Genomic DNA, 1,112,880 nt, shown 5'->3' on the forward strand with positions numbered 1-1,112,880 from the left:
ATTATTATTTTTTTAAACAAAATACTAGACATCAATTAATTATTCTAAGCTAAAAATGACAGACATTTTTGAATAATAAATATAATTAGTTACCTTGTTTTCATGGCTGAGTTAAAACAAAAACGGTTGCGCGACGTCTGCAAACGGGGGGTTTGAGGGTAAAACGGGCAAATTAAAAATAGTTCGGTGGCTTAATGCGCCATAAATCTGCTATGGCAGCATATAGACATATAGTTCTATCAAACAGAACAGTTGTTTTGGCTTAAAATACAGCAGTTTCTTTGAAAGAGAAGTGCAAGAGCAGAAACTGCTTTTTTAGTCTTGTATGTTTTCCGCCATATCCTAAATGTAAATCTTAAAACATAAATCTCAAATATAAATCATAAATTTAAATGTTAAATCTAAATCTTGAAACGGATGAAACCAAATATTTATCTGACATGCAAATTCACATGACTGGTGACCGGAAGCCACAAAAGTGGGAGCAGCTCAGACTGTGTATGCGTATTAGCTAAATATTTAGTTTCACCAGTTTCAAGATTTAGGATTTAGATTTAATATTTACATTTAAGATATATAATAAGATTTACATTTAAATAGAAGATTTAAATTTAGGATTTATAGTTACAATTTACATTTAATATTTAGATTTAACATTTACATTAAGGATTTAGATTTCACATTTAGATTTATAGTTAAGTTATAAATTAAATATTTAGTTGTAGTTTGAAACATTCAATTTTAGTACTTATTATCTAGTACTTATCATTTAAAAATAAATATCAAATTTCCTAAATAATGTTGTAAATGTGCAAAAAAAGTGACTAAAATGTTCACACATTTTAAACACTGTGCTGCGTTAAATTTAAAAAATGAACCATTTTTCTGTACCGTTTCATATACTAGGATGGCTGGCATTGAACATTTAGCATGCTGCGAGCCCCTCTCAGTCCAAATGGATATGGACATCTATCTTCGCCAGTGGCAGCCAACGAGTTGGTGAAATTTCACCTCAAAATCCCAACATCCCTAATTTCGTATGAACATTATTGTGCTGAAGCTCTTTAGCATGAATATTTGAAAAGAGGGTGAGGTAGTAAAAGTTCTAAGAGGGACAAGCGGCTCTGGACTGCTTCTAGGTCATTCAAAAATTGCAGGGCATTTTGACATTCAGCTCGTTTTACTTCATGACTTTTTCAAATTACTTAGAATATTTGCATAATCACAGTCACAGGGTTGCAAATCTGTACTAATGTTAGTTTACACTTAGGACTAGAAGCTAGCCGTTTAGCTAGCTGTTACTGCTATGGTAACAGGTTTGCAAATCTGGACCAATGTTAGCTTTTTGCGGAGCAGAAGATAGCTCTTACTGCTGGGTTAACATAGTTGCAAATCTGTACTCATGTTAGCTTTTGCTGAGGAGTAGAAGCTAAATGTTAAGCTAGCTGTTACTGCTAGGGCAAATCTGCACAAATGTTAGCTTTTGCTGAGGAGTAGAAGCTAGCCGTTTAGCTAGCTCCTATTGCTAAGGTAACAGGTTTGCAAATCTCTACCAATGTTAGCTTTTTCTTCGGAGCTGAGGATAGCTATAACTGCTAGGTTAACATAGTTGCAAATCTGTACTAATGTTAGCGTTTGCTGAGGGGTAGAAGCTAAATGTTGAGCTAGCTGTTACTGCTAGGGTAAATGGGTAGCAAATCTGCATGAATGCTATTGCGCAGGAGTAGAAGCTAGCCGTTTAGCTAGCTCCTACTGCTAGGGTAACAGGTTTGCAAATCTGTACCAATATTAACTTTTTCTTAGGAGAAGAAGATAGCTTTAACTGCGAGGTTAATATAGTTGCAAATCTGTACTAATGTTCGTTTTTGCTGGGGAGTAGAAGATAAATGTTGAGCTAGCTGTTACTGATTGGGTAATTGGGTAGCAAATATGCATGAATGTTAGCTTTTGCTCAGGAGTAGAAACTAGTGTTTAGCTAGCTGTTACTGCTAAGGTAACAGGTTTTGAAATCTGTACCAATGTTAGCTTTTTCTTAGTTGTAGCCGATCGCTATGGCTGCTAGGTTTACATAGTTTCAAATGTGTACTAATGTTATCTTTTGCTCAGGAGTAAAAGCTAGCCGTTTAGCTAGCTGTTAATACTAGGGTAACAGGTTTGCATATCTTTACCAATGTTAGCTTTGTCTTAGTAGTAGAAGATAGCTATAACTGCTAGGTTAACATAATTGTAAGTCTGTACTAATGTTATCTTTTGCTGAGGAGTAGAAGCTAAATGTTGAGCTGTTATTGCTAGGGTAACATAGTTGCAAATCCGTATTAATGTTAGCTTTTGCTGTGGAGTAGAAGCTAAATGTTGAGCTAGCTGTTACTGCTAGGGCAATTGGGTCCCAAATCTGCACGAATGTTAGCTTTTGCTCAGGAGTAGAAGCTAGCCGTTTAGCCATCTTCTACTGCAAGGGTAACAGGTTTGCAAATCTGTACCAATATTAGCGTTTTCTTAGGAATGGAAACTAAATACTGAGGTAGCTGTTAGTGCTAGGTTAACTGGGTTGCAAATCTGCACGAATGTTAGTTTTTTCTTCGGAGCAGAAGATAGCCATAACTGTTACATAGTTGCAAAACTGTACTAAAGTTAGCTTTTGCTGAGCATTAGAAGATAAATGTTGAGCTAGCTGTTACTGATAGGTGGAACTGGGTTGCAAATCTACACGAATGTTAGCGTTTGCTCAGGAGTAGAAGCTAGCAGTTTAGCAAGCTGTTACTTCTATGGTAACAGGTTTACAAAAATGTTACCAATGTTAGCTCTGTCTTAGTAGTAGAAGATAGCTATAACTGCTAGGTTAACATAGTTGCAAATCTGTGCTAAGGTTAGCATTTGCTGAGAATTAGAAACAAAATGTTGTTACTGCGAGGGTAACTGGGTTGATAACCTGCACGAATGTTAGCTTTTGCTCAGGAGTAGAAGCTAGCCTTTTAGCTAGCTGTTCCTGCTAGGGTAACAGGTTTGCAAATCTGTACCAATGTTAGCTTTTTCCTGGGAGCAGAAGATAACTATAACTGCTAGGGAAACATAGTTGCAAATCTGTACTAACGTTAGCGTTTTCTTATGCGAAACTGTTTCCATAGCTTCACGGGTAATAGGCTTGCTAATATTTAAGAATGTTAGCTTTTTATGAACATATGAAAAGTAGACTGCTGGGTGGAACTGCGCTGCAAATCTGCACGAATGTTAGCTTTTGCTCTGGAGTAGAAGCTAGCCGTTTAGCTAGCTCTTACTGTTATGGTAACAGGTTTGCAAATCTGTACCAAGTGAAAGTCTGGACTTTGGAGTGAGGTTCGGCTGTAGTGAGAGTTGGCGCATATAATAAATCCCTGCTAAGCGACGACTAAGGAGCTTAAATAAACCGGCAACCCATCTGTCCACTCTTCATCCTTTGCCTCCAATCACAGCTGTGGATGTAATACTAACGCATAAAGGCGAGTACTGTTCTGCTCAGTTTTACCTGTCGGGCATTTTTATATCAAATGAAACGTGAAAAATAGGTTCACAATCTTTGTGACTCTTCTCTAAGTGGCTTATGCAAAAGGGAAAAAGGGCACATGGGACTGAGGTACTGATAGCTTCAAAAAGAGCCTGTTTACATCAGTGTCTGAGGGTTTACTAGTAAAAAAACTAAAAATTTAATAAATATCTGCACGAAAGGGAAAAGAATAGCTAGTTTGATCATGGTCCCTTTAAGCGCTTTGTCCAAACGCCCAAAAACCTGCGAAAAGGCGAAAAGTGGTTGATCGCTACCTAAGTGACGACTGAAACGGACGAAAATAAATCTGCGAGGTAAGTGAGGATATGTACATTCGGAATCAGGCCTTGAGGCGGTGCTGAAGCGCTTTAAGGGACACGGAACCGGGTGGGCCGCGAGGTTACATTCAACTTTGAGAACTGTAGTAGAAACATCTTCTTAAGGACTTAATAGAAAAATAATTTGGATAATACAAATCGTCTAGGCCACTCTTTAATCCTTTCTCCCTCCAAAACGGGGCGCCGAGCCACCCTCGGGCATGGCGCGGGAGGGTCGGCGGTGTGGGTCGGTCGGGAGTTCCGAAGTGAGAGGAGTGTGTTCTAAAGTGTAGCGTGCAGGATTGTCATTGAGCGGCGGCTTTGCCTTTCGCCTCAATTTGTTGCCACATTAATAACTCTCTCTCTTTTTGCCTCACACAATCACCGTTAAATATTACAAAAAAAAAAAATTAAATGCACGACACTGCTTAGCCCTCTGTTGAGTCTGGAAACGTGATTTCGCTGCCAAACACCTCACGGTACAGCGGCGGGAAGGTGTACGCCGTCTCGGGATGGACGAGACGGAAGAACTCCAGTTTGTCGATGTGGAGTTTGCAAATGGACTTCATGATGGGAAGCTTGGACACCATCTAGAGGAGAGGAGGAGAAGTACATTAGAAAAGTGACTGGTCACTACAGTGGACATATAAAAGTTGAAATTTAAGATCTTTTAACCCTTCATTTGGCCAGTGATCATTTTTGGTCATTAAAAAAATATTCACATACAGGTAGTCCCCGGGTTACGAACGAGTTCCGTTCCAATGCTGGCGACGTAACCCGAATTTCCGCGTAAATCAGAATTAACCCTTTAAGTACCCCGACAAAATAACTATCAAAAGTCCAAAAGTGTAGTATTTTGTTTACCCGTAAAGGTAAAAGAAAAATTATACTTCGTACAAGACAGGATTTTTTTTTTCTTTTAACATACCTCATTTATTAAGACAAAGCAGCAAACAGGAAGGTTTTATCGGGCAACAGATGAAAAGAAAATAAACACAATAAAAGAAAAAAGTAGGGCTGTCAAAATTATCGCGTTAACGGGCAGTAATTAATTTTTTTAATTAATCACGTTAAAATATTTGACGCAATTAACGTACATGCCCCCGCTCAAACAGATTAAAATGACGGCACAGTGTCATGACAACTTGTTACGTGTGTTTTTAGGTGTTTTGTTGCTCTCTGCTGGCGCTTGGGTGCGACTGATTTTATGGGTTTCAGCACCATGAGCATTGTGTAATTATTGAAAACAATGGCAAGCTACTAATTTATTTTTTTGACAGAAATTTTTACAAATTTTATTAAAATGAAAACATTAAGAGGGGTTATAATATAAAATTTCTATAACTTGTACTAACATTTATCTTTTAAGAACTACAAGTCTCTCTATCCATGGATCGCTTTAACAGAATGTTAATGTTAATGCCATCTTGTTGATTTATTGTTATAATAAACAAATACAGTACTTATGTACAGTATGTTGAATGTATATATTCGTCTTGTGTCTTATCTTTCCATTCCAACAATAATTTACAGAAAAATATGGCATATTTTATAGATGGTTTGAATTGCAATTACGATTAATTAATTTTTAAGCTGTGATTAACTCAATAAAAACTTTTAATCGTTTGACAGCCCTAGAAAAAAGAAACACAAACAACAACAAGAAATACCTTGAACGGCTACACTAACAATGAAAATGTTGGTGCTATCGTCAGCTAGATGTATTTCCGGTTGACACCATGTGGGGGGCCCGTTGACCAGGATAAGAAGGGGGGCGGGAGCCTATAAGATAAGTGATTGGGAGGGGTGGAGTGTACGCAAATCAGCTCTGTGATCTTGAAACCAGTAATCGTGTGAATCCCTTGTCAGTGTAAGCCCGTCGGCAACCGACCACCCCACGCTGCCGCATCGGCAATCCCGGCACCGAGGCCCCCCACCCGAGCGCGCCCAATCACATCCAGCTGTGCGCGAGCCCCATCAAACATGCAAGAGCCACACAGACGAGCAGAGACGCTGCGGGGGCGCCACCCCAGGGCCACTGCCCCCACCCAGCCAGCCTGAGGAGGGTGGTCGAGCGGGCGGCGGGGAGAAGGGGTGCAGCACGGCCATCCCTCCTCCCGCGGCCCAAGGATCCACGGTGGTCCCCCGGGCCACCTGCGCTCCCATTAACCGGCTTTCAGGGATGGGAAGAGTTGATACGCCCCAAACCCACGCCCTCCCAAGTCCGCCCACCCGGCCCAGGAGCCACAGGCGCAGCCCCCCCAACCAGCACGCCACGCCACGGGACCCCCAACGGCCCACCAAGCCCAGGGCAGGGCACATGCAAGACAGGATTAAAGTTGATGTTGGCTTCCTTACCTTTGCGAGTTTCTCCTCTGATGCCCCGCCTTTTTGTAAGCAACGCTGGAGGGCGACATAGACCTTCTCCTGAAGCTTCTGGATCTGTTGTACATCTGTCAACCAGGGTCGGTCTAACAGGAAGACGAGGAAAAAGCAAATCAATAGTTAGTACAATTGCTTGATGAAGCCATCGTCAATTCAGTTAGGAGTGAATTTTGTTGAACACATTGACCGCTTTTCTCAGTACTGATGAAAAGTATGTCGCTTTGTTCCCTTCTCCACTGAAATTCTGAGAAATTTTCTGTAAATTGGCCAATTAGAGAAGGATATACCAAAAACACAGGATTGGAAATCAGTTCATTTCAAAGAGTTTAGGAAGGGATTAAGTCGATGAATTGCTTTAAACTCTGATTTAAACATACACTGCACATGGAAAATGGAGTGTTGCTAACTGTAATCGATTATTCTGACTAATTGTTATGTGGCATTGTTGATCTAAACATTGTTCAAATTATCATTTTTGGCCCTCTTAGTAGTAAATATTCCATTAGTTTTTTTTTTCCATATACAAATATATATTACTTTTTTAATTTAAAAAAAAAAAAAAAAAAAAACAGTTAATGTTTTATTTTTGAAAATGTCCATTGAAAAAATATACTGAAAAAACTTTTTTTTAATTCTAAAAAAAAAAAAAAAAAAAAAAAAAAAAAAAAAAAAAAGAAAAATAGGGGGGTAAACTAAATATTCTTTGATTTCTATAGTCCTCAATGATGTTTTTTTTTAACCTACATTTTATATTAAAACAAAAGGTCAAACAGTTAATATTTTCAATTTTATTCTTTTTGAAATTTGTATATTTTAAACAAAGGAAATATTCTTTTTACATTTTTTTTTTATTTACTCCAAAAAAAAAAAAAAAAAAAAAAAAAAAAAAAGGAAATATTCTCTCATTTTTATCTAATTTCCGTAATTTTCGCACTACAACGCGCACCTGACTACAAGACGCATCCTTCAAATTTGGCACGGAAACAGCATTTGTTCATAGATAAGCCGCAGCTGTCCTCACAGTATTATGGGTTATTTTCACCAAAAAATAATAACCGGTAACACTTTATTTGACAGCGGCATCATACGACTGTCATAAGACCAAATGAACCGCCACGAAGCTTTGAACCAATTGGCTGCAAAGCTTCATTGCTTCAAGAAGCCTAATTTGGCCATCACTTCTCCCTTGGGGGAGACAAACAACTTCTGCTACCACCTGCTGTCAACACTGTTGTTGTCCAACATGCCTCCTAGCATGCATTGCAGGGCTACAGATGTAAATAACAATCAAAATTAATATTCTGTGCTAATTATTTCTTCAGTTACTGTTCCAGTTGTTCCATTAATTGCTAGATATGGTATTTGGTAATACTTTACTTGACAGAGTGTCATTAGACAATCATAATTATGATATGACACTGTCATGAGTATGAATGAATGCTTATAACGTATGTCATTTATTGTTATCCGGCAAATGATCTCACTTTTGAATGGATGTAAAATTTCCGAGCTGGACATAACATAAATGGAGTTAGTGACATAATTTGCCGGATGACACTTCATGGAATCTGTCATAAGCATTCATTAATGGCCATGATAGTGTCATGTCATAATTATGACGGTCTTATGACAGTCTTATGATGCTGTTGTCAAATGAAGTGTTACTTATTAACCCAAATAAATCAACAAATAAGCCACACTGGACTATAAGCCGCAGGATTCAAAATATAGGAAAAAAGTAGCGTCTTATAGTCCCGAAAATTACGGTACAATTTCAAAATGAAAAAATGAGACATTTGTAAACATCAATGATATAGTTACATAATATTCCAATATATTGGAATATATAATACACATATACATATCTATACATATTCATACACACATACAGATACGTACATACTGTATATACTGTATGTATATAATAAACCAAAAATTATGAACTCGGAAATTTTACATAAATGCAAATTTTCTTAGCGCATAGTTTTTGTTTCTAGCTAAAATGTAAAGCCAAAACTAATACAATAGTAAATAACGTGATTTGTAATCAGTGATTAATCAACTATCCTATACCAACTATAATTACAGTTGTCCGATATTTTGAGGAAGCCAATAATATCGGCCGATAAAAGCATTTTAAAATGATATCTGATAATTTCCACACCCGTTTTGGCCCAAAATGCATGTTGCCTTCAAAGTGAATGCAGAAGCTTCTGCCTTTATACAAAGGCTGGTCACACCTTAGCACAGTAGTTATGCTCATTGACCATTAGATGTCTCCAAACTAAGATCCCTGGGATTTTATGTGAGCATTATGATTATTAAAGCATCCAGTGGGGGGTCACAATACAATTAGCCATAATATGTTTAATCCGCGACAGTATATATTGGTATCTGTATGATATCGGATTTTTGGAGTTGGACAATATCGGGATATCAATTACCGGTTAAAAAGTCATTATTGAATAACTGTAATCTAAATAATCATCTCTGGCAGCCCTATGGTCAAATAGGGTGTAATTTTCACCTGGTGAGAGCAGCACAGCGGCCGTAAAAAGTGCCATTTCCTCCTCGGACATCTGGATACGACTAAAGCTTTTGGCCAAGTCGAACACAGCCGTCACAAGGTCATCACACCCTGAAAGGAAGCATGGGGGGAAATTGATTGGTTATGGATGTACAGTACACAGAAATAGCGTGGCAATTGAAGAAGAAGATGGACTTACCAAGTGCTTTAAAGAAGTGAGCAGGAGCGAACCTTCCATCAAACAGGAATGTGTTATTGATGGGGTTGTACGCTCGACACATTCTGATTAAAAGGACGTCCATACAGCCTGTGGATAAAAAACAAAATGGCTGTTAATAGGATTTTATGCTTATTCCCAACTATATCCCAATACCGGTATGGTTTGAGTGGAAGTGAAAGTTTTTGAGGTGAGAGTTTATTCATAGCATGTTACGGTAGCTTATCACCGTCAATGGCACTGACAGATCATTTAAAGCCAGCTTTTTTCGGGGGTCACACTGTATTTATGGTTTCCTGCGGAGGGCCATTATGTCTGCCAATTAGAGCTGCCACGATTAATCGACAACTACCGTATTTTCTGGACTTTTTTTTTTTTTTGTGTGTGGCTGGGCCTGTGACATACTACTGAGCAACTTGATAAGGTAATTATAAAATGGTTATTAAATATTTACTTTTACCAATGAAGGCTCATAATGAAGTATTGATTGCTAAAATAGCATGTTCCATGATTGATTGCAGTAAGAGACATTTTTAAATTTGATAACTAGAGACATGTTTAGCTCTTGATAATACTGCCTTTGTCATTCTGAACGGTTTAAACCAGCCTAGGTTCCACAGGTCAACTTCAATACATTTAAGGAATCATATTGTTGCATTTTATTACTAACCAAATGCTATTGCTTCATGAAATGTATTTGATGAGATAGTTATTAAGGTGTCATTATATATTTGCTTTTATCAATTGCTGCCCGCAATGAAGAAATGCTTTTGCTCCTTTCTGAGCTAAATGGTACCTCGATGTGAGTTTGTGTGGAAATGTAGTTCATGAACAAAAAAAAAATGTAATCAGCTTTTCACCGAAACTACTAAAACTCTTTACACGACAATTAGAATCTCCACCTACTCCTTGAAATGGGTCCGTTAACAGAAGGACTATTATTGTTCTGGTAATGTAGTACATATTAGGGCAAGATAAAAGGAAAAAGAAGGACCACACGATGTAAATGGTACTATGGCTACGAGAAAAAAAGGCGTATTATTACGTAGGGTAATGTAGCTGTAATCAGCTACGCATTTTACGTACATGTAAAATGCGTAAAATGCATGCTGAGCGCAACGTGATTACCCTGGCTAATGAAATATTTCAAATCCATCTTTGTTATGGTTCTTCTTGGGAAAAAAACATTCCCATTTGTCATGATATGTCGCTGTGGCACGACAAGGTGAGGCTGTCCCACTCCAATGCAGCCAACCACCACAGCTTCAAAAAATCCCAGGGGAAACCCTGGGTGCAATATAGGCACCTTTTCCATAACTTCAGTTGAAGTTATTCTCTTATTTTTCACAGAATGTTTGTTTGGAAAACCTTGTTAAGTTGTTACATTTATCATTGTTAATGCATCCAGAGGGGCAACACAAAAAAAATTTGCTATGTCAAGTCCACGACCGCATGTATCGGTATCGGTTAGATATCGATATCGGATTTTGGGAGTTGGACAACATCGGGATATCAGATATTGTTTAAAAAGTTATTATTGGACAACTCTAGTAAAAAATTGGTTTATGGATGTAAAGATGATTTGTGTGTGGCCATAATCCTGTGCTTGAGGGGGCGGGACTTAACGTACAGGGTGCTAGGTGCGCTATTTACTGTAAAAGAACATGTTGTGGCAGCTGAGGATGTTTCGTAACAATGAAAATAGTCACTAGGTAAGTATTGTAATTACCGTCAGGTTTGACTGAGTGGCAACTAGCCTGCCAGTGGTGAATCTGGTTCGGCAATAACGCACACTGGGTGTTGTCACGTACGCACATTCCTTTTATACACTGATACTTTTGATAAGGTCCGATTAGTCGAACAGTCATTTTAAAAACACATTCTCCACAGCAGGACAGTCTGCACAATAAACGCGGCGTGATCCAAACAAGGGCCGCCATTCTTCCCACGGAGGACCTTTTGAGTCACGCCGCGTGCTTGTGATTGCCCAGCTCAGTGAAGTCAGCGGCCCCTTGAGGCGAATTGACCGCGTGTGCACTTTCATGTGACAAAGAGAACGGCTAGCCCAACCATGAGGAGGGAAAGTCATAAACAAACACAGCAGGGGAGCCGGTATTCCCAGAGGCCCATTTTCTTGCCACGACAGCTGGACTGACACAAAACGCAATTTGGATGTGTGTTCTTTATTATGATTTGAAGTAAACCCCAATTTTATCGTGATTCATTTTTCGTAGACGTAGTACTTTTTTGTATACCGTATTTGTCAGACTATAAATCGCTATTTTTTTCCTCATTTTGAACGCTACGGCTTTATAAATAACAAAATGGCTATTTTATAGACTTGTACAGGCAAACTAGCATCATGATTTCTTGTTTCACTCATCTATTTTGATTAGCGTAATTAGCGCGATTAGCGGGAAACTCGGTACCTCACGATACGATACAATTTGCGATAATAGGCTCACAATTACGATCTCTCGATATGGCGATACAACAGTTATCAATACATGGGTAAGGAAATCATTCTACAATATTCTACAATACAACTAATAAACAGAAAACCGGCTCTTTTCATCCTTATGCTGTGATTAGGGATGAGTTTATTACAAGTAGATGTCCAATCCTGGCCATTCGTTCATTCGTTGCCATGACTGCCATTTCAAACGGATTGGACATATATGGCCGTCAACGGAAGCCAAAGCCAGGCAATGAGTTAATTTTGGGGCATGTCATCTAATTTCCTGTTGATTTTTGGTCACTCCATGTTGATTTTTGGGCATTTACAGGTCACTTCCTGTTGATTTTGAGTTACTGAACAGCAAGGGACTCGAGAATGTCCCCCAAATGAATAGGAAGTGACTCAAAATCAGCAGGAATTAACCTGTAAATGCCCACAAAACCAGCTGTGAATGCTGTAGTTTCAGTGCCAGTGACGGCGCTAGACGTCCAATCCAGTCAAAATGAATAGGATGTGTAGCACTGCCAATGGCAACTAGTGAGTTGACGTAGACACTTTTAAACAGTGACCATAATTTAAAATGTTATATCGATTTTTGGCGGGGGCATATTGATAACCTTTTGGGCTTCAAATTGTCAGCAGGGCCGTGAACAAAAAGTGTTATTTGCCATGTTGCAAAATGAATGGATCTTGACATTTGGCTTTTTTTGGGGTGGGGGTGGGGGGGGGGTATTACAGTCCATTTACTTGGGTGCCAGTTGAATGTCAATGCGCTGCAATGTAAGGTGTATGGTCAAAAATCACAGCCACACACGTGCATAGCCGCCAATGGCATAGCCTGACTTGGGTGCCAATTGAACGTCAATGTGCTATAATGTAAAGTGTATGGTCAAAAATCACAGCCACACATGTTATTCTGCCATTTAAAATGAATGGAAAATTTGGAGGTGCATAGCCGTCAATGGCATGGACGTGCATGGCCCGCAAGAACGACATATACCCCAAAAAATGCCACATACCCCCCCAAAAATGCCACATGTGAAAATCCATTTTGCCACATGGCAAAAAAATCGCCAGATGGCAAAATCAATTTTGACATGATGAAAAAAATACCACATGACAAAAAAAAAAATGCCACATGGCAAAATCCATTTTGCCGCATGGTAATAAAAATGCCGCATGGCAAAGAAAAAATGCCATATGGCAAAATCCATTTTAACACATGGCAAAAAAATGCCACATGGCAAATTCCATTTTGCCACATGGCAAATACCACTTTTGGTTCACGCTGTCTCTCCAAATTATTGCGGTATATTCACCTTTTCGATGGATTGTCACACCCCTAGTTGAGTATTTACCTGCTAGCGCGAGTGTTCCATTATCCAACATTACTGTGTTTATGAGTACCAAATGTAGCTTTAGCTTTGTTGCTCAGATAGCGTTGCTACGTTTGTGAGGAGTTACATGCTGAGAGAGAAAACACTTAATCCCACTTCAGACGAACAGTTTAGAACAAACTACAGTGTGAAATTTTTGGGTATATTTCTTACTGACCTGCTTTGAGGAGGATAATCTGGTCATTCTGACACAAGTCCATAAAGCCAGAGATGCGCTTGGCAAACTCCACCACGTACTGGATGGCGTTGGTAATGTGAACGGCACACTGTTGCCACATCACCTCAGCTGACTGATAAGAAGAAAAAAAAAGCATGAAAAACACAAGAACAATCATACAAGCTGTTTTTGACACTCATCATTTGATTCTATTATTTGCACTCCCACCACCAAAAAACATGACATATCTTGTTGACAATATTAACCCACAACTATTTTTATTTGCGATTTAGGGTAATTATTTCAAGAAAAGTTAATCCGTCCTGAACAAAACTTGTTTGATCTTGCTTGGTTTCTTTGAAAAATGTTCTGATGATTATCTTGTGTGTGATGCTTGCAAATGGCGATAACATAACAGCTTGTGAAACAGGGTTTTGATTTAAATCAGCTTTAATAAACAGATCGATTGTTTATTTTATCAATAGAAATTAACACTAAAAATCTGAAAAAGTCCTTAAGACAAAAAAAAAAAACCAAAAAACATTTTAACTGACCAATTTTTGAGAATGTTTATCAACACATTCACTGCTAGCCTATGTTTATACATAGTAATTTGTAAAATATGTGCTGTGTTAGTTAGTAAAAGAACAAAAATTTATATTAAAAAGACCAATTGGTGGCAATAGACGTACAATCCATTCCGGCTAGGATACGTTCGTTCATTCGCCCCTCCCAGTCGAAATGGATTTGACGTCTATCGCCGTCAATGACAGTAAATTCTATATTATTCTATTGCTTAATAGGAAATATTCTCTTAATTCTTTTTCTTAAAAATGTTCATTAATTAAAAAACATTAAAAAAAGAAATAAACTTAGAACCGTATTATTCGGACTATAAGTCGCACCAGCGAAAAAAATGCACAATGAACAGGAAAAAAAAAAACATACAAGTCGCACCGAAGTATAAGTTGCTTTTTTGGGAGAAAAATTCAAAATTCAACACCAAGAACAGACATGTCATCTTGAAAGTCAATATAAAATAAGAATAGAGATCAACAGGTTGAATAAGCGTATGGTATCCTAACATTACATGACACTAAACATGTGCCGATTACCGATTTAAATGTATACTATGGTATGAAAACATCACGGTTTCAAAACCTCAAAATTTTCCGTCATACCATCCCTACGGTATTAGAGATTTTTTTTATGTCCCAAAATGCAACGGAGAAAGCCCTCGCTTGCAGCTGTAAGGCTCAACCCTCCCCCACTGGTTGATGCTCAGTCTCAGTGAGTCAGTTGTGCTACATGATGGCTGGAGGAGGTGAAACTCCTGAACTTTTTCCCCACTGAAGAAAATGAAATCGCTGGTATGGGAATACTTTGGCTACAGAAAAGTTACAGACGGCCGCGGCTAAGAGGAGGACGGCCAACTGACATGTAAAACATGTTTGCGGAGGGTGGCTGCCGAGGAGGCAATACCTCCAATATGATTTCACATTTATACAAAATTAAATGTTAGTAAACACTGTCGTGAACCTTTCCCACCAGCTAAGAGAGTTAATTCCAGCGTGTTTAACGTGTCTAGCGGTGGTAAAACATCTCTTTGGCAACTGTCTGTGTTGAGAAGGAGAGTGTGTGTGTATAAGGCAAACATGATACGAGTCATACACACTTGCCTTATATGGAAAATAATTCCAATATTTCTGTTCTGATGGTAATAATGTTGAGCTGCGGCTGTGGGTTTAGGCTCACCTAAAGGACTGCATTCATTTTAATTTTATTTAGAATTATTTTTTAAATTTTAACTTAATAGTGTACTTTAGTGCTGCAACGATTAATCGATTAACTCGAGTATTGGATTAGAAAAAAAATATTTGAATTAAATTTTGTTGCTCCGAATATTCGTTTAATTTAAGTGGTGTAGTAATGGTTTATTTTGAAAGTGTTTGCATTTAGTTTTATTGATTAGGGTGGATACACTGCCCTCTGGTCTGCCTCTTTTCACATGGCTGAATGCAACTGCTCCCTGTTAAGACAAACGTAAGCTAAGTTCTTGTTTGAGCTAATGTTTTTTTTTAATGCATTTATAATTTTAGTTATATTTAGCCATTTTTTGGGGGAATATTTGTCTGAACCATTTGTGGTTGAGCATTGTAAAAATAAAAACGTTAGCATTTTATAGCATTTAAGCTAGCGGAATTTTGTTATGTAAATTAGCCAATTGTTCTTTTGTTGGACTTCGAGATGAGATCGTTATCTATTTATTTTTTTTATAATGTTTGAGGCTCAGCTCAGATATTTTAATTTTTCATGTCCCTTATCCGATTACTCGATTATTCGAACTAACTAGTTCATCGATTAATAGACTGCTAAAATAATCGATAGCTGCAGCCCTGGATACAAGTCATACACACGTGCTTTATATGGAAAATAATTCAATTATTTCTGTTCTGATGATAATAATGTTGAGCTACGGCTGTGGGTTTAGGCTCACCTAAAGGACTGCATTCATTGTAATTTTATATAGAATATTTCAGTTATTTTTTGTTATTTTTTAAAAATTTATTTTAACTTAATAGTATACTTACTCTATGTTCCAATTTGCTAATATGTTTTGAAAAGTTTTTTTTATATATTTAATTTTTTTTTTACCCAGGTATCTCAAAGTAACCCATTTTAGAGCTGTACTTGCAATACTGTGTTACCATGAAAATGTGATATTTTGGCTTAAGGTTATGATACCGTCAGAATCTCATACCGTCACATGCATACATGTCGCATAAACAACGAACTAAGAATGTGCCCAGTTTCGGCTGCACATTTCACTACTTGTAGTTTGTAATCGGCAGGGTATGATTTTTTTTTTCGGTGGCATTTTGTTCAGCCCTTCTCAGTTGTTTTTATAAGTTACCGCCAATTTTGAAACACAGGCCTTGAGCACCCTTTTGCAAAAATAACATATGAAATAATTGTGTGTTAATAATTTAACACATGATTCACTTCAGAGTATAACTCACACCCCCAGCCAAAGTATGAAAAAAGAGTGACTTATACTTAAAAAAAACAAAACAAAACAAAACAAAAAAAAAACAATTATTTTCATTCATTTATATATATTTTTTTATTTATGAATAATATATAAAAACTTATATAAGCTAAACAAGTTATTACAACAAAGTTATTTAAAGGTTAAAAAGTTATTTAAGCGAAAGTGTGCAGTATGGCAAAATGGGACAGTATACATCAAAACAACTTGGTATTGCTTGTGGTGTTCCTCAGGGATCTAAACTAAACTAAAAACTTGTTTTTAACCTTATTATTTAAATTTAATTTAAAGATATATTTTAAGAAAAAAGTAAATATTCTTTTTTTTTGCCCATTAAAACAATGATTTCATTTTTTTTATTAAAACAAAAAGCTAAACATAAGAAATGCAAAATAATATAAATATTTGATCACTGGCATGTCCTCCCAGCAGAAATGGATTGAACATCTATTGCCGTCAATAGCAGGCATTAAATTTTTTTTTTTGCCAGTGAGTGCATCGGTGGATGTGTCTATCCTTGACCCTTGTGGGGGCTTTATGTATAAGTTTTTATAATACAGCGTTTGATTAATTTTAGTTATACTAATTTTGTGATCAAACCATTTGTCCATCCAATATATCATTTGAGTCTTACCTTAGTTTGGTACATTCGTGTCTCTTCCATGCTATATGTGGACCACACCATTCTCTTCAACTCCTCTGTACTATACTGGCTCGTCTCTATATGGGACTTCACCACACACTGAGTTATGTGTTCTGAAAAGAGAAGAAAAATGGAGTTAAAAAAGTTTCCCCGCATTCACCAGTCGTAAAAATCTGGCGTACCGAGTTCAAGCAGTGAGCATCCTTCGGGCAGTGGGTTGAGGATGGCGTGCGAAAAGAGCCCAGAGTCGTGCAACAGCTGGTACTCGTGCTTGATGCTGTGGTTGGCCTCCGCAAAGTCCAAGTTGGTCTGTTCCGGAGAACTCTGAGAAGACGAGCCACTACCCGCGCTGCCGGCGAACATGTCCAGGTTGCCGTACTCGCCGCCTCCGTCTTCGGGCGTCAACGGCAGGTTGAAGAGAAGACCATCGGGCAGCGTGGTGAAGTCCTCCAGGTCGCTGAGCGTGGTGCTGGACACTCTTCTGTAAGTGCGTCCGTGGTCGCCGAGGTTGTTGTTATCTTCCCGGGCCGCCAGGCCGGCACACTCCTGGGACTGCTGGTGCTTCTGGACCTCTGCGTACAGGCTGTCGCGCTGCTTCTTGGACATGCGGCCGAACTTGACCGCTGCATAAAGAACAAATATTTATTTAGGAGGGATACTACAAATGACTACCATATTTTCTGCACTATAAGGCCCACCGAAAAGCCTTCGATTTTCTCAAAAACCGACCGCGTGCCTTATAATTCAATGCTCCTTACTAGTGCACGATAATTATTGGTCCGATAATTATAGGTCCGATAATAGGAATTATGATGTCATCCCGATAAATCCAATAACATTCTTAATAGGACCGATAATATGTACTGTGCTGGCTTTACAGTTTACACACTAGTATGGAAAATCAGTTGACCATTTGCGGGGCATTGCTCCCACCTGCTGGTCAGAATAATTCGCTGCATCCATTTTTTGTTAAAGTTTGGTTCACATTACAAGCTCAATCACTTACACATTGCGGTGTCTAGCGGTAGCATTGACAAATGTGAATGCTTTCTGTTTAAAAATAGTTTAAAAAGTTTAAAAATAGGCCATTCATTGAAATGGAAGATACCTAGTACTCCGGTGTGCCTTATAGTGCGGAAAATACAGTATGTTAATGGTACACTTATCATTTATGTAATGTGTCTATTTATTGCAATCACATAATTTACTGTTTAATTACTCTGGCTTAAAATTTTTGCTGCAAATTGGCATTAGAACCAAAAATTAAGAGAAAAAAAGTTGAACTATAAATACTATGCAACTATCTTTGTTTTCAAGCAAATGCAGGTGTTTGTAAATCTTAATATATGTATGTTATGTAATCACTCAATGTATTCAAAAATCTGTAAAATATTGTAAATATCTAATTTGATTCATTACAAAGACTTGTTCTACTTTCATTAACTCATTTGCTCCCAAAAACGTATTAAAAAAAAAAAATATATATATATATATATATATATATATATATATATATATATGCTGACAGTTTTAAAGCACATGTCACTTTCCCCAAGTCGATGCCAAGTCGGAGCAGCTGGATTCAGCCATGTAAAATGAGTTATGTCATATTCACTGTTGCCACTAGAAGGCAGTGTATCCACCCAAATCAATAACACACTTTCAAAACAAACCATTACAACGCCACTTTAGTTAAACGAATACTTGAAGCATTTAATTTGAATCTTTTTTTCCTAATCGAATTACTGGAGGTAATCGCTTAATCGTTGCAGGACTAACTGTAATAGTTAGGCAGGTACCGTATTGGCCTGAATATCAGACGGCCCTGATTATAAGAAGACCCCCTCTTTTTCAAGACTCAAATTTGAAAAAAAGCCTTTTTGAACACCAAATTATTTTTTATACAGAAAATAATTACAGTACATCCGAAACAAATGATTATAACAATATATTTGAGAGAAAAAGTATGCTATTTTGCCTCATTCAAATCTTAATATCTGAACATCTAGATATGTAAATTAAAGTGCAATCACATTCGTAAATGAATGGCTTCTGGTTTTTGAAATGTAAATAAACCAATTTATTGTGATAAAACAACAAAATTGCAATAATTGCATTAACCATCAAAGTGAAGTCTAACTGTGACTGTAGTCTTGAAACAAATCTGAATAAGGAAAAACATTGCAATAAAATAATGCAAACTGGTTAAACTTGAGAGTAGCTGAGATCTGTCATGACAGAACATCGCTTCCATGATATCTGGCGCCATCTAGCGTCGTGAATGGGTATAATATCTAGACCCCGAATATAAGACGACTCCCACGTTTTGAGTCTTATTTCAATGCAAAAAAACAACGTCTTATATCCGAGCCAATACGGTAATTTTAAGAAGAAAAAAAAAACATTTCATGACTGATGAACGAGTTCAATAGAGCAAAATGTGCACACTGACTGATTGACGTTTATTGCTGTCAATGGCAGTAAATGAGTTGGTATATCAGTTATTGTTGACTTGTTTTTCAGTTGATTATTCCGTTGGGACACAAAGATATCGTAAAATTTGAAGTTAAACTAAAATCAGACAATCAAATTTTGAGGGAATGTTTTCTAAATGGATTTTGAATAAACTCTCACATGTGAAACTCTCACGTCACGGTTTATGTCTTATATGTATATGGCGGAAAACCCTCAGGTGACTTTAAGTTCCGCTCTAAGACCCCCAATTTGGCCAGATTTCAAAATTGTCTGATATGCATGTGTGATACATCATTGGAAAGCTTAAAATCTCAATTTTCTGGGGGAATAAACATTTTGAACAGGGGGGCATTTTAAAGAAAAAAAAATATTTTAACCAACAAAACCCTATCTGGAGGTGACAGCACGCGAGAGCAGAATTACAGACGGCATGAATTTAACGAGATATTATCGCGTACTTACCTCTTTTCAATCCAAAAACTCCATGCAGCATGTATCACCAAGTGTCAAGACGCAGCTGTGGATGGCCACAGCTGGATTTTTGGGGGATTTTAGGGGTGAAACATGGTAATATAACAAGGGTCGCGATGCAGAAATCGCAGGCCTCAAGGAGTGGCCGAGATTTTCATTTTCACATATTTACCCTTTTAAACGTTTTTTTTCTTTTTCTCCTCAATTCTTCTTTGTTTGGATCGATTATTTATCATCTAAAATATTGGGGAAAATGCGACAGTAACGAAAAAAATACAATTAAGCGATAGTTATGAGGTAGATATCTGACTTTTTTACAGACGCCAATTTTTTCATTGTGACGTAATTTGTTTAAATGTTTAAAATATGCGAGTGAATAATTTTTTAGTCTTTTTTTTTTTTTTTTTTTTTTAAACTAAGTATTAGACATCATTTAATGATTCAAAGCTAAAAATGACAGACATTTCGAATAATACGATTACTTACCTTGTTTTTATGGCAAGGTTGAAACAAAAATGGTTGCGCAACGTCTGTAAACGGCGGGTTTCAGGGTAAAACGGACAATTTAAAAATTGTTTGGGGGCTTATTGCGCCATGAATCTGCTATGGCAGCACATATAGACATATTGTCCTTTCAAACACAACAGTTGTTTTGGCTTAAAATACAGCAGTTTCTTTTAAGGAGGAGTGCAAGAGCAGAAACTGTTCTTTCAGTCTTGTGAGTTTTTTCCGCCATATGTAAGGTGCTTAAAAGTGCTGGCAGCCAGAGTTAAAATGTCCATTTCATGGTTTTTTTTTTTTTTTTTTTAAATAAGTATCTGTGTTGAATCAGTACTTCAACTTTCACCAGGGTCTTTTTCTCCACATGGAGCTTTACTTCTATTTGGTGTAAGTGCATAGAGTGGGTACTTGGTATAATTGGGTTGTTGAACTCACCGTCACGACTCATGCCCAAAGCAAGACACTTCTGCAGTCGGCAGTGCTGACAGCGGTTGCGATTGGTCCGATCAATCAGGCAGTTTCTCTGTCGCGAGCATGAATAGATGGCATTGTTCTGCTGGCTGCGTCGAAAGAAGCCCTTCACAAAAACACCCCAGTTCAGTATTACAAACATGAGTTGGGCGGTGGCTATAAAAACAAATAAACAGCTGGATGGGACTCTAGTGTAATGATTTTAGTAATTTTTTTGGGCACTCACCTTGCATCCTTCACAGGTGATGACACCGTAGTGGATTCCTGAGGATTTGTCCCCGCAGATTTTGCAGGGTATCACTTCTATTTGAGCTGGAGGAAGACAGAAAGTAAAAAGATGAAACAGGCTAGAAGGAGCATAGTTTTCGGTCAAATTGATTGATTCGTTTGATGAAAACATTACATCATCTGTGGAACGCACTCCGAGCCATTCTGCCAAATAGATGTACTTGTTCATCGACTGTATTTATGCCAGCAACCCATAATGACAAGCAGGACAAATAAGTTTTCAAAATTTTAATAACACACCTGAACTTTCCGTTCCAAACAGCGCCAGCAAACACTGGCAAGGCAAGGCAAAGCAAGGCAAATTTATTTATATAGCACAATTCAACACAACGCGATAAATTTGACAGCCCTAGTTATTATATAATACATTACTTAACATTAATTCACATTTACATTAGTGCATTAATAAATAGTTATTAATGTATACTGGTGCTAGTAAGTGATTGCTATTTTAAAATGAGAAACATTGCTCTGTGAGTCCTTGGCTGCTGCTAACCTAACCTTAAGTATAGTATGATTTCACGTGAACGTACCTCATAAGTATTACTTAACCTTAATTAACCATTAGTGAATGTTTTTTGGACCCTTATTGTAAAGTATAGCACATGTCCCTTAACTAAGAAATTATAAATGCTTAAATTAACAAACCCTAACCCTATATAGGCCTTTTATTTTTTTATTTTACCAAATCATTAGTTACTGTCTGGTTATGCATTAACTAATGCATTAACTAATGTTTTAACTCATGTTAATATATTAATAAATGTTAGATTAGCAATTATATTAGTTATTGTAATGTTACTTAATGCATTTTTTAGACAATAGCTAATGTTTAAAGAATGTTAATTAAGGGACCCTTATTGTAAAGTGTTACCGAAAATCTTTCGCCGTCATTACACTGAAAGACTTAAAATACCATATTGTCAAGGAAGCCCAAATTTGAACTCCGAGACAAATATCAATCAATAGCTCAAATAAGAGAAAGAATCAAACCCAGCCAAGGATTGCCTGCTTCGAAGACTATATACAAAAACAAGATATATATCAAGGGTACAATGGCGTGATCCAGCTAGGAGCTGTGAACACGCAGGAGTACAATGAGAATACACAAGTTAAGGGTCTATATGCCTGTTGAAAGGGCGATGCTTACTCTGAAACGATACCTACAAAAACGAAAGTGAACTTTAAGTATCAACTCTGGTGGTTTTCCACAGAAAAACATCTTGAGTTACGACCTTGGGAACTTATCCATAGCTGGTACAAGAGGGACTAAAATCAGATAAGGCAGTCCACAGAAACTGTATTATATTCAAAGAAATAGATAGAGCACACGAACATGAATAGATACAGTCACAGCACAAATGAATATGGTTTCACAGCAGTTATGTGTCTTATAAGCATGAATAAAATATTCTTTCACATATTCCTATTAAAGGTATTTCATTGATTGCGGGTGTGGCTTTGGGATCACTTCAATAGGGAAATATGATTTAAAATGGAGTTTTCTCAAGGCAACACTGTATTGTTTTTCGGAATACTTGCCACTGCCACACAATACGGTAAAAAAAGTTGGAATGTACCCTACCCAGCAAAAGAGGGAAATACTTTGCCTATTCGTGGAAGTGCACTTTGTTTTTTTTTTGGGCCAGTCCTTATTGGAATACTCATTTGCATAAATTCTCGACTTCCTTCCAATAAGTTGGTATTTAATAAGCACTAATTGTAATTAAAAATGATCTCAGGCCTCATGCAAAAAGTCATAGGTGGAGTCGCTTTAACTTCAGGCCAAAAACTTCAGTGGTGACATGCGGAGAAGTCGGCACCTCCTGTAAATGACATACGAATGAGTGTAGAACTGTACATTATGCACCTCGGCTTCATTGTGGAAGCTTGAGCCTTCTTACCAAGGAACAGCATGTTCTTTTCATTATGTTGTTTATCTAAGTAGCTGGGCCTCCTCAGCCCAGAATAGCAGGTCAATTGCATTAGCTGAGGCCCGAGGTTATAAAGTTTCATGGCTCGCGCCGCTCTGTCCCTCCTCCTCCTCGTTTAGGAACAACAAAATGCTCGCGAGCCTATCCAGAAAAACAAGCCGACCCCCGAGGATTTCTAATGGGAAAACCGTAACTGATCATTTTCTTATGGCTCAATCGTATTAGCGGTTTTGCCACTTATTTTGCTTGTGAGAGTTCTTTTGTAAAAAAAAAAAAAAATAAATAAAAATACTTGGAATTCAGCACCCACACATGAAAAGCCGCTCGGAGAACAAACAAGATCTGAGGAAAAAAACTTCGAAATGTTTTTATCCACACTTCTTGCAAAATGGCGACAGAATTAAGAGGACATTTTATGAGCCGTCCTCAGATTTTAAAGAGAAATAAACACTTTACTGTTTGCATCGCAGCGTAAAGAATCTTAAAAAACAAAACAACTAAATTTACAGTCATTTTTATTATGCGTAAGTGACAAAGATTTTATCATGTGGTACTTATCTTTTCTGACTTATCTTAGTCAAATTTTACACAATCCTAGCTTGCCGGCCCTTCATGATGTCATTAATACCCACTATCCCATGCACCTCTGCTTGAGTGGATCAGTTTGTAATGTATGTGCGTCGGTATAACTGACAACATAAAATGGCTGCATCAGTAAGTGGTGGAATTCTTTTTATGTTTAAACTAAAAAAAAATCCATTATCCATTGTTGTTTTTGTCAACGATAACCAAAACATTTCGTAGACGAACAATTTATCCTGACGATGACGCGACAAGCTAAAAATGTGTCTTGGGAGATTAAACCATGATGACACAATTGCTAGTGTAAAAAATGTGCCATAGTTTCCATCAAATGTTCACAATGTGTGACATTTTCTTATCGTATTTGTAGTTAGATTGCATTGTAGCAGTGTTTGGTTGTGTCACTCAAGTGACGTGGTGCGTCCCCCAACCCCCCCCCTCACACACAGACACTCACTGGTGTCCTCTCCAGGCTCCTGACTTGTTTTGAAATGAAAAGATGTGTTTTCTTATCTGGGTAGACAGAATATGCCATGTCGCTTTAGCCTGTAAAGGTCTCTGCTGAGTGTCTAAATGATCACCACACACTAAAATGTAATTTGTTGTGTTAGTATAGCGTTTGCGTTAGCATTAGCATTTAGAAAACTCTTGGACAGCTTTTTTTTTTTTTTAACATACACTTTGTGGCGTCCAGGTGGGTTTAGTTAATTGAAAATAGGGCTGAACAATATTGGTAAAAACTGACATTGCGATTTTTGAGGGATTGCAATATTAAAACTAGAAGAATTTTCACCAGACTTGAAAAGCTTTGTTTGGGAAGACCTTGGTGGACTCACTATGATCACATTGTATTCATTAGAGATGTCCACATCCGCTCACATGATCGGAAATCGGGCCGATCGTGCCATTTTTCAGAGGTTTGGAGTCTGGTGAAAAGCATCGGGTTTTTAACTAACAAAATATGTTTTTCTGCTCAATGCTCGTACAGCCTCTCACCAACCCTCCCGAAAAGCAGTGCGACCAAACTTTTTCTTGGTCACCATTGCATCTAGGGTTTGGTACTTAATGATTGACAGGTTTGTAACTTTGATCTGGCCATAGACGCCTCCGTAGCTCTTCCATCAAAGGCACAAATATGTTAATCATCGTTGAACTTGGTACAGAGTTTGAAGTCTATTGTGGCAACTCATTCGTTGTGTAAATGAGAGGCTGTTCTCGGCGAAAGCAAATAATTATATATATTAGGGCTGTCAAAATTATCGCGTTAACGGGCGGTAATTGATTTTTAAAATTAATCACGTTAAAATATTTGACACAATTAACGCACATGCCCTGCTCAGACAGATTTAAATGACAGTACAGTGAAAGGCCCACTTGTTAATTGTTTTATGGAGTTTTGCCGCCCTCTGCTGGCGCTTGGGTGCCACTGATTTTATAGGCTTCAGCACCCATGAGCATTGTGTAAGTAATTATTGACATCAACAATGGCGGGTACTAGTTTATTTTTTGATAGAAAATTTTACAAATTTTATTAAAACGAAAACATTAAGAGGGGTTTTAATATAAAATTTCTATAACTTGTACTAACATTTATCTTTTAAGAACTACAAGTCTTTCTATCCATGGATCGCTTTAACAGAATGTTAATAATGTTAATGCCACCTTGTTGATTTATTGTTATAATAAACAAATACAGTCCTTATGTACCGTATGTTGAATGTATCTATCCATCTTGTGTCTTATATTTCCATTCCAACCATAATTTACAGAAAAATATGGCATATTTTATAGATGGTTTGAATTGCGATTAATTTTAAAGCTGTAATTAACTCGATTAAAAATTTTAATCGTTTGACAGCCCTAATATATATATATATATATATATATCACTTTTTTAAATTTTTGTTGTTCCGAGCATTCGTTTAATTAAAGTGGCGTTGTAATGGTGTATTTTCAAAGTGTTTGCATTTATATTGTTTTGGGTGGATACACAGCCCTCTAGTCTGCCTCATTTCACATGGCTGAATCCAGCTGCTCCATGTTAAGACCAACATAAGCCAAGTCCTTGTTTGAGCTAATGTTTTTTTTAATGCATTCGTAATTTAGTTTCAAGGTATATTTAGCCATTTTTTGTGGGAATATGTGTCTGAACCATTTTTAAGGGCGTTGTACAAAAAAAAAAAAAAAAAAAAAAAAAAAAAAACGTTTAATAGTATTTAAGCTAGCAGACTTTTGCTATATAAGTTAGCCAATCTTTCTTTGTTGTACTTTTTTTTTTTTTTTTTTTTTTTTTTAAATACCGTTTGAGGTCAGCTCAAGTATTTAAATTTTTCATGCTCCTTATCCGATTACTCAATTATTCAAACTAAGTAGTTCATTGATTAATCGACTACTAAAATAATTGATAGCTTCAGCCCACCACTAGTCATTTATACCAGGTTTTGAAATACTAAAACATTGTTTCCGAGTAAACGTTTGCCCTGGGACCAAATCTTAAGGAAAAAAATAAACTAAGACAAAAGAATGCTTGAATATTTTTCTTGCTACGAAATAAGTCAGTAGAACCTTATTTAACTATAATAGCTGTCTTGAACAAATATGGATTAACATTCATGAAACATGTCTCACAACGTGGCCGCAACCCTACTACCATAAGCCAGTGGTCCCCAACCTTTTTTGCATCACGGATCGGTGTAATGAGGGCCCTTCTTTTCACGGACCAGCAATGTGTGGCAGAAAATGACAGTAAATCTAAAATAACACGTCGAGGCTAAAAACGAATATTAACTGCAGGGAAAATGTCACTCACCATTCACTGAATCAACCTTTTTTTTAACAGCGGACTCTCTTGAAACTTGTATCTATTGTAAATATCTGTGGTCGCAAGCATAATGAGTTGTTCTGCAATCGTGATGTTTCTTAGCTTTAGCAATATGGTTCATCATGAGGTATGATGCTCTCAGCGCATTCGCTTTTGTTTCCTCGTTTGCTAGCTTTTAGCCACGTATTATACAGAATGGACTTGGTCTTAGGCTCCTCTTCTGGCCCAGCAGGTGGCCGTTTTCCCGTAAAAAAGTTGTCCAAAGACGTCGCCACCCGCAGCACACAGCCAACAGCAGCTAACGTTATTGTTTACATTGGCTGGCGCTGGGCTGCGAAAAGTGTGCAAACATCCTAGTAATTGCGGCCAACCACTAGATGGCGACCTACAACCCCTAGCAAAAAGTATGGAATCATCAGTCTCGGACAAGCACTCACTCAGACGTTTTATCATGTAGAACAAACTCAGATAAAAAGCTTGAAAACATGAATTAGTTCAAAAGTGCAACTCTTTAGCATTCAGAAACACTAAAAGAAATGAATAGTAAATATTGTGGTGGTCAGTAAATGTTAATTCTATAGAGCAAGTGCAGGGAAATGTATATGGAATCACTCCATTCTGAGGGGAAAAAATGGAATCATGAGAAACAAACAAAGAAATAACAATCAAAACACATCTTTAGTATTTAGTAGCACCACCTCTGGCTTTTATGATAGCTTGCAGTCTCTGAGGCATGGACTTGAGTAATCTTCATCAATTTGGTGCCAACTCTTTTTAATTGCAGTTGCCACATCATCCTTGCAGGTCGGAGCCTTGCTGTGGACCATTTTTTTCCTATTTCCACCACAGGTTATCATTAGGGTTGACATCTTGGCAATTTGCAGGCCATTGCATTGACTGGATGAGTCTTTCTCCGACTAATGCTTTAACAGTTTTAGCTCTGTGGCATGATTCATTGTCATCTTGGAAAATGACAAACATATTTTCAATCGAAGGAATAAGAGAGCTGTCCAAAGTTTCAATGTAAACTTGTGCATTTATTGAAGCTTTAGCCACAGCCATCTCCCCAGTGCCTTTGCCTGATACCATTAAGGGCTGAGTGACTTTTAATGTCATCTTCAGGCAGTCATCTTTGTAAATCTCACAGGAACAGCACCAAACAAAAGTTCCAGCATCATCACCTTGTCAAGAGTCAAGAATCTGCATTAGACAAGGTGATGATGATGATTCCATACCTTTTGCTAGGGGTTGTATACAAAACTTTACTCGGACTAGTGTATAAAGTAGACAGGGATGTTGAACGTGTCAAGAGCCACAGGCCAGATTGCAGTCATTAATAAACTATTTCTCTGTGGCCCGGTAGCAAATGTGCCACAGACCGATACCAGTCCGCGGCCTGGTGGTTGAGGACCACTGCCATAACCTAATCAATATATTAGTAGTTAACTTTATAGATAGTTTATTGCCTATTATTGATGACGATTGATAGCACAAAATCAGAAAAGCGAATGTTTTTTTTTGTCTTTTTTCAGTTATATATCCCACAATTCTGGAATGACAATCAAAATTCCCGGCGAACTGCATCGGAAGGATATGAATAAATAAAGGCAAGTGGAAAGAAAAGGAGGGAAAAAAAACTGCTCTCTCTCTCTCTCTCCATGGCCTCGCTTGCTCGCTCCCTCCCTCCCCTCTCGCCAACCTGTTATATAACTGCAGTCTGGCCGCATTCCACGAACGCGCGCATTCAAAGGTGGTCACCCCGGCAACCGTATGACGTTCCTCTCTCGCCCGCCTCCGCTCCCATTGGCTGGGCGGGCGGGTGACTTTGGCTTTTCGACTCGCCGACTCACCTGCCAGTCAGCTGAGCAGCAAAGTCGGGCCTGCCGAGCCTGAGCTGCTCCACTGACACACTTTCCCACTCAAGCAGAGGAACAAGGAGGAAGCGCCTCCTCCTTTTTTTTTCTCGCCGGTTTTAAGTCGCACTTGGACTTGGTCCACGGCAGGAGGGTGTGGTATGGCTTTAGCATAACATAACATGGATGACAGGTTGAAGAGTCATGGTAGTTTGGGAACTTGTTTGACATCTGGATTGACCAAATAAAATAAAAAATAAAAAAATAAAAAAATAAAAAACTACAGTACAGCGAGAACCCAGCGGCGAGAACAGCTGGAGCTAATAGCGGCCCTGAACTTGTCGCAGCATGTCGAGTCTTGGAGTGAAATTTCAGCTGCGCCCATGCAAGACCGTAAATCTATTTTTGCTGTGGTTGCAACCGGCGGGCCACGCGTCCCGCAGGCGAATGAGTGTATCTGTAATTACAGCATGCCGGCGACAAAAGCAAGTACACTTATTGACATAAATAAAACAAGGAAGGTGATTTATAGCATTGATGTCGGGAAGATTTAGCGTTAAAAATGAGCTCTTGTTGCCAACGCCAAGGAGATTTAGGAGAACAGGTAGTAGGCGATTACGACTTTACAACGTGGGAGTCTTGTCCGCGATTTTGTTTCCAGTCTTTTTTAGTTGCACAAGCAGTAACTAATTGTACCTCTCAGTATCTTATTTTTCACTTTACTTCAGGGGTCCCCAAACTTTTTTCTGTGAGGGCCACATAACTTTTCCCTTCTCTGATGAGGGGCCAGGTCAGTTTGTAACAGAAAAATGTATTGTTTTTCAGAAAGTCACAATCAAATAACCCTTTCTGCATTCTTCACGGAACAAAAGTCAATAAAATAAAAATAATAAACGTCAAACTGTCGAAAAAGCTGTCAAACGATTAAAATTTTTAATCGAGTTAATTACAGCTTAAAAATGAATTAATCGTAATTAATCGCAATTCAAACCATCTATAAAATATGCCATATTTTTCTGTAAATTATTGTTGGAATGGAAAGACACAAGACAAACAAATTCAACATACTGTACATAAGTACCGTATTTGTTTATTATAACAATAAATCAACAAGATGGCATTAACATTAACAATTTGATAAAGTGATCCATGGATAGAAAGACTTGTAGTTCTTAAAAGATAAATGTTAGTGCAAGTTATAGAAATTGCATATTAAAATCCCTCTAAATGTTTTCGTTTTAATAAAATTTGTAAAATTTTCAATCAAAAAATAAACTAGTAGGTCGCTATTGTTGATGTCAATAATTACACAATTCTCATGGTCATAAAATCAGTCGCACCCAAGCGCCAGCAGAGGGTGACAAAACTCCAAAAAACACAAGTAACAAGTGCACATAAGCCTGTGCTGTTATTTGAATCTGTTTGAGCGGGGCATGTGTATTAATTGCGTCTAATATTTTAACGGGATTGATTTAAAAAATTAATTACCGCCCGTTAACGCGATAATTTTGACAGCCCTAATAATATATATATATATATATAAAATATAATATAATATAATATAATATAATATAATAATGACAACACTATTAATTAAATAGATAAAAACCAAACAACCCTCTCTGTGTTCTTCACAGAAAAAAGCCAGGAAATAAAACTATTGGGGGAAAAAAAAAAAAAAATTGTTCAAGGGGCTGGACCAAATGTGGAGGAGGGCCGTATCCGGTAGTTTGGGGACCCCTGCTTTACTTTATTAACATGACTTGTTCTGTCCTCACTAAACATGAAGTTGTTCAGCTTAACAGACAGCAAACAATTGTGCTTTTTGAAGCATTTTACTTCCTTAACTTTTGATAATTTGTAAAGCTAAAACACACATATGTACACTTATGCTAAAAACGACACGCATTTTCACAACACTTGACACAAAATTGGTGTTCGAACGTCCATCTAGTCTGATCAACATGTACATTTAGTAGATTAAATTAGCCCAATTTGCCAAACAAAAGTCTGCTAGCTTAAATGCTACGAATGCTAATGTATTTACAATTATCATTGCAAATCGCTTACACGTAACTCCACAAACTGTAGCTGTAAACTTAATTACAAATGCATACACAAACATATATTAGCTGAAATGTGGGCCAAACCAGAGCACATCTATTCTTTATGCATAGATGAATGCTTCTTAGTCATACAAGGCGACATTCCAGTCAGACTCAACGCTGCCACCAGAGGGAAATGCTTCCTATCCTATTCATCATTAAACAAATTATTATACTTTTGGACTTTTGGATAGTTATTTTGTAGCCATGGGCATTAATGAATGCTTATGACGGATGTCATTAAGTGTCATCCAGCAAATTATGTCACTAACTCCACTTATGCCCAGCTCGGATCTTTTACATCTTTCCAAAAGGAAAATAATTTGCCAGATGACACAAAATGACATCCGTCATAAGCATTCATTAATGTTCATTACAGTATAATGTCATAATTATGTCTCAAGACAGTCTTATGGCGCCACCGTCAAATAAAGTGTTACCAAATTCCATAACTAGCAATGAATGAAACAACTAGAACAGTAACTGAAGAAATAATTAGCACAAAACATGAATTTTGATTTGTTATTTACATCCGTAGTGCTGCAATGCATGCTAGGAGGCATTTTGGATGACAACAGTGTTGACAGCAGGAGGCACCAGAGGTTGACTGTCTCCTCCAAGAGAACAGTGATGGCCAAATTGAAGCTTCTTGAAGCAATGAAGCTTTTAAGCCAATTAGTGCAAAGCTTCATGGCGCTTCATTTGGTCTTTTGATACCACTGTCAAATCAAGTGCTACTGGTTGATATTTTTGGGTGTAAATTAGGGCTGTCAAAATTATCGCGTTAACGGGCGGTAATTAATTTTTTAAATTAATCACGTTAAAATATTTGATGCAATTAACGCACACGCCCCGCTCAGACAGATTCAAATAATAGTACAGTGAAATGACCACATGTTAATTGTGTTTTATGGAGTTTTGAAGCCCTCTGCTGGCGCTTGGGTGCGACTGATTTTATAGGCTTCAGCACCCATGAGCAATGTGTAAGGAATTATTGACATCAACCATGGCGGGCTACTAGTTTATTTTTTGATTGAAATTTTTACAAATTTTATTAAAACGAAAACATTAAGAGGGGTTTTAATATAAAATTTCTATAACTTGTACTAACATTTCTCTTTTAAGAACTACAAGTCTTTCTATCCATGGATCGCTTTAACAGAATGTTAATAATGTTAATGTCATCTTGTTGATTTATTGTTATAATAAACAAATACAGTCCCTATGTACTGTATGTTGAATGTATATATCCATCTTGTGTCTTCTTTCCATTCCAACAATAATTTACAGAAAAACATGGCATATTTTATAGATGGTTTGAATTGTGATTAATTGCGATTAATTATTCATTTTTAAGCTGTAATTAACTCGATTAAAAATTTGAATCGTTTGACAGGCCTAGTGAAAATATCTCATAGTACAGTGAGGACAGCTGCGGCTTACAGTCCAGTGCGGCTTATCTATGAATAAATGCCGTTTTTGTGTCAATTTTGGTGGGTGGAGGCGTATAGCCAGGTGCGCCTTATAGCGCGAAAATTACTGTAATAACATTATGTAGTAAAGTGGTAAGATGTGGTTTAAAAAAAAAAAAAAAAACTTGACATGACCGAGGAAAAACTGATATGTTTTGTATTCTGCACCTAAATTTTAGCTATGAAAAGCTACCAGGTCTAAATCAGTATTTTTCAAATTGTAATCGCTATAATCGTGGGTGCAATCCTATTAGTCAGCTATCAAAATAATAGTTTGTGGCAGCTCTATTCCAATCAAATGGCTCTTCCCTGACCTAAAAAGACTTTCAACCAGTCAAGATATATTACTTTAACATCTTCAGGGACACCAATTACTACTTACCAATTACTCATGGCTTAAGTGGCATCTTCTAGGGTATTACAGAAAGACCAGAAAACTTTTAAGCAATAGCACACCATAACTGATTTTTACAATCCTTTTGTCAGTCACTCAATTTTCGCTCGGCACTTTAGCGGGAAACAGCGCTGTAAAGGCTTGTCCGTGCAGACTTTGCTCTCCCTCGTCCGAGCTAATCAAACAGTCCAAAGTTCTATTTACCCACTCCTTCCATGACATACTGTACTTAACCTACTTTTTGAAAGGAATGAATTATTGCTGTATCAGGACTATGTCACACATAAGGCAAATTTTTAAAATAGTTTTTCCCTTCTCAGTTACACTATTGATTGACAGTCTCTTTCCAAGAAACGTTTTAACCTTTCTGACCTACCTGGAAGCCAGAAGCCTGACACTCATGGTAAAAAAAAATGAACCTGGTGTTAAAGTAATTACTGTGTGATAGTAGAAACGGAGCCGTCGCAGGGTCCCGCGACATGCCTCTAACGCGACCGCCGTGTGGGGAATTGTGACATTTACGGGCATGTTTGTGGGATTGACGGGAGCCGCGAGATGGCCGCGAGGCTATGCATCATTTACAACGAGGCTAAATCACACACCGGATCGACTTACACTTGTGGTGCAGAATGTTTCCAGCTGACGGGGAGACTCCAATTTGAAGAGGAATGTGGTCACGACGCACCGCCAGCGGTTAAAAAAGCCGAAAAACATATTTCTGTCAGCACGCACCATAAACTTTTGGAGCTTAGGTTTATATGCTAAGGAGCTTTTTTAGGATTCAATAAAATAAAAATGCTTTTCAATCCATTGTCTACTAATCACAGTAATAGACGTCCAATCTATTTTGACTGGGAGGGTTGGCAGCGATCATTCAATGAATGAGATTTAACTCTTTTAATACTATTGACATTGAAAACTTGTCAACTAGTTTCTAAACATTCTGTACCTATAAATACTTTTGTCATCAGCCAACTTTTAAGACACAGCTAAAGGTAGAAAAAAATAGAAAATGGCAAATTCATGTAAATCTTGATGCTTACAGTTGAGTCACATTTGTCAAAAATGTTTAAAACAATTAACAGAAAAAAAAATCTCAAATTTAAAACATTTTCTTAAAGTTTTGGCTTTTTGGTTTTAAATTACATAACGTTATATGGTTATTGTTAAGTAGGGCTGCCACAATAAATTGATGAATCAGCAACCAATTGAATACTAAATTGACGATTTTGATAATCGACAATTGTTCAGAAACTTTTTTCTTTCTTTCTTTCTTTAAATTGTACAAATCTTTTTGGAGCCCCTTAATAGGGCGATAAGAATTAAAAAAAAATAAAAAAATTTTTAAACTTAACATTCGTATTAACTATTATTACATGTTTTAATGGGTATTGCATGTTAATAAACACATTTCTAACATTTGAACACTTAAAAAAATTAAAGCCAAAATTAATCAAATTTAAAAAAGGGTTTTGGCCCTTCATAAAACTCCATACACCTTACTTTTCGGACCATAAGGCGCACCAAATTATAAGCAGCCGCCCACAAAATTTGACGCGAGAACGGCATTTGTTCATAAATGAGCCGCACTGGACTATAAGATGCAGCTGTCCTCCCTGTTAGGTTTTGTGTTGTTTTTTTTCCTAGTGTGACTTGTCCCTGTGATTACCCATTGATTTCACCTGTTGTACCTGCTCCTAGTGAGTCCTCCTGTATTGCCCAGCTGTTCCTCGTCTCGTTACCCCTTGTCTGCATGTGTGTATATAACCACCCATTTTCTTTTCACTCCTTGTTGCTTCAATGTCAATGTCAGAGTCTTCGTCAATGTGTATGTCAACGTCACTTTCAAGTCCTGTCCAAGCCCTTGTGTTCGCCTCAGTAAGTTTTTGATACCCAGCCTTTGTTAGTGACCTGAGTTTTGTTTGCTGCATTTTTTGGGATCTCCACATTATTTGCTGATACTTTGTTTTTGCTGGCCTTAATTAAATCATTTTTGCACCGTCTACCTGCCTCGCCTCCCTTTCCCTGCATTTGGGTCCACACACCACCTCCCTGCCCCGCACCTCCTGACACTCCCTATATTTTGGGATATTTACACCAAAAGATAACCGATAACACTTTATTTGACAGCGGCATCATAAGACTTTCATAAGACCAAATGAACCACCATAAAGCTTTGAACAAATTGGCTGCAAAGTTTCAGAGCTTCAAGAAGCTTCATTTGGCGATCACTGCTCCCTTGGAGGAGACAGTCAACCTCTGCTGACAACACTGTTGTCGTCCAACATGCCTCCTAGCATGCATTGCAGCGATACAGATGTAAATGACGAATCAACATTCATGTTCTGCGCTAATTATTTCTTCAGTTACTGTTCTAGTTGTTTCACTAATTACTAGTTATGGTATTTGGTAACACTTTAACAGTGGTGCCATAAGACCATCATAATTATGAGATTACATTGCCATGAGCATTAATGAATGCTTATGGCACACGTTTAAAAAAATAAATAAAATTCTTTTTTACAATGCGCTTAACAAATCGTTCAAATGCATATTCCCACAAAAAAAAGGCTAAATATACCTAGAAAATAAATTACGAATGCATAAAAAAAATATTAACTCACACAAAAACTTACCTTATGTTGGTCTTAACAGGGAGCAGCTGGATTCAGCCATGTTAAATGAGTTATGTCATATTCACTATTGCCACTAGAGGTCATTGTATCCATCCAAATCAATAAAATGAATCGCAAACACTTTCAAAACAAACCATGACTATGCCACAGTATTTAAACAAATACTCGAAGCAGCAAAATTTGATTCGAAGCTTTTTTCTAATCGAATTACTCGAGTTAATCGTTGCAGCACTACACAAAATTCTTCAAAATTTTCTTTAGTTCCATTGCACATTTACAGTTTAAATTTTAAGCCAAAACTAATACAGCAGTAAATAACTTGATAAATTTATATGAGCTTATTAGCCAATAAAAAAAATCTGTGATTGTGTTTGTGGCAGCCTTAGTCTTAAATTGTACTGTTTAAATTTTCTTCATTTCCTGCATTACAGCTGCTGTTGTTGCTCAACTGCTATATATTTGAAGTCAAGTTATGTAATTAACGTCATTAAATGTAATTACCTGTGTATTCACCTGTGACATTCATACAATAGATGAAAGCAATCATGGCAGAAAAACACAGAGAATAGAATATCTTATATATTTAGTACAATGATTTATAAAGTATATGATATATAAACAAGATTTTTCATCTCTGCCTTAGTTTATAAAAAGGTCAGCAAAACTAAAGATATTGCTTGTAAACCGAATCAAATGTAGGTCAAGTGATAGCGATCTCACCTAGATTTATCTGTAACGTAGCGTCAAGAGCTGTACACGTCTCTAAATTGCTCGGCCAACTAAAACCCAAGTCGAAACGAAAATGTGACAACGACAAAAGAAGAAACAGTCTTCACGCATAACCGCTTGTAAAATCAGCACGTTCGTGTGAGAACGCTTTGTGTTTATGCTTTACCTTTAAACTTTCATTCATTTGCCGATTAGGAATGCTGTCATATTACTTGCCTGTCAAGTTGATGATGCTTTTACAAGGGCAACAGGGTGAATCTGGCATTCGTTCAACTTTATTTGCTCTTTGGAAAATGCGAACCAAGTTTCTGTGCTGCATTATGTCAGTGTTTTCCAACGTTTAATGAGCCACGGCACATATTTTACATTGGAAAAACTTCATGGCACACCACCGAAGGAAAACGTCGCCGGTATTTAAACTGTAATAACGATGATCTTGTCTCAATTTACTCAGAAATGTACTGACTCGGTGGAACATCTGGTTTTGTTTAATTGAACTCAAAACTGCTGAACTAAAGGTCAGCCGATATATCGGGTCGATATTAAGGATCTCTCGGATCTAATCACATGACCGGAAATTGGAACCGATCACGTCATTCTTAGATCGGAATTGGGTGAAAAGGATTGGGTTTTTAAAATGTATTTATTAAGTATGTATTTATTTTTTATTATTAAGTATTAATTCATTAGCTGCCAGTGACAGTGACAGAGTAAATTTTCACCCAATGCCTGAGCACGTCATTTTTAGAAGATCGGAATTGGGCTACAAAGCAACAAAATAAGATGTATAAGGGTGTCGCGTATTTTATAATAAATGATTAAATAAATGAATAAACTAGTACCGCAACAATTAATTGTTTAACTCGAGTAATTTAATTACAAAAAAAGCTTAGAATCAAATTAGAGTGGCGTTGTAATGGTTTGTTTTGAAAGTGTTTGCATTTAGTCTTATTGATTTGGGTGGATACACTGCCCTCTTGTGGCAACATTGATTATGACATAGCTGATTTATCATGGCTGATTCTACCTGCTCCCTGTTTAGACCAACATAAGGTAAAGTTTTGTTTGAGCAAATATGTTTAAATATATTTTTAAGCATTCATAATTTAGTTTATAGATATACTTAATAGCTTTTTGTGGGAATATGTGCTTGAATGATTTGTTAAGAGCATCGTTTAAAAAAAAAAAAAAAAAAAAAAAAAAAAGCATTTTATAGCATTTAAGCTAGCGGATTTTTGCTACGCAAGTTAATCAAGTTTTCATTTGTCGTACTTATATATTTTTCATACCGTTTCAGGCTAAGCTTAGGTATTTTAATTTCTTTTTAAATGAAAGTGCAATTTTGCTTAGTTTGGAGAAACACATTATATATATATATATATATATATATATATAGACGGAAACACCGAGACAAAGGTGAAAAAGCAGTTTCTGCTCTTGCACCCCTCTTTAAAATAAACTGCTGTATTTTAAACCAAAGGAATTGTTGTGTTTAATAGAACAATATGTCTACATGCAGCCACAGCAGATTCATGGCGCACTAAGCCACCGAGCTATTTTTAATTTGTCCGTTTTACCCTGGAGACCCCTGTTTACAGACACCGCGCAACCGCTTTTGTTTCAACCCAGTCATAAAAAGGTAAGTAATTATATTTATTCGAAATGTCTGTCATTTTTAGTTTTGAATCATTAATTGATGTCTAATATTTAGTTAAAAAAAAAAAAAAAGACTTTATGAAGTTATTCACTCATATTTTAAACAAATTATGACACAATGAAAAAAATAGTGTCTGTAAATAGGTCACGGATATCTACCTCATAACTATCGCTTAATTGTATTTTTTTGTTACTGTTGCATTTACCCCAATATTTTAGATGAGAAATAATCGATCAAAAAGAAGAAAAAAAAAAAAACGTTTAAAAGGGTAAATATTTGAAAAAGAAAATCTCGACCACTCCCTGATGTCTGCGATTTCTGTATTGCGACCCTTGTTATATTACCGTGTTTCACCCATAAAATCCCCCAAAAGTCAGTCTGTGGCCATTCACAGCTGTGTCTTGACACTCGGTGAGACTTGCAACACGGAGTTTTTGGATCGAAACAAGGTAAGTACGCGATAATGACTAATTAAAATCATAGTGTCTTTAACTATGCTCTCTCATGCTCTCACCTCGAGTTTGAGTTAATGGGTTTGAAAATTTTTGTTAAAAAAATGCCCTCCTGTTCAAAATTTTTCCCCCCAGAAAATTGAGATTTTATGCTTTTCAATGATTTATCACACATGCATATAGGACATTTTTTAAATTTGGTCAAATTGGGGGTCTCAGAGTGGAACTTCAAGTCACCTGAGTGTTTATAAATTATATAATAAATTATCATATTAATTATATTTTTATAATTTTTTTAAGCACTTCAAATGTAATAATTATGAGAAGTTTTAAACATGTTACTGTCCCACCGAATTACTTTTAAACAAGACTAAAGTAGAAAATTGCTTGTCTTTATTAAATGCTTTATTGAGTGAGTCCACTCAAATCTGTTCAAGCTGCTCACTTACCCACAACGAGTTGCCACAGCAAGTGTTTAACAAGCTAAATGATGATTGACACATGGGGCGCTTTGAAGTTTTTGCTTCTAAGCATCTCGGGCAAGAGCAAACCTTAACATCTGTCAATCATCGTTAACTTCAACAAGTAACACCAGTGCACTGCCTGACCAAGAAAAGCAGCAGGAGGGAGAGTGAGACTACGTGATCCAGACAGCTCATCTGTATTTATTTATGTAATTTTTAATTTTTAAAAAATCCACGATGGACTGAGCGCACAAAATTTGAAGCGCGAAGTAGCAAGGGATCACTGTATATACAATTATATAATGAGTGTTTCAATTGTTTTTCATGATCAAAGAGCTTTAAAAAATTGTATCGGCCTCAAATATCTTAAAAAAAAAAAAACCTGCTTAAGACATCGAAAATCTGCTGAATTTTTTGTTTTTTTTCCCCCCCGTCAAATCGGCATCAGCCTTTGAAAACTCCATATCGGTCGACGCCAGGTCTGTGAGTGCCGTTTTTATCAGTGGTGGGATTAGCAGGTCTTCAAGCATGTGGATTGTCAAGATCCAGTTTCGAGAATCTCGTACTACGCGTTGCAGCAAACTTCTTGCCAGGCGGCAGGAACGAAACGCGGCTCCAATGCCAACTATGCTTTCAAACATGTCATAGCTGTCTGAATGACACCTGAAACTAAATAAGTGTAAAGTGTCTAAAACTTATAGTGTTATCCCTTATATTAAAAAGCGACACTAAAACCTTACCATCCCGCCTCAAAATTACCTTGAATTCTAATACCCTGTTTTTAAAGTCATCCTCGCAAAGCTGAACAAGCAGATATTGCTTATCGAGCCGACTTGGCGTGGAGATACCATAAAGGTCCAAATATTTATTTTTGAGCCAAATATTTATCTGCGCACTCTGGCAAACATAAATTTAGTCTTTGGGAATGCTCTCCAACGGCGCGTTAGATAATTCTGGAACGGAATCTTTAGCGTGCAGTCGACAGTCAAGGGAGAGGGCACCTTGACACATACCGAGTTTCGCTGTGAACTCTTACAAGGCTGCGCATTGAACAGATAGCGACAGAGTTGTGGCGCGGCGTTCTTGGAGAGCCCGGAGCGACCTTTTTCCTAGGGCATTTTTGGTTGGCAGTCCATGATCATGTTTCAGTGACATGGACGGTGATATACACTTCTAATCTATTTGAACTGGGAGGACTAAAAGACTCTTACAGTTCAAACGGATTGGACGTCTATCGTGGTCAATGCCATTAAGTGAGTTTAAAAAGAAACCAAACTCCAAAGTTTCAACAGTAAATATCAGATATCTGCAGTTGTCCTTGAAATATGAATATTATCTTAGTGCTTGACCCCAAAAAGTTCTAACATTTACTTTAATTTGCTAAAACAATGATCAACATTTGTTCTTGTTCTTTGACGTGTTAGAGACCAAATAAGCTGCTGGAGCATAATTAAGATTGCAAACTTTGCACGGGTATTTTCAGGCAACTTTTTTCCCCATTTTGTGTCCTTAGAAAGGACAATTGCCAGAATTAGATGAAGCATTTTTGGTTCTACATTTTAATACAAACAGTGGTACAGGGGCAATAGCTACACAACATTTTCAAAATGGATTCTTCAATTTTTTTATTCCTAATTTAGTATACAAAAAATGTGTAGTAATGATAAACAACAAAATGTGCTCTGCGTAACATTCCACATTACAATACCTGTGACTTTGAGTGTATATGAGATGGCGTGATAAGGGTAGTGGATGTCAGAAAAAAAATTAATGTTGTGGTTTGTTTTGTCTTTAAAAAAAATTTTTTTTAATTAAAAAATAATAAAAGATTTAAAAAATAAATAAAAAGAATTTACTGTATTTTCCCCTTTTTTTTTTACCGTTTTCCCCTTTTTTTGTACTTTAAATACAAAATTTAATTTAATTACAAAGAATAAAAATTAACAAAAATATTTATAGTAGTCCTCATTTTTTAAAAATATTTTTTTAACTAAAAAAAATATATACATATATTTTACCATTTTCATATAAAAAATGTTCATTAAAAAAAATCAACATATATGAAAAAAAATGCTATTAAAGCAAAACTTGGTAACTTTTCAGTTTTGGTCGATTTTAGCGACGCCAGTGGACTGCATTTCCCATGAGGACCAGCGCATAAGCGCAAAGTGTCGTAAAATCCTCGTCTACCGGTTGCCTGCAGATGGATTAAATGCAGAGGTGGGTGGGTGGAGTAGACAAAAATGGTACTCAAGTGAGAGTAGCGTTACTTCAAAATAATAATGCTTAAGTAAAAGTAATCTTCCAAAAAATGTACTCAAGTACAAGTAAAAAAGTATTTGGTGAAAAGAATACTCAAGTAATCAGTAACATTGTAACTGCTTAAAAATTAAGATTTTTTTTTCTCAGCTCAAAGTTATCGATATAAACTTTTGTTACAATGATACTGAACAATAACCTATTACATAATAACATTAAGCCAAATAAACACAAAAAAATAAATAAATAATCATTGAATTCCGGCCAGAGAGAAAAATGACAGAAATGAAGCCTTATTTGTCCAAAGAGCACGATTGCCCTCTAGTGGGGAAAATAGTTCCTAGTTTGAATAGTGAATACAGTAGTTCCTTCATAGTTACTATTATGAAATTAAAAGGATCATATCTCCGGTTTACTGTGGTCAATCGGTGCCAAATAAAGACTGGGATAGAGATTAAAATCCGTGCTTTTGAGTCATGTTGAGCGCAGCACTCTATGTCAAATACTTTATTTGTTACGGCGCTTTAAAGACGCATGATTGAACAGGCTTGCGTGATCATACAACGGAAAGCTTGCGTCTGATCGGTGTAATGGAGTCATGTGATTATTGTTGGGACGTCTCATTTGTGAATTAGCGCTACTCTTGGCAATAGCATCGCCAGCAAAAAAATAAATCTAATATGTAGAATAAAGAGGAAAAATGTAACGACTCTTGTGTAGCCCAAAGTGGCAGAGTAAGAAGAGTGTTTTTTCTTCACAAATCTACTCAAGTAAAAAGTATGGCTTAGTAAAACTACTCTTAGAAGTACATTTTTCTCAAAAAGTTGCTCAAGTAAATGTAACCGAGTACATGTAACGCGTTACTACCCACATCTGATTAAACGACATTTCAGTTTCCAGCCACTGTGTGAAGGATGATTAGTAATGAGCTAATGAATACGGTTGTGGCTAAACATTAGCATATGACGGTTAGCAACCGAGTGGCTTCGTGTTCGGTTGGGGGGTGGGGGGGTGTCACGCCAGGGTGTGAAAGCTGGGCCAGTGTTTATTCTTGAGTGTCCTTTTATGTTTTTTTTCCTCCTCAGACAAAACCTTTTGTCTGTCTTGTTGCTCTGCCATCTTTGCAGATTTCACGTGAAAGCATTCGCATCGACTTCTGCCTTTTTAATCAATGGGGAAAGGAGGAAGTGACCTACGCCGTTAAGCAGTCAGCACATTTGTGTTTTTTTTGTGTGTGGCAGGGTTCCTGCCACCCTCCTATAGTTAATTAGCGCCGGTGAAAGTGATGCAGACTCCCTCAAGATATAAAAGAGGTGTCATTCAACTTTGTTGTTAGTCGACATATCACAAATTTTATGACAAGATTTCATAAAGGTTGAAAAGTTACCTGGTGTTGCTTTAAAGAATCTTAAAAAATTGGATTCTAACAATTTTGAGCTCAACAATGTTTCTAAACGACAAAATATTCCTGTGGTATAAGATTAGCTGTCGATTTAGCCCCAGCTGGCGGACAAAAAGGCCCTCTGACTTTAACCATAACTAAAATGTGAAACACGACAAAGATGAATTTGACATTCCTGGTCACTAGTCTTATTTTACTCTTGTATTATTAGTTAACCTTGAAGCATTTAAAAATTTTCAATAGTCCATGGCAGGTTGTAGGTCTCGCCTGTTCCCGTCCATCCCTTCATTTGCTCAAGTAAAAAAAAAAAAAAAAAATAGAACAGTATTTCTAATCAAAAAATGACGCAAGTAGAGAAGAAAAATCTAAGCGTCCAACAGAGTTGGTGCTTGAGTGGCGTTCCCTTCGGTTAATGTCAGTAACCGAAGCCGACAGAAGAAACTGAGCTTAACTTGAGCCTGCTGTGCCTCATGTTTAAATGTGGGCTTGCTGTGCCCATATCCGGCTTTGCCACAGCGGTGCGTGACATGCTGACATCATAACAACGGCAGGAGCACCTTTGGACAGTTATGTCTTCACATAACAGTATACAGTTAACTCTGTGACAAATTAACTCCTAACTCCAATATAATTTTCTATGCTGTTTGTGTAATCAGTTTTACTTACTTGACTCATATTAAGAAAATGTTTTTATTTGCCAATAGCTAACTGCGAAAAAGTTGACCTTGGAAAAAATGGCTCATGTTGGTGTATGCTCATATAATACAAGTAATGCTGCAACGATTAATTGATTAACTCGAGTAATTTGATTAGAAAAAAACTTTGAATCAAATTTTGCTGCTTCGAGTACATGTTTAATTAGTGGCATTCTAATGGTTTTGAAAGGGTTTGCATTTAGTTTTATTGACTTAGGTGGATACATTGCCCTCTAGTGGCATCAGTGAGTATGACATAACTCATTTAACATGGCTGAATCCAGCTGCTCCCTGTTTAGACCAACATTATTGTTTGCTCTGTTTTTTTAATGCATTCGTTATTTAGTTTATAGTTATATTTAACCTTAACATTTTATCGCATTTAAGCTAGGGGACTTTTGCTATGCAAGTTAGCCAATTGTTCACTTGTTGTACTCAAATCCTCATTTATGCATTTTTTTTTTTATATCGTTCGAGGCTAAACTCAGGTATTTTAGTAATCTTTAAATAAAAGTGCAATTCTGCATAGTTTAATATGACATAACTCATTTAACATGGCAGATTCGAACTGCTCCCTGTTTAGACCAACGCAAGGTAAGGTTTTGTTGGATTAATTGTTTTTTTATTAATGCATTCGTAATTTAGTTTATAGGTATATTTTAGGGCTGCAGCTATCGATTATTTTAGTAGTTGATTAATCGATGAAGTAGTTAGTTTTTTTTTTTTTTTTACAATGCGCTTAATAAATGGTTCGGACATATATTCCCACAAAAATGGCTAAATATATCTATACATTACAAATGCATAAAAAAAAAAAAAAACATTAGCTCAAACAAAAACTTAGCTTAAATTGGTCTTAACAAGGAGCAGCTGGATTCAGCAATGTGAAATGAGGCGGACTAAAGGGCAGTGTATCCACCCAGATCAATGCAAACACTTTAGAAATAAACCACTTTAATTAAACGAATACTAGAAGCAGCAAAATTTAATTTGAATCTTTTTTTCTCATCGAATACTCGAGGCAATCGATTAATCGTTGCAGCACTAGTATATTTAACAGCTTTTTGGGGAATATTTATTAAACGATTTGTTAGAGCATTGTTTAAAAATAAATAAATAAATAAAAAACATTAGCATTTGACAGCATTTAAACTAGCCTACTTTTGCTATGCAAGTTAGCCAATTGTTCTCTTGTTGTACTCAAGTCCTCATCTATGTATTTTTTTTTATACCGTTTGAGGCCAAACTCATGTATTTTATGTTTAAATGAAAGTGCAATTATGCATAGTTTGAAGAAACATGAATTTATTTTGTATTCTCATGTAATGCTCTTTAGAAAGTGCAATTTTAGCAAGCCTTTGTTTTACATCTCCTAAAATACATTCTGCAACGCATTTGATGTTCCTAATCCCATTACTCGATTATTCAACCTAACTTGTTGATCGATTAATCCACTACTAAAATAATCGATAACTGCAGTCCTACTTACAAGTGTATATAAAGTGCAAATACTACTAAAATATGAGCATCCATGATACTGGAAAGTGATTCATCTGACTACAAAGCACACACACATGCACTGTAATCCTCAATGACAGAACTAGGTCAATGGAACACCTCCTATCACCCCACCCCTACATAACACATCCACTAAAATCTGATGAAAACAAAAGCACATTACAGAAGGGGGGAAAAATCACTTATTCAACACATATTTGCACATTTACAGTACAGCCGCAGTGATTGACAACAACAGTTTAGTAAAACTGGCAGTGAATAATCATGTTTCAGTGCCACTGACGGCAATAGACGCACAATTCATTTTGACTGCCCAGTCAAAATTGGACGTCTATAGCTGTCAATGGCAGTAAATGACTTAAATAGATGGAATTGTAAACGTTGAGTGCGATATTCATTTATTCATTGACGGTATTAAGTGTCGAAATCAAGTTGGTCAAGTGTTTAAATGTAGCAAGGAAAAGGTGAAATTTAAGCGCAAGTGGCCGTGCCAAGTGCCTTTTCTCGGGCTTGATTGAGCCTGCTCCCTCCCTCCCTTCCCCGCTGACGCTCTCGCTCTTACATAACGACAGTCGAGTCACCCGAGAGGCAGCATACGCACTCGAAAAATAACACTAGGCACCAAACAAACTCGCCGAATGTGTTAGAATATATAAAAATATTCTCAAATTGAGGAATTGCCACTCGTTTCTTCACTTCCTGTATTTTGAAGGTGTGTTTAAATGCACTTTAAAAAAGTCCGAACTTGGGACTTTTGCTTCGTCTAAAGATTCCTAAACTTTGTTAGAAAGTTTAAGTTACTCACCTCTCATGTCGAGTCGACTTTTGGAGTCATGCAACTCGTCTTGGAGAAAAAATGCAATGTCAAGAACGGAACTTTCAAGCCCCGAGCTGTCAAAACAGCAACTCCTGAAACGGCTCACCGGAGCCTTTTCGTCAAAAAAAAAACTCGTCCTTGATAAAGACGTCGTCAATTCGCGATGAGTTCAAGTCTCTACGCGGTCTTTCTTCCCCGGGGAACACAGTGTTGTGGTTCACACGAAGCGGCTGACCCACGCGTGGACTGGCAGCTCCTTCTTTCCTCCTCCGCGGTTGGCGCTAACCTACTTTCGACGACGCGTGGACTACACATGACCGTCAGTCAGCCAGCAAGCGAGCCCGCCCGCCGCGTGCGTGCCCCGTTGTCGACGCAGGCGCGCGCACGCACGTAGGGCGGGTGGCGCGCGCGTAAGGAGCCGCTCACGCGTGCGTGAGAAAGTGTGGCAGTGTGTCAGCTCACAGCGTGGGAACTATTCCACGACGCAAGCAAAAACTACAGCTATTTATCTGTTCTTTTGTAGAGTTTTTATTGTTCCGTATGACTCCAGAAGTACATTTCTGTTCGTTTTTTCTAAAGCAAAGAACGTGAACTAGTATTTTAACAAAGTAAATGTCCTTTCTACTTCAGTACAATTCTTTTGCCACCTCATTCATTTAAACAATGCAGCCTTATGCAATTTTACTGCCATTGCAGTACAGTAAGTATAGACTGCAAAATGAGCTTTGCAGCTGTTAGGCGCTTACTGTAAAAATACACATTAGATAAAGATCCTGACAGAGCTTTGAAAAAATTGTTTCGAAAAAATAATATTTTATACAGTGCATTTTGGCACGACATTAAAATCCTAATCGTTTATATTTCAATATTCATATTCGTTCAATATCAATTTCATATGAAGTACAGTGGGGCAAATAAGTATTTAGTCAACCACTAATTGTGCAAGTTCTCCCACTTGAAAATATTAGGCCTGTAATTGTCAACATGGGTAAACCTCAACCATGACAGACTGGAAAAAAAACAAAATCACATTGTTTGATTTTTAAAGAATTTATTTGCAAATAATGGTGGAAAATAAGTATTTGGTCAATACCAAAAGTTCATCTCAATACTTTGTTATGTACCCTTTGTTGGCAATAACGGAGGCCAAACGTTTTCTGTAACTCTTCACAAGCTTTTCACACAGTGTTGCCGGTATTTTTGCCCATTCCTCCATGCAGATCTTCTCTAGAGCAGTGATGTTTTGGGGCTGTTGTTGGGCAACACGGACTTTCAACTCCCTCCATAGATTTTCTATGGGGTTGAGATCTGGAGACTGGCTAGGCCACTCCAGGACCTTGAAATGCTTCTTACAAAGCCACTCCTTTGTTGCCCTGGCTGTGTGTTTGAGATCATTGTCATGCTGAAAGACCCAGCCACGTCTCATCTTCAATGCCCTTGCTGATGGAAGGAGATTTTCACTCAAAATATCTCGATACATGGCCCCATTCATACTTTCGTCTACACAGATCAGTCGTCCTGGTCCCTTTGCTGAAAAACAGCCCCAAAGCATGATGTTTCCACCCCCATGCTTCACAGTGGGTATGGTGTTCTTCGGATGCAATTCAGTATTCTTTCTCCTCCAAACACGAGAACCTGTGTTTCTACCAAAAAGTTCTATTTTGGTTTTATCTGACCATAACACATTCTCCCAGTCCTCTTCTGGATCATCCAAATGCTCTCTAGCGAACCGCAGACGGGCCTGGACGTGTACTTTCTTCAGCAGGGGGACACATCTGACAGTGCAGGATTTGAGTACCTGGTGGCGCATTGTGTTACTGATAGTAGCCTTTGTTACTGTGGTCCAAGCTCTCTGTAGGTCATTCGCTAGGTCCCCCCGTGTGGTTCTGGGATTTTATCTCACTATTCTTGTCATCATTTTGACGCCACGGGGTGAGATCTTGCCCCAGATCGAGGGAGATTATCAGTGGTCTTGTATGTCTTTTTCTAATAATTGCTCCCACAGTTGATTTCTTTAAACCAAGCGTTTTACCTATTGCAGATTCAGTCTTCCTAGCCTGGTGCAGGTCTACAATTTTGTCTCTGGTGTCCTTCGACAACTCTTTGGTCTTGGCCATAGTGGAGTTTGGAGTGTGACTGACTGAGATTGTGGACAGGTGTCTTTTATACCAACAATGAGTTAAAACAGGTGCCACTAATACAGTTAATGAGTGGAGCTTCGTTGGACCTCGTTACAAGAAGTTAGACCTCTTTGACAGCCAGAAATCTTGCTTGTTTGTAGGTGACCAAATACTTATTTTCCACTCTAATTTGGAAATAAATTCTTTAAAAATCCAACAATGTGATTTTGTTTTTTTTTGTTGTTTTCCACATTCTGTCTCTCATGGTTGAGGTTTACCGTTTGAATGTGGATCTTCAGGTCATCAACATTGAACAACAAATGTTTATCATACAAATGTTGAGGCGTAAGCAACGCAGAAGACGGTTGCGGAGGTGGTCTGTCCGACTGTTGATGCCGCAAAGAGACTGGCAGTTACATTACGAATTCTAGCCTCGGATGGAAGCCAGCAAGCGGATAGCTTCAAACTGGCGTCGAGCAATGTGTCTAGCGTTTTGTCTGAGGTCTGAAAGCATTGTGGACAGCCCTCCAGCCCGATTTTTTGCCGTGTCCTACAACCAGCCAGTGGGAAGCCATAGCAGATTTTTGACGGCTATGGAACTTCCCAAACTGCGTTGGAAGCCTTGATGTTAACGTTATCATAAAAGCACAGAGGTACTCTCAATCAGTGATGATGTATCGAGTGTGAACTGTCTGTTGTTGATAATTAAACTTCAAAACAACCCCTTTGACACCAAACCTGTGCTTATAAGTCACAGATTCACAAGCAAACATATGTACACAATAAATAATAAAGTGCACCAACCAAAAATACGACATAAACTGATAAAAAGCTGGCATATTTTGGCCGACTGGGTCACCGCTTCGTGTGGCCATTTGATTCCGAACACACACATACTTGTCTCGGTGGTTCTTCCATTTTTTTAATTCAATCGCTGGCTGACCTCTAGCCCCGTATTTTCAGCAAACTCCTCCCACGAATTGCTTGCCATTTGGCAATTTTCATAATGTCTTGACGAGACATTGTAGAGGTTGTCGTACTTGCGGACCTCTTCCGTGATCCTCTTGTCGGCTTGGTCCATTTTTGCGTGTCGCACAACAATGTTTGAAAATGCCGGTGATTTCACGCTGAACCGGAAACAGCAGTCTGAGCGGACTAATCACCGTCCATTTGCGTCACGTCACCACGGTGACGGTGCTCGACGCCTCATCCATTAAGACCAGGAATGAACGTTCAATCGTTCGAAACCAGAGCATTCACACTGACTCTTTCCAGTTTTCGGGGCATTTATATGTCACTTTCTGTTCATTTTAGGGCATAAAACAGGCGAATGAACGGTCGTTCGTTCAAAATCAGAGTATTCACAGTCACTCTTTCCCATTTTTGGGGCACTTACAGGTCACTTCCTGTTCTGTAACTCAAAATCAATAGGAAGTGGCAAACAAAATTCCCCAAAATCAACAGGCAGTGACCCTGAAATGCGCCAAATTAAACAGGATGTGACTGAAAATCAACATTTAATGACCTGAAATGGTCCAAAATTACCTCGTTGCCTGGCATTGGCTGCCACTGACAGGCATAGAAGTTGTAGCGGTTCATTTGCTGCCACCCTCTTAGTTCAAATGGATTGTCTACTAGTGATAAACTTACAGCAGGAGGATGAAGAAAGCTTGTTTTTCTGTCTTTTAGCTGTTTTGTGGAATGATTTTCTGACCAATGTATCAATAATCGTTGTGTCGTCATATCGTGAGATCATCGTTATCGTGAGCTTTGTGTCATTTATCGTATTGTGAGTTACCAAGAGGTTCCAACAGCTAGTTCACAAACACACAAATACGTATGTGTTTAAAAGGAATTGTGTGCAATGTTATTGAATAATTCATGCACACTATGGTAATACTATATTTAAACTCTGTCATAAGACTGCCATAATTATGACATGACACTGTCATGAACATTAATGAATGCTTATGCCAGATGTTGTTAAGTGTCCTAACCCTAACACAGTTCCTAAACTCTTATCACAATCCAAAGACACTTGAAAAAATTCTCAATATTGCATCAAAAGAGACATTTACAAAAATGACACTCAATGACATTTGTCATAAGTCCTCATTCATATTCATGACAGGTGACATGTCATCATTATGACAGTGTTATTACACCGAGTTCAAATAAGGTTTTTCTACAGTATTGATCAGTTCTGACCTTCCTATTAATAAGGATAATAGCACTGTACCCTGTAATATTTATTTAACAATACAATGTAAATAAACATTTTATTAATTATTTCATTGAGTTTCAAGTTTCCCAACTAAATGACTGATGAATCATTTTTTGCAGAGGATAAAGAATATGTGCCTGTCAGTAATGTCTTGCTAAATGTCTTAATGTATTTTTTTTTTTAACTGATCTCATATCTCAATTAAAAATAAAATAAAAATAATAAGGGTCTCAAGGCACAACTTCATCTATCCCGAAAGCAACTGCGTCCTCGTTTTACTTTTCACTTGATGCAACTCGATGAAGGAACTTGATTATATCACCGGATTAACAAACTCTAATCTCGTTTAGGGGAATTAACGTGAGTCAACAGGTTGTTTTGTTTCACCGCTTCCACTCAGATTTATTCAGTCAATGATTCTGCTATTTCCAGAAGAAGGCATTTTTTTTATAGTGATAAACTGACAATAAAGGTAAGGGCAAGGCCTCTCGGCGCACAAAGCGACGATTAATAACAATGCCTGAGTAATTGATTGCTCGGCGTGGGCATGATGACGAGTGTATCACGTAACGTAGGCACAGTTATGAAATGAGGGGAGAGATTATGGTAAGTAGGTTAGTGGAGCAACACGCAGCTTTCACACACCCCTCCCACCCGGGTCGCTCATGCGCCCTAGAGCGGCCCGCGTGCGACCATGTTACAGTACCTCCATTGAACAGCCTTCACTTCCTTGTACTTCCACTTGTTGTTCCTCTCAAAGCACGTAGACCCGTGTTTGCTTTCTGTAAAGCAGATAAAACATTGGCAAATAAACGCGGGACGTTCCCCTTATTTTGTTGTACAAGCACAATGATGGGAAATATGCCGCCGTCTTTATTGTTTGTTGCTTAGATTCAATTCTCCCTCTAAAGCGTGTAAACTTCCACTTCCTCCCGTTTGGGCTGCTCGGGTTTCCTTCCCTGATCAACATCTTTGGCGTCGCCGGGATTATATTGTCTACAAGGCAGCCGTACATCCATCCGGTGTTCGCTGCCTGTCGTGTCACTCGCCCCCTGACCCTGAGTCTTATGTAACCATAGCAATGCCTAAATTAGAGCGTGGGGACGAGGCAAGTCAGGCAGATTAAGGCCCATTTCTAGGCAAGATGGACAAAAAAGATTAGTTACGGGTGTACATGGGAGTGAAGGTCCTGTTTGGAGCAAGAGCAAGATTTCAATTTACACGTTGGCAGAGTCGAATGCAAAAAAAAAATCTTTCATTTTTTAACATCTATTTAACTCAGTTCCGGACTGGGAATGCTGGCAGCAAGTCTATCTATAGACCCTACTCACCAACGTCACAGAATGACGTGTCGCTGTATCCGGCCGCCATATTGTCCGTCTTTGTTTATCCATATTCTCAATGGTTTCAATTTGTCGTGCAATTTATAATGCAATTCATGGAAGCCCCGGTGCTTTCAGACGCTGTAAACTCATTGGATGCGTTGCAAAAAAGGCGTTATGTGGAAAAGCTTCAGTCTATCTATTCGCCAGATCCATATTTGCTGCCTAAATCGATATTTTTCGACCCGCTGTCTTCACCCTCTCTGCCTGACATCTGCTACCCTGATATCTACAACTATCTTGTCCAGACAAAAACAGCCTATTCTCACAAAAGTTTGAAAAATTTTAAGCAACATTACCCCGTGTGACCCTTTACTTCCAATTTTCTAAAATGGCGACAATCAATAAAAAAAAAAATGAAGATGAAGATTAATCAAGTCCATGCCTCAGAGACTGCAAGCTATCATAAAAGCCAGAGGTGGTGCTACTAAATACTAAAGATGTGTTTTGATTGTTATTTCTTTGTTTGTTTCCCATGATTCCATATACATTTCCCTGCACTTGCTCTATAGAATTAACATTTACTGACCACCACGATATTTACTATTCATTTCTTTTAGTGTTTCTGATTGCTAAAGAGTTGCACTTTTGAAATAATTCATTATTTTTTCAAGCTTTTTATCTGAGTTTGTTCTACATGATAAAACATCTGAGTGAGTGCTTGTCCGAGACTGGTGATTCCATACTTTTTGCTAGGGGTTGTAGGTCGCCATCTAGTGGTTGGCCGCAATTACTAGGATGTTTGCACACTTTTCACAGCCCAGCGCCAGTCAATGTAAACAGTAACGTTAGCTGCTGTTGGCTGTGTGCTGTGGGTGGCGACGTCTTTGGACAACTTTTTTACGGGGAAAAGGCCACCTGCTGAGTCAGAAGAGGGGCCTAAGACCAAGTCCATTCTGTATAGACCCTACTCACCGACGTCACAGAATGACGTGTCGCTGTATCCGGCCGCCATATTGTCCGTCTCTGTTTAGCCCTATTCTCAATGGTTTCAATTAGTCGTTCAGTTTATAGAGCAATTCATGGAAGCCCCGGTGCTTTCAGACGCTGTAAACTCATTGGATGCGTTGCATAAAAGGCGTTATGTGGAAAAGCTTCAGTCTATCCATTCGCCAGATCCATATTTGCTGCCTAAATCGATATTTTTCGACCCGCTGTCTTCGCCCTCTCTGCCTGACATCTGCTACCCTGATATCTACAACTATCCTTTCCACAGAAACTCGGCCTATTCTCATGAAACTTTGAAAAACATTAAGAGCAGCACTCTAAGCAACATTACCCTGTGTGATTTCTAAAATGGCGACAATCAAAAAAAAAAAAAAGTTGACTGCGATGGCCGACGCTTCAAGGATAGGTGGATATTGGACTATTTCTTCAATAAAACACGCAACAACTGTCTGCCTCATTTGCAAAGAGACAGTCGCTGTTTTCAAAGAGTTCGATGTGACGCGATAATGATATTACCGAACAAGACACGCTGACATGTACGACATTACAGGGAAGATACGCAGCGAGAAATTATAGCAACTTGAAGCTAGTTTCACAGCAGCAGTATTTCGCAAGAGCCCGAGTGTCGAAAGAGAACGCCACAAAGACGAGACTGTTGAAATTATGAATTAAAAAAAATAATAAAGCAAATGTGACACACAGAAGGGCTTGCTAAAATTTGTTTAAATATATTGTTCTATGTAAATCAGCCAAGGTAGCCCCCCGCATTTTTACCACACCAAATCTGGCCCCCTTTGCAAAAGGTTTGGACACACCTGTTTAACTGATGATCCGTACACGAGGCCAGCTTCTTTCACTTGGTACCAGCTAAATATTATTCAAAATGTAATGATGGTGGAAGAAATAAGCATCTTGAATTTGAAACTATGTTGTCGGCGATTAGTCTCGCAATGATCTTAATTGTGGTTGTCAGCCCCAAACCTTCTAAATATATATTAAATGCATCTTACCAGATATAAAATGACAACTACATAATCCGTGGTAATCGTTTGGAGCCCAGTTTTCTCGTCGAATTGCAGCAGTCCATCTCGCTCTCCTCTCCGGGTCTCTCGGAATACGGTAGAACTTCAAGTCTCTCCGTCTGTCTTCTCTGTTATTGCAACCAACCGCCACACACGCCTTCACCATTTTGATTATTAATGTTAACGAGCAGAAAAACACGCCATAATAGGAGGAATTTACGTAGCGGTAATGCATCAACATGACGAGTAGACGGACAATATGGCGCGGAGGCGTGGTTGTGACGTCATGTGAGTAGGGTCTAGTAGACGTCTATCACCGTCAATTACACTGAAAAATGATCATTCAATGGCTATGGCAGGACTGTAAATGTGTCAAAAAATACACATTAAATAAGTGACTCATGGCAACGAATGAGTTATGTATGAATAAATCCCCCCCTCAGAAACATTCAATTCTACTGAACATGATAATTTGCTGCCAGCCAACCCAGCCCAAATGTATTGGACATCTGTCGCCGCCAATGGCACTGAAACATGATCATTCACTCGTAACCGTCACAGGCTATAGCAGTACTGTAAATGTGTCTAAAAATACACATTAAATAAGTGACTCCTGGCAACGAGTGAGTTTTGTATAAATAAACCACCACCCCAGAAACATACATTGGTATGAAAAAGTATCTGAACCTTTTGGAATTTCTCACATTACTGCATAAAATCCCCATCAAATGTGATCTGATCTTTATCAAAATCACACAGATGAAAAAAACAGTGTCCACTTTAACTAAATATTTTGATGACCACAGCATGCAAAAAATGACAGGAGGAGGAAAAATAAGTAAATGAACCCTCTGCCTAAGGAGACTTAAAGAGCAATTGAAACCAATTTTTACCAGGGCTGTCAAACGATTAAAATTTTTAATCGAGTTAATTCATCGCAATTCAAACCATCGATAAAATATGCCATATTTTTCTGTAAATTATTGTTGGAATGGAAAGAAGATGGATATATACATTCAACATACGGTACACAAGTACTGTATTTGTTTATTATAACAATAAATCAACAAGATGGCATTAACAATATTAACATTGTTAAAGTGATCCATGGATAGAAAGACTTGTAGCTCTTAAACGATAAATGTTAGTACAAGTTATAGAAATTTCATATTAAAACCCGTCATGTTTTTTAACATTTTCAATCAAAAAATAAACTAGTAGCCCGCCATTGTTGATGTCAATAATTACACAATACTCATGGGTGCTGAAGCCCATAAAATCAGTCGCACCCAAGCACCAGCAGAGGGCGACAAAACAAAAAAAAAAAACACAAGTAACAAGTGGACATTGCACTGCGCTGTCATTTTAATCTGTTTGAGCGGGGCATGTGCGTTAATTGCGTCAAATATTTAATGTGATTAATTTTTAAAATTTATTACCGCCCGTTAACGCGATAATTTTGACAGCCCTAATTTTTACCAAACAATTTGAGTCAGCTGTGTGCCCAATCACTGATAACCAGGATTGTTGATTTGTACAAAGCTGGGTAAGAACCCAAAACCATCTCTAAATGTCTTGGTGTTCATCAATTGACGGTCAGAGAAGTTGTCTACAAATGAAGAAAGTTTGGCACTGTTGCTTCTCTCCTAAGGAGTGGCCGTCCACCAAAGATGATGCCAATAGTTCAGTGCAGAATACTCAGAGAGGTAAAAAAGAACCCTTGAGTGTCTGCTAAAGACTTACAGAAATCACTGGTACAGTCCAATATCTATGTGGACAGTGTTGGGAAAGTTCATTTTCTACATGAACTAGTTCCAATTGCAGTTCACAAATTTTAAAATGAACTGTTCAGTTCATAGTTCATAATTCAAAATTTTGAACTAAAGTTCATGGTTCCAAAAAATGAACTTTTGTAGTTCAGTTCTTTTTGTTCGCCAAAAATTGTTGCAAGCTATTATTGGCAGTGTCCATATAGAACCACAGACAGCAATTCATGTATCCTTTTTAACACTGAAACTATGTGTCAGATTCATCTTCATATTCAATTTCAAATCCTTGTCCAACCAGGGTTTAGCGGTATTTGGGTGGCAGAGGTTCTGCTCTGGCCAACCGTTGCCGTCTCTTTCTTAATCGCACATGCTCGCAGTCGCAGATACCTAGCAAGGCTTGTCGCATGCTTTATTTCGATGTGCCGTTTAAAGTTGACTAAAGACGTTACCGACGTACAGACGGTCTTCTTCAATCCAGGTGGACAAAGTTTACAAGTAAACGTTATATTTTTGCCATCTGGGTCGGTACTGACTTTTTCGTAAAACTCTTTTAAATGCTGGTACTGTGTAGAAAGTTGCTCTGAGCGGGCCGGGTTTCGAGAGCTGCCAGCTTCTGTGTCCATGCTGCCGTTGTTGTGATGACGTATTTGCTTAAACAATACGGCCGTGACAGGCAGCTTGGGTTGCCAGGTTGGATAATTTTCCGCTATTAAGGTTAATTTTTTTATTGTGTGTTTTTAGCCTATGGCTTTATATGCAGTTTTGTCGGTAAGGCTCTAAATGTGATGAACTCATGAACGAAGTTATGAGCACCGCTCACAACCGCTAGAATGAGCGCGTTCACAGTAACGTTCATGAGACAGAAATATGATGCGTTCAATTCACGTTCGCCCAAAATATGAACGTGTTCATGAACGATCGTTCATTGAACGCGTTCATGCACAACACTGTATGTGGACACATCAACTATATGTAAAACCATGGCCAAGAGGGGTGTTCATGGGAGGACTCCACAGAGGAAGCCACTGCTGTCTAAAAAAAACATTGTTGCTCATATAATGTTCGCAAAAAGGCACTTGGACACTCCACAGAAGCTTTGCCAAAATAATTTGTTGACTGATTAAATCAAAGTTGAATTGTTTGGGAGTAACACACAACGTCATGTGTGGAGAAAAAAATGAAACAGCTCACCAACTTTAACGCCTCATCCCCACGCTGAAGCATGGTGAAGGGAGCGTCATGATTTGGGGCTGTTTTGCTGCTCCAGGGCCTAGACAACTTGCAGTCATTAATGGAAGAATGAATTCAAAAGTTTATCAGGATGTTTTGCGGGAAAACCTGAGGCCGGACTTGAACCCCAGTGAGATGATGTGGCATGACCTAAAGACAGAGATTCATGCCAGACATCCCAGGAATCTGACTTAACTTCAACAGTTTTGTGAAGAAGAATGGGCCAAGATTAGTCCTTATCAATGTGCCAGACTGATCTGCAGCTACAGGAAGCGTCTGGTTGAAGTTATTGCTGCCAAAGAGGGGGGGGGCATAAAATATTTAATGGTATGGTTCACTTACTTATTTTTCACCTTTCTGTCATTGTTTGCATACTATCCTCATCAAAATATGAAAACCTATAAATGTTTAGGTGGCTTTAGATGAACCAGACAACATTTTCATCTGTGTGATTTTGACAAAGATCAGATCACATTTGATGGTGATTTTATGCGGAAATGTGAGAAATTCCAAAGGTTCAGATACGTTTTCATACCACTCTATGTACTGTTTTCCTGCTGAGTGTATATAATCACCAAGTTGGCGTTGTCCTTGTCGATGCTACAATATATGCTTGTCTGTCAATTTTCATTCAAAATAGTTGTAAAACTTTATTTATTTATTTATAGAGTAAACTTTTTTTATTTTTACAGATGAAGACGTTTTTCGTAAACATCGACAAAAACTAGAAGAAATTAGTCTTGAGTTTTCGTCAACAAAACTAGACAAAGACAAACACATTTTGAGATGACTAAATTATGACTTGGGCTAATAAGTATTATCGTACAAAAGACAGACAAAAAAAAATAAAAGGGCTGCCTAAAACAAGACTGTCTCCCAGCCCTCCAAGTGCGAATAGATTGGCTGTCTAACGTTGTCAATTGCAGCCTGTAAGATTCATGAATAAACTCACACATCAAAAACTTTCACTTCCACTCAGTTTTTTTTCTTCTGTGTGATTTTTGACAAAGATCAGATCACATTTGATGGTGATTTTATGCGGAAATGTGAGAAATTCCAAAAGGTTCAGATACGTTTTCATGCCACTGTAGTTTAGACAGGAAGATTGAAAAACACAGAAAAATTGGCAAAGATGTGAATTGTTGTTTTCTAAAGTAAAAGCAGATTTTTGTTCCTTTCCTACTTTGATTTAACAAATATATAATGAAAAAACCTAATAATATTTAAAACTGAGAAGTTACAGTGGGGAGAACAAGTATTTGATACACTGCCAATGGGTTTTCCCATTGACTGTGTATCAAATACTTGTTCTCCCCACTGTATATATATATATATGTTATTATTTCTAGAATTTAGACAGGTTTAAGTTGAAGAAAGTTCCAAACGATTAATCGGTTATCAAAATAGTTATAGATTAATTTGAATTCGATTAATTATAGCACCTCTATTGGCAACGAATGAGTTATGTATGAATGACCCTCCACCTCAGAAACTTCCACTGAACATGAGCATTTGCCGCTAGCTTTCCCACCGATTGGATCAGTCAATGCCAGCGAATGAATTAAGTAAATATTATTAGAGTGAATTTTTTGGTTTGAGTTACAAGTGTAGTCACGGAATGAATTAAACTTGTATCTCAAGGCACAGCTTGATATCTATGCTGCCGAGCAAAAAAATTAGACAATAATTAAATTGCATAAAAAAAGTCATTTGTTTAGATGCAGCGGAAGCCCCTTTTTCTCTACCACAATGAAAAACCAAAATGTCCCAAAAACCTTTGTGCTGTATTGATGTTTCATTTCATGGCCTGATTATCTCAATCACAAATAAACTATTACAGACAAGCAATTCTATATTTTCATATTTTTATTGAAACTAACATAAAGACAATAATACCTAATTGGAAAAAAAATCTATATATTTAATACCTATTTCATCAACAGTAAAAAAAAAAAATTTGGTCAAGATCTCCAGTTTTCACATTTTAAACACGTTATTGATCGTACACAATGTACTCAACGCGCATTTAACCAGGCGAAACCGGTGTATGTAAATCCAGCTATAGCGAGCGGATTATTTTGGGATCCAAGCACCCGTAATCCTCTCTTCTCTCCCTCATCCTGCTGAAAGCTCTCTCCTCCTCGCCTCTTTCCGATGGCCGCTAAGCTCTCGCTCTCTCTCTTTCACTCGAACCTTTCCATATCCTGTAATCTGGTTTGTTCCCGAGCTTTACCTGTCCAAAGGTTCACGTCAATAGGTCAGTGTGTTAGAGCCGCCGGGCGTTTCCTCTTGGTGGTTGTCATGGCAGTCACGTACACACACACACCCGAACAGACTGGTACTGTAAATATTGTTTTGAATGTCATTTGCCTGAATTATAATCCTGCAATGAATCACAGTCATATCTGAACCGACTGGTGTCATGGGATGGGTGAAATACAGTAACCCAACTTGTTTTAAAAGCTCAGACCTTGTCAATGCATAGCAGGATATCTTAGTAAACGCAGATTTTTTTTAATGAGATCATTTGCCGGATAACATTATTTGACTTCTGTTATAAGCATTCATTAATGCTCATGACAGTTCCATTTTATAATTATGATTATCTTATGACAGTTTTATGGCACCGCTGTCAAATAAAGTGTTACCAAATACCATAACTAGCAATTAATGAAACAACTAGAACAGTAACTGACAAAAGCTTAAGCACACAACATGAATTTGAGATGTTATTTACATTTGTAATGCTGCAATGCATGCTAGGAGGCATGTTGGAAAACAGCAGTGCTGATACCAGGTGGCAGCAGAGGTTGACTGTCAAAAAAAACAAACAGACTCCCCGGTGGCTTTTAGTTTTAAAGCTTTCTTAATTTCTTTCTCACTCAATAACGATAGAGTTAGATTTGTGTTTTTATTATTCAATAAAAAAACAAAGTTACTTCTATCAAAAACAAAGTTGCTTCAATCAAAATACAGTATATACTTTTAATCCCAAAAAGTACCTTCAATAAAAACAAATGTTTTTGATTGCAATAATAAATTTGAGACAAAAAAAGCATTTGAAAACTATTTTTCTTGATTGAAACAAATTTTTCCATTTAAGTAATGTTTTGCGTTTGGGCCACATTTTGGCTAGGACATTTGTGTCTTTATTATTCAATCAAATAAGTTGCTTCAAACAAAAAAATATATATATAAAAAGAAAAACTTTGCACATGTGCCAATCACCGTTTACCAAAGCCTGAGACGGTTTGAGTAGACTCACTATGAAGCTTTTAATAAAGCCAAGCATTTTCTAACTAGTTTATTCTTGTTTAAAAATAATTCGGTTGGGCAGTAACATGTTTAAAACTTATAATTCTTACATTTTGAAGTGCTTGAAAACCATTTATAAATGATAATTTGGTGAAAAAAGTGAAAAAACATTTCATATATATATGTATCTTTTTTCCAATGTAAAATCTGAATAAATGCATTGAACACGCACAAAAAAAAAATGGGGGGGGGGGGGGTTTGGGGCGCTACTTCGCGGTTTTCACTTATTGCGGCGGGTTCTGGTCCCCATTAACCGCGAAAAACGAGGGATCCCTGTATTTCTGAAAAGCTTTAAGAAGCAGGACTCATTCCCACCACTCGTCGGGCCGCTGTTGTGCCGACACCGGCCGTCAGCTCAAATCCAAGCCGAAAATAACGCGTCTCCGGCGGACGACGGGAGCGATGTGAGGCGCCCCCTCCATCCGAGAGAATGCCGCTTAATTTGACTCAACAGTGTGTTTCTTCGTTTATATTACCGCTAAATACACAAGCTTGACGCCAATTTAACGGGAGCTATTTTTTTTCATGGGAGATTTGGCTAGCTCTGGCAGTGTTCAACGCAAGCTGCAACGAATGGCAGTAACTTTTTTATATCGCAAAACGTGAAAACGATTGAAACCATTACTCACCAAATTCAATCTGCTGGCAAATACAGGCTGCGCTCTGGTCTGCCCCGATGTGGATAAGGCCTGCTTTTTGTTTTCGCAGCTTTGCAATGCAACCGAAGGCTCTCCGAGCACTCCATGTACACGCGTAAGGAGTGCGCGCGTTTGGAATAATGGAACGCAGCTTGGGCCGATGATTGGCTCTCGTCAGCGAAGCATCTAGAAGGATTTGCTGACTGTGTTCTTAAGTGCTCAGTTTACGTACTAAGTTAATCACATGATGATGATAATAATAATTAAATAAAACCTCCCGACCCCCCTCCCCTCCTCCCAAAAAGAATTTCTCCTCGGATCTACGCAATTCACGTAGGTCGCCCTTTTTGACTTCAAAACGGCGAATTTCGCCGAAAGGTGAGAGATTTTCATGCCTGTAATATCTTTTGGTGTAAATATCCCACAAGACAGTAAAGACACCTCCGGCTTATAGTCCAGTGTGGCTTATCTATGAACAAATGTCGTTTTCGTGTCAAATTTGGTGGGTGGCGGCTTATAGTCAGGTGCGCCTTATACTGTAGTCCGAAAACTATGGTATGTTGTGTTGTGTGAGCAACACATGAGGTTATGCAACAATCGTCTCACTCTAAGCAGCTTCTTGCACGTTTTCCGGTTCTATAGTTTCACTACATTCCTCACAGTTGAATTAACGTTAACAGTAGAAAACACAAACAGAAGGACACTTCTCTCAAAGCAGCTTCCCACTGGAGTATTGCAGGTTAGCAAGTAAACACAGTTTAATGTTATGCTAACTCTGATGCAGGTCGGACTTTCAGTGGCAAAAATTAGTGGTGTTTCCCACCTTCATAACATTAGCGCCGTTTTATATTACTTGCAGTGGCTGCTCCTGGCCAAAAAAAAACTAATATCCCTCCTCTTCGAAAGGGGGGTAGGAGGCGGTATGTTGACATGTATTTCTGTCGGGGCTGTGTGATTGTGAGTGTGCGGAGGTGGATCAAGTCATCATCCAATCAAACGTGTGTTGGGGGGGTTAGACGGGAGCATTTAGCAAGTGAAAAGGGGTAAATGTAAGTCTGAACATATTAAAATATTTCACTTAACAATGGTAGGGTGAGTTCTGTCCTTACAACATATGGGAAGACAATCTAAATTACCTGTGTGACTGAACTCAATATATAATGCATATAAGGTTGCTTAAAGGTTGGTGGGGACAATTTGAGCCTCCTGAAATGTTGGTAGTGTTATGTCCCTACCGTCCCTATGCAAACCTACGCCCTTGCCATCCACACATAAACAAATTTAAGATCATTCATTAAAAATAAATAAATAAATAAATTGACAAGTGAGCTGCGAGTACCAGCCATACTGTATTTTTGCCTTTCATATCCTGAAATTTCTTTCGTAACAAGAGGCAAATTTTTTCCCCATTGAGGCTCGTCTTAACCTGTAAATTCTGTATGTAGAGACGTTCATAAGAAGAGGTAAGCATCCTTATTTGGAGACATCGCGACTCGCGAGGTCACTTCAAGCCAGGGGTCGCGTTAACCGAATATTTTCCGTCGTTGACCGATTTTTTAAAACGGTGACGGAAAAAACTGAAGCCCATCCGTCATTTTGACAGGTTGCAATTCACACCCAAGACCACAGGGTGGCGAGTGAGCATATTAATTAGCTATTGTCTCTCTTGATGCATGACGTCGTTGGCCTTACTCTGAAAACTGTCAAGGCAACTGAGTGTCCGAAGTTTCTTCAAAAAGCCCCAAAACGACGATGGTGTTGATAAAAGAGGTGAAAAAACAGGGACTGCACAAGCGGGCACGCAATTCAAGTCCATGCGCACCAGGAGGAAGGTGTGAAAACTACGTTCAGGCCACAGCAGGTGAACTGTTAATTTCATTGTTCCATATGCTACATATGGTAGGCTACCTACCTACTGGGGCCACAGTCAGCTGTTTTTGTCACTGCGGAGAAAAAGTAACATATTCATCTGCTTGATGTGTGATGGCACGGTGTGGATTCTCTGTTAAGCTTGTTTGGACAGAATATTAATTTAAAATGAATGAAAACTGTCACGTGACTGTGTCGTAGCCGCTAACGCGCTCGGCCAAATGGACACACAAGTACGGAAGGTGAATTATGCCAAAGAAAGGGTCACCACCATGTCATTATCATCATTTAAAAAATTTAAGTGACGGGTAAAAATAGATTATGACCGGATTTTTATGACCTGTCAGTCAAAATGACAGACAACGAAAAAGTCTAGCGCAACCTCTGCTTCAAGCATACAGTGCCTTGCAAAAGTATTCGGCCCCCTTGAACCTTGCAACCTTTCGCCACATTTCAGGCTTCAAACATAAAGATATAAAATTTTAATTTTTTGTCAAGAATCAACAACAAGTGGGACACAATCGTGAAGTGGAACAAAATTTATTGGATCATTTAAACTTTTTTAACAAATAAAAAACTGAAAAGTGGGGCGTGCAATATTATTCGGCCCCCTTGCGTTAATACTTTGTAGCGCCACCTTTTGCTCCAATTACAGCTGCAAGTCGCTTGGGGTATGTTTCTATCAGTTTTGCACATCGAGAGACTGACATTCTTGCTCATTCTTCCTTGCAAAACAGCTCGAGCTCAGTGAGGTTGGATGGAGAGTGTTTGTGAACAGCAGTCTTCAGCTCTTTCCACAGATTCTCCATTGGATTCAGGTCTGGACTTTGACTTGGCCATTCTAACACCTGGATACGTTTATTTTTTAACCATTCCATTGTAGATTTGGCTTTATGTTTTGGATCATTGTCCTGTTGGAAGATAAATCTCCGTCCCAGTCTCAGGTCTTGTGCAGATACCAACAGGTTTTCTTCCAGAATGTTCCTGTATTTGGCTGCATCCATCTTCCCGTCAATTTTAACCATCTTCCCTGTCCCTGCTGAAGAAAAGCAGGCCCAAACCATGATGCTGCCACCACCATGTTTGGCAGTGGGGATGGTGTGTTCAGAGTGATGAGTTGTGTTGCTTTTACGCCAAACATATCGTTTTGCATTGTGGCCAAAAAGTTCAATTTTGGTTTCATCTGACCAGAGCACCTTCTTCCACATGTTTGGTGTGTCTCCCAGGTGGCTTGTGGCAAACTTTAAACGAGACTTTTTATGGATATCTTTGAGAAATGGCTTTCTTCTTGCCACTCTTCCATAAAGGCCAGATTTGTGCAGTGTACGACTGATTGTTGTCCTATGGACAGACTCTCCCACCTCAGCTGTAGATCTCTGCAGTTCATCCAGAGTGATCATGGGCCTCTTGGCTGCATCTCTGATCAGTTTTCTCCTTGTTTGAGAAGAAAGTTTGGAAGGACGGCCGGGTCTTGGTAGATTTGCAGTGGTCTGATGCTCCTTCCATTTCAATATGATGGCTTGCACAGTGCTCCTTGAGATGTTTAAAGCTTGGGAAATCTTTTTGTATCCAAATCCGGCTTTAAACTTCTCCACAACAGTATCTCGGACCTACCTGGTGTGTTCCTTGGTTTTCATAATGCTCTCTGCACTTTAAACAGAACCCTGAGACTATCACAGAGCAGGTGCATTTGTACGGAGACTTGATTACACACAGGTGGATTCTATTTATCATCATGGGTCATTTAGTACAACATTGGATCATTCAGAGATCCTCACTGAACTTCTGGAGTGAGTTTGCTGCACTGAAAGTAAAGGGGCCGAATAATATTGCACACCCCACTTTTCAGTTTTTTATTTGTTAAAAAAGTTTAAATAATCCAATAAATGTTGTTCCACTTCACGATTGTGTCCCACTTGTTGTTGATTCTTGACAAAAAATTAAATTTCATATCTTTATGTTTGAAGCCTGAAATGTGGCGAAAGGTTGCAAGATTCAAGGGGGCCGAATACTTTTGCAAGGCACTGTAGCTGATGAGCTAAACTGTGACCAGTAAGTGCACAAGGGCTACAGGTTAGAACTTTTCCTTTCTGCTCAACATATTACGATACTGGCGCATAGACTTCACTATCAGTTGACGGGACACTGGGCCGATCCGTAGGGGGCCAATTTTCAAAAATGAAAAAATTCAAATAGTTTCAAAACCAAAGCCGCTAGCGACCTGAAACCAAACAGGCACCTGCCGTAGGCATTTATGAGTCTCGAAGAGCAGCCACATAAAAAAAAATTCAAAGTCGTTCCCTAATAAAATCCCGATTAATTTTTTTTTTTTATATATACAAGTATAACAAAACTGAAAATGGCTATTAAGTTCTCAAATTTTCGATTGATGCACAAGAATCATCAAATGCAGAGATAATCACCTATATTTTCAGGATCAGTAGCAATATCTAACATGTCATGTATGTTTTTGCCAAAAATAGCAACTTTTTTTTTTCTTTTCAATTTAGTGCAAGTTTTCAACAGCTAATAAATCACTAAATTTTCACATCAGAAACTTGAGGAAAGCATGAGCAATCATCTTAACTTTACCCAACAAAAGCAAAATTTGCATTTTCTTTATACAATCACAACTTATTTAGGTTGAATTCCGTCACTGTGTACAGATTCAAAATCCAACATGGCGGCCGTCACAAATCAAAGAGCTTTTTAAATTGAAAATTCCTGCAAATAATTGCTTAAATCGCGGAATTTCTATAGAAATGAACGTAAAACAGTATAGATTCTTGGTGAGAAGCAAAAAACGGGAAGTTATCGTTCATTTTACGTAAATATTTCAAGCCAAAGTTATGGTATTGTGTAATCCAACATTGCGACTGTCAGGAAACAAAGAGCTTTTTAAGTTGAAAATTCTTCCAAATAAATGCTTAAATCGTAGAATTTCTATAGATACGAACGTAAAACAGTCTAGATTATTGGTTAAAAGCAGAGGACGGGCAGTTATCGTTCATTTTACGTAAATATTTTAAAATAAAGTTACGGTATTGTGTAATCCAACTTGGCGGCTGTCATGAAACAAAGAGCTTTTTAAGTTGAAAATTCTTGCAAATAAATGCTTAAATCGCGGAATTTCTATAGATGTGAACGTAAAACAGTCTAGATTCTTGGTTAAAAGCAAAAAAATGGGCAGTTATTATTCATTTTACGTATATATTTCGAGCCAAAGTTACGGTATTGTGGAATCCAATATGGCGGACGTCACGAAACAAAAAGCTTTTTAAATTGAAAATTATTTAAAATAAATGCTTAAATCGCGAAATTTCTATAGATATAAACGTAAAACAGAGTAGAACCTTAGTTGAAAGCAAAAAAAAAACAAGGGAGTTATCATTCATTTGACGTAAATATTTAAAGCTAAATCTATTTTTTTCCATTCATTTCATTGTGTTCACAATGTTTCAAAGTGCATGCATGGTGCAAAAAATATAATTACCTTGAATCCTCCACCAAATCATTCGAGACACTCCTGTCTGCTTGTATGCAGTAAAACCTTCCTCTTATTTCCACCTAAATTCGGCGTTAGAACGCAGCGTGTTTGTGTTTATCGTAGTGAAAACTGCCACGACGCTCTGCATGACGACATGTTATTTTATATAAATTTTGACATTATTTATCGTCATATCGTACATCACTAATATACTAATAAAGCTTTAAGTCTTTGGCCCTTAACATGCTATATAAAACGATCTGTTGTTATGTCAGAGACAAAAAAACGGTCTTCCCTGATTCCACCCCCTCTAAGCTGGGGACATGTACAGGCAAGGTGATTGTAAATGTGACACATCCTCTGAGCTAAACCAACTAACATGCCCTTCAGCTCACTCGCGTCCTCCCACAGCAGCTGTTGCTACTAGGGATAAATAAAAGTATGACCGTCCTCATGGTGCCCCGTTTTTATTTGCCAGATTTTAAATGACTGGGCATCCAATTAAAGATGACATTTACTGCAACCTGGCTATCATTCCTGCTTATCCAAACAACTCCTCTGTCTCATTCTCTCATCGCTGTGGTGACAAGGCTCTTGATGCAAGGATAGAGGAATGAACATTAATCTCCTCTGGGACTCAAAAGAGATTACGGAAGAGATTACGTTTGAGAGATAAACAAAAAAAAAAAAAGGAAAAGCATGTTAGAAGAATATTAAATAAGAGAAGCCAGAGTCCTGTGACTCATGTGTTTCTAGCCAGGATAGTATTACTCATATGAGCTCATGTTGTCAGTGTGTCGCACACAAAACGATGTGCTTTTCAGCTATTTTCCAGAGACTTGTAATCAGATGAGTGTAAAGCCCAAAGGATGATTACCTTGTGTTATATTCATCACATTCGCCGAGTTCATTAACAAAGATAGAAAGAAATCAGCAAGGCAATGATATATAGTATAATATGTTATCAATGGAAGCAGTGTTGTTTTTGGCAACTATTTTCATTTTCGTGTTAGTCTTATGGACAAAATACTTATTAGTAGGGTTGTTCCGATCATGTTTTTTGCTCCCGATCCGATCGTTTTAGTTTGAGTATCTGCCGATCCCGATATTTCCCGATCCGATTGCTTTTTTTTTTTTGCTCCCGATTCAATTCCAATCATTCCCGATCATTTTTCCCGATCATATACATTTTGGCAATCCATTAAGAAAAAAATGAATAAAACTCTGACGAATATATACATTCAACATACAGTACATAGGTACTGTATTTGTTTATTATGACAATAAATCCTCAAGATGGCATTTACATTATTAACATTCTTTCTGTGAGAGGGATCCACGGATAGAAAGACTTGTAATTCTTAAAGGATAAATGTGACTTTGTATATTGTGACTAAATACTGCCATCTAGTGTATTTGTTGAGCTTTCAGTAAATGATACTGTAGCCATTTAACTGTTCTGCCCAAATGCATGATGGGAAGTGCAACCATGACTGTGCATAGTGGTACCAATTGATATATCCTCTCTACGTTGGGAAATAACATAAGGTGTTAAGAAAAAGATAAATTACTACCTTTCTCCCCCACATTGCTTCCCACGATATTTCTAATCGTAGGGAGAGGGATTGTAAGGTTTTAGCCAATTAAAAAAAGGCCAAAATTCACTCTACTCATTTTACGCTGCCTTTTAGCTCTATATATAGGTAAAACGGCACCATTACAGATTGAACGCATCAATGCGTGAGTGGGTCATGCAGCGCATGCGTTAAATATTTTAACGTGATAAATTAAAAAAAAAAAATTGTTACTGCCGTTAACGGGATAAATTTGATAACCCTGCCTTAAGCCTAAACTAAAGACTCTGGATGAGTAACATATTATGTCTGTAACGTTAAACACAATTAGAAAACGATTAAATTAAAAAATATATATATATTAAAAAAAGGCATGTCCGATATTTTTTTTGCCGATTCCGATACTTTGAAAATGACGTGATCGGATCGATCGGGACATCTCTACTTATTAGTCTTGGTCATATTATAGTCATTTCAAAATGTGTTCGTCTTCATTTAATTTTAGTCAACAAAAACTTAGTCGACAATTCTCAAAATGTTTTCGTCCATATAAACTGCAAACATTTTAGTCCATGAATAAACAAATACATAAAAGGTTTCCAACAATTTCGAATGAACGTGACAGACGAGCACATTTTGTAGCTTCTAGAAGGACAACGCCATCTTGGTGATTATACACACTCAGCAGGAAAACAGTACATTATTTTCAATGAATTATACTCATCTGGAGGCTACAAACTGTATGTAAAATTTTTTCCAGGAGTTTGAGAAGTCAACGTGCTAAATGCTAATGCTAACGCGAACGCTACAAGTTAGTTTAGTGTGTGATGATCACTCAGTACAGACCTTGAAAGGCTAAAGCAACATGGCATATCTAGCCAACATAAGAAAGCAAAACTTACCTAGCAGCACCTGACACATGTTTCACAAAATGAGCCTGGAATGGGCACAGTGTGTGTAGGGAGGTGCAGCACGTCACATGAGTGACACGACTAAACACTTCTAAATAAGTTCTAACTACACATACAATAAGAAAGTATCACACACTGTGAATGTGTGACCAGGGGTGAAAGTGGTTAGAATTTCTTGCAGGAACTCCCCAATGTGAAGGTCGCCACAGAGCCAAAAATTTTGTTTGTTTATTTATGTATTTTCATTTTTTTGATGGGGGGTAAACCTCCTAAAACTACTAAAATGCAAAGAAAACTGTTTTGGCAGTTATTTCTATAACACATACAAAAATTGACTTTCATTCAAAATTGTATTTTTTCAATGATTAGCAAAATAAAAGTTAACAAAAACAGCAATAATCCCAACCTTCATCTCCTAATTTTTATTTTCCCTCATTTCCTTACATACTAAATACCGAATCCCAATTTTAACTACTTAAGAACATAGGATGTATATTAAAATTGAAGTTAATGTAAACATTTACTTTCTTTTTAATAATAAAGATAAAAGTAACATTCAGAAAAATAAGTACATATGACATTTTTTAAAACTTTTTTTTCTTTTTTTTTTTTAATCAAAAGGAAATGATTAAGTAGCCTAACATAAATTAACAAATATAAGTCCAAAGTGCACATTGACAGCGAAGATGTTATGAACCACCCCATCAGAGAAAATAAAACTACATATGATAAATAAGCCTCCTCAAACCTTTTCCCTGGACTTAAAGATTTGATCTATTTTCTGTTCCATTGCCCTTTTTCACATCCATTCAACACACTTATTTATTCTTTTTTTTTTTTTTGCTGTTCCAGAAAACATGCATATTTGAACCAATCAGAGCTAACTATCTCTGCTGATCACATGTCAGTGGGGCTGCAACGATTAATCGAATAACTCGAGTATTCGATTAGAAAATAAGATTCGAATTACATTTTTGCTGCCTCGAGTATTCATTTAATTAAAGTGGTGTTGTAGTGGTTTGTTTTGAAAGTGTTTGCATTTAGTTTTTGATTTGGGTGGATACACTGCCCTCTTGTCTGGCTCATTTTACATGGCTGAATCCAGCTGCTCCCTGTTAAGACCAAGATAAGCTATGTTTTAGTTATACTAATGTTTTTTTAATGCATTCATAACTTAGTTTATAGGTATATTTAGCCGCTTTTTTTGTGGGAATATGTGTCTGAACCATTTGTTAAGAGCATTAAAAAAATTAAATAAGATAAAAAATAATGTTAGCATTTTATAGAATTTAAGCTAGCGAACTTTTGCCATGTAAGTTAGCCAATTGTTCTTTTGTTCTACATAGATCCTCATGTATTTATTTTTTTTATACCATTTGAGGCGTAGCTCAGGTGTTTTAATTTTTTATGTTCCTTATCCGATTACTCAATTATTCTAACTAACTAGTTTAATTCAGGGTTTTAATTCTAGTTTTGACTAGATTAATCGACTACTGAAATAATCGATAGCTGCACCCCTACATATCAGTATGTCAGCCAATTGAATGGATAAATGAGTCCAGGCGTTTTGCTTTGCTGTGTGCATTCGCACATTGACATGACTCATCATCGTCAGACTCAGATAACTGTAGCAGCTGGGGAAACTTCCATGCCGTCCGTGGAATAAAATCAATAATAAATATTGGTGGAAACGGATTACACTACACAAGCACTTTATTATGCTTGTTGTTAACACTTCATTCATTCATTCATTCATTTTCCATGCCGCTTCTTCCTCACGAGGGTCGCGGAGGTGCTGGAGCCTATCCCAGCGAACTATGGGCAGTAGGCAGGGGGACACCCTGAACTGGTTGCCAGCCAATCACAGGGCACAAGGAGACATACAACCGTTGTTAACACTTGTTCATGTAAATCAAATGTTGGTAGATTGTTTTCTTCTTGGAGCTGAAATGCATGTGTGGTAGCTTAGCAAATTTTTTTTTTTTCCCATAGCGTTTTGACAGTTGCTGTCATATTTTCGGAATCAAAGCACCGTGTGCCGGCCCTGAATCTTATACCGGAACAGCATTCCGGCCCTGAATCTTATGCCAGAACTGCGTTCTGGCCCTGAATCTTATAACTGCGTTCCTGTCCGTTCTGGCCCACTTTCACCCCTGATTATACCCGTCTGGAGGCTACGAACTGCATGTAAAATGTTTTCCAAGAGTTTGAGAAGTCAACGTGCTAAATGCTAATGCTAACGCGAACGCTATGCTACAAGTTAGTTTAGTGTGTGACGATCACTCAGCACAGACCTTGAAAGGCACTACACTAAGACAAACACATTTTGAGATAACTAAAATATGACTAAGACTAATAAGGGTTAGTCCAAAAGGATAAGACAAAAAATAAATAAATAAAAGGGCTGCCAAAAGCAACACTGACTCAGCCCTCCAAGTGCGAATGGATTGGCTGTCTAACTAAAACTTTCACTTCCACTGAAACATGATCATTCACTGTTAGCTTTCCAAGTCGACCGAATCGACCTCTATCACCGTCAATGGTAGCCAAAGAGATTTATGAATAAATCTTACACCTCAGAAACTTTCACTTACAATGAATTGGTCGTAAAGTACGGTCGAAACTGGCCAGTGAGTTATGAATAAACCATGACCTCAGAAAGTTTCACTTACACTCAATCATGATAATTCATTGTCTGGCCTCCCGGTTTAAATGAAGTGGACATCTATCGCCGTCAATTGAAACCAATGAGTCGAGCCCGAAAGTCAGCGTTTGGGTAAGACATCGTTTTTATGCTGTATTGTGTTCGGCTATGGCAGAGGAGGCATGTCGAACAAAGATCAATGGAAAAAATGTTTGCAATAATAACACTGGGTCACAAGGTCTGAGCATAACCAGTGTAGTGTGTACGTGGCTGAGTCCACAATGCGGTATGGTAATTCAATGCAGATTCTTGCAAGCAGCATGACCAATTGACAGAGCACAGTGTTGAAAGAGCAATAGAAATAGAGCATTCCATCAGCAGTTTGAAAGGTCTTTTTCCGAAGAAAGCCTTGAAAGACTCTGTTAGGTGACTTCAGATATACATGCAGTGAGGAAAATAAGTATTTGAACACCCTGCGATTTTGCAAGTTCTCCCCCTTAGAAATGATGGGCAGGTTTGAAATTTTCATGGTAGGTGCTTGTACACTGTGAGAGACAATCTAAAGAAAAAGAAAACAGAAATCACAGCGTATGATTTTTTAAAAAAACAATTTATTTGTATTATACTGCTCCAAATAATTATTTGAACACCTGTCTATTAGCTAGAATTGTGAGCCACAAAGACCTGTTAGTCGCCTTTAAAAAGCCCAAGGAATAAGTGGAATGCAGGTGGACTTTTTGAGTCTGACTTTGTGACCTGATTGAGGCAGTTACCTTCATATTAACACCTGTCCAGTGTCCACCCCATACAGTTAGGAAGACGCCAATTCCTAATGTAACTGGTGTGTCCGTGCCGCACCTGCGTTCCTATCCCACCTCGCTCAGGTCAAGACTCAAACCCACGCCCCACGATGCATCCACTCAGAAGGCGGAAACACTAACCGCTAGGCCATAAGCTCGAGCTGACGGCCCAGCCGCCAGAGCACCCACATGAAGGCATCGGAGGGAAGGTTTTTCACACACTACTTACACACACACACGGACCTGCGTGTACCCGTTACGCTCACCCCCCGAAAACCTTCGTTGACGATCCGGGTCACGGCACCAAGGTAACCAGTGTGTCCGTGGCGCACTGATTGCGTTCCGACTAGAGATCGATCGATCGGGTCCGATCACGTCATTTTCAAAGTATCGGAATCGGCAAAAAAATATCGGCCATGCCTTTTTTTAATATATATATATATATTTTAAATTAAATCATTTTCTAATTGTACTTAACGTTACAGACATATTATGTGACACTCATCCAGAGTCTTTAGTTTAGGCTTAAGGTAGGGTTATCAAATTTATCCCGATAACGGCGGTAATTAATTTTTTAAAAAATGTATCACGTTAAAATATTTAACGCAATTAATGCATGCACTGCACTACCCACTCACGCATTGTCGCGCTCGATCTGTAATGGCGCCGTTTTACCCATATAAAGAGATAAAAGGCAGCGTAAAATGAGTAGAGTGAATTTTGGCAGCCTTTGGAACCTTTTTTTAATTGGCTAAAGCCTTACAATCCCTCTCCCTACGATTAGAAATATCATGGGAAGCAATGTGGGGAAGCAAGGTAGCAATTGATCTTTTTCTTAACACCTTATGTTATCTCCCAATGCAGAGAAGATATATCAATTGGTAGCACTACGCATGGTAGCACTACAGTATCATTTACTGAAAGCTCAACAAATACACTAGATGGCAATATTTAGTCACAATATACAAAGTCACAAGTCTTTCCGTGGATCCCTCTCACAGAAAGAATTTTAATAATGTAAATGCCATCTTGAGGATTTATTGTCATAATAAACAAATACAGTACTTATGTACTGTATGTTGAATGTATATGTTCGTCCGAGTTTTATTCATTTTTTTCTTAATGCATTGCCAAAATGTATATGATCGGGAAAAATGATTGGGAATGGTTGGAATTGAATCGGGAGCAAAAAAAAAGCAATCGGATCGGGAAACATCGGGATCGGCAGATACTCAAACTAAAACGATCGGGAGCAAAAAAACATGATCGGAACAACCCTCATTCCGATCCCATCTCACTCAGGTCAAGACTCCAACCCGCGCCGCACGATGCGTCCACTCGGCAGGCGAAACACTAATCGCTAACCATAAGCTCAACCTGACGGCCCAACCGCCAGCGCAACCACATGAAGGCATCGTAGGGAAGGTTTTCCACTCACCGCTCACACACACACGGACCTGCGTGTACCTGTTACTCTAACACGGTCAAGAACAAAGAGCTGTCCAAAGACACTAGAAACAGAATTGTACACCTCTACAAAACTGGACATGGTTACAGGGTAATTGCCAAGCAGCTTGGTGATATAAGATCCACCTTTGGAGCAATTATTACAAAATGGCTGAAGCTAAACATGACTACCTAACGTAAGATCTACCTCGTAGGGTCTCAATGATCCTAAGAGTGGTGGGGAATCAGCCAAGAACTACTCAGGAAGAGCTGGTCAATGACTTGAAAGGAGCTGGGACCACCATTTTCAAGGTTACTGTTGGTAATACACTAAGACGTCATGGTTTAAAATCATGCATGTCACAGAAGGTTCTCCTGCCAGCACATGTCCAGGCCTGTTATAAGTTTGGCAATTGCCATTTGGATGATCCAGAGGAGTCATGAAAGAAAGTCATGGGTTATATGACATCAAAATTGAACTTTTTGGTCTTATCTCCACTCCTAGTGTTTAGAAGAAGAATGATGAATACCAGCCCAAGAACACCATCCCTACTGTGAACCATGGTCATGGTAGCATCATGCTTTGGGGATGTTTTTCTGCATATGGGACTAGACGACTGCACTGTATTAAGGAGAGGATTACCAGGGCCGTGTATTGTGAGATTTTGGGGAATAACCTCCTACCCTCATTTTGAGCATTGAAAATGGGCCGTGACTGGGTCTTCCAACATGACAATGGCCCAAAGCAGACAGCCAGAATAACCAAGAAGTGGCTTCGTAAAAAGCATATCAAAGTTCTGGAGGGGCCTAGCCAGTCTCCAGACCTAAACCCAAAAGAAAATCTATGGAGGGAGGAAGCTCAAACTCCGTGTTTCTTAGTGACAGCCCAGAAACCTGATTAATTTAGTGAAGATCTGTGTGGAGCAGTGGTGGTAAATCCCTGCTGCAGGCCTGGTTAAAAGTCCATCAAAGTGAGGTCTAACTGTAACTGTAGTCTTGGAACAAATCTGAATAAGGAAAAACATTGCAGTAAAATAATGCAATCTGGTTAAACTCGAGAGTAGCTGAGATCTGTCATGACAGAACATTACTCCTCAAGTTCAGCATTCGCTTTGATGATACCTGGCGCCATCTAGCGTCGTGAATGGGTATAATGTCTAGACCCCGAATATAAGACGACTCCCACTTTTTCAGTCTTATTTCAATGCAAAAAAACACCGTCTTATATTCGGGCTAATACGGTAATTTGTTTTTGTGCTATGTTAACGCCTCCTATGTCAACAGTTTACTTCTCCGTTCTAATAGTGCCTTATTCACCGTGACCCAGTAGCAAGCAAAGTGTCAGGTGGTGTTATTAACAACAACAACAACATATATATTTAATCCACAAAGTTGAATTCACTTTTGTTTCAATATGTTTTGTTTAATTTTAACAACAACAAAAAAGACACCACCAGGGGGTGCTGCAGCACCCTCAGCACCCCACTTCCCGCGCCACTGAGGTGGCGTCTTTAAAGCACTGTATAACATAAACTAGTTACAGAGAGCGCTGCATTAATGCAACGTTACTTGAAAGTTTCAAACTCTCTCCCAGTTTGTACTTAGCACCGACAGACCACAAAGACCCGGCAATATGATTATTTAATATGCTTTCTTCACGAGAGGACACTCATACTCTTTGGACAATTGACGTTTTATTTCTGTAGATTTTCCGAGTTAGATGGCAAGGTGTAGTCTATGATTTTGGTGTAATTTTATGACCTTATATGGTCATGTAGATGAGGTCCTAAGAAAATATAATTTTTTTTTTTTAAATAAAAAAGAGACAATGTTACTCATTACTTAAAGATTCTTTCTCTCTTCAAATACTTTTGTTTTTACTTGTACTTGAGTAAATTCTGTGGATGACTATCTTTACTTTTATGCAGGGGTGAAAGTGAGCCGGAACGCACCGGATCGGCGTTCCGCCAAGAAATACGATGGCGGAACGCCGATCCGGCATACGGTGCTTTGATCCCGAAAATATGACGGCAACTGTCAAAACCCATTAAAAAAAAACAAAAAAAAACAAAAAAACAACAACAAAAAACCTGTTACGCTGCCACACACGCATCACCAATAAGAACAATCTACTAACGTCAGATTTACATCCACAAGTGTTAACAACAAGCCTAATAAAGAGCTTGTTTAGCGTCGTCCGTTTTCACTGATTTTTATTATTCATTTATTCTACATAGTTCTTCCCAACATCTCGATCTGACAAGTCGCGTTGCCTGTAGCCTTTTTCACACATATATCCAGGGAAATTCCCGTATCAGGTGACGCGGGATCTACTCTCGTCACTGCTTTCACATGAAAAGATGTCTCGAGAATGAAACAGGTTGGACGCTTTCACGGACTTGTCCCGTGTTGCCTACTGGCGCTCTCTGTGCGTGGAGGGCTGCTGGCGCAATTTTATAACCTGGACATTACGTCATTTTTGGTCGGCATTGGTTGTCACAATGTTGGTCAAATCGTGTCGTATTTTGTTCCGGAGGGAGCGTTCTCGACATGTAACTGCAACCAATTTAAGGTCATCAAGAGATAAGATCGGGGCTGAAAAATCCAGCCCGACCCGACCCCGCGGGTATTGTAGCCCGACCCGGCCCGAGCCCATTCAATTAACCGGATTTGCAGGCCCGAGCCCGAAAACCCCCCCCAAAATGTTATGTTTTATTTGTAGGCCTGAGCCCGGAAAAAACCCAAATGTTATATTTTATTTGTAGGCCCGAGCCCGATAAAAACCTCAAAATTCTATGTATTCTGAGGACTCAGGAGGAGGAGGAGAGGGAAGGGATGCACCAATCAGACATGGACAAAGCACTGATTGCTGCTTGGAAAAATGGACTGGTTGCATTTTGTGTGATCACATTTGGTGACAATGCCTATGCATAAACGCCTGTCTTTTGTAACGAATTCTCAGTTGGCAGAGAAAAAACGCAACTGTTCTTAATGTTGAAATAGTCTACATATTTTTATGATCATTATAAATACATTTACACAACGAAATAACGCTGGAAAAGTTGGCTAAATATAAATAAAGAGACGCGGTTTTGCCGTCTTGCAGAGGTGAATATTAAAAAGAGGGCGCATGGCACGCTCTGGCTCTGCAATGACCATACAGCGCCTTCTCTTTTTTCCAAATTATTTATTTGATAACAAGTATTCCTTAGTTAACATTCATACATATATATACATACATACATACATATACATATATAAATACATATTTATTTCAAAAAGTTAGCGAGAACCCTGGCCCGAACCGAACGTATAATTTCGTTATGTTTTCAGTTTAATTTAGCTTTTTTCAGCTTGCCCTGTTTCCTGTTTAGTTTAGCCCTGCTTTCACGCACACCAGGAGAAAACCAACGCAGGCGTGGTGAGAACATGCAAACTCCACACTGGTAGGTTGGAGCCCTTGATTGAACACTTGTTGATCTCAGAACTGTGAGGGGAACGTGCAAACCACTGTGAAACCTGTTGTTTTATTGTGTGTTATATTTGTAACTGTGCCAAAAGCAGTTTTAGCCCCCCCCCGTTCTGGCAAGAAATTCTAGCCACTTTCACCCCTGCTTTTATGTGAGTAATATTCTGAGTGTGAGAGAATTTTATTCATGCTTAAAACACAACCATTATACATCATATTTTGTATGCTTTTGTTATGCTTGCATGAGAACATTGTAGCATAGAGCATCATTGTTATATTAACCTGTTTGAGTGTGCCTTCCCATAGCCTTGACTATAGACCCTACTCACCTACGTCACAAAATGGGCGTGTCGCTGTTTCCGGCCGCCATATTGTACCTCTTTTTCAGACCTATTCTCATTGTTTTCAATTAGTCGAGCAAGTTATAGAGCAATTCATGGAAGCCCCGGTGTTATCTGACGCTGTAAACTCATTGGATCCGTTGCATAAAAGGCGTTACGTGGAAAAGCTTCAGTTTATCCATTCGCCAGATCCGTATTTGATGCCTAAATCGATGTTTTTCGACCCGCTGGCTTCGCCTGACATCTGATATCCTGATATTTACAACTATCTTGTCCACACAAAATCAGCCTATTCTCACGAAAGTTTGAAAAACTTTAAGAGCTTGGAGGCTTATAAATGCTACGTTGCTGGTTGGGTGAAACATGTCCTCGTACACGAAAATTCGGCAGGAATCTTGTGCTCGGAAGGTGAGTTACGAAATTTTCAATTCAAAATCTTTTGTTCTTGCTAACATCCACTGTCAAGTCTAATGTATTTCATATCATTTGTCAATGGAGCTAGGGCTTTTAATGTTTATATGGTTTAGCGATAGCACTCTCACTATATACATATATAATACGTAATAAATATGAAGTGCGATAGCACTACTCCAGATTGTCCCTAGTTGAATTTATTTTTTGGCTTTTGACCTCAATAGTGAAATTGTAAATTAATTGTATGACAACTGTCTGATTATCCCCTTATAATTATATATTTTCAGGTAGTTCATTCACAACGTCTGAGTGTATGTTGTCGGCGATTAGCCTAGCAATGATCTTAATTGTGGTTGTCAGCCCAAAACCCTCTAAATATATATTAAATGCATCTTACCAGATATAAAATTACTACATAATCTGTGGTAGTCGTTTGGAGCCCAGTTTTCTCGTCGAATTGCAGCAGTCAATCTCTGTCTCCTCTTCAGGTCTCTCGGAATACGGTAAAAATTCAAGTCTCTCCGTCTATCTTCTCTGTTTTTGCAACCGACCACCACACACGACTTCACCATTTTGATTATTAATGTTAACGAGCAGAAAAACACGCCATAATAGGAGGAATTTACGAAGCGCTAATGCATTAACATGACTAGTATCCGGACAACATGGCGCGGGGGCGTGGCTGTGACGTCACGTGAGTAGGGTCTATTGTAGACTGTATCACAATATGCCCAAATATGGACTGTTATGTTCCTGTGTTTTCCAATATGCCCTGAATGATCGTCGTTCTAGCCAGTGGATAGTTCAAGGTCATAACTTGAGGTGTTTTTCCCCCTACTGAAGATGTTTTTACCAGGATATGCTATATTAAGTTTCGGTTTTGTTTCTATGATGTCAACCCATAAATAGAGGCATGCCCTGCATTTCTGTTCTCGCCACATGCGGAGAGGACGCTTTGGCCGTGGTTCCGCGTCTGTACCCGAGAGCTCTTGTTCATAAAGCCTTCGAAGCAAAGCAATCCATGGTTGGGGTCTGATTCATTTTTCATCGAGCTATTGAGTTGACACTTGTCTTGGAGTTCAAAGGTAAATTTCCTTGACACTAAGAAACATGTATAACTAATTGCGGAGAAATAGAGGTAAACTTTAGTTTTAGAGCTTTAGAACGCCCTGTTATTGGCCGTGAGTGCTTGCATATAACTTTAAGCAGGGATCACCAGGATTTGGAGATATTTTTTCAAAAATTAATTTTACTTTTGAGTGTCTCGTTGTCACGGCATAGAAAAACAATTCCGCGTCCTCTATTTGAATAATGCACGTCGCTCTAATTTGGAAGGTATTAGACAAAATCACAAATGCAGACATCCGGTGTCCTGTTTCTAAAATGTATCTAAAGTTGAAAGTCTGATGTAGAGGAACTTGTTCCAATGTAATTTATGGACCATCACGTGCAAAGTCATTAATGACGCAGAAGTTATAAAAGTACATTAACGCAGAACAGGAAACTGTCTGGACAATGAACAAATTAAAAAAGTTGAAGCTGCTTTGGCCTACTTGCACTTCACCATAGTGTGATTGATTGATTCAAATTCAACTAAGATGGTCAACTTTGAGATGCTGAACAACTCAACTTTGAAACCTTTAACCATAGCTTGAAAATGTCATTTAAAACCCTGATTCTCTTCTGAAAAATATTTTTTTAATATACAGTGGTACCTCAAGATGCGAAATTAATTTGTTCTGAAGTGTTTTTCGTACCGCGCTTTACATGTAAATCATTTAATTCCTTCCAAGCTGTTCTAAAAACACCACATTATATTAGCTGTCATGTCCTCTGATTGCCTGTCTTTATTTGTAATTAGTGATGCACGATAATACATTTTTCAACCGATAATTTCCTCCTCGTTCCAACCAATAACCTATAATGTCAAGCCGATAATTCTGTTTAAAGATTTATGTAAAATTTTAAAGTATACACAAGAGAAAATATTACCGTGCAAAAATATAATTTATTGCTCCTTTTTTCAACATTAAATGTAAACAAGTAGTAAATTCCAACATCTAAATACAGATTGTCTGACATTGTGTAATGTTAAACTTTTGGCAACAATAACTTAGAGTAAATGCCTAAATTGCACAAAAATGCATTTAAAAGTAAGCCATTCCTAACATATAACAATACTACACTGCAAAAACACACCTCCTTAAAACTAGTTAAATTCCCTTGTTTTCGGTGTAACTATCGGAAATAAGTTAAATTATCTGCCAGCACTTCAAGTATATTTCACTCAGATTTCTCGAAGAAAAACAGCTAGCTGAAAATAAGCTTAACAGCCTAATTTTAAGCAATAAATTATTATACTTAATCCTAAAAAAAAGTCAGAAATGTTCAAAAATGTTCAAGAATAGGTATGGTTCAAAACATTATTTGAAAGCATTTTCTTCTTGATTTAGGTGAAAAATGACCCTTTTATTTATTTATTTATTTATTTTTAAGACGTATGGGCTTAATAAGAAGAAATGGTAATATTTACTTCAAGTAAATGGAAAAATCTGGTGCATTCATCTGTTAATTAGTCTTTAACACTCAATACAACTTAGGCTAGGTTCATACCAGTGTTGGGCACGTTACTTTAAAAAAGTAATTACCGTATTTTTCGGACTATAAGTCGCGTTTTTTTTTCATATTTTGGCTGGGGGTGCGACTTATACTCAGGAGCGACTTATGTGTGGAATTATTAACACATTATGATATAATATCACATGTTATTTTGGTGTTTTGCAGTGACACTGATGGTTTTGTAAAGTTGTTAGCATGTTCTTATGCTATAGTTATCTGAATAACTCTTTATAGCTATAGCCACGTTCGCGTTCTGCCTTTGGCAGTGTATGTTCAATTGTATTATTGACTTTTTTATCTTGAAATGGATGCATTTAGTTTGTGGCGCTTTCCCGCCCACGTGAGGGCACACTCGCACTTGTGTACGTGAAGAAGAGCGCTCACACGCCAGAAGAAGACTGACAGCTACGTAGCTCTGAGTGAGTGAGTGGGCGAGCTAGCGAGACTGAAAAGACGGCTGCGAACCTACTTTCATTGTTTATGCTTTTAAATTATCTCTACAGAGGCAACGCCTGCGTGTATCATCTTTTCTGTTGTTGTTGTGTGTTTTCCACCCGCGATAGCCAGTTGTGTGGTTGTTTGAACGTTGTGCTAATGATAGCGAACGCATGCTAACCTGTTACTTATTACTGTAATAGTACCTAATTATCATTTATTTACGTTGATGCGAACCTGTTTGCTATCGAGGACCAAATTGATTCAGCAAATTATACGGACGTCCAGCATTGTCTTTTGGGAGTTCGCTGGATAGCCAGGACCGAGCCGTAGCGTAGGACAGTATATTCACATTTCGTTGTTCATGCACTGTACACTGTACATTTATTTAGCATGTTGTTCTCTATTGTATTTTTATATTAAATTGCCTTTCAAGATGACATGTCTGTTCTATGTGTTGGATTTTATCAAGTAAATTTCCCCCAAAAATTCGACTTATACTCCGGTGCGACTTATATATGTTTTTTTTCTCTTCGTTGAGCATTTTATGGCTGGATCGACTTATACTCAGGTGCGACTTGTAGTCCGAAAAATACGGTAGTTACATTACTCACTACTTCTTCCAAAAATGAACTGAGTTAGTAACTGAATTACTCTATAGTAAAAGTAACTAGTTACCAGGGAAAGTAACTGTTTCCGTTACTTTAAAAAGAACTTGTTGTATGTCAAAGAATTTGAAATTTTCTGAGCAGTATTCGAGTCAGTGGAATAGAGAAGAACAGACAGGTAGTTAACTTGTTAGGTGCTTTGGCAGATTTGAATTGCTTACCACAGATGTCGACAAAAGCTTTGCCCCGGGACATAAATCACACATTACATGCAGGTTCTTTCTAGGGCTGCAGCTATCGAATGTTTTAGCAATCGAGTAATCGACTGAAAATTCTATCGATTAATCGAGTAATCGGATAAAACAAATATATTTTTAGGTGAAGAGCAATTATAAATATACATGAGAAAACAAGACATTTCATCTAATCTTGAACCATTTTCAGTCAATCAATGTCTTTATTTTCGATGTATATTGTTGAAAACAGCCAACAATTGCATCTCAGATGTAACTAGAATTTAAAAAAAAAAGACTAATTCACTGCTTTCACTCAAAAAACTTTTAGATCTTATTTAAAAAAAATATATATATATCTTACCTAAAAATGCCGTTACGCTTGATAACACACATCACTTAAAAGTTAGGATTTTTTCCCACGTGTTTCAACTGAATTTCTCTTTGTGTCAAGCCATTTTTAAGTTCTAGTTAAGTTTTAAGTTAGTCTAAACTGTAAGTCCTGATAGGATTTTGAGTTTTTGCAGTGTTCAAAATAAATGTATGATACAGGCTGTATTGGAGCACATTAGGGACCAGTGCTACTTGGTGTTTTATCCAGCAATGACTACTGAGCTAAAATTGATAGCATGATTAAGTTTTTATTTTACACCCTCATCACTCCACAACGCTATGTTATGTTAAAGCCTGTATGTAAGACACGTTAGCCACGCATCGACAGTGGTCATAATTAATTGAAACCTAGCCCTCCGCAGGGCTAACGTTACGTGAGCTAGTAGCGACAGTAACGTTAATCTTATTTATTAGCGCTTAGCGCTCTTTATTAGCGCTTAGCGCTCTACTGCTTTAAGATGGCGGCTGTTTACTAACGCTGCCCAGACACGGCCGAGTCTGTCATTTCGCATCGAGTTCAACATACATGTGATCTCTATGAGACTTCTCAGACGCTACCTGTACCAACGTAGCATCGTGCGGGCTAGTATTTAGCAACGTCGGGGTCGTTTGTGGCGGCTGTCGGCTGCAGTAAGTTTTTTTTTTTTCCTTCTTCTCCGCACGTCACAGCGCATTGTCCCGCATTAAAAGTAGTCAGAGCAAAATGTGATGCTTAGAGCTGTCAAAATAAACGATTACTCGAGGTGAATAAAATTACTCAGATCAGTTTTTAAACTCGAGTTACTCGAGTTGCTCGAGTACTCGTTTCAGCTCTAGTTCTTTTCTTTAATTTCGACAAACTTGAAATAGTGTCTATATCGCCACCTCTTAAAGGATAATTTTTCTTCTGACTGCTCTGCCATCCCGACCCTGTGCATGTGTTTTGCGTGTGTATTTGCCGCACGCGCTGTTCCGGTTTGCTTGTGAAATCACCGGCTCTAATTGGCTTACCACGACACATGACTAACCCTCAGCCAATCACAAGCACTTCCATCGCATTTCTCGAGGGGCTGCATTCAGGTAGGCTCATTTCCCGACAATTAACGTCACCTTCAAAGCGTCTGCCGTCCTCAAGATGGAAGCAGAATTATTGCTGGCTGACAGTGGGAGATGGGAACGAGGCTAGCATCAGGTGTAGCAAACACAAACGTTACCAAACTTTGGAAAGCATTGTCTAATTGAATGAGCAGGGACAAACAGCTTGGAGTCAGAAGTACATGCGCTATTCTCGAACCTGAACGCACCCCAAGTCTTGGATGACAAATCAACAGAGCAGAGAGTCGACTCAACACGGCTGGTAGTTTCTTCAGTTTATTCAGAGTAAGTAATGCACCGCTTTTGACCGTCAGTAACGGTAACGGCACTGTAACGGCGGAAAAAGTAATTAGTTAGATTACCTCATTACTGAAAAAATAACACCGTTACGTAACGGCGTTATTTATAATGGCGTTAGTCCCAACACTGTTCATACTACAGGTCTTAATGCACAAATCCGATTTTTTCGTGTTTTTCCGACTCGAGTCAGGCATTAACTTGATGGTCTGAACGGGACAAGTCGCAGAGAAGTGGATCGTTTCAAATCCGATCTGAGTCACTTTCGTTTGTGGTTCAAATCCGATCTGAGCCACATTTTTCAGAACGTGACAGGCAGTCTGAACTGTCAAGACCCAAATCGGAATTCATGCAACAATTATGTCAGCAAAGGCACGGAGGACAGCAGCCATGTATGAGCGCCTAGCTGGAACTCTGCTTTTAAGCACGTAGCGGGCTTGACCACAGTCATAAAAAAATAAAATGAAGAAAAGAATAAGCCTTACAATTTTCGATTTTCATTCTGTGCGCGGGGGATTATTAATGTCTGTTATTTGTGTCCTCTTTTTGGAAATCAAAATATGATCACTCTGGAATGAAATTATGCTAGCTTGTGTAGTTTGTTTTGATGCTTCTGTGCATGCGGGTCTCTTTGCTGAGCGCATCTTGGACTGCGAATTAGTGCGCATGCGTGATACTTGAACGGTCTCAATGGACAAAGGAAGTCTGAACGGGCACGCCAAAAAAAAAAAAAAACAGATATGGCAAAAAATCGGATTTGTGCATTAAGACCTGTAGTATGTTTACCACACGGAAAACAACCCACGTTAGTGAGATCCACCATAATATTGCCTCAACTCTGTTGTGTAACTCCGCCTCCTCTATGACGCCATACTCCTCAACCCCTCCCACCCAGGGGCTTCAGAGAGAGGAGGGGTTGAGGAGGCAGCATAGGAGAAGTGGACAAAACTGCTTCGTTTGCGCACATTTGGAGGCTAAATTAAGTATATAATTATCGGATTGCATTATCGGTTGAATTTTTAAAAAAAATCTGGATTATCTGTGTGACGTCATAAATGCCATTATCGGCCGATAATTATTGGTAGCCGATATTATCGTGCGTCTTTATTTGTAATACTTTGTCGCCTTCTAGTAGCACTTAGGCGTAAATAATGTCTTAGGCTCCAGTTCATTCTACAGACGTTATCACATGACTACGAGCTCAACGTAAACACACAGTGCTAAAAGACGGGCTAACATCAGGAGCTATTGCTTGCCATTTTATCTCGCTGTTTGTTCCTTGATAAGGCATCGCTTGCAAGTTATATTGTTTTGCTTCATGTAGTTTGTGAGCATTGTGTAGCACTTTGTAGTATGTATATTTCGTTTGTAAAAGTATTCCTGGTGTTAGAAGTTAGAACTTCATTACCCAGCATGCAATGGGATTATCCATAGAACCCAACTGTCTTTTTGGCATGTTGAAATACTGTTTGATGCTGGATGCTGTTTTTTTTTTTTTTTTTTTTAAATATTAGGGGCCTGATTTGTTGGGCCACCTTTTCAAATCTCCGACTATTTCAAATGACGTAAAAAAATTTATAAACAACATTCAATTCTTGGGATTTTTTTCTGTAAATGAATTTATGCATATTACTATTTTTATTTTATACTGTAATGTCCGTAACAATGCACGGTCCCTTTGAGAGCCGCTGGGACTGGAGAGCTGTGAGGCAGTAGGAAGCGACAGGGAGACGAGCGAGAAGCAAAAGTTAACGGTCGAATGTGGCGGCAGTCTGCTGTTATTTTGTTTATTGTTTTCTTATTGTTGCCACAATAAAGTGGAGAAAGCCATCAACGACTTCTCTCCTACTTTCCCCAATACATTTTTTAAAAACGTTTTTATATTATTATTATTTTCTATACACGAGAGGTGCCGAATCTGCCCAAATAAATCCCTAAACACAGTGAGGCCATAATCAAGAGGTCCCGGATCTTGTTCTGGCAGGATCAGGCACAAATTAAGCCCTGGCTTTAACAATATTTCACTTGAACAATATTTAAAACCCTTATCCTAACTCCAAATCCTAACCTAGCCTCGAAATCATAACCAGCACAAGCAAAACCATTCAGCCATCAATGAATTTTCAGATGTGTGAAGAAGTCAGACACTGTGTAGCCCCAAACCGGTCATGAAACCCAAAACCCAACTTGAACTTGATCTGGAAACCCTCCATTGAAACTCCAACCCTTGCTTAGCTCCAAGCTGGACATAAAACACTAATTTCAGTCTAATTTGAAAACAGAAACCCATCCTAAAACCCTTCGACATTAATTTAAAACTGGCAAATGTTCCTTTTTCAGAGAAGTAAACACTCAATTTCAATATACTAAAAAATGCAATAAATGTGAACGCAAACAACCAGTGGACCACATCGACGTCCCAACAATCAAGATGATACTGAAAGCAGATCTATCCTTTCTAGCTCGCTTCCATGACAACAGCCGTGCAGGGCCCCTGACCTGCACCTCACCTGCTATGAATCATCACGCCGGAGTGTGCCATACCACCCACGAATCCATAGTACACACATTTGCATCCAAAAACATGTCTAGTGTAAGCAAATAGCAATTACTCTATTACTTAAGTCAATTTTCTCTTTGTTTACGGCATTTGAAAACAGATTTTCTTTCTGCTCTATACCTATAGTGAAAACATGCTTGTTTTTTTAGAATCCACACATGACGACATGTTATAAAAAAAGACGTAAGGAGACCTTTTCGCCATGACATCCCCGTCCTGGGTGGAAATAGATCCGGTTGCGCCACTAGTAAACAAACATGTTTTAGTGTCAACAGGCAGAACATTATGTGTTGTACTGAGGGGCAAATAAGTATTTAGTAGGGGTGTAACGGTACACAAAAATCTCGGTTTGGTACGTACCTCGGTTTTGAGGTCACGGTTCGGTTCATTTTCGGTACAGTAAGAAAACAAAATGCAAAATATAAATGTGCTAGTTGTTTATTACACTTTTGTGCTTTCAACAATGGGGACATTAGCCTATACAAAGTTAGAATTCTGCTCAAAAATAGAAAATACAATATTCTGAAATGTTGATATTTTGAAAAACAAAATAAAAATAACTTTGGCTAAGACCAAGATGTGCAAAATTGAACAGTTGCAAAACTGAAGAGTTGTTCCATCTATATTCTTTTTTAATTTGAATTCCCCACCCAGAGGGCCAACCATCTTCCATGTTAACATTTAACCGTTACCCACGCTGCTTACTGCACTTTCTGGCCGTTTAATTGTTATCTTTTTTGAGACTGTCAGTCATCTGATCGCCGCGTCCGCCAGCTGGCTGCCTCCCCTCTCAACGTGGCGTACTCTGATTGACGCCGGATGGGCTGACGACGTAACCGCCGCTGATGGGCCACCCGAACTAGCCGCTGTCTGACATGTATCCATTATGCAACGCTTTGTTTACATTTGCGGCAATAACGACACTTGCTTTACGGCAGCTAATCCGGTACACGGTAATACGGCTCTGGGTAATACTATTAGGCCGTTGTTTGAGCTTGCATACCCGCGTGTGTGATGTATTGTGCCTGAGTCTTGTTAACCAAATAAAGGCAGCGTTAACAAGCGTTGTCATCTGACCGCTCGTCATTTTACAGTCAACACTCAGAGTTCGCAACTTTGCATTTGACAGCATACATGCCGCGTACCTCCTCGCCAGCTGTTTGAGGTATTTTGTGTTCATTCGTTATTGGCAGTGGCGCCTCCAGAAATTTTTCATAGGGGTGGCCAGATGGGGCCACTTAAAATCTTGGGGTGGCCAAAACTAAAAGCCATAATTTCAGGTTTTCATTATTGCAGTAAAAAGGTCAGGGGGAAACTATCAGAAAGACTTTTGGACACGGCTACTAAGGGTGTCAACAATAATCGATGCGGCGATGCATCCCGATGCGGGGCAGGGACGATTCGATTCGATGCGGGCAACACGCTGAATCGATTCAGCGCATTTTAAAATATATAAGTACGTTCAAAAATCTTCCCTGCGCAATTCCGGTGATGCAATGAATTTGGTTTCCCCATTTGTATTGTTATTCTCATGTTTACCTGTAGAAAGAGCTACTTTACATTCAAAGCAAGCCCGTAGAGGTTAGATCGGGCCTAAAAAATTCCAGCCCAACCCGACACGGCCCGCTGGTATTGAAGCCCGACCGGCCAGATCAATTAACTATTGATTTGCATGCCCGAGCCGAGTGATGCGGAAAAAAAAAACGCAGCAGCAATTTATTTTCATTTCTTCAAGTTTTCTTACTGTTTAAACATATTTCTATGATATTTATAAAACCATTTACACAACGAAATAACACTGGGAAAGTTTAATAAAAAAAATAATAATTTAAAAAAAAAGGTTTTACAGACACACAGAGGAGAAGATTCGAAAGGATCACATTTGCCTTTGTGTGCATAAATAAAAGTGTCTTTCGTAAGGAAGTCTCAGTTGGCAGAAAAAAAACGCAAGTTTACTCAATATTTAAATAGTCTACATATTTTTATGAGATTTATAAAACCATTTACACAACAAAATAACGCTGGGAAAGTTTAATATTTTTTTTTAAAAAAACACGGTTTTACAGACATACAGAGAAGATTCGAAAGGATCACATTTGCCTTTGTGTGCATAAATAAAAGTGTCTTTGGTAACGAATTCTCAGTTGGCAGAAAAAAAAACGCAAGTTTACTCAATATTTAAATAGTCTACATATTTTTATGAGATTTATAAAACCATTTACACAACGAAATAACGCTGGGAAAGTTTAATTTAAAAAAAAACAAAAACAAAAACAAAACACGGTTTTACAGACACACAGAGGAGAAGATTCAAAAGGATCACATTTGCCTTTGTGTGCATAAATAAAAGTGTCTTTCGTAACGAATTCTCAGTTGGCAGGAAAAAAACGCAAGTTTACTCAATATTTAAATACTCTACATATTTTTATGCGAATTATAAAAGCATTCACACAACGAAATAACGGGAGGAGAAGAAGAAAAAGAGGGCTGCGCCACAGCCCTCTGCGCATTAAAAAAAAAAAAAAAAAATTTATTAGTCCGGCGCGGCGAACCGACCCGACCCGACCCACCGAAGCGTGAATGCTTAACATTTTGGGTCGGGTCGGGTTCGGGCACAAGATCTAACCTCTATGCAGGGGGGACGAGGAACCCAAATCCGCTTCCTCACTGGAGTAACGTCACAGACAAGCGGAGTTGTAATCGAGAGAGCAGAGAGATAGGACATAACATAACAATGGCTGAAACGGAGAAAGAGGGAGCGAGAAATATTATAGCTATAAGATCGGCTATGCCTACATTTTACTTTTGTTCTACATTGCAATTTAGTTGATGTTTTGTTTGCAACTGAACTGATCCCTGGATTGATATTACGATAAAGATGCTGCTGCACTACAATATTTTCTTTGTCGCTTTAATATTTACTTGAATATTTTTATTGATGGGTCGTTGTGACTAAAATACAGTGACTGTTATTACTGATTTTGCACAGGAGTTCAGATGTTGCACTGTGTGAAAGGCTGCTACTGTGTGTGTAAAAAAAAAAGACAAAGCCCTGGTCTCATTCAAAGCACTAATTAAATGCTGTGATCTGATTTTTTTTTAAAGATATATATGAAAGTATACTATTTTCATTTGACTCCAACCAGGAGTGACACAAGAGCCAATAAAAAGTTGTTTAATGTCTGTCCACTTGTGTTGGCTCATGATTCACGAAAAATATGCTTTGCTTTAGAATTTGAATGCATCCCAGGCTTTAATGCATCGCAATGCATTGCCGAATCGAACCGAATCGTGACCCTCTGAATCGAATCGAATCGTGGCCCTCCGAATCGTAATCGAATCGAATCGTGAGGGCAGTGTTGATGCACACCTCAAACGGCTACTGATATACTTTGGTGTATTGTGTAATATCTGATCTTACTAATGATTTAATGTGCATAGTCCATAACTGTCGAGTCAACATTTTGAGTTTCACAACAATTCTGTTTATGTTATGTATATATTAGGCATAAGGTGTACATTTAACTAGGGCTGTCAAATGATTAAAAATTTTAATTGAGTTAATCACATCTTAAAAATGAATTAATCGTAACTAATCGCAATTCAAACCATCTCTAAAACATGCCATATTTTTCTGTAAATTATTGTTGGAATGAAAGATAAGACAAGACGGATATACTGCATACATTCAACATACTGTACATAAGTACGGTATTTGTTTATCATAACAATAAATCATCAAGATGGCATTAACATTATTAACATTCTTTCTGTGAAAGGGATCCACGGATAGAAAGACTTGTAATTCTTAAAGGATAAATGTGAGTTTGTATATTCTGACTAAATATTGCCATCTAGTGTATTTTTTAGCTTTCATTAAATGATACTGTAGCGACTTAATTGTTCTGCCCAAATGCATGATGGGAAGTGGTGCAACCATGACTGTGTGTGGTGGCTACAAATGCTATATCTTCTCTGCGTTGGGTACACTACAGGGTGTTAAGAAAAAGATCAACCCCTGTCATCCTTTTCCACGTCGCTTCCCACAATAATTATAGTTGCTGTGGGAGAGATGACAAAGCTTTTGCCAATTAAAAGCACGGTCCCAATGAATGCTTGTATCTACTCCACTCACTTGACACTGCCTCTTATCTCTGTATACAAGGAAAACGGCACCATTGTAGGCTGTGTGCGGCAATGCGTGAATGAGTCGTACTGCGAATGCGTTAATTGCGATAAATATTTTCACGTGATTAATTTTAAAAAATAATTAATTACCGCCCGTTAATGTGATAAATTTGACAGCCCTACATTTAACAAAACAAAATAAATGCATTCATTTGGGATGAAATGCATAACTGATGATCTAATGATATACTGACAAGCGGGGTGGCCAGTGGGGTGGCACAAACGCATGCCTTTTGTATTCATATCATGCCACTTCGTGTAATTACACACAAGAAAATGAGAGAAATTTGGCGCGATTGTCAAGCTAAAACGACCAGCGCCCGAGATCTGGCAGATTGTGTGCGTGACGTCATTACAAGTGAAGAGTGCCACCGGCCACTAGGGGGGCAGCGCCTGTCTGCATCAATATAATTCCTTCTAGTGAGGGGAGAATTAGGGGTGTTTTGAGCTGTTTATGCTGATGCATTGTGTTCGTCCTGCACATATTCCAGGTTCCCTCATGAAGAAACACCCCTCGTTGACAATAAAAGAATTCAGAACTGACAGTGAGGGGTGTTTCTTCAACAAGAAAAAGGCTCAGTACTTTAATACTGAATGGCGGCGATGATGGCAGACAATTTCGTTTCTAGTTTCAGCGACGAATCCGACGTAACGAATGTTCATCTAATGGTGACGAGGAGAGTTACGAAGCTTTAATCGGTGTTTTAGGTTACCAATTTGAGCCCAAACAAACGCCAGTGCAGCGTAATGAAACGGTCATTGAGGGGAGCAATGACACTGATGAAACATCGGCAGCAGACCGTGTGGGAAACACCAATGATTTGTTTTGCATTTCTTTTTGTGAAGCTGATACACCGTGACTGCAAAATAAAGTAATGCATAGAATAATTATCATTTATTGCGCTATCATAGCTTTTCGCTCTGCCAACATTATGAATGGGATCAGAGGATTTGTTCTATATATTTTACGGACGATAATTTATACATGTGTCCAGTCCTGTATCCAATGCGTGACATTTTTTTATTATAAAAGAGTACTCACTCTGGCCATTTCGAGCTTGGCTGCTCCCCTCCTTTGCTTAGCCTTAGCCTCCTTAGCCAGTCATCGTCCTCTTTCTTGATATCTCGGGACATTTCGGTGGCTGCGCGTGTATGGTCGGCACCGCATCTCCTTTGAGCAGCAATCTTTTAGCAAAACCCAATTTCACTTGTCCATAGTTCGAGAAGCTTTCAGGTGGAAAATGCGCACCATAGAAAACCGTGCCGGAGGCTGTGTCTAGAAAATCAGCCCTCTTTGCACGAACGAACTTTACCCATTGTCTGCGTAGTCCAGCTTTTTTTTTTCGCGTTCGGGAACTCATGGATACTATATTCCGATAAATAGCTATTTGTACAACACATAGCACAGCAGTTTTGAACCATTCTAGTGATGTTTTGGTCAAACAAACCCGAACGCTACTCTCTCGTCGATAAAAAACAATGGCAACTGGCTCCGCCTCGACTTTCATTCACTTTTCGTGACGTCCCCGCCCCATTCGGCTGTTTCCGGAACACTTTCGGAAATGTTCGTCATTTTCGATCTATTTTCGATAATTGCTCATTAATGTGATTGATTTTTTTGTTAACTTTATCAATATTTGTTATCTTGGCACATAACGATGTCTCACACCCCCTTTGCCGCTACATACCCTTTGAATATGGGCCTGCATAATACTATAATTTAGAAAATGTTTGTACCATGGTTCAAAACAATATTTCACCGTATAATCCCTGAATGTTTTGTCTTGTATTGGTGGATGGGGGTGGGGGGCGGGACCACGGGGGGGGGGGGGGGGGGGGCACCACGGTCGGGGCACCATAAAGCATTTATGCCTAGGGCACCAAAATAGCTAGCGCTGGCCCTGGGTGCGGGTCCCGCGCGGCAGGAGCTTTTGATATTCATGCGGAGCCAGCCCCCCTCAAGCCCCTGCAATCGAATTCTTCCACTTTGGAGGCAGGATTCAGAATTTTTAGTTTTCGCCTTCCGTCTTCGCCGACTCCATATGCGCGCGAGGCAATTCCGCTACTCAGTCATTGCGTCTTCGTGTCGCAGACTCTCCATGTAAACTGCCCCTTAGTTGAAGAAATAAAATACATTGCTCATCCATATCTCTTACTGAGACATTACTGAGATCGTGACTCCAAGTAAGGAGATAAAATTGAGACTCATTTGTGATCGACGCAAATACTCATAGTTGTCCCTTGGTGAGATCTTGAATGGAGACAACTGGGAGACCTAAATGAAAAATCGTGCCAGTAGAACTATTCTCAAGACCTTCTCATGTAATGCTGACAATGAGACTTCTCATGAGACAAATTTGAGAAAACTGAGAAAACCACTCTGGTCTCGATTGTTGCTGATTCATTTCTCAGAGATGTAAATTAGAGATGTCCAGATCAGATATTTGGATCGGATGCCGGGCAAAAAAAATGCGCATCGGTATTGGATCGGAACACGGGAAAAATTCCGATCCAGACTTCCGATCCAGTTTTTTTTTTAGAAGTCCGGTCCGGGTTTTCCAGCGCACGGATTTACATAATCCATTCCAGTTTTTGCTTTGGTTTCCCTAAAATCCGGTCCGCATTTTACGGCACACCTTCAACACACTACATTTCACCTTAAAGGACGACAAAGACGAAGAGGCAGAGAGCAACATATGCCACAATAAAGTCAAGCGTAGTGGTAAAGCTGTAAGAAGTTTTAATGCAACCAACCTAATCAAGCATTTAGTGAAATACCACCACAAACAATATGAGGCGTATGTTAAGAAAACCGAAAACAAAAAGAAAGGTCCTACGCAACTAACACTGGCAGAAACTTTTGCTATGCGTGACAAACTGGCACTCGACAGTCCTAAAGCCCAGGGAACAACAAGAGTCATTGTCGAAGAATTCATTCTGGATGACGAGCCATTATCTCACGTGAGTAAAGACGCACCATCCAACACGTGATTCGGCCGCTGAAGATTTGAGAACGATTCACAAACATCCAAATTCCGATTATTGAAATATGTCAAGTAAAGCAGAACTAATACACAGCGCCAGGGCCGGAGTGGGACTCATTTTCGGCCCTGGAATTTCATGCCTCAGACCGGCCCACTCATTTAAAATTATGTCATTATGCATACATGTGTTAAGTTCAGTGTTCTCTAAAGCCGTGTACTGTAATTCTGTGTATTCCAATTCAGTGCAGGTAATGGTTGTTTAACAAGGTGGCTCTATTTTAACAAGTGCAACACAACATATTTTGAACAAATTTAAAAATGGATTTAAAAAAAAAAAAACTATATTAAATGATACATTTGAAAAATAAATTAGGCCAGTCAAACGATTAAAATTTTTGATCAAGTTAATTACAGCTTAAAAATTAATCGTAATTAATCGTAATTCAAACCATCTATGAAATATGCCATATTTTTCTGTAAATTATTGTTGGAATGGAAAGATAAGACACAAGATGGATATAAACATTCAACATAAGGTACATAAGGACTGTATTTGTTTATTATAACAATAAATCAACAAGATGGCATTAACATTATGAAAATTCTGTTAAAGCGATCCATGGATAGAAAGACTTGTAGTTCTTAAAAGATAAATGTTAGTTAAAGTTAAAGTTATAGAAATTTTATATTAAAACCCCTCTTAATGTTTTCGTTTTAATAAAATTTGTAAAATTTTCAATCAAAAAATAAACTAGTAGCCCGCCATTGTTGATGTCAATAATTACTTACACAATGCTCATGGGTGCTGAAGCCTATAAAATCAGTCACACCCAAGCGCCAGCAGAGGGCGGCAAAACTCCATAAAACACAATTAACAAGTGGGCATGTCATTGTACTGTCATTTAAATCTGTCTGAGCAGGGCATGTGTATTAATCGCGTCAAATATTTTAACGTGATTCATTTAAAAAATTAATTACCGCCCGTTAACCCGATAATTTTGACAGCCCTAAAATAAATGAATCAATAAGACCTTTTCTGCAACATCAAATATTAACAAAATGAGTGCTTACAGATAAAACAAACATAGCAACATAACAATATGAAAAATAAAGAATACGTATTGCACATTGTAACAACTTCCAATGATACTATTATCCATTTTCCATTTCCACTTTAAAAACGCCACGTAATCGATTATATTAATTCTAATGTTAACTCGCTGAACGACATGGCAATCTTACCTTCCAGCTCTGCACCTGTGGTGTGTTCATTATGGCTAATGCTTGCTGCTACATATCCCTTGTGAGGTGCTACAAGAAGCCAAAGTTTCCACAATTACATATTGTCGTATCACACGGTGCAAGTTGCATTTTATTCGCCATCTGGCCTTACCACTTTCGTTGTAATCCTCTGTAGTTTGAGGCAGCAAGGTCGTTGCATGAAAAAAATTAGCTATTTTTGCGCATTTTGCCGATTCTTTCACGAGTGCTTTTCTTTTTAATTCTTATTTTTCAGCGCCACCCTTGCTCTTTTTATCCATCCGAGCACCGAGTTAGCAGCTAATTTGGCTCAATACAGACTACAATTAGGGGGCGGAGCTGCATGCTGTATTTTTCGTCTGCACACGTGAGGATGAGTCTGGGAAAAAAATACTGTTTTTTTTTTTTTTTGTTTTTTTAAGACGGCCCACAGGGACAGCGGTAACAGAATGTAAGTTATACTCAGTGACACTGTCACAAATAAATACCAAACAAAAAATGATAACAGTGTAATTTTTTTTTTTTTTTTTAAATAAAACCCGGACCGGCCCATCTGGCCGGCCAGCCCTTCTGGAATCGTCCAGAAGCTCCCGATTAGTCACTCCGGGCCTGCACAGCGCGGTCTTCGGGACGCAATGAGAAACGGACCGCATTTAGAGTAAACATCATGCTTGTCATAGACCCGGGTAATGCCAATGCTCAACTCACGGCTTTAGCTCAACTCATGCCGCTGGATAAAAAACACAAGAATACCTGACTGCTGACAAAACTTCAGAATGACACGCCGTTCATTTAAAAAGTTGTGTGGGTGCGCTGTGCGTGTGCTTGGAAGCCATGTTGCAAGTGACGTTACTTATGTCACCAAGTGACGTCACCACGTCAGTACGGAGCATGTGCAGAAAGAACGCAACCAGACACCATTCCGCTTCCCTGTTTACATGATATAATTTTACTTCTAATCGGTTTGGGAAAAGGAATATTCCACCCCTGTGAAACGGAATGAAATTCCATTCGGTTTGGGCCTGTTCATTCAGAATGAGGTGTTTATATGGAACACATTTATTCGGTTTGAACAAATATTCCGATTGTAATTGGAATATTTGGCTCCATGTAAACGTGGCAATTGTAGCGTCGCCGGGGCTGTCATCGGTGGGTAAATTTATGCCCCAACGCGGGGCTGTTATTGGCGTGCTGGTGCACTAGCACGACGCTCCAATTGGTGGACTAGATAGCATCAGTGTATATAGTTGTTGTTTTTGGATTTGTGAGGTGGCGGGAAGTTATTAAAGAAAAGAGGAAAAAGACGTTGAGGCTCGTGTGTTGTTTTCACGGCCAAACTTCCGCTTAGCAAACGTTACAATATGTATATAGAACCAGATGCTACACGACAGACTCGACTGCGTTAGCAACATTAAGTATTGAAAACCAGATGCGTTGATAAACAGCCGCCATCTTAAAGCAGAAGACTTCCCGAGTAGGCTGTTGTGAACCTTCCAAGCGAACCTAATTAACTTTTTATCTAAAATACTCCTAAATCGGCAAAATCTTGAGTTGAATCTATCTTCAAAACAGTTTTAAAACTTTCACATGCCAAAAGTAGACAAAGGGGAAATGATGGAATAACGGGAGCAATTTTAACAACTTTAACAGTTGATTCGCAAAATTAAATGAATTGAATGTAGTTTAAAGCTGCTGACACAGAATGGGTATTTTATTTACTGTTTTAAAATGTTAACTTGATACTGAAATAGTCGTTTATTTAAACTTGAGAGGCTTTTTATACAATTTTTGTAACTAATGCACGAAACATTAAAAGCATCTAATAGCTTGGGGGATTTGTGGGATTTTCCACTGAGGTTGTTGGTGTGTTTTGCTTTCTTAAAACAGTTTACGTTATTATTTGCACGTTTTACTGACTGACTATGCCATTTCTGTTTGTTATTTATAATGTTTTGTGTTTGTCACAGAATAAACAGGTCAGTTTCTTGTTACCAACCGTTGTGTGTTATTCAAACTCACCTAATTCAGCTGGCTAGTTGTTATCAAGGGTACTAAAACCTTTTTCAACATGAGTCTGACAACTAAGTAAGGAGGCTAAATAACTTCAAACTTGCTCAGATAGGTCGGTATCTGCCAGTATCGGTATCGGATCGGAAGTGCAAAACAATATCGGTATCAGATCGGAAGTGCAGAAACCTGGATCGGGACATCCCTAATGTAAATGAGACATGAACAAGATCTCATCTTCAATTTTGCTTTGCTATGGGTAGCGCGCTTGCTTGCAGAGCTGGACTCGCCGTACAGCGAGTATGCGAGTCCTGATTGAATATTTTGTGTTCCGATCATTTGATTAAATCACAGCTCAAAGAAAATTTTGTCCCAATATTTCTGTACCTGACTATCATCTGAACACAATTAGCTTTGTAAGCGCTTCATTCCATAGCATACAAATGACTTTTTACCCTCTCAATAACCTACCCAGTAATACTGCAGGGACAGGACGTTGTCTCAGAGTATTAGATGAGGTTGTCCGATGGATTGGCAGATAAGCAAAGTTACATTCTGTACTATGTGCAACTCAATTTTCCCATTGGTCGCGCATTAATATCGAAAAAGCTAATATAATTCTTTAAGAATGTTAAGGCTCCATGAATAGTGCCTTTATCAAATCCAATACTAATCATGATAATAGTGCTATTGTCCAGTAGGAAAATATTCCTGCAGGCTTGTTTTTTCTTCTATAACATTACAAAACTTTTTGTTGCTCTCAAGTAAACTAGATGAAGTGGTGGAAAACGCGTAAAGAGTTGCCGTAATGATCTCATTTCCTGCAATGTCGCGAAATTAAATATTACCTTGAGGCACGACAGAAATAATGAATGCATGCCTGTAATCCAATTTATTTGACAAATCAGCAGCGTGGGTAATAAATGCAGCTGCTACTTTTTTTCTGATGGAATGATTGAGAAATGTGGCTTTTTTTCTTCATCTGATTGTACGCATCCACAGCTGAGGGAGGCTGGAAGGGTGATGATGCGTCATTTATGGGGAATTATGAGGATTAACTGCAGATTGGAATTCTTTCAAACTGAAATCATTGTGTCTGGATGCACAGAACAGAAAACAGCTGCCGCCGCTCCCTGGTTGTCATATACAGTGGGGCAAATAAGTATTTAGTCAACCGCTAATTGTGCAAGTTCTCCCACTTGAAAATATTAGAGAGGCCTGTAATTGTCAACATGGGTAAACCTCAACCACGAGAGACAGAATGTGGGGGGAAAAAAATAGAAAACTCAATTACTTTTTGGGAGAAGTAATTTGTAACTAATTAATTACTTTTTTAAAGTATGATTAACAACACTGGTCATAAAGATGAAGTCTGCAGAATGAAAAGTGACGAAAGCGGAGATTTCATTCTGCCAATTTGTTGCCGAACACAATTTGCCTGCAACGATTGCTGATCACTTCTCAGAATTTGCAAAAGAAATGTTCCCCGACTCAAAGATTGCATCGGTAAGTTAATTTTATCAATTGACCTTTTTTATTTATTCAATGGACACACTAACGAATAGAGGTGGGAATCTTTAGGCACCTAACGATTCGATTACGATTGAGAGGCTCCGATTTGATTATAAATCGATTATTGATGCACCACAAACACCCCAACCCCGCTTTTCATTTTTTGTACAATAGTTCCAAAATTGTTCAAAAATCCTCTCAGGCTAAACAAACTACTATTTCAGTATCAAGTCAACCGTTAAAAATAGTAAACAAATTACTCAAGTCATTCTGTATCGGCAGCTTTAAACTACATTCAATTAATTCAATGTTGTGAATCAACTGTTAAAGTTGTTAAAATTGCTCTCGTTATTCCATAATTTCCCTTCTGTCTCCTTTCGACGTCAAAGTTTTAAAACTGTTTCATCATTTAAAGATAGATTCAAGTCAAGATTTAACCGATTTTTTTTTTTTTTTTTTTTTTTTTAGATAAAAAGTAATTAGGTTCGCTACAACAGAGCCTTCTAGAGAAGTCTACTGCTTTAAGATGGCGCCTGTTTACTAGCGTGGGAAAGTGTCATTTCGCATCTACCGGTAGTTCTTGGTATATGATCTAACACGGCCGTCGTCTGTCATTTCACATCTAGTTCTACAGTGGGGAGAACAAGTATTTGATACACTGCCGATTTTGCTGGTTTTCCCACTTGCAAAGCATGTAGAGGTCTGTAATTTGTATCATAAGTTCTCTTCAACTGTGAGGGACGGAATCTAATACAAAAAAAACAGAAAATCACAGTGTATGATTTTTAAATAATAAATTTGCATTTAATTGCATGAAATACGTATTTGATACATCACAAAAATCGAACTTAATATTTGGTACAGAAACCTTTGTTTGCTATTACAGATACCAAACGTTTCCTGTAGTCCTTGACATGGTTTGCACACACTGCAGCAGGGATTTTGGCCCACTCCTCCATGCAGATCTCCTCTAAAGCAGTGATGTTTTGGGGCTGTCGTCAGGCAACACGGACTTTCAACTCCCTCCGCAGATTATGTATGGGGTTGAAAACTGGAGACTGGCTAGGCCACTCCAGGACCTTGAAATGCTTCTCACTAAGCCACTCCTTTGTTGCCCTGGCTATGTGTTTGGGATCATTATCATGCTGAAAGACCCAGCCACGTCTCATCTTCAATGCCCTTCCCGATGGAAGGAGATTTTCACTCAAAATCTCTCGATACATGGCCCCATTCATTCTTTCGTTTACACAGAACAGTCGTCCTGGTCCCTTTGCAGAAAAACAGCCCCAAAGCATGATGTTTCTACCCCCATGCTTCACAGTGGGTATGGTGTTCTTCAGATGCAATTCAGTATTCTTTCTCCTCCAAACACGAGAACCTGTGTTTCTACCAAAAAGTTCTATTTTGGTTTCATCTGACCATAACACATTCTCCCAGTCCTCTTTTGGATCATTCAAATGCTCTCTAGCGAACCGCAGACGGGCCTGGACGTGTATTGGCTTCAGCAGGGGGACACGTCTGGCAGTGCAGGATTTGAGTCCCTGGCGGCGCATTGTGTTACTGATAGTAGCCTTTGTTACTGTGGTCCCAGCTCTCTGTAGATTATTCGCTAGGTCCTCCCGTGTGGTTCTGGGATTTTTGCTCACCGTTCTTGTTATCATTTTGACGCCACGGGGTGAGATCTTGCATGGAGCCCCAGATCGAGGGAGACTATCAGTGGTCTTGTATGTCTTCCATTTTCTAATAATTGCTCCCACAGTTGATTTTTTTACAGCAAGCGTTTTACCTATTGCAGATTCAGTCTTCCCAGCCTGGTGCAGGTCTACAATTTTGTCTCTGGTGTCCTTCGAAAGCTCTTTGGTTTTGGCCATAGTGGAGTTTGGAGTGTGACTGACTGAGATTGTGGACAGGTGTCTTTTATACCAGGGGTCCCCAACCTTTTTTGCACCACGGACCGGTGCTATTTGGGTCTTTTTTTTCACGGACCGGTGTTCTGACAAATTTTGCAACCCATCAAAAATTGCAACGATGCGGTTCTGCGCATGCGCGTAACGTTAAACATAGCCGCAAAACGCGCAAATGCAGCGATTCCAAAGTAAACACTACAAACTTTCTTGAAAGAAAGGAATATGAACTTACGTTTGATCATGGAAGGACTTGTAGAAAAGTTCTCCTCAGATTCATCCTGCCATGTAAGCTTCACACAACAGCTGCACACCGCGCTCACCATTAAGGACTTCGCGTTGTCGTCAAACATTAATTAAGAAACCCGCTTCACAAAGATACGATGTTGGAAATTGTAGCAAGGTTTTCAATGCTCTTGTTGCGATGTCAGGATATTCCAGAATGACTTTAATCCAGAACCTCGGTAGAGTTGTTGTCTCAAATGTACGTTTAATAAGGTCGCCGTCATTTGCGATCTCTGTTTATTCACAAACGGGTCACGAGTCCACTCCTTCGCAGTTCGTGGGTCTTCGAGGTTGTAGGCTCGTCAGGTGCCCTTTTCGCTGTAAAAATATCCTTTTCGCCATAAAAATATTTCCAAAGACGTCTGTTTTCCTGTTATCTTCGCTCGTGTGGGGGCTAATTATTTCCGGGAACAAATGTGCTGCATCGCGGCCTGGTAATACGCTATTATCGAGGACAAGCGCACATAGATATATTATATACACAAACAAGATGTACTGTTAGCAGTCCAATCAATGGACTTCTATGACACCATTGCAATCTATCCCGTACTATTATATCTAGAGTAGACAGATATATTGGTGTGTTAAGCAGGGGTACAGGGTCAATTCAGCCAGAATGCGGTCGTTATTAAATTATTTTTTTCTTTGCGGCCTGGTCGCAAATGCGCCACGGACCGGTACCGGTCCGCGGCCCGGCAGATGGGGACCCCTGTTTTATACCAATAATGAGTAAAAACAGGTGCCATTAATACAGGTAACGAGTGGAGCCTCGTTATACATCTTTGGCAGCCAGAAATCTTGCTTTTTTTGTCGGTGACCAAATACTTATTTTCCACTCTAATTTGGATATAAATTCTTTAAAATTCAAACAATGTGATTTTCTCTTTTTTTTTTTTACATTGTCTCTCATGGTTGAGGTTTACCCATGTTGACAATTACAGGCCTCTCTAATCTTTTCAATTAGGAGAACTTGCACAATTGCTGGTTGACTAAATACTTATTTGCCCCACTGTATATAGAGTATCTATTATCCCTTTATTTTTTAATTTTACGACCCACGATCAAATTTTGCTTAGAAAAGTCCCCTAAACAGCCTAGAAAAACAAACACGGGGGCAATTGAGCTCTTACAATGTGGCGCAGCATGACGGCACAAGGGAAAAAAGACAAACAAGACATGCCTGTCACACTGATTCTTCCACATCTTGTGAGGGCAACTTGTGATCACTTGCGCAAGTTTCAGATAAACGCGGCAGATGGATTATGGCCGCTCACACAAATAGACAAAGTGCCACTTTGAAGTTCCCCATTACATCAGCTGCACATTGTACGGTTTGTACCCAAAGTCCAAGTCCGGAAAATGCATTTTCATCTAAATTTGATTTAATATCAACATTGCCGTCACCTTAGTGTTTGCTAACATCTTTAATGCTATACTTGACCTTACTTCACAATGGCTCGGTGTAAACAAAAATGGTGGAAGAATGAACAATCTTATATAATTCCAAACACAAACAGGAGAACAGTATTCTTGAGGTCACACAGTTGCTAATCTATTGTTATGGAGACCTATGGAGTAGTCATGCGTTGTGTTAGGCTACTGTGTTCAATTGTAAACATGGGCTGTATCTTTCTAGCATGTGATAAAAGACTGAAAATGAAAATGAGAAGCATTTTATTGGCTAAGTATGTTGGAAACAATACGAGTTCATTTCTTAGGATGTCAACATATCCACACTTACAGGGCCGCCGTGGCGCAGTTGGTAGCCTGAGACCCACTGCCCACTATTGAAGTGCCCTTGGGCAAAGCAATGAAATAATTTGCCCCTAATGGGTTGGCATCACCTTGCATGACAGCAACACCATTGGTGTGTGAATGTGTGCTAATGTAAAGCGATTTGGGCATGGTAAACATTAGGCCTGTCGCGATAACAAATTTTAGTGCGCGATGATTTATCTCATAAATTATTGCGATATGCGATATTATTGTGCCCCCCCCCCCTCAATTTTTTTAAAAACCAATTTACAATGACACAGTGAGAATACAGTATAAACAGTGGAGAAAATAAATATTTAGTCAACCACCAATTGTGCAAGTTCTCCTACTTGAAAAGATTAGAGAGGCCTGTAATTGTCAACATGGGTAAACCTCAACCATGAGAGACAGAATGTGGGGGAAAAAAACAATCACATTGTTTGAATTTTAAAGAATTTTTATCTGAATTAGAGTGGAAAATAAGTATTTGGTCACCTACAAACAAGCAAGATTTCTGGCTGCCAAAAAGGTCTAACTTCTTCTAACGAGGTCTAACGAGGCTCCATTCGTTACCTGTATTTATGGCACCTGTTTTAACTAAATATCGGTATAAAAGACACCTCTCCACAAGCTCAGTCAGTCACACTCCAAACTCCACTATGGCCAAGACCAAAGAGCTGTCGAAGGACACCAGAGACAAAATTGTAGACCTGCACCAGGCTGGGAAGACTGAATCTGCAATAGGTAAAACGCTTGGTGTAAAGAAATCAACTGTGGGAGCAATTATTAGAAAATGGAAGACATACAAGACCACTGATAATCTCTCTTGATCTGGGGCTCCATGCAAGATCTCGCCCCGTGGCGTCAAAATGATAACAAGAACGGTGAGCAAAAATCCCAGGACCACATGGGGGGACCTAGAGAATGACCTACAGAGAGCTAGGACCACAGTAACAAAGGCTACTATCAGTAACACAATGCGCCGCCAGGGACTAAAATCCTGCACTGCCAGACGTGTCCCTCTGCTGATGCCAGTACACGTCCAGGCCCGTCTGCGGTTCGCTAGAGAGCATTTGGATGATCCAGACGAGGACTGGGAGAATGTGTTATGGTCAGATGAAACCAAAATACAACTTTTTGGTAGAAACACAGGTTCTCGTGTTTGGAGGAGAAAGAATACTGAATTGCATCCAAAGAACACCATACCCACTGTGAAGCATGGGGGTGGAAAGATCATGCTTTGGGGCTGTTTTTCAGCAAAGGGACCAGAACGACTGATCTGTATAAAGGAAAGAATAAATGGGGCCATGTATCGAGATATTTTGAGTGAAAATCTCCTTCCATCAGCAAGGGCATTGAAGATGAGACGTGGCTGGGTCTTTCAGCATGACAATGATCCCAAACACACAGCGAGGGCAACAAAGGAGTTGCTTCGGAAAAAGCATTTCAAGGTCCTGGAGTGGCCTCGCCAGTCTCCAGATTTCAACCCCATAGAAAATCTGTGGAGGGAGTTGAAAGTCCGTGTTGCCTGACGACAGCCCCAAAACATCACTGCTCTAGAGGAGATCTGCATGGAGGAATGGGCCAAAATACCAGCAACAGTATGTGAAAAGCTTTTGAAGAGTTACAGAAAACGTTTAGCCTCGGTTATTGCCAACAAAGGGTACATAACAAAGTATTGAGATGAACTTTTGGTATTGATCAAATACTTATTTTCCACCATGATTTGCATATAAATTGCCGTTGAATCGGGTTGCGGGTCTTACCAAATGCGCTACTGCCCTCCAGTGGCCAGTTTTATTGCTTTAAAATAGATTTTCAGCTTTGTACTTTGGAGCTAAATTGAATCAGAACCCAGAGATGTCTCTCTTGAAAAAAAAAACAAAAAAACGTAAAAGACGTAAAAATATGTCTTTGGGACACTGAAACAATAAAAAATAGAACGTATTTACACGTTTTTGGGAGCAAATGAGAATGTTAATCATTTGTGGCAACTCCGTTTAGCTTTTGAATCTGCAGTCATAATTCCATGATTTACTTTTTAATAACATCAGTAAGCCGCCTTTTCCTACTTTTCCTTTGCAGCATGGTAAAAAGTAAAATATTGTGTCTATACGCAGAATAAACAATGTGGGCAGGGTGATAAGCCAGAATGTGTCCTAGCTCGTTTGGTTTCCGGCACTCTCGATGAAAGAATACGTTTTCCGAGATCATTATTGTTTTCACCCTGGTAATTGTGAAGCTTATAGAAAGATGATGAATGGAGTCATGAATAGGACAGCCGTGACGTGTGAAAATGAAGACGTGCGCCTCAACAAAAAACATATAGTATGGTCAACAAGTGCGGGAACACAGTAGAAGGTGAGAAGGAAAACACATTAACACCTGTGTCTGTTCCATTCAATGAAATGATGTGAGAGCCATCAGGAAAAGACATGTCTTTTATTGACATCTCTTTCACTGGAAATCAAAACGGGTTAGGGTTAGGGTGATCAAAGTGATATATTTTTTCGAATTATGTGCATGAATCTTAATTTGCAGTGGACTGTCATATATTTGCGATTGGGGTCCTACATATTCACAGATATTTACCCCATTAATTTTGGAAATTTTAAAAAACTTCAATTTTATCTTTTTTGTTGAGGAACTCAACCGTCAAAACCGTCGAAAAAGTCTCTAAACCATACCTGTCAACCTGAGGCCGTTGGCAATCTTACAAATAGTGACGTATGCCCTAACAAATTGGTGACTAATCTTACAACGTTGTATATAGCGTGCAATATGAAACAAAAATAAAACTCAAATTTTTAAAATAATATGAATTTATTGGTAATATTGTAACATATACAGTGGAGCAAATAAGTATTTAGTCAACCACTAATTGTGCAAGTTCTCCCACTTGAAAATATTAGAGAGAGAGACCTATAGTTGTCAACATGGGTAAACCTCAACCATGAGAGACAGAATGAGGAAAAAAAAAAAACCCAGAAAATCACATTGTTTGATTTTTAAAGAATTTATTTGCAAATCATGGTGGGAAATAAGTATTTGGTCAATACCAAAAGTTCATTTCAATACTTTGTTATGTACCCTTTGTTGGCATGTTATGTACCCATTGTTGGCAATAACGGAGGCCAAACGTTTTCTGTAACTCTTCACAAGCTTTTCACACACTGATGCTGGTATTTTGGCTCATTCCTCCATGCAGATCTCCTCTAGAGCAGTGATGTTTTGGGGCTGTCGTTGGGCAACACGGACTTTCAACTCCCTCCGCAAATTTTCTATGGGGTTGAGACCTCAAGACTGGCTAGGCCACTCCAGGACCTTGAAATGCTTCTTACGAAGCCACTCCTTTGTTAGCCTGGTACTCCAGACTCACCGCTGTTCCAGCTATTGAGTTATTGCCACCATTAAGCGGATAAAATTTCCAGGGCGGAGCAAGCCACAGCAAACAGACAGCGGAGTGGACCAATCAGCGACGGGCGGGACGAGGGACTTGCGCGGGGAAGTAAACATACGAGGAGAGCGGAGTTTATTCAACATGGCTAGCGCGAGACAGACTGTTGTCAATGACTTTCGTCGATGTGTTTTTGGTAATTTAAAACGGATTTTACCGTGGATTGGAACATATTCTCGGCTCTCCTTTTTGCCATCTGTTTTATTGTGGAGACGACTTCCGGCGCGGAAGAGTGACATTGCTCGTTAAAAACACGTCACGCAAATAAACGAATCTGATTTGTTGAATGATTTTGTAATTGCTCGAGAGGCAGTTAATGGGCTGGGTCCCAGACTATACTCTCAGTGTTTGGAAAAACACTGGGAGAACAGTCTGGCCGTGCCAGGCAACTCCTTTGTTGCCCTGGCTGTGTGTTTGGGATCATTGTCATGCTGAAAGACCCAGCCACGTCTCATCTTCCATGCCCTTGCTGATGGAAGGAGATTTCACTCAAAGTCTCTCGATACATGGCCCCATTCATTCTTTCCTTTACACAGATCAGTCCTCCTGGTCCCTTTGCAGAAAAAAAAGCCCCAAAGCATGATGTTTCCACCCCCATGCTTCACAGTGGGTATGGTGCAATTCAGTATTCTTTCTCCTCCAAACACGAGAACCTGTGTTTCTACCAAAAAGTTCTATTTTAGTTTCATCTGACCATAACACATTCTCCCAGTCCTCTTCTGGATCATCCAAATGCTCTCTAGCGAACCGCAGACGGGCCTGGACGTGTACTTTCTTCAGCAGGGGGACACGTGCAGGATTTGAGTCCCTGGCGGCGCATTGAGTTACTGATAGTAGCCTTTGTTACTGTGGTCCCAGCTCTCTGTAGGTCATTTACTAGGTCCCCCCCCCCGTGTGGTTCTGGGATTTTTGCTCCCCGTTCTTGTTATCATTTTGACGCCACGGGGTGAGGAGGGAGTTGACAGGCCATGTTGCCCAAAGACAGCCCCAAAACATCACTGCTCTAGAGGAGATCTGCATGGAGGAATTGGCAAAAATACCAGCAACAGTGTGTGAAAAGCTTGTGAAGAGTTATAGAAAATGTTTGACCTCCGTTATTGCCAACAAAGGGAACATAAAGTATTGAGATGAACTTTTGGTATAGACCAAATACTTATTTTCCACAATGATTTGCAAATAAATTCTTCAAAAATCAAACAATGTGATTTTCTGGTTTTTTTCCCCCACATTGTCTCTCACGTATTAAAACAACACTCCTAGCCCTCTCAGTTCAAAATTGGACGGCAATCGCTGTCAACGGCAGCCAATGTGTTTGTTCTTAAACAAAAGCAACTGTTTGACCTACTTTACTCCTTAGCGTTAAAACAAGCACACTTGTCTTCCGTGAAATTGTTCTCCCACCTTGAAACCCACAAAACAAGCGCTGTCAGTCTCAACTTTCCTTCTCATCTTTGCCGTATCGGCCTCCGATCTCCAGCCGCCTAACATCGGTCTAATCCGTGGCTCGGATGGTGTTACAGCGCAGTTCTACCACTCGAGCTAATCAGCAAAGCCGGGCCTGACACACTGACACACATTCCCAAACCGCAACACGCACTTTAATAACTGAGACTCATTGGTCTGTGACTTTTATGTGCGTGTTTGGATTTACATCTCCTGAGCGCTGCCAATTCTTTTAGCACGAACAAAACAAACAGGAAGTAGACAATGTGTAACCATACAGCTGACAAAATATAAAACCAAGAAAAATCCAATTGTTTTGAAAAACAACCTCACACAGATTCGAACCCAGAACATGTTTACTTTGAGACATGCTAGGCAATACTTCATGGTAATGCCAATAACATAATTACACAGAGCTAATTGAGAAATAGCCTAATGGCCAAAATGATTCATAGCCTTTCTGAGAGCAAGCCTACAGTAGCTAATGTTTGTTTTTAATTATAATGCCTTTCATTCAGAAAGAAACAAATCTTATAGCCATAATCATCAAAATGAATGATTTATAATAGACGGTAAAAGAAGTGTGGTCATTGTTATTAGACATATAAAAAAAGTTTGTTATGTGTTACGTGATAAATTTTGGTTTTAGCTAGGGCTGTCAAATTTATCGCATTAACGGGCAGTAATTAATTTTTAAAAATCAATCACGTTAAAATATTTGACGCAATTAACGCATGCACAGAATGACCCGTTCATGTGTTGCCTAAAACAGTTTATAATGACGCCATTTTGAATGCGAGTGGACACAGGCGTTCATTGGACCTCGCCTTTTATTGGCTTAAGCTTTGGCAGCCACTTCTAACAGTCACGGTTGCCCAACTTCCCATCATGCATTTGGGCGAAGCAGGAGTCGATCTGTTTCTTAACACGTTTAATTGAACACAACGGAGAATATATATTGTATACCATTTGTAGCTACTACTGACAGTCATGGTTGCCCAACTTCCCATCATGCATTTGGGTGGAGCAGGAAACAATTATTTTCCTAACATGCTTAATTGAACACAACGCAAAACATATTGTATACCATTCGCAGCCACTACTGACAGTTATGGTTGCCTAACTTTCCATCATGCATTTGGGCGGAAAAGTTAAGTCGCTACTAGGGTTGTTCCGATCATGTTTTTTTGCTCCCGATCCGATCGTTTTAGTTTGAGTATCTGCCGATCCCGATATTTCCCGATCCGATTGCTTTTTTTTTTTGCTCCCGATTCAATTCCAATCAGTCCCGATAATTTTTCCCGATCATATACATTTTGGCAATGCATTAAGAAAAAAATGAATAAAACTCGGACGAATATATACATTCAACATACAGTACATAAGCACTGTATTTGTTTATTATGACAATAAATCTTCAAGATGGCATTTACATTATTAATTCTTTCTGTGAGAGGGATCCACGGATAGAAAGACTTGTGACTTTGTATATTGTGACTAAATATTGCCATCTAGTGTATTTGTTGCGCTTTCAGTAAATGATACTGCAGCCATTCAACCCAAATGCATGATGGGAAGTGGAACCACGACCATGCATAGTGCTACCAATTGATATATCTTCTCTGCGTTAAGAAATAACATAAGGTGTTAAGAAAAAGATCAATTGCTACCTTGCTTCCCCACATTGCTTCCCATGATATTTCTAATTGTAGGGAGAGGGATTTTAAGACTTTAACCTATTAAAAAAAGGCTCCAAAGGCTGGCAAAATTCATTCTACTCATTTTACGCTGCCTTTTATCTCTCTAAATGGGTAAAACGGCGCCATTACAGATTGAGGGCGACAATGCGTGAGTGGGTCGTGCAACGCTTGCATTAATTGCGTTAAATATTTAACATGATGCATTTTTAAAAAATTAATTACCGGGATATTAGTTATTAGTTATCGGGATAAATTTGATAACCCTACCTTAAGCCTAAACTAAAGACTCTGGATGAGTGTAACATATTATGTCTGTAACGTTAAATACAATTAGAAAACGATTTAATTAAAAAAAAATATATATATATATATATATATATTTAAAAAAGGCATGGCTGATATTTTTTTGCCGATTCCGATACTTTGAAAATGAAGTGATCGGACCCCTAAAATAATGTTCCTATCACTCAAAAAAATAATCACAAAAAGAAAAGCGCTCAATGCAAAGAGAACTGGCATTCCCAATCAAAATAGCTATGCAAAATACACATAAAACTTACTCAGACTTTGCCTTGGCTAGATCTCTAATTAATTCAAAACTTGCCATTGACACCTTGTGGTGTATTTCAATCACTGCCTTACGTAGTTAGACACTGTGGAAGAATGGCAGGGAGCCCATGTGACGTCACGCTCAGCGACATCAACAATGGTGAGCTATTAGTTTATTTTTTGATTGAAAATATTACAAATTTTATTAAAACAAAAACATTAAGAGGTGTTTTAATATAAAATTACTATAACGTACTCAAATTGATCATTTAAGAACGAACTACAAAGTCTTTCTATCCGAGGATCCCTTTAACAGAAAGAATGTTAATAATGTTAATGCCATCTTGTGGATTTATTGTTATAATATACAAATACAGTACTACTTATGTGCAGTATGTTTAATGTTTATGTTCGTCTTGTGTCCCATCTTTCCATTCCAACAATAATTTACGGAAAAATATGGCATATTTTAGAGATGGTCTGAATTGCGATTAATTACGATGAATTAATTTTTTTAGCTGTGATTAACTCGATTAAAAATTTTAATCGTTTGACAGCCCTAGTTTTAACGTGATTAGTTTTGTGTCAAAGCAACACTATGCAACTTTTCAACCTTTATAAAATATTTTCCTAACATGTGTGATGATATGTCGACTGACAACTAGTTGAATGACCCCTATTTTATGTCTTGGAGGGGCTTTTTTAGGGTTGAATTTGAACGGTTCCGATTCAAAACTATTCTCGATTCAGATTCTTTTAATAGGCAGGGTCAAAAAAAATTGCATTGTTTATATTAGGAGTGGGAACCTCTTGGTACCTCACGATACGATAAGCGATACAAAGCTCACGATAACGATGATTGACAGTAGGATGATTGTCGGTACATTGGTTAGGAAATCATATTTGGATATTCTATAAACAACCAATAGACAGAAAAACAAGCTTCTGCTGTGAATTGGAATGAGTTTGTCACTAGTAAACATCCAATCCATTTGAATGATTGGAACATTCGTTCATTCGCTGCCATCCCTCCCACTTCAAATGGATTGGATGCCTATGGCTTGTAGTGGCAGGCAATGCCAGGCAATGAGGTAATTTTGGGCCATTTAAAGTCATTTACCAGTTAATTTTCAGTTATTTCCTGTTGATTTGGGGGTATTTTATGGGTCACTTCCTGTTTATTTTGAGTTACAGAACAGGAAGTGACCTAGGAATCACCCAAATGAATAGGCAGTGACTCAAACTCAACAGGAAATGACCTGTAAATGCCCTAAAATGAACAGCAAGTGACATGTAAATGCCCTGAAAATCGGACAGAATGACTGTGAATGCTCTGGTTTCAAATGAACGAACGTTCCAGTCTAAATGGATTGGGCGTTGTAGAGTTAACAGAGACACTATTATGGTGGAAGATTTTGGTAGCAACTTGTTGGTTCATTTATGTTTTTTTTTTGTTTTGTTTTTTAGACACTGACTCCTTTTTAAAACAATATCTTGATTCTTGGCAGGAGCATATCGATAACCTTTTGGGATACAAAGTATCACAAAAACAACACCATTTCGATGTTTTGTTACACCCCTAGTTTATAATTATTTCTTAACTTCTCGATTATTTTTTAAATTATATGATATTTCAATTAACTTTGCTATGAATTTCTCACAGGGCTATTTTTAAATTGTGTATAAATATCAGTCTTTGAACTTGAATATGCTGAAGTTTCTTTCCATAGGACTGCACTTTCACAAAGATGTTTATTTTTCAAAAGCTCACAGAGAAAACATTTACACATATTCTTTTGCCTATGTTTTAGAGTGTCTTATGCTGCAGGCATTTATTGTATTGCATCGTTTGTATTAAGTGGTGTTTCTACAACCCCGAGCAAAAAGTATGGAATCACCAGTCTTGGACGAGCACTCACGCAGACATTTTATCGTGTAGAACAGGGTTCACTAAATCCGGACCTCGGAGCCACTTTTCCTCTCGTGTTTTCCATGTCTCCCTCCTCCAACACCGAATCAAATAATCAGGATCATTATCAGGCTTCTGGAGAGGTTGCTGATTAGATAATCATTTGATTCAGGTGTGTTAGGGGAGAGAGACGTGGAAAACATGACAGGATAGATGGCATCGAGGTCCAGACTTGGTGAACCCTGGTGTAGAACAAATTTAGATGAAAAGCTTGAAAAAATAATGAATTAGTTCAAAAGTGCAACTCTTTAGCATTCAGAAACACTAAAAGAAATGACAAAATAACATTGTGGTGGTCAGTAAACGTTACTTTTATAGAGCAAGTGCAGGGAAATATATATGGTATCACTCCATTCTGAGGAAAAAAATATGGAATCATGAGAAACAAACACAGAAATAACCATCAAAACACATCTCTAGTATTTAGTAGCACCACCTCTGGCTTTTATGACAGCTTGCAGTCTGAGGCATGAACTTGATGAGTATTCTTCTTCAATTTGGTGCCAACTCTCTTTGATTGCAGTTGCGAGATCATCCTTGCTGTGGACCATTTTTTTCAATCTCCAACACAGGTTTTTATTTGCCTGCCTGCCCGGCATCACAGCTAGCCGACATGCTAACCCGAACCGTGTGACATCTCAAAGACTCATTTTCGCTTCTCGAAGCGAAAAATCACACAAAACCAGCCCGGATCATGTCACACGACAGGGTTGTTGATAGTCTTCGCCGATCGCCAACCCGCCCGGTGGCGAGCAAGTTACAGCTCGTTCCCCTGCTACGGACAGGATAGTACACCAGGGAAGCAGCTGGGGACTACTGCCGGACAAACAGTCCGACGTCAGAGGAGCGCATAGCTGCCACATGGTCAACATGAATATGGCGTAAAATTATGCTTTACTACACAGCGAAGACTTAAACAGAGACCGGCGTGCAGGTGTTGTGCAGCTAACATGGCAGGATGTGTCTGAAAAGAACTTTTCTACATGTTCGTCCATGATCGAAAGTAAATATTCCTTTAGTTAAAGAAAGTTTGTAGTGCTTACTTTGTAATTGCCATTTTTAACACAGAGTTGCAATTTCTGATGGGGTTGAAAATTTGACAGAACATCAGGCACACAAAGAGGGCAATAAGCCGAGTGTAGCGCTCTCCCAGCGGCGGGGTGTGCGACAAGCGAGTGACACAACCAGACACTGCAAAGATGCAGGCTAACGACACATTAAAATGTGATACATTATGAACATGTGACGGAAATTTTGTTTTGTCTTAGTGTTATAGTTTTTAGAAAACACATTTTTTAAGCTTATTTTCATCTCGTCATCGTCAAAAAAGTGTTACTTGACAAAATATTTTAAATGGTTCGTGCGCCATGCACGAGCTGCAGTTACTGTACACTTTAGGCTGGGGAGGCAGTCCCCTTAAATTAAAGGGAAAGGGTATTTTAGCTAACATGCTAATCAATTGTACACACATACCTGATTTTATTGCTTCTGTTACTTTATCACTGGCTTTTAATGCTTGTGTTACTTTAGTACGTAATAAAATAAAAGCAAGTATGTTAACGAGTAACGATTAGCATATTAGCAAAAAAGCCATTTCCTTTTAAAACTAATTACATAAAATGCAGGTAACGCACCTGTGTGTACCTGTGCAGGTACAGTATGTAGAGAAAGTATTTTGTCTCATTAATGATTTTTAGAGACCGTATGTCTCTTTAAGAGGCGGGACATGATGCGGTGTAGAGTGATTATATGTAGTATAGTGCTGCAACGATTAATCAGTTAACTCAAGTACTTCGATTAGAAAAGCTTTCAATCAAATTTTGCTGCTTCGAATATTCGTTTAATTAGAGTGGCGTTGTAATGATTTGTTTTGAAAGTGTTTGCATTTATTTTTATTGATTTGGATGGATACACTGCCCTCTAGTGGCAACAGTGAAAATGACGTAACTTATTGAACATGGCTGAATCTAGCTGCTCCCTGTTAAGAACATTATAAGGCAAATTTTTGTTAGCGCTAATGTTTTTAATGCATTCGTAATTTGGTTTTTAGGTATATTTAGTCATTTTATTTATTTTTTGGGGGGAGAATTATGAGTTTGAACGATTTAAGAGAATTGTAAATAAAAAAAAATGTTAGCATTTTGTAACATTTAAGCTAGCTGACTTTTGCGATGCAAGTTAGCTAATTCTTTTGTATTTAGATCTTCATTTATTATTATTATTATTTTTTAATACCGTTTGAGGCTAAGCTCTGGTATTTAAATTTATTTTTAAATGAAAGTGCAATTCTGCATAGTTTGACGATACACTAGGGAATTAAATTTTTTATAATTTTGTATTCGCATTGAATGATCTTTTGAAAGTGCAACCTTAGCAAGCCTTTGTTTTACATCTGATTCTGCAACAGATTAAATGTTCCTAATCCGATGACTCGATTATTCGAACGAACTAGTTGATGGATTAATCGACGACTAAAATAATCGATAGCTGCAGCTCTAATTTAGTATCATTACTAATAGCTAACACTATTTTTTTTTCTTTATGAATTATGAAGCTAATAGACACCAGTCCTCAAAGTATTTGACACAATTCCCATGCAAGTCAATTTACTTGCCGTATCATAGGTATGTCAGTAAGGTTCTCGCACTTCCGTGCTCACGCATTAATAAAGTCATGTTTGTTGTACCTCGTGAGCCTTTTTGTAACTATATAGTAATACCATATAGAAGCAAATAGAAGGAGGAAACAGCACAGCACAGACAGACTCCACTAAAAGTCTGGTCACGTCACGTCAATTTACCGTACTTTTACATCCAGGCTTAGCACATCAGAAATATATTAACCTATGAACCGCGTTACCGTGGCAACACCTAGTTTCCCGCACCTAAGTGCTGAGCGAGACAATGGCGGAGAGGAAATTACGTCCTCTCACAATGCCCACAAACACCTTTGTGAGGGAGAAACAGAAAAATTGAGGACACAAAAAAAAAATGGAAGGACGGCACAAAAGGCCTGGTTGATGAAAAAGTCCTCTGCTCCACTGCCCCAATAAACTCTGACATCTACAAGTGCAGCGGCCTTTTGAGCGTCAAAATCGCAGTGACCTCCTTAGTTCAGCATCTGACAGATTTGCTCGAAATATTTGTCACTTGTAGACGTCCAAGTCCATTTGACAGTTCAAATGGATTGGACGTCCTTCGCCGTCAATAGCAAAAAGACACATGACACCATCTGTTTTGTAAAATACACCAGTCCCTCGTGAAGTAAAACAACTCCATTTCAAATGGATTTCATTGGATGTCTATAGCCATCCATAGACTTCATATGGGTCAAATCCGTCTGCCACTACGCAACGCCTTCAAGTAGGGGGCTGTCCTACAGTCCGCTTCAGTTATTCGCAGTCGGTCGCAGTTAGTCAACACATGCAGGGATCCAACGCCGGATTTAGGTTGAAAAAGTACGAAAGCTGTACCGCATGCAAACATGAAGGATTGTCTCAGGAGTGATTTGTTCGAGGATTCAAGGTAATTATTATATTTTTCGTACCATGCATGCATTTTGAAACCTTGTGAAAAAAAATCAATGGGAGGAATCAGCCACTAGAGCATTGCTATTATACTTCGCAATATTTACGTAAAATAACTGCTAACTGCACGTTTATTTTTTTGCTTTTAACTAAGAATCGAGACTGTTTTACGTCCATATCTATAAAGAATTCAGGGATTTAAGCATTTATTCACAAGAATTTTTAACGGAAAAAGCTCTTTGTTTACATATGGCGGGCGCTTATTTCCTAACTGACTAGCCTCATAGTTCGCAATATTTACGTAAAATAAATTTTACCTGCATGCATTTTTTGCTTTTAACCAAGAATCGAAACTGTTTTACATCCATATCTATAAAGAATTCAGGGATTTAAGCATTTATTCACAGGGATTTTCACCGGAAAAGCTAGGTTAACACATGGCAGCCGCCACATTGACTGATAGACAAGCATTATTTCGACATATTTACATAAAATAAATGCAAACTGCACGGTCTTTTTGCTTTTAACCAAGAATCGAGACGGTGTTAAGTCCATATCTATAACGTATTCAGGGATTTAAGTATTTATTCACATCAATTTTCACCGGAAAAGCTCTGTTTACATATGGCTGCCACCACATTGACTGACAGACTAGCATTATACTTCGACATACTGTGTATCCGTAAATTAAATGCTAACGGCGCGGTTGCTAGCCAAGAATCGAGACTGTTTTACGCCCATATCTATGAAAAATTCAGGGATTTAAGCATTTATTCACAAGAATTTGCAACGAAAAAAGCCCCGCGCCCCATGTCCAGTCAATATCATTATGAAGTCTATGTGCTGGCAATGACGGTTGATGAGTTAATTTTTGCTTTATGTAAATCTCATTTTATTTAAAGTTATGTTGACATTCTAGCTATAAATGGCAAGGCAAGGCAAATTTATTTGTATAGCACAATTCAAAGAGCATAATAAGTAAATGCTGCCTCATCGTGCTTGGTCATTGTTCTTGGAACATACTGCAGACCGGTTCTAGACGACCTTAAAGGTCTAGATGCTTCATCGTCGGCTTCACACTCGTGTCCGAGTATTAGTTTCAGTCGCTTTTTCAACCTATTTTCGTGGTGGGTGTTTATATCTCATATGACTTGAGAGGCCTAGTCTGTGGTGGAATAATCGCTGGCATTGTGTACAAGGGAGGGTCGGTGGAGGACGGGGTTGAGCCTATGGGCAGCTCCGTAATCGGGTATTTAACAATCACGAGAGGTCAAACAAATCAAGTATGTATTTTGGTCCAAGGCAATTGAGTGTTATGTAGACAAGCAGTAGTATTTTATCGTCTATCCTTTGACTCACTGGAAGTCAGTGTAACAATTTCATAACCGGTGTAATATGGTTCCGTTTCCTTGTATTTGCAAGGACTCTGGCAGCAGCATTCTATAACTAGCTGCAGCTTCCTGACTGATTTTTTTACTAAGACCTGTAAGTATACCATTGCAATAGTCCAATCTACTAAAAATGAATGCATGGATAAGTTTTTACAAGTCTTGTTTAGACAAAAGACCTTTAAATATGGCTATATTTTAGAGATTCTAATAGGCAGATTTAGTGACAAACTTTAGATACAGTTGTGGTCAAAAGTTTACATACACTTGAGACACTTAACATAATGTCATGGCTCTCTTGAGTTTCCAGTTATTTCTACAACTCTGATTTTTCTCTGATAGAGTGATTGGAACAGATACTTCTTTGTCACAAAAAACATTCATGAAGTTTGGTTCTTTTATGACTTTATCATGGGTGAACAGAAAAAAAGTGATCAAATCTGCTGGGTCAAAAATATACATACAGCAGCGCTAATATTTGGTAACATGTCCCTTGACCATTTTCACTTCAATTAGGCGCTTTTGGTAGCCATCCATAAGCTTCTGGCAAGCTTCTGGTTGAATCTTTGACCACTCCTCTTGACAAAATTGGTGCAGTTCAGTTAAATTTGATGGCTTTCTGACATGGACTTGTTTCTTCAGCAATGTCCACAAGTTCTCAATGGGGTTTAGGTCAGGACTTGGGAAGGCCATTCGAAAACCTTAATTCTAGCCTGATTTAGCCATTCCATTACCACTTTTGATGTGTGTTTGGGGTCTTTGTCCTGTTGGAACACCCAACTGCGCCCAAGACCCAATCTTCGGGCTGATGACGTTAGGTTATCTTGAAGAATTTGAAGGTAATCCTCCTTCTTCATTATCCCATTTACCCCCTGTAAAGCACCAGTTCCATTGGCAGCAAAACAGCCCCAAAGCATAATACTACCACCACCGTGCTTGACGGTAGGCACGGTGTACTTGGGGTTAAAGGCCTCACCTTTTCTCCTCCAAACATATTGCTGGGCATTGCGGCCAAACAGCTCGATTTTTGTTTCGTCTGACCACAGAACTTTCCTCCAGAAGGTCTTATCTTTGTCCATGTGATCAGCAGCAAACTTCAGTCGAGCCTTAAGGTGCCGCTTTTGGAGCAAGGGCTTCCTTCTTGCACGACAGCCTCTCAGTCCATGGAGATGCAAAACACGCTTGACTGTGGACACTGACACCTGTGTTCCAGCAACTTCTAATTCTTGGCAGATCTGCTTTTTGGTGATTCTCGGTTGAATCTTCACCCTCCTGACCAATTTTCTCTCAGCAGCAGATGATAGCTTGCGTTTTCTTCCTGATCGTGGCAGTGACAAAACAGTGCCATGCACTTTATACTTACAAACGTTTGCACTGTTGCTCTTGGGACCTGCAGCTGCTTTGAAATGGCTCCAAATGACTTTCCTGACTTGTTCAAGTCAATGATTCGCTTTTTCAGATCCATGTATGTATATTTTTGACCCAACAGATTTGATCACTTTTTCTGTTAACCCAAAATAAAGTCATAAAAGAACCAAACTTCATGAATGTTTTTTGTGACAAAGAAGTATCTGTTCCAATCACTCTATCGGAGAAAAATCAGAGTTGTAGAAATAACTGGAAACTCAAGACAGCCATGACATTATGTTCTGCACAAGTGTATGTAAACTTTTGACCACAACTGTAGCTGTCAAATTTTAGATCTGAGCCAACAATTGCGCCAATATTTCGGACTTGATTTGTAGCTGTAAGTGACATAGTGCCAAGGTGCGTGTTGATCTTTGACCTGTTCTATTTTGGCCCAAAAATGATCACCCCTATCTTCCCCACATTTAGCTGGAGAAAACTCTGGCACATCCATTCACTAATTTGATGAATGCATTTACTCAGGGAGACTAAGGGACTATAATCATGTGGGGACACAAATATGCAGAGTTGTGTGTCATCTCCATGATCTGAGCGTATATGTTAAATAAAAGTGTGTCAGGGGAATTCAACTTTGTACTCCAAGACAAGTGTCAACTCGATAGCTCGATGAGAGAAATGAATCAGACCCAGCCAAGGATTGCCTGCTTTGAAGACTTTATATAAAAACTTGATAGATATCATGGATACAATGGTGTGATCCGGCAAGGAGCTGTGAGCACGCAGGAGTACAAAGAGGATACACAAGTCAAGGGTTTACATATGCCTGCTGAAAGGGCGTTGCTTACTATGAAAATGATACCTACTATGAAAGCAAAAACGAAATTTATTACAGCCCACCTCTGGTGATTTTCAGCTGAAAAACATTGTGAGTTACGACCTTGGGAACTTAGCCATAGCAGGTATGAAAAGGGAGTAAAATCTGATAAGACAGTCGACAGAAACTCTTTGTATTATGTTCAAAGAAATATGTAGAGCACACGAACATGAATAGATACAGTCACAGCACAAATAATTAAGTAGCACAGCAGTTATGTGTTTTATAAGCATGAATAAATTCTTTCACAAAGTGGTCTGAGAATGGACCCTTGAGGAACCCCATATGTGAATTTGGTTTGTTCCGACTCATGGTTTCTGACTGACACAAAGAAATCACTATCAGGTAAATAGAACGTGTATCACTGAACAGTAGCCACGTTTACATGGAGCCAAATGTTCCAATTGCAATCGGTTTAGATGTTCAAACCGAATAAATGTGTTCCATATAAACACCTCATTCGGAATGAACAGGCCCAAACCGAATGGAATTTCATTCTGTTTCACAGGGGTGGAATATTCCTTTTCCCAAACCGATTAGAAGTAAAATTATATCATGTAAACAGGGAAGCGGAATGGTGTCTGGTTGCGTTCTTTCTGCACATGCTCCGTACTGACGTGGTGACGTCACTTGGTGACGTAAGTAATGTCACTTGCAACGTGGCTTCCAAGCACACGCACAGCGCACCTAATTGGAGTCTGGCGGAAAGTTTATATCCATGAATCCCTCCACCAGCCCACACAACTTTTTAAATGAACGGCGTGTCATTCTGAAGTTTTGTTTCCACTCGAAAAGTTAAAACAGCAGCTGATCTGATGATCGATCTCCATGTTTTGAAACTCACTCCAGAAGTTCAGTGAGGATCTCTGAATGATCCAATGTTGTCCTAAATGACCGATGATGATAAATAGAATCCACCTGTGTGTAATCAAGTCTCCGTATAAATGCACCTGCTCTGTGATAGTCTCAGGGTTCTGTTTAAAGTGCAGAGAGCATTATGAAAACCAAGGAACACACCAGGCAGGTCCGAGATACTGTTGTGGAGAAGTTTAAAGCCGGATTTGGATACAAAAAGATTTCACAAGCTTTAAACATCTCAAGGAGCACTGTGCAAGCCATCATATTGAAATGGAAGGAGCATCAGACCACTGCAAATCTACCAAGACCCGGCCGTCCTTCCAAACTTTCTTCTCAAACAAGGAGAAAACTGATCAGAGATGTAGCCAAGAGGCCCATGATCACTCTGGATGAACTGCAGAGATCTACAGCTGAGGTGGGAGAGTCTGTCCATAGGACAACAATCAGTCGTACACTGCACAAATCTGGCCTTTATGGAAGAGTGGCAAGAAGAAAGCCATTTCTCAAAGATATCCATAAAAAGTCTCGTTTAAAGTTTGCCACAAGCCACCTGGGAGACACACCAAACATGTGGAAGAAGGTGCTCTGGTCAGATGAAACCAAAATTGAACTTTTTGGCCACAATGCAAAACGATATGTTTGGCGTAAAAGCAACACAGCTCATCACCCTGAACACACCATCCCCACTGTCAAACATGGTGGTGGCAGCATCATGGTTTGGGTCTGCTTTTCTTCAGCAGGGACAGGGAAGATGGTTAAAATTGACGGGAAGATGGATGCAGCCAAATACAGGAACATTCTGGAAGAAAACCTGTTGGTATCTGCACAAGACCTGAGACTGGGACGGAGATTTATCTTCCAACAGGACAATGATCCAAAACAAAGCCAAATCTACAATGGAATGGTTCAAAAATAAACGTATCCAGGTGTTAGAATGGCCAAGTCAAAGTCCAGGCCTGAATCCAATCGAGAATCTGTGGAAAGAGCTGAAGACTGCTGTTCACAAACACTCTCCATCCAACCTCACTGAGCTCGAGCTGTTTTGCAAGGAAGAATGGGCAAGAATGTCAGTCTCCCGATGTGCAAAACTGATAGAAACATACCCCAAGCGACTTGCAGCTGTAATTGGAGCAAAAGGTGGCGCTACAAAGTATTAACGCAAGGGGGCCGAATAATATTGCACGCCCCACTTTTCAGTTTTTTGTTAAAAAAGTTTAAATTATCCAATAAATTTTGTTCCACTTCACGATTGTGTCCCACTTGTTGTTGATTCTTGACAAAAAAATTTAAATTTTATATCTTTATGTTTGAAGCCTGAAATGTGGCGAAAGGTTGCAAGGTTCAAGGGGGCCGAATACTTTTGCAAGGCACTGTATGTTCAAAGAAATATGTAGAGCACACGAACATGAATAGATACAGTCACAGCACAAATAATTAAGTAGCACAGCAGTTATGTGTTTTATAAGCATGAATAAATTCTTTCACAAAGTGGTCTGAGAATGGACCCTTGAGGAACCCCACATGTGAATTTGGTTTGTTCCGACTCATGGTTTCTGACTGACACAAAGAAATCACTATCAGGTAAATAGAACGTGAACCACTGAACAGTGTCAATGCGCCCTACCCACTGTTTGAATCTGCTGTAGCATGTTGTGATCAACTGTGTCCAATGCGGCACTGAGATCCAATAGTAGCAGAACTGATGATTTGCAGTGTTGTTTTGGCAGCCCTTTTAATTTTCGTCTTAGGCCATGTCTACACATAGCAGGGTATTTGGCAAAAAAAAAAAACTTTCTACAGTTTGGCCTATCATCCACACGCACACGACCATTTTGCGCATTGAAAACAAGGGTTTTTAAAAACTCCATCCAAAGTAAAGATGTGCTAACTCTGCGTTTGTAGTGCCATCTTGTGGACACTGATAACCAAAGATTTAACTGTGGAAACAACAAACCTTGTTCCTACATCACATATGAGACCAATGTTTACTTTTGGAGTAAACATCAGGCATGAAAATGGGTCAGGGGTTAAAAAGGTGAGAAAGGTGTGGAGGAAATATGTTCCGACGTTCTGCCGTCGGCAAAACGTTCTACACGTGGCGAATTTGACCATTTTAATTTTTCACATAAGGCTTAATATTCGAGTTAACGGGGGTTTAATTAGTTGAAGGAGTTGATTTCAACCACCATTGACTCGCGCTAGCTTAGCCACTCCGGAGCTTGAAACTAACAAATAACTGTCAAACTGCACAGAATTTGTTCAAATCATTTCCAACGACTAATTAAACCCCGGCTAACTCAAAGATTAAGCCTAATGTAAAAAATTCTGAACTTTTCATTCATTCATTTTCCATGCCGCTTTTCCTCACGAGGGTCGCGGAGGTGCTGGAGCCTATCCCAGCTAACTCGGGGCAGTAGGCAGGGGACACCCTGAACTGGTTGCCAGCCAATTGCAGGGCACAAGGAGACATACAACCATTCACGCACACACTCATACCTACGGGCAATTTAGAGTGTTCAATCAGCCTACCATGCATGTTTTTGGGATGTGGGAGGAAACCGGAGTTCCCGGAGGAAACCCACGCAGGCACGGGGAGAACATGCAAACTCCACACAGGAAGGCCGAAGCCCGGGATTGAACCCCTGATCTTAGAACTGTGAGGCAGACGTGCTAACCACTCAGCCACCGTGCCGCCTAATTCTGAACTTCCCCTTTAAAATAAAGACCATTGAATATGGCCCTTAAAATGTTGTCTATAAAAGTTTTAGAGCAATGAAACAAACAACACAAATGAATAAAATGAACAGGAATCCTTCAAAGTATTTCATAATGGGTCCAAATTATTTTTCGAACAGATCATGTGACTATAGAACCTTAGAGACAGCCGTTTGCATTGCTTAGCCAAAACTACAGCTGAGGAGGCAAGATGGATATTTAAAATTTCTTTAAACCTAAGCTTTCAAAACCCTCAACAACAACTGAGCTTAAACCGAGGATTGAGCACGAGCAGTTTCAAAAAGTCCTGGCTGTCGTGTTACCTGTTGTGCTGTAATTCCAAGTGGTGCTTGAATTGGATGCTTATAGCGGTGGACAGTCTTTTTGAGCCAGCGCAAAGTTTGCAGCGCACGGATATATTTTTGTTATCTTTACTGGACAAAAATGTGAAGTAATGGCTGTGTTTCCAGTAAGAGTGTGACAATATCTCGATACAGCGATATATCGCGATATTTTGCAACCCGATGGGTTATCGATATGCTCCCGCCAAGAATCGATACTTTTATTTAACATATTGGCCATACAATGGAGTATGGATGCTGTAAACTGCTCAATGTTTGTTGAGCAATTCCTTGGCGGTCCACTAGGGGCGCTCGAGAGTGGCGGTGAGGGTAAAGTGCGCACAAGTTGTCTAGAGAAGAAGAGAGGACGCTCCATGTGGGTTGAAAAAATAAAAAAGCTCCGTGAGAACGGTGGAGGAAAAAATGAGAAAAATATTGCTACACATCACACATGGGGACACACTTTAGATTTTACACCAACAAGAAAGGAAGTAAGGTGAACAAGGACTTTGCTGTATGCAAGAATTGTCTAAGAAAAATAAGTTTCACTGGGAGCTGGTGACGTAGTGGACACGGGAGTTTGTGAGCTTCGCTTTCATCACTTGAGGTAAGAAAGTTTTGCAATGTAATTGACTTTTTAATTCACATGTATTATTTTGATGACATTTGGTGTTGAATAATATAAAATAAACCAGGACCCTAAACTGGATGAAAATGAATATCGAACAAGCCCACATGAATTTACCGATTTATTTGATATTGAGAACCAATTTCCATCTAGTTTACTACACAAACTGTTATTACTGTCATTTTGATACAATAAGCTATAAAAATGGTTTGAATAGGTTCCAAGATATATAAAGTGATGTGCATGATAATTAATGTAGCCTACATATTAATAATAGGTAATTATTGAATTTTTAATTTCTATACATTCAATTCATATTTTTTTTAATTCAATACTTCCAACACAAAAAAAAATCAGGATTTCAACTGAAACGCTATGAAGTAGCTAATATTTTTTGTTTTATTTTGTTGTTTTTAAGGTGAGGAAGACTGTGACTGAGCAAGTCTGACATCTTAAATGCTGAAGCAGATAGTGGAAGTGCTCAAACCAAGCAACAAAGGTCATATACGAAGAAAAGACCCACCAATTTTATCATTGCCCCACTCCAAGCTCAACTGCTGACACCTACGGCACTTTTTATTTATTTATTTTTTTAAAGATTTAAAACTTTAAAGAAATTAAAGGTGCAATTCATCATGATCTCTCCAAGCGATATCAGTGGTCGTGGTTGGTTTCCTCTATATGTGCAGGGGCACAATTTGCAGTAGATTTATATTTTACAGCAATGTTGCACAGAAAAGGTGTCATTGTTTAATAAATGACTTAAACAGTATTTTTTCTATTTTTAAATATCTTTTTCTTTTTTTTTTCTCGTTTCAACAGTTGTATCGTAGAATGTCATGTATCCAATTTCTGACCAATATATCGATAATCGCTGTATCATGATATAATCGTTATCGTGAGCCTTGTATCGCGAATCGTATCGTATCGTGAGGTGCCCTGAGGTTCCCACTCCTAGTTTCCAGTGTGCAAATGCAGCCTTTTGTAGTATATCTCCTGCCTATTTCATTGCATCCTGGCGAGGTAGCAAGGCTATGTTGTTTTGGCCGCAAACTCCCAGCGCTCACGCATCATGGTAATACACGTGACCCTTTTTGTTCCATCCCCGATTAAAAAATGTGACATGTGATGTCACTCCCATGACTACAGTATTCTTCATTCTACACACATTATGGGGCAATAACAAAATAGTAACGCACAGGAATCAAGGAAAGTAATTTTACTCAGATTACTGATTTAGAAAAATGAACGCGTTAGATTGTTCTTTACTGAAAGAGTAATCAGATTAGTTACGCATTACGATACCGCGTTATTGACAACACTGCTTTTATATTTCCGTTAAATACACAAGCTTGACGCTACCTTAACGGGAGCTATTTTTTCACTGGACGCTTCGGCAGTGTTCAACGCAAGCTGCAACGAACGGCAGTAACTTTGTCATACCACAAAATATGAAAACGAAAACCATTACTCACTAAATTCAATATGCTGGCAAATGCATTCATCTAAAAACAATTGGGAGTGATACTTTACCTCCTCCAGCGAATGTGAATTTGTGCTTAGTACAAGATCATCTGTCGCAATTAGCGATCTTTGACGCTCTTTTTTTTTTTTTTTCCCCTCCCCGCATACAAACTTGTTTCTCTCTCAGCGGCTGTGATTAACCTCAATGAAGTTGCTGTCCTAGCTAAGCCTTGCCTATCATTCGTTTTTGTAAGTTTTTAGTAACTTTGTGTATTGAATTTGAAAGGAAAATGTGTGTTTTGTTTTTGACGAACTTTTTCATGAAGCTAAACTGTTGAAGCTACTCACATGTGGAAAAATACGAGTGTACAACGTTTTAAATGTATTCATTTGGTGTATTTCAGTTACCACGATTTGAGAGATCAATAAATTGAAGAATTTACGCCTTGCGTTTGGAGTGCTTGTTTTTGGGTTTGCTGGAATAGCGTCACTGACACACGCAGCATCAAACAGGGGAAGGGGTAAGCGCTGCCGCGCCAAGCTAATTCTGGCTGCATTTTCGACACATGAAAAATAACGAATACGTACTACTGTATGACGGAAAATTTTAGTGGTTTTGTAACCGCGACGTTTGCATAGCATGGTAATCCGTGAAGGTAATTGGCACATGCCTACAAACGACCCCCCCCCCCCCTTTAAAATTTTTCTCCTCGGATCTACACGATTCACGTAGGTCATCCTTTTTGACTTCAAAACGGCGAATTTCGCCGAAAGGTGAGAGATTTTCATGCCTGAAACATGGATACCTTCGCAGTGGGTTTAGGTCTAATTTTTAGACCGGTGCTTTTAGCTTTACAAACTCTTGCAGTGTTTTATATTGAAGAACACATGCGTAAGATGGGGGTTTTATGAACAATTATTTTTCGCGCATTGTTGAATGTACTTAAAAACGAATGAACGCGGTCTACTTTGGAAGGTTTACAAAAGTGCTGGTGTAAACGTAATTAAATCAGCTACAATGCGCCTGTCAGGCAGAACAACAGGCAGAACAACCACGTGGACCAGATTGGACCACCTGACGGGCCGCTCCAATCCCCGCAGGCCTATCTTTAACTTTAGGACAATGCTTTTTCAGTTCATGAAGATTTTAGGACAGCAGCAGATTCTTCCAACAGGAAAATTGTTTCAGCAACAAGCATAATTACATCAATGAGGACATATTATTCTCTCATCCAACACTACATCAGATGGTCTGTACCATGCTGTAATTTATACATTTATAAATCTACAGATAAATGCGTGAACACTTTCCGGAGGCTGCAGCAGGTAACACATTAAGAATGTGCGCCAGGAGACCTTCCATATCTACATTTAGCTAACATAATGTTCCGCGGGACCGAAAGAGTGGACGCATCTGATAGCTGTCGCGCCTCAAAATCAAACACCTCGAGCTGTCGGTGTCGGGAATAGGTGTGAATGAGTAGGGGTGTTATTGTAAAAGGGTATGTCAAGGCCAAGAAGAGCAGGTATGCTCTCAGAAGAGGGATTTTAATCAAAGATCATGTTTCATTGCCGCTGACTGTGATAGACGTCGAATCTTTTTGGACTGGGAGGCCTCCTATTTTTATTTTATATTACTGTTTTGATAATCGATGAGTCGTTTCGAGATGTTGTTGATCGAAGTACTGTCTATTCTGTCTTTAAAAATTATTTTAATTGTATATATTTTTTTTTTTACCTTGTTTCAATCAAAAAACAGAAAACGTCTTTTTCATACATTTTTAATTTTTAATTAATAAACAAAAAAGAAAAAAATCTTTTTTAAGATTAATTCTTAAATATTCTATTTAAATTTCAGTTTTGTATTCATTTCATTTATTCATTATTAATGTTTTAATTTGTAAAACAGAAAAAAATATTGCATTTAAAAAATATATTAAAAACCCTAACCCTTTTCACTAAAATTTCAGTATTGTATTTATTATATTCTCTTATTCATTTTTCATTTAATTTTTTTTTATTTACATTTTTTTAAAACAACAACAACAACAAAAAAGACAAAATGGTTAAAACCTAATTTTTCTGTCTTTTTAAAATTATTTTGTTTAAAATTTAATTTTTTAACCATGTTTTAATTAAAAAAAAAAGGAAAATGTATTTTTCATACATTTTTTGATTTTATTAATAAACAAAAAATAAAATTTAAATTCTTGAATATTATATTTAAATTTTGTATTAATTTTATTCATTATTTATTTTCTAACTAATAAACAAAACAGAAAAACTGAATTTTTTTCTTTAATTTTTAAAATATTTCATTAAAATTTCAGAATCATATTTCTTATTTAATGTTTAATCAATTAAAAAAAAGAAACAACAGTAAATATTTTCTTTTTTAAAGTAATTTTTAAATATTCTATTTAAATTTTATCGATTCAATTTTCTATTCATTTGTTTTTCATTAAAAATAAAAGGGCTAAAATACTAAATAACATTTACAAATATTCTCTTTTTTTAATCAAAAACATTTTTTTCTCTTCATGTTTTTGGATTTAAAACAGGGCAAATTTGTAAATATTCTCGTTTTTAAAAACAGCAAATATTCCATGATTTCTGCAGTCATCGAGCCTTCATTGAGAACAACACAAATTTTATTTAAAATTTATCTTGGCGAGAAACATGACGTTGACGCACAAAATTTACTTTTTGCAGGCCACGCAAAATGATGTGGTGATCCAGATCAGGCCCCCGGACCTTATGTTGGCCAGATGTGAGTTAATACATTGAAAACTGCCTTTGTGTAAATAAAAACCGCAGTTACACAATTGCATGTCGGCTCCCTGGAGGTACGTCAGCAAGCTGTCCCAATGCTTCAGTGTGTTATTTCGCTGTTTTTCAGCGTGCAGCTGTACATCCCTATAATTTGCCAATTAGGCCTACACGTCTACTCGAACGCCCCCCTGATTATTCCAATTACACCTCCGCGGCCAAGACGAGACGAGCTGTTTGCTGTGATTGAGCGCTGCACCTGAGATGAACGTGTGAGCTGAGATTTTGTCTGAAAATCTCGATTTTATAGGGAAAAATGCATCTTGTTTTGAGTGATGCAGTAAATAGAATCAAGTAAATTCACTACCTAAAATGTATCAAAAACTTTTTAGAATTCAAATCATCCACATTTTTACATTTACGTGGCATTATTTTGTTCCGACACATTACATCAACGGTGTCAAATTAATTTGTTGGCAAAATCCTTTTTTTGAGCCTCTTAAAGGGATCCACGGATTGAAACACTTGCAGTTCTTAAAAGATAAATGTTATTATGAGTTATAATAATTTGATATTGAAACCCCTCTTGATGTTTTCGTTTTTATACAATTTGTAAAATTAGTTTTACTAGTAGGTCGCCATTGTTGTTGACGTTACGCTGCCAGGCTTCCAGAGTATGACTCTAGCGACATAAGTAAAGATGTCCCGATCGATCGGGTCCGATCACGTCATTTTCAAAGTATCGGAATCGGCAAAAAAATATCGGACATGCCAATTTTTAATATATATATTTTTTTTTTCATTTAAAATGAAAAATGTCTTACACTCATCCAGAGTAGTTTTGGCTTATAGTAGGGCTATCAATCAAATTTACATATTGCGTTAACGGCAGAAATGAGTTTTTTTTAATTTATCACGTTAAATAATTAACGCATGCGCTGCACGACCCACTCACGCATTGTCGCGTTCAAGCTATGAAGACGCCGTTTTACCTATAGATAACGCTAAAAGGCAGCGTTTAATAAGTAGAGAGAATTTTGACAGCCTTTGGAGCCATTTTTTAATGTGGCTAAAGCCTTACAATACCTCTCTGAGCAATTAAAAATAACGACAATGTGGGGAAGAAAGGTAGTAGTTAATATTTTTCTTAACATCCCAGCGCAGAGAAGATATATCAGTTGGTGCCCCTACGCACAGTCATGGTTGCACTTCCCATCATGCATTTGGGCAGAAGTTAAATGGCTGCAGTATCATTTACTGAAAGCTCAACAAATACACTAGATGGCAATATTTAGTCACAATATACAAAGTCACATTTATCCTTTAAGAATTACAAGTCTTTCTATTCGTGGATCCCTCTCACAGAAAGAATGTTGATAATGTAAATGCCATCTTGAGGATTTATTGTCATAATAAACAAATACAGTACTTATGTACTGTATCTTGAATGTATATATTTGTCCGAGTTTTATTCATTTTTTTTCTTAATGCATTGCCAAAATGTATATGATCGGGACAATTATCGGGAATGATTGGAATTGAATCGGGAGCAAAATAAAAGCAATCGGATCGGGAAATATCGGGATCGGCAAATACTCAAACTAAAACGATCGGATCGCGAGCAAAAAAACATGATCGGAACAACACTAGACATAAGCATGTCATCTGTTCAACCCTTTTAATTTGAACCCGAGAGGAACATTAATGAGCATGACAGCACTGTCGACAAAACGAGCAGCAAAAGCAAAATGAACAGGAAAGACGGGATGAGACTAGAAGAGAGTAGGGGGAAAAAAACTGTTCTGCCAAAATATGCTACACCGACGAAACGTGCTACAAGACGCAAATTTGATACCCAAAGTACTACCGTGCGCTTTCAGCTTGTTTTGTTTGGATGCATACGGACAGAACATACTAGAGATCAGGGCCGAAGTGGGACTCATTTTCGGCCCTGGAATTTCATGCCTCAGACCGGCCCACTCATTTTAAATAATGTCATTATGCATACACGTGTTAAGTTCAGTGTTCTCTAAAGCCGTGTACTGTAATTCTGTGTATTCCAATGCAGTGCAGGTAATGGTTGTTTAACAAAGTGGCTTTATTTTAACAAGTGCAACACAACATCATTTTGAACAAATTTAAAAATGGATTTAAAAAAAAAACTATATTAAATGATACATTTGAAAAATAAATTAATAAATAAGACCTTTTCTGCAACATCAAATATTAACAAAATGAGTGCTTACATAGGGTGACCAAACGTCCTTTTTTGCCCGGACAAGTCCTACTTTCACGTAGTATCCTCGTCGTCCGGACGGGTTTTATAAATTCATAAAAATGTCCGATTTTTATGATTTTTCACGGGACCAATTTGAAGAGAATCCCTCCGGCCTCTGGGTGGCAGCAGTTGACATGGCTCCTATTAGAGGGGAGGGAAGGAGTAGTTCTTCTTGTTTTTGTTGGCAGTGTACCCCTACCATGAGGCATTACCGCCATCGACTGGGTTGACGATTTGGCCACAACGCCTGCCCAGTTGTTAAGTTTTTAACGATGAATACGTTGACTTATGTTGGAGCTTTGAATGTAAAATCCCATTTGGTGTCGCATCGTTGCGCTGCCGATGATTGTAAACTTTTCTAGCTAAGTTTGATTTTTGCCTCAGCTAGCTATCAGTAAGCTAAACCATGCTAGGCATTATGGGAAACGTAGTTTTGAACTGCTACGTTTGGAAACATGCTGGTTGAATAGTTTGTCAGTTTACTTGGGTTATTGTTTGTGTGCAGTCTAGAACATTGAATGAGAATATCAATTGAATGGGAATAACAATTTGTCAAGGACAATTGTCGTGATAATAATTTATAAAAATGTTCAGTTGCCACATAGCCTACTGCAGGGGTTCCCAACCTATTCCACTAAGGCACACTGTGGGTGCAGGATTTCATTCTTACCAAACAAGATGACAACACTTTTTCCCCAATCTGGTGTTTTACAAGTGCAATCAGTTGATTGCAGTCAGGTGTGGCTTGTTTTAGCAGAAGCCTCATTGGTTCAACTGTCTCTGCTGGATCGGCTGGAACAAAAACCAGGACCCACAGTGTGCCTTGAGGACTGGGTTGAAAACCCCTGGCCTACTGTGTGTATGTGTATTGACTGGACAACATTTCTATGGGTCTGCATTTTATATATATTAGGGCTGCAGCTATCGAATATTTTAGTAATCGAGTAATCGACTGAAAATTCTATCGATTAATCGAGTAATCGGATAAAACATATATTTTTAGGTGAAGAGCAATTGTAGATATACATGAGAAAACAAGACATTTTATCATTTTCAGTCAATCAATGTCTTTATTTTTGATGTGTATTGTTGAAAACGGCCAACAATTGCATCTCAGATGTAACTAGGATTAAAAAAAAAAAAGACTAATTCACTATATAAATATATATATATATATATATATATATACACACACACCTAAAAATGCCTTTACGCTTGATAACACACTTCGCTTAAAAGTTACGATTTTTCCCCACGTTTTTCAATTGAATTTTTATTTGTGTCAAGCCATTTTTAAGTTCTAGTAAAGTTTTAAGTTAGTCTAAACTGTAAGTCCTGATAGGATTTTGAATTTTTGCAGTGTTCAAAATAAATGTATGATACAGGCTGTATTGGAGCACATTAGGGACTAGTGCTACTTGGTGTTTTATCCAGCAATGACTACTGAGCTAAAATTGATAGTTAGCATTATTGAGTTTTTATTTGACACCCTCATCACTCCACAACGCTATGTTATGTTAAAGCCTGTATGTAAGACACGTTAGCCACGCATCGAAAGTGGTCTTAATTAATAGAAACCTAGCCCTCCGCAGGGCTAACGTTACTTGAGCTAGTAGTGACAGTAACGTTAATCTTATATATTAGCGCTTAGCGCTCTTTGTTAGCGCTTAGCGCTCTACTGCTTTAAGATGGCGGCTGTTTGCTAACGCTGCCCAGACGCGGCCTAGTCTGTCATTGTCCATCTAGTTCAACATACATGTGATCTCTATGAGACTCACCAGAGAGATGGCGGCTGTTTGCTAACGCTGCCCAGACGCGGCCTAGTCTGTCATTGTCCATCTAGTTCAACATACATGTGATCTCTATGAGACTCACCAGAGCTAACTGCAACTAACGTAGCATGTGCAGGCTAGTATTTTGCAACGTCGGAGTCGTTTGTAGCGGCTGTCTGCTGCAGTAAGTTTTTTTTTTTTTTTGCTTCTTCCTCTACGCACGTGACATCAGCGCGTTGTCCCGCATTAAAAGTAGTCCGAGCAAAACGTGATGCTTAGAGCTGTCAAAATAAACGAATACTCGAGGTGAATAAAATTACTCGGATCAGTTTTTAAACTCGAGTTACTCGAGTTGCTCGAGTATTCGTTTCAGCTCTAATATATATATAATTTTTTTAAAAAGTCATTATTTTATTTTATTTTTTTCAAACTGCATTTTTCCATCCAGAGTGAGGGGGCACACTTTAAATATATTAAAGTGATACAGTGCCGGCCCAGGCCATTTGTGGGCCCTAAGCAAAATAATGCAAAAGGACCCATATTTTTGGCCCACCATTTCGTCACAGTGTACTGTGAAACCCGTACATGCAATCCAACCCATACGTCCATATTTTGTATATTAATCAGATTTTGTTCCACTGCATACTTCAAACTTCTCACCCCAAATGATTGTCAGTACTTACAGTAGATAGCGCCAAACCTTTTTCTAAAAGAGGAAAGAAAGAGGTTAAGGATTTTTTTTTTTTTTTTTAAAGCTTGTAATCAAGTATCAAAACTCACAAAATTCAAATAAAGCAAACTGTAGTAAACAAAATAGAATATAAATTAAACAATTGCCAGATTGGGGGCCCCTCCCCTAGTAGTCAGGGGCCCTAAGCAGCTGCATAGTGTGCGTATAGGCTGGGCCGGCCCTGAATTGATATAGGCATCTTTGAGTGAACTTCGAGTAAAATTCAAGTATCTTGAGGCCGGGCTGAGTGTCCTCTTTTTTGAAAATCAAAGTATGGTCACCCTAGCTTACAGATAAAACAAACATAGCAACATAATAATATGAAAAATAAAGAATAAGTATTGCACATTGTAACAACTTCTAATGATACTATTACCCATTTTCCATTTCTACTTTAAAAACGCCACGTAATTGATTAAATTAATTCTAATTTTCACTCAACAACAGCATGGCAATCCTACCTTCCAGCTATGCACCTGTGGTGTGTTCATTATGGCTAATGCTTGCTGCTACATATCCCTTGTGAGGTGCTACAAGAGGCCAAAGTTTCCACAATTACATATTGTCGTATCACACGGTGCAAGTTGCATTTTATTCGCCATTTGGCCTTACCACTTTCGTTGTAATCCTCTGTAGTTTGAGGCAGCGAGGTCGTGTCATGAAAAGAATTAGCTATTTTTGCGCATTTTGCCGATTCTTTCACGAGTGCTTTTCTCTTTTTAATTGTTATTTTTTCAGCGCCACCCGTCCTCTTTTTATCCATCCGAGCACCGAGATAGCAGCTAATTTGGCTCAATACAGACTATAATTAGGGGGCGGAGCTGCATGCTGTATTTGTCGTCTGCACACGTGAGGATGCGTCTCGGCAAAAAAAATAAAAAATAAAAATAAATAAATTTTTAAGACGGCCCACAGGGACAGCGGTAACAGAATGTAAGTTATACTCACTGACACTGTGATAAATAAATACCAAACAAAACATTATAACAGTGTAATTTTTTTTTTTTTTTTTTTTTTAATAAAACCCGGACCGGCCCATCGAGAGTCGTCCAGAAGCTCCCGATTAGTCACTCCGGGCCTGCTGCTTAAAGAGCATACGACAGGAGAAAAAAAGTCTTAAATAGCATTATTATGTGAATTGGAATCATATTTTGAGACGATTCGACTATATACAACAATTTAGTAATGCGCAGATGACGAGAAATTAGTCTTTTAATCCGCCGTCTAGCCACGCCTACATTATAGACCCTACTCACGTGACGTCACAGCCACGCCCCCGCGCCATGTTGTCCGTATACTCGTCATGTTAATGCATTAGCGCTTCGTAAATTCCTCCTATTATGGCGTGTTTTTCTGCTCGTTAACATTAATAATCAAAATGGTGAAGTCGTGTGTGGCGGTCGGTCGCAAAAACAGAGAAGATAGACGGAGAGACGAAGTTTTACCGTATTCCGAGAGACCATGGGCTGCTGCAATTCGACGAGAAAACTGGGCTCCAAACGACTACCACAGATTATGTAGTAGTCATTTTATATCTGGTAAGATGCATTTAATATATATTTAGAGGGTTTTGGGCTGACAACCACAATTAAGATCATTGCTAGGCTAATCGCCGACAATATACACTCAGACGTTGTGAATGAACTACCTGAAAATATATAATTATAAGGGGATAATAAGACAGTTGTCATACAATTAATTTACAATTTCACTATTGAGGTCAAAAGCCAAAAAATAAATTCAACTAGGGACAATCTGGAGTAGTGCTATCGCACTTCATATTTATTACATATTATATATGTATGTAGTGAGAGTGCTATCGCTAAACCATATAAACATTAAAAGCCCTAGCTCTATTGACAAATGACATGAAATACATTAGACTTGACAGTGGATGTTAGCAAGAACAAAAGATTTTGAATTGATATTTCGTAACTCACCTTCCGAGCACAAGATTCCTGCCGAATTTTCGTGTACGAGGACCTGTTTCACCCAACCAGCAACGTAGCATTTATAAGCCTCCAAGCTCTTAAAGTTTTTCAAACTTTCGTGAGAATAGGCTGATTTTGTGTGGGTATCAGATGTCAGGCGAAGCCAGCGGGTCGAAAAACATCGATTTAGGCATCAAATACGGATCTGGCGAATGGATAAACTGAAGCTTTTCCACGTAACGCCTTTTATGCAACGGATCCAATGAGTTTACAGCGTCAGATAACACCGGGGCTTCCATGAATTGCTCTATAACTTGCTCGACTAATAGAAAACAATGAGAATAGGTCTGAAAAAGAGGTACAATATGGCGGCCGGAAACAGCGACACGCCCATTTTGTGACGTAGGTGAGTAGGGTCTATAGGGCTCTAGCATCCCCAACAGGTGGATGACGTCAGCGGTAGACTGGGCTCATCGGTTTTACTATACAGCCCATTGAGGGGGAATTATTCAGAACGAGGAAAACGCGACGAAGAGAGCCGCAAAATGTCATTGTTTCAGTCTCTCTATTCCAATATTTTTACAGGATATTCTTTTTATCCAAGTATTTTCCCCCAATAGCTAAATAAATGGCTTGAGAAGGACCAGTCAGCCCGTCGAGGGGGAACTATTCACAACGAGGAAAACGCGACAAAGAGAGCTGCAAAATGTCATTGTTTCTGTCTCTTCAATATTTTTACAGGATATTCTTTTTATCCAAGTATTTTCCCCAATTGCTAAATAAATGGCTTGAGAAGGACCAGTCAGCCCGTCGAGGGGGAACTATTCACAACGAGGAAAACGCGACAAAGAGAGCTGCAAAATGTCATTGTTTCTGTCTCTTCAATATTTTTACAGGATATTCTTTTTATCCAAGTATTTTCCCCAATTGCTAAATAAATGGCATGGTCATGACAAATAACAGTCTTGTGCTAAATGGAATATAAAATAATAGAAAAGCATTTATTCAGGGCGACATAGCAAAATTACTCCATAATGGTCAAAACTGTCGACTTCCCCTTTACTGTCGCACCTCCCGAAGGATATTTTATGACACCTAAATCGGACATATGTCATTTCCCTTCCCCGGCTTCGGAGAATGTAAACAAACTAAGAGGTGTGACAGCTAGTCGACACGCTAACCCGAACCAAGTGATGTTTCAAAGTCTTCGAAGCAGAAAATCACACATAACTAGCCCGGATCATTTCACATGACGACTGGGTTGTCGATTGTCTTCGCGGATCAGCAAACCGCCCGGCGGAGAGCAATTTACAGTTCGTTCCCCGGAGGAGGGCGGCTGCAGTTGTTATGCAGCTAACGTGCAGCTAATGTGCATGAGGAGAGCCTATTTACATGCCTATCAATGATAAAACGTAAGTAGTCTTTTATCTAAAGAAAGTTTGTAGTGTTAACTTTGTAATCGCTGTATTAATATTTGACATAATACAAAACAAGATGTTTACTCACTTCCTCGTAAATCCAATGGTCCCACAGTAGTAGGGCATGGCCAATATCCACGGTGAATGGGAACCTTTTGAAACTCCATAAAGGCGCACACGCCTCTCCCTCATAAAGCAAGATTTTTCTGCAGCCATTTGGCTGGCGTGATGCAAAAAAATAAACGTATTAATCCGCAAAATCAGCTGAATCCTTAGTCCTTCTCATACAACAGTACGGCTGTATAGTTAAGAGGACTCCTTCCTCCGTAGACGTCACAGCGCCCTCTTTCTCAACTCGAGACTGTTGCTGGAAGTCACTCATTTTCATGGCGCGGGATTCAAAAAACGAAATAAATATAGCGATCGCTTCCACACACATCCAAGCGGTCCATTTCATTCAGGAGCATAAAATACCGCATGTATTATGAAATAAACATGATTTTTCGTGTCACATGCATATGCATATTTTTCGCATCACTCCAGCCAAACGGCTGCAGAAAAATCTTGCTGTAGGAGGGAGAGGCGTGTGTGCCTTTTTGGGGTTTCAAAAGGTTCCCATTCACCGGTGGATATTGGCCAAAACAAGCCCTACTACTGTGGGACCATGGGACTTACGAGGAAGTGAATAAACCGTGTTTTGTATGATGTCAAATACTGGGATCATTTTAATATGTCGGTGGCTTGCATTTTGTGACATGCTCCTTGTCCCCTCGGCCGACGTCCGGCAGCATGTCGCACGTCCCCCCGCCCAGGTAGCACTCTTCAAGTGCCCAGTGTTCTATCAAATTTTCCCACCGATCAGTAATTGCAAATTTGAGTTAAAAATAGATGCGAATACAGCGATTACTAAGTAAACACTACAAACTTTCTTTAATTAAAGGACTACTTACGTTTGATCATGGATTGGCATGTAAATGTTCAGCGGTCATTGTCCAGCTGCTTCCCGGCGAGCTCTCCTGTCCATAGTAGCAGGGGAACGAGCTGTAAATTGCTCTCCGCCGGGCGGTTTGCAAACAATCTACAACCCAGTCGTCATGTGAAATGATCCGGGCTAGTTATGTGTGATTTTCTGCTTCGAAGACTTTGAAACATCACTTGGTTCGGGTTAGCGTGTCGGCTAGCTGTCATGCCTCTTGGTTTGTATACATTCTCCGAAGCCGGGGAAGGGAAATGACATAAGCCTGATTTAGGTGGCATAAAATATCGTTCGGGAGGTGCGACAGTAAAGGTGAAGTCGACAGTTTTGACCATTAAGGAGTAATTTTGCCATGTCGTCTTGAATAAATGCATTTTTATTATTTCATATTCCATTTAGCACAAGACTGTTATTTGTCATGACCATGCCATTTATTTAGCAATTGGGGAAAATACTTGGATAAAAATAATATCCTGTAAGAATATTGGAGTAGAGAGACTGAAACAAGGACATTTTGCGGCTCTCTTCATCACGTTTTCCTCGTTCTGAATAATTCCCCCTCAACGGGCTGACTGGTCCTTCTCAAGCCATTTATTTAGCTATTGGGGACTAAATATTTAATTCAAATGAAATTGTGACTCCGCTGACGTCATCCACCTGTTGGGGATGCTAGAGCCCTATAATGGTAGGCGTGGCTAACCGGCAGATTAAAAAACTAATTTCTCGTCATCTGCGCTTTGCTAAATTGTTGTATATAGTCGAATCGTCTCAAAATGTGATTCTAATTCACATAATAATCCTATTTAAGACTTTTTTTCTCGTGTCGTACGCACGTTGTTTTTTTTATGCTATCACAGGCACTTTAATGGCAAATATTGCCTCACATTTTTCACTATTTATATAAAAAATGGATTATATTAAATTATCTTCTCATGTATGTAAATCACAGATGTATTACTATTTAAAAAATAAAAAAAATATTATTTTATTGTTTATGTTCCTTTTTCGTGTCCAGCTCTATTCTTTCATGCAAATCCCATTGTTCATATTGATTCACTTGAATGACCAACTAACGTCTGCCCCCTAGTGGTGCCGATGCTGACACTACATTCTCTACTGGACGAGATGTACAGAACTGCAGTTGGGGCTCACTCAGCCCTCACGTCTGTGCACGTCTGTGACCTTGGTGTTGAAGTGCCAGATGGACGTTTTCCCACTCAACGACATCTTGACATGTTACACAACACCACCAGCATGACGTCACGTATATCTGCCACAGTAAAACATTCGTCAATTATAGCTCAATTGGTCCTAGGAAACAGCATGTTGAGACTTAATCAGTGCTGTTGACGGCAATAAACGTCCAATCATCCATTTAAAATGGATTGGACAGCTATCGCCGTCAATGGCATTGACAGAGTGAAAAAAGTAAGCTTATTTTGTAAACCCACTTGGCGGAAAAATTCACAGAAGGGGAAAAATGACATAAAATGAATGATAGAATGCATTTGCATATACTGACATCTCATGTTTAAATTTGGTATTGCATCCCATATGATTTCACCGGAAGATATTCAAATAGTTCCCTCTAGTGGATTATGATGGTACTACAACTGTAAACCGATTGAGGATTAAACACTGGAACTACCAGTTTTGTTTTGTTTTTGCTATAAAGAAATAACAGAAAGGCGTCAAATGACCCCGATATCAAACTGACTACTTGGCTTTGTCAAACAATAGACCACTCAAACAAGCAATCAAGCACCCTAGGTGTGAAGAGGGGGTTCACTCTGGATAGCTGCAATTAGCATCCTGAATATTTGCAAATCCAGACTTGTGATCTCCTGGGTTAGTGTAAAAATCATGAAAGGGGCCATGGAGCATGAAACTACGACTAGCATCCGGAACTGTAGAAAATTGAGTGTTAGAACATCTGGGACAAATCCCATCAAGCACCTTTGCTCTGTCTAGACAAGTCCAACATTCAGTTGTCAAGGTTCACAGTTTATTATGCTGAAGCACACAATGACCAAAGAACTTTCCACAGCAGCTCAAACAGCTGTTTTCTCACAGCAAACACAGGTTTCAGCATACAGTACATACACTGTAGGCAAACTGCAGCTTTTGGAATATGTTAAAAGGTTGTCCGCCCGACTGCCTGCCCGAGCGGTCCACTGTCCAACAAAGCCAAGGCAGCCCTGCCCTGCAGATACTCAAGATGTGATTTGGAGCAATCCAACACTGTGGTTTTGCAAGTGTGGGAATGACTAATGAGGACCATAGTGCTCACAAAAGATATGATTAGGGTCAGATGATCCTTCTCTGGTTACAAAAGTGATTTGTATCACCTGATCCACCCTTGGTAGTTCTAGCATTAATGACGAAAAATGACAAGAAAACATGCTGAATGTCCGAGTGGTTTATTTAGAAGAAGAAAACTGACAAAAGTCAAGTCTCCATGTGGAGTGACGGCTAGAGCTTGGGACAATGTGGCGTACAAATGTGTGACGTCATCTTGCGAAGCAGTGCGACGTCTTGTGAAGTAATTTGTCGCAGTGGAATTTCATACAATAGTGGAGTGGTGAGCTGTAGTGAAATGCGTAGCGTATGTAATACAGTGTAATGTGCGTTATAGTGTACTGTCGTGCAGCTTTGTGTTTTGTATTGTGTACTGTAATATAGTGCAGACTAGTGTATTATTTGTAGTATACTGTGCTTGTTATGTAATGTATTTGTTTTATTGTAAAGTTTTGTAATATGTGGGGTAATGTAATGTAGTGCTGTGTAGTATTGTAACATGGTGTTATTTTGTACCTTAATGTTATGTAATGCAGTTTGGTGTAATATAATCAAAGGTGGGTAGAGTAGCCAAAACTTTTACTCAAGTAAGAGTCGTGCAACTTCAAAATAATATCACTCAAGTAAAAGTAGTCATCGGAAAAATGTACTCAAGTACAAGTCAAAAAGGTGAAAAGAATACTCAAGTAATGAGTAACGTTGTGAGTAACTGCTTACAGCGTGATATTTTTTTTTTTTAAAAAAACAATGCTATTTTTTTTTCTCAATGCAAAAATCTATATAAGCTATTATTATTATTATATTGTACTATAAACTATTACAAGACCATATTGGGCCCAAAAAAATAAACAAAACTCATCTAATTGAAACTAGAAAAATGAAACATTACATGCCCAAAGGGCAAGTGTGCCCTCTAGTGGAGAGAAAATATTTCCCACCATGAATTGAAAACAAGTCTATCGGTGTCAAATAATCACTGAGTTCAAACAAAAAAACAAAACTGTTGCCGTTTCTGGCAAAAAAAAACAAAACAAAAGAAGTAAAATCTAATTCTGCATGTAGAATAAAGAAGAAAAATGGAACGACGAGTGTAGCACAAAGTAGCGAAGTAGGAGTAGCATTTCGGATTCGCAAATCTACTCAAGTAAAAGTACCCTAATTTTCGGAAAATAAGGCACACCTGTCATTAAGCCGCCACCCACCAAATTTGACACGAAAACAGCGTTTGTAAACCCCGTAAACGCACCTACTATAAGCCGCAGTTGTCTTCACTGTACTACAGGATATTTACACCAAAAGATATTAACCAGGAGCACTTTATTTGACAGCAGCATCATAAGACCAAATGAACCACCATGAAGCTTTTAACCAATTGGCTGCAAAGCTCCATTGCTTCAAGAAGCTTCATTTGGCCATCACTGCCCGCTTGGGGGAGACCTCTGCTGCCATCTGCCGTCAACACGGTTGTCGTCCAACATGCCTCCTAGCATGCATTGCAGTGCTACAGATGTAAATAACAATCAAAATCCATGTTCTGTGCTAATTATATCTTCAGTTACTGTACCAGTTGTTTTATTAAATGCTAGTTATGGTTTTTGGTAACACTTTATTTGACAGTGGCGCCATCGGACTGTCATATGAACATCATACTTATGACATGACACTGCCATGAGCATTAAGGAATGCTTATGACAGATGTCATTTTGTGCCATCTGGCAAATTATCTCACTTTTGAATGGATGCAAAAGATCCGAGCTCTAGTATCAATGCCGTTAGTGTAATATTATGGTAAAAAGTATGGCGTGGTAAAAGCACTTTTAAAAGTACTTTTTTTTTTTTTCTAAAAAATTTACTCAAATAAATGTAACGGATCAAATGTAAGGCGTTACTACCCACCTCTGAAGATAATGCAATGCGGTTTAGTGTACTGTAAGCTACAGTAATTTAGAGTAGATTTTGTATTGTGGCGGTAATTTAATGTACTGGTTATTCATGCGGTGTAATGTAATGGACTGAAAGTAGTTTGTGTTTTGTAATAAGTTCAGTGTAAACTATTGTAATGTAGTGCAATTTACATAGCAGGGCTGCCAAAAACAATTATTTTGATAGTCGACTAATCGTCCATTACACTGGCCAACATTTGTTTTTCATTTTGTGTTGCATGCATTGTTTTGTCTTGTTTTTAAAGGGAACCTCGGATTTGTAGGCTCTAATAAGCCACAGTTGTTCTCTTTTACTAAAATACAGTAGGGCAAATAAGTATTTAGTCAACCACCAATTGTGCAAGAGAGAGGCCTGTAATTGTCAACATGGGTAAACCTCAACCATGAGAGACAGAATGTGGAAAAAAAAAAAACAGAAAATCACATTGTTTGATTTTTAAAGAATTTATTTCCAAATTAGAGTGGAAAATAAGTATTTGGTCACCTACAAACAAGCAAGATTTCTGGCTGTCAAAGAGGTCTAATTTCTTCTAACAAGGTCTAACCAGGCTCCACTCATTACCTGTATTAATGGCATCTGTTTTAACTCATTATCGGTATAAAAGACACCTGTCCACAACCTCAGTCAGTCACACTCCAAATTCCACTATGACCAAAGAGCTGTCGAAGGCAACCAGAGGCAAAATTGTAGACCTGCACCAGGCTGGGAATACTGAATCTGCAATAGGTAAAATGCTTGGTGTAAAAAAATCAACTGTGGGAGCAATTATTAGAAAATGGAAGACATACAAGACAACTGATAATCTCTCTTTATCTGGGGCTCCATGCAAGATCTCACCCTGTGGCGTCAAATTGATAACAAGAACGGTGAGCAAAAATCCCAGAACCACACAGGGGACCTAGTGAATGACCTACAGAGAGCTGGGACCACACTAACAAAGGCCACTATCAATAACACAATGCGCCGCCAGGGCCTCAAATCCTGCAGTGCCAGACGTGTCCCCCTGCTGAAGAAAGTACACGTACAGACCCATCTGCGTTCGCTAGAGAGCATTTGGATGATCCATAAGAGGACTGGGAGAATGTGTTATGGTGAGATGAAACCAAAATAGAACTTTTTGGTAGAAACACAGGTTTTCGTGTTTGGAGGAGAAAGAATACTGAATTGCATCCGAAGAACACCATACCCACTGTGAAGCATGGGGGTGGAAACATCATGTTATGGGGCTGTTTTTCTGCAAATGGACCAGGACGACTGATCTGTGTAAAGGAAAGAATGAATGGGGCCATGTATCGAGAGATTTTGAGTTAAAATCTCCTTCCATCAGCAAGGGCATTGAAGATGAGACGTGGCTGGGTCTTTCAGCATGACAATGATCCCAAACACACAAAGGAGTGGCTTCGTAAGAAGCATTTCAAGGTCCTGGAGTGGCCTAGCCACTCTCCAGATCTCAACCCCATAGAAAATCTGTGGAGGGAGTTGAAAGTCCATGTTGCCCAACGACAGCCCCAAAACATCACTGCTCTAGAGGAGATCTGCATGGAGGAATGGGCCAAAATACCAGAAACAGTGTGTGAAAAGCTTGTGAAGAGTTACAGAAAACATTTGGCCTCCGTTATTGCCAACGAAGGGTACATAACAAAGTATTGAGATGAACTTTTGGAATTGACCAAAACTTATTTTCCACCATGATTTGCAAATAAATTCTTTAAAAACCAAACAATGTGATTTTCTATTTTTTTCTCCACATTCTGTCTCTCATGGTTGAGGTTTACCCATGTTGACAATTACAGGCCTCTCTAATCTTTTCAAGTAGGAGAACTTGCACAATTAGTGGTTGACTAAATACTTATTTGCCCCACTGTAACTCCCATTTGACACATTAAAATTGTTTAGCCTTTAAAGACAGATTCCCATTTTCCATGTTTACTCTTCTGAACAGGACATGTTTAAAAATAAAAATAAAAACAATCTCTAAACGACTCATCAATAATCAAAATAGTTGTCAAATGGTCGATTAATCGTGTCAGCCCTAGTAAGTAGTGAATTTTTTTTCTCCAAATGTAGTTTGTTGCATTGCATTATTGGGTAATGTAATTTCAAGAAATGCAGTGCAGTGTCATGTTTTATAATGTAATGTAGTTAATGCTGCAACGATTAATCGATTAACTCGAGTATTCGATTAGAAAAAAATATTCGAAATAAATTTTATTGCTTCGAGTATTCGTTTAATTAAAGTGGCGTTGTAATGGTTTGTTTTGAAAGTGTTTGCATTTAGTTTTATTGATTAGGGTGGATACACTGCCCTCTGGTCTGCCTCATTTCACATGGCTGAATCTAACTGCTCCCTGTTAAGACCAAGATAAGTTTTTGTTTGAGCTCATGTTTTTTTTTTTTTCAATGCATTTGTCATTTAGTTTATAGGTATATTGAACCTATTTTTGTGGGAATATGTGTCTGAACCATTTGTTAAGAGCGTTGTAAAAAAAAGAAAAAACATTAGCATATTATAGCATTTAAGCTAGCTGACTTTTGCTATATAAGTTAGCCAATTGTTCTTTTGTCGTACATAGAGCCTCATTTTTTTTAAAAAATACCGTTTGAGGCTAAGCTCAGGTATTTTAATTTTTCATGTTCCTTATCTGATTACTCGATTATTTGAACTAACTAGTTCATCGATTAATCGACTACTAAAATAATCGATAGCTGCAGCCCTAAATGTAGTACACTTGAGTGTTTTTTAATCTACTGTCGTGTTGTATAATGCGGTGCAAGCGTATGTGTGGTGCAGTTGTGAGCTGCTGCATGCACGTGTGACTTTTGTGGACACAAGCACACACTTGAACGTACGGTACAAATTCACACGCGTGGCTACGTCGGTGCACGCGCGCACACAAACAGAGGCTGTGTGGACATGCAGCTACTGCACTTAAGTTACACAAAAAGAATCAAAGTTATGTACATTATGATGCTTGTCATGTGATTGACAGTTTTTTCTCCCCGCATTAACATTGATAGACGTCCAATCCTTTAGAGCCGAGAACTCAAAATGGATTGGACGTCTATTGCCGTCAATGGCAGGAAAGGAGTTAAGCTCAGGTCGGGTGACCGCTGCTTAACGTCACTGTCAAACCCGAACATGATAGTCTTCACCTTCATTGTCCCACCAAAAGCATATTTAGCATCAGAATAATCATAATTAAATTCCACGTAAATTCACAAAGCAGGAAAACATGATCGAAAAAAAATATCAGTGCTGACTGAAAACATCAAATTTACATTTTTAAAAAATTGCAGATTTCGTTTGTGAATTCATTTTGTGCTTTTCCATCCCCCGCCCGTTTACAGACACATACACGCAAATTTGATTAGAAACACTTTCATGTTTCATTAAGGCTGGGCAAGTTAGCTAGTTAACTCGGAGGCAACTCACAAATTCATTGATGCAGTTCATTCATTTAATTGCGAATTAACATAAGAGCTATCAAACAAAAAGCTCACTTAAGTGTGTGTAACTTGTGGACAGTACCACTAAATATACTACTATACCAGAGGTCAGCAACCCGTGGCTCTAGAGCAGTACTTCTCAAATAGTGGGGCGCGCCCCCCTGGGGGGGCGCAGAGCGATGCCAGGGGGGGCGCATGTGTCCTCGGGGAACATGCTTTCTTTTTTCTTTTTTTTGCCGTACTGGAATAAAGTGTACTTGCACATCCACTCAGTGGGTGGCAGTGGCGCTCTCATTTTCAGAGTGCGTGCAGTATTTTTGAACTAAGGAAGAGCACTCATCACACAGAAAACAGATATGAAGAGCAATTCGCCGCCGCCGTTTTCCGACCGGACTCACTCACGCAGCGACCCACTGTCTTGTCCGGTTCTCACGCCGCCGCCCGAGAAGTGCCATTTCCGGCTTGCGATCGTCACGACGACCGCCCTCACCTACGGTTCTACCTCGGCCGCCGAGAATGCACTTTTTTCGTGCCGTTTGCCTTTTAGCGTTGACTTTTAATACTGTGGGTGATGAGGAAAGACTGTTTACTGTGTCTAAAAATAATTATAGCGGACCACCAGAAGCCAAATCAATTAAGACGCCACTTAAAGACATTCGACCCCAATCTCATTGATAAGCCGCTTGATTGTTTTTCAGCGAAAACGTGCCGAATATTGCCAACAATCGTCCTGCTTTGTCAGTGTTATATCAGTAAACCAGTGAGCATTGTTAGCATGCTCATTGCAAAATGACTCCACACCATTGCAAAGGAGGTAATACTGAGTGTGAGCAGCAAAAATAAAAACTGTCCTTCTGTCCAAGGACACTCTTTTTTTTCCTTTATTCATTTTTGTTTTTTCGGTCAAATTTTTTTGGCATATTGTCCTCATGAGTGAATGTTTCTAATCAATTTGAATTTGTTATTATTTACTGATTTTATTACATTTTATTTTTCTGTATCAAATGGTCAAAAATGTACCTTGAGTGTATTTTTACAGTTTGAATGTGACTTTTTTTTAAATTCAGGCAAATTGGTGCACGTCAAGTCTTCTCTGTTACAAACAAAACAATGTTAATAAAGTTATACTTTATTATAAGTTGATCTATGTTATTTTTTTCTTTATTAGAAAAAAAGGACACAATGTTAGGCAGATGCGTATTTATAATAGTAATTTTATAGACAAATAATACTATTTACAGTGGCGGCAGAGAGTTTGGGGGGGCGCGAAAAATTTACGTCTTGTTGGGGGGGGCGTAACAAAATAATTGAGAAGCACTGCTCTAGAGCCACATGTGGCTCAGTTTCAAAAATAAAACACGAGTATTTGTTAAAACATATTGTGGCAATTTTGAGATTTAACAAAGAAATTGAGCTTCGCTCAAGTGAGCAGAACAAGCCAGGCTCACTTTCTTTGTAAACAGAACACACATGCTGGTCATTAAATGACCATGTAAAGTCATGGTGCCACCTTCCAAGTGACACCGTGACTTTACATAGTTGGTGAAATAATAGGCCGCATTCGTGTTCTGTGAATAATGGTGTATAAAAGTGAGCCTGACTGGTTCCCGACCCCAGGGCTAATTCAGTGCCCTCCATAATTGATGGGACCCCTGAAAAAGATGTGTTTTTTAGCTTCTAATATATATTTTTTTAATTCAAATAATATGGGACCTTAATATGGGACCTCACACAAAAATGCACACGGTCCCAAGCTTCAACTGGGACCGTGTCCTTGAGTCAGATGAAACCAAGATTGAGCTTTTTGGCAACAAACACGCTAAGTGGGTCTGACGTGCCACGAAAGATGCGCATGCTGAAAAGCACCTCATACCCACTGTGAAGTATGGGGGTGAGTCAGTGATGCTGTGGGGCTGTTTCGCTTCCATAGACCCTGGGAACCTTGTTAGGGTGCATGGCATCATGAATGCTTTGAAATACCAGGACATTTTAAATCAAAATCTGTTGCCCTCTGCCCGAAAGCTGAAGAGGGGTCGTCACTGGTTCTTTCAGCAAGACAATGACCCTAAACATATGGCCAAATCTACACGGAAATGGTTCACCAGACACAAAATCAAGCTCCTCCCATGGTCATCTCAGTCCCCAGACCTTGTTTTGTTGGCTAAAGGGGGTTGGAGAAAGTATTAACACAAGGGGTGCTAATAATTGTGACACACATTATTTGATGTCCAATAATTTTTTCTTTATGTGGGATTTTTTCCCCACTGAATGAATGCACTTGTATTGAAGGTTGGATTTTTCTTTTTTTTCCCCATTAAGGTCCCATATTATTTGAATTAAAAAAAAAAAAAAAAAAAAAATAGAAGCTAAAAAACACATCTTTTTCAGGGATGCCAATAATTATGGAGGGCACTGTACATTTTATTTATCAGAACAAGCCAGGCTCACTTTCTTTGTAAACAGAAACACATGCTGGTCATTAAATGACCAACTATGTAAAGTCATGGTGCAACCTTCCAAGTGACACCGTGACTTTACATAGTTGGTGAAATAATAGGCCGCATTCGTATTCTGTGAATAATGGTGTATAAAAGTAAGCCTGACTGGTTCCCGACCCCTGGGCTAATATCTTAAGTTGAGATGGCAAAAAGTGCGAATGGCTCCGAGTGTCCAGGGCGCCAGACATGTGGAAACCAGATCAAAATGGCTCTTTATATGTTAAAGGTGCCGACCCCTGTACAATACTGTATATGGTAACACTTTACAATAATACATTAGTTAATGCATTTTTAGACAATAACTCATGTTTAAGTAACACTACAATAATTAATATAATTGCTTATCTAACATGTATTAATCTTGAATTAACAGGAGTTAATGCATTAGCTAATGCATTATTAAATGCATTAGGTAATGCATTAGTTAATTCATAACCAGATAGTAACTAATGGTTTAGTAAAATTAACAAAATATAAAGGCCTAAATAGGGTTAGGGTTTGTTAACTTAGCATTTATAATTTCTTAGTTAAGTATTACATAGCCTTAATTAACCATTACTGAATGTTTTTTGGACCCTTATTGTAAAGTGTAGCACACGTATCCCTTAACTAAGAAATTATAAATATTTAAGTTCCCCCCCTCTTAACGTTTATTAACCATTACTGAATGCTTTTTGGACCCTTATTGTAAAGTGTAGCACATGTGTCCCTTAACTAAGAAATTATAAATGCCTAAGTTAACCCCCCTTAAACTTTATTAACCATTACTGAATGCTTTTTGGACCCTTATTGTAAAGTGTAGCACATGTGTCCCTTAACTAAGAGATTATAAATGCTCAAGTTACCAAACCCTAACCCTAAACCCTAACCCTATATAGGCCTATATATTTTTTTAATTTTACCAAACTATTAGTTAGTCTGGTTATGCATTAACGAATGCATTAACTAATGCATTAATAATGCATTAACTCATGTTATTTAATATATTAATAAATGTTGGATAAGCAATTATATTGATTATTGTAATGTTACTTAAACATTAGGTATTGTCTTAAGAATGCAACACCTATTGCATTAACTCATATTAATTAATATATTAATAAATTTTAGATAAGGGATTAAATGAATTATTGTCATGTTACTTAAACATGAGTTACCGTCTAAAAATGCATTAAGTAATGTTAATTAAGGGACCCTTATTGTAAAGTGTTACCCTGTATATACTACCTATCTATAAGTAGCATTACAAGTGCATTATTTACCAAAGACCTTCGCCTAAAAACTGAATTGACAGGGAAAGGGAAGCCAGGACAGATTTGGGTATGATTATTACTACAATATATTAGGGGTGGGACGATACAGTGTATCACAAAAGTGAGTACACCCCTCGCATTTCTGCAGATATTTAAGTTTATCTTTTCATGGGACAACACTGACAAAATGACACTATGATACAATGAAAAGTAGTATGTGTGCAGCTTATATAATAGAGTTAATTTGCTTCCCCCTCAAAATAACTCAAAATATAGCCATTAACCCTTGAGAGTTGAAGGATGCGCCGGCGACGGATTTGAACACGTGGGTGACGCCATCGACGAGCAGAGGTAAGCCAACTGACTTTTTTTTTTTTTTTTTGTATGCTGAAAAAGTTTCTTTTGAAAGTTTCTTTTGATATTGCAAGACAAAGTTAATTTTGATGCAATATAAGTGTGTGTTTGTGTATATAATAATAAAATGTGCATATCAGATCAAAGTCGTACGTGCACTGTGTGTATCCCAGGCAGGAATTTATCATTTGTGGTGTTCTTCTTTCTATATGAAGATTAGGGATGTAGCACATATTCAGCTATGGTATTCTTTCTATTGTCATACATATAGATTTCCATTATTATTTATTGCTGTATATATTTTCATTTTATACTTTATTATTTTCATAAATACTGACTTTTTTTTCATGTACATTTATAGTGACAATGAAAGTAAAGTGAAATGAAAATGGAAGGGTGGAAAGAGGACCGACACCCCATGGAAGTGTGGGCTGTGTGATGTAGCCCTGAGTCTGACTCCAGGACCAAACTGCTTTTCGGAGTGGCATGCCTGAAAAAATTTTAACTCGTTTATTGTAAATATTTTTGAAAATACTTTTTTTCCCAATGTTATATATATTTCCCCCCCCACAATCAGTCTTCTCAATTTGTGTATATAAATGTGTGTTCAAGAAGCTTGATTGTGTGTACATAGTTTTCATCAGGTGATGGGCCGCAATACCTAAACTCATAAAGAGATGGCCTCTAAACACTTTTTGTGTTAGATGGTATATATTTTTTCACTGTTCTTCACTGTTTGGTCTGCTGTATATAACCTGTTTTGACTAGAGCATGTATAAAGGCAAAAAACGCCTATGGCTATACCTGTTGTTTATGTTGAATTGTCAAATATAAGACTATTTATTCTAAATTTTTTTGGTTGAATGTTCATCCTAACATGTTGAATAAATATTACAAAGTTTCAAAATGGTTCGTTACGCATGTTTGGTTGTCAATTGGACATCAATATTAAAAATTTTGACAAAACGATTTTGGAATTTTTGGTCTTTTTGGGCCCAAAATGATGATTTATAATTGGTCAGTGAAGGAAACAACAGTTTGGACATGAAGTTCAAGGTGTCACAAAAAAAGGGACCAAACCAGGCCATCGTAAACAATTCTTTCTTTAAAATATAAAGGCAACTTCAAAGGCATGCAAAATCAGACAAAATAGGCCCAGACCTTAAAGGGTTAATATCTAAACCCCTGGCAACAAAAGTGAGTACATCCCTAAATGTCCAAATTGAGTACTGTTTTGTCATCTTCCCTCCAAAACGTCATGTGACTTGTTAAAGAAGTGCTGTCAGCATTGCTGCAGAGATTGAAGAGGTGGGGGGTCAGCCTGTTAGTGCTCGGACCATACGCCGCACTCTACATCAAATTGGTGTGCATGGCTGTCACCCCAGGAGGAAGCCTCTTCTGAAGACAGTACGCAAGAAAGCCCGCCCGTCCCATCAGACCATAGGCCATGGTTCCAGTAATCCATGTGCTTTGTTGAAATGTCTTCAGCAAACTGTTTGCGGGCTTTCTTACCGACCTTTAAAAAACTTGATCATTCAGTATAATGAGAAACTCAAATCTGTGTTTTATTATAGCTTTGTGTGTATTGCAGTGCTATAAATCACAGATGATTTTGCGCTATTAATCATGATTAAAATTTTTAATTGTTTCCTAGCCCTAGTTTTTACTAATTTTATAGAGTGCCCCCCCCCCCCCCCCCCCGTTTAAAAACATATTTCGGATAGGATTTTCAGCTCAATTGACAACTATTTGTATATTTTTGTGCTTCAAGCCAAAGCCCAGTTTATTATTAAATTAATACTGTTTCCCCTCTCGTATCCACAAATTTTGTTTTCCCACACCAAATTCCTGATGCTCACTTGTACGGACCATCATTTATTGTTAGGTCTCCCCACATAGGCGGGAACACGCAAGCTGATCAATAGCAAAGTGTTTTTTTGTTGACAATGCAGTACCAGCAGAGCAATTTGTCCCACAATAGCTTTGAACATGCCCTGTCAATTTAAAGGACACGACACAATAGAAGAGAGCAGGTGGCTGGGATGCGGATGAAAAGCAAAGTGAGGATGATGGCTTTTATAAGGGTGACGCTGATGATGTACTCAATTAGAAACCAAAAGAGAACAAAAACAAATCTTTACTGCAGTGGAACAACTGCGACTCCTGGTGTTCTTATTAGGAACAGCAATAAAATGCACATTCCACTTAATAAATCGTGTAATAATTCGTATCTTGTTAAAGGTGCTCAACTAAGGCGTCAGAAATAATCAAAACACTAATATTTATTAGAAGAATTATAGTTGTCTTTGATCTGTCCATTAATGTTACTTAAAACACAAATTAAAGTAGAAACTGCAATTGATGGGAGTTTTGCTGTGGTTGATACAGATCTAAGACCTGCCCAGTTGGTTTTGGGACGCTTCGGGGACACTTCCTGTTGATTTGGGGACATTTCGGGGTCACGTGCATACGTACATTGGTGTCAATGGCATGGACGTGCATTGCTGTCTATGGCATCGACTTACCTGGGCGCCAATTCAATGTTAATGGGCTGGAATTGAAAGTTTTTGGTGAAAAATCACAACTACAGGTTTTTCTGCCATTGAAAATGAATAGGAAATTTTGACGTACATGGCTGTCTGTGGCATTCCATTAGAATGGGAAAGTTTTTGGGGAACCCTAAGTTTTTGCTAAATTCTGTATAAAACTTTTATGCCCCTTAAAGTGCCTATGACAGCAAAAGGCATGTTTATATCATATTTCACGCGGTATTTTCTGCTCCTGCACGAAATGGACTGCTTGGATGTGTGTGGAAGCGATCGTTATATTTTTTCAATGAAAATGAGTGATTTCTGGCTCCAGTCTCGGGTTGAGGAAGAAGGCGAATAGCGGTAGCGATTATCTTCACAATACAGCCATTACTATATAGGAAGACTGCGGATTCAGCAAATTTTGCAGATTAATTTGTTTATTTTTCACATCACGCCAGCCCAATGTGCTTCAGGCTTTTGTTGCTGCACCAGGGAGAGGCGTGTGACTCTTTTTGGGTTTCAAAAAGTTTCTGTTCACTGCGGAAATTGGCTAAAACAAGTCTTGACAACTGTCGGATCATTGAACCGACGAGGAAGTGAGTAAATTACTTGTTTTGTATTATGTCAAATACTGGGATCATGGCACACACTTTAATAAGGAGGTGGCTTGCATTTTGTGGGTGACAATGCTCCCTATTCACCGAGAAGGCCACGTAGCCGACAACTGGCGGCTTATCACACACCATGGGCCCTTCAACCTTCTCGGTCCTCTTCATGTGCCTGCCAATAGACCATTATCTTCAGCTTGGGCTCGGGAAGCTACGTGCTCCTCGGACGTCGGCCGGTTTGTCCGGCGGTTATTCTCTAGCTGCGTCCCCTGCAATGAGCACTCCTGCCCGCAGCAGGGGAACGACGAGTGGTTTGGGTTAGCATGTCGGGTAGCTGTCACGCCTCCTGTTTAGTTTATGCTCTTTCCTCAGTCTCCGAAGTCAGGGCAGGGAAATGACAAAAGCCGGACTAACTTCGGTGGCATAAAATACTGTCTGGGAGGCTAAGAAGTCGGCAGTTTTGACCATTATGCATTAATCTTGCCCTGTCGTACTGAATACCTTCGAGAGAACCCTCGCCTCCATGTGTGACAAGATGTCAGGGTAGTTTTGTGTGATTTTTTGTTTTCGAAATACTGAAAGGTTTGGAACAGCTGCTCGGCGGTCATTGTTGAGCTGCCTTCCTGGCAACGAGCACTACTGCCTGCAGCAGTTGAATGATGAGCCGAAACTTGCTCACCACCTGGGATTGGCCGATCGGTGAAGACAATGAACCCCGACGCCGGACTAACTCTGGTGGGATATAATACCTTTCAGGAGGTTAAGAAGTCGGCAGTTTTAACCATTATGCAGTAATCTTGCCCTGTCGTTCTGACCACCCATTTTTGAAAGGCGAAAAAGATTAGAACAGCCGCTCGGCGGTCATTCTCGAGCTGCTTTCCTGGCAACGAGCACTCCTGCCCGCAGCATGTGAACGACAAGCTGAAACTTGCTCACTGCCGGCGGCTGACCGATCGGTGAAGACAATCAACCCCGCTGCGGTGTGTGACATGAGTCAGGGTAGTTTTGTGTGATTTTTCATTTACGAAAGGCAAAAAAGACTGGAACAGCTGCTCCGTTCGGGTTAGCACATTGGCTAGCTCCCACGCCACCTGTTTTGATTACGCTCTTTCCTCAGTTTCCGAAGTCGGGGCAGGGAAATGACAAAAGCTGGACTAACTACGGTGGCATAAAATATCATCTGGGAGGTTAAGAAGACGACAGTTTGACCATTATGCAGTAATTTTGCCCTTTTGTACTGAATAAATGAATTTAAAAGTGCTAAATGGAAATTTTATATTCCATTTAGCACAACACTGTTATTTGTAATGACCATACCATTTATTTAGCAAGCAGGGAAAACTACTTAGATAAAAAGAATACAATGTAAAAATATTGGAGTAGAGAGATTGAATCCTCGTTCTGAATTTTCCCCCTCAATGGGCTAAATTCTAAACAATCTGAAATCGTGACCGTGGCGACGTCATCGTCCAGCCGGGGATGCTAGAGCGCTATAACGACAGGCGGAGCTAAACGGCAGATTAAAAGACTAATTTCTCGTCATCTGTGCTTTGCCAAATTGTTGTATATAGTCGTTTTGTCTCAAAATATGATTTTTACTTAATATACCGGTAATAATGCTAATGCTTATTAGCTAATAATTAGGGCTGTCAAAATTATCGCGTTAACGGGCGGTAATTAATTTTTTAAATTAATCACGTTAAAATATTTGACGCAATTAATGCACATGCCCCGCTCAAACAGACTAAAATGACAGTACAGTGTAATGTTAGCTTGTTACTTGTTTTTTGGTGTTTGGAGCCCTCTGCTGGCGTTTGGGTCCAACTGATTTTATGGCTTAGTACCATGAGTGAGCATGGTGTAATTATTGACATCAACAATGGCAAGCTACTAGTTTATTTTTTGATTGAAAATTTTACAAATTTCATTAAAACGAAAACATTAAGAGGGCTTTTAATATAAAATTTCTATAACTTGTACTAACGTTTATCTTTTAAGAACTTTAAGAGTTTTTCTATCCATGGATCGCTTCAACAGAATGTTAATTATGTGAATGCCATCTTGTTGATTTATTGTGATGGTAAACAAATACAGTACTTATGTACCGTATGTTGAATGTATATATCCATCTTGTATATTTCCATTCCATCAATAATTTACAGAAAAATATGGCATATTTTATAGATGGTTTGAACTGCGATTAATTACAATAAATTTTTAAGCTGTTTAACTCGATTAAAAATTTTAATTGTTTGACAGTCCTACTAACAATGCTAATTTTTTATGCTGTTACAGGCACTTTAACGTCCTTGAATTTTTGATGCGTAAAAGTCCAAAAATTGTTGGTTTTCAAAACAAAAATCTATTTTCCAAAAACCTGCATTTACGGGCGACAAATTTTTAGGGGGCTACAGAAATGTATTTTTACATTTTTTACTGTTAGTGTGCATTGGGATTAAATTTTTGCTTTGTAGCTCAAAAAAGGTTGCAAAACATGGGCCTAGGGCACTGACAACGATAAACGTCAATGGCACTAAATGATAAGTTTATGTACAATTCTTGATAGAATTGTCTCGAAGGGTGGGCCGACGCTTTCGCGGTGATCTAGGGTTTTGTCGGCATGTAGCGAAGGTAATCAGGCACATTTAGCCGACACGGCTGGCCGAGCACGCCTGATTCGAGCTAGCGAGCGCTCAGACACTAATGACCTGCTCTGAGCGCTAATGCGATGACTTAAACACGCTCGCCACCCACCCCCCGTCCTCGCTTTTGTCCATCTCAGACAGCGCCGGTGGCAATTTGCTGCTCCACTCTATGACGTCGCCGCTCGAGGAAAATAGTCTGCTTTCATATAGATGGCAAAACTTTCAAAGGAAAATTACAAGACAAAAGGTTGCTTTTTGTTTTGACTGTTGTTGTAAAACTTAATGGCGGTGGACACGTTATTATGATTTTTCAAATAAGGCAATTAAAGTGCTGACTTCCCGCTTAATTGATTTGTTCTTTTCATTCTGGCAGACAATTACACTTCCTGCTACTCCAGGGAAATAATCAGTTTCGAAAATGGAGAGAACATTTTTTTAAGGATTTCTTACTTGAAAATATGATTTCATAGCATGTCATGGGGTGTGACAAATTTAGCATTTTATGCTTCATGAAAACCAGAAGAATAAACAGATGCCTTACCAACTAGTCAACAAAATCCAGATCCAAGGCTTTTTCCTACTACGTCTACTAGTGACAAACTCAATTAAAGTCACCTTAACAGGACGAAAACAACCACATGATTGGACGTCTACCTCCGTCAATGGCACTGAAAGAGTCATACGTTGCACTAATACCTCAATCCAGATTATGTTGCACAACAACAAATGCAATTGTCAAAAACGGGTTTAGAACACAAAAGCGCCGAAAGAAAGGCATCGCGTCCACGACGGCGGACAAAGACGCTGACATCACGCGCCTCCGCAATCCAGACGGACAAATCCGTCTGCAGGGCGACAAAAAAGGACGGCTGCGAGATAGAAACAAAACATCGGGGAACGCAGCGAGAGCCCTCAGATCCGAGCAGAGTAGCCATCTGTCTTGTGTAAGCTTCTTTTGTTTGGAGCACGCTGGGTGATGAAGCCGCGAGGGAATGACGCAGAGAAGTATTGAATCACTCGTTCGGGCCTTCAATAGGCTTACCTGACTTCATTTCGTAATGATAGCAACTAAAAGTACAATGCCAATGCATGTATATGGGGAAGTCCTAAATATGATGAACAAAAGCAATACTAATAAAATGCATCAAACTGAGCAAGGATTATTGCTAGTTGAACAGTTTTGCTCAGGCAAAATGATTACAGGATGAAAGCTGATGCCTTCAGTTCTGTTACGTTTGTGCACTAGTGTGTCTGGTCCTTGTGATTACCCGTTGATTTCACCTGTTGTGCCTGCTCCTTGTGTGTTGACCAATCTGATGCCTCTGCGTTTTTCCTGTTGTTTCTTCATGTTTGGGCTCTACATGCCCCCGCTGCCTCACAAAATGATGCAACCAAATATGGACCCAGCGGGAAAGAACCACCGCCAAGCCCCAGTCTCGGCTCCTCACCGCCAAGCTCTGGTCCTGGCTTCTCACTGCCAAGCCCCGGGCCTAGCGCCAGCGCCGTTCACGGCTTGGCGGGTGCCACCCACTGACGGCAACTTCGCTCCCACCCTGGCTCTCCCACGGCCCCTTCTACGGCGGGCGACGACTTTACTCTCAACCTGGCTCTGGCGCCGCCCCTTCTACGGCGGGCACCTCTTGAGGGCGATGACTTCGCTGTCGCTCCTTTTGTGGCACCTCTAAATGCAGCCGACGTCGCAGCCACTCCTGCTCCTCGCCTCAATGACATGTGCCCGCGTCAAGGAAAGTCACGCCAAGGCTGGGTGGCGCGTACCGCCCAAGCAACCTGTTCGGTTGCCTCATGTCTGGCGACCTGGGCGCACACCCAGGTGACCCATTCGGTCTCCACACATCTGGCGACCTGGACGCCTGCCCAAGCGACCTGTTTGGTCGCCTCATGTCCGGTGCCCTGGACACCCGCCCGAGCAACCCCTTCGGATGCATCATGTCTGGCGACCTGGACGTCCGCCTGAGTGACCCATTCAGTTGCCACACATCTGGCGACCCGTACGCCTGCCCATGCAAACTGTTCGGTCACCTCACGTCCGGGGCCCTGGACACCCGCCCGGGCAACCCGTTCGGTTGCCCCAAGTATAGCAACCTGGATGCCCGCCAAGGCGACCCGTTCTGTCACCACACATCTGACGACCTGGACGCCTGCCCATGCAAACTGTTCGGTCACCTCACATCCGGTGCCCTGGACACCCACCCGAGCAACCCCTTCGGGCGCATCACGTCTGGCGACCTGGATGCACGCCCGATCGACCCATTTGGTAACATCAAGTCTGGCGACCTGGACGTCCGCCCAAGTGACCCGTTCGGTTGCCCCAAGTATAGCGACCTGGATGCCCGCCAAGGTGGCCCGTTCGGTCGCCACAAATCTGCCAACCTGGACGCCTGCCCAAGCGACCTGTTCGGTCACCTCATGTCCGGTGCCCTGGACACCCGCCCGAGCAACCCCTTCGGGCGCATCACGTCTGGCGACCTGTATGCCCGCCCGATCGACCCATTCGGTTGCATCACGTCTGGCGACCTGGACGTCTGCTCGAGTGACCCATTGGGTTGCCACATATCTGGCGACCTGGACGCCTGCCCAAGTGAACTGTTCAGTCACCTCACGTCCAGGGCCCTGGACGCCCGCCTGAGCAACCCATTCGGTTGCCTCAAGTATCGTGACCTGGACGGCCGCCGAGGTGACCCGTTTGGTCGCCTCACGTCTGGCGACCTGGACGCCTGCCCGAGCAAACTGTTCGGTTGCCTCATGTCCGGTGCCCTGGACACCAGCCTGAGCAACCCCTTCGGGTGCATCTCGTCTGGCGACCTGAATGCCCGCCTGATCGACCCATTCGGTCGCATCATGTCTGGCGACCTGGACGCCAGCCCAGGTGACCCGTTCGGTCGTCACACATCTGGCGACCTGGACGCCTGCCCAAACGACCTGTTCGGTCGCCTCATGTCCGGTGCCCTGGACACCCGCACGAGCAACCCCTTCGTGCGCATCTCGTCTGGCGACATGAATGCCCACCTGATCGACCCATTCGGTCGCATCAAGTCTGGCGCCCTGGACGCCCGCCCAGGTGACCCGTTCGGTCGCCACATATCTGACGACCTGGACGCCTGCCCAAGCGACCTGTTCGGTCGCCTCATGTCCGGTGCCCTGGACACCCGCCCGAGCAACCCCTTCTGGCGCATCTCGTCTGGCGACCAGAATGCCCACCCGATCGGCCACATTCTGTCTCTCATGGTTGAGGTTTATCCATGTTGACAATTACAGGCCCCTCTAATATTTTCAAGTGGGAGAACTTGCCCAATTAGTGGTTGACTCAATACTTATTTGCCCCATTGTACATGTACTTTGAATTACAAGTTGTTCAAATTCTGAGCTAAACAGTGTTGCCTTTATAATGAATTTAAAATCTGGTTATGAAATATGGTCCTATTGGTAAAACAATGTTGTTTTGACTTATGAGCTATTGCTTGCCTGATAATATTGTCTTGAGTTACAAGCAAATGTTTGACATACAGTTGCATTTCAGGCCACCATCACTAGACGGTGATGGGAAACTCGGCAACATCTAGCTGCCATCAATTCTCAATGGTTTTCTCACAAATTCATGTCACAAATATTCCCATATTAGCTTGTAAAAGTGGATCAGTGTTTCTGATAGTGTTTAGTCCAGAAAAGACAGCCAAGCCTACACCACTGCTGTCTTTTCTCCCATGATGGATGAAGCAGTTTGCCCTTCCTCATTGCTATTCTGCGAGGCTCTGCCCCGACTCTTAACGGCTATTTGTAAGCGCACAAAGAGGTTCAGTGTTGGCAACGAGTGGTCCGAACAGAGCTCCCGAGCCAGACGTCGGTGGCTCACGTTAGTGAGGCTTAAGGTCAGGCCACATGAGACCTCACAAGGGGGATGATAGAGGGCAAAGGGGGGTTTTGTTCGTTTTCTAGGAAATAAAGGCTGCTGCTGCTGAGAAAATGGTAGGGTTAGAAATTGTTCTTGCTCATTATTGCTTTCCCCAATTGATGAAAAAAACTTGCCAATGATTGTGTTTGGATTGACGTCAACCGTCATCAATGGATTGCAAGGGGGCAGTGTTTACCTCACTTAAGGATAGAATGGTCAATATCGACTAATGCTATGTTCAGACTAGTGCTGCAATGATTAATCGAGTTAACTTGAGTAGGGCTGCAGCTATCGATTATTTTAGTAGTCGATTAATCGATGAACCATTAGTTCGAATAATCGAGTAATCGGATAAGGAACATGAAAAATTAAATTACCTGAGCTGAGCCTCAAACGGTATAAAAAATAAATAAAGGAGGATCTATGTACAACAAAAGAACAATAGGCTAACTTAGCTAGCAAAAGTCCGCTAGTTCAAATGCTATAAAATGCTAACTTTTTAACAATGACCTTAACAAATGGTTCAGACACATATTCCCACAAAAATAGGCTAAACATACCTATAAATTACGTTACAAATGCATCAAAAAAACATTAGCTCAAACAAAAACGTAGCTTATGTTGGTCTTCACAGGGAGCACCTGGATTCAGCCATGTGAAATGGGGCAAACTAGAAGGCAGTGTATCCACCCAAATCAATAAAACTAAATGCAAACACTTTCAAAATAAACCATTGCAACGTCACTTTAATCAAACGAATACTCGAAGCAGCAAAATTTAATTTGAATCTTTTTTTCTAATCGAATATTCGAGTTAATTGATTAATCGTTGCAGCACTAAACTCGAGTATTTGATTTAAAAAAAATATTCGAATTAAATTTTGCTGCTACGAGTATTCGTTTAAATAATGTAATGGTTTATTTTGAAAGTGTTTGCAATGAGTTTTATTGATTTGGGTGGATACACTGCCCTCTAGTCTGCCTCATTTCACATGGCTGAATCCAGCTGCTCCATGTTAAGACCAACATAAGAAACTTTTTTGTTTGTGCTAATGTTCTTTTTTTTAATGCATTCGTAATTTAGTTATAGGTATAGGTATATTTGGCCGTTTTTTATGGGAATATGTGTCTGAATCATTTGTTAAGAGCATTGTAAAAAAAAAAAGTTAGCATTTATAGCATTTAAGCTAACAGACTTTTGGTATGTAATTTGGCCGATTGTTCTTTTGTTGTACATAGATCGTTATTTATTCATTTTTATATCGTTTGAGGCTCAGATCAGGTATTTTAATTTTTCATGTTCCTCATCCGATTACTCTATTATTCGAACTAACTAGTTCACCGATTACTCGACTACTAAAATAATCGATAGGTGCAGCCCTAGTTCAGACCGTAGGTCTCAGTGCAAGAATCCGATCTTTATGTGTGGCTGTTTAGAAAGCCGTTTTCATTGTCTGTCTTAAAGTGACACGCATGCGTATCAGATCAATAAGGGGATGTATGTTCCGAGTAGAGATGTCGCTGTTCCGGTCATTTGATCAGAAATTGTGCCCAATCACATGATTTTCAAAGGATTGGAATCTGGTGAAAATAGCCGCTTTTGCACTGTAGGAACTATCCGCACTTCCTAGAACCTTTTCGGGGACGTTATTTTGCTTGTTAAGACATGTGGGAACTAGGGACCAGGAACTCGAGTTCCGAGAAGCATTTTAGTTCCTATTCTGAGGTAGGGCCTTTCAGTGAAGCCATAGAAACTTGATTACCCAGGTGACTGATGATTCGGCAGCTACGCCCCTTCCATACTAGTGTGTCTCGAGAAAGAAACTAACCTGTACTAAATCTGTGCTCTTCCAGTCTCGTCATTAGACGTACCATATTGGCCCGAATATAAGACGGCCCTGATTATAAGACTACGCCCTCTTTTTCAAGACTCAAGTTTGAAAAAAAGACTTTTTGAACACCAAATTTTTATACAGAAAATAATTACAGTACATCTGAAACAAATGATTCTAACAATACATTTGGTAAAAAAAGCATGTTAAATTGCCTCATTCAAATCTTAATATCTGAACATTTTAATATGTAAACAAGCGCAATCACATTCGTAAATGAATGGCTTCTGGTTTTTGAAATGTAAATAAACCAATCTATTGTGATAAAACAACAAAATTGCAATCGCTGCATTAACCATCAAAGTGAAGTCTAACTGTAGTCTTGAAACAAATCTGAATAAGGAAAAACTTTGCAATAAAATAATACAAACTGGTTAAACTTGAGAGAAGCATTCGCTTCAATGATATCTGGTGCCATCTAGCGTCGTGAATGGGTATAATATAAGACGACCCCCACTTTTTCAGTCTTATTTCAATGCAAAAAACACCGTCTTATATTCGGGCCAATACGGTATTTGCTAGCCGATGGAAATTATCCCCTTCAAACATGCAAGAATTGCCTCTCTATCCTTGATGATCTCCATTTTGTTGTTTTCTGTTCAGCTTAGTTTTTGTGATTTTGCCAGAGGTAGGTGTGGCGAGTAAATAATGCGTCACTGGCGCAGACTACAACGTCACCGCATTTCGTATGAGGCGCAGTGCTCATGTGCGAACATAATGGCCGATTGATGATGGTGAAGGATAGTTTCTTTAACTACTGGAGAGGCTAATTGTTACAGGAACTAGGTGTAACTGGTGTGTCAGCGCCGCCCCGCGTTCCGCTCCCACCTCTGATCAGGCCGGGACACTCGGCAGGTAGGGGCGTTAACCACTGCGGCAATAAAGCTCGAGCCCACGGCGCAGCCGTCAGCGTCCCTACATGAAGGAATCGGAAGGGAGGTTCCCACACGCCGCTACGGACCGACGTGTACCCGTTACCCTTACCCCCTGAAACCTTCGCTGCCGATCGGGGTCACGGCACCATTGTAACCGGTATGTCAGCGCCGCCCCGTGATCCGCTCCCACCTCTGATCAGGCCGGGACGCGTACCCGCGCGCCACGACGCTTCCACTCGGCACGTAAGGACGTGAACCACTGGGCCAATAAAGCCCGAGCCAACGGCACAGCCGTTAGCGTCCCTACATGAAGGCATCGGAGGGAAGGTTTTCCACTCACCGCCTCACACACGCGGGCCTGTGTGTACCCGTTACACTCACCCCCCGAAACCTTCGCTGCCGATCCGGGTCATGGCACCATTGTAACTGGTATGTCAGCGCCGCCCCGTGATCCACCCCCACCTCTGACCAGGCCGGGACGCGAACCCGCGCCCCACGACGCTTCCACTCGGCAGGTTGGGACGTCTGCGGCAATAAAGCTCGAGCCCAGGTCGCAGCCGTCAGGAATCGGAAGGGAGGTTTCCACGCTCCGCTACGGACCGACGTGTACCCGTTACATAGGTAGTCAGGTTCCTACAGTCGAATGATGTATTGACTCATATTTTTAATTCTTATTCTGACAGACTTAGCAGGGAAGCCCAGACTTCTCTCTCCCAATGCAACTTCAACCAGCTCCTCCGGCGGGATTCAAGGCGTTCCCAGGCCAGCCGAGAGACAGTCTCTCCAGAGTGTCTTAGGTCGTCCCCAGGGCCTTCCGACGGTGGGACATGGCCAAAGCACGTCTCCAGGGAAGTGTCCAAGAGGCATCTGAACCAGATGACCGAGCCACCTCAGCTGGCTCCTCTCAACGCAGAGGAGTAGTGGCTAAATCTCTCCCAGATGACCGGACTTCTCACCCTATATCTAAGGGGGACACCCTGCAGAGGAAACTCATTCTGGCCGCTAGTACCCGGGATGTTGTTCTTTCCGTCATCACCCACAGTTCATAACTATAGGTGAGGGCAGGAACATAGATCGACTGATAAATCGAGAGCTTTACCTTTTGGCTCAGCTCCTTCTTCACCACTACGGACCGGTGCAGAGTCTCCTGCACCGATCTGCCTGTCAATCACACGCTCCTTTCTGCCTGCACTCGTGAACAAGACTCCAAGATACTTAAGTCCTTCACTTGGGGCAGGCTCTCATCCCTGACCCAGAGAAGGCATGCCACCCTTTTCCAACTGAGAACCATGGTCTCAGATTTGGAGTTGCTGATCTTCATCCCAACCGCTTCACCCTCGAACACGATGACGGCTTGATGAAGCCAACAGCACCACATCATCTGCAAAAAGCAGAGACCCAATGCTGAGGCCACCAAACTGGACCCTTTCGACGGTTCAGCTGCGCCTAAAAATGTTGTCCATAAAAATTCTGTTCATAATCATGTACAATCATACAAAATTGTTCCTTGCTCTTCTGTTGCTGTGCTCCAGTTTATGCATGAAAGGGATGCTCCCTTTTCTGTAATCATTTGATAAGAGGACATAGAAATATATTGTTTACTCAAAACATCTTCTGTTCACTTAAGAGAATCAAAAACCAGTGAAAAGAAAATTCGACTTGAGCCATCTTACCCTTGACTTTTTTTTTCGCTTCAAAAGGAACAAAACTCAGATTTACAAGGATGTTACCCAAAGAAAAAAACAGCAACATAGCCGGAAAAAAAACAGGAAAAGGATGTAAAAAGCTTTGGTAGAAGAACGTTCTGGTAGCAGTTGCGGGAAATTAACGATAAGATCATGTCTGCAGTATGGAAATATTTTACATTTGGATGTGCTTTTTTGCCGAATTATTAAATCAGCATTTGGTATTTGCAGACCCTCATAATCAGGTGACTTGGACTCGAGTGCAAATATGTGGGCGCCATGTTTTATGCATGCAATGGACGCTTGGGGTGATGATGTAGTTTGTCACTGTCACTAGACAAACACTACCGGTGGTCTGCAATTCCTTCTACGCGACGAGACGTCCAACACATGCGCACATCGGTTAAAAGCGGCGAGTACTTACTGTTTGTGTTTTTTATTGAGTGTTTTATTACCTTTTCATTGCCTCAAAATACTTTTTGCAAGTGTTACCTTCTCATACTTTTAAGCATTGTGTTTTCTTGAGGTAGCTTTAAAGCAAATTGCTGATCTGTTGACCACATTAGTCACCTAGCATATTTAAACCACCCTTATTTGATATTAAGTATTTTCTTAAGTCATCTTTAGTATGTTCTGTCTGTATGTATCTAAACAAAACAAGCTGAAAGCGCACGGTAGTACTTTAGGTGTCAAATTTGCCTCTTGTAGATGTTTTGCCGTTGTAGCACATTTTGTCAGAACACTGGTTTTGTTCTACTCTCGTCTCATCCCATCTTTCCCGTTCATTTTGCTTTTGCTGCTCGTTTTGTGAAATATCGACAGTGCTGTCATACTCATTAATGTTCCTTTCGGGTTCAAATTGAAAGGGCTGAACAGATGAAATGTTTATGTAACCCAGTGATGTCAACGCCTTGCGATGTCAACAACAATGGCGACCGACTAACTAGTTTTACAAATTGTATAAAAACGAAAACATAAACATGGGTTTTATTATCAAATTATTTTAACTCATAATAATGTTTATCTTTTAAGAACTACAAGTCTTCCTATCCATGGATCCCTTGAACGCTTCACAGATTTGAATCCTCCTTAAATCTAGCTTTAAGACTCTTCATTCTTCTCTGGCATTGGAGGCAGGTTATTTGGTGTCCCCTCTAAGGCATCTCTCGAGACTTACTTTAGGCAAGCCTCCAGTCAGAAAGACCAAATTAAGCTAACCGCTAGGGCAGGATGCATCAAGTGCCATTTGAATGGTTTCATCCCTCCAAACACTTATTAGCTGGCCTCTTCAACATTACTGCATGAATTCCAATTCCCGGTCACTAGACTGTTCAGACCAGTCACATTCTGAAAAATCGAACCCTTGTCAGATTCAAAACCACATTAAAGATAGTGACCTACAGTTGTTTGAAAAAGAATCTGAACCTTTTGGAAGTTCTCACATTTCTGCATAAAATCACCATCAAATCTTTGTCAATCATCAGATCTTTGTCAAAATCACACAGATGAAAAAACAGCATCTGCTTTAACTAAAACCATCCAAACATTTATAGGTTTTTATATTTTAATGAGGATAGTATGCAAACAATGACAGAAGGGGAAAAAATAAGTTAGTGAACCATCACATTTTATATTTTGTGCCCCCCCCTCCCCTTTTGGCAGCAATAACTTCAACCGGACACTTCCTGTAGCTGCAGATCGGTCTGGCACATCGATCAGGACTAATCTTGGCTTATTCTGTAGTTCAGTCAGATTCCTGGGATGTCTGGCATCGCTGTCTTTAGGTCATGCCACTGCATCTAAATGGGGTTCAAGTCTGGACTTTGACTTGGCTACTACAGAACATGTATTTTTTTCTGAAGTTTATTTACATCTGTGTTTTGGATCATTGTCTTGTTTCAGCATCCATCCTCTTTTTAGCTTAAACTGTCTGTCAGACGGCCTAAGGTTTTCCTGCAAAACATTCTGATAAACCTTTGAATTCATTCTTCCATTAGTGTTGTCCAGGCCCTGAGGGAGCAAAACAGCCCCAAATCATGATGCTCCCTTCACCATGCTTCATGGTGGGGATGAGGTGTTGATGTTGGTGAGCTGTTCCATTTTACCTCCACACATGACATTGTGTGTTACTTCCAAACAATTCAAACTTTGGTCTCATCGGTCCACAAAATATTTTTACAAAACTTCTGTGGAGTGTCCAAGTGCCTTTTGTGAACATTAAACGAGCAACAATGTTTTTTTTTTTTTTTTAAGACAGCTGTGGCTTCCTCCGTGGAGTCCTCCCATGAACGCCATTCTTGGCCATAGTATTACATATAGTTGATGTGTGCATAGAGATATTGGACTGTGACGGTGATTTCTGTCAGTCTTTAAGCAGAAACTCTAGGGTTCTTCTACCTCTCTGAGTATTCTGCGCTGAACCCGTCGGTGGACGGCTACTCCTTGGGAGAGAAGCAACAGTGTCAAACTCTTTCCATTTGTAGACAACTTTTCTGACTGTCGATTAATGAACATCCAGACTTTTAGAGATGGTTTTGTAACCTTTCCCAGCTTTATACAAATCAACAATCCTTGATCACAGGTCTTCAGACAGCTCTTTTGACCGAGCCATGATGCACATTAGACAATTCTTCTCATCAAGACTATTCTTACCAGGCGTGTGTTTTAAAGTGGGCAGGGCTGCTTTAAACCACACTTCAGTGATTGGGCACAAACTTGACTTAAATTGTTTGGTAAAAATTAAGGCTGTCAAAATTATCGCGTTAACGGGCGGTAATTAATTTTTTAAATTAATCACGTTAAAATATTTGACGCAATTAACGCACATGCCCCGCTCAAACAGATTAAAATGACAGCAGTGTCATGTCCACTTGTTCCTTGTGTTTTTTGTCTCCCTCTGCTGGCGCTTTGGTGTGACTGATGTTATGGGTTTAAGCACATGAGCATTGTGTAATTATTGACATCAACAATGGCGAGCTACTAGTTTATTTTTTGATTGAAAATTTTATAAATTTTATTAAAACGAAAACATTAAGAGGGGTTTTAATATAAAATTTCTTTAACTTCTACTAACATTTATCTTTTAAGGACTACAAGTCTTTCTATCCATGGATCGCTTTAACACAATGTTAATGTCAATACCATCTTGTTGATTTATTGTTATAATAAACAAATACAGTACTTATGTACAGTATGTTGAATGTATATATCCATCGTGTGTCTGATCTTTCCATTCCAACAATAATTTACAGAAAAATATGGCATATTTTATAGATGGTCTGAATTGTGATTAATTACGATTAATTAATTTTTAAGATGAGATTAACTCGATTAAAAATTTTAATTGTTTGACAGCTGTAAGCTTGTTTTTATATGCCAAATATGTTATGCCAGTTTGCTCTCCCACAGCTATTATACACGCACTCTCAAGCTATTATGAAGAATACAGTTTTAGCCCATAATCATGTGCTTACCGGTGATTGCTGACATTCTGCTGATAAATAGATACACACACATATGTTGATTCATCACACAACGTCTCAGTACTTTTCCACCAAGCTACAGTACTTTGAGTGCAAATGTGTGTTCAAAACAAAGATATCTTGCCTGCTCAGGAGTGTGACTGTTAATTCAATCAAGAAGTGTGACTGTTCAATCAATGACTCGAATACTGCCACGTTGGACAACAGTGTTGTAACTGTATTCTGCCCATCAACAAGCCCTCAATAAAAGTTAGCAGCACGGGAGAGCTCAGAGAGAGACTTCGATGAGACATTGGTTGCGGTTGGCTCTCCCAACCTGCAGGTTGAAAGACGTCAACTCTCTGACTCTGTCTCACTTTATGCCCTGCCTTTTGTCAGCTTGCCTTGGGTAAATAACTAAGTTAAAGAACGAGTTTTTAGACCCAACAACAGTAAAAAAAAGCCTAGTAAACCTAGTAAAAAAATGGTTTCAATTGCCCTTTAAATCTCCTTAGGCAGAGGGTTCACTTACTTATTTTTCCCCTTGTGTCATTGTTTGCATGTTTTCCTTATTAAAACATGAAAACCTATAAGTGTTTGGGTGGTTTTAGTTGCAGAAGACACTTTTTTCATCTGTGTGATTTTGACAAAAATCAGATCACATTTGATGGTGATTTTATGCAGAAATCTGAGAAATTCCAAAAGGTTCAGATACTTTTTCATACCACTGTAGGTAAGATTTGAAAAGTTCAGATTCCATGTGACTTGATCTGTTTATACTGTCATAAAGTCGAGTTAGTTGAAGGCAAAAAGATCGCATTTGGGTCATTTGAAACTGCGGTCTGAATGTAGCCAAATTGATGATGTCAACTCCACGCAACTGTTTGCCTTCAGCCTCGGACAACTCTACCCTTTAGTGGAGTAGAGCTTCGAGAAATCAGTTTAACCCGTAATACTCACACTCACACGTACACACATCCATCTGGTACAGCTATAGTACCTCAAAACGGGGGTGAAGCTAGGGGCAAGAAAAGCACAAAAAGCACAAACCAAAATATACACTTGAAGTGAATCCACGTTAAAGGGAGGCCTTCACTTTGTGCCTCCGAAAGTCAAAATTGTCCATCATTGTCTCCACGCTGTCGTTTCGCACCACGATTCTGCTTCCTTGAGCACCCTTACACCTCACCTTAACAGGGTCCGTCGCTCCGTGGACCGTACCACCGGTAGAGCGAGAGGGAGGCGCCAATCAGCCGAGGAACGGGCACGTTTTAGTATAAGTGTCCCGTTTGGGTTCTCGTCTCTCTCTTGGATCGGCTGAATGACGTCAGAACATTGAATGACGGTGAGAGAGGACTAACGGGGGAAGCAAGGGATCGGAGGGAGAGGGCCGGTTGGTTTCTTCCAGTGGCAGGAGGGAATGGGTCGGGTTTCAGGTTGCCTCACTGGACACTAGGGGTTCTCTCGCTCTTTACAAGAAGGTGGCTATAGTCGGCCAGTGGTCCCAGTCCTCCTCGATGGCCGTGCATTTCGGGCCTGATGAGGCCCTGGCGTTGCCCGTGGTAGGGTACGCCGTTGTTGCCATTGTAGTTGAGCGCCTCGTGGCTCCAGCGAGGCTCCCCGTAGTCCATGTGAGGAGCGGGTGCCGAAACCACCCGCCGTCTGTCAGGGGATTCCTGGGGCGTGGAGGGGTAGATGTAATCCCCCGCGGAACTCCTCAAGGCGCCCGCCGGACGGCCGCCGTTGCCCTGCCCGCCGCGCTGGGCGGAGAGAATCAGGTAGCGTTGGCGCTCGGCGTGCGGGGGTAGCAGAACCTCACCCGGCTCGTCGATCCGGACCATTCCCCCGTTGCTTCCTCCTCCCTGGAGGAACTTTGAGCTCAGGTAGATGACCGAATTGTTGGGGCACGGGGTCCCGACAGGCGTGAGGAAGGTCTGGCTCTGATCCCAGTCCGCATCGGGGAGGCGCATGACTCGTTTCTGCTGCAGCGGGGTCTGCTCGGGCGTGGGGAGCAAGCCGGGGTCCACGTCACCCTTGGGCCATCCGTTGATCGTGACGAATGGGTTGTCCACCTGCGAGTTGCGCCGGTCGCCGCCGCTGGTCCTGGTCACGCTCATGACCGAGCCGCTTCGGCCTGGCCCGAGCACGGTTTGCTCTTTGTCGCTCTTGCGGCGGGCGCCTTTAGCGCCGGCTCCTCGACCGTGGCGGTTGCGGTGACTCATGATCCAGCAGACGGCCAGGCCGGAGAAGAGAGCGCCTGTGGCAAAGGCCGAAACGGCCGACACTACCAGCAGGTTGACGGACACCAGGCCGTCTGGCTCCTTGATGAATGTCTCTTTGAGTAATCCTGGTTAGACAAACAGATGGAAAACTTTGTCAGTCGGAGTACAATGACTGTACTTCAAAAGATTTTTCATGTATTTCTAGGTCTGCCAGCTGTTTATACAGTGTGGCAAATAAGTATTTAGTCAACCACTTATTGTGCAAGTTCTCCAACTTGAAAATATTAGAGAGGCCTGTAATTGTCAACATGGGTAAACCTCAACCATGAGAGACAGAATGTGGAAAAAAAAATCCAGAAAATCACATTGTTTGATTTTTAAAGAATTTGCAAGTCATGGTGGAAAATAAGTATTTGGTCAATACTAAAAGTTAATCTCAAAACTTTGTTATGTTCCCTTTGTTGGCAATAACGGAGGCCAAATGTTTTCTGTAACTCTTCACAAGCTTTTCACACACGGTTGCTGGTATTTTGGCCCATTCCTCCATGCAGATCTCCTCTAGGGCAGTGATGCTTTGGGCCAGTCGTTGGGCAACACGGACTTTCAACTCCCTCCACAGATTTTCTATGGGGTTGAGATCTGGAGACTGGCTAGGCCACTCCAGGACCTTGAAATGCTTCTTACGAAGCCACTCCTTTGTTGCCCTGGCTGTGTGTTTGGGATCATTATCATGCTGAAAGACCCAGCCACATCCCATCTTCAATGTCCTTGCTGATGGAGGGAGATTTTCACTCAAAATCTCTCAATACATGGCCCCATTCATTCTTTCCTTTACACAGATGAGTCGTCCTGGTCCCTTTGCAGAAAAACAGCCCCAAAGCATGATGTTTCCACCCCCATGCTTCACAGTGGGTATGGTGTTCTTCGGATGCAATTCAGTATTCTTTCTCCTTCAAACACGAGAACCTGTGTTTCTACCAAAAAGTTCTATTTTGGTTTCATCTGACCATAACACATTCTCCCAGTCTTCTTCTGGATCATCTGCTCTTTAGCAAACAGATGGGCCTGGACGTGTACTGGCTTCAGCAGGGCGACACATCTGGGAGTGCCAGATTTGAGTCCCTGGTGGCGCATTGTGCTACTGATAGTAGCTTTTGTCACTGTGGTCCCAGCTCTCTGTAGGTCATTCACTAGGTTCCCCCGTGTGGTTCTGGGATTTTTGCTCACCGTTCTTGTTATCATTTTGACGCCACGGGGTGAGCTCTTGCATGGAGCCCCAGATCGAGGGAGATTATCAGTGGTCTTGTATGTCTTCCATTTTCTAATAACTGCTCCCACAGTTGATTTCTTTACACCAAGCGAAGAGTGAAGAGTTACAGAAAACGTTTGGTCTCTGTTATTGCCAACAAAGGGTACATAACAAAGTATTGAGATGAACTTTTGGTATTGACCAAATACTTATTATCCACCATGATTTGCAAATAAATTCTTTAAAAATCAAACAATGTGATTTTCTGGATTTTTTCCCACATTCTGTCTCTCATGGTTGAGGTTTACCAATGTTGACAATTACAGGCCTCTCTAATCTTTTCAAGTGGGATAACTTGCACAATTGGTGGTTGACTAAATACTTATTTGCCCCACTGTAAACATACAGCGTATAGAGCAATAATGAATAGACTGATATCATCTGTAAGAAATGTACTGTAGGCCATCTTTTACAATCTAAATTAAAGCTGCACTGATACCGATACCAGTATCGGCAGGGGGCGCCGATCGGGCTCGAATTGGTGGTATCGGTATTGATGAGTACCAACATTTAGGGCGCCAATACCATCTACTGGCATTAGAGATGTCCCGATCTGATATTTGGATCGGATCGGACGCCGATATGGGCAAAAAAATGTGCATCGGTATCGGATCGGCCAACACTGAAAAATTCCGATCCAGACTTCCGATCCAGTTTTCATTTGAAAGTCCGGTCCAGGTTTTCCAGCGCACCAATTTACATAATCCACTCCAGTTTTTGCTTCGGTTTTCCTAAAATCCGGTTCGCATTTTACGGCACACCTTCAACACACTACATTTACATTACCGTCTCTCAATTTACCGAGAGACTTTATCGGTAAAAATGTCAGCTGTGTGGGATCATTTCACCTTAAAGGGCGACAAAGACGAAGAGGCAGAGTGCAACATATGCCACAATAAAGTCAAGCGTGGTGGTAAAGCTGTAAGAAGTTTTAATACAACCAACCTAATCAAGCATTCAGCGAAATACCACCACAAACAATATGAGGAGTATGTTAAGAAAACCGAAGACAAAAAGACAACTAACACTGGCAGAAACTTTTGCTATGCGTGACAAACTGGTACTCGACAGTCCCAAAGCCCAGGGAATAACAAAAGTCATTGCCGAAGAATTCATTCTGGATGACGACCCATTATTTCTCGTGAGTAAAGACGCACCATCCAACACTTAGAACCACGGTACAACATGCCCAGCTGTCATTACATCCTTGAGCGATTTGGCCATGGAAGATTCGAGAACGATTCTCAAACATCCAAATTCCGATTATTGAAATATGTCAAGTAAAGCGGAACTAAAACACAGCGTGGTCTTCGGGACGCAATGAGAAACGGACCGCATTGCGTCCCGAGAGTCAACATCATGCTTGTCATAGACCCGGGTAATGCCAAAGCTCAACTCACGGCTTTAGCTCAACTCGTGCCGCTGGATAAAAAACACCATCAAACCATCAAACTTCACTGTTTTGTGGCAAAAGGTGGATTTTTCAGATGAATCGTCCATTGAATTACACCACAGTCGCCGCAAATATTGCAGGAGACCTACTGGAGCCCGCATGGATCCGAGATTCACTCAGAAAACTGTGAAGTTTGGTGGTAGCAAAATCATGGTCTGGGGTTACATCCAGTATGAGGGTGTGCGAAAGATCTGCAGGGCGGAAGGCAACATAAATAGTCTGAAATATCAACAAATCTTAGCTGCCTCTTACATTCCTAACCATAAAAAGGGATAAATTCTGCAGCAGGATGGTGCTCCATCGCATACTTCAATCTCTACCTCTAAGTTCCTCAAGGCAAAGAAGATCAAGATCGTCCAGGACTGGCCAGCCCAGTCACCAGACATGAACAGGATGAAAGAGGAAGCATGGAAGACGAAACCCAAGAATGTTGATGAACTCTGTGAGGCATGCAAGACTGCTTCCTTTGATGTTTCTGATGACTTCATCAATAAATTGGATGAATCTTTGCCGAACCGCATGGATGCAGTCCTTCAAGCCCATGGAAGTCATACAAAATATTCAATTTGGATCTCACAGCACCATTGCTTAATTCGCTTATGTTATGTCACATATTTTTGTATTTGAAGTACATTTTTTGTTCAATTTTCACACTAATTTCTGTAGGCGACAAAGCTTTTGTCTTGCCAAAATTTGACCTTTATGTCTTCATTAAATGATGAATCTTTTCTCAGTGAAACAAATATATTTTTGTTAGGGCTGTCAAAATTATCGCGTTAACGCGCGGTAATTAATTTTTTAAATTAATCACGTTAAAATATTTGACGCAATTAACGCACATGTCCCGCTCAGACAGTATTCTGCCTTTTGGTAAGTTTTACAGCAAGGTTTTTTGTGCTGTCTAACAGCGAACTCTTGTGGTCGCTTTGTGACATGGTTTATTGCTCTGTTGCCAGTTCAATATGGCTGCACGACGTCTCGGGCTGACGCCTACATGGTAATGTTGTGCTTATATGATCCTTGGACAAGATTTGTCCATAAGTATGGTTGTTGTAAAGAATGTACATATTATGTTAGTAAGCGAAATGTTCTATTTTTTGTATGAGACGCTTTTTGTTTATGTTTAGTGAACCTGTATAGCGTGCTAAGCTAACGTTGTTGCTAATGCAATGCTTTTGTACTTTCTTTTTTTGTAGTTTTACTACGGTCTAAAGAGGACAATGGTTTGAGGCCATTTTATTAATAAATCAGATGAAAAAGGAAGAAGTCTGATTATTAAGGCGTCGTTCACTAGCTTTGGAAAAAGTAGACGCTTCGGAGTGAGGACAGCATAGACAGATTTAAATGACAGTAGAGTGAAATGCCCACTACAGTCCTTATGTACCGTCTGTTGAATGTATATATCCATCTTGTGTCTTATCTTTCCATTCCAACATTTTACAGAATATATATATAATTTACAGAAAAATATGGCATATTTTATAGATGGTTTGAATTGCGATTAATTACGATTAATTAATTTTGAAGCTGTAATTAACTCGATTATTAATTTTAATCGTTTGACAGCCCTAATTTTTGTACATTCAACATTATTTGGGAGGGTCTTAGCTTTCATATGAGCCATTTCTGAAACCAATTGAATAATTAAAAGTCAGGTTATTAGCAATTGTTTCTACAAAATTGATAAGCGACAAGACTTTTGTCAGGGACTGTAGTTTTCAAAAACTACTAAAGAAACATTTTGAAAACTTCCAGAATAAATGTCTGGATTTTGTAGTTTTGCAATGTTGCTTGCGGTACGCCATTGAAAAGGGGGTCCTGGCAGTCAATTATCTTGTTTCAGCGCCAAGGACGGCGATGGATGTCCAAACCATTTTGACTGGGAGGGCTGGCAGCGATCATTCGCTGCCAGCTTCTCCTAGTCGAAATGGATTGGACAGCCATTGCTGTCCATAGCACTGAAACATGCTCTTTCTTTGCCAGTCTGAGCACTTTAGCCACCTCCGTCTAAACCTCATCCTGTATAAACCACATGGGACAGTATGGCCTATTTTCCTGGTCCCTTGGGTGTGAATGGTTGCATGCTCTCCAGCCAAGGTTGTCTGGTTAATGACTTTCATTACATAAAGTGGAGAGTGATTTTCATAGCTTTAATAAAGCGTCTTCTTGATTGAGAGTGGCTCTCTGCACTGGCACGCCTCACAACATTAGCTTTATAGGGAAGAAACGATCTTGGCATCAATTAGGATGTTTTCATACCGCATGCCGTTTTACATTCCAGCGCTCTTTCGTTGTTTCTTTTAATAGATACGCAGCATGTCTTAGGTTTAGTATACAGTCCCTCTCAAAGGAGTCATTATGCTAACAATCGCACGTGCGAATGAAGCGCCAACGCAAGACAGGATGTTGCGGATCAATTAGGGAAATGCCCGACGATGAGCTGAACTCGTGGGAGTGATGAGAACACACGCAAAAAAGAATGCGCCCCGGGAAGCAGAAACAGGATTTCCCGGGCCGGGAACATCTGACCGCGCGAGGCCTTAGACAAACGGACTAATTGTTGTTGAATTAACATATTGACGGAAGCAAACGGTGCTAACGGGGGCATTGGGAAAGAATTCAGATTTTCAGTATGTACACTGAAAAGAGGAAAATGAGATACCTTCATTTCTATTTCAACCGAGAGGATTAACTTGGTGAAAATTTTTAAAAAAGACGAAACATTACATAAACAATTCTTTTATGGTTTTAAAGTTCCATGATCGTGAAAAGTTCTGACAAATTAAATGACGGAACACATTCAAGCTAACTGTTAGAATTATTATCCATTAGGGGTGTAACTAGGGTTGTTCCGATCATGCTTTTTTGCTCCCGATCTGATCGTTGTAGTTTGAGTATCTGCCGATCCCGATATTTCCCGATCCGATTGCTTTTTTTTTTGCTCCCGATTCAATTCCAATCATTCCCGATAATTTTTCCCAATCATATACATTTTGGCAATGCATTAAGAAAAAAATGAATAAAACTCGGACAAATATATACATTCAACATACAGTACATAAGTACTGTGTTTGTTTATTATGACAATAGATCATCAAGACGGCATTTACATTATTAACATTCTTTCTGTGAGAGGGATCCACGGGCAGAAAGACTTGTGACTTTGTATATTGTGACATAATATTGCCATCTAGTGTATTTGTTGAGCTTGCAGTGAATAATACTGTGGCCATGCCCAAATGCATGATGGGAAGTGGAACCATGACTGTGCGTTGTGCTACCATGTGATATATCTTCTCTGCATTGGGAAATAACACAAGGTGTTAAGAAAAAGATCAATTGCTACCTAGCTTCCCCACATTGCTTCCCATGATATTTCTAATCGTAGGGAGAGGGATTATAAGGCTTTAGCCAATTAAAAAAAAGGCTCCAAAGGCTGCCAAAATTCACTCTACTCATTTTACGCTGCCTTTTATCTCTCTATATAGGTAAAACGGCGCCATTACAGATTGAGCGCGACAATTTGTGAGTGGGTCGTGCAGCGCATGCATGAATTGCGTTAAATATTTTAACGTGATACATTTTTTAAAAAATTAATTGCCACCGTTATCGGGATAACGCCTAAACTAAAGACTCTGGATGAATGTAACATATTATGTCTGAAACGTTAAATACAATTAGAAAACAATTTAATTAAAAAAAAAAAAAAAAATATATATATATATTAAAAAAAGGCATGGCCGATATTTTTTTTGCCGATTACGATACTTTGAAAATGATGTGATCGGACCCGATCGATCGGCATCCTGATCGATCTCTAGTTTTGAGGTCACGGTTCGGTTCATTTTCGGTCCTGTAAGAAAACAAAATATAAATGTGCTAGTTGTTTATTACACACCTTTGTGGATAGGAACGTTAGCCTACACTGTACAAAGCTAAAATTCTGCTCAAAAAGTAGCGGGTATTTAAAGATAATCCAACAACAATTTGCCTTTCAGACCCCGTGTATTGGTCAGCTTGTGCTAAAGAGAACAGCAATCCCAATGACAAAGATTTTAACATTTAATTTACAAATGAAATGCCTCAATGAATCATTTTTTTCCTCTTATGAACAGTTTTCAAAAGCTACGAGGTTCAATGACACAAAATGAATTTTAAAAGTGAAATGAAATTCACTCAAGTCATTTCATGGCCGAAACATATAATAAATTGTAGCTTCTATGCCATATTTAGTGGTAGCCCAGTAAGTCAAAACAGTTATGCAAATGTTAGTGGCATTTTTAGTCTCCAAAATTTTGGAAATCTAAAAAAAAAAAATGCTCATAAATGGTTGATATATTATTGGAAGCAGTGTTTTTAATAACTGTGTTAGAATATAACGGCGTTACTAACGGCGTTATTTTTTTCAGTCGTGAGTAATCTAATTAATTACTTTTTCATCTTGGCAACGCTGTTACTGTTACTGAGGATGGAAAGGCGTGCATTATTATGCATTACTATATTGGTTGAATGACACGAGGTAAGCCTGAAGGAGACGGACTCACAGCAGGAGCAGGAGGCTCCACTTACATTGTCCAGAGATAGTCACTCTGGACAATGTATGTGTAGCCTCCAGCACCACAGTTAAAAACCTAGGAGTTTTATTTGACCCTGACTTATCGTTTAAAGCTCACATTAAACAAACCTGCAGAACCTGTGCAACATAGCCAAAATTAGAAATATTTTATCTAAAAGCGATGCAGAAAAATTAATTCACGCGTTCGTTACATCGAGATTGGATTACTGTAACTCCCTACTTGCAGCTTGTCCTAAAAGTTCTCTAAAAGGTCTTCATTCATTCATTCATTCATTTTCCATGCCGCTTATTCCTCACGAGGGTCGCGGAGGTGCTGGAGCCTATCCCAGCTAACTTCGGGCAGTAGGCAGGGGACACCCTGAATTGGTTGCCAGCCAATCGCAAAAGGTCTTCAGCTTGTCCAAAACGCAGCAGCAAGACTTTTAACAGGAACCAATAGAAGAGAGCATATCACCCCTGTGCTCCAGGCCCTTCACTGGCTTCCAGTCGAGTTTAGAATTAAATTTAAAATCCTCCTTCTTACATTTAAGACCATTAATGGGTTGGGGCCATCTTATCTCACCGATGCTCTGGTTCCATACCGCCCCGACAGAACACTCCGCTCTCAGAATGCAGGTCTACTGGTAGTTCCCAGGGTTTCTAAAAGTACTGTCGGAGCTAGAGCCTTTAGCCACCAAGCCCCTGTTTTATGGAATCAGCTTCCAGCTAATATTAAAGAAGCCGAGACAGTCTGCACATTTAAGATTAGATTAAAAATGTTCCTATTCGACAAAGCTTAAGGTCAGGCTAGTTGAAGTCGGAGTAGACTCAAAGTTTAATCTAAGCTGCACTAGAAGCTATAAAGCTGGGGGAAGTACAGCCACTGAGTTCTATCTCCTTTTTCTCACTCTACCTACCACTTATCTTACTTTATTTCTATTTTCCAATGTTAATATTTAGTTGTCTAGTCTCTTCATCACTAGTCACCCGGTGTCCCCTTTTCCCCCTCCCCTCTGGGGAGAGGCTATTTTTCAGCTACAGCCTCCTGACTGTCCGGACCCCTGGCTGGATGGACGTCCTCGTTGCTACCCCTGTCTCATCTGGCTAGATGGACCTTCTTGTTCCTTTACTCCACTGCATCTTTACGGACTGTAACTTCGCCTGCTAATTCCCATTAGCAGTCCTGGGGCTTCCTGTCTATCCGTCCTGGGAGTGGATCTCTCCTGACTGTGGTACTCCCCAAGGTTTCTCATTTTCTCCCAAAGACTCTGGAGTTTCTGGAGTTTTTCCTTGCCGACATAAAGGGTCTAAGGATGGGGGATACCCAGGACTTGAATTTATTTATTCATCTTTGTTGCTTCATTTTTCTCCCAATTGACTCTGGAGTTTTTGGAGTTTTTCCTTGCCGGCATGGAGGTCTAGACCTGTATCTATTCATTTTTGTTGCTTCATTTCTAATTGTGTATCATATTGCCTCTGCAAAGCCCTTTGAGACATCTGTTGTGATTTAGGGCTATACAAATAAAATTGAATTGAATTGAATTTGCTGTTTCTGATTGTGCATCATATTGCCTCTGCAAAGCCCTTTGAGACAACGTTGTTGTGATCCAGGGCTATACAAATAAAATTGAATTGAATTGAATTGAGTGGGGTGGAGGCAAAAAAGTTGTGACGCCGAGCAAACGCGATGCTAGGTGGCTCTAATAATACCTGACTGTAGCCGATAGCCTACAAACTACGCCCACATGATATGGTAGATATGGTAGACATAGTAGATATCACATATATATATAGAACTAGATGCGAAATTGCAGACAGGGCAGCGTTTGCAACATGTACAGTATAGGAACTAGATGCCTTAGTAAACAGCCGCCATCTTAAAGCAGTACACTTCTTAGGAAGGCTCTGCTCTAGAGAACCTTCCTAGCGAACCTAAGTAACTTTTTATCTAAAATACTCCTAAATCGGCAAAATCTTGACTTGAATCTATCTTCAAATGATGAAACAGTTTTAAAACTTCCACATGTCAAAAGTAGACAGAAGGGAACTCATGCAAAAATGGAAGCAATTTTAACAACTTTTAAAGGTTGAATCAGGGTAAAGGGTAAATTAGGGTAAAGAATTGGGCTTGGGCCAATTGTCCCGAAAACCTTTTAAACTTCACATAGTGTGACCTATGTTTTTTTTTCTTACATTCAGGTAACTGAGTTACTAACGCAATTAAAGATGTCCCGATTGATCGGGATGCCGATCAACGTCATTTTCAAAGTATCGGAATCGGCAAAAAAATATCGGCCATGCCTTTTTTTTAATATATATACAGTATATATTTTAATTAAATCGTTTTCTAAATGTATTTAACATTACAGACATAATGTTACACTCATCCAGAATCTTTAGTTTAGGCTTAAGGTACCGATAACGGCGGTAATTAATTAAAAAAAAATGTATCACGTTAAATATTTAATGGAATTAATGCATGCGTTGCACGACCCACTCACGCATTGTCGCGCTCAATCTGTAATGGCGCCGTTTTACCCATTTAGAGAGATAAAAGGCAGCGCAAAATGAGTAGAGTGAATTTTGGCAGCCTTTGGAGCCTTTTTTAAATAGGCTAAAGCCTTACAATCTCTCTCCCTACGATTAGAAATATCATGGGAAGCAATGTGGGGAATCAAGGTAGCAATTGATCTTTTTCTTAACACCTTATGTTATTTCCCAACGCAAGGAAGATATATCCATTGGTAGCACTACGCACAGTCATGGGTCCACTTCCCGTCATGCATTTGGGTTGAATGGCTGCAGTATCATTTACTGAAAGCTCAACAAATACACTAGATGGCAATATTTAGTCACAATATACAAAGTCACAAGTCTTTCTATCTGTGGATCCCTCTCACAGAAAGAATGTTAATAATGTAAATGCCGTCTTGACGATTTATTGTCATAATAAACTAACACAGTACTTATGTACTGTATGTTGAATGTATATATTTGTCCGAGTTTTATTCATTTTTTTCTTAATGCATTGCCAAAATGTATATGATTGGGAAAAATTATCGGGAATGAATGATTGGAATTGAATCGGGAGCAAAAAAAAAAGCAATCGGATCGGGAAATATCGGGATCGGCAGATACTCAAACTAAAACGATCGGATCAGGAGCAAAAAAACATGATCGGAACAACCCTAAAATATATATATACATATTAATTTAAATCATTTTCTAATTGTATTTAACGTTACAGACAAAATGTCTTACACTCATCCAGAGTAGTTTTGGCTTAAAGTAGTGCTATCAAATTTATTGCGTTAACGGTGGTAATTAATTTTTTTTACACTAATCACGTTAAATAATTAACGCATGTGCTGCACGACCCACTCACGCATTGTCGCATTCAATCTATAAAGACGTCGTTTTACCTATAGATAGCTCTAAAAGGCAGCGAGTAATGAGTAGAGAAAATTTGGACAGCCTTTGGAGCCATTTTTTATGTGGATAAAGCCTTACAATAGTTCTCTCAGCAATCAAAAATAACGTGGGAGGCAATGTGGGGAAGAAAGGTAGTAGTTGATTATTTTCTTAACGCCATATATTCTTTCCCAACGCAGAGAAGATATATCAATTGGTGCCCCCACGCACAGTCATGGTTGCAATTCCCATCATGCATTTGGAAGTTAAACTGCTGCAGTATCATTTACTGAAAGCTCAACAAATACACTAGATGGCAATATTTAGTCACAATATACAAAGTCACATTTATCCTTTAAGAATTACAAGTCTTTCTATCCGTGGATCCCTCTCAGAAAATGTTAATAATGTAAATGCCATCTTGAGGATTTATTATCATAATAAACAAATACAGTACTTATGTACTGTATGTTGAATGTATATATTCGTCCGAGTTTTATTCATTTTTTTCTTAGTGCATTGCCAAAATGTATATGATCGGGAAAAATTATCGGGAATGATTGGAATTGAATCAGGAGCAAAAAAAAAAAAAAAAAAGCAATCGGATCGGGAAATATCGGGATCGGCAGATACTCAAGCTAAAACGATCGGGATCGGATCAGGAGCAAAAAAAAAAAAACATGATCGGAACAACCCTAAACGCAATTACTTTTTGGGAGAAGTAATTTCTAACTATAATTAATTACTTTTTAAAAGTAAGATTAACAACACTGATTGGAAGGCTGTGCTTATTTTTGATCAAACCGAAACCTCACTTTCAAAAAATAGTCAGGTCACAATTTTTGTCTGCTGTCCTGACAGCATGGGTTTTGTAAAAACACAGCCCCAGAGCCTAAAACTCCGAGACCTCAGTTCAACGAACAGCGGGAATTAGATATGCTTAAATGAGTCAGTGCTGGCTTTGTGCACGTGCCATTCATTTGCAGCCTGGACATAGAGAGGTGAACATTTCTCACTCTGCAGGGAGTCACAGTCTCCAGAAGTCTCCAATAACAACCACTCGACGCAATAATATTGTTGCGAGTTGATTTTTCTTTTAGAACTTTGCAAATGTTTTCATGGTAACAATGTTGAAATTACACCGGTGAGTGAAACTTTTCAGTAACAATACAAAGCCTCTCATCTAAAGTACTTGAGAAGTCTTAAATTCACAAAGCTTTAACTGATTGGCTGCCATTGAAATATGATCATTCGCTATTGTTCAAATACAACGGCAGTCCCCCTCAAATATAAATGTTATCGCTACGACTTTGCGCATATTCGGTTTGACAGGCAAATCAATTGGATTCGCCGCACCACTGATGAGAGTTCACGCCCTCGCTACAAAGCGGCGAGTCTTTATTGACTGAACCGTGAATGAATCAACTGGCCTTGTTGGTCAATCAATGTCCTCCTTTGCTTTAATTAAGTCCTTCATCAGCAAATCCGGTGACGCAATAAGCGGACACCGGCATCGGTCACAGTCCATTATGTGATGTGCACGCTTAAAGTGCGTACGAAAGGAGAAAAAAAAGTCTTTAATAGGATTATTATGTGAATTAGAATCATATTTTGAGACGATTCGACTATATACAACAATTTAGCAAAGCGCAGATTACGAGAAATTAAGTCTTTTAATCTGCTGGTTAGCCACGCCTACCATTGTAGGGCTCTAGCGTCCCGAAAAGGTGGATGACGTCGGCGGAGTCACGATTTCATCTGATTTAGTATGCAGCCCGTTGAGGGGGAATTATTCAGAACGAGGAAAACGTGACAAAGAGAGCCGCAAAATGTCAGTTTCAGTCTCTCTACTCCAATATTTTTACAGGATATTATTTCTAGAGGTGTGCAAAATTTCCGATTCTTAGATTATTCGCGATTCGGCCGTGGAAGATTCGAGAACGATTCACAAACATCCAAATTCCGATTATTGAAATATGCCAAGTAAAGCAGAAGTACGACACACTCAGCGCGCCGCGCGGTCTTCGGTACGCAATTAGGGACGGAGCGAGAGTAGCTAAACATCATGCTTCTCATTACCTGGCCCAACTCACGGCTCTAGCTCAACTCATGCCACGAGATAAAAAAAACAACAACAACATACCTGACTGCCGCCGAAAAGCTGCTACAAGCCACATTATGTTACGGTAGATATCATTTATATAGGACTAGATGCATTATAGCTTCGGTATCGTTACCAGCACATCTACAAAAAACTAGATGCGGGTGTTAGTAACGGCCGCCATCTTAAAGCAGTACACTTCCCTGCAAGGCTGTTGTTGCGAACCTTCCAAGCGAACCTAATTAACTTTTTATCTAAAATACTCCTAAATCGGTAAAATATTGACTTGAATCTATCTTTAAAATTGTTTAAAAACTTTCACATGTTGAAAGTAGACAAAAGAGAAATTATGGAATAACAGGAGCAATTTTAACAACTTTAACGGTTGATTCACAACATTAAATTAATTGAAAGTAGTTTAAAGCTGCTGATATAGAATGGGGACTGGAGTTTTTTATTTACTGTTATTTTTGTATATTTGTTTACTGCTATATGTTAACTTGATACTGAAATAGTAGTTTGGTTTAGCCTGAGAGGATTTTTGAACAATTTTGGAACTAATGTACAAAACAAATTAAAAAAAAAAAAAAAAAAAAAAAAAAAAAAAAAAAAAAAAAAAAAAAAAAAAAAGGAGTGGGGTGCATCAATAATCGTTTTATAATCGAATCGGAGCCTCTGAATCGTAATCGTAATCGAATCGTTAGGTGCCCAAAGATTCCCAGCTCTAATTATTTCTATCTAAGTATTTTTCCCCAATAGCTAAATAAATGGCATGCTCATGACAAATAACAGTCTTGTACTAAATGGAATATGGAATAATAAAAATGCATTTATTCAAGACAACATGGCAAAATTACTCCATAATGGTCAAAACTGTCGACTTCACCTTTACTGTCGCAGCTCCCGAGCGATATTTCATGCCACCTAAATCGGGCTTATGTCATTTCCCTTCTCCGGCTTCGGAGAATGTAAACAAACAAAGAGGCGCGAAAGCTAGCCGGCATGCTAACCCAAACAGAGTGATGTTTCAAAGTCTTCAAAGCGGAAAATCACACATAACTAGCCCGGATAATTTCACATGACGACTGGGTTGTCGATTGTCTTCGCCGATCGGCAAACTGGCGTAGAGCAATTTACAGCTAGTTCCTAGCTACTACGGACAGGGAGCTCACAGGGGAAGCAGCTGGACAATGACAGCTGCCAATCAATGACAATGACATGCCAATCCATGATCAAACATAAGTAGTCCGGAAACACTTTATAATAACTATCCGTTTTACTAGTTAATAGCTCATTAGAAAACTGTTGATAAATGATTTATTGTTGATTTGTGAAGTATTTGTTAAGTTTGTTAAGCATTTACAGGGTGTTCTTAACCTGAAACACAGTTTGTGTAGAAACGTTTCAAGTTTTTGTGTGTAACGTTTGGCATTTCTAACTTTTCAGGTTAAGAAATGCCGTTCACTTCAAACGAAAAGGCATTTTGATAAGGAATTTTGCAGGCAGTGCTCATGGTGCACATTTATGAAAATCTGCCATAGAACCAACAAATATTTGTACTTTTCTTTGTATATTTAACTAATAAAACTTATGACCAACATAAAGTGTATATAGTTTTATTAACCCTTGAGAGTCGAAGGACGCGCCGGCGCGTCCTCAGCGCACGTCGTCTTTGAAGCGCCCTCACGTTTTGATTACGTCACCCACATGCAGTTGGTTGGTCTCGTTTTAAAGTGCCGAAGTTGCGGTTTACTCTCGTTATTATTTGAAGTCAATCAACCAACTAAAACATGAGATATTGTCATTTAAGTTTTATAGTTTTATTGTCCTCTCAAAAAACATTAAAACGCTGCATGGATCATTTGTTTATGTCTATATTTCCATCATTTCTTGTCCCTTTTCAAAACGGAAGCTCCATGAAAAAAACACAAATCAAACGAACCCTTTTGAAGTCACAGTGGAAGCACAAAATGCGTTTTAAAAAAAAAAATATATATAACTGCCGTGCGAGGTTCCACCGAACGAGGGTAGGAGTGTTCTGAAGCAGCGAGGTGGCGAGCGACGGCCGTTTGGATCGAGCAGCGACTTTGTGTGACTTTGAGAATGAACGGAAAACTAAATTTAGCGCAAGCAATTGTGCTTTTTGATCAACTTAAGGAAGAGGATGGTCCAAATTCGTCATCATCGTCTTCTTCGGAAGAGTCCTCGAGTGAAGATAGTGACGGATTTGAACACGTTGGTGACGCCATCGACGAGCAGAGGTAAGCAAACTCACTTTTTTTTTTTATGCTGAAAAAGTTTCTTTTGAAAGTTTCTTTTGATATTGCAAGACAAAGTTAATTTTGATGCAATATAAGTGTGTGTTTGTGTATATAATAATAAAATGTGCATGTCAAATCAAAGTCGTTCGTGCACTGTGTGTATCCAAGGCAGGAATTTATGATTGTGGTGTTCTTCTTTCTATATGAAGATTAGGGATGTAGCACATATTCAGCTATGGTATTCTTTCTATTGTCATACGGTACATATAGATTTCCATTATTATTTATTGCTGTATATATTTTTATTGTATACTTTATCATTTTCATAAATACGGACTTTTTTTCATGTACATTTATAGTGACAATGAAAGTAAAGTGAAACGAAAATGGAAGGGTGGAAAGAGGACCGACACCCCATGGAAGTGTGGGCTGTGTGATGTCGCCCTGTGTCTAATTCCAGGACGAAACTGCTTTTCGGAGTTGCATGCCTGAAAAAAATTTAACTTGTTTATTGTAAATATTTTTGAAAATACTTTTTTCCCCAATGTTATATATATATATATATTTTCCCACAATCAGTCTTCTCAATTTGTGTATATAAATGTGTTTTCAAGAAGCTTGATTGTGTGTACATAGTTTTCATCAGGTGATGGGCCGCAATACCTAAACTCATAAAGAGATGGCCTCTAAACACTTTTTGTGTTAGATGGTATATATTTTTTCACTGTTCGGTCTGCTGTATATAACCTGTTTTGACTAGAGCATGTATAAAGGCAAAAAACGCCTATGGCTATACCTGTTGTTTATGTGAATTGTCAAATATAAGACTATTTATTCTCAATTTTTTTGGTTGAATGTTCATTCTAACATGTTGAATAAATATTACAAAGTTTCAAAACGGTTCGTTACGCATGTTTGGTTGTCAATTGGACATCAATATTAAAAATTTTGACAAAAAAATTTGGAAATTTTTGGTTTTTTTGGGCCCAAAATGATGATTTATAATTGGTCAGTGAAGGAAACAACAGTTTGGACATGAAGTTCAAGGTGTCACAAAAAAAGGGACCAAACCAGGCCATCGTAAACAATTCTTTCTTTGAAATATAAAGGCAACTTCAAAGGCATGCAAAATCAGACAAAATAGGCCCAGACCTTAAAGGGTTAAGATCCATCAACTAGCATGGGCATTTAGAATGGGGTCAACCATATTGGAACACCCTGTAAATGCTTAACAAACTGTGAACAAATACTTAACAAATCAAAAATAAATCATGCATCAACAGTTTACTAATGATCTATTAACTAGTAAAACGGATAGTTATTATAAAGTGTTACCAGCAGTCCTTTATTTAAAGAAAGTTTATACTGTTTACTTTGTAATGGCTGTATTCGCGGCTATTTTTAACTCAAAGTTGCAATTTCTGATTGGTCGGAAAATTTGACACAACACCGGGCGCATGAAAAGGGGAATAAGCTGAGTATAGTTCTCTCCCGGCGGGGGTATGTGCAACAAGCCGCCAAGGGGGCAAGGACCATGTCAGCCACAAAATGCAAGCCACCTACATATTAAAATGATCACAGTATTTGACATAATTCAAAACACGATGTTTACTCACTTCCTGGTAAGTCCAATGGTCCCACAGTAGTAGGGCTTGTTTTGGCCAATATCCACCAGTGAATGAGTACCTTTTCAAACCCCAGAAAGGCGCACACGCCTCTCCCTCTTACAGCAAGATTTTTCTGCAGCCGTTTGGCTGGCGTCATGCGAAAAATAAACGTATTAATCCGCACGATCAGCTGAATCCTAAGTCCTTCTCATACAACAGTACGGCTGTATAGTGAAGAGGACTCCTTCCTCCGTACACATCACAGCGCCCTTTCTCAACTCAAGACTGTTGCCGGAAGTCACTCATTTTCATGAAGCGGGATTCAAAAAACTAAATAAATATAGCGATCGCTTCCACACTCATCCAAGCGGTCCATTTCATTCAGGAGCATAAAATACCGCGTGTATTATGAAATAAACATGTTTTTTCGTGTCACATGCACTTTAAGTCAAGTTCAGCAAGTAAAAGCGACCTTGCGCGCCAAGGATGATGAAGAGGAAAAGTGCAATGCCAACATCAAAAATTTGCAATTCGCAATATCTTAAAAGTTAGCTTCAAAAGTCAAATCAAGCCAAACAGAATCAGAACCTTCCATAGCTGTCAATGGCAGTAATGATTGTAAAGTACATTTCCCACATAACCATAGTTCCATTCTGTCTTATTTTTATCCCGCAAACAATTTTTATCCAACTCAATTTCTTAAAAGTGTAATAAAAGGAGTAAGTAAAAGTAGTAAAAGTACCATGTGTTGTACCACAAGGTTCAATTTTAAGCCCTTTACTGTTCAATTCATTACATTCCATTTTGGCAGTGTCATCAGTGGACATGTGCCAATAATCGGTTTCAAGTCAAAGTCATAATTTCAAATTCGCCAAAATTTTCCCTCATACTGTCCCTAAGTTAGCTAACGGTACACAAGAAAGCCCGCCTGTCTCATCAGACCATAGGACATGGTTTCAGTAATCCATGCGCTTTGTTGACATGTCTTCAACAAACTCACTTTTGTTGCCAGGGGTTTAGATATTTATGGCTATATTTTGCGTTATTTTGAGGGGAAAATAAATTAACTCTATTATATAAACTGCAAACAGGCTACTTTTCATTGTGTCAAAGTGTCATTTTGTCAGTGTTGTCCCATGAAAACATATACTCATTTGCTCCCAAAAACGTATAAATACGTTCTATTTTTAATTGTTTCAGTGTCCCAAAGATACGTCTTTTACGTTTTTTTTCGTAAGAGACATCTCTGGGTTCTGATTCAACTGAGCTCCAAAGCACAAAGCTGAAAATCCATTTTAAATCAATAAAACTGGCCACTGGAGGGCAGTAGCACATTTGGTAAGACCCGCAACCCGATTCAACAGCAACGAACGGCTGGGCCGCACGGCCGGGGCGCCGGCGGAAGGATGCTAGGTGGCGGACGACCGAGAAGAACAACAGAGAGGACGCCCGGGACCGAGCAGAACGACCGGTACCACCAGTGCAGCGGACGATGTCGTTAAGTCCGTGCTGCTCGCCGAGCAGACCCCGCAGAGACTCATAAAAATCCATCTTTGATTTTTGATGAGGGAAAAGTTAACCCGGCTGTTGCGGCCACAACAGTGTCATCTCAGTTATGTGTAAATAAATTGTTGCTTTGCTATCTAAAGCTCTATTTGTCTTGTTGTTTATGTTATTTTGTAAAAGATGAACATTATTCAGATGTTTGGGATGTAACTAAAGCAAAAAATAGCTGTGTTAAAGTTATGTTTGAAATGTATGCTTTCACAAAAAGCTCAATTTCTCTGTTTTTTCATCAGAAATTGGAAAATTGCTCAAACCAAACTATTTTCTAATGCTGATTTCTAAAGAATGAGAGTGAAAGAAGAGAGTTTAATCTTTTTTTTGGTGGGTTCCATGTTTATATCGCAATAGAACAGAATTTTCTGTGGGCCTTGCAAAATCAGTCAAAATCCAGTAAAACGGCCGGGAGCGAAGGGCCTTGCTCCGGTGAAAATGGCTGGGAGCAGGGGTGTAACGGTACACAAAAATCTCGGTTCGGTTCGTACCTCGGTTTTGAGGTCACGGTTCGGTACATTTTCGGTACAGTAAGAAAACAAAATGCAAAACATAAATGTGCTAGTTGTTTATTGCACACTTTTGTGCTTTCAACAATAGGAACATTAGCCTATAAAAAGCTAGAATTCTAATCAAAAATAGAAAATACAATATTCTGAAATGTAGATATTTTGAAAAACATAATATTGGCTAAGACTTTTTCTTTAAAAAAAATATCTGATGTGCAAAATTGAACAGTTGCAACACTGATCAATTTCAAATTTCTCGTATTAACTTTATGACAGTTTCTTCCATGTCTACATTTAACCGTTACCCACGCTGCTCACTGCACTTCTGAGTGGTGCGACGGCCCTGGCCGTTTAATTGTTTGTAATTGTCTTTTTTGAGATTGTCGGTCAACTGATTGTCGCGGCCGCCAGCTGGCTGCTTCCCCTCCCAACGTGACGTACTCTGATTGACGCCGGACGGGCAGACGACGCAGCCGCCGCTGATGGGCCACCCGAGGAAGGGTGCCAACTTCGGAAACTAGCCGCTGTCTGTCATGTATCCATTGTGCAGCCCTTTGTTTACATTTGCGGCAATAACGACACTTGCTTTACGGCAGCTAAACCGATACAAGGTAGTACTATAAGGCCGTTGTTTGAGCTCGCATCCTCGCGTGTGTGTTGTATTGTGCCTGAGTCTTGTTAACCAAATAAAGGCAGCGTTAACAAAAGTCATCTGACCGCTCGTCATTTTACAGTCAACACTCAAGAGTTCGCATTTGACAGCATACGTGCCGCGTACCTCCTCGCCAGCTGTTTGCTCGCCATTCATTCAACTGTGCATTTGATCGCTATTTTGTTACACTCCCGCTTTTTCAGTGAGGTATTTTGTGTTAATCCGTTATTGGATCGTTTTTGTTCACCACTGTAAATAAGAGCACCGCAGCAGTAGAGGTAAACTGCCGTTTTCGTTCAACCCGTTTTGTTTAGTGTAGAAGCCAGGGTAGTGGCTGTCTTTTTTTTTTTTAATTTCCTTTTTACGATCAGGGTTTACTTAGCGGGTGGGGTTTAAGTGTAGTTTCATTTTGTTTGTTGTTTTGGCCTGGGCTTACGCTGAAGCCAGCTCCTTCCGCATTTTGTATATTTTGTTCATTGCGAGTTCGACTTATGTGAATAAATTTGTGTCCACTTGCAACTTGCGTGTGTGGCTCGTTTTATGTTACGCACTTAGCGAGCCGTCCGTGGGGCGTAATTAACGGTGGGATTATGGGATGCATGAGCGGGCATTCCGCGCTTGCGTTAAATGCGTCAAATATTTTAACGTGATTAATTCAAAAAATTAATTACCGTCCGTTAACGCGCTAAATTTGACAGCACTTTACATTACGTCAGAAACTCGTTCGGTACGCCTCCGTTCCGAACCGAGGAACCCGAACCGAAACTGTTCAATACAAATACATGTACCGTTACATCCTTAGCTGGGAGTGAATGAGTTAAATATCTACAGAAATGCGAGGGGTGTACTCATTTTTGTGATACATTATATATCGCACCTTGCAATGGGCATCGGTACAACGCAATGACAATGTTCAAACCATATAACGTTCAGGCCAACTCTAGAAACAACATTATCTCATTCTCTCTCACTTCAAAAAAGACGAATTCACCGATTGCCATGCTTTGTGCTAAAATGGGAACGGGGCACTTCAGGGGTCATTCAAATTAGAGGTGGGGCCAGTGTCCCTGTTGCCGCACCCCTAAAACCGCCACTGAACTTTGCAAACAGCGCCTAAGGTTTTTTCTTTTCGGTATTATTTAATCATAATCAATGTCTTAAAGTTCCGCTCTGAAGAAACTAGTATTTATACCCTCAGGGACTTAAAAATGTGGAGGAAATCAACAGCCAACAGGCCATCGGCGTGACGTCCCGCACGCCGCTAACCTCGTACGACAATAAGACAAGAGGGAAGTTTTGCTGGGGAAGGTTGAGAGGGAAAAAAAATAATCCTCTTTGTTGAGTATTAATCCTCACTCTGCATCGTCTCCATTAGCTAGCGCCGCTTTGATCAACGGCGTGACGGCGGTAATGGCTTATGATTTCTAAAGAAACTTTAACTCGTGTACCATTTCAAAGCAAGGTGTCTTTTTATATGTTTTTTTAAGACATCCAATCATGGCTCTTTTCATCCTTCTGCTGTGTTAATCTAGATAAAAATGGATTTTAGATTATTCAACATAATAATCACTTCAGCTGCAGGTATTTATTGAAGAGATTTTACATCAGTTTTTTTGTAACCGAATTAGGGATGTCACGATCGCATATTTTTGCACCCAAGTCCGAATCACCCGATTTTGCTGTTACCAAGTCCCGATCCGATACTGAAAAATAAGTTTTTTTTTGTTTAAGCCTGTCAAACGATTCAAATTTTTAATCGAGTTAATTACAGCTTAAAAATTTATTAATCGTAATTAATCGCAATTCAAACCATCTATAAAATATGCCATATTTTTCTGTAAATTATTGTTGGAATGAAAAGATAAGACACAAGACGGATATATACATTCAACATACGGTACATAAGTACTGTATTTGTTTATTATAACAATAAATCAACAAGATGGCATTAACATGATTAACATTCTCTTAAAGCGATCCATGGACAGAAAAACTTGTAGTTCTTAAAAGATAAATGTCAATAAAAGTTATAGAAATTTTATATTAAAACCCCTCTTAATGTTTTCGTTTTATTAAAATTTGTAAAATTTTCAATCCAAAAATAAACCAGTAGCTCGCCATTGTTGATGTCATTACACCATGCTCACTCCCCAAACCCATAAAATTATTTGGACCCAAGCACCAGCAGAGGGCGCCAAATAACAAGCAACAAGTAACAAGCGGACATTACACTTTTGTCATTTTAATCTGAACGGGGCATGTGCGTTAATTGCGTCAAATATTTTAACGCGATAATTAAAAAAATTAATTACCGCTGGTTAACGCGATAACTTTGACAGCCCTATTTTTTTTTTTAAAACAAAAGTTCCAAACTATGTTACTGTCCCATGGTGCCACCTTCATTATGTGAGTTATTTTTAAACAACAATAACCTAGAAAAACTTTGTCCTTATTAAATGCTTAATTGAGTGAGTCCTCTCAAATCCAATCAGGCTTTGATGCCCATGCTGCTGAGAACAGCCTCTCACTTACAAAATGAGTTGCCACAGCACACTTATACAAGTTTATCGATGATTGACACATTTGCGTCTTTGAACGTAGCGCTACCAAGCTTCTTTGGTAAGATCAAAGCTACAAACCTGTTAATCATCGTTAACTTTAAGTACCAAACGCAAGCTGGACAGTTATGCCTCACTGCTTCGTAGGAGGGAGGGTGAGAGGCTGTGGCGCTGTTCGTGCATGTAGCAGAAAAACTAGGGCTGTCAAAATTATGGCGTTAACGGGCGGTAAATAATTTTTATAATTAATTACGTTAAAATATTTGACGCAATTAACGCACAAATGCCCTGCTCAAACAGATTAAAATGACAACACAGTGAAACGTGTACTTGTGTTTTTCGGAATTTTGGCACCCTCTGCTGGCGCTTGGGTGCGACTGATTTTATAGGCTTCAGCACCCATGAGCATTGTGTAAGTAATTATTGACATCAACAATGGCGGGCTACTAGTAGATTTTTGATTGAAAATTTTAAAGTTTTAATATAAAATTTCTATAACTTGTACTAACATTTATCTTTTAAGAACTACAAGTCTTTTTATCCATGGATTGCTTTAACAGAATGTTAATAATGGTAATGCCATCTTGTTGATTTATTGTTATAATAAACAAATACAGTACTTATGTACCGTATGTTAAATGGATATATCCATCTTGTGTCGTATCTTTCTATTCCAACAATAATTTACAGAAAAATATGGCATATTTTATAGATGGTTTGATTAATTACGATTAATTAATTTTTAATCTGTAATTAACTCGATTAAAAATTTTAATCGTTTGACACCCCTAAGAAAAACAAATATATTTTTCACCCGATTCCGATCCTCTGAAAACTGGCCCGATCGGCCCGATTTCTGATCACGTGATCGGATCGGGACATCCCTAAACCGAATCATTACTGATTAGATTAATCGATTAATTTAGTCTTTTTGTGTGTGTGTGTGTGTGTGTGTGGGGGGGGGGGGGGGGGGGGCTCAGGGGATTTTGAATTGTGGATGGGCGTTACACTGATGCATAGTTTCATGACCAAATTTTCTATGATTTTTGAGGTATTTTCCTATTTTATATTTTTTACAGATAAATTTGTTACATTTACGATCAACCTTTCTCATTTATCACCTCAGGCTAAAAAAAATACCACTTCAAAATTGAGTTTTGTTTTTTTACTTACTTTTTGCTTATAGCAAAAAAAAACATCTGCCATGGTCTCAAAATAAGCCTTTATATTTAGCTGAAATTATATTTCATTTATGGGATTGAAACTTATTTTAAGTGTGATATTTTTTATGTATAGTATTTTTGAGTTCTACCCCATAATCTGGCCTAAACACAAAAAAGATTACTTAAAAAAAAATAAAAATAAAATTAAAATTTAAAAAATGTGTTCAAGTGCAATGTTTTGAGTCTCAAAATTAGTTTTTTCTATGATTGGATTTTTTTAAATGGATTTTTTTGTTGTTGTTGGAAGCAACTTCGTTTTTCTATTTATTAAATTTATTAAAAAAAAAAAAAAAAAGATGGCTTTAACACAAAACTTACCGTAATTTTCGGGCTATAAGGCGCACCTGACTATGAGGCGCCATCCACCAAATTTGACACGAAAACGATATTTGTTAATAGATAAGCCACACTGGACTATAAGCCGCAGCTGTCCGCACTGTATTATGGGATATTTACACCAAAACATATTAACCGTTAACACTTTATTTGGCAGCGGCATCAAAAGACTGTCAGAAGGTCAAATGAACCACCATGAAGCTTTGAACCAATTGGCTGCAAAGCTTCATTGCTTCAAGAAGCTAATTGGTTCAAAACTTCATGATGGTCCAATTAGCTGCAAAGCTTCATTGCTTTAAGAAGCTAATTGGTTCAAAGCTTCATGGTGGTTCATTTGATCTTCTGACAGTCTTATGATGCCGCTAATTAGCTGCAAAGCTTCATTGCTTCAAGAAGCTAATTGGTTCAAAGCTTCATTGCTTCAAGAAGCTTCATTTGGTCATCACGGCTCCCTTGGGGTAGACAGTCAACCTCTGCTGCCACCTGCTGTCAACACTGTTGTCATCCAACATGCCTCCTAGCATGTATTGCAGTGCTACAGATGTAAACAACAATCAAAATTCATGTTCAGTGCTAATTATTTTTTCAGTTACTGTTCCAGTGGTTTCATTAATTGCTAGTTATGGTATTTGGTACACTTTTTTTGACAGTGACACCATAAGACTGTGATAAAACCATCATAATTATGACATGACACTGTCATGAGCATTAATGAATGTTTATAGCAGATGTTATTTAATCTCATCCGGCAAATTATCTCACTTTTGCATGGATGTAAAAGATCCGAGCTGGACATAAATGGAGTTAGTGACATAATATACCGTATTACACTTAATGACATCTGTCATAAGCATTTAGCAATAGTGCCATTTCATTATTATGACGGTCTTATGACAGTCTTATGACGTCACTGTCAAATAAAGTGTTACCTATGAACCCAAATAAATCAACAAATAAGCCGCAAGATTCAAAATGAGAGAGAATAGTAGTGGCTTATAGTCTGAAAATTATGGTACTTCAATCAAAAAAAGTTGCTTCATACAAAAAAATTACTTATTTCATCAAAAGCATTTTATTAATCAAGGGTAAAAAAAAAAAAAACGCTAAAATACATATTTTTTAAAGTCTCAACTGTACTTTTAGATTCACTTTTTCCCTATAGAGGAAATAAAGGATCATTTTCTTTGATTGAAAATATATAGGTTTTAAATTAAAAAATATAAATTTTGATCAAAGCATTTATTTCTGATTGAATAATAAAAACACAACTCTACTTTTATAGTGAATGCTCATGTTTTAGTGCATTTAATTCATTTCTAATAGCAAAAACATTCTAAATGTTTTTTAAAATTTATGTCGTCTTATATATTTTTTTATCTGACGCACATAATTTACACACACACACAAAAAAATCTGAAAATAAACAAACCTTGTATGCAGTTTTTGCCAAAAATGTACGGTTCTACCGAAATGAGACAAAAACGCTTTCATTTCCAATGGGGAAAAAGACCTGATATCAACAGGAAGTGACCCAAAAAAAACCACACCAAAATCTTTAGGAAGTGACCCAGATATGCCCAAAAATCAATTGAATGATCCAAAATGTAGAGGAAGTGACCCCAGAATGCACCAAAATGTGCAGAAATCAGCATAAGTGAACTAGGCGGTTACCTAGGGCGCTATCCACCGAGGCGCTAATTTGCTTTGGGGAAAAAAGAAAAAAACATTCATTCACCCCTCCTAGTCAAAATGGATTGGACGTTTAGCGCCTTCAATGGCAGGCAATGACTTAAATGAGTTCCGTATAAGGATGTTAAATTTTTTTTAAAAAATCATAATTCGTGCAAGAGTTAACACTGGAACTACCGGGGTTTTTATTGGCTGTAAAGAACCACCAGAAAGGCATCAAATGACCCCGAAACCAAACTGACTACTTGGCTTTGTCAAACAATAGACCACTCAAACAAGCAATCAAGCAGCCTATGAGTGAAGGGGCGGTTTCACTCTGGATAGCTGCAATTCGCATCTTGAATATTTGCAAATCCAGACTTGTTAACTCCTGGCTTAGTGTAAAAATGATGAGAGGGGCATGTGGCATGAAAATACGACTAGCATCCAGAACTGTAGCTAAACCAGACTGTCTACATTTCAGAAAATGTAGAGTTACAACATCTACGACAAATCCCATCAAGCACCTTTACTTTGTCTTGACAAGTCCAACATTCAGTTGTCAAGCTCCACAGTTTATTATGTTGAAGCACACAATGACCAAAGAACTTTCCACAGCAGCTCAAATAGCTGTTTGGTCACAGCAAACACAAGGTTCAGTATACAGTACATACTAGGCAAACTGCAGCTTTTGGAATATGTAAAAAGGTTGTCCGCCCGATTGCCTGCCCGAGTGGTCCACTGTCCGACAAAGCCAAGGCAGCCCTGCCCTGCAAACACTCAACATGTTAATTGGAGCAATCCAACCCTGTGGTTTTGCAAGTGTGAATGGGAATGACTAATGAGGACCATCATTCACACAAAAGATATGCTGAATAGGGTCAAATGATCCTTCTCTGGTTACAAAAATGATTTGTATCAACTGATCCTCCCTTGCTAGTTCTAGAGTTAATAGACCATTTCAAATGGAACAGATAATTTAGGATCCAAGCACCACTGTATTAAAAACGATTCTCAGTATTCAGCTCACATTGTTGCATTTTGCTGTTATTGTTGCCGCTTTTCCCGCAAACCCTGTTAAAATGCACTCATCACCCACACACTTCTGTGAATGAAATAAATTCTGGTCCATCGTTCCAGAGATAAGCGATGGAAAACGAGCGCTTTTTGTTAATAATATGACTTTTGTGAAGAGAACCAGTCCGATTAATAGCCGTCGCATTTATAACGGTGAAAATGAAGTCTCAGCGGGGAGTCCCAACACAGCGGCGAGGGGCATCAAAGACCACTGGAAAGCAATTTCCAACAGTGACTGAACTGTTGCTATACTACCTCCGGAGTCTTCCGTTTAGGAGCGACGCCTTTGCTTGAGAGTCAAGCCTCCTTGGAGATGAAGATTAAGGAGCAATATCGCCCACATGCCGGCAATCGAATTATGGTAGAAATTATAGCGGGAATTTTGGCAGGGGGAAAATGTATGCACCATGCATGGATAGGGAACAACATTTTATTTCATATTTTAAATGGAATTTGATCCTAAAAATAAAATAATTCAATCGCAATGCTGGCATTTTTTGACCACTTTGACTGATGTTTTAAGGGTCACAATCGCAGGATAGTGTATTTATGGCGATACAGTGGCGCAAATAAGTATTTAGCCAACCACTAATTGTGCAAGTTCTCCCACTTGAAAATATTAGAGAGGCCTGTCATTATCAACATGAGTAAACCTCGACCATGAGAGACACTATTGTGGAACCCCCCCCAGAAAATCACATTGTTTGATTTTTAAAGAATTTATTTGCAAATCATGGTGGAAAATAAGTATATGGTCAATACCAAAATAGTTCATCTCAATACTTTGTTATGTACCCTTTGTTGGCAATAACGGAGACCAAACATTTTCTGTAACTCTTCACAAGCTTTTCACACACTGTTGCTGGTATTTTGGCCCATTCCTCCATGCAGATCTCCTCTAGAGCAGTGATGTTTTGGGGCTGTCCTTGGGCAACACGGACTTTCAACTCCCTCCACAGATTTTCGATAGGGTTGAGATCTGGAGACTGCCTAGGCTACTCCAGGACCTTGAAATGCTTCTTACGAAGCCACTCGTGTCTTGCCGTGGCTGTGTGTTTGGGATCATTATCATGCAGAAAGACCCAGCCACGTCTCATCTTCAATGCCCTTGCTGATGGAAGGAGATTTTCACTTAAAATCTCTCGATACATGGCCCCATTCATTCTTTCCTTTATACAGATCAGTCGTCCTGGTCCCTTTGCAGAAAAACAGCCCCAAAGCATGATGTTTCCACCCCCATGCTTCACAGTGGGTATGGTGTTCTTCAAATGCAATTGAGTATTCTTTCTCCTCCAAACATGAGAACCTGTGTTTCTACCAAAAAGTTCTATTTTGGTTTCATCTGACCATAACACATTCTCCCAGTCCTCTTCTAGATCATCTAAATGCTCTCTAGTGAACTGCAGATGGGCCTGGACGTGTACTGGCTTCAGCAGAGGGACACGTCTGGCAGTGCAGGATTTGAGTCCCTGGCGGCGCATTGTTTTACTGATAGTAGCCTTTGTTACTGTGGTCCCAGCTCTCTGTAGGTCATTCACTAGGTCCCCCGTGTGGTTCTGGGATTTTTGCTCACCATTCTTGTTATCATTTTGACGCCACGGGGTGAGCTCTTGCATGGAGCCCCAGATAGAGGGAGATTATCAGTGGTCTTGTATGTCTTCCATTTTCTAATAATTGCTCCCACAGTTGATTTCTTTACACCAAGCGTTTTACCTATTGCAGATTCAGTCTTCCCAGCCTGGTGCAGGTCTACAATTTTGTCTCTGGTGTCCTTTGACAGCACTTTGGTCTTGGCCATAGTGGAGTTTGGAGTGTGACTGACTGAGATTGTGGACAGGTGTCTTTTATACCGATAATGAGTTAAAACAGGTGCCATTAATACAGGTAACGAGTGGAGCCTCGTTAGACATCGTTAGAAGAAGTTAGACCGCTTTGACAGCCAGAAATCTTGCTTGTTTGTAGGTGACCAAATACTTATTTTCCACTCTATTTGGAAATAAATTCTTTAAAAACCAAACAATGTGATTTTCTATTTTGAACTTGACCGCCCAAATCTGCAACAGAAGAAGCCCCAAACAGACCCCTCTTCTTGCCAACGGCCCGCCCCGCGAGCAGTGTTGTTAACCTAACTTTGAAAAAGTAATTAATTACAGTTACAAATTACTTTTCCCAAAAAGTAATTGCATTAGTAACTCAGTTACCTGAATGTAAGAGTAATTAGTTACTTGGCAAAGTAACTGGTGATCATTTTCATGTTTTTTTTCTTCAAAAAACAGGTCACACAATGTGAAGTTTAAAGAGTTATGGGGACAGTTAGCCCAATTCTTTATCAGAAACTTAACTAGACACACAGGTGCTGCGGATATTGCAATACCGAGATAGTAACCTTTGCTATATGTGGAAGTCATTTAATGTTGTGAATCAACCGTTAAAGTTGTTAAAATTGCTCCCGTTATTGCATTAGTTTCCTTCTGTCCACTTTCGACTTGTGTAAGTTTTAAAACTGTTTCATCATTTAAAGATAGATTCAAGTCAAGATTTTGCCTATTTAGGAGCATTTTAGATAAAAAGTTACTTAGGTTCGCTAGGGAGGTTCTCTACAACAGAGCCTTCCTGAGAGGTCTACTGCTTTAAGATGGCGGCTGTTTACTAACGCATCTAGTTGTTTATACATGTTGCTAATGCCGCCGTGTCTGTCATTTGCATCTAGTTCTATAATATGTAATACCTACCGTAGCAGCATGTAGGCGTAGTTTGTAGGCTATCGGCTACAGTCCGGTATTATTGGAACCACCTAACATCGCGTTTGCAACGGCGTCACAACTCCCTTCCACCTCCCCCACTCCCGCTCGGCTCTCTCCGTGAGTCCGTGTCGCTTTTCTCGCGTCATTCAACCAACGTAGTAACGCATAGTAACGCACGCCATTCCCGCCTCAGTAACGGTAACGCCGTTGCCAAGATGAGAAAACTAATTAATTAGATTACTCACTACTTAGAAAAATAACGCCGTTAGTAACACCGTTATATTCTAACGCCATTATTAACAACACTGCCCGCGAGAGCCTTCAAAAAGACTGAATGTTTAACTAATCGTTGTCATTTCTCTCGGGAACCTTTTGTTGACTTGTGATATGGTGACCCTGGAACGAGTCTGCCTCCTCGCCTGGGTCTGTTGCTGTTTTGCCTTGCAGTTTGATCGCTGTCGACCTGAATAAATTGTCAACTTGTGTTTCGAAGCCTTTTTCCAGCTTTCGAAATGGCGTCAGTACAACAGGTTAAGACTAAGACTTGGTGGGGCGACTGGATGTGATAGGGCGCACTCGGATGGGAGGTCCCGGTGCTGGGATAGGCGATAGGGCGGCGTAGGGTCGGTCGCCAACGGGCTTACACTCACAAGGGATTCACACGATTACTGGGTCCTAGATCACAGAGCTAATTTGTGTACACTCTACCCCTTTCAATCACTTAGTTTATAGACTCCCCCACCCCCCTCTCTCCCCGGACAACAGGCCCCCCACATGGTGTCAACCGGATATACATCTACCTGACAAGACCACAAACATATTAGTAGTTAATGTAGACGTTCAATGTATTTCTTGTTGTTTGTGTTTCTTTTCTTCTGTCCCCCCATAACCCCTTCCTGTTCGCTGCTTTGTCATAATAAACGAGGTATGTTGAATGATCACAATGGGAGTATGTCATACTCTCAATGTGAAACATTAAAACTTTTCAGACCAACCGGGCACTTAGACTTCCATTCTCCGTGTCAAACAGCTGAACAGGACAGGTTTTAAAAAAAAAAAAAAAGAGGTTAAGACTAAGGTGAACGCGCGGAGTTTGGCCTTTTGGCCGGGTCGTCGGATTTTCGCCGGCCCGGGTCGTTGGAGTTGCACCAGTTCGGCTGGCGTGATTCTGGCAATCTGGCTAAAAGGTTAGATTCCTTCACACACTAACGCGTTACTGAGTAATGCATTATTGTAATCTGATTACTTTCTTTCAGTAACGAGCAATCTAACGCGCTCATTTTTCCAAACCAGTAATCTGATTTAAGTTAGAGACGCCATCCTCGCATGCATGCGTGTTTATCAAATGTAAATTCAGTCATCAAAGGGTTAAAAACATTCCAAATTGTCACTAAACATGCGGCACCATGTAAAATCTCGCCAAAGTTGCCATATCTGTCAAATATTGATACTTCTCCCCGCTCAAAAACAATATAGTTCACTTTTTGACATTTTAATATCTCTTTATATTTGCTGTCAACTGTACAGAACGGCCAACGAAAACATGCTTTATGGATTTTTAACGATCCCTGCCCAAAGTGTCCGCGCTCATACGTCTTCGGCAGTCGTGTTCATTTTGATTACGGCGGAGCAAACACACTCACAAGCCCATCAAAACAACTCGTTACTTTGCTTTTAAAGCAAGGAAAGTGACTTTTTAATTGCTTGTATACACATATTTGGATCTCAGGAGTGTCTGCCCACTCATCAATTGTGAAATTACAAAACCGAGTCCTGTTTTCAGGAGCCGTCTATTGTCAGAAAATGTGTTTTGTCAGCAAGTCGTTTTGATTTTGGACCAATTGGGTTATTTAATTACATCGTGAAAAGTAAAGTTGTGTGTCCAATCTGTTTGAACATCTTAGTGTCGTTGAGAATGATAAATGTCCAATCATGTGAGTTCATCACTAGTAGACATCCAATCTGTTTGAACTGGGATGAACATTCGTTCGCTCGCTGTCACCCTCCCAGTTCAAATGATTGGTCGTCTATATCCAGCAGATGAGGTAACTAGCAGAGGCAGACAGCACTGCGTGCGGCTTTATTAAGTAAAGGCCAAACAAGCATCATAAATTCTTGTTGCTAGGTGAAACTTTTCAACTTCCTAGTTTAGATATGGTGAAAATGCTGCCAGCATTGCTGCAGAGATTGAAGAGGTGGGGGGTCAGCCTCTTTGTGCTCAGACCGTACGCCGCACTCTACATCAAATTGGTGTGCATGGCTGTCATTCAGGAGGAAGCCTCTTCTGAAGACGGTACACAAGAAAGCCCGCCCCTCTCATCAGACCATAGGGCATGGTTCCAGTAATCCATGTGCTTTGTTGACATGTTTTCAGCAAACTGTTTGCAGGCTTTCTAGTGTACCGTCTTCAAAAGAGGCTTCCTCCAAGGCAGAGGTTGCGCTAGACTTTTTCGTTGTCTGTCATTTTGACTGACAGTGTCATAAAAATCCGGTCATAATCTATTTTTACCCGTCACTTACATTTTTAAAATGATAATCATGACATATTCAATAGTATTTAGTTTTCATTCATTTTTAATTAATATTCCGTCCGAACAAGCTTAACAAGAGGCAAACAGACAGCGGAGTGCACCAATCAGCGACGGGCAGACGTGCCGTTAGCGAAGCGACGAGGGCAGGACGAGGGACTTGCGCGCGGAAGTAAACATACGAGGAGAACGGAGTTTATTCAACATGGCTAGCGCGAGACAGACTGTTGTCAATAACTCGTGTCGATGTGTTTTAGCTCATTTAAAACTGAATTTACCTCGGATTGGAACATATTCTCGGCTCTCCCGTCGCCATCCGTGTTGATGTAGAGACGACTTTCGGCGCGCAAGAGTGACGTTGCTCGTGAAGAACACGTCACGCAAATAAACAAATCTGATTTGTCGATTGATTTTGTACCTATTCGAGAGGCTGTGTCCCAGACTTTTCTCTCAGTGTTTGAAAAATACAGGGAGAACAGTCTGGCCGTGCCAGGCAAACATTCAGTTGCCTTGACATTTTTCCGAGTAAGGCCAACGACGTCATGCATCAAGAGAGACAATAGCTAATTAATATGCTCACTCGCCACCCTGTGGTCTGGGGTGTGAATTGCAACCTGTCATAATGACGGATGGACTTCAGTTTTTTCCATCACCGTTTTAAAAAAACGGTCAACGACGGAAAATATTCGGTTAACGCGACCCCTGCTCCTAGGGTGACAGCCACGCACACCAATTTGATGTAGAGTGCGGCGTATGGTCTGAGCACTAACAGGCTGACCCCCCACCTCTTCCATCTCTGCGGCAATGCTGAAAGCAACCCTGTAACGAGTCACGTGACATTTCGGAGGGAAAATTACAAGCAGTACTCAATTTGGACATTTAGGGATGTACGTAGTTTCTATGCGGTGTACTCACTTTTGTTGCCAGGGGTTTAGATATTAATGGCTATATTTTGAGGGGAAAAATAAATTGACTCTATCATATTAGCTGCACACAAACTTCTTTTCATTGTGTCAAAGTGTCATTTTGTCAGTGTTGTCCTATGAAAAGATATACTTAATCATCTGCAGAAATGCGAGGGGTGTCCTCACTTTTGTGATCCACGAAAGAGTTATCAGTCTACCTTAAAAAGCTTTACCCCATGAGTAACCCACCACCCGTTTGAGCTCAATATTGTTACCTGTGCACCCCAAATTAAGTCATAATCCAACCTATACCATGAGCAGGACCAGAGAGCTTTCAAATAACACCAGAGAAAAAATTGTTGAGCTCCACAAAGTTGGAAAAGGCTATGGGACAATTGGAAAGCAGCTTGGTGAGAATAAATCAACAGTTGCAGCAATTGTTAGAAAATGGAAAAGGCTAAACATGACTGATAATCTACCTTGAACGGTCAATGTAAAATCTTTTCTAGTAGGGCATCACTCTTGATGAGAAAAGTGAGGGCTCAGCCTAGAACCACACGGCAGGAGCTAGTCAATGACCTGAAGAGAGCTGGATGCAGTTTCAAAGGTTGCGATCAGTAAAACATTACGGTGCAATGCTTTAAAATCATGCATTGCTCAGAAGGTTCCCCTGTTGAAGCCAATACATGTGAAGGCCCCTCTGAAGTCAGATGAGACCAAAATAGAACTCTTTGGTGAAAACTTTACTCGTCGTTTGTGGAGGAAAAAGAAGTACAATCCCAAGAACACCATCCCCACTGTGAAGTATAGGGGTGGAAACCTCATGCTTTGGGGCTGTTTTCGGCAAAAGGGACAAGACGACTGTAGTGTATAAAGCATAGGATGGATGGTGAAATGTTTGGTTAGATCTTGGGATACAAGCTTCTTCCCTCAGTCAGAGACCTGAAGATGAGTCGTGGTTGGATCTTCTAACATGACAATGATTCGAAGCACACAGCCAAGGAGTGGTTGCGTAAAAAGCATATCAAGGTTCTCGAGTGGCCTAGCAGGTCTCCAGACCTCAAGCCAATAGAAAATCTTTGGATGAAGCTGAAACTTCGTGTTTTTCAATTACAGCCTCGAAACCTGACAGATTTAGAGAAAATTTGAGCGGAGGAATGGCCCTAGATACCTGTTTGCATATCTAAAACCCGTTGAAGAACTACAGAAAGTGTCTGACCTCTGTCATTGCAAACAAAGGCTTCTGCACGAAAATATTAGCACTGATTTTCTTAGGGGTGCAACCCCAGTAAATTATCTGGGTTTCTGAAAAAGACCCAGGTAGTGTTTTTCTTTTTTTTGACAGGGATTTCTTCGGCACACTGGACAGCCCGAACCGTTTGACTGGCCGGCACCGCTCGAATATCGAAACAACCGGAATTTTCACGCGACGCAAGGAATTTTTCAAACGCCCCTGAAAAATTTTCCGTTCGCCCGTATACGCCGATTTTTTTTTTAAAAAAAGCAAATTTTCAAAATCTATCTAGTCCTACAATTTTCTTACCAAATCACAGAATTTGAAAATCAAAAATTCCGGGATGGTGAGGGGCATAAAATGTGTATACAGAATTTGGAAAAAAATTACGGTTCCCCGGAAATTTGCCGAAAACTTTCCAATTCCTTTTTAATGGGATGCAACGTCGGTTCAAATGTCCCATTCACTTCCAATGGAATTTCCAATGGAATTTACAGTGCATTAATGCCATTGACGGCCATGCATGTCAAATCTATTGATGGATGCTAATGTAGTTCGATTCCATTGACGCCTATGTACTGTAAGTCGATGCCATTGACAGCCATGGACGTCCCAATTTTTTCCCATTCATTTTCAATGGCAAAAAAACCCCCAATGTCCCCAAATCAACAGGAAATGACCAGATATCAATAGGACATGTCCCACAAACTTCCCCAATTCCATTGACACTTATGAAGGGTGCTGCCATTGACGGCCATGGACGTCCAAATTTCCCATTCATTTCTCATGGCATTTACTTTGTTTAATGCAATTGACGGGCATGTTTGTCCATTCTATTAATGCCGATGTACTTGGATTCCATTGACGCCTATGTAAGTCGATGCCATTGACGGCCATGGACGTCCAAATTTTTTTCCATTCATTTTCAATGGGGAAAAAAAAAACAATGTCCCCAAATCAACAGGAAATGACCAGATATCAATAGGACATGTCCCACAAACTTCACCAATTCCATTGACGCTTATGAGGGTACTGCCATTGACGGCCATGGACGTCCAAATTTCCCATTCATTTCTCATGGTATTTACTTTTTTTAATGCCATTGATGGGCATGTTTTTCAATTCTATTGATAACGCTGGGCTGGGCTAAGATCTGTATCACCACATAGCAAGGAGTAATTTCTCCAGAAATTGCAGTTTCTACTTACAAATAATTTATTGAAAAATCATAAAATGTGAGTTCCGATTTTTTTATTTTTTCAGATTATGTCTGGAAATGCATCTATGATTGAAATGTCTGACCACAAATTCACAAAGGGTGCAAATACTTCTGCTCCTCACTGTATTTCTGTTTAACTATATTCCATATAAAACATGGACTCCTGCAGCTAACAGCCAGATGTAGCTTATATGTGTTAATTTGAGTGGTGTCCTGTAGTGCGGATTTTTCAGTAACCTCCTGCTTGGTAAGAAAAACGTCGCTTTTTTATGCTAACATTAAGCTAGAATAATGTGCATCCATAATCACACAAACGCCACATGATGATCGTTTCATCTCTGTTAGCAAAATATTGCGATAATATAGCACTGCAATGAGTGATTCTTTTGCCTTATCCTTAATACAGAGCTGAGAAATGTGGACAGCTCAGTGGCTGAAAGATTCATCAATTGCGCCTGTGGAAGATTCGCTGCGTGAACTGAATGCAGCCACCTGTGATCCCAACATTAATGTTTCAAAATGGGTCCTGATAACCAGACAGGACACAGGGAATTAACTTGGCCACGACAACTATATAATTTATGACGGAAGGCAACGCTCGCTCTGTAACGGCGTGATTGCGGAGAAGCAATTCAAAAAAATGTTTTGCTCGCCCTGTTCGGTTTTATCACACTTAATAGCCATGCCATCACTCAGGGGGTTCAAGCTCGCAATTAAAAAAAAACAACAAAAAAAAAACAAACGAGTTGAGAGCGCAGTTACTTGTCGAAACCAAGCATAAAACAGTATTTTTCGGACAATGTGCTGTTACAGTATATGTAATCAAACAAGTATAATAATGAATACAAATGATTTTCGATTTGGAGTGGAGTTAATAATTAATGATTTCTATGAATTTTTTCATTTTAATTCTTTTATTTTGCATGGCTCAAGTCTTGTAAGCCTCAGCAGTGCTTCCTACTGTACTATACTTTTTACTACAGTGTATTACTACGTTTATTTCTAGCAATAGCTGCTGCAAACAAGTCCACGAACGTTGTTTGTTTTGAATGGAAATATAAGCATGCTGGAGTTGTATTTGTCCTGACTATTTTTGACAAGCTGGGTTTAAGCAAAACATTGTAGTCATTGACTTCATAACGCAATATTTAGTCACAATATACAAACTCACATTTATCCTTTAAGAATTACAAGCCTTTCTATCCGTGGATCCTTTTCACAGAAAGAATGTTAATAAAGTTAATGCCATCTTGTGGATTTATTGTTATAATAAACAAATGCAGTACTTAAGTACATTATGTTGAATGTATATATCCATCGTGTCTTATCTTTCCATTCCAACAATAATTTACAGAAAAATATGGCATATTTTAGAGATGGTTTGAATTGCGATTAATTACAATTAATTAATTTTTAAGCTGTGATTAACTCGACTAAAAATTTTAATCATTTGACAGCCCTAGTTAACCCTTTAACACCTAAGCCTATTTTGGCCGAATATGCATGCATTTGATGTTGCCTTTAAATTTCAAAGAAAAAATTGCTTACAATGGCCAAGTTGGGTCCCTTTTTTCAGGACACCTTGAACTTCATGTCTAAACTGTTGTTTTCTTCACTGACCAATTATAATCCACATTTTGGACCCAAAAAGACAAAAAGATTTTGGGATTTTTTTGTCTTTTTGGGTCCAAAATGTGGATTATAATTATGGATATGGACGTAAAAAAGTCTCGATTCTTGGCTAAAAGCAAAAACAAAAAGCGCAGTTAGCATTTTTTTTTTTTAACGTAAATATGTCGAAGTACGATGCTAGTCCGCATTCGATGTGGCGGCCACCATATGTAAACAGAGTTTTTCTGGTGAAAATTCTTGTGAATAAATGCTTAAATCCCTGAATTCTTTATAGATATGGACGTAAAACAGTCTAGATTCTTGTTTAAAAGCAAAAAACAAAAAAAAAAACAAACGTGCACTTAGCATTTATTTTACGTAAATATGTCCAAGAATGATGCTAGTCTGTTAGGAAATGTGGCGGCAGCCTTACAACAAACAGCTTTTTACATTGAAAATTCTTGTGAATAAATGCTTAAATCCCTGAATTCTTTTTAGATATGGACGTACAACAGTTTCGATTCTTGGTTAAAAGCAAAAAAAAACCAAAAAAAAAAAAAACATGCAGTTAGCATTTATTTTACGTAAATATGTCGAAGTACGATGCTAGTCTGTCAGTCAATGTGGTGGCCGCCATATAGTAAACATAGCTTTTCCGGTGAAAATTATTGTGAATAAATGCTTAAATCCCTGAATTCTTTATAGATATGTAGGTAAGACAGTTTCGATTCTTGGTTAAAAGCAAAAAAGTGCAGTTAGCATTTATTTTACGTAAATATTTCCAAGAATGATGCTAGTCTGCTAGGAAATGTGGCGGCAGCCTTACAACAAAGAGCTTTTTACTTTGAAAATTCTTGTGAATAAATGCTTAAATCCCTGAATTCTTTTTAGATATGGACGTACAACAGTTTCGATTCTTGGTTAAAAGAAAAAAAAAAAAAAAAAAACATGCAGTTAGCATTTATTTTACGTAAATATGTCGAAGTACGATGCTAGTCTGTCAGTCAATGTGGTGGCCGCCATATAGTAAACATAGCTTTTCCGGTGAAAATTATTGTGAATAAATGCTTAAATCCCTGAATTCTTTATAGATATGGATGTAAAACAGTCTCGATTCTTGGTTAAAAGCAAAAAACGTGCCGTTAGTATTTGTTTTACGTATATATGTTGAGGTACGATGCTCGTCTGTCAGTCAATATGGCAGCCGCCAAATGTAAACAGAGCTTATCTGGCAAAAATTCTTGTGAAAAAATGCTTAAATCCCCGGATTCTTCAGAGATATGGACGTAAAACAGTCTAGATTCTTGGTTAAAAGCAAAAAAACGTGCAGTTTGCATTTATTTTACGTAAATATGTTAAAGAATGATGCTAGTCTGTCAGAGAATGTGGTGGCCGCCATATGTAAACAGAGCTTTTCAGGTGAAAATTCTTGTGAATAAATGCTTAAATCCCCGGATTCTTCAGAGATATGGACGTAAAACAGTCTAGATTCTTGGTTAAAAGCAAAAAAACGTGCAGTTAGTATTTATTTTACGTAAATATGTCAAAGTATGATGCTCGTCTGTCAGTCAATGTGGCGGCCGCCATATGCAAAGTTTTTTCGGCAAAAATTCTTGTGAATAAATGCTTAAACCCCTGAATTCTTTATACTGTAGATATGGATGTAAAACGTTCTTGGTTGAAAGCAAAAAAAAAAACAAAAAAAAAAAACATGCAGTTAGCATTTATTTTACGTAAATATGTTGAAGAATGATACTAGTCTGTTAGACAATGTGGCGGCAGCCTTACAACAAAGAGCTTTTTGCGTTGAAAATTCTTGTGAAAAAACTAAAAATATAATACCTTGAATCTTCGAATAAATCACTCCTGAGACAATCCTTCCTGTTTGTATACGGTACAGCTTTCGTATTTTTTCGACATCCGACAATCCGGCATTGGATTGCTGTATGTGTCGCTGCGACCGACTGCGAATAACTGAAGCGGTTTGTGGGATGGCCCCCAAGTTGAAGGCGTGGTGCAGTGAAGGTCAAATCTGACCCGTCAATATCATTATGAAGTCTATGGTAGCTACATAAATGTGGACAGTCTTAAATTCTCTCTGGAACCAAACGAAGAAAGATATGTGGCCAGAATGGAGAACCAAAGATAATAACTAGAGATGTCCCGATCGATCGGGTCCGATCACGTCATTTTCAAAGCATCGGAATCGGCAAAAAAATATCGGCCATGCCTTTTTTAAATATACTGTATATATATATATTTTAATTAAATTGTTTTCTAATTGTATTTAATGTTACAGACATAATATGTTACACTCATCCAGAGTCTTTAGTTTAGGCTTAAGGTAGGGTTATCAAATTTATCCCGATAACGGCGTTAATTCATTTTAAAAAAATGTATCACGTTAAAATATTTAATGCAATTAATGCGAGCGCTGCACGACCCACTCACGCATTGTCGCGCTCAATCTGTAATGGCGCCGTTTTACCTATATAGAGAGATAAAAGGCAGCGTAAAATGAGTAGAGTGAATTTTGGCAGTCTTTGGAGCCTTTTTTTAATTGGCTAAAGCCTTACAATCCCTCTCCCTACAATTAAAAATATCATGGGAACCAATGTAGCAATTGATCTTTTTCTTAACACCTTATGTTATTTCCCAACGCAGAGAAGATACATCAATTGGTAGCACTAAGCACAGTCATGGTTCCACTTCCCATCATGCATGTGGGCATGGCTACAGTACCATTACTGAAAGCTCAACAAATACACTAAATGGCAATATTTAGTCACACTGTACAAAGTCACAAGTCTTTCTATCCGTGGATCCCTCTCACAGAAAAAATGTTAATAATGTAAATGCCATCTTGAGGATTTATTGTCATAATAAACAAATACACTACTTATGTACTGTATGTTGAATGTATACATTCGTCCGAGTTTTATTCATTTTTTTCTTAATGCATTGCCAAAATGTATATGATCAGGAAAAATTATCGGGAATGATTGGAAGTGAATCGGGAGCAAAATAAAGCAATTGGATCGGGAAATATCGGGATCGGCAGATACTCAAACTAAAACGATCGGGATCGGATCAGGAGCAAAAAAACATGATCGGAACAACCCTAATAACCAACTAATAACTAACCTACATTCGCTGCCACCCTCCCAGTTCAAACTGTTTGGACATCCACTAGTAATAAACTCCTTTGAATTTCTATCACCATCAATGCCAGCAAATGAGTTAATTCTCCTAAAATAGTAGCACTTCACTGCTTGTGAGTTTCTGTCCGTCTGCGTTTGTAATTTTCATGCTGCGCTTTGCGAACTGTTTGTGGCTGACTACAGTTAAAAAATAAGCTACTGTTCATTAAAGGAGCTTTTATGCCCCGTGAGGGTTCGTCTTTCATGTCGCGGACGTCAGAGAAGCCTCGGAAGCCTACGCGTTGGAGGAGGTGGTGCCGGTGTCGCGGGTGCGCGCTTCTCAGCTTGATGGGTTATGACTGCGTCAGCGTAGCGCCGCTGATCTGAGAGGCTTTCATCCCCGCGACCCACCCTTCCCTTGCATGCTAATGTGTTTACGAGAAATGCAAGAGGACGTGCATGTGACCAAGATTAAAAAAATAAAGTTTGCCCGCGGCTCAGTGATTCTGCTCATTATCCTACTTTCCTTATTATTCTTTGAGAGACTGCGGGCTCGGTTTTGTGCCTGTGAATCGCTGACACCAATCTAGAAATCTTCCAGCTCGGTATTTTTCCGTGTAATCCAGTCGAAATAAAAGCACCATATATCGAATCATCTCAGGCGAGGTAATTAAAGTGCCTCACAAAAAAAAATAAAAAGTTAAGTAGAAATGCAGTATTTCTCCTTACTTGGGCTGAAAGTTGGTTTTTAGTCGGGCCTCGTAAAGCGTGTTTGCCCTCAGGTTGGTTGTAAAATCTTTACGGTCCCTCACCGGCTGCCTTTTCAAGCGAGGAGGAGGAGATCCGGATCACTCCGGTAGATAACGCAAATAAAAACAACCTGGGCTCCACGGGGCTGCTCGGACAGGCTTGGTTTTTTGCTGTGCAAATTGTTGAAACCTTAATGCGTGCCAACTGTGATTGAAATTACTGTAGTATTCAGACTAGGTCGCTGCGGAGTTTAAGTCACACAAACCAAAAAAATGCATAAGGCGGAAAACATAGACAAGACTGAAAAGGCAGCTTCTGCTCTTGCACTCCTCTTTAAAAGAAACTGCTTTATTTTAAGCCAAAAGAACTGTTGTGTTTGATAAAACAATTAGTTTATATGCTGCTCGAGCAGATTCATGGCGCATTAAGCCCCCGAACTAGTTTTAATTTGTCCGTTTTACCCTGAAGACCCCCGTTTACAGACGTCGAGCAACTGCTTTTGTTTCAACCCAGCCATAAAACGAAGGTAATTAACTATACTGATTATTCAAAATGTCTGTAGTTTTTAGCTTAGAATCATTAATTGACGTCTCATATCTCGTTAAAAAACAAAACAAAACGACTTAAAAAAATTATTCACTGACATATTTTAAACTTTTAAACAAATTATGTCATAACGAAAAAAAATAGCGTCTGTAAAAAAAGTCACGGATATCTACCTCATAACTATCGCTTAACTGCATTTTTTTTGTTACTGTCTCATTTTCTCCGATATGTTAGATGATGAATAATTGATCCAAACCAAGAAAATAAAAAAAAAAAAATAAAGTTTAAAAGGGAAAATATATGAAAAAGAAAATCTCGACCACTCCTTGATGTCTGCAATTTCTGCATCGCAACCCTTGTTATATTACCATGCTTCACCCATAAAATCCCCCCAAAATCCAGCTGTGGCCATTCAAATCTGTGTCTTGACACTCGGTGATACATGCGACATGGAGTTTTTGGATCGAAACAAGGTAAGTACGTGATAATATCTCGTAAAAGTCATGGCATCTGTAATTCTTGATTCAGCTCAAGCTGTGAGCAGACGCACTCTTCCGAGTTCCCACGAGCAACTTATCTCAACCGATAAGCGCTCAGGGCCAACTCAGTGCCAGCAAGCTCGACTCCCAGTATGGCTCCAAAGATTTTGAAATCTGGAGACTTGGATGAAATAAAGTCTCCTTGACTGGCTTGATTCAAAGCCAGAATCAAGAAAATCAAAGGAGAAATCAAGAAATCTTCAGAGAGCTCCAGTTAATGCGTGCTGAAAACGAGAAACTCAAGCAGGCGGTCGAGGAGAGAGATTTCGCATCAAAAGGCTGGAAATTTTGGCTGATAATCTCGATCAGTGCCGAGGCGCAAATGAGCTCATCATTTCGGGATTACAACTAACGCCTAGCCCAGGTGATACAGCGGCGCAACTGGCAATCGCTAAGCTGAAAGAGTATGGAATGAATATGGAACCGCTGGACATCCGTCGCTGCTTTCTGCTCCCATCTGGGGGGAGAGGACCGGCGACGGTGCTCATGAAGCTGGCAGATCACAAGACCAAGACTGCCCTGCTTAACCAGCGCCGCCACCTGAAAGCGTCGAAGATTTTTTGAATGACAACTTGACTCGCCGAAATGCCGAAATTTCAAGTAAAGCACGTCAACTCAAGAAAGCTGGGAAAATAGCCAACACCTGGGTCTCGGATTGCAGGATCCTTATCAAGATGCAAGATATGAAAATTAAAGCTATAAGGAGTCTCGATGAGCTGACCCCACTCGAAAATTAATGATGACATCTGAAACCACACTTCGATTAAAACTGGATGAACAGATTGAAGAGTGCCATGATGACCCAAATGATTAGCTTGATCGGACCACAACTTCTACAATAGCATGTTGGATAACTGTAAATACTACACAGCAGACCAGTATAACAACTCCGTGGATGTGGACGGTAAACTGAAACTTATCAACGGCAGGAGTCTCTACGAGAATTTTGAACACATTAAGGATTATCTATTAAAGATAACAAAGGCTCTTACTTTAATTTGCACGGATATAACATGGCACAAATGAATCGGGCATTTAAGGGGGGAGGAGGTGGTGCCTTGTTTGTTAATGAAAATTTTAAGTTTGAAATCCTACATGACATGTCAATTAGGATTGGCAATCTCCTGGAATGTATTACAATTGAGCTCCTTATCCCCAATTGTAAAAACATAATTATCTGCTATGTCTACCGAGCTCCTGATTCAAATGCCCAGCTTACTGAGTATATGGAAAAGATACTGTTTAAAACGAATAATAAGCATGTCTTTTGTTGTGGAAACATTAATCTTGTGATAAAATATGTACAACATGTTGTTTGATTTTTCCTCATACATTCATGTCTGATGAAACTGTTACGGTGATCTTTGTGTGCGGAAATTGTTGCCACCATGTACACCTTAGGAATGTACCCTTTAAAGAGACTTATAAGAAAAGCATTTTGAGTCGCTACTCACACCAGCTGTGATAACACATAACACTTTTGCCACACACATAGCCACAACAGAATGTTCCCACAACAAATAGATGCTAGAATGTCAGGGACAATTACAAAGCCATAACCTTGTACGCCCTGAAACTCAGACCACTAATCTTGTGCGCAAGACTGCTGTGTGATCAACAACCGCAATGGAGCTGCTTGACTGGACGCTGAGTTATTGTAAACCCAGATTGCTGATTGTGTTATTGTTAAGTTTGCGGACATGTGATGTATGTAACTGTACAATGTCTGATTGTGCGTCTTTAGCTGTATGGGGCGGACGGGAAAATGATAAGCATATGCTTCCTCCCGTCTGCCTTTGTCTTTTTCTTCGGTTCTTTCTTTCTTCAGACAAATCATATCACATTTTGAAATTGTCAATGATTGTTAATTATACTAATGATGATGACAATAAATATCTCATTCATTCAATTCTGCTCTCGCGTGCTCTCACTTCCAGATAGGGTTTTGCTGTTTAAAAAACATTAAAAAAAAAAAAAAAAAATCCCTCCTGTTCAAAAATTTGCCCACGTGAAGACTGAGATTTTTTGCTTTCCAATGATGTATCACACTTGCATATCAGACGATTTTGAAAGTTGGCAAAATCGGGGGTCTCAGAGCGGAACTTCAAGTCACCTGAGTGTTTTCCGCCAGAACCAAGTAGAGAAAAACAATACATATGTGTATTAGTATATAAGTCGCATTTTCATGGGGAACTTTATTTAATAAAATCCAACTACGAGAACAATCATTCATCTTAAAAGGCATGTTAAACTAGAAACTGCAATTTCTGGAGAATTTACGACGGGGCTTTGATATGCTAGATACCGATCTATCAGGTCAATTGCTGTTGATTTGGGGACATTTCGGGACACGTCCTGTTGATATCAGTTCATTTCCTGTTTATTTGGAGACATTTTGGGCACACGTCCAGTTGATATCACATTATTTCCTGTTTATTTGGGGACATGTCCTGTTGCATGGGGTGGCGTGGCTCAGTGGTAGAGTAGTTGTCCCCCAAACCCAGAGGTTGTGGGTTCAATTCTCCGCCCTGATGAACACGCCTAAGTGTCCTTGAGCAAGATACTGAACCCCACGTTGCTCCTGGTGCTGCGTCACCAGTAGGTGGATGGTGAGATAGTGTAAAGCGCTTTGAGCGCCTTGAAAGGTGGAAAAGCGCTATATAAGTGTAACACCATTTACCATTTACCATTTGCATGGCAGTCAATGGCATCGACTTACTTGGGCTTCAGTTGAATGTCAATGGGCTGTCATGGTAAGTTTTTGGTCAAAAACCACACGTTTTTCTGCCACTGAAAATGAATGGGAAATTTGGACATACATGGCCGTCAATGGCATGGATGTGCATGGCTGTCAATGGCATCTACTTATTTGGGCGCCAGTTGGGGACATTTTGGGGACATGTCCTGTTACATGGCTGTCAATGGCATCGACTTACTTGGGCGTCAGTTGAATGTCAATGGGCTGTCATGGTAAGTTTTTGGTCAAAAACCAGATAGGTTGTTCTGCCACTGAAAATGAACGGGAAATTTGGACGTACATGGCCGTCAATGGCATAGATAGCATGGCTGTCAATGGCATTGACTTACTTGAGCGCCAGTTGGTTGTCATGGTAAATTGTCAAAAATCAAAAGAACCTATGTTTTCCAGCCATTGAGAATGAATGGGAAATTTAGACATACATAGCTGTCAATGGCATCCCATTAGAAATGAATGGACAAGTTTTTGGCAAAATTTGGGCGAACTGTAGGTTTTTGCCAAATTATGTATTCAACTTTGATGCCCCTTACCCACCTGGAATTTTTTATGTGTACCGTATTTTTTGGACTATAAGTCGCGTTTTTTTTCATATATTGGCTGGAGGTGCGACTTATACTCAGGAGCGACTTATGTGTGGAATTATTAACACATTATGATATAATTTCACATGTTATTTTGGTGTTTTGCAGTGACACTGATGGTTTTGTAAAGATGTTAGCATGTTCTTTATAGCTATGGCCACGTTCGCGTTCTGCCTTTGGCACTATATGTTCAATTGTATTATTGACTTTTTTATCTTGAAATGGATGCATTTAGTTTGTGGCGCTTTCACGCCCACGTGAGGGCGCACTCGCACTTGTTTACGTGAAGAAGAGTGCTCACACGCCAGAAGAAGACGGAGAGCTACGTAGCTCTGAGTGAGTGAGTGGGCGAGCTAGCGAGAGAGAAAAGACGGCTGCGAACCGACTTTCATTGTTTATGCTTTTAAATTATCTTTTCTGTTGTTGTTGTGTGTTTTCCACACGCGATCGGACACTTAGAGCCAGTTGTGTGGTTGTTTGAACGATGTGCTAATGATAGCGAACGCATGCTAACCTGTTACTTATTACTGTAATAGTACCTAATTATCATTTATTTACGTTGATGCGAACCTGTTTGCTATCGAGGACCAAATTGATTCAGCAAATTATACGGACGTCTAGCATTCTCTTTTGGGAGTCCGCTGGATAGCCAGGACCGAGCCGTAGCGTAGGACAGTATATTCACATTTCGTTGTTCATGCACTGTACACTGTACATTTATTTAGCATGTTGTTTTCTATTGTATTTTTATATTAAATTGCCTTTCAAGATGACATGTCTGTTCTATGTGTTGGATTTTATCAAGTAAATTTCCCCCAAAAATTCGACTTATACTCCGGTGCGACTTGTATGTTTTTTTTTCTCTTCGTTGGGCATTTTATGGCTGGATCGACTTATACACAGGTGCGACTTGTAGTCCGAAAAATACGGTAAATTATGCAATTTGGTCAAAAAAATTTAGGGCTAGATACATTTTTTATTCAAAAATAGTCTGGTTGTGACATCACAACCAGATTTGCCGGGAAAAAAATGGGCGTTCCCTGACGCATTGTTATTGGTGGAATAACTACGAAATTGTAAGAAACAGAGAGATTTGAGTGCCAAATTCGTTTTCTACGTGTGAATTTACATTAGTGCAGACATTTTCTTTTTTTGACACGGTCCCCATTTTTTAGGACTGCCAACCTTTCTTGTTCAAATGATTAGACGTCCCCTTTGAGATCATGTTTCCCCACATTTGCATTTTTATGTCCAGGCACTCCACAGAAAATTCTCAGTTTGGTAGCAAATGAGTATAGATCTGCATTAGAGAAAAACTGTGCTAAAATCATCAGCGGGGGTGTTGAGTCGGGGTTGAGTCAGACCCCCCCACACCACCATGTAATCAGAAGCTTTGTTTGGCTCCCCATGAATGGCTTATTCACTCAGCGCGGTGCAGTCGAGAATGAGTCCAATTTCTATTTTACGGATTCAATTACGACTGGAGACTTTGTTTCCCGGTCAACCTGAAGTGAAAAGCAGATTTGGAAGCGCTGCATCCAGTCCAAACAAAGAGAAGCCAAAGCAACAATGACGTCCCACGCACCGAGTGACTAATACTTCAGTTTTTTTTTGTCGTAAACCATGTTAAACCACATGACTTTTTCCATTGCTAGAGTCTAATTTTTATGCTCCCCAGCAAATCGAACTATTCCCCCCCCCCCCCCCCCCCCCCCAATGTTAGTCACACTAATTGCCGGTTTACCTCGGGCCGTGCAGCTGTTCGGTTGCCCTGGCACAGTGTGGTGGAATAGATCACACTTTTACGAATAAACAATGTCCCGAGTTGTACTGCTGATTTGTTTGATTGTCACATTTCTTTGTTAACTCATTCACTTGCCAAAGATGTCGATCGGAGTTTTTTCAAAAAGTAACGTTGACTGAGTGTGATAACATTCAGGGTTTGCACACCTTTTAACTCCTTCACAAAATGAATGAATGAAAAAAAAATTACAAAATAACATAAACAACTAGCCCTGCGAGCAGGACTCAACGGGCCCGAAGGGGAGCGTATCGATTTCTCCAGTTTCTTTTCGGCGAACTTATCGATCTCTCCAATTTCTTTTCGGTGATCTTTTTTTGGATGCTAAATACGTTTGGCCTATTCTTCAATGTGATGTCAAAAAAGCAAGGGTCCTTTTCATTTGCCATGATAAAAGAAAAATACGAAGAAATAAGACATAACAACCACCTAATAATAATAATTAAATTTGCCATTTTCATTTGCCATGAAGAAGCCCTAAGCCTAAACCTAAACCCTTACCTTAACTTCGGTACCCTGCACAGGTCAGGCCCGTGAATGAAAACTCACCATTTTGATTTGTGCAAATTTTGTTGAGTTTTTAAGCATGTTTAGAACTTCAAATTGGCCATTTTCATTTGCCCTGAAGAAGCCCTAACCCTAAACCCTAATCCCCAAATAAGCCCGACTTTGGTACTTTGCCCAGGTCAGGCCCGTGAATGAAAACTCACCATTTTGATAACTTAAAGAGCATATGACACGAGAAAAAAAGTCTAAAATGTCATTATTATGTGAATTAGAATCATATTTTGAGACGATTCGACTATATACAACAATTTAGCAAAGCACAGATGACGAGAAATTAGTCTTTTAATCTGCCGGTTAGCCACGCCTACCATTATAGGGCTTTAGCGTCCCCAACAGGTGGATGACGTCAGCGGTAGACTTGGCTCATCGATTTTACTATTCAGCCCATTGAGGGGAAATTATTCAGAGCGAGGAAAACGCGACGAAGAAAGCCGCAAAATGTCATTGTTTCAGTCTCTCTACTCCAATATTTTTATAGGATATTCTTTTTACCCAAGTATTTTTCCCCAATAGCTATATAAATGGCTTGAGAAGGACCAGTCAGCCCGTTGAGGGGGAACTATTCACAACGAGGAAAACGCGACGAAGAGAGCGGCAAAATGTCATTGTTTCTGTCTCTTTACTTCAATATTTTTACAGGATACTCTTTTTATCCAAGTATTTTCCCCAATTGCTAAATAAATGGCATGGTCATGACAAATAACAGTCTTGTGCTGAATGGAATATGAAATAATAAAAATGCATTTATTCAGGACGACATGGCAAAATTACTCCATAATGGTCAAAACTGTCGACTTCACCTTTACTGTCGCACCTCCCGAACGATATTTTATGACACCTAAATCGGACATATGTCATTTCCCTTCCCCGGCTTCGGAGAATGTGAACAAACCAGAAGGCGTGACAGCTAGCCGACATGCTAACCAGAACCGAGTGATGTTTCAAAGTCTTCAAAGCGGAAAATCACACATAGCTATCCTGGATTATTTGACATGACGACCTGGTTGTCGAATGTCTTAGCGGATCGGCAAACCGCCCGGCGGAGAGCAATTTACAGTTCGTTCCCCGGAGGAGGGTGGCTGGAGCTAACGCAGCTAACGTGCTGCTGCTAATGCATTAGGAGAGCTTTTTACATGCCTATCAATGATCAAACGTAAGTAGTCCTTCATTTAAAGGAAATTTGTAGTGTTTACTTTGTAATTGCTGTATTCGTATTTGACATAATACAAAACAAGATGTTTACTCACTTCATCGTAAGTCCAATGGTCCCACAGTAAATATCCACGGTGAATGGGAACCTTTTGAAACTCCAAAAAGGCGCATACGCCTCTCCCTCATACAGAATGATTTTTCCGCAGCCGTTCGGGTGGCGTGATGCGAAAAATAAACGTATTAATCCGCAAAATCAGCTGAATCCTTCGTCCTCATACACAACAGTACACTGTAGCGTGAAGAGGACGTCTTCTACCGTAAACGTCACAGCGCCCTCCTCCTTAATGCAAGACCGAAGCCGGAAGTCACTCATTTTCCTGGCGCGGGATTCAAAAAACTAAATAAATATAGCGATCGCTTCCACACACATCCAAGCGGTCCATATCATTCAGGAGCATAAAATACCGCGTATTATGAAATAAACATGCTTTTTCGTGTCACAGGCACTTTAAGCTTTCATATGTCTCATGAAGAGTCTCACCAATTTTGAGGAGGCTCCAACTAACTGCCTCGGCGCAATGGTCGCAAACTTGCACCCTGGTTTTCGACAAAAATGGCATGTTTTTCAACATTCAATCCAAAATACCCGATTTCCTGTTGGGTTTGGAATATGGGTGCAAGAGACTTTTTGAAACATTTTTGCACAAGGTATCGACTACCCAAATTTCATCAATCTATGTTGAAAAAAACCTAAATGGAGAGACCTTTTTTAAAAATTCCAGGGAGCATCACTGAGCCATTTTTTGACATTTTTCACAACGTGCCAAATTATCGAAATTTTCGCGAAGACGCGTGTGTGGAGCTAAGTTGAATCACAACCTTGAGATGTCTCTTGTTGAAAAAGACGTATAAGTACGTCTTTGGGACACCGAAACAATTAAAAATAGAACGTATTTAGTATACGTTTTTGGGAGCAAATGAGTTTAGTACTTTCAAGACCGATTGTCCAAGGAGGTGCATTTCTGGAGACAGTGAGCGTTTTGTGGCAAATTCTGAGACCGTCCAATAGCGTAGTCGTAGCTGCAGCTATCGATTATTTAAAGTGCATACGACACGATAAAAAAGTCTTAATTAGCATTATTATGCGAATTAGAATCATATTTTGAGACGATTCGACTATATACAACAAATTGGCAAAGCACAGATAACTAAAAATTAGTCTTTCAATCTGCCGTTTAGCCACGCCTTCCATTATAGGTCTCTCGCGTCCCCAACAGGAAGATGACGTCGGCAGGAGAATGGTTTCATCTGATTTAGACTTTAGCTTATTGAGGGGGAATTATTTGTAACGAGGAAAATGCGACGAAGAGAGCAGCAAAATGTCATTCTTTCAATCTCTCTTCTCCAATATTTTAATAGGATATTCTTTTTATCTAAGTATTTTCCCCTAATTGCTAAATAAATGGTAAGGTCATGACAAATAACAGTCTTGTGCTAAATGTTTTTATATTGACGATCAGCAGAGGATGTAACTAAAAAAAGGCAGTTTACAGTGTGGGCTATAACGCAGCCGCCGTTTTTCCTCTACTATTTGATCGCTTTTAGGAAGGCAGGTTCGCTGGAGGTCAAAATGTCTTTGGATGGCCAAAATAAAAAAACACCTCAGCAATCTTGTTGTTTACATTTGCTTGGAACGCTTTGAGGTTGGAACTGGTACCATCCGAGTGGGATAAATCCGACTTTCCACTTCTCTGGAATGCAGCATAAACATAATGTTTGTCTAATAGATATCATATGTATATAGAACTAGTTGCAATATGACAGACTCGACGCCGTAAGCAACACCTGCATTGAAAACTACGTGCGTTAGTAAACAGCCGCCATCTTAAAGCAGAAGACTTCCCTTGTAGGCTGTTGTAGTGAACCTTCCAAGCCAACCTAATTAACTTTTTATCTAAAATACTCCTAAATCGGCAAAATCTTGACTTGAATTTATCTTCCAAACAGTTTTAAAACTTTCACATGTCAAAAGTAGACAGAAGGGAAATGATGGAATAACGGGAGCAATTTTAACAGCTTTAACAGTTGATTCGCAAAATTAAATGAATTGAATGTAGTTTAAAGCTGCTGATACAGAATGGGGACTTGAGTATTTTATCTACTGTTTTAAAATGTTAACTTGATACTGAAATAGTCGTTTATTTAACCCTGAGAGGCTTTTTATACAATTTTTGTAACTAATGCACGAAACATTAAAAGCATCTAATAGCTTGGGAAGTTTGTTTTACTGACTGACTATGCCATTTCTGTTTGTTATTTAGAATGTTCTGTGTTTGTCAATGAATAAACAGGTCAGTTTCTTGTTACCAACCATTGTGTGTTATTCAAACTCACCTAATTCAGCTGGCTAGTTGTTATCAAGAGTACTAAAACCCTTTTCAACATGAGTCTGACAACTAAGTAAGGAGGCTAAATAACTTTAAACTTTAATACATGCTCAGATAGGCCGGTATCGGTATCGGCCAGTATCGGTATCGGATCGGAAGTGCAAAACAATATCGGTATCGGATCGGAAGTGCAAAAACCTGGATCGGGACATCCCTAATTAGCATCAAAGCCTCTTCCAATTTGAATGGATTTGACGTCTATCAACGTCAATGGCAGCCTAAGGTTTAATATTCATGCTAACAGTACTTGTTTCATCACACTCCCTCATGGCTCAAATCCCAACCTCCCCAATGTCTGGCCTCCCAACGAGCCCTCACGTCACGTCGTACCCTTTCAGCCGTCACGGCCCGGCAGCAGAAGGAAGCAATTAAGGCGGCGCGAAAATATTCCCTAAAGAAACAGAGCGATATTTTGACCGCCGCAGCAGCGGGAGGCAATCACTTGGTAATTGAGGTCCGCCGACACGTCAGACGTACAAGTACTTTGTTTGCGGCGCGGGGTTAAGGTACACGGTTGACTGTTTTTCTTGGCCGGCTGCTTGAAGTTGCGTGCGGCTTTTGTTCAGAAGAAAAGGAATTTGTCGACAAATTTACAGCGGCGGGCTAGTCTAATTCCACTCTAATGGCTGCGGTTTTGGAGACGGGCCTGGGAATACGCCCCGTAAAGGCGACAGTGGCTTGGTATTGACATTTGTGGCTGGCAGAGGGAGATGTTCTGTTAATGGTGAATGTGTTGCCAACAATAGGGACAGACACTACAGTAAAGTAAGCCTACTGCAGTCCTGTATTTCTGTTTAACCCTTTAACACCGACCGTGTCAGCGGTGACAAAATTACGCATATTATCTTTGGAGCCTCATCACGCTGTAATGACGTCACCAACGTGCCGCTGGTTGGTCTTCTATAGTTTTATTGCCCTCACAAATAAGCATTAAAACGCCACATGGACCATGTGTTTATGTCTATATTTCCATCATTTCTTTTCCTTTTTCAAAACCGAAAGTACCACGTAAGACTATACAGTGAGGAGAACAAATATTTGATACACTGCCGATTTTGCTGGTTTTCCCACTTGCAAGCCATGTAGAGGTCTCTAATTTGTATCATAAGTGCTCTTCAACTGTGAGGGACGGAATCTAATACAAAAATCCAGAAAATCACATTGTATAATTTTTAAATAATAAATTTGTATTTAACAGCATGAAATAAGTATTTGATACATTACCAGCCTGTAAATATTTCGGCTCTTAGTTCTTTTTTAAGAACCCCTCCTGTTCTCCACTCATTACCGAAAGTAACTGCACCTGTTTGAACTTGTTACCTGTATAAAAGACACCTGTTCACATGCTCAAACAAACAAACAAACAAACAAACAAACAAACAAACAAACAAACAAACAAACAAACAAACAAACAAACAAACAAACAAACAAACAAACAAACAAACTCCAACCTCTCCACAATGGCCAAGACCAAAGAGCTGTGTAAGGACATCAGGGATAAAATAATAGACCTGCACAAGGCTGGGATGGGCTACAGGAAAATAAGCAAGCAGCTTGGTGGGAAGGTAACAACTGTTGGAGCGATGGAAGAAGTTCAAGTTGACGGTCAATATGCCTCGTTCTGGGGCTCCATGCAAGATCTCACCTCGTGGGGCATCACTGATCATGAGGAAGGTGAGGGATCAGCCCAGAACTACAGGGCAGGACCTGGTCAATGACCTGAAGAGAGCTGGAACCGCAGTCTCGGAGAAAACCATCGGAAACACATTACGCCGTCATGGATTAAAATCCTACAGCGCACGCAAGGTCCCGCTGCTGAAGCCAGTGCATGTCCAGATACGTCTGAAGTTTGCCACTGACCATCTGGATGATCCAGAGGAGCAATGGGAGAAGGTCATGTGGTCGGATGAGACCAAAATTGAGATTTTTGGTCTAAACTCGGCTCGTCGTGTTTGGAGGAAAAAGAAGGATGAGTACAACCCCAAGAACACCATCCCAACCGTGAAACATGGAGGAGCAAAAATAATTTTTTGGGGCTGCTTCTCTGCCAAGGATACAGGACGACTGCACCGTATTGAGGGGAGGACGGATGGAGCTATGTATTGCCAGATCTTGGTTGACAACCTCCTTCCTTCAATGAGAGCCTTGAAGATGGGTCGTGGCTGGGTCTTCCAGCATGACAACGACCCAAAGCACACAGCCAAGGCAACTAAAGAGTGGCTCCGTAAGAAGCATCTTAAGGTCCTGGAGTGGCCTAGCCAGTCACCAGATCTGAACCCGATAGAAAATCTATGGAGGGAGCTGAAAGTCCGTGTTGCCCGGCAGCAGCCCCGAAAAACTGAAGGCTCTGGAGAAGATCTGCATGGAGGAGTGGGCCAAAATCCCTCCTGCAGTGTGTGCAAACCTTGTCAAGGACTACAGGAAATGTTTGGTATCTGTAATAGCAAAGGTTTCTGTACCAAATATCAAGTTTGATTTTTGTGATGTATCAAATACTTATTTCATGCAATTAAATGCAAATTTATTATTTAAATATCATACACTGTGATCTTCTGTTTTTTTGTATTAGATTCCGTCCCTCACAGTTGAAGAGAACTTATGATACAAATTACAGACCTCTACATGGCTTGCAAGTTGGAAAACCAGCAAAATCGGCAGTGTATCAAATACTTGTTCTCCCCACTGTATATATCCCAGGAGCCATTGTGAGGTCAAGAAGGGTGGACGTATTGTGAACATTTTTAATGAATTGCCCCTTCTTTTTTGTGAGAATAAGTGTCTGAACCATTTGTCAAAAACATTGTTAAAAAAAAAAAAACATTAGCGCTAGCCATTGTTCTTTTGTTGTACATAGATCCTTTTCTATTTTTTATACTGTTTGAGGTTCAGCTCAGGTATTTTAATTTTTCATGTTCCATATCCGATTACTCGATTATTCGAACTAACTAGTTCTTCGATTAATGACTACTAAAATAATCGATAGCTGCAGCCCTAAAGCGCAGATGACGAAAAATATAGAGTTTTAATCTGCCGTCTAGCCACGCCTACCATTATAGGGCTCTAGCATCCCCAACAGGTGGATGACGTCAGCGGGAGAATGGTTTAATCTGATTTAGTATGTAGCGCATTGAGGGGGAATTATTCATAACGAGGAAAATGCGACGAAGAGATCTGCAAAATGTCATTGTTTCAATCTCTCTACTCCGATAAAAATAATATCCTTTTAAAATATTGAAGTATTTTTCCAAATTGCTAAATAAATGGTATGGTCATAACAAATAACCATCTTGTGCTAAATGGTATATGAAATAATAAAAATGCATTTATTCAGTACGACATGGCAAAATTACTCCACAATGGTCAAAACTGTCGACGTCACCTTTACTCTTGCACCTCCCGAACGCTATATTATGCCGCCGTAGTTAGTCAGGCTTTTGACGGCTTCGGCTTCGGAAAATGTAAACAAACCAAGAGGCGTGACAGATAGCCGACATGCTAACCCGAACCGAGTAACATCTCAAAGTCTTATTTTCGCTTTTCAAAGTGAAAAATCACACAAAACTCGCTTGGATCATATCACACTCCGGCGGGGTTGTCGATTGTCGCCGATTGGCAACCCGCCCGGCGGAGAGCAAGTTACAGCTCGTTCCCCTGCTACTACGGACAGGAGAGCTCGCCGGGGAAGTAGCTGGAGAGTACCGCCGGACAAACTTGCCGTCGTCGGAGGAACGCGTAACTGCCACATGGTCAACACGAATATAGTGAAAAATAATGCTTTACTACACGGCAATGACGTAAATAAAGAGTGGCGTGCCGTTGTTGTGCAGCTAACATGACAGACAGAATGTGTCTTAGGAGATCTTTTCTACCTGCCCATCCATGATGAAACGTAAGTAAATAGTCCTTTATTTAAGGACAGTTTGTAGTGGTTACTTTGCAATCGCTGTATTCGCAGCCATTTTTAACACAAAGTTGCAATTTCAGATGGGGTTGAAAATTTGACAGAACACCGGGCAAATGAAGAGGGGGGATGTGCGACAAGCCGTCAGCCACAAAATGCAAGCTACCTACGTATTAAAATGATCCCAGTATTTGACATAATACAAAACACGATGTTTACTCACTTCCTCGTAAGTCCAATCGTCCCACAGTAGTAGGGCCTTTTTTTGGCCAATATCCACCGGTGAATGGGAACCTTTTGAAACCCCAAAAAGGTTCACACGCCTGTCCCTGGTGCAGCAATATTTTTCTGGAGCTGTTTGGCTGGCGTGATGCGAAAAATAAACGAATTTATCCGCAAAATCAGCTGAATCCTTAGCCCTTCTCATACAACAGTACGGCTGGATAGTAAAGAGGACTCCTTCTACCGTACATGTCACAGCGCCCTCTTTCTCTTTGCTTTTTTTTTTTTTTTTAACCTGTCCTGTTCAGCTGTTTGACATGGAGAATGGAGGTCTAAGTGCCCGGATAGTCTGAACAGTTTTAATGTTTCACATTGAGAGTCTGACATACTCCCTTTGTGATCATTCAACATACCTCATTTATAATGACAAAACAGCGAACAGGAAGGGGTTATGGGGGAACAGAAGAAAAGAAACACAAGAGAAGAAAGAGAAGAAACACAAACAACAACAAGAAATACATTGAACGCCTAACTACACTAACTACTAATATGTTGATGCTATCGTCAGCTAAATGTATTTCCGGTTGACACCATGTGGGGGGCCTGTTGACCAGGGAAAGAGGGGGAAGAAGGTGGGGGAGTCTATAAGCTAAGTGATAGAAAGGGGTAGAGTGTACACAAATCATCTCTGTTATCTAGAACCCAGTAATCGTGTGAATCCCTTGTGAGTGTAAGCCCGTTGGCGACCGACCCTACGCCGCCCCATCGCCAATCCCGGCACCGGGACCCCCTGCCCCCAGCCGAGATGCGACGCGGGCGCCGACACAGGGCCACGGCCCCCACCCAGCCAGCACGAGGAGGTAGGGCGGGTGCAGCGCAACCCTCGTCACCCGCCCCCCCGGCCCCCCGGAATCCAGGGTGGTGGTCACCCGCGCGTCCATCGGGGATGGCAAGAAGGGACGCACCACCAACCCCACGCCCGTCCCCAACCCCGTCCGCCCACCCGGGCCACGACCCGCCATCGACAGCCCCCCAGCCGATACGGCACGCCACGGGGCCCCTAGCGGCCCACCAAGCCCAGGGCAAGGCAGGGTCCCCCGCCATAGCAGGCAACATCCAGCCAATACACTGCCACCCAGCCAGCGATCCGCGGCGGAGCACAGGGCGGATACCCAGTTAGAGAAGAGAGGGGAAGGCGGAGGCAGGAGAACGCCGACAGCTCCCTCTTTCTCAACTCGAGACTGGAGCCGGAAGTCAATCATTTTCATGGCGCGGGATTATAAAAAAACTAAATAAATATAGCGATCGCTTCCACACACATCCAAGCGGTCCATTTCATTCAGGAGCATAAAATACTGCGGAAAATATGAAAAAAAGCATGCTTTTTGCTGTCATAGGCACTTTAAGTTCATGGTTTGATTCACACTATTATTACCTTGGTCTTTCCAAGGGAAAGAACAAGGTTATGTTGTTGTACAACTTTATTGTACTTCTTTATTTATTATTATTATTCAATAATTGTTGACGTTTTTTTCGGCGCGCCGCGCAGCCCGAACCATACCTCCAATCGGCACCGTTCAAGTATCGGCACGACCAGAATTTTCGCGCGACGATGGGAATTTTTCAAACGGCTCCGAAAAATTTTCCGTTCGCCCGTAAACGGCAATTTTTACAAAAATATTCTTGCTTCTGAAACATTTCACACGCGAGTTTAAAATGAAGTAATGCTTAAAATAGTGGATTAACACAACAGGTGATCTGCCCAAAGTTCCGAGGGTGGTCTCAATCGGGCACGAAGACGCCATCCAATCCCGCACATTTTAATCAGTCGGTTTGCCTTCCAGCTACGTCTGCCAGGAACCAAGCTAATACTTGAACGCTGGGGGTGTTAACATTGAAAACAGCGCGAGTCTCCAGCAGGTGGGCTGGAATCACGGCCGCAATGTGATATACGGATGTGGCTTGTTAGATAGATTAAACCCATTGATTTGGGGAGTGAGCGATGAACCCTCTGGGCGGATGGCTCGCTATGAACGCTTTCTTGTTAGTTTATAGCCTATTTATTCATTGCAGGAGCGGAGTGTTTGCCTTTTTTTCTTAAAATAGAATATGAGTTATACTCTGAATGCTGTACAGGCACCCACACACCTGGATTTAACTTGAAGCAATTTGATAAAAGCATCTCGCTGGGTAATTGCCATTAAGATTAATGGATTTTAACAGGCTATTTATCTTCATTCAAGATGATTGTTAAACCATTTTACAGAGGAAGTGAAAGTTTCTGAGGTGAGTAACACCTGAGTATAAGTGGCACCAGCCAAAGAATGCACAATGAAGAGGGAAAAAAAAACATACCATAATTTTCGCACTATAAGCCGTGAAGGGAAGAGTTATCTTTCTCGCACACACCATATAACTGTTTGCATTACTCTAACAAACTTTATATAATTAATCAGGGAATAGTATCGGTTCTCATATTTACTATAGGACTGTTTGTATTACTCTAACACACCTAATATAAAATAAATAGCACTTATAAAATAGTTTAATGAAAAGAGGCAGAATAGAGGGCATAAAAGATACACAACGCCATCTTATCACAGAAGCCCAACCTGCGTCATGAGCAAGATTGACGCACCAACTCTCGTGATCAGTTCTCCGGGGCACTCCAGGACAAAGAGCAGGGCGTTCTGTCCTAAAACAAGTAGCATTGGAGAACGCCCGATATCCAACTGATAACACAACTGACAAGACTCCAAGAGCCCCCTTTGACGCTGAGGGGGCAGAATCCACATCATCGTTGCCCGGACAACATTAACTCCCAAATCCTCCTGTCCAATCAACAAAAGACAATACTCCCACACACACCCTTCTTCTTCCTTCTTCACAACCTTCTTCCTGCCCACGGCCCGCCCCCGCGAGAGCTTTCAAAAGACTGAACATTTAGATAACAACTGTCGCTTCTCGGGAACATTTCTATGTAGCTGTTGTTTTGCCGACCCTGGATCCAGCATTGTCTCTTCATCGTCTGTTTTTGCCTTGTTTTTGACCATTGTCGACAAATAAATTGTCAACCTGTTTTCGGTGAGCCTTCTTTAAACCGTTCAAAATGAAGTCAGTAGAAAGGGTTAACACCGGAGTGAACGCACCGGATATTGGCCACTCCCGGCCGACTTGCGGGAGCGGTGCCATTGGAACACAATTTGGTTCGGCTGTCACTGTTTCCGCGGCTTGGCTGGGGGGCCGAATTCCTTCAGCCGCCACCCACCGAATTTGACATGAAAACGGCATTTGTTCATAGAAAACGGACAATAAGCCGCAGCTGTCCTCGCTGTATTATTGGATATTTACACCAAAAGTTATAACCCGGTAACACTTTATTTGACAGCGGCATCATAAGACTGTCATGAGACCAAGTCAACCACCATGTAGCTTTGAACCAATTGGATGTAAAGCTTCATTGCTTCAAGAAGCTTCATTTGTCATCACTGTTCTCTTGGAGGAAACAATCAATCTCTGCTGCCACCTGCTGTCAACACTATTATCATCCAACATGCCTCCTAGCATGCATTGCAGTGCTACAGATGTAGAAAACGATCAAATTCATCTTCTGTGCTAATTAATACTCCAGTTACTGTTCTAGTTGTTTCATTAATTGCTAGTGATGGAATTTGGTATGCCTTTATTTGACAGTGGCTTCATAAGACTGTCATAGGACCATCATAATTATGACATGACTCTGCCTTGAGCATTGATGAATGCTTATGACATACATCATTTTGTGTAATCCAGCAAATGATCTCACTTTTGAATGAATCTAAAATATCTGAGCTGGACATTAATGGAGTTTGTGAAAAAATTTGCCAGGTGACACTTAACTCATTCACTCCCAGCCATTTTCACCGGAGCAACCCCCTTCGCTCCCGGCCGTTTTACTGGATTTTGACTGATTTTGCAAGGCCCACAGAAAATTCTGTTCTATTGCTATATAAACATCAACCCGTCAAAAGAAAGATTAGACTCTCTTCTTTCAGCAGGTAAAAAAACGTTAGTTCATATCTTTTTCCAGCCTTTAGAAATCAGCATTAGAAAATAGCTTGGTTTGAGCAATTTTCCAATTTCTGGTGAAAAAAACAGAGAAATTGAGCTTGTTGTAAAAACATACAATTCGAACATAACTTTGACTTTAACATATCTATTTTTTGCTTTTGTGGCATCCCAAACATCTGAATAATGTTTTCCTTCTGCAAAATAACATAAACAACAAGAAAAATAGAGTTTTTGATAGCAAAGTAACAATTTATTTACACATAACTAAACTATTGAACTGAGAGATGACGCTGTTGTGGCCGCGGCTGTCTCGGCAGATGAGGCAAACTTTTCCCTCATCACTGTCTGTCTCATCAAGATAGATATTTTTTAATCTTTCTTTGACGATTGTGTTGTTTTCTTTCCAAAACACTCCTCCAGTGTTGTTTGCCTTTTGTTTTCCATCGTTCTCCACATTTTTTTCACGCTTCGTGTTTCACAAGGTCCCTCCAACTTCCGTTTCCTGACTATTTCTCTTCACTTCACTTCCTTACTTGGTCATAGATGAGTTCTTACCAAATGCGCCACTGCCCTCGAGTGATCAGTTTTATTGCTTTAAAATGGATTTTGAGCATTGTGCATTGCCGCGAAGTTGCTTTAGAGCCTAGAGATGCCTCTTGTCAAAAAAACGTATAAGACGTATAAATACGTTTTTGGGACATTGAAACAATTAAAAATATAACGTATTCATACGTTATTGAGAGCAAATGAGTTAATGACATCTGTCATAAGCATTCATGAATGCCCATGATAATGTCATGTCATAATTATGACTGTCTTATGGCAGTGTTATGATGCTGCTGTCAAATAAAGTCTTACTTATTAACCAAATAAATCAACAAATAAACCACACTGGACTATAAGCCTCTGCATTCAAAATTAGGGAAAAAATGCAGCGGCTTATAGTTAAAAAACATACGTGGCTATGGAGTATAAGTCATGTTTTGGGGGTCAATTTTTTAACTGATCAAAAACCTAGAACAAACATGATACTTTAAAGAGCATACGACAGGAGAAAAAAAGTCTTAAATGGCATTTTTATGTGAATTAGAATCATATTTTGAGACGATTCGACTATATACAACAATTTAGCAAAGCGCAGATGACGAAAAATATAGAGTTTTAATCTGCCATCTAGCCACGCCTACCATTATAGGGCTTTAGCGTCCCCAACAGGTGGATGACGTCAGCAGTAGACTGGGCTCATCGGTTTTACTCTTCAGCCCATTGAGGGGGAATTATTCAGAACGAGGAAAACGCGACGAAGAGCCGCAAAATGTCATTGTTTCAGTCTCTCAACTCCAATATTTTTACAGGATATTCTTTTTAATCCAAGTATTTTTCCCCAATAGCTATATGAATGGCTTGAGAAGGAGCAGTCAGTCCGTCGAGGGGGAACTATTCACGAGGAAAACGCGACGATTAGAGCGGCAAAATGTCATTTATTCTGTCTCTTTACTTCAATATTTTTACAGGATATTCTTTTTATCCAAGTATTTTCCCCAATTGCTAAATAAATGGCATGGTCATGACAAATAACAGTCTTGTGTTGAATGGAATATGAAATAATAAAAATGCATTTATTCAGGACGACATGGCAAAATTACTCCATAATGGTCAAAACTGTCAACTTCACCTTTATTGTCGCACCTCCCGAACGATATTTTATGACACCTAAATCGGACATATGTCATTTACCTTCCCCGGCTTCGGAGAATGTAAACAAACCAGAAGGCGTGACAGCTAGCCGACATGCTAACCCGAACCGAGTGATGTTTCAAAGTCTTCGAAGCAAAAAAAATCACACATAACTAGCCTGCATTATTTGACATGACGACCCGGATGTCGATTGTCTTTGCGGATCGGCAAACCGCCCGGCGGAGAGCAATTTACAGTTCGTTCCCCGGAGGAGGGTGGCTGCAGTTGTTGTGCAGCTAACGTGCTGCTAATGAGCCTGAGGAGAGCTTTTTACATGCCTATCAATGATCAAATGTACAGTGCCTTGCAAAAGTATTCGGCCCCCTTGAATCTTGCAACCTTTCGCCACATTTCAGGCTTCAAACATAAAGATATGAAATTTAATTTTTTTGTCAAGAATCAACAACAAGTGGGACACAATCGTGAAGTGGAACAACATTTATTGGATAATTTAAACTTTTTTAACAAATAAAAAACTGAAAAGTGGGGCGTGCAATATTATTCGGCCCCTTTACTTTCAGTGCAGCAAACTCACTCCAGAAGTTCAGCGAGGATCTCTGAATGATCCAATGTTGTCCTAAATGACCGATGCGATGATGATAAATAGAATCCACCTGTGTGTAATCAAGTCTCCGTATAAATGCACCTGCTCTGTGATAGTCTCAGGGTTCTGTTTAAAGTGCAGAGAGCATTATGAAAACCAAGGAACACACCAGGCAGGTCCGAGATACTGTTGTGGAGAAGTTTAAAGCCGGATTTGGATGCAAAAAGATTTCCCAAGCTTTAAACATCTCAAAGAGCACTGTGCAAGCCATCATATTGAAATGGAAGGAGCATCAGACCACTGCAAATCCACCAAGACCCGGCCGTCCTTCCAAACTTTCTTCTCAAACAAGGAGAAAACTGATCAGAGATGCAGCCAAGAGGCCCATGATCACTCTGGATGAACTGCAGAGATCTACAGCTGAGGTGGGAGAGTCTGTCCATAGGACAACAATCAGTCGTACACTGCACAAATCTGGCCTTTATGGAAGAGTGGCAAGAAGAAAGCCATTTCTCAAAGATATCCATAAAAAGTCTCGTTTAAAGTTTGCCACAAGCCACCTGGGAGACACACCAAACATGTGGAAGAAGGTGCTCTGGTCAGATGAAAGCAAAATTGAACTTTTTGGCCACAATGCAAAACGGTATGTTTGGCGTAAAAGCAACACAGCTCATCACCCTGAACACACCATCCCCACTGTCAAACATGGTGGTGGCAGCATCATGGTTTGGGTCTGCTTTTCTTCAGCAGGGACAGGGAAGATGGTTAAAATTGACGGGAAGATGGATGCAGCCAAATATAGGAACATTCTGGAAGAAAACCTGTTGGTATCTGCACAAGACCTGAGACTGGGACGGAGATTTATCTTCCAACAGGACAATGATCCAAAACATAAAGCCAAATCTACAATGGAATGGTTAAAAAATAAACATATCCAGGTGTTAGAATGGCCAAGTCAAAGTCCAGACCTGAATCCAATCGAGAATCTGTGGAAAGAGCTGAAGACTGCTGTTCACAAACACTCTCCATCCAACCTCACTGAGCTCGAGCTGTTTTGCAAGGAAGAATGGGCAAGAATGTCAGTCTCTCGATGTGCAAAACTGATAGAAACATACCCCAAGCGACTTGCAGCTGTAATTGGAGCAAAAGGTGGCGCTACAAAGTATTAACGCAAGGGGGCCGAATAATATTGCACGCCCCACTTTTCAGTTTTTTATTTGTTAAAAAAGTTTAAATTATCCAATAAATTTTGTTCCACTGCACGATTGTGTCCCACTTGTTGTTGATTCTTGACAAAAAATTAAAATGTTATATCTTTATGTTTGAAGCCTGAAATGTGGCGAAAGGTTGCAAGGTTCAAGGGGGCCGAATACTTTTGCAAGGCACTGTAAGTAGTCTTTTATTTAAAGGAAGTTTGTAGTGTTTACTTTGTAATCGCTGTATTCGTATTTGACATAATACAAAACAAGATGTTTACTCACTTCCCCGTAAGTCCAATGGTCCCACAGTGAATATCCACGGTGAATGGGAACCTTTTTAAACTCCAAAAAGGCGCATACGCCTCTCCCTCATACAGAATGATTTTTCTGCAGCCGTTTGGCTGGCGTGATGCGAAAAATAAACGTATTAATCCGCAAAATCAGCTGAATCCTTCGTCCTCATACACAACAGTACACTGTATAGTGAAGAGGACGTCTTCTACCGTACACGTCACAGCGCCCTCCTCCTCAATGCAAGACCGAAGGCGGAAGTCACTCATTTTCATGGCGCGGGATTAAAAAAAACTAAATAAATATAGCGATCGCTTCCACACACATCCAAGCGGTCCATATCATTCGGGGGCATAAAATACCGCGTGTATTATGAAATAAACATGCTTTTTCGTGTCACATCCACTTTAAAGTAGTAAAAGTGCCACTTATAGTCCGGAAAATACGGTAATTGAAATTTACAGCAGAGGGATGATTGAACATCATACGATATTACGTAAACTTCTTTTTCAAAATGGCGGTGTGTGTAGCTGGCGGCCATCTTGGCTAGGTCAACCAGCGGTGGGATACTTGGTCTAAAAAAAGTACATATTGCACACCATCTTGACGTTATTACTTAGTTCTCCCGACAACGCCATTTTAGTGCCCTATCGGTTCAGACACTAGCCTCGGTATTGCTTAAAAGTAAATAGATGACCAATCCATTTGGACTGGGAAGGCTGGCAATGAATTATCATGTGTCAGTACAACTGATGTTGCTAGTTCATGGATTAAAAACCTTTTTGGGAGGTTGTCGAATACTCGCAGATAGCTGATTTGACTCGAAATGTCTGAAATGTCTCCCTGTCTGCCTATCAGCCAGGGTCATGAACTGTTATGATTATCATTATTTTTTTTTTTTTTACAAATCAGGTCCAGGCCAGTCTCAGAACATGGCGCCAACCTGCTGTAAGTGGATGTGACATATTGTAAGGTCTCTCGACGACGGGATCAAATTGGAATCATTATAAGGTTTGTGTTGGCGGTTTTCGATTACTAAAACACTGGCAGAAGGCGCGCACGTCTCAGGCAAACACACAAATCGCTGAAAAAACAGCAGTCGGTTGGCAGGATTCTGTTCAGCTCAAACATCATTAAAGTAAATTTTGCTCCAGTTTGGCTGGCAGGCTCGTCTGCTGCCAGGAGCTGCTGCTAATGGAGGGAGCAAAGGCATTATGCAACACAAAGGAGGTGGGTGGTGGGAATACCAACTCAAATCAACCTTTGCAATCCAATGAGATCCAATATTGGATATTCTGCCTTAAGATAATCATGTTCAGTTCTGTCTGAAGCGGTCAGAGAAGTATTCATTTAGCAATATTTGAAATACTGTGCTTGTAGTTTACAGTGTTTTGTTATTAACAGTATTACCTTGTTTCAGAGGATTTTTACCTTATCTTTCAATACCCAAGGAACATTGCATCATAATATTATATAGTGATATACTGAAGTAACCACACGAATAAATATACTCTTTTTCACCAGGACTACAAAATTAGTAATCAGCAGTACCACAGGACACAATTTATAAAAATACCATTAAGACACTCATCCCTCCTGGTCCAAATGGATTCATCAATGGAATGGCAGGAAGTGCCTTAATTTTCAACTTGAAACAGTGGAAAAAATACCTACCGTAATTTTCAGACTATAAGCCGCTACTTTTTTCCAACATTTTGAATTATACAGCTAATAGTCCAGTGCGGCTTATCTATTGACTTATTTGGGTTAATAGGTAACACTTTGACAATAGTGTCATAAGACTGCCATAAGACCGTCATAATTATGACATGATTATGACACTATCATGCCCGTTAATTAATGCTTATGACAGATGTCATTAAGTATCATCTGGCAAATTATGTCACCAACACTCCATATATGTCCAGCTCGGGTCTTTTGCATCTTTTCAAAAGTGAGATAATTTGCCGGATGACACAATACGACATCTGTCATGATGTCATTAATGCTCATGGCAGTGTCATGTCATAATTATGATGGTCTTATGACAGTTTTACGGTGCCATTTTCAAATAAAGTTTTACCAAATACCAGTGCTAGCAATTTATGAAACAACTGGAAGAGTAACTTAAGAAAAAATTAGCACATAACATGAATTTTGATTGTTATGTAATTAGGGCTGTCAAAATTATCGCGTTAACGCGCGGTAATTAATTTTTTAAATTAATCACGTTAAAATATTTGACGTAATTAATGCACATGTCCCGCTCAGACAGTATTCTGCCTTTTGGTATGTTTTACAGCAAGGTTTTTTGTGCTGTCTAACAGCGAACTCTTGTGGTCGCTTTGCGACATGGTTTATTGCTTTCTTGCCAGTTCAATATGGCTGCACGACGTCTCGGGCTGACGCCTACGTTGCAATGTTGTGCTTATATGATCCTTGGACAAGATTTGTCCGTAAGTATGGTTGTTGTAAAGAATGTACATATTATGTTAGTAAGCGAAATGTTATATTTTTTGTATGAGACGCTTTTTGTTTATGTTTAGTGAACCTGTATAGCGTGCTAAGCTAACGTTGTTGCTAATGCAATGCTTGTGTACTTTTTTTTGTAGTTTTACTACGGTCTAAAGAGGACAATGTTTTGAGGCCATTTTATTAATAAATCAGATGAAATAGGAAGAAGTCTGATTATTAAGGCGTCGTTCACTAGCTGTCTAGCTTTGGAAAAAGTAGACGCTTCGGAGTGAGGACAGCATAGACAGATTTAAATGACAGTAGAGTGAAATGACCACTACAGTCCTTATGTACCGTATGTTGAATGTATATATCCATCTTGTGTCTTATCTTTCCATTCCAAATTTTTATTTTACAGAATATATATATATAATTTACAGAAAAATATGGCATATTTTATAGATGGTTTGAATTGTGATTAATTGCGATTAATTACTATTAATTAATTTTTAAGCTGTAATTAACTCGATTAAAAATTTTAATCGTTTGACAGCCCTATATTTAATATTTGTAGGGCTACAATGCATGCTAGGAGGCACGTTGGACGACAAAAGTGTTGACAGCAGGTGGTAGCAGAGGTTGACCATCTCCCCCAAGGGAGCAGTGATAGCCAAATGAAGCTTTTTGAAGCAATGAAGCTTTGCAGCCCATAGGTTCGAAGTTTTATGGTGGCTCATTTGGTCTTACAACAGTCATATGATGCCGCTGTTAAATAAAGTGTTAACGGTTAATATATTTTGGTGTAAATATCCCATAATACGGTGAGGACAGCTGTGGATTATTGTCCAGTGCGGCTTATCTATGAACAAATGCTGTTTATGTGTCAAATTTAGTGGGTGTCGGCTTATACAGTAGTCAGGTGCGCCTAATAGTCCAGAAATTACGGTAACTAGAATCTTTTGTTCCACAAATACATGTACAGTGAAGAAAATAAGTATTTCAACACCCTGCTACTTTGCAAGTTCCACCACTTAGAAATCATAGAGGGGTCTTAACTTTTCATCGTAGGTGCATGTCCACTGTGAGTAAGTATTTGAAGTAGAGCTGTCCCGACTAGTCGAAGTCATCAATGATGTAAATGCGTTGATGAGCACAAAATCCCGCGGATGGTTAAAAGGGGGGGTTAAAAAATATATGCGTAGAAAGATGACAATTGCAGACGCTCGGTATGCAATAGGGGAAAGCGGCACAAAGCCAAAAAAGCACAGCAAAGTGTCCAAAACATTGATTTATTTCAACGAAACAAAGGAGGGTACACTGTGGTATCGTGCCTCTTCAATACCAAGCTTGGCTGCACGTCGGCCGTGAATGAACACCGAAAGCGCAGTCACCCAGTTGTAATTTTGGAAGACGACAGGAGACAGACAAACTGGCAGATTGTAAATTCATCTAACTTACTAATGACATTTCTTATTGAAGTTGCTAATCCTCTCGCGATATGCAATAAGTCAATTTATCGCACGGTAAATCAAAATGAGGGTGGTAATTTTCATGGCTGCGTTTTATTGCCGAGTGCGTGCATGCGTGCATACATTTGTGTGTGCGTGTACATACAGTGCCCTCCATCATTATTGGCACCGCTGAAAAAGATGTGTTTTTTAGCTTCTAATATATATTTTTTTAATTCAAATGATAACAAAACACAACAAAACACAAAAATACACACGTGTGCTTTGGTCAGATGAGACCAAGATTAAAAATACACACGTGTGCTTTGGTCAGATGAGACCAAGATTGAGCTTTTTGGCAATAAACACTCTAAGTGGGTCTGGCGTGCCACGAAAGATGCACATGCTGAAAAGCACCTCATACCCACTGTGAAGTATGGGGGTGGGTCAGTGATGCTGTGGGGCTGTTTTGCTTCCAAAGGCCCTGGGAACCTTGTTAGGGTGCATGGCATCATGAATGCTTTGAAATAGCAGGACATTTTAAATCAAAATCTGTTGCCCTCTGCCCGAAAGCTGAAGATGGGTCGTCACTGGGTCTTTCAGCAAGACAATGACCCTAAACATATGGCCAAATCTACACAGAAATGGTTCACCAGACACAAAATCAAGCTCCTCCCATGGCCATCTCAGTCCCCAGACCTTGTTTTGTTGGCAAAATGGGGTTGTACAAAGTATTAACACCAGGGGTGCTAATAATTGTGACACACATTATTTGATGTCAAATATTGTTTTCTTTATGTGGGATTTTTCCCCCCACTGAATGAATGCACTTGTATTGAAGGTTGGATTTTTCTCTTTTCCATTAAGGTCCCATATTATTTGAATAAAAAAAATATTAGAAGCTAAAAAACACATCTTTTTCAGGGGTGCCAATAGTGCAGGTGCAGAAATCCAACAAGATAATGCGGGTAACAGCTGTGTCACTTTCACCCAGTTGATGAGCTACTTTGTGATGATGAGAATCACATCCGCGACATCCATGCAGAAGCAACTTTACTGGCCTCATCTCTTTCATCCAAGAGTCCCTCCCACACCTCTACGCTCTCACTCCGCTTTGATCGGGATGCTTTATTAGAATGCCGCAGCATGTCTCTACATACTAATATTTGAAGTGCGCGAGTACGTGCGTGGATGCAATCTTTATTTTAATAAACAAGGCGAAAAGCCTGCAGAGCCGCAAGCTAATAACTACAGCTACACCCTACCTGCTTCCCTTGAAATTAAATTGGCCCTTTGACTTTTTGCGCAAAGTGAGGAGAACGCCATGTTGGATTACTTGACATTTCTATCAGATGGAGAAGCAGGGAAGAAGGGGGCAGCAGATGAGATATGAGAAAAAAGGCAATACCAGTTCCTGGATGAAGTTGCTGCCCGCGTGGCCCTCAACTTCCTATTTGATCCCTTCACTTTCTTCCCCTCAGCTCACCCTCGCTTCTGATCTGCTGAACCCGTTCCACCCTTGGCATCCTCAAAGTCGGCCTTCTTCTTGTGATGTCTCGGCCTCTCTCTCTACTTGCTGATGTGATTTACCAAGCCACCCCCCGCACCCCTTCACTCCGCTTCCTCCGAGCGGAATCACCCCTTGATATCAATTTAAGTGACACAGGCCAGGGGACGAGATGAAAATCGATTCTCTTTGCAGCCCGTGCTTCTTCCGCGGGAGGGGGACGTGGTTTCGGTTCTCCAAGCGAGGTGGTATCCATCTCCCTTTGAGCTCTCGTGACAAGGCGGAGCCCGAATCAGTCTAGCACCGACTGGACTGAAGAGGCATTAAAGAGAAGCAGTGCGGCTATAGAGAGCAATAAAGCACTCCGGTAAATGACTTTGCTCCTTTGTGAATAGCTGCAGACGCAAAGTAGAGCATTGTTTCCCGCTTGGAAAATGAGAGATCAACAGCGTAGGCCCAAGTACTCAAATGAAGGTCGTCCCCGGGTTCCAAAGTGCTCGATTTACAAGATTTCGACTTCACGACGCCCGAGTCTACAGTCCCTGACAAAAGTCTTGTCGCTTATCCATTTTGTAGAAACAATTGCTAATAACCTGACTTTTAATGATTCAATTGGTTTCAGAAATATCATTAGAAAACATAGCATTAACTTTCATTGTTACGCTGACGACACACAACTGTATTTATCAATTAACACTAGAAAACCCAAGGAGGGATCAGTTGATGAATATACCTTTTGTGCCCAGAGAGGGATCATCTGATCCTAATTTGCACATCTATTGTGGTCGTTGATGGTGGTCGTTGGTACTCACGCCTACGGACAATTTGGAATGATCAATCAGCCTAGCATGCACGTCTTAGGAATGTGGGAGGAAACCGGAGTGTTTTTCTATCTCTACATAGAGAAAGAAAGAAAGAAAAAAAAAAGCAAACGTGTATGTATGTGGGAATGAAGCATTTAGCTACAGTAAATATGCCACAGACCTAATGTGGATGTGTAGCTGAACAGGCTGACTTTCATAGTATATTGAACTATATTTTAGCAATCCTTTTTTTTTTTTTTTTCATCTTGAATCCATTTCCAGCAGGCTTATAATGTAGACTCTAAGCCTAAACCAATGTAGGATAACAAAGACAAAATAACCGAATTTCAATCTCTGAAAGATTTATTTAGAGCAAAACAAAAAACTGTACAGTGTACTGTATACAATCCTGACACATCACTGGGTAAGACGTACAGCATGAGCCACAAGTCAATCGGCCACATTTCTGACAGACTTGAGACATTTTTTTCCCCCCGTACACTTCTTTATTTGGCAGTGCCTCGTTTTTGCTGGTGGACTGTGTGTCATGGGAACAAATAAATCTTTCAGAAATTAAATTTGGGTTGTTTTGTCATTGTTATCCTATGTTGCTTTACACTAGAACCACCAGGGGTTTTGGTGCTTCCTAAAACTACCAAGGGTGTCCCATTTTGGGACACCCTGGGATCCCCCCCCCCCCAAGCCGAGCCCATCTCATTTCTAGTCACAAAGCACATATAGCAATATAAAAAGTGTCGTCCTTTTTTTTTTTTTTAACTTCTGGTCATCCTTTTGCTGAGTCCTTGCTGAGTGAGGCTGCTTTCTCTTTCGCTACTACTACTAGTCAGGCTACTTTCAGACACTTATTTCTTACTTGCCTACTGTAGGTTGATAAATTTGTAGGTAGATTTGTGTATGTCTTAGTCAATCCCAAAAAAAGGTTCCTTCAATCAAAGTATATATTTTCAATAGAAAATAAAAGTCACTTGAATGAAATCAAAATGTGTTTGAATGCAAAAGTTTCCTGAATGATAGCTTGTTTCTGAATCAAGAGTGGTATTTACTAGTTTTGCATATTTTTTTCCAGCCATTTCATGTGAGGTGTTTTTCTTGTTACCACTGTTGCTTGGTGTGCTTAGTTGTAGTATTTCTAAATATCTATGAATATAAATGTATATCCACAGTAAATTGTTAACTGATCTTTTCAAAAATGTTTTTTTTTAACATGTAGAGGGTATTCAAACAAATACATCCGAATGAATTAGAATTATTAAAATACTTTTATCAAAATATTCTCAGAAGTTTAGCAGTTAGTGTCAAGTAAGAAATAAGTGTCTGATAGTCAAGCTACTTTAGCTGAAGAGGGGGTTGGGAAGAAACAGGCTCAGTCAGGCTACTTTAGCTGAGAAGGGGGATGGGCGAAACAGGCTCAGTCAGGCTACTTTACCTGAGGGGGGGGGTTGGGCAAAACCTTGCTGAGTGAGGCTGCTTTCTCTTTCGCTACTACTATTAGTCAGGCTACTTTCAGACACTTATTTCTTACTTGCCTGCTGTAGGTTGATAAATTTGTAGGTAGATTTGTGTATGTCTTAGTCAATCCCAAAAAAAGGTTCCTTCAATCAAAGTATATATTTTCAATAGAAAATAAAAGTCACTTGAATGAAAGCAAAATGTGTTTGAATGCAAAAGTTGCCTGAATGATAGTTTGTTTCTGAACCAAGAGTGGTATTTACTAGTTTTGCATATTTTTTTCCAGCCATTTCGTGTGAGGTGTTTTTCTTGTTACCACTGTTGCTTGGTGTGCTTAGTTGTAGTATTTCTAAATATCTATGAATATAAATGTATATCCACAGTAAATTGATAACTGATCTTTTCAAAAATGTTTTTTTAACATGTAGAGGGTATTCAAACAAATACATCCAAATGAATTAGAATTATTAAAATACTGTTATCAAAATATTCTCAGAAGTTTAGCAGTTTAGTGTCAAGTAAGAAATAAGTGTCTGATAGTCAGGCTACTTTAGCTGAAGAGGGGGTTGGGGCGAAACAGGCTCAGTCAGGCTACTTTAGCTGAGGAGGGGGATGGGCGAAACAGGCTCAGTCAGGCTACTTTACCTGGGGGGGGTTGGGCGAAACCTTGCTGAGTGGGGCTGCTTTCTCTTTTGCTACTACGACTAGTCAGGCTACTTTCAGACACTTATTTCTTACTTGCCTACTGTAGGTTGATAAATTTGTAGGTAGATTTTTGTATGTCTTAGTCAATCAAAAAAAAAGGTTCCTTCAATCAAAGTATATATTTTCAATAGAAAATAAAAGTCACTTGAATGAAAGCAAACTGTGTTTGAATGCAAAAGTTGCCTGAATGATAGCTTGTTTCTGAACCAAGAGTGGTATTTACTAGTTTTGCATATTTTTTTCCAGCCATTTCATGTGAGGTGTTTTTCTTGTTACCACTGTTGCTTGGTGTGCTTTGTTGTAGTATTTCTGAATATCTATGTATATCAATGTATATCCACAGCAAATTGTTAACTGATCTTTTTAAAATTGTTTTTTAACATGTAGAGGGTATTCAAACCCCCTTCCACAGCTAATGGCTGGTTGCAAGTAAAGAAACAGCAGCCTGACTTGTTCAAACACATTTTGCTTTCATTCAAGTGACTTTTTTTTCCTCGATTGAAAATATATATTTTGATTGAAATAACTTTTTTTGGCTTGACCAAGAAATAAAAAAATCTACCTACAAATTTATCAACCTACAGTAGGCAAGTAAGAAATAAGTGTCTGAAAGTAGCCTGACTAGTAGTAGTAGCGAAAGAGAAAGCAGCCTCACTCAGCAAGGACTCGGCAAAAGGATGACCGGAAGTTAAAAAAAAAAAAGGACGACACTTTTTATATTGCTATATGTGCTTTTTGACTATCTGTACGGACCTCTGTGAAGTCCCCCCCCCCCCCCCCCCCCCCCCATCATACGCAAATTTATATAGAAATGATGTCAATCGTTTGTGCTGTAAAAGTTTTGTTTGAGCTGCTTTCGTTATAGAGATACTTACAATTCTTTTATATAGGTAAATCTGAGGTCAGCTAGCCCCCCATTTCAATTAACAATTGTGTCAATCGTTTGTGCTGCAATGGTTTTGTAGATCAGTATTATGCTTTTATTCAGATATTAATTTCGAGTGGTTACGTCACTCGTAGCTTTTCCTTAGCTTAGCTCCCGCGGCTAATGCAGCATACCAACTCCCAATAACAGAGGGGTAATAATACATTTATTTATTTTTTTTATTTGTAGAGCGCTTTTACCAATGCTCAAAGACGCTTTACAGTAGGAACAGAAACAGCAAACAACGTGGACAGAACAAAACAAGAAAATAATTAAAAGTTAAAAGCTAGTTTAAAAAGGTGAGTTTTTAACAGTTTTTTGAATGTGGGAAGGTCTGAACATGAACGAATGGGTTTTGGGAGTGAGTTCCAAAGGGAGGGGGCGGCAGCGGAGAAGGCTCTGTCCCCCCTAGTTCGGTGTGTTCTTTGTTTGGGCGGTGCGAGGATGTTACCATTAGAAGAGTGGAGGTGACGGGAAGGGGGGTGGGGACAGAGAAGGTCTGTGAGGTGTCCTAGCTACCTACCTAACAAGCACGATCATAACACAAACAAATTCGGGTCCGTTTCGCAGTAAATTGGGGGGCTTTAGATATTAATTTTGAGTGATGACGTCACTCTAAGCCCCTCATTTACTGCAAAATGGTCCTGAAGTGCTGCCATTCGTTTGTGCTACGTTCGTGTTAGTTGTTAGGACACACCTCTGTTATTGAGAGAGTTGGTATGCTCTATTAGCCACGGGAGCTAAGCTAAAGAAAAGCTACGAGTGACGTCACCACTTAAAATTAATATCTCAATAAAAGCATAATACTGATCTACAAAACCGTTGCAGCACAAACTAGCACAAATGACAGACACAATTCTGAATTGAAATGGGGGGCTAGCTGACCTCAGATTTACCCAAAAAGAATTGTAAATATCTCTAGAACGAAAGCAGCACTAACAAAGCTTTTACAGTACAAACGATTGACATCATTTTTGTATAAATATGTCTGATGGGGGTGAGGGGGCCAACTTCACAGAGGTCCGTAGAGATGGTCAGATAGCACATACAGCAATATACAATATGTCGTCCCCTTTTTTTTTTTTTTTTTTTTTTATCTTAATTTTTTTGTACTTCCAGGTCATCCTCTTGCCGTCGTGTTGTGGGATTTTGCTGTTCTGTTGCGGGATTTTTGCTGCTGTGTCTTTGCATTCGCCTTCTGAGCCATTCGTGCTACGAACCATTTGCTGTTGTGTTGTGGCAATTAGGGTTCGTGCTTTTGCCAATTTGCAATCGCGCTTTAGGAACTGGGGATCGTGTTGTGGCGGTTTGCATTCATGCTTTTTTTCTTTTGCAAAGCGTTTGCAATTGGGGTTCATGCTTTTTTTTATTTGCAAAGTGTTGAGACTTTGCATTTCGCCTGACACCTCTCAGCCACCATAATTTCCTGCTCCTGTTCAAATCCACCCCGCCAGTCGACTGTCGTTCGCGCACACGAGCTCGGTCATCAAGATAAGCACATCCCCCGCCCCTTGACGTAGTTAGCACTTTGCATTCAGAAAGCCACATGGCAGAGTTGATCACACTTGGGTTGGGTTGTGAGACCAAAACATTTGAGATTTTTTTGTCGTCACAAATGTATTGATTATTTCATTCATTATAACTTTATACACGTTGCAATGGTCTGTGCGTTTGTTTATTTCATTGCAGTAATTTATACATAAAGTTGCCTGTGTGTGCTATAGAAGAAGAAAAAATGGGCAGAGCAGTGAATGAATAAAATAAAACCATATTCAAAAATAAAACTCTCAAATAATAACTGAAACTATCATGGCAAGAGTCAGTATAAACTGACCAACCCTTGTGGGTTAGAGTAAGGTTGTTTGCTTGTGTGCTTGAGTGGCCTATTTGAGAGACAATGACACACTCATTTGCACATATACAGATGCTAATTGTGGATACCCAGAGTTGTGGGGATCATCTGATCCCCTTCTGGGCTTTCCAGTAGGCTAAAAAAATGTTGGGTTTTCTAGTGTTAAACCTGAGCAGATCAGGCAAGTGGACAAACTAAGCACCTGCGTCCGAGATATAAATACCTGGATGAGCACTAATTATCTTTTACTTAATCCTGAAAAGACAGAAGTCCTTATAATAGGCCCGAAAAGTGTGAGAGACTCTTTAGCTGCCCTGATAGTCATTCTGGACAATGTAAGTGTAGCCTCCAGCACCACAGTTAAAAACCTAGGAGTTTTATTTGACCCTGACTTATCGTTTAAAGCTCACATTAAACAAACTTGCAGAACGGCCTTCTTTCACCTGCGCAACATAGCCAAAATTAGAAACATTTTATCTGAAAGCGATGCAGAAAAATTCATTCACGCGTTCGTTACATCGAGATTGGATTACTGTAACTCCCTACTTGCTGCTTGTCCTAAAAGTTCTCTAAAAGGTCTTCAGCTTGTCCAAAACGCAGCAGCAAGACTTTTAACAGGAACCAATAAAAGAGAGCACATCACCCCTGTGCTCCAGGCCCTTCACTGGCTTCCAGTCGAGTTTAGAATTAAATTTAAAATCCTCCTTCTTACATTTAAGACCATTAATGGGTAAGGGCCATCTTACCTCACCGATGCTCTGGCTCCATACCGCCCCAACAGAACACTCCGCTCTCAGAACGCAGGTCTACTGGTAGTTCCCAGGGTTTCTAAAAGTACTGTCAGAACTAGAGCCTTTAGCCACCAAGCCCCTGTTTTATGGAACCAGCTTCCAGCTAATATTAAAGAAGCCGAGACAGTCTGCACATTTAAGATTAGATTAAAAACGTTCCTATTCAACAAAGCTTACAGTCAGGCTAGTTGAAGTCGGAGTAGACTCAAAGTTTAGTCTAAGCTGCACTAGAAGCTATAAAGCTGGGGGAAGTACAGCCACTGAGTTCTATCTCCTTTTTCTCACTCTACCTACCACTTATCTTACTTTATTTCTATTTTACAATTTTAATATCTAGTGGTTTAGTCTCTTCATCACTAGTCACCCGGTGTCCCCTTTCCCCCCTCCCCTCTGGGGAGGGGCTATTTTTCAGCTGCAGCCTCCTGACTGTCCGGACCCCAAGCTAGATGGACGTCCTCCTGGCTACCCCCGTCTCATCTGGCTAGATGGACCCCTTCTTGTTCCTTTACTGCACTGCATCTTTACGGACATTAATCAGTAATGTACGGTGCATCGATAACCGTGCTAATCGCGATAACTGTGATCATCATCAGTACCGTGATCATCGTTCAAAAATCGGATCGTAGCACGCTGAATCGTAATCGAATCGAATCGTGGGGTGCCTAAGATGGCACACACCCCTAGTATTGATTTGTTCGAGTAGAGATCTGTGTACGTCACCCTCTAGTGTTGGTCGCCATCACTGTGGTGTTTACACACTGACAGCAGCCCAGCGTCAGTCAGTAACGTTAGCTGTTGTTGGCTGTGTGCTACAGGTAGCATACCCCAGCAATGGCAGAAGGTATACTTCTGGTCGTTTTGCACGTATTAATCAATAGCCCGGCGTTGTGCTGGTTTGTTGGGGCTAAGGTATATTCCAATGAGGTTGGCGTTGGAGGAACACAGTACAAAATCAAACGTTTCTTATTTTCAACATCGTCATATGCTATTGTTTAGCCACAATTGGACTCATCATTACATCATTACTACTCATTCTTCACATACCCACTGGAAACAGAAATGTCATTTAATCCATCTGCAGGTGAGGATTTTACAACACTGTACGCTGGTCCTCATGGGAAACGCAGACTCCCGTAAGGCAAAACACTACCGCTTTTGTCCACCTGCGTCGCGAAAAACCGTGTTGCTTCAGGTCAAGGCATCGGATTTACTTTGGCTGGCCACACAAAATCATGTGGTGAGCTGCATCTGACCCCCAGGCCTCGAGTTTGACAACAGTGATTTATTTTAGAAAGTCAAACACATCAAACAGCGTGGATTTAAGGACTCGCTATGAATCATATATAAATGAGGGCTGTCAAAATGATCGCGTTAACGGGCGTTAATTAATTTTTGAAATTAATCACGTTAAAATATTTGACGCAGTTAACGCAGATGCCCCGCTCAGAGAGATTTAAATGACAGTACACAGTGAAACGCTCACTTGTTGTGTTTTATGGAGTTTTGCCGCCCTCTGCTGGCGCTTGGGTGCGACTGATTTTATAGGCTTCAGCATCCATGAGCATTGTGTAAGTAATTATTGACATCAACAATGGCGAGCTACTAGTTTATTTTTTTAATGAAAATTTTACAAATTTTATTAAAACGAAAACTTAAGAGGGGTTTTAATATAAAATTTCTCTAACTTGTACTAACATTTTTCTTTTAAGAACTACAAGTCTTTCTATCCATGGATCGCTTTAACAGAATGTTAATAATGTTAATGCCATCTTGTTGATTTATTCTCATAATAAATAGCCCTTATGTACGTATGTTGAATGTATATATCCATCTTGTGTCTTATCTTTCCATTCCAACAATAATTTACAGAAAAATATGGCATATTTTATAGATGGTTTGAATTACGATTAATTGCGATTAATTACGATTAATTATTTTTTAAGCTGTAATTAACTCGATTAAAAATTTTAATCGTTTGACAGCCCTAATATAAATAAAATTAAAAAAAACTTCTTAAACTGTTCATATGTATTCATGGACCGATAAAAAGACTCAGAAAAATAATGAGATATCAGATCATTCCCCTCCCACCATCGGGAGATGTAAATCTTAACAAAGTTTAGTGCTGTTCTTCATTAAAACTCTAAATAGTCCTACTGTGCCAGTTCTTTAAATCCTGACATTACCGCTGACAGTCATCATAATGATCCTGTCGACGTCGCGCCCTTGGATTGAAACAATGTCTCATTGTATGACAGATTCAGAGCTAAAACAGGAAGCTACAAAGACAAAAAATCTGAAAGTTGATGAAAAGACAGAAAAAGTTGATCAGATCATCTGAGACAATGTGCTGTCACGTCAGACGCGCTGACAAAAGCTCCGACGTCTTCAACGTCGCGGCTCAGACACAAGGACGAACTCGGATCGCGCACGGCTCCATCAAACAAACGTCGGGCCGAGTCGTCGGAGGGTTACGACTGAAGCTCAGTGGTGTGATGAGTGCAAACGTGTCACTCGCTGAGTCTTGATTTATATCCGCGGCTTCTCAGCGGACCTTAAAGTGTCAAAGTTAATTTGAAGAACGGCATGTCAGGTAGCAGGCAGCCTGTGAAATATTTCAATAATGCCCTCTGATGCTCTGAACCCGTGAAGGATAACACTAAGTTACAAATGGGGTAAATATTTAAATTCAGCCAAACGACTCTTTAATTGTGGGAAAGGTTTGCAAAGCTCAACTCCCCAAATAAAAAATATATTTTTTCTGTCCATCTTATTTTTTTGTGCCCACACGTTTAGACTAATTCACACTGTTCCAACCGATCCTTGGCGGCTTGCCAAGATATTGACTTGCTGCCATTTGACTGTTTTATTGTATTGAAATTTTATACAGTTGCGTCTGTGCCTTGGTTTTTCCGTTTGCCTCTCACTGCGGTTTTCCCCTGGTTTGGAAAAAAAAAAAAAAAAAAAAAATTTATTGATCCCGACCTACTGCCACGGACTCTTTTTGTGTCTCCCTTTTCGAAATCGCATGTTTTTTTGTTTTCCCTATGTTATTGTTGTTATAACCGCCATTGCCGCACCTTTTTTTTTAATGCACCACACACATCATACTCCACGGGGGAGCTCCAGTTAAGGGCGGTGCAATGGGCGGCTGGGTAGAAATTCCATGCAGTGGTCGCACTGCCCCAAGCCGAGCTCTCCTATTTTAATGTATACATTGCACTACCCTCCCAACACAATCCAATCACGGTGCTGGGTAATGGCTGCCAGCCGGCGACCTAGCAGCCACAGTAATAGGGTGGTAGGTGGGTCCCACAGTTTTTCCCTATGGTGTGGCTCCCGGGGCATGGCCTCCCCTATGACTGGGCTGCCGGCTGCGGTAGTGGGGAGGGGGGGGGTTCGGGGCTCCAATCTTGCGTTGGCGGCGGACCCTGCTCTGCCTTGGGCTTGGTGGGCTGTTGGAGGTCCCGTGGCATGCCGTGCCGGTTGGGAGGCTGCGGTTGTGGCTCGTTTTGGGCGTGGGGTTGGTGGTGCGTCCCCTCTTCCCGGTTGATGGAGGTGCGGGTGGCCCAGGGGACCACCCTGGATCCCTGGGAGGTGACGATGGGCCCTTTGCTGGGCTGTGGGAGGAGGGATGGGCTGCGCAGGCCCCCCGCCAGGGGCTATGGTCCTGGGGTGGCGCCGTCTCCGCTCGTCTGCGTGGCTGTCGCATGTTTGGTGGGGCTCGCGCACGGTTGGATGTGATTGGGCGCACCTGGGTGGGGGGCCTCAGTACCGGGATTGGCGATGGGTCAGCATAGGGTCGGTTGCCAACGGGCTTACACTCATCAGGGATTCACACAATTACTGGTTTCTAGATCACACTGATTTGTGTACACTCCACCCCTCCCAATCACTTATCTTATAGACCCCCCCTCCCCCCACATGGTGTCAGCCGGAAATACATCTAGCTGATGATAGCACCAACAAATTCATAGTTAGTTTTCTTGTGTTTTTTTCTTTTCTTCTGTTTCCCCATAACCCCTTCCTGTTTGCTGCTTTGTCTTAATAAACGAGGTATGTTGAATGATCACAATGGGAGTATGTCATACTCTTATTATTATATCAATAATATAATAATATAAGAGTTATTATAACTCATACTACCATTTATCTTTTAGGAATTACTGTGGTACCCTTTAAAATTGAAGTGAGCCGGTATCAACGGGAAGCGATCTATGACGAAAAAACATTTTTACCATTGACGGCGATAGCTGTCTTTTACTTATTTAATTTATGGTATAAATCTTGTTTTGATGCATTTGTGGACCGTGCTCAAATTTTGCTAACGCGTGAAACTTCTGTTTTCAAGTGCATGTGCACACAAGCCATTAAAAAATAACAGAGGATGAAATCTGGGCTATTTCCTTACATCATTTTCTCCTTTATCCCAGTGAGCGCACATGAAGCAAACTTTTGCATACTTTTGCATTTTCAAGGAATAGCCTTAGCAATTGAGTTCACGCAAATTAATTCACTTTCTACTAAAAGTCAGGATGAGATCAGAGTTTCCACAGCGTTAAAATTATCTCACGCTTGCAAAATTGAAATATGGGAGCGCATGAATAATGAATAGGTTTTAATAAGTCTGCTGGACTTATTCAAATTTTAATCAGGGACTGATGTTAAAAAATAAAAAAAAGTATGAATAGTGACAGGAATGATTGACAGTTGAAATTTGGGACATAATACCTACAGTGTTGGAAATTAATGACTGTTCAGGTATTACTGATGTGTCATACTTTATATCCCAACTTTTAAAATATTGCTACATTGTCTATACTCAGTAACTCAATTTTGGGATTAAGTTGATTTTGAGGGCCACTTCCTGTTCATTTTGGGCGACTCATTGTGGATTTTGGGGCAACTGTGTAATTCCTGTCATTTCTGTTGATATTGGGTAATTGTCGATTTTTGCCAGTCATTTTCTGTTCATTTTGGGTCATTTAATATTACTTTTGGTGCAATTCCATGTCTTTTTTTGTTCATTTTGGGTCGCTTCTTATCGATTTTGTAGCAATTCCGGGTTGCTTCCTGTTGATTTGGGGTAACGTTGTTGATTTTTCCGTTTCATTTCTTGTTGATTTTGGGGAAATTCCTGGTCACTTTCTTTTAATTTCGCTTTTAATTAATTCTGTATGTTTTTTCAACACGGTTTCTCATGTAGCAATTAGGAAGAAAGAATGTGTAAAAGACAATGTCTGTAAATTATTGTTGGAATGGAAAGATAAGAGACAAGACGGATATATACATTCAACTCGTGCTGCAACGATTAATCGATTAACTCGAGTATTCGATTAGAAAAACATTCAAATTAAATTTGCTTGCTTCGAGTATTCGTTTTATAAAAGTGACGTTGTAATGGTTTATTTTGAAAGTGTTTGGATTTAGTTTTATTGATTAGGGTGGATACGCTGCCCTCTGGTCTGCCTCTGTTCACATGGCTGAATCCAACTGCTCCCTGTTAAGACCAACGTAAGTTAAGTTTTTTTTTGAGCCTATGTTTTTTTAATGCATTCAGAATTTAGTTTTTAGGTATATTTAGCCATTTTTGTGGGAATATGTGCCCGAACCATTTATTAAGACCATTGTAGGAAAAAACTTAGGCATTTCGTAGCATTTAAGCTAGCGGACTTTTTCTATGTAAGCCAAATGTTCTTTTGTTGTACATAGATTCTCATTTAAAAATAAAAAAAAAAAAAAAATATATATATATATATATATATATACATATATATATATATATATATATATATATATATACAGTGGGGAGAACAAGTATTTGCTACACTCACAATGGGAAAACCTATTGGCAGTGTATCAAATACTTGTTCTCCCCACTGTGTATATAAATATATGTACAGTAGGGTTGTTCCGATCATGTTTTTTGCTCCCGATCCGACCCCGATCGTTTTAGTTTGAGTATCTGCCGATCCCGATATTTCCCGATCTGATTGCTTTTTTTTTGTTGCTCCTGATTCAATTCCAATCGTTCCCGATAATTTTTCCCGATCATATACATTTTGGCAATGCATTAAGAAAAAAATGAATAAAACTCGGACGAATATATACATTCAACATACAGTACATAAGTACTGTATTTGTTTATCATGACAATAAGTCCACAAGATGGCACTTACATTATTAACATTCTTTCTGTGAGAGGGATCCACGGATAGAAAGACTTGTGACTTTGTATATTGTGACTAAATATTGCCATCTTGTGTATTTGTTTAGCTTTCAGTAAATGATACTGTAGCCATGCCCAAATGCATGATGGGAAGTGGAACCATGACTGTGCGTAGTGCTACCAATTGATATATCTTCTCTGCGTTGGGAAATAACAAGGTGTTAAGAAAAAGATCAATTGCTACCTTGCTTCCCCACATTACTTCCCATGATATTTCTAATCGTAGGGAGAGGGATTGTAAAGCTTTAGCCAATTAAAAAATAAGCTCCAAAGGCTGCCAAACTTCACCCTACTCATTTTACGCTGCCTTTTGTCTCTCCATATAGGTAAAAGGGCGCGTGCAGCGCATGCATTAATTGCGTTTAATATTTTAAGGTGATACATTTTTAACCCTTTAACACCGAACGTGTCAGCAGCGACGCGTTTACGCATATCGTCTTTGAAGGTTCGTCACGCTGTAATTACGTCACCTACGTGCCGCTGGTTGGTCTCCTTTGAAAGTGCGGAAGTTGATGTCCACACCAGTTTTTATTTGAAGTCAATCGACCAAGAAAAACGGGAGATAATGTCATTTGAATTTTATATTTATATTGCACTCATAAATACGCATTCAAACGTTGCATGGACCATGTATCTATCTCCATATTTACATCATTTCTTGTCCTTATTCAAAATCGAAAGCAGCACAAAAGACTACATATCCCGAGAGCCGTTGTGATGTCACGAAGGACGAACCGAATGTGATCATTTTTAATAAATTTCCGAGCGAGGCGCCAACTAATGAAAGCGAGGCATTCGAAGCAAGCAACGCCCGGTTGGTTTGAGCGAGCGCCTTTGAAACGTGCAGATTTGAATCTAAAACCACATTTAGCACAAAATAATGCATTATTTCATTAACTCAAGGAAGAAGATGAGCCGTTTTTGTCGTTGTTTTCTTTGGATGATTCGCCGTCTCGGCGAGTAGAAGTGACAGCAGCGCGCAAACGGCGAAAGAGTAGGCTGTGTGACATTGTGTGTGACGCAGCTCGGTGACCTGTTCAAGAAGACGCTTTATTGAGTGCGCAAAAAAAAAAGGAAAAAAACCCCCCAAAACTTTATCGGTTCGCATGCCTGATAGTATTGCAATTGAACTGAACTACTTGTCAGTATTTTTTAAAATACTTTTTTCAGTGTTATATATATTTTTTATTCACTACAATCTTTTCAATTTTATGTAGACTCAACAGTGTGTTCGAGAAGCTTGATTGCATGTATGTATATACTTTTGATAAGGTGATGGGTACAACACCTAACTTCAAAAAAGAGATATCCTCCAAACCTTTTGTGTGTTAGATGATATATATAATCTTTTTTCTCACTATTTTGCACTGTATATAACCTGTTTTGACCATAGTATGTGCAAAGGCAAAAAACGCCTATGAACATACTTGCTGTTTGTGTTGAATTGTAAAACATAAAACTACTCAATCTTATTTTTTTCTTTGAATGTTTATCCTAACAAGTTGAATAGATATTATCAAGCTTCAAAACGGTTGGTCGAGCATGTTTGGCTGTCAATGGGACATCAACATTACAAATTTTGAAAAAAGATTCTTGGATTTTTTTTTGTCTTTTTGGGTCCAAAATGTGGATTATAATTGGTCAGTGAAGAAAACAACAGTTTGGACATGAAGTTCAAGGTGTCCTGAAAAAAGGGACCCAACTTGGCTATTGTAAACATTTTTTTCTTTGAAATATAAAGGCAACATCAAATGCATGCAAATTCGGCCAAAATAGGCTTAGGTGTTAAAGGGTTAAAAAAAAAAATTACCACCGTTATCGGTACAAATTTGATAACCCTACCTTAAGCCTAAACTAAAGACTGGATGAGTGTAACATATTATGTTTGTAACGTTAAATACAATTAGAAAACGATTTAATTAAAATATATATTTAAAAAAGGCATGGCCGATATTTTTTTGCCGATTCCGATACTTTGAAAATGACGTGATCGGACCCGATCGATCGGCATCCCAATCGATCAGTCCTCTCTAATATACAGTATATATATATATATATATTAGGGCTGTCAAACGATTAAAATTTTTAATCGAGTTAATTACAGCTTAAACATTAATTAATCGTAATTAATCACAATTAATCGCAATTCAAACCATCTATAAAATATGCCATATTTTTCTGTAAATTATTGTCGGAATGGAAACATAAAACACAACACATACGGTACATAAGTACTGTATTTCTTTAATATAACAATAAATCAACAAGATGGCATTAACATTATTAACATTCTGTTAAAGCGATCCATGGATAGAAAGACTTGTAGTTCTAAAAAAGATAAATGTTAGGACAAATTTTATATTAAAACCCCTCTTTCTATTTTCGTTTTAATAAAATTTGTAAAATTTTCAATCAAAAAATAAACGAGTAGCCCGCCATTGTTGATGTCAATAATTACTTACACAATGCTCATGGGTGCTGAAGCTTATAAAATCAGTCGCACCCAAGCGCCAGCAGAGGGCGGCAAAACTCCATAAAACACAACAAGTGAGCGTTTCACCGTACTGTCATTTAAATCTGTCTGAGCAGGGCATCTGCGTTAATTTTGTCAAATATTTTAACATGACTAATTAAATAATATTATATATATATATATATATATATATATATATACCGTTTGAGGCTTAGCTGAGGTATTTACATTTTTCATGTTCCTTACCCGATTACTCGATTATTCGAACTAACTAGTCCATCGATTAATCGACTACCTAAATATTCGATAGCTGCAGCTCTACATTCAACACACGATACATAAGTACTGTATTTGTTTAGTATAACAATAAATCAACAAGATGGCATTAACATTATTAACATTCTCATAAAGCGATCCATAGCCAGAAAGAGTTGTAGTTCTTAAAAGCTAAATGTTAGTACAAGTTATAGTAATTTTATATTAAAACCCCTCTTAATGTTTTCGTTTTATTAAAATTTGTAAAATTTTCAATCAAAAAATAAACTAGTAGCTTGCCAATGTTGATGTCAATAATTACACCATGTTCACTCATGGAACTAACCCATAACATCAGTTGGACCCAAACGCCAGCAGAGGGCGCCAAACACCAAAAAACAAGTAACAAGCGAACATTACACTGTACTGTCATTTTAGTCTGTTTGAGCGGGGCATGTGCGTTAATTGCATCCAATTTTTTTAACGTGATTCATTAAAAAATATTAAATACCGCCCGTTAACATGATAATTTTGACAGCCCAACTTGCAAAATCACAAGGGGTGCAAATACTTCTGCTCCTCACTGTATGTTTAGTTTGAATTGAGTTTACAGCTCCAGAAATTGTGTCACAAAATATTGGTGGAGGGGGCAGTTTATTTGAGGAGGAGAACGTGTCCCTTCCGTCACCCACAGGATAGCCGCCCTTAAAGTGTTGCGATAGTAAAAGAAGGAACTTGATATTGAAAACACCCATCTGTCAAAATGGATTGAGCGACAATTGCAGTCAGTAGCAGCCAATGAGTTAAATCGAACATGAAAATAGCTTTCAATTAATTTCAAAATCGGTTAGTTGTCGATTGATCACAACAGCTCTACATAGCACCGTTAACTAGAACCTAATATGTCCCTACAGGTTCGAATTGCTCTGTAATAAGTGTCAAAATCAAAACTTTAATCTTAAGAGTTATAGCTTTAACTTTTGACATCACTGATATACACACTATCTGGGATTTCTGGAACATTACAAGGAACTACTGAACATTGGTTCAGCATGTTTATTTTATTGCTCCCCATATGTAGGAACGCTCTCATTTTGATAGCAAAAAGGCTTCAACTGCCTGCGCGAAACAGAGTAGCGAATGACCAATCATCTTGTTTCCATTAGTAGCTCAGAAAAAAAAAATCCAGTTGCCACATATGGTCACAAATGATTAGCGCTAATCCTAGGTTTCTCCCCCGCTGAGGTTTTTACAACAAGTGAGAGCGTAACATCAAATACTGGGTGCTGATCTCCAACAGGATTTGCGTGGCGATTATCCAATATTTATCTTTTCTTTTCACGGGAAGCACACGCCACGTGAACTTGGGTAACTTTCAGAAGTAAAGGATTAATTTGCACGCACTGGAATTAGAGCTAAGATGAAAGAGAAGAAAGAAATGTGTGTGCGTGTGTCAGGGGAGCATCCAAAACCTCATCTCCAGAAGATGGCTTAATATCTAAAACGGGCTGAACCTAAATCTATTTCCATAAACTAGAGGAAAAAGTTAACATGAAATCGCAGCCGGAGGAGAACATAATTAGCCACGAGTTTATGGAATAAAAGCAAAAGAGCGCGTCGATGTAAGGGAAGAGTAAACAAGCCAGAAGAACAAAGTCAGCTGAAAACACACAGCGGGACTGCGTTTGCCAGCTCTGCCGCTAAACGAGAGCAGCAGACTGTCTTTGTTTATTTGTGACGTGTTTTATGCGGCGCATTTCACACACGCACTTAAGGAGGTGGGAAGAAAGAGCACAAATATTGGACTTTTATCCCGATCGATCGGGTCCGATCACGTCATTTTCAAAGTATCGGAATCGGAATAAAGACATTGATGACTGAAATTGGTTCAAGATTAGATGAAATGTCTTGTTTTCTCATGTATATTTATAATTGTTCTTCACCTATAAATATATTTGTTTTATCCAATTACTCGATCAATCGATAGAATTTTCAGTCGATTACTAAAATATTCAATAGCTGCAACCCTAATATATATATATATATATATATTTTATTTAAATCGTTTTCTAATTGTATATAACGTTACAGACAAAATGTCTTACACTCATCCAGAGTCTTTAGTTTTGGCTTAAAGTAGGGCTTTCAAATTTATCGCGTTAACGGCGGTAATTAATTTTTTAAAAATTAATCACGTTAAATTATTTAACGCAATTAACGCATGCGTCGCACGACCCACTCACGCATTGTCGCGTTCAATCTATAATGGCGCCGTTTTACCTATATATGGAGCTAAAAGGCAGCGTAAAATGAGTAGAGCGAATTTTGGCAGTCTTTGGAGACCTTTTTTAATTGGCTAAAGCCTTACAACCCCTCCCTCAACAATTACAAATATCGTGGGAAGCAATGTGGGGAAGAACGGTAGTAGTTGATCTTTTTCTTAACACCCTATGTTATTTCCCAACGCAGAGAAGATATATCAATTGGTGCCACTACGCACAGTCATGGTTGCACTTCCCAACATGCATTTGGGCAGAACAGTTAAATGGCTACAGTATCATTTACTGAAAGCTCAACAAATACACTAGATGGCAATATTTAGTCACAATATACAAAGTCACATTTATCCTTTAAGAATTACAAGTCTTTCTATCCGTGGATCCCTCTCACAGAAAGAATGTTAATAATGTAAATGCCATCTTGAGGATTTATTGTCATAATAAACAAATACAGTACTTATGTACTGTATGTTTAATGTACATATTCATCCGAGTTTTATTCATTTTTTTCTTAATGCATTGCCAAAATGTATATGATCGGGAAAAATTATCGGGAATGATTGGAATTGAATCAGGAGCAAAAAAAAAGCAATCGGATCGGGAAATATCGGGATCGGCAGATACTGAAACTAAAACGATCGGGATCGGATCGGGAGCAAAAAAACATGATCGGAACAACCTTACTTTTAAGTATTGTTTAACTTGTCCATTGTCGTTGACGGCAAAAGATTGTGTAATGGGGTTGCTTCGCTTCACGAGGGACTGGTATATTTGACAAAATAGATGGCATCATGAAGTTCAAATGGGTTGGACGGCTATTGCCATCACTGGAACCGGATGAGTTTAGTTGATTTTCTTTTTTTAAGGTCGATGCACTTTAATTTATTTTGATGATGACTTAATATACTGCTTCAGACTGCCCCCAAATTGGGGCATTTTGCAACTAAAAAGCCAGTGCGAGTACTTTTTTCATCTCCTCGCATATGCGCAACCACTAATAATGCGTTGTTTTTTTTGTTTTTTTGGTGACAAACTCCTTCACGGTTAAATCGACTAGTTCACTGTAATGTAACGAGTTGGTTTGCCAAGGGATATACAACAGGAAAAAAAGGATTTCCGGGCCACTTCCAGGAGAGCGAGACTTACAAAACAGCCGCCCGAGAGATCTCCGCCTGCCCTGGCCACATTTACGCACATGTCCACCTGGCCGTCTCCGGTTGTGGTTTGCGCTTCCAGGAAATATACACGGCGACACACAATGTTTTGTTTTGTTTTGATATTTTCCAAGTGTTGAGCGTGAAAATGTGCAATGATTGTAAGATCCTAAGTAACGATGTTAGACTTTGTCGTTTTCTCAAGATTTATTTCAATCGTAACTCTGCGACTGCTTGTAAAAGCAGAGTGTGACCACGATCTCCCTCCCGTGTGATGCATTCAAATGCGAAAGAAACAGTACTCACAAAACGGACTGAGACAAGCTGGCAACAGAACATAGAATATACAGTATATATACTGTATATGGTGGAAAACACAGAAAAGACTGATAAAGCAGTTTCTGCTCTTGCACCCCTCTTGAAAACAAACTGCTGTATTTTAAGCCAAAAGAACTGTTGTGTTTGATAGAACAATATGTCTATATGCTGCCATAGCAGATTTATGGTGCACTAAGCCTCTATTTTTAATTTGTCCGTTTTACCCTGAAAAACCCCGTTTACAGATGTCGCGCAACCGCTTTTGTTGCAACTTAGCCATAAAAAGACGGTAAGTAATTATATATATTATTCGAAATGTCTGTCATTTTTAGCTTAGAATCATTAATTTGTGTCTAATATTTAGTTGAAAACAAAAAAAAAGACATTTAACAAATTTACTCGCATATTTTAATCTTTTAAATTTTTATGTTAGATGATAAATAATCTATCGAAACAAAAAAAATTGAAAAATAACGTTTAAAAGGGTAACTATGTGAAAAAGAAAATCTCAACCACTCCTTGTTGTCTGCGATTTCTGCATCGCGACCCTTGTTATATCACCATGTTTCACTCATAAAATAAAAAAAAAATCCGGCTGTGGCCATTCACAGCTGCGTCTTGACACTCGGTGTTACATGCTACATAGAGTTTTTGGATCGAAACAAGATGAGTACGTAATAATATCTAGTTAAAATCGTGGCGTCTTTAATTCTGCTGTCGTGTGCTCTCGCCTCCAATTAGGGTTTTGCTGTTTAATTTTTTTTTTTTTTTAAATGCCCTCCTGTTCAAAATTTTTGTTGCCCCAGAAAATTGAGATTTTAAGCTTTCCAATGATGTATCACACATGCATATAGGACAATTTTGAAATTTGGCCAAATTGGGGGTCTCAGAGCGGAACTTCAAGTCACCTGAGTGTTTTCCGCCATATATATAATTATTACTGTCTTATTTTGCAATGATAATATAACCGTGCATCTGTATGTGTCATTTTTTTGCCAGCTGACTGTTTTGTGAAGCAGAAGCTTGCATGCATGTACTTTCGACTTAAAAAAAAAACAAAAAAAAATTTAAAAAAAAAAAAAAACAACAACAATATAGCATAGCATAGCAAGTCGCCGCTCGGCCAGAGGCGGGGTCGCTCCCTCCTGACTCAAACGGAGTATTAGGCTCGAGCGTTTACGTCACAGCAGCACGGGATCGTGCGAGATTTGCGACAACACAGCCATTGCGGAAGCACGTCTGCATCACGGGACATTTAAACTTAACGGCAAATACAATTCAACTACGAGTGCCAAAGATGGAAAAATGTAGGGAAAACTTGCCAGTTCGAAACAGAGACAAACTTGTTACCACGGCGAAGGACAGATATGTGAGCAATTTTAAGGATGTGAACAATGTTGACCCTCACGAGCAAGCCGAACACAAATGGAATAAAGATGTCGACAAGCTTCCACCACTACGCGAAATGGACATCATGCTGTATTTAGTGTTTGGTATATGTTACAACACTCATCAGCAATTCCGAAACTACAAATCGCTACAAAGCTACGAACAGTTTTGCTGCGGATGGGTGCAGGATCTTCACTTTATGACCATAGCAAACGGCAACACCATCTTTCTAGCAAAGGTAGGCAATGTGTGTTTATATTAGTCTGTGACCACGGATGTACAAATCTTTTGCTGCATAAAATGTAGCCTGTGTACAAATTCTTTGCCACTCTCTCACGTCAAAATATTACAGCTTTTTCATTTAGCAACGACAGGAATTATGTCTTATGAAGACAATGCACATGTATGCATGCTAGGTGTTTAGCTGTAGCAATAGCTAACAACAGGCCGACTTAGGGCGTAAAGTTACTGAAATTTGCGTAAACAAACGAAATTAACTTACCGGAGTGGAAGTGCATAGAGCAAACTCAGTGTGTAACTGGAGAATCAAACGTTATGCCCTTCCTTCTGATCGAGGCCACCCATGCCATTCTTCGACGTTTGGTAAGTTCAGATACGAGCTTTCCCTCGCCTTTTCTCCATGTAGGGATCCGGAAGAAACTCAATGGTGTTCCGTCGAGCTGTACATTCTCCTTTCTATTCGATCGGTTGTTGCAATTCTTTATCGCACAATAATTTCCAACCATTTTTAAAGAGCGACCTGTGTTGAAATGCCTCAGTTTATATTTCTCGCTTCCACAATGGCGAGAGCGGCGGAAACCTCGCGAGTGCCACGTCATACGCTCGAGCCTAATATAAAAAATGCAAAGGGGAAAATTAAGACATGATAATGCACAGCGTGGTCACACAGGCGTGCACTCACTCTCACTTTCATGACTTTTTGAACTGTCAATTTGTCGCCACTTCCAGGTAAGCGAGACTCACGAAATGGCCGCCCCGAGAGGCTCCGCCTGTCTCATCTTTTGTCGCTCTCAGACGGTACGTTCAGCAACAGCATGCAAAACACAACCGCTACATTAGAACCCGATTCTATGAATCAAATGCAACTGCTTAGCCATATCAACATTTGGCCATGGTTATTGTCCGTCATCTTGCCAATGTTGATTCTGAATAGCGTGCGCGCTGTACTTCCATTTCCAAGGATACCCCGCGTGTACCGTCACAGCCTGGAGCATCAAAGCTCCACTCTGTGAAGCTGCACATAAAGTAGCAAAAGCTTCACCCTGCTCCGGTTGCATTCAGAAGCGAAGCAGCGTACGCTTAAAGCGGACCAAGACCCACGATTTTTGAGTCGACCAAAATTTGTTTGTTTGATCCGAACTCATAGGCGGAGTTTGACTTTTGGGGCAGGGGGCAAAACATGTTGATGACCCCGAATCGCAGTGTCAGCAATAAAATTAATTTACAAGAATATTTATAATAATAAGTTGACAATGAGCGTTATTTGTTTCCCATCATTCTTGAGGGGAATTCTAAATCAGGCTGCTTAGGCAATACATTTCACCAAGATCGTCAACCATTGAATATGGTACGCCCGCCGGTGTCGTGCCAATGTAGTTACCCCAGTCAAAAATTGTATCCCCTAGGCGGAGCCATATGGAGGTAGATTTGTGTCTTTATTATTCAATCCCCCCCCAAAAAAGTTGCTTCAATTAAAAAAAAAAAAGCTTCAGTCAAAAGATATATTTTCAATCAAAAAAAGTCGCTTCAATCAAAAAAAAAAGTGAGTGCAAAAATAAACTTGAAAGTTAAAAAAAATGCATGTGAAAGCTATTTTTCTTTGATTTGAAATTTTTGGGGGGATTGAACCAAATTTTTGATTGAAGTAATGTTGATTTGTGTTTGGGCCGCATTTTGGCTAGGATGTTTTTGCCTTTATTATTCAATCAAAAAATAAGTTGCTTCAAAAAAATATATATTTTCAAAAAGAAAAATCACTTCAATAAAAAAAAAAAAAAAAAAAAAAAAAAAAAGATTTCAATCACAGAAAACTTTTTTGAATGCGAGAAATATTTGAGATTGAAAAATTTGCATTTGAACACTTAATTTTTCATTGAAAAAGTTTTCTTTGACGCAATCCTTTTTGTGTTTTGGCCATATTATCGGTTGGACATTTGTGTCTAAATCATTCAATCCCCAAAAAACTTGCTTCAATCAAAAAAAAAAACAAAAAAAAAATTCAATCAAACAAAAAAAAAAATCATTTGAAAAATAAAATTGCCCTCCCCTAATTTTTGTTGTTGTTGAAATTATATGCAAAGCAAATGACCGTCTAAAGGTGCTAGTCACATGATCAGTTCGAAAAATAATCTTGACCCATTATAAAAATGTATTATGTTGTTCATTTCATTCATTTTTGTTGCAGTTTTATTGCTTTACAACTTTTATACATATATAGGAAAGTCATTTTCATGCAATGACACTAGTCGGCCACCAGAGGGGGCCTGGCCCCCCTGCCCCCCCCTTAAAATCCACTTATGTCCGAACTATAGTTCGGATGTGCGTTCACATTTACAAAACGAAGCGGACTATCTGAGAAAAAGAACTGTGGTCCGTTTAAAACGGGCCAAACAGTGCTAGTGTGAAAGCACCCTTAAAAAAACCACTTGCCCAGCGACATACCTCCTTACCAACGGCCAATCAGCGCAAAGAGTTTAACTGTGAACATTAAATGTTGAAATTGGTTCCAGTCAGTCACATAAAAGTTGTCTGAGGCAAGCAAAAATTATTAAGACAGCTTGAAAATAGACATTTTCAATGCAAATTGTCTTGTAAAAAAATTGAATAAAAAATGGAAAGACTTATAATATGTTAATGTCAACAGTGTGTCTTCGAAGACTTTCGGGCAATCAAATAAACTTGTACTTAAGTACAGACTGTGACTGAATTTGCCACCTCTGGCTAGTTTATCTTGCTGGAGAAAATGTAGTGCAAGCAGACAATAGGGCCATTGACTCGGACGCTTGAGGGCAAATGCGGACCAACACACAGACAAACAAGCACGCTTACCGTCACAGTCGCCCAAGTGAGCCACATTTCCTTGCTCGACGTCTTGTTCAAAGGGCAACCTGTGAAAAATAGAGACACACAAAGGTCAACAAAATTCATGGAATATTTGTGAATTAGTACTGAAGCAGTAAAAAGATTTGTTTGAAATCTGATAATACATTATGGCACCAGTGTCAAACTCGCAGCCTGGGGGCCAGACCTTACCCCGTATGAAATTTTGTGTGTTCCGTGAAAGTTTGTGTGTTTTGTCTTGTGTTAAATATAATTTCTGTGCTATGGAATTACAGTTGGGCAAAAAAGTATTTAGTCAACCAACAATTGTGCAAGTTCTCCTAATTGAAAAGATTAGAGAGGCCTGTAATTGTCAACATGGGTAAACCTCAACCATGAGAGACATAATGTGGAAAAAAAACAGAAAATTACATTGTTTGATTTTTAAAGAATTTATTTCCAAATTAGCGTGGAAAATAAGTATTTGGTCACCCACAAACAAGCAATATTTCTGGCTGTCAAAGAGGTCTAACTTCTTCTAACAAGGTCTAACGAGGTCTAATGAGGCTCCACTCGTTACCTGTATTAATGGCACCTGTTTTAACTCATTATCAGTATAAAAGACACCTGTCCACAAGCTCAGTCAGTCACACTCCAAACTCCACTATGGCCAAGACCAAAGAGCTGTCGAAGGACACCAGAGACAAAATTGTAGACGTGCACCAGGCTGGGAAGACTGAATCTGCAAATATTAGAAAATGGAAGACATACAAGACCACTGAAAATCTCCCTCGATCTGGGGCTCCATGCAAGATCTCACCCCGTGGCGAAACGGTGAGCGAAAATCCCAGAACCACACGGGGGGACCTAGTGAATGACCTACAGAGAGCTGGAACCACAGTAACACTATGCGCCGCCAGGGACTCAAATCCTGCACTGCCAGACGTGTCCCCCTGCTGAACGACGTACACGTCCAGGCCCGTCTGCGGTTCGCTAGAGAGCATTTGGATGATCCAGAAGAGGACTGGGAGAATGTGTTATGGTCAGATGAAACCAAAACAGAACTTTTTGGTAGAAACATAGGTTCTCGTGTTTGGAGGAGAAAGAATACTGAATTGCATCCGAAGAACACCATACCCACTGTGAAGCATGGGGGTGGAAACATCATGCTTTGGGGTTGTTTTTCTGCAAAGATACCAGGACGACTGATCTGTGTAAAGCAAAGAATGAATGGGGCCATGTATCGAGAGATTTTGAGTGAAAATCTCCTTTCATCAGCAAGGGCATTGAAGATGAGACGCGGCTGGGTCTTTCAGCATGACAGTGATCCCAAACACACAGCCAGGGCAACAAAGGAGTGGCTTCGTAAGAAGCATTTCATGGTCCTGCAGTGGCCTAGTCAGTCTCCAGATCTCAACCCCATAGAAAATCTGTGGAGGGAGTTGAAAATCCGTGTTGCCCAACGACAGCCCCAAAACATCACTGCTCTAGAGGAGATCTGCGTGGAGAAATGGGCCAAAATACCAGTAGCACTGTGTGAAAAGCTTGTGAAGAGTTACAGAAAACGTTTGGCCTCCGTTATTGCCAACAAAGGGTACATAAAGTATTGAGATGAACTTTTGGTATTGACCAAATACTTATTTTCCACCATGGTTTGCAAATAAATTCTTTAAAAATCAAACAATGTGATTTTCTGGTTTTTTTTTTTCATCAAGCATTAGCCTAATGCTAACGTGAACGTGAATGCTATGCTCACGCTACAAGTTACATTTAGTGTGTGATGATGACTCAGCACGGACAGAAAGACTTGTGGTTCTTAAAAGATAAATGTTTTCGTATATATAACATTTTAAAAATTAGTTTAATAAGTAGGTCGCTATTATTGAGGACGACGCAATGCACTTTGGGCTGTGACGTCACTGGGCAGCGCTGCCGTACTTCCACAGTGTCACTCGTTAGCTACATAAATTTGTCGTCGGTTCTCCCCTTCCAATTTGAACCCAATGGGAAAAGTGATGAGCAGGGCAGCACTGTCGATATTTCACAAAAGAAGCAGCACAAGCATTTAAATGAAGGTTTCCAGCGGGATACAAACACTACACGTGCATCACAGGACTATACTTCCGCGTGAAGTTGGAGTCATGATTTTCCTTATAAAGCAATCGCAACCCACATGCGCTATCTGTGTGCGGTAAAACCTGAAAGGGAAACAACCTGAAAGGGAAACAAAACTGAAAAGAAAGCGCGGCTGGCTTGAGCACGGAATTAGAAAACGCGGCTCACTTCAGACAGCAAGCAGACAACAATAACATAGTGTCTGTGACAGAAGGTCAGGATCAATTAAAAAAAAAATTAAATTAAATGAAAAAAAACCCCGAAGAAAAGCCGCGGTAAGAGGCAGAAAGACGAAAAAAAAACAAGGCAATGATGCAACTAGCAATGAAGGAATATACAAACTGTCAAACAGCAGCAAGTCAATATCTCGGCAAGCTGCCTAGGATCGGTTTGAAGACACTGCTGATGAGCTGGAATTAGATGCAGGTACGATATTGGGAACTAACCCCGCAGCTCTGTAACAAAACAATCTGACCAACTGAATGTGACAAAATCATGTCAGTTTTCATGCTAGCTTTACTTGCTAGCTAGCACAGCTATTCACCCAGTCCAGGCCAACTGCGTCATCACCACTAGCGTGCATTGTGTGCGTAAAACATGGCGCCGTCTGTAGGTCAAAACATTTACTAAATATTACAGATATTTAAATCAATGGCAATGATACAGTGGTATGAAAAAGTATTTGAACCTTTTGGAATTTCTCACGTTTCTGATTACCACCATCAAATGTGATCTGATCTTTGTCAAAATCACACAGATGTGAAAACAGTGTCTGCTTAAACTAAAACCACCAAAACATTTATAGGTTTTCATATTTTAATGAGGATAGCATGCAAACAATGACAGAAAGGGGGAAAAAATAAGTAAGGGAACCCTCTGCCTAAGGAGATTTAAAGAGCAACTGAAACCAATTTTTACCAAGCAATTTAAGTCAGGTGTGTGCCCAATCACTGATGAGTGGATTAAAGCTGCACTGCCCACTATAACACACACACCTGTAAGAATTGTCTTGAGGAGAAGCATTGTCTGATGTGCATCATGGCTCGGTCAAAAGAGCTGTCTGAAGACCTGCGATCAAGAATTGTTGATTTGTATAAAGCTGGGAAAAGATACAAAACCATCTCTAAAAGTCTGGATGTTCATCAATCGACAGTCAGAGAACTTGTCTACAAATGGAAAGAGTTTGACACTGTTGCTTCTCTCCCGAGAAGTGGCCATCCACCAAAGATGATGCCAACAGTTCAGTGCAGAATACGCAGAGAGATAAAAAAGAACCCTAGTGTGTCTGCTAAAGATTTACAGGAATCACTGGCACAGTCCAATATCTCTGTGTACATATGAACTATATGTAAAACTATGGCCAAGAATGGTGTTTCTGAGAGGACTCCACGGAGGCAGCCACTGCTGTCTAAAACAGACATATTTGCTCATTTAATGTTTGCAAAAAGGCAGTTATTTTTGGCAAAATATTTTATGGACTGATGAAACCAAATTTGAATTGTTTGGGAGTAACACACAATGTCATGTGCGGAGGAAAAATATAGAACAGCTCACCAACATCAACACCTCATCCCCACCGTCAAGCATGGTGGAGGGAGTATCATGATTTGGGGCTGTTTTCCTGCCACAGGGCCTGGACAACTTGCAAACATTAATGGAAGAATGAATTCAAAAGTTTATCAGGATATTTTACAGGAAAACCTGAGGCCGTCTGTGTGACAGTTTAAGGTAAAAAGAAGATGGATGCTGCAAAGAGACAATGATCCAAAACACAGAAGTACATCAACTTCAGAATGGTTTCAGAAGAACAAAATACACGTTCTGGAGTGGCCAAGTCAAAGTCCAGACTTGAACCCCATAGAGATGCTGTGGAATGACCAAAAGACAGCAATTCATGCCAGAAATCCCAGGAATCTGACTGAGATATAGCAGTTTTGTAGAGAAGAATGGGCCAAGATTAGTCCTGATTGATGTGCCGGACTGATCTGCAGTGACAGGAAGTGTCTGGTTGAAGTTATTGCTGCCAAAGGGGAGGATGGGGGAGCACAAAATCTTAAATGTGATGGTCCACTTACTTATTTTCCCCCTTCTGTCATTGTTTTCATACTATCCTCATTAGAATATGAAAACCTGTAAATGTTTGGGTGGTTTTAGTTAAAGCAGACACTGTTTTTTCATCTGTGTGATTTTGACAAAGATCAGATTACATTTGATGGTGATTCCAAAAGGTTCAAATACTTTTTCACATACCCCAGTATATGTGTTTCTAATAACATATTTCAGTAAAAGAGAACAATTGTGGCTTGTTAGAGCCTATAACTCTAAGTCCGAGGTTCCCTTTAAGGCCAAAGCAACATTGTATATCTCCTAGTCAAAATGGATTGGACATCTATTGCCATCAATGGCAGCCAGCAAGTTAAGAGGCTCAAAAACTACTGTAAATAGACCATAAAAAAATCCCTGGAAGTGAAGATACCCCCCGTGGCTCTATTATAATACTAATAACCGAAACACCACTCTAATTTATAGATCATGGATACCTACAGGGAGTTTAATTAGGCGGTATAATGAGCTGAATTGCAAAAGTATCTTGGTCAGCAGATTTGCTGTTCATATTACATATTGATGGTGTAAATAGAAACTCCTGTGTGGAATGTAGTAAATAAACACGCATTATGAATATGAAAGGAACATTTTGATGAGCTTTACCAATGACCCATATAACAACAACAACACTGTAAAATGATAAGAAGTCGTCACAACATTAACATTTCAGATTTGTGTTGTCCACATCAAATTCACACCTAAAAAATAATGCAATATTTAGTATCAAAATGAATTTCCTCCACTAGAAAACAAACAATCCAGGTTTATCACAAGTCATTCTCTGAAGATTTGTTCATATATCATTTATGAGTGTGTGGCAGTTGTTGTATTCGCGGCGTGATAAATAAGATATCACCCAACTTCGGTCTACAAGCTTCTAACAAAAATGTGGTTGAAAACTCCAGCGGTCGATGCACGAACGTAATACAGAATATCCCCATTTATTTATGAGTAATTTATGTCAATAAACACCAAAACCAAAACAAAATATGAGTAAATGCCAATCAAAAATCAGATCAGCTCAGTTTCAATTGTTACGTTTACAACAGCTAACAGCTGCTTGGTATATTTTGGTGACCTTATTTGACCAAAAACCGACAATTATTATCTTTCTGAGTTGGAAGCATGTCCTGAGTGACTCTCGTCGCCTGCGATGTTTCAACAACCTTCGAGGGGAAGCGGAGATGAAACGACAGCCGACCAAAGAAAGGAAAACACAGCTGCAAAAATAGAGCCAAGTAGCACTTACAGCGACTCTGCTGAACACACAAAATTAATTATATGAAAATTGGGGACCAAAAAGATGGAATTATGAATTTAATGGATGTATTGGAAACATCTGATTTGGCTTTATGCGCACTGCCATTTAAGAATAAGCCATTCTACTGAAACTAGGCTGTCCTAATTGTGCTTTGTAGAGCTTTCCAAAACGGTAGTTTTTAAAATCCGATTAAAAAATTGCCAAATTTTTATATGGGATAAAGGCAAGAGATGAGACGTTTCCCTTTCAAAAGTCCTTAGCGATCATGCTATTTTCAAATACAGTGGTATGAAAAAGTATCTGGACCTTTTGAAATTGCTCACATTTCTGCATAAACTCACCATCAAATGTGATCTGATCTTTGTCAAAATCACACAGATGAAAATGCAGCGTTGGCTTTAACTAAAACCATCCAAACATTTATAGGTTTTCAGATTTTAATGAGGATAGTACGCAAACAATGACAGAAGGAGGAAAAATAAGTAAGTGAACCATCACATTTAATACTTTGTGCCCCACCCCCTTTGGCAGCAATAACTTCAACCAGATCCTTCCTGCAGCTGCAGATCAATCTGGCACATCGATCAGGACCCATTTTTCTCTACAAAACTGCTGTAGTTCAGTCAGATACCTGGGATGTCTGGCATGAATCGCTGTCTTTAGGTCATGCCACAGAATCTCAGTGGGGTTCAAGTCTGGATTTTTGACTTGGCCACTCCAGATCGTGTATTTTGTTCTTCTGAAACCATTCTGAAGTTAATTTACTTCTGTGTTTTGGCTCATTGTCTTGTTGCAACATCCATCCTCTTTTAGCTACGACTGTCTGGCAGAAGGCCTCATTTTTTCTTTCAAAACATCCCGATAAACTTTTGAATTCATTTTTCCATTAATGATTGCAAGTTTTCCAGGCCCTGAGGAAGCAAAACAGCCCCAAATCATGATGCTCCCGCCAACATGGTTCACGGTTGGGATGAGGTGTGGATGTTGGTCATTTTTCCCTCCACACATGACATTGTGTGTTACTCCCAAACAATTCAACTTTAGTTTCATCAGTCCACAAAATATGTTGCCAAAACTTTTGTTTAGTGTCCAAGTGCCTTTTTGCGAACATTAAATGAGCAAAATAAAAAACATTTTTTAGACTGCAGTAACTTCCTCCGTGGAGTCCTCCCATGAATACCATTCTTGGCCATAGTTTTACATATAGTTGTGGTGTGCACAGAGATATTGGACTGTGACAGTGATTTCTTTAATTCTTTTGCACACACTCTAGGGTTCTTTTTTACCTCTCTGAGTATTCTGCGCTGAACTCTCAGCGTCATCTTTGGTGGGTGGCCACTCCTTGGGTGAGAAGAAACAGTGCCAAACTCTCTCCATTTGTAGACAACTTTTCTGACTGTTGATTGATGAACATCCAGACTTTTAGAGAAGGTTTTGTATTCTTTCCCAGCTTTAGACAAATCAACAATCCTTGATTGCAGGTCTTCAGACAGCTTGACTGAGCCATGATGCACATCAGGCAACGCTTCTCATCAAGATATTTCTTACCAGGTGTATGTTTTATAGTGGGCAGGGCAGCTTTAAACCACTCATCAGTGATTGGGCACACACCTGACTTAAATTGTTAGGTAAAAATTTGGTTTCAATTAAAGATGACGATCCGATCACGTCATTTTCAAAGTATCGGAATCGGCAAAAAAATATTGGACATGCCTTTTTTAAATATCTATATATTTTTGAATTTAATCGTTTTCTAATTGTATTTCACGTTACAGACAAAATGTCTTACACTCATCCAGAGTCTTTAGTTTTGGCTTAAAGTAGGACTGTCAAATTTATCGCGTTAACGGCGGTAATTAATTTTTTAAAAAATTAATCACGTTAAAATATTTAATGCAATTAACGCATGCGCTGCACGACCCACTCACGCATTGTCGCGTTCAATCTATAAAGGCGCCGTTTTACCTATATATAGAGCTAAAAGGCAGTGTAAAATGAGTAGAGTGAATTTAGGCAGTCTTTGGAGCCTTTATTTAATTGGCTAAAGCCTTAAAATCCCCCTCTCAACAATTAAAATTATCGTGGGAAGCAATGTGGGGAAGAAAGGTAGAAGTTGATCTTTTTCTTAACACCATATATTATTTCTCAACGCAGAGAAGATATATCAATTGGTGTCACTACGCACAGTCATGGTTGCTTTTCCCATCATGCATGTGGGCAGAACAGTTAAATGGCTACAGTATCATTTACTGAAAGCTCAACAAATACACTAGATGGCAATATTTAGTCACAATATACAAAGTCACATTTATCCTTTAAGAATTACCTCTCACAGAAAGAATGTTAATAATGTAAATGCCATCTTGTGGATTTATTGTCATAATAAACAAATACAGTACTTATGTACTGCATGTTGAATGTATATATTCGTCCGAGTTTTATTCATTTTTTTCTTAATGCATTGCCAAAATGTATATGATCGGGAAAAATGATCGGGAATGATTGGATTTGAATCGGGAGCAAAAAAAAAAAAAGCAATCGGATCTGGAAATATCGGGATCGGCAGATACTCAAACTAAAACGATCAGGATCTGATCGGGAGCAAAAAAAAACATGATCGGAACAACCCTAGTTTCAATTGCTCTTTAAGTCTCCTTAGGCAGATGGTTCGCTTATTTTTTTCCCCTTCTTTCATGTTTGCATGCTATACTGTCAGTGTTGTTAATTTTACTTTAAAAAAGTAATTAATTACAGTTACAAATTACTTCTCCCAAAAAGTAATTGCGTTAGTAACTCAGTTACCTGAATGTAAGAGTAATTAGTTACTTGGCAAAGTAACTAGTGATATTTTTTTTTTCTCAAAAAAAAAAAAAAAAAAAAAAAAAAAAAAAAAAAAAAAAAAAAAAAAAAACAGGTCACACAATGTGAAGCTTAAAGGGCTTGGGGGAAAACTGGCCTAAGCCCAATTCTTTACCCTCCACTTAACTAGACACAAGGGTATTGCGATAACTAGCTAGTAACCTTTGCTATGTGTGGAAGTCATTTAAAGTTGTGAATCAATCGTTAAAGTTGTTAAAATTTCTCCCATTATTGCATTAGTTCCCTTCTGTCTACTTTAAACATGTGTAAGTTTTAAAACTGTTTCATCATTTAAAGATAGATTTAAGTTAAGATTTTGCCGATTTAGGAGCATTTTAGATTAAAAAAAAATTACTTAGGTTCGCTAGGAAGGATCTCTACATCAGGGCCTTCCTGAGAGGTCTACTGCTTTAAGATGGCGGCTGTTTACAAACGCATGTAGTCCTTAAAACATGTTGGCAATGCAGCAGTGTCTGGCATCTGCATCTAGATCTATAATATGATATCTACCGTGTCATGTGGGCGTAGTTTGTCGGCTATGGCTGCAGTCAGGTATTATTGGAGCCATCTAGCATCGCGGTTGCAACGGCGTCTTCCCCACTCCTGCTCTGCTCTCGTCCCCGTGAGTCCGTTTCTCTCAGACTTTTTTTATTCAACCAACTTAGTAACGCATAGTAACGCACGCCTTTCCCGCCTCAGTAACGGTAACGGCGTTGCCAAGATGAGAAAAGTAATTAATTAGATTACTCATTACTGAAAGAAATAACGCCGTTAGTAACGCCGTTATATTGTAACGCCGTTATTAACAACACTGTATACTGTACACAATAAAATATGAAAACCTATAAATGTTTGGGTGGTTTTAGTTAATGCATACACTGTTTTTTCATCTGTGTGATTTTGACAAAGATCAGATCACATTTAATGGTGATTTTATGCAGAAATGTGAGAGATTCCAAAAGGTTCAGATACTTTTTGATACCACTGTAAATGGACCTCCGACCCTTGTTGTTTTCGTCAACCACGACAATAACGAAAATATTTCGTTGACAAATGTTTTTTTTTCATGACAATGACATGGCTTGGGAGACTAGAAAACAAAGAGACAAATGCCAGTTTTCCTCTGACTGTCATTGCTGTCATATGTTCACAATGTGTGACATTTTAATATTGTACGTGGAGTGCGTTAGCTTGCATCGTAGCTGTGTTTGTCACTCATGTGAGATGTGCTGCGCCTCTCACTCACTCTCTTCACCGGAGTTTAGGATGTATTTCAGGCTTGGCTGTGCTCCATCTTGCTTGTTTGGAAACACGTGGTAAGATTTGTTTTCTAATCTTGGCAAGAGAGTCCGAGTTTTATTCATTTTTTTCTTAATGCATTGCCAAAATGTATATGATCGGGAAAAATTATCGGGAATGATTGGAATTGAATCGGGAGCAAAAAAAAAAAAAGCAATCGGATCGGGAAATATCAGGATCAGCAGATACTCAAACTAAAACGATCGGGATCGGATCAGGAGCAAAAAAACATGATGGGAGCAACCCTAGTACTAACATTTATTTTTTAAGAACTACAAGTCTTTCTATCCATGGATCGCTTTAAGAGAATGTTAATAATGTTAATGCCATCTTGTTGATTTATTGTTATAATAAACAAATACAGTACTTATGTACCGTATGTTGAATGTATATTCCGTCTTGTGTCTTATCTTTTCATTCCAACAATAATTTACAGAAAAATATGGCATATTTTATAGATGGTTTGAATTGCGATTAATTACAATTAATTACTTTTTAAGCTGTAATTAACTCGGTTAAAAATTTGAATCGTTTTTGACAGCCGTAGTTCTGATCTCTCAATGCAAAATGGATCTTGCATCACGTCACCCTGCCGGAAGGAAACTCCCTGTAACTGAAAGCCGAATCGATCTGCGAGCGCAGCGGGCTCCTTCAATCAAATCAGGACGGCCGACACAAAAGGCCTTTAACAGCCTGAGGTGGTCTTTACGTGCCGGCGTGCTCTGTTTTCTTGGCTCAACATCTGTGTTCTTGGGGCTTCTAATTCAATGAGCTGTCTGATCTGAGCGCAGGTGGGAGGCGGCACTGAAGGTGAGCGCACACACACACACTGCTAAGTGAAAGAAGATGCGGAATTGTGCGGTGGTAGCAACAGACATCTTGAACTAATAGTCAGGCTGACAGGCCACTTAGACAGCACAGATGTTCATTCCAAAGAAGGACTGCCAGACCATATTGATAAGAAATGTAATTGCAGGTGCAATGCCAGAAAATAAACTTGAAAGAAGAGGACAAAGTAAATATTGTAAACAGTCCGTTGGGCTATTCAATCATCAAGTCTGAAATATTTGCCATTGTCAGATGCAGGGCTTGCGGACAGGCAAGCCAGGCAATGCTTGGGGCCTCAGTCAACGAAGGGGCCTCCCAGGGCTGCCAAAATGTCCTCCACAGTAACGATAGGAATTGGCCATTTGAAATGACACCGGAGTAGCAAACCCTCTTATGGGGCTACACCCCATTTGCGGTAGCAACCTGCATTTGACGTATTTTCGTGAAAATTGAAACTGAAGCGTGTATGTGTCCGAGTATCACTGATTCCGTAGACGCTAACGCAGCCAGCTAACCTCACAATTAAGCAGGAATAAATGCTGTGAAAACAGGACATACTGTATTTTTCGGACTATAAGTCACACCTGAGTCTAAGTCGAAGAGGAAAAAACCATGGCGGAAAACACAGACAAGACTGAAAAAGCAGTTTCTGCTCTTGCACCCCTCTTTAAAATAAACTGCTGTATTTTAAGCCAAAAGAACTGTTTTGTTTGACAGAACAATATGTCTATATGCTGCCATAGCACATTCATGGCGCAGTAAGCCCCAGAACTATTTTTAATTTGACTGTTTTACCCTGAAAACCCCCGTTTACAGACGTCGCGCAACCGCTTTTGTTTTAACCCAGCCATAAAACTAAGGTCATTAATTATATTTAACATTCAAAATGTCTGTAATTTTTAGCCTAGAATTAGGGCTGTCAAACGATTAAAAATTTGAATCGAGTTAATTACAGCTTAAAAATTAATTAATCGTAATTAATCGTAATTAATCGCAATTCAAACCATCTATAAGATATGCCATATTTTTCTGTAAATTCTTGTTGGAATGGAAAGATAAGACACAAGATGGATATACACATTTAACATACGGTACATAAGTACTGTATTTGTTTATTATAACAATAAATCAACAAGATGGCCTTAACATTATTAACATTCTGTTAAAGCAATCCATGGATAGAAAGACTTGTAGTTCTTAAAAGATAAATGTTAGTACAAGTTATAGAAATTTTATATTAAAACCCCTCTTAATGTGTTCGTTTTAATAAAATTTGTAAAATTTTCAATCAAAAAATAAACTAGTAGCCCGCCATTGTTGATGTCAATAATTACACAATGCTCATGGGTGCTTAATCCCATAAAAATCAGTCACACCCAAGTGCCAGCAGAGGGCAACAAAACTCAAAAAAACACACGTAACAAGTTGGCATTGCACTGTGCTGTCATTTTAATCTGTTGGAGCGGGGCATGTGCGTTAATTGCGTCAAATATTTTAACGTGATTAATTAAAAAAATTAATTACTGCCCGTTAATGCGATAATTTTGACAGCCCTATTTAGAATCATTATTTGATGTCTAATATTTCGTTTAAAAAAACAAAAAACAAAAAAATATTCACTTGAATATATTAAACTTTTAAACAAATTACGTCACAATAAAAAAAATGGCGTCTGTAAAAAAGTCACGGATATCTACCTCATAACTATCGCTTAATTGTATTTTTTTTGTTACTGTCTCATTTTCTCTGATATGTTAGATGATAACTTATCGATCCAAACAAAAAAACAATTTGAAAAAAAAAAAAAAGTTTAAAGGGGTAATTATATAAAAAACGAAAATCTCGACCACTCCTTGATGTCTGCAATTTCTGCATCGCGACCCCTGTTATATTGCCATGTTTCACCCATAAAATCCCCCCAAAATCCAGCTATGAGCATTCACAACTGTGTCTTGACACTCGGTGATACATCCTACATGGAGTTTTTTTGATCGAAACAAGGTAAGTACGCGATAATATCTCGTTAAAGTCATGGCGTCTGTAATTCTTCTCTCGCGTGCTCTCGCCTACAGATAGGGTTTTAATATTTAACTTTTTTTTTTTTTTGGGGGGGAATTTTTTTTTTTAAATGCCCTCCAGTTTAGAATTTTTCTTCCCCCAGAAAATGGAGATTTTAAGCTTTCCAATGATGTATCACATGTGCATATCGGACAATTTTGAAATTTGGCCAAATTGGGGGTCTCACAACTGAACTTCAAGTCACTTGAGTGTTTTCCGCAATATATCAGTCGCACCAGAGTATAAGTCACAGTTTTGGGGGAAATTTACTTGATAAAATCCAACACATAGAACAGATATGTCATCTTGAAAGGCAATTTAATATAAAAATACAATAGAGAACAACATGCTGAATAAGTGTACAGTGTACAGTGCATGAACAACGAAATCCGAATATACTGTCGCTATGGCTAGGTCCTGGCTAAACTCCCAAATGATGATGCTGGACGTGCGTATAATTTGCTGACTTAATTTTGGCCTTCGTTATGACACCATCATTTGAAGAGCGAAACTAAAGATAGAAATAATACAAATCAATTTCGTCCTCGATACCAAACAGGTTCGCATCAACGTAAATAAATGATAATTAGCTGCTATTACAGCAATGACACAAACGGTTAGCATGCGTTCGCTAGCATTAGCACATCGTTCAAACAACCACACAACTGGCTCTAAGTGTCCGATCGCGGGTGGAAAACACACAACAACAACAGAAAAGATGATGCACGCAGGGGTTGCCTCTGTAGAGATATTTTACAAGCATAAACAATGAACGTAGATTCGCAGCTGTGTTTCTCTCTCTCGCCTACTCACTCAGACACTGCGTAGCTGTCCGCCTTCTTCTGCGTGTGAGCGCTCTTCTTCGCGTAAACAAGTGCGAGTGCGCCCCCACTTGGGGGTGAAAGCGCCACAAACTAAAAGCATGCATTTCAATATAAAAAAGTCAATAATACAATTGAACACACATTGCCAAAGGCAGAACGCGAACGTGGCCATAACTATTATGAGTTTTCCAGATAACTATAGCATTAAGAACATGCTAACAAGTTTACCAAACCATCAGTGTCACTCCAAAACGTCAAAATAACATGTGAAATGATATCATAATGTGCTAATAATTTCACACATAAGCAGAGGTTGCGCTAGACATTTTCGTTGTCTGTCATTTTGACTGACACGGTCATAAAAATCCGGTCATAATCTATTTTTACCCGTCACTTAAATTTTTAAAATGATAATGATGACATATTCAATAGTATTTAGTTTTCATTCATTTTTAATTAATATTGTAACACTTGCTTGGCGTCGAAAAATTAGACACGGAAGTCGTGGTATTTTTCTCCCTCTTTTTACTCTGCTTACCGCCAACACCAACAAAACAACAACTCCGCCCCCAAAGAAAAAGAGGCAACTATATAGACCCCAATCACCAACGTCACACAATGATCTTAATTGTGGTTGTCAGCCCAAAATCTTCTAAATATATATTAAATGCATCTTACCAGATATAAAATGACTACTACATAGTCTGTGGTGATCGTTTGGTACCCAGATTTCTTGTCGAATTACAGCAGTCCATCTCGCTCTCCTCTTCGCGTCTCTCAGAATACGGTAGAACTTCAAGTCTCTCCGTCTATCTTCTCTGTTACTGCAACCAACCTCCACACACGCCTTCACCATTTTGATTATTAATGTTAACGAGCAGAAAAACACGCCGTAATAGGAGGCATGTACGTAGCGGTAATGTGTAAACACAGCTGACACACAATATGGCGGCTCCAGTCAGGGGGGCGGAGTTGTGACGTCATGTGATTGGGGTCTATACATAGGCGGCAATCTAGTCCACCAATTGGATGACGCGCTGGCACACCGGGTGCACCAATAAGAACCTCGCGTTGATGTGTCAATCACGGTGCCGCCGCCAGACCCCGGTGACGCTACAATATTCTGACAGAATAGCCAACGACGTCATGCATTAAGAGAGACAATAGCTAATTAATATGCTCACTCGCCACCCTGTGGTCTGGGCTGTGAATTGCAACCGGTCAAAATGACAGACGGACTTCAGTTTTTTCTGTCACCGTTTTAAAAAACCGGTCAACGACGGAAAATATTCGGTTAACGCGACCCCTGCACATAAGTCACTCCTGAGTATAAGTCGCACCCCCAGCCAAACTATGAAAAAAACTGCGACTTATAGTCCGAAAAATACGGTAGGTAGATTACTTATCCTTAACTTCAGACGGCAAAAAAGCGCCCCTGCCCTGCTGTACATCAATGGCGAAAGCGTAGAGCAAGTGTTGTCCTTCAAATTCGTTGTGGTCCAGATTTCTGCTGACCTCCCCTGGGCAACCAACATTACCACAGTGGATAAGAAGCCGCAGCAAAGACTAAACTTTGTGATAGTGCTCAGGAAGGAGCAACTCAACACCAACCTGCTGGTGACCTTCTATCGGAGCTTGCTGACCTATAATGTGTCAGTGTGGCAGTTAAGCTGCACAGAAACAAACAGGATAAGACTACAAAGTGTGACCAAAACAGCACAATAGGTCATCGACTGCCCCCTTCCTCCCTTGTCCAACATCTCTATGCCAAGAAAGGGGAAGGAGCATCATAAAAGACCACACACCCTAGCTTCCACTTCTTCAAACTGTTGCCCTCTGGCAGATGCTACAGAGTCATACCAGCCAAAACAAACAGACTGAAAGACAGTTTCTTCCCAAGAGCTGTCAATATACTCAACTAAAGTTTGCACTGAAATGTCACTGTCGTTCCACTCCTAATGCCACAACATTGTCACAAGCATCTCACTAAGTAATACAACCCCTAGCAAAAAGTGTTAATAAATATCAGTCTTTGAACTTGAACTTTGAAAATGCTGGTTTCTTTCCACAGGAGTGCACTTTCACAAGGATGTTTATTTTTCAAAAGCTCACAGAGAAAACATTTACACATATTCTTTTGCCTATGTTTTAGAGTGTCTTATGCTGCAGGCATTTATTGTATAGACCCTACTCACGTGACGTCACAGCCACGCCCCCGCGCCATGATGTCCGCATACTCGCCATAGAAATGCATTAGCGCTTCGTAAATTCTTCCTATTATTGCACGTTTTACTGCTCGTCAACATTAATACTCAAAATGGTGAAGTCGTGTGTGGCGGTCGGTTGCAAAAACAGAGAAGATAGACGGAGAGACTTGAATTTTTACCGTATTCCGAGAGACACGAAGAGGAGGCCGCGATTGACTGCTGCAATTCGACGAGACAACTGGGCTCCAAACGACTACCACAGATTATGTAGTAGTCATTTTATATCTGGTAAGATGCATTTAATATATATTTAGAGGGTTTCGGGCTGACAACCACAATTAAGATCATTGCTAGGCTAATCGCCGAAAACATACACGTATGTATGTAGTTAGTGCTATCGCTAAACCATATAAACATTAAAAGCCCTAGCTCCATTGACAAATGACATGAAATACATTAGACTTGACAGTGGATGTTAGCAAGAACAAAAGATTTTCAATTGAAAATTTCGTAACTCACCTTCCGAGCACAAGATTCCTGCCGAATTTTCGTGTACGAGGACGTGTTTCACCTAACCAGCAACGTAGCATTTATAAGCCTCCAAGCTCTTAAAGTTTTTCAAACTTTCGTGAGAATAGGCTGATTTTGTGTGGGTATCAGATGTCAGGTGAAGCCAGCGGGTCGAAAAACATCGATTTAGGCATCAAATACGGATCTGGCGAATGGATAAACTGAAGCTTTTCCACGTAACGCCTTTTATGCAACGGATCCAATGAGTTTACAGCGTCAGATAACACCGGGGCTTCCATGAATTGCTCTATAACTTGCTCGACTAATAGAAAACAATGAGAATAGGTCTGAAAAAGAGGTACAATATGGCGGCCGGAAACAGTGACACGCCCATTTTGTGACGTAGGTGAGTAGGGTCTATTGCATTGTTTGTTTTAAGTGGTGTTTCTACAACCCGAGCAAAAAGTATGGAATCACCAGTCTCGGACCAGCACTCACTTAGACATTTGATCATGTAGAACAAACTCAGATAAAAAGCTTGAAAAAATAATGAATTAGTCCAAAAGTGCAACTCTCTAGCATTCAGAAACACTAAAATAAATGAATAAAAAACATTGTGGTGGTCAGTAAATGTTAATTTTATAGAGCAAGTGCAGGGAAATATATATGGAATCACTCCATTCTGAGGAAAAAAATATGAAATCATGAGAAACAAACAAAGAAATAACAACCAAAACACATCTCTAGTATTTAGTAGCACCACTTCAGGCTTTTATGACAGCTTGCAGTCTCTGAGGCATGGACTTGATGAGTATTCTTCATCAATTTGGTGCCAACTTTCTTTGATTGCAGTTGCCAGATCATCCTTGCAGGTCGGAGCCTTGCTGTGGACCATTTCCCCCCCCAATTTCCACCAGAGGTTTTCAATAGGGTTGAGATCTGGGCTATTTGCAGGCCATGACATTGACTGGATGACTCTTTAACAGTTTTAGCTCTGTGGCATGATGCATTGTCATCTTGGAAAATGATTTAATTATCCCCAAGCATATTTTCAATTAAAGGGATAAGAAAGCATTCTAAAATTTCAATGTAAACTTGAGCATTTATTGAATATTTAACCACAGCCATCTCCACAGTGCCTTTGCCTGACATGCAGCCCAATATCATTAAGGACTGAGGGAACTTTGACGTCTTCTTCAGCCATGTCATCTTTGTAAATCTCACTGGAACAGCACCAAACAAAAGTTCCAGCATCATCACCTTGTCCAATGCAGATTCTTGACTCTTGACACCTTGTCCAGTGTAGATTCTTGACTCTTGACAAGATTTCCCTGCACTTGCTCTGTAAAATGAACATTTACTGACCACCACAATGTTTTTATTAATTTCTTTTAGTGTTTCTGAATGCTAAAGACTTGCACTTTTGAACTAATTCATTATTTCTTCAAACTTTTTATCTGAGTTTGTTCTACATGATAAAATGTCTGAGTGAGTGCTCGTCCCAGACTGGTGATTCCATACTTTTTTCTAGGGGTTGTATGTTCCCAGACATCTGTCTCAATCTGGTTACTGCATAATCTTGGTACTGAATATCCAATATTTGAACACTTACATTACATCACTTTTGCACTATCAAGTTAGCCATCTGCTTCATAGTCCGAGTACTGTAAATTGTCATATACGAACTGTAATATTACTGTTACATCACCACTTGCTGCTAATCACTTATTCACTTTGTTCCCAATCTATGTACACTGTAATTTCTGTGTTTTTATTAGCCTTATTGTACTTTTTTTCAATGTCGTGCACATTGTGGCAACGCTTTAAAACTCGTACTCTGTACAATGACAATGAAGGCTTTCTATTCTTCTATTCCATTTGCTTCGCTCTCAACCCGCAAATAAAACAACAGAACTTCTGTTGATTGTCTGGATAGACAGACAGACTGATAGTCAATTCATAATGATAATAAAAATAGCAGAAAATAAAAAATACATTTTTGTATGGAAAAGCTACGCATCACGATGGATATGTGACGTGTATACTCCGAGGAAACAGCTTTTAGACAAGCTAAGGTCCGTAAGCACACTTTTTTTTTTAATTTAAATTTTTTATTTTATTTTAATGTTATGGTACTGCCAATTGTGCTGTGAATGTTAAACTAGCCAAGCCAGATTTTATACAGTGGTACCAGGGGTTGCGTTAACCGAATATTTTCCGTCGTTGACCGGTTTTTTAAAACGGTGACGGAAAAAACAAGTCCGTCCGTCATTTTGACAGGTTGCAATTCACACCCCAGACCACAGGGTGGCGAGTGAGCATATTAATTAGCTATTGTCTCTCGTTGGCTATTCTGTCAGAATATTGTAGCGTCACCGGGGTCTGGCGGCGGCACCGTGATTGACACATCAACACGAGGTTCTTATTGGTGCACCCGGTGTGCCAGCGCGTCATCCAATTGGTGGACTAGATTGCCGCCTGTGTATAGACCCCAATCACATGACGTCACAACTCCGCCCCCCTGACTGGAGCCGCCATATTGTGTGTCAGCTCGTCATGTTTACACATTACCGCTACGTACATGCCTCCTATTACGGCGTGTTTTTCTGCTCGTTAACATTAATAATCAAAATGGTGAAGGCGTGTGTGGCGGTTGGTTGCAGTAACAGAGAAGATAGCCGGAGAGACTTGAAGTTCTACCGTATTCTGAGAGACCCGAAGAGGAGAGCGAGATGGACTGCTGTAATTCGACAAGAAATCTGGGCACCAAACGATCACCACAGACTATGTAGTAGTCATTTTATATCTGGTAAGATGCATTTAATATATATTTAGAAGATTTTGGGCTGACAACCACAATTAAGATCATTGTGTGACGTTGGTGATTGGGGTCTTTATAGTTGCCTCTTTTTCTTTGGGGGCGGAGTTGTTGTTTTGTTGGTGTTGTTGGCGGTAAGCAGAGTAAAAAGAGGAAGAAAAATACCACGACTTCCGTGTCTAATTTTTCGCCGCCAAGCAAGCGTTACAATATTAATTCAAAATGAATGAAAACTAAATACTATTGAATATGTCATCATTATCATTTTAAAAATTTAAGTGACGGGTAAAAATAGATTATGACCGGATTTTTATGACCCTGTCAGTCAAAATGACAGACAACGAAAATGTCTAGCGCAACCTCTGAGTGGTACCTGTGCATACAAAGTTAATTCGCTCCAAGACCTTGTTTGTAAGTCGAAATGGTCGTATGTCGAGCAGTATTTGACCATAAGAATACATTATAATTCCATTAATTCGTTCCACAGCCCAAAAACCTACACTAAATCCTTAATAAATACAGCTGGTACTATTACAAATGGCAATTACACATACCAAAACATATAAATTATAAATAAAAATCGGAATAATAATTATAGAAAAAAGCTTCAAATCAAATTTTGCTGCTTTGAGTACTCTTTTAATGGCGTAATGCACGCATGCTATTTTTAGACCGTGACGTCGCATCGTAAAGCGGAAGTAAAGCCGAAGTGGGACATTATAGACCCGCCCTCGCATAGAAACAACGTAATTTGTGCTACTTTTCGCCGGTAATCTTTCAAAAACGAACATGCCGATAACACATTGCTTTTTTTGGAACTAGTAGAAACGACTCTAGACATTACGACACATAAAGGATGTTTTCTTCATACGTTTCCGGAAACCAAAAACTCGGGAGGAAAAAATGTGAAGACCGAATCAACTTGCGCGGACTTTAACACCAGCTCGGTGAAGCCATTCGCATTTCATATGCAGTAAACATTTTGTTGGGTTGGCATGGTCTTTCAGAGGACAAAGAGGTAAGCCATTTTTATATTTTTAACTTATTTCTTTTTAGGGTAACGTTGTGCCGTACTGCTTCTGTCTGACAATGAATGACCTGAAAAGAATTACAAAAGGTATCTGACTGCCACTGTTACCGTTTCTGTTATATAATATAATATAATATAATATAATATAATATAATATAATATAATATAATATAATATAATATAATATAATATAATATAATATAATATAATCAGGGGTGCACATAAGTGGTCCGCATGCGCGCATGCGTACCGGACGTAGACAAACGCGCTGGCCCTCAACGACTTCCATACGCTTTTGCGTACCGATGGCTGACCACCGTATTTGCGGCGGACACGAGAAAATAACTTCTCAAAATGTCAAAGAGGCAGGCCACACTGAGTAATTACTTCCGTGTTCCCCCACCCCCGTCAAAAGACAGACAGACGACAGAGACGTCACCGGAGCTACCGAAAAAAAGGACTTTTGCTGAAAAGTAGGAGGTACCATGCTAGAAGCAAATGATGCTCGCACGGAAATGCGGTACAAAATGTGCTGTGAGAATCCCAATGTCCCGATAAGAGCAGCGCATTTTATGTAGGGTCAAAGAATTTCAGCCATCCAAACTTTGAAAAGCACGAAAAAAAACAGAGAGCATGTGGCAATTAAGCAAACTATCGATGTCAAACAGGACCCTGCTCGTCCTATAGACAAGTGGCGGAATAAAGGTAATGAACAGCGACATGCACTGACAAACGTGTTTTTGCTCGCATTTTACAAAGCTAAACATGCACGTTCAATAAGGTCTTATGAGGAGGACCTCCCACTTTTAAAAAGGCTTGGAGTTAATGTGGGAGCCGCATAATGCCCTTTATTTTGAATTGGTGCTTTTCATTTCTTTACATTTCAAAGTAATGGCAATTTTGTTGTGCCAGTTGATGTTAATCAAGCATTAATTGTTAATATAATTAATTAAAGTTAATTGGCTCTAAGTAAAGCTTGTCATAAATTTATCGCATCAGGCGGGTCGGCTCTCAAGCTCAATGAGGACCAAGTCACATCTCCAGGTCCTCCTCTGAGAACCTGGGCAAAAAAATTATGTGCACCCCTGAATAGAATAGAATAGAATAGAATAGAATAGAATAGAATAGAATAGAATAGAATAGAATAGAATAGAATATATATCAACTTTAGTAAAGGGGAAGTGTAAATAAATAATAAAATTAAGATTTGTTATCAATGAAAAAATTAAAAGTGTTCGTTGGCTGTCACTGAGTAGCATTTGCAACGCTACACAAAGTTACTAAATTACCCCCAAGAACGGTCGTAGACGTAGGACAACAAGAGGATGAGAAAGACATGGCTGATGGTAAAGGATAGCTTGTTGAAACAGGAGAATTTCATTGTCAGTCGCGTCGATAAAAAAGCTAAGGCTATGCTTAGGTCGGCTCGTTTTTTTCGTCTTTTTCAGTCTTCGACACTCAAGCCATCTCTTTAACTGAACATTTTTATGTTCTCTCACATCTTTGCCAGTGAATTTGGCACCAGGCAGATCATTTTCGTTTTTGTCGTCAATTGGTAGGTTTAGCTCTGTAAACATCTCCTTCGTACACGATTTCCATTCATTTCCTATTAGGGACAAACGGTGACTTGTCCCTACTTTGCAACAGTAGCTAATGTCATGAATATTAATGGTAAATGGTAAACAGTGTTATACTTGTATGAACGGAAGTGACGTGTTGCTTACGGTACGCCATTAGATTGGCGGTGTAATGGTTTGTTTTGAAAGTGTTTGCATTCAGTTTTATTGATTTGGGTGCATACACTGCCCTCTAGTGGCAACAGTGAATATGACTTAACTCATTCAACATGGCTGAATCCAACTGCTCCATGTTAAAATCAACATAAGGTACGTTTTTGTTTGAGCTGATGTTTTTTTGTGCATTTGTAATTTGGTTTATACATCTATTTAGCTTTTGGGGGGAATATGTATTAGAACAATTTGTTAAGAGCATTGTACAAAAAAAGGTAGCATTTTATAGCATTTGAGCTAGCTGACTTTTGCTATGCAAGTTAGCCAATTTTCTTGTACTTATATCCTCATTTGTTTATTTTAATACCGTTTGAGGCTAAGCTCAGGTATTTAATTTTATTTTTAAATGAAAGTACAATTCTGCATAGTTTGAAGAAACACTCGGGAATTTTATTTTGTATACTCATTTTTTGAGGTGGGAATCTTTGGGCACCTCACGCTTCGATTACGATTCAGAGGCTCCGATTCGATTATTGATCGATTATTGATTAAGATGTTGTCTTGTTTTTTAAGAATGAAATCCAGCATCCACTGCGGCCCTATGTGGAATAGTTTGGACACCACTGAAATAGCCTATGTTTTTGTAAGCAGATTTTAGTGTAGTACCAAATTATGTCACAACATGTCTGCAGCGCTAAACCACAACAACACATTTAAAAATGTTAACATTATTGACTTTAAGCCTGAGAGGCTTTTTGTACAATTTTTTTAACTAATGTATGAAACATTAAAAGCAGCTAATAGCTTGGGTGGTGGTGGGGGGGTTTGGATCAATAATCGGTTTATTATCGAATCGTAGCCTCTGAATCGTAATTGAATCGTTAGATGCCCAAAGATTCCCACCTCTATTATTGATATGACTTTTTGACTCACTGGGAGTGAAGGAATTAACTTGTAAATTTTCTGCCATTAACTTTGAATCAATTTTGACAGGGAGTGGCTGGCAACGAATGATTGCCCAGCACTGGCAGGTGATAGATTATCGATAAACTCTCACCAATTAATAGCTTATTAATCAACTCTCACTTCAGAAACGTTCACTTCTCCCAAAATGTATTATTGACTTCTATTACTGTCAATGGCAGCCAACGAGTGAACTCAAAAACGCAATTTAGAAGAGAAAAAAAAGTTTTCAAGATAGAAAGTAAAAATTAAGAAATTATGTGGTTGCATAAATGTGCACACCCACTTAAACAGTGGATATTTTAGAATTACAACCGAAAAATTCCAACCTGATGAAAATCGTTTCAATTACTTTGCTTTAATCTGTTGAGCCCGGTCTTCTCATGGGGGTGTGTAGACTTTTTATATCCACTATATAAGCCTGTGGGTATTGTTACAAGCTCTTATTGATGTGTTACTGCTCAGTGCGTGTAAAAGCAGCAGCTGTTTGAAGCTTTATAATAGCTGTAAAATCTCTGCTAATTATGTCAACTCGTCTATGGTGTTTCATATAATGTGTTAGCATAAAGCTAAGTGTGATTTCTCCCGGGAGTCGTGCTACCTGGTTCCAGGGCGCAGAAAAGAGCAGGTGCTTCCTCGGGTCCAACCGCAATACGGGTCCCTGGAGGCGATGCAGTTTCTGCAAAGGAAAACGTGACATTCCAAATTAGATTGCAATAACAGACCTGTGCCTCTTTTAGTGTCATTATCCTTTTCCAAGCATGAAATGAATTTAGGGATTGATTTCCTGCTTGCAGGAGAATTTTCAAAGGGCTTTGCAGATGTGTGAATTTCACATATTAATAATGCAGTCATGAGCATACAAGAAATATATTACAATGTGTTGGGTGGTAGTTTTTTTTTGTATGGGTCTTTTATTATACAGTGCCATTTGGACGTAACAGAGTGGACAGTAACAGAGGGGACATTTGTGATAAAGTTAGCCCTGAGCCCAGCTTTATTAGCATAATAGCTATTACTTGATAATAGCTAACATGACCTTGGATACTTGATGAGAAATCTATAATTTTACGGGGGAAAAAAAGCCTTTTAAAACGATGTAATCAATTTCTTTGATATATAGCTTTAACAGAGTGGACACTTTATGATCAACGACACTGTACGTACTTTACAAAACTACAAAATCAGGTTTTTTTATTTTACATAAAATAAAATTGCTTACAACAGTTGAATTTCCCCCACAGGTGTGATGTTATCGGAGAGAAGATAATAAATAGGGAATTTTCTTAAAGGGACACTAACACAATTTAACAGAGTGGATAGTGACACTGGGGATGAACAGAAAACCTTTTAAATTAATTAAATAATAATTAAAACCAAAACAAAACATGATTTAAAGAAAGTTCATCCATGACAATAAAAGCATAACAATTATTTTAGATTTTTTTCCCCCTACTAATGAGTTATTTTATAGACAGAATTTGAATGAAACACCCTGGGGATATAGCAAAATTCCATAACAACCTTTTACGTGAAGTCAATTAAATTGAAAAAAATTGAATTGAGGAGCCTGCACTTTTGACTTTATAATAGATTAATTAAATTAATAATTAATAACAAGTAATAATACATTTTTTAAAAAGTTGAGTATTTTCCCAACTTTAGTGAAAATACAGCAGAATTTACACTGGGGACACAAATAGCACCCTATACAAAATGACCCAGTTCAAAGGTAAATGTGACTCAAAAAAATAATTGTGTATTTTATTTGATCTAAAACTGCATTTAAAGCAGGGTTTCACCATGTAGAACCTAAAAAAAAATCCCATATTAAATAAATAAATAAATAAAATAAAATAAAATAAATAAATAAATCATATCATTAGCCTCATAGCACAATTGGTCAAGTAATTTTTGGGGCCAAATTGTGATATATACCTAACTTTATGCTCCTGTCAACTCTGCCTAATTCTGCCTTTATGCTTTTATCCTTGGCCAATCAACACTTTTCAGAAACCAAAACGGTATCAGTAAAATGACAATTTGTTTTCAAACAAATGTTTTTTCTTGTTTTCCAAAAACAGTGAAGTAGGATTTAGGCAAATATGCGATGAGGCTAACGTTATACAGTGGTACCTCTACATACAAATTTAATTCGTTCCAGGACCTGGTAGACATATTTCGGTCCTATTGTTGAGGCAGTTCACTGACGTGCACGCCATGCTCATATTTTTCGATCATTTCCATCTTAATTTCAAAGGGCACCTTTTTCACCACTTGCGCTAACCTTCTTGGGACCTATGGTGATTTCTCTCACAAGAAATCCGCCGTGCCTCAGTCTTATGGGAAAAAAACGAAATTGCAACGTTGCTGTAAATCATCGAATTTCGAGCAGGTCGTCATATGTCGAGACAAAGGACGATTCAAATTTTACGTCGGATGTCAAAAGGATTGTATGTCGATGCATTCGTATGTTTAGGTACGACTGTACTTCTATTTGTACCGACAAAACTAATATTTCTGATTGTAATATGTGACCATTTATGTTATTTTGAATAATCATCAGTCATTGTAAATCTTCCATTCTGTAATTACTAATAATACTGATGATTGGTTTTAGTTTATCGAAAAGTTTCTACTAAAGATGTCCCGATCGATCGGCATCCCGATCCATCGGGTCCGATCACGTCATTTTCAAAGTATCGGAATCGGCAAAAAAATATCGGACATGCCTTTTTTTACTATATATATATATATATATATATATATATATATTTTTTTTTTTTTTTTAAATTAAATCGTTTTCTAATTGCATTTAATGTTACAGACAAAATGTCTTACACTCATCCAGAGTCTTTAGTTTTGGCTTAAAGTACGGCTGTCAAATTTATTGCGTTAATGGCGGTAATTAATTTTTAAAAAATTAATCACGTTAAAATATTTAACGCAATTAATGCATGCGCTGCACGACCCACTCACGCATTGTCGCGCTCAATCTTTAATGGTGCCGTTTTACCTATATAGAGAGCTAAAAGGCAGCGTAAAATGAGTAGAGTGAATTTTAGCATCCTTTGGAGCCTTTTTTTAATTGGCTAAAGCCTTGCAATCCCTCTCCCTACCATTAGAAATATCGTGGGAAGCAAGGTGAAGCAAGGCAGTAATTGATCTTTTTCCTAACACCCTATGTTATTTCCCAACGCAGAGAAGATGTATCAATTGGTAGCACTACGCACAGTCATGGTTCCACTTCCCATCATGCATTTGGGCATGGCTGCAGTATCATTTACTGAAAGCTCAACAAATACACTAGATGGCAATATTTAGTCACATTTGTCCTTTAAGAATTACAAGTCTTTCTATCCGTGGATCCCTCTCACAGACAGAATGTTAATGTAGATGCCATCTTGAGGATTTATTGTCATAATAAACAAATACAGTACTTATTGAATGTATATATTCGTCCGAGTTTTATTCATTTTTTTCTTAATGCATTGCCAAAATGTATATGATCGGGAAAAGTTATCGGGAATGATTGGAATTGAATCGGGAGCAAAAAAAAGCAATCGGATCGGGAAATATCGGGATCGGCAGATACTCAAACTAAAACGATTGGTAGCAAAAAAACATGATCGGAACAACCCTAATTATAGTAGAAACAAAGATGTCTCTCAATTGTAAATGAATTCGAAATTAAATTGTGCGCATGTGTGTGGATGCATGCAACAAGCAAGTGTATCAAAGTGTATGCGTGTTAGGTTTCATGTATGTGTGTTAAAAAAAAAAAATGTTGGCCTCACTTTATGCATCGCGAGTAGAGCTGGCAGCGAGCCACAGGTACTCGCACCACACAGGAGGGGAAGGCCAGAATGAGCGTGTGACTAGCTCGATCCAGAGTCAGAGACAACAGCTGCCTGGCCTGTGGAGAGTCACCGGCGCACCTGCAACAATAATACGCACACCGCAAATGCATGAGGTCATCGCCAAGCTTTCAGCAAGGGGAAAAAAAAAATTATTGCCAGTGAGTCAATTGTGAAAACAAAAAAAGCCGCTAAATGCCAAGAGGACCAACAAGGGCTCATCTGTATTGTTGCGTGATGCTGTTTTGCTGGGCAGTTACACAATATAAATGCTTAGTTTCATTTCAAAGTGCCGACGCGAGATCCCCGAAGTAATGCATTAGCCGGCAGTTTGCATATGATTTGTGTCCTTTTATCCTGCTCAGGTTTACCTAACAGTGGTGCTATCTTGACACGCGTGTTGAATGTATTCTCTACTTAACCCTTTCATGCACAAATTGTGATTTATTATTATTTTTCTTAAATGTTTTTATTAGATCTTATTGGGCAATGGTCTCAAACGTGCAGCCTGGGGGCCATTTGCAGCCCATGGGACAGTATTTCGTGGCCCTCAGTTCAGAGTCAGACCAGATGGGTTTTTTTGGTGTGGCATCGCATCGCCCGCCCTATGCTAGTCGCTAAATCCTGTTTTGTGTCCACACAGACTTTTAGGTTGCCAAGAATTGAAGTCCAAGTACCCCAAGCAACTTCCCATTTACGTAACGTAAATATGAATAATATAACTACTTTAATCGAAAAAATGTACTACCGTACTTTTCGGACTATAAGGCGCACCTGACTATAAGCTGCCACCCACCAAATTTGATACAAAAACGGCATTTGTTGGTAGGTAAGCCGCACTGGACTATAAGCTGCAGCTGTACTCACTGTATTATTGGATTTTTTATTTACACCATAAGATATCAATTGGTAACAATGTATTTGACAGCGGCATCATACAACTGTGATATTACCAAATGAACCCTCATTAACGCTTCATTGCTTCAAGAAGCTTCATTTGGCCATCACCGCTCCCTTTGGGGAGACAGTCAACCTCTGCTGTCAACAGTTGTCGTCCAACATGCCTCCTAGCATGCATTGCAGCCCACCACATGTAAATAACAATCAAAATTCATGTTTTGTGCTATTGTATCTTCAGTTTCTGTTCCAGTTGTTTAATTAATTGCTAGTCATGGTATTTTGTACCACTTTATTTGACAGTGGCGCCATAAGACTATCATTCGACAATAATAATTATGACATGACACTGTTATGAGTATTAGTGAATGCTTATAACAGATGTCATTTAGTGTTATCCGGCAAATTATCTCGCTTTTGAATGGATGTAAAAGAACCAAAATGGACATAAATGGAGTTAGTGACATAATTTGCTGGATGACACCTAATGATATCTGTCATAAGCATTCTTTAATGTCCATTACAGTGTCATGTCATAATTATGACGGTCTTATGATGCCGCTGTCAAATAAAGTGTTACCTATTAACAGGGGTGAAAGTGGTTAGAATTTCTTGCCAGAACTCCACGACGTGAAAGTTGCCACGTAGCCAAAAATATTTTTAAAAAATTATTTATTTTTTTTGGGTGGGGAGGGGGTCAAAACTACTGAAATGTAAAGATTGGTCAGTTATTTCTATAACACATACAAAAACTGATTTTCATTCAAAATTGTATTTTTTTTTCAATGATTTGCAAAATAAAAGTTAATAAAAACAGCAACAACCCCAACCTCTATCACCTAATTTTTATTTTCCCTCATTTCCTCACATACTAAATGCCAAATTTTAACTACTTGAGAGCATAAGATGTATATTAAAATTGAAGTTAATGTAAACATTTACTTTTTGCTGTGTTTTTAATAATAAAGATATCCTGTAAGTCAGGGGTCCCCAACCTTTTTTTGCACCACGGACCGGTGTTATTTGGGTCTTTTTTTCACGGACCAGTGTTCTGACAAATTTTACAACCCATCAAAAATTGCTACGATGCGGTTCTGCGCATGCGCGTAACATTAAACATAGCTGCAAAATGCGCAAATGCAGCGATTCCAAAGTAAACACTACAAACTTTCTTGAAAGAAAGGAATATTAACTTACATTTGATCATGGAATGACTTTGTCATGATTAGCCAGGTGTGTGTTGGAACCAAAATGCAGATTCGGCGACAAGCTTGACAGTTTGGCCAGGAGGCCGTTTATTGCAATCAACAGCAGAGTGTAAAAACAGCAAAAAGAGGCAGACCGGATTACTGAAGTCAGGCGTGGTTGCGTGGCCGTCAACAAGAGCAGGCAGGGTTACATATGAAGGAGGTCTCAGGACGTGAAGATTTGTGCTGGAACGATCAGACAGTGAAGTGATGTGAGCCTGCCACTTAAATACTCCCCTAACGATGATCAGTAGCAGCTGTGCCAAGCCGAGAGGCGGGAAAAGGCAGGTGAGTGAACCAGAGAGGCAGGGAACATGACAGGGCCCCCCCTCAACGGCCGGCACCCGACGGCCCAGGCGCCTCAGGATGGGCAGCATGGAAGGCACGGATGAGGGCGGGATCCACGATGAACCGGGAGGGAATCCAGGAACGCTCCTCAGGGCCATACCCCTCCCAGTCAACCAGATACTGGAAACCCCGGCCGCGACGCCGCACCGCCAGGAGCCGCCGGACAGAATAGACCAGCCCGCCATCCACAAACCGGGCGGGCGGCGGGGGTCTGGCCGGAGGGACAAGACGACTTGCACGGGCAGGTTTCAGCTGACTGACATGAAAAGTGGGATGGACTCTCATGGACTGGGGTAACTGCAGGCGCACGGAGACTGGATTAATAACTTTAGAGACCGGAAAGGGACCCACAAACCTGGGAGCAAGCTTCCTCGACTGGACCTTCAAAGGCAGATGTCGTGTAGACAGCCAGACCCGGTTACCCGCAGCGTATGTCGGGGCAGCAGACCTCTTGCGATCCGCAGTGGTCTTGTAGATGGCCGAACGACGGAGCAAAATGCGTCGAGCTCGTTCCCAGGTCCGACGGCATCTACGGATCAAGGCGAGAGCTGAAGGAACTGGAGAGTTGTTATCGAGTGCAGGAAAGAGTGAGGGCTGGAAGCCATGAACAACATGGAAGGGTGAGAAGCCTGTTGCTGATGATGGAAGAGTGTTATGTGCCACCTCCAGCCACATCAGCTTCTCGCTCCACGTGGAGGGGTCCTGGGACGCCAGGCAGCGAAGACCAGTCTCGAGAATTTGGTTCAGCCTTTCCGCTTGACCGTTGGACTGGGGGTGGAACCCAGATGAAAGACTGACGGTTGCCCCTATCATCTTGCAGAAGGCTTTCCAGAAAGCCGAAACGAACTGTGGTCCCCTATCAGAAACCACATCCGTGGGGAAGCCATGCACGCGAAAGATGTTGTACATCAGTACTTGCGCCAGTGCCTTGGCAGACGGTAATTTTGGTAATGGGATGAAATGTGCCATCTTGGAGAATCTGTCTACTACTGTGAGAACAACGGTGTTGCCAGAGGATGGGGGTAAACCAGTTACAAAGTCCATACATATGTGTGACCAGGGTTTGGATGGTATAGGTAAGGGATGGAGCTCACCAACTGGTCTGCGCATAGATGGCTTGCAAGAGGCACATACTGAACAGGCGTTGACATATTCGGTCACATCGTTGCGCATGGCTTTCCACCAGAACCTCTGAGATATGACAAAAGTTGTTTTGGTGATACCCGGATGACAGGAGGTCTTGAGAGTGTGGGCCCAGTGGATAACCTCACCGCGAAGATCAGGCACCACGTATAGTTTTTCCTTGGGGCACTCTGATGGAATCTCTGTGGACTCAAGAGCAGATTTTACTTTGCCTTCAATATCCCATGACAGCACGGATAAGAAACAGGATTCAGGCACGATTGGCATCGGTTCAGAGGGGTCTTTCCTTGAATCGAATATCCTGGATAATGCGTCTGGTTTCGTGTTCTTGGACCCTGGTCGATATGAGATATGGAATTGGAACCGGTTAAAGAACAGAGACCAACGGGCCTGGCGTGAATTCAGGCGTTTAGCAGTCTTGAGGTATGACAGGTTCTTGTGGTCAGTCCAGATCAAAAAGGGCTGTGACGCACCTTCAAGCCAGTGCCGCCATTCTTCTATGGCTAGTTTAATTGCTAATAGTTCTCTGTCACCAACATCATAATTTTTCTCCGTCTCTGACAATTTTTTCGACATGAAGTAGCAGGGGTGAAGTTTACCGTCCATGGGATTTCTCTGGGAGAGCACAGCTCCGACTCCCACATCCGAGGCATCCACTTCCAGAATGAATTGGTGAGCCGGGTCTGGCAAGGAGAGAATGGGGGCAGAGGTGAAGCGGTTCTTCAGCAGATCAAATGCCTTCTGGCATGGCTCTGTCCACTGGAAGCGTCTATGGGTGGAAGTGAGAGAATGCAGGGGTGAGGCAATGGTACTATAATTCTTAATGAATTTTCTGTAAAAATTAGCAAAACCCAGGAATCGCTGTAGCTCTTTTAGGTTCTTTGGTACGGGCCAGTTCCGGACAGCCGAAATCTTTTCAGGATCCATCTTGACCTTACCCTCGGCGAGAATGTACCCGAGAAATGGAACGGAGGATTTATGGAAATCGCATTTTTCAGCTTTGACATACAGCTGGTTCTGCAGCAGTCGCTGAAGTACTGCCCGTACATGCTGCTGGTGTGATTCCTGGTCGTGGGAGAAAATCAAGATATCGTCAAGATACACAAATACATTCTTATTCAGCAGGTCACCAAGAACATTGTTTACAAGGTTCTGGAATATGGAGGGTGCGTTGGTGAGTCCAAATGGCATGACGAGATATTCATAATGTCCTGAAGGGGTGTTGAAGGCTGTCTTCCACTCGTCTCCTTGCCGTATGCGCACCAAATGGTACGCATTGCGCAGGTCCAGTTTTGTGAAGACTTTAGCACCTTCCAATAACTCAAAGGCAGACGATATTAGCGGGAGAGGATAACGATTCTTGACTGTGATTTGATTTAGGCCTCTATAGTCAATGCATGGTCTTAGTGTCTTGTCTTTCTTCTCTACAAAAAAGAAACCGGCCCCAGCCGGGGAAGAGGAATGACGGATCAGGCCCGCGGCCAGGGATTCCTGGATGTACGATTCCATGGCCTTACGTTCGGGTGCAGACAAGGAATAGAGCTTGCCTCGTGGTGGGGTGGTACCTGGCAAAAGTTCTATAGCACAATTTATTTCTCTGAAGGGGGGAAGCGAAGTAGCTTTGCTTTTACTGAAGACTTCCGAGAGGTCATGATAACAACTTGGAACATTGGTGAGATCAGAAGGAGGGACCAAGGTTAGAGGAAGTCGCGGAAAACACAAGTCCATGCAGTCTTTTCCCCACTTTATTATATTGCCAGTGTTCCAGTCTAATTGTGGGTTGTGTTGCTTTAACCACGGTAGACCAAGGATTAGCTCATGGGGCATGTGATCAAAGACATGAAGGCAAAGATTCTCAGAATGGGTGTCTGTAAACGTCACACAAACCGATTGAGTCCGATGGGTGACTGATCCAAGGGGGGTGCCATCGACAGCCTTGACCGCCAGGGGGCTAATCAGACGAACCAGGCAGGGTGACAGACGCCTAGCAAGACGGAGGTTTATCATGTTAGCTTCTGAACCCGAGTCAATGAAAGCTGAAACTGTGACATGACAATGGGGTGAAGACAAGATAACGGAGGGAGTGACGCTCCCTGGATTACTGATGATATTCAGGCTCACCTGGGCTGATGCATTTGCTGGGTATAATGCGGCCTTGACTTGACATTTGTTGACTACGTGGCCAGGTTGTCCGCAGTAAAAACATAGTCTATCTCTTGCTCTGCGGTGACGTTCCTCTGGGGTGAGACGGGTACGACCCAGCTGCATTGGCTCCTCCGGCGTTGGTTCTCGAGGCGGAAGGGGTTGAGGAGAGAGCTGTTGAGGTCGCGGCAGGTAAGAGTTGGTGTTCCCATGATTGTGGTGAGAAGGTTGCCGTGGCAGACGTCGTCCTTCCTGGTCCCGCTCGGCAAGGCGTCGGTCAATCTGCATGGCCAGTGCAATGAGGGAGTCCAGGTCGGCAGGAATGTCGATGGCTACCATGGCCAGCTTGATGGGGTCAGACAGAGCTTGGAAGAATGCATCAGTCAATGCGGATGGGTTCCAATCGCTGTCGGCCGCCAGCGTACGGAATTCAATGGCGAAGTCAGCTACTCGGCGTTTCCCCTGTCGCATGTTCATTAGGGCTAATGACGCCTCTCTTCCTGGCGGTTTGCTTTGAAAAACCTGTTTCAAGGAGCTGGTGAAAGTCTGATAAGATGAGCATACAGGCGAATTACGGCTCCACTCAGCGGTGGCCCAAGCTGCGGCTTTCCCTGAGAGATGGGAAATGGCATACGCCACCTTGGAACGCTCAGTCAGGAAGGCAGAGGCTTGTAATTCAAAGTGGAGCTCACATTGTGTTAAGAAGGTGCGGACGTCTCCCGTGTCACCTGAAAAGCGCTCCGGACGGGACAGCTGTAAGTTTGCCTGTGTGATTGGAGCCCCCGATGGTCCCTCGGAGAGCAGGTTGGGTTGGTCCATACGAGCAGCGGTCGGCCCGACTGATTGGGCTGTGGGTTGGAGTTGAAGAGCGATGTTTCCAAGCTGGGAGTTCAAGCTCTGTATCATGGACTCTTGTCGATCAGTTATCTCTTTCAGAAATACATGGAGGGAGGAAAGCCGTTCCTCTTGCTGCAGGAGTCGCTGTTCTTGGGCTCTGAGGGCGACGTGATACAGAACCGGATCTGCAGGCTCCATGTTCTGGTCTGATCGTTCTGTCATGATTAGCCAGGTGTGTGTTGGAACCAAAATGCAGATTCGGCGACAAGCTTGACAGTTTGGCCAGGAGGCCGTTTATTGCAATCAACAGCAGAGTGTAAAAACAGCAAAAAGAGGCAGACCGGATTACTGAAGTCAGGCGTGGTTGCGTGGCCGTCAACAAGAGCAGGCAGGGTTACATATGAAGGAGGTCTCAGGACGTGAAGATTTGTGCTGGAACGATCAGACAGTGAAGTGATGTGAGCCTGCCACTTAAATACTCCCCTAACGATGATCAGTAGCAGCTGTGCCAAGCCGAGAGGCGGGAAAAGGCAGGTGAGTGAACCAGAGAGGCAGGGAACATGACAGACTTGTAGAAAAGTTCTCAGATTCATCCTGCCATGTAAGCGGCATACAACAGCTGCACACCGCGCTCACCATTAACGACTTCGCCTTGTCGTTAAACATTAATTAAGAAGCCCGCTTCACAAAGATACGATGTTGGAAATTGTAGCAGGGTTTTCAATGATCTTGTTGCGATGTTAGGATATTCCAGAATGACTTTAATCCAGAACCTCGGTAGAGTTGTTGTCTTGAATGTACGTTTAATAAGGTCCCCGTCATTTGCGATCTCTGTTTATTCACAAACGGGTCACGAATCCACTCCTTCGCAGTTCGTAGGTCTTCGAGGGTGTAGGCTCGTCAGGTGCCCTTTTCGCCGTAAAAATATCTCCAAAGACGTCTGTTTTCCAGTTATCTCCGCTCGTGTGGGGGCTAATTATTTCCGGGAACAAATGTGCTGCGCCCGCGGCCTAATACATTTTTATTGAGGACAAGCGCACATAGATATATTATATACACAAACAAGATGTACTGCTAGCAGTCCAATCAATGGACTTCTATGACACCATTGTAATCTATCCCATAGTATTATATCTAGAATAGACAGAGATATTTGTGTGTTAAGCAGGGGCACAGGGTTAATTCGGCGAGAATGCGGTCGTTATTAAATTATTATTCCTGTGCGGCCCGGTAGCAAATGCGCCACGGACCGGTACCGGTCCGCGGCCCGGCAAATGGGGATCCCTGCTGTAAGTAACAAAAATTCAGGAAAATTGTTAGGTTTTGTGTTGGTTTTCTCCTTGTGTGACTTGTCTCTGTGATTGCCCATTGATTTCACCTGTTGTGCCTTCTCCTAGTGTCCTGCAATCTGCATCCTAGTGTGTTACCCAGCTGTTCCTCGTTGTCTCGTTACCCTTTGTCTATGTGTGTATATAAGCTCCCAGTTTCTTTTCAGTCCTTGTTGCGTCATTGTCAAAGTCTGTTCTGCTCAGCATTCTCGCATCTCTCCAAGCCCTCGTGTTCCCCTCAGTAAGTTTTGATACCTAACCTTTTGTTGGTAGCCTGAGTTTTGTTTGCCGCTATGTTTTTGGGAATCTCGTCATTATTTGTTGATACTTTGTTTTTTTGCCTGCCATAATTAAATCATTTTGCACCATCAATCTGCCTCGTCTCCTTTCCCTGCATTTGGGTCCACACAACCTGCCTTCCCGTTCCCTGACAAAAATAGGTACAAATGACTTGTATTATGCAGAGTGAAATGGAATATATTTTGAAGGTCGTGCAAACATTAACTTTTTTAAATCATAAGGAAATGAATAAGTAGCCTAACATAAATGAACAAATATAAGTCCAAAGTGCACATTGACAGTTAAGATGTTCCGAACCTCCCCATCAGAGCAAATAAAACTAAATATGATAAATATGCCTCCTTAACTCTTGCCTTACTATTAAATTGATCCATTTTCTGTTGCATTGCCCTTTTTTGTTGCATCAATTCAACTTTTTTTTTTTTTTTTTTTTTTTTGCTGTGTCAGAAAAAAATGCACATTTGAACCAATCAGAGCTAACTATCTCTGGTGATCACATTTCAGTATGTCAGCCAATTGAACGGATAAAGGAGTCCAGGCATTTTGCTATGCTGCATTCACACACATTGACGTGACTCGTCATCGTCAGACTCAGACAACTGCAGCGGCTGGGGAAACCACTATGCTGTCCGTGGAATAAAACAAATAATAAATATAGGTGGAAACGGATTACGCTACACAAGCCCTTTATTGTGCTTGTTGTTAACACTTGTGTATGTAAATCGGATGTTGGTAGATGGTTGGTTGCTTTCTTCTTGGAAATAAAATGCATGTGTGGCAGCTTTATAATAATAATTATTTTTTTTACATAGCGTTTTGACAGTTGCCGTCATATTTTCGGAATCAAAGCACCGTATACCGGAACTGTGTTCCGGCCCTGAATCTTATACCAGAACTGCGTTCCTGACCGTTCTGGCCCACTTTCAACACTGCTTATTAACCCAAATTATTAAATAAATCAATAAATATGCCGCAAAGGACTATGAGCCGCAGAATTCTAAAAGAAGGAAAAAAGTAGCGGCTTATAGTCAGAAAATTACGGTAATAAAGAGGAAAAATGTAAGGACTCTAATGTAGCCCAACGTAGCAGAGTAAGAGTAACGTTTCTTCTTCACAAATCTACTCAAGTTAAAAGTATCGCGTTGATTTCAACCCGGTTTCCCTTCTCTTGGGTCTTACGAATGACCGTATTAATGATAAATATCAGGAAAGACTTTATAGTATTCTGAATTTCTGTGCCCGGAAAAATATCTCACACTCGATCATGGATAGGGCCCCCCTCACTGTTTGGATGGCACAGGATATTCCACTGGACTTTCTAACTTGTGTTTTGCACTCCATAATTGATATTTTTGACTAATCATGGAAACCATTTCTGAACTACACTCACAACCATGTTTCTGGCATTCTGACGAGGGCATTTGTGTTATGTAGTACTTTCTCCCTTGCATACCTTTCATTGTTCTGCACTCTTTTAATGACGTACCTGTTTACTCATCCGAGCTTGCTGTTTTTGTTGTTGTTTGTTATTGTCGGTTTGCTTTCGTTTGTTCTGTCTGTTCTTGTACTTTGTATGGTTGCAAATGTAGAAAATCAATTTTAAAAAAGTAAAGAAAAAAAAGATTTCTCTCAAAAAGTTACTAAAGTACACTGCTAGCCAAAAGTATTGGAACCCCTGCAATTCTGTCAGATAATGCTCAATTTCTCCCAGAAAATGATTGCAATTACAAATGCTTTGGTAGTAATACCTTCATTTGTTTTGCTTGCAATGAAAAAACACAAAAAAGAATGGATTTTTTAAATCATTATGACTTTGCATAAAACTCCAAAAAATGGGCTGGAGAAAAGTATTGAAATCCTTTGAAGCAAGCATCAATACCTCAGGAATTGGCATCTGAGGTGTCCTGTAAAAATTTCGCAGCATTCTTTACACACAAAGTACTAAAGATTAGACAGACTGTGTGCAACTCCAGATTAACAAATGTTACACTAAATGCCTCCCAAAATGTCCCCCACGTCAATCTTAGACAGTTTAGCCTCTTGGACTATGCCACTTTAACAGAAATTGTGTCAAAATTAAAGCCCACAACATGCTACCTTGACATCCTTCCTTCAAACTTTTTCAAAACTGTTTTTCATTGCATAGCCCCGGACATACTTCAGATACTTCTCTCCAAACAGGAGAGTTTCCTCAGACTTTAAAAGCTGCAGTAATAAAACCGCTCCTAAAAAAACCTAATCTGGATGCCTCAACCATTAGTAATTACAGGCCAATATCAAATCTGACATTCCTGGGGAAAATTATCGAAAGGGTTGTGTTCGAACAGATCCAGACTTTTATGATGCAAAACAATCTTTTTAACTCATTTCAGCCTGGATTTCGGCAACAACACAGCACCGAGACCGTGCTTATCAAAGTCCTAAATGATATTCGTCGGAATACCGATGCAGGCAAATCATCTGTTCTGCTACTATTGGATCTCAGCGCCGCATTTGACACGGTTGATCACAACATACTACTCAGCAGATTGGAACAGTGGGTAGGCCTTACTGACACTACTCTTCACTGGTTCACATCCTATTTACATGATAGGGATTTCTTTGTGTCAATCGGAAACTATCAGTCAGAACAAACCAAATTCACGTGTGGAGTCCCTCAAGGGTCAATTCTTGCACCACTCTTATTTAACATCTATATGCTTCCGTTAGCTCAGATAATGGAACAGTATGACATCTCCTATCACGCCTATGCAGATGACACACGACTGTACATTTCTGTGTCCCCGCATGATTATAGTCCCTTAGTCACCCTGAGTAAATGCATTCATCAAATCAATGAATGGATGTGCCAGAATTTTCTCCAGTTAAATGTGGAGAAGACAGAGGTGATAATTTTTGGGCCAAAAAAGGAAAGGTCAAAGATAAGCAGCCAACTTAGCAGAATGTCACTCACAGCTACAAATCAGGTCAGAAACCTCGGCGTAATTATTGACTCAGACCTAAAATTTGATAGCCATCTAAAGTCAGTCACTAAATCCGCTTATTACCACCTAAAAAATATAACCAGAATTAAGGGGCTTCTGACACAACAAGACATGGAAAAACTTATGCATGCATTCATTTTCAGCAGATCTGACTATTGCAACGGTATATTTACAGGTCTTGATAAAAAATCAGTCAGGAAGCTGCAGCTAGTACAGAATGCTGCAGCCAGAGTCCTCACAAATACAAGGAAGCTGGACCACATTACACCGGTTTTGAAATCGCTACACTGGCTTCCAGTGAGTCAAAGGATAGACTATAAAATACTAATGCTCGTCTACAAAACACTTAATGGCCTTGGACCAAAACACATGCTTGACTTGTTAGATTCCTATGAGACATCTAGACCCCTAAGGTCGTCTGGAACCGGTCTTTTGCATGTTCCAAGAACAAGAACCAAGCAGGGTGAGGCAGCATTTAGTTACTATGCTCCTCACCTCTGGAACAAGTTACCCGAACCTCTGAAGTATGCTCAAACTGTTAGCTCTTTTAAATCAGGGCTAAAAACGCTTTTGTTTAGCACAGCATATCCATAACTGTCTATATATTTCAATCTACCTGCTTTCTATTCCTCTTGTGCTTATTTCCATTGCTGATTTCAATTATTATTAGGAGTAGTAGTTTTTGTTTTATTTTTTATTTTTGTTTTATTTGTATTTATTTATTTTAATTCTGTGATTAAGTGCGATCTTTTGTCTTGGTTTTTACGTTGTATTGATTTAAATGTGATTTTTATGCTCTTCATGTGATGTAAAGCACTTTGAATTGCCTCGTGTTGAATTGTGCTATATAAATAAATTTGCCTTGCCTTGCCTTGAAAAATCATGTGATTCTTCTCTAATTTGTGTAACAAACAGCACCTGTTACTTACCTGCGGCACCTAACAGGTGGTGGCAATAACTAAATCACACTTGCAGTCAGTTAAAATGGATTAAAGTTGACTCAACCTCTGCCCTGTGTCCTTGTGTGTACCACATTGAGCGTGAAGAAAAGAAAGAAGACCAAAGAACTGTCTGAGGACTTGAGAAGAAAAATTGTGAGGAAGCATTGGCAATCTCAAGGCTACAAGCAATCTCTAAATACCTGAATGTTCCTGCGTCTACTGTGCGCAGTGTCATCAAGACAAGGCAAAATTTATTTATATAGCACAATTCAACACAAGGCAATTCAAAGTGCTGTACATCACATGAAGATCATAAAATCACATTAAATCAATAGAACGTAAAAACAAAGACAATTGAAACAGGAAATAAATTATACATAAAAATCGCATTTAATCATGATTAGAATAAGAAAAAAAAATACCACTACTACTACTACTATTACTAATTAAAAATCAGCAATGGAGATAAAGCACAAGAGTAATAGAAAGAAAATAGATTGAAATATATAGATTGTTATGGATATGCTGTGCTAAACAAGAGCGTTTTTAGCCCTGATTTAAAGGAGCTAACAGTTTGAGCATACTTCAGACATTCAGGTAACTTGTTCCAGAGGTGAGGAGCATAATAACTAAATGCTGCCTCACCCTGCTTGGTTCTTGTTCTTGGAACATACAGGAGACCAGTTCCAGACAACCTTAGGGGTTTATATGTTTCAATAAGTCAATCAATAAGTGTAAAGCCCATGGCATTGTGGCTAACCTCCATAGGTGTGGACGGAAAAGAAAATTGACGAGAGATTTCAACGAAAGATTGTGCGGATGGTGGATAAAGAACCCGGACTAACATCCAAACAAGTTCAAGCTGTCCTGCAGTCCGAGGGTACAACAGTGTCAACCCGTACTATCGATCGCCGTCTGAATGAAAAGAGACTCTATGGTAGGATAGCCAGGGAGACCCTACTTCTGGAGTTTGCCAAAACATACCTGAGAAAGCCAAAAATGTTTTTGAAGAATGTTCTCTGGTCAAACGAGACAAAAGTATGGCTTTTTGGGAAAAGGCATCAACATACAGTTTACAGGAAAAAAGAAGAGGCCTTCAAAGAAATGAATACGGTCCCCACAGTCAAACATGGTGGAGGTTCCCTGATGTTTTGGGGTTGCTTTGCTACCTCTGGCACTGGACTGCTTGACCGTGTGCATGACAGTGTGAGAAAGCTGGGTCTCCCTCAGAGGTCAAGGGTCTTCCAGCAGGACAATGACCCAAAACACACTTCAAAAAGCACTAGAAAATGGTTTGAGAGAAAGCACTGAAGACCTCTAAAGTGGCCAGCAATGACTCCAGACCTGAATCCCATAGAACACCCGTGGAGAGATCTGAAAATAGCAGTTTTTATAAAGGCACGATTCAAATCTCAGAGAGCTGGAGCAGTTGGCAAGAAACTAATTGATGGATACCGGAAGCAGCTGTTCGCTGTTATTTTGTCTAAAGGTTGTGCTACCAAGTATTAGGCTAAGGGTACCAATACTTTTGTCCGGCCCATTTTTTGGAGTTTTGTGTAAAATGATAATGATTTAATTTGTTTTTTCATTCTCTTTTGTGTTTTTTTTTTTCATTGCAAGCGACATAAATGAAGATATTACTATCAAAGCATTTGTAATTGCAATGAATTTCTGGGAGAAATTGAGCATTATCTGACAGAATTGCAGGGGTGCAAATTAGAGATGTCCCGATCGATCACGTCATTTTCAAAGTATCGGAATCGGCAAAAAAATATCGGACATGCCTTTTTTAAATATATACATATATATATATTTTTTTTAAATTAAATTGTTTTCTAATTGTATTTAACGTTACAGACATGTGTTACTCTTCCAGAGTCTTTAGTTTAAGCTTAAGGTAGAGTTATCAAATTTATCGCGTTAACGGCGAGAATGAATATTTATTACATTTATCACGTTACAATATTTAACGCAATTAACGCATGCACCGCACGACCCACTCACGCATTGTCGCGTTCAATCTGTAATGGCGCCATTTTACCCATACAATATCTAGAGCTAAAAGGCAGCGTAAATGAGTAGAGAGAATTTTGGCAGCCTTTGGAACCTTTTTTTAAATGGCTAAAGCCTTACAATCCCTCTCCCAACGATTAGAATATACGTGGGAAGCAATGTGGGGAAGAAAGGTAGTAGTTGATCTTTTTCTTAACACCCTATGTTATTTCCCAACGCAGAGAAGATACATCAATTGGTGCTACTACGCACAGTCATGGTTGCACTTCCCATCATGCATTTGGGCTGAACAGTTAAATGGCTACAGTATCATTTACTGAAAGCTCAACAAATACACTAGATGGCAATATTTAGTCACAATATACAAAGTCAAGTTTATCTTTTAAGAATTACATGTCTTTCTATCCGTGGATCCCTCTCACAGAAAGAATAATGTAAATGCCATTTTGAGGATTTATTGTCATGATAAACAAATACAGTACTTATGTACTGTATGTTGAATGTATATATTTGTCCGAGTTTTATTCATTTTTTTCTTAATGCATTGCCAAAATGTATATGATCGGGAAAAATTATCGGGAACGATTGGAATTGAATCGGGAGCAAAAAAAAAAAGGAATCGGCAGATACTCAAACTAAAACGATCGGGATCGGATCGGGAGCAAAAAAACATGATCGGAACAACCCTCGTGCCAATACTTTTGGACAGCAGTGTAAATGTAATGGAGTAAATCTCTGACCACCGTTCCTGAAAGGGTTACCAAATGTGTGTGAGTACTCTCACCACCTTTGAATATTTGCATTTTATCCATAAAAACATACCAAACGATCATTAGAGGGAATCAATTCACGTGAATGGCCCTGAGGTGACTAACAGACCATGTTATTTGCTACAAAACTCGCCAATTATTACCTTGCTGGAAATGCAAAGTGAGGTCATACTATTATGATGATTATATGCTGCTGCAACAACATCATCATCCCACTGGTATTTTCTAGAAAATAGCAAGAAAAGTGAAGCCCACATGCCAACATTATTGCAGAGAAAATACACCGTCCTTGTTTCAAAACATTTTGTAATAAGTTTAAATGTCTAAAACGTGGGAGGTGTTAAACTATTTAAGACGCGTTATCGCTTTGCTTTTCTCCAGTTGATTTTATCCTCATGAAATGATTTGAAGATAATTATTATGAAACCATTTCTCTTTAATGAAAAGCATGTAAAGTAAGCGCTTAATTATTCATTGACTACTTTAATGTGATTTGTGTGTGTGTTTTAAGATCAAGAATGACACACAAAAAAAGCAATAAAATACTACAAATTTGTGTGACGTGATGAAATAAATGGATTCGCCATCGGTGGTCATTTGTTAGTTTTTTTTTCCTTCATTCTGGACGATTCCAGCGATAGGTTGGAGCCGCTAAATGCACGGTTGTTTCGTAGCTTTGCCGTTGCAGCTGCTAGTAGTCATCTCTCTTGTTCGTCTTTGTTAAATCGGCGAGCATTGTTTACATCATATTCCTATTGCACATTTATGCCATGAGGTAACGTGTTCGTTTAGCATCTTTGGGATGTGTAGTAACTCTGACTGTAAAGTGCTTAGTTGCCGCCACATTTTGTGGCCAAATTGACCTCGTGTGTGTACGGCGTACTTCCAGGTTGTGCGCGCGCATTCGCGCCCGTCCCCACATTTGTGTTTATTGCACTGTGCAATTCATTTGTGTGTTGTTGATTATAAATCTAAAACCTAACCAGAAGTTCAGATTTTTTGACATGAGGCTTAATCTTCTAGTTAGCGGGGGCGTCATTAGTCGGGGGAGTTGATCTCAACAAATTCCATGCAGTTTGTCAGTTATGTGTTAGTTTCAGGGCTCCAGAGTGGCTGAGATACCGCGAGTGACTGGTGTTCAAAATCAACTCCATCCACTAATTGAACGCCCGCTAACTCGAAGGTTAAGTCATGTGAAAAATTCTGATCTTCCCCTTTAAATTTAATTATCAGAAAGTCTGTTTCATGCAATGACATTTTTCTGTTGTCATTCTTATGTTGAGGCAGCAAAGGGAGAAAATTTGGTAAAAAGGAAATTACTTATAAATAGGGCTGTCAAAATTATCGTGTTAACAGGCGGTAATTATTTTTTTAAATTAATCACGTTAAAATATTTGATGCAATTAACGCACATGCCCCGCTCAAACAGATTAAAATGACAACAGAGTATAATGTCCGCTTGTTGCTTGTTTAGTTACTTGTTTGGCGCCCTTTGCTGGCTCTTGGGTCCAACTGATTGACATCAACAATGGCGAGCTACTAGTTTATTTTTTTGATTGAAAATTTTTAAAAATTTTATGAAAACGAAAACATTAAGAGGGGTTTTAATATAAACTTTCTACAACTTCTACTAACATTTATCTTTTAAGAACTACAAGTCTTTCTATCCATGGATCGCTTTAAGAGAATGTTAATAATGTTAATGCCATTTTGTTGATTTATTGTTATAATAAACAAATACAGTACTTATGTACCGTATGTTGAATGTATATATCCGTCTTGTGTCTTATCTGTCCATTCCAACAATGATTTACAGAAAAATCTGGCATATTTTATACATGGTTTGAATTGCGATTAATTACGATTAATTAATTTTTAAACTGTGATTAACTCGATTAAAAAACTTAATTACCGCCCGTTAACGCGTTAATTTTGACAGCCCTACTTTAAATACCCTCTACTTTTTGAGCAGAATTCTAGCTTTGTATAGGGTAATGTTCCTATTGTTGAAAGCACAAAGGTGTGTAATAAACACCTAGCACATTTATATTTTGCATTTTGTTTTCTTACTGTAACGAAAGTGAACCGAACCGTGACCTCAAAACCGAGGTACGTACCGAACCGAGATTTTTGTGTACCGTTACACCCCTAGTAACTAGATTACTTTTTTGAGGCATAATCAGTAATTAAAAAACTTTTTCAAATTATCTGTGACAACACTGCCTGTGACCTAAACTGAGTCACCTTATTTGAGAGTACAAAAAGCCAATGTGTAAATTTGTTACTTTTCAGGGTTGAAGCCTTCCAACTCCTCCAGAAAGATGTTGCTGCTGGTGACCGTGTTGTCCTGGTTTGGCATGATGAGGAACTTAAGCACGGTCCCCCGACTGGAGCCCAAAAACAGCACGGTTCGGTTCCGGTGCGGTCCGGCCTCCGAGTCCACCACCATCTTATTCAGCTGGTACCTGCGGACAATTGAATTGAGGTCGGGATCATTTATTTCGCCAGAAACAAAAGCAAAAACAAAAACAGAAATGAATGGAATGAATTAGAAACACTGATGTGATTCTCATTGTAGGCTAATTACACTCGATGTCCGCTCGTTAATTATACAAACGGGAACAAAAGAAGAGCTGGACTGGAATCCGGCAACGATGTTGTGCCCAATGCTTTATTGTATCTTTTTTTATCTTGTTCCCATAATCCCCCGCCAAATGAGTGACAGTGTGAATCCTCGTCGCAGATGATGGAAAGTGTGTGACGGAATAACCTTACTCCATTACTTTCAAGGCGGTCTCGCTAGGCTTAATCCTTTTAGGTTGTGAGAGAAACATAATTGTTTACGAGATTATGGATTGTGTTTGGAGGCAGATAAGCGGGGATGCAAAGTTTTACCGCTATGCGCACGGCGAGGAATGCAGTATACAGCGGGCTAATTTTTCAGTCTTTTTTTTTTTTAAATACCTTGTGCGGCAATCAGAAGTTAGGGATTCAGTTTTGGACAAAATACTAAGTTGTGGTCAAAATTCACACTATTCATGAAGAACTTCGACGAAACTTCATTTCGATTTTACAAGCTCAGAAATAATCGATTTGCGGTTTAATGGACAGCATCTGCCAGAAACATCCACAATTACCATATTTTCCGCACTAGGAGTAGAAGGCGCACTTTTGAGAAAAATGAAGGATTTAGGTGCACCCACATACTTCACTATCAGTTGACGGCAAACGGGGCTCGAGGCCGCTCTGTAGTAAAGTTGAAATATGTTTAAAACCAAAGCCGCTAGCGACCTAAAACCAAAACAGGCACCTCCCTTATATGAGTCTCCATGAGCAGTGGCATAAAAAAATTCAAAGTCGTTCCGTAATAAAGTCCCGATTAATTATTTTTATATAAGTATAACAAAAGTTAAAATGGCTATAAAGTTGTCAGATCTTACGCTAGATTCACAAAAATCGCCAAATGCAGAGATAATCACTGATATTTTCAGGATCAATAGCAATATTTACCATTTCATAAGTTTTTGCCTGAAATAGCGACTAATTTTTTTTATTTAGTGCATAGCGGCACATTATAATTAGAGTTGCCCGATAATGACTTTTTAACCAACAGCAGATAACCAAATATCGTTTAACTCCCAAAATCCGATACAGATATATGCGGTCGTGCATTTAACGTGTTATTCCTAATTGTATTGTGATGCCCCACTGGATGCTTTAACAATGATAAATGTAACAACTTCAAGGTTTTTAAAATAAAATAAATATTCTGTGAAAAATAAAAACTTCACATATATATTATAGAAAATACTTGTCCCATATAAATAATATAAATTGAAATGAGCAAAAATGTCCATAATTAATTAAATGGAATCATTCACAATTAAATCATATTAACAGTAGTTACTGCAAAGTGCCGCTAGGGAGCAACCAAAGCATTACAAATACAGGGAGGCAATCACAGGCCACGTAAATGAAGCGAAAATTTCCGAGATGCATTTTGCTGGGCTTTTGAACAGATTTTTTGTATTTTATTACTTTTATTAGTGACTGTTTCTTTCTGGTAAAGCAGTAGTTATATATGTAATACGTTTATAATTAATTATTTTTCAATCATATATTGCTCATTTAATTTTTGCACTATGAATGCAAATGGTCTGCTCACCTAACAAACCCGGAGCTAAGCTTGACTGCTGTGCTAAACTGTGACCGGCCCTTGTACAAAGGCTGAAGGCTTCTACATTCACTTTGAGGGAAACATGCATATTGGCCTAAAACCGATCATGAAAACCCGATGTCGATATTATTTGATATCATTTATAAATTTCATATCATAAATTTCAACTGAGTCGAAAATTCAGGTGACGTCACCAGTGTAGTAACGGAACTCGTTCGTAACTCGAGGAATCCCTGTATTAATTTACAATCATTGATACTGTTTTGGGTGTTCGTTCATGCTTCAAATTAGCGGACAACGCCATTTAGTCTGTAAATTCGATGATTATCTGTAGGGAGACAGCGTATGGTAATTGATGTACGTAATTGATGGAAAGTCATTGGTTAATTTTGAATCTGATCAATGTTTTGCAATTGGAATGAATGACATTCCTCCACCCCTTTCACATTGGACAATTGAACCATCTTTTTGTATGCTTGCTGTCCTGTATTTTGCGTTGAATTTAAACCATGAATTTGCGAGCTTTCCATGTAAACGAGGACTCGCAAAAGTTTTCAAATTAATATTTTCAAAGTATCGGAATCGGCAAAAAAATATCGGCCATGCCTTTTTTAAATATATATATATTTTTTAATTAAATTGTTTTCTAATTGTATTTAACGTTTCAGACATAATATGTTACACTCATCCAGAGTCTTTAGTTTAGGCTTAAGATAGGGTTATCAGATTTATCCCAATAACGGTGGTAATTAATTTTTTAAAAAATGTATCACGTTGAAATATTTAACGCAATTAATGCATGCGCTGCACGACCCACTCACGCATTGTTGCGCTCAATCTGTAATGGCGCCGTTTTACCTATATAGAGAGATAAAAGGCAGCGTAAAATGAGTAGAGTGAATTTTGGCAGCCTTTGGAGCCTTTTTTTAATTGGCTAAAGCCTTACAATCTCTCTCCCTACAATTAGAAATATCATGGGAAGCAATGTGGGGAAGCAAGGTAGTAATTGATCTTTTTCTTAACACCTTATGTTATTTCCCAATGCAGAGAAGATATATCAATTGGTAGCACTACGCACAGTCATGGTTCCACTTCCCATCATGCATTTGGCATGGCCACAGTATCATTTACTGCAAGCTCAACAAATACACTAGATGGCAATATTTAGTCACAATATACAAAGTCACAAGTCTTTCAATCCTTGGATCCCTCTCACAGAAAGAATGTTAATAATGTAAATGCCATCTTGAGGATTTATTGTCATAATAAACAAATACAGAACTTATGTACTGTATGTTGAATGTATATATTGTATAATGTATAAACACGTGGTAAGATTTGTTTTCTAATCTTGGCAAGAGAGTCCGAGTTTTATTCATTTTTTTCTTAATGCATTGCCAAAATGTATATGATCGGGAAAAATTATCGGGAATGATTGGAATTGAATCGGGAGCAAAAGAAAAGCAATCGGATCGGGAAATATCGGGATCGGCAGATACTCAAACTAAAACGATCGGGATCAAAAAAACATGATCGGAACAACCCTAATTATAAGTAAGATGGCAGGGCAACATAACCCTTTAGCAAATTGAAATAGATGTCAATTTGAACCTGATTTTCAGGGAAGTCAGTGTGAAAGGGGTTAATGATTGATGACACGCTCTACTTTTGAGTGATTTTTTTTTTCCTTACCTTGTTTTTAAACCTACATCCAATGTGGCACCTCTAAGAAAAGGGAAAAAAGATCATGTGCGTTAAACGTTTTTCGCATCTAATGCGAAATTTCCAACAAGTTTTCAAGAATGGTAATTGAGAAATACCCAACGAAAATTGGAAATTGAACGAATAAATTGCACTCCAAAATTAAATGAAGCGACTAGTGGATTAGTATTTGTGTACGCTGATGCGCTGATTTGGTTTTACGATCTCACCTGACCATGGTTTTGACAATCCACGGCCTTTGTCCGAGTGATGGGACGGCCTCATCCATTAGTGGATGAGTCTTGACAAAGTTGAGCATCTCATCAGGAAAGGAGTTCGACGAATTAAATCTGGAACCCTGAATGGCGCAGCCACCAGGTCTGGGAAAGGGAAGGTCAAAACAAGTTAAATCTGGATTCCTTCACTTAATCTCTCATGATGCTTGTCATGACGACTGGTATTTACAGTCATGTGAAAAAATTAGAACAGTCCATTAAATACTCATTTCTTTATTAAGAAATGTTCACATATCAATGTCTGATCTAGTTTTTCTTTATCTCTGGAAAAGAAAGTGATTTTATTGCGGGTAAACAACAAAAATTACCATTGTTTTACTCATTAAACCAAATATGTCAACAAAAATGCGTATTCTAACTGAGGAAAAAGTTAGAACACAATACCACCTAATAGCTAGTGTAACCCCCTTTGGCTGAAATAGCTTCAGCGAGACGCTTTTTGTAGGCATCTATCAGTCTATGACATCGGTCTGAAGAAAGTTTTCCCCACTCCTCAACGCAGAATACTTTCAGCTGTGAGATGTTTGAGGGGATTCTTCCATGTACAGCCCGTTATAAGTCACCCCACAGCATCTCAATGGGATTTAGATCTGGGCTTCGACTCGGCCATTCCAGGACTTTCTTCCTTTTCAGCCAGTCCTTGATGGATTTACTGGTACTTTTTGAGTCATTGTCATGTTGCAGGGTCAAGTTTCACTTCAGCTTCAATTTTTTCACAGATGATCTCACATGTTCCTCAAGCCCCCTTTGATACACGATATAACTTATGGTGGATTCTATGATTGTGAGATGGCCATGTCCTGCTGCAGCAAAGCATCCCCAAACCATGACACTTCCATCTCCATTCTTCACAGTTGGTATGTTATTTTCCTGTAATATAACTTCAGTGACACGCTTTTTGTAGCCATCTACCAGTCTTTGACATCTGTCTGAAGAAAGTTTGCCCCACTCCTCAATGCAGAATACTTTCAACAGTGACTGACTGTTGAAGTGAGAGAAAACAGCATGGTGAGATCAAAGGAGCTGTCTGAGGCCTTCAGAAAGACGATTTTAGACGCTTATGAGTCTGGTAAGTCCTTTCAAAAGATCTGAAAAGAATATAAAATTAGCCATTCCACTGTCCGTAAAATAGTCTACAAGTGGAAGACATTCAAAACAACTTCCAACATGCCCAGGTCTGGCCATCCAAGCAAGTTCAAGCAGAAAGCAAACCGCAAGATGCTAAAAGAAGTCTCCAAAAACCCTAAAATGTCATCTCGGGACCTACAGCAGGCTCTTTGTTGATGTGAAAGTGCATGCCTCTACAATCAGAAAGAGACTTCCCAAGTTTAACCTTCATGGGAGGTGTGCAAGGAGGAAACCTTTGCTCTCCAAGAAGAACATAAATGCCAGACTGAATTTGCCAAAGTGAATGTAGACAAAGACCAGGACGTCTGGAATAATGTTCTTTGGACAGAGGAATCTAAAATTGAATTATTTGGACACCAGAAAAGAGGACATGTTTGGCGTATACCCAATACAGCATTCCAGGAAAAGAACCTCATACCAACTGTGATGCATGGAGGTGGAAGTGTCATGGTTTGGGGATGCTTTGCTACAGCAGGACCTGGCCAGCTCATTATCATAGAATCCACCATGAATTCTATCGGGTATCAGAGGGTGCTTGAGGAACATGTGAGATCATCTGAGAAAAAATTAAAGCTGATGCGAAACTGGATCCTGCAACATGACAATGACCCAAAACATACCAGTATATCCACCAAGGACTGGCTGAAAAGGAAGAAAGTCATGCAATGGCCGAGTCAAAGCCCAGATCTTAATCCCATTGACCTGCTGTGGGGTGACCTGAAACGGGCTGTTCATGCAAATGCAAGAAACCCCTCAAACATCACACAGCTAAAAGTATTCTGCGTTGAGAAGTGGTGCCAACTTTCTTCAGACCGATGTCAAAGACTGGTGGATGGCTACAAAAAGCGTCTCACTGAAGTTACTTCAGCCAAATGGGGTAACACAGGCTATTAGGTGGTAGGGTTTCCCCAACTTTTTCCTCAGTTAGAATATGCATTTTTGTTGACATATTTGGTTTAAAGAGTAAAACAATGTTATTTTTTGTTGTTTACCCACGATTAAATCACTTTTTTTTCAAGATCAGACACTGATATGTGAATATTTCTTAATAAAGAACTGAATATTTAATGGGGTGTCCTAATTTTTTCACATGACTGTTCATACCAAACTGAGTTTACGGGGTTAGTCATGTGACCTTCCTTAGAGTTTTTACAGTGGGGCAAATAAGTATTTAGTCAACCACCAATTGTGCAAGTTCTCCTACTTGAAAAGTTTACAGCAGCCCGTAATTGTCAACATGGGTAAACCTCAACCATGAGAGACAGAATGTGGAAATAAAAAAAAAAAAAAACAACAGAAAATCACATTGTTTGATTTTTAAAGAATTTATTTCCAAATTAGAGTGGAAAATAAGTATTTGGTCACCTACAAACAAGCAAGATTTCTGGTTGTCAAAGAGGTCTAACTTCTTCTAACGAGGCTCCAATTGTTACCTGTATTAATGGCACCTGTTTTAACTCACTATCAGTATAAAAGACACCTGTCCACAATCTCAGTCAGTCACACTCCAAACTCCACTATGGCCAAGACCAAAGAGCTGTCGAAAGACACCAGAGACAAAATTATAGACCTGCACCAGGCTGGGAAGACTGAATCTGCAATAGGTAAAACGCTTGGTATAAAGAAATCAATTGTGGGAGCAATTATTAGAAAATGGAAGACATACAAGACCACTGATAATCTCCCTTGATCTGGGGCTCCATGCAGGATCTCACCCCGTGGCATCAAAATGATAACAAGAACGGTGAGCAAAAATCGCAGATCCACACGGGGGGACCTAGTGAATGACCTACAGAGAGCTGGGACCACAGTAACAAAGGCTACTATCTGTAACACAATGGGCTGCCAGGGACTCAAATCCTGCACTGCCAGACGTGTCCCCTTGCTGAAGCCAGTACACATCAAGGCCCGTCTGCGGTTCGCTAAAGAGCATTTGGATGATCCAGACAAGGACTGGGAGAATGTGTTATGGTCAGATGAAACCAAAATAGAACTTTTTGGTAGAAACACAGGTTCTCGTGTTTGGAGGCGAAAGAATACTGAATTGCATCCGAAGAACACCATACCCACTGTGAAGCATGGGGGTGGAAACATCATGCTTTGGGGCTGTTTTTCTGCAAAGGGATCAGGAAGACTGATCTGTGTAAAGGAAAGAATAAATGGGGCCATGTATCGAGAGATTTTGAGTGAAAATCTCCTTCCATCAGCAAGGGCATTTAAGATGAGACGTGGCTGGGTCTTTCAGCATGACAATGATCCCAAACACACAGTCAGGGCAACAACGGAGTGGCTTCGTAAGAAGCATTTCAAGGTCCTGGAGTGGCCTAGCCAGTCTCATGATCTAGAAAATCTGTGGAGGGAGTTGAAAGTCCGTGTTGCCCAATGACAGCCCCAAAACATCACTGCTCTAGAGGAGATCTGCACGGAGGAATGTGCCAAAATACCAGCAACAGAGTGTGAAAAGCTTGTGAAGAGTTACAGAAAACATTTGGCCTCCGTTATTGCCAACAAAGGGTACATAACAAAGTATTGAGATGAACTTTTGGTATTGACCAAATACTTATTTTCCAGCATGATTTGCAAATACATTATTTGAAAATCAAACAATGTGATTTCCTGGGTTCTAATAATTGTCCCACATTTGATTTCTTTACACCAAGCGCTTTACCTATTGCAGATTCAGTTTTCCCAGCCTGGTGCTGGTCGACAATTTTCGACAGCTCTTTGGTCTTGGCCATAGTGGAGTTTGGAGTGTGACTGAGGTTTTGGACAGGTGTCTTTTATACCGATTATTAGTTAAAACAGGTGCCATTAGTACAGGCTTCAGCACGTGGACATGTCTGGCAGTGCAAGATTTGAGTCCCTGGCGGCGCATTGCAGCCTCTAAAGTTCAACTACTTTAGAGGCTCTAAACAGGGGGAATCTGACCATTTTTGGCAGCCAGTGTTTAAAAGATAATCACTTATCAAAACAGTTATCACTTAATTTGATAATAGATTAGTTTATTAATCGTGGCACCCCTACTGGACATGTTGTTACTGTGGTCCCAGCTCTCTGTAGGTCATTCACTAGGTCCCCCCGTGTGGTTCTGGGATTTTTGCTCATGGTTCTTGTTTTCATTTTGACGCCACGGGGTGAGATCTTGCATGGACCCCCAGATCGAGGGAGATTATCAGTGGTCTTGCATGTCTTTCATTTTCTAATAATTGTTCCCACAGTTGATTTCTTTACACCAAGCGTTTTACCTATTGCAGATTCAGTCTTCCCAGCCAGGTGCAGGTCTACAATTTTGTTTCTGGTGTCCTTCGACAGCTCTTTGGTCTTGGCCGTAGTGGAGTTTGGAGTGTGACTGATTGAGATTGTGGACAAGTGTCTTTTATACCGATAATGAGTTAAAACAGCTGCCAATAATACAGGAGTGGAGCCTCGTTAGACCTCGTTAGAAGAAGTTAGACCTCTTTGACAGCCAGAAATCTTGCTTGTTTGTAGGTGACCAAATACTTAGGATCCACTCGAATTTGGAAATAAATTCTTTAAAAATCAAACAATGTGATTTTCTGGGTTTTTTCCCCACATTCTGTGTCTTGTGGTTGAGGTTTACCCATGTTGACAATTACAGGCCTCTCTAATATTTTCAAGTGGGAGAACTTGCACAATTAGTGGTTGACTAAATACTTATTTGCCCCACTGATCGACATTAATTTTGGATAGACCAATTTTACCCAATATCCCAGATTGCTTGCCTTTACCTGTGACATCATATAAACTCTTTAGCAGATGCAACTGTGCTCGAGTCTATTGTGTGTGCGAATAACTGATGCCACAAAATGGCTGTTTTTGTAAGCGGTGTCATGTTTTGTGTTTAACTCATTGACTATAACTGACGGCATTAGACTGGTCAAAATGCATTTGACGTCTATCAATGGCAGCCAAGGTTAAAAATAAAATTTTCTTACAGTTTCACATATTACAGTTGAGTCTGGAACATATCTAAGCTTGACTTTGTTACGTCTAACGCTAATTCTCACAAATTGCTTCCACCTTGGCTTGGGAATGACTTCATCAGGAACAGGTGTCCAAATGGACTCTGGTGACTTCTGCTCTTTGAAGCGCCCGTCGAAGACCGCTGCCAACAGCTCCATGTCGAAGGCGCACACAGCCGATCCTGGGATGCTGCGCACAAACACAGACGGAGACAAAACGTCTACAGGCGCTCAACTCAACAGAACCAAGACAGGACTGTGTGGCGAATGAGTGACCGGAAAGAAAAGGTAGATAATTCCACTCCCAATCGGAGAAACAAAAGAAACCTTCCGGGTGCCATTCGGGGACAGTCGCACGCGCAAAAGACGACAAATTGGATTTGGGCTTTTCATATTTTCACAGTCAGTGCTCGAAAACAAAAGGAATTGTTACAGAAAGCAAAACGAAATGACAGGCAAAGATGGAACCTGTCAAGTCGGGCGGCTTAGGAAGAAAAAAAGCAGGCAGTGGATGCAATAGAGAGATTAGAAGAATCTTGGCATGCGTTTCTGGGAAATAAAACAAAACGGGAAATGAGTCACTGATTATTCCTCCTTTCGCAAAAAAGATTCGCATGGAGGAAATGAAGCCGCTGAACAGCTTGCTTCGGTAAAAGGCCCGCTGAATCACGGGGGCGCTTTCACCGGCGATGAACCCTGTCGTGGGGGAGCAGAACATCTGTACGCAGCCCACACACAAATCCTCACAGGGACCACTGATGACTCCCCCTAAAGATTTGGTCCACTGAAACACAGACCACCTTGTGTGAGTGTCAGGAAAATGAGAAGATCCTGCTGATACTTGGCTTTTCAATGTCCTGACAGATGACGAATGGCGTGCGTGGTAAGTGTCGAGTGATTATGTGACAAAAGCACAACAAAAGTGAGTCACCTGAAGACTGACATGAACAAAGAATTCACATTATTTATTGGAGAAGTACCATAATTTTCGGACTGTAAGTCGCTACTCCCCTTCTCTCATTTCGAATCCTGCAGTTTATATAGTCCAGTACAGCTTATTTGTTGATTTATTTGGGTTAATAGGAAACACTTTATTTGACAGTGGCGTCATAAGACTGCCATTACACCAACAGAATTATGACATGACAATGTCATGGGCATTAATAAATGCATATGACATTAGGTGTCATCCGGCAAATTATGTCACTCACTCCAACTCATTTAAAAATTAAGATAATTTGCGAGATGGCAGAAAATTATATCTGTCATAAGCATTCTGTAATGCTCATGGCAGTGTCATGTCATATTTATGATTGTCTTATGACAGTCTTACGGCGCCACTGTCAAATAAAGTGTTACCAAATACCATAACTAGCAATTAATGAAACAACTGGAACAGTAACTGAAGAAATAAATCGAAATAATAATATATATTAGGGCTGTCAAACGATTAAAATTTTTAATCGAGTTAATCACAGCTTAAAAATTAATTAATCGTAATTAATCGCAAATAATTGCAATTCAAACCATCTCTAAAATATGCCATATTTTTCTGTAAATTAATGTTGGAATGGAAAGATAAGACGGATATATACATTCAACATACTGTACATAAGTACTGTATTTGTTTATTATAACAATAAATCCACAAGACGGCATTAACATTAACATTCTTTCTGTGAAAGGGATCCACGGATAGAAAGACTTGTAATTCCTAAAAGATAAATGTGAGTACAAGTTATAGTAATTTTGATAGTTTGTATGTTGTGACTAAATATTGCCATCTAGTGTATTTGCTGAGCTAAACTTAATGTTTGAAATAGTATTATTTTGCATAGCTATTTTGATTGGGAATGCCAGATCTCTTTGCATTGAGCGCGTTTCTTTTTTGTGAACATTATTTTACTTTTGAGAAATAGGAATATTATTTTTGTTGTGCTTTCACTAAATGATACTGTAGTGACTTAAATGTTCTTAACTGCCCAAATGCATGATGAGAATTTGAGCAACCATGAGTCACAGTGGTTGCTGCAAATGGTATATATTCTCTGCGTTGAGTACAATACATGGTGTTAAGAAAAAGATCATCTCCAGTTATTCTTCCCCATGTCGCTTCCCACAATAGTTATAACAGTTGTGGAAGAGATGCCACCGCTTATTCCATTAAATAGCACAGCTCCAATAAATGCCTGCGTTACCAATTCGAAGACGGCGGTGTACATATAAACACCAAGAGGCGATGGATGGCTTTTTGTGGGTACTTTTATTAACAAAATAAAAGCATGTGGGGGATGCAGTACTTGAACCTGCGCTAACTGCGCACTTTCTCTATTCTCTCGCTCCCTCTCTCGCCTGACCACCTTCTTCCTCACTGCTTAATCTGACAATGCCAGTCACATTGAAAATTACAGCGGCCCCCGTGGCGGGTGCCGGTAACACCTGCGTCCACTATAATCTACCACAATAATCTATCAATTATTTACTTGGAATAATCGACATCCACCCAAACCAAGAAACCTAAATGCAAACACTTTCAAAACAAACCATTACAATGCCACTTCAAACAAACGAATCCTCGAAGCAGCAAAATTTGATTCGAAGCTTTTTTCCTAATCGAATTACTTAAATTCGAGTTAATCGATTAATCGTTGCAGCACTACACGATAAGATTTGTGTTCTTATCTTGGCAAGAGATAATATGCAATGATGCTTTAGCCTTTAAAAGGTCTGAGCTGAGTGATCATCAAACACTGAATGTAACTCGTAGCGTTAACATAGCATTCACGCTACCATTACCATAAACATTAGCAAGGTGAGCGTCTTCTTAAAACCCTGTAGACGCAACAATATGTGCTCGTCTGTCCATGTTCATTTGAAATAGTTGGTATTTTACAGACGAAAACAGTTTGAGTGATTGTCGCCAAAAACTAGACAAAGATGAACACATAAAGGCAAAGTTTCCGAGGTACTTCTGCTTTACTTCTGTATTTCTGCTCGCAGCTTCCGTTTCACAATTTCTCCATCCAATCCAACAGTGGAACTGGAGGTACATTACTCATCAAAAACCCTTAAAAAAGGCTAGACATTCCACTTCAAACCATATATACAGGCGCTTCCAGGAGTTCACGCACAGCACAGAGTATCTCGGGGTCTCATCTACGTCATGCTGAATCCATTTTTGTTGATTCCGTAGGTTCCTTTAGTTTGATTTTGCAGTTTTAACTTTGGCATCACACTGCTTACTTCAACCGCAATTCATGTTGTTCTATCTAAACCGTAAGTTCGGAGCAGAAATTTTCCAAAATGGCGCCGCCCATGTTTCGCTCGGGAAACTTGTCTATAGAAATGACTAAAATATTAATTAAAAGGGCTTCCATAAGCATCACTAAGGGGAATTTCAAAAACATGTTCTTTAACTGCATATTTTGCCATAAACCCATGTCACAAACGTACAACTACATACAGGTTTGAAATAAAATCACAAATTTCAAAATAAGAGAGCGTGATCATCACACACAAAATGTAATTTGTAGCATTAGCATAGCATTTGCGTTAGCATTAGCATTTAGCATGGTGAGCGTTGTCTTGTTCTCGTCTGACAATGTTCATTTGAAATGGTTGGAAACCTTTATTTTTGGACGAAAACGTTTGAATTTTACAGCTGAAAACAGTGTTTGTCGACGAAAATGTAAAGGGCTGCCAAGAACGTAGCTAGAAATGAATTTCAATTCTGTTTTTACTTGCACGTTACCCTATGAAACCATATCACAAACATAGTTTTAAAATACAATCACACATTTCAAAAAAAGATATAATTTTAAAACAAACAAAACAAAAAATCCTGCACACCTGATGGGACCCCAAATGGGACAGTTTGAGGCCCACAAACCACCAGTTTAAAACCCCTGTCCTTGAGAGAATTCTGCTGCTTAGCATCAGAACGTTATATCTGTGACTCGTGTTTTGGGAGTTTTTTTTTTCTAGTAGCAACACTTTAAGGCAAGAGTGTGTTTAAATCCCAAGCTGAGTGGTACTTCTATTGACTGCTTGTTTCTTTTTAAAGGTGACAAGGCTGTTTTGGAGGTGCTGCGAGCACTCTTATCGCCACATCGCCCTCCACGGCTTGAAAAGCTGGCACGAGTCTGGCAGTGGATGACACAGTGCTCATCTGAGCCCTGCGGGCACCAGATGTTAGATGTGATACGTCAACTGGGATTGTTTTTTTCTGCGGGCTACTTCACGCCGCTCGCCAGGTTTGCTCATGGCCTCTGCACACAGTTCGACAGGTGCCAATGCCGGTTCAGCACGGGTGTTGTTGTTGGTTCATGTCCAAATACTGGCAGAGGGCCCGTCAAACTCTCATTAAAGACTTGAAACTTGACTTTGGAAGACTAATCCTGGCTCAAAAACCTCATTTCAAAATCCAAATCTTGTTTAAAAGCTTATTTCATGCTTAGAATCCTAATTGGAAAGAAAATGTAGCCATGTCTTGGACATCCATTTTTTTTTTTAACTTTAAATGGGATTTTGTATCACGTTTTAATCATTAAAACCAGTGTTGCTCTAATAACATTTTTTGCCTCCTGATACCGATGCTAATACTTGGGTTGTTCCGATCATGTTTTTTTGCTCCTGAGCCGATCCCGATCGTTTTAGTTTGAGTATCTGCCGATCCCGATATTTCCCGATCCGATTGCTTTTTTTTTTTGCTCCCGATTCAATTCCACCCATTCCCGATAAGTTTTCCCGATCATATACATTTTGGCAATGCATTAAGAAAAAAATGAATAAAACTTGGACGAATATATACATTCAACATACAGTATACAAGTACTGTATTTGTTTATTATGACAATACATTTTCAAGATGGCATTTACATTATTAACATTCTTTCTGTGAGAGGGAGCCACAGATAGAAAGACTTGTAATTCTTAAAGGATAAATGTTACTTTGTATATTGTGACTAAATATTGCCATCTAGAGTATTTGTTGAGCTTTCAGTAAATGATACTGTAGCCATGCCCACATGCATGATGGGAAGTGCAACCATGACTGCGTAGTGCTACCAATTGATATATCTTCTCTGCGTTGGGAAATAACATAGGGTGTTAAGAAAAAGATCAATTACTACCTTGCTTCCAAACATTGCTTCCCACGATATTTCTAATCGTAGGGAGAGGGATTGTTAGGCTTTAGCCAATTTAAAAAAGTCTCCAAAGGCTTCCAAAATTCACTCTACTCATTTTACGCTGCCTTTTAGCTCTCTATATAGGTAAAACGGCGCCATTACAGACTAAGCGTGACTATGCGTGAGTAGGTCGTGCAGCGCATGCATTAATTGCGTTAAATATTTTAACGTGATACATTTTTTAAAAAATTAGTTACCGCCGTTATCGGGATAAATTTGATAACCCTACCTTAAATCTAAACTAAAGACTCTGGATGAGTGTAACATATTATGTCTGTAACGTTAAATACGGTTACAAAACGATTAAATTAAAAAAAATATATATATACATTTGAAAAAAGTCATGTCCGATATTTTTTTGCCGATTCCGATACTTTGAAAATGACGTGATCGGACCCGATCGATCAGCATCATCTATAGCTAATACTGTACCGATACGTTTTTTGATTTAGAAAAAAAAAAAAAGTACAGGTAGTCCCTCGGGTAACGAATTGTGTTCCTATGCTGGCGACGTAACATGAATTTCCGCGCATGTCGGGATTAACACCCTAAAAATTCAAAATAACTATCCGTAAAGTTCAAGTATTCTATTTCGTTTAATCGTGGAGGATACACTGCCCTCTGGTGGCAGGGTTGGGTCTGGCTGGACTGTCGTTCAATAATGCTTCCATACAGGAGCACTCAGACGTCTTACATGAGGATAGCGCCGCTCTGGTTTGGCCTACATTAGGCTGTAAGTTGTTTCAGCTAATATATGTTTGTGTACGCATTTGTAATTAAGTTGAAAGCTACAGTTTGTGGAGTTACATGTGAGCGATTTGCTAGGAGAATTGTAAATATGTTAGCAATTCGTAGCATTTAAGCTACCAGACTTTTGTGAGGCAAATAAGGCTCATTTAATCTAATCGCGGGGGCCAAATGCGGCCCGTGGTCAAATTTCATCCGGCCCCCAGCCTCTGTCATAAAATCAATAACGTCTGGCCCGCACACAAACTTAATAAATTGGTCAGCAGTACTGTTACCGGCATATGAAGGATCTTACACACTAAATGCTGCTCTTCATTTACCCACTAAAAGGCAGCAGCACTCGAAGCAACATTACCCCGTGTGACCCTTTACTTTCAATTTTCTAAAATGGCGACAATCAAAAAAATTGACTGCGACGGCCGACACTTCAAGGATAGGTGAAACTTGGACTACTTCTTCACTAAAATACGCAACTGTGTGTGCCTCATTTGCAAATAGACAGTCGCTGTTTTTAAAGAGTTCGATGTGAGGCGATATTACCAAACATGACACGCTGACATGTACGACAAGATTATAGGGAAGATAAGCAGCGAGAAATTGAAGCAACCTGAACCTAGCAAAATTTCACAGCAGCAGTATTGCGCGAGAGCCCAGGAGTCGAAAGAGAACGACACAGAGGCTAGTTGCGAGATTGTTTAAATTAATAATTTTAAAAAATTAGGCCTGTCAAAATTATCGCGTTAAAGGGCGGTAATTAATTTTTTAAATTAATCATGTTAAAATATTTGACGCAATTAACGCACATGCCCTGCTCAAACAGATTAAAATGTCAGCACACTGCAATCTCCACTTGTTACTTGTGTTTTTTGGAGTTTCGTCGCCCTCTGCTGGCGCTTGGGTGCGACTGATTTTATAGGGTTTAGGCACCTATGAGCATTGTGGAATTATTGACATCACCAATGGCGGGCTGCTAGTTTACTTTTTGATTGAAAATTTTACAAATTTTATTCAAACGAAAACATTAAGAGGGGTTTTAATATAAAATTTCTATAACTTGTACTAACATAATCTTTTAAGAACTACAAGTCTTTCTATCCATGGATCGCTTTAACAGAATGTTAATAATGTTCATGCCATCTTGTTGATTTATTGTTATAATAAACAAATACAGTACTTATGTACCGTATGTTGAATGTATATATCCATCTTGTGTCTTATCTTTCCATTCCAAAAAGAATTTACAGAAAAATATGGCATATTTTATAGATGGTTTGAATTGCGATTAATTACGATAAATTTTTAAGCTGTAACTAACTCGATTAAAAATTTGAATCGTTTGACAGCCCTAAAGAAAATATTAAAGCAAATGTGACACACAGAATGGCTTGCTAAAATTTGCTTAAATATATTGTCTATGTAAAGGACGTCAGCGAAGGTCGGCCCACCACATTTTTACTACACCAAATCTGGCCCCCTTTGCAAAAGGTTTGGACACCCCTGGACTAGATGGATGTTTGAACACCAATTATTCTGTGTCAAGTGTTATTTTTAAATTGAGTGTAGTTTTGAACATTCGCGTGTACAGCTTTACAAACGGTCAAAAGGAAAGGAAGTGAAAAGCTTCAAAAAGCACAATAGCGTACTGCACAAATGCTATTTTTAGACTGCAAGGCTGCGTGACGTCACCAGAACCTGAAGGGGGTCGACATAGAAGCGCGCTCGTATACAACCCATGCTAGTACTGCTTGTTTTTTGCCGGTAATCTTTCAAAAAAAAAAAAAACATGCCAATTAAACACTGCTGCTATGGAACTTGTAGAAACGACTCTAGACATTATGACCGTCCACATATAAAGGATGTTTTCTTCATACGTTTCCCGAAGCTAAAAACTCAGAGAGGAAAAAATGTGAACAATGGATTAACTTGTGCGGATGTCCAAAAGACCAGTTTAACGCCAGCATGGAGAATGTGCAGTAAATATTTTGTTGGTGGCCATGGTCCTACAGATCGACAATTCTGATCTTTTGCCTGCCCGAAGAGGTAAGCCATTTTGATATTTTTATTTATTGATTAATTAGCGTGGCGTTTTGCCGTGCTGCTTCTGTCTGGCAATGAATGACCTCGGAAAAATCAAAATGGTATCTGACTGCCACTGTTGTTACATGTTATGTTGTAAAGAAACAACTTTAGTAAGGGGGAAGTGTAAATAAATGAATAGAATGAAGAGTGTTCGTTGTCTGTCACTGAGTAGCATTTGTGATCGCTTCACAAAAATAGCAATTTAAATTACCCCCAGGAACGGTCAGAGATGTAAGACAACCAGAGGATATAATATGTAAGGACGATAGGGCATATGGTGGTAAAGGATAGATTGTTGAAACAGGAGAATGTTATTGTCATTGGCGTAAGGCACAGGTGTCAAACCGATTCCAAAAAGGGCCAAGAGGGTGCAGGTTTGCTTTCCAACCAATGAAGAGGACACCTTTTCACAAATTAGATCTTTTACATGTGTAATCAGTTAAACTTTGTCAGGTGCTACTTGTTTCAGCAGGAAGTTAATTGGTTAAACTCTCTGCGCGGTATCGGTTGGAACAAAATCCAGCACCCACTTGGCCCTTTCTGGAATCGGTTTGACACCTGTGGCGTGAGGCAATGCACACAAGAAAAAGGTGTCGTAAAAATGCTACCTCTGGATTAGGTGGGCTCTATTTCAGCCTTCGACACTCAAGCTATCTCTTTAACTGAACATTTGTATGTTCTTCCACATCTTTACCAGTGAATTTGGCACCAGAGACATCATTTTCGGACAGAATTGGTAGGTTTAGCTCAAAAATCTCGTTTGTACACTATTTACAAAGTGTTGCTAGGCGGGTCAAGCTCGCGTTTGTATCTAATGCTAATTGCATGCTAGACGTCCAATCCATTTGCATTCGCTGCCACCCTCCCGCTTCAAATGGATTGGACGTCTACTCATGATAAAGTAATTGGCAGTAGGGTGCATCTTAGCCAAAAAAAGGACGAAATGTTCCTTTTTAACTTATTGTCTGTCTTTGACGGTGCTAGACGTCCAATCCATTTGAAATCAAAACGACGGCAAATGCACAAACGTTCAAAGACAAAACAATCTTCAGTCGGCAAATTTTGTGCGATAGTGTTGAAAGTGAAGCTGTGAGGTGGGCGTCAGATAACAAGCGACACATGCAACAATACAGAATGGCCTCTCAAAGGGAAACATGTCACATCTTGTAAAGGTGAATTATAAGAACAATATGTTGTGGCGGTGCCGGAGGGCGACTTAGGTGAGGGAGGGTCTCGACTATAATAAGTGACTTCCTGTGAAGTCCTATCCGTGATGTTGCCAAGCAACTAGCAATGAGAAACTTTATAACTGTAAAAATAAGGATAATGTTTCGCACCCTGAGGGTGAAAATGTTTTTTTGTTATTGTGATTACCAAAAGAAGAAAAACTAAGTACCTTAGTATTTTTGTTAAGGCTAAGACAACATTCAAATGGGCTGCCTAAACCAACAATGTACAGTGATATGAAAAAGTATCTGAGCCTTTTGGAATTTCTCACATTTCTGCATAAAATCACCATTAAATGTGATATGTCAAATCACACAGATGAAAATACAGTGTCTGCTTTAACTAAAACCACCCAAACATTTATAAGTAGGGCTTTCAAACGATAAAAATTTTTTATCGAGTTAATTACAGCTTGAAAATTAATTAATTGTAATGAATCGCAATTCAAACCATCTATAAAATATGCCATATTTTTCTGTAAATTATTGTTGGAATGGAAAGATAAGACACAAGACGGATATATACATTCAACATATGGTACATAAGGACTGTATTTGTTTATTATAACAATAAATCAACAAGATGGCATTAACATTATTAACATTCTGTTAAAGCGATCCATGGATAGAGGGACTTGTAGTTCTTAAAAGAAAAATGTTAGTATAAGTTATAGAAATTTTATATTAAAACCCCTCTTAATGTTTCGTTTTAATAAAATTTGTAAAAATTTCAATCAAAAAATAAACTAGTAGCCCGCCATTGTTGATGTCAATGATTACTTACACAATGCTCATGGGTGCTGAAGCCTATAAAATCAGTCGCACCCAAGCGCCAGCAGGGGGCGGCAAAACTCCATAAAACACAACAAGTGAGTGTTTCACTGTACTGTCATTTAAATCTGTCTGAGCGGGGCATCTGCGTTAATTGCGTCAAATATTTTAACGTGATTAATTAAAAACATTAATTAACGCCCGTTAACGCGATAATTTTGACAGCCTTATTTATAAGTTTTCATATTTTAATGACGAGAGCATCCAAACAATGACAGAACGGAGAGAAATAATTAAGTGAACTAGTGGTGCAATGATTAATCGACTAACTCGAGTATTCGATTAGAAAAAGTTTCAAATTTTGCTGCTTCGAGTATTCGTTTAATTAAAGTAGTGTTATAATGGTTTGTTTTTGAAAGTGTTTGCATTTAGTTTTATTGATTGGGGTGGATACACTGCCCTCTAGTCTGCCTCATTTTGCATGGCTGAATCCAGCTGCTCCATGTAAAGACCAACTTAATCTAGGTTTTTTGTTTGAGCTTGTTTTTTCAATGCATTCGTAATTTAGTTTAAAGGTATATTTAGCCAGTTTTTGTGGGAATATGTGTCTGAGCCATTTGTTAAGAGTATTGTAAAAAAAAAAAAAAAAAAAAAAAAGTATTTTATAGCATTTAAGCAAGCGGACTTTTGCCAAGTTAGCCAATTTTTATTTTGTTGGACATGTTTTTTTTAATACCGTTTGAGGCTCAGTTCAGGTATTTTAAATTTTTTAATGTTCTGTATCCGATTACTCTATTATTCGACTACTAAAACAATCGATAGCTGCAGCCCTAAAGTGAACCCTCTGCCTAAGGAGACTTAAAGAGCGATTGAAACCAGTTTTTAACAAACATTTTAAGTCAGATGTGTTTCCAATCATTGATTAGTGGTTTAAAGCTGCCCTGCCCACTATAAAACACACACCTGGTAAGAAATGTCTTGATTAGAAGCATTGTCTGATGTGCATCATCGCTCGGTCATGAGCGCTTTTCTGAAGATCTGCGATCAAGGATTGTTGATTTGCTCAAAGGGAAAGGATACAAAACCATCTCTAAAAATCTGGATGTTCATCAATCGACAGTCAGAGAAGTTGTCTACAAATGGAGATTGGCACTGTTTCTTCTCTCCCCAGAAGTGGCCGTTAACCAAAGATGACGGCAAGATTTCAGCGCAGAATACTCAGATAGGTAAAAAAGAACCCTAGAGTGTCTGCTAAAGACTTACAGAAATCACTGGCACAGTCCAACATCTCTGTGCACACATCAACTATATGTAAAACTATGGCCTAGAATGGTGTTAATAGGAGGACTCCACAAAGGAAGCCACTGCTCTCTAAAAAAAAACATTGTTGAAGGCACTTACATACTCCACACAAGTTTTGGCAAAATATTTTGTGGACTGATGAAACCAAAGTTGAATTGTTTGGGAGTAACACACTACGTCATGTGTGGAAGAATAACGGAACAGCTCACCAACATCAACACATCGTGAAGCATGGTGGAGTGAGCATCATTATTTGGGGCTGTTTTGCTACCTCAGGGCCTGGACAACTTCCAATCATTAATGGAAGAATGAATTCAAAAGTTTATCAGTTTTGCAGGAAAACCTGAGGCCGTCTGTCAGACAGTTGAAGCTAAAAAGAGGATGAATGCAGCAACAAGACAATGATCCAAAACACAGAAGTAAGTAAATCAACTTCAGAATGGTTTCAGAAGAACAAAATACTTGTTCTGGAGTAGCCAAGTCAAAGTCCAGACTTGAACCCCATTGAGATGCTGTGGCATGACCTATTGACAGCGAGTCATGCCAGCAGTTTTGTAGAGAATAGGCCGAGATTAGGCCTGATTGATGTGCCAGACTGATCTGCAGCTACAGAAAGCGTCGGGTTGAAGTTATTGCTGCCAAGGGGGAGGGGGGCACAAATTATTAAATGTGATGGTTCACTGACTTATTTTTCCCCCTTCTGTCACCGTTTGCATACTATCCTCATTGAAATATAAAAACTCGGGGTGTCAAACGATTAAAATTTTCAATCGAGTTAATTACAGCTCAAAAATTAATTAATCGTAATTAATCGCAATTCAAACCATCTATAAAATATGCCATATTTCTCTGTAAATTATTGTTGGAATGGAAAGATAAGACCGAAATGGATATATGCATTCAACATACAGTACATAAGTACTGTATTTCTTTATGATAACAATAAATCAACAAGATGGCATTACCATTATTAACATTCTGTTAAAGCGATCCATGGATAGAAAGACTTGTAGTTCTTAAAAGATAAATATAAATAAAATATATAAATATTTATAAAAATTTGTAGAAAATGAAAGGTAATAACTAGTACAAGTTATAGACATTTTATATTAAAACCCCCTTCATGTTTTCGTTTTAATAAAATTTGTCAAATTTTCAGTCAAAAAATAAACTAGTAGCCCGCCACTGTTGATGTCAATAATTACTTACACAATGCTCATTGGGTGCTGAAGCCTATAAAATCAGTCGCACACAAGCGCCAGCAGAGGGCGGCAAAACTCCGAAAAACACAACAAGTACACCTTTCACTTTGCAGTCCTTTTTGCTGTCCTTTCTGTTTGAGCGGGGCATTTGTGCGTTAATTGCGTCAAATATTTTAACGGGATTAATTAAAAAAAATTAATTACCGCTCGTTAACGCGATAATTTTACCTATAAAAACCTATAAATGTTTGAGTTGTTTTAGTCAAAGCAGACACCCTTTTTTCATCTGTGTGATTTTGACAAAGATCAGATCACATTTGATGGTGATTTTATGCAGAAATGTGAGAAATTTTAATACATATTAATATAACATGCAATAAAAATAATTACCACAAATAATTAACATTTCCTTAGAGGAAAATCATGTTTTTTTAAACCTTGAATAATTAAAGGATGGATTATAAACCACAGGTATCAAAATGCAGGAAAAAAGTAGCGGTTTATAGTCCGAAAATTACGATTCGTGCATTCTCGTGAGAGCCCTTGTTGTGATTTCCTCTGTCTGATTGCCGCAGACATTCGTAGCACAAACGCAACCAGTAGAAATTGACCTGCGATGTTTTCGTAGCAGTCATGCAACCGTGTCGCAGCCTCAGGCGGTGTGAATTCGGGGTTAAACTCTCGGACAACTTTCCTCATGGCATCCAGGTGGATATAATTAATTGAAAACTGTGTAAAGTGTGTATTATCATCACAAATTTGGCTTTGTCCTTGTTTACGCTACAATATGTGCTAAAACTTTTGAATTTTACAGACGAAAACTAGACAAAGTAACACATTTTGAAACAACTAAAAAAATATGACAAGTCTAAGAAAAAAAACTAAGACGAAAATTAAAAGGGCTATCAAAATCAACACTGGTTGTGACTTGGTTTGAGATTATCTATGAGTTCAAATGTTGCTAATTTGGATTGTTGGTGTTTTCTCAGGTGGACATCCTGCTCGGTTCACTCCGGGTCGGGACCACCTTCATGACCTGCCACTCTTAGAATGTGGCAGATTTTGCTTGTTTCTTTTTCGCTCCCAAATCCCTTCACAGCAGCGTTCCATTAAAAGGCCAAACAAACATCCCTTTCGGCTGACTAAACATCAGCGGAGCGAAGTAACTTATTACAATGCATGATAGTGTTTCAGTGCTCTTGACTGCAAATCCATTTTGGTTGGGAGCAATCATTGTCATTTTTAGGACATAGTATCTATAGTGGGGCAAATAAGTCTTTAGTCAACCACTAATGGCGTACCGCAAGCAATACGTCACTTCTGCTCATTAATATTCATGACATTAGCTACTGTTGCTAAGTAGGGACAAGCCGCCGTATGTCCCTAATAGGAAATGAATGGAAATCGTGTACGAAGGAGATGTTTACAGAGCTAAACCTACCATTTCTCTCCGAAAATGATGTGCCTGGTGCCAAATTGACTGGCAAAGATGTGGAAGAACATAATAATGTTCAGTGAAAGAGATGGCTTCAGTGTCGAAGCCTGAAAAAGACGAAAAAAAAACGAGCCAACCTAAGCATAGCTTTAGCTTTTTTATCGACGCGACTGACAATGACATTCTCCTGTTTCAACAAGCTATCCTTTACCATCAGCCCTGTCTTTCTTATATATCCTCTGGTTGTCCTACGTCTCTTACCATTCTTGCGGGTAATTTAGTTAGCTTTGTGTAGCGATCGCAAATGCTACTCAGTGACAGCCAACGAACACTTTAAATTTTTTCATTGATAACACATCTTAATTCTATAATTTATTTACACTTCCACCTTACTAAAGTTGTTTTTTTATTTTTATTTTTTTATATATAACAGAAACAGTAACAGTGGCAGTCAGATACCATTGTCATTCATTGTCAGACAGAAGAAGTACGGCACAACGTTACGCTAAAAAAATAAGTTAAAAATACAAAAATGGCTTACCTGTTTGTCCTCTGAAAGACCATGCCAACCCAAGATAATGTTTACTGCATATGAAACGTGAACGGATTCGCCGAGCTGCGCAAGTTGATTCGGTCTTCCCATTTCTTCCTCCCGAGTTTTTGGTTTCCGGAAACGTATGAAGAAAATACCCTTCATGTGTCGTAATGTCTACAGTCGTTTCTACAAGTTCCAAAAAAGCAATGCGTGATCGGCATGTTCGCTTTTGAAAGATTACCGGAGAAAAGTAGCACTAAATACGTTGTGTCTATGCGAGGGCAGGTCTATAATGTCCCACTTCGGCTTTACTTCCGCTTTACGATGCGACGTCATGGTCTAAAAATAGCCTGCGTGCAGTACGCCATTGTGCAAGTTCTCCCACTTGAAAATATTAGAGAGGCCTGTAATTGTCAACATGGTTAAACCTCAACCATTAGAGACAGAATGTGAAAAAAAACCCCAGAAAATCACATTGTTTGATTTTTAAATAATTTGCAAATCATGGTGGAAAATATGTATTTGGTCAATACCAAAAGTTCATCTCAATACTTTGTTATGTACCCTTAATAACGGAGGCCAAACATTTTCTGTAACTCTTCACAAGCTTTTCACACACTGTTGCTGGTATTTTGGCCCGTTCCTCCATGCAGATCTCCTCTAGAGCAGTGATGTTTTGGGGCTGTCGTTGGGCAACACGGACTTTCAACTCCCTCCGCAGATTTTCTATGGGGTTGACACCTGGAGACTGGCAAGGCCACTCCAGGACCTTGAAATGCTACTTACGAAGCCACTCCTTTGTTGCCCTGGCTGTGTGTTTGGGATCATTGTCATGCTAAAAGATGGCATGGCCCCATTCATTCTTTCCTTTACACAGATCAGTCGTCCGGGTCCTTTTGCAGAAAAACAGCCCCAAAGCATGATGTTTCCACCCCCATGCTTCACAGTGGGTATGGTGCTATTCAGTATTCTTTTTCCTCCAAACAAGAGAACCTGTGTTTCTACCCAAAAAATTCTATTTTGGTTTCATGTGACCATAACACATTCACAGTCCTCTTCTGGATCATCCAAATGCTCTCGAGAGAACCGCAGACGGGCCTGGACGTGTACTTTCTTCAGCAGGGGGACAAGTCTGGCAGTGCAAGATTTGAGTCCCTGGCGGCGCATTGTGTTACTGATAGTAGCCTTTGTTACTGTGGTCCCAGCTCTCTTTAGGTCATTCACTAGGTCCCCCCATGTGGTTCTGGGATTTTTGCTCCCCGTTCTTGTTATAATTTTGACGCCACAGGGTGAGGAGGGAGTTGAAAGTCCGTTTTGCCCAACGACAGCCCCAAAACATCACTGCTCGAGAGGAGATCTGCATGGAGGAATGGGCCAAAATACCAGCAACAGTGTGTAAAGCTTGTGAAGAGTTACAGAAAACATTTGGCCTCCGTTATTGCCAACAAAGGATACATAACGAAGTATTGAGATGAACTTGTGTATAGACCAAATCCTTATTTTCCACCATGATTTGCAAATAAATTCTTTAAAAATCAAACAATGTGATTTTCTGTTTTTTTTTTTCCCACATTGTCTCTCATGGTTGAGGTTTACCCATGTTGACAATTACAGGCCTCTCTAATATTTTCAAGTGGGAGAACTTGCACAATTAGTGGTTGACTAAATACTTATTTGCCCCACTGTATGTGAAAAATATATCGTAATTTTCAGACTATAAATCGCTACATTTATTCTTTCATTTTGAATCCTGCGGCTTATTTGTGGATTTATTTGTGTTAATAGGTAACATTTTATCTGACATAAGACACTCATGGGAATGAATGAATGCCTATGACAGATGTCATGAAGTGTCATCTGACAAATTTTGTCACTTACGCCATTTTACTTACACCAAGCTCAGATCATTTACATCCATTCAAAAGTGAGACCATTTCCCTTATAGCTCTAAATGACAACTGTCATAAGCATTCATTAATTATTGTCATGTCATAATTATGACTGTGTTATGACACTGGTAAAGTAAAGTGTTACGGGCCGATATATGGACTTTTTTTTCCCCCCAACAGCGGCCATTGGCCGATTAGCAAAAAAAAAAAAACGTTAAAAAAGGATTTTGATCAGGCATCTGTGATTGTCACTGAGTGACGGTAGGAACCCGGAAGTACTCTGCTACAGGAAGCTTATTTTTAAATATTGTCAGTTTTTTTTTTTTTAACTTGCATGAGCAAATACGCACTGTTGCTTTAGCCTTTTAAGGTGTTTACTGAGTGAGCTTTACATTTTAAATGTCACTATTAGCTTTAGCATGGCGAGCATCTTCTTAAAGGGATTCTCTATTTTTAAGACAAGTAATTCTTAAAAGATAAATGTTAGTATGAGTTATAATAATTTGATATTAAAACCCCTCTTAATGTTTTTGTTTTAATAAAGTTTTTAAAATTATTTTAAGTGATAGGTCGCCATTCTTGTTACGTCGCAGTGCGTGACGTCATCGGGCCCGTTGCCGAAATTCCAGCGTGTCACTCGTTAGCTTTCCCAACATGTCGTCGGTTCTACCCTTCCTATTTGAACCAGATCTGAAAAGTGAGGAGCAGGACAGCACTGTCGGTCATTCACAAGACGAGCTTCAGGGAAAAATGCGTGCAGCAAATGCCTGATAAGACAAAAGTTGGGCAAAAGTCTCAATGACAACAGAGCGAGAGAGCGTATGCTGTTGGGAACTCTGGTTGGGAGCGAGAGTGTATGCTGTTGGGAACTCCGGTTTTATTAGCAGATATTCAAGGTAAGCATATTGCCTTTTCAAACTTATCCCAATATAACTATGTAGATTGTTAGCATCCAGAGCTGTTGTGTGCTTCACATACAGTACAGGCCAAAGACCACACCTTGTGTAATCCATGTCTTGTACATTGTAACGCGTGGTAGGATACGTGTATAAAAGTACCAAAAAGGGGAGAATATTTCCACCTTGACCATATATACCCACCTCTCTCATTCACACACAACACTTGGATTGCCACTAAACAGGACGGCAGCTTGAGGAACGAACCGCAGGCAGTGAAAGGAGGAAAAAGTGACTCGTGTACACCGGCAGTGAAGGGAGGAGAGACAGTAACTCGTGCGCGCCAATGACGGGAGGAGAGAAAGTGACTCGTGCGCGCGTCGCTTTTCTTAAACATGCAATAATAACCAAATAACCCTCTCTGGGTTCTTCACAGGAAAAAAGCCAGGAAATAAATAACACTATGGGGAGAAAAAAAAACAAACATCAAAATCCTCTGTGGTATTGTTCAGGGGGCCGGACCAAATGTGGAGGCGGGCTGTATCCGCCCCGCGGGCCGTAGTTTGGGGACCCCTGATGTAAACCCTCATTTGAGACAAGAACCAGAATTAATTGTCTGCTACTGACAGAGATACATGTCCAATCTAATTTGACTGGGGGGCTGGCAGTGATCGAACTAGCCCTCCCAGTCAAAATGGATTGGAGGTATATTGTTGTTAATAGCAGACAATGAGTTATATTGCAGTGCTAACCTGTTAGCGGGCGTGGAGAAGACACCCAAGATAATGTCGCGTCCGTGCATGTTGATGATGGGGCTGGTGGAGTGTAGCATGTTGAAATAGAAGTGGGAATCTCCCGGGACGGAGCAGTTGAGGCGGGCCTTCAGGAAGGATGTCCACTGCTTCTCCAAGACACGCTGAGAGCCGCCCTGGTCACGTTTGCACACACGGGCCACGCGGGGTACCACCACCTGACCGTGGACACACATGCTGTAGTTTACCATGGTCAGATAGGTGGAATGTCTTTTGAATTTTGTGGGTGTTTATGTCAGTATGTTGTATGTTTTTATCTGGATTTTTTCCCCCCCTTTGTTGGTTGAGATATATTCAAATGTGACATGGGAAGCTATACTATTGGAGTAGTGTTTTTTTTTTAGAGGTGGAATTTTTATTCTTTGTTTTTGGTCAGATTTTTGCCTCTTATTCCTCATATTCCTTTTGTTTGCTCATCAATCGTTTTTTTTACCCTGAAATATTTTTGGAATTTTAGTTTTTTTTATATAGACATACTACATATACACAGGGGTGAAAATGGCTAGAATTTCTTGCCGGAACTCCAGTCAGAAATTGTATTTATTTATTTATTTTTCTTTCAATGGGGGGGGGGTGTCAAATCTCCTAAGACTACTGAAATGCAAAGTAAACTGTTTTGGCACAGTTATTTCTATAACACATACAAAAAGTGATTTTCATATTATAATAGCATTTTTATCAATGACTTGCAAAATAAAAGTTAACAAAAAAAGCAATAACCCCAACCTCCATCACCTAATTTTTATTTTCCCCTCATTTCCTCACATACTAAATACCAAATCTCAATTAAGAACATAGAATGTTTATTAAAATTGAAATTAATGTAAAGATTTACTTTTTTTTTTTTTTGATACGATATAAGTAACATACTGTACATTCAGAAAAATAAGTACAAATGACCTATACTATACAGAGTGAAATGAAATTTATTTTGAAGATCGCGCATCAACTTTTTTAAATTTTAAGAAAATGAATAAGTACTCTAACATAAGTGAAGAAATGTAAGTCCAAAGTCTACAAGACAGCTAAGACGTTCTGAACCTCCCCATCAGAGCAAATAAAACTAGATATGATAAATAAGCCTCCTCAACTCTTTCGTTGCTCTTAAAGATTTGATTCCTTTTCTGTTGCATGGCCCTTTTTTGTCGCATCAATTCAACAAGCTTTTTTTTTTTTTTTTTTTTTGCTGTTCCAGAAAACATGCACATTTGAACCAATCAGAGCTAACTATCTCTGCTGATTACATGTCAGTATGTCAGCCAATTGAACGGATAAATGAGTCTAGCTGTATTGTTTTGCATTCGCACATTGACTTGACTCATCATTGTCAGACTTGGATAATTGCAGCAGCTGGGGAAACCTCCATGCCGTCCGTGGAATCAAATAAATAATAAATATTGGTGGAAACGGATTACGCTACACGAGCACTTTATTATGCTTGTTGTTAACACTTGTGTATGTAAATCTGATGTTGGTAGATTGTTTTCTTCTTGGAGATGAAATGCATGTGTGGTAGCTTAGCTTTTCTTTTTACATAGCTTTTTGACAGTTGCCGTCATATTTTCGGAATCAAAGCACTATGTACCGGAACTGCGTTCCGGCCCTGAATCTTATACCGGAACTGCGTTCCTGACCGTTCTGGCCCACTTTCACCCCTGCATATACATATACTGTATATATGGCGGAAAACACAGACAAGACTGAACAAGCAGATTCTGCTCTTGCACTCCTCTTTAAAAGAAACTGCTGTATTTTCATGGCGCATGAAGCCCCCAAACTATTTTTAATTTGTCCGTTTTACCCTGAAAACCCCCGTTTACAGACGTTGCGCAACCGCTTTTGTTTCAACCAAGCCATGAAACAAATTAATAACATTTATTGTTCAAAATGTCTGTCATTTTTAGCTTAGAATCATTAATTGATGTCTAATATTTCGTTTAAAAAAAAAAAAAAACGACAAAAAAATTATTCACTCACATATTTTAAACTTTTAAACAAATTATGTCACAATGAAAAAAATGGTGTCTGTAAAAAGGTCATAGATATCTACCTCATAACTATCGCCTAATTGTATTTATTTGTGACTGTCACATTTTCTCCAATATGTTAGAGAATAATCGATCCGAACAAAAAACAATTGAAAAGAAAAAAAAAAAACGTTTAAAAGGGTAAATATATGAAATATCTCGACCACTCCTTGATGTCTGTGATTTCTGCATCGCGACCCTTGTTATTTTACCATGTTTAACCCATAAAACCCCCAAAAATCCAGCTGTGGCCATTCACAGCTGTGTCTTGACACTCAGTGATACATACTACATGGCGTTTTTGGATCAAAACAAGGTAAGTACACGATAATATCTCATTAAGTCATGGCGTCTATAATTCTGCTCTCGCGTGTGCCCACCTCCAGATAGGGTTTTACTGTTTAAAAAACATTTTTTTTAAAAATGCCCTCCTGTTCAAATTTTTTCTTCCCCCCCAAAAATTGAGATTTTAAGCTTTCCAATGATGTATCACACATAAATAACGGACAATTTTGAAAGTTGGCTAAATTGGGGGTCTCAGAGTGGAACTTCAAGTCACCTGAGTGTTTTCCGCCATATACCGGTGTGTGTATATTTTATATATACAGTGAGGAGAACATGTATTTGATACACTGCCAATGGGAAAACCCATTGACAGTGTATCAAATACTTGTTCTCCCCACTGTGGCCGATTTTGCTGGTTTTCCCACTTGCAAGCCATGTAGAGGTCTGTAATTTGTATCATAAGTTCTCTTCAACTGTGGGGGACGGAATCTAATACAAAAATCCAGAAAATCACATTATATAATTTTTAAATAATAAATTTGTATTTAATTGCATGAAATAAGTATTTGATACATTACCAACTAGTAAATATTTCGGCTCTCAGTTCTTTTTTAAGAACCCCTCCTGTTCTCCACTCATTACCGGAAGTAACTGCACCTGTTTGAACTTGTTACCTGTATAAATGACACCTGTTCACTTGCTCAAACAAACAAACTCCAACCTCTCCACAATGGCCAAGACCAAAGAGCTGCGTAAGGACATAAGGGATAAAATAATAGACCTGCACAAGGCTGGGATGGGCTACAGGAAAATAAGCAAGCAGCTTGGTGAGAAGGTAACAACTGTTCGAGCAATTATTAGAAAATGGAAGAAGTTCAAATAGACGGTCAATCTGCCTCGTTCTGGGGCTCCATGCAAGATCTCACCTCGTGGGGCATCACTGATCATGAGGAAGGTGAGGGATCAGCCTAGAACTACACGGCAGGACCTGGTCAATGACTTGAAGAGAGCTGGAACCACAGTCTCGAAGAAAACCATCGGAAACACATTACGCCATCATGGATTAAAATCCTACAGCGCACGCAAGGTCCCGCTGCTGAAGCCAGTGCATGTCCAGACACGTCTGAAGTTTTCCACTGACCATCTGGATGATCGAGAGGAGCAATGGGAGAAGGTCATGTGGTCGGATGAGACCAAAATTGAACTTTTTGGTCTAAACTCGGCTCGTCGTGTTTGGAGGAAAAAGAAGGATGAGTACAACCCCAAGAACACCATCCCAACTGTGAAACATGGAGGAGGAAACATCATTTTTTGGGGCTGCTTCTCTGCCAAGGGTACAGGATGACTGCACCGTATTGAGGGGAGGATGGATGGGGCTATGTATCGCCAGATCTTGGCTGACAACCTCCTTCCTTCAGTGAGAGCCCTGAAGATGGGTCGTGGCTGGGTCTTCCAGCATGACAACGACCCAAAGCACACAGCCAAGGCAACTAAAGAGTGGCTCCGTAAGAAGCATCTTAAGGTCCTGGAGTGGCCTAGCCAGTCACCAGATCTGAACCCGATAGAAATTCGGCAGCAGCCCCGAAACCTGAAGGCTCTGGAGAAGATCTGCATGGAGGAGTGGGCCAAAATCCCTGCTGCAGTGTGTGCAAACTTTGTCAAGGACTACAGGAAATGTTTGGTATCTGTAATAGCGAACAAAGGTTTCTGTACCAAATATTAAGTTCGATTTTTGTGATGTATCAAACACTTATTTCATGCAATTAAATGCAAATTTATTATTTAAAAATCATACAACGTGATTTTCTGGATTTTTGTATTAGATTCTGTCCCTCACAGTTGAAGAGAATTTATGATACAAATTACAGACCTCTACATGCTTTGCAAGTGGGAAAACCAGCAAAATCGGCAGTGTATCAAATACTTGTTCTCCCCACTGTATATATATATATATATATATATATATATATATATATATATACACACACACACACACACACAGTGCCTGTCTTTTTTTTTTGTCCAACGTTTGCAGTTTTGTGTGTGTGTGTGTGTGTGTGTTTTCAACCCCGACATTTGATTGAATTCTCAAAGATGGCAGAACAACAAAGAGACAAAAAGTTTTGTCTGAGGAGGGGAAAAAAAGGGAGGCTACCAGGATTTACAGAATAAACATTGGCCTGGCTTTCACTTGCTGGCGTGATGCCCCCTCTCCCCTCTGGGGTGGTTAGCCATACTCCACACTACCACTACCACACGGTTGCAAACAGTCATATGCTATTGTTTAGCCACACCTGGATTCATTACCTTATTACTTGGGCTGTCAAACGATCAAGATTTTTAATCGAGTTAATTACAGCTTAAAAATTAATTAATCGTAATTAATCGCAATTCAAACCATCTATAAAATATGCCATGTTTTTCTGTAAATTATTGTTGGAATGGAAAGATAAGACACAAGATGGATATATACATTCAACATACGGTACATAAGTACTGTATTTGTTTATTATAACAATAAATCAACAAGATGGCATTGACATTCTGTTAAAGCGATCCATGGATAGAAAGACTTTTAGTTCTTAAAAGATAAATGTTAGTACAAGTTATAGAAATTTTATATTAAAAACCCTCTTAATGTTTTCGTTTTAATAAAATTTGTAAAATTTTCAATCAAAAAATAAACTAGTAGCCCGCCATTGTTGATGTCAATAATTACACAATGCTCATGGGTGCTTAAGCCCATAAAATCAGTCGCACCCAAGCGTCAGCAGAGGGCGACAAAACTCCCAAAAACACAAGTAACAAGTTGGCATTGCACTGTGCTGTCATTTTAATCTGTTTGAGCGGGGCATGTGCGTTAATTGCGTCAAATATTTTAACGTGATTAATTTAAAAAATTAATTACCGCCCGTTAACGCGATAATTTTGACTGCCCTACTTATTACTACTCATCTTTCACACAGCAGCTGGAAACAAAAATGTTTGATCCGTCTGCAGGCGACCAGGTGATTGATTTTTGATTGATTGATGATTTTACGACACTGTGCGGGTGTGCGCTGGTCCTCATGAGAAACGCAGTCTTCCTTAAGGCAAAACAGATCCACTTTTGTCCACCGGCATCGCTAAATTTGACCAAAACTGAAAATTTACCTACTGTAATGTAACTTGTAACGTTAGCATAGCATTCGCGTTAGCATTTGGCGTCCTCCTAAACTCATGGACAACTAGTTTTGCATACAGTGCTGCTTTCCTGCTGAGTTTTTAATACCACCAAGTTGGCTTTGCCCTTGTAGACGCTACAATATGTGCTCGTCTGCCAATATTCATTCGAAATAGTTGGAAAACTTACTTATTTTTTGGGGTAAAACTTCCGAATTTTACATAAGAAAACATTTTGGTTAATAGTCAACTAAAACTAGATGAAGACAAACACATTTTGAAATGACTAAAGTATCACTAAGACTAACAAGTATTATGGTCCAAAAGACAACGCTGCATTTTCATTACCTTTTCCAGGTAATTAAACTCCATGGCTATCTCTCTGAAGAAGAAGTAGATATGAGGTCCCCACTCCACAGCGCTGACAAAGAAAGGCTCTGCATTGGGGTGAAAAGTGCACACAAAAATCATCATTATTACAGTCCCCTGGAAGCCTGAAATTCACAGACAAAGACTATGTCATCGACCCATTGAGGAAAGCCACTAGATGAACATATGGACACAGTTGGATTCCGGATGACTAATAGTTGAAGAGAGTTGAAGTACTTTTGCCACTTGCGTGTATGACTGAAATAAAGCGCCTTTCCGTCCCTGAATACGCCATTCAGCAGTCCGTGCGGATTTCACGCCAGAGCAAAAGCGTGTAACCGCCCCTTGACGTTTGACTGGATTTATACTGGCAATGTCTACCTGCTCGGGGCCTGATAGCGCCTCCTTTTACTGCTTTATCCCAGTGAAATAGTGATGTGCGAGAGGCAGGTCGGAGCAGCTGCTAACTCAACATAAAGTTGTCAAGCCCGGGGGCGCTTATGTCTACAAGGATCATGATTCTCCACAAAATTACACACTCGAACACATAAACACAGACATCTTTGGGTACCTCGGAACCACTTGGAGTCGTGTTTGATGGTACGAAGAGCCGGACTGTCCCCGAGGCTGCGGTAGATGACCGCGTCGATGGCGAGGAAGTCCGTCACGGTGGCCGTAAACAGGTTTCCCTCTGTGATGTACAAACACAAACACTTTATAATAACTATCTATTATAACGAGTTAATATATCATTACTAAACTGTGAAAAGGAACCTCAGTCTTAAAGACTTATAGGCTGTAATAAGCCACAATTGTTCCCTTTTACTAAAATATGTTATTAAAAACACATGCAATTGATTTAAAAATCTATAATATTTACACTGCTCGCCAAAAGTATTGGCACCCCTGCAATTCTGTCAGATAATGCTCAAATTCTTCCAGAAAATGATTGTGATTACAAATGGTTTCGTACTAATATCTTAATTTATTTTGCTTACAATGACAAAACACAAAAGACAATGAGGAAAAAATATTAAATCATTATCTTTTCAGACAAAACTCCAAAAATGGGCCGGACAAAAGTATTGGCACTAGAGCTGAAACGAATACTCGAGCAACTCGAGTAACTCGAGTTTAAAAACTGATACGAGTAATTTTATTCACCTCGAGGAATCATTTAATTTTGCCAGCTCTAAGCATCACGTTTTGCCCGGACTACTTTTAATGCGGGACAACGCGCTGACGTCACGTGCGTAGAGGAAGAAGCAAAAAAAAAAAAAAAACTTACTGCAGCCGACAGCCGCTACAAACTACGCCGACGTTGCTAAAAACTACACCCGCATGATGCTAGTTTGGTAGCAGGTAGTGTCCGATGAGTCTTATAGATATTGCATGCATTTAGGACTAGATGCGAAATGACAGACTCGGCCGCGTCTGGGCAGCGTTGGTAAACAGCTGCCATCTTTAAGCAGTAGACTTCTCATCGCTAATAAACACAACGTTACTGTCACTCGGTCATGTAACGTTAGCTCTTCGGAGGGCTAGGTTTCTATTGATTATGACCACTGTCGATGCGTGGCTAACGTGTCTTACATACAGGTTTTATACAATCTGTAAAAACACAGCACTGTAGAGGGATGAGGGTGTAAAATTAAAACATAATAAAGCTAACTGTCAGTTTTGGCTCAGCAGTCATTGCTGAATAAAACACCAAGTAAAGTAACACTGGTCCCTAATGTGCTCCAATACAGCAGGTATCATACATTTATTTTGAACACTGCAAAAACTCAAAATCCTATCAGTACTTACAGTTTAGACTAACTTAAAACTTAACTAGAACTTAAAAATAGCTTGACACAAATGGAAATTATATTGAAACACGTGGGAAAAACACATAGCTTTCAAGTGATGTGTGTTATCAAGCGTGATTACATTTTTAGGTAAGAAATATGTTGTTGTTATTTTATAAGATCTAGAAGTTTTTTGGAGTGAAAGCAGTGAATTTTTTTTTCTAGTCACATCTGAGATGCAATTGTTGCCTGTTTTCAACAATGTACATCGAAAATGAAGACATTGATTGACTGAAAATGGTTAAATATTGGATTAAATGTCTTTTTTTCCTCATGTATATTTATAATTGCTCTTTACCTTAAAAAAAAAATGTTTTATTCGATTACTCGATTACTAAAATATTCGATAGCTGCAGCCCTAATTGGCAACCTTTGAAAAATCATGTGATTCTTCTCTAATTTGTGTAATTAACAGCACCTTTTACTTACAAATAACAGGTGGGGGCAATAACTAAATCTCACTTGCAGCCAGTTAAAATGGATTAAAGTTGACTCAACCTCTGTCCTGTGTCTTTGTGTGTACCACATTGATCATGGAGAAAAGAAAGAAGACCAAAGAACTGTCTGAGGACTTGAGAAGCAAAATTGTGAGAAAGCATGGGCAATCCCAAGGCTACAAGTAAATCTCCAAAGACCTGAATGTTCCTGTGTCTACTGTGCGCAGTGTCATCAAGGCAAGGTAAGGCAAAATTTATTATCTCCAAACACCTGAATGTGCGCAGTGTCATCAATTAGTGTAAAGCCCATGGCACTGTGGCTAACCTCCCTAGATGTGGATGGAAAAGAAAAATGGACAAGATATTTCAACGAAAGATTGTGCGGATGGTGGATAAAGAACATCGAATAACGTCTAAACAAGTTCCAGCTGTCCTGCAGTACGAGGGTACAACAGTGTTAACCTGTACTATGCGTCGGCGTCTGAATGAAAAGTGACTCTATGGCAGGATAGCCAGGAAGACCCCACTTCTGATCCAGAGACATAAAAAAGCCAGGCTGGAGCTTGCTAAAACTTACCTGAGAAATCCAAAAACGTTTTGGAAGAATGTTCTTTGGTCAGGTGAGACAAAAGTAGAGCTTTTTGGGAAAAGGTATAAACAGAGTTGACAGAGGGAAAAAAAACGAGGCCTTCAAAGAAAAGAACAAACATGGCGGAGCTTCCCTGATGTTTTGGGGTTGCTTTGCTGCCTCTGGTACTGGACTGCTTGACCGTGTGCATGGCATCATGAAGTCTGAAGACTACCAACAAACTTTGCAGCATAATGGAGGGCCCAGTGTGAGAAAGCTGGGTCTCCCTCAAAGGTCATGGCTCTTCCAGCAGGACGATGACCCAAAACACACCTCAAAAAGCACTGCAAAATGGTTTGGGAGAAAGCACTGGAGACTTCTAAAGTGGCCAGCAATGAGTCCAGACCTGAATCCCATAGACACCTGTGAAGAGTTCCGAAAATGGAGACTGCACCCTTCAAATCTCAGAGACCAGGAGCAGTTGGCCAAAGAAGAATGGTCTAAAATTCCAGCAGAGAATTGCAAGAAACTCACTGATGGCTACAGGAAGCGGTTGTTCGCAGTTATTTTGTCTAAAGGTTGTGCTACCCAGTATTAGGCTGAGGGTGTCAATACTTTTGTCCAGCCCATTTTTGGAGTTTTGTGTAAAATGACAACGATTATTATTTTGTTTTTCATTCTGTGTTTTTTCATTACAAGCAAAATAAATGAAGATATTACTACCAAAGCATTTGTAATTCCAATCATTATCTAGGAGAAATTGAGCATTACCTGACAGAATTGCAGGGGTGCCGATACTTTTGGACAGCAGTGTAACATATATAGTAGTGAGTGTTTTGACCTACGGAGGGCGCCATGTTTACGTGCGCAATGCACGCTGGGGTTGATGACGCGGTTGGGCTGGAGTAGGAGAATAGCTGTGATAGCTGGCAAGTGAAGCTAGTATGACGACGGGCATGATTTTGTCACATTCTGCTGCTGGTCAGATTGTTTTGTTACAGAGATGTGGAATGAATTCCCAACGTCATACCTGCATCCAATTCCAGCTCATCAGCTGTGTCTTTAAACCGATCCTAGGAGACTTGCTTGATATTGACTTTTTGCCATAGCTTTAAAGGTGGGTAACCCAGAACTGACAAATAATTGGCTAATAAGTCATTAGTTAGGAAGTTACTAACAGCGTGTTTATGGCATATTACTAATTCACAAGGTGTAGGTATAAATCATTGATATACAGCTTACGAGTCATTTATTATAGATTAAATACCGATCCTAGGCGACTTGCTGAGATATTGACTTGCTGCCATAGTTTTAAAGGTGGGTAACCCAGAACTGACAAATAATTGGCTAATAAGTCATTAGTTTGGAAGTTACTAATAGCTTGTTTATGATATATTACTAATTCATAAGGTGTAGGTATAAATCATTGATATACAGCTTACCAGTCATTTCTTACTCATCAACCATCAGTTTATTTATGATATATTAAATCCTAGGCGACTTGCCGAGATATTGACTTACTGCCAGAGCTTTAAAGGTGGGTAATCCAGAACTGACAAATAATTGGCTAATAAGTCATTAGTTTGGAAGTTACTAATAGCTCGTTTATGATATATTACTAATTCATAAGGTGCAGGTATAAATCTTTGATATACAGCTTACCAGTCATTTCTTACTCATCAACCATCAGTTTATTTATTATAGTTTAAATACCGATCCTAGGCGACTTGCCGAGATATTGACTTGCTGCCATAGCTTTACAGGTGGGTAACCCAGAACTGACAAATAATTGGCTAATAAGTAATTAGTTAGGAAGTTACGAATAGCTTGTTTATGGCATATTACTAATTTATAAGGCGTAGATATAAATCATTGATATACAGCTTACGAGTCATTTATTACTCATGATATATTAAATACTGATCCTAGGCAACTTGCCGAGATATTGACTTGCTTTCATAGCTTTAAAGGTGGGTAACCCAGAACTGACAAATAATTGGCCAATAAGTCATTAGTTAGGAAGTTACAAATAGCTTGTTTATGGCACAATACTAATTTATAAGGTGTAGGTATAAATTATTGATATACAGCTTACGAGTCATTTATTACTCATCAACCATCAGTTTATTTATGATAAATACTGATCCTAGGCGACTTGCTGAGATATTGACTTGCTGCCATAGCTTTAAAGGTGAGTAACCCAGAACTGACAAATAATTGGCTAATAAGTCATTAATTAGGAAGTTACTAATATATCTTTTATAGCATATTACTAATTTATGAAGGTTTAGGTATAAATCATTGATATACATCTCACGAGTCATTTATTGCTCATCAACCATCAGTTTATTTATTATATATCGATCCTAGGTAACTTGCCGAGATATTGACTTGCTGCCATAGCTTTAAAGGTGGGTCATCCAGAACTGACAAATAATTGGCTAATAAGTCATTAGTTAGTAAGTTACGAATAGCTTGTTTATGGCATATTACTAATTTATAAGGTGTAGATATAAATCACTGATATACAACTCACGAGTCATTTATTACTCATCAACCATCAGTTTATTTATCATATATTAAATATCGATCCTAGGTAACTTGCCGAGATATTGACTTGCTGCCATAGCTTTAAAGGTGGGTAATCCAGAACTGACAAATAATTGGCTAATAAGTCATTAGTTAGGAAGTTACGAATAGCTTGTTCATGATATATTAGGGGTGGGCGATATGGCCTTAAACACGTATCGCGATAAATTGAGCAGATTTACCTCGATAACGATAAATGACGATAAAGTCGCCCAAGCGGACTGTTATATAATTTGAAAATCTGAATCAATGCATGAAATACAGATGAACAGTTTCTTGATTTAGTTACCAGCATTCAATTTGATATATTTAACAATTGTACATTGAGGTCTAAACATTAAGTTTATTAAAATGTATTGTAAACAATAAGAATTCAAGTATGAGCATTTATAACAGCGTGTATGGCTTGAACAATGTACATTGTCAAAATCAATATGCCTGTGCAAACATGTCATTGTAACACAAATGACTTGCAGCTTGAACAGTACACTTCAAAAAGACAATTTATTGTTAATGGCTGCTGTGACATAATTATTCAATACAAGTGTTTACTTTATGGTTTCAGGTTCCCCCCAGTGCATTTTTTAATATATGCACGCATACATGAACCCCCAAACAGACATACATTAAAGCTATATTGATCTTCTGCAAATGAAACACTTAAGATTTTATGATAGCAATAATGACACAGAATTAAGCACATACAGAAAAATAGCTGGGGCCATTTCTCGGCCATATTATAAGTTTCACCGTTGGATTGTGCTTTATGCTGAATGCTTTACCATCAAAAAAGCTATCAGAAATCACACACAGTCAGATACAAAATAACGCGACATAGTAATTCCTAGATGCAGTCCGTGCCCAATCCACTCATAAGTTCAGCCATTTCGACAAGGTTAGAGCCGCTATCCGACTCCATCACGTTCATTTGTAGCGTTAGCCGCTAGCGGCCGCTAGCGTTAGCCGCTAACGTTAGACTGTGGCCTGGCTACCAGTAGAAAGCACTGAAAGCACCATCTCCGGAAATCGTGAGAACAAGGGAGGACAGCGGGTGAAAGCCCGTCAGGATGCCACCAAGAGTCTACTAAATGTCGGGTGAAAGTTTGGCGAACCTCCCTTAAGCCACACTCCATCACGTTTTGCTTGTAGCGTTAGCTTACCGGGCTTCTGTTTGATTGGCTTCCTGATGATCACGTGACTCCCTACGTAAGTACATTGACTGGTTTCTTAAAAGGGAATGAACATAGACGAACAACACAGAGTCAAAGCGGGATGAAAAGCCTATTTTCTTGTTTTATTAATTTACCAAATTTACCGACATGGTCAAAATTACGTCGGTCATCGTGAAGAATTTCGGTGATGGTAAATTTTCGGTTTACCGCCCAGCTCTATGATATATTACTAATTCATAAGGTGTAGGTATAAATCACTGATATACAGCTTACGAGTTATTTATTACTCATCAACCATCAGTTTATTTATGATATATTAAATACCGATCCTAGGCGACTTGCCGAAATATTGACTCGCTGCCATAGCTTTAAAGGTGGGTAACCCAGAACTGACAAATAATTGGCTAATAAGTCATTAGTTAGTAAGTTACGAATAGCTTGTTTATGGCATATTACTAATTTATAAGGTGTAGGTATAAATCATTGATATACAGCTTACGAGTCATTTATTACTCATCAACCATCAGTTTATTTATGATATATTAAAATATCTATAAGGTTATCGTTATAAATTATTAACAAAATGTTATCAAACTCTTAAAAAAAAAATCAACATTTAATCATTCATTAGGGGTTTACTAATGATATATTAACTAGTTATAATTGATAGTTATTATAAAGTGTTGCCTGTAATTTTCTGGAAACTATTAACTCTTTGATTAACATTGATGGCAATAAACGTCCGATCCATTTGGAATTAAAGTAGCAGGCAGAAAATGATCATTAGTTTAATTTTTATTTTTTTTAAATTAGTTTTATTTTACTTATATTTGAACAAAAGTTCATTAGCTCCTCCCAGTCAAAATGTATTGGATGTCTTGCGACCTCAACGGCGCTGAAAGATAAGCATTCCCAGCCAGTCCTCTCCCAGTATAAATAAATTAGACGCCTATCGCCGTCATTGGTAGTCAATGAGCTAAAGGTCGCGATCAAAAATTGCTCGCTCAAGTATAACCAGACAAAATCGACTAAATCCAACCATGTAAACCTAATAAGTGTGTTTTAATAACAAAACAAACAGAATAGACAAAGTTAAACCGAGCTAATATTATATAATGCAAGGTTAGCGCGACTTTTATACTGAGTCAAGTGTTCAATCAAGAAAAGTCAACAAACACGGTGCATAAGCAAACTGTAGGAAGCCGCAGCTGCTTAGCTGAGCATATTAAAAACCCCATTATCCAGCAGTGACAAACAATGACGCTTCCTAATGATATGCACTCAAGTCATTAAAGACACGATGGCACAAAAATGGAACATTTGTCAGCTTGATCGACAGGGGACGCAAATTTTTCTTTTTTACCTGCGAACAGAGCGACGTTGGCGTGTTTGGGATCGTAAGGGCATCTGGCCATTCCGCTGACGGGGTCACCGGTCATTTCCAGAGTGTCCCCCTGGTACATAAACACACACACGTACACATTCAGGCAATCAGTAGTAACATGAATGCAGCATTATGAAAAACAACTCACAGGAGAATGACAATTAGAGGGTGTTAGCCTCAGTGGGCGCTAATGATTCACTAGCGGCAATTAGGCGCAGTAACAACAACATAAGGGTCGCACAATTGCGCATGAATAAAACACTTGCAAACACAGAGGTAGCTGCAAATAAAGCTTTGGTTTCCAATAGGGGAGATAACAGAGAGCAAATAAAGTTCATTTATTTAAAGTTATTGTTTGTTTTTGTTTTGTTTTTTAAAAGCTACAAGTAGATTTTCACCTGCACCTAAAAAAGAGAGGGAAAATTTGGAGAATCATAGACTTCACCATCAGTTGACAAGACAGCTCATACAAACGTTGCGCTACGCCTTTCCGTTGGGGGCCGACCCAGGCAGAGCATTTGGCTTTACTATGATAAACTCAAACACATGCTGCGTTCAGTGTTGTTTTTGTAAACGATGACTATAACGAAAATATTTTGTCGACGAACAATTTTTTTCATGGCGATGGCGAGACGATAATGGGCTAAAATTGTATCTTGGCAGACTAAAACTTAACAACACAAATGCCACTTTTCGTCCGAGAAGACGAGAACAAGACGAAAATACACCATAGTTTTCGTCGCATGTTAACAACGTGTGACATTTTATGTGTATTTAGTAAGGGTGTAACGGTACATGTATGTATTGAACCGTTTCGGTTCGGGGTCCTTGGTTCGGTACGTTGACGTACCGAACGAGTTTCTGACAGACTGTAAAGTGCTGTCAAATTTAGCGCGTTAACGGGCGGTAATTAATTTTTTTGTATTAATCACGTTAAAATATTTGACACATTTAACGCAAGCACGGAATGCCCACTCATGCTTCCCATAATCCCACTGTTACGTCCCACGGATGGCTGCTAAGGGCGAAACATAAAACGAGCAACGCACACAAGTTGCAAGTGGACACAAATTTATTCACACAAGTCGAACTCGCAATGAACAAAATATACAAAATGCGGAAGAAGCTGGCTTCAGCATAAGCCCAGGCCAAAATAACAAACAAAATGAAACTACACTTGAACCCCACCCGCTAAGTAAACCCTGATCGTAAAAATGAAAAAACAATACAGCCACTACCCTGGCTTCTACACTAAACAAAACGGGTTGAACGAAAACGGCAGTTTAGCTCTACTGCTGCGGTGCTCTTATTTACAGTGGTTAACAAAAATGATCCAATAACGAATGAACACAAAATACCTCACCGAAAAAGTGGGAGTGTAACAAAATAGCGATCAAATGCACAGGTGAATGAATGGCGAGCAAAGAGCTGGCGAGGAGGTACGCGGCAAAGTTGCGAACTCTCAGGTTGTTGACTGTAAAATGACGAGCGGTCAGATGACTTTTGTTAACGCTGCCTTTATTTGGTTAACAAGACTCAGGCACAATACAACGCACACGCGGGTATGCAAGCTCAAACAACGGCCTAATAGTACTACCGTGTTTCGGATTAGCTGCCGTAAAGCAAGTGTCGTTATTGCCGCAAATGTAAACAAAGCGCTGCATTATAGATATATGTCAGACAGCGGCTAGTTCGGATGGCCCGTCAGCGGTGGTGACGTCGTCTGCCCGTCCGGCGTCAATCGGAGTACGCCACGTTGGAAAGGGGGGCAGCCAGCTGGCGGACGCGGCGATCAGATGACTGACAGTCTCAAAAAAGATAACAATTAAACGGCCAGGGCCGTCGCACCACTCAGAAGTGCAGTGAGCAGCGTGGGTAACGGTTAAATGTTAACATGGAAGATGGTTGGCCCTCTGGGTGGGGAATTCAATTTAAAAAAGAATATAGATGGAACAACTCTTCACTTCAGTGTTGCAACTGTTCAATTTTGCACATCAGATATTTTAAAGAAAAAGTCTTAGCCAAAATTATTTTATTTTGTTTTTCAAAATATCTACATTTCAGAATATTGTATTTTCTATTTTTGAGCAGAATTCTAGCTTTGTGTATGCTAATGTTCCTATTGTTGAAAGCACAAAAGTGTGTAATAAACAACTAGAACATTTATATTTTGCATGTTGTTTTCTTACTGTACCGAAAATGAACCGAACCGTGACCTCAAAACCGAGGTACGTACCGAACCGAGATTTTTGTGTACCGTTACACTCCTAGTATTTAGCCTGCCTGGTTGTGTCACTCATGTGATGTGCTGCGACCCCCCAACTCACCCACTAGTCTAGTGTCCCCTCCAGTCTCCCCATTGCTTGTTTTGAGACACATACAGTATTATTTGTCTTCTTATCTCAGCAAGAGAGAATATGCAATGTTGTTTTAGCCTTTAAAGGTCTGTGCTGAGTGCAAAATGTAACTTGTAGCGTTAGCTTAGCATTCACTTTCACGTTAGATTTGGCTATTGCTAACGGCGAGCGTCCTCCAAAACTGTTGTACAACTTGTTTTAGGGCTGTCAAACGAATAAAAGTTTTAATCGAGTTAATCACAGCTTAAAAACTAATTAATCGTAATTAATCGCAATTCAAACCATCTCTAAAATATGCCATATTTTTCTGTAAATTATTGTTGGAATGGAAAGATAAGACAAGACGGATATATACATTTAACATACTATACATAAGTACTGTATTTGTTTATTATAACAATCAATCCACACGATGGCATTATCATTAATATTCTGTTAAAGTGATCCATGGATAGACAGACTTGTAGTTCTTAAAAGATAAATGTTAGTACAAGTTATAGAAATTTTAAATTAAAACCCCTCTTAATGTTTTCGTTTTAATAAAATTTGTACAATTTTCAATCAAAAAATAAACTACCGGTAATTGCTCGCCATTGTTGATGTCAATAATTACACAATGCTCATGGTGCTGAAACCCATAAAATCAGTCGCACCCAAGCGCCAGCAGAGGGCGACAAAACACCAAAAAACACAAGTAACAAGTGGACATGACACTGTGCTGTCATTTTAATCTGTTTGAGCGGGGCATGTGCGTTAATTGCGTCAAATATTTTAACGTGATTAATTTAAAAAATAATTACCGCCCGTTAATGCGAAAAATTTTGACAGGCCTACTTGTTTTTACATACAGTTCATGGCGTCCAGCCGGGTATAACTAATTAAAAATAATATAGCCTACCGTTTTCCTGCTGGGTGTGTATTATCACGTGACAGATTTGTAGATACTACAATATTTGCTCGTCTGCCGATGTTCATTGGAAACCTTTTCTTACTTATTTTTGGAGTGAAACTTTCAAATTTTACACGCAAAAATATTGAGTTAACGTCGATTAAAACTAGACAAAATTAGTCTTGAGTTTTCGTCAACAAAAACTAGACGAAGACAAACACATTTTGAAATGACTAAACTATGACTAAGACTGACAAGTATTATCCTCCAAAAGACGAAAACTAAGACCAAAATCAAAATGGCTGCCAAAAACAACACTGACTGCGTTCTAACGCTGGATTTAGGTGGGGAAAGGACGAAAGTTCTACTACATACAAGCAGGTAGGAGTGTCTCAAGAGTGATTTGGCTGAGGATTCAAGGTAATTATTATATAATATAGCCCCATGCATGCGCTTTGAAAAGTGCATGGTAAAAATTAGCGTAACTTTAGCTCAAAATATTTATGTAAAATGAATGAAACTGCCCGTTTTTTTCTCCTTTTAATCAATAATTTAGACTGTTTTATGTTCATATCTATAGAAATTCAAGGATGTACGCATTTATCTACAAGAATTTTTCAACTGAAAAAGCTCTTTGTTTCATTCATTATAAAGACTGAAGTCAATGCAAACGCTTTTGCGCGAATTCTGCAAGGATAGCAGAGCAACAAGAGACAAAAAGTTTTGTTTGAGGAGGGGAAAAAATGGGAGGCTACCAGGATATACAGAATAAACATTGGCCCAGTTTACACTTGCTGGCGTGACTCGTCAGCGCTAATGGGTTTGGGCGGGGTGAGGGGTTTAGCCACACTAAGCCACATGTTGCTAACCGTCATATGCTATTGTTTAACCACAATTGGATTAATTACCTTATTACTATTCATCCTTTACACAGCAGCTGGAAACAGAAATGTGTTTTAATCCATCTGCAGGTGAACGGGAGATTGTTTGATGATTTTACAACACAGTGCGGGTGTGCGCTTAAAAAACACTGCCGCATTTGTCCACCAGCGTCACTAAAATCGACCAAAGCTGAAAAGTTACCGTGTTGCTTCAAATCTCGTTATACTCTGTACAATGTAGGGCTGCAGCTATCGAATATTTTAGTAATCGAGTAATCGACTGAAAATTCTATCAATTAATCGAGTAATCGGATAAAACATTTTTTAAGTAAAGAGCAATTATTAATATACATGAGAAAACAAGACATTTCTTCTAATATTAAACCATTTTCAGTCAATCAATGTCTTTATTTTCGATATACATTGTTGAAAACAGCCAACAATTGCATCTCAGATGTGACAAGAATAAATAGACTAATTCACTGCTTTTACTTAAAAAACTTCTAGATCTTAGAAAAAAATACAAAAATTACCTAAAAATGTCATTACGCTTGATAACACACATCACTTAAAAGTTAGGTGTTTTTCCCATGTGTTTCAATAGAATTTCCATTTGTGTCAAGCTATTTTTAAGTAATACTTATGTTTTACGTTAGTCTAAACTGTAAGTCCTGATAGGATTTTGAGTTTTTGCAGCGTTCAAAATAGGGCTGCAGCTATCGAATATTTTAGTAGTCGATTAATCGATAGACTAGTTAGTTCGAATAATCGAGTAATCGGATAAGGAACATGAAAAATTAAAATACCTGAGCTGAGCCTCAAACGGTATATATATATATATATATATATTTTTTTTTTTTAATGAGGATGTATGTGAGCAATTGGCTAACTTACAAAGGTCTGCTAGCTTAAATGCTATAAAATGCTAAAGTTTTTTTTTTTTTTTTTTTTTTTTTTTACAATGCTCTTAAATGATTCAGACACATATTCCCACAAAAAACTGCTAAATATACCTATAAACTAAATTATGAATGCATTAAAAACATTAGCTCAAACAAAAACTTTGCTTACGTTGGTCTTAACAGGGAGCAGTTGGATTCAGCCATGTGAAAAGAGGCAGTCTAGAGGGCAATGTGTCCACCCTAATTAATAAAACTAAATGCAAACACTTTCAAAATAAACCATTACAAAACCGTTTTAATTAAAGGAATACTCGAGGCAACAAAATTTAATTCGAATATTTTTTTCTAATCGAATACTCGGGTTAATCGATGAATCTTTGCAGCACTAGTACAATGACAATACTTTCTTTTCTGTTCTGTTTTTTATTTTTTATTTTTTTATTCTATTGTAATGATATCAACGTTTCTTTTGTGTTTCCGTCAGTTTGATTGGATCATTACCTCATCAATCGAAGTATTGATCCAGATTGGTGTATTGTGACACCACTATCTTCCAAAGCTTAACTAAACTACAGTTATCTTCCAATTTAAACCTTGCAAAGATGTGAGGGTACAGTAACACAGCAGGCGTTGTTGCGTTAAGACGCAGCTATAAATAAAGCATTAGCTAGCATTGCTAACTACCCCCTGAGGGAAGAAAATAGCGAGGCGATCAGGTGCGTCGCATGCAGTTGTCAGAAGTTGACAGAAAACGAACGGGCCCCGCTGCCGTTTGAAATGTGAGGCATGAAAAATGATTTGCCAGAGCGAGTCTTTGATAATCAAAGTATTTCGGCTTTGATCCAACACTTAATATGCTAACGCCAGCCAAGTCGATGACTCACATTTAAGAGCCGTCTCTTAGGTTTGAAGTTGCGACTTAGCGGAGCAGAGGTGGCTTTGGGAAGCCGAATCAGCTACACGCTGATAGATTGAGGTAAGATGAAGAACTGTTTGACTAACGGGAAGCGAAGGAAAATAATTAGAGGGCAAATTGGCAAAGTCGGGTCAGTCAACACTTATTAGCAGAACCTTGTTGGCTTCATATTTTGTCCTAGATGATTTTCATTTTTTTACTCAAAGCAAATCAGAGGAATAAATGAATCACATCGTCACATGAGCCATTTCATTCTACGCCTCTTCAACATCTGCTGACACAAACATCAAGTAATCACTGAATGTGTTAAGTGTTGAGTCCGAATGGGAATCTCAGATGTCTCTGAGATAGTCCTGAAAAATTTTGGTATTTTTCATCTTTTGTGGCTCTTGCACGCACTTATAGCGACCAATGAGGTACTCTAACATGACCTTAGCAGCGCCAAACTGTGTTCCACATGTTAGCCGTGAAGGAATAGTATCTTTTCTCGTATTTACTGTTTGACTGTTTGTATTACTTTAACGTATCCAATATAAAATGAATCATAGCTTAAGGAAAACAAGTTAAATATATTTGACATAGGGCATAAGAGATACATGACGCTTTCTCACCACGGAAGCCCAACGCGTGACTAAGCATGATTGACGCTGACTACCAGGTGATAGGCAAGACATCTACAAGCCCGAGTCTGCACCACCAACTCCCGCAATCAGTTCTTCTGGACAGTCCAGAACAAATGGCGGGACATCCTGTCTTGACAAAGAAAATCTGATGAGGAGGAACCCGCGACAGAGAAGTGAACACTCAGCACTCACGTGGCACTAAGGTAGCAAAATCCACAAGCCTCATTGCCCTGACAACAGTAACTCCTGAGTCCTCCTGGCCAATTCACAAACAGACAAGAATCCTAAATAACGCCCAAACACACCCTTCTTCCTGCCCACAGTCCACCCCGCGAGAGCCTTTAAAAAGCTTGAATGTTGAACTACTCGTTGTCATTTTTTCTCGGGAATCTTTTGTTGACTTGTGAGATGGTGACCCTGGAACCAGTCTGGCTCCTTGCCTGGGTCTGTTGCTGTTTTGCCTTGCAAAAAACACAAAATGGCAAAGTCCAAACACAAATGCAATCACAAAAATGAAGTGTACCACGAATACGAACGTAACCCCAACCCCAACCTAACCTACATCCAAAATTTGATGAAGCCAGCATGGATGACAGGCAAAACAGTCATTGGCCACCGTTTCTCACAGAAAAACACACGTGTCTCTTCATCTGATCCTTCCGAGCGAATCTTTGATCACAGATCATTGTCGATCTGAATAAATTGTCAAATTGTGTTTGAAGCCTTTTTCCAGCTTTCAAAATGGAGTCAGTACAAGGGGGTAAGACAAAGGTGAACGTGCGGAGTTTAGCCTTTTGGCCAGGTTGTCGGAGTTCCGCCGGCCCGGGTCATTGGAGCTGCGCCAGCGCGGGTCTGACAGAACCCCGACAACTAGGGTTGTTCCGATCATGTTTTTTTGCACCCGATCCGATCCCAATCGTTTTAGTTTGAGTATCTGCCGATCCCGATATTTCCCGATCCGATTGCTTTTTTTTTTTGCTCCCGATTCAATTCCAATCAGATTATTTTTCCCGATCATATATATTTTGGCAATGCATTAAGAAAAAAATGAATAAAACTCGGACGAATATATACATTCAACATACAGTACATAAGTACTGTATTTGTTTATTATGACAATAAATCCTCAAGATGGCATTTACATTATTAACATTCTTTCTGTGAGAGGGATCCACGGATAGAAAGACTTGTGACTTTGTATATTGTGACTAAATATTGCCATCTAATGGATTTGTTGAGCTTTCAGTAAATGATACTGTAGCCATGCCCAAATGCATGATGGGAAGTGGAACCATGAGTGTGTGTAGTGCTACCAATTGATATATCTTCTCTGCGTTGGGAAATAACATAAGGTTTTAACAAAAACATCAATTGCTACCTTGCTTCCCCACATTGCTTCCCATGATCTTTCTAATCGTAGGGGGAGGGATTGTAAGGCTTTAGCCAATTAAAAAAAGGCTCCGAAGGCTGCCAAAATCCACTCTACTCATTTTACGCTGCCTTTTATCTCTCTATATAGGTAAAATAGCACCATTACAGATTGAGCGCGACAATGCGTGAGTGGGTCGTGCAGCGCATGCATTAATTGCGTTAAATATTTTAACGTGATACATTTTTTAAAAAATTAAATACTGCCGTTATCGGGATAAATTTGATAACCCTACCTTAAGCCTAAACTAAAGACTCTGGATGAGTGTAACATCTTATGTGTGTCACGTTAAATACAATTAGAAAACGATTTAATTAAAAAATATATATATATTAAAATAAGGCATGGCCGATATTTTTTTGCCGATTCTGATACTTTGAAAATGACGTGATCGGACCCGATCGGGACATCTCGACCGACAACCCTGTCAGGGATCCAAGGTTTGCATAGGGACGGTAGGGACAAAAACTACCCACTTTTCAGGATGCTCAAATTGTCCCCACTAACTTTTAAGCAAACTTATTTGCGTTGTATAATAACTTCAGTTATACGCTGTAGGTCATTTGGATTGTCGTTCCATGTTTTAAATGTGAATTATTTTCATTATGTTCAGATTTACATGTATCTCTTTTCACTTGCTGAATGTGCCGGTCCACTTTTTCCCTTTCTAAACGCACATTTGATTGGCTGATGACTTGATCCCCACCATGTACACACACGCACGCACACATTAGATATTAGAAGTTTTTATTCAGCCAGCAGCAGCAGCCACTGTACGACATGTAAAAAGACGTAAAAGTGGGGAAAACACACCACTAATTTTGCTACTGAAAGTCCGACCTGCATCAGAGCAAGCATAACATGAAACTGTGTGAACTTGCTAACCTGCAAAACTCGAGTAGGTAGCTTCGTAGAGAGAAGTGTCCTCCTTTACGTGTTTTCTACTGTCAACATTTACGAAACTGTGAGAATTGTAGTGATCAGAGTTTTACCCCCTTCTCCCCAATTTTACTCTTTATTTTATGTATGTGGTCTTAAACAAGCCCACAGGAGCTTTCATTTTTTTTTTTGTTGAGTTTGGCTGTGCCTGTGGTGTTTTACCTGAAGGACGGCTCCATTTTTATTTTATTTTTTGTTATTCCCTGACAAAGAAGGTTTTTCAGTTATATTTAATTTCTTTATTTAGACAATGTTGAGTGGTCTTAAGACAAATGTTTATTTTTTTTGCATTCCTGGGTAGGTCAGAGATGATTACCAAGCCTGTATTTATTTGTGTATGTTAATATAATTTATGTTCAAATAATGCAAATTAAATTTGCTCATAAAATCCGGACATTTTTTTCAAAATGTTTTTTTTTTTTTTTTTTTTTTTAAACAAAGGTTTGAATTAAACTGTGCAGGCTGAACCAATACACATAAAAGTATAAGTCAATAAAGATTTATTTTGCATTGATCATTAAGATGTCCCGTCCCCAGCAAAAAGTGTACATGCAGGTTATGCCAAATCATCCCTACCAATGTAAAGACCAAACCTACGCTCTTGCAGGGATCGTTAAGGGGAAATGATCCAAAACCATACAAATTTAGCAGCTTGACAACAAGCATGGAAACAACAACTGTTAAAGATCAGTGGGTGAAGGCGGTATGATGTCAGACAAACAATGAACATGTCACCTGAGCCGACAGGTTAATTGCGGGTTAACCGATAAGACTTTTACCGGTGACTTACCGTGTAGTTGGCGCAGAGAGGGTTGAAGGCGTTGGTGCCGCACACAAACAAGCCACCCGGCCTACTGAGGAGAACCTTCATGAAATTTCGGCATTCATCCTGTTGAGAAATAAAGAGAATGATGCTTAAGAAAATAATTCAGGTAAGTGGAGTCCATTTTGCTTGCATTTTAAATCATATGAAATTTTCAGTCAATTAAGTTTTTATATGGGGGTCGGGTAAGTGGAGGCGAGTCTGACAAGGATACATTGAGAAGTACTGAACAGATAAGTATGACTTGATGGCAACAAAGTTTCACTTTTCAGAGAGAAAATGGCGCTGCTCTGTAAATTTGACGGTTACAAAATACAGTGGGGCAAATAAGTATGTAATCAACCACTAATTGTGCAAGTTCTCCCACTTGAAAATATTAGAGAGGCCTGTAATTGTCCTCATGGGTAAACCTCAACCATGAGAGACAGAATGTGAAAAAAAAAAACAGAAAATCACAGTTTGATTTTTAAAGAATTTATTTGCAAATCATGGTGGAAAATAAGTATTTAATCAATACCAAAAGTTCATCTCAATATCATTATTTTTATATTTTAGTAGTCGATTAATCGATGGACTAGTTAGTTCGAATAATCGAGTAATCGGATAAGGAACATGAAAAATTAAAATACCTGAGCTAAGCCTCAAACGGTATAATTTTGTTATTTTCAATGTGACCGGCATTGTCAGATTGAGCAGTGAGGAAGAAAGTGGTCGAGCGAGAGAGGGAGCGAGAGAGTAGAGAAAGTGCGCAGTTAGCGCAGGCTCAAGTGCTGCGTCCCCCACATGGTTTTGTGAATAAAAGTACCCACAAAAAGCCATCCAACGTCTCTCGGTGTTTATATGTACGCCACCGTTTTCCTCAGGAGGAAATCGGACGAACCGAGCCAACCGACGACAACGAGCCAGCATGAATCGCCGGTCCATAGCACCGCCAAATACCAAGAAGGGCGAATTGGTAACGCAGGCATTTAATGGAGCCGCACTATTTAATGGAATAAGCAGTGGCATCTCTTCCACAACTGTTATAACTATTGTGGCAAGCGACATGGGGAAGAATAACTGGAGATGATCTTTTTCTTAACACCATGTATTGTACTCAGCGCAGAGAAGATATACAATTTGCAGAAACCACTGTGACTCATGGTTGCTCAAATTCCCATCATGAATTTGGGCAGTTAAGAACATTTAAGTCGCTACAGTATCATTTAGTGAACACACAACAAAAATAATATTCCTATCTCTCAAAAATAAAATAATGTTCACTAAAAGAAAAGCACTCAATGCAAAGAGATCTGGCATTCCCAATCAAAATAGCTATGCAAAATAATACTCTATTCAAACATTAAGTTTAACTCAACAAATACACTTGATGGCAATATTTAGTCACAATATACAAACTATCAAAATTACTATAACTTGTACTCACATTTTTCTTTTAAGAATTACAAGTCTTTCTATCCGTGGATCCCTTTCACAGAAAGAATGTTAATGTTAATGCCGTCTTGTGGATTTATTGTTATAATAAACAAATACAGTACTTATGTACAGCATGTTGAATGTATACATCCGTCTTATCTTATCTTTCCATTCCAACAATAATTCACAGAAAAATATGGCATATTTTAGAGATGGTTGAAATTGCGATTAATTACGATTAATTACGATTAATTAATTTTTAAGCTGTGATTAACTCGATTAGAAATTTTAATCGTTTGACAGCCCTACTGGAAAAATTTAAAAAATTTTACACATCATCACCTTGCCCAAATGCAGATTAGAATTTGTGCCCAGTAAGTAGTGCGTCAATTTGTTCAATCTTTCCCAAACGAACAGCACTTGAGATGTAGGACTCTTGTTTGTGACTGTTGCTTTCGAAGATCTAACTTTGAGAGCACAACAAAAAATGCTGATCACACATGCACAAACAAGTCTGTGCCGCCATGTACGTCAACAGCAAGCTGGCTCGCGCAGGAAGGCATGCGGGTGGGGGAAGAAGCGCTGCCACTCCAAAATGTGTCGCTTGGTAACTTACACCTCGCACTGACACCACACACCGATATCGAACGTGTGCTCACACTTAGTTTATTTTTTTGTTTAACTGCTGAAAGGCAGAAGCCCCACCAGAACACAAGGTTTTATGGGGATCGCTGATGTTAAGACTAGGGCTGTCAAACGATTAAAATTTTTAATCGAGTTAATTACAGCTTAAAAATTAATTAATCGTAATTAATCGCAATTAATCGCAATTCAAACCATCTATAAAATATGCCATATTTTTCTGTAAATTATATATCTATTCTGTAAAATAAACTGTTGGAATGGAAAGATAAGACACAAGATGGATATATACATTCAACATACGGTACATAAGGACTGTAGTGGGCATTTCACTCTACTGTCATTTAAATCTGTCTATGCTGTCCTCACTCCGAAGCGTCTACTTTTTCCAAAGCTAGACAGCTAGTGAACGACGCCTTAATAATTAGACTTCTTCCTTTTTCATCTGATTTATTAATGTAATGGCCTCAAACCATTGTCCTCTTTAGACCGTCGTAAAACTACAAAATAAAAGTACACGAGCATTACATTAGCAACAACGTTAGCTTAGCACGCTATACAGGTTCACTAAACATAAACAAAAAGCGTCTCATACAAAAAATATAACATTTCGCTTACTAACATAATATGTACATTCTTTACAACAACCATACTTACGGACAAATCTTCTCCAAGGATCATATAAGCACAACATTACAACGTAGGCGTCAGCCCGAGACGTCGTGCAGCCATAATGAACTGGCAAGCAAACAATAAACCATGTCGCAAAGCGACCACAAGAGTTCGCTGTTGGACAGCACAAAAAGCCTTGCTGTAAAACTTACCAAAAGGCAGAATACTTTCTGAGCGGGACATGTGCGTTAATTGCGTCAAATATTTTAACGTGATTAATTTAAAAAATTAATTACCGCGCGTTAACGCGATAATTTTGACAGCCCTAGTTAAGACCCTTTTTGTTTTTCGCTTCGACGGCCAGAAATTCGAAATATAATCGATCTATGGTGGCTGTGAAGGCTTCCAAACAAATAGCAAAATTACACATTTTGTATATAAAGCAACCACACTGCATTGCTAATACACAAGTTCAATGGCTAACAGTTAGCCTGTGTTGTCAACCTTTTAATCATTTAACTCATTGACTGCCACTGAGGGTGCTAGACATTTAATCCATTTTTACTGGAAGAGACTGGCAGCAATTGCTTGCTGCCAACCATCCCAGTATTTGTATTGACTTTTGGGCATGTATTGAAATATGTACTATTTTCAAACCCCAAAAAAACTTCAAAGTACAATATTCAAGGATAGTACAGCCTTGAACAGGTCATAAATTCATGGCATCAATGTTTTGATTGATTTTATTTTTTAAAAGCATAGAAAGTTTATTCAAATTACTCAGACCAAACTGGTTTGGTGCTAATGATGGCAAAAGTGGTAAACTGCATTCCAAAAGTTTAGTACTAACTAGGGATGGGACGATACACTTACAGTGGGGCAAATAAGTATTTAGTCAACCACCAATTGTGCAAGTTCTCCTACTTGAAAAGATTTGAGAGGACTGTAATTGTCAACATTGGAAACCTCAACCATGAGAGACAGAATGTGGGAAAAAAAAGAAAGAAAATCACATTGTTTGAGTTTTAAAAAATTTATTTCCAAATTAGAGTAGAAAATAAGTATTTAGTCACCGACAAACAAGCAAGATTTCTGGCTATCAAAGAGGTCTAACTTCTTCTAATGAGGTCTAACGAGGCTCCAGTCTTTACCTGTATTAATGGCACCTGTTTTAACTCATTATCGGTATAAAAGACACCTGTCCAAAATCTCAGTCAGTCAACTCCACTATGGCCAAGACCAAAGAGCTGTCAAAGGACACCAGAGACAAAATTGTAGACCTGCACCAGGTTGGGAAGACTTAATCTGCAATAGGTAAAATACTTGGTGTAAAGAAATCAACTGTGGGAGCAATTATTAGAAAATGGAAGACATACAAGACCACTGATAATCTCCCTCGATCTGGCGCTTCATGCAAGATCTCACCCCGTGGCGTCAAAATGACAAGAACGGTGAGCAAAAATCCCAGAACCACACGGGGGGACCTAGTGAATGACCTACAGAGAGCTGGGACCACAGTAACAAAGGCTACTATCAGTAACACAATGCACCGCCAAGGACTCAAATCCTGCACTGCCAGACGTTTTCCCCTGCTGAAGAAAGTACAGGTCCAGGGCGGTTCGCTCGAGAGCATTTGGATGATCCAGAAGACGACTGGGAGAACGTGTTATGGTCAGATGAAACCAAAATAGAACTTTTTGGTAGAAACACAGGTTCTCGTGTTCGGAGGAGAAAGAATACTGAATTGCATCCAAAGAACACCATACCCACTGTGAAGCATGGTGGTGGAAACATCATGCTTTAGGGCTGTTTTTCTGCAACAACACCAGGACGACTGCTTTGTGTAAAGGAAAGAATGAATGGGGGCATGTATCAAGAGATTTTAAGTGAAAACCTCCTTCCATCAGCAAGGGCATTGAAGATGAGACGTGGCTGGGTCTTTCAGCATGACAATGATCCCAAACACACAGCCAGACAACAAAGGAGTGGCTTCGTAAGAAGCATTTCAAGGTCCTGGAGTGGCCCAGCAAGTCTCCAGCTCTCAACCCCATAGAAAATCTGTGGAGGGAGTTGAAAGTCCGTGTTGCCCAACGACAGCCCCAAAATATCACTGCTCTAGAGGAGATCTGCACGGAGGAATGTGCCAAAATACCAGCAACAGTGTGTGAAAAGCTTGTGAAGAGTTACAGAAAACGTTTGGCCTCTGTTATTGCCAACAAAGGGGGCATAACAAAGTATTGAGATGAACTTTTGGTATTGACCAAATACTTATTTTCCACCATGATTTGCAAATAAATTCTTTAAAAATCAAACAATGTAATTTTCTGGGTTTTTTTCCCACATTCTGTCTCTCATGGTTGAGGTTTACCCATGTTGACAATTACAGGCCTCTCTAAAATTTTCAAGTGGGAGAACCTGCACAATTAGTGGTTGACTAAATACTTATTTGCCCCACTGTAAACTCACAATACAATGCCCATCAATACGGCAGTGTCACGATCCGATACGTCACGATCTGATATAATAAAATATTAGGGCTGGCTGTCAAAAGTATCGTGTTAACGGGCGGTAATTAATTTTTCAAATTAATCACGTTAAAATGTTTGACGCAATTAACGCACATGCCTCGCTCAAACAGATTAAAATGACAGCACAGTGCAATGCCAAGTTGTTACTTGTGAATTTTGGAGTTTTGTCACCCTCTGCTGGCGCTTGGGTGCGACTGATTTTATGGGTTTAAGCACACATGAGCATTGTGTAATTATTGACAACAAACAATGGCGGGCTACTAGTTTGTTTTTTGATTGAAAATTTTACAAATTTTATGAAAACGAAAACATTAAGAGGGGTTTTAATATAAAATTTCTATAACTTGTACTAACATTTATCTTTTAAGAACTACAAGTCTTTCTATCCATGGATCACTTTAACAGAATGTTAATCATGTTAATGCCATCTTGTTGATTTATTGTTATAATAAACAAATACAGTACTTATGTACCGTATGTTGAATGTATATATCCATCTTGTGTCTTATCTTTCCATTCCAACAATAATTTACAGAAAAATATGGCATATTTTATAGATGGTTTGAATAGCGATTAATTACTATTAATTTTTAAGCTGTAATTAACTCGATTAAAAATTTTAATCGTTTGACAGCCCTAACAAATATATATAGAGCATATATACAAAGTAAATATCTAGGGTGTTTAAAAAAAATCCATTTTGAGATATGTTGCCATATTACGTCACGCAATTCTCATATCGTTAGTCTTTTTTTGGCTCTAAAATAATGTAAATGACATGACAGATACTGTGTAGGTTTAGTCAAGACTAACGTGGACCTGACAGGGACGGGGCATTTGAAACCATTTGTCACTGACGTCTGCAGATTAACTCGCAGTCATTTGTCTCCATTGTGGACTGTTGGCTGCATCTTTGTGACTTTGAGAATGATTTTTGTCGTGTGACTCCATCTACTTTGAAGCGACACGGGGAAGAAATTAGCCCTGGATGCCACGTTTGTTTTAAGATCCCCGGGCTGGTTCGGATTACAGTCTGTCAATCATCAGCGACTGCACCCTCGCGCGTTTGTAGATGCTTTCAGTCTCGGCAGGCCGCATTCAGACTCTGTCAACGTGATTGACAGCGTTAATGGTGAAATAATTCCACACATCAGGCGAGTGAAAAGCTTCATTTCACCGAGCTGTTTGGATAATCGCTGCTCACGTACGAAAGCGGAGTTTGTGTGCAGTTTGGAAAAGACTCCTCGAGGCTGAAATGCAGCGTGTCGCGATAAAGCACCGAATCATTGCCCGTTTTCAGATGTGTGTGCTGACTGTCGAGCTGTTGTATTTTCTTTCTAGCTTGTATTAATGCTTTCGGTGACAGCCATTTGCTGTGACAACTCTTAGAGTGCTAGGTGATTTGAGAATGCTAGCTGTGCTGTGATGAAATACGACGTTAGCTTAGAGCATAACCATATAAGAATTGTAAAATATTTTACTATCTCCAGCAAAAATTATTGAAAATGGCCAGGTTGGGTCCCTTTTTTAAAGACAACATAACCTTCATCTCCAAACTGTTTAGGGTTGTTCCGATCATGTTTTTTTGCTCCCGATCCGATCGTTTTAGTTTGAGTATCTGCCGATCCCGATATTTCCGGATCTGATTGTTTTTTTGTTTTTTTTTTGCTCTCGATTCAATTCCATTCATTCCCGATAATTTTTCCCCGATCATATACATTTTGGCAATGCATTAAGAAAAAAATGAATAAAACTCGGACGAATAAATACATTCAACATACAGTACATAAGTACTGTATTTGTTTATTATGACAATAAATCCTCAAGATGGCATTTACATTATTAACATTCTTTCTGTGAGAGGGATCCACGGATAGAAAGACTTGTAATTCTTAAAGGACAAATATGTATATATATTGTGACTAAATATTGCCATCTAGTGGATTTTTATGAGCTTTTAGTAAATGATAATTCAGCCATTTAACTTCTGCCCAAATGCATGATGGGAAGTGCAACCATGACTGTGCGTAATTGTACCAATTGATATACTGTATCTTCTCAGCGTTGGGAAATAAAGAAAGGTGTTAAGAAAAAGATCAACTACTACCTTTCTTCCCCACATTGCTTCCCATGATATTTCTGATTGTTGATAGAGGGTTTGTAAGGCTTTAGCCAATTAAACAAAAGGCTTCAAAGGCTGACAAACTTCTCTCTACTCATTTTACGTTGCCTTTTAGTTCTATGTATACGTAATATGGTGCCATTGTAGATTGTACGCGACAATGCGTGAGTGGGTAGTGCAGCGCATGCGTTAATTGCGTTAAATATTTTAAAGTTATTACCGCCATTGACGCGATAAATTTGACAGCCCCACTTTAAGCCAAAACTAAAGACTCTGAATGAGTGTAAGACATTTTGTCTGTAACGTTAAATACAATTAGAAAACGATTTAAGTAAAAAAACAACAACAACAACAAAAAACATATATGCAGTATATACTATATATACATATATATACACAGTATATATTAAAAAAGGCATGTTCGATATTTTTTTGCCGATTCAGATACTTTGAAAATGACGTGATCGGACCCCCGATCATCATCTCTTAACATCTCTAAAACTGTTCTTTTCTTCACTGACCAATTATAATCAACATTTTGGACCCAAAAACACACAAAAAACCCACCAAATTTTTTTGGTCAAAATTTGTAATATTGATGTGACAATGATGTCCCATTGACAACCAAACATGTTCAACGAAACGTTTTGAAGCTTGATAATATTTCTTCAACTTGTTAGAATAAACATTCAACAGAAAAAAATGAGACAATAGTTTTATATTTGATAATTAAATAGAAACAGCAGGTATGGTCATTGGCGTTTTTGTTCTTTCTACATATTATGGTCAAAACAGGTTATATACAATAGTAGACCAACAGAGTAAAATTGTATATATAAAAATATATATGTATATATCATCTAACACAGAAAGGGTTTGGAGAATACAGTGGGGCAAATAAGTATTTAGTCAACCACCAATCGTGCAAGTTCTACTTGAAAAGATTAGAGAGTCCTGTAAATGTCAACATAGGTAAACCTCAACCATGACAGATAGAATGTGGGGAAAAAAACAGAAAATCATTTTGTTTGATTTTTAAAGTATTTCCAAATTAGAGTGGAAAATAAGTATTTGGTCACCTACAAACAAGGAAGATTTCTGGCTGTTAGAGGTCTAACTTCTTCGAACGAGGTCTAACGAGGCTCCACTCGTTACCTGTATTAAGGGCACCTGTTTTCACTCATTATCGGTATCAAAGACACCTGTCCACAACCTCAGTCAGTCACACTCCAAACTTCACTATGGCCAAGACCAAAGAAGTGTCGAAGGACACAAATGACAAAATTGTAGACTTGCACCAGGCTGGGAAGACTGCAATAGGTAAAACGCTTGGTGTAAAGAAATCAATTGTGGGAGCAATTATTAGACCACTGATAATCTCCCTCGATCTGGGGCTCCATGCAAGATCTCACCCCGTGGCGTCAAAATGATAACAAGAACGGTGAGCAAAAATCCCAGAACCACACGCGGGGACCTAGTGAATGACTACAGAGAGCTGGGACCACAGTAACAAAGGCTACTATCCGTAACACATTGCGCCGCCAGGGACTCAAATCCTGCACTGCCAGACGTGTCCCCCTGCTGAAACCAATACACGTCCAGGCCCGTCTGCGGTTCGCTAGAGAGCATTTGGATGACCCAGAAGAGGACTGGGAGAATGTGTTATGGTCAGATGAAACCAAAATACAACTTTTTGGTAGAAACACAGGTTCTCATGTTTGGAGGAGAAAGAATACTGGAATGCATCCGAAGAACACCATACCCACTGTGAAGCATGGGGGTGGAAACATCATGCTTTGGGGCTGGTTTTCTGCAAAGGGACCAGGACGACTGATCTGTGTAAAGGAAAGAATGAATGGGGCCATGTATCAAGAGATTTTGAGTGAAAAGCTCCTTCCATCAGCAAGGACATTGAAGAGGAGACGTGGCTGAGTCTTTCAGCTTGACAATAAACCCAAACACACAGCCAGGGCAACAAAAGAGTGGCTTCGTAAGAAGCATTTCAATGTCCTGGAGTGGCCTAGCCAGTCTCCAGATCTCAACCCCATAGAGAATCTGTGGAGGGAGTTGAAAGTCCGTGTTGCCCAACGACAGCCCCAAAACATCACTGCTCTAGAGGAGATCTGCATGGATGAATGGGCCAAAATACCAGCACCAGTGTGTGAAAAGCTTGTGAAGAGTTACAGAAAACGTACATAACAAAGTATTGAGATGAACTTTTGGTCTTGAACAAATACTTATTTTCCACCATGACTTGCAAATAAATTCATTAAAAATCAAACAATGTGATTTTCTGTTTTTTTTTCCACATTCTGTCTCTCATGGTTGAGGTTTACCCATGTTGACAATTGCAGGCCTCTCTAATATTTTCAAGTGGGAGAACTTGCACAATTAGTGGTTGACTAAATAGTTATTTGCCCCACTGTATTTCCAATGAAAACATAACCAGTGTCTTATCAGCCCTTTATTCCCGAAAATGACAACGAGCACGCGTCCGGTGTTCCGTAATGCATCAAATGACTCCTTTCGAGGGGCGTGGTCGTTTGTCGTCCTCTCAACTGCTTGCTTATGATTTTCTCTTTATGAAGATTGGCAAAATGCATCTGCTGCCGCATGAATTCATTTCATTAACTAGCATTCATCTATTCCAGGAAGCAATTTGGCACTCGCGTGCGTGAGTTTTATTCAAAGACAAATTAAGTCAGCGGGATTAGGCTTTTACTGTGCTTTCTCAACACACCCGCACACGCAGCAGATGAGCAAGCGGTGAATGAGCGAATGATAAAATTGTGTATAGATCCAAATGTTTAATGTCCTTCTGCCTCCTTCTCCCCTCCGAGTGCGCTCTCTGCTCCTTCCGTGGGAGGCGTCCAGACAAAACGCCACCTGTGCTGTGTTGGCAAGCCTTCGCCAAAAGCCAGACGACTGCAAAGCCTCCTCCTCCTCCTCCTCCTCCCCTCCTGCTCTTCTAACGGACACTGGCATGACTGCGAGGCCTCTGAAAAATTCATCTCCTACTCAGACGAAGCAGGCGGCGGGCCAGCATAAATATGGCCGTATCATCGGGAATGGAACGGGATGAACATGCCGGGCTTTTTTATTTACCGCCTATTAACAAGCTACAGTATGTGGACTGAATGGCAAGTATTTCATATATAATGTAGAGGATGCTGTGAGGAACTTTTTTAAACTTTTAAAAGGGCAGGTTAAGATTTTCGGTCATTTAAAAAAAGATGTAATAACACAATTTTTTATTATATTTTGTATTTTATTTAAATGATAACTTATGTATTTGACAGGAACCATGCCACACACAAAAATAAAACTACAAATGTGCTGATTGCTTTACGGCATACGTCACCTCCTCCTTTCCCCATTCATTAAGACAGAAGTGGCCCGAAAGGATGAAAGAGGAAGCATGGAAGACGAAACCCAAGAATGTTGATGAACTGTGGGAGGCATGCAAGACTGTTTCCTTTGATATTCCTTATGACTTCATCAATAAATTGTATGAATCCTTGCCGACTCGCATGGAAACAGTCCTTCAAGCCCATGGAAGTCATACAAAATATTCAATTTGGATCTCACAGCACCACTACTTAATTCGTTTATGTTATGTAACATATTTTTTAGGGCTGTCAAACGATTAAAATTTTTAATCGAGTTAATTACAGCTTAAAAATTAATTAATCGCAGTGAATCGCAATTCAAACCGTCTCTAAAATATGCCATATTTTTCGGTAAATTATTGTTGGAATGGAAAGATAAGACACAAGACGGATATATACATACAACATACTGTACATAGGTGTAGAGCTGTCCCGACTAGTCGACATAGTCGACGTCATCGATGACGTAAATCCGTCGACGAGCACAACATCCCGTCGACGGTTAATGAAGGGTTAAAAAAATATATGCGCGGAAAGTTCAGAATGTCGGATGCTCTGTATGCAAGCAGGGAAAGCGGCACAAAGCCAAAAAAGCGCACCAGTGTCCAAAACATTGACTTTTTTCAAAGAAATAAAGGAGGGTACACTCTTGTGTCCTGTCTCTTCACTGCCAAGCTTGGCTGCACGTCGGCCGTGAATAAACACCTCAAGCGCCGTCACCGTTTGTAAAAAAAATTTTTTTGCATTTTTTGTACACCAGAGGGTGCTGTCGCTTTACTAAATAATAATGTTTCATTGACAATGGGCCTATAAGTGCTATTAGTATTGCTAACTGAAAGGTTTATTTCATGTTATTGTTTATTTTATGGTATAGAAAATTATATAACGTTAAAAGGTCATAAATATATACAGTATATACAGCGATTGCACTCAAGGAAGAGATTGTCAATGATAAGGTAATAAATTAAGGTAAAGGCAATTCATATAGGCAATTCATTGATATATAAATAAGGTTTAAAAGGAAAAAGGTGAAAAGTTTTCGTTAATTTCTAATTGTGTTGTTTTATTTGTGTGCACCGTAGCTCTTACAGTGTGATTACATCAAGGATGGAATAAAAGTTGTAAACCATCAGTTTAAGAGACCATCTTTTCAATCCGGATGCTACACTAGTTAATTCTATCAGCATTTGAAGTCATTGTTTATTTGTGATTTATTATTGTTATTTACGTGTTTATTTGTACTTTAGTAAATAATTTTGGTGATCCAATATGTTTTTTGTGAATTGATAAGCGTCAACAAAAATTTCATTGCTAAATTAGTAAACAAAAACAAAAAAAAAACATTTTTTTTAAAGTATTGGATTAGTCGACTAATCGTAAAAATAGTCGGCTGACTAATCGGGAGAAAATTAGTCGTTTGGGACAGCCCTACATAGGTGCTGTATTTGTTTATTATAACAATAAATCTATGAATGGCATTATTAACATTCTTTCTGTTTAAGTGATCCACGGATAGTAAGACTTGTAGTTCATAAAAGATAAATGTTATAGTTACAAGTTATAGTCATTTTATATTAAAACCCCTCTTCATATTTTCGTTTTAATAAAATTTGTACAATTTTCAATCAAAAGTAGCGTTAATCTAATAATAAGAAGAATAAAAATAACAATAATAAGAATTGAGTGACCAAACTCTGAGTAATGCCAGTTCACTTTGCATTGTTGTTTAGCTGTGTGAGAATAGGGCCTCATTACGACAGACTGAAGTGCTTTTCTTTTTGTGAACATTTTTTTTTTTTTGAGAGATAGCAGTATTATTTTTGTTGTGCTTTCACTAAATGATACTTCTGTTTGTTGTGAAGGAGTTGCAGAAGCTTATGCCAATAAAGGGCGCAGCCCAAAGAACTCCTGTGTCCACTCGCCTTTATAACAGATATATTTCTGTGCATATCTTACCCAAAATACAACAAGAGACACATAATTGCCACTAAAAGAAAGCAAACTTACCGAAATATGTGTGGAGCACAAAGCAACAGCATAAACGTCTCACAACTACTAATTCTCTCACTATTAGAAGGAATAACATTAGTATGGAACGGCGCTGCGCTGCCCCCAAGCGGCCGGTGGCATTCTCTTCACTCTTAATGTCCATAAACGGCGTCATTGAAATCTGATTGAGGCAATGCGAGAGCGGCTCATTCAGTGCATGCGTTAATTGCGTCAAATATTTTAACGTGATTCATTTAAAAAATTAATTAATGCCCGTTAATGCGTTAATTTTGACAGCCCTAATATTTTTGTATTTGAAGTACATTTTTTGTTCAATTTTCACACTTTGTGTAGGCGACAAAACTTTTGTCTTTCCAAAATTTGACCTTTATGTCTTCATTATGTGATAAATCTTTTTTTCAGTGAAACAAATATATTTTTGTTAGGGCTGTCAAACGATGAAAATTTTTAATCGATTTAATTACAGCTTAAAAATTAATTATCGTAATTAATCGCAATTCAAACCATCTATAAAATAAGCCATATTTTTCTGTAAATTATTGTTGGAATGGAAAGATAAGACACAAGACGGATATATATTCAACATACAGTACATAAGTACTGTATTTGTTTATTATAACAATAAATCAACAAGATGGCATTAACATTACTGTATTAACGTTCTGTTAAAGCGATCCATGGATAGAAAGACTTGTTCTTAAAAGATAAATGTTAGTACAAGTTATAGAAATTTTATATTAAAACCCGTCTTAATGTTTTCATTTCAATAAAATGTGTAGTGCTGCAACAATTAATCGATTAACTCGAGTATTCGATTAGAAAAAAAATATTCGAATTAAATTGTGTTGCTTCGAGTATTCGTTTAATTAAAGTGGCATTGTAAAGGTTTGTTTTGAAAGTGTTTGCATTTATTTTTATTGATTTGGGTGGATACACGGCCCTCTAGTCTACCTCATTTCACGTGGCTGAATCCATCTGCTCCCTGTTAAGATCAGCATAAGCTAAGTTTTTGTTTGAGCTAATGTTTTTTTTGAATGCATTCGTAATTTAGTTTAAAGGTATATTTAGCCATTTTTTGTGGGAATCTGTGTCTGAACCATTTGTTCAGAGCATTGTGAAAAAAACTTTAGCATTTTATAGCATTTAAGCAGCGGACTTTTTCTATGCAAGTAAGCCAATTGTTCTTTTGTTGTACATAGATCCTCATTTAAAAAACAAACCAAAAAAAAAGTATACTGTTTGAGGCTCAGCTTAGGTATTTTAATTTTTCATGTTCCTTATCCGATTACTCTATTATTCGAACTAACTAGTCCATCGATTAATCGACTACTAAAATATTCGTTAGCTGCAGCCCTAAAAATGTAAAATTTTCAATCAAAAAGTAAACTAGTAGCTCGCCATTGTTGATGTCAATAATTACACAATGCTCATGGTGCTGAAACCCATAAAATCAGTCGCACCCAAGCGCCAGCAGAGGGTGACAAAACACCCAAAACACAAGTAACAAGTGGACATGACACTGCTGTCATTTTAATCTGTTTGAGCGGGGCATGTGCGTTAAATGCTTCAAATATTTTAATGTGATTAACTTAAAAAATTAATTACCGCCCGTTAACGCGATAATTTTGACAGCCCTTATTTTTGTACATTCAACGTCATTTGGGAGGGTCTTAGCTTTCATATGAGCCATTTCTGAAACCAATTGAATAATTAAAAGTCAGGTTCGCAATTGTTTCTACAAAATGGATAAGCGACAAGACTTTTGTCAGGAACTGTAGTTGGAACACACCCTCTGGTCCCCCTTTTTAAAAGGAGGGACCACCTCCCCGGTCTGCCAATCCAGAGGCACTGTCCCTGATTTCAACTTGATGTTGCGGAGGCATGTCAACCAAGACAACCCCACAACATCCAGAGCCTTTAGAAACTCCAGGCGGATTTATTCCACCCCCGGGGCTCTGCCACCAAGGAGCTACCAGGATATACAGAATAAATATTGGCCCGGCTTTCACTCATGGGAGTGACGTAAAACCAAACTCGTCAGCGGGTTGGGGGGGTTATCCCCACTAAGCCACACGGTTGCTAACCGTCAAATGCTATTGTTTAACCACAACTGGATTCATTACCTTATTACTATTCATCCTTCACACAGCCGCTGGAAACTAAAATGTTTAATCCATCTGCAGGCGACCGGGAGATTGATTTTTGATTCATTGATGATTTTACAACACTGTTCGGGTATGCGCTAGTCCTTATGGTAAACGCAGTCTTCCTTAAGGCTAAACATTACCGCTTTTGTCCACCAGTGTCGATAATTTTACCAAACTGAAAAGTTACAAAGTGCCGCTTCAAGTGCAGTAACAAAGTATTAGTACTTAGTTACTCATTACTGATCACAAAGCGGTAATACTGACAACCCCACACCTTTGGCATGTGTTTTCCATCTTTTGTCCCGACCTAAAACAATAAACAAACTTTTCATTTGAGTTGACGCCAACCGAAACGATGTTGTACCTCCGGCTACAATCAACATTCCTCGTCAGCATCGCAAAACAAAACCGTCGTAAAGTCTTCCCCCGGCTTCTGCCTGATTCATACGCTCGTAAAATATGAGTTATCGACCGCCACGAGCCGCTACGTTAACGTTGCTACAAAAGCTATGTAAGGCAGCCGTGCATCAGGGGGTCGTCTTTAGCGCGGTGGCGACTCTAAATCCCCAAAGTTTCCATTACATGCCTGGCTGCCTGCCTGATTTTGGCTGACCGGGGAAGAGAGACGAGTCGAAAGCCACTAATGACTCACACTCTCGCCTACACGCAGTGCAAAATCTTCACAACTGTACTAATCACATGTATATTTGTCAAGCTGTAGTTGAACAGTTGTTTTTCTGACAACTTTTTTTTAAAACTAAAAACGTACTTTAATACGGATTTTTCAGGGGGTTTCAATTCATTTTCAGTGAGGAATGTAAACTGATTAAAAGTAAATTTACCAATCTCAATTTTTACCTTCAACAGAAGAAAAAACAGAAAAAACAGAATATCACATTGTTTGATTTTTAAAGAATTTATTTCCAAATTAGAGTGGAAAATAAGTATTTGGTCACCTACAAACAAGCAAGATTTCTGGCTGTCAAAAAGGACTAACTTCTTCTAACGAGGTCTAACGAGGCTCCACTCGTTACCTGTATTAATGGCACCTGTTTTAACTCATTATCGATATAAAAGACACCTGTCCAAAACCTCAGTCAGTCACACTCCAAACTCCACTATGGCCAAGACCAAAGAGCTGTCGAAGGACACCAGAGACAAAATTGTAGACCTGCACCAGTCTGGGAAGACTGAATCTGCAATAGGTAAAATGCTTGGTGTAAAGAAATCAACTGTGGGAACAATTATTAGAAAATGGAAGACATACAAGACCAATGATAATCTCCCTCGATCTGAGGCTCCATGCAAGATCTCACCCCGTGGCGTCAAAATGATAACAAGAACGGTGAGCAAAAATCCCAGAACCACACGGGGGGACCTAGTGAATGACCTACAGAGAGCTGGGAGAACAGTAACAATGGCTACTATCAGTAACACAATGCGCCACCAAGGACTCAAATTCTGCACTGCCAGACGTGTCCCCCTGCTGAAGAAAGTACATGTCCAGCCCCGTCTGCGGTTCGCTAGAGAGCGTTTTGGATGAAGAAAAGGACAGGGAGAATGTGTTATGGTCAGATGAAACCAAGATAGAACTTTTTGGTAGAAACACAGGTTCTCGTGTTTGGAGGAGAAAGAATACTGAATTGCTTCCGAACAACACCATACCCACTGTGAAGCATGGGGGTGGAAACATCATGCTTTGGGGCTGTTTTTCTGCAAAGGGACCAGGACGACTGATCTGTGTAAAGGAAAGAATGAATGGGGCCATGTTTCGAGAGATTTTGAGTGAAAATCTCCTTCCATCAGCAAGGGCGTTGAAGATGAGACCAGCAACAGTGTGTGAAAAGCTTGTGAAGAGTTACAGAAAACGTTTGGCTTCTGTTATTGCCAACAAAGGGTACATAACAAAGTATTGAGATGAACTTTTGGTATTGAACAAATACTTATTTTCCACCATGATTTGCAAAGACATTCTTTAAAAATCAAACAATGTGATTTTCTGTTTTTTTCCCACAGTCTGTCTCTCATGGTTGAGGTTTACCCATGTTGACAATTACAGGCCTCTCTAATATTTTCAAGTAGGAGAACTTGCAAAATTAGTGGTTGACTGAATACTTATTTTCCCCACTTTATATCTATGTGCGCTTGTCCTTGATAATAGCGTATCACGAAGATGACTGGAAAACAGATGTCTTTGGAGATATTTTTTTACAGCGAAAAGGGCACCTGACTAGCCAGATTATGAGCCTACAACCTCGAAGATCCACGAACTGCGAAGGAGTGGATTCATGACCCGTTTGTGAATAAACCGAGTGATTCGAGCATGTCTGTGCAACAGGAGGATCAGCTTGCAGAGATGGCAAATGACGGCGATCTGAAACGTACATTTGAGACAACAACTCTACCGAGGTTCTGGATTAAAGTCATTCCGGAATATCCTGACATCGCTACGAGAGCATTGAAAACCATGCTACAATTTCCAACATCGTATCTTTGTGAAGCGGGCTTCTTAATTCATGCTTAACAACAAGGCGAAGTCGTAAATGGTGTGAGAGCAGTGTGCAGTTGTTGTGTGCAGCTAACATGGCAGGATGTATCCGAGGAGAACTTTTCTACATGTGGCGGAAAACACTAGGGTGACTTAAAGTTCTGCTCTGAAACCCCCAATTTGGCCAAATTTCCAAATTGTCCTTTATGCATGTGTGATACATCATTGGAAAGCTTAAAATCTCAATTTTCTGGGGGGAAAATTTTGAACAGGGGGGCATTTAAAAAAAAAAAAAAATTTAAACAGCAAAACCCTAACTGTAGGCGAGAGCACGCAAAAGCAGAATTAAAGACGTCACGATTTTAAAGAGATATTATCGCGTACTTACCTTGTTTCGATCCAAAAACTCCATGTAGCATGTATCAACGAGTGTCAAGACACAGCTGTGAATAGCCACAGCCAGATTTTTGGGGGATTTTATGGGTAAAACATGGTGATATAACAAGGGTCGCGATGCAGAAATCGCAGACAACAAGGAGTGGTTGAGATTTTCTTTTACATATATTTACCCTTTTAAATGTTATTTTTCAATTTTTCTTTGTTTGGATCAATTATTTATCATCTAACATATCGGGGAAAATGCGACAGTAACAAAAAAAATACAATTAAGCGACTTTTTAACAGACGCCAAATTTTTCATTGTGACGTAATTTGTTTAAAAGTTTAAAATATGCGAGTGAATAATTTTTAAAGTTTTTTTTTTTTAAACTAAATATTAGACATCAATTAATGATTCTAAGCTAAAAACGGCAGACATTTTGAATAATAAATATAAGCACTTACCTTCTTTTTATGGTTAGGTTGAAACAAAAGCGGTTGCGCGACGTCTGTAAACGGAGGTTTTCAGGGTAAAACGGACGAATTAAAAATAGTTCGGAGGCTTAGTGCGCCATGAATTTGCTATGGCAGCATATGGACATATTGTTCTATCAAAAAAAACAGTTGTTTTGGCTTAAAATACAGGAGTTTATTTTATAGAGGGGTGCAAGAGCAGAAACTGCTTTTTCAGTCTTGTCTGTGTTTTCCACCATGTGCTTCCATGATCAAAAGTTAATATTCCTTTCTTTACAGAAAGTTTGTAGTATTTACTTAGGAATCGCAGCATTTGCGGCCATGTTTAACGTTACGCGCATGCGCAGAACCACATCGCTGCAATTTTTGATGGGTTGCAAAATTTGTCAGAACACCGGTCCGTGAAAAAAAGACCCAAATAAAACCGGTCCATGGTGCAAAATTTATTGGGGATCCCTGGGCTAACTGACTCGAGATGCAATATTTTTCCTGAGTGACTGATTACAGATCCACCAATATTTATCAGCTTGGCTAACCTATTGATTTATGAACCTTTACAATGAAGTAATTGCAGCCAAAAACTCAAACAAATGTTTGTCGTATTTGCAGTTCGGGCATCGGGATGAATTTCGGACCGTCTTTACGAAACTGGCCATCCAGAAACATAAAAAATTCCAGATGGTTCCCATAATTTTCTCCCACTGTGGCTTATTTCATATCCTAGTAACTGTTTAACATGCAACAAAAGAAAAGATTATGCATGAAAAGGAGTGGGAAGAAGAAAGTCTTATTGGATCCCACCCCTGAACAACAAGCCTCTTGTGTGTGCGCCCTAACTTTAATTCCCAAGTATGAACTCAAGCGTCAGGCGTAAAGGTAGACCATTTTCCCTGAGTCGGCAAAGTTAGTCCAGATGGTGACTAAACACTCGGCATGTGTGTGGCCTTCTGTTCTTCACGCGAGGTTAGCGAAAGCAAATTTTCGAGCTGCGACTCATTTGTGTTTTCACGATGTCAATTTGCCACCTCGTTCTATGCAAGCTGTCGAAAGGGTGACGGCGGGTCGAGTGTGTCTGGAGTATGTCTGCAGGTTTTTCCACCTGGGAGTCATCGGTCGCCAACATCTTGGTGATATTTTCCCACTTCCCTCAGCTGTGTGATGTTTGTTTGTGGCCTGTGGTGTGTTCAGTCACAATTACCATCAAGTGAAGATGAAGGCTAGCGAGCTGGAGGGATGCGGATTAGTTTTAACATGCGGTGGCGGTTGGGGGTGGGGGTAAAAAGCAAGGCACTCAGAGCGCTACGCGGCGCTGCTAATTTGGTGCTGCTGTTAATTAATCCCCCGCCCACATGCGAGCTAACATACACACCCTTTCATCCTGTCATGGAGCATCGTTCCCTCCAAATGGGGCGCCGGGGAGTGTTTTTCTGGGAAGCGACACATGAGGGTTTTAGCTAATGAGTGAAGGAGCGGAGTCACCAAATCTTGGGGTGGAAGTGTACTCGCGTGCCGAGTATAAACTACTTGAACAAGTTAAGCAATTCCTATTCAAACCTTTTACATGCAAAATGTGTAACCACCTTTTGTTTTCTTACAATGTGAGTCTTAATTTTAAATATTCATGGTGATGTTGTTAATATTCTGCATGAGTGGGAGACACTAGTGCAGAACATGGGCCTAACTGGCAATTGTACCCTACTGTTGCGCTCGCGGGAGATAACAGAGGGACTTTGCATCCCTTAAGTTGGCACAGAAGTCAGGCTCACTATTACTGGTCCTTCTCAAAAAATTAGCATATTGTGATAAAGTTCATTATTTTCTGTAATTTACTGAGAAACATTACTTTCATATACAGTTGTGGTCAAAAGTTTACATACACTTGTGAAGAACAATGTCATGGCTCTCTTGAGTTTCCAGTTATTTCTACAACTCTGATTTTTCTCTGATAGAGTGATTGGAACAGATACTTCTTTGTCACAAAAACATTCATGAAGTTTGGTTCTTTTATGACTTTATTATGGGTTAACAGAAAAAGTGATCAAATCTGTTGGGTCAAAATTATACATACATGGATCTGAAAAAGCGAATCATTGACTTGAACAAGTCAGGAAAGTCACTTGGAGCCATTTCAAAGCAGCTGCAGGTCCCAAGAGCAACAGTGCAAACAATTGTTTGTAAGTATAAAGTGCATGGCACTGTTTTGTCACTGCCACGATCAGGAAGAAAACGCAAGCTATCACCTGCTGCTGAGAGAAAATTGGTCAGGAGGGTGAAGATTCAACCGAGAATCACCATAAAGCAGATCTGCCAAGATTTAGAAGCTGCTGGAACACAGGTGTCAGTGTCCACAGTCAAGCGTGTTTTGCATCTCCATGGACCGAGAGGCTGCCGTGCAAGAAGGAAGCCCTTGCTCCAAAAGCGGCACCTTAAGGCTCGACTGAAGTTTGCTTCTGATCACATGGACAAAGATAAGACCTTCTGGAGGAAAGTTCTGTGGTCAGACGAAACAAAAATCGAGCTGTTTGGCCACAATGCCCAGCAATATGTTTGGAGGAGAAAAGGTGAGGCCTTTAACCCCAAGTACACCATGCCTACCGTCAAGCACGGTGGTGGTAGTATTATGCTGTGGGGCTGTTTTGCTGGCAATGGAACTGGTGCTTTACAGAGAGTAAATGGGATAATGAAGAAGGAGGATTACCTTCAAATTCTTCAAGATAACCTAACGTCATCAGCCCGAAGATTGGGTCTTGGGCGCAGTTGGGTGTTCCAACAGGACAATGACCCCAAACACACATCAAAAGTGGTAATGGAATGGCTAAATCAGGCTAGAATTAAGGTTTTCGAATGGCCTTCCCAAAAAATCCTGACTTAAACCCCATTGAAAACTTGTGGACAATGCTGAAGAAACAAGTGCATGTCAGAAAGCCATCAAATTTAACTGAACTGCACCAATTCTGTCAAGAGGAGTGGTCAAAGATTCAACCAGAAGCTTGCCAGAAGCTTGTGGATGGCTACCAAAAGCGCCTAATTGAAGTGAAACTGGCCAAGGGACATGTTACCAAATATTAGCGCTGCTGTATGTATATTTTTGACCCAGCAGATTTGATCACTTTTTTCTGTTCACCCATAATAAAATCATAAAAGAACCAAACTTTATGTTTTTTGTGACAAAGAAGTATCTGTTCCAATCACTCTATCGGAGAAAAATCAGAGTTGTAGAAATAACTGGAAACTCAAGAGAACCATGACATTATGTTCTTCATAAGTGTATTTAACTTTTGACCACAATTGTATTTTAGATTCATTACACACAACTGAAGTGGTTCAATCCTTTTATTGTTTTAATATTGATGAATTTGGCAAAAAAGTCAAGAAAACCCAAAAATCCCTATCTCAAAAAATGAGCATATTTCATCCGACCAATACAAAAACAGTTTTTTAATACAAAAAAAGTCAACCTTCAATTAATTATATCAGCTTTGCACTCAATACTTGGTCGGGAATCCTTTTGCAGAAATGACTGCTTCAGTGCGGCGTGGCATGGAGGCAATCAGCCTGTGGCACTGCTGAGGTGTTATGGATGCTTCGATAGCGGCCTTACGATCATCCACAGTGTTGGGTCTGGTGTCTCTCAACTTTCTCTTCACAATATCCCACAGATTCTCCATGGGGTTCAGGTCAGGAGAGTTGGCAGGCCAATTAAGCACAGTAATGCCATGGTCAGTAAACCATTTACCAGTGGTTTTGGCACTGTGAGCAGGTGTCAGGTCGTGCTGAAAAATTACAGTGCCTTGCAAAAGTATTCGGCCCCCTTGAATCTTGCAACCTTTCACCACATTTCAGGCTTCAAACATAAAGATATGAAATTTAATTTTTTTGTCAAGAATCAACAACAAGTGGGACACAATCGTGAAGTGGAACAACATTTATTGGATAATTTAAACTTTTTTAACAAATAAAAAACTGAAAAGTGGGGCATGCAGTATTATTCGGCCCCTTTACTTTCAGTGCAGCAAACTCACTCCAGAAGTTCAGTGAGGATCTCTGAATGATCCAATGTTGTCCTAAATGACCGATGATGATAAATAGAATCCACCTGTGTGTAATCAAGTCTCCGTATAAATGCACCTGCTCTGTGATAGTCTCAGGGTTCTGTTTAAAGTGCAGAGAGCATTATGAAAACCAAGGAACACACCAGGCAGGTCCGAGATACTGTTGTGGAGAAGTTTAAAGCCGGATTTGGATACAAAAAGATTTCCCAAGCTTTAAACATCTCAAGGAGCACTGTGCAAGCCATCATATTGAAATGGAAGGAGCATCAGACCACTGCAAATCTACCAAGACCCGGCTGTCCTTCCAAACTTTCTTCTCAAACAAGGAGAAAACTGATCAGAAGAAAGTACATGTCCAGCCAAGAGGCCCATGATCACTCTGGATGAACTGCAGAGACCTACAGCTGAGGTGGGAGAGTCTGTCCATAGGACAACAATCAGTCGTACACTTCACAAATCTGGCCTTTATGGAAGAGTGGCAAGAAGAAAGCCATTTCTCAAAGATATCCATAAAAAGTCTTGTTTAAAGTTTGCCACAAGCCACCTGGGAAACACACCAAACATGTGGAAGAAGGTGCTCTGGTCAGATGAAACCAAAATTGAACTTTTTGGCCACAATGCAAAACAATATGTTTGGCGTAAAAGCAACACAGCTCATCACCCTGAACACACCATCCGCACTGTCAAACATGGTGGTGGCAGCATCATGGTTTGGGCCTGCTTTTCTTCAGCAGGGACAGGGAAGACGGTTAAAATTGACGGGAAGATGGATGCAGCCATATACAGGAACATTCTGGAAGAAAACCTGTTGGTATCTGCACAAGACCTGAGACTGGGACGGAGATTTATCTTCCAACAGGACAATGATCCAAACATAAAGCCAAATCTACAATGGAATGGTTCAAAAATAAACGTATCCAGGTGTTAGAATGGCCAAGTCAAAGTCCAGACCTGAATCCAATCGAGAATCTGTGGAAAGAGCTGAAGACTGCTGTTCACAAACACTCTCCATCCAACCTCACTGAGCTCGAGCTGTTTTGCAAGGAAGAATGGGTAAGAATGTCAGTCTTTCGATGTGCAAAACTGATAGAAACGTACCCCAAGCGACTTGCAGCTGTAATTGGAGCAAAAGGTGGCGCTACAAAGTATTAACGCAAGGGGGCCGAATAATATTGCACGCCCCACCTTTCAGTTTTTTATTTGTTAAAAAAGTTTAAATTATCCAATAAGTTTTGTTCCACTTCATGATTGTGTCCCACTTGTTAATTATTGACAAAAAATTAAAATTTTATATCTTTATGTTTGAAATGTGGCGAAAGGTTGCAAGGTTTAAGGGGGCCGAATACTTTTGCAAGGCACTGTATATATATATATATATATATATACAGTGGTACCTCTACATACGATCACTTCGACACACGATCTTTTCGACATCCGACGTAAAATTTGAGCCGCCATTTGTTTCTACATCCGACGAGTTGCTCGAAATACGACGACATGACAGCACTGCAAACGAACGCACGGTGGATTTTCTTGTGTGAGAAATCAACACAGTTTTCAAAAAAAGTTGATACAGTTGGAGAAACAAGGAAAAAAGTGATGCTTACCTTTGAAATGAAGATGCAAGTTATAGAAAAATATGAGCTTGGTGTGCGCGTCCCTGAACTGGCTCAACAATACAGCTCCATGGTCCTCTTCCGACCACCGTTCGCCACTATTTATAAGTTAAGGTGACAATTATTATTGTGGTAACATTGCCAAGGAAATCGCCAGCTTCGTCACGTTTTTATCATTTATTTAAGAACTTATCCAACACAAAACGCCCATTGTCTTAAGCAGTTGACTGCTCTCAAGAAAACGAAAGTATTATCTCTACCGCACCGACCTATCTCACCGTGACGTCAGCTTCGCGGTGCGTTCAGGGACAGTAAAAAGTGTCCGCCATATTAGAATCCAATTCGTTACATTATTTACAGGAATAATTATTAATTATTCTTCTTCTTATTATATTATTCTGACTTATTTATTTATAACTTATTTGTTTTTCTATGTTTAATTGCCATTTGTAACAGTGCCAGCAGTATTTATTAAGAATTTAGTGTATGTTTTTAGGCTTTGGAACGAATTAATGGAATTATAATGTATTCCTATGGGAAAATCCTGCTCGACATACGACCATTTCGACTTACAAACAAGGTCCTGGAACGAATTAAATTCGTATGTAGAGGTACCACTGTATATATATATATATTTTTTTTTTGCAAACAGAGTGGTATCGGTATCGGCTGATACTGCACAGCCAGGTATCGGTATCGGGCCCAAAAAATGGTATCGGTGCAACACTAATTTTAAGTAAATATGTCGAATGTGCTGCCAGTCTTGAAGCCACTGTGGCAGCAACTTATCACCACAAAGAGATTTTTACGTTGACATTTTGGGGAACAAATGCTTATCCCTGAATTCTTTATAGATATAGACGTAAAACAGTCTCGATTCTTGGTTAAAAGTAAAAAAAAAAACAAAAAAAAACGGGCAGTTAAATTTATTTTACGTAAATATGTCGAATGTGCAGCTAGTCTTCAAGCCACTGTTGCACCGCCTTATCACCACAAAGAACTTTTTACGTTGAGAATTCTTGTGAATAAATCCCTGAATTCTCTATAAATATGGACATAAAACAGTCTCGATTCGTGGTTAAACGCAAAAAAACGGGCAGTTAGCATTTATTTTACGTAAATATTGCGAATTGTGACGGCAATGCCATAGCGGTTAATTTCTCCCTTTGATTTTTTTCACGTTTCAAAATGCATGCATGGTACGAAAAATATAGTAATTACCTTGAATTCTCGAACAAATCACTCCTGAGACAATCCTTCCTGTTTGTATGCGGTACAGCTTTCGTACTTTTTCCACCTAAATCCGGTGTTGGAGAATAACTGCGATTGACTTCGACCGACTGAAGCAGATGCCATGTGTTTCAAAACAACAACCGTCGCAACGTCGTCTTGTCAGACAAAAACTGGCATTCGTCTCGTTAAGTTTTAGTCTCCCAAAACACATTTTTAACCCTTCATTGTCACGAAAAAAATTGGTCGTCGGCGAAAACAACAGCGCTTTTTCCGACATTTGTCTGGTTTTGCACCGTAACATTTTTCCAAATGTATTTGTGCCTTGAAGAAAGTCTGAACAAGAATATAAGTTGAACATAAGTGACTCCACATGTGGTTTTTCACAAGTGCTTAAAGAGCTGTGAAATCATACTTTACGTCCCTCACCTTTTTCTGCCCCCCCGCAAAAAACCCGGCGCTCCTCGGAGAGTTCAATCAACGCCATATTGAACAAACTACCACCATAATGGCGCTCTCACACTGTTCCATGCAGAACGGGCTGTTGGCGCGATCATGTAACTCCTAATGACGTGCTGGCAGGTGGCCACCTTTCTCCTCTGCTAACTTTTTCAATAAAAGGACCAAAAAAATAATGTCTCAAAGGACAAAAACCATGACAGGAATATGCTAATAACACATCTCCAACAATGGCCCGGCCAACGGCAAAAGCATCAAAAATCAGGATATTGAATTTCCTCCTAATTAGAGAGAATACTGTGTCCTTTGTGATCAGCCAGGCGGAAGCATTTAATTACAAAACCAATTATAAGGTGGAGAATGTATCACGTCTGACACACGAATACATGCGAACACCCCCCAAGCAGGGGGGAATTTTCAGGAGGTGAAGTGGCGGAGATGTCAGAGTGTTGTTTTGGAAGGCGCTCGAGATTCTTTGCTTAATTGCGCACCTCGTTAATGTATGTGTGGGTGCCGAACAAAGAGACGACAGGTAAAAAAAAAAACAGCACTCGAGTGTCATGAATATGTATGACGGCGTACATGCAAAACGTGTTGATTCCACCCACACGTTTGTGTGTATTCGGTTGTGAAAAACAACTTGATTGTGATCTAACAAGCTTCATCTCACGTGAGATTAATCTCATTAAAAATAAGATATAGAAAAGCATTATGGTTCTCCTTCAATTGTAATTCATCTTTTTTTCTTATCTCACTTGAGTTTCCAAATTAGCATTTTTACAAGATCACCATCCGCCTATCACGAAATTGAAAGAGGGACATAGAAGGGATGAATATAAAAGAAGGGAAAGTGCTGTTGTGGCTACTCAAGTGTCACTTACAGACCTCCAGATAATCCACTCCCACCCGTAAAAAATAAGTTGAGGTCGGCAGGGCATTAGCAAGAAGATTCCGCTAGGAAATTTTGATTTAGGAGTTTAGAGATTTAAGAGAATTGAGAGAGTATTAACTCATTCACTGCTACAACCCCTAGCAAAAAGTATGGAATCACCAGTCTCGGACGAGCACTCACTCAGACATTTTATCATGTAGAACAAACTCAGATAAAAAGCTTGAAAAAAATAATGAATTAGTTCAAAAGTGCAACTGTTTAGCATTCAGAAACACTAAAAGAAATAAATAAAAAACATTGTGGTGGTCAGTAAATGTTAATTTGATAACGCAAATGCAGGGAAATATATATGGAATCACTCAATTCTGAGGAAAAATATATATGGGATCATTAGAAACAAACAAAGAAATAACAATCAAAACTAGAGATGTCCTGATCGATCGGCATCCCGGTAATTCATTTAAAAAAATATTAGGGCTGTCAAAATTATCGCGTTAACGGGCGTTAATTAATTTTTTTAATTAATCACGTTAAAATATTTGACGCAATTAACGCAGATGTCCCACTCAGATAGATTTAAATGACAGTACACTGAAACGCTCACTTGGAGTTTTGCTGCCTTCTGCTGGCGCTTGGGTGAATGACCATCTCGCATATTGCCTCAAACAGATTACATCGTACGAGGCCGTTTATGGACATTAAGAGTGAATCGGCTGCTTGGGGGCAGCGCCGTTCGATACTCATGTTATTTCTTATAAACGTGGGAGAATTAGTAGTTGTGAGACGTTTATGCTGTATTCACAATGCAATGCAAATTGCTATTTGTACTCCACACATTTCGGTAAGTTTTCTTTCTTTTAGTGGCAATTTTGTGTCTCTTGTTGTATTTTGGGTAAGATATGTACAGATATATGTTATACAGTAGAGGCGAGTGGACACAGGCATTCTTTGGACCGCGCCGTTTATTGGCAACTCCTTCACAACAAACATACAGTGGGGAGAACAAGTATTTGATACACTGCCAATGGGAAAACCCACTGGCAGTGTATCAAATACTTGTTCTCCCCACTGTAAGTATCGTTTAGTGAAAGCGCAACAAAAATAATATTCCTATCTCTCTCCAAAAAAACAATGTTCACAAAAAGAAAAGCACTTCAGTCTATAGTAATGAGGCCCTATTCTGACACACAGTTAAACAACAATGAAAAATGAACTGGCATTCCATATCAAAATAGCTATGCAAAATACACGTAAAACTTAGACTTTGGTCACTCTATTTTTATTATTGTTATTTTTATTCCTCTTATTATTATATTTACTCTACATTTGATTGAAAATTTTACAAATTTTATTAAAACGAAAACATGATGAGGGGTTTTAATTTAAAATTACTATAACTTGTAACTTTAACATTTATCGTTTAAGAACTACAAGTCTTTCTATCCTTGGATCACTTTAACAGAAAGAATGTTAATGCCATTTGTGGATTTATTGTTACAATAAACAAATACAGTACTTATGTACAGTATGTTGTATGTATATATCCGTCGTGTGTCTTATCTTTCCATTCCAACAATAATTTACAGAAAAATATGGCATATTTTAGAGATGGTTTGAATTGCGATTAATTATGATTAATTAATTTTTAAACTGTAATTAACTCGATTATAAATTTCAATTGTTTGACAGCCCTAAAAAATATCTATCACATTAAAATATTTAACGCAATTAATGTATGCGCTGCATGATCCACTCACGCATTGTCGCGCTCAATCTGTAATGGCGCCGTTTTATCTATATAGAGAGATAAAAGACAGCGTAAAATGAGTAGAGTGAAGTTTGGCAGCCTTTGGAGCCATTTTGTAATTGGCTAAAGCCTTACATTTCCTCTCCCTACGATTAGGAATATCATGGGAGGCAATGTGGGGATGCAAGGTAGCAAATGATCTTTATCTTAACAACGTATGTTATTTCCCAACGCAGAGAAGATATATCAATTGGTAGCACTACACACAGTCATGGTTCCACTTCCCATCATGCATTTGGGTTAAATGGCTGCAGTATCATTTATTGAAAGCTCAACAAATACACCAGATGGCAATATTTAGTCACAATAAACAAAGTCACAAGTCTTTCTATCCGTGGATCCCTGTCACAGAAAGAATGTTAATAATGTAAATGCCATCTTGAGGATTTATTGTCATAATAAACAAATACAGTACTTATGTACTGTAAGTTGAATGTATATATTCGTCCGAGTTTTATTCATTTTTTTCTTAATGCATTGCCAAAATGTATATGATCGAAAAAAATTATCGGGAATGATTGGAATTGAATCGGGAGCAAAAAAAAAAGTAATCGGATCGGGAAATATCGGGATCGGCAGATAGTCAAACTAAAACGATCGGGATCGGATCGGGAGCAAAAAAACATTCATAGCTGACTTTTACTATGCAAGTTAGCCAATTGTTGTTTTGTTCTACTTATGTCCTTCCTTTTTTAAAATTTTGGTATGGTTTTGTTTGGTTTGAGCTTCGGCTCAAGCGTTTTAATTCATCTTTAAATTAAAGTGCAAATACGCATAATTCTAAGAAACACTCGAGAATTTTATTTTGTATTCGCATTTAATGCTCTATTGATTCTGCAACGCGTTGAATGTTCCTAATCCCATTACTCGAATATTCGAGCTAACTAGTAGATTGATTAATTGTCTACTAAAATAATTGACAGCTACAGTCCTCGAGCAATTACAGAATAAAAGAATAAAACAGGCTAGCAATGTGAGGTGTAAGTGGAATACCTGCTTCGGGTCCTTCGATGAGTCAACATTTGATTCCAAACACATGAAATTCTCAATTCGAGTTTAAGGTGACAATGTGTTGTTTATCCATACAATTCGTACCCTTTAATGGGCGCGTGCCATGCCACACTCTCAACTCCACGACCTTCTTTTTCTTCCCAACGTGTTCTTGCCGAGTTTATCTGCTCGCGAACGGCTTTAAGTGTTTTGTTAAAGGTCATTTCCCTTTCTTAATATTCTCCTCTTCTTTTGATTTCTTTGATTCTTTCAGGTGTCGCTCGAGTGTGTTGAATAAGTCTTTACATTTCTTTGTTTGAAGGGCAGACAGGGTCAAATCGGCTAGAACATGTTGCGCTGAGGTATTTGAAATGTGATCGTTTGAAGATCCAATCTTATTATCGTATTGGCCCGGATATAAGACGACCCTTATTATAGGACGACTCCCACTTTTTCCAAGACTCAAGTTTGAAAAAAGACTTTTTGAACACCAGATTAATTTTTATACAGAAAAATTATTACAGTACATCTGAAACAAATGATTGAAAAGGCATGTTATTTTGCCTCATTCAAATCTCAATATCCGAACATTTAAATAAGTAAACTAAAGTGCAATCACATTCGTAAATGAACGGCTTCTGGTTTTTGAAATGTAAATAAACCAATCTATTGTGATAAAACAACAAAATTAGATCTGCATTAACCATCAAAGTGAAGTCTAACAAACTGTAGTTTTGAAACAAATCTGAATAAGGAAAAACATTGCAATAAAATAATGCAAACTGGATAAACTAGTAGCTGAGATCTGTCATGACAGAACATCGCTTCAATGACATCTGGCGCCACCTAGCAACGTGAATGGGGAGAGTAGCTGAGATCTGTCATAACTAGGGGTGTCAAACGATTAAAATTTTTAATCGAGTTAATTACAGCTTAAAAATTAATTAATCGTAATTAATCGCAATTCAAACCATCTATAAAATATGCCATATTTTTCTGTAAATTATTGTTGGAATGGAAAGATGAGACAAGATGGATATATACATTCAACATACAGCAAATAAGTACTGTATTTGTTTATTATAACAATAAATCAACAAGATGGCATTACCATTATTAACATTCTGTTAAAGCGATCCATGGATAGAAAGACTTGTAGTTCTTAAAAGATAAATGTTAGTACAAGTTATAGGAATTTTAATATTAAAACCCCTCTTAATGTTTTCGTTTTAATAAAATTTGTAAAATTTTCAATCAAAAGTAGAGTAAATATAATAATAAGAGGAATAAAAATAACAATAATAAAAATAGAGTGACCAAAGTCTAAGTTTTACGTGTATTTTGCATAGCTATTTTCATATGGAATGCCAGTTCATTTTTCATTGTTGTTTAACTGTGCGGAGGCGCCGTGGGTGGTCTGGGGCGGGGATTAATCGGGGCCCTGACGCTTCTTCCGCCCTGGGGCCGGTGGTTCTGGTGGACGGGGCCACGCCCGCGGGAGCCTGCCTCTTAACTCACGCACTTCTCACTTCGGCACTGTAAATATTTTTCACCCTGGCACTTACATGCTCATACATTTCTCCGGGGAGAGTTGGGACGGGGCTTTACAGTCCCAGCCCGACTCCCCCCTGTTTTTAATGCACCACACACCAAGGTTGTGGGATGGTTGGGACCTGTTGGGGGGGGGGGGGGCCTCACGGCTGCCTCCTCATCACAGGCCCTGCCATCCCTGCACCTTTTTTAAATGCAACACACACATCATACTCCACAGGAGAGCTCCGGCAAAGGGCGATGGGACGGGCGGCTGGACAGAAACTCCATGCTGCGGTCCCACTGCCCCAAGCCAAGCTCTCCTATTTTAATGCATACATTGCACTACCCTCCCCTCACACCCCCATCACGGTGCTGGGTGATGGCTGCCAGTCGGGAACCTGGCAGCCACAGTAATAGGGTGGTAGGTGGGTCCCACACTTTTTCTATATGGCGTGGCTCCCGGGGTGTGGCCTCCCCTCTGCCTCGGCTGCCGGCCGCGGGAATGGGTTGGGGGGTCGGGTCTCCGATCTTGCATCGCCCCGTGGCAGTTCCTGGGCGTTCTCCTGCCTCCGCCTTCCCCTCTCTTCTCTGGCTGGGCATCCGCCCTGCGCTCCGTCGCGGGTCGCTGGCTGGGCGCCGGTGTATCAGCGGGGTGTCGCCTGCACCGGCGGGGGACCCTGCCTTGCCTGGGGCTTGGTGGGCCGCTGGGGGGCTGTGGCTGTGGCTCGTGGCCCGGGTGGGCGGGCGGGGGTGGGTGTAGGCGTGGGGTTGGTGATGCGTCCCCTCCTGCCATCCCTGAAGGCCGGTTGATGGGCGCGCGGGTGGCCCGGGGGACCACCCTGGGTCCCGGGGGGGGGGACGGTGGCTCCTTTGCTGGGCGGCGGGAGGAGGGATGGGCTGCGCATGGTCCCCCCAACCCCCCGCCCGCCCTCCCTCCCCGGGCTGGCTGGGTGGGGGCCGTGGCCCTGGGTTGGCGCCCGCGCGGTTTCTCCGCCCGTCTGCGTGGCTGTCGCGCGCCCGGTGGGGCTTGCGTGCTGCTGGATGTGGTAGGGCATGCTCGGGTTGGGGGTTCCGGTGCCGGGATTGGCGATGCGGCGGCGTAGCGTTGGTCGCCAACGGGCTTACACTCATAAGAGATTCACACGATTACTGGGTTCTAGATCACAGAACTGATTTGTGTACACTCTACCCCTTTCAATCACTTAGCTTATAGTCTTATAGACACCCCCACCCCCATTCTCCTCTTTCACTGGCCAATTGGCCCCCACATGGTGTAAACCGGAAATACATCTCGCTGACGATAGCACCAGCATATTAGTAACTAGTTTAGATGTTCAATGTATTTCTTGTTGTTGTTTGTGTATGTGTTTCTTTTCTTTCTTCTCTTGTATTTCTTTTCTTCTGTCCCCCCATAATCCCTTCCTGTTCGCTGCTTTGTCATAATAAAAAGGTATTTTGGAGGATCACAATGGGAGTATGTCAGACTCTCCATGTGAAACATTAAAACTGTTCAGAATCCGGGCACTTAGACTTCCATTCTCTGTGTCAAACAGCTGAACAGGACAGGTTTAAAAAAAAAAAAAAAAAAAAATTGTAAAATTTTCAATCAAAAAATAAACTCGTAGTCCGCCATTTTTGATGCCAATAATTACTGCCACAATGCTCATGGGTGCTGAAGCCTATAAAATCAGTTGCACCCAAGCACCAGCAGAGGGCGACAAAACTCCGAAAAACACAACAAGTACACATTTCACTGTGCTGTCATTTTAATGTTTGAGCGGGCTATGTGCGTTAATTGCGTCAAATACTTTAACGTGATTAATTTAAAAAATTAATTACCGCCCGTTAACGCGATAATTTTGACAGCCCTAGTCATTACAGAACATCGCTTCAATGATATCTGGCGCCATCTAGCGTCGTGAATGGGTATAATGTCAAGACCGCGAATATAAGACGACTCCCTCTTTTTCAATCTTATTTCAATGCAAAAACCACCGTCTTATATTCGAGCCAATACGGTGTTAACATACTTTCCAGAATGCAAAGCGCACCTGACTAGCGTTACAGTGTTATTTTCGTGAACGATGACGATAACGAAAATATTTTGTCAATGAACAGTTTTCTTTATGACGATGACGTCAAGCTAAAAACGTGTCTTGGGAGACTAAATCATAAGGAGATGGATGCCAGTTGCCGTCGAGACGAGAACAAGATGAAAATTCACCATTGCTTCCGTCATAAGTCCACAATGTGTGATATTTTCTCATCGTATGTGTAGTTAGCACACATCTTAGCAGTTTGGTAGTGCCACTCATCTGACGTGCTGCGCCTCCCCCCAACAAACACACGTTTACTCACTAGCCAGCAGTGTTGTTAATAACGGCGTTAGAATATAACAGCGTTACTAACGGCGTTATTTTCTTCAGTAGTGAGTAACAGGGTTGTTCCGATCATGTTTTTTTGCTACCGATCCGACCCCAATCGTTTTAGTTTGAGTATCTGCCGATCCCGATATTTCCCGATCCGATTGCTTTTTTTTTTGCTCCCGATTCAATTCCAGTTATTCCTGACAATTTTTCCCGATCATATACATTCTGGCAATGCATTAAGAAAAAAATGAATTAAACTCGGACGAATATATACATTCAACATACAGGACATAAGTACTGTATTTGTTTATTATGACAATAAATCCTCAAGATGGCATTTACATTAGTAACATTCTTTCTGTGAGAGGGATCCACGGATAGAAAGACTTGTGACTTTGTATATTGTGACTAAATATTGCCATCTAGTGTATTTGTTGAGCTTTCAGTAAATGATACTGCAGCCATGCCCCAATGCATGATGGGAAGTGGAATCATGATGGGAAGTGGAACCATGACTGTGCGTAGTGCTAGCAATTGCTATATCTTCTCTGCGTTGGGAAAGTGTTAAGAAAAAGATCAAATGCAACCTTGCTTCCCCACATTGCTTCCCATGATATTTCTAATCGTAGGGAGAGGGACTGTAAACCTTTAGCCATTTAAAACAAGCCTCCAAAGGCTGCCAAAATTCACTCTATTTAATTTATGCTGCCTTTTATCTCTCTATATAGGTAAAACGGCGCCATTACAGACTGAGCGCGACAATGCGTGAGTGGGTCGTGCAACGCATGCATGAATTGCGTTAAATTTTTTAACGTGATACATTTAAAAAAAACTTATTACCGACGTTATTGGGATAAATTTGATAACCCTACCTTAAGCCTAAACTAAAGACTCTGGATGAGTGTAACATATTATGTCTGTAATGTTAAATACAATTAGAAAATGATTTAATTAAAAAAAAAATATATATATATATATATATATATATATATATATATATTTAAAAAAGGCATGGCCGATATTTTTTTGCCGATTCCGATACTTTGAAAATGACGATCGGACATCTATAGTGAGTAATCTAATTAATTACTTTTCTCATCTTGGCAACGCCGTTACCGTTACTGAGGCGGGAAAACCGTCCGTTACTATGCTTTACAATGTCAGTTGACTGATGCGAGTAAAGTCTGAAAAAGACGGACTCATGGAGACCAGAGAGCAGAGCAGGAGTGGGGAGGAGGCAAGGGAGTGTGACGCCGTTGCAAACGCGATGCTACAATGCTAGGTGGCTCCAATAATACCTGACTGTAGCCGATAGCCTACAAACTACGCCCACATGATGCTTCGGTAGATATCACATATATACAGAACTAGATGCAAATGACAGACACAGCGGCATTAGCAACACTTACAATAAAGAACTAGATGCGTTGGTAAACAGCCGCCATCTTAAAGCAGTAGACCTCTCAGGAAGGCTCTGTTGTAGAGAACCTTCCAAGCGAACCTGAGTAACTTTTTATCTAAAATGCTCCTAAATCGGCAAAATCTAAATCTATCTTCAAATGATGAAACAGTTTTAAAACTTACACATGTCGAAAATAGACAGAAGGGAACTAATGCAATAACAGGAGCAATTTTAACAACTTTAACGGTTGATTCACAACATTAAATGACTTCCACACATAGCAAAGGTTACTATTTAGTTATCGCAATATACCCAATACCCCTGTGTCTAGTTAAGTTTAGGGTAAAGAATTGGGCTAGGGCCAACTGTCCCAAAAACCCTTTAAACTACACATTGTGTGACCTGTTTTTTTTTTTTTTTGAGAAAAAAAAACATGAAAATTATCACCAGTTACTTTGCCAAGAAACTAATTACTCTTACATTCAGGTAACTGAGTTACTAACGCAATTACTTTTTGGGAAAAGTAATTCGTAACTGTAATTAATTACTTTTTTAAAGTAAGATGAACAACATTGTTAGGCAGTGAGATAGCGTGTGCCCATTCCAGGCTCCTTTTGTGAAATTGGTAAAGTTTTATTTCCTTATCTTGGCTATGCCATGTTGTTTTAGCCATAAAAGGTCTGTGTTTAGTGATCATCACACACTAAGCTAACTTGTAGCGCTAGCATAGCGTTCACGTTAGCATAGAGTTTGTGTTAGCCTTATCATTTAGCGCAGTGACTGTGTCTTCTTAAATGCTTGGAAAACTTTTTACTAACAGTTTGTGGCATCCAGGTGAGTGTAATTAACTGCAAACAATGTGCTGTTTTCCTGCTGAGTGTGTATTATATTCATGAAGATGTCGTTGTCCTTGTAGACTCTACATTTATGTGCTCGTCTGCCAATGCTCATTCGAATTTTTCTTTTTCATGGACTAAAACTTTTGAAGTTTATAGACGAAAACATTTTTGTCGACTAAAACTAGACGAAATTTGTTTGAGTTTTTGTTGACTATACTAAAATATGAGTAAGATTAATAAGTATTTTCGTCCAAAAGATGAAGACTAAGATGGAAAATTAAAAGGGCTGCAAAAAATTACACTGGACCGATAATAGCATTTTAAAATGTTATCGGATCTATTCACATCGGTTTCGGGGCAATGTACATGTTGCCTTCAAAGTGAATGTAGAAGCTTTCTGCCTTTGTACAAGGGCCGGTCACAGCTTGGCAGACCAGTTATGCTTATTGACCAATAAATCTCTCCAAACTAAGATGCTTGGGATTTGTTATGTGAGGATTATTATGTTTAAGGCATCCAGTGGAACATCACAGTGCAATTAGCCATAAAATGTCAAGTCTATAACTGCATATACAGTTGCATGAAAAGGTATCTGAACCTTTTGGAATTTCTCACATTTCTGCATAAAATCACCATCAAATGTGATCTGATCTTTGTCAAAATCACACAGATAAAAAAACAGTGCCTGCTTTAACTAAAACCACCTAAACATTCATAGGTTTTCAAATTTTAATGAGGATAGTATGCAATTACTTCAACAAGACACTTCCTGTGGCTACAGATCAGGCTGGCACATCTAATATGATATGTACACAGAGATACTGGACTGTGCCAGTGATTTCTCTAAGTCTTTAGCAGACATTCTAGGGTTCTGAGTATTCTGCGCTGAATTCTTGGCATCATCTTTGGTGGACTGCCACTCCTTGGGAGAGAAGCAACAGTGCCAAACTCTCTCCATTTGTAAACAACTTCTCTGACTATCGATTGATAAACATCCAGACTTTTAGAGATGGTTTTGTATCCTTTCCCAGCTTTATACAAATCAACAATCCTTGATCTCAGGTCTTCAGACAGCTCTTTTGACCGAGCCATGATGCACATAAGAACACGCTTCTTATCAAGACATTTCTTAGCAGGTGTGTGTTTTATAGTGGGCAGGGCAACTTTAAACCACTCATCAGTGATTGGGCACACACCTGACCTAAAATGCTTGGTAAAAATTGGTTTCAGTTGCTCTTTAAGTCTGATGGTTCACTGACTTATTTTTTCCTGTTCTGTCATTGTTTGCATGCTCTCCTCATTAAAATATGAAAATGGATAGCTGGTTTTAGTTAAAGCAGACACTGTATTTTCATCTGTGTGATTTTGACGAAGATCAGATCACATTTGATGGTGATTTTATGCAGAAATGTGAAAAATTCCAAAATGTTCAGATACTTTTTCATACCATTGTGCATTATTGTTTTTAGCAACCTATTTAAATGTCGTCTTAGCTTTTCTTACCAGGTGTGCTGGTTTTCTAGTGGGCAGGGCAGCTTTAAACCACTCATCAGTGATTGGGCACACACCTGACTTAAAATGTGTGGTAAAAATTGGTTTCAATTGCTCTTTAAGTCTCCTTAGGCAGAGGGTTCACTTACTTATTTTTCCAGCTTCTGCCATTGTCATTCACCCTGTCCTCATTAAAATATGAAAACCTATGGATATTTGGGTGGTTTTGGTTAAAGCAGACACTGTATTTTCATCTGTGTGTTTTTGACTAAGGTCAGATCACGTCTGATGGTGATATTATGCAGAAATATGAGAAATTCCAAAAGGTTCATATAGTTTTTCATACCACTAACTGTATCAGTTTGATATCGGTAAATGATTTTTTGGAGTTGCCAATATCGGGACATCGGTTAAAAAGTCATTATTAGCAGGGGTGCACATAAGTGGTCCGCATGCGCGCATGCGTACTGGAGGTAGACAAATGCGCTGGGCCTCAACGGTTTCCATACGCTTTTGCGTACCGATGGCTGACCACTGTATTTGCGACGGACACGAGAAAATCACTTCTCGAAATGTCACAGAGGCAGGCCCCATGAGTAATTACTTCCGTGTTTCCCCACCCCCGTCAAAATACAGATGGACGACAGAGACGTCACCGGAGCTACCGGAAAAAAGGACTTTTGCTGAAAAGTGGCGGCAGGAGGTACCATGGCTAGAAGCAAATGCTGCTCGCATGGAAATGTGGTGCAACATTTGCCGTGAGAATCCCAATGTCGTTAATAAGAGCAGCGCATTTTATGTAGGGTCAAAGAATTTTAGCCATCCAAACTTTGAAAAGCACGAAAAAAACAGAGCATGTGGCAATTAAGAAAACTATCGATGTCAAGACAGGACCCCACTCGCCCTATGGACAAGTGGCGGAAAAAAGTCATTGAAGAAAAGCGCCATGAACTGACAAATGTGTTTTTGCTCGCATTTCACAAAGCTAAACATGCACGTTCAATGAGCTCTTATGAGCAGGACATCCCACTTTTACAAAGGCTTGGAGTTAATGTGGGAGTCGCATATGAATGCCTTTTATTTTGAATTAGTGCTTTTATGTTTATTCCTTTACTTTTCACTTCAAAGTAATGGCAATTTTGTTGTGCCAGTTGATGTTAATCAAGCGTTAATTGTTTATATAATGAATTAAAGGTAATTGGCTCTAAGTAAAGCTTGTCATAATTTTTTCGCATCAGGCGGGTCGGCTCTCAAGCTCAATGAGGACCAAGTCACATCGCCAGGTCCTCCTCTGAGAACCTGGGCAAAAAAAATATATGCACCCCTGATTATTAGACAACTCTACACCTGGCTATTAGCCACACTGCCCAAATTTTATGCGTACTGAAGCTTTTGCATTTCGAAGCACCGCTGTATTATTTTTTAATTTGTTCAAGATTTGGCCAATCTGAGAAGCAGAAACCGCACTCACCTCATGCTTGCCCTTCATCCTGCAGATCCGGATATCGTTCTTATTGGACTCCCATGTTCTTTTCTGCACACACAAAAAGGTCAAACGTTTTTCGCGTGTCCACAACAAAAATTTCCCGGGAGGCGCAAAGTGCTCACCTTGCTGTAGAACATCTCATCTGCAACGGCGAAGTCCAGTTCCACACGGAAAAGGTCATCTCTGCGAAAAAAAACGAGTGGCAGTCAGCCAACAACAAGTTGAAAGATAAGGCAGCAAATGAGCAGACTCGGTCCAACTTGCGTTTTATCGCCGGCTCGGGACAGCGTGGGCCCGCTAAACATTTTCTTTGACTTTTTTTCCTTTTGTTTTGGATGATAGCCAAGCCGCTTATTCCCGTCAACATTTTGCGAATAAATTCAATTTAATATCGGTGCTTGAACTCCAGCATAAATTTCAACTGGGGGCTATGTCATGCACGCATGCACTTCTGAAACACGCTGCGGTGATTAGAAACAGCTTTTGTACTTGTTAAAATGGTGTTTTGAAAAAAAAAAAAAAGACCTTGAAAAGGTTATAAGTGCCTATATTAATTTATTTGCTGCCATTGACAGAGATGGACGTCCAATCCTGGGACTGGTAGGTGATGGTAGAGATTGAACGAATCGACAAATGAATATTTTAAAAGTCGATGAAACATTTAGAGACATTATTGACCAAAAGAATTGTCCAAAATCATTGTCAAAACTAGGGTTGTTCCGATCATGTTTTTTTAATCCCGATCCGATCCCGATCGTTTTAGTTTGAGTATCTGCCAATCCCGATATTTCCCGATCCGATTGCTTTTTTTTTTGTGTGCTCCCGATTCAATTCCAATCATCCTCGATAATTTTTCCCGATCATATACATTTTGGCAATGCATTAAGAAAAAAATGAATAAAACTTGGACGAATATATACATTCAACATACAGTACATAAGTACTGTATTTGTTTATTATGACAATAAATCCTCAAGATGGCATTTACATTATTAACATTCTTTCTGTGAGAGGGATCCACGGATAGAAACTCTTGTAATTCTTAAAGGATAAATGTGACTTTGTATATTGTGACTAAATATTGCCATCTAGTGTATTTGTTGAGCTTTCAGTAAATGATACTGTAGCCATTTAACTTCTGCCCAAATGCATGATGGGAAGTGCAACCACGACTGTGTGTCGTGGTACCAATTGATATATCTTCTCTGCGTTGGGAAATAACATAGGGTGTTAAGAAAAAGATTAACTACTACCTTTCTTCCCCACATTGCTTCCCACGATTATTCTAATCATTGGGAGAGCAATTGTAAGGTTTTAGCCATTTAAAAAAAGGCTCCAAAGTCTGCAAAAATTCTCTCTACTCATTTTACGCTGCCTTTTAGCTCTATATACTGTACGGGTAAAACGGCGCCATTATAGATTGAACACGACAATGCGTGAGTGGGTCGTGCAGCGCATGCGTTAATTGCGTTAAATATTGTAACGTGATAAATGTAAAAAATATTAATTCTCGCCGTTAACGCGATAAATTTGATAACCCTACCTTAAGCTTAAACTAAAGCCTCTGGAAGAGTGTAACACATTATGTCTGTAACGTTAAATACAATTAGAAAACGATTTAATTAAAAAAAATATATATATATATATATACATATGTATATATTTATATATATATTTATATTTAGATATTTTTTTGCCGATTCCGATACTTTGAAAATGACGTGATCGGACCCGACATCTCTAATCTAAACCTTTTAATAACATATAAATGTATTACGTGTCATTTTTTCATTTACATTTTAATTAAACATTTTTGGAAAAAAAACAGTAAATATTTTATTTACATTTTTTATTATTTTTGTAATGCAGTGGTACCTCTACATACGAAGTTAATTTGTTCCAGGACTTTGTTAGTAAGTCAAAATGGTCGTATATCGAGCAGGATTTTCCCATAAAATGGCATTATAATTCCATTAATTCGTTCCACGGCCTAAAAACCTACACTAAATCATTAAGAAATACTGCTGGTTAATTACACAGATTAAAAAAAAAAAAAAATTATACAGTCCCAGACAAAAGTCTTGTCACTTATCCATTTTGTAGAAACAATTGCTAATCACCTGTCTTTTAATTATTCAATTGGTTTCAGAAATGGCTCATATGAAAGCTAAGATCCTCCCAAATGATGTTCAATGTACAAAAATATATTTGTTTCTCTGAAAAAAGATTTATCATTTAATGAAGACATAAAGGTCAAATTTTGGCAAGACACAAGTTTTGTCGTCTACAGAGAGTAGTGTGAAAATTGAACAAAAAATGTACTTCAAATACAAAAAGAAGCTACATAACATAATTTTAAATATAAACAAATCTTAGCTGCCTCTTATACTCCTAACCATAAAAAGGGACAAATTCTGCAGCAGGACGGTGCTCCATCGCATACTTCAATCTCTACCTCAAAGTTCGTCAAGGCAAAGAAGATCAAGATCCTCCAGGACTGGCCAGCCCAGTCACCAGACATGAACATCATTGAGAATGTGTGGGGTAGGATGAAAGAGGAAGCATGGAAGACGAAACCCAAGAATGTTGATGAACTCTGAGCGGCATGCAAGCCTGCTTTCTTTGATGTTCCTGATGACTTCATCAATAAATTGTATGAATCTTTGCCGATCCGCATGGATGCAGTCCTTCAAGCCCATGGAAGTCATACAAAATATTAAATTTGAATTTCACAGCACCGATACTTTATTCGCTTATGTTATGTAACATATTTTTGTAATTGAAGTACATTTTTTGTTCAATTTTCACACTACTTTGTATAGGCGACAAAACTTTTGTCTTGCCAAAATTTGACCTTTATGTCTTCATTAAATGATCAATCTTTTTTCAGTGAAACAAATATATTTTTGTAAATTCAACATCATTTGGGAGGGTCTTAGCTTTCATATGAGCCATTTCTGAAACCAATTGAATAATTAAAAGTCAGGTTATTAGCAATTGTTTCTAGGAAATGGATAAGCAACAAGACTTTTGTCAGGGACTGTACATTTGAGGCACAGTGTTCTCCAACTGTTTTACCCCGTTCTCAAATGGGTTTTCTCCTTAGCCATTTGGGGTGGGGGTTAGACTAAGGAGTGTCATCATTTTTCTGTCTACTGCGGGCCTGTGAAGCCCTTTGAGACTCTGTTGCGATTAAAGACTATATAAATAAAAGTGACCTGATTTGACTTGACACTGAGAACTCGAGTGGGCCAAGTCTATTTTTGTCATTTTTTTCAGGAGAGTGATTTCCAGTTTTATGGTTGCTATAAAATCCGAGGGATTTATAGTCTGGCAGCGACTTCTTCTGATTAAAGTTTTTTTTTTTTAAATTATTTATTTTAACTGAATGTCTTTTTATATACAGTGCTATATTTCACCTAACCTGCAATACTCGAGTAGGAAGCTGCTTAGTGAGAAGTGTCCTTCTGTTTGTGTTTTCTATTGTTAGCGTTAATTAAACTCTGAGAAATGTAGTGAACTCTGCTGGAAACTATACTGTAGAACCAGAAAAACATGAGCAAGAAGCTGCTTAGAGAAAGGCGGATGCTGCATAATCTAATATGTTGCTGACACAACACAACATACACATAACAGAATCATAATTAACTACGTACATTTAAAAAATATATATTTTGGGGGGGATGCCACGAGCTACACACACCTAATTAGTAGAGGAGTTCCAAAAAAATGGATTATTACATGCATCGCGATTCGACACGTGACGATTCGATTACAATTCATAAAGGTTCAAAAACGATGATTTTTTCCCTCATAACTTTATGACAGCCGCTCGTAGCGGAACGAAATTCAAGACATCTCTGCCGCCCGGACACCATTAACAGACGCACGCACAACGTTATGATGGATGCTCCCAGTTACTGGGAGAGAGATTTACTCCTTTTTAAAAGATTAGAAAATAAATTTGTGTACGAGACAAAATTATTTTTTAGAGCGAGAAGGGAAGAGAGTTAGTTAGATAGTTCGTTGCTCCTTGTCTTTCAGATGTCCGGCAGTAGTTTTAAGGCATTTCAATTGAAAAATGTCCTGAGTGTGTTGCTCAGACCTGTGTGCGTTTATAAGAGGTGAGTACACGAAGCCTCTTGTACTATTTAGCCTTTATTGTTGTTGTTTTTGAGATGTTAATAGTTAGCGCCCAGCGCTAAGCTAGTTAGCTAATTCGCTAACGTGTATTTCATATGCAGAACGTGTAAAACCATGATTAAGTACAGCGGTAACACTACAAATATGCGAAACAGAACGGATATCTGTTGTTGCAAGTGCTGCCTGGGAGCCGAAAGGCGTGTGTGCGCGTGAGCGGGCAGGGAGAGAAGAAAGTGTACGCGCTGTAATGAGTGTGTGTGTGGCGATGTTGGAGGCTGCCGGATTTTTTATGTGCTCGGCAATAAACGCCACAAGTTAAAAATGATCAAGAGCAGTTGCGATTTCCACCTGTCACTCCAAGAGTTACACAAGGGAGGTAACACTGTGAAAACAAAGTATATTGGTTAAAAGAAGTCTTATTTCTGAAGACACTTTGTTTGTGTCCAGAAAATGTGGAATTCATTCCACCAGTGTAAATTTTACTGTATTGTTGAGAGAAATAAGTACTCCCTTTAACATGGTTAATGTTTTTGCACTTTCTTGTAAAAAATAAATAAATAAATAAATAAAGCAGTTTAAGGGCAGCTTTTTGTTGTATGGGCATGTTTCCATCGTTCCTGTTGAATCATAAGGATATTTTAAATAAATAATGGACATAAATTTGTTTGGCTACTCTATTAATCAGTAATGTACGATGCATCGATAATCGTGATAATCGTGATTAGAGATGTCCCGATCGCCGATCGATCGGGTCCGATCACGTCATTTTCAAAGTATTGGAATCGGCAAAAAAATATCGGACATGCCTTTTTTGATATATATATTTTTTAAATAAATCGTTTTCTAATTGTATTTAACGTTACAGACATTATATGTTACACTCATCCAGAGTCTTTAGTTTTGGCTTAAGGTAGGGTTATCAAATTTATCCCGTTAATGGCGGTAATTAATTTTTTAAAAATTGTATCACATTAAAATATTTAACGCAATTAATGCATGCGCTGCACGACCCACTCACGCATTGTCGCGCTCAATCTGTAATGGCGCCGTTTTACCTATATAGAGAGCTAAAAGGCAGCGTAAAATGAGTAGAGTGAATTTTGGAAGCATTTGGAGCCTTTTTTTAATTGGCTAAAGCCTTACAATGCCTCTCCCTACGATGAGAGCTATCGTGGGAAGCAATGTGGGGAAGCAAGGTAGTAATTGATCTTTTTCTTTAAACCCTATGTTATTTCCCAACGCAGAGAAGATATATCAATTGGTGCCACTACGCACAGTCATGGTTGCACTTCCCATCATGCATTTGGGCAGAACAGTTAAATGGCTACAGTATCATATACTGAAAGCTCAACAAATACACTAGATGGCAATATTTAGTCACAATATACAAAGTCATATTTATCCTTTAAGAATTACAAGTCTTTCTATCTGTGGATCCCTCTCACAGAAAGAATGTTAATAATGTAAATGCCATCTTGAGGATTTATTGTCATAATAAACAAATACAGTACTTATGTACTGTATGTTGAACGTATATATTCGTACGAGTTTTATTCATTGTTTTCTTAATGCATTGCCAAAATGTATATGATTGGGAAAAATTATCGGGAATGATTGGAATTGAATCGGGAGCAAAAAAAAAAGCAATCGGATTGGGAAATATGGGGATCGGCAGATACTCAAACTAAAACGATCGGGATCGGATCGGGAGCAAATAAACATGACTGGAACAACCCTAATCGTGATAACCGTTATCATCGTCAATCCCGTGATCATCGTTCAAAAATCGAATCGTAGCACCCTGAAACGTAATCGAATCGAATCGTGGGGTGCCTAAGACGGCACACCCCTACTAACCCCTACTAATTAGGTTCATATTCGTGAGAAATGTAGCCCTTCCAAGCAAAAAAATGTACATGCAGGTTATGCTTTTATATAGTCCCTATCAATGTTGAGACCAAACCTGCTCCCTTGACATAAAAAATGCTATGAAAATATTTAAAAAGGCTGAAAAGTTACCTAGTGTTGCTTTAATAAAATGCAATCAATATTTGCACTTCACTCAAAATAGAGAAAGTCCATTTCTCCCTCCACACAAGAATGAGGAATTTTGCCACATCTGCTTGTATTCCGGATATACTGTGATATATTTAGGTTCTCGATGTTGATATATTCCAAATAAAAGCAAGCCATATACATAGTATGTGCTTTGGCTTTTCCTCTGCACTCATTAAACTCTGCCAGCTGCTTTAAAATTCCTTTAGTATTAAGCAAGTGAGTTTTATTCATAAGAAGAAAAAAAACTCCAATTGAATTAATTCCGCTTAAATCAAGTTGTTACGCTGATAATTGCACACACGCCCACACGCCGACTGCATTCGACACATGCCTTCATTGTTATGCGGCCTACCCGTCGCCCGCCCCCTTCCCTCGACCCCCCACCTCTCCTACCATGCTAATCTTTGGATAATTCTCAGCAACGTTGTATATTCCTATGAAAACGCCTTCTTAACGTTGCGCTAGCGTGAAGATGAAGAGCGTGAGAGCTCGAGGGGGGGAACCAACGGCCCTGGGGTAGGTGTGTGTCTCGGCGAGGGGTCGGCTTGGCTTCAGCTAATCTGTGAATCAGCATGTTATCGGAGCAGTATTGATCTTATCTTTGATCCATCTTTGCCTACCATCTACGCTGCGTGGTCTCACTTGACAGAAGGCGCTTGTTTTGCATTTTGCATGAGAGCTAGCTGTCCTACTTCCTGTTTGCACTTTGGCTCAACAGGTTACCGTTTAAATCTTTAACTAAGATAGCGGTGGTATTAGCCGTTTTTCTCTAGCAGAGAACAAAGAATACAAACGTGATCTCTTACTACTTATAGTCATGTTGCATGTACTGTATAGTCCATAATGATTCTGTTGTGTGATGGTAAATGGACTTACACTTGCAGGGTTTCCCCTACACATTAAATATTGTGGCGCACCGCCACACCAAAATAAAAGCTGCCACGCCGTGGAAAAGAGATTTTTTGTTTTGTTTTTAAAGGCCGTTTCAAACTAGCGGCAGCGTAGTGTGAAGGGTTCAGCGGCAACCTATTCATTGTGTATTGTAATGTCCGTAACTAACGAGGCCCCCTTAAGAGACGATCGGACAGGGAGCTGTGACGTAGAGGGAAGTGAGAAGGGGAATAGGGTAGATAGCGGTCGCATGTGGCGGAAGCCCGCTGTTATTATCTGGGTCTCTGCCTAGGCAAAGGCCAGATAGTGTTGTTCTGCAACTTTATACTTGATCTTTCTTTATTCATCTTATTCTCCGTGTTTTTTCGGCGCGCCGAGCAGCCCGATCCGTTTGACCGATTGGCACCGTTCAAATATCGCAATGTCCGGAATTTCCGCACGACGCAGGCTTTTTTTCAAACGGTCCCAAAAAATTTTCCATTCGCCCGTAAATGGCAATTTTCCAGAAAAAAAAAAAAGTTTCAAAATGTATTCAGTCCTACAAGTTTTTTACCAAATCACATAATTTAGGCATTAAAAATTCCGGGACGGTGAGTGGCATAAAATTTGTATACAGAATTTGGAAAACATTTACAGTTTCCGGAAATTTGTTCCCATTAAAAATTTCATTTTTAATGGGAACTTCCCCATTCACTTCCAATGGAATTTCAAATGGAATTTACATTGCATTGATGCCATTGACGGCCATGTATGTTGAATCTAATGATGCTAATGTACTCGGATTTCATTGACGCATATGTGAATCCATGCCATTGACGGCCATGGATGTCCAAAAATGTTCCCATTCATTTTCAATGGCAAAAAAAAACAATGTCCCCAAATCAACAGGACATGACCAGATATCAAAAGGACGTGTCCCCCAAACTTCCCCTATTCCATTGACACTTATGGCGGGTGCTGCCATTGACGTCCAAAATTTTTCCCATTCATTTTCAATGGCAAAAAAACAATGTCCTTCTTCCCCCCATTCTACTTATATGAACATCTCTACAAACGGAATTTTCAGGTTACGCCACAACGGGAAACTAGCGCAGCTTCCAAAGTTTACTCAACATAATACAGGTAGTCCCCGGTTTACGAACGAGTTCCGTTTCTGCGCAGGTGATGTTACCCAGATTTCCGCATAAATCGGAATTAACTCTTTAAATACATCAAACTGTCAAAAAACGTGTTATGCGTTATTCTACTGTCCTCGCCACGACGTTGGGGGGAGCTAAGTCTTTGCTAGACAGTGAGCTAAGCTCCGAAATGACGATGTCAGACGTCCGTGTGGTTTGGTGACTTTATTCAGCTGCTCACGACATCAACTCTTGCAGAATGAAACTAAAATAAATTAAATCAGTCTCATATTCAATAACAGCAATTCAAATGTGTTTATAAGTAGCTGCTGATACTTATTATTATTACTATTAGAAACACATAAAATATTGCCATTGATTTAAAAAATCTATAATATTTAGTACATGTTTTGACCAATGGAGGGTGCCATATTTTATGCACGCAATGGACGCTCCGGGTGATGACACTGTCACTAGACGAACACTACCGGTGTTCTGCAAATCCTTCCTACGCCGCGACACGTCCCACACAAGCGCACATTGGCCAAAAGCAGCAAGTACTTACTATTGGTGGGTTTTTTTGTTTTTTTTTTGTTTTTTTACTTTTTCATTGCCTCAAAATACTTTTTGCATGATTTTCCTTCTCATACTTTTAAGCATTATGTTTTCTTATGGTAGCTTTCAAGCAGATTGTTGATCTGATGACCACATTAGTCATGTAACGTATTCAGACCACCCTTATTTAATATTACAGTGATCCCGTGCTACTTCGCGCCCTCAGTCCATCGCGGATTTTTTTTCCAATTAAAAAAACAAAACAAAAATACAGATGAGCTGTCCCGAGCCAATCGCATAGTCTCACGCTCTCTCCCTTCCTCCCTGTTCCTGCTCTTTGTTCGTCAGAGAGTGAACTGGAGTTGCTTATTAAAGTAAACGATGATTGACAGACAGTTAAGCTTTGATCTTGCCAGAGACTTGACCTTCAAAGGGCCGCATGCGTCAATCATCTTTTAACTTGTTAAACAGTTGCTGTAGCAACTCATTGTGTGTAAGTGAGCAGCTGGAGTGGATTTTGAGTAAGGAAGACAAGCATTATTATAATTTTTTTTTTTTTTTAATGGATTGGGCGTCTACTTCTTTTCTTGTTTAAAAATATTTCTGTGGGACAGCAACATCTTTAAAAGTAATCGTGTTTATTACATTTAAAGTACTTAAAACCATTTATTAAAGTATATATTATATATACTAGGGCTGTCAAACGATTAAAATTTTTAATCGAGTTAATTACAGCTTAAAAATTAATTAATCGTAATTAAACGCAATTAATCGCAATTCAAACCATCTATAAAATATGCCATATTTTTCTGTAAATTATTGTTGGAATGGAAAGATAAGACACAAGATGGATATATACATTCAACATACTGTACATAAGGACTGTATTTGTTTATTATAACAATGAATCAACAAGATGGCATTAACATTTTTAACATTCTGTTAAAGCGATCCATGGATAGAATGACTTGTAGTTCTTAAAAGAAAAATGTTAGTACAAGTTATAGAAATTTTATATTAAAACCCCTCTTAATGTTTTCGTTTTGATAAAATTCGTAAAATTTTCAATCAAAAAATAAACTAGAAGTTACTGTTGATGTCAATAATTGCTTACACAATGCTCATGGGTGCTGAAGCCTATAAAATCAGTCGCACCCAAGCGCCAGCAGAGGGCGGCAAAACTCCATAAAACACAATTAACAAGTGGGCATTTCACTCTACTGTCATTTAAATCTGTCTGAGCGGGACATGTGCGTTAATTGCGTCAAATATTTTAACATGATTAATTCTAAAAATTAATTACCGCCCGTTAACGCGATACTTTTGACAGCCCTAATATATATATATATAATGTTTTTTAATTGTACTTTGGGGAAAAGGGTGAAAAAAACATGTCTTTCATGTATATCTGTTCAATGATAGTTCTGAATAAATACATTGAGGAAAAAAAAAAATTGGGTGTGGGGGCGCTACTTCGCGAGTTTTCACTTATCGTGGCGGGTTCTGGTCCCCTTTAACCGCGAAAAACGAAGGATCACTGTACTACATTTAAGTATTTTCTCAAGGCATTCTTATGACGTTCGGCCAGTCAAATGACTAAAATTTTTAATCGAGTTAATGACAGCTTAAAATTAATGAATCGTAATTAATTGCAATTCAAACCATCTCTAAAATATGCCATATTTTTCTGTCAATTATTGTTGGAATGGAAAGGTAAGACAAGATGGATATATACAGTACATTCAACATACTGTACATAAGTACTGTATTTGTTTATTACAACAATAAATCCACAAGATGGCATTAACATTATTAACATTCTTTCTTTTAAAGGGATCAACGGATTGAAAGATTTGTAATTCTTAAAAGATAAATGTTAGTACAAGTGAGAGAAATTTTATATTAAAATCCCTCTTAATGTTTTCCTTTAATAAAATTTGTAAAATTTTCAATCAAAAAGTGAACTAATAGCTCGCCATTGTGGGCTCCCTGCCGTTTTTCCACAATGTCTTAAACCACGTAAGGTAGTGATTGAAATACACCACAAGGTGTCAATGGCGAGTTTTAAATTAATTAGAGATCTAGCCAAGCCAAAGTCTGAGTAAGTTTTATGTGTATTTTGCTTGGGAATGTCAGTTCTCTTTGCTTTGAGCGCTTTTCTTTTTGTGAACATTATTTTTTTTTTAGAGATATATGGAATATTATTTTTGTTGTGCTTTCACTAAATGATACTGTGGCGACTTAACTGTTCCGCCCAAATGCATGATGGGAAGTCTGTTTGAGGCAATGCAGGAGCGGGTCATTCCGCGCATGCGTTAAATGCATCAAATATTTTAACGTGAATAATTTAAAAAACTAACGCCCGTTAATGCGATAAATTTGACAGGACTAGTTTTAATATCAAATTATTTTAACTCATAATAATGTTTATCTTTTAAGAACTACAAGTCTGCTCAAACTTTAACCAACATTTTTTTCCGAAAGGTCTTAAACAAGAGTAAATGATGAATTCTTCTTTGTAACACGCCCGGTTGTTTGAATAATCCAAAGAATGTGCGGCTCCGCATGTGGTACAAGGTTAAGATTGAGAGTGTGCGAAATGTGTCAGGATTTTATGAATATTTATGTTTCAGGAGCTGCAATCGCCTTGAATGGTGCCGCCAACTCCTAACTCGGCACATAGGCGCCAAAACCTAAACAGCCTTTAAGTTCTTCAAACCTACAAATCAACTCCCTTTGGGCTTATGCATAAATTTCGATGCAAGGAGTCAAACCAACACGCGCTTGAGCTATTATTTCACGAATACCGTGGCAGTTCTTTGACCCGAAAGAACCATTTCCACCATTTGGTGAACTTTCACCATCTGGCTTTTCAAAATACCACAAGTTCAAGGTCAAGAGCTCTTCAGCTTCCACGGTTTTACCAGCTCTTCTTCATTTTTTCCCGTATCGTGATTTGGCTCATAGCCGTGCCTCTCCGAGCTAAACTGGCAACAGGAAGATATTTTAGAAGGACCTTTCAGAAAGTTAACCAGAAGAGTTTGCGGGCTATTTTCCAATAAGTGTACTCGGTAATGCATTTGGACACTGTGAGGTTTTGACATTTGGAATTTGCTGTGGTGAATCTATAGTAATCGAAACGAAATAATAATAATAATAAATGTAATAGTAAATTTCTTGTGACCACACGTAGCTTAAAGGGATCCTCTATTTTTAAGACAAGTAATTCTTAAAACATAAATGTTAGTATGCGTTATAATAATTTGATATTAAAACCCCTCTTGATGTTTTTGTTTGAATAAAGTTTGTAAAATTATTTTAAGTGATAGGTCGCCATTCTTGTTACGTCGCAGTGCGTGACATCACTGGCCCCGAATGCCGAAATTCCAGCGTGTCACTCGTTAGCTTTCCCAACATGTCGTCAGTTCTACCCTTCCTATTTGAACCAGATCTGAAAAGTGAAGAGCAGGACAGCACTGTCGGTCGTTCACAAGACGAGCTTCTGGGAAAAATGCGTGCAGCAAATACCTGATAAGACAAAAGTTGGGCAAAACTGGTGATGCGAGAGAGTCCTGTTGGTCACTCCGGTTGGGAGCGAGAGTGCATGCTGTTGGGATTCGGGAACTCCGGTTTTAGTAGCAGATATTCAAGGTAAGCATATTGCATTTTCAAACGTTTTCCCAATATAATTATGTGGATTGTTAGCATCCAGAGCTGTCGTGTGCTTTACATACAGTACAGGCCAAAGAGCACACCTTGTGTAATCCAGGTCTTGTACATTGTAACGCGTGGTAGCTAGGATACGTGTATAAAAGTTCCAGAAAGGGGAGAAGCTTCCACTTATGCACATTTATTCTCAAAAAATATTTCCACCTTGACCACTCTTCACTCGGGAGCTCAGCAGTACGCAAACACGCATTCCCTGACGAACTCCAACATTGTTGTAAGGTCCACGTCAGAGTCACTGTCATAACTGTAGCGTGCCATAGTGCTTTAATTATTTAGTATGATTTGGGGAACTCCCACGAAGAATAGTCAACAAAAAAGATAGCAATACTAATCCAAATCCGCGTTTTTTACTCACTCGAAGATCCAGGAATTAGACCGATCCCATGGCAATATTGCAGCTGCGATTAGGCCGTCGATTCCACAAAATAGACTGATCCGAAAAGCCGCTGTGGGACCGACGAATAAAAATAAATGGACAGATCCAAAACCATTATTGCAGACGAGATGGGACCCTTACTTGACTGAGGATCCAGGAAAAATGTTCGGGCGCCAGTTGTAACGCGTGGTGGGTAGGATACATGCATACAGGGACCAAAAAGGGGGAGAAGCTTCCACTTATGCACATTTATTCACTAAAAATAATAATTCCACCTTGAACACTCACTTCACTCCTCTTTTTTCCATTTGACTGGAAATTGCATCCAAAAGCAGCACATCGTGGCATTTCATTCGCGAGTTTAGGCAGCAATAAGCAATTGTTGAACACGCTACACATTCGGAAAGATACCAATTATGTCACTGCGAGCCCACAAACCATGGCGCCAAGTGTTGCACCGATACCATTTTTTGGCCCCGATACCTGGCTGTGCAGTATCGGCCGATACCGATACCATACCGATACCACCCCGTTTTTTTTTTCCCCTTAAATTTTTTTTTTTTTTTTTTCTTCCCCAAAGAGCTACATAATTGGATGTGAAATCATTGCTATCAAGGCTTTGTCAGGCTGTTGCTTACCTTTGCAAAATAGGAAAAAGTACACTAAACCCTAGTAGACAATAGTTGAATAAACCTTTGGCTCTCAAAGGCCAAAATAGTGCTAAATTTGTGAAATTAATAAAACATGTATAATACTAGCCCAACAGTAAGAAAGTAAAAATAAATTCATAATAATAAACTCTGAATGAACTGAATAAACTTTTTTAAACCTCTCAAAGTCCAAACAGTGCAACTTTCATGAAATTATTGTCACATTCTGCTGCTGGTTAGATTGTGTTTTGTTGCTGGGCTGGTAGTGGGGGCGTTCCTGACATCGCACTTGAATCCAATGCAGGCTAATCAACGCAGCATTTAAGCACGGGTGATCTCAGAGAAGGCTGCCGAGATATTTGCCTTGCTGATCGCTATTTGACATCTGGCACAATAATCTCGCTACATTTGCTTGTTACGCCCTTGCATTGGGTTTTTCTGTTAGTGTGCGGCTCTCGTTTGTAATCTCTGCCTATCGTCTTAGTTAACCTTCGAGTTTGTCAGTCGACCTGCTGTCACGGACTCCTTTTGTTATTTCTACTATCCCGCGATCGCGTTATTTTTTGTTTGCAATCATTAAACCCTTTTATGTATCCCCCGCTTGTTGTCTGCTTCGAGGTTCAACCTTGTTTCCGCATTTGCGGACGCTAACAATTATAAGTAATAATAATTGACCACAGCATCCCGTCTCTCCTTTTTTTCGGGAGGTGGGAGTCCCTTATTTCTATTTCTACTTTGGAAACACTTCCCAAATTATTGCGGCATTTCTTTCAGTAAAAGACAATAAAAGTAAAGTAGACGAAGTGAACTGACCAGAGATTGTTGCTCCGGTCCAGCGGCCTTCTTCCTCTGGATAGCAGTCCTGCTCTTGCAGGGTCAAACTCATTGTGTTTGTTCACGTTTCGTCTTCAAATGTTTTATCAAGTTCGAGGTATTGAAACTGGCCGATTTAACTCCACATCTCCAAACTTTCAGGCCGCAAATCTTGCATGCAGCCATTGATTTTAATTGACGGGATTTCTATTTGGAAATATTTCCCGACCGCCGCCATATTTCCTGGTTTGTTTTTCATCCATATGAAAAAGCCCCCTTTTGATTGGTCAGGAGTGGCTATTGGCCCGCTCTCATTGGTCTGGAGCAGGCCAATAGCGATAGCTGCTTGGTGTTCACGTGTCATCACACAACACAGAGACAGAGTGTAGTGAGCGCCAGGAGGAGAAAAAGGCTGTGGTCAAAAGTTATAATAATGGACCGGTAAATGGTATCGGCGCCGTCTTTGTTGGTACTCGCCGATACCGATACCACCATTTCGGGCCGGATCGGCGCCCCCTGCCGATACTAGTATCAGTATCGGTGCATCTTTAGCGCCAACTAACGGTCAAAATATGGACTAAATATTATAAAATATTGCCATCGATTTAACATTTTATGTGTTTCTAACAACATATTTTAGTACAAGAGAACAATTGTGGTTTATTAGAGCCTACATGTATTTAAATCAGAGGATCACTTTAAAACATTGCTGCCATTGAGGGTAATAGATAACCAATCCATTTTAACAGGGAGGGGCTGGAAGCGATTTTTCACTTTTTGCGAATGACTGTTTAATTGACATTTTTACTTGGACTCCCAGTCAAAACTGATTGGACGTCTATTGGAGTCAATGTGGAAGATCAGGACGCAAACGTGGAACGTGGAGTGGTTTTCCACCTGTGTACAACTTTCTGCTGAAGCTGTGAAAGCATGGATGAGTATCTTACTGTCTGCCTGTCTTTGTCTGCCTTGAGGCATTCGACCTGCCCGCAACTTCTGGTGACCTCTATATGTGTGGGCTGATGAAGGCAACAGGTCAGCTCCTTTACAGGCGTTAATCCGCACATTGCAGAGCTTGGTTATTTGTATATAAGTATGTTCTATGTTATTCGAGGAAAAGCCTCCGATCGATAATTAAATTAATAAAGTTTGCATCTGAACTCTTTGTCTAAAACCACAAAACAGAAACATTACACGAGAATAGAGATAAACGAGTATTTGTGAATTGGGTGAGTGCTTTGCACATGTGAATTGCACAAAGACTTGGGTACAACATTTGAGTGGCAACCGTGACTTTACATAGTCGGCGAATTCATGACCTGTGTGACTGAACTATTTCAAGTCATGTTTATTTTTTAATACTCGGCAGGGTTGTTTTTGTCAACAATGACGATAACAAAAATATTTCCTCAACGAAAATAACTATCCAAAAGTAGTGTATTTTGTTTAATGGTGGAGCATACACTGCCCTCTGATGGCAGCGTTGGGTCTGGCTTGACTGTCGTTCAATAATGCTTCCATACAGGAGCACTCAGACGTCTGACTGGATAAAGGCTAGCTGCACTCTGGTTTGGCCCATAAGAGGCTGTAAGTTGTTTCAGCTAATATTAAAAAAAATAAAATAAATAATAGCAGAAAACTATCCAACCTGGCAACTCAAGCTACCTGACGATGTCGCGACTGTGTTGTTTTAGCAACTGTTCTCCCAAAGCTTTTATTATATTCACTTGGACTTTATAAATATACAAAGATGCCAAATAAACAAGTTGCATAATAAACATACTTCTGCAACATGAATAGGGCGTAAATAAATGTTTAACAGCACAGGAAATAGACGTGGTGAGAGAGAACTTTCCTTCGTGTGCGTTTAAGAACATATTATTTATTCACTTGTAGAAAGTTTTTGGCGTTTACTTTGGAATTGCTGCATTTGCAGCCGTTTGTAACGTTACGTGCAAGCAATTTTTGATAGGGTACAAAATCTGACAGAACACTGGCCCAGATTTACGAACAGGTCAGTAACGATGCATATTTGAAATTGAATATGAAGATGAATCTGACACAGTTAAAGTGGATAAAAATAATTTCTGTCTGTGGTTGTAATATCGACTCTGTCAATAATAGCTTGGAGCAATTATTGGGGAGAAGAAACTGCGAAAGTTAAAAAAGCTATGTTTTTTTTCACTAAAAATAAAATAAATCATAATTAATCGCAATTCAAACCATCTATAAAATATGCCATATTTTTCTGTAAATTATTGTTGGAACGGAAAGATGAGACAAGATGGATATATACATTCAACATACGGTACATAAGTACTATATTTGTTTATTATAACAATAAATCAACAAAATGGCATTAACATTATTAACATTCTGTTAAAGCGATCCATGGATAGAAAGACTTGTAGTTCTTAAAAGATAAATGTTAGTACAAGTTATAGAAATTTTATATTAAAACCCCTCTCAATGTTTTCGTTTTAATAAAATTTGTAACATTTTCAATCAAAAAATAAACTAGTAGCCCGCCATTGTTGATGTCAATAATTACACAATGCTCATGGGTGCTGAAGCCCGTAAAAATCAGTCGCACCCAAGCGCCAGCAGAGGGTGACAAAACTCCAAAAAACACAATAAACAAGTGGACATTGCACTGTGCTGTCATTTTAATCAGTTTGAGCGGGGCATGTGCGTTAATGGCGTCAAATATTTTAAAGTGAATAATTAAAAAACTTAATCACCGCCCGTTAACGTGATAATTTTGACAGCCCTACTTTAAATAGAATGAATTAATGACGTGCCTGAGTGTTATGTTAACAATTACATACAGTAAGCCTAACTTGACCTGCCTACAAATAGTTTTAATCAAATTTTCATTTATGTAATACAAAACTAAGCCGCATCAGAAGGTTCCGGAGCTGCAGGTTTAAACGATTTGAGCATATGGGGAAAGTTTTCTGCATTTTTTTACTCCCCCCTTACTGTCGTGTAGACGACCCCTTTTCAAATTTGAGCATTTTATGTCATGAATCAGCCTGATTTAAATACATATCCTAAATAGAGTCCCAGCACTAGTTTAAATTCAGCCAGCTCTAAACCCTTCAGATCCAGGCGAAGGCTGAAACGTGACTCGGCAGCAGTGACGCGGGGCTTAACCCGGGGAGGTGCTGACTCTAACCTGCTTTAATACTTTCATTTGGAGAAGCGGGGACGTGTCTCGAGAGAGTCGTGTGCACTCAGCAGGTGCTCGGGGCGCGAAGGATTTACGGCCGTTTGCACTCGTAGAAGCAGCGACGCCAACGGTGACGGGAATTAGGGGCGCGCGAGGGTTCTTATCAAGGTTGTAGGTTGTCATTTTAAAACTCTGCCACCCTCTGCAAGACCGATTTCCGCGTACACACGCGGATCTGTTTCCTTGCAAACATATCGCCGCTTGTCAGGCAGTCGCAAGGACTGTTAGCCTTATTAAAGCTATATAGCCTTCCTCTTGGATGGCATAAATCCCCCTGTTCGCATAACATTCTGCTGGTTTGCATTTTTACGAGCATCCGCTCGGCTGATACATCCCGTATCGGATGACTTCTCCTATATCCAGAATATTTCTGGACGTTGAAATCGTGCTATGTTGTGGTTTATTCAAGCGTCAAACATATTCACAGTAGGCAGAAATTACAAATTTGGACAAAAACTTGGCGTACAAAACGTGGGCTGACACGATTAATCGATTACCAAAGTAGTCCACAACTAATAATTTGTGGGGATGCTTTGCTTAGCAAAGCTCTCCACATCAAATATTCTCTTTTTTTTTTTTTCTTGTCCACTTTTTCAGCACGCTGTCCAGCCTGCGCGCTTTGATCGATTCTCACTGTTCAGACTTGGAAACGTTCTCAAACTTTACACAATGCAGGCTCGATTTCGATTTACCCCCACACATTTACGGTTGCTGCAAAACCCTGAAAAAATTCAAATCTCAAATGTATCTCGTCCTACACAGATTCACATCATTCGCATGTCTAAAAATTCGGGAAATGAAGCCGCACCAAAGTTGTATACCATGGGTCCCCAAACTACGGCCCGCCTCCACATTTGGTCCGGCCCTCTGAACAGTACCAGAGAGCATTTTGATTTTTTTTTTTTTTCTTACTCACTAGTGTTATTTATTTCCTGGCCTTTTTCTGTGAGGAACTCAGAGAGGGTTATTTGGTTATTGTCTATTTAATTAATACTGTTATTATTGTTTATTATTATTATATTATATTATTATTATTTTTATTTTATTTACTTTTGTTCCGTGAAGAATCCAGAAAGGGTTATTTGATTGTGGCTTTCTGAAAAACAGTAATTTTTTTTTTTTTATATTTAAGCACTCCTGCAATCGTCACACTTTTCTGTTACAAACTGACCACAGGAAAAAGTTTGGGGACCCCTGTTGTATACAGTTTTTGCCAAAAAAGTAGGGTTCTACCGAAATTTGACAAAAAACTGCCCCATTTCCAGAGGCCCAATTCATTTCCAATGGCAAAAAAAATCAACAGGAAGTTACCAAGATTAAAAAAAAAAAAAAAAAAAAAAAAAAAAAAAGACCTCCCAACGGCTATGGGTGCAAGTTTTCGTCTGACGAGACGAGAACGAGGCATTTTTTGTATATACCTTTTTTTGTGTATATGGCATTTTTTGCAGGCCATGCAATGAAAAAAATTGTTTGGACGCGCATAGCTGTCAAGGGCAGCGATGTGCATGGCCTTCAAAAAATGCCATATACCCCCCCCAGAAAAAAAAGCTATATACCAAAGCCATTTCGTCATCTACCAAAAAAAAAAAAAAAGCCACATACCACCCCAAAAATGCCACATACCAAAAGCCATTGTGCCATACAGCTGGGCAAATAAGTATTTAGTCAACCACTAATTGTGCAAGTTCTACCACTTGAAAATATCAGAGAGGCCTGGAATTGTCAACATGGGTAAACCTCAACCATGAGAGACAGAATGTGGAAGAAAAAAAAAACAGAAAATCACATTTTTTGATTTTTAAAGAATTTATTTGCAAATCATGGTGGAAAAGAAGTATTTGGTCAATACCAAAAGTTCTTTTCAATACTTTGTTATGTACCCTTTGTTGGCAATAACAGAGGCCAAAGGTTTTCTGTAACTCTTCGCAAGCTTTTCACACACTGTTGCTGGTATTTTGGCCCATTCCTCCATGCAGACCTCCTCTAGAGCTGTGATGTTTTGGGGCTGTCGTTGGGCAACACGGACTTTCAACTCCCTCCTCACTCCGTGGTGTCAAAATGATAACAAGAACAGTGAGCAAAAATCCCAGAACCACACGGGGGGACCTAGTGAATGACCTACAGAGAGCTGGGACCACAGTAACAAAGGCTACTATCAGTAACACAATGTGCCGCCAGGGACTCAAATCCTGCACTGCCAGACGAGCCCCTCTGCTGAACAAAGTACATGTCCAGGCCCGTCTGCGGTTCGCTACAGAGCATTTGGATGATCCAGAAAAGGACTGGGAGAATGTTTTATGGTCAGATGAAACCAAACTAGAAGTTTTTTTTGTAGAAACACAGGTTCTCGTGTTTGGAGGAAAAAGAATACTGAATTGCACCATACCCATTGTGAAGCATGGGGGTGGAAACATCATGCTTTGAGGCTGTTTTTCTGCAAAGGGACCAGGACGACTGATCTGTGTAAAGGAAAGAATGAATGGGGCCATGTATTGTGAGATTTTGAGTGAAAATCTCCTTCCATCAGCAAGGGCATTGAAGATGAGACGTGGCTGGGTCTTTCAGCCCGACAATGATCCCAAAGACAAAGCCAGGGCAACAAAGGACTGGCTTCATTAGAAGCATTTTAAGGTCCTGGAGTGTCCTAGATCCAGATCTCAACCCCATAGAAAATCTGTGGAGGGAGTTAAAAGTCTGTGTTGCCCAACGACAGCTGCAAAACATCACTGTTCTAGAGGAGATCTGCATTGAGGAATGGGCCAAAATACCAGCAACAGTGTGTGAAAACCTTTTGAAGAGTTACAGAAAACGATTGGCTTCCATTACTGCCTCAAAGGGTACATAACAAAGCATTGAGATTAACTTTTGGTATTGACCAGATAATTATTTTCCACCATGATTTGCAAATAAATTATTTCAAAATAAAAAAATGTGATTTTCTGGTTTTTTTTCCACATTCTGTCTCTCATGGTTAAGGTTTACCTATGTTGAGAATTACAGGCCTCTCTAATATTTTCAAGTGGGAGAACTTGCACAATTAGTGGTTGACTAAATACTTATTTACCCCACTGTATACCAAAAAAAAAAAAAAAAAGAAAAAAAAAAAGCTACATACCAGTAAGAAAAAATGCCATAAATGAAAACCAAAAGCAAATTTGCCATATACCAAATACAACTTTTCGTTCTCGGCCCTCCTGCATTTTATGTGTAGTTAGCCTGAATAGTAGCAGAGTCCAGTGTCACTCTTGTGACGTTCTGTGCCCCCCCCCCCCGTCCACGACTCACCAGTGCGTCTTCTCCAGTCTCCAGTCGTGAATGCTTGCATTACAATATGCAATGTTGTTTAAGCCTCTAAGGTCAGACTAAGGTCTGTGCTGAGTGATTACCACACACTAAATGTAACTCGTAGCATTAGCATAGCATTCACATTAGCGTTAAGCTAATGCTAACGACGAGCATCCTTTTAAACTCTGATTTTTTTATTTTATTTCATTTTATTTCATTACATTTTTTTTTAAATACAGTTCGTGGCGTCCAGGTGGGTATAATTCATGAAAAACATAATGTACTGTTTTCCTGCTGATTGTGTATTATCACCAAGTTGGCATTGTCCATGTAGACCAGGGGTGGGCAAACTATTCCACAAAGGGCCGCAGTGGGTGCGGGTTTTTGTTGCAACCCATTAAGAGGACACCTTTTCACCAATCTGCTGTTTTACAAGTGCAATCAGTTAATTGCAGTCAGGTGCTTCTCATTTCTGCTGAAACCTCATTGGTTACACCATCTGTGCTGGGTCAGTTGGAACAAAGACCAGGACCCACTGCGGCCCTCGAGGACCGGTTTGCCCACCCCTGTTGTAGACGCTACAAAATGTGCTCGTCTTTCAATGCTCGTTCAAAATAGTTGGAAACCTTTATCTATTCATTTTTTGAGTCGATTTTTTAAATTTTACAAAATCAATGCTAAAGCTACATTGCATATTCTCTCTGGGCAAGATAGGAAAACAAATCTTACCGTGTGTGCAAGCCTGGAGACTGGAAAGCAGCAGCACGTCACATGAGTGACACAACCAGACACTGCTACTAGGTTAACTACACATAAAATGTCACATTGCGAACATGTTACGCAAATTATTTTTTGTCTTGTTCTCGTCTCGTCAGACGAAAACTGGTATTAGTCTCGTTATGTTTTAGTCTCCTAAAACTTGTTTTTAGCTGGTTATCATCTCGTCATCGTTATGAAAAAAGCTGTTGACGAAATGTTTTCGTTATTGTCATGGTTGATGAAAACGACACCGTAACTGGGAAAAGCTGGCAGCGATCATTTAGCCCAGTCAAAATGGATTCTGATTAACTGGAAGACTCTCTGTATTATTCGTCTTACATGTCCCAGACCTCATAAAATTCTTTCCTTGTCCTCATATTTATTGTACAGACTGGACTGTCCTGTCATCTCATGGTTGCTCCAAAACCAGCAACATTGACCAAGTAGCCTGAAACTGGTGGTTGAAAACTGGTTTGGGTGAAAACATTTTTGCTGGATCATTTTCAGCATGGTGTCTCACTGTGTAAAAAAGGCAAGAAAACATACAGCTGTGGTCAAAAGTTTACATACACTTGTGAAGAACATAATGTCATGGCTCTCTTGAGTTTCCAGTTATTTCTACAACTCTGATTTTTCTCTGATAGAGTGATTGGAACAGATCCTTCTTTGTCACAAAAAACATTCATGAAGTTTGGTTCTTTTATGACTTTATTATGGGATAACAGAAAAAAGTGATCAAATCTGCTGGGTCAAAAATATGCATACAGCAGCGCTAATATTTGGTAACATGTCCCTTGGCCATTTTCACTTCAATTAGGCACTTTTGGTAGCCATCCACAAGCTTCTGGCAAGCTTCTGGTTGAATGTTTGACCACTCCTCATGACAGAATTGGTGCAGTTCAGTTAAATTTGATGGCTTTCTGACATGGACTTGTTTCTTCAGCATTGTCCACAAGTTCTCAATGGGGTTTAAGTCAGAACTTTATGAAGGCCATTCCAAAACCTTAATTCTAGCCTGATTTAGCCATTCCATTACCACTTTTGATGTGTGTTTGGGGTCATTGTTCTGTTGGAACACCCAACTGCGCCCAAGACCCAATCTTCGGGCTGATGACGTTAGGTTATCTTGAAGAATTTGAAGGTAATCCTCCTTCTTCATTATCCCATTTACTCTCTGTAAAGCACCAGTTCCATTGGTAGCAAAACAGCCCCACAGCATAATACTACCACCACCGTGCTTGACGGTCGGCATGGTGTACATGGGGTTAAAGGCCTCACCTTTTCTCCTGCAAACATATTGCTGGGCATTGTGGCCAAACAGCTCGATTTTTGTTTCTTCTGACCACATAACTTTCCTCCAGAAGGTCTTATCTTTGTCCATGTGATCAGCAGCAAACTTCAGTCGAGCCTTAAGGTGCCGCTTTTGGAGCAAGGGCTTCCTTCTTGCACGGCAGCCTCTCAGTCCGTGGAGATGCAAAACACGCTTGACTGTGGACACTGACACCTGTGTTCCAGCAGCTTCTAATTCTTGGCAGATCTGCTTTTTGGTGATTCTCTGTTGAATCTTCACCCTCCAGACCAATTTTCTCTCAGCAGCAGGTGATAGCTTGCGTTTTCTTCCTGATCGTGGCAGTGACAAAACAGTGCCATGCACTTTATACTTACAAACAATTGTTTGCACTGTTGCTCTTGGGACCTGCAGCTGCTTTGAAATGGCTCCATGTGACTTTCCTGACTTGTTCAAGTCAATGATTCGCTTTTTCAGATCCATGTATGTATATTTTTGACCAAGCAGATTTGATCACTTTTTCTGTTAACCCATAATAAAGTCATAAAAGAACCAAACTTCATGAATGTTTTTTGTGACAAAGAAGTATCTGTTCCAATCACTCTATCGGAGAAAAATCAGAGTTGTAGAAATAACTGGAAGAGAGCCATGACATTGTGTTCTTCACAAGTGTATGTAAACTTTTGACCACAACTGTAAACCCTCAGCGCTGAAGAAGTTTTTCATGAGCTTTTAGCTACTATTTAGGTCATTTTTTTCCACAACAATTTCGCTCAAATACCTCCTTTCGAGCTGTTCAAATTTCTCAGGTCAGCTATATTTTTGAACGATGACCCGCCGACCACAGGAGCCGTACTTTTTTATCATCAGACATTGCGCACAAATGCGATTCCACAGTCTCCCGGCGCAGACACAACGGCTGGAACAAGCTTATAAGTTTGATATATTTACTACTTGGCTTCTCAGTAGTGAGGTCGGACCAGCTGGGGGCCAGCGATTGGGTCATTTCCTGGCCCGTAGCAGCTCCCCTTATTGGAAACTCCAACGACAGACGATAACCAGCACCACATGCGGGGATGGCCGGTGACGGATTTTTAGCACGTTTCGAGCTAAATTAAAATTTGGAAAACATGTGCAGTAAATCTCGGGGGTTTGAGGTCGGCCGCTGAAGTTCTCCTGGGAACCCCGACGAAATCAGTTCAACGGTTTAAACCCAACTCGGCCGAGCAGACGTTTTCGGTCTGTCCGGTATCAGCAAATTCATCAGGTTGATGGACAAATGGGTTGTACTATTAAAGGATCAAGAGTCATCTTTTAATGGAGGTTTGACATTATGAGTTGGGATGATTACACAGGAAACTATTTCAAATGATGGCGATGTAATGTCGACTTTTTATGCTCGGTCATAAATTTTCTTCACTTCACTTCCCTTTTTTTTTTTTTTTTTTTTTTTTCCCACTACACTATTGGATTACATTGGTTAATATGTGAGAAGCGTCTAGGGTCATATAGTATATCTTGTATTGACCTCGCTATGACGTCAAACATGCATCCAGATGGCAATATCTGCGGTGACATCATGAGTGAGCAAGCCGGTCTATATGTGATTAGTGAGCCTTTCGAACGAAACCAGAGACTTGAGCTGTTCGACCTTTCTCACTGTTTTGTTTGTATTTTTTAACACGTTTTCCAAAACTGCAATTATACAGTGGAATGAAAAAGTATCTGAAGCTTTTGGAATCCCTCAAATGTCTGCATAAAATCACCATCAAATATGACCTGATCTTTGTCAAAATCACACAGATGAAAAAACAGTGTCTGCTTTAACTAAAACCACCCAAACATTTATAGGTTGTCATATTTTAATGAGGATAGGATGCAAACAATGACTGAAGGGGGAAAATACAGTGGGGCAAATAAGTATTTAGTCAACCACTAATTGTGCAAGTTCTCCCACTTGAAAATATTAGGCTAGGTTCAGGTCTTAATGCACAAATCCGATTTTTTGTCATATCTGTATTTTTTAGCGTGCCCGTTCAGACTGCCTTTGTCCATTGAGACCTTTCAAGTACTACACATGCGCACTAATTCGCAGTCCGACACGCGCTGAGCAAGACGACCCGCATGCGCAGAAGCATTATAACAAATGACCACACATGCTGGCTGTCATCCGTCATTCCAGGGATATATTTTGCTTTTTAAAAAGAGGACACAAAAAACACAAATAATCCCAGTTTAGGTTTATATTCAAAGTATATGGATCTATAGCATGCACGCACTGTCCGTGCATGTCACACACACATACGGGCAGTTTGCCCCGACTCTCGGCCGTGTAAGCAATGTTGAAATATTGCTTATATGGAGCAGAGAGAAAACCGATCATTCTCAGGCTTATCCTCAACCCATTTTTATTGTTTTTATGACTGTTGTCAAGTCCGACCCTTCCTAAAAAGCCGTGTTCAAGGCAAGCTAGGCGCTAATAACGCACAGCTGCACCGCTACCGTAGCGTCTCTCTTGCTTTTTGATGACGTAATTGCTGCATGAATTCCGATTTGAGAGACTGGACAGTACAGACCGCGGTGACAGTCTGGAAAAATGTGGCCCAGATCGGATTTGAACCACATACGAAAGTGACCCAGATCGGATTTGAAATGGACCAGTTCTATGCGCCTCGTCACGTTCAGACCGTCAAGTTAATGCCTCACTCGAGTCGGGAAAAACATGAACAAATCGGATTCGTGCATTAACACCTGTAGTATGAACATTCCCTTAGAGAAGCCTGTAATTGTCGACATGGGTATACCTCAACCATGAGAGACAGAATGTGGGAAAAAAAACAGAAAATCACATTGTTTGATTTTTAAAGAATTTATTTGCAAATCATGGGGGGAAATAAGTATTTGGTCAATACCAAAAGTTCATCTCAATACTTTGTTATGTACCCTTTGTTGGCAATAACGGAGGCCAAACGTTTTCTGTAACTCTTCACAAGCTTTTCACACACTGTTACTGGTATTTTAGCCCATTCCTCTATGCAGATCTCCTCCAGAGCAGCGATGTTTTGGGGTTGCCGTTGGGCAACACGGACTTTCAACTCCCTCCACAGATTTTCTATGAGGTTGAGATCTGGAGACTGACTAGGCCACTCCAGGACCTTGAAATGCTTCTTACGAAGCCACTCTTTTGTTGCCCTGGCTGTGTAATTGGGATCATCGTCATTCTGAAAGATCCAGCCACATCTCATCTTCAATGCCCTTGCTGATGGAAGGAGATTTTCACTCAAAATCTCTCGATACATGGCCCCATTCTTTACACAGATCAGTCGTCCTGGTCCCTTTGCAGAAAAACAGCCCCAAAGCATGATGTTTACACCCCCATGCTTCACAGTGGGTACGGTGTTCTTCGGATGCAATTCAGTATTCTTTCTCCTCCAAAAACGAGAACCTGTGTTTCTACCAAAAACTTATATTTTAGTTTCATCTGACCATAACACATTCTCCCAGTCCTCTTCTGGATCATCCAAATGCTCTCTAGCGAACCGCAGGGGGACACGTCTGGCAGTGCAGGATTTGAGTCCCTGGCAGCGCATTGTGTTACTGATAGTAGCCTTTGTTACTGTGGTCCCAGCTCTCTGTAGGTCATTCACTAGGTCCCCCCCATGTGGTTCTGGGATTTTTGCTCACCGTTCTTGTTATCATTTTGACGCCACGGGGTGAGATCTTGCATGGAGCCCCGGATCGAGGGAGATGATCAGTGATCTTGTATGTCTTCCATTTTCTAATAATTGCTCCCACGGTTGATTTCTTTACACCAAGCGAAGAGTGAATAGAAACAGAAAACAGCCTCCGTTATTGCCAACAAAGGGTACATAACAAAGTATTGAGATTAACTTTTGGTATTGACCAAATACTTCTTTTCCACCATGATTTGCAAATTAATTCTTTAAAAATCAAACAATGTGATTCTCTGGGTTTTTTTCCACACTCTGTCTCTCATGGTTGAGGTTCACCCATGTTGACAATTACAGGCCTCTCTAATATTTTCAAGTAGGAGAACTTGCACAGTTGGTGGTTGACTAAATACTTATTTGCCCCACTGTAAGCATGTGAACAATCACATTTAATATTTTGTTGCCCCCACTTTGGTAGCAATAACTTCAACCATACACTTCCTGTAGCTGCAGATCAGTCTGGCACTTTGATCAAGACTAATCTTGGCCCATTCTTCTCTTCAAAACTGCTGTAGTTCAGTCAGATTCCTGGGACGTCTGGCATGAATCACTGTCTTTAGGTCATGCTACAACATCTCAATGGGGTTCAAGTCTGGACTTTGACTTGGCCACTCCAGAACGTGTATTTTGTTCTTCTGAAACCATTCTGAAGTTGAAATTCTTCTGTGTTTTGGATCATTGTCTTATTGAGGCATCTATCCTCTTTTTAAGCTTCAACTTTCTGAAAGACGGCCTCAGGTTTTCCTGCAAAACATCCTGATAAACTATTGAACTCATTCTTCCATTAATGATTGCAAGTTGTCCAGGCCTTGAGGCAGCAAAACAGTCCCAAATCACCATGCTTCACAGTGGGGATGAGGTGTTGATGTTGGTAAGCTGTTCCATTTTTCCTCAACACGATGTTGTGTGTTACTCCCAAGCAATTCAACTTTGGCTTAATCAGTCCACAAAATATTTTGCAAAAACTTCTGTGGAATGTCCAAGTGCCCTTTTTCAAACATTACACAAGCAACAAAGTTTTTTTTAAGACAGCAGTGGCTTCCTCCGTGGAGTCCTCCCATGAACACCATTCTTGGCCATAGTTTTACATATAGTTGATGTGTGCACAGAGATATTGGACTGTGTCAGTGATTTCTTTAAGTCTTTAGCAGACACTGTCGGGTTGTTTTATACCTCTCTAAGTATTCTGCCCTAAGACACACACTCAATCATCGACTCCAGAGTCTTATCACACAAGAGGATCGACTGTATTCCTTTGGATTCCTTTCGTCGGCAATATCAGGTGACGCGACCGCAAATCCAGCAAGTTGTCAACATGTTTTTTCAGTTCTATATACTAAGAACTCAAGTCTGGAAAAAAAATGAAGTACCTGGCTCCGATGTAGAGTGTTCGGTTGACTTGGATGACCCTCTGGATGTGGAGAGGCTCTTGTCTCTGCCACGTGGGGTGCGGTCGGCCCAGAAACACCGGATAGCGTCTTGACACTATTACGAGGTGGAAGATACACACATAATTACTGATCGCAATCTGGAATTCATTCTTGGCAAATTTATGTCCAGCCGACTCTCATTAAGGGACTTCGGTGTCATTGCCGTTGATATAATAACAATTTCAGTGCTATTGATGATGACAGGAGTCCAATCATGTGGCGTCCAATCATCCTTTGGATGTGTAGTTAAATTAGTTTATCACTATAAATGTCCATCTTTGGATTAACTTTGGATCCCGAATCTAAAAAACTTCATTTTGGCAAAAAAAAAAAAAAAAAAAAAGGCTATGAATTGAAATGAGTTTATGAATCATCCGCTGTCACCCTCACACTTTAAATGAATTCAGAGTCTATCGACAATAATGGTAGGGAATGACAGAGTAAAAAACTTTCTGTATCTGTTCAATATGTTAATTTTTGGTTAAGAAAGACACAAATTTTAATTTTTGGTAAAATTTGTGAACTTTGAATGCTAATTTGTTAATGTCAGTCCAAAAAGTTTAATTTTGGCTCCAAAAATATGATTTTTGATTCTGAATTGAAATAAGTTTATCACTTGTTCATTCACGTTCATCGACATCAATGGCACCCAATTGGATTTTTGGTCAAAATAGGTTCTACATTTTTGCAAATATATATATATATATATATATATATATATATATATATATATATATATATATATATATATATATATATATATATATATTTATTTATTTATTTATTTATTTATAAATAATAATACATGAAAATTTATTTTTTTTAAATTTTGGGTTTCAAAACTGTGAATATTGGTTTAATTTTCTTTTTTTTGAAGTTATTTTTTTTGGTCAAAATTGGAACTTTGGATCCAAAATGGTTAATATCAGTGCAGAAAGTTTCATTTTGGTTTAAAAAATACATATATGATTTTTGGCTGTGAATTGAAATAAGTTTATCACTTCTTCATTCGCTGCCAAACCTCCAATTTCAAATGGATTGGACGTCCATCGACAGCAATGGCACCCAATTCGATTTTTTTTTTTTTTGTTAAAAAATTGTACTTTTTGGTTCAAAATTGTGAATGCTTGGTAAAAAAAAAAACTATAAAGTTAATTTTTGGTCAAAATTCACCAATTTTGGATCATAAATGGTTAATGTCAGTCCAAAAAGTTTCATTTTGGTTAAAAAATGTACATATATGATTTCTGGCTGTGAATTGAATTACTGTAGGTTTAACACTGGTTCATTCATGGCCAACCCACCAATTTCAAATGGATTGGACATCCATCGACATCAATGGCACTCAATAAGATTTTTGGTCAAAATAGTTTTTAAATTTTTACTGTTAAAAATGATTGGGGGGGTAATTTTGGTCAAAATTCATTAACTTGGATCCTAAACGGTTGAGGTCAGTCCAAAAACTTTAATTTTGGCTCGAAAAAATATACATATGATATTTGGCTGTGAATTGGAATAAGTTTATCACGTGTTCATTCGCTGCAAACCCTCCAATTTCAAATAGATTGGATATCCATCGACATCAACGGCATTCAGTAAGATTTTTGGTCAAAATTGTTTTTACATTTTTGCTATAAAATATATAATGCCACTTTTTGGTTCAAAATTATGAATGATTGGGGTGTGGGGGGGGTTGGTTTTGGTCAAAATTCATTAACTTTGGATCCTAAATGGTTAAGGTTAGTCCAAAAAGTTTCATTTTGGTTCAAAAATATACATATATGATTTTTGGCTGTGAACTGAATTAGGTTGATCACTTGTTCATTCGCTGACTGCCGTCTAATTTAAAATAGATTGGACGTCCATCGACATCAATGGCACCTAGTTGGGATTTTTGGTCAAAATTGGTTCCAAATTTTTGCACAAAAAAAACCAACAACAACAACAAAAAGTTAATTTTTGGTTCAAAACTGTGAATAACTGGTTTTAAAAAAAAGAATCAAGTTAATTTTTGGTCAAAATTCAATAACTTCAGATCCTAAATGTTTAATGTCAGCCCAAAGAGTTTCATTTTTGCTCAAAAAATATACATATGTGATTTTTGGCTATGAAATAGGTTTATCACTTGTTCATTCGCCGCCTCGCTGCCAACCCTCCAATTTCAAATGGATTGGACATCCATCAACATCAATGGCACCCAATTAGATTTTTTTCTGAAAATTTGTTTAAAATTTTTGCTAAAAAACGCTTCTTTTTATTTCAAACTTGTGAATGGTTAAAAAAACATTTTTTGGTCATCCTAAATGATTAATTTCAGTCCAAAAAGTCATGGGTAGTAAGTTTTGGGTAAAAAAAAATCTCAACTTCAAATGGATTGGACGTCTATTGATATGAATGGCAGCCATTGACAGAGAAAAATTGTTGGTGAAAAATTTTTTCAAATTTTGGTAAAGAATAACATTGCTCAATTTTTGCAAAAAAAAACAAAAAAAAAAAAAAAAATAATAATAATAATAATGCTACTTTTTGGTTCAAAATTGTAAATGTTTTATTTTTGGTCAAAGTTTGTTAACTTTGGATCCTAAATGATTAATGTTAGTCCAAAAAGTTAGATTTTGGGTATTTAAAAAAAAAAATATATATATATATCGTTGTTGATTTTTGGCTTTAATTGAGTATCACTAGTCAACATCCGATCCATTTTAAGTGGGAGGGTGGCCAATCTTCCTACTTCAAAAAGATTTGACATCAAGCGCTCTCAATGGCAGCCAATGAGTTAAGAAGACTGGGAAGCCGTCAGTCGATAATATTGAACTGTAATCGATCCGGATCTGGTCTTTACCGAGCTGACATGGAGACTCCGAGTCTGAGCGCGGTAGGAGACGAAACCTCCAGAGACGCCTTGAACATGTGTGGGAAAGTCGTAAATGCCAGCCCAGCGCCCACCTTTCCGCACCCGCTTCTCATCGGCGACCCCCAGCCGACAGTCTTAGGCACTTTCGTGTGAGAACATGTCTGAACTCCTCAGCCCACACATAGTGACCCTCCTTGCCCCCATCAACACATTTCGTTAGGCTGACACCCCAACACCCCACACTTCTTGAGTGAAGTGTTTGTTTGCCATTCATTGAAATAATTTTGTAATGAGTACTTTTCTGAAGCCATGTGGAAAAAATATTTTTCACCTAATGACTGATAATATTCGTTTACTTATTTTTTAATATGCTGTTTAACAGAGCGCTTGTTTGCAATGAATCAATGTGTTTGAAGGTCTTTATACAGCAACTCTTCAATTAAATTGAATGAATACTTTCACTACCTTCAGATTTTTTTTTTTTTAAACTGTCAAGACACAAATGTTAAACATTTTGACCAGGGTTTTGCAACCTGCAGCTCAATTTTATAGTTAAAATCTAATGGGTATTTGATTAAAATATATTCTGGCGCTTACGAGATTTAACAAAGAAATATAACTTCCCTTTAGTAGGCAGATCAAGTCAGTCTCACTTTTTTGTGTATTTGTTAACAAAGCACAGAGCAGCAAATGTTGGCTATGAGCCAATAGTGTTTTTCCTTGCCATGTTTTGATTACATCGTCACAAAAGGACTATGGTTCTTCACAATTATTCGGGAGTAAACTTTCGGTCTTTCAACTAGAGGCAGTTGCATACTATGCAGCTGCTTAGGGCCCCTGACCACTAGGGGGCCCCCAATCTGGCAATTGTTTAATATATATTCTATTTTGTTTACTACAGTTTGCTTTATCTGACTTTTGTGAGTTTTGATACTTGATTACAGGCTTAAAAAAATAAAAGTTCTTCCTTAACTTCTTTCTTTCCTCTTTTTCGAAAAAGGTTTGGCGCTATCTACTCTAAGTACTGACAATCATTTGAGGTGAGAAGTTTGAAGTATGCAGTGCAACAAAATCTAATTAATATACAAAATATGGACGTATGGGTTGGATTACATGTATGAGTTTCACAGTCCACGGTGACGAAATGGTAGGCCAAAAATATGGGCCCCTTTGCATTATTTTGCTTAGGGCCCCCAAATGGCCTGGGCCGGCCCTGACTAGAGGTGCACGATAATTATCGGTCCAATAATTATCGGTCCGATAATAGGAATTATGACGTCATCCTAATAAATCCGATAACAAAATATATTATCGACCCTATTAACAATATTTTTGGCACAGTGTCGGATTGGGATTTGTGCGTTTGTTTCCACTCCTGTTTTTCCAGTATGCAAAGTTTTGTTACTGTCTTTATTTTGTTCATTATAATAATGTTCATGTCATCATGAAAATTCTGGTTCGGTCAAAGGCAAATCTAAGCTGAATCAACCACAAGTATTTTTGACCTACAGGCGTTCAAAAACTCAGGTGAATATACATTGAAAAATGATATATATATTATTGGTTATCGTATCGGTATTGGCCTTGAGGAGCAGGAAGTTAGCGATATCGGTATCGGTTTCAAAAAATGGATATCGTGCACCCCTACTTTTAACCGAAAACCGAAAATGCAATTTTAGCTATTTTCGGCCGAATGTTTTCGGTCACACCTCAAGTAAAAATAATTTTTTATACAGTGCTGCTCGAAAGTTTGTGAACCCCACAGCGATGGTCAGATTTTTTGTAAAAAAAACTAAAATAACCTTATTAAATGTTAAGTTATACCCAAATCCACAATACTGACATTCCAAATAATGGACTGAAACAAAAGAAATAGTTATATTGTAATTCTTTATTTAACAAAAGTGGTTGATTTAAGAAAAACTCAGATATCATGTGTGCAAAAGTATGTGAACCCCTTCAGTTAATAGGATATTGCGCCTCCTTTTGCAGAGATTACCTCAACCAAACGGTTTCTGTAGTGACTAATCAGCCTCTCACATCTACTTTGGGGGATTTTTGCCCATTCTTCCTTGCAGAACGCAGTCAGTTGAGAGAGGTTTGATGGGCGTCTGGCATGAACTGCTCGCTTCAGGTCCCGCCACAGCATTTCAATGGGATTTAGGTCAGGACTTTGACTGGGCCAGTCCAGAACACGAATCTTCTTCTTTTTCAGCCATTCCTTGGTTGTATTGCTGGAATGCTTTGGATCATTATCATGTTGCATGATCCACCTTCTGCCAAGCTTTAACTTCAAAACAGATGGCGTCAGGTTATGTTCTAGGATTTGACAATATTCCTCAGAATTCATGATTCCCTGGACTATGTGGAGTTGTCCAGGTCCTGAGGATGAAAAGCAAGCCCAGATCTTGACATTCCCACCTCCATGCTTCACTGTTGGGAGAAGGTTCTTTTGGTGGTATGCAGTGTTGACTTTTCGCCAGACATGGCGGTTTTGGTTGTGACCAAACAGTTCAATTTTGCACCTACATCAGTTGATGAAAACTCTTTTTAATTTAGTCTCGACAACACAACTGTTAAAAAAACAAAAAAAAACTACTGAATTGATTGATTAGGAAATCAGGTTGAAATAATAGAAAATTCCAAAATGTTGAGGGGGTTCACAAACTTTTGAGCAGCACTGTATGTTTGATTTCGTGAATGAAATTGTCTATAAAATTGCTATTATAAATACGCATCTGCCTAACATTGTGTCCTTTTTTTCTAATAAAGAAAAAAAGTAACATAGATCAACTTATAATAAAGTATAACTTTATTAACATTGTTTTGTTTGTAACAGAGAATACTTGACGCGTATCAATTTGCCTGAATTAAAAAAAAAAAAGTCACATCCAAACTGTAAAAAATACACTCAAGGTACATTTTTGACCATTTGATACAGAAAAATAAAATGTAATAAAATCAGTAAATAATAACAAATTCAAATTGATTAGAAACATTCACTCATGAGGACAATATGCCAAAAAATTTGACCGAAAAAACAAAACTGAATAAAAGAAAAAAAGAGTGTCCTTGGACAGAAGTACAGTTTTTATTTTTGCTGCTCACCTTGTGGTGTGGAGTTATTTTGCAATGAGCATGCTAACAATGCTCACTGGTTTACTGATATAACACTGACAAAGCAGGACGATTGTTGGCAATATTCGGCACGTTTTCACTGAAAAACAATCGAGCGGCTTATCAATGAGATTGGAGTCTAATGTCTTTAAGTGGCGTCTTAACTGATTTGGCTTCTGGCTGTCCGCTATAATTATTTTTAAACACAGTAAACAGTGGTCTTTCCTCATCACCCACTGTATTAAAAGTCAAAGCTAAAAGGCAAACGGCACGAAAAAAGCGCATTCTCGGCGGCCGAGGTGGAACCGTAGGTGAGGGTGGTCGTCGTGACGATGCCAAGCCGAAAATGGCACTTCTCGGGCGGCGACGTAAGAACCGGACAATAAAGTGGGTCGCTGCGTGAGTGAGTCCGGTCGGAAAACAGCTTTCGAAAACGGCGGCGGCACACTATTTGAGAAGTACTGGACTAGATGGATGTTTGAACAATTATTTTGTGTCTAGTGTTTACTGTTAAAATTTGTGTCGTTTTGAACATACAGTATGTGTACATGGTTGTTACAGCTTTACAAATTGTCACAAGGAAGTAAAACGCTTCAAAAGGCACAATTGCCTTGTTTGCTGTCAGTCAAGCTGAACAACTTCCCATTTAGTGAGGACAGAACACGTCAGATTAATAAAGTAAAGTAAAAAATAAGATATTGTGAGGTACAATAAGGTACTGTTTATGCGACTAGAAAAAAATAAACGACTGGAGACAAAATGGCGGACAAGACTTCTGTGTCGTAAAGTCGAAATTGCGTAAGTCGAGTACGTCGTAACCTGGGGACTACCTGTAATGTTTTTTTAAATTAAGTTCATTTGTTTTTTTCTTTTTGAATAAAAATCTCTACTTCATATCAAGTCCAGTGAGCGAGTACATTTGTCACATACAGTAGTCCATACCTTCAGTGGGGATGAAGTTTAAAGGGCCAGGCTCCTCGGGGAACGCCGAGCAGGCTGTTCGGAGCAGCCAGCAGAGCAGGAGGAGAGAGGGAGGGGCCGCCGTCGCCATGGCAACAGAATTGCAGATCCTGTTCGGGGAAGAAAAATAATAGAGTGTTTGCCAAATGACGTTGAGGAACGCGTAGAGCAAACACAAACATGAACTCAATCAAGGTGTGGGAATTTTGTCAAATAAAACATGTTTAATTCAAGTTTTGGACATTTAAAACAAGAAAAACACGTGCGCAGTGACGGAGGAACACATCCAGTCCATTGGAAGCAGATGGGATGACAGTGAATGATTGTTTCAGTGTTATTGTTATTAGGCATGGGAACCTCTGAGTATCTTACAATACTAGAGATGTCCCGATCCACATCCTCACGTTACACACAAACAAGGACTCAAACGGGACTGCTCATACTTTCCGGCAAAAATCGATTAACAATTTAGATAGAAACTAATTTATTAATCGATTAGTTGTTGCAGCCTTAAAATGGATTTTTGGTGGGAGCACATCGATAAACTTTTGGGCTACAAAGTATCGCGATATATCACCTTTTCAATATACCGTAATTTTTGCACTATAAGGTGCACCTGACTATAAGCCACAACCTACTAAATTTGACAAGAAAACGGCATTTGCACATAGATAAGCTGCACTGGACTATAAGCCACAGCTCTCCTTATATTATGGGATTGTACAACATGCCTCCTAGCATGCATTGCAAACCTATAGATGTAGAGTGCCTTGCAAAAGTATTCGGCCCCCTTGAATCTTGCAACCTTTCGCCACATTTCAGGCTTCAAACATAAAGATATGAAATTTAATTTTTTTGTCAAGAATCAACAACAAATGGGACACAATCGTGAAGTGGAACAACATTTATTGGATAATTTAAACTTTTTTAACAAATAAAAAACTGAAAAGTGGGGCATGCAATATTATTCGGCCCCTTTACTTTCAGTGCAGCAAACTCACTCCAGAAGTTCAGTGAGGATCTCTGAATGATCCAATGTTGTCCTAAATGACCGATGATGATAAATAGAATCCACCTGTGTGTAATCAAGTCTCCGTATAAATGCACCTGCTCTGTGATAGTCTCAGGGTTCTGTTTAAAGTGCAGAGAGCATTATGAAAACCAAGGAACACACCAGGCAGGTCCGAGATACTGTTGTGGAGAAGTTTAAAGCCGGGTTTGGATACAAAAAGATGTCCCAAGCTTTAAACATCTCAAGGAGCACTGTGCAAGCCATCATATTGAAATGGAAGGAGCATCAGACCACTGCAAATCTTCCAAGACCCGGCCGTCCTTCCAAACTTTCTTCTCAAACAAGGAGAAAACTAATCAGAGATGCAGCCAAGAGGCCCATGATCACTCTGGATGAACTGCAGAGATCTACAGCTGAGGTGGGAGAGTCTGTCCATAGGACAACAATCAGTCGTACACTGCACAAATCTGGCCTTTATTTCCATAAAGTGGCAAGAAGAAAGCCATTTCTCAAAGATATCAATAAAAAGTCTTGTTTAAAGTTTGCCACAAGCCACATGGGAGACACACCAAACATGTGGAAGAAGGTGCTCTGGTCAGATGAAACCGAAATTGAACTTTTTGGCCACAATGCAAAACGATATGTGTGGCGTATAAGCAACACAGCTCATCACCCTGAACACACCATCCCCACTGTCAAACATGGTGGTGGCAGCATCATGGTTTGGGCCTGCTTTTCTTCAGCAGGGACAGGGAAGATGGTTAAAATTGACGGGAAGATGGATGCAGCCAAATACAGGAACATTCTGGAAGAAAACCTGTTGGTATCTGCACAAGACCTGAGACTGGGACGGAGATTTATCTTCCAACAGGACAATGATCCAAAACAAAGCCAAATCTACAATGGAATGGTTAAAAAATAAACGTATCCAGGTGTTAGAATGGCCAAGTCAAAGTTTAGACCTGAATCCAATCGAGAATCTGTGGAAAGAGCTGAAGACTGCTGTTCACAAACACTCTCCATCCAACCTCACTGAGCTCGAGCTGTTTTGCAAGGAAGAATGGGCAAGAATGTCAGTCTCTCAATGTGCAAAACTGATAGAAACGTGCCCCAAGCGACTTGCAGAATAATATTGCACGCCCCACTTTTCAGTTTTTTTATTTGTTAAAAAAGTTTAAATTATCTAATAAATTTTGTTCCACTTCACAATTGTGTCCCACTTGTTGTTGATTCTTGACAAAAAAAATTAAAATTTTATATCTTTATGTTTGAAGCCTGAAATGTGGCGAAAGGTTGCAAGGTTCAAGGGGGCAGAATATTTTTGCAAGGCACTGTAAATAACAATCAAAATCCATGTTCTGTGTTAATTATGTCTTCAGTTCCTGTTCCAGTTGTTTCACTAATTGCTAGTTATGGTATTTGGTAACACTTTATTTGACAGTGGAGCCATAAGACTGTTATTAGACAATCAGAATTATGACATGACACTGCCATGAGCATTAATGAATGCTTATGACTGTTGTCATTTTATGTCATCCGGCAAATTATCTCACTTTTAAATAGAAGTAGAGGATCTGAGCTGGACATAAATGGAGTTGGTGACATAATTTGCTGATGGACACTTAAGTACATCTGCCATAAGCATTCATTAATGCCTATGATAGTGTCATATCATATTTATGACAGTCTTGTGGCAGTCTTATGTCGCTGCGGTCAAATAAAGTGCTAACTATTGACCATAATAAATCAGCAAATAGACCGAATTGAAAATGACTGAATTCAAAATGAGGGAAAAAATTAGCGGCTTATAGTCCGAAAATTACGGTAGTCACGTGAAAAAATTAGGACACCCTATGGAAGCATGTGTGTTTTCTAACATATTAGGTCATATGGATATTTAATATCAATTATAACAATCTTGAGAGATTCAAATACCCTATTGGCCCGAATATAAAACTATGTTTTTTGCATTAAAATGAGACTGAAAAAGAGGGGGTCATCTTATATTCGCGGTCTAGACATTATACCCATTCACGACGCTAGATGGCGCCAGATATCATTGAAGCGATGTTCTGTCATGACAGATCACAGCTCCTCTCAAGTTTAACCAGTTTGCATTATTTTATTGCAATGTTTTTCCTTATTCAGATTTGTTTCAAGTAGGGCTGTCAAAATTATCGCGTTAACGGGCGGTAATTAATTTTTTTTATTAATCACGTTAAAATTAGGGGTGTCAAACGATTAAAAATTTTAATCGAGTTAATAACAGCTTAAAAATTAATTAATCGTAATAATCGCAATTCAAACCATCTATAAAATATGCCATATTTTTCTGTAAATTATTGTTGGAACGGAAAGATGAGACAAGATGGATATATACATTCAACATACGGTACATAAGTACTATATTTGTTTATTATAACAATAAATCAACAAAATGGCATTAACATTATTAACATTCTGTTAAAGCGATCCATGGATAGAAAGACTTGTAGTTCTTAAAAGATAAATGTTAGTACAAGTTATAGAAATTTTATATTAAAACCCCTCTCAATGTTTTCGTTTTAATAAAATTTATAAAATTTTCAATCAAAAAATAAACTAGTAGCTCGCCACTGTTGATGTCAATAATTACACAATGCTCATGGTGCTGAAACCCATAAAATCAGTCGCACCCAAGCGACAGCAGAGGGTGACAAAACACCAAAAAATACAAGTAACAAGTGGACATGACACTGTGCTGTCATTTTAATCTGTTTGAGCGGGGCATGTGCGTTAATTGCGTCAAATATTTTAACGTGATTAATTTACAAAATAATTACCGCCCGTTAATGCAATAATTTTGACAGCCCTACTTTGGACAGATTTTTTTTACGGAGAAAAGGGCACATGACGAGCCAGAAAATTAGCCTACAACCTCGAAGAAAACAAAATCTCCACTACTTCCCAATTACTAAAGACCCACGAACTGCGAAGTAGTGGATTCGTGACCCGTTTGTTAATAAACCGAGTGATTCGAGCGTGTCTGTGCAACAGGAAGATCGGATTGTAGAGATCGCAAATGACCTTAAACTTACATTTGAGACATCAACTCTACCCAGGTTCTGGATTAAGGTTATTCCGGAATATCTTGACACCACTGAGAGAGCATTGAAAACCGTGCAACAATTTCCAACACCGTATCTTGATGAAGTGGGTTTCTCTCACTCTCCCATCACACCTCGATGGGACCATCTCGTCTCATCAAAACAAGCTCAGGCTTCCCACTGATTCAGCGGGTGAGTTATAGTTTCCCTACATTTAACACGACAGGGCTAAAAACAAATGTTATTTTTAGGGCTGTCAAACGATTAAAATTTTTAATTGAGTTAATTACAGCTTAAAAATTAATTAATCGTAATTAATCGCAATTCAAACCATCTATAAAATATGCCATATTTTTCTGTAAATTATATATATATTCTGTAAAACAAATTGTTGGAATAGAAAGATAAGACACAAGATGGATATATACATTCAACATACGGTACATTAGGACTGTAGTGGACATTTCACTCTACTGTCATTTAAATCTGTCTATGCTGTCCTCACTCCGAAGCTTCTACTTTTTCCAAAGTTAGACAGCTAGTGAACGACGCCTTAATAATCAGACTTCTTCCTTTTTCATCTGATTTATTAATAAAATGGCCTCAAACCATTGTCCTCTTTAGACCGTCGTAAAACTACAAAAAAAAGTACACAAGCATTGCATTAGCAACAACGTTAGCTTAGCACGCTATACAGGTTCACTAAACATAAACAAAAAGCGTCTCATACAAAAAATATAACATTTCGCTTACTAACATAATATGTACATTCTTTACAACAACCATACTTACGGACAAATCTTGTCCAAGGATCATATAAGCACAACATTACAACGTAGGCGTCAGCCCGAGACGTCGTGCAGCCATATTGAACTGGCAAGAAAACAATAAACCATGTCGCCAAGCGACCACAAGAGTTCGCTGTTAGACAGAGCAGGACATGTGCGTTAATTGCGTCAAATATTTTAACGTGATTTAAAAAATTAATTACCACCCGTTAACGCGATAATTTTGACAGCCCTAGTTATTTTATATTTGCTGTATTTTTCTGCCACACATTGCCGGTGTTCTGACAAATTTTGCATGCAAGTAACATTAAGATGGCCGCGAATGCAGCGATTCCAAAGTAACACGACAAATTTTCTTTAAAAAAAGGAATATAAACTTACATTTGCCATGTTAGCTGCACACAACAACTGCACGCAGCTCTCTCACTTAACGACTTCGCCAGGTCGTGAAGCATTCATTTACGCCATTTTCGTGTTACACATGTATGTTTATGATTTAAATAGTTTTTTTTAGCACCGTTAGATAACATTGTCCATAGTCCAACTAAATATAAAAGAGGGCTTTTTCACCGCCACAAAAGCTTTGGGAGCAAAATTTCATGAGGTGTAAAATTTGACAGAACACCGGTCCGTGAAAAAAAGACCCAAATCACACCGGTCCGTGGTCCAAAAAAGGTTGGGGACCCCTGCTAGACCTCTGGATTATTTTGTGACTTGTAGCCCTTAACTCATTCACTGCTACTGACAGCGATAGACATTCAATTTATTTGAACTTGATTGAATTGGACATCTGTCGCCGTCAATGCAAACCAATGAGTCAATACTTAAACACTTGTAAAAAAAAAAATTTGTTTTTCACTCGATTCTGATCTCGATTCCGAAAAATGACATGATTGGACCTGATTTTCGACCACGTGATGGGATCAGGGGACCGCTCTAGTTGCCTACCGTATTTTTCGGACTACAAGTCGCACCTGAGTTTAAGTCGCACCAGCCATAAAATGCCCAACGAAGAGAAAAAAAACACATACGAGTCGCACCGGAGTATAAGTCGCATTTTGGGGGGAAATTTACTTGATAAAATCCAACACATAGAACAGACATGTCCTCTTGAAACGCAATTTAATAAAAATATAAAAATACAATAGAGAACATTCTGAATAAGTGTACAGTGTACAGTGCATTAACAACGAAATGCGAATATACTGTGCTCACCAGGACGCTACGGCTCGGTCCTGGCTATTCAGCAGGCTAAACTCCCAAATGACGATGCTGGATGTCCGTATAATTTGCTGAATCAATTTCATCTTCGTTACCAAACAGGTTCGCATTGACGTAAATAAATGATAATTAGGTGCTTTTACAGCAATGACATGACACAAACGGTTAGCATGCGTTCGCTAGCATTAGCACATCGTTCAAACAACCACACAACTGGCTCTAAGTGTCCGATTGCGGGTGGGAAACACACAACAACAACAGAAAAGATGATACACACAGGCGTTTGCCTCTGTAGAGATATTTTACAAGCATAAACAATGAACGTAGGTTCGCAGCAGTGTTTCTCTCTCGCTAACTCGCCCACTCAGTCAGAGCTACGTAGCTGTCCGTCTTCTTCTGGCGTGTGAGCGCTCTTTTTCACGTAAACAAGTGCAAGTGTGCCCCCACTAAAAGCATGCATTTCAATATAAGAAATTCAATAATACAATTTAACACTCATTGGCAAAGGCAGAACGCGAACGTGGCCATAGCTATAAAGAGTTATTCAGATAACTATAGCATAAGAACATGCTAACAACTTTACAAAACCATCAGTGTCACTGCAAAACACCAAAATAACATGTGAAATTATCATAATGTGTTAATAATTTCACACATAAGTCGCTCCTGAGTATAAGGCAAGGCAAGGCAAGGCAAATTTATTTATATAGCACAATTCAACACAAGGCAATTCAAAGTGCTTTACATCACATGAAGACCATAAAAATCACATTTAAATCAACACAACGCAAAAACCAAGACAAAAGATCGCATTTAATCACAGAATAAAAATAAATAAATAAAAATAAAACAAAAAGAAAAATAAAGCAAAAACCACTACTACTAATAATCATTGAAATCAGCAATGGAGATAAGCACAAGAGGAATAGAAGGCAGGTAGATTGAAATATATAGACAGTTATGGATATGCAGTGCTAAACAAAAGCGTTTTTAGCCCTGATTTAAAGGAGCTAACAGTTTGAGCATACTTCAGACGTTCGGGTAACTTGTTCCAGAGGTGAGGAGCATAATAACTAAATGCTGCCTCACCCTGCTTGGTTCTTGTTCTTGGAACATGCAGTAGACCTGTTCCAGACGACCTTAGGGGTCTAGATGTCTCATAGGAATCTAACAAGTCAAGCATGTATTTTGGTCCAAGGCCATTAAGTGTTTTGTAGACGAGCAGTAGTATTTTATAGTCTATCCTTTGACTCACTGGAAGCCAGTGTAGCGATTTCAAAACCGGTGTAATGTGGTCCAGCTTCCTTGTATTTGTGAGGACTCTGGCTGCAGCATTCTGTACTAGCTGCAGCTTCCTGACTGATTTTTTATCAAGACCTGTAAATATACCGTTGCAGTAGTCCAATCTGCTGAAAATGAATGCATGCATAAGTATTTCCATGTCTTGTTGAGTCAGAAGCCCCTTAATTCTGGTTACATTTTTTAGGTGGTAATAAGCGGATTTAGTGACGGACTTTAGATGGCTATCAAATTTTAGGTCTGAGTCAATAATTACGCCAAGGTTTCTGACTTGATTTGTAGCTGTAAGTGACATTGTGCTAAGTTGGCTGCTTATCTTTGACCTTTCCTTTTTTGGCCCAAAAATGATCACCTCTGTCTTCTCCACATTTAACTGGAGAAAATTCTGGCACATCCATTCATTGATTTGATGAATGCATTTACTCAGGGAGACTAAGGGACTATAATCATGTGGGGACACAGAAATGTACAGTTGTGTGTCATCTGCATAGGCGTGATAGGAAATGTCATACTGTTCCATTATCTGAGCTAACGGAAGCATATAGATGTTAAATAAGAGTGGTCCAAGAATTGACCCTTGAGGGACTCCACACGTGAATTTGGTTCGTTCTGACTGATAGTTTCCAATTGACACAAAGAAATCCCTATCATGTAAATAAGATGTGAACCACTGAAGAATAGTGTCAGTAAGCCCTACCCACTGTTCCAATCTGCTATAAGTCGCACCCCCAGCCAAACTACGAAAAAAACTGCGACTTATAGTCCGAAAAATACGGTATATAAAAAATTAAATGCAAAAATAAAATCCAGAACAAAAACGGGGGGTGGGGTTAATTACCAGTCATTGCCAGTCAGGATATTGTACAGGATATGAACGATTCCAAAATTTAAATACAAGCAGCGTTTGCTTAAGTCAGCTCACATAAATTTGTTTTTTTCCCCCCTATCTGCATCAACAGAATCTTTATGACTTATGCCGCAACCCTCCAAAGGCTTTCCGAGTGGTCGCTGCGTGCAAAGCGCTGGAATCCAAAGTGTGTTATTGCCTCATTTGTAATCATCAGCTTCCTTGTATTTCGTGTTTGCACGTTATGGTAATAGCTCTTCTTTGGAAGTTTCACAAGCAACATTTCCAAAAAAGAATCCCAACCAACATCTTGTTCCGATGAACGCTGGGAATGAGTCACTGCGTAAATGAGGCATTCGACCAGACAGCTTCAAACGATGGGGATCGCTTTTACCGCCAAGTGCCAGTGAAGACCCTCATGTTTGGGTAAACAAGGGGGCGGCGGGGTAATACTATGCACATTTGAGTGTGGCTACGCATTGCTCGCTGAATGACATAAGAAAATGCGCTTGGTGGGAAGCCTGATTTTGCAGATATTTGTAATGTATGTGTATTGACTTACAGAAATGAACTAAAACTGAATATTACAAATAAAAAATATATATATAAAAAATTGGGCTGTCAAAATTATCGCGTTAACGGGCGGTAATTAATTTTTTTAAATTAATCACATTAAAATATTTGACGCAATTAACGCACATGCCCTGCTCAAACAGATTAAAATGACAGCACAGTGTAATGTTCGCTGTTTTTGGGTGTTTGGAGCCCTCTGCTGGCGCTTTGGTCCAACTGATTTATGTGTTACACCATCTGTGAGCATGGTGTAATTATTGACATCAACAATTGCGAGCTACTAGTTTATTTTTTGATTGAAAATTTTACAAATTTTAATAAAACAAAAATATTAAGAGGCGTTTTAATATAAAATTTCTATAACTTGTATTAACATTTATCTTTTAAGAACAACAAGTCTTTCTATCCATGGATTGCTTTCAGAAAATGTTAATAATGTTAATGCCATTTTGTTGATTTATTGTTATAATAAACAAATACAGTACTTATGTACCGTATGTTGAATGTATACATCCGTCTTGTGGCTTATCTTTCCATTCCAACAATAATTTACAGAAAAATATGGCATATTTTATAGATGGTTTGAATTGCGATTAATTACGATTAATTAATTTTTCAGCTGTAATTAACTCGATTAAAAATTTTAATCGTTTGACAGCCCTAATAAAAAAGTTTAGTATAGTTGGAATACTCCCCCAAAATATTTTCAATCATGAAATCAGAATTTTTTTTTTCCCCAAAAAATTGTCATTGGGTAGTAGACAAATGCCGATTACCGGTTTCAAGGTTTACCGTAGTATGAGAACGTCAAGGTTTCAAAGCCGCAAATTTTCCGTCATACCGTCCTAAAAGTAAAGAGAAATCCCTCGCTTGCAGCTGCAAGGCTCAACTCTCCCTCACCAGTTGTTGCTCAGTGTCAGTGAGTCAGCTGTGCTACACGATGGCTGGAGGAGGTGAAACTCCTGAACTTTTTTCGCCATCGCAGTAAACGAAATCGCTGGTATGGGAATACTTCAATTACAGAAAAGTTACAGACTGCTGCGGCTTAGAGGAGGAGGGCCAACAGACAAACAAAACATATTTGAAGAGAGTGGTTGCCGAGGAGGCAATACCTCCAATATGATTTCGCATTTATACAAAATTAAAGGTTCGCAAACACTGTCATGAATCTTTTCCAACAACAACTCCAGCATGTTTAGTGTGACTAGCAGTGGTAATTAGGAGTGGGAACCTTTGGAGTTACACGGTGCATATCTGAGACATTGGCACCTAGGGTGTTTGTTGGATCCCCCTCAAAACTGGTGAGACTGTTCATGAGACATATGAGATCTCAAGTTATCAAAATGGTGAGTTTTCATTTACATGCATGACCTAGGCAGGGTGCCAAAGTTGGCCCTTTTGTTTTTTGGCAACAAACCATATTCAGTAAATGGCCTAATAACTCCTTGATACAAGGTTCAGTCTTTCATATCCAACATGTATCAGAGGTAGGAGTGGGAACCTCTTGGTGCCTCACGATACGATACGATACGATACGATTTGCTTTTCAAAACGATATCACGATTCTTGGCAGGAGCATATCGATAACCTTTTGGGATACAAAGTATCACGATATATCACCATTTCGATATTTTGTCACACCCCTAGTGGTAATACACTCAGTTTTTGTTTCTCTCTGGCAAATGTCTGTGTTGAGAAAGTGTGTGTGCATAATGTAAACATGATACGAGTCATACACACGTACTTTTTAAGGAAAACATGTGAGCCTAAACAATTTAGGCTCACCTAAAGGACTGCATTCATTTTAATTGTATATAGAATAGTTTTATTTATTTTGTTATTTTAACTTAACATGATACTCATGTTCCAATTTGCAAAGATGTTTGGAAAAATAAAAATCTTGTTCAATACAAATTTTTTTAAACCCATATATCTCAAATTAACATATTTTAGAGCTGTAATTGCAATACCATGATACAGTGAAACTGTGATATTTTGGCTAAAGGTTATCATACTGTCAGAATATCATACCGGCACATGCCTATTGGGTCAGAATGGAAAATACATTCTAAAATAATAGTCATAACAATTTAAAAAAAAAAAAAAAAAACGAAATGTAAGCGTGCAAGAATTTTTTTTTTTTATTTTTTTTTTTTTTAGAAAAATAAAGTAATAAATAATCATAATCAATTTTTAAATATGCCTACTGTATGTTGATAGAGCGATAACAAACCACGCCAAAGACATCTTTTTTGTGTGTACATGCGCTCGCGTGTGGAACTACTACCTGCTCTACACTTCCTGCACCAAAATAAAAGTATGAATCACAAAACAAATTCAACATTTAAATTTGGAAGAAAAAAAAAAAGAATTTCGGCCTCAAATGTCAGTTCACAAAAACGGCTTCAGATATTGGACATTGTCCGATTTTTTTTTTTTTTTTTTAATTTGTATCCACATCTCCCTTTGAAAATTCCATATCGGTTGACCTCTAGCACTGATAGTGCATTCTCATTGTTCACTGCTCTTGACGGCAGTAGACGTCCAATCCATTTAGACTGGGAGTAAAATGGATTGGACGTCTAGCACCGTTAATGGCAGCCAATGAGTCAAATTAACGCGCGAGTACTTCAGCCAACACATTGCGCACATCTGGCATCCGCCGCGCACGCCATCCACGTCTGAATTGCCCCTCATTTTGAAAAAAGCCTCGCCACATCTGTCGCTCATTCGCCGTCATTTAAACAGAGCCTAAGTGGTGCGCATTACATTTCTGCGTGTAAGTGAATTAACTTTAATCCAATTCTGCTATGGAACTCATCGAAGCAGAAAAAAAAAACAATGACAACATCCACACAATTGAGAAAAACAGTCTGTTGGTACGTCAGTAGAAGTTCTTTCAACTAAACGTCAGTAATGGGTCTACTTAAAGTAATTTGGGTGGGACATAGTAATTATAGTACATAAACTATTCATACGGTTACAAAAGCTACATGGCTTAGCTTTCGTTTATGTTGATCTTTTTCATGTTATGCGTTTTATGTTTGAAATGATGTTTATAGTATTTACACAATTGTTGCCAGGAAGTAAATAATGGAAATGAAAGTAAGCTATCAGGAATATTTAAAATCTTCATTTAAGGATGATAAAGCACTAATATTATGTTGCTTTAACAAATGTAATTTTATGAGCATTTTGAGATTTTATTTGTAAAAAAATTAAAAGAATTTAATAAGTGCTAACAATTACACATAGGTCTGAGTTTTACTACATAAAGTAGTTTTGCAAGAAAAAAATCAGACTTTTTAAGAATATTAAACTAGCAAAATTAATAAAAACTAAATACATTTTTGGACTATATGGAGGTAGATTTGTGTCTTTATTATTCAATCAAAAAAAAGTTGTTTCAATCAAAATATATATTTTCAATCAAAAAAAAATGTGTTTGAATGCAAAAATAAATTTGAAACTCAAAAAAATATATTTGAAAACTTTTTCTTTGATTGAATTTTCTTTTTTTTTTTAATTTAAGTCAAGTTTTTTTTTTTTTTTTATTGAAACAACACTTTTGATTGAAGTCATGGCTGGATGGAGCCCTGGTGGGCATTACTTTTATGCCATTGGCGTAGTCACCTGCCACTCAAACATGCCGGATGTAGCGTTGAAGTTGAATCTTTGTGTCAAAATGATTCAATCGAAAAAAAAGGGCCTTCAAAACTATTTCCACTTAAAAAAAAAGGGGAAAAAAGTTTAGAACGTTTTGCTTTTCCAAAAAAAGTGACACTTCAATAAAAAATATATATATTTCAAATAAAAAAAAATTTCCCAAAAAAATATTTTTGCAATTTTTTTCTTTGATTAAAAATAGTTTTTTGATTAAAACAACTTTTATTGCGATTGAATGATTTAGACACAAATGTCCTACCCATAATATGGCTCAAACACAAAAATGCTTGCTTCAATCAAAGAAAACAGTTTGAATCAAAAAATAAAGTGTTCAAATGCGAATTTCTGCGTCTTAAATATTTTTTCACATTCAAACCTTTTTTTCTACGATTGATTTTTTAATTTATTTTTGATTGAAGTGATTTTTCTTTTGAAATTTTTTTTTTCTTTATTTTTTGATTGAATAATAAAGACACAAATGTCCTAGCCAAAAAGTGGTCCAAACGCAAAATTACATGACTTCAATCAAAAATGTTGTTTCAATTAAACAAAAAACAACTTATATTAAAAAAAAAAAAAAAATGTAAATCAAAGAAAAATAGTTTTGAAATATATTTTTTTGAGTTTTAAATGTATTTTTGCATTCAAACACTTTTTTTTGACTGAAGTGACTTTTTCTTCGATTGAAAAAATATATTTTGATTGAAGCAACTTTTTATTTGATTGAACCAATTTTTTTTTTTTTGATTGAATAATAGACACAAATCTACCTCCATTGTACTACAGCCACTGTATTATTTTTAACATGTCAATTACAAATAAAGAATCAGAATTTTAATTTTTAATACAGCGCATATAATGAATTCCAAAAGAATTTCCAGAAATTATGGCAATCGCAGTAAAGCTCTTAAATTTTACGAATATTAAAACAAGAATACAACTGAATTTTAAACATGAGAAAAATGAATCGAAAAACATGTGCATCTTAAAATTTGTGATTTAAAAGAAAAATATAACAAGACTAATTCAATCATGCCAAATTCCTCATTTTCTTATCGTATATTACTGAATTTCTATTAAATGATTATATTCTTAATGACGTTTTAGGAACCTATTAGAGTACCTCTCGATAACAGTAGTGAGCGGATCTATTGTACTCCACACAGATTCGTTTTTCATTTTCAAGCCCACCATCTCTTGCGGTCCCCCTCCAAAGTGTACAAAGCGCTATTGTGGACCCTCACACATCCTGCAACCTTATCAGGACGTGTCATCTTTATGGGGAATTGCTCAAATTCTCCGCCGTCACATAAGAATCAAAGTAGGCAAATTACTCAGCAGCCACAAGCGTCACTGGGGTCGCGGGAAGACGACGCAGTCACGCGCTGCTGGGATACGGCTGGAGATAAGCGCCATGACATGACAAGTCAGAATTTGCAATTGAGTTCTGTTTCAGCGCCATCGACGGTGATAGATGTCCTTTTCGTTTGAAGTGGGAGGGATGGCAGCGAATGAATGGCTAGAACGTCTACTAATGATGAACTAATTTCACCAATTCACAGAAGGATGATTGTAGTGTGCTTAGTTACAAAGTGGCCCACCAGGCTTACAAAGCACTGGAGAAAAAAAAAGCCTGCATAATATTCACAGTCGTTTTATACGTCATTTGACATGTAAAGTTGGTAAAAAGTTGGAAAATACTGTATGAAAACGGTCAAAACAAAGGTAAGAAACAGAAGAAAATATAATTTAATCAAAACCAAAAAACATTTTAAATGTTTTTTACGGCGCTAGCTTAAATGCTATATAGTGCTAATGTTACAACAATTGGCTAACTTGAATAGCAAAAGTCCACTAGCTTAAATGCTATACAATGCTAATTTTTACGACAATAAGCTAACTTGTGTAGCAAAGGTCCACTAGCTTAAATGCTATATAATGCTAATGTTTACAACAATTGGCTAACTTGCATGGCAAAAGTATGCTAGCTAAAATGCTATAAACGTCTAATCTTTACAACAATTGGCTAACTTGCATAGCAAAAGTCTACTAGCTTAAATGCTATATAATGCTAATGTTTACAACAATTGGCTAACTGGCATAGCAAAAGGCCGATAGTTTAAATGCTGTATAATGCTAATGTTTACAACAATTGGCTAATTTGCATAACAAAAGTCAGCTAGCTTAAATGCTACATTATGCTAATGTTTACAACAATTGGCGAACTGCCATAGCAAAAGTCCGCTAGCTTAAATGCTACATAATGCTGATGTTTACAACAGTTGGCTAATTTGCATAGCAAAAGTCCGCTAGCTTAAATGTTACATAATGCTGATGTTTACAAGTTAGCTAACTTGCATAGCAAAAGTCCGCTAGCTCAAATGCTATCTAATGCTAAAGTTTACAACAATTGTCTAACTTGCATAGCAAACGTACGCTAGCATAAATGCTACATAAAGCTAATGTTTACAACAATTGGCTGACTTGCGTTGCAAAAGTCTGCTAGCTTAAATGCTATATAATGCTAATGTTTACCAGATTGCTTAAATTTATTTTATTTCTGTTGATGTCCCTTTAGGGGTAATTGTTTAAAGGCAAAGAATAAATATTTTAAAGGAAAATAAAAAATCTAAAAAATTAAAACTAAACATTAAAAATATTTTTGTTTGAAAGATAGGGTGACCATATTTTGATTTCCAAAAAAGAGGACATTCTGCCCAGCCTCGAGATACTTGAATTTTACTCGAAGATCACTCAAAGATGCGTATATCTCCCACTTTTTTTTACTCAACAGGCTTTAATCTTCCTAAAAAAATAATCAAACAATAAAAAAAAAATTTGAAAAAAAAGAATAATTATGAAAAAAATAATATAATGCAGACTCATGGAAATGTAGTCCAGTTAATACACACACACAGTTGGCTATGTGCCAACTCATCATTTTTTAATTCAATTCAATTCAATTTTATTTGTATAGCCCACAATCACAACAGAGGTCTCAAAGGGCTTTTTAAAATTACGATCACTACAATGGTCGTTGACAAAATGTTATTCCCACTCAATTTTTATTCTCATACAATGTTCTAAATTGTAAGCAAACAATAACTGAAATAAACTGACAAGCGATTCAACCAGCATGTTTCCAAACGCAGCAGTTCAAATTCAAAACTACATTGCCAATAATGCCTAGCGCAGCTGAGCTCACTGATTGGTACCCTATTAGGGAATACGGGAGCCGAGGCAAAATCAGACTTTGCTATAAAAGTTGACTACCATCGGCAGCGCAAAGATGCGATAACAAACGGGATTTTACAGATTACACCAGTACAAATCTCCGACAGAAGTCAACAGTTGCCATTATATACGTATTTATCTTTAAAAAAAACCTCATAAGCAACACAGCTATTTAGCTATACTAGCATTCAACCACTAACTAACGCAGAACAATTACAAAACTCATACAATATACTGCATCTCTATGTACACATATAACCCTATGTACAACAGAAGACACGTGGTCGACATTAACAGGAGAAACTTACAGAAAGGTGTATGGAGCCACGTCTTTTAGAACTTCTTATTGAACTCCTTAATGTAGTCTGAGCTCTCGCCAAACCGTCAGTAGATGGTGGTAATTCCCCATGAAACAAAGGGTGAACTGCCAACAAAAAAGAAGATGATCTACTCCTTCTCCCGCCCCTACTAATAGGAGCAACGTCAACGCAGGCAAGCGCTGCCCCCTAGCGGCCGGAGGAATTCTCTTCAAGTTGGTCCCGTAAAAAAAAAAAATCATAAAAACCGGACATTTTTATGAAATTATAAAACCCGCCCGGACAACGAGGTTACTGCGTGAAAGTAGGACTTGTCCGGGCAAAAGAGGACATTTCATCACCCTATTGAAAGATATTGTTTTGAAAAAAATAAAAATTAGTAATGCACAAAAAAATATTTATTCATAATTATTTTTTTTTATTTAAAAGATTCTTTACATTCACTTTTATTTATTATCATTATCATATTCTTATTAGCTTTTTAAGATTTTATTTTAGTATTTTCTCATTTTAATCTATTTTCCAACTGCATTTTCTAGCTTTACTATTTTTAATCAATACTACTGTTTTTTTTTTTGTTTATCTTCTTACGTATTTGTACCAAGCTTCATGTTTATTTGTTTATGTTCATTCGCTGCCACCCTCCCATTTCAAATGGATTGGACGTCTACTAGTAACAAACTAATTTAAATTCTCAGCAGGATTTTGTACTTGGTAACTTTCCAATACCATTGTTAGCTTTAGTGTTTGTTAGCACTGCAGAAGAACTAGTAATACATTAGATTAAAAAAAAAAAAAAATCCTCAAGTGTGTACATTTTGTGTGCGCCCCAGTAATGATGACAAATGTCCCTAGCCGAGTCCAATCTGTACAACAGAGTGCCGTTAGCCCAAAAACGAGGGCCGTACATAAATCCGGCAATTTGCAGCAAGTCTCTAATAAAAAAAAGTAAGCAACGTAAGGACAGCCGAATCACTCCTTACATAAAACTAGCAAGCGACATATTCCGAGATCGATTGACTGATTGTAGTCGCGCGCCAACGGAATCCAGATGGCGAGTGACGATTGCAGAGGGAAACATCCGAAGGGTGCGCGGCGGCCCGCTAATGAAATTGGACTTGTAAAGTCAGCAACACGCTCTGCTCGGCTTCCGACGGGGGGTTTAACGCGGCAATTTGTTCGACTCCTGGCAAAGTCATTGAGGAAACATTGAGCTGTCGCCACAATAATAAAGTTAGATAGCCGAGGAATCAAATCTCTGGGCGATCGATGATTTCTAGCGTCCTTAGCTAGTTCTTTCATGCAAGGTGATTCCGCGGTAGGTTATAAAAAAAAAAATACTCCTAAATGGTCCAGGAGTGAACCTCGTTCGCCACGTTTTTTTTAGCTAATGCGCTCTGAAAGGTTTTGTTTACATTTGATGGTTGCCTTGGCACTTATTTCTCTTCAACCTGTCGTCACGCTTCATTTTTTTTTTTGTATACAGGGTCTCCACAAGTCATTTTTCTGGAGCGCAGGGCATCAGTATTTGATAGTTTTGCAATTTTTGTAAGCATATCATTCTCCTTGTCCATGGCTTCTTGCCCACTGGAGCAGCGTTGGAAAATTGCCACTTGGAAAGGTGCTTTTCAGTTCAAGGCTGGCAGCGAATGATCATGTTTCAGCGGTATTGACGGGGATAGGCGTCTAATACGTTTGGCAGCGAATGATTGCCAAGGGGAGCGAGTGAGTAAAGTTTGGTAGTCAATGATTAAAGTGGGAGTTATGACAGAAAAAATATTGATTTTTGGTCAAAAAGTCTTTTATTTTTAATTTTTGGCTGAAAAACTACTTTTTTGGTTCAAAATCGGTCATAAACTGTTAACTTCGGAACCTGAATGTATTTTAGGGAGAAGAAAAAATGTTTTTGGCTGTGAATCGTAATGACTTTATATTAGGGCTGCAGCTATCGATTATTTTAGTAGTCGATTAATCGATGAACTAGTTATTCGAATAATCGAGTAATCGGATAAGGAACATGAAAAATTAAAATACCCGAGCTGAGCCTTAAACGTTATGAAAAAAATACAATAAGGATTTATGTACAACAAAAGAACAATTGGCTAACTTACACAGCAAAATTCTGCTAGCTTAAATGCTGTAAAAGGCTAACTTTTTTTTTATTTTTTTACACAATGCTCTTTACAAATGGTTCGGACACATATTCCCACAGAAAATGGCTAAAAATACTGTACCTGTAAACTAAATTACGAATGCATTAGAAAACATTAGCTCAAACAAAAACTTTGCTTATGTTAGTCTTAACATGGAGCAGCTGGATTCAGCCTCGTGAAATGAGGCAGACTAGAGGGCAGTGTAGTCACCCAAATCAATAAAACTCAATGGAAACACTTTCAAAATAAACCACTACAACCCCACTTTAATTAAACGAATACTCGAGGCAGCAAAATTTAATTTGAATCTTTTTTTTCCTAATCGAATACTCGAGTTAATCGATTAATCGTTGCAGCACTACTTTATATCACTAGTAGACGTCCAATCCAAATGAAGTAGGAGGGTTGGCAGAAAATGAATGAATCAGCTTTTATTTTCAACCTAAAATTTAACTTTTTGGACTAACATTAACCTATCAGGATCCAAAGTTAACACATTTTCACCAAAAATGATGATTTTTTTTTTTTTTTTTAACCAAGCATTCACAATTTTGAACCAAAAAACACCCCAGCAGAAACTTTTTTAAAAAAACAACTAAATATGAAATTTTTTTGGCCAAATATCTAATGTTTTTCCGTCATGACCAGCACTTTAATTATTGTCTACCATTGAAGCCAACCCTTCCACTTAAGTCGACATCAATGGCAGCCAATAATTAAAGTGTTGGTCATGATAGAAAAAAGGTGATTTTTGGTCAAAAAAATAAATACATTTTGGTCTAAGTGTTTTTCAAAGCACGCCGATCGAATTATAAATCGAAAAAATGCTCTCGTTCGAAATAAAATCTTGATCCGAATGGGCTTGATGAAGCATTACTTTTCCCAATCAGGGTTTTAATCCGAGTAAATGAGTTTGTGTGAAAAAGTTCTTAACCAAAAAAACACTTCTCCCAGTAGAAACTTTTTTTTTTTAATTGAAAATTCAAACTTTTTGACCAAAAATCTCATATTTTTCTGTAATAACCAGCACTTTAATTATTAGCTGCCATTGATGCTAACCGTCCCACTTCAAATCAACATCAGTTGCAGCCAATGATTAAAGTGTTGGTCATGACAGAAAAAAAGTGATTTTTGGTGAAATAAATAAATAAATAAATAAATTTTGGTATAAGTGTTTTTGAAAGCACCCCGGTCGGATTATAAAGCCTTTGTTTTACATCTCCTAAAATTTATTCTGCAACGCAATAAATGTTCCTTTTCCGATTACTCGATTATTCAAACTAACTAGTTGATAGATTAATCGACTACTATAATAATCGATAGCTGCAGCCCTAATCCTATATAATTTTAAAATGCCTTTATTGGCCAATGTTATCAGCTACCTGATGATATCGAACAACGCTAGCTAAATGCTAACATGATGAGATCCTTCCAGATCGTTTTGTTACCCTCTTGTTTCTCTATGCTGCAAATATAAAGATGTTCTACACATAAGCAGATTTTAAGGGGGGGGCAGCCCCCCCCAGTGGCCTAAAAGTGTCATTGCTTGAAAATTACTTTCCTATATATATAAAAGTTGTAAAGCAATAAAACTGCAACAAAAATGAATGAAATGAACAACAAAATACATTTTTATAATGGGTCGAAATTATTTTTCGAACAGATCATGTGACTAGCACCTTAGACGGTCATTTGCTTTGCATATAATTTTTTTAAAAATTAGGGGAGGGCAATTTTATTTTATCAAATTAGTTTTTTCTTTGATTGAAAATATTTTTTTTTTGACTGAAGCAACTTTTTGGGGGATCGAATGATTTAGACACAAATGTCCTACCCATAATATGGCCCGAACACAAAAAGGATTGCTTCAATCAAAGAAAACTTTTTCAATGAAAAATTAAGTGTTCAAATGCAAATTTTTCACTCAAATATTTTTTCGCATTCAAAAACGCTCTCTATGATTGAAATCTTATAATAATAAAGACTAGAGCTGAAACAAATACTCGAGCAACTCGAGTAACTCAAGTTTAAAAACTGATCCGAGTAATTTTATTCACCCCGAGTAATCGTTTATTTTGACAGCTCTAAGCATCACGTTTTGCTGGACTACTTTTAATGCGGGACAACGCGCTGATGTCACGTGCGTAGAGGAAGAAGCAAAAAAAAACTTACTGCAGCCGACAGCCGCTACAAACGACGCCGACATTGCTAAAAACTAGCCCGCATGATGCTACGTAGGTAGCGTCTGAGCGTCTCATAGAGATCACATGTATGTTGAACTAGATGCGAAATGACAGAGTCAGCGGCGTTAGTAAACAGCCGCCATCTTAAAGCAGTAGAGCGCTAAGCGCTAATAAATAAGATTAACGTTACTGTCACTAGCTCACTTAACATTAGCCCTGCGGAGGGCTAGGTTTCTATTAATTATGACCATTGTCGATGCGTGGCTAACGTGTCTTACATACAGGCTTTAACATAACATAGCGTTGTGGAGTGATTAAGGTGTAAAACAAAAACGTAATAATGCTAACTATCAATTTTAGCTCAGTAGTCATTGCTGGATAAAACACCAATTAGCACTGGTCCTTAATGTGCTCCACTACAGCCTGTATCATACATTTATTTTGAACATTGCAAAAACTCAAAATCCTATCAGGACTTCCAGTTTAGACTAACTTAAAACTTAACTAGAACTTAAAAATGGCTTGACACAAATAGAAATTCAATTGAAACATGTGGGAAAAAATCCTAACTTTTAAGTGATGTGTGTTATCAAGCGTAATGGCATTTTTAGGTATGAAATATATATATATATTTTAGGGCTGTCAAAAATTATCGCGTTAACGCGCGGTAATTAATTTTTTAAATTAATCACGTTAAAATATTTGACGCAATTAACGCACATGTCCCGCTCAGAAAGTATTCTGCCTTTTGGTAAGTTTTACAGCAAGACTTTTTGTGCTGTTCAACAGCGAACTCTTGTGGTCGCTTTGCGACATGGTTTATTGGTTTCTTTCCAGTTCATTATGGCTGCACGACGTCTCGGGCTGATAATGTTGTGCTTATATGATCCTTGGACAAGATTTGTCCATAAGTATGGTTGTTGTAAAGAATGTACATATTATGTTAGTAAGCGAAATGTTGTATTTTTTGTATGAGACGCTTTTTGTTTATGTTTAGTGAACCTGTATAGCGTGCTAAGCTAACGTTGTTGCTAATGCAATGCTTGTGTACTATTTTTTGTAGTTTTACGACGGTCTAAAGAGGACAATGGTTTGAGGCCATTTTATTAATAAATCAGATGAAAAAGGAAGAAGTCTAATTATTAAGGTGCCGTTCACTAGCTGTCTAGCTTTGGAAAAAGTAGACGCTTCGGAGTGAGGACAGCATAGACAGATTTAAATGACAGTAGAGTGAAATGCCCACTGCAGTCCTTTTGTACCGTATGTTGAATGTATATATCCATCTTGTGTCTTATCTTTCCATTCCAACAATTTATTTTACAGAATATATATATAATTTACAGAAAAATATGGCATATTTTATAGATGGTTTGAATTGCGATTAATTGCGATTAATTACGATTAATTAATTTTTAAGCTGTAATTAACTCGATTAAAAATTTTAATCGTTTGACAGCCCTAATATATTTATATACTTTATAATGTATATATATATATATATATATATATATTTTTTTTTTTTTTTTTTTTTTTTTTAAATAAGATCTTAAAGTTTTTTTGAGTGAAACCAGTGAATTAGTCTTTTTTTTTTTTTAATTCTAGTTACATCCGAGATTGTTGGCTGTTTTCAACAATATACATCGAAAATAAAGACATTGATTGACTGAAAATGGTTCAAGATTCGATGAAATGGCTTGTTTTCTCATGTATATTTATAATTGCTCTTCACCTAAAAAAATATATATTTTATCCGATTAATCAATAGAATTTTCAGTCGATTACTCGATTACTAAAATATTCGATAGCTGCAGCCCTAATAAAGACAAAAACATCCTAGCCAAAATGTGGCCCAAACACAAATTAACATGACTTCAATCAAAAAAGTTGGTTCAATCAAAAAAAAAAAAAAATCAATCAAAGAAAAATAGCTTTCACATGCATTATTTTGAGTTTCAAATTCATTTTTGCATTTTTTTTTATTTTTATTTTTTTTTTTTAATTGAAGCAACTTTTTATTTCCAATTGAATAATAAAGACACAAATCTACCTCCATATAGCTCCGCCCAGGGGATACAATTTTTGACTGGGGTAACTACATTGGCACGACATCGGCGGGGGTACCATATTCAATGGATGACGATCTTGACTAAAAGTATTGCCTAAGCACCCGGATTTAGAATTCCCCTCAAGAATAATCATAAACAAAAAAATGCTCACTGTCAACTTATTATTATATATATTCTTGTAAGTTAATTTTATTGCTGACACTGCGTTTCGGGGTCATCAACATGTTGTGCCCCCCCTGCCCCAAAAGTCAAACTCCGCCTATGCTTCTACAATAAACTTGTCATCACAAGCCATCCCAGCTTCTGTGGCTTCTTCATGAAAACATCCTTAAAAAAAAAATTACACATTACACATGTAAACGTAGCTATTGTCACTCAAGCTGAGTGCTGGATCAAATTTTTATGGATTTCTATATGACACCCGTCCTAGGAGTTTTCTGACACCCTTTGCTTTTAACTCTGGCGATTAGAAATAAAATCCAACAAGCCGAGTCCTCATTGTAAAGATGATTTGCTGTTGCGGAGTCAAGGTTGAGACCCGTTCCACATCCATTAGCAGTTTTCTAATATTGATTTTTTTTCCTAAGCAGCGTTATAGCTATGAAAAAGCCACAGGAGAAAAATATAGGGCGCCTCGCTAAAAGGATCACAAGTGTGGGGGGCCTTGCAAGTGTGAAAGGGGATTATCAAAACTGTTGTATTAATACTGACACATCTATGTAATGCCTCATGCTCTGGTTCCATTTCATCATGAATTTTAGCTGCTTCTCCTTTTATATTCATTTGGAAAATTTGGAGTTCGTCCAGATATGTTTAGGAAATATATGTATCACACGAACAAAAAAAATGAAAATGTAAGTGACACACAATTTGAGGGAATATTTTTAACCCCCTGCCACGATTTTATAACAAACAGTTCTCAAACAACACCTTATAACGCCACCTCCCACCTCAATCTGCCTCCTCGTGTGGATTTTGTCACCTGGTTTTGGTGACACAGACTCAAGAAGAAGAAAAAAAAAAAAAAAAAAGTGAAATTTGACAGCAAGAAGGATCTAGCACACACATCCGTGACAAACAGTGGTATGAAAAAGTATCTGAACCTTTTGGAATTTCTCACATTTCTGCATAAAATCACCATCAAATTGGACCTGATCTTTGTCAAAATCACACAGATGGGAATACAGTGTCTGCTTTAACTAAAACTACCCAAACATTTACAGGTTTTCATTAGGGCTGTCAAAATTATCGCGTTAATGGGCGGTAATTAATTTTTTTTTATTAATCACGGTAAAATTAGGGCTGTCAAACGATTAAAATTTTTAATCGAGGTAATTACAGCTTAAAAATTAATTAATCGTAATTAATCGCAATTAATCGAAATTCAAACCATCTCTAAAATATGCCATATTTTTCTGTAAATTATTGTTGGAATGGAAAGATAAGACAGATATATACATTCAACATACTGTACATAAGTACTGTGTTTGTTTATCATAACAATAAATCCACAAGACGGCATTAACATTAACATTCTTTCTGTGAAAGGGATCCACGGATAGAAAGACTTTTAATTCATAAAAGATAAATGTGAGTACAAGTTACTGTAAATTTGATAGTTTGTATATTGTGACTAAATATTGCCATCTAGTGTATTTTTTTTAGCTAAACTTAATTTTTGAATAGCATATTATTTTTGCATAGCTATTTTGATTGGGAATGCCAGATCTCTTTGCATTGAGCGCTTTTCTTTTTGTGAACATTATTTTATTTTTGAGAGATAGGAATATTATTTTTGTTGTGCTTTCACTAAATGATACTGTAGCGATTTAAATGTTCTTAACTGCCCAAATGCATGATGGGAATTTGAGCAACCATGAGTCAGAGTGGTTTCTGCAAAGGATATATCTTCTCTGCGTTGAGTACAATACATGGTGTTAAGTAAAAGATCATCTTTAATTACAGTTCCCCATGTTGTTTGCCTCAATAGTTATACAAATTGTAGAAGAGATGCTGCTGCGTAACCCAATAAATAGCGCGGCTCCAATAATTGTCTGCATTACCAATTCATCCTGCTAGGAAATTGGTAGTGCTATGGACCCCATTAGACCAGTGAATCATGTTGGCTCATTGTCGTCAGATGGCTCGGCTTGTCCGATTACCTCCTGAGGAAGATGGCGGCAAACATATAAACACCGAGAGGTGTTAGATGGCTTTTTATGAAAACTATTATTAACAAAGCAAAAGCATGTGGGGAACGCATCACTCGGGCCTGCGCTAACTGCGCACTTTCCCTACTCTCTCGCTCCCTCTCTCGCTCGACCACTTTCTTCCTCACTGCTCAATCTGACAATGCCGGTCACATTGAAAATAACAGCGGCACCCTTGGTGGGTGCCGGTAACACCTGCGTCCACTCCACTTGCTTGTCTCTGCCCTTAGCTCTCAATATACTTCAAACGGCGTCATTGTAGTCTGTTCGCGGCAATGCTTGAGTGGGTCGTTCCGCGCATGCGTTAATTGCGTTAAATATTTTAACGGGATTAATTTAAAAAATTAATTACCGCCCATTAACGCGTTAATTTTGACAGCCCTAGTTAAAATATTTGACGCAATTAACGCACATGCCCCGCTCAAACAGATTAAAATGACAGCAGTGTAATGTCCGCTTGTTACTTGCTTTTTGGTGTATGGCGCCCTCTGCTGGCGCTTGGGTGCGACAAATTTTATGGGTTTCAGCACAATGAGTGAGCATGGTGTAATTATTGACATCAACAATGGCGAGCTACTAGTTTCTTTTTTTGATTGAAAATTTTACAAATTTTAATAAAACGAAAACATTAAGAGGGGTTTTAATATAAAAATTCTATAATTTGTACTAACATTTATCTTTTAAGAACTACAAGTCTTTCTATCCATGGATCGCTTTAAGAGAATGTTAATATTGTTAATGCCATCTTGTTGATTTGTTGTCTTAATAAACAAATACAGTACTTATGCACCGTATGTTGAATGTATATATCCGTCTTGTGTCTTATCTTTCCATTCCAACAATAGTTTACAGAAAAATATGGCATGTTTTATAGATGGTTTGAATTGCGATTAATTACGATTAATGAATTTTTAAGCTATAATTAACTCGATTAAAAATTTTAATCGTTTGACAGCCCTAGTTTTCATATTTTAATGAGGATGGGGTGAAAACAATGATAGAAGGGGGAAAAATAAGTAAGTCAACCCTCTGCCTAAGGAGACAAAGAGCAATTGAAACCAATTTTTACCAAACAATTTAAGTCAGGTGTGTCCCCAATCACTGATGAGTGGTTTAAGGCTGCCCTGCCTACCATAAAACACACACCTGGTAAAAAAAATTGTCTTGACGAGAAGCCCTGTCTGATGTGCATCATGGCTCAGTCAAAAGAGATATCTGAAGACCTGTGATCAAGGCTTGTTGATTTGTATAAAGCTAGCAAAGGATACAAAACCATCTCTAAAAGTCTGGATGTTCATCAATTGACAGTCAGAGAAGTTGTCTACCAATTGAGAGAGTTTGGCACTTTTGCTACTTTCCCAAGGAGTGGCCGTCCACCAAAGATGACTCCCAGAGTTCAGCGCAGAATACTCAGAGAGGTAAAAAAAGAACCCTGGCACAGTCCAATATCGCACACATCAACTACCGTATTGGCCCGAATATAAGACGATGTTTTTTGCACTGAAATAAGATTGAAAAAGAGGAGGTCGTCTTATAACTGCGGTCTAAAAAAAAAAAAAAAAAAAAAAAAAAAAAAAAAAAAAACTGCGGCCTAGACATATACCCATTCACGACGCTTGATGGCGCCAGTCATCAATGAATCGAATGCTGAACGCGACTCGGGCAGCCAAAGCGAACCCCTGACACGAAGAAGAAAGTGGTAAGAAGGAAAAGAGAAGAAAATACCGGTAATAGAAGAGATAACCGAAAATGGAGAAACTTCGCGACAATTTGGAGAAAAGTGGGTCGAAGATTGGCCAGGTTAACCGGTGTTTGGCCATTCCTTACTACGCGGCGAAACGTCCTACACAATGCTCAGGGCGCTTGCATATGCATTCACACGCATGCGCACATCGGTTGGAAGCGGCGAGTACTCACTATTTTTGTTTTTATTTAGTTATTTAGAACCTTTTCACAGCCTCAAAGATACTTTTTGCATGTATTACCCTCTCATACTTTTAACCATTGTGTTTTTTTGTGTTAGCTTTGAAGCAGTTGACCACATTAGTCACGTAGCGTATTTAAATCGTCCTTATTTGACATAACTACATTTAAGTATTTTCTGCAGGCATTTCTTTAGTACGTTATTCCTGTATGCATCTAAACAAAACAAGTTTAGAGCGCACGGTAGTAATTTAGGTGTCAAATTCGACTAATGTAGGACGTTTCGCCGATGTAGGACATTTTGGCAGAACACCGGCAGCTGAGGAGAAGTTATGACGCAAACTTCAAGTTGATGGTGATAAATGAGGCGGTGTCTTCAAACAACTGCAAAGCGGCTGTGAAATATGGTGTCACAGAGTGTAATGTACGGAGATGGAGAGCTCAAAAAGATCGCCTAAAAAATGCTCAGTCAGAGAAAAGCTTTCCGTGGTCGTTTCTGTATAAAAATTAATTTGGTGTTCAAAAAGTCTTTTTTCAAACTTAAGTCTTGAAAAAGAGGGGGTCGTCTTATAATCGGGGTCGTCTTATATTCGGGCCAATACGGTATATGCAAAACTATAGCCAAGAATGGTGTTCATGGGAGGACTCTACAGAAGTTGCCACTGCTTTCTAAAAAAAACATTGTTGCCCCTTTAATTTTTGCAGAAAAAGCACTTGGACACTCCACAAAAGTTTTGGCAAAATATTTTGTGGAGTAATGAAACCAAAGTTGAATTGTTTACGAGTAACACACAACGTCATGGATGGAACAGCTCACCAACATCAACACCTAATCCCCACCTTGAATCATGGTGGAGGGAGCATCATGATTTGGGGCTGTTTTGCTACTCCAGGGCCTGGACAAATTGCATTCATTAGTAGAAGAATGAATTCAAAAGTTTATCAGGATGTTTTGCAGGAAAACCTGAGGCCGTCTCTCAGACAGTTGAAGCTAAAAAGAGGATGGATGCTGCAACAAGACAATGACCCAAAACACAGAAGAAAATCAACTTCAGAATGGTTTCAGAAGAACAAAATACACGTTCTGGAGTGGCCAAGTCAAAGTCCAGACTTGAACCCCATTGAGATGCTGTGGCATGACCTAAAGATCGCGATTCAAGCCAGACATCCCAGGAATCTGACTGAACGACAGCAGTTTTGTAGAGAAGATTAGTCCTTATCGATGTACCAGGCTTATCTGCAGCTACAGGAAGCGTCTGGTTGAAGTTATTGCTGCCAAAGGAGGAGGGCACAAAATATTAAATGTGATGGTTCACTAACTCATTTTTCCTCCTTTTGTCATTGTTTGCATCCTATCGTCATTAAAATATGAAAACCTATAAATGTTTGGGTGGTTTCAGTTGAAGCAGACGCTGTTTTTATATCTGTGTGATTTTGACAAAAATCTGATCACATTTGATGGAGATTTTATGCAGAAATGTGAGGAATTCCAAAAGGTTCAGATACTTTTTTATACCACTGTAAAATGGCAGGCGCGTTGTCGTTTGACTTTTCGGAATGCGGTTGAGATCACGGAGGAGCCGCATGAGCAAAAGTTTCCAGTGGGAAGTGTTTTTCACTCATTGTTTGAGCAACAACAGCAGCGGGAGATGGCTCATAAAAGGCGTAACAAAACTTTTGATTAAAATGCAAAATTAGTCATTTGGCAAGTAAATTTGTTTTCGTGGTTGATTAGCTCCCGCATTTTGCCTCATAAAAAAGGTGAATTGAGTTTGAAAAGAGTCATTTCTGTTCTAAATGGAATGTCAAGAGTTTCCTTAAGTAGAAAGGAATGAAATGCTAAATAGTCTTGTTTTCTTGTTTTTTTGTTTGTTTTGTTTTTATATTTACTTTAAAAAGGCAGATTTCAACACAGGACACAGATTGACATACATGTTAGAATGTAAGGGAGGAGAGAGCAATTCAACTGGAATTACTGTTGTTGTGTATTGACTTGTGAGTCAAATTCCAAAAACATACAGTAACTTATTGTACTATCATATTAATTTCCCTCATGAAATGAATTCAAATACCATTCATCATTTCCAACAACAAAACAAGCAATTTCAAAAATAATAATAATTTCAATATTATCCATTAATGGCAGCCAATGAGTTAACAAAAATGCCCTAAAATCAACAGGAAGTGACAAAGGAATGGCCCAAAACCAAGAAAAGCAACTGGAAGAGACCCTAAAATTCCCTCTTCCTCTAAAAAACAAATAAGAAGGGAGGAAGTGACCCAGGAATGGCCCAAAACCAAGACAACAAAGAGCAACAGAAACCCAACACCCCCCCCCCCCACCCAAATGCCCCAAAATCCGAAATGGCAACTCCCACCGAAAAAGCAGAAAGAGCCCCCCAAATGCCCTAAAATCAACAGGAAGTCACCTGTCCGGACCAAAAATCAACAGGAAGTGACTCAGGAATTGCCTATAACCAAGAAAACCAACAGGAACAGAAACCCAACATTGCCCCCCCCACCCAAAAAAACCTGTAAGAGACCCCCCCCAAATCCAAAATAACCTTGTATTGACCCAAAACTAACAGGAAGTTACCCAAATCAACAGGAAGTGACCAAGAACCCCCCCCCCAAAAAGATAAAAATCAACAGGAAGAGACCCAAAATTGCCCCGCCCCTGCAAAAAAATAAAATAAATAAATAACAGAAAGAGACCCGGAAATAAGGCTGCCACCTTTCAGAAATAAAAAAACGGAAAGGGACCTGGAAATGCTCCAAAATGAACAAGAAGCAACGCAAAATCAACAGGAAGTCACCTTTACTGACCAAAAATCACCAAGAAGTGACCAAGGAATTGCCCAAATCAAAAAAAAAAAAAAAACCAACAAAAAAAAAATCACAGGAAGTGACCTATATACTGACAACCTCCCGACCAAAAAGAAGCAGGAACAGCCCCAAACATGCCCTAAAATAAACAGGAACTTACCAAGAACCGACCCCCCCCCCAGAAAAAAATTTTGACAGAAAGAAACCCGGAAATGCCCCAAAATCAACAAGAAGTGAGCACCCAGCTGTTGCCCAAAACCCAAAAAAATCAACAGATCGTGACCTAATTAATGCCCCACCCCTTAAAAAAACAGTGACACCCCAAAAATGTTCTAAAATCAACAGGAAGTGAACTATACTGACCAAAAATCAAATGGAAGTGACCAAAAACACCTACCCCCCCCCCTCAAAAAAATCAACAGGAGATCCAAAAATGCCTCTCACTCTACAAACAATAACAGAAAGAGACCCGGAAATGCACTAAAATAACAAGAAGTGATGAAAATCAATAGGAAGTCACCTGTTCTGTACAGCCAATTAATTCCCCCCTCCCCCCAAAAAACAAGAGCAGCACCCAAAACTCCCTAAAATCAACAGGAAGTTACCTGTACTGACCAAAAATCAACAGGAAGTGACCCAGAAATTGCCCAAAACCAAAAGAATCAACAGGTAGTGACCCAATACCTTCCCGCCCCCCCCAAAAAAACAAGAGCCCCCAAAACGCCCTAAAATCAACAGGAAGTTACCTGTACTGACCAAAAATCAATAGGAAGTGACCCAGAAATTGCCCCAAACCAAAAGAATCAACAGGTGGTGACCCAATACCTTCCCGCCCCCCCAAAAAAACAAGAGCCCCCAAAATGCCCTAAAATCAACAGGAAGTGACCAGGAATGGCCCAAAACCAAGAAAACAAACAGGAAGAGACCCCAAAATGCCCAAACATTAACAGGAAGTGACTTGTATTGACCACAAATCATCAGGAAGTGACCCAAATAATGCCCCCCCCTCCCTAAAAAAAAACAAAAAACAGGCAGATCCCCAAAAAGGCCCTGTAATCAACAGGAAGTTACCTGTACTGACCGACAATCAACAGGAAGTGACCAGAAATGGCCCAAAACCAAGAAAACAAACAGGAAGAGACCCCAAAATGCCCAAACATTAACAGGAAGTGACTTGTATTGACCACAAATCAACAGGAAGTGACCCAGGAATGGCCCAAAACCAACAAAATCAACAGGAAGTTAGGCCCAACAATGTCTCCACCCCCCAAAAAACAACAACAACAACAAAAACAGGTAGAGACCCCTAAAATCCTAAATGACCTGCTTTTCACAAATATGCTAGCAGTGAATGAGTTTTTAAAAAACAAATACATTGCACAATACATTACAGAGCTGACGTTTCAAGTTTATATGCCGTCACGTACAACTTCAAAAGACTGATTTAGCGCCAGGCCCGGAGTGACGTCCTTCACACTTTTACACAGTTCAGAAGGATGGCCGTACGTGTAATAGGATATAAAGTAAGCCACGGTTGCTTGTTCCATTGTTCCATTTACTTTATGTGAGCTTAAAAGACACCCAACAGATTTCCCAGAGCCTGGCTTAATTGTCATGTTAGCGAGCATGGTGAGGCGGCTTTATGGAGAGTGCGCAATCACGGGCAGATGATAGCCGGATGCTACTTGGATCACAGATAACAAATGGTGCGGTGAGCGCCGGGGACGTGCCGAGCAGGGAATGAAATGAGATGGCTAGCAGAGAGGATTTAAGGCAAAGAAGAGAGGAAGAAAAAAGGTGGGAGAGTAGGGCGGTTGTGGAAAATGGAAATGACAAAAACAATGCAACACGAGAGAGTGAGGAATACAAGTGAGGCATTCACATGGTGAGGGGGAGTCGCAGCGGATATACTGTATAGCCAGCAGGGCCAAGGAATGTATGGAATGAGTGAGGCAGGAAGATAAAGAAATAGACAATTGCACTGTAAGCGGAGAATACTTTGGTGCAAGAAGCTATTAGTATATCACTAAAGCGATAGTGAACGTATCATCATAATCAATGAATGAAATGAATGAAGGGTGTGTTCCAATTATAGAGGGATCACACTCCTCAGCCTCCCTGGTAAAGTCTATTCAGGGGTGCTGGAGTGAAGAGTCCATCGAGAAGTCCAATCACAGATTCAGGGGGACCAGTGTGGTTTTCGTCCCGGCTGTGGAACAGTGGACCAGCTCTACACCCTTGGCAGGGTGCTCGAAGGTGCATGGAAGTTTGCCCAACCAGTCTACATGTGTTTTGTGGATTTGGAGAAGGCATTCGACCGTGTGCCTGAGTCCTGTGAGGGGTGCCTCGGGAGTAAGGGGTACCGAGCCCCTTCGTAAGGGCTGTTCGGTTCCTGTGCGACCGGGATCAGAGCTTGGTCCGCCTTACCGGCAGTAAGTTCAATTTGTTCCCAGTGATGGTTGGACTCCACCAAGGCTGCCCTTTGTCACGGATTCTGTTCACAATTTTCATGGACAGAATTTTAAGGCTCAACCGTCTCTACAACATTGCACGGACATCGGGGACGGTGCCTCTGTTTTGGCAGACCAAGGTGGTGGTCCCTCTTTTTGCGAAAGGGGATCGGAGGCTGTGTTCCAATATAGATGGATCACATTCCTCAGCCTCCCTGGTAAAGTCTATTCAGGGGTGCTGGAGTGGAGGGTCCATCAGGAAGTCGAATCTCAGATTCAGAAGGAGCAGTGTGGTTTTCATCCCGGCCGTGGAACAGTGGACCAGCTCTATACACTCGGCTGGGTCCTTGAGGGTGCATGCGAGTTCTCCCAACCTGTCAAAATTTGCTTTGAGGATGAAGAAGGCGGTCGACAGTCCTCCAGGAGTACGGGGTACTGAGCCCCTTGGTAAGGGCTGTTCGGTTCCTGTACGACCGGTGTCAGAGTTTGGTCAGTATTGCCAGCAGTAAGTCGAATTTGTTCCCAGTGATGGTTGGACTCCAAACCAAGGGGGTCCGGTTTGGTGGCATCAGCATTGTATCTCTGCTTTTTGCAGATGATGTGGTGCTGCTGGCTTCATCAAGCTGTGACTTCCCACTCTCACTGGAGCGGTTCGCAGCAGAGTGTGAACCGGTTGGGATGAAGATCAGCACTTCCGAATCTGGGATCATGGTCCTCAGGTGGAAAAAGGTAGCGTGCCCTCTCCGGGTCGGGGATGAGATCCTGCCCCAAGAGAAGGAGTTCAAGGATCTTGGGGGGGGGGTCTTGTTCACGACAGAGGGTAAGAGGGAGTGGGAGATTGACAGGCGGATCGATGCAGCGGTCCGTATTGGTGTTGAAGGAGTTGAGCCGAATGGCGAAGCTCTCGATTCACCAGTCGAGCTACGTTCCTACCCTCACCTATGGTCACGAGCTGTGGGTCGTGACCAAAAGAGCTACATCCCGGATACAAGCGGCCGAAATGAGTTTCTAAGCAGGGTGTCCGGGCGCTCCCTCATAGAGGGACTGTGTTGAGCCGCTACTTCTCCGTGTTAAGAGGAGCCAGTTGAGGGGGCTCTGGTAGTACAGGTGCCTCCTGGACGCTTCTCTGGAGAGGTGTTCCGGTCATGTCTCGCCGGCGGGAGGCCCCGGGAACGACCCAGGACAGGCTGGAGAGACTCTCTGCTGGCCTGGGAACGCCTTGGGATCCCGCCGGAAGAGGAGAAGCAGGTTGAAGTGGCTGGGGAGAGGGAAGTTTGGGATTCCCTGCTAAAACTGTTGCCCCCGCGAACTGACCCCAGATTAAGCGGTCAGTGGATGTCTGGATGGATGGACGGACGGACGGATTCCTGTTAGATTTTGGTCCCTTCCTGTTTATTCATTTATTTATTGAATTCTCGTGTCATGTCCTGTTGGATAAGGGTTATTTCCAGGTAAGGTGATGTTGATATGTCATTTCCTTTTAATTTTCAGGCACTTCCGGGTTACTTCCTGTTGATTTGGGGGCTTTTCCAGATCACTTAGTTTCAAGTCACTTATTGTTGATTCAGGGGGACTGACTGTTTATTTTGGGTGACTTCTTTTCAGTTCACGGTTGTTTCTGGGTCAGTTCCTGTTTGATTCCGGGTCACTTCCGATTGATTTTGGGGCATTTAATGTCTTTTCCAAGTCACTTACTATTCATTTCGGGGCACTTACTGTTGATTTCGGGGCTATTTCACGGCATTTCTGGTTCATTTCCAGTTTGATTTGCGGTCACGTCCTATTGATTTTGATGCATTTACGAATCACTTTGTTGGTTTCAAGTCACTTACTGTTGCTTTCGGGGCATTTCTGGGGCACTTCCTGTTGATTTTAGGTCACTTCCTATGTCACTTCCCCTACTTTGGGGCATTTACTGCTGATTTTAGGGCATTACTGGGTCACTTCTATTTCACAGCATTTCTGGGTCATTTCCTGTTGATTTCAAGTCACTTATGATTGATTTCAGAGCACTGACTGTTAATTTAGGGTCACTTCTATTAATTTCACAGCATTTCAGGGTCATTTCCGGTTAATTTTGGGTCACATCCTATTGATTTTGGGACATTGACAAATCAATTTGTTGGTTTCAAGTCACTTACTAGTGATTTTGGTGCCTTTCTGGGTCACTTAGCGTTTGTTTGGTGACTTCTGTTTCACGTGATTTCTGGGTCACTTCCTATTGATTTTGGGGTATATACGAATCACTTCCTGTTAATTTTGGGTCCTTTACTATTTATTTGGGGAGAATTTTTGTGTTACTTCCTATTGATCACAGGATATTTTGGGGTAAGTTGTTTTTGATATGTCACATACTGTTGATTTTGGGGCATTTCCAGGTCACTTCCTATTGTTTTGGTTCACTTCCGGTTGATTTTGGGTCACTTGTGGATTTTAAGGCATTTCCAGGTCACTTCCTTTGGGTCACTTGTGGATTTCAGGGCATTTTCAGGTCACTTCCTGTTGATTTTATTACTTGTTGATCTTTGTCTCTAACTCATTGACTGGCTGCCATTTTAATTCACAGCAGAAGGATAATTGGATGCCACATAATTTAACCATTTGTTCCTCAGCTCCAAACACTAATCATAGTTAGTTTTCCTATGGCAATGTTGTACAGTTACCACAAAATGTAACTTTCCATCTTAAAATCTTCACATGACCTTTCTTCAGAGTCACTATCAGTCACATCTGCTTATCTACTGGACATCCCCAGGCATCTGCTGCTGCCATTTTGATTAGCCCGGGTTCTCGCGTTATCCAAATTACAGTATGTTCCTTTTATTTCCTTCACAAGACTGGAGTGATAAACAATGGCCTCCTCCGGACACATGTGTCTACATGATTTATATCTCTTTTGCATGAGACGGCGGCGAGCCAGGTCGGTTTACGCGATATTTGCATGGCCGTGAAACCTTGGCGCCCCAATAACATCGAATGCATTAAGAGAGCGAGGGGAAAAGAGAGAGCAGGCATGCACGGAAAATGAAAAATGAGGGGTGACCTTTCATGTTCCGTCCGCTGGCTTTCCCATACGGCGCCGCAGATCACTGCATGACGTGAAACATATTTGGAGAGCGCGCCACAGGAGACAAAGGCATAACTTTCAGCGACTCATTTGTTCTCAAGTGGAAGCATTAAAACGACCCACGTGGATTCAAAAGACTGGAATCGTATAAGCTAAATTAAGACATGCATTTCAAATATTTATGAAATGGCCTTAAGCGGGAAGTTCAGAATTTTTGACATAAGGCTTAATCTTCGAGTCAGCGCCGGTTTGATTAGTCGGTGAAGTTGATATCAACAAGTTCCACGCAATTCGTTAGTTACAGTGTTGGGCATGTTTCTTTAAAAAAGTAATTAGTTATAGTTACTCACTACTTTTTCCAAAAAGTAACTGAGTTAATAACTGAATTACTCTATAGTACAGTGGTACCTCTACATACGAAGTTAATCCGTTCCAGGACCTTGTTTGTAAGTCGAAATGGTCGTATGTCGAGCAGGAATTTCCCATAGGAATACATTATAATTCCATTAATTCGTTCCACAGCCCAAAAACCTTCACTAAATCCTTAAAAAATACTGCTGGTACTATTACAAATGGCAATTACACATAGCAAAACAAATAAATTATAAATCAAAATCGGAATAATAATAATAATAATAATTCCTGTATTAATGTAACGAATCGGGTTCTAATGTGGCGGACGTTTTTTGCTGACCCTGAACGCACCGCGGTGCTGACGTGCCAGAGGCAGACCGGTGAGCTTGAGTTTCACTTTCACTTTGAATGTTTTCTTAACACCGTCAATTGCGGCAGACAGAAGGTGTTTTTGTTTTGAATAAGTTGTGAAATAAATGATAAAAACGTGGCGAAGTTGGCGATTTCTCTGGAGATGTTACCACAATAAGAATTGTCAGCTTAACTTATAAAGACTGGCGAACGATGGTCGGAGGAGGACCGTGGAGATGTATTGTTGAGCCATTTCACGGATGCCCACCCTACGCTCATATTTTTCTGTCATTTGCATCTTCATTTAGAAGGTAAGCGTCAACTTTTTCCTTGTTTCACCACCTGTACCAACCTTTTCTGAAACCAGTGTTGATTTGTCACACAAGAAAATCCGCCGTGCATTCGTCTGCGGTGTTGCCATTGTCGTCGTATTTCGAGCATGTCGTCGGATGTAGAAACAAATGGCGCGTCAAATTTTACGTCGGATGTCGAAAAGTTCGTGTGTCGAAGCGATCGTATGTAGAGGTACCACTGTAGAAGTAACTAGTTACCAGGGAAAGTAACTATTTCCGTTACTTTAAAAAGAAGTTGTTGTATGTCAAAGAATTTGAAATTTTCTGAGCAGTATTCAAGTCAGTTGAATAGAGAAGAACAGACAGGTAGTTGTGTTATAGAACCTTGTAATATTTATTGCACCTCACCAGCAACAGATTTATCCTACACTTGAAGTGCAACAAAAATAATCAGATTTGAATTACTTACCACAGACATAAATTACACTTTACATGCACGTTCTTTCCTTTAATTTCAACCAACTTGAAATAGTGTTTATATTTCCACCTCGTGAAATACAAATTTTCCTCTGAATGCTCTGCCATCATATCCCTCTGCATCTGTTTTGCGTGTGTGTGTTTGCCGCACGCACTGTTCCGGTTTGTGTGTGAAAACACCGGCTTTGAAGTACGTGCCCTATTAGGCTCGAGTGTTTATGTCACAGAATGGGGGATCACGTGAGATTTGACAACAGCACAGCCATACTGGAAGCAGGTCTGGCTCGAGGGACATTTAACTTGCCAGTTCGATAAAGAGACAAACTCGTTACTAAGGCGAAGAACAGATGCTGTATGTGATCAAACTTAAGGATGTGAACAATGTTGACCCTTACGAGCAAGTCGAAGACAAATGGAGTAAAGATGTCGACGGACTTCCACAATTACGCGAAATGGACATTCTGCTGTATTTATTGTTTGCTGTATGTTACTAAACTCATCAGCGATTCCGAAATTACAAATCGCTACAAAGCTACGAACAGTTTTGCTGCGGATGGGTGCAGGACCTGCACATTATGACCGTATCAAACGGCAACTCCATCGTTCTTGCAAAGATAGGCTATGTGTGTTTACTATTTTCATTGCCATGCACCCCAAGTCTTAGATGACAAATAAACAGAGCAGAGTAGACTCGCTACAGCTGGTAGTTTCCTCAATTTATTCAAAGTAAGTAACGCACCGCTTTTGACCGTCAGTAACGGTAACAGCGTTGTAACGGCGGAAAAAATAATTAGTTAGATTACCCCGTGACTGAAAAATAACGCCGTTACATAACGGCAACAAATAACTAACCAGTGTTGGGAATAACGCCGTTACATAACGGCGTTATTCCCAACACTGGTTAGTTATTTGTTAGTTTCAGGGCTCCCGAAGTGGCTAAGTTAGCGAGAGTCAATGGTAGCTACTTAGCATACAAATAAAAAACAACATATGCACACATGAAAATCACCGATGACCCATGTGTCAGGGAAGTTCAAGTTTGAACTCCGAGACAAGTATCTCAAATAAGAGAAGAGAATCAAACCCAGCCAAGGATTGCCTGCTTCAAAGACTTTACAAACAAGATATATTGTATATCAAGGGTACAAATGGTGTGTTCTAGCCAGGAGCCGTGACCACGCAGAAGAACAACAAAAATACTAGGGCTGCAACGGTTAATCAAATAACTCGAGTATTCGATTAGAAAATAAGATTCAAATTAAATTTTGCTGCTTTGAGTATTAGTTTAATAAAAGTGGTGCTGTAATGGTTTGTTTTGAAAGTGTTTGCATTTAATTTATTTGGGTGGATCCACTGCCCTCTAGTCTGCCTCATTTTACATGGCTGAATCCAGCTGCTCCCTGTAAAGACCAACATAAGCTATGCTTTTGTTATACTATTGTTTTTTTTAATGTATTCGTAACTTAGTTTATTGCTATATTTAGACGTTTTTTGTGGGAATATGTGTCCGAACCATTTGTTAAGAGCATTGTTAAAAAAATTAAAAAAAAAAAAAAAAAAAAAATACCGTTAGCATCTTATAGCATTTAAGCTAGTGGGCTTTTGCTAAGTAAGTTAGCCAACTCTTCTTTTGTTCTACATAGATCCTCATTTATTTATTTTTTTTATACCGTTTGAGGCTCAGCTCAGGTGTTTTAATTTTTTATGTTCCTTATCTGATTACTTAATTATTCAAACTAACTACTTCATCGATTAATCGACTGCTAAAATAATCGATAGCTGCAGCCCTAGAAAATACACAAGTCAAGGGTCTATATCCTTGTTGAATGGGCGTTGCTTACAATGAAACGATACTTTCTACAAAAACTAAAGTGAACCGTATTACAGCCCAACTCTGGTGATTTTCCACGGAAAAACATCCTGAGTTATGACCTTGGAAACTACCTCTGGCTTGTACAAGAGGGAGTCAAATCAGATAAGGCAGTAAAACAGATACTCATTGTAGAATGTTCCAAGGAATACATGGAGCTCTCAAACATTGATACAGTCTCACATGAAAGCATAAAACATGCATATAGTTTCACAGCAGTTGATGTTAGTGTTTTTATAAGCATGAATAAAATATTCTTTTTCACTATGCAATCATTAGTGTTGGCTATGTTTCAAGGATAAAGTTATTAAAACGTACCATTGCATATCAATAATTGTAGTGTGAACAGCAACATTTGTAATCCAGCAGCTCTGCAGGGAACATGCTGCCTAGTTAAGCAGGGTGAAGTGATTTCACCGCTGATATTTTTGTGGGAACGAAAGGGACTACCCAGCAGACTGAGCACGAGTGGCCGAAGCACTCCTCTATCGCGGTCGGATTACGCGTCTAATAAAAGATAGTCCTGTAGAATAGAATTAATTACGTCAGTTTGTTGTGACATTGTTTTGGTCGCATGGGTATTTCCACAAATGATTTGCATTTTTAACTCATTTGCTCCCAAAAACGTATAGATATGTTCTATTTTTAATTGTTTCAGTGTCCCAAAGACGTATTTATACGTTGTTGTTTTTTTCATAAGAGATATCTCTGGGTTCTGATTCAACTGAGCTCCAAAGCACAAAACTGAAAATCCATTTTAAAGCAATAAAACTGGCCACTGGAGGGCAGTAGCGCATTTCGTAAGACCCGTAACCCGATTCAACGGTAATGAACAGCCGGGCAGCACGGCTGGGGCGCCGGCGGAAGGATGCCAGGCGGCGGACGACCGAACAGAACAACCGAGAGGACGCCAGGGATGCCAGGCACTGGACAACCGAGCAGAAAGACCGGGACCACCAGTGCAGCGGACGAGGTTGTTGAGTCCATGCTGCTCGGCGAGCAGACCCCGCAGAGACTCAAAAAATCCATCTTTATGAGTTAGTTATGTGTAAGTAAATTGTTACTTTGCTATCAAAAGCTCTATTTGTCTTGTTGTTTATGTTATTTTGTAAAAGGAAAACAATATTCAGATGTTTGGGATGTGACTAAAGCAAAAAATAGCTGTGTTAAAGTCAAAGTTATGAAATTCACAAAAAGCTCGATTTCTCTGTTTTTTCATCAGAAATTGGAAAATTGCTCAAACTAAGCTATTTTCTAATGTTGATTTCTAAAGAATGGAAAAAGATAATGAACTTTTTCCCTCCTGGAAGAAGAGAGTAATCTTTCTTTTGGTGGGTTCCATGTTTATAGAGCAATAGAACAGAACTTTCTGTGGGCCTTGCAAAATCAGTCAAAATCCAGAAAAACAGCCAGAAGCGAAGGGCCTTGCTCCGGTGAAAATGGCTGGAAGTGAATGAGTTAAGGTATTTGATTATGTTACATCTGTCAATATCATTTTTTTATTCACATGCTAAGTAGGCTCTATTGACTCGTGCTAGCTTAGCCACTCCGGAGCTCTGACACTACCAAATAACTGACAAACTGCACAGAACTTGTTGAAATCAACTCCACCGACTAATTCAACTCTGGCACGGCCAGACTGTTCTCCCTGTATTTTTCAAACACCGTGAGAAGAGTCTGGGACCCATGCTCATTATTGGCCTCTCGGGCCAAAACGAAAACCATCCGTGTAATCAGATTCGTTTATTTGCGCGACGTGTTCTTAACGAGCAACATCACTCTTGTACTAACATTTATCTTTTAAGAACTACAAGTGTTTCTATCCATGGATCGCTTTAACAGAATAATGATAATGTTAATGCCATCTTGTTAACTGTTATAATAAACAAATACAGTACTTATGTACCGTATGTTGAATGTATATATCCGTCTTGTGTCTTATCTTTCCTTTCCAACAATTTACAGAAAAAAATGGGATATTTTATAGATGGTTTGAATTGCGATTAATTACGATTAATTAATTTTTAAGCTGTAATGAACTCGATTAAAAATTTTCATCGTTTGACAGCCGTAGTATTTATTAATTTTGACTGTGCCACATACTCATTTAATTTTTGATAAGTAACAGACTAGTCTTAGATTACACAAGCTGTATGTCCGCTTGACGTTAGTGTGCAGTTTGTTAGCGTCTTTCTATTCTGGTTGAAATTGAACAATATGGGCAGACCAGGTGCAATTTCACCCAAAAAATTGATTTGGAAGCTCTTATTTTTTTTTTTTTTTTTCGGGGATCAGAGGCAAGTGGGACAATCCACATTAAAGAGGCAATCAGCAGTAGATGTGCCCATCATCAGTTCATCAAATCCCCCTTAACTTTTATTTTAATGCATCAAACCAAACAGAACAACCAACCCCCCCCCCCCAAAAGAAAAAAAAAAAGACGAAAACCACCCCCCATCCCCCAAAACCCCCGGCACATATCTCCGAACCCATGTATTGTTATTATAGTTCCCCTTTAAAGGGGAAAGGAACAAAGGCTACATAACAAAAGTGTACATCTATATTATGAGTTTTCAGGCATATTTAAAATTTTATATCAAGATGACAATCCGTGCTCCTAACATATAACAAAAAAGGGTTCCAAGTATTCTCAAAGGACCCAGATGATCCACTGAGTGTCAGTGTAATTTTCTCCAATTTGAGAAAATACAGCATATTTTTAATCCAAGAGCCTTGCGTAGGCGGTACTGAAGATTTCTATCGCAAGAGAATTAGCCTCCTGGCCAAAAAGGTTGAAAATGCAATGAGGTCTCTCTGGGAAGCTCTTATTTGTCAACCAAAATTGGACATGGTTGCGTGCCCTTCAATAGTTTGATCCTGGTTGCAGTACCATTTTTGGCCACCAATCTTACAAACACCTTCTTTAATAAAGTGCATGTGACACGAAAAAGCATGTTTATTTCGAAATACACGCGGTATTTTATGCTCCTGAATGATATGGACCGTTTGGATGTGTGTGGAAGCGATCTCGCGCCATGAAAATGAGTGACTTCCGGCTTCGGTCTTGCATTGAGGAGGAGGGCGCTGTGACGTGTACGGCAGAAGGCGTCCTCTTCACTATACAGCGTACTGTTGTGTATGAGGACGAAGGATTCAGCTGATTTTGCGGATTCATACGTTTATTTTTCGTATCACGCCAGCCAAACGGCTGCAGAAAAATCATTCTATATGATGGAGAGGCGTATGCGCCTTTTTGGAGCTTCAAAAGGTTCCCATTCACCATGGATATTGGCCAAAACAAGCCCGACGACTACTGTGGGACCATTGGACTTACGAGGAAGTGAGTAAACATCTTGTTTAGTATTTTGTCAAATATTAATACAGCTATTACAAAATAAACACTACAAACTTTCTTTAAATAAAGGACTACTTACGTTTGATCATTGATAGGCATGTAAAAAGCTCTCCTCATGCACATTAGCAGCACGTTAGCTGCACAAAAACTGCAGCCACCCTCCTCCGGGGAACGAACTGTAAATTGCTCTCCGCCGGGCGGTTTGCCGATCCACGGAGACAAATGACAACCCAGTCGTCATGTCAAATAATCCAGGCTAGTTATGTGTGATTTTCCACTTCGAAGACTTTCGAACATCACTCGGTTCGGGTAAGCATGTCGGCTAGCTGTCACGCCTTCTAGTTTGTTTACATTCTCCGAAGCCGGGGAAGGGAAATGACATATGTCCGATTTAGGTGTCATAAAATATCGTTCGGGAGGTGCGACAGTAAAGGTGAAGTCGACAGTTTTGACCATTATGGAGTAATTTTGCCATGTCGTCCTGAATAAATGCATTTTTATTATTTCATATTCCATTTAGCACAAGACTGTTATTTGTCATGACCATGCCATTTATATAGCTATTGGGGAAAAATACTTGGATAAAAAGAATATCCTGTAAAAATATTTGAGTAGAGAGACTGAAACAATGACATTTTGCGGCTCTCTTCGTCGCGTTTTCCTCGTTCTGAATAATTCCCCGTCACTGGGCTGAATAGTAAAACCAATGAGCCCAGTCTACCGCTGACGTCATCCACCTGTTGGGGACGCTAAAGCCCAATAATGGTAGGCGTGGCTAACCGGCAGATTAAAGACTAATTTCTCGTCATCTGCGCTTTGCTGAATTGTTGTATATAGTTGAATCGTCTCAAAATATGATTCTAATTCACATAATAATGCCATTTAAGACTTTTTTTCTCATGTCGTATGCTCTTTAAGTCTAACTCACCACCAAACTCTCGTGAACACACCTGTGGTGTAAATCTTCCTCAAAGGTTGAGGACGAAACAAGACAACCGTCCGTGTCCTATTAAAAATCACCAAACGGCAGTGCCGTTATGTAACAGCCGTAATAGGTAACTCTTGATGAATGGATCTCTTGGCGCATTAACTGGTGCTCTCGCTGGAGTCGTGTCACTGTCATTAACCTTCACAGGCCTCCAAATGATAGCTTCCGAGGGACAAAGCATCTGTAGTCACCGCGTACAGGGAGCAGAACAAAGATGTTCTGTCCGAATCTCTGTGTTAATTATCAGGGTGTCTTTCAGGGGTGTGATGTAGAAGAGCTGAGATCAGGGTTTTAGCCTATTCTCTTTTATTTGCCTACCCTCCACATGACTTTCATATGATGATTCATTCATCTCGCGCTGGCTCTGATCCAACCGCAAAGCGCGAGACGGGGACGAAACATTCTGTGACATCACGATAGCACAGATAGGCCTGACCTTCGACTTCTCTCCCAGTTTACAACAGTCATTAACGGGGCAGGGTTCAGGGGCCGGGGCCATAAATCACTCTTCAAACCAGCTACGGAGGAGGAATCCAGAAACACTGCATTAACCATGAAAAGAAAACACACTCCGAGACGGACGGGAGGCTAAAAGCAACTCCATCCATCACAATTGGGGAGAGAGGCTTGCTGAAGTCACTGACTGCAAAAACACACACGGTGATAATCCACAACATCGTTATTAAATAATACAGGAACATTGCTAATATCAAGAAAACAGTTCTGCGGGAAAACACAACCACTCTTGATGTTATTTGGCTAGCATATCCCTGAGGACATGAGTTATCGTGCATAAATAGTGCAAGAGTAATTCAATACAAGAACAGACGGTCTGTTTTTTTTGGTTGCGAATCAGGAGTGACGGGTAAAGATGTCGATCGGGTCAGATCACGTCATTTTCAAAGTATCGGAATCTGCAAAAAATTATCGGACATGCCTTTTTTCAATATATATATTTTTTTTATTTAAATCATTTTCTAATTGTATTTAATAGGGTTGTTCCGGTCATGTTTTTTTGCTCCCGATCCGATCCCGATCGTTTTAGTTTGAGTATCTGCCGATCCCGATATTTCCCGATCCGATTGCTTTTTTTTTGCTCCCGATTCAATTCCAATCATTCCCGATAATTTTTTCCCGATCATATACATTTTGGCAATGCATTAAGAAAAAAATGAATAAAACTCGGACGAATATATACATTCAACATACAGTACATAAGTACTGTATTTGTTTATTATGACAATAAATCCTCAAGATGGCATTTACATTATTAACATTCTTTCTGTGAGAGGGATCCACAGATAGAAAGACTTGGGACTTTGTGTATTGTAACTAAATATTGCGATCTAGCGTATTTGTTGAGCTTTCAGTAAATGATACTGCAGGCATGCCCCAATGCATGATGGGAAGTGAAACCATTATGGGAAGTAAAACCATGACTGCGTGTCGTGCTACCAATGGATACATCTTCTCTGCTTTGGGAAATAACTTAAAGTGTTAAGACAAAGATCTATTGCCACCTTGCTTCCCCACATTGCTTCCCATGATAATTCTAATCATAGGTAGAGGGATTGCAAGGTATTAGCCAATTGAAGAGAGGCTTCAAAGGCTGCCAAAGTTCACTCTACTCATTCTGCGCTGCCTTTTATCTCTCTATAAAGGTAAAACGGCGTTATTACGTACGTAAATAATTTAATGTGACACATTTTTTAATAAATTAGCTGCCGCCGTTATTGGGATAGTTTTGATAAACCTACATTGAGCCTAAACTAATGACACTGGATGAGTGTAAAATATTATGTCTAACATTAAATACAATAAGAAAACGATTTAATTAAAAAGTATATATATTAAAAAAAGGCATGGCCGATATTTTTTTGCCGATTCCGATACTTTGAAAATGAAGTGATCGGACCAGATCGATCGGCATCTCTAGTATTTAACGTTACAGACAAAATGTCTTACACTCATCCAGAGTAGTTTTGGCTTAAAGTAGGGCTACCAAATTTATTGCGTTAACGGCGGTAGTTAATTTTTTAATCATGTTAAATTATTAACGCATACGCTGCACGACCCACTCACGCATTATCGCGTTCAATCTATAAAGACGCCGTTTTAGCTATAGCTACGCGCTAAAAGGCAACGTATAATGAGTAGAGAGAATTTTGACAGCCTTTGGAGCCATTCTTTATGTGGCTAAAGCCTTACAATACTTCTCTCAGCAATTAAAAATAACGTGGGAGGCAATGTGGGGAAGTAAGGTAGTAGTTAATATTTTTCTTAACACCCCAGCGCAGAGAAGATATATCAATTGGTGCCCGTACGCACAGTCATGGTTGCACTTCCCATCATGCATTTGGGCAGAAGTTAAATGGCTGCAGTATCATTTACTGAAAGCTCAACAAATACACTAGATGGCAATATTTAGTCACAATATACAAAGTCACATTTATCCTTTAAGAATTACAAGTCTTTCTATCCGTGGATCCCTCTCACAGAAATAGGAGTGGGAACCTCTTGGTACCTCACGATACGATACGGTTTGCGATACAAAGCTCACGATAACGATGATCTGATGATATGTCGATACAACGATTATTGATACATTGGTCAGGAAATCATTCTAGGATATTCTACAAACAACTAATAAACAGAAGAACAAGCTTTTGCTGTGAATTGGAATGAGTTTATCACTAGTAGATGTCCAATCCATTTGAACTGGGAGGGATGGCAGCGAATGAACATTCATCATTCGCTGCCATCCCTCCCACTTCAAACAGATTGAACGTCTATGGCCGTCAGTGGCAGCCAATTCCAGACAATGAGGTAATTTTGGGCCATTTAAGGTCGTTTAGCTGTTGATTTTCAGTTACTTCCTGTTGATTTGGGGGTATTTTATGGGTCACTTCCTGTTTATTTTGTGTTACAGAACAGGAAGTGACCTGGGAATCACCCAAATAAATAGGCAGTGACAAAAACTCAACAGGAAATGACCTGGAAATGCCCTAAATGAACAGCAAGTGACCTGTAAATGCCCTGAAAATCGGGCAGAATGACAGTGAATGCTCTGGTTTTGAATGAACGAACGTTCCCGGTCTAAATGGATTGGGCGCCGAGCACCGTTAATGCAGCCTTAGAGTTAACTGAGACACTATTATGGTGGAAGATTTTGTTAGCAACTTTTTTTTTTTTTTTTTTTTTCCCCAAGACACTGACACCCTTTAAAAACAATATCTCGATTCTCGCAGGAGCATGTCGATAACCTTTTGGGATACAAAGTATCACGATATATCACCATTTCGATATTTTGTCACACCCCTACACAGAAAGAATGTTAATAATGTAAATGCCATCTTGAGGATTTATTGTCATAATAAACAAATACATTACTTATGTACTGTATGTTGAATGTATATATTCGTCCGAGTTTTATACATTTTTTTCTTAATGCATTGCCAAAATGTATATGATCGGGAAAAATTATCGGGAATGATTGGAATTGAATCGGGAGCAAAAAAAAAACAAAAAAAAAAGCAATAGGATCGGGAAATATCGGGATCGGCAGATACTCAAACTAAAACGATCGGGATCGGATCGGGAGCAAAAAAACATGATCGGAACAACCCTAGTGATGGGTTTAATGGAATGACACAAGTGTCTGTCAAATGGGTCATGAGGTTAGGCTGTCGGTCAAGGAGAACGTTTTGTGGAGGAAAAAATGAAAACGGACGTGCGTTATGAAGAAGAAATTAGGAAAGACTGATTAGTTGCCTGAAACATTAAAGGTGAGTATCTGAGACTGTGTAGGAATCAAATTGGTGAACTTAGTGTTTGCCTATGTTCATCCATATCATCATTAACTCCAACACACCCTGGATAGGTTGAACGCTGAGACTCAGCTACGCTCAGCCGGGATTGGCGCTTAAATATGATAAGCTTTCTAAAGTATGCATGGATGAAAGGATCCTTCGAGCGTGGTATGGCTTTGGTGAGGCATAATCTACCAGCCCAACAGTTTTGTTCAATCTTAAGCCCCTATGATTATATCCAAGTGTTCTTGAGCAAGATACTGATAGCCAGCAGGTGAATAAAGGGACAGTATTCAAGTGAATCGAGTACCTAGTAGGTGGAAAAGGACTAGTGAATATGAGTAAAAACTATTTGGCATTCATAGCTAGATGGAAAGATGGATCCATTACATATCGTTAGCCTAACAGCATAATTGCAAAGTCATATTTTTGCCAAATTGAGATTTATGCATAATGTCACTCTCCTACCACTGCTGCTTCATCCTGCCTCACTATTTTTCTTCTTAGCCAATCAGAACTGTTCAAGTCATAAATGTATCAGTGTATTCAAAATAAGATTTCTTTTTCCACCCCATTTCCCCGAAAATTTTAAAATATGGTTAGCCATCCGCCTCACAGTTCTGAGATCAAGGGCTCAATCCTGTGGTCTGGCCTTCCTGTGTGAAATTTGCATGTTCTGCCTGCGTGGGGTTTCACTAGGGACTCCGGTTTCCTCCTACATCCCATAAACATGAGTGGCAGGCTGATTGAACACTCTAAATCAGTGGTGTCTAAACTATTCCACATAGGGCCGCAGTGGGTGCTGGATTTCTTACACAACAAGACGACATCTCTTCACCAATCTGGTGTCTCACAAGTGTAATCAGTTTGGTTAAACTGTCTGTGGTTGGTTGGTTGGTTGGTTGGTTGGTTGGTTGGTTGGTTGGTTGGGTTGGTTGGGTTGGTTGGGTTGGTTGGGTTGGTTGGGTTGGTTGGGTTGGGTTGGTTTGGTTGGTTTGGTTGGTTTGGTTGGTTTGGTTGGTTGGAAGGAACAAAAACCAGGACCCACAGCGGCGCTTGAGGACAGGTTTGGACCCCCATGCTCTAAATTGTCCCTAGGTATGAGTGTGTGCGTGAATGGTTGTATGTCTCATTGTGCCCTGCGATTGACAGGCAACCAATTCAAGGTGTACCCCGCCTACTGCCCGTAGTCCGCTGGGAAAGGCTCCAACACCCCCGCAACCCTGGTGAGGAAAAGCGGCATGGAAAATGAATGAGTGAGTTAGGCAATTATGCTATTAGGCTAACGATATGTATGCCTGATAAAATAAAGATAAAAATCCTCTCAAAGGATTCATGGAGCTATAAATAAATCCCTTCCCGGATGGACGTATACCCCGGACGCACACCACCCCAGATGGCCGGACACTCCCGGATGGACGCACTCCCCTAACCCCAACGGATCCCTCCCCAGAAGGATGCATCCCCCGACGGATCCCTCCCCGGATAGACGCATCCCACAGACGCATCCCTTCCTGGATGGATATCTCCCCGGATGGACGCATCCCCCAGACATATCCCTCCCCGGATGCACCCATCCCCCCGACCGATCCCTCCTCAAATGCACCCATCCCCCTGACCGATCCCTCCCCGGATGCACCCATCCCCCAGACCGATCCCTCCCCGGATGGACACATCCCTGGACGGAACCCTTACCGGATGGATCTTGCCCTAGATGGATACCTACCCGGATGGAGAAATCCCCGAACGGAACACTTCCCAGATGGATCCGGCCCTAGATGATCCCTCCCCGGATAGACAGATCCCCTTGGATCCACCCGCCCCCCCAGATTGACAGATCCCCGGACGGAACCCTACCCTTCCCTGTCCTAGATGGATCCCTACCCGGATGGACAAATCCCCGGTTGGATCCCCCCGGATGGACAGATCCCTGGACAGAACACTTCGCAGATGGATCCTGCCCTAAATGGAAGGATAGACAGATGCCTGAATGGACAGATCCCCGGATGGAACACTTCACAGATGGATCCGGCCCTAGATGGATCCCTCCCCAGATAGACAGATCACCGGATGGATCCCCCCACCCCCAGACTGACAGACCCCCAGATGGACACAACCCCAGACGGAACCCTTCCCGGATGGCTCTTGCCCTAGATGGATCCCTACCCGGATGGACACAACCCCAGACGGAACCTTTCCCAGATGGATCTTGCCCTAGATGGATCCCTACCCGGATGGACAAATCCCTGGACGGAACACTTCCCAGATGGATCCTGCCCTAGATGGATCCCTCCCCAGATAGACAGATCCCCGGTTGGATCCACACACCCCCTCCCCGGATGGCCCAATCCACGAATGGCTCCCCCCCAGAAAGACAGATCACCAGTTGCACCCCACCTACCCCCAGATTGACAGATCCCAGGATGGATCCCTCCGTGGAAGGATGGCTCAGACCCTGAAAAGGATGGATCCCTCCCTGCTCCAAAGACAGAGGGATCCCTGCAGCCTTAGAGACAATGGACGGCTGTGATTTGCTGGTCTCCAGAGCAGAATGGTTGTCCCCTCTCACCTGAAGTCACTTGTATATAGCCCAGATCACCCATGACGAATGTCACCCGCTAGAGAAAATGGATGGATAGATGGATGACTGAATAGATTCCCAGTACAGTGATACCTCAGCTCACGAACATAATTGGTTCCCAGAAAGTGTGTGTAAGGCGAAAAGTTCGTCTTCCGAACATTTATTTCCCATAAGAAACCATTAAAATGAGAATAATCCGTTCCCAGGTCCCCATAAAACATAATTTTCTACTAAATAAGCCACAAAAATATACCTTATTTTATGTATAATAACCCTATTGTATTATAATTAAAGAAATAAACTGTACTGTATAATAAAGTCGTTTTGTTTACCTTTGTGATGGTAGTTGATGGCTTGATGGAATGGAGTGGGAGGAGGAGGGAGGGAAGGAGTTACTGTTTCGAAGGAGAGTGTTACCGGCAAAGTGCGCAGTTAGCGTAGACTCCACTGCTGTGCCCCCCACATGCTTTTGGTTGTTAATAAAAGTGCCCACAAAAAGCCATCCGACGCCTCTGGGTGTTTGTATGCACGCCGCCACCTTTCTGGAGAGGAAATCGGGCGAACCGAAGACAACCGACGACAACGAGCCAACGTGACTCGCCGGTCCACTTCTCACTACGGTGGGAAGCTGAAAGCACCGCCAATTACCAGTCGAGGGCGAATTGGTAACACGAGTCACCTTCCATAAGGACTGTAGGTAACTTTTTCGGTCCCATAATAGCAAAAGTACACTCAATATAGTCCAAAATGTCTATCAAACACAAACCCACGTCCGCACTCAACGAAAGTGAGGGGACGAACTGGGACGCCGTGAGCGTGCGTCAGCTTCTCGTGGCGCTTTTCGACCGCGTGAATTGGTTCGTCCACCGAAAACTAGTTCGTCAGCAGAGACTATATGCTCGCGAATTTAATGTTCTTGAGGTGAAAAGTTCGTGAGCTTAAGCGTTCGTGAGCTGAGGTATCACGGTATTTGAATATTTAAGGGCTTTATCCAATTTACCCTGTAGCTATCAGATTCCTATCAGGTTTTAATCCACATTTGCAAGACGCCCGGGGATATCCGTTTTTTTGCTGCCACGTCACATATCCAAATAGCAAAGTTTCGCTATTTTTGTAGCAAAACACAGACTGAGATGCGAAAGCAGCATTCACACAATGATGTGTCCCGCAGCTGTGTTCGGCAATCTCACAGGAAGATAACCACGCCAAGAGCTACACCCCGTCATAAACAACATTGCGATGCAATTTTAAAACGCACCCGGGAGGAAAAGTGAAGGCAAGCGGCGAGATGGAGATTTGCATGAGTCACCCGTGAATCTTTTTAAATGTCCCTTCACCTTCACGCCCTCAATCATTATCGCTGGCGACCACCACCTCATAAATGGCAACAATTCTGTATCAGTTTTTCCGGGCTCCCTTTTTTCTGCCTTATCTCTTTTGAATGTCACACCTCATACACAAGACAGACACACGCCACTGTGGTGTCAATCACACACGCTGCGAACAAAGAGACATGTCTATGTGTTTTGCTGGGATCAAGCCATCAGAACAAATAGCAACAAACACACACACACACTAAAATGGGATTGCAGGCAGGACTCCCAGGCCCTGACTGTGCATAAGTTTGATCCTCTTACACCTCCACATGATGAAAACATTTTCCACTCAATATCAATACTCCCCAAAAAAATCTCAGTACCATTTTCAATACTACTTACAGATACATACAGTGGGGCAAATAAGTAATTAGTCAACCACTAATTGTGCAAGTTCTCCCACTTGAAAATATTAGAGAGGCCTGTAATTGTCAACATGGGTAAACCTCAACCATGAGAGACAGAATGTGGAGAAAGAAAAACAAGAAAATCACATTGATTGATTTTTAAAGAATTTATTTGTAAATCATGGTGGAAAATAAGTATTTGGTCAATACCAAGAGTTCATCTCAATATTTTATTATGTACCCTTTTTTTGGCAATAACGGAGGCCAAACGTTTTCTGTAACTCTTCACAAGCTTTTCACTCACTGTTGTTGGTATTTTGGCCCATTTCTCCATGCAGATCTCCTCTAGAGCAGTGATGTTTTGGGGCTGTCGTTGGGCAACACGGACTTTCAACTCCCTCCACAGATTTTCTATGGGGTTGAGATCTGGAGACTAGCTAGGCCACTCCAGGACCTTGAAATGCTTCTTATAAAACCACTCTTTTGTTGCCCTGGCTGTGTGTTTGGGATCATTGTCATGCTGAAAGACCCAGCCACGTCTCATCCTCAATGCCCTTGCCGATGGAAGGAAATTTTCACTCAATATCTCTCGATACATGGCCCCATTCATTCTTTCCTTTAGACAGGTCCTGGTCCCTTTGCAGAAAAACAGCCCCAAAGCATGATGTTTCCACCCCCATGTTTCACAGTGGGTATGGTGTTCTTCGGATTCAATTCAGTATTCTTTCTCCTCCGAACACGAGAACCAGTGTTTTATTCCATTATGCACAATGGAATGGAATTTTATTGTCATCATCATCGGTATCATTGACAATCATTGACAATTACAAAATGTGATATGATTTGCCCGAAGGAACAAAAGAAGAAGACAAAGGCGGACGAGATGAAGCATATGCTTATCAGTTTGCCGTCCCCCATACAACTAAAGACGCACATTCAGGCATGGAACATACATCAAAACTGTACAATAACACAATCAACAATCTGAGTTTAGTAACTTAGCGTCCAGCTCAATTAATTTCAGGGCATACTAGGTTATGGCTTAGTCATGTCCCTGACATTTTTGCATCTGTTTGCTGTGGAACATTTTGTTGTGGCTATGTGTGTGGCAAAAGTGATTATGTGTTATCACAGCTGGTGTGAGTAGCGGCAACAATTGGCGCACACAATGGTCACTGTTACAGTTTCATCAGACGTGTGTATAAAATCAAACAACATGCTGTACATATTTTATCCCAAGATTAATGTCTCCACAACGAAAACATGCTTATTATTCGTGTTATACAGTATATTTTCCATATACTAGACATTTGAATCAGGAGCTCGGTAGACACAGCAGATAATTATGTTTTTCCAATTGGGGATTAGGAATCAATTGTAATACATTCAAGGAGATTGTCAATCATAATTGCAACACCCCCTTTCCCCTTAGATGCCTGATCCATTCGTGTCATGTTATGTCCGTGCAAATTAAAGTCAGAGCCTTTGTTATCCCTAGTAGATAATCCTTAGTGTGTTCGAGATTCTTGTTTCTTGTTGGAGATTCATGTTTCTACCAAAAAGTTCTATCTTGGTTTCATCTGACCATAACACATTCTCCCAGACCTCTTCTGGATCTTCCAAATACTCTCTAGCGAACCGCAGACGGGCCTGGACATGTACTTTCTTCAGCAGGGGGACATGTCTGGCAGTGCAGGATTTGAGTCCCTGGTGGCGCATTGTGTTACTGACAGTAGCCTTTGTTACTGTGGTCCCAGCTCTCTGTAGGTCTTCACTAGGTCCCACCGTGTGGTTCTGGGATTTTTGCTCACTGTTCTTGTTATCATTTTGATGCCACGGGGTGAGATCTTGCATGGAGCCCCAGATCGAGGGAAATTATCAGTGGTCTTGTATGTCTTCCATTTTCTAATAATTGCTCCCACAGTTGATTTCTTTACACCAAGCGTTTTACCTATAGACCCTACCCACGTGATGTCACAACTCCGCCCTCCTGACTGGTGCCGCCCAATTGTCCGTCAACACATCGTGTTTACCTGTTACGGCTACGTACATTCCTCCTATTTACGGCGTGTTTTTCTGCTCGTTAACATTAATAATCAAAATGGTGAAGGCGTGTGTGGCGGTCGGTTGCAATAACAGAGAAGATAGACGGAGAGACTTGAAGTTCTACCGGATTCCGAGAGACCCGGTGAGGAGAGCGAGATGGGCTGCTGCAATTCGACGAGAAAACTGGCCTCCAAACGATTACCACAGATTATGTAGTAGTCATTTTATATCTGGTAAGATGAAGATTTAATATATATTTAGAGGGTTTTGGGCTGACAACCACAATTAAGATCATTGCTAGGCTAATCGCCGACAACATACACGTACCTATGTAGTGAGAGTGCTATCGCTAAACCATATAAACATTAAAAGCCCTAGCTCCATTGACAAATGACATGAAATACATTAGACTTGACAGTGGATGTTAGCAAGAACAAAAGATTTTGAATTGAAAATTTCATAACTCACCTTTCCGAGCACAAGATAGATTCCTGCCGAATTTTCGTGGACGAGGACCTGTTTCACCCAACCAGCAACAAAGTATTTATAAGCCTCCAAGCTCTTAAAGTTTTTCAAACTTTCGTGAGAATAGGCTGATTTTGTGTGGACAAGATAGTTGTAAATATCAGGGTAGCTAGCAGATGTCAGGCAAAGACGGCGAAGACAGCGGGTCGAAAAACATTGATTTAGGCATGAAATATGGATCTGGCGAATGGATAAACTGACACTTTTCCACATAACGCCTTTTATACAACGCATCCAGTGAGTTTACGGCATCCGAAAGCACCGGGTCTTCCATGAAATGCATTATAAATTGCTCGATCAATTGAGACCATTGATAATACAGACACAAAATGACGGACAATGGGGCGGAACAATACAACGATCACGTGATTTTGTGACGTCGGTGGGTAGGGTCTATTGCAGATTCAGTCTTCCCAGCCTGGTGCAGGTCTACAATTTTGTCTCTGGTGTCCTTTGACAGCTCTTTGGTCTTGGCCATAGTTGAGTTTGGCGTGTGACTGACTGAGGTTGTGGACAGGTGTCTTTTTTACCGATAAGGAGTTAAAACAGGTGCCATTAATACAGCTAACGAGTGGAACCTCGTTAGACCTTGTTAGAAAAAGTTAGACCTTTTTGACAGCCAAAAATCTTGCTTGTTTTTTAGGGACCAAATACTTATTTTCCACTCTAATTTGGAAATAAATTCTTTAAAAATCAAATGATGTGATTTTCTGATTTTTTTCCCCCACATTCTGTCTCTCATGGTTGAGGTTTACCCATGTTGACAATTACAGGCCTCTCTAATCTTTTCAAGTAGGAGAACTTGAAAAATTACTGGTTGACTAAATACTTATTTGCCCCACTGCATGTGTGTTACAGCTTTACAAATTGTCATAGGGGAAGGAATTAAAAAGCTTCAAAAAGCACAATTGCCTTGTTTGCCCTCCGTCAGGCTGAACAACTTCACGTTTCGTGAGGACAGAACACATCATATTAATAAAGTAAAATAAAAAATAAGATACTGTGAGGTACAATAAGGTAAAGTTGCGGACGAGACTCTGGAGTCGTAAAGTCAGAATCACATAAGTCAAGTACCTCATAACCTACAGTACCTGCAATTGAGTAGTGATACTTTTGCAATCAAATATTATATCCAGATACAACATTTCAGCATCGATTTTTCAGTACTTTTGTCAACCCGCATGTTAATCAGAAAATGGACCTGCCAACTCAGCCACTTACTGTACGTCTCAATTTTCAGCATCTGTGCGCAGCTTGCATCAAATCACCTTACCTGCTCCTCTTGCGTCCCATCACGACAAATTCTCCCCAACTGCATTTGAGGGGATTTAAAAAGCTCAAGGCCACCGTTTATTTTGACTGTCATAAAAATGTTTTTATTCCACCCGCAAGCCTGGCATTTCACACTCCTGCCGCGTCGGGGCTTTGGGATCTGTTTGTCAAAGTGGATTCGGTCGTGGTTTTTGCACAGAGGGTGGCTGCCGGCTGGCTGCTGGATGAGTTGAAGTCGCAGCTTTGAGAAGGGGGTGAAGCAGTGAAGAGGGAAGGTGAGAGAGAAATACGCCGGTTGTGAAGGTCGACCGATATGGGATTTTCAAAGGCCAATGGATTAAAAAAATAAAACAAAATTCAACGATTTTCGACTTTGTAAGCTGATATTTGAGGCCGACATACTTTTTATTTTTTAAAAGCACGTTGATTATAAAAGACAATTAGGGTTGAACATTGTTTGAATTTGAACGATTCCGATTCTGATTCCACATTTCGATTCCGGTTCCAAACGATTCTCGATTCCAATTCTTCTAACTCATTTTCTCCCAAAAATGTATTTATACGTCTTTTATGTTGTTGTTTTTTTTTTTACAAGAGGCATCTATAGGTTCTGTTGCACCTAAACTGCAATGCACAATGCTCAAACCTCATTTTAAAGCAATAAAACTGGCCACTGGAGGGCAGTAGCACATTTTGTAAGAACTCATCTCCAGCCAAGAAAGGAAGTGAAGAAAAATAGTCAGGAAATAGAAGTTAGAGGGATCTTGTGAAGACGCGTGAGAATTTTAGAAATATGTGGAGAACGATCGGAACAAAAAAAAGGCAAACGACACTGGAGGAGTGTTTTGAAAAGAAAACGAAACCATGGTCAAAGAAGGATTCAAAAAAATCTATCTTGACGAGACAGACGGTGATGGCCACAAGTGTCAGGTTCAACACGCATTCTGCGGAGCTCATGTTGCGTTACTCCTGAGCCCGCGGTTGAAACCAACGATGAAGATGATGAAAAAAATGAGCCCGATCTTGATCTGGACTCATCAAATTACTGGGAGCCACCTCATTCAACCAGGAGCAGCCGAGCGCCTTCCCCGTTGTTATGTGCGCAAATAGTTCAACAGCTCAATAGTTTAGTTATGTGTAAATAAATTGTTACTTTGCGATCAAACGGTCTATTTGTCTTGTTGTTTATGTTATTTTGTAGAACGAAAACATTCAGATGTTTGGGACGTCACAAAAGCAAAAAATAGCTGTGTTAAAGTCAAAGTTCTGTTTCAAATGTATGCTTTTACAAAAAGCTCAATTTCTCTGTTTTTTCATCAGAAATTGGAAAATTGTTCAAACTAAGCTATTCTAATGCAGATTTCTAAAGAATGGAAAAAAATATGAATTAACTTTTTTTTTCTGCTGAAAGAAGATATTCTTTCTTTTGGTGGGTTCCATGTTCATATAGCAATAGAACAGAATTTTCTATGGGCCTTGCAAAATCAGTCAAAATCCAGTAAAACGGCCGGGAGCGAAGGGGGTTGCTCTGGTGAAAATGGCTGGGAGTGAATGAGTTAAAGACAATTACGGTTGGGCATCGTTTGAATTTGAACGGTTCCAATACCGATTCCACGTTTCGATTCTGGTTCTAAACGATTCTCGATTCCGATTGTTTTCATAGGCAGGGTAAATAAATTGCATTGTTTATATGTGCGCTTGGCTTCCCCTAGTGGTGATTTACTGGAAGCAGCAGACAAAAATAACATTACCGGTACTTTAGTTGGAAAAGAATCCTTGAGGTGTACAGACGCTACACACCTCCTCTGCAATGCACATCGTTAGAAACCCTTGATAAAAAAAAAAAAAAATCTAAATTTGCACATTTTAACAGAGGGTCTGATGTCATTTCGGTGTGTTTATTCTGTTACTTTGTTGTCATTTTTGTGAAGCGAAGCAACACGTTTTTGTGCAAAGCTAAATTAGTCACTTCATATGATTTGCTGGCTGATAAGGGCGATAACGACTTTAGGATGCCTGCTGACTACTGAGCGAGATTGACGCTGATGGTGCGAAACAAGCAGGGGATGGCCAAGACATCTACAAGCCCATGTCTGGGCCACCAAATCCTACCATCAGCTTTTCTGGTAACCAACAATGGACAGTCCAGATCAATGAGAGGACATCCTCTCCACACACAAGGAACATCTGATAACAGAGGAACCCGCTACTGAGAAGTTGACACTCAGCACTCACGCGGCACTGAGGCTGGCAAAATCCTCAACTCTCGTTGCCCTGACAACAGTAACGCCCGAAACTCCTACAGTGCCTTGCAAAAGTATTCGGCCCCCTTGAATCTTGCAACCTTTCGCCACATTTCAGGCTTCAAACATAAAGATATGAAATTTAATTTTTTTGTCAAGAATCAACAACAAGTGGGACACAATCGTGAAGTGGAACAACATTTATTGGATAATTTAAACTTTTTTAACAAATAAAAAACTGAAAAGCGGGGCGTGCAATATTATTCGGCCCCTTTACTTTCAGTGCAGCAAACTCACTCCAGAAGTTCAGTGAGGATCTCTGAATGATCCAATGTTGTCGGAAATGACCGATGATGATAAACAGAATCCACCTGTGTGTAATCAAGTCTCCGTATAAATGCACCTGCTCTGTGATAGTCTCAGGGTTCTGTTTAAAGTTCAGAGAGCATTATGAAAACCAAGGAACACACCAGGCAGGTCCAAGATACTGTTGTGGAGAAGTTTAAAGCCGGATTTGGATACAAAAAGATTTCCCAAGCTTTAAACATCTCAAGGAGCACTGTGCAAGCCATCATATTGAAATGGAAGGAGCATCAGACCACTGCAAATCTACCAAGACCCGGACGTCCTTCCAAACTTTCTTCTCAAACAAGGAGAAAACTGATCAGAGATGCAGCCAAGAGGCCCATGATCACTCTGGATGAACTGCAGAGATCTACAGCTGAGGTGGGAGAGTCTGTCCATAGGACAACAATCAGTCGTACACTGCACAAATCTGGCCTTTATGGAAGAGTGGCAAGAAGAAAGCCATTTCTCAAAGATATCCATAAAAAGTCTCGTTTAAAGTTTGCCACAAGCCACCTGGGAGACACACCAAACATGTGGAAGAAGGTGCTCTGGTCAGATGAAACCAAAATTGAACTTTTTGGCCACAATGCAAAACGATATGTTTGGCGTAAAAGCAACACAGCTCATCACCCTGAACACACTATCCCCACTGTCAAACATGGTGGTGGCAGCATCATGGTTTGGGCCTGCTTTTCTTCAGCAGGGACAGGGAAGATGGTTAAAATTGACGGGAAGATAGATGCAGCCAAATACAGGAACATTCTGGAAGAAAACCTGTTGGTATCTGCACAAGACCTGAGACTGGGACGGAGATTTATCTTCCAACAGGACAATGATCCAAAACATAAAGCCAAATCTACAATGGAATGGTTCAAAAATAAACGTATCCAGGTGTTAGAATGGCCAAGTCAAAGTCCAGACCTGAATCCAATCGAGAATCTGTGGAAAGAGCTGAAGACTGCTGTTCACAAACACTCTCCATCCAACCTCACTGAGCTCGAGCTGTTTTGCAAGGAAGAATGGGCAAGAATGTCAGTCTCTCGATGTGCAAAACTGATAGAAACATACCCCAAGCGACTTGCAGCTGTAATTGGAGCGAAAGGTGGCGCTACAAAGTATTAACGCAAGGGGGCCGAATAATATTGCACGCCCCACTTTTCAGGTTTTCATTTGTTAAAAAACTTTAAATTATCCAATAAATTTTGTTCCACTTCACGATTGTGTCCCACTTGTTGATTCTTGACAAAAAAATTAAAATTTTATATCTTTATGTTTGAAGCCTGAAATGTGGCGAAAGGTTGCAAGGTTCAAGGGGGCCGAATACTTTTGCAAGGCACTGTTTGCCCAATCCACAACAGACAATAACCCTAAAAACAACTCCCAAACACACCCTTCTTCCAGACCACGACCCGCCTCACCAGAGCCTTTAAAAGACTGAATGTTTAACAAATCATTTTTTTCTCGAAAATCTTTTGTTTACCTGTGATATGGTGACCCTGGATCCAGACTTCCTCTTCGTCTGGGTCTGTTTCTAGGGCATAGGTTTGGTCTCAACATTGGTAGGGACGATATTACCGTAATGCACATAATGCAAACAACTATCCAAATAAGGGACAGCTAGCTTGACTTCGTCGTTCGTTGTGGAGGCTAGCTTAACCGCCGTAGGTTTGCAGGTTAGCAAGTTTAATGTTATGCTAACTCTGATGCACATCGGACTTTTAGTAGCAAAATTAGTGGTGTTTCCCCCACTTCCACAACATTGACGTGTTTTTACATGACTTACAGTGGCTGCTGCTGGCCGGAAAAAAAAAAATTCTAATATCCCTTCTCTCCGAAGGGGGCGGAGGAGGCGGCATGTTGTCAACATGAATCTGTTGGGGCTTTGTGAGTTTGGTGTGTGTGTCTTTGTGGCGTGATGGGGGGTGGAGGGGGGGGGTGTTGAACTCATCTGCCCATCAAATGTTCGTTTGAGGGCGGGGGGGTGGGGGGGAGGGCGTTTGGGGTTTGGATGGACCGGCACAGCGGTGAAAAGGGATAAATGTAAGTCTGAATATAATGAAAATAATTCACTTAATAATGGTAGGTTCTATCATTACAACATATGGGAAGACGATCCAAATTACCTATATAACCGAACTCTTAATATAATGCAAATTAGGTTGCTTAAAAGTTGGTGGGGACAATTTGAGTATCCTGAAAAGTTGGTAGTGTTATGTCCCTACCGTCCCTATGCAAACCTACGCCCTTGGTCTGTGTTCGGCCGTTTACGCTTTTTTGTGGCGTTTTCCCCGCGGAAAGGGATCCGAAAGAGAACACACTGGATAACTCGGCTTGTGCTCACAGTATATTGTTGGTTTTTTATTGTTGATTTTTTGGAGTAGTAAATAGCAAACACCAAGCAGGTTATAAACCTATAAATGCAAACAAAATGTACATATATATGTATAAATACAAATAATCATAATTATATATTAATACAAATATATAAATGAATTAATATTGTACTTAACATAACATATATAATTCATTCACAATCGAGATTGCAATAACCAAACATTGCGCATTATTTTAAAATCACATTTTTGCATCATTTCATTAAGGCAGTAGTAGAATCATTAAACACTTCACGTTACAAACGCTGACCAGTGCTTTAAATTACTAGAAAGAAGTGGCGTCTAACAGTGTGAGGAAATGTAGTTTTTTCACACAAGTGACCTGCACTGCTCGCTGAGAGATTGACTCAGTGGCTACGCTAAACCACGCTAGTCAACTGTCAACTCTCAGCGGATCTCGTAACACACAAACTGGAAGGCTATCAAGCGATCGCCATGAAAGAAACACCGAACCGTCCAAAGCAATGCAGTAGGTGAAAATACACAACATAAATACAAGCAAATGAGCACAAACTAACCGGCGGTGCGTGTCTCTTTCGGCAAGATGATCGTGAATGACAGCCACGCCAACCCAGCTTCCGCTTAAATGCGAATCTACACCCCTTTCCGATTGACAGTGAATTAACCCTTTCTTGGACAAGATCGTAGGTGAGGCACAATTTAAACACGTTTAACCTAGCGGACGCAACAGTCTGTTTGTCGTTTTGCCATTGTATCCGATTGCCGTCGACTTAGAATAAATTGTGAACTTTTGTTTCGAAGCCTTTTTCCAGCTTTTAAAATGGAGTCCGTACAAGGGATTAAAACTAAGGTGAACGCGCAGAGTTTAGCCTTTTGGCCGGGTTGTTGGGTTTGCGCCAGCCCGGGTCGCTGGAATTGCGCTAGCGCAGTCTGGAATGCGCTACCAGCAATCTGGCTGAAAGGTCAAATTCCAACAATTATCGACTGACGAACTTCATGAAAAAGATCGTCACCCAAACATTGAGCACAGACAATCTAGGAAAAATGGCAATATAAAGTACATTGGCCGTCCGATATATCAGTCAACCTTTACAAAGCATGTACAAAAATGCTCCAATAGTGCTTGTTTTTGGTCCTCAAAATTAAACAATCAGGTTAGAAGTTGATAGTCGCTATCCTTTCTAAACACCAAACAAGCATTCAAAGCATCACGACATCGTCCTGACCTCACTGAATGAGAACTCGGCACATTCAATAGCTCCACATGCTTCGAGTGCTATCACAAAAGCGGCTTTTCGCTTTATTAGACAATGGCGCGAGGCCGACGCACAAATTAAAGAGACCTGGCTCGCCTTAGCCCGAATGACCCCGACGGGAAGTCAAAAACGGCGTGTCACGCATGATAGACTCTTTTCTTTCTTTTTAAAGCTGAAGGACTGTCGTGTCGCGCGTACAATTAAATGCATTGATATGACACACTTCACAGATAACATCTCAATGGCGTCGCCAAGCTCAGTCACCCAAGAACACGCATCCTAGCTGATTTGCATGAAACGGGCTAAGAAAAAAGCCTCCTAAGCCGTCTGCGGTTGCGGTGCTGCTCCCACAATGTTTATCGCTTAGTACCTCCCTTGGAAAGGATGGAACTAATAAAAATGACTACGTCCATTGGAAAGCAGTGGACGCTGCTCTTATTTAAGAAAAAGTAGACTGGAAAGAATGTCAAAGAACGAAGCCAGAGGCATCAGTTGTGGTCCTTGCAATAGAAAAAGACTCAAAGTGGAAACGCAATGGAATAAAAGACTTTGTTTGTATACAAATAGTTGACAATGTGTCTAAAGCAGACATGTCCAAAGTCCGGCCCGGGGGCCAAATGTGGCCCGTGGTCAAACTTCATCCGGCCCCTAGCCTCTGTCATAAAATCAATAACGTCTGGCCCGCATACAGACTTAATAAATTGGTCAGCAGTACTGCTTAGGGATGTCCCAATCCAGGTTTTTGCACTTCCGATCCGATACCGATATTGTTTTTTCACTTCCGATCCGATACCTACCTATTTGAGCATGTGTTAAAGTTTAAAGTTATTTAGCCTCCTTACTTAGTTGTCAGACTCATGTTGAATAAGGTTTTAGTACTCTTGATAACAACTAGCCAGCTGAATTAGATGAGTCTGAATAACACAACAGTTGGGAACATGAAACTGACCTGTTCATTCAGTGACAAACACAAAACATTATAAATAACAAACAGAAATGGCATAGTCAGTCAGTAAAAGGTGCACATAATATTGTAAACTGTCTTAAAAAAGCAAAACATACCAACAACCTCAGTGGAAAATCCAACAAATCCACCAAGCTATTAGATGCTTTTAATGTTTCATGCATTAGTTACAAAAATTGTATTAAAAGCCTCTCAGGTTTAAATAAACGACTATTTCAGTATCAAGTTAACATTTTAAAACAGTAAATAAAATACTCAAGTCCCCATTCTGTATCAGCAGCTATAAACTGTATTCAATTCATTTAATTTTGCGAATCAACTGTTAAAGTTGTTAAAATAGCTCCCGTTATTCTATAATTTCCCTTCTGTCTACTTTTGACATGTGAAAGTTTTAAAACTGTTTTGAAGATGGATTCAAGTCAAGATTTTGCCGATTTAGGAGTATTTTCGATAAAAAGTTAATTAGGTTCGCTTGGAAGGTTCACAACAGCCTACTAGGGAAGTCTTCTGCTTTAAGATGGCGGCTGTTTACTAACGCATCTGGTTTTCAATACTTTAATGTTGCTAACGCAGTCGAGTCTATCGTGTTGCATCTAGTTCTATATACATATGATATCTATTATCTCCAGTAAAACGACGTTGACCTAGTTTGTATCGGCTGTCAGCAGCAGTCAGGTATTCTTGTGTTTTTATCCAGCGGCATGAGTTGAGCTAAAGCTGTGAGTTGAGCATTGGCATTACCCGGGTCTATGACAAGCATTATGTTTACTTTCGGGACGCAATGCGGTCCCTTTCTCATTGTGTCCCGAAGACCGCGCTGTGTATTAGTTCCGCTTTACTCGACATATTTCAATAATCGGAATTTGGATGTTTGTGAATCGTTCTCGAATCTTCCACGGCCGAATCGCTCAAGGATGTAATGACGCTGGGCATGTTGTACTGTGGTTCTAAGTGTTGGATGGTGCGTCTTTACTCACGAGAGATAATGGCTCGTCATCCAGAATGAATTCTTCGGCAATGACTCTTGTTATTCCCTGGGCTTTGGGACTGTCGAGTGCCAGTTTGTCACGCATAGCAAAAGTTTCTGCCAGTGTTAGTTGTGTAGGACCTTTTTGTCTTCGGTTTTCTTAACATGATACTCCTTATTGTTTGTGGTGGTATTTCGCTAAATGCTTGATTATGTTGGTAAATGGTAAATGGTGTTATACTTATATAGCGCTTTTCCACCTTTCAAGGCACTCAAAGCGCTTTACACTATCTCGCCATCCACCTACTGGTGATGCAGCACCAGGAGCAATGTGGGGTTCAGTGTCTTGCTCAAGGACACTTAGACGAGTTCATCAGGGCGGAGACTTGAGCCCACAACCTCTGGGTTGGGGGACAACTACTCTGCCACTGAGCCACGCCACCCCAAGTTGCCCATGTTGGTTGTATTAAAACTTCTTACAGCTTTACCAATACGCTTGACTTTATTGTGGCATATGTTGCACTCTGCCTCTTCGTCTTTGTCGTCCTTTAAGGTCAAATGATCCCACACAGCTGACATTTTTAGCGATAAAGTCTCTCGGTAAATTGGGAGACAGTAATGTAAATGTAGTGTGTTGAAGGTGTGCCGTAAAATGCGGATCGGATTTTAGGGAAACCAAAGGAAAAACTGGAATGGATTATGTAAGTCGGTGTGCTGGAAAAGCCGGACCGGACTTTAAGAAAAAACTGGATCGGAAGTCTGGATCGGAACTTTTCCCGTGTTGGCCGATCCGATACCGATGCGCGTTTTTTGCCCATATCGGCGTCCGATCCGATCCAAATATCGGATCGGGACATCTCTAGTACTGCTACCAGCATATGAAGTAGCTTACACATTAAATGCTGCTCCTCATTTACCCACTAAAAGGCAGCAGCACTCTAAGCAACATTACCCCTTGTGACCCTTTACTTCCAATTTTCTAAAATTGCAATAGGCGGAAAACACTCAGGTGACTTGAAGTTCCACTCTGAGACCCCCAATTTGGCCAACTTTCAAAATTGTCCGATATGCATGTGTGATACATCATTGAAAAGCTTAAAATCTCGATTTTCTGGGGGAAGAAAAATTTTAAACAGGAGAGCATTTAAAAAAAATAATAAAAAATTTAACAGCAAAACCTTATCTGGAGGTGAGAGCACGCGAGAGCAAAATTAAAGACGCCATGACTTTAATTATCGCATACTTACCTTGTTTCATTCCAAAAACTCCATGTAGCATATATCACTGATTGTCAAGACACAGCTGTGAATGGCCACAGCTGGATTTTGTGGGGATTTTATGGGTGAAACATTGTACTATAACAAGGGTCGCGATGCAGAAATCGCAAACATCAAGGAGTGGTCGAGATGTTCTTTTTCATATGTTTACTAAAGCTGTCCCGACTAGTCGACGTTGTCGACATCATCGATGACGTAAATGCGTCGACGGGCAAAACATACCGTCGATGGGTAATGACGGGTTTTTAAAAATTACATGCGGATAAAGTTTAAAATGGCGGGCGCTCGCGATACAGGCGGTTGTTACTGGCACCCCAAGGGGGCCGCTGTTATTTCAATGTGACTGGCGTTGTCAGATTGAGCAAAGAGGAAGAAAGTGGGCGAGCGAGCGAGAGAGAGGGCGCGAGATTGGCGAGTTGGAAAAGTGCGCGGGTAGCGCCGAGTTGAGTGGCTTCATCCCCCACGTTTTTCTTTTGGTCAATAAAAGTTTCCTTAACCCTTGAGAGTCGAAGGACGCGCCGGCGCGTCCTCAGCGCACGTCGTCTTTGAAGCGCCCTCCCGTTTTAATTACGTCACCCACATGCCGTTGGTTGGTCTCGTTTTAAAGTGCGGAAGTTGCAGTTTACTCTCGTTATTATTTGAAGTCAATCGACCAACTAAAACGTGAGATATTGTCATTTAAGTTTTATAGTTTTATTGTCCTCTCAAAAAAAACATTAAAACGCTGCATGGATCATTTGTTTATGTCTATATTTCCATCATTTCTTGTCCTTTTTCAAAACGGAAGCTCCATGAAAAAAACACAAATCAAACGAACCCTTTCGAAGTGACAGTGGAAGCACAAAATGCGTCTTTTTTTATAAATATAACTGCCGTGCGAGGTTCCACCGAACGAGAGGGAGGAGTGTTCTGAAGCAGCGAGGTGGCGAGCGACGGCCGTTTGGATCAAGCAGCGACTTTGTGTGACTTTGAGAATGAACGGAAAACTAAATTTAGCGCAAGCAATTGTGCTTTTTGATCAACTTGAGGAAGAAGATGGTCCAAATTCGTCATCATCGTCTTCTTCGGAAGAGTCCCACACGTGAGTAAAGACGCACCATCTAACACGCGATTCGGCCATGGAAGATTCGAGAACGATTCACAAACATCCAAATTCCGATTAATGAAATATGTCAAGTAAAGCGGAACTAATACACAGCGCGGTCTTCGGGACGCAATGAGAAACTGACCGCATTGCGTCCCGAAAGTAAACATACTGTAATGCTTGTCATAGACCCGGTGTTCGGCCATTCCTTACTACGCGGCGAAACGTCCTACACAATGCTCAGGGCGCTTGCGCATGCATCCACACGCATGCGCACATCAGTTAGAAGCGGCGAGTACTCAATATTTTTGTTTTTATTTAGTTATTTAGAACCTTTTCACTGCCTCAAAGATACTTTTTGCATGTATTACCCTCTCATACTTTTAACCATTGTGGTTTTTTTGTGTTAGCTTTGAAGCAGTTGACCACATTAGTCACGTAGCGTATTTAAACCGTCCTTATTTGATATAACTACATTTAAGTATTTTCTGCAGGCATTTTTTTAGTACGTTATTCCTGTATGCATCTAAACAAAACAAGTTTAGAGTACTTTAGGTGTCAAATTCGACTAATTCGACTAACGTTTCGCCGATGTAGCATATTTTGGCAGAACACCGGGTAATGCCAATGCTCAACTCACGGCTTTAGCTCAACTCATGCCGCTGGATAAAAAACACAAGAATACGTGACTGCTGCTGACAGCCGCAACAAACTACGTCAACGTCGTTTTACTGGAGATAATAGATATCATATGTATATAGAACTAGATTAGGGCTGTCCCAAACGACTAATTTTCTCCCGATTAATCAGCCGACTATTTTTACGATTAGTCGACTAATCTTTTAATTTTTTTATTTATTTTATTTTTTTTAAACTAATTTAGCAATGACATTTTTGTTGACGCTTATCAATTCTCAAAAACATTTAAAAAAAATTTTTTTTACTAATTTAGCAATGACATTTTTGTTGACGCTTATCAATTCACAAAAACATTTTGGAACACTTAAATTCTTTATTAAACTACAAATAAACAGATAAATAACAATAATAAATCACAAACAATGAGTTCAAATGCTGATAGAATTAACTTGTGCAAAAGAATGGAATGGAAACAGATTCAGAACACTGACTTCACCTTTCCAACATGATTCAAAACAATTCTTAAAAAAATACCTAGCATTAATATTATAGTATTATAATAATTATTCTTTGCCAATCAGACTTTTCATAAAGGGTGTCATTTTAAAGAAATTCTTAGTGTAGAATCTGAAGTATGTGGGATTAACTCCAGAAATCGTTATTTATATGACGAACATGACATGCTTTTATTTTGAAATGTTCACCGGAAGTACGCTCGCTAAACCGCTAACTTGTGCTTTACATTCCGCAAAAAAAACAAAAACTTTTTGTCATTGCATGTGGTGTCAATAATAGATTTTTTTTCCTTTTGCAAATGCTGTTAACCAGCGATTTTTCAAGTTTGAAGTGTCACCTTTTAACTGCAAGTTTTGGAGAAGGCTGCCTGTTTTATAGCCAGCTAAAGTAGGTCGTCTTTTTTCCTATTCACCTCAATGTAGCAATGCTAACGTTATATAGTGTTTAATATAGATGTGTTTTCTTATTTTGTATGTCTGAGCTTTAATTCTACAGCGTGTTGATGACAGAAAAGAACTGGCGTGGAGTCTCATATGCCATCAGCACGCACGCACAAATGTACGCACGCGCACGCAGCGATAAAACGCAACTGTGAAAATGACCGCCCTCATTTTTATTTACCATGCGATAAATGGACTCATTGCATATCGCGACAGGCTTAGCAACTTCAATAAAACATGTCATTAGTTAGTTAGATGGACTTACAATCTCCTGTCGTTATCATTCACGGCCGAGGTGCAGCCAAGCTTGGCATTGAAGAGACAGGACACAACAGTGTACCCTCTTTTGTTTCTTTAAAAATAAGTCAATGTTTTAGACTCTCTGGTGCACTTTTTTGGCTTTGTGTCGATTTCCCCGCTTTCATACCAAGCGTCCGACATTCTGAACTTTCCACGCATATATTTTTTTTAACCCTTCATTAATTTACGTCATCGATGACGTCGACAATGTCGACTAGTCGGGACAGCTCTAAACTAGATGCAACATGACAGACTCGACTGCGTTAGCAACATTGAAGTATTGAAAACGGACAGATGCGTTAGTAAACAGCCGCCATCTTAAAGCAGGAGACTTCCCTAGTAGGCTGTTGTGAACCTTCCAAGCGAACCTAATTAACTTTTTATCTAAAATACTCCTAAATCGGCAAAATCTTGACTTGAATCTATCTTCAAAACAGTTTTAAAACTTTCACCTGTCGAAAGTAGACAGAAGGGAAATTATGGAATAACGGGAGCAATTTTAACAACTTTAACAGTTGATTCGCAAAATTAAATGAATTGAATGTAGTTTAAAGCTGCTGATACAGAATGGGGACTTGAGTATTTTATTTCCTGTTTTAAAATGTTAACTTGATACTGAAATAGTCGTTTATTTAAACCTGAGAGGCTTTTTATACAATTTTTGTAACTAATGCACGAAACATTAAAAGCATCTAATAGCTTGGGGGATTTGTGGGATTTTCCACTGAGGTTGTTGGTGTGTTTTGCTTTTTTAAGACAGTTTACAATATTATTTGCACATTTTACTGACTGACTATGCCATTTCTGTTTGTTATTTATAATGTTTTGTGTTTGTCACTGAATAAACAGGTCAGTTTCTTGTTACCAACCGTTGTGTGTTATTCAAGCTCACCTAATTCAGCTGGCTAGTTGTTATCAAGAGTACTAAAACCTTTTTCAACATGAGTCTGACAACTAAGTAAGGAGGCTACATAACTTTAAACTTTAACACATGCTCAGATAGGTCGGTATCGGTATCGGCCGGTATCGGCCAGTATCGGTATCGTATCGGAAGTGCAAAAACCTGGATCGGGACATCCCTACACTGTATATTTTAAAATGAATACATTTCAGGAATAAATCGATTCATAATCCTCTGAGTCATACCTTCTGCGACGATCTTAATTCTTTCAAGGACTATGGACATCTATTCAAAAGTTAAAATTAGCAATAGAGATTTATACACCAAAAAATAAATAAATCAAATTCATCTCTTTCCTAGGATCTTTCTCCACTTTTGAGAAGTAAGCAGATGAAACCGCACGCTGCCTTTTAAAAGAAGTCGACCCAAACCGAAAAGCCACTGTGGAAACTGCTTAGATTCTCCAGGATGTTTTTTCCAGTGCTCTATTAAAACACCCCCGGAAAAAAAATTGGACTGCTTAAAGCTATTGTTGTCCAACGTGCATTAAGGAAACATCTTTTTTTGTACACGCTCCGTCTTCTCGCTCATTTCAGGAGATGTTCTCGGCACGTATCCGCTTTCCTTAAAACCAGCTTGATCCACTTCTTTTTTAAAAGTTTGGGAGTCACATTGCACACACGAATGTGTAATCTAGCCCCCTCAAAAACACAATGCGGCTTGAGGCTAACGCTCATTGGCAACAATCAATAGAGAATTCTGTATATTTTGCCTCTTTTTTTTTCCCCGCAATCGTTCACTCTGAGATATTTTGGTCACGGTGTAATTTTGAAGTCAAACAGAGTTGAACGCGGTTCTTCAAGGCTGAAACCGAGCGGTTAATTTAGCGCCGATCGCTTGGCAAAAACAGATCGATGCCACGGGAATCAAATGAATCAGATTTATTTAAAGATTCATTTACAGCTCGCAATGAGGTCACACCAGCAACTCGTAAGGAGTCGAGCTCGGCTTTTCTACTGTTTCATCTCAACATGCCGCAAAAAAAATCTGAAATATTTACAAGTGTGGCACCGATATCATTTCTGGCTCTTGAGACTGATTCATTTTTTAAAATTAGGGCTGTCAAATGATTAAAATTTTGAATCGAGTTAATCACAGCTTAAAAATTAATTAATATTTATTAATGGCAATTCAAACCATCTCTAAAATATGCCATATTTTTCTGGAATTTATTGTTGGAATGGAAAGATAAGACACAAGACGGACATAAACATTCAACATACTGTACATAAGTACTGTATTTGTTTATTATAACAATAAATCAACAAGATGGCATTAACATTATTAACATTCTTTCTGTTAAAAGCATAAGCAGATTTTAAGGGGGGCCAAGGGGGCCAGCCCCCCCGGTGGCCGAAAAGTGTCATTGCATGTAACTGACTTTCCTATATACTTATATAATAGTTGTAAAGCAATAAAACTGCAACAAAAATGAATGAAATGAACAAAAAAATATATATTTTAAATGGGTCAAAATTATTGTTTGAGCACCTTAGACGGTCATTTGCTTTGCATATAATTTTGAAAATAAGAAGAAAAAAAAAATTTGAAAAACAAGATTTAAAAAAATTTTTTTTTTTTTTGTTTGATCGAAAGTATTTTTTGTGATTGAAGCAACTTTTGGGGGGGATTGAATGATTTAGATACAAATGTCCTAATCATAATATAGTACAAACAAAAAATGGATTGCTTCAATCAAAGAAAACTTTTTCAATGGAAAATTAAGTGTTCAAATGCAAATTTTTCAATCTCAAATAATTTTTTCGCATTCAAAAACTTTTTTGTTTTTTGATTGAAGTGATTTTCTTTTTGAAAATCTATATTTTTGGGGGGAGGAACTTCTTTTTTTATTGAATTATAAAGACAAAAATGTCCTAGCCAAAATGTGGCCCAAAAATAAATCAACATTACTTCAATCAAAAAAGTTGCTTCAATAAAAAAAATAAAAGCTTTCACATGCATTTTTTTTTTTTTTTTTTTTTTTTAGTTTTTTGAGGTTCAAATTTAGTTTTGCATTCAAACACATTTTTTCGATTGAAGCTACATTTTTTGGGGTTGAAAATATTTATTTTAGGGCTGTCAAAATTATCGCATTAACGGGCGGTAATTATATTTTCTTAATTAATCATGTCAAAATATTTGACGCAATTAACGCACATGCCCCGCTCAAACAGATTAAAATGACAGCACAGTGTCATGTCCACTTGTTACTTGTGTTTTTGGGAGTTTTGTCGCCCTCTGCTGGGTCATTCCGTGCTTGCGTTAATTGCATCAAATATTTTAACGTGATTAATTAAAAAATAATTACCGCCCGTTAACACGATAAATTTGACAGCACTATTTAAAATTATTTTAAAACTACCCTAAATTATTGCATACTCACTTGGCGGTAAAGTAATTCCTATCTTCGTTTGGTCAGACACCGCTTAACTCATTTTCTGCCATTGACGGCAGTGGATGTCCAATTTCTTTTTCAAGCAGGAGGGTTGCAGGACTATCATCATCAAAACTGCAGACTTCTTAAACCTCCCCAACGGTATTTTATGACACCGGTGTTAGTCCGGCTCTTGCCAGGGACTCGGACACGGAGGAAAGACTGTAAACAAAAGATGAGATCTAGGCTTCATGCTAACCCAAACAGAGCAGCTATTCCAAGTATCTTCCTCGCCTTTCGAACACACACACAAAAAAAAAAAAAAAATCACACAAAACTACCCCGACTCATGTCACACACGGCTGCGGAGGTAATTGCCGATCACCGATCGGCCAGCCCCCGGCGGTGAGCAAGTTTCGGCTTGTCCTTCCCCTACTGCGGCCCCGGCAGAAGTGGGTAGGGTAAGTAAACCAGCAGTTGGAAACTAGATCTCGAAAAGTACATATTACGCAGCATCGGCACACTATTTCTTAGTATTCCCTAATACGGTCTTGCATCAACACTACCATTTAGTCTCCGTTTTCTGTAACAATACAGAAGAAAAAAGCTTTTTCCGACATGAGAACAGACAAAAAAAAGCACATGAAAATCTGAGGGCATGTGTTGTGCCGCAAATTAAATAGAAAAGTAACGCTCTGGGTGAGACTGGATCGTGCGACAACAACCTGACTGTGTTTTGACTGATCTTGCGGCTACTTGAGCTGCAAAAACCCAGAGGCGACTCATGAGCTTCTCCTGTTGTAAGGCAGCTTTCAAAATTGCCTTACCGCCACCACGCGCTCTGCTTTTTTACCATCAAGCGTGAAAAGTAGAAGTGGGAACCTCGTTACCTCACGATACGATACACGGTACAAAGCTCACGATAACGATGATCTGACGATATGGCGATACAACGATTATCGATACATTGGTCAGGAAATCATTCTTTTGATATTCTACAAACAACTAATAGAGAGAAAAACAAGCTTCTGCTGTGAATTGGAATGAGTTTTTCACTAGTAGACGTCCAATCCATTTGAACTGGGAAGGTGGCAGCTATCGTACATTCGCCGCCATCCCTGTTGATTTGGGGACATGTCCTGTTGAAATCAGGTCACTTTCTGTTGATTTGGGGACACTTCATGACACTTCCTGTTTATATGGGGACATTTCTGGGACATATCCCGGTCATATTAGGACAGTTCCTGTTGATTTGGGGACATGTCCTGTTGATACCATGTCACTTCCTGTTGATTTGGGGACATTTTCGTGGACATGTACTGGTCATATCTGGTCACTCTCTGTTGTTTTTGGGACACTTCGGGGACACTTCCTGTTGACATGTGGACATTTCTGCGACATAACCTGGTGGTATCAGGTCACCTCCTGTTGATTTGGGGACATTTCAGGGACATGTCCTGGTCCTATCAGGTCACTTACTTTAGATTTGGAGACATGTCGGGGACATGTACCGATCATATCTGGTCACTCTCTGTGTATTTGGGGACACTTCGAGGACATGTACTGGTCATATCAGGTCACTTCCTGTTGATTTGGGGACATTTCTGGGACATGTCCTGGTCATACCAGGTCACTTCCTGTTGATTTGGGGACCATTCGGGGACATGTCCTGGTGATACCAAATCACTTTGGGAACATGTACTATTCACATCAGGTCACTTCCTGTTGATTTGGGGACATGTCCTGTTGAAATCAGGTCACCTCCTGTTGATTTGGGGACATGTCCTGTTAAAATAAGGTCACTTCCTGTTGATTTGGGGACATTTTTGGGACATGTGCTGGTCATATCAGGTCACTTCCTGTTGACTTGGGGACATTCCGGGTACATGTCCTAGTGGTATCAGGTCACTTTCTGTTGATTTGGGGACACGTCAGGGACACTTCCTGTTTATATTGGGACTAGGTCACTTCCGGTTGATTTGGGGACATTTTTGGGAGATGACCTGGTCATATTAAGTCACTTCCGGTTGATTTGGGGACATTTTTGGGACATGACCTGGTCATATTAGGTCACTTACGGTTGTTTTGGGGACATTTTTGGGACATGACCTGGTCATATTAGGTCACTTACGGTTGTTTTGGGGACATTTTTGGGACATGACCTGGTCATATTAGGTTACTTCCGGTTGATTTGGGGACAGTTTTGGGACATGACCTGGTCATATTAGGTCACTTCCTGTTGATTTGGGGACATGTCCTGTTAATATCAGGTCACTTCCTGTTGATTTGGGGACATGTCCTGTTGATATCATGTCACTTCCTGTTGATTTGGGGACATTTCGTGGGCATGTACTGGTCATATCTGGTCACTCTCTGTTGTTTTTGGGACACTTTGGGGACACTTCCTGTTGACATGTGGACATTTCTGGGACATACCCTGGTGGTATCAGGTCACTTCCTGTTGATTTGGGGACATTTTGGGGACATGTCCTGGCCCTATCAGGTCACTTACTTTTGATTTGGAGACATGTCGGGGACATGTACTGGTCCTATCTGGTCACTCTGTTGATTTGGGGACACTTCGGGGACACTTCCTGTTGATAACAGGTCACTTCCCGTTGATTTGGGGACATTTGGGGGACAAGTCTAATTGATATCAGGTCAATTCCTTCTGATGTGGAGACAGTTGGGGGATACAGTATGTCCTATTTATATCTGGTCATTTCCTTTTTTGGGGGGAACATAGTTTTTTTTGCCATTGAAAACGAATGGGAAATTTGGACGTAAATGGCTGTCAATAGCATCTGTTTACATGGGTGTCAATGCAATGCAAAGGCCCATATAATTAGATAGTTTAAGTGTATTTTCTAGGGTGCTCACACACGTAAATTAAGATATAAAAGAATAAAAGAGGAAACCCTGCTAATGAAACAGCAATGAGGACATTCAGTAGCTCTGTTTATACAGTCCCAGACCGACTTGGCCAAACACTCTCCATCTGCAGCCAATATGAGCACGACTGAAGGACATCTGTCAAATATGGAAACCCCCTTTTTCATGAGTGAAAAACATCATTAGGTTTCATTTGGCAGGCTCCGTGGCTTAAAAAGAACCATATCCACGACGGAACAAGTCGGACAGTCGGGGGTGGAAGAGGGAATCCGGGGAGTAAGAGGTCGCTTTAATGAATTTTAGAGCTGGAACAAGATGACACGGCGAGATAAAAGCCAGAAGAAAATAACGGATTGGCTCGGAACGGCTGGAGACAAATGGCATGATACTGTCGAGGCAGCCTCCCTTTCTGGATCAGGACAAGATAAGGACAGCCAGATGCCAGTTCAACTCGCCAGCGCGCTTATTTATCACGTCCCTTCGTCGTATGACAAAAACACGACGGGTACGCGAGCGGGTAGAATTCAACGCCACAATCTGGCTAATAGTTTTATGAGTCATAGAGCATCATATTTATTCTTTCATATGCTGCAGTATGGGTCATACGTCAGAGATGGAGTGCACTTTTGGAGTAGCTGCTAATCAGAATAAGTGCTTCTGGTAAATCGCAGAAATAAAATGAATTGGGGGAAGAAGGGAGGGAGGGGTAGCAGGACGAAGCATCAATACAGGTTTAAACGACCTGACATTAAGCATTATGGTTACTCATTAACCTCGACGTTACCTTCATGTCCGGCTTATTCGTTTCTGGACTGTGGACATCAGTGCCCTGCCTCGCTAATTAGGGGCAGGCGCTACGGCAACGAGGAGAAATGGAGAAAGTAGTCTGTTTCTTTAAATATGCAAAATAGGATGACTTGGCGCCGTGAGTGATTATAATTCGGCGCCATTGACTGCGATAGGCGTCGAAATATAGTTTGACTGGGAGAGGGTAGTAGATAATGATTATTGAAGTGAAAGCGCGTCGCAACTACTCTTGCGAAATGAGTTGACGGACCTAGTCGGTGTAATGACTATACAGTGGGGCAAATAAGTATTTAGTCAACCACCAATTGTGTAAGTTCTCCTACTTGAAAATATTAGAGAGGCCTGTAATTGTCAACATGGGTAAACCTCAACCATGAGAGACAGAATGTGAAAAAAAAAAAAAAAACAGAAAATCACATTGCTTGATAGTTAAAGAATTTATTTCCAAATTCGTGTGGAAAATAACTATTTGCTCACCTACAAATAAGCAAGATTTCTGGCTGTCAAAGAGGTCTAACTTCTAACGAGGTCTAACGAGGTCCACTCGTTACCTGTATTAATGGCACCTGTTTTAACTCATTATCGGTAAAAAGACACCTGCCCACAACCTCAGTCAGTCACACTCCAAACTCCTCTATGGCCAAGACCAAAGAGCTGTCGAAGGACACCAGAGACAAAATTGTAGACCTGCACCAGGCTGGGAAGACTGCAATTGGCCTGTAATTGTAAACATGGGTAAACCTCAACCATGAGAGACAGAATGTGGAAAAAAAAAAAAAATCACATTGTTTGATTTTTAAAGAATTTATTTCCGAATTAGAGTGGAAAATAGTATTTGGTGCTTGGTGTAAAGCAGTGCTTCTCAATTATTTTCTGTTACGCCCCCCCAGGAAGACGTAAACGTTTCGCGCCCCCCCCCCCCCACAACTTTCTTTCGCCACTGTAAATTGGCATTTAATGCATTTAATAGTGAAAAATAAATATTAATAAAATCAATCAATTAAAAAATAATAAATTCACATAACCATTTAACCGTGAAAACAAGAATTAATCGAACAAAAACAACAGTGTCATTGGACTGTCGCACTGTCCAATGACACTGTTGTTTTTGTCCGATTAATTTTTGCTATTTTTTTGCTATTTTGCACTGAGCAACTTGGTATGCCACCTTACATGATGCTAACAGTGCTCGCTTGGTTTACTGATGTAACACTGCGAAACAAAGCGGGACGATTGTTGGCAATATTCGGCACGTCTTGGCTGAAAAAAAATCAAGTGGCTTATCAATGTGAGTGGGGTCTCATGTTTATAAGTGACATCTTATTTGATGTGGCTTCCTGCTGTCTGTTGCAAACATTTTTAGACACAGACTGTCCTTTCTCATCTCCCACTTTATTAAAAGTCAAAGCCAAACGCTACATACGCTTAGTCATATTTCCTCGTCTAAGCTCGTCACATCTCCAGTGCTCTTTGCTGTGCGCTCTTGTTTTGTTCAAAAATACTGCACGCACTTTGAAAATGATACATTATTCTAGTATGGCATAAAAGTATGTTCCCCGAGGTCACATGCGCCACCCCTGGCAATGCTCTGCGCCACCCTCGGGGGGCCCGCCCCACTATTTGAGAAGTACTGGTGTAAAGAAACCAACTGTGAGAGCAATTATTAGAAAATGGAAGACATACAAGACCACTGATAATCTCCCTCGATCTGGGGCTCCATGCAAGATCTCACCCCGTGGCGTCAAAATGATAACAAGAACGGTGAGCAAATATCCCAGAACCACACGAGAGGACCTACTGAATGACCTACAGAGAGCTGGGACCACAGTAACAAAGGCTACTATCAGTAACACAATGCGCAACCAGGGACTCAAATCCTGCACTGCCAGACGTGTCCCCCTGCTGAAGAAAAAACACATCCAGGACCGTCTGCGGTTCGCTAAAGAGCATTTGGATGATCCAGAAGAGGACTGGGAGAATGTGTTACGGTCAGATGAAACCAAAATGGAACTTTTTGGTAGAAACACAGGTTCTCATGTTTGGAGGAGAAAGAATACTGAATTGAATCGGAAAAACACCATACCCACTAGAGCTGGGAATCTTTGAGCACCTAACGATTCGATTACGATTACGATTCAGAGGCTCTGATTCGATTATAAATCGATTATTGATGCACCCCACCACACTTTTAATGTTTTGTACACTAGTTCCAAAACTCTTCAAAAATCCTCTCAGGCTAAACCAAACTATTTTAGTATCAAGTTAACAGTAATTTAATGTTGTGAATCAACCATTAAAGTTGTTAAAATTGTTCCCGTTATACCATAATTTCCCATCCGTCTACTTCCGACATGTCAAAGTTTTAAAACTGTTTCATCATTTAAAGATGGATTAAAGTCAAGATTTTGCAGATTTAAGGATTTTTTAGATAAAAAGTAACTAAGTTCGCTACAACAGAGCCATCTAGAGAAGTCTACTGCTTTAAGATGGCGGCAAGTCTGTCATTTCGCATCTAGTTCTTTGTATATGTTCCAACACTGTCATTACTGTCATTTCACATCTAGTTCTCCAATATGTGATATCTGCCATAGCCATATGTTGCCGTATGTTTGTAGCAACTAGCAACCGGTCACTGTTTGTAGCGGCTGTCGGCCGCAGCCAGGTATGATTGTTTTTTTGTTTTTGTTTTTTTATCTAGCGGCATGAGGTAAACAAGATATTTACTCTCGGTCAGTTCCTCATTGCGTCCCGAAGACCGCGGCGTCCCAAAGACCGCGCTGACTGTGTTTTATTTCCGCTTTACCTGGTATAATTCAATAATCGGAATTTGGATGTTTATGAATCGTTCTCGAATCTTCCATGGCCGAATCGCAAATAATCTATGAATCGGAAATTTCGCAGGCCTCTAATACCCACTGTGAAGCATTTCAAGGTCCTGGAGTGGCCTAGCCAGTCTCCAGATCTCAACCCCATAGAAAATCTTTGGAGGGATATGAAAGTCCGTGTTGCCCAACGACAGCACCAAAACATCACTGCTCTAGAAGAGATCTGCATGGAGGAATGGGCCAAAATACCAGCAACAGTGTGTGAAAAGCTTGTGAAGAGTTACAGAAAACGTTTGGCCTCCGTTATTGCCAACAAAGGGTACATAACAAAGTATTGAAATGAACTTTTGGTATTGACCAAGTACGTATTTTCCACCATGATTTGCAAATAAATACTTTAAAAATCAAACAATGTGATTTTCTGCTTTTTTCCCCACATTCTGTCTCTCATGGTTGAGGTTTACCCATGTTGACAATTACAGGCCTCTCTAATACAGTATTTTCAAGTGGGAGAACTTGCACAATTAGTGGTTGACTAAATACTTTATTATACTATTTGCTCCACTGTATGTCTTGTTTATAGAGTCTTCAAAGCAGGCAATCCTTGGCTGAGTCTGATTCTTTCCTCTTATTTGAGCTATTGACTGATACTTGTCTTGGGGTTCAAAAGTGAACTTCCCTGACACTAGAGGTGTACCAAAAAAATAGATTTTTAGATGCCTTAAGATTCGACACGTGACAATTTGTTGAGTTAATTATCGAGGGTTGATTGAATATTTGCTTGATTGATTGAATATTTGCTTGTGCTTATATATACCTAATACATATATAATACATATTGCCATATTTTTTCTTATTTGATATAACCAGTAAATGATTATTGCTTGCTATACTAGGCTGTAGTATAATGTTTAAGTGTTACGAAGTGTTAAAGAGGGTCGGGGTGACAACTGCCTTGCTTCATGGCCGCAACATTGCGTAACTAGACCTTCTAGGACATCTTCAGCATCTTACGTCTAGACTTTCGTCTAGACTTTCGAGGACATCTTCCATTCGAGGACATCTTCCATGGCCGCAGCGTTGCATAACTGAAGTGTCTGGGTCATTCTGACCACTTTACCTAAGTGCCTTTGCTTACACACGTGTATTTAGTTAGTTCCACCTACATGCTCACACTAGCCAACCAAAATCACATGGGTGTCTCCAGCTTGCTTTCCCCCTCCCTTTAGGGCGGCACCTTTCTGTGTTAGGACAAACCCCTAATAAAAGAAAGAGCAAGGAGTTTAGTTTTAGATCAATTTTGGTGACTATACAGCGTAATCTAGCATTTCACTGTCTAGTCCCTCCTTGCTCTCCTTGGCCAAGAAAACTGAATGTCTTCTCTCCTTATTTTTGGGTAATTTTACAAATGTCTACCTAAGGGTCTATTTTTGAACTTGACACAATTGAATTACGATACATAAATGTTCAAAAACAATGATTTTACCTAATAACTTTATGACAGTCGCCAGCAGCGGAATGAAATTCAAGACACGTCTGCTGCCCAGACACCTTTAACGGACGCACGCACAACGTTATGATGGATGCTGCTAAAGTTACTGAGCGAGAGAATTACTCCTGTACAAAAGACTCAAAAATAAATTGGTGTATGAGACAGGCAGGCACCCGGCGGGTCCTCCTCTGTGCGCAAGTTTTTTAGAGTGAGAGGGGAAGAGAGATAGCTCGTTGCTCCTTGTCTTTCAGTTGTCCAGCAGTAGGTTCAAGTTGTGTTAATTGGAAAACGTCCCTAGTGTTTTGCCAAGTGCCGTGTCCGTCTATCAGAGGTGAGTACCCTCTTGTACTGTTTAGCTTTTATTGTTGTTGTTTTTGAGAGGTTACTAGTTAGCACCCAGCGCTACACTAATTAGCGACCTTGCTAACATGTATTTCCATGTCAATTTGTGCATTGTTTGGTGGTGTACAAAAGTTACTCCAGATGCAGAATGTTTAAAACCAGGATTGAGTACAGTCGTAACACGACAAACATGCAAAATAGCACAGAAATCTGTGAAAACAAAAGTACACAACAACAAAACAAAAGAAGTCTTATTTCTAAAGACACTTTGCTTCCAGAAAATGTGAAATGTGAAAATTCATTCCACCAGTGTAAATTTTATCGTATTGTTAAGAGAAATAAGTACTGCCTTTGAAACAGCTGTTTTTGCACCTTCTTGTGAAAAAGAGCATTTCAAGGTCAGCTGTGTGTTGTGTAGGCATTTTGAGAAATAAGTACTGCCTTTAAAATGGTTAATGTTTTTCACATTCTTGTTTAAAAAAAAAAAAAAAAAAAAAAAAAAAAAAAGCAGCTTAAAGACAGCTTTTTGTTGTCTGGGCATGTTTCCACTGTTCCTGTTGAATCATGCGGATATTTGAAATAAATAATGGACATAAATTTGTTTGGCTACTTCATTCATCAGTAATGTATGATGCATCGATAATCGTGATAATCATGATCATCGTCAATACTGTGATCAAGGTTCAACAATCAAATCGTGGCACCCTGAATCGTAATCGAATCGAATCATGGGGTGCCTAAGATGGCACACCCCTAATGACTACATATTAGATTAGAAGTGAAGACTGGCATTTTATTTTCGCTTTTATTTACCGTTTATCGTAGAAATGGTTTGGATATTTTGTAAGGGTCAACCGATATATTGACCGACGGATATATCGGGCCGATACATGGACTTAATATACATATATTTATATATATTTTATACAGCCTAATCAAAAGTAAAACTTATGTTCACTGTATGAGTGATGATCTTCCTTATAAAGCTGGACCAATATGTTGGCCGGCCGATATATCGGTCAGATATATGGATTTTTCAAGCTCAGCCGGTATAATAGAATAACCGATATATTCATTCGCTGAGTGATGATGTTTTTTAATTGTGATTTTATACCATCTACTGGCCAGTGTTACAAAAAGTAGCACAATAAAAATGTAACTTTGAATTTATACATTTACATAACGAGTTTCACATGCCTGTCAATGTACTCTGTTTTTGGGGGACACCATGTACAGGTAGTCCCCCGGTTACGAATGATTTTCATTCCTATACCGGCGATGTAACCCGCATTTTCGCGTAAATCAGATTGAACCCTTAAAGTACCTGTAAATACAAAATAACTGTCCAAAAACATGTATTATCCTTCATATTGATCATGTAAAAAAATAATATAATGTGAGGTACGTTGTATTAAATGCCGTTATACTGAATCACTATTCGGGCTTTGAAAATAAATAAATAAATAAAACTAAACTATTCGGGCTTTACTCGCGAGTGAGTCGCTTTACTGAGATAAAAGGGCACTGAATCTACTCTTTATGTTGTTTGGATTATTCATAAATCCGAGTATGTTTTGTTTAACAAGACATTTTCAATTTTTAGTGTGAATGTTAAATAAGTGACAAGTTCAAGCCGGATGGACTAATTGAAGAGTGACAACCTCGACGAATTGAATGGTCTTTCCAATCATCGTAATGAGCGGAAAATACAGCCAAAGCTCATTTCCTTTCACCTGAAAGAAAAAGCTGGGCTGCAGGTTTTTAATCTGATCGGCTGTGAGTGAGTTGCTCCACTTTTATAGAAGCACTTATTGGACAGCAGTCAAGGCCAGTAATCGGACGTGTTGTCAATTAACAGTACCAGTGGCTCGGGCAGGCCATCAGAGAGCCTTTTATCGCACACTTGGCTCCAACTTCAAGGGTACTACTAAGTTGGAGCGACACGTGGGAGGCCAAACGACAAGTCCATATGTGGCGAGGCAGTTGGCGGGTTTCGTATGCGGGTGAAGCCCCTTGCTAGTAAGGGGCTGCCCTGGGGGCAGCGTAGGCTTGAAGCTCAAAGACGAGATCGGGTGATGAGTGGTCAAATTTCAACTGAAGTACTTCAAGCAACTTAAAAAGACTTTAGAAAACTATACGTACTTTGGTGAAGCAGCAGTTGTCTAACTGCTTACCGTTTCTTCCTGAACAATCAGTTCTCTATTTGCTGTGTGGTAATGTCAAGCTTTGACACAAGTGACACAACTAGGGTTGCTGCGATCGATAATTTTAGTAAAAAAAATAAATAAATAAAATAAATGAGGATCTAAGCACAACAAAAGATCAGCTGGTCCGCTTGCATAGCAAAAGTCAGCTAGCTTAAATGCTACAAAATGCTTACTTTTTTTTTTTAGTGCTCTTAACAAATCGTTCAAACACATATCCCCATAAAAACTGCTAAATATACCTAAAAACTAAACTGCAAATGCATAAAAAAAAAAAACATTAACACAGACAAAAACCTACCTTATATTGGTCTTAACAGGGAGCAGCTGGATTCAGCCATGTTAAATGAGGAACATCAAATTCTGTTACCACTGTTACTGTTGCCACGACAGGGCAGTGCATCCACCCAGATATATAAAACTAAACTAGAGCTGAAACGAATACTCGAGGAACTCGAGTTACTCGAGTTTAAAAACTGATCGGAGTAATTTTATTCACCTCAAGGAATCGTTTAATTTTGCCAGCTCGTTTTGCCCGGACTACTTTTAATTACGGGACAACACGCTGATGTCACGTGCATAGAGGAAGAAGCAATAGATAAATATAAAAAACCTTTCTGCAGCTGCCAGTCGCTACAAACGACGCCGACGTTGCTAAAAACTAGCCCGCATGATGCTACAGTGGTAGCAGGTAGCATCTGATGCATCTCATAGATATCACATGTATGTTGAACTACTGTAGATGCGAAAAGACAGAGTCAGCAATGTTAGTAAACAGCCGCCATCTTAAAGCAGTACACTTCTCAGCGCTAATAAATAAGATTAACGTTACTGACACTCGCTCACGTAACCTTAGCGCTGCGAAGGGCCAGGTTTCGATTAAGACCACTGTCGATGCGTGGCTAACGTGTCTAACATACAGGCTTTATTTAATCTGTGAAAACATAGCGCTGCAGAGTGATGAGCGTGTAAAATGGAAATATGATAAAGCTAACTGTCAATTTTAGCTCAGTAGTCATTGCTGGATAAAACACCAAGTAGCACTGGTCCCTAATGTGCTCCAATACAGCAGGTATCATACTGTAACGTTGACAAAGAGTCACCCGCTTCGTTAGGTTGCAATTATTTCTTTTTTGGGAACTTGTGGAATGTCAACAACAACAGGAAGGCACGTCTCTTGCTCTCCCGCACCTCCCTCAACCCCCGTACGTCACGCGGTGCATTCAGGAATGCATGCAAATATCCCCGCCACATTATAACCTGATAAGTTACAATACATTTATTTTGAACACTGCAAAATATCAAAATCCTATCAGGACTTACAGTTTAGACTAATTTAAAACAACTAGAATTTAAAAATGGCTTGACACAAATGGAAATTCAATTGAAACGCGGGAGAAACACCTAACTTTTAAGTCATGTGTGTTATCGAGCGTAATTACATTTTTAGGTAAGAAATATTATATATATATATATATATATATATATTAGGGCTGTCAAAATTATCGCGTTAACGGGCGTTAATTATTTTTTAAAATTAATCACGTTAAAATATTTGACGCAATTACCGCACTCCCCCCGCTCAGACAGATTTAAATGACAGTACAGTGAACTGCTTGTTAATTGTGTTTTATGGAGTTTTGCCGCCCTCTGCTGGCGTTTGGGTGCGACTGATTTTATAGGCTTCAGCACCCATGAGCATTGTGTATGTAATTATTGACATCAACAATGGCGGGCTACTAGTTTATTTTTTGATTGAAAATGTTAAAAATTTTATTAAAACGAAAACATTAAGAGGGGTTTTAATATAAAATTTCTTTAACTTGTATGAACATTTTTCTTTTATGAACTACAAGTCTTTCTATCCACGGATCGCTTTAACAGAATGTTAATAATGTTAATGCCATCTGATTGATTTATTGTTATAATAAACAAATAGTCCTTATGTACTGTATTTTGAATGTATATATCCATCTTGTGTCTTATCTTTCCATTCCAACAATAATTTACAGAAAAATATGGCATATTTTATAGATGGTTTGAATTGCGATTAATTGCGATTAATTACGATTAATTAATTTTTAAGCAGTAATTAACTCGATTAAAAAATGTAATCGTTTGACAGCCCTAATATATTTTTTTTTAATAAGATCTATCAGTTTTTGGAGTGAAAGCAGTGAATTGGTCTTTTTTTTAATTCTAGTTACATCTGAGATGCAATTATTGGCTTTTTTCAACAATGTACATCGAAAATAAAGACATTGATTGACTTAAAATGGTTCAATATTGAATGAAATGTCTTGTTTTCTCATGTATATTTATAATTGCTCTTCACCTAAAGATATATATGTTTTATCCGATTACTCGATTAATCGATACAATTTTCAGTCGATTACTCGATTACTAAAATATTCGATAGCTGCAGACCTAAACTAAATGCAAATACTTTCAAAACAAACCATTAAAACACCACTCTTAACGAATCCTCCAAGCAGCAAAATTTGATTCGAAGCTTTTTTCCTAATCGAATTACTCGAGTTAATCGATTAATCGTTGCAGCACCAGACACAACCAGACACTGTTACGATGCTGGCTAACTACACATTAAATGTCACACATTCTGAGCATGACGGAAACTATTGCTTATTTTTGTCTCGTGCTCGTCAGATGAAAACTGCCATCGGTCTCGTTACATTGTAGTCTCCCAAACACGTTTTTAGCTCATTCATAGACTTTAGTATCAGTTGACAGGACACGGGGTTCGAGGCCAATCCGTAGGGGGTCTATTTTCAAACACTTCAAATTCAAATATTTTTAAAACCAAAGCCGCTAGCGACCTATAACCAAAACAGGCACCTCCCTTAAGCATATATGACTCTCCTTAAGCTGATTCAAAGTCGTTCCATAATTAAAGCCCGAGTAAATATTAAGTATAACGAAACTTTAAATGGGTATAACATTTTCAAATTTTACGCTAGATGCACACAAATCACCAAATGCAGAGATAATCACATATATTTTTAGGATCGATAGCAATATTTGACATTTAAGTTTTTGCCCAAAATAGCAACTTAATTTTTTTGTAATTTAGTGCAAGTTTGCAAAAGCTATGCAAAATCATCTTAATTTAACTCAACAGAAGCAAAATTAGCATTTTTCTGTATACAATCACAATTTATTTCGGTTGAATTCCGCTATTGTGTAGTGATACAGAATCCAACATGGCAGCCGTCACGAAACAAAGCTTTTTAAGTTGAAAATTCTTGTACTATACAAATGCTTAAATCGCACAATTTCACGCAAAAAAAAACAACAACAAAAACAGGCAGTTATCGTTCATTTTACATAAATATTTCAAGCCAATGTTACAGCATTGTGTAATCCAACATGGATTACACAATGGATTACATAATTTTTCAAGCAAAAGTTACGGTATTGTGGAATTCAACATGGCGGCCGTCACGAAACAAAGTGATTTTTAAGTAAAAAATACTTGTAAATAAATGCGGAAATCCCTGAATTTTTATGGATATGAAAATAGAACAGTCTAGATTATTGGTTAAAAGCAAAAACAGGCAGTTATCCTTCATTTTACATAAATATTTCAAGCCAATGTTACAGCATTGTGTAATCCAACATGGCAGCCATCACGAAACAGAGGTTTTTAAGTTGAAAATTCTTGTAAATTAATGCTTAAATCGCACAATTTCTGCAGATATGAACGTAAAACAGTCTAGATTCTTGGTTAAAAGCAAAAAACAGGCAGTTATCGTTTATATTTTACGTAATTTTTCAAGCAAAAGTTACGGTATTGTGTAATCCAACATGGCGGCCGTCACGAAACTGATTTTTAAGTGAAAAATACTTGTAATTAAATGCATAAATCCCTGAATTTTTATAGATATGAACATAGAACAGTCTAGATTATTGGTAAAAAGCAAAAAAAAAACAGGCAGTTATCGTTCATTTTGCATAAATATTTCAAGCCAATGTTACAGTATTGTGTAATCCAACATGGCAGCCATCACGAAACAGAGCTTTTTAAGTTGAAAATTCTTGTAAATGAATGCTTAAATCGTACAATTTCTACAGACATGAACGTAAAACAGTCTACATTCTTGGTTAAAAGCAAAAAACGGGCAGTTATCATTTATTTTACGTAAATATTTCAAGCAAAAGTTGCGGTATTGTGTAATCCAACATGGCAGCCGTCACGAAACAGCTTTCTAAGTTAATAATTCTTGTAAATTAATGCTTAAATCGCACAATTTCTACAGATATGAACGTAAAACAGTCTAGATTCTTGGTTAAAAGCAAAAAACGGGTAGTTATCATTTATTTTATGTAAATATTTCAAGCAAAAGTTACGGTATTGTGTAATCCAACATGGCGGCCGTCACGAAAGAGCTTTTTAAGTTGAAAATTCTTGTAAATAAATGCTAAAATCGGGGAATTTGTACAGATATGAACGTAAAACTGTCTAGATTCTTAGTTAGAAGCAAAAAAACGGGCAGTTATCGTTCATTTTACGTAAATATTTCAAGCTAAAGTTAGGCTAAATTTTGCATTCATTTCATTGTATTCACAACGTTTCAAAGTGCATGCATGGTGCAAAAAAATATAATAATTACCTTGAATCCCTGACCAAATTACTCTTGAGACACTCCTGCCTGCTTGTATGCAGTAAAACATCGTCCTATTTCCACTTAAATCCAGCGTTAGAATGCAGCGTGTTTATGAGTTTGTCACAGTGAAAGCCAACTCAACGTTCCGACTGGGTTGGACAGCCTTACCATGTCGTGTCATGGCAAAAAAATAAACTTTTTCCCCCAAGAAGAACCATGACAAAGATATTTTTGAAATATTTCATTAGCTAGGCTAATGTCGTAGCTCTTAGCTAAGGTACATGTACGTAAATGCGTAGCTGATTACATCTACGTTACCCCACGAGATAATACGGCTTTCCTTCTCGATGCAATAGTACGACTTACATCTCGTAGTGACCCAGGGGTCGGCAACACAAAATGTTGAGAGAGCCATATCTGACCAAAAAAACAAACTGATACAGTATGTCTGGAGCCGCAAAAAATTCAAAGCCTTGTAATGAAAGCAACACCGGCTGTATGTATCGATATTAGCTATATTAGCCTACTATCAAAATGACCAAGTTGGCAACAAATACATATAAACATCCTGTTTGCAAGGCGTGGCAGCTTTTATTTTGGTGTGGCGTTGTGCCACAATCTCTCATTCAGTGGGGCAATTAAGTATTTAGTCAACCACTAATTGTGCAAGTTCTCCCACTTGAAAATATTTGAGAGGCCCGTACTTGTCGACAAGGGTAAACCTCAACCATGAGAGAATGTGGGAGAAAAAAAAAACAGAAAATCACATTGTTTGATTTTTAAAGAATTTATTTGCAAATCATGGGTGGAAAATAAGTATTTGGTCATCTCAATACTTTGTTATGTCCCCTTTGTTGGTAATAACGGAGGACAAACGTTTTCTGTAACTCTTCACAAGCTTTTCACACACAGTTGCTGGTATTTTGGCCCATTCCTCCATGCAGATCTCCTCTAGAGCAGGGGTCCCCATCTGCCGGGCCGCGGCCCGGTACCTGTCCGGTGCGCATTTGCTACCGGGCCGCACAGAAATAATAATTTAATAACGACCGCATTCTGGCCGAATTAACCCTATGCCCCTGCTTAACACACCAATATCTCTGTCTACTCTAGATATAATACTACGGGATAGATTACAATGTTGTCATAGAAGTCCATTGATTGGACTGCTAGCAGTACATTTTGTTTGTGTATATAATATATCAATGTGCGCTTGTCCTCAATAATAACGTATTACTAGGCCGCGGGCGCAGCACATTTGTTCCCGGAAATAATTAGCCCCCACACGAGTGAAGATAACTGGAAAACAGACGTCTTTGGAGATATTTTTACGGCGAAAAGGATATTTTTACAGCGAAAAGGGCACCTGACGAGCCTACAACCTCGAAGACCCACGAACTGCGAAGGAGTGGATTCATGACCCGTTTGTGAATAAACAGAGAGATCGCAAATGACGGTGACCTTATTAAACGTACATTTGAGACAACAACTCTACCGAGGTTCTGGATTAAAGTCATTCTGGAATATCCTGACATCGCGACAAGAGCATTGAAAACCTTGCTACAATTTCCAACATTGTATCTTTGTGAAGCGGGCTTCTTAATTAATGTTTAACGACAAGGCGAAGTCGTTAATGGTGAGCGCGGTGTGCAGCTGTTGTGTGCAGCTTACATGGCAGGATGAATCTGAGGAGAACTTTTCTACAAGTCCTTCCATGATCAAACGTAAGTTAATATTCCTTTCTTTCAAGAAACTTTGTAGTGTTTACTTTGGAATTGCTGCATTTGCGCATTTTGCGGCTATGTTTAATGTTACGCGCATGCGCAGAACCGCATCATTGCAATTCTTGATGGGTTGCAAAATTTGTCAGAACACATGTCCGTGAAAAAAAGACCCAAATAACACTGGTCCGTGGTGCAAAAAAGGTTGGGGACCCCTGCTCTAGAGCAATGATGTTTTTGGGTTGTCGTTTGGAAACACGGACTTTCAACTCCCTCCACAGATTTTCTATGGGGTTGAGATCTGGAGACTGGCTAGGCCACTCCAGGACCTTGAAATGCTTCTTACGAAGCCACTCCTTTGTTGCCCTGGCTGTGTGTTTGGGATCATTGTCATGCTGAAAGACCCAGCCACGTCTCATCTTCAATGCCCTTGCTGATGGAAGGAGATTTTCTCTCAAAATGTCTCGATACATGGCCCCATTCATTCTTTCCTTTACACAGATTAGTCGTCCTGGTCCCTTTGCAGAAAAACAGCCCCAAGCATGATGTTTCCACCCCCATGCGTCACAGTGGGTATGGTGTTCTTCTGATGCAATTCAGTATTCTTTCTCCTCCAAACACGAGAACCTGTGTTTCTACCAAAAAGTTCTATTTTGGTTTCATCTGACCATAACACATTCTCCCAGTCCCCTTCTGGATCAGCCAAATGCTCTCTAGCGAACCGCAGACGGGCCTGGACGTGTACTGGCTTCAGCAGCGGGAGACGTCTAGCAGTGTAGGATTTGAGTCCCTGGCGGCGCATTGTGTTACTGATAGTAGCCTTTGTTACTGTGGTCCCAGCTCTCTGTGGTCATTCAGTAGGTCCCCCCGTGTGGTTCTGGGATTTTTGCTCCCCGTTCTTGTTATCATTTTGACGCCACAGGGTGAGGAGGGAGTTGAAAGTCCGTGTTGCCCAACGACAGCCCCAAAACATCACTGCTCTAGAGGAGATCCGCATGGAGGAATGGGCCAAAATACCAGCAACAGTGTGTGAAAAGCTTGTGAAGAGTTACAGAAAACGTTTGGCCTCCGTTATTGCCAACAAAGGGTACATAACAAAGTATTGAGATGAACTTTTGGTATAGACCAAATAATTATTTTCCACCATGATTTGCAAATAAATTCTTTAAAAATCAAACAATGTGATTTTCTGTTTTTTTTTTCCACATTCTGTCTCTCATGGTTGAGGTTTACCCATGTTGACAATTATAGGCCTCTGTAATATTTTCAAGTGGGTGAACTTGCACAATTAGTGGTTGACTAAATACTTATTTGCCCGACTATATGTAGGGGAAACCCTGGTCAACTGATGGTGGAGTCTATGGCTCGTTATAGTCTCGTCATCATTATGAAATAAGTGTTAGCTGACAAAATATTTTTGTTATTGTCATTGTTGACGAAAACAACACTGCCCAACACCAGATTCCAACCCTAAACCTTAAAATGCATGTGACACGAAAAGCATGTTTATTTCATAATACACGCGGTATTTTATGCTCCTGAATGATATGGACCGTTTGGATGTGTGTGGAAGCGATCGCTATATTTATTTAGTTTTTTTTCCGGCTTCGGTCTTGCATTGAGGAGGAGGGCGCTGTGACGTGTACGGGTGAAGGCGTCCTCTTCACTAAACAGCCGTACTGTTGTGTATGAGGACTAAGGATTCAGCTGATTTTGTGGATTAATACGTTTATTTTTCGCATCACGCCAGCCAAATGGCTGCAGAAAAATCTTGCTTTATGAGGGAGAGGCGTGTGCGCCTTTTTGGAGTTTCAAAAGGTTCCCATTCTCCGTGGATATTGGCCAAGCCCTACTACTGTGGGACCATTGGACTTACGAGGAAGTGAGTAAACATCTTGTTTTGTATTATGTCAAATATTAATACAGCGATTACAAAGTAAACACTACAAACTTTCTTTAAATAAAGGACTACTTACGTTTGATCATTGATAGGCATGTAAAAAGCTCTCCTCGTGCACATTAGCTGCACATTAGCTGCACAACAACTGCAGCAGCCCTCCTCCGGGGAACGAACTGTAAATTGCTCTCCGCCGGGCGGTTTGCCGATCCGCGAAGACAATCGACAACCTAGTCGTCATGTCGAATAATCCGGGCTAGTTATGTGTGATTTTCCGGTTCGAAGAATTTGAAACATCACTCGGTTCGGGTTAGCATGTCGGCGAGCTGTCACGCCTCTTGGTTTTTTTACATTCTCCGAAGCCGGGGAAGGGAAATGACATATGTCCGATTTAGGTGTCATAAAATATCGTTCGGGAGGTACGACAGTAAAGGTGAAGTTGACAGTTTTGACCATTATGGAGTAATTTTGCCATGTCGTCCTGAATGAGTGCATTTTTATGATTTCATATTCCATTTAGCAAAAGACTGTTATTTGTCATGACCATGCCATTTATTTAGCAATTGGGGAAAATACTTGGATAAAAAGAATATCCTGTAAAAATATTGAAGTAAAGAGACGGAAACAATGACATTTTGCTGCTCTTTTCGTCGCGTTTTCCTCGTTGTGAATAGTTCCCCCTCGACGGGCTGACTCGTCCTTCTCAAGCCATTTATTTAGCTATTGGGGAAAAAAATACTTGGATAAAAAGAATATCCTGTAAAAATATTGGGGTAGAGAGACTGAAACAATGACATTTTGCAGCTCTCTTCGTCGTGTTTTCCTCGTTCTGAATAATTCCCCCTCAATGGGCTGAATAGTAAAACCGATGAGCCCAGTCACCCGCTGACGTCATCCACCGGTTGGGGACGCTAGAGCCCTATAATGGTAGGGGTGGCTAACCGGCAGATTAAAAAACTAATTTCTCGTCTTCTGCGTTTTGCTAAATTGTTGTATATAGTCGAATCGTCTCAAAATATGATTCTAATTCACATAATAATGCCATTTAAGACTTTTTTTCTCCTGTCATATGCTCTTTAAACCAGAAATACAACCCTAACTGCACACAAGCCCTGAACATTCTGAAAAAACAACGTTATAAGAACTGGATTAATTCAGGCGAGTCTCACATGACAGTCTCAAACTGATGGACCGTTTATGTACTGCTGGAAGAGACATTAGAATAGTAATGTCACTTTTCCAGGTACTGAGTCACTTTTTTGTTTTGTTTTGCTCCAGGGATTTTTTCCATGTAATAAGAGGAAGCGGCGGCATTAGAATCAGTGGCGTGTGCGTGGGCAACACCGTGATGGATCCCGACTGATGGCGAGGCTTTCCCACCTTGCCGGTGATGACACATAAAAAGTTCACACTCCAACGCGCGCGCTCGTCTTTCATACCTCCCACATCGCCGAGCGCGCCACCACGGTCTGAATGCTTTATGTCCGTCCTTTTCTGTACTTTTACCTCCTTTCAGTGCATTTTATCCCTCTGCCGTGCCAGTCTCTTAACAGGTCTCTATTGATCATCACTGTTTCCTCTTTATCTTTAATCAAAAGGCCGGGAAACTCTGTTGTTTAATTTATGAGTCGCTACGAGAGGCCCGCTCTCCCCGGCTCCCGCAGAACCAGCTCTTATTCATAATTAATAAAGAACGGCTAATTATCCGAGCGCGGGGCCGTCACGTCGCGCTCGTCCTATATAGGAGGAACGAGGGTGGTGGGGGAAAGAAGGATTGGGGAAAGAAAGACGGATACGGGAAGGCGTGGATAGTGACGATCCGTCTCAATTTCGTCACAACGCCCTTCCTGTTGCAGAAACAGGGACGGATTTCAGACAGAATAATACATTTGCGGTTGGGTTACTTGTTTGCGAGCTCTCCGTGTGAAACGCTCCAGCTAACATCTCCACTCCAAACTGGGTAAATGGTCTTGAAGTGTTTCATATCCTGTTGAGGTTTCGTCAATGGGGAAAGCTGCGGGTGGGAGGTTCGGGTTTAAATGGAAGGAACAGATGTTTCCCGAGTCGCAATGGTTCAGTTTTGTATGCTATGCAGTTATTAGCGTTTTCATTGAGAAAATGAGTGCAAGAAGACTGTTAGACATGAAAATATGAAAACAATAACTAATTGGCTGCGATTGACGGCGTTAGACGTCCAATCCATTTTCAAAAATTTACCATTACCAAAATGGTTCACGATGACCAACGTAATTTTGACCATGTAAATGCATTTTTGGGACATAAAAATAGTTAATACATTAGGGACGGTATGATAATTTTTGCAGTTTTGAAACCTTGAGGTTTTCATGCCACAGTATACCTTGAAACCGGTCATTGGCACATGTCTACTTCCAGCCAGAGTCTGGATTGAGGAAGAAGGCGAATGTGACGTCAGCGAACTAATCATTTTCACAATACAGCTATAAATATTAAGGGTGTAACAGTACATGTATTTGTATCGAACCGTTTCTGTTCAGGGTCCTCGGTTCGGAACGGAGGCGTACCGAACGAGTTTCTAACGTAATGTAACCCTTACTTTTTGAGGCTGTGAGTCCATCAGGTTACAGTTTCTTTGTGAATCTTCCTCCTCCATTGGACTGAATTCTAAATCAGCTGAAATCGTTACTCTGCCAATGTCATCACCGAGATGGTGGCGCCAGAGTGCCGTAATGCCAGGAGTAGCTAAACGGCAGATTGAAAGACTCATTTCTCGTCATCTGCACTTTGCTAAATTGTTGTATATAGTCGAATCGTCTCAAAATATGATTTAAATTCACATAATAATGCAACCTCAGATTTTTTATGGTGCCACAGGCACTTTATTAACTCATTTGCTCCCAGAAACGTCCCAAAGACGTATTTATACGTATTTTTATGTTTGTTTGTTTTTTTTAACAAGACATATCTCTGGGTTCTGATTCAATTTAGCTCCAAAGCACAAAGTTGAAAATTAATTTTAAAGCAGTAAAACTGGCCAGTGGAATGCAGTAGCGCATTTGGTAAGACCCACAACCCGATTCAACGGCAACGAACGGCCGGGCCGCATGGCCGGGGTGCCGGAGGAAGACGACCGAATGGCGTCCAGGATGCCAGGGGGCGGACTACCGAGCAGAAGAACCTAGAGGACGCCCGGGATGCCAGGCGCTGGATGACCGAGCAGAATGACTGGGACCACCATTGCAGCGGACGATGCCGTTAAGTCCGTGCTGCTCGCCGAGCAAAAAAATCCATCTTTATGAGACAGGCGGCGATGAGGGAAAAGTTTACCCGGCTGTCAGTTAGTTATGTGTAAATAAATTGTTACTTTGCTATCAAAAGCTCTATTTGTCTTGTTGTTTATGTTATTTTGTAAAAGGAAAACATTATTCAGATGTTTGGGATGTAACTAAAGCATAAAATAGCTGTGTTAAAGTCAAAGTTATGTTTGAAATGCATGCGCAGTTATTATAAAGTGTCACCAAGCGTTTTTTTGTTGTTGTTTTTTTTTTGTAAAATTTAAATTATTGATTGATTATGTGAATCCAGTGCTACTGTAGACAAATAGCAATTAAAAAAATTTAAATTTTATGATTTTTGCCATTGGAAAAATATCTTGCACTATGAAAATAAAGGCTTTCTTTCATTCATTTATACCTTATAAATGAGAGTATTCTTTCATTTGGTGGATTTGGTGTGTGTTTACTATTAGAGTGGAATATTTTGTTGGTCTTTGGGCAGCCAAAATGCTCAAAAATGGCTTCCAAAACAACCATTTCTATTCATAATGTATCAAAGAATTGTGTCCAAGTAGGAAAATTTCAAGTAAGAATAGAAAAACAGTATTTCCAGAAAACAAATCTGGGACATTTAAAGTCTTAATCGCTAGCAAAGAATAAGAGTGTAAATCAATAATGCAAATAGACACAAACAAATAAACCAGTTACACGCATTGTGTATAAACCCCAGCTCTACTCCTAAATTGCTCTCTTATGCGTTTTAATACAACAGATGCATCTGTTTATCACATTTTACGTTGTTATAATAGCGCACTTTGACTTCACACAAACAAACTGGAAGAGAATAATACTTGGCATCTTTCAACCTTTAAAAATGCAATGAAAAAGGATTCCAAAATATCCGTCCAACAATGAATTCATTTCAGGCTCCAGTAAGGAAAGAATCCATTTATCTTCATTAGTATTAAAAAAAAAAAAAAGGTCCAGTTTTAGCCCCATTTTGAGATCTCAAATACTTTTACATACGCGCAACATTTCAACATGATCATAATTACTGTGACCAGACTTCTGGGGGGGAAGAAAAACATCTCAGCTGGGTTTCTCAACGGGAAGCTAATAATCCACTATGGAAGTAGCATTTGTTTATTGTTGTGTGTTGGTCACAGTAAGTGTAAACTTCTCTGGGGAAGCATTATGAACCTCATTATCTCCACTGCCATGCTTTTCAACATTCATATTGCTATTGCAATTCAAAATGCTCGCTTTTAAGACCCGGTCTTGGGAGTTTAACACCTTTTTCTTTTCCACGAGCAAAACAAGGCAATTTTATAGTAATTTCCAGCCATTGAAAAGACAAAAAAAAGAAGTTTTTAATAAAGATGCACCGATACCGATACTAGTATCGGCAGGGGGCGCCGATCCGGCCCGAAATGGTGGTATCGGTATCGGCGAGTACCAACAAAGACGGCGCCGATACCATTTACCGGTCCATTATTATAACATTTGACCACAGCCTTTTTCTCCTCCTGGCGCTCACTACACCCTGTCTCTGTGTTGTGTGATGACACGTGAACACCAAGCAGCTATCGCTATTGGCCTGCTCCAGACCAATGAGAGCGGGCCAATAGCCACTCCTGACCAATCAAAAGGGGGCTTTTTCATATGGACGAAAAACAAACCAGGAAATATGGCGGCGGTCGGGAAATATTTCCAAATAGAAATCCCGTCGATTAAAATCAATGGCTGCATGCAAGATTTGCGGCCTGAAAGTTTGGAGATGTGGAGTTAAATCGGCCAGTTTCAATCCCTCGAACTTGATAAAATATTTGAAGACGAAACGTGAACGAACACAACGAGTTTGAGCCTGCAAGAGCAGGACTGCTATCCAGAGGAAGAAGGCCGCTGGACCGGAGCAACAATCTCTGGTCAGTTCACTTCGTCTACTTTACTTTTACTTTTACTGAAAGAAATGCCGCAGTAATTTGGGAAGTGTTTCCAAAGTATTGTTGCCACCTTTCAGAAATAGAAATTAGGGACTCCCACCTCCCGAAAAAAAGGAGAGACGGGATGCTGTGGTCAATTATTATTACTTATAATTGTTAGCGTCCGCAAATCCGGACAACAAGCGGGGGATACATAAAAGGGTTTAATGATTGCAAACAAAAAATAACACGCGATCGCGTGACAGTAGAAATAACAAAAGGAGTCCGTAACAGCAGGTCGACGGACAAACTAAGACGATAGGCTGCGGTTACAAACGAGAGCAGCACACTAACAGAAAAACCCAATGCAGGGGGATAACAAGCAAATGTAGCGAGATTATTGTGCCAGATGTCAAATAGCGATCAGCAAGGCAAATATCTCGGCAGCCTTCTCTGAGATCACCCGTGCTTAAATGCTGCGTTGATGAGCCTGCATTGGATTCAAGTGCCACGCCCCCACGCCCAGCAACAAAACACAATCTAACCAGCAGCAGAATGTGACAATAATTTCATGAAAGTTGCACTGTTTGGACTTTGAGAGGTTTAAAAAAGTTTATTCGGTTCGTTCAGAGTTTTTTATTATGAATTTATTTTTACTTTCTTACTGTTGGGCTAGTATTATACATGTTTTATTAATTTCACAAATTTAGCACTATTTTGGCCTTTGAGAGCGGAAGGTTTATTCAACTATTGTCTACTAGGGTTTAGTGTACTTTTTCATATTTTGCAAAGGTAAGCAACAGCCTGACAAAGCCTTGATAGCAATGATTTCACATCCAATTATTTAGCTCTTTTGAAAAAAAAAAAAAAAAAATTAAGGAAAAATATAATATATATATATATATATATATATATATATATATATATATAAAATCGGGGTGGTATCGGTATGGTATCGGTATCGGCCGATACTGCACAGCCAGGTATCGGTATCGGGGCCAAAAAATTGTATCGGTGCAACACTAGTTTTTAATAACTTATCTATTTAGTGTCATCAATGGCAGCCAATAAGTTAAATGAGTGCCCTAAGAGAGTTTCCACAGACTTTAAAAACTGCATTAATAAAACCTCTCCTAAAAAAACCTAATCTGGATGCCTCAACCATTAGTAATTACAGGCCAATATCAAATCTGACATTCCTGGGGAAAATTATCGAAAGGGTTGTGTTCGAACAGATCCAGACTTTTATGATGCAAAACAATCTTTTTAACTCATTTCAGTCTGGATTTCGGCCACAACACAGCACCGAGACCGTGCTTATCAAAGTCCTAAATGTTATAGTTGTCAGAATACCGATGCAGGCAAATCATCTGTTGATCGGTTGATCACAACATACTACTCAGCAGATTGGAACAGTGGGTAGGGCTTACTGTCACTATTCTTCAGTGGTTCACATCCTATTTACGTGATAGGAATTTCTTTGTGTCAATCAGAAACCATCAGTCAAAACGAACCAAATTCACATGTGGAGTCCCTCAAGGGTCAATTCTTGGACCACTCTTATTTAACATCTATATGCTTCCGTTAGCTCAGATAATGGAACAGTATGACATCTCCTATCACGCCTATGCAGATGACACACAACTGTACATTTCTGTGTCCCCACATGATTATAGTCCCTTAGTCTCCCTGAGTAAATGCATTCATCAAATCAATGAACGGATATGCCAGAATTTTCACCTGTTAAATGTGGAGAAGACAGAGGTGATTATTTTTGGACCAAAAAAGAAAAAAGGTCAAAGATAAGCAGGCAACTTAGCACAATGTCACTTACAGCTACAAATCAAGTCAGAAACCTTGGCGTAATTATTGACTCAGACCTAAAATTTGATAGCCCTCTAAAGTCCGTCACTAAATCCGTTTATTACCACCTAAAAAATATAACCAGAATTAAGGGGCTTCTGACTCAACAAGACATAGAAAAACTTATGCATGCATTCATTTTCAGCAGATTGGACTATTGCAACGGTATATTTACGCGTCTTGATAAAAAATCAGTCAGGAAGCTGCAGCTAGTACAGAATGCTGCAGCCAGAGTCCTCGCAAATACAAGGAAGCTGGAACACATTACACCGGTTTTGAAATCGCTACACTGGCTTCCAGTGAGTCAAAGGATAGACTATAAAATACTACTGCTCGTCCACAAAACACTTAATGGCCTTGGACCAAAACACATGCTTGACTTGTTAGATTCCTATGAGACATCTAGACCCCTAAGGTCGTCTGGAACCGGTCTTCTGCATGTTCCAAGAACAAGAACCAAGCAGGGTGAGGCAGCATTTAGTTATTATGCTCCTCACCTCTGGAACAAGTTACCTGAACGTCTGAAGTATGCTCAAACTGTTAGCTCTTTTAAATCAGGGCTAAAAACGCTTTTGTTTAGCACTGCATATCCATAACTGTCTATATATTTCAATCTACTTGCTTTCCATTCCTCTTGTGCTTATCTCCATTGCTGATTTCAATTATTATTAGTAGTAGTAGTTTTTGTTTCATTTTTATCTATTTATTTTTATTCTATTTGTCATTAAATGCGATCTTTATGTATAATTTTATTCCCGATTTTGATTGTCTTGGTTTTTACGTTGTATTGATTTAAATGTGATTTTTATGATCTTCATGTGATGTAAAGCACTTTGAATTGCCTTGTGTTGAATTGTGCTATATAAATAAATTTGCCTTGCCTTGCCCTATAAATAGGTGTAAAAGTGGGCAGGAAGAGTCCTGTAGCCGTACTGGTAAAAGATTCTGGGCCGGAACGATCCGGTATGGTGCTTTGATCCCGAAAATATTTTGGCAACTGTCAACTTAAAGTTAAATAACCTGCCAGGCTGCCACACACGCATCTCCGAGAAGAAAACAATCTACTAATGTGAGATTTAAATACACAAATATTAACATAAAGTCTGCTAAAGTGCTTGTGTAGCGTGTTCCGTTTCTACCGATGTTAAATTATTCCGCTGGCTTTGTCTAAGTGATTCTGAAGAGTTGCTTCAATGTGTGCATAAGCACAGCAAATCATTCTGGACTTAGCTGTCCGTTCAATTGGCTGAGAGAGTGAAAAATGATTAGCATGGATTAAGCCTGAACGATATATCGTTTAAACATCGCCATTGCAATGTTCGCGTGCGTGATAGTCCCATCGCAAGCACGTGCGGTAGTTTTTTTTTTTTAATTTTTTTTATCCACATACGCCTTGCTTTCTGCTCTGCGCACAGCCTCACACCCTCCCTCTCCCAGCCCTTTGTTCCTCTCAGTCACTGCAGCACTTGCTTATTAAAGTTAACGATGGCTTTGATCCGGCCAAAGAAGATGGGCAGCAATCTGTCAATCATCGTTTAACTTGTTAAACAGTTTCTGCAAGGAAGCCACGCTGGAATGAATGTGTGTGTGTGTGGAGACGTTGGAGACATATAAATGCCAGAAGTGATCATGAGGAGTTTGAAATTTCTACATGTCACTCCAACGGTCACAGCTAAGGTAGCTAAACAGAAGCATTTAATAAAGCCAAGCATTTATCTACTACAGTACTTTATTCTTGTTGCAAAATGATTTGGTTGGACAGTTATTTTAAACTGATCATAATTATGACATTTGAAGTGCTTGAAAACCATTTATTTATATACATTTTTTGAATCACTTTGGGGGGGAAAGTGAGAAAAAACATGTCTTATATGTATCTATTTCCAATGCTAAATCTGAATAAATACAATGAGCACAAAAAACACACACACACACACAAAAAAATGGGTGGGGGGGGGGGGGGGGGCGCGTTTTTTTTTTACTTATCGCGACGGGTTCCGCTAAAAATGACGGATCACTGTACACTGTGGTGATGGTGAGTCATCCAATGTCTTTCCAAACAGCTATTCAAGTCATCTAGTGAAAATTTCTTTTAAAAAATATACATTTTTTTTAATATCGCAAAATAATATCGCAATATATCGCAAACCCCCCAAAAAATCGCAACAATAGGTTTTTTCCAATATCATTCAGGCCTAGCATGGATAGTTAGCTCTTAGTTTCAAATGCATATTTGTGTTCTACAACAACAAAAATAAGAACGAACAAGAGTGGTAACGAACTTGTTGAGTTAAAGGGGAAGTTCAGAATTTTTGACATTTGGGTTAAAATTTCGAGTTAGCTGGGCTTTAATTAGTCGGTGGAGTTGATTTCAACAAATTCTGTGCAGTTAGTTACTTTTTTTATTAGTTTCAGGGCTCCGGAGTGGCTAAGCTAGCGCGATTCAATGGGCCCGTCCTAGCATGCTAATAAAAAAAAAAAAAAAACATATGCAAGCATGAGAATCACCTGCAATCAATTGTGTTGGCTTGTCTTGAAACGAATTGGGGCATTAAAATGGATAACGTCTCTTCTTACAGAATTTTCAGTTCGCGAGACGACTTCCAGAATAAAAGCAGAGATTAAGGGGGCATCAGCATTTTTGCTCCCCCTGCCACAAAAGTCAAACTCTGCCTATGTTCCAGAATAGGCATGTGTCGGAATGAGATTTTGACGGTATGATAACTTCAAGCAAAAATCCCGCGGTTTTACGGTATTGCAATTACAGCTCTAAAATGTGTTATTTTGAGATGTATGGGTTAAAGAAAAGCTTTTTTCCACTGAACGGGATTTTTTCATTTTTAACAACATATTTGCAAATCGGAACATAAATATGAATATAATGTAAAAATAAGGAAATAAAATAACAAAAATAATAATATAAATAAAATTAAAATAAATTGTTGCTCAACATTAGAAAAAAAAAAAAAAAAGAACTGGACTAAAACAATATATGATCGAATTGATTTTCTTTAAACAGATACCACTACTATTATTATAAACTAGTTGAATATTAATGGAGAACGAGACCAAGAGACATACTGTGTGTGTATGACTCGTATAATTATTTACACTTTATACACACACGCACCCTCTTTCAACACAGAAAATTGCCAGAGAGAAAAAGAGGTTATTTTGATCAGATGTTTACATTGTCGGATGACTTTACAAAAGTAGGCTAACGGTAGAGAGGAAACTAGTTAGCAGTCTTGACATGCTAACTAGCCACGTTATCAGCCTCGTTAACAAGCTTACATTATAGTATTTGTTTTACCAATGCTAGAAACATGAAACCAGCTGGAGTGAACTCTCGTAGCTGGTAGGAAACGTTCATGACAGCGTTTACTTAAATTTTGTGTAAAGTGACGGACGATGGTCATGTAAATGTGAAATCATGTTGGCGGTCCTGCTGTCCTTCCTCCTCTCAGCCGCGGCTGTCTGTTTATTTTGGGTAGCCGAATTACTCCCATACTAGCGACTTTGTCTTTTTTGAAGGGGGAAAAGCTTAGGTGGAGTTTCAAAACCTTCAAAAAGGGGGAGGGGTTAGCGCTGCCACTCCGAGCCACATATTTCCCGCTGCATTTATGGGACCCACATCATATACAGTCAATTTTCCCTCACCATCAACAACTGCCCCCTGCCTCTCTCAACACATTCCCGCAACCTTGGTATCATTTTTGACAATAAACTAAGATTCGACCACCACATCAACCATATCACCAGAACTGCCTTTTTCCACCTCAAGAACATAGCCCGTCTTCGCCTCTCCCTCACCTTCTCTACTGCTGAAACCCTCATCCATGCCTTCATAACCTCCAGACTTGACTACCGCAACAGCATTCTCTTCGGTTCTCCATCCAAACTCATCAATAAACTACAATATATCCAAAACTCCGCTGCACGCCTTCTCACCCGGAGCCCCTATTGGAACCACATTACCCCCGTCCTCCAGAAACTGCACTGGCTTCCTATTTCGTACAGAATTCAGTTCATAATCATCCTTCTCACTTTCAAAGCACTCAATAACTTGGCCCTGCCCTACCTCACAGACCTTCTTTGTCCCCACACCCCTTCCCGTCACCACCGCTCTTCTAATGAAAACATCCTCGCACCGCCCAAACAAAAAACACACCAAACTAGGGGGGACAGAGCCTTCTCCGCTGCTGCCCCCTCCCTTTGGAACTCACTCCCAAAACCCATTTGTACCTGTTCAGAACTTCCCACATTCAAAAAACTGTTAAAAACTCACCTTTTTAAAGATTTCATTTTTCAGCACGACCTGGCACCTGCTCACAATGCCAAAACCACTGATAAATGGTTTACTGACCATGGCATTACTGTGTTCAATTGGCCTGCCAACTCTCCTGACCTGAACCCCATAGAGAATCTGTGGGGACATTGTGATGTGGAAGTTGAGAGACACCAGACCCAACTCTGTGGATGAGCTTACTTCGAAGCATCCTGGGCCTCCATAACACCTCAGCAGTGCAACAGGCAGATTGCCTCCATGCCACGCCGCATTGAAGCAGTCATTTCTGCAAAAGGATTCCCGACCAAGTACTGAGTGCATAGCTGATATAATTTATTTAAGGTTGACTTTTTTTGTATTAAAAAAACACTTTTTTGTATTGGTCGGATGAAATATGCTAATTTTTTGAGATAGGAATTTTTGGTTTTTCTTGACTTTTTTGCCAAAATCATCAATATTAAAACAATAAAAGGCTTGAACTGTTGTGTGTAATGAAATAAAATATATGAAAGTCTAATGTTTATCAGTGCATTACACAAAATAATTAACTTTATCAAAAAAAGCTTATTTTTTGAGAAGGACTTATATAAGGCACATCAGATTATAAGGCACACCGTCAGCTTTTGAGAAAATTAAAGGCTTTCAGGTGCAACTTATAGTGCGAAAAATACATTAGTTAAAATCGAGGTTTTGCATTTGGTGTGAGGAAAAGAGGGAAAATAATATTAGGAGAGTACTGTTGGAGTTACAAGTGTTTTTGTTAAAGGTTATTTTGCACGTCATTGAAAAAAAAAAAATACAATTTTGAATGGATAACCTAATGCATGCACTTTATTGTGTGTATGTGTTATGTTTGACCCACCGAGCCACCCAAAACAATCCGGCGCCGTGGATACCTTTATGTCAGGGAGTTCCGGCAAGAAATTCTAGCCATTTTTACCCCTGCCTATAAATGGTTATCCTCAAAACTGTCAGCCCTCTTCGTTCATAGCAAGTAAGACCTCAACCCCTCACCTCCCATCTTCTCAGCAAACCTTAACTTCAACCACAATCTTCAGAATTCAAATCGCCTTGACTAAAAACCTTCAAATCCTGCTGACCTTGGTTTTCTGGACTTAAAAAAACAGGGAAAACAGACCAACACAGCCACTCTCAAATTCCACTCTAATGGGTGAAATGATTCCCCTATAAGATCAAGGACAGACTCGAGGAACCGAAGGTGAAGGGTCCAGCGGGCAATTTACGGGTTCAACTTAAGGTCAACGTGGCCCAATTACCGATTGTCGCATAGCAACCGTAAACACAGAGCGACTTGTGAAGCCCTTTCATCATAAACTTAGAAATTCCTCTCACGAGTGCCAAGGCGAGCGCTTTCGGAGGGACGACATCAAACGGTCGGAATTATTCGTCTGTTGCAATCGGCGGCAAGCAGGCGGGGGCGAATACAAAATCAAAATAAAATGCTATCTCAGATGACATTCTGCATATTCAACAGTCCGAATGCAAACTGAGAACTGACTCATAACTTGTTTGCTAGACGTCCAATCCGTTTTGACTGGGAGAGCATTCTCTGTGCTAGCATTCCCAATTCAACCGGACTTGATGTCTTTTGCAGTCATTGGCAGGGAATGAGTTAAATAGGACTGTCACAATTATTGACAACTAATGTAAGGGAAAAATTAAGGGGGAAAAAATCTTGAGTAACTTTGGTAGTAATGAAATGGACAAAATACCTCGAGTGTAACTTTTTATATAAAATTGCCATTATCAAAAAATAGGGACCTTCAAAAAAATAATGTTGTGATGAGTCATTGACTTATTCAAAGCTCTAATTAGGCCATATGAAATACTCCACTTTGAATTTATTTTTATGATATACACTAGGGCTGTCAAAATTATCGCGTTAACGCGCGGTAATTATTTTTTTTAATTAATCACGTTAAAATATTTGACGCAATTAACACACATGTCCCGCTCAGACAGTATTCTGCCTTTTGGTAAGTTTTACAGCAAGGCTTTTTGTGCTGTCTAACAGCGAACTCTTGTGGTCGCTTTGCGACATGATTTATTGTTTTCTTGCCAGTTCAATATGGCTGCACGACGTCTCGGGCTGACGCCTACGTTGTAATGTTGTGCTTATATGATCCTTGGACAAGATTTGTCCGTAAGTATGGTTGTTGTAAAGAATGTACATATGATGTTAGTAAGCGAAATGTTATATTTTTTATATGAGACGTTTTTTGTTTATGTTTAGTGAACCTGTATAGCGTGCTAAGCTAACGTTGTTGCTAATGCAATGCTTGTGTACTTTTTTTTTGGGAGTTTTACGACGGTCTATAGAGGACAATGGTTTGAGGCTATTTTATTAATAAATCAGATGAAAAAGGAAGAAGTCTGATTATTAAGGCGTCGTTCACTAGCTGTCTAGCTTTGGAAAAAGTAGACGCTTCGGAGTGAGGACAGCATAAACAGATTTAAATGACAGTAGAGTGAAATGCCCACTACAGTCCTTATGTACTGTATGTTGAATGTATATATCCATCTTGTGTCTTATCTTTCCATTCCAACAATTTATTTTACAGAATACATATATAATTTACAGAAAAATATGGCATATTTTATAGATGGTTTGAATTGCGATTAATTGCGATTAATTACGATTAATTAAATTTTAAGCTGTAATTAAATCGATTAAAAATTTTAATCGTTTGACAGCCCTAATGTATACAGCATAGTTAATTTTGCTATTAGCATAGTACAGCTGTTACTGTCCATAGAGGGCATCAAAAAAAAAAAAAAATTTTTTTAAAGCATATATGTACGTGTAGCTGAGGTCCCCCTGAACATTTTGAGTCATTGGAAGTAAAAAAAAAAAAAAAATCTGAAATGACAAAGTTATAACACCGCAAAGGCGTGGACATAAAATGGTCAAAATACCTCGAGTATAACTTTTTATATAAAATTGCCATTATCAAAAAATAGGGACCTTCAAAAAAATAATGTTGTGATGCCTCATTGACTTATTCAAAGCTCTAATTAGGCCATATGAAATATTCCACTTTGAATTTTTTTTAGGATATATACAGCATAGTTAATTTTGCTATTAGCATAGAACAGCTGTTACTGTCCATCGAGGGCATCAAAAAAAAAAAAAACATGTACTCGTAGCTAAGGTCCCCCTGAACATTTTGAGTCATTGGAAGTAAAAAAAAAAAATCGGAAATGACAAAGTTATAACACCGCAAAGGCGTGGACATAAAATGGTCAAAATACCTCGAGTGTAGACAAAATTATTTCTAACCCCAAGGGTTAAAATAAAAGTTAGCTACTTAGCTCATGCAAATTGACATTTACAGTGAGTTTTTGTCTAGCATATCAAGTTTTTTTTCATCACAGCTTACTCTATTGTTGCAATTGGTTGACAGTTATAACTGACAAATCTCAGCCTACACTGCTGGCCCAAAAGTATTGGCACCCTTGCAATTCTGTCAGATAATGCTTAATTTCTCTCAGAAAATGATTGCAATTACAAATGCTTGGGTAGTGATATCTTTATTTATTTTGCTTGCGGTGACAAAAACAGAAAAGATAATGCAAAAAATATATATATTTTTTTAAATCATCAACATTTTACACAAAACTTCAAAAATGGGCCGGACAAAAGTATTGGCACTAGGGCTGTCAAACGATTAATAATTTTAATCGAGTTAATCACAGCTTTAAAATTAATTAATCGCAATTCAAACCATCTGTAAAATATGCCATATTTTTCTGTAAATTATTGTTGGAATGGAAAGATAAGACACAAAATGGATATATACATTCAACATACGGTACAGAAGGACTGCATTTGTTTATTATAACAATAAATCCACAAGATGGCATTAACATTATTAACATTCTGTTAAAGCGATCCATGGATAGAAAGAATTGTAGTTCTTAAAAAATAAATGTGAGGACAAGTTATAGTAATTTTGATAGTTTGTATATTGTGACTAAATATTGCCATCTAGTGTATTTGTTGAGCTAAACTTAATGTATGAATAGAGTATTATTTTGCATAGCTATTTTGATCACTTTGCATTGAGCGCTTTTCTTTTCGTGAACATTATTTTTTTTTGAGAGATAGGCATATTATTTTTGTTGTGCTTTCACTAAATGATACTGTAGCGACTTAAATGTTCTTAACTGCCAAAATGCATGAGCAACCATGAGTCACAGTGGTTGCTGCAAATAGTATATCTTCTCTGCGTTGAGTACAATACATGGTGTTAAGCAAACGATCATCTCCAATTATTCTTCCCCATGTCGCTTGCCACAATAGTTATAACAGTTATAGCCACCGCCTATTCCAATAAATAGCGCAGCTCCAATAAATGCCTGCGTTACCAATTCGCCCTTCTTATTGGCGATGCTATGGACCGGCGATTCATGTTGACTCGTTGTCGTCAGTTGGCTCAGTTCATCCGATTTCCTCCTGAGGAAGACGGCGGCGTACATATAAACACCGAGAGACGTTGGATGGCTTTTTGTGGGTACTTTTATTAACAAAACAAAAGCATGTGGGGGCCGTAGCACTTGAGCCTGCGCTAACTGCGCACTTTCTCTACTGTCTCACTTGACCACTTTCTTCCTCGCTGCTCAATCTGATAATGCCGGTCACATTGATAATAACAGCGGCCCCCTTGGCAGGTGCCGGTAACACCTGCGTCCACTCCACTTGCTTGTCTCTGCCTTTAGCTCTCAATATACTTCAAACGGCGCCATTGTAGTCTGTTCGCAGCAACGCTTGAGTGGGTCGTTCCACGCATGTGTTAATTGCATTAAATATTTTAACGTGATTAATTTTAAAAATTGATTACCGCCCGTTAACGCGTTAATTTTGACAGCCCTAATTGGCACCCTTTGAAAAATCATGTGATGCTTCTCTAATTTGTGTCATTAACAGCACTTGTTACTTACCTGTGGCACATAACAGGTGATGACAATAACTAAATCACACTTTCAGCCAGTTAAAATGGATTAAAGTTGACTCAACTTCTGTCCTGTGTCCTTGTGTGTACCACATTAAGCATGGAGAAAAGAAAGACCAAAGAACAGTCTGAGGACTTGAGAAGCAAAATTGTGAAGAAGCATGGGCAATCTCAAGGCTACAAGTTCATCTCCAAAGACCTGAATGTTCCTGAATGTTCGTGCGCAGTGTCATCAATAAGTGTAAAGCCCATGGCACTATGGCTAACCTCCTTAAATGTGGACGGAAAAGAAAAATTGGCGTGTGTCATTTCGCATCTAGTTCTTTATACTGTACATGTGATATCTACCGTAGCATTATGTAGGCGTAGTTTGTAGCGACTGTCGGCCGGAGTCAGGTATTATTTTTTTTTTTTTATCGAGCAGCATGAGTTGAACCAAAGCTGTGAGTATGATGTTTACTCTTGGTCCTTTCCCCATTGTGTCCCGAAGACCGCGCTGACTGTGTTTTAGTTTCGCTTTACTTGGCATATTTCAATAATCCAAATTTGGATGTTTGTGAATCGTTCTCGAATCTTCTACGGCCGAATCGCAAATAATCGAAGACTCGGAAATTTCGCACACCTCTATTGATGAGGATGGCAGTAACCCTGCCACACACAAAGAAAAAAAAAATACAAATGTGCTGACTGCTTTACGGCATAAGTCACTTCCTCATTTCCCTGTTAATTATAAAGACAGAAGTTGATGCGAACGCTTTCGCACGAATTTTGCAAAGATGGCAGAGCAACAAAAGAGAGAAAAGGTTGAGGCTACCCTCAACTGGACTCGTCAACGCTAACAAGTTCGGGAAGGGTGGGGGGCTGAGCCACACGGTTGCTAACGGTCATATGCTATTGCTTAGCCACAACTTGAGTCATTACCTTATTACTATTCATCCTTCACACAGCCACTGGAAACAGAAATGTTGTTTAAACCATCTGCAGGCGAAAGGGAAATCATGATTTTAAAACACTGTGCGGGTGTGCGCTGAGCCTCTTAGAAAACGGTCTTCTTTAAAGCAAAACACTACCGCTTTTGTCCACTGGCATCGCTAAAATTGACCTTGAAGGAATCTGACCTTCTAGCCAAATTGCCGGAATCACGCCAGCCGAACCGCCGGAACCGTGCTGGCGCTGATCCAACGACTCGGGCCGGCAAGACCCCGACAATGTGGCCAAAAGGACAAACTCCACGTGGTCACCTTAGTCTTAACCCCTTGTACTGACTCCATTTTGAAAGCTGGGAGAAAGCTTCGAAACCCAAGTTGACAATTTATTCGGGTCGACAGCGATCAAACAGCAAGGCGAAACAGAAACAGACTCAGGCGAGGAGACAGACTCGTTCCAAGGTCACCATTTCACAAGTTAATAAAAGGTTCCCGTGAAAAATGACTACGATTACTTAAACATTATCTTTTTGAAGGCTCTCGCGGGGCAGGGTGTGGGCAGAAGAAGGGTGTGCTTGGGCGTTTTTTAGGATTAAATGGTAAATGCTGTTATACTTGTATAGCGCTTTTCTACCTCTCAAGGTACTCAAAGTGCTTTATACTCTATTGCCATCTACCTACTGGTGACACAGCACCAGGAGCAATGCGGGGTTCAGTATCTTGCTCAAGCATACTTAGGCGAGTTCATCAGGGTGGAGAATCGGACCCACAACCTCTGGGTTGGGGGACAACTACTCCACCACTGAGCCACGCCATCCCCATTATTGTCTGTTTGTGGATTGGACAGTAGGGTTTGGGAGTTACTGTTGTCAGAGCAATTATGGTTGTGGTGGGACCCCGACATCCCGGCCAAAAGGCCAAGCTCCGCACGTTCACATTAGTGTTAACCCCTTTGTACTGAATCCATTTTGAAAGGCTTAAAGAAGACTCACCAAAAACAAGTTGACAATTTATTCAGGTCGGCACCAATCGAACAGCAATGCGAAACAGAAACAGACTCAGGCGGGGAGGCAAAGTTACCCTATCACACGTCAAGAGAAAGTTCCCGAGAAAAAAATGACAACGCTTAGTTAAACATTCAGTCATGTGAAGGCTCTTGCGGGGCAGGCCGTAGGCAGGAAGAAGGGTATACTTGGGATGATTGTCTGTTTGTGGATTGGACAGGAGGATTCGGGAGTTGCTGTTGTCAGGGCAACAAGGGTTACGGATTTTGCCACCATAGCGTCAAAAGGGGCTTTTGGAGTCTTATCAGTCATGTTATCAGTTGGATATCGGGCGTTCTTCGGTGTTCCTTGTGTTGGGACAAGACGTCCTGCCATTTGTTCTGGACTGTCCGGGAGAACTGATTGCAAGAGTTGGTGGTGCAGACGTGGCTCGTCAGCATCAATCTTGCTCAGTCAGTTGCATGTAGCACACGTTGGGCTTCCGTAATAAGAAGGCGTCATGTATCTCTTATGCCTTATATTCTGCTTGTTTTCCTTAAACTATGGTGTAAGTGCTATTAACACTATTAAAACAAATAATGGACAGTCAAACTTTTCTCAAAACATTAAGCCCAGAGTTACGCAACAGCGAATTCCATGCGATTTATACACAAACCGATTCATCGCAAAAATAATCGCTACCAAAATAGTCATTTGTGGCAGCCTTATCTATCATTTCCTTTCAATATTTCAATATTTCAAGGTCCGAGCGACCGCTACGGTTTCCCTGGAAACCGCTTCCCCAGTCCGTTTTCCGCCCACCCGGCATTCTTTTCTTCTTTACCTTGAAGTCTGCCAGTATTTGCCCACTTTCACATAAGCACGCGCGAGCTTTCTCTCACGAGAGTTTTGGATTGCAGACAAAAACAAGACATATTTTTGCATCTACTGAAAGACACTCATCTTTTATTAACTAAGCATTCTGCCTTGAACTGATAGCCCAATAAAGCATTTTTTTAGGGGATGGGAATATCATGGGAATTTGCCAGCGACATGTAATCAGATTTTAGTCTAGACTTGGTGAAAAAATTGATTGTTGATTAATCACCAGACAAAGTGTGCAGTTGATTCGATCTCAGTTAGTTATGGGAAGTTAAGCTACCGCTGCACAGAAAAGGCCTCCAAGGGTTCCAATCAATAGAACAAGTCATAGAAATAAGACTTCAAAAAATGTGGGAATATTTTAGTTTCAAGCAAGCGTTTTAAGGTAGTGTGGCAATAGTCAATTGTGCAAAGGAAGAGGGTCCACAAATAATAATAATAATAATAATAATAATAATAATGCATTTAATTTACAGTGGGGAAAATAAGTATTTAGTCAACCACCAATTGTGCAAGTTCTCCAACTTGAAAAGATTAGAGAGGCCTGTAATTGTTAACATGGGTAAACCTCAACCATGAGAGACAGAATGTGGAAGGAAAAAAAAAACAGAAAATCACATTGTTTGATTTTTAAAGAATGAATTTCCAAATCATGGTGGAAAATTAAGTATTTGGTGCTTGGTGTAAAGAAATCAACTGTGGAAGCAATTATTAGAAAATGGAAGACATACAAGACTACTGATAATCTCCCTCAATCTAGGTAGGGCTCCATGCAAGATCTCACCATGTGGTGTCAAAATGATAACAAGAACGGGGAGCAAAAATTCCAGAACCACACGGGGGGACCTAGTGAATGACCTACAGAGAGCTAGGACCACAGTAACAAAGGCTACTATCAGTAACACAATGCGCCGCCAGGGACTCAAATCCTGCACTGCCAGACGTGTCCCCCTGCTGAATCCAGTCCACATCCAGGCCCGTCTGCGGTTCGCTAGAGAGCATTTGGATGATCCAGAAGAGGACTGAGAGAATGTGTTATGGTCAGATGAAACCAAAATAGAACTTTTTGGTAGAAACACAGGTTCTTGTGTTTGGAGGAGAAAGAATACTGAATTGCATCCGAAGAACACCATACCCACTGTGAAGCATGGGGGTGGAAACATTATGGTTTGGGGCTGTTTTTCTGCAAAGGGACCAGGACGACTGATCCTTGTAAAGAAAAGAATAAATGGGGCCATGTATCAAGACATTTTGAGTGAAAATCTCCTTCCATCAGCAAGGGCATTGACGATGAGACGTGGCTGGGTCTTTCAGCATGACAATGATCCAAAACACACAGCCAGGGCAACAAAGGACTGGCTTCGTAAAAAGCATTTCAAGGTCCTGGAGTTGCCTAGCCAGTCTCCAGATCTCAACTCCATAGAAAATCTGTGGAGGAACTTGAAAGTCCGTGTTGCCCAACGACAGCCCCAAAACATTACTGCTCTAGAGGAGATCTGCATGGAGGAATGGGCCAAAAACCAGCAACAGTGTGTGAAAAGCTTGTGAAGAGTTACAGAAAACGTTTGGCTTCCGTTATTGCCAACAAAGGGTACATAACAAAGTATTGAGATGAACTTTTGGTATTGATCAAATACTTATTTTCCACCATGATTTGCAAATAAATTCTTTAAAAATCAAACAATGTGATTTTCTGTTTTTTTCCCCCACATTCTGTCTCTCATGGTTGAGGTTTACCCATGTTGATAATTACAGGCCTCTCTAATATTTTCAAGTGGGAGCACTTGCACAATTAGTGGTTGACCAAATACTTATTTGCCACACTGAAAGACTCATTATTCTTTCCCTCCTCACTAGATGGTGATAAGCTGCTATTGAAGCCGCAGCTTCCCGGGGCAGTCTGACCAAAGTGAGGCAGCCAATTTGCACTATCAGCTCTTCCAACCACCATCAAACACTCATTCTCACACCACTATCAAAGAGGCGAGGATACAACAACAATGGGTACAGCTGAAATCGAACCACCGATCCTTCAATCAGTGGCTCAACCAAATGCCAATCCACTGTGCCACAATCACAGAGCAGTGATGCTTATTACATCTTGCGTCATTTTCAGACTATAAGGTCCACGTGGGAATTCTCCCACTCACTTTCCTTGAACATTTTCATGAAACCGGAGCTGAACTAATAACTTTTTGTCCAATTTTTTGAATGATTGATGATATGGCACACAAACCCGCCCGAGGCCTGAAGCGCTTTGCGGAAATAGGAGCTAAATATAGGCTCTAAGGTGGGACCCATAGGTAGCAGTCATTATGGGCCGCTGACTGTGAAGCTCTTCTGTTCTTCGATAATGACCCCCTACCCCCCTTGCACCTGTCTCCCCAGCCTCCCTCCCCGACCTACCACCCACCAAAACTCCCCCCGGACCGGCCACTCAGGTCAGACTATATATAGCCGGCAAAAGTACCCACCGCCATCATCAAACTGACCTCTTCTAATGTGCACCAAACTATGTACAGTGAGCAGGCCTGCCTCCAGAGTCTCATCCCAGCCCTTTTTATAGGAACACGATGACACTAACGCAGGACATGAATAACAAACAGGAATCTGTTGGCATCAAAAAGGCGGCCGTAAAATGTCCTCTCTGATTAGAGTTGCAATGTCGTGGGTGTTGGTTTTATCTTTGGCGGCCAGTGATGGAACACTAAACAGAACAAGTATGGTAATGATAATCTCAAAGTATTGTGCTACTGCTAATATTTTGTTACCCATTGACAGCGATTGACGTCCAATCCATTTGGAGTGGGCGGGCTGACAGTGATTATTGTTAATACTCGTATAATGTAGTTGACAAGTACACAGAAGTATGAACTAGCCTTAAATACTACAAGTGTGTTGACTTCCTTTATGTAATGAAAGTTGAGGACAACAAAAAGGAATAGTTTTTTTTTTCTTTTTAAATAAGAAAAATGATCAACAAACATGTTTTGTTAAAAAAGAAAGGGGAAAAAAATATTTTAAAATTATTTTTCGTTCCAATTTTGGTTTTTGATTACAAATTTGAAAAGTCCTCAATGGACGATAAAGGACTACAGAAACCGGAATATTTACTTTTTTCCCCCCCCGTTTTTTAAGTGTCATAACAACTTCTATAAAAGAAAAAAAACAAACTTTTTTTTCCTATTTTGTTTTTACTTTTATTTTTCTAAACGTCCTAATAAGAGATCGAGGACTACAGAAATTATTTTTTTCCTCCTTTTATTTATTTATTTTTTTAAATTAAAAATAAGGACGACAGAAACCGGAATATTTACTTTTATCCCCCCGTTTTTTAAGTGTCATGACAACTTTGCTGGGGAAAAAAAAGAAAGAAAAAACACTTTTTTTTTCCTATTTTGTTTTTATTTTTATTTTTAAACGTCCTAATAAAATATCGAGGACTACAGAAATAATTTTTCCCCCTTTTATTTTTTTATAAAAAACAACTAAATATTCTCTTTAACACAAAGTTGTTTTTTTTTTAATTTTTTTTTTTAAACAGGTGCTATTAATACAGGTAATGAGTGCAGCCTCGTTAGACCTCATTAAAAGAAGTTAGACCTCTTTGACAGCCAGAAATCTTGCTTGATTATAGGTGACCAAATACCTGTTTTCCACTCTGTTGGGTCCAAAACTCGTTCTTTAACTTAGTTATTTACCCAAGGCAAGCTGACAAAAGGCAGGGCACGGTGAGAGAGTCAGAGAGTTGACGTTTTTCAACCTGCAGGTTGGGAGAGCCAGGAGACATGTTCCGCGACCAATGTCGCATCGAAGTCTCTCTCCGAACTCCCCCGCGCTGCTAACTTTTATTGAGGGCTTGTTGATGGGCAGAATACAGTTACAACACTGTTGTCCAACGTGGCGGGCAAGTTCTTTATTCTAGTCATTGATTGAACAGTCACACTCTTGATTGAATTAACAGTCACACTCTTGACTAGGCAAGATATCTTTGTTTTGAACACACATTTGCACTCAAAGTACTGTAGCTTGGTGGAAAAGTACTGAGACGTTGTGTGATAAATCAACATATGTGTGTATCTATTTATCAGCAGAATGTGAACAATTGCCGGTCAGCACATGTTTATGGGCTAAAACTGTATTCTTCATAATAGCTTGGGAGTGCGCGTATAAAAGCTGTTGAAGAGCAAACTGGCATAATATATTTGGCATACAACTTATCTTACCCACTCTAATTTGGAAATAAATTCTTTAAAAATCAAACAATGTGATTTTCTGTTTTTGTTTTTTTGCCACATTCTGTCACTCGTGGTTGAAGTTTACCCATGTTGACAATTACAGGCCTCTCTAATCTTTTCAAGTAGGTGGTTGGTGGTTGACTAAATACTTATTTGCCCCACTGTATGTCATATCCACTGTTGCCATTAGAAGGCTGTTAATCCACCCAAAATCAACTAAATGCAAATGCATTTAAAACAAACCATTACAACGCTCCTTTAATTTAACAAATAATCGAAGCAGCAAAATTTGATTCGAATCTTTTTTCTAATCGAATTACTCGATTTAATCGATTAATTGTTGCAGCACTACCGGCTTCTATGCTTTAGAATTTTACACCTACACTATCTTTTCCCTGCATTTTTCTATTTGAAGGCTTGTATCTTTTGAGTTAATTAGTCAAACATTAGCTGATGCTGCTTTTTTGTGTAGGTTGAGCAGGTGATGCATTGTGCATTGACAGAAGGGAGCCACGGCTCGCATTTGTAAGGAGAACGGGCAGCTTAGCAGCCAGCATTTGCCTAATCACTTAATCTTATCTTTTACTACCCCGGAAAGTGGTGGTGCCGCAACTGCAGATGCTCCCCACCGCCCGCGGTGTTGGAGGCAGCAGAAATGCTGCTGACAATCATGAGACTGTCTTAAACTTTCTCACTTTGCTCCTGGGATTTAACATTTTTTGAGGGGGGGGTCCTGCGCGTTGACGCTTTAGAAAAACATTTTTTCCCACAGTTTATTTTTCTTTTTAGAGCAGAATCACAACTGCTCTCCTATAATCATGTCACGTGCTCCTGAATAGCATCAACTGAAGCAAACAGGCATTTCACTCAAAAGTGCTTTTCACTGACTTTGTGACTAGAAAAGAGCACATGGATTCAAATTCTTATATATCTGGGTAAAAAGCTTTGGATTGAGCATCACCCTAAGCGTTTATGTATTAAAAACACACTAGAAATGAAAATGTATGCGAAATAGTGTCTATAGGTCTACACAGTTGAGGGATATTTAATCATTTTGATGCTACAGATGCTAGGGCTGTCAAACGCATCTTTTTCGCCGGTCCAATTGTAGTTAGTAGGGCAAATAAAGTATTTTGTCAACCACCAATTGTGCAAGGTCTCCTACTTGAAAAGATTAGAGAGGCCTGTAATTGTCAACATGGGTAAACCTCAACCATGAGAGACAGAATGTGAGAAAAAAAAGAATTTTTTTCAGAATTAGAGTGGAAAATAAGTATTTGGTCACCTACAAACAAGCTAGATTTCTGGCTGTCAAAGAGGTCGATCTTCTAACCAATCTAACTTTGAACCTGTATTAATGGCACCTGTTTTAGCTCATTATCGGTATAAAAGACACCTGTCCACAAGCTTAGTCAGTCACACTCCAAACTCCACTTTGAGCAAGACCAAAGAGCTGTCGAAGGACACCAGAGACAAAATTGTAGACCTGCACCAGGCTGGGAAGAGTGAATCTGCAATAGGTAAAACGCTTGGTGTAAAGAAATCAACTGTGGGAGCAATTAGTAGAAAATGGAAAACATACAAGACCTCTGATAATGTCCCTCGATCTGGGGCTCCATGCAAGATCTCACCCTGTGGCGTCAAAATGATAACAAGAACGGTGAGCAAAAATCCCAGAACCACACGGGGGGACCTAGTGATTACTTACAGAGAGTTGGGACCACAGTAACAAAAGCTACTATCAGTAACCAATGGGCCGCCAGGGACTCAAATCCTGCACTGCCAGACGTGACCTCTGCTGAAGCCAGTACATGTCCAGGCCCGTCTGCGGTTCGCTAGAGAGCATTTGGATGATCCAGAATTGGACTGGGAGAATGTGTTATGGTCAGATGAAACCAAAATAGAAGTTTTTGGTCAAAACACAGGTTCTCATGTTTGAAGGAGAAAGAATACTGAATTGCATCCAAAGAACACCATACCCACTGTGAAGCATGCTTTGGGGCTGTTTTTCTGCAAAGGGACCAGGACGACTGATCTGTGTAAAGGAAAGAATGAATGAGGCCATGTATCGAGAGATTTTGAGTGAAAATCTCCTTCCATCAGCAAGGGCATTGAAGATGAGACGTGACTGGGTCTTTCAGCATGACAATGATCCCAAACCCACAGCAAGGGCAACAAAGGAGTGGCTTCGTAAGAAGCATTTCGAGGTCCTGGAGTGGCCTAGCCAGTCTCCAAATCTCAACCCCATAGAAAATCTGTGGAGGGAGTTAAAAGTCCATGTTGCCAAACGACAGCCCCAAAACATCACTGAACTAGAGGAGATCTGCATGGAGGAATGGGCTAAAATACCAGCAACAATGTGTGAAAAGCTTGTAAGGAGTTACAGGAAACGTTTGGCCTCCATTATTGCCTCAAAGGGTACATAACAAAGTATTGAGATGACTTTTGGTACTGACCAAATACTTATTTTCCACCATGATTTGCAAATAAATTCTTTAAAAGTCAAACAATGTGATTTTCTGTTTTTTTTTTTTTTTTTCCACATTCTGTCTTCTTTCTAACCCATATTGAAAATTACAGGCCTCTAATATTTTCAAGTAGGAGAACTTACACAATTAGTGGTTGACTAAATACTTATTTGCCCCACTGTAACTCGTTTCACATAGCTGAATTCAGCTGCTCCCTGTTAAGACCAGCATAAGCTAAATTTTTGTTTGAGCTAATTTTTCTTAATGCATTTGTAATTTAGTTTATAGGTATATTTTAGTTTTGTGGGTTAGGGGTTCACAAGACGAGCTTCAGGGGAAAATGCGTGCAGCAAATACCTGATAAGACAAAAGTTAGGCAAAACTGGTGATGCGAGAGAGTCCTGTTGGGAAGTCCGGTTGGGAGCGAAAGTGTATGCTGTCCGGTTTTATTAGCAGATATTCAAGGTAAGCATATTGCGTTTTCAAATTTATCCCAATATAATTATGTAGATTGTTACCATCCAGAGCTGCCGTGTGCTTACAGTACAGGACAAAGAGCACACCTTGTGTAATCCATGTCTTGTACATTGTAACGCGTGGTAGCTAGGATACGTGTATAAAAGTACCCAAAAGGGGAGAAGCTTCCACTTATGCACATTTATTCACAAAAAATAATATTTCCACCTCGACCACTCTTCACTCGGGAGCTCAGCAGTACGCAAACACGCGTTCCCTGACGAACTCCCAACATTGTTGTAAGGGCCACGTCAGAGTCACTGTCGTCACTGTAGCGTGCCATAGTGCTTTAATTATTTAGTATGATTTGGGGAAAACTCCCACGAAGAATAGTCAACAAAAAAGATAGCAATAGTAATCCAAATCTGTGTTTTTTACTCACTCGAAGATCCAGGAATTAGACCGATACCAAGGCAATGTCGCAGCCGCGATTAGGCCGTCGATTCCACAAAATAGACTGATCCGAAGAGCCGCGGTGGGACCGACGAATCAAAAAAATGGACAGATCCGAAACCAATTATGCAGACGCGGTGGGACCGTCGGATCCAGAAAATAGACGGATGCCTTACTTGACTGAGGATCCAGGAAAAATGTTCGGGCGCTAGTTGTAACGCGTGGTGGGTAGGATGCGTGCATACAGGGACCAAAAAAGGGGAGAAGCTTCCACTTATGCAAATTTATTCACTAAAAATAATATTTCCACCTTGACCACTCACTTCACTCCCCTTGTTTCCATTTGACTGGAAACTGCATCCAAAAGCAGCACATCGTGGCATTTTACTTCGCGAGTTTAGGAAGCAATAAGCAATTGTTGAACACGAAAGATACCAATGACGTCATCACTGCGAGTCCGGAAACCATGGCGCCAACTAACGGTCAAAATATGGACTAAATATTAGAAAATATTGCCATTGATTTAACATTTTATGTGTTTCTAACAACATATTTTAGTACAAGAGAACAATTGTGGTTTATTAGAGCCTACATGTATTTAAGTTAGAGGATCACTTTAAAACAAGTTAAATTCCCTTGTTTTCAGTGTAAATCTATTGGAAATAAGTGAAATTATCTGACAGCTTTGGTTGCGCACATTTTGAGGCTAAATCAAGTATATAATTATCGGATTGCATTATCGGTTGAATTTTTTTAAAAAATTTTTATCTGGATTATCTGTTTGACGTCATAATTGCCATTATCGACCGATAATTATCGGTAACCGATATTATCGTGCATCTTTAAACATTAGACTCGTGCCTATCTTAAAAGACAAGGCTGGTAAAATCAATAGTAAAGATAATTACAGACCTATTGCCCTGGCCAGTGTGCTCTCTAAAGTTCTAGAGTCAATCATACTGGGCAGAATTGTTTCATTTATTTCGACAAGCGACAATCAGTTCGGGTTTAAAAGGAAACATGGAACCGACATGTGTATATTTGCTCTGAAGGAGCTATTATTTAAATATCGAAGCCTAAACTCAACAATGTTTTTATGCTTCATTGACTCATCGAAAGCCTTTGACCGGATCAATCACAGCAAACTTTTTCTTATGTTAGCAAAAAGAGGGGTGCCCAAATACATAATCCGTATTCTGGCCTTCTGGTATGCAAATCAACTTGTTCGCATAAAATGGGGTGGCTCGGTCTCTGCTTGCTTTAAAGTAGGTAATGGTGTAAGACAGGGAGGAATTCTCTCTCCATATTTGTTCAATGTTTTCATGGACGACTTATCCAGCCGACTCAATAAGTGTAATACGGGAGGTGTTGTAGGAGACACTGTCATTAACCATCTTATGTACGCAGATGATGTGGTGGTGCTCTCCCCATGCAGTGCTGGCTTGCAGGAGTTACTCTCGATATGTTCCGAATTTGGTGATCATTTTGACATCAAATATAACGCAGAGAAAAGTAATATCATGATTGTCCGTTCTAAAGAAGATAGGGCGGCTATATTCCCTCAGTTCTTTCTTGGCAAAATAGCTATGAATATTTGCAATGAAGCCAAATACCTCGGCCACTTCATATCTGAAGACTTGTCGGATGACAGGGATATTCATCGTCAATGTTGTAAACTTTATGCACAGGCAAATATGCTCAAAAGAAGATTTTCTATGTGCTCCCCCCACATTAAGACCTCGCTGTTTAAGGCATACTGCACACCATTTTACACAGCTCACCTGTGGTCAAGGTACACAGCTAAATCCATGCAGAGGCTAAATGTAGCCTACAATGATGCCCTGAGGCTGTTACTGCGTGTGCCTAGATGGTACAGCGCCAGTCAATTATTTGTTAGCTCTGGATTACCCACATTAAAAGCGCTTTTAAGAAAATTGATGTACAGCTTCATGTGTCGGCTAAATGAGTCTGGAAATAATATTATAATGAATTTAACAGACCCTACAATGAGCTTTAGATTTAGTTCGAGCCTGTGGTGCCATTGGCACAAAAGCCTGTTTGTTGTGCACTGATTGCCAGTGCTTCCTCGTTGTTCTGTTTTTTTTTTTCCTTTCAAGTCACTTTATTATTATGTCTCCGTATGTACGGTATTCTTTTTTTTTTCTTTGTTGGTGTGTGTGTGCTATGGACCCACTGTGAGATTCCGGAATAAAGATAATATATATTAGAGATAGGCCGATTATTGGCGCAGATATTTGAAAATTTGACATATATCGGGATCGGCCTTTTTTGCTGGAAACGAGCTTGAAAAGTTCATATTTCACAGCATTGGTACAATACTTTTTCATACTTGTTGACACCGATGGAGTCGGTTTAGTGTTGTATTGGTACTGATACTCGTATCGTACTGGTGCAACACCAGTACAGAATATAGTATACTATAATATAGCGCCGCTAGTACACAATAATCTTGTGTATAATCCAACAAAGCATAGCATACTGCAATGCAGAGTAGTGTACTCCAGTAGAGTACTGCATCTCATACTCTATCTGAGCAAAGAAGATATCAGCACACCATAGCAAACGGCGGCTAATCGAAACATGGCTGTCCATCCTTGTCATGACCAAAGCTGACGGTGAAGGCCGACAGCGCGTATCAGGAAGGCGCTAACAACATTCTGGTCGTCGCCTTCCTGTCTCGGTTACCGTGGTAACAGTTGTCCGTGTCGGAAGAGGAAATTCTATTAAAGGCCGGCCAGCAAATTCCATGATAAAACATGACTTAACAGTTGCAGGCTGAGAAGAAGGAAGTGACAAAGAAAACATACAAACCGTTGAGAGGGGGGCACACCACGTCCGTTGGAAGGATACAGCAACACAGTCCAAGTTTTCACTTCGTACACCAAGAGTTCTCAAACTTTTCAGATTGAGCGACCGGGCTGTTATGAGGGCGCCATCTTCATATGCAGCATCACTAGAATGAAGAAAAAGAGGGAACAGTTAAGGTGCTGTAATGCCTTAGCATGTAGGCAAGGAGAGCCATAGTCAACTCCCACTCATGCCACTCACTCGGTGACACCCCATAATACCACACATCCAGCAATACCACCGTCAGACAATTATTTTTCTTTAACTTGTGAGTCAGTTTTAAATACAAGCGCTGTTTAGTAGCAGTGAACTGCACTTGCAATAGGAAATTCCTCTAGCTTAATGCTAACACACCATGTAAAACACCTTCGACCGGCTCACAAAACTAGCATCAATTGTTTCAGTGTTATATGACTTCACGCAATGGATATTTAAATTAAAAATTATTTTCATGTCATTTTTAAATTTGGTTCTTAAGTTGGTGTTTAAGCGTTAGGTTTTTATACAACGGTGCCTTCTATTATATATTAGTATTAAGCTAGTGGTTTGAACAATGAACTGTATATTATATTTTAGTGCACAATATGTGTAATTTTCTTCATGATTTTAGTTTTGCGTTACACTTCTCATGTGGATTGTAATAAACACCTCAAAACAAACATTTGACTGTTCAAAATAATGTCATACTCGTCAGTTTATATCCTAATGTGCGAAACAGCTGAACATCGAGCATTAAGCTAGCAAGCCCTCGAAAAATGGACCGCATTTGGTATTTTAGTGCACAATATGTGGAATTTCCTTTAAAGATTTGGGTTTAGCCTTACACATTACATCTGGATTGTCATAACAAACACCTGAAAACCAACATTTGACTCTTCAAAATCATGTCATACGAGTCAGTTTGCATCCTAATGTGCGACACGGCTGAAGATCGAGCGCTAAGCTAGCAAGCCCTTGAAAAATGGAACTCATTTGGTATTTTAGTCCTCAATTTGTGTAATTAATGCCCAAACACCAACTAGCGCGAGAGCCCTATTGTAGTGCAAAGCATTATTATTCCTATATATTTTTTTTTTTAATTCATGACAAATGAAAATTGCCAATTTAGAGGCATTAACATGCTCGAAAATTTGCACCAAAATTTGCACATACATGCGGCTTGGCGTAAATTTTGACAATTTTGCGACCTTGGGTGTCAAGTTCAAAAATAGACCCTTAGGTAGACATTTGTAAAATTACCCAAAAATAAGGAGAGAAGACACTCAGTTTTCTTGGCCAAGGAGAGCAAGGAGGGACTAGACAGTGAAATGCTAGATTACGCTGTATAGTCACCAAAATTGATCTAAAACTAAACTCCTTGTGCTTTCTTTTATTAGGGGCTTGTCCTAACACAGAAGGGTGCCGCCCAAAAGGGAGGGGGAAAGCAAGCTGGAGACACCCATGTGATTTTGGTTGGCTATGTGTGAGCATGTAGGTGGAACTAACTAAATACACGTGTGTAAGCAAGGGCACTTAGGTAAAGTGGTCAGAATGACCCAGACACTTCAGTTATGCAACGCTGCGGCCATGGAAGATGTCCTCGAATGGAAGATGTCCTCAAAAGTCTAGACGAAAGTCTAGACATAAGATGCTGAAGATATCCCAGAAGGTCTAGTTACGCAATGTTGCGGCCATGAAGCAAGGCAGTTGTCACCCCGACCCTCTTTAACACTTTATAACACTTAAACATTATATTACAACCTAGTATAGCAAGCAATAATCATTTACTGGTTATATCAAATAAGAAAAAATATGACAATATGTATTATGTACAGTATGTATTAGGTATATATGAGCACAAGCAAATATTCAATCAATCAAGCAAATATTCAATAACCCTCGATAATTAACTCAACATTGGGGGAAAAAAGAACAAATGGCCCAGTGGCGCCCCCTTGAAATGTTTAAAGAGGCATCTCTTATTAGGTTTTTTCAGCATAAAGCCATGGAATTCGATAGTCGAGAGTCGATACCTTGTGCAAAATTGCTCCAAAAACTCTCTTAAACCCATATTCCAAACAAAAAATCGGGTATTTTGGAATGAATGTGAAATGTATTTGGACTTACAGGGTGCATATCTGACACATTGGCATTGGTGTTGGTTGGATCCCCCTCAAAATTAGTGAGCCTGTTCATGAGACACATTAGATCTTTAAGTTATGAAAATGGTGAGTTTTCATTCATAAGCTGACCTTGGCGGGGTGCCAAAGACAGCCTTTTTTTTTTAGGGCAACACGCCAAATTCAGACCCATTAGGTCTGGCGCCCCCTGCTGGGCACAGGAAATGCCCTTTTTTAAGACAGGCTCCTCCTCTAAGGGAAAAAAAATCTATTGACCTCAAACCTGCATCAGAGGAGCCTTAAGGCATGTGTTCAGGTACCTGATGAAAAATTTTGATGTTTCGTTGAAACTGAGGGGTCCAAACAGGAAAGTGAAAATGACTGTCGTCATTTTGTCTCGCCGCAAATTTTGGCAGAGATATAACATATCTGCGCCAAACTTCCCATGCTTGGTGAGAGTCGTACCCTCAAGGGTCCTGTAGGGGTCATTTGCATCAATCCTACAGCACCAACTAGTGGAAACAGAAAGTCACTCATTTTACTAATACATTGTCTAGTTCTTTTCAGGTTGGTCATTGTAGTTACAAGACCTTTTGTAATACTATATTTTAAGTCCCGTGTAGACATGTCTCTATCCGTTTCCGTGACGACCCTTTGTTTGCAATTAAAAGGAAGTAGATTTCTTCAGGGACTTTGTCAGCTTAAAACCGGCGTGGCTGCACAGCTCACTAGCGAATTATTTTTTGTTGGACTTCAATAGGGGTTATTTCTCCTAGGTGTGTGTTTCGAATATAGAGCTGAAACGAATACTCGAGCAACTCGAGTTTAAAAACTGATCCGAGTAATTTTATTTACCTCGAGGAATCGTTTAATTTTGCCAGCTCTAAGCATCACTTTTTGCCCGGACTACTTTTAATGCGGGACAACGCGCTAACGTCACGTGCGTAGAGGGAAAAAAAAAAAAAAAAAAAAAAAAAAAAAAAACTTACTGCAGCCGACAGCCGCGACAAACAATGCCGACGTTGCTAAAAACTACACACGCATGATGCTAGTGTGCTAGCAGGTAGTGTCCGATGCGTCTCATAGATATCGCATGCATTTAGAACTAGATGCGAAATGACAGACTTGGCCGCGTCTGGGCAGCGTTAGAAAACAGCAGCCATCTTTAAGCAGTAGACCTCTCAGCGCTAATAAATATAATGTTACTGTCACTCGCACACGTAACGTTAGCCCTTCGGAGGGCTAGGTTTCTATTGATTATGACCACTGTCGATGCGTGGCTAACGTGTCTTACATACAGGCTTTATTTAATCTGTAAAAACAGCGCTGTAGAGTGATGAAGGTGTAAAATTAAAACATAATAAATAGGGCTGTCAACATTATCGCGTTAACGGGCGTTAATAAATTTTTTAAATTAATCACGTTAAAATATTTGACGCAATTAACGCAGATGTCCTGGTCAGACAGATTTAAATGACAGTACAGTGAAACGCTCACTTGTTGTTATGGAATTTTGCCGCTCTCTGCTGGCGCTTGGGTGCGACTGATTTTATAGGCTTCAGCACCCATGAGCATTGTGTAAGTAATCATTGACATCAACAATGGCGGGCTACTAGTTTATTTTTTGATTGAAAATTTTACAAATTTTATTACAACGAAAACATTAAGATGGGTTTTAATATTATATTTCTATAACTTGTACTAACATTTTTCTTTTAAGAACTACAAGTCTTTCTATCCTTGGATCGCTTTAACAGAATGTTAATAATGTTAATGCCATCTTGTTGATTTATTGTTATAATAAACAAATACAGTCCTTATGTACCGTATGTTGAATGTATATATCCATCTTGTGTCTTATCTTTCCATTCCAACAATAATTTACAGAAAAATATGGCATATTTTATAGATGGTTTGAATTGCGATTAATTACGATTAATTAATTTTTAAGCTGTAATTAACTTGATTAAAAATTTTAATCGTTTGACAGCCCTAATAATAAAGCTAACTGTCAGTTTTAGCTCAGTAGTCAATGCTGAATAAAACACCAAGTAGCACTGGTCCCTAATGTGCTCCAATACAGCAGTCATTATACATTTATTTTGAACGCTGCAAAAACTCAAAATCCTATCTGTACTTACAGTTTAGACTAACTTAAAACTTAACGAGAACTTAAAAGGCTTGACACAAATGGAAATTCCACTTGAAACACGTAGGAAAAACACAGCTTTCAAGTGATGTGTGTTATCAAGCGGAATTACATTTTTAGGTAAGAAATATGCTGTGTTTTTTTTTTAATAAGATCCAGAAGTTTTTTGAGTGAAAGCAGTGAATTTTTTTTTTTCTAGTCACATCTAGGATGCAATTTTTGGCTGTTTTCAACAATGTACATTGGAAATAAAGACATTGATTGACTGAAAATGGTTCACTGGGATGGCTGGCATTTCGTGATCATTGTTGAGTTAATTATCGAGGGTTGACTGAATATTTGCTTGATTGATTGAATATTTGCTTGTGCTCATATATACCTAATACATAAATAATACATATTGCCATATTTTTTCTTATTTGATATAACCAGTAAATGATTATTGCTTGCTATACTAGGTATAATGTTTAAGTGTTACAAAGTGTTAAAAAGGGTCGGGGTGACAACTGCCTTGCTTCATGACCGCAACATTGCGTAACTAGACCTTCTGGGATATCTTCAGCATCTTACGTCTGGACTTTCGTCTAGACTTTCGAGGACAATTTTCCATTCGAGGACATCTTCCATGGCCGCAGCGTTGCATAACTGAAGTGTCTGGGTCATTCCGACCACTTTACCTACGTGCCCTTGCTTACACACGTGTATTTAGTTAGTTCCACCTACATGCTCACACATAGCCAACCAAATTCACATCAGTGTCTCCAGCTTGCTTTCCCCCTCCCTTTAGGGCGGCACCCTTCTGTGTTAGGACAAACCCCTAATAAAAGATAGAGCAAGGAGGTTTTTTTAGATCAATTTTGGTGACTATACAGCGTAATCTAGCATTTCTCTGTCTAGTTCCTCCTTGGCCAAGAAAACTGAGTGTCTTCTCTCCTTATTTTTGGGTAATTTTACAAATGGCTACCTAAGGGTCTATTTTTTAACTTGACAATCATATTTCATTGCTATTCATAGCCAAAATGGATTGGACATCTATCACCGTCAATGGCAGCCAAAGAGTTAAAACTATTTTTTGGGGAGGTGGGTGGTGTTTTTTTTTTTTTTAAATGGCAGGAACGTTGATATTGATGAATGATATTTCTATTCATGCGTGTTTTTAGAGAACTCAGCTCTCAAGACACCACTGTAACCTTTTTATACTTTTTCAATTTCACCCTCCCACACTAGTGTTACGGAATTTTAAAATTACGCAATGATATGTAGCTTGAGACGATAAGAATTCCTCCCAGTTTTCTGGCGCCCTCAGATATGCATGAGAAGTCTGCCCGGTAACAACATTAGAGCAGACGGTTAATGCGCACTTGGCACCGTTTTGATAACAACTGCTATCAAAGTCCGTCTAATTACACGCCCAAAGTGGACGAGGACAGAGGTTGTGGAAAACGGCCAGCGGCAATAAGTTGCTTCAAGCAGGCTTCCCTAAATGCATTTCGCACTTTCTTATTTGACAACCCCCGCCCCGCTCTCATAATGGACCTTTTGAGCAACTCCATTTGTCTTCCATCATTTGCCCAAAGCCAAATCCTTTCTTTTTACTCCCTTTGTTTCTCTTTCCACCCCCACAGTGAAGGGTAAGTTATCACGCTCGTGCCAAGCGACAACGCTCGCGGGAGTGCGTGTGCGATAGCAGACAGCCAGTGAAGGTCAACGCCGAGCCCGGGGGAGAAAAGCGACTGACAGGGATCAAATACTAATCGATACTGAACACGAGCTGGTTCCCTCTCGACTCAGTCGGACTTTTTCACACTCTCGCCGGTGTCAGAGAGCAGTTCGCCTATCGGGTTTCGTGTCTTCCGTCCAGGGGAATCGGCGCGCGTGACCCCGAGTGCCTGGGAATCATTGGAGGCCGTTTTAAGTTACCGGCTGGCTTACTTTGTTCTTCGGTAAACGAAACCGCCAAAGCGCAATACCAGAGCGGGCTCACGTTACTCCTGGTAAACCAACGTCAGGGCTTTTGTATGACAGACTGACGCCGAACAATGGAAGGCCCGAGGCCTTGGACGGGCCCGCCCGAATGGTTGTTCAAACCATGTCGATGAATGTCGAGGTTCAAAAGATTGGAAATTTGATTCAGACAGTCTTCTGTTGGGTCAGCACATCGATATTGCTGGAAGGTGACTTCATGGAGGGATTGTGTGATGGCATCACAGACCCGCTGGGAAATGTTAAACCTCTTATTGTTTAGCAGATGTCTGGTCAAACTCCAAGATAATACAATTAGAACAGTGCTTATTTTGTAAATCAAAGCGTCGGAACTAGACATGTGCCGGTTACCGGTTTCACGATTTACCGTGGTGTGAAAACGTCGCGGTTTCAAAACCACTAAAATTTTCCGTCATACCTTAGTACGGTATTCGCTATTTTTCATGTGCCAAAATGCAGCCGAAGTGGCTTGGTGCGGCAGCGCTCACCCTTCCCGTTTGTTGCCGTGAGTGTCAGTAACGCTATTCTGCTAAACAGCCAGCAAACCCAAAAACCAACCCTCGAAACACAAGGCATACTTTTCTTCAATTTATTGAGCTCTCAAATCGTGGTGAAATATACAAATGAATACATTTAAAACGTTACACAATTGTATTTTTCCACATGTGAGTAGGTTCAACAGGATAGCAGTAGCACCATGAAAAAGGTCGCCAAAAACAAAACATACATTTTCCTTTCAAATTCAATATACAAACTAACTAAAACTTACAAAGACGAATGTTAGCCTAGGCTAAGCTGGGAGAGCAGCTTGGTTGACGTTTCTGTGAGAAACAAGCTTGAATGAAGGGGGGAGAAAAAAAAAGGATCGCGTCAAAGATCGCTAATTGCGAAAGGAGGTCTCACTCCTCACTTTTTGTTTTAGATGAAACCTTAAAACCTCAACAATATTTACATTTTAACTAACTTATAAAACTAGCTTATACATTTTTAACTAACTTATTAACTTATGAATTCTTTGTTCTTTTTAACACAAAGGCATGACATCATGTAGAAGAGAGTTGACACAGTGGCTGAAAATGGCGAAACTTCACCTTCTCCCCCTCAAAAAAAGTCATACAGTACATATTTTTAATTTTATTTAGAAGTGTTCTTACTTTTTTATAGCAATTATTTTGTTCTTGCTCTATTATTGAGCAACTTGAGCTCTGGCTGTGGGTATAGTCTAGGTTCTATTTATTTTAATTTTATATAAAATATTTGTTATTTTTTGTTAATTTATTTATTTTCACATTAATTTATTTTCACATTATATTCATGTTCCAATTTGCAAATATGTTCTGAAAAAAAAACCTGTTCAATGGAAAAAAGTTTTTTTTTTTTTTTTTTTTTTTTTAAAAACCCATACATCTCAAAATTTTGGAGCTATGATTGCAATACCGTGATACCGTGAAACCGCGGTATTTTTGCTCACGGTTATCGTACCGTCAAAATCTCATACCGGCACATGCCTAGTCGGAACGCAAAATACAGTCAGACACAAGTCCAGGAACACATACAGATTGGGCTGAAATTCAACATGCAAATGTCTGTTTGCCATGCAAGCCTCAATTTCAGATAGTATCCATTATACAGGTTGGTGACAAGTAGAGCTGAAACAAATACTCGAGCAACTCGAGTTTAAAAACTGATCCGAGTAATTTTATTCACCTCGAGTAATCGTTTAATTTTGACAGCTCTAAACATCATGTTTTGCCCGGACTACTTTTAATGCGGGACAACGCGCGGATGTCACGTGCGTAGAGGAAGAAGCAATAAAAAAAATAAAACAAGAAATTGACCTGCTTATTCAGTGACATACACAAAACATTATAAATAACAAACAGAAATGGCATAGTCAGTCAGTAAAACGTGCAAATAATATTGTAAACTGTCTTAAAAAAGCAAAACACACCAACAACCTCAGTGGAAAATCCCACAAACCCCCCAAGCTATTAGATGCTTTTAATGTTTCGTGCATTAGTTACAAAAATTGTATAAAAAGCCTCTCAAGTTTAAATAAACGACGATTGCAGTATCAAGTTAACATTTTAAAACAGTAAATAAAATACTCAAGTCCCCATTCTGTATCAGCAGCTTTAAACTACATTCAATTAATTTAATTTTGCAAATCAACTGTTAAAGTTGTTAAAATTGCTCCCGCTATTCCATAATTTCCCTTCTGTCTACTTTCGACATGTGAAAGTTTTAAAACAGTTTTGAAGATAGATTCAAGTCAAGATTTTGCCGATTTAGGAGTATTTTAGATAAAAAGTTAATTAGGTTCGCTTGGAAGGTTCATTACAACAGCCTACTAGGGAAGTCTGCTTTAAGATGGCGGCTGTTTACTAACGCATCTAGTTTTCAATACTTCAATGTTGCTAACGCCATCGAGTCTGTCATCAAATTAGGAGACAGTAATGTAGTGTGTTGAAGGTGTGCAGTAAAATGCGGACCGGATTTTAGGGAAACCGAAGCAAACACTGGAATGGATTATGTAAATCGGTGCGCTGAAACACCCGGACAGGACTTTTAAAAAAACTGGATCGGAAGTCTGGATCGGAATTTTTCCGTGTCGGCCGATCCGATACCGATGCACATTTTTTTGCCCATATCGGCGTTCGATCCAATCCATATATCTGATCGGAACATCTCTAATGTCCGTTTGCCATGCAAGCCTTAATTTCAGATAGTGTCCATTATACAGGTTGGTGACAAGTAGAGCTGAAACGAATACTCGAGCAACTCGAGTTTAAAAACTGATCAGAGTAATTTTATTCACCTCGAGTAATCGTTTAATTTTGACAGCTGTAAGCATCACGTTTTGCCCGGACTACTTTTAATGCGGGACAACGCGCTGATGTCACGTGCGTAGAAGAAGAACCAATTAAAAAAAAAAAAAATTTTTTTAAAGCAGCTGACAGCCGCTACAAACGACGCCGACGTTGCTAAAAACTAGCCCGCATGATGCTACGGTGGTAGCAGGTAGCGTCTGATGCGTCTCAGAGATCAAATGTATGTTGAACTAGATGCGAAATGACAGAGTCAGCGGCGTTAGTAAACACCCGCCATCTTAAAGAGCATACGACAGGAGACAAAATGTCTTAAACAGCATTATTATGTGAATTAGAATCATATTTTGAGACGATTCGACTATATACAACAATTTAGCAAAGCGCAGATGACGAGAAATTAGTCTTTTAATCTGCCGGTTAGCCACGCCTACCATTGTAGGGCTCTAGCGTCCCCAACAGGTGGATGACGTCAGCGGGAGACTGGGCTCATCGGTTTTACTATTCAGCCCATTGAGGGGGAATTATTCAGAACGAGGAAAACGCGACGAAGAGAGCTGAAAAATGTCATTGTTTCTGTCTCTGTACTTCAATATTTTTACAGGATATTCTTTTTATCCAAGTATTTTCCCCAATTGCTAAATAAATGGCATGGTCATGACAAATAACAGTCTTGTGCTGAATGGAATATGAAATAATAAAAATGCACTTATTCAGGACGACATGGCAAAATTACTCCATAATGGTGAAAACTGTCGACTTCACCTTTACTGTCGCACCTCCTGAATGATATTTTATGACACCTAAATCGGACATATGTCATTTCCCTTCCCCGGCTTCGGAGAATGTAAAAGGTGTGACAGCTAGCCGACATGCTAACCCGAACAGAGTGATTTTTCAAACTCTTCGAAGCGGAAAATCACACATAACTAGCCCGGATTATTTGACATGACGACCCGGCTGTCGATTGTCTTCGCGGATCGGCAAACCGCCTGGCGGAGAGCAATTTACAGTTCGTTCCCCGGAGGAGGGTGGCTGCAGTTGTTGTGCAGCTAACCAGCAGCTAATGTGCATGAGGAGCGCTTTTTTATATGCCTATCAATGATCAAACGTAATTAGTCCTTTATTTAAAGAAAGTTTGTAGTGTTTACTTTGTAATCGCTGTATTCGTATTTGACATAATACAAAAAAATATGTTTACTCACTTCCTCGTAAGTCCAATGGTCCAACAGTAGTAGGGCTCGTATTGGCCAATATCCACGGTGAGTGGGAACCTTTTGAAACTCCAAAAAGGCGCACACGCCTCTCCCTCATAAAGCAAGATTTTTCTGCAGCCGTTTGGCTGACGTGATGCGAAAAATAAACGTATTAATCCGCAAAATCAGCTGAATCCTTAGTCCTCATACACAACAGTACGGCTGTTTAGTGAAGAGGACGCCTTCAACCGTACACGTCACAGCGCCCTCCTCCTCAATGCAAGACCGAAGCCGGAAGTCACTCATTTTGATGGCGCGGGATTCAAAAAACGAAATAAATATAGCGATCGCTTCCACACACATCCAAGCGGTCCATATCATTCAGGATCATAAAATACAGCGTGTATTATGAAATAAACATGCTTTTTCGTGTCACATGCACTTTAAAGCAGTAGACTTTTAAGCGCTAATAAATAAGTTTAACGTTACTGTCACTCGCTTACGTAACCTTAGCCCTGCGGAGGGCTAGGTTTCTATTAATTATGACCACTGTCGATGCGTGGCTAACGTGTCTGACATACAGGCTTTATTTAATCTGTGAAAACATAGCGCTGTAGAGTGATGAGGGTGTAAAATAAAAACTAAATAATGCTAACTGTCAATTTTAGCTCAGTCGTCATTGGTGGGTAAAACACCAAGTAGCACTGGTCCCTAATGTGTTCCAATACAGCAGGTATCATACATTTATTTTGAAGACTGCAAAAAGTCAAAATCCTATCAGGACTTACAATTTAGACTAACTTAAAACTTAACTAGAACTTAAAAATAGCTTGACACAAATAGAAATTCAATTGAAACACGTGGGAAAAACACCGAACTTTTAGGTGGTGTGTGTTATCAAGCATAATGACATTTTTGGGTAAGAATTTTTTTATATGATCTAAAAGTTTTTTGAGTGAAAGCAGTGAATTAGTCCATTTTTTTATTCTAGTTACATCTGAGAGGCAATTGTTGGCTGTTTTCAACCATGTACATCGAAAATAAAGACATTGATTGACTGAAAATGGTTCAATATTAGATTAAATGTCTTGTTTTCTCATGTATATTTATAATTGCTCTTCACCTAAAAATATATGTTTTATCCGATTACTCGATTAATCTATAGAATTTTTAGTCGATTACTCGATTACTAAAATATTCAATAGCTGCAGCCCTAGTGACAAGCTTAAAATAATTTCAGGGTAGGATTTGCCATTTTCAGACCGAGATCGGTGTATTGACTCACTAGTGCATTTTAATTTTTGGGGGGTAAACTACAGGTCATACAGACAACAGTACAGCATATAACAGTATTGCAATTAAAGGTTGACCGATATGGGATTGTCAAAAGTCTGTGCAGATTTTGCAGGATTTTCCAATCAATCAATCAATCGTCTATTGGATAGACAATGTCTAAAGCCGATTTTGTGGGCCGATATATATATATATATATATATATTTTTTTAAAGCATGTTGATTATGAAATAATTGAAACACATTATATTATGATTATTATATATTAGAAGTATTTTTTTCCTTCTACTTGCTCTTAACACTGACCACTAGGTGGTACATAATCCCAATTAACAAAGATAATCACTCATCCCATTATATCGGTTGATATGGAAAAAGTCCATAGATCGCCCCGATATATCGGTTGACAAATATATCAGCCGACCTTCATGAGAAAGATCATCACACAAAATGAACATAAAAATTATACAATTATATCAGCTGATCATGAAAATGGTCAATATATCGGCCCGATATATCGGCTGACAAATATCAGCCCACCTTCAAGAGAAAGATCACCACCCCAACAGTCAACATAAAAATTATCCTATTATATCGGCTGAACTTGAAAAAAGTCCATATAGCGGCCCAATATATCGGTTGACAAATATCAGCAGACCTTCATGAGAAAGATCATCACCCTAACAGTGACCTTAAATATTAACCTATCCTATCGGCTGATCTTGAAAAAAGTCTATATATCGGGCCGATATATCGCCTGACAAATATCAGTCGAACTTCATGAGAAAGATCCTTCCCCAAACTGTAAACATAAAAAATATCCTATTACATCAGCTGATCTTGAAAGAGTCCATATATCGGCCCGATATATCGGCTGACAAATATCAGTCGACCTTCATGAGAAAGATTATCACGCAAAGAGTGAACATGAAACTTATCTTCATATATCGGCTGATCTTGGGGTGGGGGACATATCGGCCCGATATATCAGCTGACTAATATATCAGCTGACCTTCAAGGGAAAGATCATCACCCAAACAGTGAACACAAAATATATCCTATTATATCAGCCAATCTTGAAAAAGTCCATATATCGGTCCGATATATTGGCTTACAAATATCAGCAGACCTTCACGAGAAACATCATCACCCAAACAGTGAACATAAAAATGTATTCTATTATATCGGCTGAGCTTGAAAAAAAAGTCCATATATCAGCCCGATATATCGGCTGACAAATATTCTTCACGAGAGAGAAATCATCACCCAAACAGTGAACATAAAAACAAAAATTCCAGGACGGCAATGGGTATAAAAGATGGATACAGAATTTGGCAAAAATGTACGGTTCCCAAAAATTCGCCAAAATCGATCCCATTCACTTCTTATGGGATGCCATTGACAGCCATGTACGTCCAAATTTCCCATTCATTTTCAATGGCAGGAAAAAATAGGTTCTTGTAATTTTTGACTAATTACCATTACAGCCAATTGACAGTTTGTGAACTGATATCAACAAGATGTGTCCCCGAAGTGTCCCCAAATCAACAGGAAGTGACCAGATGCCAACAAAAACTTTGCTCGAAATGTCCCCAAATTAACAGGAAGTGACCTGAAATCAAAAGGACGTGTCCGCCAAATGGATACTTACAGGACATGTCCCCCAAATGTCCCCAAATTAACAGGAAGGGACCTAACATCAAGAGAACGTGTCTCTGAAATGTCCTCAAATCAACAGGAAGTGACCTGATCGATCTGTATTTACCACAGCAAAACCTTATCGTAATTTCGCCAGAAATTGCAGTTTCTAGTAAACTAGTGATAAACTCATTTAGATTCACAACAGAAGAATGAAGAAGAGCCACATCATCGTAAGTAGGGGTGCAACGGTTCAGTTAGCCCACGGTTCGGTTTGAACCTCGGTTTTGGGATCACAGTTCGGTTTCAGTTTGCTTTTTGCATTTTTTTTTTGTTTTTTTTAACTGCCTTTATTTTGCTTTTAAGAAAATGAAATAAACACTTAAAATGTCAAAATGTTCGACTGTTAAAATGCCTCTTAGCTCTTTGGCTAGTTTAGTGACTGACTACTGAACTACACACACAGTAGTAAAACAGTTACTTGGCAAAGTACCTGGTGTTACCTTTCATGTTTTTTTTCTTTTTTTAAAAAAAAAAAAACAACAAAAAAACATAGTAACCTTTGCTATGTTTGGTCATTTAATGTTCTGAATCAACCGTTAAAGTTGATAAAATTGCTCCCGTTTTTGCATTAGTCCCCTTCTGTCTACTTTCGACGTGAAAATTTTAAAACTGTTTCATCATGTTAAAGATAGACTCAAGATTTTGCCGATTTAGGAGTATTTTAGATAAAAATAGGGTGACCATATTTTGATTTCCAAAAAAGAGGACACTCGGCCTGGCCTTGAGATACTTGAATTTTACTCGAAGTTCACTCAAAGATGTGTCTCCTCCATCTGGACAGAAAAATTTTTATTTAAAAAAAAAAAAGCCATATAGTATTTATTACATACTATATGGAAATAAGTTTTTTACTCGACATACTTTATTCTTACTAAAAAATAATCATACAAAAAAAACGCAAAAAAAAAAAATGCAGAACCGTAGAAATATAGTCCAGACACACAGTAGGCTTGTGCCACATAAACATTTTTATAAATCACTATCACGACAATTGTCGTTGAGAAATTGTTGTTCCCACTCAATTTTAATCTCATTCAATGTTCTAGATTGCACGCAAACAATAACCAAAATAAACTGACAAACTATTCAACCAGCATGTTTCCAAACGCAGCAGTTCAAAACTACGTTTCCCATAATGCTTCGCGCGACAATCATCGGTAGCGCAACGATTTGACACCAAACGGGTTCTACATGTCACGCCAGTACAAAGCGCCAACAGAAGTCAGCAGTTGCCATTATCTACGTATTTATCGTACAAAAAAACTCAACAACTGGGCAGATTCTGAGAAGTTAACTGCTCTAAATTGGTGGCTGTTTACTAACGCTACCAAGTCTGTCATTTCGCATGTAGTTCTATATTCATAAGATATCTAGGCGTAGGTTGTAGGCTGTCGGCTACAGTCAGGAAATACTGGAGCCACCTAGCCTAGCATCGCGTTTGCTACAGCGTCACAACAAACACTCTTCCCTCTCCGTGCCTCTGACTTTTCTCGCGTCATTCAACCAATGTATTGACGAACGGAGGGAAAAAAAACGTAATGCACGTAAAACGTAAAGATTTTGAACGTGACGTACATTTAAAAATCAGTGCCCACTTGTACAAATTACGCCGAGACCGTGCAACTTGACAGGTATGAATTATAGTGGACCGTCACAGTTAGGTAGTAGCACTCTGTATTACAAGACGTCCAACTATCAGTGGTCACGGCGAAACTATTAGCGGTGCAACGGTTTGCGGTTCAAAGCCGAACCGTTTGGTTCGCCCTGTACGGTTCAATACGCCTTTATGAGCCGCGCCTTTTCGGTTTTGCAATTAATGTATTCCGAACCTTGTGGAATGAATTGGTCGAGCTCTGTGTGCCTGTGTGTGACGTGAAGCACCGCTGTGGAGAAATTCCCGCCCCGCAAGTAAATGTCGGATCGCTGTCAAGCACCTGTGTGATAGAAGCCGAGTAACGCCCTCTCTCGCTTACAAGCGAAGTGAAAGTGAAACAAGAAAGAAAACAAATAGCTATGGCGAGCGGAGGAGTGGAGAGACCGAATTTTGAGGAAGCAGCGGCTTCTTTCAAATTTGCGGTGTGGCAACATTTTGGTTTCCCCGTGGATTATGATGCGGCGGGAGAGAAAATACTGAAGAAAAAAAAAATTGCAAGCATTGCTCAGCGCTTGTTCCCCATGCTAATGGCAACACTTCTATAACATGACTCCGGCACCACAGCCAGCATCACCCACAGATATCACTTTCTCAGAGCAGGACAACCCCGGAGATGACACCAGTGAAAACACACGGCGGGCTTCGTTAATTTATTTGCAACGCTTGACCCGCGTTACATTGTTCCCTCGCGGACATATTTCTCTAACAACGTAATCCCCGACATTTATCAAATGTCACGCAAAGCCATCGAAGATGATTTCGCTAAAGCACATAGTTTCGCCCTGACCACTGATAGTTGGAAGTTAGACGTCCCGTGCTACAGAGTGCTACTACCTAACTGTGACGGTCCACTATAATTCATACCTGTCAAATTGTACGGTCTCGTCGTAATTTGTACAAGTGAGCACTCATTTTTGAATGTGTACGCCGTACGTTACGTTCAAAATCTGCACGTTTTTCGTGCATTACGTTTTTTTTTTTCATCGGTTCGGATTTGGTCACCGTTTCTGCAACGAGACAATGCGTTGCTTGAATGACGCGAGAAAAGACAAAGACTCGGAGAGGGAAGAGTGTTGAGACGCTGTAGCAAACGCGATGCTAGGCTAGGTGGCTCCAATATTACCTGACTTAGCCGACAACATACAATCTACGCCTAGATATTAGAGATGCACGATAATATCGGTCACCGATAATTATCGGCCGATAATGGCAATTATGACGTCACACAGATAATCCAGATAAAACCAAATTCAACCGATAATGCAATCCGATAATTATATAACTTTGAAATATTTTAATTGATTCTAACATAAGCTCTTTTGAGTTAAATGTAATTCCTACTTTGGCCTGCGGATGGCGCATGTTGCGTTCTGACGGCGAAGAGTGGAGGCGCCACAGAGGAAGAAATTACTTTTCCTTTGCTGTGGAGTAAAAACAGCTTGTAGCTCAACTCATGTCCTCTACTCTGTCATCACAGGTTGGTTAAAACTCTGCATCCATCTGTTTAGCATATATTATTAATGTTAGAAAGGGTTTGGGATAATAATATACGGTGTGAAAAGCAAAAAAAAACGATGTTTGTTGAGCGTTTTGGAGTCAAACGGGATGGTGTTGTATGCTAACCTGCGGAGCTAACGGCCTAGCGTAGGAAGATGATGATGTAGCATACCCTAGCGGAAACCAGTCGGTACATGTTAAAAATGGTTGTTACATACAGATGTATTAAGAATATCCATTCTCCAATGTATAAATATGCTTCATATGTTGAATTTAAAAGCAAGGTACACATTTTATTGTGTATTTATATATTTTAAAAATGTGTATGCTAATGGTTGAAATTTTTAATGGCCATTTGGACTTTTTGGACTTTTGGAGGCCATTTCTTTTGTTAACTTCTGTTGTGTACATATATGTTTGTAAAAGAAATTACTTTTCCTTTGCTGTGGAGTAAAAACAGCTTGTAGCTCAACTCATGTCCTCTACTCTGTCATCGCAGTCACACTACAAGTCCAAATGGTTCACCTAATTTGCCCCTCTGAACCCCAGAGGAGCAACAATTTGATTTAGCCTCCAAATGTGCGCAATCAACAGTTTTGTCCAATTCTGCTAGTTTTAAGTAGATGTTTTTGCAGTGTAGTAATGTGATATATGTTAGGGATGGCTTAGTTTTAAGGCATTTTTGTGCAACTTGGGTGTTTACTCTCAAAGTAATTGTTGCCAAAAGCTTACCATTACACAATGTCATTGCCATTGTTTAGATGTTGGAATTTACTACTTGTTCACATTTGATGTGGAAAAAAATAGCACTAAATTACATTTTTGCACAGTAACATTTGATCTTTGTATACTTTAAAATTTTACTTATATATTTGAATAAAATTATCGGCGTGACATTATCGTTTATCGGTGGAAGGGGCAGGAAATTATCGGTTATCGATATCGGTTGAAAAATGTATTATCGTGCATCACTACTAGATATCTCATGCATATAGAACTACATGCGAAATGACAGACTCGGTAGCGTTAGTAAACAGCCGCCATTTTAGAGCAGTAAACTTCTCAGAAAGGCTCTGTTGTAGTAAACCTTACGAGTGAACCTAAGCAACTTTTTATCTAAAATACTCCTAAATCAGCAAAATCTTGACTTGAGTCTATCTTTAAAGGATGAAACAGTTTTAAAATTTTCACATGCTGAAAGTAGACGAAAGGGAACTAATGAAAAACGGGAGCAATTTTATCAACTTTAACGGTTGATTCACAACATTAAATGACCTCCAAACATAGCAAAGGTTACTATGTTTTTTATTTTTTTGTTTTTTTTTAATGAAAAAAAAAAACAAAACATGAAAGGTATCACCAGTTACCTTGCCAAGTAACTTTTTTACTACTGTGTGTGTATTTCAGTAGTCAGTCACTACACTAGCCAAAGAGCTAAGAGGCATTTTAACAGTCGAAAATGTTTACATTTTAAGTGTTTATTTCATTTTTTTAAAAAGCAAAATAAAGGCAGTTTTTATAAAAAAAAAAAAAAAAGCAAAACTCAAACCGCAAACCGAACCGTGATCCCAAAACCGCGGTTCAAACCGAACCGTGGGCTAACTGAACCGTTGCACCCCTAGAAACAGTGCTTTAGCGAGGTCATCTTCGATGGCTTTGCGTGCCATTTCATAAATGTCGGGGAATACGTTGTTGGAGAAATATGTCCGCGAGGTAACAATGTAACGCGGGTCGAGCATTGCTAATAAATTAACGAAGCCCGCCGTGTGTTTTCACTGGTGTCATCTCCGGGGTTGTCCTGCTCTGAGAAAGTGATATCTGTGGGTGATGCCGGCTGAGGTGCCGGAGTCATGTTATAAAAGTGTTAACAAGCGCTGAGCAATACTTGCAATTTTTTTTCTTCAATATTTTCTCTCCCTCAGCCTTGTAATCCACGGGGAAACCGAAATGTTGCCACACCGCAGATTTGAAAGAAGCCAGTGCTTCCTCAAAATTCGGTCTCTCCACTCCTTCGCTCGCCATAGCTTTTTGTTTTCTTTCTTGTTTCACTTTCACTTCGGTCGTAAGCGAGACAGGGCGTTACTCGGCTTCTATTACACAGGTGCTTGACAGCGATCGGACATTTACTTGCGGCGGGGCGGGAATTTCTCCACAGCTGTGCTTCACGTCGCACACAGAGCTCGACCAATTCATTCCACAAGCGTTCGGAATAAATTAATTGCAAAACCGAAAAGGCGCGGTTCAAAAAGGCGTATTGAACCGTACGGTTCGGCTTTGAACCGCAAACAGTTGCACTCCTAATCGTAAGTGGCACTTTGTACATAAAATGTGTCATCCACATCTATTCTGTATGTAACTAATACAACAGAAATCTTCCCAGTAAACACAGACAATAACAATTGTTGTTGAATGTAACACTCCACAACTGTGGCCAAGTCAATTACAACAGAGCCAGTCAATAAGGCGCCAGATTGGCCCAAATAACTAACAAACTGCTATCAGTCCAAACCTGTTTTTTTTTTGTCACAACAATACTTCGATATTTTTGACTACTGGACAATCAGCAAATTGAGGTAGATTATAATACATAAATATACTTAAATACAAACGGGAGCTCCACTTTAATCTTCGTTTACTCATCACAATACCAGTCGTTGTTTACATTTCAGTTCCGATTGAGACTTTTAAAGAGGTATTCATGTCACCATTTTAATGATTGTGGTTGACCAAGTATAGATCCTTTGGAATTGTACATGAAAGTGAGCTCTATTAATCATCTGGATCTGGATTGAATTAGATTAAGGCAGGTGTACTCAATATTTTGTCCAGTGAATGTTTGCGTTTCAAATTGGATGAGGGAACCGCATGACATAATAGTTTACTCCCAACAGCAACAACGTCTGTGTAAGAGAGACAGCAGGGTAAACAAAACAGCACATTTTCCAATCGAAAACATATGTTTCAGGCTGGCTGCCAGACATGAAGTACTTTGAAAAACTACTACTACTTTGGGAAAAGTTGCTTTGCAACCACAATGTTTTCCTTTTACGAAAGGTCAGTCTGACGTTAAAATTGGGTTATTTTTCCGAATATAACTTTGGCGTCTGCTTCTGCACTGAACAGCAGGGCTAACCACGATGAATTGATTAACAACTGGATTATGACAATCCTACCTATTTTGGTAGTCTTTTTTTGGAGGCTCCTAATTCATTGGCTACCATTGACAGCGATAGACGTCCAAGCCATTTGAAATGGGTCAACGCTTCCATTTTAAATGGTTTGGACTAGGGCAGCAACTATCGATTATTTTAGTAGTCGATTAATCTATCAACTAGTTAGTTCGAATCCTCGAGTAATCGGATTAGGAACATTTAATACCTTGCAGAGTAAATTTTAGGAGATGTAAAACAAAGGCTTGCTAAAAATTGCACTTTCAAAAGAGCATTAATTGCGAATACAAAAACTTTCATTTAAAAAGTAAATTAAAATACCTGAGTTTAGCCTCAAACGGTATAAAAGAAAATGACGATCTAAGTTCAACAAGAGAACAAATGGTTAACTTGCATAGCAAAAGTCCGCTAGCTTAAATGCTATAAAATGCTAAAATTTTTTTACAATGCTCTTAACAAATATTTCAAACACAAATTCCCACAAAAAATGGTTCAATATAACTATAAACTAAATAACGAATGCATAAAAAGCATATAAGCTCAAACAAAAATTTAGATGATGATGGTCTTAACAAGGAGCAGCTGGATTCAGCCATGTTAAATGAGTATCCACCCAAATCAATAAAACTAAATGCAAACACTTTCTAAACAATCCATTACAACGCCACTCTAAATAAACGAATACTCGAAGCAGCAAAATTGATTAAAAGTTTTTTCTAATCGAGTTAATCGATTAATGGTTGCAGCACTAGATTGGATGTCTATTGCTGTCTATGGCAGTGAATGTGGTAATAATAAATACTTTTTTTTTCCTTTTTGAAATTAAAAGGGAAAAAACCTGTCTTTAAATATAGTTTTTTATTTTACCATATTATTTTTGTAAATTGTCTTATTAAAAAGAACTTTTTTTCCCCCGCTTTGAAATAAATTAAAACAAAAAATGTTTCTGTTTTTAATTTTAAGGTCATATATATATATATATATATATATATATATATATTTTTTTTTTTTTTTTTTTTTTTTTAAAGAAAATTAAACACTTTATCATTTATTATTATTTTGTTTTTGTAAAATACCGTATATTTTTACAAAAAACATCAGGTTTTTATTCAAATAATTAGATTATAAAACAAAAACAAACAAAAAAAAGACTTTTTTTATCCTTTAAGTTTGTCTCGCAAAGTAAAATGCCACGATGTGCTGTTTTTGGATGCAATTTCCAGTCAAATGGTAACAAGTGGAGTGACGTGAGTGGTCAAGGTGGAATTATTATTTTTTTGTGAATAAATGTGCATAAGTGGAAGCTTCTTCCCTTTTTGGTCTCTGTATGCACGTATCCTACATACCACTCGTTACAACTGGCACCCGAACATTTTTCCTGGATCCTCAGTCAAGTAAGGGATCCGTCTAATTTCTGGATCCGACGGTCCCACCGCGGCTGCAATATTGGTTTCGGATCTGTCTAGTTTCTGGATTCGTCGGTCCAACAGCGGTTTTCGGATCAGTCTATTTAGTGGATTCGACGGCCTGATCGCGGTTGCAACATTGCCATGAGATCGGTCTAATTCCTGGATCTTCGAGTGAGTGAAAAAACACGGATTTGGATTACTATTGCTATCTTTTTTCTATCTATTCTTCGTGGGAGTTTTCTCCAAATCATACCAAATAATTAAAGCACTATGGCACGCTACAGTGATGACAGTGACTCTGACATGGGCCTTACTTTTATGTTGGAGTTCGTCTGGGAACGCGTGTGTGCGTACCGCTGAGCTCCCGAGTGATGAGTGGTCAAGGTGAAAATTTTTTTTTTTTTTTTGTGAATAAATGTGCATAAGTGGAAGCTTCTCCCCTTTTTGGTACTTTTATGCACGTATCAAAGTACAAGACATGGATTACACTCGATTCTAGGATTTGTTCCCGTCAAACTGTGGGCTTGTACTGTATGTAAAGCATACAGTGCCTTGCAAAAGTATTCGGCCCCCTTGAACCTTGCAACCTTTCGCCACATTTCAGGCTTCAAAAATAAAGATAAGAAATTTAATTTTTTTGTCAAGAATCAACAACAAGTGGGACACAATCGTGAAGTGGAACAACATTTATTGGATAATTTCAACTTTTTTAACAAATAAAAAACTGAAAAGTGGGGCGTGCAATATTATTCGGCCCATTTACTTTCAGTGCAGCAAACTCACTCCAGAAGTTCAGTGAGGATCTCTGAATGATCCAATGTTGTCCTAAATGACCGATGATGATAAATAGAATCCACCTGTGTGTAATCCAGTCTCCGTATAAATGCACCTGCTCTGTGATAGTCTCAGGGTTCTGTTTAAAGTGTAGTGAGCATTATGAAAACCAAGGAACACACCAGGCAGGTCCGAGATAACTTGTGGAGAAGTTTAAAGCCGGATTTGGATACAAAAAGATTTCCCAAGCTTTAAACATCTCAAGGAGCACTGTGCAAGCCATCATATTGAAATGGAAGGAGCATCAGACCACTGCAAATCTACCAAGACCTGGCCGTTCGTCCAAACTTTCTTCTCAAACAAGGAGAAAACTGATCAGAGATGCAGCCAAGAGGCTCATGATCACTCTGGATGAACTGCAGAGATCTACAGCTGAGGTGGGAGAGTCTGTCCATAGGACAACAATCACTGCACAAATCTGGCCTTTATGGAAGAGTGGCAAGAAGAAAGCCATTTCTCAAAGATATCCATAAAAAGTCTCGTTTAAAGTTTGCCACAAGCCACCTGGGAGACACACCAAACATGTGGAAGAAGGTGCTCTGGTCAGATGAAACCAAAATTGAACTTTTTGGCCACAATGCAAAACGATATGTTTGGCGTAAAAGCAACACAGCTCATTACCCTGAACACACCATCCCCACTGTCAAACATGGTGGTGGCAGCATCATGGTTTGGGCCTGCTTTTCTTCAGCAGGGACAGGGAAGATGGTTAAAATTGACGGGAAGATGGATGCAGCCAAATACAGGAACATTCTGGAAGAAAACCTGTTGGTATCTGCACAAGACCTGAGACTGGGACGGAGATTTATCTTCCAACAGGACAATGATCCAAAACATAAAGCCAAATTTACACTGGAATGGTTCAAAAATAAACGTATCCAGGTGTTAGAATGGCCAAGTCAAAGTCCAGACCTGAATCCAATCGAGAATCTGTGGAAAGAGCTGAAGACTGCTGTTCACAAACACTCTCCATCCAACCTCACTGAGCTCGAGCTGTTTTGCAAGGAAGAATGGGCAAGAATGTCAGTCTCTCGATGTGCAAAACTGATAGAAACATACCCCAAGCGACTTGCCGCTGTAATTGGAGCAAAAGGTGGCCCTACAAAGTATTAACGCAAGGGGGCCCAATAATATTGCACGCCCCACTTTTCAGTTTTTTGTTAAAAAAGTTTAAATTATCCAATAAATTTTGTTCCACTTCACGATTGTGTCCCACTTGTTGTTGATTCTTGACAAAAAATTAAAATTTTATATCTTTATGTTTGAAGCCTGAAATGTGGCGAAAAGTTGCAAGGTTCAAGGGGGCCGAATACTTTTGCAAGGCACTGTACGACAGCTCTGGACACTAACAATCTACATAATTATACTGGGATAAGTTTGAAAACGCAATATCTTACCTTTAAGATCTGCCAATAAAAACCGGAATTCTCAACAACATACACTCTCTCGCTCCGTTATCATTGAGACGCACTTGCAGCGAGTACATCACAAGTTTTGCCCAATTCTTCTCTTATAAGGTAGTGTATTTCCTGTTCTCATTTTGCCTTTGCTGCTCGTCTTGTGAACGACCGACAGCGCTGTCCTGCTCTTCATTTTTCCGATCTGGTTCCAATTGGAAGGGCAGAACCGACGATATGTTGGGGTAGCTAAGAGTGACACGCTGGAAGTTCGGCCCGGTGACGTCACGCTCTGCGACGTAACGAGAATGGCGACCTATCACTTAAAATAATTTTACAAATTTTATTAAAACGAAAACATTAAGAGGGGTTTTAATATCAAATTATTATAACTCATACTAATATTTATCTTTTAAGAATTACTTGTCTTAAAGATCGAGGATCACTTTAATAATGTTAATGCCATCTTGTGGATTTATTGTTATAATAAACAAATACAGTACTTATGTTAATGTCCATCTTGTGTCTTATCTTTCCATTCCAACAATAATTTACAGAAAAAAGGCATATTTTAGAGATGGTTTGAATTGCGATTAATTACAACTGATTAATTTTTAAGCTGTGTTTAACTCTATTAAACATTTTAATCCTTTGACAGCCCTAATCCTAATATTAACCGTAACACCACTCCGTAATACCGCGCAACTGCAATTGTTTATACAGCAGCCACAACCGGCGCTGGCATTTGGAGGAAATTAAAAAAAGACGCAGTTCAGAAATGTCAGCGAGTGACGACTTAGACTGATGGATGGAGAGAGTCAAAGCAAGGAGTCGAAGTGAAAAGGTGGCAGACAAAGACGCCGGCGCAACTCTCGGGAGAGTTTATCTCTAACCTCTTTCCGTGACTTCCGACTTGAAACTAAGGCAAGAAAAGTTTTGAGCGAATTTGTTTCTTGACTAATGAACAGCTATCTGCGCTTTCCAGTCTGAGCGTCACGTCGCTTGATACATGACTTCCAGCTCCGGTAGCTCACCGGCGGCCCACATTAGCGTCTCGGCGCTCACCTCGCCTCGTCCCGATGGCCGAGCCTGCCTCCGACTGTCACATTAACTACCCTCTCTCTTTCGCATTTCACCTGCTCCTCTACGGATAAACCAGGTCACTCTCGAGAAGTATCGTTTCTGAGTGTATCCAAGTAAGGAGCTGTTAAAGTCTTTGTAGATTTTTCGGTCAGGTCGGATTTATTCCAAATTTAAGATGTAGTTTACTAAATCTTTACGTTGTAATGAAAACAAACTATACAGTACGCTTCCACGTCTTCAACCTGCTGCCCTTTGGGGCAGTTTTTTTTTTTTTTTTTTTTTGTCTACAGTCCCATAACAGCAAAAGACACTGCGAGCTGTCACTAGTGCTGCAACGATTAATCGATTAACTCGAGTATTCGATTAGAAAAAAAATATTCGGATTAAATTTTGTTGCTTCGAGTATTCGTTTAATTAAAGTGGCGTTGTCATGGTTTATTTTGAAAGTGTTTACATTTAGTTTTATTGATTAAGGTGGATAAACTGCCCTCTGGTCTGCCTCTTTTCACATGGCTGAATCTAACTGCTCCCTGTTAAGACCAACGTAAGCGAAGTTTTTGTTTGAGCTAATGTTTTTTAATGCATTCATGATTTAGTTTATCGGTATATTTAGCCATTTTTTGTGGGAATATGTGTCTGAACCATTTGTTACGAGCATTGAAAAAAAAAACTAGCATTTTATAGCATTTAAGCTAGCAGACTTTTTCTGCGTAAGTTAGCCAATTGTTCTTTTTTTAGTGTACAGTTGTGGTCAAAAGTTTACATACACTTGTGAAGAACATAATGTCATGGCTCTCAAGTTTCCAGTTATTTCTATAACTCTGATTTTTCTCCGATAGAGTGATTGGAACAGATACTTCTTTGTCACAAAAAACATTCATGAAGTTTGGTTCTTTTATGACTTTATCATGGGTGAACAGAAAAAGTGATCAAATCTGCTGGGTCAAAAATATACATACAGCATCACGAATTAGCAATTTCTTGTGAGTGATTATTGACTTGAACAATCATTGACTTGAACAAGTCAGGAAAGTAACTTGGAGCTTTTTCAAAGCAGCTGCAGGTCCCAAGAGCAACAGTGCAAACAATTGTTTGTAAGTATAAAGTGCATGGCACTGTTTTGTCACTGCCACGATCAGGAAGAAAACGCAAGCTATCACCTGCTGCTGAGAGAAAATTGGTCTGGAGGGTGAAGATTCAACCGAGAATCACCAAAAAGCAGATCTGCCAAGAATTAGAAGCTGTTGGAACACAGGTGTCAGTGTCCACAGTCAAGCGTGTTTCGCATCTCCACGGACTGAGAGGCTACCGTGCAAGAAGGAAGCCCTTGCTCCAAAAGCGGCACCTTAAGGCTCGACTGAAGTTTGCTGCTGATCACGTGGACAAAGATAAGACCTTCTGGAGGAAAGTTCTGTGGTCAGACGAAACAAAAATCGAGCTGTTTGGCCACAATGCCCAGCAATATGTTTGGAGGAGAAAAGGTGAGGCCTTTAACCCCAAGTACACCATGCCTACCGTCAAGCACGGTGGTGGTAGTATTATGCTGTGGGGCTGTTTTGCTGCCAATGGAACTGGTGCTTTACAGAGAGTAAATAGGATAATGAAGAAGGAGGATTACCTTCAAATTCTTCAAGATAACCTAACGTCATCAGCCTGAAGATTGGGTCTTGGCCGCGGTTGGGTGTTCCAACAGGACAATGACCCCAAACACACATCAAAAGTGGTAATGGAATGGCTAAATCAGGCTAGAATTAAGGTTTTCGAATGGCCTTCCCAAAGTCTTGTGGACAATGCTGAAGAAACAAGTCCATGTCAGAAAGCCATCAAATTTAACTGAACTGCACCAATTCTGTCAAGAGAAGTGGTCAAAGATTCAACCAGAAGCTTGCGGATGGCTACCAAAAGCGCCTAAATGAAGTATAAATGGCCAAGGGACATGTTACCAAATATTAGCGCTGCTGTATGTATATTTTTGACCCAGCAGATTTGATTACTTTTTTCTGTTCACCCATAATAAAGTCATAAAAGAACCAAACTTCATGAATGTTTTTTGTGACAAAGACGTATCTGTTCCAATTACTCTATCAGAGAAAAATCAGAGTTGTAGAAATAACTGGAAACTCAAGAGAGCCATGACATTATGTTCTTCACAAGTGTATGTAAACTTTTGACCACAACTGTACATAGATCCTCATTTTTAATGTTTTTTAATACCAATTCAGGCTCAGCTCAGGTATTTTAATTTTTCATGTTCCTTATCCGATTACTCAATTATTCGAACTAACTAGTCCATTAATTAATCGACTACTAAAATATTCTATAGCTGCAGCCCTAGCTGTCACCATACTCAAGTTTGCACTGAAATGTTACCGTCATTGCACTGCTAATGCCACAACATTGTCACATGCATGCCACTAAAGCCTCTTTCAGACAGATATCCCAGTAAATTCTCGTGTAAGTTGACGCGGGTAAAATCCCGAGTCGTTGCTTTCTAGAGTAGCAACGATTAATTGATTAATTCGAATAATTCGAATAATTCCATAAGAAAAAAGATTCGAATTAAATTTTGCTGCTTCGAATATCAGTTTCATTAACTCATTTGCTCCCAAAAATGTATAAATAAGTTCTATTTTTAATTGTTTCAGTGTCCCAAAGACGTCTTTTTTTTTTTTTTTTTTTTAAATGAGAGACATCTCTGTGTTCTGATTCAACTGAGCTCCAAAGCACAAAGCTGAAAATCCATTTTAAAGCAATAAAACTGGCCACTGGAGGGCAATAGCGCATTTGGTAAGAATTTGGTAAAGAATCCCAAACAGCAACGAACAGCCGGGCTGCACGGCCGGGGCGCCGGCGGAAGGATGCCAGGCAGCCGGTGGGCGACCGAGCAGAACAACCGGGAGGACCCTCGGGATGCCAGGCGCTGGACAACCGAGCAGAACGACCCGGACCACCAGTGCAGCGGACGATGCCGTTGAGTCCGTGCTGCTCGCCGAGCAGAGCACGCTTTTACTAAGTTGTACATTGTTCACGTTTTCGAATCATATACCAGTCCGTTTAGGCGAATTTATCGTTATAGAGGTAAATCTGCTCAATTTACCATGATAAGTACTTTAAGGCCATATCAGCCAGTCCTAATTTGTAGTGGGAAGGTAATCGAAAAAATATGGTATTTTCCTCAGGTTCTACCATTGAAAAGTTTGAAACCCGCTGATGTTCACCATTCATTCCCTTAAGCAGAAACCGAAGCCTACTTGCATTTAACCTGTTGGTCTGTTTATCCTATCCTCATTCAGGGGAGGAGATAGAAAAACACAGCAACCTTTTCTCGAATAACCCTTCCTCTAATGGAAGGCTTTGCTGAATCTTGACATCGCCGCTGTGGTATATAGAAGAGAAGACTGAAGGAAAAGCTGAAAGAGAAAAGTGAACCAGGTCCAATCAATAAGAGAGGAAGTGAAGAGGAAAAGACATGGCCCTCCCTTGTTATCAATTAAACCTTGTCAGCACTGAACTGTCTTCGTCAAAGTGAATGGGTAGAATGCTTAAAGCAAAACTGCCAATAACTAGCATAATTATAATCATTTTAGGGCTGCAGCTATAAATTATTTTAGCAATTGATTAATCTATCCACTCAGTTCTAATAATTCTGTTCTAAATAGTTCTCAATAATAGTTCTAATAATTGGATCAGGAATATTTAATGGGTTGTAGAATCAATTTTAGGAGATGTAAAACAAAGGCTTGCTAAGATTGCACTTTCAAAATAAAATTTCCGAGTGTTTCTTCAAACTATGAAGAATTTCACTTTGATATAAAAATAAATTTAAATACCTGAGCTTAGCCTCAAAAGATATAAAAAAAGAATAATAAATGAGGATCTAAGTACAGCAAAAGAACAACTGGCTAACTTGCATAGCAAAAGTCCGCTAGCTTAAATGCTATGAAATGCTAATGTATTTTTTTCAATGCTCTAAACAAATCGATCAAACTCATATACCCACAAAAAAAAAAAAAAAAAACTTGCCAAATATACCTGTAAACTGAATTATGCATTAAGATGTTTGCTCAAACAAAAACTTAAGTTGGTCTGAACAGGGAGAAGCTGGATTCAACAGTCTTTAGTGGGTTATGCCGAACACTTTCAAAATAAACCATTACAATGCTACTCTAATTATACATATTGATTCGAGGCTTTGTTTCTAATCGAATTACTCGAGGTAATCGATCAATCGTTGCAGCACTAAATCATTTTCGGGGAACTTTGAAAAGATTTCTTGAAAGATTTCTGGAAACTTATTGGCTGCCGTTGACGGTGATAGGTGTCCAATCATGTGGTCCGAGGTCAGGGCATTTCTGGTTCACTTTCTGTTCATATCGAGTCACTTCTTATCGATTTCAAGGCATTTCCGTTAATTTTGGAGCATTTCGCTTCCAATTGACTTCAGGGCCTCTTCGAGCCGCCTCCCGTTTGTTATCGGGTCACTTCCTATTGATTACTGGGTATTTCCGGGTCACTTCCAATTGAGACAGAGTTACCGTAATTTTCGGACTATACGCCGCTACTTTTTTTCCTTCATTTTGAATCCTGCGGCTTATAGTCCAGTGCGGCTTATTTGTTGATTTTTTTTTTTTTTTTTTTTGGGGGGGGGGGTGATTAATAGACAACACATGCCTCCTAGCATGCATTGCAGCACTATAGATGTAAATAACAATCAAAATGCATGTTCTGTACTAATTATTTATTCAGTTACTGTTCCAGTTGTTTCATTAATTGCTTGTTATGGTATTTGGTAACACTTGATTTGAGAGCTGCGTCATAAGACTGTCATAAGACCGTCATAATTATGACATGACACTATCATGGGCATTACTGAATGCTCATGACATATGTCATTAAGTGTCATCTGGCAAATTATGTTACTAACTCCATTTTTGTCCAGCTCAGATCTTTTACATCTATTCAAAAGTGAGATCATTTGCCGAATAACACTAAATGACATCTGTTATAAGCATTCATTAATGCCCATGACAGTGTCATGTCATAATGACAGTCTCATGGCACCACTGTCAAAATGTTAGCAAATAACATAACTAGCAATAATGAAACAACTGGAACAATAACTGAATAAATAATTAGCACAGAACATTAATTTTGATTATTATTTACATCTGTTGCGCTGCAATGCATACTAGGAGGCATGTTGGACAACAACAGTATTGACAGCTGGTTGCAGAAGAGATTGATTGTCTCCCCCAAGGGAGCAGTGATGGCCAAATGAAGCTTCTAGAAGCAATGAAGCTTAGCAGCCAATTGGTTCAAAGCTTCATGGTGGTTCATTTGATCTTCTGACCGTCGTATGATGCCGCAGTCTAATGAAGTGTTACCGGTTAATATCTTATGGTGCAAATATCCCATAATACAGTGAGGACAGCTGCAGCCTATAGTCCAGTGCTGCTTATCTATGAACAAATGCCGTTTTTGTGTCACATTTGGTGGGTTGCGGCTTATAGTCAGGTGCGCCTTATAGTGCGAAAATGACGGTACTTCCCGTTGATTTTGAAGCATGTCCGGGTCACTTCCCTTTTATTTAGAAGCATTTCGGTACCTATTGACTTCAGGGCCTTTCTGAGCAACCTCCTGTTTGTTATCAGGTCACTTCTTATTGATTACTAGGGATGGGAATCGAAATCCGATTCCAATTCGGAACCGGTTCCAAGTGTTTCGAGGCCTCGACATCACAGTGAAAAAGCCTTAACGATCCCTTTAACGATTCCTAAAGACGCGTATTGCATCGTGACGTGTGTTGTTGTCCAGACACATCAAACTAGCATGGCGCCAAGAACCACTCGCTCCAAAGTTTGACTACACTTCACCAGGAAAGAGTGTGAAAATGAAAGGTTACGTAAACATAACAATGACAGCACGTAGGTTCAAACGCTCGAAAGTGGATCGGGAGCAAAAAAACATCGGAACAAACCTACTATTAACCTAACAAAGAATAACAATAAAATATCATGACGATCACCCACATCGCAACAAGCTATTCGCATATTTCCCATATCAAAGACAGCAGTTGGTTTTACAGGCGCAGGTCCATTAAACAAAAGGCGGAGTGTGGTTACAAGTACGTACATCGAACATTTGGGTAGGTCGGGCGGGTCAAGTAACCCGAGACCGTTGTTCAAGTCTCATTTGGCCAGTCCAGACCGGTTTCCAGTCACATGTTACAAGTCCGACAGCTGTTGATTTGCTCTTTTCCAAGTGCAAATGTGTGGGCTCGCTGACCAAGTGTCGCAATATGATGTGTTAGGAGTATATCGAGCACACATGCAAAGCGGAGTCATCTTTCTTAGTCACAGCTCAGCGCTTCAGTAAATGCGGCAGATTAGCTCAAGGCAAGTCTTTAGAGAACGGATGGATTTGAACGGAGGTAAATAAAATTGCAATCAACGGACAAGGTCGGAGTTTAATAGAAAATTGTTCATGTAAATCATTCAACCATTGTCTATATCACGCATCCTCATTAATTTCGCAGGTGAGCTGGAGCTGATCCCTACTGATTTAAGAGTGCAATGTCTCGACTTGTCAGTCAATGGCAACATGTAAATAAGGGATTGTCAAATTGTGTCTAATTTTTAGTGATGCACGATAATACATTTTTCAACCGATACCGATAACCGATAATTTCCTCCTCGTTCCAACTGATAACCGATAATGTCAAGTCGATAATTCTATTAAAAGATTTATGTACACTTTAAAGTATACACAAGGGAAAACTTACTTTGCAAAACTATAATTTATTCCTCTTTTTTCAACATCAAATGTGAACAAGTCGTCAATTCCAACATCTAAAGAAAGGCAGATTGTCTGACATTGTGTAATGGTAAACCTTTGGCAACAATTACTTGCAGAGTAAATACCTAAGTTGCACAAAAATACCTTTAAACGTAAGCCATTCCTAACAAAAAACATTACAACACTGCAAAAACACACCTCCTTCAAACTAGTTAAATTTCCTTGTTTTCAGTGTAAATCTATTGGAAATAAGTGAAATTATCTGCCAGTGCTTCAAGAATATTTCACTCAGATTTCTTGAAGAAAAATAGATAGCTGAAAATAATCGTAACAGCATTATTTTAAACAATAAATTATTATACTTAATCCTAAAAAACATGTCAGAAATGTTCTTAATTCAAGAATAAGTATGGTTCAAAACATTTGAAAGCAATTTTTTCATGATTTAGATGAAAAATGACCTATTTTTTTTAGATGTATGGGCTTAATAAGACCAAATGGTAATATTTACTTCAAGGGTCCGTTGCCAAAGGGCTTACACTCACAAGGGATTCACACGATTACTGGGTTCTAGACAGGGCTGGCCCAGGCCATTTGGGGGCCCAAAGCAAAATAATGCAAAGGGGCCCATATTTTTGGCCCACAATTTCATCACAGTGTACTGTGAAACCCATACATGCAATCCAACCCATACCTCCATATTTTGTATATTAATCAGATTTTGTTGCACTGCATACTTCAAACTTCTCACCCCAAATGATCGTCAGACTTTACAGTAGATAGTGCCAAACCTTTTTCTAAAAGAGGAAAGAAAGACGTTAAGGAAGAACTTTTATTTTTTTAAGCTTGTAATCAAGTATCAAAACTCACAAAAGTCAAATAAAGCAAACTGTAGTAAACAAAATAGAATATAAATTAAAGAATTGCCAGATTGGGGGGCCCCCTAGTGGTCAGGGGCCCTAAGCAGCTGCATAGTCTGCGTATAGGCTGGGCCGGCCCTGGTTGTAGATCACAGAGTTGATTTGTGTACACTCTACCCCTCCCAATCACTTAGCTTTGAGACTTCCCCACCCCCCTCCCCTTTTTTCCCTGGTCAACAGGCCCCCCACATGGTGTCAACCGGAAATACATCTAGCTGACAATAGCACCAACATATTCATAGTTAGTGTAGGCGTTCAATGTATTTCTTGTTATTGTTTGTGTTTCGTTTCTTTCTTCTGTTCCTCCATAACCCCTTCCTGTTCGCTGCTTTGTCATAATAGTATAATTTGCAGAAGTGGACAAAACTGCTTCGGTTGCGCACATTTGGAGGCTAAATCAAGTATATAATTATCGGATTGCATTATCAGTTGAATTTTTTAAAAATCTGGATTATCTGTGTGTCGTCATAATTGCCATTATCGGCCGATAATTATCGGTAACCGTGCATCTTTACTAATTTTGGCCTGGTGAGTAGATTTTAGAATGAAATGCAGTCACTGCTACGCCTGTCACAATATGTTTAGTGTGAGATATTTTTCCAGTATCATAGATTGTTTTTCCTGCCGGCAAAATATCACAGCATATGAATTTATCATCACTTGAAGGTCAGGAAAAATGAGATTGGAATAGTATATATCAGCATTACTGGCTCTGGAGTCGCTTGGACCAGATCAGTCCCAAAATTTGAATTTTACAACAGGGCTGGGCGATCAAGCCCCCCCAAAAATAAAAAAGGTATGACACACTCCCATTGTGATCATTTAACGTGCATTGTTTACAGAGGCGTTGCGTCCCATTAGGCATACGCAGGCAATTTCCTAGGGCCCCCACCCAGCAGGGGCCCCCAGAGGGCCAACAGATTTGGCACACAAAGATTTAGCATACTCAGCTTCACCGCACTGTCGCAGCTACAAGTATTGGGTGTGATTCAACACCATGGAAGCATTTGGCAGATTATCTATCAATTCTGTTATCAATCCCAATTAGCATACACGTTTTTATGCAAGTTCATTCAGTTTTAACTATGTCTAATTGCAAATGGTGTTACAAAGTGCTTTTAAGATTACATTGCCATGTGCCTATTGGTGACACAACACTAGGAGCAAGGCAGGGTCAATTGCCATGCTCATGGATACTTTTTAGACTTCAGCGTGGAGTATTGACTCCTAACCAGCAAGCAAAGCTACCCTCAATAATACGATCCAGAAGTGACTCTCCAATAACTTTCTGAAAAGGCCTCAGTGGAATATTTAGAGTACGTTTTCACAGGCCACCTCATTATTCATGTGACTTCTTAAAGAAATGGTGATTTTTCCAAGAAAGTCTATTAATGGGTCTATCGTAATCCTCGTTGAAACTCTATAAGAAAAATATAACATATATGCATCTAAAATAATCCTAAACGATTTTATTAGCAATTTTAATACTCCTTTTAGCAAGGTTCCTTGGGTATGCAGTATGCCGCTGCGTACGTTCCCATAGCAACCAGTCCTGTTATTGTCCTACGTAACAAGCGCTGCATATTCTGAGAACGAATAACAATGTGTGACATTTTTATGTGTAGTTAGCCTGCGTCGTAGCAGTGTTGGGTCATGATACTCGTGACGTGCTGAGACTTACCGGTGTGACGTCTTGTCGTGCTGTTTTCTTGGCCAGAGAGCATATGCAATGTTTTTTTGACCTTTAAAGGTCTGTGCTGAGTGATCATCACACACAAAATGTAACACGTAGCGTTAGCATTATGCTAACGCTAATGGCGAGCGGCATGTAAACTCTTGGACAAATTTATACGTACAGTTCGTGGCATCCAGGTGGCTATAGACCCTACTCACCAACATCACAGAATGACGTGTCGCTGTATCCGGCCGCCATATTGTCCATCTTTGTTTATCCGTATTCTCAATGGTTTCAATTTGTCGTGCAATTTATAGTGCAATTCATGAAAGCCCCGGTGCTTTCAGACGCTGTAAACTCATTGGATGCGTTGCATAAAAGGCGTTATGTGGAAAAGCTTCAGTCTATCTATTCGCCAGATCCATATTTGATGCCTAAATCGATACTTTTCGACCCGCTGTCTTCGCCCTCTCTGCCTGACATCTGCTACCCTGATATCTACAACTATCTTGTCCACAGAAACAGCCTGTTCTCACGAAACTTTAAGAGCAGCACTCTAAGCAACATTACCCCGTGTGACCCTTTACTTCCAATTTTCTAAAATGGCGACAATCAATAAAAAAAAAAAAAAAGTTGACTGCGATGGCCGACGCTTCATGGATAGGTGGATATTGGACTATTTCTTCAATAAAACACGCAACAACTGTGTCTGCCTCATTTGCAAAGAGACAGTCGCTGTTTTCAAAGAGTTCGATGTGACGCGATGAGGATATTACCGAACAAGACACGCTGACATGTACGACAACATTACAGGGAAGATACGCAGCGAGAAATTATAGCAACTTGAAGCTAGTTTAATTTCACACCAGCAGTATTTCGCAAGAGCCCGAGTGTCAAAAGAGAACGCCACAAAGACGAGATTGTTGAAATTATGAATTTAAAAAAAATAATAAAGCAAATGTGACACACAGAAGGGCTTGCTAAAATTTGTTTAAATATATTGTTCTATGTAAATCGGTCAAGGTAGCCCCCTGCATTTTTACCACAACAAATCTGGCCCCCTTTGCAATAAGTTTGGATACCCCTGTTTAACTGATGATCCGTAGACGAGGCCAGCTTCTTTCACTTGGTACCAGCTAAATATTATTCAAAAAATAATGATGGTGGAAGAAATAAACATCTTGAATTTGAAACTGTACGTTGTCGGCGATTAGCCTCACAATGATCTTAATTGTGGTTGTCAGCCCAAAACCCCCTAAATATATATTAAATGCATCTTACCAGATATAAAATGACTACTACATAATCTGTGGGGATCATTTGGTGCCCAGTTTTCTCGTCGAATTGCAGCAGTCCATCTCGCTCTCCTCGCCGGGTCTCTCGGAATACGGTAGAATTTCAAGTCTCTCTGTCTATCTTCTCTGTTACTGCAACCAACCGCCACACACGCCTTCACCATTATGATTATTAACGTTAACGAGCAGAAAAACACGCCATAATAGGAGGAATTTACGTAGCGGTACACACGACAACCTGACGGACAATATGGCGCGGATGCGTGGTTGTGACGTCATGTGAGTGGGGTCTATAAACTCATTCACTCCCAGCCATTTTCACCGGAGCAAGGCCCTTCGCTCCCGGCCGTTTTATTGGATTTTGACTGACTTTGCAAGGCCCACAGAAAATTCTGGGAACCAACCAAAAGAAAGATTAGACTCTCTTCTTTCAGCAGAAAAAAAAAGTTCATATCTTTTTCCATTCTTTAGAAATCAGCATTAGAAAGTCGCTTAGTTTGAGCAATTTTCCAATTTCTGATGAAAAAACGGAGTATTGAGCTTTTTGTGAAAGCATACTTTTCAAACATAACTGACTTTAACACAGCTATTTTTTTGCTTTAGTTACATCCCAAACATCTGAATAATGTTTTCCTTTTACAAAATAAGATAAACAACAAGACAAATAGAGCTTTTGATAGCAAAGTAACAATTTATTTACACATAACTAACTGAAAGATGACGCTGTTCTGGCCGAGACAGCCGGGGTAAACTTTATGCTCATCGCCGTCTGTCTCATAAAGATGAATTTTTTTTTAGTCTCAGCGGGCTCTGCTCACGAGCAGCACAGACTCAAAGGGATCGTCCGCTGCACTAGTGGTCCCGGTCGTTCTGCTCGGTCGTCCAGCGCCTGGCATCCCAGGCATCCTATCCGTTGTTCTGCTCGGTCGTCCACCGGCGAACTGCCGGTGCCCAGCTGTTCGTTGCGTTGAATCGGGTTGCGGGTCTTACCAAATGCGCTACTGCCCTCCAGTGGCCAGTTTTATTGCTTTAAAATGGATTTTCAGCTTTGTGCTTTGGAGCTAAATTGAATCACGACCCAGAGATGTATTATTTGAAAAGTATAAGACGTATAAATACATCTTCGGGACACTGAAACAATTAAAAAATGAAACGTATTTATACGTTTTTGGGAGCAAATGAGTTAATTGAAAATGTTTTCCTGCTGAGTATGTATAATCACCAAGTTGGCCTTTATTTATTTTGGGAGTGAATGTTTTAAATTTCGCAAACTTTTTTTAGTACATGTCGACGAAAACCAGACGAAATTAGTCTTGAGTTTTCGTCAATAAAAACTAGATGAAGACAACCGCATTTTGAGATCTACAATATGACTGAGACAAAGACGAAATTTCAAGGGCTGCCAAAGACAACACTGCCGCCAACATTTTTCGCTTAAAAGCCACCTGCCAACCAGTCGTCCAGCACACAATACCCACATATAGAAGTGTCAACGAGGCTCCTCGTTCCACCGAAATTAGCGAGGCGGTACTGACGTCTGCGACATCCTGTGTTTACTCCTTCGCCACGTTAAAGGACGAGAAAGAAATGAGAGAAGGAAACTGGAAAGACGCGGGGTGTCTGATTGCTTGGCTAGACCGTGATTACGTCTGTAGAGGATGCGTCGCGGCTGTCGGGGGTAAGAGCCCCAGAGACGGGGGAGGCGAGGAGTTGCTAACCATCATGGTTGAGATCAAAAGCTTGCCTGCTTCTTCCGCCTGAAGCGCTCCTCTAAAGTTTGGGAGAAATAAGTGGGGGAAAAGGAGGAGAGAGGAGTCTGTATCAAGACTTGAAGACGTTTTTAATACCCTGCTTTCATACGCATCCTGATCTTGCCTTTTCTTTATTCAGAAAAGGGACTGAAGTTGGAGCATATCAAGGTAACCTACTCATGAGCATTCATGTCATTCAGTCATTCACACAAGGACGGCACAGAGTGATTTGGAAGTGAGGTAAAAGTTTTTTTTTCCAGGAGGTTTAGGAAAGGCTATCGCAGAGAGGGCTAAAAATGTTACTTTGCGGACTGGACTAATTTGCAGAAACTAAGCAAGATTAAAACTGGTTGGATGGTTCTTTCAGATAAGTATTACCCCTCCCCCCTCCTAAAAAATGGTACTGTATGGATGGGTTTTGGTATCTGTCAACAATGTAAAACAAGCCCATCTAAATCAAACTATCGTAAAAATGGAGCATAAAGGTCGTTTCACACTACAGTCTCTGACAAAAGTCTCGTCGCTTATCCATTTTGTAGAAACAATGGCTAATAACTAGGGCTGTCTTTTTGGTGTTTTGTCGCCCTCTGCTGGCGCTTGGGTGCGACTGATTTTATGGGTTTCAGCACCATGAGCATTGTGTAATTATTGACATCAACAATAGCGAGCTATTAGTTTATTTTTTGATTGAAAATTTTACAAATTTTGTTAAAACGAAAACATTGAGAGGTGTTTTAATATAAAATTTCTATAACTTGTACTAACATTTATCTCTTAAGTACTACAAGTCTTTCTATCCATGGATCGCTTTAACAGAATGTTAATGTTAATGCCATCTTGTTGATTTATTGTTATAATAAACAAATACAGTACTTATGTACAGTATGTTGAATTTATATATCCATCTTATGTCTTATCTTTCAATTCCAACAATAATTTGCAGAAAAATATGGCATATTTTATAGATGGTTTGAATTGCGATTAAGTACGATTAATTAAATTTTTAAGCTGTGATTAACTCGATTAAAAATTTTAATCGTTTGACAGCCCTACTAATAACCTGACTTTTAATTATTCAATTGGTTTCAGAAATGACTCATATGAAAGCTAAGACCCTCCCAAATGATGGTGAATGTAAAAAAATATATTTGTTTCACTGAAAAAAGATTTATCATTTAATGAAGACATAAAGGTCAAATTTTGACAAAACAACATTTTTGTTGCCTACAGAAAGTAGTGTGAAAATTGAACAAAAAATGTACTTCAAATTCAAAAATATGTTACGTAACATAAGCGGATTAAGTAGTGGTGCTGTGAGATCCAAATTTCATATTTTGTATGACTTCCACGGGCTTCGGCAAGGATTCGTACAATTTATTGATGAAGTCATCAGGAACATCAAAGAAAGCAGTCTTGCATGCCTCCCCAAGTTGATCAACATTCTTGGGTTTCGTCTTCCATGCTTCCGCTTTCATCCTACCCCAGACATGCCCAACGATGTTCATGTCTGGTGACTGGGCTGGCCAGTCCTGGAGGATCTTGATTTTCATTGCTTTGAGGAACTTTGAGGTAGAGATTGAAGTATGCGATAGAGCACCATCCTGCAGCAGAATTTGTCCCCTTTTTATGGTTGGAATGTAAGAGGCAGCTAAGATTTGATTTTTCAAACTATTTATGTCACAGGGTGCTTTATTTATTTTTTAATTTAAAAAAAAAAAAAAAACATTTCTGTGATGGACTGAGGGCGTGAAGTTTGAACCGTGAAGTAGCTTGGGAAAACTGTAAATAGAGAATATTAAATTTAACAATAACAATAGAAGTTGTTACAATCTAGGTCACAGAAGCAATCATACATCACAAAGGTATAATGTGCTAAGGTTAAGGCATCACATAATATTTTTCCCCCATCAGGGGCGCAACACATGGGGCTTCTTTTGACGCATGCGTAGTTTGCGCAAATGCAGGCGTACCTTGCAGAAGCGGGGAGGCCCTTAAACGCACCATAAACAAAGTGTGGACAGGTATAAAAATAGTCGGCAAAATACCCTGAAGAAAATTAGTGGCAGGATTAGCCATCACACAGTAAAAAGTAGGACGTCAACTCGCTAATGCTAACAGGTGATTTGTTTTAAAATGGGTTTTCTACTACACATAAACTCATTGACTACCGTTGATGGCAGATTAGACTTCACTTTTCAGAGCTTTGACGCCCAAAGTCTTTCGTTATCCATGGCACCTAATGAGTTATTAACACTACCGCACTGTCACGCCCTAATCTGACCTATCTTCCCACTGCCTATCCTACTTTCAAAACCCAAACAAAGAAGTTAACCAGTCTTTGCCCTAACAGCCGCAGGAGCTTCAAGGTTGCGACCTTCATCCCTTCAAACCAATCCTCTCTGACTCACCTCCATTGTTGTCAGCATAGGCTCAAAGATAAACCTTTCTTCTTAACCTGAAAGGGATTAAAGATTGAACCACCCCCATCCCGAAAAAAAAAAATCAAAGATATTCTCTGCCGTAATCTCCAGTGCTGAGCTCAGCTGTGTTGGAGAAAGTAAAAGCCCGTGCTGATGTTTCTCAACCACTAAAGACTTTATGCCCAGATCCTGACTCTCCTAGAAGCGGCATTCTTTGCGCTGGTCTCCGAGGCTACCGAAATCCTCACATCTGCCGCTGCCAAAGCGCCACCAGCGAAACAGACGATTGCCAGTGGCATTAAGGTATTTCAAATGAGCTCTGCAAAAAACAAGCGAGCCGGGAAGGAGGAGGAGGAGAGAAGGCGGGAGGCAAACGCTAATTCATTCAGGGAACAAGCGCATGGCAGCTTGGAAATCAATCACCGTAGCGCTTCGTCATATCAGGGCCAACATATTAGCAAGCAGTTCCTCTCTTCTATGGAAGTCTTTAGGGAGCTAAAATGTCCTTCTGACTTCTCAGTTTTAACACAAATTTTAACAATTTCGTGCACAAATTATGACTTTATTTTATTACCTTTACAGGGAACTCATTGGTTGCCATTGACGACGCTGGACATCCAATCCATTTTGACTGGGACAAGCGAATGAACATGAGCATTCAAGACCAGTCCTCCCAGTTTGGACGTTTAGCGTCGTTTGTGGCACTCAAAGAGTTATTGCGCTAGTGTAGTGGGCAGTGTTGTTTTTGGCACAAAATGATATCTATTGTAAGCCTTTATTAATGCTCATGGCAGTGTCATGTCATAATTATGATGGTCTTATGGTGCCACTGTCAAACAAAGTGTGACCAAAGACCATAATTAGCAATTACTGAAACAACTAGAACAGTAACTGAAGAAATAATTAGTACAGAACATGAATTTTGATTGTTATTTACATATGTATCGCTGCAATGCATGCTAGGAGGCATGTTGGATGACAAGTGTTGACTGCAGGTGGCAGCAAAGGTTGATTGTCTCCCTCAGAGGAGGGAGGGTTGGTGGTGCGTCCCCACTTCCCATCCCTGAAGGCCGGTTGATGGGAGCGCGGGTGGCCCGGGGGACCACCCTGGATCCCGGGGGGTGACGATGGCTCCTTTGCTGGGCTGCGGGAGGAGGGACGGGCTGCGTTAAGAGGCAGGCTCGTTTTATAATCGAATCGGAGCCACTGAATCGTAATCGAATCGTTAGGTGCCCAGAGATTCCCAGCTCTAGCCAATACCGATACCGGCCTATCTGAGCATGTATTAACGTTTAAAGTTATTTAGCCTCCTTACTTAGTTGTCAGACTCATGTTAAAAAGGGTTTTAGTACTCTTGATAAGAAGCATGATGTTTACTCTCGGGACGCAATGCGGTCCGTTTCTCATTGCGTCCCGAAGACCGCGCTGTGTATTAGTTCCGCTTTACTTGACATATTTCAATAATCGGAATTTGGATGTTTATGAATCGTTCTCAAATCTTCCCCGGCCGAATCGCTGAAGGATGTAATGACGTCTGGGCACGTTGTACCGTGGTTCTATTGCTGCGTTCCAGAAAAGTTGGATGTCAGACTTTTCCGACCCCCGACTAGGAAAATATCATTGCAACGCCACTCGAACTGGGAGGTTCAAGTCACGAAGTCGGAGAAAAAATAACTATCCCGACTTCCAAGTTGTTTCAATCTGACGTCACTGGACAAAATGGCGCTCATGAAAACGTATTGAATGATAACACCATAATGAAGTAAATCAAGTTTATTTGAGACGCCATGTATTTTTTTCCCATACAGTGAATTATCTTTGTTGTGCTGTGTTTTTATATTGACGATCAGCAAAGGATGTAACTAAAAAAAGGCAGTTTACAGTGTGGGCTATAACGCAGCCGTCTTTTTTCCTCTACTATTTGATCGCTTACAGGAAGTCAGGTTCGCTGGAAGTCAAAATGTCTTTGGATGGCCAAAATAAAAAACACCTCGTCGCGATCAGCCATCTTTGTTGTTTACATTTGCTTGGAACGCTTTGAGGTCAGAACCGGTACCATCCGAGTGGGATAAATCAGACTTCCCACTTCTCTGGAATGCAGCATAAGTGTTGGATGGTACGTCTTTACTCACGAGAGATAATGGCTCGTCATCCAGAATGAATTCTTCGGCAATGACTCTTGTTATTCCCTGGGCTTTGGGAGTGTCGAGTGCCAGTTTGTCACGCATCGCAAAAGTTTCTGCCAGTGTTAGTTGCGTAGGACCTTTCTTTTTGTCTTCGGTTTTCTTAACATTCTCCTTATATTGTTTGTGGTGGTATGTCGCTAAATGCTTGATTAGGTTGGTTGTATTAAAACGTCTTATAGCTTTACCACCACGCTTGACTTTATTGTGACATATGTTGCACTCTGCCTCTTCGTCTTTGTCGTCCTTTAAGGTGAAATGATCCCACACAGCTGACATATTTACCGATAAAATCTCTCGGTAAATTAGGAGACGGTAATGTAGTGTGTTGAATGTGTGCCATAAAATGCGGACCGGATTTTAAGGAAACCGAAACCGGATTTTCAAAAAAAACTGGATCGGAAGTCTGGATCGAAATTATTCCGTGTCGGCCGATCCGATACCGATCCGCATTTTTTTGCCCATATCGGCCTCCGATCCGATCCAAATATCGGATCAGGACATCTCTAGTTGTGATTGGGCGTGCTCGGGTGGGGGGGGTCACACTGCCGGGATTGGCGGTGGGGCGGCGTAGGGTCGCTTGCCAATGGGCTTACACTCACAAGGGATTCACACGGTTACTGGGTTCTAGATCACAGTGCTGATTTGTGTACACTCTACCCGTCCCAATCACTTATCTTATAGTTTCCCCCACCCCCTTCTCCTTCTTTCCCTGGTCCACAGGCCCCCCCACATGGTGTCAACCAGAAATACATCTAGCTCACGATAGCACCAACATATTAATACAGTACAGGCGTTCAATGTATTTCTTGTTGTTGCTTTTCTTTTTTTTTTTCTTGTGTTTCTTTTTTTTTTCCTGTTCCCCATAACACCTTCCCGTTTCGTTGCTTTGTCATAATAAATGAGGTATGTTGAATGATCACAATGTCGTATTCTCAATGAGAAAAATTTAAACTGTTCAGACCAACCGGACGCTTAGTAACTTCTGATTTGGGTACTGGGACCTGCGGTCCTGTGGGACTTATACGTTAAAAAGGAAAACTGCTAAAAATGCGTTATACGTCTTTGGCAGTAAAGGTCAGATTACAGTTGATAAATATAAGTGTTCAAAGCAGCGAATGAGTTAAAGTGTGCCATTTGTTTAGTTTTTAAAGGAAAACCTTATGTATTGAAGTATTGAATTGCAGTGGAAAAGTGACTTATGAGTTTGCAAATCTCTTTGCTGATTCACATTAAGATTCTCGGTTTATGGCATTCTACCGTCTTTGTAGTTCTGCTTAAAAATATGTTTGGACCGGCTTGGACACCTGCCAGATAAGGCAGCTTATCTCCACGGCTTAACATTTACAGGAGCATCCAAATCATCTCAGAGGAATTGTGTATTTGTCTGACAGCCATCAGCAGAGTTATATTTTTCGCATGCCTCACCCTCGCACTTTTCCATCTATCCGGTGAACCAGTTTTGAGGGGGCTTCCAAACTGTCATCCAGATGGAGTATTGAGAAAAACGGAGGTCACAGTTGATGTTTACGCAGCAAATCCTCCATTTCCCCTGTGTCAAATCGAACGGGAAAATGACTGACTTGCCTTTCACTTTCTCGGCTGGAGACGAAGGCGCTACCTGACACTTGCTAATGACTCGCTGCGAATTAAACTGCCACTCGGCTATAAATTAACCCTTTCGGGGATAGTGTTCAGGACTGTGAACAGCTATTCAAAAGTTGTCACTTAACTTTAACCCTGTATAGGGTGACACATAGACTTCAATATCACTTGACGGGGCTCGGAACTCTGGGTCGTTCCATAGGGGGCCTATTTTTAAAAATTTTAAATTCAAATATTTTCAGAAGCAAAGCCGCTAGCGACCTAAAACCAAAACAGGCATCCCCTTTAGCATATATGAGTCTCCATGAGCAGCGGCATCAAAAAATTCAGAGTCGTCCCAAAAAAATAAAAATAAAAAAAAATATCCTAATTATTTTTTTATATAAGTATAACAAAACTTGGCTATAAAAATTCTCAGATTTTACGTGAGATGCACAAATATCACCAAATATAGAGATGGCCACCTATATTTTCAGGATCAATAGCAATATTTAACATGTCATGTAAGTTTTTTCAAGAAATAGCAACTTAAATGTCATGTGTAGAGATACAAAATCCAACATGGTGGCCTTCACGACAAAAAAAAAAAAAAAAAAAAAAACGTTTAATGTTGAAAATTTTTGTAAATAAATGCTTAAGTTGTGGAAATTCTGTAGATATGAACGTAAAACAGTCTAGAATCTTAGTTAAAAGTTTTAAAAAATGGTCAGTTATCCTTATCGTGAATTTTACGTAAATATTTCAAGCAAAAGTTACGGTATTGTGTAATCCAGCATGGCGGCTGTCATGAAACAAAAAGCTTTTTAAGTTGAAAATTCTTATAATTTCTTAAATTGTGGAAATTCTATAGATATGAACGTAAAACAGTTTAGATTCCTGGTTAAAAGCAAAAAAAAATTGGGCAATTATTAATTTTACGTAAATATTTCAAGCAAAAGTTACGGTACTGTGTAATCCAACATGGCGGCGTCACGAAAAAAAAGCTTTTAAGGTGAAAATTCTTGTAAATAAATGATTAAATCACGCAATTTCTATCGATATGAATGTAAAACAGTCTAGATTCTTGGTTAAAAGCAACAACAAAAAAAACGGGCATTTATCGTGAATTTAACGTAAATATTTCAAACATAAGTTACGGTATTGTGTAATCCAACATGACGGCCGTCACGAAACAAAGAGCTTTTTTAAGTTGAAAATTTTTGTAAATAAATGCTGAAATCGTGGAATGTCTATAGATATGAACGTAAAACAGTTTAGATTCTTGGTTAAAAGCAAAAAAAATGGCAGTTGTAGTGCATTTTACGTAAAGATTTCAGGCAAAAATTACGGGATTGTGTAATCCAACATGGCAGCCGTCACGAAAAAAAATCTTAAGTTGAAAATTCCTGTAAATAAATGCTTAAATTGTGGAAATTCTATAGATATGAACGTAAAACAGTTTAGATTCTTGGTTAAAAGCAAAAACAAACGGGCAGTTTTCAGGCATTTTACGTAAAAATATCAAGCCAGAACAACTCACTCTTGAGACACTCCTGCCTGCTTGTATGCAGTAAATCCTTTGTCCTGTTTCCACCTAAATCCAGCGTTAAAACACAGTGTGTGTTTATCACAGTGACAGCCAACTCAAATGTTCTGCCTGGGTTGGCCCCCTACGGGAAGGCGTGGCGCAATGTCAGTGAGAGCTGTCTTGTCAACTGATGGTGGAGTCAATGGCTGAATATTTTTAGTCTTAAAAAAAAAAAAAAATTAAAGCCACCTTATGTAAGTTTTCATTTTTGGTCAATTGTAGCGACGTAGGTGGACAAAAGCGATTAATTACGTTTTTTCACCTGTGTGATTTTGACAAAGATCAGATCACATTTGATGGTGATTTTATGCAGAAATGTGAGAAATTCCAAAAGGTTCAGATGCATTTTCACACCACTGTATGTCAAGTACATTTTCAACGGGGCAAGACTTAGCAAGTTGTGTGAGCTGTATCTCAGTCAAAACTCCTAAAATTGTCAACTCAGATCTGACTCGAGTTTAGTCATGTGACTCTAGACTTCTGCAGAGTTGTGGAAAATCATCAAGCTATACAGTATAGGCCCGTATATACAACCTCCTGCATCTCCCAAACTCAAGATTCATGCATTATTCACTAAGGAAATGCTTGGAATGTTAAGGAAAGCGAACTGAAAAACTCCTGGATCAGCATCATTTTCTGTTGCTTCCAACACTCTGCAGCATTTGATGAAAATAAGGTGATAAACAGTGTGGATGAAGAACGCGATCAAAACACAAGCCACAGGAAGACATCTGTGTTTTGGAACACTTGCACTTCTTTAGCTCTGTGGTATTTCTTTGGCAAACGTCCCGACATCTCTACTCCTGAGCAGCGGCCAAACACAACACAGCCCACCGAACGGAATCCAACAGCGCAAATACGTGACCTGCCCAGGATGAATTCACTTTTCCTACTTTGTACCGCACAGCGAGTGCTACCAAAAAAACGCAAGAATGCTGTAATTGAAAGGTACTTCACCTGATCGGATGATCATAAAGTCTTGTGAAGCAGCATGTGAATCATTACGCAAGGTTGTTCTTAGACCTTGTGCACTGCATGCAGTGCTTTAATGTTTGTTGATCCAACTGAGCGGAGAGATATAGTAGAACGTGAGTAGTGTTACTAGTGTTGAATATTCGAGAAAGGACTTGGCTCAAAGGGAAAGACTCGTTCTCGGACCTTTTGTCTTGCCAAAATTTGACCTTAATGTCTTCATTAAATGATCAAAGTGAAAATGATCTTTTTCCAGTGAGACAAATATTATTTTTGTACATTCAACATCATTTGTGAGGCTTAAAGTGCATGTGACACGAAAAAGCATGTTTATTTCATAATACACGCGGTATTTTATGCCCCTGAATGATATGGACCGCTTGGATGTGTGTGGAAGCGATCGCTAGTTTTATTTAGTTTTTTGAATCCCGCGCCATGAAAATGAGTGACTTCCGGCTTCAGTCTTGCATTGAGGAGGAGGGCGCTGTGACATGTACAGTAGAAGACGTCCTCTTCACGCTACAGTGTACTGTTGTGTATGAGGACGAAGGATTCAGCTGATTTTGCGGATTAATACGTTTATTTTTCGCATCACGCCAGTCGAACGGCTGCAGAAAAATTATTCTGTATGAGGAAGAGGCGTATGCGCCTTTTTGGAGTTTCAAAAGGTTCCCATTCACCGTGGATATTTACTGTGGGACCATTGGACTTACGAGGAAGTGACTAAACATCTTGTTTTGTATTATGTCAAATGCGAATACAGCGATTACAAAGTAAACACTACAAACTTCCTTTAAATAAAGGACTACTTACGTTTGATCATTGATAGGCATGTAAAAAGCTCTCCTCATGCTCATTAGCAGAATGTTAGCTGCACAACAACTCCAGCCACCCTCCTCCGGGGAACGAACTGTAAATTGCTCTCCGCCGGGCAGTTTGCCGATCCGCGAAGACAATCGACAACCGGGTCGTCATGTCAAATAATCCAGGCTAGTTATGTGTGATTTTCTGCTTCGAAGACTTTAAAACATCACTCGGTTCTGGTTAGCATGTCGGCTAGCTGTCACGCCTTCTGGTTTGTTTACATTCTCCGAAGCCGAGGAAGGGAAATGAGTGACATATGTCCGATTTAGGTGTCATAAAATATCATTCAGGATGTGCGACAGTAAAGGTGAATTCGACAGTTTTGACCATTATGGAGTAATTTTGCCATGTCGTCCTGAATAAATGCATTTTTATTATTTCATATTCCATTTAGCACAAGACTTTTATTTGTCATGACCATGCCATTTATTTAGCAATTGGGGAAAATACTTGGATAAAAAGAATATCCTGTAAAAATATTGAAGTAAAGAGACAGAAACAATGACATTTCGCCGCTCTCTTCGTCGCGTTTTCCTCGTTGTGAATAGTTCCCCCTCGACGGGCTGACCGGTCCTTCTCAAGCCATTTATATAGCTATTGGGGAAAAATACTTGGATAAAAAGAATATCCTGTAAAAATATTGGAGTAGAAAGACTGAAACAATGACATTTTGCGGCACTCTTCGTCGCGGTTTCCTCGTTCTGAATAATTCCCCCTCAATGGGCTGAATAGTAAAACCGATGAGCCCAGTCTACCGCTGACGTCATCCACCTGTTGGGGACGCTAAAGCCCTATAATGGTAGGCATGGCTAACCGGCAGATTAAAAAACTAATTTCTCGTCATCTGCACTTTGCTAAATTGTTGTATATAGTCGAATCGTCTCAAAATATGATTCTAATTCACATAATAATGCCATTTAAGCCTTTTTTTCTCGTGTCGTTTAAGCTTTCATATGAGCCATTTCTGAAACCGATTGAATAATTAAAAGTCAGGTTAGTAGCAATTGTTTCTACAAAATGGATAAGCGACAAGACTTTTGTTAGGTTGAAGATGTTAGGTGGAACTAGTTGATGTAAATGTAGTAGATGTAATAGTAGGGGTTGTGTTAAGCATTCACAAGATGAAGCTCCTCTAACGGGAGCCAATAACCAATACTGATTCATATATAAGGCGCATAACATTATAAGGCGCATTCTCAGTTTTTCAGAAAATTGAAAGCTTTTAGGTGCATCGACGTCTATCACCGTTAATGGCAGCCAACAACTTAATGATAACAAGAATTTGACATCTGGTTAAATGTTCCCCCTCTACTCCACCACTGCAAACGATTAGGAAACCATCAACCTATAATAACAAACAGAGCAGCTTTTAATTCCGAGGCATCAAAAATCGATACGTGTTTTTCAAACCTTGACTCGAGACGTTTTAACGCGTCGAGTTTGATCTAATTGCAGTAACTGCGTGCCGTAATTTCAGCCGGAGAAGCTACTGCAGTGCAGCGGGAGGCTACAAATCATCTATTGTTAGCCATTTTCAATTGATAAGTGCTTCCATCTAATAACTCTACTGGGTAGCCACCGGATCCTTTTAGAAAGAGACGAGTCGACGAGCCAGGAATAACGTCTGGTTGATATACGGCCGCTCGTCCTAAATGGATCCAGAAGCGGTGACGTCGTGTTTATGTCTTTGTCTCGCCTCCGAGGTGTTTAATAAAGAAGCGGGCCGGCCGTTTGAAAACACTCACGGCGTGTTAAACTGTCTGGAGTGCTTCCATTCCCACTGTAAATTGGATTGAGACTTAAGTGGCATGTGTGTGGGATACGCGCCCGCTGAGAAATGGTGAAGTGGCCTCCACCAGCCTCTCTAGTGCAAAGATGAGCTGCCGCGAGCAGATGCCGTGTTTGGAAGGCGACGCGAGGGCCAAAGTCTTCACGAGAGTTAAACGCTCATTCCGATTTGCCGAGGGCTCCCTCTCCGCCGTGAGCGCGTGTTGGCTTTTTTTCGGTGCTTCTGAGGCATGACATCTTTTAAAATGTGTTTTTTTTTTTAAAGACCCCACTTTAAAGCTAGACAGATTTTCAACTATGGCAATTCTAGTTTATTTTTACACTGCACTTTTTATAGTGAAACAAGCTAGGCAATCTGTCGTAAATTTGTCTAGACTTTGAACAGTGCTATCTGGTATGTGGGGTGGGGACGATACAGGCCATTTTATAGACAAGTTTCCAAGGTACTTCCGCATTTGTGCTTGCAACTTCCGTTTTACATTTTCTCCATCCAAAACAAACAGTGGAGCTGGAGTAACATTACTCACTAAAATCCATACACTATCCATACACTATCATACATATCTCCAAATATGGATTTAGCACGACGTAGATGACACTCCTAGACTTTCTGTGCTGTGCGTGAACTCCTGGAAGCGCCTATACAGTCGGGCAAATAAGTATTTAGTCAACCACCAATTGTGCAAGTTCTCCTACATGAAAAGATTAGAGAGGCCTGTAATTGTCAACATGGGTAAACCTCAACCATGAGAGACAGAATGTGGAGGAAAAAAAAAACAGAAAATCACATTGTTTGATTTTTAAAGAATTTATTTCCAAATTAGATTGGAAAATAAGTATTTGGTCACCTACAAACAAGCAAGATTTCTGGCTGTCAAAGAGGTCTAACTTCTTCTCACGAAGTCTAACGAAGCTCCACTCGTTACTAGAGGTGTGCGAAATTTCCGATTCTCAGATTATTCGCGATTCGGCCGTGGAAGATTCGAGAACGATTCACAAACATCCAAATTCCGATTACTGAAATATGTCAAGTAAAGCGGAAGTAAAACACACTCAGCGCGCCGCGCGGTCTTCGGGACGCAATGAGGAACGGAGCGAGAGTAGCTAAACATCATGCTTGTCATTACCCGGCCCCTCGAGTAATGCCAATGCTCAACTCACGGCCCTAGCTCAAGTCATGCCGCGAGATAAAAAAAAAAAAAAACAACATACCTCACTGTTGCCGAAAGCTGCTACAAAATACGTCCACAATACATAATGTTAAGGTAGATATATTTATATAGGACTAGATGTATAATAGACTCGGTGGCGATAGCAGCACATGTAGAGAAAGCTAGATGCGGGCGTTAGTAAACGGCCGCCATCTTAAAGCAGTAGACTTCTCTGCAAGGCTGTTATAGCCAACCTTCCAAGCGAACCAAATTAGCTTTTTATCTAAAATACTCCTAAATCGGTAAAATATTTACTTGAATCTATCTTCAAAATAGTTTTAAAACTTTCACATGTCGAAAGTCGACAAAAGGGAAATTATGGAATAACAGGAGCAATTTTAACAACTTTAACGGTTGATTGACAACATTAAATTAATTGAATGTAGTTTAAAGCTGCTGATACAGAATTGGGATTTGAGTATATTATTTATTGTTTTTAACTGTTAACTTGATACTGAAAGTCGTTTATTTAAGCTTGCGAGGCTTTTTTTTTTCTTTTCTTTTTTAAAACAGTTTTTGTAACTAATGTACAAAACATTAGCAGCTAATAGCGCGGGGGGGGGGGGGTCAACAATAATCGATTTATAATCGAATCGTAGCCTCTGAGTCGTAATCGTAATCGAATCGTTAGGTGCCCAAAGATTCCCACCTCTACTCGTTACCTGTATTAATGGCACCTGTTTTAACTCATTATCGGTATAAAAGACACCTGTCCACCACCTCTGTCAGTCACACTCCAAACTCCGCCATGGTCAAGACCAAAGAGCTGTCGAAGGACACCAGAGACAAAATTGTAGACCTGCACCAGGCTGGGAAGACTGAATCTGCAATAGGTAAAACGCTTGGTGTAAAGAAATCAACTGTGGGAGCAATTATTAGAAAATGGAAGACATACAAGACCACTGATAATCTCCCTCGATCTGGGGCTCCATGCAAGATCTCACCCCGTGGCGTCAAAATGATAACAAGAACGGCGAGCAAAAATCCCAGAACCACACAGGGAGACCAAGTGAATTAGAGCTGAAACGAATACTCGAGCAACTCGAGTAACTCGAGTTTAAAAACTGATCCGAGTAATTTTATTCACCTCGAGTAATCGTTTATTTTGACAGCTCTAAGCATCACGTTTTGCTCGGACTACTTTTAATGCGGGACAACGCGCTGATTACACGTGCGTAGAGGAAGAAGCAAAAAAAAAAAAACTTACTGCAGCCGACAACCGCTACAAACGACGCCGACGTTGCTAAATACTAGCCCGCTCATGCTACGTTAGTTGCAGGTCGCGTCCAGTGAGTCTCATAGAGATCACATGTATGTTGAACTAGATGCACAATGACAGACTAGGCCGCGTCTGGGCAGCGTTAGCAAACGGCCGCCATCTTAAAGCAGTAGAGCGCTAAGCGCTAATAAAGAGCGCTAAACGCTAATATACTGTATAAGATTAACGTTACTGTCACTACTAGCTCACCTTACGTTAGCACTGCAGAGGGCTAGGTTTCAATTAATTAAGACCGCTTTCGATGCGTGGCTAACGTGTCTTACATACAGGCTATAACATAACATAGCGTTGTGGAGTGATGAGGGTGTCAAATAAAAACTCAATAATGCTAACTATCAATTTTAGCTCAGTAGTCATTGCTGGATAAAACACCAAGTAGCACTAGTCCCTAATGTGCTCCAATACAGCCTGTATCATACATTTATTTTGAACAGTGCAAAAACTCAAAATCCTATCAGGATTTACAGTTTAGACTAACTTAAAACTTAACTAGAACTTAAAAATGGCTTGACACAAATAGAAATTTAATTGAAAAACGTGGGAAAAAATCCTAACTTTTAAGTGATGTGTGTTATCAAGCGTAAAGGCATTTTTAGGTGTGTTTATATATATATATATATATATATATATATTATTTAGAATTAGTCATTTTTTAAAATTCTAGTTACATCTGAGATGCAATTGTTGGCTGTTTTCAACAATATACATCAAAAATAAAGACATTGATTGACTGAAAATGATAAAATGTCTTGTTTTCTCATGTATATCTATAATTGCGCTTCACCTAAAAATATATTTGTTTTATCCGATTACTCGATTAATCGATAGAATTTTCAGTCGATTACTCGATTACTAAAATATTCGATAGCTGCAGCCCTAAAGTGAATTACTTACAGAGAGCTGGGACCACAGTAACAAAGGCTACTTACTATCAGTAACACAATGTGCCGCCAGGGACTCAAATCCTGCACTGCCAGACGTGTCCCCCTGTTGAAGAAAGTACACGTCCAGGCCCGTCTGCGGTTCGCTAGAAAACATTTGGATGATCCAGAAGAGGACTGGGAGAATGTGTTATGGTCAGATGAAACCAAAATGCAACTTTTTGGTAGAAACATAGGTTCTTGTGTTTGGAGGAGAAAGAATAATGAATTGCATCCGAAGAACACCATACCCACTGTGAAGCATGGGGGTGGAAACATCATGCTTTGGGGCTGTTTTTCTGCAAAGGGACCAGGACGACTAATCTGTGTAAAGGAAAGAATGAATGGGGCCATGTATCGAGAGATTTTGAGTGAAAATCTCCTTCCATCAGCAAGGGCATTGAAGATGTGACGTGGCTGGGTCTTTCAGCATGACAGTGATCCCAAACACACAGCCAGGGCAACAATAGAGTGGCATAGCCAGTCTCCAGATCTCAACCCCATAGAAAATCTGTGGAGGGAGTTGAAAGTCTGTGTTGCCCAACGACAGCCCCAAAACATCACTGCTCTAGAGGAGATCTGCATGAAGGAATGGGTCAAAATACCAGCAACATTGTGTGAAAAGCTTGTGAAGAGTTACAGAAAACGTTTGGCCTCCGTTATTGCCAACAAAGGGTACATAACAAAGTATTGAGATGAACTTTTGGTATTGACCAAATACTTATTTTCCAGCATGATTTGCAAATAAATTCTTTAAAAATCAAACAATGTGATTTTCAGTTTTTTTTCCACATTCTGTCTCTCATGGTTGAGGTTTACCCATGTTGACAATTACAGGCCTCGCTAATATTGTCAAGTGGGAGAACTTGCGCAATTAGTGGTTGACTAAATACTTATTTGCCCCACTTTATATGTAGATTCTTAGTTTTAAAGCACATCCTTAACTTATTGTCTGCAGTTGGTTTCGATTTAAGGCGTATGGCGAGGTAGATCCACACTGGCGCTTTGAAGCTGGATGCTGTTCAAAACATTCCACTTCCAATTATTATATATAGGCGCTTCCTGGAGTTCACGCACAGCACAGAAAGTCTCGGAGTGTCATCTACGCCATGCTGAATATTTGGAGATACTGTGGTTTCCTCTGGTTTGATTTGCAGTTTTAACTTTGTCAACATAATGTTTACTTCAACCGCACTTCATGTTGTTCTGTCTAAACCGGAGATTCAGCGCAGAAATTATTAATGATGGCGCCTCCCATGTTTCGCTCAGGAAACTTGTCTATATTTATTTGTTTTATTTTATTTTTTTTTTTATTTTCCCTTCAGTCATGACAAATCCAAAGCAGCATTTATATGTGTTAACAATTATTTCAACCCGAAAAGAAAAGGGCTGACGGGAGAAGCCGAAGCTTATTGAAACCCGTGCCCAGTATACCATATAGGACGCAGAAAATCTCGAATATCAATATTTGACATTCAGATTTCGTAGTGATTAATGCGTCCTTCGCCTTCGAGTGTCTGAAAAGTCAAAATATCAATAAATTATACAACAATTATGACAGCTTTTCGCCCACTAACTATATTTTAGAATTGACAGGAAACGAACACTGCCACAAAAAAAAAAAAAAAACACACAAATGTGCCGACTGCTTTGCGGCATATTTCACTTCCCCCTTTCCCCATTCATTCTAAAGACGGAAGTCGATGCGACTGCTTTCGCGCGAATTCTGCAAAGATGGCAGAGCAACAAAAGAGACAAAAAGTTCTGTTGAGGAGGGGGAAAAAGGGAGGCTACCAAGATATACAGAATAAACATTGGCCCAGCTTTCACTCGCTGGCATCACCCCCCCCCCCCAACCTTAAGGCAAAACACTCCCACTTTTGTCCACCGGCGTCGCTAAAATCGACCCAAACTGAAAAGTTACAAAGTGTTGCTTTAAATACTTCTCTTTTTGTAACCTGTGCGCCTCATTAAACTCCAAATTACTCACGCACGGACTCAAATACGCTGTATTCTTGAGTAGTGCTGCAACGATTAATCGATTAACTCGAGTATTTCGATTAGCAAAAAGCTTCAAATCAAATTTTGCTGCTTCAAGGATTCGTTGAATGAGAGTGGCGTTGTAATGGTTCGTTTTGGAAGTGTTTGCATTTACTTTTATTGATTTTGGGGTATCCACGGCCTTCTAGTGGGAACAGTCAATATGACATAACTCATCTAACACAGCTGGATCCAGCTGCTCCCTGCTAAGACCAACATAATGCTGTAAGTTTTTGTTTGAGGTAATATGATTGTTTATGCATTCGTAATTGAATTTAGAAGTATATTGAGCAGTTTTGTTTTTTTTTGTGAGAATATGTGTTGGAACGATTTGTTAGGAGCATTATGGAATTTTTTTCATGGCATTTCAGCTAGCAGACTTTTGCTAAGAGATTCAGCCAATTAAATGCTCCTTATTTAATTACTTGATTATTCAAACAAACTGATAGATTAATCGATTACTTAAATAATAATTAGCTGCAGCCCTACTCTTGGGAACGACGATGTGACGAATTTTCTAGGACTTTACGCAAAATTCAAGCATTTTTCAAACCTTGAAAACACAACAGTAAAATCCAAGGATTTCAAGGACCCCTAGAGACAATGTACTTAACAGGGCACTCATTTAAATTACATTAAATGGGTTTATTTTTCATGGAAATAATCCAAAATGAACAAGAAGTAGCCTGGTCTTGACCTAAAATCACCAGGAATTGACCTGCAAATGCCTCATAATTAGCTCGTTGGCTGCCACTGACGAAAATATGAATATTCATTCGCTGCCACCTTCCCAGTTCAAATGGATGGACGTCAACAAGCGATAAACTCCTTTCGATTCAATGCAAAAGGATGAAAAACGATAGTAAAAAATGGCCCGTATCATTAAAGATTGCTTTTCATATCACACAGCACCAATTCTACAGCTCTTAATCTTTCTACTATGGCATTCGTCCTCTCTCTGTACATACCACGTTTTAGATCTGTGATTTTTTTTTTCCTCAATTGGTTGCATTTTCGAAGGCAAAACAACAAAGAACCAGCCTCAAACTCAAAGTCCTTTAATGCTTCTCTTGCTTGATTAGCCAAACTTACTTCACAACTACATTGGGAGTCCTTTGACAACAACCTGTTTTCCTTTGCGCTTCACTCCCATTAAAAAGTACATTATTGCACCTCCAGGCTGTACATTGTCGGGTTCCAAACTGTTACCTTAGAGTCCAATAATGAGCCCTGTGGGGTACATTATACTGTAATAGGGAAATTACATTGTACCTTAAGGATAGAAATGGGTCCTGTCTAATGCCTTGTTTATAAAATTGGAACTACAATAAGATGACATTGAAGGAAAATGGAGGTCGGCTGTTTTGTGCGCAAACATATGGCAGCCAATGAGTTAAATGTAGAAAAAGGAAGGTTTAAATGAGGCTTAAAATCAAAGAAAGGGACAAGTCGCACTCAAAAAGAGCGAAATGTTAAATTAGCAGAAAAGACAGATGCGCTGGGAACTTCCATGTCCTTGTTTTGTCATCATTCTTTCTTGATCGCTCCCCCCTTTGTATCAATTACCTCTTTGGGAAAGAAAAGCCTGTGCCAGTCAATGATTACTGACACAGCAGCTCCCGACATCAACACAGCCTACGTTTCTTCGGAGGCCAATTTGCAGAGCGGCTTCAACATGGCCCGGTCTAATGAAGGGAAACTTTAAAGATCGACAGACCGCGGCCGGGCAAAAAAAGAGGGGAACGTTGCATGCGCTGAATGTTGAAAAGCTAAAAAGAGCCAATGTGTTTGGGGGTGGGGGGGGGGTGGGGTCTTTTTTTTGTTGTTGTTCAGGGACGCAAACGTAAATATTCATATGTCCTTCAATATGTAACAAAGCTAACTAACGTGAATGGTTTCGGGATGAGGCAGGAAGCGTGAAGACTGAGTAAACAAACTTGTCTAAAATTATTAGAATCTAAAATTCACTACCTTTGCGAGAATAACCATAGACTATATGTTAGACTATACATTAAGTTCTAAATAAAGATACACGATAATATCGGTGGCCGATAATTATCGGCCGATAATGGCAATTATGACGTCACACAGATAATCCAGATAATAAAAAATTCAACCGATAATGTAATCCGATAATTATATACTTGATTTAGCCTCCAAATGTGCACAACCGAAGAATTCAGCACGCCGCCTCCTCAAGCCCTCCCCTCTCTGAAGCCCCTGAGGGAGGAGGGGTTGAGGAGGCGGAGTTACACGACAAGAAATAGTTGAATATTATGGCGGCTGTTACTAAAAAAACGACGCTCTCGCCATTTGCGAAACATGTACCGCAGAAGTTCCAAGAGGCCGAAAGAAAGCGTCCTCATTCAAAATCACTAACCCAGCATCCATTTAAAACTGCATCACAAAGATTTTTGGAACGAATGCCAGGCTGCTGCTGCTAGCGGGAATGCTAAAGCTATTGTAAACACTAAGTTAAACTAGGGGCTTGTGACGATTCAGAGTCGGGTTGTTTGGGAAAGCAGCCCAAGGCGGGTGGTAAACTCGCATCTAAGGCTAAACACCGGCACGACTGGAGACCGATAGTCGGCAAGTAGCCGTCTTCCGACGGAGCCCGCCGCTCTGGCCGGTCCGGCAGGCCACCGCCGCCTCGCCATCGGCGGGGCGGGCAGAGCCCGGTTCCCCGGCTTCAGGACCTCCGGCGAACACCCCGGTTTCTCGAGCGTTCCCTCACGGCGTGTGAGCAGAGCCAGGCCCCGAATACGCCGCGGCAAACCGGCCGGTGAGGGCGGATTATCCGGTACGAACGTAGCCGCCGCCGAGACGAGATTTTTTTTTTTTACCGAAATGACCCGAGAGCCAAAGCCCTGGATAAAAAAATAATGCAGTTTATACGACCACCATTCTTCATGAAAAACATGCCAATCACATTTTCACCACTACATTTGGAAAAGTGATGTCCAGTAAGCAAGCTTATCATGACAGCACAGTGTTTAGTTGATAATTTAAACATGGAGAAAACAAAGTCAGCCCGTCAATAATACATTCAGTATGTAAAATGACGAGCGGTCAGATGACTTTGTAATGCCGCCTTTATTTTCGGCTAACAAAACTCAGGCACAAAACAACACGCACGGAGATGCGAGCTCCAACTGCATCCAAATAGTACTGCCGTTTATCAGTTTAGCTGCTGTAAAGCGAATGTCGCGACTCGTGAGTGCCGCAAATGTAAACAAAGCGCTGCAGAATGGGTACATGACATCTCGCTCTTTTGAGTTAATCATTTTCACAGTGTGCAACAAAGCATATAACATTAGCAATAACTTTTCAAATTAATTTAACTTATTTGTCTGCTCAGTTACAGTCACAGTAGATAATCTAAACTTATTGGCACTTATTAACACTTATTAATTTAAATATGCACATTCCTGTTGTAATTAAATAACAATAATATTCTGTAGCCACAAATATTCAAAATCTTTTCTTCTTCCAAGTTTTTTTAGGATTAAGTATAATAATGTATTGCTTAAAATAAGGCTGTTAAGATTATTTTCAGCTAGCTATTTTTCTTCCAAGAAATCTGAGAGAAATACACATGAAGTGCTGGCAGATAATTTCACTTATTTCCAATAGATTTACACTTAAAACTGACTAGTTTTAAGGAAGTGTGTTTTGCAGTGTATTAATGTTATGTTAGGAATGGCTTACTTTTAAAAGCATTTTTGTGCAACTTAGGTATTTACTCTGTAAGTAATTGTTGCCAAAAGTTTACCATTACACAATATCAGACAATGTCATTATTTAGATGTTGGAATTGACGACTTGTTCATATTTTATGTTGGGGAAAAAAAAAAAAAAAAAACAATAAATTATATTTTTGCACAGTAATATTTTCTTTTGTTTAAAATTTTACATAAATCTTTTAATAGAATTATCGGCTTGACATTATCGGTTATCGGTAGGAATGAGGAGGAAATTATCGGTTATCGGTATCGGTTGAAAAATGTATTATCGTGCATCACTAGTTCTAAAGATTCTTTACTGTGAAATTCATACTTGGAAAGAAATTTACAGATTTTTGGGTAAAATTGCAGCATTTTGATAAAACCGAATCCTACCTGCTAAAGAATGGGGTAAAAGGAGCAATCAAACTTTGCTGGCGAGTACAGCGCCAACGCTCGGTTAACAAAGTAGAGTAAGATAGCGTAGACTACGTCTTAGAGCTAACACTCGGCTAACAGTTGAGTGCCAATAGACCCCACTCACATGACGTCACAACCACGCCTCCGCGCCATATTGTCCGTCAGCTCGTCGTGTTTACGCATCAATGCTACGTAAATTCCTCCTATTATGGCGTGTTTTTCTGCTCGTTAACATTAATAATCAAAATGGTGAAGGTTGGTTGCAGCAACAGAGAAGATAGACGGAGAGACTTGAAGTTCTACCGTATTCCGAGAGACCCGGAGAGGAGAGCGAGATGGACTGCTGCAATTCGACGAGAAAACTGGGCACCAAACGATCACCACAGATTATGTAGTAGTCATTTTATATCTGGTAAGATGCATTTAATTTATATTTTAGAGGGTTTTGGGCTGACAACCACAATTAAGATCATTGCGAGGCTAATCGCCGACAACATACAGTTTCAAATTCAAGATGTTTATTTCTTCCGCCATCATTATTTTTTGAATAATATTTAGCTGGTACCAAGTGAAAGAAGCTGGCCTCGTCTCCGGATCATCAGTTAAACAGGGGTGTCCAAACTTTTTGCAAAGGGGGCCAGATTTGGTGTGGTAAAAATGTGGGGGGCTACCTTGGCTGATTTACGTAGAACAATACATCTAAACAAATTTTAGCAAGCCCTTCTGTGTGTCACATTTGCTTTAATATTATTATTTTAATTCATATTTTCAACAATCTCGCCTTTGTGGCGTTCTCTTTCGACACTCAGGCTCTTGCGAAATACTGCTGCTGTGAAATTAAACTAACTTCAAGTTGCTATAATTTCTCGCTGCGTATCTCCCCTGTAATGTTGTCGTACATGTCAGCGTGTCTTGTTCGGTAATATCCTTATCGCGTCGCATCGAACTCTTGAAAACAGCGACTGTCTCTTTGCAAATGAGGCAGACACAGTTGTTGCGTATTTTTTTTGAAGAAATAGTCCAATATCCACCTATCCTTGAAGCGTCGGCCATCGCAGTCAACTTTTTTTTTTTTTATTGATTGTCGCCATTTTAGAAAATTGGAAGTAAAGGGTCACACAGGGTAATGTTGCTTAGAGTGCTGCTCTTAAAGTTTTGTGAGAATAGGCTGAGTTTCTGTGGACAAGATAGTTGTAGATATCAGGGTAGCAGATGTCGGGCAGAGGGACAAATTCTGCAGCAGAATGGTGCTCCATCGCATAGTTCAATCAAGATCCTCCAGGACTGGCCAGCCAGTCACCAGACATAAACATCATTGAGCATGTCTGGGGTAGGATAAAGGAGGAAGCATGGAAGACGAAACCCAAGAATGTTGATGAACTCTGGGAGGCATGCAAGACTGCTTTCTTTGATGGTCCTGATGACTTGTATGAATCCTTGCCGATGAAGTCCTTCAAGCCCATGGAAGTCATACAAAATATTAAATTTGGATTTCACAGCACCACTAAATTCGCTTATGATATGTAACGTATTTTTGTATTTGAAGTACATTTTTTGTTCAATTTTCACACTACTTTCTGTAGGTGCCAAAACTTTTGTCTTGCCAAAATTTGACCTTTATGTTTTCATTAAATGATAAATCTTTTTTCAGTAAAACAAATATATTTTTGTACATTCAACATCATTTGGGAGGGTCTTAGCTTTCATATGAGCCATTTCTGAAACCAATTGAATAATTAAAAGCCAGGTTATTAGCAACTGTTTCTACAAAATGGATAGGCGACAAGACTTTTGTCAGGGACTGTATTTTAAATCGGATGTGAGTAATACAAACAGTCAACCAGTAAGTATGGGAAAGGACACTATCCCTTATAAGATTTTATTTATTTTATTTATTTTTTTTTTTTTCAAACTTAAATGCATTTTATTTCTTTGCTCATATATTCATGCAGTGGCTATTCATTTTTCAAACAAACAAACAAACAAAAAAATGGTGAAATCGTCTTGTTATTTAACAAGTACTCAGCCAGTATTCTTTTTTTTTTTTTGTCCTTCACAGTAATGTCCAAGTAGCATTCCTGCTCACATCGGCCAATGTGTGTTGCTTTGCTTTTGAAACGTGTGCTCTTCTCAAGAGAATTTAGCACTGCAAAAAAAATAAAATTAAAATAAAAAAGCAAATGACATTCATTTTATTTAAAATCCATTTGGTGTCTGGCCATTATCCTGTCTATGCGGTTTTGTCTTTTTGACTACACAATGACTTGAGGAGAACGATGATGTCACACTCGCTGTTTGTTTTGACTATCGCTGCTGACCTTGTGTGCAGAAATCAAGTGCCCCCCAAACCGCAATCACCCCCCACGCCCCACTATTGGCCCATACTATCCAGCATCCCTTCGTGGCTTCGCACACATCGCCATGTTGGCATCGCACGTCGCCTTGTGCTCCGCACCCTGACATTTTAGCTTTGCCCTGTCCCTTCTCCTCATGAGGCCGCGTCCATCGCTGTCACAAAGGCTCTTTTCAGCAGCATGTGCTGCACGCGCATGCTTGTGTGTCTGTGTGATTGGGTACATGCTTCCTTGTATTTAATGGTGTGCAGTTCATCGTTGGGGGTCTGCAAAATAATTTGCGGTAATTTTTGTTGCAACATCTTAAAGTGTATTAATAGTTTTTTTTTTTTTTTTTTTTTTTTTTTGCATTTTACTATAACATGATGAAAAACCAGTCAAAGATGAATCACTCACTCAATTCCAGCCATTTTCGTAGACCCTTATTCCCAGCATTTTGGCCAATTTTTATAGACCCCTAGAACTTCTATGATTTTATATACAGGGGTACCTCTACATTCGAATCGAATTTGTTCTAGCACCTGACTTGTAAGTCAAAATGGCCGTGTGTGGAGCGGTATTTTCCCATAAGAATACATTGTAATTCGATTAATTTGTTCCACAGCCCAAAAACCTACCCTAAAGCCTTAAAGGGATCCTCTATTTTTAAGACAAGTAATTCTTAAAAGATATATGTTAGTATGAGTTATAATAATTTGATATTAAAACCCCTCTTAATGTTTTTGTTTTAATAAAGTTTGTCAAATTATTTTAAGTGATAGGTCGCCATTCTTGTTACGTCGCAGTGCGTGACGTCACCGGGCCCGTTGCAGAAATTCCAGCGTGTCACTCGTTAGCTTTCCCAACATGTCGTCGGTTCTACCCTTCCTATTTGAACCAAATCTGAAAAGTGAAGAGCAGGACACCGCTGTCGGTCGTTCACAAGACAAGTGTCAGGGAAAAATGCGTGCAGCAAATACCTGATAAGACAAAAGTTGGGCAAAAGTCTCAATGACAACAGAGCGAGACTTATGCTGTTGGGAACTCCGGTTGGGAGCGAGAGTGGTGCTGTTGGGAACTCCGGTTTTATTAGCAGATATTCAAGGTAAACATATTGCGTTTTCAAACTTCTCCCAATATAATTATGTAGATTGTTAGCATCCAGAGCCGTCGTGTGCTTTACATACAGTACAGGCCAAAGAGCACACCTTGTGTAATCCATGTCTTGTACATTATAACGCGTAGTAGGTAGGATATGTGTGTAAAAGTACCAAAAAGGGGAGAAGCTTCCACTTATGCACATTTATTCACAAAAAATAATATTTCCACCTTGACTACTCTTCACCCGGGAGCTCAGCAGTACGCAAACACGCGTTCCCCGACGAACTCCAACATTGTTGTAAGGTCCACGTCAGAGTCACTGTGGCGTGCCATAGTGCTTTAATTATTTAGTATGATTTGGGGAAAACTCCCACGAAGAATAGTCAACAAAAAAGATAGCAATAGTAATCCAAATCTGTGTTTTTTACTCACTCGAAGATCCAGGAATTAGACCGATACCAAGGCAATGTCGCAGCCGCGATTAGGCCGTCGATTCCACAAAATAGACTGATCCGAAGAGCCGCTGTGGGACCGACGAATCAAAAAAATGGACAGATCCGAAACCAATTATGCAGACGCGGTGTGACCGTCGGATCCAGAAAATAGACGGATGCCTTACTTGACTGAGGATCCAGGAAAAATGTTCGGGCGCTAGTTGTAACGCGTGGTGGGTAGGATGCGTGCATACAGGGACCAAAAAAGGGGAGAAGCTTCCACTTATGCACATTTATTCACTAAAAATAATAATTCCACCTTGACCACTCACTTCACTCCCCTTGTTTCCATTTGACTGGAAATTGCATCCAAAAGCAGCACATCGTGGGATTTTACTTCGCGAGTTTAGGCAGCAATAAGCAATTGTTGAACACGCTACACATTTGGAAAGATCCCAATGACGTCATCACTGCGAGCCCGCAAACTATGGCGCCAACTAACGGGCAAAATATGGACTAAATATTATAAAATATTGCCATTGATTTAACATTTTATGTGTTTCTAACAACATATTTTAGTACAAGAGAACAATTGTGGTTTATTAGAGCCTACATGTATTTAAGTTAGAGGATCACTTTAATAAATACTGCTGGTACAATTACAAATAGCAATTACACATATCAAAACAAATCAATTATAAATATAAATCGCAATAATAATATAATAATAATAGTGTTGTCAAAATTATCGCGTTAACGGGCGATAATTAATTTTTGAAATTAATCACGCAAAAATATTAGACGCATATAACGCATGCGCGGAATGACCCGCTCATGCATTGCCTTAAAAAGATTACAATGACACCGTTTTTTTCACATTGGGAAAATGTCGAGACAAATGACGAGTCAAAACTTTACTTCGGCTGTCGAAAGGATCGTATGTCGAGGTATCACTGTACTAATATACACAAAATTCAGCAAAAGAAAGGACGCTATTCTTTTTAAATATCCTTGTACTCTGTATAATGACAATAAAGGCTTTCTATTCTACCCTACCCTACTACCATACTCTACTACTCTACTACCCTACTCTACTACCCCACTCCTCTACTACTGTACAGTAGGCCTGTCGCGATAACAAATTTTAGTGTGCGATAATTATTCTCATAAATTATTGCGATATGCGATATTATTGCGCCCCCCCCAATTTTTTTTAACCAATTTACAATAACACAGTGCGAATACAGTATATATTAATAGATCAAGTACACCCATTTAAACACGATTAATATTTACTCTTAAATTCAAATATACTTTTTAAGAAATCACAACTAAAAACAATAGACCCTGCCTCTTAAGTAAAAAACAACAATATTGATACCGCACAGAAACACAGAATAAATAAAATGTGTTTAATTTAAAAAAATTGCACTTAATAACTTAAGCATTTAGGAAAATGAAAACATTTCCAGTCATAGCTTCTGCAATGGTGTTCCATAGGAATGCAACGATACAGTTAAGTCATGGTTCGGTACGAATTTTGATATGGGGGACACGAATTTTGAGCCGTTTCAATACATTTAATGCTCTGTAAAAAAAAAAAAAAAAAAAAAAAAACAATTGTATTTTTTATTTTATTTTTTTTAAATTTCCATCATATAAACATGCATTTTAGTGCATAATATTTATGTGCTTACTTCTTACTGATATGAAAAAAAATTGTATAAAAGTGCTGAGAACAATCTTTACTGTTTGTAAAGTGAGGCAGGGCACACCGTTGATTTCTACAGCTCTCTTAGCAGCTAGGTTTACTACATGAGCAAGACATCCTATTTATGGTCCGAATCCATCTGTGTCACGTACTGAATTAACAATATTTGCAACATTATCTATAGTCACTGGTATGGATTGATTTGGACTTCTTAACCTCATGTGACAAATGACTGATGACTGTTTAGAATTCTAGTATATGGACTACATGTCCCATAATCACTCTGGGCTCACGTAGCCAATGGCATGGACCGTAGCACATCTAGTTTGCCATTTCATGATATCTAGTGTGTGCGCGCAAGCATATGACGGCTTTCATAAACAGGACGAGTTTGAAGCACAGCGCTCTTAATTTCATTCAGCTGTTCGTTGTCAAAGTGAGGTTATTCGTAGCAGCCAAGTCGGTAACAATGTTTTGGCGGACTTTGTTGTAAATATCCAGCGTTGTGCCGAAAAATAGCCGCCCCGCGTGAAATGTCACTCCTGACGGGAGCGCCCACACGTCAACAACACCGGCGCGCCATAGATGGTCCACAGTCACTCCGGAGCACTGACGCGGCCGGTATACGTTGACCAATAGGATATAATGGGAACGATTGGCTCTGGCGCTAGTTTTTGGCGGACCTGGAACGAAGATGCATTTTGCGCAGTTGGTAACGAACTTTTAACAGCACGTCTGCCGCACGCGCACACACACGTGCACGTGAGGCGATAAATCGCAGCGGAAAAATTACCGCCTTCATTTTTATATATCGCGCGATAAATGGAATTATTGCATATTGCGACAGGCTTACTGTACAGTCCCTGACAAAAGTCTCGTCGCTTATCCATTTTGTTGAAACAGTAATAATAACCTGACTTGTAATTATTCAATTGGTTTCAGAAATGGCTCATATGAAAGCTAAGACCCTCCCAAATGATGTCGACTGTACAAACATATTTGTTTCACTGAAAAAAGATTCATCATTTAATGAAAACAAAGGTCAAATTTTGGCAAGACAAAAGCTTTGTCGCCTACAGAAAGTATTGTGAAAATTGAACAAAAAATGTACTTCAAATACAAAAATATGTTACATAACATAAACGAATTAAAGTAAATCCAAATTTCATATTTTGTATGACTTCCATGCGCTTGAAGGACTGCATCCATGCGGTTCGGCAAGGATTCATTCAATTTATTGATGAAGTCATCAGGATCATCAAAGAATTCTTGCATGCCTCCCAGAGTTCATCAACATTCTTGGGTTTCATCTTCCATGCTTCCTCTTTCATCCTACCCCAGACATGCTCAATGATGTTCATGTCTGGTAACAGGGCTGGCCAGTGCTGGAGGATCTTGATCTTCTTTGCCTTGAGGAACTTTGAGGTAGAGATTGAAGTATGCGATGGAGCACCGTCCTGCTGCAGAATTTGTCCCATTTCATGGTTAGGAATGTAAGAGGCAGCTAAGATTTGTTGATATTTCGGACTATTTATGTTGCCTTCCACCCTGCAGATCTCTCAGGGTGCAGGGGGAAAAAAAAACGTGTGGCATTTGCCAAGGCCCACAGCCTGTCAAAAGGATGGATGCTGGAAAAGTGGCAAAAGGTGGATTTTTAAGATGAATCTTCCATTGAATTACACCACAGTCGCCGCAAATATTGCAGGAGACCTACTGGAGCCCGAATCGATCCGAGATTCACTGGTGAAGTTTGGTGGTGGAAAAATCATGGTCTGGGGTTACATCCAGTATGGGGGTGTGCGAGAGATCTGCAGGGTGTAAGGCAACATAAATAGTCTGAAATATCAACAAATCTTAGCTGCCTCTTACATTCCCAACCTTAAAAAAGGGACAAATTCCACAGCAGAACGGTGCTCTGTCGCATACTTCAATCTCTACCTCAAAGTTCCACAAGGCAAAGTAGATCAAGATCCTCCAGGACTGGCCAGCCTAGTCACCAGACGTGAACATCATTGAGCATGTCTGGGGTAGGATGAAAGAGGAAGCATGGAAGACGAAATCCAAGAATGTAGATGAACTCTGGGGAGGCATGGAAGACTGCTTTGAGGTTCCAGATGACTTCATCAATAAATTGTATGAATCCTTGCCGAACCGCATGGATGCAGTCCTTCAAGCCCATGGAAGTCATACAAAATATGAAATTTGGATCTCACAGCAAGACTGCAGACAAGACAGCAAGAAAAGACTTTAGTCAGGGACTGTATATTTATTTATAGTTTTTTTGGAAATATACTTTTTCATGACTTTTCCAATTTGGAAAGGACTTGTATGCATCTTTGCTCTCATAATAAAAAACTAAATAAAATCCAAAACCTTTATTATTAGTAGTAAAACATTAGTAGTACACATGGGAAAATATATAAGTAATGGAAGACAGATTCTCCGATCACTTGAACTACAAAAACCACAAGATTTCAATGTTCGCCCACTTTATATGCAAATCAGAATCTTATCACTCAGCAATGTTTACTCTCCGACGCGCTAAATGCAGTATTAATGAAAATTACAACATAAAACGCTCTGACTAACCATTTGAAGTCTTCATCATCATTCATCAAATCATCTTCCCCAGCAAGCGAGGATCCATTTTGTCTCATTCATTTTAATACGCCGAATAACTTGTTCGATGCTACCATCAATGATTGCCAAATAGTTTATTCTGTATATGTAGCTATCTATAAGAAACATACAGCTTTAGAGGAATACATAAGTACATCAATAAATTATATTGATTTTGAAAAAAAAAAGACTAAAAATAGAAAAAAAATCCGAACTATTATAAATATAATAATATCAATACATTTTTATTGATAGAGCGCTTTTCATGACAAGCAAAGACGCTCCACAAGAAAGATGGCAACACAACAGCACAACAACAATAACAGCAAAAAAATCATAAAATAAGATTAAAGGTAGGATAAAGTAAATAAAAAATTTAAGAGGTCAAGATAAAACCGAGATGAGGATCATGGTGAGTAAGAAAAGAGTAAACGGGTGTGTTCTGAGATGGATTTGAAAAGTGATAGGGTAGATCCAGTGGGGCAAATAAGTATTTCGTCAACCACTAATTGTGCGAGTTCTCCCACTTGAAAATATTAGAGAGGCCTGTAATTGTCAACATGGGTAAACCTCAACCATGAGAGACAGAATGTGGAAAAAACCCAAGAAAATCACATTGTTTGATTTTTAAATACTTTATTTGCAAATCTTGGTGGAAAATAAGTATTTGGTCAATACTATAAGTTCATCTCAATACTTTGCTATGTACCCTCTGTTGGCAATAACGTAGGCCAAACATTTTCTGTATCTCTTCACAAGCTTTTCACACAATGTTGCTGGTATTTTTGCCCATTACTCCATGCAGATCTCCTCTAGAGCAGTGATGTTTTGGGGCTGTCGTTGGGCAACACAGACTTTCAACTCCCTCTACAGATTTTCTATGGGGTTGAGATCTGGAGACTGGCTAGGCTACTCCAGGACCTTGAAATGCTTCTTACGAAGCCACTCCTTTGTTGCCCTGGCTGTGTGTTTAGGATCATTGTCATGCTGAAAGACCCAGCCACGTCTCATCTTCAATGCCCTTGCTGATGGAAGGAGATTTTCACTCAAAATCTCTCGATACATGGCCCCATTCATTCTTTCCTTTACACAAATCAGTCGTCCTGGTCCCTTTGCTGAAAAACAGCCACAAGCATAATGTTTCCACCCCCATGCTTCACAGTGGGTATGGTGTTCTTCGGATGCAATTCAGTATTCTTTCTCCTCCAAACACGAGAACCTGTGTTTCTACCAAAAAGTTCTATTTTGGTTTCATCTGACCATAACACATTCTCCCAGTCCTCTTCTGGATCATCCAAATGCTCTCTAGCGAACCGCAGACGGGCCTGGACGTGTACTGGCTTCTTTAGGGGGACACGTCTAGCAGTGCAGGATTTGAGTCCCTGACGGCGCATTGTGTTACTGATAGTAGCCTTTGTTATTGCGGTCCCAACTCTCTGTAGGTCATTCACTCGGTCCCCCAATGTGGTTCTGGGATTTTTGCTCACCACGCCACAGGGTGAGCTCTTGCATGGAGCCCCAGATCGAGGGAGATTATCAGTGGTCTTGTATGTCTTCCATTTTCTAATAATTGCTCCCACAGTTGATTTCTTTACACCAAGCGTTTTACCTATTGCAGATTCAGTCTTCCCAGCCTGGTGCAGGAATACAATTTTGTCTCTGGTGTCCTTCGACAGCTCTTTGGTCTTGGCCATAGTGGAGTTTGGAGTGTGACTGACTGAGCTTGTGGACAGGTGTCTTTTATACCGATAATGAGTTAAAACAGGTGCCATTAATACAGGTAACGAGTGGAGCCTCGTTAGAAGAAGTTAGACCTCTTTGACAGCCAGAAATCTTGCATGTTTGTAGGTGACCAAATACTTATTTTCCACTCTAATTTGGAAATAAATTCTTTAAAAATCAAACAATGTGATTTTTTTGTTTTTTTTTCTTCCACATTCTGTTTCTCATGGTTGAGGTTTACCCATGTTGACAATTACAGGCCTCTCTAATCTTTTCAAGTAGGAGAACTTGCACAATTGGTGGTTGACTACATACTTATTTGCCCTACTGTATGTAGGGAGTTCCAGAACTGAGGGGCACAGTGACTTCAAGCTGGGCAATGGGTTGAAACAAAAGCGGTTGCGCGACGTCTGTAAACTGGTGTTTCCAGGGTGAAACAGACAAATCAAAAATAGTTCGGGGGCTTCATGCGCCATGAATCTGCTATGGCAGCATATAGACATATTGTTCTATCAAACACAGTTGTTTTGGCTTAAAATACCTAGCCATAAAAAGAAGGTAATCGTATTTATTATTCGAAATGTCTGTCATTTTTAGCTTAGAATCATTAATTGATGTCTAATATTCAGTTTAAAAAAAAAAAAAAACACACACACTTTGAAAAATTATTCACTCGCATATTTTAAACTTTTAAACATATTACGTCAATGAAAAAATTGGCGTCTGTAAAAAAGTCACGGATATCAACATCATAACTATCGCTTAATTGTATTTTATATCGTTGCAGTTGCATTTTCCCCAATACTTTAGATCAGGGGTTTTCAACCCAGTCCTCAAGGCACACTGTGGGTCCTGGTTTTTGTTCCAGCCGATCCAGCAGAGACAGTTGAACCAATGAGGCTTCTGCTAAAACAAGCCACACCTGACTGCAATCAACTGATTGCACTTGTAAAACACCAGATTGGGGAAAAAGTGTTGTCATCTTGTTTGGTAAGAATGAAATCCTGCACCCACAGTGTGCCTTAGTGGAATAGGTTGGGAACCCCTGCTTTAGATGATAAATATTCAATCCAAACAAAGAAAATTTGAAAAATAACATTTAAAAGGGTAAATATATGAAAAAGAACATCTCGACCACTCCTTGTTATCTGCGATTTCTGCATCGCGACCCTTGTTATATTACCATGTTTCACCCATAAAATCCCCCAAAAATCCGGCTGTGGCCATTCACAGCTGTGCCTTGACACTCAGTAATACATGCTACATGGAGTTTTTGGCTTGAAACAAGGTAAGTACGTGATGATATCTCGTTAAAGTCGTGGTGTCTGTAATTCTGCTCTCGCGTGCTCTCGCCTCCGGATAGGGTTTTGCTGTTTAAATTTTTTTTTTTTTAAATGCCCTCTTGTTCAAAAATTTTCTTCCCCCAGAAAATTGAGATTTTAAGCTTTCCAATGATGTATCACACATGCGTATCGGACGATTTTGATATTTGGCCAAATTGGGGATCTCAGAGCGGAACTTCAAGTCACCTGAGTGTTTTCCACCATATATATAAGAGTATAAAATTATTCAATTTTTCTTTATAAATTATTTGTTTTACATTTTCCAAGATGTTTCCATTTTTTTATGTTTTTTTAAATTAGGATTCAATTGGGGAAAAAATGTTTCATGTTCTTATGTATTCCCTAGGGCTGTCAAATGATTAAAATTTTTAATCGAGTTAATCACAGCTTTAAAATTAATTAATCGTAATTAATCTCAATTTAAGCCATCTATAAATATGCCATATTTTTCTGTAAATTGTTGTTGGAATGGAAATATGAGATATATACATTCAACATACTGTACATAATAAGTGCTGTATTTGTTTATTATAACAATAAATCAACAAGATGGCATTAACATTATTAACATTCTGTTAAAGCGATCTATGGATAGAAAGCCTTGTAGTTCTTAAAAGATAAATGTTGGTACAAGTTATAGAAATTTTATATTAAAACCCCTCTTAATGTTTTCGTTTTAATAAAATTTGTAAAAATTTCTATCAAAAAATAAACTAGTAGCTCGCCATTGTTGATGTCACTAATTACACAATGCTCATGGCTGCTGAAACCCATAAAATCAGTCGCACCCAAGCACCAGCAGAGGGCGACAAAACACCAAAAAACTAGGGCTGTCAAAATTATCGCGTTAACGGGCGGTAATTAATTTTTTTAATTAATCACGTTAAAATATTTGACGCAATTAACGCACATGCCCCGCTCAAACAGACTAAAATGGCAGTACAGTGTAATGTCCGCTCGTTACTTGTTTTTGGTGTTTGATGCCCTCTGCTGGCGTTTGGGTCCAACTGATTTTATGGGTTAGTACCATGAGTGAGCATGGTGTAATTATTGACATCAACAATGGCGAGCTACTAGTTTATTTTTTGATTGAAAACTTTACAAATGTTAATAAAACAAAAACATTAAGAGGGGTTTTAATATGAAATTTCTAAAACTTGTACGAACATTTATCTTTTAAGAAATACAAGTCTTTCTATCCATGGATTGCTTTAAGAGAATGTTAATAATGTTAAAGCCATCTTGTTGATTTATTGTTATATTAAACAAATACAGTACTTATGTACCGTATGTTGAATGTATATATCTGTCTTGTGTCTTATCTTTCCATTCCAACAATAATTTACAGAAAAATATGGCATATTTTATAGATGGTTTGAATTGCGATTAATTACGATTAATTAATTTTTAAGCTGTAATTAACTCGATTAAAATTTTTAATTGTTTGACAGCCCTATAAAAAATACAAGTAACAAGTGAACATGACACTGTGCTGTCATTTTAATCTGTTTGAGCGGGGCATGTGCGTTAAATGCGTCAAATATTTTAACGTGATTAATTAAAAATTTAGTTACCGCCCGTTAACGCGATAATTTTGACAGCCCTAGTATTCCCCCCATGTTTTTAATGCATATTTAGGTGAGAATTTTATGACATGAAATTACTCATGTTAAAACTCTCTCCGCGTTACAATAGAAAACATTTCAGATTATGACTTGAAAGGTATCACATTGAAACCCAAAATTTCACTATAAAGCAGGGAACCATGTTAAAATGCAAACTTTTCCACATTCATTTGAATAGATTGCAGTTCATCAAGAAAAGATGGAGACAAATTGTTCCTTGAAAACAATGAGATCGTTAGACTGACGCATAGCCCGGCAGCTAATAAGACTCGGTTGGGAAGAGATCACGCCAAGTCGAGTCATTTGCCACCGCGGCTTAACGACGAGACGTCCGACACTCATCAAATTGCGTCGAATTTGCACACTAACGCATCTCGCGGAGGATAAACAACCAAGGCAAATAGCCAATTCCTATGCAAGCCATTTTGTATGTCTGGATAAGCTATTAGGCATGCTTGGATCTTCCACGAAATATGTCCGTGGGAACAATAAACCACATCGATGACAGGGAAATTCATATCTTGTACAGCGGTCTTGTTTTTAAATGGAGCAAGAAAAGCAAACAGCCTGAAACAAGTCATCTGCTTCGGCACTAATTGGAGGCTGGTAACCTCGTCAAATTTTTATAGAGTGAAATTAATGATTGTTTCAGTGCTATTGACGGTGATAGACGTCCAATCCGCTCTAACATGTCGATTGAGATCAATGGCAGCCAGTTAGTTCAGTGACATTTAAACGACTTGCTAGGAGCTCATGTATGGGGAAAAAATATTTAGGACAGGTGCCAAACTCTAGGCCCGGGGGCAAGATCCGGCCCACCATGTCACTGTGAGCGGTCCGCGAAAATGACCATGTTTCACGATAGTTCCGACGCCCTGACCGCTGACCGGAAAAAATAGCTGCCAAACACCACGAAGAAGAAGCCACGTGAAGTGCGTGCATTGCAACTACATTTCAAACGTAGACACTGTATAGCAGCGCTGGTCCAGCATCATCGCCTTGTCAAATGCAGATTCTTGGCTCTTGACTCTTCCCAGTTCAAATGGATTGGACGTCAACTAGTGATCAACTAATTCCAATTCACACTAGAAGCTTGTTTTTCTGTTAATTAGTTGTTTGTGGAATATCCTAGAATGATTTCCTGACCAATGACCAAGATTGAGGGAATTTTGAGGTCATCTTCAGGCAATCATCTTTGTAAATCTCACTGGAACGGCACCAAACAAAAGTTCCAGTATCATCACCTTGTCAAGAGTCAAGAATCTGCATTGGATTTAGCGTCTATGGCTGTCAGTGGCAGTCAATGCCAGGCAATTAGGTAATTTTGGGCCATTTAAGGTCTCACTGGAACAGCACCAAACAAAAGTTCCAGCATCATCACCTTGTCCAATGCAGATTCTTGACTCCTTGTCCAATGCAGATTCTTGACTCTTGACAAGGTGATGATGCTGGAACTTTTGTTTGGTGCCGTTCCAGTGAGATTTACAAAGATGATTGCCTGAAGAAGACATCAAAATTCCCTCAGTCCTTGATATGGGGCTGCATGTCAGGCAAAGGCACTGGGGAGTTGGCTGTGGTTAAATCTTCAATAAATGCACCAGTTTACATTGAAATTTTAGACAGATTTCTTATCCCTTCAATTGAAAATATGTCATTTTCCAAGATGACAATGCACCATGCCACAGAGCTAGAACTGTTAAAGCATTCCTTGGAGAAAGACTCATCCAGTCGATTTCCTGGCCTGCAAATAGCACAGATCTCAACCCTATTGATAACCTGTGGTGGAAATTGGGGGGGGGGGGGGGGGGGGGGGGGGGGGGGATTGTCCACAGCAAGGCTCCGACCTGCAAGGATGATCTGGCAACAGCAATCAAAGAGAGTTGGCACCAAATTGATGAAGAATACTCATCATGTCCATGCCTCAGAGACTGCAAGCTGTCATAACAGCCAGAGGTGGTGCTACTAAATACTAGAGATGTGTTTTGATGGTTATTTCGTTGTTTGTTTCACATGATTCCATATTTTTTTCCTCAGAATGGAGTGATTTCATATATTTCCCTGCACTAGCTATATAAAAGTAACAATTACTGACCACTACAATGTTTTTAATTCATTTCTTTTAGTGTTTGTGAATGCTAAAGAGTTGCACTTTTGAACTAATTCATTATTTTTTCAAGCTTTTAATCAGAGTTTGTTCTAGATGATAAAATGTCAATGTGTGCTCGTCCGAGACTGGTGATTCCATACTTTTTGCTAGGGGTTGTAAATAAGTAAATACATACTTTACGCAGCACGTTGCCGCCTCCGTTAAAATCAACATTATTAAAAGCATTTTTTGTTTTAGAATCAATTCTACAAATAAAGAAATCCTTATTTTGCCTCATCTACATAAAAATTATAATCAATAAAATGGTACATGTACAGTGGTATGAAAAAGTATCTGAACCTTTTGGAACTTCTCACATTTCTACATAAAATCACCATCAAATGTGATCTGATCTTTGTCAAAATAACACAAATGAAAAAACAGTACTTTAACTAAAATCACCCATTCATATTTTAATGAGGATAGTATGCAAACAATGACAGATGGGGGAAAATAAGTAAGTGAACCATCACATTTAATATTTTGTGGCCCCCCTTTGGCAGCAATAAATTCAACCATGCGCTTTCTGTAGCTGCAGATCAGTCTTGCACATCGATCAGGACTAATCTTGGCCCATTCTTCTCTACAAAACTGCTTAGTTCAGTCAGATTCCTGGGATGTCTGGCATGAATCGCTTTCGTCTTAGGTCATGCCATAGCATCCCAATGGGGTTCAAGTCTGGACTTTGACTTGGCCACTCCAGAGCGTCTATTTTGTTCTTCTGAAACCATTCTGAACTTGATTTGTTTCTGTGTTTCGGATAATTGTCTTGTTGCAGCATCCATCCTCTTTTTAGCTTCCATTGCCTGACAGACTGCCTCAGGTTTTTCTGCAAAACATCCTGATAAACTTTTGAATTCATTCTTCCGTTAATGATTGCAAGTTGTCCAGGCCCTGAGGCAACGAAACAGCCCCAAATCATGACGCTCCCTCCACCATGCTACACGGTGGGGATGAGGATGTTGGTGAGACGTTCCATTTTTCATCCACACATGAAGTTGTGTGTTACTCCCAAACAATTCAACTTTGGTTTCATCAGTCCACAAAATATTTTAACAAAACCTATGTGCAGTGTCCAAGTGCCTTTTTGCAAACATTAAACGAGCAACAATGTTTTTTAGACAGCTGTGGCTTCCTCCGTGGAGTCCTCCCATGAACACCATTCTTGGCCATAGTTTTTCATATAGTTTATGTGTTCACAGAGATATTGGACTGTGCTAGTGATTTCTGTAAGTCTTTAGCAGACACTCTAGGGTTCTTTTTTACCTCTATAAGTATTCTGCGCTGAACTGTTGGAGTCATCTTTGGTACACGGCCACTCCTTGTGAGAGAAGACGCAGTGCCAAACTCTCTCCATTTGTAGACAACTTCTCTGACTGTCGATTGATGAACATCCAGACTTTTAGAGATGGTTTTGTATCCTTTCCCAGCTTTATACAAATACACAATCCTTGATCGCAGATCTTCAGACAGCTCTTTTGACCGAGCCATGATGCACATCAAACAATGCTTCTCATCAAGACATTTCTTACCAGGTGTGTGGGCAGGGCAGCTTTAAACGACTCATCAGTGATTGGGCACACATCTGACTTAAAACGTTTAGTAAAATTGGTTTCAATTGCTCTTTAAGTATCCTTACACAGAGGGTTCAGTTATTTTTCACCCTTCTGTCATTGTTTGCATGCCATCCTCATTAAAATATGAAAACCTATAAATGTTTGGGTGGTTTCAGTTAAAGCAGACACTGTTTTTACATCTGTGTGATTTTGACAAAGACCAGATCACATTTGATGTTGATTTCATGCAGAAATGTGAGAATTTCCAAAAGGTTCAGGTACTTTGTCATACCATTGTATAATAAACAGAAAAATTTATACTAATGCGTCTTAGCTCCAAGCTAAGGTACGTCCACTCTGCTGCGAGCACCAGCCACCAGCTGTTTTGTCTGAGGACCCTGCTGCATGGTAGTGGAACGGAAGAAAGACTTATCCTTTGCTGTCAGATCTCGCTTTCTCATATCAGGTAACATCGAAGCATTTCTTGATGTGGGATTGGTGGTGAAATGGCCAACCCATATAAGTACAAAAGAAAATCAGCATTTGAAGGCTGATTTTGGGGTACGTAAAAGACGAAAAATGAAGGTAATACTTCTGGCCGATTGCAAAACGTTTCCGTTGTGGCTGTGACAATCTAAATTCAATCCCGCCGTGTCCCGACAAGAGGCAATCACCTCTCCTTCTTTGCTACTGGCCCGCATCGGGGTCATTTTACAGCACCCCCTCCTTTCCTGGCATGATCCCAGTTGCATTCCTCAACAGGCTCTTGTGCAACGGCGGGAAAAGAAAAATCATCTTGGAGGCGACCCAAGCGATTCTCTTTCGGAGCCCCGCCTGACACCCACAGGAAAGGAAAAGAACATTCTGGGAGCGCGGCCTCAGGGTCAGCGGGACCGCGATCCGAGCTGTTAAACTTGCACGCGGACAAACGGACAGCTTTGTTGCCTGTCAAAAGCTTCGCTCCCGACCGTTTGGGCGCAAACATACCCGCGGAGAGGCCGCTCGAGTCTCGGCGTCCTCCGGCCGGAGAAGTGAAGCCTATTAGCGGCGGCCCGAGGTGCCGTTCCCTTCACCTTGCGGACGAAACAGACTGCCTAAGTGCTTCTGACAGCTTGCAGCTTTCACACAGGTCAACGGGCCAGCAACAACCTGGCAAACAAGCAAATGTATTGTTAGAGTTTGCTGTCAACGAATAGCAGACGGACAAAAGTTGCTTTTCTTTTCTGAATCGTTTGAAAATTGGAGAAATGAGACTAAATTGAATTAAATGTGCATTTCAATGAATAAAATGAAAATGGAATCCATGTTAATTTGTCCAATTGTTGCTCATTTCATCACATGACTGCGATTACCATTTTTTAAAATGAACTGATTAAAATGATGACTGAATTAACACTCATTTTGTGGCATTGAGTCTTTGGCAACCATTGATGGCGCTAGACGTTGAAAGGAATCGTATCTTTTCTCATATTTACTGTTTGACTGTATTTCCGTATTTTTCGGATTATAAGTCGCACCTGACTATAAGTCGCACCAGCCATAAAATGCCCAAACCAAGAGGAAAAAAACATATATAAGTCGCACCAGAGTAGAGCTGAAACGAATACTCGAGCAACTCGAGTTTAAAAACTGACCCGAGTAATTTTATTCACCTCGAGTAATCGTTTTGCTCGGACTAGTTTTAATGCGGGACAACGCGCTGATGTCACGTGCGTAGAGGAAGAAGCAAAAAAAAAAAAAAAAAAAACTTACTGCAGCCGACAGCCGCTACAAATAAGCCTGTCGCAATATGCAATAATTCCATTTATCGCGCGATATATAAAAATGAAGGCGGTAATTTTTCCGCTGCGATTTATCGTGCGGCAGACGTGCTGTTAAAAGTTCGGATTCCTCGTTACCAACTGCGCAAAATGCATCTTCGTTCCAGGTCCGGCAAAAACTAGCGCCGGAGCCAATCGTTCCCATTATATCCTATTGTTCAACGTATACCGGCCGCGTCAGTGCTCCGGAGTGACTGTGGACCATCTATGGCGCGCCGGTGTTGTTGACGTGTGGGCGCTCCCGTCAGGAGTAACATTTCACGCGGGGCGGCTATTTTTCGGCACAACGCTGGATATTTACAACGAAGTCCGCCAAAACATTGTTACCGACTTGGCTGCTACGAATAACCTCACTTTGACAACGAACAGCTGAATGAAATTAAGAGCACTGTGCTTCAAACTCGTCCTGTTTATGAAAGCCGTCATATGCTGGTGTTGTGTAGTAATGAGCAGTCGTGAGTTGAGCGGCGCTTGCTAACTTTTTTAATGCGCGGCATTGCGCGCACACACTAGATATCATGAAATGGCAAACTAGATGTGCTACGTTCCATGCCATTGGCTACGTAAGCCCAGAGTGATTATGGGACATGTAGTCCATATACTAGAATTCTAAACTGTCATTTGTCACATGAGGTTAAGAAGGCCAAATCAATCCATACCAGTGACTATAAATAATGTTGCAAATATTGTTAATTCATTACGTGACACAGATGTATTCGGACCATAAATAGGATGTCTTGCTCATGTAGTTAACCTAGCTGCTAAAAGAGCTGTAGCAATCAACGGTGTGCCCTGCCTCACTTTACAAACAGTAAAGATTGTTCTCAGCACTTTTATACAAATTTTTTTATATCAGTAAGAAGCACAAAAATATTATGCACTAAAATGCATGATTATATGATGGCAATTTAATTTTTGCTCATTAGCAAAAAAAAAAAAAAAAAAAAACAATTGTTATTTTTTTACAGAGCATTAAATGTATTGAATCGGATCGAAAATCGTGTCCCCCGTATCAAAATTCATACCGAACCATGACTTAACTGTATCGTTGCATCCCTATGGAACACCATTGCAGAAGCTATGACGGGAAAAGTTTTCATTTGCATAAAGGCTTAAGTTATTAAGTGCAATTTTTTTTTTTTTTTTTTTTTTTTTAAACACATTTTATTTATTCTGTGTTTCTGTATGGTATCAATATTGTTGTTTTTTACTTAAGAGGCATGGTCTATTGTTTTTAGTTGTGATTTCTTAAAAAGTATATTTGAATTTAAGAGTAAATATTTATCGCGTTTAAATGGGTGTACTTGATCTATTAATATATACTGTATTCGCACTGTGTTATTGTAAATTGGTTAAAAAAAATTGGGGGGGGGCGCAATAATATCGCATATCGCAATAATTTATGAGAATAATTATCGCACACTAAAATTTGTTATCGCGACAGGCCTAGCTACAAACGACACCGACGTTGCTAAATACTAGCCGGCACGATGCTACGTTGGTAGCAGGTAGCGTCTGATGAGTCCCATAGATCACATGTATGTTGAACTAGATGCGAAATGACAGACTCGGCCGCGTCTGGGCAGCGTTAGTAAACAGCCGCCATCTCAAAGCAGTAGAGCGCTAAGCGCTAATAAATAAGATTAACGTTACTGACACTAGCTCACGTAACGTTAGCCCTTAACATAACATAGCGTTGTGGAGTGATGAGGGTGTGAAATAAAAACTCAATAATGCTAACTATCAATTTTAGCTCAGTAGTCATTGCTGGATAAAACACCAAGTAGCACTGGTCCCTAATGTGCTCCAATACAGCCTGTATCATACATTTATTTTGAACACTGCAAAAACTCAAAATCCTATCAGCACATACAGTTTAGACCAACTTAAAACTTAACTAGAACTTAAAAATGGCTTGACACAAATAGAAATTCAACTGAAACACGTGGGGGAAAAAAAAAAAATCCTAACTTTTAAGTGATGTGTGATATCAAGCGTAACGGCATTTTTAGATATATATATATAAATATATAGGGGTGTCAAACGATTAAAAATTTTAATCGAGTTAATTACAGCTTAAAAATTAATTAATCGTAATTAATCGCAAATAATCAAAATTCAAACCATCTATCAAATATGCCATATTTTTCTGTAAATTATTGTTGGAATGGAAAGATAAGACACAAGATGGATATATACATTCAACATACGGTACATAAGTACTGTGTTTGTTTATTATAACAATAAATCAACAAGATGGCATTACCATTATTAACATTCTGTTAAAGCGATCCATGGATAGAAAGACTTGTAGTTCTTAAAAGATAAATGTTAGTACAAGTTATAGAAATTATATATTAAAACCCCTCTTAATGTTTTTGTTTTAATAAAATTTGTAAAATTTTCAATCAAAAAATAAACTAGTAGCCCGCCATTGTTGATGTCAAAATTTAATTACACAATGCTCATGGGTGCTGAAGCCTATAAAATCAGTCGCACCCAAGCGCCAGCAGAGGGCGCCAAAACTCCGAAAAACACACCAGGGACACATTTAACTGTGCTGTCATTTTAATCTCTGAGCGGGGCATTTGTGCATTAATTGCGTCAAATATTTTAACGTGATTAATTTAAAAAATTAATTACCGCCCGTTAACGCGATAATTTTGACAGCCCTAATACAAATACATATATATATATTTTTTAATAAGCTCTAAAGGTTTTTTTGAGTGAAAGTCTTTTTTATTCTAGTTACATCTGAGATGCAATTGTTGGCTGTTTTCAACAATATACATCCAAAATAAAGACATCGATTGACTGAAAATGGTTCAACATTAGATGAAATGTCTTGTTTTCTCATGCATATTTATAATTGCTTTTCACCTAAAAATATATTTGTTTTATCTGATTACTCGATTAATCGATAGAATTTTCAGTCGATTACTCGATTACTAAAATATTCGATAGCTGCAGCCCTACACCAGAGTATAGACCCCAATCACGTGACATCACAACTGCGCCCCCCTGACTGGTGCTGCCATATTGTCCGTCAGTTCATCGTGTTAACATATTACATTGCGCACTACATTGCGACAAATGGCTATTTGTACACCACATAGCATGACAGGTTTGAACAATTTTTGCGATTTTTTGATAAAACACGAACGCAACTCTCTCGTCGATTAACAACGATGGCGCCTGCCTCGACCTTTTGTTTCCTTCTTGTGACGTCTCCGCCCCATTCGGCTGTTTCCGGAATACTTTCGGAAATGTTCCTAATTTTCGATCTATTTCCGATAATTGCTCATGAATGTGATTTTTTTTTTTTTTGTTAACTTTATTAATATTTGTTATCTTGCAACGTAATGGTTCTATTGATATCTCACAGCCCCTTAGTATTATAATACCCTTTTAAAAAAATCTTAAAAACCCGATTTTTTTTCACCCGATGCCCATCTTCCAAAAATCAAGTGATGGGGGACATCTCTAGATGACTTTCATCTCATATAGTCAACTTCCCAAAAAAATGTAAAGTATATAAACACTTTAATTTTAAATGACAGTTAAATCCCAGCAATATAAACCACCTTCCCCAATTTCCTAAAAAATGGATTGTGTTCAACACCAAAAATCCCAGCATATCATAAAAGCCACAGATGAGCACATGAAAAAAAAGGCAAACAGCTGATTCTGAGCGGCTTCCAAAACATTGGCGAGATGCATTAGAAGCAGATTAAGCAAAGCCATAAGCATAACAGAGAAGCTGATCCTGAGCCATTCAATCCTGATCCCGTGTTATGGCTTCAAGTGTCTGCATTATCTTCCCATCTTAAACACCGCCCCCCCAACGTCTTGAGTTAAATAAAGAACTCCGGGCTGAATTAAGGAGATGAAATCTCCGTTCCACATCCAGTCAATCTAATGATGAGAGGCAGCGGAGTATGAAAAAAGACAACGCTGATTAAAAATAAACCCGGACGACTGAATGACAACCGGCGGCGTACCTTTCTAGAATAACAAGCTATTATGTGTTGTAATGAAACATTTCATGGGGGCCCTTGGGAGATGGGAATTCGGAATTTCGGCAGTCTGGCCGCAACATTCAATTATCACAAACATTGCTTCTTTTGGTAGCACTTAGTGTGGGAATTAGAAAGATGTTCACTTTGAGACAGCTTCTTGCGGGTCATTTTTAAGTCAAATCTTTCCATTGAAATGGATTGGAATTCTGTATTTTTTTCGCCACCACATAATAGTTTCTGAACACTACAGTTTAGAGCTGCAACGATTAATCGATTGACTTAAGTATTCAATTATAAAAAATATTCAAATTAAATTTTGTTGCTTGGAGTATTCATTTAATTAAAGTGGCGTTGTAATGGTTTATTTTCAAAGTGTTTGCATTTAGTTTGGTTGATTTGGGTGGATACACTGCCCTCTGGCCAGTCTCTTTTCACATGGCTGAATCCAACTAATCCCAGTTAAGACCAACGCAAGCTAAGTTTTTGTTTAAGCAAATTTTTTTAATGCATTCATAATTTAATTTATAGGTGAATTTATTTTTTTTTAGTTAAGAGCATAGACAAAATAAACTTTAGCATTTTAAGCTAGCTGACTTTTTCTATGTAAATTAGCCAATTGTTCTTTTGCCCTCTGGTCAGTCTCTTTTCACATGGCTGAATCCAACTGATCCCTGTTAAGACCAATGCAAGCCAAGTTTTTGTTTGAGCAAATGTTTTTTAAAGCATTCATAATTTAGTTTATAGGTATATTTAGTCGTTTTTGTTAAGAGCGTTGTAAAAATAAACTTTAGCATTTTAGGCTAGCAGACTTTTTCTATGTAAATTAGCCAATTGTTCTTTTGCCCTCTGGTCAGTCTCTTTTCACATGGCTGAATCCAAGTGATCCCTGTTAAGACCAACGCAAGCTAAGTTTTTGTTTGAGCAAATGTTTTTTAATGCATTCATAATTTAGTTCAGAGGTATATTTAGTCGTTTTTGTTAAGAGCATTGTAAAAATAAACTTTAGTATTTTAAGCCAGCGGACTTTTTCTAAGTAAATTCGCCAATTGTTCTTTTGCCCTCTGGTCCGTCTATTTTCACAAGGCTGAATCCAACTGATCCCTGTTAAGACCACCGCAAGCTAAGTTTTTGTTTGAGCAAATGTTTTTTAATGCATTCATAATTTAGTTTATAGTAGGCCTGTCAATAATAACGCATTAACGACCATGATTAATCTGGAAATATTAACGCACTAAAAATATATATATATCGCAAATTACCGCTCACACTAAATTTGGCCACAACTGCCTCCCGTAGTCCCACACGGTGATGTTTACATTCTCCGCGCAGCAATGCAGGACAAAATGCAGCCAGCCACGATGAGTGAGGATGATGACCCAGGACTGCTTCATGGCAAATTCCGTTTTAAAAAGCTGCCTAATGGAAATCTGGATAAAACAAAAGTTGTGTGCACATACTGCTGTGATGAACTGTCCTTCCATCGAAGCACAACCAGCCTAAAGTACCACCTTCGGGCAAAGCATATCTTCGCTAGTGTTAGCAATGACGCTAACACTGCAAAAACAAGCCGCAGTCTGCCTACACTGGCAGAGTGCGTACTCGGACTTGTCAACAAAAGGACAACAAGTAGGTTGACTACTGCTATCGCTAGATGGGTAGCCAGAGACTGTAGACCCATTAACTTAGTCGAAGACAAGGGCCTTGAAAATCTCATCCAGATAGCATCGGGCGACCCAACATACAGAACACCTTCACGGGCAACTATTGCCACAAAAATTCATGAACATTTTGAAAATGAAAAGGCAACGAAGGTGGAACAACTTGCCTGAGTTACATTTGTTGCACTGACGGGAGACCACTGGACAAAAAAAAAAAAAAAAAGGTATGACTGGCTAACTTAAGCAGTGTTTCTAAACACCTTTACACACATTTTAGTGTAATGTTTTTCAGTTAGGTGTGTGAAAATTGACAATTTTTTTTTTTTTTTTTTAAACCTCACACAGCTTTCAGGCCATTTAGTGTAAAGCTGCAAATGCTGCATTTATTTGTGTGAAATGTTTAATTTAACAGGCAAGTTGTTTACACATTTTTTGAAACACGAGCTATTGTTATTGTATTGTGCTTGTCTGCTCTTTAAATTGGCAGTTAATTTTGGGCAATATGCCAAATGGTACTTGAGCCACATTGTTAGTCTGAGGCACTTTAATCTGTTAAGCTCTTTTCTGTATAATACTGACAATTTATTTTATTTTATACGAGCTGAGTTGTTAAATAAAATTTTTAAAACTCTATTTGGTTAAGTATTAATTCATTCATACATCATACATTTCATCTGAAAACAAATTTTAAGTCAATTATAGTATTTTCCTCGATTTGTTTTTCCTAAAGAGCAACATTATTCATCCCGAGCGAACTGTGATTAATCATGATTAATCACACAGTTGACATATAATTAACTATATTAAATTTTTTCATCAATTGACAGCACTAGTTTATAGGTATATTTAGTCGTTTTTTTGTAAAATTAAACTTTAGCATTTTAAGCTAGCAGACTTTTTCTATGTAAATGAGCCAATTGTTCTTTTGCCCTCTGGTCAGTCTCTTTTCACATGGCTGAATCCAACTGATCCCTGTTAAGACCACCGCAAGCTAAGTTTTTGTGTGAGCAAATGTTTTTTAATGCATTCATAATTTAGTTTATAGATATATTTAGTCGTTTTTGTTAAAAGCATTGTAAAATTAAATATTAGCATTTTAAGCTAGTGGACTTTTTCTGCGTAAATTAGCCAATTGTTCTTTTGCCCCCTGGTCCGTCTCTTTTCACATGGCTGAATCCAACTGATCCCTGTTAAGACCACCGCAAGTTAAGTTTTTGTGTGAGCAAATGTTTTTTAATGCATTCATAATTTAGTTCATAGGTATATTTAGTCGTTTTTGTTAAGAGCATTGTAAAAATAAATTTTTGCATTTTAAGCTAGCGGACTTTTTCTATGTAAATTAGCCAATTGTTCTTTTGCCCTCTGGTCCGTCTCTTTTCCTCATGGCTGAATCCAACTGATCCCTGTTAAGACCAACGCAAGCTAAGTTTTTGTTTGAGCAAATGTTTTTTTAATGCATTCATAATTTAGTTTATAGGCATATTTAGTCGTTTTTGTTAAGAGCATTGTAAAAATAAACTTTAGCATTTTAAGCTAGCTGACTTTTTCTATGTAAATTAGCCAATTGTTCTTTTGTTGTACATAGATCCTCATTTCAAAATAAAAAAAATTATACCGTTTGAGGCTCAGCTCAGGTATTTTAATTTTTCATGTTCCTTATCCAATTACTCGATTATTCGAACTAACTAGTCCATCGATTAATCGACTACTAAAATATTCGATAGCTGCAGCCCTACTACAGTTAGTCCCCAGGTTATGAACAAGTTCCGTTTCTACATTAGCGACGTAACACGAATTTCTGCGTAAGTCAGAATTAACCCTTTTATAAAAAATAACTATTCAAAAGTCCAAAAGAATTTTATTTTGTTTAATGATGGAGGATACACTGCCCTCTGGTGGAAGCGTTGGGTGTGGCTGGACTGTCAACTTGGCTTCTATGAGTAAGAGACTCGTCTGACATGGGTATTGGACAGCTGACCACTTGTTTGGCCCACATAAGGCTGTAAGTTGTTTCAGCTAATATATGTTTGTGTATGCATTTGTAATTAAATTTACAGCTACAGTTTGTGGATTTATGTGTGAGCGATTCGCTATGAAAATTGTAAATACGTTAATATTCGTAGCATTTAAGCTAGGTAGAGATTGAAGTAAGCGATGGAGCACGATCCTGCTGCCGAATGTGTCCCTTTTTATGGTTAGGAATGTAAGAGGCAGCTAAGATTTGTTGATATTTCACCCTCTCTCAGGGTGCAGACCATTAAAAAACCGTGTGGCATTTGCCAAGGCCCACAGCCTGTCAAAAGGCAAAAGGTGGATTTTTCAGATGAATCTTCCATTGAATTACACCACAGACACCGCAAATATTGCACCTACTGGAGTCAGCATGGATCTGAGATTCACTCAGAAAACAGTAAAGTTTGATGGTGGCAAAATCATGGTCTGGGGTTACATCCAGTATGGGGCTGTGCGAGAGATCTGCAGGTTGGAAGTAACATAAATAGTCTAAAATATCAACAAATCTTAGCTGCCTCTTACATTCCTAACCATAAAAAGGGACAAATTCCGCAGCAGGATGGTGCTCCATCGCATACTTCAATCTCTACCTCAAAGTTCCTCAAGACAAAGAAGATCAAGATCCTCCAGGACTGGCCAGCCCAGTCACCAGACATGAACAGGATGAAAGAGGAAGCATGGAAGACGAAACCCAAGAATGTTGATGAACTCTGGGAGGCATGCAAGACTGCTTTCTTTGATGTTCCCGATGACTTCATCAATAAATTGTATGAATCCTTGCCGAACCACATGGATGGAGTCCTTCAAGCCCATGGAAGTCATACAAAATATTAAATTTGGATCTCAACAGCACCACTACTTAATTCGCTTACGTTATGTAACATATTTTTGTATTTGAAGTACATTTTTTGTCCAATTTTCACACTACTTTCTGTAAGCGACAAAACTTTTGTCTCGCAAAAATTTCACCTTTATGTCTTCATTAAATGATCATTTTTTTTCAGTGAAACAAATATATTTTTGTAAATTTAACATCAGTTGGGAGGGTCTTAACTTCCATATGAGCCATTTCTGAAACCAATTGAATAATTAAAAGTCAGGTTATTAGTAGGGCTGTCAAACGATTACAATTTTTAATCGAGTTAATTACAGCTTAAAAATTAATTAATCGTAATTAATCACAATTCAAATCATCTAAAAAATATGCCATATTTTTCTGTAAATTATTGTTGGAATGAAAAGACACAAGACGGATATATACATTCAACATACGGTACATAAGTACTGTATTTGTTTATTATAACAATAAATCAACAAGATGGCATTAACAATATTAACATTCTCTTAAAGCGATCCATGGATAGAAAAACTTGTAGTTCTTAAAAGATAAATGTTAGTACAAGTTATAGAAATTTTATATTAAAACCCCTCTTAATGTTATTAAAATTTGAAAAAATTTTCCAATCAAAAAATAAACTAGTAGCTCGCCATTGTTGATGTCAATAATTACATCATGCTCACTGCCAAAACCCATAAAATCATTTGGACCGAAGAGCCAGCAGAGGGCGCCAAACAACAAAAAAAAGTAACAAGTAACAAGCGGACATTACACTGCTGTCATTTTAATCTGTTTGAGCGGGGCATGTGCGTTAATTGCGTCAAATATTTTAACGTGATTAATTTTAAAAATTAATTACCGCCTGTTAACGCGATAATTTTAACAGCCCTAGTTATTAGCAAATGTCTCTACAAAATGGATAAGCGACAAGACTTTTGTCAGGGACTGTAGTCAATCATGTTTTCATATCACCTAGCTAATAAGCACTTCAGAGTTCAAACAGTTTGGACGTTGAGTTCCGATATTGCCAGCAAATAAGTTAAAAAGCTTTGGGATCATAGTTTGCAGCAGTGTTACACTTCAAACTATAAAATCACTGTTCCATAATATGCCTCCTTCAACCTACTCACAGAAATAACACCAGTAAGTGCAAGAAAAACCACCGCTGACAGCAAATAAGACATCAAAAGATTCTTAGCACGTCCGTCGGGACGATCCGAGACACGGCGTGACTCAGCGCGAGTGGGAACTCGGTTGCTTCACACCGCCGAGCCAGTAAACACGCAGACCGGCCGCTCAGCACGTCGACGCGGCCCTCCGCTGCCAAGAGCCTTATCAGACACGTTAATGAGGAGTGTAATGTGATGCAAGGGGAGCTAGTGTGAGAGGGGGGTATTGCGGGCTGGGAGGAGAAAGTGGTTGGGGGAAAAAAAGGCCAACTCATTTAAATAGCTGTTTGATATTCGTATGAAAAGGAAGAATGAAAACAGGAAGTTTCTCAAATCACCATTGTTTTTGCTGGATTTGAAATACTTGGATCCATGTCCGCGAAGTAGTTTTCTCTTTTGACTCAAAATGTTAATCAATTGAGAAAATGTAAGATTCATAGGCTGGGAAGTACTTAAGGGCTCCATTTTGGGCATTTTTGACTCGGAAAATTAGTTTTGTCCAGAACCAGAATTTGACGCCAACACTTTGCATGGGATAAGACCAAAATAGGGCGATTAAAAAGGGAAAGGAATATCTTTAGGGATGACCCGATCCGATCACGTGATCAGAAATCGGGCTGATGCGGTATTTTTCAGAGGATCGGAATCGGGTGAGAAGGAATCGGGTTTTTAATTTTAAAAAATATTTTTATGTTTTTCTGCTAAATGCTCGTACAGCCTCTCTCCCCTTCCTGCTGCTTTTCTTGGTCAGCAGTGCCCTGGAGTTAGCTATTTAAAGTTAACAATGATTGACAGGGGTGTAGCTTTGATCGTGCTAGAGAAGCTTGGTAGCTCTTAAAGGCCGAGTTATACTTCCGCGTCAGACCTGCGCCGTCAAGGAAGACCCGAGTTACGACCATACGCCGTAGCCTGACGCGCGCCTCTCAAATTTTCTAACCTTCGCGTCACGTAGACATGCATGACGTGGCGAAAACGGATTTTGATTGGTCCGCTCAGACTGTTGTTTCCGGTTTAGCGCGAAATCACCGCCATTGTAGAATAGAATCAAACATTATTTTCTACACGCAAAAATGGACCAAGCCGACGGGAGTATCATCGAAGAGCAAGTCTCCTCAAGACATTATTGTGATTGCCAAATGGCAAGGTCGGCAATTGAAAAAAAAAAAAAAACGGAAGAACCACCGAGACGTGTGTGTTCGGAATCGAGTGGCCACACGAAGCGATCACCCAGTCGGCCAAAAACTGCCAACTTTTTATCACTTTATGTCGTATTTTTGGTTGGTGCACTTCATCATTTATTGTGTACATATGTTTGCTGTAAGTCTGAGACTTATTTACGTGTCACACTTCAAGTATATGAAGAATAAAGCACAGATTTGGTGTCAAAAGAGTTGTTTTGATCTTTAATTTTCAACAACAGACAGTTCACACACGATACATCATCACTGATTGAGAGTGCCTCGGTGCTTTTTATGATAACGTTAAAATCAAGGCTCCCAACGCAGTTTGAGAAGTTCCATATTTGCCAGAAATCTGCTATGGCTTCCCACTGGCTGGTTGTAGGACACGGCAAACAAATCGGGCTGGAGGGCTTTGCAGACCTTGAACGCAGTGCTCAACGCCCGTTTGAAGCTAGCCGCCACAGCTAGCTCTCTCCACCAGAGTCTAAAACTCTCTGTGCGGCATCAAAAGTTGGCCAGACCGCCTCAAAACTGTCTTCTGCGTCGCCTTCCCCTCAACATTTGTATGTTCAATATTTATTTAGTGTTGATGAGCAGAATATTTACTTTCAAGAGTTCCATCTTGCATTGTTTATTTTTTCCTCTGACTAGCGCAAGTCAACAAGCATGCTCCAAAACCGTACAAACATAACGCCACATCCCTCTAGTGGCTTGGCAGTGAATTACAGAGCAACGCGTTCCCTCACCGCAGAACTATCGAATGTCGAATGACGCCGTAGTCGCTGCGCCGTCACCGCAAAGCGTGAGTATAACTCAGGCTTAAGGGTGTCACGGTACATGTATTTGTATTAAACCGTTTCGGTACGGGGTGCTCGGTTCGGAATGGAGGCGTACCGAACGAGTTTCTGACGTAATGAAACCCTTACTTTGAGACGGTGAGTCGATCGGGTTACAGTTTCTTTGTGTAGATTATAGTAGAAAAGACGGAGTAAATATAATGACGTCCAACACGGTAGGACAGTATATAACCCAGAAACGTCAACGGCGCGACAACACGGCCGCCACAAGAACGCAGTGAAACATGGGCGTTAAAGTCAATCAGCCAATGCACACCAGTCGCAGTGCAGCCGCGTGTTAGGCGCGTCCCAGAAGCGACTCAACGCGACGCACGCGAAAAGAACGGCAGATACTACTAGCTAGAATCGGGCAGACCAGAAGTCACTCATGTAAAAATTAGGGCTGTGAAAATATACGCGTTAACGGGCGGTAATTAATTTTTTTAATTAATCACTTTAAAATATTTGACGCAATTAACGCACATGCCCCGCTCAGACATTTAAATAACAGTATAGTGAAATGCCCACTTGTTAATTGTGTTTTATGGAGTTTTGCTGCCCTCTCCTGGCGCTTGCGTGCGACTGATTTTATAGGCTTCTGTAACCAGAGTCTGTTCTTTGCCGCCCCGCGTTCCGCTCCCACCTCTGACTAGGCTGGGACGCGAACCCGTGCGCCGCGACGATTCTAGTCGGCAGGCAAGTTCGGTAACCACTGCGCCAAGAAGCTCGAGCCAACGGCGCAGCCGTTAGCGTCGTTACATGAAGGAATCGGCAGGGAGGTTTCCACGTGCTACAACGGCTGGGACGCGAACCCGCGTGCCGCGACGATTCTAGTCGGCAGGCAAGTTCGGTAACCACTGCGCCAATAAGCTCGAGCCAACGGCGCAGCCGTTAGCGTCCTTACATGAAGGAATCGGCGGGGAGGTTTCCACGTGCTACAACGGATACATTTTGTGTGTACCCGTTACACTTCAGCACCCATGAGCATTGCGTAAGTAATTATTGACATCAACAATGGCAGGCTACAAGTTTATTTTTTGATTGAAAAATTTACAAATTTTATTGAAACGAAAACATTAAGAGGGGTTTTAATATAAAATTTCTATAACTTGTACTAACATTTATCTTTTAAGAACTACAAGTCTTTCTATCCATGGATCGCTTTAACAGAATGTTAATAATGTTAATGCCATCTTGTTGATTTATTGTTATAATAAACAAATACAGTCCTTATGTACCACATCTTGAATATATATATCCATCTTGTGTCTTATCTTTCCATTCCAACAATAATTTACAGAAAAATATGGCATATTTTATAGATGGTTTGAATTGCAATTAATTGAGATTAATTACGATTAATTAATTTTTAAGCTGCAATTAACTCGATTAAAAATTTTAATCGTTTGACAGCCCTAGTAAAATTACGATTGATCCGGTCGATTTTCAAACTAATATGCAATCGTACCCACTTTTAGAGTCCATCAGATCTTTTGAGTGGTAGATCGGGGCGTTGATTTACTGCTGTCTTCTCTGCTATAATAATAACCAGCACAGCCCCGTGTTCAATACAAAACCCTCCTACCACAACAAAGCAAGCAGGAACTAATATTCACAAAGGAACTAAAGTTATACAACATAAAATATACAATATAAATGAATACTACATCACATTTGTAAAACAAACACATAAAATAAATAATAGCCCATTTAAATAAAATAAATTGAAATGAGCTAAAACACCTGTAATTAAATAATAAGAATAATACACAGATCCTGCTTACACAATTAAATTAATTAATTTCTGTGTGGCGCTTTAACTTGAGAAAATCCACCAATAAAGCTTTTGAAAACCGTTCAATGAAGAAACGAATGAAGAAAATACTCCTAAATCAGTAAAATATTGACTTGAATCTATCTTATATAATATTATATATATATATATATATATATATATATATATATATAAATAAAATAGTTTTAAAACTTTCACATGTCGAAAGTAGACAAAAGGGAAATTATGGAATAACGGGAGCAATTTTAACAACTTTAACGGTTGATTCACAACAATAAATTGAATGTAGTTTAAAGCTGCTGATACAGAATGGGGATTTGAGTATATTATTTATTGTTTTTAACTGTTAACTTGATACTGAAATTGTCGTTTATTTAAGCCTGCGTGGCTTTTTTGTTTTGTTTTTTTAGTTTTTTAACTAATGTACAAAACATTAAAAGCAGCTAATAGCGGGGTGGGGGGTTGTCATCAATAAACGATTTATAATCGAATCGTAGCCTTTGAATCGTAATCGAATCGTTAGGTGCCCAAAGATTCCCACCTCTAATTATTACCGTCAATATTGTCAGTTTATGGTAATGTTTTGAACTACCAATATGCTATGCTTGTGCTGTGTTTCACCTGTCAGTAAAATGACATTTCTGTATCTGTACACGAGCTCTGTTTTCTTGTATTCTTCTATTTATTGGTGTTAAAATTAGGGTGCGCATTATAAACGGGTACAATAACTTTCCCTAGATTTTACAAGTAAATTCGGGGTGCGCATTATACACAGGTGTGCCTTATATTCGGGAAATGACAGTCATTAAAAGTCAGGTTATTAGCAATTGTTTCTACAAAATGGATAAGCGACAAGACTTTTGTCAGGGACTGTACAATCACATTCAGACAGTTTCCCAGGGCTATCCTAAATAGTAAATACAAATACTGTTAAACCGAAAAGTGTTTATTTGGTCACGTAACGTTTTTCTGCAGGTTTGCCAGATTTACAGTTCGTGTTTTTTTCTGTAGAGGCAACAATAACAAAATGCCCTGTCACACACATAGACGGCAATATTTCGCCTCTCAAACGACTGACAAAATCAATATTGCTCTCCTGATAATCACGCCGGCGACGCCAGCCGTCTCGAGAGGATGAATAAACTCGCCGACTGAAGATGGCAGGTCGGCTTCATCGAGGTCGGCTTTATTTTTATGTATACAAAGGCAGGCTATTTCTATAACTCCCGCGCGTGATAGAGAAATGGTTCACCTGAAAAATCATTTGAAATGGCTTTGATAGCAAAAAAACAAAAAAAAAACAAACACAAATGCTTTGATTGGCCAGAATGCACATTAAGCCTACTTGTACTGCCAACTACCACAACGCATTCCCTTAAAAATCTATATTAGGGCTGTCAAACGATTAAAATTTTTAATCGAGTTAATCACAGCTTAAAAAATAATTAATTGTAATTAATCGCAATTCAAACCATCCATAAAATATGCCATATTTTTCTGTAAATTATTGTTGGAATGGAAAGATAAGACACAAGAACGATATATACATTCGACATACTGTACATAAGTACTGTATTTGTTTATTATAACAATAAACCAAAAAGATGGCATCAACATTATTAACATTCTGTTAAAGCAATCCGTGAATAGAAAGACTTGTAGTTCTTAAAAGATAAATGTTAGTACAAGTTACAGAAATTTTATATTAAAATCCATCTTAATGGTTTCGTTTTCATAAAATTTGTAAAATTTTCAAACAAAAAATAAACTAGTAGCTCGCCATTGTTGATGTCAATAATTACACAGTGCTCACGGTGCTGAAACCCATAAAATCAGTCGCACCCAAGCGCCAGCAGAGGGCGACAAAACACCAAGAAAAACAAGTAACAAATGGACATGACACTGTGCTGTCATTTTAATCTGAGCGGGGCATGTGCGTTAAATATGTCAAATATTTTAACGTGAATAATTTTTTAAAATTAATTACTGCCCGTTAACACGATAATTTTGACAGCCCTAATTTATATATGTTAGAGTATAAAGTGCTTCAACTTGGTCAACTTCCAGCCTGCCTGTGGCGCTGTAGACTTCGCCATAGACGTAGAATCCATTTTCACTGGGAATGATCGAGTCATTAAAGAGTAACTTGCTATTTCAAAAATCCTTCTAAGTTACTTAAACATTCAGTGTTTGGACATCTACATTTGGACTGGGGGTAGTGTTGGGCATCGTTTGAATAACGTACCACACGAATGCTATTTTTAGACCGTGACGTCGCCATCATAACGCGGAAGTGTGTCATTATAAACACGCCCTCACATACAAACCATGTTAGGTCTGCTTTTTATCTACGGCAATCTTTCAAAAAAGAACATGCCGAGTAAACACTGCTGCTATGGAACTTGTCCAAAATCTTTTTTCAGTGAAACAAATATATTTTTTTACATTCAACATCATTTGGGAGGGTCTTAGCTTTCAGGAGCCATTTCTGAAACCAATTGAATAATTAAGAGTCAGGTTATTAGCAACTGTTTCTACTAAATGGATAACCAACAAGACTTTTGTCAGGGACTGTATAAGACAAGTTTGTGGGTAGTTATTTTGATATTAGGGGCATTTAAGGGTACTTAAAGGGTTCATTCCGTTTTACGCGGAAAACCGGATTATGTCGCCAACATAGGAATGGAACTCATTGGTAACCCAGGGACTACCTATAATGTAATTGATGGAAGGCCCTTAAATCAAATCGAATTTTGTCAGAATGTAAAAATCTGCAATCACACTCAATGACCGTGAATGTGTTAATATGACATCTTCCCAGTTTACATTTTCCAAGGCCAACAGAAACGCAATGTTGTCGACAGGGTTTGTGCCCAGCGCATCGCTGTTGCTGAAACACGGCTTTTCATTTCAATTTCTTCTAATAACATTCCACATTCCTTCCTTCAGTCTTGGCAACACGCTCGCCAATCCGTTCCAAACGGAGACCTTGACTGGACCCTTCCTTATCGCTTCCGCTCGCCGCTTATTTACATTTGTCACTTCGCCGTCTGCCAAATCCCCAAAAAGGCAAAAGAGACTGATTACGCCGGGCAAATTCTTGAGTCGCTTGTGTTTTATGGAGCGTCCGCTCAGCATTTCCTATTGTCGAGTTTGTTCCCCCGCCGCAGATAAGAAATAATTACCAGCGCGTCGGTTGACTCGCGTCCTCCTTGAGAGTTGCCACGCAGGCTGAAAACGAGCAACGGCGTTATTTGTTCCCCGACTCGAGTCTACATCGATATCTTTGTCTGGAGGTGGAGAACTTGCATCTGATAATCTCTCTTTTTAACGCTCGCGAAATTAGTTTCGCTCTCGTGGGGCCGATGAGCGCAGGCCAAGCGACAAATAAATGAGGTTAACAAAATCAAACCGATAAAAAGTGTTCCGATAATGTGCTCACTTTATTCCCAGGTTGGAATAGTTTATTAGTATGTTTGCAGTAAAAATGTTGACAAAAACCCATTATTGTGTTCATGATGATACGATACGGATTCTTTGGACATCGATATACAGTGGGGCATATAAGTATTTAGTCAACCACTAATTGTGCAAGTTCTCCCACTTGAAAATATAAGAGAGGCCTGTAATTGTCAACATGGGTAAACCTCAACCATGAGAGACAGAATGTGGGGGGAAAAATCCAGAAAATCACATTGTTTGATTTTTAAAGAATTTATTTGCAAATCATGGTGGAAAATAAGTATTTGGTCAATCCCAAAAGTTCATCTCAATACTTTGTTATGTACCCTTTGTTGGCAATAACGGAAGCCAAACGTTTTCTGTAACTCTTTACAAGCTTTTCACACACTGTTGCTGGTATTTTGGCCCATTCCTCCTTGCAGATCTCCTCTAGAGCAGTGATGTTTTTGGGCTGTCGTTGGGCAACACGGACTTTCAACTCCCTCCTCACCCCGTGGCGTCAAAATGATAACAATAACGGTGAGCAAAAATCCCAGAACCACATGGGGCGACCTAGTGAATGGCCTACAGAGAGAGGGACCACAGTAACAAAGGCTACTATCAGTAACACAATGCGATGCCAGGGACTCAAATCCTGCACTGCTAGACGTGTCCCCCTGCTGAAGAAAGTACACGTCCAGGCCCGTCTGCGGTTCGCTAGAGAGCATTTGGATGATCCAGAAGAGGACTGGGAGAATGTGTTATGGTCAAATGAAACCAAAATAGAACTTTTTGGTAGAAATACAGGTTCTCGTGTTTGGAGGAAAAAGAATACTGAATTGCACCATACCCACTGTGAAGCATGGGGGTGGAAACATCATGCTTTGGGGCTGTTTTTCTGCAAAGGGACCAGGACGACTGATCTGTGTAAAGGAAAGAATAAATGGGGTTTGTATCGAGAGATTTTGAGTGAAAATCTCCTTCCATCAGTCAGGGCATTGAAGATGAGACGTGGCTGGGTCTTTCAGCATGACAATGATCCCAAACACACAGCCAGGGCAACAAAGGAGTGGCTTCGGAAGAAGCATTTCAAGGTCCTGGAGTGGCCTAGCCAGTCTCCAGATCTCAACTCCATACAAAATCTGTGGAGGGAGTTGAAAGTCCGTTTTGCCCAACGACAGCCCCAAAACATCACTGCTCTAGAGGAGATCTGCGTGGAGGAATGGGCCAAAATATCAGCAACAGTGTGTGAAAAGCTTGTGAAGAGTTACAGAAAACGTTTGGCCTCCGTTATTGCCAACAAAGGGTACATAACAAAGTATTGCGAAGAACTTAAGGTATTGACCAAATACTTATTTTTCACCAATATCTACAAATAATTTCTTTAAAAATCAAACAATGTGATTTTCTGTTTTTTTTCCACATTCTGTCTCTCACGGTTGAGGTTTACCCATGTTGACAATTACAGGCCTCTCTAATGTTTTCAAGTGGGAGAACTTGTACAATTAGTGGTTGACTGAATACTTATTTGCCCCACTGTATTTGCTGATGTTACAAAGTCTGCCACAATTGAATTCAAAGGCCTTCAATTGAATTAATACGATATTGCATACACATTTAAAAATCAGTCAATCGATGTTCATCGATATTTCGCATTTCCATCGATTTAAAAGGATTGTTAACATTGATGTATCGATCCAGGCCTATGAATTGTTACATTATTGTTTTACGGTTTAAATCACTAATTTCACGACGACATTATATAAATTCTTCTGGGGACGATAAAATATTTGCCAATCTTACAATGCCTACCACGATCGAATACAAAGGCTTTCAATTGATGTATCGTTACACTTCTAACTTATCCACATTTGGACTGAGAAGGTTGGCAATGAATGAATGTATGAATTTTAAAAATACTTGTACCACAATTTTCGGCACACCTGACTATAAGCCCCCTTCCACCAAATTTGAGACAAAAACGTCATTTGGTCATAGATACACTGGACTATCATCCACAGCTGTCCTCGCTCTATTACGGGATATTTACACCAAGATGTTAACTGGTAAAATTTGACAGTGCGACTGTCGCTTCTCGGGAACATTCGGATGTATCTGTTGTTTTGCTGACCCTGGATCCAGTATTGCCTCTCCGTCGTCTGCTTTTGCTTTGCTTTTTGACCATTGTCGACGAATAAATTGTCAACCTTTTTTCGGTGAGCCTTCTTTAAACCGTTCAAAATGGAGTCAGAACAAAGGGTTAACACTAGAGTGGACGCGCGGAGTTTGGCCCTCCCGGCCGACTTGCTGGAGCTGCGCCAGCGGAACGCCTTCTCGTTCAGCTGTCGCTGTTCCGGCGGCTTGGCTGGGAGGCCGAATTCCTTCAAGTATTTGACTGTTTGTATTACTCTAACGTACCCAATATAAAATAAATAGCATTTATATCATTGTTTAAGGAAAACAAGCCGAATATATTTGACATAGAGCATAAGAGATACATGATGCCTTCTGACCACGGAAGCCCAACCCGTGTGTCATGCAGCCGAGCGAGCAAGATTGACACCGACTACCAGGTGATAGGCAAGATCTCTACAAGCTAGAGCAGGGCGGTAAACCGAAAATTTACCAGTACCGAAATTCCTTTCGATGACCGACGTCATTTTGACCATGACGGTAAATTCGGTAATTTAATAAAACAAGAAAAAATATAGTCTTTTCATCCCGCTTTGACTCTGTGTTGTTCGGCTATGTTCATTCCCCTTTAAGAAAGCAGACAGTGTGCTTACGTATGGAGTCACGTGGTTATCAGGAAGCCAAACAAACGAGCCCGGTAGGCTAACGCTAGCAGCTAACGGTACAAGCAAACATGATGGAGTGTTGCTTAAGGGAGGTTCGCCAAACTTTCACCCGACATTAAATAGACTCTTGGCGGCACACAGACGGGCTTTCACCCCCTGTCCTCCCTTGTTCTCACGATTTCCAAAGAGGATGCTTTCAATGCTTTCTACTAGTAGCCAAGCCACAGGCTAACGCTAGTGGCTAACGCCAGGGGTTAACGCTACAAATGAACGTGATGGAGTCGGATAGCGGCTCTAAACTTGTCGAAACAGCTGAACTTAATGAGTGGATTGTTCTCGGACTGCATCTAGCAATTAGTATATCACGTTATTGTGTATCTCTGTCTGTGTGTGATTTCTCTGATAGCTTTTGTGATGGTCAAGCATTCAGCATAAAGTACAATCTAACAGTGGAAATTATAATATAACTTTTTAATGGCCCCAGCTATTTTTCTGTATGTGCTTAATTCTGTGTCATTAGATCAATGCAGCTTTAATGTGTGTGTGTATGTAGGCCTGTCGCGATAACAAATTTTAGTGTGCGATAATTTATTTCATAAATTATTGCGATATGCGATATTATTGCACCTCCCCAATTTAAAAAAAAAAAATAATAATACAATAACACTGTGAGAATACAGTATACATTAATAGATCATGTACACCCATTTAAACGCAATAAATGTTTACTCTTAAATTCAAAAATACTTTTTAGGAAAAGACAACAATATCAATACTGCACAGAAACACAGAAGAAATAAAATGTGTTTTTTAAGAAAAATAAAATTCCACTTAATAATTTAAGCATCTAGGCAAATGAAAACGTTTCCCCTCATAGCTTCTGCTATGGCATTTCATGTGTAATACAGTGGTACTTCTACATACGGAGTTAATTCGTTCCAGGAGCTTGTTTGTAAGTCGAAATGGTCGTATGTCAAGCAGGATTTTACCTTAAAAATACATTATAATTCCAATAATTCGTTCCACAGCCCAAAAACCCACACTACATCCTAAATAAATACTGCTGTTACTATTGAAAATAGCAATTACAAAGAGCAAAATATATAAAATATGAATAAAAATCAGAATAACAATAATATAATAATAGCAATAATAACAATAATACAGTACAGTACCTGTAATTATGTAACGAATCGGCTTCTAATAAGGCGGACTTTTTTTTTTGTACCTGAACGCACCGCGTAATGTGGCAGACTTTTTTTTTGTGTACCTGAACGCACCGCGGGGCTGACGGTGAGCAGGAGAGCGCTATTTTACTTTCTGTTTCGATCCTGGCGTCAACAGCAGTGGACACTCGGCGAGTTGATGGAATAAATGATTTGAAACCTGACGAAGCTGCCGATTTCTTAGGCAATGTTACCGCAATAAGAACTGTCACCTTAACTTATAAAGACTGGCGAACGGAGGGGGACCGCCGGCCGAGATCGGCATTCTACGACCCAGTTCTTATATTTTGCTATCATTAACGTCTTCATTTCAATGGTAAGCGTCACCTTTTCTTTTTTTTTTTCTCCACCTGCACTAAACTTAAACTGCACTAAACTAAAAACAGAACTAAAATGCATTTTGCGTAGTTGGTAACAAGGAAGCCGAACTTTTAACAGCACGTCGGCCGCACGCGCGCACGCAGGTGCACGCGAGGCGATAAATCGCAGCGGAAAAATTATCGCCTTCATTTTTATTTACCGTGCGATAAATGGAATTATTGCATATTGCGACAGGCTTATGTGTATGTATTAAAAAATACACTGGGGGAAAAAAAAAAACCTGAAACCTTGCAGTAAACACTTGTGTTGAGTAATTATGTCACAGCAGCCATTAACAATAAGTTGTCTTTTTGAAGTGTACTGTTCAAGCTGTAAGTCATTTGTGTTACAATGACATGTTTGCACAGGCATATTGATTTTGACAATGTACATTGTTCAAGCCATACAAGCTGTTTTAAATGTTTATACTTGAATTCTTATTGTTTACAATAAATTTTTGTATACTTAATGTTTAGACTGCATGTACAATTGTTAAATACATTAAATTGAAAGCTGGTAAATAAATCAACAAGAAACGGTTAATCTGTATTTCATGCATTGATTCAGATTTTCAAATTATATAACAGTCTGCTTGGACGAATTTATTGTCATTTATCGTTATCGAGGTAAATCTGCTCAATTTATCGTGATACGTGCTTAAGGCCATATCGCCCAGCCCTACTACAAGCCCACGTCTGCAACACCAAATCCCGCAATCAGCTCTTCAGGACAGTCCAGAACAAATGGCGGGATGTTCTGTACTACCACAACACCCGATATCAAAAACTAAGTTTGATAGCTCGGCCGAACCCCCCACCTTAGTAACTATGATCCAGCAACGAACGGTGACGCACGAACTTGACTGCCCAAATCTGCAACAGAAGAATTATCCTAAACAACACCCAGGCACACCCTTCATACAGCCCAACCTACCGCAGACTTCAAAAAGACTGAACATTTAGCTGACAACTGTCGCTTCTTGGTGACATTGCAATGTACTCGCTGTTTTGCTGACCCTGGATCCAGAATTGCCTTTCTGTCAGGGACCTATTTGCTGTTTGCCTTGCCATTTGATCGCTATTGAGCTGAGTAAATTGTCAACTTGTGTTTCGGAGCCTTCTTCCAGCTTTCAAAATGGAGTTTTGGAGACTAAGTTGGCCGAGTTGTCGGGGTTCTTGATACTGAAATATTAGTTTTAGGGCTGTCAAAATGATCGCGTTAACGGGCGGTAATTAATTTTTTTAATTAATCACGTTAAAAAATTTGACGCAATTAACACACATGCCCCGCTCAGATTAAAATGACAGCAGTGTAATGTCCACTTGTTACCCGTTTTTTGTTGTTTGGCGCCCTCTACTGGCGCTTCGGTCCAAATGATTTTATGGGTTTGGGGAGTGAGCATGGTGTGATGACATCAACAATGGCGAGCAACAAGTTTATTTTTTGATTGAAAATTTTACAAATCTTAATAAAACGAAAACATTAAGAGGGATTTTAATATAAAATTTCTATAACTTGTAGTACTTAAAAGATAAATGTTAGTACAAGTTTTTCTATCCATGGATCGCTTTAAGAGAATGTTAATAATGTTAATGGCATCTTGTTGATTTATTGTTATAACAAACAAATACAGTAATTATGTACCGTATGTTGAATGTAGTGCTGCAACGATTAATCGATTAACTCGAGTATTCGATTAGAAAAAAAAGATTCGAATTTTGCTGCTTCGTATTCGTTTAATTCGTTTAATTACTGTGGCGTTGTAATGGTTTGTTTCGAAAGTGTTTGCATTTATAGTTGTATTGAATTGGGTGGATATACTGCCCTCTAGTCTGCCTCATTTCATGTGGCTGAATCCAGCTGCTCCCTGTTAAGACCAACATAAGCTCAACCAAAAACTTAGCTTTTTTTTTTTTTTTTTTTAATGCACTTGTAATTTAGTTTATAGGTATATTTAGCCGTTTTTGGAGGGCATATGTGTTTGAACCATTTCTTAAGAGCATGGTAAAATAAAAAAACGTTAGCATTTTATAGCATTTAAGCTAGCGGACTTTTACTATGCAAGTTAGCCAATTGTTCTTTCGTTGTACATAGAGCCTCATTTACTTTTTTATACCGTTTGAGGCTCAGCTCATTTAAAAAAATTTTTTTCTTATCCGATTACTCGATTATTCGAACTAAGTAGTTCATCGATTAATCGACTACCAAAATAATCAATAGCTGCAGCCCTGGTTGAATGTATATACCCGTCTTGTGTCTTATCTTTTCATTCCAACAATAATTTACAGAAAAATATGGCATATTTTATAGATGGTTTGAATTGAGATTAATTACAATTGATTAATTTTTAAACTGTTATTAACTCGATTAAAAATTTTAATTGTTTGACAGCGCTAATTAGTTTTTAAGTCTGAGAGGATTTTTGTAACTAATGTACAAAACATTAAAAGCAGTTAATAGCTTGGGGGGGGCGGGGGGCATCAATAATCGATTTATAATCAAATCGTAGCCTCTGAATCTTAATCGAATCGTTAGGTGCCAAGATTTCCACCTCTACCGACAATCGTTCATACATGCATTACATTTGAGCAGACTTCAAATGAAACGCCTAACAAACACAAGATACGAATCAGATTAATGAACCAGTTGAGCTGAGATTTGAATATCCACTTTCCTAACGTTGGCTTAGTTTTTCTCAAGCGTCACTCCACTCCATATTTCTTGTTCCCCTTTCTCATTCCTTTTGACTGAGCCGCATCACCTGGGGTGGAGAATCCAGCTCGCTATCATCGGCACCATTAACGGCCACAACAAAGTGGCTTTGAAGCTCTCTGCGGGGCTTTGGCAGTAATAGGACCTACTGTAATGGAGGGGATGCTCACAGCCCACTTTTTGCCGTTTTCCACCCCCGTCAACTGCTTTCCGTGTATTGTGGAGAGGGAAAACTCTACACACCCTTCTTCAAAAGGCAGGTTTTTGTGATGTAGAAAAACATCAGACCAAGGCAAATGGTTTTCAGCAGTGATGTGACCTAAAACTAAGTGAGCAATTCACTTGAGAAAAAAAAAAAAATCATTCACTCCTAGCCAATTTCACCGGTGCAACCACCTTCGCGGATTTTGACTGATTTTGCAAGGCCCACAGAAAACTGTTCTATTGCTATATAAACATGGAACCCACCAAAAGAAAGATTAGACTCTTCTTTCAACAGTTCATATCTTTTCCATTCTTTAGAAATCAGCATTAGAAAATAGCTTAGTTTGAGCAATTTTCCAATTTCTGATGAAAAAACAGAAATTGAGCTTTTTGTGAAAGCATACATTTCAAACATAACTCTGACTTTAACACAGCTATTTTTTGCTTTAGTTATATCCCCAACATCTAAATAATGTTTTCCTTTTACAAAATAACATAAACAACAGACAAATAGAGCTTTTGAGAGCAAAATAACAATTTATTTACACATAACTAACTGAGAGATGACGCTGTTGTGGCCGCGACAGCCGGGGTAAACTTTTCCCTCATCGCCGCCTGTCTCTGCTTGGCGAGCAGCACGGACTCAACGGCATTGTCCGCTGCACTGGTGGTCCCGATCGTTCTGCTCGGTCATCCAGCACCTGGCATCCCGGGCATCCTCCGGGTTGTTCTGCTCGGTCATCCAGCACCTGGCATCCCGGGCGTCCTCCGGGTTGTTCTGCTCGGTCGTCCGACGCCTGGCATCCTGGACGTCCATTCGGTCGTCTTCAGCCGGCACCCCGGCCGTGCGGCCCGGCCGTTCCTTCCGTTGAATCGGGTTGCTGATCTTACCAAATGCGCTACTGCCCTCCAGTGGCCAGTTTTATTGCTTTAAAATGGATTTTCAGCATTGTGCTTTGGAGCTAAGTTGAATCAGAACGCAGAGATGTCTCGTGAAAATTAAAAACGTAAAAGACGTATAAATACGTCTTTGGGACACAAACAATTAAAAATAGAGCGTATTTATACGTTTTGGGGAGCAAATGAGTTAATAGGTTGGATGTCTATCTCTGTCAATGGCAGTCCTGCCAGTTCGAATGAGTTTGGTTGACTATCACCGTCAATGGCAACCAATATAGAGTGAAGGAATCTGACCTTTTAGCCAGATTTCCAGAATCACGCCAGCTGAACCGCAGGACCCGCGCTGGCGCGGCTCCAACAACCCGGGCCGGCGAGACCCAAACAAGCCAGCCAAAAGGCCAAACTCCATGCGTTCACCTTAGTCCTAACCCCTTGTACTGACTCCATTTTGAAAGCTGGAAAAAGACTTCGAAACACAAGTTGACAATTTATTCTGAGTCGACAGCAATCATGCAGCACAGAAGGACTCAGGCGAGGATTCAGGGTCAGTATATCACAAGTCAACAAAAGGTTCACGAGAAAAATGACAATGCTTACTTAAATATTTAGTCTTTTTGAAGGCTCTTGCCGAGCAGGCTCTGGGCAGAAGAAGGGTGCGTTTGGGCGTTGTTTAGGATTATTGTCCGTTTGTGGACAGGAGAATTCGGGAGTTACTGTTGTCAGGGCAACAAGGGTTGTGGATTTTGCTACCTCAGCGTCAAATGGGCTCTTGGAGTCTTATTAGTCATGTTATCATTTGGATATCGGGCGTTCTCCGGTGTTCCTTGTGTTTGGACGGGGCGTCCCGTCATTTGTTCTGGACTGTCCGGGTGATTGCGAGGATTGGTGGTGCAGACGTGTGCTTGTCAGCATCAATCTTGCTCAGTCAGTTGCTTGACGCACGCGTTGGGCTTCTGTGATAAGAAGGAGTCATGTATCTGTTATGCCCTATATTCTGCTTGTTTTCCTAAAACTATGGAATAAGTGCTATTTATTTTATATTGGGCGTGTTAGAGCAATACAAACAGTCAAACAGTAAATACGAGAAACGGTACTATTCCCTGATTGATTATATTAAATGTGTTAGAGTAATACAAACAGTCTATGGATAAATACAAGAAAAGATAATATAATCAATCAGGGAATAGTGTGTTAGAATAATGGAAACAGACGGTGCCTACGAGAAAATGTACGATCTCCTTCATGAGTTTGCAATAGTATGGTATAGTGCTGCAACGATTAATCGATGAACTCGAGTGTTCGATAAGAAAAAAAACATTCAAAATAAATTTTGCTACTTCGAGTATTAGTTTAAAGTGTCGTTGTAATGGTTTGTTTTGAAAGTGTTTGCATTTAGTATTTTTTCTATTTAGGTGGGTACAAAAAGTTAGCATTTTATAGCATTTAAGCTAGCGGACTTTTGCTATGTATGTTAGCCAATTGTTCTTTTGTTGTACAAAGATCCTCATTTATTCATTTTTTTTAATACAGTTTGAGGCTCAGCTCAGGTATTTCATGTTTTATGTTCCTTATCAGATTACTCGATTATTCGAACTAACCAGTTAATCGATTAATCGACTACTAAAATAATCGATAGCTGCAGCCCTGATATGGTATAACCTCCTAAAATACTCTCTGCCTCATTTTAAGTCCAAAAATCCCCTTCAACAATAAATTACCATCGTCTGTATTGTATTCTGTATGGCCAGTGTTTGGCAAAGAAAGCACTCAGTGAGCACCCCTTCAGGGTAGCACGCAATTAAAGAAGCATTCACTCACGACTCATCAATAATGACAAAATAGGGAAAATCCATGACTGGTTTGAAGCAGAGAAGCCAGAAAGATAAAATGAAAAGTTGTTTCTTTGTTTTTGTGGTTCTATTGGCAAGAGCTTTTGTTGACTTGCATTTACAGCAACAACAGGCTTCCCTTCCAAAGCCAGATGAGTGGAAAAACTGAGTCGTAGCCATTTTCGCATCTTTAGCCTTCATGTTCAAAGAACATGACACGTCTCACGCCAAATGAGCCGCGTCGTGGCAGAACGCTGCGGTCGGATTTTCGAAATGAAAACGGACAGACGCGGCGAGGTTAGTTAGAGGAGACGCGTGGGTAACTGGGGCCAGGGGGGGTGCCGGCGGCCGAGTGTTGACGTGAACATCACAAGAGGATGTCGAGGAAGAGCGGCGTTGACGGGTAAAGAGTTTAAATGAGTTGTTTGGTCAGCACTGCAACATTGATAAAAACAGGGACTGGGACGTTGCATGGTTTATTTAAGAAATGTTAGTTTGGCAGTGGATCGGAATAATGAATTCAGAACAAACCGTGGGCGAGGGCTTGGCGGTCAGGCCCCAAAATAAAATAAATAAATAATCACAATTTTATTTGTCTGATTGTACTATCGATTTTTTTTTTTTTAAATACTGATAGTTTGAGACAAACTGCAGTGAAAAATTAGCCTCAATTAACAATTTATTCCGATTTTAAATGTTTTTAAATAATTTAAATTGAGCTAATTTCGTTAGCGCATGAATGCAGTCTTGGTATATTAGCATTAAAGTGTGTACGACATGAGAAAAAAAGTCTTAAATCGCATTATTATGTGAATTAGAATCATATTTTCAGACGATTCAACTATATACAACAAATTGGCAAAGGGCAGATGACAAGAAATTAGTCTTAATCTGCGGTTTAGCCACGCCTGCCATTATAGGGCTCTAGCGTCCCCAACAGGAGGACGACGTCGGCAGGAGAATGGTTTCATCTGATTTAGACTTCAGCCCATTGAGGGGGGGGTTATTCATAACGAGGAAAATGCGACGAAGAGAGCCGCAAAATGTCATTCTTCTCCAATATTTTTACATTACATTTTTATCGAAGTATTTTTCCCCAATTGCTAAATAAATGGTATGGTCATGACAAAACAGTTTTGTGCTAAATTGAATATGACTTCACCTTTAGTGTCGCACCTCCCGAACGATATTTTATGCCACCAGAATTAGACTTTTGTCATTTCCCTGCCCCAGCTTCGGCGAGCTTAAACAAACCATGATGCGCGACAGCTAGCCGACATGCCAACCCGAACAAAGTGATGTTTCAAAGTCTATTCTCGGCTTTCGAAGCGAACTATCACTCAAAACTATTTGGGATGATATCACACAGTGGCAGGGGTGTCGATTGTCTTCGCCGATCAGCAACCCGCCCGGCGGCGAGCAAGTTACAGCAGCATGTTTGCCGGGGAAGCAGCTGGAGAATTACCACCAGACAAACCGGCCGACGTCGGAGGCGCACGTAGCTGCCACATGTATACACGAATATGGCATAAATTATTGCTTAACTACACGGCGAAGACAAACAGTAAGAAAGCAGCGTAAAGTTGTTGTGCAACTAACATGGCAGGATGTTTCTTAGGGGATCTATTCTACATGTCCGCCTATGATCAAACTTCAGTAAATAGTCCTTTATTTAAAGAAAGTTTGTAGTGTTTACTTTGTAATCGCTGTATTCGCGGCCATTTGTAACACAAAGTTGCAATTTTTGATCGAGTGGAAAATTTGACAGAACACCGGGCACACAAAGAGGGCAAAAAGCAGAGTATAGCGCTCTCCCAGCGGGGGGATGTGCGACAAGCTGATGGTCGTCGGCCAAGTCTTGTGCTAAATGGAATATGAAATAATAAAAACGCATTTGTTCTGTACGACATGGCAGAATGTTTCCATAATGGTCAAAACTGTCCACTTGTTGCACCTTCCGAACTATATTTTATGACACCGGCTTTTGTCGTTTCCCTGCCCGCCCCGGCTTCTGAGACGGAGGAAAGAGCGTAAACAACGCCGGGGTGGCAGTGCTCCTCGACGGGAATAAACGGCGAAAATAGCCCATTCTTGGTGGAAAAAAACGCCCGACATCAAAGCACAGAGCTGCGTGTGGCCAAGCCGAGAAAGCGCATTCTCGGCAGGCACGCGAGGAGGACCGATCAGGCTGGGTTAGCCAACCCGTCGTTGCACTGGGGCCATGGCGGGCTTACAGGGCTCGTCATCAAGCCGAGGAAAGCGCATTCTCGGCGGGCAAGCGAAGAGGACCGGGCGAGCAAAATACAGCTAACCGCACTATTGGGGCTACGGCGGGCTGGCAGGTCCCCGGGAATTAATGCCGAAAATAGCCCATTCCCGGCCGACATCGGAGCACGGATCTGCTTGTGGCCAAGGCAAGGAAAGCACATTCTGCTAGCCACTTATTAAAACGTGTGCCATGATCCCAGTATTTTACATAATACAAAACATGATGTTTACGCACTTCTTCGTAAATCCAATGGTCCCACAGCTGTCAGAATTGTTTACGCCAACCTCAGGATGAACGGGAACTTTTTGAAACCCAAAAAGGCTCATACGCCTCTTCCTGGTGCAGCAAATTTTTTCTCCAGCACATTTGGCTCACGTGATGCGAAAAATAAACGAATTAAGCCGCAAAATCAACTGAATCCCCAGTCGTTCTGCAAACTGTATTGGATGTATACTGAACATGACTATCCCGCTGAATAATCGAGTAATCGGATAAGGAACATGAAAAATTAAAATACCTGAGCCGAGCCTCAAACGGTATTAAAAAAAAAATAATAATAATGAGGATCTATGTACTACAAAAGAACAATTGGCTAACTTGCATAGAAAAAGTCCGCTAGCTTAAATGCTAAAGTTTTTTGTTTTTTTTAACAATGCTCTTAAATGATTCAGACACATATTCTCACAAAAAACGGCTAAAGATACCTATAAACTAAATTGAGAAAGCATTAAATAACATTAGCTCAAACAAAAACACTTAGCTTACGTTGGTCTTAACAGGGAGCAGTTGGATTCACCCATGTGAAATGAGGCAGACAATAGGGCAGTGTATCCATCCTAATCAATGAAACTAAATGCAAACACTTTCAAAATAAACCATTACAACTCCACTTTAATTAAACGAATACTCGAAGCAACAAAATTTAATTCGAATATTTTTTTCTAATCGAATACTCAAGATAATCGTTTAATCGTTGCAGCACTAAGTAAAATGTATAGCTTAGTAAAACTACTCTTAGCAGCACATTTTTCTCAAAAAGTTACTTAAGTAAATGTAACGGAGTTCATGTAACGCGTTTAGAGCTGAAACGAATACTCGAGCAACTCGAGTAACTCGAGTTTAAAAACTGATCCGAGTAATTTTATTCACCTCGAGTAATCGTTTATTTTGACAGCTCTTAGCATCACGTTTTGCTCGGACTACTTTTAATGCGGGACAACGCGCTGATGTCATGTGCGTAGAGGAAGGGGGGAAAAAAAAAAAAAAACTTACTGCAGCCAACAGCCGGTACAAACGACGCCGATGTTGCTAAATACTAGCCCGCACGATGGTACATTGGTAGCAGGTAGCGTCTGAGATGAGTCTCATAGAGATCACATGCATGTTGAACTAGATGCGAAATGACAGACTCGGCCGCGTTAGTAAACAGCCGCTATCTTAAAGCAGTAGAGCGCTAAGCGCTAATAAAGAGCGCTAAGCGCTAATAAATAAGATTAACATTACTGTCACTAGCTAACGTAACGTTAGCCCTGCGGAGGGCTAGGTTTCTATTAATTATGACCACTGTCGATGCGTGGCTAACGTGCCTTACATACAGGCTTTAACATAACATAGCGTTGTGGAGTGATGAGGGTGTAAAATAAAAACTCAATAATGCTAACTATCAATTTTAGCTCAGTAGTCATTGCAGGATAAAACACCAAGTAGCACTGGTCCCTAATGTGCTCCAGTACAGCCTGTATAATACATTTATTTTGAACACTGCAAAAACTCAAAATCCTATCAGGACTTACAGTTTAGACTAACTTAAACTTAACTAGAACTTAAAAATGGCTTGACACAAATAGAAATTCAATTGAAACACGTGGGAAAAAATCTTTTAACTTTTAAGCGATGTGTGTTATCAAGCGTAATGGCATTTTTAGGTATATATAGATATATATTTTTTAAAATAAGATCTAAAGGTTTTTTGAGTGAAAGCAGTGAATTAGTCTTTTTTATTCTAGTTACATCTGAGATGCAATTGTTGGCTGTTTTCAACAATATACATTGAAAATTAAGACGTTGATTGACTGAAAATGGTTCAAGATTAGATGAAATGTCTTGTTTTCTCATGTATATTTATAATTGCTCTTCACCTAAAAATATATTTGTTTTATCCGATTAATCGATAGAATTTTCAGTCGATTACTCAAATATTCGATAGCTGCAGCCCTAAACGCGTTACTACCCACCTCTGCTCTGGACGTGTGTCTATATTAGTAATGATGTTAGCACTTGGCAAATTAAGTATTTTTGCAAGTTTGAGAAAGAAAATTAGGTGCAGCAGTGTTTTTTTTTTTTTTTTAGATCACGCCAGCATGAAGTGGAAATCTTCCTTAACCGTTACTTGGCAGTAAACTTCCCACTCGCGCACGCAAGGCAAACACGACTAATTATTTCCAGTTTGATGGGACAGCTAGGGCACCTTAGCACGCTTTCGTTCAGAATTCACTCGACGCTCCCGCAGTGAGATTTACGGCGTCGCCAGTCACTCGCTGACAAGAGCCCTGACAGATGCTTGACACGGTACCAAACTGTGTGGATGTGCAACATGAGCGCATCGCAAACACTCCTCCGTCGCGCGGACTCGTCATCGACAGCGTGTGGGAGGCCTGCCAGCCCGCGTGCTACTGAAAACAACAAAGAATAGATGTGGAAAAGTCTTCGTGTGGAGTGATGGATTAGGCCTTATATATACACCTTTTCGACTAAAACGAGCTAGCTGGTGCTCATGTGTCCCAAATACCAGTTGGCTATTCCGCATTTCAATCTGGGAAAGATCTAATTGAGACCAGTTTCATGGGAGGAGCATTCAAAAAATATATACGTCACACTCGCGAAAATGCAAATCACAAAAGCTTTGATTGATGTTCTTTGAGCCTCTTTTAATGAGGAAATTAAGTGTATTTTAGAAAAAACTTGGAAAGTGAGCCATCTACAAGAACCGCTTTGCATTCCGCCATAGTAATCAGTTGCTTTCTGGTCACGTCTGAAGCTCCCACCTCCTTCCCCTAATTGGCTCGCTGCCAGAAGGCAACCAATACACATTGAGCCACGTAATGACGTATTGGTTTGCAGAAGAGCAAAAACATTGTTTCCAGTCAAGAAAACCTTTTTATGAGGATAATGAGGAAATAACACGTACTTCCGACAAAACATCAGGAACTGACCTATCTAGAAGGACTCCTTTACATTCCGACATTGCATTCAACCAGATAGTTGCTTCCTGGTCCCACCTCTTTCTCCTGATTGGCTAGCTACCACAGGGCGACAAATACACCTTAAGCCCAAAAAAAAGAAAGCTTTTCAACTAGGGGTGTAACGGTACACAAAAATCTCAGTTCGGTACGTACCTCGGTTTTGAGTTAACGGTTCGGTTCATTTTCGGTACAGTAAGAAAACAAAATGCAAAATATAAATATGCTAGTTGTTTATGACACACCTATCAAAAATAGGAACATTAGCCTATACAAAGCTAGAATTTTGCCCAAAAAGTAGCGGGTATTTAAAGATAATAATCCAACAACAATTTGCCTTTCAGACCCCGCGTATTGGTCAGCTTTCTTTCTGAAAGAAATAAGAAAAAAGAAGTCATGTGCTAAAGAGAAAAGCAATCCCAATGACAAAGATTTTAACATGTATTTTACAAATGAAATCCCTCAATGAATCATTTTTTTTTTCTGATGAACGGTTTTCAAAAGCTTTATTGGTGGATTTTCTCAAGTTAAAGCACCACACAGAAATTAATCAATTTAATTGTGTAAGCAGGATCTGTGTATTATTCTTATTATTTAATTACAGGTACGGGTTGTTCCGATCATGTTTTTTTGCTCCCGATCCGATCGTTTTAATTTGAGTATCTGCCGATCCCGATATTTCCCGTTCCGATTGCTTTTTTTTTGCTCACGATTCAATTCCAATCATTCCCGATAATTTTTCCCGATCATATACATTTTGGCAATGCATTAAGAAAAAAATGAATAAAACTCGGACGAATATATACATTCAACCTACAGTACATAAGTACTGTATTTGTTTATTATGACAATAAATCCTCAAGATGGCGTTTACATTATTAACATTCTTTCTGTGAAAGGGATCCACGGATAGAAAGACTTGTGACTTTGTATATTGTGACTAAATATTGCCATGTAGTGTATTTGTTGAGCTTTCAGTAAATGATACTGCAGCCATGCCCCAATGCATGATGGGAAGGGGAACCATGACTGTGCGTAGTGCTACCAATTGATATATCTTCTCTGCGTTGGGAAATAATTTAGGGTGTTAAGAAAAAGATTAATTGCTTCCTTGCATCCCCACATTGCTTCCCAAGGTATTTGATATATTCCCATGAAACGGTCATTTTCAAAGTATCAGAATTGGCCATGCCTTTTTTTAATTTATATATATTTTTTAAATAAATCGTTTTCTAATTATATTTAACGTTACAGACATAGTATGTTACACTCATCCAGAGTCTTTAGTTTAGGCTTAAGGTAGGGTTATCAAATTTATCCCGATAACGGCAGTTATTAATTTTTTTAAAATGTATCACGTTAAATATTTAACGCAATTAATGCATGCGTTGCACGACCCACTCACACATTGTCGCGCTCAATCTGTAATGGCGCCGTTTTACCCATTTAGAGAGATAAAAGGCAGCGTAAAATGAGTAGAGTGAATTTTGGCAGCCTTTGGAGACTTTTTTTAATAGGCTAAAGCATTACAATCCCTCTCCCTACGATTAGAAATATCATGGGAAGCAATGTGGGGAAGCAAGGTAGCAATTGATGTTTTTCTTAACACCTTATATTATTTTCCAACGCAGAGCAGATATATCAATTGGTAGCACTACGCACAGTCATGGTTCCACTTGGGTTGAATGTAGGGCTGTCCCAAACGACTAATTTTCTCCCGATTAGTCAGCCGACTATTTTTACGATTAGTCGACTAATCTAATAATTAAATTTTTTTTTTTTTTTTTTTTTTTTTTTTTTACTAATTTAGCAATGAAATTTTTGTTGACGCTTATCAATTCACAAAAAACATATTGGAACACTCAAATCATTTATTAAAGTACAAATAAACACGTAAATAACAATAATAAATCACAAATAAACAATGAGTTCAAATGCTGATAGAATTAAATAGTGTAGCATCCCGATTGAAAAGATGGTCTCTTAAACTGATGGTTTACAACTTTTATTCCATCCTTGATGTAAACACACTGTAAAGGCTACGGTGCACACAAATAAAGCAACACAATTAGAAATTAACAAAAACTTTTCACCTTTTTTACTTTTAAACCTTATTTATATATCAATGAATTGCCTATATGAATTGCCTTTACCTTATCATTGACAATCTCTCCCTTGAGTGCAATCACTATATATTTATGACCTTTTAACCTTATATAATTTTCTATACATAAAATAAACCATAACATGAAATAAACCTTTCAATTAGCATTAAGAACAATACTAATAGCACTTATAGGCCCATTGTCAATGAAACATTATTATTTAGTAAGGCGACAGCACCCTCTGGTGTACAAAAAATGAAAGAAAAAAAAAACTTACAAACTGCGTGAAGGCGCATGAGGTGTTTATTCACGGCCGACGTGCAGCCAAGCTTGGCACTGAAGAGACAGGACAGAAGAGCGTACTCTCCTTTGTTTCTTTGAAATAAGTCGATGTTTTGGACACTCTGGTGCGCTTTTTTTTGGCTTTGTGCCGCTTTCCCCGCTTGCAAACAGAGCATCCGACATTCTAACTTTCCACGCATATATTTTTTTAACCCTTCATTAACCGTCGACGGCATGTTGTGCTCGTCGACAGATTTACGTCATCGATTACGTCGACTATGTCGACTAGTCGGGACAGCTCTAGTTGAATGGCTGCAGTATCATTTACTGAAAGCTCAACAAATACACTAGATGGCAATATTTAGTCACAATATACAAAGTCACAAGTCTTTCTATCCGTGGATCCCTCTCACAGAAAGAATGTTAATAATGTAAATGCCATCTTGAGGATTTATTGTCATAATAAACAAATACAGTACTTATGTACTGTATGTTGAATGTATATATTCGTCCGAGTTTCATTCATTTTTTTCTTAATACATTGCCAAAATGTATATGATCGAGAAAAATGATCGGGAATGATTGGAATTGAATCGGAAGCAAAAAAAAGCAATCTGATCGGGAAATATCGGGATCGGCAGATACTCAAACTAAAACGATCGGGAGCAAAAAAACATGATTGGAACAACCCTACTTACTTCCCATTTGGTCTTTACGTGACATGTAACAGCCCCAAAATCTACAGGTAGTGACCGAAAGGCAACAGGAAGTGAAATGCTCCCAAATTAACTCACTGCCTGACATTGGCTCCCACTGATGGCCATAGACTTTCAATCCGTTGAAAGTTCATTCGCTGCCACCCCTCCCACTTGAAATGGATTAAACGTCTACTAGTAATAAACACACCCAAACTAACAGCCGAATGATAAAAATGGCCATTTTTCTTTTTATATTTCAGTATTTGAAATTAACACTAAAAATTCCATGCCTTTAAGGCTATAACTTCAGTCTCCAGAGTTAAAGCTTCGACTCTGTCAGCATTGATTTTCTTCTCATCTTCCCTGTCTGGCCACAGAACAAATTCAAGGTAGCTCCGTATTTGTTGCGAAATGAATCTCCCCAATCCCGAGCACTTGAAAGCGCAAACCTTGTAAGCGCAATCATTTTCAATCATTTCCGTCCTCCCGTGGGAACCCTGTCATCATGTTGCCTCCCAACACATTTTGGAGAGGAAAATAAAGGGGTGGCGAGTGAGCCGGAGTGCCGAATGTCACGGCGTAGATGACAGTGACGCGCACTCAGCCATTCCGACGGCTCCGCCAGTCAAGCGGAGAGGTGAAGAGCATTTACATGCAAATACAAATTAGGCCCCTCTTTACCACGGGGATGCTCGCCACGGCGCCCGAAATGCGAGGCGGCCAAAGAAAACCCGTCACCGAGGACGTGTCAATCAGAGGCTGGCATTGTTGCCGCCGCGCGAGGCCTTTCGGAAGCGGCGCTTCCGCGCGCATCGCATCAATTATCTCTTTTTTTAGCCTTCGCTGGCTGCTTTATGACAGCTTTCGCAAGTCCTCATTTTGAATGAAAGTCCCGGTAATGAATTCTGACTCGGACAGAAGTTAACCACAGTCGTAGATTTCCCGGGAAGACTGTTCCGATCACTTATCGTCATCCATCTAGCGCTTCGGCGTTTAGGGAGATTTATCAATCATATTGTGATGTATGAAACGACAGCGTTTCAATTCTGTGGAAATGGCGCAAACTGCTGGTTCGCAGTACATCAGTGCATGTCAATCAAGAGAATAATACGTTTTAGACTAGGGCTTAAAAGATTACTGTTTTCTTTCGTACTATAAGGCGCACTTGACTATAAGCCACCACCCAACAAACTTGGCACGAAAACGGCAGTTGTTCATAGATAAACCGCACAGGACTATAAGCCACAGCTGTCCTCAATGCATTGTGGGATGATTACTTTATTTGACAGCGTCATCATACGACTGTAACAAGACCAAATGAACCACCATGAAGCTTTGAAACAATTGGCTGGAAAGCTTCATTGCTTCAAGAAGCTTGGGGGAGACAACTAACGTCTGCTGCCACCTGCTGTCAACTCTTGTCATCCAACATGCCTTCTAGCATGCATTGTGGCGCTACGGATGTAAATAAATCAAAATTCATGTTCTGTGCTATTTTTTTCTTCAGTTACTATTCCAGTTGTTTCATTAATTGCAAGTTATGGTATTTGGTAACACTTTATTTGACAATGGCGTGATAAGACTGTCATTAGACAATTATAATTATTACATGACATTGTCATGAGCATTAATGAATGCTTATTACAGATGTCTTATAGAGTTATCTGGCAAATTATCTCAAATTATCTTGAATAAATGTAAAAGAGACGAGCTGGACATAAATAGAGTTAGTGACATAATCTGCCGGATGACACTTAATGACATAAGCATCCTATGATATAGTGTTATGTCATAATTACGACGGTCTTATGACAGTGTTATGACGCCACTATCAAAGTGTTAACTATTAGCCCAAATAAATCAACAAAAAGGCCGCACTGGACCACAAGCCGCAAGATTCAAAAGGAGGGAAAAAAGTAGCGACTTACTGCAATTTCGGGCTATAATCAAATATTTTGGTCATTGATATTTTGCTTAGAAACATTGTTGAGCTAAGAATTGCGCAATCGTGCTTCTTTGCGGGTCCTTAACTCATTGGCTGCCATTGAGGGGGATCAACGACCAATCCAATTTATTTTAGGTTTTTCTAAATTTTAGCTATATTTCGTCATGTTCTATATTTGGTATTTTTTTAGTTCAAACTTTAAAAAAAAAGAAGAAAAAAAAAAAGAGTTGTCCAATCACTTTTTAACAGATATTTTCCAATTCCAAAAAAACTGATACGAATATCAAACCGATACCATATGTAGTCATGGACTTAACATTTTATGGTTAATTGTATTGTGATGCCCCAGTGAATGTTTTAATAATGATAAATGTAACAACTTCAAGGTCTTCCAAATAAACATTCTGCAAAAAGTTATGGAGGAAAGTGCCTATATTGCACCACTATGTTTATTGTTGAAATCAAAATAGTGCATTTTTTGGATCAAGTGCAAAGTGTGTGTTGGTACGCAAATCGACAGATAGTGAACAAAACAAGTTCTAAACAGAAGTCAAATGCAGGAGTCAATTTGAACTGGCTTTACTGTGGTCATCTTTCTCTTGCCAAGAGCACTGATACTTATTATAAAACTGAAAACAACAAAACATTGAGTCGATAATACAAAATAAAGTCACAAAATAAAGCAAAGTATACACCAGGTGTCAATTTGAATAGCAATTGGTAGTACAGCTTGCAAGCAATGAAACAATGAAACCACATTTTACCACAAATGCAAACAAAACAAAATATACACATTCCCCATATACAACACAACGCTCATGAACATAACACAAACCACACAATAACTTACAATGATGCATGTGTAAGGCACGAACAATGTGGTGAGATAGCAAGAACTGCTATGGTACACTTGCTGCAGACGTTAGCTCGTCCATTTAGCTCTCTCTATTCGCAATTAGACTGAATCGACATATGTGCTGGAACTAATTACACCCAAGCACCAGCAGCGGGGCGACAAAACACCAGAAACACAGGCAGGCAAAAAATTGGCTTGAAAGCACTGTCATATGCATATTGGCCTAAAACAGACAAAAATGATGTCAATATTAGCAGATATCATTTTAAAATGTTTTTATCAGCAGAAGACAACTCTACTATTTTTACAAACCTACTTACTGCTACTACAGCAGCTTTGATTACTTTCATCATTGAATCTACATAAAGCAATTCATTACTTCGAGTGCACAAATCGAAATATTTACTGTCGAGAGGCTGAAATTTGCGCAACTATTAATCGATTTACAAAATAGTTAGCTTTAAGCAGGTGAAAGGGACAAAACTAAGACAAAAAAAAATCTCTGATAAACAGGGCTTTCCTATACACCCACAAGGGATTTGTCTGCATATGTGTGCACATATCAGAGGGACTGTTTTATCCCCCAGTGGCCCTCACTTTCACATTCATGAAGACCCTTTGACAGCACAGCTTCGGCTTGTAAACCAGAGACTAATGAGGGAGGCCGCGGTCAGGAAGCGAGAGGCCTTTCCCATACAAGTCCCGATTGCAGCACGGCGTTGACACACTTAGCCACTAGCGTGTTTCAGCCATGTAAAGTCCGGTCGGCTGTTTATTCATTGGGAATTATCCTGTTTCAGTGCCATTGAAGGGTAATGGACGTCTAATCCATTTGGACTGGCTTTAGCTTTCGTTTCTGCCATTTACGTCTGCCACCATTAATTGGCTGATTGATTATCAAATGAATTGACATCCATCTTGATCGTTGATTAATCAAGGACACTGCTGACCCAAAAATTGTCCAAATTCTTCATACCAGTGTTGTTTTTGGCTGCGCTGTTAAATTTCGTCTTAGTCTTTTGGATGATAATATTTATTAGTCTTAGTCATATTTTAGTCATCTCAAAATGTGTTCGTCTTTGTCTGGTTTTAGTCAATGTTTACAAAAAAATTTTTCGTCAGTAAGATAAAAACTTACTCCAAAAATGAATGAATACATAAAGGTTTCCAACAGTTTCGAATGAACATTGACAGACAAGCCCATATTGTAGCATCTACAAGGACAATGCCAATGTGATAATACACACTCAATAAGAAAACATTACACAGGTAGCCCCCCAAGTTACGAACGAGTTCCGTTCCTACCCTGGCGACGTAACTCGAATTTCCGCGCCAGTCGGAATTAACCCGTTAAGTATCCCTACAAAATAACTTTACAAAGTCCAAAAGTATTGTATTTTGCTAATGATGGATACACTACCCTCTGGTGGCAGCGTTAGGTCTGGCTGGACTGTATGACGAGTAGACTCATCTAACGTGGATAAAGGACAGCTGCGCCCTGGTTTGGCCCACATAAGGCTGTAAGTTGTTTCAGCTAATATACGTATATTCGTGTATGCATTTGTAATTAAGTTTAGAGCTACAGTTTGTGAAGTTATGTTTGAGCGATTTGCTAGGAGAACTGTAAATACATTAGCATTCAAGCTAGTGGACTTGTATGAGGCAAATCAGGCTAATTTTATTTACTAAATTTACATATTATTCAGACTAGATGGACGTTTGAACACTGATTGTTATGTGTCAAGTGTTTTATTGTTAAAATGCATGTTGTTTTGAACATAAGTGTACATATGTGTGTTAAAGCTTTACAAATTGTCAAAGGTGAAGGAAGCCAAACGCTTCAAAAAGCACAATTGCCTTGTTTGCCGTCTGTAAAGCTAAACAATTTCAGGTTTAGTGAGGACAGAACACGTCATATTAAGTAAAAAAAATTAGATACTGTGAGGTAAAATAAGGAACTGCTTACGCGACCAAAAAAAAAAAAAAAAAAAGAAAAGAAAAAACAAAAACAAAAACAAAAAAAAACGACTGGAGACAAAATAGCGTCGTGAAGTCGAAAATGCAGAAGTCGAGTACGTCGTTGCCCAGGAACTACCGCATTTTTCAGACTAAGTCTCAGTTTGTTTTTCCCCCCCCCCCAAAGTTTGGCTGGGGGTGCAACTGGAGCGACTTATGTGTGAAATTATTAACACATTATTATATAATTTCACGTTATTTTGGTGTTTTGAAGCGACACTGATGGGTTAGTAAACTTGTTAGCATGTTCTTTATCTATAGTTAACTGAATAACCCTTAATAACTATGTTACGTTAACAAACCGGCCACGTTCGCATTTCGTTGTTCATGCATCATGTAACAATATCATACTGTACACTTATTCAGCATGTTTTTCTCTATTGTATTTTTATTTTAAATTGCCTTTCAAGAGGACATATCTGTTCTATGTGTTGGATTTTATCAAGTAAATTTCCCCCAAAAATGCGACTTATACTCCGGTGCGACTTATATATGTTCTTTTCCTCTTCGTTGGGCATTTTATGGCTGGTGCGACTTATACTCAGGTGCGACTTATAGTCTGAAAAATATGGTACCTGTATTATTTTCAATTAATTATACCCACCTGGACGCCAAAAACTGCTCTTAAAAAAAAATTTTTTTAAACGCTACGAGTTATATTTAGTGCGTGATGATCACTCAGTACAAACTTTTAAAGGCTAAAGCAACATTGCATATTGTCTCTGACCAAGATAAGAAAAAAAATCTTACCATCTGTGCAAGCCTTGAGATGAGAGGACACTGGGGAGTTGGGGGAGGGGCGTGCAGTATGTCAAATGAGTGACACAACCAGACACTGCTACAATGCAGGCTAACTACATATAAAATGTCACACATTGTGAACGTGACTGAAACTATTGCGCATTTTTATGTCGTTCTCATCAGACAAAAACTGCCATTCGTCTATGTTTTCGTCTCCCAAAACGCGGTTTTTGCTTGTAATTAAAATAAGGTAGGTTTTATGTGTACATTTACGTTAATGCTGTGTAAAAATTATTTAAATAGTTTAATTAAAAATGACGAAATTAGACTTTCTCTTAGTATTTGTTTGACCAGTGTTCATGTTCCATTTTTTTTTGTTTGTTTACACAAATATAGTGATAATATTTTTAAATTTTACATTTTTTCATGGGGGGACCAAATTAAATTGTTCATTATCTCGGTTAAAATAAAAGAAATTTATAACAATAATTAAGATTTTTTTTCCCCATTTTTTTTTTTTTTTTTTTTTTAAACACAACCTAAATTTTCTCCATTTATTTTGATAAAGGTTTCTTATTATTTATTTTATATCATAAGAGTTACAATATTTTTGTATTTTATTTTCATTAAAAAAGAAAAATAATTACCCTATTTTGGATGGGAAAAGTGAATGGTTAAACTTTACATTTTTGTAGTATTCAATCTTTTGAGGAAAACGGCGATTTTATTAAAATTATTTTCAGAGAAACATGAGGTCGACGCGCATTAATTTGACGCCTTCAGCAACATACCACTATTGGTCTCCCACTGGACAGCAGCCAAATAGTGTCATATAAAGTTAATAAACCTACTTCTTGGTGGAAATAGGGCTCAGGTAACAAGCTAGCATAAACGTAAAAGCTTGGGGCGGCATTTTAAACAGCTACGCCGCAATTATTTTCATTTCTCCCCTCTGACATGCTATAAATAGCAACACTCGCCATCTTCTTTGGTTTATTTCCCACGCTAGTCTGCCACCACGGCAAAATGACTAATCGAATCGAGTTAATGACGCAGAGATACGTCGCGGAGAAGACGCCGGTCGCACACTGGCAGAATTTCGCCCCCTCCTGTGAGCACAGCGGGATTCCGAAAGACCCTGACGCCTCACCTGGCCTGGGCTAAGCCGGCGTTACACCGTGCCGCTTTTTTAGAGCCGATTCATTTCTCCGGGGCTGGTGGCGTACAATACAAAATGGTTCCAACCTGGGCTTTTACGGTCACGGAGAGGCTGTAAAAATGAAATGAGAACGTTGACACAAATGTGTGCTTGTACTGTTCGTACAAGGCCTGGAAGTTGGCGAAGGTCCGGCGCCTCGTGACTGCGTCATTTGTGCTTTTAAAGCAATTAGCCGAATATTCATTTTCTGCCTGTGGGCTGTGAAACGCATGGCACTTTAGACATGATTATGAACGGAGTTAATTTCTAAAGTTCTATTTTGTATAAAGATTTAGTTAAAAACATTGATTGTCTGGTACTTTAGCTATCGATTATTTTAGTAGTCAATTACCGTAATTTTCGGACTATAAGCCGCTACTTTTTCCCCTTATTTTGAATCCTGTGGCTTATAGTCCAGTGGTCTTATTTTTTGATTTATTTGATTAATAGGTAGCACCTTATTTGACAGCTGCGTCATAAAACTGGCATAAGACCGTGAGAATTATGACAACGACACTATCATGGGCATTACTGAATGCTTATGACAGATGTCATGAAGTGTCATCTGGCAAATTATGTCCTTAACTCCATTTATGTCCAGCTTGGATCTTTCACATTCATTCAAAAGTGAGATAATTTGTCAGATAACACTAAATGACCGCTGTTATAAGCATTAATTAATGCTCATGACTAGAGCTGTCCCGACTAGTCGACATAGTCGACGTCATCGATGACGTAAATCCGTCGACGAGCACAACATCCCGTCGACGGTTAATGAAGGGTTAAAAAAATATATGCGTGGAAAGTTAAAATGTCGGATGCTCTGTTTGCAAGCGGGGGAAGCGGCACAAAGCCAAAAAAAGCGCACCAGAGTGTCCAAAACATTGCCTTATTTCAAAGAAACAAAGGAGAGTACACTCTTCTGTCCTGTCTCTTCAATGCCAAGCTTGGCTGCACGTCGGCCGTGAATAAACACCTCAAGCGCCTTCACGCAGTTTGTAATTTTTTTTTTTTTTTTTCATTTTTTGTACACCAGAGGGTGCTGTCGCCTTACTAAATAATAATGTTTCATTGACAATGGGCCTATAAGTGCTATTAGTATTGTTCTTAACGCTAATTGAAAGGTTTATTTCATGTTATGGTTTATTTTATGGTATAGAAAATTAGGTTAAAAGGTTATAAATATATACAGTATATACAGTGATTGCACTGAAGGGAGAGATTGTCAATGATAAGGTAATAAGGTAAAGGCAATTCATATAGGCAATTCATTGATATATAAATAAGGTTTAAAAGGAAAAAGGTGAAAAGTTTTTGTTAATTTCTAATTGTGTTGCTTTATTTGTGTGTACCGTAGCTCTTACAGTGTGTTTACATCAAGGATGGAATAAAAGTTGTAAACCATCAGTTTAAGAGACCATCTTTTCAATCGGGATGCTACACTAGTTAATTCTATCAGCAATTTGAACTCATTGTTTATTTGTGATTTATTATTGTTATTTACGTGTTTATTTGTACTTTAATAAATAATTTGAGTGTTCCAATATGTTTTTTTGTGAATTGATAAGCGTCAACAAAAATTTCATTGCTAAATTAGTTTAAAAAAAAAAATAATTAATTATTAGATTAGTCGACTAATCGTAAAAATAGTCGGCTGACTAATCGGGAGAAAATTAGTCGTTTGGGACAGCCCTACTCATGACAGTGTCATATCATAATTATGATTGTCTAATGAGAGTCTAATGGCGCCACTGTCAAATAAAGTGTTACCAAATACCATAACTAGCAATTAATGAAACAACTGGAACAGTAACTGAAGAAATAATTCGCACAGAACATGAATTTTGATTATTTACATCTGTAGCACTGCAATGCATGCTAGGTGGCATGTTGGACAACAACAGTGTTGACAGCAGGTGGCAGCAGAGGTTGACTGTCTCCCCCAAGGGAGCAGTGATGACCAAATGAAGCTTCTTGAAGCAATGAAGCATAGACATGGTGGTTCATTTGGCCTTATGACAGTTGCAGTCAATTATTTGCCACTGTCAGATAAAGTGTCACCGGTTAATATCTTTTGTGTAAACATCCCATAATACAGTGAGGACAGCTGCGGCTTATAGCCCAGTGCAGCTTATCTATGAACATATGCCGATTTTGTGCCAAATTTGGTGGGTGGCAGCTTATAGTCAGGTGCGCCTTATAGTGCGAAAATTAGGGTAATCGATGAACTAGTTAGTTCAAATAATCGAGTAATCGGATAAGGAACGCAGAAAATTCAAATACCTGAGCTGAGCCACAAAAAAATAAATAAATCAATAAATGAGGATCGAAGTACAACAAAAGAACAATTGGCGAACTTCCATAGCATAAGTCCGCTAGCTTAAATGCTATAAAATGCTAACTTTTTGTTTTTTTACAATGCTCTTAACAAATGGTTCAAACACATATTCCCACAAAAAACAGCTAAATATACCAATAAACTAAATAATGAATGCATTAAAAAAAAAACATTAGCTCAAACAAAACATTAGCTTATGGTGTCGATCAAAATTCAAAACATTGATCATCATTAACATTATCGTCTTTTAGAACTATTTTTTTAATATATTTATTAGGGCTGTCAAAATTATCGCGTTAACAGGCGGTAATTAATTTTTTTAATTAATCACGTTAAAATATTTGCCGCAATTAACGCAAGTGCCCCGTTCAAACAGGTTAAAATGACAGTACAGTGTAATCTCCACTTGTTACTTGTGTTTTTTGGAGTTTTGTCGCCCTCTGCTGGTGCTTGGGTGCAACCCATGAGCATTGTGTAATTATTGACATCAACAATGGCGGGCTACTAGTTTATTTTTTGATTGAATTTTTTTTTTAAATATGTATTAAAACGAATACATTAAGAGGGGTTTTAACATAAAATTTCTTTAACTTGTACTAACATTTATCTTTTAACAGCTACATGTCTTTCTATCCATGGATCGCTTTAACAGAATGTTAATAATGTTAACGCCATCTTGTTGATTTATTGTCATAATAAACAAATACAGTACTTGTGTACCATATGTTGAATGTATATATCCGTCTTATGTCTTATCTTTCCATTCCTAAAATAATTTAAAGAAAAATATGGCATATTTTATAGATGATTGGAATTGCGATTAATTACCATTAATTAATTTTTAAGCTGTAATTAACTGGAGTAAAAATGTTTATCGTTTGACAGCCCTAATATTTATATATAAAGTTGCTTTAGGTGGTGTAACTTGTACATATTGTATGAAATCGGAGACCCTTGAATCAAATCAAGGCAAATTTTGTGATAACGACAGATATTGTACAGTCATGGAATTGATTTTAAACCATAGTTTGGGATTTTTCATTGGTTTTTATTTTGTTTTGACTTTCTTCAATGTGTTTTTTATTACAAATACGACAAAAAAATTGGGAAATCCTGAATTTTGAAGGTAAAAAAAAAAACTCAGAAAATTTAAATTAAAAGCTACAATTCAACTTTTTACCACTTATTGTAGAATATTTTACAATTTACTTTGCTTAATATTGGTTTTATTTTGAATTTTCTAGCTTTTTGTGACTGATTTAAGGATTTTCAATTTTTTTTTAATTTCATTTTCTACATTTAGTATTTTTATGTAGGTTACTTTCGTATTCCAACATACATACATACATATTTAACATACGCTTTTTGTATATATTTGTTCAATGTAAAATCAGGCATCAAAGGGTCACACAATTTCAGGGTCTCAAATACTGAAATGCTTTGTGGGTGTGCGCGTTTCCAGCAAAAATAGAAATGTTGAACACAGGAGAGCTCCAGCAAAGGGCGGTGGGACGGGCGGCTGGACAGAACTCCATGCTGCGGTCCCACTGCCCCAAACCAAGCTCTCCTATTTTAATGCATACATTGCACTACCCTCCCCTCACACCCCCATCACGGTGCTGGGTGATGGCTGCCAGTCGGGAACCTGGCAGCCACAGTAATAGGGTGGTAGGTGGGTCCCACACTTTTTCTATATGGCGTGGCTCCCGGGGTGTGGCTTCCCCTCTGCCTCGGCTGCCGGCCACGGGAGTGGGTTGGGGGGTCGGGTCTCCGATCTTGCATCGCCCCGTGGCAGTTCCTGGGCGTTCTCCTCCCTCCGCCTTCCCCTCTCTTCTCTGGCTGGGCATCCGCCCTGCGCTCCGTCGCGGGTCGCTGGCTGGGCGCCGGTGTATCAGCGGGGTGTCGCCTGCACCGGCGGGGGACCCTGCCTTGCCTGGGGCTTGGTGGGCCGCTGGGGGTCCCGTGGCGTGCCGTGCCGGTTGGGGGCTGTGGCTGTGGCTCGTGGCCCGGGTGGGCGGGCGGGGCCGGGTTGTAGGCGTGGGGTTGGTGATGCGTCCCCTCCTGCCATCCCTGAAGGCCGGTTGATGGGCGCGCGGGTGGCCCGGGGGACCACCCTGGGTCCCGAGGGGGGGACGGTGGCTCCTTTGCTGGGCGGCGGGAGGAGGGATGGGCTGCGCATGGCCCCCCAACCCCCCGCCCGCCCGCCCTCCCTTCCCGGGCTGGCTGGGTGGGGGCCGTGGCCCTGGGTTGGCGCCCGCGCGGTTTTTCCGCCCGTCTGCGTGGCTGTCGCGCGCCCGGTGGGGCTTGCGTGCTGCTGGATGTGGTAGGGCATGCTCGGGTTGGGGGTTCCGGTGCCGGGATTGGCGATGCGGCGGTGTAGGGTTGGCCGCCAACGGGCTTATACTCATAAGAGATTCACACGATTACTGGGTTCTAGATCACAGAACTGATTTGTGTACACTCTACCCCTTTCAATCACTTAGCTTATAGTCTTATAGACACCCCCAACCCCATTCTCCTCTTTCACTGGCCAATTGGCCCCCACATGGTGTAAACCGGAAATACATCTCGCTGACGATAGCACCAGCATATTAGTAACTAGTTTAGATGTTCAATGTATTTCTTGTTGTTGTTTGTGTATGTGTTTCTTTTCTTTCTTCTCTTGTATTTCTTTCCTTCTGTCCCCCCCATAATCCCTTCCTGTTCACTGCTTTGTCATAATAAAAAGGTATTTTGAATGATCACAATGGGAGTATGTCAGACTCTCCATGTGAAACATTAAAACTGTTCAGAATCCGGGCACTTAGACTTCCATTCTCTGTGTCAAACAGCTGAACAGGACAGGTTTAAAATTAAAAAAAATTTTAAAAAAAAGAAATGTTGAATCAGGATTGACAGGAACTAAAAGAAACTGGGGGAAAAAAACAGGAAATTAAAGTTTGCCACTTATCTCATTTCCTGCCATTGGCGACGATAGATGACGTTTAATTCATTTAAGCTGGGAGTAAGTACTGCACAAGTTTCAATGCCATCGACAGCGTTTATTCGCCCCTCCCAGTCAAACTGGATTGGACGTCTTGCGCCGTCAATGGAAGCCAATGAGTTAATTTGGAAGCTAACGGATGACCTCGCTAAGGCTCAACAGTCGTCCTCTTATCTCCTGATGTGAGTGTGCGTGCACTCATGCCTTCCTGCACAAAAGAGGATTTCACCCGTGAAAAGTGAAGCCAGCAAAGAGGTGAGATGAAAGCGTGCGCGGCCGTCTTAAGGTCTGACGTCCGCGGGTCACAAGAACAAGCCGAGCTCTGGTGATTAGCGGCCAGATAAAGGCGAGAAAGGTCAAGTCCGATATGATGAGATGAAGTCGGCAGTGAAGGACGGTGGAAGAGAGGACACCTTTGGGTTTGGATAGTGACTGCCTATTTTACCATATGATATGTAGCATAAATCGACCGGTCGGTGATTAAATTTGGATTTATTAACTAATGTAAAGATGACCGGGCGTCTGCTTGTGGGATTTTACATTTAGCAGGAGATTTATATTAATGAATCGAAAGATGTGTCGCACGTACAATTAAAGAATGTCCAGCACCGATTAAATTTGAAGGTGTCGCTACATTCATACTTCGATTTTTTTCATTGCAGCGGCTCTACAAACATACTCAGAACACAGAAATGTAGTTCTAATGTAATACTTTGGTCTAACAATTTTTACAGAGATTCGAATAAAGTCACATTTAGGTGCGTCAAGCAATAGATTAGCGCCACAAACACTTAAACAGCATCAATTAATAATCTGTAGGCATAGCTACTAAGGATGCGACAATATATTGAAAAAGTTCTCGATATGCTCCTACCAAGAATCCATATATCGCTTTTAAAAGGTGTCAAAATAGAAAAAAAGAACAGGTTACCTCCAAAATCTCCGTTTAGAATAGTGTCTACGTTAGCTCACCAGCTGCCATTGATGGTGCTAGATGCCCAATTCATTTTTGATTGAATTGGACGTCGAGCGCCGTCAATGGCACTGAAACCAGAGCATTCACAGCCAGTCTTGTGGGCAATTACAGGTTAATTCCTGCTGATTTTGAGTCACTTCCGACTAAGGGTGTAACGGTACATGCATTTGTATTGAACCGTTTCTGTACGTGGTGCTCGGTTCGGAATGTAGGCGTACCGAACAAGTTTCTGACGTAATGTAACCCTTACTTTTCGAGGCTGTGAGTCGATCGGGTTACAGTTTCTTTGTGTAGATTATGTTTACTCAGTCTTCTCTACTATAATGAGGACCAACACGGTAGGACAGTATATAACCTAGAAACGTCAACGGCGCAACAACAAGGCCGCCACGAGAACACAGTGAAACGCGGGCATTAAAGTCAATCAGCCAATGCACACCAGTCGCAGTGCGGACGCGTGTTTGACGCGTCCCAGAAGCCGCTCAACACGACGCAGGTGAAAAGAACGGCAGAGTTTATTATTTGACGTGAGACGCTAGGTAGCTAGGATCGGGCAGACCGGAAGCCACTCGTGTAAAAATACGGTGCATCCGGTCGATTTTCAAACTAATATGCAATCGTAACCCACTTTTTGAGTCCATCAGATCTCTTGAGTGGTAGATCGGGGTACAGTTGACTTGTCTTTGTTGATTTACTGCTGTCTTCTCCGCTATAATAATAACCAACATGGCCTAGTGTTCAATACAAAACCCTCCTACCACAACAAAACAAGGAGGAACTAATATTCACATAGGAACCAAAGTTATACAATATAAAATATACAGTATAAATGAATGCTACATCACATTTGTAAAATATAAACACATAATAAAATAAATAATAGCCCATTTAAATAAAATAAATTGAGATGCGCTAAAACACCTCTAATTAAATTATAAGAATAATACACAGATCCTGCTTACACAATTAAATTTATTAATTTCTGTGTGGCGCTTTAACTTGCGAAAATCCACCAATAAAGCTTTTGAAAACCGTTCATCAGAAGAAAAAAAAATGATTCATTGAGGCATTTCATTTGTAAAATACATGTTAAAATCTTTGTCATTGGGATTGCTTTTCTCTTTAGCACAGGACTTTTTTCTTCTTTCTTTCAGAAAGAAAGCTGACCAATACGCGGGGTCTGAAAGGCAAATTGTTTTTGGATTATCATCTTTAAATACCTGCTACTTTTTTTGCAGAATTCTAGCTTTGTATAGGTTAATGTTCCTATTGTTGAAAGCACAAAAGTGTGTAATAAACAACTAGCACATTTATGTTTTGCATTTTGTTTTGTTTTTTACGGTACCGAAAATGAACCGAACCGTGACCTCAAAACCGAGGTACGTACCGAACCGAGATTTTTGTGTACCGTTACACCCCTACAATACAGCTAAGTAGTTGCCTCTTTACCATTAGCCTACTTTTGTAAAGTCTTCCACCATTGTAAATGACGACTTTCTGTGTTGAGGGTGGATGTGTGTGTATAAAGTGTAAATAATGATACGAGTCATAAAAACGCGCTCTGTCGCTTACTCTCGCTCTCCATTAATATTCAACTAATTAATATTAATAGTGGTATGTGTTTTACATCTAATCAATTTGATCATATAGTGTTTAACATTTTATTCATGTTGATGCTCCAGTTTGCAAATATGTTGTGATTTTTTTTTTAAATCCTGTTCAATGAAAAAAAATTTACATCTCAACTAGAGCTGTCAAAATTAACGCGTTAACGGGCGGTAATTAATTTTTTTAATTAATCACGTTAAATTATTTGACGCAATTAACGCACATGCCCCGCTCAAACATTAAAACGACAGCACAGTGAAATGTGTACTTGTTGTGTTTTTCGGAGTTTTGTCGCCCTCTGCTGGTGCTTGGGTGCGACTTATTTTATAGGCTTCAGCACCCATGAGCATTGTGTAAGTAATTATTGGCATCAAAAATGGCTGGCTACTAGTTTATTTTTTGATTGAAAATTTTACAAATTTTATTAAAACGAAAACATTAAGAGGGGTTTTAATATAAAATTTCTATCACTTGTACTAACATTTAGTCTTATTATCCATGGATCGCTTTAACAAAATGTTAATAATGGTAATGCCATCTTGTTGATTTATTGTTATAATAAACAAATACAGTACTTGTGTACCGTATGTTACATGTACAGTATATATCCATCTTGTGTCTCATCTTTCCATTCCAACAATAATTTACAGAAAAATATGGCATATTTTATAGATGGTTTGAATTGCGATTAATTGTGATTAATTACGATTAATTAATTTTTAAGCTGTAATTAACTATTCAAAATTTTAATCGTTTGACACCCCTAATCTCAACATTTTAGAGCTATAATTGTAATACCGTGAAATCGCGGTATTTTTGCTTAAAGTTATGCTGTCAAAATCTCATACTGGCACATGCCTACTCTGTATTGGTATCGGCACCCGATACAGCAATTTTTGGAGTACCGGATTTAATCACAAGATCAGATCCGATCCGCTAGTCGTGCTTTTTCAGTAACATTGTGCTTTTTGGCTGAGTGAGACCTCTGTTTCTTAGAAACTAATGATAGTAATGGCATCATGTAATATTCTTGAGGTGGTATAAGCATAGCTCGGTTTAAAAAATATATACTTTTTGCATTCTTTTTACCATTCTAAAAATATAGGTATCGGATCTGCAAAACATTTTAAAAATCAAATTGGAAGTTTAAAAAATCCGTAGTCGCTACATTGATGGAGGTACTGAGAAGGAGAATGCGTTACTAAATTAATAGGAGCCCGATATTCAGTACAGAGGGTTTTAAAAACAAACATGATCTAAATAGAAACACGACAAAAGTGTTACTTTAGTTGAATATAATGTTTACTGAGACAAGAATAAACGTTAATAACATAATTTGTACATAATACCTGGAGAAAAAGACTAAGCCAACATTGTGCATCTGCGTGGGAGTCCTCTCTGACGAGTAAAATGGAAATCCTGGCTTTGTTCAAATCTTAAGCTTTTCAAGGGTGTTCTGATCCTTTCGATTCATCTTGCAGATACGACAACGCAATATCACAGTTCGCAACTGTCCCGCATTTATCAGAGACAGCAGTTCACGATCAATATTTATAACGCACTAGGCTTTTCTATGATCACCGTCATTTTTTCCTCACCTTTGTGACACTTTAGCTTGTAGCCCAACTGCAAAAAAACACTCAATTTAACTGTCATAGTTGCAGCGCATCACCATTTTCTTCTGTTTTTCTACCTCTGGCCACAGTTTTCTTATTCTGCACAATACCAGTTTAACTTTGCTATGATATAAGCTTAAAAAAATAGTATGACACACTTTCATCATACTCTTAACATTTGTCACTGCCATTGACGATACGAGTCAATACATACATTTTAAAGCAATACCAGGTAACTTTTCAATCTTTATAAAAAATTTTGCATAACATTTGTGATATGTCGACTGACAACTAGTTGAATGACACCTCTTTTATATCTTGACTTTCAGTAATTAACTTTGAGGATGATAGCAGGCAGAGGTTTTGGCAGCACTGTTTAATTTTTGTTTTAGTCATAGTCTTTTGGACAACTATACTTATTAGTAGGGCTGCAGCAATCGAATATTTTAGTAATCGAGTAATCGACTGAAAATTCTATCGATTGAGTAATCGGATAAAACATTTTTTTTATAGGTAAAGGGCAATAATTAATATACATGAGAAAACAAGACATTTCATCTAATATTGAACCATTTTCAGTCAATCAATGTCTTTATTTTCGATGTACATTGTTGAAAACAGCCAACAGTTACATTTCAGAGGTGACTAGAATAAAAAGAGTAATTCACTGCTTTTAAAACTTAAGTTTTAAAGTTAAGTTTTAAAAAACTTCTAGATCTTATAAAAATATATATATATATTTCTTACCTAAAAATGTCATTACGCTTGATAACACACATCACTTAAAAGTTAGGTGTTTTTCCCATGTGTTTCAATAGAATTTCCATTTGTGTCAAGCTATTTTTAAGTTCTAGTTAAGTTTTAAGTTAGTCTAAACTGTAAGTCTTGATAGGATTTTGAGTTTTTGCAGTGTTCAAAATAAATGTACATATGATATCTGCTGTATTGGAGCATATTAGGGACCAGTGCTACTTGGTGTTTTATCCAGCAACGACTACTGAGCTAAAATTAACATTTAGCATTATTTTTTTATTTTTTATTTTACACCCTCATCACTCTACAGCACTATGTTTTCACATATAAAAAAAGCCTGTATGTAAGACACGTTAGCCACGCATCATTAGTGGTCATAATTAATAGCAGGGCTAACATTACGTGAGCTAGTGACAGTAACGTTAATCTTATTTATTAGCGCTATGTAGTCTACTGCTTTAAGATGGCAGCTGTTTACTAACGCCGCTCTGTCTTTTCGCATCTAGTTCTACTTACATATGATATGTAAGAGACGCATCAGAACTTAGCTACCTGCTACCACTGTAGCATCATGCGGGCGTAGTTTTTAGCAACGTCACCGTAGCTTGTAGCGGCTGTCGGCTGCAGGAAGGTAATTTTTTTTTTTTTTTTTGGTTCTTCCTCTACGCACGTGACGTCAGCGCGTTGTCCCACATTAAAAGTATTCTGGGCAAAACGTGATGCTTAGAGCTGGCAAAATTAAACGATTCCTCGAGGTGAATAAAATTACTCAGATCAGTTTTTTAACTCAAGTTACTCGAGTATTCGTTTCAGCTCTACTTATTAGTCTTAGTCATATTTTAGTCATATCAAAACGTGTTTGTCTTTGTCTAGTTTTTGTTGACGAAAACAAGACTAATTTCGTCTAGTTTAAGAGCGACAAATGCAGCACCGGATTTCTTTTGAAAAAGTACAAAAGCTGTACGGCATACAAACAGGTAGGATTGTCTCAGGAGTGATTTGTTCGAGGGTTCAAGACAATTACCCTATTTTTCGGACTATAAGTCTTTTTTTTTTTTTTTTTTTTTTCATAATTTGGCCGGGGGCTGCGACTTATACTCAGGAGCGACTTATGTGTGAAATTATTAACACATTATTATATCATTTCACATGTTATTTTGGTGTTTTGGAGTGACACTGATGGTATCGTAAACTTGTTAGCATGTTCTTTATGCTATAGTTATCTGAATAACTCTCAATAGCTATTTTACATTAACATATCACCCACGTTCACATTTTGTTGCTCATGCAACATTATCATACTGTTCATTTATTCAGCATGTTGTTCTTGATTGTGTTTTTATTTTAAAAGGCCTTTCAATATGACATATCTGCTCTATGTGTTGAATTTTATCCAGTGAATTTCCCCCAAAATGCTACTTATCCTCAGGTTCGACTTATATTCCGAAAAATACAGTACTATATTTTTTGTTTTTTCACAAGAATTTTCAACGTAAAAAGCTCTTTGTTGCAAGGGTGTTGCCACCACATTGTCTAACCGACTAGCATCATTCTTTGACATATTTACGTAAAATAAATGCTAACCGCACGGGTTTTTTTGCTCTATTACCAAAGAATCGAGACTGTTTTATGTCCATATCTATAAAGAATTCTGGGATTTACGCATTTATTCACAAGAATTTTCACCGGAAAAGCTGTGTTTACATAAGGCGGCCACCATATTGATTGACTACCATCGTACTTCGACATATTTACGTAAAATAAATGCTAACTGAATGGGTTATTTTTACTTTTAACCAAGAATCGAGACAGTCTTACATATATATATATATATATATATATATATATATATATATATATATATATATATATATATATAAAATTCATGGATTCAATCATTTATTCACAAGAATTTTCAATGAAAAAGCTCTTTGTCTGTGATTCCACTTGGTCAGGTTTGACGACCAGGCCAACAATGCAGGCCCCCTATTAATCGGTCCCGCGTCCAGTAATTGAAGTCAATGCTCAGTGAAAATAAGCTCACACCATAGCAAAGGAGCTGATACTGCCTGCAGCAAAAATAAAAATGGTCCCTCTGTCCAATGACAATGTCGTTTAATTTGAATTTATTATTATTGATTGATATTATTACCGTAATTTTAATTTTTCAGTATCAAATGGTCAAAAAATGTACCTCGAGTGTATTTTTACAGACTTTTTTTATTCAGTCAAATTGATGCGCCTTAACTCTTTTCTGTTACAAAACAATGTTAATAAGGTATACTGTACTTTATATTGTACTTTATTCTGATTTGTATTTTTCCCTTTAATATAAAAGGACAATGTTATGCAGAGGTGTACTTATAAAAATAATTTTCGCAACAAATGGTACTATTTCCAGTGGCTGCAGAAAGTTGGGGAGGCCACTCAGATTAAAAAAAAAAAAAAAAAAAAACTTTAAATGGCAGAATTAAACGATTTTTTCCCCAATTCCATTCTTTCATTTGGTAGCTTTTTAACTCATTCACTGCCAATGACAAAGATAGATGTCCAATCCATTATAACTGCAAGAGGCTGGCAGTGAATGATCGAATTTGAAAGCAACGCAAGACCCTGTGGGTCTTGAAACATCAATTGCAACACACTCATACTGTAATTGAAAATGAGGGGCAGTTGTTAGTGACCCTAAATCATTTCGACAACACCTTGGAGTGGATCCAAAAAAAAAAAAATTCCTTGACAGTGTGCACCCCCTAAGAAGGCATCTGGGTCTCGAGAATGAGATGTGTCGTTTTGTGCTCGCACGTGTGAGAAAAGCCTGGCTGGGTCACAGGCAAGTGTTTATCCTGCTGCTATGGCAACTCCATCGCGATAGCCTGGGGCAAATTACAACAAACAAAAACCATGTGGGGAGACAAGAGGCCACAATATTAGCTAGTTTAAACTTAATGGTCATTCCAGAACTGGAGGACATTCTGAAATGTGCAGTTTCTGACTAAATTAGGGCTGTAGCTATCGATTTTTTAAGTAATCGATTAATCTATTGGTTAGTTCGAATAATCGAGTAATCGGATTACAAACACTTAATGCCTTGCAGAATAAATTTTAAGACATGTAAAAGGAAAGAAACTGCTGTTTATGCTTGCAATTATATTTTGTTTTTGCACTTTCAAAAGAGCATTAAATACGAATACAAAATTCCTGAGTGTTTCTTCAAACTATGCAAAATTGCACTTTCAATAAAAAGAATTAAATACGTGAGCCTAGGCTCAAAAAGTATAAAAGAATAAATAAATGAGGATCTAAGTGCAACAAAAGAACAATTGGCTAACTTAGATTGCTAAAGTCCGCTAGATTAAATGCTATAAAATGCTAGTTTTTTTTTTTGTTTTGTTTTCTTACAATGTTCCTAACAAATCATTCAAACACGTATTCCCATAAAAAAAATCTAAATATACTTTCAAACTAAATATTGAATGCATAAACAAACACACTAGCTCAAACAAAAACATACCTTATGTTGGTCTTTACAGCCAGCAGCTGGATTCAGCCATGTTAAATGAGTTATGCTAGGTTCACTGTTGCCACTAGAGGGCCATATATCAACCGAATCAAAACAAATCATTACAACACAACTCTATTTAAACCAATTCTCGAAGAAGCAAAATTTGAATCGAATTCAATTTCAAGATAGGCTATCGGCTGATATTTAGCCTAAATAACAGGATAATTGGGCTTACTGTCTGGGTGATGATCTTTCTTATAAGGGTGGACTGATAAAAAGATTTTTCAAGATCAGCCGATATAATAGGATGGATCAATTTATGACCTTATCAATTTATTATTACTGGTAAACGTCCAAACCATTTAAAGTGGGAGGGTTGGCAGCGAAATAGCGAGGGAAAGGAACATGCGACACTTCCTTCTGTGCGCTCTCGCGAAGTCATTACAATTCAAGTTTGACCGATACATCGGGCCGATACATGGTCTTCTTTTTCAAGATTGGCTAATATCAGCGTTACAAAATAACCGTTATGTTCAGTGTTCGGGTGATTATCTTTTTTAATTGTGATTTTGCACCACCTGGTGGCCAATGTTGCAAAAGGAAAGCGCAGTAAAAGTTTGATATTTTAATAACGAGTGTTTCGCTTGCCTGTTATTTCCAATATGCTTAAAAAGAAAAAAAAATCTTTTTTTATAGCTTGTTCAATTGCTACCAGCCCACCAGTTAAATTGAATTGGGCGTGTATCGGCATCAATGGCAGTAAAATATCACTCAATCCTAGCTTTCCCAGTTCAAACAAATTTAACATCTATTGCTTTCAATGTCCGTGAATGAGTTAAGCAAGCAAAAAAATAATCCAGAGGTATAAGAATTAAGGATGTCCCTGATTCGATCCCATGATCGAAAATCGGGCCAGAGCCGTCATTTTTAGAAGATTGCAGTCAGGTGAAAAAGATTGCATTTTTAAGATTTTGTTTTCATGGCTACAAAGCAACAAAATAATCAAGATGGACAAAGATATTGTTAAAAGAAAAAAAATATGTTTTGTAATTAATGAATAAATCGCCATTGTATCGGAGCGGTACATCCTGTAAATCTGTTGACTGACTGTGGTGCAAAATATGTGATCGTGACAACTCATTTATACCAAATACTTAAAAAAAAAAAAAAAAAATCCCCATTGATCATCTGAGTTAATCACACCTTCGATAGTTTATCGCCTATCACTTATAAATATGGAGCAGCTTTTTTTTTTTTTAAAGTGTAGAGTTGTCCGATAATGACCGTTAACAGATATTGTCCAACTCCAAAAACTCAGACTTCAAACCAATACCAATATATGCGGTAATGCACTCAACGTTTTACTGCCAATTGTATTGTGATGCCCCATTGAATGCTTTAATAATGATAAACGTAACAACTTCAAGGTTTTCCAAATAAAACAAACTTTCCGTGAAAATGAGAACTTCAACTGAAGTTATAGAAAATAAATCCATAATTAAGTAAAAGGAATCATTCGCAATTAAATCACCTTTACAGTAGTTACCCCAAAGAGCCACTAGGGGGCGACCAAAGAATTACAAATACAGGCTAGGTAATCATAGGACATGCCAATGCAATGACAATTCCCAAGATGTATTTTGCTGGGCTTTTGAACAGGTTTTTGTATTTTGTTACTTTTCTTAGTGACTAGTTCTTTCTGGTAAAGCAGTAGTTACATGAAATGAGTTTATCATTCATAATTTTTCAACCATTGATTGTTCATTTAATTTTTGCACATTGAATGCAAATGGTCTGCGCACATAAATCCCAAACATATTAGTTTGGAAACATTTAATGGCGAGAAATGCTGTGACCAGCCCATGTACAAAGGCAGAAGGCCTTCACTTTGTATGCAACATACATATAGGCCAAAAACTGATAATGAAAAAAAACAATATCAATATTGTCCAGTATCATTTAAAAAGGCTTTTATCAGCCGATAATAGAGATGTCCCAATTGATCGGCATCCCGATCGATTCCCGATCGATCGGGTCCAATCACATCATTTTCAAAGTATCGGAATCGGCAAAAAAATATCGGCCATGCCTATTTTTTTAATTAAATCGTTTTCCAACTGTATTTCATTAATTGTATTTGTATTTAGGGTTATCAAATTTATCCCAATAACGGCATTATTAGTTTTTTAAAAAATGTATCACGTTAAAATATTTAACGCAATTATTGCATGCACGGCACGACCCACTCACACATTGTCGCACTCAATCTGTAATGGCGCTATTTTACCTATATAAAGAGATAAAAGGCAGCGTAAAATGAGTAGAGTGAATATTGGCAGCCTTTGGTGCCTTTTTTTAATTGGCTAAAGCCTTACAATCCCTCTCCCTACAATTAGAAATATCATGGGAAGCAATGTGGGGAAGGTAGCAAGGTAGCAATTGATCTTTTTCTTAACACCTTATGTTATTTCCCAACACAGAGAAGATATATCAATTGGTAGCACTACGCACAGTCATGGTTCCACTTCCCATCATGCATTTGGGTATGGCTACAGTATCATTTACTGAAAGCTCAACAAATACACTAGATGGCAATATTTAGTCACAATATACAAAGTCACAAGTCTTTCTATCCGTGGATCCCTCTCACTGAAAAAATGTTAATAATGTAAATGCCATCTTGAGGATTTATTGTCATAATACACAAATACAGTACTTATGTACAGTATGTTGAAGGTATATATTTGTCCGAGTTTTATTCATTTTTTTCTTAATGCATTGCCAAAATGTATATGATCGGGAAAAATTATCGGGAATGATTGGAATTGAATCGGGAGCAAAAAAAAGCAATCGGATTGGGAAATATGGGGATCGGCAGATACTCAAACTACAACGATCGGGATCGGATCGGGAGCAAAGAAACATGATCGGAACAACCCTAGCCGATAATATCGTACAACTCTAGTAAAGTATAGTTGTTCAAGAATTTTCCAGCCTAAATGTCCTCCAATTCTGGAACGACCCTCAATCGATTGAGTGAACCACTCCCAGTCTTTGCGGCTGGCCCAGCCCTCACTCATCGGGTTCCTTCCTTTTCACCTCGCCTCACTCCCAGCGCCACATGCTAAGTGGGAACATTGTTACGGTCAATTTGTCCTATTCAGAGTCCCAGTGGGCAAGGACCACACTGCCTGAGAGGCCTTGACATCAGGACCCAGGGGGGGCCAAAGAGAGAAGGGGGCGGTCAACAGATTGAGCTGGGAAACCGGAGAAGAACCTTCACTAAAGCCAGTTTCCATTGAATCGTATCTCGCGTTTTTCTCAAAGTGCTTGTCCGTTCTCGTCTACTGAAGGCCAGCCATTTTCCCCCCTGACAGTTAGCATCAGGCGAGCTGACAAACAAACAGCTTGAAACACTTTTGTTCACTCAAAGTGATGTTATGCGATAGTCTCCCGTTTCTTGACAGCTAGAGTGACAACAGGAATACCTAAAAAAAAAAAAAAAAAAAAAAGAGGGTTTTAATAAGTTACAGGGGTTGGCTGGAGTGGCAGAACGTGTGAAGGTAAAGCGCGAGAGAAACAAAAGGGGGGTTAAAGGTGACCTTGCACAGAATTCCAATTTTTTTCCTCCCCAACTTTTTCATGCATAAAATAGGTCAAAATGAGTGTGCCCTAGTTGAAGTGATTCATGAATATACCTGCCCAATTTGTGCTTCCATACTAAGATCAAACAGCTCAACTCTTTCAGTGCCATTGACGATGATAGACGTCCAATCATGTGGGTTTTTTCATCCTTTTGCTATAATTTAAATGAGTTTTTCACTAGTTTGGTCATGGATGAGTTACCAAAAAAAAAAACGTACAGTGGTATCTTCGAAATACGAAAGATAATACGCACTGTAATAGATGGTTCTCGCTCGCAACAATGTCACTAAAACTAAATATACACACCACAATGTGCAACATAATGGTCATGTATATGAAACAAAAAAATTACTTCGAGATAGAAAAGCTAAATACGAAAAATTCATCTTAAAAGTTTTTCAGCGCTTTTGCGCTTTGCATTTCGAAAAATTATTCATCATACGAAAGATAATACTTGATGTAATAGATCATAATAGCAATCACGTATCTACGTTTGACTATAAATGTAACCAAAATATACCGTACACACCACAATGCTCATGTAGCCTATATGAAACACAAGAATAATATTACTTATCAAAGCACAAACAGCCAGATTAAACCACAAGCAAAGTTAGCACGTTTTGTAGCGCTCCGTGTCGCTATGAATAGTCATGCGATAACATCTGTAGAATGAGATGGAATCTCACAAACGAGTTACACTTAAAAGTCCTATCAAAAAATCTTGTCAAAGATTATTCAATAATATCAAAAGTATCAAAAAGCTTAAGAGCCACTTGGGGGCGACAGAGAATTACAAATCAAGACAGGCAATCAGAGGACATGACAGCAATTTTAAATGTGGTGTTTGGAGAGCTTGGAACGAATTAGGCGATTTACATGTAAAACGCGATTCATTGTACGAAAAACTATCTGATTGATGATACCCAACCCGAACGAAATAATTGCATATCTTGAGGTACCACCGTACTTGTGCTTTGGTTACCAGTTGTTTTTTTTTTTTTTTTCCATAGAGTTGTCAAGATCACATATGCGCCAGAGTTCATGACACCAAATCTTTTTTCCCCCCGATGACAATAATCTAAAAATGTTGCGTAGTGCAAAAAATACTTGTTTCTTTTGACAACATTGTTGTACATCTTATTTTGTTGCTTTGTAGCCCTTAGAGATCGACCGATGATGATTATTAGTAGTTAGAGGGCCTGATAACAGATTTTTGGGGCAGATATTCACTTGCAGTAAAAGTGGAAAAATTGGCGTAAAAGAAAAAAAAAAAATTTTGAATAACGCAAACACTGAACTTCATTGAAATGCCTAAAGCATGTTTATTGAATCACACAAATATAAAAATCTAAGCGCCAGAATTTCCTAGACTCAGAAACATCTCTTATAAAGTTGAATAACAGGTTAAATAAATAAATAAATAGCTCTCTGGGAAAAAAAGTATTGTTCCCAAAAAAAAAAAAAAAAAATGTTACTGTCCAACCATGCCGCTTTCATAAGGCAAATTATTTTTAAACAAGAATAACGAAGTAAAAAATGTGTGTCTTTATTAAATGCTTCATTGAGTGAGTCCAGTTAAATCCGCTCACTGTTGAGAACAGTGAGCAGAACAGTACATTAATGTTTAACAAGCTAAACGATGATTGACACATTCAGCGTCTTTCAAGGTAGCGCTGCCAAGCTTCTCTGGCAAGATCAAAGCTTCAACGCCTGTCAATCATCGTTATTTTAACAAGCAAAACTCACAGTGCACTGCCGACCAAGAAAAGCAGCGGGGGGAGGGGGGTTAAGTTAGTTTGTACGAGCATGAAGCAAAAAAACATTTTTTTTTTTTAAATTAAAGACCCAATCTTCTGAAAAATGGCGCAATCCCTACTCCTATCCGTAGTTTTAAATGGACTTTTTTCATATCGGCCGGTCGGATTGAAGAAAAGGCAGATACCGAAATACATCAAATTTCCAAATATCGGCCCGATATATCGGTCTATCGGCCCGGATTTCCGATCACATGATCAGATCGGGAACATCGCTAATCGTCATACCTCTGAAATATTTTGTTGCGTGTAGCCCTAAACTCGCTGCCATTGACGGCTACAGACGCTAAATTGACTTGAACTGAGAAAGATGGCATTGAGTGATCATGTTTCTCTGCATTGACGGCAATTGACCAATTTGATCGCTGCCAACCCTCCCAATTAAAATGGATTGGACGTCTATGGCCGTCAATGCCAGTCAATGAGTTAAACCTGATCTTTTTCGCTGATCGGATCAGATTAGTTGGTAAAAATGAAGTGCTGTTCTTGATGGTAAATCCAAACCAAGACAAGGCCACGACCCTCAAAATGTCAAAAATAAAAACCTCTTGAGCCGTCTTAAGAGTGAGAACAAAAAAGAAAGGGGGAAAAAAAAGGAAGCCGAGGTGGCAGGTTTACAACAAGCGCAGTGCAGCTGAGCAGCATTTACTAGCAAGCCTCGTCAATGTCACTGAGGTACGCCTCTGCATCCATTAAAACTCAATCAGTCTGTGAAAATAGCCATTTTTAAGAGGGTCACTGTCAAACCTTTTCAATAGACTTCTTCATAATACCAGCAGTTTTAAAATATTTTGACTGAATTTTCAAGAGTCATTGTGACACTATGCATAAAACCCACCAAAAGAAGGATTAACTTCATAACCAGAAAAAAAGGTTTGCTTCTAGCGTTTGCCGTTACAAAATTGGTTGGTTTCACCTAAAACACTTAGCTTGGCTAGCAAGACGGCACTTCCCGATTCTATGGTTCAATATGCAGTATCGTCATGCTAACCTTAACTGTCCAACCACTTCCCTGGTCATCTGATGTTGGAGCCAATCATGTGAATGAAGCAGGACCAGGAAGCTACTATCTGGTTGAGTACAATGTCGGAGTGCAAAGCGCTTCTTGTAGATAGTACAATTCCAGAAGTTTTGTTGGAAATGCACTAAATTTCCTCATTAAAAGAAGTGCAAAGACCGTCACAAAAAGCTTTTCTTGACTGGAAATTATGCATTTGTTTCGTGAACAAATATGCTATATGGATAGGTCGCCTTCTTATGGTGAGCCAATCAGGAGAAAGAGGCGGGAGCTGCAGACCTGACCAGGAAACAATTTTAAAAACTATAAAAGCAACCAACCTTTTTTTTTTTTTTTTTTTTTGAATGAAAGGGAAACATTAGACGCAACATGGCCCTGATTATAAGACGACCCCCGCTTTTTCAAGACTCAAGTTTGAAAAGACTTTTTGAACACCAAATTAATTTTTATACAGAAAATAATTGCAGTACATGAGAAACAAATTATTATAACAATATATTTGAGAGAAAAAGCATGTTATTTTGCCTCATTCAAATCTTAATATCTGAACATTTAAATATGTAAACTTTTAAAATGTAAATAAACCAATCTATTGTGATAAAACAACAAAATTGCAATAACTGCATTAACCATCAAAGTGAAGTCTAACTAACTGTAGTGTTGAAAGAAATCTGAATAAGGAAAAACATTGCAATAAAATAATGTAAACTGGTTAAACTTCAGAGTAGCTCAAATCTGTCATGACCAAACATCGCTTCAATGATATCTGGCGCCATCTAGCATCGTAAATGGGTATAATATCTAGACCGCGAATATAAGACGACCCCCTTTTTCAGTCTTATTTTAATGCAAAAAACGCCGTCTTATATTCGGGCCAATACGGTATTTACGTAAAATAAATGCCACCTGCACGTTTTTTTTTTTTTGCTTTTAAGCAAGAATCACGACTTTTTTTATGTCCATATCTATAAAGAGTTCAGGGATTTAAGCATTTATTCACAAGGATTTTCACCGGAAAAGCTGTTTACATTTGGCGAACATCGCATTGACTGACAGACTACCATCATACTTCGACATATTTACATAAAATAAATGCTACCTGCACTTTTTTTTTTTGCTTTTAAGCAAGAATCGAGACCGTTTTACATCCATATCTATAAAGAATTCAGGGATTTAAGCATTTATTCACAGAAATTTTCACCGGAAAAGCTCTGTTTACATATGGTGGCCGCCACATTGACTGACAAACTAGCATCGTACTTCAACATATTTGAGTAAAATAAATGCTAACTGGACGGGGGTTTTCTTGCTTTTAACTAGGAATTGTGACTGTTTTAAGTCCATATCTATAAAGAATTCAGGGATTTAAGCATTAATTCACAATATTTCAACAAAAAAACACTCTTTGTGATTCTACTCGGTCAGCTTTGATGGCCACGCCAGCAATGCAGGCCACCTATAAATCGGCCCCATGCACCGTGTCCCGTGAATATCTTTATGAAGTCTATGACCCAGGTTACGAACGATTTCCATTCCTACGCTGGCGATGTAAATCGAATTTCCGTTTAAGTCAGAATTAACTCTAAGTACCAAAAAATAACTAGGCAAAAAGTCCAAATGTATTGTATTTTCTTTATTGATGGGGGATACACTGCCCTCTGGTGGCAGCGTTGGGTCTGGCTGTACTGTCGTCTTATGACTGAGGAGGAGACTATCATCTGACATGGATAAAGAACAGCTGCGCTTTGGTTTGGCCCACATCAGGCTGTAAGTTGTTTCAGCTACTATATGTTTGTGTATGCATTTGTAATTAAGTTTACAGCTACAGTTTGTGAAGTTATGTGTGAGCAATTTGCGATGAGAATGGTAAATACCTTAGCATTGTTAGCATTTAAGCTAACGGACTTTTGTTGGGCAAATTAGGCTAATTTAATCTACTAAATTTACATATTGATCAGACTTGATAGACGTTTGAACACCAATTTTGTGTCAAATGTTTTATTGTTAAATTACGTGTCGTTTTTAACATAAGCTGTAACATAAATTGTCAAACCGAAGCAAGTAAAAAGCTTCAAAAAGCTAAATTGCCTTGTTTGATGTCCGTAAAGTATAACAACTTCACGTTTAGTTAAGACAGAACACGTCATATTAATAAAGTAAAGTAAAAAATAAGATACTGTGAGGTACAATAAGGGACTCCTTATGAGAGTGAAAAAAAACAACTGGAGACAAAATGACAGACAAAACTACTTAGTCTTAAAGTCCAAATCGCAAAAGTAGAGTACATCGTAACCCGGGGACTACCTGTATTAATCTAATCATGTGTAATTATACATATTCGTTCATTGCTGTTTTGTTGCAGTCTTCAGGCTTGTTTGCAAAGTGACTGTACTCCTTTCTGTAAACATTTGAACACTCCTCTCCTCCAAGATATGATAAGGAGATGAGAATTCATTGTTTATACTTTGTATTACTACAGTATACAGACGGGTAGGACATTTCCACAAATGGAATTTGGATAGGCATAATAAAAAGTATGATTGAGGGTGACCAAATCTTCTCAAAAGAATCATTTTAATTGTCATTTATGACTAAACGTATTAAGCTTAGTCGATTATTGATTTCTTTTTGCTCCTGAATTGTGTCACCATCCTCTGTTCATTTAGGAGAATTAAAAAAATTAAAATTGTAAAAAGAGTTGACTCCACCTATCATTTGCCTCGACTTTTTTCCTCTTCAGTGCCAAAGTTTTGGCAACAAAATAAGAGCAATTTTATATGTGGGACACTTTTGACTACACCTGTAGCTGAGATTTAAATGCCGTATCTTTATCTTCTAACCGAAAGCTGTTCTGAACCCAAATCCAAAGCGTTGCAGGCTACCACAACATTGAAGGTATGTCCCGAAACTTGGCCCACACTAGAGCCGGGCAGTATACCGAAAATTTACCTTTACCGAAATTCTTTGCGATGACCGAGGGGCGGTATTCCGAAAATTTACCGTTACCGAAATTCTTCACCATGACAGACGTAATTTTGACCATTTGGGTAAATTCGGTAATTTAATAAAACACGAAAATATAGTCTTTTCATCCCGCTTTGACTCTGTGTTGTTCGGCTATGTTCATTCCCCTTCAAGAAAGCAGTCAGTGTGCTTACGTATGTCGCGTAAGTCACGTGGTTATGAGGAACTCAAACAAACAGAAAGCCAGTAGGCTAACTGCTAGCGGCTAACGCTAGCGGCTATCGCTACAAGCAAACGTGATGAGTCGGGCTTAAGGGAGCTTTGCAAACTTTCACCCGACATCAAGTAGACTCTTGGCGGCCTCCAAACGGGCTTTCACACGCTTTCCTCCCATGTTCTCACGATTTCAGGAGAGGGTGCTTTCTACTGGTAGCCAGGCCACAGGCTAATGCTAGCCTAAGGTCGTCTGGAACCGGTCTCCTGTATGTTCCAAGAACAAGAACCAAGCAGGGTGAGGCAGCATTTAGTTATTATGCTCCTCACCTCTGGAACAAGTTACCTGAAGGTCTGAAGTATGCTCAAACTGTTAGCTCCTTTAAATCAGGGCTAAAAACGCTTTTGTTTAGCACAGCATATTCATAACTGTCTATATATTTCAATCTATTTGCATTCTTTGCTTTTCTGTGCTTTATCTCCATTACTGATTTCAATTATTATTAGTAGTAGCTGTATTTTTTTTTCGTGATTAAATGCGATTTTTATGTATAATTTTATTTCCTGTTTCAATTGTCTTTGTTTTTACGTTCTATTGATTTAATGTGATTCTTAAGATCTTCATGTGATGTAAAGCACTTTGAATTGCCTTGTGTTGAATTGTGCTATACAAATAAATTTGCCTCTGCCTTTAGCGGCTAACGCTATAAATGATCGTGATGCAGTTGGCTAGCGGCTCTAAACTTGTCAAAACGGCTGAACTTAATGAGTCGATTGGGCACGGACTGCATCTAGCAATTAGTATGTCGCGTTATTTTGTATCTGTATGTGTGTGTCTGTGTGATTTCTTTGTTTTATGAGGGTAAAGCATTCACCATAAATTACAATGCAACGTGAAGCCTATAATATGACCGTTTAATGGCCACAGCTATTTTTCTGTATGTGCTTGCTTCATTCTGTGTCATTACTGCCATTATAAAATCTTAAATGTTTCATTGGCAAAAGAGCAATATTGCTTTAATGTGTGTCTGTGTGGGGGGTGCATTTGTGGGTGCATGTATAAAAAAATGCTCTGGGGAAAAAACCTGAAACCTTGAAGTAAACATTTGTGTTGAGTATGTCACAGTAACCATTAACAATAAGTTGCCTTTTTGAAGTGTACAGCTCAAGCTGTAAGTCATTTGTGTTACAATGACCTGTTTGCACAGGCATATTCATTTTGATAATGTACATTGTTCAAGCCATACAAGGTGTTATAAATGTTCATACTTGAATTCTTATGGTTTACATGATCATTTGATATATTTAATGTTTAGACTGCATGTACAATTATTTAAATATGTTAAATTGAAATCTGGTGAATAAATCAACAAAAATCAGTTTATTTGTATTTCACGCATTGATTCAGCTTTTCAAATTAAATAACAGTCCGCTTGGGCAAATTTATCGTCATTTATCGTTATCGAAGTAAGTCTGCTCAATTTACCGTGATACGTACTTTAGGCCATATCGCCCAGCCCTACCAGCAAAAACTGATCCTATCAACTGGTTGTTTTGAGAACAGCATATTCAGAAATACAATATTTGCTCTTTATGACTCCTTTGCCAAAAAGGAGCAAAAAGCAGTCTATTCTCTCGTCTTACCTGAAGTGTTATGGTCACTTTCTATTGCATACGTTCGACCCATTTCAAATAAACGCCGTAAGAAATGCTGACAGTAGCGCTCGGGGATTATCCACAGTAAAAGCAGATACTCATTCCGGACGGACGGTTTAGGAATTTTAAAAGCCATTTTTCTTTACGAGGCAGAAAAATGCAGAGTCCACCGAATGCCCGAGTGTCTTTATAAAATGTGTATTTTGGACGGGGCCAAAAAGCTAATATGTTTGGAAAACGTAAAGCTACAAAGTGGTCCAATATGAGGTTGCGCGGAGTAGAATTCAATCGATGAAAGGTACTCAAGGGAGGTTGTTTAAGCTGTCCAGCATTTACAAGAACATGGATCTGCGCCACAAGTACGCCGTCGTGTTTGTCTGGAGTAGAACGCTTGTTGAGTCCGCGCGTGCCTAACTATGAGGGACGACGTCCTCGTGCCAGAACACCTGGCGTATGCGTTAGAGCATTTGCTCAGTGGTGACTGCTGGCGTCAGAAAACAAAGCAGTCATTGTTTCGTCTGAGAGGCACGTGTGACTCAATCGTAGAGAAAGAGATGACTTTTTGCTGAAACTCTGGCGGTGAAACGCTTAATTATTCTCCAAATGATGCAAAAGAAGTCTCACAAGGATGTCAAAAGATGAACTTTGGGAAAAGGAGACTACAGTTGAAATGACTTGAGAGTTTAGAAATCTTGCACCTGCATTTGTTCCAACTGAAATGATATGAAACGATAGCGCTGTGCGATAAAGATTGAATGTTTTACTGATTTAGATACATTTGTATGCTAATCACCAATTTCAACGAAACAATATTTATTATTTGCACGATATGTACATTTTTAAACCAATCAGTTGTACAGATAGTCCCCAGTTACCGACGTACCCAAATTCGTGATTTCGACTTGACAACATCGTCGTTTTTTTTTTTTTGTTAATGTTGACTTTTGTTTGGTGATGCATGCATCTATTTTGGCGCATGAAGCGTAGAGCAGGTAGTACTTCCGCACGTGAGTGCATGTACACACGCGCCCACTCCACATACGTACATACGAGCGCAGCCAAGTGAGAGAACTGACAGCCTACGCGCACATTTGTTGCTTGTGAAGCATCCAGAGGCGCCAGCTCTATACAACCCCTTTTTTACCGTTTATTGCGAGTTTTTAATTGTGGTTGAATACTTAGGGTGGATTTATGTGATTGTTTTTGATCATGTGCGGACGCTAACTGATACATGCTAATCGTTTGTGATTGCTGTATCAGCAGTTACTTGTAAAGGTATATTTGAATTGCTGTTATTAAAGATGAGACTGATTTAATTTCATTTTATTTTAGTTTCACTCTGCAAGCGTTGATGTCATGAGCAGCTGAATAAAGTCAGAAAACTACACGGACGTCTGACTGTCACTTTGGAGCTCACTGTCTAGCTAGGACTTAACTCCAACGTCTTAGCGAGGACACTACAATGACGTATAATACATGTTTTTGGATAGTTTTCAGGGTTAATTCTGACTTACGCGGAAATCCGGGTTACAACGCCAGTGCAGGGACGGGAAACATTTGTAAACCGGGGACTACCTGTATTTCGTTTGAAGCAATAAAAAATACAGAATTTCGACAATTTTGTTGCTAAATATTTCAGCTATTTATATAAACATTTGTTTTAATATTGATCGAGGTTTTGTATTTGCATCGATTCGATTGGATCGCTGCTTAACCAGTCAATGACTTCTTACGATTGCCACTATAGTTGTCCGATATTATCGGGTAGCCGATAATAGCATTTAAAAATATCGGATAATATCGACATTGATTTTTCATTATTGGTTTTACAATACAATTAGCCATGATATGGTTAGTCCACTACCGTATATACATACACACATTATATATATATTAGGGCTGTCAAAATTATCGCGTTAACGGGTGGTAATTTTTTAAATTAATCACATTAAAATATTTGACGCAATTAACGCACAGGCCCCGCTCAAACAGACTAAAATGACAGTACAGTGTAATGTCCACTTGTTACTTGTTTTTTGGTGTTTGGCGCCCTCTGCTGGCGCTTGGGTCCAACTGATTTTATGGGTTAGTACCACGAGTGAGCATGGTGTAATTATTGACATCAACAATGGCGGGCTACAAGTTTATTTTTTGATTGAAAACTTTACAAATATTAATAAAACGAAAACATTAAGAGGGGTTTTAATATAAAATTTCTATAACTTGTACTAACATTTATCTTTTAAGAACTACAAGTCTTTCTATCAATGGATGGATCGCTTTAAGAGAATGTTAATAATGTTAATGCCATTTTGTTGATTTAATGTTGTAATAAACAAATACAGTACTTATGCATGTTGAATGTATATATCCGTCTTGTGTCTCATCTTTCCATTCAACAATAATTTACAGAAAAATATGGCATATTTTATATATGTTTGAATTGCCATTAATTACTATTAATTATTTTTTAAGCTGTAATTAACTCGATTAAAAATTTTAATCGTTTGACAGCCCTTAATATATGTAAATATATACTGTATATCGGATTTTTGGGAGTTGGACAATATCTGTTAAAAAGTCAATATCGGACAACTTTAACTGCCACGATTAATTGATCATTTATCATTAAAAAATGTTTTTAGTTCTCAAGTTATAAGCAGTTGAACATTATAAGCAACATAGCTTATAAATCTGTAGTCCTGAATGAGTCATACAGTAGTTAGCTCCTATAGCCATATATAGTAGCTAGGCCTACGTTTCTCACAACCGTGTGAAAATCTGCTTTTAAAAAAACTCCTAAGATTACGATGATTGTACGCTACAAATTAAAATCCAGCATGTGCATTACATCACATGGCAAGATGTCATCTAAGAAAAACTGATGAAGAAAATGGGATAATTATTAGATTTGTCTGATAATCTCGACCACCCGATAAAAGCATTTAAAATAATGTCAGAAAAAGATCGGTATCTGTTTTGCACCAGTATGTATGCCGGGTTGTAAATTATTGTCATAAGTCAGCTTTATTGTCATCTTTATATGCACATACATACAAAGAAGCCGAAATTGCACACGAAAGACACATAACACAGGAAAAACATAAGTGAGACATACATACATTGGAACACAAACATGACTGGTAACAGTAATAATAATAAAGTGATGTAGTGACAGGCAACAATTAAGACTATTGTACACTTAGTACAGTAGCTGTGCTTAGAGAGACCTCTAGATGTCTCAAAACTAAGATGCTTGGATTTGTTAACGGAGGGAAAGACCCTAATCACTTGTGGTGCACAAATGAAAAGAACAATAAATGGAAAATAATGAATAATAAACTCACATGTAACGACTGTGTAATAAAACAATTAAAAATCTGCAAAAGCCCAGCAAAATGCATCTTGTGAATTGTTATTACATTGGAATGTCATATGAGGTCATGTATTGCTTTGTCACCCCCTAGTGGTTCTTTGGGGTAACTAGTGTAACATCAATTATTTGTGAAATATTCATTTTATTTAAGTTAAGACTTTTGGCTCATTTCAATTCATACATATGGGACATTATTTTGGCACTTTTTCTGATAACTTCAGTCGAAGTTTTTCTCCAATCATTCACAGAATGTTTATTTGGAAAATCTTGAAGTTGTTACATTTATCATTATTAAAGCATGTTGTGGGAAATCACGAAATAATTAGCCATAACATTTAAGTCCACGTTGGGGCTCGAGTGCGGCTGGATGTGATTGGGCGCGCTCGGGCGGGGGGGTCCCGGTGCCAGGATCGATGATGGGGCAGCGTAGGGTCGGTCGCCAACGGGCTTACACTCACACGATTACTGGGTTCTAGATCACAGATTTGTGTACACTCTACCCTTTCTATCACTTAACTTATAGACTCCCCCACCTCCTTCCCCCTCTTTCCTTGGTCAACAGGCCCCCCACATGTGTCAACCGGAAATACATTTAGTTGACGATAGCACCAACATACTAGTAGTAAATGTAGATAGGCGTTCAATGTATGTCTTGTTGTTGTTTGTGTTTCTTTTCTTCTGTTCCCCCATAGCCCAGTCCTGTTCGCTGCTTTGTTATAATAAACGAGGTATGTTGAATGATCACAATGGGAGTATGTCAGACTCTCAATGTCAAACATTAAAAGTGTTCAGACTATCCGGGTACTTACACTTCCATTCTCCATGTCAAACAGCTGAACAGGACAGGTTTAAAGAAAAAGAAAAAAAAAAAAAATCTAAGTCCACAACAGCACATATCGGTATCGGATTTTTAGAGTTTGACAACATCGGGGTATCTGTTAAAAAGTCATTATCGGACAACTGTAATGGTTATCATGCATTTCTCAAAAGGACATTCACGCAATATATTGGAAACCGAACATCATATTGCGATATGCGTATTGTGTCACAATATACAGATAATAAATCCCAGCTCTATAACATTTTTCCTCAACTCTTTCAGTGCTATTGATCATTAGATTGCTGCAAGCCCCTCACAGTTCAAATGAATTGAGCGTCTGTCACCATCAAAGGCACTGAACAGGTTAAAAGACCACAGTTTCTGCTTCACAGCCATCCAAGATTGCTCTGTATCACCCTCGTGGCTTTTAAAGAAATTAAAAAGCCTGAACCCGAAAGGAGGTGGCGGTTCCATCAGGCAGGTACTTCCTTTTATTGTCGATTCTTTCCTACAGATAGAACGCCTCTTGCAATTGAATTTTGGTCCGGACCAAACCCGTAACACAATATATTTGTATATCACATCCATTGTTTTTGTCATTGACCGAAACCTAAACACTATTGATCTATTTCAGCCTAACACAGTTGAAAGCTATCGGTCTGTGTCAGTCATTCAATCAGAGATTCAACTGTGTGACAACCCAATGAGAAAACTAAAAGGAGTACTGGAAGGGGGGGGGGGGGAAAGCTTAAAAGACTAGTCAAACCAAGACTGATTGACGCATTCCGAGCAAGAGAATGGTCGTTTTTAGGTGGTGTCATTCCCTTGGCTCGCTTTACTTCTTGGTTCTCTCACACTTCTCTTGTCTTCCCCTTTTCCAGTCCACAAACTTCAGCCATGGACAAAAGGCAAGGGATGAAAAGCCATTTGAATTTGAAACGGTGGGGAGCCACCACACACACATACGCACACAAAACAAGGTGTAGTGAGCCAAATTTAGAGGAGCTAGTTCAGACGTTTTCATACAGAAAGCACCCTAAAAAAACTACACTGATGTCCTGCCAGCTCCTCCTATTTGAAATGAATTGGACGTCCATCTCTGTCAATGGCAGCCAACAATCTCATGTCAGGTAATAGTTGGACATCCAAGACATATGTGCTATTTCAATACATGCCAATAACCAACGTCAATGGCAAATGGACAAAACCGTAAAATTTTTGCTGCATGCTTGAATGTGGGAAGTAGCACCATCTTGTGGTCAAAGTTATGGAAAATCCAAATTGAATAGTCCTAAACAATTGCAAGATAAATAACAAAGGTATTATATATATAAATAATAAAATATATATTTTAAAGAATGGCTTCTTCAGCAACACATTTTTTTTTGTTGCAGCATCATTAAAAGCAAGATTTAGAAGTGAAATGAAAAAAATTCAACGGCAAATCAGTAACAACACAAAAATGTCCCTGGGATTTTACGTACGCATACACCCTGATCAATATGTGTCATTTAAATATTGATATTTATGTAGATCTATCACAAGTGAGGATAATCTTTGTTCTACTCCTCGCAAATTTTATGTTAAAGCAAGAAATCTAAAGTAATTTTAATTTTTTTATTATTACAAATATACATTTCTTGGCTTTTCATAACAATTCCTCCTGAGTTTTCTTCTTTTAATCGCATTAAATATTGACGGATCATTGGAGTCGCAGACACAGGTGCCCAATTTATATGAAATTTACAAATTTCAAAGTCAATATTTTAACTAAAAATTTTACCATAACAGGGTTTTTTTTTTTAATTGTAAAATTAATTAAGAGACAACTTTTACCATTTTTCCTCTCCTTTACTTTTATTTAAAAAATGAGCATTTAAAAAAATTAAAAATAAACTGAATTTATTATTAATAATTATTTATTATTTTTTTAAATTAAAAATTGAAAAATATTCACCGTTTTTTTCTTTATTAAAAAATGTAAATAAATAATACTTGCTATTAAGAGAATTTAGCAAAAATTTTAAATCACCATGTCTCTATCAGATTCGACTATCAAAAGAACGGTCATTTTTTTTATTAAAGGTTAGTCGATTTGTTACCGATTAACTGTTCTAGACTCAGTGGTTCTTAACCTTGCTAAAGGTACCGAACCCCAAAAGTTCCACATGTGGATTCACCAAACTCTTCAGAATTAGCTAATATTTTTTTTCCAAATACAAAACCAAAAGATCCTAGCTAACAAGTTAATAATTTAGCAAATTCCCGATCAGAATAATGCAACGAATAGGGTTGTAGTGTGGTGTATTTTGCGTAGTGTACCTGAACGCACCGCGTGGCTGACTTTACAGAGTGAGAGAGGACTTTTTACTTTCAATTTTCAAGGACAGAAGGCCGTATTGTCGAGCCAGTTCATAGACGCGCACACCACGCTCATATTTTTCCATCATTTTCATCTTCATTTCAATAGTAAGCGTGACCTTTTTCCCCTTTTTCACCACCTGCACTAACATTGTTGGAACCCATGTTGATTTCTCTCACAAGAAAATCTGCCGTGCGTCCGTTTTACGGGAGAAAAAAGAAACTGCGGCGCCGTCATGAATTGTCGTATTTCTAGCATGTCGTTGGATGTAGAAACAAATGGCGAGTCAAATTTTACTTTGGATGTCAAAAAGATCATGTGTCGAGGTACCACCGTATGAGTTTAATAAAAAGAAAGCATATACGACAAAAAGGATGTTGACTAGAGGTATGTGAAATTTCCGATTCTTAGATTATTCGCAATTCGGACGTGCAAGATTCAAGAACGGTTCACAAACATCCAAATCCGATTATTGAAATATGCCAAGAAAAGTGGAACTAAAACACCGTCAGCGCGGTCTTCGGGACGCAATGAGGAATGGACCGAGAGTAAACATCATGCTCAACTCATGCCCCTAAATAAAAAAATAATAATAATACCTGACTGCGACCGACAGGCGCTACAAACTACGCCCACATAATGCTAAGGTAGATATCACATGTATACAGAACTAGATGCGAAATGACAGACTCAGCGGCGTTAGCACATGTATAGAAAACTAGATGCGAAATGACAGACTTGCTGGCGTTAGTAAACAGCAGACATCTTAAAGCAGTAGACTTCTCAGGAAGACTGTTGTAGCAAACCTAATGAACTTTTAATCTAAAATACTCTTAAATCGGCAGAATCTTGACTTGAATCATCTATAAATGATGAAACAGTTTTAAAACTTCCACATGTCGAAAGTAGACAGAAGTGAAATTATGGAATAACGGGAGCAATTTTAACAACTTTAACAGTTGATTTGTAAAATTAAAAGAATTGAATGTAGTTTAAAGCTGCTGATACAGAATGGGTACTTGAGTATTTTATTTACTGTTTTAAAATGTTAACTTGATACTGAAATAGTCGTTTATTTAAACCTGAGAGGCTTTTTATACAATGATGACTTGAGTATTAGCCTGAGAGGATTTTTGTAACTAATGTACGAAACAGAAAAAGCAGCTAATAGCTAGGTGGCATCATTCATCAATTTATAATCGAATTGTAGCCTCTGAATCGTAATCGAATCGTTAGGTGCCCCAAGATTCCCACCTCTAATGTTGAGAATAGTAACATCCCCAGTACCCACTTAGCAGATCGACATTGACTAAACGTTGATTTTCCCATCAAAATCATCAGTATGGTTGAAATCGAAATTTTCAACATCAAGTGACGTTGAAACAGCGTTGTTCTATGGTATGCCAGGCTATTGTTGGGTTAACATTTTTTATAGTTGATGAACTAATGTTGACAAATAGTTAATTTATGATTGACTGGGAAATATGATTGAAAGGTCATTGAATTATGGTTAAGCGGGCGTTTGGGTCGAGAACAACATTGATTCAGCGTTGTTCCAATGTTATTAATAATCGAAATGACGTTTAGTTTTGTATGGATTTCAATGTTGAAACAACATTAATTGAGGGTGCAAAAGTAACGTTGATTCAACGATAAAAGATTGACAGCGGAATGTTGATCCAACATCTTTTCAACGTCGGTCTGCTATCTGGGTACTCTCCATCGTTATGGGCGTCCGATACGGTCATTTTTAGAGTCAGATTTAGTCCCAAAATCTCATACGATACAGTATTCACTAAGGGTGTAACGGTACATGTATTTGTATTGAACCGTCTCGGTACGTGGTGCTCGGTTCGGAACGGAGGCGTACCGAACGAGTTTCTGACGTAATGTAACCCTTACTTTTCGAGGCTGTGAGTTGATCGGGTTAGTTTCTTTGCGTAGATTATATTTACTCCGTCTTTTCTACTATAATGAGGACCAACACGGTAGGACAGTATAACCCAGAAACGTCAACGGCGCGACAACGTGGCTGCTGCGAGAACGCAGTGAAACGCGGGCGTTAAAGGCAATCAGCCAATGCACACCAGTCGCAGTGCGGTCGCGTGTTAGACGCGTCCCAGAAGCGGCTCAACGCGACGCACGTGAAAAGAAAGGCAGAGTTTATTATTTGACGCAAGACGTGACCCTCCTGCATCAATATTATTACCGGTATCTAGGATCGTGCAGACCGGAAGTCACTCGTGTAAAAATACGGTGGATCCTGTCGATTTTCAAACTAATATGCAATCGTAACCCACTTTTTGAGTCCATCAGATCTCTTGAGTGGTAGATCAGGGCACAGTTGACTTGTCTTTGTTGATTTACTGCTGTTTTCTCTGCAATAATAATAACCAACACGGCCCTGTGTTCAATACAAAACCCTCCTACCACAACAAAACAAGTAGGAACTAATATTCACATAGGAACTAAAGTTATACAACATAAAATATACAATATAAATGAATACTACATCACATTTGTAAAATATAAACACATAATAGAATAAATAATAGCCCATTTAAATAAATTGAAACGGGCTAAAACACCTCTAATTAAATAATAATAATACACAGATCCTGCTTACACAATTACATTTATTAATTTCTGTGTCGCGCTTTAACTTGAGAAAATCCACCAATAAAGCTTTTGAAAACCGTTCATAAGAAAGAAAAAAAAAAAAAGATTCATTGAGACATTTCATTTGTAAAATACATGTTAAAATCTTTGTCGTTGGGATTGCTTTTCTCTTTAGCACAGGACTTCTTTTTTCTTCTTTCTTTCAGAAAGAAAGCTGACCAATACGTGGGGTCTGAAAGGCAAATTGTTGTTGGATTATCTTTAAATACCCGCTACTTTTTGAGCAGAATTCTAGCTTTGTGTAAGCTAATGTTCCTATTGTTGAAGGCACAAAGGTATGTAATAAACAACTAGCACATTTATATTTTGCATGTTGTTTTCTTACTGTACCGAAAATGAACCAAACCTTGACCTCAAAACCGAGGTACGTACCGAACCCAAATTTTTGTGTACCGTTAACCCCTAGTATTCACATTTGTTATTTTGCACAATCGCCCTCTTCCAGGTGTTGTAACTCAACCATGTCTCTTATGCCGGACTACTTTTCTTTAGAAACTGATGTTAGTAACAGAGAATTGTGCAATATTTGTAATCAGAGCATTTCTTGAAGTACCAGCTGGCCTCACTTTAAAACTAAATCTGATTCGTCATTTAATAGTCTAAAAATATGGGTATCGGACCAGTATAAAAAGATCACCACGCATTCATTCAGCATGCAATCTACATTTGGATGCACCAGCTTTGGTATGAAATGGGCAGTGCAGGTGTGCCTAATGTTATGTCCAGCGAGTATGTAGCAGTGCAGGATGGGAAGGAGGAGAGAAGGAGAATGCCAGCGGGCATTAACAACCACAAGACTCAACACTCACCAGAACATCAGTCAAGTCCAACTCCAGCACAATGTTGTGCAAGTTCTCCAACGTTCATTTTAAGCGTTTCTTAATGAGCATATTGCATAATACATAGGGGGAAAGGGCAAGCACCGCAGGTTAAATCCCATGCGTCTCAATTAAAAAAGCTGGCTGACTGAGGCGGTTTTAATGTTAATCTACGCCGCCGTGACAATTGCATGAATAAATCAATCCAGTTATTCCTTTTCCGATGGCAGTACAAGTCCGGAGAGCGAATCTGGACTCGTTTAGTGCATTGGCTGCGAGCTACGCAGTAAGAAATTGAAGGAGAAATAAACAAGGATATACAGTAGGAGAGTCATGATATCGCGCGTTGGGAGGGTTGAATCAACACAAATAAACACAGCCGAATTTGGAGCGCGCCACGCCGAATAGTTTGTCTCACTTACCTTAATTAGTCTGAGTGGAAGAAAATTCTGGGAGTTGTTCAAGGATGCGCTCCGCTTTGTTGAAAAAAAAAAAAAAATCCGTGTAAAAAGCCAAGGCAGTTCGGCTCCAAACTACTCCTCCCCGTCGCACCTGTCTACGCCGAGTCCGGAGCCCGCACGCCGGCCTGACATCCACCAGGGGCGGGGGGTTGTGAGCGCGTGTCCGCGGTGGTCCCCCACCAGCACCTGTCCCCGCTCCGAAGCACAACCCGCAAAAGAGTCTATGTAACGCGGCGACACATGGTCACAAAAGCACGGGAGTGCTGAGAAAGGGTCAACCGGACTCAAGTGTCCGTTGGCAGCCGCGCCGGGTTTGGAAGCAAATTGTATCCGCTCGTTGGGCTCTCCAGTCCGGGTATCGACGCGCTACTCTCCGAAGCTGAGTTGCACTCTCTCCGGGCAGAGTGAAGGCGGCCGCCCCTCGTCCGCTCATTCAAATGAGCTCCAGCCCTCCCTCCTTCTTTGAGACGGGCCGGGCCAGCTGGGCTTGTTCGAAGGAGGTGGGAGGACCTCCGCGAGAGACTTGAGGCTGACGGCGTCTCGGCTCTCTCTCTCCCCGGCTCCGCTGGATACTTGGGAGGGAAACCCGATGGCGCTAAAACCTGAAGTAGAGTTACGAATGCACTGGAATGGAAGATGTTAATTGCTGCTAATTAGGCACAGGTGGTAAAAATACTCACAGGTGTATTTAAATTGAAGTACAGATAGTTATGAAAATTGGAAAATTTATTTACATATATTTATTATATGGCGGAAAACAGACAAGACTGAAAAAGCAGTTTCTGCTCTTGCACGCCTCTTTAAAAGAAACTGCTCTATTTTAAGCCAAAAGAACTGTTGTGTTTGATAGAAAAATACGTCTATATGCTGCCATAGCAGATTCATGGCGCATGAACCTCCCCAAACTATTTTCAATTTGTCCTTTTTACCCTGGAAACCCCTGTTTACAGACGTCGCGCAACCGCTTTTGTTTCAACCCAGCCATAAAACGAAGGTAATTAATTATATATATTATTCAAAATCATAAGCGGATTTTAGGGGGGGCCAGGGTGGCCAGGCCCCCCCTGGTGTCCGAAAACTGTCATTGCATGTAACTGACTTTCCTATACATATAAAAGTTGAAAAGCTATAAAACTGCAACAAAATGAATGAAATGAACAAAAATATATATTTCTATAATGGGTCAAAATTATTTTTAGAGCACCTTAGACGGTCATTTGCTTTGCATATAATTTTTTTTTTTTTAATGTTTTTTTTTGACAAAAAAAAATATTTAAAAAGAAAAATGAAAAATGATTTTTTTATATATATATTATTAAATATTTTTTTGGGAATGAAGCAGCTTTTTGGGGGGATTGAATGATTTAGACACAAATGTCCTAATCATAATATGGCCCAAACACAAAAAGGATTGCTTCAATCAAAGAAAACCTTTTCAATGAAAAATTAAGTGTTCAAATGCAAATTTTTTAATCTCAAATATTTTTTCGCATTCAAAAACTTTTTCTATGATTGAAATTTTACTTTTTTTTTTTTTTTTGATTGAAGTGATTTTCGTTTTTAAGATGTTTATATTTTTTCATTTTTATTTTTTCATTGAATAATATAGACACAAATGTCCTAGCCACAATGTGTTCCAAAAACACATCAACATTACTTCAATCAAAAAACTTGACTTCAATTAAAAAAAACAACAACAAAAAATCAAAGAAAAATAGCTTTCACATGCATTTTTTTTGGGGGGGGGGGGGGATTTTTTGAGTTTCAAATTTATTTTTGCATTCAAACACATTGAGTTTCAAATTCATTTTTGAATTAAAACACATTTTGTTTTTTAATTGAAGCAAAAAAATTTGGGGTTGAATAATAAAGACACAAATCTACCTCCATATGGCTCCGTCCAGAGGATACAATTTTTGACTGGGGTAACTACATTGGCACAACACCGGCAGATGCACCATATTCAATGTATGACAATCTTGGCGAAAAGTATTGCCTAAGCAGCCTGATTTAGAATTCCGCTCAAGAATGATGGGAAACAAAAAACACTCATTGTCAATTTATGAATGTAAATATTCTTGTAAGTTAATTTTATCGCTGACACTACGTTTCGCGGTCGTCAACATGTTGTTGATTTATTGTTGTAATAAACAAATACATCCTTATGTACCGTATGTTGAATGTATATATCCATCTTGTGTCTTATCTTTCCATTCCAACAATTTATTTTCCAGAATATATATATATATATATATATAAAATTTACAGAAAAATATGGCATATTTTATAGATGGTTTGAATTGCGATTAATTACGATTAATTAATTTTTAAGTTGTAATTAACTCGATTAAAAATTTTAATCGTTTGACAGCCCTAGTAAATATATGAAAAAGAACTCTATGATGTCTGCGATTTCTGCATCACGACCCTTGTTATATTATCATATTTCACCCATAAAATCTCCCCAAAATTCGGCTGTGGCCATTCACGTCTGTTTCTTGACACTCAATGATACATGCTACATGAAGGTTTTGGATCATAACAAGGTAAATACACGATAATATCTCATTAAAGTCATGGCGTCTGTAATTCTGCTCTCGCGTGTTCTCACCTCCAAATAGGGTTTTGCTGTTTAAAAAACATTTATTAAAAAAAAAAAAAAGCCCTCCTGTTCAAAATTTTTCTTCCCCCAGAAAATTGAGATTTTAAGCTTTCCAATGATGTATCACAAATGTATATCGGAAAATTTTGAAATTTGGCCAAATTGGGGGTCTCAGAGTGGAACTTCAAGTCACCTGATATGTGTCATATATATATGGGGGAAAACACAGACAAGACTGAAAAAGCAGTTTCTGCGCTTGCACCAGTCTTTAAAAGAAACTGCTGTATTTTAAGCCAAAAGAACTGTTGTGTTTGATAGAACAATATGTCTATATGCTGCCATAGCAGATTCATGGCGCATTAATCCCCCAAACTATTTTTGTCCTTTTTACCCTGAAACCCATGTTTACGGATGTCGCGCAACCGCTTTTGTTTCAACCCAGCCAAAAAACGAAGGTAATTAATTATATTTATTATTCAAAATGTCTGTCGTTTTTAGCTTAGAATCATTAATTGACGTCTCATATTTTATTTAAAACCTAAAAAACGACTTTAAAAAATTATTCACTCACATATTATTAACTTTTAAACAAATTATGTCACAATGAAAAAAATACTGTCTGTAAAAAAGTCACGGATATCTACATCATAACTATCACTTAATTGTATTTTTTTTGTTTTGTTTTGTTACTGTCACATTTTCTCTGATGTTAGATGATGAATAATTGATCCAAACAAAGAAAAATTGGGGGGGGGGAAACGTTTAAAAGGGTAAATATATGAAAAAGAAAATCTCAACCACTCCTTGATGTCTTTGATTTCTGCATCGCGACCCTTGTTATATTACCATGTTTCACCTATAAAATCCCCCCCAAAATTCGGCTGTGGCCATTCACATCTGTTCCTTGACACTCGATGATACATGCAACATGACGTTTTTGGATCAAAACAAGGTAAGTACGAGATAATATCAACAGTGGGGCAAATCCACTAATTGTGCAAGTTCTCCCACTTGAAAATATTAGAGAGGCCTGTAATTGTCAACATGGGTGAACCTCCACCATGACAAACAGAATGTGGAAAAAAAAAAAACTGAAAATCACATTGTTTGATTTTTAAAGAATTTATTTGCAAATCATGGTGGAAAATAAGTATTTGGTCAATACCAAAAGTCATCTCAATACTTTGTTATGTACCCTTTGTTGGCAATAACAGAGGCCAAACGTTTTGTGTAACTCTTCACAAGCCTTTCACACACTGTTGCTGGTATTTTGGCCCATTCCTCCATGCAGATCTCCTCTCGAGCAGTGATGTTTTGGGGCTGTCGTTGGGCAACACCAACTTTCAACTCCCTCCACAGATTTTCTGTGGGGTTGAGATCTGGAGACTGGCTAGGCCACTCCAGGACCTTGAAATGCTTCTTACAAAGCCAGTCCTTTGTTCCCCTGGCTGTGTGTTCGGGATCATTGTCATGCTGAAAGACCCAGCCACATCTGATCTTCAATGCCCTTGCTGATGGAAGGAGATTTTCACTCAAAATCTCTCGATACATGGCCCCATTCATTCTTTCCTTTACACAGATCAGTCGTCCTGGTCCCTTTGCAGAAAAACAGCCCCAAAGCATGATGTTTCCACCCCCATGCTTCACAGTGGGTATGGTGTTCTTCGGATGCAATTCAGTATTCTTTCTCCTCCAAACACGAGAACCTGTGTTTCTACCAAAAAGTTCTATTATGGTTTCATCTGACCATAACACATTTTCCCAGTCCTCATCTGGATCATCCAAATGCTCTCTAGCGAACCACGGACGGGCCTGGACGTGTACTGGCTTCTGTAGGGGGACACGTCTGGCAGTGCAGGATTTGAGTCCTTGATAGTAGCCTTTGTTACTGTGGTCCCAACTCTCTGTAGGTCATTCCCTTGCTCCCCTAGTTCTCGGATTTTTGCTGACAATTCTCGTTATCATTCTGACGCCACGGGGTGAGATCTTGCATGGAGCCCCAGATCGAGGGAGATTATCAGTGGTCTTGTATCTCTTCCATTTTCTAATAATTGCACCCACAGTTGATTTCTTTACACCACGCATTTTACCTAATGCAGATTCAGTTTTCCCAGCCTGGTGCAGGTCGACAATTTTGTCTCTGGTGTCCTTCAACAGCTCTTTGGTCTTGGCCATAGGGGAGTTTGGAGTGTGACTGACTGAGGTTGTGGACAGGTGTCTTTTATACCGATAATGAGTTAGAACAGGTGCCATTAATACAGGTAACGTGTGGAGCCTCGTTGGACCTCGTTAGAAGAAGTTAGACCTCTTTGACAGCCAGAAATCTAGCTTGTTTGTAGGTGACCAAATACTTATTTTCCACTCTAATTTGGAAATAAATTATTGAAAAATCTAACTATATGATTTTCTGTTTTTTTTTCTTCCACATTCTGTCTCTCATGGTTGAGGTTTACCCATGTTGACAATTACAGGCCTCTCTAATCTTTTCAAGTAGGAGAACTTGCACAACTGGTGGTTGACTAAATACTTATTTGCCCCACTGTATGTTTTCTTTTAGAAAATCTGGAACCTCTTTAACTCACTCGCTTGCCATTGACGGTGATAAACGTCCAAATCCATTTTAATCAGGAGTCATCATTTACTGCTATCCATCTCAGTTCTGAATGGATTCCAATGGCAGTTAATTAGAATGTTTCCTTCAACGCACTGACAACGACAGCCAACATTTTTTTTCTTTGCAGGTGTTCCCCGTCATGTAAAATAAATGAAAAACAAAAGAGCAATTCAACAGTTTTACCAAAACAATAGCAGTGACACGCTCTTAATATTTCACCAGTAAAAAAAGAACAAAAAAGCAAATATTTACTCAAAGGCCCAAAACATAAACAGACGGTTATGATGATTCATAATGCAGGCTCTGAATTTATGATTAACACCGGGGAACAAAACACGTCCTACTTTTCCTCATCAACTGCTGCATAGTTACACAACGTGAGGAAGAAAAGCAGCAAGATGTTTGTGTCTCTGGTTAACCCTTTGTAGGGCACTCATTCAAATATTACGAAATTTTAAAAAAACAAAAAAACAACAGCTTTACAGTATTTTTGAGGCCATCACTAGTTTATCTGTTTTTATCATAGGCGGAGTTTGACTTTTGGGGCAGTGGGTGCACAATATGTTGATGACCCGAAAACGCAATGTCAGCAATAAAATTAACTTACAAAAATATTTAAAATAATAAGTTGACAATTAGCGTTTTTTATTTCCCATCATTCTTGAGGGGAATTCTAAATCAGGCTGCTTAGGCAATACTTTTCGCCAAGATCGTCATCCATTGAATTTGGTACGCCCGCCGGTGTCGTGCCAATGTAGTTACCCCGTCAAAAATTGCATCCCATGAGCGGAGCCATATGGAGGTAGATTTGTGTCTTTATTATTCACTCAAAAAAAAGTTGCTTCAAAAAACAAACAAAACAAAAAAAAAAATTGCTTCAATTAAAATATACATTTTCAACCAAAAAATTCGCTTCAATCAAAAAAAAATGCGTTTGAATGCAAAGATAAGTTTGAAACTCAAAAAACTAAAAAAAATAATAAAAAATGCATCTGAAAGCTAGTTTTCTTTGATTATTTTTTATTTATTTCTTTTTTTTTTTTTATTGAAGTCAAGTTTTTTTTGGATTGAAGCAACTTTTTGATTGAAGTAATGTTGATTTGTGTTTTGGCCACATTTTGGCTAGGACATTTTTCTCTTTATTATTCAATCAAAAATAAGTTGCTTCAAAAAAATATAGATTTTCAAAGAGAAAAATCACCTCAATCAAAAAAATAAAAAAAGAAAAATTTTAATTATAGAGAAAAGTTTTTTAATGCGAAAAAATATTTGAGATTGAAAAATTTGCATTTTGAACACTTAATTATTTCATTAAAAAAGTTTTCTTTGATGGAAACAATCCTTTTTGTGTTTGGGCCATATTATGATTAGGACATTTGTGTCTAAATCATTCAATCCCCCAAAAAGTTGCTTAAATCAAAAAAAAAAAAAAATTTCCATCAAAGAAAAAAATCATTTTTAAAAATATGTTTTTCTCTAATATATATGCAAAGCAAATGACTGTCTCAGGTGCTCGAAAAATAATTTCGACCCATGATAAAAATGTTTTGTTTTTTGTTAATTTCATTCATTTTTGTTTCAGTTTTATTGCTTTACAACAAGGATACATGCAATGACACTTTTCGGCTCCCCTGCCCCCCCTTAAAATCCGCTTATGGTTTTTATTCATTTTAAAATTTATCAAATCAACAAAAATGTAACCTGCAAATGCCCCAAATTTAACAGTAAGTGACCTAATATCAGAAAATGTCCCACAATTGACAGGAAGAACCCAATATCAACAAGAAATGACATAGAAATGCCCCAAAACAAAAGTACATGATCTAATATCATGAAGTCACCCATAAATGTCCCAGAATTAAAAGGAAGTGACCCATGAATGACCCAAAATTAATGACCCAGTGAACCGATATAAACAAAAATTGACCCAGAAATGTTACAAAAATTAACCCAAAGTGACGATATTAGGAAAGTGGCCCAGAAATGCCTTCGAATAAACAGAAAGTGATTTGATAAACAAGAAGTGATCCATAAATGCCTAAAAATTAACAGGAAGAGACCCAATACAAGAAGAAAATGACCTGGACTTAGGACTGCAGCTATCGATAATTTTAGTAGTCGATTAATCTATCAGCTAATTTGTTCGAATGATCAAGTAATCGGATTAGGAGCATTTAATGCCTTGCAGAATAAATTTTAGGAGATGTAAAACAAAGGCGTGTCAAGATTGCACTTTCAAAATAGTGTTAAATGTGAATACAAAAACAACAAAAGTGTTTACATTATCTTCAATTTTAATATACATCCTATGTTCTTAAGTAGTTAAAATTGAGATTTGGCATTTAGTATGTGAGGAAATGAGGGAAAATAAAAATTAGGAGATGGAGGTTGGGGTTATAGCAGTTTTTCTTAACTTTTATTTTGCAAATCATTGAAAAAATAAAATTTGGAATGAAAATCAGTTTTTGTATGTGTTATAGAAATAACTGACTAAAAAGAGTTTTCTTTGCATTTCAGTAGCCCCCCCCCCCAAAATAAATAAATACATAAAATTTCTGGCTCCGTGGCGACCTTCATGTCGGGGAGTTCAGGCAAAAAATTCTAACCACTTTCACCCCTGACCATAACCACCAAGGAAGTGACACAAAATGTACTTATTGCCTGGCAATCCATCTACACTAGGACAACAGGCATCTCTCAGTGCCACTGACTTTGCTAGATGTCCATTTTGATGAAATGGATTAGACGTCTATCACCGTCAGTAGCAGTTAGTATAAAACTGTACTCCCAACAATCTCTTTTATATAATTTTGGCCCAAGCACCTAAGGTTCCCCCACCGCGAGTGAAGTTAAAACCCCTTGCCAAGAAGTGTCAAAGCGCCAAAGCCACTTTAAAGCTTCAACTCATGAATAATTTGCCGCTAAAATAATGACACCCTCGGGCTCGACGGCTGGTGTGATTAACACGTTCAAATGTGATTTCATCCTACCGGTTAATCCGCCGCAGTATACCAAAAGACAGCCTCCCTGCGACAATCTCCTCCGCCGCCAGACGGACGGAAATATGCAAAAATGGCCGTCGCTAATGTGTTTTAGTTGGGAGAGACTCATTTTGTCAAGCGTGTCATTCTCAGAAAGCTATTTCGGGTTTGTTTGTCTTTTTGTTTAACGCTCGGTTCGCTAGCAAATTATGACGCAAGCCGCTAGTAATCAACCGTAATTAGCATATGGGGGGATAACTTGACTTAAGAGCGGCAAAAAATATACTTTTCCAAGTTTTTCAGGTTTCTTTGCTTTAACTAACCAGCAATGTAGTGGCTGAAACACGCACAAGGACACTGGTGTCTCAACTTTGGTCAAAAATTCAATTTAATGAAGTCACAAAAAAAAGAAGTTTAACAAAAGTACTTGGTCACAATTTAAAAGCTCCAACTCAACTGACATCCGGACAATTATCTGTGGCTGATTAAATAAGGAGGGACTTGCCAAAATGACCACATGAGGGAGGTATGACAGCAAATAAACCAAAATTACCAACCTAATTACATAACAAACGGCAAAATTAGAATACATATTTCATAAATGATAAAAAAAAATCATAACTAAGTTTCCATTTTTTAAATTTACATCATTCTAATTAAAAAAAGGTGAAACAGTAAAAATTCACATGATCTTTTTACTTATATTTTTTGTTATTTAAAAGGAATAAAAACAGTAAATGCAGCCTTTTATTTTTTTCAATTTACAAGTATTTGTATTAATCTAGTTATTTTAAAAATGGGGGGGACAGTAAATATCCTTCAATTTCTGTAGATTGTTATATGTTATTTTTCAGTTTATTTATAGACACATTAAATAATGAGGACACGTTTGTGAGAAAAAAAAAGACTAGCGCGTGTATTTGGACTTGTAAAAACACAATGATAGTGAGATTAATAGAAAACATTTTGTACTTTAGCCATGTGTACTTGCACTACAAGCGCGTGTACTTGTACTACAAGTGCGTGTGCTTGCGTGAATTTATACAACAAGCGCTTGTAGTACTTGCACCACATACTTGTGTATTTGTACTACAAGTGTGTGTACTTGCACTACATGTGCATGTACTTGCACAAGTGCGTGTACTTGCACTACATGTGCATGTACTTGCACAAGTGCGTGTACTTGCACCACATGCGTGTGTACTTGTACTACAAGCGCATGTACTCTCACCACATGCGCATGTACTTACGTTTACTTGTACGACAAGTGTGTGTGTACTTGCACCACATGCATGTATACTTGTTCTACTAGTGCGTGTACTTGCGCCCCATCCTTGTACTTGTACTACAAGCGTGTGTACTTGCATCACATGCGCGTGTACTTGTACAAGTGCGTGTACGTGCACCACATGCGCGTGTACTCGTACAAGTGCGTGCACGTGCACCACATGCGCGTGTACTTGGACCACTAGTGTGTGTACTTGCACCACATGCGCATGTACTTGTACTACATGTCCGTGTACTGTATATGCACCACATGTGCATGTACTTGCACCATATGCGCGTGTACTTGTACCACATGTGTGTGCACTTGCGTGAATTTATACAACAAGCGCTTGTAGTACTTGCACCACATACTTGTGTATTTGTACTACAAGTGTGTGTACTTGTACCACATGTGTGTGCACTGGCCTGTACTTGTACGACAAGTGCGTGTACTTGTACCACATGTGCGTGTACTTGTACCGCATGTGTGTGCACTTGCATGTACTTGTACTACAAGTGCGTGTACTTCTACCACATGTGTGTGGACTTGCGTGTACTTGTACGACAAGTGCGTGTACTTGTACCACGTGTGTGCACTTGCACTACAAGTGTGTGTACTTGCACCACATGTGCATGTACTTGTACAAGTGCGTGTACGTGCACCACATGTGCGTGTACTTGTACAAGTGCGTGTACGTGCACCACATGTGCGTGTACTTGTACTTGCATCACATGCACGTGTACTCATACTACAAGTCCGTGTACATGCACCACATGCGTGTACTTGCACCATATGCACGTGTACTTGCACCATATGCGCGTGTACTTCCGTGTACTTGTGGTACAAGTGCGTGTACTTGCATTACGTCTGCGTGTACTTGTTCAAGTGCATGTACTTGCACCAAATGCGTGACATGCGCATGTACTTGTACTACAAATGTGTGTACTTGGACCACTAGTGCATGTACTTGCACCATATGCACGTTTACTTGAACTGCAAGTGCATGTACTTGCACTACAAGTGCGTGTACTTGCACCACATGCACTTGTGCTTGCATGTACTTGTACTACAAGTGCGTGTACTTGTACTTGCACTACAAGTGCGTGTATTTGCACCACATGTGCGTGTACTTGCACTACAAGTGCGTGTACTTGCACCACATGTCCGTGTACTTATACAAGTGCATGTACTTGCACCACCTGCGCATGTACTTGTACTACAAATGTGTGCACCTGGACCACTAGTCCATCTACTTGCACCACGTGCACGTGTACGACAAGTGCGGGTACTTGCACCACGTGCCCATGTGCTTGTGTATACTTGCACCAAATGTGCATGTACTTGCACCACATGCGCATGTACTTGGTGTACTTGTACTACAAGTGTGTGTACTTGCACCACATGTGCCTGTACTACGAGTGTGTGTACTTGCACCACATGTGCCTGTACTTGTACATGAAACAATGACAGACAAAGTTTTTATAGGTTTTTTTGAAAAAAAAATGATAATATACATATTTACATAACTCCAAAATTATTAAATTTCACGAGACAAATGATCCCTTTAAGCCCTCCCGGTCCAAATGGATTGGACATCCGTCGCCGTCATTAGCAGTTAACGCGTTAAAAGGAACATTAAAAGCCCAGTCTGACATGCAACACCTGGAGATCCTAAGTGCATGAGGAGTTTTCCATCTGCAATGGTCGAGAGAGTGTTTATGTCCAGAGTGAAAACTTTATGGTTTCGTCCGGGGCTGCTGCTATACACCGTTGGATGCATTTCAGGTTCTGGAATAGACGTTAGGAAGTTTAAAAAAAAAAATTTTTTTTAAAGGGCTGTTTGTCATTGCAATTTTGTGTACTTGATCAAATTAAGGCAATAAAACAAACACAATCCAATTTGCAATTTTGGCTTTGGGTCGTTTAAAAGCTCTGATTATGTGTTATCGTAGAAATCTGATAGCATGAATAAAGGAGGTTAAAGGCATAAAGAGCTCCTTATTATTGGTAACAAAAGGCAGATCTGTTTTTATAATAGTTCCGCAATGAGGCATTTTTTTCCGGAACAAAAAAAAATTATTAATGCAAGAATAATCTTCTTGTTATCTTTAACAGAAAATAGTGTATACTATAAAACCATTAAAATAATGAGAAAAGAAATCTTGACAGAAACTAGTCAGTACTTTCTAGGAGCAGAATGTAACATTCATTAGATGGCCCTAATATTTCAATAAAAAAAACATATGCTGAGATTTTTGCCATTTTAAAAGTCAAATGTCATCCTGTAAAAGTTGTTTTGATTCTGTGTTTACAACAAATGTCCCGCCCTCCTTCAACCAATCAGCCAATTACGATTTTTTGCGTGTACTTGTACCACAAGTGCTTGTTGTTGTGTGGACTTGTGTGGATGTTTACTACAAGTGCATGTGTGTGTACTACAAGTGCATGTACTTTGGTCATAGACTTCATAATGATATTGACTGGACACGGGGCACGGGGCCGATTAATAGGGGGCTTGCTTTGTTGGCGTGGCTGTCAAAGTTGACAAAGTGGATTCACAGACAAAAAGCTTTTTTTCATGAAAGTTCTAGTGAATAAATTCTTAAATCACTGAATTCTTTATAGATATGGACGTAAGTCTCGATTCTTGGTTAAACGCTAAACAAAACAAAAACGTGCAGTTAGCATTTATTTTACGGAAATATGTCGAAGTACGATGCTAGTCTGTTGGTCTTTTAATGTTGAAAGTTCTTGTGAATGAATGCTTAAATTACCGAATTCTTTATAGATATGAAAGTAAAAAAAGTCTCGATTTTTTGTTAAAAGAGCAAAAAAACGGGCAGTTAGCATTTATTTTATGTAAATACGTTGAAGAATGATGCTAGTCTGTTAGACAATGTGGCGGCAGCCTTACAACAAAGAGCTTTTTACGTTGAAAATTTCTTGTAAAATAAAAACAAAAAATATATTAATTTTCTTGAATCCTCGAATAAATCACTCCTGAGACAATCTTTCCTGTTTGTATGCGGTACAGCTTTAGTACATTTTCAACCTAAATCCGGCATTGGATCGCTGCATATGTCGCTGCAACCGACAGCGAATAACTGAAGCAGATTGTGGGATGGGCCTCTACTTGAAGGCGTGGCGCAGTGAAGGTCTAATCTGACCCATCAATATCATTATGAAGTCTATGCTTGGGTGTACTTGTACTTCAAGTGCATGTATCTGCATGTACTTGTACTACAAGTGTGTGCACCTGCGTGTACTGGTACTACAAGTCCGTGTACTGGCGTTTACTTGCACTCTAGGTGCATGTACATGCGGGACAAGTGCGTGTACTGGCGTGTACTTGCGCAACAGGTGCGTGTACTGGCGCGTACTTGCGCGACAGGTGCGTGCACTGGCGCGTACTTGCGCGACAGGTGCATGCACTGGCGCGTACTTGCGCGACAGGTGCGTGTACTGGCGTGTATTTGTACTACAGGTGCGTGTACTGGCACTACAAGTGCGTGTACTGGCGTGTACTTGCGCGACAGGTGTATGTACTGGCGTGTACTTGTACTACAAGTGCGTGTACTGGCACTACAAATGCATGTACTGGCGTGTATTTGCGCGACAGGTGCGTGTACTTGCACTACAATTGGGTGTACATGCGTGTACTTGTACTACAAGTGCGTGGACTTGCACTACGAGTGTGTGCACTACAAGTGTGTCTACTGGAGTGTATTTGCACTACAACTACGTGTACTACAAATGCATGAACTTGCACTACAACTGCGTGTACTACAAATGCATGAACTTGCACAACAATTGCGTGTACTTTTACTGCAAGTGCGTGTACCTGCGTGTAATTGCACTACAAGTGCGTGGACTTGCACTACGAGTGCATGCACTGGCGTGTACTTGCACGACAGGTGCGTGCGCTGGCGTTGTACTTGCACGACAGGTGCGTGCGCTGGCGTGTAGTTGCACGATAGGTGCGTGAACTGGCGTGTACTTGCACGATAGGTGCGTGAACTGGCGTGTACTTGCACGATAGGTGCGTGAACTGGCGTGTACTTGCACGACAGGTGCGTGAACTGGCGTGTACTTGCACGACAGGTGCGTGAACTGGCGTGTACTTGCACGACAGGTGCGTGAACTGGCGTGTACTTGTACGACAAGTGCATGCAGTGGCGTGTACTTGCACGACAGGTTTTTGAACTGGCGTGTACTTGCACGACAGGTGCGTGAAATGGCGTGTACTTGCACGACAGGTGCGTGAACTGGCGTGTACCTGCACGACAGGTGCGTGAACTGGCGTGTACCTGCACGACAGGTGCGTGAACTGGCGTGTACCTGCACGACAGGTGCGTGAACTGGCGTGTACCTGCACGACAGGTGCGTGAACTGGCGTGTACCTGCACGACAGGTGCGTGAACTGGCGTGTAATTGCACGACAGGTGCATGCACTGGCATGGATTTGCATGACAGGTGTGTGTACTGGCGTGCAGTTGCACTACAAGTGCATGTACTACAACTTGGTGTTCTGGCTTGTACCTGCATTACAAGTGTGTGTACTTGAACTAAATATACTGTATGTGTACTTGCATTGCAAGTGTTTGCACTTGTACAAGTGCGTGTACTTGTACTACAAGTACAAATACCTGCCTGTACTTGTACGACAAGTACATATACCATCATGTACTTGAACTACAAGTTCGTGTACTTGTACTTGTATGTGTACTCGTATGTCGCATCCAATAATTTTCATCCTGGTTGCAGTACCCTTTTTGGCCACTGAATCTAACTTATTGCTCTTTTAAGCAAGAGTAGAAATTACAGAAAAGTTTCATATCGAGATCATTTTTGTGCAAGAGTCAAATGAGTCCTACAGTAGAGAGAATTACATTTTTTTTTCGGGGTACATGCGGTAATTGAAGCTGGAATTTTTCCGGAGGTCCCAGGAGCCCAAAAGTTTGGCAAGCTTTGCTCTCACTATGTAAAATAAAATTTCTAGTGGCGTGACTTCAGCGAACTCCTGTGGGGAAAGAGCTGCCTTTATCTGGCGTCATATGTTTTATCATGTTTACAGCAGCGAAGAAGCGACACTACGAGACTGACGAGATTGATGCAAAGCACCAATGGCCTGAAACCGGCTATATAAACCCCATAAAGCCGCTTTCATCGCAGGTAACTGTATCGGCAGTATCAGGTCTTCACGCCACGCTTTGTCATCCAGATATACTCGCAATTCATCCCTTGCCGCTAACGCCGCAGCACGCTAACATACTCGCAAACTACGCCACTCTAATATTTAGTTTCCCCTAAAGGTTTTCCTCAATTCCTCCATGAGCCTTTATTATTCTGTTTGCCGCCCCCTTGCGCAGAATGAAACTTTGAGCCGTGATTCAACAAAAGAACTCGGCCCGTTTTATCTTCTGTCAAAGTTTGTGCGGTGGCAATAAATAAATAAGTATCTCATCCATTTCACTTTCATCCCCGCTCGTCTGGCGGTGTCGGAGAAGGCGGGCGAAAGACCAGAATGGCTTAAAAAGAGAAAGAAAGTCAAAAATAGTGAAACTACCCCGATGGGGACGGCACTTTTTGATGCGACAAAAACATATCGGGAGGGTTGCCAGATTTTAGTATCGTTTGAGAGTTCATAATATTGGCGGGAAAATACAAATGAGAAAATTCAATTTCTGGAGAAATTGCGTGGGGATGCTATGCACTCACTTCCAGTAGATTTTCACCAACTTGCCACTAATTTTGGGCCGGTTTTAGATCACTTCCTTGTTAACTCATTGGCTACCATTAACGACCAATCAATTTTGACTGTGACTGATTGGGAATGAACGCATTGGCAGCCACTGAGTGCGCTAAAATGACTAAAGCTAAAATAGCAACAAATGATCATTTTTTTCGGTGGGTTCCGAGGGAGCTGCCTCCATTCTTATGGACTGGTACGAGCCCTATTGTTTTAAAAAAAAAATTTTTCATGGCAAATGAAAATGGCAAATTTAGAGGCCTGAGCATGCTCAAAAACTCACCAAAATTCGCACATACATGCGGCTTCGCGTAAATTTCGATAATCCCCTCGGATTTCGAAAAAAGGCCTCTCCTATTAGGTTTTCTCAACACAGAGCAATGAAATTTGGGGAGTCGATACCTTGACCAAAACTGCTCCAAAAAGTCTCTTGCGCCCATATTCCAAACCAAACTGGAAATCGAGTATTTTGGATTGAATGTGAAAGTTATAATGAGTTACAGGGTGCATATCTGATACATTGGCACCGAGGGAGTAAGTCTGATCCTCCTCAAAATTGGTGGGACTGTTCATGAGACATACACTGCTGGCCAAAAGTGTTGCCACCCCTGCAATTCCGTCAAATAATGCTCAATTTCTCCCAGAAAATGGTTGCAATTACAAATGCTTTGGTCGCAATATCTTCATTTATTTTGTTTGCAATGAAAAAACACAAAAACGAATGAATTTTTTAAAAAATCATGATCATTTTACACAAAACAACACAAAAATGGGCCGGACAAAAGTATTGGCACCCTAAGCCTAAGACGTGGTAGCACAACCTTTAGACAAAATAACTGAGCAACCACTTCTGTTATCCATCAATGAGTTTCTTACAATGCTCTGCTGGAATTTTAGACCAGTCTTCTTTGGCCAACTGCTCCAGGTCTCTGGGATTTGAAGGGTGCCTTCTCCAAACTGCCATTTTCAGATCTCTCCACAGGTGTTCTATGAGATTCAGGTCTGGACTCATTGCTTGCCACTTTAGAAGTCTCCAGTGCTTTCTCTCAAACCATTTTCTAGTGCTTTTTGAAGTGTGTTTTGGGTCATTGTCCTACTGGAAGACCCATGACCTCTGAGGGAGACCCAGCTTTCTCACACACATTATGCTGAAAAATTTGTTTGCAATCTTCAGACTTCATAATGCTATGCACATGGTCAGCAGTCCAGTGCCAGAGGCAGCAAAACAACCCCAAAACATCAGGGAACGTGTCCTTTTCTTTGAAGGCCTCATTTTTTCCTGTAAACTCTATGTTGTTGCCTTTTCCCAAAACGCTCTACTTTTGTCTCATGTGACCAGAGAACATTCTTCCAAAACATTTTTGGTTTTCTCAGGTAAGTTTTGGCAAACTCCAGCCTGGCTTTTTTATGTCTTTGGGTCGGAAGTGGGGTATTCCTGGGTATCCTACCATACGAGGCCGTTTTCATTCAGACGCCGACGGATAGTACGGGTTGACACTGTTGTACCCTTGGACTGCAGGACAGCTTGAACTTGTTTGGATGTTAGTCGAGGTTCTTTTTCTTCACCATCCGTACAATCTTTCGTTGAAATCTCTCGTTTTCTTTTCCGTCCACATCTAGGGAGGTTAGCCACAGTGCCATGGGCTTTTCGCTTATTGATGACACTGCACACAGTAGACCCAGGAACATTCAGGTCTTTGGAGATGAACCTGTAGCCTTGATATTGCCCATGCTTCCTCACAATTTTGCTTCTCTAGTACTCAGACAGCTCTTTGGTTGTCTTTTCTCCATGCTCAATGTGGTACACACAAGGACACAGGACAGAGGTTGAGTCATATTTAATCCATTTTAACTAGCTGTAAGTGTGATTTAGTTATTGCCAACACCTGTTATTTGCCACAGGTAAGTAACAAGGGCTTTTAATTACACAAATTATAGAAGTGTCACATTTTTCCAAAGGGTGCCAGTACTTTTGTCCGGCCCATTTTTGGAGTTTTCTGTAAAATGATATTTAATATTTTTTCCCTATTCTCTTTTGTGTTTTTTCATTGCATGCAAAATCAACGAAGATGTATGAAAGTCGTCCATTTTTTCTTTTCTTTTTTCATCTCTGGCATGTATGAGAGTTATCCCAGCCTGAACACGACTGCATTGAAATATTACCCATTAGGCCTGGCGCCCCCTGCTGGGAACAGGAAACGGCTTTTTTATGAGACAGGCTCGTCCTGCAAGGGAAAAAAAAAATTGACCTCAAATCTGTTTCAGAGGAGCATTAAGACATGCGTTCAGATGCTTGAGGGAAAATTGTGAGGTTTGGTTGAAGCAGAAGGGTCCAAACAGGAAAGTGAAAATGACCGTCGCCATTTTGTCTCACCAAAAATTTGGAACAGTCATAACTTGGCAGACATACCACATATCTGCGCCAAACATCCAGTGTTTGGTGAGAGTTGTACCCTGAAGGGTCCTGTAGGGGTCATTTGCATCAATGCTATAGCGCCAACTCGTGGCAACAGAAAGTCATTCATTTTACTTATACATGTCCAGCTCTTTTCAGGTTGGTCATTGTAGTTTCAAGACCTTTTGTAACACTACATTTTAAGGCCCATAAGTCCACATGTCCCTGTTTGTTGCCGTGACAACCCTTTGTTCACCATTAACCCTTTAATGCCTGCAATATGAAGCAATTGTCAGAGAATCACAAAATTTGAAAAGGTCTTAATGAAACCTTTTTTTCCCAAATTTGTAAAAAAGAAAAAAATAATAATGTAATAAGCGCTCTAATATCTATAACCCTTGCTAAATCCTGTTTTTTTTCTCTCATGGAACCTGCAGATGCATGAGTTGACCTGCATCCATTTTTTTTTTTTTTTGTGCAAAGGTATTTCAAAATTCTGAATCAGTCTCAAAATCATGAAATTCTAAGTGTATCAAATGTGATACATTTGGCAAGAAGGGATTTCTTCAGGGACTTAGGCAGCTTATAGAGCCACAAAATTTGCCACACTTAGTCAAATTGGCCCAATTAGAAGATTTTGGTTTTGATTAAGGGCGTGGCTGCACAGCTCAGTAGCGCCTCTTTTTTGCAAGACCCTCTTCAATGGGGTTTTTTTCCTCCTAGGTGTGAATGTATTTCTAATCCCAAAGAAAGACATGGTTTTCGACCATGTTAGGTTCTAATGAGATGATGAGAGGGGACGATATGCAGCTACCCTGACCTGCATTACGTCTGAGTTGCGCCAAACTGCGAGGGCCTGTTCAGTCCTAGTTGTACTTGTTCTTAGACCATGTGGACACATGATAATAAAGCTCACGGAAGCTTGTAACACGATGTTCCTACGTTAATAAGCAAGTAGCAGTACAGTTTCTAGCGTTTTTTTTTTTTTTTTCTGGTCGTGGGGGTGCTGCATTGTATAACTGACCAGGGATGGATATTATTTCCTGCAAAAAAAAACTAAATTGTGTACTCTCAGCATCATTAAAAACTTTGCATTTTAGCAACTTCACCAAATCTTATTGACACTAAACAACCTCATCTGGTACTTTTGATGAGCACGACTAATAGAATTAGTCGAATCTCCTGTGTGACGGGAAGCATTAATGAGCATGTCATCTGGTTAGGCGGGAAAAAAATAATACCAAGTCTTTGTAGCTTTTGGGCTAGTCACGCTAAACTTGTGCTGCTTTGGTTAGACAAACATGGAGAAAAACAGGACAGATTTTTCCATCTGACTTGTACTAATACTTTTGTCTTGGCATGTTCTACCTCATCCACACTCCCTTTCTTCTCTGTGATAAATTGTTTGATGAAGTTCTCCAAAAAGGCCATTGTGTGATGGATTCTTTCCGAAAAGCAGCAGCAGAGATGAATCAGAGCTTGTAAAAGACTGCTCGTTAAGTCAAATGAAATTGGCGGCGACCAATTTGGGCCGACAATTATTTTTCAGAGAAAAGGCTGCGACTATTATGCCAAGTTGGGTAGTTAGAGGGAAGCAGATAAAGTATAATTTTGGCGGGAAAAGCATCCACGGATTGGCCAAAGGTAGTCGTTCCATCATAAGCAGATTTTAAGGGGGGCCGAAAAGTGTCATTACATGAAATTGACTTTCCTATATACCGTATTGGCCCGAATATAAGACGGCCCTGATTATAAGACGACCCCCTCTTTTTCATGACTGAAGTTTGAAAAAAGACTTTTTGAACACCAAATTAATTTTTATGCAGAAAATAATTACAGTACATCCGAAACAAATGATAATAACAATATATTTGAGAGAAAAGGCATGTTATTTTGCCTTAATTAAATCTTAATATCTGAACATTTAAATATGTAAACTGAAGTGCAATCACATTCGTGGATGAATGGCTTCTGGTTTTTGAAATGTAAATAAACCAATTTATTGTGATAAAACAACAAAATTGCAATAACTGCGTTAACCATCAAAGTGAAGTCTAACTGTAACTGTAGTCTTGAAACAAACCTGAATAAGGAAAAACATTGCAATAAAATAATGCAAACTGGTTAAACTTGAGAGTAGCTGAATTGTGTCATGACAGAACATCGCTTCAATGATATCTGTCGCCATCTAGTGTCGTGAATGGGTAAAACGTCTAGACCCTCTCTTTTTCAGTCTAATTTCAATGCAAAAAACACTGTCTTATGTTCGGGCCAGTAAGGTACATAAAAGCAATAAAACTGCAAAAAAAATGAATGGAATGAACAAAAAAATATATTTCTATAATTGGTCCAAATTATTTTTCAAACAGATCATGTGACTAGCACCTTAGCACCTTTCAACAACAACAAAATTAGCAGAAGGCAATGTTATTTTTTTTAAGATTTTTTCTTTGAAAATTTTTTTTGGATTGAGGCAACATTTTTTGGGATTGAATGATTTAGACACAAATGTCCTACCCAAACACAAAAAGGATAGCTTCAATCAAAGAACTTTTTCAATGAAAAATTAAGTGTTCGAATGCAAATTTTTCAATCTCAATATTTTTTCCCATTATAAAAAACATTTTCTATGATTGAAATTTTTCTTTTTTTGATTTCACTGATTTTTCTTTATTAAAATACATTTTTTTAAGTAACTTTTTTTTTTTTGACTGAATAATAAAGACAAAAACGTCCTAGCCAAAATGTGGCCCAAAAAGTTGCTTCAATCCAAAAAAAAAAAAAAAACAACAAAGAAAAATAGCTTTCACATGCATTGTTTTGAGTTTCAAATTTATTTTTGCATTCAAACACATTTTTTTTATTGAAACAACTTTTTTTTTTTATTGAAAATATATATTTTGATTGAAGCAACTTTTTTCTTTTTTTTTTTCTTTATTGACGCAGCTTTTTTTGGATTGAATAATACAGACACAAATCTACCTCCATATGGCTCCGCCCAGGGAATACAATTTTTGCCTGGGGTAACTACATTGGCACGACACCGGCAGATGCACCATATTCAATGTATGACGATCTTGGCAAAAATTATAGTTGTCCTTAGCACCCTGATTTAGAATTCCCCTCAAGGATGATGGGAAACAAAAAACGTTCCTTGTCAACTTATTATTATAAATATTCTTGTTAAGTTAATTTTATTGCTGACACTGCGTTTCGAGGTCATCAAAGTAATAAAAAGCTGGCAGTTTTTGGCCAACTGGGTCACCGCTTCGTTTGGCCATTTGATTCCGAACACACACATACCGTATCGGCCCGAATAGAAGACTGTGTTTTTTGCATTGAAATAAGACTGAAAAAGTGGGGGTCGTCTTATATTCGCGGTCTAGACGTTATACCCATTCACAACGCTAGATGGCGCCAGATATCATTGAAGCGATGTTCTGTCATGATAGATCTCAGCTACTCTTAGTTTAACCAGTGTGCATTATTTTATTGCAATGTTTTTCCTTATTCAGATTTGTTTCAAGACTACAGTTAACTCCACTTTGATGGTTAATGCAGTTATCACAACAGATTGGTTTATTTACATTTCAAAAACCAGAAGCCGTCCGTTTACGAATGTGATTACACTTTGACATTAGGGCTGTTAAATGATTAAGATTTTTAATCGAGTTAATCACAGCTTAAAAATTAATTAATCGTAATTAATCGCAATTCAAACCATCTATAAAATATGCCATATTTTTCTGGAAATTATTGTTGGAAAGATAAGAGATATATACATTCAACATACTGTACATAAGTACTGTATTTGTTTATTATAACAATAAATCAACAAGATGGCATTAACATTAACATTCTGTTAAAGCGATCTATGGATAGAAAGACTTGTAGTTCTTAAAAGATAAATGTTAGAACAAGTTATAGAAATTTTGTATTAAAACCCCTCTTAATGTTCTCATTTTAATAAAATTTTTAAATTTTCAAAAAATAAACTAGTAGCTCGCCATTCTTGATGTCAACCCATAAAATCAGTCGCACCAAAGCGCCAGCAGAGGGAGGCAAAAAACACAAGTAACAAGTGGACATGACACTGCTGTCATTTTAATCTGTTTGAGCGGGACATGTGCATTAATTGCGTCAAATATTTTAATGTATTTAAAAAAAAAAAAAAAAACGACTCGATAATTTTGACAGCCATATTTGACATATTTAAATGTTCAGATATTAAGATTTGAATGAGGCAAAATAACATGCTTTTTCTCTCAAATATATTGTTATAATTAGGGTTGTTCCGATCATGTTTTTTTGCTCCCGATCCAATCCCGATCGTTTTAGTTTGAGTATCTGCCGATCTCGATATTTCCCGTTCCGATTGCATTTTTTTGCTCCCGATTCAATTCCAATCATTCCCGATCATTTTTCCCGTTCATATACATTTTGGCAATGCATTAAGAAAAAAATGAATAAAACTCGGACTAATATATACATTCAACATACAGTACATAAGTACTGTATTTGTTTATTATGACAATAAATCCTCAAGATGGCATTTACATTATTAACATTCTTTCTGTGAGAGGGATCCACGGATAGAAAGACTTGTGACTTTGTATATTGTGACTAAATATTGCCATCTAGTTTATTTGTTGAGCTTTCAGTAAATCATACTGTAGGCATGCCCAAATGCATGATGGGAAGTGGAACCATGACTGTGCGTAGTGCTACCAATGGATATATCTTCTCTGCGTTGGGAAATAACATAAGGTGTTAAGGAAAAAGATCAATTGCTGCCTTGCTTCCCCGCATTGCTTTCCCATGATATTTCTAATCATAGAGGGATTGTAAGACTCTAGCCAATTAAAAAAAGGCTCCAAAGGCTGCCAAAATTCACTCTACTCATTTTATGCTGCCTTTTATCTCTCTATATAGGTAAAACGGCGCCATTACAGATTGAGCGCGCCAATGCGTGAGTGGGTCGTGCAGCGCATGCATTAATTGCGTTAAATTTATTAACGTGACTTTTTTTTTTTTAAATTGATTACCGCCGTTATCGGGATAAATTTGATAACCCTACCTTAAGCCTAAACTAAAGACTCTGGATGAGTGTAACATTATGTCTGTAACTTTAAATACAATTAGAAAACGATTTAATTAAAAAATATATATATATTTTAAAAAGGCATGGCCGATATTTTTTTGCCGATTCCGATACTTTGAAAATGACGTGATTTGACTATTGATCGGCATCCCGATCGATCGGGACATCTCTAGTTATAATCATTTGTTTCAGATGTACTGTAATTATTTTCTGTATAAAAATTTGGTGTTCAAAAAGTCTTTTTTCAAACTTGAGTCTTGAAAAAGAGGGGGTCGTCTTATAATCAGTGCTGTCATATTCGGGCCGATACGGTGTTTTCATTTATTTTTAAATGCATTTATTGCTCTTGTGAAATGGAAGGGCAACTTTACATAGTTTGAAAAAACTCGGGAATTTTATTTTGTGTTCACATTGAATGCTCTTTGAAAGTGCAATCTTAGCAAGCGTTTGTTTCACATCTCCTAATATTTACTTGAATTTATTCAAAATGATTGGTAGATTAATCTGTTACTTAAATAACCGATAGCTGCAGCCCTAACTGACATGTCAACACAATCTCAATGGACCCCAAAAAATAAAACATTCCGCCACAGATGTTCCTTTTGACAGCATGCTAACTTGTGAAAAACAAGTGGAAAAAAACCTCTAAACTGTGATAACTGAACATGAGCTCTTGCCTCACTATGTCAAAATAAGAACTCTATGTGGGGTTTGCGTACAGGGGCACGGCGAGGTGGCGCTCGCCGCAACGTGCTGTCAAAAATCATACAATCACCAAGCAAGATAAGCATAAATATTTCAGGGCCAGTCAACTCCAATCCCTCTCCTGCCACCGTGCCGTCTGACCCCTTTCGTCGGGGTGAAATAAGCCCCCCGTGACACAATGTCAGCCGCTGATTTCACCGCCAAAAATGCTGCGTATAGACATTAAAACAGCATGTTTTTCATTTTTACAGCTGCCATGTCCGTGGCTTTTTCCCTATAAACTTTGAAAGACGGTGTTTTTAAGGTCTTAAGGGGCGGCGGGGGGGTCCCACCAAGCAACCCCACCCTCAGGCACAAATCACTTTAGCAATAACCTTTAAGCCAGAGAGGCGCAGTACTCATAAAACGTCTGTAGCCAGTTACATTTTCCTCACTGGGCAATTTTACACCGAGATTAAAGATCCTCACTGGCAGGAAGTTTAATCTTAAAGGTAATGACTTTCATTACTTTTATGAGCTTTCACTTGGAGCCTTCCAAGTTTGCGTCCCGGATGAAGAGGCTCTACTAAACCCAAATGGAACGGCGACCATTAATAGTCCGGCTTGTCGATACGTTTTCAAGGGTGTCCGCGATGCGTTACAAAACACCGATGAGTTTTTTTTTAAAAATGAATGGAAGCCAAACTAATCTGTTCCGGAGTGTATTACAGGTTATACAGAGAAGATAATTTTTGTTGCGGTTGTTTTTGAGTCAATATCTGGTGCGGAATTCAAAACAGAGCTCAATTTCTCTCTTGGAACACCATCGTACTTGTTAGAGGTCGACCAACATTAGACATTCAAATGGCGATGCTGATATTTTTTTTTTAATTTACCCGATTGCCTATTTCAAAAGCCAATTTTGCAAGTCGATATTTGAGGCCGATTTTTTTAAAGCACGTACAGTATGAAGGTTTTTTTTTTTTTTTTTTTTAAATTGCTTCAAAACTTACAATGATGACATGTGACTTAATAGAACTACCAAGGATGAATCAGTTGATACAAATCCCTTTTGTATCCAGAGAAGGGTCGTCTGAGCCTAATCAGCATGTCTTTTGTGAGCATTGAGGTCCTCATTAGTCACTTCCATTCACACTTGCAAAACCACAGGGTTGAATTGCTCCAATTAACATCTAGAGTGTTTGCAGGGTAGGGCTGCCTTTGCTTTGTTGGACAGTGGACCGCTCAGGCAGGCAATCGGGCGGACAACTTTTTTTTTTTTTTTTTTTTTTAAACATATTCCAAAAGCTGCAGTTTACCTATACAAGGGACTGTATAACAATTTTTCTGTGGCAACATGACACTTTGCCCTTTTCCCGGGGCTAGGTGTTGGAGGTTGTTGCCGAAGCAATTTTTTCTTCTGCGACTTCTTTGCGCCCACATGAGAGTGAGCCAATTCCTTTGCAAGACCCAAGAAGTCCACCTGTCTTATCTTCAAGATTCTAACTGCAGCTATCCAGAGTGACCCCCGCCCCTCCCTTCACACCTAGGCAGCACTCGAGATGAAATAGAAAATATGCGTAATGAAGCAAAAGCACACTTGTAAAAAAATTGACGATGGACATCCAATCCATTTGAACTGGACGTCGCGTTTAGGGGGGGGGGGGGGGGGGGGGGGGGGGAATTAATAATAATTTAAAAAAATCAATTAGTTGTAACTACAATTAGTCCACGGGTTACAACGTACTAGAATTAACGACACCAGAGTCATCCACCAATTTGTCTTTAAAAAAAAAAAAAAAAACGTACCTTAAAATCTGACCTTTTAGCCAGATTGCCGGAATCACGCCAGCCGAACTGCAGGACCCACGCTGGTGCAGCTCCAACGACCCAGGCCGGCGGGACCCTGAAAACACAGCCAAAAGGCCAAACTCGACACGTTCCCCTTAGTCTTAACCCCTTGTACTGACTTCATTTTGAAAGCTGGAAAAAGGCTTTGAAACACAAGTTGACAATTTAATCAGGTCGACAGCGATCAAACAGCAAGGCACAACAGCAACAGACCCAGGCGAGGAGGCAGACTTGTTCCGGGGTTACCATATCACAAGTCAACAAGAGTCCAGAGGAAAAAAAAAAAAAGACAACTATGAGTTAAACATTGTTTTTGAAGGTTCTTGCGGGGCGGGCTGTGGGCAGGAAGATATGGGGCGCCGTTTGTTAAGCAGAATATGCTGAAAATTACATTTTCTCACATTTATCGCCATACAGTGTTAAAAACGTGGTGTGAAATTTTTACACTTTTTTTTTGCACATTTACAAAACTGTTTCGCAACTTCAATACTTATTTCAAAATATTTGATTTGAATGTGTAAATCCAGACCTATTTATTTAAATCGTAAATGTATTTCCGAAATGTAAATCTGATGTGTATATCCTATTTATAACTGAAATATTTTGAATCTGAATTTTATATGCTAAAAATTGTAAATAAATTAAATATAAATACTAAATTTAAATGTTATATCTGGAAACTGTTGCAACTATATATTTAGCGTAATATGCAAATTCACATGACTGGAGACCGGAAGTGACAAAATAAAAGCTGGAGCAGCTCAGACTGTCAGATTTAAAATATTTCTGATGTAAATTTCAGATATACATATCAGATTTACATTTCGGAAATACATTTAACATTTAAATATTTAGTTCTGGATTTACACCTTCAAGTCCAATACTTATTTAAAAATGAAATATTTAAGTCTCTAAACAATGTTGTAAGTGGGCAAAAAAAGGACTAAAAATTTCACACCAAGTTTTTAACACTGTGTGGCACTAAATGTGAGAAACTTTTCATTTTCAGCATGTTCTGCTTTACAAACGGCGCCCCATAGGAAGAAGGTTGTGTTTGGGTCTTTTGTTGCCAATTTGGGTGGTCAAGTTCATGTGTCACTGCTGCTGGGTCATGGTTAATGAGGCAACTGAGGTGGGAGGTTCAGCACGCCTCCCCGTCCGAGAGGCGCCAAGCTATCAAACTTTTTTGTTATCAGGTGTCGTGGTAGTACAGAACATCCCACCATTTGTTCTGGACTTTCCTGAAGAGCCGATTGTGGGATTTGGTGTTGCAGACGTTGGCTTGTAGACATCTTGCCTATCACCTGGTAGTCCGAGTCAATCTTGCACAGTCAGCTGCATGACGCACGGGTTGGGCTTCAGTGGTCAGAAGGCGTCATGCATCTCTTATGCCCCATGTCAAGTATATTCCGTTTGTTTTGTTCTAAACTATGATATGCTATATTATATTGGGTACGTTAGAGTAATACAAACAAACCGTAAATACGATAAAATATACCATTCCTTCATACCGCACACCATTTTATTTTTTACTTTATATGACGCGTTGTCCTCACTAAACATGAAGTTGTTCAGCTTGACAGCAAACAAGGCAATTGTGCTTTTTGAAGCTTTTTACTTGCTTCACTTTTGACAATTTGTAAGGCTAACACACATACGTACATTTTGTTCAAAACGACTCATTTTAACAATATGTCTTCAAACGTCCATCTCGTCTGATCAATATGTAAATTTAGTTAAGCCTTATTTGCCTAAAATCCGCTAGTATAAATTCTATGAATGCTAGCATATTTACCATTCTCATAGCAAATCGTAACACCACAAACTGTAGCTGTCAATTACAAATACAGTGCCTTGCAAAAGTATTCGGCCCCCTTGAATCTTGCAACCTTTCGCCACATTTCAGGCTTCAAACAAAGATATGAAATTTAATTTTTTTGTCAAGAATCAACAACAAGTGGGACACAATCGTGAAGTGGAACAACATTTATTGGATAATTTCAACTTTTTTAACAAATAAAAAACTGAAAAGTGGGGCGTGCAATATTATTCGGACCCTTTAATTTCAGTGCAGCAAACTCACTCCAGAAGTTCAGTGAGGATCTCTGAATGATCAAATGTCCTAAATGACCGATGATGATAAATAGAATCCACCAATGTGTAATCAAGTCTCCGTATAAATGCACCTGCTCTGTGATAGTCTCAGGGTTCTGTTTAAAGTTCAGAGAGCATTATGAAAACCAAGGAACACACCAGGCAGGTCCGAGATACTGTTGTGGAGAAGTTTAAAGCCGGATTTGGATACAAAAAGATTTCCCAAGCTTTAAACATCTCAAGGAGCACTGTGCAAGCCATCATATTGAAATGGAAGGAGCATCAGACCACTGCAAATCTACCAAGACCCGGCCGTCCTTCCAAACTTTCTTCTCAAACAAGGAGAAAACTGATCAGCGATGCAGCCAAGAGGCCCATGATCACTCTGGATGAACTGCAGAGATCTACAGCTGAGGTGGGAGAGTCTGTCCATAGGACAACAATCAGTCGTACACTGCACAAATCTGGCCTTTATGGAAGAGTGGCAAGAAGAAAGCCATTTCTCAAAGATATCCATAAAAAGTCTCGTTTAAAGTTTGCCACAAGCCACCTGGGAGACACACCAAACATGTGGAAGAAGGTGCTCTGGTCAGATGAAACCAAAATGGAACTTTTTGGCCACAATGCAAAACGATATGTTTGGCGTAAAAGCAACACAGCTCATCACCCTGAACACACCATCCCCACTGTCAAACATGGTGGTGGCAGCATCATGGTTTGGGCCTGCTTTTCTTCAGCAGGGTCAGGGAAGATGGTTAAATTTGACGGGAAGATGGATGCAGCCAAATACAGGAAGATTCTGGAAGAAAACCTGTTGGTATCTGCACAAGACCTGAGATTGGGACGGAGATTTATCTTCCAACAGGACAATGATCCAAAACATAAAGCCAAATATACAATGGAATGGTTCAAAAATAAACGTATCCAGGTGTTAGAATGGCCAAGTCAAAGTCCAGACCTGAATCCAATCGAGAATCTGTGGAAAGAGCTGAAGACTGCTGTTCACAAACACTCTCCATCCAACCTCACTGAGCTCGAGCTGTTTTGCAAGGAAGAATGGGCAAGAATGTCAGTCTCTCGATGTGCAAAACTGATAGAAACATACCCCAAGCGACTTGCAGCTGTAATTGGAGCAAAAGGTGGCGCTACAAAGTATTAACGCAAGGGGGCCGAATAATATTGCACGCCCCACTTTTCAGTTTTTTATTTGTTAAAAAAGATTAAAGTATCCAATAAATTTTGTTCCGCTTCACGATTGTGTCCCACCTGTTGTTGATCCTTGACAAAAAATTAAAATTTTATATTTTTGTTTGAAGCCTGAAATGTGGCGAAAGGTTGCACGGTTCAAGGGGGCCGAATACTTTTGCAAGGCACTGTACATACACAAACATTAGCTGAAACAACTTACAGCCTCATGTGGTCCAAACCAGAGCGCAGCTATCCTTTATCCATGTCAGACATCAGAGTCTGCTTCTCATTCATAAAGCGACAGTTCAGCAAGACCCAACGCTGCCACCAGAAGGCAGGGTAACCATCATTAAAATACAATACCTTTTGGATAGTTATTTTGGGGTACAGGAAGGGGTAATTCCAATTTGCGTGGAAAGTCGTTATATCGCCAGCGTAGGAACTGAACTCTTACGTAACCTGGAGACTACTTGTGATATACCAAAGGATTGAAAGATTGACCATTTTCTTATCTTTTGCATACCACTAGAGGGAATCCATGTACCGCTGTCTTAACGCATGAAACATGAGTCATAAGAGAAACTGCAGCTTGGAAATAAACTCATTTTTACTGTTTATTAGCATTTCTATTACTTGAGCGGGAAGGGACAAATGTGGTGAATGGACACCTCGGGGCTTTCCAGCATGGCCTTGCAAGCACACGCTTCCGCACTCTGGTGGAACAAGGGCCTGCAAACGGGTTCCTCTTGGCCCTCCGGGAGGGGCTCCGTATTCTGCCAAGCGCAAGCGCCACAATGAGGCGCTCGGTCCATCCCGGTAGACGTCGGCCTCGTGTTCGTGACTCACCTTTGGCTGATACGTTTCACAGTCCAGTTGGCCTATTTGCTTGTGAGTGTTGTAGTAGGACGTTTGGCAAAAGATGTGATGCTGAGGGACAAAAAAAACAAAAGGCGCCAAGTCAAATTGGTACTTCAAATTTTTAAAAAAAATTGCGTGAGACTCACCGCTCTGTCTGGGCAGCGAGGAGTGCAGGATGCAAAAGTGAGCTCGGCCTCTCTGGGGCATGTAGTCTCAATCAGGGCGAATTTCAGCCAAGTAATGGTGCCGATGGTGATGATGTACTAATACAAAACCAAAATGGCAAAGCATGAGAAACTGGAGCTGCTAAATGGTCCAGGGTCTCCAGCTAATGGTTTCAGAGGCTACTTAAAATTCTGCTACATTTTATTTGAACTGTCATAATGACATGTCATGAATATACAGTTGGGCAAATAAGTATTTCCTCAACCACCAATTGTGCAAGTTCTCCTACTTGAAAATATTAGAGAGGCCTGTAATTGTCAACATGGGTAAACCTCAACCACGAGAGAATGTGGGAAAACAAAAACAAAATCACATTGTTTGATTTTTTAAAAAAATACTTCCAAATTAGAGTGGAAAATACGTATTTGGTCACCTACAAACAAGCAAGATTTGTGGCTGTCAATGAGGTCCAATTTCTTCTAAGGAGGTCTAACGAGGCTCCACTTGTTACCTGTATTAATGGCACCTGTTTTAACTCATTATCGGTATAAACGACAGCTGTCCACAATCTCAGTCAGTCACACTCCAAACTCCACTATGGCCAAGACCAAAGAGCTGTCGAAGGACACCAGAGACAAAATTATAGACCTGCACCAGGCTGGGAAGACTGAATCTGCAATAGGTTAAACGCTTGGTGTAAAGAAATCAACTGTGGGAGTAATTATTAGAAAATGGAAAACCTACAAGACCACTGATAATCTCCCTCGATCTGGGGCTCCATGCAAGATCTCACCCCATGGCGTCAAAATGATAAGAACGGTGAGCAAAAATCCCAGAACCACACGGGGGGGACCTAGTGAATGACCTACAGACAGCTGGGACCACAGTAACAAATACTATCAGTAACAATGCGCCGCCAGGGACTCAAATCCTGCACTGCCAGACGTGTCCCCCTGCTGAAGAAAGTACACGTCCAGGCCCGTCTGCAGTTAGCTAGAGAGCATTTGGATGATCCAGAAGAAAACGGAGAACATTATGGTCAGATGAAACCAAAATAGAACTTTTAGGTAGAAACACAGGTTCTCGTGTTTGGAGGAGAAAGAATACTGAATTGCATCCGAAGAACACCATACCCACTGTGAAGCATGGGGGTGGAAACATCATGCTTTGGGGCTGTTTTTCTGCAAAGGGACCAGGACGACTGATCTGTGTAAAGGAAAGAATGAATGGGGCCACATATCGAGAGATTTTGAGTGAAAATCTCCTTCCATCAGCAAGGGCATGGAAGATGAGACTGTGTTGGCATGCGAGCCTTTTTGCATTTCAAGAAGTTCCCGTTCACCGCAGATAATGGCCAAAACAAGTCCCACAAATGTGGGACAGTTGGACCGACTAAGCAAGCAAGCTACGAGTTTTATATCATGTCAAATATTGGGATCATGGCACACGTTTTAATAACGAGATGGCTTGCATTTTGTGGGTGACAATGCTCCCTATCAACCGAGGAGGCCACTCAGCCGACAACTGGTGGCTTGTCACACACCATGGTCACGTCCATCGCCTCGGCCCTCTTCGTGTGGCCGCCGATAAACCACTATCCTCGGCTTCGGCAGCCCCCCCCTGCACAGACGTCAGCCAGTTTGCCCTCCAAGAATGCGCTATTTTCGGCGTTCATTCCCCCTCTGCCTGCTCGCCAGAGCCGCAGCAGAATGACAAGCTGAAAGTTGCTCGCCGATCGGTGAAGACAATCGACCCCGCCGCCGTGTGTGACATGAGTCAGGGTAGTTTTGTGCGATTTTTTTGTTTTCGAAAGGCAAGAATAAGACTTTGAAAAGCTGCTCTGTTCGGTGTAGCATGCCACGCCTCCGGTTTTGTTTACGCCCTTTTCTCAGTCTCCAAAGCCGGGGCAGGGAAATGACAAAAGCCAAACCAACTTGGGTGGCATAAAATATCGGTCGGGAGAGGAACAAGTCTGCAGTTTTTACCATTATGCAGTAATTTTGCCCTGGAGTACTGAATGCATACATTTTAAGGGTGTAACGCTACATGTATTTGTAATGAACCGTTTCGGTACGTGGTGCTCGATTCGGAATGGAGGCGTACCGAACGAGTTTCTGACGTAATGTAACCCTTACTTTTCGATGCTGTGAGTCGATCGGGTTAGTTTCTTTGTGTAGATTATATTTACTCCGTATTCTCTAGTATAATGAGGACCAACACGGTAGGACAGTACAACCCAGAAACATCAACGGCGCGACAATGTGGCCGCTGCGAGAACGCAGTGAAACGCGGGCATTAAAATCAATCAGCTAATTCACACCAGTTGCATTGCAGACACGTCCCAGAAGCGGCTCAACACGACGCACGTGAAAAGAACAGCAGAGTTTATTATTTGACGTGAGACGCGACCCTCCTGCATCAATACTACTACCGGTAGCTAGGATCGGGCAGACCGGAAGTCACTCGTGTAAAAATACGGTGGATCCGGTCGATTTTCAAACTAATATGCAATCGTAACCCACTTTTTTGAGTCCATCAGATCTCTTGAGTGGTAGATCGGGGCACAGTTGACTTCTCTTTGTTAATTTACTGCTGTCTTCTCTGTTATAATAATAACCAACACAGCCCCGTGTTCAATACAAAACCCTCCTACCACAACAAGATAAGTAGGAACCAATATTCACATAGGAACTAAAGTTATACAACATAAAATATACAATATAAATGAATGCTACATCACATTTGTAAAATATAAACACATAATAGAATAAATAATAGCCCATTTAAAGAATTTGAAATGAGCCAAAACACCTGTAATTAAATAGTAAGAATAATACACAGATCCTGCTTACACAATTAAATTTATGAATTTCTGTGTGGCGCTTTAACTTGAGAAAATCCACCATTAAAGCGTTTGAAAACCATTCATAAGAAAAAAATGATTCATTGAGGCATGTTAAAATCTGTCATTGGGATTGCTTTTCTCTTTAGCACAGGACTTTTTTCTTTAAGAAAGCTGACCAATACGCGGGGTCTGAAAGGCAACTTGTTGTTGGATTATCTTTAAATACCCGCTACTTTTAACTTTGTATAGGCTAATGTTCCTATTGTTAAAAGAACAAAGGTGTGTAATAAACAACTAGCACATTTATATTTTGCATTTTGTTTTCTTACTGTACCGAAAATTAACCGAACGACCTCAAAACCGAACCGAGATTTTTGTGTACCGTTACACCCCCAATACATTTCTTATTCCATTTAGCACAAGGCTAATCTGTCATGACCATACCATTTATTAAAACGAGACAAATATTGCCAACAGTCGTCCTGCTTTGTCAGCGTTGCGTCAGTAAACCAGCAAGCACTGTTAGAATCATATAAGGAGGCATACCAAATTGCAAAATAACCCTACACCATGGCAAATGAGCCAATACTGAACTGTACTTTTGTCCAATGACACTGTCGTTTTTGTTCCATTAATGTTCGGTGAAATTGTAGTCCAAGTTAATGTTGCTAATCAATTTGGATTACTTAAACTGTTCAGTATCAAATGGTCAAAAAAAATCGTAAGTTTTTTTACAGTTTGGATTTGACTTTTTTTAAATTCAGGCAAATTGATGTGAAGTTCTACTTTAATATTAACAACAGCCAATGAGTTTTATAAAAAAAAAAAATAATAATAAAGTAGCTACCCCTTCAGTCAGCTGGGCCACTTCCATGAGAGTGAAGTAATTGTCGTATTTGCTGTTCTGGTTAAAGCGTTTCACAGCCTGCTCCACGGCACTCAACCCCCTTGGGTCATCCAGAGACAAAAGTTTGGGGCAGTTAGGGCAAACTCTAATCATCTCGTCATTAGTGCGTTCTGAAAAATAGAAAAAGTAGAGCGCGTTAGTCCTCAAGTTTAACTATCAGCGATGCAGTTTTTTTGTTCTTGACCTGGTTTGGTGGTGCATTCATATTTTAGGATTTTGGGCACGTCCCACATGACCCAAAACTCCACGCTGCAGGAGGCCACCGCACCCTAAATGTAACCAAAATAAGCACCAAATTGAAGCAGACTTAAAAAAAATTAAAAGCCAAATCTAATTTTACTCGCTCGTTCCATCGTCGCAGTTCGCATTCCTGGTGAGGTTTGGGGTTTGTGAAGTGACATTTGGTTTCCACCAGCTTCAAGGTCACGTCGATGTGGCAACCTCCGGAAAACTGCACATAGGATTTGAAAGCTTTTTCGCTCTAAAATAGTCTTTTACAAGATTTAAAGGAATTTTAATATAATAGACAACATATACAATGTTTCAGTGACAGTGACCGACGTCCAAATGATCATTAATGGATTTAAAAGCTTCCAATCAAAATGGGTACACTTCAAATCTATGTGCAAAAACATGTCAAAATGGATTGGACGTCTATCACAATCAATGGCGTAGGTTTGGTCTCAACATTGGTAGGGACGATATAACAGCATAACCTGCATGTACATGGGACATTTATAAGACTAAAGAGACGGTCAGGGCTACATTTCTTACCAATATGAATTTAATTAATAGGCTAAATGATCAATGCAAAAATAATTCTTGACTTATAACTAGAGATGTCCCGATCGATCGGGATGCCGATCACGTCATTTTCAAAGTATCGGAAATGCCTTTATATATATATATATATATATATATATATATATATATATATACAGTATATATTTTAATTAAATGATTTTCTAATTGCGTTTAACGTTACAGACGTAATATGTTACACTCATCCAGAGCCTTTAGTTTAGGCTTAAGGTAGGGGTACCAAATTTATCCTGTTAATTTTTTTAATTTATCCCATTAAATATTCAATGCAATTAACGCATGTGCTGCACGACCCACTCACGCATTGTCTCGTTCAATCTGTAATGGCGCCATTTTACCTATACTGTATATGAGTAGAGTGAATTTTGGCAGCCTTTGGAGCCTTTTTTTTAATTGGCTAAAGCCTTATAATCCCTCTCCCTACGATTAGAAATATCGTGGGAAGCAATGTGGGGAAGAAAGGTAGTAATTGATCTTTTTCTTAACACCCTATGTTATTTCCCAACGCAGAGAAGATATATGAATTGGTAGCACTACGCACAGTCATGGTTGCACTTCCCATCATGCATTTGGGCAGAAGTTAAATGGCTACAGTATCATTTACTGAAAGCTCAAATACACTAGATGGCAATATTTAGTCACAATATACAAAGTCACATTTATCCTTTAAGAATTATAAGTCTATCCGTGGATCCCTGTCACAGAAATGTTAATAATGTAAATGCCATCTTGAGGATTTATTGTCATAATAAACAAATACAGTACTTGTGTACTGTATGTTGAATGTATATATTCGTCAGTTTTATTCATTTTTTTCTTAATGCATTGCCAAAATGTATATGATCGGGAATGATTGGAATTGAATCGGGAGCAAAAAAAAAACAAACAAAAAAAAAGCTCAAACTAAAACGATCGGGATCGGATCGGGAGCAAAAAAAAAAAAAAACATGATCGGAACAACCCTACTTATAACAGTACTAACTTTCATTTGTATTGGCTCAGGTGATAAACTTCAATTCAAACCTTTGTTTTCAAAAACTAAAAAATTTTGAAAACTTCCACAGTAAATGTCTGGATTTTATTTGCAAATTTAAATTGATACATTTGAAAACAAGTTATATTAATATACAGAATACAAACTTGTTAAATCATCAATTCACAATCTACAAGGGGGTAATTCACTACATTTCTTACAGTTTAACGTTATCAGTAGAAAACTGGATATTTCTCTCAACACAGCTTCGAGTTGGAGAAATTCACACAGGTTAATGTTATGCTAACTCATGCAGGCCCGACTAAGTAGCAAAATTTGTGGCATGTTCCCACCTTCAGAACACTGACATCTTTTTACATTACTTACAGCAGCTGCTTCTGGCAGAAAATAATTATTAATCTTCAGAAGGGGCGGAGGAGGCGGCATGTTGCATTTGTCGGGCTGTGAATGTGGGGAGTCATCAGCCAATCAAACATGGCGTTTCAAGGGGGAAAAAATGGGCTGGCCCATTCAGCAAGTGAAAAGGGGTCAATGTAAATTTGAACATAATTAAAGTAAAGGGCGTAGGTTTGCATAGGGACGGTAGGGACATAACACTACCAACTTTTCAGGATGCTCAAATTCTCCCCACCAACTTTTAAGCAACCTCATTTCATTATATAAAGAATTCAGATATATAGGCAATTTAGATTGTCTTACCATATGTTGTAAGGATAGAATAGACCAGGGGTCCTCAAACTATGGCCCGCTTCCACATTTGGTGCGGCCCCCTGAACAATACCAGAGAGCATTTTGAATTTTTTTTTTTTTCTTCTCTCAATAGTGTTATTTATTTCCTGCCCTTTTTCTGTGAAGAACTCAGAGGGTTATTTGGTTATTATCTAATTAATTAATAGTGTTATTATTATATTATATATATTATATTTAGGGTTGTTCCGATCATGTTTTTTTGCTCCCGATCGTTTTAGTTTGAGTATCTGCCGATCTCGATATTTCCCGATCCAATTGCTTTTTTTTTTTTTCTTCTCCCGATTCAATTCCAATCATTCCCAATAATTTTTCCCGATCATATACATTTTGGCAATGCATTAAGAAAAAAATAAATAAAACTCGGACGAATATATACATTCAACATACAGTACGTAAGTACTGTATTTGTTTATTATGTCAATAAATCCCCAAGATGGCATTTACATTATTAACATTCTTTCTGTGAGAGGGATCCACGGATAGAAAGACATGTAATTCTTAAAGGATAAATGTGACTTTGTATATTGTGACTAAATATTGCCATCTAGTGTATGTGTTGAGCTTTCAGTAAATGATACTGCAGCCATTCAACCCAAATGCATGATGGGAAGTGGACCCATGACTGTGCGTAGTGCTACCAATTCATATATCTTCTCTGCGTTGGGAAGTAACATAAGGGGTTAAGTAAAAGATCAATTGCTACCTTGCCTTGCTGCCTTGCTACCTTCCCCACATTGCTTCCCATGATCAGTGTTGTTAATCTTACTGAAAAAAAGTAATTAATTATAGTTACAAATTACTTCTCCCAAAAAGTAATTGCGTTAGTAACTCAATTACCTTAATGTAAGAGTAATTAGTTACTTGTCAAAGTAATTGGTGATAATTACTTCCCCCCCCAATAATAATAAAAAAAAAAAAAAAAACATTGGCCACACTATGTGAAGTTTTTTGTGAAGGTTTTTGGTACAATTGGCCCGAGCCCAATTCTTTACCCTAATTTACTCTTTACCCTGAATCAACTGTTAAAAGTTAAAAGCTAGACTTGCTCCCATTATTGCATTAGTTCCTTTCTCTCTACTTTCGACATATGAAAGTTTTAAAACTATTTCATCATTTAAAGATAGATTCAAGTCAAGATTTTGCCGATTTAGAAGTATTTTATATAAAAAGTTACGTAGGTTCGCTAGGAAGGTTCTCTACAACAGAGCCGTCCTAAAAAGTCTACTGCTTCAAGATGGCGGCTGTCTACTAACGCATTTAGTGCCATGTCTGTCATTTTGCATCTAGTTATATCTATAGACAGTACAAGTGATATCTACCATGTCTACCATATCTACCATAACATGCGGGCGTAGTTTGAAGGCTATCGCCTACAACATGTATTATTGGAGCTACCTAGCATCGCGTTTGTTCGGCCTCACAACTTTCTTGCCTCCTCCACACTCCTGCTCTGCTCTGTCGTCTCGGTGAGTCCGTCTCCCTCAGACTTTTCGTCCAATATAGTAACGCATAGTAACGCATCCCTTTACGTCCTCAGTAACGGTAACGGCGTTGCCAAGATGAGAAAAGTAATTAATTAGATTACCCACTACTGAAAAAAATAACGCCGTTAGTAACGCCGTTATATTGTAACGCCGTTATTAACAACACTGCCCATGATATATCTAATTGTAGGGAGAGGGATTTTAAGGCTTTAGCCTATTATAAAGGATCCAAAGGCTGCCAAAATTCACTCTACTAAATGGGTAAAACGGCGCCTTTACAGATTGAGTGTGACAATACGTGAGTGGGTCGTGCAACGCATGCATTAATTGCGTTAAACATTTAACGTGATACATTTTTTAAAAATTACCTCCGTTTTTGGTACCTTAAGCCTAAAATAAAGACTCTGGCTGAGTAACATATTATGTCTGTAACGTTAAATACATTTAAAAAACGATTTAATTAAAAAATATATATGTATTATTAAAAAGGCATGTCCGATATTTTTTTCCCCGATTCCGATACTTTGAAAATGACGTGATCGGACGCCGATCGATCGGGAGATCTCTAATATTTATATTATTTTTATTTTATTTACTTTTTGTTCCGTGAAGAATCCAGAAAGGGTTGATTGTGGCTTTCTGAAAAAAAAAAAAAAAAAAAAAAAATCATTTTTTACATTTAGGTCCTCATGCAATCGTCACACTTTTTCTGTTACAAACTGACCCCGGCCCCTCATCAGAGAAGGGAAAAGTTATGTGGCCCTCACAGGAAAAAGTTTGGGGACCCCTGGAATAGATCCTACCATTTTTAAGTGAATTCTTTTCATTATATTCAGACTGACATTTATCCCTTTTCACTTGCTGAATGTGCCGGTCAATTTTTTTCCCCCTCAAACAAACGTTTGGTTGGCTGATGACTTGAAGCACCACGTCCCACTACAAAGACACACACAGACAAACTCCACAACCCCAACAGATTCATGTTGACAGCATTCCGTCTCCTCTGCCCCCTTCAGAGAAGAGGGATATAAAAGTTTTTTTTCCATCCAGCAGCAGCCACTGTAGGTCATGTAAAACGACATCAATGTTGTGGAGGTGGGGGAAACGCCACTAATTTTGCTACTGAAAGTCAGACCTGTATCAGAGTTAGCATAACATTAAACTTGCTGTCAAAAATACTATGGTCAGGCCAGCCTCCACAAGGAACAACGAAGTCAAGCTCGTCATCCCCTATTTGGATCATTGTTTGCATTATGTGCATGACCGTAATCTCGTCCCTACCAATGTTGAGACCAAACCTACGTCCTTGATTAAAGTACTGCAATTAATAATGGTCGGGTCAATTCTATCCTTACAGCAAAAGACAATTTAAATGACCTATATAACTGAAGTTGTTATATAATGCAAATAAGGTTGCTTAAAAGTTGGTGGGGACAATTTCAGCATCCTGAAAAGTTGGTTGTGTTACGTCCCTACCGTCCTTTTGTAACCTATGCCCTTGATCACAGTCAATAACAGCCAATTACTGTTTAAAAGTCACCCATTAAAAAGTTTGATGATTAAAAAGGTAACATTAAGATTTTTTTTTAATTGGGGGAGGGGCATTCCTAGCCCAAAAAGATTGCATGTCTATCACAGTCAATGGCACTGACACATGACCAATGAGTTAAAACCAGAAAAATATGTTTGCACATTTTTACCCAAAATATAATTTTTACTGGGACCTCAGTCAACACTAGTGCTGCAACGATTAATGTTGGAGTAAATAGGAAAAAAAGCTTCAAATCAAATTTTGCCACTTCGATGATTCGTTTAATTAGTGACGTAACGGTTTTGAAAGTGTTGCATTTAGTTTTATCAATTCAGGTGGATACACTGCCCTCTAGTGGCAACAGTGAATGCCATAACATCGCTGAATCCCTGTTAAGACCAACATAAGGCAAGTATTTGTTGAGAAGTTGTTTTTTTTGTGTGAGAATACGTGTTTGAACGATTAAGAGCTTGTTTAAAACAAAAAAGTTTGCATTTTAGCTTGCGGACTTTTGCTACGCTACGCAAAGTCTTAGATCCTCATTTTATAGTTTGAGACGGCACTCAGGTATTTTAATTTAGTTTTAAATGCATTTACTGCTCGTGTGAAATTAAAGTGCAATTCTGCATAGTTTGAAGAAACTCACAAATTTGATTTTGTGTTCACATTTAAGGCTCTTTTGAAAGTGCAATCTTAAGCTTAAATGTTACTGCAGGCATAAATTATTTTATATCTACTAAAAATTTATTCTGCAACGCATCAAAAAGGTTCACAATCCGATTATTATTACCTAAATAAATCTATAGCTGCAGCCATGGTCAATACCCATTACTAATAATTAGTTTAACTTTAAGATTTGGGAACAGAGTTGCACAGACTTTTAATGATTAAAAACAACTTCAACTTGGGTTTAAAAAGAAAAAAAAAAAAAAAAAAAAAAAAAAAAGTATTATATATGGTTTTTTTTTTTAAATCAAATGACACACTCAAAATGGCCAACAAGTGATAATACTTAACATCACATGCTAACCTGTTGATAAGTGCTTCCCTTGACCTCCTGCAACTTAAACTTGAAGCCATGCTTGTGCTTTTTGTTGATATAAAGGACGCCGAGGCTCGCCGCCGCCTTGACACTCTCCTCGGCGCAAGTGACCCCAGGCTGAGACAATTCCGCCATGATGCCGGGAAGAGCCAGGATGCAAGGCAGCAGAACTGCAAATAGGTGAGTCGCCGCCATTATGACGACAAGGTGAAGAACACGAAAGCAGCAAAGATGGACTTGGGAAGGATAGAAGTCAATATACATGCTTACTATTAAGGCAGCTGGGGAGCTGTGCTGACCAATCACAGAAGAGTACAAATGCCTGACCCCTGGCCTAATTAGTGCTAGGCGGGCTTTCCTAGCATCACGTGATGATGACTTAATTGGCCTCAGGTGTGCTGTGAAGATATAAACTCGCCTTTAACAAAAGAAATGGCCCAACATATTAAATCTATATCAAAGTGTATAATTATTATTTTGTGTTAATATTTGTAGATTCTTGTCGTTGCTGTTGTATATGTGAATTGTTGTTGTATTGTAAAAAAAACACACAAAAAAAAACAATTTTATGATTTTTTTTTTTAATTAAAAAAAAAAGACAGTTCTTATTATCATTTTTAAAAATATTTTTTCTTTTTAGTGCCATTGATCATTTGGTGTCCAGTCATTTTTTTGCTGTGAATTGAAATGTGTTTATCACTTGATATCTAATCTGTTTGAACTGGGAGGGTTCATGAAGTCAATTTTGGGGGAAAAAAATCAAAAATACATTAATTGACGGTAAAATGAATCGTCTGAAAGTAGAATAATCGCTGAGAGAAAATTTTGCCCGCAAGATTGTTCAAATCCTTTTTTTCTTTATCCCCTTCTTCATCTTTCCTCATCCTTGCGAAAGGCAAATATTTGCTTACAGTATATATATATATATATATATATATATATATATATATATATATATATATATATATATATATATATATATATATGTACTTATTTTTCAGTTAATTTTTAAAGTTTCATTTTGTTTGAAAAAAAAATACAGCGGAAATTAGGATATTTATTTATTTTATCACTATTATTTTGATATAATTAACAAGATATATTCATCTTTAATTACTGTTCAAATTTTATGAATATTTTAATAGGAAAACAGTAAATAATATCTTTTTTTACATTAAAATTATATATTTTTATCTAAAAAAAATATAGTCGAATGAAGTTCAGTCCTTCGCAACCCTCCCAGTTCAATCAGATTGGACATCTCCTGTTGTCAATGGCAGACAATGAGTTACAATGGGAGAGTCTTCACATTGTAACTCCAACTTTTTAAATCAGCAAACTTATCATGTAATTTTATGTTAAAACTAGCGCTGTCAAATTTATCGCGTTAACGGGCGGTAATTAATTTTTTAAAATTAATCACGTTAAAATATTTGACGCAATTAACGCAGTGCCCCGCTCAAACAGATTAAAATGACAGCAGAGTGTAACGTCCGCTTGTTACTTGTGTTTTGGTGTTTGGCGCCCTCTGCTGGCGCTTGGGTCCAACTGATTTTATGGCTTTCAGCACCATGAGTGAGCCTGGTGTAATTATTGACATCAACAATGGCAAGCTATTAGTTTATTTTTTGATTGAAAATTTTACAAATTTTAATACAACGAAAACATTAAGAGGGGTTTTAATATAAAATTTCTATAACTTGTACTAACATATATCTTTTTAGAACTACAAGTCTTTCTATCCATGGATCGCTTTAAGAGAATGTTAATAATGTTAATGCCATCTTGTTGATTTATTGTTATAATAAACTAATACAGTACTTATGTACCGTATGATGAATGTATATATCAGTCTTATCTTTCTATTCCAACAATAATTTACAGAAAAATATGGCATATTTTATATATGGATTGAATTGCGATTAATTACGATTAATTAATTTTCAAGCTGTAATTAACTCGATTAAAAAATTTTAATCGTTTGACAGCCCTAGTTAAAACGTGAAAATTAGCGCTAAGTTCATTCAAGGTTCATGGATACGTCATCCAAGAAAAGATTATTTTTGGTAATTAAAAAAATATACATATAATTATATTGTAGCATCTACAAGGACAACGCTAACTTGGTGATAATAATGCACACTCAGCAAGAAAATAGTACATTATTTTCAAACAATTGTACCCACCTGGATGTCACAAACTGAAAGTCCGAGAGTTTAAGATGACGCTTGCCACGCTAAATGCTAATGCTAACAAGAACGTAAATGCTATGCTAACGCTCCTAGCCACCAAGCCAATCATCATCACCTTTGCAACATCATCACCACCCACTTCCCGCTCTGCTTTCTCCCAGGAAGCTTTTACAAAATCAGGCAACTTGCGTTTCATTCAACCAAATTGTAGCTTCACATTCTCAGTAACGGTAACGGCATTGCAAAGAAGGGAAAAGTTGTACTGAAAAAATAACTTAGGCTAGGTTCATACTACAGGTCTTAATGCACGAATCCGACTTTTTGTGTTTTTCCGACTCGAGTCGGGCATTAACTTGACGGTCTGAACGGAACAAGTCGCATAGAAGTGGACCATTTCAAATCCGATCTGAGTCACTTTCGTATGTGGTTCAAATCCGATCTGGGCCACATTTTTTCAGAACGTGACTAGCGGTCTGAACTGGCAAGACTCCCAAATAGGAATTCATGCAACAATTATGTCAGCAAAGAGCAAGAGGCACGGAGGACGGCAGCCATGTAGGCATTAGCGCCTAGCTTGAACTCTGCTTTTAAGCACGAAGCGGGCTTGACCACAGTCATAAAAAAATAAGATGAAGAAAAGAATAAGCCTTACAATTTTCGATTTTCATTCTGTGCGCTGAATGAGCGATATTTCATTATTGCACGCATGGCCGAGTCAGGGCAAACTGACGTACCCACGTCATTTCACGCACACACGTCAAGGCTCATGTGTGCGCGTGTATGCGTTCTATCAGTCCATACAAACTTTGAATATAAGACTAAACGGGGATTATTAATGTCTGTTATTTGTGTCCTCTTTTTGGAAATCAAAATATGATCGTTCTGGAATGACATATAGCTAGCATGTGTAATTTGTTTTGATGCTTTTGCGCATGCGGGTTTCTTTGCTGAGCGCATCTCAAGACTGTGAATTACTGCGCATGCGTGATTCTTGAACGGTCTCAATGGGCAAAGGCAGTCTGAACGGGCACGCCAAAAAAACAGATATGGCAAAAAATCGGATTTGTGCATTAAGACCTGTAGTATGAACCTAGCCTTAGTTACCCTCTAACGGCTTTATTAACACAACTGACAAGGACCCAGACTGCTCATAACTTCTGGCAAAAATTGATTATTAAAATTAGTTGGCAACTAATGTATTAATCGATTTTAAAAGATTAGATGTTGCAGCCTTAAATGAAGATAGAGCTTTTCTGTTTCCTCAGTTATGTGTAGCCTTGTTTTGACTTAATCCTTCACCAATCTCAATCAACTGTGTTGATTTCACATTTCTAAAATTACACCCACGTAATTGAGATTCGCTAAATGCCGCGCAATCGCTAATTGGTCTCACAAGGTGTCCCCAGGCTGAGAAAGAAAATGAGCGAAAAGGGAAAAGCAGATGGTGGGCAATGAATTTTTTTTTTTTACCCCGAGGTACGAGCGAGTTTCCTGCTATCGGAAAATCGGCAATTAGTCCGTTAATGCCACAACAATTTGGGCCCAAATCGACAGGATCCTCTCGAGCCGAGTTAAGTGAGGACAGATGAGAGCCTTGAGGGAATATTTGCTGCCACTTCCAGTATTCAAGTTATATCCGCACAGTGCTCAGGTCACAAGTGTATTCAATATGTCAAACTAAAGGATGCTCGAAATGCTGATACATGAAAACGTTGAAGGACGGAAATACATGGCTTCTTTTTGTGCTGACTTTACATTGATGGAGTACATTTTTATTATACTGCGAATGTACTACAATACTTTACATTGACAGTCAAGGACGTCAAATTGCACCTGAAATTGTTACTTGTACTGTTATGAAAGCATTACATTGGTCAAAATAAATCAGTTCACTTGGTATAATTTCCATTATTTTGAAGTTGAAACAACATTGAAAGAAATAAGGTTCATCTTTAATGTATATTTTCTATTTTTAATGAGGCAAGCGCTTTGTGGTCGCGTCAGAATCAAGTCCAAGTTGAATTAGTTGGTAAACACTGCCCTCCAACGGCTGACTAAAGCTATTGCAGTACAGTCTCAAATATACAGTGGTTCGAAAAGCTATTGCAGTATAGTTTTTAATATACAGAACTGTACTACAAAAGATGTATTCATGTATAAACTGTATATATATTGTGAAAATTAATATGTTAGGAAACAGGTGTGTCATTTTTTTTAAATTGAATAAGAGAGTGGACACTAACAGAGGGGACATTTTGCACTAAAGTTTACCCTCAGCCCAGCATTGCTAGCATAATAACCAGGGGTGAAAGTGAGCCGGAACGAGACGGAACGGCGTACCGGGATGAACGTTTCAGGGCGTGGGCTTTGATCCCGAAAATATGACGGCAACTGTCAAAACCCCATGTTTGAAAAAAAAACCTGCCACGCTGCCACATACGCATCTCCGATAAGAACAATCTACTAACGTCAGATTTACATACACAAGTGTTAACAACAAGCATAATAAAAAACTTGTGTAGCGTCATCCGTTTCCACCGATATTTATCAATCATTTATTTACTCTCGTATAGTTCTTCCCAGCGTCTCTCTGTATCTGACAAGTAGGGGTTAGATCGGGCCTAAAAAATCCGGCCCGACGCGCGGGTGTTAAAGCCCGACCCTGCCCGATCAATTAACTTGATTTGCAGGCCCAAACCCGAAAAAAAAAACACCCAGAAATTTTGTTTTATTTGTTAGGACTCAGAAGGAGGAAATGCGGGGATGCGATGCGTGTTTGCGTTTTGTGTGATCACATGTGTGACGATGCCTGTCCATAAAGATAACAGATTAAACCCCGTCTTTTGTAACTAATTCTCCAAGTTAAACAATAAACATTTATATCTTTTATCTTTGTGTGTCTATTCTATCAGGCGGATAGTGGATTTGACATTTATTTTAGTCTCTTCGAGTTGGCAGAAAAAAAGCAAGTTTTCTGAATGCTTAAACAGTCTATATATTTTTATGATCATTATAAATGCATTTACACAACTAAATAACATTGGGAAAGTTTGTTGAATACAGTGGGGAGAACAAGTATTTGATATACTGCCAATAAGAAAACCCATTGTATATTTCTCGAATGAAAGCAAAGCGTCACATTTGTTTACATTCAGCGAAGCCGACACAGGTTTCTGTATAGCATCTTCAACAATCAATTTCAAGCCTTTCCATGCCCCACTCTTTTTTATATTCCTTAGTTTAACATCCATACATCGTTTCAGTATACATGTATATATATATATATTTTTCAAAGTTAGCGAGAGAGAAGTCTGGCCCGACCCGAATGGAAATAATTGACATTTTGGGCCCGACCCGGCCAGAAATTCGGGTTGGGTTCAGGCTTAAGATCTATCCACTACATTAAAAAAAAAAAAAAAAAAGCTTGATGAATTAAAGGCGCAATGGAACGGAAAATTGATCAGATATTTAAGAGAAAGGAAAGAGTTAAGTTTGTTTTGTACAATTTTATTTTATTTGGATGGTTAAGAACACCTTCCATCTTCATGTGCACTTTTTTTTTTCATTTATGTAAGGTTACTTATTTCCTTATGATTAAAAAAAGTCTGTTTGCTTTGTTTTCAAAATATATCACATTTCACTGTGCATAATATAAGTCATTTGCACTTTTAAAAAAATGTATTTCTTATATCTTTTTTTTTTTTTTTTTTTTTTACTTTTACTTATACCTTAAAAAAAAAAAAAGCCAGTGTTTACAGTATATTATCTTCAATTTTAAAGCATATCCTATGTTCTTGAATAGTCAAATTGAGGTTTTGCTTTTAAATTCGAGGAAATATAAAAATTAGATGGTGTTTTAGATGGAATTTTGTAAATCTGTGAAAAAATACTATTTCGATGGAAATCAGTTTCTCATTTATGCCTTGTTCCAGTGTAATGCAGCAGCCTAATGCATGTGTGAAACCTATTCATTCATTCATTCATTTTATGAGCCACTGAAGGTTACGGGGGTGCTGGAACCAAGGGAGTTCCGGCAAAAAATTCTAGCCACTTTTACCCCTGATAATAACTTAACACAGTGCACAGTGCAGGCCAGACCCTGGATAAGTAGGTTCCCAAGCGAACGTGTAACTAGTCGCCCCCCCCCCCCCCCAAAAAAAAAATCACTACAGATGTAAATAATAAACTTCATATTCTGTGCTAATTATTAATTTAGTTAGTCTTCCAGTTGTTTCAGGCTATTCAGTTTGTTGTTATGTGATCATTTTAGTTTCATTTGGAAACCGTGAGTTTCAATGACCTTTGATTGAATCACCTGCCATTATTTGTTCTTTTTCATGAAGTGGAGCTGCTTTGTCCATTCCTCTTATGTCCAAAAAATAGAGGGCGGCTAATACAATCCAGGTTAGAAACGGCAAATATTGTTTTGATGTAGCCTATTTAAATGTACCAAATATGTTGGAAAACGCTCTGGAATCGTAGCGTGAGAAAAAAAATTCACGGTTATTTTTTTCCCCCAAAAAGAAATTCGGCCCCCCTGCCTTTAGATGGCGCCCCAGGCAACCGCCTAGCTCGCCAATGGCCAGGGCCAGCCCGGGGACAATAACACTGTGGACGAACAGAAATGAGTGAATGTTCTACAATGCTTCACATTGACAGTCAAGGACGTCAAGTTGCTCATCGAATAGTTTCAAGTACAGTTATCAAAGCAAATTGGTAACAATAAATCAATTTGCTTGATATAATTTGCATTGTTTTGAAGTTGAAACAAAACTGAAAGAAATAAGGTTCATAACTAATGTAGCAAGTCTATTGTGGTCACGTCAGAAGCTGAATTAGTGGGTAAACACTGTCCTCCAATGGTTGACTAAAGCTATTGCAATATGTTCACTACTTTTACTGTTCTAAAAAAAGATGTATTTATGTACAGTACGTATAAACTGTAAAAATGTGGAAATTTTAGGAAACAGATGTTTTTTGTTTTTTGTAGAGTCCCATTTGGACGTAACAGAATGCACACTTATTACACTAAAGTTAGCCCTCAGCCTAGCTTTGCTAGCATAATAGTGAACATGACTTGGATACTTTATGAAGAATTTGCAATTTTACAAATAAACCTTTTGAAATGATTCAATTATTTTTTCTTTGATATATAGCTTTAATATAATGGACACGTTATGATCAATGACACAGAGTGTACTTAATAAAATTGCAAAATTGATTTTCTTATGTTATAAAAAATTGCTTACCACAGTTGAATTTCCCGCCACTGGTGTGATGTTATCGTAGAGGAGTGATTAACAAATGGAGAATTTTCTTAAAGGGACATCAACACAATTTAATAGAAAACCTTTTTTTTTCTTTTTTTAAATTATTATTGTTTTAATAATATATTTTAATTTAAACACAACACATGATTAAAGATAGTTTACCCAGGACAACAAAATAATTATTTTGGAATTTTTTTTACTTATATTAATAATTTCATAGTTTGAATTTGAATGAAACGTAGCAAAATTCCATAACATTTTACCACAACTAGATCCAATTTTTTAAAAAATAGAATTTAGGACACTGTACACCTGAATTTATAATAGACAGCAATTGAAAACACACACAAAAAAATAGTTGAATGATTTTTTTGTCGAACTTTTAAGTGAAAATTCAGCTTTATTTATACTGGGGAAACAAACGGCACCCTATTAAAAATGACCCTATGAGGTTCTATAATACATCTGCTATGTATGTATAACACTGTTATGTTTGCATTTACGTTATAGAAATAAATTCTAGGAAACAGGTGTCGAACTCAATGGGGGCCGCATCAATGTTTGTGGCCCGCAAAACTTAACATGCATTAACTTCAAGTTTCTCGCTATAGAATTTAGAGGATGGTTCCTGTTTTGTTTTTTTTGTAATTCTTAATCAACCCTGTATTGCCAAATTTATCACATATGATACAAGCATTTGTGGACTTTATGACAGTTTAAAAAAATATTTTAAACCTTTAGGGTCAGGCATTATGGGGTTGAAAAAAAAAAATTCTCATTTTTTATTTAATAAAAATGTAAATCAATATTTGTTTTACAATTGAATAATCTAATAATTTTTCCTTTGTTCTTAATACTGAAAAAATATGAAAAAAAAAGAACAAAACCTGTATTTTCCCCCCTTTTCGTAGATTTTTTTCCTCATATTTTTACTTACTGTAATTTTCGGCCTATAAGGCGCACCTAACTATAAGCCGCAACCCACCAAATTTGACACAAAAACTTAATTAGTTCTTAGATAAGCTGCAGTGGACTATAAGCCGCAGCTGTCCTCACTGCATTATAGGATATTTACACCAAAATATATTAATCAGTAACACGTTATTTGACAGTAGTATCATAAGACTGTCCTAAGTCCAAATGAACCACCATGAAGCTTTGAACCAATTGGCTGCAAAGCTTCATTTGGCCATAACTGCTTCCTTGGGAGAGACCATCAACCTCTGCTGTCAACACTGTTGTCGACCAACATGCCTCCTAGCATGCATTGCAGTGCTACAGATGTAAATCACAATCAAAATTCATGTTCTGTGCCAGTTATTTCTTCAGTTACTGTTCTAGTCGTTTCATTAATTGCTAGTTATTTTTCAAACACTTTGACAGTGGTGCCATAAGACTGTCATAAGACCATCATAATTATGACATGAGCCATCGGCATTAATTAATGCCTATGACAGATGTCATTATGTGTCATCCGGCAAATTATCTCACTTTGAATGGATGGAAAAAATTAAAAACTAAAAAAATTTCTTTGAAAACGAGGGTTTCGACATTTTTTCATGTACTTATGTATTCCCTCAGGGCTTTTGATGTATACAGTAATTGTTAACTCATTCACAGCTAGCCTACATATATGTACGTATAGTTCTTACAGAGTATGTGTTGTGGTAGTTAGCCAAAGAATTACATGTATATTAAAAACATCCATTGACGTGTAGCACCGTCGATAGCAGCCAGTGAGTTAAATGAAGGGGTTAATGAACACGTCTTTTCTATTTCCTAAATTTGTCTTAAAATACTTAGTAAAATGTGTCACATTTGTTTTGTGACCCAAATTTGTATCGATTCTGAACAAAGAACCAGTTGTAAAGAAAAAACACATTGTGTGAATTTATTTATTAAACCAACCAGTGATTACATTAAAAAAAAGCATGTTAACTAAATTTAAATGCCTACTGTATATACTTGTGTATAGGTCGCACGACTAGTTTGTGGTTCAAAAAGTAGCTATTTTAGATTGATCCTCCTATAAGTAGCACCACAATATGTGGGACCTTGCGAGTATCTACGGAAGATGAATTTCAGGTTACCAATAAAAGACAAAATGTTCACCGGAAACAGTCAAACTTCAGTCTTCGCCGCTCCTTCTACAGCTTATTCTACGTCTTCGTTTATCGCCGTTTCGTCATTTCCTCCGTTTTGGTCGTCATTTCCAGCGCTCTGGCCGTCTTCCATACACGTGTGCTTCCTAAAACTGTTCTTAAAATGAAACCGTTTAAGACACGTGGTGCACTGGTACGGTTTCTCTCCCGTGTGCGTCCTCATGTGCACGGCGATGTACCATTTGGTGGTGAAGCATTTGGCGCAGACGGGACAGGAGAAGTGCTCCCGGCTGGTGTGTGCCCTCATGTGTCTTTTCAGAGCGTAATTCCAACTGAATTTCTTATCGCACAAAGAGCAGGCGAACGGCTTCTCTCCGGTGTGTTTGGCCATGTGTCGTTTTAACCGGGGGAGCTTGGTGAAGGTGATCCCGCACTCGGCGCAGTCGAACTTGGGCTTGTCCGCGTGGCGTCGTTTGTGGGATCGCAGGCGGGCCCTGGTGGGGAAACTTTCCGCGCAGATCACGCAGGTGAAAACTTTGGGTTTTTGGTGGGTGAGCATGTGTCGTTGCACATTGCGTTTGGAGGATAATTTTTTGTGGCAGATTTTGCAAGGGAAAGGTTTGTCTTGGTCGGAATCATCGTCGTCATCGTCTTCCATATCAGAGATGGGAGCGAAGCTGCTGTCCGGGTCGAAGTTGCGATTTCGCTCGTCCGGGTCGAAGTTGCGATTTCGCTCGTCGTGGGGTTCGTCGGGTAATGTCAAGGTGAAGTTGGGGTCTTGCTCCTGTGACCAGAGATGGGGGTTACATTTAGACATAACTTTTTGAGGAAAATGTGAGCGGCTCAATCACGTCATTCGCGGAGGATTGCGTTTTAGAGAAGACTCCTATTAGTTGATTGCATGCTAAAGTGGTTTGTATATATTGTCTTTCATCATGAGCCTGAACGTAGCAATGCACACACTGCAATATGTAATACAGTGGGGCAAATAAGTATTTAGTCAACCACCAATTGTGCAAGTTCTCCTACTTGAAAAGATTAGAGGCCTGTAATTGTCAACATGGGTAAACCTCAACCATGAGAGACGGAATGTGTGTGTGTGTGTTTGTGTGTGTGTGTTGGGGGGGGGCAGAAAATCACATTGATTTTTAAAGAATTTATTTCCAAATTAGAGTGGAAAATAAGTATTTGGTCACCTACAAACAAGCAAGATTTCTGGCTGTCCAAGAGGTCTTACTTCTTCTTATGAGGTCTAACGAGGCGCCACTCGTTACCTGTACTAATGGCACCCGTTTTAACTCATTATCGGTATAAAAGACACCTGTCCTCAACCTCAGTCAGTCACACCCCAAACTCCACTATGGCCGAGACCAAAGAGCTGTCAAACGAACCCAGAGACAAAATTGTAGACCTGCACCAGGCTGGGAAGACTGAATCTGCAATAGGTAAAACGCTTGGTATAAAGAAATCAACTGTGGGAGCAATTATTAGAAAATGGAAGACATACAAGACCACTGATAATCTCCCTCGATCTGGGGCTCCATGCAAGATCTCACCCCGTGGCGTCAAAATGATAACAAGAACGGTGAGCAAAAATCCCAGAACCACACGGGGCGACCTAGTGAATACAGAGAGCTGGGACCACAGTAACAAAGGCTACTATCAGTAACACAATGTGCCGCCAGGGACTCAAATCCTGCACTGCCTGACGTGTCCCCCTGCTGAAGAAAGCACACGTCCAGGCCAGTCTGCGGTTTGCTAGAGAGCATTTGGATGATCCAGAAGAGGACTGGGAGAATGTGTCATATGGTCAGATGAAACCAAAATAGAACTTTTTGGTAGAAACACAGGCTCTCGTGTTTGGAGGAGAAAGAATACTGAATTGCATCCGAAGAACACCATACCCAATGTGAAGCATGGGGGTGGAAACATCATCCTTTGGGGCTGTTTTTCTGCAAAGGGACCAGGACAACTGATCTGTGTAAAGGAAAGAATGAATGGGGCCATGTATCGAGAGATTGTGAGTGAAAATCTCCTTCCATAAGCAAGGGCATTGAAGATAAGACATGGCTGGGTCTTTCAGCATGACAATGATCCCAAACACACAGCCAGGGCAACATAGGAGTGGCTTCGTAAGAAGCATTTCAAGGTCCTGGAGTGGCCTAGCCAGTCTCCAAATCTCAATGGAGGAATGGGCCAAAATACCAGCAACAGTGTGTGAAAACCTTGTGAAGAGTTACAGAAAACGTTTGGCCTCCGTTATTGCCAACAAAGGGTACATAACAAAATATTGAGATGAACTTTTGGTATTGACCAAATACAGTGGTACCTCTACATACGAATTTAATTCGTTCCAGGACCTTGTTTGTAAGTCGAAATGGTCGTATGTCGAGCAGGATTTTCCCATAGGAATACATTATAATTCCATTAATTCGTTCCAAAGCCTAAAAACATACACTAAATTCTTAATAAATACTGCTGGCACTGTTACAAATGGCAATTAAACATAGAAAAACAAATAAGTTATAAATAAATAATTCAGAATAATATAAGAAGAAGAAGAAGAATTAATAATTATTCCTGAAAATAATGTAACGAATCGGATTCTAATATGGCGGACACTTTTTACTGTCCCTGAACGCACCGCGAAGGTGACGTCTCCAGTGAGATAGGTCGGTGCGGTAGAGATAATACTTTCGTTTTCCTGAGAGCAGTCAACTGCTTAAGACAATGAGCGTTTTGTGTTGGATAAGTTCTTAAATAAATGATAAAAACGTGACAAAGCTGGCGATTTCCTTGGCAATGTTACCACAATAATAATTGTCACTTTAACTTATAAATAGTGGCGAACGGTGGTCATAAGAGGACCATGGAGCTGTATTGTTGAGCCAGTTCAGGGACGCGCACCCCAAGCTCATATTTTTCTATAACTTGCATCTTCATTTCAAAGGTAAGCATCACTTTTTTCCTTGTTTCTCCAACTGTATCAACTTTTTTTGAAAACTGTGTTGATTTCTCACATAAGAAAATCCACCGTGGGTTCGTTTGCAGTGCTGTCATGTCGTCGTATTTCGAGCAACTCGTCGGATGTAGAAACAAATGGCGGCTCAAATTTTACGTCGGATGTCGAAAAGATCGTGTGTCGAAGTGATCGTATGTAGAGGTACCACTGTACTTATTTTCCACCATGATTTGCAAATAAATTCTTTAAAAATCAAACAATGTGATTTTCAGTTTTTTTTTCCTCCACATTCTGTCTCTCATGGTTGAGGTTTACCCATATTGACAATTACAGGGCTCTCTAATATTTTCAAGTGGGAGAACTTGAACAATTAGTGGTTGACTAAATACTTATTTGCCCCACTGTATATATTTGAGCTCTCATATTTTGTATGTCTTAACTTTAGCTCTATGGTGTGTTCATGACCAATAAACATATGTGAATGTAAATGGAGTCTCTTATGCAAACTCTCGATATATCGCAGCTGGGAAAACTAGACTTCATTATCATGTATCATGCTCATACGCTTTTTCATGCCCAAATTCAGGCCCTTTTACAGCAACACTAGGTAAATTTTCAACCTTTATAAAATATTTTCATAACATTTCTGACCACAAATCCGTTCAAGGCAGCCAGACATGTTGTGTTCGCGGCAATAAACGCCACATGTTAAAAGTGATCCTGTGCAGTTTGTGATTTCCACCCACCTCTGCCTGCGACAGCCATTCAGGACGCTCGTCTATTTCATTGCTCCATATGTAATCATCTTCCTCTTTAATGTGGGGGAGCTCTGCCGGCTCCTCCTCTTCACCCTCCACCAACACCTGATGCATGTCTGTGACACAAGATGTCAGATTGACTGATTGGTTAAGCAGTGATTAAATCAAATTAATGCAAACAAAAACGGAAACCCGAAACTAACAGAAATATAACAAACTACACGAAATTTGTTGAAATCGACACCACCAATTAATTAATTAGAACAACAAAATTGTTTTCTGTGCCATTTTGCAACATAACTCAATGAGCAACAGGTGTAAGTTCACTTCACTTACGCTACGCAGCCAATCATTGACAGTGTTGTGCATATGTGCCCTGTGAATACGCACCGTGCAGGTTAGCTAGCCAACAACAGTGCAGCTGAGACGCAAATGCATACCCTTTATCACGGCGAAAGGAACGGGGAGCGATTCTACACTCATCAAGCCAATGTAAAAAAAGAAATGCGGTTCTTCCAAGATGAAACGGCAGTCTGAGTTTGTGCAATCAGAAGAACAAGCGGTGAAACTGTGATTTTTTTTCTGTGTTTTTATTTTTTTTAATATGTCCTGTATTCCACTTACTTGAAGTAAATATTGTATAACTAAATTTGTTATTAAGCCCATACATTGAAAAGCTATTTTTCACATGAATCAAGAAAAAATTGCTTTCAAATAATGTTTTGAACAATATCTTGAATTTCTGACAATCTTATTTTAAGATTATATATTCCAACTTTTTTCCCAAAATAAGTCCGTTAAGAAAAATAGCTTGCTGAAAATAAGCTTATTTCTAAGTAAAATTTGGCTGATAATTTCATGTATTTCTAGTAGATTTACACTTATATCAAGGGAATTTAACTAATTTTGAGGTGTGTTTTTGCAGTGTAGCTGCTCAAACACTGAGAATAGGAATCTTGATTGTCCTTATTGTCGGAACAGTTTTAATGTTTGAGTTTTTTATACTGTACTCCCTTTGTGGCTGTTCATAGTTTTATTTATTAATTGATCAATGCCACAACTGGACCTTACCTGGGCCAAAGCAGGATTCATCCTATGGTTAAAGCAGGAATCTCTCATATAACATAGTACACGTCATGAACGAGATGTTTGTCTTTTTATGTGGGCCAAATTAATTATATGAAACGTAAACTAACGAAAATTGCTGCTGTACTTTTGAACAGGCGTGATACTGATGTCTGGCCCAAGGGTACACATCTGATGTTGCTCACAGTGGTCCGCAATTTGCTCGGAGAGCTTGCGTGTCTGCTCAGTAGAGCTGAAATGAATACTCGAGCAACTCGAGTTTAAAAACTGATCTGAGTAATTTTATTCACCTCGAAGAATCGCTTAATTTTGCCAGCTCTAAGCATCACGTTTTGCCCGGACTACTTTTAATGCGGGACGACGCACTGATGTCACGTGCGTAGAGGAAGAAGCAAAAATATATTTTTTAAAAACTTACCACAGCCGTCAGCCGCTACAAAATATGCCGACGTTGCTAAAAACTACGCCCGCGGGATGCTAGCGTGGTAGCAGGTAGTGTCCGATGCGTCTTATAGATATCGCATGCAATTAGGACTAGATGCGATATGACAGACTCGGCCACGTATGGGCAGCGTTAGTAAAAAGCCGCCATCTTTAAGCAGTAGACTTCTCATCGCTAATAAATATAACGTTACTGTCACTCGCTCACGTAACGTTAGCCCTTCGGAGGGCTAAGTTTCTATTGATTATGACCACTGTAGATGCGTGGCTAACGTGTCTTACATACAGGCTATATTTAATCTGTAAAAACACAGCGCTGTAGAGTGATGAGGGTGTAAAATCAAAACATAATAAAGCTAATTGTCAGTTTTAGCTCAGTAGTCATTCCTGAATAAATGTGCTCCAATACAGCAGGTATCATACATTTATTTTGAACACTGCAAAAACTCATAATCCTACCAGTACTTACAGTTTAGACTAACTTAAAAACTTAAAAATAGCTTGACACAAATGGAAGCTAAATTGAAACACGTGGGGAAAACACATAGCTTTCAAGTGATGTGTGTAATCAAGCGTAATCACATTTTTAGGGAAGAATTTTTTTTTTTTTAATAAGATCTAGAAGTTTTTTTGAGTGAAAGCAGTGATTTTTTTTTCTAGTCACATCTTAGATGCAATTGTTGGCTGTTTTCAACAATGTACATCAAAAATAAAGACATTGATTGACTGAAAATGGTTCAATATTGGTTTAAATGTCTTTTTTTTCTCATGTATAATTGCTCTTTACCAAAAAAAAAAAAAAAAAAAAAAAAAGTTTTATCCGATTACGCGATTAATCAATAGAATTTTCTGTCGATTACTCGATTACTAAAATATTCGATAGCTGCAGCCTTACTGTACTCCCTTTGTGGCTCTTCATTGTTTTATTTATTAATTGATCTATGCCACAACTGGACCTTACCCGGGCCAAAGCAGGATTGGCCCAGGTATGGTTAAAGCAGGACTCTCTCATATAACACAGTACACATGTCATGAACGAGATTTGTCTTTTTATGTGGGCCAAATTAATTATATGAAACGTAAACTATCGAAAATGGTTGCTGTAGTTTTGAACAGGTGTGATACTGATGCCTGGCCCAAAGGGTACACATCTGGTGTTGCTCACAGTGGTCCGCAATTTGCTCGGAGAGCTTGCATGTCTGCTCAGACACATGAAAAATTAGAGGGAACATTGATACTACCAAAAACAAAGGGCCTAAAAATGAATAATAAATAATGCACACTGGCTACATGTCCAAGTAATAATCCTAAATTGACCCCACCCCAAAAAAAAAATAAAAATTCAACTACAGTAAGTGCATACCATTGAGAATCATAATTCGTGCATGAAAGGCTCAAAAAGAGAATACAGACAATTCTCACGTAAATATAACGAATAACAAAGTTAAGTTTAAAATGATATGACGGTGTGCAAAATTAACAATCATTCCCATATTTTTTTCTTCATTAAAAAAAAAATAGTGCTAGCTGAGTCGTTAATCAAGCGAGCCAACCTTCCTGCTGCTGTTCGACAGCTCGAGACTTCAAAACGGCGTCGAGTATTTGGCCTTGCCGCTCTTTCTCCTCCTTTGTTCGACCGAGTTCCTCCTCGTACTCCATTATGGTTCTTTCAAAAAGTTGATAAATTTCCTCCACGGCCAAGTTGAGGCGCTGCTTCATTAACTCTCTCAGCATTGTGACTTTACACATTTTGAAAGGATGGCGGTTGTCTTAGCGACGTGCTGCCAATTGGAACGCGGCCCTCCCTGTTAGCTCAAGGCTAGCGATCGATGCTAACGTGTACGCCTCGCAATTTTGTTCGATTTACACACTAAGTGACAAAAAGTGTTTTTGTCATCCGTCAAGCGTGTGGCGAAAGAAGAACGAGGATGGAGAAAAGACGAATATAAACGTCAATGACCGCGCTTTTCAGGGATAGCGTTCTCATCTAAACATAACCGACGCGTTCTTCTTCGGTTAACATCGAATAGCGGATGGTCAATACCGCCACCTATTGGTTGGGGGAGGCAAGGACGACCTAAAAATCACGGATTGCCGTGAATTAATCTTGAAAAATTAATCTTGATACAACCACAAACACTAACTACTTTTAACACTAAAAGAACGGATACTACAATACTGCAACAAAGAATCCTACAGCTAATACAACCACGAACCTGAGATTTTACAATTTCATTTTTATTTTAACCAGGGGTGAAAGTGGCTAGAATTTCTTGTCGGAACTCCCCGACGTAAATTTTATGTATTTATTTTTTTCTTTCTTTTTTTTTTTTTTTTTTTGGGGGGGGGGGCTCTTAAAATACTGAAATGCAAATAAAACTGTTTTAGCACAGTTATTTCTATAACACATACAAAAACTGATTTTCATTCAAAGTTGTATTTTTTTCAATGATTTGCAAAATAAATTCAGGGCCGGCCCAGGCCATTTTGGGGCCCTAAGCAAAATAATGCCAAGGGGCCCATATTTTTGGCCCACCATTTCGTCACAGTATACTGTGAAACCCATACATGCAATCCAACCCATACATTCATATTTTGTATATTAATCAGATTTTGTTGCATACTTCAAACTTCTCACCCAAAATGATTGTCAGTACGTACGGTAGATGGCACCAACCTTTTTCTAAAAAAGGAAAAGAAGTTAAGGAAGATCTTTTAAATTTTTAAGCTTGTAATCAAGTATCAAAACTCACAAAAGTCAAATCAAACAAACTGTAGGAAACAAAATAGAATATAAATTAAACAATTTCACAGTCTCACAATGTGCTGTACTGTCTAAACCAGTACAACAGTACACAATTGTTGTATAAAGTGAACGTCAAATATCACAACAGCAAATAAAGTATATCCAGTTTAAAGCAGGTTCAGCGTCACTCCCCTCTTAAACTATTGAAATGCAAAGAAACTGTTTTAGCACAGTTATTTCTATAACACATACGAAACTGATTTTCATTCAAAGTTGTATTTTTTCAGTGATTTGCAACATAAAAGTTGACAAAAACGGCAGTAACCCCAACCTCCACCTCCTAATTTTTATTTTCCCTCACATACTAAATTCCAAATCTAAATTTTAACTACTAAAGAACATAGGATGGATATTAAAATTGAATATTAAAATTGAAGTTAATGTAAACATTTACTTTTTTTAATAACAAAGATATAAGTAACATACATTCAGAAAAATAAGTACAAATGACTTATATTAGGCAGAGTGAAATGGAATATATTTTGAAGATCGCGCAAACATTGACTTTTTTAAATCATAAGGAAATGAATAAGTAGCCTAACATAAATGGACAAATATAAGTCCAAAGTGCACATTGAGAGCTAAGATGTTCTGAATAGTGATGGGCGATACCAGTGCTTTTGGATTCGATCCGATACCAAGTAATACCAAGGCCAAATATTGCGATCCCGATCCGATATCGATACCCGAAGTTCATATTTCATATATATATATATATATATATATATATATGTATGTATGTATACATATATATATTAGGGCTGTCAAAATTATCGCGTTAACGCACGGTAATTATCTTTTTTAATTAATCACGTTAAAAAATTTGACGCAATTAACGCACATGTCCCACTCAGACAGTATTCTGCCTTTTGGTAAATTTTACAGCAAGGCTTTTTGTGCTGTCTAACAGCGAACTCTTGTGGTCGCTTTGCGACATGGTTTATTGTTTTCTTGCCAGTTCAATATGAGTGCACGACGTCTCGGGCTGACGCCTACATTGTAATGTTGTGCTTATATGATCCTTGGACAAGATTTGTCCGTAAGTATGGTTGTTGTAAAGAATGGACATATTATGTTAGTAAGCGACATGTTATATTTTTTGTATGAGACGCTTTTTGTTTATGTTTAGTGAACCTGTATAGCGTGCTAAGCTAACGTTGTTGCTTATGCAATGCTTGTGTACTTTTTTTTTTGGTAGTTTTACGATGGTCTAAAGAGGACAATGGTTTGAGGCTATTTTATTGATAAATCAGACGAAAAAGGAAGAAGTCTGATTATAGACCCTACTCACCTACGTCACAAAATGGGCGTGTCGCTGTTTCCGGCCGCCATATTGTACCTCTTTTTCAGACCTATTCTCATTGTTTTCTATTAGTCGAGCAAGTTATAGAGCAATTCATGGAAGCCCCGGTGTTATCTGACGCTGTAAACTCATTGGATCCGTTGCATAAAAGGCGTTACGTGGAAAAGCTTCAGTTTATCCATTCGCCAGATCCGTATTTGATGCCTAAATCGATGTTTTTCGACCCTCTGGCTTCGCCTGACATCTGATACCCACACAAAATCAGCCTATTCTCACGAAAGTTTGAAAAACTTTAAGAGCTTGGAGGCTTATAAATGCTACGTTGCTGGTTAGGTGAAACACGTCCTCGTACACGAAAATTCGGCAGGAATCTTGTGCTCGGAAGGTGAGTTACGAAATTTTCAATTGAAAATCTTTTGTTCTTGCTAACATCCACTGTCAAGTCTAATGTATTTCATGTCATTTGTCAATGGAGCTAGGGCTTTTAATGTTTATATGGTTTAGCGATAGCACTAACTACATACATACGTGTATGTTGTCGGCGATTAGCCTAGCAATGATCTTAATTGTGGTTGTCAGCCCGAAACCCTCTAAATATATATTAAATGCATCTTACCAGATATAAAATGACTACTACATAATCTGTGGTAGTCGTTTGGAGCCCAGTTGTCTCGTCGAATTGCAGCAGTCAATCGCGGCCTCCTCTTCGTGTCTCTCGGAATACGGTAAAAATTCAAGTCTCTCCGTCTATCTTCTCTGTTTTTGCAACCGACCGCCACACACGACTTCACCATTTTGAGTATTAATGTTGACGAGCAGTAAAACGTGCAATAATAGGAAGAATTTACGATGCGCTAATGCATTTCTATGGCGAGTATGCGGACATCATGGCGCGGGGGCGTGGCTGTGACGTCACGTGAGTAGGGTCTATTAATGCGTCGTTCACTAGCTGTCTAGCTTTGGAAAAAGTAGACGCTTCGGAGTGAGGACAGCATAGACAGATTTAAATGACAGTAGAGTGAAATGCCCACTACAGTCCTTATGTACTGTATGTTGAATGTAAATATCCATCTTGTGTCTTATCTTTCCATTCCAACAATTTATTTTACAGAATACATATATAATTTACAGAAAAATATGGCATATTTTATAGATGGTTTGAATTGCGATTAATTACGATTAATTCATTTTTAAGCTGTAATTAACTCGATTAAAAAATTTAATCGTTTGACAGCCCTAATATATATATATATATATACACAACCCCTGCAGAGTTCTCAGCCATTCTGATATCTAATGTACAACAACAGCAAGCACTCAAAAACTAATAAAAGTCTCGTGTTAAATATGCATTGCAATGGAAAAACTGCTGCTTTTAATAACTAGCAAAGCAGTTTCCCTACAAACTCACAAACCAAACCATCAACAACAAAATCTGATTAGTCAGTCTCACTTTTTAAACATGACCCTTAAATTCATATGCACAGAAAATTTCCCTGCTACACGTTGTATTTGATCAAATTTTAATCTACCTAAGTTAAATATTTTGAATCTAATTAAAGAAGGAATTATTAGTAGCATGTTACCGCCCTCTAATGATAGATCATTAAAAACAAATCCAATAAACAATAGTCACTTGCAATTTAAAGAAGAAAAAAAAAAAGGAATAATAGCTAATGTTAGAAATACAGTAAGGGGAGATGTATTTAAAATGTTAAGTAATAATTCATATATTTTTTATACCCAACTTGCTTGCTAGTAGTTCACTTGATTATCCTATGGAATGTGATGTGGGCTGATTTGTCCTCATTGTATCAAAAATTAATAAAATGGAGACTCACATTTAGGTTACAGTAATACTTCACTGTTGAATATGTCACTATGGTCATTTTACTTTTTTTATATAATGCGGTATGAACTTTGCTTTTCACAAACAAGATGTAGCTATAACTTTCCATTACAAAGCATATTCAATAGTGCTGCAAAGTTCTTTTTATGTGAGATGACAAAAACGCCATATTTATCGTTTCATATTGCACATCAGCCACTAATGCTTATATCGTCTCTGAAAATCTATTAGCACCTACTTTACCTGGATAAATCCTGCCTTTCGCAATCGCCCCTTCTAAAGTACTTTGCTTTGCTTCGGCGGCGTGCTCTTGTCTTTTCTCATGTCCTCCTCGGCTTGAGCAGCATGTTTTTCATTTAATTCGTCGTGTGCTTCGGGATGCACGTTTCTTAAGTGTTTCGTGAGGCTTTTGGTATAACCAGAATATCTGACGGTTTTGGCACAAACTGTGCACTTAGCCTCGTTGCTATTTACTAAAATGAAATATGTCCAAACCAGACTTCTTTTACGATCCATCGTCGATGCCGCAGCCATGCTACCACTAACTTCCAAATGTGCCTTGTGAGAGGGGCGGAGGAAAAGCATGCTGATCGACATATGACAGGGATGTAAATGGGGGCGGGAGCAGACACCGGTGCTCTGCTTATGTACGTGCACTGCTTACGTGCGTGTAGAACGCGAAAGGCAAAAGTCGTACAAAAAGTACACAAAAATATACCCAAAAAACAGACAAAGAAAATATCATATATTTATTCCAAATATCGATACTTTTGCTTGGGGATCGATACCTAAAATTTAACGCGCTGGATCGAAATATCGATATTTTGATATCGATCCGCCCATCCTTAGTTCTGAACCTCCCCATCAGAACAAATAAAACTAAATATGATAAGTAAGCCTCCTCAACTTTCGTTTCTCTTAAAGATTTGATCCATTTTATGTTGCATTGCCCTTTTTTCGGTCGCATCAATTCAACCTTTTTTTTTGCTGTTCCAGAAAACATGCACATTTGAACCAATCAGAGGTAACTATCTCTGCTGATCACATGTAAGTATGTCATCCAATTGAACGGATAAATGAATCCAGGCATTTTGCTTTGCTGCGTGCATTCGCACATTGACGTGATCCATCATCATCAGACTCGGATAACTGCAGCAGCTGGGGAAACCTCCATGCCGTCCGTGGAATAAAATCAATAATAAATATTGGTGCAAACGGATTATGCTACACAAGCACTTTATTATGCTTGTACCGTAACAGCATTCCGGCCCTGAATCTTATACCGGAAGTGCGTTCCTGACTGTTCTGGCCCACTTTCACCCCTTATTTTAACTTTTTAAGTACAAGTTATGTTGTTCTCACGCTTAGTTAATCAACCACTGTTTGAATATTTACATTAAAAAAGAAAAAAGGCAAAACTAGTCCACTCCGTCATTGACAATTTAAAAAAAAAGTCATCCTAACTTTTTTTAAGTTTAATGGAGCATATTTCTGCTACAATACAAAAAAACAAATGTTCAACATATGCTAAATTTAAGGTTAAAACGTGATTAATTTGTTTGCAATTAAGTTTAGCCTTATAGTTTGTAGAATTTCACATTTCAAAGGGACTACACAGGATTTTTAGAGTTCATTTAAAATACTTTTCTACTCCACGCATGCTCCACCAACACCCTGATGAGCATAGGTGGGTTTTGACTTTTGTGGCAGGGGGGGACAAAAATGTTGATGACCCTGCTGAAACGCAGTGTCAGTAATAAAATTAAATTACAAGATATATGCTTGGATAGTAGGAGGGCCGGCCCAGCCTATACGCAGACTACGCAGCTGCTTAGGGCCCATGACCACTAGGGGGCCCCCAATCTGGCAATTGTTTAATTTAGATACTATTTTGTTTATTACAGTTTGCTTTATTTGACTTTTGTGAGTTTTGATAATTGATTACAAGCTTAAAAAATAAGTCCTTCCTTAACTTTCCTCCTTTTCTCTTTTAGAAAAAGGTTTGGCGCTATCTACTGTAAGTACTGACAATCATTTGGGGTGAGAAGTTTGAAGTATGGAGTGCAAAAAAATCTAAATAATACACAAAATATGGACGTATGGGTTGGATTGCATGTATGGGTTTCACAGTACACTGTGACGAAATGGTGGGCCAAAAATATGGGCCCCTTTGCATTATTTTGCTTAGGGCCCCCAAATGGCCTGGGCCGGCCCTGGATAGTAGCTCAGCCAATGCTGAGCATGCATGTTTTTGTCTTACCTAGTGGATAAGTAGACATCGTACCCATTTTAACTGAATATTCCAGCAAGGAACATTTTTAGTAATATGTTGAAAATTAGCAGTGTCCCCCCCCCCCCCCCCCATCATTTTTGAGGGTTAACGTCTTTAGTGGAGCAAACTGAAACTCCACTCTCCAGCGTTTCATGGTCCACATCTTCAATTCTTGGTTCTTGGTCAGTAGCTGTTGCGTTTAAAAGCTTAGATATCGTCAGGGAAATTCAATTTTGAACTCCAAGACAAGTGTTACCTCGATAGCTCGATTAGAGATATGAATCAGACCCCAACCATGGATTGCTAGCTTCGAAGGCTTTATGAACAAGAGCTCTCGGCTACAGACGCGGAGCCACGCACAAAGCATCCTCTCCGCATGTGGACAAAAGAGAAATGCAGGGCCTGCCTCTATTTATGGGTTGACATCATAGGAATAAACCGAAACTTACCATAGCATATCCTGGTAAAAACATCTCAAGTTACAGAAAAACATCCTCTATTAGGGGAAAAACACCTCAAGTTATGACCTTGAACACCGGCTCTGGCTAGAATGACGATGAGCTCAGCCTGATAAGCCACAGTTGCCCATTGTATTCATTCAGGGCATATTGGAAAACACAGGAACATAACAGTCCATATTTGGGCATATTGTGATACAGTCTACAATAGTCAAGGCTATGGGAAGGCACACTCAAACAGATTAATATAACGATGATGCTCTATGCTACAATGTTCTCATGCAAGCATAAAAAAAGCATACAAAATATAATGTATAATAGTTTTGTTTTAAGCATGAATAAAATTCTCTCAGATATGAAAAAAAAAATCACGTACATCCGTGCCTCTTCTGTCCTCGGGTGTTTTTTGGGGGCTAAGCAAAGCAAATGACCATCTCTAAGGTGCTAGTCACATGATCTGTTTGAAAAAATAAATTTGACCCATTATAAAAAATTTTTTTTTTGCTCATTGCATTCATTTTTGTTGTTTTATTGCTTCACAACTTTTATAGACAACATTTTACCGGCAGTCTTAATTTTAAATTCATATTTTGGAAAGTCAAATATATGCAATGACATTTTAGGCCCACCCGGCCCCCCTAAATCTCCGCGTATGTTGATGAGCACACAGATTCCTAGCATTTGAACTGAGACTGCCCCAAAAACCTTTTTTTCCTTACCTCCAATAGAGACACTTCGGGTCAAACACTGTGCGGGAGAGACAGCGAGAATTAAAAGTGGTGATTGCCATGTGGCTTTTTTTTTTTTTTTTTTTTGCCATGTGGCATTTTTTCAGTATGTGGCAAAATGGATTTTGGTATGTGGCTTTTTTTCAGTATGTGGCAAAATTGATTTTGGTATGTGGCTTTTTTTTTGTATATGGCATTTTTGCAGGCCATGCACGTCCATGCCATTGACGGCAATGCACGTCCAAATTTTCCATTCATTTTAAAAGGCAGAAAAACATGTGTTGCTGTGCTTTTTGGCAAAATCAATTTTGCCACATGGCAAAAAAAAAAAAGCCACATGGCAAAATCTATTTTGTCGCATGGCAAAAAAAAAAAAAATGCCACATGGCAAACTCCATTTTGCCACATGGCAAAAAAAATGCCACATGGCAAAATCCATTTTGAAATATGGCAAAAAAAAAAAAAAAGGCCACTTAGTAAAATCAATTTTACCACATGGCAAAAAAAAAATGCCACAATGCAAAATCAATTTTGCCACATACCAAATACCATTTTTCATTCTCGGCCCTGCTGCTGTGCGGACACGTACCTGTGCAAATCTACGTGCGTTTCATCTAGTCTTCGCTTGACAAAAACACTTTTATAACCCACTTAAGACTTCATACGAACTGTCATTACGTTTCTGCTGCTAATTTTTTTCTAGGGTGCCATTTGTGTCCCCATCTCTAATCATGTGGTTTTAAATGAGAAAATATAATTTAAAAAGGTTTTCTGTCTACTCTGTTGTTTTACTGTCCCTTTAAGAAAATTCCGCATTTTTTAATGGCATCAATCTTCTGCGATAACATCACTCAGTGGCAGGAAATTCAACTTTGGTAAGCAAGGACGTAGGATTGAGCTCAACATCGAAGGGGACGATATAACAGCATAACCTGCATGTACACTTTTTGCTCGGGATGGGACATTAAGGGACATATGAGGTTATGCAGTGCTCGTCTCTAAGCTGCTTCTTGCTCACGTTTTTCTGGTTCCATAGTTTCCAGCAGAGTTCACTACATTTCTCACAGTTTAATTAAAGTTAACAGTAGTAACCACAAACAGAAGGACAATTCTAAGCAGCTTCCTACTCAAGTTTTGCAGGTTGGCAAGTTCACACAGTTTAATGTAATGCCAACTCTAACGCAGGTCAGACTTTCAGTAGCAAAATTAGCGGTGTGTTTCCCACCTCCACAACATTGGCGTGTTTTTCGCCATCTTCGAAGGGAGGGGATGAGGCGGCATGTTTTCGACATGTATTTCTGTCGGGGCTGAGTGAGTGTGAGCGTACGTGTGGATGTCGGGGGTGGGTCAAGTCATCAGCCAATCAAACGTGCGTTTCAGGAGGGGAAAAATGGACCGGCGCATCCAGCAAGTGAAAAGGGGTCAATGTAAGTCTGAACATAATTCAACTACTAGAATTCACTCAATAATGGTAGCGTCTATTCTATACTTATAACATATGTGAAGACAATCTAAATTACCCGTATAGCTGAACTCATCATATAATGCAAATGAGGCTGCTTAAAGGTTGGTGGGGACAATTTGAGCATCCTGAAAAGTTGGTAGTGTTATCTCCCTGTGAGAGAATTTTATTCATGCTTAAAACACAACCATTATACATCATATTTTGTATGCTTTTTGTTATGCTTGCATGGGAACATTATAGCATTAATCTGGTGAGTGTGCCTTCTGATGGCCTTGACTGTATCACCATATGCCCAAATATGCCCTGAATGAATACAATGAGCGACTGTAGTTTATCAAACTAAGCTTATCTTCGTTCTAGCCGGGACCGGTGCTCAAGGTCTCAGCTCAAAGATATTTTTGTATGGAAAAATACCCTGGCTTGTGAGATGACAAGTATCGTTTCTTGGAAAAGTTTTGTTTCACGGTGCACTACGGCACCGCCCTTTTTAACAGTATAAATGTCCAGGTTCTATTGTATAGCTTCGTACTTCTGGATTGGTCTCAGCTCCTGGCTGAGTCACACTATTTGTACCCGTGATATATCATGTTTATAAAGTCTTCGAAGCAGGCAATCCTTGGCTGTTTGATTCATTATTCTCATTTTCTTATCTGTTGATACTTGTCTCGGAGTTCAAACGTGAGCTTCCCTGACAGTCCCTACCGTCCTTATGGAAACCTACGCCCTTGGTGGTAAGCAATTTTGCAGGAAATTCCAACACTGGTAAGCAATTTTATTATTTTACCTCCTGTAAAAATCTAATTTTGCAGTTTTATGAAGTACGTTCAGTGTGGCTCATCTTAATGTGTACACTGTATTCAAGCTATATATCAAATAAATTAATTGAATTGAATCATTTCAATTTGTAAAATCGTAGATTTCTCATCAAGCATCCAAAGTCATGTTAGCTATTATGCTAGCAAAGCTAGACTGAGGGCTAACTTTATCACAAAATGTCCCCATTTTAGCGTCTATTCTGTTACGTCCGAATGGCAAACTATATGTATTAAAAAAACAACTTATGTTAATGCCCGTACAAGCATGCGCTTCATGCATGAGCTGTAGTTACTTTAAACCCGAGGTTGCAGTACCCAGTAAAAAAAAGGAATTAACTCCCATTAAATTGTCTAAATTGTAACACAAAACAGTACATTAGAATGTGAACTTTATCGCATTGATACTTATTTTTTTAGTGAGTCGACATCAATAGAATATAAAAATCTAAAGATGACTGTTAAAGTAGATGTAACTTTAAAAAAAAAATGTTTATAAAGGACAAACTAATAATTTTGCTGACATGTGAAAATAATTTATTTTCATAAAATATGAAAACCCCACAATATTTCAAAAGAACAGTGAAACAGCAGCAAATATTTACAAATGTGAATCTTTTAGTACACGTGTCCGCCACTTCATTTTGCCATTGACTCCAATAGACGTTCAATCATTAGGCTATTTTGATTCTTCTGCTGTGAATTTCAATGAGTTTATTGCCGTCAATGGCAGTCAATGAGTTGATATAAGTCAAATAAATAGATAAGAAAATACTTGTTTTCAAGAGGGTCAAAAAAAGATTTGGATAACGTTTTGGTCAACAACAATATTTTATATTTCAAATGCTTCTTAAATTTGCAGTAATGTATCGTGGAGGGCTACGTTGGAGGGAATTCCAAAAGTGTCTCTGATTGCAACAAAGTGCTGGCCCTGTTTCTGGCCCTGGATTGACTTTTGGACTCTCTCCATTTTTTTCTTAATGCACATTTTTCCATTTCACTCAGCTCGTGGACACTTTTCCTCTTTCCAGTTTCTCTGGACTGTTTCCATTTGTCTCTTTCCTTCTCAAGGTACCTTCTTCTTCGGTCCGGGTCAGCGTCACGTCGCGCCCGATATCGCTTTGATACTTCGGCTGCTTTTGATCGGATTCCTTAAACACAAAAAAAGAAAAATACAATATTTGAACTTTTTTAGTACTTCAATTGTCAGTCCTGGTAGACTTGGGTTACTAAAACATAACCCCGGCCCTCAAAGAAAAAAGAAAAAAATCCATAAATATGGAGTATCAAAGAATGCCTAAATTGAAAAAAAAATACAGATTAAAATGAATAGGGAAAAAATACGGAAATAAATGAATTGCTAAACGTTCCGATGAATATACATTTAAATTAATGTTGAAATGCAAATTTTAATAAATCAATAAAAACTGGAAAATCAAATGATAAATGTGGAAATAGATCATTTGTAATAAATACATGTCAAAATTTGAAATGAAAAATACAAAATTATATGACAACTAAAAAAAATAAAAAATATAAAACAAATCAATACATTTTGAAATAAAAATAGCAAAAATGTAATCTGAAAAAAATAAATACAGTACATGTGTAAATAAGAGTTAAAATAAATGCATTTTAAAATGTCACAATTATGAAATATATATACATTGAAATAAAAACTGAAGAACAAAGTTAAATAAATACAACTAGAAAAAAAAAATTTTTTTTTAAATAAATATAAATTTTAAAAAACCAATCTCAAATGACACCTTTAAATACATATTTACATGTTAAATTCTGTCACTCCTGGTCCGCCTTATATAATATATATGTAGTAGAGATGTCCCGATGGTCCGATCACGTCATTTTCAAAGTATCGGAATCGTCAAAAAAAATATCGGACATGCCTTTTTTTAATATATATATATTTTTTAATTAAATCGTTCTCTAATTATATTTAACGTTACAGACATAATGTGTTACACTCATACAGAGTCTTTAGTTTAAGCTTAAGGTAGGGTTATCAAATTTATCGCGTTAACGGCGAGAATTAATATTTTTTACATTTATCACGTTACAATATTTAACGCAATTAATGCATGCGCTGCACAACCTACCCACGCATTGTCGCGTTCAATCTATAATGGCGCCGTTTTACCCATACAGTACATAGAGCTAAAAGGCAGCGTAAAATGAGTAGAGTGAATTTTGGCAGCCTTTGGAGCCTTTTTTAAATTGGCTAAAGCCTTACAATCCCTCTCCCTAAGATTATAAATATCGTGGGAAGCAATGTGGGGTTGAAAAGTAGTAGTTAATCTTTTTCTTAACACCCTATGTTATTTCCCTACGCAGAGACGATATATCAATTGGTACCACGACGCACAGTCATGGTTGCACTTCCCATCATGCATTTGGGCAGAACAGTTAAATGGCAACAGTATCATTTACTGAAAGCTAACAATACACTAGATGGCAATATTTAGTCCCAATATGCAAAGTCACATTTATCCTTTAAGAATTACAAGTCTCTCTATCCGTGGATCCCTCTCACAGAAAGAATGTTAATAATGTAAATGCCATCTTGAGGATTTATTGTCACAATACACAAATACAGTACTTATATACTGTATGTTGAATGTATATATTCGTCCGAGTTTTATTCATTTTTTTCTTTATGCCTTGCCAAAATGTGTATGATCGGGAAAAATTATAGGGAATGATTGGAATTGAATCGGGAGCAAAAAAAAAAAAAAGCAATCGGATCGGGAAATATCGGGATCGGCAGATACTCAAACTAAAATGATCGGGATCGGATCGGGAGCAAAAAAACATGATCGAAACAACCCTAGTATGTAGCACTACATATATATATATATATATATATATAAAACAGCTGCTCCCTGTTAAGACCAACATAAGGTAAGTTTTTGTTTGAGCAAATATGTTTTTTTATGCATTCGTAATTTAGTCTCTACGTTATGTGGTTGAATGAGCCTTGAAAAAAAAAAAAATCGTTACATTTTATAGCATTTAAGCTAGCGGACTTTGCTATGCAAGTTAGCCAGTTGTTCTTTTGTTGTACTTAAATCCTTCTTTTTTTGGGTAAAATACCGTTCGTGGCTAAGCTCCAGTATTTCAATTTATTTCTAAAAGAAAGTGCAATTGTGCATAGTTTGAAGAAACAAATGTTATTTTGTATTCTCATTCAACATTCTTTAGAAAGTGGAATCTTAGCAAGCCTTTGTTTTAAGCTCCTAAAATTTATTCTGCAACACATTGAACGTTCCTGATCCGATCACTTCACTATTCGAACTAACTAGTTGATAGATTAATCGATGACTAAAATAATCGATAGATGCAGCCCTAGTTGTTCATGTGGTCGACAACGGATCCTTATCCATCACTTGCATTTGGCGAGTTTTCTTTTAGGCGTTGGAAAAGGTACAAAAAAATTCCTCCCTACAATCTGTCAGGGTACCTGGTGTCAGAATCACTGGTACCCCACGCACAGCTTTTAACCACCACGTTTGAGCAATTTCAAAGTTAGAAAAAAAAGATATCATGACCAGACAGTACATTCCTATGCAACTCTTGCAAGACCGGTTAGTGTTTTCTGATTTGGGGATATGTCCATTTCAGGGTGCATACAATGTGTTCATTATCATGATGAAAATAAAACAAAAACAACCTAACTAGGGGGGAAAACACTCAGGTGACTTGACGTTCCGCTCTGAGACCCCCAATTTGGCCAACTTTCAAAATTGTCCGATATGCATGTGTATATATCATTGGAAAGCTTAAAATCTCAATTTTCTGGGGGAAGAAACTGATCTGAGTAATTTTATTCACCTCGAAGAATCGTTTAATTTTGCCAGCTCTAAGCATCACGTTTTGCCCGGACTCCTTTTAATGCGGGACAACGTACTGACGTCACGTGCGTAGAAGAAGAAGCAATTTTAAAAAAATACCTTACTGCAGCCGACAGCCGTTACAAACTGAGCCGATGTTGCTAAAAACTACTCCCGCATGTTGCTACGGTGGTAGCAGGTAGCGTCTGATGCGTGTCATAGAAATCACATGTACGTAGAACTAGATGCGAAAAAAGAGCGACTCGGCGGCGTTAATAAAACAGCCGCCATCTTAAAGCAGGACACTTCTCAGCGCTCATAAATAAGATTAACGTTACTGTCACTCGCTCAAGCAACGTTATCCCTGCGGAGGGCTAGGTTTCTATTCATTATGACTACTGTCGATGCATGGCTAGCTCTTACATACAGGCTTTGTTTAATCTGTGAAAACAGCGCAGTAGAGTAATTAGGGTGTAAAATAAAAACTTAACATGCTAACTGTCAATTTTAGCTCAGTCATCATTATTGGATAAAAAAACAAGTAGCACTGTTCCCTAATGTGCTCCAATACAGCAGGTATCATACATTTATTTTGAACACTGCAAAAACTCAAAATCCTATCAGGACTTACAGTTTAGACTAAGTTAAAACTTAACTAGAATTTATAGCTTGACACAAGTGGAAATTCAATTGAAACATGTGGGAAAAACACCTAAATTTTAAATAATGTGTGTTATCAAGCGTAATGACGTTTTTAGGTAAGAAATATATTTTTATAAGCTCTAAAAGTTTTTGAGTGAAAGGAGTGAATTCGTCTTTTTTTTTTTGTCACATTTGAGATGCAATTGTTGGCTGTTTTCAACAATCGAAAATAAAGACATTGATTGACTGAAAATGGTTCAATATTAGATTAAATGTCGTGTTTTCTCATCAATATTTATAATTGCTCTTTACCTAAAAAAAAAAATGTTTTATCCGATTACTCGATTAATCGATAGAATTTTCAGTCGATTACTAAAATATTCGATAGCTGCAGCCCTAATATTTACCCTTTTAAACTTTTTTTTTCAAATTATCTATTATTATTATTGATTATTATTTATCATCTAACACATTGGAGAAAATGCGACAGTAACCAAAAAATACATTTAAGTTATAGTTATGAGGTATATATCCGTGACTTTTTTACAGACGCCATTTTTTTCCATTGTGACATAATTTGTTAAAAAGTTTAAAATATGTAAATGAATAATTTTTTAAACTCGTTATTTTTTTTAAACAAAATATGAGACATTAATTATTCTAAGCTAAAAACGACATATTTTGAATAAAAGATATAATTAATTACCTTCATTTTACGGCTGGGTTGAAGCAAAAGCGGTTGCGCGACGTCTGTAATTGGGGGTTTTCAGGGTAAAACGGACAAATTAAAAATAGTTCGGGGGCTTAATGCGCCATGAATCTGCTATGTCAGCATATAGACATATTGATCTATCAAACACAACAGTGGTGTTGGCTTAAAATACAGCAGTTTCTTTTAAAGAGGAGTGCAAGACCAGAAACTGCTTTTTCAGTCTTGTCTGTGTTTTCTGCCATAGCTTGTTGCATCAAATAACTTGTTGTGGACAGTAAAACTGTTTATAAAAAAAAAAAAAGAAAAAAAGAAAAAAAAAAAGAAAAAAAAATCGCAAAGAAGAGCAAGAAAAAGGTTTCTCCTTCGACTTGTTTGACGACCAAGTTGTCGTGTCACCTTGAGAGGTCTTGTAAGTCCGCTGCGGTTCCTTGGGCTCAACTCCGTGATCGACCTCGGAAGAGTTTGACGCCAGCAGAGCAAAATCGTCACAGGGTTCAGCTTCTGTTGTCATGTGTTGCAAATTTAACATCTCCTCAATTTGACTGGAATGGAGCTGCGACGACCGACCTTGATTGTTTTCGGTCTTCGAAGGGGTTTCAGTGAGTGTCAAAGGGATGATGTCGATTTCCTCTTTCTGGCCTTGAAGGTGTACCCCATCCTGACTGCATGCCAGGTTCTCATGAATTTGGAGGGGCACGAGCTCCAGGTTCATGCTGGAAGTGCTCTCCTGCTCTTCTTCACATGCCGACAGCACTTGCTGTATGTCTGGATGACAAGGAAGTCACAGCTATATCAGTGATTTATGACGTTCGACACAAATGACTGACGTATGAAGCAGGTGAGTGCTTCGAATGAATCGAATCTCCTTTTTATGGTCAGGTGTGTCACTTGACTGGATCTAATGCGCACTCTGATAGGAGTCCTTATTTAGTGGTGGTACGTATTTTACATAGCGCTTATTTAATTGGTAAACCAAGCTAACTCATTTGCTCCAAAAAACGTATAAATACAATCTATTTTTAATTGTTTCAGTGTCTTGTAGACGTATTTATAGGTCTTTTACATTTTTTTCACAAGAGACATCTCTAGGTTCTGATGCAACTTAGTTCCAAAGCACAATGCTGAAAATCCATTTTAAAGCAATAAAACTGGCCCCTGGAGGGCAGTAGCGCATTTGGTAAGACCCGCAACCCGATTAAACGGAACGAACGGCCGGGCCGCCGACAAAAAACGACCGAATGGACGACCAGGACGCCAGGCGGGGGAAGTCCGAGCAGGACGACCGGGACCACCAGTGCAGCGGACGATGCCGTTGACTACGTGCTGCTCGTCGAGCAGAGCCCACGCCACCGTGCTCGGCCGCTCGCGTTCCCCGCTACCCTCCAGCGTCTCGCAACTCAGCCGGAAACGCGCACGGCCAAACCAGTTCCCCCCGCCCAGAAACACAACATGCCACACACAAGTTCACCAGGCGAACTCCGCCACGACGCAATGGTCACCACAAAAGAAAGACTCAAAAAAATCCATCTTGATGAGACAGGCGGCGATGATGGAAAAGTTTACCCTGGCTGTCGCGGCCACAAATGCATCATCTCTAACTTCAATAGTTTAGTTATGAGTAAATAAATTGTTACTTTGCTATCAAAAGCTCTATTTGTCTTGTTGTTTATGTTATTTTGTAGAAGGAAAACATTATTCAGATGTTTGGGATGTCACAAAAGCAAAAAATAGCTGTGTTGAATTCAAAGCTATGTTTGAAATGTATGCTTTTACAAAAAGCTCAATTTCTCTGTTTTTTTCATCACAAATTGGAAAATTGCTCAAACGAAGCTATTTTCTAATGCTGATTTCTAAAGAATGGAAAAAGATATGAACTAACTTTTTTTTCCTGCTGAAAGAAGAGTCTAATCTTTCTTTTGGGGGGTTCCATGTTTATATAGCAATAGAACAGAATTTTCTGTGGGCCTTGCAAAATCAGTCAAAATCCAGTAAGACGGCCGGGAGAAGAAGGGGGTTGCACCGGTGAAAATGGCTGCGATTGAATGAGTTAATCTCGGAATATTACGACATCAGTCTCATAATATTACAATTAGGGCTGTCAAACGATTAAAATTTTTTAATCGAGTTAGTCACAGCTTAAAAATTTATTAATTGTAATTAATCGCAATTCAAACCATCTCTAAAATATGCCATATTTTTCTGTAAATTATTGTTGGAATGGAAAGATAAGTCACAAGACCGATATATACATTCAACATACTGTACATAAGTACTGTATTTGTTTATTATAACAATAAATCAACAAGATGGCATTAACATTAACATTCTGTTAAAGCGATCCATGGATAGAAAGACTTGTAGTTCTTAAAAGATAAATGTTAGTACAAGTAATAGAAATGTTATATCAAAACCCCGCTTAATGTTTTCGTTTTAATAAAATTTGTCATATTTTCAATCATAAAATAAACTAGTAGCTCGCCATTGTTGATGTCAATAATTACACAATGCTCACAGTGCTGAAACCCATAAACTCAGTCGCACCCAAGCGCCACCAGAGGGCGACAAAACACCAAAAACACAAGTAAAAAGTGGACATGACACTGAGCTGTCATTTTAATCTGTTTGAACGGGGCATGTGCGTTAACTGCATCAAATATTTTAACGTGAATAATTTCAAAAATTAATTACCGCCCGTTAACGCGATAATTTTGACATCCCTAATTACAACATATGACTTTACTCTTATAATATCATGACTTTTTTCTTGTAGTATTTGGACTTTTTAATCATAGGATTACAGTGTATGACCTTATTCTCGAAATATTTATTTATTCTTATTGTCAATTTTTTTTCCTTTCTTTCTTTGTTTGTCGCTAATACTCTACTATAGAAAAGAGCCACATGAGTGTTCATTTGCTGCCACCCCTCCCATTTCAAATGTGTGGGATAACTACTAGTAACAAACTCATTTCAATTGACAGCAGAAGGATGACGAAACGCCACATGATTGGGCATCTATCATTGTCAGTGGCACTATAAATGTTAAGTATACATTAGTATTCGTATAGTTTTGTTTTTTACTCAATTACTGACCATCATCCTCACTCTTCACGTGGACGCCAGTGTGTGAAAACGTGTTGACATGGACGTTCTTCTTGAGCTCTTGAACCTTCTCCTCATCCTGGTCGCTCCAAACAACTTCCCCTACAATGTGGGGTGGCTCTACTGGCTCCTCTTGTTGTATCTCTACCAAAACCTGCTTCACTGAGCCTGCACGAGAGAAAAAAAATCTCAATTTCAAAAAACCTTTGTGTAGAGTGTACATTATCTGTGAAGCATTAAATTCAAATTCATCATAGAACAGCAGTATTTAAATGGATAAATAGAACAGAAGTTTGTTGTACGTAGTTTGTATATATGTCTCAAAAACTAGGGTTTTCAAAACTATTGGAGGATACTTTTGCATTTTCCTTGTCAATGCATTGGCTTCAATTGATGGCACGAGATGCCCAATTCATTTTGACTGGGAGGGGGAGAATGATTTCTGAAGTCACTTTTTGTGCATTTTTCAGGTCACTTTCGGTTAGTTTAGTGCCTTGCCCAAGGGCACTTCGACAGTGGGCAGTCATAGTCGGGAATCGAATCACTGACCCTTCGGTCCAAGGACAACTCCAGCTACCAACTGCGCCATGGCCGATTTTATGGAATTTGCCGGTCACTTCCTGTTCATTGGTCACTTCTTGCACATTTTGGGGCATTCAAGGGTCACTTCCTGAACATTTCAGATCATTTTAGGGCATTCCCCAACCATTTCTTGTTCAATGGTCACTTCCTGTTGAGTTAGGGCATTTCCAAGTCACTTCCTATTGATTTCAGATCATTTTATGTTGATTTAAGGGCACTTCCGGGTCACATTCTGTTGATTTAGGGTTACTTTCAGGTAATTTGGAGGCATTGCCAGGTCACTTCCTGATAAACTAGGAGCATTTCAAGGAAGCGTTTTTTTGTTTTCTTGTCCAAAAAAATTTGACAACCAATGGAGAAACGCTGAAATACTGAATTAAAAAATAACATTTGAATCTTCGGTATATTATTTATGTATTATCAAAAATAGTATCGATTTTTAGGAGTATTTATATCCAGTTGACAATTTTAATATCGTGAAAAAATTAAAAATAATAATAATAAAATACAGCAAACCTTGTTGTGATAGAGGTTGCACGAGTTCGTGATGTCTTGCGTTCTCCCCTCTGGACCGAAAAAGTTCCTCCTCGTACTCTGCAATTGTCCTCTCGAAGAGTTCAAATATCTCTTCGACAGCCAAGTTCAGTCGCTGCTTCACCAACGTTCTCAGAACTTGCACTTTGCACATTACGACCCAATAATGTTAGCTTGCCTGGCGTCTCCTTTTACTGTTTGCTGCTGCTAGCAAGCTAGGCTAACATTTCTAACCTCCACTTCGGCGAATAACCAAATATGTTCAAACAAATTGCCTTTCTTTTTCTAACAGATACACTCGCTGATGAATAAATACACAAAATTAAAAACAAAAATCTAAACCAAAAAAAAAAAACAGATACCAAGCAAACCTCTTCTTCCTAAATTTTATTCAGGGACGAAAAGGCGTTTTTTTAACATTACTGCCACCCCCAGGATGCAATAAAATACTCATAAAATTGAGAAGTAAATTTTGTTCATTTGCTTTTCAAGTCGACTGTCAATGAACAAGTTTTTAAAAAAAAGAAATAGTAAAGTCTTCTTCTTCTTGAAAAAATAAATAAATAAACAAATAAATAAAAATAAAACATTTTTGTGACGTCATTTCAACGTGTCAATAAAGTTTGTTGTATTCCCATTCCCAATGAGTTACCTAGCAGTTTGATGCAACGCTTTCACCTAGCGTGTTAAAATGTGTAAAGTCGGACTTCTGAGAACGTTGGTGACCCAGCGACTAAATGTAGCCGTCGACGAGATATTTAAACTCTTTGAGAAGACAGTAGGAGAGTACGAAGAGGAACTTTGCCGAAAAGAGAAGAACGAGCGTCGACTACGCAAGCAATTGGAGCAACTGGAAGCTGCTCTCAATCCTCGTGTTATACTGCACAGAGAAGGTTTGGATAAATCCTTTTTAAAAATCATTACACTTATATATATATAGTTATATAGTTTGAAAATAGCACTATCCCTCTTATTATTAATTATTAGCTCATTGACTGAGATAGACGAACTATATTTGCTCTATAATTTAGTTTTTTCTTTTATAGTACTCGAATTACGAAAAAAAAACATGAACAACCGGGCTACTGTTCAAACAGATTTTTTTTTTTTTTTTTTCAAATTAATTGAATTAAAAAAATAAAATCACAAGTATTTTGTAAGGCCATCAAAGACTTCAAGCAAAAATAACAGACAAAATATTTCTTAAAAGGGAAATAACTGCCACTGTACATCATAGACAATCACACACCAACAGTGTATTTGATTAGATGGTTTGAGTAGTGAAACCATTTTGTATTTATACACTGCTCAAAAAATAACGTGAACACTAACATTACACATTGCAGATCTGAATGAATGAAACATTATAAAATAATTTTGTTCTTTTCACAGTTTAATGTGCTGACAACAAAGTCACACCAAAAATATCAATGAAAACCAAATGTATCAACCCATCGAGGTCTGGATTTGGAGTTACTGGTCGTCCCCGGGTTACGACGTACTCGACTTACACATTTTTAACTTTACGACGCTGGAGTCTCGTCCGCCATTTTATCTCCAGTCGTTTTTTTAGTCGCATAAACAGTACCTAATCGGACCTCACACTATCTTATTTTTTTACTTTATTAATATGACGTGTGCAGTCCCCACTAAACGTAAAGTTGTTCAGATCTAAAGACATCGAACAAGACAATTGTGCTTTTGGAAGCTTTTATTTGTTCAAAATGACACGAATTTTAACATGTAACCAATCAGATCACGTGATCGGAAATCGGGCCGATTGGTCCATTTTTCAGAGGATCGGAATCGGGTGAATAAGACCGGGTTAGCATAGCAATATAAATTTAAATATAGAAATATATATATTTTAAAGGGCTAAAAAGTAACAAAATCATCCAGAAATACAATGGCATTGCCAAAAGAAAATATATTAGGGCTGTCAAAATTATCGCGTTAACGGGCTGTATTTAATATTTTTAATTAATCACGTTAAAATATTTGACGCATTTAACACACATGCCCCGCTCAGATTAAAATGTCAGCACAGTGTTACGTTCGCTTGTTACTTGTTTTTTGGTGTTTAGCGCCCTCTGCTGGCGCTTGGATCCAACTGATTTTATGTGTTACACCATGAGTGAGCATGGTGTAATTACTGACATCAACAATGGCGAGCTACGAGTTTATTTTTGATTGAAAATTTTACAAATTTTAATAAAACGAAAATATTAAGAGGGGTTTTAATATAAAATTTCTATAACTTGTACTAACATTTATCTTTTAAGAACTAATAGTCTTTCTATCCATGGATCGCTTTAACAGAATGTTATTGTTAATGCCATCTTGTTGATTTATTGTTATTATAAACAAATACAGCACTTATGTACTGTATGTTGAATGTATATATCCATCTTGTGTCTTATCTTTCCATTCCAACAACAATTTACAGAAAAATATGGCATATTTTATAGATGGTTTGAATTGCGATTAATTACCATTAATTAATTTTTAATTAATTAATTTTAAAAAATTTATCGTTTGACAGCCCTAAAATATATGTTTTATACTCTGCAGCACTCTTGGCAAAACTGTAAGAGGAATGACTAAACAGTACAGTACTGTAACATGTTTAGAACCTTTGTCTAAATTTAAAAAAATACTTTTTCTGTATAGCTCTGAACTCTGTATCGACATATTCTCAAAATTAGGTAACTCGTACTTGGTTTTAGAACACTCACTGAACTAAACAAAACTAAACGAGAACAGAATTTTCCACTAAAATAGTGTCTGTCGATACCTGAATTTACATTTAACTTTTTTAGTAGCATTGACGGTGCTAGACATCCAATTCATTTTGACTGGGAGGGGCAAATGATCCACTCAAACATAAACATTCAAAGCCCGTCCTCCCAGTTTAAATGAACTGGACACCTAATTGTTCTCACTGGCAGGCAATGAATTAAGGAAGACATTTTTTTTTTGTTTACAAGAATGTCATAATAATATTTTGTTGCTGTATTTTCCCATAGTCTGTGCGGAAGACAAAAGTTTTTGACAGATTTTCTGCGACCATCTAAAATGACTTTTTTCCTCCTTTATAATAGTTGTATCACAGATGAGTGTTTTTCAGCCTTTTCTGAGTCACGGTACCTTTTTAATGCAAGAAAATCTTGCGGCACACCACAAACCAAAAATGTCCCAAAATTACAGTAAACGACTGCCATTTAGTGGCTGTTTTTTAAACTTTCATTGCCAATTGCAAGCACTTTACAGTTAAGGTGGCCAACTTGACAATCACCTACCTACCACCTTGACTAGGTCCTCTTAAAAGGGAAACCTGTTGTATTGCAAATAGAGCTGGGAATCTTTGGGCACCTAACGATTCGATTACGATTACGATTCAGAGTCTCCGATTCGATTATAAAACGATTATTGATGCACCCCCCCTCCTTTTTTTTTTGATTTTTTTTTTTTTTTTTAATTAAACGTTTTGTACATTAGTTCCAAAATTGTTCAGAAATCCTCTCAGGCTAAACCAAACTACTATTTCAGTATCAAGTTAACATATAGCAGTAAACAAATATACAAAAATAACAGTAAATAAAAAACTCCAGTCCCCATTCTGTAACAGCAGCTTTAAACTACATTCAATTAATTTAATGTTGTGAATCAACTGTTAAAGTTGTTAAAATTGCTCCTGTTATTCCATAATTTCCCTTTTGTCTACTTTCGACATGTGAAAGTTTTAAATCTATTTTAAAGATAGATAAATGTACACAGTTATTTGTGTTTTGTGAGCAACATACCCTCATATGTTGCTCACAAAGCATAATTACTGTAACTGTACATTTAAATTTTTTTTCTTTTTTTTAGTTCACCCTCCTCTCTTAAAGTAGATCGCGGGAGGTTGTCTCATTTAAAAGTAGATCTTGGGGCAAAAAACTTTGAGCACCCCTGCTTTACAATAATAGTGTAAAATCCATTTCATCCTGGGAAAAAAAATTCTGAAAGACCTTATATTTAAATGTTTTAATTGTATCTTCAATAAATGTGCATTCTTTTGTCAAACACACTTAGTAATTGAGGTTAAATTTGATGTTCAGTGCTTTGTTTTTTTTAATATTATTCAATATTATCTAAATAATGGGTGCGAGAAAAGTATTAATTTTCAGTTGAAATGTCATTAAAAAAGGTCTTAAAAGTCTTGAATTTAGATTGCTCAATCTTGGGGGGGACCCTGTTAATATTTTGTGCCCCACCCCCCCGACCCCCCTTTGGCAGCAATAACTTCAACCAGACGCTTCCTGTCGCTACAGATAAGTCAGGCACATCAATCAGGACTAATCTTGGCCCATTCCTCTCTACAAAACTCTTGTAGTTCAGTCAGATTCCTGTGATGTCTGGAATGAATCTTTGTCTTTAGCTCATGCCACAGCATCCCAACGGGGTTCCAGTCTGGACTTTGACTTGGCCACTTCAGAACGTGTGTTTTGTTGTTCTGAAACCATTCTGAAGTTGATTTACTTCTGTGCTTTGGATCATTGTCTTGTTGCAGCATCCATCCTCTTTTTAGCTTCAACTGTCGGACAGACGGCGTCAGGTTTTCTGCAAAACATCCTGATAAACTTTTGAATTCATTCTTCCATTAATGATTGCAAGTTGTCCAGGTCCTGTAGAAGCAAAACAGCCCCAAATCATGATGTCCCCTCCACCATGCTTCACAGTGGGGATGAGGTGTTGATGTTAATAAGCTGTTCCATTTTTCCTCCACAAATGACGCTGTGTGTTACTCCCAAACAACTCAACTTTGGTTTCATCAGTCCCCAAAACATTTTGCCTAAACATCTGTGGCGTGTCCAAGTGCCTTTTTGCGAACATTAAACAAGCAACAATGTTTTTTTTTTTTTTTTTTAGACAGCCGTGGCTTCCTCCGTGGAGTCCTCCCTTGAACACCATTCTTGGCCATAGTTTTACATATAGTTGATGTGTGCACAGTGATATTGGACTGTGCTAGTGATTTCTGTAAGTCTTTAGCAGACACTCTAGGGTTCTTTTTTTACCTCGCTGAGTATGCTGCGCTGAACTCATGGTGTCATCTTTGGTGGACGGCCACTCCTTGGGAGCGAAGCAACAGTGCCAAACTCTCTCCATTTGTAGACAACTTCTCTAACTTTCAATTGATGAACATCCAGACTTTTAGAGATGGTTTTGTATCCTTTCCCAGCTTTATACAAAACAACAATCCTTGATCGCAAGTCTTCAGACGGCTCTTTTGACCGTGCAATGATGCACATCAGACAATGCTTCTCATCAATACAATTCTTACTAGGTGTGTGTATTATAGTAGGAAGGGCAGCTTTAAACCACTCATCAGTGATTGCGCACGCACCTGACTTAAATTGTTTGGTAAAAATTTGTATCAATTGCTCTTGAAGTCTCCTTAGGCAGAGGATTCACTTAATCCCCCCCCCCTCTGTCATTGTTTGCATGCTATCCTCATCGAAGTATGAAAACCTATAAATGTTTGGGTGGTTTTAGTTAAAGGAGACACTGTTTTTACATCTGTGTGATTTTGACAAAGATCAAATCACATTTGATGGTAATTATATGCAGAAATGTGAGAAATTCCAAAAGATTCAGATACTTTTTCATATTACTGTATGTAGAACTAGATGCGAAATGACAGACTCGGCGTGCATCAATAATCGATTTATAATTGAATCATAGCCTTTGAATCGTAATCGTAATTGTCAGGAAAATTCAACTTTGAACTCCAAGCAAATATGAAAACGATACCTACTATGAAAGCAAAAACGAAACTTATTACAGCCTACCTCTGGTGATTTTCAGCTGAAAAACATTGTGAGTTACGACCTTGAGAACTTAGCCGTAGCTGGCATGAAAGGGAGTGAAAATCAGATGAGTCCACAGAAACTCTTTGTATTATGTTCAAAGAAATACATGTGCAGCGCAAGAACATAGATGAATAAAGTCTAACAAATGAATATAGTATCACAGCAGTTATGTGTTTTATAAGCATGAATAAAATTTCTTTCACAGTAGTCGAATACTTCAACGAGTCTAATTGAATGATGTACAGTAGACGTGCTGGAGTCCACATCAGCAAGTTGGCTGATGGCTAGAAATCCAAGCAGTTCTTGAATGCAACAGGAACATTACCTCGCTCATCTGCACATGACCAAGAACGTTCTACAGTGGGGCAAATAATTATTTAGTCAACCACTATTTGTGCAAGTTCTCCCACTTGAAAATATTAGAGAGCCCTATAATTGTCAACATGGGTAAACCTCAACCATGAGAGACAGACTGTGGGGAAAAAAAACAGAAAATCACATTGTTTGATTTTTAAAGAATTTATTTGCAAATCATGGTGGAAAATAAGTCAATACCAAAAGTTCATCTCAATACTTTGTTATGTACCCTTTGTTGGCAATAACAAAGGCCAAACGTTTTCTGGAACTCTTCAAAAGCTTTTCACACACTGTTGCTGGTATTTTAGCCCATTCCTCCATGCAGATCTCCTCTAGAGCAGTGATATTTTGGGGCTGTCGTTGGGCAACACGGACTTTCAACTCCCTCCACAGATTTTCTATGGGGTTGACATCTGGAGACTGGTTAGGCCACTCCAGGACCTTGAAATGCTTCTTACGAAGCCACTCTTTTGTTGCCCTGGTTGTGTGTTTGGGATCATTGTCATGCTGAAAGACCCAGCCACGTCTCATCTTCAATGCCCTTGCTGATGGAAGGAGATTTTCACTCAAAATCACTTTATACATGGCCCCATTCATTCGTTCCTTTACACAAATCAGTCGTCTTGGTCCCTTTTGCAGAAAAACAGCCCCAAAGTATGATGTTTCCACCCCCATGTTTCACTGTGGGTATGGTGTTCTTTGGATGCAATTCAGTATTCTTTCTCCTCCAAACACGAGAACCTGTGTTTCTACCAAAAAGTTCTATTTTGGTTTCATCTGACCATAAAACGTTCTCCCAGTCCTCTTCTGGATCATCCAAATGCTCTCTAGCGAACCGCAGACGGGCCTGGACATGGACACAGGATTTGAGTCCCTGGCGACACATTGTGTTACTGATTGTGTTACTGCTCTCTGTAGGTCATTCACTAGGTCCCCCCGTGTGGTTCTGGGATTTTTGCTCACCGTTCTTCTTATCATTTTGACGCCACAGGGTGAGATCTTGCATGGAGCCCCAGATCGAGGGAGATTATCAGTGGTCTTGTATGTCTTCCATTTTCTAATAATTTCTCCCACAGTTGATTTCTTTACACCAAGCGTTTTACCTATTGGAGATTCAGTCTTCCCAGCCTGGTGCAGGTCTACAATTTTGTCTCTGGTGTCCTTCGACAGCTCTTTGGTCTTGGGCCATAGTGGAGTTTGGAGTGTGACTGACTTAGGTTGTGGACAGGTGTCTTTTATACCAATAATGAGTTAAAACAGGTGCCATTAATACAGGTAACGAGTGGAGCCTCGTTAGACTTCGTTAGAAGAAGTTAGACCTCTTTGACAGCCAGAAATCTTGCTTGTTTGTAAGTGACCAAATACATATTTTCCACTCTAATTTGGAAATAAATTATTTAAAAATCAAACAATGTGATTTTCTGTTTTTTTTTTTCCCACATTCTGTCTGTCATGGTTGAGGTTTACCCATGTTGACAATTACAGACCTCGCTAATCTTTTCAAGTAGGAGAAGTTGTACAATTGGTGGTTGACTAAATACTTATTTGTCCCACGGTACTTACTCCTTCCTTTCTTGCTAATCTGCACACGACCGAGAACGTTCTAACTACTCCTTTCTTCCTACAGCAACTCCGCACATCGGTTGAAAAACACTGTCGTAGACTATTGTAGATTGAATTCCTAAATTGTATATTGATAATTATTGTATCGCCAGTCTGTGAGATCATCGTTATCATGAGCCTTGAATCGTCAATCGTGTCTTCCCACCCTACTGCCTTTATTATTTGTTACAGACGTGAAGAAGGTGTTGCCGCAGAGTCTCCTCAAACAACGTGAGGAACCGGCAGAGCCACCTTTCAATCAAGACGAAGACGACAACAAGTGGAGCAGTCAGAATGGACATCAGCTTCACCCCAGTCAAAGTGAGGAGAAGTTAAATCCTGATGTGACGACAGAAGACAACCGGGAACAATGGGATGGACCACCAGAGGACTACGTTGCTCTACTGTCAGATACTGACGACTTGATGGAGTGCGGCTTCACTGTGGAGCAGGATGAGTTAGAAGAGCCACCACGTATTCAAAATAAAGAGGAGAACGTGCATTACAGTCAAAGTGAGGAGAAGTTAAGTCCACACAAAACAGCAGAAAACAACCGAAAACAACAGGAGCGATACATTGCTCCACTGTTGGATTCAGACGAATTGGCACAGCATGTTAAAGATAAACAGGAGGACATGTGCATCAGTCAAAATGGGGATCAGCATCTTCCCAGTCAAAGTGAGAAGTTAAGCCCACACATAACAACAGAAGACAACCGAGAACAATGGGATGGACCACCAGAGGGCTACATTGCTCCACTGTCAGATACGGACGAGTTGATGGAGTGCGGCTCCACTGTGGATCAGGACGAGTTAGAAGAACCTCCACGTATGAAAAATGAAGAAGAGAACCTACGTAAGAGTCAAAATGGAGAGAAGCTTCATGACAGCCAAAGTGAGGAGAAGTTAAGTCCACACAAAACAGCAGAAAACAACCAAGAAAAACAGGATGGATCACCAGAAGGCTACATTGCCCCACTTTCCGATTCGGACGAATTAGAAGAGCCCCCAGATGATAAACAACTTCAAGGGTTGATGGAGGAGCCAACATTAAATGGTGTCAATGACGGTCAGTCCTCACAGCTACACAGTCCAAGTCCAACCTCATCGTCGTCCCAAAATTATAACTTTACCGCCTGCCTACTCTGCATGAAGCCTTTCGCGAGTCCCGCTAACCTCATATCTCACATGAAAATCCACCATGGAGATATGGAGACTCCTTCGGTTTCAAGTCGAGAAGCACACGCCCGAGGGAAACGTTTCGCTTGCTCGGCTTGCAGGAAATGTTTCTCCTCCAAGCGTTGCTTCAACCAACACAGGTTAATACATTTGAAGGAGAAAGGCTTGTCCCGTCAGCTTCGTCCTGGAAAATTCAAAGATAGGCTTGACTTGATGGAAGACCTGAGCGCACACCTGGCTGGGAAATTTTCCTGTTCCTTATGCGGTACAAGATTCAGAAAAAAATATCAAATGGTGTATCACTTGGAGAACTCCTGTCAAGAGAGGAATTTGCCTAATCCTGATCGCAATGAGCCAAAATGATCAACTCTAAGTTCATAATTTGAATTTTCAAGTTTAGCTTGTGTAGTTCCAAAAGTCAAAGCAACAAGCTAGTTCGCAAGGTTAGCTGTTGTGGCACTAAAAGTTAAAGCAATAATGTTTTTGGTTTTATTTTTGGAAATATGTTGACGTGAAGCCACTCAACTGTTGTAAAAGTGTTGCAGGTAAGGTGGGAGCCATGTTCCAGTTCTTGTTAGGACTTTTTCGGAGTATTACATACAGTTCATTAGCAGTATTCTTCCCACATCCTTTTTTTCAAGTGCAATGATGTCAATTGTGATTGAAATGTTATTAAAATGTTTTGATACATACTTTGTTTTGTATTTTTGGTTGAATTAGTATTCAGTATTTACTCAAATTTTTGTACCGTTCCTGTCCTTCTTCGTAAAAGGTCATGTCGGGTCAAAGTTGATTTAGTGGTTAAATACTGCCCTCTCAAGGTTGTCGACGGGTATTGCACCTTCAATTCTACGTTGTAATGTAAAGGGTAAATAACTACATAAGAGTGATCCCTCGTTTTTTACGGTTTATCGGGACCAAAACACCCCCGCAATAAGTGAAGCCGCAAAGTAGCCCCAAGAAAAAAAAATTTTTTTTTGTGTGTTGGAAAGAGATACATACATATAAGACATGTCGTCGTCCCCCCGCCCCCAAAGTATAATTAAAGAAATAAACGTTTATATATATATATATATATATATATATATATATATATATATATATATATATATATATACATATTAGTGCTGCAACAATTGACTCGAGTAATTCGATTAGAAAAAAGATTCAAATTAAATTTGGCTGCTTCGAGTATTCGGTTAATTAAAGTGTTGCTGTAATAGTTTGTTTTGAAAGTGTTTGCATTTAGTCGTATTGATTTGGGTGGATACACCGTCCTCTAGTGCCGACAGTGACTATGACATAACTCATTTCACATGGCTGAATCCAGCTGCTCCCTGTTAAGACCAACATAAGCAAGTTTTTGTTTGAGCTTTTTTTTTTTTAATGTGTTCGTAATTTAGTTTATGGGTATATTTGGCCATTTTTTTGTGGGAAGATATGTTTGAACCATTTGTTAAGAGCACTGTATAAAAAAAGTTTGCATTTTATAGCATTTAAGCTAGCAGAGCTTTTATAAGTCTTCATTTATTTTTTTAATACCATTTGAGGCTCAGGTATTCTAATTTTCTATCTTATCCAATTACTCGATTATTCGAACTAACTAGTTCATTGATTAATCAACTACTAAAATAATCGATAGCCGCAGGCCTAATATATATATTTTAATAAATGGTTTTTAAGCAGTTCAAATGTAATCATTATAAGTTTTACACATGATACTGTCCCACCAAATTATTACTGTCCCTCCAAATTATTTTTAAACCAGAATAATGTAGAAAAATGTCTATATCAAATGCTTCATTGAGTGAGTACACTCAAATCACGCTGCTCACTTATACACAAGGATTTCCCACAGCAAATGTTGAGCAAGCAACCAGCGTCTCCGGAGCGACATGCGGCTCTTTGAACCCTCTGATGCGGCACAGTTTTACATCAAATAATGAATATTTGAAATGTATTTTAGGGCTTGGAAGATTTAACAAAAAATTTAACTTCCCATTAAAAGACAGATCAAGTCACTTTTTTGTGTATTAATAGAATACTAATGCAAATCATTAATTCACCTACTATGTAAAGTTAAGGTGTCACTCGAAAGGGGTGCAAAGGCGCAAAGACTTTGTGGTATGTATATATAGTTCAAAAGTCTATGTGTGGCTCCTAGTGATGACTATTTTGCCGAAACTGGGTCGAAATGGCTCTTTGAGTGTTAAGGTTGCCGACCCCTAAGCTAAACGATGATTGACACATGCGGCACCTTGAAGTTTCGGCTTCCACGGCAAGATCAAACCTTAATGTACATCAATCATCGTTAACAACATTAACAAGCAACTCCAGTGGACTGCCTGACCAAGAAAATCAGCAGGAGGGAGAGTGAGAGACTACGTAAATGGATCGGTACAACTCTATAAAATATTGCATTTATTTTTTGAATTCGAAAAAAAATCTGCAATGGACTGAGGGTGCGAATTAGCGCTGTGAACATTAAGCCGGACATATTACAAATTGTAAAACATTTAATAATATATTTTTCAAAGTATCAACAAACATTTATTTTTAAATATCAACAAAAATTTCAACAGAACTTCCCACAACGTGACGTTACAAGAAGACGTAACACTTTGAAAAAAGTGGGCGGGGTTGTAGTCGTAGTAGTTTTTCAGGTCCTCTGACGTCACCACTGAGTTGTAGTGAACTGTGATTTGATTGGTCAAAAGTTCATAGAGTAAACTTTTACTCCGCCTCGCAGGCAGGATTAAAATGCCAATGCGCGGTCCGAGGGGGAGTTAAAATCAACCAGAAACACTTCCAAATTGGGCCAGACCAGAACAAGACAAGGCACATACTTCTACGAGCAACATTAAAGGTTAGTGGTTAACATTTGACATTTCAGTTTTACTTATTAAACGGCGTTTTAACCCTACGCAGCCATGATGTTGAACTAGCTAAACTTCTGTCATGTCACGTGCCTTTATTAGCTCTAAAACTTCAAGTTTTCCATTGTTTAGAGTTTTTCCACCATGTCAGAAGCTGTGGTGGTTTACACGACTGAAATAAAATGTATGACATACTGACTCGGAGTAAATTCGTCATCTGGGGTAAAGTTCGTCATCACAAAGTGGATGTGGGGAAGTCAGCTGCCGTGTCACTATGGTATCACTGCGCCCCCCTTGGGGGACTATTTCACGTCCAAATGTTTTCAAATATTGCCCAAAATATCTAAAAAATACACATTTGAGTAGAGTAACGAAGTATATTTTTCAGGTATCTAGTCATATTTTTTTCTCCAGAAAATCAGTATTTTGCTACTCAATTTGCACTGGTTGGGAAATATTACATCTCATAGGAATGCTGATTCCAATTACAACTCAAATTTACTACCTCCGATATCGCAACAGATTCTTTCTGATAGACAAGTTGGCTCATAAATAAAGGCAAAGGTCATTTGCCCACAACCTCTTCCGTTTGCGGTTCGTTTTGTCAACAGAAAATGCTGGACAGAATTCCTAATATTTCAGTCTATAGTCTTTCTGTGGAACATATCTGTGGTCTCTCTAAAATTCCTTTTAAATTACTTTATTTGTAAGTTGCATTTGTAACACAACTGCTAGTTGAAACTTGTTGCCCAACCTAGATGTTGCAACAACATGACAGTTTGCTGTCATAGTTCACTGGGTGATGTCAGCAACGGCAGAGAAGTTCACCCTTGACCCACCACATCAATGACAGGAAGTAATTGAAGTTACGTGGCAATGAAGCAAATGTACACTTGAGAGAAAAATTGTGTTTTTAACTCATTCACTGCTTTGAAAGATGATAAACGCTAATTCCGTTTGAACAGGGAGTAAGGGTCGACTGACATATGGGGATACTAAAGATATCCCCGATGGGCCCATGGTCAAATGAGCAGACCCTAAAATAAGCACATTTTAATAATCCATGTATTACAGTAAATGCAGTTGACTTCCGTGTACTCACATTGTTCCCAACTCTTAAAAAAACGCTCTCAACACTAAAATATATTATCCCACCATTGTCATCATTTAAAAATCAAGTCGCCTGATCTTAAAACCTCTCCATCTATAAGTGTGCTGTCACATCAGTACAAAATATAATGCGATTCCCCTGAGGAACGGGTCGTTTTAGTAGATGGTAGGTTGCAGTTATCATTTTTGTAGCACTGTAAATCCACAAATCTAAATAGGTACTGGCTAAGGTTGGTGAATATTAGTTGTAGACCTCTTTGACTACTCCCATACACAAAACTGCATTTTTAAACTGTAGCAATATTGAGGAATAGAAATTAGAAGTCCTACATCTATACTTTGATCAGGTTACAGTTCTCATTTTTGTGGTACTGTAAATCCACTATTCTGAATAAGTTCCGTCCAAGGTTGGTGAATATTAGTAGTAGACCTCTCTGATGCCTTCCATACACAAAACAATGCATTTTTACTGTACCAATATTTAGAAATGGAAATTTAAAGTGTTACATTTATACTTGAACAGGTTACAATTCTCATTTTTGTGGTACTGTAAATACAAAAGTCTGAATAAGAGCTGGACAAGGATGGTGAGTATTAGAAGTGGACCTCTCTGACTCCTTCCATACTCAAGACTATGAATTTTTACTGTACCAATATGAAGAAATTTTTTTATTAGAAATGTCCTAAATGTAGACTTTGATCTGGTTACAGTTCTCATTTTTGTGGTACTGTAAATCCACTATTCTGAATAAGTTCCGGCTAATGTTGGTGAATATTAGTAGTAGACCTCTCTGACTACTCCCAGACTTGAAACTATGCATTTTTATTGTACAATCAACTTGAAAATTTGAATTAAAAGTCATACAAGTGGACTTTGATCTGGTTACAGGTTACAGTTCTTATTTTTGTGGAACTGTAAAACCATAGTTCTGAATAAGTTCTGGCCAAGATTAATAAATATTAGTTGTGATTAGACATGTGCCGGTTACCGGTTTCACGGTTTACCGTGGTGTGAAAACGTCGCGGTTTCAAAACCACTAAAATTTTCCGTCATACCTTAGTGCGGTATTCGCTATTTTTCATGTGCCAAAATGCAGCCGAAGTGGCTTGGTGTGGCACCGCTCACCCCTTCCCGTTTGTTGCCGTGAGTGTCACTAAACAGCCAGCAAACCCAAAAACAAATCCTCCAAACACAAGGCGTACTTTTCTTCAATTTATTGAGCTCTCAAATCGTGGTGAAATATACAAATAAATACATTTAAAACGTTGTACAATTGTATTTTTCCACGTGTGATTAGGTTCAACAGGATAGCAGTAGCACCATTAAAAAGTTCGCCAAAAACAAAACACACATTTTCCTTTCAAATTCAATATACAAACTAACTAAAACTTACAAAGACGAATGTTAGCCTAGGCTAAACTGGGAGAGCAGCTTCTTTTATGTCTCACAGCCGCTGAGTGAGAGAAAAGCTTGAATGAAGGGGGGAAAGAAAAAGAATCGCGTCAAAGATCGCTAATTGAGAGAGGAGGTCTCACTCCTCACTTTTTTTTTTAGATGAAACCTTTCCTCGACAATATTTACATTTTAACTAATTTATAAAACTAACTTGTACATTTTTAACTAACTTATTAACTTATGAATTCTTTGTTCTTTTTAACACAAAGGCATGGCATCATGTAGACTAGAGTTGACACAGTGGCTGAAAATGGCGAAACTTCACTTGAGCTTCCCCCCTCAAAAAAAAGTCATACAGTATATATTTTAAATTTTATTTAGAAGTGTTTTTACTTTTTATAGCAATTATTTTGTTCTTACTCTAATATTGAGCAACTTGAGCTGTGGGTATAGTCTAGGTTCTATTTATTTTAATTTGATATAATATTTGTTATTTTTTGTTTATTTATTTTCACATTATATTCATGTTCCAATTTGCAAATATGTTTTGAAAAAATCCTGTTCAATGGATTTTTTTTTTTTTTTTTTTTTAAACCCATACATCTCAAAATTTTGGAGCTATAATTGCAATACCGTGATACCGTGAAACCGCGGTATTTTTGCTCACGGTTATCGTACCGTCAAAATCTCATACCGGCACATGCCTAGTTGTGATCCTGTCTGTGTTGCTGGCTGGATGGCTTCCAACACCATCCATGAAGTGGGCCGGTCTTTCAATGACTCCCGGGGCAGTCCGCCCCTGACAGGGAGGGCTGGCGGCGATCTTTCGATTGTTTCATTAATATGGCAGTACATAAAAAAATATAAGTGTGCCAATGAGTTAAGCAAGCCAATTCAATCAAAGTTTGATTGCAGATGTCAGACACCGAGAAGACCAATCCAGAGGGAGTTGTCCATAACGGGGACCAGCAGGTAAGGTTCGCCATGACCTCAAACACAAGTGTTAAACTCTCAGCCCTGGGGGCCAAATCAGGACCGCCGTCGTCTTGTGTGATCCATGAATCATGCGCATTAATTTCTTTCTTGCAACAAAAAAGGAGCATATGTACTGTTCTTTCCCCCTTTAAAAAAAAAATTCAAATGAATAGAATCAAAGTTCAGTAAACTTATAATAAATGAATTCATAATTTTTAACGTTCATTAAACTCTGGGCTCTGCGAGTAGCAGCGCATAGTGTATTTTTGCCTTGTCCTGAAATATCTTTCGTATCGCAGAGTTCGTTTTTTTCACTGGACATTAACTCATTGTCACACTTTGCGGGCGGCAAACATCTAACCTTTCCAGCTGAAATGGGTTGGACGTCTGTAGCCGCCAATAGCAGCCAATGAGTTGATATAGATTATTATGTCATTAATATGGCAGCATTTACTATTTTTTAATTCATCACTATACACAATGCCAATAATCTCAATTAATCATACAATATATCGCAATTAAAATGATGAGGTATTGCCTAGCCCTTTAAAAAATGAGTTTCTTTATTAATTTCCCGCCCTTTTTTATTTAAAAAATGTAAATCAATTCATGAATAAGAAATGATTTTAGAAAATAATTTACTTTTAAAAAGTGATTTAAAATCATAATTCAAATAAAAACATAATAAAATAATACATATTGAATTTAACTTTTTGTTCTTCATTGAAATTAAGAAATAATAATTAAATATATTACTTGTATTTTCACCTTTCTTGAGTCAAAAAAATGAATAAATCTTTAAAAAATATAAAAACATTTTCTATTGAAAGGCCCAAAAAAAAAACGGATATGGACAAGTTATATGGATTACGTCAGCAATGTCTCCAAACAATGAATCAACAATTAATATAGTTGATATATCTAGTCAATATTGAATAATCTATATATTTTTTTAGACACTTGATTATTTGTCAATTGGTCCCTGCAGCCTTTTTGGCATGTATGAAGTGTTGAAGGAACCCATAACAAAGATTTTTGACTGCCGTGACCTCGAATAACTAGCACTTTAATTGTGTTTTGTTTCTTTTTCATCCTTTAGAATGTTGTTTCCCGAGTAAGCAACTTACCGTTGGTGAGTTCTGCTTGCGGTGCGGTTTGCAACGCGTACACTAGCACCAAAGATAGCGTGCCCATGCTAAAGGGAGTGATGGACGCGGCCGAAAGCGGTGTCCGGAACATCGGAGCGGCCGCCGCCACGGGATCAAAACCTCTTTTGAACATTATAGAACCGCAACGTGGGTGTTGAATTATAAAAAGAGTCTTCGGTACGTGGCGGTGAAGATACAACTAAAAAACTTTGCGTTGTGTACTTTTCACAGTGGCGACAGTGAATGAATACGCGATGAAAGGGCTCGACAAGATGGAGGAGAAGCTGCCGATTCTTCAACAGCCAGCAGAAAAGGTCAGAAGAAGAGTTTCATTTCTTTAACACATTGGCTGCCATTGACAACGATGAAAGTCCAATATCAATTTCTCTCTCTTGCTCACTACCACAACTCATAAATGAGTTAAGCTATTTATAACTTCTGAAAAGTAGTCACCACTGTCCCTGAAAGAGTCAAACCCAAATCTTAATTTAGATTTTCTTTTTGAAACAAGTTACTTTTAACCCAGTTTTAGAAATTAGTTTTATTAATATTTTTTTATTTAACTTACAGTGGTATGAAAAAGTGTCTGAATCTTTTGGAATTTCTGCATAATGTTTCCATCAGTTGTGATCTGATCCTTGTCAAAATCACACAGATGAAAAAACAGTGTCGGCTTTAAGTAAAACCACCAAAACATTTATAGGTTTTCATATTTTAATGAGAATAGCATGCAAACAATGACAGACGGGGGAAAAATAAGTAAGTGAACCCTCTGCCTAAGGAGACTTAAAGAGCAATTGAAACCAATTTTTACCAAACATTTTAATTCAGGTGTGTGCCCAATCACTGATGAGCGGTTTAAAGCTGCCCTGTCCATTATAAAACACACACGGGGTAAGAATTGTCTTGATGAGAAGCATTGTCTGATGTGCATTATGGCTCGGTCAAAAGAGCTGTCTGAAGACCTGCGATCAAGGATTGTTGACTTGTTTAAAGCTGGGAAAGGATACAAAACCATCTCTCAAAGTCCGGATGTTTATCAATCGACAGTCAGAGAAGTTGTCTACAAATGGAGAGAGTTTGGTACTGTTTCTTCTCTCCCAAGGAGTGGCCGTCCACCAAATATGACACCAAGAGTTCAGCACAGAATACTCAGAGAGGTAAAAAAGAACCCTAGAGTGTCTGCTAAAGACTTACAAACATCACTGGTACAGTCCAATATCTATTGTGCACACATCAAGTATATGTAAAACCATGGCCAAGAATGGTGTTCATGGGAGGAGTCCACGGAGGAAGCCACTGCTGTCTAAAAAAAACATTGTTGCTCCAGAAGTTTCGGTAAAATATTTTGTGGACTGATGAAACCAAAGTTGAATTGTTTGGGAGTAACACACGTCATGTGTGGAGGAAAAATGGAACAGCTCACCAACATCAACACCTCATCCCCGCCATGAAGCATGGTCGAGGGAGCATCATGATTGTCATGAAGTCCAGACTTGAACCCCATTGAGCTGCTGTGGCATGACCTAAAGAGAGCGATTCATGCCAGTCATCCCAGGAATCTGACTGAACTACAGCAGTTTGGTAGAGAAGAATGGACCAAGATTAGTTCTTCGATGTGCCAGACTGATCTGCAGCTACAGGAAGTGTGTGGTGGAAGTTATTGCTGCCAAAGGGGGGGGGGGGCACAAAATATTAAATGTGATGGTTCAGTGAGTTATTTTGTCCCCATTCTGTCATTGTTTGCATACTATCCTCATTAAAATATGTAGGGGTGCACGATATCCATGTTTTTGAAACTAATACCGATATCGATAACTTCCTGCTCCTCAAAGCCGATACCGATAACCGATAATAAATATAGAATTTTTAAAATGTATAACCTGAGTTTTTGAACACCTGCAGTTTAAAAAAAAAATAGTGGTGGATTCAACATAGATTTGCCTTTGATCTCGTCAGATTTTCATAATGACATGAACAAAACAGTGCGTTTCACTTCTGCACTGCCCGACAGCCAGCTAAGAATGAATGCACTTCCATAAACCACAAGGCTTGGTCTTTTCTTGCTTTTATGGGAAGACATTCGTCTTAATATTGTGAAAGTACATCAGAAAAATACACATATTCAATACTCAATATACAACAAACTGCACAATACACTTATATACACAACTATTATATGTATAGCATAGCACACTAGCTTGAGCTACTAAAGCATTGGCTGGCTTCTATAACACAACTTATGAAGTTCTGTACATATGACCCTTCACCACAGAAGTAAACATATTTTGCACATCCATTTGTAATAGTAAACATAAAATACTTACATATATTTCCAAGGCGGAAACGTAACAGAAAGCATTCACGACTGTCAATGTTACCGCTAGACACCGCAATGTGTAAGTTATTGAACCAAACTACTGTAACAAAAAATAGGTGCATTGAATTATTCTGACCAGCAGATGGGAGCAATGCCCCGCAAATGGTCAACTGATTTCCCATAATATTGTGTAAACTGCAAAGCCAGAACTGTACATACTATCGGTTCTATTATAAATGTTATTGGATTTATCGGGATGACGTCATAATTCCTATTATCGGACCGATAATTATCATGCACCAATAAAAATAAGAAACCTATAAATGTTTGGGTGGTTTTAGTTAAAGCAGACAGTTTTTTCATCTGTGTGATTTTGACAAGATCAGATCAAATTTGATGGGGATCTTATGCAGAAATTTGAGAAATTCCAAAAGGTTTAGATACTTTTTCCTTACCATTGTACTTTTTCAAAATTGAGAAAATTGATATCATCTTGCATCTTCCCTCAGGTGGTGTCAGACACGGTTGGAATGGTTTGCCAGTCAGTAACCGGTGCCAAAGACGCCGTGGTCGGGGCCGTGATGGGTGGCGTGGAGAAGACCCGGGCGGCCGTCAGCGGCGGCATCAGCACCATGATGGGAACCAGCGTTGGCCAGATGGTGAGCAGTGGCGTAGGCATGGCTCTCAGCCGCTCTGAGGATTGGGTGGACCATAACCTGCCGCTCACTGAGAGAGAGCTGGGTAGGTTGTCTTTGAAATTGTCTTAGAGACTGACCTGATAGGTTTGTAATCCTGTGAAATCTTGAATTCTCAGCTGAGGTGGCGGAGCCCAACATTAATGAGGTCTCATCAGCCAGCCCGAGCTACTTTGTACGTCTAGGGAAGCTTTCTGCCAAAGTGCAGGAGAGAGCCCTCCAGCAATCCCTAGTTCGTGCCAGACGAGCCAGAGACAGCACACGCGCTGCGGTGGCCCAGATGACCAGCACACTGGACCTTCTCGAGAGTGCCCGGGCCAGTATGGCTTCAGGCGGCAACCAAATCGGAGGCGCAATAGAGCAGCTGCAGCAGCGCTGGACTGAGTGGAGCCAGAAGCAACGAGACGGTGGGGAGGCTGAAATGGAGTGGATTCAGAAGAAACCTGCAAGTGAGCAGGCTGAACCTGAGTTGGTCAAGAAGCAACCTGGAAGTGGGGAGGCTGATTCTGAGGGGAGCAAGGATGAAGCAGAGGTAGGCTTTGGTGATCGACATAAACATGCCATCTGTTCAACCCTTTCAATTTGAACCCGAGAGGAACATTAATGAACACGACAGCACTTTATATTTCACAAAACCAGCAGCAAACGCAAAATTAACAGGAAAGACGGGATGAGACGAGTGTAGGACAAAACCGGTTTCTGCCAAAATGTTCTACACCGGCGAAACGTCCTACAAGAGGCAAATTTGACACCCAAAGTACTACTGTGCGCTTTCAGCTTGTTTCGTTTAGATGCATACAGACAGAACATACTAAAGATGCCTTAAGAAAATACTTAATTGTACTAATATCAAATAAGGGTGGTTTAAACACGCTACGTGACTAATGTGGTCAACAGATCAACAATATGCGTTGAAGGTACCGCAAGAAAACACAATTCTTGAAAGTATGAGAGGGAAACACATGCAAAAAAGTATTTTGAGGGAATGAAAAGGTATTAAAAGACCCAATAAAAACACAAATAGTAAGTAATCGCCATCTTTAACCGATGTGCGCATGTGTTGGACGTTTTAGCCGCGTAGAAGGAATTATAGAACTGTAGTGCTCATCTAGCAACAGTGACAAACTACGTCATTGTGCACATAAAACATGGCGCCCTCCGTAGGTCAAAATGTACCAAATATTACAGATGTTTAAATCAATGGTAATAATTTACATGTTTCTGATAATATTTTAGCAAAAGAGAACAATTGTGGCTTATTAGAGCCTACAAGTCTTTTAAGTCCAAGGTTCCCTTTAACAAAAACTGACATATTCCGCATTAAAATACAAAACACATTTAATATTCCTTTGTTCCCAAGGGCCTGTTAGCTTAATTTTAATAAGCAATGGAAAACACTATGAATGCGTGAACCAATTCGCATCAGTTCTTTATATTTAACTCTGAAAACAAGGAATATTCACAAATTTCTCAGACATATTCACAGGCACGTATTTTGCCAAAAACAAATATCAACAAAGCATTATCGGGAAGTAGCAGTATGGCCGGGCGTTGCTCGGATTTGTGTAACGTCAACGCAATACAGCCGAATGGCAGATAAAACATACTTTCCTTAGAGCTGCATCTGTAATGGAGCATAGACTTCATAATGTATTGACGGGGCGCGGGCCGATAAATAGGGGGCCTGCATTGTTGGGGAGGCAGTCAAAGTTGACCAGGTGGAATCACAGACAAAGAGCTTTTTTTGTTGAAATTTCTTGTGAATAAATGCTTAAATCCCTGAATTATTTTTAGATATGGACGAAAAACAGTCTCGTTTCTTGGTTAAAAGCAAAAAAACACTGTGCAATTAGCATTTATTTTACGTAAATATGTCTGAGTACAATGCTAGTCTGTTAGTAAATGTAGCTAGTGGCTGCCTTATGTAAACAGAGCTTTTCCAGTAAAAATTATTGTGAATAAATGCTTAAATCCCTGAATTATTTAGACATAATGGACGTAAAACAGTCTTGAGTCTCGGTTGTGGAAAAGCGCTATATAAGTATAACACCATAATTTGGTGTTCAAAAGAAAAAAAGAAGAAAAAAAAATTTAAAAAATGTGCAGTTAGCATTTACACTCACCGGCCACTTTATTAGGTACACCTGTCCAACTGCTCATTAACACTTAATTTCTAATCATCCATTCACATAGCAGCAACTCGGTGCATTTAGGCATGTAGACATGGTTTAAGACAATCTCCTGCAGTTCAAACCGAGCATCAGTATGGGGAAGAAAGTTGATTTGAGTGACTTTGAACGTGGCATGGTTGTTGGTGCCAGAAGGGCTGGTCTGAGTATTTCAGAAACTGCTGATCTACTGGGATTTTCACGCACAACCATCTCTAGGGTTTACAGAGAATGGTCCGAAAAAGAAAAATATCCAGTGAGCGGCAGTTCTGTGGGCGGAAATGCCTTGTTGATGCCAGAGGTCAGAGGAGAATGGCCAGACTGGTTCGAGCTGATAGAAAGGCAACCGTGACTCAAATAACCACCCGTTAAAACCAAGGTAGGCAGAAGAGCATCTCTGAACGCACAGTACGTCGAACTTTGAGGCAGATGGGCTACAGCAGCAGAAGACCACGCCGGGTGCCACTCCTTTCAGCTAAGAACAGGAAACTGAGGCTACAATTTGCACATGCTCATCGAAATTGGACAATATAAGATTGGAAAAACGTTGCCTGGTCTGATGAGTCTCAATTTCTGCTGCGACATTCGGATGGTAGGGTCAGAATTTGGCGTCAACAAAATGAAAGCATGGATCCATCCTGCCTTGTACCAACGGTTCAGGCTGGTGGTGGTGGTGTAATGGTGTGGGGAATATTTTCTTGGCACTCTTTTGGGCCCCTTGGTACCAATTGAGCATCGTTGGAATGCCACAGCCTAGCTAAGTATTCGTGCTGACCATGTCTATCCCTTTATGACCACAATTTACCCAACTTCTGATGGCTACTTTCAGCAGGATAATGCCTCATGTCATACAGCTGGAATCATCTCAGAGTGGTTTCTTGAACATGACAATGAGTTCACTGTACTCAAATGGCCTCCACAGTCACCAGATCTCAATCCAGTAGAGCATCTTTGGGATATGGTGCAACGGGAGATTCGCATCATGGATGTGCAGCCGACAAATCTGCACCAACTGTGTGATGCCATCATGTCAATATGGACCAAACTCTCTGAGGAATGCTTCCAGCACCTTGTTGAATCTATGCCACAAAAAATTGAGGCAGTTCTGAAAGCAAAAGGGGGTCCAAACCGTTACTAGCATGGTGTACCTAATAAAGTGGCCGGTGAGTGTATATATATGTATGTTGTAAAGCAATATTTAAATATTAATATTTTATTTTATTTTTTCTTTTAATAATTAATATTAACAAAAACATTTTTTATAATGGGTCAAAATTATTTTTTGGAGCACCTTATAAAAAATATTTTTAATCATGATTTTTTTTCTTGGATTGAAAATATTTTTCTTCGATTCAAGCAACTTTTTTGAAGATTGAATGATTTAGACACAAATGTCCTAATCATAATATAGCCCAAACACAAAAAGGATTGTTTCAATCAAATAAAACTTTTTCATTGAAAAATTAAGTGTTCAAATGCAAATTTTTCAATCTCAAACATTTTTTCGCATTCAAAAACTTTTTTCTATGATTGAAATTTTTCACTAACTAATACACACACACACACACACACACACTGACTTACACCTGCAGACAGTTTTATTTTTTTAATTATCATCATCGGTATCATTGACAGTTACAAGATATGATATGATTAACCCGAGAGAGAAAGAACCGAAGAAAGACCAGGGCTGACGTGAGAAGCATATGCTTATCAAGTCCCGTCCCCTGCAGCCAAGGACGCACAATCAGAACATGGTCTTGTAGGCATTGTACATTGCATTACATGAGCTTTTTGTTTTGTTTTGTTTTTTGTTTTTGTCTTCACATGAATTTTCTTCCCAAAAGTTCTTGATTTGCCATAACACTTCGGTAAGGTGTTGGCTGGACATGGGCGTTGGTTCGATGTAGGTCGCATTGTTGAAAAAATTCTGTCACGTGAACTCAGCGACCAGTTTAGCAACTCCATTGTATACAGATGTTACAGTTCAGAACAGTGGGCAGCATGCATATATGAGCAGTTAATGTTCTGCATTTACTACGGGGCTTATTTTTTGGGCATGCAATGTTGTGTCTTTGACACTGACATTCCTATCATTTATTTGTTGTGGGAACACTATGTTGTGTCTGTGTGTGTGGCAGTAGTGTTATTGTATTGAGGTTATTCATGGTAGCGAGTCAAAATGCTGTCCTTGTATGTCCTTTTGAAGGCAGCCAGTGATTCTATGCTGGTCACTGCTGGGTCAATGGCATTCCAGAGGCGAGCCCCATTGTTAGTAACCGAAAATGATTCTAAGGTAGTTCTAACTTTGCGATAAGTAAACAATCTGCTCCCTCTCAAGTCATAATTGGATTCCCTCAGATGGAGTCAAATTTGTAGGTTAGACGGGAGACAATTTGAGTGGGCCTTGTACATCATCTGAACAGTTTTGAAGTGTATCAAATCATAAAATTTTAAAAGCTTGGATTTCATGTAGAGCTCATTTGTGTGTGATCTGAATGGCGCGGTGAAGGATCAGAGGAGGATGGAGGTGTACCTTGTGTGTGTGTCCCCATACCTCTGAACAATAGCTAAGATGCGGCAAAATCAATGCACTGTAGAGAGTTTGGAGAGCCTTCTCATCTAGCATGTTTTGGGCTCTAAAGAGAATAGAAATGCTTCTGGCAAGCTTATTGCACAGATGGCTCACATGGGCCTTCCATATTAGTAAATCATCAATTAATACTCATAAGATTTTGTGCTCCCTTGCTCTTTGTATCATCACATTGTTTATTTGTGTGTTTAAGTTCCATTTTTATATTTAAGTATAGTTATAGATTCTACTATTGTATGTTACTGACACTATAACGAGGTACTCACACAATCAGAGCAGTTCTTTTCATAAAAATTCCTTGCGTTCATTGAATGTCTTTACTATATTCTTCCAAATTCATTTTTTTTTCATGGTTTTATTGACTTTGTGTGAAAGGCGGAATATTTAGTGTTCTTAATTTAAAGATAAAAGGATGAAATACTCTCTAGTTTCCTGTTTTCTTTGCAGTCCTTAAAAGTGTGACATAAAAAAAAAAATCATAAATAAAAATTGTGATTATTTTTCACATCATCATTCACTTTTTCAAGACTCAAGTTTGAAAAAAGACTTTTTGAACACCAAATAGATTTTTATACAGAAAATAATTACAGTACATCTGAAACAAATGATTATAACAACATATTTGAGAGAAAAAGCATGTTATTTTGCCTCATTCAAATCTTAATATCTGAACATTTAAATATGTGAACTAAAGTGCAATCACATTCGTTAATGAATGGCTTCTGATTTTTGAAATGTAAATAAACCAATCTATTGTGATAAAACAACAAAATGGCAATAACTGCATTACCCTTAAAGTGAAGTCTAACTGTAGTCTTGAAACAAAACCCGAATAATGAAAAACATTGCAATGAAATAATGCAAACAGGTTAAACTTGAGAGTAGCTGAGATATGTCATGACAATACATCGCTTCAATGATATCTGGCGCCATCTAGTGTCGTGAATGGCTATAACGTCTAGACCGCGAATATAAGATGACCCCCTCCCTCTTTTGAAGTTTAATTTCAATGCAAAAAACAGTCTTATATTCGGGCCAATACAGTATTTGATTTTAATTTAATCAAAAGGTTTGCATTATTTCCCAACAGCGTTTGGAGTGGCGGGTGCTCTCAATGGCGCGAGGTCTGAGCGAGCAGCTGCGTACAGCGAGTGCCAATGTGGTCTCGAGCGCTCAGGGTTTACCGGGAACCGTCCAGGACCAGCTCACCAAAGCCAGACGCTCTGCTGATGAGCTTCAAGCTTCTCTATTGGACACCAGCGCCCTCACGCCCCTCCTGCTGGAGAGGAGCCGTCACCACTTGACCCAAGTACAAATTTCACCACGCCGTCTGTTGGTGACAGATGTGTTGAATGGTGTACTTATTGTTGACCCGTTCTCCAGGTTCAACAGTCCCTAGATGGTGTCACAGAGTACTTACTGAACAACACACCACTCAACTGGTTGGTGGGACCTTTCGCCCCGATGATCACGGAGAGGATGGCGGGAGAAGAAGAGGCTGCTGGGTCACCTCAGCAAAAGTCTAATGTTTCCTAATCGCAATTTTGCATTTACAGTTATTGTAATTGTTATATAGATATATGTAGATTTGAATCACAGGGTGAGTCATTATCATCAAATGGGGCCTTTGAAATGTATTAATTTCACTCTCAAAATCTTGAGATTTTCCATTGAACTTTATTTAGTAATGCAAATTTTCTACTTTTTTTTAATTAATTTAAGTAGACAAATCATACAGGTAGGAAAAAAACAAGCAAGTAATTCTAATAAGGGTAGTGGTAATGACCCAAATTTGGCTTTAGCTGTACTTTATGTGGTCCACAATATTTCATAAATGCCTTTCCTATGCACCCAACTGTGCACTTTATTATTTAAAAGCCTGATTTTCCGCCTGTTGATTTGAAGTGTCCTTGTAACTTGGCTTAAGCGCACTTTTTGTAATCTTTTGTTTTTAACACTTTATAGGACGCTGATTTAAATATGAAATGAAAAAAATAAAAACCAGCGTGTTTTGGCAGCCAAACCCAAATGCATTTTTTTGAGTTTATTTCAATTTTAATGAATTTTTATAGTTGATAACATTGATTTAAAGAGTATTACAACACCTGGGGAAATGCTAACATTCCATCATTTATCCATAAAGGCAGTATCCATAAACGCATGCCTTTTGGATTCATATCATGCCACTTCGTGTAATTACACATCTGTTTTACGAAAAAGTCAAGGTTCGCAGTGAGTCAGCAACAGCCACACTTTTGCTTAATAGACAATGTTTATTGATTAGAAATTGCAAATAAATGAAGTTTTATTGATTACAATCCGACAAAGGCAAGCAAAAACAAGCATAACACAGAATAACCACAACGCTAGGTCCAGATTGTCACTGATAACGTCTAAAAACCCCCACGATGCAGTTAAAAACACACAAGCACAAGAAACAATGGCGCTAGATACATCAGTTGTCAAAGCTAAAATACCCCCACGCCAAAGTTAAAGTACAACAAGTTCCCTGATAATGAATCAAGCTCCTACCTGTCGACAATGAGCGGCGAGCCAGAACGCTCCTGGTTTGAGCCTTCAAGGAACCACGCCACGCGATCACACGTTAAAATCCATGGCAGACTCTGCGTGGCCCGGAAATGTCCGCTCTTTATTGGCATATGTCACGTGAGAACAGAGGGGGCCCAACCCCTGCTCTCAGGAGACACACTGCCTGCCCAAACATGGTAATTTTAACATGTTTTGCTCAACCTCTTAAGGAGATGAGTCTCGTGTCCAAATATGATTGGTTCACTCGTTGCACTTTTTAGCAGCATCAAATATCTTGGTCACCATAGCAATGAGCTAAAACCGCGCCAAAGTGGCGGGCATCACCTGATAAGAAGTTGTACAGTCAGTCCAAAAGAATGTGTGCGCATAAAGACAGCAATACACAGTTAGTAACTTTTGAAGGCACTGTCAAAGGCAGTTATTGTTCAAATATCTGTGCAGTTATATATGTGGAAACAATTCGGGTCACAAAAAGGTCACGAGAAAGGTCATAAAAAGGTGTTTTTCCCCATTCAACATCGCAACACCAAGAAAATGATAGAAATTTGGATCGATTGTCAAGCTAAAACGACTGGCGCCCGAGATCCCCGAAACTAGCATATTGCGTGTGTGACGTCATAGCTAGGAAACACCCGGCTCAGTGCTTGGGTCCTGACAAAGTACTGAATGGCAGCGATGATGGCGGACAATTTTGTTTCTAGTTGCAGCGACGAATCCAACGTAAAGAACGTTCTTATAATAGTGACGAGGAGAGTTATGAACCTTTCTTTGGTGATTTGGGTTATCAATTTGAGCCCAAACGAAAGCCAATGCAGCCTAATGAAATCATTGAGGGGAGCAATCACACTGATGAAACACCGGCAACAGATAGTGTGGGAAACACCGACTGGTTTGTTTTGCATTTCGTTTTGTGAAGCTAATACACCGTGACCGTAAAATAAAGTAATATATAGAATAATTATCATTTATTGTGCTATCATAGGTTTTCGCTCTGCCAACAGACACAAATATGAATGGGATTAAAGGATTTGTTGTATATATTTTACGAGCGATAATTTATACATGTGTCCAGTCCTATATCCAATGCGTGATATGTTTTTTATTATAAAAGAGTACTCACTCTGGCCATTTCGAGCTTGGCTGCTCCCCTCCTTTGCTTTGCCTGGGGTGGTCTCATCAGTGCCAGTCATCGTCCTCTTTCTTGATATCTCGGGACATTTAGGTGGCTGCGCGTGTATGGTGGGCACCGCATCTACTATCTGTCAATAGTTCGAATAGCTTTCAGGTGTAAAATGCACACCACACAAAACCGTGCCGGAGGCTGGGTCTGCAAAATTAGCTCTCTTTGCACGGACGAACTTTACCCATTGTCTGCGTAGTCCAGCTCTTTTTCTCGCATTCGGGAACTCATGGGTACTACATTGCGACAAATGGCTATTTGTACACAACATAGCACGACAGGTTTGAACCATTTTAGCGATTTTTTTGGGGATAAAACACGAACACAACTCTCGTCGATAAACAACGATGGCACCTGCCTCGACCTTTTGTTTCCTGGCTGTGACGTCACAGCCCCATTCGTCTTTTTCCGGGCTACATTCGGAAATGTTCGTAATTGTCGATCTATTTTCGATAATTGGTGATGAATGTGTTTAATTTTTTTGTTAACTTTATTAATATTTGTTATCTTGCCACATAACGGTTCTATTGATATCTCACAGCCCCTTAGTATTATAATTCTCTTTAACGTGTTAATTAAAAATACTATCATTATAATAATTAAAAAACAGTATACAGGTAATCCTCGGGTTACGACGTACTCGACTTAACGCGATTTCGACTTAATGACGCCGGAGTCTCGTTCGCAATTTTGTCTCCAGTCATTTTTTGTTTTTGTTTTTTTAGTTGCATATACCTTGTTGTACTTCACAGTATCTTTCCAGTCATTTTTTGTTTTTGTTTTTTTAGTCACATATACCTTGTTGTACTTCACAGTATCTTAATTTTTTACTTTATTAATATGACGTGTTCTGTCCTCACTAAACGTGAAGTTGTTCAGCTTCACAGACTTCAAAGAAGGCAATTGTGCATTTACTTCACTTTTTACAATTTATAAAACTGCAACATACTTAAGCACACTTAGGTTCAAAACATTTTTAGGACAGGGGGGACACAACAGGACCCCAAAACGCAGTGTCCGCAGTAAAATTAACTTACAAGAATATTTATAATATTACCCTAATTTTCGCACTATAAGGGGCATCTGACTATAAGCCGCTACCCACCAAATTTGGCACGAAAATGGCATTTGTTCATAGATAAGCCGCACTGGACTACAAGCCGCAGCTGTCCTCACTGTATCATGGGATATTTACACCAAAAGATATAAACCGGTACAACCTCATTTGACAGCAGTATCATACGACCGACTGTCATAAGACCAAATGAACCATCATGAAACTTTGAACCAATTACTGCAAAGCTTTATTGCTTCAAGAAGCTTCATTTGGCCATCACTGCTCCCTTGGGGGAGACAGTCAACCTCTGCTGCCACCTGCTGTTGACTGTTGTAATCCAACATGCCTCTTAGCATGCATTGCAGCGCTACAGATGTAAATAACAATCACAAATCATGTTCTGTGCTAAATATTTCTTCAGTTACTGTTCCAATTGTTTCATCAATTGCTAGTTATGGTATTTGCTAACACTTTATTTGACAGTGGTGCCATAAGACTGTCATTACACAATCATAATTATGACATGTCTCTGTCCTGAGCATTCATGAATGCTTATAAAAGATGTCATTCAGTGTTATCTGGCAAATGATCTCACTTTTGAATGGATGCAAAAGATGCAAGATGGACAAAAATGGAGTTAGTGACATAAATTGCCAAATGATACTTAATGACATAAGCATTCAGTAATGTCCATGATAGTGTCATGTCATAATTTTGATGATCTTATGACAGTCTTATGACACCGCTGTCAAATAAAGTGTTACCTAAAAAAAAATCAACAAATAAGCCGCACTGGACGATAAGCCACAGGTATCAAAATGAAGGAAAAAAGTAGCGGCTTACAGTCCGAAAATTACGGTAGTTCAAAATAAGCGTTTTTTTTCTTTCCCGTCGTTTTTGAGAGGAACTCTAAATCAGGCTGCTTAGGACAGCTATACTACTTCGCCAAGATCGTCATCCATTGAATATGGTACACCCACCGGTGTTCTGTCAAATTTTGCACCCCATCAGAAATTGCAACTTTGTGTTAAAAATGGCCACAAATGCAGCCGTTACAAAGTACATTACGAACTTTCTTTAAATAAAGGAATATAGTAAACACTACAAACTTTAAGTAAAGGAATATTTACTTATGTTTGATCATGGACGGACATGTAGAAAAGTTCTCCTCAGACACATCCTGCCATGTTAGCTGCACACAACTGCACGCCGCTCCCTCACTGTCTTCGCCATGTAGTTAAGCATGAATTTACGCCATATTCGTGTTGAACATGTATGTTTACGATGTTAGTTGTTTATTTAGCACCTGTGGATAACATTGAGAGTCCAACTGAATGTAAAAAGGATTATTCTCTGCCACAACAGCTTTGGGAGCAAAGCATTATAAGGGCTGAAAATTTGGCAGAACATCTTGCCTCTTTGTTCCTCAGGTGGTTTTGACTAAGCAAAGCAAACGACAGTCTAAGGTGCTAGTTGTGTTAGTTTGTAGGTTTCTTGAATAAGACAACTTACTGAAGGACTTTACGTTTTTTACTGACAGATCTTTAGTTACAGAACAGAAGAGGGGCATCATCAACATTAACTGTAGTACTGTAGAACTGTAAGTATGGGGGTGGGTCAGTGATGCTGTGGGGCTGTTTCGCTTCCAAAGGCCCCGGGAACCTTGTTAGGGTGCATGGCATCATGAATGCTTTGAAATACCAGGACATTTTAAATCAAAATCTGTTGCCCTCTGCCCGAAAGCTGAAGATGGGTCATCACTGGGTCTTTCAGCAAGACAATGACCCTAACCATATGACCAAATCTACACAGAAATGGTTCACCAGACACAAAATCAAGCTCCTCCCATGGCCATCTCAGTCCCCAGACCTCAACCCCATTGAGAACCTGTGGGGTGAGCTGAAGAGGAGAGTACAGAGGAGAGGACCCAGGTCTCTGGATGATTTAGAGAGATTCTGCAAAGAGTAATAGCTGAAGATCCCTCTTTGTGTCTTTTCCCATCTTGTGAAACATTATAGAAGATGAGGTGCTGTTTTGTTGGCAAAAGGGGGTTGTACAAAGTATTAACACCAGGGGTGCTAATAATTGTGACACACATTATTTGATGTCAAATAATTATTTCTTTATGTGGGATGTTTTCCCCACTGAATAAATGCACTTGTAATGCAGTTTGGATTTTTCTCTTTTTTCCATTAAGGTCCCGTATTATTTAGAAAAAAATATATATTAAAAGCTAAAAAATACATAGTTATTATAAAACCAATAATTATGGAGGGGACTATATTGTGGTAAAATTTAATTTTTTTTGTATTGTTCCCGCGATTCACTCTTGTCAAGTGTTCTGTCTTCTCTTTCTCTTCACAACGTTATTGAAAGAAAGAAATTAAGAGAGCTTTAAAAGTAAAAGCCACCAGGAAAGCTCATTTTTAAATTTTTTAAAATTATATCTTATTATGTAGAAATGCCTTGTAAGGAAAGGTGGTTGAAGGATTTTTTTTTTTAAAAATAAAGATTTTTTTAAAAAAATTAAAAGGAGCTGGATGAGGATTCTAAAGGCAGTTGATCCCTCATCAGATGGGTGATGAGCACAATAGGTAAGAATAACACAGTTAACAAGGAAATTAAGCTATAAATCCAACAATTATAAACACAATTACAATGTTATAGTTCTAGAACATTTCATGTCATTATTAATTATTAGTTGTCAAATATATATAATAAAATAAATAATAGTTTTGCAAAAACCTCTGATGTGGTTTGTTATCAGATGAACAAAAAGTTGAGGAAAGAAGTTTTGATACAGAGGTTGAAGGAAGAGAGGCAAAGACTGACTGAGTCACTGCCAGAAAGTGTTGATGACAGTGTTGATTTCTATTAACTATTTCCCCCTCCCAATTAAAGTCCGTCACAGTCACAGCCAATTATACTGGGTTAAACTGGAAGTTATGTTGTTGTAAGGTGTATTAAATTCTTATTCATGTGCCCCTTTTGATCTATGTGCACCTGCCTGCTTGACATGACTCGGCTCCACATGACCTCGAGACTCGACTTGTCCGCAAAAGGTAAGACGCGGTACTTATTTGTGACTCGGATCATTGTGACTTGTGCAATTGTCTGGTAGTCACTTGCCCAATAAAGGGTTACTGAATGCCATTTTTTTCGATTATGTGGTTAAATGTTCGTTATGAAGTTTGCTGTTTTTTGTAGTTGTGTTTTCTGGGGTACTTTTTATTTATTATTATTGCAAAAAATATATATATATTTTTAAAGAATTATTTTATTTTCTTCCAATGTATAATTCACGTTTCTCGGTGTTTTTTTTATTTTTTTATTTTTTTTTATTTTTTTCCTTTTAGTTTCTTTGGTCGCTGTACTTTTCTGTGTTGCTGGGGGATGACGTCATGCTCGTTGTTTCCAATGTCGGGGAGCTTTGCACTAGCGTAGGAGGCCGCTCGGCGCACAACTTCTACCGACAAAAATTCTAGCCCGAGATTGTCGACAGCCACCGGTACCGTGACGCCCAGGTACCCGCCGACCTGCTCGAGCGAGTCCCCGTTCGGCGTGAATATTAGTTGGCTTTATTTCAACCAGAACCTTGGATGTCGTCAGGCCGCTTACGTTAGCATCCTAGCTAACATTGGGCTTTTGTTCGATTTTCGACACAACGGGACTTGACGAGAGAGCTTCTGTTTTCTCACTGTCGCCATTTAGCCTCGGTAAGGTTCAACTTTGTTACACATAACGTTTAAAGTGAGCTTTTATTTGTTCGGCGAGGTTTGTTTGCTTTGAACAATACTTCCCACAGCTCGGCAATTGTTTCCTGCTGGCGACTGAACTCAAAGCGCTCATTCACTCTGCCTCGGCTTAAAAGATACTTATTTTAAACCTTTTTTTGTTCTCAAAATCCATTATAGGATTTTACAGAACAATTTAAATTGGGTTTTTGGCTTTTTTTTGTCGTTTTGAAGCGTGCTTCGCGGCTTAAAATGGACAATGTCAAGCGTTTTACGTGTTTATTTAACCGTCTTTTTCGAGTCGACGGCGTATTTGATCGATTTTGAAGAGTTTAGTTTGAAAAAAAAAACACGATAACATCGTTGTTAGCTCTTAGATTGACTCGCTTTTTAAGTTATTAGATGACAATTGATGTAAAAGTAACCTTGCTTGAGTTCAAAGAAGTGCTAAAACTTGACACTGAATGCTAACAGTTCAAGAAAAATCTATTTTTCTTGTTGTATTGTCCACACCTAAGACGTGTTTTGCTTTCAGTTGTGGCAAACTTGAGATAAAACGCTTATATTCGTATTACTATTTCCTATGTGACATTAAATCTAAATAATTCCGGTTAAATTCCAAGTAAAACTGGAGCCGAGACCGAATTTTCACCCGTTATTTTGATACGGTCTAGAGTAGCAACTTGTTTGTCCAAAAGTCCCCGAACGCACCCTTTAAATCGACTTTAGATATGTTTAATTCACGGCCTTTTATTCGTTTAATTCACAATGCGTGTACTTTGAAGCGAGGAAACGACGTGTTCGTTTTCGCAGGCAGGTAGTTGCGGCTTCAATAAAACACACTATTTATAAAAAACAGGTTAAACGTTGCGTTTTGATGACGTCACTCGACGACTTGTCGGTAGACTCTGCACATTTTTTTCCTTTCCATTCTTGTTCAAGTGTAGTGTAAGACAAAGTACGAGGCAACGGATGACACAGAGAACGAGGTAAATCGAAAGTTTTCATCCCGCTGCAAAGCTTCCGAACACGGTACACATGCGAGTTGTGCCGGGGTGGGGATTGCCGAGTTAGTCGGTTTAAATCCTGGCATAGACGTGGGGAAATTTACATTTGTTTTTGTGTAAATAGTGTCCAAGTAGATGTCCCCCCCCCCCTTAACGAATTATGATTGTTTTTTTTAATGTTTTATTACAGTAATGTGGGACAGTTGTCGCAAACTTGGAGCTTAAGGGACAAAATTTAGTGGTCACCATTTGACATCTAATAGTAGTACAGTAGTAGTGTTGCGTGGAGGTATTTTTCAATGGGTAAAAAAAAAACATCAACATAAGTTATTGATTAATCATTTAAATAGTAATAAATTTTAGAAAAAGAACAATAAAATGCAACATAAAAAGCTGTAATTATTTTAGTACATTAAAAAAACACCCAAAAAGTTATACAAAAGGTAATTAATTGAAAAAAAAAAAAACAGAAATGAATAGAGCAGCAGCTATCGATTATTTTAGTCGTCGATTCATCTATTAACTACTTTGAATAATCAAGTAATCAGGTTAGGAACATTTAATGCGTTGCAGAATTTTAGGAGATGTTAAAGGCGCTAGAGCAGGCATGTCCAAAGTCAGGCCCGGGGGCCAAATGTGGCCTGTGGTCGAATTTCATCCGGCCCCCAGCCTCTCATAAAATAAAGTCTGGCCCGCACACAGACTTAATAAATTGGTCAACAGTACTGCTACCAGCATATGAAGTAGCTTACACACTAAATACTGCTCATTTACCCACCAAAAGGCAGCAGCACTCTAAGCAACATTACCACGTGTGACTCTTTACTTCCAATTTTCTAAAATGGCGACAATCAACAAAAAAAAGTTGACTGCGACGGCCGACGCTTCAAGGATAGGGGGAAATTGGACTATTTCTTTGCTGAAATACGCAAAAATTGTGTCTGCCTCATTTGCAAAGAGACAGTCGCTGTTTTTAAAGAGTTCAATGTGAGGCGATATTACCAAATAAGACACGCTGACATGTACGACAAGATTACAGGGAAGATACGCAGCGAGAAATTGAAGCAACTTGAAGCTAGTTTAATTCACAGCAGCGGTATTTCGCAAGAGCCCGAGAGTCGAAGGAGAACGCCACAAAGGCTAGTTGCAAGATTGTTGAAATTATTAATAAAAAAAAAATAATGAAGCAAATGTGACGCACAGAATGGCTTGCTAAAATTTGCTTAAATATATTGTTCTACATAAAAGACGTCAGTCAAGGTCAGCCCCCCACATTTTTACCACACCAAATCTGGCCCCCTTTGCAAAAGGTTTGGACACCCCTGCTCTAGAGCATTGGCTCTTAAGTCTAAGGGGTTCAGCCAAGGTAAAGGAACACAGCGAGCCCTATTTTCGTATCCTGAATAAATCAAGGCAAAGTGGCTTTTTAGACCAGGTTTTGGACTGGTTTGCTCAGAATTTAAAGGTTTAATCCATTTCTTTTAAGTGCTAGTCCTCAAACTGATGGGCGGAAGAACTGGTTTGCTCAGTGGATGGTTGACTCACACTTGATATGGGGAAATACAACAGACCAATAGGCAGCATGGTCTCAAACTTTGACCTGTTTATAAAACATGCTGTTAAAATAAAAATTTTGAATAGGGATTTGCTAAATAATTAGCTTACTAGCTTAGATATATTGGTTTTGAATATGAAAAAAAATTGCTTTACTATCTAATTCCGAAGGGTTCGGTGAATCCACATGTGAAACTTGTAGGGTTCTTAACCTTTAGCAAGATTAAGAACCATTGCTCTAGAGCAAAGGGCATTAAATGCAAATACAAAACAAAATTCCTGAGTGTTTCTTCAAACTATGAAAAGTTGTACTTTCATTTAAAAATAAATTTAAGTACTAAGGCTATAATATTTTTTTTTTAAGTCCTCTTAACAAATCGTTCAAAAAACATACCACCCCCCCAAAACGGCTAAATAATCCTATAAACTAGATTATGAATGCATAAAAAACATTATCTTAAACAAATTTAACTTATGTTGGTCTTAACAGGGAGCCGCTGGATTCAGTTATCTTAAATGAGTTAAGTCATTTTCACTGTTGCCACTAGAGGGCAGTGTTTCCATCCAAATCAATAAAAGTAAATCCAAACACTTTCGAAACAAACCATTACAACGTCACTAAGTGAACGAATACTCGAAGCAGCAAAATTTGATTCTAAGCTTTTTTTCTGATTGAATTACTCGAGTTAATCGCTTAATGTCTTAGTTAATCACAAATTTGTTGTGTTAACGGGTGGTAATTAATTTTTTTAATTAATCACGTTAAAATATTTGACGCAATTAGCGCATGCACGGAATGACCCGTTCATGCGTTGCCTCAAACATTTTACAATGATGCCGTTTTAGCGCGCTGAGAGCGAAAAGGCTGAGAAATGCGAGTGGACACAACGCAGAACATACTGTATACCATTTGCAGCCACCACTGACAGTCATGGTTGCCCAACGTCCCATTATGCATTTGGGCGGAACAGTTAAGTCGCTACAGTATCATTTAGTGAAAGCACAACCAAAATAATCTTATCGCTCAAAAAAATTTTCACAAAAAGAAAAGCGTTCAATAAAAAGAGAACTGGCATTCCCAATCAAAATAGCTCTGCGAAAACACATAAAACTTACTCAGACTTTGCCTTGGCTAAATCTCTAATTAATTTAAAACTTGCCATTGACACCTTGTGGTGTATTTCAATCACTACCTCACGTAGTTAAAGACACTGGAAGAACGGCAGGGAGCCCGATGTGACGTCACCGTTCAGCGACGTCAACAACGGCGAGCTATTAGTTTATTTTTTGATTGAACATTTTACAAATTTTATTAAAACCAAAACATTGAGAGGGGTTTTAATTGGGGCTGTCAAAATTTTCGCGTTAACGGGCGGAAATTAATTTTTAAAATTAATTGCGTTAAAATATTTGACGCAATTAACACACATGCCCCGCTCAAACAGGTTAAATGACAGCACAGTTTAATGTTCGCTTGTTACTTGTTTTTTTGGTGTTTGGCGCCCTCTGCTGGCGCTTGGGTCCAACTGATTTTATGTGTTACACCATGAGTGGGCACTGTGTAATTATTGACATCAACAATGGCGAGCTACTAGTTTTTCTTTTTTGATTGAAAATTTGACAAATTTTAATAAAACGAAAACATTAAGAGGGGTTTCAATATAACATTTCTATAACTTGTACGAACATTTATCTTTTAAGAACTACAAGTCTTTCTATCCATGGATCGCTTTAACAGAATGCTAATAATGTTAATGCCATCTTGTTAATTTATTATTGTAATAAACAAATACAGTACTTATGTACTGTATGTTGAAAATATATATCCGTCTTATCTTTCCATTCCAACAATGATTTACAGAAAAATACGGCATATTTTATAGATGGTTTGAATTGCGATGAATTACGATTAATTAATTTTTAAGCTGTAACTAACTCGATTAAAATTTTTAATCGTTTGACAGCCCTAGTTTTAATATAAAATTACTATAACTTGTACTCAAATGTATCTTTTAAGAACTACAAGTCTATCTGTGGATCCCTTTAAAAGAAAGAATTTTAATAATGTTAATTCCATCTTGTGGATTTATTGTTATAACAAACAAATAAAGTACTTATGTACAGTATGTTGAATGTTTATGTCCGTGTTGTGTCTTATCTTTCCATTCCAACAATAATTTACAGAAAAATATGGCATATTTCAGAGATGGTTTGAATTGCGATTAATTACGATTAACTTTTAAGCTGTGATAAATACGATTACTTACCTTCTTTGTATGGCTAAGTTGAAACAAAAGTGGTTGCGTGACATCTGTAAACTGGGGTTTCCGGGGTAAAATGGACAAATTAAAAATAGTTCGAAGGCTTAATGCGCCATGAACTTGCTATGGCAGCATATAGACATATTGTTCTGTCAAACACAACAGTTCTTGGCTTAAAATACAGCAGTTTATTTTAAAGAGGGGTGCAAGAGCAGAAACTGATTTTTCAACCTTGTCTGTGTTTTCCGCCATATACTTTATAGTAAATCATGGTATGTCGTAATCGTGATCGATGTTTTTTACCCAGCGCGACGAACCACACACAGCGTTTTCTGTCATGTAAAGTTAAATAGTGCCATTAAAAACTGGACTTTGGAGTTGTTTGCGTCCAACAACGGCAAAGCTCAGTCTCTTCATTCCTGTACTCAACGTTGTTCACCTTGCAAATCCACCTTCAGGAAGATCCTCTCCCATCCCCCCTCACCCTCTCTGTTGGAGCATGGCTCAAGAGACCAATCAGACCCAGGTGCCGATGCTTTGCACGATGGGATGCGGTTTCTACGGTAACCCCCGCACCAACGGCATGTGCTCGGTATGCTATAAGGAACACCTACAGAGACAACAGGGAGGGGGGAGATCCAGTCCTCCGGAGGAGAAAGGTAGGACAAAGGGAATGTGAGCACATGACACGTTCAGCGTTGCGAAATTGAGATTTCTGTCCCCGCGCAGCTGCGATGTCACCGTCGGGGATGCCGGCGCCCGTTGATGTCGTCGCGGAAAGCTCGGCACCCCAGCCCTGCGCAGAGGCGGCGGCGCGGACGTCGCCTGATGAACCATCATGCAGGTAAGCTTCACTTACTGTGCAAAAGCAAATCAATGTCTTTCTGGAAGTTGTGTATTTCACAGAGCTTTTTTTCCACACAGCATCAGTCCCGGATCCAGTCCAGTAACCCAACAGATGACGGCCATGAGCATCTCCCAGGATTCGGGCGCCCTCGACTCGGATCGAGCCGAGGCCGATGATGCCGATGAGGAGGAATCGTCCAACTCAGGTAACAATCCAGGACAAAACAGGTTTCTTATGAGCAAACCTGTAAATTCACAATTTTAAAATGCCAATGTGCACAAGACGAGGGAAAAATATGTCACTGCTGTCAGTAGGGGTGGGACAATATATCGAAAAGGGGGATATATATCGCGGTTCTTTGTAGCCCAAAAAGTTAATCGGTATGCTCCCACCAAGAATCCATGTATTGTTTTATAAAGGGGTAGGGGTACACAATAAGGGATTTTAGCAACTGGGCTAGTGGCTTTTGAAGTTAACTGGCCCCACTATCAAAACCACTGGCCCAGTTCAATGTGACAGTTATTTATCCTGATAACCACGAAAAACAACAATCTGCTTGAATAACATTAATAAAAATTTTTTTGCAGATTTAATGAAAAGTGAAGCAAAACAGTGCAAAAACATGAACCTAGTGCAAATAATCCTATTCCAATTCCATAATCACATCCATAATCATTCCATAATAACTCCAGTATAGCCAATTCTTCCTCCATCTCCTCAGTTGGCTGAGTTTTGCGTACTGATGGCCAGGTAGTGTATCCATCTTTTCCAGCGGTCTCGCCACAGAAACTTTGTCCCTTTTCCTTTCATATTGTATTTCGATTTTCCTCAACTCCCCCGGTGTCTTTCTCTTTCTTGACTGGTCTTTTTTCCCCTCCGTTGCTTGGCCAGGTGCTGGGGGTTTCACAAACATGTCTTTTTGTAGTATGACGTTTGGTTCGTTCTGAGATACTAAATATCAGCAGCAGTAATAAGGTTGCGCGTGTTCGCACGGGAACGAGCGAACGAGGTGTCTTTACGCCCTAAGAGCAACGGCTGGCTGCATAGACTGTAAGGTGGTCTGTAATGATGAGGATAGCGTAACGTCATCAAAACATACAACCACTGGGAATTAATGTGAAATAAGACAACCGGGCCAGTGGTGGGAGCATAATGGTGGCCCTGACGGTTTTAAAAGTACGTCCGGGCCATTTATATTGTCGACCTCTGAAAGTGTCACTGTTAATTAAACAAAAAAGGGGAACCAACAGGCCATTCGAATAGTGTCTACGTTAGCTCACTGGCTACCATTGATGGTGCTAGACATCCAATGATTTTGATTGGGTTGGGCGTCAATGGCACTGAGCCTCGCAACCAGAATATTCACACTTCCTGTTCATTTGGGGACATTGTTGAGTCACTTTTTTTTCAGTGACCCAAAATCAACAGGCAGTGACCTGTAAATACCCCGTAAGGAAAACAAAAGTGACTGAAAAACGTGAGCGTATGAACTAGTTAGTTCGAGTAATCGGATTAGGAACAATTAATGCATTGCAGAATATTTTTGAGGTGATGTAAAATGTTTCTTCAAACTATGCAGAATTGCACTTTCATTTAAAAATAAATCAAAATACCTGAGCTTAGCCTCAAATGGTTTAAAAAAAAAAATTAGGATCTAAGTACAACAAAACGACAGTTGGCTAACTTGCAGAGAAAAAGTCCGCTAGTTTAAATGCTATAAAATGCTAACTTTTTATTTCAAATGCTCTTAACAGATCATTCAAACTCCTATTCCCACCCAAAAAAAAAAAAATTAAATATACCTCTACACTAGGCATGTGCCGGTAACCGGTTTCACGGTTTACCGTGGTGTGAAAACGTCGCGGTTTCAAAACCACTAAAATTTTCCGTCAGACCGTAGGACGGTATTCGCTATTTTTCTTGTGTCAAAAATGCAGCCAGAAGCGGCTTGGCGCAGCAGCGCTCACCCCCCTCCCGTTTGTTGCTGTGTGTGAGAGTGACGCTATCAGCTACACAGCCAGCTAACCCAAAAACAATTACTCCAAACATAAGGCGTACTATTCTTCAATTTATTGAGCTCTCAAATCGTGGTAAGTTAATATACAAAATAAATACATTTAAAATGTTGTACAATTAGATTTTTCCATGTGAGTAGCTTCCACAGATTAGCACCATGGAAAAAGTTCGCCAAAAACAAAACACACATTTTCCTTTCATATTCAATATACAAACTAAGTAAAAGCTTACAAAGATGAATGTTAGCCTAGGCTCAGCTGGGAGAGCAACTTCGTTGAGTGTTACAGCCGCAGAGTGAGAAAACAAGCTTGATTCGCATGAATGAAGGGGAAAAACTGATAGCATCAAAGATCGCTAATTGTGAACGATGATCTTGCCCTAAGCACAAATCCACGTTCGCTGGATCAAGGTGAGGTCTCACTCCCAATGTGTTTTTTTTTTAATTTTTTGATTTTTTTTTTTTTTTTTAGATGAAACCTTTCCACAACAATATTGACATTTTAACTAACTTATACATTTTTAGCTAACTTATGAATTCTTTATGATCTTTTTAACACAAAGGCATGACATCATGTAGACTAGAGTTGACACAGTGGCTGAAAATGGCGAAACTTCACTTAAGCTTTTCCACCCTCAAAAAAAAAGTCATGCAGTATGAATTTTTAACAATTTTATTCAGAAGTGTTTTTACTTTATAGAAATGATTTTGTTCTTGCTGTAATCTTGTTCAACTTGAGCAGTGGCTGTGAGTATAGTCTATAAGTTATATTTATTTAAATTTTATTTCAAATATTTTTTTATTGATAATTTATTTATTTTAACAATATATTCATGTTCCAATTTGCAACTATGGTCTGAAAAAAAAATCCTGTTCAATGGAAAAAAGTTTTTTTTTTTTTTTTAACCCATACATCTCAAAATTTTTGGGAGCTATAATTGCAATACCGTGAAACCGCGGTATTTTTGCTCACGGTTATCGTACCGTCAAAATCTCATACCGGCACATGCCTACTCTACACTAAATTACGAATGCAAAAAAAAAATATTACCTCAAACAAAAACTTACCTTATGCTGGTCTTAACAGGGAGCAGCTGGATTCAACCATGTTACATGAGTTATGTCATATTCACTGTTGACACTAGCGGGCAGTGTATCCACCCATATCAATAAAGCTAAATGCAAACACTTTCAAAACAAACCATTACAACATCACTAATTAAATAAATTCTCGAAGCAGCAAAATTTGATTAGAAGCTTTTTTTCTAATCAAAATACTATAGTTAATTGATTAATCGTTGCAGCACTAGATATTAGTATAAAACATTTTGTTTCTTTTGCCAATATATTTTGCAGCACTAGATATTAGTATAAAACAGTTTGTTTCTTTTGCCAGTATATTTGTAAATTGAGAATATTTGGTTGTTTTGCAGACCTATTTTTTTTAAAAGGCATTTTGAAAGATATACAGTGGGGAGTACAAGTATTTGATACACTGCCAATGGGAAAACCCATTGGCAGTGTATCAAATACTTGTTCTCCCCACTGTATATATTAGGGGTGTAACGGTACACAAAAATCTCGGTTCGGTACGTACCTCAATTTTGAGGTCACGGTTCGGTTCATTTTCGGTACAGTAAGAAAACAATGCAAAATATAAATGTGCTAGTTGTTTATTACACACTTTTGTGCTTTCAACAATAGGAACATTACCCTATACAAAGCTAGAATTCTGCTCAAAAAGTACCGGGTATTTAAAGATAATACCGATAATCCAACAACAATTTCCTTTTCAGACCCTGCGTATTGGTCAGCTTTCTTTCTGAAAACAAGAAGAAAAAAGATGTCCTGTGCTAAAGAGACAAGCAATCCCAATGACAAAGATTTTAACATGTATTTTACAAGTGAAGTGCCTCAATTTTTTTTTTCCTATGAACGGTTTTCAAAAGCTTTATTGGTTGATTTTCTCAAGTTATAGCGCCACACAGAAATTAATTAATTTAATTGTGTAAGCAGTATATGTATTATTCTTATTTAATGACAGGTGTTTTAGCTCATTTCAATTTATTTTATTTAAATGGGCTATTATTTATTTTATTATGTGTTTGTATTTTACAAATGTGATGTAGCATTCATTTATATTATATATTTTATGTTGTATAACTTTAGTTCCTATGTGAATATTAGTTCCTACTTGTTTTGTTGTGCTAGGCGGGTTTTGTATTGAACACAGGGCCGTGTTGGTTATTATTATAGCAGAGAAGACAGCAGTAAATTAACAAAGACAAGTCAACTGTGCCCCGATCTACCACTCAAGAGATCTGATGGACTCAAAAAGTGGGTAACGATTGCATATTAGTTTGAAAATCGACCGGATCCACCGTATTTCTACATGAGTGACTTCCGGTCTGCCTGATCCTAGCTACCGGTAGTAGTATTGACGCAGGAGGGTCGCGTCTCGCGTCAAATAATAAACTCTGCTGTTCTTTTCGCGTGCGTCGTGTTGAGCCCCTTCTGGGACGTGTCTAACACGCGGCCGCACTGCGACTGGTGTGCATTGGCTGATCGACTTTAACGCCCGCGTTCCACTATATTCTCGTGGCGGCCACGTTGTCGCACCGTTGACGTTTCTGGGTTATATACTGTCCTACCGTGTTGGTCCTCATTATAGTAGACAATACGGAGTAAATATGATCTACACAAAGAAACTGTAACCTGATCGACTCACAGCCTCGAAAAGTAAGGGTTACATTACGTCAGAAACTCGTTCGGTACGCCTCCGTTCCGAACCGAGCACCACGTACCGTAACGGTTCAATACAGAGATACATGTACCGTTACACCCTTAATATATATATATTCAGCCGATTCCAATCCTCTGAAAATTTTGTGATCGGATCAGGGACATCCCTAATTTTAATAAAACAACATAAAAATGTAGACATAGGCAGCCGATGAGCAGTGGCGGACTTTGCAATTTTGGGGCCTAAGGCGAACATATCCCGGGGCCTTCTTCATGGGTCAGGGGTTAAAAAGGTGAGAAGGGTGTGGAGGAAATATGTTCCGGTAAGGCTGTCCTAAACGACAAATTTTCTCCTGATTAGTCAGCCGACTAGTTTTACGATTAGTTGACAAATCTAATTAAAAAAAAAATGTGTTGCTAATTTAGCAGTGAAATTTTTGTTGATGCTTATTAATTCACAAAACCATTTTGGAACACTTAAGTTTTTATTAACGTACAAATAATCATGTAAATAACAAACTAATCACAAATAAACAATGAGGTTAAATGCTGATAGCATTTACTAGTGCAAAAGAATGGAAAGTAAAGATTCAGAACACTGACTTGCCTTTCCAAGATTATTCAAAACAATTATTTAAAAAAAAAAAATTCTAACATTATTATTATAATATACTACTATATGTAGTAGTAGTATAATAATTATAATAATTATTCATTGCTAATCATATTTGTCATAAAGAGTGGTATTTGAAAGCTATTCTTAGTAAAGAATCTGTATTCTGTAGTATTCTACATATTATAATATTAATTCTGAGGTATGTGGGATTAACTCCAGAAATCGTTATTTATATGACCGCTAACCGAAAGCTTTATACTCCGTAAAAAACATTTTTCGTCATTGCTTGTGGTGTCACCAACAGATTTTTTTTTTTTTTTGTGAGCAAATTCTGTTAACCAGCTGTTGAGTGTTATTGCATGACTGATTGGAACTGTACCGCATTGTTTCGCCACAGGTTGTGCTGTCGTGTATTTTATGTTCGGTGTGAAGAAGAAGAGAGTTAAAAGGGGCATTAGCGGCCTGTTCTCAACTTCTCACTCGCTCACTGCACTCTCATGGAGAGCACGTTTGCTCATTCGAAATAAACGATAGCCGACGTGCAAAGTAGCAAATATGCTGCAAAAAATAGCGAGCTTAGTGGCGTGAAAAACGCGGGAGATTTAAGTGAAGCTAAAGAACATCTAAGCGGAGTTAAGCGATGCTGAACGGAGCTAAACGGCGCTAAATTAAGCTAAGCGAATGATACTCAGTCCGTCGTTGTGGAACAGTCCATTGTAGTGCATGTGTGTGGGGGAGAGATAATATAAATGCAGCATTCAAATGGGCTTTCTTTTTTGTTATTTGTTTGTTTGGTATGCTGACATTATACATGACGAGTAGTTGGGGGTGCTGCTGGCTCCGGTGGCCCAAGCCCTTGCTCGTTGGGGCAAGGGCAACAGGTTGGGGGCCCCCTACTGGTTGGGGGCCTAAGGCGATCGGCTACTTCGCCTGAATAGTAGATCCGCCTATGCCGATGAGTTAATGACTTTAGTAATTGGAAGGCTCAGTATTTTCCGGCTTACTTGCTGAGCAAACTGACGAACTCTGAGACTTACAGAAACTGGGCCAGATCACGTATAGTTCTCGAGTTGATATAATTTTGTTTCTGAGTGCATTTGGACTTTCACCCCAGCGGCTCAGACGCCGAAATGACAATGAACTCCTTGTGTGCCCGCAGAGCCAGCGGGAGAAGCGGCGCAGACCTCTGACGGCGAGCAGACTCCTGACAAAAACAAGAAAAAGAACCGCTGCTTTTCTTGCCGGAAGAAAGTCGGCCTCACTGGTAAGAATGTGTTTTTCACTAGTGTTGCACCAATACCTATTTTTGCCTCCCGATACGATGCTGTACCATGTGTTTTTTTAAAAACACAGTTTTTCCTTTTAGTACTAAATTACTTAGGGCTGCAGCTATTGGTTATTTTAGTAGTCGATTAATCGATGAACTAGTTAGTTCGAATAATCGAGTAATCGGGCAAGGAACATAAAAAAATAAAATACCTTAGCTGAGCCTCAAACGGTATAAATTTTTTATTTTAAAATGAGGATCTATGTACAACAAAAGAACAATTGGTTAATTTACATAGAAAAAGTCCGCTAGCTTAAATACTATAAATATACTCACGTTTAAAAAATTTTTTTTTTTTAATACAACGCTCTAAACCCTGAGTATCCAAACCTGTCCTTAAGGGCCGCTGTGGGTCCTGGTTTTTGTTCCTACCAATCGAGCACAGACAGTTTAACCGATGAAGTTTGTGCTAAAACAAGCTGCAATTGACTGCAATCAACTGATTACACTTGTGAGACACCAGATTGGTGAAAGGTTGTCCTCATGATGGGTTTGAACAAAAACCCGCACCCACTTTGGCCCTATGTGGAATAGTTTGGACACCACTGCTCTAAACAAATGGTTCAGACACATTCCTACAAAAATGGGCTAAATATACCTTTAAACTAAATTATGAATGCATGAACAAAAACATTAGCTCAAACAAAAACTCAGCTTATGTTGGTCTTAACTGGGAGCAAATGGATTCAGCCATGTGAATGAGGCAGACTACAGGGTAATTTATCCACCCAATAAAGCTGAAGGCAAACACTTTTAAGACAAACCATTACAGCACTACTTTATTTAAACGAATACTCGAAGCAGCAAAATTTAAGTCAAATATTTTTTTCTAATCGGATACTCGAGTTAATCGATTAATCGTTGCAGCACTAAAATTACTGAATACTCACTTGAATGCAAAATAACTGCTATCATGGCTTGGTCAGACACTGCTTAACAATCTATGTGCTTAACTGGTACGTGTGGCAAGAAATAAATGATCTGTTCTAAAAACTTACAAAATGCTTTTTCAGTTCGGAATCAAGTTAGTACATTAGCTTAGCTTCTGTGCTCATCACTTAGGCTAGCAGAGGACACAAGTTCGCTAGCCTACTGCTGCTACCTGCTCACTTGCCTTAGGGGTTGGAGACAACCTCTGCTGCCACTTGCAACACTGTTCTTGTCCAAAATATTGCAACACGTACCTCCTAGCATGCAATGCAGCGCTGAGGATTAGGGCTGCATCATTCATTTTTTTTATCATGTAGAACAACATATTTTCAATTGAAGTGATAATTAAGCTGTCTAAAATTTCAATGTAAACATGTGCATTTATTGAAGATGTAACCACAGCCATCTCCCCAGTGCCTTTGCCTGACATGCAGCCCTATATCATCAAGGACTGAGGGAATTTTAAAGTTTTCTTCAGGCAGTCATCTTTGTGAATCTCACTGGTACAGCACCAAACAAAAGTTCCAGCATCATCATCTTGTCAAGAGTCAAGAATCTGCATTGGACAAGGTGATAATGCTGGAACTTTTGTTTGGTGCTGTTCCAGTGTGATTTACAAAGAGGACTGCCTGAAGAAAACCTCAAAATTCCCTCAGTCCTTGATGATATGGGGCTACATGTCAAGCAAAGGCACTGGGGAGATGGCTGTGGTATAGTGATCCATTTTTTTTTCAAACATGGTGCGTATCGTGATGTTTCCTCCCCCATTTCTCAATTTGTCGTCTTGTCCTCCTCGTTAGGTTTCGACTGCCGCTGCGGCAACCTGTTCTGTGCCATCCACCGTTACTCCGACAAACATGACTGTCCCTACGATTACCGGAGCGCCGCCGCCGCCCGCATTCGCAAGGAGAATCCCATCGTGGTGGCCGAGAAAATCCAGAAATTATGAAGACTTCCGCGTCGCCTCTCTTTGACAATTTGACAACTACGGTGACACCATGGCTTTATTCGTTCTTAAGCCGGGAAAGGCAGTCGCAGCCACTGTCCGGACACTTTCCCCTTACTACCATCTCCACTCGTGACTTTTCCGTCTGATTGTTTGTATCCGAGAGCGTGTGGGAGAAGAACACCGGACGTGAAATAATAATTTTTTTCATCCCATCTCTTGAAGAAGGAAGATTAGACGTCAACCGTCTCGAACGAGAGACCAGCGTCCATCAGCGAGACCTTTTTAAAGGGCTTTCGATCCGATTCTCCGCTCGTGAAAACGATGTCAACCTTTTCATCAAATTGGCGTTTACCCCCCACTTTTCTCAATCACCACACTTTGGACTTTCCACATTTTCCAGCAGTGTCTCTTTGATATATTGGGTGCATGAAACAAGGAGGGTAGGGGTTAACTTTTAACCGAGTGAATCTGTTTTTTTTCTGTTTTAATGAGCGTATGACTTCAGAAGATCTATATTAATATATTGTAGTTAGCTTGTGTGATTGCATTCTATTTATTTTTTATCCTTTGGTGGGTGCGCTGGAGGATTGGCAGCATGTGTCGGCAAATCGCTTAAGATTCGCGTTGAGGATTGAATTCCATTCCTAAATTTTCACATGAAAAGTGACATTGACGGCGCGAGACATCCAATCCATTCGGATCCCCAGAACCTCCCAGTCCAAACGGATTGCACGTCTATCGCCGTCAATGTGAAAGTTGCTACAAAGTCGCATTTTTTTTTTTTTCCTGCATTTGGGTCATTTTCAGTCCATACTTGATTCTTAAAGGCACAGTGTATTACTCCCGTATGGCCTTTTCTTGTATTTTTTTGTGTGTGAGCTATTGCGTGAAGCTCCAAGCACCAGCAGACCACTGAGACGTGCTGAATGAAAACTGACCCGGCTGGCAAAAATAATAAGAAACGCTATTAACGCGCTACTCGTGAAAACTTTGAGCGATAGAGACGATAATATGCATGTGTGCTGCCTTCTACGCGTTAGTTTCAATGAGCCACACAGCGGTAGCACAATGCATGGCTAGCAACATGGAGGTCCAATTTAACAAGCGTCCCTTGCCCCAAATGTAAATACAAAGTGATTGAAGTGCTCTGCGTAAATGGCATACCACTCTTTTACTACAGTACAATAATTATCTCCTGCAGATCACATGTATTCATAATAGTACCCTCCATCCATGCTTTTATTCCGTTGTAGCAAAGTCGTGTTGAAAAGATGGTAAAGTGTCATGTTGAGGACATATGAAATTTAGTTTTCAACTGTGGTTAATGTGTTTTCTAATTTTACCCTAAAATATATCATTGATTGAATGTAAACCAACAGAATTTATACATGAATCTTTCAAATTCCTGATATAGCCTGAACAGGGGATGGAGTTTTAAAAATGGGTGACTGTTAGAAACTAAATCATTATAGTTTTTTTTAATTGTCTTTATTGTTGTCAGGCAGTGGGACTCAATTGTTGTTGATAGGACATGAGAACGGAAGACAAGTTGATTTTTTTGGGTCTGTTGGAGAAGAGTAAGTGAAATGAAATCATGCTAGCGCTGAACTCCCCCCTCCAGAAATACCACCAGATATCTTTTTCATTTTGTTTTTCTTTTCCAGATTTAGGACTGTATGACATGTTCAAGTACAAAAAACAATAAAATCACAAAGTTTATTTTAAAAGAATTGTCCTTGTGGTCATTGTTGACGCGTTGTTGAATGCGTGGACATGCTAGCTTTTTAAAAGGATCAAGAAAAAGTATTAAACTTGTCTGGAAGGTTCAGATTTGATTGTTAAATATTTACATAAGCTTTTCTGTTTTGTCTATCTGTTCTGAAATATACCTATATAGCTAAATGTCTTAAAGCGGAGTCGGCAGCATGAGTGAGTAACTGGACATCTTGTGTCGGGAAATTCTTAACTCGCTACATTTATGAATAGATTTACAATTTTTTTGGTTTATAACGAACTGTATTAATGTGGCTATGATTCAAGCTGGGTGTTGAAAAGTTGAAAAATATATATTTTTATCACTCCAATTGAAGAAAATAGATGTCATTGAGTTAATTTACTGCCATTTTATTGTTTTGCACAAATGACGCTAACTTCAGGACCGTATTGCACTATTCCTGTGTTGCACATACAGTATTCAGTTCAAGCAAGCAATAATTACTTATAGCCCTAGAGCAGGGGTAGCAAACTCCGGTTCTCGAGGGCCCCTATCCAGCTTGTTTTCCATGTCTCCTCCAACACACCTCAAATAATCAGGATGTTATTACTGATGAGCTGATCATTTGATTCAGGTGTTTTAAAGGAAGGAGACATGGAAAACAAGCTGGATAGGGGGCCTCGACCGGAGTTGGCTACTCCTGCCCTCGAGTATATATTTTCCCATTATTCTATATATATATATATATATATATATATATATTAATTTTAACATTTTTATACTGGAGCGCCACCATAGGCGGAGTTTGACTTTTGACACCAAAATGCAGTGTCAGCAGTAAAATTAACTTACAAGAATATTTAATAAGTTGACAGTTAGCATTTTTTGTTTCCCATCATTCTTGAGGGGAATTCTAAATCAGGCTGCTGAAGCAATACTTTTCGCAAAGATCGTCATCCATTGAATTTGGTACGCCGGCAGGTGTCGTGCCACTGTAGTTACTCTAGTCAAAAATACTATCCCCTGGGCGGAGCCATATGGAGGTAGATTTGTGTCTTTATTATTCAATCGAAAAAAAGTTCCTTCAATTAAAAAAAAAAAGTTGCTTCAATCAAAATATATATTTTCAACCAAAAAAAGTCGCTTCAATCAGAAAAAATGTGTTTGAATGCAAAAATAAGTTTTAACTCAAAAAGCTAAAAAAAAAAAAAATGCAAGTGAAAGCTATTTTTCTTTGATTATTATTATTTTTTTTGGATTGAAGTCATGTTTTTTTTTTTTTTTTTGATTGAAGCAACTTTTTTGATTGAAGTAATGTTGATTTGTGTTTTGGCCACATTTTGGCTAGGACATTTTTCTCTTTATTATTCAATCAAAAAATAATTTGCTTAAAAAAAATAGAGATTTTAAAAAACAAAAATCCAAAAAAAAAAAAAAAAAAAAAAATTAATCATAGAACAAAGTTTTTGAATGCGACAAAATATTTCAGATTGAAAAATTTGCATTTGAACACTTAGTTTTTTATTTAAAACGTTTTATTTGATTGAAGCCATTCTTTTTGTGTTTGGGCCATATTATGATTAGGACATTTGTGTCTAAATCATTCAATCCCCAAAAAAGTTGCTTCAATCACAAAAAAAAAAAATTCAATCAAAGAAAAAAATCGTTTTTAAAAATGTTTTTTCTCTAACATATATATATATATATATATATATATATATACACATATGTAACGCTGTCTTCTGGGATGCCTTCACGAAGGAACCGAGGAGACTTTGTGGCTTGTGTTGACAGCTTTTTTATTGTTGACAATTTCTATGCATTTGCAGCAAGGGGAAAAAGAAAAAGGCAACGTCACGTGGGCAACAGAATCTTGAGAACGAATCCACGACGACTCACTTCCAATACTGTGATCGTATAGTGGTACATTTCTTTTATAATAAACAAAAATACACTGTAGTTTCCAACAAATAGAGCAACATTTTTTTTCCATATTACACTAAGCAATTGCAAATTGAATACAAAATAATGTTTTCACAAACTTCTGCAACCTACCTATGCATTTGCAGCAAGGGGAAAAAGAAAAAGGCAACGTCACGTGGGCAACAGAATCTAGAAAAATAGCATTGCGTTAGCATTTAGCAAGTCAATACTTGTGAATGGCTTCGCTCATGTAGTGGATAAAACGGTGCAATATACACAAAAAAACAATGAACACTGATACCACCTAGAGACTCACATACGCTAACTAAACGAAGCCAGCCACTTGAATTTTCTTATTTCTCAATTAAATCATGAAAACTTTGCCCACAGACTTCAGCACATGTTACCTTGAGAACGAATCCACGACGACTGAAGTGGATACATTCCCACAACCACTTGCAGCAAGTGCACCTGCAATTACGCGGTTGCACCACAAGATGACGCATTTCTCAATTTAACTGGATTTTATAAAACTCTTTTTTTTAACTATGTTACATATATACATATATATGCAAAGCAAATGACTGTCTAAGGTGCTCAAAACAATTTTGACCCATTATAAAAATGTGTTTTTTGTTGTTGATTTCATTCATTTTTGTTTCTTTTATTGCTTTACAACATATATATATATATATATTTATATATGGGATACATGCAATGACACTTTTCAGCCACGAGGGGGGCCTGACTCCCCTGGCCCCCCCTTAAAATCTGCTTATGAGTGCCACGTCAAATGTCGTTGTTGACAACGTTCTTGCTGACAATGACAATTAAGTTCTATTCTATTTAAAGTTTAAATTAAGTTCTATTCTATTTAAAGTTTATGAACTATTTCTAGTTGCACGCTGTATTGACAAAAAAAAGTGATCATTGGCGAACCTCACCGACGCAAAATGGCCGACAAATGACGACGCGCGTCCTCGCTGGCTCACAGCGCGTATGCCTCATACGTCATATCCGGTCATCTGTCACTTCCGTATGCGGCGAGACAGGCAAACCACAACACGGCACGAACATGGATTAAAAACAAATTCCGAGACAAGTGGACACACCGGCGTCGCATGGACGTTCGCCAAGATAACACGACACGCAATGGAAACTGCGTCCTCGTTTCTTTTTGTCTTATTTTATCGCCTTAAGAACAGGTTTTTGTAGTTCTGAACCGGTAAAGATTAACGTTAGCCCGGTTAGCTTTAGCGGACATTGTCTGGGCTCTATTGTGACGTCAGTGGTACGGGAGCCAACCATTACGCTGCTTTATTTTTACAAACTGGTAACCCTGCTATTTCACTTCTGGGAAGCGTTCATCTCAAATTTATCTCTCGACAAAATGAGTGAGAGCAGCAGGACTTGAGTCTAACTTTTATGCGGTAAAGAAGTATTTCCAGGTTGGACTACTTGGTTTCGCTGAAGAAGACGTCAATTGTTTCGGACAAAACATTTTAATTGACCTGCGAAAAGACGCCACTTAACAGGTAAACCGACATTGTGCCCATTTCCAAGTCTCGAGTAGTAATTTTCATTTAAGTGACGATTAAAAAAAAGAAAAAAAACTATTAAAAATACTTTTTGTCTATACTTCAGTATTCGATTTTTTTTCAGACTTTTCATTAACATTAATTTCATTTGTTTACTGTTTATTTTTCTACTTAGCATGTTCTTTAACTAAATGTTATGTTTTATTTTTTTCTGAAGATCTTTTTACTTCATTGTTTTGTACTGATTCTTCTTGGGCTTACGTTAAATTTCATTGTAAGCATATTTGTTATATGAGAGTGGGAACAACTAAGTAAAATATTAAAATGGTTAGAAAAATACGTAAAACCAAGCTTTACCTAAACTACTTAAATATACATTTACCTTATACATTTTTTAATAAGACTTTTTTACTTCCTCCACCCCAGCGGAAGAGGATCCATTGTAAAATTTACATTTCTTGTGATGCCTCAAAAAGGAAAGTTTTACTTCAAGCAACACTAGGTAACTTTTCAGTTTTGTTCGAGTTTAGCGACGCCGGTGGACAAAAGTGGTAGTGTTTTGCCTTAAGGGAGACTGCGTTTCCCATGAGGACCAACGCACACCCGCACAGTGTCGTAAAATCATGATCTCAAGGTCGCCTGCAGATGTATTAAACAACATTTCTGTTTCCAGCAGCTGTGTGAATGATGAATAGTAATCAGGTAATGAATCCAGTTCTGGCTGAACAATAGCATATGACTGTTAGCAAACGAGTGACTTAGTGTGGCCAAACACCATCAACCCGAACTCGTCAGCGCTAACAAGTTCGGTTACGATATAAAAGAGGTGTCGTTCAACTAGTCTGTTGATGTATCATCACAAATATTATGAAAATATTTAATGAAGATTGGAAAGTTACATAGTGTTGCTTTAAATTCCATTCATATGTACCTTTTATCTTTTCAAATCAGAATTTTTACTTTTTCTTCCTTAACGGAAGATTATTTTGCAAAAATTGTCATTGCTAGTAAAAATGTTTTTTAAAAAAACAAAAATAAAATGTGTTAGTTTAAGTCCCTAAACATGTATGTACTTTTTATAAATGGGGCTTTTTACTTTTTCCACCCGAGCCGAAGAAGGTGCCTTATTAAATTACAGTACGATTAAATAATACAAATTATTATTATGAACAAATAATAGAATTAGAATTATTTGATGTCTCAAAACAGTGGGAGAAAAAAAGCAAATTTAAACTTTTTTTTTTTTTTTTTAGTTTTTCCGCCTTAATTGAAGAAGACACATTGCAACAATGAGTTTTTTTTGGGTGCATTTGTCATGTTAAAAAAGTATAATATATATATATATATATTAGGGCTGTCAAACGATTAAATTTTTTAATCAAGTTAATTACAGCTTAAAAATCGCAATTCAAACCATCTATAAAATATGCCATATTTTTCTGTAAATTATTGTTGGAATGGAAAGATAAGACACAAGACGGATATATACATTCAACATACGGTACATAAGTACTGTATTTATGATAACAATAAATCAACAAGATGGCATGAACATTATTAACATTCTGTTAAAGCGATCCATGGATAGAAAGACTTGTAGCTCTTAAAAGATAAATGGAAGTACAAGTTATAGAAATTTTATATTAAAACCCCTCTTAATGTTTTCGTTTTAATTAAATTTGTAAAAATTTCAATCAAAAAATAAACTAGTAGCCCGCCATTGTCGATGTCAATAATTACTTACACAATGCTCATGAGTGCTGAAGCCTATAAAATCAGTCGCACCAAAGCGCCAGCAGAGGGCGGCAAAACTCCATAAAACACAATTAACATGTGGGCATTTCACTGTACTGTCATTTAAAGCTGTCTGAGCGGGGCATGTACGTTAATTGCGTCAAATAGTTTAACGTGATTAATTTAAAAAATTAATTACCGCCCGTTAACACGGTCATTTTGACAGCCCTTATATATATATATATATATATAATATACATAATGATAAGGTGGAAAAGCGCTATATAAGTATAACACCATTTACCATTTTACCATAGATAGGGCATCAGCTATCGATTTTTTTAGTTGTCGATTAATCAATGAACTAGTTAGTTCGAATAATCGAGTAATCGGATAAGGAACATAGAAAAAAATTAAAATACCTGAGCTAAGCCTCAAACGGTATAAATGAGGATCTAAGTACAACAAAAGAACAATTACATAGCAAATTTCTGCTAGCTTAAATGCTATATTTTTTAGTTTTTTTTTTTAAACAGTTCTCTTAACAAGTGGTTCAAACACATATTTGCACCAAAAAAACGGCTAAATTTCCCAATAAACTAAATTCCGAATGCACAAAAAAAAAAAAAAATTAGCTCAAACAAAAATTTAGCTTATGTTGGTCTTAGCAGGGAGTAGCTGGATTCAGCTACGTGAAATGAGTTGTATCATATTCACTGTTGCCACTACAGGGCAGTGTATGCTCCCAAATCAAGAAAACTAAACACTTTCAAAACAAACCATTACAACGCCACTTTAATTAAAAAAATACTCCAGAGAAAATTTAATTCGAATCTTTTTTTCTAATCGAATTACTCGAGTTAATCGATCAATCGTTGCGGCCCTATAAATATAAATATTATATATGTCTATATGTGCTTTTCAAATTTTACTTTTTGCATTTGCACAAATGCATTTCTAGTGAAAATTGCAACCCCAAAAAAATGCATGAATATTATTTAACAGTAAAAATACTGCATCAAGTGCGCTTTATATTTAACCATTCACTGCCATTGACAGCAACAGACGCCCATTCCATTTGGAATGGCAGCAAATGATCTCTCCTAGAGATGTCCCGATCGATCGATGCCGATCGAACGGGTCCGATCACGTCATTTTCAAAGTATCGGAATCGGCAAAAAAATATCGGACATGCCTTTTTTTAATATATGTATATATATATATTTAAATTAAATCGTTTTCTAATTGTAGTTAACGTTACAGACATAATGTTACATTCATATAGAGTCTTTAGTTTAGGCTTAAGGTAGGGTTATCAAATTTATCCCAGTAATTATTTTTTTTTAAAAATTATCATGTTAAAATATTTAACGCAATTAACGCATGCGCTGCACGACCCACTCACGCAATGCCACGTTCAACATGTAATGGCGCCGTTATACCTATATATAGAGCTAAAAGGCAGCGTAAAATGAGTGAATTTTGCCAGCCTTTGGAGCCTTTTTTTAATTGGCTAAAGCCTTACAATCCCTCTCCCTACGATTAGAAATATCGTGGGAAGCAATGTGGGGAAGAAAGGTAGTAATTGATCTTTTTCTTAACACCCTATGTTATTTCCCAACGCAGAGAAGATATATCAATTGGTACCACTACGCACAGTCATGGTTGCACTTCCCATCATGCATTTGGGCAGAACAGTTAAATGGCTACAGTATCATTTACTGAAAGCTCAACAAATACACTAGATGCCAATATTTAATCACAATATACAAAGTCACATTTATCCTTTAAGAATTACAAGTCTTTCTATCCGTGGATCCCTCTCACAGAAAGAATATTAATAATGTAAATGCCATCTTGAGGATTTGTTGTCATAATAAACAAATACAGTACTTTTTAACTGTATGTTGAATGTATATATTCGTCCGAGTTTTAGTCATTTTTTTCTTAATGCATTGCCAAAATGTATATGATCGGGAAAAATTATCGGGAATGATTGAATTGAATCTGGAGTTTAAAAAAAAAGCAATCGGATCAGGAAATACAGGGACCTGCAGATACTCAAACTATCGGGATCGGATTGGGAGCAAAAAAACATGATCGGAACAACCCTAATCTCTACAGTCTCTACCAGTCCAAACGTATTGGATGCCAGTTGCCGTCAGTGTCAACCAATGAGTTAACCACCTCACATCTCCACAGCAAATTATGAACGGGCTATCCATCAGCGAGCTCTGCGGCTTATTCTGCTGCCCGCCGTGCCCAAGCCGCATCGCGGCCAAACTGGCTTTCCTACCGCCGGAACCTACTTACGCCTTCATCCAGGACCCGACGCCGTCCAGCCCTTCTTCGCAGCAGCGCTGGAATCTCCACCTCACGGAACGCGCCGAATTCCAGTACACGCAGAGGGAGCTGGACAACGTGGAAGTTACGCTGGCTCAATCCAGTCGAGGGAACCGAATTGGAATCATGTACATACGTTGCACGCCGAATCCCAGGTGGGCCTGACTTGAAACTTTACGAAACCAGTTTTGTTTTTGAGACAAAAAATCGCCTTTTTCCCAGGTTCACGGTGCTGTTCTCCCATGGCAACGCGGTGGACTTGGGTCAGATGAGCAGCTTCTACATCGGGCTCGGCTCACGCATCGACTGCAATATCCTGTCTTATGACTACTCGGGCTACGGCGTCAGCGGCGGCCGACCTAGCGAAAAGAACCTCTACGCAGACATCGACGCCGCCTGGCACACTCTCCGCACTAGGTGAAGTGGTTAAGATTCATGTTGTACTAGTACCGATACGGCACTAGAATGACACAATTGAATTCGGAGAGTACGAGATCTAGTGCCCAACTGTTGGTCGCCCCACCCAAGATGGTCGCCAGTAAAGAAATAGTCATTGTAAATTCATCACCAGTAGACGTCCAATCCATTTGAAGTAGGAGGGTGGCAGCGTTCGTTCATTCGCTGCCACCCTCCTACTTCAAATGGATTGGACGTCTAGCACTGTCAATGGCAGACAATGAGGTAAGTTACTGACATTTAAATGAGTATGCAGTTGACTTTAATGGGAACCTTGCCCTTACCAACATGGCTGCTCTGAGGCCAAGACAATGAGATAAGTTACTTACATTTGAATAAGTATGCAGTTGATTTTAATGGGAACTTTGCCCCTACCAACATGGCTGCCCTGAGGCCATGTTTGTAGGTGTGATGAAAGGTCTTTTCATGCTTCAGCCATGAATTGACTTTATCATTTTTAGACGTCCAATCCATTTGAAGTGGGAGGTTGGCGGCGAATGCACTCACGAAAAAGTCATGTGGTTGCATTAGTTAGCACACCCTCTGATTAGACTGCTAGGCTGTTATCAAAGCCGCGTTCAAACCCTTGCAGTTTCACCTGCCATTTTGAGAATCCGAATCAAAATACAGTGATATGAAACGTATCTGACCCTTTAGGAATTTCTCACATTTCTGCATAAAATCACAATGAAATGTGATCTGATCTTTGTCAAATTCGCACTGATGACAAAACAGTGTCTGCTTTAACTAAAACCACCCAAACATTTATAGGTTTTCATATTTTAATTAGGAAAGCATGCAAACAATTACAGAAGATTGCAAGTTGTCCAAGCCCTGAGGTAGCAAAACTGCCCCAAATCATGATGCTCCCTGTTTTCATATTTTAATATGGATAGTATGCAAACAAAGGACAGAAGGGGGAAAAATAACTAAGTGAACCATCACATTTTAAATTGTGTGTCCCTCCCTTTGGCAACAGTAACTTCAACCAGACGCTTCCTGTAGCTGCAGATCAGTCTGGCACATCGATCAGGTCTAATCTTGGCCCATTCCTCCCTACAAAGCTGCTGTAGTTCAGTCAGATTCCTGGGAAGTGTGACATGAATTTCTGTCTTTTGGTCACGCCACAGCATCTCAATGGGGTTAAAGTCTGGACTTTGACTTGGCCACTCCAGAACGTGTATTTTGTTCTTCTGAAACCATTCAAGAGTTGATTTACATCTGTGTTTTGGATCATTGTCTTGTTGCAGCAGCCATCCTCTTTTTAGCTTCAACTGTCTGACAGTCAGGTTTTCCCGCAAAAACGCCCTGATAAACTTTTGAATTCATTTTTCCATTAAGGATTGCAAGTTGTCCAGGCCCTAAGGTAGCAAAACAGCCCCAAATCATGATGCTCCCTCCACTATACTTCACTGTGGGGATGAGGTGTTGATGTTGGTGAGCTGTTCCATTTTTCCTCCACACATGACGTTGTGCATTACTCCTTAAGTCTTCAACTTTGGTTTCATCAGTCCACAAAATATTTTCCCAAAACTGTGGAGTGTCCAAGTGCCTTTTTGCGAACATTAAACGAGCAACAATGTTTTTTTTTTTTTTTGTCCAGGCCCTGAGGTAACAAAACAGCCCCAAATCATGATTCTCCCTCCACCATGCTTCTTTGGTTTCATCAGTCCACAAATTATTTTGCCAAAACTTCTGTGGAGTGTCCAAGTGCCTTTTTGCGAATATTAAACATTCTTGGCCATAGTTTTATGTATAGTTTATGTGTGCACATAGATATTGGACTGTGCCAGTGATTTCTGTAAGTCTTTAGCAGACACTCTAGGGTTCTTTTTTACCTCTCTGAGTATTCTGCGCTCAACTCTTGGCGTCATCTTTGTTGGACGGACACTCATTGGTAGAGAAGCAATAGTGCCAAACTCTCCATTTGTAGACAACTTCTCTGACTGTCGATTGATGAACATTCAGACTTTTAGAGATGGTTTTGTATCCTTTCCCAGGTTTATACAAATCAACAATCCTTGATCGCAGGTCTTCACAGAGCTCTTTAGACTGAGCCATGATCAGGCAATGCTTCTCATCCAGACAATTTTTTTTTACCAGGTGTGTGTTTTATAGTCGGCAGGGCAGCTTTAAACCACTCATCAGTGATTGGGCAAACACACTTAAATTGTAAAATTTGGTTTCAATTGCTCTTTAAGTCTCCTTAGGCAAAGGGTCCACTTACTTATTTTTCCCCCTTCTGTCATTTGCATGCTATCCTCATTAAAATAGGAAAACCTATAAATGTTTGGGTGGTTTTAGTTCAAGCGGACACCTTTTTTTTTATCTGTGTGATTTTGACAAAGATTGGATCACATTTGATGGTGATTTTATATAGAAATGTGAGAAATTCCAAAAGGTTCAAATACTTTTTCATACCACTGTAACTTCATGTCACTCCTTAACTCATTGACAGTGATTAGGGATGGGAATCGAAATCCGATTCCAATTCAGAACCGGTTCCGAGTGTTTCGAGGCCTCGACATCACAATGAAAAAGCCTTAACGATCCCTTTAACGATTCCTAAAGACGCGTATTGCGTCGTGACGTGTCTTGTTGTCCAGACGCATCAAACTAGCATGGCGCCAAGAACCACTCGCTCCAAAGTTTGACTACACTTCACCAGGAAAGAGTGTGAAAATGAAAGGTTACAACGGGTTAGCACGAGCATTGCAGCCATAAACATAACAATGACAGCACGTAGGTTCAAACGCTGAAAAGTGTGTCTTCACTTCACGAGGAAAAATTACAACAAAGCGACTTGCAGTCATTGCAAGGTGGAGGTAACTGCATCGGGAGGGAATACACTGCGCTGTCATCACAGAGAGGCTAAAGCTCAGTTCTGGCTATACAGCTAGCTAAACTCCCAAATGACGATGTAGAAGACGTTGGTATAATTTGCTGACTTTATTCAACCATCACTTGAAGAGTGAAACTAAGAATAGAAATGAAACAAATCAATTTCGTCCCCAATAACAAACAGGTTTGCATCAACGTAAATCAGCGATGATTAGCTGCTAATAACAGCATGGTTAGCATTCGTTCGCTAGCATTAGCACATCGTTCAAACCACTACACAACTGGATTTAAGTGTCCGATCGCGAGTGGAAACACAACAACAACAACACAAAAGATGATACATACAGGCGTTGCCTCTGTAGATATTAACATTAACAAAGAACGTAGGCTCGTAGAAGTGTTTCCCTCTCTCACTTCGCTCGCTCACTCGCTTGGATGCGGCATTTCTTCGGGTGCCCAAACTGCGGCCCGCGGCCCAAATACGGCCCGCCTCCACATTTGGTCCGGCCATTTTGATCCCCCCCCCCCAATCGTGTTATTTATTTCCTGGCCTTTTTCCTTGAAGAATTCAGAGAGGGTTATTTGGTTATTATCTATTTAATTAATAGTGTTTTTATTATTAATTATTATTATTATTATATTATTATTTTTATTTTATTTACTTTCATTCCGTGAAGAATCCAGAAAGGGTTATTTGATTGTGGCTTTCTGAAAAACAATAATTTTTTTACATTTATGCACTTCTGCAATCGTCTCACTTTTTCTGTTACAAACTGACCCCGGCCCCTCATCAGAGAAGGGAAAAGTTATGTGGCCCTCACAGGAAAAAGTTTGGGGACCCCTGCTTTAACACATATTGCCAAAGGCAGAACAACAACCTATCTGCCAATATATACCAATATTTTTTTATTTCTATTAGATAAAGGTTTCAGTAAAATGTTACACATTCTTGTGTATTTGCCACTTATTGCCACAGTTAACATTGAGGCTTTGGGCCTCTTTTGATTTCGTTGTGAGTTTGTAAGGTTGTGAGTTCTGATTAGACAAATTCGATGCCAATCAAAACGTTTGTTCTTTTTCCCCAAATTAGAATCGATAAGAGAATTGATAAAGAATCGAATCGTTAAGCAATATCGATAATGGAATCGGAATCGTAAAAATCCTATCAATTCCCATCCCTAACAGTGATAGATATCCAATCCATTTGACGTGGGAGGGGCTTGCGGCGAATGATTGTTTTCCAAAATGTTTTATTAGCCTGGCGGGCCGCCGGACCAAAAATGCTAAAGAAATATAAAAAGTATACATATTTTGACTAGTGTTACATTGATACCATATTTTGGCTCCCGATACCAATTCAAAGATTGTGATGCTGATACTGTACCAATACCACTTTATTTTGAAAAAATTTACATTTTTTTCTTTTAATCAGAAATTACAGCGTACTCACTCGTAGAAGCACGAAAAGACCTTTCATCACCCCTGCCAACATGGCCTCAGGGTGGCCATATTGGTAGGGGCGCTGTTCCTATTTGTGTCAACTGCATACTTATTTAAATGTAAAGTAACATGGCTTAGTTAGACACTGCTGAACTCTGCCATTGACAGTCCAGGACGTCCACATTTTATCTTGCAAAGATAATTAGTTCTGTATACACTTGTGCATATCAGAATGATAAATGAAATCATCCATTCATCCAACCATACTCAAATGGATTGGACGTCTAATACTGATTGAGACATTTCACCCTTTACGAGAATTTTTTAATGAGTATTTGTAGCTAAAAATAACCGTTCAAACACGCCTTGTTGCACATCTTTTTATTCCTAAGTCATCAAAGGATTGTCATGAACGTTTTCTCAAAATTTTTACATTTCGAAAGTGTCTTAACCAGCTAAAGTTGAAGAATTTCAAATGGCAAGTATGGAAAATCACACATGTTGCTTGATTACCGATAAACTGTTAATCTCAGTAAAGTTTTGAGTAGGGTTGTTCCGATCATGTTTTTTTGCTCCCGATCTGATCCCAATGGTTTTGGTTTGAGTATCTGCCGATCCCGATATTTCCCGATCCGATTGCTTTTTTTTGCTCCCGATTCAATTCCAATCATTCCCGATAATTTTTCCCGATCATATACAGTACATTTTGGCAATGCATTAAAAAATATATATATATAAAACTCGGACGAATATATACATTCAACATACAGTACATAAGTGCTGTATTTGTTTATTATGACAATAAATCCTCAAGATATACATATACACATACATTATTAACATTCTTTCTGTGAGAGGGATCCACGGATAGAAAGACTTGTAATTCTTAAAGGATAAATGTGACTCTGTATATTGTGACTAAATATTGCCATGTAGTGTATTTGTTGAGCTTTCAGTAAATGATACTGTAGCCATTTAACTGTTTTGGCTAAATGCATGATGGGAAGTGCAACCATGACTGTGCGTAGGGGCACCAATTGATATATCTTCTCTGTGTTGGAAAATAACATAGGGTGTTAAGAAAATGATCAACTACTATCTTACTTCCTCACATTGCTTCCCACGATATTTCTAATTGTGGAGAGAGGGATTTTAAGGCTTTACCCAATTATAAAAAGGCTCCAAAGACTGCCTAAATTCACTCTACTCATTTTACGTTATCTTTTAACTCTGTATGTAAGTAAAACGGCGCCATTATTGATTGAACGCAACAATGCGTGAGTGGGTTGTGCAGCGCATGCGTTAATTGCGTTAAATAATTTTATGTGATTAATTAAAAAAAAATTAATTACCGCTGTTATTGCGATAAATTTGATAGCCCTACTTTAAGCTTAAACTAATGACTTGGATGAGTGTAACACATTTTGTCTGTAACGATAAATACAAATAGGAAACGATTTAATTAAAAAATATAAATATATTTTTAAAAAAAAAAGGCATGTCCGATATTTTTTTGTCGATTCCGATACTTTGAAAATGACATGATCGGACCCGATCGATCGGCATCTTTAGTTTTGAGGATTGATCATAAAAATTTAGCATCTTAGCTTTAATTTGACACATTGCACAACAAGGACCGGATGCTCTTCTGGTGTTCTACACCCTCTTCTACCTCTCCCTTGTCGTTGTGATGCCATTATGTCGATGTAGTTGTGAGGAAAAATGGATTATACCAGCAGAGACGTTACGGGGCCACTGATGCGAACTTCAACTCACTAACTTCAAGTCAGCTCAGGAAACTCATTTAGTTACCGTTGGAAAGTGCTGCCATCTGGTGTTGAATGAAAGAGCTACTATTCCTTTTATATACTGGTCAAAAATGAGTATAACAGACGTTGTGGCCCACAGAAATCAAGGGGACGCCGGCGTCTCTTATTGTACAGCGTGGAGTGTAAAAGGTTAAAAACCTTTAATTTAGTTCTATCATTGTCAATAAAGTTCCCATTTTTGGGTGGGGGTCCCTCAGGTACGGCGCTAGCCCGGAGAGCGTCATCCTATACGGCCAAAGCATCGGCACGGTCCCCACGGTGGACCTAGCGTCGCGCTACCAGTGCGCCGCCGTCGTCCTCCACTCACCGCTCGCGTCCGGCATGCGGGTGGCCTTCCCCGAAACCAAAAAGACGTACTGCTTCGACGCCTTCCCCAAGTTAGACCCGTCCCCCATCTCCTGTCTTTGTCATTTTCCCGACTCGTGTTTAAATCAAAATCCGTCTTTTCGCCAGCATCGAGAAAGTCTCCAAAATTTCATCCCCCGTGCTGGTGATCCATGGCACCGAGGACGAGGTCATCGACTTCTCGCACGGACCGGCGCTGTTCGAGCGCTGCCCCAAAGCCGTCGAGCCGCTGTGGGTGGAAGGCGCCGGACACAACGACATCGAACTGTACAGTCAGTATTTGGAGCGGCTTCGGCGGTTTATCGGGCACGAGATCGGATGAACTGATTGTCGCGTACGACGATAGCGGTTTGATCCGTTTGAACTGGGATTGACTGCGATAGACGGGAAAGTGAAAGTTTCCAAGGTGAGAGTTTATTCATTATAATAAAATATACAAAAATGCTGATAAAATACACACACTTCAAATGAACTAGACACTTATTGCAGTCAATAGCAGCCAATAAGTTAAAATGAAAGTTTCTGCGGTGAGGGTTTATTCATTATAATCGAATATATGAAAACAAATGTTGAAAGATGCACAATATATAGATACATACAAACACACATAGTACAAATGCATTGGACATCTATTGCTGTCAACGGCAGTCAAAAAGTTCCTGAGGTGAGAGTTTGTTCTTTATAATAAGAAAATGACAAAAATACTCATTAAATACACATACTTAGTAAAAAAAATAGGTTGGACGTCTATCGTTGTCAAAAAAGCCAATAAGTTCAAGTGAAAGTTTCTGAGGTGAGTTTTTTCGTTATACAAAAATACTGACTATATACACACACCCAGTTCAAATGGATCAGACGTCGAATTTCTGAGGTGAGAGTTTACTCGGTATAATAAGCTATTAAAAATATTGATAAATTTCACTGAACACACACACACACACACACACACAGTACAAATGCATTGGACATCTATTGCCGTCAATGGCGGTCAATAAGTTTCTGAAGTGAGAGTTTATTCGTTATAATAGAATATACTCCAAAAAAAGCTGATAAAATACAAGACATACTCAGTTCAAATAGATTACAATGGCAACCAATAAGTAAAAGTGAAAGTTTCTGAGGTTTTTTTTTTTTTTTCGTGAGAACACAATTTACAAAAATACTAATGAAATACACGCACAGTTCAAATGGTTCGGACATCTGCTGCCGTCAATGGTAGCCAATAAGCTAATGTGAAAGTTTCTGAGGTGAGTTTATTCATTTTAATAAAATATACCAAAACACTGTAAAATACACAGTTCAAATAGATTGGACGCCTATGGCCGTCAGTGGCAGCCAGTAGGTTAAAGTGTCTGAGGTGGGAGTTTATTCATCAGAATAAAATACACAGAAATGCACTCCGTTCAAATGGATTGGACGTCTATCGCCGTTTTCTTTAGTTGAAAAGATAAAATCTGCTCAGGTGGTCCTGTTTTTAACATGTTTAAACTGTTTCATGACTTTTTTTTTTCTGAGCCGAAACACGTATTTCACACAATATAAAAAAATGTGCTAATCTACCTCAAAAGTTTTCTTTTCCACTCTTTTTAACAAACCAAAAAAATGTGTGCACTGTTTTGACTTCCAAATCTTAATGTGAAGGAAACGACTTGGATGTGAAGCTTCTTTTTTGGTGTGTGTGTTTTTAACTTAACCTGCCTGAACTGCAAAAATCATTCTTAATGGTTGCGTTCCAACGTGAAGGGACAAAAGTGGAATAAAAATCTGAAGAAAATAAAAAGCTACTCTTGTGTATTTCTAAACGGAAGGTTTGTACGGGTGGTTGAAATTCTTGAAAATGCCTGCATTGTAATGTGTTTTCAAGGTTTGAGAAATGTTAAATGTTTGGTGGTAGCCAGTTTGTTTCTGGTGGGCACTCCATACTATTGATCCACACCGCATACAATCTGGTGCGCACCCCATGCTTTCTCGTGCGCACCAGATACTATGTGCATAGGCTTGATAAATATTAAATGTTACTTCTGATGGCCAGATAGTTTCTGGTGCGCACGAGAAACTATTTGGTGCGCAACAGACAGTTTCTGGTGCGCGCGAGACACTATTTGGTGCGCAACAGACAGTTTCTGGTGCGCGCGAGACACTATTTGGTGCGCAACAAATAGTTTCTGGTGCGCGCGAGACACTATTTGGTGCGCAACATAGTTTCTGGTGCGCGCGAGACACTATTTGGTGCGCAACAGACGGTTTCTGGTGCGCGCCAGACACTATTTGGTGCGCAACAGACAGTTTCTGGTACGCGCCGGACAGTATTTGGTGCGCAACAGACAGTTTCTGGTGCGCAACAGACAGTTTCTGGTGCGCACGAGAAACTATTTGGTGCGCGACAGTTTCTGGTGCGCACGAGAAACTATTTGGTGCGCAACAGACAGTTTGTGGTGCGCACGAGACACTATTTGGTGCGCAACAGACAGTTTCTGGTGCGCACGAGACACTGTTGCGCAACAGTTTCTGGTGCGCACGAGACACTATTTGGTGCGCAACAGACAGTTTCTGGTGCGCACGGGACACTATTTGGTGCGCAACAGACAGTTTCTGGTGCGCACGGGACACAATTTGGTGCGCAGCAGACAGTTTCTGGTGCGCACGGGACACAATTTGGTGCGCAGCAGACAGTTTCTGGTGCGCAACAGACACTATTTGGTGCGCAACAGACAGTTTCTGGTGCGCACCAGACACTATTTGGTGCGCAACAGATACTATCTGCAAATGCTTGAAAAATGTTTTTGTGATGGCCAGATAATTTTTAGTGCGCACTACATACTACTGATGTGCACCACATACAATCTGTTACACACTGGTTTCTTGGGCGCACCAGATTATTTGTCTTGCGCACCACATAATATTGATGTGCACCACATACTATCTGGTGCACATCAGATAGGATCTGGTGCGCACGAGAAACTATCTGTAAATGCTTGAAAAATATTTCTTGTGGTGGCCAGATAGTTTCTCGTGCGCACTACATACTATTGATGTCCACCACATACTATATGGTGCGCATCTGGTGTGCTCGAGAAACTATCTGCAAGTGCTTGAAATATGTTTCATGTTTCTTGTTGTGGCCAGATAGTTTCTAGTGCACACTACATACTATTAATATGCACCACCTACTATCTGGTGCTCACCAGATTGTTTTTTGTGCGCACCAGATACTATCTGCAAATGCTTGAAAAATGTTAAATGTTTTTTGTTTTTGTTGTGGCCATACATTGACAAGGGACATTGACAGAAATAAAATTTAAACTATCTGATTCGACGAGAGTATTTGGTGTGCACCAAGAACTATCTGGTTCTCGTGCACACTACATACAATTAATGCGCAATACAAACTATCTGGTGCACACCAGATAGTGTCTCGTACGCACTACATACTTTTGATGCGCACCACATACCAGTTTTTCATGTGCACCAGATAGTTTAAATTTTATTTCCGTCAATGTCCCTTTCGGGCCTCTGTAAATTCAAACCTATGTGAGTGATACTGTTAACTGATCCAATCTGTCCCCACCTTCTCATTTTGTGTTTGCGTACAGACAGTAAGTGCGGTCTGTAGGGGCGTCATTGTAAGCTAGGAGCGCCAATTATTATTGTAGACAATCACTCCCTCGTGCGCAAGCGCCCCTCACAATTTGCCACCTCAGGCGACCGCCCAACCCGACCGTGCCAGGAACCGCCATTTCACTTGACTACTCGAGCTCTTAGCAAATGCTAAAGGACTAGCTGACTTTGATCTTGCTGTTTGTGCCCTGATAAAGCATTGCTTGTCAATTTTAAAACGGGGAATGTCAAAATTGGCACCTTTCAAACTAAATTTCTCATAGAGCATTTTGCATGGTGTTTCCCTAATTTCTGCCCCGTAATGAGAAAAAAATGTTGAAAAGGTACTGGAAAACGGGCCTTGAAAGGCCTGGAAAATTGCTTGAATTTGGCCAAGTGTTTTCTTTATTTTAGCATGTTGTAAAGACGGCACGGGCGGAAATGCTGACAGATGGATGCTAAGCTGGTGTACGGCCGTCTACCTCCAAAATCCTCTTAAGGATTAAAAGCAGCTGCATGTATTTATTGTTTCAAAAAGAGGATTTTTCTATGTTATGGTTGATTTATTTTGTTGGGGGAAAAATAATAGTCTGGTAACATGAAAAACTGACATTTTACCTCTTTCCATTGACAGCGCTAGACGCAGGGGTGAAAATGGAGAAGACAAGTAATGTTTCCGCGTTTGGAGGACAGAGGGCGCTCTTACAGTGATTATGGCTCCGGTGCTTGGGGGGCACACGCATTACTAACATAATAATGTTCATGACTTTGCCTTGATAAGGGCACTTGCTCGGCTAAGATGGCAAAGGCCAGTGATTGAGCACCACCTAGTTATACCTTTGTCACATACACAGACAAAAAAAATGATTTTTATACTAGGGCTGTCAAACGATTAAAATTTGTAATCGAGTTGATTACATCTTAAAAATTAATCGCAATTCAAACCATCTATAAAATATGCCATATTTTTCTGTAAATTATTGTTGGAATGGAAAGATAAGACACAAGATGGATATTCAATATACATTCAACATACGGTACATAAGGACTGTATTTGTTTATTATAACAATAAATCAACAAGATGGCATTAACATTATTAACATTCTGTTAAAGCGATCCATGGATAGAAAGACTTGTAGTTCTTAAAAGAAAAATGTTAGTACAAGTTATAGAAATTTTATATTAAACCCCTCTTAATGTTTTCATTTAAATAAAATTTGTAAAATTTTCAATAAAAAAACTAGTAACCTGCCATTGTTGATGTCGATAATTACACAATGCTCATGGGTGCTGAAGCCTATGAAATCAGTCGCACCCAAGCACCAGCAGAGGGCGGCAAAACTTCATAAAACACAATTAACAGGAGAGCGTTTCACTGTACTGTCATTTAAATCTGTCTGAGCGGGGCATCTGCATTAATTGCCTCAAATATTTTAACGTGATTAAAAAATTAACGCCCGTTAACGCGATAAATTTGACAGCCCTATTTTATACACATACTGTCACAAGCATAGGCGGATCTACTGTTCAGGCGAAGTAGGCCCCCAACCAGCTGCCCATACCCCACCGAGCAACGGCTTGGGCCACTGGAGCCAGCAGCACCCCCAACTACGGTATTCAGGTATTCATCATGTACAATTATGTCATCATAACAAATAACAAAACAAAAAAGAAAGCCATTTGAATGCTGCATTTATATTACCCCCCCCCCCACACACACACACACGCACTGCAATGGACTGTTTCACGACGACGGACCGAGTATCAGTCGCTTAGCTTCATTTAGCACCGTTTAGCTTCGCTTAGCTCCGCTTAGCTGTTCGTTAGCTTCACTTAGCTCTCCCGCGTTTTTCACGCCACTACGCTCGCTATTTTTACAGCTCACTTGCTACTTTGCACGTCGGCTATCGTTTATTTCGAACACATAAGTGAACGTGTTCTCCATGAGAGCCAAAGTGCAGTAAGGGAGAAGTTGAGAACAGGCCTCTAATGCCTCTTTTAACTTTCTTCTTCTTCACACCGAACATAAAATACACGGCAGCACACCCTGTGGCAAAACAATGTAGTACAGTTCCAATCAGTCATACAATAACACTCAACGGCTGGTTAACAGCAAAAGCACGTCATGTTGGTCATATAAAAAATGATTTCTGTAGTTAATCCCACATACTTCAGAATTAATATTATAATATGTTGAGTAAATACTACATAATACAGATTCTACACTAACAATAGCTTTCAAATGACACTCTTCATGACAAATATGATTGGCAATGAATAAAATTATAATTATTATACTACTATTATACATAGTAGTATACTATAATAATATTGCTAGAATTTTTTTCTAAGAATTGTTTTGAATAATGTTGGAAAGGCAAAGTCACTGTTCTGAATCTGTTTACTTTCTATTCTTTTGCACTAGTAAATGCTATCAGTATTTAACCTCACTGTTTATTTGTAGGGCTGTCAAAATGATCGCGTTAACGGGCGTTAATTAATTTTTTAAATTAATCACGTTAAAATATTTGACGCAATTAACGCACATGTTCCGCTCAGACAGATTTAAATGTCAGTAGAGTGAAATGCCCACTTGTTAATTGTTTTATGGAGTTTTGCCGCCCTCTGCTGGCGCATGGGTGCGACTGATTTTATAGGCTTCAGCACCCATGAGCATTGTGTAAGTATTATTGACATCAACAATGGCGGGCTACTAGTTTTTTTGAAAATTTTACAAATTTTATTAAAACAAAAACATTGAGGGGTTTTAATATAAAATTTCTATAACTTGTACTAACATTTATCTTTTAAGAACTACAAGTCTTTCTATTCATGGATCGCTTTAACAGAATGTTAATAATGTTAATGCCATCTTGTTGATTTATTGTTATAATAAATACATTCCTTATGTACCGTATGTTGAATGTATGTATCCATCTTGTGTCTTATCTTTCCATTTCAACAATAATTTACAGAAAAATATGGCATATTTTATAGATGGTTTTGATTGCGATTAATTACGATTAATTAATTTTTAAGCTGTAATTAACTCAATTAAAAATTTTAATCGTTTGACAGCCCTAATATATATGTTAAAAAAAAAAAGCTTACCTAAAAATGTCATTTCGCTTGATAACACACATCACTTAAAAGTCAGGTGTTTTCCCCTTGTATTTCAATTGAATTTTGTGTCAAGCTATTTTTAAGTTATAGTTAAGTTTTAAGTTAGTCTCTAAACTGTAAGTCCTGAAAGGATTTTGAGTTTTTGCAGTGTTCAAAATAGTGCTGCAACGATTAATCGATTAACTCGAGTATTTGATTCGAAAAAAATATTAGAAATAAATTTTGTTGATTAGTGTAGATACACTGCCCGCTGGTCTGCCTCTTTTCACATGGCTGAATCCAGCTGCTCCATGTTAAGACCAATGTAAGCTTTTTTTTGAGCTAAAGTTTTTTAATGCATTCATAATTTAGTTTATAGGTATATATACGGTAGCAGTTTTTGTGGGAATATGTGTCTGAACCATGTGTTAAGAGTAGGGATGCAGCTATCGAATATTTTAGTAGTCGATTAATCGATGGACTAGTTTGTTCGAATAATCGAGTAATCGGATGAGGAACATGAAAAATTAAAACAGCTGAGCTGAGCCTCAAACGATGTTTTTATTGTTTTTTTTTTAAATGATGATCTGTGTACAACTGTGGATAGAAAAAGACTGCTAGCTTAAATGCTATAAAATGCTTAAGTTTTTTTTTTATTTTTATTTTTTTTACAATGCTCTTAACAATGGTTCAGACACATATTACCACAAAAAACGGCTAAATATACCTACAAACTAAATTAAGAATGCATTAAAAAAAACATTTGCTCAAACAAAAACTTAGCTTATGTTGGTCTTAACAGGGAGCAGTTGGATTCAGCCATGTGAAAAGAGGCAGACCAGAGGGCATTGTATCCACCCTCAGCAGTAAAATTAAAGGCAAACACTTTTGAAATCAACCATTACAAGGCCACTTCAATTAAACGAATACTCGAAGCAACAAAATTTAGTTCGAATATTTTTTTCTAATCGAATACTCGAGTTAATCGATTAATCGTTGCAGTACTAGTTAAGAGCATTGTAAAAAATAACTTGAGTATGTTATAGCATTTAAGCTAGCGGACTTTTTCTATGTAAGTTAGCCAATTGTTCTAATGTTGTACATAGATCCTCATTTAAAAAAAAAAAAAGTTTGAGGCTCAGCTCAGGTATTTTAATTTTTCATGTACCTTATCCAATTACTCGATTATTTGAACTAACAAGTCCATCGATTAATCGACTACTAAAATATTCGATAGCTGCAGCCCTAGTTCAAAATAAATACTTGCTGTATTGTAGCACAATAGGCACCAGTGATACTTGGTGTTTTATCCATCAATGACTACTAGCAAAAATTGACAGCTAGCTTTATTATGCTTTTATTTTACAACCTCATCACTTTACAGCGCTGTGTTTTTACGGATGAAATAAAGCCTGTATGAAAGACACGTTAGCCACGCATCGACAGTAGTCATAATTAATTCAAACCGAGCCCTTGGCAGGGCTAACATTACGTTAGCAAGGTACAGTAACGCAAATCTGATTTGAAATCAAATATATCCGCCACCTCTCTCTTCTTCCTGTACGCATATGATTTCAGCACATTGTGGTGCAAAAAGTAGTCCGGGCAAAACGTTATGCTTAGCGCTGGCAAAATTAAACGATTCCTCGAGGCTGAGAAAATTCCTCGATCCATTTTTTAAAAGTAGTTACTCGAATTATTCGAGTAATCATTTCAGCTTTAGTGAAAAACTGATTTTCATTCAAAATGGTGTTGTTTTTCAATGATTTGCAATATAACAGTTAACACAAACCCAAGGACGTAGGTTTGCATAGGGACTGTAGGGACACAACGCTAGCAACTTTTCAGGATGCTAAAAAGCAATGAGATCAATGAGACGTTTCACAACAATCGGCAACTTTTCATTTCCTTTTTAATAATTTCTTTACATCACAGCTTGATTAGCGCTGCTGTGGAGGTTTTTCTAAGGCATCACATTTGGCAAACTTTTATCTGAACTCCTCCACGACATACAAAACAAGTACATAAAAAAGCAACACTGACATTTTCACCATGTCTATTCACATCCCGTTGATACGATGGAGTACAACGGCCAAACAAAAAAAATAAAAATAAAAAAATTGACTCCACGAATGTCAGTCATAATATTACAAGATTGATCTCATAATATGAGACTGTTGAGAATATTACAAGAAGTAACTTTTTCTCTTGCAATAGCATGAGATTTCAAGTCGTAATATTACAAAATAAAATACCAGATTGAAGACATTATATTGCGTAATTTTCTGTATTATGAGAAAAGTAATTTTATGCAATATAACAAAAGTCATAATAAGCGATTAAGGTAGTAATAGTACAAGAATGAAATCCTACTTTGCAATATTATGAGATTAATAGTTGTAATATTACAAGATTGAAGCCATAATACTGTGTAATTTTCCGTTCAAGAACATTTTTTACGTAATGTTACTAAAGTCATTTTATCACAAGATAATACGAGAAGTCAAATTTTGCCATATTATGAGATTCAAGTCGTAATATTACAAGTGAAAATACAAGATTTAAAACTTAACACTGCGTAATTTTACGTAATATTACTAAAGTCATTATATTCTGAAATGAGTAATATTACGAGAAAAAGGAATTTCAAGTAATACTGCTAAAGTCTTTAATTACGAGATTAAAGTAGTAATATGACAAGAAAAAAGTTGTATGAATTCATTCTTGTCATATTACGTTGCAGTATTACGAGATTCAAGTCCTAATATTACAAGATTAAAGACATAATACTGCGTGAATTTATGTTTTTTTTTTTTTTTTTTTTACTTAATATTACTAGATTTAAAGTTGTTATATTACGAGATTAAAGTAGTTATATTACAAGAAAAAAGTAATACCATATTGGCCCAACTATAAGACGACCCCCTCTTTTTCAAGGCTCAAGTTTGAAAAGACTTTTTGAACACCAAGTTAATTTTTATACAGAAAATAATTACAGTACATCCGAAACAAATGATTATAACAATATATTTGAGAGAGAAAGCATGTTGTTTTGCCTCATTCAAATCTTAATATCTGAACACTTAAATATGTAAATTAAAGTCCAGTTACATTCATAAATGAATGGCTTCTGGTTTTTGAAATGTATATAAACCAATGTATTGTGATAAAACAACAAAATTGCAATAACTGCATTAACCATCAAAGTGAAGTCTAACAGTAACTGTAGTTTTGAAACAAATCTGAATAAGGAAAAACATTGCAATAAAATAATGCAAACTGGTTAAACTTGAGAGTAGCTGAGATCTGTCACGACAGAACATCGCTTCAATGATATCTGGCGCCATCTAGCGTCGTGAATGGGTATAACGTCTAGACCGCGAATGCAAATTTCAATGCAAAAAACACCGTATTATATTCGGGCCATTACGGTATAAGAATGAAGTGATACGTTGCAGTATTACAAAATTCAAGTCGTAATATTACATGATACTGCATAATTTTCCATATGACGAATAATTTTACGTAGTATTACTACTTGTTATATGGCGAGATTAAAGTAGTAATATTACGAGAAAAAGTAATATTACGTGAAGTCATACGTTGCAGTAAGATTCAAGTCGTAATAGTCTAAGGTTGAAGAAATAATATTGCGTAATTTTTACGTAATATCACAAGATTAAATTCATTATATCGAGATAAAAGTAGGAATATTATGAGAAAAAAGTCATTGCAGTATTACAAGATTCAAATTGTAATATATGAAAAAAAATATGCGATTGAAGACATGATACTGCGTAATTTTACGTATTACGAGATGTTACGTACTTTTTTGTAATACCAGATAAGTAGTAATACTTTTTTTTTTAACATTACTAATTACTAGTAATATTTACAAGAAAAGTAATTTTACGTAAAATTACGAGATTAGCTATTGCGAGATTAAAAGTAATATTACAAGAAAAAAAGTGATTTTATGTGTTTTATCAAGAGTAGGGCTGTCAAAATTATCGCGTTAACAGGCGGTAATTAATTTTTTTAATTAATCACGTTAAAATATTTGACGCAATTAACGCACATGACCCGCTCAAACAGACTAAAATGACAGCACACTGTAATGTCCGCTTGTTACTTGTTTTTTGGTGTTTGGTGCCCTCTGCTGGCGTTTGGTTCCAACTGATTTTATGGGTTAGTACCATGAGTTAGCATGGTGTCATTATTGACATCAACAATGGCGAGCTATTAGTTTATTTTTCGATTGAAAATTTTAGACATTTTAATAAAACGAAAACAACAGGGGTTTTAATATAAAATTTCTATAACTTGTACTAACATTTACCTTTTAAGAACTTCAAGTCTTTCTATCCATGGATCGCTTTAAGAGAATGTTAATGTTAATGCCATCTTGTTGATATAATAAACAAATACAGTACTTATGTACCGTATGTTGAATGTATATATCCGTCTTCTTTCCATTCCAACAATAATTTACAGAAAAATATGGCATATTTTATAGATGGTTTGAATTGCGATTAATTACGATTAATTCATTTTTAAGCTGTAATTAACTCGATTAAAAATTTTAATCGTTTGACAGCCCTAATTATGAGATTAAAGTTGGAATATTACAATTAAAAAATGTTACGTAGTAATATTCTTTGAAAAAAAATTTAAGAGTGACGAGAAAAAGTGATATTACGACTTTTCTTTTAATATTACTTTATTCTCATAATATTACATAAAATTCCTTAGTATTACCTCTTTAATCTCATAATTTTACAACTTTTTTCTTGTAATTTTTATCTTGTGTTATTACCAACATACCTTAATCACATTTTTAAGTCATTATTCAAATCAATTTTTTTTTATTTCGCTTAACAACAACGAAAAATATGGTTTTTGATATATATAAGGAAGGAAACAAAATTTATTATTGTTCTTGTAGTCCTTTTTTTTTTGTTTTGTGTTTGGCCCTCGTACTCCATCGTACATTGGCAAGTTGGCGTCTCAAGTGACAAGTGCGACGAGTGCTGAACGACGACCAATCGTCAGAAAGGCCGCGGTAGATGAGCCAATCAGAACGCACGCCCGGCGTTCGTCAAGCAGCTCGTTTACACACAGGTTTGTCTTTAATACTATTAATAATATTAAGTAATTAGACGTCCAATTCGATAGGACCGGCTGGGTAGGCGGCCGATGATTACCCAGCCGGTCCTATCGAATTGGACGTCTATTGCTGTCAATTACAGCGAAATATGTAATAAGTGAATACTGTTGTTGGCGCTTTAGAGTCTGTGCAAATCCCATTTGTAGTAAGTCAAGGCTGCCACCGGAGGGCGCTGTTTCCTCATCTGTTTAAACAGGCTTCACTGGTCACAGCAGTTTTTACTAGGTCATTTTTTTCATTTTCACAGTGTGACTTTGCTGAGTCGGAGCGACAAACTGGAGCGGTGGTGATGCGTCCGCGGCAAGGTGGCGCTGCAACGCGGCCGCAGCTGAACAGGCGCGGCTGCCGCCGATCCGCGCGCCCGCAGCAGGAAGTCGAAGTTGGCCGACGTGTTCATGGCGTAGAAGACGTTGGCGTTGTCCGGGATGATCAGTTCTGGAGAATTTGAGGTCGGAGTTGAGAAACGTGGAGCGGGATTCGGCGGCGGGGTTGACAAACCTCTGTCGTCGGAGATGAGCTGAACCAATTCGAACCCGTCGTCAGGCTCCTCCTCCAGGTTGTGTTTGGCCATGGCGCGGGAAATTACGGCTGGTGTTTTGTCTTGACTTGTCAGCTGGGGAAAGTAGAATCAAGAGGATTAGCGTGAAAAATTATTTGAATTTTTTTGTTTTTAGTGATGGACTAAAAGCCACGTGATTGGACGACTATCGCCGTCAACGGCGCTGAAAGACTTAATTCTCCTCTCTAGTTTAGCAGTTAGCATAGCGAGGTTACCAGTATGCTCTTGTAGAGGTTCCCGTTGCCGTGCTCCAGGCTAACTCGGACGATGCAGGCGTCCTGCGCCTGCGTGTTGTACGCTGGCGTCTGCCCGGGCGACGAAGGCGACACGGGCGTCAGGGAGACGGATCGCCGGTGGGTCCGCGAGGGCGACACGCTAGCGCCGGACGAGCCCGTGTCCATGGAATGCAGTGAAGTGCAAGACGACGACTCGGACAACTGAGGAGAAAAAAAGTCCATTTAATTCAAGTCATGTTGCCTTTAGTGGAAATGTGAGCACCACCTTGTTGCGGCGGGGGTCCGCGGCGCGGGTGGGAGTAAGGCCCTCGCCTTCCGAGGGAGTGCCGGAATCGCTGGACGAGACGCTGACAGAGTCCATGCTTTCGCCGGAGCTGCCGGTAGGTGGCGAGCGCGGAGTTTCGCGCACGGGGGAGCTGGACGCGCTGCTCTCAGATCCCAGGAACAACCTTAATTAGACAAAAAATACAGTCTTATTAACATACAGTGAGGAAAATAAGTATTTGGACACTCTGTGATATGCAAGTTCACTTAGAAATGATGGGCGGGTTTGAATTTTTATGGTAGGTGCTTGTCCACTGTGAGAGATAATCTAAGAGGGAAAAAAATGCGGAAATCACAGAGTATGCATAGAGTATGATTTTTAAAAACAATTTATTTGCACTAGAAACTGCAATTTCTGGAGAAATTACTGAAGGGCTTTGCTGTGTGGACATAACAGATCTTAACCCCACCCAGATTGGTTTGGGGACATTCTGGGGACAATATCATGTCACTTTCTGTTGATGGGAACATTTGGGGGGGGGGTGTCCTGATCATATCAGGTCATTTGGGGACATTTGGGAGGCGTGTCCTGGTCACATCAGGTCTTTTGGGGGCGTGTCCTGGTCACGTCAGGTCATTTGAGGACATTTGGGAGGCGTGTCCTGGTCATATCAGGTCCTTTGGGGAGATTTGGGAGGCGTGTCCTGTTCATATCAAGTCATTTGGGGGGTGTCTCCTGGTCATATCAGGTCATTTTGGACATTTGGGGGCGTGTCCTAGTCATATCAGGTCATTTGGGGACATTTGGGGGGCGTGTCCTGGTCATATCAGGTCATTTGGGGTCATTTGGGGACATTTGGGGGGCGTGTCCTGGTCATATCAGGTCATTTGGGGACATTTGGGGGGCATGTCCTGGTCACGTCAGGTCATTTGGGGGGCGTGTCTTAGTCATATCAGGTCATTTGGGGGGGCGTGTCTTAGTCATATCAGGTCATTTGGGGACATTGGGCTGTTGTGTCCTGGTCGTATCAGGTCATTTGGGGGGCGTCTCCTGGTCATATTAGGTCATTTTGGACATTTGGGGGCGTGTCCTAGTCATATCAGGTCATTTGGGGGGCGTGTCCTGGTCATATCAGGTCATTTGGGGACATTTGGGGGGCATGTCCTGGTCACGTCAGGTCATTTGGGGGGCGTGTCTTAGTCATATCAGGTCATTTGGGGACATTGGGCTGTTGTGTCCTGGTCGTATCAAGTCATTTGGGGGGAGTGTCCTGGTCATATCAGGTCATTTTGGACATTTGGGGGACGTGCCCTAGTCATATCAGGTCATTTGGGGACATTTGAGGGGAGTGTCCTGGTCATATCAGGTCATTTGGGGGGCGTGTCCTGGTCATATCAGGCCATTAGTGGGTGTGTGTCCTGGTCATATCAGGTCATTTGGGGACATTTGGGTGGCGTGTCCTGCTCATATTTGTATTATACAGCTGCAAATAAGTATTTGAACACCTGTCTATTAGCTAGAATTGTGAGCCTCAAAGACCTGTTAGTCGCCTTTAAAAAGTCCAACGAATAAATGGACTGGAGGTGGACTTTTTGAGTCTGACTTTTCGACCTGTTTGTGGCTGTTAGCTGCATATAAACACCTTTCCACCCCATACAGTCAGGAAGACTGCAATACCTAACATGATCGAGACCAAAGATCTGTCCAAAGACACCAGAGACAGAATTGTAGACCTCTACAAGGCTGTAAAGAGTTACGGGGCAAATGCCAAGCAGCTTGATGGTATAAGATCCACCGTTGGAGCATTCATTAAAAAATGGAAGAAGCTAAACATGACTGTGAATCTCCCTCGGACTGGGGCTCCATGCAAGATCTACCTCGGAGGGTCTCAATGATCCTAAGAATGGTGAGGAATCAGCCAAGAACTACACAGGAGGAGCTGGTCAAAGACCTGAAAGGAGCTGGGACCACCATTTCCAAGGTTACTGTTGGTAGTAAACTAAGACGTCGTGGTTTAAAATCCTGCATAGCACAGCACAGCAGGTTCTCCTGCTTAAACCAGCACATGCCCAGGCCCGTTTTACGTTTGCCAATGACTATTTGGATGATCCAGAGGAGTCATGGGAGAACGCCATGTGGTCAAAATGGTCAAAGTCGTCAAAATAATTCCACTCGTAGCGTTTGGAGGAAGAAGAATGATGAGTACCATCCCTAGAACACCATCCCTACTGTGAAGCATGGGGGTGGTAGCATCATGCTTTGGGGTGTTTTTCTGAACATGGGACTGGACAACTGCACTGTATTAAGGAGAGGGCCGTGTATTGTGAGATTTTGGGGATTCCTCAGTTAGAGCATTGAAAATGGGTCTTCCAACATGACAATGGCCCGAAGCAGACTGCCAGAATAACCAAGGAGTGGCTTCGTAAAAAAGCATATCAAGGGTTCTGGAGGGGCTTAGCCAGTCTCCAGACCTAAACCCAAAAGAAAATCTTTGGAGGAAGCTCAAACTCAGTGCTTCTCGGTGACAGCCCAGAAACCTGATTGAGCTAGAGAAGATCTGTGTGGAGCAGTGGTGCAAAATCCTTGCCGCAGTCCTAGTGAAAATCTACAAGAAACGTTTGACCTCTTTAATTGTAATCAAAGGCTACTGAACCAAATATTAACATTGATTTTCTCAGGTCTTCAAATACTTATTTGCAGCAGTATGAAAATTTCAAACCCGCCCATCACTTCTAAGTGGGAGAACTTGCAAAATTGCAGGGTCTTCAAATACTTATTTTCCTCAGTCTAACATTATTGTAGTACAACATACTACCACTCTAACTCGTGCCTCCTATCATGCAATGCGGCACTGTAACTAACATTCAAAGTTCATGGTTTGCGCTAATTGTTCCTTCAGTTACTGTTCCAGTTGTTTCATGAATTGCTAGTTATACTATTTAGTTTTGTTCTGAAATGGTGAGTTTGCATGACCTTTAATTTAATTACCTGCCATTATTTGTTATTGTTCGGGAAGCAGAGTAATTTAAAAAGTATTTAGTATTAAGTAAAGTATTTTTTAAATGTAGCATATTGAAATGTTCTTGATACGTTCATTTCTTGTCATACAAAGAAAAAAATATTCAGAAATGGATTTTAAATTTTAAAAAATTGTCGATATTTGTTGATATATTCTTTGTTTTTCATTAAAAACACAAAATGTGTTTTTAAGTTTAAAAAAAAATTATTAATACTTCGGTTCATTGTACTATGTTCATACCAGTGGCGCCACGATTATACAACAGTTAAAAGATACGGGAATTGTCACTTTTTTACTCGCTACTGCCACCTCCGGCCTAAAGCGTAACTGCAGCTCTTGTTCGTGGCGAACATGCCTGTACGAGCATGAACATACAGCAACGAGTGTTTAGCCCATCAAGTCGGCATCACAAACTTAAAAACTGTTAATAGTAGAGACGTGCAAAATTTCCGATTCTTAGATTATTCGCGATTCGGCCGTGGAAGATTCGAGAACGATCCAAATTCCGATTATTGAATTATATCAGGTAAAGCGGAAATAAAACGCAGTCAGCGCGGTCTTCGAGACACAATGAGGAACGGACCGAGAGTAAATATCATGTGCAGCTAATGCCGCTAGGTAAAAAACAAAAAAATAATACCTGACTGCGGCCGTCAGCCGCTACAAACAGCGTCCAGTTGCTAGGTGCTACAAACATTCGGCAACATACGGCTATGGTAGATATCACATATATCTAGACTAGATGTGAAATGACTGACTTTCCCGCGCTAGTAAACAGGCGCCATCTTAAAGCAGTAGACTTCTCTAGAAGGCTCTGTTGTAGAGAACCTAATTACTTTTTATCTAAAATACCCCTAAATTGGCAAAATCTTGACTTGAATCTATCTTTAAATGATGAAACAGTTTTAAAACTTTCACATGGTGAAAGTAGACATGAGGGAAATTATGGAATAACGGTCGCAATTTTAACAACTTTAACGGTTGATTCACAACATTAAATTTAGTGAATGTAGTTTAAAGCTGCTGATACAGAATGGGGACTTGAGTATTTTATTTACTGTTTTTAACCGGTAACTTGATACTAAAATAGTAGTTTGGTTTATTTAGCCTGAGAGGATTTTTGAACAATTTTGGAACAAATATACAAAACGAAAAAAAAAAAAAATGGGGGGAGGGGGGCATCAATATTCGATTTATAATCGAATCGGAGTCTCTGAATCGTAATCGAATCGTTAGGTGTCCAAAGAATCCCACCTCTAGTAAATAGCAAGTCTTGGGTGGGCTAGAAAAGTGTTTTTGCCAAGTGCGAACTCAACGGAGGCTCGGTGAAACAATGCTCAGTTATTGAGGGTCTTTTTGGGGCATTCACAGTAAAAATCTCAGGGCATTAGTGGAGCATGGAGTAGAAAAGTATTATAAATTTACTCTAAAAATCCCGTACCTTTAATATTCTGATCTTTCGCAATGTAAGTAGATGATTATCTTTGTAAAGAATAAAAATGAGATATGTGGAATTGGTTGCTATGCATTTACAGCTAAAAAATGTTTTGCCCAACGTCATTTAACAGTAAATAACGGGATTTAAACATGAACTAATGCGTTCACAAATCACAAAAGAGTCTTTTGTGTTAGCGCTAGTATATACTCACAGGCTGAGCCTCTTGACCATGCTTTTCCTGGGCTTGGGTGACGTCGGGCTGCTGTCGCCGAGGCCTTCGATTTCACAGGAGAGGGCGTAGCTGCCGACAAAACGTCACAAATCATCAACTACATCGACGAGGGAGCGTTTCGGCCACCCCAGATGAAAACGGCATTGTGCGGCAGGACAATAGAAGCTCTCCACCGTGACCTCACGCACGGCTTTCATTGTCACTGCATAAGGGGTGACGACAATGAAAGTCGGCCAAGTGAAAACCTCCGACCTTGTTCAACAGCTCCAAAAAGTGACAATGTTTTTAGTTTTGAGAGACATTCAAATTGGCTGCCATTGACGGTGATGACCAACATTAATAGTCTTCCTACACGTCTGACTGCTTGAATTGTGGGGATGTTTTGAAAAGCACCAGGCTATGGCTCATTCAAATCTACAAGTTTTTTCCCCCCATTCACTCTGACTGAGTTTGAACTAAGACAAAAAAAAATCTCCAGTTTGTGTTTTATTCGTTGACAGACCAAAACCAACAGGAAATGACCCACAAATGCTCCCACATTAACAGGAAGTGGCCAGAATTCAACCGGAAGTGACCTGGATTGATTTAAAAATCTTAAAATATTTAGTACGTTTTGACCTGACGTGGTTAGAATGCACCGGGAGAATAGCTGTGCTAGCTAGCAAGCGAAGCTAGTATGATGACTGCCATGATTTTGTCACATTCTGCTGCTGGTCAGATTCTTTTGTTACATACAGTGGGGCAAATAAGTATTTAGTCAACCACCGATTGTGCAAGTTCTCCGACTTGAAAAGATTAGAGAGGCCTGTAATTGTCAACATAGATAAACCTCAACCATGAGAGACAGAATGTATAAAAAAAAACAGAAAATCACATTGTTTGATTTTTAAAGAATTTATTTCCAAATTAGAGTGGAAAATAAGTATTTGGTAACCTACAAACAAGCTAAATTTCTAGGCTGTCAAAGAGGTCTTAACTTCTAGCAAGGTCTAACGAGGTTCCACTCGTTACCTGCATAAATGGCACCTGTTTTAACTCATTATCGGTATAAAAGACACCTGTCCACAACCTCAGTCAGTCACACTCCAAACTCAACTATGGCCAAGACCAAAGAGCTGTCGAAGGACACCAGAGACAAAATTGTAGACCTGCACCAGGCTGGGAAGACTGAATCTGCAATAGGTAAAACGCTTGGTGTAAAGAAATTAGAAAATGGAAGACATACAAGACCACTGATAATCTCCCTCGATCTTGGGCACCATGCAAGATCTCACCCCATGGCATCAAAATGATAACAAGAAAGGCAAGCAAAAATCCCAGAACTACACGGGGTGGGCTAGTGAATGACCTACAGAGAGCTGGGACCACAGTAACAAAGACTACTATCAGTAACACAATGCGTCGCTAGGGACTCAAATCCTGCACTGCCAGACGTGTCCCCCTGCTGAAGCCAGTACACGTCCAGGCCCGTCTGCGGTTCGCTAGAGAGCATTTGGATGATCCAGAAGAGGATGTGGAGAATGTGTTATGGTCAGATGAAACCAAAATAGAACTTTTTGGTAGAAACACAGGTTCTTGTGTTTGGAGGCGAAAGAATACAGAATTGCATCCGAAGGACACCATACCCACTGTGAAGCATGGGGGTGGAAACATCATACTTTCGGGCTGTTTTTCTGCAAAAGGGACATGGACGTCTGATCTGTGTAAACGAAAGAATGAATGGGGCCATATATCAAGGGATTTTGAGTGAAAATCTCCTTCCATCAGCAAGGGCATTGAAGATCAGATGTGGCTGGGTCTTTCAGCATGACAATGATCCCGAACACACAGCCAGGGGAACAAAGGACTGGCTTTGTAAGAAGCATTTCAAGGTCCTGGAGTGGCCTAGCCAGTCTCCAGATCTCAACCCCACAGAAAATCTGTGGAGGGAGTTGAAAGTCCGTGTTGCCCAACGACAGCCCCAAAACATCACTGCTCTAAAGGAGATCTGCACGGAGGAATGGGCCAAAATAGCAGCAACAGTGTGTGAATAGCTTGTGAAGAGTTATAGAAAACGTTTGGCCTCCGTAATGGCCAACAAAGGGTACATAACAAAGTATTGAGATGAACTTTTGGTATTGACCAAATACTTATTTTCCTCCATGATTTGCAAATAAATTCTTTAAAAAAAATCAAACAATGTGATTTTCTGTTTTTTTTCAACATTCTGTCCCTCATGGTTAAGGTTTACCCATGTTGACAATTACAGGCCTCTTTAATATTTTCAAGTGGGAGAACTTGCACAATTAGTGGTTGACTAAATACTTATTTGCCCCACTGTAGCTGTGGGATGAGTTCCCAACGCCGTACCTGCATCCAAATCCAGCTCATCAGCAGTGTCTTCAAACCGATCCTAGGTGGCTTGCCGAAACATTAACTTTTTGCCATTTGACAGTTTGTATATCACTTCGTTGCTAGTTGCATCATTGCCTTGGTTTTTTTTCTCGTTTGTCTGCCTCTTACCGTGGTTTTCCCTCAGGTTTTTTTTTTTTTTTTTTTAACTAACATTTATCTTTTAAGAACTACACGTCTTTCTGTCTGTGGTTCCCTTTAACAAACAGACCAAAGCATCCCCACACAAATTCCCACAGATCTATAGTAACTCATAGTCTCCCAATAACTAAACTCATGATCTCTCCATCCCCGTTAATAGCAGTGAAACCTTCTCCTTCATACCTTTCCTCATCAGTGAGCTGAGTCTGTCTCCTAAACCATCTTAGGAATCCCCGTTCCGGAGTCAGGCAGTAGCTGTTACACGCCGACTGCAGCAGCTTGATCTGCGCGATCACCTCGAACTCCTGCGCAGGTAAACAACAGTCCAATCAGCCGACATTTAAAACACTAGCCCTTCCCCTTACGACAAACGCGCCACTCACCCTTCGTCTCTTTTCGAAGTTGACAAGACCACCCTGCGGAGGATAAAAATGTATTTATTTCTTGAACTAATACTTTTGTTCTGACACGTTTTTGTTGTTTTTTTACCTCTACAAAGTCAGGAAGTGCCGTGTCAAGCATGGTCAAATCCGTCAGAAAGGTCCCCAAGTAGGGTATAGTTCCCTGCATGGCCCCCTAAGATGAAAAAAGCCAATAATGACTCCATGATGTATCCTTGAAAGGCAATTTTAACCCAAACTCACCATTTCCTTCTGCAGCTGGAGTCTCTTGTGGGTGCGTTTGTGATGCTCTTTGGCGCAAGTCTCCAAACTGGCAAACTTTGAAGTACCTTCCTGCGGGGGCCCGCACAGAGGGAGAAAATAGTTGGCGTCATGGAAAAATATAAACGTTTCGCTTCATTTTTCAACCCATTCATGCATGAATTATGTTTTTTTTTTCTCCATTACACCCAGTGGTCCAAAGTTTTGAGACACTTCACCATTTGGTCGGATGGGGAAGTGTCTTAAAACTTTTGACCAAGGGTGTGCATTCATATAAGACAGGGGTTTCATTTGACATCCGATTGTGCTATTAGTGTGTACCGCAAGTATTTTGCGATGGGCAATTAAAAACAAATAAATCTGTAAATAATTTTAAATAAATGAATGAATTCATTGAAGGTGCCATTTTGGGAAAAGAAATCAATTATTTAAATATTAATAAACAATGAGTTACTGCTAATTTATACATAATTATATTTTATTTATATATAGCTATAATATATAATTAATAATTGAATAAATCCAAATAATTCTAAATAAATAAATTTAAAAAAGATGTATTTTGCAATGGTCAAGTAATGAATACAAATACTTCTAAATAAAAATGAAAGAATAAAAAATACTTAAAAAATATTAAAATGCCCAAAAATTAACATAATTTTATATTGTATTTATGTATATGTAAATGATATAATTAAAATACATTTAATAATTAAATAAAGCCAAATAACTACATAATTTAAAAAAAAAATGAACATGTATTTTGCAATGGTCAAGTAATGAATACAAATAATTCTAAACAAAAATGAAAGAAAAAAAGGTAATTGAAAAACAGCTAAGTAATACTTAAAAAAAAAATATTAAAATGACAAAAAAATGATTATAACATAATTTTATATCGTATTTATATATACAATATATGTATATCACATAATTAAAATATAATTAATAATTAAATAAAGCCAAACTGAAAAGAATTTGTAATGGTCACATAATGAATACAAATAATTCTAAATAAAAATAAAATATAAATGAATAAAAAAGCTAAGTAACACTTAAAAAAAACAAAAAAAACAATAAAATGACAAAATGATTGTAATCTAATTGTAACACATATAAGTCCTATGTTGTGATGGGCAATAAAAAAATATATAGATAATTTTAAATAAATGTAATTAATTATTTGAAGGACCTATTTTGGGGGGAAAAACAAGTATTTAAATAGTAATTAATAAATTAATTTTAAAAATACCATTCAAAAATGTGTGTAAAAGAAAATATGAATAATTCTAAATTAAATTAACTTGAAAAAAATAAATTGGAAAAAAAGAAGAATAACAAATACATAAATTCAAATAAGTTTGGCCCTTGTGTAGTTTGCTCTGGAATTATATATTTTTTGTGACTCGCATAGCTTAACTCTTTGGCTGCTATTGACGTTAATAGACGTCCAGTCCATTTTAATTGGTAGGGGCTGGATAAATTTCCCTTTTTTTAACCAACTACCACAGCACCTACTGTAGAACTGAATTAGTTAAGCTAGTGGTAACATTTGAATAGCTAGCCACTGTCCTTGAGAGGGTTAAGTCAGATTATTTCACAGCGAGCAATCGCTAAGTGAATTCTTAGTAAACACACGAGTTTATGACAAGAAAAGAGATTTTACGAGTCCCGTGAGAGGAAATTTAAGATCATACTGTTTATATTGGACTGAGTGGGCCCAAAATAAAGATGCCCTAATATTTCGTACCTCTGACTCTCCGCCGTGACTATAAATGGTATCGTTTGTCTACAAAGATATTAGAAGTACAGTATTCGGTCACTCTGGAGTGTAAGTCGAACAGCTACAACCACACAGATCTTCTCTAGATCAGTCATGTTTCTGGACTGTTGCTGAGAAACACAGGAGTTTGAGCTCCCGCCAAAGGTTTTCTATTGGGTTTAGGCCTGGAGTCTGTCTAGACCATGCTACAACTTTCTAATGGAGCACTCCTTGGTTTTCCTGGCTGTGTGCTTCGGGTCATTGTCATGTTGGAAGACCCAGCCACAACCCATCTTCAATGCTCTGACTGAGGGAAGAAGGTTCCTCAAAATCTCACAATACAGGGCCCCAGTCATCCTCTCTTTAATACAGTGCACTCGTACTGCCCCGTGTACACAAAGACACCACCAAAGCATGATGCTACCACCGCAATGCTTCACAGTAGGGATGGTGTTCTTGGGATAGTACTCATCATTCTTCTTCCTCCAAACACAGTTAGTAGAATTATGACCAACAAGTTCTATTTTTGTCTCATCTGACGACAACATTTGCTCCCATGACTCCTCTGTATCATCTAAATGGTCATAGGCAAACTTAAGACACGCCTTGACATGGGCTGGTTTAAGCAGGGAAACTTTCCGTGCCATGCCTGATTTCAAACCTTGACGTTTTAGTGTATTACCAACAGAAACCTTGGAAACGTGGTCCCAGCTCTTTTCAGGTCATTGACCAACTCCTGTTGTGTAGTTCTGGGCTGATTCCTCACCTTTCTTAGGATCAATGAGACCCCACGAGGTGATATCTTACATGGGGCTCCACTCTGATTGAGATTGACCGTCATGTTTAGCTTCCATTTTCTAATAATTGCTCCAACAGTGGACCTTTTTCATCAAGCTGCTTGGCAATTGCTCCGTAGCCTTTTCCAGCCTTATGAAGGCATACAATTTCGTCTCTGGTGTCTTTGGACAGCTCTTTGATCTTGGCCGTGTTACAAGGAATTTGAGTCTTACTGATCGTATGGGGTGGACAGGTGTCTTTATGTAGCTAAGGAGTAGGAGTGGGAACCTCTTGGTACCTCACGATACGATACGATTTGCGATACAAAGCTTACAATAACGATCTCACGATATTGCGATACAACAATTATCTATACATTGGTCAGGAAACCATTCCAAACTATTCTACAAAACAACTAATAAACAGAAAAACAAGCTTCTGTTGTGAATTGGAATGGGTTTACAACTAGTAGACATCCAATCCGTTTGAACATCAGTGGCAACCAATGCTAGGCAACGAAGTAATTTTGGGGCATTTCAGATCATTACTTTATTGATTTTCAATCACTTCCTGTTGATTTTGGGGCATTTTATGAGACACTTCCTGTTGATTTTGGGTTACAGAACAGGAAGAGCCAGGGAATCTCCCAAAAGGAAGAGGCAGTGACCTTAAATGCAACAGGAAGCGACCTGTAAATGCCCTAAAATGAACAGAAATTGACCTGTAAATGGCCTGAAAATCAGAAAGAGTGACTTCGAATGCTTTGGTTTCGAATGAATGAACGTTCGTTCAACCCTCCCAATCTAAATGGATTGGACGTCAAGCACCTTCAATGGCAGCCATAGAGTTAACCAAGACACTATTATGGTGGAAGATTTTGGTAGCAACTTGTTGGTTCCTTTATTCTTTTTTTTTGTAACATTGACACATTTTAAAAACTATATCTCAATTCTTTGCAGGAGCATATCGATAAGATTTTGGGATACAAAGTACCACGATATATCACCATTTCGATATTTTGTCACACCCCTACGAAGGACCTTAAACAGGAGCATCTTATTCAGGATAATACAGTGCCTTGGAAAAGTATTCGGCCCCCTTGAACCTTGCAACCTTTCGCCACATTTCAGGCTTCAAACATAAAGATATAAAATTTAAATTTTTTGTCAAGAATCAACAACAAGTGGGACACAATCGTGAAGTGGAACAAAATTTATTGGATAATTTAAACTTTTTTAACAAATAAAAAACTGAAAAGTGGGGCGTGCAATATTATTCGGCCCCCTTGCGTTAATACTTTGTAGCGCCACCTTTTGCTCCAATTACAGCTGCAAGTCGCTTGGGGTATGTGTCTATCAGTTTTGCACATCGAGAGACTGACATTCTTGCCCATTCTTCCTTGCAAAACAGCTCGAGCTCAGTGAGGTTGGATGGAGAGTGTTGGTGAACAGCAGTCTTCAGCTCTTTCCACAGATTCTCGATTGGATTCAGGTCTGGACTTTGACTTGTCCATTCTAACACCTGGATACGTTTATTTTTGAACCATTCCATTGTAGATTTGGCTTTATTTTTTGGATCATTGTCCTGTTGGAAGATAAATCTCCGTCCCAGTCTCAGGTCTTGCGCAGATACCAACAGGTTTTCTCCCAGAATGTTCCTGTATTTGGCTGCATCCATCTTCCCGTCAATTTTAACCATCTTCCCGGTCCCTGCTGAAGAAAAGCAGGCCCAAACCATGATGCTGCCACCACCATGTTTGACAGTGGGGATGGTGTGTTCAGGATGATGTGCTGTGTTGCTTTTACGCCAAACATATCGTTTTGCATTGTGGCCAAAAAGTTCCATTTTGGTTTCATCTGACCAGAGCACCTTCTTCCACATGTTTGGTGTGTCTCCCAGGTGGCTTGTGGTAAACTTTAAACGAGACTTTTTTTTGATATCTTTGATAAATGGCTTTCTTCTTGCCACTCTTCCATAAAGGCCAGATTTGTGCAGTGTACGACTGATTGTTGTCCCATGGACAGACTCTCCCACCTCAGCTGTATATCTCTGCAGTTCATCCAGAGTGATCATGGGCCTCTTGGCTGCATCTCTGATCAGTTTTCTCTTTGTTTGAGAAGAAAGTTTGGAAGGACGGCCGGGTCTTGGTAGATTTGCAGTGGTCTGATGCTCCTTCCATTTCAATATGATGGCTTGCACAGTGCTCCTTAAGATGTTTAAAGCTTGTGAAATCTTTTTGTATCCAAATCCGGCTTTAAACTTCTCCACAACAGTATCTCGGACCTGCCTGGTGTGTTCCTTGGTTTTCATAATGCTCTCTGCACTTTAAACAGAACCCTGAGACTATCACAGAGAAGGTGCATTTATACGGAGACTTGATTACACACAGGTGGATTCTATTTATCATCATCGGTCATTTAGGACAACATTGGATCATTCAGAGATCCTCACTGAACTTCTGGAGTGAGTTTGCTGCACTGAAAGTAAAGAGGCCGAATAATATTGCACGCCCCACTTTTCAGTTTTTTATTTGTAAAAAAAGTTTAAATTATCCAATAAATGTTGTTCCACTTCACTATTGTGTCCCACTTGTTGTTGATTCTTGACAAAAAAATTAAATTTCATATCTTTATGTTTGAAGCCTGAAATGTGGCGAAAGGTTGCAAGATTCAAGGGGGCCGAATACTTTTGCAAGGCACTGTACATGGCGTGGAGGTGGACTTTTAATAGGCGAACTATCAGGTCTTTTAGGGTCAGAATTCTATCTGATGTACAGGTGTTCAAATACCTAGAATTTGCAGCTGTATCTCACAAATAAATCATTAAAAAATCTGGATCTTCGGGATTTTTCTTTTTAGATTATCTCTCTCATGGTGGAAATGCGCCTACGATGAAAATTTCAGAACAGCAGGGTGTTCAAATACTTATTTTCTTCACTGTATATCCTGCTCTACGCTGGGTTAGCATAAAAACACAACATAAAGCAAATTCTCCCCCGCACACTCTTACAATGACTGCATCACTGCCATCTACTGCAGTGGATGTGCAATTACACTAGTACTGGTATGGCAAAAAAAGGACGCTCACCCTCATGAGCAGTTCTCTGCTGGTCAGGTAGTTGTTATGATCAGAGAAGATGTCTGACAGCTCCTCAAACGTCTGCATGCTGTCTCTGTTGAGCGACGGGAGACGATGAACATCAAATACTTCCTAATCTGACATGAAACTCGATTGTGAGACTTACTTATGGACGCAATTCCACGCTCTCTTCAACCTGTACAGAGGGTTGGACTGCAGTGCTGAAACGATGGCTCGTAGGGAGGAGAAATTTTTGCGAATGCGACACTCCTGTTAGCGGACACTCAAGGTTAACTCGCTAGCTTCCAATACCATTAAGTGCTGGTTAATTCGCTAGCAAACCTGAGCAATGTCAATCCAACGCTGGATGACCCTAGCTCTGACGTGCGGTCGTATCTGCCGGTGCCTCAAAACTGTGCTGACCACGCAGGCCGCCACGGCGTTAAACTGCGTGATGGTGGCGCGGACGGTGGGGGCGCTGTGCTTATTATGCTTTTTATCCCTCTGCGACCAGATGGAGCCCAAACAGTGGTGCGGAACTACTTTTTTGAACAACAGCTGCAGGAATAGATAACGTCACATGTCCGTTTCCTTTTACAAACAGAGTTTTTTTTTAGCTAGCGCGCTTACCGCGTCCATGTAAGTTAGCTGCTCTGCCACGAGGTCGGTCTCAAAGGACATAAAGTCCTCCTGGACCTCCATGTCAACTTCATCTTCCTCGCCTGGGAAGTAGGAACTATTGCCGTGGAAACCAGCTGGAATGCAAACAGGGGAGGATAGAAATAGTCATGACGAGAGATAACCTAACACGTTTAAACATCGGTCAGGGGGCTACCGTCAGGCTCGTCCACGCCGGCCTGGACCTGCAGCTGCTCGAGTAGCCCTTCCGCCCGACGTAAGGCTTCGGAGCCGGGTAGGGCCCTTCGGAGGTAGTCCATAAGCATGTGCAGGCAGGGGTAGTTGGGAGGTTCTTGGAAGTCTTCTGGACATTGGTCTAGCCAGGCACGTAGGATAGATGCTAAGGCACTGTGGAGACAAGATTGAGCTTTGTTAGCCATAGAAACCTGATTAAAACACAGTTAGAGCTAAAGCTAAAGCAAGCTCACTTTCTGATGGCTCCATTGGTTTCTGACACTTGGCTTTTTTTGGCAACTGGCACATTTTCTTCTGTGTTTCCGTATCTGTAATATAACAACGTGACGGTAAATAAAAGTAGTGATCTCACGCTCAGGTTACATTCCACTTGCTTCTGAGATACAGAGCATAAAAAAATCAGCACAAAAAGAAAACAAAAAATGCAAATAAACAGTATAAAAATATGACTAGGGTTGGGCATCGAGTATCGATGGAATCCAGGACTAACACTCCAATTCTCCAGGAACTGTTCCAATTTTTAAATTTCGATTCCATGTTTCGATGCCCTGACTGCCGATCGGAAAAAAATGGCTGCCGAACACCAAGAAGAAGCCACATGAAGTGTGTGTGATTTCAACCATGGACATGGTGCGGCGGCGCTCAAAGGTTTGTCTCAACTTCTTAAAGAAAAATGACCAGTTAGCTAAGTGCAACATTTGCAACACAGCTACATCATGCAAAGGTGGCTGCACGACCAGGGGTGAAAGTGGGCCAGAACGGTCAGGAACGCAGTTCCGGTATAAGATTCAGGGCCAGAACGCAGTTCCGGTATAAGATTCAGGGCCGGAATGCTGTTCCGGTACACTGTGCTTTGAAAATATGATGGCAACTGTCAAAACGCTGTGTAAAAAAAATAAATAAATACAATAAAATAAAATTAAAATTAAATCTGAAAAAATGTCTAGTGCTGGAGCTTTAATCGAGGAAAGATTTACTTTTTTTTGGCGTAAAATATAAAATAAATCAATACTTTTTAAAATTAGATAAAAGAAAAATGAAAAACTTAAAAATAATGACAATATTTATCATTTTCTACCATTTTTTATAGAAAATGTAATAAAAAAAAAAATAAATACAGTAGATTAACAAACAAAGAACATTGAGTTTTTTTCCCCAATTTAAAAAAAAAAAAAAAATGTAAAAACAAAACTTCACGGTCTTTTCCTATTTACACTTAAAAATGTAAATAAAAAATACATACATAAAACCAATTGGGGATATCTTTTGGGGCCTCCTAATTGCAAATATTAGATACTAATTATATCTATAATATGTTCAATTGAACCTCTTTATTGCAAATATTATTTTATTTTATCTAGGGCTGTCAAAATTATCGCGTTAACGGGCGGTAATTAATTTCTTAATTAATCACGTAATAATATTTGACGCAATTAACGCACATGCGCCCGCTCAGACAGATTTAAATGACAGTACACTGAAATGCCCACTTGTTAATTGTGTTTTATGGAGTTTTGCCGCCCTCTGCTGGCGCTTGGGTGCGACTGATTTTATAGGCTTCAGCACCCATGAGCATTGTGTAAGTAATTATTGACATCAGCAATGGCGGGCTACTAGTTTATTTTTTGATTGAAAATTTTACAAATTTTATTGAAACGAAAACATGAAGAGGGGTTTTAATATAAAATTTCGATAACTTGTACTAACATTTATCTTTTAAGAGCTACAAGTCTTTCTATCCATGGATCGCTTTAACAGAATGTTAATAATGTTAATGCCATCTTGTTGATTTATTGTCATAATGAACAAATACAGTCCTTATGTACCATATGTTGAATGTATATATCCATCTTGTGTCTTATCTTTCCATTCCAACAATAATTTACAGAATAATATGGCATGTTTTATAGATGGTTTGAATTGCGATTAATTACGATTAATTAATTTATAAGCTGTAATCAACTCGATTAAAAATTTTAATCGTTTGACAGCCCTAATTTTATCTAATATTTGCAATTAGGAGGCTCAAAAAAAGACGATATGCCTTATTCTTAGGTCAACAATGTCTCTAAACTAATTATCAACTAGTAAAAAAAGTTGATTCATTTCTATATCGATTAGTAGGCCATGACGGTGGTACCTACTTAGAGAGCTAAGTTGCTTTAAAAATTTTGAGAACCACTCTTTACGTCATTCGGTTCTATTAACGGTAGTAGACAGCCAAATCCATTTTGAACTGGGAGGAGTGTGCTCATTCAATCGCTGCCAGGCCTCCCAGTTCAAATGGATCGGACGAAAAAGCTTCTGAAAATGATCTTTCTGAGTACCTGTCAAGCAGCAGATGCAGTACCGTCTGCGTGCTAGCAAAGGCTCTGTAGGTGGACAGGAAAATGGACGTGTAAGTGAGGTCGTTGTCTCCGAACGCCGTCAGTAGAGTCTCCACCAGACGCTCCAACGTCCCGGCGCGGATACTTCGGATCTTGCAGGTTTCCAACTGGCTCACCGTGTGGCCGGGAGGCAAGCGGTCGCCCTCCGCCTGATGGAAAACAAAAACGTGAACATACATAAGAATACAACTTAGCCTACACTTGTGCCGTGTAGTGTCTGCTGTTTGTTTTTGGAGTGCAATAAATGAGGTCATTCTCCTGAAAACAAGCGTCAATGCCGGAACAGAAAGCGGGTGGAACAATCCTGACCTATATTCAATCATTCTCCACTTATCCAGATGTGTCCTACTATTGTGACTTGAGACCGAGTAGCAGCAAACAATCCGGGATTGACTTGTAGGAGAAGAAGTGGCGCAGACGGAAAGAGGGAGGGGGTCGGCGAGGTTAGCGAGCTAGGGCAGGAAACGCTCTAAATCTGCTTCTAATCAGCGCGGACCCCTCCTCCTTTTTCTCCAAGTTCTCCCAGAACTCCCCTCTGATAACCAGTCAAGAAAAACACATAAGCGTCAATGTGAGTCGGAGCAGGGGTTGGGTCAAAAGTGCACGTGATGACTTTGCTAAGCGGTACGCTTGCAGGGTTTTAAACCGTTGGCTCAGCATGCAAGACTGGAGTGGAGTAATTAGGGCTGCAGCAATCCATTATTTAAGTAATCAATCTATCGATTAATGAGTTTGATTAATCGAGAAATAGGATAACAAACATTCAATGCGTTGCAGAATAATTTTAGGAGATGTAAATCAAAGGTACAAGTACTTATGCTTGCAATAACATTTATTTTGGCCTGCTCAGATTGCACTTTCAAATGAGCATTAAATGCAAATACTAAATAAAATACCTGAGTGTTTTTTCAAACTACATAATTGCACTTTCATTTCACATGAGCAATAAATTAATTTAAAAATAAATAAAAAATCTTGGAAGTTCTTTCCTCGACTTCTTGCACTTTTTCCACATTTAAATTTTTTGTCAAGCTGTAACACAAAAACATGTACAACTATGGGGAAAAAAGACACCACATTTCAACAATAAAACACTTAACACAAAACAATAGGAGTTTATTAAATGTCTATTTAGTTGAACTGGTAAGTAAATTTAGTTGATAGACATAACCAAACTCGCATAGCAAACGTCCACTAGCTTAAATGTTAAAAATATTAACACTTTTTGTTTGCTTGTTTTTTACAACTCTCTTAACAAGTCGTTCAAACACATTTCCACATTAAGAAAAAAAAAAAAAAAAAATTCCCGGCCGTTTTACTGGATTTTGACTGCAAGGCCCACAGAAAATTCTGTTCTATTGCTATATGAACATAGAACCCACCAAAAGAAAGATTAGACTCTTCTTTCAGCAGAAAAAAAAGTTAGCCCATATCTTTTTCCATTGTTCAGAAATCACCACTAGCAAATACCTTAGTTTGAGCAATGAAAAAATGGTGAAAAAACGGAGAAATTGAGCTTTTTGTGAAAGCAAACATTTCAAACTTAACTTTGACTTATACACAGCTATTTTTTGCTTTAGTTACATCCCAAACATCTGAATAATGTTTTCCTTTTAGAAAATAAGATAAACAACAAAACATATAGAGCTTTTGATAGCAAAGTAGCAATTTATTTACACATAACTAACTGAAAGATGACACTGATCTGGTCGCGACAGCCGGCTAAACTTTTCCCTCATCGCCGTCTGTCTCATAAAGATGAATTTTTTGGAGTCTCTGCGGGCTCTGCTCGCGAGCAGCACGTACTCAAAGGTATCGTCCACTGCACTAGTGGTCCCGGTCGTTCTGCTCGGTTGTCCGCCGCCTGGCATCCATTCCGTCGTCTTCCTCCAGCACCCGGCCGTGTGGCTTGGCCGTTCGTTGCCGTTGAATCGGGTTGCGGGTCTTACCAAATGCACTACTGTCCTCCAGTGGCCCGTTTTAATGCTTTAAAATGGATTTTCAGCTTTGTGCTTTGGAGCTAAATTGAATCACGACCCAGAGATGTCTTTTTTGAAAAAAAAACAACAAAACAAAACAAAACATAAAAGACGTATAAATACGTCATTGGGACACTGAAACAATTAAAAATAGAATGTATTTATACGTTTTTGGGAGCAAATGAGTTAAATGTCTATTTAGTCGAACTGATATGTAAATTTAGTAGATGGATATAACTAGGGTTGGGCATCGAGCATTGATAGGACCCGGTTCTAACACTGCGGTTCTCCCGGAACCGTTCGAATTTTTACATTTCGATTCCATGCTTCGATGCCCTGACCGCCGAGCGGAAAAAAATGCTGCCAAAAAGCACGAAGAAGGAGCCACAACAAGCGCGTGTTTGTGCATTGCAACTTGATTACAACCATGGACATGGTGTGGTGGCGCTCAAAAGTTTGGCTTAACTTTACAAAAAAAAAAAAAAAAACAAGTCAGCTCAGTGCTTCATGGAATACAAGAACCAAATGCATAGCTAGCCGAATTGACACGCTGCGCCGTCAAAACCAGGTAAGTAAAACAATACATTACGTCTGTCTTCTGCTGCTCCCACGATCCGACCCCGGATTAAGCAGTAGATGATGGATGAAAACCGATTCTGTTGTGTTTATAGACACATGCAATGTTAATGTCGCGACAATACCAGTTAGGCCAGTGAGTGGCGCTGTAGGAGTGTGTATGAATAATGCGGAGAAGAAGAGATGAGAGCGTCTGGCTAGGATACTTTGTGATGTGATGCTATGTTTTCACTGCTACGAGTTCATTAAAAAAGTAATCAAATGCTTCATATGGCTCCTTCTTTCTGAATATGCAACACAACAGATTCCAAAACGAAAATCCTTGTAATACTGTTGATTTTAACAGAGGTGTCTACTGCTTTAAGATGGCGGCTGTTTACTCTCGCCAGCGAGTGTGTCATTTCGCATCTCGCCCTCTTTATATGTTCTAACGCCGCCGACTCTGTCATTTTGCATCAGTTCTATATAGATGATATCAACCATAGCTCGACGTAATAATACGACTTATTCTCGTACTATTTTCATTCCATCCATCCATCAAATCCCCCCGCATAGGTAGCTCCCGGCGCTTTACCGCTGAGCGTGTTGCAATGCCGCGTAAACAACAGCGTTAAGGAAACAGAGGTGTCTTTTTTGCGTACCACGCGAAATGTGCAACTCGAGGAAAAGCCGTTAATGCCTTTTAATGCCGGAGCAGCATTTCATCAAACTGCAGAGAGAGCGAAAGGAGATGGGGGGGAGCCGTTTGCTTGCCAACTTGGAAAGTCAGGAAATCACATGCTTTGGCTAAAAGAGAGAAAGTAAGAACGGCTTCCAAAGGTGAAGTCCAGAGTGGGAGATTTATAACTCAAATGGTAAAAAAACACGACGTGGAGAGGCGCCAGCGCACAATGCAACGCCCTTAAAACAATGCAGATGAGTTCAATCGGCGGATGTCTCCGTGCGTTGCACGTGATATTTTACTTGGAATGACACATTTTGGCTGGAAAGTGAAATTTGGCACTCACCCCAAGCCATCTAGCACCCTTGTTGGCCGCCTGTTGAATTTGAACTCTCTTAAGGGTCACGTTGTAGATGGCTCCGTCAACCACTTCCTCACCCCAGTCCTGCACGGAGCTCTGCAATCAAGAACACAATGGATGTTCAATATTTAATAAAGGATTTTTTGAAACATCATGAACATTTTTTTTTACCATATTTTTTAGACTAGAAGTCGCAAATGTAATGTAGAATGAATCGCCACAAAACCATATATAAGTCGCATTAAAATATAAATCACATTTTGGAGGGGAATTTTATTTCATTACAGACCAAGAAAAAACATTATACAGGGTTTCACACAGTGCTTTTTAAGCCTGGTGGGCCGCTAGACTCATCTTGCCATTCTCTACTACCATGTTTTACAAGTTTTCTCTGGTAAACAGTGTTACAGTAATAACAATAAACTGTTGAACGTAACTTATTAACAGTTATTGAGATAACTACAGCCTAATCAACACACAATCACAACTTGTTTCCAAAACTCTCAGTAAAGTTACATAAGATTTACAAGGTTAAACTAAACTAAAATAAACTTTTACATTAATTTCTTTTCTATGAACTCCTTGTCTGCCATTGACGGAATTACAAGTCCAAATGATTACAGGCTATCAACTTCTATGGTAGCAAATATCCCCTTTCAGGCAAGCCCTGAAGTCAGGTAATGTATCAGTGCAGGGTTTCCCCTACAAATAAAAGATTGTTGCGCACCGCCACACATAAAATAACAGCCGCCACACTTTGCAAATTAGATGTTTTTTTTAAGATTTAAAGTACATTCTAATTTACAATTTGTATAATTAACCCTTTATTGCCAAATGTATCAAATTTGATACACCTTAAAATTTCATGATTTTGAGACTAATTTAGAATTTTGACATTTCGCTTTGAAAAAAAAAAACTGATGGATGCAAGTCAACACATGCATCTGCAGGTTCCATGAAAAAAACAAACAGGATTTAGCAAGGGTTATACATATCTGAGCGCTTGTTATTACACATATTTATTTTGACTTTTCTTTTTACAAATTTGAAAAAAAGTTTCATTAGGACCTTATTTTTCAAATTTTGGGATTCTCTGATGATTGCTTCATATTGCTGGAATTAAAGGGTTAAACAATACGTCTATATGAATACATACTGTATAGCTCAATATTTATGCATTATTTGCCAGAAGTAGTCTGAAAGAGCACGTCAAATACTAATTGTTCCTTTACACGCTTTATTTTAAAAATAACATTGGTTGTCCTGTTGCAAGCATGTGCCTGACTACGTTGGCGCGGAGTTCGGGAGAAAAATCCACAGAAAGGTATTTCAAATTAATGAATGTAATTCTAATTTAAGCATGTGAAAACCAGCTTAATATTGGCATTGACATATTATTTAAGTTCTGTATGGGGTGTGTTTGACCCTAACTGTCGTGTCCTAGCATAGCATTTGTTTGTTGTTGATGTCGCTGGTTGTAATTTCAGATGAGTATTTTTAAGTATTTAGAAAAGTTGTCAATAGACAAGGGTCCGTAAACAGAAGGGCTAAGGACTACAGGATCGTATTATTACGTAAAGCTAATGTAGCTGAATAAACAGCTTCGTAAGAGCGTTGCCTTCTCTGTTAAAATCAACAACATTGAAGGCATCTTGTGTTTTAGAATTGGTTTTACAAAGAAGGAATAATATTTTACATCATCTACAATCTACATCAAATTATTGTGCATTGAATGATTTATACAAATGCTTCGTCGTAGATCCCAGCTAAGGTACCAGTAGGTAAAGTGCGTAGCTGCTAACAGCTACATTAACCGTACGTAATAATACAACTTTTTTTCTTGTAATAACAATGTTAATCTCATATTCCTTTTATTTTATTTCTTTATTCAGCCCCAATACTCCATCATAAATGCAGACTGTCACGTTCCAATAGATCAAATAGATGTTAAAAAAAAAATAAAAAATTGTCATGCTATGAAGTAATTTCGCCACGGCACGACATGGTGGGGCTGTCCGACTCCGATACAGCCCACCACCACCACGGCTTTAAAAAATTCATGCTTAGGTTTGAACAGAATCTGCCAACTCACATTCCTCCGACATCACGCTGTTATTTACCACCGAGCAACTTAGTCGCAATTCTGGATTATTTGTGGTTGTTGTCTGAATACCAAAGATCATTCGAGTTCAGACTCACAGTTATCATAAGACTAGCGCACGCTGGAGCACTAGCTGTCATTATTTCTTCACTGCGACACGGTAAAACAACTTATGACAACTAATAAGCAAACAACATGGGAAAAATAAATCAACGGCCAGTTGGAAAGACAGTGGTTGAGAAGAGACTGTGAAACTTTGTATGGTTGATGACAGCATCTTCACCCAATTGTGAGAGACGGGTGTTTATCGCTAAAAACCCCCCCAAAAACTCACTTTGTAAATAGTGTGTGGTTAAACAACAAGGTACACACAACATCAGGCATTTTCTTACCCCCACCCACACATATACATGTACAAATACACACACATATACATATTGGGGTGTGACAATATAGCAATAACGTGATGTATCCAATACTTTGTAGCCCAAAAGGTTATCTATATGCTCCAACCAAGAAATGATATATTTGACCCAGACTTATCATTTAAAGCTCATGTTAAACAAACCTGCAGAACAGCCTTTTTTCACCTGCACAACATAGCCAAAATTAAAAATATTTTGTCTAAAAACAATGAAGAAAAATTAATTCACGCGCTCGTTACTTCTAGATTGGATTACTGTAACTCCTTACTTGCAGCTTGTCCTAAAAGTTCCCTAAAAGGTCTTCAGCTAGTCCAGAACGTAGCAGCAAGACTTTTAACAGGAACTAATAGAAGAGAGCACATCACCCATGTGCTCCAAGCACTTCACTGGCTTCCAGTCGAGTTCAGAATTTTAATTTAAAATCCTCCTTCTTACATTTAAGACCATTAATGGTTTGGGGCCATCTTATCTCACCGATGCTCTGGTTCCATACCGCCCCAACAGAACACTCCGTTCTCATAATGCAGGTCTACTGGTAGTTCCCAGGGTCTCTAAAAGTACAGTAGGAGCTAGAGCCTTTAGCTACCAAGCTCCTGTCTTATGGAATCAGCTTCCAGCTAATATTAGAGAAGCCGACACAGTCTGTACATTTAAGATTAGACTAAAAATGTTCCTATATGACAAAGCTTATGGTCAGGCTAGTTGAAATCGGACTAGACTCACAGTTCAGTCTAAGCTGCACTAGAAGCTAAAATGCTTGGGGAAGTACAGCCATTGAGTCCTATCCCCTGTTTCTCACTCTATCTACCACTTGTCTTTACTTTCTCTTTTCTAATTCTAATATCTAGTTGACTAGTCTCTTCATCACTAGTCACCCAGTGTCCCCTTTCCCCCCTCCCCTCTGGGGGAGGGGCTATTTTTCAGCCGCAGCCTCCTGACTATCCTGACCCCTGGCTGGATGGACGTCTTCGTAAATGGAGTTAGTGACATAATTTGACGGATGACACTTAATGACATCTGTCATAAGCATTCATTAATGCATATGATAGTGTGAAGATTATGACGGTCTTACGGCAGTCTTATGACGCCGCTGTCAAATAAAAGTGTTACCTATGAACCCAAATAAATCAACAAATAAGTCGCACTAGACTATAAAGCGCAGGATTCAAAATGAGGGAAAAAGTAGCCGCTTATAGTCCTAAAATTACGGTGGGGTATAATATAATAGTAATAACAGTTGATATAGATAACTGCGTTGAGAAAAAAAATGTTTAAGCCTGAACGATATGTCGTCTAAACATCGCCATCGCGATGTGCGCGACAGTCCCATCGCAAGCACGTGCGATAGTTTTTTTTTTTTTTTAATCCACATAAGCCTTGCTTTCTGCTCTGCGTACAGCCTCACACCCTCCCTCTCCCAGCCCTTTGTTTCTCTCAGTCACGGCGGCACTTGCTTATTAAAGTTAACGATGGCTTTGATCTGGCCAAAGAAGCCGGGCAGCAATCTGTCAATCATCGTTTAACTTGTTAAACAGTTTCTGCAAGGAAGCCGCGCTGTAATGAATGTGTGTGTGGAGACGTTGGAGACATATAAATGCCAGAAGTGATCATGAGGAGTTTGAAATTTCTACATGTCACTCCAACGGTCACAGCTAAGGTAGATAAACAGAAGCATTTAATAAAGCCAAGCATTTATCTACTACAGTACTTCATTCTTGTTCAAAAATGATTTGGTTGGACAGTTATGTTTAAAACTGATCATAATTATGACATTTGAAGTGCTTGAAAACCATTGATTTATATACATTTTTTAAATCACTTTGGGGGGGAAAAGTGAGAAAAAAACATGTCTTATATGTATCGCTTTCCAATGCTAAATCTGAATAAATACATTGAGCACAAAAAACATACACACACAAAAAAAAGAAAGAAAGAAAAAAATGGGGGGGATACTTCGTGGTTTTTCACTTATCTCGGCGGGTTCTTGTCCCCATTAACCGCGAAAAACGAGGGATCACTGTACACTGTGGTGATGGTGAGTCATCCAAAGTCTTTCCAAACAGATATTCAAGTCATCTAGTGAAAATTTATTTTAAAAAATATACATATACATTTGTTTTAATATCGCAATATATCGCAAACCCCAAAATAATCGCAACAATAGTTTTTTCCAATATTGTTCAGGCCTAGTTTAAACCAAACATGGTAAGCAGTTAATCACAGTGTTACTTATTGAGTATTCTTTCCACCAAAAACTTTTTTACTCGACTACATTTTTGGATGACTACTTTTACTTTGTAATATTATTTTGAAGTAACGCTACTCTTACTCGAGTTAAATGTTTGGCTACTCTACCCACCTCTTGCTCCAAGCAAGACAGGTGGTCTTACCTTTTTGAAAAAGACACATTCCGTGTAAATTGTGGGTCACATGGCACGTTAATGTTGCTGAAAGCGGTTAATGAGTTAATATTGAGACAGTTCAGCCTTAGTGGAGGTCAACCATCTACCGATTGCCATTGTGAAGACCTCCGATTCATTGACATTGGCATTTTTAAACACTTTCGGCAGTTTATCCATGAAAAACGCACACATTGGAATGACAAAAATCTGAACTACTTGCCCTTGATGGTATGACTTTAGAGACTATAGCTAAACGCACAATCATTCACTGGTTCTTGACTCCCCAATCACGCAATAGGGAGTTTTACCCAGTGGACATGAGCTCACAACAGCCAACTCCACTTGATCAATCACTGACTCCCATGTCACTCACTTGACAAGCCCCGCCTTTTAAACTCATATACAGTTGGAGTCAGATATAATAGGTAGACACAACTCAGGAGAATATATCATTGACGTAGCACTAGTTGGACAAAAACCGAACTAAAACAGCTTTATGTAAGTACATAAAGAAGTGCTGTAAAGACTGAAGAGGTTCCCAACCCCCAACACTGCAGCGCGCCAGGCCTTCCTAGCTCCCTCCCGCCTTCCCTCACCTTCACTCCATTTAATTCCCCATCCATCTCTTTTACTGTGTCCCCCATCTGGGTGGAGGTGAAGCCGGCCGGTGCTGCGCAACCTTCAGGGAGTCGTGAAAGGTTGACGAGGACGACGCGGGAATGCGGGCGGACTCCCAAATGAGCGCCGATGCGACAACTCTGCATCACTTTTATTGGGAGCGCGCCAGTAAAAATCAACGCGCACGACGAAGAAACTGCTTGCGGGTCGTTATATTGGGTCACTCTCAGTTTAACTTTATATTTGATGTATCTTGTTATAATTGATTTATATACAGTGAACATTGGTTGATTCAGCCAATAATTGTGCTATTTCAGGAAGGATTTTTTTTCACATGGTTCAAACCCATTTGCTATTTGTGGGTTCAACGTTCAAAATGTTTCCTCTGAGGGTTTATCTGTTTGTAGAGCTGCAAATGATTTGGTTTCTCATTACACTGCAGTATCCACAAAGTACGTTTGCATCCTTGACTTGAAAAAAAAATGACAAAACGCACTTACATTTACAAATAATTAGCCCTATAAGGTACCTTCTCTACCTTGAGGGATCCATGAACATTATGTCAAGAGTAGCGCTACACAAACAATTTTATTTTGATAGTTGATTAACAGAGGTGGTAGGCATGTGCCAGTATGAGATTTTGACGGTACGATAATCGTGGGCATAAATACCGCGGTTTCACGGTATTGAAATTATAGCTCCAAAATGTGTTATTATGAGATGTATGGGTTGAAAAAAAAATTATTTTCCCATTGAACAGGATTTTTTTTCCAGAACATAGTTGCAAATTGGAACATGAATATATTGTTAAAATAAATTATCAATTGAAAAAAATATATATTTTAAATAAAATTAAAATAGAACTTCTAGACTATATCCACAGTCACAGCTCAAGTTGCTCAAGATTAGAGCAAGAACAAAATAGTTTCTATAAAAATGTAAAAACACTTCTGACTAAAATTTTTAAAAATTCTACAGCATGACTTTTTTTTGAGGGTGGAAAAGCTCAAGTGAAGTTTCGCCATTTTCAGCCACTGTGTAACTGTCGTCTACATGATGTCATGCCTATGTGTTAAAAAACAAAGAATTCATAAGTTAATAAGTTTGTAAAAAATGTATAAGTTAGTTTAAAGTGTAAATATTGATGTGGAAAGGTTTCATCTAAACAAACAAACAAAAAAAACATTGGGGGCGAGCCCTCTCCTTGATCCAGCGAACGTGGATTTGTGCTTAGGGCAAGAGCATCTTTCTCAATTAGCCATCTTTGATGCTATTCCCTTTTCCCCTTCATTCAAGCGAATCAAGCTTGTTTTCTCAATCTGCGGCTGAAACACTCGACGAAGTTGCTCTCCCAGCTAAGCCTAGGCTAACATTCGTCTTTGTAAGCTTTTAGTGTGAATATTGAATTTGAAAGGAAAATGTGTGTTTTGTTTTTGGCAAACTTTTTCATGGTGCTAATCTGTTGAAGCTACTCACACATGGAAAAATGCAATTGTACAACGTTTTAAATGTATTCACTTCTGGCTGCAATTTTGACACATGAAAAATAGCGAATACTGTACTACGGTCTGACGGAAAATTTTAGTTGTTTTGAAACCGCAACGTTTTCACACCAAGGTAAACCGTGAAACCGGTAACCGGCACATGCCTAATAGGTGGGTAGTAATGTGTGGCATTTACCCTGTTATATTTACTTCGTAATGTTTTGAGAAAAATGTACTTCTCAGAGTAGTTTTACCACACCATACTTTTTACTTATACCTGAGGAGACTTGTGAAGAAGAAATGCTACTCTTAAGGCTTAGTTATGCTTCTGCGGCAGACCTACGCCGCCAAGGCAGACCCGATTTACGACCCTTTGTCGTAGCCTGACGTGCATCTCAACAATTTTCATCCATATTGAAGCGTTCCATCTCCGTTGGCATTGTTGTGTCAAGAAAAGAAGAAAACTAGAAGTCGACATGAGTCCCCCAAAACCGTACAAACACAACGCCAACCCTACTCTAGTGGCTTGGCGGTGAATTACAGGGCAACGCATTCCCTTAACGCAGAACTATCGAATGGTCATAGACGCAGTCGTAGATACGCCATCACCGCAACGCAGAAGCATAACTCATGCTTTACACCGTTACTTGGGGCAACTCTACAGTTACAATTTTCCTCTAAATTTTATATATTACATTTTACTTAATTTTTTTCCGGCGATGTTTACCAGTTTCACCATTTAGATTTCACAACTAGACTTGTGCCGATTACCGGTTTCAAAGTATAACATGGTATGAAAACGTCTAGGTTTCAAAACCGCAAAAATTTTCCGTCATACAGGCCCTACGGTATCAGCTATTTTTTATGTCCCAAAAATTCAACAAGAAATCCCTTGCTTGCTGCTTCTGCAAGGCTCAACCCTCCACCACCGGTTGTTGCTCAGTGTCAGTGAGTCAGCTGTGCTACATGATGGCTGGAGGAGGTGAAACTTCTAAATGTTTCCCCTCATCGAAGATAAAACGATATCGCTAGTATGTGAATATTTCAGGTACAGAAAAGTTACAAACGGGCGCGTCTTAGAGAAGGAGGGCCAACCGACATTTAAACATGTTTGCAGAGGGTGGCTGCCGAGGAGGCAATACCTCCAATATGATTTCGCATTTATACGAAATTATAGGTTAGTAAACACCGTCATGAACGTTACCCACCAGCTACGAGAGTTAACTCAAGCATTTTTAGTGTGTCTAGCGGTGGTAAAACGTGGTGTTTTTTTTCTCTTTGGCAACTGTATTGAGAAAGAGAGTGTGCATAATACAAATATGATACGAGTAGAGCTGTCCCGACTAGTCGACATGGTCGACGTCATCGATGTCGTAAATCCGTCGACGAGCACAACATCCCGTCGACGGCTAATGAAGGGTTAAAAAAATATATGTGTGGAAAGTTCAGAATGTCGCACGCTTGGTATGCAAGCGGGGAAAGCGGCACAAAGCCAAAAAAGCGCACCAGAGTCCAAGACATTGACTTATTTTTAAAGAAACAAAGGAGGGTAGGTACACTGTTGTGTCCTGTCTCTTCAATGCCAAGCTTGGCTGCACGTCGGCCGCGAATGATAACGACAGGACATCGTAAGTTCGTCTAACTAACTAATGACATGTTTTATTGAAGTTGCTAAGCCTGTCGCGATATGCAATAAGTCCATTTATCGCGTGGTAAATAAAAATGAGGGCGGTAATTTTCATGGTTGTGATTTATCGCTGCGCGCGCGCGCGCGTGTGCGCGCGTACATTTGTGCATGCGTGCTGATGGTTTTCTCTAATCAACACGCTGTAGAATTAAAGTTCAGACATACAAAATAGGAAAACACATCTATATTAAACACTATATATGTTAGCATTGCTACTTTGAGGTGAATGGGGAAAAAAGACGACCTACTTTAGCCGGCTATAAAACAGGCAGCCTTCTCCAAAACTTGCAGTTAAAAGGTGACACTTCAAACATGAAAAATCGCTGGTTAACAGCATTTGCAAAAGGAAAAAAAATCTATTCCTGACAACACATGCAATGACAAAAAGTGCTTTTTTGCGGAGTGTAAAGCTTAAATTAGCGGTTTAGCGAACTTACTTCCGGTGAACATTTCAAAATAAAAGCATGTAATATTCGTCATATACGTAAATAACGATTTCTGGCGTTAATCTCACATACTTCAGATTCTACACTAAGAATACCTTTAAAATGACACCCTTTATGAAAATTCTGATTGGCAATGAATAATTATAATACTATTATATATAGTACTACAGTATACTATAATATTAATGCTAAGTATTTTTTTAAGAATTGTTTTGAATCATTTTGGAAAGGTGAAGTCAGTGTTCTGAATCTGTTTACATTCCATTCTTTTGCACAAGTTAATTCTATCAGCATGTGAACTCATTGTTTGTGATTTATAATTTTTATTTATTTGTTTATTTGTACTTTAATCAAGAATTTAAGTGTTCCAAAATGTTGTTGTGAATTGACAAGCATAAAACAAAATTTCATTGCTAAATTAGTAAAAAAAAAAAAAAAAAAAAAAAAAAAAAATTCAAAAAAATTATAAGATTAGTCGACTAATCGTAAAAATAGTCGGCTGACTAATCGGGAGAAAATTAGTCGTTTGGGACAGCCCTAGATACGAGTCATACACATGTGCTTTTTACGGAAAATAATTCAATTCTTTTTGTTCTGCTGGTAATAATATTGAGCTGTGGGTTTAGGCTCACCTAAAGCACTGCATTTATTCTAATTTTACTTAGAATATATATTTCTTTTTTGTAATTTATTTTAACTTGACATTGTAGTTATGTTCCAATTTACTAATATGTTTTGAAAAGTTAAATCCTGTTCAATGAAAAAACTTTTTTTTAACCCAGATATCTCAAAGTAACACATTTTAGAGCTGTAATTGCAAAACCGTGAAACCGTGATATTTTGGCTTAAGGTTATCATACTGTCATAATCTCAAACTGGCACATGTCCTTCAATCGATTAATCGAGGCAGCGCTAGTAATGAGCCCCTTTCAAATGTAAAAAGGCTGTACTTTTTCCCAGTTTCTGTCAATATTGACTTCAACAGCCTGTAAAAATGTTTCAGGATATATATTTGCACTTGAAACAATGAATGTAGGTAATTACATTTTTTTTACGGCATTGCGAAAGGGGCTCGTCACTCAGTGTCCAACAGCCAAGACTGTGAAAAACTAAAAAGCAGGGGAGGGTAAATGAGTAATTATAATTCACATTAAAAATACAAAGCAAGAGTAGAAAGTTAAAAGGCAGCATTGAAATGTGCTGACATGTGGAGACAAAAACAGAAGCACCGACAGGAACCCGGCCAAAACCGAACACCACGCATGCAACATGACAGCCAAGTCAGCTGAGGTTGGATCAGTCTCTTGCATGGCTTTAAAGTCTAAGGTGAAGACGGAGCAGCAGCATTGAAATTTGGGAATTAAATTTGGCTGCCATTGACGTGATAAGACGTCTACCTTGGTGGAAGAAGATAAATTTCTAGTCATGCCTCAATTATAAAACAATAAAAGATTTATTTAAACTTCCTTTATATGTATGTACTTTTTTCTTATTCAAGTCAAGTTTTTTTCCTTTTTCCACCTAAATGGAAGACAGAATATTGCAAAAGGAAATTATTCGCATTTCTAGTGATGTCTCAAAATAGTAAAACCATGAACGTTTTACTTTAATCCCTTCATCTGTGTAGTTTCATTTTTGAAAGGTTTTTACTTTTTCCACCTAAGTGGAAGAAGGCACATTGCTAAATGACATTCTTTGCATTTCGAGTGATGTTTCAAAACATTTTTGTGGAAAAAAAAAATCTAAGCTTGCCTTAAACTCCCTTCAAGTGCATGTAGTATCCTTCTCAAATCAAGTTTTTTTTACTTTTTCCATCTAAATGGAAGACGGCACATAGCTAAATGGCGTTTTTTTTGTTTGTTTTTTTGGGGGGTTTTTTTGCATTTCGAGTGATGTTTCAAAACATTTCTGTGGAAAAAAAAATCTAAGCTTGGCTTAAACTCCTTTCAAGTGTATGTAGTTTCCTTCTCAAATCAAGTTTTTTTACTTTTTCCACCTAAGTTAAAGACACGTTGCAAAACAATATTCTTTGCATTTCTAGTGATGTCTGAAAATAGTAAAAAAAATTAGTTTTACTTAAATCCCTATATCTGTACATAGTTTGCTTCTTCAAAGGTTTTTACTTTTTCCACCAAAGTCGAAGAAAGTGCATTACTAAATGACATTCTTTGCATTTCGAGTGATGTTTCAAAATATTTCTTCATAAAAATCTAAGCTTGACTTAAACTCCCTTCAAGTATAAGTAATGGTTCCTTTCCAAATCAAGTTTTTTTTTTTTACTTTTTCCACCTAAGACGCATTGCAAAACAATATTCTTTGCATTTCTAGTGATGTCTCAAAATAGTAAAACAAACTTTTGCTTCTACTACTACTAAAATCCCTTTATCTGCATATAGTTTCTTTCTTTGAAGGTTTTTACTTTTTCCACCTAAATGGAAGAAGGCGCATTGCTAAATGACATTCTTTGCATTTCGAGTGATGTCTCAAAGAGTAATTTAACCCCTTTTTTGTCAAAAAAATTTAAGCTTGACTTAAACTCCATTTAAGTGCATGTACTGTTTCCTTCTCAAATCAAGTTTTTTACTTTTTCCACCTAAGTAAAAGACACATTGCAAAACAACATTCTTTGCATCTTTGGTGATGTCTCAGAGTAATTTAACCCCCTTACATACGTTTTCCTTTGACATACACACACACACACACACACACACACACACACATATATATACTTTTTCCACCTAAATGGAAGACGACGTGCACATTGCAAAATGAAATTCTTTGCATTTCCAGAGATGCCTCAAAATAGTAAAACAATGAAATGTTTACTTAAACTGCCTTCATTAGAATAGTTTCATTTTTCCTAAAGTTGTTTACTTTTTCCACCTAAATGGAAGAAGGCACATTGCAAAATGATGTTCTTTGTATTTCGAGTGATGTCTCAACATAATTTAAAAAACAAACAAACTTTTTCTTACTTTTCCGTCCTTAGTGGAATAAGACGCATTGCGAAATGTAATTCTTTCCATTTCTAGTGATATTTGAAATATGTCTAAAATGAACACAAATAATAGTAAAAACAAAAACCAGAACATTCTGTATTACTGGTGCACGATAATTATTGGTCCGCTAATAGGAATTATGACGTCATCCCGATAAATCCAATAACATTTATAATAGGACCGATAATATGTACTGTTCTGGCTTTACACACTAGTATGGGAAATCAGTTGACCATTTGCGGGGCATTGCTCCCACCTTTGTGACAGTAGTTTGGTTCAATCACTTACACATTGCGGTGTCTAGCGGTAGCATTGACAGTCGTGAATGCTTTCTGTTACGTTTCCGCCTTGGAAATATATGTAAGTATTTTATGTTTACTATAACATATGGATGTGCAATATATGTTTACTTCTGTGTTGAAGGGTCATATGTACAGAACTTCATAAGTTGTGTTATAGAAGCCAGCCAATGCTTTAGTAGCTCAAGCTAGTGTGCTATGCTATACATATAATACCGGTAGTTGTGTATATAAGTGTATTGTGCAGTTTGTTGTATATTGAGTATTGAATATGTGTATAATTCTGTTGTGCTTTCACAATATTAAGACGAGTGTCTTCCCATAAAAGCAAGAAAAGACCAAGCCTTGTGGTTTATAGAAGTGTAATCATTCTTAGCTGGCTGTCAGGCAGTGCAGAAGTGAAACGCACTGTTTTGTTCATGTCATTATGAAAAATCCGGTGAGATCAAAGGCAAATCTTGAATCCACCACTAGTTTTTTTTTTTAAACCTCCAGGTGTTCAAAAACTCAGGTTAAAAAATATATATATATTTATTATCGGTTATCGATATCGGTATCGGCTTTGAGGAGCGGGAAGTTATCAATATCGGTTTCAAAAAATAGATATCGTGCACCCCGATTCTGTATTAAACTATTCACGACCACTGATGATGATAGACATCCGATTTGTTTTAACTGGGATACTTAGGGTTGGATGATCAGTGCCATTGACGGCGATAGACATCTCATCCCACTCCGGTCCAGATGGAATGAACGTTTATTTCCGTCAATGGTATTAAACAAGTGACAAGGGGAAAAAAAACTACCAGCTGTAAAGACAGCTCAGTTTGACAGTCACACGGTATGCAAACTCCCAAAACAATAGACGGGAGGTCTGGCCCACACAAACATACTGTATGTACCTCAAATGCTGTATTTTTAGAAAACTAAATCAAAGTTAATAGAACACAGAGCACATGTTTTATCAAAAGACCCTGTGGGGACGTAAACACAGGCCTGCTTGTTATCTGTACACACTCACAAGAAGATGCGGTCATAGCAGGATATTGGAGAACCGCGTATTTATTCCTTGACCTTTCTATTACTGTTCATTGTCCTCAATACAAAGATATTTCAGGACACAAGTACAACCACCGTGTCTGACAAGTTATGTCTAGTTGTCCTACAAGTGAGGACAAGGAACGTACTAATACATGGAGCTTAAGCTGGATAGTGCTGATCACATAGCATTATGAAAAGCTCTGAGTATTTCTTTGATAGCTTTGATCAGGCGGCTACTTGAGCATGACACGTGCTTACTAGTAAGAGTTAGTTTTCATTTTCACTTTATATTACAAGCAGGGGTCGCGTTAACCGAATATTTTCCGTCGTTGACCGATTTTTTAGAACGGTGACGGAAAAAACTGAAGTCCATCCGTCAATTTGACCGGTTGCAATTCACACCCCAGACCACAGGGTGGCGAGTGAGCATATTAATTAGCTATTGTCTCTCTTGATGCATGACGTCGTTGGCCTTACTCTGAAAAATGTCAAGGCAACTGAGTGTCCGAAGTTTCTTCAAAAAGCCCCAAAACGACGATGGTGTTGATAAAAGAGGTGAAAAAACAGGGACTGCACAAGCGGGCAAGTCCATGCGCACCGGGAGGAAAGTGTGAGACTACGTTCAGGCCACAGCAGGTGAACTGTTAATTTCATTATTCCATATGCTACATATGGTAGGCTACCTAACTACTGGGGCCACAGTCAGCTGTTTTTGTCACTGCGGAGAAAAAGTTACATATTCATCTGTTTGATGTGTGACGGCACGGTGTGGATTCGCTGTTAAGCTTGATCGGACAGAATATTAATTTAAAATGAATGAAAACTAAATACTATTGAATATGTTGAAGCGGTATGCAATGTTAAAGAGTCTTGTTAGCTGTAGGCGCACTATCCTAGACCCCTCACTATCCACTCGCGGGGGCCTGCGCTTGTCAGTGACGTTCCTTATTCTCGCTATATGATTATACAACTTTAACATTTGTTAATAATACGCTCTGTGTGTAGTATCATCCATCGCTTTTCCTTTTTAAATGGGCACTTATAACGCAAGAAGTAACAACGGGAACATTTTTAAACGGGCATTTCACGGGAGAGCATTTTGACTCTTCGGCCAATCATATAGCGAGAGCGAGTGGATAGTGAGGGGACCGCGCGCGGCTCTTCAGTGTCTCTGTCACGTGACTGTCGTAGCCGGTAACGCGCTCGGCCAAATGGACACACAGGTACGGAAGGTGAATTATGCCAAACAAAGGGTCACCACAATGTCATTATCATCATTTTAAAAATTTAAGTGACGGGTAAAAATAGATTACGACCGGATTTTTATGACCCCGTCAGTCAAAATGACAGACAACGAAAAAGTCTAGCGCAACCTCTGATTACAAGTATTAGTTTTAGAATTACTTGTAGCATTTTGATTTGAATTGTGGCAGACTTTGCAATATCCAAAGAATTTATGGAATTATCATGAAATTGGCGATTTTTTTGAGTGTCTCGTCATTTTGCTGTGAAACCTTTCGTGCATGATTTTATTTGACCTTTACAGGGGACTCATTCAACTCATTGGCTTCCACTGACGGCGCTAGACGTGCAAATCATTTTGACTGTGAGGAGTGACGTTCATTCATCCCTCCCAGTCAAAACGTCTAGCGTCATCAATGGCACTGAGAGATGAGCATTAGCTGTCAATCCACCCTGTTCAAATGTTTTGGATGGTTATTGCTACCAATCGCATTCAATGAGTTGAGGCGGTATCACGAATGTATTTCTGTGTTTATCCATTTTAATTTAGCTCTTATCAACATTGTGTTAAACATTTATAAATAAATAATTCCAAAATAATATAAATAGTGATGATTAATAATAATTAAAATATATATCAGTGTTATTTTGGTTAACGATGACGATAACAAAAATATTTCGTCAACGAACACTTTTTTCATGACGATGATGAGACGATAATGAGCTAAAAACGTGTTTTGGGAGACTAAAACATAACGAGTTAAATACCAGTTTTCGTCTGAAGAGACAAGACCGAAGCGAAAATGACAATAGTTTCTGTCACACGTTCACAATTTTTGACAGTTATATGTGTAGTTAGCCTGCATGTTTGCAGTGTCTGCTTGTGTCGCTCATGTGACGTACTGCCTCCCGTGCGTCTTCTCTATTATCCATTGAGGCTTGCACACAGGTTAGATTTGTCCTCTTATCTTGGCCAAAGATAAAATGTAATGTTGCTTTAGCCTTTAAGGTCTGTGCTGAGTGATCATCACACACGAAATGTAACTCGTAGCGTTAGCATAGCTTTCGCGTTTGCATTTGGCTAATGCTAACGGCAAACGTCCTCTTAAACTCTTGAACAACTATTTCATATTTATTTTTTATTTTTTTACACATACAGTTCGTGCCATCCAGGTGGGTGTACTTAATTAAAAATTATGTACTGTTTTCCTGCCAAGTGGGTATTATCAGCAAGTTGGCATTGTCCTTGTAGACGTTACAATATGTGCTTTTCTGTCAATGTTCATTCGAAATAGTTGGAAATCTTTACTTATTTTTAGAATAATTTAAAAAAATTATAGACGAAAATATTTTAAACATCGACTGAAACTACACGAAATTAGTCTTGAGTTGTCGTCAACAAAAACTAGACGAAGACAAATACATATTGAGATGACTGAAATATGACTAAGACTAGGGATGTGCATGGTTTCAAGGTATACCGTGGTATGAAAATGTCATGGTTTCAAAACCACAAAGATTTTCCATCATACCGTAGTTACGGCATTAGCTATTTTTGAGGTCCCAAAAATGTAGCGAGAAATCCGTGGCTTGGAACAGCAGTGTTACTCTGTCCTGTGTTTGTCAGTGACAGTCCACCTGATCTTTTTCCCCGCTCAAAAATAGACAAAGTTGCTAGTATGGAAATACCTCGGCCGCGGCTTAGAGGAGGAAGGACAGCTAACGTGCAGGCAATGCCTCCAACATCATTTCACAATTACATGATCATCATCCGTCACTTTACACAAAATTTAAGGTAAGTAAACGCTGTCATGAACGTTTCCCACCAGCTACAAGACTTCGCTCAAGCTGGTTTAGTTTGTCTAGCGATGCTAAAACAAATACTATAACATAAGCTTGATAACGAGGCAAATAACGTGGGTAGTTATCATGGCAAGACGGCTAGCTAGTTTCCTGTCTACCATTAGCCTACTTTTGTAAAGTCTGCCACCATTATAAACATCTGCCAATTTGCAAATTGTGAAAAATGAAAAAATCCTGTTCATTGGAAAACAGTATTTTTTTTTAAACCCATACATCTCAAAATAACACATTTTAGAGCTATAATTGCAATACCGTGATACCGCGGTATTTTTGCTTAAGGTTATCATACCGTCAAAATCTCATAGTGGCACATGCCTAACTGAGACTAATAAGTATGATCGTCGATAAGATTAAGACAGACGAAAATTAACCCCTTCAGACCAAAGCATGCTGCTGAAGGACATAACGCGTTTGCGTCTCTAAACCAATAAATACACTGAATTTAGTTGCTATTGCCACTTCAGGGAGATGATTGGATAAAACTTTACTCATCAAAATCAAATCGTGAGGTTTGGCACGCACTCTTTGCTATTTTTGGCTCTTTGAAAAATGGCTGACCAAACGCAATTTCAAAAAGGATAACCTAAAGTGCTCATTACTCATTAAAAATACATTAACATTAAAAATATCCAATAAAAGCATCCCCGACCCAAAAAATTGCACTTTGTTCTGGTGTTTGAGTAGAGTAAAAATCAACTCATTTTTTTCCCAGCAGAAAAAATGCAAGTCTGAAGGGGTTAGAAGGGCTGACAAAAACAACACTGATATAGCCTATCCAGTTTAATATTTTTTTGTAATATTGTTTTTTTTTTAATGACCAAAAATTAACTTGCCCTTGTTAAAAGTATTAAGTGTCAATTTTTCAATAGCTGTTCATTGTAGTGACCACCATCACTGAAAGTTTTTTAAAAAATGTTTTCATTCAAATTTGTGGACAAAATTGTCAAAAACGTAAAAATTACCTATTATTTTTTATTCGTTTAGGTGAAATTTAACTGTTCATTGTTCAAAATGTACACGACAGTCAAATCGATCAAAGGCTCTTGAACTGAATCGTGAGCGACATTGTAACATTGGCAAATATCGCGTTCGATATCGTATTGTCATGAAATTGATGATTTACAACCCTAACTAGTGAGTCTAAATATCATAAAAGTGTTTAAAAAATGACTTTACTTGAGACTGCAGTTCATAATATTGGCATATAATTAACCGAAATATATAAAATAAATGCGGAAACTTTTAAAGAGGAGGAATTGGAACTAAAAAGATAACAAGTGGCGAAGCGTTTGAGACTGAAAGCAGCTGGGAAAGGAAAATTAAGAAATTGGGGAAAGTACTCTCACACCCCCAAAACTCTACTTTTCATTTTTGTATATTCATCACTATCTTCGAAAAACAGACTAAAAGACTAGTTGAGTTTTTGCCCAAATGTAAAATGAAACGACCATCATAACATTAAAGCACGACCCTCCTACCCCCTTTTTTATCCCCTACTTTCCCAGGCTTCGTTCCACCACTCCGCGTCCTCCTTCTTTCCTTCCATCTCCTTCAACGCAAACACATCTCCAAAAACTATCTTTCATATTATTTTACCATTTTATTCTTCCAGGCGAACTTCATGGCGAGTCCTTCTCTCATGTTCCGAGGACAGCATCAGAATCAGCCAAAAAGTCCTTTGCGAGGAAGGAGACAAAGACGACGACTTTCGCTTTTGTTTTTGTTTAGAATCCTTTTTCTGGTGTGGTAGCGTCCCAAAGAGAAAAGTACAAGTGTACCACTCTGCTCGAGTTTGCCTCTTGGACTGAATGAACCTTCTCCTCCTCCTCCTCCTTCGCCCTCACAACATTGCAGGACTCCCAACTCCTCCTTCTTCCCCATTACCGTAAAACACGTAGAAAAACGACCGACTGGATTTTTGTTTTCGAACAGCTTCCCTTCATTAATATACTGAGGTACATTTGTGTCTTTATTTTTTAATTAAAAAAAAAAGTTGATTCAATTAAAACAAAAAAGTTGCTTCAATCAAAATATATATTTTCAATAAAAAAAGTCACTTCAATTAAAAAAAAAAGTGTTTAAATGCACAAATAAATTTGAAACTCAAAAAAATGCATTTGAAAACTTTTTCTTTGATTTATTTTTTTTTTGATTGAGGTCGTTTTTTTTATTTATTTATTGAAACTACTTTTTGATTGAAATAATGTTCTTTTGCATTTGGACCACAATTTGGCAAGGACATTTGTGTCTTTATCATTCAATCAAAAAATAAGTTGCTTCAAACAAAAACATATATTTTTGTTCAAAAGAAAAATCACTTCAATTAAAAAAAAAAAAAAAAAAAAAGCTAAATCCTAGAAAAAAAGTTTTTGAACGTGAAAAAATATTTGAGATTCAAAAATTTGCATTTTAACACAAAATTTTTCCATTGAAAATGTTTTCTTCGATTTACACAATCTTTTTTGTGTTTGGGCCGTATTATGGGTAGGACATTTGTGTGTAAATCATTCAATCCCCAAAAAATATTGCTTCAATAAAAAATAAAAAAAATATGGCGGGAAACACAGACAAGACTGAAAAAGCAGTTTCTGCTCTTGCACCCCTCTTTAAAATAAACTGCTGTATTTTAAGCCAAAACAACTGTTCTGTTTGATAGAACAATATGTCTACATGCTGCCATAGCAGATTCATGGCGTATTAAGCCCCCAAATTATTTTAAATGTGTCTGTTTTACCGTGGAAACCCCCGTTTATAGACGTCGCACAACCGCTTTTGTTTCAACCCAGCCATGAAAAGAAGGTAAGTAATTATATTTATTATTCAAAATGTCTGTCGTTTTTAGCTTAGAACCATTAATTGATGTCTAATATTTAGTTTGAAAAAAAAAAAAGACTTTAAAAAATTATTCACTCGCATATTTTAAGCTTTTGGACGAATGACGTCACAATGAAAAAAATGATGTCTGTAAAAAAGTCACAGATATCTACCTCATAACAATCGCTTATTTGTATTTTTTTTTTGTAACTGTCGCATTTTCTCCGCTATGTTAGATGATAAATAATCGATCCAAACAAAGAAAAATTGAAAAAAAAAAAAAACGTTTAAAAGGGTAAATATATGAAAAAGAAAATCTCGACCACTCCTTGATGTCTGCGATTTCTGCATCGCGACCCTTGTTACATTACCATGTTTCACCCATAAAATCCCAAAAAATTCCAGCTGTGGCCATTCACAGCTGTGTCTTGACACTCGGTGATACATGCTACATGGAGTTTTTGGATCAAAACAAGGTAAGTACGCGATAATATCACGTTAAAGTCATGGCGTCTGTAATTCTGCTCTCGCATGCTCTCACCTCCAGATAGGGTTTTGCTTTTTAAAAAAAAAAAAAAAAAAAAAAAAATATTTAATGCCCTCCTGTTCAAAATTTTTCTTTCCCCAGAAAATTGAGATTTTAAGGCTTTCCAATAATGTATCACACATGCATCTGACAATTTTGAAATTTGACCAAATTGGGGGTCTCAGAGCGGAACTTCAACTCACCTCAGTGTTTTCCGCCACATATATTCAATCAAAGAAAAAAAAATCATTTGCTAAAATAAAATTGCCCTCCACTATTTTTTTCCCAAATATTTTTTTTTATCTGAATTTTTTTTTTTTTTTTGATTGAATTGTCACTTTTTTTTTTGAAGAGCACTTTTTTTTGAAGAGCAAAGAGTTTTGAAATCACTTTTTTTTAAGCGCAAAAGTCTTTGAACGCACTTTTCTTTAAAGTAAAAACGTTTTGAAGGCCCTTTTTTTTATATTGAATCATTTTGAGACCAATGTTGCACTTAGCTATTGGTCAGACATGTCTGAGTGACAAGTGGCTACACCAATGGCGTTTTTCTAAAAAGCTTGAACAAGCAAGAATCATGACCACCAGTCGTCGGGCAAGGCCGAGCCGTCAGCTCGAGCACCAGCCAAAAGTAGCGAACCTCAGGCGGAGGACGGGCTTGATGCAAGGCGCGCATCTCCATCCGAGAGCCTGCTTGTTTTAACTCAACACGGGAAACCTCACCCGTCAAACTGACGGTGCCCCCCCCCCCGACCTGCGCAGACCCTGCTCACCGGTCTGGCGGTTGGCTATCAGGGCTCCACCGGAGTAGCCTTAGACTCAAACTAAAGTATTGTAATATAAAATTGATTTGGGAAAAAAATTTACGAAAAAAAATTCTGAGATATCCAAGGACTGATCTACATCTGAGGCGTACTAGACTACCCCAAGACTTGAAACAAAAGTACTCTCATGAAATTCTGATGTGTGATTTCATGTCACGGACTTTTTTTCATGTCAGTTCATGTCCATGTTCATGTTCATGTCAGTGTCCCCCTGAAGTGGACCCATTCTTTGATAGCTCCCTGTTTTTTTAATAAAGGGACTTACACTTTGAAGCCACTGCGTTGCATTACCGTAATGCACATAATGCAAACAATGATGCAAATGAGGGACAGCTAGCTTGACTTCGTTGTTCCTTGTGGAGGCCGGCCTGACCGCAGTAGTTTTGCAGGTTAGCAAGTACACCCAGTTTAATGTTATGCCAACTCTGATGTAAGTCGGACTTTCAATAGCAAAATTAGTGGTGTTTCCCCCACCTCCACAAAATTGGTGTAGTTTTACATCACTTACATTGGCTGCTGCTGGCATTTGCTGCCATTGATGTTTGACGTCTAACACTGTCAAAGGCACTCAAACATGAACATTACAGGCCTCTCCTCCCGGTTTTTAGGGCATTTAAAAGGTCATTTCCTGTTGATTTTGAGTCACTTCCTATTCATTTTAGGACATTCCCGGGTTACGTCCTGTTTAGTAACCCAAAATCAACAGAAAGTGACCCAAACATCAACAGAAAATGACCTGAACTGCCCCGAAATTAACTCTTTGGGTGTCATTGACGGCCGTACACAAATTACAACCTCCCATTCAAGTAAAGTTGTTTTCCTGATACAACTCTATATGTTTCTGTACTATAAGCACTAAAATATAAGTGCAGATAGGCATCATGGGAGATGTATTCAGAATTGTCAACCTCTAACAACAACTGGTTAGCTGGCTCATTTATTGGTTAGGACTTTACGAACCTGAGGGAAGGCCAAGCTATGTGAGTTGGTTTGTGGAGTGCCCGGGGGAATCAACTCATCACGTTTTATTTTAAGTAGGCAGGACCCCCACCCCCAAAAACGCTTTTAGAACTTCCTGAATTCCTAGTCCTAGACATCCCAGCTTCCACCTCTTCAACCTGTTGCCCTCTGGCAGGGGCTACAGGGCCATACCAGCCAAAACAAACAGACTTAAAGACAGTTTCTTCCCATGACCTGTCACCATACTCAACTCAAGTTTGCACTGAGACATCAATGTCATTGCACTGCTAACGCCACAACATTGTCACATGCATCTACTTAAGTAATATTTTCTCAGACATCTGTTTCAATCTGGGGACTGTATAATCTGGTTACTCGTTATGCAATATTTGTACAGTTACATTATAGCATTTTTGCACTGTTACATCAATATCCATGCAGAAAAATAACAAGTCAGCCATCCGCCTCCTAGTCTGAGTACTGTAAATTGTCTTATATGCACTGTTATATTACCACTACATCATCACTTGCTGGAGTCACTTATTCACTTTATTGTCAATATGTGTACATTGTAACCTGTGTTTTTATCCAAACATAATAAAAGTAACTGAACTAGTTTCATAATGTGTACTTGATGTCAGCCTGGTTGGAAATTAAATAAAACCCAAAATTCTTTCTCACTATTTGTCATCAATTTACCAATTAGAAAATAACATTTCGATGCGTGTGAAAATTTTTGTAGCAGATGTATGCAAATTCCAAGTTGTCTCGTGAGCAAAGCAGCTGCCGCCTCAGGGCCTCCCTTCCTCAGACAATGCAAGGAAGGCGGTGCATGGCGTCATAGGCGCAGTGTATTGTCAATGCGCAAACAAGTACGAGAGAAGGACCCACACTGCTTCCACTGTCAATGTTCCCAAATACGTACTCAAAATCGGCCCACTGATGTGATTAAACGGGAAGATATGAATCAATCTTGGGTCTTGTGTGGGACAAAAGTAGTATTGTGGATGTAAGAAATCACAAGTGGCTAACCGGTCATGTGATACTACGAGATGAGTGGAAGCTGGAATGACTATGTTTTTTTGTAGTCTTCACTATCACTGTTAATTGTAGTGAATAGTTGAATAGAGAAGTATTAATTTTTGACATTTTTGAGACCTCACTGGAAATGTAAAGAATTCTATTTTGCAATGCGTCTTCTACTAAGGTGGAAAAAGTAAAGAGCATAATTTAAAATTACATGCGTATGAACATCTTTCATCTTTTACAATTTTGAGAAAACACTAGTAATGCAGACTTCTACAGTGGTATGAAAAAGTATCTGAAACTTTTGGAACTTCTCACATTTCTGCATAAAATTACCATCAGATGTGATCTGATCTTTGTCAAAATCACACAGATGTAAAAACAGCGTCTGCTTTAACTAAAACCACCCAAACAATTATAGGTTTCAAACATTTATAGATTTTCATATTTTAATGAGGATAGCATGCAAAAAGGCAAGGGTCTGCAACCTGTCGCTCCAGAGCCACATGTGGCTCTTTTGTTCTTTTGCTGTCGCTCTTCGTTGCTTAACAGTGAACTTTTTCAGTGCCATTGAAAATGTTAGATGCTCAATCATCCTTCCACTGTCAATTTCATTGAGTTCATCACTAGCACAAGTCCAGTCTATTTTAACTGGAAATGGGTTATAAGCTGAGGCGTTCCCCAGGGGTCAATCTCGGCACCCCTACTGTTCATTCAGCATCAAAAAACAATGCGCAACTTAAAGAAAATCGAATTCATTGGACATCAATGGCAAGCACTGAGTAAAACACAGGTGCTTATAACATTGATAAAATAATCGGTTGAGAAATAAGCTCGATATAACTTCATTTTAATGTCATTGCATTGACTTTGATGGGAATGTGGGAAGGTGAAAGGTTTTATTCATGCTTCTGCTATGAATTGAAATGAGTTTATCACTAGTAAACTTTAATCCATTTCAAGTCGATTGGACAGCCATCACAATCAACGGCAACCAATGAGTTAACGAGTATTTGACATTAATTTCAATCGGGTTGTACAGTTCTGAAATTGTAAAGTACTAATTGTAAAGTTGAAGATGATAGTGCAAACCATAAGAAAACTATAGATAAACTAAAAAAATGTTTTTGTTGAAGTTCATTAAAATGTTATATGTCAAAGGGCTTTTGTGGCTCCTGGTACTTTAATTTTGGCGGGAGATGGTCAAAATGGCTCTTTGAGTATCTTAGGTTGCAGACCCCTGCCCTAAAGAGGCTTAAAGAGCCATTGAAACCAATTTTTATCAAACAATTTAATTCAGGTGTGTACCCAATCACTGATGAGTGGTTTAAAGCTGCCCTGCCCACTATAAAACACACCTGCTAAGAATTGTCTTGATGAGAAGCACTGTCTGATGTGCATCATGGCTCGTTCAAAAGAGCTGTCTGAAGACCTGCGATCAAGTATTGTTGATTTGCATAAGGCTGGGAAAGGATACAAAACCTTCTGAAAAAGTCTGGATGTTAATCAATCGACAGTCAGAGAAGTTCTCTACAAATGGAGAGAGTTTGGCACTGTTGCTTCTCTCCCAAGGAGTGGCCGTGCACCAAAGATGACTCCAAGAGTTCAGCACAGAATACTCAGAGAGGTAAATAAAGAACCCTAGAGTGTCTGCTAAGGACTTACAGGAATCACTGGCACAGTACAATATCTCTGTGCACACATCAACTATATGTAAAACTATGGCCAAGAATGGTGTTAATGGGAGGACTCTAAGGAGGAAGCCAGTTCTGTCTAGATTAGTCCGCCTCGGTGTGCCAGACTTATCTGCACCTATAGGAAGCATCTGATTGAAGTTATTGCTGGCAAAGGGGGGGGCACAAAATATTAAATTTGATGTTTCACTTTACTTATTTTTCCCCTTCTGTCATTGTTTGTATAAAATCCTCATTAAAATATGAAAACCTATATATGTTTGGGTGGTTTTAGTTAAAGCAGACACTGTTTTTTCATCTGTGTGATTTTGACAAAGATCAGATCCCATTTGATGGTGATATTCTGTAGAAATGTGACAAATTCCTAAAGATTCAGATACTTTTTCATACCAATGTATTTTGCAATGTGTCCTCTACAAAGGTGGAAAAAGTAAAAAGCATCATTTGAAAAATAAAAAAAAGTAGCGGTACATACAATTTAGGAGATTGTATAACTTTCATTTTTGACTATTTTGAGAAATAGAAAAAATATTTTGCAGTACATCTTCTCGTACTTAGTTGGGAAAAGTAAAAAAAAAAAAAAATTTGAAAGGGAAAATGTATATACTGTACATACTGTATATACATACTCGAAATGCAAAGAAAGAATAATATTTTTCAACGCATCTTCTTCCAATAAGGTGGGGAAAAAAAGTAAAAAACACATATGCATGTAGGGCGTTTGAGTAATAATTTTGGTTTTAACCTATTCAGATACCACCAAAATGGCAAAAAAAAAGAAAGAAAAAGAAAAAAAAAGTCTGGTAATGGTCTTCTTCCACCAAGGTGGAAAAAGAAAAAAGCCTTATTTGTAAAAAGTTCAGAAATAGATAAAAGTTTTACTTAAACTGCCTTCTTATTTTTTACTCCCGGTACTTGGAATCATCACTACAAATGCAAAGAATTTTACTTTGCAATGCATGTTTTTCCACTAAGGTGGAAAAAGTAAAAAAACTCATTTAAAAAAGTCAAAACTAATCCATATATAAGGAGTTTAAGTCAACCTTTCATTTTGGAACATTTTTAAACATCTCTAGAAATGCAAAGAATTTCATTTTGCAATGTGTCTTCTTCCACTTGTGGAAAAAGGTGGAAAAAGTAAAAAGCTGACTTTAAAAATATGGATGAAGTACATACATATGTTCAGTTAGCTGAAAAATGTACTAAAATACTCTTAGTTTCCACTCTTTCCACTAAATTAACCAGGATTTAACAAAAAAAGTAAAACCTTTTCCCAAGTACAGTCAGTAAACTACTTTCCATCATTGTCACCAAAGTAAGTCCACTAAAACTTGAAGAGTATGAGTAAAAAAAACCTTCAGAAAACGAAATACAACAACACACAGCTGCATTGTTTTGACATCTGCATCAGTCAGTGGCTTAGAAACATGATCATTCGCCGCCAGCACTGCCAGTTCAAGTGGATTGGACGTCATCGAGCGCGTCACAGAGCCCTCAGCCGCTCACGTAACACTGTGAGGGCATCCTACTCTTTTTAGGCCTCGAATCTAGTTCCCAAGCCAAGCTGACCCGTTCGGGTCGGTGGAGTTCTGGGAAGCCGGCAAGGTCAGCGGTAGGGTCAGGACCTCCTCGAGGGAGTGATGTCACAACAGCGTCGGACAAATATGACGGCTTCTGATGAACGAGCTGACGCGGGGAAAGTCTTTCAAAATGATTCTAAAACACAGATGTCAAATTGGCGACCCGTGGGCCAAATCTGGCCCGCCATATCATTTTTGTAGCCCGTGAGAGTAAATTATGTGTATAAACTTTGTGTTTATCACTAAAATAAAATTAAAATAAATTTTTTGTCGTCCAGAAATCAGATATAACTTACTGTTTTTTTCTTTCCGTTTTTTAACATAAATAGATAAAAAATAATACTAATTTAAAAAGAGATTTTTTTTAATATTCTCCCCTTTTTGTGTTTTTTAATAAAGGAAACCTCTGACTTATAGACTTGTAAGCTCTAATAAGCGACAATTGTTCTCTTTTACTAAAATATGTTGTTAGAAAAACAAAATATTGCCATTGATTTACAAATCAATAATATTTAGTACATGTTTTGACCTACGGAGGGCGCCACTGTCACTTGATGAATACTACCGGGTTACTGCAATTCCTTCTCCGCTGCGAGATGTCCAACACACACGGATCTTCGATAAAAAGCGGCTTTGCATTGCCTAAAAATAGTTATTGCATGTGTTTCCCTCTCATACTTTTAAGCATTGTGTTTTTTTGTGGTAGCTTTAAAGCAGAGACTGTTGATCTGCATATTTAATCCACCCTTATTTGATATTACTACTTCTAACTATTTTCTTAAGGCATCTTTAGTATGTTCTGTCTGTATGCATCTAAACAAAACAAGCTGAAAGCGCACGGTATTACTTCTGAGTATTAAATTCGCCTCTTGTAGATGTTTCGATATGAAGCACATTTTGACAGAACACAGGTTTTGTCCTACTCTCTTCTCGTCTCATCCGGTCTGCCCTGTTTATTTTGCTTTTGCTGCTCGTTTTATGAAATATCTACAGTGCTGTCATGCTCATTTATGTTCCTCTTGGGTTCAAATTGAAGGGGTTTAACAGATGACATGTTAATGTCTCATAAGTCGTACTCTGCCCTCGTAGTAAATTTTGGCAGAACTCCGTTTTTTTTTTTCCAACTCTCGTCTCGTCTCATCCAATCTTTCCTGTTCATTTTGCTTTTGCTGCTCGTTTTGTGAAACATTGACAGTATTGTCATGGTCATTAATGTTTCTCTCGGGTTGAAATTGAAAGGGTTGAACAGATAACATGTTTAGTCATTAGTCGTTAATATTATTCGTACTCTGGAAGCCCGGCAGCGTAACCGTGTGACGTCACCCTGCGACGTCAACAACAATGGCGACCTACTAGTTAAACTACTTTTACAAATTGCATAAAATGAAACATCAAGAGGGGTTTCAATTAGGGCTGTCAAACGATTCAAATTTTTAATCGAGTTAATTACAGCTTAAAAATTAATTAATTGTAAGTAATCGCAATTCAAACCATCTATAAAATATGCCATATTTTTCCGTAAATTATTGTTGGAATGGAAAGATAAGACACATGATGGATATATACATTCAACATACGGTACATAAGTACTGTATTTGTTTATTATAACAATAAATCAACAAGATGGCATTAACATTATTAACATTCTGTTACAGCGATCCATGGATAGAAAGACTTGTAGTTCTTAAAAGATAAGTGTTAGTACAAGTTAAAGAAATTTTATTAAATTAAAACCCCTCTTAATGTTTTCGTTTTAATAAAATTGGTAAAATTTTCAAACAAAAAATAAACTAGTAGCCCGCCATTGTTGATGTCAATAATTACACAATGCTCATGGGTGTTTAAGCCCATAAAATCAGTCGAACCCAAGTGCCAGCAGAGGGTGACAAAACTCCAAAAAACACAAGTAACAAGTGGGCATTGCACTGTGCTGTCATTTTAAGCTGTTTGAGCGGGGCGCGTGCGTTAATTGCATCAAATAATTAAACGTGTATAATTTAAAAAATTAATTACCGCCCGTTAACACGATAATTTTGACAGCCCTAGTTTCAATATCAAATTATTTTAATTCATAATAACGTTTATCTTTTAAGAACTACAAGTCTTTCACTCCGCGGATCCCAACATTGTATAAATAGATAAAATGAGAAAATTTGTCTTCCTTTATTTTAATTAACAAACAAAACAAAAACAAAACTGAATGTTTATTGTTTCCCAATTTTAAAAAAAATATATATACATTAACAGACTAAAAAAAACGTATTTCAACAATTTTGAAGTGGGAAAATTTCTCCAAAAGAGTCTTCGACTATCAAAACATAATCGATTCATTTACTAACCGACTAGTAATTAATCTTGGCAGCACTTGTTTAAATCCCATTGCCGGCGCTGCCAGCCCTCTCAGTTCAAATGGATTGGACATGCATGTCAATGAAAGTTAATGTCACAAACAACCATTTCCACGTATAAATTAGAGTAAAACCACTGCATTTTCAGCAAAAATGTTCAATTTTTACGACCATCTAGTGAACTTTTTTTTTTTTTTTTAATGTTACATAAAACCTTGGCGTCAAACATCCTAACTGGAGACTCATAACCCCAAAATGGACAATGCTGTTGTTTTTTTTTTTAATACCATCGATTCCTGCTATTATTCCACTTCCTAAGGGCACTCATCTCTGTGTTAATGTGCTGGTACAGTACAGACAGACACAAGCGGGACAAAAAAAAAAAAAAAACAGGCGGAGCGTCGCTGGTACTGTTATTGCACCACATGTTGGGGGGAAAGAAAAAAAAAAAAAAAAGTACATTCCAGGAAATCTCCCGCTTCCTGCCTACAACCCTCTAACTTCACTCTGCTGTCCTCATATGAATAGTGGAAATTAAACAAAGACTAATACTTTATTAGTGCAAGTTCAAGTATTGAAATTTTATTCTATTATTATTCATTTTTTAAGACCAGTTTGTATTTGCACTAACTTCATTTGAAAAAAGATGACTGGGTTTTGTAGTTGAAGTGAAAACTACAGTGGGACAAGTATAGTACCGTAATGACCCCGCTAAAGGGTAAGGGTTTTATTTTGCATGGATTTTGCATGTTTATTCAGAGTTCATTTCAACAGTTTCCAAATTCACTGGAACAAGTCGTTCTGTAGCGCTTGAAAAACAACATGCGAGGTGTTATGTCTGTTTTTAGGGAAGTTCAGAAATGAAGGGAAGGACAGTGTTACCATGACTAAGGATTTTTTTTCCCCCACTGTATTTGAATTACGTGACTTAAAACACAGAAATATGGTTCTTCCTTTTTCACCCAGTTTTTTCAACCAATATTTTCCTTCTTGAAAAATTATTTTTTAATTGTAGTCCTCGGGTTACGACTTTATTTCGACTTTACGACGCCAGTCTTGTCCGCCACTTTGTCTCCAGTCTTTTTTCTTTTAATCGCGTAAACAGTACCTTATTGTACCTCCTAGTATCTTATATTTTATTTTACTTTATTAATATGACATTTTCTGTCCTCACTAAACGTGAAGTCGTACAACCTGACAGACAGCAAATAAGGCAATTGTGTCTTTTGAACCTATTTACTTCCTTCACTTTTGACAATTTCTGAAGCTGTAACACACATATGTACACTTATGTTCAAAACAAACACATTTTAACGATAAAACACTTGACACAAAATAACTGGTGTTCAAACGGCCATCTAGTCTGATCAATATGTAAATTTAGTAGATTAAATTAGCCTAATTTGCCAAACAAAAGTCTGCTAGCTTAAATGCAACAAATGCTAACATATTTAAAATTCTCATAGCAAATCACTCACATGTGAATCCACAAACAAATGCATACACAAACATATATTAGCTGAAACAACTTACAGCCTTATGTGGGCCAAACCAGAGGGCAGCTATCTTTTATCAATGTTCGACGTTTGAGTCTGCTTCTCAATCATACAAGATGACATTCCACCTCGACCCAACGCTGCCACCAGAGGGCAGTGTATCCTCCATCAGTATAGACCCTACCCACGTGACGTCACAACTCCGCTCTCCTGACTGGTGCCGCCCACTTGTCCGTCAACACATCGTGTTGACCTGTTACGGCTACGTACATTCCTCCTATTTACGGCGTGTTTTTCTGCTCGTTAACATTAATAATCAAAATGGTGAAGGCGTGTGTGGTGGTCGGTTGCAATAACAGAGAAGATAGACGGAGAGACTTGAAGTTCTACCGGATTCCGAGAGACACGGAGAGGAGAGAGCGAGATGGGCTGCTGCAATTCGACGAGAAAACTGGGCTCCAAACGATTACCACAGATTATGTAGTAGTCATTTTATATCTGGTAAGATGCATTTAATATATATTTAGAGGGTTTTGGGCTGACAACCACAATTAAGATCATTGCTAGGCTAATCGCCGACAACATACACGTATGTATGTAGTGAGAGTGCTATCGCTAATCCATATAAACATTAAAAGCCCTAGCTCCATTGACAAATGACATGAAATACATTAGACTTGACAGTGGATGTTAGCAAGAACAAAAGATTTTGAATTGAAAATTTCGTAACTCACCTTCCGAGCACAAGATTCCTACCGAATTTTCGTGTACGAGGACCTGTTTCACCCAACCAGCAACGTAGCATTTATAAGCCTCCAAGCTCTTAAAGTTTTTCAAACTTTCGTGAGAATAGGCTGATTTTGTGTGGACAAGATAGTTGTAAATATCAGGGTCAGGCAGAGACGGCGAAGGCAGCCGGTCAAAAATCATCGATTTAGGCATCAAATATGGATCTGGCGACTGTATAGAATGAAGCTTTTCCACATAACGCCTTTTATGCAACACATCCAGTTTAAATTCCTCGATCAATTGAAAACAATGCTAATACAGAGACAAAATGACGGACAAGTGGGCGAAACCACACAGCGAGCACGTGGTTTTATGACGTCGGTGGGTAGGGTATATACAAAATACAACACTTTTGGACTTTTTGGATACTTATTTTGGGACTTAAAGGTTAATTCCAATTTAAACGGAAATTTGGTTTACGTCGCCAGTGTAGGAATGGAACTCGTTCGTAACCCGGGGACTACCTGAATAGTCCCTTTTAAACACCATTTGTTAAAATATCTTAAAAAACAGATTTTTTCACACGATTCTGATCTTGACATGAAAATGACGTGCTCAGGCCCAATTTCCCATAACATGATCGGATCGGGGACATGGCTAATCGTTGTACCTCTGGATTATTTTGTTGCTTGTAGCCCTTGACTCATTTACTTTCAATAATAGTGGTAATTGTTAAATTCATTTGAACTGGGAAGCCTGACATTGATTGTTTCACCATCGATACAGCTTAGTGCTGCCAACCCTTCCAGCCAAAATGGATTGGACATCTATCGATATCAATGGCAGCCAAGGATTTAGTACTTAAGTACATTTTCACCTGATTCCGATCTTCTCAAAATGACGTGATCAGAAGTTTTTAAACCATGTCTGTAGGGCTGAACCTATCGATTATTTTAGTAGGCGAATAATCGATGAACTAGTTAGTTCGAATAATCGAGTAATCGAATAAGGAATAAGAAAACTTAAAACACCTGAGCTGAGCCTCAAACGGTATAAAAAAAATAAAAGAATGAGGATCTATGTACAACAAAAGAACAATTGGCTAACTTACATAGCTAGCTTAAATGCTATAAAATGCTAACTTTTTTTTTTTTTACAATGTTCTTAACAAATGGTTCAGATACATATTCCCACAAACAACAGCTAAATATACTTATAAACTAAATTACGAATGCATTAAAAAAAAAACATTAGCTCAAACAAAAAATTAGCTTACATTGGTCTTAACAGGGAGCAGCTGGATTCAGCCATGTGAAATGAAGCTGACGAGAGGGCAGTGTATCCACCAAAATCAATAAAACTAAATGCAAACACTTTCAAAATAAACCATTACAACGCCACTTTAATTAAACGAATACTCGAAACAGCAAAATTTAATTAGAATCTTTTTTTTAAATCAAATACTCAAGTTAATCGATGAATCGTTGCAGCACTACATGTCTGACCCAGCCATGAGCGCAATTACTATGCAGTAATTTTGCACTAAAAGAAAAAAACAACAACTATTTTGTATATTTAGACAACTACAGGTAATTGATGATCAAATAATCAGCAGTTACTCCCTAATCACTATTAGAAACAATTAGAGACATTTTCACTAAAGGCAAAATAGGACTCCTCCGTGCGGAGTCATTTTTCACGAGATTACATCAAACTCCGAGACGAGCCCGTGTGGATCTTCTCAGGTTCTGACTGTACCGTGAACTCTATCCCAAGTGGAGATAAAGCCCCCTTTCAAGTTAATCTCTCGCGCTTTCCCTGATATACGACCAGCGTCTTATCAGCACGGCCTAAAAGTCAACTATCGCCCTCTTTCTAAACCATTGTTTTATCACCCATCCTTCTGCTTTTATGGCATGTTCAGAGAGGTTCTGGAGCAGAAAGTCGAGCGGCAAAACACTCAGTGGAGCAAGACATGATAAAAGCACATTTTCTTTATCCTTGGCAAAGAATATTAGATTTATTGAGGAGCATGGCAAGCCTTGCAAAAACAAGAGGAGCACACTGTCCACTGACATGAGGCAAAAACATTGTAACTTTTACGTTCTATTTAATTATGTCATTAGAGGTTTATAGCTTCTGAAAAACACATTAAAATCTTTTTGGGGTTTGAAGGCATTTTAGTCGAATCTACCCAACTTTATTCATAGTAAGTCCCAAGGCTTCACAAAGACATTGTGGTAGGGCTGCAGCTATCGATTATTTTAGTAGTCGGATAAGGAACACAAAATACCAGAGCTGAGCCTCAAATGGTATTAAAAAAAAAAAATAAATGAAAAACACAGACTAAATCATTTGGCCGATCAGAGTGAAGTATTACCGAAACAAAATGGTGATGTCACGTACCGTAATGGTTGGCAACGGATCACCGAATACGTTTCTTCAACACAACGTGGCCGTGTCAATAATAATAAAAAAAAAATCTGTTTACATATATATATATATATATATATATATATATATATATATATATAATTTATGTATGTCTCCATCCATTACCCGTTTATAATGCGCACCATGATTTTGGGGGGGAAAAAAACTGCGGGAAATTACGGTAAACGATTCCTCGAGGTGAATAAAATTACTCGGATCAGTTTTTAAACTCGAGTTACTCGAATTGCTCGAGTACTCGTTTCAGCTCTAGTTCACATACAAGGGCTGCCCGTTTAAATCCCGCGATTTTCACGGTGTTTCGGCGTGTATGAAAGGGACTCAAGTCTTTCTATCCGTGGATCTCCTCAAAATATTAAATCATTAGTAAAGATGGAAATTAGCCCTAGGCCACAGCCGAAAATTACAAAGGGATGAACAGACATAAAAAAATATTAAGAATAATTAGTTTTGTCCGATAATGACTTTTAAACTAAGCTTGAGAACGATAAACCGATGCGACCGGATATCCGGTTTTTCAGGTGAGAGATACAGCTGTATCGATAGTAAAGTTGCCATTCGACAGTAATTAGCCATTAAATATTCAATGAACCGATCGTAGAGATAGAATTCGGCTATCGCGAGCACAAGAATCGGCTTCTAATGCCTCGTTCAATGCGTTGCTTAATGGGATAATAATTTATCTTTTACGTCACATGTTGCGCTTGTGTCATTCACCACACAGTGCACTTAGATTGAGACCGCACGCATGATATAATATGGACAAGCACAACTCACGGTCGTGGTTGCCTCAACTTCCCATGCATTTCGGCAGAACCACTACTAGTCGCCGTCATTACCCGATCGTCACGGGCGTGTAATAACAACGCGAGAGCAAACAAAACCACTGTAACGCACGCTCCGTAGCGTTTTCTTCACAGACCAAAACGAAACGAGTAGTGGCAACGAAGCAACATGCTAACACAATGGACAGTTTGAGCACCGACGCCAGCGACGTCCAGTGATTGATTTTCAACGCACCCAGGAAAACAAAAGTCGGACTTTGAAGTGAGGAAGGCGGCTAGATCTGTTCGTATGGGACGGAGTTGTGTGACGTGTGGAGCGGTACAGAGATCGTGAGTTTTTAACCCTGAAAAATAACCCACTACAATGGTGAAAAGGGCAGCACGACCCTCTGGAGATTTTTTTTTCCATGAAACGCAGTCTACTTAAAGATGAACATGTGGATTAGTTGATCTTCCTCAAGAAAAAATCTGCCCTTCAAAAAAGATATGGACAGTGATTAGGAGTAAAAAATGTGGAAACACAGGCATAAGTGAAAGACTTTGCTGTCTATAAGGTTAAACTAATGATTATTGATATGTGACATATGTCTGTCTAAAATGCCATATTTTTATTCCCCCAACTATACCAGGGGTAAAGCATAATTTATTATTCATTTATGATAACATTGCAGGTTTAATTCTTTTTTTCAAGAGCTGCTGCATATAGTTAATATTTTTTGTTTGTAAGATGTTTACGTTGAAAGTTTGCACTTGAATTACTTACCTCTTGTGTTCAAAACACCAGGAAATACAGTAATTGAATTCCTGTACTTTATTGTTGTCTGTCACTGGAGTTTTATTATCCCATCCAACAAAATGACAGTCATATAGTAAGCCTTAATTTTTTTTTTCCATAAAAAAGTAAAACATACCATTGGTATGAAATTTTGTTGTTTAATTTTGCAATTAGAAATGTGGTCGGTTTTTATATGTTTAAAATAGGGCTGTCAAAGTTATCGCGTTAACGGGCGTTAATTAATTTTTTAAATTAATCACGTTAAAATATTTGACACAATTAACGCAGATGCCCCGCTCAGACAGATTTAAATGACAGTACAGTGAAACGCTCACTTGTTGTGTTTTATGGAGTTTTGCCGCCCTCTGCTGGTGCTTGGGTGCGACTGATTTTATAGGCTTCAGCACCCATGAGCATTGTGTAAGTAATTATTGACATCAACAATGGCAGGCTACTAGTTTATTTTTTGATTGAAAATTTTACAAATTTTAATAAAACGAAAATATTAAGAGGGGTTTTAATATAAAATTCCTATAACTTGTACTAACATTTATCTTTTAAGAACTGCAAGTCTTTCTATCCATGGATCGCTTTAACAGAATGTTAATAATATTAATGCCATCTTGTTGATTTATTGTTATAATAAACAAATACAGTCCTTATGTACCGTATGTTAAATGTATATATCCATCTTGTGTCTTATCTTTCCATTCCAACAATAATTTACAGAAAAATATGGCATATTTTATAAATGGTTTGAATTGCGATTAATTGCGATTAATTACGATTAATTAATTTTTAACCTGTAATTAACTTGATTAAAACTTTTAATTGTTTGACAGCCCTAGTTTAAAATACTGTCCGAACACACACAACAAATGTTTACTATCGTATCGTTTTCACTCTATATCAAACCGTATCGTTCTTAAACTGTATCGAATCGTATCGAATCGCTCGGTCATAAAAATGTATCGTTTTTTAATCAAATCGTAACCTGTGTATCTAGATACATATCGAATCGACTTCATGCCAGAGATTCCCAACCCTATTTTTAACCAATAACCGATATCCCGATGTTGTCCAACTCCAAAAAAGATACCGATAAATGCGGTCATGGACTGTTTTCTTCTAATTATTTTACACTTTTATAAGAGCTGCCCTAGAGTTTTAGCTATAGTTTTTTTATTTTCCCTGTTGTGTCAAACCCCGTACCGAACCGTGACTTGTGTATACCGTTTACCCCAATACACTACACTTTTTTTTTTGCAACTGGATCCAGCGGTGACAAGCATCTAAACGCTATCACAGCTGCACTTGCCTTGCACTCAAGCGGAACCTTTGTTGGGATCACATTAAAGGCCTTCTTTCGGACCCGCTCCTCCTCCCGCCGTCGCCTCTTTCTTATGTCATTCGCATCTATTGTCCCCTTTCTTTCTTTTTTTTCCCCTTTCTTTCTTTCAAACCGCTGACATCATTTCCAGTAAAAGCCAGAGTTTAGAGACTTGCACCCCACCCCCACCTTGGATCCGACTCTAAAATCCCAGCTGACACAGCTGGGAGGAAAGTTTCTCGGGAGTTTCATAACCACTCCGTTATGACAAATCACTTTTTTTTCTTTTTGTTTTTGCAAAGTGATTTTCCACCGAGCTTCGTTTTTGGGGTCAGTGGCACAAAAAGGGGGGTAATCCTTCTGACTTTCAGGTGTCGGGGCTCCAAATTAGACATACGCACAAAGACGTATGCAAATATGTACACACCCCCGTCGACCGGCTCCTATGCTAAGCTCGGCTAAGCCTCGAATGAGTCAGTCTGGACCGGGTTTCTTGTCTGTCTGACCTGCCGCTAATGAGAGCGGGACCATCTGTGATCCCGACAAAACAGCATTTCAAAAAAACAATCTGTGGATCAGTTAGAATGGCGGAGAAAGATCGTGATTCAATGGCATTTTTATTCTTCTTTTTGGTGCTTTTTTAACAAAAAAGGGGTGAAAAGTAAAATCACTAACACTAAATGTTATTGTTTTTGTTCATTTTTTTTACATTTATCTAGACAATATGTTTATCCTTCTGCTGTGAATTTAAATGAGTTGATCACTAGTTTATCACTTGTAGATGTCCAATCCGTTTGAAGTGGGAGGTTGTCAGTGAATGAACATCCCTCCCACTTTAAGCGGATTGGACGTCTAATGCTGTCAATGGCAGCCAAGGAGTTATAACTAGGGTTGTTCCGATCATGTTTTTTTGCTCCCGATCCTATCCCGATTGTTTTAGTTTGAGTATCTGCCGATCCCGATATTTCCCGATCCGATTGCTTTTTTTTGCATATACATTTTGGCAATGCATTTAGAAAAAAACTGAATAAAACTCAGACGAATATATACATTCAACATACAGTACATAAGTACTGTATTTGTTTATTATGACAATAAATCCTCAAGATGGCATTTACATTATTAACATTCTTTCTGTGAGAGGGATCCACGGATAGAAAGACTTGTAATTCTTAAATGATAAATGTGACTTTATATATTGTGACTAAATATTGCCATCTAGTGTATTTGTTGAGCTTTCAGTAAATGATACTGTAGCCATTTAACTGTTCTGCCCAAATGCATGATGTGAAGTGCAACCATGACTGTGCGTAGTGGTACCAATTGATATATCTTCTCTGCGTTGGGAAATAACATAGGGTGTTAAGAAAAAGATCAATTACTACCTTTCTTCCCCACATTGCTTCCCACGATATTTCTAATCATAGGGAGAGTGATTGTAAGGCTTTAGCCAATTAAAAAAAGGCTCCAAAGGCTGTCAAAATTCAATCTACTCATTTTACGCTGCCTTTTAGCTCTATATATAGGTAAAACGGCGCCATTACAGATTGAACGCGACAATGCGTGAGTGGGTCGTGCAGCGCATGCGTTAATTGCGTGAAATATTTTAACGTGATAATTAAAAAAAAAAAATTTAATTATTGCCATTAACGAGATAAATAACCCTACCTTAAGCCTAAACTAAAGACTCTGGATGAGTGTAACATATTATGTCTGTCACAATAAATACAATTAGAAAACGATTTAATAAAAAAAATATATATATATATATTAAAAAAAGGCATGTCTGATATTTTTTTGCCGATTCCGATACTTTGAAAATGACGTGATCGGACCCGGTCGATCGGGATATCGATCTGGACATCTCTAGTTATAACATTTAAAAAAAAATTTTTTTTACTCTCTGTAAATGTTCTTGAAGTAAATAAATCAATGCGCTCTATTTTACTTATATTTGTTATTTAAAGAAACACTAGGTAACTTTTCGTTTTGTTTCGTTTATTCGTTTACTTTTCAACCTTTATAAGATATTTTAATAACATTTGTTATTATAAGTCGACTGACCACTAGTTGAATGAAATCTTTTTTATATCTTGAGTCTGTCTGTATAGCTTTCACCAGCTCTAATTAACTTTGCCACACAAAAAAACTACAACTGTGCTGATGGCTATACGGCTTACGTCACTTCCCCCTTTTCTCATTCATTATAAAGACAGAAGTTGATGCAAACGCTTTAGCGCGAATTCTGCAAAGATGACAGGGCAACAAAAGAGATTGAGAAATGTCATTTAATAATCCATCTGCAGGCGACCGGGAGACTGATTTTGGATTGATTGATTGATGATTTTAGGACACAGTGCGGGTGTGTGAAGCAAGTGTGCTAAATACTACTGCTTCTTTTTAAGTCGTTTTTCAGAAAACCAATAAGGAAAAAAAACTAATTTCTGCCAATTAGTTGACTAATTGCAAAAACAACAATTAATCGACTATGATCAATAGTAACATACAGATAATTTCAACTTAAGAAACCGCCATTTTGTGCAGTTATGTTAACCGTCATTGAACAAAATGATCTAATTTTTGGTTCAAACTATCATGCTATCATTTATTTCATGTACATTCATCTGCCTATGAAAAGCATGAAATAAAAATGAATGAAAATGAGCAGCGTCAGTGAGGCCCGTGACACATTGGTGACAAAACGGTGGGCGCCTATGCAAACTGGCACCTATTTGTGCAATCGAACAAGAAAAAACGAAAGCCGACGAGAAAAAACTGGCGCAATCCGCCGTCGTTTTGGGAAATGAAACTGAGCCAGTGACGCAAAACAACAACAACACGCGCGAGAAAAAGTGAATGACACAGGCCGGAATTTGCCAAGAAAACAAAAAGTGACATGTTCAAACCAGTCGCGTTGTGCTGACTGGTGAGAACTGATGACTCACTACGCAAAAACACACACATACACTTAGCGGTAACACAATACAAGCTTGATCCTTGTCATGTGTACTGGCTAATACCAACAGGCCTGGACTTTGTAAGCGCCTTTGTGTGCGTCTACTTCTGTGGTGTAGCAGTAGACAGCAGGGGTGGGAATCTCCGGGTACCTCACGATACGATTTACGATACAAGGCTCCAAACAGTATCGTTTTTGGCAGCCTATTACTACTCATATTTTAGTCATTTCAAAATGTGTTCGTCTTCATCTAGTTTTTGTTAACAAAACCATATTCCAAAAATAAATGAGGCTGAAAATACAGACAAGACTGAAAAAGCAGTTTCTGCTCTTGCACTTCTCTTTAAAAGAAACTGCTGTATTTTAAGCCAAAACAACTGTTGTGTTTGATAGAACAATATGTCTATATGCTACCATAGCAGATTCATGGTGCATTAAGCTCCCGAACTATTTTTAATTTGTCCGATTTACCCTGGAAACCCCTGTTTACAGACGTCTCGCAACCGCTTTTGTTTCAACCCAGCCATAAAACGAAGGTAATTATTCCAAATGTCTGTCATTTTTGGCTTAGAATCATTAATTGATGTCTAATATTTAGTTTAAGAAAAAAAAACATTTTAAAAAATTATTCACTCGCATATTTTAAACTCTTAAACAAATTACATAACAATGAAAAAATTGGCGTCTGTAAAAAAGTCACGGATATCTACCTCATAACTATCGCTTGATTGTATTTTTTTTTTGTTACTGTCGCATTTTCTCCGATATGTTAGATGACAAATAATCAATCCAAACAAAGAAAAATGGGGAAAAAAAACGTTTAAAAGGGTAAACATATGAAAAAGAAAATCGACCACTCCTTGATGTCTGCCATTCCTGCGTCGCGACCCTTGTTATATTACCATGTTTCACCCATAAAATCCCCCCAAAATCCAGCTGTGGCCATTCACATTGGTGTCTTGACACTCAGTGATACATGCTACATGGAGTTTTTGGATCGAAACTAGGTAAGTACGCGATAATATCTCGTTAAAGTCATGGCGTCTATAATTCTGCTGAGTGTTTTCTGCCATAAATTTTTAAAAAAGTTTCCAAGTTGCAACTATTTCAAATAAAAATTGACAGACGAGCACATATTGTAGCATCTCACACCCATCAGGAAAACAGTACATCATTTTGAATTAATTATACCCACCTGGATGCCAGGAATTGTATGTAAAAAAAGATGTCAGAGAGTTTAAGAGGACGTTTGCCGTTAGCAATAGCCTAATGCTAATGTGAATGCTATGCTAACGCTATGAGTTACATTCAGTGTGTGATGATCACTCAGCACAGACCTTTAAAGGCTAAAGCAGTACTTCTCAAATGGTCGGGTGGCCCCCCCCGGGGGGCGCAGAGCTATGTCAGGGTTGGCGCATGCGACGTAGAGGAAGATACTTTTTTGCCGTACTAGAATAAAGTGTAATTGCACATCCACTCAGTAGGTGGCAGTGTCGCGCTCATTTTCAGAGTGCGCGCAGTATTTTTGAACCAAACGAGCACACAGCAAACAGCACTGGAGATATGAAGAGCTAAGACGAGGATATATGATGAAACGTATGTAGCGTTTGGCTTTTGGCTTTGACGTTTAATACAGTGAGAGACGAGAAAAGACCAGTCTGTTTACGAGAGGTGGGAATCTTTAGGGACCTTCCGATTCGATTACGATTCAGAGGCTCCGATTCGATTATAAATCGATTATTGATGCACCAACCCCCCCCGCTTTTAATTTTTTTTTTTACACTAGTTCCAAATTGTTCAAAAATCCTCTCAGGCTAAACAAACTACTATTTCAGTATCAAGTTAACCGTTAAAAACAGTAAATAAATACTCAAGTCCCCATTCTGTATCGGCAGCTTTAAACTAAATTCAGTTAATATAATGTTGTGAATCAACCGTTAAAGTTCTTAAAATTGCTCCCGTTATTCCATAATTTCCCTTCTGTTTACTTTCGACGTGAACGTTTTAAAACTGTTTCATCATTTAAAGATAGATTGAAGTCAAGATTTTGCCGAGATTTTTTTTTTTTTTTTTTTTTTAGATAAAAAGTAGTTAGGTTCTCTACAACAGAGCCTTCTAGAGAAGTCTACTGTTTTAAGATGGCGCCTGTTTACTAGCGCGGGAAAGTCTGTCATTTCGCATCTAGTTCTTGGTATATGATCTAACACGGCCGTCGTCTGTCATTTCACATCTAGTTGTAGATATATGTGATATCTACCATAGCCGTATGTTGCCGTATGTTTGTAGCAACTAGCAACTGGGCGCTGTCTGTAGCGGCTGACGGCCGCAGTCGGGTATTATTGTTTTTTTGGTTTTTTTTATCTAGTGGCATGAGTTGAACATGATATTTACTCTCGGTCCGCGCTGACTGTGTTTTATTTCCGCTTTACCTGGTATAATTCAATAATCGGAATTTGGATGTTTGTGAATCGTTCTCGAATCTTCCACGGCCGATTCGCGAATAATCTAAGAATCGGAAATTTCGCACGCCTCTACTGTTTACTGTGTCTAAAAATGTTTGCAGCAGACAGCAGGAAGCCAAATCAATCAAGATGTCACTTAAAGACATTAGACTCCGATCACATTGATAAGCCGGTTGATTTTTTTTTTTTTTTGCAAAAACGTGCTGAATATTGCCAACAATAGTCCCGCTTTGTCAGTGTCACATCAGTAAACCAGTGAGCACTGTTAGCATCATATAAGGTGGGTGGCATACCAAGTAGCTCAGTGCAAAATAACCCACACCACAGCAAAGGAGCTGATACAGCCTGCAGCAAAAACAAAAACTATCCCTCTGTTCAATGACACTGTTGTTTTTGTTGTATTATTATTATTTTTTTTTTTCGGTTAAATTGTTTCAATATTAAATGGTCAAAAAAATGTACCTTGAGTGTATTTTTACAATTTTTTTTGGTTTAATTTAGGCAAAGTGGTGCACTTTGTCTTTTCTGTTTCAAAAGAAAAACAATGTTAACAAAGTTAAACTTTATTGTAAGTGGATATATATTACTTTTTTAAATTTAATATTAAAAAGGACATAATGTTATGCAAAAGTGTACTTATATTAATGATAATTTTATAGACAAATGACACTACTGGCGGCAGAGAGTTGGGGGGTGCGAAACGTTTACGTCTTCTTGGGGGGTCGTAACACAAAATAATTGAGAAGCACTGGGCTAAAGGAACATTTCACAATAAGCCGCTACTTTTCCCCCTCATTTTGAATCCTGCGTTTTATAGTCCAATGTGGCATATTTGTTGATATATTTGGGTTAATAGGTAACACTGTTTGACAGCGCCGTCATATGACTGTCATACAGTGGTGGGTAGCAACGCATTAAATGTACTATGTTACATTTACTTTTGAGTAACCTTTTGAGAAAAATGTACTCATAAGAGTAGTTTTACTAAGCCATACTTTTTATTTTACTCGAGTAGATTTATGAACAAAAAAACGCTACTCTTACTCTGCTACTTTGGGCAACACAAGAGTCGTCATGTTAGATTTATTTTATTTTTTTTGCCAGTGATGCCAAGAGTAGCCCACTAATTTCACCAATGAGACGTCACAATAATAATCACATGACTCGATTACACCAATCATACGCAAGCTTGCCGTTCTATGATCACACTAGCCTGTTCAATCACGCGGCGTTTTTAAAGCACCGTAACAAATGAAGTATTTGACATAGAGCGCTGCCCTCAACATGACTCGAAAGCACGGATTTAAACCTCTCCCAATTTTTAATTTGGCTCCAATTGACCACGGAAAAACGGAGATATGATCCTTTTAATTTCATAATAGTAACTATGAAGGAATTATTCACTCTTTAAACTAGAAACTATTGTCTCCACTAGAGGGCAATCATGCTCTTAGGGCGAATAACGCTTCATTTCTGTCTTTTTTCTCTCTTGCCGGAATTCAATTATTATTATTTTTTTGGTACAGTATATATTTGGCTTAATGTGGGTTATGTAATAGGCTATTGTACAGTATCGTAATAACAACAGTTCATATAGATAAAAAAAAAAATACCATTGTTTAAAAAAAAAAAAAAAAGTAGTTACTCAAAATGTTAGTCATTGCTTGAGTATTCTTTTCACTGGATACTTTTGTACTTGTACTCAAGTACATGTTTTGGATGACTACTTTTACTTGAGTATTTTGAAGTAACGCTACTCTTACTCGAGTACAATTTTTGGCTACTCTACGCACCTCTGCTGTCGTAAGACCATCATAAGTATGACATAACACATGTCATGGGCATTAATGAATGCTTATGATCAGGGGTGCACATAAATTTTTCGCCCAGGTTCTCAGAGGAGGACCTGGAGATGTGACTTGGTCCTCATTGAGCTTGAGAGCCGACCCGCCTGATGCAATAAATTTATGACAAGCTTTACTTAGAGCCAATTAACTTTAATTAATTATATTAACAATTAATGCTTGATTGACATCAACTGGCACAACAAAATTGGCATTACTTTGAAGTGAAATGTAAAGAAATAAACATAAAAGCACCAATTCAAAATAAAGGGCATTATGCGGCTCCCACATTAACGCCAAGCCTTTTTAAAAGTGGGATGTCCTCCTCATAAGACCTCATTGAACGTGCATGTTTAGCTTTGTAAAATGCGAGCAAAAACACGTTTGTCAGTGCATGTCGCTGTTCATTACCTTTATTCCGCCACTTGTCCATAGGGCGAGTGGGGTCATGTCTGACATCGATAGTTTGCTTAATTGCCACATGCTCTCTGTTTTTTTCGTGCTTTTCAAAGTTTGGATGGCTGAAGTTCTTTGACCCTACATAAAATGCGCTGCTCTTATCGGCGACATTGGGATTCTCACGGCACATTTTGTACCGCATTTCCGTGCGAGCATCATTTGCTTCTAGCCATGGTACCTCCTAGAGCTGGGAATCTTTGGGCACCTAACGATTCGATTACGATTACGATTCAGAGGCCCCGATTCGATTATAAAACGATTATTGATGCACCCCCCCCTTTTTTTTTTTTTTTTTTTAATGTTTTGTACATTAGTTCCAAAATTGTTCAAAAATACTGTCAGGCTAAACCACACTACTATTTCAGTATCAAGTTAACATATAGCAGTAAACAAATATACAAAAATGATAAATAAAAAATTCCAGTCCCCATTCTGTATCAGCAGCTTTAAACTACATTCAATTAATTTAATGTTGTGAATCAACCATTAAATTTGTTAAAATTGCTCCCGTTACTCCAGAATTTCTCTTTTGTCTACTTTCGACATGTGAAAGTTTTAAAACTATTTTAAAGATAGATTCAAGTCAATATTTTACCGATTTAGGAGTATTTTAGATAAAAAGTTAATTAGGTTTGCTTGGAAGGTTCGCTACAACAGCCTTGCAGCGAAGTGTACTGCTCTAAGATGGCGGCCGTTTATAACGCCCGCATCTAGCTTTTTGTAGATGTGCTGCTAACACTACCAAATCTATATTGCATCTAGTCCTATATAAATGATATCCACCGTAACATATGGATGTACTTTGGAGCAGCTTTTCGGCAGCAGTCAGGTATGTTGTTATGTTTTTGTATCTCGTTGCATGAGTTGAGCTAGAGCCGTGAGTTGAGCATTGGCATTACCCGAGGGGCCGGGTAATGGGAAGCATGATGTTTAGCTACTCTCGCTCCGTTCCATCCCGAAGACCGCGCGGCGCGCTGAGTGTTGTGTACTTCCGCTCTACTTCGCATATTTCAATAATCGGAATTTGGATGTTTGTGAATCGTTCTCGAATCTTCCACGGCCGAATCGCGAATAATCTAAGAATCGGAAATTTTGCACACCAATAGTACCTCCTGTACCCACTTTTCAGCAAAAGTCCTTTTTTTCGGTAGCTCCAGTGACGTATCTGTCGTCTGTCTGTCTTTTGACGGGGGTGGGGGAACACGGAAGTAATTACTCAGTGTGGCCTGCCTCTTCGACATTTTGAGAAGTTATTTTCTCGTGTCCGCCGTAAATACAGTGGTCAGCCATCGGTACGCAAAAGCGTATGGAAGCCGTTGAGGGCTAGCGCGTTTGTCTACGTCCAGTACGCATGCGCGCATGCGGACCACTTATGTGCACCCCTGCTGATGATAGATGTCTCTAAGTGTCATCCGGCAAATTTTGTCACTAACTCCATTTATGCCCAGTTTGGAGCTTTTAAATCCATTCAAAAGTGAGATAATTTGCCGGACGACACAAAATGACATCTGTCATAGGCATTAATTAATGCTCATGACAGTGTCATGTCATGATTATGACGGTATTATGACAGTCTTATGACGCCGCTGTTTAATAAAATGCTACCAGTTAATATCTTTGGGTGTAAATATCCAATAATACAATGAGGACAGCTGCGGTTTATAGTCCGGTGCGGCTTATCCTTGAACAAACGCCGTTTGCGTGTCAAATGTGGTGGATGGCGGTCTATAGTCCGAAAATTGCGGTACGTCTTTATTTATTTCACTTTTAATTGATTTTATTTTGTCCTCCATACTTGACAATCTCGTTTAACTGGGAGGTCCTAGCAGTAATGATTCACTCCCACTTCAAAATGGGTCACACGTGTATCACCAGCATCAATGAGCGACCAATTGAGTTAATTCCTATAGCATATAGGGGTATACACATGGTAGCTATAAGCTCTCACACCACCCACACAGCACATATCCAAACCACATCACAGGACACACACCATATGGTGACTTTTTTTTTCATCGTGCTACTGGGCCGACCGCTCGGGTTACACTTATTGACTTTTCACACAAGTCCTACTATGCGACCTAATTAGCCCTGTGCGGCACCCCGGGCGGCCCAGACGACTTGACGCATGCCCGAAGGTCACTTCAGTGTGTAAACAGCCTCTCTAAGTGGTTGATTGAATAAAAATGACGGCACGGACTTGAATTGTGGAGGTAAAAAGGAAGGTCTGTTCACGTTAAAGTGCATTCAAGCTCTCCCACTTGATTTCCTAATGACAACAGTCACTCCATTAATTAAGAAGCCAGTCGTCTACCCTGAACGTGAGTCGCAATCGTTCCCATTTGGAAGTGCAGTCAGTGTGAGAAATTGGAGATAAAAGCCTCTTTCACACTCGCTATTGATTGTCTCGTGTGTACGGTGAACTTGTTTTTAATGAACACGACACTGAAGGAGACGCTTAAAGTGGCAATTGAAAGTTGCTGGTTTGATCGATGGGGAATTTAAACCCATAAACATTCAATCCCTACACTTGGAAAACGATTTTGTCACAATTTACCAGCTTTTTTTTTTTTTTTTTCATTTCTGGCTTGAAGTTGCCTTCATAGGTGCGAAACGAGCACTAGATGGTGGCAGTGAACTCACTTCACGACAACAAGACGTTTTAAAGATAATTGTTTAAAAACTGGGGGAAAAAAGAGGCTTCACGCTCCCAGTTTACATGTTTTTGGATCAATGATCTGTCATTCTGTTGATATCTATTATCAAATTACACATAAAACAGAATTATACATTGCATCTGGTTAACTTAATGCTGACAAACAATGCAAAACATCATTGACAGGCTAACAATTAGCATCTGGCCGTGTTTCAACAGTTCAAAATATTACTGCAACTTAATGAGGATGTCTGTAGATCTGTATTATACTGCCACCTAGCTGATAAGGTGTGCACACAATAGGAGCAGCACAATGTTCATTGAATGGAGGTTAGAAAAAAAACTTGACAAAAAATTGTTTTCATTTTTCTACTGTAGCATTTTTTTTTGTTTAGTTTATTTTGTTTTTGACTTGTAATTCATCGCTGCTTGACATTCATTGTCAAACTAAACATAAAACAAAGAGTTACACATTTTTTTCCACTTAGTTTCATGCTAACAATGCAAAACAGCATTTACAGGCTAACCAATAGCATCTTGACAACGTGTTTTAACGATTTAGCTAGTCGTATTCTTTATCCCTTGTGAAAAAAATATTACTTTAGCTTACTGAGGCTGTCTGTAGGTCTGTATTATACTGCCCCTTGTGGCCAAGGTGTGCATATCAGAAGGAGCAGCAAATTTTTCATTGAATTAAAGTAAAAAAAAATGTCACAAAAATTGGTTAGTACTATGTATTCTTCATATTTCAGCTTTCATCATTATCTAGTGTAGTATTTGTTGTTATTCATTTTAAATAAGACTTGTTTGCCAGTTGCTATTTACTGCCAAATTAAACATTATGAGAATTCAAATCGTGTATGCTTAGCTTAACGCGAACAAACAATGCTAAACAGCATCATGGCTAACAATTAGCGTCTTGACAACATGTTTTAAGATTTTATTCATCCGTGGTCTTTATCCTTTGTGAATAAATATTATTGTAGCTTATTGAGATCGTCAGTAGGTTTGCACTATACTGCCCCCTGGTGGCTCATTGTGCGGACACCATAAGGATCAGTACAATGTTCATTGATGTGAAGTTACAAAATGAGAGCAAAAAATGATAAATCCTTTATATTCTTAACATTTTTTTTCAGTTTTTATCATTCTCTAGTTTAGCATTTGTTGTTATTAGTTTAGTTTTATTTTGTTTTCGTTTTTGTTGTAGCTTATTCTTGATTGGTAGTTGACATTTTGGAACTCAACAGAAAAGAAGAGAATTACACGTTGCGTCAACTTAGCTTAATGCTAATATACAATGCAAAACAGCATTGCAGCAGCTAACAATTAGCATCTTCTCAACGTGTTTGAACAGTTTAGCTATTCCTAGTCTTTATTCCTAATGAAAAAATACACTGTGATTCTTTCTTATTCTATTTGTTTTCTAGCTAATGCTAACAAACAATGCAAAACAGCATTTGCGGGCTAACTAATACCATCTTGACAACGTGATTAAACGATTTAGCTAGTCATATTTTTTATCCCTTGTGAAAAAAATATTACTTAGTTTACTGAGGTGTTCTGTATTATACTGTACTGCCCCCTGGTGGTCATTGTGTACACACCAGAAGGAGCAGCACGATTTTCATTGAATGGAAGTAAAAACTGTAACAAAAACAGGTTAATCCTTTGTATTCACTACATTTTCTTTCCATTGTTAATGTTTTATTTTCATTACGAGCCCTCTGAATGTTAATTATGAAGAAGAGTCTTTTTTAATCTTGCACTGAACATCCTCCCGAAAAGTAATAACGGAAGCATTGTTCTTTTTCCGCGGAATAGCAGCACGTGACGGATAACTATGAAACAGGATGTAGGAACGAGAAGTCGTCTCCCAGTCCTTTACAGTTCAAAGCCTCTTGTCAAGTCATCAAAACAATCTGAGAAGGGAAACACTGACACGTCACCAAGCATCAACACTTCTCTATTCATAAAAGACGAAAGGGGAAGTAGGAATGCGCCATCAGCTTTCTTATTTGTTGTTTGTTTTTTTTCTCAATGGCTGCAGTACCATTGTGGAAATTCTTCATCCTTTCCTACCGACTGTCACTTCTGCATTTGAACCTCGTGACCTTTTGGAAGAATTTTCAAAGACTTTGACTTGTTTTTCCCTCCTTATAATCAGTGAACGCACATTCACACTCCCACATCATCTCTGACCTGAACTTTTGGAACAGATGGGCGGGGTCATTACGGTAATCAGGTGCAACGCCGCACTTTTTATTTTAGTTGGGTTTTTTTTGTATTTACAACTGGCATGGTTTCATAACATCGTCCACGTTAAGTGGGGGAAATGTCAACGTGACATGACCGAGAAAAACACTCAAGAGTCATTAAGGGCCATGCAACTCCTGCTATTGATAGTGATTGAGGCTGCCAAGATTAATTGACAAATTGATTAGCGAGGTAATCAATAATTGTAATAGATGAGTATTATTTGAAGACATTATATACCTAAAACATTTCCAAATCCTCTTTTTTCAAGACTCTTAACAGCAAGTTTAGTTTGATCCTTTTTAAAAAAATTTTTTTTTTTAATTTTAGGGAAATATTTTTTAAGTACCGTATTTTTCTGACTATAAGTCGCAACTAGTGCTGCAACAATTAATCAATTAACTTGAGGAATTCGATTAGAAAAAGCTTATAATCAAATTTTGCCGCTTCGAGGATTCGTTTAATTAAAGTGGCATTGTAGTGATTTGTTTTGAAAATGTTTGCATTTAGTTTTATTGGTTTGGGTGGATACACTGCCCTCTAGTGGCAACAGTGAATATGCCCTAACTCGTCATCCTGTGAATTCCACTGAATCTGTCCCACTAGGCATCCAGTCTAGTCAGAGTTTAAGTGGCTTGAACGCCTTTTGACATCAATGGCAGACGATGAGTAAAAAAAAAAAAAATCTGATTACTGTAGTCGTTGATAATCGAAGATAATTTATTTTTGTAATCAAATTTTGCTCTTCCCAGAGTAGACATGTGCCGATTACTGGTTTCAAGTTATACGGTGGCATGAAAATGTCAAGGTTTTAAAACATTCTTAATGTATTAGCTCTTTATTAATGTCCCCAAAATACATGAAGAAATCCCTCGCTTGCACCTGTATGGCTCAACCCTCCCCCACCGGTTGTTACTCAGTGTCAGTGAGTCAGCTGTGCTACACGATGGCTGGAGGAGTTAAAACTCCTCAACTTTTTCCCCCATCGAAGAAAACGAAATCGCTGAGAATGGGAATTCTTCGGCTACGGAAAAGTTACAGACGGCTGTGGATTAGAGGACAAGGGCCAACCGACATGTAAAGCATGTTTGCGGAGGGTGGCTGCCGAGGAGCCAATACCTCCAATATGATTTCGCATTTATACAAAATTAAAGGTTTGTAAACACTGTCATTAGAGATGTCCCGATCGATCAGCATCCCGATCGATTGGGCCCGATCACGTCATTTTCAATCGGCAAAAAAATATCGGACATGCCTTTTTTTAATATGTATATATATATATATATATATATATATATATATTTTTTTTTTAATTAAATCATTTTCTAATTGTATTTAACGTTACAGACATAATGTGTTACTCTTCCAGAGTCTTTAGTTTAAGCTTAAGGTAGAGTTATCAAATTTATCGCGTTAACGGCGAGAATTAATCATTTTTACATTTATCACGTTACAATATTTAACGCAATTAACGCGTGCGCTGCACGACCCACTCACGCATTGTCGCGTTCAAACTATAATGGCGGCGTTTTACCCATACAGTATATAGAGCTAAAAGGCAGCGTAAAATGAGTAGAGTGAATTTTAGCAGCCTTTGGAGCCTTTTTTTAAATGGCTAAAGCCTTACAATCCCTCTCCCAACGATTAGAATAATCGTGGGAAGCAATGTGAGGAAGAAAGGTAATAACTGATCTTATTCTTAACACCCTATGTTAATTCCCAACGCAGAGAAGATATATCAATTGGTACCACGACGCACAGTCATGGTTGCACTTCCCATCATGCATTTGGGCAGAAGTTAAATGGCTACAGTATCATTTACTGAAAGCTCAACAAATACACTAGATAGCAATATTTAGTCACAATATACAAAGTCACATTTATCCTTTAAGAATTACAAGTCTTTCTATCCGTGGATCCCTCTCACAGAAAGAATGTTAATAATGTAAATGCCATCTTGAGGATTTATTGTCATAATAAACAAATACAGTACTTATGTACTGTATGATGAATGTATATATTCGTCCGAGTTTTATTCATTTTTTTCTTAATGCATTGCCAAAATGTGTATGATCGGGAAAAATTATCGGGAATGATTGGAATTGAATCGGGAGCACAAAAAAAAAGCAATCGGATCGGGAAATATCGGGATCGGCAGATACTCAAACTAAAACGATCGGGATCGGATCGGGAGCAAAAAAAACATGATCGGAACAACCCTAACTGTCATGAATGTTTCCTACGAGAGTTAACTCCAGCATGTTTAGTGTTTCTACCGGTGGTAAAACATGTTTTTTTTTTGGTCTCTGGCAACTGCCTGTGTTGAGAAAGTGTGTGTTTAACGTAAACATGATACGATTCATACACATGTGCTTTTTATGGAAAATAACTCAATTACTTTTGGTCTGATGGTAATAATGTTGAGCTATGGCTTCAATGGAAAGTTTTTTTTTTTGTTTTTTTAAACCCAGATATCTCAAAGTAACACATTTTAGAGCAGTAATTGCAATCCTGTGATACCGTGATATTTTGGCTTAAGGTTATCTTCCCGTCAGAATATTATACCAGCACATGCCTAGCCCAGAGTAATATAACAGTAATTACCATGAGATGTATTTTTTTATTATATAAGCCAATTAATAGAATAATCGCAGAAACAATGAGTTACTAATCAGCTATCAAAATAATCGTTTGCGGCAGCCTTGACGACGCTAGCCATCCAATTAATTTTGACTCAAAAAGGATTGGCCGCCTTGCAGTGAGTCCGTGTCCAATCTTTACGCTCTTAAGGATTTATTGTTACATAATTTTATCAAAGTCCTCCAGCACCCTCATTCATAATCACCTTTATTGCCCAACAGCTGTTAGAAGATTGTAAAAGTCACAAGGCCTGAGCATGAGCTTGGAACTAATGGATGAAGTCAGTGAATGCTCTCTAACCTCCCCCAAGGCTGGCAAACAATGGTCGGAAAGAGCAGCGAGGATACAAGCGGCAGGATGTTGGACAGGCAACAACTGGGCAAACACACACGCGCTAACATGTGATTGACAATTAACTCCTTCACTGCACTTCCAGTCAAGTAAGCACTGGCCGTCCAGCGGCGTCAATGGCAGGCAATGAATTCAATTTAAGGCACCGCCTTTGCTGAATGATAGTCAAGTGCAGGGGTCGCGTTAACCGAATATTTTCCGTCGTTTTTTAAAACGGTGACGGAAAAAACTGAAGTCCATCCGTCATTTTGACAGGTTGCAATTCACACCCCAGACCACAGGGTGGCGAGTGAGCATATTAATTAGCTATTGTCTCTCTTGATGCATGACGTCGTTGGCCTTAAGGCTCAAACACACCAGAACGTCGCGTCAACGATCTCGCCGCGATTACGCTTCGAAACGCGGCCGTTAAAGTCAATCAGTCAATGCACACCTATCGCAGTGCGTCCGCGTGTTAGACGCGTCCCAGAAGCACTAAACGCGACGCACGCGAAAAGAACAGCAGAATTTGTTTTTTGACGCGAGACGCGGCCCACCTGCGTCAAGACTATTAACTATTAGGTAGGATCGGGCAGGCCGGAAGTCACTCGTGTAAAAATACGGTGGATCCGGTCGATTTTCAAAATAATATGCAATCGTAACTTACTATATAAATAAAATAAACTGAAATGAGCTAAAACACCTGCAATTAATACGAATAATACACAAATCCTGCTACACAATTAAATTAATTCCTGCGTGGTGCTTTAACTTGAGAAAAAAACATCAATAAAGCTTAGAAAAATGTTCATAAGAAAAAAAATGCTAAAATCTTTGTCATTGGGATTGCTTTTTGCTTTAGCACATGACTTCTTTTTTCATCTTTCCTTCAAAAAGAAAGCTGGCCAATACGCGGGGTCTGAAGGGCAAAGTGTTGTTGTTTTATTACCTTTAAATACCCGCTATTCTCGCGCGATCTTGCAATCCTCGCGTGCACCGATCGAGCCGCTCCACAGACGCGCTGCTTGTGAACCGCGTCCTATGGAAATTGACACTGAGCGTCACTGGTGCGTTATCGCGGCGGGATCGTTGACGCGACGTTGACGTTTCTAGTGTGTTTGAGCCTTCATTCGGAAAAATGTCAAGGCAACTGAGCGTCCGAACTAAGGCTACGTTCATACTACAGGTCTTAATGCATGAATCCGATTTTTTCGTGTTTTTCCGACTCGAGTGAGGCATTAACTTGACGGTCTGAACGTGACAAGTCGCATAGGACCATTTCAAATCCGATCCGGGTCACTTTCGTATGTGGTCTAAATCCGATCTGGGCCACATTTTTCCAGACTGTCGCGGCGGTCTGTACTGTCCAGTCCCGCAAATCGGATTTAATGCAGCAACTACGTCATCAAAAAGCGAGAGACGGTACGATGCAGCAGTGCGTTATTAGCGGCTCGCTTGCCTTGAACACGGCTTTTTAGGAAGGGTCGGACTTGACAACAGTCATAAAAAAATAAAAATAGGTTTGAGGATAAACCTGAGAATGATCGGTTTTCTCTCTGCTCCATATAAGCAATATTTCAACATTGCTTACACGGCCGAGAGTCGGGGCAAACTGCCCGTATGTGTGTGTGACATGCACGAACAGTGCGTGCATGCTATCGATCCATATACTTTGAATATAAGCCTAAACGGGGATTAAATATGCCTGTTATTTGTGTCCTCTTTTTAACAGCAACAAGCCTATGGCTACGTTTATACTACAGGTCTTAATGCACGAATCCGATTTTTTGTCATATCTGCGCACTAATTCGCAGTCCGACATGCGCTGAGCAAGACGACCCGCATGCGCAGAAGCATCAAAACAAATGACCATACAATCACACATGCTGGCTGTCATCCGTCATTCCAGGGATATCATATTTTGCTTATTAAAAAGAGGACACAAATAACAGGCACGAATAATCCCTGTACAGGTTTATATTCAAAGTATATGGATCGATAGCATGCACGCACTGTTCGTGCATGTCACACACACATACGAGCAGTTTGCCCCGACTCTCTGCCGTGTAAGCAATGTTGAAATATTGCTTATATGGAGCAGAGAGAAAACCGATCATTCTCAGGCTTATCCTCAAACCCTTTTTTTTAATGACTTGTCAAGTCCGACCCTTCCTAAAAAGCCATGTTCAAGGCAAGCTAGGCGCGAATAACGCACAGCTGCTTGAGATGTGATGGCGCGGTGTGGATTCTCTGTTAAGCTTGTTCAGACAGAATATTAATTAAAGATGAATGAAAACTAAATACTATTGAATATGTCATTATTAACATTTTAAAAATTCAAGTGACGGGTAAAAATAGATTATGACCGGATTTTTATGACCCTATCAGTCAAAATGACAGACAACAAAAAAGTCTAGCGTAACCTCTGGTCAAGCGTGACGGTTTTGGGAATAGTGTAACCTGGCACACTAGATTGCTTGTTGCTTGTGAACGATCCAATCGAGACCTGTTCATGGGTTGCATTGCAAGCAAGACTTCCTGATTCATTGATTAATCATACAGCAAGGGTATCAAACTCATGTATAAAAATTACATCTCATGTGGGCTGAACTGGGGTTGGGCATCGAGCATCCATGGGACCCAGTTCTAACACTCTGATGCTCCCGGAACTGTTCGAATTTTTAAACGTCAATTCCATGTTTCGATGCCCTGACCACCAAGTGGAAAAAAATTGCTGCCGAAAACCATGAAGAAGAAGCTACAAGAAGCGCGTGTTTGTGCATTGCAACTTGATTACAACCAGAGGCGTCGCGTCCCATTAGGCAAACCAAGCAATTGCCTAGGGCCCCCAGCCAGCAGGGGCCCCCAGAGGGCCAACAGATTTAGCACACGCAGTATGGATGGGCGGATTGATACCAAAATATCGATATTTCGATCCAGCGCGTTAAGTTTTAGGTATCGATCCCCAAGCAAAAGTATCGATATTTAGAATTAATATATTATACTTTCTTTGTCTATTTTTTGGGTATATCTTTGTGTACACTTTTTGAACTACTTTTCCCTTCCGCGTTCTACAAGCACATAAGCAGTGCACCGGCGTCTGCTCCCGCCCCCATTTACATCCCTATCCTGTGTCGATCAGCATGCTTTTCCTCCACCCCTCTCACGAGGCACCAACACAGTCACAACTAACAAACATTTGGAAGCTGGTACTACCAGCCTGGTAGCATGGCTGCGGCATCGACGACGGATCGTAAAAGAAGTCTGGTTTGGACATATTTCATTTTAATAAATAGCAACGAGGCTAAGTGCATAGTTTGTGCCTTATACCACAAACCTCACAAAACACTTAAGAAACGTGCATCCCGAAGCACACGACGAAATAAATGAAAAACGTGCCGCTCAAGCCGAGGAGGACACGAGAAAAGATAAGACCACGCCGCCGAAGCAAAAGCAAAGTAATTTAGAAGTGGTGTTAGCGAAAGGCAGGACTTATCCAGGTAATGGAGGTAATGGAGGTGCTAACAGATAATCAGAGACGATATAAGCATTAGTGGCTGATGTGCAATATGAAACGATAAATAAGGCGTTTTTGTCATCTTACATAAAAAGAACGTTGCAGCACTATTGAATATGCTTTGTAACAGAAAGTTATAGCTACTTCTTATTTGTGAAAAGCGGAGTTCATACCGCACTATATAGAAAAGGTAAAATGACCATAATGACATGTTTAACGGTGAAGTATTACTGTAACCTAAATGAGGATAAATCAGCCCACATCACCGTCCATAGGATAGTCAAGTGAACTACGAGCAAGCAAGTTGGGTATTTAAAAAAATATATATAAATTACTACTTAACATTTTAAAATGTCCATATTGTTTTATGTTACAAACAATTAAATGCTTGATTTCATATGTTTTGATGCTATTTACTTTTATTTTGTTAAAGGTCTGTTTTAATTATTTCAAAATCTTTGAAAATTGTGTTAGTAAAATAAAATTCAAAAACGGAAAGTGCTGTTGTTTATTGGATTTGTTTTTAATGATCTACCATTAGAGGGCGGTAACATGCTACTATTAATTCATTCTTTAATTAGATCAAAAATATTTGACTTAGGTAGATTAAAGTTTGATCAAATACAACGTGTAGCAGGGAAATAGTTTGTGCATATGAATTTAAGGGTCATGGTTAGAGTGAGACTGACTAATCAGATTTTGTTGTTGATGGTCAGTTTGTGAGTTTGTATTGACACTGCTTTGCTAGTTATTAAAAGCAGCAGTTTTTCCATTGCAATGCATATTTGACACAGAGACTTTTAATAGTTTTTGAGTGCTTGCTGTAGTTGTACAATAGATATCATCAGAATGGCTGAGAACTGTAGGGTTGTATATAATATATATATATGAACTTCCGGTATCGATATCGGATCGGGATCGTAATATTTGGCCCTGTTATTACTTGGTATCGGATCGTATCCAAAATCACTGGTATCGCCCATCCCTAACACGCAGCTTTACTGCACTGTCGCAGTGACAAGTGTAGGGAGTGTTTCACTACCATGGAATCATTTGGCAGATTATCGACCAATTCTGTTATCAATCCCAATCAGCACTAACCATGTCACGTAGATTATATATGTTTATTAAAAAAGTCCAATCAGCTATTAATACCACATGATTGTTTAAAGAGTGGTTCACCAAGTACTCTCTGGAAAGTCCTTGCCAAGTTGTTTTACGTTGATTTTCACAGACCACCTCATTATTCATGTGACTACTAAAAGAAATGGGGATTTTTTCCCCCAAAAAAGTCTATTAATGGGTCTATCGTATTCCTCGTCGAATACTCTATAAGAAAAATATAACACATATGCATCTAAAATAATCCTAAGCAATTTTATTAGGAAATTTAATACTCATTTCGGTCAGAAGTCCACCAATCAGTTGTTTTTATGGAATAATTTGAATTTGGTGGGTCGTAGGGCCAATCTGACTACTGATTTCACACAAAGGTATATAACCTCCGTATCCAATGGTGGTATTTTTGTGTTGCTAGTCTTTCTTCTATTGCTCCAAGTCCAACTGTCCCCCTTATTTGCACACGCTCAAAGGGCCCCATGTTGCTTGTTGCCTGGGGCCCCCGGGGACCCTTGATATGGACATGGTGCGGCAGCGCTCAAAACTTTGGCTTAACTTTACAAAAAAATAAAATGACCAGTCAGCTCAGTGCAACATTTGCAACACAACTATATCATGCAATAGTGGCTGCATGACCAATATGATTAAACACCTCCGGCTTCATGGAATACAAGTGCCAAGTGCTACGTGTATCACAAAAGTGAGTACACCCCTCGCATTTATGCAGATATTTAAGTATATATTTTCATGGGACAACACTGACAAAATGACACAATGAAGAGTAGTTTGTGTGCAGCTTATATAATAGAGTTAATTTATTTTCCCCTCAAAATAACTGGAAGTCATACAAAATATTACACGTGGATCTCACGGCACCACTACTGAATTCGCTTATGTTATGTAACATATTTTTGTATTTGAAGTACATTTTTTTGTCAAATTTTTACACTATTTTCTGTAGGCGACAAAACTTTTGTCTTGCCAAAATTTGACCTTTATGTCTTCATTAAATGATAAATCTTTTTTCAGTGACACCAATATATTTTTGTACGTTCAACATCATTTGGGAGGGTCTTAGCTTTCATATGAGCCATTTCTGAAACCAATTGACTCATTAAAAGTCAGGTTATTAGTAGGGCTGTCAAACGATTAAAATTTTTAATCGAGTTCATTACAGCTTAAAAATTAATTAATCGTAATTAATCGCAATTAATCGCAATTCAAACCATATATAAAATATGCCATATTTTTCTGTAAATTATATATCTATTCTGTAAAATAGATTGTTGGAATGGAAAGATAAGACACAAGATGGATATATACATTCAACATACGGTACATAAGGACTGTAGTGGGCATTTCACTCTACTGTCATTTAAATCTGTCTATGCTGTCCTCACTCCAAAGCGTCTACTTTTTCCAAAGCTAGACAGCTAGTGAACGACGCCTTAATTATCAGACTTCTTCCTTTTTCATCTGATTTATTAATAAAATGGCCTCAAACCATTGTCCTCTTTAGACCGTAGTGAAACTACAAAAAAAAGTACACAAGCATTGCATTGGCAACAACGTTAGCTTAGCACGCTATACAGGTTCACTAAACATAAACAAAAAGCATCTCATACAAAAAATATAGCATTTCGCTTACTAACATAATATGTACATTCTTAACAACAACCATACTTACGGACAAATCTTGTCCAAGGATCATATAAGCACAACATTACAACGTAGGCGTCAGCCCGAGACGTCGTGCAGCCATATTGAACTGGCAAGAAAGCAATAAACCATGTCGCAAAGCGACCACAAGAGTTCGCTGTTAGACAGCACAAAAAACCTTGCTGTAAAACTTACCAAAAGGCAGAATACTGTCTGAGCGGGACATGCGCGTTAATTGCGTCAAATATTTTAACGTGATTAATTTTAAAAATTGATTACCGCGTGTTAACGCGATAATTTTGACAGCCCTAGTTATTAGCAATTGTTTCTACAAAATGGATAAGCGACAAGAATTTTGTCAGGGACTGTACATGAGGCACCAGCTCTGGCTTGTTAAAGTCAGCAATGTTGCTTGCTAGATTTGGCAACTAACGAGTTGAAAAAAAACCAAACAACAACAACAAAAAAGAAAAGAAAAATTCACTTTCCATTGCTCCTTTTCGCAAAAGACTCCTGGTGGCCGAGTCTAAAATTTTGCCTACGCTGTACATAAGGAGTCATTTCTGGGATTCTGCAGTCAGTTGAGTCAGTCTTCTCTGTTAGTGTGAGGTCAGCGTTCCTCCCGCTCGGGCTACTCGAGGTCACGCTCCATTTTGTCTTTTTGGACGCCAACAGAGGAAGGAAATAAATGAAGGCCGTGTGACTGCCACTTTTGTTTAGTGAAAAGAAATCTATTCTCGACACTCTCGGAATCCCGGGCGGACGACTGTAGCCAGCCAAGGTTGACATCTGCCAACTTGTTTTACCTGGGATTCCCATTAACAAAACAATCGCAACAACGCAGACTAAACACGACTTGACTCAAACAAAAACTAGGGCCGCCCCAATCACATATTTTCGCACGTGAGTCCGAGTCACCTGCTTTCAAGGATCTGCCGATACAGAATCCTGATCAGAAAAAAAAAAGCACATCCAAATGCATTTTTTTCCTCAAATTTTAACAAAGCTATCCAAATATTATAGCCATATAATAATTAGTGGTTTCAACAAAGCGACATTTTTTTTTTTTTTTTTTAAATCACAAATCCCTTCAAATCAAATCAGTTGTCCAGCACAAAATAAGGGCTAGGGTTAGGTTGCATACAAATGATGTTTGTATATTTAGTTTTACATGAATAAAGTTGTCATCCATGATAAATAAAAATAACCATTGGGATAGATAAATAAATAAATGCTGAAATAAGTAAATATATAAAAAAATAATTTAAATGAATAAAAATTGAAATAAATAAAAATACTGTAAATGTTGAAAAAAATAAAGTTTAAAAAAAAACTAAATGAAAATTTAATTAATGTTGAAATAAAATGAATGAATAAATAAATTGGAATAATTTTTTTTTATAAAATTTAAATAAATAATGACTTAAATCAATTAAAATTGAAATACTGTATATGAATAAAAACAAATGGTGAAATAAAATAATAAAATAAATAAATTGGAATAAAAGAATACAAACTAAAATTAATAAATAGAAATTCAAATATATGTATAAAATATATATATTTAAAAAATTGAATGAAAATTTAAATGAATTAATGTTGAAATAAAAAGAATTTAAAAATAAACTGGAATAATAATTATAAACTAAAATTAATAAATAATAATACAAAAATAAAATTATCTATATAAATAATGACTTAAATCAATTAAAATTGAAATACTGTATGTAAATTAAAACTGAAATGGTGAAGTCAAATAAAATGACTAAATAGGAATAAAAAAATACAAACAGAAATGAATAAATAGTAATTCAAATATATATAAAATATATATATATTTTTTTTAATTAAATGAATATTTAAATGAATTAATGTTGAAATAAAATGAGTGAATAAATAAATTTATATTAATATATTAATACAAATTATTTAATATTTGAATAAATAATAATTCAATTATAAAATTATTTAAATACATAATGACTTAAATCAATTAAAATGCCGTATATAAATAAAAATCAAAATAAATGGTGAAATAAAATGTATAAAAATTGTAAAACGTAAATAAAAATCATCATTTAAAAAATAAAAAATCAAATAACAAAAATTTAAATAAATTGAAATGAATGAAAAATTGAAATAAGTGAATGCTGTAAATGTTGAAATAAATACATTTATAAATTTGAAATAAAAATTGAAATGAATGAATGTTGAAATCAAAATGGATGAAAATTGAAATGAATAAATGTTGCAAGAAAGAAAAAAAATGTGAATACGAATAATGAATACAAATTGAAATAAATAAATAACATATTTACAGACACATTTAATTATGCATTAATTTTGTTACTCCTGTTCCTCCAAATCAAATGCAATCTTCTCAATCCAGTACCAGAAAAAACTTTTTTCCCAGCAAGTACTTATACAACACTCCTTCTATATCAATTGACAATCCATCAGCAAGGAACAATATCCTTCTAAAGCTATTCTTTCCAAAAGTTTGAACTCACCCAGTGTCGCGGGCTTCCCTCGGTGGACCGAGCCTGATACCTCTGCAAGGCAACCCCTCCGTCGCCCTCCAACAACAGTGTGCAGTCCAGGTCGGGGTAGTGGTGGGCACTTATCGGGGTCCAGGGTAAGATGGTGGCCAGCGGGTAGTGGGAGATCATGCTGACCATTTGCCTCAACCCTCCGGCCGCCAGCGCATGCTCCAGCCTGGATGGAGGCCACAAGCACAACAACTTTATTTTTGCCTCCCTCCTCTGAGGTTTTTTTTTCTTCCCCCTGTCCACCTCCCGCTGCGCGACTTGCCAAGGCCACTCGAGCGCGTGAGTGATTAAAACTGTTGTCTCTCCTTTTTTCCTTCCCCCACCATTCATCCCGGTCAGAGGGGAGGAGAGAGAGGAGGAGGAGCCTTCACAATGCACTGGAGTCAACATCAAGACAGGAAAGCTGAGATGGACAGCAGGATGTTGTGCTAGAGCGTCCAAGAATCCCAAACAATCAAGGCATATTTTCCTTTTTCCACTGACGGGGGAACATTCATTAAGCACACTTACACAATGAAAGTAATTCATTTTAACGGCCATTGATCGAGATACAGTGTACGTATTTAGAATAGAATAGAAAGCCTTTATTGTCATTGCACAGAGTACAACGAGATTAAAAGCTTTGCCATAGCATGCCATAACATTTTTTCATAAAACAAAAGTACAATAAGGCTTATATAAAAACACAGGCTACAGTGTACACAGATAAGGAAAAATGTGAATAAGTGACTAGCAGCAAGTAGTGATTTAGTGGTAATATAACAGTGCATATATGACAAGTATATTACAGTACTCATACAAGAGCCGGGCGGTTTACCGAAAATTTACCATTATCGAGATAGTTCACGATGACCGACGTAATTTCCGATCTTTTACAACCATTCAAAAGTCAGATAATTCACCGGATGACACTAAATACATCTGTTATAAGCTTCATTAATGCTCATGACAGTGTCATTTCATAACTGTGATTGTCTTATAGCGCCACTGTCAAATAAAGTGTTACCAAATAGCATAACTAACAACTAATGAAACAACTGGAACAGTACCTGAAGAAATAATTAGACCAGAACATGAATTTTGATTGTTATTTACATCTGTAGTGCTGCAATGCATGCTAGGAAGCATGTTGGACAACAAAAGTGTTGACAGCAAATGGCAGCAGAAGTTGACTGTCTGCCCCAAGTTAGCAGTGATGGCCAAATGAAGTTTCTTAATTGAAGCAATGAAGCTTTGCAGCCAATTAGTTCAAAGCTTCATGGTGGTTCATTTGGTCTTATGACAGTCTAATCTTGCCACTGTCAAATAAAGTGTTACCGGTTAATATCTTTTGGTGTAAATATCCCATAATACAGTGAGGTCAGCTTCAGCCTATAGTCCAGTGCACCTTATCAATGAACAAATGTCGCTTTCATGTCAAATTTGATGGGTGGCGGCTTATACTCAGATGCGCCTTATAGTGCGAAAATTACGGTACATCAAGATATCATTTAGCTTTGCAATTGGAGGAATGAGAGCCAGTTTTTGCGTATACTAATTTCCTAAACTTCAAGAAAGCACATTTATCAAGGTTTCCTTGGCCGTGACTTATGTGTCTCAGTCCACCGAACAGCATGCTAACACTATCCCAGCACCCGTGCTATTGGACGTGCTCAGAGCCTGCCACAAAACGCTCACTGCCGCCAGGAACGCACCCACCCAGGAGGGTTTTTGTGTTAAATTTGGTGGGTGCTCCTTATAGTCCGAAAATTACAGTAAATAAAATAAATAGTTTTTAATAAATAATGAAAATACTTACAGATTTCTTTCTGATTTTTGGTGTTTTTTTGGGGGAGCATTTTTAAAAAGTACAAAATAATAGATATTAATAATAATAATAATAATAACAACAACAATAATAGAATAGAATAGAAATATTTTCTCATTTTAGTTTCCTTTTTGTTTCTTCAATTAAAGAATAGAAATGAATAATACTTTTTATTAAATTATGGAATCATGAGGACTACAATGTTTCATTTCCATTTTTGGGGGTATAATATAAAATATATATTTAACAAATAGGAAATTGTAATGTGAAACTAAGGGCACTTTGAGACTGTCATACACATTTTTTTGTCCTAAAATACCTGAAATATTTCAAGCTCAATTGGTTTTAAATCAGGTAAACACAGTTTAGTACACAAAATATGGGAATTTTACTTGGATAAATGTGTGAATTTTTATCCGCAATTTGGGAAAGTTGTCATAAAAAAGTGCTAAATAATGACAACAGTTCACTTAAAAAGTGTAATTACATTAACTGGTTTAAACTGGTTGAGAAATGCACAAAAGAAAAAAAGTGTTATTTCAGAAAAATCTAGGGTTTAAAATGTTACAGTTATTTTTTTCCCTTCGAAATAATTTGGTAATACTGTCTTTAAAAAATATGAAATATTGAAAACTGTGATAATTTGGGGAATGTGAAAAATATTAGCAAGATTTCATGATATTTCTAAAAAAACTTATCTGGCAAAATCTGTGAAAGTAGCAGACACATTGTACTACAACAAGTTTACCTAAAAGGAGGCAACTCAGTGACACAAAGTGTACAAAGGCCAAACCATCATGCACGCACATGATCAATGTGTAACACTTCTGCTGAAATAAGACTCTGCCTAGAGTGTGTGCGCGTTTTTTGCGCGCGTGTGTGCGAGATCAAGTCGAAGCCGGTCATGTGTAAAACTCGTCTGTGCTGGTCAAGAGGATTAAACCGGCGCTGGTGCGCGCTTGCACACAATACACGTGGAATCAACAGTTAACCCAATGATGCCTGAATTATTATTTAACATACACACATACATACACTGTTAAAAGTGCTACATCCACAATGTAGATTTAGTATATTTCAAATGCTTGTGATTTACCTTATTTTATTTGTTTTGTCATAAAAAGGATCAAAATTATTTGCCTCTACTTGAAATGCAAAATTATATATATAAGAATTTATTGTAAGTGCTACTGACACATTATATTTGAGTATTTTTTTCCACGTGACTGTTGTGTACATGAAACATTATAAATTTGAGTTTACTTGGAAAATTCATAGTAGTCCTTAAACGAAAAAATTGAGTTGAGGTTAGTGACTATCCATGAAGCTTGGCAGCAAAGGCGGCAGAGGAGGCAGACTCAGACAATACACGTCCTTTGGCATGTTCCCTACAGAGCAAATTTCCTTCAGGAAAAAAAAACGGTAAGTTCCACTAATATATCTGAGTGATTAGTTGTGCTAAAACTATTGTGACTTGCAATGTTTGCTTTAGAGGTCCCGTTTTTTCAGTTAACATTAGCTAATCGCACTTTAGCTATACCTGCCGTCACACATGGTAAATGTAAGCTAACTGCTACGAGTTAACCAACAAACGTGTTTTTTTTCCTCTATCAACATAATTCAAATGGATTCTTAAAGCTGAGAAACAGAGCTTTGCGGTGATATACGACACATTACACCAGTGCACTGTGAGGGCGGGGGGAGAAAGGCAGACAAGTGGGGCTGCAGCCTTTCCATTGTAAAGAAGAGTCCGAAGGTTGACACAGAAGATTTCTTAGATAAAGTTTAGTGGTGATTTATTTGTCCGGCATGAAAATCTCTCACCTTTTGGCGAAATTCGCCATTTTGAACTCAAAAAGGGTGACCTGCGTGAAATGTATAGATCCGAGGAGAAAATTTTAGGGGGGGGGGGGGATTTTTTTTTTTAATGTATAATGAGTATAAAAGTGTTCAGCCAGAGTATTTAGCCAATATCACCCTTACACTTATTTTTGGCAGGCGTAGTAGGCCTACAGAAGTTGACAATTTTCTGAGAATATGATGATTATGATGATGAATCCATTGTGTAATTCCTGTTTTTTGTGACCTTTTGATTCTTAACATGATGTTCTAGGTTAAGCGAGCTGGACTTGTAAAAGATGTAGTGATGTTCTGCCAACAAGAAAATATTGCCCCAATGACTGATAATAATGTGAGAATCCCCTTAAACGGTGTTTGTGGAAATGTTGGCATATGTTCTTAAGACTAAGGTAAGGAGAGTAAGGTAATAATTCATTACTTTTTATACTCAAAAATACAAACATGGTGACTATGTCCCTTTACTTCTTGATTAGAGGTCATCATGTATGTTAATTTGATGTATGGGCTAAAACTAAATTTTGCCTACAACTCAAGCATGTATCTTCAATAACAAAATACTCCTACCCCCTTCAGTATGTGATAAAGATGGCATGCTTCTGCTTACAGATCAGTAAGGAGTTCCGCCCAATTAATGACATACCGAACACACACCAAAGATGTTGTCACTGTTCCATGCAAAAAGAAGAGCTGTGGGCCAAAGGATCAAGTCACGGATGCTGCAACGCATCCAGGTAAGAGGGGAAAAAATAATCTTACATTAAATATTTTTCATTACATTCAAACACCTTTCCTCTCATGTAATCTCATGTCCACTCCCCTCTTCTACAAGTACTCTCCTCTCCGCTCCTTTACTGTTTCCTCATCTCCTCTTTTCTCATCTCCACTATTCTCATCTCCTCTCACCCCTTCTCTTCTACCATATCCTTCCCTTCTTTTTCATAGGACACAACTGTCTCTGTTGATAAGAGAAGGGAAGCGGTCCTGAGATGCTTGATTGAGTACATTGGGGGCCATGAAGAGGACCTTATAAATGACCATAATGTATGTGTTCGGCTTAAAGCTACTTATCTATTTGATCTGTACTACCTCACTCACCAAACTACTTTCTTCTTTGTCTCTACCAAATGGGACTTGAAAATTAGGTGCATGCAGTGCTGATACTGCCGGCATCGTCATTGACTGATACCCAGTCATCAGAGGTTTGCCCAACTTGGCAAAGGCATGCTGTCTTCTGTTTGGACTGATCTATGCTCTTGAGCTGAAATATCCTGCAAAACTGGTGCACACATATGAAGTCTTTCAGCAGCTCTTTCTTGCCATGAATGTCATGCCTCCCAAACCATCACCAAAGTACACTAATTTGCTGAACAAGCTGAGTTAAAATTTTATTTTCAGTTTTGAGATTTTTTTCTGTACATTTTCAGCCACATTGAGAGTGTGAGATTTGCTTTTGTTGTTTTTACATTGATTGCCATGGTAGTTGGCAGAGTGTTTTGAGAGGACTGCACTGACTTCTCTTTGTTTTGCTGTGTTCAAGTTAGGACATTTTTGGCCATGTTTAAGACAAAGCAAAACTTTTATGAAATAAGTGTTGTGGCAACGCAGCTGAGCCACTAAACAGTTTCCAGTGTGTGCGTGCCCTCGCTTGGTTGCTCGGTCGGTCGACTGTCTTTTATCGCTGTGCCATCTTTGTTATGCTAAATTTTGTACATTATGGCTATATCTATGCCAGGAAAAAAATTAATAAAAAATAAGAATAAAAATATAAAAATAAATATTTGAAATGTCTTTTCAGCTTGTTCTTCATTTAAAATCGTTGCTTTTCACTGTATAGTCTATTTCAATGTTTTGGTGTGCTTTACAGAGAACGAAAGCGATCTCATCTGTCAGAAAACAAAACAGTTAAATTCTCTCGGAGTAATGAAGCTCCAGGCTGCTTATATGAACTAAACACCATAAAAAATGTATTATCTGAATAAAGAACTAAAAAACAAAATAAATGAATATTTTACCATCACTTACGTTCTCTTTAATGATAAATTTTACAGTAGAATTGTTTAATTGAGATGAATGTACTTCTGGCGAATAACCAGAAGTACATGAATCTCAATTAAGGCCTATTTAAGTATATTGAAAATTATTGTATTACTTTACATGAGCTCAAAAAAATTGAGTTAAACCAATACTACTGATAATGCCTAGTTGGCCCAATCAAGAAAATTGAGTTCATTAAACGCATAAAAATCCAGTTGATTTAAACCAATACCACTGCAAATCCCTAGTTGGATAAACTTAATTTTCTTGATTGATCCAACTAGGCATTATCAGTAGTATTGTTTTAACTCAACTTAATTTTTATGAGCTCATGTAAAGTATTAAAATCATTTTCATTCTACCTAAAAAAGGCTTGAAGTTTACTCAACTTAAAAAGACCAATGCAATCGCTTGCCTTATTTTTTATAAGTAAGATGCAGGTTTTTCTTTTTACAGTGTATACAGGGTCTGTATATCTTTTAATGTCCACATTCAAGCACTTTTTAAGGACTTTCAAGACCAGTTTTAGTTTTTTCAGTACCACTTAAACATTATGCTAATGTTTTGTTTTTTTTAAATATTATACATTTATTAGTAAGAGGCAGAAATAAAATATGCTGCCTTCTAACTAGTATGCAAACTTCTTCCAAAATGTTCTTACACCCCGCAGCCTCCAGAAATTGGACTTGAAAGGTGCCGATTCTGAACCCTCCTGGGCGGGTGCGTTCCTGGCGGCAGTAAGCGTTTTGTGGCAGACTGAGCACGTCCGTCTGGCATAGTGTTAGCATGCTGTTCGGTGGACTGAGACACATAAGTCACGACCAAGGAAACTTGATAAATGTGCTTTCTTGAAGTTTAGGAAATTAGGACATGCAAAAACTGGCTCTCACTCTTCCAATTGCAAAGCTAACTGATATCATGATGTACCGTAATTTTCGCACTATATGGCGCACTTGACCGTAAGCCGCCACCCACCAAATTTGACACGAAAACAACATTTGTTCCCAGATAAGCCGCACTGGACTAAAGGCCGCATCTGTCCTCAATGTATTATGGGATAGTTACACCAAAAAATATTAACCGGTAACACTTTATTTGACAGCAGCATCATACGACTGTCATAAGACCAAATGAACCACCATGACCAAATGAAGCTTCTTGAAGCAATGAAGCTTTGAAACCAATTGGTTCAAAGCTTCATTGCTTCAAGAGGCTTCATTTGGTCATCACTGCTCCCTTGGGGGAGACAGTCAACCTCTGCTGCCACTAGCTTTTAACACTGTCATTGTCCAACATGCCTCCTAGCATGCATTGCAGCACTACATATGTAAATAACAGTTAAAATTAAACTTCTGTGCTAATTATTTCTTCAGTTACCGTTCCAGTTGTTTCATTAATTGCTAATATGGTATTTGGTAACACTTTTTTTTTTACAGTTGCGTCATAAGATTGTCATTAGACAATCACAATTATGACATAACACTGTCATGAGCGTAACAGATATAACAGATACCAGATATAACAATAACAGATATCATTTAGTGTTATCCGGCAAATTATCTCACTTTTGAATGGATATAAAAGATCCGAGCTGGACATAAATCGAGTTAGTGACATAATTTGCCGGATGACACTTAATGACATCAGTCATAAGCATTCAGTAATGCCAAAGATAGTGTCACGTCATACTTATGACAGTCTTACGACAGTTGTGTTGACACCAGGTGGCAGAAGATTGTGTGTCTTTCCCAAGGGTTGTGAGGGATTACATTGAGCCGTGATGGCCAAATGAAGTCTCTTGAAGCAATGAAGCTTTGCTGTCAATTGGTTCAAATGTTCATGGTTCATTGCATTTTGTGACCGCCAGTGTTGTTAATCACGGCGTTACAATATAACGGCGTTACTAACGGCGTTATTTTTTTCAGTAGTGGGTAATCTAATTAATTACTTTTCTCATCTTGGCAACGCCGTTACCGTTGCTGAGGACGGAAAGGCATGCGTTACTATGCGTTATTATATTGGTCGAAAAGTCTGAGGGAGGCGGACTCACCGAGACGACAGAGCAGAGCAGGAGTGGGGAGGAGGCAAGAAAGTTGTGACGCCGAGCAAACGCGATGCTAGGTAGCTCCAATAATACCTGTTGTAGCCGATAGCGTACAAACTACGTCTGCATGTCATGGTAGATATGGTAGACATGGTAGATATCACATGTACTGTATATAGATATAACTAGATGCAAAATGACAGACACGGCACTAGATGCGTTAGTAAACAGCCGCCATCTTAAAGCAGTAGACCTTTTATTACGGCTCTGTTGTAGAGAACCTTCCTAGCGAACCTAAGTAACTTTTAATCTAAAATACTTCTAAATCGGCAAAATCTTGACTTGAATCTATCTTTAAATGATGACACAGTTTTAAAACTTTCATATGTCGAAAGTAGAGAGAAGGGAACTAATGCAATAATGGGAGCAATTTTAACAACTTTTAACAGTTGATTCAGGGTAAAGGGTAAATTAGGGTAAAGAATTGGGCTCGGGCCAATTGTACCAAAAACCTTCACAAAAAACTTTACATAGTGTGGCCAATGTTTTTTTTTTTTTTTTTTTTTTTGAGGGGAAAAAAAAAAAGTAATTATCACCAATTACTTTGCCAAGTAATTAATTACTCTTACATTCAGGTAATTGAGTTACTAACGCGATTACTTTTTGGGAGAAGTAATTTGTAACTATAATTAATTACTTTTTTTCAGTAAGATTAACAACACTGGTGACCGCTTGCTACAGTAGTCTGCACTGTATGTGCAACTAATACAAAAATAAGTTTTAATTACATTTTTTAAATATTGTATCGTGACCTTGGCATATCGAGGTGGATCGTATCGAGTTTAAGTGTATCTTCTTATAATTCTTATTATTCTAAATTTAAATCTTTAATGCTTTTTCAAATTCAGAATTTTCATTTTTTTAAGCTGTATTTTTTCAACATAATTTTAGTATTACTATAAAAATACTAAATTTTACTTACTTATTTATTCCTCCAGTACTTTGTGTATTTGTTAAATGTAACTTCAGGCATCAAGGAGTTAATGTTGTACCACTCGCTTCTAAAGCTGCTTCCTACAATCAGACTTTGCATCCTGTTTTTAGAGTAAATAAACAACCCAATGAACACACACACAAATCTACACACTTTCACACATTGCTGCAGCATCCACTTGTGTGCTATTATGACTCATGACTCTGACTCAATCGGACAAAATTCCTCTGGATGCTTAACGCAATACGTCTCCTCCTAAAATACAAAACTGTATATCTAACGAGTGAGTCATGAGCACTTAAGAAAGACATCCATCATTAAAATGCCTTCTGTAGCTGGACGTGACAGCCTGAGTGTGCGTGAGGTGAAAAAAATAAAAATAAATCACCCAGTGATGCCCAGGATGAAGTGTTCTCCTTCCTCTACTTCCTGTGACACTTTGAAAACATCGCTGGATGGAATTCCACTTCAAGGCCTGCTGGACATACATGGAAAGAATTGTTTCACATGTAAATATGTGGAAAATGTCGGAGTGATAGGAAAACAACAGGATGAGTGTAATACAGTAAATAGGCGACATGTTACGAAATGGAAAGTATTTTAACTCACTGCCTGCGATAGGCGTTAAATTCATGTAAACTGTGAGGATGTTCCTCTTACAGTGCCATTGACGGTGCTAGACGTCCATTTTAACTGGTAGGGGCAAATGAACATTGGTTCACTTATTTTTTAAAGAAAACGTAAATAAAAAAACAAATAAGAATGAAAAATAAATAGGAAAATGTTTCCTATTAGGGGCTGAACAATGCCTTTAAACAATTTATTACCGTATTGGCCAGAATATAAGACGGCCCTGATTATAAGACGACCCCTTGTTTTTCAAGACTCAAGTTTGAAAAAAGACTTTTTGAACACCAAATTAATTTTTATACAGAAAATAATTACAGTACATCCGAAACAAATGATTATAACTAAAGATGTCCCGATCGATCGACGTCCCAATCGATCGGGTCCGATCACGTCATTTTCAAAGTATCGGAATTGGCAAAAAAATATCGGACATGCTTTTTTTATATAGATATTTTTTTAATTAAATCGTTTTCTAATTGTATTAACGTTACAGACAAAATGTCTTACACTCATCCAGAGTCTTTAGTTTTGGCCTAAAGTAGGGTTATCAAATTTATCGCGTTAACGGCGGTAATTAATTTTTTAAAAATTAATCACGTTAAAGTATTTAACGCAATCAACGCATGCGCTGCACGACCCACTCACGCAATGTCGCGTTCAATCTATAATGGCGCCGTTTTACCTATATACAGAGCTAAAAGGCAGCGTACAATGAATAGAGTGAATTTTGGCAGCCTATAGAGCTTTTTTTTAATTGGCTAAAGCCTTACAATCCCTCTCTCAACAATTAGAAATATTGTGGGAAGCAATGTGGGGAAGAAAAGTACTAGTTGATCTTTTTCTTAACACCCTATGTTATTTCCCAACGCAGAGAAGATATATCAATTGGTGCCACTTTACACACTCATGGTTGCACTTCCCATCATGCATTTGGGCAGAACAGTTAAATGGCTACAGTATCATTTACTGAAAGCTCAACAAATACACTAGATGGCAATATTGAGTCACAATATACAAAGTCACAATAATCCTTTAAGAATTACAAGTCTTTCTATCCGTGGATCCCTCTCACAGAAAGAATGTTAATAATGTAAATGCCATCTTGAGGATTTATTGTCATAATAAACAAATACAGTACTTATGTAGACCTGCACCAGGCTGGGAAGACTGAATCTGCAATAGGTAAAACGCTTGGTGTAGAGAAATCAACTGGGGGAGCAATTATTAGAAAATGGAAGAAATACAAGACCACTGATAATCTCCCTCGATCTGGTTCTCAAAGCAGAGATGAGTGTCCATAAACATGAGAATGAGTGTCCATAAACATGAGAATCAGCGGTAAAGAAACAATGTCATGAAACTTTTAACATTTGGTAGCCTTTATCCAGGCTAAAGCTGTGCATTTATATGTAAGTCCCTTTCTCTGATTTGCAAAAATTAACTTCTATCATCAATATTTATTACTTTTTGCCCTAATCATTTTCTTATTCCCAGGCTAATTAAAACCTACCATACTTCCGGGTTTCCCTGATGTACACCTGACGTAAAATTAATGGATGACGCCAATTTTGTGTTTTATTAATTATACTTCTTATCATAACTCGACGTTCTTCACCAATAACATCGCCACATACTTTCTTTATAATTTTAAATACTTACAAAGTATTTTTTTGCTTCTTCTAATTCTTCTTCATGGATCAAATCACGACGTATTGAGACAAAGGTGAAAATGGCGACGTCGAAGAGGCCATTCGACTACATTAAGCTCATGTAGATTCAAAACAAGCAATAACAGTAAAACATGAAAGTATTGAGTGTTATACCGTATGAAGCCTCCAAACCGCCTTGCCTGATTTAAGTCGACACTTCCCTCTTCTGGTGAAACTGGGAAGACGTAAAGAAGCGAGTCAAGTAAGCTAATGTAGCTAATGGCCAGCAGATAGCAGTGTAACACCACAGTATGTTTCTCAGTATCACGGCCAATGCAAAAATAATCTATGACAATTCTTTAAAAACAGACATTTTAGTAAAGAAATTCATTCTGTCAACATTTTTCCATTTTATGTTTTGCAGAGAAAAAAAAGAAAGAAATTTGAGCTGTATATTTTTTTTGTTCGTTTTGGTAGAAAAACCCGCGACCCGACCACGGAATAAGCGGAAGATAATGGATGGATGGATGGATGGTAGAAAAAAAATTGTATGACATAAGCACGTTTTGTTGTTTGAAAGTTTGGAAAAAAATGGTGGGTTTTTTGTGTTTTTTGTAAAGAAACTGTACTGAATAACTATAGGTTTTGTTCTAGTGTTTTAGTAAATAAAAATAGTATTGTACAAAAGCAATTCTTCGTTCTGTGGAAAAATACTACTATATAAGAACTAGAGTTGCCCGATAATGACCATTTACCCGATAACCGATATCCCAATATTGTCCATCTCCAAAAATCCGATATCGATATGTAACAGATATCTAATCGTATTGTGATACCCAACTGGATGCTTTAATAATGATAAATATAACAAATAAACAAATAAAGGTTTTTCAAATACAGTGAACCCTCGTTTTTCGCGGTTAATGGGGACCAGAACCCGCGCGCGATAAGTGAAAAACCGCGAAGTAGCGCCCCCCCAAAAAATATTTTTTGTGTTCAATGTATTTATTCAGCACGTTTTTTCCCTTTTTTTTCCCCAAAGTATAATGTTAAAAAAAAACTTCTGTATGTATATTTTAATAAACGATTTTTAAGCACTTTAAATGTAATGATTATGATAAAGTTTTAAACATGTCACTGTCCCACCAAATTATTTTTAAACAAGAGAAAAAGTAGACACCCAATCCATTAAAAAAAAAAAAAAAAGTAGAAAAATGCTCTTTATTAATTGCTTAATTGAGTGACTCCATTCAAATCCACTCAAGCTTCTCACTTAAAATGAGTTGCCACAGCAACTGTTTAACAAGTTAAACGATGTTGGCGCATGCGGCGCTTTGAAGTTTCGGCTTACAAGTGTCTCTGGCAAGATCAAACCTTAACTGTCTGTCAATCATCTTTAACTTTAATAAGCAACTCCAGTGCACTCCCTGACCAAGAAAAGCGGCAGGAGCGAAAGTGAGGGATTACGTGATCGGACCGGGAAATCTCTATAAAAAACTGCATTTATTTATATTTTTTCAATTGAAAAAAAATCTGCGATTGAATGAGGGCGTGAAGTAGCGAGGGATCACTGTAAACATTCTGGGAAAAATATGGAGAATTGGTGCTAAGCTGCGACCAGCCCTTGTACATTAATTTTGAAAGCAACATGCTTATTGGCCCAAAACCGATAATGAAACACCAATATCGATATTATGCAATATCATTTTAAAATGTTTTAATCGGCCAACATTATCGACTACCCGATAATTTCTTCCTTTGCTGCCAGTCCTTGGTGGATTTACTGGTATGTTTTGGGCCATTGTCATGTTCCAGGCTTCAGCTTTTTTCACGGATGATTTCACATGTTCCTCAAGCACCCTTTGATACACGATAGAATTCATGGTGGATTTTATGATGGTGAACTGTCCAGGTCCTGCTGCAGCAAAGCATCCCCAAACAATAACACTACGACCTCCTTGCTTCACAGTTGGTATGAGGTTCTTTTCCGAAATGCTGTTTTGGGTTTTTCTGGGGTCCAAATAATTCAATTTTAGATTCATGTGTCCTAAGAACATTATTCCAGAAGTTCTGGTCTTTGTCTACTCTGGCAAACTTCAGTCTGGCCTTCATGTTCTTCTTGGAGAGCAAAGGTTTCCTCCTTGCACACCTCCTATTAAGGTTAAACTTGTGAAGTCTCTTTCTGATTGTAGAGGCATGCACTTTCACAGGTCCCCTGATGACATTTTAGGGTTATTGGAGACATCTGTTAGCATCTTGCGGCCTGCTCTCGGAGTGAACTTGCTTGGACGGCCAGACCTGGGCATGTTGGCAATTGTTTTGAATGTCCGCCACTTGTAGACTATTATCCGGACAGTAGAATGGCTGATTTTATATTCTTTTGAGATCTTTTGAAATCCCTTACCAGATTCATAAGCGTCTACAATATTTTCTTTCTGAAGGCCTTAGACAGCTCCTTTGATCTCACCATGATGTTTTCTCTCACTTCAACAGTCAGAGGCACATCAAACTAAATATGAGTTTTAAATAAGGCAAGTCTCCTTCAAAACACTGGGTAATGATGAATTACATTTTACAGAAAGTTATAAAACAATCTTTTTTCTTTCAGTTTTAATTGTTTAGTTCTATTACCTGAATCCCTCAAGACTGTTAAAATTGATATTAAATATCCATATAACTAAATATGTTAGAAAACACACATGCTTCCATAGGGTGTCCTAATTATTTCACATGACTGTACGTTGGACCATTTAAAACCCTCTCCTTGAAGTTTGAACCAGCACATAGCCCTACTTTATCTCCTAATTTGCCTTGTCAGATCTTTACACAGACAGGACGTGTAAAACAGCACGTGGTCCTTCTCCATAATCACCTTCACCCCAACCTCAAATTCATTAGGGGGCTGCTCTTTCCCTTTCAAGTTACAAATCTTTTTATGGACCTTCTTGATGTTCGCGTAACGCCACCGGATGTCGTCTGCAGCCTCACCAGGAGGTTATGAAAACAGTACTCGTTTAGCATGTTTGTTCCGGCTGCGCAAATCAATAAACAAAATTTTTTTTCAACTTGACGAGAGCTCACTGATGTTATTAGCCAATAATCCATGAAAATAATCAGATATTGTGCTGTCAGGAGGAAATTGTTTTGTGAGGTTCTAAAAAAAAAGAACTTGAGGACTCATTTTATCATACAATTTAATCACGCATGGTGGTGGTAGGGTGATGTTCTGGGGATGCTTTGCTCCTCAAGGACCTGGACAACTTGTTTTTCATGAACTAATTTTTTTTTTTTTTTTTACAGCTTTTATAAGTGACAACACGTAAACGAGGAGTTGTTTTTAATTAGTTCGTCAACAGCATTAGTAATAGAAACAGCAGTTTTAGGCTTATTAGCTACATTGGTGATGCTCAGCTAGCACGCAGGACCGGCCTGCTGCAGTGATACACTTTGGCAAGAAAAGGCTGGGCTTTGTGTTTGCTCATGTGTCCTTCTTAAATATATGCTTCCAGTATCCACGGGGAACACTAGCTTGTAAAAAGTAATGATGCTGAGGCAGTTTTTTTCCTTTACAGTGTACTTTTGGTCTGACTTGACTTTCAATTTTAACTGTTGTTATGGTACAGGTCAAATGAGCCAATTTTGGGTACATCATTTCTGTTCCTGGCAAGCGACCGAATGAAAACAACACTCTTAGCCAAACTGTGAAAAAAGAGATGGGTGCTAAATGTTATATCATAAAGAAATTGCTTAGTTTGATTTGCTTGTATTGTTTGTTTGTCCATTCTTGACAACAATAGAATCTACGCAACAAAAGTCGGATTGGATTCAAATGGCCAAAGTTTGTTGTTCAAATGATTTGGACAACATATTTTGGCCATGAAAGTGCAGTTGAGGTTAATTTACTCACCTGTGAAAATGTGTCAATTTTTACCAATTGAAAATATGAAATAATTCTCCCCACATTTTTGAAACAATGGAGAGAAGTGCCAATGAGCCTTCACGATACGATACGATTTGCGATACACGGCTCGCGATAACGATGATCTCACGATATGGCGACACAACAATTATTGATACATTGGTCAAGAAATCCTTTTAAAATACCACTAACAAACAAAAAAACAAGCTCTTTTTATCCTTCTGCTGTGAATTGGAATATGTTTATCACTAGTAGACATCCAAACCATTTGAAATGGGAGGTTACAAAAAATTTAGTTGCCCAAAAATTCGGTTGCAAAAAAAATTGATTGCCAAAAAATTCAGTTGCTCAAAAATTCAATCGCCAGAAACTCATCGTGAAAAAAAATTGGTTGCCGAATGTTCATTCGCTGCCATCCGTCCCACTTCAAACGGATTGGACAGCTATGGCCATCAGTGGTCGCTAATGCCGGGCAATGAGTTCATTTTGGGGCATTTCACGTCATTTCCTGGTGATATTGGGTTACTGAAAAGGAAGTCCCCGTAAGAATGTTTCCAAATGAACAGGAAGTGACTCAAAATAAACATGAATTAACCTGTACATGCCTTAAAATGAACAAAAGTGACCTGTAAAGGCCTACAAAAGACTGAATGCTCTGGTTTCAGTGCCATTGATAGTACTAGATGTCCAATCCAGTCAAAATGAATTGGATGTCTAACGCCGTCAATGGCAGCCCGTGAGTTCATGTTGACACTATTCTTATGGAATATTTTGGTAGCAACTTGTTGGTTCCTTTTTATGTTTTAAACAGTGACACCTTTTTAAATGATACAGTGGTATGAAAAAGTATCTGAACCTTTTGGAATTTCTCCCATTTCTGCATAAAATCATCATCAAATGTGTGAGCTGATCTTTGTCAAAATCACACAGATGAAAAAACACTGTCTGCTTTAACTAAATCACCAAAACATTTATAGGTTTTTATATTTTAATGAGGATAGTATGCAAACAATGTCAGAAAGGGGAAACATAAGTAAGTGAACCAGCCCATTTAATATTTTGTGGTCCCCCCATTTGGCAGCAATAACTTTAACCAGGCGCTTCCTGTAGCTGCAGATCAGTCTGGCACATTCTTCTCACAAAACTGCTGTAGTTCAGTCAGATCCCTGGGATGTCTGGCATGAATCGCTGTCTTTAGGTCAATCCACAGATATCAATGGGGTTCAAGTCAGGACTTTGACTTGGCCACTCCAGAATGTGTATTTTGTTCTTCTGAAACCATTCTGAAGTTGATTTACTTCTGTGTTTTGGATCATTGTCTTGTTGCAGCATCCATCCTCTTTTTAGCTTCAACTTTATGACAGATGGCCTCAGGTTTTCCTGCAAAACATCCTGATAAACTTTTGAATTAATTCTACCATGAATGATACAAGTTGTCCAGGCCCTGAGGCAGCAAAACAGCCCCAAATCATGATGCTCCCTCCACCATGCTTCATGGTGGGGATGAGGTGTTGATGTCGGTGAGCTGTTCAATTTTCCTCCACACATGACGTTGTGTGTTACTCCCAAACAATTCAACTTCGGTTTCATCAGTCCACAAAATATTTTGCCGAAACTTCTGTGTAGTGTCCAAGTGCCTTTTTGCAAACATTAAATGAGCAACGTTTCTTTAGACAGCAGTGGCTTCTTATGTGGAGTCGTCCCATGAACCCCATTCTTGGCGAAAGTTTTACATATATTTGATGTGTGCACATAGATATTGGACAGTGCCAGTGATTTCTGTAAGTCATTAGCAGACAGTCTAGGGTTCTTTTTTACCTCTGAGTATTCTGCGCTGAACTCTTGGCATCATCTTTGGTGGACGGCCACTCCTTGGGAGAGAAGCAACAGTGCCAAACTCTCTCCATTTGTAGACAACTTATCTGACTGTCGATTGATGAACATCCAGACTTTTAGAGATGGTTTTACTGGACTGTCTCAGAAAATTAGAATACACAATATTCTAATTTCCTGAGACAGTCAGGAAATTAGAATATTGTGTATTCTAATTTCCTGAGACAGTCCTGTATATATACACAGGACTGTCTCAAAAAATTAGAATATTGTGTATTCTAATTTCCTGAGACAGTCCAGTATATCCTTTCCCAGCTTTATACAAATCAACAATCCTTTATCGCAGGTCTTCAGACGGCTCTTTTGATCCGAGCCATGATGCAAATCAGACAATGCTTCTCTACAAGACAATTCTTACCAAGAGTGTGTTTTATATTGGGCAGGGCAGCTTTAAACCACTCATCAGTGATTAGGCACACACCTGACTTAAATTGTTTGGTAAAAATTGGGTTCAATTGCTCTTTAAGTCTCCTCAGACAGAAGGTTCACTTACTTATTTTTACCTCTTCTGTCATTGTTTGCATGTTATCCTCATTAAAATATGAAAACCGATAAAGGTTTGGGTGGTTTTAGTTAAAGCAGACACTGTTTTTTTCATCTGTGTGATTTTGACCAAGATCATCTCACATTTGATGGGGATTTATGCAGAAATGTGAGAAATTCCAAAAGGTTCAGATACTTTTTCATACCACTGTATATTGATTCTTCGTGGGAGCATATTGATTACCTTGTAGGCTTCAAAGTATTGAGCTATATCGTCTTTTTGATATATTGTCACACCCCTAATGTAGGTTTTGAAGAGGGTCTTGTGAATTCAGTTTGTCTGTGTAATTCAGGCTTCGAAAAAACTGTAATGATGAAAAGACACCAATAGATGGCAGCATTGCTTCACTTTGGATTCCAGATCAGCACAGTTTTTGAGTAGAAGTTACATATTCTGTCACAGTAGATTGGAGCAAGGTTTCTATGTAAGGAAGACATTTAGGTTGGTTGTCCTTGGAAGAAGGCCACTATTTGCGGAAATGAGGCAGTTCAAATAACATGGCCAAAATAGGGGAATAAATTAAGGCTCTTCATGTATTGTCAACTCGCGTTTTTGTGCATGTACAGTATCTCCGCTTCAAGTGTCTTTTCAAAAATCTTACAAAACAAACAGCACGGTCAAAACCGGCAACCGTTTCAAAGTTCGTCCCTGGAGGCTCTAGCGGCGGGCGGCGGTGAGTCCCCTGTCACGCTGTTCTGGGCCACCGTTCGAATGCGGCCCTGCTGGGCGGTCTTGCGGGCGTGCTGGCGGTCCCAGTCGGTGGCCACGGCCTCATCGTCCCAGATGGTGGAGGTCTCGGTGTCGCTGATGTAGCCCGGCTCACCCGTGTAGTGCGTGGGGTAAATCAGCAGTGGCTCCACCGAGAAAGCCCGCAGGTCCCGTGGCTCGTAGTGGGACATGTAGTCAACACTAAGGATAAAATGTTAGAGTTTAAAAAAGACTCTGAAAAATGGATAAAGTGTAGGTTCCAGAGTTGGGTAGAATAGTTTCGTTACTTCAAAATACAGTAATATTACTCAAGCATAAATTCAACCATCAGTTGACAAGACAGCTCCCACAGACATTGCGCCACGCCTTCCTGTAGGGGCCGAGCCAGAACGTTGAGTTGGCTTTCACTGTGATAAACTCAAATACTCGCTGCGTTCTAGCGCCGGATTTAGGTGAAAGTCGAACGAAGGTTTTACTGCATACAAGCAGGCAGGAGTGTCTAAAAAGAGATCTGGTCGAGGATTCAAGGTAATTATTAGGGCTGTTCCGATCATGTTTTTTTGCTCCTGATCCGATCCCGATCGTTTTAGTTTGAGTATCTGGCGATCCCGATATTTCCCGATCCGATTGCTTTTTGTTTGCTCCCGATTTAATTCCAGTCATTCCCGATCATTTTTCCCGATCATATACATTTTGGCAATGCATTAAGAAAAAAATGAATAAAACTTGGACGAATATATACATTCAACATACAGTACATAAGTACTGTATTTGTTTATTATGACAATAAATCCTCAAGATGGCATTTACATTATTAACATTCTTTCTGTGAGAGGGATCCACAGATAGAAAGACTTGTAATTCTTAAAGGATAAATGTGACTTTGTATATTGTGACTAAATATTGCCATCTAGTGTTTTGTTGAGCTTTCAGTAAATGATACTGTAGCCATATAACTGTTCTGCCCAAATGCATGATGGGAAGTGCAACCATGACTGTGCGTAGTGGTACCAATTGATATATCTTCTCTGCGTTCGGAAATAACATAGGGTGTTAAGAAAAAGATCAACTACTACCTTTCTTCCCCACATTGCTTCCCACGATATTTCTAATCGTTGGGAGAGGGATTGTAAGGCTTTAGCCAATTAAAAAAAGGCTCCAAAGGCTGCCAAAATTCACTTTACTCATTTTACGCTACCTTTTAGCTCTATAAACTGTATGGGCAAAACGGTGCCGTTATAGATTGAACGCGACAATGCGTGAGTGGGTCGTGCAGCGCATGCGTTAATTGCATTAAATATTGTAACTAGGGCTGTCAAAATTATCGCGTTAACGCGCGGTAATTAATTTTTTTAATTAATCACGTTAAAATATTTGACGCAATTAACGCACATGTCCCGCTCAGACAGTATTCTGCCTTTAGGTAAGTTTTACAGCAAGGCTTTTTGTGCTGTCTAACAGCGAACTCTTGTGGTCGCTTTGCGACATGGTTTATTGTTGTCTTGCCAGTTCAATATGGCTGCAGGACGTCTCGGGCTGACGCCTACATTGTAATGTTGTGCTTATATGATCCTTGGACAAGATTTGCCCGTAAGTATGGTTGTTGTAAATAATGCACATATTATGTTAGTAAGCGAAATGTTATATTTTTTGTATGAGACGCTTTTTGTTTTTGTGAACCTGTATAGCGTGCTAAGCTAACGTTGTTGCTAATGCAATGCTTGTGTACTTTTTTTTTGTAGTTTTACGACGGTCTAAAGAGGACAATGGTTTGAGGCCATTTTATTAATAAATCAGATGAAAAAGAAAGAAGTCTGATTATTATGGCGTCGTTCACTAGCTGTCTAGCTTTGGAAAAAGTAGACGCTTCGGAGTGAGGACAGCATTGACAGATTTAAATGACAGTAGAGTGAAATGCCCACTACAGTCCTTAAGTACCGTATGTTGAATGTATATATCCATCTTGTGTCTTATCTTTCCATTCCAACAATTTATTTTACAGAATATATATATAATTTACAGAAAAATATGGCATATTTTATAAATGGTTTGAATTGCGATTAATTGCGATTAATTACGATCAATTAATTTTTAAGCTGTAATTAACGCGATTAAAAATTTTAATCGTTTGACAGCCCTAATTGTAACGTGATAAATGTAAAAAACATTAATTCTCGCAGTTAACGCGATAAATTTGATAACCCTACCTTAAGCTTAAACTAAAGACTCTGGATGAGTGTAACACATTATGTCTGTAACTATAATACAATTAGAAAACGATTTAATTAAAAAATATATATATATAAAAAAAAAAAAGGCATGTCCGATATTTTTTGGCCGATTCCGATCGCATCTCTAGTAATTATTATATTGAATAGCAGATTTAGGTGGAAATAGGACGGAGGTTTTACTGCATACAAGCAGCCAGGAGTGTCTCAAGAGTCATCTGGTCGAGGATCCAAGGTAATTATAATATTAAATAGCACGGTGCTTGCACTTTGAAACGTTGTGAAAAAAAATCTAAGGATAATATTAGTGTAACTTTGGCTAGAAATATTTATGTAAAATGAATGATAACTGCCCGTTTTTTACTTTTAACCAATAATCTAGACTGTTTTACATGAATATCTATAGAAATTCCACGATTTAAGCTTTTTTTTTTTTTGTAACGACCGCCATGTTGGATTTTGTATCTCTACACAATAGCGGAATTCAACCTAAATAAGTTATGAATGTATATAGAAAAATGCAAATTTTGCTCTCGTTGAGTAAAATTAAGATGATTCTGCATGCTTTTCTCAAGTATTAAGTTTTTGATGTGAAAATTGAGCAATTTATTAGCTTTTGAAAACTTAAATAAAAAAAAAAAAATGTTATTGATCCTGAAAATATAGGTGATGATCTCTGCATTTAGTGATTTTTGTGCATCTAGCGTAAAATTTGAAAATTTTATATCCATTTCAAGTTTTGTTATACTTGTATTAAAAAAATATTAATAGAGTTTTTATTAGGGAATGACTATGAATTTTTTTATGTCGCTGCTCATCGAGACTCATATACAGTGGGGCAAATAAGTATTTAGTCAACCACCAATTGTACATGTTCTCCTACTTGAAAAGATTAGAGAGGCCTGTAATTGTCAACATGGGTAAACCTCAACCATGAGAGACAATGTGGAAAAAAATTGAAAATAACATTGTTTGATTTGTAAAGAATTTATTTCCCGATTAGAGTGGAAAATAACTATTTGGTCATCTACAAACAAGCAAGATTTCTGGCTGTCAAAGAGGTCTAACTTCTTCTAACGGGGTCTAACGAGGCTCCACTCATTACTTGTATTAATGGCACCTGTTTTAACTCATTATCGGTATAAAAGACACCTGTCCACAATCTTAGTCAGTCACACTCCAAACTCCACTATGGCCAAGACCAAAGAGCTGTCAAAGGACACCAGAGACAAAATTGTAGACCTGCACCAGGCTGGGAAGACTGAATCTGCAATAGGTAAAACGCTTGGTGTAAAGAAATCAACTGTGGGAGCAATTATTAGAAAATGGAAGACATACAAAACCACTGATAATCTCCCTCGATCTTGGGCTCCATGCAACATCCCACCCCGTGGCGTCAAAATGATAACAAGAACGGTGAGCAAAAATCCCAGAACCACACGGAGGGACCTAGTGAATGACCTACAGAGAGCTGGGACCACAGTAACAAAGGCTACTATCAGTAACACAATGCGCCGCCAGGGACTCAAATCTTGCACTGCCAGACGTGTCCCCCTGCTGAAGCCAGTACACGTCCAGGCCCGTCTGCGGTTCGCTAGAGAGCATTTCGATGATCCAGAAGAGGACTGGGAGAATGTGTTATGGTCAGATGAAACCAAAATAGAACTTTTTGGTAGAAACACAGGTTCTCGTGTTTGGAGGAGAAAGAATTTTGAATTGCATCCGAAGAACACCATACCCACTGTGAAGCATGGGGGTGGAAACATCATGCTTTGGGGCTCTTTTTCTGCAAAGGGACCAGGACGACTGATCTGTGTAAAGGGAAGAATGAGTGGGGCCATGTATTGAGAGATTTTGAGTTGAAAATCTCCTTCCATCAGCAAGGGCATTGAAAATGAGACGTGGCTGGGTCTTTCAGCATGACAATGATCCCAAACACACAGCCAGGGCAACAAAGGAGTGGCTTCGTAAGAAGCATTTCAAGGTCCTGGAGTGGCCTAGCCAGTCTCCAGATCTCAATCCCATAGAAAATCTGTGGAAGGAATTGAAAGTCCGTGTTGCCCAACGACAGCCCCATAACATCACTGCTCTAGAGGAGATCTGCATGGAGGAATGGGCCAAAATACCAGCAACAGTGTGTGAAAAGCTTGTGAAGAGTTACAGAAAACGTTTGGCCTCCGTTATTGCCAACACAGGGTACATAACAAAGTATTGAGATGAACTTTTGGTATTGACCAAATACTTACGGTATTTTCCACCATGATTTGCAAATAAATTCTTTAAAAATCAAACAATGTGATTTTCTGTTTTTTTTTTCTCCACATTCTGTCTCTCATGGTTGAGGTTTACCCATGTTGACAATTACAGGCCTCTCTAATATTTTCACGTGGGAGAACTTGCACAATTAGTGGTTGACTAAATACTTATTTGCCCCACTGTATGCCTAATGGAGGTGCCTGTTTTGGTTTTAGGTCACTAGCGGCTGAGGTTTTGAATATATTTGAATTTTAAGTTTTTGAAAATAGGCCCCCTACGGATCAGCCCCGAGCCCCATGTCCCGTCAACTGATAGGTCTATGACTCATATAAAAGTAAACGTAGATCTTCTGCCCTCAGCCGAGCGTATGGCTACTCGACTTTGGCAGCGAGCTAAACCAACAAAGAAAAATGGAGGCCCAAACTCCTTCCTCTCATTTATTTCTTCGCGTGAACGTGCGTGTGCGTGTGTGTGTGTGTGTGGTAAAACTGAAACATACATAAAACACAAATGTTATACACAAAATAAAAGGTTCTATACAATAACATGTTTATGTAAATAACAGAAAACTGGCTCCATTATGAGCAAATGAAATGAAGTGGCTACTTTAGCTTAGCACAAAAACGTGTGGGTTCGCGCCACATAAATAACAACAAAATAACAGAATAGACACACCAAAATTACATCTAACCCACTGTTAAAACGTACAAACTTACAGATTTTGTTTTGTCAAGGGTTCCCAACGATGTATGGTGCAGAGGAGGTGTGTAACGTCTTAACACCTCAAGGCCTCTTCTCCAACTGAAATAAAAAGTTCTTTCTGCCTGCTGCTTACAGCAAGTCGCCACTAGGGGAAGCCGAGCGCAAACAGCAATACCAAAGAAAAACTTAAGATTCTGAGTTAGAATAGCGACATCCTGTGGACGGATGAACAATGTACAATCTTAGAAAGAAATTAAACCCAAAAAGTAGTCAACATAAGACCAGAGGACATAACACTCCCCGCCTGACATCTGCAAGATGTCAGCCCTTAACTAATGAACGATACACAACAACAACTCGTTTTACATGCTACCCTTAGACAGCAAAAGCACAACTTCACGAATTGGGCGAATGTAAAGCCTATTCTCGCCGTTTCGGCAAATCTTAACCTCAACTTTTCTGACATTACCGTCCTCACTTGGGAAAGATTTTGTGATCAGTCCGAGTGGCCAATTATTCCTATGTTCTAGAGACTCCCTCATTAAAACAACGTTGCCCATTTGAAGGTTTGGCTTTTTTGTTTTCCACTTGTGACGAACCTGCAGGCCTGCGATGTATTCTTTCTGCCAACGACTCCAGAAAACATTAGCTAAGTACTGCACGCGCTTCCATTGGGCTTTGAATAGGTCACTGGTCTGAAACTGCCCTGGTGGAATCGGTGGTGTGCCAACCTTTTGCGTGAGTAGCATCGCAGGAGTAAGAATGACTGGGTTTTCGGGATCTGTAGAAACAGCCGTTAGCGGGCGTGCATTTACAATTGCGGTGACTTCAGCTAACAATGTCACGAGTACTTCATGTGTGAGCTTCCCATATGGATGTTCAAGGAGCATTGCATTGAGGATTTTTCGGGTGACGCCGATCATGCGTTCCCAGGAACCAGCCATATGGGATGCATGTGGAGGATTAAACTGCCATTTGCACGCACTGTCTTTCAAGAATGTGCCTATTTTGTCATTGTGACAGCCTAGTTTGTCTATTTGGAGCTCTTTGCAGGCACTCACAAAATTTGTCCCACAATCAGATCTCAAGAGTTTGGCACCACCTCGGATGGCAAAGAAACGACGCAGTGCATTAATGAATGACGATGTGTCCATTGACTCAATCACTTCAATATGAATTGCACGTGTACTCATGCAGGTGAATATGACTGCCCATCTTTTAGCATCTGCATTAGCACCACGCGTTTTTCTCACTGTAACGGACCAGGGACCGAACACATCAAGGCCTACATTTGTGAAAGGAGGGTCCGTGGACAGCCTGTCTTCAGGTAGCTCAGCCATGATCTGTTCAGGTTGCCTGCCCCTTAATTTGCGGCATTTGATGCACTTGAAAATCACACTGCTTACTGCTCTTTTTCCTCCCACAATCCAAAAGCCCCCTGCTCTGACTGCTCCCTCCGTGAAATGCCTTCCCTGGTGACATAATTTTTCGTGAAAGTGTCTTATTATGAGCTGAGCAAGATGGTGCTTTCCAGGGATTAGTATGGGATTGGTTTCTTCTGCAGACAACTGTGCTTTCTTTAGTCGGCCTCCAACTTTAAGGAGCCCTTGCGTGTCAACAAATGGATTCAGTTTGCTGAGTGGACTTGAGTTTTTTAAAGCTGTGCCTTTTTCAATGCATCCAATATCTTCTGCGAAGACCTCTCTTTGAACGGTGCGAATGATCGTGGTCTTGGCTAGTTGCAGTGACTTTTCAGTTAAATGTTTGTTGCAGTTGTGCCAGCCACGACAGGAAACCTCAGAGTTGTTCTTGAATGATTGAGCTATATGTTGGAGTTTGGCAATAGCCTTTTGCAGCACCTTCCAACTTGAAAACCTTTCAAATCTGGCACTATTAAACTGGCCTTTTGATAGGGTGGTAGTGCAAGTTGTTACCTCAGGACGCAACTCACAGTCAGTCTCTGGGTCTATGAGATCGAAGGTTTGACTTCGAACTTGACTTTGGTCCAACCTGGAGAGGAAAGCTGGGCCTCTGAGCCAGGTGGAGCTGGAGAGCTGCTCAGCGGGCAACGCTCGTGTGGCATGGTCTGCCGGATTTAAGTGTGTGGGCACGTAATGCCACTGGTGAGTTTGTGCAAAGCGCCTGATGCGTTCGACTCTGTTGTGCACATAAACGTGAAAGCGTCTCTTGGTGTTTGAGATGTACCCAAGCACTACCTTTGAGTCTGTGTAAAGATTCACCTGATCGACTGTGACATCCAGCTCCTCTAGAACCAACTCTGCTACTTCCACGGCCAGGACTGCTGCACAGAGTTCAAGTCGGGGTATGGTGATGTCTGGTTTAGGAGCTAAACGTGCTTTGCCGAGGAGGAATCCCACTTCGCTGTGTCCGTCCTCATTTGTGAGTTTGAGGTATGCTACCGCACCTACGGCTTTTGTGGAAGCATCACAAAAAACGTCAATCTCTATTCTTTGGGCTGCAGACAGCGGTATTGAAGTGTACATTCTGGGAATTTCAAGATGTTGTAGGTGTCCGAGGGAACTTTTCCACTTTTGCCACTGTTCTAATTTGTCTTTTGGCAGTTCAGTGTCCCACTCTGAAACATTTGTGGAAATGTCTCTGAGTATGGTTCTACCCCCTACGATTACTGGAATAGCAAAACCAAGTGGGTCGAACACACTGTTGATAACTGACAGAACTCCCCTTTTTGTGAACGGCCTTTCATTTACTCTTACTTGGAACTTGAATTGGTCAGTCAACAGCTCCCATCCTAAGCCCAAACTGCGCTGCATTGGTGGGGTAGTCTGCCCAATGTCAAGACCTTGCATGCCTACAGCACGATCTTCGGTTGGAAAGGCTCCTGTTATGAGAGGACAATTGGATGAGATTTTGTGCAGGCGTATGTTACACTGAGCCAGCATCTTCTGTGCCCTACTAAGAACATCAATGGCCTGCTCTATGGAAGAGAATGACTTTAGCCCATCATCTACATAGAAGTGCCGTTCAATGAATTCTTTTGCGTCACTGCCAAATTCCATTTCTCCTTCTATGGCTGTTCTTTTCAGTCCAAAGATGGCGACTGATGGGGAAGGACAATTACCAAACACATGGACAGTCATCCTAAATTCTTGCACTTTTCCATCAAGGTCATGATTTTGGAACCACAAGAAACGAAGGTAGTTACGGTGGTCTTCTCGTACTACAAAGTTGTGAAACATATGCTCCACATCTGCCATAACGGCGTATGGGTCGGACCTAAACCGCATCAGAACTCCTACGAGAGTGTTGTTAAGATCTGGTCCCTTGAGGAGCACGTCATTGAGAGAAACATTGTCAAGTTGAGCACTCGAATCAAAGACTACCCTAATTTTTTCTGGCTTTTGCGGGTGGTAAACGCCAAAACTAGGGAGATACCAGCACTCTTGATCTGGCGCCAGTGCGGGCGCTGGTTCGGCATGGCCCTTGCTGAATATTTTCTCCATAAACTCAGCGTAATGCGCTCTCATTTCAGGTTTTCTTCTCAGCGTTTTGCGGAGCGACATTAAACGATTGTAGGCCTGCTCCCGATTGTCAGGTAGGCGCCGCCTAGGTGAGCGGAATGGAAGTGGAGCTACCCAGTTATTCGCCTCATCTTTAGCAAAGTTGTTGTGCATAATGTCTAGGAACAACGCATCTTCTGCCGAAAGTGCAACTTTGTCGTCATTTGTTGTTTGTTGGAAAATATGTTGTCCTAGTTCCGCTTGTGTGTTTAGTGGATCGTTTTTGGTGTATTTCTCTTTGATAACGATTGTGTTTTCGCAAGGACTGAGGAACGTGGGACGTCCACTGTTTAGAACGTTCGTCTTAAATGAGTTCAATGTGGGTTTATGAGCTCCAGAGAGACAGACATCACCTATGACAACCCATCCTAAATCGAGACGCTGGGCATGAGGTGCATTGTTTGGCCCATTTACCTGACCACGAACTTTATGAGCCTGAATGATGTCCCTTCCCAGGAGCAGAAGAATGTCTGCCGATGGGTCGAGAGGAGGAATCTGTGAAGCGATTGATCGCAAATGAGGGTGAGCTGCTGCTACCTCAGGGCTGGGAATTTCGTCTCTATTATCTGGAATCTGATCACATTCTGTTATTGTAGGCAGCATCATGGAGACCTTACCATCTACATCTTCTACAACAAAGCCATCAGCTTTACGACCTTGTGTCTCTGATAAACCTGCACATGTTCTCATGGTGTATGGGAATATGGTACCTTGCACATTAAACATGTCAAAAAACGCAGATCTGGCTAAGGATGAATTGCTCTGATCATCCAACATGGCATATACCCTCTTTTTCTTTTCTGGAGAAGTTCGGCGATATACATTAACTAAACAGATCTTTGAGCATGATTTTCCTTTTACGCCTTGCCCACATACTTCTGTGCAACTGGCTGTGTTCACAGGATTTGGGCCCTCAGACTCCCCGCCGTGACTCTGGGTTGGGGGATTAAAGTCTTGAGGTGTCCATGGAGGTGGACCGACATGCATGGCAGACACATGAGCATCGCTATCACATTCTGAGCATTGGATAATAGCTTTACAGTCTCGAGCCCTGTGATTTGTGGACGCACAACATTTAAAACAAATGGCGTGCTCTTTGAGAATGTTCTTTCTTTCGTCTAGTGTTTTCATTCTAAACCCCCTGCATTTGACGAGTGAATGTGGTTTTTGGTGGATAGGACATTGTTTGTCTGGATCGAGTGCTGTCAATTTAGCCGGACTGATCTCTATTTTATTCACCGCCAATGGAACTCTGTATTTGTCTCGTCTTACTGATGTCTTATCAACCCTTGGATTTATTACGTTTGAACACTGTAACATAAAGCTAGGGTCTGTTCTCATTTCAGCGTAGTCATTTACGAACCGCACAAAATACGAAAAAGGTGGATAGACTGCACCGTTTTCCCTTTTGTATTTGGTACCTTGTGTAACCCATGACTCCTGGAGTCCATATGGGAGTTTTTCAACTATCGGGTTTATGCCCCTTGGTGTGTCGAGAAAGCTAAGACCCGGCAAATAACTTTCACTTTTGGCATACGATAGCTCTAACAGAAGATCAGCAAGCTCCTGCAGTAAGTGAGTGTCTTTGTTGGAGATTCTTGGAAAAGTCTGCAACCGTTGGAAGAGTGAGGATTCAATTACCTCTGGAGAGCCATAAGTCTTGTCTAGCCGCTGCCACAGACGTTGGAGACCTGCCTGTGGATTACTCACGTGGACCGCCCTGATCCTCTGAGCGTGTTGAAGAGACTCCCCGCCGAGCCACTTGGTGAGAAGGTCGAGCTCTTCGCTGGGCTTGAGATTGAGGCCTTCCGTCGCGTTGCAGAACATGGACTTCCAGGACAGGTAGGACTCTGGCCGGTTGTCGAAAACCTTGAACCCCGATGTCAGCAGATCACGCCGTGCTAGATAGGCTGCTAAATTGGACAGTTCACTTTGTGGGGTTGCTGAGGGTGTAGGCTGGTGTGAGATGTCCGTTCTCGCACGATGAGATTGGAGATGCTCTTCGTCAGCGATGTCGATGTGACGCACATGTGGAAAAGCACCAGCTGATTTTGGGCTATTTTCTGGTTGTTGAGAGTCATTGTGCCTAACCAGGTGCTCATTGTTTGGCGTTTGTGTGCCATCTGCTTGGACACGCTGGTCGTCAAAGTGAGCATGCACATACTCTTGTGCACGCCTGATGGAGGGGGGTGTCTTGGAAAATACCCCTTGCTCGCTGAGGTCGACTTTGGCGCGCTCCTCTTCTTCGAAAGTCGCCTCCCAAACTTTAGCTGCGGCGAGCGCTGCTTCTGCTTCACCTTCCGTCTTCAGAGCGTGTAGTGTTGCCTCGATGCGTGCCTTCTCGACCTCCATGTCGATTTGGCGTTTGGCGTACCGTGCTCTGGCGTAGGCAGCTTCGGCGTCTGCTCGTGCTTGTGCAGCAGCTTGACTCGTTCTGGACCGGCGTGAAGAATGAGAATGACTGGCCTCCGACCTGGTGACCACTTGGCTGATAGGTGGTGAAACTTCTTGCTGAGACATCTTGGGTGCTTGATGTGTTGAAAATCTTTTTACTCTTCTGCCCTCAGCCGAGCGTATGGCTACTCGACTTTGGCAGCGAGCTAAACCAACAAAGAAAAATGGAGGCCCAAACTCCTTCCTCTCATTTATTTCTTCGCGTGAACGTGCGTGTGCGTGTGTGTGTGTGTGTGGTAAAACTGAAACATACATAAAACACAAATGTTATACACAAAATAAAAGGTTCTATACAATAACATGTTTATGTAAATAACAGAAAACTGGCTCCATTATGAGCAAATGAAATGAAGTGGCTACTTTAGCTTAGCACAAAAACGTGTGGGTTCGCGCCACATAAATAACAACAAAATAACAGAATAGACACACCAAAATTACATCTAACCCACTGTTAAAACGTACAAACTTACAGATTTTGTTTTGTCAAGGGTTCCCAACGATGTATGGTGCAGAGGAGGTGTGTAACGTCTTAACACCTCAAGGCCTCTTCTCCAACTGAAATAAAAAGTTCTTTCTGCCTGCTGCTTACAGCAAGTCGCCACTAGGGGAAGCCGAGCGCAAACAGCAATACCAAAGAAAAACTTAAGATTCTGAGTTAGAATAGCGACATCCTGTGGACGGATGAACAATGTACAATCTTAGAAAGAAATTAAACCCAAAAAGTAGTCAACATAAGACCAGAGGACATAACAGTAGACATCCCCAAAAAAATATTAATGTATAAGTAAAAAGTATTTCTCTAACCTTTTTCTTAGCCCATCATCTATATGAACTAGGGCTGCAGCTATCGAATATTTTAGTAATCGACTGAAAATTCTATCGATTAATCGAGTAATCGGATAAAACAAATATATTTTTAGGTGAAGAGCAATTATAGATATACATGAGAAAACAAGACATTTTATCATTTTCAGTCAATCAATGTCTTTATTTTTTATGTATATTGTTGAAAACAGCCAACAATTGCATCTCAGATGTAACTAGAATTTTAAAAAATGACTAATTCACTGCTTTCACTCAAAAAACCTTTAGATCTTATTTTTAAAAAGTATATATATATATAAACACACCTAAAAATGCCTTTACGCTTGATAACACACATCATTTAAAAGTTAGGATTTTTCTCCCCACGTTTTTCAATTAAATTTCTATTTGTGTCAAGCCATTTTTAAGTTCTAGTTAAGTTTTAAGTTAGTCTAAACTGTAAGTCCTGATAGGATTTTGAGTTTTTGCACTGTTCAAAATAAATGTATGATACAGGCTGTATTGGAGCACATTAGGGACTAGTGCTACTTGGTGTTTTATCCAGCAATGACTACTGAGCTAAAATTGATAGTTAGCATTATTGAGTTTTTATTTGACACCCTCATCACTCCACAACGCTATGTTATGTTAAAGCCTGTATGTAAGACACGTTAGCCACGCATCGAAAGCGGTCTTAATTAATTGAAACCTAGCCCTCCGCAGTGCTAACGTAAGGTGAGCTAATAGTGACAGTAACGTTAATCTTATGTATTAGCGCTTAGCGCTCTTTATTAGCGCTTAGCGCTCTACTGCTTTAAGATGGCGGCTGTTTGCTAACGCTGCCCAGACGCGGCCTAGTCTGTCACTGTGCATCTAGTTCAACATACATGTGATCTCTATGAGACTCATTGGACGCTACCTGCAACTAACGTAGCATGTGCGGGCTAGTATTTAGCAACGTCGGCGTCGTTTGTAGCGGTTGTCGGCTGCAGTAAGTTTTTTTTTTGCGTCTTCCTCTACGCACGTGACATCAGCGCGTTGTCCCGCATTAAAAGTAGTCCGAGCAAAACGTGATGCTTAGAGCTGTCAAAATAAACGATTACTCGAGGTGAATAAAATTACTCGGATCAGTTTTTAAACTCAAGTTACTCGAGTTGCTCGAGTATTCGTTTCAGCTCTAATATGAACTGTTATTATTTTATTGTACTATAACCTATAACATGACCATATTAAGCCAAAAAAATTGAAGTCCAACAAGAAAAATCGACAGAATGCCCAACGAGCATGAGTGCCCTCTAGTGGAGGACACATATTTCCTGCCATGAAATCAAAACGATTATCTCTCCAGTTTTCTGTGGCCTATCGGTGACAAAAAAAAAAAAAACTGAGAAAGAGGTTGAAATGTACACCTGCTTCAAGAGATGTTGATGACAATATGAAACCGTTTATTTTTTACAATGCTTTAAAGACGCCACATGATTGAACAGGCCGGCGTGATCATAGGACCTGAAACTGCAAATTTGTGTGCAGCTTACAGTCCAGTGCGGCTTATCGATGAACAAATGCCGTTTTCATGTCAAATTTGGTGGGTGGCGGCTTATAGTCAGGTGCACCTTATAGTGCAAAAATTATGGTAAAAGTAAAAATTATGGTGTTTTGAAGCTACCCTTAGACTGACATTTTACCCAAAAAAGTTACTCAAGTAAATGTAACAGTAAATGTAATGCGGTACTGCCTCTGGTAGTTTTATAATAATCTATACAGGGGACACACATCGCCACGTATTGACATAGTAAGACGCAGCATCCATCCCTACCCCGCCCCCACCTCGCGCCCGCTATCAATGGGAATCCTGTCCCCTTCTCCGAGCGGCAGGAAGAGCTTCGCCGGTCTGCATTCCTCAAAGAGAGGGAACGGAGGGGGAGGAGTGGTCGGCACACAAAGTCAAACGTTTGTTGAGGAGAAAGCGGAGAAAGAAAGTCATCCAAACAAGGGAGAGTAACAGACATGCGAGGAATGACGGACCAGCTGGAAGGCGAGGCTGGATTGGTTTATTTTAATAAAATATAATTAGTCGTAAAAGTAAAAAAAAAATCTTACATTAAAAATACATCTTTTTTTGCAGAAATTGGGGAATGAATTACCTTTACATTAACAATAATACAAAAAAAAATTAGATTTATTTAATTTTAAATCAGTTTTTTTATTGTTTATTTAAAATACATTTTATCTGCTTTAACTTTTTTTTTATATACATACACAATACAATTTTTTCATAATAGTTCTATTTTAAATTTGCATTTCTAATATTGATTAATTGATAGAAGAGCTGAAACGAATACTCGAGCAACTCGAGTAACTCGAGTTTAAAAACTGATCAGATTAATTATATTCACTTCGAGGAATCGTTTAATTTTGCCACGTCTAAGCATCACGTTTTGCCCGGACAACTTTTAATGAGGGACAACGCGCTGACGTCACGAGCGTAGAGGAAGAAGCAATAATAATTTAAAAAATAAAATTACTGCAGCCGACAGCTGCTACAAACTACGCCGACGTTGCTAAAAACTATGTCCGCATGATCCTAGTGTGGTAGCAGGTAGTGTCTAATGCGTCTGATAGATATCGCATGTATTTAGGACTAGATGCAAAATGACAGACTCGGCCGCGTCTGGGCAGCGTTAGTAAACAACCGCCATCTTTAAGCAGTACACTTATCAGCGCTAATAAATATAACGTTACTGTCACTCCCTCACGTAACGTTAGCCCTTCGGAGGGCTATGTTTCTATTGATTTTAAGTTACCACTGTCGATGCGTGGCTAACGTGTCTTACATACAGACTTTATCTGTAAAAACACAGCGCTGTAGAGGGATGAGGGTGTCAAATTAAAACATAATAAAGCTAACTGTCAGTTTTAGCTCAGTAGTCATTGCTGAATAAAACACCAAGTAGCATTGTTCCCTAATGTGCTCCAATACAGCAGGTATTATACATTTATTTTGAACTCTGCAAAAACTCAAAATCCTAGCAGTACTTACAGTTTAGACTAGAGCTGAAACGAATACTCGAGCAACTCGAGTAACTCGAGTTTAAAAACTGATCCGAGTAATTTTATTCACCTCGAGTATTCGTTTATTTTGACAGCTCTAAGCATCACGTTTTGCTCGGACTACTTTTAATGCGGGACAACGCGTTGATGTCACGTGCGTAGAGGAAGAAGCAAAAAAAAAAAAACTTACTGCAGCAGACAGCCGCTACAAACGACTCCGACGTTGCAAAATACTAGCCTGCACATGCTACGTTAGTTGCAGTTAGCTCTGGTGAGTCTCATAGAGATCACATGTATGTTGAACTAGATGCACAATGACAGACTAGGCCGCGTCTGGGCAGCGTTAGCAAACAGCCGCCATCTTAAAGCAGTAGAGCGCTAAGCGCTAACAAAGAGCGCTAAGCGCTAATATATAAGATTAACGTTACTGTCACTACTAGCTCACGTAACGTTAGCCCTGCGGAGGGCTAGGTTTCTATTAATTAAGACCACTTTCGATGCGTGGCTAACGTGTCTTACATACAGGCTTTAACATAACATAGCGTTGTGGAGTGATGAGGGTGTCAAATAAAAACTCAATAATGCTAACTATCAATTTTAGCTCAGTAGTCATTGCTGGATAAAACACCAAGTAGCACTAGTCCCTAATGTGCTCCAATACAGCCTGTATCATACATTTATTTTGAACACTGCAAAAATTCAAAATCCTATCAGGACTTACAGTTTAGACTAATTTAAAACTTTACTAGAACTTAAAAATGGCTTGACACAAATAAAAATTCAATTGAAAAACGTGGGAAAAAATCGTAACTTTTAAGCGATGTTTGTTATCAAGCGTAAAGGCATTTTTAGGTGTGTGTGTATATATATATATATATATATATATATATATATATAGTGAATTAGTCTTTTTTTTTATTCTAGTTACATCTGAGATGCAATTGTTGGCTGTTTTCAACAATACACATCAAAAATAAAGACATTGATTGACTGAAAATGATAAAATGTCTTGTTTTCTCATGTATATCTATAATTGCTCTTCACCTAAAAATATATTTGTTTCATCCGATTACTCGATTAATCGATAGAATTTTCAGTTGATTACTCGATTACAAAAATATTCGATAGCTGCAGCCCTAGTTTAGACTAACTTAAAACTTAACTAAAACTTAAAAATAGCTTGACACAAATGGAAATTCAACTGAAACACGTGGGAAAAACGCATAGCTTTCAAGTGATGTGTGTTATCAAGCGTACTTACATTTTTAGGTATGAAATATGTTGTTTGTTTGTTTTTTTTAATAAGATTTTAGGTTTTTTGAGTGAACGCAGTGAATTTTTTTTTCTAGTCACATCTGAGATGCAATTGTTGGCTGTTTTCAACAATGTACATCGGAAATAAAGACATTGATTGACTGTAAATGGTTCAATATTGGAAAAAACGTCTTTTTTCTCAAGTATATTTATAATTGCTCTTTACCTAAAAGAAGATGTTTTTTCCGATTACTCGATTATTCGATAGAATTTTCAGTAGATTATTCGATTACTAAAATATTCGATAGCTGCAGCCCTAATTGATAGACACTTATCCATACTTATCGCATTAATTTGTTCATTTATTTTAAGTAATAAAACCATATTAGTGAAAAAAAGTCCCAAAAAAAGTCTAACAAATAAAACTATCAATACAAAAAAATGCAAATGAATTATGACGTTAAAACAAATACTTTTATGTATTTCAATTTTTCCGATGTATCTCTTTTAATTAAGTTATTGTAAATAAAAAAAGAAAATTATATTATTTACATGTATATTTACTTATACATAATTGTAACTACATAATTATAGTTATATTTTTGTTTTTCTAAGTTTTATGTGACTTTAGTTGAATCATGAATAAATCAACCAGAAATTATTTTTTAAAGTGTGATTTATTCCTTGTAAAAATCCTGTGTGTATGTGTAAATGTGTGTATTTTTTGTTTTTCGAGCTAATCTTAACATTCCTTTCTGTCTGTTGTACAAAAACAGCGACATTGTGTGTCGTCTCCAACTCAACGTGCAGCCTCAAGAACAATCACAGCTCTGTTCTGCCTGCGGATGAAGCTCGCGGCCACTGGCGTAAAGACGAAAATATACACAACCAAAGAAAAAATAGCGACAGTAGAGGAGATTTAACTAGAAAACTGAACCCAAAATATAACAAAAGATGTCCCGCGCACCTGCAGGTGTCCATTTCGAATATGTAAATATTTGCTCTCATCTAAAAGGGTTTTCCAAAGTTTGTTTTTGTCAACAAGCAACACAGACACACTTGTCTGCGAGCTATCTGTTCCCTGTTTCAACCACTAGAAAATTAATAATCATTTTTCTTTAAAATATTTGCTTGGTATGATACTGAATTGACCAATAATGCAACTTACTTGGGGTGTTTATTGAACATCACAGGCAGAAACTCATCAACTGGCAGCATTTTAGTGAAGGGTTTGGCGTTCAGTAGCTTGTTTGCCCCCTGTAGCGATAGCACGTAGCCTAGCGTCCAGTACGAGTAGTCGGCTTCCACCAGGTTGTTGACGCCATCCACCGAACGCTCGGGCTGCTGCACTTGCATGCGCTTACGCCCCACGTAGCTGTGATACATGAGAGCAGACTAAGTGTTTGGAAATGCTAGCAAGAAGTTATGCTAGCTTACATGAGGTCCCAGTCCAGCTGAGTTTTCTCTACTTCATCCATGATTGCCTGAAGTCGTCGTTTAAAGCGAGGCTCGAATCTCACGTCGTCCTCTAGAACAAGAACTTTCTGAAGGCCACGCTCCACCACCTGCCAATTAGAAATGGATGCTTTGTTAACCCGTTCTCTGCATTTCATTCAAATCTATTTAGACTGGGCTGACAGTAACCTATAGTAGTAGAAGACAGTAGTAGAGGTCTCGCCAAAGCTTTGTGTTTGAAAATTTCAAATTTTGAGAGTTAAATACGGACACATAATGCTACTTTTGGTTAGCATTAACCCTTTATATGGCACTCAATACCACTCAGCCTCCCAGTCCAAATTGATTGGATTATAGACTTCATTATCAGTCTACAGGAAACGGGGCCGCTCCGTGGGGGCCTATTTTCAAAAACTTAAATTTAGAATATTTTCAAAACCAAAGCCGCTAGCAACCTAAAACCGAAACAGGCAGCTTCCTTAGGCATATATGAGTCTTTTATTAATATATTATTATTTTTATAAATGTATAACAAAAGTTAAAATGGCTATAAAATTCTCATATTTTATGCTAGATGCACAAAAATCACCAAATGCAGAGATGATCACCTATATTTCCAGGATCAATAGCAATATTTAATATAATAAGATACATACAAGTTTTTGCCCGAAAAAGTGACTTTTTTTTTTTATTTAGTGCAATTTTGACATAAGTTTGCTAACTGCTAATTAATCACTCAATTTTCTCATCAGAAACTTAATACTTGAGGAAAGCATGCCGAATCATCTTAATTTTACTCAACGAAAGCAAATTTAGCATTTTTCTGTATACAATCACAACTTATTTAGGTTGAATTTCGATGTCACTATTGGCACAGCACGTCTTGCTGGCTATCTGGCCCTCGACATTTTTATATTGAAATGTTACATAAAATAAAACACGTAAAAGCCAATTTTTTTGTATGGACGCAAAAATGTCTAAATTACTAGTTTTTTTGCCCCTACCCCCAAAAAAATTACTTACGCTATTGTGTATGGATACAAATCCAACATGGCGGCCATCACAAAACAAAGAGCCTTTAAAGTTGAAAATTCTCGTAAATTTCGGAATTTCGATAGATATGAACGTAAAACAGTCTAGATCAGGGGTGTCCAAACTTTTTGCAAAGGGGGCCAGATTTGGTGTGGTAAAAAATGTGGAGGGCCGACCTTGGCCTTTACGTAGAACAATATATTTAAGCAAATTTTAGCAAGCCATTCTGTGTGTCACATTTGCTTTATTATTATTTTTTTAATTCATTTAGGGCTGTCAAAATTATCGCGTTAACGGGTGGTAATTAATTTTCTTAACTAATCACGTTAAAATATTTGACGCATTTAACGCACATGCCCCGCTCAAACAGATTAAAATGACAGCCCAGTGTCATGTCCACTTCTTACTTGTGTTTTTTGGTGTTTTGTCGCCCTCTGCTGGCGCTTGGGTGCGACTGGTTTTATGGGTTTCAGCACCATGAGCATTGTGTAATTATTGACATCAACAATGGTGAGCTACTAGTTCATTTTTTGATTGAAAATTTTACAAATTTTATCAGGACGAAAACATTAAGAGGTGTTTAATATAAAATTTCTATAACGTGTACTAACATTTATCTTTTAAGAACTACAAGTCTTTCTATCCATGGATTGCTTTAACAGAATGTTAATGTTAATGCCATATTGTTGATTTATTGTTATAATAAACAAATACGGTACTTATGTACAGTATGTTGAATGTATATATCGGTCTTTTGTCTTATCTTTCCATTCCAACAATATTATTCATTCATTCATTTTCCATGCCGCTTATTCCTCACGAGGGTCACGGAGGTGCTGGAGCCTATCCCAGCTAACTACGGGCAGTAGGCAGGGGACACCCTGAACTGGTTGCCAGCCAATCGCAGGGCACAAGGAGACATACAACCATTCACGCACACACTCATACCTACGGACAATTTAGAGTGTTCAATCAGCCTACCATGCATGTTTTTGGGATGTGGGAGGAAACCGGAGTTCCCGGAGGAAACCCACGCAGGCACGGGGAGAACACAAACTCCACACAGGAAGGCCAGAGCCTAGGATTGAACCCTTGATCTCAGAACTGCGAGGCAGACATGCTAACCACTCAGCCACCGTGCCGCCTTTCCAACAATATTAATTACGATTAATTAATTTTAAAGCTGTGATTAACTCGATTAAAATTTTTAATCGTTTGACAGCCCTAAATTATTTAAACAATCTCGCAACTAGCCTTTGTGGCGTTCTCTTTCGACTCTCGGGCTCTTGTGAAATACTGCTGCTGTAAAATTAAACTAGCATTAATTTCTCGCTACATATCTTCCCTGTAATCTTGTCGTACATGTCAGCGCGTCTTGTTTGTTAATATCGCCTCACATTGAACTCTTTAAAAACAACGACTGTCTCTTTGCAAATGACGCGGACACAGTTGTTGCATATTTTAGAGAAGAAATACAGTAGTCCAATTTCCACCTATCCTTGAAGCGTCGGCCGTCACAGTCAACTTTCTTTTTTTTGTTGATTGTCGCCATTTTAGAAATAGGGAATAAAGGGTAACGTGGGGTAATGTTGTTTAGAGTGCTACTGCCTTTTAGTGGGGCAGCATTTAGTGTGTAAGCTACTTCATATGCTGGTAGCAGTACAGCTGGCCAATTTATTAAGTCTGTGTGCGGGGCAGATGTTATTGATTTTATGACAGAGGCTGGGGGAAATTTGACCACGGGCCGCATTTGGCCCCCGGGCCGGACTTTGGACATGTCTGGTCTAGATTCTTGGTTAAAAGCAAAAAAACGGGCAGTTAGCTTTCATTTTACGTATATATTTCAAGCTAAAGTTACGCTACTTTACGAAAGTTTCAAAGTGCATGCATAGTGCTATTTCATATAATAAATACCATGAATCCTCGACAAAATCACTCTTGAGACACTCCTGCCTCCCAGTAAGCACTAAAACTTTTTCCCGTTTCCACCTAAATCCGCCGTTTGAACGCAGCATGTGTTTGTGTCTATTGCAGTGAAAGCTTCCACAACGTTCTGCCTGGCCTGGCCCCCAATGGGAAGCCCTGATGCAATGTCTGTAGGAGCTGTCTCGTCAACCTGATAGTGAAGTCTATGATTGGACATCTATCCCCATATATGGCAGCCACATTACATGTGGAAGTGATCCCGGAATACCCAAAATGTACCTGAAGTGACTCGAAAATTCCCTAAAGTGAACAGGAAGTGAATAGGAAATGATGTATCAACAGTAAATTACAAAATATACAGGAGGCGACCACATAATGCCCCAAAATGTTCCAGAAGTACCGAAAATCAACAGGAAGTGACCCGTAAATACCCTAAAATTAAAAATGGAACCGACCCCAAAGTAACTAAGTGCCTGCCACTGACAACGATAGACATCAAATTCATTTATACTGGGACGACTGGCTATAAATGTTCATCTTCCAGTACCATTGATGGCGCTAGAAGTCCAATCTATTTAAATTGAGAGGCTCCCAGCGCCCTAGTCATAATGGATTGGACGTCTACCGCTGTCAATGGCAGCCAATGATTTGAATGTGTGTCCGATAAAAGGTTAATGCTAACAATATTTGGAATCATGAGTTGGTATTTAACTCTCAAAACTTGGACTATTCGCATACAAAGTTTAAGTGGGACTCCCTCTACCACTACTGTCTAGACTTGTCCGATATTATCGGATAGGCGATAATATCAATCGATAAAAGCATTTTAAAATGGCATCGGATAATATTGACATCGGTTTTTCATTTGCGATTTTAGGCCTATATGCATGTTGCTTTCAAAATGAATGTAGAAACCTTCTACCTTTGTACAAGGGCTGGTCACAGCTTAGCACTGCAGCTATACTTATTGACCGTTAGAGGTCTCCAAAATTAGAAAACATAGCATTAACTTTCATTGTTACGCTGACGACACACAACTGTATTTATCAATTAAACCTGAGCAGATCAGGCAAGTGGACAAACTCAGCACCTGCGTCCGAGATATAAATACCTGGATGAGAACTAACTATCTTCTACTTAACCCTGAAAAGACAGAAGTCCTTATAATAGGCCCGAAAAGTGTGAGAGACTCTTAAGCTGCCCAGATAGTCACTCTGGACAATGTAAGTGTAGCCTCCAGCACCACAGTTAAAAACCTAGGAGTTTTATTCGACCCTGACTTATCGTTTAAAGCTCACATTAAACAAACCTGCAGAACGGCCTTCTTTCACCTGCGCAACATAGCCAAAATTAGAAATATTTTATCTAAAAGCGATGCAGAAAAATTAATTCACGCGTTCGTTACATCGAGATTGGATTACTGTAACTCCCTACTTGCAGCTTGTCCTAAAAGTTCTCTAAAAGGTCTTCAGCTAGTCCAAAACGCAGCAGGAAGACTTTTAACAGGAACCAAATGGAAGAGAGCACATCACTCACGTGCTCCAGGCCCTTCACTGGCTTCCAGTGGAGTTTAGAATTAAATTTAAAATTCTCCTTCTTACATTTAAGAGCATTAATGGGTTGGGGCCATCTTATCTCACCGATGCTCTGGTTCCATACCGCCCCAACAGAACACTCCGCTCTCAGAATGCAGGTCTACTGGTAGTTCCCAGGGTTTCTAAAAGTACTGTCGGAGCTAGAGCCTTTAGCCACCAAGCCCCTGTTTTATGGAATCAGCTTCCAGCTAATATTAAAGAAACCGAGACAGTCTGCACATTTAAGATTAGATTAAAAACGTTCCTATTCGACAAAGCTTATGGTCAGGCTAGTTGAAGTCGGAGTAGACTCACAGTTTAGTCTAAGCTGCACTAGAAGCTATAATGCTGGGGGAAGTACAGCCACTGAGTTCTATCTCCTTTTTTTCACTCTACCTACCACTTGTCTTACTTTATTTCTATTTTCCACTGTTAATATCTAGTTGTCTAGTCTCTTCATCACTGGTCCCCTTTCCCCTCTGGGGAGGGGCTATTTTTCAGCTGCAGGCTCCTGACTGTCCGGACCCCTGGCTGGATGGACGTCCTCGTTGCTACCCCCGTCTCATCTGGCTAAATTGACCTCTTCTTGTTCCTTTACTCCACTGCATCTTTACGGACTGTAACTTCGCCTGCTAATTCCCATTAGCAGTCCTGGGACTTCCTGTCTATCCGTCCTGGGAATGGATCTCTCCTGACTGTGGTACTCCCCAAGGTTTCTCATTTTCATTTGGAGTTTTTCCTTGCAAACATGGACGGTCTAAGGATGGGGGATACCCAGGACTTGAACTTTATTTATTCATCTTTGTTGCTTCATTTGCTGTTTCCGATTGTGTATGATATTGCCTCTGCAAAGCCCTTTGAGACAACCTTGTTGTGATCCAGGGCTATACAAATAAAATTGAATTGAATTGAATCCAAAATTAGATGCTTGGGATTTGTTATGTGAGCAGACCATTTACATACATTAATGGTGCAAAAGTTGAATAAACAATAAATCACTGAAAAATGATTAATATGTTATGTCCACGACTGCATACAGTATATTGGTATCGGTTTGATATCGGCATTGGATTTTTGGAGTTGGACATGAAGGGAAGAGTATCTTTTCTTTTTTACTGTTTGACTGTTTGTATTACTCTAACACACTTAAGATACTATTCTCTGATTGATTATATTTTCTCGTATTTACTGTTTGACTGTTTGTATTACCTTTCACACACCCAATATAAAATAAATAGCATTTATTTTATAGTTTAAGAAAAACAAGCATAATATATTTAATATTATGAACGTTTGGACTTTGATTACAATTTGCAGTGCCAAGACAACGGGCAGATAAGGACAGAAAGATACAGAATGCCTTCAGACCACGGAAGCCCAATGTGCGCGTTATGCAGTTGACTGAGCAAGATTGACGCTGACAACCAGGTGATAGGCAAGACATCTAGAAGCCCACATCTGCACCACCAAATCCCCCAATCAGCTCTTCCGGACAGTCCAGAGCAAATGGCTGGACATCTTGTCTTGCCACAAGGAACATCAGATACGGAGGAACCCGCGACCGAAAAGTCAACTCTTAGCACTCACGTGGCGCTGAGGATGGCAAAATCCTTAACTCTCATTGCCCTGACAACAGTAACGCCCAAATCCTCCTGTCCAATCCACAGACAATAATCCTAAACAACGCCCATACACACCCTTCCGCCTCAACAGAGCCTTTAAAAGACTGAATGTTTAACTAATGGTTGTCATTTTTCTCGGGAATGTTTTGTTAACTTGTGATATGGTGACCCTGGACCCAGTTTGCCTCCTCGCCTGGGTCTCTCTGTACTGTATGAGCGTTGTCCACCTGAACAAATTGTCAACTTGTGTTTCGGAGCCTTTTTCCAGCTTTCAAAATGGAGTCAGTACAAGGGGTTAAGACTAAGGTGAATGCGCGGAGTTTGGCCTTTTGGCCGGGTTGTCGGAGTTCCGCCTCCGCCGGCCTGGGCCGTTGGAATTGCGCGGCGCAGTTCCGGCAGTTCGGCTGGTGTGATTCCTTCAGACCATATGGGGATATCAGTTAAAAACTCATTATTGGACAACTTTACAACTGTCTTCTACTACTGTAGGTTACTGTCAGTGCAGCCAAAGAGTGCCCAATAAAGGTTTGATCATGCATGCATATAACCTTTTCAAGTCTTCTCTCACCTGACTCCATATGGAATGATGGCTCAGGAAGCAGCCGATCTCGCCTCTGGTCAGAACCCGACCCGAGTATGGGTCCTTATAGTCGGGCAGCATTTCTATTCCTAACGCCTGCAGCTGCGACGTGTTCAAAGCTCTGACAAATGAAGTCAGCATCAGCTATTTACGCTAAAACTTAGTCAACCACTGCGTGTCGTATCTTGTACTGCAAGCAGCTGGGAGAGCAGGAATGAAGGATTAAGATTTGAGATTATGATGTTAACCTACTTGCCGTCCACCGCCGCCGCTAGCGTGGCGCGCAGGCCCAGCGCCGACATTGTTTTCAACATCCGGCTTCTTCTGTCCAGCCGACGCTTTAAGTTTATCAGGAAGATCTGATAACAAACAGGCCACGCTGTGTCTGATTACGCAGGAAGAAATTTGATTTAACGAGATCTAATCGGTAACTCACATCATCTAAACCCATCGTGTCCTGCTGTGACGGTGGAGAAGTCAGATACTCAGATGGTTCGATATTGTGGTCAACTGGAGGGCAAAAATCAACAAAACAATTTTCAGAAATGTTAAATTACTGTAAAGTAGAGTGTTCTCAAACATGTGGCGCATGGGACATTTGAGGCCCAAGGGACATTATTTTGTGGTCACTCGATTTGAGGTCAGAGTGTAGTATTACCATATTGGCCGGAATATAAGACGCCCCTGATTATAAGACGACCCCCTCTTTTTCAAGACTCAAGTTTGAAAAAAGACTTTTTGAACACCAAATTAATTTTTATACAGAAAATAATTACAGTACATCTGATACAAATGATTATAACCAGGGGTGCACATATTTTTTTTGCCCAGGTTCTCAGAGGAGGACCTGGAGATGTGACTTGGTCCTCATTGAGCTTGAGAGCCGACCCGCCTGATGCGATAAATTTATGACAAGCTTTACTTAGAGCCAATTAACTTTAATTAATTATATTAACAATTAATGCTTGATTAACATCAACTGGCACAACAAAATTGCCATTACTTTGAAGTGAAATGTAAAGAAATAAGAAGCACCAATTCAAAATAAAGGGCATTATGCGGCTCCCACATTAACTCCAAGCCTTTTTAAAAGTGGGATATCCTCCTCATAAGACCTCATTGAACGTGCATGTTTAGCTTTGTAAAATGCGAGCAAAAACACGTTTGTCAGTGCATGTCGCTGTTCATTACCTTTATACCGCCACTTGTCCATAGGGCGAGTGGGGTCCTGTTTGACATCGATAGTTTGCTTAATTGCCACATGCTCTCTGTTTTTTTCGTGCTTTTCAAAGTTTGGATGGCTGAAATTCTTTGACCCTACATAAAATGCGCTGCTCTTATCGGCGACATTGGGATTCTCACGGCACATTTTGTACCGCATTTCCGTGCGAGCATCATTTGCTTCTAGCCATGGTACCTCCTGTAGCCACTTTTCAGCAAAAGTCCTTTTTTTGGGTAGCTCCGGTGACGTCTCTGTCGTCTGTCTGTCTTTTGACGGGGGTGGGGGAACACGGAAGTAATTTAGTGATGGCCAAATGAAGCCTCATGAAGCAATGAAGCTTTGCAGCCAATTGGTTTGCACATGTAGCAAAGCTTCATGGTGCTTCATTTACCCTATGGCGCCATCAAGTGGTCTAGAAGCCCAAGCGGTCAACATTGTTAAGAATTCAATGGCTATTTGCTTAAGACAAAGATATGAATGTGCTTGTGTTAGTAATTTAGTATGTGAACAAAATACAACAAGTGCTAAGGGTAATTTGTTATTCATTTTTATTTAGAAATAATAGCTTTCCCACAGTGGCTGGCTTTAAACAGTTTCTTTTTTTTTGGAAAATATTTCACCAGCTTCAGAAAATATTCTTTCACAAGGCACAGATGAAGCTGGGGTGCAGAGAAATGTGAGTGCCAGTTTATATAAATTTGGGTAGGTATTCTTTTGTGCCTCCCAGTACACTAATGGATTGTTCATTCTGTTGATGTTTGGTTCAGATAGGTACACACACGCACACTCACATTTATATTAAAGTAGTTTTTCTCCCTTACCTTATTGAAAGCAATCAAATCAAAATTTTCCCATACAGGGGAGGATAGCTCTTTTCGCGCAGGTTCCATCGCAAGCAAAGGACAAGGCTCGAAAAAAGATTGCACTGGTTGCACTGTTGCGCACAGATGTAACAAGTACAGGAGCCCGAAATCCACAAAATGTGAGATAACAGGCGATCGCCATTGCGTTTTGCAACCAATTTATACCGTAGTCTGTCCTGTTTTTGCAATGTGCGCCAAACGTTGGATCACTTCCGAAGCACTCACGAGATTCAGCTGGCCGCCGGCCACCGGCCGCCGGCGAGGCTTCCCACGTCATCATTTCCGGGTTTTGCCGAAATGAAGCGCGCCTCGCTACGAGCTTCGTGGAAACCCCCCTCCCATTACTCGACACAAGCTTCGGAACCTCGGCTCATTTCGTCCCATCACTAAAGTAATTACTCAGTGTGGCCTGCCTCTTCAAAATTTTGAGAAGTTATTTTCTCGTGTCCGCCGCAAAGACAGTGGTCAGCCATCGGTACGCAAAAGCGTATGGAAGCCGTTGAGGGCCAGCGCATTTGTCTACGTCCAGTACGCATGCGCACATGCGGACCACTTATGTGCACCCCTGATTATAACAATATATTTGAGAGAAAAAGCATGTTATTTTGCCTCATTCAAATCTTAATATCTGAACATTTAAATATGTAAACTAAAGTGCAATCACATTGGTAAATGAATGGCTTCTGGTTTTTGAAATGTAAATAAACCAATCTATTGTGATAAAACACAAAATTGCAATAACTGCATTAACCATCAAAGTGAGGTCTAACTGTAACTCTAGTCTTGACACAAATCTGAATAAGGAAAAACATTGCAATAAAATAATGCAAACTGGCTAAACTTGAGAGTAGCCTAGATCTGTCATGACAGAACATCTCTTCAATGATATCTGGCGCCATCTAGCGTCGTGAATGGGTATAACGCCTAGACCCCAAATATAAGACGTCTTATTTCAATGCAAAAAACACCGTCTTATATTCGGGCCAATACGATAATATGGCATGTAAATAATTTAGATCATACAATTTAAAAAAATTTTTCAAAAATAATACTAGATAAGACATAGTATTTGGGCCAAATAAAGAAAAAAAGGATTATGAGATTAAAGTCGTGCTATTACTACGAGAATAAAAGTATTATTACATGGGGGTATAGTACTGTAGCTGAATAAGCCGCTAGGCACATTACGTATTCCTACTATTGATTATATTTTGATGTAAATGAGCCAAAAAAAATGAAGGATTTCCTTATCTATGAAGCAGATTCTAAAATATGGACTCAGGAGATGCTCAATATTATTCCAATTCCCTATTAGGTCACTTGCGTTAAAGTACGTAAAGCTGCGACGTAGCTGAGCGCTACAACGAAATGTTGGTATAAATCCTTCTATTGATTATAATTTGATGTAGATGAGCCAAAATATTAAGGCTTTCCTTATTTATGAATCCGATTCCAAAACATAAGATTCTATCGATATTGTGAATTTTAACGGAGGCGAAGCGCTACCTAAAGTAAGTAGCAGTTCATTCAGCTGCATTAGCCCTCCGTAATGATACGACTTTTTTCCTCGTAGTAACAGTTCAGATTTATTTTCTCGTATTTATAGTACGACTTTTTTTCTCGTCGGAACAGTGCGACTTTAATCTCGTAGTAGTCCACCCCCTTCCACTTTATTTGGCCCTGAAAAGCTGTCTTAAAATGAAAATTTAAAAAAGTAATAATTCAAAAAAAAAAAAAAAAAAAAGACTGGATTAATAAATAAAAAGGCTGGCCCTGGGCAACAAAAATAATTTCAATCAAATAAAATCATTTAAAAATAAATACTCATAAATTGGAAAAAAAAAAATTTAAAAATCCATATATTAAAGCAGGTGTGGTCCATGCCTGTTTTGTCATGAGCAATAAGAAAGAAATAATTTAAATAAGATGAAAAATAAGCAAAAGAATCTGCGGGAGCCTAGCTTTTTCTTTGTCTGGTTGGTCTGATCAGTTTTAATCTTTCACATTGAGAATATGACATATTTCCATTGTGATCATTCGACATTCTTTGTTTATTACGACAAAGCAGCGAACAGGAAGGGGTTATGGGGGAACAGAAGAAAAGAAAAGAAACACAAACAACAATAAAAAATACAATGAACGCCTACACTAACTATGAATATATTGGTACTATCGTCAGCTAGATGTATTTCAGGTTGACACCACGTGTGGGGGCCTGTTGACCAGGGAAAGAAGGGGTGGGGGGAGGGGAGTCTAGAAGCTGAGTGATTGGGAGGGTTGGAGTGTACACAAATCAGCTATGTGATCTAGAAACAGTAATCGTGTGAAGCCCTTGTGAGTATAAGCCTATCGGCAACCGACCCTCGGCCGCCGCACCGCCAATCCCGGAGCCAGCGCAGCCCATCTCTCCTGCCGCAGCCCAGCAAAGGAGCCATCGTCTTCCCCCCGGGATCCAGGGTGGTCCCTCAGGCCACCTGCACCTCCATTAACCGGCCTTTAGGGATGGGAAGAGGGGACGCACCACCAAGCCCTGGACTTTTGGGGTCCCGCGATGTGCTGTGCCGGTTGGGGGGCTATGGCTGCGGCTCATTCGGGGATGGTGATAGGCGTGGGGGGTGGTGGCGTGCCCCCTCGTCCTGTCCCTGAAGGCTGGTTAATGACGGCCCGGATGGCCTGGGGGACCACCCCGGATCCCGGGAGGATGACGGCAGCCCCCCTGCTAGGCTGCAGGAGGAGGGATGGGCTGCGCTGGCTGGCCCCCCACCCCCACACAATTGGTTGGGGCCCTGGGGCAGCTCCCAACCTGCATTTCCACTCGTCCGCAGGACTATGTCTGATGGTATTCACGCATGACTTGGTGCAATTAGACACACTCAAGTAGAAAAATTCGGTGTCAGGATTAACAATCAGACAGCGTAGCATAGGATGCCAACATACTTACACTTACAAGGGATTCACACAAATACTGGGTTCTACACCTCACATGGCTGCTTTGTGTACACTCCACCCCTCCCAATCACTTATCTTTCTGACTCTCCCCCTCCTACTCTCTTTGCTTGGTCATCATAGTAAGTGGAGGTGTTCAATGTATTTCTTGTTGTAGTTTGTGTTTCTTTTCTTTCTTCTCTTGTTTCTTTTCTTCTGTCCCCCCATAACCCCTTCCTGTTCGCTGCTTTCCACCAATAAATGAGGCATGCTGAATGCTCACAATGGGAGGATGTCATACTCCCACGTGATACATTAGAACTGTTCAGACCAATCGGACACTTAAGTTAACTCAAATCAAGTTGCTTGACTAGTTCCCCATCACGTATATAACTGTGACCCCACCATTTTTTAGCATTTTGTGGCTACATTTTAGCGTTTTGAGCAACATTTTGGCTCTGATTTGAGGACAGAGCAAAAGGAAAATACACGGGTAGATTGAGGCTGACAGGATGCAATCAGAGACGCTAGTGGAGGTCAAGGGGAACAAGCCCAGTGGAGGCAGAGAGGCGTGACAGATTGCTGGAAAACGTGCGTGTTTGGAATACTCACTCAAGGCCTCCGTGATTGTGTGGATGAAACTCTCGCGCTCGTCCTCCACGGTTTGGTGCGCCTTGAGGGGAACGGGAAGGAAGCCGTAGTGCTCTCTGTTGCACACGTGCAACTGCACACCTGGACGACACGTGCAACAAATGTTGTATAGGCTTGGCTTGACAATAATGAGTTAAGATTTTTTTTCTATATCGTCATAAGTTACAGTAGTTTTTTTTTTAGATGGTTAGGTAGTAAAGTTGTGTTTAAGGTTTATTTCTATCCTTACAAAAAATATGTATTTCATTTAATCCAAATCTTAATTTTTTATTTAATGTAGATTAAATGTTTAGTGCACATGTAGTAGTAGTGTAGTTATTACCTTGGTCTTTCCAAGGGAAAGAACAAGGTATTGTTATTGTGCAACTTTATTTAGTAATGTAGTTATTACTTATGGAGTATTGGAGTACACTGAAGTTGTGATTTATTCAACTGTTCTTCATAAAATTGAAATATATCTTTTATTTTGATTATTCATGAAGATGATTCAATTATTTTTTTACTTTTTTATTTTATATATATATATATTTTTTAATTTTTATTTTTAAAAAAATTTTTCTAATTATTTTTAAAATTTGTTTTAAAGGACAATTAGGAATATTTACGTATTGAGTTATTATTACATGATAGATATTTACACTTATATTTACATTTTAAAAATTTAAATACATTTAATATACCTGTATTTAGATTCAAATTTATAGAGAAAAATCCAATAATAACAACGAGTAGATATTTTCTTTAACTCAAATGAATTCAGTTTCAATATTGGTTGTATTGAAATATTTTTTTTTTAATTCATTAATATTGATGTAATTTATTAATATTTCCTTATATAATTACAATATGTTCTAAATTGGTATTTATTATTACATTAATAATTTAATTAGTATTTAAATGAGCTATGAAATGAGTTTAAATCATGGTTGAATTTTTACCTGATACCGACAGTATTTAATTTAACACAAAATATTTACATTTCAAATTAATATGCCTTTTATGTAACTGTAACTGTTTTTAATTTTGAATGAAGTCGAAAAATATAGGAGCTGAAGATCGTTTTCTGACCTCTGTGACCTTTGACCTGATGACCCCAAAATTGAATCACCTCTTTTGTTTTCTATTACAAACCTATCCAGCAAGTTTATAATAATGCCTTTATTCGTTCTTGATGTATCTTGAACACAAACATGCAAACATATGGAACCAAATATAAAAAACGATTTTCCATAAGTTCCACCTGCTGGCAGAGGTAATCAATCATTCATGAGTAGATATTTCATTTAATTAAATTACAATCATGTTTATAATATTGACAGTTACTTCACTGAATTCAAATTAACAATAAACTCTTCTTTTCTTTGTGAGCCAAACTCCCAAAAAATCTTTACACTTTGCAGCCACACCAAGTGGAGCACTTGAAAAAGCCTCGAAAACAACAAGGACATTAAGATTCCATTACACTCCATTCAAAAGAATGTAAAGCCCCTGTGGCAACCTTGTCCTAGATGCAACATGCAGGAAACTACACACATATGGAGGCAGCTGTTAAATGGGCCTCAAACTTTTTTCGGAGGGTCCGACAACGACGCACGGCCCACCGCGGCGAACCTGCGACCCTGCCATTCAACATCCAGGCAGGCAAACGCAACACATTCTTGTCAAGTCTATGAAATGGAAATCTCCAAGGTTGTGTTTGTGATTTAACTACACACTACTGTTGTCACATTACTAAAATTTGCAACTCGGTAAAGATACTCCAAAATAAATACTCAATACCATTTTCAATACTACAAAATTTAAAAAAAAAACTCCTTTAGTGTTTCTCCAATGGCTGTCATTATTTTTAACACAAAAAACTTCCTCAAATTGCACCAAAATAAACTCAAAGCAGTGTTTTTTTCGTCAACAAAGACTATAATGAAAATATTTCGTCGACAAACAATTTTTTTATACCGATGACGAGACGATAACGAGCTAAAAACCTATCTTGGGTGACTAAAACTTAACAACACAAATGCCACTTTTTGTCAGACAAGAACAAGATGAAAATGCACCATAGTTTTCATCGCGTGTTGAGTTGTGACATTTTATGTGTAGTTAGCCTACCTGATTGTGTCACTCATGTGATGTGCTGTGCCTCCCCAACTCAGCCTCTAGTCTAGTGTCCTCTCCAGTCTCCCCATGGCTTGTTTTGAGACACACACAGTATTATTTGTCTTCTTATCTCAGCAAGAGAGAATATGCAATATTGTTTTAGCCTTTAAAGGTCTGTGCTGATTGCAAAATGTAACTCGTAGCGTTAGCATAGCATTCACTTTCACGTTAGATTTTGCAATTGCTAACGGCTCGTCTGCCAATGTTCATTGGAAACCTTTTCTTACTTATTTTTGGAGTGAAGCTTTCGAATTTTACAGACAAAAATATTGAGTTAACGTCGATTAAAACTAGACGAAATTAGTCTGGAGTTTTCGTCAACAAAAACTAGACGAAGACAAACACATTTTGAAATGAATAAAATATGACTAAGACTAATGAGTATTATCGTCCACAAGACGAAAACTAGGACGAAAATTAAAATGGCTGCCAAAAACAACACTGACGCGAAGTGACTCAAAATATAAAAGAAGTAGCCCGGCAATGCCTCAAAGTGACCCAAAATAAATAGAAAGTTGTACAAAATGAACAGGAAGTGCCCCAAAAATGCCTCAAAATCAATAGGAAGTGACCTATGAACAGGAAGTAACCTGTAATGCCCTAAAATCAACAGGAAATGATCCAAAATGTGCAGGAAGTGACCCTGCAATCCCCCACAAATGTACCACGTTACTTCAAATCAAGAAAAAGTGGCCCAAAATCAACAGGAAGTGACCTTGAAACGCCCTAAAATCAACGGAAAGTGACCAATGAACAGGAAGTGACTGGGAAATGCCCTAAAAAAATCTGAAATGTACAACCAGTGACCCTGGAATCCCCCAAAATGTATCAGATGTTACCCTAAATGAACAGAAACGGACTCAAAATCAACAGGAAATGACCAATAAACAGGAACTGACTAGGAAATCCCCTAAAATGATCCAAAATGTACGGGAAGTAGCCTAGAAATGCATCAAAATAAACAGGATGTAACCGGGAAAAGCTCTAAAATCAACTGGAAATTATCTCAAATGTGCAGTAAGTGACCCCGGAATGCCCCAAAATGTATCAGAAGTAACCCAAAATCAACAGGAAGTGACCCAAAAGCATCCTAAAATTCAAACTGAATTGACTCAAAATTAACTCACTGCCTACCATTGTTTGCATTTAGTTTTATTGATTTGGGTGGATACACTGCCCTCTAGTGGCAACAGTCAATATGGTATAAGTCATTTCACATGGCTGAGTCCAGCTGCTCCCTGTTAAGACCAACATAAGCAAAGTTTTTGTTTGAGCTCATGTTTTTTTTTTTTGCATTTGCAATTTAGTTTATAGTTATATTTAGCCATTTCTCTGGGACAATATATGTTTGAACCATTTGTTAAGAGCATTGTGTTTAAAAAAAAAAAAAAAAAGTTAGCATTTTATAGCATTTCAGCTAGCGGACTTTTGCTACGTAAGTTAGCCAATTGTTCTTTTGTTGTACTTAGATCATCATTTATTTAAATTTTTTTTGTACTAGTTGAGGCTCAGCTCAGGTATTTTAATGTTTTATGTTATCCGATTACTTGATTATTTGAACTATTTATTTCATCGATTAATCGACTACTAAAATAATCATACGCTGCAGCCCTAATTACGGCCTTTTACCACTAGCGTCCGTAGATGTCAAATACAATTGACGGCCCGGCTCCAAATGTGTTAGTTTGCTGCGAGCTACCCACTCACCCGCTTGCCGTGCAGAGAAAGCAAACACCATGATGTCATCGAAAGCCCAGCTGTAGTCGGGGTGAGGCGGGTAGAAGGCCAGATCGCGGCTGGACTCCCGCCTCAGGTCCAAAAGAAAGGTGCTGTGCACCATTGGGACCGGGAAGCAGCCCATACGCTTCCACTCACGGATCGGCTGGTAGTCCGGGGTTCTTTTGTAGTAGCCCTAAATGACAGTAGGGCTCTATTAACTTTTCCTGTGCTATTGACAGCAATAGATGTCCAATCCATTTAGACAGAGTTCAAAGAAAAGCACATTTACAAAATAGAAGACCATCATTTCTTGTGAATAGTGCACATTTTTTTAGCAAATAAAATTGTTTAACCCCTTGATGCTTAAGTTTACATTTAACATAAATGCATTTGGTAATACATAAGTACATAAAAATAATAATAATAAAAAATATACAGTATATACTGTATATATTGTACATATAGCATATGACATATAATGTATCTTGTTAAAAGCCCAGATGGAGCAGTGCTTAAGAAATGTTTGTAGCAGCTTCGGTGAATGATCTATTCAATTAAAAAATACAACTAAAAATTGGAAAATGATCCATTAAAAACAATTAAAAAGAAATTTAAAAAATAAATGGAAAATTAATTACAAATTAAGATTAAAAAAAAAAAAAAACATGAAATAAAAAAGAGAAATTTTAGATATTAAAAAAAACAATATTATTGTTTATCAAAAAAAAAAGCTCTATTCTTTTATTTATTATTTTGTAAGTTTTTTATGATTTAAAAAAATATATTTATTTATATTTTCTACACTCTACATTTCATATTTTAGTATTATTACTATTTTATGTTTTTTGTATGCAGTATTTATGTTATACTGCATACAGTATATGCATATGTATACTGTATATAATATATACACACACACACATTAAAAATAAGTAAAATTTAAGATTTGAAGAACTTTTAAGTCATTAGTTGCCATTGACAGCGCTAGACGTCCAATCCATTTGAAGTGGGAGGCTTGGCAGCAAATGAACAAATGTTCAATTTTTTTCAATGTAATTTCCTACATTTAGTATTTTGGTATGAATGCTATTTTAATGTACTTAAGTATTGCTCCAATGTTTTATGTAAACAGTATTTATATTATACTGACTAAATATGTAAATGTTTATGTAATATACACACACATACATAAGAATTAATCAAATGAAATTTAAAGGGAACCACAGACAAAGACTTTTAGTTCTTAAAAGATAAATGTTAGGATGAGTTATAAAAATTTGATATTCAAACCCCTCTAAATGTTTTCGTTTTCATAAAATTTTGAAAATTTGTTTAACTAGTAGGTCGCCATTGTGGTTGACGACGCAATGCACTCTGGGCAGTGACGTCACTGGTCAGCACTGCATTACGTCCACAGTGTCACTCGTTTGCTACAGAAGCATGTTGTCGGTTCTGCCCTTCCAATTTGAACCCGAGCGGAAAAGTGATGAGTGATGAAAGAAATCATGATTTTCCTTAAAACGCAACGCAACCCACATGCGTTGTCTGTCCGTCCGGTAAAACCTGAAAGGGAAACACAACGGAAAAGAAACTGTGGCTGCCTTGACCACGAAATTAGAAAACGCGGCTCACTTCAGACAGCAAGCAGAAAACAATAACATAAGGATTGTGTAAAAGGGTTTATTGAACACACACAAAAAACATGCGATCGCGAAAAGGGAGACACAAAAAGGGTCCATGACAGTAGGTCGGGATCAATGAAAAAAAAAAAAAATTTAAAAAGCCAGAGGAAAACCGCAGTGAGAGGGAGACAAACGGAAAAAAACAAGGCACTGATGCAACTAGCAATGAAAGGATCTACAAACTGTCAATGGCAGCAGGTCAATATCTAGGCAAGCCGCCTAGGATCGGTTTAAAGACACTGCTGATAAACTGAAATCGGATACATGTACAACAATCTCACATCTCTGTGACAAAATAATCTGACCAGCAGCAGAATGTGACAAAATCATGCCAGCTGTCATTCTAGCTCCGCTTGCTAGCTAGCACGGCTATTCTACCACTCCAATCTAACCGGGTCATCACCTCGCGCTGTATTGAGCGCGTAAAACACAGCACCCTGGCCCTGGTCAAAACATGTACTAAAAATTATAGATTTTTAAATCAATGGCAATAAAAATGTGTTTTAAATAACATATTTTAGTAAAAGAGAACAATTGTGGCTAATAGAGCCTACAAGTCTTTAAATCCGAGGTTCCCTTTAAGACTTTTTACGATCTTTTAGCTGCCACTGACAGTGCTAGACGTCCAATCCATTTGAAGTGGGAGGGTGGCAGCGAATAAACAAACTTTCATTTTTTTTCTTTGTAATTTTCTATATTTGGTATATTGGTATTAATATTTTATGTAGGGTTGTTCCGATCATGTTTTTCTTCGCCGGATCCGATCCCAATTGTTTTAGTTTGAGTATCTGCCGGTCCCGATATTTCCCGATCCGATTGCTTTTTTTTTTTCTTTCTCCCGATTCAATTCCAATCATTCCCGATAATTTTTCCCGATCATATACATTTTGGCAATGCATTAAGAAAAAAATGAATAAAACTCGGACGAATATATACATTCAACATACAGTACATAAGTACTGTATTTGTTTATTATGACAATAAATCCTCAAGATGGCATTTACATTATTAACATTCTTTCTGTGAAAGGGATCCACGGATAGAAAGACTTGTGACTTTGTATATTGTGACTAAATATTGCCATCTAGTGTATTTGTTGAGCTTTCAGGACATGATACTGTAGCCATGCCCAAATGCATGATGGGAAGTGGAACCATGACTGTGCGTAGTGCTACCAATTGATATATCTTCTCTGCGTTGGGAAATAACATGAGGTATTAACAAAAAGATCAATTGCTACCTTGCTTCCCCACATTGCTTCCCATGATATTTCTAATCGTTGGGAGAGGGATTGTAAGTATTGTGATTGTGTAATTAAAAAAAGGCCAAAATTCACTCTACTCATTTTACGCTGCCTTTTATCTCTATATATAGGTAAAAAGGCGCCATTACAGATTGAGCGCGACAATGCGTGAGTGGGTCGTGCAGTGCATGCATTAATTGCGTTAAATATTTTAATGTGATACATATTTTAAAAAATTAATTACCGCCGTTATCGGGATGAATTTGATAACCCTACCTTAGCCTAAACAAAAAACTATGGATAAGTGTAACATATTATGTCTGTAACGTTAAATACAATTAGAAAACAATTTAATTAAAAAATACTGTATATATACTGTATATATAAAAATATAAATATATATATATATATATATATATATATATATATATATAAAAGGCATGACCGATATTTTTTTGCCGATTCCGATAGTTTGAAAATGACGTGATCGGACCCGATCGATCGGGATATCTCTAATTTTATGTAATAATATTTATATAATATTTGAATGTACTTCCGTATAGCTTCAATGTTTTATGTATACAATATTTTTGTTATACTCATTCGCTCCCATTGACAGCGCTAGACGTCCAATCTATTTCCCATTTCAAATAGATTGGACGTCTAATAGTGTATAAACTCATTGAAATTAACAGAAGGATGATTGGATGTCACGCAATTAACCTCGCCACCGGTATAAGTACTGATTTGATTGTGTTGGGTGTCCAGGTTGTACCTGAGGGGTGATACCGCACCAGAAGTTGGAGTACAAAGAGCGGGACTCCAACATTGGGGCGACCACAGTCAAGTTCTCAGCAATGAGCAAGTTGAGTGTACGAGGGTTGGTCAGCAGGTTGTCGCTGTCTACAAACTACACACAAACACCACCGGATTAAAAAAAAACAACAACATTTTGAGCATAGTTTAATCTCTTACCAGTATGAAGTCGGCCCACCGTTCCCTGGCAGCCTTGAGCGCCGCCTGCCTCAACTTCATCACGTGCTTGAACCTGGACGCCGGCCAATGCTTTGGACCCCACTCGTCCGTGTAGGACCTTCACAGGGCATCACCGGTGAGTGAGTCAACAAATGCCATTTTGAAAGCCAGGGCTGCCATTCACCTGGGCTCTTCCATGGGTCTCCACTCCACGTAATGGTAGACGCGCTGGGCGTTCTTCAGCCATTCTCGCAACATGGCCGTGGTGTTGTCCACGTTGTGGTCGCTCGCCGCCCTGGAATGTCATTAGTTTAGATCACAACGTCCAGCGTGATAGTCCAAACAATGTAAATGTGCATTTGGAAGAAAAAACTATGAGAAAAGATGGACTATGTAACTATGTAGTGATCATTATTTTCCAAAACAAAAGCAGAAATTTGCATAAGACGAATCTGCTCTCACTGAGGACTGCGGAAATTCATGTTTACAGTTCTTTCCTTTTTTTAATTGAAAAATAAATAAATATAAAAGAATTTTGACAGTTTTTGATGTACTGTATTATTTTTTTTAAAGGGAACCTTGGCCGTAAAGACTTGTAGGCTCTAATAAGCCACAATTGTTCTCTTTTACTAAAATATGTTATTAGAAACACTCATATTACTGTCATTGATTTAAAAATCTATAATATTTAGTACATTTTTTGACCTGCAGAGGGCGCCATGTTTTACACGCGCAATGTACGCTGGAGGTGATAACGCGGTTGGGCTGGACTGGGAGAATAGCTTTGCTAGCTAGCAAGCGAAGCTAGTATGACGACTGGCATGATTTTGTCACATTCTGCTGCTGGTCAGACTTTTGTTACAGAACCGGCATCCAATTCCGGCTCATCAGCAGTGTCTTTAAACCGATCCTAGTCGGCTTGCCAAGATATTGACTTGCTGCCATTTGACAGTTTGTATTCTTGACCCCTTCGTTGCGAGTTGCGAACTACAAACTGCATCAACATTTTTGTATGCTGTGATGCACAGCTCTACCCTAAACGTATGTAAAGCACACGATACCTCTGGATGCTAACTATCTCCATAATCATATTGGAATAAGTTGGATCACACGATAGTTTACCGTGAACATTTTTTACATCGCTCTCCTTCTCCTTCACTAGAGCAGGAGAGCGAACTTGACACATGAACACTATCGGTTTTCGGCTACTCTCGTCTCATCCCGTCTTTCCTGTTCAGTTTGCTTTTGCTGCTCGTTTTGTGATATAGACAGGTGTGTCCTACTCATTAATGTTCTGCTCGGGTTCAAATTGAAAGGGCAGAACCGACGACATGTTTATGTAGCTGGTGACACTGTGGAAGTCTCTGGAATGGCAACCTACTAGTTAAACTAATTTGACAAATTTTATTAAAACGAAAACATGAAAAGTGGTTTTAATATCAAATTGTTATAGCTATTATTTAGTTTTTGTGTGTGTGGGTATGTGTCTGTGTATGTGTGGTTTGTGTAAAATAGATGAGGACTTGCTCACGATACAGCCAAACATAACTCCTGTTTTGTTTTTTTTGTTTTTTTTCTCATGGCAAAGACAAAGTGTTGTTATCAACCTATCCTTTGTTAATATTATTATTTTTTTTTTTTCTTTTTTCTCCTATCTACATAAAATGTGCCATGAAAAAGACTATCTGATCTGTTATCTTAGATGTGGCTGAGAACTATTAAATCATGTCAATGTATTCCAAAGCTCAAAAAAAAAAAAAAAAAAGATGTATACAAAAAAAATTGTTATAACTCATTTATCTTTTAAGAACTACATGTCTTTCTATCCGTGGTACCCTTTATAGAAGACAATATTTGATGCATTTTCCTTTATTTATTCATTTAAATTTTTTTTTTTTTGTTAATCCTGTTTTTTTTTTTTTTTTTTTTCCACTTTTCTTAGTGACTATTTTCTTCTGGTAACATTGTAGTTATACAGTATGTGATGAGTTTATAATTCATTATTTTTCATTGATTGTTCATTTTATTTGTTGACTTTATAATTCATTATTTTTCATTTAATGTGCATTTTATTTGTGCACTATGAGTTACTAGGGTCTCTCCCTCATTTAATAAATCCCAAGCAGCATAGCTGTTGTTCTAAGATGTGACAAGCCCAAGTATAAAGGTTGCAGGCTTGTAAATTAACTTAGTAGCCAAAATACATATAGGCGTAAAACCGATGCCGATCTTTTCTGATATTATTTTAAATGCTTTTATTGGCCGATATTAATAACATATAGAATATTAACACCCCCCTTTTTTATTTAATTTATTAAAATATATATAAAAAAAAAAAGAAAGACAATATTTACTGCTTGTTTTCGTTCTGGTTATTTTTTTTCACTATAAATATATATATATATATATATATATATATATATATATATATATATATACTGTATATATATATTTTTTTAATAAGAACATATTATTTTTCTTTTTTTATTTAATGAAAATAAAATAAAAATTTTAAACAAATAGGAAAGAGAATATTTTAAAATTATTTAAAAATAAAATAAATTATAGTTACGAAATGTTATTTCCCCCCATTTTTTTCCATATATATCGCAAAAATAAATAAACAAATAAACAAATAAATAGTAAATAATAAAGAGAATATATACCATTTTTCCTTTTGTTTGTATTTTTTTTAACTTAATTTGAAAAAAACAAAACATTTTTGTTATTTTTATATTTTTGGAAATAATAAAAAAAAAATTATCTTCCTTATTCAATGCAAAAAAATCAGTAAAATAATACTAAAATAATTTAATTACTATCGATTCAACAATATCGCTAAACAGTTCATCGACTACTAAAACAGTTGAGAGTTAAAATGATGGCAGTCCTACTAACTCTTTCAATGCCATTGAATCAGTCAAAATGGACCGGACGTCTATCCCCGTTAATGGCGCCCAATGAGTGAATCCCTATGTAAATTCCCAACGGCACTTGAACTGTGATGCAAGCGCGTGCACACAGTCCAAAATAGACATTGGCAAGAGTTACAGCAAGCAGTGGAAAAGTCCACTAAAGCAAATGAGCACTGGCGTGTTTACGTGTGCGCACACTTCCAGGTACGGGCAAGCCTGTCATTTGCTAATAGACACATGGCTCGTCGGCAAATGACAGCTAGCGGCCGCCTCCGACAGCTGCTTTATTTATTTGCGAATGTCAGGGTCTATTATTTGCTCATAAGTAGCGAAAAAGGCATTCGCGCCATACAAATCAGACAAGAATTTTGCGTGTCACGTGAGGTCATAAAAATGAAGAGCTTGATTAACGTGCTTGTCGCAGGTGTTGTTTTCATGTATGCAGAGGTAGGTAGTAACGTGTTACATGTACTTGGTTACATTTACTTTTTGAGAAAAATGTACCGTATTTTTCGGACTATAAGTCGCAGTTTTTTTCATTGTTTGGGTGGGGGAGCGACTTATACTCAGGAGCGACTTATGTGTGAAATTATTAACAAATTACATCATTTCACATGTTATTTTTGTGTTTTGGAGTGACACTGATGGTTTGGTAAACTTGTTAACATGTTCTTTATGCTATAGTTATTTGAATAACTCTTAATAGCTATGTTTCATTAACATACCGGCGACGTTCGCATTTCGTTGTTAATGCATCATGTAACATTATCATATTGTACACTTATTCTGCATGTTGTTATCTATTGTATTTTTATTTTAAATTGCCTTTCAAGATGACATATCTGTTCTATGTGTTGGATTTTATCTAGTAAATGTCCCCCCAAAAACGCGACTTATACTCCGGTGCGACTTAAATGTTTTGTTTTTTTCCTCTTTATTGCGCATTTTTGGGCTGGTGCGACTTATACTCAGGTCCGACTTAGAAGTACTGTATTTTTCGGACTATAAGAGTAGTTTTACTAAGTCATACTTTTTACTTTTACTTGAGTAGATTTATGAAGAAAAAAACGCTACTCCTACTCCGCTAGTTGGGCTACACAAGAGTCGTAACGTTTTTCCTCTTTAGTCTAAATATTAGTTGGGCTGTCAACTTATCGCGTTAACGGGCGGTAATTAATTTTTTTAATTAATCACGTTAAAATATTTGACGCATTTAACGCACATGCCCCGCTCAAACAGATTAAAATGACAGCACAGTGTAATGTCCGCTTGTTACTTGTGTTTTTTGGTGTTTTGTCTTACTCTGCTGACGCTTGGTCCGACTGATTTTATGGGTTTCAGCACCATGAGTGAGCATTGTGTAATTATTGACATCAACAATGGCGAGCTACTAGTTTACTTTTTGACTGAAAATTTTACAAATTTTATTATAACGAAAACATTAAGAGGGGTTTTAATATAAAATTTCTATAACTTGTACTAACATTTATCTTTTAAGAACTACAAGTCTTTCTATCCACGGATCGCTTTTTGAGAATGTTAATAATGTTAATGCCATCTTGTTGATTTATTGTTATAATAAACAAATATAGTACTTATGTACAGTATGTTGAATGTGTACATCCGTCTTGTGTCTTATCTTTCCATTCCAACAATAATTTACAGAAAAATACGGCATATTTTATAGATGGTTATAGAGGAGGTTTTGGAGAATTTTGGGGTCAACAATGTTGTTATTAGAGGTGCAACAATTAATCGACAACTATTTTGATAACCAATTAATTGTTTAGAAACTTCTTCACCTTAAACTTGTCTAAATTCTTGAAATTATAACACACATATATGTTCTCAGATTTAAATATTTTTAGATTTTTTCATTATAGGACAAAGTAGCACGTGAACAAAAATCTGCGTTTGCTTTGTAAAACAACAATTCACATTTTTGACCATTTTCTGACATCTTACTGTCTAAACTAGCTTCTTAAAAAGGCTGCAACAATTAATTGATTTTGATAACCAATTAATTGTTTAGGAACTTCTTCACCTTAAACTTGTCTAAATTCTTAAAATTATAACATATATGTTCTCATATGTAAATATTTTTAGATTTTTTTCATTATATTTTTTTAGAGTCAAAGGAGGACATGAACAAAAATCAGCTTTTACTTTGGAAAACAACAGTTCACATTTTTGCCAATTTTCTGACATCTTACTGTCTAAACTATCTTTTTAATAAGGCTGCAACAACTAATCGATTAAATCTATGAATTAATTAGTTGGCAACTAATTTGATCATCGATACAGTTGCAGACTACAGTTAAGTCAGCAAACTAATAAAATATTATATTTGAAGGAAATAGTCATTCATTTTGTCTGCATTGTTACTAACAACCATGGGCGGATCTACTATTCAGGGGAAGTAGCTGTCACCTTTTTAGGCCCCAAAATTGCCAAGTCCGCCACTGCTAACAACATGCCTAAAACAACTTCAACGTAAATTGTGAAGGTAATTGGAAAAAGCGATATTTATCCGATTAATAGTTTAATTAATCGTCCGGTTAATCGATTATGAAAATAATCGTTAGTTGCGGCCCTAAATATATATATTTTTAATGTAACATTAACATAAAGGTACTAAAAAAATAGTTGTTGATTCATTAACTGTGACAACCAGAATTTCCAGACATAGTAACCTTCCAAAGGAAACAATATAAGCTGCAACAAAGATGAGTTTGACATCCCTGCTCTCAAGAATAAATATTGCTACGATTTCTGTAGTCGTTAATGGCATCATTATGTCTCTCTCTCTCTCTTGCTCTAACACACTAATGACTCACCACTGTATTATAAAAACAAACCCACCAGCTATTCTGTTTGTGATCATCACAACAACAACCCAAAAAAATGTCAAAAAGCAAACCACCTGCATTCAGTTTATGAAATAATTTATTGTCAATTAATTTTTTAAAATGAGTTTGTTTGGAGCAACTTAGAGTGCAGCTCTTTGTCTTTTTGTTTTTCCCGTACACACCCTGCCCGCCCGCCTGCCTGGCTCCGCCCCTTGCAGACCTCCGAGCACACACTGTGACTTTCCATCATGACTAATCTCCCTGCTTCGTCCTCGCACACCCGTTCCTGCAAATCAAGCCTTTTGGGGATTTTTGACATCGTTCAGTGAAATTGACAGCAATACTTACCGTCTTCACACCACTGCTGTTTTTTATTTTATTTTATTTTTAAGTTAAAAAAATGTGTTTTTTTGTTATTTTGTATCAGGCCTCACCTCACTTATATGGGTCATTTCCTTTATAGGGTGCCATTTGGACTTAGCAGAGTGGACACTAACAGGGGGGACATTTTTTGCTAAAGTTAACGCTCAGCCTAATTTTGCTAGCATAATAGCTAACATGACTTGAGATATTTGATGAGAAATCTATAATTTTACAAATAAACCTTTTTAAATGATTCAATTTAATTAATTTCTTTCATATATACCATAATTTTCAAACTATAAGCCGCTACTTTTATCCTCATTTTGAATCCTGTGGCTGATAGTCCAGTGCAGCTTATTTGTCGATTTTGGGTTAATAGGTAACACTTTATATGACAGTGGTGTCTTGAATGCTTATGACAGATGTCAAACTTCATTTGTGTCAACTTTGGATCTTTTACATCCATTTAAAAGTGAGAATATTTGCCAGATGAAACAAAATGACATCTGTCATAAGCATTTATTAATGCTCATGGCAGTATCATGTCATAATTATGATAGTCTTATGACAGTCTTATGGCGCCACTGTCAAATAAAGTGTTACCAAAATTCCATAACTAGCAATTAATGAAACAACTGGAACAGTAACTGAAGAAATAATTGGCACAGAACATGAATTTTGATTATTATTTACATCTGTAGTGCTGCAATGCATGCTGGGAGGCATGTTGGACAACAACAGTGTTGACAACAGGTGGCAGCAGAGGTTGACTGTCTGCCCCGAGGTAGCAGTGACGGCCAAATTAAGCTTCTTAATTGAAGCAATGAAGCTTTGCAGCCAATAAGTTCAAAGCTTTATGGTGGTTCATTTGGTCTTATTATGATGCCGCTGTCAAATAAAGTGTTACAGGTTAATATCTTTTGGTGTAACTATCCCATAATACAGTGAGGACAGCTGCGGCTTATAGTCCAGTGCGGCTTATCTGTGAACAATGCCGTTTTTGTGTCAAATTTGGTGGGTGGTGGCTTATAGTCAAGCCCGCCTTGTAGTTAAAAAATAATGGTAACTATTACAGAGTGGACACATTATGATCGCAAACTAACACAACAGAGTGGACAGGGACACTGGGGACTAACAGAAAAACTTTCTTTTATATATTTTAATTTAAAAACAACACATGATTAAAGATAATTTGTCCAGGACATAAAAATTAAATTAACTATTAGAGTTGTCCGATATTGACTTTTTAACCGATAACCGATATTCCGAAATTGTCCAAGTCCAATAATCCGATACAGATACCAAACTAAAACTTATATATGCGGTCGTGGACTTAACACATTATGGCTAATTTTATTTTGATGCACCACTGTGATGCTTTCATAATGATAAATGTAACAACTTCCAAGATTTTCCAAATAAATATTCTGTGAAAAATAAAAGTACAACTTCGATTGAAGTTACGGAAAAAGTGCCTGTATTGCACCACTATATTTATTGTTGAAATCAAAATAGTGCAAGCATCAGTTTTTGGGATCAAGTGCAAGTGCAAAGTACCAATAAGGCACTTCTTCTGTCCTCATTGTTTGTGTGATAGTGAACAAATCGGGCTCTAAAGAGATGTAAGACGCTGGAGTAAAGTTGAATTGGCTTTACTTTCTCTTGAGAAGAATACTGATACTTTTATGTAAAACTGAAATCAACAAAACATCGTGTCAATAATATGAAATAAAGTCCCGAAATAAAGCAAAATATGCACCACGTGTCAATTTTGAATAACAACTGGTAGTACATCTTGCAAGAAATTAAATAATGTAACCACATTTTCCCAAAAATGCAAACAAAACGAAATGTACTAAACAACGCTCATGAATATAAAACAAAGGAAGAGTATAACTTACAAGCAATACTTGTGTAAGGCACAAACAACATGGTGAGATGGCAAGAACCACTATGGTACACTTGCTGCAGACGTTAACTCGTCCATTTAGCACTCTGAATTCACAATGAGCTCACGTCGACATATGATTACGTCAGCAGAAAGTGCTGAAACCGAACAAAACTAATCACACCTAAGCGCCAACAGGGGGAGAAAAAAACACCAGAAACACACACAAGCAATAAATGGACATGACAGCACTACAATATGCATATTGGCCCAAAACTGATAATAAAAAACAATATTTTTATTATCCGATATCATTCTAAAATGCTTTTATCAGTCGATATTTTCGGCTACCTGATGATATTGGGCAACTCTAATAATTATTTGAGATTTTTTTTTCTTTTTATATTTATTTATTCCATTCTGAATCTCAATGAAACATACTGGGGACATAGCAAAATTCCATAACCTTTGTAGTCGAAGAATCTATCAACTAGTTAGTTCGAATAATCGAGTAATTGGATTAGGGACATTTAATGCGTTGCAGAATAAATATTAGGAGATGTAAAAAAAAAAAAGGCTTGCTAAGATTGCACTTTCAAAAGAGCAATAAATATGAACTCAAAATATAACGTCTGAGTGTTTCTTCAAACTATGCAGAATTGCACTTTAATTAAAAAAATAAAAAATACCTGCGCTTAGCCTCAAACGGTATAAAAAAAAAATATATATAAGGATCTAAGTACAAAAAAAGAACAACTGGCTAACTTGCATAGCAAAAGTCCGCTAGCTTAATTGCGATAAAACGTTAAGGTTTTTGTACAATGCTCTTAACACATCGTTCAAACACATTCCTACAAAAAAACTGCTAAATAATCTTACAAATTAAATTAAGAACGCATTAAAAAACGTATTAGCTCAAACAAAAACTTACTTTATGTTGGTCTTAACAGGGAGCAGTTGGGTTCAGCAATGTTAAATGAGTTGTCATATTCACTGTTGTTACTAGCGGGCAGTGTTTCTACCCAAATCAATGAAACTAAATGCAAACACTTTCAAAACAAACCATTAGAACGCCACTCTAATTAAACCAATGCTCAAATCAGCAAAATTTTATTCAAAGCTTTTTTCTAATTGAATTACTCGAGTTAATCGATTAATCGTTGCAGCGATAGCTAACAAGCTAAAAGTCCGCTTGCTTAAATGCTATAAAATGTTAATGTTTTTGTTACAATGCTCTTAACATATCGTTCAAACACATATTCCCTCAAAAATGGCCGAATATACCTACATACTAGATTACGAATGCATTAAAAAGCATATTAGCTCAAACAAATATATATATATATACACATATATATTTATATAAGCCTCAAACTGTATTAAATAAATGAATAAATAAATGAGGTTCTAAATGCAACAAGCAAAACAATTGACTAACTAGCATAGCAAAAGTCCGCTAGCTTAAATGCTATAAAATGCTATAAAATGCTAAGGTTTTTTTTTTTTTTTTTGGCAATGCTCTTAACAAATTGTTCAAGCACATATTCCCACAAAGAAAAAAACTGCTAAATATACCTATAAACAAATTTACGAATGCATTAAAATAGCATTTGCTGAAACTAAAACTTACAACCTTACGTTGGTCTTAACAGGGAGCAGTTGGGTTAAGCCATGTTAAAGGAGTTATGTCATATTCACTGTTTTCACTAGCGGGCAGTGTTTCAACCCAAATCAATAAAACTAAATGCAAACGCTTTCAAAACAAACCATTACAACGCCACTCTAATTAAACGAATACTTGAAGCAGAAAAATTTGATTCAAAGCTTTTTTTCTAATCAAATTACTCAAGTCAATTGATTAATCGTTGCAGCAGTAGTAAAAATACAGCTTAATTCATACTGGGGGAAACAAGTGGCATCCTATATAATAAAACAAATGACCCATATAATTGAGTTGCGCTTCAAATCCCAGCACAAAAATCACAAATAAATGACATATCTGGAAGCCTGTCCCACGTCAGATTCCTCACGTCTCTCAGCGTAAACAAAAAGCGCACTTGCACTCAAGTGTCACATTCCCTAGTCATATTCAAGGTCGCTCCGTACTCTATTCAAGTCAACATAAAAAGGATGAAAAGCGAAGGCAACGGTGGGGGAAAAAAAATTCCCACAAACAAACAATGTGGCGCTTTATATTTACTACTCACGAATGGAAACGTTTGGTAAAAATGATGATGTGACTGTAAAAAGATGCTTCCCAAGAACTAAGGCTTCATTGTCGGGTTGACGTTAGCCAAAACTGAATGACGTCGTTAAGCTAGCAAAGCTAGCAGAGACAAACGAACAAATGTGCCTTCTAATCAAGTTAATTGTTGCCTTTTGTTTAGTCCAGGCTGTAAAAATGATGCCAATAAAACCTTCCAATGAACACTTGGGGTTGAAGATGATCTAAGTCAAGGTTTGGCAGGAGAACAGTAACTGTGATTACAAGAATAAGCGCGTTCTTGCTAGCTATCCTGCAGCATTGTCACAAAAATACTTTCAAGTTGTGTATGTTTAACTGTATTTAACGGTATTTTACAGTGCCATGAACAGCAATAGATGTCCAATTAAATTCGTCAAAATGGATTGGACGTCAATGGCAGCCATTAAGTTAAAAATTTGTTTTAATTAAAAACCAGGATCCTAACTCATTTGATTTACAAATATCTACTTAAAAAGACTAATATCTTAATTGAATTTGATTTTATAAGAGTGCCCTAACTTATGAGTTTCATTACTTAAGTAACTATGCTTCAAAAACACTTTAGTATTACAGCAGTGACTTGACTTATGAGCTTCATTTCTTAAGTAACTGTGCTTCAAAAAAACTTTACTATGACAGCAGTGACTTGACATACAAGGTCTTTTTTTTTTTCCATGGTCAAGCTCCTGACTCACTTTTCTTGCGCAGTGATGCCTTGGCTTACAAATTTTATTTGCTCCTAACTCAACTGACTTGTTCCGGAGTTCCTTGAATTATGAACCAGTGAAATGGTTTGGACGTTTATTGCCGTCAATGGCAGTCAAAGTCATGAGTGATTTAAATCAATTTAAAACAGAAAATGTAATCAAATTTTAAGTATTTTATACTTAAATTGTATATTATGTACAAATATTAGTTTGGGGCCTGCCCTGGGCATAGGCAAGCTAGGCAGTTGCCTAGGGCGTCATCTAGTGGAGGGGGCGCCAAATGACTTTAGGGCAAAAAAGTCCTCTTTCACTTCCTGAACGCTTTCTCACATAGCAAATCCATCAGAGACAAACGAACAAACGTGCCTTCTAATCAAGTTAATTGTTGCATTTTGTTTACTCCAGACAATAAAAATTATGCCAATAAAACCTTCCAATTAACACTTGGGGTTGAAGATGATCTAAGTCAATGTTTGGCAGGAGAATAGTAACTGTGATTACAAAAATAAGCGCGTTCTTGCTAGCTGTCCTGCAGCATTGTCACAAAAATACTTTCAAGTTGTCTAAGTTTAACTGCATTTAACGGTATTTTACAGTGCCATGAACAGCTACAGATGTCCAATCATAAATAATAATAACAATAAAAATTTGTTTTAATTTAAAAGCAGGTTCCTAACTCATTTGTTTACAAATATCTACTTAAAAGACTAATATCTTCATTCAATTTGATTTTACAACAGTGCTTTGACTTATGAGCTGCATTGCTTAAGTAACTATGCTTCAAAGACACTTCACTATTACAGCAGTGACATGACATAAGAGGTCATTTTTTTCCATGGTCAAGCTGCTTACTCAATTTTCTTGCACAGTGATGCCTTGACTTATGCATTTTTATTTTTATTTTTTTGCTAACTCAACTGAATTGTTCGGAAGTGCCTTAAATTAAGACCCAGTTGAATGGATTGGACGTCTATCGATGTCAAAGTCATGAGCAATTTAAATCAAGTCAAAACAGAAAAATTAATCAAATTCCTCGAGTGAAACACACACTTGCCACACTTTTTTAAACATTTGTCTCTTTTTTCAATTTATTACAATTTGTTTTAAGTATTCTATACTTAAGTTATATATAAAGTTTTACTGTATATAAATATTAGTTTTGGACCGGCCCTGGGCATAGGCAAGCTAGGCGGTTGCCTAGGGCGTCATCTAGTGAAGGGGGCGCCAAATTACTTTGGGGTAAAAAAATTCTCTGCCACTTCCCGAACGTTTACGAACATATCAAGTACATTTCAATACGCAACATATGAAAAATATTTGCAGTTTCCGACCTGGATCGTATTAGCCACTTATTATTTTGTGGCACTCACAAGGCAGGGAGGAACAGTTCGAGTGATTAAAGTGATTAAATCAAAAGTCATTCAAATTCACGAAACTAAAATTATCACATAACAGTAAACTGAAAACAGTGATCCCTCGCTACTTCGCGCTTCAAATTTCGCGGTTTCAGTCTATCGCAGATTTTTTTTCAGTCAAAAAAATATATATACATGCATAAAAAATTAAAATAATGGATAAAATATGGTGTAAAATCTGCCCGTTCCCTAACAGAAGGCAAGGACAGTCCGCCCAACTCATATTCCACCGCTCTGATTCGCTGGCCAGCATCACTCGGCAATATCGCAAGCTGATTGGCCGAGATGTTTAACCTTGCTGCTATCGAAGGAAAATGGCTCCAAAGGGTCCTCCGCCTTTTTTTTTTCAGGGAGGGGGGGGTCGCTAATTCGCGGTTTTTCACTTATCGCGGTGGATTCTGGTCCCCATTAACCGCGAAAAACGAAGGATCACTGCAGTCTCACTACCAATTAATGAAACAACTGGAACAGTAACTGAAGAAAAAATTAGAACACAAGATGAATTTTGATTGTTATTTACATCTGTAGCACTGCAATGCATGCTAAGAGGCATGAGCAATGAAGCTTTGAAGCCAGTTGTTTCAAAGCTTCATGGTGGTTCATTGGCAGTGTGGCGCCATCAAGTGGACTTGAAGCCGAAGAGGTGAACATTGTTCGGAAGTCGGTAGCTATTTATTAAAGAAAATGATAAAATGTAAACAAGTGTCTGAAGGATAGGGGACAATTATTTTTTTTATTTAGAAATAATAGCCTTCCTGGAGTGTTTTGGCTTCAAACTGTACACTCTTTAAAATGTGGAAATACAATATTTACAAAATATTAGGGGTGTCAAACGATTAAAATTTTTAATGGAGTTAATTACAGCTTAAAAATTAATTAATCGTAATTATCGCAATTGAAACCATCTATAAAATATGCCATATTTTTCTGTAAATTATTGTTGGAATGGAAAGATAAGACACAAGATGGATATATACATTCAACATACGGTACATAAGGACTGGCATTAACATTATTAACATTCTGTTAAAGCGATCCATAGATAGAGGGACTTGTAGTTCTTAATAGAAAAATGTTAGTACAAGTTATAGAAATTTTATATTAAAACCCCTCTTAATGTTTTCGTTTTAATAAAATTTGTACAATTTTCAATCAAAAAATAAACTAGTAGCCCGCCATTGTTGATGTCAATAATTACTTACACAATGCTCATGGGTGCTGAAGCCTATAAAATCAGTCGCACCCAAGCGCCAGCAGATGGCGACAAAACTCCGAAAAACACAACACACATTTCGCTGTGCTGTCATTTTAATCTGTTTGAGCGGGGCATTTGTGCGTTAATTGCGTCAAATATTTTAACGTGATTAATTTTTAAAAATTAATTACCGCCCGTTAACGCGATCATTTTGACAGCCCTACAAAATATACAATATTTAAAAAATATATATACTGTCATTTTTAGTGGGGGAGCACCTAGTCACCCAGGACCGGCCCTTTGAGTGACCAGGTGCCCTAGGCGGCTAAAATAAAACTAATAATTTGTTCTATTTTGTTTAGAATGATTTGTGGGATTTTAATTTTTAATTCTCTTATTATTATTATTGTTTAAAAAACATTATTAATGTATTTATTATTTATTTATTTTTAGTTTATACTACATATATACAGTGTATACTGTATATATCAATTTTAGTGGGTTTTTAATTTTATTATTATTATTATTATTACTGTTTAAGAATTGGTTCCACCGCCCCCCAAAAAATTGATCCTTCAATTCATCGAATAATTTTATTTGAAATCATACATTCATTTCGCAGCCAATGAATTAAGTGAGTGCCGTGTAAGGGTTAACTTTAATTTTTTTATTCTTTTATTTTTTTAAAAGTCATAATTAATGCATGAAAGGATTAATGTATTGTCACTTGATCTTTTTTAGCGCTCGACCCTTAACGTGAGGTCAAGTGAGGTCGCTCCTCGGGCAGGCAGACCCTTGAGCGTGCTTATTTCAAGAATAAATAAACAACGCGGATTTAGAGCTTCGGTCCACTTTTCTCCAACAGACCAAACGGAAGCGTCTGATTACGTGTTGGCGTAAAAAATATATCACATTTGAGGTCATTTCCAATGAATAATAATATGTATTTGAAAGTTTCTGAAGCATTTTTTAATCCTCGCATTATATTTGGATCAAGATTGACCCGTTTTCAATTCTGGTTAGGCAAAAATCACTGGTACTTTTTACATATCCAAACTTGAAAACGGGTCAATTTTGACCTGAAAACAACATACTGCAAATGTTTAGTATTTGCAGACTGAGGTAAATCACAGATACAATTTGATCCACAAGCCGGTTTCTAACATGATACAAGGGTTAAATATAAGAAAAAAGCCATCAAACCATTTTAAAACGTTTTTTTTATTTTTTTTATTATAAGTCTAAAACTCGAAAAAATGATGAAGAAAATCCGAATTTGAAAAGAGTTTAAGTCAAAACCTCAAAACAAATCACTAACTCATTGGCTGCCATTGACGACGCTGAACGTGCAATTTTCATTCTCGGCTTGCCTTTCCCGGTTAAAATGAATTGGATGCTACGTGCGCTAAACTCATTTCAATTCAAAGTAGAAGGATTACCGGACATCGTATGATTGGATGTCTAGCATCGTCAATGGAATAAATTTGAAATAAACTAACAACAAGCAACACTTGTTAACTTGTCAGTTTTGGTTGATTTTAGCGACGCCGGTGGACAAAAGCAGTAGTGTGCAGTTTTTTTTTTTTGTGTGGCAGGGTTCCTGCCACCCTCCTCAAAGTTAATTAGTGTCGTTAAAAGTGATACAGACCCCCTCGAGATATAAAATAGGTGTCAATCAACTCATCAGTTGACATTAGGGCTGCAGCTATCAATTATTTTACTAGTCAATTAATCGACGAACTAGTTAGTTCGAATAATCGAGTATTCGGATAAGGAACATAAAATACCTGAGCTGAGCCTCAAACGGTATAAAAAATAAACGAGGATCTATGTACAACAAAAGAACAATTGGCTAACTTACTTAGCAAAAGTCTGCTAGCTTAAATGCTCTAAAATGCTAACTTTTTTTTTTTCTTTACAATGCTCTTAAATGGTTCAGACTCATATTCCCACAAAAAAAAAGACTAAATATACCTATAAACTAAATTACGAATGCATTAAAAAAACATCAGCCCAAACAAAAACTTAGCTTACGGTGGTCTTAACAGGGAGCAGTTGGATTCAACCATATGAAATGAGGCAGACCAGAGGGCAGTGTATCCACCCTAATCAATCAAACTAAATGTAAACACTTTCAAAATAACCCTTTACAACGACACTTTCATTAAACGAATACTCGAAGCAACAAAATTTAATTCGACAATTTTTTTCTTATTGAATACACAAGTTAATCGATTAATCGTTGCAGCACTAGTCGACATATCATCACAAGTGTTATGAAAATATTTTATAAAGGTTGGAAAATTATTTAGTGTTGCTTTAAACACGATTAAATAATCATATGTACTGTTTTGTTTTTTAAATATTCTAGATAAAAGAGGATTTAGTTTTTTCTGCTTTTTAACTTAAAAAATGTTAAAAATATCAAACCAAAAGTAGAGAATATTTACTTTTTTTTTTTTTTTTTTTTTAATAAAACAAAATATTTTGCTATCCTAGTTAGAACAAATTTAAAATCCATACTGAATGACTTAATTTACACAAAATATAAATAAACACATTTTAAAATATTAACATAAAAAATGAAAATATTCAGTTTTATACGTTTTTTGTTTGAAATATAAACATTCAACAGTATTTTTACTTTTCTTTTTGAATACAAAAACATTTTTTAAAAAGTAATTTAACCGAAATATCCATTTCTTTGAGATTTTTTTCAATGAAAGTTAAAAAAAAAAAAATCTTAATTCTAAATCTTAATTTTTATTTTATTCAATCACCAATCAATTCAAGTATCAACTATCAATGTCTGCCAGTATAAAGCCAATTACTTTACAATCACAACTTTTATTATTTTTTTGTACATATTCATTTATTCTACATGAGCTTACATTACATTTATTTAATATTAATAATATTATATATAATATATATATATATAAATATATATATCATATTATATATAATATACATAATAATATTCAATCGATTTATTTATTCTTTTTTTAATTTAATTAATTAATTATTAAATTTTTTAAATCAATTTGTTTTGTTTTTTTTTTTTTTTGAATACAAAAACATTATATATATATATATATATTTTTTTTTTTTCTCAATGAAAATTCCCCAAAAAATCTTTTTCCAACTGCTGAACTTAGTTTTTATTTTACTTACTCACCAATCAATTCAAGTATCAACTATCAATGTCTGCCAGTATTGAGCCAATCACTAGCTTTATTTTATTTCTTTTATATATACATACTGATTTATCTTACATGAGCGTACCTTGTAAAATGCCCTTTTCCATGTGATCCAAATGCGAGCTCGTCCACATTTTTGGCACGCATGACTTGTCCCATGCATGCACCACCCCCTTTTCTTTTAATCCTGCTGTCAAAGCAACTTAATGTCTACTTTCAGTTAACCCCCCCTCAGTTTCATGGCTATATTATGTGTTCATGATGCACTAATGAGAGTTTACCTGCTGCTTTTATAGCTGTTATTAACTCATTCACCACTTTTGACAGATATGAAATCCATTTGAAGTGGGGGGACTGGCTGCGAATGCTCATTTTTCAATGCCATGGACCTTGATAGACGCCATATCCATTTTGACTCAGAAGGGCAAATGAAAAACGTTCAACCAAAGAGTTAGGAATTCCTTTTCAAAGCAAGTTCCTAACTCATTTAATTTACAAATTTCTTCTTACAAGACTAAAATCTTAATTTGATGTTACAACCGTGCCTTGACTTATGAGTTATGAGTCATTTGTTAGGTAAAATGATCTAAATCACTATACAGCAGTGACTTGATATACAAGGTAATTAGCAAATTTTGTTTTTTGGTAAAGTTATGCTTTGACTCACAAGTTTCATTTGCTCTTAACTCAACTGATTTGTTCCGCCGTGCCTTGAGTTATGATGTAGTTAAATGGATTGGATGGCTATTGCCGTCAATGTCAGTGAAAGAGTTATGCAAGGTCATAAGGGATTTAAATCAAATCAAAACAGAAAAATTTATAAAATTTCCAGAGCAAAATACACACCGGCCATTTTTTTTGTCAGTTTTTTTTTTTTTTTTTTTTTGCAATTTATTACATTTTTTAGATGTAATTTATTTATTTAATTTTTTATATTTATTAGTTTTATTCTATTTCAAATGTTTTACAGTGGTATGAAAAAGTAAAAATTTCTCACATTTCTGCATAAAATCACCATCAAATGTGATTTTATCTTTGTCAAAATCACACAGATGTAAAAACAGTGTTCGCTTTAACGAAAACCACCCAAACATTTATAGATTTTCATATTTTAATGATGATAGCATGCAAACAATGACAGAAGGGGGGAAAAAATAAGTGAACCCTCTGCGTAAGGAGACTTAAAGAGCAATTGAAACCAAATTTTACCAAACAATTTAAGTCAGGTGTGGGCCCAATCACTGATGAGTGGTTTAAAGCTGCCCTGCCCATGGTAAAACACACACCTGGTAAGAATTGTCTTGATAAGAAGCATTGTCTTACGTGCATCATGGCTCGGTCAAAACAGTTGTCTGAAGACCTGCGATCAAGGATTGTTGATTTGTATAAAGCTGGGAAAGGACACAAAACCATCTCTAAAAGTCTGGATGTTCATCAATCGACAGTCAGAGAAATGTTCTACAAATGGAGAGAGTTTGGCACTGTTGCTTCTCTCCCAAGGAGGGGCTATCCACCAAAGATGACGGCAAGAGTTCAGAGCAGAATACTCAGAGAGGTAAAAAACAACCCTAGAGTGTCTGCTAAAGACTTACAGAAGTCACTGGCACAGTCCAACATCTCTGTGCACACATCAACTAAATGTAAAACTATGGCCAAGAATGGTGTTCATGGGAGGACTCCACGGAGGAAGCCACTGCTGTCTAAAAAAACTGTTGCTCGTTTAATGTTCGCAAAAAGGCCCTTGAACACTCCACTGACGTTTTGACAAAATATTTTGTGGACTGATGAAACCAAAGTTGAATTTTTTTGGGAGTAACACACAACATCATGTGTGGAGGAAATATGGAGCCGTTCACCAACATCAACACTTCATCCCCACCGTGAAGCGTGGTGAAGGGAGGATCATGATTTGGGGCTGTTTTGCTACCTCAGGGACTGGACAACTTGCAATCATTAATGGAAGAATTCATTCAAAGGTTTATCAGGATGTTTTGCAGGAAAACATGAGGCAGACAGTTGAAGCTAAAAAGAGGATGGATGCTGCAACAAGACAATGGTCCAAAACACTAAAGTAAATTAACTTCAGAATGGTTTCAGAGGAACAAAATACACATTCTGGAGTGGCTAAGTCAAAGTCCAGACTTGAACCCCATTGAGATGCTGTGGCATGACCTAAAGACAGCGATTCATGCCAGACATCCCAGGAATCTGACTGTACTACAGCAGTTTTGTAGAGAAGAATGGGCCAAGATTAGTCCTGATCGACGTGCCAGACTGATCTGCAGCTAAAGGAAAGGTCTGGTTGAAGTTATTGCTGCCAAAGGGGGGGTCACAAAATATTAAATGTGATGGTTGACTTACTTATTTCTCCCCTTTCTGTCACTGTTTGCATACTATCCCCATTAAAATATGAAAACCTACAAATGTTTGAGTGGTTTTAGTTAAAGCACTGTTTTTTCATCTGTGTGATTTTGACAAAGATCAGCTAACATTTGATGGTGATTTTATGCATAAATGTGAGAAATTCCAAAAGGTTCAGATACTTTTTCCACTCAGTCATTTGTTAGGTAAAATGATTTAAAATCACTAGTGCAGCAGTGACTTGACATACAAGGTAATTAGAATTTTATTTTTTTAAATAAAGTTATGCTTTGATTTACAAGTTTGATTTGCTCCTAACTCGAATGCCTTGAATAAAGACACAGTTAAATGGACTGGATGTCTATTGCCGTCAATGGAGTTATGGGAGGTCATGAGGGATTTAAATCAGATCAAAACAGAAAATTTAATAAAATTCCCAGAGCAAAATACACACTGGCCATTTTTTTTTATTAGTCGTTTTTTTTTCAATCCATTAAATTTTTTTATTTTAATTCTTTATATTTATTAGTTAGATTTTCTTTAGAATGATTTATATTTTTATTACTCTTAGCTTTATCAAATTTAGTGGGTTTTTATTTTTTTATTATAACTGTTCATTCATTCATTTAATTTGAAATCATATTTATTTTTAATGCCATTATAAAATATGTTTTGAAATGGCTGAGAAATATTAAATCATGCTCATGTATCCAAAAGCTCAAATAAAAAGATGTACACACAAAAAAAATAAAATAAAATATGTGCGGGCAACATTAATACTATACATACAGTTAAATGTCAAATGGGGGCTACCAAATATTGTCCCACGGGCTGCAATTTTGAAACCCTTGTACAATAAGAATGTAATAAAACATAAAAACGTCATAATTTCTGCATGAAAGGGTTAAAAATATACTTCAGGAATGTTGAAATATTTTTCTTTTAATTGAAAATGACCTCAAATGAAATTGAATTAAAACTAGGGACGTCCCAGGTACAATGGATTGGACGTCTATGGCAGCTAAAAGCCCAAAAAATGATAATAGTTAATAAAAAAGTAAGTTTCTGACCAGATGGCGATGCGCTCCTTGGGGTAGTCGAGCCTCTCGATGCAGGCCAGGTGCTGAGCGAGGCTGTGCGCGGCGTTGCGAGCCACGATGGCGATCAGCACCTTGGGTCGGAGCAAAGCCGACTCCTCCGCCGAGTCGGGGTCCGCCTCCCGCACCAGCGTCTCCAGCGACTCCGGCTCCGAGCCCGCGCCGGCACGCAGACAGCTTAGGGCGGCCAACAGCAGCAGAGGCGTCCGCATCTCGTCCGCTTTCCGCCTGGACTCGTCGAGGTAGGCAGCTCAGCTCAGCTCACTCCAGAGTGAGCGGGAGTGGGTGGGAGGGTTTAGGGTGCGCTGCACGCTTGTGTGAAAGAGAGAGGAGGTGGGAGGTGGGTGGGCAGCGGGGGGCACCCTCATTATACCTGCTCAGCAACTTTTCATGTTACAGCACATTTATTGTTGTGCTTGTAATTTAATCATCGGTGTTGTGTCTTGACTTCAAAGTCGGTCACTCAACAGTGTGTTGACTTACAACTTTGCTGGTACAGCGGTGCCTTGACTCACGAGTTTCTTTAGTTACATGACAAAGGATCCTATCTCAATTTTCTTTTACAGCAGTGCCTTATGAGTTTAATTTGTTACATAGCTATGCTTCAAAATCACTTAAGTTGTTCAACGGTGCCTTGACATATGAGTTGTTTTTTTTCCCCAATGGTGAAGATCCTAACTCCTTTTGCTTGTACAGTGATGGCTTGATTTACAAGTTTAATTAGGTTCTAATTCAACTGACTTGTGCCTTGTCTTATGAGTCAAGTTCTTGACATAATTTGCTTCATTTACAGTGGGGCAAATAAGTATTTAGTCAACCACTAATTATGCAAGTTCTTCCACTTGAAAATATTAGAGAGGCCTGTGATTGTCAACATGGATAAACCTCAACCATGAGAGACAGAATGTGGAGGGAAAAAAAAACAGAAAATCACATTGTTTGATTTTTAAAGAATTTATTTGCAATTCATGTTGGAAAATAAGTATTTGGTCAATACCAAAAGATCATCTCAATACTTCTTACGAAGTCACTCCTTTGTTGCCCTGGCTGTGTGTGTTTGGGATCATTGTCATGCTGAAAGACCCAGCCACGTCTCATCTTCAATGCCCTCGCTGATGGAAGGAGATTTTCACTCAAAATCTCTGGATACATGGCCCTATTCATTCTTTCCTTTACACAGATCAGTCGTCCTGGCTCCTTTGCAGAAAAACAGCCTCAAAGCATGATGTTTCCACCCCCATGCTTCACAGTGGGTATGGTGTTCTTCGGATGCAATTCAGTATTCTTTCTCCTCCAAACACTAGAACCTGTGTTTCTACCAAAAAGTTCTATTTTGGTTTCATCTGACCATAACACATTCTCCCAGTCCTCTTCGGGATAGTCCAAATACTCTCTAGCGAACCGCAGATAGGCCTGGACGTGTACTTTCTTCAGCAGGGGGACACGTCTGGCAGTGCAGGATTTGAGTCCCTAGCAGTGCATTGTGTTACTGATAGTTGCCTTTGTTACTATGGTCCCAGCTCTTTGTAGGTCGTCAAATACAAATAAATGTGCACAAACTCACCGGTGGTGTATGTCTCTTACTGCAACGTGACCGTGAATTACCGCGACGCCGACCCGCTTATGTGCACATCCACACCCCTTTCCCGATTGACAGTGGATTAACCCTTTCGGACAAGATCGTAGATGACGCACAATTTAAACACGCTTAACCTAGCGAACGCAACAACAACTATGATCGGGGATTGCCACGAGTTAACTTTCGGCTAACGTCGCTAGCTTATACTGTTCATTCCACAACAGTTGGCAGCTCTGCTTTGACAAAGTCATCAGTCATCTATCCAAAAATCACACTTACTTTTTGGCAAATCCTTGATCATAAGCAGACCGTTTAAGGAAGCAGGCATCTTCGAAGTGTTTGCAGCAGAGAACACTACTCGATGATGGCGTGAAATTCATTCGCTTCGTGCGAACGAAAGATGTCCATTTACGTGCCCTGCTATCCTTTGGCCACTCATACAACTTTTCGTTTGAGTGAGAACAAAACATCGCCACACACCGCTGTGGCATCTTACCGAGAAGCAATGCAACAATACTGTTCTATGGCGGACTTCCCTCGCACTTCTCGGTGTGACGTAATTTCCGAAGATTGGCGAAGAATAGCATTTTCGTTGTCAAGGGCGTTGCTATGGGTTAAACAAAGAATCTGGAAGGGTTGCGTTATATTAAAAAAAATAATGAAAATATGCTGATAACTGTTTAGCCATTGATATTTTTCAAAAACATGGTTGGCCAACCTTACTTCACATTACAGCTTTCAAACTCAACCGACTTGTGTCGTAGTGGCTTGACTTATGAGTTTGCCATGTTGCCATACTTCAAAATTACTTTAGTTGTCCAACAGTGCCTTGACACACAAGTTTTTTCTCAGTGGTCAAGCTCCGAACTCACTTTGGTTGTGCAGTGATGCCTTAACTTACAAGTGTCATTTGCTTCTAACTCAGCTAACTTGCATCGTAGTGCCTTGACTTATGAGTTGGCTGTGTAGCCATGGTTCAAAATCCTTTTAGTTAAAAAACGGTGCCTTTACTTACAAGTTTTTTTTTTCCTCAGTTGTCAAACTAACTCACTTTGCTTGTACCGGGATGCCTTGACGTACAAGTGTCATTTGCTTCTAAATCAACTGACTTGTGTCATAGTGCCTCGACTTATGAGTCTGCTATGCTACGTAGCCATGCTTCAAAATCACTTGAGTTCTACAACCTTGCCTTGACATATGAGTTGTTTTTTTCCAATGGTGAAGCTCCTAACTCACTTCATTTGTACAGTCATGCCTTGAATTATGACTTTGTTTTGTAGCCATGCTTCAAAATCACTTCAGTTCTACAACAGCGCCTTGACACAAGAGTTTTTTCTCAATGGTCAAGCTCCTAACTCACTTTGCTTATGCAGTGATGCCTTGACTTACAAGTGTCATTTGCTTCTAACTCGACTTGTATCGTAGTGCCTTGACTTATAAGTCTGCTTCGTAGCCATGCTTCAAAATCATTTTAGTTCTACAACGGTTACTTGACATACAAGTTTTTTTTTTCTCAACGGTGAAGCTCCTAACCAACTTTACTTGTACAGTGATGCCTTGACTTACAAGTGCGGTTTGTTCTAACTCAATTGACTTGTGTCGTAGTGCCTTGAATTATGAGTTTGCTACTTAGCTAATAGCTATGCTTCAAAATCACTTTAGTTCTACACTGGTGTCTTGACATACAAGTTTTTTTTTTTCTCAGTGGTCAAGCTCCTAACTCACTTTGCTTGTACGGTCATGCATTTATTTACAAGTGTCATTTGCTTCATACTCAACCCACTTGGGTCGTAGTGGCTTGGCTTATGAGTTTGCTATGTTGCCATGCTTCAAAATCACTTTAGTTCAAAAATGGTGCCTTGACATACGAGTTTTGTGTGCTTTTTCTTTACATGGTAAAACTCCACTCACTTTTCTTGTACAATCATGCCTTGACGTACAAGTGTCATTTGCTTCTAAATCAACTGACTTGCATTGTAGTGCCTTGACTTATGAGTCTGCTATGCTACGTAGTCAAAATCACTTGAGTTCTACAACGTTGCCTTGACATACGAGTTGTTTTTTTCCCAATGGTGAAGCTCCTAACTCACTTCATTTGTACAGTCATGCCTTGACTTATGACTTTAATTTGTTTCATTGCCATGCTTCAAAATCACTTCAGTTCTACAACAGTGACTTGACACAAGAGTTTTTTTCCTCAATGGTCAAGCTCCTAACTCACTCTGCTTGTGCATTGATGCCTTGACTTACAAATGTCATTTGCTTCTAACTCAACTGACTTGCATCGTAGTGCCTTGACTTATGAGTTGGCTATGTAGCCATGGTTCAAAATCCTTTTTGTTCAAAAACGGTGCCTTGACATATGAGTTTTTTTTCTCAATTGCCAAAATAACTCACTTTTCTTGTATCTTGATGCCTTGACTTACAAGTGTCATTTGCTTCTAACTCAACTGACTTATGTCATATTGCCTCGATTTATGAGTTTGCCATGTAGCCATGTTTCAGAATCAATTTAGTTTTACAACACTGCCTTGACGTACGAGTATTTTTTTTTTTTTTTTAATCGTCAAGCTCCGAACTCCTCTTGCTTGTACAGTGATGCCTCGTCAATCAAGTTAATTTACGTCTAACTCAACAGACTGGCATCGCAGTGCCTTGACTTACAAGTAAAGCTCCAGACTCAATTTGCTGCTATAATGGTGCCTCGACTTATGAGGTTGATTTGTTACCTGACCTAGCTTGTCGTAACTCAATTTGCTTGAACACCTCAGCTTACAAGCATCATCAAGGCCCTACATTGATTTACTTGTAAAGGTGTGCCTTGACTAATAGGTTGAGTACATCTGATCGTCAAGCTCCTAACTCAATTTTCTTATAAAAATGATACCTTGACTGACAGGTTGTTTTGGAACCATGACTGAGCTCTTGACTCAATTGTATGACGACGCCTTCACTTACAAGTTACATTCAATCAATCATTGAGCTCTTAATTCAATCCTGTTTAACTGTAGTGGTGCTACACATAAAGAACTAAAAAGAAGAAAAAAATAAATGTATGCAAGTCTCAGTCAGTCACCTATTATTGTGCGCACGCTGTCATTTACGCGTCGGATGAGCGAGTACACGAATTACTCTTAATGACAGACGTCCTCCCGTTGTGTTTATTTGAGCTGCCATTGAGGAGGTCACGATAAACCATCTTTCTGAGTCACCGAGCTGCCTGAGGCTTGCCAAAGCAAAAAAATAAAATCAAAAATGGAATGTTCTCCTCCGTGAAGTTGGCCCCCCATCAGATGCAAATGTATATAAAAATGATGTCAATTGTTTGTGCTACGTTTGTGCTGTAAAAGGTTTTGTTTGTGTGTTTATTTACAATTCTTTTACAGGTCAATCTGAGGTCAACCAGCCCCCCATTTTGATTAAAAATGGTGTCAATCGTTTGCGCTTGTTTTTGAGATATTAATTTCAAGTGATGTCACACAGCCCCCAAAACCGCAACGATTCCATTCGTTTGTGCTGTAAAGATGTTCGTTTGTGCTGCTATCGTTTTATAGATATTGTGATATTAATCTTAAGTCTCTCTTCTCTCCTTGGATGGTCCGGGGGACCACCCTGGATCCCGGGGGGATGACGGCGGCCCCTTTGCTGGGGAGGGGCCGTGGCCCTGGGTCAGCCCCCGTGCAGCATTTCCACTTGTCTGCAGGACTATCACACGTCTGATGGGATTCATGCATGACTGGGTGCCATTAGACACACTCAATTAGAGAAACTACGGTACCAGGATTAGCGATCAGGCAGCATATACAATGGGGCAAATAAGTATTTAGTCAACAACCAATTGTGCAAGTTCTCCTACTTGAAAAGATTAGAGAGGCCTGTAATTGTCAACATGGGTAAACCTCAACCATGAGAGACAGAATGTGAACCCCCCCCCAGAAAATCACATTGTTTGATTTTTAAAGAATTTATTACTAAATTAGAGTGGAAAATAAGTATTTGGTCACCTACAAACAAGCAAGATTTCTGGCTGTCAAAGAGGTCTAACTTCTTCTAACGGGGTCTAACGTGGCTCCACTCGTTACCTGTATTAATGGCACCTGTTTTAACTCATTATCAGTATAAAAGACACCTGTCCGCAACCTCAGTCAGTCACACTCCAAACTCCACTATGGCCAAGACCAAAGAGCTGTCGAAGGACACCAGAGACAAAATTGTAGACCTGCACCAGGCTGGGAAGACTGAATCTGCAATGGATAAAACGCTTGGTGTAAACAAATCAACTGTGGGAGCAATTATTAGAAAACGGAAGACATACAAGACCACTGATAATCTCCCTCGATCTGGGGCTCCATGCAAGATCTCACCCCGTGGCGTCAAAATGATAACAAGAATGGTGAGCAAAAATCCCAGAGCCACACGGGGGGACCTAGCGAATGACCTACAGAGAGCTGGGACCACAGTAACAAAGGCTACTATAAGGAACACAATGCGCCGACAGAGACCCAAATCCTGCACTGCCAGACGTGTCCCCCTGCTGAAGAAAGTACACGTCCAGGCCCGTCTGCGGTTCGCTAGAGAGCATTTGGATGATCCGGAAGAGGACTGGGAGAATGTGTTATGGTCAGATGAAACCAAAATAGAACTTTTTGGTAGAAACACAGGTTCTCGTGTTTGGAGGAGAAAGAATACTGAATTGCATCCGTAGAACACCATACCCACTGTGAAGCACAGGGGTGGAAAACTCATGCTTGGGGCTGTTTTTCTGCAAAGGGACCAGGACGACTGATCTGTGCAAAGAAAAGAATGAATGGGGCCATGTATCGAGAGATATTGAGTGAAAATCTCCTTCCATCAACATGGGCACTGAAGATGAGACGTGGCTGAGTCTTTAAGCATGACAATGATCCCAAACACACAGCCAGGGCAACAAAGGAGTGGCTTCGTAAGAAGCATTTCAAGGTCCTGGAGTGGCCTAGCCAGTTTCCAGATCTCAATCTGTAGAGGGAGTTGAAAGTCCGTGTTGCCCAACGACAGCCCCAAAACATCACTGCTCTAGAGGAGATCTGCATGGAGGAATGGGCCAAAATACCAAAACAGTGTGTGAAAAGCTTGTGAAGTTACAAAAAACGTTTGGCCTCTGTTATTGCCAACAAACAGTACATAACAAAGTATTGAGATGAAGTTTTGGTATTGACCAAATACTTATATTCCACCATTATTTGCAAATAAATTCTTTAAAAATCAAACAATATGATTTTCTGTTTTTTTTCCCCAACAATCTGTCTATTGGTTGAGCTTTACCCATTGTGACAATTACAGGCCTCTCTAATATTTTGAAGTGGGAGAACTTGCACTATAAGTGGTTGACTAAATACTTATTTGCCCCACTGTAATAGGATGTTAACATATCCACACTTACAAGTGATTCACAAAATATTGGGTTCTACACCTCACATTGCCGATTTGTTTGTTTGTTTGCCATTCTGTCAACATGTACTAGCTTGCGCAGTATGAGAAAAGCTAGGAATGATCATCAATTATGCTTGTGACGCCCACGGCCAGTCCCGTGAACACGGCACTGCGGGGCAAAGCTCGATTCCGGGGGTACCACCGGCCCGGCCCATCTTGCCCGCCGTGTCTGGGAGGTGGAGCGCACGCGATGGGAACCAAAAGATGGTGAACCACGCCTGGGCAGGAGATGGTGAACTATGCCTGAGCATAGTGAAGGTGGAGGAAACTCTTGTAGAGGCCCGCATCGGTCCTGACGTCCAAATCAGTCACCTGACCTGGGTATAGGGGCGAAAGACTAATCAAACCCTCTCGTAGCTGGTTCGGCGTGTTCCGACTTCCATGGCCACCATCCTGTTGTCTATCTCAATCGAACACCTCTTCTGGTGTCTGATGAGCGTCTGCATCAGGCACCTTATCCCGGCGTTCGGTGCATCCTGCAGTGCCAGTTGTGCTTACCAAAAGTGGCTAAATTTTCACCCAACACTGAGGAGAATCTTGACGGCCTCCAGAGGGGCCTTCTGGTTCTCACGTGTCCGCCCGAGGCGCGCCAATTTTGGCTTGGAAGCTTCATGAAGCCTGCACTGCCTGCTGTCTATATCGACCCAACACCTTTTCTGGGGTCTGATGAGCGTCGGCATCGGGCGCCTTAACCCAACGTTCGGTTCATCCGCAGCGCCAGTTCTACTTACATGGCTTCCCTGACCACCAGTGTTTGTTCTAGTAGCCTAATGCATGTGTAAAACCTGTTGTGTTTTATTTATATGTATAACTGTGCCAAAAGCAATTTTTGCATTTCAGTTTTTTTAAGGGTATTTTACCTCCCTACCCCCCCCAAAAAAAAAAAAAAAAAAAATTTGGGCTCGGTGCCGACCTTTATTTCAGGGAGTTCCTGCAAAAACTAGCCACTTTCACCCCAAGTTGAGTTAATTCATCGCAATTAATGCTCTATTCCTTAGTCCAACTCCTAATAAAAATATTAAAATCTGTGTGCAAATATACAGTATCTAGTTGACTTTTCTCTTCATCACTAGTCACCCGGTGTCCCCTTTCCCCCCTCCCCTCTGGGAAAGAGGCTATTTTTTCAGCCGCAGCCGCCTGACTATGGGCTGGACTCCTGGCTGGATGGACGTCCTCGTTGCCCCATCTAAGGATGGGGGATGCCCATGACATGAACTCATCCCATTCATTTACTGTATCTATACAAACAAAATTGAATTGGGCCGCTTATCCTCACGAGGGTCGAGGGGGCGCTGGAGCCAATCCTAGCTAACTATGGGCAGTGCGCTAGGTACATCCTGAATTGGTTGCCAGCCAATCACAGTCATACGCACACAGTCAAACCAAGGGACAATTTAGAGTGTTTGATCAGCCTACCATGCATGTTTTGGGATGTGGAGGGACACCGAAGTACAAACAGGAAGGCCAGAGCCCTGGACTGCGCCCTTGATCTCAGAACTGTGAAGGGAAACTGCTAAATAGGCCAGGCCCCACCTGGTGACCGAAAAGTGTCATTGCATGAAATTGACTTTCCTATATATATATATAAATATATATATATATATATATCAGAGGTTGCGCTAGACTTTTTCGTTGTCTGTCATTTTGACTGACAGGGTCATAAAAATCCGGTCATAATCTATTTTTACCCGTCAATTAAATTTTTAAAATGATGATAATGACATTGTGGTGACCCTTTGTTTGGCATAATTCACCTTCCGTACTTGTGTGTCCATTTGGCCGAGCGCGTTACCGGCTACGACAGTCACGTGACAGAGACACTTAGGAGCCGCGCGCGGTCCCCTCACTATCCACTCGCTCTCGCTATATGATTGGCCGAAGAGTCGAAATGCTCTCCCGTGAAATGCCCGTTTAAAAATGTTCCCGTTGTTACTTCTTGCGTTCGCTTATAAGTGCCCATTTAAAAAGGAAAAGCGATGGATGATACTACACACAGAGCGTATTATTAACAAATGTTAAAGTTGTATAATCATATAGCGAGAATAAGGAACGTCATTTACAAGCGCAGGCCCCCGCGAGTGGATAGTGAGGGGTCTAGGATAGTGCGCCATATTCTGTCCGAACAAGCTTAACAGAGAATCCACACCGTGCCATCACACATCAAGCAGATGAATACGTAACTTTTTCTCCGCAGTGACAAAAACAGCTAACTGTGGCCCCAGTAGTTAGGTAGCCTACCATATGTAGCATATGGAACAATGAAATTAACAGTTCACCTGCTGTGGCCTGAACGTAGTCTCACACTTTCCTCCTGGTGCGCATGGACTTGAATTGCGTGCCCGCTTGTGCAGTCCCTGTTTTTTCACCTCTTTTATCAACACCATCGTCGTTTTGGGGCTTTTTGAAGAAACCTCGGACACTCCGTTGCCTTGACATTTTTCAGAGTAAGGCCAACGACGTCATGCATCAAGAGAGACAATAGCTAATTAATATGCTAACTGTGGTCTGGGGTGTGAATTGCAACCGGTCAAAATGACGGATGGATTTCAGTTTTTTCCGTCACCGTTTTAAAAAATCGGTCAACGACGGAAAACATTCGGTTAACGCGACCCCTGATATATATATATATATATGGCTGTCAAACGATTAAAATTTTTAATCGAGTTAATTACAGCTTAAAAATTAATTAATCGTAATTAATCGCAATTAATCGCAATTCAAACCATCTATAAAATATGCCATCTTTTTCTGTAAATTATATATATTCTGTAAAATAAATTGTTGGAATGGAAAGATAAGACACAAGATGGATATATACATTCAACATACGGTACATAAGGACTGTAGTGGGCATTTCACTCTACTGTCATTAAATCTGTCTTTGCTGTCCTCACTCCGAAGCATCTACTTTTTCCAAAACTAGACAGCTAGTGAATGACGCCTTAATAATTAGACTTCTTCCTTTTTCATCTGATTTATTAATAAAATGGCCTCAAACCATTGTCCTCTTTAGACCGTCGTAAAACTACAAAATAAAAGTACACAAGCATTGCATTAGCAACAACGTTAGCTTAGCACGCTATACAGGTTCACTAAACATAAACAAAAAGCGTCTCATACAAAAAATATAACGTTTCGCTTACTAACATAATATGTACATTCTTTACAACAACCATACTTACGGATAAATCTTGTCCAAGGATCATATAAGCACAACATTATCAGCCCGAGACGTCGTGCAGCCATAATGAAGAAAAGAAAAGAAAATAATAAACCATGTCGCAAAGCGACCACAAGAGTTCGCTATTGGACAGCGCAAAAAGCCTTGCTGTAAAACTTAGCAAAAGGCAGAATACTTTCTGAGCGGGACATGTGCGTTAATTGCGTCAAATATTTTAACGTGATAAATTTAAAAAATTAATTACCGCGCGTTGACGCAATAATTTTGACAGCCCTTATATATATATATATATATATATATATATATATATATATGAAAGTTTTAAAGCAATGCAACTGCAACAAAAATGAATGAAATGAACAAAAAAAAAAAAAAATTTTTTATAATGGGTCAAAATTATTTTTCGAACAGATCATGTGACTAGCACCTTAGACGGTCATTTGCTTTGTATATAATTTTCAAAAAGATAAAAAAAAAATTAGGGGAGAGCAATTTTATTTTTCAAATGATTTTTTTTCTTTGATTGAAAACATTTTTGTATTCAAATGCAAATTTTTCAATCACAAATATTTTTTCGCATTCAAAAACATTTTCTATGATTGAAATTTTTCTTTTTTTGATTGATTTTTTGAAAATATATATATATTTTAAGCAACTTATTTTTTGATTTAATAATAAAGACAAAAACGTCCTATGGCCAGAAAACAAATAAACATTACTTCAATCAAAAAAGTTTTAAAATGCTTTTTTTTGGTTTCAAATTTATTTTTCCATTCAAACACTTTTTTTTTTGTAATTGAAGCGACTTTTTTTCATTGAAAATATATATTTTGATTGAAGCAACTTTTTTTTAATTGAAGCAACTTTTTTTTTTTTTTATAATAAAGACACAACCTCCATACCTCCAGAGTGTTGTGGGTTCAATTCTCTGCCCTGATGAACTCGCCTAAGTATCCTTGAGCAAGATACTGAACCCCACATTGCTTCAGGCTTCTGCGTCACCAGTAGGTAGATTGCGATATAGTGTAAAGCGCTTTGAGCACCTTGAAAGGTGGAAAAGCGCTATATAAGTATAACACCATTTACCATATTCACCTCCAATTTTTGACTGGGGTAACTACATTGGCACGACACCAACGGGGGTACCATATTCAATGGATGACGATCTCGGTGAAAAGTATTGCCTAAGCAGCCTGATTTAGAATTCCCCTAAAAAATGATGGGAAACAAAAAACGCTCATTGTCAACGTATTATTATAAATATTCTTGTAAGTTAATTTTATTGCTGACACTGCATTTCGGGGTCATCAACATGTTGTACCCCCCTGCCCCAAAAGTCAAACTCCGCCTATGCCCCTGCTCACATGTAGGGAAGTAGATCCCCCTCCATTTATTGCTCGTCAAGATTTTAAGTTTTAGTATTACAGTTTGGCCTTAACCGATATAGTGAAAATAACCTGCCACATGCTGACATCTAGCGGACAAATGGTGATGACGCACTTGCCACCGAATGGAAACTTGCAGTTTTAAGCCAATAGAGGGCGCAATTGCCTCACTTTTCTAACTAATCTATAAAATGAGCGTTATGTTTAACATGAAAGAGTTTAAATTTGAAGTAGGTCATCCCTTTGTGGGTGTGAACGCAGAATCTAATTGCAAAAAACTCAGAGGACTGAGGAGGTAATCCCTCCCTGTGGTAAAGCTTTACATACAAATTGGGGGGTTGAAGTGGGGGATGGCATATGGAAGTAAATCTGTGCCGCAGCTTGAATTTCCAACAAATTTTTTTCAGCCATCAACATTGAGTTTGTTGAGCTTTAAAATTCAGGAGCATTAATTCAGTTGAAAAACAATTGAATTAGAAAATATGTGAAAAAATAGTCTGCGTAACCAGGGAGCAGCAATCGATCAATTCATTCAGCGGTCCAGGCAATTCAGTCCAATCAATTCTCGTGCTATCGGTCATGTGACAAAGACTCAGGTTACTGGTGTCATCTTGTGGAGATGAAGTAGAAGAAGCAGGCTGCAGTTTAAGATGTTCGTTCGGTCGTGTCTTCAGCAGTGTTGGGAATAACGCCGTTATAAATAACCCCGTTACAAAACGGGGTTATTTTTTCAGTAACGGGGTAATCTAACTGATTATTTTTTCCGCCATTACAACTAGGGTTATTCCGATGATGTTTTTTTGCTCCCGATCCGATCGTTTTAGTTTGAGTATCTGCCGATCCCGATATTTCCCGATCCGATTGCTTTTTTGCTCCCGATTCAATTCCAATCATTCCCGATAATTTTTCCCGGCCATATACATTTTGGCAATGCATTAAGAATAAAATGAATAAAACTCAGACGAATATATACCTTCAACATACAGTACATAAGTACTGTATTTGTTTATTATGACAATAAATCCTCAATATGGCATTTACATTATTAATATTCTTTCTGTGAGAGGGATCCACGGATAGAAAGACTTGTGACTTTGTATATTGTGATTAAATATTGCCATCTAGTGTATTTGTTGAGCTTTCAGTAAATGATACTGTGGCCATCCCAAATGCATGATGGGAAGTACAACCATGACTGTGCGTCGTGCTAGCAATTGATATATCTTCTCTGCGTTGGGAAATAACTTAAGGTGTTAAGGCAAAGATCAATTGCCACCTTGCTTCCCCACATTGCTTCCCAAGATATTTCTAATCATAGGGAGAGGGATTGCAACACTTTAGCCAATGAAAACAACTCTCTCGAAAAGGGAAAACGGCGTCAATACAGATTGAGCGCGACAATGAGTGAGAAGGTCGTGCAGCGCATACATTAATTGCGCTAAATATTTTAACGTGAAATTTTTTAACAAATTAATTGCCGCCGTAACCGGGATATTTTTAATAACTCTACCTTAAGCCTAAACTAAAGACTCTGGATGAGTGTTAACATATTATGTCTGAAACGTTAAATACAACTAGAAAACGATTTAATTAAAATATATAAAAAAGGCATGGCCGCTATTTTTTAGCCGATTCCGATACTTTGAAAATGACGTGATCTAGTTACAACGCCGTTACCGTTACTGACGGTCAAAAGCGGTGCGTTACTTTGAATAAATTGAAGAAACTACCAGCCGTAGCGAGTCTACTCTGCTTTGTTTATTTGTCATCCAAGACTTGGGGTGCGTTCAGGTTCATGGCAATGAAATTAGTAAACACACATAGCCTACCTTTGCAAGAACGATGAAGTTGCCGTTTGATACGGTCATAATGTGCAGGTCCTGAACTCATCCGCAGCAAAACTGTTCGTAGCTTTGTAGCGATTTGTAATTTCGGAATCGCTGATGAGTTTAGTAAAATACACCAAACAATAAATACAGCAGAATGTCCATTTTGCGTAATTGTAGAAGCCCGTCGACATCTTTACTCCATTTGTCTTCGGCTTGCTCGTAAGGGTCAACATTTAGTTGCAGATTCTTGACAAGGTGATGATGCTGGAACTTTGGTTTGGTGCTGTTGCAGTGAGATTTACAAAGATGACTGCCTGAAGAAAACATCGAAATTCCCTCAGTCCTTGATGATATGGGGCTCCATGTCAGGCAAAGGCACTGGGGAGATGGCTGTGGTTAAATCTTCAATAAATGCACAAGTTTACATTGAAATTTTAGACACCTTTCTTATCCCTTCAATTGAAAATATGTTTGTCATTTTCCAAGATGACAATGCATCGTGCCACAGAGCTACAACTGTTAAAGCATTCCTTGGAGAAAGTCTCATCCAGTCAATGTCATGGCCTGCAAATAGCCCAGATCTCAACCTTATTGAAAACCTGTGGTGGGAAAAAATGGTCCACAGCACGGCTCAGACCTGCAAGGATGATCTGGCAATAGCAATCAAAGACAGTTGGCACCAAATTGATGAAGAATACCCATCAAGTCCATGCCTCAGAGACTGCAAGCTGAAAATTGCACCGATACCGATACCAGTATCGGCAGGGGGCGCCGAGCCGGCCCGAATTAGTGGTATCGGTATTGACGAGTACCAACATTTAGGGCGCCGATACCATCTATTGCGTCACTTGAGCGCAAATGGACTGTCTTTCCCACGTGAGCTAACTTCCCAAATCTCGATGCATGACATCTGTATGTTTTTGTCTCGAATTTACCAAACGAAATTATCATCTTCAATATTCAGGATGTTCACTACAACGCATATCCGCGATGTTACGCTGCTTTTCTAACATGGCATTCACAAACGATTAGCATGCGTAAGCTAACTCCCGCTGTTAGAGCATCGATGGGATCAGAAAGGTTAAGACCGTGAGAGACTAAGCAAACTCATGGTTTCATGATGAACAATGAGTGGCAAATTAAGAGCCCCGTACTTCAAACTCGTCCTGTTTATGAAAGTCGATTCTCATATGCTGGTGTTGTGCAGTAATGAGCACAAGTGACTTCTGTGGCCAGAAAACACTCAAGTGGCGCAGCGCGCACACTAGATATCATCAGATAGCAACCTAGATGTCCTATGTAAGATCCCATGCTAACTCTCGCGCGCACACTAGATATCATCAAATAGCAACCTAGATGTGCTACATTAGATCCCATGCCATTAACTGCGTGAGCCCAGAGCGACGCCATATTGTCCATTGATGAATTAGAAACCGCCATGACTGAATGGAAGTTAAGCAGGCCAAATCAATCCATACCAGTGACTATAGATAATGCTGCAAATACTGTTAATTCAGCACATGTTACAGATGGACTCGGACCACAAATAGGATGTTTTGCTTATATGGTAAATATAGCTGCTAAGAGAGCTGCAGCAATCAACAGTGTGCCCCACTTTACAAACAGTAAAGATTGTTCTCAGCACTTATATACAAAATTTCTTCAGATCAGTAAGAAGTGGGCACATAAATATTATGCACGAAAATGCTTGTTTATATGATGGCACTGTTATTTTTGCTTGTTAGCAAAAAAAATAAAATAATAACTGTTGTATTGTCTGTTTCAGAGCATTAAATGTATTGAATTGTATCGAAAATCGTACCGAACCGTGACTTAACTGTATCGTTGCATCCCTTATACATATATACATATACAGTGGTACCTCTACATACGAAGTTAATCCGTTCCAGGACCTTGTTTGTAAGTCGAAATGGTCGTATGTCGAGCAGGATTTTCCCATAGGAATACATTATAATTCCATGAATTCGTTCCACAGCCCAAAAACCTGCACTAAATCCTTAAAAAATACTGCTGGTGCTATTACAAATGGCAGTTACACGTAGCAAAACAAATAAACTATAAATCAAAATTGGAATAATATAATAAAAATAATAATAATAATTCCTGTAATAGTGTAACGAATCGGGTTCTAATAAGGCGGACGTTTTTTTGTGTACCTGAACGCACCGCGGGGCTGACGTGCCTGGACCGGTGAGCTTGAGTTTCACTTTAACTTTGAATGTTCTCTTGAGAACATCGTCAATTGCGGCAGACAGCAGGCGTTTTGTGTTGAATAAGTTGTGAAAGAAATGATGAAAACGTGGCAAAGCTGGCGATTTCTTTGGAGATGTTACCACAATAAGAATTGTCAGCTTAACTTATAAAGACTGGCGAACGATGGTCGGAGGAGGACTGTGGAGATGTATTGTTGAGCCATTTCACGGATGCCCACCCCACGCTCATATTTTTCTGTCATTTGCATCTTCATTTAGAAGGTAAGCATCAACTTTTTCCTTGTTTCACCACCTGTACCAACCTTTTCTGAAACCTGTGTTGATTTGTCACACAAGAAAATCCGCCGTGCATTCGTCTGCGGTGCTGCCATTGTCGTCGTATTTCGAGCATGTCGCCGGATGTAGAAACAAATGGCGAGTCAAATTTTACGTCGGATGTCGAAAAGTTCGTGTGTCGAAGCGATCGTATGTAGAGGTACCACTGTATATACATATATATATATATATATATATACAGTGGGGAGAACAAGTATTTGATACACTGCCAATGGGTTTTCCCATTGTGAGTGTATCAAATACTTGTATTTTTTTTTTTTGCAAACAGTGGTATCGGTATCGGCCGATACTGCACAACCAGGTATCGGTATCGGGCCCAAAAAATGGTATCGGTGCAACACTAATAAAAACCAGAGGTGGTGCTACTAAATACTAGAGATGTGTTTTGATTGTTATTTCTTTGTTTGTTTCTCATGGTTCCATATTTTTTCCCCAGAATGGAGTGATTCCGTATATATTTCCCCGCACTTGCTCTATAAATGTAACATTTACTGACCACCACAATGTTTTTTATTCATTTCTTTTAGTGTTTCTGAATGCTAAAGAGTTGCACTTTTGAACTAATTCATTATTTTTCAATCTTTTTATCTGAGTTTGTTCTATATGATAAAATGTCTGAGTGAGTGCTCGTCTGAGACTGGTGATTCCATACTTTTTGCTAGGGGTTGTATTTGTCATATGTACACCAATCCAAACAATCTGCACATTTCAATGACAATTCATCGCAATCACTACTTTTATTTACACTGACGTCGACCTGAAACGGGAGCTTGTTTTATAAACCAGGTTATTTACAGATGTGACTCAGTGTCTATATGTGTGTGTGCTCTCATTGCCCCACTCAAACACACACACAGGGATGATGACTCAACATGGAGGATGGGGGCTGCTTAAATCACAATGTAGCTACAGTCCACTGATGTTACTTTCTGCTGAACAAATATATATGTATATAAAATATTGGACATTTACGGAGCCCCAAAAGGGACATCGACAGAAGAAAAAAAATTAAGCAATATGGTGCTCACCAGAAACATTCTGGTGCGAACCAGAAACGGTGCAACAGTGCATCTGGTAAACATTAGCATTACATAGCATTTAAGCTAGCGGACGTATGCTATGCAAGTTAGCTAATTGTTGCATTGTCGCCAGTGCTTAATTTGTAAATCATAAGGTGCCGGAACGCGAGTACATATGACAGCGCAGGGATGACGAGACTGGCACAGGTCCCAGAACATACGCAGAAAATGGTGCTGAAAACAACACGCAAATGCCCACTTGCCAAGCTGTGGGACTTTTCTTTTTTTCTTTCTTTTCTATGTGCTTTTCTGACTCGTTTTGAACTATCTTCCTTCTTTTTGAAAAAAGACCGTAAATGCAACCGCAAATCTTGTTTTTTTTTTTTTTTTTTTTTTTTAAATGTCAGGGGTGTGATTTGTTGGTCCAGCTTTTCAGTGCATCAACAAATCTCCGAATCTTTCAAATGACAAATTTTTATAAACAAAATGCAATTCATGGGAACCCCTGATTGTCGCAATTGGCTAACTTGCGTGGCAAAAGTCCGCTAGCTTAAATGCTACATAATGCTAATGTTTACAGCAATTGGCTAACTTGTATAGCAAAAGTACATTAGCTTAAATGCTAAAGAACGCCAATGTTTACAACAATTGGCTAACTTGCATAGAAAAAGGTCAGCTAGCTGAAATGCTACAGAATGCTAATGTTTACAACAATTGGCTATCTTGCATAGCAAAAGTCCGCTAGCTTAAATGCTATATAATGCTAATGTTTACAGCAATTGGCTAACTTGTATAGCAAAAGTAGGCTAGCTTAAATGCTAAAGAATGCTAATGTTTACAAGAAATGGCTAACTTGCATTGCAAAGGTCCGCTAGCTTAAATGCTATATAATGCTAATATTTACAATTGGCTAACTTGCATAGTATAAGTCCGCTAGTTTAAATGCTATATAATGCTAATGTTTACAGCAACTGGCTAATTTGTATAGCAAAAGTACACTAGCTTAAATGCTATATAATGCTAATGTTTACAACAATTGGCTAACTTGCTCAGCAAAAGTTCACTTGCTTAAACGCTATATCATGCAAATGTTTATCAGATAGTTGCGCACCAGATTGTTTCTAGTGCGCACCAGATTGCTTTTAAGGGCTCCGTAGACATTTGGGGAGGACGCAATTTGGGCCGGAAGGTCATTTTTTGGGGTGCCAAACGACAAGTTCTAAACAAAAGTCAAAGTACAGCTCCAACTTTTCCATTTCGATTTTAATATTAAAAAACGTATCGAAATAATACAACAAGGAAATCTGCGGTAAACAAAACAAAAGCAATTGGGTCTGCGTCTCCATGGCAACCGGGCCTCGTCTTCATCCTCCCTCTTCACTTGTTTGTTGCTACAGTGCCTTAGTGTGCGTGCGTGTACTCAAAAACATTTGGGGCACACAAAAAAAATGGACAAAACGAACATCTGCTGGTGAACTTAAAAATGTGCGATTATGTCGAGGGAGGATGACGCACTCCGTGTTGATGCTTGTAATCCTCGAAAACGGAAGGAAAAGCCACAAAAAAAAAAAGTTCGCCGTGTCGTTTCGCAATTGCGGGCTGCCACGTTTGCCCCCCATTTGCTCGGTCCTCTCAGTTCACTCGGGGGGAGGGGAAAAAAAAAAAAAGTGCCCCATTCCGTCAGGTGGATTGAAATACTTACATTTGCGTTTCTCGCGTGTGGCAAAAGCACTCACGCATACATGCTCACGCGCACTCTGAGGGTCTCATGTTGGGGGGTAAGTGGGCGGGGCTTGTGTGCTATGTCACTTCCGTCTCTTCTTCCTCCTCTGAGCAGTAGTCTCGACCCTGGTTACAATAAAGAGAAAAAACAGGTCATTTTCTACATACAATTATTTAAATAGTAATTAAAAAAAGAATTTTTAATATTTATTTACTAAATAATAGTATAATATCAATAACATATATGTAACAGTACTACACGCCCTTGCCTGTGCCAGTTCTACACATACATGTACTTGCATGTACAAGTACTACAAGGAGATGCATTTGCATGTATATTTTTTTGTACTAAAAGAATTTTCATGAATTTTTCATGTCTTCAAAATATAAGTCAATTTGATGAATAATAAAAATGAATACTGATTATCATAAACAATATTTTAACAATAGCAATAATTTAATTTGTAATAATAATAAGCAATATGGTTTATATATAATGCGATGTAACAAATAATTTGATAAATAATAAATACATAAATGAATTAATAAAAACAATATTTTGTAAATACAGTGGAATGAAATAGAATTCCTCCCATTACTGCATAAAATCATCAAATTTGATCTGATCTTTGTCAAAATCCCACAGATGAAAAAAAACTGCTATAACTAAAACCACCCAAACATTCATAAGTTTTCATATTTTAATGAGGATAGCATACAAACAATGACAGAAGGGGGAAATAAGTATGTGAACCATCGCATTTAATATTTTGTGGCCCCCTGTTTGGCAGCAATAACTTCTACCAGACACGACCTGTAGCTGCAGATCCGTCTGGCACATCGATCAGGACTAATCTTGGCCCATTCTTCTTTACAAAACTGCTGGAGTTCCTCATTAAAATATGAAAACCTATAAATGTTTGGGTGGTTTTAGTTAAAGCAGACAGTTTTTTCATCTGTGTGATTTTGACAGATCAGATAACATTAGATGGCGATTTTATGCAAAAATGTGAGGAATTCCAAAAGGTTTACTTTTTCATACCCCTGAATATATTCATTAAAAAATTTTGTTTTTTAAAAAAAAATATTCCATGTCTATAAAAGATTTTACGAATGTAATTAAAATAATGATTATTATAAATATTTAGTTAATAGAAACAATTACTATTATATGCAATACCGTGTATATATAATGTAATATGACATATTTTAATAAATAATGCATATATTATACTTTATGAATAAAAAACAATACATATTATTAATTCATTCATTCATTTTCCATTATATATATCAATGGTTTCTTAAAATAATTGCCAAGTCCCCCCACCTCAGGGTTTTCAGGAAACAAAAACTGAACCATTTGTTGTATTTTTGATATTTACGAGCCATTTTCATCCTAAAAAATTATTTGTATGATGATGTATAATTATACAGAGTGGGTCAAAAGTAGGGTTACAGTTACTTCGTCGTCACTTTTGAATATCAATTAAAGAAAATACCGTAATTTCCCGAATATAATGCACACTTTTTCCCCCCAAAATCAACTTGTAAAATCATGGTGCGCATTATACACGGGTACAGGGATGGAGACAGAAATATATATATGTTATACATACATATAAAGACCAATTTTTTTTTTTTTTACTGACACGGCCATGTTGTGATGAAGAAAACGTATGCAGCGATCCGTTGCCGACCATTACGGTACGTGATGTCACCATTTTTGTTTCGGTAATACTTCACTCTGATTGATCGAATGATTTCGTCTGTGTTAAATTCTGCTTTTTTCACTCTTCATAAAGCACAGAATTTCGTTTCTTGAAGTCATTTGAGTCAACGTTTATTGCAACTCGGCAACTCGGAACATAACAAACGTAAGCGCACAGACTTCCTGTGTCCGTCAACTACATCTGTCCCTCGGGAAACTCAAACCCAAATAACAATAGTTCCTATTGTTACTGTCGTTTTGACAGCGATGAGCTCTCACGGATTTCCGACTTACATTCTCACTTTCATTTTACCGTATCAATCCATGGAAGAAACATTTATTCATCATGATGAAACGATCAAGTTATACAGCAGCCTTTAAAAGAAAAGTAACATCTGTTTTGTTTTCTCCTGGATTTTGGTAAGTTGTTTTCTTGTATTCTTCTATTTATTGGTGCTAAAATTAGGGTGCGCGTTATACACGGGTACAATAATTTTCCCTAGATTTTACAAGTAAATTTGGGGTGCGCGTTATACACGGGTGCGCCTTATATTTGGGAAATTACAGCAGTTCTAAATCTTTATTCTACGCTACATCATGCTTTAAAACCGCTGTAATAAATACATCGAGATCTAAATGTTTAACAAATGTCTAAGTATTAACAGTAGTTTTGGCCCATGCTGTATAATAACTTCATAAATACTACTAATAAAAAAAGGAAATTTTCGACCAGGCTCAAGATTTGCACCTTCTCAATCTTCTCATCCAGCATCCGGAAGAATTCCTGCTGGCTCTCTGACGTGTGAATGCTGAGCAGGCGGGAGGAAGTCGGAGGAGGTAGAAACAAATACATCATGAGAATTTTCCATTGCAGCAACCCCACACAGTCTCGCTTCCTTTTGCGAGCATGCACGCACGCAGGCGATTCCTCGGCGCAGTGTGAGAAACGATCGACCCGGAAGGAATTTCAATATCTGTCTCGTAAAAGATGTCAAATCAAGCTCTGGCGAGTAGTTTTCCATGAATAGATCTTCTTTTGACTGTGGTTTACTCTATCAGTACCATTGACAGCAGTAGACGCCTAATCCATTTTGATATGGAGGCCTGGCAGCAATTGAACAATCGCTGCCAGCCCTCCAAGTCCAATTTGATGAGAGCAAACTAAAAGTAGTAGTAAGATTTTCCTATGTAAGTTTCATGATAGCGTGAACTTCCTCATTTGATAAATCTAAACTGATATGAAAGTAGCCATATGTAAATATGCAAAAATGGTACTGCAACCAATGAGTTCGATTACAATCACATTAAAGCAGCAACATGTAAGATTTGCAATTCAATTATATATTAAATGGCCCTAATATTTCAATCGGCATGAAAGAAACATGTTTTCTGGATATACGTCTGACACTTTCAATAGTTACGCCGAGCTATTCCCATTTTATAAGTCGATTTCCAGCCCGTAAAGATTGTTATTATTTTGATTCTGAGTTTACAATGATGTCCCGCCCTACCCCACCAGCCAATTATGACATAAGTTCTTTGTCTTCGTCCAGGTTGCTAGAGCTCTTTAAGCTTCGTAAACTAAGGTTGGAGAAATAAGACAAGGATATGCATATTCGTCGTGTACACGAGCTATAAGAGCGTGCACTGGCGCGTACTTGTGCTACAAGCCTGTGCGCTTGCGCTAAAAGCCCGTGCGCTTGCGCTAAAAGCCCGTGCGCTTGCGCTAAATGCCCGTGCGCTTGCGCTAAATGCCCGTGCACTAGCGCTAAACGCCGGTGCTCTAGCACTAAAAGCCCGTGCAGTTACGCTACAAGCCCGTGTACCTGCGCTAAAGCCTAAAAGCCTGTGTACTTGTGCTACAAGCGCGTGTACAAGCGCTACAAGCGCGTGTACAAGCGCTACAAGCGCGAGTACAAGCGCTACAAGCGCGAGTACAAGCGCTCCAAGCGCGAGTACAAGCGCTCCAAGCGCGTGTACAAGCGCTCCAAGCGCGAGTACAAGCGCGAGTACAAGCGCTACAAGCGCGTGTACAAGCGCTACAAGCGCGTGTACAAGCGCTACAAGCGCGAGTACAAGCGCTACAAGCGCGAGTACAAGCGCTACAAGCGCGAGTACAAGCGCGAGTACAAGCGCTACGAGCGCGTGTATTAGTGCTACAACCAGATGCACTTGTGTTTACTAGTGCTACAAGCGCGTGTACTAGTACTAAAAGTGCACGTACTTACGCGTACAAGCACGTATTCTAGTGTTACAAGTGCGTGTACTAGTGCTACAACCACATGTACTTATGTGTACTAGTGCGGGCTTGTAGCGCAACCGCACGGGCACTTGCGCTACAAGCCCGTGCGGTTGCGCTACAAGCCCGTGTACTTGCGCCAAAGCCTAAAAGCCCGTGTACTTGCGCTAAAAGAGCGCGTACTTGCGCTAAAAGCCCGTGTACAAGCACGCTACAAGCAAGTGTACAAGCACTACAAGCGAGTGTACTAGTGCTACAAATGCGTGTACAAGTGCTACAAGCGTGTGTACTTGTGTGTACAAGCACTACAAGCGCGTATTCTAGTGTTACAAGTGCGTTTACTAGTTCTACAACCACATGTACTTGCGTGTTCTAGTGCTACAAGCGAGTGTACTAGTACTAAAAGTGCATGTACTTGTGTGTACAAGTACTTCAAGCGTGTGTACAAGCACTACAAGCGTGTGTACTTGTGTGTGCAAGCACTACAAGCGTATGTACTTGCATGTTCTAGTACTACAAGAATGTGTACTTGCGTGTACAAGCACTACAAGCACGTGTACTTGCATGTACAAGGACTACAAGCGCATGTACTTGCAAGGACAAGCACTACAAGTGTGTGTACTTGCAAGTACAAGCACTACAAGCGCGTGTACAAGCACTACAAGCGCGTGTACAAGCACTACAAGCGCGTGTACAAGCACTACAAGCGCGTGCACAAGCGTGTACAAGCACTACAAGCGCGTGCACAAGCACTACAAGCGCGTGCACTTGCGTGTACAAGCACTACAAGCGCGTGTACATGCACAAAAGCGTGCACTTGCATGTACAAGCACTAAAAGCACGTGTACTTGCATGTACAAGCACTAAAAGCACGTGTACTTGCGTGTACAAGCAATACAAGCACATGTACTTGCATGTACAAGCACAACAAGCGCATACACTTGCCTGTTCAAGTACTTCAAGAACGTGTACTCGTCTGTACAAGCACTACAAGCGTGTGTACAAGCACTACAAGCGCATGTACTTGCATGTTCTAGTACTACAACAACGTGTACTTGCGTGTACTAGCACTACAAGCACGTGTACTTGCGTGTACTAGCACTACAAGCACGTGTACTTGGGTGTGCTAGCACTACAAGCACGTGTACTTGCAGGTACTTGTACTACAACTACACTAACCAGCACACCACAGCTACCCACGGAGTTTCTCCAGAAATTGTATTTTCTAATTTCTAACAAATTCAACATTAGTACGATAACACAGCTTAATTCTTCACAGCAAAGCACTTATCTGGCAGCCCAAAGGGGAAGCCAACTTGTGCACTTCAATAGTTTGATCCTGGCTGCAGTACCATTTTTGGCCACCAATCTTATTCCGCCAAGAGCTTCTTTAATCTCGATGCAGAAAATTGGCCACGTACTTGGATTTAATGTTGGCCGCCGTCTCCTTCTGCAACATGCCCCTTTGCTGCGTGTTACTTTTCTCCTGAAACACACACACACACGTCATTACGTCAACTTATTATCCTACAGTTATTCGATTAGCCTCCAACATTGATGCAAACAACTTTATCTCAATCAGCTACCGCATTGAAGGCGCTCCACTCTAAATCGGGACCCGTCTGTAAACCGTAACAACTGTGACCTCCATTTTGCCACGTTGAACATCTTCATGACATGCACCGCTTGACATGCTGATATAAAACAGTGGCTGCTCCTGTTCCGCCACGATTTATGACTTACATTAGTTGATGTTTAGAACACGGCGAGACAGGAGGCCGACCTACCTGGTGTGCTACCACACGCACTCCTCAACTGTTAAATATAGTAAGGGTTATAGGTTCTAAAAGGAACATAACGTAACTTAGTCAAGTCATGCATGTGTCAGTCCCAACTGAAATGTTTTCTAAATGCATGATAGTCTCTTTTACCAGGTTCTCCTGGTTGCGTGCGTTGACCCGGTTTTCCTCCCCTTTCATGTACTTGACCTCCTCCACTCCCTTCATCTTGTACTCATCTAGGGGAAATAAAGAGGAAAAAAATTGATTAAAGGGGGGACAGGAAAACAACATGAAATGTATGCTGACAGTACTTTAGTCGCAAAGTTATTCGAATGGATTGGATGTCATTTAACAGTAAACATTCGAGGAATTTTAGACTATGAAAATTTGACATAAATTAAATTTGACGTGGTAACTGAAGGAAAAGAGGCGCATGGTGACACGTACACGATTCCGTCAATGTGAGGTGGGAAACACATTACAGGTAGTACAGGTTACGACGTACCTGACTTACTGTACGTGATTTCAACTGTCAAATAAGGTTGACTTTTTGTTTTGTGATGCATGCTTTTATTTTGGCGCAGGAAGCGTAGAGCAGGTAGTACAAATGGCACGCGAGTAAGAGCGCTTGTACACACGAGGAACGCATTTGCGCACACAAAGAAAAGCGCACGGGCACGCACACACACGAGGAAGTCGCGCAACCGAGTGAGAGAGAAAGGGGAAAGCCTGCGCACATATTTGTTGGTTGTGAAGCATCCACAGAGGTGACACCCAGCGGCGCCGTATAGGGGTGAAAAGGGAGACTGATTCTAAGGGCCCATGCCCTGATGGGGGCCCATAAAGAAAATTAGAACATTAGGTAATTATTTATAATACATTTATAATTATTTACATTATAATTTTAATAGGAATAAAACGAAGGGTCTCTTTTTCTTGTTTTGTTTTTGGCAAAAAGTAAACACCCAGAGAGCATATATATTGTCACCCCCGCCCCTCCAATCCCCCGTATTTTCATTAAAGGGTTTGGTCCGCCCTTCCTTTGATCTGACCGGGAGCAGCAGTGCGCAGTTATACCAGTCAATGACTGGAGTGCAAGGAGCGCGGTACTGCTGAAATGTTTTCAAAAATAAAAATCGGGTTTTCAAAAGAGGAAAGAAAAAAAAGCAAAACAGGAGATGGTTAGAAAAAGCCAACAGGATGTGAGAAAGTACTTCACGAAGGAAGGTTGGTGTCTTGTGTCAGTGTAGTGCTGAAAATTAACGTGTTATTTTAGCTCCGAAGCGAGGTCCCGGCTCACTCCGTAAGAAATACGGGATTTTACCGGTCTCAATGACCGACATTCACCTATTCAAAAACATGAATTCCAAAAAATGACGGCATTTTTTGGAATCCTACAGATGTTGAAACTAAGTTTAAAATCGGCTTAAATCCAGTTTGTCAAGAATTGATTGAATTTAGTTTGTCATTAATTGAATTTAGTTTGTTAACAAGGGACCTCGCTTCGGAGCTGTAGCCTATAGTGGAGATCGCGAGTTTCCAGATAAGGCTAAGCACACTCCATAATGAAATACTGTAATTGTTTGCGCCACTTTTAGCTTACATTTAATCAGTACAGCAGGCAAACCCTTAGCAATCTCTTCATACTAAAACAGTTATATACTGTAATGTATACTGTAGTATAGTTAAGTTAAAACATTTATTCTAAGTCATTCATTATGGTATTTGCTTTGAGAATATATATATATATATATATATATATATATATATATACTGTATATAAATATTTGTATAAATATATTTAGATTGCAAAAGATGGCCTTCAGTACATTCTTTATACAGTAGATGATATCAGTCTATTCATTATTGCTCTTTGCAATGTATGTTTACATAAATATATTTTCATCTTAAATTAATGCAGAAAATGCACAAATTAGTGTGTAAAGATTCACCAGAATGCAGGAAATTACGTAGTTGATACTCTAGATGTGTGTGTGTGTCCCGGCACTGGTGGTGGGGCCCAAAGTGATATCTTTTCATGGGGCCCAAAATCCCTGGCAGCGCCCCTGGCGACACCTGTATATAACAACCCTTATTGTGCGCTTTCAATTGTGGTCGAATATTTGGGGCGAGTTGATGATATGCGGACGCTAACTGATACATGCTAATAGTTTATGTAGATTGTTATTGCTGTATCAACCGTTACTAGTTATAAACGCAAATTTGAATTGCTGTTATTGAAGATGAAACGGATTCAATTTCATTTTTATTGTAGTTACATTCTGCAAGTGTTGATGTCATGAGCAGGTGAATAAAGTCGGTAAACCACACGGACGTCTGACATCGTCATTACGAAGCTTAGCAAGCTAGGACTTAGCTCCAATATCTTGGTGGAGGACAATACAGTGACGTATAATACATGTTGAGATTTAGGGGGTATTTAGGGGTACTTCAAGGGTTAATTCCAACTTACTCAGAAATTCGGGTTACATCACCAGTAGGGCTGCAGCTATCGAATATTTTAGTAATCGACTGAAAATTTTATCGATTATTCGAGTAATCGGATAAAACATTTTATTTTAGGTAAAGAGAAATTATAAATATACATGATAAAAAAAGACATTTAATCCAATATTGAACCATTTTCAGTCAAACAATGTCATTGTTGAAAACAGCCAACAATTGCATCTCAGATGTGACTAGAAAAAAAAATTCACTGCTTTCACTCAAAAAACCTCAAGATCTTATATAAAAAAAACAAACCCAACATATTTCTTACTTAAAAATGTAATTACGCTTGATAACACTCATCACTTAAAAGATTGAATTTCCATTTGTGTCAAGCTATTTTTAAGTTCTAGTTAAATTTTAAGTTAGTCTAAACTGTAAGTACTGATGGGATTTTGAGTTTTTGCAGTGTTCAAAATAAATGTATGATACCTGCTGTATTGGAGCACATTTATTCAGTAATGACTACTGAGCTAAAACTGACAGTTAGCTTTATTATTTTTTAATTTTACCCCCTCATCACTCTACAGCGCTGTGTTTTTACAGATTAAATAAAACCTGTATGTAAGACACGTTAGCCACGCATCGACAGTGGTCATAATCAATAGAAACCTATCCCTCCGAAGATCTAACGTTACGTGAGCGAGTGACAGTAACGTTATATTTATTAGCGCTGAGAAGTCTACTACTTAAAGATGGCGGCTGTTTACTAACGCCGCCCAGATGCGGCCGAGTCTGTCATTTCGCATCTAGTTCTAAATGCATGCGATATCTATGAGACGCATCGAACACTACCTGCTACCATAATAGCATCACGCGGGTGTAGTTTTTAGCAATGTCGGCGTAGTTTGAAGCGGCTGTCGGCTGCAGTAAGGTTTTTTTTTGTTGTTTTTTTAAAATTGATTCTTCCTCTACGCACGTGACGTCAGTGCGTTGTCCCACATTAAAAGTAGTCCGGGCAAAACGTGATGCTTGGAGCTGGCATAATTAAACGATTCCTCGAGCTGAATAAAATTACTCGGATCAGTTTTTAAACTCGAGTTACTCGAGTTGCTCGAGTATTCATTTCAGCTCTGTATTATGAAAATCACTTGTAAGTGTTGACAGTTTGAAATCGTACTCTTTGCTATATGATCGCTAATCCTGGCACCGACAATCTCGTCTAGTTGAACCTAGTTATGCAGGAACTCACTCAATGTGTGATAGACATGCAGAAAAAAGGAAATCTTGCATGGGGATGGCCAGGGGAATATGGTACCAGCCCCGCAAACCTGGGGGGGAGCGAGAACAGCACACGGTCCCACACCAACAGCTCTGGCATATGTTCTGCCGCCTTCATCCACGCCCCCATCAATTAGCCCTTAGGGAATGGACAAGGAGACGTACCACCAATGACCCATCCAGACCCCCAACCATCACAGCAACCCCTCGCTTGATGGGCCCACAGCCGCTCCCCCGCAGCCCACTTGGCCATGGGCAGGAGAGGACCCCCACGCGGAGGGGGTGACACTCTGGCACCAAGACAGGGAGCTGTGTCAGGCCCAAGGAGGATGCCCGGGTGGAAAGGAGAGAAGGCAGAAGCGGGACAACTCTGAGAGGCCATCGCGGAGCGAGACCAGAGCCCCAAACTCTCCCCTCACCCGCAGACGAAGAGGAGGCCCCGCCTGGGAGCCCTGCCATTAAGAAAAGTGAGACCCACCTATCGCCCTATTACTGTGGCTGCCATGTCACCGAGTGGCAGCCACTACTCAGCACCGGCTGAGAGTGCAGTAGGATTGCTACGGGGGGGCTTCTTCCAGGCCACACATCCAACAACCCCTTGTCGTAGCTCCCCGTGGGGTCTAATGTATATGGTGCATTAAATTACATCACCCCACCCCCTTTACCCTCGGTGTATGATGTATTAAAATCAAAGGGAGGCCAAACTGGGACTGTACGTCCCCTTTCCGACTCTCCCTGAAACTCTGAGTGTGTAGGTGCCCAAAGAAAAGAATATTAACAGTGCATGAGTTAAGAGTAGGGTTTGGCATTGAGCATCAATGGGATCCGGGACTAACACTCCGGTTCTCCCGGAACCGTTCGAATTCCATCGATTCAAAGTTTCGATGCCCTGATCGCCGACCACCACGAAGAAGAAGCCACATGAAGACTAGCTCCATTATGAGCAAATCAAATGAAGTGGCTAATTTAGCTTATCACAAAAACGTGTTGCTTTGCTTCACATAAATGACAAAAAAATAAAATAAACACAGTGAAACGATATCAGACCCTCTGTTAAAACGTGCAAACTTACAGATTTTGTTTATCAAGGGTTCCCAACGATGTGTAGTGCAGAGGAGGTGTGTAACGTCTGTACACCTCAAGGATTCTTTTCCAACTAAAATACCGTATTGGTCCGAAAATGAGACAGCCCTGATTATAAGACGACCCCCTCTTTTTCAAGACTCAAGTTTGAAAAAAGACTTTTTGAACACCAAATTAATTTTTATACAGGAAATAATTACAGTACATCTGAAACAAATGATTATAACAATATATTTGAGAGAAAAAGCATGTTGTTTTGCCTCATTCAAATCTTAATATCTGAACATTTAAATATGTAAACTTAAGTGCAATCACATTCGTAAATGAATGGCTTCTGGTTTTTGAAATGTAAATAAACCAATCTATTGTGATAAAACAACAAAATTGCAATAACTGCATTAACCGTCAAAGTGAAGTCTAACTGTAACTGTAGTCTTGAAACAAATCTGAATAGGGAAAAACATTGCAATAAAATAATGCAAATTGGTTAAACTTCAGAGTAGCTGAGATCTATCATGACAGAACATCGCTTCAATGATATCTGGCGCCATCTAGCGTCGTGAATGGGGAGAGTAGCTGAGATCTGTCATGACAGAACATCGCTTCAATGATATCTGGCGCTATCTATGTCGCGAATGGGTATAACATCTAGATCGCGAATGTAAGACGACCCCCTCATTTTCAATCTTATTTCAAAGCAAAAAAACACTGTCTTATATTCAGGCCAATACGGTAATAAGTTCATTTTGCCTGCTACTTCCAGTAAATCACCACAAGGGGAAGCCAAGCGCACACAGCAAAACTAAAGAAAACTGTAGCGTCCGGAGTTACGATAGTGACATCTTGTGGACGGATGAAAAATATATCAGTTTAGAAAGAAATCAAACTTAAAAAGTAGTCAACTTAAGATCAAGGGACAGAACACTCCCCGTCAGCCCTAAACAAACTTGTAGAAATAACACCTAAAACAAACAATGAAATCCCCAAAAATGCCTGCAGCATAAGACACTCTAAAACATAGGCAAAAGAATACGTGTAAATGTTGTCTCCGTGAGCTTTTGAAAAGTAAACATCTTTGTGAAAGTGCACTCCTGTGGAAAGAAATTTCATTATATTCAAGTTAAAAGATTGATATTTATATACAACCCTGTATGGTACGGGAAGGCACCTCTCCGGCATCCAAGACCTGACAAAGGAGCCCGGGCTGGATCGTCCAGGGAGGGTGTTATTTAACAATCGGTTCCTCATTTTTCCAATTTAACGATAAAGTTTTTTTTAAAGCTATTGTTAAAGTTGGCACTAAAAGAGTTAATGGAAGAACCGCGCCATAGGACATTCAAGTCAATGTGTCCCTGAACTCCCCTGGATGAGCTCACTGGTGGTTAGTGTGTAAAAATCATAAATAACACACCGCTTCACAGCACACTTAAGCAATATAGTCGCTTCTTGCCGCACTTCAAGTGATTCATCTGCAAACCGTAGGGCGCTTATGGAAGTTTAATCGTCGGTCACCATGGTAACTGTCCCCTGCATCGCGCCACTGTCAGTCAACTGCCTTCGGCTGCTTTATCGCCTCATCTTATCTCGTAATGTGTAGCCGTTGCAACAATGCTGGTGTTCTAACATTTTAATTGGAACACAAGTAGTGGCGCAACACCTGTAGACAGGCGGGGTGATGTAATCTTTAGTAATCTGCAGTAGGTTTGATCAAAATGCAGCGGTGCTAATATTAAATCAAAAAATGCTGAACTCAAGATTTATTTCGTACATTGGACCAATGAAATGGGAGCTTTACGCAAACCCCGCCCATTTCGCGCCCACCGACTTCAAGGATCGAATGGCAGTTAAAAAATAAAAAAAATTGCATGCTATGCATGAGAACAGGGGAGTAAAAATTTAAAAAAATAAAAAAATAAAAATTGATATAAATAAAAAGTGTACAAAACATGAAATGAACATAGGTTTTTACATTTATTTCAAACTAATTTAACAAAATTTGAAATGTAGAAATAAAAATTTAAATAAAAACTGGAAAAGAAAAATGAATAAAAAACAAGTTTGATAAAATTGGAATTTTTTTTTAAAATACATAAATCACAATTTAAAAAAAAATAAAAACTAATAAAAAAAATAAATGTGCATTCAAATAAATGAATCAAAACAAAACAAAAAAAAAAGAATAAATTAACATGTGTTGAAAGTAACGTGTTGAAATACATAAAAATTAAAAGAAACAATACAGCAGTTTAATTAAAAAAAAATTAAATAAATAAAATGTGTACAAAATATGAAATGAAGTTTTTACATTTATTTCAACCTAATTTAACAAAATTTGAAATGTAAAAATAAAAATTTAAATAAAAACTGGAAAAGAAAAAAAATCAAGTATAATAAAATTGGAAAAAAATGTTAAAATACATAAATCGGATTTGAAAAAAATAACTAAAATAAATAAATGTGCATTAAAATAAATGAATCAAAACCAAAATAAATAAAAAATAATAAATAATGAATAAATTAACATGTGTTGAAATTAACATGTCTTGAAATAAATACGTAAAAATTGAAAGAAACAATACAACAGTTAAATTAAAAAAAAAATGAAATAACTAAATCTCAAATAAATAAGTACTAGGATGAATCTTGGAACATATACAGTACATTAATTGAAAAATAAAACCAAATGAACATTCAAATATTTACAAATTTAAAGCACATGTTGAAATGTATAAATAAAAACTGACAATTTTAAAAACAAATATAAAATCACATTGAAATCAGAAAATATTGAAATACATTAAAAACAAAAAATATTTAAATTAATACATAAAAAATCTCAAATAAAAGTTGAATCAATTGAATAAAAAATGAAATAAATGCTGAAATAAAATAAACAAGTAAACAAAATATATTTAAATCAATAGAAGTTGATATTTTAAAAAACTGAAACATTCAAGTACACCTTGAAAAAAATACTGTAATGTAATAATGTATATATATATATATATATAAGCCTCAAACGGTATTAAATAAATAAATAAATAAATAAATGTGGCTCTAAGTGCAACAAGTTGAAAAATTGGCTAACTTGCATAGCAAAAGTTTGCTAGTTTAAATGCTATAAAATGCTTACGTTTATTCTTACAATGCTCTTAACAAATCGTTTAAACACACATTTCCACCAAAAACTGCTAAATATACCCATAAACTAAACTACAAATGCATAATAAAAACAAATTAGCTCAAATAAAAACTTAATTTTTGTTGGTCTTAACAGGGAGCAGCTGGATTCAGCCTTGTTAAATGAGTTATGTCATATTCACTGTTGCCACTAGACGGCAGTATAACCATCCAAATCAATAAAACTAAATGCAAACACTTTCAAAAGAAACAATTACAATGCCACTCTAATTAAATGAATCCTTGAAACAGCAAAATTTGATACGAAGCTTTTTTCTGATCAAATTACTTGATTAATCGTTGCAGCACTAATACATAATCAAAACTAACGTAGACATCCGTTAAGTAACGTCCAGATTCTAGAAAATGTCTAGTAATCACTAGTGAAGACCTTAGAGTAGACCTTTCTAACCTGACCCCTCCCACGCTCTGCCTTTGCCCTCCCGCGATCTATCAGCAGCGTTTATCCGTCCCATCTGCGCGACTTTGCCAATTGCTCGGCTCCGCCCCGAGAAGGATCGGCGTGTGCGCCGCGTCATGCGTGTCCATCACCTTCTGCGTGCGTCATCGGCGCAAATGTCAGAGGAGCCGGCGAGAAATTAAGTGGAAAAGCTGGCCTGAGATTAAAAGATGGAAAGAAAAAAGGAGGAGGAGCAGAGGGAGGGAGGCTGTTTGTTCTTTGCTTCTGTTTGTGCCAGGAATGTAAACTCATGTCCTAGCATGCCCGCATCTTAAGTCTTTAAACGGGAGTTCACTCGGTCGCTACCATTAACGGCGACAGACGTCTAATCCATTTGGACTGGGGAGGGGGTGAATGAATAAATGTTAGTTGTCCGACACGCCCGCAATTATAAGTAATAATGAAACATTTCACCATTCAGTAGAATGAGAAAGTGTCTCAAAACCTTTGACCATGGCTGTACCTTACGACTATACCTATCCACAAAACGATCAGAGGTGGGTAGTAACGCGTTACATTACATTTAGTCAGCTACATTTACTTCAGTATTGTTTTTGCCAACAATGATGAAAACGAAATTAATTCATCTACGAACAATTTGTTCATGGTGATGATGTGAAGTGCACGAGCTAAAAACGTATCTTGGGAGACTAAAAAATATAGACTAAAAAAATAACAAAAACAACAACAACAAGAAATATATTGAACGCCTACACTAACTATTAATATGTTGGTGTTATTATGAGCTAGATGTATTTCCGGTTGACACCATGTGGGGGGCCTGTTGACCAGGGAAAGAAGGGGAGGAGGGGTGGGGAAGTCTATTGATCTAGAACCCAGTAATCGTGTGAATCCCTTGTGAGTGTAAGCCCGTTGGCAACCGACCCTACGCCGCCCCACCGCCTGTCCCGGCACTGGCCCCCCCCCCACCCGAGTGCGCCCGATCACATCCAGCTGCACGCGAGCCCCACCGAACACGCGAAAGCCCCGCAGACGAGCGGAGACACCGCGCAGGCGTCAACCCAGGGCCACGGCCCCCGCACAGCCAGCCCGGGGAGGGAGGGCAGGCAGGGCAGGGGGGCGCAGCACAGCGTATCCCTCCTCCCGCAGCCCAGCAAACAGTCATTGCGAGACGTCGCAACAATGACACGTTACAGAAAAAAAAAAAATAAATGTTCCTGCCTTTTAATCATTTTATTTGTGTCGCTTGGGTCCAAACTAAATGAAAAAGTGCCACTAAAAAGGTGAACATTTTGTTTTGCTAAAATTAGAGGCAAAATTTAAAATTTCCGATGTCACGCCCCATTGGCTAACTTGCATTGCAAAAGTCTCCTAGCTTAAATGCGATAAAATGCAAACGTTTTTCTTACAATGCTCTTCACAATCGTTAAAACATATATTCCCACCCAAAACTGCTAAATATACCTCTAAACTAAATTACGAATGCATAAACAATCATATTAGCTCAAACAAAACCTACAACCTTATGTTGGTCTTAACAGGGAGCAGCTGGAGCCAGCCATGTTAGATGAGTTATGTCATATTCACTGTTGGCACTAGAGGGCAGTGTATCCACCCAAATCAATAAAACTAAATGCAAACACTTTAAAAGTGAAACATTGCAACTAGGGCTGTCAAAATTATCGCGTTAACGGGCAGTAATTTTTAAAATTAATCATGTTAAAATATTTGACGCAATTAACGCACATGCCCCGCTCAAACAGATTAAAATGACAGCAGTGTCATGTCCACTTGTTACTTGTGTTTTTTGTCTCCCTCTGCTGGCGCTTTGGTGCGACTGATTTTATGGGTTGACATCAACAATGGCGAGCTACTAGTTTATTTTTTGATTGAGCATTTTCCAAATTTTATTAAAATGAAAAATTAAGAGGGGTTTTAACGTAAAATTTCTCTAACTCACGTTAAAATATTTGACGCAATTAACGCACATGCCCCGCTCAAACAGATTAAAATGACAGCAGAGTTTAATGTCCGCTTGTTACTTGTTTTTTGGTGTTTGGTGCCCTCTGCTGGTGCTTGGGTCCAACTGATTTTATGGCTTTCAGCACCATGAGTGAGCATGGTGTAACTATTGACATCAACAATGGCGAGCTACTAGTTTATTTTTTGATTGAGCATTTTCCAAATTTTATTAAAATGAAAAATTAAGAGGGGTTTTAACGTAAAATTTCTATAACTCACGTTAAAATATTTGACGCAATTAACGCACATGCCCCGCTCAAACAGATTAAAATGACAGCAGAGTGTAATGTCCGCTTGTTACTTGTTTTTTGGTGTTTGGTGCCCTCTGCTGGTGCTTGGGTCCAACTGATTTTATGGCTTTCAGCACCATGAGTGAGCATGGTGTAATTATTGACATCAACAATGGCGAGCTATTAGTTTATTTTTTGACTGAAAATTTTACAAATTTTAATAAAACGAAAACATTAAGAGGGGTTTTAATATAAAATTTCTATAACTTGTGCTAACATTTATCTTTTAAGAACTACAAGTCTTTCCATCCATGGATCGCTTTAAGAAAATGTTAATAATGTTAATGCCATCTTGTTGATTTATTGTTATAATAAACAAATACAGTACTTATGTACAGTATGTTGAACGTATATATCCGTCTTGTGTCTTATTTTTCTATTACAACAATAATTTACAGAAAAATATGGCATATTTTATAGATGGTTTAAATTGCGATTAATTACGATTATTTTGAAGCTGTGATTAACTCAATTAAAAATTTTAATAGTTTAACAGCCCTAATTGCAACACCACTAATTAAACGAATCCTCAAAGCAGCAAAATTTGATTCGACTATTCAAAATTTGACAATTTGCATGGCTGCATTGAAGCCATTCATCTAAGTGGGTCATTTCACTCCCGATTTCACGCAGATTAAATACAAAAAATGTAACTTGCACGCTGATATTATATAGGAAAACACATGTTCCAGTAGGAAGTCATACAAAAACGTCATCCAACGGTTGGCAAAAGTGTCACGGTGTTTTGTGAAATGGAGCTGAGCCTTTTCCGGTTATTGTGCGGGAGGAAGGGAAGGCGCGGCGAGGGGAGGGGACGAAGGGTCGTGAAGGGTTTAGTGACCACAGTCTGACAGCATCAGACAATATCTGGGACACAAACGATTTTAGAGAGGGAGAAAGGCCCAATCTGTTGACGGGCTAACTGGAAGACAAACACGCGCACAGTCAATCCTTATTAATTGAGGGGAAAAGATTTGTTGTGACCTCCTCCCAGATCTAGCTTTTTCCTGCCAAATTGTACATTTTAATCTAGTGTATATACTGCATACATATTTAGGTGAGATGAAAAAACTTAAAAACAATGCATGAAAAGCAGTACTGCTCATTTAAATACTGTATGCCAAAGTGTACAAACACATTTTCTTACAAAAGTTGTAGAGAAAAAAAAATGTAATCGTAGCAAAGCTAAATTGTAGTTTGAGAAGTCAATTTGGTGCCAAGGTTATTGGTTGTCGCCAAGAAATTTGTACTTGGTGCAAAACTAATGCACAAATCTAACTTGAAGTTGTATGAAAGATCAATTTTAGTGAAAGCGAAAACTTAAAAAAAAAATACAAATTTGGTGTAAAAATAACATAAGGATAGCAAAGAGGTTTGCACTTGCAACAATTACTGGCTTTTACAAAAAAAATATGTTTTTTCTTTGAGGTAAACTCAATGCAAAAGTAACCTGTAAGTACAGGTAGTCCACGGGTTACGAATGAGTTCCGGTCCTACAGTGGCGACGTATCCCGAATTTCCGCGTAAATCGGAATTAAGCCTTTAAGTATCAGTAAATCTCAAAACCACTATCCAAAAAGTACAAAATAATTGTATTTTGTTTCAAGATGGAGGATACATTGCCCTCTGGTGGCATCGTTGGGTCTAACTGGACTGTCGCCTTGTCTGACATGGATAAAGGATAGCTGCGCTCCGGTTTGGCCCACATCAGGTTGTAAGTTGTTTCAGCTAATGTATGTTTGCGTATGCAATTTTAATTAAGTTTGAAGCTACAGTTTGCGGAGTTACGTGTGAGTGATTTGGTATGAGTATTGTAAATACGTTAGCATTCGTAGCATTTAAATTAGCAGACTTTTGTTAGGCAAATTAGACGAATTTAATCTACTAAATTTATATATTGATCAGACTAGATGGACATTTGAATACTAATTGTTTTGTGCCAAGTGTTTTATCGTTAAAATGCGTGTTGTTTTGAACGTAAGTGTACATATGTGTGTTACAGCTTTACAAATTTTGAAAAGTGAAGGAAGTAAAAAGCTTCAACAAGCACAATGGCGTACCGCAAGCAACACGTCACTTCCGTTCATGAATATTCATGACATTAGCTACTGTTGCTAAGTAGGGACAAGCCACCGGTTGTCCCTAATAGGAAACGAATGGAAATGGTGTACGAAGGAGATGTTTACACCGCTAAACCTACCAATTCTCGCCAAAAATGATGTGCCTGGTGCCAAATTCACTGGCAAAGATGTGGAAGAACATAAAAAAGTTCAGTTAAAGAGATGGCTTGAGTGTCGAAGGCTGAAAAAGACGGGAAAAAAAACGAGCCGACCTAAGCATAGCCTTAGCTTTTTTTATCGACGCAACTGACAATGACATTGTTCTGTTTCAACAAGCTATCCTTTACCATCAGCCCTGTCTTTCTTATATATCCTCTGGTTGTCCTACGTCTCTTACCGTTCTTGGGGGTAATTTAGTTAGCTTTGTGTAGCGATTGCAAATGCTACTCAGTGACAGCCAACGAACACTTTTAATTTTTTCATTGATAACAAATCTTAATTCTATAATTTATTTACACTTCCCCCTTACTAAAGTTGTTTATATATATATATATATATATAAATAACAGAAACGGTAACAGTGGCAGTCAGATACCATTGTAATTCTTTTCAGGTCATTCATTGTCAGACAGAAGCATTAAGGCACAACGTTACGCTAAAAAAATAAGTTAAAAATATAAAAACGGCTTACCTCTTTGTCCTCTGAAAGACCATGACAACCCAACAAAATGTTTACTGCATATGAAATGTGAATGGATTCACCGAGCTGGTGTTAAAGTCCGCGTAAATTGATTCGGTCTTCACATTTTTTCCTCTCGAGTTTTTGGTTTCCGGAAACGTATGAAGAAAACATCCTTCATGTGTCGTAATGTCTAGAGTTGTTTATACAAGTTCCAAAAAAGCAATGCGTGATCGGCATGTTCGTTTTTGAAAGATTACTGGAGAAAAGTGGCACAAATTACGTTGTTTCTATGCGAGGGCGGGTCTATAATGCTCCACTTCAGCTTTAATTCTGCTTTACGATGCGACGCCACGGTCTAAAAATAGCATGCGTGCAGTATGCCATTGCCTTGTTTGCGGTCTGTAAGGCTTTAGTGAGGACAAAATGGCGCACGAGACTCTGGCGGCATAAAGTCGAAATCGCTTAAGTCGAGAACATCGTAGTCCGAGGATGACCATACAAATGACTTTTGCATCAAATTTACCTCAACAAAAAGTTTTTTTGTTGCTTTTTTGTTGCAATTATTTGTTTTTTTTACTACAACTGCAGGTCACTTTTGCACTACATTTGCTTCTAGAAGTTTTTAAAAAAATAAGTTTTATTTTACTTAGGGCTGTCAAAATTATTGTGTTAACGGGCGGTAATTAATTTTTTTAATTAATCACGTTAAAATATTTGACGCAATTAAACGCACATGCCCTGCTCAAAGATTAAAATCACAGTACAGTTTTGGAGTTTTGTCGCCCTCTGCTGGCGCTTGGGTGCGACCGATTTTATGGTTTTCAGCACCATGAGAATTGGTGGTGCTGAACAATGGCGAGCTACTAGTTTATTTTGTGTTTGAAAATTTTACAAACTTTATTAAAACGAAAACATTGAGGGGTTTTAATATAAAATTTCTATAACTTGAACTAACATTTATCTTTTAAGAACTACAAGTCTTTCTATCCATGGATCGCTTTAACAGAATGTTAATAATGTTAATGCCATCTTGTTGATTTATTGTTATAATAAACAAATGCAGTACTTATGTACAGTATGCTGAATGTATATATGTCTTGTGTCTTATCTTTCCATTCCAACAATAATTTACAGAAAAATATGGCCTATTTTATAGATGGTCTGAATTGCGATTAATTGCGATTAATTACGATTAATTAATTTTTAAGCTGTGATTAACTCGATTAAAAATTTTAATCGTTTGACAGCCCTAATTTTACTACAAGTTAGTATAGTTGAAAATACAAACATGTTTGCTATACAGGTAGACCCCGCGTTACGACTATTTGACTTACGCAATTTCGACTTTATGATGCCGGAATCTCGTCCGCCATAATGTCTCCTGTCGTTTTTCTTTCTTTTTTTAAAAATTTATTTATATATTTTTTTTAGTCGCATTAACAGTACCTTATTGTACCTCAGGCTCAGAGTATCTTTTTTTTTTTTTACTTTATTAATATGACGTGTTCTGTCCTCACTAAACGTGAAGTTGTTCAGCTTTACAGACATGGCGGACGAGACTCCGGCGTTTTAAAGTCGAAACCGTGTCAGTCGAGTACGTCTTAACCCAGGGTCTACCTGTATTGGGATTAATCGGATTCAGATTGAATCGTGACCTGTAAATCGCGAGACAAATCGTATCACCAGATATGAGGCAATGCACACCACAAGTGATAAGCATCATATAAAAAGGTGATAACCATCATTTAAATAGGTGATAGGTAACTATCAAGTAAAACCTTAATAACTAGCATGTAATGCATGTTTTTATTTTATTGTCAATGCATTACAAATCAACATCCAAATTCAAATTCCAACACGGAAATTCACCGCCACCAGGACTGCATATTTGAAGTCAATCTGGGGATTATCTGGCCCTAAAGCACTCAATTAATTTGTACTGGGTGAGCTCATCTGTCAGCACATCAGCAGACGCCTCTTAGAACACAATGGACTTGACACTTAGGGACACTTACACTGCGGCCAGACGATTTAGAACAGGGGTCCCCAAACTACGGCCCACGGCCACATTTGGTCCAGCCCCCTGAACAAAAAAAAACAAAAAAAAAATTCCCCCCAGTAGTTTTATTTATTTCCTGGCTTTTTTCTGTGAAGAACCCCAGAGAGGGTTATTTGGTTATTATCTATTTAATCAATAGTGTTATTATTATATCATATTATATTATAATTATATTATATTATATAATATTTGGGGCTGTCAAAATTATCGCGTTAACGGGCGGTAATTTTTTAAATTAACCACGTTAAAATATTTGACGCATTTAACGCACATGCCCCGCTCAAACAGATTAAAATGACAGCAGTGTCATATCCACTTGTTACTTGTGTTTTTTGGTGTTTTGTCGCCCTCTGCTGGCGGTTGGGTGCAACTGATTTTATGGGTTTCAGCACCATGAGCATTGTGTAATTATTGACGTCAACAACTGCGAGCTACTAGTTTATCTTTTGATCGAAAATTTTACAAATTTTATAAGAACGAAAACATTAAGAGGGGTTTTAATATAAAATTTCTATAACTTGTACTACCTACCATTTATCTTTTAAGAACTTCAAGTCTTTCTATCGCACATGCCCCAGATTAATCAAACAGATTAAAATGGCAGCAGAGTGTAATGTCCGCTTGTTACTTGTACTTTGGTGTGTGTTTGGCGCCCTCTGCTGGCGCTTGGGTCCAACTGATTTTATGGCTTTCAGCACCATGAGTGAGCATGGTGTAATTATTGACATCAACAATGGCAAGCTATTAGTTTGTTTTTTGATTGAAAATTTTTACAAATTTTAATAAAACGAAAACATTAAGAGGGGTTTTAATATAACATTTCTATAACTTGTACTAACATTTATCTTTTAAGAACTACAAGTCTTTCTATCCATGGATCGCTTTAAGAGAATGTTAATAATGTTAATGCCATCTTGTTGATTTATTGTTATAATAAACTAATACAGTACTTATGTACCGTATGTTGAATGTATATATCCATCTTGTGTCTTATCTTTCCATTCCAACAATAATTTACAGAAAAATATGGCATATTTTATAGATGGTTTGAATTGCGATTAATTACAATTAATTTTTAAGCTGTAATTAACTCGATTAAAAATTTTAATCGTTTGACAGCCCTAAGTATATTATATTATATTATATTATATTATTATTTTTATTTTATTTGCTTTTGTTCCAGAAAGGGTTATTTGATTGTGGCTTTCTGAAAAACAATACATTTTTACATATAGGCACTCCTGCAATCGTCACAGCTTTTCTGTTACAAACTGATCACGGCCCCTCATCAGAGAAGGGAAAAGTTATGTGGCCCTCACAGGAAAAAGTTTGGGGACCCCTGATTTACAGAAACAAGTGATGCGGATGGATTAAGCTGTCGTTGCCGAGCTAACGTTAGCGCGAGTGGCGAGCGACTGACCGGCGAAGAGGTCTCCATTGCCGTAGGCCTTCCCTCGTCCGTCGTCGTCGTTGGGCACGGCCGACACCTGCTTGGCCGAGGTGCAGCCCATGGCCTCCTCACGCTCTCCTCATCGCACTCCCACCTAAGCGACAACCAAGACATTGACAAATTGTCACTTTTTATCCAGAAACTGATAGCGGCACCTTGATTTCAAAGAGCGACATGTAAGGGCAAAACGAGCGCTTACAAGAGTATCAAAAGAGCGCCGCGCCTTCTATGGAGCGAGGAGTTCACACAAGGACGACGTGTACTCCATGCTTGATGTAAGAGTGTGTAGACATGACAGGTGTGCGTAGGGTGCGGTGAGGAAAGCTTTGTGTTTGGGTACAATTGGAGGCTTAACCATTGTGGTCACATAGTAGGTTGTTGCGTTGTACCGACTACAGTGGGGCAAATAAGTATTTTGTCAACCGCCAATTGTGCAAGTTCTCCTACTTGAAAAGATTAGAGAGGCCTGTAATTGTCAACATAGGTAAACCTCAACCATGAGAGACAGAATTTGGGGAGAAAAAAAAACTGAAAATAACATTGTTTGATTTTTAAAGAATTTATTTGCAAATCATGGTGGTAAATAAGTATTTGGTCAATACCCAAAAGTTCATCTCAATACTTTGTTATGTACCCTTTGTTGGCAATAACGGAGGCCAAACGTTTTCTGTAACTATTCACAAGCTTTTCTCACACTGTTGCTGGTATTTTGGCATAGTTTGAAGCAACTTTTATTTTGAAATTTTATTTTGTGTTCGCATTTAATCCTCTTTTGAAAGTGCAATCTCGGCAAGATTTTGTTTTACATCTCCCGATGACTCGATTATTCGAACCAACTAGTTGATAGATTAATCGATGACTAAAATATTCGATAGCTGCAGGCCTAATAAATACATAATATATAATCCCCTTTATATTTTATTAACATGGTCAAACTGTCAAATTCGCGGCACCGGGGCCATATCCGGCCCATCTCCTCATTTTGTGTGGTCCGCGAAAGTGTTTTTTTTTTCACCACAATAAAATGTACTATATTTTTTTGGACAATAAGTCAGTTTTTTTTTTTTTTTAATGGTTTAACCCTTTACACTCTGCTCTGTGCGTCCCCGAGATTTCTATGGGCCATAACATCTGTTGTACTCATCATAAAGACGTCATTTTTGGGCAGTATCTAGACGAATAGTAGATCTTTCATTTAATACCGGATGGCAGCGTTGTCGCATCGTGACTAGAGGTGTGCAAAATTTCCGATTCTTAGATTATTCGCGATTCGGCCGTGGAAGATTCGGGAACGACTCACAAACATCCAAATTCCGATTATTGAAATATGCGAAGTAAAGCGGAAATACACAACACTCAGCGCGCCGCGCGGTCTTCGGGACAGAACGGAGCGAGAGTAGCTAAACATCATGCTTACCATTACCCGGCCCCTCGGGTAATGCCAATGCTCAACTCACGGCTCTAGCTCAACTCATGCAACGAGATAAAAAAAAACACAACATACCTGACTGATGCCGAAAAGCTGCTACAAAGTACATCCATATAATGTTACAGTGGATATCATTTATATAGGACTAGATGCAATATAGTTTTGGTAGTGTTTGCAGCACATCTACAAAAAGCTAGATGCGGGCATTATAAACGGCCGCCATCTTAAAGCAGTACACTTCCCTGCAAGGCTGTTGTAGCGAACCTTCCAAGCAAACCTAATTAACTTTTTATCTAAAATACTCCTAAATCGGTAAAATATTGACTTGAATCTATCTTTAAAATAGTCTTAAAACTTTCACATGTCGAAAGTAGACAAAGGGGAAATTATGGAATAACGGGAGCAATTTTAACAAATTTAATGGTTGATTCACAACATTAAATTAATTGAAAGTAGTTTAAAGCTGCTGATACAGAATGGGGACTGGATTTTTTTATTTAATGTTATTTTTGTATATTTGTTTACTGCTATATGTTAACTTGATACTGAAATAGTAGTGTGGTTTAGCCTGAGAGTATTTTTGAACAATTTTGGAACTCATCTACAAAACATAAAAAAAAAAATAAAAAAAAAAGAGAAAAAAAAAGGAGGGGGGTGCATCAATAATGGTTTTATAATCGAATCGGAGCCTCTGAATCGTAATCGTAATCGAATCGTTAGGTGCCCAAAGATTCCCAGCTCTAATCGTAACCAAATGAATTTTTTCCGAGGTGACTGAAAAAATTCAGTCGTAGTTCACGTAAGTGCCCGCCAAGTTTTTCTCCTTTCTCTGCTGGAATGATCAATTTTGATCACAATTATATAGGAAATATGGCATCACAAAAACAAGGCAGGGGTACAAGAAGGTGTGGATCACCAGAAGAAGACCATCCAGTCCGTAGGAGGAGAGTACAAGCAGTAAAATATGCCTACGAGGAGTCTCCAGACAGAGGGGACATGGATTTGGATGAAGAAGACTTGATAAACGACTCAAACTTTTTTTTTTTAACAGATTAAAATCAAATGTACATCCTCGGTCAAAAGCCTTGAGACACTTCACCATTTAGTCGGATAAGAAATTGTCTCCAAACTTTTGACTAGGAAAGTACAAGCTCCTAAGACTTGATTACAACAGAACTGACTTGGTTTCATTTTTTTTGCCCTACTAACTTTCCTGCGACTTCCGACTCAGTCCCGCCTCTATGTCTCATTTATAGCCCGCTTGTTGCGCCTCCCCCACGCACAACCCGAATTAGAGCGTCCCGGCTTGCAGATTCGCAGCCTGGCATTATCCCCCGCTCGCAACAAAAGCTCCACTGCCGCTCTATTTTTAGCACTCTGCTACTCACAAATTGATGTTTCAATACACGTAAATGAGAGGCCTTCAATATCGACCTTGTCAAGATGCTTAGCCGTACAGTTTCCACGGAGTTGGGCCATTGCTTGCCATTGACGGCGCTAGGCGTCCTATCTGTTTATTGGTAGGTAAACTAGGCTGCCATGATTATTTGATTAACCCAGATCTGGCCCGCAGCATCATTTGGTGTGGCCCGTAAAAGTAATTGATGTTTCTCAGCAAAATAAAATTTTGATTAAATTTCTGTAGTACTTAAGAAAAAATCAAGGACTAGAGAAACCATAATATTAACTGATTCCACCCACCCTCCCCCACAAATACACACTTTTTAGGGGGGTAATATATATATTTTCGATAAAAGGATATTAAATTTCTTTTTTTTTAAAAATTATTTAAAAATAATGATTGACATTTTTTTTTCTTCAAAATTTTTGTAATTATTTTTTATAATTCTGATCGAAATTGATTGTTCGAAAAGAGTTGTAATAGTTTGTTTTGAAAATGTTTGCATTTAGCTATATTGATTTGGGTGGATACATTGCCCTCTAACGGCAACAGTGAATATGACATAACTCATTTCACATGGCTGAATCCAGCTGCTCCATGCTAAGACCAACATAAGGTTAGTTTGTGTTTGAGCAAACGTTTTTAATGCATTCGGAATTTATTTTATAGGTATATTTAGCAGTTTTTTGTGGGAATAAGTGTCTTAAGGATTTGTTAAGAGTATTGCAAAAAAAATGTTAGCAATGCAAGTTAGCTGTTCCTTTGTTGAGCTTAGATCTTCATTTATTATTTTTTTCAATACTGTTTGAGGCTAAGCTCAGGTATTTTTTAGGGCTGTCAAACGATTGAAATTTTTAATCGAGTTAATTATAGCTTTAAAAAAAATTTAATCGTAATTAATCGCAATTCAAACCATCTATAAAATATGGCATCTTTTTCTGTAAATTATTGTTGGAATGGAAAGGTAAGACACAAGATGGATATACACTTTCAACATACAGTACATAAGTACTGTATTTGTTTATTATAACAATAAATTAACAAGATGGCATTAACATTATTAACATTCTGTTAAAGCGATCCATGGATAGAAAGACTAGTTCTTAAAAGATAAATGTTAGTACAAGTTATAGACATTTTATATTAAAACCCCTCTTAATGTTTTCGTTTTAATAAAATTTGTAACATTTTCAATCAAAAAATAAACTAGTAGCCCGCCATTGTTGATGTCAATAATTACACAATGCTCATGGGTGCTAAAGCCCATAAAAGCAGTCGAACCCAAGCGCCAGCAGAGGGCGACAAAACTCCAAAAAACATAAGTAACAAGTGGACATGACACTGTGCTGTCATTTTAATCTGTTTGAGCGGGGCATGTGCGTTAATTGCGTCAAATATTTTAACGTGATTAATTTTTAAAAATTAATTACCGCCCGTTTACGCGATAATTTTGACAGCCCTAGAATTTCATTTTTAAATTAAAGTGCAATTCTGGATAGTTTGAAGAAACTGGGAATTTTATATTGTATTCGCATTTAATGATCTTTTGAAAATGCAATCTTAGCAAGCCTTAGTTTTACATCTGATAAAATGTATTCTGCAACACATTAAAGCAACCCTAGGTAACCTTTCAAACTTTAAAATATTTTCATGACATTTCTGATGATATGTCGACTGAAAACCTAGTTGAATGGCACTTCTTTTATATCTTGAGGGAGTCTGGATCGCTTTCACTGCCACTAATTAACTTTGAAGAGGGTGGCAGGATACCTGCCACACACAAAAAAAAACTACAAATGTGCTGATTGCTTTACGGCTTTCTTCACTTCCCCCTTTCTCCATTCGTTATAAAGACGGAAGTCAATGCATAGGCTTTCGTGCGAATTCTGCAGAGATGGCAGAGCAACAGAAGAGAAAAAAGTTTTGTCTGAAAAGGGAAAAAAAGGTTACACAGAATAAGCATTGGCCCGGCTTTCTCGCAAAAAGAAAAAAAAAACCTGGGGTGGAGGGGGGTTAGCCACACTAAAGGCCGAGTTATACTTCCGCGTCAGACCTACGCCGTCAAGGAAGAATCGAGTTACGACCCTACGCCGTAGCCTGACGCGCACCTCTCGATTTTTCTAACCTTCGCGTCGCGTGCGAATGACGCCGTAGTTGCTACGCCGTCACCGCAACGCGGGAGTATAACTCAGGCTTAAGCCACAGGTGAGTAACCTTCATATGCTATTGTTTAGCCACAACTGGATTCATTACCTTATTACTATTAATCCTTTACACAGCCGCTGGAAAAAGAAATGTTGTTTAATCCATCTGCAGGCGACCAGGAGATAAATTATTGATTGATTAATGATTTTACGACACTGCGTGTGTTCGCTGGTCCTAATGGGAAAAGCAGCGCTGGTCCTCATGGGAAACGCAGTCTTCCTTAAGGCATAACAATCCCCGCTTTTGTCCACCAGTGTCGCTAAAATTGACCGAAACTCAAAAGTTACATAATGTTGCTTAAAATGTTCCTCATCAGGTTACTCGATTATTCGGACTAACTAGTTGATATATTCATCGATTACTAAAATAATCGATAGCTTTAGCCCAAATCGGCACAAACCACTCCTCTTGTTTGGAATAGAATCTTGATCGGAGTGGGCTGAAAGTGTCTATGTAAACATACCTATTGTCTGGAATCTGGTTCAGTGATTGCATGCCAGTATTTGTTATGCTATGTCGCCCCCTAGTGGCGCTAACTAGCGTAAACTTGATTTATTTGTGTGTTATTCCTTTTATTTAATGACGGACATTTTAGCTTATATTAAGTTAAATCCACTATTGCATATATCTGTATCGGATTTTTGTAGTTGGACATCATCGGGATATCTTCTTTTGTACTCAATCAAAATGAGATCTGCTTTGGAAAACAATAATACAGCCACATTGTTACGTAAAAAAAGTCAGACTATGAATACTACGTGCATGTTTGTTCATTCCAATGCACATTTACAGCTAAACTGTCAAGCTCTGAGTCATAAAGCAGTAAATATTCTTCATACATGAGCTGATAAGTTGACTTATCGCATTTGTGGCCGTCCTACCAACAAGATTTTATTGTTTGTCATTGTAGTTACTTAATGCAAGAACTTAGAGTATCAAGTCACGTAAGTCAAGTACAGTTGCTTCTTTCCCAGGTTTTACCCTCGGACAGTCTCGAGTTTATAAATAAATAACAGTCAGGGCAGTCATTAAATAAGGCCTGCCTTGAGAGAGTGTGCAGGATTTCACCTGGGAAGCATTAAAACTTTATGTTATTACGGAATACCACTTGTAGACGTCCAATGGCAACAACTTTAATTTTGGGGGCAATTCAGGTCATTTTAAGTTGCGTTTGGGACATTTATGGGTCACTTCCTGTTAAGTAACCCAAAATAAACTAGAGGTGACAACAGAAAAGTGACCTATAAATACCCTAAAATAAACAAAGTAAGCTGTATTTGCCCCGAAAATCAGAAAGACCGCGAATGATCTGGTTTCAAATCGTCGTTCGCCGTCCCAGTCTAAATGGATTGGGCGTATACGTGCAACAATTAATCGACGGATCGACAACTAATGGATCAACAAATTAATCGACAACTATTTTGATAACCGATTAATCGTTTAGGACAGACATGTCCAAAGTCTGGCCCGGGGGCCAAATGCGGCCCGTGGTCAAATTTCATCCGGCCCCCAGCCTCTGTCATAAAATCAATAACACCTGGCACGCACACAGACTTAATAAATCGGTCAGCAGTACTGCAACCAGCATATCAAGTAGCTTACACACGAAATGCTTCTCCTCATTTACCCACTAAAAGGCAGGAGCACTTTAACCCTTTATTGCCAAATGTATCACATTTGATACACCTAAAATTTCATGATTTTCAGACTAATTTATAATTTTGACATTTCTTTTTGGAAAAAAAAAAATATGGATGCAAGTCAACACATGCATCTGCAGGTTCCATGAGAAAAAAAACATGATTTAGCATGGGTTATAGACATAAGAGCGCTTATTATACATATTCATTTTGACTTTTCTTTTCACAAATTTGAAAAAAAGGTTTCATTAGGACCTTATTTTTCAAATTTTGGGATTCCCTGATAATTGCTTCATGTTTCAGGTATTTAAGGTTGAAGCAACATTATGTACGACAAGATTACAGGGAAGATACGCAGCGAGAAGTTGAAGCATCTTGAAGCTAGTTTAATTTTACAGCAGTAGTATTTCGCAAGAGCCCGAGTGTTGAAAGAGAACGCAGCAAAGGCTAGTTGCGAGATTGTTGAAATTATTCATTCAAAAAATAATAAAGCAAATGTGACACTCAATGGCTTGCTAAATTTTGCTTAAATACAGTATATTGTGCTACGTAAAGGATGTCAGCCAAGGTCGGCCCCCCACATTTTTACCACGCCAAATCTGGCCCCCTTTGCAAAAAGTTTGGACACCCCTGGTTTAGGACCTTCTTCACCTTAAACTTGTCTAAATTCTTGAAATTATAACATACATATATGTTCTCAGTAGGGCTGTTAAACGATTAAAATTTTTAATCAAGTTAATTACAGCTTAAAAATTAATTAATCATAATTAATCGCAATTCAAATCACCTATAAAATATGCCATATTTTTCTGTAAATTATTGTTGGAATGCAAAGATAAGACACAAGATGGATATATACATTCAATATACGGTACATAAGTACTGTATTTGTTTATTATAACAATAAATCAACAAGATGGCATTAACATTATTAACATTCTGTTAAAGCGATCCATGGATAGAAAGACTTGTAGTTCTCAAAAGATAAATGTTAGTACAAGTTATAGAAATTTTATATTAAAACCCCTCTTCATGTTTCGTTTTAATAAAATTTGTAAAATTTTCAATCAAAAAATAAACTAGAAGCCCGCCATTGTTGATGTCATTAATTACACAATGCTCATGGGTGCTTAACCCATAAAATCAGTCGCACCCAAGCGCCAGCAGAGGGCGACAAAACTCCAAAGAACACAAGTAACAAGTTGGCATTGCACTGCGCGCATTTTAATCTGTTTGAGCGGGGCATGTGCGTTAACTGCCTCAAATATTTTAACGTGATTAATTTTTAAAATTATTTACCGCCCGTGAACGCGCTAATTTTGACAGCCCTAGTTCTCAGATGTATATATTTTTAGATTTTTTCATTATATGTTTGTTAAATCAAAGTAGGACATGAACCAAAATCTGCTTTTATTTTGGAAAACAACAATTCACATTTTTTCGATTGTGAATTGAATTTTCGATTAATCGATGAACTATTTAGTTTGAATATTTGAGAAATTGGATAAGGAACATAAAACATTTAATAACTGAGCTAAGCCTCAAACAGTTTACAAAAATAAATGAGGGTGTAAGTACAACAAAAGAACAATTGGCTAATTTACATAGCAGAAGTCCGCTAGCTTAAATGCTATAAAATGCTTACGTTTTTTTTTTTTTTTTTTTTTTTTTACAATACTCTTATTAACAAATGGTTCAACCATATCCCCACAAAAAAAGGCTAAATATACCTTAAAACTAAATTACGAATGCATTAAAAAACATTAACTCAAACAAAAACTTTGCTTATGTTGGTCTTAACAGGGAACAGCTGGATTCAGCCATGTCAAATGAGTTATGTCATATTCACTGTTGCCACTAGAGAGCGGTGTATCCATCCAAATCAATAAAACTAAATGCAAACACTTTCAAAACAAACCACTACAATGCCACTTTAATTAAACGAATACTCGAAGCAGCAAAATTTTAATAGACTCTTTTCTTTTCTCTTTTATCACTTTTCGAGTTAATCGATTAATCGTTGCAGCACTAAATAAAATACTGTTTTTAAAGAAAATAGTAATCAATTTTGTCTTCATTGTTACTTACAACATGCCTAAAACAACTTCAAGGTAAATTGTGAAGGTAATTTAAAAAAGTGACATTTATCCGGTTGTTCGATTAATTGTTTAATTAATTGTCCGATTAATCGATTATGAAAATAATCGTTAGTTGCAGCCCTAATTGGGCAGCTATGGCGGTCAATGGCAACTGATGAATTTAATTTTGAGGCATTTCAGGTAAGGTTGTTCCGATCATGTTTTTTTGCTCCCGATCCGATCGTTTTAGTTTGAGTATCTGCCGATCCCGATATTTCCCGATCCGATTGCTTTTTTTTGCTCCCGATTCAATTCCAATCATTCCCGATAATTTTTCCCGATCATATACATTTTGGCAATGCATTAAGAAAAAAATGAATAAAACTCGGACAATATATACATTCAACATACAGTACATAAGTACTGTATTTGTTTATTATGACAATAAATCCTCAAGATGGCATTTACATTATTAACATTCTTTCTGTGAGAGGGATCCACGGATAGAAAGACTTGTGACTTTGTATATTGTGACTAAATATTGCCATCTAGTGTATTTGTTGAGCTTTCAGTAAATGATAGTGTAGTCATGCCCAAATGCATGATGGGAAGTGGAACCATGACTGTGCGTAGTGCTATCAATTGATATATCTTCTCTGCGTTAGCAAATAACATAAGGTGTTAAGATAAAGATCAATTGCTACCTTGCTTCCCCACATTGCTTCCCATGATATTTCTGATTGTAGGGAGAGGGATTCTAAGGTTTTAGCCAATTTAAAAAAAGCTCCAAAGGCTGCCAAAATTCACTCTACTCATTTTACGCTGCCTTTAATCTCTCTATATAGGTAAAACGGCGCCATTACAGATTGAGCGCGACAATGCGTGAGTGGGTCGTGCAGCGCATGCATTAATTGCGTTAAATATTTTAACGTGATACATTTTTTTAAAAAATTAATTACCGCCGTTATTAGGATAAATTTGATAACCCTACCTTAAGCCTAAAGACTCTGGAAGAGTGAAACATTATGTCTGTAACGTTAAATACAATTAGAAAAGGATCTTATATATATATATATATATATACACTTAAAAAAGGCATGGCCGCTATTTTTTTGCCGATTCCGATACTTTGAAAATGACGTGATCGGACCCGAACGACCGGCTCTAATTTCAGGTCATTTGCTGTTGATTTTCAGTCACTTCATGTCGATTTTGGGGCACTTACAGGTTACTGACCGGGAAGTGACCTGGGAATGAATAGGCAGTGACTCAAATTCAACAGGAAGTGACCTGTAAAAAGTCCTAAAATGAACCGAAAGCGACCTGTAAATTACCCGAAAATCACAAAGACTGGCTGTAAATCCTCTGTTTTTGAATAAATGAAGATTGTGGATGGATTGGGAATCTACCGTCATCAGTAGTAGCCGTTGAATCAACAGAGATTATCTGAGTGAAAGATTTTGGTAGAAAATCCTTGTTTTTTGTTTAAAAAAAAAAAAAAAAAATTAAAAAAAAATTTATTTTTTTTTTACACCTTTTAAAAAAATAGTATATCGATTCTTGGCAGGAGCATACGGATAACCTTCAGGATAACCTTTAGGAATACAATGTATCGCGAAATTAGGGCTGCAGTTTTCGAGTAATTTCTTAGTCCATTAATCTATCAACTAGTTAGTTCGAATAATCGAGGAATCTGGAGATGTAAACAATGGCTTGCCAAGATTGCACTTTCAAAAGAACATTAAAATTACAGAATGATAATTGTTTCTTCAAACTATGCAGAATTGGACTTTCGTTTAAAAAAAATTTAAAATACCAGAGCTTAGCCTCAAATAGTATCAAAAATGTAAAAAAATGAGGATCTAAGTACGACAAAAGTACAACTGGCTAACTTGCATAGACCACGTCTGCTAGCTTAAATGCTATAAAATGATAACTTATTTTTTTACAATACTCTTAAATTGTTTAAAAACATTTTCCCACAAAAAAAAAACAGCTAAAAATACCTATAAACTAAATTACGAATGCATAAAAAAAACATTAGCTTATATTGACCTTAACAGGGAGCAGCGAGATTCAGCTATGTTAAATGAGTTATTTTGTATTGACTGTTACAACTAGAGGGCAGTGTATCCACCCAAATCAATCAAACTAAATGCAAACACTTTTAAAACAAACCATTACACCGCCACTCTAATCAAAAGAATACTCGAAGCAGCAGCAGCAAAATTTGAGTCGAAGCTTTTTTTCTAATCGAATTACTCTAGTAAATTGATTAATCGTTACAGCAGTAAATGATATATCACCATTTAGGCCTGTCGCGATAACAAATTTTAGTGTGCGATAATTTATCTCGTAAATTATTGCGATATGCGATACTATTGCGCCCCCAGCCCCAATTTTTTAAAAACCAATTTACAATAACACAGTGAGAATACAGTATATATTAATAGAACAAGTACACCCATTTAAACGCAATAAGAAATCACAACTAAAAACAATAGACCATCCCTCTTAAGTAAAAGACAACAATATTAATACCGCACAGAAACACAGAATAAATAAAATGTGTTTTTCAAGAAAAAAAAATACAATTAATAACTTAAGGATTTAGGCAAATGAAAATTTTTCCCCTCATAGCTTCTGCAATGGTGTTCCATAGGGATGCAACGATACAGTTAAGTCACGGTTCGGTACGCTTTTCGATACGGGGTAGAGCTGGGCGGTAAACCGAAAATTTACCGTCACCGAAATTCTTCACGATGACCGACGTAATTTTGACCATGTCGGTAAATTCGGTAAATTAATAAAACAAGAAAATAGTCTTTTCATCCCGCTTTGACTGTGTTGTTCGCCTATGTTCATTCCCCTTTAAGAAAGCAGTGAATGTACTCACTAGGGAGTCACGTGATCATCAGGAAGCCAATCAAACAGAAGCCCGGCAAGCTAACGCTAGCAGCTAATGCTACAAGCAAAACGTGATGGAGTGTGGCTTAAGGGAGGTTCGCCAAACTTTCACCCGACATTTAATAGACTCTTGGTGGCATCCAGACGAGCTTTCACCCGCTGTACTCCCTTGTTCTCACGATTTCCGGAGATGGTGCTTTCATTGCTTTCTACTGGTAGCCAGGCCACAGGCTAACGCTAGCGCCTAACGCTAGCGTCCGCTAGCGGCTAACGCTACAAATGAACGTGATGGAGTCGGATAGCGGCTCTAACCTTGTCAAAACGGCTGAACTTAATCAGTGGATTGTGCACGGACTGCATCTAGCAAGTACTATGTCGCGTTATTTTGTATCTGACTGTGTGTGATTTCTCTGATAGCTTTTGTGATGGTAAAGCATTCAGCATTAAGCACAATCCAACGGTGAAACTTGTAATATGACCGAGAAATGGCCCCAGCTATTTTTCTGTATGTGCTTAATTCTGTGTCATTATTGCTATCATAAAATCTTAAGTGTTTCATTTGCAGAAGATCAATATAGCTTTAATGTGTGTCTGTCTGTCTGTTTGGGGGTTCATGTATGCCTGCATTTATTAAAAAATGCACTTGGGGGGGGGGGGGGGGGGGCTGAAACCATAAAGTAAACACTTGTATTGAATAATTATGTCACAGCAGCCATTAACAATAAATTGTCTTTTTGAAGTGTACTGTTCAAGCTGCAAGTCATTTGTGTTACAATGACATGTTTGCACAGGCATATTGATTTTGACAATGTAGATTGTTCAAGCCATACACGCTGTTATAAATGCTCATACTTGAATTCTTATTGTTTACAATACATTTTTATAAACCTAATGTCTAGACTGCATGTACAATTGTTAAATATATCAAATTGAATGCTGGTAACTAAATCAACAAGAAACTGTTAATCTGTATTTCATGCATTGATTCAGATTTTCAAATTATACAACAGTCCGCTTGGGCGACTTTATCGTCATTTATCGTTATCGGGGTAAATCTGCTCCATTTATCGTGATACGTATTTAAGGCCATATCGCCCACCCCTAATACGGGGGACACGATTTTCGATCCGATTCAATACATTTAATGCTCTGAAAAAAAATTTATCTACTGTATTTTTTTTTTTTTTTTTTGCAAACGAGCAAAAATTAAATTGCCATCATATAAACACGCATTTTAGTGCATAATATCTATGTGCTTACTTCTTACTGATCTGAAGAAATTTAGTATAAAAGTGCTGAGAACAATCTTTAATGTTTGTAAAGTGAGGAAGGGCACACTAGCCAAGTTTACATGCTGACTTTTATTCATACCGATTCAAATCATTCCGAATGGAAATTTCAGATCAGCTGTTTACATGTCACTTCATCTACTCCGATCCAGCGTTTACATGTGTCTGCCTTTATTCCGAAAGGACGTTTGACAACTGCCGTCTGACATGCGCAGATTAATCAAAACAAAGCGTCACGTTGCAAAACACGGAGATCGATCGTCAGAGTGCTGCCGTTTTAACTTTTCCCCACTTGTTGTTCAAGAACCATTTCGACCTCAGGGTGCTCCTAGTGAAGGCACTACGAAGAAGGCGTACACAAGGTGGACAAGTTAGCCTTTTGCGATGTTTCCCCGTAGTGCCCATGCCCCCTCCAAAGACCAGAAAACTTTGGATGAAGATCCGCAGCAAAGACTGGTGGGAACCAGTTGTTCTTCAGGAGTTTACAGATGTCGAGTGGAAACAAAACTTCAGAATGACACGCCGTTCATTTAAAAAGTTGTGTGGGCTGGTGGAGGGATTCATGGCTCCTGATGCAGTTACCGTCAGAGCACCAATTCCCTGCATTATGCGCGTCGCAATTGTTCTTTTTTAAATAGTTCACTGTTCCTCGTTTTACGACCGTCTAAGCGAGCAATTATATTCAATTCTTTTAAAGTTTGAATTAAATACAAACTTTCCGCCGGACTCCAATTAGGTGCGCTGTGCTTGGAAGCCATGCTGCAAGTGACGTTACTTACGTCACCAAGTGACGTCACCACGTCAGTACGGAGCATGTGCAGAAAGAACACAACAAGACACCATTCCGCTTCCCTGTTTACATGATATAATTTTACTTCTAATCGGTTTGGGAAAAGGAATATTCCATCCCTGTGAAACGGAATGAAATTCCATTCGGTTTGGGCCTGTTCATTCCGAATGAGGTGTTTATATGGAACACATTTATTTGGTTTGAACATCTAAACCGATTGTAATTGGAATATTTGGCTCCATGTAAACGTGGCTACTGTTGATTGCTACAGCACTCTTAGCAGCTAGGTTTACTACATGAGCAAGACATCCTATTTGTGGTCCGAATCCATCTGTGTCACTTATTGAATTAACAATATTTGCAGCATTATCTATAGTCACTGGTATGGATTGATTTGGCCTTCTTAACTTCCATTCAGTCATGACGGTTTATAATTCATCGATGTAGTATATGGACTACGTGTCCCATAATCACTCTGGGCTCAGCTAGCCAATGACATGGGAATTAGCACATCTAGTTTGCGATTTCATATCTAGTGTGTGCGCACATTAAAAAAGTTAGCAAACGCCACAGAAGGCACGTCTGCTCATTACTCCACAACACCAGCATATGACAATCGACTTTCATGAACAGGACGAGTTTGAAGCACAGCGCTCTTTATTTGCAACTCAAATATCCGGTGTTGTGTCGAAAAATAGCCGACTCGCGTGACATGTCACCCCTGACGGGAGCACCCACACGTCAACAACACCGGCACGCCGGAGATGGTCCGCGGTCAATCCGGAGCACTGACGCGACCGGTATACGTGGAACAATAGACCCTACTCACATGACGTCACAACCACGCCCCCGCGCCATATTGTCCGTCAACTCGTCACTGTTGATGCATTACAGCTACGTAAATTCCTCCTATTATGGCGTGTTTTTCTGCTCGTTAACATTAATAATCAAAATGGTGAAGGCGTGTGTGGCAGTCGGTTGCAATAACAGAGAAGATAGACGGAGAGACTTGAAGTTCTACCGGATTCCGAGAGACCCGGAGAGGAGAGCGAGATGGGCTGCTGCATTTCGACGAGAAAACGGGGCTCCAAACGATTACCACAGATTATGTAGTAGTCATTTTATATCTGGTAAAATGCATTTAATATATATCTAGAGGGTTTTGGGCTGACAACCACAATTAAGATCATTGCGAATCATTGCAAATTCACGTGTGGAGTCCCTCAAGGGTCAATTCTTGGACCACTCTTATTTAACATCTATATGCTTCCGTTAGCTCAGATAATGGAACAGTATGACATCTCCTATCACGCCTATGCAGATGACACACAACTGTACATTTCTGTGTCCCCACATGATTATAGTCCCTTAGTCTCCCTGAGTAAATGCATTCATCAAATCAATGAATGGATGTGCCAGAATTTTCTCCAGTTAAATGTGGAGAAGACAGAGGTGATCATTTTTGGGCCAAAAAAGGAAAGGTCAAAGATAAGCAGGCAACTTAGCACAATGTCACTTACAGCTACAAATCAAGTCAAAAACCTTGGCGTAATTCTTGACTCAGACCTAAAATTTGATAGCCATCTAAAGTCCGTCACTAAATCCGCTTATTACCACCTAAAAAATATAACCAGAATTAAGGGGCTTCTGACTCAACAAGACATGGAAAAACTTATGCATGCATTCATTTTCAGCAGATTGGACTATTGCAACGGTATATTTACGGGTCTTGATAAAAAAAAATCAGTCAGGAAGCTGCAGCTAGTACAGAATGCTGCAGCCAGAGTCCTCACAAATACAAGGAAGCTGGACCACATTACACCAGTTTTGAAATCGCTACACTGGCTTCCAGTGAGTCAAAGGATAGACTATAAAATACTACTGCTCATCTACAAAACACTTAATGGCCTTGGACCAAAATACATGCTTGATTTGTTAGATTCCTATGAGACATCTAGACCCCTAAGGTCGTCTGGAACGGGTCTTCTGCATATTCCAAGAACAAGAACCAAGCAGGGTGAGGCAGCATTTAGTTATTATGCTCCTCACCTCTGGAACAAGTTACCTGAACGTCTGAAGTATGCTCAAACTGTTAGCTCTTTTAAATCAGGGCTAAAAACACTTTTGTTTAGCACTGCATATCCATAACTGGCTATATATTTCAATCTACCCGCTTTCTATTCCTCTTGTGCTTATCTCCATTGCTGATTTCAATTATTATTAGTAGTAGTAGTTTTTGTTATATTTTTGTTTTATTTTTATTTATTTATTTTTATTCTATTTGTGATTAAATGCGATCTTTTGTCTCGGTTTTTACGTTGTATTGATTTAAATGTGATTTTTATGATCTTCATGTGATGTAAAGCACTTTGAATTGCCTTATGTTGAATTGTGCTATATAAATAAATTTGCCTTGCCTTGCGAGGCTAATCGCCGACAACATACACTCAGACGTTGTGAATAAACTACCTGAAAATATATAATTATAAGGGTATAATAAGACAGTTGTCATACAATTAATTTACAATTTCACTATTGAGGTCGAAAGTCAAAAAATAAATTCAACTAGGGACAATCTGGAGTTGTGCTATCGCACTTCATATTTATTACATATTATATATGCATGTAGTGGGAGTGCTATCGCTAAACCATATAAACATTAAAAGCCCTAGCTCCATTGACAAATGACATGAAATACATTAGACTTGACAGTGGATGTTAGCAAGAACAAAAGATTTTGAATTGAAAATTTCGTAACTCACCCTCCCGAGCACAAGATAGATTCCTGCCGAATTTTCGTGGACGAGGACCTGTTTCACCCAACCAGCAACGAAGTATTTATAAGCCTCCAAGCTCTTAAAGTTTTTCAAACTTTCGTGAGAATAGGCTGATTTTGTGTGGACAAGATAGTTGTAAATATCAGGGTAGCAGATGTCAGGCAGAGACGGCGAAGACAGCGGGTCGAAAAACATCGATTTAGGCATCAAATATGGATCTGGCGAATGGATAAACTGAAGCTTTTCCACATAACGCCTTTTATGCAACGCATCCAATGAGTTTACAGCGTCAGATAACACCGGGGCTTCCATGAATTGCTCTATAAATTGCACGACTAATCGAAACCATTGAGAATAGGGCTAAAAAATCACGGACAATATGGCGGCCGGATACAGCGTTTTGTGACGTAGGTGAGTAGGGTCTATGGGATATAATGGGAACGACTGGCTCCAGCGCTATTTTGTGCCGGACCTGGAACGAAGATGCATTTTGTGCAGTTGGTAACAAGGAATCCGAACTTTTAACAGCATGTCTACGTCACGCGCGCACACATGTGCCCGCGAGGCGATAAATCGCAGCGGAAAAATTACCGCCTTCATTTTTATTTATCGTGCGATAAATGGAATTATTGCATATTGCGACAGGCTTATCACCGTTTCGATATATTGTCACACCCTTACTGTTCACCCTAACAGAGTCACTCATGTCCTTGGAGCTCTTATATCCTGAAAAACAGATTGAACGTCTATCCCCGTTAATGGTAGCTTTAAGTAGAGAGTGAGAGTTCTTACGAACATAAACGCAGCTCCAGATGTTCCCTATAATCACGCTTCAAGCCGTACGTATTACTCATGATATCATCAAGCGGCATAGAAATGCCAGAACGGGAGCGAGCCAGTGAGCCTTAACACAACAAAAACACACCCTCGGCAAGAAAACAGTTTTTTTTTTACAACGTGGTGGCGAAGCTACCGCTCGGGCTTGCCCTGCCTACGTGGAATATGGGTGGTGACCAAGCAGGGGCTGCCGTGAACAGGCCTCCTTTTAAAGTCACTTTGCGGAAGGAAGAATTAAAGAGAAACGTGGTTGCATAAGGAGGTAAACAGGAGCGGCTGAAAAACGGGCAAGGGAAGAGCGGAATAGAAGAGAAACGCAGCCAGGAAGCGTCACATGCGAAAACACGCCGATTCCTGGACAGAGAAGTGATGACGACACAGTTTCACATCAGCTTTTAGTCGGGGAAAAAACGTAGATTAGTGATTCATCTTCATAATTTCACATTTTCTAAAGTTTCAGTTTCGAAACCAGTGAAAGTTTGCAACAGTGTTGTTTTTGGCAGCCTCTAGTCTTTTGGACAAAAATACTTATTAGTCACATTTCAGTAATTTCAGAATGTGTTCGTTTTCGTCTAGTTTTAGTCGACAGCTACTCATACTGTTTTCGTCAATTTTGAATGAACAGAGACAGACAAGCAAATATTGTAACATCTACAAGGAGCTTGGTGATGATAATACAGTACACACTCAGCAGGAAAAGCAGTACATCATTTTCAACTCGGCCTGAAAGCAGGACTGAACAGGCCCTCGCAGTTTGGCGCATCTCGGACGGCACGCAAGTCAGGGTGGTGGCATATCGTCCCCCTCTCATCATCTCATGAGAATCTAACCTGCTCGAAACTCGCCTTTTTTGGGATTTGAAATACATTCACACACCTAGGCAGGGTCCCCCCAGGATTGACAAATCTAAATTCAAGACTTTTAAGACCTTTTTTAATGCCATTTCAACTGAAAATTAATACGTTTCTCGCACCCATTATTTAGATAATATTGAATCATATTAAAAAAAGCACTGAACATCAAATTTAACTTCAATTACTAAGTGTGTTTGACAAAAGAATGCACATTTACTGAAGATACAATTAAAACATTTAAATATAAGGTCTTTCAGATTTTTTTCCCACAGGATAAAATGGATTTAACACTATTTTTGTAAAGCAATTTCAGAAATTACATTTGCAATACAACAGGTTTCCCTTTTAAGAGGAGCTAATCAAGGTGGTAGGTTGGTGATTGTCAAGTTGGTCACCTTAACTGGTGAGTGTAAAGTTGGTCACCTTAACTGTAAAGTGCTTGGGAAAATCTTGCAATGGCGTACCGCACGCAGGCTATTTTTAGACCGTAACGTCGCATCGTAAAGCGGAAGTAAAGCCGAAGTGGGACATTATAGACCCGCCCTCGCATAGACCCAACGTAAAAAGTGCTACTTTTCTCCGGTAATCTTTCAAAAACGAACATGCCGATCACGCATTCCTTTTTTGGAACTTGTAAAAACGACTCTTGACATTACGACACATGAAGGATGTTTTCTTCATACGTTTCCGGAACCAAAAACTCGGGAGGAAAAAATGTGAAGACCGAATCAACTTGCGCGGACTTTAACATCAGCTCGGCGAATCCATTCACGTTTCATATGCAGTAAACATTATGTTGGGTTGGCATGGTCTTTCAGAGGACAAAGAGGTAAGCCATTTTTATATTTTTAACTTATTTTTTTAACGTAACATTGTGCCGTACTGCTTCTGTCTGACAATGAATGACCTGAAAAGAATTATAATGGTATCTGACTGCCACTGTTACCGTTTCTGTTTTATATATAAAAAAACAACTTTAGTAAGGGGGGAGTGTAAATGAATTATAGGATTAAGATGTGTTTTCAATGAAAAAATTAAACGTGTTCGTTGGCTGTCACTGAGTAGCATTTGCGATCGCTACACAAAGCTAACTAAATGACCCCCCAAGAACGGTAAGAGACGCAGGACAACCAGAGGATATGTAAGAAAGACATGGCTGATGGTAAAGGATAGCTTGTTGAAACAGGAGAATGTCATTGTCAGTCGCGTCGATAAAAAAGCTAAAGCTATGCTTACGTCGGCTAGTTTTTTTCAGCCTTCGACACTAAAGCCATCTCTTTAACTGAACATTTTTATGTTCTTCCACATCTTTGCCAGTCAATTTGGCACAAGGCACATCATTTTCGGAGAGAATTGGTAGGTTTAGCGCTGTAAACATCTCCTTCGTACACGATTTCCATTCATTTCCTATTGGGGACAAATGTTGGCTTGTCCTTACTTAGCAACAGTAGCTAATGTCATGAATATTAATGAGTGGAAGTGACGTGTTGCTTGCGGTACGCCATTGGCAGTGAAAGTTTAAAAAACAGCCACGAAATGGCAGTAGTTTACCATTAATTACCACAAAATAAAAAAGCTACACATGACCATTTCCCTTGGTAATTGTTTTTTTCTAATCACATCACAAGAAGTATACAAAATGTTAATCCTTTGTTAGCTATTGAAGACATTTCTTTTAATCAGATAGAGAAAATCCATACTCTTATTCAATCAAGAAAAACATTTAAATATACCAGGAGGTGTTTTACTATCACTTACATTATAATTTGCCTATCACCATGCCATGTTATTCAGATCAACGTTACCCCGCACTCGTTCCAATAATAGTGTCAACCGTATTGTGTATCTGAAGGTAAGCCTGTCGCAATATGCAATAATTCCATTTATCGCACAATAAATAAAAATGTAGGCGGTAATTTTTCCGCTGCGATTTATCGCCTTGCGTGCACGTGCGCGCGCGCCTGTGGCAGACGTGCTGTTAAAAGTTCGGATTCCCTGTTACCAACTGCGCAAAATGCATCTTCGTTCCAGGTCCGGCAATAAAATAGCGCCGGAGTCAATCGTTCCCATTACATCCTATTGTTCAACGTATACCGGCCGCGCCAGTGCTCCGGATTGACTGCAGACCATCTCAGGCGTGCCGGTGTCGTTGACGTGTGGGCGCTCCCGTCAGGGGGGACATTTCACGCGGGGCGGCTATTTTTTGGCACAACACTGGATATTTGAGTGGCAAATTAAGAGCGCTGTGCTTCAAACTCATCCTGTTTATGAAAGTCGATTGTCATATGCTGGTGTTGTGCAGTAATGAGCAGATGTGACTTTTGTGACGTTTGCTAACTTTTTTAATGCACGCACACACTAGATATCATGAAATAGCAAACTAGATGTGCTACGTCCCATGCCATTGGCTACGTGAGCCTAGAGTGATTATGGGACACGTAGTCCATATACTACATCGATGAATTATAAACCGCCATTACTGAATGGAAGTTAAGAAGGCCAAATCAATCCATACCAGTGACTATAGATAATGCTGCAAATATTGTTAATTCAGTACATGACACAGATGGATTCGGACCACGAATAGGATGTCTTGCTCATGTAGTAAACCTAGCTAAGAGAGCTGTAGCAATCAACAGTGTGCCCCACCTCACTTTACAAACAGTAAACTTTTATACTAAATTTCTTCAGATCAGTAAGAAGTAAGCACATAGATATTATGCACTAAAATGCATGTTTATATGATGGCAATTTAATTTTTGCTCGTTTGCAAAAAAAAAAAAAAAAAAAACGAAACAAAAAATACAGTTTTTTTTCCCCAGAGCTTTAAATGTATTGACTCAGATTGAAAATCGTGTCCCCCGTATTGAAAATCGTACCGAACAGTGACTTAACTGTATCGTTGCATCCCTATGGAACACCATTGCAAAAGCTATGAGGGGAAAAGTTTTCATTTGCCTAAATGCTTAAGTTATTAACTGCAATTGTTTTTTTTTTTTTTTTTTTCCTTGAAAAACACATTTTATTTATTCTGTGTCTCTGTGCGGTATTAATATTGTTGTCATTTACTTAGGAGGCATGGTCTATTGTTTTTAGTTGTGATTTCTTATCGCGTTTAAATGGTTGTACTTGATCTATTAATATATACTGTATTCTCACTGTGTTATTGTAAATTGGTTTTTAAAAAAATTGGGAGGGGCGCAGTAATATCGCATATCGCAGTAATTTATGAGATAAATTATCGCACACTAAAATTTGTTATCGCGACAGGCCTATCTGAAGGTGATGGTGGATCTACGACTCCGGTTTATCCATGCTAAGGCAAGTGCACCTGCCAATACCCCATTGAACACACTTGAACTACGAAATTTACATTCATTCGAAAGGCAAAACCGTGCAGAAATACATTATTGCATCTAACACATTTTAATTAGAGAAATTGTTAACTTACTTTGAAATGTTAAGCAGGTCCACTGTCTTCGCATGACCCATAAACTGCAACCCAAACTATGGTTGATGCTGATGCTAATGATGCTAACAGCGCGCATGCACGAGGTGCATTATGATTTGTAGTGCAGTGCATCGTAAAAATTCTACGCGTCATCTTCGTTATGGATTTAAAAAAAAAAAAAAAAAAAACCTTCGTCACGGATATAATTTAGGTTGCACTGAAATAGTCTTCAAAATTAAAACCACGGTGAAAAAATTCCAGACTTACGAAAGCTAATTTAATACTGGAAATGTAAATTCAATGCTTTTTTTTTAAATACTTTTAATAACCCGCGGGTACCCTGCTAGGAGAAAAAAAAAACCTCTTGAAAAGGGTCCTACAAAAAAGGAGGCGCTACTGAGCTGTGCAGCCACATCCGAAATGAATCTTCTAATTTAGTGCTGCAACGATTAATCGATTGACTCGAGTATTCGATTAGAAAAAAAATATTAGAATTAAATTTTGTTGCTTCGAGTATTTGTTTAATTAAAGTGGCGTTGTAATGGTTTATTTCGAAACTGTTTGCATTTAGTAAGGGTGTAACAGCACATGTATTTGTATTGAGCCGTTTCGGTACATGGTGCTCGGTTTCAGCACGGAGGCATACCGAACGAGTTTCTGACATAATGTAAACCTTACTTTTCGAGGCTGCGAGTCGATCTGGGTACAATTTCTTTTTGTCGATTATATTTATTCCAACTTCTCTACTATAATGAGGACCAACACGGTAGGACAGTATAACCCAGAAACGTCAACGGCGCTACAACGTGGCCGCCGGGAGAACGCAGTGAAACGCGGGCGTTAAAGTCAATCAGCCAGTGCACACCAGTCGCAGTGCGACCGCGTGTTAGACGCGTCCCAGAAGCGGCTCAACACGACTCACAGAATACACATTCTGGAGTGGACAAGTCAAAGTCCAGACTTGAACCCCATTGAGATGCTGTGGCATGACCTAAAGACAGCGATTCGTGCCAGACATCCCAGGAATCTGACTGAACTACAGCAGTTTTGTAGAGAAGAATGGGCAGAAATTAGTCCTGACCAATGTCCCAGACCAATCAACCAGACGCGCACTGTAGCTGCAGAAGTTATTGCTGCCAAAGAAGGCGGCCACACAATATCAAATGTGATGGTTAACTTTCTTATTTTTCACCCTTCTGTCATTGTTTGCATACGATCCTCATTAAAATATGAAAACCTATAAATGTTTGGGTGGTTTTAGTTAAAGCAGACAGTTTTTTCATCTGTGTGATTTTGACAAAGATCAGATCACATTTGATGGTTATTTTATGCAGAAATGTGAGAAATTCCAAAAGGGTCAGTTACTTCTTCATACCACTGTACTAATGCGGTATAATGGCATTTTCTGTGCATTCAATAAAAAAAAAACAACGAATTTGTCTATTTTTCAAAAACATGGTATCCGTACAGCATCGGCTAATACTTTACAGCCGGGTGTCGGAATCGGTATCAGCATAGAGGTATCAGGACCCCAAAAAATGATCTCAGCAACACTAGTTGTGTTGAGCTAAGCCTGCTAAGTGAGCATGCATGTTAGCTCCAACGCTAACCATAATGTCTTTTCCCTCGTGGTTTTTTTCGTGTCATTTTTCAAATTCTATGAGTGGAATCTCAGGTTTTTCTTGAGGCCGGACTGGTAAAGAATGGCAAGGTTTCTTTTTCACAATGTGAGAAGGACGCGCCGTGACGCCCCAGGCTAGAAGAACACAACTGCTGACAGCGTATGACGCGTTGCGTAAGAACAACAAGGGCCTTAATTCACGGCGACGACGTCTCCGTCACAACAACCGCATGCATTGATAAATCACTTTCACGCTAGACGTTGGGACTCGGGCCGACTCGTCACAAACTGCGCTAATTATGTCGTCTTACACACCTTAGTGACAAGCAAAATGGAGTTTATCCAAAACCTGATATAAAAGGCTAATGCTAACTGGAGTTTAGAACCTTTAGGTACCTCACGATGCAATACGAAGCTCACGGTAACGATCTCGTGATGTGTCGATACAACAATTATCGATACATTGGTCAGCAAATCATTCGACAAAACAACAAATAAACAGAAAAACAAGCTATTTGAATCTTTCTGCTGCAAATTGGAATGATTTGTCACCAGTAGACGTCCAATCCACTTGAAGTGGGAGGGATGGCAGCGAATGAACGAATGTTCAAACATAAAATAAACATGATGTTTTATTTAAAAAATAAATACAGTCCCTGACAAACGCCTTGTCGCTTATCCATTTTGTAAAAACAATTGCTAATAAACTGACTTTTAATTATTCAATTTGTTTCAGAAATGGCTCATATTTCAGACTACAGTGCCCTCCATAATTATTGGCACCCCTGGTTAAGATGTGTTTTTTTTTTAGCTTCTAATTTTTTTTTTTTTTTAATTCAAATAATATGGGACCTTAATGGAAAAAAAAGAGAAAAATCCAACCTTCAATACAAGTGCATTTATTCAGTGGGGGAAAAAAATTCCACATAAAGAAAAAATTGACATCAAATAATGTGTGTCACAATTATGAGCACCCCTGGTGTTAATACTTTTTAAAACCCCCTTTTGCCAACAAAACAAGGTCTGGGGACTGAGATGGCCATGGGAGGAGCTTGATTTTGTGTCTGATGAACCATTTCTGTGTAGATTTGGCCATATGTTTAGGGTCATTGTCTTGCTAAAAGACCCAGTGACGACCCATCTTCAGCTTTTGGGCAGAGGGCAACAGATTTTGATTTAAAATGTCCTGGTATTTCAAAGCATTCATGATGCCATGCACCCTAACAAGGTTCCCAGGGCCTTTGGAAGCGAAACAGCCCCACAGCATCACTGACCCACCCCCATACTTCACACTGGGTATGAGGTGCTTTTGTGCGCATCTTTCCATTTCTTATCTGTGAATGTTTACAAAAGTGTTTGAATGTTCTCACATCAATGGCATCTTCTATCGTACATTAGCATTAAGCTAGCAGGTTTTTCCAAAAACAAATGGTACGCAGTGTACAGCGGGGCAAATAAGTATTTAGTCAACCACTAATCGTGCAAGTTCTCCCACTTGAAAATATTACAGAGGCCTGTAATTGTCAAAATGGGTAAACCTCAACCATGAGAGACAGAATGTGGAAAAAAAAAAAAAACAGAAAATCACATTGTTTGATTTTTAAAGAATTTCTTTGCAAATCGAGGTGGATAATAAGTATTTAGTCAATACCAAACGTTCATCTCAATACTTTGTTATGTACCCTCTGTTGGCAATAACGGAGGCCAAATTTTTTCTGTAACTCTTCACGAGCTTTTAAAACATTGTTGCTGGTATTTTGGCCCATTCCTCCATGCAGATCTCCTCTAGAGCAGTGATATTTTGGGGCTGTCGTTGGGCAACACGGACTTTCAACTCCCTCCACAGATTTTCTATGGGGTTGAGAACTGGAGACTGGCTAGGCCACTCCAGGACCTTGAAATGCTTCTTATGAAGCCACTCCTTTGTTGCCCTGGCTGTGTGTTTGGGATCATTGTCATGCTGGAAGACCCAGCCACGTCTCATCTTCATTGCAGTTGCTGATGGAAGAAGAATTTCACTCAAAATCTCTCAATACTTGGCCACATTCATTCTTTCCTTTACACAGTTCAGTCGTCCTGGTCCATTTGCAGAAAAACAGCCCCAAAGCATGATGTTTCCACCGCCATGCTTCACAGTGGGTATGGTTTTCATCTGATGCAAATCGGTATTCTTTCTCCTCCAAACACGAAAACCTGCGTTTCTACCAAAAAGTTCTATTTTGGTTTCATTTGACCATAACACATTCTCCCAGTCCTCTTCTGCATCATCCAAATGCTCTCTAGCGAACCGCAGACGGGCCTGGACATGTACTTTCTTCAGCAGGGGGACACGTCTGGCAGTGCAGGATTTGAGTCCCTGGCGGCGCATTGTGTTACTGATAGTAGCCTTTGTTACTGTGGTCCCAGCTCTCTGTAGGTCATTCACTAGGTCCCCTGTGTGGTTCTGGGATTTTTGCTCACCGTTCTTGTTATCATTTTGACGCCACGGGGTGAGATCTTGCATGGAGCCCCAGATCGAGGGAGATTATCAGTGGTCTTGTATTTCTTCCATTTTCTAATAATTGCTCCCACAGTTGATTTCTCTACACCAAGCGTTTTACCTATTGCAGATTCAGTCTTCCCAGCCTGGTGAAGGTCTACAATTTTGTCTCTGGTGTCCTTCGATAGGTCTTTGGTCTTGGCCATAGTGGAGTTTGGAGTGTGACCGACTGAGATTGTGGACAGGTGTCTTTTATACTAATAATGAGTTAAAACAGGTGGCATTAATACAGGTAACGAGTGGAGCCTCGTTAGAAGAAGTAAGACCTCTTTGACAGCCAGAAATCTTGCTTGTTTGTAGGTGACCAAATACTTATTTTCCACTCTAATTTGGAAAAAAAATTTTTTTTAAATCAAACAATGTGATTTTCTGTTTTTTTTCCCCACATTCTGTCTCTCATGGTTGAAGTTTACCCATGTTGAGAATTACAGGCCTCTCTAATCTTTTCAAGTAGGAGAACTTGCACAATTGGTGGTTGACTAAATAGTTATTTGCCCCACTGTATTTGGTATTTTAGGATTGGCATGAATCATTTTCTTTTATTATGTTTTTGAACAGATTTGAAAACGTCAACAATGGACTCTTTTACAAAGACTATCTGCCAAAGCGTAGTCTGCATTTCCACCACGTTTGAACCATTAAATCAGTCACGGCTCACCGCGGAAATCCACCTCGAATTTTTCTCGATCGACGATTAAGATCATATAATCAGCCCTAGTCACAAGCAAGTCTTCAACTTCCAAGCATGTCGTGTCCTCATCGCGGCCTGCGGGTCGTGCATTGCTACTCTCTCACACACGCCATAATATTTACTCAGGCCAGGCAGCCAATGCTGCAGTGCTCCTCTGGTCCCACTTTAAGACTTCCATCAGCCTGACAAGCCTTGGGGAGCTCGCCAGCATACACACACACACACACACACACACACACACACACACACACACACACACACACACACACACACACACACACACACACACACACACAGAAGCTTGACAGTATTTTTCATCATTAACTCATTCCATGCCATCGACTGGGATAGATGTCCAATCCATTTCGACTTGAAAAGTCGAACTAACGAACGTCAATGGCAGGGAATGCGTTAATGTTGTTGTAAGCGGTGACAAGAGGGGCGGGGGTCCGCTTCGACAGGAGCGCCTCTGTTCCCGAGCATGAAAAAGTGCCTGGTGATTGACAGCATGGGACTTGTTGCATAGTTGTGGCATGTGCTGCAGAAGATTGTCGAGTTGTTACACGCGCACGCGCTCTGGCAGCACGCCCGTGTTTTCGCTTGAGGCCTGTAAAAACCAGTTGTGCTTAAATAGACGTCTACTGTATATGGACTTTGGTAGCCAGTTGTAAAGCTAAAATGGGCGGTTCTGTATTTGTCATGTCATGAGATAAACGGTCATTTGAAATTGTTTGAGATTATCTACGAGGTACAGTTGGAACCGATTGTAAACAAGCTAAATAGATGATGCAAACAGATATGGTTAGTTTTAACTAGCGCTGCGCCAATACGAATAGTGCTGCAACGATTAATCGATTAACTCGAGTAATTCGATTAGAAAAAAGCTTCAAATGAAATTTTGCTGCTTGGAGTATTCGTTTAATTAGAGAGGCTTTTTAATGGTTTGTTTTGAAAGTGTTTGCATTTAGTTTTATTCATTTGGGTGGATACACTGCCCTGTAGTGGCAACAGTGAATATGAAATACCTCATTTAAAATGGCTGAATCCAGCTGCTCCCTGTTAAGACCAACATAAGGTAAGTTTTTGCTTAAGGTAATATGTTTTTCTAGTGCTGTCAAACTTATCGCGTTAACGGGCGGTAATTAATTTCTTAAATTAATCACTTTAAAATTAGGGCTGTCAAATGATTAGAATTTTTAATCGAGTCAATGACAGCTTAAAAATTAATTAATCGTAATTAATCGCAATTCAAACCATCTATAAAATATGCCATATTTTTCTGTAAATTTCATTCATTCATTCAACATACTGTACATAAGTACTGTATTTGTTTATTATAACAATAAATCAACAAGATGGCATTAACATTAAAATTCAGTTAAAGCGATCCATGGATAGAAAGACTTAGTAGTTCTTAAAAGATAAATGTTAGTCCAAGTTATAGAAATTTTCTATTAAAACCCTTCTCAATGTTTTGGTTTTAATAAAATTTGTAAAATTTTCAATCAAAAAATAAACTAGTAGCTCGCCATTGCTGATGTCAATAATTACACAATGCTCATGGTGCTGAAACCCATAAAATCAGTCGCACCCAAGCGCCAGCAGAGGGCGACAAAACACCAAAAAAAAACGCAAGTAACAACTGGACATGACACTGTGCTGTCATTATAATCTGTTTGAGCAGGGCATGTGTGTTAATTGCGTCAAATATTTTAACGTGATTAATTTTAAAAATTAATTACCGCCCGTTAACGCGATAATTTTGACAGCCCTAGTTAAAATATTTGACGCATTTAACGCATGCGCGGAATGACCCGCTCATGCATTGCCTCAAACAGATTACAATGACACACTTGAGAGCTAAGAGTAGCGCTGCAAGATTAATCGATTAACTTGAGTATTCGATTAGAAAAAAAAAAAAAAGATTCGAATTAAATTTTGCTGCTTCGAGTATTTGTTTAAGTAATGTGGGATTGGAATGGTTTATTTTGAAAGTGTTTGCATTTAGTCTTATTGATTTGGGTGGATACACAACCGTCTAGTCTGCTTCATTTCACATGGTCCATGTTAAGACCAACATAAGGCAAGTTTTTGTATATTGTATTTGGATATTTAGCCATTTTTGAGGGAATATGTGTCTGAACCATTTTTTTAAAGAACATTGTAAAAAAAAAAAAAAAAAGGTTTCGTTTTATAGCATTTAAGCTAGCGGCCTTTCGCTATGTATAAGTTAGCCATTGTTCTTTTGTTGTACATCACAGGCGTCAAACCGATTCCAGAAAGGGCCAAGTGGGTGCAGGTTTGCTTTCCAACCAATGAAGAGGACACCTTTTCACCAATTAGATCTTTTACATTTGTAATCAGTTAAACTCAGGTGCTGCTTGTTTCAGCAGGAAGTTCATTGGGTAAACTCCAGTGGGTGCTGGACAAAATCCAGCACCCACTTGGCCCTTTCTGGAATCGGTTTGACACCTGTGTTGTAAATAGATCCTTTTTTATTTATTTTATTTTTTATACCCCTTGAGGTTCAGCTCAGGTATTTTAATTTTTCATGTTCCTTATCCGATTACTTGATTATTCGAACTAACTAGTTCATCGATTAATCGACTACTAAAATAATGGATAGCTGCAGCCCTAGCTAAGAGGCAGAGAAAGGTGTCTTGTTTTGTGCTTTTTCTTAACAAAGGTATACCACATGCAACGTGCTGGCACTTTGTTTCTTTATTAGCACATTCAGCTTCAACATTAACACAGCTTACGGCTCTCGACAGGCCGTAACTCTAACTCACTCTGTGTGAGTAAACATTGGCGCCGCATGCACTTCAGGGTGCCTCGGATAATTCTATATCAGAATATTAAAACGGCGAGTGGACACAGGCGTTCATTGGACCGCGCCGTTTATTGGCATTAGCTTCGGCAACTCCTTCACAACAAACATCAGTACCATTTAGTGAAAGCACAACAAAAATAATATCCCTCTCAAAAAAAAAAAAAAAAGTTCACAAAAAGAAAAGCGCTTCAATCTGTATTAATGAGGCCCTATTCTCACACATTTAAACAACAGTGCAAAGAGAACTGGCATTCCCAATCAAAATAGCTATGCAAAATACACATAAAACTTACTCAGACTTTGGTCAAACTCTATTGGAACATTTCGTTTAGTTCAACAAATACACTGGATGGCAATATTTAGTCACAATATACAAACTATCAGAGGTCTCGTTGTGAAGCCAGCACTCAAATTACGTGAATTACAATGTAATTGTTACGGATGGAGAGTAATTTATCTTTTTGTTCAGGTATGTATGTTTTCCCTTTCACTTTATACTGGATTATGTTGGTTTTCACCTGTTTTTTTCCTTTGCAGTAGTTTCCACCTGTGTGATCTCAGAAGGCCTCCACAGCTGGAACCACTTCCTCATTAGTTAATCATCCAATCATCTGTTCGTCCTGCCACTATATAAGTTGAATTGTTTGCTTGATTCAGGAGAGGCGGTGGCAGCTCTCAATTTGGTTGCATTGGTTTGTTGAAGCCTGTCATGTTTTGACTTTGATTCTGTTTGTTTCAGTTTGCTTTCTGCCACTTGTTTATTAATGATCTCTTTTGTCTTTTTTCTTTAGGTTGGCGCAGAGCACAGAGGTAGGGACTTTAGCTATACACCTGCAGGTATACATCGTGTCTCCCACCTCACGTAGGTAACCCTCTGTATTAGTCCATTAGATAGAGTGGCAACACCATCCATGTATTTTGGGGCACAATAGGTGCCTGTCACGGTAGTGTTTTAGTTTGGGGGTTGTTTTGGGTTCTACTTTTGGTTGGGGTTTTTGAAACTGTTCATTTGGTGTTTGCTGCATAGTGCAGGGGGTTGGGTAAATGTTTGTGTGCTCTGTGTCCATTGTTTCTTTTCTGTTAAATAAACTTTTTATTTGCAATTCTGATTTGTCACTGCCTCCTCCTTTCACACCTGCCGTCTTATGTTACGCTCGCGGCCCCTGACCACCAGGGGGTACTCGTAACAGTAATGACTAGTAAACAGGGAACTACGCCGTCAGTCGAGGGACAAAACACACTATTTGGTTTGATTTCTAAGTTATTTAAAACACGCCATTGACACCTTGTGGTGTATTTCAATCACTACCTTACGTAGTTAAAGACACTGGAAGAACGGCAGGGAGCCTATGTGACGTCCCGCTCGGCGACGTCAACAATGGCGAGCTACTAGTTTATTTTTTGATCGAAAAGTTTACATATTTTATTAAAACCTAAACATTAAGAGGGGGTTTTAATATAAAATTAGTATAACTTATACTAACATCTATCTTTTAAGAACTACAAGTCTTTCCATCCATGGATCACTTTAACAGAATGTTAATAATGTTAATGCCATCTTGTTGATTTATGGCTATAATAAACAAATACAGTACTTATGTACAGTATGTTGAATGTATATATCTGTCTTGTGTCTTATCTTTCCATTCCAACAATAATTTACAGAAAAATATGGCACATTTTAGAGATGGTTTGAATTGCGATTAATTACGATTGATTAATTTTTAAGCTGTAATTAACCTGATTAAAAATTTTAATCGTTTGACAGCCCTGGTTTTTTTATGCATTCTTAATAGGGCTGCAGCTATTGAATATTTTAGTAATCGATTATTCAACTGAAAATTAATCGGATAAAACTTTTTTTTAGGTAAAGCACAATTATACAGTGCCCTCAATAATTATTGGCACCCCTGAAAAAGATGTGTTTTTTAGCGTGTAATATATATTTTTTAATTCAAATAATATGGGACCTTAATGGAAAAAAAAAAGAGAAAAATCCAACCTTCAATACAAGTGCATTCATTCAGTGAGGAAAAAAATCCCACATAAAGAAATAATTATTTGACATCAAATAATGTGTGTCACAATTATTAGCACCCCTGGTGTTAATACTTTGTACAACCTCTTTTTGCCAACAAAACAAGGTCTGGGGACTGAGATGGCCATGGGAGGAGCTTGATTTTGTGTCTGGTGAACCATTTCTGTGTAGATTTGGCCATATGTTTAGGGTCATTGTCTTGCTTAAAGACCCAGTGACGACCTATCTTCAGCTTTCGGGCAGAGGGCAACAGATTTTGATTTAAAATGTCCTGGTATTTCAAAGCATTCATGATGCCATGCACCCTAACAAGGTTCCCAGGGCCTTTGGAAGCGAAACAGCCCCACAGCATCACTGACCCACCCCCATACTTCACAGTGGGTATGAGGTGCTTTTCAGCATGCGCATCTTTCGTGGCACGCCAGACCCACTTAGAGTGTTTGTTGCCAAAAAGCTCAATCTTGGTCTCACACAAAACTACACACAGTCCCAGGCCTCAACTGGGACTGTGTGCTTTGGTCAGTTAGTTATGTGTAAATAAATTGTTACTTTGCAATCAAAAGTTCTATTTGTCTTGTTGTTTATGTTACTTTGTAAAAGGAAAACATTATTCTTATGTTTGGGATGTAAGTAAAGCAAAAAATAGCCGTGTTAAAGTCAAAGTTATGTTTGAAATGTATGCTTTCACAAAAAGCTCAATTTCTCCATTTTTTCATCAGAAATTTGAAAATTGCTCAAAGTAACCCATTATCTACTGCTGATTTCTAAAGAATGGAAAAGGATATGAACTTACTTTTTTTCCAGCTGAAAGAAGAAGTGTCTAATCTTTCTTTTGGTGGGTTCCTTGTTTATATAGCAATAGAAGAGAATTTTCAGTGGGCCTTGCAATATCAGTCAAAATCCAGTAAAACGGCCGGGAGCGAAGGGCCTTGCTCCGGTGAAAATGGCTGGGAGTGAATGAGTTAAGAGTCTCATTTATTATTATTATATTTTTTTTATACCGTTTGAGGATAAGCTCAGGTATTTGGCCTCTAACGGTATTAAAAAACAAATAGCAAAAGTCCGTTAGGTTAAATGCAATAAAGTGCTAACTTTTTTTTTCTTTATAAATGTTTTTACGGTATTCTTAACAAATCGTTCAAACACATGAGCTATGCCAGGGGTGGCGCGTGTGACCTCGGGGAACATTTTTTTGCCGTACAAGAATAAAGTGTACTTGCACATCCACTCAGTGGGTGGCAGTGGCGCTCTCATTTTCAAAGTGCGCGCAGTATTTTTGAAGTAAGCAAGAGCACACGGAAGAGACTCATGAAGAGCTGAAGAGCTGTGCGCCGTTTTCGAAAGCCGTTTTCCGACCGGACTCATGCAGCGACCCACTGTCTTCTCCGGTTCTCACGTGTCCGCCTGAGAATTTTCGGCTTGGGATCGTCACGACGACCGCCCTCACCTACGGTTGTCCCTCGGCCGCCGAGAATGCACTTTTTTCGGGCCGTTTGCCTACTTGCTTTGACATTTAATACAGTGGTAGATGAGGAAAGACCACTGTTTACTGTGTCTAAAAATGATAATAGCACACAGCCGGAAGCCAAATAAATTGAGACGCCACTTACAGACATTAGACCCCAATCTCATTGATAAGCCGCTTGGTTGTTTTTCAGCGAAAACGTGCCAAATATTGCCAACAATCGTCACGCTTTGTCAGTGTTATATCAAACCAGTGAGCACTGTTAGCATGCTCAGTGCAAAATAACCCCACACCATTGCAAACTGGAGGTGATATTGTGAGTAGCGAAAATAAAAACTGTCCTTCTGTCCAAAGACCCTTTTTTTTTCCCTCTTCTATTCGGTTTTGTTTTTTCGGTCAAATTTTTTGGCGTATTGTCCTCATGAGTTAATGTTTCTAAACAATTTGAATTTGTTATTATTTACTGATTTTATTTTTCAGTATCAAATGGTCAAAAATGTACCTTGAGTGTATTTTTACAGTTTGGATGTGACTTTTTTTTTTTTTTTTTATTCAAGCAAATTGATGCACGTTAAGTCTTTTCTGTTACAAACAAAACAATGTTAATAAAGTTATGCTTTATAAGTTGATCCCTGTTATTTTCTCTAATAGAAAAAAAAGGATACAATGTTGAGGCAGAGGTGTACTTATAATAGCAATATTATAGACAAATGATACTATTTACAGTGGCGGCTGAGTTTGGGGGGGCGCGAAACATTTACATCTTCCTTGGGGGGGCGTAACAGAAAAGAATTGAGAAGCACTGAGCTAAATAAACCTATAGACTAAATTATGAATGCATAAAAAACATTAGCTTATGTTGGTCTTAACAGGGAGCAGCTGGATTCAGCCATGTTCAATGAGTTATGTAATATTTACTGTTCCCACTAGAAGACAGTCAATCCACCCAAATCAATAAAACTAAATGCAAACTCTTCAAAATAAACCCTTACAACTCAATAGAATTAAACGAATACTGAAAGCAGCAAAATCTGATTCAAGGCTTTTTTGTAATCGAATTATTTAAAGTTAATAAATTAATCGTTACAGCACTAGATTGTCTCTAGTAGACGTACAAACTATTTTCAACACACAGCAGAGGGATGACCGAATGCCACACAACTGGACATCAATCACTGTAAATGGCATAAAGAGTTTATTAAAGAAATAACATTTAGTTTTGGTATTTTTACTTATATCATATCGAAAACTGTATGTAGTATCAAGTATTTTTTTTTAGTATTGATATCGAGTTGAAAATGTTAGTGTGGTGACAACACTACACAGGTGTGACTTATACTCCGAAAAATACGGTATTTGTTTTAATTTTTGCAAACCAACAAAATAATCAAGATTTATAGGAATACTGTCAAAAGAAAAAATATATATTTTGTACTACACAACATCAAAACAGCCATTTTTTGGGATCAAAAATAATGACCACCCATGGAAAAACACTGAAAAAGTCTCAAAACATTTCATTTCAGGTTATTTTATTTACATAATAAATTATCGACAACGGCACTGGTACTGAATGTTCTTGACGCAACTTGTGTTCGGTTTATGATCTATGAGCGTTTGTGTGTTGATTTCAACACCTTCGCAGCTGGATGTGACCGATAGCCACAAGGTCAATGGTGTTTACGCTTTCCCTCGCAATTTGAATTGCAACGGCAGCCGCTGGCAACGCGGAAGCAGAAGAAAAGAAAGCAAGCCGCCATTAATATTCATTGAAAATGATCTCATCTGAAGGAAATGAATCAATCTGGGAGTTAATTGGCAAGCCCGCCGCCCCAGGGAAGGTTCCGTCGTGCCCCGACGGTTCACGTCTTGACACGGCAATATTATTTTTTTTGACGTGAGAGTCGATGCTGATTCATATTCAGCGCGGCTAAGAAGATAAATACTTAGTAACCATTTTTGTGCCATTGACGGCGATAGACGTCCCATCCATTTTGACTGGGAGAGTCAAATTGGATCGGAAGTCTACCGCAGTCAATGGCAGCCACTTAACAATCTGCCATTTGCAGTCAAGGGTCATCATGTCTGGTAACAAGGGCTAGCACTGTGAAGCGACAGCTTTTTTTATTCGATTTTTTTTTAGCTATTGTTGAATTAATCAAAAAGCAAAATATGTCAAGAAACAGTAAATATTCTTTTTAATTTTTTTTATTTTTGTTTTTCACCTTTAAAAAAAACTTTTTAAAAAAAGCATTTTTATTTCTATTTATTTAAATTTTTTACTTAACAAAATATTTTAAAAATCTGAAAATATCCTTATTTTTTTTATTTTTGTTTTCAATAAAGAAATAGATTAAAATTATTTTAAAAAATTAATTAAATGTATAATTCAAATTTATATTTATTAAAATAAAAAATAAACTATGATTATTTATTGTTTCTTAATTTTTTTATTAAATGTTTTAATTTAAAATTATGTTTATATATACATACATACATATATATACATACATATATATACATACATATATATACATATATCACACACATATACATATATATATAAATATATATATATATATACACTAGAGGTGTGCAAAATTTCCGATTCTTAGATTATTCGCGATTCGGCCGTGGAAGATTCGAGAACGATTCACAAACATCCAAATTCCGATTATTGAAATATGCCAAGTAAAGCGAAAGTACAACACACTCAGCGCGCCGCGCAGTCTTCGGCACAATGAAGAACGGAGCGAGAGTAGCTAAACATCATGCTTCTCATTACCCGGCCCCTCGGGTAATGCCAATGCTCAACTCACGGCTCTAGCTCAACTCATGCCACGAGATAAAAAAACACAACAACATACCTGACTGCTGCCGAAAAGCTGCTACGAAAGTACATCCGCATAATGTTATGGTAGATATCATTTATATAGGACTAGATGCATTATAGATTTGGTAGTGTTGGCAGCACATCTACAAAAAGCTAGATGCGGGCGTTATAAACGGCCGCCATCTTAAAGCAGTACACTTCCCTGCAAGGCTGTTATAGCGAACCTTCCAAGCGAACCTAATTAACTTTTTATCTAAAATACTCCCAAATCGGTAAAATATTGACTTGAATCTATCTTTAAAATAGTTTTAAAACTTTCACATGTCGAAAGTAGACAAAAGGGAAATTATGGAATAACGGGAGCAATTTTAACAACTTTAACAGTTGATTCACAACATTAAATTAATTGAATGTAGTTTAAAGCTGCTGATACAGAATGGGGACTGGAGTTTTTTATTTACTGTTATTTTTGTGTATTTGTTTACTGCTACATGTTAACTTGATACTGAAATAGTAGTTTGGTTTAGCCTGAGAGTAACAATTTTGGAACTAATGTACAAAACATTTAAAAAAAAAAAAAAAAAAAAATTTAAAATTTAAAAAAAGGGAGGGGGGTGCATCAATAATCGTTTTATAATCGAATCGGAGCCTCTGAATCGTAATCAAATCGTTAGGAGCCCAAAGATTCCCAGCTCTAATACACACACACATATATATACACATATATATTATACATACATATACAGTACATATACACACATATATATATATATATATACATATATATATATATATATTTATATATATAATTTAATTTATAAAAAATCAAATTTAACTGTAAATATTTTTTGCTCATTATTTTTGTTTTTTATTTTAAAAAATTGAAAATTTTACAATTCAATTAAATGTAAATATATAATTTATTTATAAAAAATAACAAACTAAGAATATTTACCGTTTCTTGATTTTTTTAATAATTAAATAAAAATGTTGTATATATGTAGAATTTAAATTAAATTTTTAAAAACCAAAAAATTAAAGAGTAAATATCCTTAGTTTATTTTTAGCTGCCCAGATAGTCACTCTGGACAATGTAAGTGTAGCCTCCAGCACCACAGTTAAAAACCTAAGAGTTTTATTTGACCCTGACTTATCGTTTAAAGCACACATTAAACAAACCTGTAGAACGGCTTTCTTTCACCTGCGCAACATCGCCAAAATTAGAAATATTTTATCTAAAAGCGATGCAGAAAAATTAATTCACGCCTTCGTTACATCGAGATTGGATTACTGTAACTCCCTACTTGCAGCTTGTCCCAAAAGCTCTCTAAAAGGTCTTCAGCTAGTCCAGTACTTCTCAAATGGTGGGGCGCGCCCCCCCAGGGGGGCGCAGAGCGATGCCAGGGGGGGCGCGAGTGACCTCGGGGAACATGCTTTTTTTTTTTTTTTTTTTGCCGTACTAGAATAAAGTGTACTTGCACATCCACTCCGTGGGTGGCAGTGGCGCTCTCATTTTCAAAGTGCGTGCAGTATTTTTGAAGTAAACAAGAGCACACGGAAGAGACTCATGCAGAGCTGGACTCACGCAGCGACCCACTGTCTTTCTCACGTGTCCGGCTGAGAAGTGCCGTTTTCGGCTTGGGATCGTCACGACCACCGCCCTCACCTACGGTTCTCCCTCGGCCGCCGAGAATGCGCCTTTTTTCGGGCCGTTTGCCTTTGACTTTTAATATAGTGGGAAATGAGGAAAGACCACTGTTTACTGAGTCTAAAAATGATTATAGCGGAGAAGCCAAATCAGTTAAGACGCCACTTAAAGACATTAGACCTCAATCTCATTGATAAGCTGCTTGATTGTTTTTCAGCGAAAATGTGCCGAATATTGCCAATTGTCACAATCGTCCCGCCTTGTCAGTGTTATATCAGTAAACCAGTGAGCACTGTGGTGAATCAGCGAAAATAAAAACTTTCCTTCTGTCCAGAGACCTTTTTCCCCCCTTCTATTCAGTTTTGGTTTTTTTCGGTCAAATTTTTTGGCATGTTGTCCTGAAGAGTAAATGTTTCTAATCAATTTGAATTTGTTATTATTTACTGATTTTATTACATTTTATTTTTCAGTATCAAATGGTCAAAAATGTACATTGAGTGTATTTTTACAGTTTGGATGTGACTTTTTTTTTTTTTTAACTTCAGGCAAATTGATGCGCGTTAAGTCTTTTCTGTTACAAGCAACACAATGTTAAAAAAGTTATACTTTATTATAAGTTGATCTATGTTACTTTTTTTCTTTAATAGAAAAAAAAAGGACACAATGTTAGGCTGAGGCGTACTTATAATAGTAATATAGACGAATGATACTATTTACAGTGGCGGCAGAGAGTTGGGGGGGCGCGAAACATTTACGTCTTCCTTGGGGGGGCGTGACAGAAAATAATTGAGAAGCACTGAGCTAGTCCAAAACGCAGCAGCAAGACTTTTAACAGGAACCAATAGAAGAGAGCACATCACCCCTGTGCTCCAGGCACTTCACTGGCTTCCAGTCGAGTTTAGAATTAAATTTAAAATACTTCTTCTTACATTTAAGATCATTAATGGGTTGGGGCCACCTTATCTCACCGATGCTCTGGTTCCATACCGCCCCAACAGAACACGCCGATCTCAGAATGCAGGTCTACTGGTAGTTCCCAGGGTTCATAAAAGTACTGTCGGAGCTAGAGCCTTTAGCCACCAAGCCCGTTTTATGGAATCAGCTTCCAGCTAGTATTAAAGAAGCCGAGACAGTCTGCACATTTAAGATGAGATTAAAAACGTTCCTATTCGACAAAGCTTATGGTTAGGCTAGTTGAAGTCGGAGTAGACTCACAGTTTAGTCTAAGCTGCACTAGAAGCTATAATGCTGGGGGCAGTACAGCCGCTGAGTTCTATCTCCTTTTCTTACTCGACCTACCACTTGTCTTACTTTATTTCTATTTTCCAATGTTAATATCTAGTTGTCTAGTCTCTTCATCACTAGTCACCCGGTGTCCCCTTTCCCCCCTCCCCTCTGGGGAGGGGCTATTTTTCAGCTGCAGCCTCCTGACTGTCCGGACCCCTGGCTGGATAGACGTCCTCGCTGCTACCCCCGTCTCATCTGACTAGAGGGACTTCTTCTTGCACCTTCACTCCACTGTATTTTTACGGACTATAATTTCGCTTGCTAATTCCCATTAGCCGTTCTGGGGTTCCTGTCTCTCCGTCCTGGGAGTGGATCTCTCCTGACTGTGGTACTCCCCAAGGTTTCTCATTTTTCTCCCAATTGACTCTGGAGTTTTTGGAGTTTTTCCTTGCCGGCATGGAGGGTCTTAAGGATAGGGGATACCCAGGACTTGAACTGCATCTATTCATCTTTGTTGCTTCATTTCTAATTGTGTATCCTATTGCCTCTGTAAAGCCCTTTGAGACTTCTGTTGTGATTGAGGGCTATACAAATAAAATTGAATTGAATTTTGTTTTTAATTTTAAAACATTTTTTAAATGTCTTTTTTTTTTTTTTTTTTGCTTTCTAAAGAAGGAAATATACGGTAATATTTTTATCTATTTACATTTTTAGAAATAAAAAAGGTAAATATTCCTAATTTTAAATTTTCATTTTTTATTTTAAAAATGGTAGATACAGAAAGTATTCTCACATTTTTTACTATGCATTTATATTCACATTTTTAATTAAAAAAAAGAAGAAACCAAAGAATGTGTGTATTTTCCATTTTTTAAAATTTAAATAATATTTGATTAAATAATAATTTAATAAATATTATTTTTTAAATACAAAATACATTAATAAAAATGAATATTTTCTAAATATTGTATTTCTAAATAAAGAAAAAAAATTATAAATATAAATAAAATTTGAATATTTACAGTTTCTTCCTTTTCAATTAAAAAAAGTAAGAATAGGATTGAAAAACAATTATTAGAATTTTTTTAATTAAAAAAAAAAAAGTAAATATTCTCTAATTTCCATCGTCCTCGATTTCGCATTGACGGCTCCAAAAAACTTATTCAAACCTCATTTTAGCAAAAACGAGGTCGACGTGCATGATTTACTTTCGCGGGCCACATCAAAAGCCACGATGATTGGACAGCTCAGGCCCCCGGGCCTCAGGTTTGACACCTGTGGCCAAGCAGGAAGTTCACAGATAAGAATATTAATGAACCCTACCTCTATGGACTCTGAACTGCTGGAGTGTAAACACATCCACGTGAAGCGGACGAACCCCTGTGACGCGCCTCAATTAGCAACAGAGGCGACGCCAATACAGGCTTTTTATTTACGCGTGTCAGCGGGGCCGGGTGAAGGGCAGAGAAGACGCTGCGAGATCACGTTACGCTGACTTCAGGGGGTTTGCCTTTAGACCACCTTGTCACACCTGACTACGCTAGACGGTCTAGCCCTGCAGTGTTACATCATTCATCCGAACCTATATCAATTAGCTCGCCATTCGTAGATGACACGGAGTAATTAATGTATTTTTCCGACTATAAGCCAACAAAACAACTAATATACAGAAAAACAAGCTATTTTCCTACTGCTGTGAATTGAGTTTACCATGAGTAGACGTCCAATTCGTTTGAAGTGGGAGGTTGGCAGCGAATGAACATTTCATTCGCTGCCAACCCTCACACTTCAAACGGATTCGACGTCTATGGCCGTCAAGGGCAACCAATGAGTTTAATTTGGGGGAATTTCAGGTAATTTGCTGTCGATTTTCCAGTCACTTCCTGGTGATTTTGGGTCATTTATGGGTCACTTTCTGTTGACTGGTCACGTCCTGTTTATTTTGAAGCATTTTGTGGTCACTTTCTGTTAATTTTGGGTCAATAGCCACGTTTACATGGAGCCAAATATTCCAATTACAATCGGTTTAGATGTTCAAACCGAATAAATGTGTTCCATATAAACACCTCATTCGGAATGAACAGGCCCAAACCGAATGGAATTTCATTCCGTTTCACAGGGGTAGAATATTCCTTTTCCCAAACCGATTAGAAGTAAAATTATATCATGTAAACAGAGAAGCGGAATGGTGTCTGGTTGCGTTCTTTCTGCACATGCTCCGTACAGACGTCACTTGGTGACGTAAGTAACGTCACTTGTAACATGGCTTCCAAGCACAGCGCACCTAATTGGAGTCCGGCGGAAAGTTTGTATTTAATTCAAACTTTAAAAGAATTGAATATAATTGCTCGCTTAGAGGGGCGTAAAACGAGGAACAGTGAACTATTTAAAAAAGTTCACGAGAGGTTTGGTTGGTCCTTTTAACATGCCCTTACAAAACATGTATGCGAACTTTTTCACTGTGCTTTTGTGGATGCCAAATTGGTTTGAGACGAGGCTATACTCGGCACAGCTACCGAGTCTGTAAAGAACAATTGCGACGCGCATAATGCAGGGAATTGGTGCTCTGACGGTAACTGCATCAGGAGCCATGAATCCCTCCACCAGCCCACACAACTTTTTAAATGAACGGCGTGTCATTCTGAAGTTTTGTTTCCACTCGACATCTGTAAACTCCTGAAGAACAACTCGTTCCCACCAGTCTTTGCTGCGGATCTTCATCCAAAGTTTTCTGGTCTTTGGAGGGGGCATGGGCACTACGGGGAAACATCGCAAAAGGCTAACTTGTCCACCTTGTGTACGCCTTCTTCGTAGTGCCTTCACTAGGAGCACCCTGAGGTCGAAATTAGGGCTGCAACTATCGAATATTTTAGTAATCGAGTAATCGACTGAAAATTCTATCAATTAATCGAGTAATCGGATAAAACATTTTTTTTTAGGTAAAGAGCAATTATGCATATAGATGAGAAAACAAGACATTTCATGTAATACTGAACCATTTTCAGTCAATCAATGTCTTTATTTTCAATGTACATTGTTGAAAACAGCCAACAATTGCATCTCAAATGTGACTTAAAAAAAGACTAGTTCACTGATTTCACTCCAAATACTTTTAGATCTTATAAAAAAAAATATGTACCGTATTTTTCGGACTATAAGTTGCGTTTTTTTTTTCATATTTTGGTTGGGGGTGCGACTTATACTCAGGAGCGACTTATGTGTGGAATTATTAACACATTATGATATAATTTCACATGTTATTTTGGTGTTTTGCAGTGACAATGATGGTTTTGTAAAGTTGTTAGCATGTTCTTATGCTATAGTTATCTGAATAACTCTTTATAGCTCTGGCCACGTTCGCGTTCTGCCTTTGGCAGTGTATGTTCAATTGTATTATTGACTTTTTTATCTTGAAATGGATGCATTTAGTTTGTGGCGCTTTCACGCCCACGTGAGGGCGCTCTCGCACTTGTTTACGTGACACGCCAGAAGAAGACGGACTGCTACGTAGCTCTGAGTGAGTGAGTGAGTGAGTGAGTGAGTGGGCGAGTTAGCTAGAGAGAATAGACGGATGCGAACCTACTTTCATTGTTTATGCTTTCAAATCATCTCTACAGAGGCAACGCCTGCGTGTATCATCTTTTCTGTTGTTGTTGTTGTGTGTTTTCCACCCGCGATCGGACACTTAGAGCCAGTTGTGTGATTGTTTGAACGATGTGCTAATGATAGCGAACGCATGCTAACCTGTTACTTATTACTAATAGTACCTAATTATCATTTATTTACGTTGATGCGAACCTGTTTTCTATCGAGGACCAAATTGATTCAGCAAATTATACGGACGTCCAGCATTGTCCTTTGGGAGTTCGCTGTATAGCCAGGACAGGCCGTAGCGTAGGACAGTATATTCACATTTCATTGTTCATGCACTGTACACTGTACATTTATTTAGCATGTTGTTCTCTATTGTATTTTTATATTAAATTGCCTTTCAAGATGACATATCTGTTCTATGTATTGGATTTTATCAAGTAAATTTCCCCAAAAAATTCGACTTATACTCCGGTGCAACTTGTATATGTTTTTTTTTCTCTTCGTTGGGCATTTTATGGCTGGATCGACTGATACTCAGGAGCGACTTGTAGTCCGAAAAATACGGTATTTCTTACCTAAAAATGTCATGACGCTTGATAACACACATGACCTAAAAGTTTGGTGTTTTTCCTACGTGTTTCAATTAGGCATGTGCCGGTATGAGATTTTGACGGTACGATAACCGTGAGCAAAAATACCGCGGTTTCACGGTAGAACCTAGTTCGGGCCTAAAAAATCCAGCCCGATCCGACACGCTGGTATTGAGGCCCGACCCGGCCCGAGCTCGATCACTTAACTAGATTTGCAGGCCCGAGCCCGAAAAACCCGATTTTTTTTTTTTTTTTTTTTTTTTTGAGTGACGCGGAAAAAACGCAGCAGCAGCATTTTATTTTCATTTCTTCGAGTTGGCAGAAAAAAACGCAAGTTTTCTTAATGTTTAAATAATCTACATATTTTTTTGAGAATTATCAAAGCATTCACACAACGAAATAACGCTGGGAAAGTTTGTTAAACATATTTCTGAGTGTGTGGGATATTGTTCTCACATGGACGCGCCTCTCTGACAAGGAAATGAAAATGAGGGCGGCGCCTCGGCCGTGCGCAAATGGTACAGCGGGAGGACAAGAATAAAAAGCGGCCGGCGCCACGGCGTTCATGCACACGCACAAGCAAAAGCGCAATACAGAGAGCCTGCTCTCCATTTTTTTTTTTTTTTTTTTTTTTTTTTAATTGAGTGACGCGGAAAAAACGCAGCAGCAGCAATTTATTTTCATTTCTTCGAGTTGGCAGAAAAAAACGCAAGTTTTCTTAATGTTTAAATAATCTACATATTTTTTTGAGAATTATCAAAGCATTCACACAACGAAATAACGCTGGGAAAGTTTGTTAAACATATTTCTGAGTGTGTGGGATATTGTTCTCACATGGACGCGCCTCTCTGACAAGGAAATGAAAATGAGGGCGGCGCCTCGGCCGTGCGCAAATGGTACAGCGGGAGGACAAGAATAAAAAGCGGCCGGCGCCACGGCGTTCGTGCACACGCACAAGCAGAAGCGCAATACAGAGAGCCCGCTCTCCATTTTTTTTTTTTTTAAATAATTTATTAGTCCGGCATGGCGGCCCGACCCGAACTGACCCGAACGTGAATGCTTAAATTATGGGCCCGACCCGACCCGACATTCGGGTCGGGTCGGGTCGGGTTCGGGTTCGGGCACAAAATCTAACCTCTATTTCACGGTATCACGGTATTGAAATTATAGCTCCAAAATTTTGAGATGTATGGGTTTAAAAAAAGAAAAAAAAAATTTCCATTGAACAGGATTTTTTTTCAAAACATATTTACAAAAAATAACAAATATTTTATATAAAATTAAAATAAATAGAACCTAGACTATTCCCACAGCCATAGCTCAAATTGCTCAATATTAGAGTAGGAACAAAATAATTGCTATAAAAAAGTAAAAACACTTCTAAATAAAATTAAAAATATATACTGTATGACTTTTTTTGAGGGGGGGAAGCTCAAGTGAAGTTTTGCCATTTTCAGCCACTGTGTCAACTCTAGTCTACATGATGCCATGCCTTTGTGTTAAAAAGAACAAAGAATTCATAAGTTAATAAGTTAGTTAAAAATGTATGTTAGTTTTATAAGTTAGTTAAAATGTAAATATTGTTGAGCAAAGGTTTCATCTAAAAAAAAAAAAAAAAAAGTGAGGAGTGAGACCTCGTTTCTCAATTAGCGATCTTTGACGCGACCCTTTTTCTTTCCCCCTTCATTCAAGCTTGCCTTGTTTCTCACTCAGCGGCTGTGAGACAAAACCTCGACAAAGCTGCTCTCCCAGCTTAGCCTAGGCTAACATTCGTCTTTGTAAGTTTTAGTTAGTTTGTATATTGAATTTGAAAGGAAAATGTGTGTTTTGTTTTTGGCGAACTTTTTAATGGTGCTACTGCTATCCTGTTGAACCTAATCACACGTGGAAAAATACAATTGTACAACGTTTTAAATGTATTCATTTGTATATTTAAGCACGATTTGAGAGCTCAATAAATTGAAGAAAAGTACGCCTTGTGTTTGGAGGGTTTGTTTTTGGGGTTTGCTGTAGGCATGTGCCGGTTACCGGTTTCACGGTTTACCGTGGTGTGAAAACGTTGCGGTTTCAAAACCACTAAAATTTTCCGTCAGACCGTAGGACGGTATTCGCTATTTTTCTTGTGTCAAAAATGCAGCCAGAAGCGGCTTGGCGCAGCAGAGCTCACCCCCTCCCGTTTGTTGCTGAGTGTGAGAGTGACGCTATCGGCTACACAGCCAGCTAACCCAAAAACAATTACTCCAAACATGAGGCGTACTGTTCTTCAATTTATTGAGCTCTCAAATCGTGGTAAGTTTAATATACAAAATGAATACATTTAAAATGTTGTACAATTAGATTTTTCCATGTGAGTAGCTTCCACAGATTAGCACCATGGAAAAAGTTCGCCAAAAACAAAACACACATTTTCCTTTCAAATTCAATATACAAACTAAGTAAAAGCATACAAAGATGAATGTTAGCCTTGGCTCAGCTGGGAGAGCAACTTCGTTGAGTGTTACAGCCGCAGAGTGAGAAAACAAGCTTGATTCGCTTGAATGAAGGGAAAAAAGTGATAGCATCAAAGATCGCTAATTGCGAACGATGATCTTGCCCTAAGTAAAAATCCACTCCCAATGTGTGTTTTTTTTTTTTTTTTTTTAAGATGAAACCTTTCCACAACAATATTGACATTTTAACTAACTTATACATTTTTACCTAACTTATGAATTCCTTATGTTCTTTTTAACACAAAGGCATGACATCATGTAGACTAGAGTTGACACAGTGGCTGAAAATGGCGAAACTTCACTTAAGCTTTTCCACCCTCAAAAAAAAGTCATGCAGTATAAATTTTTAAAAATTTTATTCAGAAGTGTTTTTACTTTATAGAAATTATTTTGTTCTTGCTGTAATCTTGTGCAACTTGAGCTGTGGCTGTGAGTATAGTCTATAAGTCATCTTTATTTTAATTTTATTTCAAATATTTTTTTATTGATAATTTATTTATTTTAACAATATATTCATGTTCCAATTTGCAACTATGGTCTGAAAAAAAAAAAGTCCTGTTCAATGGAAAAAAGTTTTTTTTTTAACCCATACATCTCAAAATTTTTGGGAGCTATAATTGCAATACCGTGATACCGTGAAACCGCGGTATTTTTGCTCACGGTTATCGTACCGTCAAAATCTCATACCGGCACATGCATAGTTTGCTGGCTGTTTAGCAGAATAGCGTCACTGAGACTCACGGCAACCAACAGGGGAAGGGTGAGCGCTGCCGCACCAAGCCACTTCGGCTGCATTTTGGCACATGAAAAATAGCAAATACCGTACTAAGGTATGACGGAAAATTTTAGTGGTTTTGAAACCGCAACGTTTTCACACCACGGTAAACCGTGAAACCGGTAACCAGCATATGTCTAGTTTCAATTGAATTTCTACTTGTGTCAAGCTATAAATTCTAGTTAAGTTTTAAGTTAGTCTAAACTGTAAGTCTTTATAGGATTTTGAGTTTTTGCAGTGGTCAAAATAAATGCTGTGCTGTATTGGAGCACATTAGGCACGAGTGCCACTTGGTGTTTTATCCAGCAATGCCTACTGAGCTAAAATTGACAGTTAGCATTGTTATGTTTTTATTTTACACCCTAATCATTCTACAGCGCTGTTTTCAAAGATTAAATAAAGCCTGTATGTAAGAGTTAGCCGCGCATCGACAGTGGTCATAATGAATAGAAACCTAGCTAGGGCTGCAGCTATCGAATATTTTAGTAATCGACTGAAAATTCTATCGATTAATCGAGTAATCGGATAAAACAAATATATTTTTAGGAGCAATTATAAATATACATAAGAAAACAAGACATTTCATCTAATCTTGAACCATTTTCAGTCAATCAATGTCTTTATTTTCGATGTATATTGTATTGTATATTGTATACAATTGCATCTCAGATGTAACTAGAATTTAAAAAAAAAAAAAAAAGACTAATTCACTGATCTTACCTAAAAATGCCGTTACGCTTGATAACACACATCACTTAAAAGTTAGGATTTTTTCCCACGTGTTTCAATTGAATTTCTCTTTGTGTCAAGCCATTTTTAAGTTGTAGTTAAGTTTTAAGTTAGTCTAAACTGTAAGTCCTGATAGGATTTTAAGTTTCTGCAGTGTTCAAAATAAATGTATGATACAGGCTGTATTGGAGCACATTGCTACTTGGTGTTTTATCCAGCAATGACTACTGAGCTAAAATTGATAGTTAGCATGATTAGGTTTTTATTTTACACCCTCATCACTCCACAATGCTATGTTATGTTAAAGCTTGTATGTAAGACACGTTAGCCACGCATCAACAGTGGTCATAATTAATTGAAACCTAGCCCTCCGCAGGGCTAACGTTACGTGAGCTAGTAGCGACAGTAATGTTAATCTTATTTATTAGTGCTTAGCGCTCTTTATTAGCGCTTAACGCTCTTTTGCTTTAAGATGGTGGCTGTTTACTAACGCTGCCCAGATGCGGCCGAGTCTGTCATTTTGCATCTAGTTCAACATACATGTGTTCTTTATGAGACGCATCAGACGCTACCTGTACCAACGTAGCATCGTGCGGGCTAGTATTTAGCAACGTCGGCGTCGTTTGTGGCGGCTGTCGGCTGCAGTAAGTTTTTTTTTTTCCTTCTTCCTCTCCGCACGTGACAGCGCGTTGTCCCGCATTAAAAGTAGTCCGAGCAAAACGTGATGCTTAGAGCTGTCAAAATAAACAATTACTCGAGGTGAATAAAATTACTCGGATCAGTTTTTAAACTCGAGTTACTCGAGTTGCTCGAGTACTCGTTTCAGCTCTAAACCTAGCCCTCCGCAGGGATAACGTTAGTGAGCGAATGACAGTAACGTAAATCTTATTTATGAGCGCTCAGAAGTGTACTGCTTTAAGATGGCGGCTGTTTCATTAACGCCGCCGAGTCGGTCATTCCGCATCTAGTTCTACGTACATGTGATATCCATGACACGCATCAGACGCTACCTGCTAGGCTGCTACCACAGTAGCAACATGCGGGCGTAGTTTTTAGTAGAGCTGGGAATCTTTGGGCACCTAACGATTCGATTACGATTCAGAGGCTCCGATTCGATTATAAAACGATTATTGATGCACCCCCCCTCCTTTTTTTTTTTTTTTTAATTAAATGTTTTGTACATTAGTTCCAAAATTGTTCAAAAATACTCTCAGGCTGAACCAAACTACTATTTCAGTATCAAGTTAACATATAGCAGTGAACAAATATACAAAAATAACAGTAAATAAAAAACTCCAGTCCCCATTCTGTAACAGCAGCTTTAAACTACATTCAATTAATTTAATGTTGTGAATCAACCGTTAAAGTTGTTAAAATTGCTCCCGTTATTCCATAATTTCCCTTTTGTCTACTTTTGACATGTGAAAGTTTTAAAACTATTTTAAAGATAGATTCAAGTCAATATTTTACCGATTTAGGAGTATTTTAGATAAAAAGTTAATTAGGTTTGCTTGGAAGGTTCGCTACAACAGCCTTGCAGGGAAGTGTACTGCTTTAAGATGGCGGCCGTTTACTACGGCCGCATCTAGCTTTTTGTACATATGCTGCTAACGCCACCGAGTCTATTTTGCATCTAGTCCTATATAAATGATATCTACAGTAACATTATGTGGATGACGTACTTTGTAGCAGCTTTTCGGCAGCAGTCAGGTATGTTGTTGTGTTTTTTTATCCTGTGTCATGAGTTGAGCTAGAGCCGTGAGTTGAGCATTGGCATTACCCAAGGGGCCGGGTAATGAGAAGCATGATGTTTAGCTACTCTCGCTGCGTTCTTCCTCATTGCGCCCCCAAGACCGCACAGCGCACTGAGTGTGTTGTACTTCCGCTTTACTTGGCATATTTCAATAATCGGAATTTGGATGTTTGTGAATCGTTCTCGAATCTTCCACGGCCGAATCGCGAATAATCTAAGAATCGGAAATTTTGCACACCTCTAGTTTTTAGCAACGTCGGCGCAGTTTGTAACAGCTGTCGGCTGCAGTAAGGTTTTTTTTTAATTGCTTCTTCCTCTACGCACATGACATCAGCGCGTTGTCCCGCATTAAAAGTAGTCCGGGCAAAACGTGATGCTTGGAGCTGGCAAAATTAAACGATTCCTCGAGGTGAATAAAATTACTCGGATCAGTTTTTAAACTCGAGTTACTCGAGTTGCTCGAGTATTCGTTTCAGCTGTAGTCGAAATGGTTCTTGAACAACAAGTGGGTAAAAGTTAAAACAGCAGCACTCTGACGATCGATCTCCATGTTTTGCAACGTGACGCTTTGTTTTGATTAATCTGCGCATGTCAGACGGCAGTTGTCAAACGTCCTTTCGGAATAAAGGCAGACGCTGGATCGGAATAGATGAAGTGACATGTAAACAGCTGATCTGAAATTTCCATTCGGAATGATTTGAATCAGTATGAATAAAAGTCAGCATGTAAACGTGGCTAATCATGGTACATTTATGGTGTTCTGGATTAAACCTCTGTAAAACTTGGATCATCTCTTGTTGAGTTTAGTGCATTTTGGGCCCCTTTCTGTTCATTGGTCACATCCTGTTGATTTTGGCGCATTTTCGGGTAATTTTCTGTTTATTTTGGGTCACTTATGGTACATTCGGGGGCATTCCGTGGTCAACTTTTGTAAAATTTGGATCATTTCTTGTGGACTTTGGGGCATTTTGGGCCCCTTTCAGTTCATTGGTCACATCCTGTTTATTTTGGCGCATTTTCGGGTCACTTTGTCGGTTTTGGGTCACGTATTGGACATTTGGGGATTCCGGGGTCTCCTCCTGTCCAATTTGGATCATTTCTTGTTGACTTTAGGGCATTTATGGGCTACTTCCTGGTTATTGGTCACATCCGATTGATTTTGGTGCATTTTTGGGTCACCTTGTTAATTTAGGGTTACCTAAGGTACATTCGGGGTGTTCCAGGATCATTTTCTGTACAAATTTGATAATTTCTTGTTGACTTTAGGGCATTTTGGGCCCCTTTCTGTTCAATGCTCACATCCTGTTGATTTTGGCGTATTTTCGGGTCACTTTGTTGGTTTAGGGTCACGTATGGGACATTTGGGGCGTTCCGGGGTCATCTTCTGTCCAATTTGGATCATTTCTTGTTGACCTTAGGGCATTTATGAGCTACTTCCTGGTCATTGGTCGCATCCCGGTTGATTTTGGGGCATTTTCAGGTCACTTTGTTAATTTAGGGTCACCTATGGTACATTTGGGGTGTTCCAGGGTCATCTTCTGTACAAATTTGATTATTTCCTTTTCACTTTAGAGCATTTTTTGTATGTTTTGAGCTTTCAGAGTCATCTTCTGTACATTTTGAATCAAATTACTTGTTGACATTAGGGAATTTTTTGACCATTTCCTGTTCAATGGTCACACCCTGTTGATTTTTGGGCATTTTCGGGTCACTTCCTAATAATGTTGGGACATTACCGGGTCTCTTCCTGTTAATTTTGGGACAATTTCAGGATTATTTTTATTTATTTATTTTGTAAAACGCCCCCCCCCCAAAAAAAAAAAAACCTGAAAGAGAAAGAGGTAACATTTATTTTATTTTATTTTATTTTTTTTTACAGTGGAATGAAAAAGTATCTGAACCTTTTGGAATTTCTCACATTTCTGCATAAAACCACCATCAAATGTGATCTGATCTTTGTCAAAATCACACAGATGAAAAAACAGTGTCTGCTTTAACTAAAACCACACAAACATTTATAGGTTTTCATATTTTAATTAGGATAGTATGCAAACAATGAAAGAAGGGGGGGAAATAAGTAGGTGAACCATCACATTTAATATTTTGTGCCCCCCCCTTTGTCAGCAATAACTTCAACCAGACGCTTCCTGTAGCTGCAGATCAGTCTGGCACATCCATCAGGACCAATCTTGGCCCATTCTTTTCTACAAAACTGCTGTAGTTCAGTCAGATTCCTGGGATGTCTGGCATGAATCGCTGTTTTTAAGTCATGCCACAGCATCTCAATGGGGTTCAAGTCTGGACTTTGACTTGGCCACTCCAGAACGTGTATTTTGTTCTTCTGAAACCATTCAGAAGTTGATTTACTTCTGTGTTTTGGATCATTGTCTTGTTGCAGCATCCCTCCTCTTTTTAGCTTCAGCTGTCTGACAGACAGCCTCGGGTTTTCCTGCAAAACATTCTGATAAATTTTTGAATTCATTCTTCCATTCATAATTGCAAGTTGTCCAGGCCCTGAAGAAGCAAAACAGCCCCAAATCATGATGCTCCCTCCACAATGCTTCACAGTGGCGATGAGGTATTAATGTTGGTGAGCTGTTCCATTTTTCCTCCACACATAACGTTGTGTGTTACTCCTACACAAACAAACTTTGGTTTCATCAGTCCACAAACTATTTTGCTTAAACTTCTATACAGTGTCCAAGTGCCTTTTTGCGAACATTAAACGAGCAACAATGTTTTTTTTTTTGTTTTGTTTTTTTAGACAGCAGTGGCTTCCTCCGTGGAGTCCTCCCATTAACAACATTCTTGGCCATAGTTTTACATATAGTTGATGTGTGCAGATATTGGACTGTGCCAGTGATTTAGCAGTCTTTAGCAGACACTCTAGGTTTCTTTTTTACCTCTCTGAGTATTCTGCGCTGAACTCTTGGCGTCATCTTTGGTGGACGGCCACTCCTTGGGAGAGAAGCAACAGCCCAAAACTCTCCATTTGGGGACAACTTCTCTGACTGTCGATTGATGAACCTCCAGACTTTTTCAGATGGCTTTGTATCCTTTCCCAGCTTTATAAAAATCAACAATCCTTGATCGCAGGTCTTCAGACAGCTCTTTTGACCGAGCCATGATGTACATCAGACAATGCTTCTTATCAAGACAACTCTTACCAGGTGTGTGTTTTATAGTGGGCAGGGCAGCTTTAAACCACTCATCAGTGTCTGGGCACACACTGACTGACTTAAAATGTTTGATAAAAATTGGTTTCAATTGCTCTTTAAGTATCCTTAGGCAGCGGGTTCACTTACTCATTTTTCCTTCTTCTGTCATTGTTTGCATGGTATCCTCATTAAAATATGAAAACCTATAAATGTTTGAGTGGTTTTAGTTAAAGCAGACACTATTTTTACATCTGTGTGATTTTGACAATGATCAGATCACATTTGATGGTGGTTTTATGCAGAGATGTGAGAAATTCCAAAAGGTTCAGATACTTTTTCATACCACTGTATATGTAGTATCAAAAATGGAGAGAACAATGACGTATCCTTTTGTGTATTGATATTGAGCTAAAAAATTTTTGTGTCGTGACACAGTAGTAACAACCTGGGTTGTGAAGTGAAATGATTTTGTGGTTTCAGACTGTCTGTAAACACACCAGCGAAACTGTTCACACTGAATATGGATGCGATTCGGCGTGTTGATGTTAATTTGTTCACTTAAGACATTTTTGATGCATCCAATCTTTCCGTTTTCCATCTTGTAATGTGAAAATCACACTTTTAAACACGGACACCTTCGGCTTATTGTCAGCTGCAGCTTCTACGTGTACGTTTTCTTCAATTTTATGAAATGTGGACGGTGCGACTGGGAGTCAGGTGCGCTCTATAGGGCACAATTCACCATAACTATGATTTAGCCTCCGACGAGAATGAGTTTGACACTCCGGCTCAAAGGCGACCGCGGGGTCAACCGGATAGAATTGATGATACGAGGAGGACGCCGGCCTGCGTAATCGCTCAGCGTCAGCGAGGGAGGCGGCGGATGAGGACAGACGGGATAAATCAGCGAGGAAATTTACAGACGGGGGCATAAGACGCCATCCTGGCCGCGCCAACCTACTTTTGCGCCGGGCGGGGGTCGCGCCGCAGCCATCGAGCGGATGTTGTAATCTGCTGTTGATCGTGTTAGGATCTCTCCAGAGACCAAATGGCCACGCTGCATATGTAAATACATCAGCAGCAGAAGCAACAAGCCTGTAATCTAGGTTTTATTTAGGGATGGGAACATCTGGGTACCTAATGATACAACAATTATTAATGATGTCCCGATCTGATTACGAATCAGAAATCGGGCCGATCGAAAATCATCATGAAAATAATTGTGTTATATTTTTCTGCATCATGCTCGTACAGCCTCTCATTCTCCCTCCTGCTGCTTTCCTTGGTAACCAGTGCAGCTGGCGTTTGGTACCTAAAGTTAACGATGATTGACAGGTTTGTAGCTTTGATCAGGCGAGCGAAGGCTCGGTAGCTCTGCAAAGGCACAAATGTTTTAATCATCGTTTAATCAATCTTTGTTGTCGAGAGGCTGTTCTATGCGGAGTGAGTGTCAAAGTGTGAGTGAATTACAAAGTTTTTTTCCAATATCGTTCAGGCCTAATTTATATATTAGGGCTGTCAAACGATTAACATTTTTAATCAAGTTAATCACATCTTAAAAATTAATAATCCTAATTAATCGCAATTCAAACCATCTCTAATATATGCCATATTTTTCTGTAAATTATAGTTGGAATTAAGCCTGTCGCAATATGCAATAATTCCATTCATCGCACGATAAATAAAAATGAAGGCGGTAATTTTCCCGCTGCAATTTATCGCCTCGCATGCACGTGCGCAGCAGACTTGCTGTTAAAAGTTCGGATTCCTTGTAACGCAAAATGCATCTTCGTCCTAGGTCCGGCAAAAAAATGGCGCTTGAGCCAATCGTTCCCATTATATCCTATTGGTTAACGTATACCGGCCACCTCAGTGCTCCGGACTGACTGCGGACCATCTCCGGCGTGCCGGTGTTGTTGACGTGGGGGTGCTCCCGTAAGGGATGGTCTCTGACGCGGGGCGGCTATTTTTTCGGCACAACACCGGATATTTACAACGAAGTCCGCCAAAACATTGTTACTGACTTGGCTGCTACGAACAACCTCGCTTTGACAACGGACAGCTGACATGATGAACATTGTGCGGCAGATTAAGAGCACTGTGCTTCAAACTCGTCCTGTTTATAAAAGTCGATTGTCATATGCTGGTGTTGTGCAGTAATGAGCAGACGTGACTGTGGCGTTTGCCAAACTTTTTTTATGTGCGCACACACTAGATATCATGAAATAGAAAACTAGATGTACTATGTCCCGTGCCATTGGCTACGTGAGCCCAGACTGATTATGGGACACGTAGTCCATATACTACATCGATGAATTATAAACCACCATGACTGAATGGGAGTTAAGAAGGCCAAATCAATCCATACCAGTGACCGTAGATAATGCTGCAAATATTGTTAATTCAGTACGTGACACAGATGGATTCGGACCACAAATAGGATGTCTTGCTCATGTAGTAAACCTAGCTGCTAAGAGAGCTGTAGCAATCAACAGTGTGCCTCGCCTCACTTTACAAACAGCAAAGATTGTTCTCAGCACTTTTATGCAAAATTTCTTCAGATCAGTAAGAAGTAAGCACATAAATATTATGGACTAAATGCATGTTTGTATGATGGCAATTTAATTTTTGCTCATTAGCAAAAAAAAAAAACAAAAACAAAAACGAAACAAAACAAAACAAAACAAATTTTTTTTGTTTTTTTTTTCAGAGGATTAAATGCATTGAATCGGATCGAAAATCATGTCCCCCGTATCGAAAATCGTACTGAACTGTGACTTAACTGTATCGTTGCATCACCATAACACCTTAGCAGAAGCTATGAGGGAAAAAGTTTTCATTTGTCTAAATGCTTAAATTATTAAGTGTAATTTTATCTTTTTTTTCTTGAAAAACACATTTTATTTATTCTGTGTTTCTGTGCGGTAATTATATTGTTGTCTTTTATTTAAGAGGCATGGTCTATTGTTTTTAGTTGTGATTTCTTAAAAAGTATTTTTGAATCTAAGAGTAAATATTTATCGCGTTTAAGTGGGTGTACTTGATTTATTAATATATACTGTATTCTCACGGTGTTATTGTAAATTGGTTTTAAAAAAAATTGTGGGGGGCGCAATAATATCGCATATCGCAATAATTTATGAGATAAATTATCGCACACTAAAATTTGTTATCGCAACAGGCCTAGTTGGAATGGAAAGATAAGACACAAGATCGGACATAAACATTCAACATACTGTACATTAGTACTGTATTTGTTTATTATAACAATAAATCCACAAGACGGCATTAACATTATTAACCTTCTTTCTGTTAAAGCGATCCATGGATAGCAAGACTTGTAGTTCTTAAAAGATCAATTTGAGTTATAGTAATTTTATATTAAAACCCCTCTTAATGTTTTCGTTTTAATAAAATTTGTAACATTTTCAATAAAAAAATAAACTAATTGCTCGCCATTGTTGACGTTGCCAAGTGGGACGTCACCTAGGCTCGCTGCCGTTCTTCCAGTGTCTTTAACTACGTGAGGTAGTGATTGAAATACACCACAAGTTGTCTATGGCGAGTTTCAAATTAATTAGAGATCTAGCCAAGGCAAAGTCTGAGTAAGTTTTAGTGTAATTTGCATAGCTATTTTGATTGGGAATGCTCTTTGCATTGAGCGCTTTTCTTTTTATGAACATAATTTTTTTGAGAGATAGGAATATTATTTTTGTTGTGCTTTCACTAAATGATACTGTAGCGACTCAACTGTTCCACCCAAATGCATGATGGGAAGTTGTGCAACCATGACTGTCAGTGGTGGCTGCAAATGGTACACAGTATGTTCTGCGTTGTGTTAAAAAAAAAGATCTCCTGTCATTCTCCCCCACGTCGTTCGCCACTATACTAATAATTGTTGTGAAAGAGTTGCCAAAGTTTAAGCCAAAACAGGCGCGGTCCAATGAACGCCTGTGTCCACTCGCATTTCTCTGCCTTTACGCTCTCAATGTGCCAAAACGGCATCATTGTAAACTGTTTGAGGCAAAACATGAACAGGTCATTCCGTACATGCGTTAATTGCGTCAAATATTTTAACGTGATTAATTTTTAAAAATCAATTACCGCCCGTTAACGCGATAAATTTGACAGCACTATATATATATATATATATTTTTTTTTTTTTACTTTTTAAGGGCTAAAAAGTAACATAATAATCCAGAAATACAACAGCAATGCCAAAAGATACAGAGATAAGAATGTTTTATACTCTGCAACACTACCTGAAAAAGCGGAAGAGGAAGTACTGTAAAAATTACATTTCTGTGACATGTTGGGAACATTTGTTCAAATAAAAACAAAACTTTTTTTTCGGTATCGGATCGGGACTCTATATCAGCAGATTCTCGAAATCAGGTGACTCGGACGCAAAAAGACGCAATCTGGACATCCCTAACAATTACCGATACATTAGTCAAGAACTCGTTCTAGGATATTCTACAAAACAACTAATCTACAGAAAAACAAGCCATTTTCATCCTTCTGCTGTAAATTGGAATGCATTTAAAGCTTATACGCTTCCAATCTGTTTGAACAACAACAACCCTTGTGTATCAAATTTGAAGTGGTACTTTTAACTTTTACTTCACTACATTTTACAGCACAACTTTTCAAATTGTCGTTTGCGTTACACATTAATTTTGCTTGTTTGTTTGTTTTTTTTCTCATTGTGAATTGATGGTTTAGTTTTCATGCCTCCTGCGCAATCGATAAGCCCCACGCAACTACACCATAATTGAGCACTAGAGGCAGCAACACGACTACAAGCAAGATTAGGCAGGTGAACAAGACATTGACCAATAAAAATCAACAGTGAGAGCAGCGCACCTTCAGATGGGTGCTGCACAAAATCTAATTTTAAAAAAAAAAAAAATCCTTCCATTTTTAAATTGATTTAATTCTTTATTTTCTGAATGATTAAGAAATTGTCTATTAAAAAAAGAGAAAATGGAAAAAAGATATTTTTAATAATATATATATATATTTTTAAATATTTCAGATGAAAAAAAAAAACTCAAGTTTGATTAAATTTCTGTAATAATAAATACAAAATAAACCCCTGAAAAAAAAAAAAAACTGAAATACATAAATTTGAATGTATAACAATTAATTTCCCTTTTTTTTAAAGAAAAATCTAATTGGGGAAAAAAACTGATTCATTTTTCTTATCTTTATTTTTAAATTGTTTTATCATTTACAAAATAAAGAATTAAATCAAAGAAAAATTACATTTAAAAAAAACAAAAAAAATGAAATAAATGTGAATACATTTTTTTTTTTTTTTTTTAATCAAATTAAAAAAAGGAAACCTTAAATTTGTTTTACATTTGTTTGGGGATGAATAGCAAATCCAAAATAAACCCTTTTCAGTTAAAAAACAAAAATATAAAAATCTGAAAAAATATAAACGTAATTTAAAAACATAATTTGATCATATTTTAAAGTAAAACGGGGGGGGGGGGACTATTTATCTGCCGACCCTCCTGGTTTCAATGAATTGGACAACTAGCGCTGTCAATGTTAGCCACCGAGCTAAATACTATTAAAAATAAAAAAATAAGCGTGTCAGTTTCTATTTTATTCATTTGTTATTTAATTTAGTTGTATTAACATATTATGAGTAGATTTCTTGATATAAAACTGCTCAAAAATAATATATATATATTTTTTTTTGTTACGTTTTTTAATGACTAAAAATTGTCGGTTAAATAAAGGGAAAACCTTCGTTACAGCACTAATTACCACTTGTAAGTAAATTGTGAAGAAATAAAACTTTATAAATCAAGCTATTGTACAAGTAAATTCAGTTAGGAGCTTGCTTTTGGAACAAATTCAACTCTTAGGTCAAGCTACATCTGTATTTCTGCTGATGCCAGCGACAAACAGTGACAAGCACAACATTCAATGTTTTCCCACAGCTCATTATACAAAAATTCATATTTCTAGTGTGTACTTTTTTCGTTTGGCAAGAGATTTTCCCACGTAACATTTGCGCTACGTCGCTCGACTGGGAAACAAGCACTTTCATTTCCACTGAAAGGCAGCTCCGTGGCTTCCTTCCATCTGTTGAGTGCTTCTTCCCGGCCGAGGGGCCTCGAGAGGCGGGGAACGAGAAGAGGGTGGAGGGGTGTCGACACCGACCCGAGACGAACGAAAGCGCTTTTGAGCGTAGCACGGAGGAACCCCGGGGAACCGACGCGACACGTCCCCGGCTTGTGGAGAGGAAAACAACAACAAAAGCGAGAAGCGAGCGAGGAAGGAAGGAAGCTCCGCGCATGGAAGCAAACAAAGTACTTACGAGGCAAGAGGCGCCGGTTCCGCTCGGTCCAGACTCCAAGCTTGCTCCGTCTTCTTCCGGGCTCGGCGGTGGGTCGGGCGGGGAACTAGAGCCGCGGAAGACTGGAGGCAAAGTGTGCGCTTTGCGTCATTCCACCAGGATGCCGCTATTGAGTGAGGGCGCCAACGCAGCCATCTTGCCGCCGAGTCGAGCCTCCAATCACGGCGGCGGACCAACCCTGTTCTCCGCCCTACGACCAACCAGCGACTGCGAGGAGGAGGAGGAATATAGTACAAATACTTCGTTACTCAATTTAAAGAGTTTTATTATTTTTTTAAGATTTCTATAATTTACGGAGCCGCCCTGTGCCAGGATAGATTTTTTAAAAAAATAAGAAATCTGTACTTGAGTTGCAGGCTTGGAGCGATACTATTTTTTGGCTAACGATACCGATTTTGATATCCAACTGTGTGGTATCGGCAAGAGCGTAGGTTTGCATAGGGACGGTAGGGACATAACACTACCAAGTTTGCAGGATGCTCAAATTATAATATAGGTAATTTAGATTGCCTCCCCATATGTTGTAAGGATACAATTGACCAATATTAAATGAAATATTTTCATTATGTTCAGACTTATATTTACCCCTTTTTCACTTGCTGAATGTGCTAGTCCATTTTTTCCCCCTCAACTCACGTTTAATTGGCTGATGACTTGACCCCCCCCCCCCCCCCAAACACACACACGCGCACTTACCCGATGAAAATACAACTTGTCGCCAACCTGCCACCTCATCTGCCCCCTTCAAAGAGCAGGGATATTAGAAGTTTTTTTGTCAGCCAGCAGCAGCCACTGTAAGTAATATACAAAGTAGGGCTGTCAAACGATTAAAATTTTTAATCGAGTTAATTACAGCTTAAAAATTAATTAATCGTAATTAATCGCAATGCAAACCATCTATAAAATATGCGATATTTTTCTGTAAATTATTGTTGGAATTGAAAAATAAGACACATGACCGATATATACATTCAACATACGGTACATAAGTCCTGTATTTGTTTATTATAACATTAAATCAACAAAACATTAACATTATTAACATTCTCTTAAAGCGATCCATGGATAGAAAGACTTGTAGTTGTTAAAAGATAAATGTTAGTACAAGTTATAGAAATTTTATATTTAAAACCCCTCTTAATGTTTTCGTTTTATTAAAATTTGTAAAATTTTCAATCAAAAAATAAACTAGTAGCTCGCCGTTGTTGATGTCAATAATTACACCATGCTCACTCATGGTACTAACCCATAAAATCAGTTGGACCCAAGCGCCAGCAGAGGGCGCCAGACACCCAAAAAAACAAGTAAGAAGCGGACATTACACTGTACTGTACATTTTAATCTGTTTGAGCGGGGCATGTGCATTAATTGCGTCAAATATTTTAACGTGATTAATTTAAAAAATTAATTACCGCCGGTTAACGCCATAATTTTGACAGCCCTAATAAAAAGACGTCAATGTTATGGAGGTGGGGAACACATCACTAATTTTGCTACTGAAATTTTGCTACAAACTGCATCAGAGTTTGCTCAATTAAACTGTGTGAATTTACAAACCTTAAAAAAACTCAAGTAGGAAGCTGCTTAGAGAGAAGTGTCCTCCACTTTTGTATGTATTTAAAAAACTACCACTTTTGTCCACCAGTGTCGCTAAAATCGACCAAAACTGAAAAGTTACCAAGTGTTGCTTTAAGCCCACATAAACAAAACAAAAATTAAAATTGAGTAGAAGGGGGTAAACCTCGGGTCACTACATTTCTCACAGTTACGTTAACGTTACAGCAGAAAATTCATACAAAAGTGGAGGACACTTCTCTCTAAGCAGCTTCCTACTCGAGTTTTGCAGGTTAGTAAATTCACACAGTTTAATGTTATGCAAACTCTGATGCAGGTTGCAGCAAAATTTCAGTAGCCAAATTAGTGGTGTGTTCCCCACCTCTATAACATTGACATCTTTTTACATTACTGACAGTGGCTGCTGCTGGCTGAAAAAAGACTTCTAATATCCCTCCTCTTTGAAGGGGGCGGCATGTTGGCGACATGTTGTATTTTCGTCGGGTCAGTGCGTGTGTTTGTGTGGGGGAGGTCAAGTCATTAGCCAATCAAATGTGAGTTTGAGGGGGGAAATGGACTAGCACATTCAGCAAGTGAAAAATGGGTAAATATAAGTCTGAAAATAATGAAAATAATTGACTTAATAATGGTAGGGTCAATTGTATCCTTACAACATATGGGAAGGCAATCTAAATTACCTATATAACTGAACTCATTATAAAATGCAAATAAGGTTGCTTAAAAGTTGGCGGGGACAATTTGAGCACTCTGGAAAATTGGTAGTGTTACGTCCCTACTGTCCCAATGCAAACCTACGCCCTTGAAAAAAGTACTATAGGATAGAATCTTTACTGTCATTGTGACACCCACAAAATAATAAATAATATTAAGAAGAGGATTACAAGTATATTTGAAAAAATACTATTGAATAGAATCTTTATTGTCATGCTGACATCCAGCTGTGTGGTACGGATATTTAAAAAAATAAAATAAAAAAGGACATTTAATAAAAAATGCTAACCCTATATAAAAGAATCCCTATTGTTATTCTAACATATGGCTGTGTGGTATCGGTACTGTACAGATACCACATAAAAAAAAAAAAAACAATAGGATAGAATCTTTATTGTCGTTCTGACATCCACAAAATAATAAATAATACTATAGAATAGTTTTACAAGTACATTAAAAAAAATCTATAGAATAGAATCTTTGTCATTCTGACACACAGCTCTGTGGTACCGATACATAAAAAACAAAACAAAAAAAACAGTACATTCAGTACATTTTAGGCACGTGCCGGTTACCGGTTTCAAGGTATACCGTGGTATGAAAACGTCACGGCTTCAAAACCACTAAAATTTTACGTCACACCTTAGTTACGATATTAGCCATTTTTGAGGTCCCCAAAATGGAGCGAGAAATCCGTGGCTTGGAGCGGCATTGCTAACCCATCCCCTTCCAGTTGTTGCTGTCCTATGCCTGTCATTGACACTAGACCTTAGTCCCCCCGCAAAAATAGACAAAGTCGCTAGTAAGGGAGTACTTCGGCTACCAAAAAGAAACAGATGGCCGCGGCTTAGAGGAGGAAGGTCAGCCGACGTGCAGGCAACACCTCCAACATGATTTCACATTTAAGGTAAGTAAAAGTTTCCATGAACGTTTCCAACCAGCTACGAGAGTTCACTCAAGCTGATTTAGTGTGTCTAGCGATGATAAAACAAATACTATAATTTAAGCGTGTTAATGAGGCAGGCAACATGGCTAGTTAGCATGCAAAGACGGCTAACTAGTTTCCTCTCTACCATTAGCCTATTTTCCGCCATTGTAAACATCTGCCAATTTGCAAATATGTTATGAATTTTTTTTTTAAAAATCCAGTTCAATTGAAAAATGTTTTTTTTAACCCATACATCTCTAACACATTTTAGACCTATAATTGCAATTCCGTGAAACCGAGGTATTTTTGCTTAAGGTTTTCATACCGACAAAATCTCACACCAGTACATGCCTAGTACATTAATCTAAAAAAAAAAAAAAAACTAACCCTATTGAAAATAATCTATTGTTATTCTTTTTTTTAATTACGATAAAAAAACAAAAACTATAGAATAGAATCTTTATTGTCATTCTGACATCCAACTGTTTGGTATCGGTACTGTACTGATACCACGTGTAAAAAAATAAAATAAAATTATAGAGTTGAATCTTTTTAAAAACAAGTATGTTGGGGGTAAAATAGAATCTATCTTGAAATTATGACATCCAGCTGTGTGGTATCGGTACTGTAGCGATACCACGTTTAAAGAAAAAAAAAGATGTCTATGGCGGAAAACAGGCAAGACTGAAAATGCAGTTTCTGCTCTTGCACTCCTCTTTAAAATAAACTGCTGTATTTTAAGCCAAAAGAACTGTTTCGTTTGATAGAACAATATGTCTGTATGCTGCCAGAGCAGATTCATGGCGCATTAAGCCCCCGAACTATTTTTTTTTTGTCCGTATTACCCTGGAAACCCCCGTTTACAAACATCGCGCAACCTCTTGTTTCAACCCAGCCATAAAACGAAGGTAATTAATTATATTTATTCTTCAAAATGTTTGTCATTTTTAGTTTAGAATCATTAATTGATGTCTAATATTTCGTTTCAAACAAAAAACAACTTTAAAAAATTCCTCACTCGTATATTTTAAACTTTTAAACAAATGACGTCACCAAAAAAAAAAAAAAAAAATGGTTACTGTAAAAACGTCACGGATATCTACCTCATAACTATCGCTTAAATGTATTTTTTTGTTACTGTCGCATTTTCTCCGATATGTTAGATGATAAATAATCGAACAAAGAAAAATTGGAAAAAAACATTTAATAGGGTAAATATATGAAAAAGAACATCTCGACCACTCCTTGATGTCTGTGATTTCTACATCGCGATCCTTGTTATATTACCATGTTTCACCCATAAAATGCCCCAAATATCCGTCTGTGGCCGTTCACATCTGTGTTTTCAAACTCGATGATACATGCTACTTGAAGTTTTTGGATCGAAACGAGGCAATGCCCTCCTGTTCAAAATGTTTCTTCCCCCAGAAAATAGAAATTTTAAGCTTTCCAATGATTTATCACGCATGCACATAGGACAATTTTGAAATCTGGTAAAATTGGGTGTCTCAGAGTGGAACTTCAAGTCACCTGAGTGTTTTCCGCCATATATTTTCCAATATCAAAATTTTACTGCATACTCACTTGAATGTGATGTCATTGCTAGCATGACTTTTATTTTTTAACTCATTGTCTGCCATTGATGGCCCTAGACGTCCAATCCATTTGAAGCTGGAGGATTAATTTTCTTAAGCATTATGTTTATTATCTATTTCTTAAGATTACTTTACTAATGATTCTCAATTAAATTCACAGCAGAAGGATGACTGGACGCCTATCATCATCTTGGGAAGGACGACAAGCAATCCTTTTGTTCGGGCGGCCATCTTGGGTAGGGGAATTAGCTGTTGAAAACAACTCGAAAGCACATATTGACGATGCTAGCATCTGCGCAACACTATTCTGTACCCATCCGCAGTTCAATGGTTTGGACGTCAAATGCCGTCAATGGCAGCACATTACTTTTTTTTTTTTTTTATTATTATTTTTATCGACAAGTATCTGTACTTTCTCCTTGCTTGGCTTCCAGCTGCATTTCCCCCCCCAACTCCTCACGCCTTTAAAGGTCATGTATTTATAATGTATACAGCATCCATCATTGTAGCGGCAGGCGAATTCAATCAAGATGCGACAGTGACTTTTTTTTGTTGTTGCTTTGAGCAACATTTGTTCAAATGGAAACAAAACATAACTCCTTAATACACATATATAACGAGAAAAAATTAACAAATGTGGAATAACTACACTGTAAAAAAATGTTGCATTTAAGAATGTATATAATAATCAAGTCCTTAAAATATATCAGGGTTCACTCTATACTCCAAAGTTAAATGTTAACTCTTTCAATGCCTTTGACGATGCTAAACGTCCAGTTGTGTGGCGCCCAATCATCCTTCTGCTGTGAATTTTAAAGAATTTATACTAGAAGATGCAAATGGACCGGACGTCTTGTGCAGCCAATGGCAGCCAATGAGTTAACAAATATAAAATAGTATTGTTAATAAAACATTGGAAACATAAAAAACTGAAATAAATGACTAAAAATTAGAAAATACTAAAATAAAAAACAAAAATAGAAAAATTATAAAAATATATAAAATTAATTGAAAATTTTTTTTAAAAAAAAACAATTGGAAACATCAAAAAATGAAATACATGACTAAAAATTAGACAAAACTAAAATAAAAAAATATAATAGAAAAAAGTTGAAATAAAAATATATAAAATATGTAATTTTAAAAAAATCCCCAAAATATTATTTTTAAAT

General features: G+C 38.9%; 12 protein-coding genes across 19 annotated transcripts; 4 read left to right on the forward strand and 8 right to left on the reverse strand.

Annotated features, from left to right (window-relative positions):
- Positions 1 to 2,241: 2,241 nt before the first annotated feature.
- On the reverse strand, positions 2,242 to 45,015 carry rorca (RAR-related orphan receptor C a). The gene is made up of 10 exons (XM_057841342.1): positions 44,655 to 45,015; positions 20,815 to 20,900; positions 20,553 to 20,694; positions 16,853 to 17,293; positions 16,662 to 16,783; positions 12,979 to 13,111; positions 8,949 to 9,056; positions 8,750 to 8,860; positions 6,196 to 6,308; positions 2,242 to 4,427 (listed from the first exon to the last, which is right to left on the reverse strand). The coding sequence occupies exons 1-10, from the start codon at positions 44,659 to 44,661 to the stop codon at positions 4,266 to 4,268; spliced, it is 1,425 nt and encodes a 474-aa protein (XP_057697325.1). The 5' UTR covers positions 44,662 to 45,015; the 3' UTR covers positions 2,242 to 4,265.
- A 112,375-nt stretch (positions 45,016 to 157,390) lies between these two features.
- sema6bb (sema domain, transmembrane domain (TM), and cytoplasmic domain, (semaphorin) 6Bb) lies at positions 157,391 to 699,041 on the reverse strand. Of its 3 annotated transcripts, none has more exons than XM_057840419.1 (20): positions 698,452 to 699,041; positions 619,722 to 619,883; positions 544,389 to 544,530; positions 425,743 to 425,870; positions 418,770 to 418,884; positions 390,894 to 390,954; positions 390,757 to 390,819; positions 352,367 to 352,465; positions 342,620 to 342,710; positions 335,212 to 335,331; positions 334,620 to 334,708; positions 328,738 to 328,955; positions 310,773 to 310,904; positions 305,538 to 305,687; positions 305,299 to 305,331; positions 301,715 to 301,894; positions 284,420 to 284,560; positions 281,224 to 281,301; positions 258,024 to 258,082; positions 157,391 to 166,284 (listed from the first exon to the last, which is right to left on the reverse strand). In XM_057840419.1, the coding sequence occupies exons 4-20, from the start codon at positions 425,849 to 425,851 to the stop codon at positions 165,380 to 165,382; spliced, it is 2,643 nt and encodes an 880-aa protein (XP_057696402.1). In that variant the 5' UTR covers positions 425,852 to 425,870; positions 544,389 to 544,530; positions 619,722 to 619,883; positions 698,452 to 699,041; the 3' UTR covers positions 157,391 to 165,379. The 3 variants fall into 3 exon arrangements, with proteins under 3 accessions (XP_057696402.1, XP_057696403.1, XP_057696404.1); XM_057840420.1 differs by lacking the exon at positions 698,452 to 699,041 and adding an exon at positions 698,021 to 698,426; XM_057840421.1 differs by lacking the exon at positions 305,299 to 305,331.
- Positions 699,042 to 727,612: 28,571 nt separating this feature from the next.
- On the reverse strand, positions 727,613 to 738,693 carry LOC130919349 (HSF-like protein). Its single transcript, XM_057841955.1, has 7 exons — positions 738,403 to 738,693; positions 732,132 to 732,242; positions 731,976 to 732,060; positions 731,732 to 731,901; positions 728,021 to 728,137; positions 727,863 to 727,943; positions 727,613 to 727,789 (listed from the first exon to the last, which is right to left on the reverse strand). The coding sequence occupies exons 1-7, from the start codon at positions 738,676 to 738,678 to the stop codon at positions 727,646 to 727,648; spliced, it is 984 nt and encodes a 327-aa protein (XP_057697938.1). The 5' UTR covers positions 738,679 to 738,693; the 3' UTR covers positions 727,613 to 727,645.
- A 9,052-nt stretch (positions 738,694 to 747,745) lies between these two features.
- LOC130918492 (oocyte zinc finger protein XlCOF22-like) lies at positions 747,746 to 755,261 on the reverse strand. Its single transcript, XM_057840222.1, has 3 exons — positions 754,779 to 755,261; positions 751,687 to 751,814; positions 747,746 to 748,762 (listed from the first exon to the last, which is right to left on the reverse strand). The coding sequence occupies exons 1-3, from the start codon at positions 754,972 to 754,974 to the stop codon at positions 748,031 to 748,033; spliced, it is 1,056 nt and encodes a 351-aa protein (XP_057696205.1). The 5' UTR covers positions 754,975 to 755,261; the 3' UTR covers positions 747,746 to 748,030.
- A 10,469-nt stretch (positions 755,262 to 765,730) lies between these two features.
- LOC130918447 (uncharacterized) lies at positions 765,731 to 774,755 on the reverse strand. Its single transcript, XM_057840140.1, has 5 exons — positions 774,321 to 774,755; positions 773,214 to 773,390; positions 770,688 to 770,885; positions 770,517 to 770,621; positions 765,731 to 766,069 (listed from the first exon to the last, which is right to left on the reverse strand). Exons 1-5 carry the CDS (start codon positions 774,490 to 774,492, stop codon positions 765,798 to 765,800), a joined length of 924 nt encoding a protein of 307 aa, XP_057696123.1. The 5' UTR covers positions 774,493 to 774,755; the 3' UTR covers positions 765,731 to 765,797.
- Positions 774,756 to 774,962: 207 nt separating this feature from the next.
- Positions 774,963 to 784,019, forward strand: LOC130918446 (zinc finger and BTB domain-containing protein 49-like). Its single transcript, XM_057840139.1, has 2 exons — positions 774,963 to 775,231; positions 782,342 to 784,019. Exons 1-2 carry the CDS (start codon positions 775,030 to 775,032, stop codon positions 783,688 to 783,690), a joined length of 1,551 nt encoding a protein of 516 aa, XP_057696122.1. The 5' UTR covers positions 774,963 to 775,029; the 3' UTR covers positions 783,691 to 784,019.
- Positions 784,020 to 786,053: 2,034 nt separating this feature from the next.
- plin3 (perilipin 3) lies at positions 786,054 to 800,637 on the forward strand. Its single transcript, XM_057841235.1, has 8 exons — positions 786,054 to 786,193; positions 789,625 to 789,681; positions 790,784 to 790,979; positions 791,064 to 791,146; positions 793,662 to 793,893; positions 793,967 to 794,379; positions 799,699 to 799,917; positions 799,992 to 800,637. The coding sequence occupies exons 2-8, from the start codon at positions 789,625 to 789,627 to the stop codon at positions 800,142 to 800,144; spliced, it is 1,353 nt and encodes a 450-aa protein (XP_057697218.1). The 5' UTR covers positions 786,054 to 786,193; the 3' UTR covers positions 800,145 to 800,637.
- Positions 800,638 to 806,763: 6,126 nt separating this feature from the next.
- zgc:77486 (uncharacterized protein LOC405808 homolog) lies at positions 806,764 to 823,106 on the forward strand. Of its 3 annotated transcripts, XM_057841236.1 has the most exons (7): positions 806,764 to 806,919; positions 806,987 to 807,111; positions 812,410 to 812,610; positions 812,681 to 812,795; positions 812,876 to 813,003; positions 819,330 to 819,434; positions 821,228 to 823,106. In XM_057841236.1, exons 3-7 carry the CDS (start codon positions 812,451 to 812,453, stop codon positions 821,374 to 821,376), a joined length of 657 nt encoding a protein of 218 aa, XP_057697219.1. In that variant the 5' UTR covers positions 806,764 to 806,919; positions 806,987 to 807,111; positions 812,410 to 812,450; the 3' UTR covers positions 821,377 to 823,106. The 3 variants fall into 3 exon arrangements, with proteins under 3 accessions (XP_057697219.1, XP_057697220.1, XP_057697222.1); XM_057841237.1 differs by lacking the exon at positions 806,987 to 807,111 and having other exon boundaries at positions 806,767 to 806,919; XM_057841239.1 differs by lacking the exons at positions 806,764 to 806,919; positions 806,987 to 807,111 and adding an exon at positions 807,154 to 808,118.
- A 2,954-nt stretch (positions 823,107 to 826,060) lies between these two features.
- Positions 826,061 to 838,701, forward strand: abhd17ab (abhydrolase domain containing 17A, depalmitoylase b). The gene is made up of 5 exons (XM_057842328.1): positions 826,061 to 826,548; positions 830,488 to 830,783; positions 830,851 to 831,045; positions 837,392 to 837,571; positions 837,648 to 838,701. Exons 2-5 carry the CDS (start codon positions 830,494 to 830,496, stop codon positions 837,859 to 837,861), a joined length of 879 nt encoding a protein of 292 aa, XP_057698311.1. The 5' UTR covers positions 826,061 to 826,548; positions 830,488 to 830,493; the 3' UTR covers positions 837,862 to 838,701.
- A 10,908-nt stretch (positions 838,702 to 849,609) lies between these two features.
- On the reverse strand, positions 849,610 to 942,443 carry rgl1 (ral guanine nucleotide dissociation stimulator-like 1). 4 transcript variants are annotated; one of them, XM_057840990.1, is made up of 20 exons: positions 942,385 to 942,443; positions 940,320 to 940,406; positions 931,154 to 931,358; positions 870,789 to 870,899; positions 867,167 to 867,375; positions 865,073 to 865,147; positions 864,802 to 864,992; positions 864,597 to 864,721; positions 864,309 to 864,524; positions 864,133 to 864,236; positions 863,976 to 864,060; positions 858,332 to 858,421; positions 858,177 to 858,263; positions 858,071 to 858,103; positions 857,871 to 857,992; positions 855,135 to 855,224; positions 850,467 to 850,650; positions 850,181 to 850,402; positions 849,905 to 850,019; positions 849,610 to 849,841 (listed from the first exon to the last, which is right to left on the reverse strand). In XM_057840990.1, exons 3-20 carry the CDS (start codon positions 931,319 to 931,321, stop codon positions 849,648 to 849,650), a joined length of 2,421 nt encoding a protein of 806 aa, XP_057696973.1. In that variant the 5' UTR covers positions 931,322 to 931,358; positions 940,320 to 940,406; positions 942,385 to 942,443; the 3' UTR covers positions 849,610 to 849,647. The 4 variants fall into 4 exon arrangements, with proteins under 4 accessions (XP_057696973.1, XP_057696974.1, XP_057696972.1 ...); XM_057840991.1 differs by lacking the exon at positions 942,385 to 942,443 and adding an exon at positions 942,221 to 942,356 and having other exon boundaries at positions 940,320 to 940,409; XM_057840989.1 differs by lacking the exons at positions 940,320 to 940,406; positions 942,385 to 942,443 and having other exon boundaries at positions 931,154 to 931,475.
- A 5,825-nt stretch (positions 942,444 to 948,268) lies between these two features.
- On the reverse strand, positions 948,269 to 1,007,674 carry colgalt2b (collagen beta(1-O)galactosyltransferase 2b). The gene is made up of 12 exons (XM_057841981.1): positions 1,007,397 to 1,007,674; positions 987,373 to 987,483; positions 987,189 to 987,306; positions 986,989 to 987,123; positions 983,277 to 983,481; positions 979,374 to 979,493; positions 974,188 to 974,261; positions 974,004 to 974,110; positions 973,740 to 973,872; positions 967,000 to 967,127; positions 966,731 to 966,937; positions 948,269 to 949,475 (listed from the first exon to the last, which is right to left on the reverse strand). The coding sequence occupies exons 1-12, from the start codon at positions 1,007,633 to 1,007,635 to the stop codon at positions 949,202 to 949,204; spliced, it is 1,851 nt and encodes a 616-aa protein (XP_057697964.1). The 5' UTR covers positions 1,007,636 to 1,007,674; the 3' UTR covers positions 948,269 to 949,201.
- Positions 1,007,675 to 1,023,692: 16,018 nt separating this feature from the next.
- zgc:92140 (uncharacterized protein LOC447854 homolog) lies at positions 1,023,693 to 1,107,044 on the reverse strand. The gene is made up of 6 exons (XM_057840647.1): positions 1,106,861 to 1,107,044; positions 1,048,855 to 1,048,978; positions 1,032,059 to 1,032,144; positions 1,031,549 to 1,031,613; positions 1,028,637 to 1,028,697; positions 1,023,693 to 1,026,303 (listed from the first exon to the last, which is right to left on the reverse strand). Exons 2-6 carry the CDS (start codon positions 1,048,943 to 1,048,945, stop codon positions 1,026,256 to 1,026,258), a joined length of 351 nt encoding a protein of 116 aa, XP_057696630.1. The 5' UTR covers positions 1,048,946 to 1,048,978; positions 1,106,861 to 1,107,044; the 3' UTR covers positions 1,023,693 to 1,026,255.
- Positions 1,107,045 to 1,112,880: the final 5,836 nt, after the last annotated feature.

This window comes from Corythoichthys intestinalis, chromosome 7 (assembly GCF_030265065.1).
Source record: "Corythoichthys intestinalis isolate RoL2023-P3 chromosome 7, ASM3026506v1, whole genome shotgun sequence".
NCBI classification, from domain to species: domain Eukaryota; kingdom Metazoa; phylum Chordata; class Actinopteri; order Syngnathiformes; family Syngnathidae; genus Corythoichthys; species Corythoichthys intestinalis.

Coding starts and splice junctions, on each gene's coding strand:
- sema6bb (XM_057840419.1), bottom strand. CDS start 425,851: ATGGCGACGGCGGCCCCTCCCTCTCTCCTCCTGCTCTGCTGGCTGCTC. Junction 390,820..390,893: donor ATGAGATGTTCTACAGCAAG/GTGAGCACTTTG, acceptor TTGTGTGTGCAG/AAAAGAACATGGGAGTCCAA. Junction 305,688..310,772: donor GAAGTCATTCCCAAGCCAAG/GTGGAAGCAATT, acceptor TCCCTTTCCCAG/ACCTGGTGGCTGCGCCATTC.
- rorca (XM_057841342.1), bottom strand. Junction 17,294..20,552: donor TTTGGGCATGAGTCGTGACG/GTGAGTTCAACA, acceptor TTCTTTATGCAG/CGGTCAAGTTCGGCCGCATG. Junction 6,309..8,749: donor CGCTGTGCTGCTCTCACCAG/GTGAAAATTACA, acceptor TCTTCCTGTTAG/ACCGACCCTGGTTGACAGAT.
- zgc:92140 (XM_057840647.1), bottom strand. CDS start 1,048,945: ATGGGCTGCACCTCGGCCAAGCAGGTGTCGGCCGTGCCCAACGACGAC. Junction 1,032,145..1,048,854: donor CAATGGAGACCTCTTCGCCG/GTCAGTCGCTCG, acceptor TATTTCCCCTAG/ATGAGTACAAGATGAAGGGA. Junction 1,031,614..1,032,058: donor CACGCAACCAGGAGAACCTG/GTAAAAGAGACT, acceptor TGTGTGTTTCAG/GAGAAAAGTAACACGCAGCA.
- LOC130918492 (XM_057840222.1), bottom strand. CDS start 754,974: ATGTGTAAAGTCACAATGCTGAGAGAGTTAATGAAGCAGCGCCTCAAC. Junction 751,815..754,778: donor TGTCGAACAGCAGCAGGAAG/GTTGGCTCGCTT, acceptor CTTGTGTCACAG/ACATGCATCAGGTGTTGGTG. Junction 748,763..751,686: donor AATGGCTGTCGCAGGCAGAG/GTGGGTGGAAAT, acceptor CTCTGGTCACAG/GAGCAAGACCCCAACTTCAC.
- LOC130918447 (XM_057840140.1), bottom strand. CDS start 774,492: ATGTGCAAAGTGCAAGTTCTGAGAACGTTGGTGAAGCAGCGACTGAAC. Junction 770,886..773,213: donor CGTGAAGAGTGAGGATGATG/GTCAGTAATTGA, acceptor CTTGTCATCCAG/ACATACAGCAAGTGCTGTCG. Junction 766,070..770,516: donor GACTTACAAGACCTCTCAAG/GTGACACGACAA, acceptor TTTGTGTTTAAG/GAATCCGATCAAAAGCAGCC.
- zgc:77486 (XM_057841236.1), top strand. CDS start 812,451: ATGGCTCAAGAGACCAATCAGACCCAGGTGCCGATGCTTTGCACGATG. Junction 812,796..812,875: donor CCTGATGAACCATCATGCAG/GTAAGCTTCACT, acceptor TTTTCCACACAG/CATCAGTCCCGGATCCAGTC. Junction 819,435..821,227: donor GAAGAAAGTCGGCCTCACTG/GTAAGAATGTGT, acceptor CCTCCTCGTTAG/GTTTCGACTGCCGCTGCGGC.
- rgl1 (XM_057840990.1), bottom strand. CDS start 931,321: ATGGTCAGCATGATCTCCCACTACCCGCTGGCCACCATCTTACCCTGG. Junction 865,148..867,166: donor CTGCATCTGCTGCTTGACAG/GTACTCAGAAAG, acceptor GTTATATTACAG/ATACGGAAACACAGAAGAAA. Junction 850,020..850,180: donor ACCTCTACAAGAGCATACTG/GTAACCTCGCTA, acceptor TACTTTCCCCAG/CTGACAAGTCAAGACAAAAC.
- abhd17ab (XM_057842328.1), top strand. CDS start 830,494: ATGAACGGGCTATCCATCAGCGAGCTCTGCGGCTTATTCTGCTGCCCG. Junction 830,784..830,850: donor CGTTGCACGCCGAATCCCAG/GTGGGCCTGACT, acceptor CCTTTTTCCCAG/GTTCACGGTGCTGTTCTCCC. Junction 837,572..837,647: donor TGCTTCGACGCCTTCCCCAA/GTTAGACCCGTC, acceptor TCTTTTCGCCAG/CATCGAGAAAGTCTCCAAAA.
- colgalt2b (XM_057841981.1), bottom strand. CDS start 1,007,635: ATGCGGACGCCTCTGCTGCTGTTGGCCGCCCTAAGCTGTCTGCGTGCC. Junction 987,124..987,188: donor GGTGGGCCGACTTCATACTG/GTAAGAGATTAA, acceptor GTTTGTGTGTAG/TTTGTAGACAGCGACAACCT. Junction 967,128..973,739: donor ATCATTCCATATGGAGTCAG/GTGAGAGAAGAC, acceptor TCTAATTGGCAG/GTGGTGGAGCGTGGCCTTCA.
- LOC130918446 (XM_057840139.1), top strand. CDS start 775,030: ATGTGTAAAGTCGGACTTCTGAGAACGTTGGTGACCCAGCGACTAAAT. Junction 775,232..782,341: donor TGTTATACTGCACAGAGAAG/GTTTGGATAAAT, acceptor TATTTGTTACAG/ACGTGAAGAAGGTGTTGCCG.
- plin3 (XM_057841235.1), top strand. CDS start 789,625: ATGTCAGACACCGAGAAGACCAATCCAGAGGGAGTTGTCCATAACGGG. Junction 790,980..791,063: donor GAACATTATAGAACCGCAAC/GTGGGTGTTGAA, acceptor TACTTTTCACAG/TGGCGACAGTGAATGAATAC. Junction 799,918..799,991: donor GCCGTCACCACTTGACCCAA/GTACAAATTTCA, acceptor CCCGTTCTCCAG/GTTCAACAGTCCCTAGATGG.
- LOC130919349 (XM_057841955.1), bottom strand. CDS start 738,678: ATGTATATTGACTTCTATCCTTCCCAAGTCCATCTTTGCTGCTTTCGT. Junction 731,902..731,975: donor TGAATGCACCACCAAACCAG/GTCAAGAACAAA, acceptor TCTATTTTTCAG/AACGCACTAATGACGAGATG. Junction 727,944..728,020: donor CTCGCTGCCCAGACAGAGCG/GTGAGTCTCACG, acceptor TTTGTCCCTCAG/CATCACATCTTTTGCCAAAC.